The 1,153,433-nt window shown below is 43.0% G+C and overlaps 14 protein-coding genes and 5 long non-coding RNA genes across 67 annotated transcripts in view; 9 read left to right on the forward strand and 10 right to left on the reverse strand.

The window, feature by feature from the left end:
* GGACT (gamma-glutamylamine cyclotransferase) overlaps positions 1–14,456 on the reverse strand; it is a 58,752-nt gene extending 44,296 nt beyond the window's left edge. For 14 of the 16 annotated variants that reach the window (XR_014009209.1, XR_014009210.1, XR_014009211.1 and 11 more), the window contains exon 1: positions 14,328–14,456. The gene's annotated coding sequence lies outside the window, so the exon portion shown is untranslated. Of the gene's footprint in view, positions 1–13,672; positions 14,083–14,327 lie in introns of those variants that run through there. The other 2 variants (XM_081198687.1, XM_081198686.1) reach the window with 2 other exon arrangements.
* A 505-nt stretch (positions 14,457–14,961) lies between these two features.
* LOC308589451 lies at positions 14,962–18,255 on the forward strand. Its single transcript, XR_014009264.1, has 2 exons — positions 14,962–15,093; positions 15,218–18,255. It is a non-coding gene; the product is annotated as an uncharacterized lncRNA (long non-coding RNA).
* Positions 16,510–71,069, reverse strand: TMTC4 (transmembrane O-mannosyltransferase targeting cadherins 4). Of its 7 annotated transcripts, XR_014009198.1 has the most exons (21): positions 70,961–71,069; positions 68,254–68,359; positions 67,588–67,655; positions 60,707–60,922; positions 51,517–51,632; positions 49,341–49,557; positions 46,672–46,759; positions 40,534–40,631; positions 38,486–38,578; positions 34,639–34,800; positions 32,716–32,918; positions 29,775–29,946; positions 29,544–29,675; positions 25,750–25,829; positions 23,888–23,995; positions 23,645–23,786; positions 22,912–23,026; positions 22,665–22,777; positions 20,974–21,043; positions 19,924–20,458; positions 16,510–19,679 (listed from the first exon to the last, which is right to left on the reverse strand). XR_014009198.1 is itself a non-coding variant. In XM_081198366.1 (20 exons), exons 3-20 carry the CDS (start codon positions 67,609–67,611, stop codon positions 20,307–20,309), a joined length of 2,301 nt encoding a protein of 766 aa, XP_081054492.1. In that variant the 5' UTR covers positions 67,612–67,655; positions 68,254–68,359; positions 70,961–71,069; the 3' UTR covers positions 16,510–20,306. The 7 variants fall into 7 exon arrangements, 6 of the variants coding, with proteins under 6 accessions (XP_081054492.1, XP_081054494.1, XP_081054493.1 ...); XM_081198366.1 differs by having other exon boundaries at positions 16,510–20,458; XM_081198368.1 differs by lacking the exon at positions 70,961–71,069 and adding an exon at positions 68,450–69,109 and having other exon boundaries at positions 16,510–20,458.
* A 3,563-nt stretch (positions 71,070–74,632) lies between these two features.
* Positions 74,633–81,801, forward strand: LOC308589506. The gene is made up of 3 exons (XR_014009333.1): positions 74,633–74,735; positions 76,575–76,720; positions 81,719–81,801. It is a non-coding gene; the product is annotated as an uncharacterized lncRNA (long non-coding RNA).
* LOC308589482 lies at positions 74,649–81,814 on the reverse strand. Its single transcript, XR_014009309.1, has 3 exons — positions 81,753–81,814; positions 78,578–78,780; positions 74,649–74,780 (listed from the first exon to the last, which is right to left on the reverse strand). It is a non-coding gene; the product is annotated as an uncharacterized lncRNA (long non-coding RNA).
* A 15,411-nt stretch (positions 81,815–97,225) lies between these two features.
* Positions 97,226–123,235, reverse strand: LOC308589322 (maestro heat-like repeat-containing protein family member 6). Of its 4 annotated transcripts, none has more exons than XM_081198394.1 (16): positions 123,118–123,235; positions 121,432–121,783; positions 120,001–120,153; positions 117,206–117,360; positions 115,041–115,206; positions 112,527–112,696; positions 111,588–111,722; positions 111,377–111,491; positions 109,141–109,284; positions 107,335–107,508; positions 106,123–106,278; positions 103,500–103,592; positions 102,708–102,810; positions 101,484–101,549; positions 99,842–99,953; positions 97,226–97,293 (listed from the first exon to the last, which is right to left on the reverse strand). In XM_081198394.1, exons 2-16 carry the CDS (start codon positions 121,774–121,776, stop codon positions 97,281–97,283), a joined length of 2,100 nt encoding a protein of 699 aa, XP_081054520.1. In that variant the 5' UTR covers positions 121,777–121,783; positions 123,118–123,235; the 3' UTR covers positions 97,226–97,280. The 4 variants fall into 4 exon arrangements, with proteins under 4 accessions (XP_081054520.1, XP_081054518.1, XP_081054519.1 ...); XM_081198392.1 differs by having other exon boundaries at positions 107,335–107,511; positions 123,118–123,234; XM_081198393.1 differs by having other exon boundaries at positions 107,335–107,511; positions 123,032–123,158.
* LOC308589970 lies at positions 116,683–116,968 on the forward strand. Its single transcript, XR_014009584.1, has 2 exons — positions 116,683–116,873; positions 116,928–116,968. It is a non-coding gene; the product is annotated as an uncharacterized lncRNA (long non-coding RNA).
* A 70,688-nt stretch (positions 123,236–193,923) lies between the features above and the next one.
* On the reverse strand, positions 193,924–379,525 carry NALCN (sodium leak channel, non-selective). 7 transcript variants are annotated; one of them, XM_081198227.1, is made up of 46 exons: positions 379,113–379,521; positions 369,301–369,447; positions 367,816–367,998; positions 349,328–349,384; positions 344,482–344,565; positions 343,118–343,257; positions 341,287–341,415; positions 336,397–336,551; positions 302,301–302,443; positions 302,051–302,155; positions 300,701–300,787; positions 277,489–277,620; positions 274,002–274,169; positions 264,678–264,869; positions 259,808–259,945; positions 256,455–256,529; positions 232,669–232,805; positions 231,309–231,450; positions 229,637–229,723; positions 226,972–227,045; positions 222,184–222,285; positions 221,735–221,804; positions 221,191–221,282; positions 220,174–220,296; positions 218,875–218,931; positions 218,490–218,610; positions 218,267–218,398; positions 215,042–215,209; positions 213,441–213,545; positions 212,171–212,277; positions 210,140–210,260; positions 209,942–210,040; positions 207,946–208,039; positions 207,537–207,643; positions 206,483–206,557; positions 205,960–206,079; positions 205,143–205,211; positions 203,872–204,020; positions 203,345–203,438; positions 201,771–201,903; positions 200,441–200,556; positions 199,335–199,492; positions 198,293–198,443; positions 196,099–196,248; positions 195,360–195,477; positions 193,924–194,388 (listed from the first exon to the last, which is right to left on the reverse strand). In XM_081198227.1, the coding sequence occupies exons 2-46, from the start codon at positions 369,406–369,408 to the stop codon at positions 194,195–194,197; spliced, it is 5,361 nt and encodes a 1,786-aa protein (XP_081054353.1). In that variant the 5' UTR covers positions 369,409–369,447; positions 379,113–379,521; the 3' UTR covers positions 193,924–194,194. The 7 variants fall into 7 exon arrangements, with proteins under 7 accessions (XP_081054353.1, XP_081054354.1, XP_081054355.1 ...); XM_081198228.1 differs by lacking the exon at positions 349,328–349,384; XM_081198229.1 differs by lacking the exon at positions 229,637–229,723.
* A 7,874-nt stretch (positions 379,526–387,399) lies between these two features.
* On the forward strand, positions 387,400–521,941 carry ITGBL1 (integrin subunit beta like 1). The gene is made up of 11 exons (XM_081198481.1): positions 387,400–387,673; positions 390,439–390,650; positions 443,306–443,452; positions 444,226–444,348; positions 446,605–446,745; positions 450,595–450,735; positions 453,133–453,279; positions 506,174–506,290; positions 510,460–510,606; positions 515,281–515,394; positions 518,461–521,941. Exons 1-11 carry the CDS (start codon positions 387,573–387,575, stop codon positions 518,550–518,552), a joined length of 1,482 nt encoding a protein of 493 aa, XP_081054607.1. The 5' UTR covers positions 387,400–387,572; the 3' UTR covers positions 518,553–521,941.
* A 5,305-nt stretch (positions 521,942–527,246) lies between these two features.
* On the reverse strand, positions 527,247–826,941 carry FGF14 (fibroblast growth factor 14). Of its 3 annotated transcripts, none has more exons than XM_081198649.1 (5): positions 826,877–826,941; positions 602,358–602,468; positions 598,895–598,998; positions 537,606–537,804; positions 527,247–531,744 (listed from the first exon to the last, which is right to left on the reverse strand). In XM_081198649.1, exons 1-5 carry the CDS (start codon positions 826,926–826,928, stop codon positions 531,608–531,610), a joined length of 603 nt encoding a protein of 200 aa, XP_081054775.1. In that variant the 5' UTR covers positions 826,929–826,941; the 3' UTR covers positions 527,247–531,607. The 3 variants fall into 3 exon arrangements, with proteins under 3 accessions (XP_081054775.1, XP_081054776.1, XP_081054774.1); XM_081198650.1 differs by lacking the exon at positions 826,877–826,941 and adding an exon at positions 662,861–662,881; XM_081198648.1 differs by lacking the exon at positions 826,877–826,941 and adding an exon at positions 631,610–632,600.
* Positions 826,942–869,282: 42,341 nt separating this feature from the next.
* On the forward strand, positions 869,283–911,588 carry TPP2 (tripeptidyl peptidase 2). 3 transcript variants are annotated; one of them, XM_081198256.1, is made up of 30 exons: positions 869,288–869,585; positions 873,744–873,872; positions 876,641–876,736; positions 877,679–877,783; positions 878,732–878,856; positions 880,146–880,309; positions 880,987–881,141; positions 882,046–882,122; positions 885,418–885,545; positions 885,687–885,786; positions 887,106–887,254; positions 887,415–887,530; positions 889,749–889,917; positions 890,114–890,271; positions 891,876–891,952; positions 892,769–892,875; positions 893,196–893,350; positions 894,015–894,131; positions 894,905–895,005; positions 895,414–895,510; positions 895,670–895,807; positions 896,100–896,344; positions 896,880–896,958; positions 899,537–899,575; positions 903,688–903,839; positions 903,980–904,076; positions 906,182–906,312; positions 908,843–909,050; positions 910,275–910,394; positions 910,641–911,588. In XM_081198256.1, the coding sequence occupies exons 1-30, from the start codon at positions 869,421–869,423 to the stop codon at positions 910,728–910,730; spliced, it is 3,789 nt and encodes a 1,262-aa protein (XP_081054382.1). In that variant the 5' UTR covers positions 869,288–869,420; the 3' UTR covers positions 910,731–911,588. The 3 variants fall into 3 exon arrangements, with proteins under 3 accessions (XP_081054384.1, XP_081054382.1, XP_081054383.1); XM_081198257.1 differs by lacking the exon at positions 899,537–899,575 and having other exon boundaries at positions 869,289–869,585; XM_081198258.1 differs by lacking the exons at positions 910,275–910,394; positions 910,641–911,588 and having other exon boundaries at positions 869,283–869,585; positions 906,182–906,323; positions 908,843–909,007.
* METTL21C (methyltransferase 21C, AARS1 lysine) lies at positions 911,185–919,418 on the reverse strand. Of its 5 annotated transcripts, XM_081198623.1 has the most exons (7): positions 919,328–919,418; positions 917,263–917,381; positions 915,357–915,499; positions 913,482–913,599; positions 912,878–912,952; positions 912,677–912,774; positions 911,185–911,400 (listed from the first exon to the last, which is right to left on the reverse strand). In XM_081198623.1, the coding sequence occupies exons 2-7, from the start codon at positions 917,369–917,371 to the stop codon at positions 911,350–911,352; spliced, it is 594 nt and encodes a 197-aa protein (XP_081054749.1). In that variant the 5' UTR covers positions 917,372–917,381; positions 919,328–919,418; the 3' UTR covers positions 911,185–911,349. The 5 variants fall into 5 exon arrangements, with proteins under 5 accessions (XP_081054749.1, XP_081054750.1, XP_081054746.1 ...); XM_081198624.1 differs by lacking the exon at positions 912,878–912,952; XM_081198620.1 differs by having other exon boundaries at positions 911,185–912,774.
* Positions 919,419–919,527: 109 nt separating this feature from the next.
* On the forward strand, positions 919,528–962,155 carry TEX30 (testis expressed 30). 6 transcript variants are annotated; one of them, XM_081198669.1, is made up of 8 exons: positions 946,288–946,404; positions 946,670–946,785; positions 950,907–951,151; positions 958,098–958,160; positions 959,027–959,257; positions 959,641–959,692; positions 960,872–961,074; positions 961,787–962,155. In XM_081198669.1, the coding sequence occupies exons 4-8, from the start codon at positions 958,143–958,145 to the stop codon at positions 961,946–961,948; spliced, it is 666 nt and encodes a 221-aa protein (XP_081054795.1). In that variant the 5' UTR covers positions 946,288–946,404; positions 946,670–946,785; positions 950,907–951,151; positions 958,098–958,142; the 3' UTR covers positions 961,949–962,155. The 6 variants fall into 6 exon arrangements, with proteins under 6 accessions (XP_081054799.1, XP_081054798.1, XP_081054795.1 ...); XM_081198670.1 differs by having other exon boundaries at positions 950,916–951,151; XM_081198672.1 differs by lacking the exons at positions 946,288–946,404; positions 946,670–946,785 and adding an exon at positions 919,532–919,581 and having other exon boundaries at positions 950,919–951,151.
* LOC308589971 lies at positions 928,246–930,891 on the reverse strand. Of its 2 annotated transcripts, none has more exons than XR_014009585.1 (3): positions 930,583–930,891; positions 928,870–928,997; positions 928,246–928,480 (listed from the first exon to the last, which is right to left on the reverse strand). It is a non-coding gene; the product is annotated as an uncharacterized lncRNA (long non-coding RNA). The 2 variants fall into 2 exon arrangements; XR_014009586.1 differs by having other exon boundaries at positions 928,246–928,542.
* Positions 962,156–963,562: 1,407 nt separating the features above from the next.
* On the reverse strand, positions 963,563–983,541 carry POGLUT2 (protein O-glucosyltransferase 2). Its single transcript, XM_081198473.1, has 10 exons — positions 982,915–983,541; positions 978,884–979,089; positions 977,367–977,572; positions 975,695–975,772; positions 971,658–971,830; positions 970,207–970,444; positions 968,435–968,644; positions 967,354–967,443; positions 965,253–965,357; positions 963,563–963,738 (listed from the first exon to the last, which is right to left on the reverse strand). The coding sequence occupies exons 1-10, from the start codon at positions 983,097–983,099 to the stop codon at positions 963,721–963,723; spliced, it is 1,509 nt and encodes a 502-aa protein (XP_081054599.1). The 5' UTR covers positions 983,100–983,541; the 3' UTR covers positions 963,563–963,720.
* Positions 983,542–988,036: 4,495 nt separating this feature from the next.
* On the forward strand, positions 988,037–999,650 carry BIVM (basic, immunoglobulin-like variable motif containing). 2 transcript variants are annotated; one of them, XM_081198471.1, is made up of 10 exons: positions 988,043–988,221; positions 989,769–990,367; positions 991,301–991,427; positions 992,418–992,513; positions 992,671–992,775; positions 993,662–993,756; positions 994,742–994,874; positions 996,740–996,823; positions 997,848–997,944; positions 998,914–999,650. In XM_081198471.1, the coding sequence occupies exons 2-10, from the start codon at positions 989,887–989,889 to the stop codon at positions 999,205–999,207; spliced, it is 1,512 nt and encodes a 503-aa protein (XP_081054597.1). In that variant the 5' UTR covers positions 988,043–988,221; positions 989,769–989,886; the 3' UTR covers positions 999,208–999,650. The 2 variants fall into 2 exon arrangements, with proteins under 2 accessions (XP_081054598.1, XP_081054597.1); XM_081198472.1 differs by lacking the exon at positions 992,418–992,513 and having other exon boundaries at positions 988,037–988,221.
* Positions 999,651–1,002,162: 2,512 nt separating this feature from the next.
* LOC308589297 (DNA excision repair protein ERCC-5-like) lies at positions 1,002,163–1,036,641 on the forward strand. 2 transcript variants are annotated; one of them, XM_081198318.1, is made up of 16 exons: positions 1,002,163–1,002,223; positions 1,002,623–1,002,741; positions 1,003,393–1,003,568; positions 1,004,398–1,004,517; positions 1,004,608–1,004,696; positions 1,004,837–1,004,897; positions 1,005,913–1,006,056; positions 1,010,046–1,010,253; positions 1,011,450–1,012,409; positions 1,012,747–1,012,991; positions 1,013,553–1,013,672; positions 1,015,491–1,015,704; positions 1,016,348–1,016,492; positions 1,017,839–1,018,039; positions 1,018,964–1,019,048; positions 1,021,349–1,022,195. In XM_081198318.1, the coding sequence occupies exons 2-16, from the start codon at positions 1,002,654–1,002,656 to the stop codon at positions 1,021,904–1,021,906; spliced, it is 3,414 nt and encodes a 1,137-aa protein (XP_081054444.1). In that variant the 5' UTR covers positions 1,002,163–1,002,223; positions 1,002,623–1,002,653; the 3' UTR covers positions 1,021,907–1,022,195. The 2 variants fall into 2 exon arrangements, 1 of the variants encoding a protein (XP_081054444.1); XR_014009193.1 differs by lacking the exons at positions 1,018,964–1,019,048; positions 1,021,349–1,022,195 and adding an exon at positions 1,036,147–1,036,641 and having other exon boundaries at positions 1,017,839–1,018,662.
* On the forward strand, positions 1,026,129–1,036,641 carry LOC308589409 (protein-lysine methyltransferase METTL21E-like). 3 transcript variants are annotated; one of them, XM_081198645.1, is made up of 6 exons: positions 1,026,129–1,026,351; positions 1,026,627–1,026,729; positions 1,028,739–1,028,824; positions 1,033,633–1,033,790; positions 1,034,141–1,034,258; positions 1,035,297–1,036,641. In XM_081198645.1, the coding sequence occupies exons 3-6, from the start codon at positions 1,028,752–1,028,754 to the stop codon at positions 1,035,731–1,035,733; spliced, it is 786 nt and encodes a 261-aa protein (XP_081054771.1). In that variant the 5' UTR covers positions 1,026,129–1,026,351; positions 1,026,627–1,026,729; positions 1,028,739–1,028,751; the 3' UTR covers positions 1,035,734–1,036,641. The 3 variants fall into 3 exon arrangements, 2 of the variants coding, with proteins under 2 accessions (XP_081054771.1, XP_081054770.1); XR_014009204.1 differs by lacking the exon at positions 1,026,129–1,026,351 and having other exon boundaries at positions 1,026,375–1,026,729; positions 1,035,297–1,036,185; positions 1,036,219–1,036,641; XM_081198644.1 differs by lacking the exon at positions 1,026,129–1,026,351 and having other exon boundaries at positions 1,026,375–1,026,729.
* A 33,733-nt stretch (positions 1,036,642–1,070,374) lies between these two features.
* Positions 1,070,375–1,088,156, reverse strand: SLC10A2 (solute carrier family 10 member 2; the record flags this gene model as incomplete). The annotated part of the gene is made up of 6 exons (XM_081199159.1): positions 1,070,375–1,071,916; positions 1,073,779–1,073,936; positions 1,076,551–1,076,726; positions 1,076,810–1,076,898; positions 1,081,365–1,081,483; positions 1,087,717–1,088,156. 6 exons carry the CDS (start codon positions 1,088,154–1,088,156, stop codon positions 1,071,747–1,071,749), a joined length of 1,152 nt encoding a protein of 383 aa, XP_081055285.1. The 3' UTR covers positions 1,070,375–1,071,746.
* Positions 1,088,157–1,153,433: the final 65,277 nt, after the last annotated feature.

Here is a 1,153,433-nt window from a genome sequence, read left to right on the forward strand (position 1 = left end):
AACAAAAAAGTGCACTACTCCCAACAGTGTGCAAAGTCAATTAAAATTCAATTCAAACATTACAAACAGAAGACATGGCTAGCACAAGGAGCTCTGTCTGGAAGCAACCTAAGACTAAAAAAAATAAGATGGCTTTTCCAAAGGTACGTCCTGATTTCCTTACCTTTTTAAGATTTCTCAGATAGTGTCTACAAGCATGTAGACAGGGGTGATCCAGTAGGCATTATATACTTGTGAAACCTGCATACCCTCCAACATTTCCCCAATGAAAATAGAGATGTCCTATTTCTTCATAATAATCATAATCCAACATATATACAAAAAAAATTAAAAATCCCTATATAGGGCTGTCTTCAGATGTCTTCTAAAGGTTGTATAATTACCGTATTTTTCGCACTATAGGACGCACTTTTTCCCCTCCAAAAATGAAGGGGAAATGTGTGTGCGTCCTATGGTGCGAATGCAGGCTTTCGCTGAAGCCTGGAGAGCGAGAGGGGTCGGTGCGCACCGACCCCTCTCGCTCTCCAGGCTTCAGGAGAGCCCCACCGCCAGCCCCACAAGCTCGGGGGACTGTCCCCCGACTTGGTTAGAAGGCTGGCGGGGGGGAGCCTGCTCCTCCCCCTCGCCAGCCCCGCAAACTCGGGAGACAGCGGCAGGGGCGCAGCGCGCCTTTGCCGCTGTCCCCCGACTTGTCTAGAAGGCTGGCGGGGGGAGAAGCCTGCTCCTCCCCGTCGCCAGCCCCGCAAACTCGGGAGACAGCGGGAGAGGCGCAGCGCGCCTTTGCCGCTGTCCCCCGACTTGTCTAGAAGGCTGGCGGGGGGAGAAGCCTGCTCCTCCCCGTCGCCAGCCCCGCAAACTCGGGGGACAGCGGCAGGGGCGCAGCGCGCCTTTGCCGCTGTCCCCCGACTTGGTTAGAAGGCTGGGGGGGGAGCCTGGTTTTGCGGGAGGCGGGGGAATCCCCCGCCTCCCAGGAAAGCCAGGAGAAGCCGTGCAGCCCTTTTAAAAGGCGCGTGGCTTCTGCCGGTTTTGCGGGAGGCGGGGGAATCCCCCCGCCTCCCAGGAAAGCCAGGAGAAGCCGTGCAGCCCTTTTAAAAGGCGCGCGGCTTCTGCCGGTTTTGCGGGAGGTGGGGGAATCCCCCGCCTCCCAGGAAAGCCAGGAGAAGCCGTGATCTCTTTAAAGGGTTTGCACGGCTTCTGCGGGCTTTGGGGAGAGGTGAGGGAATCCCCCCACCTCCCAGTAAAGCCAGGAAAGCCCTGTGCAGCCCCTCCGCCAAGGAGAGGCTGCACGGGGCTAAAGGGGAAGCCAAAACAGCGAGCGGGATCCATCCCGCTCGCTGCCTTGGCTTGATCCATAGCTGCACGCAACCCCTCCGGCAGGGAGAGGTTGTGTGCAGCCTGTACGCTGCTCTTTGGGGCTGCGGGGGGGAAAAAGATTTTTTTTCTTGAATTCCCCCCCTAAAAACTGGGTGCGCCCTATGGTCCGGTGCGCCCTATGGTGCGAAAAATACGGTACTTATCTCCTTGGGTTGGGGTCACATAACTCCAGACCTTCCAACATTTATCTTATGGAAAGAGGGACATCCTAAGGAAAAGGAGGACACTCCAGGATCAAATCTGAAACCAGGACGGCTTCTGTAAATCTGGGACTGACCCTGGAAAATAAGGACACTTGGAGGGTCTGAACCTGCAGAGTCCCAGCAACTGCCTCTACCAGGGAGTACGTAGGCCTCACAAAAGCCTTTAACAATTCATTTCACAGGCATTTCACAAGCCATTCTCTTGACACACAATCTGGAAATTACCAGTGTAGCACCTACAAACATGACCCTAGCAGTCCTTGGTTCCATTCCCATCTCCCTAGTTGAGAGTCAGTGTGGACTCATGATCAGAGTTTTAGTCTATAGCTAGGGAGGCATATTCAAATTCTCCATTAGCTAACCAAGGGAATTTTGGGCCAGTCGCTGGCTCCACTGGCGGAGGAAGAGGAGTGCGGGGGGAGCGCACCGCTCCCCGCGGCGTGATCCCGGCAGGGTGCCATTGCGGCTGCCCCCCCCGCCTGCACTAGTAACCCTGCCCTGCCCCCCAGGACGTGCGCCAGCCCTGCCCCCACCTGCTCTCTGCCCCCCCCCCCACCGGTGCTAGAGCATGAAGCTATCCCCACTGGCTGGCTGTAGCCTAGCCTACTTCACAGGTTGTTGGGAGGATAACAAGGGGAAGAAGAGTACCATATATACTGCCTTCAGCTTCCTGGAGGAACAGAGATAGAAATAAAACACAGTAAAATAAGGTTGGCAGGGAAAATTTATCAGGCTCAGCTCCTCATACACTATGGAAATTGACAGCGTTTCTGTGAAACCCTCTACACACTCAAAAAGCACTGCTGAAAAATTCCCAGAGAAAATTAAGCTTACTGGGTCAAAGGGCTGCCTTTTAAAAAAATACATCCCCTTTGACCACCAGGACTTTGTTCTTATAGACCTCAGTGCTGTAGAAATGAATACTATTTTACGAAAACACAAGGCTCTTCTCTCAAAACCACGGTGCTGTCTTTCCAAAATGCCACCCTGTTTTGCCCTGATATTTCATCCACTTTCAGCATTGTATGTTTACCCTTCATGACATCAAATGGGTTAAGAGGCTACAGCTTGTTCTCCTACAAAGGAAAGAACATTAATATTGGGTTGCTCCAGTTCCTCTTTGGGAGGAAAAAAAAATCATTATCTTTCAGATTGTGTTTTGAATAACAAACACAGACCCTTTAGGAAGAAACTTGTCCCAGTGGGAATTGAGAGAGGATCAGAGTTAAGCACTGAAACATGCAATTAATTCCCATTAGGGGATTAGGGCACTCATGTTCACTTTGAATCAGAAAAAGTGAATTGTGAATTAAATTGTTCACAACCAAGAGGTTACTTGTCAGAGTTAATAAGTTAAAATATAGAAAGGGGAAATGAAAATGCACATTAAAATCTCCATAGTAAGTACAGCATCTGCCCACAAAAGATATGCTTCATTTACATTAAGCAATTTCTTTACTGTGCATATGAAGCTATACTTTTTGTGGGGGGAGGGATAAGTTTCTTAAAGGGAGAGTTTTCATGACTGAAATCAGAAATAGTTCCTCGCATCTGCAAAGGTTCTGCTAAACATTCAGTGCTCTTATTTTGTTATTTTGTTCTATGTCTTGGATTCTATTCTTATTTGTCTATTGTAGGTCAGTGTTAAAGTCTGTAGCAAAAGCATGGCAAAAATGGATTGGCATTCCTTCATATATACAGCAAACAAGTTCCACTTTGCACAGTAGCCCATCACCTTTGCCAACTTTATGTTAAATGTCAGCTTCATTGCCTGGTTCTTTGCCATAGCCTTTACAACCAGGCACCTAATGTGAAACGTTTTCCAATTTTTAATCAATTCCATCCATGCTGCAACTAATATGAAACATATCTAGGGCTTATGCAGGGTATTGTTGTTCTTTCCATCCCAAATATTTAGGAGCATCATCAATGGGCATAATGTCACCTCCTGTTTATTTATTTATTACACCCCTACAGGTCATATCACAGTAGGTCACTACTTTCAGACAATCTCACCACATATAGAGATGAGAACCTCTCTGACCATATTTTCTCCAGCAGTTACAACCAGTGTTAGAAACTTTTCATCAAATGGCACCTTAAACCCAGGTTAAAGTTGCCACAATTGAATGTCTAGACACTTTTTGCAGTGAAATCTGCTTTAATTTTTTGTTGCTGTTGTTGATACCAAACAACAAAGGGATCTAACAAAAAAACTGGTAAGTGCAATAACATCATAAAAACTAACACTCTTTTACACGTAAGGGAAAAAAGGTAAATGACCCCTGTACAATTAAGTCCAGTCAAAGGTGCCTATGGGGTGCGGCACTCATCTCGCTTCAGGTCGAGGGAGCTGGCATTTGTGCATAGATAGCTTTTCGGGTCATGCAGTCAGCATAACTAAACCGCTTCTGGCACAACGGGACACTGTGACGAGTGCCAGAGCACATAGAAACACTGTTTATCTTCCCGCCGCAGCACCTATTTATCTACTTGCACAGGAATGCTTTCGAACTGCTAGGTTGGCAAGAGCTGGGACAAAGCAATGGAAGCTCATCCTGTTGCGTGGATTCGGACCGCCGACCTTTCAATCAGCAAGTTTAGACCACAGCACCACCCATGTCCCACTTTTACACGTACCCTGTGTCCACACCCAGATTGTCAGTTTATCGCACCCCAACCCCCTTTTAACATTCACTTCTTCCTCCTAGAACATCTTCCCTCTCTATTCCTAGATCATTATTACTTTTGGAGCTGCTGGCACATCCATCCAACCAAAAACCTACTGCATGGCCATGGGATGGACGGCAGTTCAGAGACCCACTGGTGATCCCCAACCCAGTTCGAGAATAGCTGTGCAGGGAACATAAAAACTTGCTAACTGTTTTGTGCTATTTTAGGTGGTCCTAACAACAGAGCCTAGGGCTTGCCGATCAGAAGGTTGGCGGTTCAAATCCCTGCGACGAGGTGAGCTCCCGTTGCTCGGTCCCTGCTCCTGCCAACCTAGCAGTTCGAAAGCACGTCAAAGTGCAAGTAGATTAATAGGTACCGCTCTGGGGGGAAGGTAAACGGTGTTTCCGTGCGCTGCTCTGGTTCACCAGAAGCGGCTTAGTCATGCTGGCCACATGACCCGGAAGCTGTCTGCGGACAAACGCCAGCTCCCTTGGCCTATAGAGCGAGATGAGCACCACAACCCCAGAGTCATTCGCAACTGGACCTAACGGTCAGGGGTACCTTTACCTTAACAACATTGCAGCTGTTTGGATTTTTGCTAATGGCTATGCAAATATTTCATATGGTATTCAAAAGTAACAGACTGATTTCAAAAGAAATCAGACTAACCTTGAAACTTTCATTTTCTGCAGTCATTAGTATAAAACAACCCTTTCACCAGCATTCGAAGGTTATTTAGCCACCTTGTGGCAAAAATAAAGAATAGTATTTAATACTGAGTTTCATATGAGCTGTCAAAAAACGAAACAACTCTCCACCCCCCAACATCAGGCTTCATAATGGCTGAAATAAAATGTGCTTTTCCTTGTAATCAAAGATCGAAAGTTGATGTTCCAACACTTCACCAATTTCACCTAGAGAGAAATCAGGCTTTATAATGTACAATATCCTCCAGGACAAAACAACCTATTCAAAAAGATACTGTCATGAAATATTCATAGTGCAGTCATTAAAGATTAATATCCTGGGAAAATGAGTGAAATCTGTATGTCATCTCTTCAAGCGATTTCTTTTAACTACGACTGACAGCCTATCCAATTGTTGGTACAGCTGATTTGCTTAGGACTATATTTTAAAAAGGGGATGCAAAAAATGACAGAACGTAAAGGCATATTGTGCGACTTGAGAACACCCTTGGCCCTTGGGGATCCCCCAGCCAGGCCAACTGTACATTTCAGACTGTACATTTATTTTAACTAGATAGTTTAATCATTAATTTCTACTAGTGATTTCTTTTTGGAGGGGCTGGCTAAATATATATATATGTAATATGAGAGGTGGTATAGTACCCAAGACTGCACAGTGTGAAGACTGTTTCAGTCTAAACTGTCACAACCTCTTAGGCAGCTTTAAGCAAACCACTACCTTCAAACCCCACCTGCCACAATAAATGATAATAAAAGCTTATTACCTTACAGGGTTGTTGTTAAGATTTACCGTATTTTTCGCCCTATAGGACGCACCTTTTCCCCTCCAAAAATAAAGGGGAAATGTGTGTGCATCCTATGGGGTGAATGCAGGCTTTCGCTGAAGCCTGGAGAGTGAGAGCGGTCGGTGCGCACCAACCCCTCTCGCTCTCCAGGCTTCAGGAAGCTATCCGCAAGCCTTGGGAGCCCGCGGGAGTTCCCACCGGGCTCCTCCGGCTTGCGCAGAGCTGCCTGCACCCCGAAGCCCCGTCGCGCTGAGCTGTCGCGCCGGGGCTTCAGGTAGCTCTGCGCAAGCTGTGGGAGGGCTCCCCTGGCTTGCGCGGAGCTGCCTCTTATCCCAAAGCCCCGGTGTGCTGAGCAGTCACGCCGGGGCTTCAGGTAGCTCTGCGCAAGCCGCGGGAGTCCTCCCCCGGCTTGCGGAGAGCAGCCTGTTCCGGGGCTGGGGTCGGGGGAAGCTTGGGCTTCCCCCGCCCCAGCCTCGTGCCTGGGGAAAAATAAATAAATTTCCCCCCTTTATTCCCCCCCCAAAAAAAACCTAGGTGTGCCTTATGGGCCGGTGCGCCCTATGGGGCGAAAAATACGGTACATTTACAGAACTAGTGGGAGTGTAATCCTATGAACACATATTACCAAGTAAATGTAATGAAAAGTGGGATTTACACACACACACACACACACACACACACACACACACATAGGATTTTGTTTTAAAAACACTAATTTGAATGCACTTTACTTATTTTTCAGTTAGCAGAGGGCCAGCAGTATATGTGGAAGAGAATGTCTATATACAGTCCTGTACATGTGGCAGCGACTCATACACTGGAGAAAATAAATGGCTGCACTCCACTGGTGGCAGATCCCCGTGTCTTCAGAAAAGTAGGTTCTCTCTCTTTGTTCCAGTTTAGTATATTTATACTGTCCCACAGAGCTGAATATGACTGTAGCTCAGTGGCAGAACATCTGCTTTGCATGCGGAAGGTCCCAGGTACTATTCCTGGCATCTGGCAGGACTGGAAATATACTGTCTGAAACCCCGAAGAACCACTGCCAGCCAGTGTGGACAATACTGACCTGGATGGACCTGTGGTTTGCCTTGGTTTAAGGTAGATTACTGTGTTCTTATGTTCCTAACTTAAAGAGAGCCACTGACATACAAGCCAGCTCTCCATTGCCTAGCTCTGCCTTGGGTTTCCATTTTGTGGCCCTCATGTACAGTACACTTGCAGCGTATGTGCATTTAACTTGTACACATTCAGATTTATGTGCTTGGCATAAAATAAAAGGGGGTAGATGTCCGGGGGCGGGGTGGGACTTGCAAAAAGTTGCAGCCTTACTGTACACTAAAACACTGAGAAGTGGCTGATACAGATGAGCCAACAAAAGTGGAGTGCAAACCAAGAAAGTGTTTATATGTTGCAAAGACCCTTGTGGAGTGCGGTGTGGCTGTGGCACCCTCTACACAGCATCACACACCCCACAGGAGTTCTCACTCAGTAAGCCCAGACCACTCACTGTGCGGGGAGAGAAGATTTTGCCTTAATCTGTCCCCAAATGCAACTCCTTACTTGTCCTAGAGAAGTGAACAGCAACATTTGCTTAAGGGGAGAGGATCTACCCAGAGACATCCCTGGGGAGGACACTGAACCTGCCTCTGTCCGTCTAGTTAGCACCATCCTGAATTCTGTTCTAGAATACCAAGAACAGATATGGAGACTGGGCCAGGATTTTTGTTAGAGGATGGGGAGGCTTTTGTGGGGGGGCAGGCCCTCATATTTGTATTAATTTGTATTGTTTTGATTGATTGGGGGGACAGCTGCCCCCCCCCAGGCTACACCCATGGATGCCTTCATTTTGGCCTAGTCACATTAAATGTATCAAAAGGATAGTGTTACATTGTACTCAAAATCATTTGACAAATTATTCCAATTCATGTAGATCCTATGTGCATTATTCTGGTGGTTCCAGACATGTTAGAATTGAAAGGTTCGTACAGTACAATATAGCATCCTATTTTCCCTTGGCAAAAAAAAAAAGAGTCCTCGCTGTTGGCTCAGGGACCAGATATAGTTACACATTAATTCTTCAGAAGTTTCTGAAAACTGTAGGAAACAGGTGAAAAAACAAAATGTCTTGAACTTTAAACCTGAGCTTAGTCTGTTTGAATAAAGTGAGTTTTAAGGTCACTCTTCACTCAGTACTAACTTTCAAGGAGGACCCACATGCCAGAAGAGACTCCTGGGACTGCATCCTGTTGGTTCTTTGATGCTTTCATTTTGTAACTTGCTATTTTCTTTACAGGGCAGACAACGGGCTTCCTGCTTGGGCCGACCTCTCTCCAACCTCACCAAATACCTCAGAACCGTTTATGGCAAAACACCTTTCTTACATTAGCCAGGGAGGCACCAGTGGAAGCCACGGCCCCTTTGAAATCAAGAGGTTAGAGTCTCCTCTCAGCAGTCGTCCACTCCAAAACGATGAAGTTCTGGTTTGTGAAAACAAACAGCATTGCAACTACTGGGGTGATAACACCGGGCAATACCTATAAGACTGGCCTGAATTGTACTTAACAGACTAGTTAACAACCCCTACCCCTGCAACTGTCCAACATCAGATGGCTTATTTGATGCATTGAATCTGAAACAGGATCATTATTTACTTCATTTCTAGCTTGCCTTATGGGTCAAGGAACCCACAAGGAGCTAATAGTATCAAATCATTTCTGAAGACATGCATATCAATAACAGTAAGGTATATTTAAAATGTGATGTGTACAAAATCCTAAAGGCAACTTCATTACATCTCCACTATCCCTGAGACCCCATATTTGCACACAAAAATCCCATGCTATGTCCAGTCTTCCAAGAACCAGAAGTGAAATCTATTAGAACAGATACATGTTCCTCCCTAGCGTGCAACTCAAATATAGGGATTCTGTTGTAAAGAGGACCGTCTTTCTGAAGTTCAATTCACCACAAGATTTCTGTTAGTTTTATATCCACTAGTAAGGTCTTTAAATAATGTAATCTGGGTTAAATAAAATAATTTGGATTAGAGCACCTGCCTTTTGGGGGACTACCTCTCAAATCAATGTGAAACACTCTAATCTCTTTACAAATGAGAACATTATCTCAATACTACCAATGCATCATGTCTGAACATCAAGTACAGAGGTCTTTTCAGTGGCTACCTATCAGCTGTGAACTTCCTTGTAGTTCTCTAGACTCTATACTTCAGCAGTATTCTGATACCGTGACATACATTTCTGTTGAAACTAGCATTTGATAGCTGGCGGTTAACCTAGAGGAGAGCTTATTTTAAGCAACTATGTTTTATCTCTCTTTCAAAAAAGATGCATCTGCATCCAGATGCTGAGATAGAGAGTTGGAGAGGGACTCAGCAGAGCTTTAAACAGATAAGCCATGCACTCATGGCTGTGGAAGCAAATATAGTGTTGTTTGGATAAAGGGCCTTCATTCAAGAGTGTCTTCCTCTGGGCAAAATGCATTCACTGCTAAAGGGCATAGCAGTCATAGCCCTGCAAGATCTCCACAAATAATGTATTTTGCTTCATCGTTATGTTGTGTCCTGTCTCAGAACTACAGAAAAATTATCAAAACTCAAGTAATGTTTTAGGTTTCTTACTCTGTTTCATGGACTCTTCTATCACAAGCTCACTGCATCAATAATCCTGTTTACCAAGCCCAAAATACTGGACTTCGCTCAGTGGCAGCTTAAATCGGTTGCAACTCTAGGCTATTTCTTTACTTCCCAACATCCTCTGTTAGCTTAATAATTCTGAATCTCCCATATTTTCCCTTATCTTCATGTCTGGACCTAACAAGATGTTTTTAGCCCAATTTCATCTTTGAAACATAGTTCACATAAATAATGTAATGTTCAGTTAACATTCTACTTCTTCCATGGCTTCCCCATTATGTTTGGCCGACTGCAAGTCTTTGGGATACATGTCCGGCTTGCTCCCACCCACACCACATTTTTGTCCATTGCTTGCTGTGAGATGCGGGGGCAGGTCAAACCACAACTCCTAGGAAAATAAAATTATCTGTCCCATGGTTTTCCTCCCAAATGGATTAAGATGGTACAGTGCCATCTTATAAAACAGCTGCTCCCTATTATCACAACTTCTTATTATGACAGAGGGGTTAGTAACAATTAATTCATTATTAACTTTTGTTTAAATGTGGATGTTCAAGTTTATTTCTTTACAAAACCATATTTTATACTAATCTATTCCTGTATAGTTGAACTTTGTACCATAATCCAGTAGCTACCTTGCAGTACAGTATTTCATATTCTCAATACCACTAAGCAACTGCTTATGCTTGCTTGGAGATAGAAATTTAAGATTATCAAAGGTTTACTGTATATGCTTGTTTATATAGTTAGTGTCAAATGTAGAACAAACCGAATAAAAGCCTTTCTTTTTAATTCACTCACCCTTTGGGGTACAAGGGAATTGCATCTTACACAAGGGTTAGGTTCCAAGGTTTATGAAGTAGGCTTGTTTCAATTGTAAAAATTAACCACAATTTAGGATTCAGTTTACATACTAAGCTGTGGTTAATCTGAAAAGAACACTTCTGATGGTCTTCCTGTGTATGCCAAAGAGAAAGGACGTGTGCGTGTGCATAGAAGCCTGTGGTTCACTCTCAGAACACTAAACAATGGTTAGCATTACACCCAAATACAGCCTTTGTGAAGCATATCAGTGTCCAGCAACCATAAAAAGAAGTATGAAAAATTAAACAGACTAGCTACAGAATAAGGACAAGATATATAGCCAAACAGTTGAATAAGCTCTCAGTCACCAATGTAATCTTGTTAGACCTGTCAAGAGCACATACACTTATTAATATACAGTTGCAACAGCAATGTGATGGGTTGCTGCCAGAAAAATACTTCAATATCCAAGAATGGGGAAGAACCATAGCTCAGTATTACAGTAACTGCTTGCCAAGCAGAAGGCCACAGCTTCAATCCCCAGCATCTCCAAGTAGGACTAGGAAAAACTCCTATCTGAAACCCTGGAGAGCAGCTGCCACTAGTATATAGCAATACTGAGCTAGATGGACCAGTCTGACTGGACATGATACAAGTTCTCATGTTCCTAGCGACATGGCTATGCATGTCACACCCCTACGCCTTTAAGATAACCTTGCAGTTAGGTTAGTCACTTGCCAAGGACGAAACAGGTATTCCTGCTAGACAAGTTGCTTCCAGATGCTCAAGCTGCCCTGTGACATACAGGTATATAGACTCCATATAAACATACACACACAAAAATTGTCCTTCTCTGCAAGGAAATAATTCATTCACAGAAATTCTGTATTTAAAAAACTCAGGGAGTAATGGGTGCAAGAAGTTTGAAGTACTGCATAGGCTTCTGTGTGCAGTACACCCTTGATGATCCCCAAGGAATGCTAAGGGATTAGCAAGAGGCACATCAGAATTCTCTAAAAGATATAATACAGGCAAGGTCTTGAGATATGCAGTATTACAATTTGCAAGCCAATACATGCCTGAAACCAGATGTATTACCAATGTGGTGCCCTCCAGATGCTGCTGGACTGCAACTCCTATAGTCTCTGACCATCAGCCATGTTGTCTGGGGCTAGGAGCTGTAGGCCAACCATAGGCTTAGGATTTTTGTTAGGGGGGGCAGGCCTTTTGTTAGGGGAGGTAGAACCTCAGTTAGCTATGCATTTATATTGATTTTTATAGATTTAGGAGGACAGCTGCCTCTCCCTGCCCTGCCCCCCGGCTATGCTCTTGAGTCCAACAACACCTGGAGGGTACCACACGGCATTATCCTGCAAGTGGCAACACATCACACTCATTATTTAATTAGCTGTCCAGAGCACCCCACTGAGAATGTAGGTTCTGCACCACATATTAGAAAAGGCAAAAGGCCATCTTACTCCACAAATTGGTATCCAGTAACCAAAAGACCAAATACCAGATTCAGTAGTCTACCACACCTTGGTTTTAAGGTCTGTTAAAAGCTAAACAGAGGAAGAAGGCCCAACTAAAGGAGGATGATCAAATCCAAACCAGATACAAATATAAAATTTCTGCAATAAATACACAAACCATATAACACTGCTAGGATCAAAAACAAAAATCTATGGATGTGATTCCCAGGGGGAAAGAATTGCAATAATGAAAAAAAATTTTTTCAGACAACTTGAAACAATAAATTCAAGTAAATTCTGTTCCAACTGTAGTTGTGGCTGGCAGTTATACAAAAGACAAAAAACAGTTACTGTTGTGATATAAACCGATCAGGTTCACAGCTGAAAGTGCTTGCTTATGTTACAACTACCTGAGTTGATCTTGAAGTTTGTATTACAAGACTATTGCTGACAGATGGAGCCATAAATATTGTGCTTACTGCAAATGTTCAGTCACTACAACTCCCCAAACATTCCCCTCTACCCGTTTGTTGTCAAAATATAAAAATAAGACATTTTAGAAAATAACTCTGCATCCCTACCCACAACTTATTTGATTCTGAGCCATATTTTTCATTGTCTCTATAAGGGCTAATAACTTTTTAAAACAACATCATCTAGAATTAAACTTTGTACAATGTTATGATAGCTTTCTCCTGAAAATATATACAGTGGTACCTCGGGTTACAGATGCTTCAGGTTACAGACTCCTCTAACCCAGAAATAGTACCTCGGGTTAAGTACCTTGCTTCAAGATGAGAAGAGAAATAGTGTGGCGGCTGTGCGGGAGGCCCCATTAGCTAAAGTGGTACCTCAGGTTAAGAACAGTTTCAGGTTAAGAATGGACCTCCGGAACGAATTAAGTTCTTAACCCAAGGTACCACTGTAGCACTACAAGTCCCTTTGTGGTGTAGCGATGACAATTATGGCAAACTATCACAAGTCCTGCTGCCTTTTACGTTTTCGGCCTGACTAAAGTATAAGGTTGGGGAGGAACCTTCCCTTTTGGGTGGGGTGTGTGTGTGTTTGACATTCTGTTCAACGCTCAGTTAATGCTACTTGCTAAAAATCTAGCTAGTAAGGCACTTCATGGTCTCCTTAAACCAGGGGTCAGCAACTTTTCTCAGCCGTGGTCCCTCAGACCATGTGGTGGGCTGGACTATATTTTGGAAAAAATATGAACAAATTCCTATGCCCCACAAATAACCCAGAGATACATTTTAAATAAATACATAAATAAATTTTATTTAAAATACATTTTAAATAAAAGGACACATTCACGGCCTAGGACCCTCGTACCTACGGGACCGCCTCTCCCGGTATGCCCCACGGAGAGCCTCAAGGTCCATAAATAGCAACACCCTAAGGAAGTTAGAGTGGCTTCAACCAGAGCCAGGGCCTTTTCAACTCTGGCTCCGGCCTGGTGGAACGCTCTGCCTCATGAGACCAGGGCCCTGCAGGATCTGATTTCTTTCCGCAGGTCCTGTAAGACAGAGTTGTTCCGCCTGGCCTTTGGCTTGGAGCCAATTTGATTCCCTCCCTCTCTTTCTTTTTTCCTTTCCTTCTCCTCCTGCGATGAGGTTACATTTTAATATTTTAACGTTTCAATATTTTAATGTTGTTTTTAAGTTGTAATCATTCAACTTGTTTTTATTATTGCATGTAAGCCGCTCTGAGCCCGGCCTTGGCTGGGGAGGGCGGGGTATAAATAAAAATTATTATTATTCATGTAAAAACACGCTGATTCCCAGACTGTCTGCAGGCCGGATTGAGAAGGTGATTGGGCCGCATCTGGCCCCCAGGCCTTAGGTTGCCTACCCCTGCCTTGAACTTTCACCGGAGAAAATGAAGCACGTTTTAATTCCCCACCCCACCCCCGCCCAAACAAACACACCAATAAAAAAAAACCCTTGCAAATAATTCAGTGGTTTTATATATTCATAGTCAAAAGCCAAGGGACCTAAAGCAGCAGAAAGATAATATCATAGGAAATAGGAAATAAATACGTGTGTTAGTTGTAGCGCCCTTGCAGCAGTGAATAAGCGTGCAAAAAGAAGGCCTTGACACGCATCCAATTATATCGCGAATAACAGTTTTAACAGGAAACTGTGCATGCAAAGCACGTCGATATCGTAACTCGGGCGCTTCTAATGCAGTGGGACGTGTGCGGGTGTATCCGCATCTAAAACGATGGTCTCCTCTCTGCGCAGCTGCGAGCCGGTTGAGGCAAACAAGCGACTCTCTATCTTCTACAACCCTCGAGCGAATCCGACGCTCGCCCCACGACAGGTTCCGTGAGGCGCCAACCAATCCGGCTTGCCTCCTCCTCTCACGTGATTTCCCCCCCACCCGCGCGCCCCAGCTGGCGCGCGCTGATTTAAAAGCCAACGCCTGAAAGAAAACGGTTGACTAAAAGAGTTGGGGGGGGGGTGAGAGGAGAGAAACTGCGCGCGCCTTCCTTTCCTCTCCCGAACCCACCCACCCTCTCCAACATCACATGACCTCGCTTTTAACCAATAACCTTTTAAAATAACCTATAAGCGACCAGCCCGGGTCTCCCCTCGCGCTCGCATGTTTAAAAAAGGCGGCAAGCCCGTTTGAAGAAAGAAGCTCACCCGCCAGTTTGAACAGCCGTGTTTAGAGCCCGGGTCCTAGTGCGCTTGCCAATCACACAAACTTGCTCCGGCCGCTTCCGGAGTGCGCCGTTGCCCTTTAGAACCTGAGGGAGTGGGCGGGGCTGCTCGGCGTTCTCCACAGAGAGTTAGTTTAGAGTTGCCATTTCACGTGCTGAAGACGGGGTCGATGCTCATTCTGTGAGGGGGGGGCGGTCTTTGACTTTTTAAACCTTTATAAAACTGCAGCCACTATCACCCCAACATTTCACGAGGAGGAAAGGGAGCCGAAGCCGAGGGAGGATTGATTTACGACACTCCTATTTATGACAGTAGGAGCTGTCACCCCAAGTAGTCCCAATGAAGTCAACGGAGCTGAGACTGCGCCATCTAGCGCAGGTTATTTCAGGCTGCTAGAAATTAGGGCTAAATCGAGCCGGAAGCTGGGAAGTTGGTTGTCACTCTTCAACTTGTCCAGCTCTGTGGGCGCCTTCGAGCTCTTACTCCCGCCTTTTCCAAGAGATGATTGACGTCACGTTTCTTCAACGTGACAGAATCAGCGGAAGGATGAACAACCGGAGGAAAGAAGCCGGCGAGGAAAGCCGCCGTTGTCTAGGCAACCGCCCGCCTGCGCAGTGCGGCGGGAAAAGCAGGCGAAGGAAAGGCCGAACGAAGCGATAACTTTCTTCAGTGAAGGGCAGCGGGCAGGAGCCGGTCGTTTCACCTAATATATGTGGCAATCCCGTTCCTATGTCTGCTCACTTGGGAGGTAAGTTCACTGACTTCTGTGAAGCTTGCATGTTACGTGTTAAGATTTTTTTTTGAATTAAAAATATATATATAACCCGCTTTAAAAAAAAATCTTAAGCTACTCACTAAGTGGTTTTCCACAGGACGTATTGCATTGCTGCCAAAAATACTTACTCAGAAACTCCACAATCGCTATATTGGAAAGGCTGCTGCGCCTGTTGGATTTCTGCCTGCTGTGCACCTTCTTACAGGCTTGCCACTTTTCCTTCTGATCAGGGACCCTCTGGCTTTAATGCTCGTAGGACCAGGCCTTCCAAACTACGGTCCATCGTGGAGATGCAGGGCTGAGCAACTAACTACACCTGTTGAATTTCTTCACATTACAAGAAGAAGGTGGAAACCTAGTTAGCGCTAGCCTTAGGAAGAGAGAGGGTTGGAAGGCTAGGACTGAGCAGAGTGGAATTGCCACTTTATAACTAATTTTGCACTTGGGGTTGCAGTATCAAAATACCACCTATCTTAAAACAAAACAGAACAACAGTCTGGAACAACAGGTTCTTCAAGATTCTCACCAACCAAATGCACACTTGAGATATTGGGGTGAGAATAGTATCTTCCCCTCAGATTTCGAGATACACTCGGAGAGAGTAGGATGTTCAACAGACACTTAGAAACTATAGAAACATATAGATGGCCTTGATCCATCCTTGCTGCCTTTGGGCCATATCTATATGTACTTAATATAAGATGAATTGGGGGAGAATCAGAGCTAAGTTTTATGAAATGTAGATCTCAAATCTCTTATCAAAAACTATTGTATGTACAAGCTAATTTAAGCTTCACACCAAAGTGATTTTCATCCTTGTCAGATTGTGAAAAAACCTCTCAAGTTTGAGTAGTGGCAATCTGACAAGTTTTCTCCTAGACTTATTTTATCCAAATATTCATCACCTGAACTACCTAACGTCAGCTGGAGGGCACAGGCTCTGGCCTCCCTCAATCTTTTTTGTGTGTAGACATTACGAGAGCCATAGGGCAGGCCAGATACAGAGTTACTATTACACTAAAAAGCAGACCATAAACAAGTATTGTGCTAGAGAGGATCAAACTAAGTGAGGGAACAATATATATACACCCCCCCCAACTTGGTGTAGGAAAGCAGCTGCAGGGGAGAAGCCAAATTTGAGCACCAAAACTTCATGTGGATAAAGATTTTAGCATACACTCCCACCCTCCAGCTCTGCTCAAAGCAGGTGCGCCCCCCTCAGTTGTATGAATGTTTCAAAGTTAAACAACAAAACCACCACAGCTATTTAGAAAACAGGGGCTTTCCCCCTTTTCCATTTGATGCATTACCACTGCCCTTTCTGAAACATTACTTTTATCATTGTTCTTGAACAGGTTTTATTTTTACTCTTATAAAATCCACAACAGCCAAAGAACAGATGAGGTTTTATTACAAATGTTGTCTTATAAAAGAAACTGGAATGTATTCATTAAAATTCAATGTCATTATCAAGAACTTATCCAACTATCAGTTGCCACCCATTGTCTTCAAAGTCCTCACTTTTTATTATTATCCAGCCATACAGTTTAATAGGCCCCGAAGAAATTTATAATACATCAGAGGCTGACATTCATTGGACATATCACCAAACTGGCTACAAATCTTTTGTTGAGTTCTAAAACAATTATTTCAGTATAAAGCCCATACTTGTTTGTGCTTACAAAAGTGTAGATGCTTATGACAAACCTTGTATCACAGAAATGAAACAATCTTCTGTACACTCCGCTTTTTAGTAAGTAGATTTAGTAGGCAGCAGTCACTGCTTATTCACTATTTTCAAAAGAGTTTTAACCTCAGAATTTGCAGTACGATTTCAAAAGATTCGGTTCCAGCTTTCCAAACAACTAATATTCCCACAGCCACATTCTACATCTGTTTACTTAGAAGGAAGTTCCACTGGACTTAATCCTAGGCAAGTATGTCTAGGATTGCCACCTTACATGTAATCCTAAGTACTATGGTGACATGCAGTTGAGTTGAATTGATCTGGGATGCAGAGGATCAAACTATGTTGGATATATCAGCCCAGCAGCCTAAAACGGCACACAGCTCACTTTTGCCTTCATGGCTTTTGAATGTTAAGAGACATGTATGCCTTTGCTAAGCGTATAGCAGGGGTGGTAGGAAGAGACTGAGATTTTCTTCTTATGGGTGGTATCTGACTAAGTTAGAATAGTACCATTAAAATAAATGGATTTGTAGTCATAACTAACTAGCCCCCTTGATTACCGTGGGTTTACTCTTTGTGTGACTTAGCCATTTACTACTGTATATTTTTTAAAGCCGTATTACTGTATATTTTTAAAGTCTTTTTATGTTTCTAAATTTAAAATAAATTTCTAAAACTGAATTATAGCAATCTGTATGACATTTAATTATCATTTTCAAAAGTAGGATCACTTCACACATCACCATTCTTCCCTCCCAAAAATACATACACAAACAATATGCCATAAGCATACACGGAAAAATGCCACATATGAATGTAACAACATACTATATTTGTCAGAGTTGGTTGCAGCTCCATGTCAAGTTTAGGCTTGGTTGTATAGCTAAGGTTGCCTCTGCATAATATGTGAAGTAGCCTTTAGGACACTATTCAAAAAGTTTGCCTAGGCAATGTTTTATAGTTACATTCACATGACAGAGCTGACAGCTAGGAGACACATTAATTTCAAGTATTATTATACCAACAAAAGTCTAGAAAATGCTGATCTACTTTACATATGCTTTCAAATCAGGAGATCCAAACATTTCCAGGCTGTTAACAAAAAAAGTAAATTTAAAGAAATGTTTCATGCTCTACATAAAATATTAACTCACTATGTTCATACCAAACAAATAGTGCAGGCCAACAGGGATAAGTATCATATGTAAACTGCAGGCAATAGTAATGAATCAGACAATTAATTACATCAGACATCAACAATATTCAAACATAGAACTATTATTAAAATCTTATCCCATCTGAGAAAATGGTCTGTAAGCACTGCATGTTAGAGGAAATTGCTGAATCATTAAAAAACAAAACATAAAACAACCAGTGGAAATGATTTCTATTTATAGTTTGTACACTTTTTTCTTGTGTATGTATAAATACATCAACACCATGTTCTTATTGGGGTCATTCACATTATTTTATAATATTCCATATAGCAAGACTGTCAGCATCCTGTGTATTACAACAGTTAAAACTATTTTATTCAAGGGACTGATACATTTAGAACATACTGGGAGCAGTTGCAAATCCGAATCAATTCAAGATGTGCATGCTGTCCAGTGGTTGGATCTTTGTCTCCAGCTCTAAGGGCTAGATTGGGTCCATGTGCATCCGTGTTTTAAGGGTGGTACTGAATCCATAACAAGATAGCTGCCAAAGCCAAGTGCACGAACTGGTACATATATTGTATGAAGAGTTTTCTTTTTTGAAACTCAATTCTGATCTTTCCATTCTGAGTAATAATGCTCTATATGGGAAGGATTCTAATGCAGCAATCTCTCTCTTGCACAATATACATAGCAGGACAAAAAAGGTCAACATTTGATTTTGACTTTGCTCCTCAAAAATCCAATCTGCAGCAAGAATAAATTGAAGTATGGAAGAACAGATCTTTTTCTGATATGCTGTCATTGATTTTTAGGTAAACTGTACCTGTCTGTAAGTGGTCTTTAGGCAACCCCTAAAGCTGGAAAACAATAGTTTATCTGGGACTGTCAAGATTACACAGGTGGATATCTCAACATTGCATCTAGGGTGCAATGTTGACATAAATCCTTTCTTTGCCAATAAAGACGTCACAACCACATTTCTTTATTATTTTAGGCTACAATGGCCCAGATCAGACATTTCTTCCTGCACTTGGCTGCACCCTTAGGGATGTTCCATGTGAAGGATTTTAGAACATGTTAACTGGGCTGTCACTTCTTTAAGGAACCATTAACCCTCAGAGAAAAATAAAGTCTGCTATCATCCCCAGAGAAGACTGAAGAACCCTTCATATGCCACTTGGATTTCAACTACTGATACCCTAATGAAAGCTGCTACCAACAAGACAGCAGATTAAAACCTAATCAAACATCTAAAAATGTAATAACCACTGCCCAGCTGAAGCATTACAAGATTCTGGGCAAACTACCAAACATGAAAGGCTTTACAGTTTAAAGTACTCTTGACGGTTACTTTGGGATGCTTGACCATTCAAGTCACTACCTTTAAGCTGTACAACAGCAACTAAGGATAGATTCTGAATCTAAGAACAATTTGAATTAAACTTCAATCCTCAATTCACCATAAATTGTTGAAAATAGTTCATTCTATCCTGTTCTTACCAAGTATATTAGCAGTGTATTGCGCAAACACCCTCCCCCATGTTTCTGAAGCATGGCCTCTCCAGAGATTAATGAGGCAACATTTGTGCTCTTGGTAATTCACTGGGCCATGTTTCATACCAACGCTGCATCAGAATTCCTGCATCAGTAAGATGTATACACAGGCAAAATAAATTATATTTCTTTTCCACATAATTGTACAGTGGCACCTCAGATTACATACACTTCAGGTTACATACGCTTCAGGTTACACACTCCGCTAACCCAGAAATAGTGCTTCAGGTTAAGAACTTTGTTTCAGGATAAGAACAGAAATTGGGCTCCGCTGGCGCGGCAGCATCAGGAGGCCCCATTAGCGAAAGTGGTGCTTCAGGTTAAGAACAGTTTCAGGTTAAGAATGGACCTCCGGAACAAATTAAGTACTTAACCTGAGGTACCACTGTACTGTGGTACATTCACACTCCACTGCTACATGCATTTTGAATATGCCCTTCTTTTTATTTGAATAAGTTGCCCCTACCAGCACAAGTGCTCAGAGTATAAGAATGTAAATATTCAACAGGTTTTGAAACTGAAAGCATAAATACAAACCTTTCAGTTCTCCAAATGAAAATTTCAAAACCAGCGTTGCTTTTTATTATTTTTTGTAAAGAAATTTACTTCTGCCACTAGACTTCATGAAACATTTTGAGTATTTGTTGCTGGTGCTATAATTATTGGGTTATTGTTGTGATTTTTTAAATGACAGTATGACTGAATGCTTCTCTCCCTGGTGATTAGTAGCCATGTTGCCAATAAATGGTATGCAATACGCATTCAAAGCCTGAGAAGAAACCTCAGACATCGCCTTTTTTTTTCAGTTGGTCCAGTTTCCTTTTTAAAAGACTATAGTTTTCCCTGGTCCCAGCTGCTGTGGGGTCAAGCTTCAGAGAGATTTCATAGTGTTTCTTGGCTAAGTCAAGATTTCCCCAGCGATGGTACAGCACAGCTGAAACAGCAAAGAGGAGTTTTTGTTAGCAACATCGTTGAAGGACAGACAATCTTGCCAATTACTTAGAAAACATTAAAACATTTGGTTGGCTGCCGGCATGGTGGCAGCCTGCTCTGTTGCCAGCTGGAGGGGACACGTTTGGGAGCTGAGCAGGCCAGGGAATGACAAGAGTGGATTGTGCTAGAGCCATAAATTGCTGTTTTTATCAGGAGAGCTCATGGCGGTTTGCAAGCATGGCACAAAAGAGCCAATTTGCCACCACTGACATGCAGCCACCTCTGGGCTGTAGTGTGCTGCCTGGTTGGTCTATTATACAATGCATTGAGCTTTGCATTTTTGGAACTCCTTTCTCTAGCTGGCAATTTGTTTAGCAAGTAGGCAGAATAGAAATCTAGGCAGCAGAATAATGCCTTAAAAACAGTAGTTTTTAAGACAATTAACATGAAAAGAAGTACAAGCAGTGTGTCTGATTTTTTAAAAGTTTGCACTAGGGGAGCTGTAAAATGTCTTACCCAAATTACCATGGTAACTGGCTGCAGTTGGATTGGCTTTAATTGCCTTGTGGAACAAAGCTTCAGATTCCTGAATAATTCAGAAAAAGAGATCAACAGGACAAGCTATTTCTGTAGTGCATACAATGTCAAGTACAACCAAACACTACCAATTACCTCATGCTCTGTGGTCTATTAATGTGATTATGTCACCATATTTTTTTCATGTGCATTCACACTTCTACTTCTCTCTAATGGATATACATACAATATAATTCACAGCCTGATCCAGCTGTTGTCTGGTAGTTGCTGTCAATTAAACAGTAATTACTTCTGTGCTAGTAAGAACACAAAAACACTTGCGGATTGCATTATAACCGGATGCTCACACAAACCACCACTTAAAACCTGCATATTTGTGTTAAAATGAAGTTAATCCCAATAAAATCAATGAGATGAATCTACTTTTATTACAGCCAACAATTTTAAAGGCTTATCTGCTTTGTTTTGCAGACAATACTTCTAGAAAGAAAAAATGCTCCACAAAAGACTTTTCACTTGTTTTTCTAACTGACTTGCTTCAAAGATTCTGACCACTAAATATTTTCATTATTCATTTTCAGTTTTGCTAGGCTCACACATCCCTCTTGCATGACATCATTAAACTCTGAACAACGCATACAAAATATATACAATTACTCAAGAAAAACAATTATTTAAGCAGATAAGAGATTAAAAATACTTTTAAAGATGTTCCTATGCAGCGGATGCAGACTTAATTACAGGGCTACTTAACACAGCTTTATGTCTGTTTATAATCCAAGGATAAGTGCTGATTCTAATTTAAATGGTTTTTTTCAGGAAAAGCCTTGTCTTATTTCTATATTTATCAATTTGAATGATGATTTTTAGATGTGCTGCATGTAAGATTAAAAAATATTTTTATGTGGTTTCTGAACTGTTCTGCAAAACACGCTTGCTTGCCTCCCTAAATCAAACTCATGAACTTGTTCACAGTAAGGAATGTAGCGTTTTCTGTTTAGGTAGGAATGAGTAAAAGTCAGCTGAATAATACCCAGAGTGTGTGTTCCAATATCATGTGATTGTGGGGACCCCTGAGAACCTCGGCTAGGGATGAATCAAGTAAATTAGTTTAGCACCCAGGAGTTGATCAGACCAGGGCCCTAAAGGCTATCTTACTTCCTAGAACATATCCGAAAAAGGAAGATTTGGCCTATAAAAACCTCAGATTACTCGGGAATCCATGTTCAACTGAACTTTTCTTTTCTATAGCTACTTTGCTTTGATGTTTTCCCTATTTCCCTCTGAATTATCAATGAAATTATTCTCCTATGTTCATGAAATCTAGGGCTGGTAACTCTGCAGGTTCAGAAAACCCAGCCACATGCCCAGCTCTTTGACAACATTACTGTGTCTCTATAGATCAAGGCAGTATATTTTATTCAACACAGGTGACCTTGAATAAAAGGTGGTAAACCCCATACACGAGTAGTTTGCCATGACAACATGTACATGCCACCACATTACGAATGTGCACATCTATTTTGCCACATGTACCTACAGAACAACACTTCAATTTGTCTCTAATGTGAGTTGTAATTTTTTTGAGAACCTATTCAGTCTATGAACAGTGGAGAAACAATTAAAATAATTATTTCATTCAAAAGTTATGATTGGAAATATTTTACTACCTTATATTTCTGTGACTTCCCCAATACATTTGCCAGTGAAAACATAAGAGAATGATCATTGGGTATTAACTCCAAAGCCTCTCTTCCAACAGCTTCAGCTTGTGCTAAGTTACCTAGGAACGTAAGAAAAGAGAGGAAAGGGTGCTGAATAGCACAATAGTTTTTATTCCACAAAACCGTAAGCAGGGCAAAAACTGCATAAATGCATCACTTATTTAAACGTTGCTGGGTAATTCTTATACTGTACCTGTATTATCAAGCAATATAATCATGTTGTTCCAAGCCAAACTGTGTTGTGGTTTCAGAACAGTGGCATTCCTCCATGCATTCAATGCATCTATGTGGCGATTGAGGTCAGCATACTGAAACACGGATGACAATATGAAAGCAAATACAGTAACGGTAGCCCTGAATAAATTAGATCAATGCTCAAATTCCTCTCCTGTCTAGTCCCACTCCTGCTTATATTACTTTATGCAAAAAACAACAACCATGTAAATATTAAAAAAAAATAGCTAGTGCTGTATTTTGGGGAGAAGCTCTTGAAAACAATTTATAATGGTCAAAGCCACGAAAGGCAATCTGCATGAAAGTTCTCGCCCACTGATACTGTAGGAACAACACACAGGAACATAGGAAACTGCCTTATACTGAGTTGGTCCATCTTGCTCAGTATTGCATACACTGACCGGCAGAGGCTTTCAGGATTGCAAGCAGGAGTCTCTTCCACCCCGACTTGGGGATTGAACCTGGGACCTTTTGCATGCAAAGCAGATGGTCTGCTATGGGCTGGAGTGCAGGGCTGAGGATGTGCCCTTCACCTACTGCACTCTGAATATTATTAGGAAGCTGCATGGAACGTGCCAAAGTACTGCTGTTTAACCACACTGTTAATGAAGTATGCTTAAGTTTGCCACCGAGGCGACATTTCATCTTAGTCTCTTGCTGTCATTAGTACACATGTAATGCAATACACTTACCAAACGTCCTAAATTATAGTAACAATCTGGGTATTTTTTTCGGTGTCTAATTGCAGTCCAATAGCTTTGCTCGGCTTCTCCATACCTTCTCAAGCTATTCTGCACTATTCCCAGATTCATCCATGCCGCTGCAAAATCAGGCCTAGGCAGAATTGTTGGATACGTTTAGTATATAGGACAGGACACAACACTCCTTCTATATGCTCTGCAGCAACAACTGGAATTGTGTATTTAAAAACATACTGTATTTGTACAGCTAGTGACAGCAGCTCTTCAGCTTCATGGAGTTCATTCCTTTCTTTCAAGATATTTCCCAGGTTGTTCATAGCGTGCACATATTTAGGATTCAATCTGGGCATGTAAAAGGGGGGAAATAATTACTCATTGGAAAAAGGCAGCTTGACTCATTTTCTTTCATTTACACTACAGTAAATGAAATCTGCTGGATTGATTGCTTCTGTCGACAGGTGTCTTTTGTACAGGTACTGTAACGAGCTGGGATTACAGGTAAGACCTCTCCCTTACAGCAGGTGCTTCTAATCTCAGCTTGTTACATGCAGTGAAGATACCAGGTAGCTTGACATCTGGCTGGTTGATAGGGGATCAAATACTTATTTCACTCATTATAATGCACATCAATCTCTGACTTTTGTCTTCTGGGTTTCTGGGGCTTTTCCTGTTGTTATTCTGTCTCTCACAGCTACAATAAAACTACCATTAAAATTATGGACTGGTCATTTCTTCGTCAGAGGGCAAACACGCAAATTTAGCAGGCGATCAAATACTTTCCCCCCTCACTGTATATAGCCACCAACTCGTGAGACTCCACCTATTATTTGAATCTCAACCTGACCAAACATAGGAAATTTACACCTTAATCATATATTAAATCACCATCACCAGTCTTCTCTAGACTACAGTGATTTACAGTGGTACCTCAGGTTAAGTACTTAATTCATTCCGGAGGTCCGTTCTTAACCTGAAACTGTTCTTAACCTGAAGCACCACTTAAGCTAACGGGGCCTCCTGCTGCTGCCGTGCCGCCAGAGCACGATTTCTGTCCTCATCCTGAAGCAAAGTTCTTAACCCGAGGTAATATTTCTGGGTTAGGGGAGTCTGTAACCCAAAGCGTATGTAACCTGAAGCGTATGTAACCCGAGGTACCACTGTATTTAAAAGGAGAGACAGGAAATGGTGCCCTCTCTAGAACGTGATGCAGAAAGAAACAACTATATTGTAGCTTCGTTGCTAGGATGGCTTTGCTATCAGTGGTGCTTGCCTGCAGAACATGTTGAGCCCATGCAGAGGATAGTGCTTTTACCCAGGCAGCATTATCTTGCTTTAAATTTAAAAACAACAACAACAGGAACACAGGTCTCCTTTATTCATTTTTCTATGAACACATGTCATCCCTTTTATTGCCTTCATCCATGTGCCCATACTTAATTTTGTTAGGTTTGTACTACCTAATTTTCTTTTGGCTTGATAATTCTGGAATTTCACACAACTTCCAATACACAGTAGTCATACTTGCCACTATGATCGGATTGCACCCCTTAATCTGTGTATTTAGGATACGAGATATATGAGTGTGTGTGTGCACACGCTAGTATCTATCTCCTAACAACAAAAATAGTGGATTGAAATTTAATAATCTATCGTATTTTCTACTTTTTCAGCAACTACCCAAATCTGGATTGGGATGAGACCACCTCACAATTTTCCCGTGTTACATTGCCAACATTTTTACTCACACTGTGCACATTTTCCTAACCATAGTGTTCTAAGCTACTTTCATTCCCTGCCCCCCATGGATTAAATTCTCTTTTGAATGATTCTAATAAAATTAATTTATTTTAAACAGTGCATTGAGATGTCATGTCTTCCAGGCTCTTTTTTATAAGCCAATAAATGCAATATTCTGAATATCTTTTCCTGTTCCTCTTTTAAATCAGTTTTTATTAAAGATTTTCTTGTGTAACAAACAAAAAGGTAAAGTGCATATACTGTCTCCACTTTCAGTTCATAGAGCCTTTTTCACAGTTTGTTTGCATTCATTGTGGGACACTTCCCTGTTCCTCTTTTAAACAGTAACTGGCACGTACCTGACAGCTTCCCTGTAATAGTTAATTGCAGCTGTTTGGTTGCCTTTATCAGCCAGGTTTTTGCCAACGTTATAATGAACCTGAAAGTAAAAGCCAGAAATGTATTAATTGTTCCAGACATTTATTACTGTTAGATACTAATAATGCAGCATTTATCTCTGCAACTACAATTTTGAAAATAGATTTATGGTTTAAAAAAGCATCTTAATTTTGTTTATAAATATATATACCACAGGTCAAGGTAAGTGCAACCTTCTTTGAATAATATGCATAATTTACAGTGATGTGTCAAGCTTCAAGAAGGGGATGGCTTGAAATAAAAACAACATTGTGCTTTGACCCCTTTTTCCAAAGCTGATGCTGAGTCAAGCCTCTGACGTTCAGGGCCAGGCTCGACATTGTTTGTATGGGCCCACAATGTTATCTCTTTCCTTACACAGTGATAGTAAAGGTAAAGGTAAAGGTACCCCTGCCCATACGGGCCAGTCTTGACAGACTCTAGGGTTGTGCGCTCATCTCACTCTAGAGGCCGGGAGCCAGCGCTGTTTGCGGACACTTCCGGGTCACGTGGCCAGCGTGACAAAGCTGCTCTGGCGAACCGGCACCAGAGCAGCACACGGAAACGCCGTTTACCTTCCCGCTATAAAGCGGTACCTATTTATCTACTTGCACTCAAGGGTGCTTTCGAACTGCTAGGTGGGCAGGAGCTGGGACCGAACAACGGGAGCTCACCCCGCCGCGCGGATTCGAACCGCTGACCATGCGATCGGCAAGTCCTAGGCGCTGAGGTTTTACCCACAGCGCCACCCGCGTCCCCCACAGCACCACCCGCGTCCCTCACAGTGATAGTATGAGGTAGGATATATAGCAGGGACTTCATTAGGCTTTTAACCCAGTCATGTTATGTTCAAATAGCATCAACAGCTGCCAGGAAAAATAAAAAATGTAGCTGAAGGGAATATGACACAAGAATTAGAGAGAAGAAAATAATAATCAGAGAACAAACATCCCAGTGAAAATGCAAGTCTTCAGCAACTTTGAAGTCCACCGAACATTCATCCAACTGAAAATTCATGCCTATTGGTTCTGATTCGTTTTGGTTGAATGTGTTTTTTAAATTTCCACACAAATATTTACAGAAATTTGTAGGTCAGCAAAGAACATATTTGAACTACTCGATCTTCTGCTGACTCTCCAAATTTCAGCCCTGCAGGTTTCTGGAAGAACTCTTTTAGATGGGGAGGGCATGCAATTGAGTCCACAGCAGGCCCAAAATGGACATAGAAACCTGCCTCTCCTATGGGCCTATGCCTACTTCAGCATCATAGGTTAATGGTATTAACCAGTGTTGGTGCCTATACCCTCGCTTAGCATGCTGACATTGGCCACAGAAGAGGGAAGGAGTATACACTGTTGGTTGTGGCAGCAGCATCCCAAGCCAACTAGTCCAGGCATCCCAACATGTTTGTATACCAGCTAAGGCCAGATCAGTCTATTTTTACTTACCAGCAAATACCATTCCCACTGCCAAACAAGTGTAACAAAGCAATTGGTTACACGATGGCAACTAATGAATCACTTTTCCCTGCTAAGAGCACAATGTGAAAGAAGGGTATACTTTTATTTAATTTGTATACCGCCCTCCATCTGTTTATTTCAGAGCAGTTCACAACATAAAAATATAATATAAAATAAAACAAAATGCATAATAAAAGAATCCTACGTGCTTGCCACCATACGGTATATCCAACTCCAAATAGACCTTATGTTTTCAGAATTAAAACAAAAGGAAACTGCCATATTCACAATTGAGGAAACAGAAGCCAGAGGCCTAGCTACATCTTTTACAAGCAATCTACAATAAGGAAGTGTGAAACACTGTGTACCACAGAGTGTGGAAGAGGTATAGCTGAATTTTGTTGTGTGACAAAAAGGAACGGTTCAACCATGGGGTGGAGCTGCAGCAGTGCTGTTCTGTCTGCATGGGCAGTGACAGAGCCAATACAGCGCTCCTGTCTGCATGCCCTTATTCCTCCTGAATAAGTGGGCTAAACAGCTCCTGCCCACTCCCAAACCAATTAGGGACAATGTGTTCCCTAGATCCACAAAGATTACCACTCCTGAAAAACAAATGCTATACACAACAGGCACATATTGAACTATTATAGTTCCTCCGTTCTGTCTCCCTAAGGAACCCTAGGGAAATCAGTTTATAAGAGAGATGGAAATCTGTAACATGCAATCCCAATTCTTTGTAAGTGCCTACAGGTTTTTCAAAATTGGCTGCAAATACTGGTGATACTGAACATTTTGTTTGCTTTGGGTCTTAAACTTCAGATTTTGTGTACTTTTTTTGGCTTACCAAACACAGTAAACTGCCTTTTGCTAACTTTCAGTAGGAAATGTGGGACATAAATTCAATGAATCATCACCACCACCTTTTAGAATAAAGCATAGGCTAGAAAATTTCTAGTTCAGATGTTTTAACTTTTCTGCATAAGCTAAGCCCTGAGAAACAGATTCGGACTGAGAAAAGGATATGGATTGCCAAGCTCATTCATGAACCAATTCAACTTTGATGCTAGGCAGATGTGATACACTGTTGCTTACTATTTTATATCCCACAACTGCTTTTAATAATGCATAAAAGCAGGGATTGACCTGATTTCCAGAGCAGCATTATGCATGCAAAGAACAATACAGATCTTGAATTGTCTGTGATCCTCTTATGCTCATTCCCGCCATTAAACGCCACAGTAAAAGAAATCCTCTGCGCGGGATAACTTTTAAGGTTGCATCTTTACTGGAACTGATAGTTTGTTTGGGAGTTAAAAAAAGCAGTGTGATTTCTTCAATTGCCATTCCTATAAGCCCAGCTTGGAAACCTGGGCTGCAAACCAGCATATGGCCACTTAAATTAAGACCAGGTAACCTGGCACTCAACAATGAATCAGGGATATGAATCAGCGGCGGAGGAAGCCGCTCAGGCACCTGGGGCGGCGCACCCAGAAGGGTGGGGCGAGGGCAGGGCACACCGCGGGGCCTCCGGAGTCTGCCTGCCTCCTCCCACCCAGCCGCCCTACAGATCGGGGGGGAGGCAGCGGGCGGAACATTTGGGCAGCACAGAGCCTGTGCACGCTCAAGCCACCGTGTCTTTCCCAGACACGGTGCCACCTGGCATTTTGTCACCTCCCTCAGTGGTGACACCCGGGTCGGCCCACACCCACTGCACCCCCTTCCTCCGCCCCTGATCTGAATTAGTATTCACCAGTCTTTTTGGACCCAAGACCAATCTTTAACTAAAGATTGTTTGGGAACCTGTTTCTCTTTCTTTCTTTCTTTCTTTCTTTCTTTCTTTCTTTCTTTCTTTCTTTCTTTCTTTCTGTTTGTATGGCGGTAGTGTTGCGGCTGCAACCTACCTTGCATCAGGCTGCAACCTGGTAGTAGCTCCCGACACACCAGTTGAAGACCAATGCTCTAAATGATGGGAAAGGCACACAGGAATGTACCACAGGGATGTAGCTGCATTTTAGATCCAAATGACAGTGAAGGAATGGGTTTCCCAAACCCCAAACTGACTGTACAGTCAGTTTGGGGTTTGGGAAACCCATTCCTTCAACAGAGGAACAAAAAATAGTTTTTGAACTTACTTGGTGGTGTGGGGAATGACTTAAAAGAAAACACTTTCAGATTTTTAATTTCCTTTACATTTGTTCAAATTTCTACTTCAAAATAGGGATTTGCCTTTACAGAGTGCAATGCATATGGCTAATGCATATTACTCCAAAACTTACTTTTGCATTCAGTGGACACACAGACAAAGCACTCCTAAAAAGTTGTTCTTCGGATCTCCACTGGTTACTGCGGATAACACAACGCCACACATTTACCAACAAGAGGCCCAGCAGAGCAGCAACAAGAAATTTCTTGGAGAGAAGAAACACATGTTAGGAACCACAGTTTAAAGCTTTTTGTGTGTGTATATATATACCTGTAGTCAGTTATATGGATCCTTTTGTTAGTACCTTTTTTTTAGCTTGTCTGCTCAATAGACTGAATCCGTATGTAATCAGCATGCAATAGCCAATACTCGGGAGGTAGGTTACTCTTTCTGCAACAACAAATCCAACTCGAAAGAACAGATTACTCGCAGGAAGGAAAGGGATGATGAGAAATCCCAAACCCAATGTCAGGATTCTGGAAAGCAGAAAGTAAGTTACAGGATGAACAACTCAATCATTACTTCCTATGATATTTTTATGCTACAACTTAGTATATGCATGTAAAAAGCTGGGGTTTCAAAGAATCTGTTTGAATTCTGTCTTTTTAGCATGGAATCTTTAGAATCCATGCTGAATTCCATTCAGTGACATCAGAAATACGGTATCATATGGGGAAAATTCATGCCATGGCTCTTTTCTATACAAATATCTTCCTACTTCCTAGAAACGGTAATGCTGTTGCATGAAGGAACTGCTGCATGGGCTCCTCTGTGGGGAAACCTGGAGATTTCTGATGTTACTAAGCAGGGTGGGAAGGAACTACTCAGTGGAAGATCTCGTATCACTAAAGGTCATGTTGGAAAAGACTCCAAGCAATTCAGGAGTTGTGTTAATGATGTCCACGTGCTTGCCATGTAATAGTTTGGTGATCCAAAGTTTAACATAATGTACTCAATCTAAACATTCTAAATATGCATGGGAAGCCCTGGTTTTGAAGCGTTTACCTAAATGGGAAGGGGAGTATTTAGTAGGGGTGTATAGCAGCTCTTTGCCAGGGCTCAATAATGAGGTGAACTGAGGTAATTTCACCACTTCCTGAGCTGGGCCACAGGGTCGCCAAAGCACCCAGTCACTCCACCCACAAGACCTCACTCTATAGTTTTTGCTGCTGCTCTATAGTTTTTGTACTCTACTTTGTGTAAACTATATTTCTATATTTCCCCCCATGCCCATATGTTTCCCTAGGTCCATGGGCTTTGCAAAAAGCAAGATGTTCAGAATGCTACCTGTGAAGCACTAAAGTGTTCTGGGTGATTTTGTTGTTGTTGGAAGCAGAGCAGCTGAAGATTTTTATTTTTTTTAGTAAGATGCTTCATTTATCTTTTTTTTTTTAAGGCCACTGTTTTACTTGGGCAGGGGGTGGGAATCTCTCGAGTGCTTCAGCGCTCCACAGGCACCATTCTGAACACTTGCACCTTGTAATGTCTATCTATAGGAGGACACAAGAACAAGAAAGTTAAGCCAGCCGCTATGAAGCTGCTAGTAAAAGTTATTTTAAGGTAATCAAGAGAGGCAACCCCCCACTCCCTCCTCAAAATTATGAAGCCAATATGGATTTGCTGGTTTTAGTCCATTTCTGGGAAAAAAATGAAAGTGTTATTGACCTTTTCTTTGTTTAAAATGTCACATTTTAAAAAGTTGTCTTGCACAAGACCCCCTGGAACTGCCTGCCTGTGATTTGGTAGGTTTAATTCATTCTGAAGCTCCCATGCCTGTAGATTTAATGCCCACTTCTGTCATAAGGGCAACAAGTTACAAGTGTTTTTTAGATTCTCCTGATATTTAGTATGTATAATGAGAAACACTAACAGACAAGAAGTATTTCCTTGTAGCATCAGGGTCTAGTTTTTAGCAAAATGTCTCTACAGTATAATTACTGTTTTACCACTGGTATCACTGGGCACCAAGAGTTCTTCCTACTTTATGGTTTACCACAGATCATGTGTATCTGCTTTGCTTCCCCCCCCCCCACTATACACAAGCACAAATGATTAACTGCAAAAATCCATGTTTATGTCAGGTCTCCTTTCTGTGATTCCAGGATACGGTTGCGTTTGTGCATTCTGGATATCATCCAGGAACACATGTATGGAAGAAAATATTTTGATAGCTTATCATCCAAATATTAGCATACAAACAAAAAGAAACTTTTAAGGTTCTGCCAAGGAAAATGAGGGGGCAGGGGATCCAAGGTATCTTAAGTGAAAAATTCCTGAAGCAAAAATGCAAAATGTAATCGCATCTATGTGTTGTACGCAAACCAAAAAGATGGCAGCCGGCCCAGGGGTTAAGAGTGCAAGCTGTGACATTGCTGGTTCAAAGCTCACACCTTAGGCAAGCCACTGTTTCGCAGGAATGAATACTACCTTGCAGGACTGTTGTAAAAGTATGGAAATAATGCACATGAACTGCTATTAAGACTCAAAAGCACTATTAGGTCATTTGTTTTTATTTCTTTTTAAACGGAAAAGCTGGATCAAGATTAGCATGCATCCTTGTGGAGGAATAAAAGGCCAGTTTGAACAAAGTGCAGTTTTGCCAATTAAAAGGATTAAATGTTTGGTTCAAGAACACCAGAACAACACCTGTAATATCTTCTCAAAAAATATTGTTTCATCCTCTTAAAGCAACTTTCATTTCTGTAAAACGACAGGGGTTCCCCTAGCCCACCCCACATTATTTTCTCTCTGACTGTTTACTGATGAAGAGTAATCACTCTGGGACAGCATTTTATTTTTTTAATCAACAGCCAGAACCATTTTTTTCTAAAAGTTTTTTTTCTTAAGGGTTTTTATTATTATTATTATTAACAAAAGAAACATTGTGGAAAGAGGCGAAGGAAAACAACATACTTCAATTACACTTTATTCTGACCACAAATTACTTTTTACCCCCTACAGAGTTAAGGATCTGAAAATGCCATTTCAGAAAGAACATAAAGCAGCCATCCGTACCTCCCTTTTACAAGTTTGCCTCCCCATAGTCAGTGTAAAAAAATGATGGAGCCAAATTGGGAAGAGAATGCAAGTTGGAGCTATAAATATTTATTTGAACTGGGTTTGCCAAGGTATATTGATTCCACTGATTTGTTGTTATTTTTTAAAAAAAGGAAGAGGAGGAAGATGAAGAGTGCTGGAAATAAGAAAACCCAATTAGAAATTTAAAATTCAATAATGTCGTTTACCTTCTCTTCTGGCTGTCTTCGGAGCACAAGGCTTGGCACATCAGAGCAATTAGGCAGAACCAAAGAACTGCTAGTGCAATTATTCTCCAGTCACTGACTGATTTAATAAGGGGCACGCAGCCCATTGACCAATCAAAACACAGCCACCAGGGACACAGCAGCAACCATGCATTCAACGAATAGTAGTAATTATAGTTTATAGCCTGTCAGTCAAAGGAAAAACAAACATTTACTTCATACTGAACTTTAAGAGGCTGTTAGGAAGGGGGGAAGGGGGTAAAATCACTACTACTTTTTCAGATCGCCTAGTTTTTATTTAAGCCTCCTCTTTAACAAAACTGTTTATCAGATAAAACACTTATTGGCTCCAAGACTCTAGCCTAATCAAATGTAAGTTAATTAACGTTATCTCGGTGTAATTGCATGTTCTGCTGTCCCCTGCTCCCCACTATACAAATTTGGCTGCCCAAAAGAATATTCTTTTCTAGGAAGGCTTGTATGGTTACAATCCAGTGTGTGCCACTGGCAATATCCCACTTCTGGCTTTTGCTCAAAGTTCTTTGGCTTCTGCACCTAACAGTGGGCTCTGCCTTACACAGCTCCAGAGGTCAAAGCATAGAGAACATATGTGACTGAAAAACTACGGCTACTCAGATCAAGACAGTTCCGTATCATTAATCTAACCAGAGTGTGGTAGATCCAGCAGAGCCATTAGACATTTCCAAAACAAAACAAATCCCCTGATCCATAGGTGAGCATTAATTTTTTTTTTTTTTAAAAAGGAGTGGGTAGACCTTGGTAATATGCCCCCCTTGTGGTGCCGGCTTAAGCTGGGCTTTGGGCAAGAGGCACGAGGCTCTGACAGGGTCCCACAGCCCTCCTACCTTCTTTTCGAAGCCCAGTAAACACTTGTCTGGCTTGGGAAGGAGGCTGGAGGATTCTAGGACCAGTGGCGTGCAGCCAGTGGCCTCAGGGGACTAGGCTAGTCCCTTAAATGTTCCCCTGGCACCTCTGGCCCCAGGAAGCTTCTGCCTGGCTTAGGAAGGAAGGAACGATGCTCACATGCACAACGTCGCAACATACCACACACAATCACCTTCACAAGCTGGTCCTCTGGTCCTAACTTTTCCCCTATGAAAAATTTCACCGCACATCACTATCTAGGACCATGTCAGAGACCTCACACCTCCTTCCCAAAGCCAGGTTAGCACTCACTGGGCTTTGAGAAGGTGCCCTCCTTGGCTGTGTGCCCAGTATGACCACACTACTTGAACTACCCAAAATCTGCCTCTGAGCCTGGAGAGAGGGTGACACCCTCCTTGGGTGCTTTTGCCTTGCTGGAATGAGAGCACCTTGAACTGGGGTAATGCCTCATGAGCTTGGAAGGGAGATGGACATGTGTGTGTGTGTGTGTGTGTGTGTGTAAACCTCTGCCTTTTGCATGACTGGAATGTAACCCACTGTACAAAGGTCAAGAGTCATGTTCGTTCCTCCACCCCTTTCTGTCCCCAACCCTGTCCACAACTGGTGTGTAGCTGTCAGAAGTTGCCCATATGAAATGTGGACATTGGACACACCCGATTTAAAACATTCACATTCTAAAAGCATCATTCATTCAGCACCCTCAAGGAATGACGCTTTTACCACTTTGATGGTTCAACTCTTGTAAGCTATGTAAGAACACACAAAGCTGCCTGATGACAAATCAGACTGCTGGTTCATCTAGTCCAATACTGTCTACTCTGACTGGCAGCAGTCCACAAAAGCCTTTTTGCAAGCCTACCCTTGGGAGTTGCCAGGAACTGAATGGGAGAACTTGCTACGTACAAAGCAGTTGTTCTGGAAATGACACATGGCTCCTCTGCTTTATTTTTTAGTCCTTAATTTGTTAGCTCACTGAAAAGCAATGCCTTTGCCACTTACCCTCACAAATATACTGTCTGCGAATGAAGCTGGGTTATCCACTTCAGTAAACGCCGGTGGTCCTGTGCCCATAATCCTCCAGCGCACATACAGCATGGTGGCTCCTCCAGATAACAGAAGAGTCATCCTGAACAGAAGTCCTTTTCTAAACACCACTAGGCTCTAGAGAGGAAGAGCAGAAGAAAAGGAAAAGCTCAGGTCATCACAACTTTCTCCTTTTAAAAACTGCAAATTCAGACAGAACTGCAAAATTCAGACAGTACTCGTGCTTCTCTAACTTTGCCATCTACTGACCCAATTAATGATAATGATGATAGTAATAATAATAATAATAATAATAATAATAAATTTTATTTATATCCCGCCCTCCCCAGCTGAGCCGGGCTCAGGGCGGCTAACAACAATCAAATAAACAATCAAATAATAACACATTCTAAAAATATTTCATTATAAAATTAGTTAAAATCACATTGGTGGCAACCGATTAAACAAAATTCTGTGCAGGTTAATAATAAGGGCTCCTGCGCTTGTAACAAGACACATGGTAGAAAACGTTTGGTTGCTGTATTGTATCACGGTGATTTAATGGTGAGCGAAGCCATCATCATTAAAGACATCAGATCCCCATACAGGTGAGGCAGAATACAGACAATACAACGCTGCCAATGAAGACTCTGCCAAGCATGGAGCGAATTGTACAAGCAGCCCTGCGCTGCATTTATATTCCATTTTCCACAGAAGTGCAGAAAAGCCACAGCAGTCAGTGTGGTGCAGTGGTTAAGAGTGTTGGACACAAGTTCAAAGACCTATGCTGCCCTGAAGCTCACTGGGTCACCACCTCAGGCCAGTCTCTTAGTCTAACTTACCTCATAAAGTGGTTTTGGGGTGTGTGGAGAAAACCACATGCAGCTCCTTGGAAGAAAGGTGGGATATACAGTACATGGACTTAGGTGCTGCCTGGTGGCGCTTAATGGGGTAGAAGCAGGAGGAGGCAAATTGATGCAGTAGCCTGGAGCTGGTGTAATAATCAAGCCCAATTCCGCCACCGCCCCTCTATTCTCTTTTATGAGGCTCCTGCTAACGGGGATCCCACCAGTTACATTTCTGCCTACTGGCACATTCAGTGAGTAGAACATGGGAACTTTTGTGCCACCAGAAACGGCACTGGTGTCACTTGGCATGCAGAGGCTAGAGGGCTGGGTGAAGAAGTACCTCCATCCAATCCATGACCCCATCCCATCTGGCTCAAAGGGTTTTAGTAAGTATCGTGGCTTTTAAAGATAAAGTAAATCTTGAGTCCCTCTTGCTGCGAAAGAAGGGTAAAACGAATGTGGACAATCTCAGAAGCCAGCTTTCCCCTACTGCCATTCTGCACCCTTACCCAGTGGACTAAGATTTAAGACTTTGATGCGCCTATCCAGGATCGTGAGAAGACAGACAGTTTATGCCAGCAGTGGAAATAGATGAACCAAGAAGAAAAACAACATTCTGTGCCCAAGTAATCCAGGATTTCTGAAGAAAATAGATAGGTCTCAAAGCCCCTCCTCAGCTTCATATTTATTTTTTTCATGTTTGGAAAACTGCAGGAAGAAGCCTGCATATGAGAATCAATGGTGGTCCCATTTGAATCCTGGCCCAAATTAAGTTCAACAACTGTGAGCCACATGATAGCGACATAAAAGTTTGTGAGGCAACTGTCGTTATAGCAACACTGCCAGTTACTAGTATAGGGTACAGATATGAAATTCTTCAGCATATCCTCATATTATTAGTATCCTACCTTGCAGTATTACAGACACAACAGGGAACTGCAAAAACATGAAAGTCTAATAAATAAACTTGCTGTTTGCTCTGGTTCATCTACACCATAAAGATTTACAATAAAACATAGGCACCAATCTTCAGCATACTGACTTGGAAATATGCCCCACTGAAATCAATGGGGTTTGCTTCCAAGTAGGCACGTTTGGAGTTGGTTGCAAAGGGAAAGAAGATGCATAGTATTATCAAAGCTTTTGATCAGGCATGCGAAACAGCAAGTTTCTAAAAAGAATCTGTATATATTTTATTTGTTACATCAGGCACAAGAGTACTCTCACAGCTTTAACCACCCTGACTTTATAAAATTTAGAATTTATCATGGTGGCAATAGTTCTTTAAAGTATGGAACAGCCACCATGACATAGCATTTCTTACTCAACAACCACATGTAACTGTATTTAGCATTTCACTGTATTTGACAGATGACATGCAACACTTTAAAGCATTCGACTAACAAATAAATAACCGACACCCTGTTTTATTTTGTACAGTGGATACGCAATGTAACATGAGATTTGGCAGCAGCTCACAACAGTTGACAATTGCTAAACACCAAAAACAATCAAAGCAGACTGCTAACACTAGAGTTTCAAATTCTGCGGTAAAATGTCAAATGAACGCTTTAATTTTCAGCAAAGTTTTTTTAATAAAAAAAAAATTAGCTTAATGAGCTACATTGCAGGGGGTTGGACTAGATGACCCTTGGGGTCCCTTTTGGCTGGGGAAAGCTCTCACAGAAGCCATTAGAGAGAAAGAGCTACATTAGGAGGCTGAGGTTTGGAAATTTGAATAGTCATTTGGCTAAAAAACTGAGCCCCCCCCCAAAAAAAAGGAGGGAGAAAAAAAGAAGAGAAGGCAGGCTAACAAGAATGGGCACCAGGAAGAAAAATCTAAGGGACTTAAAGAGATGCATGTTGTAGCCTGGAAGAGGTTTAGGAAGAGAGAAGCAAGTGTTGGTCGGTCAACTTGTGGCCAGTCAAAAGCAGGATAAAATGGAATGAAAAGTATGGACTTACAAGAACAGAAGACAGTAAAGATATGAAGCTAAACAAAGGAGACCATAGGAGCCAACTCAGCTTCCCCAATAAAATATTTGAGGGGCATTGCCATTCAAATGGTGTGCGTGCACTGTTTCTTATGCGGGGCAGGGCTTACCTTAACCCCCCCCCCGGCCAATATTTTATTCAAGTTTGGACCCCTGAAAGTAAGCCTGGAACAAAGGTTCCCATAAGGCAGGCGTAGGCAAACTCGGCCCTCCAGATGTTTTGGGGCTACAACTCCCATCATCCCTGACCACTGGTCCTGTTAGCTAGGGATGATGGGAGTTGTAGTCCCAAAACATCTGGAGGGTCCAGTTTGCCTATGCCTGCTGTAAGGCCTGAACTACATAGGGTGAGGACTGAGGAAATTCTGTACGCTACTGCTACAGGAAGAAAGTGAGCAAGCCAGGGGACTTTAAAAGTTCAGGAAGGCGATTTTTAAAAAATATATATTTGCATTATATTTTTTTAAAAAAACCCACACACAAAACAGGGACACAAATCTACATATCACCTACTCATCTTAAGGTGGCACAAAGCACAATGTATATTCATTGTTAAAAAAAATAATCCAAAACAAAAAACAGAATTGTGATCGGAAGACAAGAGTTGCTAGGTCTGCCCTATTGGAAAATGAGATTTTAAAGGATGTAATTTTGTTATTCTAAGAAGAGTTAATCTGATCCACATGATTAACTAGTTTTAGTAGCATTCCCTCTGATATTCAGAGCAGTGCTCCACAGAACAGTTGCAGTAAATCATGTTAAAGGATCTGCAATATTGAGGCTTATTGGGGCTGAAATCATGAACACTCACATTTTGAAGGCAATGTTCTGTCATAGTGTTTGACCTCCAAATAATCTCACTTACTAGATCAAAGAACAGCTTGATCTTTCATGCTGCTGTAGATGTATTGACGCTAACACTTAAATGCTAACTGTATGAAGTTAAAGCGGCAGCTCTTTTAAATATATAAATGGAATCACCTCCAGCGACTTGTCCTTGCGCAGTATCTTCAAAAGAACTTCCAAAATATTGAGCTTGTTAATCATCACAGCATCAAAAAGAGCGTTCAAACCCTAAGAAGACAGGGATGAAAACAAAACAGGGAGAAGGTGAAAGAAGGTTAAGAAAGAGAAAGGAGAGATTTGTCTCGTTTAAATTTTGGTATGTATTTCCACTATCTCCACTGCCTTGCGGGATATCGTCAAGAAGGGAAAAGCTAAGGATTAAACACTATACATATCCAGAGTGGAATCCCTAAGATGGCTGGATGGTGCCTTATATGCCTCCTTCTGGCAACTCCTGCAGCCAAACTGGTGCCAAATGTATTGCTCTGCTTTCCTTTGGGCTGTATCAGTGAGCTCGAAAGGAGGGACGTCATCTGGGCAGCCCAGGACCTCCATACATACTGCCCAGGATTGTGCCCTGCAAAAGTCACTTCCTAATGCAGCAGTTTCCCTTCACCGCCAGAGGCACAATCCACTGTCTCTTGAGACAGATGGATACCAACAAGAGTTACACCATGCAGTTCAATAATTACTCTGGATCTGTGTAGGTCTCTTAAGCTTCAGTTCAATTACTTAAAACAAGGCTTTCCCAGCCTGTTTTGGACTACATGCTGGCTGGGGTTGACGGAAGTTGTAGTCCAAAATGTGTGGAGAGCACCAGATTGGAGAAGACTGGCCTAATCCACTTCATTTAACTATTTATTTGTTTAAACAGAATTTCTATAACTGACATGAAAGTTTTTTTGTTTTAAAAATCCGTATATACATTTTATGAAATAAATAAATATATACATTTTTTGAAATAAATAAATAAAAACAGCTGCTTAATTTCTGAAAACCACTAAGCGGTTTACCATAGGTCATCCTGAATGAACTGTGAGAAGCCCAGTGTGCTTCTCCTCCACGTGCAAGAGAAGGAGGGAAAACACTTTGGAACAAAGCTCAGATCAATGTTAATATACAAAAACACCTGAGAAACAAACCAGGAAGTTAATCCAGTTTTGACATCTCGGTTTGTTTAAACTAACTTTGGTTAAAATAAGCCAGTGTCCCCAAATTTTTAATGTGGCCCCCAAGTGAAACTGTGGTTTATTCTACAATGAAAGAGGAAGATTTATCTCTCCTTATTTTGTCTGAAAAGGAGGAGGGAGCAGTGCCTCAGCCTACAGTTCACTGCAACTCATTCATGAGGGCCTTCTCGGTAGTGGCACCCGCCCTGTGGAACGCCCTCCCATCAGATGTCAAGGAAATAAGCAACGATCTGACTTTTAGAAGACATCTGAAGGCAGCCCTGTTTAAGGAAGTTTTTAATGTTTGATGTTTCATCGTGTTTTTAATGTTCTGTTGGGAGCCGCCCAGAGTGGCTGGGGAAACCCAACCAGATTGGGGGGGGGGTATAAATAATAAATTATCAATTATTATTATATGTTCATCCACACCATTCTTTAGGAGTTGATGGAACTGGACTAAAGCTTGAGTGACTTCCATGTAACCAATAACTTCCTACTGTCATTACATGAATGGTTGTATAACATTGCTATGAAAAGTCTTCCACACTATGCCTTCCTTGCATGTGGTGAAGCGTTGGGTCTCACACCAAGAGTCCTAAATTATCAATCTCATAGAAAGAAATGGGAACAACGAGGCAATAAGACACTCTTGCAAGTCTTAACCAAGTATAATGCAGACAGACTTGGGAGATTATTCATGGAACCATTGGTGTACATTCTTCAGTAACACCAACAATAACTCATGTAGTGAAATCAGCACTCAGCACACCTTCAGACTTGGCAAACACTAAATCTGAAAGCTTTTGCAACAGAAATCAGAAAACAAAAACAGGAAAAGAGGAAAGATTGTTACGATTATCGTTGCTGAATTTACCACGTTTTCTGTAAGACAGCCTAAGTGATGCACAAACCATAAGGGACACATATTTTGCCATATGAAGAGAGTTTATTTAACAGTGAGCTGCTTTTGGCTGATAAGAAACGTCAATGTTTAACTGTTAAGAGAAGACTTACCAGTACTGTGATTCCTTGTTCTTTACACAGCATGGCTAGAGCTCCTAGGAGGACGCTAAGTAAGACCCAGGCAGTAGAAAATTGGGCTCCTTCTTTACCTATCAGTTTAAAAACAGGGCATAAAGAAAAGAAACTGACAACATATAGAAGCATTGACATTGGCCCTAGGTGGAAAGCTGTTTTGGAATAAGTTCTGTCATTCAAGGATATGCTCTTTGTTAATTACTTTAAAAATGTTTAAGATAAGAGAAAATGTGGTCTGCTTTTCATGGTTGAAATTTTCAGTAAGACAGATAGAATGTAGACACACATGTTCATTCCATTAGCAAGTTACTGCCTGACATTAATATACAATAAATTCTGTTAGCAAATTTTAGGCTTCTGCTACAGATTAAGAGTGCAGCACAAGCTTTTTAAAAAGCAATAATTTGCACATAGATCTACCAAGCAAGTAAAAAATATCCCTCTGAACAAAAATACTGTGATTAAAATTGGCTGCTTTCCCAATACCAAATGGGAATTTTCTGAAGCCTTTCCACAAAATGTTATTTCGCACACCCTTCCCCCCACAACAGTGACTTCAGAAAACCCTTCCATTTGCCAACTCCATAATGCTACTGATTTCAAAGTCACAAACAGAGGACCTGTTCTCACTTTGCATTCTGTGCTCCAATATGGATACCCACCTAAAGTGCAAAATAAATGTCTCTTGGTTTGTCGGAAAGGAACATTAATTAATTAATTAACGTTACTTATAATTCAACAGTCAGGGTCAAACGAGACAAAATAATGGAGATCAATGAGTGGGCCTCCTTTTTTCATTTGTTTTCAAAGCAGTCTTGGAGTTCTGAACGGGATGAGGATCACTGCATTGGATGATGGGATTTAAACCTTCCCCCTGCACCATTCACGCAGTCTGAACACATACTCCCCACAATCTGCTAGTTGTCCTGTTTACCTGTATGTTTGCGTACCTGTATGTTTTCCTGAATAAGGAAAATAGTGCTTACATTATAGGTGCTGGTTTTGACCTTTAAAGCCCTTCACGGCCTAGGACCCTCATACCTACAGGACCGCCTCTCCCTGTATGGCCCACGGAGAGCCTCAAGGTCCATAAATAGCAACACCCTAAGGAATTTAGATTAGCTTCAGCCAGAGCCAGAGCCTTTTCAACACTGGCTCTGACCTGGTGCAACGCTGTGCCTCATGAGACCAGGGCCCTGCAGGATCTGATTTCTTTCTGCAGGGCCTGTAAGACAGAGTTGTTCCACCTGGCCTTTGGCTTGGGGCCAATTTGATTCCCTCCCCCTCTTTCTTTTTTCTTTTCCTTTGTCCTCCTGCGATGAGGCTACATTTTAATATTTTAATGTTGTATTTTAATTTTGTTTTTAAGTTGTATTCATTCAACTTATTTTTATTATTGCTTGTTAGCCGCCCTGAGCCCGGCCTTGGCTGGGGAGGGCGGGGTATAAATAAAAAATATTATTATTATTATTATTATTATTATTATTATTATTATTATTATTATGCTCCCAAACAAGATTTGTGGTAAGGCTCAATACATGTATGAGAGTCAAAGTACTGGACTAGGACAACTCAACTTCCAGTCCCCATTCAGCCATGAAACTCACTGGATAACCTTGGTCCAGTCACGCTGTCCCAGCCTAACCTACTTCACAGGGATGTTGAGAGGATAAGATGGGGAAGGGGGTAGCTGTGTGTATGTGCCACACTGACCTTCTTGGAGGAAAAGTGAGATATAAATGTAATCATAAAATAAATAATAATAAATGCATGCAGATCCCTATACTACATATGGCAAAAGCAACATCTAGACCAGTTCACTATGGGAATCTTTTCCACTCATCCTAAACCTTTAGAAAGCAATGGGCAAAAAGTAAATGCATTTCATTTCTAAGATTCTTGGGCCAGCATCAATCTTCGCTCTGAATGGGAATACAGATCTATGCTAAAAAAGCACACTGGTGTTCAAGGTTTGAAAATTCTATATATTTGTGTGTGTGTGTGTGTGTGTGTGTGTGTGTGTGTGTATGCACATTTTTGCATGCACAATCTTCATTCTCATCCCTAAAATGGGCATCATACAAACTTATTTTAAAAAAAACTTATAAAAAACCCCCCAGAATATAAAGTCCAACAGATCCAAATAGGCAATTTAAGTTTTGATTCTCACTCAATAGCACCGAAAATGTAAAGCAATGAACAAGTGCCAGCTATTACTCTGGCTGCACACATGCCAAGTGTGCTAATCAGCTTAACGAAGCACACTCCCTACAACAATGCTGCTTTCTCCCACCACGATCTCCTTTCAGAGAATGGAACTCATTCCTGGTTGGCACCTGAACCGAGTTTAAACTGGTGCACCATATTGTGAGAAGGCACTCTGCCACCCTCACCAGATGGCCACAAGTGTAATCCGTGCCAAAGATTTGCGGAAAGCATTTGATTCCTCTTCCAGAAAGCTAAATGCCCACAAGTGTTTCTGTCATTTTATATAAGAGAATCTAGTTTACAGAAATAGATTAAATTCATACTGCGAGGCCATGCAACTTGTACATTCATTTTATGCTCCATTGAAGTCATTGTGGGACTGAGGTCTATTTGGGTCGAAGGCTTGGCTGAACATTTACATCTAAAGCCTGGGTTCTCCCTCTAGCAATTAATGGGCAGCTTTGATTCCAAAGGTTAATGTGTAAGAGCAGAGACGGCTCTGGATTTGTACCACAGCACTACCCAGTATCTGACACAAATCATACGAATTGATGAAGCAGTGGCCATACATAAACAAAAATGGGACTTGACATAGAATGTTGCAGTGTTATCCCTGGGAGGGGAAACTGAGGGCCACATTGCCTTATAGGAAAACATCTGGGTGGTAGTTGCGAACCACAGGAGAAAGAAGGCAGAGCAATGGACTTTGTTACAGTAGGTTACATTCCAGCAATACAAAAGTTAAGAGGATTCTGGATATACACCACACAAATATCTCCATCCTTTATTCGGGCAGGAAGCATGATCACAGTTCAATGACACATTCCAGGCAAGCTAAAGCACACAGGGGAGTTGCCTGGAGCAGGGCTGGAGGGAGGTTTGGCCTGGGGAGAGATCCATGGGCCTGAGATTCTCCTCACCTCACAAGTATTCACTGAGGAGAGGCATGTAGAAAGGAAAAGGCTGCATGGTGTTAGAGAGCTCAGGTTTGAGACTGTCTCCTAGTCTTCAACCAGGAAATTTTACAGAGCAGATTTTTCCTTCCCCCCCTCCTTATTAAACATCCCCATATAGCACAGGGAGAATTATTTTTAAACCTTTCCTATAAGCTGTTTGGAGCCTGAGCAAGCCAGGGTCTTCTCGCCCCCTGACCTCCATTTTTCTTTTTCTCGTCTCAAGTGCCACCCTAACATTCCATATCTCAAATCCTCTCAACCACCATCTAAATTCATAGATTGAAATGAGCCTCCTTGGGGTGTTTTCTGGTCCCATGCTGCTGAAGACGGCAGCAAGCAGTGGGGCTACGTAAAAAGTGGGTAAGGTTTAAAAAAAAAAAGGAAAACGTAAATGACCCCTGGACGGTTAGGTCCAGTCAAAGGCGACTATGGGGTGCGGTGCACATCTCGCTTCAGGCTGAGAGAGCTGGCGTTTGTCCAGACAGCTTTCCGGGTCATGACTAAACTGCTTCTGGCACAATGGAACACCGTGACGGAACCCAGAGTGCACGGAAACACCATTTACCTTCCCGCCATAGCGGTTCCTATTTAACTACTTGCACTGGTATGTTTTCGAATTGCTAGGTTGCCAGAAGCTGGGACAGAGCAATGGCAGCTCACCCCATTGCAGTGACTCAAACCACTGACCTTCCGATCAGCAAGCCCAAGAGGCTCAGTGGTTTAGACCACAGCGCTACCCACGTCCCCTGCTATGCCAGGTAACACCACCCTCAAATGTTGCACACTCCGATCCAGCTCTTTCTGCTCCCCACCCCAAGATCCACACATACACTAAGGAATTTGTAATGCTGAGGGAGCTAATAGTATCTACAGGGGGCCTACAGTCTGCCCTCTTTCTGGCTCCCTTAGACTGTTTCCCCCACCTCCATGATTTTAGGGGAGCTATGATTTGTCAGGAGCGTACACCCCCCTTCTTTCAAAACAGGGAGAAGCAATGGTGGGAGGTCCTTTCTTTGGAATTCAATGTGAATCCAGAAGTTTTCTCTCTCTAGACAATGAGATGCATTAGCATTTTCTTATCTAACTGTAAAAACTCACACAACCAGAAAACCCTACATGAAGCTTAAGTATTGCTGAGAAGTGTAGAGGTCATTAAAATACAGCATAGCAGAGGTATACATAAAATATACAGATCAGACAAGCGCAAAGACAAATCCAAATGATGGCATATAAATATTTAAAGAATTAAGGAGGTTTCCCTTAAAAAGCAGAAGCTAGCCCAAGTGAGTTAATATTTAAAAACAGTGTAACTGTATAATGAAGCAAAAGAATAATATTGATGAGTAAATTGGCAAAGCCATAATAAATCATTGTTCTGATTAATGGCACAAATGTTAAGATGAATAAAGCCTGAAATAAGCACAAGGAAGGTACTGCAAGGAAACTGAGGAAGATTTTATAGCCATTGGGCTGCTCTTCAATATGGTGGTGGGGTACCTGGATCTGAAACATTTTGTTTGAACAGTGCACCCGAAGAAGTGAGCGAAACAGAGGTAACAAAGGAGACACAGTAAGCCTGCAACTTAATGTGCATTTAACTTGTGCACATTAAGCTTTACACGCATGGCAAAAAATAAAAATAGGCTGGAAAGGGGACAGAATGGGATCCTGGGGAAAACTGAATAAAAAAATTCCTTCCAGTAGCACCTTAAAGACCAACTAAGTTAGTTCTTGGTATGAGCTTTCGTGTGCATGCACACTTCTTCAGATACTTCTTCAGTGTATCTGAAGAAGTGTGCATGCACACGAAAGCTCATACCAAGAACTAACTTAGTTGGTCTTTAAGGTGCTACTGGAAGGAACTTTTTATTTTGACTATGGCAGACCAACACGGCTACCTATCTGTATGGGGAAAACTGACTTTGTTTTGACTATATATGATTTTGGCTTTAGGCACGATGCCTGGAACGCAATCAGTGTTTTTTCCCCTAAAATTAGGGTGCTGGTACTCACAATTAAATTACATTAAGTGCCACACTTTTAACATTTTGGGGGGAGGTGCCAGTACTGCGTACCCTTGAGTGCCCCCAGAGAAAAAGCATGGAACATAATCCTGACACAATCATCTTTCCATGCTGGTACCAGCCTATGAATTACTAGCCTCCATGTGGTTTTTCAGTCAACTGTGTATCACCTGGAAAGGTTTCTTCTCATTCATAATTCTTCTAACCATATATTGTGTCTCTTTTAGGCCTGCTTCATATATGTAGAAGTACTTTATGTGAAACAGGACTTGCACAGAGAGCTATACACACATGTATCGTACTTATAAGCTGACCAATTCATGAAGTATAAGGGTAACAGTGACCATTAATCATTATGGCTGCACGCTTCCTCTAGGATCAGCAGCAACATGACTCTGATTACCAGCTGTTGGAAAACAAAAATAGGAGGCTTCCCCTGAGGCATCTGGTTCATCCCTGTAGGAAAGAGTCTGCTGGACTAAATGGGTCTTTGATCTCATCTAGCAGGGCTCTTTTTAGGATGCTGGCCATCATGCACTTAGGCCATCAAAAATATTCATTAAAATTCTGTCCTGTGTTTCAACCCACACAGAGGTCCCTAAGGAGGCTGGCAACAAAATGCAATTAAAAACACATGTGTATAGTCCATAAATTTCACATATATGTGCACTATACCCTTTCCCCCTCCAATTCCAATGATTCTTCCAGTTACAGAAAAGGTCATGGGCAGATATACGTGCAAGCACTTAATTCACACACTACTTCCTACATGCAACATTAGAGAGATGGGGAACTGGTGCCACAAACTGCGAGCACTTTGATCTCTCAGAACCATATTATTAATTAGGTACTAATTTTCGTTGTTTTGGTGGTGCTCTAACGGACTGATCTGCTCAGAAACCGATGGTGTGTGTTCAAGTACTTACTTTCTCTAAACGCCTTGCAGTAGCCAAGGAAAGACAATAAAAAGAACAGGGCGCACAGCAGGTCTGCTCTGCCAACAATCCCAGCGATCTTGAAAAAGAAAAGAAAAGGGATTTAATTACCAAAATAGAAGTTTCCCCTCAAGTGAAGTAGTGTGGAAGGCTAATTGCTTTTTTAAAAACCGTTGCATCAGCGCCACCAGGGATTTGTGAACAGTGGCCACAATACAGCCCAAGTGAAGCATGCTGAAGTCCCCTTGATCTCAATATGAGAGAATTAACCAAAGGCTTCATCAGCTCTTGTTGGAATCAATGAGCCTTTAAGAGCAGTTAACTTTAGCTGGGTTGAACCCATTCTCATTAAGTGGGAGCCCTTTCCCATGCTGGAGTTCCTGCACGTACAAAGAGCCCTTGGATAAGACGTTTACACACCACGCAAATTCTAGATATGCGAGTTTGAATGGGGGTATGTAAGATAGGAGACGGCACTTACAGAACCCCCCTACTCTGGCAGGAAAATACCAGGGAGGTCAAAACAACTCATCCTTGTTCAAATATGTTCAAAACTGGCTTCATCAATCAATGGCACAGGTTCCTTATCAAGGTTAATGTTTGCATGCTAGTCCCTGCAGATACTGCTGATGGAACCAAGAAGTCAACTGTGCTGGCTGGCTGTGCTCAGTCTAAACAAGAGTCTACAAAACTCTCCTTTCAACAATCACCTTTGGATAAAAGGATAGCTATCATCCTTTTATCTCCAGGGAGCAGGTAGAACGAAGTGAGCTCAAAGAAGAAGTGGATTCTCCTTTGGGCTGTACGGCATTCCCTCTCTGAGCATTCCTCTCTACCCTGACATTGGTCCACCTGAGTCTTCTCCTCTCTCCTAAGTGACCTTTGAGGACCACCAAGATCCATATCCCAACACTCACCATAGGGACAAAGAGAGGCTTGACAAAGAGGGGCAAGTGGCTGTAGACAAGGACAAGGATGGAGGGGAATGTGCAAAATACTGGAAAGAAGGGGTTCTTGTGGAATTTTTTGTGCCCTCCAAAGCAACAGCTTTTGCAAGAAAAATAAAACCTCACAAAAATGGTTTCTACAGCTTCAACCCATTGTTTAGTGAATGGGTATTTTGGAGCGATATCTCCTTAGCCCGAGCCAAATATATTACCTATTGAAGCAAACCCAAGACTCACTGGGAAGTGAAAACACTATGAAGAACAAGTGTTTCTACAACCATTTTATATATGAAAAGTCTTAAGATTCCTTCCATTTATATCCACCAGCACAAAAGAAACTAGACTACTCCCCTGGAAACAGATTCTAATAATAATTTGTCAAAATATGTCATTTATGTGGAAAATCAATACAGTTGCTATTTCAAAAACATCTGGCTTTTCATCATCTCCAGATTTTGCATGTTTTTACACTCTATATTATTGTACCACAATAGCTGCCATTAAATGCATCAGGTGTAAAAAAAACCCCAACCTATCAGCTTCTGCAAAATTAAGAATTCTCAACAGAAATTCACTTTCATTTAGCAAAGACCTACAATGTGAAAAGTGAGGTGCATGAACTTATGAAGTAGCAGCAAAGTTAACTATTAAAGAGCAGATATCTAGTGAGTAGTCTGAACACTAGATTTGAAAATCCAGTCAATGTAATGCAATTGAGACGTTGTTGGACTCCAATTCATTTTCACTCCAGCCAGCATGACCAATGGTCATAGATGTAGGAAGATGTAGTCCAGCAAAATCTGGAGGACATCACATTGGCAATCACGGCTATAACCTTACTGAAACTAAAAGGTAAAAAGGTAAAGGTACCCCTGCCTGTATGGGCCAGTCGTGTCCGACTCTGGGGTTGTGCGCCCATCTCATTTAAGAGGCCGGGGGCCAGCGCTGTCCGAAGACACTTCCAGGTCACGTGGCCAGCGTGACGAAGCTGCTCTGGCGAGCCTGCACCAGCGCCGCACACGGAAACACCATTTACCTTCCCACTATAAAGCGGTACCTATTTATCTACTTGCACTTAAGGGTGCTTTCGAACTGCTAGGTGGGCAGGAGCTGGGATCGAACGACGGGAGCTCACCCCGCCGCGGGGATTCGAACCGCCGACCATACGATCGCGAGTCCTAGGCGCTGAGGTTTTACCCACAGCGCCACCCGCGTCCCTACTGAAACTAAGCAGGTGCTTAAATGGGGGGAGATGGGAGACTATTGGGAACTCCATGTAAGAGAAGGAGATATATAAATATAAACAACAAAACTAAAAACCAGACCCACAAAACATAAGAGAGTTGCCAGATTGAACTATCTCCCCTCTCATTCCCCCACGTGCTGCTATGAGGGTTCTCTGGAGCAGATCTAGGGAGGGTGCTCAGGGACATGGGGGGGGGGGTCCACTGCATTAGCAGAAATCCTAGCACTGGCTTCTCCTAGCACAAGTTAGGATTAGTCATGTGCAACAAACAAACAAACCCCAAAAGAACAAAAAAGCACGGTTGCATCAATACAAAGCACATGCAAATGTACACAATGTATACATTCACACCCACCCCACACCTATGGATTGCATAATACATGTATTTGAAAGGATAAGGAAGATTAAATATTGTTAATGGACTCTGGGTTTTTGAGCTTTTAATACTTAAATCGTGAAGTACTTACACATTCAGTGTGCACTGGATGTACAGCAAACAGCAAAGCCGCGAGCAGGGATGATTTGGGGACAAAGTTTAGCCGTCTTCCTTTACTGGTGTACTGCAGCCCACCCAATAATATTGAGAAGACATCAACAATTAAGACAGAGATAGCACAATGGAGTATTATATTGACGACATGAAAGCCCAATGGGTAGAAGCCTCCAGCTAAAAGGTAGTTAATCCTACACAAGGGGGGGAAAACATCGATGTTAGAAATTACAACAAATGAATGGATTAAAATGCACAAATATTTTTTTAAAAATAAATTCTGAATAAATCTGGATGTATTCATCAAGACGGCAGTGTCAAACTACTTACTATCGATGCACAGTGGAAACAACTTATGAAGAGAGCAGGAGCAGCTCTTCTGTTGGGGTGGAGCCACAAGGAAAGGGAGTCTTCATTGCTTACCGGGAGAGAGGGGAGAGAAGGCAAAGGTCGGCACACCAGTGAGAGCATTTGATTGGTTCTGCTGGTGCCCCTGCATTCTGCTGACTTTCCTGTTGCCTTGTCCACCTCTCCCAGTAAGCAGCTGTGGAGCACCTGCTGGGAAGGTATCATTTGGCTCTGCTTCTGGAAGAGGGGCACACACAGGTAGGCACCTTAACATTGGGCCTAGCAACAAGAACATGTTGCTGAAGAGGATAGGAAGCCAACTCTCTCCCCCTCCTAAATGTGCTCTTCTCCATTCAGTCACTCCTTTTCAGTTCATTTTATTTCCCTCTTGCTCAACTCCTCCTTTTTTATGCACTCATTTCCCCCTTCTCTGCAATATCTCAAAAGGAGCACTGGTTTTGAGCCAGAGCTTTCAAGGTCACAGGGTGGTATTCAACTATGTTTTACTCCAGAGCAGACCCACTGAAATTAATGATCAAGTTAGGTATGTTAATTTCAATAGGTCTACTCCCAAGTAAAACTTAGTTGAATACCACCTGCAGTTCCAGAACTTCTTCCAGTGCTAGAGCAATGTGTGAATAGTAGGAAGATGTCTTTGCTATAAGGCAGCTTTCAATGTTCCCAGCAACTAAGTACTCCTTGATAAGAAGACTGTGGGCGAGAGGAGGAAAAGATTGAATGCACTAGTGCAAACAGGGACTCTCCTTTCAATGGCACACAGATTTTCCTGGCTAAGGTGCCCCTTAGAAAATATGTTTATAAATCCAGTTATCCCCTCTTCTCCATCAGCAACCCCAGATGCTCAGTGCTGTGTTTCATATGCAAGATTGAGTCAGAGAGGGATAAAGTAAGGTGTCTGCATGATGCTTTTTAATTTTTTTAGGAGGTGGGAAAGAGAAGGAGAATTGGATACATCTTTGCAACACACCTGCTCCCTGTCAGAGACACATGCTTTGGGATTGTTCTGTGCTGGTCTTCCATCTGTTGACACAGGAGACTGGAATAATAGATTGGCCTGTGCAAAAAGTCTATGCAGTTCTGCCGGCCACAATCCCTGCTTTTTCTCTCCCCACCTCCAGGGCATTCTGCCATTCGTTCATAAAGAACGTTATACGCTAAAGGAAAGAAGAGTAGAAAACGTGTGCCAAAGCAGTAAGGGTGTTGTGTTTGAAAACCACTCACTTGAGTTTGCTTCTTCAGCACAACGTATCATTTATTATATTACGTGTGATGGCAAGTACCTTTCCTCAATCCCCCACTCTCATCATACGACTTCCCATTTCACTTAAGTGGTTATACATTTTCAGAGGACCTACAAAGTTATGTCAATTAAAAAAACTACTTCATTAAAAATATTGAAAAACATGCATGGTCATGTGTGGGTGTGTCGAGATGTGTGATGTTTGGTTGTTAAGAACTAGCTTGATGCACCTCCATGGTCCTCTGTAACCAAGAAGTGACCTTTGATGTCTATGTGATACTCCTCCTGTCCCTACCAGGAAGAAAAAGCATGGCAGGATATTTTCTTTGCGAGAGATTTGGGACTGCTACGTATGTTGTGATCCTAAATAGTTATAAGAGTTTGGTTACAGAAAGCTGGCTTCAGGGGTAGAGTAGCAGCACATAAGAGCACTAATGAAACTTTCCTCCATGTTAAAGGTAGCATCTCAGTAAATTCTACTTCCTTTTAATGCCCCCCCCCCGCCCCATTTAAATGTCTTAAGTGGAGCCCGACAGCATCTCACCTGAAAGTTAATACAGTAAGAGGTCGATAAGATTTATGGCTGGTATTGCTACTCAGTTTGCTCCCCCAAAAGTCATGATGCCACAGTTCACCAAGCGGGGTTTCTTCCCTGAGGTCCTGAAACAACACAAGTTTATAACATTGTCAAAATCTTAATCTTGAACAGAGGTAAACCAAGAACAGTTCTGCATTAAGTAAACCCAGAGATTTGTCTACTACATTGGCATGCCACATTTCCCCTCAAGGAACTCAAAGCAACTTACAATGTTCCCCGCCTAACCATTCATTTTGCCCTCAAACGAACCCAATGAGGTAGGTAAGGCTAAGAAATGGTGACTGCCACAAGACCATCTACTGAGATTCATTGCTGTAGGGGTGGGGGGTTGAACCTGGATTTCCTAGAACCACTCTATCAAGCCAGAGATATTATTTTTAAAGAAGTTATTGTCCTTTTGAAGAATGTTTACAGTTTAAAGCAGCATTTCCCAAACTTTGGTCTTCCCACTGTTTTTGGACTACAACTCCCATCATCCCTAGCTAGCAAGGCCAGTGATTAGAGATGATAGGAATTGTAGTCCGAAAACAGCTGGAGGGCCAAGTATGGGAAACACTGTTCTAAAGCATAGAGATAAATGGAAATCGTTCCATTTTATTGTTCTAACCATCATTCTGACTAGTAAACCACAGTAGCATTTAAGCTCTTATGCTCCATGCTTACCATGGAGAAAATGGGTGGGAGGAGTTATTTATTTAAAAATTTTTATAGCACACCATTTCCATCTCAAAAAAGTGGCCAATGTTTTGTATTAAGTTTCTTATAACCCAGCCAACCTATTAAACGGAATTCATAACATTAAGCCAACTTTAATGAGCGGATAGCTGTCTTGAGCATTACAATACATCATATACTGGAAGTTAGCCTACAGTTCTTGATTCAGTGCCATTTTTACTTTGTGCTCTGTCTTGAATATCAGGGCCGTGTGCTGCACAGCTCCATATCCTCCATTCTCGTCACCAGCAAACCACGACAGAAAGCACAATGCAAACACTACAGATGGCAAGTAGTGATCAACTGCTATTTGAATACCCTGCTGAGATGCTTTCTTAATTTTCACACAACACTACTAAACTATCATTCTTCATTTTATTTCTGACACATCAAAACTTATAGGTCAGCCCAATTGTGGCACACTCCTGAATAAGAAAAATTGATGGGGCACAAGGGAAAAAATCATTATGCACCATCATGATGGAAGGGAAGGCATTTGTTGCCAAGACTGAGGATGAAAATTAGAAACGGAGATGGCTGTTGAGAATGTGCACAATGTTTTCAGGAGTGCATCTGTGCATGGCTCTTTCTGAGTTCAGCTGTGCTAACTCAGCAGATCACAACCCCCCAGCCCACATGCTTGGGGATCTTCCACCTGCACTGATATCCTGGCCATCTGTAGACCAGATGCAGACAAGAGCCAGTGCTGTCTGCTGACTATGGTGTCAGGCATATAGATCTCAGTATCCCAGTTATTGTTTTGGATATGAATTTCATTGGGTGGCCTTGGGTAAATGCACCCAGTCACCGCAGCAACACAGTGGCCACTGAAAAACTGCTCCTGTGGTACACATTATACAGAGCCCGTGTGACCACTTTGTTTTTTTCCATGCTAGAATGGCCCCTGTAGACACTGGTGGGAGAAGCATTACAGGCAACCCCGGGCAATCCAAGATTTCATCCACTACTGTGGTCACGTGAAATCAGACTGCGAGAACAGCAATGCTTGCAGTTCCCTCTGCAGTAACATAAAAACTAGATTTCTATTGAACCTTTGCTCACAGGCTTGTGAGAATACAATGCCACTCTGTGCTGCTTGGAGGAAGAGTTATAGGGCTAACAATAAATCGACGTTGGGATTTGCTTGGGCTGCCTGAAATTCCACCACCACACTGGGAGACTGCGCATGAGGAAAGAGGCATCATGAACTGGGCAGATGGAAGCACCTGAAACGGCATCACAATTTCAGCTAAGATGCTTTCAGGGTTGGTGGAGCTGGAAAGGCCAGCTGGTAGACAGAGTCCTGCCACCCCTCCAAATTCTGCATACACTCCAGCAGGCGACAGCCTCCCTGCATTGCTCTCACCTGCAGGACTTGGGAAATGAGAGCAAAGTCCGAGCCTTGGCTCAGGCACCATCAGAACTGCCCCTTGCTGAAGCAAAGAAGCCCAGCACAGGATTTTGCAATTAGCAACAAAATATTTTGCTAGCTGCCTTTGGGTTTCCCCACAAGTCAACAGCTCACAGCTCATTCTAGAGAAAGCATGAGATCCTGCCTGTCATCTACCACGCAGCCCGTGCTTCACTAGTCAGTAGCTAGGTAAAGGTAAAGGGACCCCTGACCATTAGGTCGTCGTGGCCAACTCTGGGGTTGCGGCGCTCATCTCGCTTTAATGGCTGAGGGAGCCAGCGTACAGCTCCGGGTCATGTGGCCAGCATGACTAAGCCGCTTCTGGAGAACCAGAGCAGCGCACGGAAACGCTGTTTACCTTCCCGCCGGAGCGGTACCTATTTATCTACTTGCACTTTGACGTGCTTTCGAACTGCTAGGTGGGCAGGAGCAGGGACCGAGCAACGGGAGCTCACCCCGTCACGGGGATTCGAACTGCCGACCTTCTGATCAGCAAGTCCTAGGCTCTGTGGTTTAACCCACAGCGTCCCTAGTCAGTAGCTACCACGGGGTAATTAGGTATCCATCATTTGTTGTGCCCGAGAGTCACCCTCACAGTAGGAAGTGGACACACAAAAATTCCCCACCACAAATCCATTGCAAATCTTATACCTTAGATCAGAGGTGGGGAACCTATGGCCCTCCAGATGTTGTTGAGCTACAGTTCACATCATCCTTGGCCAGTGGCCATGCTGCCTAGGGCTGATGGGAATTGGAGTCCAACCACATCCATCTGGAAGGTCACAAGTTCCCCATCCCTGACTTAAATATTACAAAGAAAAACAGTGAAATAAATTTATTGGGGGCCACACTTCCTATATTTCACAAAGCCTGGGACTGAGTAGTTATACAGCTTGATCCTATGCATATTTGCTCAAAAGAACGTCCCACTCTGTTCAACAGGGTTTCTTGAGAGGCAAATGTACACAGCATTGTAGATTTAAGGGTTCTTTCTTCCCACCAAATTCCTCTGCAAGAGTAGGAGTAAATCAATATATTTGTTCTCCCTAATAGAAATTTTAGCCATGATGGAAAACTGCAGGCAGCCTCATTACATTCACAAAACAGAATGCAAATAATAAAAAAAAAATCATACACGGTGCCTCAAGTATTATAACAGAGAAATAATTTGCACAGCTTAGATCCACAGCCTTAAAAAAAAAAACTTCAGCAAATAAAAAATAAAGCAAAGCAAACAGAAGGTTCAAAAACACTTGGAAATTAAATTCTAGCCTCTTGGCAGCTAGCACTGCATCTTTTATTTGTTTAAATAACTCAGCAATTCTATGATTCTATGAAATAGAGGAAGGATTTGCCCTGGACAAATGAGCCAATGACCACCTAGGCTAATAACACTCCACTGAGCTGAACAGATGTCAATGGAGCTAAGTCAGCAAATGCAGTCCCCAAATCAGCCTATTTGAATCCACCCTCTTTACACAGTACCTAAATAAGAGCCAACTCTCCCAATGTCCTGTATTACCTTAAAAGACTGACAACATTCATTGTAGTGTAAGCATTCATGGGCTGAAGCCCACTCCTGACAGCACAATACTATGTGTGTTTATTCCAAAGTAAGTCCCACTGTATACAAGGAGGCTTACACCCTAGTAAGTGTGTTTAAGATGCAGTCTGAGGGGACAAAGCCTGCTCTGGTGGTAGGAGGAGGCCCCAGGGCAGCACATCTCAGAAACAGGCATTCTGGAGCAGCAGGAGGGTAGTTGCAAAGATGGATGCAGGAGATGGCCATGAAAATGGGGTGTACTTCTCTGCAGCCTGTGCATGACCACAACAGCTGTACTGGGAGGCTGGGAGAGACGCTTTGCCGCTTAGCCCAAGCACTAGCAGAAGGAAGAGGAGGTAGAAAAGCAGGTTTTAAAAGTAGAACACTCTGCAGCACACGTGACAGCCCAGACCATTGTTCACCCTTGCAAGCCAACCCCACGACATGGAACTATATGCTGCTTGCTTGTTTGGCACGGGATAAAAGTGGGTGGGAGGCTGTGGGAAAGATGTCTAGGGCTTGCCTACATCTCTTAGTTGCTGTGTCTGTAATACATTTGCTGAATCCTTCTTCTTATTGTTGCAGTGGAGTTGGATTTTACATTGGGGGGGGGGACCCAAGAAAACAAGCCCAGCCACCATTTGTGGACTGTAGCTGCCACTGTACTTGCTTCTGAGTGGCTATGCCCCAGATCAGATTGTTAGAAGCCTTTGCAGTGATGTAGTAAATTGGCATATGGTCCACTGTGAACCACCGAGATGACAGCTTCATCACCTCCTCATTCAATCTGGGCTGACAATTTTTTATATATAATCGCAACAGTTGGAACATATGCCCTGGGAACAGTTGTGTGAATCAGCCCTAACTAAAAGCAAACAAGTCACAACGGCCTTCGCAGGAGGCTAGGAATATAAGGGAAGCTTCTTTTGAAAAACAGACTTTTATTATAGGGCTGTAGTAAGGAAAGGGGGAGGCGGGGAGAAAATATTGATTCCGCTTCCCTCTCAACTCTAAGCAGCATACATTGATTTGAAAAGTCAGGTGCATTCTCCTCTGGAAGCTCTGAAAACATTTGATTTTAAATAGCCCTCTTTGCTTCACTGGGTGTCACATTTTATGCAAGAACCATTGTTCTAATGAATGCTTTACTTGTTCAAACGTTTACCTTCCTATACACACAGAAGGCAGATTGCTGCAGTACACAGGTTTTCTTTCATTTCTTTTTTCTTTTTGCAAAGCACAGAGCTGCTTACAATGGCAAGAAAGCATCTGGAGAAGATTCTTGAACACCAGTAAAATCCAATAACAGACTGCTCCATGCCAGGGTAGGCATGGGGCCAACTGGAAGAGGATCTTTCATTGGAACCAGAAAGGGGAGAAAAGAGCACAGGAAGTTCACAAAAGGATCACAGTGTGGTATCCAATGCTGGCTTAGCCATAATCGATAGATCTACAAAATGGTTTTAGCTGTTGGAGCTCCCAGCGAAAGCGAATCAAATACGTTACGATGTTGAATAAAGTGAACATTTGTTCTACATCAGCTCCTTCCCTTACAAGCTGGCAGCCAACCAATCCTACATTTTCCGCAAAAGAAGTTGCTCTAATATGGGTGAGAGAAAGGCTGTTTAGTTTAAAGAGGAATGTGAACACCCAGAGTCTTCTTCCGTGTAGAGCCACTGAAATTAGTCGTGTCCATTAATTTCTATGGATGTGCTCTGAGTAAGACTAGCATTCGCTAAAGCCCATCTCTCTCTATATGATAAAAATGTAAGAATGTCATCATGCAGCCCCCACTGCAGAACTTCTAGTGCCACATCACAATCCTGGGTTTGCATGATAGCTGTATGCAACCTTCAGGTTTACAGGCCACTTGTACGGGTTGCTAAGGAGCAAAAACATATTGCCTTCCTCTTCTGCTTATAGTCTTCCCAGAAACACGATGATGGGACAGATCCTTGGTCTGATCCAGCAGGGCTTTTCTTATGTCCCTTCTAATAGTTTAGCTTTCAATTTATTAACCATCAAGGTGTTTTGGAGGTGGTAGTAGTTAAGCAAAAAATATTATGAAATACTAAAACGAGTATCCTGTGCTGCTATGGAATGTTATTCAAATGGACTACATTTAACATTGAGGAAGGAGTGTGGCTCAGTGTTAGAGCATAAACTTTGCTTTCAAAATGTTCTAGGCTCAATCCTGCACATCTCCAAACTGCTTTGTACCAGGTCAGCTGGTCTAACCTGGTACAAAGCAGCTTTCTGTCACCCTTCCTTTTGAAAAGGCAATGATCACTTGTTCTTTCCCCCCTCAAAAGCATTCCGGGTAATTAGAAGTGCATTAAGAAGATTGTTAGCTGATTTTTCCTCTCAGTCCCACCCCCAGCTTCGAGAATATAATTGAGTTACTCAGGTAACTGCTAAAAGAAGATTAAGTGAAGTGTCTGAGATCACAGTGCATGTCAACCTCAAGACTGCTCTATATCCAAACTGCACATTTACCATTGCATGTACATGAAGCAGGATGTCTAGCCAATAAGGTACATCTATGAAATATCTTTCTGGTGAGCTGAAACTCTGCAAGCAGAGACTCAAACCTCTACAAATTTGTTGGGTTCAACTCCAGCTCAGGGTTATCACTTTTTCTTTCTTTTCCCTTCTTTAGATAAGAACGTGATGAACAAAATTATTCCTCTCATTTCAAAGAGTTTTCTCTTTGTTCAGAAAGTTTGTTTTTTCTTTTTTGTTAAAAAGTCCCCCCCCCCAAAAAAAACCCCATCATATCGATATGCTTTCATTGTTAGTGGTCAGATTTTACTCATAATGTATAAATTGGGACTAAATACAGAGTTATATTTTCAGGGCTTGGTACTCTGTTACCATCATGGCTAGTATTTCAAAAAGAATGCTAATTTTGGGAATGAATTTTGTGAATATTCTAACACTTTTTCCTTGCCCTTTAGAGCGACAGTGTTCAGTTAATTTCTGAGTTAAATTAACTGAATAAAAATGTTTTGATCAACTAAAGAGGTGACCCAGCATTGGTTTATTTATTCGTTTAGGGAAATCATTTTAATAGTTAGAATGTGGAAAAATCTGTGTGTACCTGTGCCATATTTGAAGAGGCATCCCACTTCGCCTTCACACAGAAGGGAATGCCTATATACATAAGCTGAGAACTAACAGCCTGGATTGCACATCACATTAAACTACAGATTAAAATAAACTATTGTTTAATGTGATCAAGCAGAATGTTGGTGGGTGATGCTCAAAAGTTCCCGCAGCGCTTTTCCTCCTCGCCCTCCTGCTGCTGTTGCATTGTGGATGAAGCAAGTCAGATTCTGGTTTGTCATGCTGTTGAAACCCAAGTGTGCGGTTTGTTTCCCCCAAACAAATCACAAGCAGGGACCAAGGTTTGCTCTTGGCTTACCACCTGTCACTTGTTTTGGGGGAAAGAAACCGCACCAGCTCAGATTCATACAACATGACAAGCCAGACTCTGGCTTGTATTGTCTGTGGCTCAGTAGCAGCAAGGACTCAGGCAAGAGTGCCACGAGAATTTCTGAACAGTGTGAAGAAACATGCTCCTCCTTCCTATTAAAATCTAGCTTGTTTTATAATACAGGTTAATGTGATGTGCAAACTGGGCTAATATATGCTGTTTTTCTTCAGAAGTATTGTTTTATTCATATGCCTTCTGTTCCAATTGTAGCAATTCATTAATCAAGTGACTGGTTAAAATCCACATGATTAGTTAAATGTGACTAAGAGGTCTTTAGTGCAGTGACTGCCCTATAGAAGACCACTGCTCACAGAATGTCCTTTCCTTGCAAATATAAGTTGGAGAACAGCAATTAATCTTTTTTTTCTTCTTTACTAAATTATAGCTAATCAATTAAAGCTTTAAAACAGTGTACAACTTCCTAAGTCCACAAGTCTTAGAAACACACAAAGAGTTGTATTAATTTACCTCACTATGGGTTTTGTAGGAAATACACAAACACACAATTGTCACACTTAAAAAGGTAAAGGGACCCCTGACCATTAGGTCCAGTCATGACCGACTCTGGGGTTGCGGCGCTCATCTCGCTTTATTGGCCAAGGGAGCCGGCGTACAGCTTCCGGGTCATGTGGCCAGCATGACTAAGCCGCTTCTGACAAACCAGAGCAGTGCACGGAAACGCCGTTTACCTTCCCACCAGAGCGGTACCTATTTATCTACTTGCACTTTGACGTGCTTTCGAACTGCTAGGTGGGCAGGAGCAGGGACCAAACAACGGGAGCTCACACTGTCGCGGGGATTCGAACCGCTGACCTTCTGATCGGCAAGCCCAAGGCTCTGTGGTTTAACCCACAGCGCCACCCACGTCCCACTTACCTGGGTGTTAAGTCTCGTTTAACTCAATGGGCCTTATTTCTGAGTAGACATGCACAGGGTAAAGCTTTAACATGGGTTGCGGACACATGGGAGTCTGAAGTGGATTTGATGCATCCCATATGTGCATGATTTATATATCGTTCATGCGATGTTGTCCTCATCCAATTAAATTTGAATTTCCCCACTCTGCAGATAATGCAGATGTACTGAAGTGCAATGTGTGGGTGAGTTTTTTTCACATGCATGGTGAAGTTTTTCTGGGCGCATCTATCCTATTGCCATTGGGGGAACGTATCTCAGTGGGTTGCTGGTGGGTCGAGGTGTCACAGATGGGATTTTTTTGGTTTTGAACTTGCTGTTTTGTGCAAGTCTGATAATTCAAGTGTTTTTTTTTTAAAAGGATAACATGTGCACAAATAAACAAATACCTGTGCACATGCCCAAAATGGACCTCAGATTTCTGGGACATGGGGAAGGCTGGGAAGTGCAAATTGAACGAAAGGCACAAACAACACCCAGGGCTAACGCTTCCCATTAAGCTCCAACCACCTGTGTGTATGGGAAACTCTGAGATACTGTTCAATTGAAAATGCTCGCGTGCAAAATCTACAAAAGTGGATGGGGAGGAAAAATCAGATCTGTGTGACCTATGTGTGCCTCAACACTCTGCTGTGTACACAATCACAATATATATTATTTGGTCCACAGAGATTACTATTCCACAAAGAGTTTTACTAACCTACCTCCCCATGTGTTTTGTGGCCAAAACAACAACAAACTTTCCTGTAATCCCTAGAAGTTAGGGCTACCAAGCATTTTTTAAAAAGATGATTAACTAAATCAGTTTTAATTGACCACACCTGCATAAATCACAAGAAAAAGCATACTTCTTGGCTTTTTTGGACGGTGCATGTATACATATCACAGCAGGGGAGACAGCTTTTTGAGGCTGGTGCTTGCCACCAGCAGGTAGCAACCCTAGTAAAACTTTCCCTACCTCTTTGCTGCAGGAGATTCTTACTCAAGACAGATTGTTAGGCGAATGGCTATTTACAAGCCCTGATCTTGTAAGGCCCACAACTGGGAAAACACCAACCTTATTATTGATTATAGCTTCGGAGTCATCAAAGACAAAGTCCCCATTGTAGCTGTTTGCAAAGCAGATGAAGGAAAGGAGTCCCACAACACTTTTGGCCCAGTGTGCTGGAAGGGGCAGTAGTGGTATGTCATGGTCCAGGTTACTGTCTGCCTGTGCCATTCTGTACGATACTTGTCCAAAATTTGGAGTGCCAACATTATGCTGGTTGCAAATCTGAAAGAAATAGGATGTATATATTTATAAACAGCTAGCGCAGCCTTTTTACAAATAAAACCTGCACCGTTTGTAGCCTGCCTACACCTAGGGGTGGGTGTTATTTATGGTGAACTAGTAGTCTGGGGAGGAGAAGAAGCGAACTTTCTTTCAGCATTCAAAAGCTACTCCCAAGATGGTGCCCTACAGATGTTTGGAACTTTCAGCCAGGATTGTCAATGCTCAGGGTTAATTGGAACTGGGACTCTCAAGCCCCATCCCCAGGAGGAACCAGGTGGGGAAAGTCTGACCCCAAGGCTTCCCTGCTGGCTACAGATGTGTGGTTTTTATATCATTGCTTGGTAGGACCATGCCATTACATGCATTCTGTGGTTATGTTACCACTTGGCAAATGACTGCTCATATCCACTCAAGTTATGGAATATCTGGATCCAAAAGACATGCTGCAAATTAGTCTATTTATTCTAGAGTGGATTTGGAAGTATGGGTCTACCCACCCCTAATTAAGACGACGAGCAAAGCAAGACTAAATATGTTCAGAGCACTTCCACATGGTTCTCTGGCAGCATCTTCCAATAGCAGCATCCAGAAACTGTTACCCACAAGATACCTGTGCATATCATGTCGTCTCCTGCAATGTCAAGTTCATTGAGAAATGGGTTTGCCAAAGCCGTTGAGAGTGCAAGAAGCTATTGTTATGTCAGGATTTCTACATCTTATAGTTATAACAGATACGGTAACAAGCGGAAAATCACTTGGACTTGTGCTTTCTCAACACGGGACAAGTGGAAGACTGGAAGAGCCTTTAGCCTGACTGCAGAATATTTTCTAAAGTTCACCTTCCTTCCTGTATCTCCATTACCCTCTGGCCTAGCATCTCCAAAACCAATAAGGTTAACCAGATATATCCCCCTCACAACTTTGACATTTTAGGGTGCAGAATTTAGACCCTCTATCCTCACCTCCCTGTTTATCATACTACATAAGTGGTTTGTTTTCCTCTTCTTTTTTATCTTTGAAGTCATTATGCGCCATAATATGGTGTTGTTTTTTGTATTTTGTTTTCCAGCTTGGAATTTTTGTGTGTGTTGCTCACTACTGGATTTGCAAAAGATGCCCACTAAAAACAAAGTGCTTGTTGGAAAGACCAACTGGACCTACTTGTTGTGCACAGCTATTAATGCAGTCCAGAACTGAGCCCTTGTTACTATAGCAATGTCCCCTACAGAAGTACCTATAAAAAATACATGAAGTGGTATACAATAGCTAACAGCAACCTTCCTCCCAGTATGCTAATATTCCAATTCCCTGGGCTTTTAAACCAACCTATTGGCCCCAAAAATAAATAGCTAGATGTGTTGTGGGAAAAGGGAGGCTGTTAAAACAGAATTATAGTTCTTTTAAAGGAAGAAAGAAAGCAGTTTCCAACATTGCTATAATGGACCTGGTTGCAGAAGTTGTTTTTGTGTCCCGCCCCCCCCCCACCATTGGCACTAAATGAGTATAATCTCTTCTGAAAACAAGGGGGAGAAACCTGTTTATACATAAGTATATAATGCATCTTGCCCTCTTTCCAGAGTGGAACACACACACCATCAGTGTGGTAAATTTGTTGGAACAAATTATGACACTGTGCCCAACACAGGTGTGCAATCCTATGGCTGCTGTTTCCTCAGAAGCAAGTCCTACCAAATTCTATGTGACTTATTCCCAAATAAGCATGCACAGGGTTGCATGCTTCAGCCTGTCTGCTGGTTTCTGTTGTCTTTGTTCTGTAGCTCTTGCAGGGCATGGGGTAATGCGTGCCACTTTCTGGCATGTCATCAAAAACTCTAAAACAATCATGTAAATGTTCTTTCCTCCCCTTTCCACAATTTGGGAAGAATGATGGAAGACCCACAGTAAAGACTCTGCCAGTCAGCAGTTTCCACTTAAATGGCAGAGTTTCAAAATAATAATAATCCACAACTAGGCTGAACAGCAGACCTTAATAAACACAGGCCATTCTTTAAAATAAAAACCCATGGAACTTGTGCTTTCCCCAAGCAAGAATCCAAACTCGTGTGTTTAAAAAGAGCCAAGCACTGTGACTGCAGACAAAAGACGAGGTGAAGATCCCAGTTCCCCATCTGGATGTTACCGAAAGTGGTTCAAGCACAGTGCTGCGAAGAATCATTGTCTAATAGCAATCTTGTGGAAAGGAAACGTGCAGCTGATCCGATACGCGCCTACTCAGAAGCCAGTCCCGCTAAGTTTAATAGGGCTGCTTTTCCTCGAAAGATGTTTTAAGGACTGCATTTCCCCAGCCAAAGGCAGGTAACGCGCTCCTCGGAACGGAGATGGGGCTGGAACGACCCCAGAAGATCGGGGTCGTGGGGGGGAGGGAAGAGGTGCTGAAGGGGAGGCGATCCTAACAACTCTAGCAGAGAGAAAGAAAAGAGCGAGGGAGTTGTGGCTGTTATGAGGAAGTGCCTGAAAAAGTGACCTTGGTGGGATCCGTCCCTCGCCAGAGAGCCACCTTTTGTTTGCGTCTCGTGTGCTTCCTTTTGTCTTGGGAGTGCGCTCTCGAGGTGGGTGCGGAACCGGGCGCTTCCCCTGCCGCATAGAGCGCCCAGGGGCGATTCCCACGCAGAGAGACCCCTTCCCATCTGCCGCCAGCCCTTGCGCCCTCCTCGGGGCCCCTCCAGACCCAGACACGCGCGCATGCTCCCCGCCCCGCCCTGGCTTTACCTGCAGCTAGAAGGAGCCCGAGCGGCATCTCCCACCCGAGCGCGCAACTCCGATCCGCGCTCTCCTGCTGAAGCCGCGGGGCCGCGGGATGGGCCGGGCCGGGGGAGGAGCCGCCGTGCCTCTCCGCTCCCGAAAGATCCCTCCGAGCCCATTGGCTCTCCGGACTTCCTCCTCCTCCCAGCCCCGCTGTAGTAGCAGCACTCGCTCATTGGCGAGGCGAGGTTGACGTCTGCAAGGCGGAGCGCAGCGAGCACCGGGGTGGGGCGCAGGGGAGGCGAAGCGAAGGGGAGCGGAGCCTGAGCGTGGGAATTTTGCTTGCCCGAGGTCTGAACTGGAGGTGTGAAGGCGGCGGGTGGAGATGTCCACGCAGGCACTGAACATGGAACTGTCCGTCCCGCGCGCTGTACAAATCTATGGTGCGTTTTTGGAGTGCTGCGTACAGAGTTCTGGGCGCCTCGCGTCAAAATGGATATTGAAGAGTTGGGAAAGCGATCAAGGTGGATGGAACGACTCCCCGATGAAGAAAGGTTGCAGCATTTGGGTCTTTCTAGTTTGGGGGGGGGGAGGCGAGGAAGTTTATAAAATTATGCACTGCGTGGGGTAAGCAGCTTAAGAAAAGTGTTTCTTCCTCTCTCATTTGTTGTTTAGTCGTTTAGTCGTGTCCGACTCTTCGTGACCCCGTGGACCAGAGGACGCCAGGCACTCCTGTCTTCCACTGCCTCCCGCAGTTTGGTCAAACTCATGCTGGTAGCTTCGAGAACACTATCCAACCATCTCGTCCTTTGTCGCCCCCTTCTCCTTGTGCCCTCCATCTTTCCCAACATCAGGGTCTTTTCCAGGGAGTCTTCTCTTCTCATGAGGTGGCCAAAGTATTGGAGCCTCAGCTTCAGGATCTGTCCTTCCAGTGAGCACTCAGGGCTGATTTCCTTAAGAATGGAGAGGTTTGATCTTCTTGCAGTCCATGGGACTCTCAAGAGTCTCCTCCAGCACCATAATTCAAAAGCATCAATTCTTCGGCGATCAGCCTTCTTTATGGTCCAGCTCTCACTTCCATACATCACTACTGGGAAAACCATAGCACCACAGAAATCATGGGAAATCGGACGAAGCTGGATGTTGGAAGGTTTAGGACACATTTCATGTGCAGCACATAGTCAAAACTACGGGAACTTGCTCCCTCAGGAGGGGGTGATAGCAAGAAGCTTGGATGGCTTTAGAGGACGATAGGACAAAATCATGGAGGAGAGAGCTGACAGGGTCTACTGGACATGACGACTGTGCTCTGCCTCCACAGCTGGAGGCAGCAATGCCTCTGAACAGCAGATGCTGGAACCATAGGAGGGGAGAAAGTCTTCTTGTGCTCATGTTTTGTACCCTGGTTTAGGCCCAGGCATGCGGTTGACTACTGTGAGAACCTGATGCTGGACTAAGCAGGCCATTGACCTGATCCAGCAGACTGCTCTTAGGTTCTTACCTTCTTAGAAAATATTTCTGGGTTGCAGAAAGGCACAGTCTTTGCAATCCTATTTACAAGGGGCAGGGGCACATGTATTTAGTTAATAAAATTTATATAGCGCTTGATTGTAGAAGAAAACCTCACCGTGGTTTCCAAAAAGATAAAACAACAGAGTAATCGCTTAAAAACAAAACCTACAGCCATAATTTATGGCCCACATAAATCTTTTTCTGTGGCTTCCAGGATCAGTAGGATTTCTGGTAGTATTTCTATCTATTTTCTTCTGGCAAGGGGCCCTGTGAGCCCCCTGAGGGAGTGCTGGTGACTGTATGCCAAGCCTAAGTCATAATCAGAACTTATAAAGAGTCCTGTAGCACCCTGAAGGACAACCCATTTATTAGGGTATAAACTTTAGTGGACTATACCTCATTTTATCCAGTAACGTGAACTGTTACCCTAAGTCCGCAGATATATATATGGGGAAGGTGTGAGATGTAAAACCATGAGATGAGAAGGAAAGGAAATGCAAATATATATTCATACATCTAAAATCAGAATTCTCTTCTGACTTAACATGGCATGCCAATGCTGGGAAAGAGCTGCAGACACAGCGGCCTGCCATGAAAAAAAGGTGACGACTGTTCCTACTACCTCTAGGTAAAGGTAAAGGGACCCCTGACCGCAAGATCCAGTCACGGGCGACTCTGGGGTTGCGGCGCTCATCTCGCTTTACTGGTCGAGGGAGCCGGCATACAGCTTCCGGGTCATGTGGCCAGCATGACTAAGCCACTTCTGGTGAACCAGAGCTGCGCACGGAAACGTCGTTCACCTTCCCGCTGGAGCGGTACCTATTTATCTACTTTCGAACTGCTAGGTTGGCAGGAGCAGGGACCGAGCAATTGGAGCTCATCTCATCGTGGGGATTTGAATCGCCAACCTTCTGATCAGCAAGCCCTAGGCTCAGTGGTTTAGACCACAGCTATGGTTTAGACCACACTACCTCTATGTTACCACAATTTAGAAGCTGTGCATTCCCCATCACTTTAAATGTTGGGGAGAAAAGGAAGATTATTGCTATTGCTATTCTTTAACCCAGCTTTGAGACAAGAAAGTGGTTAAGAGTCATTCAAATCCATCTGACCTTAAAGATGGGCTGAGGCATGGAGAGCCCAAATCACTTTTTAAAAAAGTAATAATAATAATAATATGAAAGAGCTGTGGTTACTTTCTGTTATGCTTCACTGATTTTTTTTCCTCCAGAGAGCAGCAGTTTCTTATTTCCAGTTCCTAGTTCAATACAAGGGTGCAAACACAATCTGAATAACAGACAAGTGTTTGAAGAGCTCTGCACCACAAAATATGCTTTGGTCACCACCCCATATTGGAGGTCCATACCGCAAGGAGACTACAGCCTGAAGCTTTATTTGGCACAGAGTGCTCTCAAACATTTGCTTCCTTGGGTAACTCACCTGTGAGTTATTTATTTAGTATGCACACACATTATTTTCAGAGTATGGCATAACTGCTCAAAAGCAACATTGAATGGATTTACTTTTAACAAATAAATGAATGTAAAATTCAAGATCTATTCATTCATTCTGGCAAACTGGAAGAAGTCATTAAATTTTAGACGGTATGATCCTCTATTATTACATCCTAATCTGCATGGCGCTTTCCCTATGCTCTTTTAATCACAGGTCAAATATGTAAGAAAACACCCGCTTTTAAAAACCTAACCCAAACAGATTAAGGTAACTAGGGAACCAACCCAAAGCAGTAATGCTTTCTTCTTCTTCTAGAATACAATTATCTTCCTAACTTTGCAACATAGGGGTCAATAACTGTGTTCTGATTTCAGTTAAAATATCCTTTCAGTGGCCATTCATTTTGCATTGCAGTCTCCATACTGCTGTCATTAAGACCAATGATCCAGATATAGCAGGGTATTCACGACATATTAACCAGTAGCCTTCATAGCTGTGTTAAAAATGAAATACGGTAAAGTTACTACAGTGCGGTATAATATCTTTATTTGAAGTGGAACTATTGCTTTCCCTAACTCTTCTGCCATTAGCTCTCTGGTCTATAGAACAGCAACCCTGAGAAGTTTATGGGAAATAGAGATAATGGGTTTGTAGGCTGATATTCAACAAAGTTTTACTCTTAAGTAGCTGCCCAGAGTGGCTGGGGCAACCTAGTCAGATGGGTGGAGTGCAAATAATAAATTATTATTATTACTCAGAGTAGACTCATTGAAATAAATGTAGCCCCAATTTAGGCATATTCATTAACTGCAATGGGTCTACTCTGAGTAAAACCTAATTGAGTACCACTTGTAGTGTTTGGTTAATCTCTAGTCCTGCAAACTAAACAGTCTGAACTCTTCCCTTCCCCACAGCTCTTTCCAGAAAGAAAATTTATTCATGTATAACAATGGATCATTGTTGTAAATCACATATTTAAGCATAAATTAACTTACCTGAACTTGAGTAGTTGTAACCATCTATGGTTGCCGTCAAAAAACCCTTTCTTCTGTGGGATTGTATTCTATCAGACAAAATGGGGGGGGGGGAGACACTGATCAGAAGATTTAGTGAAATATGGAACACTGGAATCATTTTTCAAAAATGTAGGTTTTCTTCCGAACTTCCATTCAACAATAAATAAGATATTTATCAAAGATAAGAACTGGGGAATGGATTCAACTTGCATTAGATACAGCTACAAGTCTCCTACTGTCTTCAGTGGGGGATGGAGAAAAGTCCCAAGATGCCTAGTGTATAAAATATATTCCACCACATTCTACATCTCTCAAACATTATTTTGGAAATGTTTCATATGAAGACTAAAAGCACATTTAAGGGTAATAAAACTGCCATAATATGTTACTTTTATTCCATTAGTCTCTCTGAAGATGTGGTTTTAAGACTACTATGTTTTAATACATTAGATAGATGGAAATGTGAGCTCAGAGGAGCAGAGCAAATGATATTCCACCAAGTGTTTAGTGCATATGGAGCAAGAGATAGCAAGTTGACCCCCTGCTCAGGAGGCCATGGCTGTTGGGTGGATAGTCTGTATATTTTATGAAGGGCAGGGAAAGCAGTCCAGAAGCAAGTAGAAGATACTACTACAAGAAACTTACCCTTACTTGGTCCTATAGGCAGACCATGGCTTTTGAGGCCTAAGATCCATGTGGCTCCTCCACACCTGGGATTAGGGACCAGGCCTTGCAACAATTCTGCCATTTTCTTGAAAAAGGGAGACAACTGTGTGACTTAAGAGAAGCAAGAGGAAAACAGGGCCCATATAAAAGGATTCTGTTTAGTGATGACAATTACCTGAGGAAACTGTCATCCGTGGCCTCCACACACATTTATTTGTTTGCTTGTTCCTTATTTACTGAATAATTAGGCTCCGTAGTTATCGCTGTCTGGGCATTGCACAAAGAAGAAGAGTCCAAACCACAGCCAACAACCAATATGGAAACTGCATTAGACTGAAGGAGGTGAGAACAGGTGACCCCACCTAGGCCCGAAGTCCCCCCCCCCCCAGGCCTCAAAACTGTCCAAAATTCCTTTTCTCTCTTCTAAAAATCCACAGCTAAAGTTTTCCTCTGTTTTCTCACAAGATGCATAGGCAAACCGTTACTTTTATCAGTACGAGAAGGCTTCAAAAAGCTAATGAATAGACTCTGTCAGAGCAAGCCTGAGAACTGACTCTTATCTCACTCTAGTTGCAACATCTTGAACACGCTGAACGCAAGGCTCCTCGCTCATCCGCCTTTCCTGGGAAGGGCGCCAAAAGTCCACAAGAATCCCAAGACAGGAGCTTTCTGTTCATGCTCAGGAAACTCATCGTGGGGCAGGACTCTTGAGGAGGAGGAGAAAGGGGAGGGAACTGGAGGGGAATATATGCTCTGTGCAAATGGCTGTGAACTCGTGCTTGTTTTGTGAATCTATCACACTTGCTCCTTCTACCAGCCGGATGGTAGAATAAAGCTTTTTCTCTGAAACTCTTCCTTGAGTGTCTGTTGACTCCCATTTCCCTCTCCCGGGCGCAAAGCTCTTCTCACCTGAGGCTAAAAAGGCTACAAGACCACTGCAAAAGGGTACTAAAAAATAAATAAATTTCAAATCACAATGCCAACCATTAAATAAAAAGAAAGTAGAAAGACATCGGGTGCTATGCAACTAAAGCTTTGTACACACTACATCTTTAAAGCCCATCCAAAGTGCATTTGTTCCCTCAAATAATCCTTCTTCATTGCCTGTAGGGGGCAGTTATATTTGTTTCCTTCAGACTGTCCTTCCTACTGTCTCGCCACCAATTTATCTTGACTAGACGTCTCAGCACCACACACATGGCCTTGTGCTCAGTTTCCCCTTGGAGTAATTTCTCTCAGCAACTTCAGAGGCCTCTGTAAACACCACACACACACACAAAAGATTCACTGCCACAGGGAGGAATATCCAGGAACTGGGCAGCAGCAAATATTACTTTTCTTCACAAAGATCAGCTCTACTCCCATCTCTCTTGTCAGAATCAATTGTCATCCCCAAAGGCACTAAAATAAATTTGGTGCTTGTACAGGCATTCGCCGGAGGGGAGGAAGGAACACAGTGCTGTTTCCCTTTCCACTTCAGGAGTGTTATCCCTGAACCTGCATTGGCAGATGTGTAGGGGAAGGCAAGGGTGGGGGGGGGAGCAGCCCCCATACATACATACATACATGCTAGCTTGCTGTTCTCCACACCTAGTATTTTTTAAAGTGTCTTTCAGAAATCTAACATGTGGAACAAAGCTTTTCCCTGAAATGCATTCTTGCGTATTGTGTGCACATCCGTGTGTTTTTTCTCTTTTTCCTGTCACTGTAACCTGACAATAGTAGCATGGACAAATACATGAGGGAAGGGCAACAAAGCTTTGCTGTAGCAAGAGTAGCCTTCGCAGCAAGCGAAAAATGTGTTCGCTTTAACCGAAACAACATCTCCAGGCAGGTGCTAGCATGTATGTGTCGATTGTCTCAAGTTACAGGCAGGGCTGAGAATTCTTTGTTATTGGCCCTATTTTTATTTATATATTGCGTTTCTATCCCGGCTTTTTCTCCAAGGACCTCAAGGTGGCATACATGGTTCTCCCCTTTCTCATTTAATCCCCACAACAACTCTGTGAGGTGGATTAGGTGGAGAGGCAGTGACTGGCCCAAGGTCACACAGCGAGCTTCATGGCTGAGTGGTGGTTCGAACCCTTGTCCTCCAGGTCCTAGTCCAACCCTTTAACCAACTGGTTCTCACTAGTATTCACACATGTTTACATACACTGTGCACAAGTAGATGACTCCTATGAGCAAGCAATGCTGAGCTGGTGAGATCTGCACTGGTAGCTACTGGTCTACTTCAAAAGCATGGGGACATAAAATTGTTTTTACTTGTTGGCAAGTTCCACTGCCCAGACTTCCTGGGGAAGGGAACTCCAGAATCAGGAGAAAAAGCCTTTCACATGGGCCAAATCCTCAGAAGGGACAGCAAGAAGAGTCCCCACCTCCTCTGGGTTAACCACACAATCGGGGGCAAATTATATTTGACAAGGTGTGTTGCAGAGGCGCCATCTTCTCTGAATGTTGAGGGGCCCTGGATCCCTCAGAAAAAAATATTGGGGTCTGGTGCGAAAGTGCCTTGGCCCATAGGAGCTGGTGTGTATGGTATGTTGATAAATACCTGAGTCCCAGGCTGTGAAGGGGTTTAGATACCAATACTAAAAACTTAAAGTGGGGCCAGTAGCTTATAGGCAGCCAAGACTAGGGTGGCATCACCCCCTTTTGTATGTATATCCATGTATAGCCGTCTCACCTGTAAGCGCAGAAATCCTCAGTTGTAGACACAGTCTGCAGGAGGCAAGAAAGCACACAAAGAGATGCCGCCTTTTCCTTACTTGAGAAGAAGAGAATGGCAGTAATTAGATGATACAAATCCTACACCGCTAAGTCTACTCCTGTAAAAATATACATTGTGCTGTGTCAGGGGGAGAGACGCATTAATTAAAGCCTGCGAGTGAAACCACCATGACTACCTGAAGAATTTTCAAGTCTGTCCGCATAATGTATTTTCGTCCTCAATTTCTTTTCCTGGCTCTTGATTTCCTGTGGTATGCCATAATATGCTTTTGTTGTTTCTGCACCAACAATGCAACACAGCAACATTTCTGGAATTGAATATATAGTGTATTTTTGTCCAAGATTGCAAACCTTCTGATTCCTCATTGTTCTGCTTCACTGATATATTCTTCAGTAATGATAGAACAGAAACATCCCTCAGTTTTCCCCATTTCACTGAGAAAAACAGGTGTTCTGTTTTCTAAGAAGTGAGCTAGGAACACATTAGGGAACGAGGCAAATAAGTGAGCTTCCATGGGATTTGGACACAGGCCCTTGCAAAGAACTTTGGCGTTAATTTCAAAATAATGAATTTCTATGCACACAGAACATACCTTTTTGCATTCCAATGTCACACAATACCCAACACACAGTATGGTATTCGCATCCCCCACCCAGTTACTAATATTTCCCGGGCCACCCCAATACCTTTTTCTGTCTGAGGCAAAGGACAAAGGCACACACACTCAATTCAACGTAGAGAACTTGATTGGGCTGTCAGTTGAATCTTATTACAACACCAAAAACAAGATAGCAACCTCTGATGCACCTGAGGGAAGAAGACTGGTTTACTGGGTGCATGAGATGCACATACAGTCCTGATGTGGCACACACAGTTCTGTTTCCCAGCAGATGGGAATGGCCAAGGGGCTCAGGCGGAATCGCCTCACTTTGCCTAATGGTAGGGCCGTCCCTGTCTACTTCCGGCTCTTCCAGTTTTGTCTTTTTACTATGCACCCCTATTCTCTGCTCAAGTGCTTACTGTAAAGACCGCTTAAGTCACTGCAAATCCTTTGTTTGCATTTAGTAGGCTCTGTGTTGTTTTTCTGTACAAGGAGTCAAACCCAGGAAGAAAATATTTTGCTAATTTACCATTATGTTTTAAACAATCTCTCTCCCTCTCTTTTTTCCTGTGGGGAGCAGATAAAAGGCTACTTCCGTGAGTAATAAAAACAACTTCAAAATATCTCATAAGCCAGGTTGCTGTTTGCAGCTGCAGCCTGCATTGATACATTATGCATGATTTGCGACGCTCGGAGGCAGAGAGGAGGGGAGAAAACCACCCTCTGCAGGGTCTTCCATCAGTGAATTCCAGTGCTAGGCGAAGTTCCATCATTTCCTATAATTATGGTAACACAGAGCTGTTTACATATTCAAAATGTGTGTTGTTAATAACGGCACAATGTTCTCGTAATATACACAATTCAAAATTAATTTTAATGCAGCAAGAGAGATTGTTTCCTCCCACATCTGTTGACAAATAGGTTGCGTGTTATTAAGCAGTAAAGTCACAAGGCATAAATTGCAGACTGTTCGGCGGCCACATTTCTCTAAATAATTTTACAACCTTCTCTTCCCTTTCCATAGGTGATATGAACACTGCGTTTTACTCAGCCTACATGCACTTTTTATGTGCAATATGTTTTCACTCCAATAGGCAGCTCAGATTTTCATATCAGGCTTGCGGAAATGATGCAAGGATGTTGGGGTTATAATGTGACATGTCCACCATTCTGACCTTTCCCTTTCCCCATTGCATGGTGTGGATCTGACCTTAGTTGCAAGTTCTGTTGAAGTGACTGGGCTTTGCATCCAAATAAATGTGTTTTGGTCCAACCTACCAATATGCAATGGTAGCTTTCTTCGCATTATAAAAGAGCAGATGTGGTGGAGGGATTCCAACTGGGACCATAGATGGAGAAAGGGAAGAAGCTTCCTCCCTTGCATGAGACAATCTTGACCCAGCTTGCCCCCAACACACTATTTTGTTAAAGAAAAATCAACCACGCAAGGGCAAAGTAACAAACATCATGTCTAGTTTGGGCCTTTGTTGGCAAATCGTGGATGGCCACATGGTGCTCATCAGAGGCTGGTGGCAAATCTCTGGCCCATGGGCTGATTGTGGCCCCCTAGGAGAGCCAGTGTGGTGTATTAGTTAAGAGCAGTGGACTCGTAATCTGGGGAACCGGGTTTGTGTCTCCGCTCCTCCACATGCAGCTGCTGGGTGACCTTGGGATAGTCACACTTCTTTGAAGTCTCTCAGCCCCACTCACCTCACAGAGTATTTGTTGTGGGGGAGGAAGGGAAAGGAGAATGTTAGCCGCTTTGAGACTCCTTCGGGTAGTGATAAAGCGGGATATCAAATCCAAACTCCTCCTCTTCTTCTACCCGGCCCTCAGGGCTGTCCTGAGACCACAGGTTCTCTCTGGCCCAGCTCTATGCAACACAACCTTGAATTGTGATTCAGAGGGTTGCACATGTGTGCGTGTGTCCATGGAAACTTTGGGCTTTTGTGTGGCTTGAATGCAACCTGTTGTACAAAGCTAAAAGTCACTTCCATTGCTCCTTTCAGCTTTTGTCTCTGATTCAGCACCCCATAAAGGCAAATGAGATGATGCCCTCAACCAGCTCCCACTTGCCTGCCTTCTAAATGGCAACCGATCCAGTGGGTGCCCCCAGCTGTCAAATTTCTCCTCCTTAAACTCAGCTTTGCTCTTGTAGAACACAGCAGGGAGGAAGATAGGGGCAAAACTAGAATGAATGGCCTCCCCCTGTCATTGGCTCTGGCTCCACCAGCCATTGGACCTCCTGCTTTCTGCCCTTCCAGTCCCAATGTGCAGGCGCCACCACAGCCCTGATTCCACCTGTAACTGGCATGTGGCTCCTTGAAGGTTTCCCATGAGGGAATGTGGCCCTTAGGTGAAAAAAACAAACCTCTCTACATTGTGTCTATGGTAGGTTTATATTTCTGATTGCCAGTAGACTAGTGGCTTTTATGAAATACTGAACTGCATTGGGATTCTTCTTCCCCTCTTATTTCTGCAGCTCTCTCAATTTGTTTCTGTCCTTTCTTTGCTGTACAGTGGTACCTCGGGTTACATACACTTCAGGTTACATACGCTTCAGGTTACAGACTCCGCTAACCCAGAAATAGTACCTCAGGTTAAGAACTTTGCTTCAGGATGAGAACAGAAATCGTGCTCCGGCGGCGCGGCGGCAGCAGGAAGCCCCATTAGCTAAAGTGTGCTTCAGGTTAAGAACAGTTTCAGGTTAAGAACGGACCTCCTGAATGAATTAAGTACTTAACCCAAGGTACCACTGTATTGTGAATTGCAGTCCTAGAAATGTGTTCTATCTCCTTTTCCATTGTTTCTCCCTTTCCTCTGCTAAATTACCCATCAAAAAGAGCTTAATATCGCTTTTACAACTCATGTCACATACTTCGCTGGGCTCATATGTCCTGTAACTGTTTTGCAGTCTTGGAAGCTTTCCAGAAAAATGGACGGAGGTTTGGAGGAGGTCAGGCCAACACAATTTTTCATTTTACTTTTGCTACATTGACTAGATTTGCTGTGCCCTTTACCTTCTCCTGCTCGGCCTCATGTCTGGACCTCAAGCTGTTGTAGAGAGCTGAACTTTTCCAGAAGGTGAAGACAAGAGCGATCTGATGCTGTTATCACATTGAGGCCCAGGTATGCGCTGTCTCTGGCCTTGCACAGCAGATGCTTGTGATGAGACTGCCAAAAGGATACAATAATACATATGTTGTGTGCATGTGCCACCGGGCATCAGAGAATGAAAGAAAACCAATAGGTTGTCCGCTTCCTCACTTAACAAAGTGACATACAGCGAAGTGAAATATGGGAATGTGCGTCCCAGACCCATACAGGGAATGCAGATATGAAAGTGTCCTCTGAGATATATCACTATGACAGACTTGGCTGAGACGCACGTAAACGCCTCCACAACAAAAACGTTCTTAAGAAGCAACACCGTGCACTTTATTCAAAACACAAGTAGCCATTCTTCTTGTCATGTACCATTCAATAGTGAATGGTTGTGACATCCTGAGTCATTACATATCCTCCAACATTTCTCCAATGAAAATACGGATGCCCTATTTAATAATACAGTAGCAGTAGTAGTAGTAGTAGTAGTAGTAGTAGTAATAATAATAATAATAATAATAATAATAATAATAATAATATACTGTTTATACCCTACCCATCTGAATAGGTTGCCCCAGTCACTCTGGGTGGCTTCCAACATATATAAAAACATAATAAAACGCTAAACAAAAACCTTCCCTATGGCCTTCAGATGGTTTGGGGGTCTTTACCCTCCAGCAGTTCTCCAATGAAAATAGGGACATCCTGGTGGTTTCCAAAAGAGCTCAGGCAGAGGGGCTAGTAAGTACGAGTTCTGCTACTCGGTGTCTCCAAGCAGCGGCTATCACTCCTGGTCTTGTTCCCCTCCAGTAGACACCTGGCAAATCTATACCCGGCTGAAACCAGAAATGACTGTGGAAACATACTTTTGGACATGGAGCAAATGTCTCGGGAAAACAATGCCGCCACACACAAAGCCCCTCTCTAAACGGCTGCCGGTTGGTTGGAAGAAGCACTCAGGCCAGATGCTTTGCAGAGCAGCAAGGGACACCCTGCTATGAGTCTTGGCTGCACTCACCAAAAGTTGATCTAAATTTAAAATGGCTTAAAATGGTCTAATCTTTGTGTGCTGCTGTAATGAGCAACCATTTCATTGGCAGAGACAACGGGGAGAGGAAAATTGCTTTAGTTTTCCTCCATTACGTTTTTAGTACCGCAAACGCTTTGTGTTCACCTTTTGATGTGCAATGTAGCAAGAGGGATCGTTTCCTCCCCATTATCCTACGCACTGAGGGCTGGCAGCAACACCTATGCATCCCGTTGCAACTATCACTCGGATTGCTTCCTTGTGATCAAATTCGGGCATTAAAACCACTTGCTTTGGAAGTGCCTGCTAGATAAATGCCTTCCACTGGGTTAGTTGGCAGTACTTAGGATTTATTTTCTCTCAGTCGTTATTGATTTCCTGCCAGTATAATCATATTCATCTTCTAATGTGCTGGAAACAGGACCAGACCACAAAAGCCTTTGTAGAAAAGAAGCATTGATTCTCATGACACACAGATGCCATCTTTTACTGGGTAGAGTGGGTCAGATTCTGGCGACTGATTTCCATAAGGCAAACTCACACCATCAACTTGATGAGAAACCTCAATGAGTTGCCATTTCCTAATGGGAACTCACATTGAGACTGTGGTTGATCATCAGGATTCTGTGTATTGCAAGTGAAAAACTTCGATTCTGCACTGAATTATGCAAGATCATAAATTATGCAAATCAAACCTACTTTGCTTAAATTATTCTACTTCAGATGGGGGCAGGAGAAGGAACTAGGACACAGAAACCACACCCCTTATGTGCTAGAACCCACGTGCCCCTTTGCCTTGTGGCATTGCATTCTGACTCTCGTATTTATCCTGGCAGCCTTAAGGACTAGAAACCTGCTGATTATATTCAAACAGAAGAAACTCTGCTGAGAACCTAGCTGCCTTTGGCTGTTCATTTTCATCACCTCTCACCTAGCAGCAGCTATTCCATCCAGGGCTGAACTTATCATTTGGCAGAGTGAGGTGAGTTCTTCATATTTCCGCATCAGCTTGTATTTTATTTTCTTTAAAAAGTCCTCATGAAAATTCACCATAATTTTAGCATGAATTTCTCCTGATATACACATTTCTGTATGCAAATTTACCTATTATACACATTTTTGCAAAGCAATTTCACTCAGTAGAACACAATATATATGCATATATTGTGGATATATGCATTTTAATGCATGCTTTCCCCATGCATATGCATGTTTGCAAATATCGTTTGGCTGGCAAAATGAATTTCTAAATTTGGAGAGGTTTGAAATTTTGAAGAATGGCTGTGTTTTCTTTTCGAAAAGTGAAAGTTGGGTAAGTCCGCCTTTAAACTGAATCAAATTTCTTCCTCACCCTTAGATTTACATACACATACATATGCCCCATTCTCCTCATTAGGAAGCTTTTAAAAATATTTAATAAAAATCTTTTTAAAAAAATAATCTCAATTTTCAGCAATTTTAAAGGCTACACATTAAACAGCAACAAACAATAAATAAACATACACCACTTCATTCCAGAACTCAAAAGACGAGGTTCACTAATACAGGCAAAGATGCGAACCTTACCATTCTATTAATGAGATTAATTTAAACAGAGGATCCACTAAGGAAATTTAGCATGTGGGAGGGTTGTTGGGGTAGGTTTTTGGTTGTTATTTCTTTGGTTACCCAACTGATGTCTTGGCAGGGCTTTGTGGGTCAAAATAAGGCTGTATCAGAGACCTACCAATTATGCTCCTGACACTGTAGCCTAGTATCTTCACTAATCTATTCTCATATAGAAAGGATGTAATTATTTCAGGCAGCAAAGGATAAACAATATTTGGGGGCATGACACATATTGAGGCCAGTAGGGCACTTCGCACATTGTTTTCAGACCAGTAAGCAAGTCAAAACAGAGACATCATGTTAGCATGATCCCCCAACCCCACCCTGGGAAATTAAATAGGCATGAAGTAGTCAAGTACTATACAACCTTCTTCCAATAATCATAAGGAAAGAAACAGAGGGAGGGTAGTAAACGGAGGCCAGTTTGATCTTCCTGTCTACCTCTTTGACAATATTCCATTTAGTTAATGCTGGGTGCACGCAAATACACTGTCCAGACAGATTCTATTTTTTGCTGTTTTTTTATTTTGTGCATGGGGGGTGGGTGAACTTTTGTGCATTCTGCATGTTCTGCTGCCATTTTAAAATTGTTCTCCTTTTATTAGCATTTTGTGGTCCATTAAAATCGGGTTTGCTGAAATACAGGATGTTGGGTGTCGCACAGAATTGTGCCCTGCAAATGTGTACCAAGTTGCATCACAATATTTCCAAGAATTACAGCAATTATACAGCGTTATCAGGAAACTTGCAAACAGGATGTGAAAGCAATAATATTTACTTTGTATTATGTATTGACTTTGCTCAGTCAATAAATATTAATAGATTTGGACCCAGTTTTCATGGACTCCGTGTGTGGCTTTTGTCCAGCCGTTCTCATGTGAATTCATGTGATCTCTTGCCACCCCCCAAAAAGTAACCTGTTATACTAGTGCTACATGTATGCAGCCTTATGCACAAGGAGATTGGTATCTGAGAAAGATAATTCTAAGTTTTTATGCCCTGCCTTTTTCAGGTTAAGGGGACCTACAGAGAGTGCTGTGCCCATGCAGCCTCCGAATCAGCATTTCCAACCCCTTGTTGTGTGTTGTGATACTAGTGTATAATCTCTTGGGGCTGGTTTTGGGGCTGCAGTGACCTGATGATGGCCTCACTTGCTAAATCTTTGGAGCTGGATACGTCAGCTGCCTGACTTGGATATGCTTCCAGTCTATTTGATTGTACAGCAACTTACCTGGCAAACTGAAGACTAGAGTCTGAGCTTGGCTGTCTTGAACGTTTCATCTTTCCTCTCCTTTTGGCCTCTATCCATTTGGGCTACAAGTTAGCAGCAGAAAAGGATGACCTTAATAGCTTGTGAGATGGTAAATCCCGGAGTCCTCTACAATATTTTCAACGCATCAGCTCCTGCTGATCTAGAACTGGTCTCCTGAGATTCTGGAAGAAATGCAATGCAACTTAATTCAAGGGATGCAGAACTCATTGTGCTATAGAGATCCCCGTTTGCCACAAACAAATAATTGTAGTTTGCTTCCTTAGTAATTTGATTGCAACGCTGAAGAGTTTGTCTCAGCCTCAGACACCTGTTTGAGTCTTTTAATCTTTTTGTCTCCTTTAATATCAATGCAGTATTGCTAGGGAAGAATGATTAACAGGCGGCAATGCATACCATCTTGATCTTCTATGGCTCATATTTATCTGGTGATCTACATAAAGAGGTTGTTAGTGCTGCTCAAGTTATTAAATTTTCACAGAACAAAGCGTACGGCTCCTTTCACAGTTCTTGGCATTTCTTAAAATATGTGAGATGCGTATGATTGATTTTCCCATTAGAACACATCACAGAACTCAAGCGCCGAAACAACTTCTCTGCACCATTTTACTAAAAAAAGTGAAGCACGGTTTCTATGCAGATTATTTCTTTCTGCCCAGGAGAGGCATATTTTCTGTGCCTTTTGTTTATGCCGCTCTGATCCATGTTTTTCTGGATGTGTCGTACAAGAACAGATGGTGGATTAAGGTCTGAGGTAGAGATAAAAAGAAAACTCACAGAGAATCATTAAAATCTGGAATCAGGGTGGTAGTGAGTTTTGGTGGCATCAAAGGAAATGACTTAAGCAGCCTGGCCTGCCCTACATCATAATGTGGATGTAGTGTTTTAGCAAGACATTGAATAAAGGCAGGGCCAGTCCTACTATGAGAGAGACTGAAGTAGCTGTTTCAGGTGGCAAGCATGGGGGCACTGTTCAAAAAACAAAAACAAATTGGCTGCTGTTTATTTATTTATTTTTATTGTAGGAGCACGAGGTCTCATTCATCTGAATTTTTTAAAATTCATGGCAAAAATTTTTTTTGGGGGGGGCTGAGGAGGGAGGAGCATACTGAACCAATCATCAACATCCCCTTATCTAGCAAATAAAAGACAAAGTAATATCCTCCAACAAAATCCAGTTTTAGTAATGAAACTTCAATGATTTCGGAGTCAGAAGACCTGCAAGCAACTCAGGCCTTACAACACCCTGTACTAATTTGATGTATGAGGAAACAAGCTGCATAGACAGCGCTGCAGTTTTGTGACTTGCAAGTGTGCCACGGGACACCTCCTTGAGTAGGGAGAGCAACAAAGGAGGAACCTTCATTCAGATGGATGAAATTGCATCCATCTGAATTGCATTCAGATGGATGCAATTCCACTTCATTGCAGTGGAAGGATGAGTATGTCCCGTTCCAAATATGTTCTTGCTGGCAGAGCAAAAATTTGGATAGAAAGGGAGGGAGGGAGGGGAGCCCACTGTAAGCAGTTCATGGCAGCACTTTCCCTTCCCATCCTGCTCCTCCCAAGGTGACCCATTCAGGCTCTGATGTGGATTCCTGCCAGGGCTGACTTCCACATCTTGGCTCAGTCACTGTGCCTCTTGTGCCCTCTAGTGGCTTAGACTGTCATCACAGCATGACGAAAGACCAGTGCATATATTGTATAGCAAGAAATATGTCTTTTTAAAATCCAGGTTCTACCCACACCAGCCAGTATCTAAATCCCCTGAATGTGAGGCAGATGCATCTCTCAGGGTGAAGAGTTTGTAGCCTTCCACATGTTGCTGGAATCTAATTCCCATCAGTCCCAGTCAGAATGGCAAATGGCCAGGCATAGTGGGAACTATAGTTTAGCAACATCTTGAGAGCTGCAGTTTCCTCACTCCTCATCTATATGCATATGAATGATCTCTAAGGCACTATCATTTTGCATGGGTCATGTGGTGAGGCTACTTTGGAACACCAGTGGACTGCTTGTCCTTTACCTGCCCACCCCAATAACCACCTATTATATAAATCTGTAGCTATTTTATAAATCTGCATAAGTATACATTATCTCTAAGTCATTTATGGGATTAAAGGTTCTACTGCATTTTCCTTAAGTTTAAGAAAAGGAAATGGTCGATTTACTTATACAACCTGCTTCATCCGTCTATTGTGGATGGACCTTGTTTTAAGAATGTCACCGTTTTCATCTCTGTATTGTTGGAAGGTATGCATTTTAATAAGAATCATATGAATATTTTAATCTAATAATATCCCTTGGGGGCAGGGACCTGTTCTTTTGTACTATATAAAGCACCGTAGCTATAGAGGGCAGCTGTTAATTAATATATTTTAACATGACTAAAGAAATAATTAGAAGCAGTGCAACCTCACTGAAATAAGTGCTTTTATGTGCATGATACCATGATATCATTGTAGCAATTTGGAGAGGAGTAGCTGTGCAGAATATACAACAAAAAGTCTTGTGGCACTCATATTATTCCGTGAACTTTTTTTTTATGTCCTGGGGAATTATTCAGACCATTGAATTATAATGCATATTTCTCAGAAAGGAATGTAAGCTTTTTTTATATGCAACAACAGCAGCAAGAATATTATTGGCCCAAAAATGGAAGCAAGAAGAATTACTGACGATCAAAGAATGGAGGATGAAGTTAATGGACTATGCAGAATTAGATAAATTAACAGGAAGGATTCGAAACCGGTGGGACCAGAAATTCACGGAAGACTGGAGTAAATTTACGGACTATTTGAAAAGTATTTGTGAAGAGCAGACGACGTTTGTAGGTTTGCAAGAAGTTTTGTGAGGAGTATTATTGGAATTATTACAAAAATGGATAAAGGGGAGGTTGATTTGTTAAGAGATTTAAAGGTAACATAAAACTGAGAAATGCAGAAGAAGTGATTACAACGGTGAATTTTCAGAGGTGCTGATGGAAGTCTAAAAAGATTGTATAAGTGATAAAGTTGTGTGGTACATTTTATAATTTATATGTTAAAATCAGCAATAATTATATTAAAAAAAGAATTATAATGCATATTTCTCATTTTGCAGTGTTACCAGGAGAAAGAGAATAAGCAAAACTCACCCCTGTTTTGCCATGGACCCAAGCTCATGATGCTGACCTCTGGTAGACCTCTGATGCTGCACACCTGGTAGAAAGATGCAGTGTAAACTTCCCACATCTTGATTCTGTTTTGCATGCACCAACTCCTGCCCCTCACTCATCTCACTATAGGATGCAAAACTGTGCATCTTGGGCACTCCTAGCAAGCATAAAATAGATGGCACTTCACTGTCTCTGCTTTTTCTAGGAGCTTGTCACAAACAATCATTCAGCCCCAATAAGTTAAATATCCTTTTCCGTTATGTATAGAAGAGGTTTCTCGGCTTGAGCCCTTGAGGAGCACTGAAGTGTAATATGAAAACCATGTTTTTGATAGTCTTGTTTTGTGTTAGCATTTGGCATGGTGACTCCAAAGACAAGCCTTTGAAATGTAGATGTGATTTGTGTAACTGTACCCAGGAGAGTGCTGTGCTCTTTGCTCCAGGCTCTCTGCCACAAAAACATGAATGACTCCACTGTCCTATACTCTGGGCAAGAGTATGATCATCTGTAAATTTCTTGACAATGGTGGAATGAACAGCCAGCTGCAGTGCAGCTGCGGTTCTCTCACTACTGACTACTTGCCCCAAACTTGGATCTTGGCATCCAGGAATTGTCCTTTTATAACTATTCCACTGCCCCTCCTTGACATCAACAGATTGGTGATTATGTGTCAGGAGCTGGTCTGGATTGGAAGCTTGGGGAATGCAATCGCAGGAAGATCAGTTCCTAACAGAAGAGGAGGGGGAATATTCACCCTCCCTGTTTCCAACGTTTCCAGAAGCAGGGTGACAGGCAGACACAGAAGCTGCACAGCTGAGAGAGGAGCTACCCAGCTCTAAGATAGTAGCTAAGCAACCAGAAGGGAGGGAGCAGCTGAGTGATATATCAATCGAGAGCGGGAGGGAACCCCCTCCCGCCCCCCGAACTCAGAGGTCCAAGTGCATCAGAGAACAATGGAAATGCGGGGGGGACGGGACTTTCCACTGGCACCCTTCTTGCTGCGGAAATGTGGTAGACTCAGAGTAGGCAACTGATGTCCTTGCGGAAGGTTGCCTGTTCGTGCTTGTAAGAGAATGCTGTAATAAAAGGACTGTAAATCTACGAAATGCTCGTTAATTCTTATTGGTGAGCCACTGGAAGGTAGAGGGGAACTCCTGTACTTGACAGCATGTGAATAATAATATATAGCACAATATTTATATAATATAAGAAATGCTGCACCTGCATTAGCATATTATATTATATTATATTATATTATATTATATTATATTATATTATATTATATTATATTATATTATATTATATTATATTATATTATATTATATTATATTATATTATTACAACAACCCGCATAGTAGATCTGTATAATTATTCCCATATTGCAGGTGGAATAGGTAAAGGCTGAGGCTAAGAGAGAATGGCTTGCTTAAGGAAATTCATATGGCAGAAACAAGACTGGATGGAACTGGGAATTGGGCCATCTAGAAAATATGAATGGCCCATAGCAGATACAGTGGTACCTCAGTTTACGAACTTAATCCGTTCCGGAAGTCTGTTCTTACATCAAAACAGTTCTTAAACCGAGGCGGGCTTTCCCTAATGAGGCCTCCCACTGCCGGTGCCCTTCCACCATTCGTATTCCGTTCTTAGATCAAGGTAAAGTTCTCAAACCAAGACACTATTTCCGGTTTTGCAGAGTTTGTAAACCAAATCGTTCTTAAACCGGACTGTTCTTAATCCGAGGTACCACTGTAATAATATATGCTTTAAATACTCAGGTTTAAGTGCAAAGGACTCTACCAAATCATACATGATGGTGTGCTCTGCTGAAATTTTTACTTGCAGACGTATTTTCATGCTCATTAGTTGTCTATCTCAAACCATGCTATAGTAGCAGTAGCAGTAGCAGCAGCAAACAATGTAAAATTTAAAATCACAATTCGAGGGAGTATTTAACAGGTTCCTTAGCTGAATCCAAGAAATTAACAAAGGGAAACCAATGTTACATATAGGTCACAGAAGAAAAGATATAAGGACTTGCATAATGATACTATAAAATTTTATAAGGTACTAAATATTTGCATGACAATACTTGGATAGAAGACCATTTTGATTTCTACTGCATGGCAATTTGGGACTTTGCTGCAAAGAGAACAATACTAATGAGGTCCCTGCGCAATTTGAAGACACTGAAGCGTTAAAAATGATTTAATAACAAATGGATCATGTGGAGCTACAGAACCTGTAATGTTGAAAAGTCTTGATCAAAAGCCCTGGATATTATGACAGGGCCCCCATTAGTGGGGGGGGGGGAGGGAGGGAAGACTAGATTTTTTCCTAGCAAAGGTGTGAACAAAACTTTGTCATCTGCTTGAGCTTTAAAGTCATAACAGTGCCAAATGCTCAGTAACTTAAATGTTTGTTCATGTATCATACAGGTGCATTTTGCTAGGGAACTGTAAGTGGCTGCTATTATGTTCCCCACTGAGTGATTGGCTGTTATTTGGTTCCCTATTGAGTGTACAGCCATTGGCATAATCCACTGAGTGTGTATCCACTGGCAAAGTTCTACATGGCTACTTTGCATGTTTTTGGGCCCGCCAGGTAGCATCCCAGATAACAAGCGTTTACCTTCGAATGCAACAATCATCAACCAGGAGATGAAGTAATTACAGCGACTTCCATCTGTTCCTCTTGCTGATGTAGGGAAAACACTCATTCCTGATGGTGGCAGATGAAGGGTCTAGACAACAGGCCAGAAAGGGGTGGATGAGGATTTGTCCCCCTGCTTGATGTGCATTTAAAAAGTCCTCTTCATAAATCCATATCATTGTGGAACCTCAGGGTGAAGGGTACATAATAAATTAAAATATTCATTATCAGCATAATGAAATCATGGAAGGACCAAAGTCACACCTAATTCACCTTGTTCATCATCTGCATAAAGGCATGCAATTGTGTGGAAGACCTGTTCATGCACAGGTGGTGGCTCCCAGTGCACACCTTTCACCTATCAAGGGGTACCAAGTTTGGGAAGTTGCACAGAGGTTAGGGGATGATGACAGAGCTGGCAGAGACAGCAATTTGGGGAAGTGGGAGGGGAAGTGGGCTGATCCTTGTGAGGTATTTACAACGCAGTCAAACCAACGATGCATATTTGCTAGATAGGCACACTATAAGAGCTGAAGCTCATGGAGTTTTCCTGTAAGTTTGCTAGAGAGAACTCTGAGAGCGACTCCCACTATCTATCTATAACCACCTCACCTGCATGGGCAATTCCTCTCTGAGCTCCACTGTTCAGACACCGTATTAAGCTAGACTTAAGCATGTCTTTGCCATTTTAAGCCCGCCTGAACAAAGCGGCTGTATCTGTTACTCTTCAGCTAGTATTCTGAGTGAGCAAATGTTACCTTTACCTTTTACAAGACTGTGTGATTATTATTTTAAGGGGGTGAAAAGTCTGCCTTAAAGCATCCTGGATTACTTAGAACTAAAAAGCTAAAACTAGCCTGTCTAAGCCCCCCTTTTAAGCTTCAAAGGGATGCACTCTGCTGAACATACAGAAGGATATCTAACAAATATATCCTCTCCTAGCATCTACTGTATTTTTCCGTGCATAAGACGCCCCCATGTATAAGATGCCCCCAATTTTGGGGGACTTCAAATTAAGAAAACACCTCTCAGCACTACTCATGTATAAGATGAGCCCCAATTTTAAACCATTTTTTTTGGGGGGGGAAACCTAGTCTTATACACGGAAAAATAGGGTATTCACATCCCTACAATCCTGACTATAGATTCCAAGATTCACATGTATCAGGATTTTTTTCCTTTGTAAACCTTCACAAAATGAGGCTGTTTAGGATATACTTGGCAGCAGTTTGAAGGGGCAGCGTATATCTAGCCATCAGATCAAATTTGTTTGTGGCTGTCTGAAATCTGTTTGGGAAAATTACACATGCTCAGTTCAGAAAAGGCACATCTGCACAGGGAACAAGAATTGCTTTCTCCCTTCTCACACTCCTTTGTGAAGGAGAACTGCAGTGTGCCAAACCACAACACTGTTGAGGAAGTGAATCAATAGCATTAGTATTCCTTTTCCTAATGAGAAGATGTGGAGAAGGTCATGACTCTCTCCAGTACAGCTATTAAAGCTGGAAGTGTTGATATGTGCGTCTGCTGTCTATCCACTACAAAGCGTGGCATTTCCTTACAAAATTTTGTGTACTTTATAAATGGGCTTGCCAGTAACCTCACGAGCTGAACCTCAAACATAAGGGCCTCTTTGATTATTAAGTACTCCTTTCTAACCCTCAGGCCAATTATAACATCCCATAAACAGCAGCAAATGTTGTTCGTCTCTGTTCAGTAGCTTTTTTGCTAGAATGCTTTGAACCTGATGTGTCTTAATAAAAGGTAATTTGGAGTGTGCTATGACTTATCGGCAATATATACAGTATTACTTGAGCAAACGTTGCTCATAAACCTTGAGAATCCAATTAAAGTCGTCCTACTAGGGATGCAAGAAGGCAGCATTTTCCGTTCCAAGGTGTATTTGCCATATGTTTCCGTTCTGCTGCAGTTCATCTTCCACCAAAAACTACATTATTCACCTTGCTGTCCACCATGGCAAAATTATGTTGCTGTTATGTTATTTCATCCCATTCATGTCAATGCACAGGTAACACAAGGCAAGGTGAGGGGGGGGCGGACATAATCAACTGCATATTGCTTGCTGACTGAAAGCAGTAACAGCAGCGAATCGCAGCTGGAGGAGGAGGTAAGGACAGAGAGTGAAGAGCTGTGAGTGATGGTGGTGGGACCGTTTCCCCATCCTCCGGACCCCCTGGGAAACTCAGCAGCTAGGTATGGAGGGTGCAGCTGAATGGGACACAGCTGTGGACAGAATGAGCAAGTACCATCTCCCATGGGCCCGCCCCAAATAACCAAGTCTAGAGTGAGAGTCTAGGGTGCTGTCTGCTGTTTCCAGGAACTCTTCTCATTGTGAGATTTTTGTGCATGAGCCGAGTTTGTTGGACCCTGGGTCAGAACTCAAGAGACTGAGAGGGAGGGTGTGTCAGAAGGAAAACAATTTGTTATTGCTTTATATATATTAGTAACCTTGTATTAATGGAACATTTTTATCTGTAACACTGTATTTTTGTAATATTTTGTTGTTGCTTCAGGTTTTTTTCTGTCCTGGGCATGAATAAGCAGAGGCGGGCAATTTCCACTCCCGTTTTCATTTCTATCAGTTCTTGGACTTCTCTATTCCAAACTCTCCCTTAGCACTCAGCTGTCTAGCCCTGAGGGATGAGAGCAGGTAAACCAAGTACAAGGCTTATGTCTCCTGTTTGCAACCCCTCTGGGATTTAGGAGGGGATCAGATCACTTAACGGATGACATTAAAACCCCATGGGTTGATAATTGACTAGTTATAGGTATGATAAAGGTTATAATTTGTTTTATTAGTGAATAATGTCGAATTGTACAAAGTTGCCTTATCCAACTGAAGCTGAAAGGAGGGAGAAAGGAAGCTGTATGCAAGATCCTTCTAACTCTTGGATCCTGCAACTGTTAAAAGTATAAACCAAGTGTCCTGTGTTGAGCTGATAGCCTGGGTGATGGGCCATTAAGAGAAACAAAGGAAAGGGACTCTGTGTGAGATGGCAAATGGGAGGGGTCCTCTATCCCAGCTTGTGGTTAGAAGGACAAAGCCAGAGTTTGGTATGGAAAGTTACAGTGATGTAGCCCAGAAGAAAAAGCAGCAACTCTAGAGAAAGTTTGAGCAATAATTCTGCTTGAATCCAAGGCTGCCACTATAGGAGAAAAAAAGACCCTTTTGGAGTGTTAATGCTGCGAACCCCTCCATCGTAGGCTCAGGTTGTATATACAGTAAATGCAAATAAACCATATATCCTAAAGACACCACAGTCTCCACTGTGCCTCATTCCAAAAGGAAACACAAACTCTGGGCAAGCAGCTGGAACCCCTGGAATCTTGCACGGCAGTATGTTGTTGCAGTATATTGTTGCACTCTCCTCCTAGAAGGGAATATTGAGTTGCAGCTGATTATTTGAGGGCTGCTAACATGGAAGCACATTCTACAGAGTAGTCAAGTTCACTGTGATGAGAGCCAAGCTAAGCTGTGTGTTTGAGAAAATTGGATATTGATTTATGCACTGGACTGACATTTTTAATTTTTTTTTAGTGTTGTTATTATATTCAACCCAGTGGTGCTAATTCTAGGTTTCACACATTCTTGGAAGATTACAGCACTTACCACCACATTACTGAAGTTCAGAACACCAGATGTGTGATCCTTGGGATTCTATCCTTCGGATAATGGTGTGAAAACTGCGATTAAGCAAAGCAAAATGGTTTTTTTCCCCAAACTGTATTTTGTTCTCATCCCCCACCATGTCATTCCCTATTCCACTGGACCGTTTTACCTACTTTATACTGCATTTCATAGTACCAAATTAGAATACTGTTTTATAAAATCATGTGTTAAATTGTTATTTATGTAAGTACTTTAAATGCAATTATTTCCTCCTCCCTAGGTAAAAAGGTAAAGGACCCCTGGATGGTTAAGTCCAGTCAAAGGCGACTATGGGGCTGCGGCGCTCATCTCGCTTTCAGGCTGAGGGAGCCGGCGTTTGTCCACAGACAGCTTTCCGGGTCATGTGGCCAGCATGACTAAACCACTTCTGGCACAATAGAACCAGAGCACATGGAAATGCCATTTACCTTCCCGCCGCAGAGGTACCTATTTATCTACTTGTACTGGTGTGCTTTCAAACTGCTAGGTTGGCAAGAGCTGGGGCAGAGCAACGGGAGCTCACTCCGTCACGGGGATTCGAACTGCCAACCTTCCAATCGGCAAGCCCAAGAGGCTCAGTAGTTTAGACCACAGCGCCACCCGTGTCCCATACTCCCCCCAATCAACATTTCAAAAAGTACAGGATAACCTTATGAGCAAAACAAGGAAATTTTGTTTCATACCACACCATCTGTTTCTTTTACATATGACTAAAAAGAAAACGCTTCCATAACAATTATTGGATCCCCACCCCCTTTTATTCAAATAAACAGTCAACATGGGCATCTATTTACAAAATATTTGCAAACAGCTACACATGATGTGACTTTGCAGGCAGCAAAAGCATTTATCAAATAAGGGAGAAGAAAAATATCTCTCAAGATATTGGTGATCTCTGACTGGGGTCCCAGGCACTTACCCAGGGTTCGTTTTTGGTTTATTTAAAACAGAAGCTCAGACAAATATGGTTCAATGGATAACTTATTAAAGCTACAATCCTTTACACATTTACATAGAAGAAAGCTCAATGGGACTCAGTGGGTCATACTTCTGAATTGATATGCATATTATTACACTGTAAATGAATGGTATTAAAATTAATACTTATATATGACTGCTTATAAATAAACAAATGATTATGGCTATAAAATCAATTGTGAGCTAACACTATTTTTTATAAGGACATAACCATGCCTTGCATTAATTTCATGGATTGCAGCCATGGCAGGGGATTTTAAAAACTTACTCCTAGATCCAGGGCTCTCCAATTTCCAAGGTGTATGAAGAAGGGAGATTTAACCCAAGCTTTCCCTGACCCGTAAGACTGGACCCTGTTATTACTGAATTCCTGTTTTTATCTGTTTATCTAATACAGTTTTAATGGTTTTAACATTGTGTTTTCATTTTTGTGATACTACATTTATGTTGCATTATTATGTTGCATTTCTGTACACTTAAGAGATTTTTAAATATTAAGTGGTTTTGGAATGCATGTAACACTGGTCATGAAAGACCTTCACTGGCTCCCAGTACATTTCTGAGCACAATTCAAAGTGTTGGTGCTGACCTTTAAAGCCCTAAACGGCCTCGGCCCAGTATACCTGAAGGAGCGTCTCCACCCCCATCGTTCAGCCCGGACACTGAGGTCCAGCTCTGAGGGCCTTCTAGTGGTTCCCTCACTGTGAGAAGTAAGGTTGCAGGGAACCAGGCAGAGGGCCTTCTTGGTAGTGGCGCCCGCCCTGTGGAACGCCCTCCCATCAGATGTCAAGGAAATAAACAACTATCCGACTTTTAGAAGACACTTGAAGGCAACCCTGTTTAAGGAAGTTTTTAATGTTTGATGTTTCATTGTGTTTTAAATATTGTGTTGGGAGCCACCCAGAGTGGCTGGGGAAACCCAGCCAGATGGGCGGGGTAGAAGTATTATTATTATTATTATTATTATTATTATTATTATTATTATTATTATTATTATTATTACAAATAAATCCTTCCCTCCCCATCCATAATCCTGATAGAAATCATACCCTGGTGACTGGGGGAGAACAAAAATATCCCATTGGCATCAATGGAAGTCTCCCCATTGGTATGTCAAGTTCAGAGGAATGGGATCTGTCAGAATCAAAGCTGGGGAGGGTTGAGTTAAACCTTCCTTCCCTATGTGCTGCAGTCCTGATGGGAGTCCACACACACACATACACAAAATAAACACTTTTTAAAAAACCCACTGGCATAACTACAAGCCATGCAATTTTAACACAATGTGCAGATTAGCTTTTCAGAAAGAAATGGGTGATGTAACCCAATAGTTTGAAAACATCAGAAAACACACACACACACACACACACACTGTTGCTGAAATAGTTTGCTTTAACAAAACACACAATGTGTAGTTAGTTTCAAAGCCTGGGTTGTAATGGGATGTTACAGGTATCTGCCATACCATCTCACCTGCAAGTGTGTTAATAAGTGTTAAAGGAGATTTAGCAGGTTAGGAGTCCTCATCAGTTGTTTGCTGGCGGCACGGTGGAGGCAGAACCTGTCCCAGAAACCAAGGTTCATACTGTAATTACCTTGATTTTAAGGCAAGAGTAATTTAAGTCTAGCTTCTACCTCTGTAACGTGCCAGCATCCGTTTGGTGTCATTTATTGACTGAAAACAGATGTTCCTGCCTGCGGACTCTGACAGGTTTTCCTCTTTTGCTGCTGTCACAAAGAGTGTAATGAAATATTCTTGATCAGGCCTACAAAGGCCTACCATTTTATTTTCATGTAGAAGTAACTTTTTTTTTTTTTTTTGCTTAGTTTTGCACAAGGGCCACAAATAAGTTTACTTATGTGCTCTGGGGCACGCTTCAGTTCTAAATTTCCAAATTCCACTAATTTTAGTGGGTTTACTGTAAGCATGATTAAATCTGAATCCAGTTAGAAGGGGGCTTGTAAGACCATTGCTGCTCTAGACAGGAAATTGACAACAGGTGGGGGTATCTCTAACCAAGGCATCATGACTAGCCATGTGCTGTTCACTCATCTGACTCCCATCACTATTCTTGGGCTTCCAAACCTGCCTCTTGACCCAAAGGCAACAAGACAAAATAAACAAGAGTTTATGCTGCGGGCAATGATGGGTTTATCAAGCTGTTATTAAGAAATACTGTGTATCTCAAAATTATGTGCATGTTTTGGAACAGGGATAACTACATCAGGACAAAGTAGTAGTAAGACTGTTCTGTGTGCTACTACTTGCCCTGAAATTCAGCATAAAGGAGTGGGGTGATCTGTTCATTCACCCTGAAAATGGACTGATGGTTTATGTCATACCGACTTGTTAAGTTACAATGAAATTAGCTGTCTTGAATACAAGCCCTGCTAAATGCTTCAGAGTGTGCTCCTGTCTGAATCGTGGTGGTAATATTTTATCTTTTTAAAAAAATAAGGGAGCAATATTCAAGGTGATTGGTTTTTTTGGGTTGTGTGTTTTTTTTTTTTAAGGAATGCACTATGTATAAACAAAACACCACAAGGCATACTGGAAATCTTTTTTGCATTGGCAAAATTTCAGCATCAAGCCTCCCGGTATAGTTGATTGTCCAACATCTCTCGAACACATCATTCAGCAGCTACAGAGGCATAGCCATACAAGATGCCTGTTAATTAATTCCCTTGCTACCTAGCGCTCTCTCTCTCTCTCTCTCCCTCTCCCTAGCACACACTCTGCTTGAAGGCAATTACTAAAAGAGAGCAAGGGAGAAAAGGGGGGGGGGTGCTGAGGCTCAGAAGAGGAAAAGGAAGGAAAAAAGAATAATACTTTAAAGCAGTTTCACCAACCTGTTGTCTTCCAGATGTTTTGGACTATAACTTTCATCAGCTCCAGTCACTTTAAATTGCACGTGGCGAAAATGTGTGCGAGCATGTTTAAAGCACTGGTGACAAAAGCAAATGTATTTATAACAAGAAACACAAGGCATGTTTACTTCCACTCATGTATGCTTATACGGAGAAATCTGATCCAGATTGCATTAAAGGAGAATTTACCAAATCTGCACCGTTCGAAACAATCCATGAATTGAAACGTAGCTATTCTTCAAAATTCACACTTCTCCAAATTCTGGTAATACAGTTCTCCAGCCAAGTAATATGTATAAAAATGCATCTACTAGAGCAGTGTGCCTAAAGATCCATATGCTGTATTAGAGAAAATAAGACGCAGAAATGCATCATATTGGGGGGATGGCTTTGCAAAAATGTGCATACTGGCAGGAATTTACCCACAAAAATGCGTATTTCAGGAGAAATTTGTACTAAAATGCTAATGAATCTTCATGAGGAATTTAAAAATGACAACAGCAAGCTGACGTGGAAATGTGGAGAACTGGTGATTGGAAGAACGAGAAACCGAAACTTTTTGCACTAGTGCAAGTATTAGTGTTAGCACAAGAGAACTTCCCCTTATCCTCCCACTGCACTTTCCCCAAAACTGTCTCAGAGGCATAGCAGATTTGAAAATAAGGGACCAACAGCCTCAAAAATAAGGGATCAGCAGCCAAAATAAGGGATTTTCCGGGCACAGGTATGTTTAGCTTCTGAGCCCCTCCGAGCCAAAGGCAGAAAGCCCAGCCAGCACCAAATGAAGCCTCATCAATAAGGGACAGCAGCGGGATATGGTGCTGGGATAAGGGACTGTCCCGCCAAATAAGGGACGCTTGACAGCTATGCTCAGAGGGTTGGTGAAACCCATAGAATAGATTTTAGGGGCATGTGGAGAGGAGAGGGGGAAGAATGTTCCTTTGCTCAAGGAGAACGTTCAGCTTAGTTGCACAATGAATACAACCCCTGTATATTGTTTTCAGACACACCATGTTTCTCATTTGACAGTCAGTCTTTGCTACATTTTGAACATTGTCTGCAACAGGTAACCAGGTTAAATGTGCTCAATTATATAGAGACTTCTGCTTTGATAAGGTCAACTGATGTCTCTCTGCACATTGTTTATGCTGTGCGGTTTGTTAGGATAGATTCCAAGCTGATTCTGCAGGCAAAGAAGCTCAAAGAGTTGCTGACATACACCCATTATTATGTTTGAGAAATGTAAGTGGATATCTGCCAGAGGGCAGAGAGGCTATAATTGACATTGCCAGTGGACATTGGAGACTAAGACTAAGTTAATTTTGTCAATGGTTAAAATAAATATTTGCAAAGCCTTAATGCAAAAAGACTGTGCCATTCAGATCACGTACATACTACAAATTGCCACCCTGGTTGCTAAAAATGTAATCTGTTTATTACTTTGCCATTTCATATCCATTAAGCATGCTTATTGAATACTGCTTCACATATAACGTTTAAACAAACTGTTACTATGGTGATTTATCTATTTATTTTATTTATTTAAAAAACACACCATAAAATATGCATGTTTCCATGGAGCGTACTTTGGTTAAATCCTGACAATTCTGTTTTAAAAACAACTCAAGCTTTTTAAAAAAATAAATATCGAAAACAATCATTTTTTAAAACATGGACACAGCCCCAAAAGCAGACCATAGAGAGGTCCTGTCTATTTCACAGCCTATGGTTTCTGTTGGCAGAGGCAATCCCAGTCCACTGCTATACAGTGGTACCTGGGGTTACAGACGCTTCAGGTTACAGACTCCTCTAACCCAGAAACAGTACCTTGGGTTAAGAACTTTGCTTCAGGATGAGAACAGAAATCGCGTGGCAGCGGCAGGCCCCATTAGCTAAAGTAGCACCTCAGGTTAAGAACAGTTTCAGGCTCAGAACGGCCCTCCAGAATGAACTAAGTTCTTAACCCGAGGTACCACTGTACTTGTATGTAGCAGAAAGCAAAAGTGTTTACTTGGAAACACTCTGGAGATGGGTGTCCTTGTTTCAGGATAGTAGAGTTTGCCCTTCCACTCATAAAGTGTTTATATTAGGAGAAAGTCATACTATGCTGATGAGTTTTTATGAGTTTTTTTTTAACTGGCAAACTGATGTGGAAATGTGGAGAACTGAACTTAAGAACTGAACTGATCAACCAGTTAGTTCACTTTTTGTTGTTCATTCTTGGCCTACTACATGATGTACACATTTCTATGAAGCCTTATTGTTTCACATTGTTGTACACCACCTTGACACATTTTTTTTGAAAAGCAGTATAGAAAAATTTAGATAAAACAAAAACAAGTAAGAGTGGAAAAAAGAAACAAGAAACAGAAGCTGAAATGGACACAGTCACCCATTCCCTCATTGGACTCTGTTGGTTGCTTTGCATATAGAAAAATAGGTTAAAGACAGATATTCAAGCAAACAAAATAAATACCATATTGTCACTCTTTTACCTGTGTCTTTTTTCTCCCGCCATGCTGATTCTATCAAATAATGGCAAGTTCTGCAAAATATGCTTCAGAATAAGGCATGTAATATTTGCATGCAGAATGTGACATTTCTTGGAACAAAGTCAAGAAAAGTAAGTAACAGTCCATGCCATTGCCATCTCTGGCAAATGGTTGCCAGGTTTTCCCCCCTGCATGTAGGTTGTAAATATATACTGCGATCAGTGGAGCATACTGGACCATTACTTTTGAAAATCATTTGGAGATTAAAGTACTGTGAATAATATTGCCTGCAAGATGACACACAGCAGCTTGACAACTTTGTATTTATGAGGCAAATGGAAAGCTTGTTAGGAAATGTTAGAAGCAGCAGTGCAAACTTTCTGTTCTGCCTTGTGCACTCTGGACAGCTAACAAATCAGTTAACAAGCAAAGTGAATATGCTAGTAACTTCCTCTCTGAATAGATCGGGCTCCATAATTATTGCAAGACATCAGTCATTTGTGTTGCTCCAGAGAACACATGCCGGGTGAATTGTTCCAGCAATTGTTAATTTCCTTTCCACTTCACAGATAAATATACCACTCGACACATTGTCCTTGGTGATGTATAATGGCAAATCTGCCTCTGACCCTAAAGCCTCACTCAGTTTTCTTGTTTGTTCCCGAACAGATACTGCAAGCGGTTCATTCTGCTTATTAACAAGGTGCCAGGGCAGTCTAGAAATCTTTTTGATAGTTAACTGTTTCTTCTTCCGGAGAGTCAGTGCTTTCAAACGGAGTAAGGAGTGGCAAACTGCATATTATACTAAAATGTAATGGTGTGTAATGATGTTCTATAAATTAATTAATTAATTAAAGCCCTGGAAAGCTGAGAGAGGAAGGGGTGCTCCATTTGCTCCATCCTAATAGTTTTTACATGCAATCACTACCCCCCCTTCTTTGCAGGATTTCAGATGCATACTTTGTAAATAACGCATTTGGAAATCTGCAAGGTGAGGGAGAAAGAAGCTGATTGCAATTTTGATCAGAAAAATTATCGCTGGAAATAAAGCTAAAGCATCTCAGTTCCACACCCACCCACCCACACCCTGCAGTCCTAAGATATCCTACTGCCTGAGTTGAAGGCTAACATGGCGCTGCAGCCCTACAGATAAAGCCAACTGAATTGGCTGTTTGATCTTACTTTCGGGACAGCTTCTTCCACCTCACCAGAGGTCCTCCAGTTTGTTTAGGACAAAGGAGAGGAAATTTTTTCAACATGAGGACTGCATTTTATTGTGGGAAACCTTCAGTGGTGGTGGTGTGGGACACACACATGCCAGTGATGAGTGGGACCAAAGGCAAAAGTAGATGGCGCGATGATGATAAATGTTACTTTTGTACACACAATGGAGCACAGGTGCTGGGTTCCGCCCAACTTTGGAGGGGCCCGACACACGCGTGTGCCATCACACACATGGGGTGCATGTCTGACATCACGCATCGGGAGGAGGCCATGAGGCCTGCTGCAGGCCGCAGATTATTGAGAAGGCCTGGGTGGCTTCTTGAAACTTGGGGGGCCCTTGGCCCCTTCTAGATGGCACCCCTGCAATGGTGTATATACACACACTCACACATTCCTCTCTAGTCCTCATTCAGGCAAGAAAGGCATTAGCAGAATTCAAGAAGAAGAAGAAGAGTTTGGATTTGATATCCCCGCCTTTCACTCCCCTTCAGGAGTCTCAAGGCGGCTAACATTCTCCTTTCCCTTCCTCCCCCACAACAAACACTCTGTGAGGTGAGTGGGGCTGAGAGACTTCAAAGAAGTGTGACTGGCCCAAGGTCACCCAGCAGCTGCATGTGGAGGAGCGGAGACGCGAACCGGGTTCCCCAGATCACGAGACTACCGCTCTTAACCACTAGACCACACTGGCTCTCAAGGGCACTTTCAAGGCAGGTAAAGACATTCCGGGAAAGTCTGAAGCAGGGTATGGCTGGGAAGTGAGTGTAGTCTGGAGGATGTCCCAATGGCCTGAGAGAGAGACCTGGATGGCCACATCAAGCCGCCCTGGGCCTGAGGGTCCCCATTCCTGGTTTAAGGGGCGCAGAACTCTCTGTATGGCACACACAATTCTGTCTGTGCACTTATAATATTAATAGTAGCAATAATTTGTACCCCACCCATCTGCCTGGGTTGCCCCAGCCACTCTGGGTGGTTTCCAGCATATACAGAAACATAATAAAACATCAGACCCCAACTGCTGTTTCCTGCCCCTTCATCATCTGCCTAATGGTAGGGCTGGTTCTGGGCATGTTTGCACACCTACCCCTCCGTTCAAAATTAAAAGCTCCCAAGTCTGCTTCACATTTTAAAATGCTAAGGCTGCATAATGGTCATATGACATTTTCCCTTTGAATAACAGATCTTTCCAGAGGTCCATGAACATTCAAAACTCAGTTGTGAGTTCCCTCTCCCTCTCCCTGCCACATTTTGTTAAGCCTATTATGTGGTCCCTTAAACATTCCTAGTAATGGCTGCTTCATATTTTTGAACTGAATGAGCAGATACTTGAATCAATGGGAGTGCAGGCAGCTGTGGGCAGCAAGCAAGCTGCTGGGAGGAGGTTTCATACACTTCCATCTTAAGGAGGGTTTTGATTACTGCCTGGAAGACACTCTGCATTTACATTAAGATAATGCCAAAGGAAGGACATTGAATGATCCACCTCTCCTTAAGAAAGCTACTTTCCTATCCAATTCTAGCAGCAAAAACTACCTAACCTCAGAGAGGAATGCCACAATAAGACTTCACCGTGAAATGTCATACAGTGCTCTTTATTCAGATGGATATTAACTTCAGATACAGGCGTCAAATACAAGATCTGTAAAGCAGAAAGGTCAGCAAGAAAAGGAATCATCATTAACATTTCAGTAGGTGATGCAGTACACACCTTTCGACCTCATAACTATTGGTCCAGGTGGGATTCTCTGAGATAGGCATGGCCAAACTTGGCCCTCCAGCTGATTTGGGACTACAACTCCCATCATCCCTAGCTAACAGGACCAGTGGTCTGGGATGATGGGAATTGTAGTCCCAAAACAGCTGGAGGGCCAAGTTTGGCCATGCCTGCATGAGACCAAAGTGCATAATGACAAAACAAAATAAAACTACTAGTCTTGTGCCAAACCAGACACGGGGGCGGGGGAGGTTATATGTGTCTGCCCCATTTACATATAAAATGTGGGATGGGGGCTGACAAGAGTCTACCATGAGGCAGAGTGAGGAGTCTGTGCTGATTTGGGGTGTCATTAAATGGGAGTAGATATTTATCATCTCATATTTTTACTGCTGGGGGTGAGGAGAGACATTTGTGGATTATTTTTTTTGCCACATATACCAAAATACTATGGATGGCTTTAGGTACAACATGATGGGATGAAGCATGAAGAGCCTTTCATATTCTGTCTTGGATCAGTCTTGCTTACTTCACCTAGATGGACCAGTCCTGCTTACCTTCCTACTAAAAGGGGCATAGAACTCTTCTCCTCCTATATGTTACAATACAATATGTTACAATACAATACCTCGGGTTGAAGTAGCTTCGGGATAAGTATTTTCGGGTTGTGCGCTGTGGTGACCTGGAAGTAACGGAACGCGTTACTTCCGGGTTTCGCTGCTTGCGCATGCGTAGACAGTCAAAATGATGTCACACGCATGCGCAGAAGCGGCGAATCGTGACGCGCGCGGACGCAAGTTGCGTTCGCTTCTGGATGCGAACAGGGCTCCGGAATGGATCCTGAGGTACCACTGTAATTTGGTCTGCCAGTCACTTTTCCACATTCCTGCTTCTCATATTGGGGGAAATAAGGTATGGGGTGGGGAGGTTTTTGGGATCAGTGTGCTTTTTTATGCATCACCCCTGCCTGCAGGACAGATTCTACCCCAGCTTTCAGGATAGCCAAGAAGAGTACTTCCTTATACAGCACATAGTTAAATTGTGGAATCTGCTACCATAAGAGGTATCATTATTATTATTTATTAAATTTGTATACCCGCCCTTCAGCCGTAGATCTCAGCGCGGTTCACAACATAAAATTGCAATATAAAAGACACAAAAAACAAGAACAGAAACAAACCAAAATCCCACCATGATTCAAAGGCAAAGGTAGGGATGGCCACAAACTTGAATGGCTTTGAAAGAGGATTAGATAAATTCACAGAGGCTGAGACTATTATGGGTTACTAGCCATGGGTTACTAGTTCCTTCCCTGCCAGACTGTAGGGTGCAGTTAAATTTTTTGTAGGGGAACAGTTAGGGCTAGAGCCGCCAGCTTGCAAAGAGGATGGCGGGACGGGACGGTGCACACTTGACACCACGATTTCCCGACATTGTGTGTGTGAGCACCACGCCTTCCTCCTTAAGCTGGGCAGAAGCTTCCCGGCCTTTGGGAAAGAGTCACCAAGCCTCTGAAAGGATGCCAGAGCCCTCCTGCCTCCTCCCCAGAAGAAGAGTTTGGATTTGAGGAGTCTCAAAGCGGCTAGCATTTTCCTTTCCCTTCCTCTCCCACAACAAACACTCTGTGAGGTGAGTTGGGCTGAGAGACTTCAAAGAAGTGTGACTAGCCCAAGGTCACCCAGCAGCTGCATGTGGAGGAGCGGAGATGCGAACCCGGTTCACCAGATTATGAGACTACTGCTCTTAACCACTACACCACACTGGCACACCAGGCGGGCTTTAGGAAGGTGGTGGGAGGACTCTTGGACCTTGTTGAGAGCATCGTGCCTCCCTCCCCAAGCTAGGCAGAAACTTCCCAGGCTTTGGGAAGGAAGCGCCAGGGGGACTTTTAGGGAACTGTATGCCACTATGGCCAGAGGACTGTATGCCTCTGAATACCAGTTGGTGGAAATTGCAGGTGGGAAAGAGTGGTGTTGCACCCAGGTCCTGCTTGTGGACTTCCTATAGGCATCTGTTTGACCACTGAGGTCATACCCACACCAAATATTTAGAGGAACGTCTAAAGCACAAGTCTCCCCTGAATTAATATTGGGAACTGTAGTTTACCCCTCACAAAGCTATGATTCCCAGCACCTTGAACAAATGACCATTCTCAGGATTCTTTGGGGGATGCCATGTTCATTAAATGTATGGTGTGGATGTGACTTTTGAGAATAGGATGCTGGGAGAGATGTTGGCCTAATTCAGGAGGGCTTTTCTTAAGGCATGTTATGCTCTTCTATACAAACAGGGTGGATGTGTGAAAAGACACCGCCACCATGTCTACTGTCATCCTTAGTAGCAAAAAATGCTTTCACCCCCACTGCTCAGGAATATTTAGCCCTCTTGTTTTCATTCTTGTCCTGTAACATGGTAGCTTTTAAAAAATCTATTAATGCTTAATTTTCACCGTACAACCTGAAAGAAAACGTACCTTGGGAAATAGCGGGAACATCTGAACAGGTCTGCGCAGTACCTGCGTACTTTTTCTGGTTCTGGAACAACCGGGACAGGGCGCTGTGCTTCTGATGGGAAAGACCTGAAAGCTGAGACAAAGAGGAAAGGGCAGATCAAGACATGACATGGGAATGACCCAGTTCTCCTCCCTGTCAAATATACCAGCTGCTTTGGGCAAGGCTGGGTTAACAAAGAAGCATTCTATGCCTTAGCATACCATGGAGTAGAGAAAGAAGAGATACTGTAATGCTAAACAGTGTATGTCGTACACATGAGCGAGTGAGAGGGATTGTTTTGTTAGTGCATCTGTGAAAGCTTTTCATGACAAAGGTGGGAATGAAAAGCGGCAAAATTAATTTTGCAATGAATGAAGAGACACAAGAGAGCTGGTGGGTTGTAGTGATTAGAGGGTTAGAGGCTAGGAGCCAGGAGAAGCTTCCAGATTGTCACTGTTTTGTGGGTGGGATACAATTATATACCGGTCATTTCCAGTTGCACAACTGAAGTGGATTTTGCACTCTTGCACCCACCCCCACAACACCAAACTTTGTTCAGGAAAGGGAAGTGATAGGAAAATATGTGCTAGAAAGTGTATGATACCAAATCGCTTGATGTAGTGCACAACTTTTGTGCAAACAAATCAGAATGAATACTTAGTAAACAGCAGACATTGTATAACCTCTGTACACACACTGTGAAAACGAATCAGGATGAATACTCGCTAGACAAACCTCCTGGAAGAGTCGCAGTGTTCAAATCTCCACTCAGCCATGAAGCCCCCTTGGTAGCTTTGGACTAATCACTATTTCTCAATCTAACCTATCTCAAAGGGTTGTTTGGAGGATAAAACCTGGGAGAATGTATGTATGCCTCCCTGATCTAAATGTACTAAACAAGTCCACAAACTCTCTGATTTGAAAAAGAGTGTATGACCTTGACCAGGAGACAGGGGTGGGGAAGATATTCAGTTCAGTTTGCATTCATAGGCAGGTTTGCACCTATAAAAGCAAACCTACCTAATTTGCATGTTCCAAAACACTATGCAAACAAAGCTTATCATTGGAAATCTGCACGTCTCTGAATTTTGCATTGCACCAATCTAGCCAGGTGTGCAAAAATGCATATTCCAAGGTGAAGTATGCACAAAATGCACATTTTAGTGGAAATTACGAATCTACATTCTACTGGTGATAATGCGCTTTGCAGAAATGTGCATATTAGCAGAAATTAATACTAAACTGCTGTTGGATTTTCATAAGAAAATGTTCTTTTAAAAGAAAATTTTCAAAGCAATGTGGAAATGTGAATTAAAGATTGGAAAAAAGGACAGATTCGCTAGTCCCTACAAGGAAATAGGTGTGTGATATCTATCTATCTATCTATCTATCTATCTATCTATCTATCTATCTATCTATCTATCTATCTAACTATTCATGAATGACAATGAGTGCTGTGCTTAACAGCAAGAAAGATGTACAGAAATGGTACAGATACAGTTTCCTCTACAGGTATGCATATTTTATTTCTTTTATTAGTGCAGACAGCAATAAGCCGCTGAATCCAGTAGCAATACAAGAAAATGAGGACATCTTACTATTGGATGATATTAGGATATTTACCTTGCCTCAGGAAGTCCACTTCTGACTTTTGTAGAGGACTGGAATCTAAGTGCTCCAAGATAGAATCTAGAGATACGCCATACTCAGTGTAAATAAAAAGGGTTGTTTACTCTCAGTTATACGAAGGGTGGCATTTGCCACCAACTTCTTCAATAACACAGATTACTATCTGCAGATAGAGCCTGAACTATATTGCTTTCATTTCTTTTAAAAATATCTGCCACACAGGTCAGTTGATCCCTTAAGGTGGCTCTCTCTCAAAAAATAACATTAAAATCAACAGCAGAAATATAAACAAAATGAAACAGAAGAGTATATAAACATGCACATACACAAAAATCAATGTGGTTAAGAAAAGAACAGAATGATAAAAGCCATCCCTAGGTTAAACACCCACTCACAACACCCCAGAACAACTGCCATCACTGAATGCCTCGCAGAATATGAACATCTTTATAATCATTCAATGTAGAGACTAGACAGGCATATCTGTGGTGTATGAAGTTTCAGAGTTTGGGTCTCACCACTGAAAATCTGGGGCTTGGAACAGATTCCTAGGCATCACAGCAGTAAAAAGTAAGATTTCCTTGTGGGAAAGTCTAGAGCAGAAGCTTTCAGAATTACCCTCAGGAAACCTTTTCTGCATAGATTTTTCTGTCAAAAAACATCTGTTTGTTTGCAGCGGTTTACACAGAACATCAGCCAGGCTGGTCTGGCTTGCTATTGGCCAACTGAAATGAGAGGACCTCCTGCATTCCTAACACTTTCCCTACAAGTGGACATTGGTCAGGCTCCATCCTCAGAGAAGCTTCTCTCCTCCTGATAAGCTTTCAATGAATTTCATGGCTTCTTGGAAACACCATTTGACAAGCCACTGACATAGAGGGAGAAAAATGAACACCAGGGAGAGACAGACCACATGCCTGTCATGTTTTATTAAGTTGTTTATGAATGCAGGCCCAGATAACAGTGAAATTACTTGGAAGTAAGCAAGCCCTATTAAATTGAGTGGGACTTCCTAGGTAAATGTGCACAGAACTGTAAATTGAGCCTGCAATCCTATACGCATTTTCCTGGGAGTAAATCCCCACTGAACTGAGTGAGGATTTACTTATTAATAGATAAGTATTCAACTAAGTTTCTCCTCCACCTAAGCAGAATAGTCTTACGAGCTGTGATAGAACTGGTATGGCAAATAAAGATGAAAGCATTCTGTTTATATACCTATAAACATGGTGGCTGCATTTCTTGTATACATTTGTGGGCTTTGAGTATAGTCTTGCGCCTGGTCCAGAAAGTTCCGTAGTTTTCCTGGATGTTCCTTAACCTAGAAAATGAACACTTTGATAAACACACTGTAATGGCTGCAATAGGCAGGGTATATTTGCCAGTTAAGAATGGATCCTTTTGAAACAAAAGTGAAACTTGTAGAGTCATGGGGCCGGATTGGCCAATACTGCTCCCCCTCCAGGATCCAGCCTATCACATGGACTGCTGTTCCTGCCTCTAGCATCCCTGGCCATCCACCTGGGAATGGCACATTCAAGTACACCCTGTGCAAGTAAAATCCAATGCATGGAGGCCAAAATTATGGAATCAACTTCCTTGGGGGGGGGGGATCCAATAATGGCTATGTGATCGTTGAATGACATGCATCAGGTTTTCTTGTTTTGGGGGTATTTTAATGCAGAGTTCCCCAAACTCGGGTCCCCAGCTGTCGTTGGACTACAGCTCCCATCATCCCTAGCTAGCAGGACCAGTGGTCAGGGATGATGGGAGTTGTAGTCCAAAAACAGCCGGAGACCAAAGTTTGGGAAACTGTTCTAATGCAACATTTCCGCAGGATCGGCCAGGGATTATCAAAATACATATGGTAGGGGCATATACATTCCTTCAGTGTGCCTGAAGGAAGCCTGTTTCTCTGCCACACACACTTTCGCTGGTTCATTTGAAATCAACAGATATGAAGTCTACGGATAATATTGAAAAGATCCCAGTGTGCACAAAGGGCCTCACAAGGTGCTTGCAAATCATGCTCCAAGAGTCCTGGTTGTCATTTGCAGTCCATCCCAAGAAGACTTTGCACTCTTTTAAGCTGTCTCTACGACTCTGTAAAACAAGAGAGACAAGAAGCCTTCCCCAGAATTAGTGAAAAAAAGAGATTATTCGAAAAAAGTCGAATAAAGGCAAATAAATTATAGAAGGGCCATATGCAATTGCCTCAATCATCTAAAAAAAAATTGTGTGCAATCTGCTTCCTGTTAAGCCCTTTTGTGTAGTTTGCTGGATCTTTTAAGAATTGTTATTAGGATCAGAACTTTTATTTAGAGAAGGAAGTTTCTAGCTCTCTTGAGCACAGAGCTAAATGAAATAATGACGAAAGCCACCGAACCCCAATGTATAAAGAAACCTTAATATATCATTATGGTTTTCGAAGCTCTCAAATTCTTCTAAACCAGTGTTTCCCAAACTTGGGTCTCCTGCTGTTTTCAGACTACAATTCCCACCATCCCTGACCACTGGTCCTGCTAGCTAGGGATGATGGGAGTTGTAGTCCAAAAGCAGCTGGAAACCCAAGTTTGGGAAACACTGCTCTAAACCCATCAACAAGCCCAAGTTTTCACCCATCCCCAGTTTGGTTCTAACAATTCTGGAACGTTCTGCTCCTTATTCATTAATGAATTCATATCTGTTGATTTCAAACTGCTGTTCTGGAAAAATCAGCATCCAATTAATTTAAGCGCAGTATACTGAAAAAGAAGAATGAAGTGTATATCAGCAGCTATTCTGTCTGTGCTTCCAGTTTGGTCCTTGGAGGTCTACCAGTTAATAATTTCCTCATAGGAATTCTTCACACCACCTATTTCCCAAGCTTTTAGGAATTGCTTCCTCAGGGACTGAGATATGTCTTCAAAGCATGGTTCACTCAGTAGAGGCTGGGCCGTTAGTGTGAATGGACCACTGTAACACCAACCTCAATCTGCTTTCAGTCGCCACCTGCCTACCTTCTTTCTTAAAACCAGTTGGCTTGGGGTTAGCTCGGGCTCCAACTATAGTTGGTCTCCCTGCCTTCTACCCCACTAGTTGAAATGGGCACCAGCCACCACTGCTTACACTTGTAATATCGTGAGTCCTGGAAGGTTGGTCAACATTATCGTTATCGCATTATATTCCAGACAGGGAGTAGGGGCTGAAATTAGGAGACTGTAGTTTGCCTAAGCGGCCCAAGAATGTCATGGCTAAGGTGAGATTTGAACTCAGGACTGGCAACTCCACATTCTTGGAGCCACTATACTAATCCAGCCCTCAACTGGCCTGTTCTCAACTGTATCCCCAGCTGTATTGTGTCACTGCAACAAAATATGCAGGTGCTGCCTTGTCTTCTGATCCAAAGTAATCATATTTTTAGCACTGCATTTATTTGGAGTTTGTTATTTTATTGGTCAGCCTCAAAAACTGAACTGTTGGTATTTGTATTTTAAAGTCGCACACTATTCTGGATACTGTACTTCAGTTATAAAAGCAGTGAGCAAGTGCAATAAACCATTAGAACAAATCCATGCAAAGATAAATAGGTGTGCTCTGGTGCAAAACAGAAGATTGCTCTTCTGCTGTTCAAGCAACTTTCTGCTTTTGGAAACATGAGCAGTGCATCTTGCCAGTAGAGGCCCTTCAAGCCTTGGACTATAGAGCTGCACTTTTTGGCTGTGGCCATTGTCACAGGTGGAAGGGTGCCGTGAGAAGCCCCATTGGCCTCACCAGAACTGGTGCCACCATGTGGCATCTTTGGGCAGCTTCTAGAGTTCCGGCACTGTAGCAGGGCACACTGCTGATGTTTCCTAGGCCTGTGAGCTTCCATTTAAATTTCCCACAATGTCCCTCAGCCTAGAAATTTAACTGGTTGTTTCCAGCTGCCCAGCACTGATTGAAAGGTCTGTTATGGATGCCTCTTGTAGTTGCCAGGACTGCCAGGTAAATGCACAACATCCCATCGGTGTAGGAAGAGGCCAACCAGAGAGAACTTGGTTGACGTCTCCCTCAGGCATAGCTGTCAAGTTACAGATTTGAAAATAAGGGACCAGCAGCCTCGAAAATAAGGGATCAGCAGCCTCAAAAATAAGGGATCAGCAGCCAAAATAAGGGATTTTCCAAGCACAGGTATGTTCAACTTCTGAGCCCCTCCGAGACAAAGGCAGAAAGCCCAGCCAGCAGCCACACGAAGCCTCAAGTGGTGGTTCCCACAGCGCAGCAACCCAGCAAAGGGGATGCAGCAAGGAAAACCACCGTCATCTCTCCGCTGGGAAGCGCTGAGCAAAGGTGAGTCCCCAGGCAACGTGACCGATTTGATCGGCACAAGGCATGCAAGCTCCACCCCCTAGTCGTTCTTAGGCTCCATACTGGGTGAGCAACACAGCCAAGCAACACAGTTGGAGCCTCCCTCCTCCCTGGCCGGCAGGGAGGGAGGGAGAGGAGCTGCTTCCTTTGAAACCCGGGAAATTTAAGGGACATCATCAATAAGGGACAGCAGTGGGACACAGCGCTGGGATAAGGGACATTCCCGCCAAATAAGGGACGGTTGACAGCTATGCCCTTAGGGCGTCCTTATCAAGGCTTTGCAAAAAGGCACAATATCATTTACCTTAGCCGCAGTCAGATGTGGATCTTGGAGGTTCAGTAGCAAAGTGACAATACTGTTGAGAACCTGGTCCTGCAAAGCGGCTTTTTCTTTCACGTCCAGGTTCTTAATCATGTCTTGAAACAGCCTGTTTGCCGCACAGGTTATTTTGGGTCTACCCTGGGAATGAAAGAGAAAGGAAAAAAATTGACTTGATAACCTTCCTGAGACACTTTGAGGCTATGTAGATAGATACTCCTGTTTACACTGCATCCAGGGCACTCTCACCACTGGTTTCGGAAGAGGTGTTTGCACAATGTTAGCCACAATCCCTATGATCTATCATATATCTATCCTGTTACGGGACGTGGGTGGCACTGTGGGTTAAACTACAGAGCCTAGGACTTGCCGATCAGAAGGTCGGCGGTTCGAATCCCTGTGACGGGGTGAGCTCCTGTTGCTCAGTCCCTGCTCCTGCCAACCTAGCAGTTCGAAAGCACGTCAAAGTGCAAGTAGATAAATAGGTACTGCTCTGGCGGGAAGGTAAACAGCATTTCTGTGCGCTGCTCTGGTTCGCCAGCAGCAGCGTAGTCATGCTGGCCACATGACCCGGAAGCTGTACGTCAGCTCCCTCGGCCAATAAAGCGAGATGAGCGCCACAACCCCAGAGTCAGTCACGACTGGACCTAATGGTCAGGGGTCCCTTTACCTATCTATCCTGTTGTTTCTTGTGAAATATTGCCTTTTGATGCATTTCCCTCAAACCAGCTTCAATCCGAGCTGTGAAAAAGAACAACCTGGCTTACATTTTAAGCCTTAGATACCATGGGCTGATTGGTATCTGGAGAACAAACTGCAGGTAATTTTCTAAGATCTGTGAAACCCCCCCCCCCAAATAAATGCACCCATGACCCAAATATGTTTAAGACTGCAATCCTAAGCATAATTGTTCACTGCCGGCTCCAGGGTTTTTTGTTTTTTTGGAGGGGGCACTTGGGCAAGACATCCTCAATGGTTGCAGCCACTGCCACTTGAAAAGAGCATACAGGAGACATATCCAGGGCTTTTTTTCAGCCTGAACTTGTTGAAACTCAGTTCTGGCACTTCTCAGGTGGGCGCCATTGCCATTATAAGAGAACAAGGGAGGCGTTCATGGTGAGTTCTAGCTCCTGTTTTTCTCCCCTTCCACCTGGAAAAGCCCGCCTCACATAGATGAACAATTCTTCTGAAACTTACGTCGGCCAAGAAAGGCTGAAGCTGTTTGACGATCTTCACAAATATGTTCATGTTTATATTGTTTTTGTGGAGTGTTACGATCTTGTTTGTGACCTCCATAGCTGTCAAAATCACCTTCTCATCAGTGTCGTTAAAACTTGGAAGTATGCCCAGGAGCAGGTTGGAGAGCTCTTTCTTCTGAAAGGACACCGAAATCCTTTTACTGTTAGACTACAGTAGCAATTTCACATTATGTGACTGGGATCCTTAGTTTAGTCTTGCTGTTGTCCCCTGACCAGAGCTGTACACACGTGGTACTCCCACCAGTGGAAAGGAGTGGGGGGAACACTTCCCATACTCTTCCTCCCTGGAGAACTTTGTGCCCTCCCAAAAATCTGCTCTGGAGGTTTGGGGGAACCTACCAGAACAATATGAGAGGTGATTTAAGTGGGAAGGAGGGAATCAGGAGAAATAGCCTCCCCTCCATTCCACTAGTGGGATCTTCCACTGGATCTCGGTCTCATCCGTGAAGGAAAGGAACCCAAACGTTCAGAGTTGCACAAAACTGTATCTGCGCCTGGTCAGCAATATCACTCGCTGCAGATATGCCTCACTCCATTCCTAAGATGGAAGGTGTGAGGCTTAAGCCTCACCTGGCAGCCATACCTACTAGCCTAGAAACTGTTCCTCCAATGCAGGGCTTTCATATGTAAAACCTGAACACATTCTCTGGTGCTTTAGGAGCAGAGGAGTAGCAGGGGAACCTAACAGAGCAGGGGGTGATAACATCCTCTGCCAGGGTGAGCTCAAGCTCTCTGGGTGAGGCCCTATGAGGTAGGCTAGACCCTGTGAGGTAAGCTAGGCTCAGATGATTGGTTGGCCCAAGTTCACACACTGAACGCCATGACTAGCCCCTCCACTACAGCGTTTACCATCAGGAATCTCCAGTGTGACAAATTATTTAACCATTTTCGGACTCAGGAAACTGATGCCCATTTATGTACCACAGCTGTTTCATTCATTGATGCTATTGAAACATATCATGGCTGCAGACACAAGCCCAATTAAGAGGTAATAATCTCAGTCCAGCAAAACCAGATTTATTGGACTGAAAACAAGTACCGTGTTCACAACCCCCTCTCCTCCCATTTCTCATTTACTGTAATGCAAAGCATTGTTTTGGTGGTCACATACTGCCACATAACCAGGAAACGTATCGCCCCGTGACACAGATTTGCATAAAATGCACATATGCTAATTTATAACTATAGATGCACATTTAGAAATTATTACTATACACTTCCACCACTGTAAGTAAGTCTGTGCCCAGTGACCAGGGTATCTGTTGGTTTGCTGTCCTAGGTTAACTTTAAGGCCCCTATTTTCCCTTCATATTGTTATGAATTGGGAGTGGGGGAAAGACTCTCCATTATCCTAAGTGGGGCACGTAGAATGTTTGCATGGATGGGACACATTTGTTGAAGACTGCCCAATAGTTCTTGCCCTGAGCACTCACTCGGTTGAAAATATAATCTATTTATCCCACTTCTGCCATAGTCTCGCCACGTTCACATCTAGCTGTGATTATTAAGTGGTGAGAAAAGGTACTCTGCACATGCCCTTATTATTCACATATTGTGTCAGATGCCAGGGCCCTGGCATCTGACACAGGTTCTGGAGCTCTGCCCCTGGATCAGTTCCTTAAAGATACTCTCCCCAAACTTCTTGTTTCAGTATAGCATGTTTTGCACCAGTTCAACACCTCCACCTTGTCCTTAGCTAGAGTTTCCTTTAAGCAACAGCAACAACAAAAATGAAATCACTTACGTTTTGCAGGTGACGCGCCACATTGCCCATTCCATGGAGACTGAGCCAGCGGTAGGTTGGACATGAATCAGCCTGCCAGTTCTTCAACAGGCCCAGGATGTAATGTTTTTGTAGCACCGTGTAGGTGGATTCAGACGAGAGAAGCTGAACAACACAAACCAGTAAATATGTGCCAGGAAATTCAGAGAAATTTCCCTATATGTTGCCAGCTATCGAAAGGTAAGGATAGAATACTGGAGTCACTATCGGCTTTTGCTGGTGTTTCAGTTAATGGATAAGGATTTCCCCTCAAGCCCAAATACTGTTATTTTTTTATATGAAAACAATATTGGTAAAGTGGTAGGATTTGGCTGGAATAGTATTGCTTTGATTTTTGTGTTGCAGTCACGGTCTGTTTCAGACATCTCTAACTTTTCAGCTGGCTACAAATTCTGTTGGCAGGATGTGTTATCTGCACTTTTTGAGTTGTTTTTCACCGCATACCTATACTTATGCAATGCACCAGAAATTATTTACATTATACTATAATAATATATAATAATAATTTATTATTTATACCCCGCCCATCTGGCTGGGTTTCCCCAGCCACTCTGGGAGGCTTCCAGCAGAACACTAAAATACAATAACCTATTAAACATTAAAAGCTTCCCTAAACAGGGCTGCCTTCAGATGTCTTCTAAAAGTTTGGTAGTTATTTTTCTCTTTGACATCTGGTGGGAGGGTGTTCCACAGGGCGGGTGCCACTACCGAGAAGGCCCTCTGCCTGGTTCCCTGTAACTTGGCTTCTCGTAGCGAGGGAACCGCCAGAAGGCCCTCAGCGCTGGACCTCAGTGTCCGGGCAGAACGATGGGGGTGGAGACGCTCCTTCAAGTATACTGGACCGAGGCCGTTTAGGGCTTTAAAGGTCAGTACCAACACTTTGAATTGTGCTTGGAAACGTACTGGGAGCCAATGTAGGTCTTTCAAGACTGGTGTTATATGGTCTTGGCGGCCACTCCCAGTCACTAGTCTAGCTGCCGCATTCTGGATTAGTTGTAGTTTCCGGGTCACCTTCAAAGGTAGCCCCACATAGAGCACATTGCAGTAGTCCAAGCGAGAGATAACCAGAGCATGTACCACTCTGGCGAGACAGTCTGCAAGCAGGTAGGGTCTCAGCCTGCGTACCAGATGGAGCTGATAAACAGCTGCCTAGACACAGAATTGACCTGTGCCTCCATGGACAGCTCCAGAATGACTCCCAGGCTGCGCACCTGGTCCTTCAGGGGCACAATTACCCCATTCAGGACCAGGGAGTCCTCCAAACCCGCCCACCTCCTGTCCCCCCAAAACAGTACTTCTGTCTTGTCAGGAATCAACCTCAATCTGTTAGCCACCATCCATCCTCCAACTGCCTCCAGACACTCACACAGTGGCAGAGAGAGAGAGAGGGGGGAGAAGAATGTGTACAGAAACCCTGCCATAAAGACAGGCTGGAACTGAGTGACTATACAAGGGCCCAGCCTAACATTTGTTTTCCATTCCTAAGTGACTGGGGAAGGGCTTCTAGCTCAGTGACTAGAAAGCATCTGCTTTCCATGAAAAACACCCCAGATTCAATCCTGGCATCTCCAGACAAGGCTGTGAGAGATCTCCTCAAGCCACTGCCACTCAGTGTACGCCAGGCAGCCTTTTTTGTCCTGAGGGTCTCTCCAACCTCCCAAGGGCTGCATGCCAACAGTGGCCTTAGTCATATTCCTCACAACTAGGGAGACGTTTAATCTCAGGGTCGTGGGTTCAAGCCCCACGTTGGGCAAAAGATTCCTGTGTTGCAGGGGGTTGGACTAGATGACCCTCAGTGGTCCCTTTCAACTCTACAATTCTATTATTCTAAGTAGCTCACAAGCATTTATGCAAATATAAACACATGCATATATGCAAATACATTCACATATACTCTCCACAGCTTTTTCTGCTTGGCCCGCTAAAAACTTCCAAGCAACATTGACACAGGCTGTGTAGTGGAGGGGTGAAAAAATTTAAGAGCTAGGATAGTAGTCAGTAGATATAAAGTACTATATCTGCTGGTACAGCAATGGAATGTTTCCTCTTAACCATTGCCTGTTCCTCATGGTGTCTGAAGGCAAAAAGGGATGCAAACACAAACACATTTACAGTTTTGTGTTCTGCTAGGACCACACTTATACTCAATGGCTATCTTATTTCTCAAGATGCTACTCAAACAAGAAAATAGACATACTGCAGTGAAAAAGGCCATTGCCGTCAGCTTCTGTTGGTCATCCCCATGATGGAGAAGAGGAATCACCTTGGTAAATACCGCATAGTCAAGCCCATGATGATGTTTGACAAGGGCTCTGTAAGGATATAAACAATATTTTATTTTTGAATATGCAGAAGGCACACTGAAGAACACAATATTCAGCCTCAAATTCAGGTCCTCCACTACTTGCCTGGCCAGAAGGAGAACTCCTTCGAGGTAGTTCTCTGGTGAAGCCAAAAGGTCCCAGCTTCCTGTTAGACTTGTAAAACATGCCTGAGGAGCCTTCTGCCTTTTCACCAAGGCCTTTAAAGCATCCATGGTGCAGCTGAATTCAGGGAAAGAAAAAGCATATGGCAGGGACAATTACCTTACTTAGAGACCTATGGCACACACCCCCCTTCATGAGTTTTGTTAGATGGCATTATTAAATCCTTTATAAATGATTGTGGTTTGGTTTACTAGGAGCTTGCATCTTGAAGGTTATGAAATGCATTATTACTGTAATTGGAACCTGAAACAATAAGGAATGAAGTGGTGTAGACAGCTCAGTTCATTAGAACAAGCCAAGTTTGGAAAGGAACACAGCATGCATGTTGTTTATTATTAATTATTATTTATATGATGATGATGATGATGATAATGAAATTTCTTTTTGAATTTTTTTTTTAAAATATTTGTGTACATTTTGGGAAGGTATGGTCCAGGGCATCATAATCCCGTGAATGCTCATGGAATCTTGATCAATGCTCCCTTTCTTTGATGAGGGCATGGAATAGTGAACTGGTCAGAGGCAGAGACAACGCGGGTGGAGCGGAAACAAAACTGGGCAAAGCAACTGACTCCTACCTCTGCATAGGAGGCAATATCCTAACCACATAAAAGCCCAGTGGGACTTTACTGATAAAGCAAAATAAATTTCCCAGTAAAGCCATTTTGGAATGGACAATCTTTTTCAGATTAGAAAGCCTTTTTCTGCTAAGACATTTTAATGAGAATAGCTCCCCTGCTGCAGTGCAGGGAAGAGTAAGACCTCCAGAGCCTTTCCTTACAAGCCAAAGAAGAGAGAATTATGTTCTTATCTGACACTGATATTTACATGGTTAGTAGTACTCCATTAGCTGCCTGTTACCTTATGTAGTTTGATGTTCTGATTATGTCCTCCTGTCCAGGTTCGGAATCTGTACAGTTCATCAAGTAGTGCAGCTGAATAACCAGGAAGATGATCACAGATACGTAATAGCTGTTCATAGGGATTTTGCACTTTTTATCCCTAAATATTATGCATAGGGCCTTTGTTGCCTGAAACAGAATAAAAAAAACCCCAGACTTAATTCTAGGAAGTTTGGTTGTTCTCCCACAAGCAGATATCACTCGTTATGTTTGTTCTCGGATCACTGCAGTCTTACCCTAAGACTGTGAGTTAGGGTTACTTTATGGGCAGAGGTAGCACCCTCTAGATGTTGTTGGACTACAACTCCCATCATCTCACACCATTGGTCCCATTGGCTGGGGCTGATGGGAGCTGGAGTCTAACAACCTCTGAGGACTCATTGCCCACTCCTGTTGTATGGCTACAATGAGAGATTCTAGCAAAAACTGGAGACAAGCAAAGTAGAATATTTTTCATGTCCTTTTTGTTCCCTTCCCGGTTTTGTCCCCTCTCCCCATAAAGTCCAACATCTTCTGTAACTGGTCCATTTACGAATTAGCTAAGCAATATTGCCAGATTGCATATCCAAGCATAGAGATGGTCCAGTACAGGGGCATCAGAATAAAGGTAAAGGGACCCCTGACCATTAGGTCCAGTCGTGACAGACTCTGGGGTTGCGGCGCTTATCTCGCTTTATTGGCCGAGGGAGCCGGTGTACAGCTTCCGGGTCATGTGGCCAGCATGACTAAGCCACTTCTGGCGAACCAGAGCAGCACACGGAAACGCCGTTTACCTTCCCGCCAGAGCGGTACCTATTTATCTACTTGCACTTTGACGTGCTTTCGAACTGCTAGGTTGGCAGGAGCTGGGACCAAGCAACGGGAGCTCACCCCGTCGCGGGGATTCAAACCGCCAACCTTCTGATCGGCAAGTCCTAGGCTCTGTGGTTTAACCCACAGTGCCACCTGCGTCCCTAGGGCATCAGAATACTATTAATTAATTAAATTTGTATATCGCCCTTCATCTGTAGATCGCAGGGCAGTTCACAACATCAAAATACAAGCTTAAAAAATAAAATACATAATAAAAACAAGAACCAAAACACACACACAAACCAATAACAGCCTTCCCTCAAACACATTTAAAATGTTATAGGGTGTTAATCAGCCTGGCTGAAGAGAAACGTTTTCGCCTGCTCCCTAAAGTTGTATAATGAAGGCGCCAGCTGAACTTCCGTGGGGAAAGCATTCCACAAATGGGGAGCCACTGCAGAAAATGTGAAAGCATGAGTCTGGTCATATCTTGGCCTAGTTCCACAGGTTCCAGAACATTCTATTGCTTGAAATGAATGATAAGATGGCAGCCTTCGATTGAACGTTACTTAAAGACTAGGAATGGGAGAGAATCTGCCACAGCACAGAAGGGCAGCAGGCTAGCATGGGAGGTGAAACAGGGCAGGCCTTGTGACATGCAGAGCTCTGCCCTCCAACACTTTGTTTGCTTCTGTGCTTAGCACCTGCTTGCTGCAGGGCATGAGCTGTGCAACTTATGCACATGTCCAACTCCTTCCAGAGTACATGGCCTGGGCTGGCTGCCTCTCTGCTTGCTCGCTTGCTCACTCGGTCAGGGCAGAGGCCTCTCCCAATGGCACTGTTGGTGATGTGCTGGGGGGACGGCAACCAGGCAAAACAGCTAGTCAGCCAGTCCATGCCAAGAACAAGAAAGCATCCTCACCACCAGAGTGCGGGCCCTAGGAGGACTAAAAAGAAGAGAGGTGGGCTCAGAAGGTATAGCCACATAGGCGCCGACTCCATGGGGCATGAGGGGGCCCGAGCCCCCTCAAAAATTCGTTTGGGGGGCTCCGCCCCCCCAATAATCTCGGGCACCCCTCCAGCAGAGCGCCACCGCCGCCCCTCCCCCAGCCCAAAATGCACAGGGTCGGGCTGCATGCCTCCTGCCCTCCCTCCCGAGCAAAAGCTCCACCCAATTTCCTTCGGAGCTGATTAATAGGCGCAGCACGCTCTCCCCTATTCGCTCACGAGGAGGCGGCGCCACTTTATCTGCATATTCATGAGCTTATTTATTATTCATGAGCTTTCGCGGGCTCCCCCAATGTTTTTTATAAGTCGGCGCCCCTGTATAGCCAGGAGGGTCTGCTCCACCTGCACCCCCAGAATCAGCTGCTGAGGCAACCACCTCACTCTGCTCAATAACAGGGCCTGCTATGTTTTGTGCACCCTATATTTCAGGGTTTCCCAAACTTGGGTCTTCAGGGGTTTTTTGGACTACAACTCCCATCATCCCTAGCTAGCAGGACCAGTGGTCACGGATGATGGGAACTGTTGTCCAAAAACAGTTCCCAAACTTTGGTAACCCCTGTTCTATTGGGTGGTGGCCTCCAAGTTGTTGTGCATCTTTCTAGATCCCAGTCTATGTTCTAGCACAGCACAGCTTGTTACAATTGGAGGTAAAGGAATAGCATATTTCTCTCACGGCTAGAGGTAGAAGGGAGGAGTTGTCTGCGAACTTCCCATCTGATCCCAGGCGTTCGCCGCTAAGGCAAGGTTTCCTTTTCAGCACTTCGAGAAGCTTGGCAAGAACCTGGAGTCTTACAGGCTGTTTAGCTTGGCCCAAGGCTTCCCAGATTTGAGTGATATGCCTAAAATTAAAACAAACAAATCTATATCAGTGTCTACACCTACACCCACACCCACCCACCCCCCACTGCTGATCACAATCTCTCTCGCATTTCTAGTGTTGTTTAAAGTGGAGTTATATGTATATACAGTGGTACCTCGGGTTACAAGCTTAATTTGTTCCCGAGGTCCGTTCTTAACCTGAAACTGTTCTTAACCTGAGGCGCGCTTTCGCTAATGGGGCCTCCCACTGCCACCAGTGCACCATTTCCGTTCTCATCCTGGGGCAAAGTTCTCAAACCGAGGTACTACTTCCGGGTTAGTGGAGTTCGTAACCTGACGTGTTTGTAACCCGAAGCGTTTGTAACCTGAGGTACCACTGTACATGAATTAAGATGGATAAAGGAGCCCAACAGAACTGAAAGCCTGTTTGCTGCAAATAATTATTGTTTGTTTACTACTAGAGGGCTAAAAGCATTTTATAGGATTTGATATTTTCATTGGTCTAGCCAGTGTTATGAAAAAGAGGTGCCGGAACTCACCATGAACACCTCCTTCTTTTAGAATGGCAATGGAGCCCACCTGAGAGGTGCCGGAACTGAGTTCTGGTGAGCTCCAGCTAAAATAAAAAGACCTGAGTCTAGCAATAACCCCCAGAACAGACAATGTAAGAAGAGAGCGCCCTGCTGGCTATCAGGCCAATAGCCCATCTAGTCCTGAATCCTGTTCTCACAGTGACCCACCAGATGCTTATGGGAAACCAGCAAGCATCTTTTCCTCACATTTTAAACATTGGTTGTTGTTTTTTGTATGATTAGGGTTTTTTTGGGAAAGCATGTGCAGGTATAAACAATAAACAAATTCAAAAATGCATTTTTCATGTGGTGCGGTAAAATTTCTAAATAAGAGCTATGGAGTCAGTTTTGAATGAAAAGGCTGCTTGGTCCCTGTTACATGGAATTTCTTATCTTGTCCATGGATATGCAGAGAATAATTGATATGTTGCTTTTTTAGACACACTTGCCTAAAAACCGCAAAATGTCACCAGCTGGAACTGCTCTGTCCCAACACACCACTGGAATACAGCTCCCAAGATGGCTGCTCATGAGACAAAAGTTCCTTGCCCCCGGGGTACACAATATTGAGCTAGTTGGATAAATATTCTGACTTGCTATAAGGCAGCATCTTATGATATTCCTTGGTTTACCCTTAGATTTTATCTCATTGTTCACAGGAATAAAATGAAGTGAATGCTGTCACCTTGGAATAATTGGTGGCTATTGTCACACACTTTAGGTGCTGTATCAGGACAGCTGCTCACACCTTTTGCTAGCTCAGTGTAATTGAATCACCAAGAATATTTACATTGGTTATATAAGTGACAAAGGTCACCTACAATATTCTGGTATAAGTTCTGAATATTTGAGTAGGTGGAGCGAGCGATATCGTTGCCAATTTAGCCCACAGATTTTTCCATCAGAGGCAACCAGAGGTGTTGTGTATTGAGTCAAAGGATTTTATATCTGTATTATTATTGTCTGTATTTGCATTAGGGTAAAGTAACTGCCTTTTGGTTCCAGAGGGTACAGCTACTATTGGTTCATTTAAGCTGCTGTATTTGGATCCTCTGTCTTATTGGTTCCCTCCAAAAGGCAGGACTGTGATTGCCAGATATTGTTCTCTCCAAAATGTATCCTTTCTTGCTAGTTCCCTGTCCCTATAAATGTAGCTTTCCTCTCCCCAGTCTTAGTCTTGTTGCTTTAATAAAGAAGTGTTACTAGAGAACTGTCTCCAGCATGTTATATCAAGAGAGCTGAAATCACAAACCCCACGACACAACAAGAGGAACTCACACAGGTGAATCAATGTTATTTCCCTGTGTGGCATGGTGGTTGGAGCACAGAACCTGGGAGACCTGGGTTCAAATTCCCACTCAGCCATGAAACTCACCTGGTGGCCTTGGGCAAGTCAAAGCCTAACTTACCTCACAGGGAATCATGGATTCCTCACTCAGTTCCTCACCTGTCACAAAGCAATGAGAGTTTCAGAAGGCTTGAAACAGTTTCTTCTGTGTGTTTTTCGGCCAGGAGGCACACAGCCCCTATGGCAACTTCCCTTGCACTAGGTTCCTGGATAGCTCGCAGGTGGAAATAAATAATATCAATGATTTCTGGCACCTGGGATAAAACAAAACAAGGGTTTACACTGATGATTCTTTCACAGTTTCTGTTGCTTTTGCATTTTATTTTGCATTTTTGGTTCTCAGATATGAATGCTGTAGCACTTCTTAGTGTCTAGGTGAGAATGGCTTGCAGTGCGACAGAAAAGATAGCAGTTTGGGTAAATGGCCGTGCTCTTGTCATAAAGAGGTTAGAATGAACTCAACAAATTGCATCACTGCAATACAATGGTTATATATGCAGCTCCTCCAACCAGTAGACCCTTGCTGTTTAGATAGTGCTCTGACTTGAGAATAATTTGGATGTTTAGAACATGTCTAAACATGATTGCTTCTAGGCTGACTTGCAGTGACTGAATCAGCTGAGAGTTTTTGAAACAGGCATTACAGATAGTGATTGGGTTGAATTCAGAATTGGGGGAGTGCGCACAGTAATATGAACTCTCATAGCTTAGAAAGCTGCACCGATATATATATGCATAAGCAGCAGAGAGGGCTTGCTAGACAGAGATAAGAGAGGCCCACTATCCTTTACTAGGGATGGACAAAATCCTCTTAATGTTCATGTTCCTTGCATATGAGTAGACCGACATGTTCATTCCATTCTGTGCGGATTTGTTTGGCAAAATCCTTTAAATATTCTGCACGCTTTAAAAATGCATTTATCACCAATAAAGAACTTTCAAGGTAGGCTGAGGGCTTCCCTGAACGTCTCCTCCTCCTCCTCCTCCTCCTCTCTCTTTTTTCACTTCTTAAAAACATTTCTAGTTGCTCAGAGCAGTTAGAAAGTGCAGTGCTTGCCACAGCCATGGAAGACTTTTGATTAAAAAATGCATGGAAGCAGTATGGTGTTCCATCCCTGTCAAGTGATTTTTGGGAGAAAAAGATGGTTCAGCTCCGGCATCTCCTTATCTAGAAAAATAGCACAGTGTACACACATTACTATATTTGCATTCAGTCATTTTGAGCAAGTGTCAACCAACTAGATACCTGCTAGCACTTCAGAGTTTGATTTAATTTGCTGGAATCTGACCTACATATGGATGTTCGTAACAAGCAGACTGATCAGATACAGCAGTGCAGTTGCTTTGCTTCTAGAGAACTACAGATAGTTCATCCTGTCTTTGTTTTGGTATAGGAACAAAGGAAGCTGACTTATACTGAATCAGACCATTGGCTCAACAGCTCAATTTTACCTACACTGACCACTGATGGCCGTTCCAGTCTCTGCCCACTGGACAGGTATAGGCAGGGCTGAAAATAGTGTTATGAAAGGTTAATTCCTGTCATGCTCCTCAGTGTGGCAATGTCAGGATATAGCAGGCGCAATACCGATGTCATTCATCACTTAGCATGGTCACCTTGCAGCGTGAATAACCTTTAAATGAACTTTAAAGCCCTAAACGGCCTTGGTCCTGTATACCTGAAGGAGCGTCTCCACCCCCATCGTTCAGCCTGGAAACTGAGATCCAGCGCTGAGGGCCTTCTGGCGGTTCCCTCATTGCGAGAAGTGAGGTTACAGGGAACCAGACAGAGGGCCTTCTCGGTAGTGGCGGCCACCCTGTGGAACACCATCCCTTCAGATGTGAAGGAAATAAGCAGTTATCCTATTGTTAAAAGACATCTGAAGGCAGCCCTGTTTAGGGAAGTTTTTAATATTTAATGCTGTACTGTTTTTAACATCTGATTGGGAGCCACCCAGAGTGGCTGGGGAGACTCAGCCAGATGGGCGGGGTATAAATAATAATAATGATAATAATAATAATAATAATAATAATGTTCAATTCCCTCTCTATACCATAGCTCAGTACAGTATTGCAGACAATCTCAGGTTCAAACCTTGGCTTCTCCAGGGAGGGCTGGGAGTTCCCCGGTCTGAAACCCATCTGCAAGCCCTGACGAGGCGAGGAAGGAGTTTACTAAGTAAAACCCAAAGGAATTAATCAATTAGTAATAGTTATCTAGACTAGCTCGTGGATGCGAGCGAGGGTAATCTGCCTGTGACACCTGTCACCCCACTGATTGCTAGAGATGATCCGGCAGATCACTACCTGGATTTTCTCTGCCTCTCATACCCATCTGAAGTTCCCCTTGCCTCTTGCGTTTGCGTGTACGTCCTTCTAATTTTGCCACCGGTAACATTTCGCTGCCTGAGGCAGGTGTGCAGTTCACCTAACAGATAAACCATCCCTGGAGGTACTGCTGCTCTTGTGGAGGCCCAAAAGTTCCTGGCTGTGATGCAGTTCTAAGGTCAGGAAATGGGGATGAAAAAGAGCCAATGAACATCCAAGAAAATGGAGCTGAGTGGGTGAAGCTGTGGCTCTTGTTTGTCTGGAAAGACTATGTGCACGTGTGGAGCAGAAAAACACCTAAAGCGCAGGTAGCAAGGGGGAGAGAACTAAGGTGGCTGTCACAACACTCCTCTTGGGAAGAAACTACTTGACAGGGTAAACCTACAACTGGGCTAGCAGATCCCTTTCCTGGATCAGAAGAATGCAAGCAGGCAACCAAATAAGCTGGCATACAAACAACTAGTTGCTTCAGTACTTTTGTCTCTCTCTAGAATTCATTGCTAGAACCCACAAGGTACAACCACCTCAATTTTCTGAAACCCATAAGCATCTCTCTCTTTTTTTACCTTTCCCCTCAGTTTGTTCCTCTCTTTTTTCAAGATTGAATTCAGCATAGCTGAAGCTGCCTGGATGCTATTTTTTTCTGTGTCCCTCAGGCTAGCAATGGCTAAAAGTATCTGACCCGTCACGGTGGACTCTGCATCAGCTCCTTCAGGTATCTGAAATAAAACAGAGAAGAGTCAGTTATGGGGGGGATACATCGGCAAAGGCATCTATTATCCAAAAGATGAACACCCACAATAGACAAGCTAAAAGTATTGCTGAACTGGAGAACTTCGATTTAATGGTTGAAGTGCTTGAGTCAGACTAGGGAGACCCAGAACCAACTCTCCACTCTGCCATGAAGTTCACTGGGTTGAACTTGGGCCAGTCACTATCTCTCAGCCTAACTCAGTGATCTTTCAGAGGTTTTGTGAGGATAAAAAGGGGCACCGGTACATATGCTGCCTTGAGCTCCTTGGAGTAGAGGCAAGAAAACGAACAAAATGAGCTGATTTCTAACATACACTCACATACATCCCAACAACACAATTACAGTATTCAAATGTAAAGCAGGGAGAAAAATACTCTGAAAGGTTTCCAAGATTATATGAGATGTTCAGGCAGAAAGAAGACCTAGGTCAGGGGTAGGGAACCTCTGGCCTTCCAGATGTTGCTCCCACCATCCCTGCCCATTGGCTGCCCTGGCTGAGGCTGGTGGTAATTGGTGCCCAGTAACATGTGGCGGGCCACAGGCCATCTATCACCCAGACCAGTGTTTCCCAAACTTGGGTCTCCAGCTGCTTTTGGACTACAACTCCCATCATCCCTAGCTAGGAGGACCAGTGGTCAGGGATTATGGGAATTGTAGTCCGAAAACAGCAGGAGTTTGGGAAACACTGGCCTAGACCATCAAGGCAAGCGTGTGGAAACAGAGGTCTTCTCCCATAACGAGAGGGAGATGTAAAGATATAACTTCTAAATTTGCAGATGTGCGAGCCTTTTCACAAGAGTGGTGTAAAGTGGCTCTGGTTTGTAATACAAATGTGTATAAAACTCACACTGGCACAATGCTCATTCACTTTATAAATGTCTGCATTAGAGGGTGTGTCATCAGTATAGTGTGAGGAAAGCACCTGGGTGTTTTAATCTCACGTGTAAAAAAGTTTATGGCATGGAAAGAGCAAGAGTTTGGAGGCTGCTGGAGGAAGTGTAAAGAAGGAAGCATCTTCACCCATGAGGAGGATGCAAAAATGTGAACGTAGATGGGATGGTCTTGACAGAGTTAGGTGCACTGAAGATAAAATATGCCATAAAGGCTACAAACCTATAACTGCTTACCTGAGAGTAAGTCTCACTGAACTCCATTGGACCTACATCAGAGTAAACAGACATAGACTTGTGCTTTAAAGGGGTCTGTGTTGTATTGTTGTGGCCAATCCACAGAGTGATTGTACCTGATTAAGGTTTTCGTTTTCCGGGGGCGGCGAGATAACATGATGACCTTTCTTCTCCTTTTCCTTCACGAGAAAGTCCCCAGGCTCTGACACTGGCTTGGCAGCAGAGACTTTCTCTCGAATTTGTGTTTCTGTTTTCAGCACACAGTATTTTTTCTTGCTCGGCACAAACATCTGGGCTGTATATGGATCTGTTGCCTTTTCCTGGGTCATACCATCTCTCGGGCTCTCAAAGTTGGTTTGTGTAGCCTTATGTTCACAGGTAAAGTCTGGTTCGTTGGCATATGCCGTGCTCATCCCAACATGTGGGCCGTAGGTCTTTTTAATCTTTTCTTTTACAACCATGGTTGATCTAGAAGAACACACACACACACACACACACACACACACAAACTTTTGTCACAGTATAACTTTATACATATCTCAAATTCCCCCAAGGAAGTGTGTATGAGATTGCAGCCTTATTCTTTTTTTTATTAAAGGTTTTCAACCAAATATACCATAAAATCCAAACTAATAAAAAGAATAATAAAAAACAATATATCAAGCAGAAAATATACCAAAGAGAAAAAGAAAGATACATTGATAATAATCCTCATATGATCCTCATAAAATAAAAAATTATAAATATATCTGTGTAGCCCTCGGTCACCATTTTACCTTAATCTTCACACACAGAGTTTAATCCTCCCACCTCCCACCTGGGAGAGCTTCCCTTTCCTTGTCTCCCACCCTGAGAAAAACCACTCTGACCTGCCTCTCATAGAGGCCCCTTCCTCTTCTCTCTGTCAGCTCCCTTTATGTATCTTGATTTATCACAAATATAATTCTTTAGCTGTTAAGACATACATCTATTTAATATTACCAGAGAGCATCCAAAAATCAAAGATCACGCAAGAAACCCAGACCAAAAGAAAAAGAAAAACTTGGTTTATGGGCTTGTTGCTGTTTTCAGTATCAGAGACACAACTTTGCTACAGTGTCTGGAGTTGCATGCATGCCATACACCTGAAGAACCATTCCTCCCCCTCCAAGAATCTTGGGAACTGTAGTTTGCTAAGGGTGTTGGGAATTGTAGCGCTCTCTCTGTGTAGGGTAAACTACAGTTCCCACAATTTGTGGGGAGGGGGACATGCTTTAAATGTATGGTGTGTATGCAGCCCTCTCAATATGCGATATAGGAGTGATGATTAAATAGTTAAAATATAAAGCAGATTTCATTTCTTCCTGGGTTTTATTTCATAGTGCTTTTGAAATCTCAAATTGAGACAAGGTGAAGTTTATTCTAACTGCATCCAGGTATGTTTTAAAGAATCATTTCCCACCAGGGCATAATTGAAGGGTCACTTCCAATTGACATGAATTTTCAGTTACCTACAGAATCCATTGGGATTTATCCTGCGTACAAAGAAACAAATCCCAACACACACAAAATACAAGCGCCATCAAACTAAACACAATGAAAACCCATGCTGAGATTCACAATGGCAAAAGCCAAGAAAGACTACTGGAATGTTTTGACAGCCAAAATCTCTGGAAGGACTGAAGACCATTCAGAACATTTTTTTTTTTTTAAATGCTGGTTGCAGAAGACAAATACCAGTGGCTATGTCTGGCACCAGCAAGTCTCTGGTGAGTTAATGGAGGCACAGAGAAGCAACAGACCACGTGGAGCCATCTACTTACAACCTGCATGGTCGGAACCAGTCATATATTTCCCGTTCTGCTGCAGCAGTTTCTGCCTCACTGGAATGTAGCAATGAAAGGATCAGTCCTCACCAGGGCCTGGGTCACAATGGATCTTATTGCGTCAGAGCTTTTGTGGCTACCACGGTAACAACATCACCAAGGGCGCCCAGTGTTCCAGTGGTTGCCAAGGGTATCGCCAGGGCTACCAACTCAGGCAGTTTTGTTTTGTTTTCCTTTTTCAGATGCAGGAACTCAAGAGTCCAAGTATTATTAGTATTGCTTTTATATCCCGCCTTTTCTCCAAAGAGCTCAAAGTGGCGTATACAGTTCTCTCCCTCATTTAGTCCCACAACAACCCTGTGAGGTAGTTTAGGCTGAGAGACTAACCTAAGGACACCCAGCGAGCTTCATGGCTGACTGGGAATTTGACTCCTGGTCTCCTAGGTCCTAATCCAACACTCTTAACTACTATGCCACACTAGTAGGACTAGAATTCTTGTTCTGAATTCCTTTTTTCATTGCAGAGAAGAAACTAGAATGGTATTGGCAATGGTTCACCCAGTGATGGCTGGGGTCAAAAACACACATGTGTGCACATAGAGAGACACATCATGTTAACAGCGACCTTTGGTGTGGCCCTGGCCATCGCAATGCTCTTCTTCTTTCTACACTTGATCAGATTGCCATCACGTCCCAAAAAGCATCCCATCTCTGCACAGAGGAAGGATATGCTTCTCCTCCTTTTGATCTGCAGGTGGTTTCCAGGGCTGCTAAATGGAAAGGAGCTAGCTGACACCTGAACTTTGTGGCACCCCTTCTTTGAATGTATCTGATTATCAACGCATGAGACAAGGCTGCTAACCACAGTCTTGAATTCCTGTCAACTTCCATCAGCAAAACAAAATAAACGAAATTGCACATTTATGCCAACACCAATCAAGAGCTTCTGAGCAGCACTTCCCTGTCATCCTTCATAAATACTGAAAAGGACATTCCTACTGATTTCCTAACAAGAGACGAGGCAGCAACGAATTATTAACATGTCAATTGTGATATAAGCCCTGGTATGATTTCTGCCTCTCTTACAAAGCTCTGTATTAGGTACAAAACATTATATTGTTTCATTATTTACTGTGTCCTATCTACTTATACTTGGTACTGCAGAATTGGGAATGAGAAGAAACACTATTAAAACAGGTTCATTCTGATGATTATTAGTTTTATGCGGTCCTTCACTAGAACTGGTTCTAGCTAGTTTGCACAACTATTGATTGCATTCATTTTTTAATTGTTTAAATCCCTGGTTCTGATTGTGCATGCTTTTGTGCTACTGCTTTACTGGTGTGGATCACTGAAAGGTCACAAGTTGTTGCCACCTCCTATTCCAATATTCATTTATATAAACATATATTGGTATAGCTGTTTATTCTAAACATCTTTCAGTACTCTTCATACTCAGTGGTTGATGTGCATATCTACAAATGTAAAGTATAAATGTGATAAACACACACAGTGGTACCTCAGGTTACATACGCTTCAGGTTACATATGCTTCAGGTTACAGACTCTGCTAACCCAGAAATAGTGCTTCAGGTTAAGAACTTTGCTTCAGGATGAGAACAGAAATTGTGCTCCAGGAGGCCCCATTAGCTAAAGTGGTGCTTCAGGTTAAGAACAGTTTCAGGTTAAGAACAGACCCCCGGAACGAATTAAGTACTTAACCCGAGGTACCACTGTATCTACAAATGTAAAGTATACATGTGTCAGGGGTTCAGGAGCAGAGGCGAGGGCAAGGGAGGAAACAGAGAGCGAGGGGGAGGAGGCCGAAGAAAAGATGAGTGATGACGACGACCCGAGATCTCCGAGTCTTTCCAGTGAATCAGAAGATTCACAGAAAGGAGCGCCAGTGGCCAGAGCAAGGGGGGAGCCTAGGGGGACACCCCAGGAAGAAGGGTCCAGAGGGGGCTCAGAGGGCAGCAGTTGGAAATCAGGGCCAGCGTCACCAACAGAGCGCAGTGGAGAGGAAGGGTGCCAGGTATCGAGCTCTGGCAGCTCGCAGCAGGGGGGAGGGCATGAGTCAGGAGTGGCCACACCTCCATCGGGGAGCGAAGAAATGGTTAAGCGGAAAGTGGAAGGTTGGGCGCGCGCGCCAAGTTCAAATGCACAGGAAGGTGGCGCAGTAAGCAGCCCGGAAAGGGAGCCAGGTCCTAAAGCCCGACGCAAGGAGACAGAAGGGTCCGGGGGGTCAGCGTCAGAAGAGTCCAGGAAGGAAGAGACCGCGGGGGGCAGAGGGACCCAGAGAAGAACGGTCAGGCGGAAAAGGTGGAGTAAGGCTAGGGTATTAAGCTGGTGTACAGGGGGCGGAGACTCAGACGGAGCTTCGCCGGTCTAACCCATAAGACGTAGAGCTGCACGCGGCAGCTTGAGAATGGAAACTGTAACTCAATAAAGACTTTTATAAAGTGAACGCTGGCTAGCGTGATCCTCTGTGAGCTAGGATCTGGAAGCAGCTCTGACAGTAAGCTCCGTCTCAGTTGTGGGCATCTGCAGCCTCGCGGAGAGGAGAGAAGGCGGGTGCCTACTAGCGAGCTCACGAACGGCAGACAATATGACGGCCGAACAGCAGATAGCGGATCTCAGAGAAGCAGTGACGCGACTGAATGCCGAGATACTTGCATCCAGGAAGAGGGAGGAGGACGCAGCTGCCGCCTACAGAGATCTCCAGGTCAGGTTGGAAATGCTTACGAAGCAAGGGCAACTGACACCCAGACCGGAGGGGATTGGGTTGGGGAGACGAACAGGCGGTCTAGTCTCTCACTTCGATGGGAATTTACAACAGTACCCCAACTTTAGAGCAGATGTAATGTGTGCACTGCAACTGCTGGACAAAGACTTTAGAGATGAGCAAGAGAAGGTGGGATTTATCATGTCCCATTTGCATGGAGATGCTAAAGCATGGCTGCGCAATTTGTGGAGAGATAAGGATCCGGCGCTCCAAAATGCGGATGCCTTTATTAAAGCGATGGATGGGTGCTTTTTGTCAAGCATAGACGTGGATCTTGCCCGGAAGGAGGTACATGGACTGAAGCAGGGGAGGGCCAGTGTAAGGCAGTATCATGCCCGCTTTTTTGCATTGGTCAGTGCCCTGGAATGGGACAGAGATTCGGCTCCAGTCAGAGACCTGTTTTGGGAAGGATTGAACAGCGCTGTTAAAGACGAAATTGCAAGGGGGGAGAGACCCCGGAGCACGCAGGAGATCGTTCAGAGGGCGCTGGCGGTGGGGGTGCGTCTGGAAGAACGTCCATGGAGCAGGGACGAAGGGCGTGGAGGGCGCGAACCAGCTAGGGGCTACTCCTTCCTTCCCAGAGAAGCAGCGCGTGCGCAATCCACGCCTCCGCCAGGAGGAGGAGCGGAACCTATGGAGGTTGGAGCTGCAAGGGCTCAGTCAGCAACCAGAGCCCTAGCACCGGGAGCAGTGAAAGCGAAGCCTCCTAGAGGGAACAGGAAGTGTTACATCTGCGACAATCCCCAGCATATGGCGAAAGAGTGTCCCCAGAGGCTCCACAAGCACACTGCAGCCTCAGCAATGGTAACTGCAGCAACGCAGCAAGGAGAACCACAGCAGGGAAACGACGGAGTCTGGCTGGAGACAGAGGCACTGGGGCCCAGCCAGACGTGTCAGTGAAGCAGTCCCCAGAGATTTTGCAGCCCACAGACCCCCTCCCGCCCAAACCAGTAGTGCGGCTCACCGCATCGCTCCAGCTACCCAATGGCCTCACCATGGACGTGCCGATCACCATTGACTCAGGAAGCAATGCGGACTTTATAGGGCAAGGCTTTGTCGACCGGCACGCTATACAGTTACTGCCTGCCACACTGCCCCTGCAGGTCGTCACGGTGGATGGCAGGGAGCTGCTCGGGGGGCAAGTGGTGAAGCAAACGCCACCAATGGTGATGCGAATTGGGAATCACAAGGAAGTCATCAGCTTCAATGTCACTCAACTATCGGACACGCCTATTGTATTGGGCATGAGTTGGCTGGACAAGCACAGCCCGACGCTGGCGTGGTACCAGAGGCAGCTGACCTTCGGCTCTTCCTATTGTGCTGAACACTGCATCCTGCCCCGGCAGGAAGGAGAGGAAGAGGAGTCACAGCTGCAGCTAGGGACGCTGCAAGCGGTTCCCCACAAGTATGCAGAAATTTTGGAGGTTTTCTGTGAGAAGGAGGCGGACAAGCTACCCCCCCACAGACCGTACGACTGCAAGATTGACCTCCTACCAGGGGCGGCGTTGCCAAAAGGGAAACTGTATTCCATGTCTGAGGACGAATTACAGGAACTCAAAGAGTTCATAGATCACAATTTGGAGCGCGGTTTCATCCGAGAGTCCAAGGCAGTGGGGGGCAGTCCTGTATTCTTTGTCAAGAAGAAGGACACGCCCCAAAAAAGGCTCGTAGTGGACTACCGGACCTTGAACGCGGTGACCGCACCATCGGACTTCCCCATGCCCAGGATAGACGACCTCCTCGCGACGGTGCGCAAGGGACGCGTCTTCACCAAGTTGGACCTGCGAGGGGCATACAACCTCATTCGCATGCGGGAAGGCGATGAGTGGAAGACAGCCATGTTCACGCCCCTGGGCACCTACGAATACAGAGATATGCCTTTTGGATTGCAAAATGGCTCCCACTGTTTTCAAGCTTTCATGCATCACGTGCTGGCGGGGCTCCTCTACAAGAAGTGTGTCTGTTTCCTGGATGACATACTCATCTTTTCTGACTCGCAGCAGGCTCACGACAGAGACGTCAAGGAAGTGCTGAGCAGACTGCAGCAGCATAGGCTCTACGCCAAGCTGGAAAAATGCCAGTTCGACGTGTCGGAGGTGGACTTCCTGGGCTACAGGTTGTCCGATAAGGGGCTCGCCATGGACAGCGCCAAGGTTCGCGCGGTTTTGGATTGGAAAAGTCCGCGCAACAGGAAGGAGGTCCAGCGGTTTGTCGGCTTTGCGAACTTCTATCGCAAGTTTATCAAGGGGTTTGCGATGCAGACGGCGGCCATCACAGACACGCTCAGCTCCAAGAAGAAGAAGTTCATCTGGACGGAGCAGGCGGAGCAGTCCTTTCAGGCACTCAAGCGTCTCTTCGTGTCGGAAGAGCAGCTACTACACGTCGACCCCAGCAGACCGATGAGGGTGGAGACGGACGCCTCGGACAGAGCTGTGGGAGCAGTGCTGTTGCAGCAAGACCCGCAGGGGGCGTGGAGACCGGGAGCGTTCTACTCCAGGAAGCTCACCAAGTCAGAACAGAACTACACCATCTGGGACAGGGAGTTGTTGGCCATTCATGCAGCCTTTAAGGCGTGGAGGCACTTCCTGATCGGAGCCAAGCACACGGTGCAGGTCCGCACGGACCACAAGAACTTGGAGCACTGGCGCACGGCGCGGTTCCTGAACCAGAGGCAGATACGTTGGGCAGAGTTCTTTGCGGACTTCGACTTCCGCATAGAGTAAGTCCCGGGGGACACCAACATCATGGCGGACGCCCTCTCCCGTAAACCGCAATACCTCGAGGAGGCGACGCCAGCGGCGGCCATGCACATCTTCGCACCGACAGCGTGGGCGTGCGCTTCCGCGACTGTTGACCTGGAGGAGGTTCGACGTGCGTTGCAGGACGACTCCTTCGCGCGAGCGAAGATGGCAGAGGCACGCAGGGGCACGACGGCGACCGGCGAGTTCCAGGTTCGAGACGGATTACTCCTCCGTAAAGGGGCCATCTACGTGCCGGGGGACGATCTTCGCGCCAAGGTACTGCAGCAGTTGCACGACGCGCCCACCGCTGGGCACTTTGGCACAGAGAAGACGATAGAATTAGTAGCCAGAGACTTCTGGTGGCCCAGAATGAGAGGGGAAGTCGCGGACTACATGGCGAGGTGCGACACCTGCCAGAGGGCCAAACCAGTACACAGACCGCCGGCGGGACTGCTGGAACCGCTGCAAACCCCGTTCGAACCATGGGAGAGTGTGGCCCTGGACTTTGTCACGGATCTGCCCAGCTCGAGAGGCAAGACGGCAGTGCTAGTGGTGGTGGACTTGTTCTCCAAGATGGCACATTTCATTCCGTGTGCGAAGGTGGCCACGGCGGAACAGACCGCCAAACTGTTCATAGATCACGTGTTCAAGGTTCACGGTCTGCCGCGGACTATACTGTCCGACCGGGGGCGGCAGTTCATCTCGAACTTCTGGCAGAAGCTGATGGGCTTCCTGAACGTCAAGATCAACCTGGCTTCGGCTAGACACCCGCAGACCAACGGACAAGCGGAGCGGGTCAATGCCATCATGCAGCAGTACCTGAGATGTTATGCGAATCAACAGCCCGCGACGTGGGTGGATTACCTGCCTCTCGCCGAGTTCGCCTACAACAACACGAAGCACGTGTCCACGGGGGTGACGCCGTTCTTCGCCAACAACGGAAGGCACCCCAGAACCTTCCCGGGACTGGAAAGAATGGGGGAGGAGGAGCCGCAGACAGCAGACGCGTTCGCGTCGGAGTTGCAGGAGGTCCACGATCAGCTTCGGCGGCACCTGGAGCTGGCCAAGCACACATACAAGGTACAAGCAGACAAACACAGGAGGGTTGGCGAAGAGATCCATGTGGGAGACTGGGTCTGGTTGGCAGCCCACGCAGTACTGGCCAGGTCGTTAGCGAAGAAGAAACTAGGGCATAAACAACTGGGACCCTACCAAGTCGAAGAGCAGGTCAACCCGGTAGCCTTCAGGCTGACGCTGCCGGAGGGCTCCAGGATGCATCCGGTGTTCCACAGATCGGTGCTCACTCCCTACAAGACACCTCACAGATTTCAGGAACCAGGAACGGCGCCGAGTCCGCTCCGAGAGGGAACCGAGCAAGGGGGAGCGCCACAGGAGGAGCCCATCAACGAGGTCACAGAGATTTTGGACTCGAGATGGGGAGAAGAGGGAGTAGAATACCTTCTCGCCAGAGAGGGCACCCCGGCCAGTGCCAACAGTTGGGTGCCGGGCTACGCTTTGGAGGAACCTCTGCTCAAAGACGAGTTTCATGCCCTCTTCCCACACAGGCCCATGCCAGCAGACTTTTTCGACGATTGGCTTTTCACACCGACGCTTTCAGCCAGCACATTCCAGGGGTTCGACTCGGACGAGGAACCGACAATGGACACACGTTCCCCGGAGGGGTCACCCTCGGGATCTGCCTCAGAACCCTCATATTGGTGGGACGATAGACCAGAGGAACAGTGGCGCAGGAAGTGGCTGGAGGGTCCCGGGCGAGCAACGCCCCCAGGAGGGACCGATGAAGAGACGGACATGGACGTGTTCGGGGAAGACCTTGGGTTCGAGCACGGCGGCATAGAGATGGAAGAGGAGGCGACCGTCGGCGATGAGCGCAGGGAGGAAGAACCGGAAGTCTTCAGTTGGAGGCCCGCCACGGGACGCGAACTGTATCCGGCATTCGTCCCCATGACACTGCAGCACCCAGCTCCCGCACCGGAAGGAGGGGAGGGGGGAAGGGGGGGCTTCGAGGGGGGGGGATGGATGTCAGGGGTTCAGGAGCAGAGGCGAGGGCAAGGGAGGAAACAGAGAGCGAGGGGGAGGAGGCCGAAGAAAAGATGAGTGATGACGACGACCCAAGATCTCCGAGTCTTTCCAGTGAATCAGAAGATTCACAGAAAGGAGTGCCAGTGGCCAGAGCAAGGGGGGAGCCTAGGGGGACACCCCAGGAAGAAGGGTCCAGAGGGGGCTCAGAGGGCAGCAGTTGGAAATCGGGGCCAGCGTCACCAACAGAGCGCAGTGGAGAGGAAGGGCGCCAGGTATCGAGCTCTGGCAGCTCGCAGCAGGGGGGAGGGCATGAGTCAGGAGTGGCCACACCTCCATCGGGGAGCGAAGAAACGGTTAAGCGGAAAGTGGAAGGTTGGGCGCGCACGCCAAGTTCAAATGCACAGGAAGGTGGCGCAGTAAGCAGCCCGGAAAGGGAGCCAGGTCCTAAAGCCCGACGCAAGGAGACAGAAGGGTCCGGGGGGTCAGCGTCAGAAGAGTCCAGGAAGGAAGAGACCGCGGGGGGCAGAGGGACCCAGAGAAGAACGGTCAGGCGGAAAAGGTGGAGTAAGGCTAGGGTATTAAGCTGGTGTACAGGGGGCGGAGACTCAGACGGAGCTTCGCCGGTCTAACCCATAAGACGTAGAGCTGCACGCGGCAGCTTGAGAATGGAAACTGTAACTCAATAAAGACTTTTATAAAGTGAACGCTGGCTAGCGTGATCCTCTGTGAGCTAGGATCTGGAAGCAGCTCTGACAACATGTGATAAACACGAACACGTAGTTCGTACAGGAACACCATCAGGGAGCGGTGAGTCATTGAACTTTCTTGCTACGTGTAGGTTTAGGGGCAAACCTCACTTGACTCTGTATAAAACGGGCACAATGGCCCCGTCTCACAGTCTGATGAAAGATCAGTTGTAGGGAATGAACTTTTCATTTGCCTGTACTTAGACAACAGCATTCAAGAGCAGCCTTGGTATTTGTGGAGGTCAAGCCAAAGGAGAGGGAGTCTTCCTGGAAAACATTTTGATCTGCCACATCCCCTGTTATCTGTGCTGGGATGATGGTGGAACCATCTGAAGTTCCATGTTGCTAGGCAAGAGACATAGACCAAAACTGGGGTGGAAACTGGGCTGTTGGAATCCATAAGCATGAACAACTCTGACAGATAGTCATTGAGGTGTTTGGAACTTCTGTATCTTTGCAAAATTGCTTGAAATAATTACCTAAGCTGGAGCAGGGGTACAGAGAACACACATGGCATGACTGTCCTTAGTTGATCTCTAGTTAATCACAACTGGATCCCTTGAAGAAGACCTTTGGAGAACACAGTCTTGTATGTTGCATCCTTTGTGAGGATATCTACCTATGACAGTATGGCGTTGATGGATGGGCCAGACAGATGATCCAACTGGAACTTAGAACAACATAGCTTGTAGTTTTCAGGGTGTGAGGCAAAATCCCCACTCCCTGAAACCCCCCCCCCATACTATTCATTAGATTTACACTGTTTCTTTATACAATATTGTGTCCTCAATATTTCTGTCACCTGCCATAACTCTGGATACCTCTGCAATAATTAGCTGTCTTACAAGGCAAGTAACAAGACAAATACATGATCATCAAGCACTATGTTTTCTCTAGAGAAATCCCTGCTGCCACCTATCAGCGTTAGAAGTTGCATGTCAGCTACACATCTATAGTTGATTTTTGAGGACGATCCTTTAAGGCAGCTGGAGAAAAAAGTTTAGAACACTCTTTTTTGCCATTCATTGATCTTTTATTTCTTCTTGTGCTTCTGGTTGTTCTGTCTTTCCTCTTTACTTATTCTGGGGGGATTGTTCTGAATATAAATGAGCTCGTATTCGGTGCACTTGAGAGGTAATTAATACTAACAGCAAACGCCCAATTTACACTGCATCTGATGTGTCCCAGTCTTGAGATTCCAAAAGGAGATCTGTTTACCACGCTGTGGGACCCCAGAAACAACATGTCATTTTACGGCATAGTTTTAGCTTTGCTTTGTTCATTTCTGAAACATTTGTGGAACACAGCTCTGCATATTCACTCCCAGCAAATCAGCATGTGATAATGGCAGAACAGCTGGATCAGGCCAGTGGCCCACTTAGCCCCACATCCTGTTTTTACACTGGCCAACCAGATGTCCATGGGAAGCCTTCAAGCGGGACCTGAGCACAGGAGCATGCTCGCCCTACCCAGCGGTTTTCAGCAGCTGGCACACAGAGGCATACCATCTCCATTGGTGAAGGCAGAACAGTAGCATCCGGGTTTCTGATTTGATCCTGGAGTGTCTCGCTTTTCCTTAGGACATCCCTATTTGCATTGGACAAATGTTGGAGGGCATGGAGTATAGTTAAAGCTATGGTTTCCCCAGTAGTGATGTATGGAGCTGAAAGCTGGACCATAAAGAAGGCTGATCGCCGAAGAAGTGATGCTTTTGAATTATGGTGCTGGAGGAGACTCTTGAGAGTCCCATGGACTGCAAGAAGATCAAACCTATCCATTCTTAAGGAAATCAGCCCTCAGTGCTCACTGGAAGGACAGATCGTGAAGCTGAGGCTCCAATACTTTGGCCACCTCATGAGAAGAGAAGACTCCCTGGAAAAGACTCTGATGTTGGGAAAGATTGAGGGCACAAGGAGAAGAGGACGACAGAGGACGAGATGGTTGGATAGTGTTCTCGAAGCTACCAGCATGAGTTTGACCAAACTGCGGGAGGCAGTGGAAGACAGAAGTGCCTGGCGTGCTCTGGTCCATGGGGTCACGAAGAGTCGGACACAACTAAACGACTAAACAACAACAACATGGAGTTAAGTGACCCCCAAGCCAAGCAGATAGCCACCTTTAGAAGACATCTGAAGGCAGCCCTGTACACAGAAGCTTTTCAATGTTTAATGTTTTATTATGTTTTTTATATATGTTGGAAGCCACCCAGAGTGACTGGGGCAACGCAGTCAGATGGATGGGATATTATTATTATTATTATTAAATAGGATGTCTCTATTTTCATTGGAGAAATATTGACGGGTATGAGGTCCTCTCTTTATTATGGTAGTTTTCAGGTAGGTTCATGCTGAAGGAGATGATCCCTCAGATTTCCAAGTGTCCGTGAATGTTAATTCATAACAACAGAGCTTGAGTTTGTGTGAAAGAGGGAGGATAATATGAGTAATGTTCTTCCAATAATAAAAAAGACACCAACAGTGGCTTGGCAGAAACAGCAGGTGGATCAGGTACAAAAAAATACGCAAAACAGTATAAGGGAGGTCCCCCCCCCCACCAGTAGAACAGCAGTTTCACATTTAAAAACCCAAACATCATTTGGCATAGTAATGCCAGTCTTATGGAATAGACTATCTCTTCCTGCACCTCCTCTTTTCCTTAATTTAATCACTCTGAAGTGCAAATCCAGGCAAACGTTAATATTATCTGGAATATTATAAACTTGCATGTGCCTGGTTCCTCACCACTGAAAAGTAAAATGAGAGAAAACCGCCCTTGGAAGCGAGTGAAGAGTCCAAGCTGGCTGTGACAAGCTGTTACTCCAAAGGAATTTGTTTTCCTTCTTTTGGTGGGGTTTTCCCTCTTCTTCTCAAAACTAATGTAAAAACCCTTTTTTGCAGGCGCTATAATTGTGTGCCTGATCTTTGCTGCAGCACTTCGTCCTACAATTTAAATTCAACCTGGAGCAGTTTCTGCTCATGTACGAGGAAACAAATGCATCTTCTGGCAGCCATTAACAGGAACCTCTTCAACCAGGCAGTGCTGGGCAGTATTTATTCCTGGACGCAGACGGGCTTAAGCTGCATCTCTCTTTACAGTCACCTATTAACTGGGCCATATACTATATCAATAAACCACAATTACACTTAGGAAATTTGAAAAGTGAAGCTCAATAAAACCACACAGGCATATTAGAACTGTGTGGAACACTGACATCCATCTGGTATTTTTCAGCGATTTCTAGTCAATTACTACATTTCATCATCTGTAATCTTCTTTTATCTTTGATTCCTGCTGCTACGGTAATTCTCACTCTGCTACATCTATGGCTTTACTGTGAATTTTTATCACCTATGAGTAAGTGGATTCACATTTTTGTTTGCTAGCATCTTTTTTAAAAAAAAAACTTGCAGAAGCTAAAAAATAAAAAAAGCTTAATTGCAGAGGGAAATGAAACATCTTCAAAGATGTTACGGTAAATACGTAAATCACATTGATAGCATTAAGAGAAGCAATAGAACATTGAAACAGCAATAAAATTAAACATCCAGTAAATTAGTATTAGCTAGGGAGGCAACCCCACCTTTTCTTTTTAAATAAAAAAGTCCTTTTCCCTTTTATAAGCATGTATGGAGCCAATTTAAATATAGAAGATGCATGATAAAGCTTACATTATATAATTTTTCTGGGACAAAAAAACAACAACACATTCTGGCAGCCATCTTATAAACATTCAACTGAGAGTAAGTTTCATTGAACTCGGTAGGGCTTACTCCTGAGTATAGGATCATGTTGTAAGAAATGTAGGCCAGGATCCAAAAAGCTACGCAACTAGTTCCATATTCCTAAGGGACTTTGGGTATGTGTTTCTCCAGCAACACATACCCATTTTACTGATTTTTTAATTGTTAATCACAGGATGTTTCATAGGAAACAATTGGTAAATGAAATGAGGTGTATATTGTAGGTGAAAGGTCAGAGGGAATATCTGCAATTTTGAAAAAGTGCCATGGCTGGGGAAACCCTGCCAGATGGGCAGGGTATCATCATCATCAAGAACATGGTTGCCAATGGAGTGTGCCATGTCACAAAAATGGCTGCCACATCTAACAGAGAAGAAAGAAATAGGACCACAAAATGTGCAGTTGTGCCTCTCTATTGATAGGGGGAAATGCAACTACATCAGCTCATTCTCTCTGTCATGCTCATTCACAGAGAGAAGCTGTTCAAAACAGAAGGAGGGGTGCCATGCTCAATTTGGGGAGGCTGAGCCAGCGCAAACAGAGCAGGAAGAGCAAGCGGAGAATTTTGTGGGCACCGTAGGAGGTACTGGTGGTCACAGTAGCACATGTGACCACTGCAATGGAATAAACATACGCATCACCCAAACTGTACTCCAGACGTTATTTTGCATTTATTTAATATTACGCAATAAAATGGTGGGAAAGGGGGAGATAATGTGCTTAGAACGTCTTCCACTGTAGCGAATGTGCAAGCTCCGCAGAAACGCTGCAGGGGTGAATTCATGAACACATCTCACCGCATAAAAATGTAGTGTAGACAAACCCTTGCATCTTGTTCCAGAGGCTCTCCTGACCAAATTCTCTTGTAATGCCATGTTTTGAAACACTGCATTGGCATGAATGATGACATACGCCACTGTAAGCACCCACATGCTGGTAAGTAAAGCAAGACTTTGACTGGACTTAACCATCCAGGGGTCCTTTACCTTTTACCTTACCTTAGTCTGGATGCAGCATTTCTGTTGAAGCAGCTCACTCCAACTCATTTGCCCTTTCCTCCCCCTTTTCCGTCCAAATACAGGACTATTATTAATAATTCCATCTAGAGCTATCATCTGCAAGGAAAGAAAGCACAGCAAATAACTTTAATGCTTCCTTTGAATCATTCCAGGATAATAAAACAAGAAAGAGAGGCAGCACAGGGATTTCTTAATGGGGGAATTATTTTAAAGCAGCAAAATGTCTGTCATTATGATGGGCAGGGTATGCATGGAGGGAAGGTCTGTAGATGAACCTCTGAGTACATGCAGTGCGACTCCCTGCATTTCTTTGTTATGTTCCAAAAAGAGATTATAGAAACACCCTTTAGAGAATGCAAGCATTATCTTCTTTCTGTTTGCATTGTCACAGTTACAACAAATTGTTTCTTAAGGCTGAGCCTGCGCATGTTGACTAGAATGCCCAAGACCACCCTCTATTACGCGTAATATTCTCAGTTTGGGTTTTCATCACAGCAAGGAGACTATAGTGATGCTGTTTGCTTAGCATGTTTTCGCCTCATTTGTGTACAGTTTTAAGGCATCAGTTCCAATGTCTGTCAAGAGAATGTACCGAGTGGAACAGGAACATCAGAAGCTGTCAGACCAATGGTCCCTCAAAACTGTCTACATTTGCAAGCCCTGAGAGTGTTATGTAGGTCCACCCTTGGTCAGCGTTCTTCTTTCAGCAGTCTCAGCTAGCTGGAGAAAAGTCGTTTTGTTTTTCCTGTTGTTAAACAATTGGATCAGAAACCCTCAACAATCTGTACCAAGAAAGCAAGATCTATTTTCTGATCAGTGGCCATTGGTGAACTGGTCCTGGTGGGGCTGATAGGAAAGAGGTCACAGAGACAAGTTGTTATGGTTTTCTCCCCATTCTCCCCGCTCTCAAAGATACTGTGGACACTTAATCATCACACCTAACTAAACTGAAAAATGTATTAACTTTGGTTCAGAAGGGATCCCTGCGGTCACAGCTGCTTCTCTGCTGAAAGAAATGTTGTATGGCCTCCACCACCTATTCTAGTTCTCTCGCTATCCTCCTCTTTTGCAAAGAAACAGCGGACACTTAAACATTTTTACAGGGTTGCCATATTTCAAAAAGTGTAGATATGGACAGAAAATCGCAAAAAAACCCAAATAAATTGAAGTTTTAGAGCTATTTTTAAGGATACTTGCCAAAATCTACACTTTCCTGGAAATTAAAGTGATTTCCACCCAGACACTGCCAAACCCTGGCTATGGCGCTAGGGGCGCATTGGAAGATGGCCGACAATACCATCTCTCCGGCTCACATGAGGTAATTAAGAGGCTGATATGGGAGTATGCAGCCTCCCTTGTTACCCCAAGGGAATGGGGAACACTGCCTTGCCTGTGGTTGCCATAAATCACCCCCAGATTCGAAAGAAGGGTGTGAGGGCACTAGGCACATAGCCCTCGTGGGAGACGGCTCTCCCTGAAGCTGTCTCTGGTCGCGCGTACTGGCAGCAGGAGCTCAAAATAAACAATTAGAGAGAAGCAAATGCACATATTTTGAGTGAAGATCGGGATATAAGACTGCTAATTAAAGTGATCTCTGTGAAGTGGAGCAACGGGCTGGACTCAACAATAAATCAAGAAGAAGATTCATCAAAGGATCAGTATGTCAGAGCAGGACTGAAAAGGGGGGGAGTTTTCTTTTTTTATCTTATGCGAGTACCTAATAACCCTCCCCCCAAGAAAGAATCGTTGCAATTACTGATTACAAGCAGGATAATTAAGAACTGTGTGGAAATAAATTACTAATCAAAGACATGGCTTGTGGGAACATAGGGAAAGGAATGAAAGCTCTTTGTGACGCAGTTAAAAAGAGATTTGTTACGGCAGGCCTGGACACAGGATGATCGATGGGGAAGGAGGACCATGGTTTGTTACTACACTGGACTGTGAGTTTGACCTGGCAGGGCCCCCTGAGAAAATTGAGGAGAGACTGGCAGGCCTGTGGAAATTAACAGACAGACTTTGGGAATGTTTTGTACGGAGGTGCGGAAATGGCGTCTGTCTATCTTGATATGGCTCTTGGAGGAGTGCAAAATCCACACAGGATACAACAACATCTGTTTTCAACCCGCTTGTGGAGACTACCAGAGATCACAAAGAAAGGAATATATGATAACAACAACAAGAAGAGGAAAATAACAAAGAGAAGATTGAACAGAACTGTGTATACTATTTTGACAGAACTGTGTACATTAAAGCAGCAGCAAGAGAGATGTTTGGATCCCTTTCTGAGCTCGAAGCATGGGTACCCCCAACAAAAATTTAAAAATTTGGCTGTGTAATTTGGAATTTAAGTGATTTGGAATTAATGTGATTTGATTGGCCTGTTAATAAAAATTATTTGAAAAAAATAAAAAATAAAAATGAGCTTCTAATTACAAATCCCGGCTATGTCCGGGAAATTCCGACTGTATGGCAGCCCTAATATATTTAGTGCTATTTCTCCAGAAAAAGAAGTACTGGAACTCACCATGAACTCACCTTGTTCTTTTATAATTGCAATGACGCCCACCTGAGAGGCGCCAGAATTGAGTTCTGGTGAGTTCTGGCTGAAAAAAAGCCCTGGGAGTATTGACCCCATGTGTATTACCTGTTTTGTTGTCCCACATCTGCAACCATCCCAACAACGACTTTCTCAAATGTACCCAACACTGCACAGTGAATGTGGTTTATGTTTTCAAACCGGATGGAAGCCAGTTTGAGGGTAAACACACCAAACAGCAGTATTTCTCAATGAACTACAGGATACAGATGGATTTGGGCTAATGTCATGTGTATGTGGCTTCAAATACCTTGCTGCCGGGGGTGGGGGGGGCACTGAAGCCAGAGTGAATGGTAATGTCTACACTAAGTGCTCATCTATCAGCACCCTGTTTTCAAAAGTAGTTAAAGAGGTGCCTTTGGGAAGCCATAAACAGCCCTCCTCCCACTGAATGCCCAAAGTTTCTTATTCACAAGTATTCCCCTCTGAACGTTTAGGTTCATCAATTGCTATTAATGATGACGACTTTCTCAACACTTGATGATGACTTTTACTATTTTATAATTTATTTATTGTTAATGTAAAACCACCTTTAATCCTGACAGATCCTAGAGTTGTGTCAGGAGCTTGTCCTACACTTGAGTAGGACCCTAGCAGAGACACATGCCCGACTGCCATGTTCTCTCCCTCCTGGTAGATCATTCGGGAGCTTCATTAGGTTTCTTCAGCCCGAACATCACAGTGACCGATGCCGACAGACACCGGCACACTTAGGGATCCACAGAGTCTTTGCAGCTTGCGTAACAGACCTCAGCAACTCAGCATTTTGGCTAATCTACTTTATTTACATATAAACACACACGGAGCACTGCAACATGGCTCTCTCTCTCTCTAGCATCAGACAGCAAAGAGGACAAAGGACAAACAAAGGACAACAGTCCCACTTCATGGAACACAGTCTCTGTAACTTCCCACTCTGGAGTCAAAACATATACAGTGATGCCTCGCAAGACGAAATTAATCCATTCCACGAGTCTCTTCGTCTAACGGTTTTTTCGTCTTGCGAAGCAACCCTATTAGTGGCTTAGCGGATTAGCGCTATTAGCGGTTTAGCGGCTATTAAAGGCTTAGCGGCTATTAAAGGCTTAGCGGATTAGCGGCTAAAAGGCTATTAGCGGCTTAGCGGCTTAGAAAAAGGGGGGGAAAGCAAAAAAAAAAATCGGGACACTCACAAGACGTTTTTGTCTTGCAAAGCAAGCCCATAGGGAAAATCGTCTTGCGAAGCAGCTCAAAAACGGAAAACCCTTTCGTCTAGCGGGTTTTCCGTCTTGCGAGGCATTCGTCTTGCGGGGCACCACTGTACCGTCATGTGACAGACAACAATCTCATGACTGCAATCATGGAGCAGGAATTCTAGCAGGTTGCAGGCAAAGGCCATGATCACTGAGTCATTCTAAAATAAAATACAAAATGAATAAGTAGGTTCCTAATCAAATCCCAGAATAACTAAAACAATAGGAAAGGTGGCAGGCGAACAATTAAAGTGCTCAGAATGCAACTGGCACATAAATAGGCTTTAAGTTTGCACCAAAAAGACTGCAGTAGTGGTGGCACCAGTCATACATCATACCTGAGAGGAAAGGTATAATCATAATCTCATAATCATAATCAGTGCTTTTTTCTGGGGGGATGCAGGGGTACGCATACCCCTAAACATTATGTGAATCTATGTTTGGCCTCAATGAGAGGAAGTATTTTAATATGAGTAGGAAAATGAGAGTACCCCTAGATGTTTTTTTAAAGAAAAAAGCATAATAATAATAATAATAATAATAATAATAATAATAATAATAGGAATTAAGATAACATACCAGCTGCATCTCTTGAAGGCACAGATGTGTTGGTGTAGAGAGAGGTGTTCCTTTAGGTATTTGGATCTTGAGACATTTAGGGCTTTACAGGCAAGCACTAGCACATTTAATTTTAAGGCAATCATATCAAGGATCTGCTGCCCAGTTTGAAATGAATCACTAGTTTTTCTCTAAAATTTCTCAATCCAACGGCGCCTATCATTGGGACTGTTGAGAAAACAAAAATATTTCATTCCTTTTGTAACCAGATCCGTGTTAGGAGAACTTGCTGGAAAATTCCACCCCGCTCCCTGATTCATTTCAACAGTGCCATTTATCATATCTGAAGTTTTAAAAAGAACATCTGTGGCATAAAATTAGCTTTCAGGCATAGTTCTTCTCGATTAAGCACTGGGTTTTCTGGGCATTCCTAGTGTTTAGGAGTTCAGATGTTCACACTGTGATATGTTCCCAACTCTAATCTTTACCCTAGCTCAATGTTCTTTTTGCTGTGCTCTTTTTTTATTTATGATGTACAACATGTATTTAAAATAAAGGCTTGTCACTGCTGAAATAGTCTAAAGCATACCCCCTGCATTCCAACTGATCTCCAGATTACTAGCAAAATTGCTGCCTTTGTATACTTATGGGCTGATGTGATAACTGAAAATAACTTCCATTAGCACTACAGAAGCTCCAGCTGATACCAAATGAATTTCATTTGATACCAGCAGAGAAAAATATTGGCTACTGAGATATTTTCCCTTCATGGTCATTTACAGTTAGCTGGGATCCATGTACCATTCAGGAAGTCTCCAGATGTTTTCTTTTCCTTAAGATCCTGTTACCGAAAGCTTCCCCACTCTCAGGTTGACTGGCAGTAATCACAAAGAGAACATTTTTATCTTCTGTTCTGGAGGCTCCTTGGAGGTGGACCGTGAGAAGTGCTTGCGGATTGTTTGGAATCCTTGCTAAATTTTCGCCTTTTTGAATTGTCTCTGTTTTGGATAAAAAGGTAAAGGGACCCCTGACCATTAGGTCCAGTCATGACCGACTCTGGGGTTGCGGTGCTCATCTTGCTTTATTGGCAGAGGGAGCCGGCGTACAGCTTCCGGGTCATGTGGCCAGCATTGACTAAGCCGCTTCCGGCGAACCACAGCAGCGCACGGAAACGCCGTTTACCTTCCCGCCAGAGCGGTACCTATTGATCTACTTGCACTTTGACGTGCTACGTTGGCAGGAGCAGGGACCGAGCAACGGGAGCTTACCTCGTCACGGGGATTCAAACCGCCGACCTTCTGATTGGCAAGTCCTAGGCTCTGCGGTTTAACCCACAGCGCCACTGGCCCGTTATCGTTTTCTTGACTATTCTGGAAAGAGGTAATGGTGACAACAGTACCATTTTCCTCCCACTATATAAAAGTCAAACAGGGTATTTCTTTATAAAAAAATTCCTTCCAGTAGCACCTTAAAGACCAACTAAGCAGTGTATCTGAAGAAGTGTGCATGCACACGAAAGCTCATACCAAGAACTAACTTAGTTGGTCTTTAAGGTGCTACTGGAAGGAATTTTTTTATTTTGACTATGGCAGACCAGCACGGCTACCTATCTACTACAGGGTATTTCTTTGTGCACTAAAGCAGTGTTACCATCGTCAGCCTTAGCCCTGTCAGGCAGAATAGAATGGCACTCTGGCCCTACGCTTTGCCAAAATAAAGTCCCAGAGCAATTGATTTTCATTCTGCTTCTCAGCATGGAAGTACCATCATGGCTATTCTCCTCATCCTCCACAATTCTGCCTGATTACCAGGAGTTTAAAGAACACAAGGAGGGCCCTGGTGGACCAGTCCATCTAAGTCCATCGTCTTGTTCTCACAGTGATAAACAAGATTCCTGTGGGAAACCTGCAAGCAGGATTTGAGGACAGGGGTCCTCTCCCCTTCCGGTGGTGTCCAGCAACTGGTATTCAGAAGTGTTGCTGTCTCCAGTTTGTGGAGACAGACCATAGCCATCATGCTTAGCAGCTACTGAAAGCTTTATCCTCCATGAATTTGCCCACTGAGCTAGTGGTTATCACTAGCAGCAAGCATTCCTTTCTCATTATCATTTGTATATTTGCAATGGCCTACAGCTTTGAGCAGAAGGGACGCGGGTGGTGCTGTGGGTCAAACCACAGAGCCTAGGACTTGCCGATCAGAAGGTCGGTGGTTTGAATCCCCGTGACAGGGTGAGCTCCCGTTGCTCAGTCCCTGCTCCTGCCAACCTAGCAGTTTGAAAGCACCTCAAAGTGCACGTAGATAAATAGGTACCGCTCCGGCGGGAAGGTAAACAGTGTTTCCGTGCACTGCTCTGGTTCACCAGAAGCGGCTCAGTCATGCTGGCCACATGACCTGGAAACTGTACGCCGGCTCCCTCGGCCAGTAAAGCGAGATGAGCGCCGCAATCCCAGAGTTGGTCACGACTGGACCTAATGGTCAGGGGTCCCTTTACCTTTACCTTACAGCTTTGAGCAACAAATATCTGTTGCATTTCAGAGGCAACAGAGGCAACTTAGATGTTGTATAAAGAAATCATTTATGACTATATTGCCAATCAACTCCACTCTAGTTTGATGAGACAGAGAAGAGCTCCTATCCATTCATACCATTAATAATTGTGCAAAACCTCTGTCATGTCCCACCACAGTCACTTCACCCACCTGGGAAAAATCAATAACCAACGAACCCAAACCCTTTGTGTGCATAGCATGTATTCTACTGCTGAGCTATGGCTGCTCTCAAACACTTTCCCTGTATATTCCAAACCCATTTTGTTTGCCCTACAACACTAATAATAGTATTTTGCAACTCGCCTGAATCACGACATGATAGATTGTTTTCCCTGTTACATGTTTTGAAGTGATGGATCTAAATCAAAAATTTGATCCTTTCTCAATATTTATTGATCTCTTGTGCGTCAAATGTAGCAGCTGAGCAATTAACCCTCAAATTCATTTAATGGGGAAGTGTCACAGGTATGTGGTATGTTGCAATGACCCTGACAGACATTCTTCTTTTACATGGGTTAAGCTGTGATCTCCCATGGCTTTGTTTTATAGATGTCCAAACTGCTTTGTTATCCTCTTAGTAATTTCTGGCAATACGAGCCCTTGTTAAGTTCAAAAAGCTATTTTATTATATTTTTAAATTGCCAGATTTTGAGGAAGCTAAATGCACCGGGATTAGCCCTTGTCCTCCTAAGTCAGAGGTTTTCGGTTTAGGATTTTGCAATATTACAGGGCAAATTAATTAATGCAGGCTGAAAAAGTACGTGACTTTTCAAATACTGAATACGACTAATTAGCAAATGTTGATGTCAGAAGCAAAAATGATAATAGGACAGCAGGACGGTCTTCTTCCACTGCATTTTCCTGCATGCTGGTTCCTCGGATATGCTTGTTCAAAAAATGAAAAAGAACTAAATGTGTAGCAGATCCATCATTTTCAAAATCTTGTGCATACAAAACACCATCTTTGGCAACTGCACATTTGTTGTGATTCAAATTTACATTAAAACTATGCTTGGTCAGGGTTGGCGCAATCAGCAAACTGTCTGCTAATTCGGGCAAGTAAACGACATCTCTCACTTCATTACAGTTTTTCTACTTGCAACACACTTGAGTGAACCCGCTCCTTTTCCTTGCGCAGATATTTTGTTGCCATTTGCAACTCTAACGGTCTCTGATGAGTTTTCACTTAACTCTGACGTCATCCGATACACTCCAAAGAAGAAGAAGAAGAGTTTGGATTTGATATCCCGCTTTATCACTACCCGAAGGAGTCTCAAAGCGGCTAACATTCTCCTTTCCCTTCCTCCCCCACAACAAACACTCTGTGAGGTGAGTGGGGCTGAGAGACTTCAAAGAAGTGTGACTATCCCAAGGTCACCCAGCAGCTGCATGTGGAGGAGCAGGGAATCGAACCCGGTTCTCAAGATTACGAGTCTACCGCTCTTAACCACTAGACCACACTGGCTCTCTGACAACGTCAGCACGAGTTCCACTGCGACATTTGGCGATTAAAACAACACGTTTCACAGCGCCCCACAAAATGATCACCTCGTTGCCCTAATCCGTGTTGTGAAGATTTAACCAAATAATACATCATCCGATTCACACGAAAGCGGATCCAAACTCCGGCACAAGCCTCCTCCAAGGTTTGTTCGTCAAAACTCCACATTTCACAGTGCCCCGCAAAATGTCCCCTCGGCGCCCTAACTTGTGGGGTCAAGATTTAGCCAAAAACTTGACATTGCCAGATTCACTTCAAAGAGGCTCCAAACGCTGGGGCAAGACCTTCTTTGATATTTGGCGTTAAAATCCCTACGTTTCACAGAGTCCCACAAAACGAGCCTTTGGTGCCCTAACCTGCGGGGTCAAGTTTTCGCTGAAAACCCAACGTCGTCTGTCGTGTGGGTCAGGGCACCAAGACCTCATTTTTTTGGCATACCTGAAAACACTGTGTTTACACTGCCCAACGATGGAGGGGGACTATGTAGGTGTTTGATACCGTATTCGAGTGAATCGGACATCAGAATCTTGGTGAAAACTGGGACGTAGGCCTGGCAAGGGCAGTCTTCCTGTTATATAGTGTGGGCTTTACAAGGCATCTCACCCTCACCTGAGCCTACTCCAGCTGAGGCATCACACACCTGCTTCCCAAGCTACCAAGTCCCACCTGGGCTGTTTCACTATTCAGGTCTACTTTACAAGGTTTCATTTCCTTCCCTCTCACCAAACCCCCTTTTTGGCAGGTCTGCTATAATCCTGATTCCGGAGCAAAGCACACAACCCGCCCCACAACAGAATGCAAGTCTATGTACTGCGATAGGCAAACCAGGGATTTGCATATTTGGATGCTGAATAGTTGTTGCCTAATCTCTTGAAGGATTATTGCAATCAACCAAAACCCAAGCAATACATTACTGTGGCTTTTGAGTGACTATCCTTTGTCTAGCTGATTGCTTGCTAAGAGTCAAAGCTGCTTAGCTGATATTTTGTCAGTGGGAGTTAATGCTTAGGCAATTGCCCCCCCCCCCGAATGAGCAATTTATCTGTAGGTTGAGGTCTGAGATCAGTGCACTGCAAGAGTTGGCAGTTTGCATTTAGAAACCGCTGAATCATAGAATCCTAGAGACTCTGGCAGGCATAACAGAAACACCTGTTGTCGCTGTGTCTTAATTGTACTTGGAGTAGCTCAGCCAATCTCATGACTCAGCTAAAGAGCTGCAAATAAGTGTGTTGTAAAATCTTGTCTGGCTCTTGCAGGTCAGAACATATAACTCTGATCTTAGGCCTGTCCCATTAGCTTCCTACTTGCTTCCGAGCTTGTTTTGATGCTTCCATCCATTAAAGGTCTGAATGAGTTGTGACTGGGTCACTCTACATAGTCTCCAACTGTCCACAAAATGCTGGGACTGTCACAAAAACCCTTAAGCCACCATGGCTTCTCACTTTCTCCTGCGGAGTCATGAAGTCATACCTCGGGTTGTGAAAGCTGCGGGTTACGCGTTTTTGGGTTGCGGACTACGCCGAACCCAGAAGTACTGGAATGGGTTACTTCCGGGTTTCGGCGCTCACACATGCACAGAAGTGCAAAATGATGTCACACGCATGCGCAGAAGCGTGTCACGCTGGTGCGCAGACGCAGTGCTGCAGGTTGCGAATGTGCCTCCCACATGGATCATGTTTGCAACCCGAGGTATGACTGTACTTGCTAGTTTTAATGTATGATGCCTTTAACTGCAGATGCTAAGTTGGTGAGTTTCACTTTTGAGTGTTGGTTGCATTTTGTTATTGCTTTTAGAAATCGTTTGTTGTCGTTTCAGTTATATTGTTTCTATTGTGTGATTTCAGGATTATGTTGTATGCTGGGTACTTTCAGTATTACTACGGCTGTTGCTGTCATATTTCATATGGGTGATATTCAATTAAGTTTTACTTAGAGCAGACCCAGTGAAATTACCGTATTTTTTGCACCATAACACTCACTTTTTTCCTCCTAGAAAGTAAGGGGAAATGTCTGTGCGTGTTATGGAGGAAATGCCTACGGGTGGCATGTCTACAGATTTTCCTCCTCTAAAAACTACGTGTGTGTTATGGTCAGGTGCGTGTTATAGAGCGAAAAATACGGTAATGAACTTGACTATGTTAGGTTCCTAATTTGAATAGATCTTTTCTGAGTAAAGCTTAGTTGAATACCACCCAGTATATACAACTCTTAAGTATTAGAATTTATTTGCTAGCTCCATGCTGTCAGCACCACCAATGGAAACTGAATTTGGTGCAACTTGGAATATGGAAGTTAAGAGAGCTGCTTCTTCTAAAACCTTCATTGGAAAAACCAAAGGTCACTCAGAAATAATTATTGTAAAAAGCTCTTGGTCAGTCAAACAAGCCTGCCCTTTTGTTGACTTTCTGAATTCTATCCCTGTTGTGATTAGCACAATGAGCAGTTAACCTCTATTTCACTTCTTTGTGCACTTCTTTGATATGACTACACAAAGGCCCTAGTTTAACAATGTATAAAGGACAGCTTACACTTTCTTGTGCAGTGGTATGGGCAGAGTCCCAGTTTATGCATGACACTGGCAGCAGGTGTATCGTATTAATGGCATGGTTATCACAACAAGCAGTTAACCTTTATTTCAGTTCTTTGACGAACCTATAAAAAGGTCTTAGTTAAACGGGGTATAAAATTCAGCTTATGCTTTCCTCTGCTGCTGCGTAGACTGAGGCCCAGTTTATACATGAGATGGACCACAGGTAATAGGCAAGACCTTACCTGTGCTCCCATCCTGCAATATTCAGACATACGACTTGCAGGCATCCATACACTTGTAGCATTAGCGTAGCTGCAGAGTGTCTGTCTGAGCTGCCAGCTGCTCACCTGAGCTGCCTGTTGCACTGCACATATATGAGGTAAGTGGGTGTGGGAAGCATGACCTCTCGGGCCATACTTCCTGAACCCAAAGGCGCTTAGGTGATGTGTGAACTGGGGTCTGAGAAATGCACATCTGGACTATGTGCATGATACCCTGCATGGATGCTTTAGAAATGCCTGTTTCTCCTATTACAGAAATTCCTTTTTTGTGTGTCAGTGCAGGTAACATATGGTGCTGCTTCATCAGCCTTACCAAATTATGCGTGGAGCGAAAGACTAAACAAATTGTAGCGTACAGATTTTCCAGACCAGTCACTCACAGGAAAAGGCACATTGTTGAGCGAGATTCATGCCATGGCAGAGCACATTCAACATCTGCTATTTCTCCTACAACTGAGTATGTTCATAAAACAGCCAGGCTGTTTGCGTTTGGCATTTATGTGATACGGCACAAGGAATCCAAGCCTGGAGCTTAGCTTTTAACAGGAGAATATATATATATATATATATATATATATATATATATATATATATATATATGTTTTCGTAGATTTTCACGGGTACAGGAATGCAGGTTTTGGTGTCTTCGGGTGTCTTCCCGTGTAAGAGTTGGGGTGTCTAGGCGACGTTTCGACGAGGTCTCACTCGTCATCTTCAGGCTGGTGCTTTCGGCTTCTTGTTACTGGAACAGAGCAGGATCTCAGTGTTTGAGTTCCTATAAATACTGTTGAGGGGGTGTGGTGTATAGCCTCCAACGTTCTGGGCAGAGAGGAAGTTCCCAGGTTAGTGTGTCTTTTCTTCTTTTGTTCATTAATTACCTGAGGGATATCTTGAGTGATTTCTTGAGTGATATTCTGAGTACCACTTAGGAGGGTCATTAGGTGTGGATTAGTTGCTAAAGCTTTCGTGTCTTGACCTCTTGAGCTAGTGAAGAGTTTTTTCTGAGAAGATGGCTGTACTGCACTTAGTTGTGCTCTGGCTTGGCTTCGTGTATAGGGGCGAGCTGTGGTTTTGTGCCCTGTGCCAGCCAGATCTGTGTAGGGATTGCAGGGGGGTGCAGCATCCGGAGGTGCCACTATGGTTTGGCTACTGGATGGTGTCTGTAATTTATCTGTGGAGAGGGTCTGGGTTTGGGTCTGGTGTGGTTGATTGGAGATGGCGTTCTGTGTGCCTCTGGTTCTGGTGTCGGTTTTTGTGGGGAGGGCTATTTTCCAGATGTCTGGCAGGCGGGACGTATCGTCACGCTTGTTCATGTTGTGAGGGTGTTTCTCTATCTCGATGGCTTCCATGATTATTCTCTTGTGGTGGTGTTCCATGTTAAAGAGCAATTTGGAATCTGAAAAATTAATTTCGTGTCCTGTTTCTTTCATGTGTTGGTAAAGAGAGGAAGTTTTTTCTTCTTTTTTGACGGCATTCTTGTGTTCTGCGATACGTGCATTTATTCGTCTGTTTGTTTGTCCAATGTACGTGGCTGGGCAGACTTTGCAGGGTATTTCATAGACCCCTTGGTTTTCTAACTGGATTTTATCTTTGGGGTTTCTGAGGATATTGGCTATTTTTTGGTTGGTGCAAAAGGCTGTTTTGATATTGTGTTTATGGAGGATTTTGCTAATTTTATCTGTGGTGCCCTTGATATAAGGAAGGAGGGCCATGCCATTGTTTTCTTCTGTGTCTTGGTTTTTGGGGGGTGTTTCTTTTTGGATTAGCTTCGTAACCCTGTTTTGCTGGTATCTGTTGGCGATTAACACATTTGAAAGATTCTGTAACTCAGTTGTCAAGTGGTCTTTGTCAGCCAGGCGTTTGGTTCTGGAGATGAGAGTCTTGGCTACGGAGTTTATTTGTGCAGGGTGGTGGTGTGATTGTGCATGTAAGTAGCGGTTGGTGTGTGTTTTTTTCCGGTAGATAGTGTGTCCTAGGGAGCCATCAGGTTTTTTGTAGATTAGGACGTCAAGGAAGGGAAGTTGGTTGTTGGCTTCTATTTCCATAGTGAATTGTATTTTGGGGTGTAGGCTGTTGAGATGTGTGAGGAAGCTATCTAAAGAAAGAAAAAACTAGATAGCTTCCTCACACATCTCAACAGCCTACACCCCAAAATACAATTCACTATGGAAATAGAAGCCAACAACCAACTTCCCTTCCTTGACGTCCTAATCTACAAAAAACCTGATGGCTCCCTAGGACACACTATCTACCGGAAAAAAACACACACCAACCGCTACTTACATGCACAATCACACCACCACCCTGCACAAATAAACTCCGTAGCCAAGACTCTCATCTCCAGAACCAAACGCCTGGCTGACAAAGACCACTTGACAACTGAGTTACAGAATCTTTCAAATGTGTTAATCGCCAACGGATACCAGCAAAACAGGGTTACGAAGCTAATCCAAAAAGAAACACCCCCCAAAAACCAAGACACAGAAGAAAACAATGGCATGGCCCTCCTTCCTTATATCAAGGGCACCACAGATAAAATTAGCAAAATCCTCCATAAACACAATATCAAAACAGCCTTTTGCACCAACCAAAAAATAGCCAATATCCTCAGAAACCCCAAAGATAAAATCCAGTTAGAAAACCAAGGGGTCTATGAAATACCCTGCAAAGTCTGCCCAGCCACGTACATTGGACAAACAAACAGACGAATAAATGCACGTATCGCAGAACACAAGAATGCCGTCAAAAAAGAAGAAAAAACTTCCTCTCTTTACCAACACATGAAAGAAACAGGACACGAAATTAATTTTTCAGATTCCAAATTGCTCTTTAACATGGAACACCACCACAAGAGAATAATCATGGAAGCCATCGAGATAGAGAAACACCCTCACAACATGAACAAGCGTGACGATACGTCCCGCCTGCCAGACATCTGGAAAATAGCCCTCCCCACAAAAACCGACACCAGAACCAGAGGCACACAGAACGCCATCTCCAATCAACCACACCAGACCCAAACCCAGACCCTCTCCACAGATAAATTACAGACACCATCCAGTAGCCAAACCATAGTGGCACCTCCGGATGCTGCACCCCCCTGCAATCCCTACACAGATCTGGCTGGCACAGGGCACAAAACCACAGCTCGCCCCTATACACGAAGCCAAGCCAGAGCACAACTAAGTGCAGTACAGCCATCTTCTCAGAAAAAACTCTTCACTAGCTCAAGAGGTCAAGACACGAAAGCTTTAGCAACTAATCCACACCTAATGACCCTCCTAAGTGGTACTCAGAATATCACTCAAGAAATCACTCAAGATATCCCTCAGGTAATTAATGAACAAAAGAAGAAAAGACACACTAACCTGGGAACTTCCTCTCTGCCCAGAACGTTGGAGGCTATACACCACACCCCCTCAACAGTATTTATAGGAACTCAAACACTGAGATCCTGCTCTGTTCCAGTAACAAGAAGCCGAAAGCACCAGCCTGAAGATGACGAGTGAGACCTCGTCGAAACGTCGCCTAGACACCCCAACTCTTACACGGGAAGACACCCGAAGACACCAAAACCTGCATATATATATATATATATATATATATATATATATATATATATATGTATGTATGTATATGTATATATAACAGAACCCTGCCACCCCAATACAGTAAACAAATAAAGAAGCTGGGCGATAGCTGTAATAACATCAGCAGCAACTTGTATATATTGAAAAATCATTACTATACACCCACATACTGATGCTGATTTGAGTCTTCCTATGCTTTAGCATATGTATCCAAAACTGCACCACCCAGAGAGAGAGAGAGAGAGAGAGAGAGAGAGAGAGAGAGAGAGAGAATGAGAATGGGGGGGGGGGCATTGGCAGACTTGTGGTAACCCTTGTGGTTCTGCACAAGTACAAAAAAATTGGAGGAGAAAAAGCTAAATAGGAAAACACCTCAAAAGAGACTCATAGGTGTGAGGGTGGAAAATAGATCTGATTCACTTGTGGGTAATTAACAAAAGGGGATGCGGGTTAAACCACAGAGCCTACGACTTGCCGATCAGAAGGTTGGGGGTTCGAATCCCCGTGACGGGGTGAGCTCCCGTTGCTCTGTTGAGTAAGAATGAAAATTATTTTGATAGCCTTTTCAATTCAAAGCTCCTTATTTCTATCCCAGAGGTTCTTCTGGGACAATTTTCTTGAGGGAAAGTCATGGAGGATTGGTATATTGACAGCCTTGGATGAGGTTCACAGATTGAACACTACAGAGAGGTTATTTGTATCACAAGTGAGGAACAATGATATCTCAGTGGATTCAATTTACACAGCTTCATCAAAGCTCTGTGCAGATATTATAAAAGGGCAAGTGTGTGTGCACGTGCGTGTGTGTCAGATCCCATTCCCTCAGTATATCTGGCCTTCATAGTTCTGAGATCCTGTATTGTCATAGTATTGCTAGGTGGGGAATGTCCAGAGTTAAGAATTAACTCTTTATTGTCAAAAGTACACTTACAAGTTAGGAAAAGGCATCTTCACCAGTCCGACATCTCTCAGCTACCTCAAGGTGTGCACCCTCGCAGCAACAGATAGTCCACGTCCCCCACCTCAGCTTATGTATCTTTCCCACACAAGCAGCCTAAGACTCCATCTGTGTATGGCTCCATCAGCAATCCCTTCTTCCAAGTGATTCAGAACTCCTGACAGGGGCTCACAAATGGAATAATGTTATTGCACTCATGTCCTGCTTGTGGGCTTGCCATAGATATCTGATGGGACACTGTGAGTACAGGATGCCGGACTAGAAGGAGCTTTGGTCTGATCCAGCCTCCGCTCCGCTCTTCCACATGCAGCTGCTGGGTGACCTTGGGCCAGTCACACTTCTCTGAAGTCTCTCAGCCCCACTCACCTCACAGAGTGTTTGTTGTGGGGGAGGAAGGGAAAGGAGAATGTTAGCCGCTTTGAGACTCCTTAAAGAGAGTGAAAGGCAGGATATCAAATCCAAACTCTTCTTCAGCCTCTGAGGTGAGCATTATTATTATTTTTTGTAGTGACTGTCATTCGTCCCCCAGTACACCATAGAACGTGTCAATGTCTATGTCCAAAGCATTCTGGGGAAATAAAATGGCAGCCTCCCAAATCAGCACTCCTGCTGCTTGTGCCACAAGATGCAGGGAAAAAAAAACAACAAAAGGAGGAGGAAAAATGGGAAATGAATGTAACAAAACCAACATGAATTTAACAAATGAAGAAAGAAGCAAATGTGATTTTAGCAAATGAAGAGCAAAACACACAAAGTCTTAAATAGCAAAAATGAACACAATTATGAAATGACTTTTTTTCTTGCACATCCCTACTGCCAATCCAAGTTACATAAGATGCTGTTCTAGTCGCTCAGCAGTGAAGAAAGGAGACAGTGTGCACTTTGTTCAGAAACACTGTCTTTGTTGTTATGCCACATATTCCAGGTATCAGCCCTAGTTCAAATGACATAAGTAACAGACTGAGGTGGTAGAATCACTGGCTATATAACTTTCATCAGCAGGTGCATTTGAATGAAATAGGAAAAATAAAATCTCCACCATGTTAAAAATAGCATGTATGTAGTAAACCAGGTCGGCAGTTCGAATCCCCGCGACGGGGTGAGCTCCTGTTGCTCGGTCTCTGCTCCTGCCAACCTAGCAGTTCGAAAGCATGTCAAAGTGCAAGTAGATAAATAGGTACCACTCCGGCGGGAAGGTGAACGGCGTTTCCGTGTGCTGCTCTGGTTCGCCAGAAGCGGCTTAGTCATGCTGGCCACATGACCCGGAAGCTGTACGCCGGCTCCCTCGGCCAATAAAGCGAGATGAGCGCCGCAACCCCAGAGTCGGTCACGACTGGACCTAATGGTCAGGGGTCGCTTTACCTTTACCTTAGTAAACCAGGAAAGAAGAGTACACTAAGCTCTCGTGCCACTGTCAGCTGCCTCATACCACATAATGTGTGCAATATCTCTATTCCTTGAATTACTCTCAGGTGTACCTAAAAACGAAAGGTGGGGTCCAGCAAAAAGCGATTCACTTTTAAATGTCCTTGATCTCAGTTGGAGAAACGTAAGCACTCGCCTCTCACTGGAATCACCTGAGTTTCAAAAAATTTTCTGGATAATACTTTAAAAGTTTTCATTAATATATAACCCACATGATTTATAGGAAGATGATCTCATGCGTCATGTCTATCCAGAATAAATTCTGAGGGGGGAAAATCTCGAGCATCAAGAGTCTACTTGAGTGATTGATTCATTGACTGATGGTTATATCCTGCTTTTCCTCTGGGGAGTTCAAGGTCACATACATAAGCTTCTCCATCTAAGGGATGGAGGCCATAAATAATAAATTTAATAAATAACAATAAGAAGGCCTGCTTCTGCAGGATTTCAGTCCATTTTTCTTCTTCGCCTTTTCATTTCTTAGCCTCACTTTCCCACATTGCCTCTTAATTCAATTGGCTGCAGAGATGATACATAAGATTTTTTTGTTACATTCCATAACATCATTTCAGATGTAGGATTCTGGCACCTTTAGCAGAATTACAGCCATAAGGATCAAATGGCCACATAGGGAAAACGAATCTTTGCAATGGCAAAGAACAGCAAGAACATCGAAACCATGCATCTGCAGCAAACGTAAGCGAAAACTACAGAAAGTTAGAAGTGACAGACAGTTGCAAAAAGGGCGCAGAATGAGGTAGTTCTAACTACCAGCAGTGAGGTGGGAAAAATACCTTCATGGCCATTGGAGCTTTCTTTCCCCAAAGATGCCTTATCTTCCCTTTTTTGCTTTTAGGCCAAATGGTAATCTTGCAAAGTATCAACTGCAGGTGGCTGTGTTGTGTTTGATGATAGAAAGCACATAAACTCCAAGCTTCTAATTGTGCCAGACAGAGTTCATGATGGTAGATTATCCCAAGCAATGTGAGAGAAAAATCCCAGGAGTAATGGGGAGAAATGAGGTTCCAATAGCAAATTCTACTCCAAAACAATTTGGTGGTGTTGGTGGTGGGGGAGGCACATTTTTTAAAATAGTATATTGTTTAAACAAACAAATTTTGTTATCTTGTGATCTCTTTTCTAGAGACAGCTTATTTTAGTTTTATTCTCCCCCACCTCCATTGGCATTAGGCACCCACAAAGGTGAAAGTCTCTTGATGAGTTACTAATGTTGTTTACAGAGGTATATTCCTATATTGCCAAGGAGACCAGACACCCTGTTAAGAAACATCTTAGCAACAGCAAAGCACTTTCATTTATGACATTCCTGCCTGAACATTTTCTGAAGGCATTCTCCGAAGCCATTTACAGGAAATGAGTCAATACTAGACATGGGTATTAGGCAGGAAAGTGGAATAAACTGCTATTTTGCTGTACCCTGACCTCAGAAATGATATCGGATTGACTATCGCACTGCAAATCATCCACAGTGCAAACATGAGTGATTTATTCTGGCACACGTGTCCATTGGGTTCCTACTGATAACTGTGGAATTATTGCTGTTTCATTACAGGAAAGTGTGTGTGTCTCCCTAACCTCAAAGAAATTGAGACCAGATGGGAGAGAGAAATAATTGAAAGAGGAAGGTAAAAGGGGCTGGGGTGTATGTATTATGATCTTCAGTGCAGAACAGCCTGTTCTAATCTCCTTAAAGGCACTGTTTATGGCTCTCCAGACAATGCCCGTGCCAGGATTTGAGAGGCACCCAAGTAAGCCTTACAGTGGAATCCTGTGCATATTTACTCAGAAGTAAATACACTATATAAAGAGGGGCTTACACCACCCCCTTCTGCCTGGCTATGTGTTTTGGACTCAGTGGAACCCTGATCCAGGCTCAATTACTAGGTCACTTCTGCTGCCATGAGTGGTTGGGTGGTATTGTACATGTGGCAGTCGCTCCCCAGCTCTGCCAGACTCAGTGGCAACAGCATGTTGTTCAGATTGCTCAGTTAGTGTGTTTAGGATTGCAGCCGTACGGTGCAATCCAGGGGTGGTCCAAGACATTTTGCAGCCTGAGGCCAAGACAAGATGGCACCATCCCAGTCCATATATAGAACTAAAATGACAGCTGAATCTTACTTCCACATTGGCGACTGGCTAGCATCTTCCACTATTACACCTACAGGCAACAGGCTAGTTTAGGAGGCACAGGGCCCCTCACCATTCAGAGGTTGGGTCGTCACCTACCAGTGATGCAGTATAGTGGGCTTCCTAACTGGATGCACATGATATTTGGGGTAGACCCCAGTGGCGTAGCGTGGGTTGTCAGCACCCGGGGCAAGGCAAGTAATTTGCGCCCCCTAACCCGTGGATTTGCGCCCCCTAACCCTAACCCCCAGATGTTGCGCCCGGTGCGGCCGGCCCCACTGCACCCCCCACGCTACGCCACTGGTAGACCCTTAAGCTAGCTTGCCCTGTGGGTTTGAGGCTATTTGAGTCTAAGGCTTCTGAGCATCATTCATATGATGTTGTCCTCAACCAGAACCCATCCCATAGCTTTTTTTGAGTGAATTCAGATTTTCCAGAACCTGGGAAAATGAGAAAAGCTGTGGGCTGCTGCTGTTTGCATTCATTTATGCAATCTGAGGGAAATAGTGCTGGGGAGAATCTAGAGTTAGTTTGTTTACAGAGTGGAAGGAAAAGGAGGCCTTTTTCATGTTTCTTCATCTCTGGCCACTCACTGAAGACTAAAGAAATATATTACAGGGGGTGGGGGGGGGAGCAAAATGACAGAGCTGAGTGCCATCCACATGTTGGTGACACCTCAGACCACGTCCCAGGACCACCTTTTATGTAGATGTTAGAACAGCATGGAAGATCATTGGTTGTCCAAGAAAGAACAGAGTTGCTGTAACACGCAGGGCTTTTTTCCATCTGGAACTCACCAGAACTCAGTTCCAGCACCTCTCAGGTGGGCACCATTGAGGGAGGTGTTCATGGTGAGTTCCAACACTTCTTTTTCTAGAAAAATAGCACTGGCAACATGGGTACCTTCAGCACCCAACTCAGACAGCTTATCCAGAAGGATATCGCAGTCCAGTGGTACCTCGGGTTACAGACGCTTCAGGTTATAGACTCCACTAAGCCAGAAATAGTACCTCTCTTAAGAACTTTGCTTCAGAATGATAACAGAAATCGCGCAGTGGCGGCGTGGCAGCAGCAGCAGGCCCCATTAGCTAAAGTGGTACCTCAGGTTAAGAACAGTTTCAGGTTAAGAACGGACCTCCAGAACGAATTAAGTTCTTAATCTGAGGTACCACTGTAAACGGTTTTGAAATTTGCTGAGAAGTACCTGACTACTGACAGGATCACACTTTCTTTATCCCTCTCTTGGGAAAGGTCCCACAGGGTGAACATGAAAGTTTCCATTACTAAACCAGGACTGAAGTGTAATTGAAGTGGATCTAGAAAAAGAGTTCAATCCAAAACCACTTGCTTGTAGGAGGGCACTGCTGCAGTGTTTGAAACTTCCATTGTTCTAGGCGCATTTTGTGACAGGGAATTTCATCAGCATGAGCAGTTTCTGAGCTCTGGGCCCAGTACTACGCCTAAGATTTCAGATTAAAACTGCAGTGTGGTAGCAAAGGAGGACCTTTTTCTGCCTCCCCAACTTCCAGCCAGTCTGGAGACTGGAGAAGAGACCCTCTTAAGAGTATTAGGGGGTGGGCAGGGGAAGGACTAGATCATGTGAAAAATGAACATAATATTTTAGCTGCAGTTCATTCATTTTCAGCTTTGTATCCTAGTTATAAAAAAGTGTGCCTAGACATTCTGTTGTTGCGCCCATAACCTAGGTTTAAGGTGCCATTTAGCTCCTAGCTTTCATATCTCAGTTTGTAACACTGGGCTGCTGACAACCATTCTATAGTTGTTTACATCTTTCAGATCCAGGTTAAGTTTCTTCATGAGTGGCCTAATAACCACCCCCTTATCTAAGGAGGAATTTACAACCACCTGGACTTCCTCTTCTTGTTGGATGTGGAGGCAAAGGGTCAAGCAGACAGGTGGTTGACTATACATGGTCAGATACCTTGTTTATATCCTCAGGCCTCAGCAACTTAAAGTCACTCAGTAAAACTAGACCAGTCTGATTCTCTGGGTACCTCTACTGAGTTTAATGGGACTGACTTCCACATGAGTACAGTGGTACCTCGGGTTACATACGCTTCAGGTTACAGACTCCGCTAACCCAGAAATAGTACCTCGGGTTAAGAACTTTGCTTCAGGATGAGAACAGAAATCGTGCTCTGGCAGCGCGGCGGCAGCGGGAGGCCCCATTAGCTAAAGTGGTGCTTCAGGTTAAGAACAGTTTCAGGTTAAGAACGGACCTCCGGAACGAATTAAGTACTTAACCTGAGGTACCACTGTACAGGACTGTAGCCTTAGCTACTTGGTTATTTTCAAGTTTCTCTCTTCTACATGACCTCAGTTATGAAATGCATTAAGGCAAAATGATCATGAAATCTAAGACTTGCTGGGACCTAAAGTTCTTTACTTTTGTTTTTACAACACAGTTGCTTCTTGGAATGTTCTTAATAGACAAGAAAACCAAAGCAGAATTAGGAGGGGAGGCAATTTGTATGAAACAAGCTCCTTAATTTAATGGGACAGAAACCCTGTATCCTCAAAGATGCAATACATGCTTTCTAGTGAGCATTAACAGCTAATCTGAGCCCCTCAATGCTGTAACGATGCAATCAAACAGCAGGTATCTTGTTTTATATTTTAAGAAGCAGTTTAAAGACTATTTGCAAATTCTAATGTGTAGAGCCCCAAGCTACAACAACCACCTACAAAGTATGGAATCAATGATTCATAATTTGGAAATAGGGATTAGTTAGATAAGTGTTGCTTCTGTTTTTGGCTGCAGTAACATTGTGGGACAAGAGCTGCTAGCTTGTTTCTCATCAATCTATGGAAGTGCAAGAAGACTGACAAATGAGATAGCAGGCACTGCAATCCTGCCGTTAAAACAAGGAGAGCAACAGAGCAAATGTTATCCACTGACTTAAACAGTACATATTCACAAGTAGGCATGGTTAGGACTGCAATGGTAAGGTGCTTCCAGGTGGCAGCCTTTTCCCCAGTCACCACACATGATGTGGTGCACCACCACTGCACTGCCCTGTGGCGGTGCTGCTGGCCATTGGGACTAAGGGGGCACAGGACAGAGTGGTGGTAAGAGTGGGTGAAGTACCATGCTTGCAGAGGTAAGCCTGAATGGATGCACACCTGTACCTGTCCCCACTGCAAACCTGGTGCTTCCCCTGCCCTCATCTCTGCTCTGCCCCCTCCTAGTCCCAGCGCCCCATACGGCCACCTCAGTCCAGAGGGCAGGGCAGTGGCTGTATTCTGCCTGCAAATAGGTTTTTCAGAAAACATTTTTGGGGAGTCCGTCTTCCTTTTTACAAGCTAATGTTTCCCTTCATAACTGGGGAGTGTCATGGGTATGCAGAAAACCCTTCTTTGTCTTGTTCTCCTGTTTTGACTACTCTGCTGTTTGGCAAGGGGCCACCAAGTTCGATATTATAATGGATGATGTCGTAATTACATGTGCTGATTTAGGACTGGCTCGTTTAGGATTTAGTCCATTTGGTTCACTTAATTCATTTAGGGCTAATTCACATACAATTTTATAACCATTTGGCAAAAGACAGCTAAACTATGTGAGCTATTCCTGCCTAGATGTTAATTCTATGGCTCCCTTTCTCTTAAATAATTTTAGTTTGGTGTAGAGACAATTAGTTATCTTTATGTAGATCAGGGGTAGGGGACCTTTTAAAGCTTGAGGGCCACATTCTCTTCTGGGAAACTTTCCAGGGGCCATATGCCAGTGCTGGGTAGGTCAGAGGCAAAAGTGCACTTTTGTGTAGTAGGCTACTTTTTACACACAGTCACACTCCTTTCTTTATCAGGATACATTCCAGTCAGGCAAAAACCCTCAAGGAGGGTCTATAGGTGCAGTCTGAGGTATACAGCTATGACAGAGGAGGGTTTGTGACCTGGAGAGAGTCCTAAGACTCTATAGAAGTGATTCTAAATACAGAGAGCGATGTTAGGATATTTCCGTTCCACCTTAAAAGGGAGCAGGCTTTGTGAGTCACAGAGTCTACGTATTTCCTGTTGACAGGAAGTTTATGTTTTCTGTTGCTTTTGTTTCTCTCTCTCGGTACCTGAAACACTGAAGCAGGCAGTCATGTTTTTCTCTGTTCTGACTAACGCAGAATAAACTCTTAAATAATGCTCTCCTGCATGCATCTTTCGCTGTGCATTATCTGCTGATAAGAGTGTGCATCAGCCCTGGAATGTGGCAACCTATTTCTGGAGCTTGTGTAACTAATTGCTGATACTGCGTGTCTACGGGAGATCGATGGACGTCCGGAGGCGACGTGGGGCCATGATGGACTTTGTCTCCCTGGCAGTATCCCAACAAGAGAACCTATAGGAAGACAGTTTAACACAAATAAACTGGGGCACTTGTATTGGGGAATCCATCAAAAAGCCACCTTGATCTCTTCAGGAATGGGAACGCTAAAAAGGGAACTCCCAGTCATCGCACAATACAGGTAATAATTAGCAATGTGAGCGAGACAGGCAAGTGTGTTAATGACAATGCTCATTTGCCTATGGTTTGAGTATTATAGCAAAACATATGATTGCACGTGTCTCATGTAAATGAGTGATATGGAAAAAAAGGAATAGCAAAACTGTCAGCCAGATTTTTTTTTTTTTTGCTGTGAGTAAACAACTGTATATGTGTTTGCTCTGTGTGTTTGCTCTCTCTCGTGTGTGTGAAGTCTTCTGCTTTCATGCTCCAGGGATGACAGGCAAAGTAATTCTGAGTCTGTGCATAGAGCTGAAATTCACAACAGGTTTGTTTCGCTGATATCATAGATTCAGGGTGGCGATGGGGAAAGAATTAGAATCTGATTTTCTAGTTTGCAGTTTCCTTTCTTATTCTTCAGTAAACAGATTACATAATTAGCAGTTGTGCTATCTGGAAACTGGGAATGGGTTTCTAATGGAAGAAAGCAAGTAGCAGTATTGTTGTCTTTTAGCTGGTTATAGTTTTTGCTTTTGTTTTTTAACAACCTGCTGTGAATTTGCAGGAGTTCCATACTGTTCTCAAATCAGAACAGAAAAACCACTACGAAGAACTGAGATATCATCACAAAGATTGGGATGGTCAACTCTGGTCACTACAGCTTTTATCCTGCACCTACATTTGTTCAAAAATCTGCAAGGAGCCAGCCAGAGCAAAGAACAGCACTGCAGAAAATCCCAATGTAACATGAATGCTTGCCCATTTGGATGGCGTGCTGATATAGCTTTTCAAAGAAGAACTTTTTGGGAAGAACTGTAGCTCAGTGGTAGAGTATCTGCCTTGCATGCAAAGGGTTTGAGTCTCAATCCTTGGCACCTCCAGGTGGGGCTGGGAAGAGACTCCTGAAACCTTGAAACCGTGTCTGAAACCCTGGAGAGCCATTGCCATCAGTGTAGATAATTCTGAGCTAGATGGACCAATAGTCTGATAAGGCCACTGGCTATGTTCCTCTAAGTTTGGAGTCAGTATAAGGAGTTTTCAATGCCTGTGTGAAGGATGCTGAAGGGCACCAGCTCCTCACCACTAGCGTGTCCAGGGTCCACAACCATTTGTATATATAGTTTGCATGCATGCATGAGAATGGGCTCCAAGCATGCATAGTGTTCCACCACACAAGAAGGATCCTGGCTGTATTGCCAACACTTAGAAAGGTGGAAACTACTGAGCCTAGAATCTGATGTCTATGGAATTCTTATATACCACAAGATATTCAAAAGAAGAAATATTAAATATGGGAGGATAGCCAATTGAGACAATAAACAAACCCCAAACAAACGTATCAGCTGTGTTGGAATGACAGAATTGTGCAGTATTTCCCCCACAGATGATAAAAATTTCGTAATGCCCTTTCCGCATATGTTCTCCTAAAATGGGTAAGTGACATATGCTATTTATCCCTGCGACAAGCAATCTCGCTTTACCAGTGCAGATTATCTGCTGGAGGAAAAGGTCACAAGAGTTCTGTTTTTGTGGATCTGCAGTAATTTACTATAAATGGCTATTGTGCAAAGATATAAAATGAAGTGCTTATGATTATTTTCTTTAAATTACACATATCTGGTAGATACCGTTTTCTTAAAAGCTGCCCAGGGTTGTGTATGGATCAGTGGATAACTTCAAGTCCATTCTCCAAACAAGAAATAAACACCTATACAATGAGGTTCCTTTCAGGATATAAATAAGTACTCAACAAAGTTTTTAAAACTAAGTTTGAAATAATCAAGTTGCTTTCTATGGAATTACAATGGTATTAAGTGCTCCTTGCTCTGGCTTCTCTTCATACTAGAGCTAAACTCAAACCATTCACTGAGTTTGGGTTTTTTTGGAAGTGTATTTCCCATTTCAATGATTTTCAGAACTTTCTTCAAACATACTTGTGTTGTTCTTACTCTGATTTTTATTGTACCCTTCAGATGCTCCTGAACCTCTTGGTGGCTTTCAATATCATTGATCATAGTATTGTTGTAAGATTGGGTGTTTGGACAGCAGAAGGTTAACGAAACCAGGAGGAGTGCATAAACCTGGCCAACACTGCTGACTATATCTTACAATTTTCTTTTGTTAAGAAGATCACTGGCAAAACAGTCAGTGGATGCTTTCTGAATGGCTAGGAATTATCTGGAAGGTTGCAGAAAGGTTGTTATGTGTACTGTATACCTTTTCCACCTTCCAGCTAAAGAGGATGTGATCTAGATTTGTGTATCTGTGAAAGGCAACAAAGGAGACAGGCTGCAGATTTTAGGAGCATAGGATGCTCCTTTATACCAAGCCAGACCACTGGTCCATCTAGATTTTTCTAGGCAGCAGTTCTCCAAAGTTTCAAATGAGTCTTTCCCACTCCTACCTGGGGATGGTAGGGATTGAACCAAAGACCTCATATAGATTAAATTACAGCCCTGCTGGTTAGGCTATGGCCCTCCTTGTTTTTGAGAGGCAGGGAGAATGAGCAAGGTGAGTTTACAGGGCTCTGTCAGCTACCAGCATCAGGGATGAAGGGTGTCTTCTGTGGATATATGATGTGGGGCAGTGAATTTAGATGGCTGTTGGGGTGTTTAAGCCGTGTCTTCGCCTGTGCTCAACTGAAGGTGTTTCTGGTAGCTGGGTGGGGAATGATATGTGTGTCACCTGAGGCAAAAATCCTTGCTGCCACCCCCCTATGGTGGGTGGACAAACTTCACACCACATTGCTAAGTGAAAGATCTCCCCCTCCTGTCTAGTGGCAAAGCTGGGTGGTGGTACTCAGCAGGAGGGAGGCGTTCTGCAGAGCTTTGCTGCTGGTCCATCTCTGCCCCTAGAGGCTGGGAGCAAAGCTAGGCCATTGAATGGGGGTCCTCCTCTGTCTGTCTCTCTACTATTGCAAATAGGATGCTAGACTAGTTGGGCCCTTGGCCTGATCCCACTATGTTCTCATGTTGTCTGACCTCTTCATCCACAATAAACCCTTATTCGGAGTTTTCCTTTATGCCTGCCTCCATTAGATATCCTACTCCAGTGTTTCCATGTGGCTGAAACTATTTAAAGTGTTAAACGCTGCCAAGAGAAAGCTTGTACTTCTCTCAAGCGTGTTCTTGATATTCATTCTGCGCTCTTGCGATAGCAAAAAATCCCAAGCTAATTCTATTGGCAGTTAAACGGTTCGCTGATTCATAAAAAGCTTGTTTAAGAAAATGTTTGCTTGTGGCAATAATGGAAAAAAAGGGCAAGTGTTCCTTTGAAACACAGCCCTGGGCACAGAGAGGGATGTTCTGTCTAGGGATAGAGATTGCCACTGATAATTGCCCATCTGCTTGAGTAGCCCTGGGTACTCGAGTGCAGAGCAACACAGCTTATTGTAGTAACACATTCATGAACTGCTAGACTAGCATGGACCAGGTAATGATCCAAGATGCACTGAGCATAAGAGACAAATGAGGGAATAAGATATTAGAAGAGAGAACTAAAGGTTTCTCTGTGGGCAATCCGTTCAGTTCTTGCTTGGGCACCCTTATTAGAAGCTGGTCAGGGTTGAGGAGTGTTTTCCTTTTCACTGGCCAAGAACATTGTCTCTTTTTTTCTATTTAGAAAGCTGCTCAATTCTCGAGTATGGAATAATGAAGGAACAAGCCACTGGAGACCTGGTGCATTTAGAATTCGCAATGCAGGCAGGGCACGATGCCATTTTCCCTCCTCACTGGGATTCATTTGGAGAGCTGTTTCCCACAGAACTGTCAGCCTGACACGTTGCGTGGCACCTACTTGCCCGGGTGTTTGTATAGGAAAGGAGGTAGGAGGCATATGAATCAGTGCCATGGCCTGCCAAGAACAACGAAGTAGGTACACAGCCCTGGGCGGTGGGGGGAAGAAAAATGCGACAGGACATCTAATGACCGCAGTGAGACAGCATCGCTGGGATTGTTAGAAGTGGGCACCCCGTGGCCACAAGTGACATCACCTCTGTGCCACGGTCTGCTTCAACAGAGAAAAGCTGCTTCTCACAGCAAGAGGGGAAGAGTGCGTTAACGCCAATTTGGCAAATGAAGATGGACGTGTGGGTGAGAAGTTTGGAAGATTTGAAATGCAGGCATCCAAAGCCTTGTTTGCAGCAGATGCGCACTAAAGCTTCTTAAAGAACACTATCCAAGAGAAGGCACTGGGGAAATAATGGTTGAGAGAATGCAGCTTAAATTTCCAAGCCATGTGCTGAAATCCTCCATGGACTCACTGGGGGGTAGATTACTAGACTGACTCTAGGCTAGTGAATGCCAGGAGTCCTTTATTTAAGAAGTGACGACTCCTATGCAGTAGATCAGTTTTGAGATTTAGCTGATCCGGTGTGGAGCCTTGGGGAGGTGCACTAGAGTCGTCTGAGGCCTGGAGCTCATCACCGTTGAAATTAAAGGTAAAGGGACACCTGACTGTTAGGTCCAGTTGCGGATAACTCTGGGGTTGTGGCGCTCATCTTGCTTTACTGGCCAACAGAGCCGGCGTACAGCTTCCAGGTCATGTGGCCAGCATAGAATCATAGAATCATAGAATCATAGAATCATAGAGTTGGAAGAGACCACAAGGGCCATCGAGTCCAACCCCCTGCCAAGCAGGAAACACCATCAGAGCACTCCTGACATATGGTTGTCAAGCCTCTGCTTAAAGACCTCCAAAGTAGGAGACTCCACCACACTCCTTGGCAGCAAATTCCACTGTCGAACAGCTCTTACTGTCAGGAAGTTCTTCCGAATGTTTAGGTGGAATCTTCTTTCTTGTAGTTTGGATCCATTGCTCCGTGTCCGCTTCTCTGGAGCAGCAGAAAACAACCTTTCTCCCTCCTCTATGTGACATCCTTTTATATATTTGAACATGGCTATCATATCACCCCTTAACCTCCTCTTCTCCAGGCTAAACATGCCCAGCTCCCTTAGCCGTTCCTCATAAGGCATCGTTTCCAGGCCTTTGACCATTTTGGTTGCCCTCCTCTGGACACGTTCCAGTTTGTCAGTGTCCTTCTTGAATTGTGGTGCCCAGAACTGGACACAGTACTCCAGGTGTGGTCTGACCAGAGCAGAATACAGTGGCACTATTACTTCCCTTGATCTAGATGCTATACTCCTATTGATGCAGCCCAGAATTGCATTGGCTTTTTTAGCTGCCGCGTCACACTGTTGGCTCATGTCAAGTTTGTGGTCAACCAAGACTCCTAGATCCTTTTCACATGTACTGCTCTCAAGCCAGGTGTCACCCATCTTGTATTTGTGCCTCTCATTTTTTTTGCCCAAGTGCAATACTTTACATTTCTCCCTGTTAAAATTCATTTTGTTTGTTTTTGCCCAGTTCTCTAATCTGTCAAGGTCGTTTTGAAGTGTGATCCTGTCCTCTGGGGTGTTAGCCACCCCTCCCAGTTTGGTGTCATCTGCAAATTTGATCAGGATGCCCTTGAGTCCATCATCCAAGTCGTTGATAAAGATGTTAAATAAGACCGGGCCCAAGACAGAACCCTGTGGCACCCCACTAGTCACTCTTCTCCAGGATGAAGAGGAACCATTGATGAGCACCCTTTGGGTTCGGTCAGTCAGCCAGTTACAAATCCACTGAGTGGTAGCAGAGTCAAGACCGCATTTTACCAGCTTCTTTACAAGAATATCATGGGGCACCTTGTCAAATGCCTTACTGAAATCAAGGTAGGCTATATCCACTGAGTTCCCTTCATCTACCAGGCTTGTAATTCTGTCAAAAAATGAGATCAGGTTAGTCTGACATGACTTATTTTTCAGAAATCCATGCTGACTATTGGTGATCACAGCATTCCTTTCTAGGTGCTCACAGACTGTTTGCTTAATGATCTGCTCCAGAATCTTCCCTGCTATTGATGTCAGACTGACTGGGCGGTAATTATTTGGGTCCTCTCTTTTCCCCTTTTTGAAAATAGGGACAACATTTGCCCTCCTCCAGTCTGCCGGGACTTCGCCTGTTCTCCAGGATTTCTCGAAGATGACTGCCAGTGGTTCTGAGATCACATCTGCCAGTTCTTTTAATACTCTTGGATGCAGCATGACTAAGCTGCTTCTGGTGAACCAGAGCAGCGCATGGAAACGCTGTTTACCTTCCCGTCAGAGCAGTACCTATTTATCTACTTGCACTTCGTGCTTTCGAACTGCTAGGTTGGCAAGAGCAGGGACCGAGCAATGGGAGCTCACCCCGTCACGGGGATTCGAACTGCCGACCTTCTGATCGGCAAGCCCTAGGCTCTGTGGTTTAACCCACAACACCACCCGCGTCTTTGAAATTAAAATGAGCAAGCAAATAAATCCAGAAGCAGCTTGCAGCACACCATGAGTGGTCACTATTCAGGACACAAAACCAATTATCTTGATGAGGTGCACAAAATGGTTTGCATATCTGGAATGAGACAATGGCTTCCACAACATGATAGCATGTGAACAGTATGAACTCGATAGGAACCTTTATTTTGGATTGCAACATTCTCTTTGGTTTTCATGTGTGTTCTGTTCCACACCATACTCTAATGGTCTTTCTGATTTACGAAGACTATTAGTGGCATATATCCAGGCAGGTGACTGAATTTCAACCATTTCAGTTCCAATAGTCATCATGACTCAGAAGATGTGCTTCAGCTGGTTTTGGTCCTCCAGTGGTCACCAGAGTGAATTACAGCATCCAGCCAAGAAAAGTGTTATCTAAAAATGCCCAGTGAGAGTGTAGTTTTGTGACATTATGCAAATATTTAGGAGTCAGACAAATTTTCTGGTTGCCAGCTGGGAAGGTGGGATACATGGTACCATGCAGGTTGCTAATTCGGGTTATTCTTTCTGGTCTTATCTGATCCTCTCAGTTTCTTCTAGGCAGGCTTATTTGCCAGGCCTCAAATCTACTTGAAAAATATGTCCTATAACCTTGGAGCTCTGTCTCCAATGAGTAACAGCTAGCAGCAATTAAGGAAGAAGGAAGTAGTAAGAGGCAATAGGAAGATCATACACCCTGCAGAAGACATGGGAGGATAAACCTGCAACTTTGGTAACTGTTATAAGGACCAATTTTTAGAAGTCAGCGGCACCTTGATTTTTTTTTTTTAACCCCCGTCTCTCAATAGTGGAGAATATGTTGTTGATTTTATAGCTTGACTTAACAACCTTCCATTTAAAAACAAGTGCTCTAATCGTCATTTTAGGAGGTAGCAGTCTGCCAGGAAGCTAGTTCTAAGCAGTTTGTGTGCACTGCACTTGTACAGTCCAAATGGCATGTCTAGTAACTGCACTATAGTTTCTGGCAAATGCACCATGTATATTTAGGACTCACCCTATTTTGTGCTTGTAAGTTGTTTAAAATTGTTTTCAGTGTTGTATTAAAAACAGGGGGGAAGGTGTGTAATAGATAAAAACAAAGCAAAACAATGTGTTTGAAGGCAGAAATGTAGTCTTCCAATTCAACCTTCATCCTGTCACTTGCCACCCCTCTCTGATGTGTGATACTAATGGTCATATTATGGGGCTGGTGGACACCCCCTACACAATCTTCATTAGCTGTTTGAATATCAACCTTCCTGTGAATCTTGGCTGATTTTTTCTGGATTTGTGTTATAACAGGAAAAAATACAAGGAGAAGAATATGGTGTAGTGATTAGATTATTTTAGGTGGCAAACCCATGTTCAAATCTCTGCTGGGTACTGATTAAGTTGGAGCAATCATAGTCTCACAACCTGACACATCTGAGGCACTTGTTAGGATCCTGAGAAGAAGTAGAGGGGAAATAGAAAAGAAAAGATGTGCCAATGGGGAAAAAAAGTTCCCCATTTCCTGTCTGTCCCCTTTAAGATAGCAAGTGGGGAAACAAGATGTCCTGAAATCCAATAATCATATGAATGACAGCTTGTATTTGGCACTACATAAAAAGATAGTTATTTTTTTATATCCCACACTGCAAAAATAATTGAACTGACGTCATTACAAAAACAGAGTCCTAATAGCTACATGCCTTTAAAGTTAACGTATGGTTAATGGCTGGGCCATCTTATCTCCTTGTCCTATTTTGTAGGTAATCTTTTCCATCAGTAATTGGTTCGACTAGCTAAGATGAGGGTGGCATTTCCAAAATGCCATCCCATTTATAGTTCAGAGCAGCAATGAAAGCACCGAAAATGTAGAGCTCTTTTCCTCTTATATCTGTCCTGTGGATAGAAGAAAATAAAGGGCTAACAGAAGAGCCGATCATTACATTATTTGGTACGCTTTTTTTAAAAAAAGTTATGTACAATGTGTCTAGAAACACTTTTACTCATTTTACATGCATGGCACTCAATGAAATGCCAGGGGATTTGCATGAAAAATGAACTTGAGAGCCTGAAGTCAAGAGCACAGGTCTCAGTGTCAGCTCAGTGCCGCAACTTCTGATATGGTGACAGTTCTGGACGCCATTGCCAAGAGTTGCTTCTTGTCCCTGGTGCGATATCGCTTATATTAGACATATCATGCAAAACCAGCTGGAGGAATCAAGTTTTTCAGCTCCATGCTCTGATCTTGAGCCGCAGACTTTTTGTGGGAAATACAGCTGCCAATTGCAGATTTCAGTTGGCGCTGCATCAGTCTGCTCAGAACTATCCATATCCCCAACTAAGTAAAGGACTCAGGTGTTTTGTACACAGAACTGTATTTGCAAATTTGTATATCCCTTAAAAAAAATGAAAAACTGATTGAAATTGGGGGTGTGGTAAGCACATTCCCATAGAAATAGAAACTATCGGTCTCTGGAAACTCAGAATGAACTTGCAGATATTCATGGCACAAGTTCTTTGAGAGATATTGTTGGCACCTGTCTGTCTCGGGAGACAATGGAGTGTGCCTTTGGAGTCTCTGGGAGGACATGGCACAAAACGGATGCTTCAGATGTCCTGTGATATAGGCTTCTAAAATATCCTAAGTTGCTTTTAGAAATTTTGATATGTGAAAAATGCAAAGGTTCACAGAACGGTTATGTATCACTTTCAGTGCTGCGTGCTTTACAGAGCTGAGACTGAAACCATTTGAACACTCTGGACTCATCCAAATTGTTAGGCCAATGTAACGAGGCAAGTGCTGCAAGTGGCAAAAACTGGAGTGTGCAAGTCCTAGTTCAACAGAAGTGCAACGCTACAGAAATATGTTTTAACAAAAACCCTAGTGAAAAAAGTGAGCCAAAGTGCACAAGTGGAAATAATATATTTTGAAGTCATTGATACTGTATTTATTGAAATAAACAGGAGATTTTCTGAAAATGATGAAATAATCATTGCAGTGGCATCTGTTGATGACTTGGATTTTGAGGAAACAAACCCACTTAGTTCCCCAGGAATCCTACTCCTGACAAAATATGAGTTTTCTCTGGCCAAAAATGTCTTATGAAAACAAATGTTTCAAAAAATCTACAAGCAAAGAGTGGCATTTGCAGATACATATCAACTTCTGGCTACTGAAAAGCCTTTTGCCTGCAGCACGACCATCTGTGACTCACCATTTTCTTTAACCCAGACCAGCTGCAGAGACTTTTAGTGTTTAGCAAATAATAATAATAATAATAATAATAATAATAATAATAATAATAATAATAATAATAATAATTTATTATTTATACCCCGCCCATCTGGCTGGGCTTCCCCAGCCACTCTGGGCGGCTTCCAACAAAATATTAAAATACAGTAATGCATCGAACATTCAAAGCTTCCCTACATACGGTTTTTCTTCCATTTGAAAAAGAAAGGACAGCTAAACTGTTATTTTGACAAACTTACATTAATGTCCCCCCCCTTTTTGAAAAAGTGTATTGTGAGCCTATTATCTAGAAAGGGTTCATTTGCATTTCTCAAGCATTTTTATGTTACCGTCAATATTTTACAAAATTAAAGACATTAATTTCATGGACTTCAAGAAAGTTATGTATATTGTTCTCACAACCTCTCCCTTAAAGCTCACCTTTGGTTGCATCCTTTAATGTGTTTTTATTCTGTTTCTTTACCTGTTGTTGTTTTGCACTGGTGTTGTGCATTTTACAAGATTAAAACTGAATTTCTGAGAAAGCAGATCCCACTGTTCTATCACTTCCTAGTTATGCCATAAGCTATTTTGTTTTATTACACCTTTTGATATTCCCGTTCAGTGTACTTAACACCCTTGTTTCTGATGAAGCATAAAGCATACATCTCATTTAATTCCTGATGTTCACAATGAATGTTTTGTTAACTCAGCTTTTATATAACCCATTATGTAAGTTAATTCTCACTTTGCACAGAGTAATATTCATCTTTGACAGTCTGGAGACAGGGGATCTGCTGGCACCCTGCACCATAAAAAGAGACCTCACCAAGAAACGCTGCTTCCCAGCATGGCCACAGGGCTGCTTTCACAGTGAACACCAGCACCTTGAACTGAGCCTGGAAACAAACTGGCAGCTAGTTCAAATTGGGTAAAATTGGTATGATGGAATCAAAGTGTCTGGCACCTGGCTGAAGGATTATTAATATACTAGTTATAATTTATGGAAGCTTTCAAGTACTGGGTCACCAAACTCAAAGCTTCCTACTAGTTCTATTCCACTGTCTACTCTCCTAGGTAAAATCTATGCAGTTTGCATTTTATGGGATTAAAAAATAATAAAGCAGTATACTTTGGGAAAGAAAAGGCTGTGATGGCCTAGGACTCAGGCTCGGACTTGGAACAAGAGGGGACTCAGTCGGCATCTGAACCTAGTCTGGGGCCTGATTCTGAAGAGCCCCAGTCTGCACAGGTTCCCCTGCAACAAACACCAGCTTGGCCGAGTCAGGGGCCTGAGCCTGCCCTGGCTCCAGATGCAGGGATTACCTCGTTGCCTTCAGCTGGGCCATCACTTACAGCTGCTCCACTACCAGTTTGGTCAGGGGAGGCTGAGGCGGCCCCTGGATGTAGTAACCCACCGACGTCTCCTGAGCTGCAGAGACTAAGGTCTGAGAGAAGGAGAGACCTGAGTACTCACAGGAGGAGTGCTTGCCTTCGGGCGAAACAGGGAGGTGAGTCGCCAGGGGATCAGGACCGGCTGCTACACCGACAAAGATAAAAGGCTGTTGGACCCCACCCCAGGTTGCAGGAGCAACAATGCTGTATGCTAGATCCTGCCTGAGATCCTGTACCTGTCCTTGCCTGATTTCCTGCCTCGTGTCCTGCCTTGGCCCTTTTGGACTGACTCCTAGTGGAACCTTCGGATTCTGGACCGGTCCTGGACCGCGTTTCACGGGTTACCCCCGGGCCCAGCACAAAGGCTTTAAGTCTTTTGTGTCTCGTATATGTGATGTCCAGGATCATTGGGATGGCTAAAAAGACATCTCTTTTAAAAAATGAAATCATGGCTCTGGTTCAGCAAGGCTAATCTTAGCTCTTATTGCTTGAGTACTTTCAAATCATATCCTCCAGTAGTTCATGGGTGAAAACAGGGATAATCTTGTGTACTTACAGCAGTGCCATTTTCACATCAAGGGCCAATTGCATATGTCTCCACTTCTCTCATTCTTAGGTGGAGAGCAGCTGCCCGCTATTTCTTTACTTGTTTCTCATTCAGAAGATGTTCATTAACTGATTGTAACTTTTTATTTTATTTTTAATTTTTAAAGTATGATCCAATTTAATGTCATGACAGGCCTGGTTATAGCTGGTTTCAGCACCACAGCCAACCATATTATTTCTCAAAGATGACAATGATTCAATTTATGACAGAAACAGAGGCTTTGTTTATCAACCCTGCATAATAAGATACAGGACCACTCTCTCTGCAACTGTTAATATTATTATTATTACTTAACTTAACTTAATTTAATTTAATTATATTATATTCCATTCTTCATCCAGAAAGAGCTCAGGACAACAAACACAGGTAAAACAATTAAAACATCTAAAACCAATTTCAATGCAGATGCAAACTTGGGAAGGTCTGTACCTAAAAGCTTTGTTGGCAGACGAAGGTCTTTTCACTAGACACTAAAAAGTCCTGTTATCATAGCACTTCAAGAGAAAAGCAAATTTGGAGGGGGGCACATGTGTGTGACAATGGACGCGGTGGCCCTTTTTTTAAAAAATCACCCTCCGCAATTCTATAGGGCTTAATTCTGCACTCAAACAGAGCACTTTAGAAGGCAATGGTTCAGAGACAACTTTTAAGTTAAAATTTTTGCTCTCTGTGAAATATTAAAACTTACTTTGCCCCAAAGTTTGTGGGCCCTGGGGAAAGTGGGAAATGTGTAACGGTGCCTAATAGAAAGCCTAACTCCAGTGGAGGAGAAGCCTCAATATGTCCAGCCCTATCCCTAGACTGTATGGATCAAAAGCTTCCACGCAGAGCTTATTCAAAAATTGCAAGATGAGTTTTCTACCTTGGAACTGAAAATACAAAAATTAATAGATACCAACAATAAGGAGAAAAACAGCGGGAGAGGCCCTTGAGTTGATTCCACACTCTCACAAGAGATATAGCTATTGCGTTTACTAATTCCTCCCAGAAGAAGAGAAGAGTTTGGGTTTGATATCCTGCTTTATCACTACCCTAAGGAGTCTCAAAGCAGCTAAGAATCTCCTTTCCCTTCCTCTCCCACAACAAACACTCTGTGAGGCTGAGAGACTTCAGAGAAGTGTGACTAGCCCAAGGTCACCCAGCAGCTGCATGTGGAGGAGCAGGGAATCGAACCCGGTTCACCAGAATACGAGTCCACTGCTCTTAACCACTACACCACACTAGCTCAGAGAGATACTCTGATGAAAGTAATCAGGGGAAAAGGTCCAGTGGAATTAGGATGCTGTTTTCTTTTTCTGAATGACCTTAGTGCTGAGATTTTGAACAAAGCCACACATTCAAGCCAGCTTCCAGGGCTTCCCCTTCATGTTAATCACAAACATGGATGGCATAATACATAAAGGCACTGACAAGACAGAACTGTTTCATAATAATAGCTTTACTGAATCTCTCTCTCCTTTAGAATAATAATTGATCGAGGAAGATGCAGAAGATTTGCCTTTACGTATGCACCTGGGATGAATGGCAAGTGGCAACCACCACAAAATCTCTAACACAGGATAAATAGACTAAAATCACCAAAACTAAAAACTTCTGCATTATCAAGATTCATACATCCATACTTTTACAGGAAATGCTGAAAAACATTTGCTACACCACTGTTCAGGATTATGTTTGCATGATACGTTTCCTTCTTTACTTATTGCTATATTGCCTGATTTACTGGCGCAGTAAGATTTAGCGTGCCTTATTTAATCCCGTTAACTTTTCAAAGTATTACTGTTTACGGCTTGCAGGGTTGGGGAAGGAAAAATGGTACTCTTGGAGCCTATGTTACAGTCATGGCTGTAAAAGACATGCCTAGGCATTTGTTCTCCTCACAATTTGCAGGTCCATTGATGGTGGAATCCACTTGTGGTATTTCTACAGAGCTGCTAATTTCTGGTTACTCCCGTAGTGGACTTGGAAAGGGTATGGGGGTTAGTGGAGGGAGATTACTGGGTTATGGTTCTCATTTTTGTTCTGTTTCTTGCTGCTGTGCTATGGGAGACTTATAGACGCTTTGCACCGCTTGGTTCAGAGATGCTATTCAAAAAAATTCCCCCTTGAATCCATTAATCCACAGGAGATATTAAATTGCTTACATTAAATGTGAGGAGTCTGAGGGATGTTATGATAGTGGAGGATCTCCAACTAGTTAAAGACTTGGAGGACCTCTTTCTTCAAAAAAACACACCAAGGTGTTAAACAAGATCCACAAGGCAGGTTTATTTTTGTTTCAGGCCAATGTGATTATAAACAGTTAACTCTGGCATCTATTTATGGTCCCAAATCAAACCAATATTCCATTATGTCAATGACCTTGAAAAAAAACTTAATTCTTTCACTAAAGGGAGATTATTGCTGCAGGATATTTTAATATGGGCTATGATAATATGCTAGATAGTAGTTCAGCTTCTGCATCTAATCGTAGGTGAAAAGAAAATTCAGTAGCACTACCCAGGTAAGGAATGCAAATAATGTACTAAGTCCAATTTCTGGGAATGATGACAAGGAGGTGACCCGTAGATGCCAGAAGTGGCAAAGTCAGTCTGTGTATAACCAAAGAATTTAATGGAACCATCCCAGCAGAAGAAACTTGGATACGCTGCATAACAGAGATGAAGGAGAATGAGAACCAGAGAGCGGTTGTTGAGGACAAGATAAGCAAAAGCTTTTCTTAGCTACAGACAGAGTCACAGTGGTAGCACATGGACCACAGCCATGCCAAATCTGTACTATCCATTGGTCTCCTGAAAAATGGCAACAGCAAACAAGACATAAACAATAGTAACAAATACATGTGCCCTTGATTCAGTCTTAGAAATATTTTGCATAGTGTACTGCAACAATCCAAAGTACAAGATTGTTGACAGCACAAATGGGTTTAATTTGGACAACATAGCATTAGCCATAGTGAGGAAGGGTGTGTCTGCTCATATATGTAAAAGAGCAGGTGCTTTGTATTTGGCGAATATATTCCAAAATCAACCATTGCCAGGTGGTATTGTTAAAATCAGTTGTGAAATATTGGCTTGGTGCCACTATTGCTGCAAGGTTTTCCAAGTGTGAAAGAAAACAGCAAATGTTCAGAAGCTGATTGTCCAAAACCAGAAAACAGCAGAGTACAACGGAACAGTACTACCTGTGCACCTACCAAGACCTGAAGTGAAAGACTAGTGATGTTACTGAAGTGACAAAGGAGAAACAGTTGCTGCAATCATAAGAAAAAGTCTATGGGAAGCTCTCCATGATATTGCAAAGGAGAATGAACTAGAAGTACACCTGTGAGAGGAACCCATCTCTGTGTAGGCAAGAATCTGCTACAGTGTATTGTGCAATTTGGGAAGATACCAGTCCAGGTTAATACTGGTGACATGACTGATATACTTAGAGGTGATTTTGGTTTCTTGGGGAGCCAATCAATCAGCATGAATGCCAGGGGAGACATCAACACCACAAGATGGCAGAATAGCTTTTCTTTTCATATACAGTGGTACCTCGGGTTACATACTGTCAGAGCTGCTCGAAGATCCTAGCTCACAGAGGATCACGCTAGCCAGTGATCATTAAGTAAAAGTCTTTATTGAGTTACAGTTTCCATTTTCAAGCTGCTGCGTGCAACTCTACGTCTAGTAGCTAGATCGGCGAAGCTCCGTCTGATTCTCCGCCCCTTGTGCACCAACTTAATATCCTAGCCCTGCTCCACCTTTTCCGCCTGACTGTTCTCCTCTGGGTCCCTCTGCCCCCCGGGGTTTCTTCCTTCCGGGATTCTTCTGACGCTGACCCGGACCCTCCTGCCTCCTTGCGCCGGGCTTTAGGACCTGGCTCCCTTTCCGGGCTGCTTACTGCGCCGCCTTCCTCTGCATTTGAACTTGGCGCGCGCGCCCAACCTTCCACTTTCCGCTTAACCGTTTCTTCGCTCCCCGATGGAGGTGTGGCCACTCCTGACTCCTGCCCTCCCTCCTGTGGTGAGCTGCCAGCGCTTGCCCCCTGGCTCCCTTCCTCCTCCCTGCTCCCTAGCGGTGACGCTGGTCCCGATTTCCAACTGCTCTCCTCTGAGTCCCCTCTGGCTCTATCTTCCTGGGGTGCCCCCCTAAACTCCCCCCTTGCCCTGGCCACTGGTGCTCCTTTCTGTGAATCCTCTGATTCACTGGAAAGACTCGGAGATCTCGGGTCGTCGTCATCACTCATCTTTTCTTCTGCCTCCTCCCCTTCGCTCTCTGTTTCCTCCCTTGCCCTTGCCTCTGCTCCTAAACCCCTGACATCCATCCCCCCCTCGAAGCCCCCCATTCCCCCCTCCCCTCCTTCCGGTGCTGGAACTGGGTGCTGCTGTTGCAAAGGGACGAATGTCGGATATCGTTCGCTTCCCGTGGCGGGCCTCCATCTGGAGGCTCCCGGGTCTTCCTCCCTGCTCCCGTCGACGACGGTCACCTCCGCTTCCATCTCTGTGCCGCCGTGCTCGAAACCAGGGTCGTCCCCGAAAACGTCCAGGTCCGTCTCTCCCTCACTTCCTCCTGGCGGCGTTGCTCGTCCTGGGCATTCCAGCCACTTTCTGCGGAACTGCTCCTCTGGTCGATCGTCCCACCAATACGAGGGTTCTGATGCAGATCCCGAGGGTGACCCCTCCGGGGAACGTACGTCTTGTGTCGGGTCCTCGTCCGAGTCGAACCCCCGGAAAGTGCTGGCCGAAAGCGTGGGCGTAAAAAGCCAGTCGTCGAAAAAGTCTGCTGGCATTGGTCTATGTGGGAAGAGGGCGTGAAACTCGTCTTTGAGTAGAGGTTCGTCCAAAGCGTAGCCCGGCACCCAGCTGTTCGCACTGGCCGGGGTGCCCTCCTTGGCGAGAAAGTATTCTACCCCCTCCTCCCCCCATCTGGAGTCCAAAATCTCCGTGACTTCGTTGATGCGCTCCTTCTGTGCCACTCCCGCGTGCCCTGTTCTGTCTCTGACCGGACTCGGCGCCGTTCCGGGGTCTTGGAACCTGTGCGGTGCCTTGTAGGGAGTGAGCACCGATCTGTGGAACACCGGATGCATTCTGGAACCCTCCGGAAGTGCCAGTCTGAAAGCTACCGGGTTGACCTGCTCTTCGACTTGGTAGGGCCCCAGTTGTTTATGCCCCAGTTTCTTCTTGGCCAACGACCTGGCCGGCACTGCGTGGGCTGCTAACCAGACCCAGTCTCCCACGTGGAGCTCTTCGCCAACCCTTCTGTGCTTGTCCGCTTGTACCTTGTATGCGTGTTTGGCCAGCTCCAGGTGGCGCCTCAGCTGATCGTGGACTTCCTGCAGCTCCGACGCGAACGCATCTGCTGTCTGCGGCTCCCCCTCCCCCATTCTTTCCAGTCCCGGGAAGGTTCTGGGGTGCCTCCCATTGTTGGCGAAGAACGGCGTGACCCCCGTGGACACGTGCTTCGTGTTGTTGTAGGCGAACTCGGCAAGCGGCAGGTAATCCACCCACGTCGCAGGCTGTTGATTTGCATAACATCTCAGGTACTGCTGCATGATGGCATTGACCCGCTCCGCTTGCCCGTTGGTCTGCGGGTGTCTCGCCGACGCCAGGTTGATCTTGACGTTCAGGAAGCCCATCAGCTTCTGCCAGAAATTCGAGATGAACTGCCGCCCCCGGTCGGACAGAATAGACCGTGGCAGACCGTGAACCTTGAACACGTGGTCTATGAACAGTTTGGCGGTTTGCTCCGCCGTGGCCACCTTCGCACACGGAATGAAATGTGCCATCTTGGAAAACAGGTCCACCACCACCAGCACTGCCGTCTTGCCTCTCGAGCTGGGCAGATCTGTGACAAAGTCCAGAGCCACCCTCTCCCAAGGTTCGACCGGAGTTTGCAGCGGTTCCAACAGTCCGGCCGGCGGTCTGTGCCCTGGCTTGGCCCTCTGGCAGGTGTCGCACCTCGCCACGTAGTCTGCGACCTCCCCTCTCATTCCAGGCCACCAGAAATCCCTGGCTACTAATTCCACCGTCTTCTCCTTGCCAAAGTGCCCGGCCGTGGGCGCGTCGTGCAGCTGCTGCAGCACCTTGGCGCGAAGGTCGTCTCCCGGCACGTAGATGGCCCCTTTACGGATGAGCAATCCATCTCGTAGCTGGAAACCGTCGGCCGCAGCCTTGCCCCTTTGCACCTCTGCCATCTTTGTTTGCGCGAAGGAGTCATCTTGCAACGCTCGTCGCACCGCCTCCAGGTCCACGGTGGCCGCGGCGCACGCCCACACTGTTGGTGCGAAGATGTGCATGGCGGCCGCTGGCGTTGCGTCCTCCAGATACTGTGGCTTACGGGAGAGGGCGTCCGCCATGATGTTAGTGTCCCCCGGGACATACTCTATGCGGAAGTCGAAGTTCGCAAAGAACTCAGCCCAACGTATCTGCCTCTGGTTTAGGAACTGTGCCGTGCGCCAGTGCTCCAGATTCTTGTGGTCCGTGCAAACCTGCACCGTGTGCTTGGCGCCGATCAGGAAGTGCCTCCACGCTTTGAACGCTGCATGAATGGCCAGCAACTCCCTGTCCCAGATGGTGTAGTTCTGCTCGGACTTGCTGAGCTTCCTGGAGTAAAACGCTCCCGGTCGCCACACCCCCTGCTGGTCCTTCTGCAGCAGGACCGCCCCCACGGCTCTGTCCGAGGCGTCTGTCTCCACCCTCATCGGCCTGCTGGGGTTGACATGAAGCAGCTGCTCTTCCGACGCAAAGAGACGCTTGAGCGCCTGAAAGGACTGCTCCGCCTGCTCTGTCCAAACGAACTTCTTTTTCTTGGAGCTAAGCGTGTCAGTGATGGCCGCTGTCTGCATAGCGAAGCCTTTGATAAACTTGCGATAGAAGTTCGCGAAGCCGACAAACCGTTGGACCTCCTTCCGGTTGCGTGGACTCTTCCAATCCAACACCGCTCGCACCTTGGCGCTGTCCATGGCGAGCCCCTTGTCAGACAGCTTGTAGCCCAGAAAGTCCACCTCCGTCACGTCAAATTGGCACTTCTCCAGCTTGGCGTAGAGCCTATGTTGCTTTAGCCTGCTCAGCACTTCCTTGATGTGCCCGTCATGCTCCTGCTGCGATTCCGAAAAGATCAGGATGTCATCTAAGAAACAGACGCACGTCTTGTAGAGAAGTCCCGCCAACACGTGATGCATGAAAGCTTGAAAAACGTGGGAGCCATTTTGCAATCCAAAAGGCATAACTCTGTATTCGTAGGTTCCCAGTGGCGTGAACATGGCCGTCTTCCACTCATCTCCTTCCCGCATGCGAATGAGGTTGTACGCCCCTCGCAGGTCCAACTTGGTGAACACTTTTCCCTTCCGCACCTTCGCTAGGAGGTCGTCGATTCGGGGCATGGGGAAGTCCGATGGCTTGGTCCCACTGTTCAAAATGCGATAGTCCACGACCAGTCTTTTTTGGGGCGTGTCTCGCTTTTTAACAAAGAATACAGGACTGCCCCCCGCTGCCTTGGACTCTCGGATGAAACCGCGCTCCAAATTATGATCTATGAACTCCTTGAGTTCTTGCAGTTCGTCCTCTGACATGGAATACAGTTTCCCTTTAGGCAGCGCCGCCCCCGGCAGCAGGTCAATTTTGCAGTCATATGGTCTGTGAGGGGGTAGTCTGTCCGCCTCCTTTTCGCAGAAAACGTCCAAAAATTCTGCGTACTTGTGGGGAATCGCTTGCAGCGTGCCTAGCAGCAGCTGTGACTCCTCTTCCTCTCCTTCCTGCCGGGGCACGATGCAGTGTTCAGCACAAAAGGAAGAGCCGAAGATCAGCTGCCTCTGGTACCAAGCCAGCGTTGGGCTGTGCTTGTCCAGCCAACTCATTCCCAATACAATGGGCGTATCCGATAGTTGAGTGACATTGAAGCTGATGACTTCTCTGTGATTCCCAAGTCGCATCACCATCGGTGGCGTCTGCTTCACCACTTGCCCCCCTAGCAGCTCCCTGCCATCCACCGTGACAACCTGCAGGGGCAGTGTGGCCGGCAGCAACTGTATAGCGTGTTTGTCGACAAAGTCCTGCCCTATAAAGTCCGCGTTGCTGCCCGAGTCCACGGTGATTGGCACGTCCATGGTGATGCCATTGGGCAGCTGGAGAGATGCGGTGAGCCTCACTACTGGTTTGGGCGGGAGGGGGTTCACGGGCTGTAAAATCTCTGGGGACTGCGTCACTAACACGTCTGGCTGGGCCCCAGTGCCTCTTCCTCCAGCCAGACTGCGTCGTTTCCCTGCTGTGGTCCACTTTGCTGCGTCGCTGCAGTCACCATTGCTGAGGCTGCAGTGAGCTTGTGGGGCCTCTGGGGACACTCTTTCGCCATGTGCCCTGGCTCCTCACAGACGTAACACTTCCTGTTCCCTCTAGGAGGCTTCGCTTTCACTGCTGCCGGTGCTAGGGCTCTGGTTGCTGACTGAGCCCTTGCACCTCCCACCTCCATAGGTTCCGCTCCTCCTCCTGGTGGAGGCGTGGATTGCGCCCGCGCTGCGTCTCTGGGAAGGAAGGAGGGGCCCCTGGCTGGTTCGCGCCCTCCACGCCCTTCGTCCCTGCTCCACGGACGTTCTTCCAGCCGCACCCCCACTGCCAGTGCCCTCTGAACGACCTCCTGGGTGGTCCGGGGTCGCTCCCCCCTCGCTATCTCATCTTTAATCGAGCTGTGCAGCCCCTCCCAAAAGAGGTCTCTCACAGGGGCCGAATCTCTGTCCCATTCCAGGGCACTGACCAAAGCGAAAAAGCGGGCATGATATTGCCTTACGCTGGCCCTCCCTTGCCTTAGTCCATGCACCTCCTTCCGGGCAAGATCCACGTCAATGCTTGATAAAAAACACCCATCCATCGCTTTAATAAAGGCATCCGCATCTCGGAGCACTGGATCCTTATCTCTCCATAGATTGCGCAGCCATGCTTTAGCATCCCCATGCAAATGGGACATGATGAATCCCACCTTCTCTTGCTCATCTCTAAAGTCTTTATTCAGCAGTTGCAGTGCGCACAGTACATCTGCTCTAAAGTTGGGATACTGTTGCAGGTTCCCATCGAAGTGAGAGACCAGACCGCCTGTACGTCTCGCCAACCCAATTCCCTCCTGTCTGGGTGTCTGCTTTGTAAGCACGTCTAACCTGACTTGGAGATCCCTGCAGGCGGCAGCTGCCTCCTCCTCTCTCTTCCGGGATGCGAGAGCCTCTGCATTCAGTTGTGACACTGCTTCTCTGAGTTCCGCTATCTGCTGCTCAGCCGTCATGTCGGTTGCCGTTCGTGAGCTCGCTGGTAGGCACCTGCTTCTCTCCCCTCCTCGAGGCTGTAGATGCCCACACTTGGGAGACGGAGCTTACTGTCAGAGCTGCTCGAAGATCCTAGCTCACAGAGGATCACGCTAGCCAGCGATCATTAAGTAAAAGTCTTTATTGAGTTACAGTTTCCATTTTCAAGCTGCTGCGTGCAACTCTACGTCTAGTAGCTAGATCGGCGAAGCTCCGTCTGATTCTCCGCCCCTTGTGCACCAACTTAATATCCTAGCCCTGCTCCACCTTTTCCGCCTGACTGTTCTCCTCTGGGTCCCTCTGCCCCCCGGGGTTTCTTCCTTCCGGGATTCTTCTGACGCTGACCCGGACCCTCCTGCCTCCTTGCGCCGGGCTTTAGGACCTGGCTCCCTTTCCGGGCTGCTTACTGCGCCGCCTTCCTCTGCATTTGAACTTGGCGCGCGCGCCCAACCTTCCACTTTCCTCTTAACCGTTTCTTCGCTCCCCGATGGAGGTGTGGCCACTCCTGACTCCTGCCCTCCCTCCTGTGGTGAGCTGCCAGCGCTTGCCCCCTGGCTCCCTTCCTCCTCCCTGCTCCCTAGCGGTGACGCTGGTCCCGATTTCCAACTGCTCTCCTCTGAGTCCCCTCTGGCTCTATCTTCCTGGGGTGCCCCCCTAAACTCCCCCCTTGCCCTGGCCACTGGTGCTCCTTTCTGTGAATCCTCTGATTCACTGGAAAGACTCGGAGATCTCGGGTCGTCGTCATCACTCATCTTTTCTTCTGCCTCCTCCCCTTCGCTCTCTGTTTCCTCCCTTGCCCTTGCCTCTGCTCCTAAACCCCTGACACATACGCTTCAGGTTACAGACTCCGCTGACCCAGAAATAGTGCTTCAGGTTAAGAACTTTGCTTCAGGATGAGAACAGAAATCGTGCTCCAGCGGTGCGGCAGCAGCAGGAGGCCCCATTAGCTAAAGTGGTGCTTCAGGTTAAGAACAGTTTCAGGTTAAGTACGGACCTCCAGAACAAATTAAATACTTAACCTGTGGTACCACTGTATAGATATAGATATGTATCAAAATTGACAAAACAAATCTATGAAGTCCAATCTATGAAACAAAGAAGTAATTATTTGACTTGACTATATACAGTATATGTGTGTGTGTGTGTGTATTTCACAAGTTAACTTCAAATCAAACAATTACATAACTTGTTTCATAGATTTGACTTCCCACCCACACTGCCACAGTGTTTATATTCGAAATCTTATATATCAAGTTCCCATTACAAAAATCCCTCTAATACTGTACAATTATTTTATCATTTTTCTTTCGCTGCTTGTATCTTGAATCCCGCCAGCAATTTCCTTTGGTTATAATACTTTTTCAAATAGTCCACAAAAGGCCTCCACTCTTCTATTTAAAAACTTCATCATTTTGGTTTCTTAATTTTGCTGTCAGCTTTGCCATTTCCACATAATCCATTACTTTTAAAAGCCATTCCTCCTTCATTGGAACCTCCTTTTCTTTCCGTTTCTGTGCCAATAGTATTCTAGCTGCTGTTGTCTCACACGTTTAAAATAGGTAACTCTAAATCTTAAAAAAAAAGACTTATCAAAATAGTGAATTTTGTCAAGGCATGTTAAAGCGGAAAAGATTAGAATGAAATTGGGGAGCGAGGGAGGGGGCAGACTTCTTTTGTGAAGAGATTTACTGCAACTGTGAAGACTTCTAGTTCTCTTCAGAGATTGCTTGCCACGAGGGAAAGCAATCTGCTTAGGCCACTTTTAATGCAGTCTCAACATAAAGAAAAGGGCTGCTCTGTAAATGGGAAGGGTTTCGAAGAGATGTGGGGAAAGAGGAGCAATAAAGACGACTTGCAGAGCTTTCTCAACTCAGATGGCTTCACAGAAACAGTCTGTGGTGGCAGTTTCAGGCCTCCACACTTGCCATTTCTGCCAAGGACAGCTCCTTCTGAGGTGATTTGTTTGCGCAAGTGTCAAGAAAAGGCGGCAAAGCAACAGGTGTTGATTTTACGGTGGAGCTGGTGCAAAGCTTGGGTCAGTCATAACGGAAGACTGCTGTCTATTTTTGATAATTCTCAAAATATTCTTTTTAAAGAGTTAATACTTTTCTTTGTCGTATGGCAGCTAGATTAATAAAAGCAAGATTCTACACATAGCTAAGTCTGAGGGCATTCTTCACCCTCAGAACATTATGGACTATAGTTGTCAAACATATAGAACCTACTTGTCATTGATTTAAAATCTGGTTGTCCCACACTTGTTTCTTTTGTTATTATAATTGTCTTGTTTGTTTTACATCTATGTACATTACACCTTGATGTTAAAAACTTAAAAGAAAACAATGAGTTCCATGGGGAATCAAATAGCACACTGTTGGAGCCGTAACGGCACATGGGAGAAATACAAAGATATAAGGAAGAATAAGTCATTATGCAATAAAAACAAACAAATCATTTGCCACCTGCTGATTTACAGTGTATAGAAACATACAAGTTTGGCAGTAAGCTTCCTGTATCCTTATGAACCTGGAATACAGAGATATTTTGGCAACTGAGCCAAGAAGTATATTCAACAGATGTTCCCAGTTAAAGCATGTTATCTTCATGGAGACTCAATCAAAAAGTGTGTTATGATTTCCCCAATGTATTCTGTTTTCATTCACACGCAACTTTAGTTGCTGAAAATACTTTTTAAAATAACTGACCTGTGTATATGGATATATGCATGCATATGTTTACATGGATTCTTGTATTCCTTATCAATTTTTAGAAGACTTTATTTCACTTGTAGTAAAACTTCATAAACATTAGCATCTATGTTTGCATTTGCCAGTTGAATCCAACATCTTTTTTATATTCATGAGAGGCCCAAACTCAAGAAAATAACCCTGTAACCCTGAGTTGCCTGGTCCAGAAACTGCTGGTACAAAATGGTTTGAGGGAGAAGAACTGGGTCCATAAATCTAATCTTCCCTAGCCATCTTTAAAAGGTTTCTGTTCCACGCCATGCCATGAACTGAGCAATCTAAGGTTGCTTTGTGTAACAGCCTACCTTGTATTGAGATATACACAAGCAGTAGGAACAAATTCCCTTCTAATAACATATTTCCCAGTGGAGGCTATGAAAAAGATAATGATGGCAAAGATAGCAACCAAGTTGAGATACATGGAACATTATTACCACCATCGAGTTACTGCTTTTACAAACCAGTTTCCTGAGGCAGTATTGTGCTGTATGATATAAGGCTTATTTCTGGTATATTGCTTCTCTTCCCCCCACGACAGAACATTCTGTTATATCTCTTATATCTCTTATGGCAGCCACAAACAGGATTACACTTACTTACTTTTACACAACCAGCAGTACTTCCAGAAGTATTTGTTCAATGTATTAAGGCATGGCTTCTTAGAAAAGTAAGAAAGCAAGCCACAACAGACATTCTGAATGTTACTTGCAAAACAGTCCTAATTAACCAGTCAATGTTACAATATCTCCAAAGCTTGTGATTGATTTTTCAGGGTTTTTTTTTATGCTAGTGGCAAGAAAACGAATTCCTTCAGGAATCATGAGGACACAGTTATTTTAGTATAGAAATTGATATTTTGCCTTATCACCTCCATAGTGGAAGCGTCCAAAGCGCCTTTGTGATGGAATCAATGGGCTTTGGCCTGCACTGAGAGAGAAAATGAGGTTAAGCAAACCAACTAAACCTACCCTTCCGTCACCAGTGCCATCAGGGAGATATTATCCACACTCCAAAATCTGGTTGCTCCTACTGTTTCATGACCTCTCGTAACAACAATAAAATATCAAGTTCTGCTCCTTCACAGCCTCTCATAATCATTTGCTTTTCTTTGCCCCTCTTTATGGTTTTGTCTCCAAGTTCAGTGAGGGCAACTAAAAAACTAAAATAGACTAGAAGATTCTTTCAGGTAACTCTTGGACTTCTTATGAGCTGCGATATACCAAAAGAAAAGCAAAAAGCTGTGGGAAATAATTGCGGGGTTTTTTTGTTTATAAAAGCCTTATACCTTTTTGCTGAAGGTACTGTATTTGGGAAGATATACAAAAAGTTCATGCTAAGGGCAAAGAGGTACCCCCAGCACGTAAAGAGTAAGGAGATTGTGCAAGGAAACCATTCACTCACGAACAGGCCAGAAGTGTGGAAATATTTTCCTTCAAGCTGAACATAAATCAATAATCAGGTATGCTATGCAGGTTGGAATAAGAATGAACTAGCCCAGACAAAATATAGGACATGACTGTATCTTAATGTTTGGCGTATCAATATTGTGCACGTAGATGGGTAGCTACAAAAGACAAATTTGACAGAATCAGGGGACCTTTTATGTTTTCTGTAAATATAGACTTTGCCGCCATTGCCACAGATTGCTTTACGGAGAGGATATATGCACATTTTGGCTCCTTCTTGACCTTTTGTAAAGGGCACACAAGTGATATAAGAATATGCATGACATGTTAGTATCTGTTGTAGCTCTCTTTATTGTATATGGATTCTCTCCCCCGCCCCGTACTCTAATGTTTCTTGTTTTGGTATAGCGTTCTACCCGTGTTTAAACTATTTCAATCAAACTATTTCAAAAATAAGAATGAACTAGCCCATTCACAATGCCGGGGTGCACATTGAACAAAAATGACTAGACAAAAAATAAAATTAAACCCCACCAGCCTAAAGTGGGGGGAATGCATGATTGTTGTTGCGCAACTTCCTCCTTGGTTCATTTTAGCCTTAAAAACCATCTCTCAGTTCACATAATGACTAGTAGCAGAGTTGCTTTCTAACTAACTAACTAAGCAAGCAAGCAAGCTTCCCTGAGGATTACAGTGCAGCAGAATTTCTATACAAAATACTAAGAAGCATAGAAAACGTAGTCTAGGTCAGTGTTTCCCAACCGGTGTTCCGCGGCACACGAGTGTGCCGTGAGACATCGGCTGGTGTGCCGCGAGATGCCTGGAGGGAGGCGGGCGAGTCGGGCGGCGAGAGGCGGGGCGGCGGCGGCGAGGAGAGGCCGCGCCTCCTGCTGCTGCCTGGCGCTCCTCCTCGCAGCCGGCAGCGCTGCCTGGGCGCCTCCGCGCGACTCTGCCTCGCTGGGTTTGGTCTCCCAGCAGAGACGGGTCACACGCGCACCTCCCTCCCTCCCTCAGCCTGCGCGGAGGGAGAGCCAGAGAGGCATCGCTCCTGCGCGGCGGGAGAGGGAGCAGCCGGAGCGATGCCCCAAACGAGCTGAATTCCGAGCGAGGGACTGAGGGGGGAGGGAAAAAACTTTCGCTTTCGTGCGTCCCTCCCGGCGTGACGCTGCGCGCTGACGTCACGGGGCGGGGCTTTAATGGTGGTGTGCCGCGAGATTTTTTTTCAGTAAACAGGTGTGCCGTTGCCCAAAAAAGTTTGGGAAACACTGGTCTAGGTCTTTTAATCTAGGTCTTTTCTTTTTTGGTCACATTATGTTCTTTGTCATGGAGCCTTTACTTCCTAAAGCCCTCTGAGCTCCTGGCAGCATCACCAAGATCAGTGAGATCAATTTCTGGCAAAATATCTTACTGGTTATCATTAGGGCTGAATGTACCCCCTTCTACACACAAAACAAGATTAGGCTTACCCTTTTTTTTTTTTTTAGGTGGCATAAAGTAAAACTGTTTCCAGCAGCAGCAATCTACCTTCAGCCCTGAGTTGCCAATGCAAATAGTAAATTTCCTGAATCAAAACATAGCTATTTGTACCAAAGTGCTGCCAATTTTTCAACCAGCCCCTGTAGCGCTACATCTAACGGGAGCTTAATCGGCAGGCATTTTGCAGGCACTGATATTTATGTCCACCCCATGAAAAATTCACCTGCTGATTTCTTCAAATCACACTATTGGCTAGTATATTCTGGTCAGTTGGCAACATTCAGAGAAACAGCTCCCTGTTGGAACTTCCAACTATACATGTTGCTTTAGGGTTTGGCCTTAATCAGCAATGGTTGCGATGCACTATTATTACAAGAAGAGCCAGCTTGAGTTTCAGGCATGTCAAGGCAAACAGGAAGCAGTATGGATGGTGCCAAGGGAATTGCAGGCTGGGGCTGATGGGAGATGTAGTCCAAAACAGGACACTAGACTGGGGGTGGCTGAGCAAGACCCATAGGCTCAAGTCAACGTCCTTCTAATGCTGCTTACATTCAATCCAGGCTGAAAACGTGCTTTTGGCCTGGGTCCACTCCTTGTGTGGCGTGTGTGAAGCAAAAGCCTTCTTTTTCATGCTGTGACTCAATCCACAGCTGGGAGGTTTTCCAAGCACATTTTGAAGCCAGTCTTCTGTTGCAAGCCTCTACTGTGCCTTTCAGGCCTGTGTACTGCGCAGAAGTTTAACAAACGAACATTTTCCAAACAGGGATGAAATCAAACTTTCGCCATGTAATAATTGAGTGGAACGGAGATGGTTGGCAAGATCAACTTTCCACGCTATTTAAAATTCTCCCAAACAAAGCAAATGTTAAAAGGTACAAAGCCGTGCATTCTATTATGTTCTTCCTAATCAAGATGAATTCTGGGAAGTGGCCAATCTTATTTATGATAAGAATATATATGCTGTTTTGATTTAAAAAGCAGCAACCAGTAATAAGGAAATAATAGGAAAATGATATACGCCACAGCTTCTAGGGTCTCACATGCTTCAGCATTTATGGCAGCAGAGCCTGGACTTGTTCAGGAACGCAGGCTGCCCCTTCTTCTCTGTCCTGTCATCATATAGGAAGGAAATAACCCAGCCGAGCCACATGATATCCTTTCTCAAATGGCTGCCTCTTCCTCCTTTTAACAGTTGGCTGTGCTGTCTGGGGCTGATGGGAGTTGGCATCCAGGAGGGTGCCATGCTAGCAAAGTCAGTTTCAATGACTTCCTTTGAGACTTAGGAGCCTGCAGGAGGAGTTTGGTATCTTGCAGCCTTTCATCATCTCCACCTTTGTCTAAGTGAAGCCCATCCAGGCTGATGATTAGTTGGGCTACTCATAAATAGGGATGTGGGGTGGAGAGGTGGAGAGCTTAATTTTGTTGTGGAGTTTTCCAACCAAAGTTTACAAAAAAATTTGAATATTTTAGAGGGAAATGTGCATGGAAAACAAACAGGTTCATAAAAATAACAAACTTGCATTGTATCAGGAGAAAAATTGCCTGCATACAAAAGTGTGTCCATAAGAAGAAATTCACATGAAAACACTGACCCATTTTCACGAGGACTCCTTTTAAAAAATATAAATCCGCAAATTGCTTCAGGGAACTGAATTTAAGATTTAAAAACTGTAAACTGAGAGGACCGAAACTGACAGCTCCTTCCATCCCTACTCATGAGCAAGCAGCTATTTCGTACACTGTAAAAATATTAACCAGAGACAGAAAAACAGCAGCCAGCTCAAAAGCTTAAAACAGTGTAGAAATAAAATCATACCCTGGGTTAGGAGAGAGATCAACCTGTCAAATCAAAATCAAATTAGGTGTTTGAGCTGCTCCTGACAACTGGCTTTCTTATACTCCTCTAGCCAAAATATCCTAGAATTCCTTTGCAAATTCTGAAAGAACAATTGCAAGGTTAATTGCATGTCATAAGTGTCACCTCAATTTTCCTGTAGGAGGGGAACTTGAAACAAAAGGAAATGGGGATCCTCAAAGACAACCAATCAGAGAGGAGAGAGAAAATTTTCAGTTTGTGGTGATGACAGGTAAGAAGAAAGGACGGTTGGGGGAAATGGATAAATATTGAAAATGCCTTAACCCGTGCCCCAGAGAAGGATTGTGTTACATAAACATGGTTGAAATGTCCAGGTAAGAATGACTACAAAACCCTGTATGCAGATCACATATATGAAGCCCTAATCTTATTAGAACAAAGCTTTAAAAATGTTTTGCTATCATGAAGATAAAAGTTTTCTGCCTGTGTTTCTGCTTGCAGGAGTCCATTGTAAGGTAATGCTGGCCCTCTAGTGTTCAAAGGATGGCAATTCCCCATAGCAAAATTTAATTTTCACAAATCCAGAGCCACTCATACAGTGGTGCCCCGCAAGACGAATGCCTCGCAAGACGAAAAACCCGCTAGACGAAAGGGTTTTCCATTTTTCGATGCGCTTTGCAAGACGAATTTCCCTATGGGCTTGCTTCGCAAAATGAAAAAGTCTTGCGATTTTTTTCGCTTCCCCCCCTTTTTCTAAGCCGCTAAGCCGCTAATAGCCTTTTAGCCGCTAAGCTGCTAAGCCTTTAATAGCCGCTAAACCGCAAAACCACTAATAGCGCTAATCCGCTAAGCCGCTAATAGGGTTGCTTCGCAAGACGAAAAAAACGCTAGACGAAGAGACTCGCGGAACGGATTAATTTCGTCTTGCGAGGCACCACTGTACATGTACATCCTTCAGTGAATGACTCACAGCTGAACATGCAAACCTATATTGATCTGGGTGGTGTTATAGAGGGCCTTTTTGGTAGCAGCACCCTTCCTGTGGAATGCCCTCCTGTTAGATGCCAAAGAGATAAACAATTACTGAATACGATCTTCTGTAAATATCTGAAGGCAGCCCTGTATTGGAAGCTTTTAATGTCTTATGTATGTGTGTTCTTTATATTCTGTTGGAAGCTGCCCAGAGTGGCCGAGGCAACCCAATCAGATGGGTGGGGAAGAAATAATAAATTATTATTATTATATAAATGCACTGGCTGTAGTATTTGGCCTGTTCAGTGACATGCACATTCAAGCAATCACTTGATAATGCAGTTATGAAGCAATGAATGCATGTGTGCTAACTCAACCACATATCAGCAGCAACTTGATCCTCAGCAGATCTACTCAGTAGAGATGCTACTGAACTCCCTGTGGTTGTTTTTTGGCTCAGAATACGAAGAATGGTGCCTTATAATGCTTGCTTAATACACAAGGCAAGCATTGCCAATCCCTGAGTACCTGAGATTTAAGGAAGCTCAGCTGAATTCTAGAAAAAGTTCCCCTTTGCTTTGCAAGACTTGAATAACGCAAGAGACAGCTTTACACATGGATATCTGCGGCATGGAATTACACTAGGAAAAGGGTTACCCAAATGGCTTATTATTAACTCTAAATCCTAGAGATACAGACAACATCTGGTTGAATGTAAATGACAGGTCAGCATGATTTTCTGACATAGGAGCTTGAAGGATGTTTGGAGAAGAATTAAAAGGCTTAGTGCGTCGCCAGGCTGCCAACTCAGGAGCCAGCCAGGTGGGGGCCTCCAGCGCTCAGCAGATGGCAGGTGCAGCTTTGTCCACAGAGGTGCAATCTCCTGTTTCCCCACCTCCAAACCTGCTGTAGCTTACAATATTCCAGCTCTGCACTGTAGCAGATGGGGCCGGATGGTTGCTGTATAGAGATGGAGATGGGCTGCAGTTTCAGCTGATGGACACATGGGAGAAAGTCAGCTATAGGCCAAGGAGCAAAGCACAAACCCAAAGAGTTGCCTAAGATGAGTTTGCTGGATTTTGGAATGATGCTGCATTGTGTTACTGTCAGGATCATAATCTGGTACTCTTCCTTTGCGACCATGCCAGCTGGTAGGTGCTGAGGCAGAACAATTAGGAGTACCCTGGGAACTATAGTGCAGTTTGATATTCTTGATTTATGTTCTTATGGGGCAGGGAGCAATGTGCCTAACTTCAAAATGTAGCAAATCTACCCATCTGCGTTTGGAGCCCCCTCTACACATTTTGCTTCGTGGGGTTCAGAACATATTTCATTCATTCATTCATTCATTTATCTAAATGTTTATATATATCATAAATAACATTAAAGCAGTTTACAATATCTACACGTAATAAAAACCATGTAAAAATTGAAAATCGGAGGTCATCAATTAACCATTACAGAAAGATGATTTTTTTAAAAAAATACCTGCAATACTCTTGGTGGCATAGAAAGGTTTTCAGTAGGTGTTTAAAGGTTTAAACAGGAGGTGTCTGATGAATCTCTGTTGGCCTAACATTCCGTAGGACTGGGTGACTCTGTTGACTGAAAAAGGAAATCCCAAACGACTGGCAAACTGCACTAGCAAAATAAAATTGTGAAATACTGCCTTGAACCTGTGAATAATATGTAGCAAATGAATCAAGAATGAAAATGTGAAGGAAGGTGTTACTGGAAGCAACTGCCTTTTCTTGACACCGTATGGCAAAGGGCTAATGTTTGCCAGAGGTTGAAAAAGAACATTTGCCATAGAAACAACTCAGAAAGGTTCTGCAATTCAGCACGTTATTGAAAGTTCAAGAAAACATATTTTATAAACCCAACAACCCTCCTGCTGTCAGCTTAGGTTTTTATTTTTATTTTTTTGTACAGACCTTAAGTTCAAATAGACAAAAAAGAAAAAGACAAAATGTTGTCCTCAAAAATGACCGGAGTGACATTTTCTGTAGATCTTTGCTGCAATCTAGTTTAAACAACAGAATGCACAGACTTAAGAAACAACATCACAGGGACTTCGACTTCTTCTTAATCTAAACAGTGAAATACACACTCAGATGAGTACATCATAATGCGCTAAAGACCATACCGTTTAAAATAACATGTGGCCAAAGGGTAGACTGAGAATGGAAATCCTTCTATTGATTCAAATACATTTTGCATTAAAAGTAAAAGCAGGAGTAAAACCCCAAACAACTCTTATCATTCATTGTTGCTGGGTTTTTGTCCATAAAGCTACTAAAGAACATGGACAGTTTCCAAGTTGTTAAAGTTCCTGTTTTATTCATGAAATCTTATGTTTCTGGTGCGTCTTAGAAGATCCAGGCCAGGCCATGGTAGTGCAACATAATTTCCATAGGAAATAATGGTAGTGGCAAAGGTCCCATCCCAAGGTAGCTTTGGTTGGGAAGCAGATATAAAATCCTAAAAGCACTGTTGTTTCTATGAAGGTGTCAGAACCCTGCCATTCCCCCTGCCTCTCACAATACATTTAATTGTATTGTAGAAGTAATAAGATGGCTATTATTCATCACTGTTTGGTCGTGCTACCTGTATGACATGCAGCTATACTGAAGAAGTTCAGTGATTACTTTTAAGTGAAATCCAATGCTTGTGTGCTTGGAAGTATGACTCACTATATTGGGTGGGGCTTCTAGATAAGTTAGCATACAATCACAGCCTCAGTAATGCCAGAAAATGGCATTTTCTTCTTCTTTTATGACATTACAAAAATATGCTAAACGAATTAAGAACATGACTGAAGTTTGAAATGTTAAAACAACTCTTATATGCTGCACACTTGTGCTCAGTATTTCTTGAGTAACATAGAAAGTGGTAAACAAAACATACAAGGGAGTATTCCACTTGCTGGTAGTATTAGCAAATTCCAAAAATCTCACAAACTTTTATCTTGGAGTACCTATTATACTCATCTCAGTGCAAACGCAAGTCAATCCATTTTGTATTTACAAACCAGGCTATTTTAATTTTATATATGCAGTTGTATGGAGGTTATATATGCAATTGTATGGAGGTTGGGTGAGTTGCCTTTCAGAAGTAGCCAAAATAGGTTCTTCATAAACTTGTTTGCAAATTAATTTTGCAAATACAGAATCAGAGCCACAAAAATGATTGATTTCTCTTTTTCTTCCTTTCCCCTGGACAGGTCATTTTCCCCTGTTGGTGGCTGGGTGATCCTCATTACTGGGATTGCTCATTTTCTATTTAGCTGTTATAGGAGATCAGTGGCCAGTTTCCCTCTGACTTATTTTAAAGGTTTTTGGTACCTTTAACTCTCCCCTGGAGCTACTGCATCCTATGCATCTCTGTGTGGTATCTTGATGCATACTGAAATGTTATCTGCAGAAATTGTTTTATTGTTTTTTTTAATTTAAAGGGATGGTTTTATTGTTTTTAGTTTTTAGGTTGTACACCACTTCAGTCGCTTCATGCTATGAAGCAATTTATAAATTTGTTTATTAAGTATTATTATTATTATTATTATTATTATTATTATTATTATTATTATTATTTGCTCCCGCATGTTCTGTTTGCTGCCACTCCACACACAGGGTATCTTTAATTCAACAGACTTCACATTTATCCAAGTAAATTGAATTTTAAAAACTGCCAAGTGTCTTGCTTCTCTAACATGTCATCTGCATCCTTATCAAACACAGTTTGTATCATAGTTATAAAAATTAAAAATGACACTTCCAGTGTACATAAGGACAAGGAAATTGATAAATGGCATAATTTATATGTCAGCATTGCATGACTAAGATACTTTAAAAATATAATAGTGATGTCCTTTACACAGTGAATTATCTAAACCAGGGGTTCCCAACTGTGGTCTGTGGCCCACCAGTGGCCCACAAGCTTTATTCCGGTGGTCCATGGCATGTCCACATTAACTTTTTATATTGATGCTTAATGGCATTTCAATTTCTTCTTTTATTTCTTATATTTTATTGTATTACAATAATAAAACAATATAAGAAACAAAAGAAGCAACAAGTGGTGCATGGGGGGAGTTTAGGAATCACTGATCTAAACAATAAGGTTTTTTAGTTTATTTAATAAAACTTATTTACTTAATAAGCAAGAGTAATCAAGCACAAAACCAGACTTTTGTGACTAGGCTGCTTTTCTGGATGTGCTTCGAGTGATGTAGGGGTGCTGCATCCTACATCAAAACACGTAGGACTGCACATAGGAGAATCCCAGCTTCTTCCTTAAACAGCCAGAGTCCTTAGTTCAGACAGCTACAAACACTTGTTTAGAAGGACCTACAGAGAGGTGACAATGAACCAAACCCAGGCTTTGACTGTCCTTGGCCCAACCTTAAGAAGAGATGGATGTTGATAGAGATTACAGTGCTCGAAACCTATTCAGCAGGTGTAAGGGCAGAACAGCTGTGCATTCATGTTCAGTTCTTCACGGTAACAATTAAAAATGATTATAAACCCAATTAGTCATTTTCTGATATGCTAAAAGAAACTATCCTACATCTTGCATATTTTAAAAAAGCTAGCTATCTGCAGGTCAAAATCTGTATATTGTAAAAATGCTTTCATTTAGAATGAATTCCCTGCTGATCCGGGAGCTAAACTAATGATTCTTGTGTCTGAGGGAAAAATGAAACAAAACTGTCTTTGCTTTTTATGAACACAACCTTTTTTTTTGCTGTTTTCTCTTACATTAATAACCACATAAGGATTAAAAAATAAGTAAGTCGTATATCTTGTCAAGTTGAAGGCTTCTCTTGATATAAATGGTCAGTCAATAGGAACTGCAATTTAAAAACCAAGAAAACGATTTAATTCCCAAGGAATGTTGCATAAGTGTGATTTGAAATGGCATCTTTTTCCAATCAGATATCAAGCAGGTCTTCACCGCTCTCATCACTCTCCACAGTGAGCTGTCTTGTCCACCATTTCTTGACTTCTGATCCACAAGAAGCCACATCTGACATGGGATTCATCTTGCACACAACAGACTTCATGGTTGTACGGCCACCAAACCGTAAGTTGACTGAAGACACCGAATGGCTTAATGGCTTTGGAGCTAGGGAATTAAACAGAAGACAACTTACTAGTGCAAATATGTATCTCGCTCTGTTATCTGGAGTAGTGGGGATGGTTCCATGCAAACCAAGAGCTTTTCACATTAAAAATGCATTTGATATGCTCGAACACTACATTGTGTTGTAAATGCATTTACCTTGCATTCTACCTTGTTAATATACAGTAGTACAGAAGAGGAAAGAGAGCAATTTCTAAACCTTCAATTTATTTCAACTAGTTTAGGTTTCATGTACAAAAGCATTACAAATGTGAAAAAAGCATCAACTAATACCAAGTGCAGGAAAATGTCCTAAGACTGAACTGATCTACTTAAAACAGCCCAGAATTGCAGCTTTGGCACACTTAAGACTCTTTATGTGTTCAGCACAGCAATGAAACTCATGCTTAGCTTAAGTTACTGTTGGTCTTAGAGGCAGTAGCCTATGGTTAAGCCTATGCAGGTCCATATTGCTCTGATGTTTAAAAGACCAAAAATTGCACACACTTATTACTTTCCCTATGGACTTCCATTGTTAGGGACGCCATTGGAAGAGGTACTCCATAACTACTTTTCTTAAAATATATTTTGTTGAATGATTTACTCTAGCATATTTTGACCTAGGAGCTTCAGTTGGCTCCAATAAGTTGTGGATTTTTTTAAACAAATAAAAAACCCTCTGTATGTGTAAATAAATTAAAAAATTGTCCAGTAGCACCTTAGACACAAACAAAGTTTGTTCTGGGCATAAGCTTTCGTGTGCATGCACACTTCTTCAGATACACTGAAACAGTGTACACGCACACTTCTTCAGGTACACCTGTAGCTGTAGTCAGTCTGAAATCTACTGCTGCAGAATCCTCCAGTGAGGATGCATGCCCTCTTATGGCACTTTTCTGAGTTCTATCAGTAACTAGAGCTCTAGGTTCCATTTAGAATTCTTTTTGGTGTCATTCATGACAATCTTCACCTACCTGATGGCAAACGCCATTGTCCAAACTTCCGCTGAGGTTTACCACCATCAGTAGAGTCTTGCCGATATCCACCTCTGTCAGAGAGCGTTGGACTAAGGAGCTGTTGTTGACTACTCATCTGAATAGAACAAAAGAAAACAGTGTTTAAGTGCATAGTATCTGAAGCTTCAAAGAACACAAGCAAGGCCTTTTGGTTTCTGATCTTTATTTTGTTGTTTCTGATTCACTAGAAAGAATTATGCTCATGGTAGCTGGGAATATTTTAGGATACTTTATTCCGGAGCACAATGAGTATCCACCTCACTCACTATGACACTGTTTACGGTAGGCTAATGAAGTAAAGGATGGCTGGATCTGATCCCAGTCATTTCATATTGTGAAGACTGTAGAACTGGGAAAATGCAAAACTGAAACCACAGGTGAGGAGGAGGAGGAGGTGGAGAAGAAGAAGAAGAAGAAGAAGAAGAAGAAGAAGAAGAAGAAGAAGAAGAAGAAGAACTAGAACTATAGGCCTAGTTTCCTTAGCTCAGGATATCAAGACAATGTTCTTCACAAAGTGACTCTTCTTTAAGCTTGTGTCTGTATCCAGCCACCCTAAAAGCTCTAGAATATTCCAAAGATGCTCTGCACAGGCACAGATTTCCCCATATTTGTGCCTGCACAGAGAACATGAGGAATCATGATTTATCTTAACCCACTGGTTTAGGCCAATACATTGAGGACCTGAGAATAACTGTACCTCAGGCTGTGTACTGTTATCCTGGTTATTAGCATTCATGTCTTCACTTGGTTGTGTTGTCTCAATGCTTGGTGGATTTAGGAAACGGCTAAGCTCCTGTTGTTGACTCTCTCGGAGACTATGGATAATGCTGCATGACTGCTGCTGTTTCTATAAAAAGATAATAAGTATAATTATCACTGGATCTTTTCAAACAAGTATTCTTCAAAAATTGAGATTTGCTCTTGTCTGCTCTACATTCCCTTTATATTATTCACAGTTACAGTGGACTTTTCCTTTGTAGTCATTTTCATAAAGCTGCTTACACCGTTTAATTTTATTTCAATCTGCTTTATGAGACTATCGAAAGAGACATTTAAAATAAAATGATCAGGGAGAAGAACTAAGCTTTTATAGAACTCATCTGGAGGCTATTGAAGTTAACTGGTTTCAGTGATTTTTAAATTAGACACTAGATAAAATTAACAAAGTGATAATAGAAACTCCCTTAGATAACTACAAAGTGTGACTTTCGTGTTGTACCATTTTTATGTATCAATGACAATGTGTGCAAAAAAAGAGAGAAGCAGAATGGATATATCCATTATTGCGCTAACTGGAAAGATAAAGCTTTCTATGCTTGTTTGTGAGTTGTAGGAAGAACTGGAACAAAATCCAAAATCCGAGAATTTTTTAGGATGGGATGGCATGTATTCCCCTTTTCCTTTACCAACTTGAAAGTGGAGTGCTTTCAGCGTCAATGAATACAAATTTGGAAAACAACTCTAATCCCTGCCCCCCAATGAAGGTGTCCTTTTCCAGACTGGGAGAGAACATATTTTTAATGGTCCTCCACCAAATTTCAAATAAGAGAAAGCATTCTTTTTACAAGTATTTATTTGGGATCAGTGTTTTCAGCTATCGTCATTGTCAACAACAACAAAATACACTCGAGAAGTCACTGTAGACAGAAACAATCACCAGCTTTCCTTGCCTGAGTTGCAACTTGGTAAAGGGGCAGGGGAGGTAGGGGATTCTAGGACAGACGGAGGGCTGCTACCAAGTCATTATAAAACAAGTCAAAACTTGGAGCAGTGTTTGGCTTGGTTCATAATAGTGTGCAGATTTTTAAACTGAGGGAGCCTGTATTTTGAAACCCCCATTTCCAAAATATGCTGCCATCACTAATTGCTATGGTGATGTTGCAGTGGTCCCTGACATGGGCCTGGGTGCATGGAAGTCATTAGGGTCAGTCACTCAGCTGTCCAAACTTTCCTTAATATTTCCCCAAGCAACCTGCTGTCTCCATTCACTGATTTATAGAGAGCAAGAGGATTCTTCATTTATCTACTTGACTGTGTAATTTACAAGATGCATGTGGGGGGCAAAATCTGATAAACTACCATTACTCCAGACCAGAAAACATTTGTAATTTATTAATCTAACCTGGTATTCCTGACCCTCCAAGCTTTGCACCAATGTACCAATGCTCCTCTCTGATCATACAGTCCTCATTTTTCACCTCACTCCTTTTAACTCTGACTCTCTCAACCAACTCCTGCCACCCATCATTCATATCTCCACGCAACATTCTACTACACTCTCCTGCTGTCACTAATGATCCTTCTGTTATAGTTATCTGCCTTTCCTTTCTCTTTCTCCTCTGTTGTCCACATCTTAATTCTCGACTCCTTGTGTCTTTTTTGATTACCGTATTTTTTCGCTCTATAAGACGCACCAGACCATAAGACGCACCTAGTTTTTGGAGGAGGAAAACAAGAAAAAAAAATTCTGAATCTCAGAAGCCAGAACAGCAAAAGGGATCGCTGTGCAATGAAAGCAGCAATCCCTCTTGCTGTTCTGGCTTCTGGGATAGCTGCGCAGCCTGCATTCGCTCCATAAGACGCACACACATTTCCCCTTACTTTTTAGGAGGGAAAAAGTGAGTCTTATAGAGCAAAAAATACAGTATGTAAAGCACCAGTGATGCTGGTAAATAAATAAATAAATAAATAAATAAATAAATAAATAAATAAATAAATAAATAGCTAGCACCCCCGTATTATAAGCACTGCATGACTGAGAAGGCTAAGAAGCTTGAATAATGTTTTCCAAATAATTGACAGCTCTCTAGTATGAAAATAAAATGTAGCCTGTTCTACACAACGAGGAAGGGTATGCTACAGGCTTTCTGTTTTTTCCTCGTTAAACTTACTGCTCTAATGCGCTTCAAACACTTTTTCAACCACATGCGGATAGTCTGTTTGGCTACTTCTTCTTCTATGGTGTATTCCAGTTGTTCCCTAGCAAGCAGTTCTTCCAGCTGAAGACTTTTCCTGATGTCAACAGATCTGTAGGAGAGCATGCTGGAAAAAAATTATAACAAACAATAATAATAATAATGAGGGGTTTTTTTTTAAAAAAAATGTTATTTATAAAAGGAAAGTAATAGCAGGTGTATCATATACTTGATTTGAAAATAAGGTGTTTATTTTGCTCTTAAAGGGTCATCCGATGACCTAGGGATATATGGATTTATGATACAGTGAAAAGTGGCGAAGACATTAAACAGCCAACCCCATTACAGAGAAGTGCATGTGCAATGAAAACAGGTTTATGCACACAAGTATGTTCAACTGTGCAAGCTGCCCAAATCCTGCACTGGAGATATGCATCTCTGCTCTGACAGTACTGATTGGCTTTTTTGCGACTTCCTAAACTGGTGTCAGCTCTCATCATGATGCAGAAGTTCCCTGGATTGGGGTGTTTTAACAGGGAAAGTTCTTTCTTCCATGGAAGTGGTCACTGTTATATGCTAAATTTGCCTTCCTTGATAATAAAACACTCTTTATCCAATCAAGTTCACACAGCCAAAAAAAGACAGCTGAAAGCTGCAGTTATTATATGATGATTGGACTTTATATAATAAAATTGGACTTTTATTATAGTTTGAATTGGACTTCTAGATACACATTAGAAAAATCAGCATTGAGTAAAATCTGATATGCTTCTCAGTTAATATTTTCTATAAACCCTATAAACATGATTGTATTCAGGGCTTTTTTTCAGCTGGAACTCAGTTCCGGCATCTCTCAGGTGGGCACCATTGCCATTATAAGAGAACACGGGAGGCATTCATGGCAAGTTCCAGCACCTCTTTCTCTAAAAAATAGCACTGATATTGGTACTCTGTTTTATAGTTTACAGAAAATATCTGCAACTAAACTACAATTGATTTTGTGTGCCATCTAACATACCTCAGTACATCGTGGAATGTTACATCTCCCCCATTATGCAGCCTCTCCATTTCATAGCACATGTGCTTGAACAAGAGTTTATCCTTGTCCAGATCCACCTCCAACCTTCCACGCAGCAACCTCAGCAAAAACTTGACTCGGAAGGTAGGAATCACTCCCTGAAAAGAAGGCAGAACTTCTCCATTATTGGTACTGGTCAAACCCTTCATGAGCTGTCACCAAAATAGCTAATGCTACATGCATGGAATGCAGCTTGTGCAACAGAACTTCCCTTTCCTCTCCCCATGTGTCCTTCAGATCTGTTTCCAGGGGGTTCTCCAACCCTCTGGAGCAGATTTTTGAGGGTGCACAGGGAGATGTACTGCGTAAGTGGGTGTCTGCTGTGCTATCGGGACACTAGTGTTGGATATGACCCATGAAGGAGTTCAGCCAAACTGTTCATTTTTGTAGATAGTGATCTATAGGTCAAGGGTGTAAGCTAGGGGTAGACAACCTTTGGCCTCCCAGAAGCTGCTCAATTCCAAGGCCCATTTGCCTCAACCAGCATGCCCTGTGATCAGGAATAATGCGAATGTAGGCCAGCAATATTTTGAAGGCCACATGTACCCTGACACTGAAGTAAATCTGTTAAGTTGTGGGTGAACATATCGGACGACACAGCGATTCTTCAGACAGCTCTTGTTTATTCACAGGCCAGAACAGAACAGAACTGAAGGGTTCAGCCAACTTGCTTATAGACAGCTCAACTACAAAGCAACAGTAACAATTTCTGTAACTATCCAATCACTGAACGTCACTTTCAATTCCTTATTTGCATATGCGGACCTGAGTGAAAACTATTTACAGTATTCCCCTGCTGGCCCAGGGTGAGAACTTCAGTACATAACAAAATCCATTCACAGTTATGAAGCTCCACTGTGATTGAGCACAAAGACTGAAAGGAACTGATGTTGGAAAGGACTCCTCTACTACCCCGTATAAAGTGAAATGGGAGCAGCTATTGCATTCCCTTTTGGAAAACTGCATTTACTTCTCCTTCCTAGCAATTAATTAATAGAGCAGCAACTAAATAAGACTCGTGGAATTATAGTGAATTAGGTTATTACCTCTCTTTTGTCATCAACCATGTTCCATATAATTTGGAAATGTCTAAGATCATTGTAACTTAAGAGCTGGTCTTCCTCCGTAGAATAAAACAGCGAGAAATTTTCCACAATTATAGCTACAGAAAACAGAAACATCTTTAAAATCACATGGGATATAATCTATTAAGGAATTCATTTGTATTCATGATGTTGGCAAAAATGTACAAAATCCTTTATTTATATTAATAGGCTTGCCTTTATTTAGACAAGTCAATCTAACAGTATTAGTTAGAATCTAATATGCTTCAACCTTAAATATGGAAATGTCCTACTGGCTTCTGGGAACACTGAACAAACTCAATAAAGGCAAACTGAAAAGCCTTCTGCAGTGTTATTTTCATATGCACATACAAGGTAGGAATAATTTGTCTTCTAATAGACATCTTTTTACAAGTCAGCGTTCTTACTAAAACATATTTGCTCCTATATTGCTAAACCAATAACTTTATACAAAAAGAAATGGCAGCTAGGTTTTTCAAATGTTAAACAAGACTTCATTGTTTTATTGAAAGATTTCAAAAATTGGGTGTGTTGATCTTCTAAGTATTGGCCTGAATATAAGCCTCACTTTTCCCCCAAATCCCGACCGTGAAAAGTTAAAGTGCAGCTTATATTCGCGACCTTACGTCATGCAGCCAGGAGCGTGGGGCAAACAGCGCCAGGAACGCAGCAAAGCGGTGCCTGCCCTGTGCGTAGTCCCCCGTCCTCCCCCAAGGCCGGAAAGAGAGAGAGCAAGGAAGGGGAAAGGCCGCCGGCAACGCAGTGCATTCCCCCCCCCCCCCAGTATGCAGCCAGGAGCAGTGAGGAATGGAGTGGCTTATATTCAGGTATTTTTTCTTTCTCTCTCCCCCCCCCCCCCCATTTTAAAGGTGCATCTTATATTCAGGTGCGGCTTATATTTGGGCAAATACGGTACTAATACTTTAAAAAGCATACTCCATATGCTGAGGTGAGGTCTTCCACTGATGGCGCCTTCTTTATGGAATTTCATTTCCTAGAGAGGTCCACCAGGACAGTTGTTTAAAACAGATTCACATTCAGAAAGCTTCTGAAATGCCTGTCAGGTCTTTGTGGGTTGTTTCATTGGTTTTGTTTTGCAGTCCCAAACTGATGCTACTTTTTAATTTTTCAGTTAGCTGATCGTTGCAGTCATGTTGCTAATTCAATTATTTTATTTATAGTTTTGTCGCCTCAGGGGGACCAAAGGGCAAATTACCGAATTTATATATATATATATTACATATAATAAGTATGTTTGAAACATATACAGTAATGGCTATTTGTGACTTACCCACAAGTAAATTTAGCATTATGTATGCAATGATGACATAAAATGAACAGAAATACATAAGAGCACCAGCATAGTTTCCACAATCTGTCTTCCAGTATGTTCTGTTATCCGGAGTACAAAAAGGAGGTTGAACCTTCAAAGGAAAATAATTAATTAATTCAAAGGGATATACGATTGCTTCTTCTCTTCTTTGCCTTTTCTTTTGTGACTAACCGACATATGCACAAGCATACACTTAAAACGTATGTATCACAATTAGGGAACAACGATGGCATTAACACGACAGCAAGAGCAGCAATAGTAACAACATTCTGAGGCGTATGTCAGGACAAGAGCGAGGGCCAAACTGGATGCAACCGCGGCACATCCGTCTGTTGTTTTTTTTTAATTTTTAAAAAAGATCTGCCCCTGTAATGTGGAAAGAGTGATGAAGGTCTCCATTTTTAACAGCAAAAGGGGTGCCCTGATGCAGGATACATAACCCTCCCTCCCCGCCCCCGTCCATTGCATGCCTCCCTATCAAACCATAAACTATTTTTCTCACAGCCAACGGTGAAGAACCTATTTCATTTGTCTGACCTAAACTTCCTGCTATATCTCAATCTTTTCTATCTATATATTCACAGCTTTACTAAATAAACTGCCTCTGCCCATATAAACCGTCCCGGACGCTGCGTTCATCATCTGAGGCCCTTCTTTGTGTGTCTCCTCCAAGTGAGGTTCGGAGGGTGACAAGAGAATGGGGCCTTTTCTGTGGTGGCTTCTCAACTGTGGAATGCTCTCCCTAGGGACGTTCTCCTGGCGCCTTCATTATATATTTTTAGGCGGTGAGCTAATACATTCCTCTTCAACCTGACCTTTGGCTGATTAATATTCTACGGCCTTTTAAATGTGTCTGTGGTAAAGGGAAGTGGTTTATTGTTTTGCTGTTTCATTTTACTTATTTACTTGTTTTTATCCTCTATTTGATTCTGTGAACTGCCCAGAGATCTTATGAAGGGTGGTATATGAATCTAATAAATAATAAAAATATCTATCGTACCCTCCTTTAGCAGTCCTTTTACCAAAATAATAAGGCCCAAACAGTTCAGCCTTTCACTGTAGACGTTACCAGCACCATGGCAGAAAGAGAACCTGTGTTCCAAGCCCCAAGACCTTAATCTATATATGATATATATATCTGAGATGCAGGGGCAGATAAGACTGCAGAAAGAATTATATTAAATAATGTTTTGGCATTTATTCCAAGAGATCCAGTACTGAATGTAAAGGATAACAAATGTTTACCAGTTAGCAATATAGTCAACATATTCAGAAAGTCCCCCACTTGCTAGCAATTAATACAAAGATGGTGATATTTAGAATGGCAAAATATATGCATACTTGTTGACATTATCCACGGACTTAAATGGTTATGCATTTATTCCTATAATTTGTCAAATAAATACACGAATGTTTGTGTGAATGATAGCTTAAAAAAAAAAAGCACAGCACTGTTAAGTCACAAAGCTAGGCTGTTAGATATGCAGTGGTTCCAGTATTTATGTCTTGTTTTATAATTGTGTTCAATTTACCATGCAGTCATGCATTATCTTGTTCCAGTCTTCCCCAGTGACTATTCTGAAGAGTACAGTAATGGCCTTACCAGCTGATGAAAAGTTGGCATGCCTGTTTTTAAACAAACAATAAATTTTGTTCAGTGTGCGACAAGTGAAATTCAGCATTAAAAAACATTAGATGTTGTGATCTTTTCCTTCTTTCCTTTACTAAGCATTTTCCATGGTGACTATTAATTATAGTGAGAGGCTATATTGTGCCTGCTATATAGTAATCTACCTGATCTTCTCATTTCCAGAAGCCCAGCCTGCAAATTACTCCTACTACAGGAAATAACATGGGTACTTATACACAGAATGGGAGTAGCATAGTACAGCTGTTCATGCATTTTGTGTGCCCCAAACTAGACTGCACAAGCATGGATTCTGAGACCTGACCCAGAATCAAACTTCCTGAGAATCTCAACAATTCAACGAGCATTCATGCTCAAACACAGCAATGCCACGATATCATTTACTTTCTGGTGGAGTAAAAAGTGTCATACCTGTTGATGTTCTCTCCATATTTTACAGTGCCAAATAAAACTACTCCTGCGAAAGCATAGCAAAGTAACAGCAGGAACATCCCTACTATGATGAAAAAGCTCTTGTACATGCTGACAACCACTGTCAGAAGCAGCATCTTCAGGGTCACCTAAAAGATATAAGGAAAGCAATGGAAAATAATGTTTAATAATAGAAATGGGGCATAACAGTGACACAGCTGAGTAGTATTAGAAACCTGTAGCCAATGAATTGGTTGGTTAGTTCCACTCATATGTGACATCCAGCCCCTGCCCTGCTTCCTGGCCCTCACTGTATCCCTAGGATTGCCTGGTCACAATGCTCCAGCAACAATACAATTATATTTCTGCTTTCATGCAGTGTTCAAAGCACAGCAGCACCATTAGGGTCTGGAACTGACACACAGCAACCCTTTGCTCTCTGACCCATGGTGTTGAGCCCTCCAAAGGTACCTTCCTGCTTATGCTTCCTTTCCTCAATCTCAACATCATTTGCTCCTTTCTGCAAGACTCCTCCTCCTCCTTGGCCCACTGACTACTCTGCATTCTTCCTTCATGTTCTTTACTCTTGGCTCCCTGCCCCTAGGGGATGCGGGTGGCGCTGTGGGTTAAACCACAGAGCCTAGGACTTGCCGATCAGAAGGTCGGTGGTTCGAATCCCCGCAACGGGGTGAGCTCCAATTGCTCGGTCCCTGCTCCTGCCAAGCTAGCAGTTCGAAAGGATGTCAAAGTGCAAGTAGATAAATAGGTACCACTCTGGCGGGAAGGTAAACGGCGTTTCCGTGCACTGCTCTGGTTTGCCAGAAGTGGCTTAGTCATGCTGGCCACGTGACCCAGAAGCTGTACGCCGGCTCCCTCGGCCAATAAAGTGAGATGAGCGGCACAACCCCAGAGTCGTCTGCGACTGGACTTAATGGTCAGGGGTCCCTTTACCTTTTACCCTGCTCCTAGCTTCCGGGACCTCTTTCCAGCCATCAGCCCTCCCAACAAAGCTATTCCTGTCTCTAGGGCATAGACTACCCAAACTGAACTGCAAATTTCTGAACTGCACTATTTGCCAGGACTGGGATTGGGCAGTGATGGAACCCAGGGCGGAGGCAGGAGCAAGGGCAGTGGGCCTGGGTGGTGTGTACATCTGTCATCTCATTGTTTCCTCACCCTCAGTAGTATACTGCTTTAATTTGTTCATTGCAACAATATATAACATACTGAAAAGAATAAAGCAGCCAAACAAGTAAGCCACTTTTACTCACATGTTTCCCACAGATCGAGAAGAACCTGAAGACAATTACGCATGCCCCCATCATGTATGTGTAGGCATTCTGGAATTCAAACACAGAAGTTGTCTCTGCTTGGTACTACTTCTTAAATGGCAGCTTAAAATACTAAGGACTATTGGCAAAATCTGTTGGTGTTTCGCAACTTTCTGACTAGTTGCAGGACCTTAGCCAGACCTAGCAGAGTAAACGTAGAGTTCACAAAAGCAATTGGCAACTTGGCTGCAGACAGGATGGACAAAGCAGGAACCAGGAACTTGTAGTTAGGTGTTTATTATATACAGTGAACTATTTACAGGAAGAGAACAGAACACAGATCTTTGACTAGCTCTCTCGTACACGACTCACAACTCTTACACTCAAACTCGTGCTAACACACATTCCAGTTAGTAGGCCATTAATCATTATTCCCGTGAGAGAGCTTGACCAATCATGGAGCTGTCTCCATGCCTCTGTATCACCAGGCAGACTTACTCCTTCACATTGCCTTGGCTGTTGGCCAAACCCTAATTGACTCTGTGTGTGTAGCTGCATGTATGCAGATTCCCAACAAGGACTAATACTGTTTACATCTGATTGCACCTGATCTTTGGGTTGGGGAAAAGGGAGTGTTGATCAGTTTGTATCCCCCCCTTTTGAATAAATAGAAAATAGTAATAATAATAATAATAATAATAATAATAATAATAATACCGAAGCAGCTCATTAATTACATTTCAGGTATACAAACTATAATATGTGATCAGTTTTGACAAAAATAAATAAATAAAAAAATCAGTTTTCTGGAACTTACAGTTAGGGCGAAGTGGAGTATCACCCAAATGACTCCTAAAGATGTCACCAAGAGATCATAGCGATTTCTTCTGCTCTGCCAAAATCCAGCAGGTGACATAGCAATAATTTTCATGGTAACCTTTAAGAGAGGAATGTATATGTTATCACTTTTCTGTGAGGCATCATTCATTATGCCACCACACCCCAAAAATTCTGCCCTACAGGTAACTCAAAACTTATGCATGTGTAACGTGTGCATTTAGCTTTATATGTTTGGCAGAAATGTATTACCTGCACCCTCGCCAAAGGAGGCAGAAAGGGGGGAATCCTACCCTATATGTGATTTTGGTTTATGTGCTATGCACAGAATGTAACCCCCCGCGTAAGTTGAGAGTCACCTGTACCCAAACTGGGGGGTTATTGGCAAATCAGTATGAATCTGAACAGACTGAAAAGTAAAGCTGTTGCATGATGTCCAAAAGCAAAACTGACAAAAGATGCAATGTTGTAGACTGGAGAAATTGTGAAATATATCACCTTACCTCAAGAACAAAAATGAAGGTGAAGACGACGGACATTGCTGCTAAAGGACCGGTAACGGGGTCTTGATCATCCCACTTATATAAAAGAAGAAACAGGGCTTTATAAAATATTTCTAAATTATTAAAAGAACACTAGTGCCTGCTGGGTCAGGCCATAGGCCCATCTAGTTCAACGTCCCATTCTCACAATGGGCCAACTGAATACCTATGGAAAATCTGCAAGCAGGAAGTGAGCACAACAGCACTCTCCCTTGCTGCAGTTTCCCACAAGAACAGTCGCCAGGGTTAGTAGACTTATCCTCTTTTAAAGCCATCCAAGTTGGTCATCACTGCCTCAGGTGGGAGCAAATCCCACAGTCTAACTATTCACTGTGTGAAGAACTGATTTATTTTGTTTGACTCGGACATTCCAATGTTCAGCTTCACTGGATATTCCCCAAGTCCTAGTGTTATGTGAGAAGGAGAAAAACTTTACCCACTTTCTCATCCCATGCATAATTTTATATACTTCTATCACGTTATGGTGCTGGAGGAGACTCTTGAGAGTCCCATGGACTGCAAGAAGATCACACCTATCCATTCTGAAGGAAATCAGCCCTGAGTGCTCACTGGAAGGACAGATCCTGAAGCTGAGACTCCAAGACTTTGGCCACCCCATGAGAAGAGAAGACTCCCTGGAAAAGACCCTGATGTAGGGAAAGATGGAGGGCACAAGGAGAAGGGGACGACAGAGGATGAGATGGTTGAACAGTGATCCCGAAGCTACCAGCATGAGTTTGACCAAACTGCGGGAGGCAGTGGAAGACAGGAGTGCCTGGCATGCTCTGGTCCATGGGGTCACGAAGAGTCGGACACCACTAAACGACTAAACAACAACATCACATTGCCTCTAGCCTTTTCTCTAACTCAGCAGCCCCAAATATTGTATGCTTTCCTCATAGGGGAGTTGCTTTATCCTCTTGATCATTTTGCTTTGCCGTTTTCTGAACCTTTCCCAACTCTACAGTATATAATCTACTGCTTTGCAAGATGTCGTAAGGAACAGAGCAAATACCTTAACAGATAACAACACAGACTGGGCCAAGACAAGCACAGCAATGGTCCTTTTGAAAAATGGATGTTGAGTTATATCATACATCTTGGCTCGAAATCCATCATTATCTGGGAAAAACAATTAAAAGTACACAGTTTAATAAAGTATATAATTCTTTTGTGTCACTCTCTATTTTCCTGAACTTGGTCTAGTTTGCATATGCACAATAATAAATCTCTTAGACCTTTAAATTTTGAACACTTTTTGAATTCAAATTCTGAACATCTGGAGCACATTTTGGGCTGAAATTAATGCCCTTTCGCAAAATTTATAGACATAGAATATTTTCACTTTAATACACACAAACTCATAGGGGCCTCATGATTACAATTATAACGTGAAACCTAAATTCCTGCGGAATTATGAATACCTGGGCGAGGTGGGAGATGAAGTGGCTGTGCTATCTTCAGTCTGCTCTTGAGATCCTCCCATCGCCTCTGGTCAACTGTCAACAAAGCTGTCCCCTAAAGCAACAAGAATAACAAAATAACTTGACGTATTTGTTTATCAAAAAGCTGGTGTGTGTGTGTGTGTGTGTAACTGTACACCAAGTTTACTATCCTATCTTTGGCCACCAAGAAATGGTTTGAACAAAAGCTTCTCATATTGTTTCCAAAAGATACACCTGCCCTGGTACATATTTAAAAGTTAATGGGGCCATAGTCCTAGCCCCACTCCTGAGCTTGGGTGGATCCCTGGCCTCACTTCTCAACATCCAGGCATTGAAAATGGATGTCGAAGAAAGGGAAGCCTACATGAGAACTGGATACCCCATCGTACATTAGGACTTCTTAGGGAAGGGAATTCCAAAGCTTGGATGCAATAGCTGAGAACATTTCCCCTGAAAATCCACTTGCCTATCCACAGGAGCAGGTCCTCAGTTAATAACTGGGGGAAGGTTCATACAGGAGAAGATGGTCCAGAAGATAACAAAGCCTCAATCAGGCAGAGGGCCTTCTCAGTAGTGGTGCCCGCCCTCTGGAACACCCTCCCATAAGATGTCAAGGAAATAAAAAACTATCTGACTTTTAGAAGACATCTGAAGGCATCCCTGTTTAGGGGAGTGTCAGGGAAGTGTCAGGGAACTGCCATCGGCTCAGGGGCGAGAGGGGAAAAGAGAGCCCCCAAAGATCGTGGGAAGCAGCACCTCCTCAGTGGAGGAGAGTAGCCACGCCTCCAGTGGAGCGGAGCTGCAGGGCTCGGGGGAGGTGAGGCGGTGCCAGGACACCTTGCCTGAGCAAAGTGGGGAGGAGAGAGGTCCTCCGTTACCCACGCCCTCCTTGCGCAGTAGGCTTCCGCGCAGAGAGGGGAAGCGCAGACTGGGCGTCAAGAAACTACTCTGCTGGGGAAGGTTTAAGGACCGCCCCCTCCCAGATTCTGCCAGTGAATGAGCAAGCCACGGAAGAGTGGCACTCTGCATGGTGAAGGTTTTTTTGGCACCAATAACAAGGCTTTACAGCCGACCAGGAAGGCATTTGCCTGATTGATCTCGAGCAACCCCCTGATAGCCTTACAGGGAGTTTTTAATGTTTGATGTTTTATCGTATTTTTAATATTCTGTTGGGAGCCGCCCAGGGTGGCTGGGGAAACATAGCCAGATGGATGGGGTATAAATAAATAAATAAATAAATGATGATGATGGTATCTATGACTTTATAGGATAACACCAGCATTCTCAATTGGGCACGGAAGTGAACAGGGAGCTAAAGCGATAGATATATACACTGTGCCACTTTTTGTTGCAGCTGAAACTTGAGGATTCTACAGAGGTGTACCCAAGAAGAGTCCATTATAGTAGTCTCACCCTAGTGCATTAGAATGCACTATTGTAGTCTAACCCTGGAAGTTACTAACTTCCAGGACATATCAGTCTATTTCCATTGCATGTCAGTTTCACAAGTGTTCCAATTCCATTTTGCCTTGCTTTGTGATTTGTTTTATTTATTAAAAATCCATATGAAAATTCCTTTTTACATGTGTTTTTAAACAAATATGTATTTAAATGAGTAATTCATTTCAATGCATTTCTGAACATCTTTTATCCCAAAATATATACTGCATTTCTTTTGAGACAAGAACTGTACTGTAACTTTCTGAGAAGTGTGAAAAATGATATTCCACTGTGTACTCAGGAGGTACAAATTAGGTCAGTTCTCTTTAAAACATGGACTGAACGAAATTTTCCTCCACCTTTAGCAAGTGATATGATGACTGTGGCCAGTTAATGGGTGCAGTTGGCAGATCAGCCCAAGTTGGTATCGTTTTATACCTGCAATGTTATCTGAGAACTGCATGGCAGCACATGGGAGGTGCAAAGACAATATAAAAAAATTATTTCATGAGAAATAGAAAGCCTGCCTTTTTACCTTATTTTCATTGAAATTAGCAATGACGACTCCAACGAAAAGAGTTAGCCCAATCATACAGCCAAGGAATACAAAGACATGGATGTAGATGCCATGGATCTGCATAAGTAATTTTTGTTTTAAAAAAAATGTTACTCATCTGTATAAATTAAAGGAGGAATTAAAAGGTCTTACAAGTGCTGAGGTATATATACTCACGGGCCCCACACGATGAATGATAACATCTCTGACTTCAACCCATCCCTTTAAGGAAAGGACTTCAAATAATGCCAGCATTGCATTCCCAACATTGTCAAAGTTAAAGTTCCGAGGGTTGGCCCTGTTAAAATATCACAGGGAAGGGTAGTAAAAATACATGCACTTAAGCTCCCTAATTGTACTGAAAGAATTGACAAATCTCTTAGTAACACTAGTGAGTAGTTTAGAGCCAAACACACACACACACACACACACACACACACAGTCATGGAGACAATCATACACATTCCTGGGATGTATATTTACATTTCTGATTCACTTATTTCCCTGAATTAAGTAGCTAACAATCAAAGAGGACAGTCAGGGATAAGAGTTCCATTTGACCCCTGAACATCTGGAAAAACAGACTAACAGTGCAATTTATGTACATCTGCTCCGAAGCAGACATGGTCAGCGTGTATAGGATCCCAGAAGATTTAAGGATGTGGATCTCCAGTGTCATATTTTAACCTCACAGCACACCACTACTAAGTGCATCAATAGGTGGTCCATGGCCATGGAATAAAACTGGAGGACACCAATGTATCAGTGCAATAATATTATTTATTAATTGTTGAATGCAGTTTAAGTCTATTGATTACAATGCATCCACTTTGAGTACGACTTAGTTGAGTATCAGCCTCTGCACTCAAGTCTTCTGTCTGTGCACTTTTCCTCATGGTAAATACATTTTCTTACACTGACAAAATTGGTTCCTCACATTATTAGTGCTATTGCTTAAAGTCTTTAAATTGCTTACACTTAGAGACTTGGATTCTGAAAGTATATGATTCTGCAAATACCACAGCATCACCAGCTGCTCCCATCACAGGGCATCGTTTCAATAGAATAGCACAGCACTTTCCCCTAGCCACATATAGCTTCCCATGTTAAAATATTTGCAAAAAATGAAACCTGCTTTAGAAACCCTGATTTCTAATATTAATGGAACAGAATGAAAGAAAATCTCCACATACTAGTACTGGATGCTTCCCTGCAAGCCCCCTCACCAGGATAAATTTTACAATAGCATTTTGGAAAAGAATAGCAAAATGGCTACCTATGCTTACATTTGTAAAATAAGGAACAATTTTAAAGTCAGCATAATGGATGCCCACACTATATTGCTTTCCAAGCATCTTCAGACACAGACTCTACTATTAAGAAGAATCCCCCCTCTTATATCTTATGCCTTCAATTCACTGTGTGGGAATGGGGTCAACAGCGGGACAGAAATTCAAGCAGAAGGATCCAAGTATGATATAATCATCTATAAATTACTCTCTCCTTTCAAAATCAAAGGATCGGGTACCTTAACTTCCCTTGTCACATCTAACTCTTCTGACATTTAGGGATTTTGTCATAATATGGTTCTAAATCTATGTGGCTGCAGCTTAAAATCCTACTCCCTCAATGACAAGGCAGAACTAATATATCCGGCATCTCTATTGCCGTTTTTATAGCCCTTGAAAATTGCATTGTCTGCTTCAAATCTTTTTATATGTGCCTAGGCTACATATACTCAGTTTCATCATTTTCTAAGCGTAGATAAACTGCTTAAAAACTTTGCTGCTCTTAAACAACCGGTACCATTATTCCCATTGTTTTTGTCATAATATTACTAAAATTATGTCCACATGCTCTCCTGGTTGTGTGATTTACCACTAAAATTGAAATGTAGGAAGGAGTACTTGACTTGCACAAGTTAACTATCATGTAACTGCAGTGGCGTAGCGTGGGTTGTCAGCACCCGGGGCAAGGCAAGTAATTTGCGCCCCCTAACCCGTGGATTTGCGCCCCCTAACCCGTGGATTTGCGCCCCCTAACCCGTGGATTTGCCCTAACCCCAGATGTTGCGCCCGGTGCGGCCGGCCCCCCCTGCACCCCCCACGCTACGCCACTGTGTAACTGATTCTTACAGTATCCACTGCATAGCTTAGATTACTAACTGAATTTTCAGAATAAATGCACAGGCCATAATATACTACTTACCAGACTCGAGGCACCCAAAATCCAGGCTTCTTTTCGCCGGGTCTTAATTTTAGATTTAGATTTTTGGAAACACTTACATTTATTCGGAATATGCCATGGCAGTCTTCCTATAATAAACATAAAATAATGCTCATAAAAAGCTGCAGACAAACCAAAAATTAATCCCGTATGACAAACACCAGGAAATTATGTCATAAAGTGAGCATAAGTATTGCTTTTGATTTAACTCAAGGAGTCAAATCCCTCATTAACCAACATCCCACGCTAGGCCAGCAAAGATGATACATTCATAAAAATGGTATTCCTTATGATGAGAGAGAAAGAAAGAGAAACCTGTACATTGAGCAGAGTTGTACTTCATTGACTGAACACGCATGCACTTTGGCAACATCTGTTCAACAATAGCAATTACTTTCTTGGTGAGGTAGAGGGAAGGAATCCACACTCCTGCTTTCCATCTCCACTCACTAACAGCTAATCATGGGGTTATCTCATGTTTCATTCAGTATGCATTTTAAGCTGACTCTATCAAATTGCACTTTCTGAAACAATTATGAGAAACTTCAAAGTTGCACTATTATCTGAATTTTTTGATGCAGTTCTTCAACCAGTGTTTAAAAAAATGCATCTATTAGGGGAAAATGTGCATTAAAATGAATATATTTGTGAAGAATTGCATTATATCAGGAAATATACTTGCAAAAAGGTGTATATTTTTCAAAATGACATACAAAAATGTTTTATTAGAAGAAACCTGCACCTGAAAAAGTGTGTGTGTGTGTCACACACACACTGCTGCAGAAATGTGTACAACTGAATTCAAGATTGGAAAAATGAGAAACTGAGAGAACCATTCCTACTAACAGCCTTCTTGGCAAAGCTGAGTGTGTCCTCTGCTCACCAACCACAAATGTACACATTGCAAACACTACTGCTGTGTGTGAGGGTTTCTAAAATGGGACCACAGAGCTGTTTCACAGTGACAATGCAAGTCTGCCATCTCTCACACATAATGTCTTATGCTGATCTCATGTGATGTATAGTCATGTTATCGGTAAAACTTCTGAGTGAACCATAAATTTCTGACGCAATATAAAGCAGCTTCAGATATACTTTTCTTTTTTGTGTGCATTTTCTGTCGTCATTAAATGTCTCATAAACTTCCCCCACCCTACTCTAGAATGGGACCGCAGAAGTTAGTGGAATTTTGCCCATATGCAAAGGTAGGAGATGCTCTGTAAATGCTGAAGCAAGCAAAACATGTTCTTACCCTTGCAATAATATGTGGATCATTGCACTTAGCCAGTTTCCCAGCAAAAAGCTGAACTCCAAAACTTGCAAAAACAAGCATCAATGTCAGCAAAAGAATGGAAACCTGTAGGAATAAATGAAAAGCAGTCCAACTTTATTGAAAACAGTCTTATATTCAATGCTCAAATCCTCTGTGGGTATCTTCTCTTAAGCCACCAGCCCTGACAACAGACTGGCACCAGTTGAACCCTGGACTGCGTCTCCTCTTTAAGTCACACAAGGATAGTTTAGAGCAGGGGTAGGCAACCTAAGACCCGGGGGCCGGATGCGGCCCAATCACCTTCTCAATCTGGCCCACGGACAGTCCGGGAATCAGCATGTTTTTACATGAGTAGAATATGTCCTTTTATTTAAAATGCATCTCTGGGTTATTTGTGGGGCATAGGAATTCGTTCATTCCCCCCCCCCATATAGTCCGGCCCACCACATGGTCTGAGGGACGGTGGACCGGCCCATGGCTGAAAAAGGTTGCTGACCCCTGCTTTAGAGAGACATTATTCTGCAGTATGGCATGGGGTTCCTGCAAGATCAATGTGCTGCCATCTTTTCCCATGCAGCTGTCATTACTATTTCTTCCATAATAATATCCATGATGCAAACCCTTCATAAAATTGCAGGAAGGGAGGTTTTTGCCTGCAATACGGATGTGTCTTGAGGAAGGTGGCAGCAAGGTACTTCCTCCTATTCCTTATTCTTTTCGTTCATATATGTATTTTCACATCCTTTAACCCCAGTGACATGCCTCTTATTGCATTTAAATGCATTCCTCACTCCATTCAGGTAAATTTCACGACCTACATTTCATGCATGCAGGTAAACCTCTTTGCAATCAGAAACACAATCTTAAGAAGAATCCTGCTTCACACATTGATCAGCTACATGTCTTTGGGAAACTCACAAGGAGGACATTCTTTTAAGTACACTTAGGTCGTCACAGCATGATAGAATACAAAGTTTTTTTGAAAGTGTTATGTACACTGCTTAGAAATGCCATGGATAAAGCGATATATAAATAGCTTAAATAAAATAAAAGGGCAATTTTGATGCATTCTCCCCAGCCTTTAACCAGAACTTTGGAAGGGCCCAATTATAGTATTTTTTATTCCCCCTATTCTACAGAAGAGCTTATAACTAAATAGGTTTGGAGAGAGTTACCCAGTCTAAGAACAGATGGGATTTTAACCTGTTCTTATTAGGATGTAGTGAAATGCATTGACCATAAATCTATTGAACAGATAGAAGAAGAAGAGTTTGGATTTGATATCCCGCCTTTCACTCCCTTTAAGGAGTCTCAAAGCGGCTAACATTCTCCTTTCCCTTCCACCCCCACAACAAACACTCTGTGAGGTGAGTGGGGCTGAGAGACTTCAGAGAAGTGTGACTGGCCCAAGGTCACCCAGCAGCTGCATGTGGAGGAGCGGAGACATGAACCCGGTTTCCCAGATTACGTGACTACCGCTCTTAACCACTACACCATACTGGCTCTCAGATACTGGTGAATGTAATACATTTCACTTTTAAATCTTTTATCGGAAGATTAACAAAATAAACAGTGCTCACTAGAAAGATTTCCTTGAAGCCGCTGAATAGTTCTCGGACAACCTTTCTCATCTGAGGCACCAACTTAAATATCCGAAGTGGCCGGAGACACCGTAGCACCATTAAGAGCTGAGCTCCTGACTTCGCAGGGACGTTTTGCGGCATCCAGCAGAGAAATATCAAGCTTACCTTTTGAAAGGTGGAAGAGGACATAGCCCAGGTGTTTAAAAAAACATTTCACGTACTCATTTGCTAGCTTGGGCAGCTGAGGTTGAAAGTTAGTCTTAAAACCTTTTAAATAAAGTAAAATATCTCACACAGAACACAGAATAAAATGTGATCCTAAGTATGCCGTGAGTATACCAAGTCTATAGTCCTACTGTGCTGGGGGCTGCCAAACCAGTGTTTGCACCAGCATAACACAGCTGCAATCCGGTAGGCAAAGCCGGAATCCTAAGATTAACACTACAAACAATAGTCGGCATAGTAATAATGACTGCAAGTCCCACAAAGGGAATGTCTTCTCCATAAGATCTAACCTAGCATCAATTTTAATGTGATTTCAGCACCAAGGAAATATCTCAGTATTTGCTAGGACATGTCAGCATTTAAGTAAGTTGCATGATTATAGTCTGTCTGTTCTACATTTCATGATTCTGTTCTATTCGTTTCTTTTTTCAGGTTCTTTTTTTTGTTATAGTTTATTTCCATTATTTTATTGTAAGCCACCCATGGAAATTTTACTGAAGGGCAACCCAGAAAACTTCAGTTTTTAAAAAAATCCTTGAATAATCACAATGATGCTCACAATGATGACACCCTCACATTAGGTACCAAGTAACAAAGGGAAGCAGGTGGTGCTGTGGTCTAAACCATTGAGCCTCTTGGGCTTGCCGATCAGAAGGTTGGCGGTTTGAATCCCCGTGACGGGGTAAGCTCCCATTGCTCTGTCCGTGCTCCTGCCAACCTAGCAGTTCTAAAGCATGCCTGTGCAAGTAGATAAACAGGTACCACTGTGACGGAAAGGCAAACGGCGTTTCCATGCGCTCTGGCACTTGTCATGGTGTTCCGTTGTGCCAGAAGCAGTTTAGTCATCCTGGTCACATGACCTGGAAAGCTGTCTGCGGACAAACACCAGTTCCCTTGGCCTGAAAGGCAAGATGAGCGCTGCACTCTATAGTCACCTTTGACTGGACTTAACCGTCTAGGGGTCCTTTACCTTACCTTTACCTACCAACTAACATGTGGCCATGATAGAAATGCCATGATGTTACACCAGCATGTGTTCAACATAACAGTGTGCCCTGATGGCAAAAGGCGATTGAGCGGTAATCCTGTCACACTGGAGTAAAGGTGCAAGAAAGTCGAAATGCCTATTTGTGTACATTTCCTGACTGGTTGGCCATCTTGACTGCCAGCTTGGGCCTCAACCATACCCCAAAGAATGGTCAAAGCCTGCAAACAGAGAAGGGAAGGGGCATTATTCCTCTATTCTGCTGTAATTATTATCTGGATTGTTGACCTAGCTTTTGTGAGAAGCCTTTCTTGTGAGTAATAACATTTCATCAACACTTTCCATATTAAAATGATATTTTGAGGGGTTGGAAGACATGTAAAGGTAAAGGGTAAAGGGACCCCTGACCGTTAGGTCCAGTCACGGATGACTTTGGGGTTGCGGTGCTCATCTCACAGGGAGTTTCAAAAAGACTTTAATCTCGTTTTCTTGCAAGTGTGACCCATTGATGTCAACAGAATTTAGTTCTAAGATGTTCAAGAATTGGATATGTGTGTAGTTTTCTTAAAATTATTATTTCATTTGGGATACATTGCTGTTACTTTCTGCGCTCCCAAATAATGGTGCAATGCGGAACAATACAAGCTGAACTGAACTTTTCTAAATGTTAGAATTATTTAGAAATGGAGATTGAATGCAGTTTTTCTTCTTCAAACAAAGTAGAAGAGGCAGAGAAGGATTTCTGAGAAAAGGCCTCATTTTCTGACTGCAGACACGCAAGACTTGAATACAAATTGATTGTGACAAATTATATTCATTATATCCGTGACACAGTCTAATATCTACAAGATTTAATCAAGCTCACAATGTTTTCACTTAGAAGTTTTGTTCAGATATAGTGCTATGATATTTTTTTAAAAAAACAGTCTTTTTTGATAATATGAACATTAAGTATTTATCTAATGCCATGTATACATAGTTCAATGTTAAATATTTCTTTTATAAAAGAAATTACCGTACTTTTCCATCTATAAGACACCCCCATGTATAAGACGCCCCCTATTTTGGGGGAGTGAAATTTCAGAAAACGGGAGGAGATGACAAAAAGTTGTTGAGCTTTTTTGGGGGGTTGTTGAGCTTTTTAAGGCAGAAATGGCGAAAATCGCTCACCCCCACGCATCGCAATATTTGCCTCCCATCTGTCCCCTCGCCTGCAGAAGCTGCCAATTGCCCGCCCAATTGACTCAGCATTGGCCACCCATTGACGCAGCAACCAATAATACGCACAATAGCCGCTGACAGCCATGGCAGCAACCAATCAAACGTCCACCCTAGGCACTACCCAAGTATGAGACAACTTCCACTTTTTAGCATGAATTTTAAGGAAAATAACCTAGTCTTATACATGGAAAAGTATGGTACTAAGTGACAAGGACTATGATGCCATGAGGTAAGATAAGATTCGTATTCTAAAAGCTATCCCCAAATGAACATCTTCCCCCACATCATGTACTCATGTGCTGGGATCTGCTTTGGAGGCTCTTTTTCACAATGCCCCTGCCAGCTGAGAAATATGAATGGCAACAAGGGAGATGAATTTCTCTGAGGCGATGCCCTATTTATGGAACTCAGTCCTCTGGGAGGCTTGTCTGACACCTACATTATCCTTTCAGGCCAAATGCATAAAGCTGAATGCACACAAGTTAAATGTGCATAAGTTGTGAGTCTATCATACTAACAGTGCAACTGAATCTTACATTTGCATATGCATTTCTTATACATTTCCAGGTAAACAGGTATTTATGTACCTATGTACAACTGAAAGTACTTTGGAGTTTAGATGTAAATTGCAGACAAACAATATATACAAATTGTTTTTAATTTCTAGTGTGGATTCTCATTCTTATTAGATGAAATTATTTTCCCAAAGTTTGCTTCTTTTTTTAGTTAATCATGACTAGCGCAGAATATTAGGCACATTGGTGAAAAATGCCCGAAGAGCAAATACTTACAAGATATATAAATATATCCATGACACCCCCAAAGTCTCTTATGACTGCCGTTGGAGTAAAAAACAAGCCATCAGCCATAATCTTCAAATTAAGTTCAATGCTCATGAATATTACAAAAACATATTCAGCGATCTGAGAAGCAAAGGGAAAACCAAATATTATTTACCCTTGAACTTGAAAACAATGGGTTCTTTTGTACGACAAATTGCTTCTATATAATTACCTGAAGTGTTGGTGCATGCATCACTCTTCGAAAAGGAGATTCGAACATCATTGAAATGCAAGAGCATATAGTGACAATGATCATTACCCAGTCCAGATATGTAACCAATCCCAGCAAATCACTGCAGAATAAAATGAAGCATTCAAAAGGAGTTTCTAATATTAATGGCAAATATCTATTCAACATATGGCATGAATGAGAAAGGTAAATGAAGAACATCTACTACAATTTTAACATTTGACAAATCCATAACAAAATCATTATAGTAACATATTAACAAACAGGTATTTTCTAGAAAAAAAATAAGTTTAGAAATCATGCACACAGATATAGCAAATGTAACTGGACAAGTAGTAACATTTGTTTTTGTTTTTGCTATGCTTACTAAAGTTGATGATATTTGGTATTTTTCACTGCTCCAGTAACAGGGTCTGTTTTAGAGCTGTAACAGAGGAAAGATGTCTTCAGAATTTGCAGTTCAAGCTCTAAGAAGCCATGTAATTATGACACACACACGTCAGAGAACAGATTCCTGGATTTGTGTTTGAATTTAAAGCTTACTTAAGGTCATTTTGCATCAAGTTACTACTTAAGTTATTTCATCTATGGCATGCCAGGACTAAGAAAAAGTTCTTAGAAGTTCTTAATTCAATTACAGAAAGCTAACAGAAATCAGTATTAGTTTAAATCTTGGTTTAGTTTTGAGACAAGATGACAAAGGGATTGATGGATGTGATAGATGTTTAAAAAATTAAGAAATGAAGGGATTCCCCCCTCCCCTGTAACACGGTCATCACACAATGAAGCTGATTGATAGTAGGTCCTTGTCTGATAAAAAGGATTACCTCTTTAAAAATGGCTGCATTCACACATATTAGCCACAGCTTATTGTGGACGTGCCAGTCAAACCTGTTTTGTTTCTCCCTGTTAGAGCTGGGGATAAATAAACCATGATCCCTGGGCTTAGCATTTCATCTGAGCTAGGAATAGGAGCTTCAATCAAACAAACTGCACAATAAGTCAAACATGGTTTGTTTCCTTCATGTGCTAACAAGGCAGCACAAAGCACCCCAGGCAGACAGATAACTATGGTTTACTGTGACATGCAAACTGGACCAATATGTAATACATATGGAACTGATTTATCGCAGCCATGGCAATAGCCACTTTCTTAGTTGGATTAAAAAAATAATTAGACTCATTCATGGAGCATAGGGCTATTGATGGCTATTGGCTGTAATATCTAAATGGAACCTATATGCTCAGAAGCAACATGCCAAATTGCGGCAAATGACGTAATTGCTGGGAACTTTAAGAAGTCTAGGCCCAGGTCTAGTGCTATCTTATGTACGCATGCCCCAACACCACCACGGTGAGCTTCCATGCCCACACCATAGGTTTGCATGCCCACACCATAGGTTCGCACTAACCACAGTAAGGGCCTCTGTTGCCATGAAATGGCAGTGGAAGAATTTGCAGTGGTGTGCTGCTGTGCTGTGTGGTGACTGCTTGCAGGTGTTATAGTATGGTTTTAAAGGTGTCCCCACAAGGAAGTGGCGGGAATGAGGATAAACAAATAAAAAGTTACTCAGCCGAACCCTATTACTTGATCTATGAGCTTGTGAAGTAAAACACAGAGCCAAAGCGAAAACACAAAGCTGCCACAAAACACTCAGATACGTACGCGTTGAAGCGAGCTCGCACAACCACTCTGCAGAAATTTCTGAATCTGTGTTCACGGCCAACGATGAAGAGCGGCTTGTCAAAATAGGGGTGATTCTCTCGTAACTCTTCTTCCTGGACTTTCCTTTCAAGAATGCGGGGAAAAGGGACTTGTAAGATATTCAAACACAGGCAGGAAGGCATATAAAGCATATATTTTGTTAGCTTATAGCAACAAGACCATTGTGGTGTAGAGAGAGGGTTGACTATCAGCCTTAGGAACCTTCTGCTCATCTGTGGCAACCACAGAATGGCTTTGGGCAAGTCCCTATCTCTCAGCCCTAACTGGCTGTGATCAGGAAAGTATATACTCTCTACAAGTGTGTATCAAAACCGCAGATGGCAAGAATCTTCTTAAAAAAGGACATTCGTCCTTTTTTCACACATTAGAGGAATACATCTAATGCCAGCTGTGACTGTTGGGTGCGTCATCTAAAACCATTCCTCTTGCTTTTGAAATACTGTTTTTGGCCCTAAGCAAATTTGTTATCAACTGGCAGAATAATCCAAATATCCGATCTGTCATGCAAAAGTCTGAACGGGGTGGATATGTCCTTCCGCCCATCCCTGTTCAGCTCTGCCAAAAGCCACCATTGTGGGGGTGGGGGAAGGCCCACCAATGAGCAGCAACCTAATGCACCTGCTTAAAAGGTAGGGGGGCAGATGTTATGGCTGAAATGGATGCTTTGCCAAATCTGCTGCCGCTATGAGCTGGAAACGGGCCCAAAACTGGCTTCTTCGCCTCACCAGCCTGGGAGCTGATGTAATGAAGGGGCATTTCACTTCTCCTTCTCCTTTCTGGCCTTGCTGGTGCAAGTGCCCCTGCCTGTACCCCTCTATCAGGCCTCACCACTACCAGCCAGGAGTTAGGATTATGACCTCAACGACTCAGATTATTAATTTATGAAGAAACTGGGGTACGGTCCTAGTAAATATATTCAATTTAAGAAAGTGGTAGAAATTTAAATTCCCTAAGTACCTTTTCATTTCTGCCTGTTCCTTCTTTTCTTGGATCATTTTTATCTCGCTGTCTTCTCTCTGTGCATTTCTGTACCTCACTGTATTAGAATGCTAGAAGAAGAAGCATTTAAAAAAAACAAAACAGTTCTGTATTTTACCACACAAGAACAAAGCAAGGAAATGCAGGTAACTGCATGTAGCTTATATTTTATTTTCAAAAACTACGGTTTCTTACTCAGTTTTTGAGAAAATTCACAACTTGATTAGTAATTATGTAGATACTCCACTATTATACATATTAACCAGAGCTTGTCCAGCCAAAATTAAGCATCTTTACATCCCATTGATTTCAATGGAAGTGGTAGGCATAAACCTCTACCATACATATCAATGGGACTTGCAAGTGCTAGGCTTTATCAGTTCACAAATTAATGCACTAAAAAGGAACACTAATATTACAGTGTTACAAAATCGTTATTGTAGAATTTGTGATTTGTTATGACAATTGTTTTTCTCCAAGATATTTTAATTTCCACTCCATTCTTAATTTTATTTTGACTTACATCTTGTGTTAGAGTTTCAAGCGATTTCCCTCTGCTGATTCGCTGACTGTTGGAGCCATGTCTTAGTGACCTGAAAAAATAACACTCTTTTGGGTGACAGATAACTGAGATCAAGTGTCGATCCTTACGTGATTACTATTATAGTGCACCAAGACAGTGTCCCTTGCAATCAATTTTTCTTTGGTTGCATCAAAAGCTTGTAAATTTTCAGCCTAGTCTAATCTACTATCAGCTACTTTTTTCTCTTGATTTTTAAAATGGATGATCTGAATGTCACAGAAGCTAACTACATTTGAAATAAAAAGCATTTTCTCCCCTTTGTACGTCACACTGATTTATCATTGTTATTGTCAAAGAAATATGGAGATTAGTTATTTATGGAGCTTGGTTTTCATTTTCATCTGTCTGATATAATCCACCATATTGTAAAATGCAACAACTGTCTTTACCTGCGTTCTTGACGTATATGATGCTGGACACTAAGAATTGATCTTTCTTTCGCAGGCTGCCCCTCAAGGGATCCACTCAACATGCGCTGGCGTGTACAGGCCCTAGGGAAATGAGCAGCGCTATGGTAGGTAAAAATAAAATTGTACAGCAACTAAACAACTCAGTAGGTGTTTTTTTTTAAGGACATAATTCACAGCCCTGCAGGAGGGGATTGGCCAAAAGCAAAAAACAAAAACCCCTCAAAACATTCCTCTTCCACGCCTTTCTCTTTCTCAGCCATACATGCACAAGCCATTACTCAGAACAACAAGTCGTATAAAATAGTTGTCATCTGCCCCTATCCTCCTCACGCCTAGAAGCTTGGCTTAAAAGCTCTTCCTGCTTCGGCCAGGGCTACAGGACCAGAGGGACAGAGACATGTATATTAGACAGGAGAACACCAGCCTCCCAGTTTGATGAATGGCTTCATGGAGAGGGAAGAAAGAATCTGCAGCTGAATCGGAAATGATATCTCAAGAAATGGAGGAGACTAAACAAGGAAAAAAGAAAGCGAAGATGGAAAGTACCAACCAGAAGCTTACACTAGTGGAGTATAAGCAAGGAGACTTTTGGATTACATCGATCACAAATCTGCGAAAGATGCAAAAGACGATGGAGGAGGCCCCTGGAGTATATGGAATACAGGAACTTAAAATAAAGAAGAATTATGATTGGAGCCTCCACTCTGACTCTGAAGATGCATGGCCTGTGGAACTTTTGCAGCAGCTGTTTCTAAATGCCCTTGTGGGAAGAGAACCTGGTTTGATGGGGATAGAACTCCTTCGAGATTCGACGACCAACATAAAGGACTACCAACAAGACCGGCGGAGAGGGACTGAAAGAGACTTGAAAGCCTCGGATGTGAGGAATCCAGGCTAAGAACTGTTATTTTGGACATGTATTGGGGAAGGGACGAAAACCGGGGATGGGAGGGAGGGAAGAATAGAACTTTAAAAACACTCATGACTTTTGGGTTTAGTTAATATGACTTTATTTAAGATAAAATGGGAAATTGATGGAAGGGAATTTGAGTCCAACTTAGGAAAAACTTATTTTTTATAGAAAAGGTAATATAAGATGGTAAAGAGGAGAAATAATAATTTGCTGACACAATCATGGGAATTGGGATGCATGAAGGGGGGTGGGGGGAAGTCAAGGAACAAGGTTAAGAAAGAAGGATTTTCTGAAACTATACATGTTTTTGTCTTTGTCTTTTTCGTGTGTATTATGTCTTTATAAAAGGTGAAAAACCAATAAAAATTATTTAAAAAAAAAAAGAAGTTGCCAGGTAATTTGGTCTCAGTCCCCTCCCATGTGCGTATGTGTTTCATGTCCGGAATTTGTTTTTCTTCATTTTCAATATGGATAAATGAAATATTTCAGAGATACCTCATGTTGGAACTCTTTGTCTAATCAACTCCTAAACGGTGTGCTTTCATCAGAGTGTTTAATACAGAACAATTACATGACCTCTTGTTCTCTCCTTGCCTTTCCATCCATCTCTCCTTGTTTCAACTTGCTCACTCCCGGATTCCCCTTCAAACTCTGGTGCTATTGCTTGTTTTACTTCTGAACTCCATACATATTGTTACAAGTGTTAGCTTTTGTTAAAATACTTTTCAAAGAATTCTTTTCTATTAAGGAAATACTTTTAACTGAAGTTTCCCCCCGCCTAAATATTTTTGAAAGCAGAAAGGGGTTTAGTAAGATTGTACTGTTAGAATCACTAGAAGACTAGTAATACAGTGTAGTTTAAGGCAGCAATCCTACCCCTCTGAACTCAATGGCTCCTATTTCTGAGTAGGTGTATCTCTGATAAGTTTTTAGCTATCTGTGTTTTATCCATGTTTGTTTTAATTTATGTGAGCTGCCACGAGTCCCAGTTGTGGGGAAAAGCGGTATTTAAATAAATTAAAGAATAAAATAATAATCATTTTGGCATCCATCTGTTTTCGGAGACAATGGAGAAATGGACCTTTGGGGATGAAGTCAAATTGTTGGAAGGTTACAGAGCCTTCTGTGGTTGTAGAGACAGATATGGGAGAAACATGTTTAGTAATAGCTGGAGCCCATGAAGGTGTCTGGTTGTGCTGCTGCAGATGTACCATGGCGTTCCTTCTCTCTGCGCTCCTCCCGGCGGTCATTCCTCTTCTGGTCACTTGTACAGATGCACAACCTAACTGACAAATCTCCCTGCACTGGATTCCCACACCGTGGGGTTGATGTTGCCAGCCTTCATGTCACTTTTGCAGACATCTTTGTAATGCAGAGTTGGTCTGCCAACAGGCCTGGTGCCTGAAGCCAGCTCCCCTTGGGGATCCTGCCATCTTCCATTCTGTGGACATCACCAAGCCAGCGAAGGTGTCACTGAGATAGGATTGTGAACATGCTGGGAATGTGAGAGCTTGGGGGAGCACAACTTTGTTTGAGACTGTTTTGTCATGTGATGCCCCAAATCTTCTTGACATGTGGAAGGTGTTGCCCATGACTCACTTCCATAAAGCAAAATAAAAAAATTCCTTCCTGTAGCACCTTAAAGACCAACTAAGTTAGTTCTTGGTATAAGCTTTCGTGTGCATGCACACTTCTTCAGATATTTTTTCAATACACAAGCCTGGTAGACCTTCATCTTGGCACTGAACGTTAGCATCGCATTCTCCCATACCCTTTCAGAGAGGTGAGCTATTGCTGTAGCTGCCTTGCCAATACACTGGTCCAGCTCAGCGTCGAAGGAGAAGTTGCTGGTTATGGTGGAACCCAGGTAGACAAAGTCATCTACCACCTCAAGAGTGTGGTCACCAAAGCTGATGTGTGGAGTGCTGATGATGTCCTGAGCCAGGATGTTTGTCAGGCTGGTGGTAAGGCTGAACTCTCCGCAGGCTTGGGCAAAATGGTTGATGAGTCTCTGTAGAGCTTCCTCAAGGCTGCATCAACTGCAAACAACATCTCTCAGATAAGGACCTGCCACACTTTTGTCTTGGCGTGGAGATGTGCCTGTTTGAGCAGACCCCCATCGCTCCTTGAATGGAAGTACACACTGTCTTTAGCTGAAGGCATATGAGAGCAACAGGGAGAAGAACATGCCAAATATAGTTGGGGCAAGAACACAGCCCTGTTTCACACTGTTCTTTATAGAGAAGGTGTCCAAGGATGAACCATCATACTAGATGGTGCCGCACATGTTGTCAAGGAAGGACACAATCATCTTGTGAAGCTCAAGTGGTCATAGAAGCATTGTAGTACATTGTTTTTCATTGTAATGCACTTAACAATGCACTGGATTTCTGAATAACATTCTCTTATCTTTGACACAGTGAAACTATCTGGCTATAAGCTTGTCTGTTAAATATTTTCAAAGATACATTATCCCTTGGCTGTTAACATCCCGGCGAGCAGAAAAGGTCATTCAATTTCGAAGAATATTTATAGGACCAGCTGAGCAGCTGTTTCAAATACCAACAGACTGCCAAAACTGAATATATAATTCCAGCAAGGCAATAATGTTGTTTCCCAAACGTCATTGCAGACAGAACATAGGTGCTTCTAATTTTTTTTTAAAAGCAGGTAATAACTGAAGACAGAACTTGTGTGTAAGATGTGCAGTTCATGTTGAGCACAGTAAAAATGTTAAGAGGAGCATTGTCTAGAACATATTGTGGCTTCTATCTATAGTGACAAATAAATGAACGGGCACTTTATCTTTTACCTCTCTAATACAGTGGTGCCCCGCAAGACGAACGCCTCGCGAGACGAAAAACTTGCAAGACGAAAGGTTTTTTCGTTTTCGAGTTGCTTCGCAAGACGAATTTCCCTATGGGCTTGCTTCGCAAAACGAAGCTTGCCCCCGCACCCCGGACCTCTTTTGAAGCAAGGGGCGGCGGGGAGAAGATCGCTTCTCCCCGTTGCCAGCCCCGCAATTTCCGGGGACAGAGGGGAAGGCGCGCGCGTGCCTTCTCCTCTGTCCCCGGACCCCTTTTGAACCAAGGGGCGGCAATGGGGAGAAGCGATTCTCCCCGCTGCCCCTTCCCTTGCTTTAAAACAGGTCCCCTCTGTCCCCGGACGGTCTCCATAGGAACGCATTGATTGATTTTCAATGCATTCCTATGGGAAACCGTGCTTCGCAAGACTAAAAACTCGCAAGAAGAAAAAACTTGCGGAACGAATTAATTTCGTCTTGCGAGGCACCACTGTAGCTAGAAACTGTTACAGAATTATGATGATGTTGGTTTTCTTCTGAGCACTATATTTTTCAGCAGACTTTGAAATTTGTAAGGGAAGGTATTAAAAATCTGGATCATTATCCCAATTTTTGTTTCTGGGCAAGCATGCCCTTTCCCAGGGGGAGTGGAGAGGGACAGTCCCTAGATGGAGAGATGTCTAAGGTTTTGGGTTGTTGTGCTGTGATCTAGTGATTTGGGCATGCCTTCCTCAAGGTCTCTATGGGTTAGATTTGGAGGAGGGGAAAGGCAGAGCAGGCTCATGAAAGGTGGAAAGGTCGCATCATACTCCTAATGATTGCTGGATGTCCAGAGATTAAATTCATCCAACTGACTGATTCCAAATCAGATGCCTGGGAGGGAGTTTTAATTGCATCAAAGCTTTTAGGAAATACCAAACTTTTACTTGTTACATGCAGAAAGGAAAAAAAAAAAGAGAGAAAAGAATTAGACTGGGAAAACTATTCAAGATGATTCAAATAAATCTGCTACTTGCAAATCAAATTAAGGGAAGCATCAAATCATCATTACCTAAGAATTTTGTTGATTGCAGTCTCCTTTTCCAGAAGGTTTCTTGCTCTAATGCTGAAAACAGATTTGCGGAGCTGTGAAATGAAAGGAAAAGCAGCTTTACCAATTGTGTATCTTGTCATGGGCCAGAATACTGATCTACTGAGCAGTTCATTTTGTGATGTCAAATGTCCTGCTATGGTGAACAAGGTACCTTTACTTATTTGGAATTTGCACCTCCTATGGAGTCCTACCTTATAATTTTGGACCAACAGTTTTAGGGATACAGTTATGTGAAAAATAAAGGTATATTGTGAATATCTATCACTCCTCACAGATTACCCAGATCATTTTAGCTGGCTTAACTGTTTTACATTTCAACACTTGCCTTGCAAAAAAGACTCTATCAGCTTCGTATGCATTATCTGAAAACAGAGCAGGCTTTTTAATTGAGACTTTGAATGGCAAAATGCACCCAGATACATACATGCAAATATTTCTTAAGACTTGCATAAGAAAGCTTCATTCTACCTTAGATCAGAAGTTGCAAGGTCTGTTTCTATTTGGTGATATTAGAGCTTTCCTATTTTAAAAAACTGCAATGCACTAAATCCAATTCTACGGCCACAGAATCTAACTACTATTACTAAAAAAAAAAATGATAATGAAAGAAGATCTGCAAAAAAGTACCAGGATCATAAAACTGCTTAAAGCAACACAGATGGTTTTTAGTAAAAAGGAAAGGCAAAAACACATCTGCCATGTGGATGGCAAGCCAACTCATTTGACAACAACCCAGATGTTGCAGATGACAAAGACGTTTTCAGAAAATCTCTGTCTGAAAACATCACAATTGAAAGCTAGAATATAAGGATGAAGAATACAAGCTTACTTTAAAACAATGTGAAAAATGCAAACGCATCTGGAGAACATAGTAGTCCATTCAAATATCACTCGACATATTATGGTTTCTGTCCAGACTTGTGGTGTGCAAAGTTCCACGCATGTAATTCTCCACCAGAAGAAGAGGGGTGGCAATATTTGCAGATCCTTCCTCTCTCTAAAGCTGCTCCAAAGGATTGGGAGAACAGCATAGGATTGGTTGTGTGGGACTAGAAAGGGAAGGGTGAGATGGTGCTGTGCCCCCCATTTCCCAGTGGGAGCCCTTTTATTTGTATAGTGGCATGTCTGCATCTAGCCACATGCTTATGTGCCATTTCCATCTACCATTGCAGAGAGACATTTAAAATATAAATGTCAACGCTATCAATACCAGTCCGTTGTTTAGTCATTCATGTCAATATGAGACTGTAGTTTAGTCTGCACAGAGCTGTGGCTGATCACCAGTACACACAACCCAAGGATACAGCTGCTTATGTTGCATCCGGGTTGATATTTTCCTTACCTCAAGCTGGTAATTTAGACGGAATACCCCCAACGGGATTGTGCAGAAAACCCAAACTGGGACAGTATGACTCTGCCCCGACGAGGATTTCTCCCAAGTAGCACAGGAATTCACAATGGTGGCTGGCGTAGTGTTAAACTCATGCTTAGAACATGGTTAGCAGTTTGTGTGTTCGTACAGAGTAGCACAAGGGATGTGGGTGGCGCTGTGGGTTAAAACACAGAGCCTAGGACTTGCCAATCAGAAGGTCGGCGGTTCGAATCCCCGCGACAGGGTGAGCTCCCGTTGCTCGGTCCCTGCTCCTGCCAACCTAGCAGTTTGAACGCATGTCAAAGTGCAAGTAGATAAATAGGTATTACTCCAGTGGGAAGGTAAACGGCGTTTCCGTGCGCTGCTTTGGTTCGCCAGAAGCGGCTTAGTCATGCTGGCCACATGACCCGGAAGCTGTACGCCAGCTTCCTCGGCCAATAAAGTGAGATGAGCGCCGCAACCCCAGAGTCAGCCACGACTGGACCTAATGGTCAGGGGTCCCTTTACCTTTACTGAGTAGCACATCACTGTATACAATTGGATGACATAAAACAGCTCTCAGTGGTGTCAGATGCCTTTGACACCAGGTTACTGGTGGATTTGTGAAAACCTTAGTAGGGGCTTCTGCTTTTGTGTGGCATGGATCATCTCACCTAATTGTATTCATTCATGTTAGACTGGTTCCACTCGCGAGTGTCACAATGCCAACTATGCATTTTATTTGGCCAACAGCATCAATACGCAAGAATGGCAGCCACAAATGGTGCACTGTGGTGTTTTTTCTTAATGGCAACTACTTTTCTCAGGCTGCCCCGAAGAATGGAAAAATGTAATGTCCAGCACGTTTTCGATAAAACCAATGGAAGCTGCTGCAACCATAGATAGCAGCTAAAGTAATGGTTAAGAAAACAAAATGGAAATAAATGGAAATAATGAAATTGATAGGAGAGGAATGAATGAATTACCGGGTGAATGCAATTTTAGTGAATGAATAACAAAACAAAAGTAAGGATCATGAATGAAATCAAATGGAGTAATCAGCTGATTTTCCCCTGGCATGTACCATACTTATTCAGACATTATTTTGTACAGTAAGTCTTATATACCTATGTATTCATTGCACTTATGCTTCTATTATCCATATAATATTAGTATTTTTAATGTAATCAGTCACAAAGTGAATGACTGAGTGAATGTTAGCTCTGCTTAAAGCTATTGATGGCTATCTTAAATAAACAGGAGGTGAGCTACCTTCCAGCGGTCTTCCAGAAAGGACAACAGCATCCTGATAAGGCTGGAGATCCCTGTAATCATGATGTCAGCTTGCCTGTCATGCAACTTTGGACAGAGTAAAGAGAGAAAGAGGCTCGGCAGACTGAACTAGAGGGAAGAAAACTATGAGAACTTTGGATAAAGAGAAACTTTTGGGCAAAAACGTCTGCAGCACCTCTGTGCATTCATTTTGGAGAAAATGAAAACTCGTGAGATGTTGGAATAAAGAAAGGGGGCACGATTCTCCAAAAGACCCTAGGGCCACCATAGTTAGAAACCTGCTTTTGCTCAACTCCTAAACAGCTCTTCTTTATTATTTTCTAGGTTCTCTGATTCGCGTTAGAGGAAATATAGATAGCATGCACAAAGGAAGCTACAGCTGTCAGCATAATTTTTGTGGTTGATTTCAGTGTTGTGTGTTTAATTAACATCTCCCATAGCTCATGCTTGTTTGTTCTACTGTGCACACAGGGTTTTTTTAAAGTTATTATTTCAAATCTGTGTTAGAGGGGAGAGATTTTGGAGAATGTTGGTGCATTTACAAGGGAGGTTGCTATGGTAATGGTAAGTATAGAAAGCCAGAATCAGTAGCAAAATGCAACCTAATGTTCTACCCACATGGGCAAATTTCTCACTGAGTATACAAAACCATCTTACACTGAGTCAGCCCACGCACTGCCCAACTTTGTCTGGCAACAGTTTTCAAAGGCATTCAGCAAAAATCTCTCCCACATCTATCTGACTAGAGGCTCAACTTATGCATGGGGAATCTGTGCTCCATGGCATGGTACTGCAATCACCTAGACAGCATTTGGACAGATGTGCTATTATTCCCCCCCTGTTCTTCAGGTCCTGCAGTCCTGTATGAAATCAACGTATGGAATATAACTATTTGTTTAAAAAATGTGTTGATGGGAGACTGCTGCATGGGTTGGTTTGTGCATAGCTGTCAACTTACAGATTTGAAAATAAGGGACCAGCAGCCAAAATAAGGGATTTTCCAAGCACAGGTATGTTCAACTTCTGAGCCCCTCCGAGCCAAAGACAGAAAGCCCAGCTAGCAGCCAAGCGAAGCCTCAAGCGGTGGTTCTCACAGCGCAGCAACCCGGCAAAGGGGATGCAGCAAGGGAAACCACTGTCACCTCTCCGCTGGGAAGCGCTGAGCAAAGGCGAGTCCCCAGGCAACGCAGCCAATTTGATCAGCACAAGGCATGCAAGCTCCAACCCCCAGTCATTCTTAGACTCCTTATTGGGTGAGCAGCGCAGCCAAGCAACACCGCTTGATCCTCCCTGGCCGGCAGGGAGGGAGGGAGAGGAGCTGCTTCCTTTGAAACCCGGGAAATTTAAGGGACATCATCAATAAGGGACAGCAGCGGGACACAACGCTGGGATAAGGGTCTTTCCTGCCAAATAAGGGACGGTTGACAGCTATGGGTTTGTGTGGACACAACACCAGCTACCCATCTCTTCCCTACACTGTGATGTCATCATGGAGTTCAGAATCGTAACAGAACTTTAAAAGGAAACACCAAATTAGCATCAATCAAAAGTCTAGGGTCATAATTACGAAATCTGTCTGTTATGTTGGACAATCAAGGTTCTATGTGCTTGTACAACTTTAGTTTATGATAGATATGGATATGCTGTTTACCTTCTGGTCAATGTATTTGTTGTCTTCAATTGCCAACCTTTTAGAATGGTCACATGAGGAGGAGGAAGCTGATGGAAGCCTTCTCAGTAAACAAGTTGTGTCTTGCTGCTGTCGATCAATAAATTGCTTCATAAAGCTTTCCCTTAAGAGTAAAAAAAGGAGAGAGAAGGCTTTGAGGCAAAGCTCCTGGTTCACTTTATTTATAATTTGATAATATCTGAAAAAATCCTGAATAGTCCATATGCTAGTACAAAAGATAAAATGAAAACGATACAAGGCATATTATACATAATGGATTTTGATTTGATCACTGAAGTAACATTAAATTTGTATGTAGCTACACAACTGTCTAAAAAAACCTTATGTTCTTCTTTAACCGTGCTTTCCTTTAAAAATTTATCATTTGTTTTGCACTTTACCTCTCTGTCTGATTCTGCTATGTGCTAAATTCCAAGTTTTAAAACCTCTGAAATAATCCATAGAAAACATCCTTTCTTAAGAAAAAAAAAAGATATTTCAGCAGGAATTCAAAGAACACATTTATAAAAAAGGGTTTTGTTAGACCATACTTTGCATCAGCCAGATTTTGGTTTTCAATTTGCTTGTTCTAATGGGACAGAATCATAGCTAACGCCCCCATTTATTTATTTATTTCATAAAATTTATATGCTGCTTGATTGTGAAAAACAAATCCCAAAGCGGTTTACAAAATATATTTCAATTATGTCTTTCCTAACATTCTACTCATATAAAGCAGAATGTTTTCTGCTTAATTGAGGGTAAGTATTAATGCAACTTCTAAGCATGAAATTTCAGATAAATGTGTTTATATTGTGCAGGGATTGCTATAGTATTTGGCAATGATTCTAAAAGACAATAGATGTGCTGTTCTAGCTTTCTTGTAAATTGGAAGACTCTTCACTCCTTTGGAAGCAAAACAGATACTCTTTCTAGGTTGGTTCACGGTATAGATAATGCACTGGTAGTGGGCAAACAAGCAAAAAGGGGAAGAAAATGAGTATAGGCAAAATATATGTGTATATGGTTAGGAGAGAGAAACAAAGAAACAAGATGCGTCAGTATGGTTAAAGGGACCAAAATGTGATGTCTGTGATTCAAGTATTAAGTGTTTTGCAGCCATTTTATACTCATTTTTGGTGAAGGGGGGGTCCTGTTTGGGGAATTGCATTGGCCCCAAACCACCTTAATTTGGCATTGTGGAACAGGATCAATTTCACATTCTTTTTTTTAAATAAAAAAGACACACATTGGAGAAGAGAATCTAAAGAAAACTTCAAACCTATCTTAAAATACTTTTCACATTGCCAAGCACTTAAAGAGAGCTGAAAAGCGAATCTACCTTATTTTGGGGACTGTAAAATCCGAAGGGAGCTTGGAGATTTTTACCATTTGAGGTCTGTTAGGGAATTTTTCAAAGATCCGTAGGCGCAGTGGGAGCTTTTCCTTGGTATCTGCATTTGCCTCACTTTGCTTCAGCTAAATGAAAAAACACACACACATAAACAAGATTAAATAAACCAGGAACAAAGTCTTGCTCCCCCCCCCCCCGCCCAAAGAGCAGCAAATGCAATCAACTAAAGAAACACAAGGTGGCAGTAAAGAACTACAGTTGAGACTTCTGTTTTGACATTAATTTCTTAGCGTTTCAGAACTACACGCAGTTAAAACTGCAAAAAGTCCTTTTCTTGAAAGATTTAAAAATGCAAAGAGTGTTGCAGTAAATATTTGTATTTCCTTTGTGTAGTTTTTCACAGTTCCCTCACACTCTACAAGGAAAACATACTCCCCTCCCTCTTATTAGACCTGTCAGTTGTAGATAAGTGAAATGTTGTATATATCAGTGGTTCCCAATTCTTTTGGCACAGTGACCCACAAGTCCAAACTGACCCATCATTACACTGTCAGGTGGATTTTGGACATTAGGCCTTTACCAGCTGTCAGTTTCTTGCATTTTAACTGCAGTTTGCCTATTTTATAACCATTATTTGAGACGCCCAAGCAAAAATTTGCTTAAAGCTTTATTAATGTGGAATTTGTTTAAATATTTGAAGTACTTACAAGGTTATTCATAGTTTTATATATGGGAATGTAAGAACAGCTACCATCTGATGGCAGGATATTGCTTCCCAAGTTATAAAAACATGGTTATGCAAGCAGTGTATAATGAACTATGAATATTTTTAGATTGCTTTATTCACAATAAAGTCCGTTCTGGCAAGTATCAGTGGAATGGCCAGGCTTGCATATGGCCAACAAAGTAGATCAATGCAGGGCTTGATGGTTACCTGACATAATCTCAGATCATTATTAATACACAGGGGTAAATATATCATTTCTTATTTCACCCAAGTAAACTTCAACTCACCTTTGGCTTAACTATTCACTAATCCTGGTGGCAGATTTGGCGATGGTTTGCCTCAAGGTGTCTTTGGCCACATCAGGAGTGAGCTATAATAGTCTTTCAATTTCTTATACAAGCACCCTGTGGAAAACTGTCCACAGCCCACTTCTGACCCACAGGTTGTAAAACACTGGTATGTATCACATACTTAGCCAATGAGAAAAGATATTGTCTGACTGCACAATATAGATGCTTAGCAAACCATATTTTCTTCTTTGTATGCCTCCTCTGCAAGAGGTCTGAAGGGTGGCAACATAAGAACAGGTATTCTCTGTGGTGATTCCCTGCTTGTGGAATGCTATCCCCAGGGAAGCTTGCCTGGGCGCCTTTGTTACATATCTTTAGGCACCAGGAAAAAACATCCCTCTTCTCCAAGTCCTTTAGCTAATTAAACAATCAATTTTAATTTTAAATTTTAAAAAACCAGACTTTTAAACTGGAGGGTATTTTGTTTGTTTGTTTTTATGGTATGTCTTGTTGTGTTTTTATATTGTAAACTGCCCTGTGATCTTTGGGTGTAGGGCAGTTTAATAATAATAATAATATATAATAATAATAATAATAATAATAATAATAATAATAATAATAATAATAATAATAGGACTAGGTTTGTCTCCAAAGACAGTCCTCATGTAGACAGAAGTCATTAAATTCTTAGCAGACCAAGCAATCTAGCGTTGGAATTCCTTGCTGATCCTTAGGGAAATGCCACTCACTGCTAATAAACTTGAAGGCAATATAGGTGGCTCAGAAGTTCAACTTCTGCCACTCAAGGACAAAGTAATTGCTATACCAGCTAATCCTGGAGTATATTTGGGGAAGAAAATGGGGTTGGAAGGAGGTAAAAGACAAAACAGCACATGCAGAAAAAGACTAAAAAAGAATAGTGGGTCCTTTGCTATTAGGTTAGGTAAAGGTAAAGGGACCCCTGACCATTAGGTCCAGTCGTAGATGACTCTGGGGTTGCGGCACTCATCTTGCCTTATTGGTTGAGGGAGCTGGCGTACAGCTTCTGGGTCATGTGGCCAGCATGACGAAGCCACTTCTGGCAAAAGCAGCGCACGGAAATGCCGTTTACCTTCCCGCCGAGCGGTACCTATTTATCTACTTGCACTTTGTGCTTTCGAACTGCTGGGTTGGCAGGAGCAGGGACCGAGCAACAGGAGCTCACCCCGTCGCAGTGATTCGAACTGCTGACCTTCTGATTGGCAAACCCTAGGCTCTGTGGTTTAACTCACAGCGGTTAGTAAACCATTAAGCAGGTTCCTGGGACAATCCTACTGAAATGCCTCTAAACAGGTCCCTAGACAGTCGTGCTCAGAAGCCTAAAGAAAGGGTAACCCACCCAGAGGGTCTATTCACATAACAAAAACGACCATAGAAATATCTTTTTTCTTTTCTTTTCAAAAGTAGGAGCTCTATAGCTTGACTTTTGAAAAACCGAGAGTCCATAGTACTTAGTAAGTGGGAACCATTGCTCTATGGGCATTGATGGGAAAACTCCTTCCTTAAACAAGCACTGATGGCTGGTGGCAACTAGCTAGAGGCACACCCCATGTGTTTGGACATCAGTTGGAAAGAAATGGTTTGTTTGGCAGAATGTAGCTAATAAAGGAGAAGGAAGTCTTAGCACACCCCCAGGCCAAATGCAGAAGCTATCTTCTTCGGGGACGACAACTTGTTATTTAAAAACATAGCCCTTTATGGTAATGATTGCTCACTTCACCACACTCACCATGCATATTTGTAAATAAAAACAGGTATCCCAGTGTTATAAGAATTTTAAGGTCTTATATATAGAAAATAGATGTTCATAAGTGTACCAAGCAAACACATACAAATATGTAAACCACATGTCTGAAACCCACAGAAAAGTCCTGAAACCATTTTCTCTCTCCCAAAATGACCTCAAATATTTCTCTGCAAGGTCGAAGGAAATGAGAAATCTCCCCATTGTCTCTTTCACAAATCCTGTTTTAAGGGCACATTTAAGATATGAATAGAGTGTGTCCCTGTGACCTGGATTCAGGAATTGAGTAGTTATCATAACAAAAGAGTGGCCAGGATGCCCAGGTAATCCAATCAGGTAACCTGGCAGACAGGAAGAAATAACACACCCAGATTCCCGCCCCTTCTCTGATGTATTAAGGGGGTGGTCTCCCATGGACTGCAAGAAGATCAAACCTCTCCATTCTTAAGGAAATCAGCCCTGAGTGCTCACTGGAAGGACAGATCCTGAAGCTGAGGCTCCAATACTTTGGTCACCTCATGAGAAGAGAAGACTCTCTGGAAAAGACCCTGATGTTGGGAAAGATGGAGGGCACAAGGAGAAGGGGACGACAGAGGACGAGATGGTTGGACAGTGTTCTTGAAGCTACCAGCATGAGTTTGACCAAACTGCAGGAGGCAGTGGAAGACAGGAGTGCCTGGCGTGCTCTGGTCCATGGGGTCACGAAGAGTCAGACACGACTAAATAACTAAACAACAACACTTGGGTCACACCCCTTCTGTGATGTATGTATGATGTTTCTGGGTGTGGTCTTGGACCTCAGGGCAGGCAATTTAAAATGTCTTTATAAGGGGTTGCACGCATGGCTCAGGGTCCCCCCCTCCTGTGTGTGCGTGGGGGGGGAGCATCCTGTTGCTACAGCTTTAATAAAGATCAGGCTTACTAGCTGCTTTGCTTCTCAATATTCTCTGGTTGGTCTCTGTTATTTTCTCCTACCAATAGAGAACCTACAAAAGGACTCTAGATGGGCTCTTGGGTACCCCATAAGGGAAAAGGAGCAGTTTTTTCCTCATAACACCAGAAATGCCCCAAGGTTCCAGCAACCCCACCTCAGAAGGAAACCTAACCTAGCCAAAGGCTGCCCCCTAAAACTTTCAATCACTTGGGAAAGTGGGACAGCCACCAAACTATATACTGTAATTAGATTTCAGCACAATCACCAGGACATCTGATGGAGAACATCTAATCACAGATAAGGGCTTGAGGGTGTCTGAAGGGCAGGCACTTGCTCCCGCTCTCAGCCTCCCATGTGGAAGGATAATGACCTCTGAATAGCTATCGCTGCTGCAAACAAAGGGCCCCATGCACCGAAAACACTTTGGAGTTTGAGTATAAACAAAGGGTGCAGATTAATGATAGTGTAGCGCGCTGAGGGAAAGGAGTCCTTTAAGGGCATTGCAAGGGCCACAATTATGTTCAACCTTATCTTTGCTAATGAATTCCGAGGGCGGAAGCAGCATAGTAATGAGAACGGCTTGATAATAGATCGGGGAATGCTGCAAACACCTGCGAGAATCAAAACCAGAGCGGTGGTTTGAAGATCACAAAGCAGCAGCGGCAAAAAGGTTCTTTTAACCAAAAGAAACCTGCACAGTAGTATTTGGGTGGTGGGGGAAGGGAAGACATCTGGCATGCACTGAAGAAAGGAACATGACATGAAAGGAGATGGGGAAACCTGTACAGCAAGCAGTTGAGGTGGAAGCATTGGGCAGGGAGACAGGCTTGGCAAAAAAGTTTTGCGAAAAGGCAAATACAAGGTAAGTTTGCACCGTTTAACATTCATATTGTAGTAGCAGCCCAACAGCTCTGGGGCTCTTGGCAATGCGGGAGGACACAGAAACTATTTGCAATGGCTGCAGGGAACCAAAATGGCCTGGAGCTCCACGTGCCCAAGGGATCTTTGGGCATTTTTCTGTCTTGAATAGGAGTCCAGCACATTACACGGCAAGGCTGAGAAAAACGTGAAAAGCAGGTATCTGTAGTATGGCTGTTGAGGGCTGCTGCTCAAAGAGTCAAACATCTTAGTGTGCATATAGCTGAAGGAGCTGTTTGGACTGGGCCATCGATTTCTGAATGCCACTTTAAGGCACAGAAACATGGGATTAAGTGTACTGGGGAGTTAGGACTGTAAATCACGGACATACAATGAGTGAGCCTAAGGGAAAAACAGAATATAGAATTGTGCATCACTAGGGTAGTGCAGAACTATGCAGACTGGATAAATAGTTGAAGAGGAGCTTTTGAATGCTAATATAAAGATGGCTTCTGAAAGAAGGTGAGAGTGAGATAGCTGCACGCTAAAATTTAATAAGTCATGGCTAAACCTAGAATGGGGACGCGGGTGGCGCTGTGGGTTAAACCACAGAGCCTAGGACTTGCCGATCTGAAGGTTGGCGGTTCGAATCCCCGCAACGGGGTGAGCTCCCGTTGCTCGGTCCCTGCTCCTGCCAACCTAGCAGTTCGAAAGCACGTTAAAGTGCAAGTAGATAAATAGGTACCACTCCAGCGGGAAGGTAAATGGCGTTTCTGTGCGCTGCTTTTGCCAGAAGTGGCTTAGTCATGCTGGCCACATGACCTGGAAGCTGTCCAATAAAGCTGGCCAATAAAGCGAGATGAGCGCTGCAACCCCAGAGCGGGCTACGACTGGACCTGATGGTCAGGGGTCCCTTTACCTTTACCTTTAAACTTAGAATGAATGGCTCATTTTGGGGGGCTTTCTTTCCACTACTTGATGATGATGATGAATCACACAGTCACTGTGGCAGCCTAAGAGATGGGACAATCTTGTCCTTCATAGAAATGTGATACCACAAAGTGTCTGAATGAGAGCCACTGTTAAAAAGACATCCCAAACGACAGCATAATAGAAAGGTGTTGACAGATTTTCATATGAGCAAAAAAGAGAGGGAGAAATTAACTATTATTTTGGAGCCTTGTAGCTAAAGAGAGGAGCACAGGCAAGGGGTTACATAAAGACATCTTGTGGAAAAGAACATAGTGATTAATAACATGTTAAAAAATATTCTAAACTCAAAGCCATTCTGCAGTACATCTCAACTTCCGCCGTGCTGTGATAATGCTACCTACTGGGCAAAGCAAGGCATTTAACTTCACTTAGTGACTCCAAACACGTTTTGGGGTAATATTTCCTCTGCATGACACACACCTTCTTCAACCTTCGCATTGTTCCATTTATAGAAAATGCTCAAACTGTTCTAACCTCCCAGCCCACAATGGCACCTGAAGTCAAAACTGACCCCAATTCTATATCTATCTATCTATCTATCTATCTATCTATCTATCTATCTATCTATCTATCTATCTATCATCTATCTATCTATCTATCATCTATCTATCTATCTATCTATCTATCTATCTATCTATCTATCTATCATCTATCATCTATCTATCTATCTATCTATCTATCTATCTATCTATCTATCTATCATCTATCACTTCCCACCACCAATAATTTCTTCTTTTGCTCTCCATGTATACTATAAATGAGTTGACGTCTACTGTTTCAATGCCCTTATGTATGTGTGTAATTTGAGGGAGTTCAGTTTGAAAACAACCCTGTATCTCAGGATGTGTTTAACAAGGAAAAAATAGCAACAGGTGCCTCAGGAACTTTGGCTAGTGGGAGAGGGATATGAATACCCTGGATCAGGGTGGTCAGCAACATTTGACACCCTCCCCCTTTAGCCCTTGTGCTACCTTCCCAAATCCAGGTATGTGAGGTGCTGGACTTCTGACAGATTCCTCCCTCCTCCTTCCCAAAGCCTAGTTAGTGCTTTCCCAGTTTTGGGAAGAAGATGGGAGGGTTCTAGGACCATGCCAGAGCCTTGTGCCTCCTTCCTAAAGCCCAGTGCCTCAGTTAACCAGCTTTGGGAAGGCAGAGTGAGGGCTGGGGGAGCTCTTAAATTTGGCGTCGCTTCCCCACACGCTGGGTTCCAGGTTCAAGCACTCTTGCGGCCCCCTTGGTCTGAGAGATAATGGCACCACAATTTAAAAAGGATGCTGACAATTTGGGATGTGTGCAGAGGAGGGTGACCACGATGATCAAGGGTCTGGAAACTAAGCCTTATGAGGAACGATTGAAGGAGTTGGGTTTGTTTAGCCTGGAAAAGAGGAGACTGAGAGGAGTTATGATAGCCATCTTCAGATATCTTAAGGGCTGTCACATGGAGGAGGGAGCAGGCTTGTTTTCTCCTGCTCTGGAGGGTAGAACCTCAAGCTGTAAGAAAGGAGATTCCGACTAAACTTTCGGAAAAAGTTTCTGACAGTCAGAGGTGTTTGGCAGTGGAACAGACTCCCATGAGAGGTGGTGGACACTCCTTACTTAGAGGTTTCTAAGCAGAGGTTGGCTGGCCATCTGAGATTCATGGTTTGCAAGGGGTTGGACTAGATGACCCTCGGGTTCCTTCCAACTCTAAGTTTCTAAGATTTTATGATTCTAAGTAACCCTCGCCTTCTTTTCAGAATGTCCAAGTGGCTGCGAGAGGAAAGTGGTGATGGATTTTTTTCTTCACCTAACTGGTCTTAGGATCCAAATCTCTATGGAGGTTGAACAAGGAGAAATATATGACTTAAGAACAAAATAACTACTTTATATTGACATAGCAATTTAAGTCTAACTATTCAGAACAAGGACTCGAAGGGGGAAGTGCACAAGTAAGGCAGGTATTAATGCTGAAGGGGGTCATTAAGAACCCCAGTGCTTGAGGCAATACTTCCTAATAAGATTTCATATTTTTTCTACATTTAATTTGAGTCACTGGCAAATAAATATCTTTGTTAAATGATGCTTTTACTGGAATTAAGGCTCTTTCTGTGCTGAGGGAGAGAGGAGGCAGAGGAGGGCTGGATAGCTGCAAGCTGAATTGAGCCAGGGACCTGATTGTGATATAGAAATTTAATCAATTAATTATTGAATGAATGAATAAATAAATAATGTCTGAGTTATGTTTGTTGCTATTTGAACAGAGCTATGGGGGACGTGGGTGGCGCTGTGGTCTAAAACACTGAGCCTCTTGGGCTTGCTGATCAGAAGGTCAGCAGTTCGAATCCCTGTGACGGCATGAGAGCCAGTGTGGTGTAGTGGTTAAGAGTGGTAGACTCGTAATCTGGTGAACCGGGTTTGCATCCCCGCTCCTCCACGTGCAGCTGCTGGGTGACCTTGGGCCAGTCACACTTCTTTGAAGTCTCTCAGCCCCACTTACCTCACAGAGTGTTTGTTGTGGGGGAGGAAGGGAAAGGAGAATGTTAGCTGCTTTGAGACTCCTTTGGGTAGTGATAAAGCAGGATATCAAATCCAAACTCTTCTTCTTCTCCCGTTGCTCTGTCCCAGCTCCTGCCAACCTAGCAGTTCAAAACCACGCCAAAAGTGCAAGTAGATAAATAGGTACTGCTCTGGCGGGAAGGTAAACGGCGTTTCCGTGAACTGTTCTGGTTTCACCAGAAGTGGCTTACTCATGCTGGCCACATGACCCGGAAAAACTGTCTGCGGACAAATGTTGGCTCCCTTGGCCAGTAAAATGAGATGACCCCGGGTCGTTCGCGACTGAACTTAAACAGTCAGGGGTCCTTTACCTTTATGCACCTATGCATGAAATACTCACTGTAATCCTAGATACTCACTAGGGATTAAGAGATTGTTTCTGTAAAGTTTTGCAATCCTAAAAATTGCTACACACCTCACCGTCTATTTAACTAGCCCAAGGACCGTTACAATGGAGTGAATTTTGTAATCTTCATACTACATAACCTGTATGAGAGAGGATTTTATGAGATTACTGCATTGTGTGTAGCTATATTTGAATTCACGGTGGCTTCCTTTTGCTAACTCAACTAAGGCTGATACCTATCAGTCTTGCCAGTTGTTAAAACACACACACACACACACACACACACACACACACACTATTTGCAAGGATCAAATATATAATGGAAAGCTGTCGTCCCCCCTCCCTTGACACTTTCTTTTTTGGGTATTTCCTATTTGAAACTGCTTGAAGTATAGTCCTCCAGATAGCCATGCTTGGTAGCAGCTATGTGATTATGTTTAAAAATACACCCACGGAACATACTCAGTGCTACAGAAGAAATATTATATAAAAAGTTGGGGTTATCCCAAAGTCATTCACCTCAGGATACATTACAATGAATGAATTGCAACCGAGAATGAGATCCGTATGCGGCACAACCTCTGGACACTTCCTGCAAATGTACCTTGAAACTTCTGTAAAATCTCCAAGGATAAATAAACTTATTATTACCTAGTTTCGGGCATTTTAATGCTATATGCTGGTGAAAGAGAGCAATAGGAGAGGGAAAAAAAAGATGAAAAAAGCAAACACACATTCCAAATTGCAGCACTGCAAAACCATTCTACTTTCTCAGTGCATAATCAACTAACACACCCACTTTTGCTGTATCCTGTATAATGTGGCAAATGGGAATTTGAGCATCTCACCGTAGGGGCGATGCACAAGGACCAGATGTGTATAGAGCAAACTCCTACCACTTTGGGAGATATGAATACATTATCCCTCCCTTCCCACATTTCACAACTTGTATGAAAAGAAGAAACAGGAGTCAGTAGCGTCTGCTTTGTTTACGCTTGTTTGTAACACCAGAAACCACCCATATGTAGATACTGTGGGAGGAAGCCAATTGTGTTGTAGTAACCAGAAGAAATTTGGCGCCCTAATGTTTCAGTTCGGCCTCTCCTCAGCAATTCAACATGATTGGTGGCAACAGATGAAAGTCTCCAGCTGATGTGTTAATAGATTAGCAAGTCAGATATACCAAAATGAGAATTAATTGAACAGATCTCTTGGCAAATTGGGAGGGGGGCGGTTATAAAGTGCTGGTGTGCTGCCTGTTGATGGCAGACCCTGAAAAGTGCCTCTACCATGAAACAAAAGGGCACAAATCATTTCATACAAATATGTAGCCTTCACAGAAGCTCATCTCAGTGTGAGCAGAAGGAAGTGAGGATGGTCAGTAGTAGAGGAATCCTGCATGCAAAGAAATACATGCGGTAAGAGGTAGGAAAAAGTAGTCTGAACTTTTTCTTTTTAAAAAAAATGCTTTGTAAGTCCAAAAGCAGAGCCAATAAAAGTCTGATCTGATTTAAAGCAAGACAGTTGTTCTAAACTGTGGTGGGCATGGCTTTGAGATGCATTTCCTGAATTCTGAGGCATTGCCTTTGAGGGAAGACAAGATGTGTTGATAACACTTTTGTCTCCCATTAGATTCTCTCTTGGTTCATATATTGTCTGACAGTTGCCACTTGTGTTTGGACAGGGCTTTGAGGCTTAAGTCATGTGTTTGGGTTAAATAGAGTAAGCCTGTGGAATTATCAGATACATTACAGTATGCACATTTCTGGAGTTTGTTGTTGTTGTTGTTTCACTATAAGCTAGTAAAGGATACATATAAAACACATTACGCCACGCATGTCTGCCCACATAGAATCATAGAATTGTAGAGTTGGAATGTGGTAGTTGTTTCTCAGGCTCCCATAATGCATGAAATAATCCACCTTGCTGTCCTCCTTCAAGCTCCCCTACAGTTCTTCAAAAACCTGGCAGGATGTGAACTACAGCTAAGCTACAATTTCTCAGAAGACGTTGCTCTGATAAAAGTTCCGAGATGTTTCATTTTTGTCATCCTTTTGAAAAGAAGGCTGCTTAGTAGAATTTTCTCCAAATATTGTCCATAATTTTTCTGGGTTGGCCGTCATTTCCATGTTCTGGAATGCATTCAACGAGGGACAGTGAGGAGGGTGCAAAAGGATGGCCAGGACGCCAACACAGTTGTTGCTGCTGCCACTTACAGTTGTGTGGCGGGAAGGGCTAACTTGGTGAAAAAGATAGACATTATGCTACGGCCAGTGTGAATAGTAAGACCTGCCCCAGTAAACTATTGGGAGAATTTCACCTCCCCATGGAGAAAATCAATGTGGTGAAATTGTTTCCCCAATTTCTTTGCCCTCAAGTAGGATGGTGAATTTTGAGAAGCTGTTTGCACAAAGGTTACGGTAAAAGGTAAAGGACCCCTGGACGGTTAAGTCCAGTCAAATTTGACAATGGGGTGCGGTGCTGGTGTTTATCCGCAGACAGATTTCCGGGTCATGTGGCCAGCATAACTAAACTGCTTCTAGCACAATGGGACACCATGATGAAAACCAGTGTGCACAGAAACGCCGTTTACCTTCCTGCAACAGCGGTACCTGTTTATCTATTTGCACTTGCGTGCATTTGAACTGCTAGGTTGGGAGAAGGTGGGACAAAGCAACAGGAGCTCATCCCATTCTGCAGATTCGAACTGCTGACCTAATGATCTTTAAGCCCAAAAGGCTTGGTGGTTTAGACCACAGTACCACCTGCATCCCAAAGCTCTAATATGGACACTCAACTGGTTTGGGGTGCTAAGTCCATTTGCTTATTTAGCTAGCCATAATGCAATAATACCAACTGGAGGTACTATAAATCGGGTCCTCCCTTAAAGAGGGCACGTATTGCGTTGAGACCTGGAAAACCGACACCCTGTGTTGTGGGTGGGTACGATTGGTCAGCCACAACACCCAATTGGTAGGTCCCTCGAAGCTGGGTAGAATCTGCCCAATGGGATGCAGTCCAAACGGTTCAAGGGACCTATTTATGCCCATGCACGTGACCCAGAGCTTCCTCTTTTGGCATGTGCGTTCGGAACACCCGCCCACCTCTCCCTACTTTTAGGGTTTTGCGCTTGACCTTGCTATGCTGTCGTGTGTCGTCTGTCATGGAACAGGGGAACGGCAGGAATTTTCCCCACTTGGCTGATTGACTGTTGCCATTTGGGTTTCGCCTGCCACGTAGCAAATTGTCACAACTTGTAAGGTTGCGGATAGGCTCTGGTTCAGGTGATAGGGATGGGAGAACGCTCTCACCATCCCTATGTGAAGGGTATTCCGTTAAAGGAATCCAGGGACTCAACGGTTTTGTCAACCCCTGAGAGGGGGTTGTGCCCGTGCCAGAGTCTAGGGGGACATTTGGGTGGTAGAGTTAGCCCGTTCCTGGCTTTCTGCTTATCCAGATGTTCGCCCTTGGCTGACCTATGCTGGAACCCTGGGTCAGTGCTACCTGCATGGCAGGAAACTAGTTGAACCAGAGCCTATGCAACCAGTCACTTTCTGTAATCAATAAAGTTGTGGCCTAAATTCTGCCAAAAACCAAAACCAAAATTTTGAGTCAAGTGTGAATTTATTTAGGGGGGAGGTTTCTGGGTCTGAACACACAATGTCTAGTCTCTGTGGAAGCTAGGTATTATTCATGTGGCACTATCAGCATACACCACACTTTACTGAAAAACATTAAGTAAGCAACAGGCCCTTCCCTCAAGGAGTTTGCAGTCTCACACATTATTTAAAGGATTTTTTTTTTTAAAAAGGGAAATAAAATAGAAGTAAGTCTGGGCTTAAAACCAGACAAAATATCAACATAACATTTAAGAATTAATAAATGGAAAGCGTACAGCTGAAAAACATACAAGTCTAGTGGCTCGCAAAATGTCTCTGTTGCCCGTTCCCTTCTTATCAAATAACATCAGAATCAAGTTAGGAAGGAAAGGGGAAAAGTGAAGAGCTGCTTGTGACATTTTGATTGGTGGTGTTTTGCCCTGAAATACACTGCTTATGCTACTAGCCTAGAGGGTATCTCGTTCTGCCAGGACTCACATGTTATTTTTAGAGCAAAATAGAATGTAGCACATTTCAGGAATTTTAAACTACCTTCAAGGCACTGGTTGAACTTTCACAGACATCTTGTTTGTATTAGTGAAGAGAAACAAACTGTAAAATTACTTCCCTACGAAATACCGGTAGGTATGCATTGCATATTTTAATTAGAAACAGCTTTTAGCACAACAATTTCCTCTTCGCTAAAGAGTCCAATGATTTTTTTAAAGGATACGTGTACTAGCAAATGCTGAAAGCTAGATATGAAATCGGAATTTGCTTTTGGCTTCTTAGCTGTTCTTCCTGGAATAATGGAGAGAAGGAGGTCAGTGTGTGTGTTGGTGGGGACGGGATAATGGAAGATAAATACTCCACCCATATATAATTATGAATGTGTTTATCATGTAGTTATGTAAGGAAGTTTTCAATTTTAATAATACTCAGTATATTCATTTTAGTACACAGTACTAGGACTAGCAGCATCTTAAAAAGCAGAGACATCACCTTGCCAACAAAGGTCCGTATAGTTAAAGCTATGGTTTTCCCAGTAGTGATGTATGGAAGTGAGAGCTGGACCATAAAGAAGGCTGATCGCCGAAGAATTGGTGCTTTTGAATTATGGTGCTGGAGGAGACTCTTGAGAGTCCCATGGACTGCAAGAAGAACAAACCTATCCATTCTTAAGGAAATCAGGCCTGAGTGCTTACTGGAAGGACAGATCCTGAAGCTGAGGCTCCAATACTTTGGCCACCTCATGAGAAGAGAAGACTCCCTGGAAAAGACCCTGATGTTGGGAAAGATGGAGGACACAAGGAGAAGGCAGCCCACTAACCATATTCCCACCCACCTATATGTTCATCAGGCAAAAGGTAGAGGTCAGTGATGGAGTGATACCTGCATCACTCTGGCTTGGTTGGAGGCCAACTGGCTTAGCTGGGATAGTTGGGTGGAGGAGCCCCTCTGCCTAATCAAGTGCCCCCCGCCCCCCACCAGCCTGGCATAAGGGTGCTTTGGATTGCTCTGCCCTTATTGAATTTGTACCTTTAAGTGTGATTTGTTTCCATTGCAAAAGCATCCTGGTGAATAAATTAAAGCCCAGAAAATTTAAATTTGTGGCATATAGGATAGGTTTAGCAAGAAAACGCTTAAAGAACAAGAAAATAGGAAGCTGTGATCTCACATAGTGTCTTCATTTACTCTGTATACAATCACATAAAAAATCCAGCAGCAGCAGCAGCAGCAGCAGCAGCAGCAGCAGCAGCAGCAGCAGCAGCAGCAGGAATGTCTAGCAGCATTTATAAAAATAGCATGTTCTTTCACTAGCTTATATATATATATATATATATATATATATATATATATATATAGCAGTGTAAAAGAACATTTTTTATCTAACGCTATTATGGCTTTTTGCACTGCCATCAGAAACCACATACAACAACAATTGAAAGAGCAACAGCAAATCTCTTATACTGATCTCTGCACATATTTTAACACCTGGAGAGTGTTTTAATGAAATGACAAAGTGCCAGGGTTGAGGCCAGGAAGGGAAGAGAATATCATTATTATAAATGTCGAAATACTTAAGAGTTCATGTTCCATACTGTCAGCCTGACTTTTTTGGACACCTATAGTAGCAAAAGTAGGATATTTGGTACTTCCCAAGTATGTAATGAAAAGAAATTATTCTTTTAAAAAACATGTTGCAGTTCTTTCCACCCTAATAAATCTGTATGTTTTGCTTTAATTTTGCAGCTTCTATCCAGAAGAGCATTACTCGTGTGCACAAATTGATAGTTTATAGAGAAGTGCTCTTTAAACACTCATTTACATTTTGAGTTGGGCACAATAGTTTTGTTTTGGAAGATTCGGCCATATATGGCCTAAACTCAGCATTTCTTGGGCAGCTTTGCTTCCCATAAATTATCATGCTCTTAGAACAATGGATGCAACCTTGTATTATATGCCTTCTTTAAAGGGAGCGCTATTCAATGTTTGCCCACATTGTAGAAAAGCATCCTGGAAGAGGCACAACAGTAGCATCGCAACTTATATTGTGAGAGGGAAGACTATAATGTTTCCAAAGCCATTCAGACTGTGTTGAATGCCTTCAGGCTGCTTTCAGGGTTGAGCAAAGAATTGTGAGGGGCTCCATGTCCTGAAAAGTGGTTAATTATCATGAATAATTATTAGCTTACACCCAGGGGTAGCCAAGAAGTGTGTAACTCTACCACTAAGATAAGAGGTAGGCTTGCCATGCATAAAATTATTTTCCATATCATTGAGTTCCAAAGCAACTCATTTGCTTCACTGACTTCATACACTGAGAATGTAATATTATACATGATTGAGCGTGAGTAATTCCCACTAAATTCAGTTTGGGCTTATTTCCTAGGTAGCAGGATACAGTGGTACCTCGGGTTAGGTACTGAATTCCTTCTGGAGGTCTGTTCTTAAACTGTTCTTAACCTGAAGCACCATTTTAGCTAATGGGGCCTCCTGCTGCTGCCGTGCCGCTGGAGCACGATTTGCGTTCTCATCCTGAAGCAAAGTTGTGAGGTACTATTTCTGGGTTAGCGGAGTCTGTAACCTGAAGCACATGTAACCTGAGGTACCACTGTATAGGATTACAGCCTGAAGAGGAAATAGCATAGACCTCCATGAGATGGCAGAGCACACGTCTAACTCTTTGGATGGGTTGTGATACGGATGGAAGTGAGCTTGTCTAATAGTTGCTTTTGTCTATATGTCTCTTCATCCTCTTTACCTTGATTCTCACGGAGGAGGAAAGAGGAACGGAGCAAAGGGCATCAGGGGAAGAAGCACAGATATACAAGCAGGGCTCTTTTCTTTTTCAACCGGAACTCAGTTCTGGAACCTCTCAGGTGGGCGCCATTGCCATTATAAGAGAACCAGGGAGGCGTTCAAGGTGAGTTTCGGCACCTCTTTTTCTAGAAAAATAGCACTGGATATAAGTGCCTCCCTATTTTTACCCTTCCTCTTCTTTATCCCTCTCTTTCACTCTCAGCCAGTTTCCTTTGTCTGCCTGTCTGCCATCTGAAAGCAGTGGGGCCTGTTTATTAAAGATTTTTGTAGTTCTGCAAACTTCAGGTCACCTCTGAGCATGTTTATATATTCCTTGTTTTTCCTCCGTGGCCCCCATTGGGCTGCCTGGTTGTTGGCATTCACGAAATGAGCTTGCTATTTAGAGGGAGTGAAATACCGAATGGGCATAGTTGGAAGGCACATTATTATTGATGGCTGTGGTGCGCTTTCACCTGCTGTGACATTGCACTGGTGAACAGAGCCTCATGCTCAATCCTACACAATGCTGGAGCACAGAATAATTACAAGCCAATTTTCAACGTGGTACAATAATCAGGAAAGCAAAGAAAGCAATCATTAGACTTTAAAAGATAACAGCAGTAGTGGGGAAAGGCAGGTTTGTAGCATCTTATCTTTGTTTGAGGGTGAAAAAAAACCCAAATTTATTAGCCAAATGGGGCAAACTCTTCCCCGACGCACATGAACACAGAGAAAAATGACAGGTACACGAGTTGGTGACAGGCAGAGCTTTTCATTCATTTCAAACAATACATTTGCAGCAAATATTCAAGCCCTCTGAGGAAACGTATGGTCATAGGTAGCATAGCACATCAGTTGCAAAATTGTTTTCAGTAATGAACATCTGCAGTCGAGTCATAAATATGCAGTGGGAAGAGAGAGATTGGCAGATGTGTGAAGTTGTGAGAGGGAACTGATCTCTCCCAAGAGAATATTCCTTTGAAAGCATAAACTGAACAGAATGTGAGATGCAGGAATCATAAAGGAACAGAAGAGCTAGATTATGACTCAGGAGATCTGGGGAACCCTTCCCAGTTTTATTAAGGGTTTTCTATAGGACACAGGAATGATTTCATGGTTTTTATCCATGCATTCCAAATGCTTAGTCTGCTCAGAAAACCCCCACCCCACCCCAGCATCTACAGGTTAGGCTAGAATGTTTATGTATGATGAGAGGTTTGGGGAAGGGTCAGTGTTTGTGAATTATTTAGAGTAAATTGAGTAGGACAAAATGGTGTCAGTAAGCGTCCCACTTATATTGCGATCACTTTATAACTAATAGTGCAATCCTACGTATGTCTGGACATTTCTCTAGTTTGACCGTGTTATGAAGACAGGCAGGCAAACTTTCTATGTGTGGTAGGAGTAAGTAAGATTTGCCATATATTTTCCGTCCAGAACACCATGTCCAGGAGCAGCCAGCATAATGGAGGAAAGTCACAGACCCACCATTCCAACAGCAGTGTTGCTGCCATTTATGGGGCAGTGCAGGGGCGAGGTTGAGGCTGTATAAAAACAATGGCAGAGCCAACCTGGCGATCCCGCAAGAGCGTTGCCTTCTCGCTGCCCCGGAACTCAATGCCACAGCTCGGAAGGTGGCTCTGTAGCAGCACCACACCATGCCCCCCCCCAAATCCTGCAAACATTTTGGCATACAGCAAGCGTATGTAGAAACCATGTCCACCAGAGGGCAGCCTGAAGATGGTTGGGCAGCATCCCATTCTGCCTGATGGAGCAGCCTCCAGTGAGGTCTACCACCTTTTAGTATCCGTGTTTCTTTACCCCACTATACAGAGTTTTCTCAATATCCCCCAACTTGAATAAAATAATCAGTCAAAAGACACACACATGCCATTTGAAGGGCAATGCCCATCAACTTGGGGAGGTGGGCTATCACCTTCAAATATTTTATTGAGGGGATGAAGGGACCTAGGAGTTGACTCCTATGTCCCCCAACCCCTGTCAGTTCTGCCTTCTGCATTTCAGAGCTCTCTAGGACAAACCCCAATGTCTTGTAGACATCGCTTTAGCTACTCTCTGACGACCATTGGGTACAAGATGCAGTATCTTTTCAGCCAGCTCTATGGCCCTTTAAGAATACAGAATCTCTGCAAATGTTGACACTCATTATCATGCAATGTTTCCATTCCATTCCTATTACAGTCCTCTTGAGGCTTTCAGCCAGCTATAATATTAGCAACAGGCGTGTTTTCTCTTTCAACTGACGGAGACTTCAGCTGAACTCTTTTAATTTTAATGAAATATTTTGTGTGCTTTTCTCTAAAAGGAAATGAGGTCCTAAAAAGTGAGTTAAAAAACAATAAGACGCCGACAACAAACTCCTCTCCTGGGGATATAAACTCCAAAGTGTGCAATTCTGTTCCTATTAAGTCAATAGGAATTTCTCCACTGATTTCAACAAAATAAAATAAAATAATCACCATGAAACATCATTATTTGCTTTCCTGTTTGTAACAGATATTCACAAAGCTTCTGCAATATAAGTTACTTGCATTTTTGTAAGTCGAATAATATGGAGGTATATAAATGCGATAAATAAATAAGTAAATGGAAAAAAAATCTTCCCACAGAGAATGAGATCAGATATATTGCTAATTTTGTCAGTAAAGTGAAAGACTACAGTCATGATTTTTGAATGAATTTCTTACATTTTTCATATCAGATTCATAAATACCACTATGCAATTGAAATCAACTTCCCAAGATTGTGAAATCAGCATTTGTGAAAGAAAAGTCTTCACCATTTATGGAGGATAAATGTCAGAAAACACAGTATATACATATATATATATATATATAGAGAGAGAGAGAGAGAGAGATTAGAAAATGGCTTACTTAAAAAAGCAAAGCAAAGCTGGATGCTGCAGAAATGGACTATGACCACAGCCACATCTTGGTTTTGTGAACTGCTTGTGCTAGGCTGAGGCTGAACTTTATGTGAAAGTAAGGTAAAGGTAAAGGGACCCCTGACCATTAGGTCCAGTTGTGACCTTCCCACTGTATTTATCTACTTGCACTTTGATGTGCTTTCGAACTGCTAGAAGCTAGGAGCTGGAACCGAACAACGGGAGCTCACTCCGTTGCGGGGATTCAAACCGCCGACCTTCTGATCAGCAAGTCCTAGGCTCTGTGGTTTAACCCACAGCGCCACCCGCGCCCCAATGTGAAAGTAAGCGGAGTTAAAATCAGTCAGACTTTCCAAATAACAATAGCTGGGATTGGGCTACAGAAGGAAGGGGAGTTCCTTCTGTGGCAGTTCATAAATAAATGTGCTATACAAAGAGATAGGTAGGCACAAGTCAACAAGGAAAACCTGGATGACACACTTAAACTTAAACTGTAGAAACATTTCTGCCAAAATCAATGAAATTAAAGAAGGAGAGGGAGAGGGAGAATGCTTCATATAGCCAGTTGGAAGCAAATACCTTTAAAAACAGGGAATTGGTCACTGGAATGACAATAGCAACTCTATGTGTTTACTAACCACATCTGGATGAAGGGACATGGGACAGTATTGGGGTTACCTTCCCTCCTACTTCCTCTTAAATCACAGTTTTCCTGCTTCTTCCACCCTATAGGAAGAGTCTGACAAGCCAAGTTCCATTAGATAAAGTAGTCATTTATCCCAAACCAGAAAGCTCCTGTCAGCATCTCCCCTCCCCCAGTTCTCTGTTTAGTAGTAGCAGCAACACACGGTGCTTCTAACTTACTATCACAATATGTAGGCCCCAGAGAACAGAACATATATTCAGAAGGTATGTGTGCCAAGTAATTGTTAACACTTAATCTGAAGTATCTAACACAAGTCCTCACTTCCTGCTTGCTGCTAAACATTGTACTTGACCCTGGGCCACCACTTCATATTTTTTCAGTGACTGCTAAGCGCCCACAATGTTACTCAGCAAGGGCTTTCGAGAAGGACTGCCATTTTTGTATGTTTTTCATTAGTGGGTAGTTGAACTTGGCTAATTCTGTGGTACTTCAGAGAACAACCACAGCACTGTAGTGCAGGTCATCTCCCTGGAAACAATGAATAGCAAAAAAAAAAAAAGCTAATTAGAATGTATTCCTTCCCAGCAGTCATTAATTCATATAATTGTAGAGTTGGAAGGGACATCTAGTCCAACCGCCACAATGCTTTCGCCTAAATCTTCGTGGCCACAGCAGATAGAAATGAAAACAAACAGACAAACTGCATTCTGTACAAGGTGGTGCAGCTTGAATTGGTATGCACAAGGCACTTCTGAAGAATCAGCACACAGCAAATTAGCCAGCTATCTCCTGGAGTTCCATTTAGCTTTTTAATTACAGATGGGGAATAGTATTTTCCCCTACAATGATACAAAAGCCATTTCCATTAAGAAAATGGGCATGGAGGGAAAAGCAACAATAACACCACACTGTTTCTCTTGTTCTTGTGGCCAACTTATAATGGAGAAGTCAAAAAGTCACCGAATTAAAAAACAAAACGAAACCACATCCCCTTCTTTCTGCTTTATCTACCATGATAAGAAAACCAATATTTCAGTAGAACAGTTCACAACTGCAATCAGCACAAAGCCAGGAATTCCATCATATTTACCTCAAGGGAAAACATTTTCTCACTGTGTCACTTAATCGTCTGGACAATCTTCCATTTCAAAGGAGCAATTTCTTAACTTCTTTCTTTCTAAGCATGCCCTTTAATCGAAATTTCCAGATATGATGTTAATTACATTATGGGTGGAATGTAGAAAAAATCCAGATCTGCAATACAACTGCTCCATTGGACAGAGACTAATAACTAAAAGGTTTGCACCAACTTGGGTCTCCAGCTGCTTTTGGACTACAGCTCCCATCATCCCTAGCTAGCAGGACCAGTGGTCAGGGTTGGTGGGAATTGTAGTCCAAAAAAACAGAGACCCAAGTTTGGGAAACAGTGGTTTACAGCAGGAGTATGACAAGGCTGTATATTGTCTCCCTGCTTATTTCACTTATATGCAGAATTCATCATGCGAAAGGCTGGGCTGGATGAATCCCTAGCCGGAATTAAGATTGCCGGAAGAAATATCAACAACCTCAGATATGCAGATGAAACAACATTTGATGACAGAAAGTGAGGAGGAATTAAAGAACCTTTTAATGAGGGTGAAAGAGGAGAGCGCAAAATATGGTTTGAAGCTCAAAATCAAAAAAACTAAGATCACGGCTACTGGTCTCATCACCTCCTGGCAAATAGAAGGGGAAGAAATGAAGGCAGTGAGAGATTTTACTTTCTTGGGCTCCATGATCACTGCAGATGGTGACAGCAGTCACGAAATTAAAAAACACCTGCTTCTTGAGAGAAAAGCAATGACAAACCTAGACAGCATCTTAAAAAGCAGAGACATCACCTTGCCAACAAAGGTCCGTATAGTTAAAGCTATAGTTTTCCCAGTAGTGATGTATGGAAGTGAGAGCTGGACCATAAAGAAGGCTGATCGCCGAATAATTGATGCTTTTGAATTATGGTGCTGAAGGAGACTCTTGAGAGTCCCATGCACTGCAAGATCAAACCTCTCCATTCTTAAGGAAATCAGCACTGAGTGCTCACTGGAAGGACAGATTGTGAAGCTGAGGCTCCAATACTTTGGCCACCTCGTGAGAAGAGAAGACTCCCTGGAAAAGACCCTGATGTTGGAAAAGATGGAGGGCACAAGGAGAAGGGGACGACAGAGGATGAGATGATGGGAAAGTGTTCTCAAAGCTACCAGTATGAGTTGGACTAAACTGCTACCAGTATGAGTTTGACTAAACTGCAGGAGGAAGTGGAAGACAGGAGTGCCTGGCGTGCTCTGGTCCATGGGGTCACGAAGAGTCGGTCATGACTAAACAACTAAACAACAACAACCTAAAACTGCTAGTCAGCAGCAGCAGCAGCATGCACAGGGACCAGTTCCTGCAACAAACCTAGGTGTCTGCTCTGTCTCCATATCCACTCAGGCAAACCTATTGCAGTTACTAACAATGTGAGTTGCAACATCAAGGGCTCATTCACTTGTTCACCTTTAAATGTGTTTTAGGCTATCAACCGCTAGCAACAACCTTCTGTGTTGTACATAGGACCAATAGGGCAGACCCTATACAAAAGAATGAATGCACACAAATCTGATACCATAAATGGCAACACACAGAAATAAGAAAACTTTCTAACCTACCAGGCCACTCTATCACTGGCATTAAGACTGTCATTCTTGAACTGCAGGACTTCAAAGAGAAACTCCCGCATGAAATTGCAGCTTATCAGGAAGTTCATTTCTATTCATTTGGGCCTCAATAAAGACAATGGGTGACACCCAACTCAGTCAGAGTAGACCCACTGAAATCATTTCATTTCATTGTTTTCAATAGGTCTAATCTGGTTATGATTAACACTGGATATCAGCCGTTTTCCCTGTCTTACTTGATGTTTTAATTTACTCAGCAATGCTAAGATGATTGTGTTATCATCAAATACTGCCCTTGAGAATTTTTTTTTAAAAATTGTCCAGTAGCACCACCAACACGGCTACCTACCTGAATCTGCCATTGAGAAGTCACTGTGCTTATTCTGCATACATTTTTATTGAATTCTTACAGGCCATGTAACCTCAAACACAAACATGTATCAATATATCTATTTCCTTTATATGGCTGCTAAGGAGTATAGCATCAGATGCATTATTATTATTATTATTAGGAATTTTTTTTATATATATAAAGAAGATTGTATACCGTATTTTTCGCTCTATAGGACGCATTTTTCCCCCTTCAAAAATGAAGGGGAAATGTGTGTGCGTCCTATGGAGCGAAGACGCCATAGCCCCGCGACCGTCTCCCGGCTGGAGAGGTGACGCGCGGCTATATAGAGGCTCAAGCCATAGCCGCGCGTCACCTTTCCAGCCGGGAGAGCGCGCGCAGGGCAAAAGAAGCCCCCTGCGACCCTCTCCCGGCTGGAGAGGTGACGCGCGGCTATGGAAGGAGCCTCTATAGCCGTGCGTCACCTCTCCAGCTGGGAAAGCACGCGCGGGGCTAAAGAAGCCCCCCGCGACCCTCTCCCAGCTGGAGAGGTGATGCGCGGCTATGGCAGCAGCCTCTCCGCTGCGCCTTTCCGCTGCTCCCTGACCTGCTCTTGGGGGCTGGTGGTGGGCTTCCCCCCGCCAGCCCCAAAGAGCAGGTCGAAAGGAACCTGAAGCCTGGAGGGAGAGGGGTCAGTGCACACCGACCCCTCTCGCTCTCCAGGCTTCCAAGGTAGCCGCCTGAATGCACCTTAAACGGCACCTTGTTTTAGAGCGGGAAAACAAGAGGGGGGACATTCTCCCCCTCTCTGCGCAGTGCCTCCTGCCACTTCGCTGAAGGGGCGCTGGGCAGAGAGGGGGAGAATTTTTTTTTCTTGTTCTCCCCCCTCTAAAACAAGGTGCGTCCTATTGTCCGGTGCGTCCTATGGTGCGAAAAATATGGTAATTCAAATTACCCCAATACTATCAAGGTACTTTCACCTCATAGAATGGCTTAAATACCCTCAGACTTATGGATTTCCATGGGACAGAGAATGAACAACAGAATAATAAATGGATAACAAAACATATTGAAAGAAACTTATTTTATATAGAGAAAGAGAGGGACAATTTAAGCCACAGCACAAGATAGCATTGAATAGACACTTCTGAGCTATTTGCATAGTACTACTGAATTTTCAAGGAGGTTCACAATATGCTCTTTTACACACCTTTTACACACCACTGCAAACTAAGTGTAGTGCCATGACTGCTTTCATTGCTGGTATGGCAACAGAAGCATATTGGTAAAAATATTAATTGTACGCAGCTTTGCATGTGCAACTTTCTGCGTGGTGATGGTGTTGAGTAAAGAGTGCATCTGCTAAGTTCAGAAACAAGTTTCTAGATTTTACTTACAGATGGTTAATAAAAATAAGGCATGAAACAGCCATGTTTTGTATCCTCCACACACATTCCAGCATGTATTGGGATGTACATGCATGTACATTGCCTCTCCCAAATGTCCTCTTTTGCATCAAAATGGAGTGCATCAGGACCTAGGACGGGACTCAGCAAACCCAACACAAGGATTCCAGCTAGCGCAACAGGCCTCCCCCCCACATGGCCCCCACAGCTCCCCTAAATCTGCTCTGGAGAGTCAGGAAAACTCCCAAAACAGTACACAGGGGAGGGAAGGGGAGAGCATTCTGTCAGGCAAGCAGAAAGTAAACTATATAGGCATTTTAATTAGTTCACATTCTCGAAAAGGTGGTTGACATCTGCATTTTCCTAGAAAAATGAGGACACAATATTGCTTTGTTGCAATTAATATCCAACATGAAAAAGCTTACTTGCTTAAGTTTCTTTAGATCTTCATCAAGTTCCAAGTTGTCCAAAATAACAGCAACAAACAAACTCAGCAGAATCTACAAAAGGATTTCAAAAACAGAGCCCAATATTAGAAGCAGATAATGAAAGCCTCCCTCTACCAAATAGAAAAAATAACTTTGTCAGCGACAACACGTAAAAGGGGCTTCCTTTTCTCTTGGATCCTGGGTGTGCCAATCACAGAAGTAAGATTTATTTTATGTACATTACATTTTGCAGTGTTTGGTTTCACACTTTACCTCTAAGGTCTGTTTTGGGTTATGTTTTGTAAGGAAAGGCAACCAGTAAGTGGAAATATAATGATGATGATGATGATAATGATAATGGCCGATTCCTTACAAGGGCAAAGTACCCGTTTGGAGAGAGATCTGCATGGAGTTCAATATATAGGACATGGATGGTTTGCATGGACTTGCCAGTCCCCAAATGGCTCTGCTGTGATGCCTGCATGTGCTGAGGAGAAACGAGCTCTATGGAGATACGCCCAAGATGGAGATGGATTGTACTAATTAGTTGGCTTATTAACCAGCACCATTTTCTGGAGTTGGCTCTTTACAAGGGACTAGAACCACCAAGTCACCATGCATCCAATTCACAGTGTCTGCTCTAAAGGATATCATAAAGGTAAAGGTAAAGGGACCCCTGACCATTAGGTTCAGTCGTGGCCGACTCTGGGGTTGTGGCGCTCATCTCGCTTTATTGTCCGAGGGAGCCGGCGTACAGCTTCCGGGTCATGTGGCCAGCATGACTAAGCCGCGTCTGGCAAACCAGAGCAGCACACAGAAACACCGTTTACCTTCCCGCCGGAGTGGTACCTATTTATCTACTTGCACTTTGAGGTGCTTTCGAACTGCTAGGTGGGCAGGAGCAGGGACTGAGCAACGGGAGCTCACCCTGTCACGGGGATTCGAACCACCGACCTTCTGATCGACAAGTCCTAGGCTCTGTGGTTTAACCCACAGCGCCACCCGTGTCCCTAAAGGATATCATGGGCAACTAAAAAAAAAAAGTATGCTAAAAGATGTGCATTTATGAAAAATTTGTTCTTCCTTGCCACCAAATGGTGCTCAAATTTAATAATAATAACTATTATTATTATTATTATTATTATTATTATTATTATTATTATTATTATTATTATACTTCACCCACCTGACTGGGTTTAATAATAATATAAATGCTATTAAATACAATAAAATAGCAATTATGGAACATTTTTGACTGCATTTTTTTTACAAAAATGAAAATATTTAGCTCAACTCTGTTTCAGACTGTGGCCCTAGCCAGAATGATATTGAAAAGCTGTGCCTGATATTATCAAGGAATTGTGCAGTAGCTGTGAAATACGCTGCAGTTTAATCTGTGGTTATTTCCAGTCTCTATAGCTGAGAATGATAGACACACAATGGAGATTTTTTTACCGAATGTCAAAAACAAATCTAGAACATTATCACAAAAGAACAGTTAAACCTCAGCTTGTTATTTGTTTAACTTCTTCCATTCCCTTCTGGATTTTAATAATAGACTTCACTCTGAACACAGTTTTTGTTTTTCAAACCTAAACTCCATTCCAGCTTCTGCTGTGAAAGCTATTCATTTCTCTCCAGCTCTCTACAGATCCAGCTCCAAGTGCATACAATTAGCACTTTTGAGCTTTAACCCGCCTTCTCATTCTCATTTACTGCAACATTTTCCTGATCTTTTATCCACTTGTCATTGTGTCACCATATATTCTTAGGGCTTCACTGCCCTTCTTCCCCTCTTTTTTAAGCAGTGGAAATAAACTGAACCCCCCCTTAGTAATGTGGTGGGGCTGGTTCTGTTCCTCAAACAGTGGTGGTGTGACCACTTTACAAATGTAATAGAGAAGTGGCAAATCTCACTGCAATTGCATCGTCTTGCAGTGTGTGTGTGTGTGGTTTTAGGAAGGGGGTGGCAGGTGGACTGTACTATGAAAACTCAATATGCATTCCAGATGTAGGATCTGCACTATCTGAACCAGAGAGGGAAAGGAACTATCACTCCATCATGCAGCTGTGGTGAGTTTCATAAAAGCTCCATCTCCTTCATTGTGAAGTGAATTGCAGAAGACAACCAACTTCTTTAAACCACTCTAGAGTTCTGTTGGAGTGGAACCAACCAGTCATTCTTAGGAATTTGGGATAGGGGGTGGGATATAGGATTTATTTAGGGACTTTGAGATCCCTGAAAAACTGCTCTGCTGGGCCCACATGGAGCGCATTGCAGTAAGGCTTGAGGTCACCAGTGACCATAATCTGTGAATCATGACAGCTAGAGGGAAAGTACAGTGATGATCGGTGTAGGTTTCTGCTTCACTGTAGTCCTCGATTTCATTGGGAATTGTGACAGGTACCCTGTCTTCTCTTGCAGAGCAATGAGTCTGTTAACAAGAAGGTTGGTGGTTCGAGCCCACCCAGTGACAGCTGTGGGCAGCAGTCCTGCATTGCAGGGGGTTGGACTAGATGACACTTGGGATCCCTTCCCAACTCCACAATTCTATGATTTCATGATTGTAGGTAGCATCTGCAATATTATATTATGAAAAGGAGTATGGTCGTGGTTTACAAATAACTTCCTGTACTAGTGCAAAGACTAGCCACCATAAGCTGCAGGGCTGAACTTCAGGTTCCATCAAATAATTAAAACAGGGGAAATCTAGACACAGAGGGGCAAGCTTCCACCTGCGAAACCATGCTGAACACTCATTTGCCATTCTGCGTGCCTAGTTTACTGTGCTCCTGTGAGTGCTTCCATACCAAAACCAGTATGGAGAGCCAGTGTAGTCTAGTGGTTAAGAGTGGTAGATTTGTAATCTGGTGAACTGGGTTCGCTTCCCCGCTCCTCCACATGCAGCTGCTGGGTGACCTTGGGCCAGTCACACTTCTGTGAAGTCTCTCAGCCCCACTCACCTCACAGAGTGTTTGTTGTGGGGGAGGAAGGGAAAGGAGAATGTGAGCCGCTTTGAGACTCCTTCGGGTAGTGATAAAGCGGGATATCAAATCCAAACTTTTCTTCTTCAATATGCTACAGGGAGGCAATGCAGGGCAAAAGTAGATGCTATACTGGCTATTGCTTACCCCATGCTAGTTGAGTTAAAGGGAATGCGGGAGTAGAGAGAGAATCACCTGTGGGAGACAATACTGAGCTAGATCAACCAGTAGTCTGACTCAATACAAGGCAGCTTCCTCAGACAGTTGTAAAATCTGATTTCTCCTGTGCCTCGTTTCATTCACATATGAGCACGAGCAACATTTCAGAAAAGTAAATACATGAAACAGCAAGGCATACAACATACCAGGGTAGCAAAAAGATGATAAAGTATGAAGTAGATAGCGACAACAGGTGCCCACATATGCCCGACAGCATTAAGAGTTTGATCCATGACATCTACCCATCCTTCCTGTGTAAGGATCTGGAACATGGACATAAAAGCCTAAAAGAGAACATAATCAAACACAAAGCTCAGTTGGGCGCGCTTTATTGAAACAAGCGAATAATATCCTGAACCCAATATCCGTGTCTGCAATTGCATGCAGCAATCATAACCTTGCTAGCTAAAATGTGGGTGGAGTTTGGTTTCCTGCTTGTAAAAATGCAATGGGTCACTATAAGACTGTTTTCAGTGCCTCAGAGTTCTGCTTGCTAAGATTCCCAGCTACCTTAGTCTACTCCTATATGCTGTTGTGATATCGCAGGCATGCATTTTCACCCAGAGCACACGATAATCCTGTATGCATGCTGGTTTTTCCTCATCATCAGAAGCAAACATGTAGTTGAAAGGAAAGGTGGGCTGTATCTCTCCATAAAACCCAAGGAGAACACTGCACATGAGTAGCTGAGCTGTAAGTTCTTTTTAAACGCCACCTTTAAGCCCCTATCCCCTTTCTGTCTATGCCACTGCATTAGGTCTTCACTAGGATTCAAGGTCCGTATAGTTAAAGCTATGGTTTTCCCAGTAGTGATTTATGGAAGTGAGAGCTGGACCATAAAGAAGGCTGATCGCCGAAGAATTGATGCTTTTGAATTATGGTGCTGGAGGAGACTCTTGAGAGTCCCATGGACTGCAAGAAGATCAAACCTATCCATTCTCAAGGAAATCAGCCCTGAGTGCTCACTGGAAGGACAGATTGTGAAGCTGAGGCACCAATATTAAACCACCTCATGAGAAGAGAAGACTCCCTGGAAAAGACCCTGATGTTGGGAAAGATGGAGGGCACAAGGAGAAGGGGATGACAGAGGACGAGATGGTTGGACAGTGTTCTTGAAGCTACCAGCATGAGTTTAACTAAACTGCGGGAGGCAGTGGAAGACAGGAGTGCCTGGTGTGCTCTGGTCCATGGGGTCACGAAGAGTTGGACATGACTAAAGGACTAAAGGACTAAAGGACTAAACAACAACAACAACAGAACTCAAGCCTTTAGCCCAGCAGACTCTAGAACTCTAGAACTCCCTACAAGTAGCAGTTCTGCAGGAGCTGCATCTATTACTGTTTTATCAGAGTTTATCATTATGCTTCTATTGACACTTTTACTGATCTTGTTGTATTCTGTATGTTCTATACTGCCTTGATATATCTTATGAAGGAAGAGTTTATACGAATTTTTCAATAAACGCTAAAAATTAAATATGTCCAATATGTTGAAGTTTCATCACTCGTAGATTTCCTCAGATATGTCTCCTTCAGCTTTCTTATATCCATTCATTTGCATAGAGGCTACATTCAAATAAACTCTTAACTATCAGTGGCCCTGATCCAGCTCTCATCATGAGGTATGAACATGCAGCTAGTTGTGTGGGAATATGAATGGGGGATGTACTTTCAGATACACACTGGAATATGTTTCTTATTCTAAGCAAAATAGCACTGGTCGGCTGCATCCTCCCCCTGATACACATATGAAGAGTATCATATCTCTTTCCAATTTACACCCACAATTTCCAATCCAGAGTGATATTCAGACATAAGCCTGCTTAACTGGGTCAGGGTGACAGTGTACATATCTTGTTCATGGTTTATTTGATCTTTTTGGCATCTCTATATCATTTATATCTCAATAGCTTAGAAAGTACAGCATGTTTCGCTTAAAATGAAACTTTCCTCTCTTCTTTCTTAATGCCAAATGAATGGCATTCATTTTCTACAGCACCACATTTTAGAAAGGACAAATTTTATGTTAAAACAAAAAAAATAGACAACCAAACCTTTCATTTAAAACATGCTTCATTCTAATGTTACTCCACGTAAATCTTTCCTATTATTAAAGTTCTCTGTATCGGAAAACACCAGTTTAAAGAAAATGCTAAGGCAGTATACAGTGATTTTAAGTTCAGCAAGTAGCAATCTTTCTTTCAGAGCAAGATATTTTTAGTTGAAAGGTACACTGTTCACCATTTATGTTAAAATGAATCTGAAACGCAGCTACCTAGCTGACAGAACCAACAGCTGTGAAAATGAGACCTGGAGATTTATGCAAATGGAGGGATTTTGAATTAATTTATGTTGTGTGGCTGTGTGGTGGAGGCTTCAAGTTCCTTTTGACCCTCCCCCCCCTTTCTGAAGATTAGTTAGAGATTCTGATACTGGTAATCAACTAGAAATTATTTCCAAAATACAATATAAACCGACCAATGTTAAAATGCATTAGAGACCACTATTTTTGGTTCATCCATCAATCAGTGTTAACATCATCCAGTATTAAGGTCTGAAATGGTAGCATTATACAGAGTTCTCCCATTCCACAACATTCAGTGCAATCTGTCTCATGCAATACAATCTTGTCTGATGTCGTTACAGGTATCCCCCCATTTAGGCATGTTCAAGTGTGGGGACACACTTGAAGAGCCTCAGTAAAGCCTCACTGTGCTTCTGGCTCATGAGGAAACCCTCCCCAGAGCCCAAAGAAGACATTTTCTGGGCTCTGGGGAGGGTCTCCACAAGAGCCGGAGGGGCAGCGGGCCTTGCCCCATAAGTGCAGGTCTTCCCTCAAAAAGCATTTTGCTCAACTGTTGAAACTCTAGTTTCTCATCTGTACCAGCCAAGCCCTATGAAATAAATACAATTTCTCATGAGAGAAGGCAGCCAATTTAATTTCAAGGTAATAAAATGTTCCATATTTTCTTTAGTGTGGACATGACTTTGCAAATCCAAGAAGTGGAAGGAAACACACTTGAACAAGTCCATTTCAGAGGCTCACACTGACCTGAAAACAAATCTATCAGACCACATAAGAAGACAAAAATGGTCCAGAGAATGCTGTGTTCGGTAACCATAGTGACCATAAGCTTCTACTTATTTACTGTTTGTCAGGTAACCATGTGAAAGCATGCAATTTAGAGGCATTAGGAAATGAAGGTTGTCTGCCTTTTCTTCCCCTTTCTTTCAAAAAACCCACAATGTTCCTATAGCGCTTTTCCTTTTTTTTTTTTTTTTTTTAGTTCTAGGCTTTTGATTCAGCGACATTAATGGACATAGTAATCAATAGTTCCCATTTGGCTCAGCACACTTGCTTTTCAGCATCTAGGGAAATGGCAGAAAGAAAGGTACCATGACAGCAAGCAACTGCCATTTTTTTACTTTTGCTCTTGCTTAGTGGCAAGCAATACAGGACAGCAAGAGGGTATGCCAACAATCAGCTTGTGGATTTTGGGACACTTCACGTATACACTTTGTATGACATCTTAGCGCTGCACAGTATCAATCTATCATCACACCACACAATATGTGCAGAAGCTTCTATTAGCTGAGACAACTCTTAAGGAAGTTTCCGGCTTTGATTATCTTGGCATGTCTGATTTCAAAATTCCCCCTTTTTTCTGTTAGAAAAAGAAACCTCCACTTGAACTTATTTTAGTCAGAGTATCCAGAATTATAAAATAACATATTTTGCCTCTCTCTTTCCATTCCACATTTTCTAGATTGGGAGCCAATGGGTTGTTTATCAGTGACATTTATTTGGTCAGAACATTTCCTGACATTACCTGCACCTCATTCTCTGTTCATTCCAGTACATTTTAACACTTTGGCTGGAAAATCCCATGTCACCACATTCAGTGGTTTTAAAAGAACCCAAACTAAATAGCAGCTGATTTTGCCATCTTATTTAACCTCATGATCAGGCCAGCCCTTCTCACCGTAACTGTTATGCATTGTTCACTTTAGCTATAGACTGGAGCATTACGTTATGACAGCTTGTGAAAACATGGCCTGGATGTCTTGCAAAGAGTCTAGTCTACAGGTTCTGACATTTTCAACCCCCAGAGCCTACTTGGAAGGACTGAAAATGATTGAGGCCTAAGAGGCACAAAATGGCCGTTCAGGGCCAAAGATGGCGGCAGAGTTTGTTCTAAACAGGTGGCAGTTACTAAGATTGCTTTCTATGGATGTCGTATTTCTTATTCTGATCCAAGGACACATTTCTCACCCTGAGTTACAGCTCTCCTCGTTTATTCTTCTGTGTTTACACAAAAAATGAAGGAAAGCAGTCTGGATCTTGCTACTGCTGTCCCTGTCTCTGAAGCTAAGTGCCTGGATGATCAGTGCCTGAGGGGATATCACTGGGGAACTACTCTGAAAAATCTGGAGAAAGGGCAGGAAAAAAAGGGGAAGAGATCTTACGCTGAAATGAATATGTAAGGTTTTTTTCCAACACCGGCATTGCACTAGTTGAACTGGTATCAGCTCACACTATGAGACTTCCCCTTCCTTTTATCCTGCTTGATGCCACCCTTCAAAATCTGCTCTTGAGCTTTGGAGGACCCTCTGAAGCAAATCTGGGGTGTGTGCAAGGGGCTGTAGAGGGATAAGGGAAGGAGAAGTTCTATTAAGGGTGTAAAGCCTGCTTGTGTAGCACTGGACACAAGCCAACGACTCACAGAGCAGTACCTGTAAAGCTATTTTTAGAGTTGTTTTGGGGTCCAGAAGGCAGCACAGGATTTAAAAACTAAATGAAGTAAATAAGCAAAAGGCATTACACAGCCTTCGACAGTACATTCCACAAAGCAACAGAAATCCGCAACCCCCCCCAACACACAGGAACAACATGATCTTTACCCACACCTTCCAAACAGCTGGCGTTAACAAAGCTAGAATTAAAAGAAAAAGGCATTTGTAAGAAAGACGACAGAATCATAGCTGATTGCTTGATTGGTTGTTGTTTTACACTTACCCTTGGAAATGTTGTAAATCTGTCTAGTTCTTCCACAAAACAGAACATCTGCAAACTGATTGCTGACATTACAATTAATAAGCTGGCAGTAAATACAACTAAACTCCCAAGTTTTTTCCCGGGTCCAAAAATCTTATACACAAAGTCTTCCAGAGCAGGAGAAATCTTTATAAGTCGAACTACCCTGAGCACCTGCAAGAGGAAAGGAAATACATTATTGATCTGACTGTAGGGTGTCAAATGGGTATAACACTGAAGGTTCTATTTCAAGTAGGCTCCTAGCATTAAGTACCATGTGTTGAATGGGAAAGTAACAAGTGTCCTGGTCCATTGATTTCCTTCAGGTTTTCTATTGCTTCTGACAGCATATTGTTACAGCACGTTAATTTAAAAAGGGTTAGTGAGGCTCAAAAAGAGCGAAGCATTGAAACACAGGACCACAGATCAACTAACCATTGCTTTGATCTTGAAAAACCATATGTCAGTTCTTAAGTTCTATATATCAGTGCAGTGCAGGCATAGGCAAATTTGGCTCTCCAGATGTTTTTGGACTACAACTCCCATCATCCCTAGCTAACAGGACCAGTGGTCAGGGATGATGGGAGTTGTAGTCCCAAAACATCTGGAGGGCTGAGTTTGCCTATGCCAAAGGGAGTGTGTACAAGGTTTCATGGGGTTTTAGGCTCATGTCCTACCTTCACCCCAAAACACAATACTGGTTACTTAAAAATATAAATATAAAGCTTTTTTAAAAACACACACACAAAAAAAAGATGTATTTTAAAAACACTGCACCTTAAAACAAACAGAAGCATTGATGTGGTCAAAATGATCAATATTAGTCATTCCTTAAACTTTAAACTAAAACAAAACGGACAGTAAGCAACTTGCACAAAAGAGAATGATTATGTTCTGCACTGCGAGCACATCAGTTTTCTTTTTCTTTTTGCAAATGTATCTTCAGTTTAAATGCAAGTATTTATTTACAAAAATCAGCCTCGCCTCCTCTGAGAAGCGGACGGTGCCTCAGGGTTTAAACATTTTGGCAATATTTCAGAAATAACTATTTCCAAGACATAGAACTATTGTGTCGAAGTTCTAGAGTGTCCTTGTGTGTTTAGTTATATAACGTCCCCCGCCCACCAGCAGTTGTTTGACTTGGGACGGAAGTTTTCATCGGAGCAGCTCACTGAGACAGTAGCACAAAGGGTCAATGCCAAGGTCTTGATCCAGTTAAACCCTCCTGATCCATGACAACTATTTAGAGTAAAGTGGGGCGGGGGGGGGAGGAGAGGAGAGAGCTACAGCTATCTTGGGGTCCCTTCCTTGGGGTCTCTTCCAACTCTGTATTTTTGGTTTTTATGGAAGCCGCCCAGAGTGGCTGGGGTGGCCCAGCCAGATGGGCGGGGTATAAATAAATTATTATTATTATTATTATTATTATTATTATTATTATTATTATTATTATTATTATTATCTATGAACTTTCAGGAACACATGCTTAGTTTTCCCTTTAGCAGGCCTTCTTCCTTCTTTCATGCTTCCTCTCTCGGTCCAGGATATAAAATTACACGTACTGGTTACATCTTGCATGTTTACGAAGTGTTCCGGAAAACTAAAGAATCCTCTTGTTGCTGTTTTTGGGGGCCAGCAGAACAGAAGGAACATCATTGGAACAGCGCCCTGCAGTTATGCAGAGTTGAGATTCTAGGACAAATACATAGGAAGGTGCCTTGTTCGGCAGACAAATTAATGAGATGTTTAAGGATGATATGAAGAAAAATGGATTTGGAAATACCAAATCAAAATTTGAAATTGAAATATTGAATAGCAAATATAAAACATTGGCAAAAATGTATTAAATATTGCTGGAATGGCATCTGAAAGATGAAGAAGTAAAGTCAGTAATGATTCATTGGGCTAAAGATTTTGGTTACAAGATAAAGTTAGAAGATTGGGAAAAATTATGGAAAGAAGGAATAAAATTTACAGCGTATAATGCCTTAAGAGAAAATGTGATGAAAATGATGTATAGATGGTATATTACACCGGTGAAGTTAGCCAAACTCTATAGGGTAGATAATAAATGCTGGAAATGTAGGGAAAAGGAAGGTACCTTTTATCGTATGTGGTGGGAATGTAAGAAAGTGAAATGCTTTTGGGATATGATATATAATGAAATTAAGAAAATGTTGAAATATACATATATTAAAAAACCAGAAGCTTTTCTACTGGGAATTGTAGGTACAGTCATTAACAGAAAAGATACTAAGCTTTTCCTATATGCAACAACCGCAGCAAGAATTTTATTAGCACAGAAGTGGAAACAAGAGGGATTACCGACAAAGGAAGAATGGCAATTGAAGTTAATGGAGTATGCGGAACTGGCCAAAATGACGGGAAGAATCTGAGAACAGCGGGACCAGAAGTTCCTCAAGGACTGGACTAAATTTGTAAATTGTTTGGAAGACAATTGTAGTCAATCAAACACGTTGGTAGGATTGGTTGGTCTTGTCAACAGTGACTGCCAGCAACTCTCCAGCATTTCATACAGGACGTTTCCAGCCCTACCTTGAGATACCCAGGATTGAACCAGGAGCTTCTGCATGAAAAGCATTTGCTTTACCTATGGCCCTTCCTGGGACATATAAAATAACCACACAACAATAATTGCTCACAAATATTAAATGGAATAGGTGGAACATGGAGTGAAACTGCTCTTGCAGATCCTCCTTAGGTGTTAAAAAAGTTTTGTTTTCGTTTTAGATTTTGAGCAGTTTTAACTGTTCTGGTACAGGTGCCCCTGCCCCCTCTTAAATTGCCTTAATCGACATTTAAGTAGTACATTAATCTTTCCAGGAACTATTCTGCTAGTCATTTGTTTTCATTAAGAGAGAAAAGGGCAGGGCAATCTTCAAAGTTCTTTACTTCCACCAGTACCTACATTTACTCATGTGCATATGGCTCTGAACATCCGATGGAGGCATTTTGAGTCTTGTGCAGTTCAGTGAAGCTTGCATCATTAAGGTAGTGTGAGGATCGACTTACACTTTTTTCTTTTCTTTTTTAACTGCTGCATTGGCTGTCATGGCTTTAAAATCTTGAACATTTATACCTTCTTGGGGGAAAATGTGCAGCAACACTGTTCACGATGCTAAAGATCATCCATGGAATGATCGTTTCATTGCAGGATATGACTTTGTGATATTCACTGCAATTTTTAACTTCGTATTGTTTTGCCCTACCAATTCTCCAATGAACTCAGGACAGCACCTATTTTCCCCGTTCTCAAATACATCAGCCAATAAGTCTTCGTTTTCCAGAAATACTTGAGAGCTATTTGTTCTGGACAGGATAGTCCATAGTAACTGACTTACAAAAGAATCTAATTGGAAATGAATGAGTGGTTGGGTGGAATGTCCTTTTAGCGCAATCTGGATCTTACTGTTATCCATCCAGAGCAATACTACCGTATTTTTCGCTCCATAAGACGCACCTGACCATAAGACGAACATAGTTTTTAGAGGAGGAAAACAAGAAAAAATATTCTGAACGAAACAGTGGATGTATGATTTTTTGGGTGCAGGCTGTAGCCATAGACATGCTATGTGATCTGATGGTGAATTTGGGGTGACCCAATGCAAAAATCCTGAGGATCCATGTGGATCTGTGCTTTGTAACCACATTTGTAACCAGGCAGCCACATTTGTAACCAGGCAGCCTCCTTTATTGCTAGCATCCCTTATCTCCCTCCCCGATCGCTTCCTGATTAGCGGCTATGTTTCCACACCCACTTCCCTCTTTTCTTTTCTTTTTTTAAAAAAGCATGATCTGCTTTTTGCCCCTGGGCAATTCGGCTCCAGGGACCATGCATTCACTCCATGACACACAGACATTTCCCCTCACTTTTTAGGAAGAAAAAAGTGTGTCTTATGGAGCAAAAAATACGGTACTTCTGCATTTTCAGCCTGCAGGATTCCCCACCCCCATTTCTGGCAGTGTTCCCCTGACCCCCCAAAATGGCTGGGTCCAAATGCCACAGAATGCACAGCTAACCCAAACCTATCTTTCATTGCTGGGATGATTCAGCACTAGCCCATGCCAACTTCCAACTTCAGATCACATTAATGCAGGACACAATTCAAGCAAAGTTAAGCACCTTTAAATCCTTTTATTTCAGTGGGGAGAACTAAGCACATTTTGGCTGTGTCATGCCATGCAGGAATACATAAAAAACCCCAGTGTGGAGTAGGAATACTAGATTTCCCCCCTGCTTTTCCATTTTGTACACAAGAGCACACAAATTGTGTTGTAAAAAAAGATTACCTCTTTGCAGTTTGCAAGGTGAATGGCAGCCCTAGTTGTAAGCAAGAGTGACTGATGCATTGAAAATAAAGGAAAAGCTAATAAATATTGCAGTCTCTGGTGCGCAGCGTGGAAGCATAGGAAGGTGAAAAGTAGGTCTGGCAGATAAATCAGGGTGTGTTTAACATGGGAATTCCTTTCCCAACTACCTCTTTGCTGCTTGGCTGGGGATATTGTAGACCTGTCACCATAAGTATTAGAATGTTGGAAGATTTGCCTAGCCACCGGAAGTATCTAGGTGAACATAATCTTTTGAGCCAGTTGATTTAGAGATGTGTTACATCACTCCCTAGGAATTTGATTGCTCATGGATACGGTAGATTTCTAACTGTCACACTGGCACAAATGGTAATGCATTTTGCAACCTCCCCTGTCATTTGCCGGTAGGAGACTTGGATTGCAGAAGGTGACCTAAATCTTTCAGTGTGGCAGATGCTCCTGCTTGAGAAACATATGCATCTTTATCTTTACACAGTAAATTTAATGAAGAAGCTGGCTGTAAGAACAGTTTTGATAACAGGAGCATTCTTTATTTAATGGTGTGCCAGGATCTCTGCGATGCTGACTGACTGAAGAATCATTCCTAAAGCACTTTCAGACAGGTGTCCTTTTTTCTTCTTCTTCCAAATATCAAATAAAAAGGTCACAGTTGTCTTGAAGGACTCGGAGCATGTCTGTGGTTAAAGGAAAAGCCAACAGTGCCTGGCTTAGAATTTACTACGAGGATTTGCCTAACCACTGGAGCATCTGGGGAGATTAGCCATGCAGTACTAACTCCCTGATCTTTACTGCTGCAGCGGGTTAGGATAGGAAAGGCCCCTGCTGTATTTAGCTGGGCAGGATGCTACCACTGGTGCAATCCCCATGCTGGATCCAAACACAGCTGTGTTTACGTGGAACTGGCAAAGCAATATCTATCATCTATCTATCTATCTATCTATCTATCTATCTATCTATCTATCATCTATATCATCTATCGTCTATCTATCATCTATCTATCATCTATATCTATCTATCTATCATCTATCATCTATCTATCTATCTATCTATCTATCTATCTATCTATCTATCTATATCTATCTATCTATCTATCTATCTATCTATCTATCATCTATCTCTATCATCTATCTATCAATCATCTATCTATCTTATCTATCTATCTATCATCTATCTATCTATCTATCTATCTATCTATCTATCTATCTATCTATCTATCATCTATCTATCATCTATCTATCATCTATCTATCTATCTATCTATCTATCTATCTATCTATCATCTATCTATCTATATCTATCATCTATCTATATCTATATCTATCTATCATCTATCTATCAATCATCTCTATCTCTAATCCACAATGAAAGAAGTCCAGGAAAGAAGTCTCCTTTAAATGATCACTTGCATTCACCATAGGCAAAATGTAAGCAAATGACAATAACCTGGACTGAAGAAATAAATGGCAAAGTGATGCTAAGAATCCATCTTCGTTTCCAAGTTAAATGCATTTATAATTAAGATGTAAATATATATACTTAATAAATGAGTTTGAAAGCTCACTGGGGCAACCTAAATATTTCACAGGCAAGCATATACCTATTTATTTTTAATCTTTATCCATAGCTCAGTCGGTAGAGCATGAGACTCTTAGTTTCAGGTTCATGGCTTGGAGCCCCACGTTGGGCAAAAGATTCCAACACTGCAGGGGGTTGGACTAGATGACTCTCAAAATCCCTTCCAACTCTACAATTCTATGATTCTATAACAGTTTCCAGTAAAGGAACATTTGGGACACAATGCAAGGGGAAGCTGGGTTGATGTTTTATTTGCTCAGGCCCCATTGAAACAGGAGCTCTGCAACAAAGATTTATTCAGGATTGTCATTCTTTGTTTTATGCTTGAGAAATCTAGCTTGCCACACAAGTAGTCTAGCCTGATGCTTCTGACTGCAGTCAGCTCCAGAAATTCCCATTTGTTGAAATAAAGAATCTTTATATGTTCCAAGGATGTTTTGATGCTAGCACATATTTTCTGGATGGATTTTGCAGATCATCACCAAGTGAATAGGGGAAAGCTGTTCAGATTTCCATAATTTCAGAATACTTGACTCTTTTCAGTTGACTGGACCCCGTTCACAGTTTTAAAAAGATTTATCTGCACTATTCATTATTTACCCTTTATGTATTATTAATCACTTGCCATTCATTTCAATTTGTTTATCAATAATGCATGAGGGTGCGTTGAGTTTTTTTCATTTGTAAAAAGGGAAATTCGCCACCTCATTGGCTATGGTTGAAAACTGCAATTTTCTATCTCCAGAAATCATTGTTTTGGCTTAGCTCATTGAAACCATATTCTCTGAACGGTTTTTCTCATGCCAAGTGCCTGTCGAACCTGCAAAAGGGTTGCAGCTGCCTTAGTTGGCAAATGAACAAGCAAAAACAAAAAAAATGGTAGCAAGAGTTGATTGTGCAGTACTTGAGGACTGAAAGCTCCTCACCAAAGAATTGCTGTGTTAATTCAAATAAACGAAGGGCTCCCTCCCTTGCTTGCCCATTTTTCTGCCAATAGTGCCCAATTCATTCTATTTCCAAGCGCCAACCACGAATCATTTCCTCAGTTTTCTGCTTCTCAGGCCATTGCCCATGTCATCCCACATCCTTTGGTCACCTTTCTGCTTACTGGAATCCCTAGTCCATTTTTAATTTAAGTGCTGTGAAGTTTCTTCAGAGCCGCTTCTTTGCAAGCTCCCTCTTGCCTCAGTTTCCTGCCTCCCCAGATCTTTCCCTCAAGTCTCATTATCTGCCCATACTTCCTTCAGGTTCATCATTCTCAGCCATGCCCCAGTCCACTGCCTACTACTACATTGTCCTCCCTCAGTCTCCATGCTTTCTAGTTTAGCACATAGCTGTGACATGGGGCAAAATGTTAGGTTCCCCTCCTCTTCCATCCCCGATCCAAATTAGGATCACCAACACTTGGTTTACGTAGAGCAAAAATGAGTCTGGTCATGCAACTCCCATGTTATGTGCAATGCAGCTTAAAATTCTAAGCCATTGTACCAGCTCAGCTAATCAGTGTAAGAGATTTCACCTTCACAAGCACAATTCAATATAGATTCTCCTTTGCTCTGAGAATATATTCTAGGAACAATGTAGGGATCACACAGGCTCATAGGTTATGCTAAATAAGCTTTCCCATTGCCAAAAGAAGTCAAATGTAGGGGCTTTCTGTGTCATATGCTGGCCTACTTTCTGCACAAAACCTTCAGTCCAAACCTGAAGAATATACATATACAAAAGAGTTTCAGTTAGATTTTTTTATCTTCATGACCTTCAAATAAAAAAGTACTGGAGCACAATGCAGCCAAAATAGGTTTTTTTATATTAAAAAAAAGTCCACTGACTGGAGTAGAAAATATTTTAACGCATGCTTAACGCTCCCATTTTAATCATTGGGACCTTAAACTGACTGACTTTGTAGTGTTATCTTCAATGCACACCAACAATCTGAAGATGTATTTGATTTTCAGGCAGACAGGAGAGCTAGAACCTCTCCAAACTAGTGTTACTTTGTGGGTGTATTCTGTAACATGTCATCAGTGCAGTAGTGGTGGATTTATATTGGACCGTACAAACATCATTCCACTTTATGAGTTGTTCAGTGATGCTGCCCCAATTGCCATTTTCAGTAGTACTCTTGCATTATAGTGCAACAGAAGTGGGGTTCCTTCCCTCCTCCACTCAAACACTTGCGTCATGAAAAGTTACAAGATTTCAGCAGAAAGTCATGGGTAGGCAAACTAAGGCCCGGGGGCCGGATCCAGCCCAATTGCTTTCTAAATCCGACCCATGGATGGTCTGGGAATCAGCGTGTTATTACATGAGTAGAATGTGTCCTTTTATTTAAAATGCATCTCTGGGTTATTTATGGAGCATAGGAATTCATTCATTTATTTCCCCCCCAAAATATAGTCCGGCCCCCCCCACAAGGTCTGAGGGACAGTGGACTGGCCCCCTGCTGAAAATGTTTGCTGACCCCTGCTCCAAGTCATGCATCTACTGTAATCAAAGCAGTATGTCCACTCCAAAACCTTTGCAGTACAAACAGTATTCAAAGTGGAAACACATATAATGGTTCCAATACCATCATGAGCACAAATAATTTTGAATGCACAATAAAAATGACAGTTGGAAGGGCCCTTGTTTACAGGGCTTAGAACTGTGACAATGATATTCTCTGGAGCTTTGGAAAGCTCTTGTGGCACCCAATTGGATGTGAGTAATGTATGGCAGGGTTACCATTTTTCATAAAGTGAAAATCCAGACACAAAAGTTGTTGAGCTTCTTTTGCAAAATCTCCAAAACAAATGAAGTTTTTATGCTATTTTTTTTTCAAAATTTGCCAAAACAAACCACCCCAACACTTCTAATACGGGCTGCCATATTCCCAGGTTTTCCCAGATATTTTAACCAATTTTCAAAAGTTGCGCTGAGGCGCTGTTTTTGATCAACAAATCCCAGGTACATCCGAGACATTCCGGACGTATGGCAACCCTAATGTATGGGCTACTGTTGAAAGCAAACAGATTTATATTTCCTCCACTTCTATCCTTCATAACATCTGGCCAGCTGAACTATCTGAGATGACAACATGGTGCTGCTGTGAGTTTCCCCAACCTCAACCCCATTCCCATTCCATGTCAGCCATTTGCAGTCCAAGGAAACTCAAAAAGCACTCGCATCCTGCCATACATTTAAGATCACTAGCACAGAGGGGCAGAAAGAGAGAGGAGACTCTGCTATCAACAGCAGCCACACACTACACATACGATCTAATTTTACCTTTATAAAGTAGGTAAACTGGCTATTTTCCAATGAACCTGAAACATCAATGGAACTTACTCCTACCTAATCATATGTATGATTTCAAATCAGATCTTTCCCGTATAAACTGTACCTGAAAATATGTAAATTGTGAATGGTAGAGGTCTGGATAAATATGAAGAGTAGTTCCAATAACCAGCAGCAGCTCAAATTTGTGCAGAGATGAACTGATGTAGCCAGTAAATCCCAGGCACCAGATCTTCAGAAGAGCTTCCAGATCAAACAGGACCGTAAATGCAACCTGGGGGAACATATAAGAAGGGGGTGAAGTCTTCGGATCAGGCATTCAGAGATCTCCCAGAAACGCTTCTTCTATTCCCCTGGGGCAAGTTCAGAGCGATCAGATGGGTAAACCGTGTCCTCATCACGTGTTGCGGTGAGATCACTAAGATTGACATCACTTGTTTGTGTGGGTGGGATCATTGGATAGCCACAACAATCCGATTGGGTCCCTCGGTTGCTGGGGCAATTCTGGCTAATGGGGTTGATAGAATTTGCAGCTGGTGGACCATGTTGCGTTGAGCTTCCTCTTAACGCCTCGTGCATCGGATCTCCCACCCACCCTCCCTATATTTAGGGTCTTGCTATGACCTTGCTATGCCGTCGTGGGTCGTCGGCAGGGGCAGGGGCCCGGTAGGAATTTTCCCATTTGGCTGATTGGCTGGTGCCACTTGGGCTTCGCCTGCCGCGTAGCAAATCGTCACAACTTTGTAAGGTTTGGTGGTTAGGCATTGGTTCAAGATGTGGTGGAGGTGAGGTTGTCACACCTGCCCCTCCCAATGTGCGAAAGGGTATTCCGTTAAAGGAATCCAGGTGCTCACCATGCTTTTGTCCGATCCCCTTCTAGGGGTTAGGGCCACAGCAGAGTGGCTGGGAGCATTTTGGGGTGAAGTTGCGTCTGTGGTAAGACCAATGCTCCCCCAGTCTGTTTACCCTTCCTGACTTCTGCCAGTGTCCAGTTGTCAGTGCTGCCCTGCCAGAGGTGTAGGTGCAGCTAGTCAAACCAATGCCTAAGCAAACCAACTCACATTCTGTAATCAATAAAGTTGTGGCAAAAATTATGCCAATAACCTTAAACTAATATTGGTGTCAACTGTGTCTTTCTTTGGGGGGTCTTGGGGTCTTCTCTTCACATGCAAAGCATTTTAAAGAAAAGTTAGCTCCTTAGAAAGTTTTTGAAATATGTTTTTGCTTATTACAGCTACCGCTGTTGTGGGGTTTTGTTTAGTGTTTCATTTATACGGCCTTTGCTCTCATATCAAATCTTGTTATCCTGTCAATATTTAAAGTAAACAAAGGTGGTTTTTTTACACAGACCTTTATCTCAAGTAATTCGATTCATATTTCTGCCCAGTATCTGTCACGCTTCACGCAAAAATACAGGTATACATGGGTGATTTCACACATCAAGGTTTACACAAACTACTGAGGGTTTCTTTTGCAACTGCAGTGTGAGAATGTATGTATGAGAAACATACTGTGACACATCAGCAAGGGAACATCTAGGTGATTTCCTCCAACTAGATATAAGAGCCTGTTTACAATCACCACTTCATTTTTGTCATGGTTTTACTGATCTCTCTTGTCTACCTCTTCCCTCTTTGTCTTTTTAGTTTGTAAGCTGCTTTTGGATACAAAATTTGTATTTGAAAAGCAGGATAAAAATATGACAAGCAAAACAATTTCTGCAAAGCAGTCACTTGACACATGAATGCTATGCATCAAAAATATATCCATGTAAAACAAAACCCAAAGAAACGTGGACATTTTTGTAAACCCCCTCCTCCCACATAAGCTCTCCAAATGTTACCTATCATGGTGAAAGTGTGTTCTAGAACGATGACACTTTCCCCTGTTCCATTATCAGAATATTAACAATTACAGAGTTAAACCTATTTTAACGTGTTCCAAAATTGTGTGGGCTGGATGATTTGCATTTTATATGCTTGTCAAAGGAGCTCAAAACCACTAAAGGTTTGCATAAGATTTTGTTAAATTTAAAAACACCTGACTTTTTTTTTAAATAGACTAGAGATAGGAGTATCATTATTTACAAGAGAAGACTCTGAATCCAAGCTGGCACCCCTGGTGAGTGTTTCAGTAGTTCTTGTTAGCCATGTAATAAAGGAGACCTTGACACAGCAGAGAGTGGTGAAGTGGTAACTCGAACAATTGCAGTTCAGCATGCTGTCACCTCTTTTTGTGCCAGAATAGCTATGCCTCTCAGGAACTACAAAAGGTGGGGAGGGGACTGGGGAAGCGGAGTGTGTGGGATGTCACCCAGAAGCACATTTTCCACCCAGCCTACAAGAACGCCCTAGGAGACAATCACCCTATGCACTCCAAATTGTTCATGTTTGAGCAGGGTAGTGTTTGATGTGCCATTTTCATTTTCTGTTTGAAAAATGGCAGTGCGTAAGACTCTGTACTGTAACATATATATTATTATCGCTACCGCTCTTTTTAATGCTGTGTCCCACAAAGCAAACTGGGAGTACCTGAAACAAAGCAGCGGCCTCTTTATTCTCTGGGAGCTTGCTAGGAATGCAGTTATGCAAAGTGCACTGAAATGGGCAATTTAAAAAGCAAAACGAAACATGGTCTGACGAAGACGTAGTCAGGACCTATGGAATACCAAGGATGTCAATAGGTGCGTTTGTGTGAATGTGAGGGAAGGGTGGCAGTAGAATTGGTCTGCTAGCAACTAGCAAATTATCATATTCTGCAAATAGGCATTTTAATCAGGGCAATGTGCAACAATGAGGATTTTTCTGGTGTGTTACTTGCTGACGTTCCCTCTTACAATGAAAGTACTGTGTGTACTGACTGCAAAGATGCTCCAAGAACAGAACCTATTTCCATCCTTGACACCAGAGTCCATATACATACATCCTCACTGTCGTAATGAAGGGCATTTGACTAGTAATTAAATAACTACAAGTGGTCCATCTTCTTCTGGGAGAAGGGGAAAATTCCACATATGCAGAAAGTACCTAGGCTGTGCATTTATGTCGTGAGAACATGAAAGATCTGTTAAATATTGCTACTGACTTAGGCGATATTGGTGCAGGGGAATTACATAGGCCACGATTAAGGAATAAGTGAAGTGCATTTTGAAGCAATAAATATTTTCCCACACAAAAGCTGTTTCCTGAAATTAGCTTAACTTTGTTTGTGGTGTGACATTATAATTTTTTTTTCCTTTTAAGAAAAGAACCAAGGTATGATTTTACCCAACCCCTATGTTTACTACACTCCTGTTATGAAAAAATAAAATAAAACAAGGGTATGGCTTGCTGATAGTACCCTCCTGTCTGAGCTCATTATTACTGTGATTTTGTGTGAGGAAATGTTCTTTCAGAAAAGTGCGGGGCAAACTTGTCAGTTGATGAAAGAAAAAAGAAGAAGAAAAGAACAAATCGGTAAAGGATTCTAACTGCGCTTTAAGAGTAATAATAATAATACAAAATGGCACACTTTCAAAATTGGTTGACATTCGCCTGGGCTCACTTACCTTTTTTATTACTGAAGAAAATCTGTGACAATTTCAAGGCACTCACCTCTGCAAGGTAGAATTCATCGTATTGGCTCTTAAAAGTCTCTCCCTTGTAATAATTGCTAGCCGCAACAATGACATCTACTGCCACCATGCTCAGGATAAACATATGGAAAACTGAGGACCTCATCATTCTCTGTAGAAAAACAAAACAAAAAAACCCATGTGGATTCTCACCTTTAGGAAAACAAAAACTTTTTAATTACATGCAAAAATTATGATTATCTACACTGACAGATGCAGCAACTAGGAATACGGAACCTAGAAATCACCATGAAATTTCTTTAACTATAACCTCCAGGGAAGGGTGCCACAGGTGCAAGGCACATCAGATGCTCTACATGCTGAATGTCCTAGGTCCAGTCTCTGGCATCTCCAGAATTATCAAGGGGATAGAGCAACTCCCATATTAGATTCGATTCTTGCAATGCATTAAACGTAGGGCTTCTTCTGAAGGTGGTTTGGGAACTTCAGCTAGCGCAGAATTCAATGGCCAGGTTGCTCCCCGGGGCAAGGTGGTTTGAGCATCTCCCCATTGTTGGGAAACTGTGTACGTGCAGCTATTCACACAGAGTCAATTAAGGTTTGGCAGACAGCCAGAAGGCAATCTGAAGGAGTAAGTCTGCCTGGAGATAACAGAGACATGGAGACCGCTCCCTGATTGGTCAAGCGCTCTCAAGGGAGTGATAATTAATGGCCTACTAACTGGTAGTTCAGAGTTCGTGAGTTCAGTAGTTCTGTGTCAGTGCAGGAGTTGTGAGTTGTGTCAGAGAGAGCTAGCAAAAGATCCGTGTTCTCTTCCTGTAAATAGTCCACTGTATATAATAAACACGTAACTACAAGTTCCTGGTTCCTGCTTTGTCCATCCTGTCTGCAGCCAAGTTGCCAATTGCTTCCGTGGATTCTGCGTGTACTCTGCTAGATCTGGCTAAGGTCCTGCAATTAGTCAGAAAGCTGCGAAACACCAAATAGGTTTTGCCAATATGAACCTTCCCACACCCCGAGTTCATCCTCTGAAGCCCTTCTTCGAATGCCTCCTCCACGAGGGGTCCAGAGGGTAGCAACACAAGAACTGGCCTTTTCTGCAGCGGCTTCCGGGACTGTGGAATGGTCTCCCTGATGAGGTTCGCCTGGAGCCTTCATTATACACCTTTATGCGTCAGGCAAAATCATTCCTCTTTAACGAGACCTTTGGATGACTGACATCTGATGCTCGTTTAAAATGTGTTGGGGAAGGGGTGGGGTTATTGGGTTGTTCTTGTTTTTATTATGCATTTTGTATTTTTATATTGTGATTCACTCCAGATTACAGAACAGATATTTTTAGGAGTAGCCATAAATCTCAGTCAAATGCATGTTGGGTACACACTTTGATTACAGTCTAGTCTAGCGCTGTAGCCAAATTGGACTGGCTACATCGCACTGATAATGTTTTGCTCACTACATCATCCCTGGCTGGAATCATGCTGTAAGGAAAATGAAAACAACCCTGGAGAAGCAGCAGACAGGAAAACCTAGCTGGCTGTGAACAGACATTAAAAACATTGGAGAAATACATTTTGTTTCCACCTCTCCCCCTACACCCTGCTTCGCCACGAACAATTCCCATGGGGGAAAAGAAATCAGCATATTTATTTGAATTCTGGCCCAGCCACATGCAGTATTCTAAGGCCTACATTTGTTCCATTTTGAACTTTTTATACTATACAATTTTTAAATGCATTCATCGGTTGGGGGAAAAGTCACTCATTTCGAAACCCCTGAGCCAATTTTGCTCTCACATCAGTACTATGCCACCCAAGTGGAATGTGTGAACAGAGTTTGTTCTTTGGACAGAATGGAATCAAACAATATTTTGAACAGTTGTCTGATCAGCTGTGTACCACTTGGATTTCAGAGCTTATCAGAGCACGCACTGTAGGAAGCTATTGTAAAAACTTGAGAAAAGAGGTGTTTTGCCAGGTGTTGTTCATTCTGAAATTACTGTATTTTTCTAGTGCTTCAAAGAGCCTCTTAAACAATATGGGGAGGAGATGAAAGCAATGCTCTGGTGTAAGTGCCAGGAATCTATACGATAGGGAAAAAACTGTACAGTATCAATACTGAACCACAGATTACCTTCCCTGAGCCCTCATCCACGTAAATAAGGTTATAATTAGAGGCGCACATATTTGTATAGTGTCAGTGCAATGGACGGAGACTTACTCTGAAAGAACAGCACAAACCATGTCTACTCAGAAGTAAGTCCTGTTGAATTCAATGGGGAGTGCTCCGAGATAAAGCGGAGTTAGAATTGTAGCCTGAAGTATCAAATAACAAGTTTTATGATACTATGGCACGTCATTTATTAATGCGAAAAGCAGGGTGACATTGTTCCCTGTCTGGAGGACATGCGGCAGATGATTAAATGTGCAATATCCCCAAAAGTATATGTCAACCTGTAATAAGCCACTTTTAATAATCTGAATGCTTTGAGAAATAAATAAGGGCATCTACAATGTGACCAAACTAGAAATTCATAGAAGGGAAGACAGTCTGCCAAAGGTTTGTTTAATTGAGGCAGGGACTGCAACTGAAATGGTGCATGAATATTTGGAGACCCATGACCTCAATTTTAAGCACAGCTAGAAGGTGGTGAGGAAGTTGGATCAAAACCCTGTCCCCGAGTGCTCCATCTTCTATGGAGCAAATGAAAACCGCCCCAGGGAAATAAAGCTTGAATCGGCTTAAAACAGCTGGAGTAAAACAGATCCACTATAATCCAGAATGTCATGTAGATTCTGGGAATAATAGGTGGGTTTTATTTTATTTTGAGCATTTGTATCCCACTCTTCGGCCAGAAAGTCTCTTAGAGCAGCTTTCATAGAACCAAAACAAGACAGTCCCTACCCACAAGTTGCCAATCTAAAAGAACCCAATGAATCTAAAATACAACACAACGTTCTGTGAGTGGGTGAGTCTTCTTACTAAAATTAATTAGAAATCTTGAGAATTGACCGTTACCACATTTTAAATATGCTTGGAGTAATATGGGTCAGAACCAAATCAAAGCACAATGCTTCTAATCATGGAGTTCCATGCGGTTCGTCATCTACTACCTTCTAAGTTGCTCAATCTTCTTCCAGCTTTCGGAAGGGGTAGGACAATATTTTCACCAGTTCCTTCCAGGTCTGTATTAACAAGGCTTTTACATCACTGCCTTAGTCTACCTTGAAGAATGGTACCATCTATGTAGGCTTCCAAAATCTGCGTCATCATTATGTCTCTCTCTCTCCCCCCCCATTTTGTCTTGAAACAAAGACCAGCTCATTACACCCTCTGTGTGTGTTTTTAATCTATGCTCAGGACATCAAATTGTGTCTAAAAGTCTATAAACTCTTTATGCCTTACCCTCTGTGTTCTATTTCTTATATTGCATCGCATGTTTTCTTTTGACATTTGTTTTCAAACAGATTTTGATACACATTGATATTTCAAATACATATAGCAGGTCTGGGTGAGCAATTATTAGAAAGATGAAGATGAAGATTTGTCTCTTATTTAGTGTTAACAAGACATATTTTAGCAATGTGAATTCTTGTTTTCCTGCCTTCCATGATTTGATTACATCCATCAATAATTTGTTCATGGATATATGAATTTCTATATCTTTCCCACAATGCCATTATCTGTGGGTGACATCCAATAATTTCCACCCAACTGTGCAACACATTTGTCCAACAGGACTTCCCTTTCCTCTCCTCCCATTTGAAGGCTCCAAAAATCTGCTCCAAAGGGTCTCTCAACCCTTTAGAGCAGATCTGGGGGCAGAATAGGGGTGAGGAGAGGAAGGGTAAGTCTCCTTGTGCAAATGGAAGTACATTCATATGCCCCTGAATATTACTCTATACTTATTTCCTTGCCACTTTATTTCTGTATTTATCTGCAAACTTCTAAATCAGCCAAAGGAATCACAAAGGCATCTGCAAAAGGAAATGCAAAATACGAGTGTCGGCAGTGAGGCTGAGCTTCCTAGGAACTAGAGTGGCTGAGACAAGATGGAAGGAATATCAGAAAAAAGCATCATGGCAGAAAAATAAGAAGAATCACAAAGGCCTTCTTGTAAGAAGATGGAACAAAAACAGCTCAATATTGTGCTGCTATTTATCATGACTAGTGATTTTGATGTCTACACCAAAGCGGGGAGTATTTTTCTAAGGCCTGCCACTCTGGCTTTGAGTACAATGCACACGTGGTGCTTGCTTGGCTAGTGTACTACTGGTGCTTTTAGCAAGAAATGCGGAACTTTATCGTGATGTTTCCTTAAAAATGAAAACACATTTTTCTCCTTCACAAGTCGCAATTTAAAATTGTGCAGAAAGTGGTTGTTTTTGTTTGTGTGTGTTTTGGTACAAGAACCGACACCCAACTAAGTCTTACTCTAAGCAGACACACTGAAACCAATCGGCAAATGACTTAGGTCAGGGCTGTCCAACTCCCAAGAGACTGCGATCTACTCAAAGTATAAAAAAACTGGCAGTGATCTACCCATTGTCACTGGAGCCAAAGTTGTTGAGCTTTTTTCTTTTTGCTGGGGGGTACAAAGATTGATCAGGATCGACCAGATACATCCTGCGATCAACCAGTAGGTCGCGATCGATCTGTTGAGCAGGCCTGACTTAGGTCAATTTATTTCAATTGGCCTCCTCTATGTTTGACTGCTGGATATCACTCTATAGCGGATGCATTCAACATGGTACCCTCCAGATCCTGTTGGACTACAACTCTCTTTTTTAAAAAAATAATTTTTATTAACCGGCCAATCAAATCAAATTAAATCACATCACATAAATTCCGAATTACAAAACCGAATTTTAAATTTTTGTTGGGGGGACCCATATTTCAAGATCCGAAGGGGGATTCTGATCATCTTCTTGCTACTGCGTTAATGTCCAAATCAGTCCAAATCAGTCCAAACAGAGTTCATAATTCTATCCAGTCTTATCTTGCTGTTTCCACATCACATCTTGTTTATATATTTTCTCTTTTTTCTTTATGATCTCTTCTGATAGTCTCCTTAAGCCGATAAACACCAATAATAATAATAATCCTGTGTGAATTTTCCGTTCTTCCATTCCTCAAATCGAGATGGTTTCCATATATCATCGCCTTCATAGATAACATCGCTCGTTCCATCTCGCAAAGCTGTCGCTCTTAAGTCCCTCTGAGGAGTTTCACCCACAATATATAAACAGCTCTATTTCTCTCTTTCTCCTCCCAGACTCAAGACCTCCGACAGAACTTCCCAATATGGCGACGGCATTTTTAACTGTGTCATTCCCAAGCTCTTATACATTCCTTGCTCTTCTTAAAACATGCTTTGGTTCGAAAGTTTATCTCCACACAGCCTTAAATCCACAGCTTAAGTCCTTACAACGACATTTCTGACTCGTGACTCGTGAGGGGAGGGGATTCTTGTTAATCACATAAGAAAAGAAAGGAAGGTTTTCCCCCCCCCATCAGTCATTTGCCATACCGTATCTTGGCGTATCTTCTCATGTTTTATTCTTGTCTTGTTTTATCAGAGATCTCTTCTATAGCAGTCTTTACTCCCCTTCTTCCTTGAAATATGTGCATTTCCTTCATCCAAATTGTTTTCTTTTGAAGTTCAAGCAGCTAGTGGCGCGAATCAGGGACGGCGTCCAGGAGTGCCGGAATCCCACAGGAGGGCTATGTGCCTAGTGCCCCCATCCCCACAAGTTCAGGGGTGGTATAGGGCACAGCAGGCAAAGGCAGTCCCCCCACCGTCCTGGGGGGGGGGGTTAGGGAGGCTAATTACTCCCATCATAGCCTCCAAATTACCTCGTGTGGGTCAGAGAGATGTTATTGTCAGCCATCTTCCGATGCACCCCCTAGTGGCCCCCGTTGGACTACAACTCTCATCATCCTTTGATGCTAGCATCATCTAGAGAGCACCACATTGGCTATTGCTGCCCTGGCTCTCACTACTTCTTTCTTTAAGTCAGAAAGAATTAATTCTTTAAAGCAGAAGGTCTTGATGCAAAATACCAACACTGACTGTGCCTGAGCTGCAAAAAGGTAAGAAAGTGCTCTTCCTTTGTCAGCTGCAAAAAGAGAGCGAGAGAGAGAGCGCTAGTAACTAATACCTTTTCTTGGTGGGTACTTATAGGTAAATACTAAAAATTGCCCAGATACCAAGATCACATTTTAAACCAAATGTCAGCTTGTAAACAAGCAAGAAGATCGACGTCACATCATTGTCTCTAGGACAATAAAGTTCCCAGCCTTTCAACAACCATAATTTGGTTCCAAGAAATCTAGAGAGTGACAGGTATATGATAAAGGAAACCTAAAAATACAACAGAGAGTTCACAACAGCAACACATTTAGATGATTATCCATTCAAGCCTTAAGATTGCTGACCAATCGTCACCTTCAAAATACAAACTTTTCTGTACTTTGTTGAAACTACAATGTAAAACTTGAGTAAGTTAAATTATCGATTGACTGCTTTCCTCTTTTGCTTAGCAACCACATTTTGCACCTCAGAACGAAAATTATTCCTGCACAAAAAGAGTACAAATAATGCAGGTTAAGTACTCTCCTGGTATGAATGTATGAAAGGTAACCTTGTTTTCTGGCTTTGTCCAACTCATGGTAGCCATTGTCCCCTATACGGTTTTATCAAGAATGCTTAAATGGCTATCATCAAATAGCATTTGAATACACTGTAATTCTAGTGCACAACTAGGTTTTATCAGGGTCACTGTGCTGAACTGAGCACAGGATGATGAAGAGTCTGAAACATGGGCTATTCTCTACCAGAAGAATTAGACGCCATTAGATTCCCATTCTTCTCAACGTGAACAGCAGCTGAGGCTTTGGCAGAATTCCCCACGCTGATGCTCCTTTGATTCCTATATTGTCTGAACCTTGGCATTCACACAAGGAGTGAGCAGACAGGGTGTGTAATATGGAAAGATCTCTGGAAGAACCTCTTTTGCCTCTCTGGGAGGTTCAGGACAGAGGTGGTTTTAGGGTGGTGTGCCCACTGGGTGCCAGACTGCAGGGGGCACCAAAACAATGCTGAAGAATGGGGTGTGAGAGGCAGCAGGTGCAGAACTTTAGCGTTTATAACTTTTTTGCCTTTGTGTCTCAGAAAGCACAGCATACAGAAAGAAGAGCCCCACTCAATTCAGCAGCCTTGCTGGGGACCAGACTGAGCCTCTGGTTTGACAGCTCCCAATCATGTTGCCATTTTTATAATTATATGTCCGTTTTGGATATCTTCCCTGCTTTATTTTTATTTTTTACTTATTTCATAAAATTTGTACACCGCTTGATTGTAGAAACCCTCAAAAGAGGTTTACAAAAATAATAAAACAGTAAGATTATTGGTATAAACTACCACAAAATTAAAACCAGCAAAAAAGTGAAAACACATATTCTAAATATTTGTATATATATCTCTTCCACTGTGCCAGTGAGACCAGAATGTCGGACTTGCGTTCTGTTACTGAGCTGATAAAGCTCATCCGACGATGATTAACGACCTGAGCCTTTGATAAGGCTCCAAGCACATTCCCCCATTACGCAGAGTATACATCAGCATGCGGAAGGATGAGACAGTATGAGCTACATGGCTAAAGAGTTTTACAGTGGTGCCCCGCAAGACGAATGCCTCGCAAGACGGAAAACTCGCTAGATGAAAGAGTTTTCCGTTTTGGAGGTGCTTCGCAAAACGAATTTCCTATGGGCTTGCTTCGCAAGACGACAATGTCTTGCGAGTTACTGCTGGTTTTTTTCCCTTTCCCCCCTTTTTCTAAGCCGCTAAGCCGCTTATCAGCTGATCCGATCAGCAGATAAGGCGCTAAAAGCCGCTAAAAGCCGCTAAAAGCCGCTAATAGCGCTAATCCGCTAATCCTTCAATGGGCTTGCTTCGCAAGACGAAAAAACCGCTAGACGAAGAGAATCACAGAACGGATTCTTTTCGTCTTGCGAGGCACCACTGTATTCCTAATACACAGAGAGAAAAGAAACATCCTCTCTCTGTGAGAGCAGAGAGCAACTGAAACACAAAGGAACAGGAAACCAGTAAACATCACATACGTCTCCCGTGAAAAGTCTGGTATGCAAAACAGAGTCTTGTGACTCCAAGCACTGCATAGTGTCACAAACATAAACTAACACAGAATAAGTCCTTCAATCTGAAGGTGCCTAGTTAGCACCCAAGCATATGTACCCACTAGAGAACACTGTATAGTTACATTGCTTTTGTACTTTTGCAGAATTTTGTTTTCTTTTGTCCTGGAAATAATGCAAAGGATTTGCAAAACCTGTTTGCCAGAGGCGAAGGTAGAGTAAGTAGACAAACAATGAGAAGCGGCTGATCTGTTTTCTTCTTCTTCTTCTTCTCCAAAATGGCTACAGTGCTCTGACAAAGCTGTCTTCCATCTCAATGGCCTTGCTGGTGAATCTGGACAAAATGTACACTCTGTCTTGAGAAATATTTCTCAGCTGGTACTTTCCTCAAGCAACTAATATTTCCTAATTTAAATTCCTTCTTAATACTCACACCTGCTCCCATCTCAGTATCAGGTGAATCACAATGTTCATAATATAGGAAACACATAATTTATTCACTGCTTCCCTTATTGCAGTTCTACCTCTCTGTCTCTTTTTAAGAACGTTACATGATTTTAATTTTTTTATAGATGTAATTCTTCCCAGAGAGCAAATTTATTCCCTTATTTGTATGTTATCGTAGTAGTCACCCAAGTGAAAAATCTAAATGGTCCCTTACTATCACTACCACTTGGACTGGACCTCATTTTTTAAGGGGCATAGCGGTCCCTATTTTTTTCTGTTATGGAGGAAATGCCTACGGGTGGCATGCCTATGGATTTTCCTCCTCTAAAAACTACTTGCGTGTTATGGTCGGGTGCGTGTTATAGAGCGAAAAATACAGTACCTATATTATACCATTAATAGATATAACCACCTATTGGATTGACTTTTTAAATAGACTATTATATGTTGACTAAAAGATATGTAATATTAATATCCATCAAATTATTGAACAACATGGGAGTATTTTGATTGTTTGAAAATCAATTGCGTGTGTGGAGTGAAAAGAATATTAATGAAGTTACCAAAAATTTTGTTACTGTTATCAACTGCAAAGGATTTGAATCAGAAATCCCTCACCTTTTCTTGCTTTGCTTAATTGCTATGCGCCTTTTTTTTTTTTTTTGCAAAGCTTAGGACAAAATTTGCATATAAAAGTAGAGGGTGCTTTGAGATAATCAAATGCTCCAGTAGGAAGAAAATGATCAGATGATTAATTTGTATTAATGAAGATTCGGGGGGGGGGGGTTAGATTCACAGCCTAATCTCTAGCAGAACAGCTGCTGTGGAAATAAATAGGCTGAAGATGACAAATGCCTGAATCTCCATGCAACTGCTAGAATCTGGTATGAACAGCAGTGGATAGATCTCTCCATAAATGCAAGAAGAATCTTCTAAAATATACAGAACTAACCATTGTTATAATACTAGGGTGGGTGTTTAAAAACTGAACACAGGAGAAAGGGTAATCCACACACAGGCAAGACCACACTGAACAAAATCTCATCCACCACTGAGATAAGAAGTGACTCCTTATAAATAAAAATGATAGAGCACATTGCAAAATCGATTGTACTAGACGGTAAATTGTACAATCAATGTAAAATGTCAGGATCCAAATTCACAATATTGCAGTTCTACCTCTCTGTCTCTTTTTAAGAACGTTACATGATTTTAATTTTTTTATAGATGTAATTCTTCCCAGAGAGAAAATTTATTTTATTTTAAATATAATCATAAATTTTCCAGAAAATACCTTTAGGCTACAATCCTATAACTACGTTCCTGGAAGAAGGGTTAACACAACTTACTTCTAAGCAAACACACCTAGTAAATTGTGCTCTTAATTTAGTATTTTTTCTATCACAGTAGCAGACATCCCTTTGCGTAATGTTGTCTTGGCTAAGCAGGTTGGGCTATCAATCTGACGCAAAATAAGGGTTGTCATTTTAAAGAGATTATGGAGCCCAAATACACAGTCTATGGACGCTGTGGTTGCGATGGTTCTTCTCCTAAGACATTGCTCACCTATTCTCAGATTTTATGATGTCAGTATTGCCACATCATGGAGCCCTGCAGGACCATATACAGCTTGTGATTTGTGTTAGCATCATATGATGTTCCCTAGGCCAGAAAGTTAGGATATGTGCAAAACTGGAATACAATTGGTTTCATCGACAAACTTCTAAGGAGTTGGTATTTCAGCTCTCAGCAACATTCTGGTAGGAAAAACTACATAAAGTAAATAAGGAAACATTGTCAAACTATATCTCTCTATGTTGAGAGTAATGATTCACATACATGTAAATGCGGGCTGAAAATTAAGCTGGTTGTGTGATGGTGTAATCAAATGAGTGCTTAGCTGAAAGATTAGCAACCTCAATGTTCTGATCTGGATGTAATGTATCTTGGTTTATTAACCTGAGATGCGCATCATAATTCCACTTGCGAGCTCTGCCAATCTGTGGCCCACATGGGTATATTTACCAAAACAGGAGTGCCAGCTTGGCACCGCGACAGTGGGTGCCCTGGCCCGTGGGTGCCATGCAGCGTGCATGGCCCTGGTGCTGAAGTTTGTGGGTGCCTGGCCCCTTCATGGGGAATTTTGTGGGTGCTCGGGACCAAGCGAGCCCAGGGGCCCAGCACCTATGTACTAAAGTTGCCTGTTACATATAAACCGAGAAGGATGTACACAAGCTTCAGAACAAACCAGGAAGAAGGAAATGGGCAGTACACTATATCTGGCTCCCAGATAATACTTGCACTTTGCTGAGACTCAGTTGCCTATACTAGTGGCACAGGGAAGTAGAATGGGCAGAACCCTAAAATGGGTTTGGGGCTGTACTTTTCCATGTCATATGACTGGAGATAAGTACCTTGCACAACTGCCTGCCTCATTATTGGCCTATAATACACATGCCTTATTTGTTTGTTTGTTTGTTTGTTTGTTTGCAAATAAACTTACCTGCATTAAAAATCTCAATCAAGTTTATAATATTAAATATTAGTTATCCACCACTCTGTGTATATGCATTTCCTTTCTCTGTCATAGACATATTATTATATAAAGTTTAGTTTGTCTTGTTTGGTCTAATTCAAGACAAATTTTAGTCCCCCCCTTTTTTTTTTAGTTCCAGGACCTCCGGTACATGAAGGTAAGCAAAGGCTATTCCATCCATTTCCTGTGCAATAACAGGAACTTTATATAAATTCTGGAGTGCAGGTATAATTCAGGACGGTGGCAAAATTATTCCCTCTAATAAGGTTTATTGGGCTAATTTTGATCTGTAACCCAGCTCCAAGAGCACTGCTTGAAAATGATGATGCTAGGTGAAGCATTCTAATCAGATCATATTATTTGTTTGTTGTTGTTCAGTCATTTAGTTGTGTCTGACTCTTCGTGACCCCATGGACCAGAGCACGCCAGGCACTCCTGTCTTCCACTGCCTCCCGAAGTTTGGTCAGACTCATGCTGGTAGCTTCGAGAACACTATTCAACCATCTCGTCCTCTTTCGTTCCCTTCTCCTTGTGTCCTCAATCTTTCCCAACATCAGGGTCTTTTCCTGGGAGTCTTCTCTTCTCATGAGGTGGCCAAAGTAATGGAGCCTCAGCTTCAGGATCTGTCCTTCCAGTGAGCACTCAGGGCTGATCATATTATGCCAAATATGATCATTGATTAAAAACTTTGAGGTTTGTGGGGGTGGGGTTTAAAATAAAGCCCCATGAAGCCTACAACATAAACACATATGGCTGGTGTAGAAACAACACTCTCAATCTCTTAATACTGGTTGAAACTAGATTAGGAGTGAGCCACGAGACCACTCTCTTTCCCACCAAAGCAGACCCTACTTGCCTGCGCACTGACACTAATAAATCCTGGTTCAGAGAGAAACTGTTTATGATTCAATATTGTCAACACCGGTACTAATATAACTTAAGTCATAGTCACAGAAAGACAGGGAGGGGGTAATTTGCATGCAATCAGTGATTGGAATGGGAGAAGAGAGCACATGAACTGCCTTGGGACCTAAAGTTCAAAGGTGAGATTTAAGTATTTTAAGCTAAATGTTGTTGGACTATAACTCTTGCTATCCCTGACCATTGATCATGCTGGCTGGAGCTGACAGGAGTTGGAGTTCAACAACATCTGGAAGGCCACAGGTTCCCCATGTTTGCTTTTTTTTTTTTTAAGAGGATTCTAAAACCTGATCCAGACCTCTTAGCTATGGTTAAATGAATATGCCATACCATTTGCCTGTAATTACATTTTAAAGTTTAATTTGAACATTTACTATACAGAGCATTGAATGACCAGAGAGAAAAGTCTTATAATGAAATTTTAATTATACTTATTTTAATAAAATAGTGAAATTAGCAAACATAATCCACAGCCTAGTTAATGTCAAAGTTCTTTGATTTCAGTCATTTTAGTTCCACTAAGGTCAACGAGACTAAAATCAGCTACTTTATCAAAATAATTAAAATCACTGCGCTGGGATCATACTTAAGATTTTTTTTCCTCCTTTCTGGTAAATGTTTCTATTGAAGCTAACTTCAAAGGATTTTGGGGGTAAAAAAATAATAATAATATCAGCATCAAACATACTTTTCAGGCCACAAAGTAAAGCCCTTCAGACAGCTCTGTTCTACATTTGCGATGTGAAAATTATTAATTGCAAATTCCCGAAAGAATCAGAAAGATCTCTTGGGAGAACTTTGGGGCATACTGCATGATACAGTGATATGAAACAGACTCAGAGAGGTTTTTCTTTGGGGGGGGGGGGAGCTGCTTGCTGCTGCTACAAAACCCTGTTCCATGAGGGCACAAGGAGAAGGGGACAACAGAGGACGAGATGGTTGGACAGTGTTCTCGAAGCTACCAGCATGAGTTTGACCAAACTGCGGGAGGCAGTGGAAGACAGGAATGCCTGGCGTGCTCTGGTCCATGGGGTCACGAAGACTTGGACACGACTAAATGACTAAACAACAAATTGGTGGCTGAGGTATGTGTCTTTACAGTGTGCTATGAGACACATGTAAAAAAAAAAAAAAAGATACATTTCTGCATCAATGGGAAATGAAACAGAGAAAGACCTGTAAAAAACAACAACAGAAAAAAACTCCCTACTCCAGTGGAACATAAAATAGTAGATGAAAGTGGGAATGAATGTCGGAAGAGTGAGGCACTGTTGATATATCCCTAGATGGGAGCTGTAGTCAAACGATAGTTGAACAACAACAGGTTGGGGAAGACTGGGTTATAAGGACGACATTTCCCTCTCCCTTTACAGGCCTCACTCATCTGAAACTGAGTGAGTTCTGACACTAAGGAGGGACAGGTGTGGGATAGATACCCAGTTTTTATGTGACAATATGTCTGCCATAAAAATGTCAGCCCACATTCGGCCACCCTGCCCCACTTAATACAATTTACTCTGGTAGAATGAGGGCGTGTGTGCATTTTTCAAAGCCTTGGATTGTCTTGGGGAAATGATCTGAATTTCCCCTGATTAAAAAACTCAGCCCATCACCCCACAACCACCACTTTAATGTCAAAACGCAATTCTGGAATGTAATCTGAGCCTTGTTGCTATGGTATCATTTCAAATACTCACATCTCTTTTCTATAGAAAATTCTTAGTATTGTACTGAAATAAAAACAAGCCCACATTTAAAAGAATGTCATTTCAAAGAAATCAAGGCAATTTTGCTACCTCCTCTACTGGGGAAAAAAATAAATAAAGCAGAAAGAAGATATGTAGATGGGGAAGGGGGGGAATGCTGAAGGAGGATGCATAATGATTCCCCAAATCTGGTAGTTTTACTTTATAATGCTGAACACAGTTTATATACACAAAGTAATCAAACACAGTTTTATACAGCTGCAGAAAATTGAAGGATTTCCTACTTTGCTGGGGCAGTGGTGGTGGAACAACTATACTCCCAATTCTCAAAAAGCTTTGAAGGCATAAATTACACATCTATTAGGAGAACTATGCATTAAAGAATTTCAGAATGTATGATTATGTCTACAATGTGCATCTTACACTTAAGCCTCTATTCTTGATTGCTGTACATTTGATGGGTGGCCTCAGGTAGACTGGGGGAATAGGGTGGTGGTGATCCACAGTGGTAGAATGGACTTCACGGGGCTTCAGTCTGCAGGTAGGGGAAACATAGTATTTTGGACCACATCCCTGCATCATCATCATCGTTGTTGTTATGTTAAAAAAAACCTGCAAGCAGAAAAGTAGCACACAAAGGAGTGGACTGGCCTGGAACTTCCATCTCAGTTGCAGCCAGCACCCTCCCTACAGAGACATCAGTGCTGCTTATTGGGGTGGTGTGGGGGGCGGTGATATCAGAGCTGTGAAGCACTGGTGGAACTGATCTTCTGCTTTCATTGGTGCACCTGCACAATGAGGCTTTTGCAAACCACGTTCAGCCTGCCATGGTCCTCCCCTGGCCTGCCAACTTGTGCTGGGCCATTGGAGGAACTGCTTTGGTAGAAACTGATTTGGGAAGGGCTGAAGTTCAATGGAACAGCACCTGTTTCGTTTCCCCTGTGGTGCAGCTTCAACTTCTTAAATGGTTTTCCATAATTGTGAGGACTGGAAACATGGGGCGAGATTAGCCCAACAGACCCCATCAGCAGAAGCCCTGGGCAAGGACCTCCACTTACACAATGGTGCTTCCACCCTCCCCCTCCCCTCCCGAAATTGGCTCTGCGGGGTCTGGAGAACTCCCGGAACAGCCCAGTGGGATAACGGGAGATTGTTCCATCTGACAAACTGCAATGCTTATGCTAACTCAAAGTTCATAACAGCACAAAACTGAATTCCACTCGTGGTTGACATCTGTCTGACCAGAGAGACAATGGAGAAGTGTGCCTCTGCGGGTGAAGTCAAACTGTTGGAAGGTTACAGCACCTGCTGTGCTGTAGAGACTGATATGAGAGAGACATGCTTTGCAACAGCTGGGGCAGATGAAGGTGTCCGGTTGCGCTGCTGCAGATGCACCATGGCGTTTCTTCTCTGCTCTTCCTGGCGGTCTTTCCTCCTCTGCTCACTGCTATGGATGTACAATGTGACTGTCTCCAGGCAATGCACTGATCTTCATGTCACGTTTGCAGACATCTTTGCAATGCATAGTTGGTCTGCCAATGGTCCTGGTGCCTGAAGCCAGCTCCCCGTACTGCATGTCCTCAGGGACCCTTCCACCCTCCATTCTGTGGACATGACCAAGCCACCATAGATGCTGCTGAGACAGGAGAAAGAATATGGGCTTGGGAGAGCACACCTTTGTTTGAGATTCTGTCCTGCCATGTGATGCCTAAAATCTCCCTGATGCAGCACATTTGGGAGGCTTTGAGGCATTGCTCCTGACAGTTGTAAGTTATCCAAGACTCACTTCCATAAAGCAGTGTGCTCAGCACGCAAGCCTGGTAGACCTTCATCTTGGCCTTGGTGGTTAGCATCACATTTTCCCATATTCTTTTGGAGAAGTGAGCCATTGCTGTAGCTGCCTTGCCCATATGCTTGTCCAGCTCAGTGTTGATGGAGAGGTTGCAGGTTATGGCGGATCCCAGGTAGACAAAAGCATCTACCACCTCGAGAGGGTGGTCACCAATGCTGATGTGTGGAGTGCTGATGGTGTCCTAACCCAGGATGTTGGTCTTTGTCAGGCTGATGTTAAGACTGAATTCCCTGCAGGCTTGGGCAAAATGGTTGATGAGACTCTGTAGAGCTTCCTCGGAGTGCACTGTAAAGGCTGCATCACCTGCAAACAACATCTCTCAGATAAGGACCCACACTTTGTTATTGGTGTGGAGATGCCAGGTTGAACAGACCTCCCGTCTCTCCTTGAATTAAAGTACACACCATCTTCAGTAGAGCTCAAGGTCTAGGAGAGCAACAAGGAGAACAATATGCCAAAGAGAAAATACAGCCCTGTTTCATACCACTCTTTGATTCCATACTCTTTAGAAAACTGAGTTTCTCAGGAACCTGAACACTGAGCATGATTGCAGTTCTGTAGGAAACCAAAATGAGGTGTACCAATCGGAATGTGCATTCTTAGTTTTAGAATTCTTTTCACTGGTGGATTAATTCACTGGTTCTGCTGGCAGTCATTTGCAAGCTATCTTTGCAGCTAAACTGATGTCATGGGCCATAGGAGTATTCAATAGAACTATTAAAATTAATGTATAATTTTAATTTCTTCTACAAAGATTGATCTTTAGGGTTAACTAGGTCCAGTATTTCAAACCCCATCAAACAGGCATTTAAATTGCCATGTAGGTTTCTCTCTCTCTCTCTCTCTCTCTCTCTCTCTCTCTCTCTCTCTCTGTAGCACAATTATAACAATCAAAGCACACTGCTGACTAAAATGATCGCCTCAGTGAGACACAACTGATGACAGATTTGGATGAAATGGAAAGCCGAGGAGGCACAGAGTAAAATTCCAACCGGAAGCCGCGTCTTGGTTTCCAAACGTTTCGGAAGTCGAACAGACTTCTGTTCCAAGTATGACTATAGTTGTTTATTTCCTCAACATTGGAAGGGAGGGCTTTCCACAGGGTGGGCACCCCTACCAAAAAGGCCCTCTGTCTGGTTCCCTGTAACCTCACTTCTCACAGTGAGGGAACTGCCAGAAGGCCCTCGGAGCTGGACCTCAGTGTCTGGGCTGAATGATGGGCGTGGAGACGCTCCTTTAGGTATACTGGGCCGAGGCCGTTTAGGGCTTTAAAGGTCAGCACCAACACTTTAAATTGTGCTTGGAAACGTACTGGTAGCTAATGTATGGCTTTCAGGGCTAGTGTTATGTGGTCTCGGTGGCCACTCCCAGTCACCAGTCTAGCTATTCCAAAACCACTACCAAAGGCAATCCCATATATAATTCTAGAGCCCAGCTGTGCCCCTTTCTTTTCATGTATGAACTTACATCATATTTTGAACTGTTTGTGTGGAATAACAGGATCTCTGACAGGCCTGAAGGCTATTCTTTCCCAACTATGCATGCCCTGTTTGGGCATTCCCTCACTTACATGATTAAGAATCAAGGGAAGCAGATAGGTCAACCACCATTCACATGTAGCGGAGGCATTTTGCAGAGCTGAGCCTATAAGTGGGGAACCTGCATGTTCAGGATACCAGGCACCTCTCTACAGAGGTCTCTTGGTGCTGGGTGAGAGATGTTGGAAGGAAGTGAGGTCAAACCCTAGCTCTCTGGTGTTCATGCTGCCCATGGGAGAGCTAGAGAGATCCCTAGAACGCAGTCTGAAAAGCAATTATAGATGTTAAGTTGTACAACTAGAGTATTTAAGATCTGATTGTACTCTAGTTCAGGAAACATGAGAAACTGAGAGTTGCTTCGTCTTTGTATGGAGAAAATTGACCTTCCTTTCGCATGATAGCAATTTTGTAGCCGTCCCCCCCCCCCCAATAAATCATGGAACACTATTCTGATGTGTAAGAAATGGCAAACATAGTTTGAGCCAAACACAATAAATAAGCACAGTACGGAGATAATGTTAGTTGGCTAGAGTATCTTCAGTGTATCTGAAGAAGTGTGCATGCACACGAAAGCTCATACCAAGAACTAACTTAGTTGGTCTTTAAGGTGCTACTGGAAGGATTTTTTTTATTTTGTTAGTTGGCTAGTTAGCATTCCCTCTTCTCTATCATTAGGTGAAAGCTGTTGTTTTCAAAGGACTACAGGTGATTTGAAAGAAACTCCCTGTTTATAATTTTTAGGTTTGTGGTATATACTACTTTCATTTTATTCTGCACAGATTCATAGAATAGTCTGCAATCTTCGGGTGGAATGGGGTCTGTTGAACTTCAGACAATGTGTATTTTTTTTATTTATCCAGACCCTGGGTGAAATCATTTTATATTAGTGGGCAGAGATTGCCAGGGGAACTGTTAAGGTATATTGGAAGTTTCTGGAACACAATAAAAATGAAGCAAGTTGGCCCTATGTTACTTCTCTGGAAAAATTCCATAAAAAAACACCAATAAACAAGTTGGTAGATTCTGTCTTGCAGAGCCCATTACTACTGAACATCAGCTTAATCTAACTATAGTGGCACAGACATAGCACAGGTGAAAAAGATTGGAATCAGAGCAAGCCCAATGAATTTCAGAACTGTTATTTGTTGTGAAAGGGGAAGAGTAATTTCAGTCTCCCCTCTACTTCTGCTATAATAGAATTCTGAAGAAAATAGAATGTTATCTGGTCCTTACGCTCTCTCCTCAAACTGAGGACTCACCTCTCACTCCTTCAGTCTGTCTATCACAACGTAGCTGAATCTTTTCCAGGTGCGCTGAGCATGTTGTGCTGCCCAGCTTCTGGAATCCTGTGCTAGCATACTGCAACTTTTTACCTCAACACAGTATTCCTTGTCATATATGCAAAGTGTACACACTGTAATTCAGTCAGTCAAAATCACAACATCTTCTCTACTGCTATGTTACTTTCATTATGAAAAGCATGAGGTGTTTTTTTAATGAGTACCCTGCCAATTTTTTGTTGTTGTCAAACGACAAGTTTTGGTGCAAAAAGTGAAACTCGTGGAAATTTAGGCTCTGCCCAAATTTCACCTTTACCCTAAAATACTTGAGCTATAAATAAACCAAGTCATTTCAAAATGATTTAAGCACTTAGGTGCCACCACATTTCACAAATCAACACACAAAGAGCTGAAAACGATGAACATAACTCTCCTACAAACCCTTTAAACCCACAATTCAGTTCAAGACTATTCATTCCCATTGTAATTCTTATGGCATTTCTGGAGATAAATGGCTGGGCAAGGAAGCCATGCAGACACTGGCACTAATCCAGGTGATAAGTAAAATTACTAGCTGTTACAAGACTGATACAAAACTCCCTGGAAAGGCTGCTCGATGCCTTTCTCCATGTCTTTATCACGCCATGCATATTCTGCACGTTATAAAAAAAGAATGTATATTCAGCAAAAGAAACAAAAAAAGGGGGGGGAGAGAAAACTAATAATGACCACCCCCCTGTTATTTTGGACTCTTAACAAGAGTAGAAACAATGAAACAGAAAGCATGCCTTTCGCACAGGATTAAAAGAATGTGCTATTTCCTGCAGAGTTGGGAAAGAAATCCTCTGAAACCTGGCACTTAGACTAACTGTTTCCATGAGACAGAGAACTGCACACAATGTAACAGCAGGAGTAATTTATGGTACGCAGGAAGCAACCAGAAGTTAAAATACGCTATACCAGCGACAATAGCAATAGCAATAACTTATCCAGGCAAGTTCCCTAATAGGAAGAAAGCACATAATTAATAAGAATTAGCTTGCACACTCGCAAACCTCCTGGATGCCATGGGCAACAAGAACATACAGTGGTACCTCGGGTTACATACGCTTCAGGTTACAGACTACCCTAACCCAGAAATAGTACCTTGGGTTAAGAACTTTGTTTCAGGATGAGAACAGAAATTGTGCTCCGGCGGCACAGCAGCAACAGGAGGCCCCATTAGCTAAAGTGGTGCTTCAGGTTAAGAACAGTTTCAGGTTAAGCACGGACCTCCAGAACGAATTAAGAACTTAACCCGAGGTACCACTGTAGTCTTAGGAATATAGTCAGATTCAGCGACAGCTAGCGACCCGCCCTGAAAATATTAATTACCTGCAATCACATTTTCCATGATGCATTCTAAGGAAAAAGACCCATCTTTAGAATGAAACATGAAATATATTTGTGCAGCTGACTGAAGTTTTCAGGGAAAACAAATGATCGTTTTAATTAACTAAATAAAGCTGCCTCGTTATGATGGATAGATGCATGTGGATAGAGGGCCTGAGTTGTGCAAGGGCCCCTGGAGGGTGAGACATAAGAAAGGGAGTCGCAGCTCCTATGTGCAGGGCAGGTTTGACCCAATTGTTCTTCAGAAGTCAGTGTCAACCACTCATGTATACAGAAGAGAGCCAAGGGATGTGGGTAGGGGCAAAGTCTGCTTCCAGCCTCTGATGGCTCTCGCGACCAGTGAGGGGCAGGTTTTACTCAGTCTCAAAGCGACTCACAAGCAGCTTTCTCAGACATGCTGGGGTTATGCTGGGGACTGTTTTAACAGAGACATGACTCTGAGGGACAGAAAGAAAGTGTCCACCCTCATTAGCACACAGGATGCCCCCCTCCCTGAAGATATTTCCTCTCAATAGTTGCATGTGCAAAATTCCCAGTCTGCTCCACAAACTCCTCTAGATTTAAAACAGTTTGGGGGTGGGGGAGAAATGTGAAGATTTGGCCTGCGAGAAAGTTAAAGTTCATGAAACCACGCATTAGTATATATAGGGTCCTACCTCCAACAGAGCAGAGACACAAAAATTGGAATTATCTGCTATTGCCCTTGTATTATGGAATGCCTAGCCCCCTGTCAAATGTGAAGCAGCAACCATCAGTTGCTTCGGATGTCCTGTAAAGGCTAACCTTTTGCACAGGCTTTTTCTGACCCCTGCTTTATTTATTTGAACCCCCCCCCCTAAATTCCTGTTTTATTTGCTTTTATTTGTCTTTACGTGCTTTAACACTGGTGCTTTATTGGTTTCTGGTTGTATTTTTGTTGTAATGGTACGGTTTGCTTTGATATTGTACATTGCTTAGAGAGTTTAAAAATATTATGTGGCTTACTGACGCTTTTAAACAAACACATAAATAACTTATTGAAGAGCTCTCAGGCCAAATCTCCAAGCTGCTTTTTCACTTTCGTGCAATTTCATTCCCCCTTCTTTTCCCACCCACCCCCTCCCCACCGGTACTGTATTACCTTGGCTACCACCTGTAGAACAAAAGCTGAACCAATGATTATCAAGGCTATTTCCAAGAAAACACGTAGCAGGTTATTAGAATACTGTAATCCTGCTGGGTTTGTGCTTTGAGGTGCCCCTGCTTCATCAGTGACCGCTATTCCCTACCATGCAAATAAAAGCAGAACCCGCTTCGTCAGGCTGTGAATGCATTCGCTTCTGTAAGCAAAGTTTCCTGCACGTACACGCTGTTTATCTCTGATTTGTGTTTGTATATGGCTTGAGCAAAGAAATCATGCAAAAGCAAACACTAGAAAAACATTGTCAGCGTGCATTAGTTAAGACTTCGGCCTTGTCTCTGACAGTTTTCTAGCACACATCTGAGGCAATTTGAGGCCCTTATAATGTGCATCTAACCTGCAGGTGCTCTAGAGACACCCAGAAATCTCGTAACCACACAGTCCTTGATAGAAAGGAAATTGCAGCTGACACAGGTGCAATGTTCCTTCCTTTCCCTGCTCGCTGTAACGCACCGCACAGGCCTGGTATCACCATGTCTTATCCACTGGCAACTACTGGGTCTACAACACAACAGGAATGCCCACTGCTATGTTGATGGTACATTTTCAGCTACTGCTCTGATCTTATGGATGCAAGTGGTAGTGTTAAGCAGCCACCATTTTAATTTACTGTGATACCTACTGCACAGAATCATGCCCTTGGGGATCCATCATTTTAATTCTAGTGGGGTCTACCCTTTTAAGTTATCACCATTTCCCAGAATGATGCTATATTAAGGGCATTAGGGAAAAATTAAAAATATGGTTGGTTGGAATTTGGAGCATTGTAGGCAGGAACATATCTTACCCAGGAGGCAAAGAAGCTCTCTAGAATTCTTAATCTCCATGCCACAGATGCTCTCATGCTGTTTCCTACCCCTGCTTTAAGAATAAGGTTTTATTGAGTACAGTATTTCCAAAACTGGGCGGTATTCAGATAGGTTTTACTGAGAGCAGACCAACTGAAATGGATAAAGATGAAGTTAGCTCCATTTATTTCAGTGGGTCTACACTGAGTAATTTCCCCGCTATATGCTCAGTAATACATTTACAGCTGCATGCTGGAACAATTCACAAGAATTATCAGGTATTTTATTATCCTGTATCAAATTTGAAATGGTACCTTAAGAAATGTCCTCATCACCACAAATGTCCGGAACACCCCCCCCCCCAAGTTTTGCAGTTGTTTGTTATAATTTTGGTTACGTCTTTATGAAAATAAAGCTTTACTATTTGGCCCATTTTTTTATTTTCCCATTTTGAAATGGAGGTTTGGGGTATTTCAGATATGTACCTGCATTGATTGCAATATGAATTTGTATTTGCTGACATCACTTTGGAAATTTGTGTTCCTAGCTGGAAAGGTTCCTGACTGGCCTACATTCAGGCTTGGACCCACCCACGAAGGAACAACAGCCAAGGATGTGTTTCTTAGGAGATTATGCATCTTGATCATAAGCAGAGACATATTTCTTGGATGCTACGCTTATTGATTGAAGAATGAGCCCGCTGGACAGTGTGCACAATTCTGCCAAGATAAACATATAATCTGGGAGACTATGCATATTATCTGGAGAATATACAAAGATACACTCCTTTCCCAAGACCTGTTAGAAATTATGCAAAGTGCACAGAGTGCGCACAAAACCCTTTAAAACGTGAACATTCCACAAGCCTCTTTTGGCAAAAGGTATTCCCTCTTCACAAATGGATTGTGTTAAGTTGTGGGTGAACATATCAGACAACACAGCAATTCTTCAAACAGCTCTTATTTATTCACAGGCCAGAACAGACCTGAACTGAAGGGTTCAGCCAGCCTGCTTATATAGAGCTTCAGTGCAACGTAACTGTAACAACTTTCTGTAACTATCCAATCACTGAACGTCACTTTCGATCCCTTATTTGCATATGTGGACCTGAACTATCTACAGTATCCCCCTGCTGGCCCAGGGTGAGAACTTCAGTACATAACAGATTGCGTGCACATTCTGCTTAGGCAAGGTGAACGTATAATTGGACTAACTGTTGTGCACATAAGCCATTCATTTCACATTACACCTAATACACACAGACATATGAAAGGTACAACAAATCTGGCAAGTAAATACTAAATTTAGAGCTGTGTCTGAGTTTCCGTTGTGGTCATTTTCCCACTTGCTGTCTATATTTGAAAAGCAACATTCCCACTTGGTTTGTTGCACTGGCATCTTTGTTTTTTAAAAAAATCATTAGCAATGCCCTACCTGCAAACATGCTGGAGCTCTGCCCTGAGGCTTATTCACATCAACATCTACTAGCTGCCATCCTCCTGTAGCATCTTCATGAAACATCTGGAGGGGGGGAAACACTTGTCAGAAAGCACTTGTCAGAAGCGATTTACGTGCTCATATATACAAACAAAACTAGTGATATGTTTGGGCTTTAACTCTATTGTGCCTAGTCTTGCATTTCAACTAGCACTCCTTTGAAAGAAAGCTATTCCTATTGCAGGGAATGCAACTGAGATTCCATTGCTTTCATACTGTAATTATAGAATTTCCTTCCCAGGAAGGCATTCCTGACTGGTTAAAACCTCTCCTCCTAGCTTCTGAATTTTTGGCTTATTTGGTTTGCTGTAGTGTTTTGAGATACTGACTGATATTGTAAAGTTGACATTTTTATTTTACCCCTTTTAATTTATTTATTTTTTAAAAAGTAAGAAATTGCAATAGCAACAATGAAAGGAAAGAATTAATAAGAAATCAATAATTAAAAGTTCCCACCATTGTAGGAATAGAAACTAACATCAGGGAAACTAAGAGCAGCTGCTCAGGGTACAATTAAAAGTTTATTTGCCAAATGTCCTCCTGCTGCAACCAACAGGAAGCAATACTATTAGCAGGAGCTGTGAACAGGAAACTCTTAATTAACACTGGAAAAGAACCTTTATTGAATGAGACTTTCTTGCGAGTAAATGTTATGGAAGAATCTTCGCCAAAGTGAAGATCATTTTTAGATAACACTGCACTATGTTACGTGTTCTGCTGTGTGGAAACTCTGTTTTAATTTCACTTCCAGATAATTACAAAAAAGCAATGCCTCAAGGGATTCAGGAAGGAAAGCAACAGGATTTTGTCTGCCACCGACATCTATCTCCGGAGAGCTTTGGATCGCCAAATTGTAAACGCTGTTTTAGTGAATTAACAGGGATTGGCTTATAGAAGAGTTTGGATTTGCTATCCCGCTTTATCACTACCCGAAGGAGTCTCAAAGCGGCTAACATTCTCCTTTCCCTTCCTCCCCCACAACAAACACTCTGTGAGGTGAGTGGGGCTGAGAGACTTCAAAGAAGTGTGACTTGCCCAAGGTCACCCAGCAGCTGCATGTGGAGGAGCAGGGAATCGAACCCGGTTCACCAGATTACGAGTCTACCGCTCTTAACCACCACACCACACTGCCTCTCTCATTACAGGCAATGAACCGCACAGGCTTTGAATTCAAATGCTTCATTTGCATCCTACACCTAAGTGTTTCAATACATTGGTAAGCACACAGTAGGACAAAGCAAGAATTCACACATCTCAAAGCGAATTTTAAAAATTAGCAACGTCTACCTGTGTCGTAGCTGTCGAAGTAGTACTGCTCCTGGATCCCCACATCTGTTGGAACTGCACTCGGATTTCAGCAAATGTCTCAATGATGACAGCAATAAATACATTCTACAAAAAGAATAATAGATATATATTTTTAAAAACAGAAGTTTACAGTGAAGCGCAGAGGTGGAAGCAGTGGGTAGGTGGGGGAGTCCCACTCAAACATGCTTTATATTCTGATCAGGCGTGTGTCTGATCAGGTCTACAGTACCTTAACAAGCCAAGCAAGGAAGAAAATTAAGGTGATGAAATAGAAGTAAGAGCGCCATCGGGGGAAGCTGTCGATTGCTCGGTACATCAGGAAGACCCAGCCTTCTTGAGAAGCAGCTTCGTAAACAGTAAAGATGCTTGTACCTGTAAATGGAAAATAAAATACATATGCAGTGCAAATTAAAAGGAGCATTTTCAAATATCAGCAGTCAACACTCCTTTCCTTCATTTTCCTTTCTTGCCATTAAACAAGCCTCTACACAAAAAAAGAGAGCCAACAAGAGTTTTCTATTATTTTTATGATTAGCTTTTAACCGTTGCAATATTACAAAGCAAAACATTTGATCCCTGAAGACATATGCATGTATGTGTGGGTGTGGGTGTAGGTATATTCAAAGCGCATAAATAGCCATGACCAGAATATGCCCTTCTTCCTAAGTTAGTGGTATCTGTGTGTGTGTGTGTGTGTGTGTGTGTGTGTGTGTGTTTGAACATAATATGCAATTAATGTAAGAGCAATCATTACACTTTGTGGCACATATGCAGTTGCTTGCCACTACCCCAAAATGGCAGCACAAACTTTCTTTTACAACTGCTCGAATTTTCTAGCAAAACTAAGGCACATATAATGAATTAGATAATGTACATGCATTAATTTATTTATTTGCTTGTCTAATGGTCCAACCTTATCAGCTAAGTTGCCAGAAAAGTCCTTGTTAAGAACCAGTTACATCATTGATGGAACATCAGTTATGGATATGCTTGTGCCAATATCAATGCTGTGTCAAAACCCAATTCAGGGCATTTCACCAATGGAGAAATGTGGATTTTTTTGCAGTTTACCAAGAGAACAGCTACTAACCCACCCAGATGCAAGAGAGTTGCATGACGCAATATTGAGAGAGAAGAGACAGCGTGAAAGAGCCAAAGATAATCCTACAAAAACTACAAAGTTTATCCCATCTTCACAGAAACATCACAAATCTATATGGCTTAGATTTGTTTAGCAAAATTATACTCCACTCATACTTTAAGTCCATCATACTTTTTGGCCACATGGACACATTTGCAACTGGAGAAACTGTTTAGGACTCTGTAGAGACCAACCCAGGCCCTGCTTCCTGACCTGTGGCAGAACTGGTATAGGATCTGGGCTTCTTCTACTACAAAGGAGTCAACTTGCAAGATGCCCTTGCCTCCTACTGGTGGGAGAGGCAATCCCAAAGGGTCTCAAACACTCTCCTTACTCTATCAGATAATAGAGTTTAGTATTATGTCAGAACACTAACCTTCCTTTTCCTCAACTGCATCAATTAGATATTTAATCTAATTGCATTAATTTAATTTAATTTAATTAATTTAATTTAATTTAATTTAATTTAATGTTGCATCTTTTCCTTTACATTTCAGAATCAAAAAGAAAACAAAATTTTAGGCCCTGATGCATTTCCCCTGTGTATCATTGATCCAAAAAAAGAGGCATCTATTCAGTTTCTTTTTTAAATAAAGAGCAACATCTCTACTGGCTTATATTGCAGTGGCTAAAACATGGTCTGTGGGCTCCCCTATCTGGCCCCAAGGCAATTACTGATGACTCCCCAAGGCCTCCAACAATTTGGCAGTGGCTGATTTACACACACACACACACACACACACACACACACACACACACACACACACACGTGTATACACACACACACACACACACACACACACACACACACACACACTGTTTTCTTATGTTTCTCTTCTTTCCTCTCTCTGTCACCACCATGGAAAGCTAAGCACCTCTTTGGCAGCACTGAATGAAGCGCCTCTTGTCTCTCTGCCGCCGCCACTGAGGACAGATCAAGAGTGCTCCAGAAACTGGAAGAAACACTCTGATCTGCTATGATGTTTCCGAAGCCATTTCCAGCACTAGGAAAAGGTTGAGAGGAGTCCTTCCTCTTTTGGAAGTTCTCCCATTCTGTTGTCAATGGCTGAACCGGGGAAAGGAAAGGCGCTTTGGTGTGGTGGCAGTTGTATCGTTTTTTCTCTCTGCTTTCAGCCCAGTGGAGGTTCCCCACCAGAAACAAAATGTCTGGCATGTGTTGGGGCCAACAGCATGTACCACCAAGCACTGACCACCACTGAACAGAGACCATCTGCATGTCTCTGTACATCTGTATGTACGTGTGATCTACATACATGTGTGTGTGTATATATATGTGTGTGTGTCCGGTATGTTTTTCTTACTGGATGTGTATGTACACAGGAGTCTGAGCGAAAGCGAACCACTTTGATCACCCCAACTTTTTCTTTGGCTACATCCATCATTCCCTGCGGCCCTTGTTAATGTTGGCCAACAGGGAATTCAGCCATCAGCCCAACAAAGGTAATTTTCAAATTACATCTGGATTTTAAAACCTATAAATCATATTTCCCCCCCCCATTCTCTTCTCCCATTTTTCTTTTTAAATCACATCATTTTCGCTTACGTCCCCTTCCCCGCCCCCTGCCACAACCCCCCCATGCAATCTTAAAGTTAATCTTTCCTCTTGTGGCAACAGCCTCTTAATGTTTCTGTCGAGAGCAATTAAAATAAATGGTCCCAAATTGACATTTGTGATATGAAGTATTACTTCAGGATGGAGGATGTGATTTGGGACTGGTGGAGCGTTAAAAGCATGCCATAAAGTGGCTGAATAGTTGTGCGTCAGAATGCCAAATCAAAAACCCTCTGCAAGTATTCCGACATTCTGGAAAATATTTTCTTTAATGATGACATTTGAAAAACAGTGCCTGCCATTTTAGAACAGGAGTTATTATGTTTTCAATATCTCCTACTCAGGCCTTGCTTCTTTTCATTCTCATGATGTCCTTGCATCTACTTAAGGAAGCTGTCTGACTAAAGGGGGGAAAAATATGACAAACATCTATTGTGAAGGTGAAGCATCCTTGTAATGGTACCCATCTATTACAACCTGTCCATCAGTTCTACTTCTGTATCCTGGGGAAGGGATGGAAATCTCTCACCCCCAAACTCATCATATTGTTTGAGCATAATTAAATATGGGAGGTTTTATTTCTGGATATGTAGGCAGACTTTGAAGCTTCAGGGTTTTAATTACTCTTAATTATGGTGTCAAAGAAATCACTAGGGATTTTTACTGAGCCCTGCAATCCTCCTCCTTCTCCTCTCAGATGAAGTTCAACAGCTGTTATAGAGTTACAGAAAAACAAATGCAAAATTGGAAAGCTTGGACATTCAAACACACGAGAGAGAGAGAGTGAGCAAGGGAGAGAGAAATCGAGGCTTGGGCTTTCCCACATTTTAATTAAAGCAACATACGATGACAAACTGCATAGATTTTAAATATTGGAATGAAAGTTGTGTTCAGGTACATAACAGGTGCGAGAGGGCTCATCACTGCTACTGCTTCTATCGCCAGATCCCTTAGCACCTTCGGATATTACAAAAATATTACAGAGAAACTTGCGAAGGCCACCATTAAATCCCTCTCTCCCCAAATCAATCATAAACATATAACCATTTCTAGAGCACTTTCAGCAGGTTTGTGAACTTCTGTGCTGACCTCTTCCTGGTTCCCTTAACAGCAGAAACTATATAATAGAGAGTTCTGAAAACTTCTTGTTTCAGGTTACCTCTGTGACATGGACAACTTTGCTTGTAAATTTTTAAGTGTACTGGCTGGTGTCAAAGGAACAGTAACAACTAATAAAAAGGTTAGCAATGGTTGCCTGTAGAGCACTTTTATATTTTCTGCAGCTACTGTACATTCAAGAACACTTATATGCACACACATCTAAGAGTCTTGATTAGGCAAGACCTCCCAATGTGCGCCTGAGTGTTTTAGATGCATGTCTGTCATTCATACTTTGGCCCACAATGATAAACCATTGTTTAATATAAACTATGGTTTAATGGGCGTGATCATTCTTCTTCTCCCCAGCTATTGACTGTGCCATATAGCAGAGGAAATAAGCCTCTGGGAGGTCTGAAACAGCTGTGTAAAACTGCATCTGCTGCAAACCTGACTGCGACATAAATTAGGGATCTGCTCTCAGTGCGCCAAGTTAAACCTTCAAAGAAGCAAAACAAAACATATTGGCCAAGATATCAAAATAAGTACCTAGCAGCTAAAAGCCTGCTTGCTTTTGCTTTTCTAACTGCCCATATAAATAAACTGACCCACCCAAACTTCCCAGCCTGATAACCTCATAACTGTCCTGAGAAAACCAGGACATCCCATTTTTTGTGTGTGATCTCGCCCTGAGAAAAGCACTTTTTCTGAAGTGGCAAACTCGCTTTGTTCCCCAGACATGTGTTTTTGGGTGCCATGCTCTCATGCAAGACCACGGCCCTGAAAAAAAGCTCATTTGGGGACCATGACCTTGTGCAGGTCACCTGACTCGGCCAGGAGTCCAGCCTGGAATACACACATCCCAGTTTCGGGACTGCCCTGGACATGTTGGCAATCATTGCATACATGTTGGCAATGAGGACATGTTGGCAATGATTTCTAGATTTGATGTGGCAGCACTGATATAGCCCTCCCACCTGTAAAGGAGGTGGAGGAGGAGGAGGAGGAAGAAGAAGAAGAAGAAGAAGAAGAAGAAGAAGAAGAAGAAGAGGAGGAGTTTGGATTTGATATCCCGCTTTATCACTACCTGAAGGAGTCTCAAAGCGGCTCACATTCTCCTTTGCCTTCCTCCCCCACAACAAACACTCTGTGAGGTGAGTGGGGCTGAGAGACTTCAAAGAAGTGTGACTATCCCAAGGTCACCCAGCAGCTGCATGTGGAGGAACGAAGACACGAACCCGGTTCCCTAGATTACGAGTCTATCGCTCTTAACCACTACACATTACTGGCTCTTTTGAAAAATCTGATAAAGCCATTCTAATTAGCAATAAAGGTGGCACATTAAGAAAGACTCCATGCTGACTCCTCAATGTGTGTGGAAAAGCACTGGGAGATGGCAGCAAGCAACACAGGGGGGCATAGTCTTTTCAATGTACGGTACTTTCATTTCTCACATGGTTCATATTCTGTGGGAGAAACTATTCTAAAGCAACTGCAAATTTGTGCTCAGTCCTGAGGAAAACAAAGCTACAAAGCCATTTTAATGAAAAGGACATTCAATAACTGCCCTGGGTAAAATAGGGGGACCCGATTCCCTCAATAAAACCCACATTAGCCTCAAAGGATATGAAGAAGCAAATGATTTAACATGGTTTCCTCACATAAGAAAAATGAATATAATAAAAGCAGAAAATTTCATTTGGTTTTTGCTAGCTGCGGGGGGAAAGAGGGTCAGATTATTTTCTCTGCATCCTGACATAGATCAAGTGCACCACAGAAAAGTATAAAATGAAAACCAAATGTGCACACATGCTAGATTTCTTTAGAATACAAATATTCATACCCTTTGGATGTGTTCTTTCACACCCACTATTAAAGCAAGATTGCTATTTAACTCAGGAAGCGATATGAGTAGAAAAATAGTGGATAGATGGTTAGGGGGGAACAGGACACAATGGAATTATTCACGGTTTGTAATGTGTTATACAAAATAATTGGTTTTGAAACATGTACATCTTCAGGAGTGTTTGGTTTAATAATTCCTCACTCACATCTTGTGCTTTTACAACTTTTTTCTACTCACTAGGGTTCATCAGCGTTGATGGAAAATAGTGAACAGACATTTACCACACACCAATCCACACGACACATTTTCCACAACAAACATTTAAGCCGTGATTCTGTATTACGAAAAGGAGCTCTGAGTTTCATCCCCTCTCCTTCCCTGGCAAACAAAGATTAGAAATTTCCAGGACCAGTTTGTGCCTAAAGTTTGTTGTTTCATCTAGAAGAAGAAGAAGAGTTTGGATTTGATATCCCGCCTTTCACTCCCCTTCAAGAGTCTCAAAGCGGCTAACATTCTCCTTTCCCTTCCTCCCCCACAACAAACACTCTGTGAGGTGAGTGGGGCTGAGAGACTTCAAGGAAGTGTGACTAGCCCAAGGTCACCCAGCAGCTGCATGTGGAGGAGCGGAGACGCGAACCTGGTTCACCAGATTACGAGACTACCGCTCTTAACCACTACACGACACCTTGGTTTGTGATCACTTATAAACCAGGATCACAAACCAAGCTCTGTAATCATGGTTTGTAGGGAACTGTGGCTTGCCACAAAGAGGCAACAAAAGTTTATAATCTCGGTATACAAGGGGGAGGGGGAGAGGGAGGGCAAGGGGAGAAAGAATGAGTACTGGGCTCACATGCCTTCTCAGAGACCAAATCATGGCTTGGTGTTATGTCAAAATCCAACATTACTAAAGGCAGTATTATTATTATTATTATTAGTAGTAGTAGTAGTAGTAGTAGTATTAGCAATCAAAAACGAAAGAACAATACAAAACGGACACTTAAGAAACATACTTTTTCATCTAGCTTGAATGACGACACCAATGAACAGAATAATTCTAAATAAATGGGAAGATTCCTGTCTGAGAATACTGAACCACCACAGCTTTCCCTCCCTCTCTTCCTGCCATCCCCACTATTTTCTTTCCAGTAAATTGTTATCGCTTTGTCTTGTGCTCTTTCCTTCCTAGCGCACAGGATAACCTTGGGGATAATAACTGCTTTGAGGTTATATCCTGGGGAAGGTGACAGAGTTATATTTAATTTCCTTCCAAAGTGAGAGACTTCCTCTCTGGACAGACATTTTAGGCCTTCCCTGCGTTGCACATGACAAAATGGAGGTTGAAATTTCACAAATGTATTTTCCATCAAAGGGGGTAGAGGTGGGAACTATCTCTGAAGTAGGAAACTTAATTTCAGAAGAAGAAAAACAAACAAACCAATGACCAGGACTAAGAGTCTCAAGTATACTGGCATCGTCTTAGATTTAAGTTCCTAAAGGGGAGTAGTGGGATCTCTTATTTATAGGATTCCTTTTCGGAGGTAAAATAGAAGAGACTGGACTTATATAGCTGCCCATTTTGGCAATTATTTGGGAAAGGAGAAACCCAGGAATGAATGTGGCGTAATTAATTAGGAATGATGAAAAGAGAAAGCCAGTCACCTAGGACGCTACCCCTGCACAAGTTGCTAGATATTTTGTTTTTTAATGTTTGATGTTTTGTTGTGTTTTTATATAACGTTGTAAGCCGCCCAGGGTGGCTGGGGAAACTCAGCCAGATGGGTGGGATATATTTTTTAAAAAATAAATAAATTAAAGATTATTACAACTGAAACTGCTAGACCCAAATGCATTATTTGCTCTCCCTTAATAATCTAATTGAAAAGTAAAGGCGCCAAGCATTATCTACTAACTAGACTTGACATTGTAGACCCAGGGTGATATTTTCACTCGCAGTACACCAACTGAACATGACTAAGTTAGGTCCTTTAATTCCAATAAAGGTAAAGGTAAAAGGACCCCTGAGAATTAGGTCCAGTCATGGCCGACTCTGGGGTTGCGGCGCTCATCTCGCTTTATTGGCCGAGGGAGCCAGTGTACAGCTTCCGGGTCATGTGGCCAGCATGACTAAGCGACTTCTGGCGAAGCAGAGCAGCGCAGCGCACAGAAACGCCGTTTACCTTCCTGCTGGAGCGGTACCTATTTATCTACTTGCACTTTGATGTGCTTTCCAACTGCTAGGTTGGCAGGAGCAGGGACCGAGCAACGGGAGCTCACCCCGTCGTGGGGATTCGAACCGCCGACCTTCTGATCGGCAAGTCCTAGGCTCTGTGGTTTAACCCACAACGCCACCCGCATCCCTTTAATTCCAATAGGTCTACTCACCACTCCTACTTTTGGGAATGCTAATCTGCCATACAGCTGTGAAACAGGACTTAAAGTGGAGGAGAAATAGCTAATGAACCTATCCCCTCCTACCATTTCCCCCTCTGCAAGCCATCCCTGAAGCTGGATTTCGTCTGGCTAAGAGCGAGTCCAGACAGGAAAACAGAAGTAGATTTAGGGGAATGTGACTGGTTCTGCTGCACTGGGTGAGGGGCTTCAGGGACACCACAGGGGACGCTGCAACTATGAGGCAGAATGAAAGGCAAGGGGGAGGCCACCAAATTTTGGTGTTGCACAGGACACCAAAGTATTACCTCGCCCCCCATTCCATCACACTTCATTAGTTTGAAACCCCAAGGTCCCGCCACTGAAGAGAAACATGCAGTAACATGCAGTCATGCAGTTACAGCAGCAAACGCATCAGAGGACCAGAAGCCTCCAGCATCCCATTTTTGCCTGTCAAATTATCCCTCACCTCCCTGCTTTATAACTCTGCAACCAGACCTGTGTTTTTCAAGGCACCTCTAGTTGGTACTTAAGTTCCAGCTGGTTCTTTCTGTATTTCTCTTACACTAATTTCATAGTGCTGGGTTGCAGTAATGAGGCTAGATACAAATCCCACGCTATTTGAAAGCTGAGAAAATGTTTAATGCTTGGGTTCCGCTCCTCTTGAAACAGATAATAGCACCAGCTGAGGGAATATCTGCAAACTCCACTTACTGCCTGATTGTCTAGCAAATATCACCAAACGCTTACAAAAATGGAATTGTACGGCGGTGAATAGACCCAATTGTTATTAAAATACATGCAGCACATTCTGACGTGCAATGTGGTTGACAGCCTCAATCTTATTCATCATTAGATCAAGGAGTCACAGCCCAACAGTAGAGCACGTGACTTGCATGCAAGAGGCTATGGGTTCGGTCCTTGGCATTTCCCCTTAAAAAAAAATACTAGCTAGCAGGTATGGCAAAGAACGCCCTCCCCCCGCCCTAAGGCCTAGAGAGCCTCAGCCTATCAGAGCAGGTGGTTCTGTTGAGAACCACCCCCACTCCACCACACCTCATTAGTAGCCTGTGTAAATGTAAACGTTTTAGATCAATATGTTCTATACCTAAAGGTAAAGGTAAAGGGACCCCTGACCATTAGGTCAAGTCGTGACCGAATCTGGGATTGCGGCGCTCATCTCGCTTTACTGGCCAAGGGAGCCAGCGTACAGCTTCCGGGTCATGGGGCCAGCATGACTAAGCCACTTCTGGCGAACCAGAGCAGCGCACGGAAACGCCGTTTACCTTCCCGCCGGAGCGGTACCTATTTATCTACTTGCACTTTGACGTGCTTTCGAACTGCTAGGTTGGCAGGAGCAGGGACCGAGCAATGGGAGCTCAACCCGTCGCGGAGATTCAAACCGCTGACCTTCTGATTGGCAAGTCCTAGGCTCTGTGGTTTAACCCACAGCGCCACCCGTGTCCTATACCTAGGCCCCTTCTAAAGAAATACTTGAAAGTTGCATCAACATGTGCCTGGGCCCAGGTGTTGCACATGCCAGCATGCCCTGCCTCCCTGGATAGCTCAGTTGCTGTCAGGGACTGTGCTGATGAGGGCTGCACTGAGGAAGAATTGGGGAGCCACCCCCTTCTCCCGATCCTGAATCTTCCCAGGAGCAGGAGGACAGTATAGATTTGGAACAGTGGTTTGCAGAGGGACATAGTTCAGAAGGCAGTAGCTGGGAAATACTGGATGGGGCAGCTAGCAGAAGAAACTCTAGAAGAGAGTTAACAGATTAACAGTCTCTGGATAGTATCCACCCCACTTCCCCAAAGTCACGGAGAGCTCAGAAGTGTCAGAACAGAAAGCACAGAGGCTACAATCTCAGATTACAAGACATAGGAGTGATAATAGGGACGGAAGGGGGAGTGACCTTAATTGGGAGCACCACCATTCTGGTTAGATACTTTCTTTTGTTCTTTGCTGTGTTTATTAAAGAAACTAACTGGTAAGAATTCCCTTTCGTTTGATCTGCTCATTTATGGCCACGGGGGCAGAAGCTGATTCCCCGAAGCCTGACAGTTGCTTAGAACATGGTCTAATAATGCCAAGGTTGCAAGTTTGATCCCTGTATGGAACAACTGCATTGCAGAGAGGTGGACTAGAGGATTCTCAGGGTTGCTTCAAACTCTACAATTTTATAATTCTATGGGTACAGCAGTACATGTGAAGGCTTCCATGAAATCTGGGATGACAAAGCTGCAGGCATGGACACCAGGGAGTGGGGCAAGCTGCCATGTGCAACGTCGAGGGCAGGGCGAGTCAGCCTGGTGTTACTCCCAAGTCACACGACAATACAATGTCTGGCCCATTCTAAAAAAGGGCTATTGAATTTTGAAATACTGGAGTGAATTGATATATGGGCAGCAGCATTTATTCAAATCCAATACAAATTAACTGGTGTTGCTTTTTTTCTGCGGAATCTGCAAAGCTTATGATGGATGCATTTATATTCAGAGCTATTTTTCTAGAAGAAAAGGTTCCAGAACTCAGCACGACCACCATACTTATTCTGATATAATGGCAACGGCGCCCACCTGAGAGGGGCCAGAACTGAGTTCCAGAGAGTTTCAGTTAAAGAAAAGCCCTGTTTATTTTTTGCTGTACACCATCCTGATATTTTGTATGAGGGGCAGGCTCTCTCTCTCTCTCTCTCTCTCTCTCTCTCTCTCTAATATTAAGTATATTCTGCTGAGCTGAATGTTATCTTTAATTGCAACAGAAAATTATAACATAATAAGATATATTCCACAAGGTTTAATCTTAGGCCAGCACAGGACAGCTCAAACACTGTTGTCAAAGGACATATGGCTCTCTGGAGAAATAAAATAAAATAAAATGCTGCTCTCCTCAAAACATAGCTTTTAAAACTTCTTGAGTGCCACTAGGTGGCGATCACGTTCTTTATGCACAAAACAGAATCCATGCCAGTGTTTTAAGATAAATAGAATGGGGTTAATCATTATTCTTTTGGTGTTTGGGACTGATGCCCGATCTCTCCTTATGAACTACAAAATTATTTAGAAAAGTTTTCCTATTTAAAAAAAAAATCCCTCAATGTGGGTTTTGTTTTTTTTTTGAAATATTGAATTGCCCACAGCATGCTGAACCATATTCTACCATGGGCGTGGTGGGTGGTAAAGAGGCATTGTGTGAAATCTCTTACAATCACTAAACATTTTTGCATAACAAATAATAAACAGCATTGCCTTGAGAACAACCACCACGTTCTACTACTATATATGGTAAAAAGGTCTTCTTTTAGAGATAGGCTGGCAATACACACAGCCACCATAGTTCTGATAAGACATTTATGTTGCTTGGGTGCTAGCAAGAGAAGATACGAAAATTGTTCAGGATGAGCGAAGTTTCTGCCAGGCCTAATACTGAGAGTAATCATCACTGCCTAAGGAAACAGGGCTGAGGGATGCTTGCAGAAGCCATTTCTGCTATTGGCAGGACTCTTGCTGGTTCCCAATGCATCCCTAATGCGTACTGTTGCTTTGTGGGGTTTGGGGCCAAAAAGTAGTATATAAATAAACTGTCTCATAGTATGCAGTGATTCCCTGCACTGTCTGGATGAGGGAAGAGAAAAAAATAGAGGTTTCTTCTCTAGATCACTTTTCAGAAGAGCACATTTCGTTATCACCACTGGGCACATTTTGTTTTCTTAAGCTTTCCATAACTTTTTTATTCCTACAAATTTCTTCAGTTCTCCATAGCTTTTCCATTCTTATAAAGCCATATGTTACTTTACAAAATGAGACCCCACAGCTAAAACAGCTCCCCCACCTTCTCATAACATCAGGATGTTTTTCTCCCAGATGCCCTGTGGATGTCATGCCAGACCACAGTAGGGGATTAGCAGTGGTCCAAGATTTTGATGGGTGTGGACAGGGGCACAGCCCTCTTCACTCAAGGCCCATATGTCTGGACAGCTGCTTTATCTTATATAGATCTGCCTAAGTGTTAAGATGCGCAGAGAAGGCCCTGCTGGCAGTTCTTCCACCACAAGAACCTTGCAGGGTGGGAGTGCAAGAGAGGGCTTTCTTGTGGTGGCCCCCAAATCGTGGAATGCTCTCCAAGTCAAAGTACATCTGGCCCCTTGCTTTACAACAGCAGGTTTCAACACATGCTTTTTGCTCAAGACTTTTGATTCTTCTAAAACAAATTTATTTATTTCATTTTTCAAATTAAAATTTTACAGAGCTATATCAAACATAAATCATAAAAACAAGATTCCACAGAATCTCCTGGACTTCCAGTCTCCCCTTTGTGGGTCACAAAAAGACTTTTGGGAGTAGAGGATGAGATCTGAAGTTCCCTTGCCGTACTGCTCTTGCTGGCAGTGGTTGTTATTTATAATTGGTTTTGATTGTTGGCTTTACGATGCTAAACTCAACAGTGTTTTATTCGTTGTCCCAAGCTGTGTGTAATGTACCCTGGCTGGGAGACCTTGGTGAAAGGCAGGTTATACAGGCTATAATATGTATATTATTTATTTTCTATAATAGTAGCTCCAAAGTGGACAATTTGTGTTGGAGAATCAGCACAAACGGAAACAGTGGAATTCTCCCACGTACTGTGGCAGCAGTTGAAATTAGCCTCCCCACCAACTACTTTTGAAAAATGAATGAATAGATAGATAGAGCAGGAGATGACTTCACCCTACACAAAACTTTCCTCCTTTGAACATCCTAGTGCAGGGGTCACCAACATTTTTGGACTAGTGGGCACAGGGATGGTGCTGGGTACCACTCACAAAATGGCTGCCGCGTAAGAGGCATGCCATAACACAAAATGGCTGCTATGAAGGAGTATGGCATAGCACAACATTAGAGAAACAACCACCCTTATGTCCCGTTGGCCCCTATTATCTCTCTCTCTCTCTTGCATACACATGCACAGTTATGCTATTAACTGACTAATAACAATAGGAAACATTCCTCAGTACCAGAAAAATATATACACAACTGTCATTTCACAGAAATCTCTTATAAGGCATCTCCATATTTTGCTCCATAGCTTTCTTTCTAGGAGGACTAGAGACTTGCTTTTTTAAATAAAAGGAATGAAAGCTTGGAGACTGAGCCATCTACCTAGGGACACCACTGGAAGCCTCCATCGGCAGGTTGGAGGACCTCTGTGCTATGGTCTCCTATTTCACCTCCGAAACTTTCCAACATACTAACACCCCTTTTCTGAACTGTGGGGCAAGCATAACTGGGGCCATGCTTAGGCAATGTCTGTGACCTGAAACAGTTTTCGTTCCGTTACCAAGAATTACTTGCAAATGTTTTCCATGCTTCAACCTCTGTGTCCGCTTATATTTTACAGCAGCACCATCTCCAGGGCTTTTTTATTCGCAGCGATATTTTTGGCCAATGATCCCAAAGTAAAAAAGGACTGGAAAGTATCATGGCAGTTGATGGGGGGAGGTTCTTGTGTGGGTAAATAGTCAATACTCTCTCCCCCCCACCTTCCCTGGTGCTAATATCCCCTCATGCATCCACTGGCAGTTTAGAAAAGAAAAGGATTCAGTGAACTGAAGAATTGTTCACACCTTTCAAGCTGCACCATCTGGATCGTTCGCACAGAATAGCAAGGAATGCAAAATATGAGGGCATTTCCCCTCTAAATACTGTGCAGAGCGCATATGCTAGGTAGATGGAGAGAAAAGGCTTCAGTCCATAAATTGATTATTTTGTACCACCTGCTACTTGGGAGGAAGGATTAAAAAAGGGAGGGGGGGACAGAGCAGGATAAGACGATACGCCAAAGTGCTTGCAATAAAGGGTTCTGTCAAGTGGGAGAAGGAGGGAGGAGATGAAGGCGAGGAGATGAAACCCAGAAAAGAAAGCAAACCTACTCATGTTCCTCAGAAGAACATGAGGAAGCTCATCAGCTTCTAGCCATTTTTTTTGGCTATAAACACAGCTAAAGGGCTGCTGAGGGGACGAGGAGGGACTTGCAACAGTCCATGCAGGGCGAAATCTTCCTAGGACAGATTATTTAAATCAGCCTTTGGGGAACTGGTGCACCCCAGATGTTTTGGACTGATTTTCTACTTTCCTTGGGGAGAGTAAAATATGTTTGTTATTTGTTGGCTGGTTGTTGTTGTTTCTTAAAGGCAAGCCGTGTCTATCACAGCACTCCACCTCCAAAAGACATACTATGGAAGTTTGAGGTTTCGTAATTTTCCTCCACTTTGCACAAAGGACCCAGGATAATTTACAATGCTAATACATTCACCATTTCAACAGCAAAGTTAATTAAGAGCTCGAATATAAAAAGTGAACTTGTTTCACATTTCCATGTCACCGATATTATGGTTCCTCATGATTTCTGGCCCTCCCCCAACCAAGCTAATTATGCCTAGAACAATACAATGCTGGCTCTTTTTCACACATCTAAGAAGAAGCAGAGGACTCTGCTAGAAACTTCCTTTTTTCCCTGACAAGTATCCTTGCTTAACAATTCTTCGTAATTGCTATTGGCGATAGCTATGATCTCATGAACCTAATTACCCAGGAGAATATATATATATATATATATATATATATATATATATATATAGTCTTTTCAATTACCATTTATTCAACAGGTTTGCTTTGATTAACCCCCTGGGCCCCTGATGACAGAACAGATTGTATTTCATAAGATCTGATATCGAAGAGTACACCAGTTTTTTAAAAAATCTCTAGCTTTGTAATCATCATCATATTATATAGATTTACTGGTGACCCTTACGCCGTGGAAGAAATTTGTCTGGTGTGTGTGTACATATATGCCATGATTAATGTACTAATTATCTAATCGTATTTGAATGTCTGCATTAGCTGTTGCAGTTATATTACTTATTGTATTCAAAAGTAAAATATTATAGCACACTATATCCAATTCAGAATTGATGACAATGGAAGCATTTCTTTTCTGGGGTTATTATTATTATTATTATTAATCAGTTAAAGACCTTGTGAGAGACTGACTTATTTATTTAAATATAAGACATGGGAACCAAGTGATTAATAGAATAAGCGAATGGGGGGGGGGTCCAATCAAAAGTAATTTAAGTTACTTTCAGTAGAATCCTAGGTGTTTTTACTCAAAAGGGAAGTCTGCTGTGTTCAATGGGGTTCACGCCCAGAAAATTGTTTTTAGGATTGTAGTCAAAAGGAACTTCTACTCTGTAAATCATATTGAAAAATGAGTGGTGCCATTCCTATTGCCCAGTCCAGGGGGTGGGTGTCAAGGTTGAGAATGTTTACCAGGATCCCAAGGAAAGCTGACCACTTCAACAGTGAAATCACTTTGACATTCCAAGGCGTACCAAAAAATGTCAAGAACAATGAGTGATTTCTCTTTCCATGTTGTGCAACAGATTAAGGAGATGCAAGAGCCCCTCTAATCTGAAACTGGCACTGCTCTTGCACAAATCCCATTCATTACAATGAGATTGTTCAAGATCCAGTTCTTGGTGGAATTGCTCAAGTAAAAATGTCCTGCATAGTTTCTCTGGAAAAAAACTCAGGTGCAAGCTAAATTATACATATACCCACTTATTTTTAATTGAGCACATTGACATGGAGCCCGCCTGCACTGTAGGTTTAACCACATTGTCCTCACTATGTAATAGCTAAATAAATCATAGGTACATTTTAACAGGTTACTGAAATGCTGGGCAGGGTTTATGTACACTGTACAAGTGCATTCATTCTCCAAAACCACGACTCTGTAGAATGTCCTAGGTATAACTATTCCTTTAGAGTAATGGATATATTCATGCAAGTCACATCATTTTAGCATCGCCTGGAGGGGGGGAATTACATTGTTCAGGCTTATGATCTGGTGAAATAGACATGCATTCATATGTGCACATTTCATGAGTGATCTTCAGGAACTGAGCCTGAAAACGTAAGGAAAATATATATACAACATAAGGAAAAGATACATACCACAACATGGCAGCCCTGCACACTGGGTACATCTGCTTCACCCACAATCATTCTGTGTTGACAGGAAATTTCTAAAGGAAGCTTCTACATGCCTAGAGGCCTCATTCAGACCTTTGCACAAAGGAATGTGACTCTTGGGGCAGGGAGAAGAGGTTTGTTACTCCTGCATTAGGTCATATATTTCCCCCCAACATGGGACCATCGGACCCTCAGGTCAGCTCATGACAACACAAACAACAAACTAGCACACTATATCTTTTTTAACACACACACACACACACACACACACACACACACACCCTTAAAACAGCAAGAGATAGCTCTCCATCTCAGACTCCTAACACTTACTGAAATAAAAATGTGCTTGCCAGTTTCTAGAGCTGGCTTGGAAAGCCTCTCTGGGGAAGAAAATCCAAATATGGAGTGTTCCCTATCCCTTGTCGCCACCGATTTGACCTCAGATGCTGAAAGGGTTCTGAGCAGAGCTTCCTCTGAGAATCTTTGTGTGCAGCAGTCTGATAACAGGAGAGACATTTACAGAGGTAACTACAGTCAAGGCCATTTAGGACTTTAAAGGTTACGGAAAAGCAACATGCGATTACTGGCAATCATATGCATGGGAATGGTACTCGGGAGGGATGGAAAGAAGTGCCCTTTCCGTGGTGAGATGGGCAGAGGGAGGCCTGAGTTGCCTAGGCAACTAGCTCTCCAAAAACAAGGTCACAGGCGATAAACTATATCTGAAGATTCATCAGCATCCCATTCGTTTACGCTAACCAAGTCTCAGGAGCGCGTATTTCTCGTTCGATTAGTTGATGACTAGTTTTAACAGAAGGGTCTGTGATAAATACATTTGGATTATATCTTTTAGAAGGTAGAGTCAAGAATGGCGTTTCGACAGGGACGAGAAGACATCTTTTCACTTTGTACCAACGAAAAGCCCTGCTTAACATTTTGAAAGTGTTGACGCATTTTATATTAACAACACACATCCACCCATTGCGATGCAGAAGATTCCACATGTTGCTGAAATGTATGAAAATGTCTATGTAGATATGCAACCATCCTCATGAATTGGCTGAATGTATCTTCTAATGAGGATGGAGACGCACTGCTAGATGTTGTGTGTAAGCAGAGCTAGAATGAAACCATTAGCTAGTCCTAATAAATGAATGACCTGTTTAGAAACAAAACAACAACAATAACAAAAGCCAGTAGGAATTCATTTCTTTCAAAAGAAAAGAAGAAGAAACCAACAGTGTGTTGTTTTAAGCAAGCAAATGTGAGAGGTGTTTAATCTGGAGACATTTCTGCTCTTAAATTAGAGCAATACTAAAATATTGGAAAAATATGTTGAGCTTAAAATCAATGGGTGTAGTGATGGATGTCACTGTCAAACAGAAAACCTAAATACATATACAGAGCTTTGGGAAAACTCACGTAATTCACTGTTTTTTTATATATCTGTCAGTCAAAGAGATTCAGAGACTACAGCCTAACTTTTTTACATGTCTGACAGAGCTAAGGTGATGTCACCTATTGTAAATAAAAAAGAGCATTTATGCTAGAAATGCAGATAGTTTGCAAAAAAAGAAAAGAAAAAGAAGTTAGCCAACATATGCCATTTCTGTCAAACTCTCTGACTGCAAGATAGACACACATACATAAATAAAATAGTAACAGCCTTCACTACAAATGGAATGGCGGGACAAATAATTGAAACTTATGCAGATAAACTTTTTGAAGTAGTTAATAGTCTCATATAAAGTACGAGCATTTTGCTTAAGGGACATCAGTTAAAAAAAATACACACTGAGATCCTGTAGGAAGCAACAAATATATTCAAGCATCTTCTCCAATAATCTGTCAAGTTGCTGACAAACAACCAAAACACACTACATTAATGTGAAAGTTTTAAAGTGTGACCCATTAGGTCCATTACTATTTTTAAATAGCAGTCATTTGGTGCAAACTATGCATTTTTTCCATTAATTGTCACTTTCCCAAGAGAATTCTTACTTCTCCAATTTTAGAGAGAGGAAACTTTGCCAAAAAAACCCCCAACCATTAATAATACCAATACTAATAAAGATAATAAAAAATTATTATTTATATGCCACTCATCTGACTGGGTTGCCCTTCAAACACAGTAAAACATTTAAAAACTTCTCTATACAGGTCTTTTCAAGGCTTATATATTTTAAATGTGGGGATCTTGGGTCTCTAGCGTTTGGCTAAAATGAGCAGATTTGTTTCTTGTGAAAATAACTTTTTAGAGCTTTAGCTGCTAAATCATAGAACATCAGTTTCTTCCCACTCTTGTAAGAATGTTTCTCATGCTAGTTATATATAGGTTATCAAAACAATTTTGTAAAGACCAGAACTGATAGATTTACCAGTTGGCTGTTTCTTAAAAGAGAAAAGCCAATGCCTTTGGCAAGTGGTTTCTTTAAATCTGCCAGATAAAATGGGAAGAGCATTCCAAGTCCCAACATTCCTGATTTAAACCTCGCATTTAAGCTTGTCTCCTTTCAGTAGGAACACTTTTGATCTTTCAGAAATGCAAAATATTTCAGCACACCCAGGAGAGGAATTTTCCCATATCTACTCCAGTCAAATCTGAACTATGACTGTTCTTGGATGCAATTTCTACATTTGAAAAGTTAGCATCAACTTCTGACCTTTTATGTTTCTTCATCTATGCCTTTAAAGAAAATGTTCTTGGGTAAGGAATCAAACAGTTCAATATGTCAGCACGGCTTAAGAAAAAGCTGTTGCATATAAATTTATCTGAATTACATTTTTAGTCAGTATGGAAAACAAGTTTCCTCAAACTACCATTCAGAATGTCTCAAAATAAATCCGCTCACTTAAGGAAAGACTCTAATATTGATTACTTGGCTTTTTATCTACAGGAAGATATCTGCTTGTTGATAAAAAGGAGTGTGAAAATGTGTCTCAAAATCAATGGAGGCTCCCCTAAAAGATCACAGCCCTGGTTCTTGAGAAAAAGCTGATGACTCTTAAGAGCAAAAGTAGTTATAATAAAAATCAAAGTGAACTCCTGAAGGACCATCAATAAGCAACCTGCATGTATAGGAGACATCAAACTGTGTTCATGCTTTCTTTTGGTCTCTCTCTCTTTCTCTCTTTAAATTACAGCTAATAGCTTTATGCACTTGCCCAGCTGGAGCCTTAATAGACTGAAAAACTTCAATTAATCAAGGTAAACCCACAATTTCCACGAAGAGTCTCATTCACTAGTACTGAAAATAGGAATTTGGAAGATAAACATAGGGCAGAGACATCAGAGGGGCTTGCTGTAACAAAGGTTGAGAGTCTCAGGGCATCCCTGCCAGAGTTCTGGGGCTTCTAGGGCTTAGCTGGAACCACAGCTAACCCATTTCGAACAGCAGGAATCAACTGCAGAACATATGAAACAGAACACCGGTCTGCATTGTAGCTCATGTTCTAAAGGGTAGATGTCCAGCCCCTTCCAAGGATGGGGAACCTCTGGACCTCCAGATGTTGTTGGACAACAACATCCATCATCCCTAATCCTGGGAGCTGGAATCTAACAATATATGAAGTCCCCCAATCCTGTTTTCCATGCTGCTATCTTAATTGCGTGGCGAGTTCGCGCCCCCCACCAGGATAAATAAAGACACGAGACACCATAATATAAGGTTAATTGGGTGAATTAGGCCACAACTTTATTGAATTCAGGAATGAGAGGCATTGGCTTAGGCATTGGTCCTAACGACTATCCGGCTCCACCCCATTTGCTGGAGACACGGGGAAGGGTTAACACTATATCGGGGGAGTCTCCTGCCGAGGCACGTCGACTAGGAGCTCCCCCGGGTCACCGCTCTGGGGCTTGCCTTTGGCCCTCACCTCCATAGGCTTTGGACAGGGCCACGCCCCCCGGAGTCCTTTAACGGACCACCCTTCGCTCACTGGGGGGAGGTGATGGTGTTCCTCTTCCCCCACATCCTCTTAACCCCTTCTTACCAATGCCTACCACCAATGCCAAGAAGTTGTGACGAGTTGCTACGAGGTAGGCGAAAAACCAAAAGGCTAGAAATTGCCAATTGGGAAAAATTCCTACCATGCCCCTTGCGGCGACAGACCGAAGTCCATAGCAAAGTCAAAGACCTACCTAAAGCCCACTTAAAGGGAGGGAGGGTGGGAAAACGTGAGGGCTAGCCAGCGAAAAGAGGGCGAGCCCCCTCAGCACTGGCCCTAAATAGGACAGGCCATGCCCCCCCAGCCAGCTGATTGGCTGGCTGGGGGGGCAGACCCGGCCGGGATTCCCCTGCTCTCACGGTGGCTGCGACCAGCCCCCGCTCACGTGGGGTGGGCGTGAAGCCCACAACCCCACCTCCTGGGCAAGCCGGAAGTGGCTAAAGCAGAGACATCACCTTGCCAACAAAGGTCCGTATAGTTAAAGCTATGGTTTTCCCAGTAGTGATGTATGGAAGTGAGAGCTGGACAATAAAGAAGGCTGATCGCCGAAGAATTGATGCTTTTGAATTATGGTGCTGGAGGAGACTCTTGAGAGTCCCATGGACTGCAAGAAGATCAAACCTATCCATTCTTAAGGAAATCAGCCCTGAGTGCTCACTGGAAGGACAGATCGTGAAGCTGAGACTCCAATACTTTGGCAACCTCATGAGAAGAGAAGACTTCCTGGAAAAGACCCTGATGTTGGGAAAGATGGAGGGCACAAGGAGACGGGGACGACAGAGGATGAGATGGTTGGACAGTGTTCTCGAAGCTACCAGCATGAGTTTGACCAAACTGCGGGAGGCAGTGGAAGACAGGAGTGCCTGGTGTGCTCTGGTCCATGGGGTCACAAAGAGTCGGACACGACTAAACGACTAAACAACAACAATGTCTACCTAACAGGGAATTTGGAGACAAGATTTCTATTCGGGGGGGGGGGTGATCCTTGAGGAAATGGAAATGTAACACACACTCCAGACCAGATCACTTTCCAAGCACGTCTGTTAACTTCATCAAGGCTGGAACTGCAAAGTCCAGCCTGCTGGTTCATACTAGCCCCGATGTATAGGTTCTACATAGCACTAGGGGAACATATCCTCCCACACATCAGAGGTGAAAATACAGACACATTTGTAAAAATTTTTTTTTTAAAAAAAAACCTTAGACCTGAGGACTGCTGACCAAGAGGCTCTGCCCCAGTTGGTCATTATCTATATTCTTACATTTACTGCATAGTTGAGACAAACTGTGTATGCCCTTCCCATCTGATCACTGCCCTCTTTCCTATCCTGAGTGTTGCCAAATTATTATTATTATTATTATTATTATTATTATTATTATTATTATTATTATTTATTACTATTTACAAAGCAAAAGCAGGGGCAACAATGCATGTGGAGAAACTTGAGAAATACTTTTTGTTCTCCGCTGGTATAGGATAAGGTAAAGGTAAAGGGACCCCTGACCATTAGGTCCAGTCGTGGCCGACTCTGGGGTTGCGGCACTCATCTTGCTTTATTGGTTGAGGGAGCCGGCGTACAGCTTCCGGGTCATGTGGCCAGCATGACTAAGCCGCTTCTGGCGGACCAGAGCAACGCACGGAAACACCATTTACCTTCCCGCCAGAGCAGTACCTATTTATCTACTTGCACTTTGACGTGCTTTCGAACTGCTAGGTTGGCAGGAGCAGGGACCGAGCAATGGGAGCTCACCCTGTCGCGGGGATTCGAACCACTCACCTTCTGATCGGCAAGTCCTAGGCTCTGTGGTTTAACCCACAGCGCCACCTGCGTCCCTCTGGTATAGGATAGTTACTAACAAAAGACACCCAAGAGTCAGTGAATTTAGATAAAACAGATGTGTCACAACTCAGCTTGTGGCTTTAATAAATAAAAAAGCTGACAAACTATAAGTCTTTCCTTTTCATTGCCTGCCTATGATAACTATACATGTAACTGAAAGCATGCACTTTCCTACTAATTCTTCTCTGAGAAAGGCATTATAAAAGTTTACCACCCTTCTTGTGGAAATGTTTTTTGGCTTGAATTGACTTTCATCCTGCTGTTTTCTTGTTTTATTTAATTTTTATTTATGATTACTATATCATGTCCAGGCTTTTCCCCCCAGCCAGAACTCACCTCTCAGGTGGGTGCCATTGCCACTCTAAGAGAACGAGGGAGGCCCTTATGCAATGTTTCTTGAATTGACAGTATTCTTAGGTTCATTAATTTATCATTCAGAGGTCTAAATTCCACTAGCATATTCGGACCTCTGTGAGATTTTTAGTACTAATGATCGTAAAATCTGTTTTGTCCAACCCCGATCTGGAAAACAGGAAGAGGGGATGTATGGAAAATTAAAATGGCAGTCTTAACCACACGACCTGCACATTTAGTCATTCATATCCCAGGAAGCACCCCTTTGTTCCAGAACCTATAATCCAGTCAAGGCACAGCAAATGCAGTGCTCAAAAACACATAACTCTTAATTAATTTCCTGATTATGGGGCAATTTTGTTTGTTTTGTTTTTTGTCCAGAGCAGCACTTTCCAGGCATTCTCTCTCTTCATCTTCATTAAGGCTGATGGCTCTAATGAGCTTCCATTTCTTCTCGTTTGTGTGCCTGCTTGTATGTTTTCCCCCTGATTGTGGTAATTTACCCTCTTTAAAAAGTTGTCTGCTCTCCTGATGAGCTTTATGCAATACCGGGAAGCAGATATGGTCACTGCCAAGCATATACTTGTCTCACCTTTCCAAAGAAATTAGACAAAAACTAGTTGCTGCTCTAACTATGGACTTCCCAGGGGTACATCATAAAAGAGACCCAGATGGGCTGTGCCCAACACAGGAAAAACAACAGACATTACAGTGTCAAAGAGTTAAATGTAATTGAGAAAAGAATGTGTTTCAGAAAGATGTCCTAAACCTGAGACAGACAGGGTTGGGCAGGGGGAGGTTGTTTCTCATTTTTCCAATCCTAAGTTCAGTTCTCCACATTAGTTTGTGATGTTTTTTAAAAGCTCTTACAAAAATCGACCAGCATTTTAGCACGAAGTTCTGTTAATGTACACATGTGTGTATGAAATTTCCCTTAATATAAACATTTTTGCAAAGCAACTCCCCCCAACAGAATGCATTTTCGTATGTCATTTTCACAAATATATGCGGCAACACTTTGCATAAATGAATATACCGATCAAGATGGACCTATGAACTGACTTGGTACAAGACAGCTTCTTATGTTTCTACGAAATGTTGCAAAGGGCAGTGGAAATCCAGACTGCAAATTATCATTAGACTGGCTGAACAGCTTATATTTCTTCCTGGGAGAAGCTAATTATCTCTCACATTTAAGTACTGTTAACAACTAAGCCATCATATCACTGGCTAAAATACATTCTTTTGCAGGATAGTGATGACTGAATGCATTCCCTGTTCCTCTTTTCATCTGGGAAATTAGGGATGAGGCTGTCAGTCCTGGAAGATCTGCATTCTACCTTGCTGGCCTTTTCCACCTGCCCTACAAGGGAGGGACCCTGACTGACTCCAGCTACAAAAGCTGAGGCTGCTGAACAGACTCTCAGGCTGCAGTATTGCTGGGCAAGGGGGAAACTGCTGTTATTGATATTACTTTTTTGCAACTTCATTTTTAGATCTTGTACTGATCAATGTGGAAATTGTTCCATTATGGTTGTATTTATTGCTTTTGGATACTTTTGTTATATATGTAATTAGGTAAACCTTTTAATGTTATAAGCCTTCTTGAGTATGGTTAACCATGGAAAAATGGCATACAAATTACATGATGATGATGTGATTTACAAAAAATCACCCAGACTAATTGTGATAGGTCCACCTCTGAGCAGATTAGGATGCACAGAGTCCTCATTTGCACCTGGGCACATTTTAATAATAATAATAATAATAATAATAATAATAATAATAATAATAATAATAATAATAATAATAAAATAAATTTATTTGTACCCCACCCATCTGGTTTCTGTGATGAGTATTCTTGATTTGTGCAATACCTAATTCCAGTTGTGAGACTGCTGGCTTAATAAATAGATAGCTGCAAATACCTTACCAAGGTGTTCTGACAAGGAGTCATTTATTTTATGAGCAGTGACAAAGGAAGGTAACTTTTTAAATTAAAAAAAAAACAAAACCACAAAACATCAGGATATACAATCAGCATTTTTGTTTGTGCTCATCTGCAGAAGGGGCTGAGTTACACAGCTCAGACAATACAGCAAACAGAAATGGCTTGTCTCAGCATTCTTTGGATTAAATGTACTCAATCAAGCCTACAGACAAGTCTATTAGATGCAGCAGAGCTATTACAGTGCGTGTAAAACATTTATTTTATTGGTGTATGTTGGAATAGATGTTTCTAAATAAGGCTTTGTACAATGTATGGTTGTGCATTACTCTGGATTAAGAATAGGTCTTTGGAACCATTAATCCAGAGTAATGCATTTTTCAAAATTTCATCTGTGTTGCGAAATTCATTCTCTGCACACGCCTATTATTTCCCAATCATTTACACTGAAATAAACATTCATGCAGAATTCTGCTGCTTGGCTGCAACCAGGAGATCCGCTCTCTATCTTTAAATTGATGGATGGAAGGAAGCGGGAAAACAAAGTAGCCAGTTTCTCACCTGCACTCCATCCCTTTCGAAATCCAGGTGTAGGAAGAGTAAAACAGTTAGGTGGGTAGAAGGGCAAAAGAGGAACAGACAAAAGAAGGTGGGACTGCTCCATCTCCTCATTCATTGGTCAATTTAAAACTAAGCAAACTAACCTCTAGTATGCAACCTGGCAACCTTAATTTTATGATCAAAGTCCTTTCATGACCAGACTTCCCCATATTAAAGGTCTGATTACAAACAAGGAGACAGGAAATGAGACAAACTTGGAAAGCAGCATATTCCAGCTGAGATTCTATTATTCATCCGGGGAGAGTCAATACCAAATGGTCTGGAATGCCAATGGAATTTCTGTTCCACTGAATCCTGTTTAACAGCTGTAGAGTTTTCTTTTGACTGTCACTACAAGGCAGCTGTACTAATCTATTCACATTAGTTTCACCTGACTGCCTTGTTTAATGTAGGCATCAGCTAATTTGGGATCAACATGGCAATCAATTAAAATTCTGGGGTATGCTCTGAAATTCCTCAACTTTCCCAACTCACCAAATTTTCATATTTGCTGAAACATTTTACTTTATTTGGGGTAGTACCCCTTCATACAATAAAATAAGCCTGTTTACAAAAATTACCTTTTAATAATAATTTTTTAAAACTTAAGTTTGCCCACTAAGTACTCAACTTAAAATAAAATAAAAGAATGGATAGCTGTTACAGCTGCTGTGCCAAAACTAAGGTGCTCTATAGAGTGAGAACATCTCTACTGAATTAAATTATGTACTTAGAAGCTTTAATGCTTGGTTATAATCATTTAAAATGGAAGGATGGGGAACGTGGATGCTGTTCTGGGTTAACTTTGCCTGTTATAAAAATGGGCCAATGAACGGGGGTTTTTTTGAGGGTGGGGGGAGGAATGGAGAGATGCTTCTTGAAGTCATCAGTGTATGATTCTCCAGGGACCCAGGAAAATGCAGAGAAGACAAGTACAGTTTTACTAAAATAACTTTAGTATCAGGGAGTTCCTACAAGGGAGGCCAACAAAAATCTTTTGTGGCTGCTTGATCAGCCATGTGTACGGAAAAAGAGTGTTAAGTAAAACCCACACTGAAGTTGGTCCAGGTACGTTAGAAGTGATAGGGAAGAAATGGAATGGACTTCTAAACATTACCCTAGTCTTCTGATACATATCCAAGCAGCAGAGAATCAGAAACAAGCCCAATGTACCACATTATTTTGGCACTGCATTGTCTTCTTTCCCTCAAACAGTACATAGGAACATCTCATTTTACACTCAAACAATTCTGTGAAATTGTTGTGTCTTCTCCAAAGCCACTAAGCAGGTTCCATGGCTGCACAGAACTTTGCCCACACCTCCAAGTTCTACCAACATTTCAGTGGCTATGTATCAAATACTTATTTTTAATATAACTATTTCTAGAAACCTCATGTTATGTTTCTAAAGTACACAGTACAGGTACCTGCTAAGAAAAATGAAGTAGCCTTCATGTATGCATAGATTTCTCTGTTTCATACACAAGAGTTGTAAGAATTGACAAAAAATACTGATTCTTAAACATCTTTGCAACATCCCTCCCAAAGCAACACCAACTGAAATCAATGCTCAACCTTAAATAATGACAGTTTGTCGCTGCGATGGCTTAGTACTTTTGATTTTGTTCTCATCACCTCTAATTTAATATGTGGTTAAGCTGTTGTTGTTGTTTGTCAATCTAACCCAGGATAGCATTTGCATTAGTCCTTCCCACCTCAGATAATAATATTTAAATCAACCATGTCAATGAAAATTTGATTATCAATCTCATTATGTATGTATCATCAGTGCAAAGAATTTCTGAGCAGGAAGACTGCTAAGAAGGAATCAAATTCTAGTTTTCATAGGTCAACGCCAACACACTGCCATCACACCTTACTGGCTCTATCACAGAATTAAAGAGCAAAAGAGATATTGGAAGTCAACTAGCCAACATCTTGCTCAATGCAGGATGCAAGTATAGCATCCCTGGCAGAAGTCCAGCTTCTACTTAGGCACCTCTAGCAAAGAAGAGCCCACAAGCTTTGTAAGCTGTCAGACAGCTCTTACTGTTAGGAAGCTTCTCTTTTCTGAAATCTGATTCCCTATCACTACCATTGGTTCTACTCCTGCCTTCTGGAGCAACACAGAACCAGTCTGCTCCATCCTCCATGCAACAAGCCTTCAAATTTTTGAAGATGGCAGTTCTTCTCAATCTTCTCTTGTCCAGGTGAAACATACTTTAGCTATTTCAACCCGTTCTGCATAGAACTTGGTTCCCAAACCCTTCACTACCCTGGCTGCCTTCCTCTGGACTATCTTGTGTTTTGTGTTTGCCTCTGTCCATTATACCTTATAGGCTCCCTATGAAAACACACATTTCAAAGCACCTGTTTCAAGTAACTTTGCCCACTACTCTCATCCTTCTTAACTCATCCAACAGTTAGTGACAAAATTGGGTGTTTCAATTGTTCCTCCGCAAAATTTGCAGCAATGATTTTAAGTTGTCATAGGTAGTGTTCTTCCAGAATGTCTGTGGAAGCTGATGAACAGTATTTCCGTAATTAATTCAGTAATCCACAGGACATCCTGTAAAGAAGTCAGGGAAGGAAAGTACTTTGGTTCAACATCAGGAGAGAAAATATATGCTAGGCATTTAAACTTGTACTTATGGGGATTTCCCCCCAAAAATCATACATGCAATTTAATATTCTCAATAATTTGGGAACCGGTGATGTTTTTAAAAAGCATGTTTGTAGTTTATGACTAGCTAAAAGGATTCTGGGGCTAAAATGCCAAAAATGTTGGGGACAGTCATGTTTTCAGGGTACTCCACAATCAGGGTGCCAACACAGATAAGGCTCTATCCCATGTGACCTCCTGATGAGTTTTCTCCTGTGATAGGGCACTGAGAAGAGACTCCCCTCTGGACCTGAGGATCTTAGAAAGCTGAAAAAGGGAGAGTCACGCGTTCAGTTATTTGAGTCCCAGATTATTGCATTTCCATTGCTGTACCTGTGGCCCACATTATCTATGCAGTTTCAGCTTAGTAATGTCCCAAATGCTGATTCCATGGGGCACTTTCTGCAGCCGTAAAAGCTGCACAAAGTATCACAAGGACCTCATGTGATGTTTAAATTCAGACATTATCTGTATGTGATATGAGGCGTGACCAAGGAGGAAAGGCAACCACAAACAACAAAGTAATGCATGAGCAAGGCCTCTTCTGAACCACATTGAGGAAGAACATGTTTAAGAACAAGCAGCCACATAAAAGAATTTGTCAGGTCATAATACAAGCAAGCAACCCTTAAGAGACTACTGGTGTCCTTGAAACTGACTCTATTTTAGATAGTCTATAAAATGAAGGGGGGTGTAATAAATTAAGTATAATTAAGAGACTGTATCAATGTAATAAAATACACCACAGGGTAGAATATAGGAAAAGAAAAATTAAAGACAGATAGTTGAGGCAAAGCTGAGGTATTCACTTATAAAACAGGAGATATTAAAGCTGTGACAGGATTATATGAATAGTTGTTTATCTTATCCCCAGTGTAAATCAAAGTCCCAAACCTTCAGACATTTTCCAGTCACAAATGAAACAAAAAAACAAAAAAACAAAAAACAAGCCCATGCTGGATTCATCAATCTGAATGACACACTTTACAGGCCGCAAACAAGTGATTAAATAAATCAGCATGGGGTTGGCTGAGTTGAAGTGCAGTATAGACATGAAGACGTTTAGGCCTTAGAATAATGCTGAGGAATACGAAGAGAAAAAGCACAAAGTTGTGTGATGCTCCCACACCATCCCACCTCCTTTATCTTTACTGCAACAGACTCAGGAATATTTAAAGTTGGTGAATCTGATTCAGTGGTGAGGAAACAAGGGTTGTATCCCATGCTGCCGTTCCACTTGCGCAACAGAGTTTCTTCCTCCTATCCTTGGAATCATAGAATTGTAGAGTTGGAAGGGATCCCAAGAGTACAACCCATGAAATGGTAGGAATCTCAGCTAAATGGTCATCCAACCTCTGCGTAAAAACCTTCAAGGAATGAAAGTCTACAACCTCCTGAGGGAGACTGTTTCAACCTTCGAACAGCTCTTAGCGTCAGAAAGCTTTTTCCAGGTGTTTAGTTGGAATCGCCTTTCTTTTAACTTGAAGGCGTTGGTTCGAGTCTATACCCTCCAGAGCAGGAGAAAACAAGCTGTTCCTTCTTCCTTCCCCTGCATCTTCCCCATGCATCCTCATAATCTGCTCCAGAAGGTTGGGGGGGGGGCTCTGCAGAGCTGATTTGGAGGGGCATAGGGAGGGGACGGGAAAGTTTCCTTGCGCGAGTGGAACACAGTTTGTGCAGTGTTGGCCACAACACTCACATCCCAATCTCTTCTGCCCCATTAGACTCTCTAATAGTAATAGTAATAATAATAATAATAATAATAATAATAATAAGAAGAAGAAGAAGAAGAAGAAGAAGAAGAAGTTACCATTTATACCCCGCCCATCTGGCTGGGTTTCCCCAGCCACTCTGGGCGGCTTCCAACAGAATATTAAAATACAATAACCTATTAAACATTAAAAGCTTCCCTAAACAGGGCTGCCTTCAGATGTCTTCTAAATGTCTGGTAGTTGTTGTTCTCTTTGACATCTGGTGGGAGGGCATTCCACAGGGAGGGTGCCACTACCGAGAAGGCCCTTTGCCTGGTTCCTTTTAACTTGGCTTCTCGCAGTGAGGGAACTGCCAGAAGGCCCTCAGCACTGGACCTCAGTGTCCAGGCAGTACGATGGAGGTGGAGACACTCCTTCAAGTATACTGGACTGAGGCCGTTTGGGGCTTTAAAGGTCAACACCAACACTGAATTGTGCTCGGAAACATACTATAATTATTTAGTTCTACCCTGCCTTCTCTAGGGGAATCCTCAGAAAGTGGCTTACAGTACAAATGTAAAAATATATAACAATTGAACATACTAATAAAAACAATAGTAGATTGATATATGGATATAGATATGGAACCAGTAATAAGTTTGGTGAAATAAAACAAATTCACCCTCTGATTGGGAGTTCTTGAGTGGAACTCATACAAACGGGGTTTGCATTTGGCACCGGATTTAAAAGATGCAAAAGACAAGTCCTGCCCAACAATGAACAATCCGGAGCACATTTTGGGTTTCCCAGTTGCTCCCTTGCAGCGGTGTCTTTATCTGCCCCACTGTGCGGTTTGGGGAAAAAGGTCTCGCAGGCCAAATTAGGACCTCTGTCTAGCCTAATAAGGCCCAAGGGCCGGAGATTTCCCACTGCTAGTCTACTCTCAAGTGTTATGTGCCGACTACTTGCTCAAAAATGACCATGCCACATTTACTTTTAAAAATGACCATGCCACATTTACTTTTAATGCAATAAAGGAGGATGATTCTAGGCTAGGAATTCTGGACAGAGATTGCTACACCTTGCTATGCATTAAAGAAAGAAAAGCCACTATTCTTCCTTTCTTTGGCGTGTAATTTACGAGATGCAAATACGGAAAACCAAAACTGCTACCATGGAGACTTCTGGATTCGTGGGAAGGAATTCTGGCAAAATTTCTGCCCCTTCCTGCTCTCAAGTGCTAACCACTGTCAGTTTCTTCTTCTTCTAATGCCCAGACTATTGGCACATTGGTAACATCCCAGAGGCAGGGAACACCCCCCCTCTCCAAATCCCTCATCAAGTTTGCTCCAAACCTTCTTCAAAGTGTTTTGCCTGGTTAAAATGTGTCCTTGAACTAGTACAATTTTCCTTGTTTTTCTGGATGCATAATGGATATGTGTTTTTGTGTGTCTGCGCGCCCCTGCATGTGTAGAAACTGAGGGCTTTTTTGTGGTGAGTTGCCAATAAGGGATACAGCCCTATGACCAAGAAACATTCCCCACTTGGGTTAAAATTCCACCTGAAACCCAATAAATGTGTCACTGATTTCTCAAGTAGCGTCTGGCCGAGATATAGAGCTCCTGGGGGCATCGCCTTCCTTCCCTCTCATTTGAGTTTGTATCATAAGCATGCTTTGGAATCTTTACACAGCCGAAATGTTATGCCATACTTTGAGGTTCATACTGCCTAGTTGGACATCTTCCTATGAATGGCTGTAATCGGCCATCAGTTGTAACATTTTCTTTTTCATAGCATGAAGCATTATGAAAAGGTCTTAGTAAACATATCACACACAAGTTGCAAAGCGGGCAAGCTTGTCTTCCTCTTCAGCGCTGAAGAGGATCATCAGATCAGAATCTTTTGAAGGCCAGTGACACTATGCCCCAGAAGTGTTGAGGGCACAGCAGCACATTTTGCAAATATATTTCTATGAACAGAGGAAAATACAAAAGTCCTTTTTTACTTTGAAATCTGGCCACTGGCCAAGGTTGAGGGTACAGGTTGCTTGCAAACAGAGTGACCCCAAATGCTGAACTGGTACACTTTGCACAAAATGATAGCTATGAAGGGGCAGGGGTGGGAGAGGATAGTTCTGCTAGGTCACCAAAAATGTTCTGAAAATTCTGGTTTATAAAGGAATATTATAAACCTGTGGGGTGGTAATAATAATAATAATAATAATAATAATAATAATAATAATAATAGTTGTTGTTGTTGTTGTTGTTGTTGTTGTTGTTGTTGTTGTTGTTGTCATTTATACCCCACTATCTGGCTGGGGTACTACTGATCCCTAGTACAATTTGATGTAAAGGAACATGAATAATTTGTCTCTCATGAAATTAGATAAAATACTTATTTTTCAACCCTTTCCCCCCTCTCTCACACAAAATGTTGTCAGAAAAGCATCGTCAGATATTATGAGCAAATAATAAGTTTAAATAGCACTTGGTGGGAACACTGCAACCTCTAACACCTTAAGGCCTTGCGGTTAGAGAAGACACACTGCAACTCATCTGAATGTACAGATGTGTACATCTGTAAAGGGGGGAAAACACACCCCAGAAACGTTCTTCAGAATCTAACACCAAACACTCTGAGTGCCTTTGTCAGTAAACCTTTAGGGAGGAAAGCTACTTTAACAATCCCACAATTCTGCCAAATCTACATATGCTGAATTATGTTCTGTGATGTATCTGAGGAAAACAGGTTTTAAAAAGAAATCAGCAAAGAATACTGTATTAATGAATATAGTCCACTGGGTTGTGATTACTTGTATTAGCTAAACCCAGCTCTGCAGTTGTACAGACTTCATTTGCCCACAATGCCAAGCCAAACCACGGCTAAGTGTAATTGAGCACATGTCCTGGTGGACAGTTGTGGCCATTTCACTGCTCTCTGCTCCTGTTACTCTGCCAAAGCATGGCTTAGTGTGAGGTGCAAACCCAAGCTCAGGCTTTGTTTCTCCCAAACAAACCATACACGGTAAACCGAGAATATTCTTGATCACAGCTTGGTCGTTTGGTTGGAGTGAGTAAAGCCATGAGCCCAAGTTCCCATGTGATGCCAAAACATGGTTAGGCTCCTAGTAGTAAAACAAGAGCAGAGGAGGAGCAAAGCTGCCATGATTTTCTAAACATGCAGCAGCATGTTTCTCCATTCATGCAAAGATAGAAGAAGAAGAAGAGTTTGGATTTGATATCCCGCTTTATCACTACCCGAAGGAGTCTCAAAGCGGCTAACAATCTCCTTTCTCCTCCTCCCTCACAACAAACACTCTGTGAGGTGAGTGAGGCTGAGAGACTTCAGAGAAGTGTGACTAGCCCAAGGTCACCCAGCAGCTGCATGTGGAGGAGCGGAGATGCAAACCCGGTTCACCAGATTACGAGTCTATTACTCTTAACCACTACACCACACTGGCTCTCTCCAAAGCTAAAGTTTCACTTAGCGCTATATTTGAACCAGCATGTAGCTACATTGAAAATGTAATCACATTGTAATGCCCACCTGACCTATCCTTTTTATTTCCTGTCTGAGTTGCTTTTCATGTCCTCTGTAATCTACTGGTCTTTGAATCACCTGCTGAAAACTCTGAAATCTATGCAAATGCCAAATGCAGTCACATACTTAATGTACGAGGGCATCTTTCTGAGAAGTTAGCTCCATAATGCACGCAGTCATCAAAACTATTGAGCTAAACTAGACTCAATAATAATACACCAAAGGGCAGAGAAGGGAAGGGAGATGAAATAAAGTACGATCTGAAATATTAGGGCACCTGTCACATGTCAGTTATTCATTTATTAAAGAGACTCTCTGTAGAAAACGCAAGACTTTTCAAAGGGAAAAGGAGCTCCGATCAAAAACCAAAGCAAAAACAGTAAGAACTTTACATACCCCAAGTCTGATTATCCAAACCACACACCAAAAGGCTGCTTCTATATGAAGTGCATACTGAGCAATCATCTCGATTTGTTTTCAAAAAATTGCTGAGGTTATACAATGTCACTGTCAAATGGTTGTTATGCTGCATTTCCCACGGTAGTTTTCTGTCACTTTTTTTTTAGCGCAGTGTCTGATTTTTAAAAAAGATTCGCTGCATCCTGTTTTGCTATACAGTGGTAACCTCGGGTTACAAACACTTCGGGTTACGCGTTTTCAGGTTGCGGACTGCGGGAAACCCGGAAGGACCAGAAAGGGTAACTTCCAGGTTTCGCCGCTCACACATGCGCAGAAGCATTAAATTGTGCTTCACGCATGTGCAGAAGCGCTAAATCGCGCTTTGCACATGCGCAAACGCAGCGCTGCACGTTATGAACGCTGCGGGTTGCGGACGTGCCTCCGTCACGGATTACGTCCACAACCCGAGGTTCCACTGTAGTCATATTATTATTGTTTTGCAGTGTACCTGCTTCCTTTGCCTTTGGTTATGAAGGTGCAACCCTACTGCACAAAAGGCACCTACCAGCATCTACCTGAATGTATGAAACATTTGCACAAAAGAGTAACACTCCAGAAGTGCCACGAGAGGGGCAGGTGAGTCTTTTTAACACTGTGTGTTTTCCCCATCAACCTACTGACATCTGCATGTGAATGTTCTAACCATATGGACTTTCGTTTATGCACATGAATTTGTGCTTACGTGCGCTTTAAGGGTAATTTCTCGTACCATCTTTTCATTGCTGAACATTCATGCTTGCGAAAGTAACACAAGCAAGTCAAATCTTTTTAATTAAAGGGCCAAACCATAACATGACACCCCCAAGCTACAGTGCTGTATCTTTCCTACCTTCAGGGCAAGGAAGCAGCTGGGAGGATAGGAGTGGCTTTGGTAGAAAGGGGCTAGAGGAGAAAATGTTAAGAAGCCAGCCCCCTTCCAGACTTGAACAAATTGCTGCACTTTGTCAGAGAAAACTGCATGTGACTGAGGTCACAGAGGGTGTCACCCTTAGCATATCAGGACATGAATAGCATTAGATGGATTGCAGAGACAATGCTCCTAAAGCAATCTCCAACTGGAGGAAGAGTGCAGAAGATCCATCAAAGACAAGGACAGTCACCACATCAACAGCCCTTTGCCCTACACATTCACAAACTGTCTACTGCAAGTTCCTCCTGGATGATTTACAAGAATCTAAAAATAGGCTTTGATAATAGATTTTAATCAGATAAACAGACCTATCTCATTAAAGCCACTGTAGCCCAGCTCTTGCCTGCTTAACCCTAGTTCTTCAAGGTCCAAGCATTCAAATCCTGGGGGGCACTGGTAACCTTCTTCAGATGGTTTCGAACAGTGTGTATCCGGAATTGCTAGATTATTCCAGGTTATGTTTCTGTTGACATAAAAAGAGAATGAGTTAGCGCAATCTGAGAAACATGAACAGTGAAAACAGCAGTGGTAACAGTTCCCCCCAAATAAATTTACATTTGTGGTAAAAAAAAATGCAACAGCACTGTCTTAGAATGGAGAGTTAATATCTGGCGGTGGGGGACATCTGTCTGCTAGTACAATGGGGGAAAGAGAATCTCTGAAAGGATTTGTCAAGATGGTCGCTGGAGTCACTGCAGTCAGAGGCTCTCGTGTTAAGATATTCTAAACCAGTGTTTCCAGGAACCCCTGTAACATGATTCGGTATCTGGCAGAACCCCAACGCCCTCTGCCTCCCCCACAACCTCACAAAAGCAAAATCAGATACTAAGCAATTTATTTACAAGTACAAAATTTTGCATAAGGATACTGACAAAACACGTTGCAAAACAATGTCTTAAATAAACACTAGAGAAGAAATTGGCACCTGTCCTTTATAACATCTTGTACAAGTCTAGTACGATACTTCATATGAACAAAGATAATTTCCCAGGTGCTGAAATTCTTTGTAAATCCTGAAATTCAGATTTTGAAAGTGCAGATATTTGTGTTTTGAAGCTAAAATATGCAGAAGTGACTCAAAGTCACACAACAAAATGGTCCCTGATACAAAGGAGTACAGAACGTATTCATCCGCTAAGATCATGACTACTCATCTCTAGCTGCCTATTTAATGGTAGCTCTGATACTGCGACAGGGATGAAACTTGCATACCTCAAATGCTCCTGGAGTTCTGATAACTTTATATTTTAGCTGCCTGGCAGAACTCTGTTGTATCTAGTTGAGGTGGGATAGATCGCAGTGAGTTTCTTATGTTAATCTGATGCTGGATCTTCCCTCTTCAATACCATCCTTGTATACTGGCCTTCATTTTCTTAAATATGCACATCACTGGCCCACACAGAAATATCACAGCAAGCATAAAGATTAGCTGACAGGTTATAAACGAGAAATAATGGTGAGCTGTACAGCTCCCAAGTGAGGAGCAGTCTGATCCCATTCTCTGAGGAATTAGCTCTGGGAGCTAGGCTCTCTGTTTGCATTAAGAACCTGGGAACAATGTGCACTCTGCGCTATCAAATTCACACATCACCATCCTCTGAAAGGAGCAATGGCTCAAGAGAATAGAGAGAAGCTCTGGAATGATCAGAAGAAGTTATCGCTCAGCAAATTGAGATTTAATGTAGGGCAATACGCTGAAGGAGAATGGGAGGAAGTAAAGCTATTAACATGAGTCAGCTATTCAGGCAGTAGTACTACTGAAACAAGAAACAAGTAGAGATAAGTAATACCAGGCTGGGACGATCCTATTTCTTTTGCTGCTTTCATATGTTCTTCTCCATCCAAAGGAGGAGCAGGAACATTTTAGCACAGTGGTTCTCAAAAGGTGTGACATGCCACATTGGTGTGGCAAGAGAGGATGGCAAGTGTAGTGGGAAGATTTGAGGACAAGTTTAGTGTAGTATAGTACACAGTATCAATATATAAAATACATACAACCTGAAAAAGTATTTATGCAATTCTTCAAAAGGATTAGTTGTTTTTTTAGTTCTCCATGACATATTGCTGTGAACAGGGATTTTCAACTCTGACAAATATGAAGGATCAAAAAGAGAAAGGCTTCTAATATAAACGAGATTACCCGGCAAAACAAAGTTCACACCTCTCATTGAGTTTGCGTACATACTTAAGGTGCATAGGTAAGAGGCTCGTTTATAATTATATTTTGGGAATGATTAATGTCCCTATGCATCTGCATTGTTTTATATCTTATGACTGTCCTGCAGCTGTGTGGTATGTTATAAGAAGAAGAGTTTGGATTTGATACCCCGCTTTATCACCACCCGAAGGAGTCTCAAAGCGGCTTACATTCTCCTTTCCCTTCCTCCCCCACAACAAACACTCTGTGAGGTGAGTGGGGCTGAGAGACTTCAGAGAAGTGTGACTGGCCCAAGGTCACCCAGCAGCTGCATGTGGAGGAGCGGAGACACGAACCCGGTTCCCCAGATTACGAGTATACCACTCTTAACCACTACACCACACCACACAGGGCTGTCCAACTTCCAAGAGACTGCGATCTACTACCACTATTAAAAAACTGGCAGTGATCTACCCATTGACCAGAGTTGTTGAGCTTTTTTTGGGACTGCTTAATGCTTCATCAAGGTTGTTGAGCTTTCTTTGGGGGGGGGGGAGGAGAAATCCCACGACTGAGCTGTTGGACAACCCTGTTATAAAGCACAGCTAGCAGTAGTTTCTTTTTGCTTTCCAGCGTACTTATCATTAAGAAACATTCAGCATGGCACAGAGGAAGAAGTTTGAGAACCACTGTTTTAGCATCACAGTAACCCTGTTTAAGGGACTCTGAAAGCAATGATGACCCACCCAAGGCCACGTAGTACAGTGCCTACTGATACAGACGACGAGGCTTCAGTGCAAAAGAGGAAATTTGATGCTGTACCTGGTTACGTTTCTTCTCATAAACTATTATAGGGGGGAGGGCAGTAGAAGAATCATAGAATTGTAGAGTTGAACCCCTAGTAATGCAAGAATGTGCAGCTATCCCATATGGGGACTTAACCTGCAACTTTGGCGTTATCAGCACTACGCACTAACCAACCAGCTCAGTGGCAAATGGTCTCTGGTTCAATCCTTGGCAGGGCCAGGTAGGGCTGGGAAAGACTGCTCCCTGGGCTAGATGGACCAATGGCCTGATTTGATTTCAGGCAGTTTCCTGGGTTCCTAACTGTTAAGGACACAGGAACATATCCTGCTTTGCATGTAAGAGAATCGGTGCAGTGCAGGCGATAGTGCTGGACTAATATTGAAGACACCCAGTTTCAATTCCCACTTGGCAATGAACTTCTTATGGTGACCTTGAGCCATTCACTACCTTACAAATACAAATACAATGCAGTGCAAATGCAGTGGAGGAGGGGAGGCATTGTATGGTTCCCTGAGCACCTTGGAGAAATGTGGGAACGAATGTCCTAGTAATCAGCATCATGGATTTTTTGTTTTGTTTTAATCACCGTACTGTACATATGGTTGTAGTCTTAGGTACACTAATCAGGAAGTAAACCCCAGGAAAACCATTTTTATTTATATATATATTGTCTGAATTTCACTTTAGTAAATTCTGCCCCTGGCAGTTTTCGATGTAGGGGGGCTACTTCCAAACAAGTTGGGATTTAGACCTTCCCCCCTAGATCCAAAACCACAAGGGCAGAATCTACGAAATGGTTTTTTCCCCCATTACATAAATATGAAGAAGAGACAGGGTTTTTTATTTTGCAGCAAGGAAGCCTACTAAACAACAAAATAGTTGTGGGGGATGGTGGAGGCCAGTATAACACAGGGTGAAATAGTATCTGCCTCAGAAGAAATGGAGTTAGATAAGTAATTATAACAACAGGATAATGAGTGTGAAGAATGCTTAGCAAGAAAGAGATTCAGAATCCTCTCAAGGGAAAGGGGAGGGGACCTGGCAGTGAAAATTAGGACAAGCAGAAACAACTAGAAAATGCAGCACTCAATGTTGGTTTGGTGTTGTTTTTTTAATAGAAAATATAAATCTTGTTAGCAGCTGAACAGTTGGGTTCGACTCTTCTATCTTATTGACATAAAGATTCAGATTTTCACAGAGCCGATTTATGTTTGTTTTAAAATCAAAATGTTCTTGCTTTCAAGCTGGGGGAGGAACAGAGCACTTTCCCTTTTTCATATGTCCAGCAGTTGTTGCTGGTATGGCCTTATCTCAGCACAGTCACTTTTAGGTCACTGTGAATAGAGCCTGCACCCAAAAGGATACTTAGAACAAGAGAATATACTTGCCAAAAGCTGAAGTAAAGGCCGTTTGGCTATTGGCCAGGCCTCCACACCCTTGTTTCTCAACAAACCTTACAGCAAGCTACAAGGGAAAGTGTTGATAAACTCCTACTCCAACCCACCCGGCTCCTCCTGCAAAACAAGGAGTCGCCAAACAAGTGTAGGCCACAAATCATGGTGGGCAGGCTGTGTTTGGCTTCGCAGAGCAAGCTAATACTCTGTAACAAATACAACAAAATTTATAACTTAAAAAAATAAAATAAAAGCAATAGAGTGGGCTGCACAAATAAAACCACCAGCATTTCAAGCATGAAGATGTAATTACATTAACTGAACTGGGGAGGGGCTTGTATTGGTCTGTGTTCCCAGAGCAAAGATCACAGTGGTTGTGCTCTTCCCATGGTTTTGCTGCTGCTGCTGCACTGCCCAGAGCTAAGCTATGGTTTGACTTAGTGTGATTGATTGTTTGATTGAGTGCCTTTCTATGACGCTTTTCATTCAAATGAATCCCAAAGCGGCTTACAAACAATAAATAGCAATAACATGTCTGGACCAGGGCTCGTGGTTTGTCTCACTGCTATCAAATCATGAGCTGTAACCAAGATTTAGTGAGCAAGGTTGTGTTCATTGTCCTGGGAACGAGGAGGTTGGCTCACTCATGCTAACCAAGCCATGGTTTGACTGAGTGTAGTGTGCAAATTGAGTCACAGGAACCCCAAATTCCAAGCCGGATCCTATTTTTAGCAGAATTTGTTTGCAGTTCAGTGTCTTGCTAGAGGAACTCTTTCCTTGCGATTTCTCTGTTTCTAGTTCAGCTTCAGACAGAAGGTCACTGATACGAAGTTTTTTAAAAAATAATCATTTAGACTTACCCTGGCTTTGTATCATTTGTTACACAATGATACGTGAAAGGTCCGAACATCTGAACACCCAAAATTCCATACAGAAGCAGAAAGAACAGAAGGAATATTGAAACACTCCAAATTTGTTCACCTGAGCGCCTAACAAAAAAGGAAAGTGATATGCATTACATGCAAGTAACCAGCGCAAGTTCAATGCCAGTAGTGCAATATCCCATCCATATGTGGTAGATGAGTGGAGAATAGCTTTGTGGCACAGGGGATATCCATACTGTGGTTTAGCCCTTTCAAATGTATGGCTAGATTAAAGGAAGCAAGCAGTCTTAAAGGGAAGATAAACTGGGTTGGGAGGTGGTGGAATAATCTGAAAAATGGCAAGGAATGTCTTGGGAATTGCATAGAAAGGAGGGATGCATGTCCGATTTTTTAATAGCAAATAAGAGTGTCCGTGTAAGGAATTGCAGACCTCTTCCCTCACTGGTTTCTTACTTCTCTGTACCTTCTCTTTCTCCTCTCCATGCTTATCTAGGCTGAAAGCAGAACTCGTCCAAGTCAAGGACAAGATGGCACACATACACACGTCCCAATAATATACAGTGGTGCCCCGCAAGACGAATGCCTCGCAAGACGAAAAACTCGCTAGACGAAAGGGTTTTGCGGTTTTTGAGCTGCTTCGCAAGACGAATTTCCCTATGGGCTTGCTTTGCAAGACGAAAACGTCTTGCAAGTTTCTTTCCTTTTTCTTAACACCGTTAATACAGTTGCGACTGGACTTCGAGGAGCAACTCATAGAACGTGGTGTGGTAGCCTTTTTTGAGGTTTTTGAAGACTTTGGTGATTTTTGAAGCTTTTCCAAAACTTTTCCGACACCGTGCTTCGCAAGACGAAAAATTCGCTAAACGAAAAAACTCGAATTAATTTCGTCTTGCAAGGCACCACTGTATATACCTGTAAGGACAACCCAATCTGTCTCCAACACTGATGACAGGGTATCATCAACCACAGCACCTAAGGATGCTAAAGGGGTGCAAGACAGGCCATAATGGCACTCATCACTTTATCCTCCAACACCTCATAACCACTACCCGCCCCTCAGCAGCTGCTCTGAGGCGGCTATCCCATTATCAAATGGTACAGCTGGCTCTGGCTGAAGAGAGGTTAGCAGTGAGTGCAGAGAGTGTTCAACATCCCTCCCCCAAGCACCTGTTTTTCAGGTAAAAACAGATCCCCTAACCCTCATCCAACATGTCTTGTGGAACTTCTACCTCATGTGTAGTTAGGCCTACAGCAACCCCAAATTTTCAGGGTTCTCTGATGAGTATACCCCATACAACAGTATGGTACAATTAAATCTTAAGTGGTGCCCCCCTCCGCTGTCTCCCGAGACAGATGGATGCCAAATTCAACCTCAAGCGTTCACCTGAAAATTGTGGTCTGTGAAGAGGTCAAAGGGAAAGAGCTTCAAATAGAAGCTTGGGCTAACTTCTAATACAGGGCATTCATTATCCCAACATTCATAGCAGCCCAGAACTGATGGGAGAAATTGGATTAAATATTTATCAAACTTTATGAAATCTTTAAAAATGTTTAAAAAATTGGAAGACAGAAAGATGGGGCTGGAACTTCTGTTTTATATATGTAATTTTTATTGAATAAAGGGGCTGGAATTTCTTAAGCAATCCTGTGACATTTCCCCAAAAATTCTTAGTTTGTATTATATATCTTATAGAAATTAAGAAGCATATGATTGCATGTTTAAAATAATCCCAAACAACACAATGCCACTGCCTCCCCATCCCAAGCATTAATATACCGTTGTGTCTAGATTTAGCAAACAACTTACTTTAAAATGTTGGTTATCCTGGTTCTTGGCAACTCAAAGCGGAAATAGATCCGGAATGCTCGAATCATAATAAGCGGCCGTGGGATCCTCAACATGCCCCAAGGTGACATTTGATCAACTATATCAGCTATTTCAAACACCTAGGAACAAAAGAACGTCTTTTTCCTTCTGATTTTTTTCCTGGGCATACTACTGTTCTTTGTGCTGTTTTCTAAAGTTTGCATTGTTTTGCATAAATATTTCCAGGGCAATGTATTTTCAATGGCAATCTCCTTTCAGCGCTTGTTCCCAGTTTAACACTGGTTTCTGAAACAAGACCCTTTTGGCAACTGATTTTATAATTCAAGTGACTTATCCCGGAACACCAAATGTCAATTATCTCATTCATTATCAAGGTGAAACTAAAAGGGAGGGAGGATTGGAATAATCTACCAGGGGCAAAGAAAAAATGCATATTAAGCTGAAACACTCAAGCAGAGAACACAAAGCCTCTGGTGGGATTCCTATAGGACCTCTTCCAGACCAGGTCTGGGTTGGAGAGAGAGAATTGGGTGGAGAAAACAGGAAGTGTTCAGGCTTCCTATTCTAGCCATATCTAGTATGCAGCACTTCATACAAGCCAAGTAAGGGGAAGGATCTATTGAGCAGAAGCAGGAGAGATTGTGCCCTTAGAATATTTAATAATAATTTATAATTTATACCCTGCCCATCTGGCTGGGTTTCCCCAGCCAATTTAAAAATTGCAATCCATTGATTTATCAAAGTTTGTAATAAAGTATGTGACCACTCCTGATGTAAGCATTTGAGTACTGTATGAATTCTTTTCAATGATTTTCTCCCCTGTGGTGGCTCCCTGGTTGTGGAATGTTCTCCCCAGGGAGACTCGCCAGGTGCCATCACTACATGTCTTTAGGCACCAGGCAAAAACATTCCTCTTTACCCAGGCCTATGGCTGTCGACAAGGCACCTCTGATATGCTGGAGAGGTTTTTTCAAGGGACATGGATAGCTGCAGTAGGTAAAAGGAAAGGAAGTCTCCCTTCTGTGAGTGTCTTTCTGTTAACTTGCTTTAGGATGCAAGCTATTATTTTCATTTTGTACTCAGCTGATTATTATGGAGGTAACCATGGGGTCTGGCGTGGAAAGCACTGCTTTGCTGCAGAAAGACCACTGCCCCAAACACTGGACCTGAAGATAATCTTCCTGTTTGGTCTAGGGGACCAACTCTACTTCAGAAGTCTTGGTTGTTACCAGAAGAAGTGTGGCCCTCAAGAGTGTTCTTATTTTTTCACTTAAGCTGAGGTGAGGGCTTGGCCAGAGATAAAGGCTGTATTTCTGCACTTATTGTAATGCAACATAATTTACCTGTAAAACTAATGACACCCAAAGACAAAATACCATGAATCCATCAAACACACACCAGCGGTCTTTCACATAGGAAGTATCCCCCTAAGAAGAAGAAAAATGTAAATGGAATTATGCGAGTTGTGTTAGTTCATGTTTTTAAATTATTTCTGTTATTTCACGTTTTTTAAAACAGAATATTTCTAACACAGTGAAGCAAAAGCAACATCCTAGCATCTGAAATTCTATGTCAATAGTTGCTGATTCTATCCAATAGAGAAAGCTGCAAGATTAGCAGCCTTTGAAGGATCTCCTTTCGGTCTTCTCACAAAGAACAGCTTCACAAAGCGCACTCCATTTATAGCATAAATGGGTTTTTTGTCTGACAGGTGCTCAAAACAACCTGTAGTCATTTATCACAGGTGTCAATGGTCAGTATTTATAAGTTGCGCCTCCTGCTTCTTGTACCGAACAGAATTGGTTTGCAACCAGTGCATTTGGAATAAGAGGAATGCTTTGGGTAAAGCAAAATGAAGAGAAATAAGGCAGGCTTCGTCTTGCTTTTCCCTGATGCTTTATATAGCCACCTGCAGTTCACCTGACAAAATGTTTTTCAGGCACAGCTCTGGCTATGAGCATAACTGGATTTGCTCATTATAGTGCTCAGTTAACCACCCTGTCCCCCAATTCTCATCTCCTGGTAGCTTTTCTCCTTTGTTGGGCATAAAACTACATACACTTCAGAAAATGGGTGCAGTTGCATCCTCATCGAGTTGCCTTTTCTGTTGATCAAGAAAAGACTGATCATCTGCAAGTACTGGAAATAGTTGCTATGGGAGCCTTTTTCCTCAAGGGTATCTTTCTAAAGTACCTTAAAGTCAACACCCAGGACATCAGATCTGGTTGCCTTGCCATACAACAGAGGCCAAAGCAATTTGCTTTATGGGTATTGTGAAAATTACAGGATTAAGCAGAGGTCTTTAAAGACATTTATAATACGGTGAAATAGCAAATCCCTTCAGCCAATAGGATAACGGGGGCAAAGAGGGAAGAGGAGAGAAAGTAAAACATTTTTAAACTCACAAACCATGAGATAACATACCACGGCCCAGTTTGCACATAACACAAAGCCTAATTATGGCTTAGTGTAAACGTGCAAGTTTGCAGACTTCCCAGAGGTATCACAGCTCTTTTGCTCCTACCCTGGTTCTGCTGTTGTTGCTTCACTGCGTGTCATCCAAACCAGGGCTTGTGGTTTGCCTTGCTCCAGTTAGTATAGCTCACAACGTGACCGGTGCAGGAGCAAAGCAGCCACAATCCCACCTCCCAAAACCTGCACATTTACACTAAGCTATGCTTTGGCTTAGCAAACAGAGTCTTTGCCTGCTGGATACATAATGCTAGCAATGGCCTAACCATGGGTAGGAAGTTGGGAGAATGCTCCAGGCTCATAGGTTCACTTCCTCTCATGTGTAGAAATTCCCTGGCTAGAATGGGTTTTCAAACAGATAGATAGATGATAGATAGATAGATAGATAGATAGATAGATAGATAGATAGATACTATGGCAGAGGTTTAGGTCTGCACCAGTGCAGTGCCTAGACTTTAACCAGGGTGTGCAAACCAGCTTCATTCTATCCCTATCTTCAAATATTCAATTAACAGTTCAACATGATGAGAATTAGCCATAGCTAGCCCCATCACAAATGTAAGATAGCACCATAGTTAACACTGAACAAGTAAGATTCAGGAATTCACAAAGATGAAGGGAGGGGAGGGGAGAACAGATCTATGGCATGTTATTGATCACTTAACCATGGTTTACATATGCTCTTGGGCTATTTCAATTTTTTAAAAGAAACAATATATTACTGCAACAATGGTGGTGGTAAGACACATAGCCCAGAGGTTTATGACTGAATTTGAGACTTCTTTTTTAAAAAAGAGTATGTTTCTAGTCATAATGACTGCAAGCAAAAATAAGAAAATGTGACAAACATGGCTCACTATTTTAAAATAATTCAGAAGTCAGTTAAACAAACAAACAAACAAACAAACAAACAAAGCACAAAGAACATAATTATATATTCAAATGTTACAGTCAATATTATTTCGTTTTGGCACCAAAACCTGGTTTTGAACCCTGGAAATCAACAGGAACTAAAATCTTGGGTCATCACAGCTGCATTGTAACTGCATTGGAAAGAGGTATGCCTTTATATTTGATTCTATCCTAAAAGTGAAATACTGTGCACCATAACCTTTTTTTTTTTTTGGCAGTATGTGAATTTTTGAGCAAACATTCCCACTGTTCAACCATTTATAAGCTAAGGTCCCAATTAACAAAGGGTCTTACCCTAACCCTAACCCTAACCCCTGGGTCCCTGGAATGAAATTGCTTCCCTTTTCACATGGGTGCCTGGTTTCTGTACCTCCTTCACAGTCCTGGAAAGGACTAATCTATCCTCCTCCCATGCAGAATTTAGAAGGTACAATACTGTGTGTGCTTCTAAACCCAAGGACCAACCACACAGAAATGATTAACTTACCTACAAGCAGCAATTGAGTAGACTTAACATAAAATGCATAGTGCTACTCATTTGCACAATGCACTTTCCTGCTTGTGAAAACATTCAAATAATTCCTATGTCTACAAAAAGGTAAGATCTGAATTGGTTTTCAGGTTCACACTGGAGACTGTGTAAGTGGCAGCACAGAAGTACAACTCATCTGTTCGATACGACCTGATGTCACAGTTTGTGGAAAATGTTAATGATGCATAAATAAGATACACAAATTAGCAATGCCCTTCTGGCTCATTATGAGTTGTCACAGCAGCCTTTAGTTATGAGCAAATGGCTATAGCAAACTGTGTGTGGGTTTGTACTAGTCTGAAAAGGAGGGGAATTATTCTGTACAAAGATAGGTCCACATAGTTTTGGAAAGTCACAAAATAAAATAAAACCACCTCTTGTTTCACAAATATGTGGTTAACTTTTCAAGAAAGCTTCCTAAATTCAAGCATAGTATAAGTTCTCTGTGTTATACTGCCTGGCAAATTTAAGGTGCCTTTAGCAGATTCTTTATAGCGTTCAGCAACTAGCATCCTATTTTCTTACAATGCGCAGGGCCGCTGGGGGAGCAGAAGTCTTAACAGCTGAGCTAAATCATTTGATGGTACCAGTTTAATGAAGACTGATGGCTCCTTCTCTCTTGATTGCCTGAATTCTTTAGATATGTCATTTCTGCCCTGAAGCAACAAACTATATCCAAAATAAAAAAGGTTCTGTCTGTGCAAGAGGACACCCCGCCGTTTTTTACTGTGTGTGAAGCGTCCCATCTGATTTGTAAATGTTTTACACAAGAGCTCTGACCTTCACAGAATTGGAGCCCATGAATAATAATGGAACAGTCTTAGAAATTCACGCAAGGTGGAGCAGCACAATGCAGGAATCCTCATATAACATTTGCTGAGGGATTTTTCAAGTCTCCATCCTCTTCCGGCACTACTTATTATTATTTTCCTTCTAATTATGGAACTGGAACATGGAAGGATCATTAGCGGAGATAATGAAGGCCATGCAAGGAAGGCAAAACCTGAACTGTGCACTGTTTGCTTATATGCAGTTCACTATGTAGACATGCAATCTAGTATCTGAGGCAAGATTCAGCTTTAGATGACTCTGCTGTCAACTTTATATTTTTTCTTAAAAGACTGCTTCTGGCTTGCATGACTTCAGTGTGTGAAGCTCAGAAATCTGTTAGAAAGGCCTGTAAAGGGGTTAAGAACAGAGGGGCTGCAGTGAATTTTCTTTAACTTCCTTTAAATCTCCTCCATTGCCTTCTTCTGCTTGATGTTCCCTTGAATATATTGGTCAACAGCCCTCGGGTTCCATGCTCCCTTTTCCTCCTCTTTGTGGACAGTGGCAGAGGGAGGGGGCAGGAAGGGCAGCACTCCCCCAAACAAGGAGCTCGTCCCTCACTTGTCCCACCATTGCTAGGCTCCTGTCTTTAGCATATATCGCTATTTTTCTTTCAGAGATCTTAACATGTGGGACACAACTTGCCCACCTAGAAATACTCTGTGTGCCCTGCAGAATATATTTTCCTGGTGTTGCCACTGCTCCCATTCAGTTCCTGCCTGCCTGCCCCAGAGTTTCAATACTTCTCTTCTTTTTAATAAAGCATAATCTGTACTTCTTTCATGCAGTTGTGGCCCATTTGGTGCCAAGCACCAAACTACCTATGCATTGAACCACCCGCATCAAATTGCAAAGCAGTCAAAAGCCTGAATCATGGAAGCAAAGTGAATTATGCCAAGCTCAGCAAATGGCCTCAACTTCCAAAATGGATCCTGATTTTGGTGGTCTGTGGATTTGTGTGCAGAACAGACGCAGCCTCTATGGTTAATTTTTCAAAAATTAACCACAATTTCCGCACAATAAACTGGGATAGTAACTGCTGATATCTTTGTGAAACAGCTCCTTGCTCAATCTCTCATACTCACAGATAGAGCAATACTCACAAGCTTACATTCCTAAACAATTAAGAATTCAAATGCATTGGAATGCTTTTGAAAAATTATCATGGAATATGCATTTCATGTCCTTCATAGGAGGCCAGGTGCTGGATTTTAGTACCCATGAGAAAGAAATCAAAACTGTATATCCTCGATGAGGGGATGAGGTGAGGGGTTAAAAAGGACTAATGTTTATGGCATGGAACTGTGCAATAACATACAATCTGTTTTAGCCCCCGTAAGCTTTTGTTATAAAACTCCCCTTTGGCTTTGATAGACAAGCATATTCTGGTTTTAACTCTCATAAGGGAAAATATCCCCAAGTAAGGTGAACTTGTTCCATCTTACCTTGAACATCTGAAATGGCTGTGGTGTGGTTAACCTCCAACCTTTTCCCAACTCCATCTACAGAAAAAAGGAGATTACCTCCATTCATGAGCTTTGCACATTAGCAGCGTTATCTGTCAATGTACCAACGCAAGAGAGAGAGAGAGAGAGTCTCATGCCATGATATATGTGGTCTGCAGGTGCTAAACCTCACTTCAGCTTTATAAACACATTGCAAAGTGAAAGTGGGTGACATTTGCAAGCCAAGAAGAAACATCTCTTCCCCATTTTCTTATAGCACATTCAAGCTTTTTTCCTTCTGTTGCGTCCAAGTAGCCTCATATATCCCAAATCGGGCCTGTGCCCTTTGATGTTATGTTGTGCTATCTCTGGCCCACGGTTATCTGAGTTAGCTGTCAGGGCCAAGCCCCCCAGTCCTTCTCCATTGTTGCTGTTTAGCTCTCCTTCTCATCTGGTCCCTTGACCACAGGCTTATGGTGCCAGTGCTAGGAAGTTGCCGCCATTGTGATTATCCCACAGTGCCCCAGAGAACCCAGTTTAGCAGGGTTCAAAGTCAAGGAGAGCCTAGGGGCACACAGCTGCTTTCCCTTTTGGATGGTGCTAGTAGTTGCCAGCCTTACTCTTGCCCTCCGTGCAATTCTAGCCATGTGGAGAGGAATGCGGAGAAATGGCTTCTGAGATCATGGGCCAGGGCACATTATGTCACTTCTGGAGAAGGTTCCATAGCTCAAAGGGTAGGCCCTGACCATGAATTGTCCAGACAAAAGGAGGTTACACCTAACATAAGCCTTAGGTGTAAGAAGCCTTCTAAAGAACTTGGAACCAATCTAATTGAACGAATACCTTTCTCTGTACACTCCTGGCAATGTTTTTAGCTCTGCTGGAGAAGCCCTGCTAACTGTCCCTTTGTAGCATCTGTCATAAGAAACGGGGCATTCAGTAAAGCAGCACATATTCTGAGGAACTCATTGCCTTTGTGTATTAGGGAGGTGCCCCCCCAATCTAGTTTAAGATGCCTAGTCATTTACATGAGCGTACCCTGCCACGTGACCCAGTTTTATGTTCACCTGATCAGGGTTTTTTATGTTTTCACTTTTGATTTTATATATACTGCTCTGAGATTATTTCCTCCCTTCATTTAGCGGCATAGATATTTATGGGTAAATAAAATTTTAAAAAATCAATAAAGCCACAATGAAATGGCAATATATAAAAATGTGTCCTACTCAGTACATGCTACTAAACAGCATTGGTATAAATGCAATTTTTCACTGGTCTTTAAAAAGTTAATTGTCTAATGGCATACATACAAGAATTCCCCATTCAAATCCTGCGTGATTTGCAGTTCTGAGTCATAGGCTCAGTTCAGAAGTAACAGCAAACTATGGTTTGCCACTGGAAGAACAATCAACAGCAAACCTTGGGCTCACACATTCCACCCATCCCTTTCATCCTCCTTCAAACACAAGGAAGGGAGAATTTGCATATGTTTATTAAGTTCAGATTTCATTTTAAAACTAGGTTTTTAAAAACAAAATCAAGAACAAGAACCCATTAATATAACTAAAACCTTTAAAATACCCAATTTTAATTTATTCACCTTGGTATAGATGCAACATATACAAATGCAATGATAATATACTAATGTGATGAAATGCAAGCAGAAAGTTCAGATTTTTAACTTTTGAGCCAGGCATTCTTTTTAATTCAGACACACTGATGACTGCTTCAAGCCAACTGCCCAAAGTACTCACATCTGTAACCTGGGTGCTGTGTAAGAGTTTGGAAATGTTTGGAGAATCACAGAAGGGACTGTGTGGCTGAATTCAGATCATCTCCCAAAGCATGGATCAGGCAGGTGCCTTTGCTGTAGTGTTTCTGGCATCTGTTAAAAAACTTTGGGTGTAACCAAGACACATACAGTTCCAATTTTATTTTATAATGTGCAGTGGCGTAGCGTGGGGGGTGCAGGGGGGGGGTCGGCCGCACCGGGCGAAACATCTGGGGGTTAGGGTTAGGGGGCGCAAATCCATGGGTTAGGGGGCGCAAATCCACGGGTTAGGGGGTGCAAATCCACGGGTTAGGGGGCACAAATTACTTGCCTTGCTCACGGATTGTAATTTGTGCCCCCTAACCCGTGGATTTGCACGAATCCGTGACCAACGTAAAGAGATGGTGGAAGAAGAATGGAAAAAATTTAAGAGCTATCTTAAGGACTACTACAAACTCAACGAATGTTAAAATGTTGTGGTTGCTAGAAGTAACAGGGTACAGGGATACAAGGTTAGATGATAAAGGAGGACTAAGATGACAGAGATTAGAAAGTAACAACTGGGAGTTGCTAGTTCAAATATGGACACTGGGATGCAGAGAGGGGGGGTATGGGGAAGTCCAAGAAAAGAGGTTTATGAAAATATCTTTGAAAGTATTTTGTATGTTTGTTTTGTTTTTGTGTTTGTTTGTTCTTTTTAAAAAATGCTGTAAAACCAATAAAAATTTATTAAAAAAAAAAACAAATTACTTGCCTTGCCCCGGGTGCTGACAACCCACGCTACGCCACTGATAATGTGTATTTTTAAACCACTGGTTTTATCTTGAGAAATTGTAGGTTATGTTTTTTATCATCTGCTTTTACCTGTAATTTTAGTGTATATTTTATGTAAACCACCATGACTGTTTGATGATTAAGCAGTATGTAAATTCCGTTAAATATATAAATCAATTAGGAACAAACACCTTCTGTTCTTCCTTTTTGCATTTGAAGCTTCAATTTCAAGCTGGTGGCAAACCAGTGTTTGCTATTTCATCCAAATGCAAACAACTGGTTCTCAAATCAAGAATGCCTGCCTAATATGTTAAAATCTCAATTTCCCATTTCTACTGCACCATGTGGCCAATTATCATTTCATCTAAAACTTCCATGTTCTGATATAAAAGGGGGAGGGGTACTATATGGCTTCTGAGATCAAACATTATATAAATATGATATATTAGGCCGTGTATTTTTGCAGCAAATTAGGAATATTGAAATAGATGACCAACACAGACATCCCTCCCACCCAACATCTCATCTCATGTAGAAAGTTCTGGGCTTTCAGCTCAAAATATAACTCATTAAACTTTGTACTGGATTGTGTCCCTTGTCTTCAAATAAGGGATCTTGCTTAGTGTCCTTTCCTGTGCACAAAGTGTCTAACAAAAATGTGCAAGGCTAAGTGCTTTAGGGCTGCATAGCCAGAGATCATGTGTCACGTCTTCTAGATGGTCAGCCTGGCAGCAGAGGCCACCTTATTATTGATCTTTGTAAGCCACTCTCGGAGCCCCCCCTCCAGCTGTGGAGTAGGAGAAAAGCACTTTAAAAAAATCATATTAAGTTGCAGAAATAACACAATACTTCTGAAGGGGGGGGGACCCATTGTCTTTAAAGGATGCATCCATGAGTCCAAGCAAGCAAGCTTTCAGAAGAAGCACTGCCGCATACATGCCAGAGGATGATACCTCGTTTACTAATGTACCTCCCAGTGATGAATTTTAAGTATCTGAATTCAAAATTATGGACTGAATCACAGGAGCCAACTCCTAGGGGCCAACGTCCCTTTGGCTCCCTCAATAAAATATTTGAAGGAACTGCCTGCCCCCCAAGTTGATGGGTACTGCCATTCAAATGATGTGTGAGCACCATGTCATGTAGTGATCGATTATGTGGGGTGGGGTCTACCTGCCCCCACAGTATTTTATTCAAGTTGGCACCCCTGAACTGAACAGAAATCAACTGCCTACTGAACTGATAACACCTTTTAAAACACAAGCGGTAGCACACAAGCTTAATAGTCACTGAGTATAATAAGAATAATGGCTGCACAATGTTAATTGCAAGCGGGGGAAAAGAAATTAAATCAGATTGTTGTGCGATGCTAAGATCAAGGCTCCAGCCTCTGGAATGGCCAGCAACACTTGAATGCCACAACTGGATACCGGCCAAACACAGATAAGCAGTTAAAAAGTTTTACGGATGAGTGAATTAATGATCTATGCGCAATGTACTTTCCTAAGGACCCATATGTGACCAGTTATCATGTTGTTGGTGCAAAACTCATGCTAACTCATGATGAGATCTTTTAAACAGCCAAGGACCATCATGGTAATTAATGCCATTCGTAGCTATCATGGTGGATGGTATTTCCATGGCCCAAGACGCTTGCATGCCGCTTAGTATGAGAACAGCACAGTAAATGAAATCAGTCAGGTTTCAGGTGGAACTCCTGATTGTGAGCTCTATGAGAGTTCTGCTGGGTATGTTCTTCTCATTCCTTGTCAGTAAACATGCAGCAACACTCATCTTGCACCCTAACACGGTGATGTCCCATGCTTCCTTTAGGTAAAGACAGGAAGTCAAGGCAGGGAGAGACAGATCACCGCAACATAAGAAAAGAATGGATGGGAGAATCTGACACAGGGGTACTAGCGGCGGAATCCTAACTCCTGCAACTTATAATTCAGCTCACAATTATAACGGGAATTGTATCACAAGAGCAACAATAGTGGCCAAAATTGTGGAAACCTTGTGGAGAAAGTGTACTGTATTTCCAAGGTTTGATGACTCATAACACCACTTCTTTTGGAGTAATACCACAAAATTATACATCAATGGAAAGATAATTTAATGAAGAATATAATGCAACAAGGTTTGTTCAGTTATCTGTATTCTATCAAATGTTATAGCCAAATAAACAGAAAAAGGAGTGTTTAGAGAGCCAATCAAGTGTCATCTTGTTTTGGCAATGATGGCTCACCACTTTTTTTTTGGAGTAATACCATAAAATAGTATATCAATGGAACTTTTGACAGAATACAGATAATTGAACAAACCTTGTTGCATTACATTCTTCATTACTGTACTTTTCCATCTATAAGACGCCCCCATGTATAGGACACTCAAATGTAGGAAAATGGGGGAGTTGTTGAGCTTTTTTTTGGGGGGGGGGGAATGCCGAAATGAATATCACTCACCCAACTGGCAAATGCTAACAATCACAAGCGGGGCAAGCCAAACTGCTGAAGTAAAAAACCCTCATCTAATACACAGAAAAGTACAGTAAATTATCTTTCCCTTGATATATAATTTTATGTATTACTCCAAAAAAAGTGTTATGAGGCATCAAACCTTGGAAATAAACTTTATCCAAAAGGTTTCCACAACTCTGACCACTAGTGTAGCATCTTCTATAACTGCAGTGTATAGTTTCTTATTTTCTCCCTTCCCTCGTATGTGCGAGTGTGTATATCCGTCTTTTGGCTCAAAAGCAGATTGCAAGGTCCTAAAAACAAAGGAAGAGAATCAAAACTAAAATAATGTCAAGTACCAAAACCCCAACTCAGTCCCTAAAAAAACTGGAAGAAGGCTCAATGTAGAAGATATCATAGTTCAGTCGCAACATTTATGTTAAGTTCCCAGAAGAAGAAAATAATATAGATGACTACCCAACCAATGCCTGCCATATGAAAACGGCTGGCCTTTGCTACAAAGCACTTGTCAGTCTTCTCTATTGACTTTTAGCCAAATTCACCTGGGAGTAATTTGTTCCCAGCTTGCCTTTGGCCCTAGCTGCTCACAAATCATGAAAGGTTTGTTGACAGGCTGGTCAACAGCTCATGCTGGGAGCTACTAAGCTGAGATTCATCTCCACTCAATACTCTTGTGTGTTCTTAATTTGCACCTGTATTTTTCTTTCCTCTGCCTTCCTTCTGCTAGTCTATAAACCTGTTTCTTTAAGCAAGGGATTGAGAACCTGTGCCCACCCAGACATTGTTGGACTACAACTCCCATCATCTGGCAGGGACTGGTGAAAGCCACAGAATTTCCATCACTTAATATGTAATTTGTCCTGAATTCCTTTCTGGTCCATTGCTTGCATGCCTGCTGTGGTTCCCCAGGCCTCCTCTTTACATCCTGGTCCCAGACCTTCATACTAATACCACTCAAAATATAGTAATTTGCCTGAAAAAACAATACCCTGACAGTAATTGGAAACACTCTTAAGCAGCTCCCAAGAAGGCATTTTCTAAAATGGGATGGTGAACTGCATAAAAACACAAAACTATTTTTAACCATCTCCAGAGATGTGTTATTCCAACACAATATAATATGAAACATATGTCAGTCTATGCAATATAATACAAGACACACACACACTAAACCTGGCTACTATTTTTTTTAAAAAAACTAAAGTAAAATATATTAAAAGCACATTTTAAAGGCCTGTTGGTACAAAGGATTAGGAAGCAAAAGTATTTTATTCTCTAAATAAAATCAATTAGCAAATAAAATAATAATAATTCCCAAAGTTCATAAAAGGAACAATATGAGCCAAATAAGAGGCACACAGAATAATTCAAATGCATTTTATTTTTCTGTGGAGTACACCCAGAACTTGCAAATGGCCCCACTGTGCAAAATCCAGTAATTTTACACCTACGAGCGCAAAGTCTTGCCAATATAACTCCAGTAATCAGCAAGAACATTCTAGTGTATCAGGCACCACAGAGATGTAGGATTAGCAAAATGGGAGAAGACAAAAGGAAGGGAAGAAGGGGGTTAGCTGAAGCAATTAAGAAAGGGAGAAGGGGGCTGGAAGTTAAGAACCGAAGGGTAAGCATGTAATTTGGCTAAGGTTATCAATCATATTTGCTATGAAAGGCATCACAGTAAGAGACTGTCAATCACTTCCATGGTGAAAGACACGAGAGGCTCTGAAATTACCATTCAAGCATTTGACAGGAATAACAGAAAATCCCCCTGCAGCTGAATACAAAGATCCAAAAATTCAAGTTAGAACATTAAGGGAGAAACCTCTGCTGAAAACTAATTAAAAAATTCTGCTTGGAATTTTGAACTGTTTTGTGGCCTTCCTTCCGCTAGAGACTAAATGAAGTTTGCTTAGCACAAATACAGGAATAAATTTGGTGGAATATATATATGTATACCTTGCCCTGTGTCAAGCAGATGCTAAGAAAAGAGTATTCTATAATTTTACTGTGTGGAGAAGAATGAGTCACACCTGAGCTGCATCTACTGATACCAGGTTTGCCTGCACAGTAAATGAGTGAATCGATGTACAAAGGTCAATTAGTTACTCTTGAAGGCTATTATTCTCCTCTCCCATTTTCGTGTCCCAATCAAACAAAAGATTAAAAAAAACCTTCTTCCCCACCCCTTGTTTGAATATTTTATTTTCATAGTAGGGATATCAGCAACACTGCGTGCACCCAAAGTTGGGTTATATAATTCTACATCATTCCTCTACTTGCCTCAAGCCTTCAACAAAATGCAAACTAAACGGCCTTTACTCCCTGCCCAAGCTTCCTCTGTACACAAAATGCTTAACAATTGTGTTTTTCCCTGACCATGGTAAGCATTACTTATTTACTCCTAACTCATAGGGAAGGACTGGCTGAAAGAAAAACTATGGCTTTGCAGTGGATTTACAAACCATGGTTTGCATGAAACATGGTTACGTGTTACAACTATATTGAGCAAACCATGGTTACGTCTTATCCCTGCCTCTTCAGCCATTCTGTTTTTTTTTTTTAATAAATTTTTTATTGGTTTTACAAACTTTTTTAAAGACAAACAAACACTTAAAAAGACAAACATACACATATAATGTCATAACATATTTTCCTAAACCTCTTTTCTAGGACTTCCCCATACCCCCCCCCCCTTTCTGCATCCCAATGTCCAAAATTTTTAGCAACTCCCAATTGTTACTTTCAATCTCTGTCATCCTAATCCTCTCTGTATTCTAATCTTATATCGCTGTATCCCTTTGTTTCTATAAACCACAACACTTTAACATTCATTAAGTTTATGATAGTCCTTGAGATAGCTTTTAAATTTTCGCCATTCTTCTTCCACCGTCTCTTTGCGTTGGTCGCGGATTCTGCCTGTCATCTCAGCCAATGTCATATAATCCATCACTTTCATCTGCCATTCTTCCAGAGTGGGTAGATCTTGTGTCTTCCAATACTTTGCGATGAGTATTCTTGCTGCTGTTGTAGCGTACATAAAGAAAGTTCTATCCCTCTTTGACACCAATTGGCCGACAATGCCCAAGAGAAAGGCCTCTGGTTTTTTAGGAAACGTACATTTAAGTACCTTTTTCATTTCGTTATAGATCATTTCCCAGAAAGCCTTAATCTTCGGGCACGTCCACCAAAGGTGATAGAAGGTACCTTCAGTCTCTTTACATTTCCAACATTTATTATCGGGCAAATGATAAATTTTTGCCAGCTTGACTGGGGTCATGTACCACCTATAGACCATTTTCATAATGTTTTCCTTTAAGGCATTACATGCCGTGAATTTGATACCGGTGTTCCATAACCATTCCCAGTCAGCAGACATAATGTTATGACCAATATCTTGTGCCCACTTAATCATAACCGATTTAACTGTTTCATCCTGTGTATTCCATTTCAGCAACAAGTTGTACATTCTAGATAAATTCTTAGTATTGGGTTCTAGCAATTCAGTTTCTAGTTTTGATTTTTCCACCTGGAAGCCAATTTTCCTGTCCTGTTTAAAAAACTCCATTATTTGGTGATATTGAAACCAATTTTCTACTTTATGTTTCAATTTCTCATGACTTTGTAATTTGAACTTATCTCCATCCTGTTCCAGAATTTCCCAATACTTCGGCCATCCGACCTCCATATTAAGTTTCTTCACTGCCTTGGCCTCCACTGGTGAAACCCATCTAGGGGTTTTATTTTCCAACAGATCTTTATATCTTATCCAAACATTGAACAATGCTTTCCTAACAATGTGATTTTTGAAAGCACTATTCAGTTTGATTTTGTCATACCATAAATATGCATGCCAACCAAAAGCATTATTAAAACCTTCCAGATCTAAAATATCTGTATTCTCGAGGAGCATCCATTCTTTCAGCCAGCAAAATGCTGCTGCCTCATAATACAGTTTTAAGTCCGGCAGGGCAAACCCCCCTCTTTCTTTGGCATCTGTCAGTATTTTGAATTTGATTCTGGGCTTTTTGCCCTGCCAGACAAATTTCGAGATATCTTTCTGCCACCTCTTGAAACATTCCATCTTATCAAGTATCTGCAAGGTTTGAAACAAGAATAACATTCTAGGCAATACATTCATTTTAATCACTGCAATTCGGCCTAGCATTGACAATTTCAAATTTGACCATATTTCTAGATCTTTTTTAATCTCTGACCAACATTTTTCATAGTTATCCTTATACAAATTCACATTTTTAGATGTCAAGTAAACCCCTAGATATTTAACCTTCTTGACCACCGTCAACCCTGTCTCCTCCTGGAACTCCTCTTTTTCCATATCTGTTAAGTTTTTCCCTAAAACTTTGGTTTTTTGTTTATTCAGCTTAAATCCAGCCACCTGACCAAACAATTGGATTATTTCTAAGACCCTTTTCGTACTAGTGTTTGGCTCTTGCAAAGTCAAAACTAGGTCATCTGCAAATGCTCTTAACTTATACTGTTTAGCTCCGACCTCAGCCATTCTGCCTAAAGATGGCAATAGGGTCTCATTACATCTTCTTATTAGCAACTCCTGAGAACGAGGACTCAGTTGGCTAAGCCAAGACCCAAGCAGAGAAGAAAGGGGATATTTTGCCCAGGCCTAGTGGTTCAACCTAAGCTGAAAGCTCATTAACATGGGAACAAAATGGAGGCTAAACTGTAAACAGCAGGTCTTGCTTGGATATTTATGTAAATTGATTTCCCTGTGCCAACGTGGGATAATGTCCCTATCTCCTGGCTTTCTGGAGAAGCATGCTTGGTTTGCACATCACATGATAAACCAAACAGTTTGGTCACAAAGAATGGCAGGCTGATCCCCCAAACTAACCTGGAAACCTTTTCCAGATAGGAAGTCCTGAGGGTCTGGATGAAGAGTTCCTTACACCCCAGTAACTAGCACATATGAAGGGGCCACAAGCTCCCCACCCCTCTTTTGTAATGTATTTTCCAATGCTGCAAACAATCCTATATTTAATAGCACCTCCAGGACTGGCAAGCATGGTCTGAGTAATCTGCATTTTTGCTAAACTATACCTTCTCCCCCCCTTTTTTTAGTATTTATACCCTCCCCCAATCAGGAAGAAGCAACGGAATAATCTGAGCACCGCAGGTGAACCAACTTGTAAGGAAGTGGGCGGGAAGGTATGCTCTTATTTCTAAAGGAATTCACATTTAGCAGATGGTGAAGCTGCAAAGTCTCTTCTTGAGGGAATGGCAAATTGGAGAGAGGATATTTCCAGGTTGTGAAATTGTCTAGGACACTTTTTTCCCTGGTGCGTAACTATTCACCATAGTATCCAACGCTATTTTTAAGCATTATTTATTTATTTTTGCTGGCTCTGCAGTTATTCCATCAGCTCTTTGGCTCAATCCTGCCACCGTACTTGTTTTGTTTTTTAAGCAGCAAAATTCTTCAGCAAATGTGGATGGCCTCCCCCGCCCCAACCTCCTTCTTTAAGGGAGTTCAAGAGAAATGTCTAGCTATCATAGACCTGGTGCAGGGTTCAGCAACTGGTGCCCTCCCCAGTTAGCAGCAGAGAGGCAGAAAGAGGGAGGAGGGATGAAGCAGCAGCCTATGGAAATGGGGTTTGTGAAGAGGTCACTTCTGAAGCTGGAACAAATGCACACAGATCAAGCAAGAGAAGAGAGAGAATGCATTCAGAAAACAGACTCAGCTGAGAGGGATGTCAGGCATCAGAGCCAAACAGAGCTGCCAGCAATTGCTTTGGGAACAGGAACTGGATGAGTGCATTAAGCTTAATCTATCCAATTCCCCACAAATCAATACTTGCCAAGTGATACCTGGGCATCCTTTGAGGGCCTGGGGTGTGTGCAGACCGCACCCCAAATACATATGCTTCTGTTTCTGTAAGGGAGGGGTCTCCAGCCATGCTAGAGGCACACCTCTCTCTTGGCCAGATTCCCATTTTTGTCCTCAGCCAGCCTCATACAGATTGAATGAGTTTGGAAACACAACACAGATGTTTAAGCGATAAATGGCACAACCCATGCCCATATGCAGGGAGATCCCCATATGGTGTAACTAAACCCTTCTTCCTTGCTCACCCAGCCCTGCCGGCATGTGCCTTGGCACAATACCAAGCAATTATGGGGAAGAAGATAACATTCCTCCACCTTACTAAAACTCTCCCCATCCAGAAGCCACTTGATGCTGCGGACGGTATGAAAGACAAATTAAGGTTCTGGTCAATGAGTGTTTGCCAACAAACAAAACACCAGGCATTAGAGTAGGGAGAGTGTATCCCCAGAACTCTCCACAAGCCACACCCTTCACTGCTCCTAAATAAAAATAAAAATACTAACAACAATAAAAATATATTTTTTTATTTTATATATATCAAGCCCAGCTGGCTGGGGCTCTGGGCGGCTTCTAACACATATAAAACCATAACATTAAAAACTTCCCAATACAGTGCTGCTTTCAGGTGTCTTCTAAAAGTTGTGTAGTTTTTTATTGCCTTGACACCTGGTGGGAGGGCATTCCACAGGGTGGGCACCACCACCGAGAAGGCCCTCTGCCTGGTTCCCTGTAACCTCACTTCTCGCAGTGAGAGAACTGCCAGAAGGCCCTCAGAGCTGGACCTCAGTGTCCAGGCTGAAAGATATGGGTGGAGGTGCTCCTTTGGGTATACAGGGCCAAGGTTGCTTAGGGCTTTAAAGATCAGCACCAAGACCTTGAATTGTGCTCGGAAATGTGCTGGGAGCCAGTACAGGACGGGTGTTATATGGTCCCAGCAGCCACTCCCAGTCACCAGTCTAGCTGCTGCATTCTGGATTAGTTGTAGTTTCCAAGTCACATTCAAAGGTAGCCCCATGTAGAGCGCATTGGAGTCCAATTGGTTTTGCATGTCTAGGATGTGTCCTTGAACTATGAAAAAGCCTCTTCTGGACAGAGAGGGGTCTGTCAGTGTGTGTACAGAGTTGCCTTTCATACATAGGAAAGAAAACTGAATTTGTTGCTCTGTCCACTTTTACATCTGGCCCTTCCCATGACTGGCATATGGCAACTTCCCAGAAGGGAATTAAGCCCTCAGGTTGAAGAAACAAAACAAAACAAAGATTCCTCGCCCCTGATGTACAGTAGAAAAGACTGGAAATCTAAAACATGAGAAATGTTCTTGTGACACAAACTTAAGGTGAGGCATCCATGGAGGGAGTAGGGAATACAAAACTTCTTATTGCCTGTTTTCTCTCGAAACTAATCATCCATTTGCCACAGACACCATATTGGAAAGTATCTGCCAGCATGTGCTGGAGCAGAGTTTTGATGGGGAAGTAGAAGCCTGTAATTGTACAGAGATTATGGGAATACAATTCTCATATGCTCTCTAAATGTATTTATTGTGGTACTCTGACTTAAGTGCTCTGGCCACAAACATACTAGCTGCTCTTAGACTAGAGACATGTTGCTGCAGCTCTGTTTCCCAGCTGTAAAATGGGACCAATGTCCTCTCTATAAATGCAGAACAGTATGCAGTGGTACCTTGGTTCCCAAACGCCAAAAACCCAGAAGTAAGTGTTCCGGTTTTTCAGAAGCCAAATGAACAATGCAGCTGTCAGCTATTGTTTCTGGGGTACCTGCACCAATCAGAAGCTGCACCTTGGTTTTCGAACATTTTGGAAGTCAAATGGACTTTCGGAACAGATTTAAGTTTGGCGCTTTTGTTTTTGCTATTTATTTTGGGTTTTTGTTTCTTAGGTTTTTTTTGGTTAATTTGTTTTTGTGACTGTGTGGGGCCCAGTTCAGCTACTGATTAATTGATTGATTGTGTGACTGCGGAAATGGATAAAAGCCTCCCCCCCCCCAAACAATGACTATCATCAGTGCAGGGAAGAAAAAAAAATAATTTTAATTTTCATCATCTACAATACTGTCTTATTTATTGTATAGTACAGTACATTGATTATTGCTTTCATTTTATGAATCAATGGTCTTGTTAGATAGTAAAATTCATGTTAAATTGCTGTTTTAAGGGTGGTTTTTAAAAGTGTGGAGCGGAATAATCCATTTTGAATTACTTTCTATGGGAAAGCGGGCCTTGATTTTGGAACGCTTTGGTTTTGGAATAGACTTCCGGAACGGATTAAGTTTGAGAACCAAGGTACCACTGTTTATGCATATACAGTGGTGCCTCGCAAGACGAAATTAATTCGTTCGGCGAGTTTTGTCGTCTTGCAATTTTTTTTGTCTTGCGAAGCAAGGTGTCGGGAAAGTTTTGGAAAAGCTTCAAAAATCACCAAAGTCTTTAAAAACCTCAAAAAAGGCTACCACACCGCGTTCTATGAGTTGCTCCTCGAAGTCAAGTCGCAACTGTATTAACGGTGTTAAGAAAAAGGAAACAAACTTGCAAGACGTTTCCGTCTTGCGAAGCAAGCCCATAGTTAAAATCGTCTTGCGAAGCAGCTCAAAAAACAAAAAAACCCTTTCGTCTTGCGAGTTTTTTGTCTTGCGAGGCATTCGTCTTGCGAGGTACCACTGTACTGCTTTATGTATTTTCCTTTCTGTGTAGCAGGTGGCTTGCTTCACTACTTTTGTCATCTAGAGCCATCCTGCTCGGCATGTTCTTTTAGGTCCTGCCGTCTAGTTTGGAGGGTGGATTGTGCTGGCCCACCATCGCCCATCAAGACAACAAAGCTTTGCCTCTAGTCCCACCCACTCATGCAAAAGAAAGTGCCCCTATTTTCATCTGTGAAAATATTGAGTGGTATTGCCAGTTTATCTAGGAAGCTTGTTGATAGGTAAAGGTAAAGGCACCCCTGACCATTAGGTCCAGTCATGACCGACTCTGGGGTTGTGGTGCTCATCTCGCTTTATTGGCCGAGGGAGCTGACGTACAGCTTCCGGATCATGTGGCCAGCATGACTAAGCCGCTTCTGGCGAACCAGAGCAGCGCACGGAAATGCCGTTTACCTTCCCACCGGAGCGGTACCTATTTATCTACTTGCACTTTGACATGCTTTTGAACTGCTAGGTTGGCAGGAGCGGGGACCGAGCAATGGGAGCTCACCCTGTTGCGGGGATTTGAACTGCCGACCTTCTGATCGGCAAAATCTAGGCTCTGTGGTTTAACCCACAGCGCCAACCTTTCTTAAAAACACACACAAACACACTTATTGCCAGTTAACAAAGCAGAGGAGTGCCTCCTCAGCAGGAAAGGCTATTCAACTGGCACGCCCACCACGACTTCTGGCTGCCCCTTTCTCTGCCCCAGATAGGTGGGGTGGGCCCTATGGGAACCTGCAGTTGTTTCACATGCATTCACTTGGATGCAGAACACTGATCCCTTTTGAGCACGTGCAAAGGATCGACCCCTCCAGGAAAAGCAAAGCGATGCCCATGCACTTCAGGCTTATTGCGGAGTTTCTGGTGTGCCCCAGCAACTGCACTTAAGCAGTGCCGCAATATCGCTTGATTGATTAGATGAGCGAGCACCTGCAAACCCATCTCACAAATCGTTCTTACAGAACATTCTGCTGTGGTGAAGTCATGCACATGAAACCCTGAATTCACGAGAAGTGAGATAGCAGAATGTGCAAAAGTCATTAAAATATTTGCCGCAAGGATAAAAGGTGAAAGTAAAACAACAAAGCAGCTGGAAGATTTTGGAGAACCAGTGCAAAGCTCTTTCTAATACACTTCCATTATCCCACCCGGGATGGACCACCACATTTTATACCACATTTTATACAAAGCCTCTAGACAATCTCTTCTGGACAGCCTTAGTTTAGTGCAGCGGTTCTTAACCTGTGGGTCCCCAGATGTTGCTGGACTACAACTCCCATCATCCCTAGCTAGCAAGGTCAGAGCTCAGGGATGATGGGAGCTGTAGTCCAACAACATTTGGGGACCCACAGGTTGAAAACCGCTGGTCTAGTGGATTACAAAAGGTACCAAAGAACTGAGGTGGTAGAGCATGAGACCCTTAATCTCAGGCTCATGGGCTCAAACTGCACATTGGGCAAAAGATTCCTGCATTGCAGGGGGCTGAACTAGATGTCCCTTGTGGTCCCTTCCAACTCTACAATTCTATGACCCATTTCAGACTGCAGGGTTGAGTTGACAAAAAGGGCTTCAGGCTACTACTGCTATCTAGAAGTGCAACACAGGGGGAAGGACCACAGCCCAGGGGCAGAACTTTGCAATCAGAAGGTTCCCTGGCTCCTCCAGAAGACTCGTTTGAAACCTTGGAGAGCTGTTGCAAGTCAGAGCACACAGTTCTGAGCCAGGTGGACCAATGACTTGATATAAGGTTAGCCTCCTGTGAATTCCAGGCACAGTGTTGGGATACAAGGCTTGCCAAGGGAAGCAGACACCCATTAATAAAAGATGCTCCTATTCTGAACAGATGGCAAGATAGACATATTGTATTAGTTCAATAATATCTTGATTTTGACACATTGGCCTAGCCTAATTCTATTCCTCACCCACAAGCAGACATGCAACTCACAAATGCAGTGTGTCGTCGTCCCCCCAATTTAATTCTAAGCTGGTGGTGCTGGTTTTCATTTTGACCAAAGCACATGGGCAAGGGAGGTCCAACTCTTTCCTCCCAAGCCATGACCCCAATGAAGATTGCCTTCCGTGCTCAAATAGCCTTAGCGGGCAGAGGATGCTCCCACTGGCATTGTTCTAAAAATGCAACCTTCCCCCCAAAAATTCATATGCACACCGGGATCCAAAGCGTAACTAGCATCACAATACATGCTTGCTTTTAAAACTTAAAATAACACCTACGTAATCACAACCAGGCTTGTGTCTACAATGAGTGGAAACGAATCATTTTTACCCTTTCCCTCCACAAAATGATCCAGACAAAAATTACCCCCCCCCCAAGCAGCTGTTTGGCATTGGAGAGTAGCAGCTGGGAGTAGATTTCATTTGGACCACTGCTGGGGGGAGGTTGCTGATCTAAATCCCCCTTCCTGTGTGCCACAGTCTCAGTCCTGATTTCCCCTCCATGACCCTCACTTAAAGTTTTTAAAAACCACACATTTAATGCAAAATGTGGTTTGGCTAAGAGAGAGAGGACAGAATGGACTCCTTTTAAGAACAAGTAGAACTAGTCAAGAGCACTTTTATGAATGACTCATACCATTCTATTGGCTACTATTGTTACATGAAGCCCTCAACAGCTTGACACTATCTTATTTGAAGGATTGCCTTACCCCACAAATGCCCACTTTGATCCATGGAACTTGGTCTATACTTGCAAGGAATCTTTTAGTGTGGCAGCACCAATGATCTGGAACTTCCTGGCTAGTAATATCAGGCAAGCGCCTTTGCTGTATTGTTTTTGATACCTGCCAAAAGCCTTTTGTTTCCTTTTGGAAAGCCTATCCTACCCGGATGAGTAATTTTATTATGCCCACTTGTGATCTCCCAAAGCTTGTTTAAGATGTCCACTTTGGGAGGGTTAGTGTGGCCAATTCTTACTACCAGCGAAAAGTAGGTTTTTTTCTTTCTGCAGACACTTTGAAATGTAGATTCACATGGATTTCCCTCTTAGAAATGACTCAGAACCTGAATTTGGCAATACTCTGACTGCTAACCCGTCTGCTGTATCCAGTTTGAACCACCTGCAAACACATGTATGGAGCTCCACCACAAGAGCACTACAACATGCCATCTCGGTCCAGGTAAAGAAAAAAATACGAGCTAGAAATTTACTTAAATGTGCAGGATTTTATCAAGGCTGCAATATCAAACTCTCTTGAGGCATAATTTGGGTAATCGTGATACAGAACCTTTTTGGGGGGGCGGGGGGGTACTAAGCTTAAGCAGCTCTGATAATTAAATATATATTCATTTCTCTTATTAACTGAATTTTATTTTTAACACACCCTTCAAGTGATCCCAGTGTGGGATGCGTCAAATATAAAATCAAACTAACGAAACAATTATTCAAGTGCATTAGAACAATATGAACATAACATAACATAACATAACATAACATAACATAACATAACATAACATCATAACATAACATAACATAACATAACATAACATAACATAACATAACGTAACATAACAACATAACATAACATAACATAACAACTACATCTCCTTACTATGAAAGTCAGAAGCCTAATACATTAAGAATCCACATAATTAAAAGCCTAGCTAAAGAGATAGGTTTTTAATAGGTAAAGGTAAAGGACCCTTGACAGTTAAGTCCAATCACGAATGACTCTGGGGTTGCAGTGCTCATCTTGCCTTATTGGCCAAGGGAGCCAATGTTTGTCCGCAGACAGTTTTTCCGGGTCATGTGGCCAGCATGACTAAGCTGCTTCTGGCAAAACCAGAGCAGTGCACAGAAACACCTTTTACCTTCTCGCCGGAGTGGTACCTATTTATCTACTTGCACTTTGACGTGCTTTCGAACTGCTAGGTTGGCAGGAGCTGGGACCGAGCAATGGGAGCTCACCCTGTCACGGTGATTCGAACCACTGACCTTCCGATTGGCAAGCCCTAGGCTCAGTGGTTTAGACCACAGTGCTGGCTGCCACCCAAATCAATCAATGTTGGCGCCAGATGGATTTCAAGAGAAGGCTTTCCAAAGAACTGAAAGACTACAGCCCAAACTGTGGGGTTTGTTGTCGTAGACTAAGGTACTACAAGGCCTTTTTGTTGATCTATATATTCAGTAACCTTTTAAACAGTGTCTCAAAAGATTAATGTACAATATTCTGACTGAAAGTTGGCATATTATCCAATCTTTTTATTTGACTTCTTATGCACACACACAGTCCCTCTTTTATAAACACCAACATGAAACACACACACACACATAAAATGATGGGAGGGGGAATGGTAAAACACAGTAAAATAATAGAATGGCATAATATCCTGATCCTAAACTTTTATTATTTAATCAATGGGGCTTTTGTCAAATAAACATGCTCAGGACTGGAGTTTACAGGACGACATAGAATCTTAGTCATTCTCAGAGGAGACCCACCGAAGTCAAAGAACTTAACTAATTGTTAATATAATTGTTCAGTTTTCAGTTTTAGAAATTTAACTGCTTGTTTTACATTAATCCTACTAATGAATTTAACTGTATACAAAAGCTTTTCAAATATTCCACAAATTTTCCCCATTCCTTGATGAAATTTCTTTCTTCTGGTTCTCTTATTGCTCCAGTATGTTTTGCCATTTCGGCATAGTCCATTAATTTAGTCTGCCACTCCTCCTTGGTCTTCTTTCCATTGATTTTAATGGGTCTATTCCGGGTATTACTTAGCAAGATATTGCCCAACGTGATCCAAAATAGGCTTCCCTCAGATCCGTGATGCTTTCTTCCAGCTAATTTGTTTAGGATCAGGACCTAATGTACTATTTCTCGTCTTTTTTAAAAAAACAAAAAACACACACGTTAAAAAGTGTTTGAAAAGCTCACCTTGACTATGCCACGGATGTGCATCTTTGCTATCATCTCTGCTGTATAGAGAAACATCAGTAGTGTATCTAGAGCAAAGGTCACATATTGAAGAGGAGGATAATGTTCAAAGGTCTTTGGGGTGTTCATGCAGACCGAAATAACACTGATGATGGCACAGATGCGTAGTAAAGAGTGCACCCACTGAAAAACAAGAAGCAGTAACAAGGCTTTCATCACCTTCTTTAACAGTACAAATATATGACATTTAACTATTCTTTTTAATGAGATCTCATGACCTACAACTTGGAGCAAACTTTTCCACTCAGAGAGGGAGAGAAGAATGCGGTTTATTTCTCTTTTGCAATTAAATCAGCTGTGCGAATCATTCAGATTCTCCTTGCTCTGTGCTGTACCATTTCTTTCTGCCTGTCTTACCACCATCGCTGCTGGAGATTAGAAACTATTTTCAAACAAAGAAAACATGTGTAACTTTTAGAGTCTATACTTTATCTGTTATTGTCTCACATTCCTGCCAGTTTTTTTCAGGAAGGCTTAAGGTATCCAAACCTTAAGGCAGGCTTCCTCAAACTTGGCCCTCCAGATGTTTTTGACCTACAACTCCCATGATCCCTAGCTAGCAGGACCAGTGGTCAGGGATGATGGGAATTGTAGTCTCAAAACATCTGGAGGGCTGAGTTTGAGGAAACCTGCCTTAAGGCATCCAGCTAAGATATACTCAAGAGTAGATTCACTGAAATGAATGTGCTTACATTAGTCATAGCCATTATTTTCATTGGGTCTAGAAGGACTGACAGTGAACACAGTCGAATGTATTCAGGAATAAATAATTATAAAAAGTGCTAGTTCCACACTCTCAGAACTTTAAAATATAGAAAATGTGGGGAAATATTATTCAGCGACATTCTGGACATTTCTAACTTCAGCATTTGATAACTGCTTTACCTCATATTTAATAAAATCTGTTTCTAACAGGGCAAGTCTGTACATATCTACTGAAACGTATGCCACCCCACGTAGCTGTCAACCTTTCCCTTTTTTTAAGGGAAATTCCCTTATTCCGAATAGGATTCCTCGCAAGAAAAGGGAAAAGTTGACAGCTATGGCCAGATTTCCTTATCAACGTTCTATGGAGAAGAAAAGCAGGGTTGAGTCTTTAGCTACTCTCTTTGAGATCAACCGGGACATGGCCTAATTCCCCGTCACACTCCTTTCCCACAATTTTTCATACGTTCACTCATTTATCCATTCAAGACTCTGGAATCCTTTAAGTCCAAAGGCAGTCAAATTTATGTCACAGAAAATTTTCAAGTATCCCTAAGACAGACACACACATTCTGGTGAAAGCAATTTAGCAACCCCTTGAATTCAACGAGCACATATTTTAATCTCTTGTGTTAAAGTCAATGGGAATTAACAGGACTATGGCTTAACCAGGCTCTTATATAAAGGGTTGAAACTTTAAAATGTTTTTAAAAAACTTACTGGTTTGTTAATCCACAGGATATCAGCGTTGTCTGACAGGGATTCATCGGGACCAAAGTCTGTCACTGGCTGGGCCTCTACCCTTGAGCTCTGTTTCCTTTTAAGCATACTTAAATTAGCTTTGGTTATCTAAAACTGTGAAATTCCCTGCAAAAGAAAAGAACATTATCATGTCAAGAAACAAATAAAAGCCGCTTGACCATCTTAAAGAATAAACTAAACTAGACAGGAAGTTCTGGTCAGCTTCACCTCACTTTCCTCCTGTTCCCTTAATCTAGCCTCCAAGAAATTAGGAATTGCTTAGTACATCTTAATTGCTGAAAAGTTCAAATGGGTTCTTGATATAGTCAAAAGACCCAGACCACTTACAAATATGAGCAACAGTGTTAATTATTAAGACAAGTAACTTAAAATGCATTGAATAGTATACGTATTGGATGTATTGAATAGTTTGTGTGAAATATGCAGCATTGAAGGATGTAGAGTGGTACCTTGGGTTACATACGCTTCAGGTTACATACGCTTCAGGTTACAGACTCCGCTAACTCAGAAATAGTGCTTCAGGTTAAGAACTTTGCTTCACGATGAGAACAGAAATCGTGCTCTGGTGGCGTGGCGGCAGCAGGAGACCCCATTAGCTAAAGTGGTGCTTCAGGTTAAGAACAATTTCAAGTTAAGTACAGACCTCCGGAACGAATTAAATACTTAACCCGAGGTACCACTGTATATGGAAACCATGGAAGGGGAGGATGAGAAGTCAATGGATAAAGTAATTTATGATCTATGTTAAAATTTGAATTGAAAAAAAAAAATGTTTAAAATAAGCTTTTCTTAAAAAACCAGAAGCTTTTCTTTTAGGAATTGTAGGTGTCGAAATTCCAAGTGACCAGATGAGACTTTCCATGTATGCAACTACTGCTGCCCGGACACTACTAGCCCAGAGATGGAAAGAGGGTGTAGTCCCTACCAGAGAAGAATGGCAGATTAAACTGATGGACTGTGCAGAAATGGCAAAACTGACCGGAAGAATTAGGAATCAGGAAGACCAAAATCTCAATGTGGAATGGGGAAAATATACAATTCCCCCCCCCAAAACACCATTGTAAATTAAAATTATTAACAAATTAACATTATTAGTAGGGTTGGAATGACACTTGTAGTTAAAAGTTGGACTATGGTTTTATCGGAGATTTAATAGAATTGGACTAACAGGGAAGATGCAGGAGAATAAGTTAACATAAGGACCCACAAAAGGGGAGGAGGGAAGTCAAAGGGAACTTATGGAAATTGTTTTGTTTGCTTGATGCTTGTTTGTAAATCTGAAAATTTGAATACATTTATATATGTGTGTGTGTGTGTGTGTGTGTGTGTAGTATTTTTTGTGTGAAAAATCAATAAATAATATTTTTTGTTTACAAAGGGCAATTAAAAACAAAAACAAAAACCCTACATTTCTAGTTTCTGGGGGAGATAAGCAAATCTAGTTAAAGCCAATTCTCCATCTGTAGCTTACATTTAGAATGAATGCTGTCTATATCTTTTTTTAAAAAAAAGCATAGCAGGTCAGCACACAGTCATGGATTTATTAATATAATGTGATGTCCTTTATTAAATTAGCAAGGACCATCTTTTCAACATGGTTGAATACTTTTTTCTCATATGTTTACTGAAGCAAAACCGCAATACAATAGGTTTTTTGGTTTTTTTAAGAGACAAACCTAACAAATCAAAGGTGCTAATTTTAGATTTTTGCCCATTATTCTATTCTCCTACATTCATTTTCCTTTTTCACACCCCTGAGACATAATCAGTCAAATGCTTACCCACGTTTCTATATGCACTCAGACATAAGATGAGAGCTACACCCTGCCAAGCATTTTGTAAGAGGAAAGATAGATATACTTGGTTTACATATTAATTTGAAGGTCAAGATACTTTTTTCTGCAACATTGCAGAAAGATACTTTTTTCACATTCTGGCAGAATACGTTTGCTCTTTTGTATCACCATAAAACATAACACTCCCAACATGTTTTCTTTAAAAATTAAGAAAAAACTGGCAAAGCTGTGAGATTCTGGTTCTCAATCAGGAAAGGAGTGCTGAATAGATACTTGCACACAGTGAGAGGATATAGTTGTTCACCTATATGGGTGAAATCCTAACCCTGGTTGCTGCCCACTGGGGCTTAATGGAACAACAGAAGCACATCCAAACCATTGCTGAGTGTGTCAGCTGGGGCAGAAGGTGAGGGGGCAGGCCCCAATTGGGCCCAATGGAATTGTGTGACAGTAGTGGGGTCAACTTGTGATTCAATAGATCCTGGGCCGGCAGAGCCCCTCCCTGGAACCTCACATTTCTGCTCCTTGCTGCAAAAGAAGAACCCTCTGGCAGTGCTTTCTTGGTTATTATTGGTCACAGCTTGTGATTAGAATGGAAAGGGCAAAACTACAACCTCAGGTTGAATTCAAGATGTCAGATGGCAAGGGTGGTTGCTCACGAGTAACCAGGCAGGACCTGTCTTTTACAGGTTTTATTTTGGTGCAAACTATTTACAGTGCACAAGGGACGCGGGTGGCGCTGTGGATTAAACCACAGAACCTAGGGCTTGGTGATCAGAAGGTTGGCGGTTTGAATCCCCACGACGGGGTGAGCTCCCGTTGCTCGGCCCCAGCTTCTGCCAACCTAGCAGTTCAAAAGCACGTCAAAGTGCAAGTAGATAAATAGGTACCACTCCGCCGGGAAGGTAAACGGCGTTTCCGTGCACTGCTCTGGTTCACCAGAAGCGGCTTAGTCACGCTGGCCACATGACCTGGAAGCTGTATGCCGGCTCCCTTGGCCAGTAAAGCGAGATGAGTGCCGCAACCCCAGAGTCGGTCACAACTGGACCTAATGGTCAGGGGTTCCTTTACCTTTATTTACAGTGCAGAACCCAAAAGTTCATGTCTGCCTCAATCGCTAGCAGAAGGATGCCTGTTTCCTAGACCTCCTCCAGCATAAAAGCCTCGTTACGCCCAGCCTCTTCCTTCCCTCTTCTGCGCAGGGTGGGGGACGGAGGTGTTTCCCTCCTGGCCGGCTCTGCCAGAAGTGGTGCTGATGCTCCCACCAGCATCCTCTGGTCCTTTCACGTCTTCCCCACTGGAGGTGGGGTTTTCCTCATCACGGGAAGCGGAACTGCTTTGCAAGATTTTCGGAGGCTCCCTGACAACTGCCTCTCTGTTTCCCGCCCCTGTTCTGATGGCAGTTCCCTGACACAAGACTTAAATCAGTTGTAACAATCTCAACTGAGTCGTGACTATCTCAGCTACTCTGAGCTCCTTTTGAGGAAGATGTGAGGTATAAATCTAATAAACAGTAACAACGAACTATCCCAAGTCAATTAGTTCCCATGAGTCTAAGACTCAGTTGGATGCAATCTTCTATACTTTATTTGTGAAACTTAAAGGGGCTTATTAATATCTCTGAGGAGTTCCATGAGCACCACAAAAACATAGGTGTTGTTCTTTCATTTGTTGCTGTATTGTTTTTTATATAGATTTATGTTTTTGTATTATTGCATTTAATATCTTATTGCAAGTGGCTGTAGAATGTGTTTTGAAGAACGGCATATAAATACTCTTAAGGGTCACTTTCTTATTTTTGGGCATAACAAATAAATGCTACAAATCACATTTAGGTGGTCAACAGCCCCAGATTTCCCTACATTTTCTAACATTTGTAAAAGTTGTCTGGAACTGTCCACATTCACATTTTCGCACTTATGGTCTCTAAATTTCAAATAATCACTGCAACATTATACTATCTATGAAAGGTAAATAGAAAATGTATGTGTGGGCTATTTTGCAATATGCCTTTGGGGTCCCTTTTTCCAGAATCAACTTCTGTATTAAGAATGCATGAAGCTAGAACATGCATACTTAAAAAAAAAAGTGGGGAGGGGGACTATAAAAAGGCCATGCCAATTTGCTTTCTCTGTCAGCAGAGGCATTTTCTCTGCACAGCAAGAATCAGAAATAAACATTAATTTGGGCACACTGCCATTGCTTAATATGTAGGAATGCAGCCTCATTTTTGTTAATGTGCAAATCAGAATATCACTCTTTCAGCTTATTTTTAGAAGCAAGAGAAGACGATGACAAAGAAAAATACCTGACCGCCCCCCCCAATAAAAAAATCTTTTTTCCAAAGCTTTTAAAGGGGGAGAAATGCATTGGGAATTTAAATCAGAGCAATATAAGTCAGCACATTGAGAGGAAAGACACACTCTGAAGAAGGCCAAGGCAATGACTAGAAATAACACAAATAACTATGTCACCCAGCCTTCCTTTCAAAAAATATTAGCTCCATCCGCTCAAGCGAGAGAGCCACCCCCTTTTCTTCATATTATTATCAGCCATACTGTTTTTTTCTCCTTCCAGATAAAGCTACCTCTTTTTTTATTTCTTTTTTGGCCACCAAAGATATACCTTAATTATAGGCCCTGTCATTGTGTGTGAAAACAGGCAACAGTGCCATTCTCACCATCTCTTCAGTCTTACTGAATTCAGTGGAGCTTACTTTGAAGTAAGTAAGTTTAGGATTGCAGCTTTGGTTCTCTGAGTGCCAGTCCTTATCAACAGGCCTGGGGGGATGCCAGGCTTTGCAGAAGCACAAAAGAACCCTCAGGGACAGGGGAACCCTGATGTTATGTACTGAGTTGAATAGGATCCAAAATGCAGCAGTCTGATTGGTCCTAGAACAATGCAGCAGTATGATTGGTCTGCAGGAGTCACCCAATCCAGCTCCAGATGGAAGTGAATCCACAACCTGATTGGCCTACAGGAGAATTCCGGAATTAGCCAATCACGTGCAGCCCATTGTGTAAATAACGTATATAAAGCAGATACTTTGGGGAAACATTCATTCCTCCTCACCACTATGAGCTGAATAAAGAGCGTGAAATCCACTCTCAACTCTGAGTATATTTCACCTGAGCATGCTCAGCAGCCAATTGAGCCTAAGCATCTGCTGAAGAACTGAGAACTTGAGAGAGGAGGAATGATAAAACACAATACCTGGGCAAAGGGTAGAGCAGCATGCTCACATGAACCCCAAGACAGTATGTGCCTGAAAGGGTTTCCAAAACAGGAGACACAGTTCCACATTGCTCTCTGAGCTAAATCCCTGGTTTAGACAAGCAGAACTTCCAAGTGTCCCAATTTCCAGGGACAGTCCCGGATTTACAGAAGCCGTCCTGGTTTCTCGTTTCATCCCAGAATGTCCCGCTTTTTCTTAGGACATCCTTATTTTCATCAGAGAAATGTTGAAGGGTATGGATGAAGAAATTCCCAATTCAACTCCCCACCCCACGGCTTGGTTTTCACAACCAAGATCTAGTGGCTTCAGTAAGGATTTCTGCATGGATAGCTCAGCTGGTGCTAATAATGCCAAGGTTGCAGGTTCAATCCCAGTATGGGACAGCTGCATATTCCTGCATTTCAGGGGGTTGGACTAGATCAGAGGTGGCCAACTCCCAAGAGACTGCAATCTACTTACAGAGTTAACAACTTGCAGTGATCTACCCCATTTTGGGGGGGTTCAGGTCAAAGTTGTTCAGCTTTTTTAGAGAGGAGGAAAGCCCCGTTTTCTTGCGGTTCAGATCGAAGTTGGCGAGCTTTTTTGGGGGAGGAGGAAAGTCCATTTTTTAGGGGTTCAGGTCAAACTTGTTGAGCTTCTTTGAGGCAAGCTAGCGATCTACCAGTGATCTACCAGAGACATCCAGTGATCTACCTGTTGGACGTGCCTGGACTAGATGATCCTCAGGGCCCCTTCCAACTCTACAATTCTATTCTTCTGCTTCTACCAAGATCCTATTAAGATTGTTTCTGCATCATGTGAAAATTGTGCTTTGCAACTTTTGACTCTGCAGGAAAGGATGTGACAATTTGCTGCTAGCAGTCAGTTCCCATGGCAGCTTAAAAAACAAACTGGAGAGTGGGGGGCAGGAGAGAAAGGAAGGAAGGGGAAATAAAATTGATAGGAAGATAGTAGGTACATATCCAGAACTACCCCTAATCAGCAACCATGGTTGTTGTTTTTTGAATAAGAATATTTTATAACTGAACAATTCTGAAGATAGCAATAAGGTAATGAGCAAATAAAAGCTAATTATACCAAAAGGGCATGTGCTGCCTTTGGGTCCTTGTGCAAATCTCATTTTAACCCAGCGAGAATACTGCTGAGGAGTGGAGGACCATATGGCAACCTAACTCAATTCTCTCTACCAGAAAACCTGAAATAAGCACATACACAGTTACATGGCTTGGGTTTCTGACTCTGCATAGCTTGAATGTAGCATATAAAGGTTGAAGTGCAATGCCGAAGAGACAGTCCTGTATAAGGAAGTTTTTAAAGTTTAAAGTTTTATTGTGTTTTTATATTTTGCTGGAAGCAGCCCAGAGTGGCTGGGGCAAAGCAATCAGATGGGTGGCATATAAATATAATAATAATAATGGTATTGTGATTCTTTTTTAAAAAAACAAAGAAACCCATGTATTATAATTTAGACACCCTGCTGAAATGCACTCCACTCAGTCAATGAACACTAAAAATAGTATAGCAGGGCTAAGCAGTACTGTATTGTGAAAGGACAGACCATGGGGGCGTATGTAAACACTTTGGACTAGGCCTCCACAGAGAGAGCACAGTAAAGCTAACTGCAGTGGTAGTGATTACAATCATATCATTGTTGTTGGACACAACATTATGTCAGATGATTGGGAATGGTTATGGAACACCGGTATTAAATTTACGGCATGTAATGCCTTAAAGGAAAACATTATGAAAATGGTATACAGGTGGTACATGACCCCAGTCAAGCTGGCAAAAATCTATCATTTGCCCGATAATAAATGTTGGAAATGTAAAGAGACTGAAGGTACTTTTTACCACCTTTGGTGGACATGCCCGAAGATAAAGGCCTTCTGGGAAATGATCTATAATGAAATGAAAAAGGTACTTAAATGTACATTTTCTAAAAAACCAGAGGCCTTTCTCTTGGGCATTGTCGGCCAATTGGTGACAAAGAAAGATAGAAATTTCTTTATGTATGCCACAACAGCAGCAAGAATACTCATCGCAAAGTATTGGAAGACACAAGATTTACCTACTCTGGAAGAATGGCAGATGAAAGTGATGGACTACATGACACTGGCTGAGATGACAGGCAGAATCCGTGACCAACGCAAAGAGATGGTGGAAGAAGAATGGAAAAAATTTAAGAGCTATCTTAAGGACTACTATAAACTCAACGAATGTTAAAATGTTGTGGTTGCTAGAAGTAACAGGGTACAGGGATACAAGGTTAGATAATAAAGGAGGACTAAGACGACAGAGATTAGAAAGTAACAACTGGGAGTTGCTAGTTCAAATATGGACACTGGGATGCAGAGAGGGGGGGTATGGGGAAGTCCAAGAAAAGAGGTTTATGAAAATATCTTTGAAAGTATTTTGTATGTTTGTTTTGTTTTGTGTTTGTTTGTTCTTCTTAAAAATGCTGTAAAACCAATAAAAATTTATTAAAAAAAAAAAAAATACAATCATATCATTGTAGAGTCAGAAGGGACTTCAAGGGTCATCTAGTCCAACCCCCTGCAATGCAGGAATCTCAAATAAAACATCCATGACAGATAGCCATCAAACCTCTGCTTAAAAGACTCCAAAGAAGGAGAGAGTCCACCACCTCTTGTGGGAGTCTGTTCCACTGTCAAACAGCTTATTGCTGATGTTCTTTTAACTTGAATGCATTGGTTCAGATCCTAGCCTCAGGAGGAGGAAACAAGCTTGCTTCATCTTCCATGTGTCAGCCCTTTAGATATTTGAAGATAGCTATCAAATCTCCTCTTTACCAAGCTAAAGATACCCAATTCCATCAACAATTCCTCATAAGGCTAGTTGACACATAAGAACATAGTGATGAATATGCATGGGAACAGGGCCTACGTGAGTGTCAGACAAGGCTAGGGGAACCCTAGGAGTAAAAACCATTCCCTTTCTCTAGGGAACCATGGGAACTTCAGTTCTGCGGGAAGGTCTAGGAATCTCTGCTCTCAGCATTCTCCCCAAACCACAAATTTCCAGGGTTTTGTTTTGTTTTGTTTTGTGAAAAAGTTCTGACACTAAAACTGGTATAGAATTAATATTAATTTGAAGTTGGACACATGTACTTACAGGGTGTTTTTAAACAGAAGGCTTAACACCATGTCTGAAATGCAAACCAAACGCACCACACGTTGATTAGAATATACATTTGGAACTGGGTTTTTCTGATCCCAACCCCCCCCCAACTGGGTTAATATTGAACTTCGTGTAAAAATAATAGGGAAGAAGCTCACAGGTATTTAAGCCTTGCATGAAAATGCTCTTAGGGCACAGATTCTCCTCATGCTTAACTCAAGGAAGTTTGGAATTTTTAATTGGGGGCGGAGAACAGATACTGGGGATACTTCGTTCAAGAGCTTTAGGTCCCTATGGCTCTCTCTCTTCTGGGGCTCCCTAACAAGGGTGGCATCTGGGGATATAACCTACAGAGCTTTTTTAAAAATGGGGGACAGCCTATTCAGGTATTACCTTGGCATATCAGCTTTTAACCTTTGACTTGTGTTACCGTCTCAGTATTTAACCTGTTTACCTATGTTAGTTTAACTAACCCTGTCCCCCCAATATTTAGAAAACCTAACTTTCATTTTATTTTTTGCAATTTTATTTCCCCTCAAAAGATTATATACAGTGGTACCTCAGGTTAAGTACTTAATTTGTTCTGGAGGTCTGTTCTTAACCTGAAACTGTTCTTAACCTGAAGCACCACTTTAGCTAATGGGGCCTCCTGCAGCCACCGCGCCGCTGGAGCCCAATTTCTGTTCTTATCCTGAAGCAAAGTTCTTAACCTGAAGCACTATTACTGGCTTAGTGGAGTGTGTAACCTGAAGCATATGTAACCTGAAGCGTATGTAACCCGAGGTACCACTGTACTTGCGCACACCTACTTTTTTTTTTTTTTAATGGTCACATAATTGAGCTGGGGGCTGAGACCCAATGTGTTGAGTGCCTCATATCATGTATGGGGGGGGGCTACCTTCTTATTGAGTTAGAATACCGCATGGGCCCAACAACGGTTTGTAGTTTTACATGCTTGCCCCCCAGAGCGGTCAACTTGCTTCCCCCAGATATTTGGCTGACATCACCAATGATGCCAAAGGGAGAAGGCCATCTTAGAAGACTGTTGGAGAGGCAAGAAGGCCCAGGAAAGCTTGTGGATCTCCCTACAGACCAGGCCTATCTTTTGGGAGGAGGGCACCTGTGCAAAAAAAGGGGGGCAGTGGGCTCTTTCTCCCCCCCCCCACACCCTTTCCTTATGCTGCCAATGTGGCTTTGCAAGCCTTTCCTCCCACCCCCTTTGAAGGGCAAAGGTTCCCAGCCAGTTCTGGGCTCCTTTTCCTCTGAGGGCGACAAAGGCCACTTCCTCACCTCCCCAGCCATCCCCTCCTCACCGGAAGGTGGAGAGCAGCTGCCTCCTTCCCGCGCCCAGGTGAAGCCCTGACCGTAAACAAGCCCAGGAGGCCTCCTCCTCCGGGGCAGCTGCGCCAGCCTTGCCTTCTCCTGCTTTCCCCGCACCCGCCAAGAACTGCAAAGCCCGTCAGCAGGAAAGGAGCAGCCGCCGCCGCCGCCGCCGCCACACGGTATAATTATTATCGGTAGTATTATTGATAAAAGGGGGAGGGGAAAGAAGCAGCATCATACCATACAGAGAAGCAACCCGACCGCCGCTGGCAACCTACCGCCTGCCTCTCCCTTCATGGCGTGATTGGAGCGGGATGCTCTGGCCACCCTCCCCCCCGAGCTTATTTTGGTGATGATTCTCGGGGGTTTGGAGTTGTCCGCCCCGCGTCGCCGGTGCGCAGAGAGGGCGTGACCCGGGAGGGGTCGGGGATGGTGAGGAGGAGGAGGAAGGAGGAGGAAGAACAAGCGGCGGCGCCCGGCAGCGAGGAGATCAGGGCGAAACGGTGCGAGCAGGTTCCTTCTTGCTCGCTGGCGCTGCAGCCTTGCAGTCGCCCAGCAACAGCTGTTCCCCGCGAGCATCCACCGGCGCACACCGAGCAGCCGGAGAGGAGGACGGCACGCGCGCACGGCGCCTCCCGCTACAGGCGGGGAGAGGGCCGGCGCCAGGTGGGCTGGGAGGCATCGGTGGCATGCCTTCCGCTGGGGGGTGGGGGTGGGTGTCCCGAATTTCCTTCGCCTTCCCCTCCCGTTGGGCCCAATCCTCCTCCTCGCTGCGTCACGCCGCCCCCCGCGCGCTTTGGATGGCGCAGAGAATGGGGATGGCGCCCAGTGGCCCCAGATCCTCCTCTCCACCAGAGAAAGAAGGTCCAGCCACCACCACGCGAGGAGGAGGAATTGTAGAGTTGGAAAGGACCACGAGGGTCACTTAGTCCAACCCAGTGTGGGACTCGAACCCACGACCATGGATGTTGGGGGTGGCAGGGCACCCACCTGTCCTGTTGCAGAACCAGCGGTGCCAACTTTTGCACATGCACACCACTTGAATGGCAATGCCCCTAGAAGCTGGCTCCTGTTTCCAGAACCAAGCTACAGTGGTACCTCGGGTTAAGTCCTTAATTCATTCCGGAGGTTCGTTCTTAACCTGAAACTGTTCTTATCCTGAAGCACCACTTTAGCTAATGGGGCCTCCTGCTGCTGCCGCGCTGCCAGAGCACGATTTCTGTTCTCACCCTGAAGCAAAGTTCTTAACCTGAAGCACTATTTCTGGGTTAGCGGAGTCTGTAACCTGAAGCGTATGTAACCTGAGGTAACACTGTACCTGCAAGCAATGGGTCAGTTTGCAGAAGCCATGCCTGACTCCATCAGGTTGCCAGTTGTGTTGCCAGAATGCGCCACAACATCATCTAAGTGACCTTAGTGAGCATTTCAATTAAAACATTCTGATTATTTCTACCGTTTTTATTGATTTTCTTGATTGGGGAGGAGAGCTACCCTCCTACCCCCCTGGCTATGCCCATTCCCAAGACCCTGAAGTCTCATGCTCTACTGAATGAACTTTGTTGCAGGCCAGGAGGAAGAAACTGAGCAGGTGCCACTTACGCTGGCTTTGCCCTCCCTTGGTGGCCCAATGTGTGGCTGGAGCCCGGTGGAAGTGGTTGGGTGGGAAGTCTGGAGGGGGTGCAGGCAGAGCCAACCCATTTCAGTTTGGTCCCCTGGTCAGAGGAAACTGATCAGAACCCTAGGATGGTTGTAAGTGAGAAAGCAGATGGCAAGGTGCTGCAGGAAGACGGAGGTTCTTAGAATCACAGAATTGTAGAGATGGAAGGGACCTCCGGGATCACCTACTCCAGCCCCCTGCAATACAGAAATCAATCATAGCTGTCAATGTTTTCCTTTTTTTAAAGGGAAATTCCCTTATTCCGAATAGGATTCCTCGCAAGAAAAGGGAAAAGTTGACAGCTATGGCAGGAATCTTTTGCCCAACGTGGGGCTCAATCCAAACCCACAACCCTGAGATTAAGAGTCTGACGCTCTACCAACTGAGCTATATCAGCACATAGTGGGGCAGAATTTTCTACTGTTCCGTTTCTCTGGATGACCTTGGTTTTTCATATTATGAGAAAGTGTGTGGGGGGGGGATGGAACCTGTCTGTTATGTACTGAGTTGAATAGGATCCAAAAGGCAGCAGTCTGATTGGTCCTAGAACAATAGGATCCAGAATGCAACAGTCTGATTGGTCCACAGGAGCCACCCAATCCAGCTCCAGGTGGAAGGGAATCCGCAACCTGATTGGCCTACAGGAGAATCCCGGAATTAGCCAATCACGTGGGGCCCATTGTGTAAATAATGTATATAAGGCAGACATTCTGGGGGAACTTCCATTCCTCCTTGCCACTATGAGCTGAATAAAGAGCATGAAATCCATTCTCGACTCAGAGTATATTTCACTTTCCAATTTGTTACCATGCATAATTTTATGTAGGCCCCCCCCTTACTTGCCTCCTCACCCTCTAAACAAATGCCCCCAATATCATAAACAACTGTAGTATGTAGCTAGTGGAGTCAAGCCTTCAGCAAGGTGTAATATTGTGTGGTGGAGGGGAGAATTACAATAAGTGTGTCACTGTTCTCACCTGCAAAGATCTGGGAGGTACATAAAGGTCATTTCATGCATGGCATTTCAGTAACGTGGGTTTCATTGATTCTGAAGCTGGCCTTTCACTGTGGTCATAGAACATTCTTAGTTTATACAGTTGCATAAACTACAAAACAACCATACCGTGTACAAGTTATTAGTGTAGTGGATGTGTTCATCAGAACCTGATTTAGATGGTGAAAATGTACAAAGGCTTGTGTGAATTTTAGACACTTCTCTATTTTTGCCACATAGACATATGCTAGCAATGGCAGTCCTTGCAATGAGTTCTGGAAGCATGTTTGCACACAGCAAATTAGTTCTTCTTCACAGGGGATCATTATGGCATGTTTTTCGTCACACAGGTACACATGGCATGTTCACATAGCAAAACAGAAAATTTTCACATAAACACCCTGACAGCATACATGGGGTGTACATTCTTTATTAACTGCACCCATGCGTGCAGACACATGGTATGTAGGGTTTCTGTCGCTTCAACATTTGGGTAGAAGAAAGAATCTTTTGTAAACCTATGAAGAGCAGTATTCATGCAAGGAAGTACGCAACATGCAGACCTAAATGTTCTCAGCAACAGTCATTTAAAAGGACACAAAACAGACATGGATTCTTGCCTAAACTGAATTAAGCTTATTCCATTTTAACTCTACAGACTGGATGAATAGGCACTAAAATGGGAAATGTGATTCAGCATAGGTAAATATAAAGTTATGCACATGTGTGTGTGGTAATTTGTCATATGCATGTTCTTCGGTGATCACTTGTAGCCAAATAAGATCGTCTTCCATGAATATGCTCTTAACTGTGTGTCCCTAAGTGACTGTGGAGGCCAATTCTGGATCCACACATCCTTCCACAGTGGGGACATAGGTTTCCAGGTGGGAGTTGATCATGGTGAGGATTTGCCAAACACGCCTTCTTCTTAGCTTGTTTCTCCCTTTCGTTCTGAGTTCATGGTTCTTTAAAGTCCATGATGCCTTTGGTAGAGGCTGTTCTCCAGTTGGAGCACTCGCAGGCCGGTGTTTCCCAGTTGTCAGAGTTTATACATTTATGGGGTCTGAAACTGAGCCGTACCTTGGGGTCAAGGTGGGCAGCTCAATGAAGATGTCAACTCAGCTGTGAGAAAGACAAGATCATTGTTAAGGATAACTAGGAAAGGGGTTAAAAATAAAGAGCCCATTATAACTATGCTGTTATACAAATCCATGGTGGGACCCCCATGGTGGTCTTGGCTGCCACTCCCAGTCCCCAGTCTAGCTGCCTCATTCTGGATTAATTGTAGTTTCTGGGTCACCTTCAAAAGTAGTCCCACGTAGAGCGCATTGCAGTAGTCCAAGCAGGAGGCAACTAGACCACTTAGAATACTCTGAGCAGTTATGGTAACCCCACCAGGGCATTGCAGAGCTGGAAAAGCGTTCAGAAAATGGCGACCAAAACAAACAAAGGGCTGGGGAAACTCCACTCTTAGAAAATGGCATACACCACTTTAGATGAAAGGTGTAGACAAATTCATGGAGGATAAAGCCGTGAAAGGCTGCTAGCCATGATGTCTATGTACCACCTGCAGTGTTGGAAGCAATAAGTCTCTGAATATCCACTTTGCAGCTTCGCTATGTTTTTGTATATGTTGGAAGCCTCCCAGAGTGGCTGGGGCAACCCAGTGAGATGAGTGGAGTATAAATATTGTTGTTGTACTATTTTATTGTTGTTAGCCACCCTGAGCCCGGCTTCGGCTGGGGAGGTCAGGATATAAATAAAATTTGTTGTTGTTGTTGTTGTGTTTCGTTGGCCATAGTGAGAACACAATGCAGGACAAGATTAACCTATTGCCTGATGGCAGCAGGGCTTGTCTTTCCTTGGCTGCTAGATATTGTGCTCCTAACCAGTTTACCGATTAGGCTGAAGTTTGAAGGTCTTAGGAAGACCATGACATCAAGTAACCTATTAATGCCTCCAAAAATATTGGCAGAAAAAATATATTTACTGACAAGCAGCTGGATACATTTTTTTTTCTTGCAGTGCAGTTCATCCTTCTCCATTATATTTTATTCCTAGGAATATGTTGCTACTAGGCAGAATTATGCTGTGGGCAAGACCATCGCCTTATGAGAACTGACAGCTGGATAGTGAAACTCAACAGCAAAATCTTAATTCTATACCAGTCAATGCGAGTTTGTGCAAGGCCACAGCTGAAGTGACACTGGCTTCAAGGAGGAGGAATAATAATAGTCATAGTGATGAAAAGTGTTAATTTACACACTATTACATCAGCTAATATAATTCATCATCGCAAAGAGGTATATTTGCACTTGCACTTGACAAGAACTGTATTTATTTTGCTATATATATATATATCTCCCCCTTACACTGGGAACTCAGTGACCATTACAATTCAAAGCAGGTGACAATATGTATTCATTTGCATCTGGTCTTGCTTTGGGATCAAAGTGCACAAGCATCTGTCATTTACATCAGTGGGATTGAAGAGTGTTTTGCTTTGACTGGATCATGCCCTAGATCTGTAAAGTTTCTTTCAGATCATCAAAGAAACCATGTAATGCAAAGAGACCCAGTAACAAAACTTCAAGTGTATTAAAATGGAAGGCTTTCTGAAACCTTGCCCTTCTGAAACTGCGGAATTGCTGTAAACAAAACATAGAGTTTAGGGCATCCTTTATTGCTTCTGGGACTAAATTCAGTATGCACAGCTCTTTTTTTATTTTATTTTATTTTAAAGAAAGCCAGACAGCACCTGTGGGCTATCAAACTGCCATTAGGCAATTGGTGAATCTGCAAAGATTATTCCAAAGTAACCGCTTGGCTAAGCTGGCTCAGCTCTTTTTTTTTTTTTCCATCACATGAGTTGCTTAGCTCTGAAAGGTTTGTTGGGTTAGTGCATCCTAAGGGACAATTCCCAATGATTCTCTCCTATCTTGTGTCTGTCCACAATCTGAATGCCAGTTGAACCCTTCATAAGATAGGAACATAGGGAGCTGTCTTATACTGAGTCAGAACATTGATCCATTCTAGAGATCAGCCTTGTCTCCTCTGACTGGCAGTGTTTCAATCAAGAAAAAGAGTTTCAATCAAGGAATATTTCCAAGCTCCACCTAGACATCCTAGAGATTCAACCTGGGAGCTGCATGCATAGCAGATGCTCTACCGCTGCAGTCCTTCCTCAAAGATATGAGTGCAATAAACTTTTAATAATAATAATAATAATAATAATAATAATAATAATAATAATAATAATAATTAATAATTTATTTATTTATACCCCACCCATCTGGCTGGGTTTCCCCAGCCACCCTGGGTGGCTCCCAACAGAATATTAAAAACACAGTAAAACATCAAGCATTAAAAACTTCCTTAAACAGGGCTGCCTTCAGATATGATAGTTGTTTATTTCCTTGACATCTGATGGGAGGGCGTTCCACAAGGTGGGCGCCACCACCAAGAAGGCCCTTTTCCTGGTTCCCTGTAACCTCACTTCTCACAGTGAGGGAACTGCCAGGAGGCCCTCGGAGCTGGACCTCAGTTTTCAGGCTGAACAATGGGGGTGGAGCCATTGTGTGGAAGAAAGTGATGTTGCATGTACCCCTCTTTGTTTTTGCTATTTGGGGAGACTTGTAAATACCGTATTTTTCGCTCTATAAGACACACATTTTCCCCTCCAAAAATTAAGGGGAAATGTGTGTGTCTTATGGAGTGAATGCAGGCTTCTTGGCTTCAGCGATAGCAACGTGAAGCCTCTGAAGCGCAGTGGGAGCGCTCCCGCCGCGCTCCAGAGGCTTCAGGTTGCCTTCACTGAAGCCTGGAGAGCGAGAGGGGTCTGTGCGCACTGACCCCTCTCGCTCTCCAGGCTTCAAAGATAGCCGCCTGAAGCCTCCGGAGTGCAGCCGTAGCTCCCGCTGCACTCCGGAGGCTTCAGGTTCCTTTCGCTGAAGGGTAGGTGCCCCTTCAGCTAAGGCGCAGCACCCCTTCAGCTAAGCGGGAAGATAAATGGAAGGGGCTCCGTTTCTCCTGCCGCTTCGCTAAAGAGGCGCTGCGCAGAGAGGGGGAGAATTTTTTTTCTTGTTTCCTCCCTCTAAAACAAGGTGCGTCCTATGGTCGGGTGCGTCCCATAGAGCTAAAAATACGGTAATCCCTTACCTCACTCTCTCATAACACCAAAACTTGTTGACATGCAATGAAGCCAAATGTTCAGGAAAAGATAAAGTACTTCTTCCTGCAGTACCAGTTTCACCACTTTCTGGAAACCACCAGAGGGGAGAGTGCTCTAGTGGTTGAATTCTGCTTGTCAGTTTTCCATAGGCATCAGGTTGGCCACTGTAAGAAGAGGATGCTGAACTACATGGGCTACTGGCCTGAACCTGCAAGCTCTTCTCATGATCTTATTAACAAGAGTTCTAAAATGGCCATTGGTAGTGATCAGGATTTTTTAAACAACAACAATAATCCTGGTTATAAAGGCTGTCCCTCTGAGTTCACCAAGTTTGCTATCCAGCATATAGTTATTTTTAAACATACTGAAAGTGTTACAGTTCTCTGAGGAACAGATCCAAGACTAACATCTGTAATGTTTTCTCACCCGCCATATAATATTAGTAATGGACAGCTGTTGTTTAATGACTGGTACATTTTTAAAAGACTGCTTAATGCTTCAAGGCAATGCAGTTTTGGTGTCGCATTAATAGATTTTGATTATCTAATGCTGGCATCTGAGGCTGCAAAGTCCAAACTGAGCTAGGCTTTATTCAGACACCATTACAATGTATGATTAATGAGGAACTTTAATAATGTTTTGGTGTGGTGTCTAAATTGGTAGGCCATAGTTTGTGATCAGACGTTAAAAACAAAACTTTGAAGTAGGTTTGCAAACCATTGTTTATGTTAACCATAGTCTTGTTGTAAACCTTCTTCAATCAATGATGGTTTCAATGTGATATCTGACTTGACAGGCCAAAGCTGAAGCTATTTTTCTGCCTGGAGAGACTGCTGCCCTGTGGAAATTTAATTGAACTAATGAAAATGAATAGTGAGAGGATGGATAATTAGAGCAGATAGGCAACTCTAAAGCATGGTTTGCCTGCTCAAATGATAGTTTGGCAAGTCCTGAATTTGGCATATGATCTAGTTTGCTCCTCAGCTCTGACTTGCTGTTGGCCTTGCCTGATCTGACAGTGACCTCGGTGTTTCACAGTCATTCCCACACCAGCAAAAGCACAATCTGGATCACATTCTGCTTCAAATTTGTTTTGTTTTGTTTTACAGCTCAACCCCTTCCTTGGAAAAAATGTAAAACATGAACGCAACAAACACACGTTTGCAAATCAGCACACCATACCTAGAAACATCACTGCCTACTGTTCCCAGTCAAGTGGGTTTGTTGCTGCATAATGTGAAAAACCTACCTAACTCCCTTAACCTTGAGTGGATGGATGAATGTTTTGACAGTGGAGTTGCTGTCAGTTTGATGACCTTGACAGTCTTCTTGCTCTGCTTATAACATAGTTTTTGCACACTAATAAGGAAGGGGGGAAGGGAACAGACCTGTTTCTTTCTAGCCAGCCTGAAGAATTTAAAGCATTCACCTGAACTCTAACATTACACTCTTGGATACAGTCGGAAAATAATGTGAGCGTTTTCTGCCAAGCCTGACAAACACACATTTCTCCCCAGTTACTTTTGGTGTGATTATCTCAAAAACTTCCATTAATCAAAGCTCACTCAAGCTAACATTTTTCCCAAATACTTAGGGTGCCTCTCTTTCGAGAACAAGACCGTTTGCTCGAAACTGTGAACAGGATACTTTATTATGTCAAAATAAACCATCTGGCCGTACAACTGTTTCTAATTACTTCCCTGCCTAGACTGTAAACTTTGGGGTTTGGCACTGGCCTTTCCTTCCAGAATGCTGCCCAAATCCAGCTTCCAGGCAGCTAATCAAAGGCACTTGGTGGAGCACAGGAGGAAGGAGCCAGTTCTGGCCAGCTCAGAACTCTGCAGACCTTCTGGGTCTGTCTGTGTTTCGGACTCCGCAGGAGAACTCTTCATTTACTGCTTTCCTGGGATCTAAGCATGCATACTCAGAGGCATCTCAGCTTGGTGCCGTTTCTATTCATGTCTTCACTCTTCGTCCTGCTGCCTGTTATTTCGCAAAGTTTCTCCTTGTCCCTGCGGTAAGCTAGGATTTTAAGCTCTGTTGTTGTTGTTTTTCCAGCAATTAGCTTTTAGGGGCCAGGCAACAAGTTGCAAGGAAGAAGCCTTAAAGAGGTATTTCTCTCCCTCCCCCCTCCCTTCCCCCCCTCCAACCTGCCGCTCGACTCTTTGTAAAATTTGAGCAAAAGAGCAACAGCATATCTGAGTGCAGAAGCAGAGCTGTAGCTGTAATTTGCGTTTTGACATCCACATTTGAACTTCAGAAGATACATAAGATATCCCAGATCAGATGGGTTAGGCAAAAATGTGTTGTCTCTTTTGAGCATTATCCTGATGAGCACACGTTAGAGCTTCCTGCAATTTACTGACTTTGTTTTTTCTGGGCATCATATATTTGCCGGTCAAACTCTGTTAATTTGTAGCACGCCAGCGTCACCCCTATTCATGGTCCTGGTAAAAACAGCTTTGCGGGAATCTAGATCTAGCATCCTGGACTAATTTTGCTCGTATCCTAGGAAAACTAATAAGGAGGAGAAAAGGCACAATGGCTATAAATTCCCACAGTGGCTATAAATTCAGATTAAGATGCATAGCAATAGGGGTATAAAGTCTTGCAAATTCCATTGCCTGGGATTTGCATCTTGTCAGCTTGTATTTGAGCCCTGCTGCATTCCACTTAGGACTTAATTCCAGATAGCTCAGTTGGTAGAGCATGAGACTCTTAATCTCAGGGTTGTGGGTTCGAGCCTTACCTTGGGCAAAGGATTCCTGCGTCGCAGGGGGCTGGACTAGATGACCCTTGGGGTCCCTTCCAACTCTACAATTCTATGCTTTGCCATAATAAATAAAATATTTAACTCCATACTTCTTTAAAAAATAATAATCCAGGAGTCTCATCTGGATGCTCTTCTTCTTGAATAAATAAAATACTGTTGAGCTATTGATTTAAAATGGAACAAGTAAAGATTTGGTATTAGGCTGGTCACAAGGTGTTGGTCATTCTATGCAGTTTGATATCCGGAGGTTTAAAAGGAAACTAACAAGGAAAGAAATGTGTGACATGTTACATTACTGAAACAGTTTTATGCCTTTATGTAAACTGCCTGAAATGTGGCTTTAACATTTTTTCAAATGAATAAAGTAAATACTAACATTCTGATGGGGCATATATATATGGGTCATGTCACCCGTTGGGTAGAATCCCAGCAGCAATAATTTTGGGGCATTCTGATTGGGAAGGTTGGCAAAGATGGGGAGGGAACGGATGAATTAAAATACTAAGCTCCCCAATATGATTCAGTACCTTTTTCGGGGGGGAAATAAACCATCTTCCCATCCAGAACATTAATGTACTATCAAAAATAGAGATGACACAGGACACCTTGCTGGGCAACCTGCAGGAAAGTATTTGCTAGGTTCTCAGGTTTACTTCGGTATTCAGTTATATAGACCACATTCCTATGAGTCAGTGCAAGTACCAGCCTTTCCAACTCTTGTTTGCATCTTCACAGCACCCCCAAGAGGAAAGGTACTGTTGTTCCTATTTGTGGTTGGAGTGGGAAAACAGAGTAATTCAAGTGTAAGTTGTGTGTGGCTGATAGTGATTTGCCCAAGGGACAGTTCACGCTGCTCAACCCTTCTGTGCAATTTTGCACACAAATGCCGGAGGAGAGAATAGGGGCATGAACAAAGCTGCTCTCACAGGAAGGCGGCACCCGTTTCCTTGTTGTTGCTGTATTCCAGGATTACAGAGACAGCAGCCGACTCCCCACCCAAATTCACACGAGCTTTTCTTCATGTAGCTAGTGTTACCTTTGCATGGAGGGCTTTGGGAGTGTGAACCTGCTGGGCAACTATAAAATAAGATTGTGGCTGAATCCCCACTCGGTTACGATGCTCGCTGTGGGTAATCTTGGGACAGTCTCAGTTTATGCTTCCTTAGAGGATTGTTGGGACGCGGGTGGCACTGTGGGTTAAACCACAGAGCCTAGGACTTGACGATCAGAAGGTCGGTGGTTCAAATCCCCGCGATGGAGTGAGCTCTGTTGCTCGGTCTCTGCTCCTGCCAACCTAGCAGTTCAAAAGCACATTGAAGTGCAAGTAGATAAATAGGTACCCCTCCCGCAGAAAGGTAAACAATGTTTCCATGCGCTGCTCTGGTTCGCCAGAAGCGGCTTAGTCATGCTGGCCACATGACCCGGAAGCTGTACGCCGGCTCCCTTGGCCAATAAAGTGAGATGAGCACCGCAGCCCCAGAGTCGGCCACGACTGGACCTAATGGTCAGGGGTCCCTTTACCTTTACCTTTAGAGGATTATTACATGGTCAAATTAAGGGTAACCTTTCCCAAGTGCCTTTAGAGCAAGGCCAGCATGCACATGCAATAAATAAATAAATAAATTATATCTAGCAAAGCGTTTCTCTTCTTCATTCGAAATGCAGAAACAAAGTTGTTCCTGAATGCAAGCATTGCTCAAATAGCACTGGGTTCTGCTTGAAGAAAAAGTGCACATCTATCACACTGGTGTGAATTTTCGAGCCACACGCCAATGTTAGTGTGTGGATTAACAGATTTTAATATCTAGCCACTTAGCCCCATTTTTATTTGGAACCCAAAATAAATGTTTTTCTTAAAACCCAGAAATTGGTTCCCCACCAAGTTTATTTCCAAAATAATCTGTGGGCTGATTGCCGAATGAGCACAACCCAGCAGCACAAGTTTCTACATCATTTGTGTGATTTTTTTGTTTGTTTTTACAACTGGTTGTCTTCTTAATTCCTTGCAGGAATGGTTGGGGAAGGACCTCGCCTTGCCGACTGTCCCTGACGGAGTCAGAGCGCAGGTGTCGAATCCCTGGTGGAAAACTCTGCAGTGGCAGAGGCCAGTGTGACTGTGGGGTCTGCATCTGCCAAGTGACCGAGCCGGGCAAATACTATGGGCCCCTCTGCGAATGTCATGAGTGGGTGTGCGAAACCTACGATGGAGAAACTTGTGCAGGTAAGCAAGTCTCAGCAGCTCACAGAGGTCCACAGTATGCTTCAAACGTAGTCATGACATCTCTGTGGCCATCTGTACTGTTGGTAGGTGCTGGCAAATGATGGGACTGGAAGCCTTTACTATTGGGTTTCTGTATGAGTAGAGAGTTGTGGGAATCTTGGAGGTTCTCCATGTAGGTGGGTGAAGGCAGAAAAACTGAGCTGGTTGTGGCCATTTGGCGATAATGACTTTGGTTGAGCATGGTTACATGGTTAGCACGGTCCATGATTGAACTTTGGTTGACCCACTATGTTTAGGGTTAAGGTAATAAAGACTGGTTGATTAGAAGAGTCCTGGTTCTTCTGAGTTTCTAAATAGCTAGAGACCATGTGAGACTCCTTCAGTCTGTGTCTAGCTGGTGAATTAGTGTGGTGTAGTGGTTAGAGCAGCCTTCTCTAACCTGGTGTTCCCCATTTGTTTTTGACTGTGACTCCCATCATCTGTGGCCATTGGCCATACTGGTTGAGGCTGATTAGATTTGTAGACCAAAAATATGAAAGGCAACAAGTTGCGGAAGGCTGGTTTAGAGTGTGAGACACTTGCACTGGTAAGACCCATGTTCAAATCCTGACTCCACCATGAATTTCACTGGATGAGAAAGTTGTTCTGAGGTTAAGGGCTGGTTAGAGAACCATGCAGATAACACTGAATTCCTTGGAGGGAGGTGGAATATAAATGCAAAAAATGAATAGCTTTTTGTTGGAGACTGATGTTTATTTATATGCCATGAAGAAAAAGCTCACTTGCTCATTTCTGCACCTTTAAAAGCATGAGAAGAGGGTAGGATTTTTTCTTCTGGTCAATTTGCACTCTTTTTTATAAGATGGCAGCATAAGATCAAGCAGATTGGGGGAGTGCATGTGGGACCAAGAATGAAGGAGACTTTTCCTATTGGAAGGTGCCTTTTGTATAAGGGGTTCCCCCCAAAAAAGATTTACCATAGGCTGCCCCTAGTCAGGAAGCACACCTTAATACACCCGATACCAGAGGTGGAGGAACTTTTCAGCTTCATGGGCTAGATCCTTATAAGGCTCTATCACATAAGCCAAATTTGACAGGTGGGCAGGGCCACCCACCCTGTCAATCAATTGATGTCACAAATGACATTAAGGGGGTTGGTACTTTGAAGACCCAAAGTTGGGACTTCAAAACTTTTAGCAGGCAGCAAAGCACTGCTAAAGGGATGTTTCCCCTCCCTTCCTTTTGAAACTGAGTAGGTTCAGGGTGTGCAGGACAGCTCCTTGCAGACAACTTTCTCGTGCATCTCAGCCAATCAAGATCATCTTTCTGCCTGAAACAGGGTGCAATGAGTCCATGCCCAAAGCTAACATCACCAGCCAAATTGGACACCCTGGCAGGCCTAAAAATAGCCAGGGAGCTGGAAGTTTCCCCTCCCTACATAGGCTATCCCACAGGAGATTCTCAGCTTTATTACAAAGACACCTCCCTTCAGCCCAGCTCTAGCAAAAAACCAAAGAGATGAGCTTTGGATTTTATTTTCCAAAAATCAGTAGAAAGAGATTGTAACAAAATCTTGTGAAATAGGGGTAGCTCTAACAACTGTGCAGCCTTTTGTGACAGCTTCCCTTTTAAGGCAACGAAACCAAATGCCCAAGTATAAAGGAGATGCTTGTTTGGGGTATGGGGAGGGGAGAAGAGAAGAGAAGAAAAGGGAAGGTACAAAATCACACACGTAGGCTTGAAATCAAAAAGTCAATCTAGCTTAGCTAGTTACATGGGTTTCATAAGATGTGCAAAAGAGAGGTTCTGAGAGAGAGCTAAGATATACCGTATTTTTCGCTCTATAACACGCACCCGACCATAACACGCATGTAGTTTTTAGAGGAGGAAAATCCATAGGCATGCCACCTGTAGGCATTCCCTCCATAACACACACAGACATTTCCCCATAACACACACAGACTATACGGTATATAGTTTTATTTGAATGCTGCTTCTTCATAGCCAAAATCATGCTCAAGACTGCATACAACATGAGAAAACACATAATTACAAACATAATGAAAGCAATCATGAACAATAAATTAAGCATCAAAAGTACACAACCAAACTGAACAATTTCCACATAAATCATAATAAGATATAAAATAAAATAAAAATACCAAAAAGTAGTATCAATAACAGCAGCAACCCTCCCCCACCAGCAAAACCTCAGCCCAAGAGTTTTTTCAGCCACCTCAGTTTTTATAGCTGGAGTCAAGTCAGGGCCCCTCCCTCCAGGACTAGTGGGGAAAGGCCTGCCAGGATTTACAGCCAAGATTGGCTCTGGCCTTTTCAGCAGCCTCAGCTTTTGTAGCTGGAGTCAGTCAGCATATTCCACACCCTCGTCTGGTTGCCAAGGGTCTTTCTGGTTTGTGGTCTGAACAGTTAAATGCAGCATTTCCCTTTTTTGGAGTCTGTAGATAAGGCCATGGCAGTTTGGGAAGCAGAACCAGCTACTGAGTGCCATGAAGTTTGTGCACTCCACATGCTGTGTGTGGACTTAATCATTCATGCTGAATGCCTTGGGCACCACCCCCTGCGCACGCACGCGCACACCCACACACCGATTCCATGTATACACTGCATGAAACAGGCCCTAGTCATACTAATCTTTGATTTAATTCCATCCTCTCTGTGTAAATCTTCTTTAGTGTCCACTGTGCATTAACACTAGATTCTGGCACATGGTGTCTGCTTGGGCTGCAATCCTCCACTTGCTTACTAGGGAGTAAATTGGGTTGAATCCAGGGCACAGTATGAGCAAACATGCATAAGTCTGAGCTGCACAAGCGCCTCAGACTTGATATGAATTGAAACAGTTGTAAGGCATGATCACAATGTTAGTATTTTCAGCTGTCTGTTTTAATTGCTCACATTCTGTTGTCAGGGTTAAGAGTTTTTAAATAGCTCAATAACATGGGAACAGAGGAAAAACTGCAGTCTTTTCATTTGTCAAAGGACTAGGGACTGTTCGCTGGTGCTTTTTCACATCACATCCTCTCTGAATATTTGTACCGGTTCCATGTAACGTGTCAACTTTTCGGGCCAGACACCACAATTAGGTCAAAGCAAATGTTACAGAGAGTGCCATTAGTAACAAATGCGTTCCAGCAATGTGCTTGGCAAATTTCATTGGAAAAGAAATAGCAACTTATTTTAACAGCAACGTTGTAAAGAATAATAAGTCCAATAATAACAAACCCCTATAACGTGAATGCTTTTTAAAAAGAGAAATTAGTACTTTGCCCCCTTTCTCCTGCCGCATCATACAGAAATGTTTAATGGGCTCACACAGAACACTGCTGCTTAGGATAGAATACATGGACCCAAAATGTCATGCACATCGGACTTAGGTCTGTGCTGCATTTTCACTTTCAAGAAGATTTTCGGTGCAAGAGTTCTGCTTTCAAGGAAGCTGCTTTTGACAGGTGCTAAACACAATGGAAACCAAGTGTAATTCTACATTTTCTTGCGGATGTTTGAAACTGTTTGCTGCCACTGAATTGACTTTTTTTGTTGCTGACACTGCTGTTATCTCACCGTGAATGACCCCAGCCAATCAGGGATCACATAATGGATATGATGACATCACAGGTTCACTTAAGGCTTGGTGACAGTGAGAGCAAATAAAGTTGCATATCCCTTGCTCCGTTAGATATTGCTGAGGCGTGTATATGTGTGCAAAATATCAGGCTGATGTTCACTGTTTTGCTTGGTGTGCTGCAATGCCTTCTACTTTCTGTATAAGCTGAAGCTAAAAGTATCAATATTTTTTCTGAAGCCTAACTTCCCTAAAGTTTTAATGATACTGACTTTTCCACCATAATAATTACTGAGTTCAGTGAGAGAATTTGGATCAACTGCTTTTAAACTGCTTTCCCCAAACGGCAATGCTTCATCCTACCATAAAGGGATCAATTCACCCTCATAAGAATTAGCATGGAGGTGGGGTCATTAAGATGCAAAATACCATATCTGAATAGTGGCAGGTAAGATTATCCTATATAAAACCTGCTATTCTTACTAGGCAGCCTCACCAACTTGAGACCACCAGACATGCTTGGTGGTCCAACAATGTATTAATAAACTACCTTGTTTTATGACTTTGAGGACTGCAAAAACAATAGTGTGAGCTGCATTCAGGCTGCTGGGTCACAAATTCTTCATGCTTACCGTGAGACAAAAACAAAAATGGTTGATACAGGTGGGGATCAAGAATTATTATGGTGATATACACAGACAGTTAACGTCAGTTTTGAGTCATACTGTATATTAGTCCTTGCCTCTATCATGTTTGGAAATCTGCTATAGGTAGAGTTGTTTTGGGCATGATATTAATGTTGACTGAGGATAAACTGCCATCTTATTTTTCATTCTTATTACAGTACGTGGAAACAGTCTCATTTTGTTTCTTATTGTGCTGTTCAGTTTAATGTAGACTTTTTAGTTAATCTTTGCTTTGAGATTAATGCTGGTCCTGGGAAGGTTAAATGAAAATGAATCCAAAGGGTGGCTTACGCAGATACCCAAACGCAGGGTATCTGTTGATAATAAAACAGATTGCAGCAGTCGTGTCTTGAGGAAAGCAAGGCAGAAATGTTTTTTTTATTCTTGTAAGTACCATTTCCCAAGTGTGTGTGTGTGTGTGTGTGTGTGTGTGTGTGTGTGATATATATATGACATGACTCTGGCATGAGGCATCCAGCATGTGTGAAGAGGTCTGTGTGAATCTGAACTTATGATATGGTTTACCTTTGTAGATTGTGGCATGAGTGTAAGATTGACATAACTCCCAATATGACAGGAGGCCCTCCATGATGAACTTTGGTGACCCTGGAACTTCTAGTCTCCTGAAAGCCACTCAGGCATATCCTGAGTTCACCCACATCTGACCTAAAGATTAACCCATGCAAATTTAGTTGCTAAGTACAGGATATTCAACTCCTTAATGGGAGCCATCCGCACAATGGTAAGGTGATTTGAGGGCAGATAGCAGGAGGATGAAGGACAGATCCTGAAGCTGAGACTCCAATATTTTGGCCACCTCGTGAGAAGAGAAGACTCCCTGGAGAAGACCCTGATGTTGGGAAAGATGGAGGGCACCAGGAGAAGGGGACGACAGAGGACGAGATGGTTGGACAGTGTTCTCGAAGCTACCAGCATGAGTTTGACTAAACTGCGGGAGGCAGTGGAAGACAGGAGTGCCTGGCGTGCTCTGGTCCATGGGGTCATGAAGAGTCGGACACGGCTAAATGACTAAACAACAACAACAACAAAGCAGGAGGAGATGGCCTGGTTCAGTTAATCCACTCGCTATCACAAGTCTTTCACCCTTTCGTTAAGCAAACAGGGTGGCCAGTTTTCAGTCCTTTTCTCTTTAGGGTGGGCAAGGTGAGAAATGGGCAGGAACTCTGAGACTGCTCATCTTAAACCCCTCCTTTCCCTACTAGGAGGGATTAGCTAAGATTATTATTTAAACCCCAGATTTTCCCATAGCTCTCCTTGCTCCAATAGAACAACCCAGGACTCAGCAAACTTATGCTTTGCTTTAAGGAAAGATATATTCCCCTCCCCTTCCTCCGCTTCTAGTTTTGGTTTATGGCAAAATTGTAATGCCCACATTTCTGTAGGCCTTGAAAAATAGTTAGGGAATCTTCTACTCTTTTAAAAATAGTTAGGGAATCTTTTATTCTTTAACCAAGGTTTGTACGTATTGTAGAATTTGCTACCTGCCTAGATTGTTACTTTGCTGTCATATACAGTTGAGCGGACACAGCATCGCAACTCCGCTTTCCTTTTGTGCTTTGCCTGTTGATTGCAGCATCTGGGCTTGATGAAGCAGGTGACCCTCACCTGTTCCAAGCCTCCTTCAGCTGAGGAATCACAGACCACTCACACCTGGCCAGCTAGTTTGCTGGGCTGTGAACCTTTGCCTGCATCAGCCTCTTGGAGCACCTCTCCCGGTACTCCCTATGCCTCAGAGCCTGGTGTGTTTGTGGAGACAGGGGCGCCTCTGGCTCTGGTGATGGGTCCTCATGCTCTGGCATGCTCTGGCTCCATCCCCTCACCATCCTCCATCACCCTGTGAGTACTTCCTTACCCATTCCTTGCTTGCTCCAGCCCTGGCTACACCCATCGTTCATGGCAGCAATTATGTGTTAAACATCATGCAAATACCTCTGTTTATGTGCTTGAAGGCCTTTGCAGTAGCTCCGTGGGATAAGTTGACAGAAAAGTGGCTTCGTTGTGCCCTATGTCAGTGATGTGGCACCAAGCTAGCGGGTAAACTGAGGACGTCTGTTCCCCGAAACTCTGTGTTATGTATTGGGTGGGAGGGAAGGGAGAGAGATGTGATCTGGTGCTTTAAATGTTTTGACAATGAAAAGGAGTCATAAAGTGGGATGTGGTTTTCCATTCTGCTGTCACTTCAGGTTTGTCTATCCGGAGTAATGTGACTGACTCCTTCCGCCCATATGTCTTGCTAAATCACACCAACAGCTCAAATAAACTGTGACAGGTAGGGTCAGAGACCTTCTCCTCTCTAGCTCTCTCTATTCTGATGACTTCTGGATATTAGCAGTAGTAGCATCTGGTACATAATTAAGCAGGGCTTTCAGGAGTGGCTTTGGTTTATGTCACAGCTTCATAATGGAAGTTGGCAGTTGGATGTCAAAGTCAAAGTCTTCCCCCGGCTGTACATATCATTAGACTGGTGTAGTTAAGGCACTCCACTTCCTGGAGTCGATGGCACACCGTGATCCACATTGCATCAGACCAGTTTTGATGGCTCCACACTTAGGGGATGGAGATATAGCAATGTGGGAGGATGTCCGTCAGTGAGAGGAAGTTCTCAACTGGAGAAAGCAGATGGGGAGAAATTAACCCTCATTGCCTCATAATACTGGAGCTTTGGATCATCCAATGAAGTTGACTGTTGGGAGATCCAGGGCAGACAAAAGGCAATGCTTCTTCATACTGTTGTCTAGTTTGTACATAACCTTGCCTAGGCAGGAACATGGAAACATGAGGGTACTCATAGGAAAAAATTGCATCTTCTTCCTCATTACCCAGAACTGAGACGTGGTTTAGTTGAGAGTTCTGTTCAAATCAGGACTTGTGGTTTATTTTCCACAGACAAACCATCGCTGTCAACCAAGAACAGATCTTGGCTACAGCTTATGGTTCTCTTATGGAATGAGTCAATCTATGAAATCAAATTTGGACATTAGCAGTAAGGGAAATCGTGGCTTAGTCACCAGTAAGACTAGAGGAGGAGCAAAGCAGATGTGATCTTTCCAGGGGGGTTCTGAACGCTTACACATTTACACTTAGCTATGCACAGCATTCCTGCCAACCTAGCAGTTCGGAAGCATGTCAAAGTGCAAGTAGATAAATAGGTACCACTCTGGCGGGAAGGTAAATGGCGTTTCCGTGCGCTGCTCTGGTTCGCCAGAAGCGGGTTAGTCATGCTGGCCACATGACCCGGAAGCTGTACGCTGGCTTCCTCGGCCAATAAAGCAAGATGAGTGCCGCAACCCCAGAGTCGGCCACAACCGACTGGACCTAATGGTCAGGGGTCCCTTTACCTTTTATGCACAGCATAGCTTACATAGCCCAGCATGCAATCTGGGCCTGTGCATAATTAAACTACAGTGGTACCTCGGGTTAAGTACTTAATTCGTTCCAGAGGTCCGTTCTTAACATGAAACTGTTCTTAACCTGAAGCACCACTTTTGCTAATGGGGCCTCCTGCTGCTACCGTGCTGCTGGAGCATGATTTTTGTTCTCATCCTGAAGCAAAGTTCTTAACCCGAGGTACTATTTCTGGGTTAGCGGAATCTATAACCTGAAGCGTATGTAACCTGAAGCGTATGTAACCTGAGGTACTGTATGGACTTTACTACCATGAGATGTATTGATGGCCACCAACTTTGGGTGGCTTTAAAGGGGATTAGGCAAAATCGTGGAGATTTAAGGCTATTGCTGGCGACTACTTCTTGCAGCTATGTACCACCTCCAGTATGAAAGGCAGTATTCTTCTGAATACCAGTTGCTGGGGAACACAAACAGGAGAGTGCTGTTGTGCAGGTGTCTTCCTTGTGGGTTTCCCATAAGCATCTGCTTGGCCATTGTGGGAAACAGGACACTGTACTAGATAAGCTTTTGATCTGATCTTGCAGGATTCTTATGTTCTTTGTTGAAATGCCTGAACATATACGGTGCAGTACATAATGTTCCTTGGGAAAGGAAAATGTACAAGTGCCGTGAGAGTTTCTTTATTAAGCCTTTGGATGAAATCTAAATCTGGTTGTTGAGTTGGAATGAAATGGCTGAAATGTTTAAGCCTTTAAATAATATTAGCATTCTTGATGTGCCCCTGGGAAAGGGGGTCTTGGGCAGGCAGCTCCCACCACTCACCCTCACCCATCCAGTCCCTGACATCAGGCCACTATCTGGAGAACAGAGTGGGGCCTCCCCTCCCCCCAATAGAGAAGCCGGCCTCATCATTTCAGTTTACATCACAAACTCTTTCAAACACCCTTCCTTGCTGCTTCTCAAAGAACTGAAATATTTGCTAGCTGGCAAATGTGTGAAAACTACTCGGGCAGGTGTTAAGCAAACCTAGAGTACAGGTTGCCGAAGCAAATGCTGTTCTAAGTTTATGTTCGTTATGAATGAGATGGTTATGTAAAGAATTTTTCACTTTGCAGATACAGCCTGTGGCCTGGCTGTGGTGTGGTGTAACCATGGGTCTTCTGCAGTTGCAAATGTAGTAACATTTTTTAAAAACACACACCACACATTTGTAAATACTTCTCATAGGCTTGTGAGTAGGCTTGATTATTGGCTCTATTTTTAATTATATATCATTTTTGCCAACTTATACAGTGGTACCTCATGTTACATACGCTTCAGGTTACAGACTCCACTAACCCAGAAATAGTGCTTCATTTTAAGAACTTTGCTTCTGGATGAGAACAAAAATTGTGCTCCGGCGGCGCGGCGGCAGCAAGAAGCCCCATTATCTAAAGTGCTGCTTCAGGTTAAGAACAGTTTCAGGTTAAGAACGGACCTCCGGAACGTATTAAGTACTTAACCTGAGGTACCACTGTATTTGCATGTTGGCTTCACAACAGCTATGGGTAGAACACCACTATGGAGGAGCATGCTGTCTGTAAAAAGGTATTTATATGAAACATTGATCTGATCAATTGAGGGGGGCTGATATTAATGTGTTCATTGATTCTAGGCACACAAAAAGTCATTCTTAAAACAAAACAAAAAGAAAAACGAGCTCAGCTTTCCCTTCTTTGGTCCTCCTTTAGTTGCTTGTTTTTCATGTCCCTGGGGAATATGATAACATTTGCTGTCCTACCATAAGTGGCGAGGAATATTGCTGTGCTTGCTTCGTTTTCTAAGTGGTTGGTAAGCGAAATAGGATGCCAAATAGGGCAGTGTTAGAAATGTAATTTGGAGGCCTGTTTCTGGAATAAAAATAAATAAATCATAGTTGTTGCCATGGAATCCGATAAAACATTTTTAACCTTTTGAATAATGAATTGTGGTCCCCAGGGTCTCTGGAACAGTAATGCAAGGCTTCCAAGAAAGCCGTTGACAATAATTGTTTGAATGCAATGTTGCTTTTGTGGCCCGTATTCCCAGATGTGCCTGAAGGCAGGCTTCTAGATGGAAGGAAAGAAGTACGAGATGAGGAAAGAGGAGAGAAACTGAGAACGAAAACTAGACAGCAGATATGTCTCTTACAAAAACCTGCAAATAGTAGCAGATGGCATGGTCAGGTGGAGGCGCTTACCTGGCCTTCCCACAGGTGAGTGAGTCTCTGTTGTGCGGTGAGTGGGGAGAGGGGAGGGTGGTGCAGTGCAAACGTACCAGCAGGAGCAGCAGATTGGCTCTGTCGATGCATTTGCACTACACCAACCTAACTACCCTCTCCCGCTCCCGGTATGCAGCAGCAGCCCACCCCATCAGACTGCCCACTGCTGCCTGTAAAGTTGATCTATATTGCATCTTTTACTACTTAAAGAAATACTATGAAGAAAACATTACTGGTGGGGGAATCTGGTGGTTTTTTATGGTATAATCTGCAACATTCCACTGACACAATAATAGTGCTTTAGTACTGGATTTTTGCTAGAAGGTCCACATATCATTATGCTTTATTACTTTATTTATTTTTGAAATTTCTATACCGCTTTATATTTTTAATAAAAATCTCAAAGTGGTTTACAGCATATTAAATCAATAAATTGTTCTGCAATACTTCCCCAACGTACAACGGTTATTGCTGCCTTCATTGTAGCAGAGGACACCTAAGGCAATAAACCAAAACCAGAACGTTTGTTGTGTGAAAAGGTACAAGATTTCCGCAGCAAGCTATGGGACTTGAACCAAATGGAAATGAAGCTATAAGTCTATCCCAAAACCTTTGCAGGAACAAACCGTATTGAAAGCCGGATTGTGCATAACTGCCCTGATTACATCACAAGCACAAATAATCACCAGTGCTCATCTGGAGTGGCCTTTGATTTTATCTGGACCTACTGAGGCGGCTTCTTCCAAAACAGGATTGCTGAAACTGAAGAGCTAGAGAGAGAGATAATTTACATTTTTTATGAATTAACTTTTGCAACATCTGTCATATCAGTGCTCGAATGATGGACTGGTAGTAGCAGGTTGCCTCCCTTTTCTTACAGACTCCCTAGCTGCTGTTCTGAAGGTTATGGGGGTAAAAAAATTCAAATACTGGTTCATACCCCAGTTAGTCAATTCGCATATGTTGTCTGTTTTATAGACCAAAATATATGACACAGTCATACCTGTGGTCAGATCCTCTGCATTTTTAAAGAAAATTGTAAATGCAGTCACAAACTCCCCAGTTCTGATTAGGGCTGTGGCCATGAAGGCAGGTATTTTTGCCTCTTTCCCCAACCCCATCACATTCTCTGTCCAAATTGTCCTTGGAACTGTTTGCTCCATGGTTGAGGAAAATGGATACTTGCCCTGCCGTTGCTTTTGTGCTATCCTTCATGGGGCAAAAAGAAAGTCCAGGGGGGCAGTTATAAACAGGAATGTGATGTTAGCATATGAGAGTTCTGGAGGTGAAATAGTTAAACAGGTTACCCAATCAGAACCTAGGGGTGGAGTCAGAGGGACTATAAAACCAGTTCTGGGTGGGGCGAAGGGAGGAGCTCGTTGGGTGGTTGGTTGGAGTGGGAGTGAATTGGGATAGAGTCTGTGGGTAGGTTGAGTTAGTGTAGCGAAATCAGCTGAGTCAGGAACAATTAGGAACTAGGAAGACAAGAAAATATCTGAGAGGTGGTTTAGTGAGTGAGAGCAGGTAGCGGAAGTTATAGGTCTGGATAGGCAACCCATGATTGTAAAGGACCGATACCGTTTATGAAACCACATGCTTGTTAAACTTCAATAAATAAATAGAAGTTTATGTTCCAATTTAACCCTGACTGGACTCAGTATTGTACCAGGTAGGGCCTGGGTGGTGGCAGAGAGAAATAAAGTGGTGGCACAGGGATCAATAGACGGTGAAACCTCCGGGGACCCTGTGTGATCGCCACAAGGAAGATAGCATGCGATGGGCAGAGCGAGTTCCATTGGATCTGCATTTATCGTGTGTGTGTGTGTGTGTGTGTGTGTGTGTGTGTGTGTCTGCAGTTTGTACATGTAACATGCCAAGTCCTCTCACCTGTAGTTGAGAGATAAGCTACTCAGGCAGCAGCTAGTTTTCTGGCATAATAATCTGCAGGGCCGCCAGTCAGTCAATTAAAGTTTTCAGTTACCTAAGGTTGGTATGTCCTTACCTTATGAGTGCTGTTGCCTGATAAACCAAATAATGGAGATGACATTAAAATGATCTCTTTCTTGATGGACAAGGGAAACTATGGCAATAACCCTGGACTCATTTCGCACTGGATATCAGCTATATACAGGCGTTCAACCTGATCATAGCCTAAATGTGTGTGTGTTGGGGAGGGGAACTAGTGTGTGCATGCTGATTCCAACCCCAATGCTGAGTGTGCCCCTCCTTCCTTGCTTTAGCTGAACCATGTTTAGAAGTCTCCTTCACACCTCTGTTCTACAAAGGTGGACAGAGGAAGGGGGCGCCTTGCATGTTGTGGGGACATTGGGAAGGAGGCCAACACTTACCCAGCCCCCTGCACACACTTAACCACTTCATGATCAGGCTGGATAATAGGGCTCTTGTAAGGTGTGGAAAAGGATGCGGGTGGCGCTGTGGGTTAAACCCCAGAGCCTAGGACTTGCCGATCAAAAGGTCAGCAGTTCGAATCCCTGCGACGGGGTGGGTTCCCGTTGCTTGGTCCCTGCTCCTGCCAACCTAGCAGTTTGAAAGCACGTCAAAGTGCAAGTAGATAAATAGGTACTGCTCCGGCAGGAAGGTAAACGACGTTTCTGTGCGCTGCTGTGGTTCGCCAAAAGCGGCTTAGTCATGCTGGCCACATGACCCGGAAGCTGTATGCCGGCTCCCTTGGCCAATAAAGCGAGATGAGCGCCGCAACCCCAGAGTTGGTCACGACTGGACCTAATGGTCAGGGGTCCCTTTACCTTTACGGTGTGGAAAATCATACAGGCCCTAGTTTTCATTTTTTGTCGAGAAATGGAGGAACAAGGAATGCATAAGTTCATGTTGTCCCTGTTTCTGACCACTGTGTGCAAATGTTTGCACAGGTCTAAGCTCGTCCAAGTATACACGCTCAGGGCTCTGTCCATGTGCTTGGAAACCCTTCTTTTCTAAGCCTCCCATTGCTTAGAAAGAGCCCTACATGCATAACTTTGCATGTGCATAGGATCTGTACAAGTATTATGCTGAACAGATGGAAGTTGGGAGTTTGAAATCTTACCTGTGAACCTACTTCCCACACGCAAATTCAGTGCAGCTTGTGAAAAACGTTAGCGACACGTGCATAGCAAACTGTAGGATACATGTCACCATATGTGCATAGGTTTGCGCCCAGCTTCTACAGCTGGTAAGCAAGAGAGTCCCATGGACTGCAAGAAGATCAAACCTATCCATTCTTAAGGAAATCAGCCCTGAGTTCTCACTGGAAGGACAGATCCTGAAGCTGAGGCTCCAGTACTTTGGCCACCTCGTGAGAAGAGAAGACTCCCTGGAGAAGACCCTGATGTTGGGGAAGATGGAGGGCACAAGGAGAAGCGGACAACAGAGGACGAGCTGGTTGGATAGTGTTCTCAAAGCTACCAGCATGAGTTTGACCAAGCTGTGGGAGGCAGTGGAAGACAGAAGTGTCTAGCGTGCTCTGGTCCATGGGGTCATGAAGAGTTGGACATGACTAAACGACTAAACAACAACAACAACAACAACAACAACAACAACAACAACAACAAAGCAAGAAGCAATGAATGATATCCAGCCTCAAGCAGCCAGACTTCTTTTTCCTTTCCTCCTCCTGGGACAACTCTATTCTGGTTGGTCACCTAATCTTCTGGGATAGATTATGTGGGGGCCTGCGGCCAGGGCAGGGGATCCATTCTGCCAATCGTACCCATTCCAATGAAGAAAGTCCTCAGCTATGGCAACTGTTCTTTATCTCAGTGTAGAAGTCATGATGAAGGCAAAAGCTGACAGCTATAGTATTGTCAGGAATTTAGATGAATTGAGAAAACATGCAGTGTTGGCAAGTATAGCTCCAGTGCCTGGATCTGGGGCAATGAGCCAGATACTGTTTGTACAAGGAGGTCAGTAGGACAAAAGGTTAAAGAAATACAGTGCCCTTTGCAGAGGTAAAAAATAACATTCACTCTCGGCACATTTTTGTATGAAATGCCTGAAACTGGTGATTTTTGAAAGTGAACTCTGAGTTTCTGAAGCAGCAAGACTTTTATGCAATAGTAAGCTTCATTCTACAACACCCATTGCAAACTCAGCCATGAAGATTTTTCTAGACCCATTTTCCCTTTCACTGTCCTACTTGCAACTTTTCTGACATATTTAAAAGTGCATAAAACAAGCCCCTACTTGGGATATATTAATGGATTCTTGCCTAGATTTAGAGCTCAGCCAATCAGAAATAAGGGAACAAACCATCATTTTAATGCAGAATTACAGACACACATCATGAGCCCTTATGATAGGTTGTCCTCTAAACATATTGCAACCCTTATACTTTTCATCACAACCACCTTTTATCTTATAGTGCCCTGTGCAAAATAGTTTTTGAATAAATTATCCTGCAGAGTGCTATTAAAATGGCAGGTTGCTCTTTGGAAATTATGCATGTAACGTCTAAAAATAATATGCAAAAGGTTAGTAGCAAAAAAAATAAGAGAATGTCATCATCAGGCTTAAAACACTTGCTTTTGTTTAGCTGAGAGGTGATGTGGGACCAATTCCACCAGTTCAGTTGTGAAATTTGTGACAAAAAGTAGTGGCGTTCTATTTAATAATATCTACTATATATTTTGGAAAGTTGTGTCTCTTTTTCCTATGCATTTGAGCACCTCTTAAGATACTGTAACCAAATTTTGCATGATGATTCCTGGTATCACGGAGCAGGTTTTCATCTGTGTTTGGATACAGTTAGACGCCATTTTGGACTAGAAGGTGGAAGGAAATTTCAAAACTGCACTGATTTTAACAACACATTGTTTTTCTGTTTGTTAGAATTCACGAGCAACACTGGATATAATCCTGCTAGTAGTAATTATTTTTAAAATTTTGCCCCATGCATATAAATTAGCATGCATTCTTTTTGCTGATGCACACTACTTATTACAGTGGTACCTTGGTTCCGAAATTTAATCCATTCCGGAAGTCTGTTTCAAAACCAAAGTGTTCTAAAACCAAGGCGTGCTTTCCCATAGAAAGTAATGCAAAATGGATTAATCTGTTCCAGACTTTAAAAAACAACCCCTAAAACAGCAATTTAACATGAATTTTATTATCTAACGAGACCATTGATCCAGGAAATGAAAGCAATAATCAATGTACTGTACTATACAATAAATAAGACAGTATTGTAGATGATAGAAATTAAAATTATTATTTTTTCTTATGTACACTGATGATAGTCATTGTTTGGATGGGGGGCTTTTATTCATTTCTGCAGGCACACAATCAATCAGTAGCTGAACTGGGTTCTACACAGTCACAAAAACAAGTCACAAAAATTGAATTGCAAGCCTCAGTCACAAAAATGGAGTTGCAAGCCTCAGTCACAAGTCAGTCCCATAAAACGAAGAACAAGGCAGTCAAAAAAATGAAAAAGCCACACAAACAAAAATGAAAAAATAGCAATAACCAAAGCTCCAATTATCACCTCTGTGACTCAACAGCCAACAGACTCAACAGGAAGCCTCTGATTAGCAGTGGGGGACTCAGTTTACAAATGGAACACACTCAACAGGAAGCAGAGCATGTTCAGCTTCCAAGGCAAAGTTCACAAACCGGAACACCTACTTCCTGGTTTGTAGCATTTTATTTCCAAGTTGTTCATAAACTAAGCTGTTCTAAAACCAAGGTACCACTGTACTAGTACTCCAGCAGATTCATGCAAGGCTTAAACAGTCAACAAGTGGAATGGCACATAGGTCCAGATTTCCACTCCATGTGTTAGTTTGTCGTCCCAAGCACATTGTAAGGAGAGACAGGAAGGGGAGCACATTATGCATCCTACTGCAATTGCTTTAGTGATTTTTCAGACTCTGACATGTAATTTCCTGCTGCTTGCTGCTGCAGCCTCCATTTATGCAGCATACTGATATTGTCCAAAATGCTTGGTTCTTGATCTGTTAGTGGCTTTTGATGCTGTTGACCACAGTATCCTCCTGGACTGGCTCTGTGGGTTGGGTATTGAGGGCAGTGTTTTACAGTGGCTCCATTCCTACCTGCAGGCCAAGTCCAGAGAACAGATGTGGAAGATTGTGTCACTGCCACCCTGTGGTCCTTTCGCCAACTGTTCATTCGACAGCTATTGTCCATTCTTGCACAAAAGGTAGCTTGGCTGTGGCGATTCATGCAGTGGTAATCTCAAGCTTCAATTCTTGCAATGTGCTCTATGTGGAGCTTACCCTTCATCTGAAAGCTGCAGCTGGTACACAGCGCTGCAGCTAGACTGTTGATGGGGACAGACTACTGCTAGCCCACAACTCCAGTGCTTAAAAAGCTTGCACAGCCTGCCCATACACTTCCATGTCAGGTTCAAGGTTCTTGTATTAATTTACAAGGCCTTTAACAACGTGGGTCCAGGATATCTTAAGGACTACCTGATCCCCTATATCCTGGGTCAGCCACTGAGATCTTGGGAAGAGTCTCTGTTGGTGGTCCCCCGAGGTTCAGGTGCATGACTCATAACTGCTAGAAGTGTAAGGGACTGAAGCTTATGGAACTCCCAATTGAAATTAGACAGGCATTCTCCTTACTGAACTTCAGGCGCATGACTTAAGACTTTCATGTTCCGTTTTCAGGTAGTCTTTGGTTTTATGATAAATTCTTGTCATTTTATTGTCCCATTTTCTGTGCATTGTTTTTATATGGGTAGCTCAGCTGGTGCTGATAATGTCAAGGTTGCAGAGTCGATCCTTGTATGGAACAACTTTATATTTCTGTATTGTAGGGAGTTGGAGTAGATCAAGCTTCCTCAGCCTCAGCCCTCCAGATGTTTTTGACCTACAACTCCCATGATCCCTAGCTAGCAGGACCAGTGATCAGGGATGATGGGAATTGTAGTCTCAAAACATCTGGAGGGCCGAGGTTGAGGAAACCTGGACTATATGATCCTCGGGTTCCCTTCCAACTCTATGATTCTATGATACACCTCTTAGAGATGCAAATATATAAGCAGTATATAAGCAGTATATAAAAGTCTTAAATAAATAAAATGTCTGTGACTCCATAACGCACATCAAATTCGGAAATCATGCATACTCTTTGGTTGTTTACATCTTAACTGAAGTAAATTGGAACTAATCAGCTTAACTATGAGCAGGGTCTATTTATGCTGATTTCTGAGATGTTAGGGAAATGTTGTTAGTTGTTATGTTGTAAGTTATTCTCAGAATGCAAGAATGCATTTCACTCGAGTTTCACTGGAGTTTTGCAGAGTTTTGCTATAGGACAAATGAGTTATCCAGCAGAAGGAAGGTTTGATTTATGGCATCCAATATCTGTTACGATTCAGAAAGAAAAAAACTGGTCTTCAATAAACTCCCAATCTGAAAGATGATGTATGATTCATGCAAAACACCGTAGAAATTGCTGCTTACTTCTTGACTTTTTGTGCTATACTTTAATTATATTGACAAAGGAAATGAACAAACCCCTTTCTTAAAAACACACCAAGGAAATTTTTATTGAATTAGTCCCGACAGCAAATAAAGAAGCGCAATGTATTGTGATAGGCTGCAGGGGGATTTAGATAAATTAAATAGATGGGTTAATAGATGGCAAGTGCTATTCAAGCCAGATTAACATGAACTGGTGTTTAGGTATGATAAGGAACATTAAAAAAACACACCAACCCACAGCATTCGTTTGAATTATTCTTTGGAATATTGGCAAAAGACAAAATGAAATTACGAAAACAAGCTATCGAGTGGTACACTCAGCAGCCAGTGTGCACATTAAGGTGGGATGTGTGGTTTCTCTTGCTAATGCTGGTATCAATAAAGAAATATACACATTCTTTTTCCCCCAAAGGAAACTGCCTTCATGCTTAAGCTGCTTCTAGCCATTGCCTCAACTATTCCATTTCAAACTTACTGTAGTAAATCAACATTTTTCAACAATGAAGAACAGGGTTGGGCCTATTCAAAATCAGCATAACCATGTCACACAAGCATGCATTTTTATATTTGTCACAAAGTCTAGCACTGTGAGAGCCCTAACTTTATTTTTCCCCCTAAAAGAAAATACCCCCCCCCCCGCTCATACTTAGGAGCCTAGGAGAATATAGCTCACTTGTTGAAAAACCTCACGGTTTGCATTTGTCTTCAGAATTGTCCACGTGGGCACAGGTTTAGAATCCTGCCATGCCTAAAGGGTTCCAGGCAACATGCCTCCGTGCTGGGGTAACCAATGTTGTGCCTTCCAGATGTTATGTTTATTTATTTATTTGTATTGACATTGCAAGAGGTTAAAGGGGTCCAGAGCTTGGTTGCTTGTGTTCAACTGATTGAAGTGTGGCTTGTTTGTGGGTGGGTGGGTTGGGTCAGGTTAACCATACTGGTTCGTATGCTGTTGGGGGAGATAGGTCATTGTCCTGTTGTGTTGCGTTGTGTATGTGATAAAGGGGAGCCACGTCAGGGTGAAAGAATCCTCCTTTGCTTGTCCCTGTACTAATTTAAGTTTCTAGTAGGGCTGCTTCCCATACATTTTGGTATCAGTGGTCTATGCTCACTCCTGATAGGCCCTTGAAGTACTTTTATCCTGGTTAGCTACTCTATTGAAAGCGAGGGGCTGGGGAGACAAAGCCTGAAGCACCAGAGTACTGCAAGATGAGATAGAGGAGGCAGGGTTTAGCTCTCTCACACATAAGTTCCTTTTCATATAGAAGAAGTAGAACCCGCCTACCTCTTACTTTCTCTGTGAATGTGGCAGATAAGTAAATAAAATACCTGTGATGGCCTCATCACATCTATTTCGGCCCTATGATCAGTTATTATTATTTACCATTATTTATTAAATTTGTATAGCACCCTAAATTATGAGCTACGTTCATAACTCTTTACAGTTCCTTTGCCTTGGAAAGCCTTTCTGTCACCTAATCCTTATTCGCTGCACCACCAAATAAATGTTTAATATTGGGATGCACCAACTATTTCATCAGCACAATACCTCTAACTGTAGTGTTAGCTAGAGGTGGTACTGGTTTTCTCCAAAAGCAAGATCTGAAGTCAATATGCTGTTTATCTTCAGGAGTTTTGAGGGAAGTTAAAAACATTTTGGTAAGACCGAGGGTGTTTCGCTGTTCCACATCTAGGGTTGCCATTTTTTTCTGGATAGGAGTTGCACGAGGGGCAGCTTTCTTCCATTGTTGCATCCCTATGCAGTTTAATGCTCTGCCTTCTGCTTTGTATAGGCCAAAGCCTCCACCCATAAGAAGGTGACAACCAATCTGTCCTGGGCAAATGTTTAGCATCAGCACTTTAATCATAGAATCATAGAATCATAGAGTTGGAAGAGACCACAAGGGCCATCGAGTCCAACCCCCTGCCAAGCAGGAAGGAATAATAATGATGTCAGCCATATTGATGAATAGAATGAATGCCATATTTTCATTTGGGGCAAGCTAAGGAAAAGTGGCGCATGGCGCTGTGGGTTAAACCACAGAGCCTAGGACTTGCCGATCAGAAGGTCGGCGGTTCGAATCCCCGCAATGGAGTGAGCTCCCGTTGCTTGGTCCCTGCTCCTGTCAACCTAGCAGTTCGAAAGCACGTCAAAGTGAAAGTAGATAAATAGGTACCGCTCCAGCGGGAAGGTAAACGGCGTCTCCATGTGCTGCTCTGGTTCGCCAGACGCGGCTTAGTCATGTTGGCCACATGACCCGGAAGCTGTACGCCGGCTCCCTCGGCCAATAAAGCGAGATGAGCGCCGCAACCAGTCGGTCATGACTGGACCTAATGGTCAGGGGTCCCTTTACCTTTAAGAAAAAGTGGGTTATGTATTATTACCATAAACATTTTATTTTTTACATTTATATCTATCAATACTGTGGAGCAGAAGACAGCATACATAGCAGTCTTTCCCAGGCAATCTCCCATCCAACCACTGGCTAGATGCAGACCAACTTAGCTTCATCAAGGTTTCTTTCTCACATGCCTTCACACCATAGACCTATTTTCCACTTTTTCTTGAAAACTTGTGTGTTATACAGGCTGCTTATGTATTCATGCAATTATATCTATTGTTATTCAGAGTGAAGAGAATAGCAATTTTCAAATCTGCTTCTGCTGCTAGTAAATTTTAAATGTTTAAATGTTTAAATGTTTATTGCTTGTTTTTTATTTATAGTACTCCATGTTGCTCTATGGAAAAATAATGTTAGGTTCTACTAAAGTGAGGGATTTTATGGTAGCAATGCTAAACAGGGAAATAAAAGTTCATAGGTTGTAAATGGCCTCTCTACTGGTTTATATTTCAATATATATAGCTGCAATTTCATTTCATTTTTAGAAAGCTTTTTCTTAATAATATGTTATACTATGTTTTATGGTCTTGTTGTGCCACCATGGGTGGACATTGCCCAGAAAGCCAGCTTTATAAATATTTTAAATAAAAAGGAAACATTTGAGGCAAACGGAATTCATTAGTACAGCACAATATTCAGGTGCAATATTGAACATGGTTATTATAGAAACTGAAATGCTAAATTGAACAAACACACATGCACACATACACATATATATCAAGATCTTTTATTTGGGGGGGGGTGCGTCTCTGGCAGTGCTTGATAAATTGGTGCTATTATAATGATTCGAATGAGAACCAAAGTCAGTATCAGCAATAGAAGCTGAATATTCAAAGATACATTTTGCAGTCAGTAGAAGGTTGCTTAGTTTGGGGGGGGGGGTCGGGTGAATGTGCTTGAGAAGTAGGACTAGAGAGGTGTTGGAATCACTGGAAAATGAAGGCCAGGTTTACGTTCTAAATACATCCATTAATCTTGCTCGGAATCCTCAGTGAACTAGAAGAACACGGGTGGCTATTGCAAAGACACAAACAGATGAAGACAGTAAGAAAGGGAAAGGGAAAGGGGCATAGAATAGAATCACAGAATCGTAGAGTTGTAAGGGACCCTGAGGATCATCTGTACCCCCAAGTGTGTTTTATAAGCTCGTCTCTGACCGTAATAAATTATCTATCTATCTAGTCTAACTCCCTGCAATGTGAGAATATGTGGTTGCCCCATACAGGGATTGAACCTGCAACCTCAGTGTTATCAGCACCATGCTCTAACCATCTGAGGATCTAGGCTGATCCAGGGATATTTGACCAATTATTTTATTTAATCTACTTATTGGAATATTCATTGACTATCAGTCTTGAACTAGGAAAGGAAGGATCTGCCATTTTTGGTTCTCCCCATTTCTCCTTTCTTCAATCTTAAATTCACTTATCCACATTTCTTCTGTGTTTTGCTAAAAATGTTTTTAAAAACCCTAATGAAAATTATTTTGCATTTTAGGGCAAATGTTTCCATAACAAACACATGTACAGTATATGCATGGTTTTTTTCCTTTTTGTTTTTTGTTTTTTACTAATGTACACATTGTTGCAAGCAATTTATCCTAATATAATGGTTTCTCTCTGTGTTATTTTCAATAATCTATTCCCTTCCATGCACATTCCCTGCTAGCATGTGTGATTTTGTAAACATTGGTCGCTTGAACAACTGCGTTACAAAATTCAGATTAAGTGCAAATTTTCAAAGGTGGTTGTGTTTTGGTTCCCATGTTGTTTTGGGAAATGCACATGTAATAAATTCAGTTCTAAATGCATACTGAATTGAATCGCTGCCCCATCTCTTGCTTGAACTAAGGGCTATTTCACACATGACATTTTACTCACACAGATGTAATGTGAAATGTCCACATGTGAAAATCATGCAAAAGTCTCCTTTACATGGCAGATATGACAAGCTTTTTCCAGCTAATTGAGAAGGTCCCTGCCTTTGGTGTTTGTTTTGTTTTGAAACCTGCAGTTGGTCCTTCCTGTATAGTCTTTAAAATGTTTTTACCTGCTTCTATGGATATGTTTGCACATTGCCTTGGGACATTATATGTGGAAGGTGATTCACATATAAATAAATCATAACTATGTATACACAGGAGTCATATCACTTCCTAACAGCAGGGAAGAGTACTGGGGGTGGGGGGAAGAGTACTGGGAGAGGCAAATAGTCTGATTTGGAATAAGGAAGCTCCCTGCGTTTCTCTTTTCAGGAAAAACATACCATGTTAGGAAACTCTCATTGGCAAATGTTCCTCTTTCAAATGTTTGCATCCAGTGTAGAATAATAAAATTTGATCCAGGTTATGTTGACTTTTTAAAAAAGTGTTTCACTATAGAGAGGGCTTAAAGTTTCATGGTTAAAGCAATGCATCACTGACATTACAGATGTCTATTTCATCAATTAAGAAATTCCAGACATTAGTGGGGAGATTACTTGCTGCCGTGGTATGTACAGAGATTAAAACTACCACCATTTCATATCAATACTAGAGGTTTTGATTGTGGACTAGATTGCATGGTTATCGCCTGTGAAATGCAAATCAGTTAGGCAGCAATCCAGAACACAGATAAATTCTGATGGGATTTAAGCAATCTAGCTGTGCGCTGGATTACAGCCTTAACCAATTTTACCTTTGTATTTCCTAAGAGATAAACTTTATCTTGTTTAGCAGAGGTGGACAAATATTTCCAATTTCTTACATTTAAGCATATCTTTAGACCTGGAGTGGGGGAAATGGTTAGATTTTTAGTATGTCAATAAAATTCTCTGAGACAGTTCCCTGCTCTTAAGTTTCCCCCGAAAATTCATTGGTTGCTTTGTCAAAACAGGAGTTTCTAAATTCACTCGAAATTTCCTGGGTGGAAATCTGAAACACAATTGCAACTCCTTTGATGCATTCTCAGAACACCCCTTCTAAGCATTCACTGAATGTGGGAGTTTGGAGCGTGTCTGGTAGAAACATCCTCTGCATGCTAACACATGTTGCATTCAAAAACACATTCTGCAGCTGCACCTTGGGCACCAGGCAAATAAGTCTTACACATTAGTTCCTATGCACACTCAGGACCCCTTCACAATGACATTGAACACACAGTCATTGGGTGGATGGGATTGGTTTGTGCAACACTGAAGACTGGGCTGGAAGGAACAGTCCAGTTGTCCCCTCCAAACATAAATGCAACATATGCAGTGTGCTCAAGTGACCACCCCTTCCTCATGGTGAGATGTACCAGTTTGCATGGAACCCTGCTTTAGATCAAACTGTTAGAATTCCTGCTCCATGACTGCAGTCATGGGATTTTTGTCTATCACATGACAGTGTATGTTTTGACTCCACAGTGTGGGAAGTGACGGAGACAGGATGTTTGTGTTACTGTGTTCCGTGAAGTGGGAATATTCTCCTTTGTTCTTTTTCTCTTTGCTGTCTGATGCTAGAAAGAGAAAGAGCCATGTTGCAGTGCTCCGTGTGTGTTTATATGTAAATAAAGTAGATTAGCCAAAATGCTGAGTTGCTGAGGTCTGTTGTGCAAAATGTGAACACTCTGCAGATCCCTAAGTGTGCCGGTGTCTGTTGGCATCGGTTGCTGTGATGTTCGGACTGAAGAAAGCTTTTGAAGCTCCCGAACGAATGACCAGAAGGGAGAGAACATGCCAGTTGGGCATGTGTTTCTACCAGGGTCCTACTCGAGTGTAGGACGAGCTCCTGACACAAACTTGGTGGCTGCTTCAGAGTTGCATTACCACCCCAGTGAAAATGTTTGCAAATATCTAAGCGGAGATTCATTTAACTTCCTTCAAAAATCCCTTCATGCTTTACCAGAAAAGAGATTTAGAAAATCCCTTCCAGTTTTTCACAATATGGCATCAGTTCTGTTTTTCCTTGAACTTTGAAACATGAGATGTGTAAAGATTAGCAGAACTGTACTGTGTGTCCTAAACAGAATGCAGTTACTGAATACTGACATGGAGACAAAAAAATGGAAAACTAGTAGCTACGTACCTCAAAGATACCATGCAAATACAGCCTGGAGGTTAGCAGTGCATCCTAGGAATACAAGATGCTGCCTTTTACGATGTTGGACCATTGACCAGTGTAGCTCAATACTGTCCACATAGTTGCAAGTGATCTCCAGACATGAGTTTTTACTATCCACACCTGCAGATGTTTCCAGATTCCAATTCCCATTATCCCTGACCATGGACCAAGTTGGGTAGAGGCTGATGGAAATTAGAATCCAACAGTGTCTGGATGCCAGAGGTTTCCCACCCCCAGGGCCGACCCAAGACATTTTGGCGCCCGAGGCAGACCACAAAATTATGCTCTCCTCCCCACCAGGGAAGAAGGGGGTGAGTGAAGACATACACCAGGAAGAAGTGGGGAATAAAGACCTGCATCAGGGTTTGCCGCCTCGGCACATCCTGCCAGTCACTTCACCTTGCCAAATGGGTGGGTTGGCCCCTGCCCACCCCTGTCAGTGCCTCTCCCCTGAGCTATGTGTGTGGGATGCATTATGCTTTGCTGGTTTCCCTAATAAGTAGATAGATCTCCAGAAGCTGCTATTTGTTTTCAAAGGGTGATATAGTTTCTGAAACAAATATTTGTGGGTTATCAGGGCACTTGAACATCACCTGTGTATCTTGGGCACATGGTTTTCTCATACGCACCCACCCACCCACACAGTGGTACCTCTGGATACACACACCTCTGGTTGCGCATCCTTCGGGTTACGCACACGGCAAACCCAGAAGAAGCACTCCGGTTGCGAATTCTTCGGGATCCTACCAGAGCTCCGGAACAGATCCCGTGAGCAACCGGAGGTACCCCCCCTCTCTCTGTATATATATTTTCAGTGCAGTATGGCTTAATTCTCTGGCTAGCTCTTCCTCAGAATGCTGATCCTTTCTTGCAAACATAGGTATAATTCAGCAATTGATTTTCAGTCAAAGCCTAGGGTATATTCACATACACACCATCATCACAGTGTTTTTTAGCACATTCAAGGCCAAACCCATTCACAAGCTCAGCTTGGGAAAACAGGCAACGGAAGACTTCAGCTCCATTTTTAACTTCCACATTACAGCAGGTTGTCTTTTATTTCATTTTCTTTGTGTGTCCAAAAAAGACATCAACCAGCTCTGACTTGCTGTGCAAGCGTTTTCTGGACATCACTGCGGTAGATTTGGTTGAATCTTCTGCTGGGTGAAATGAGATTGGTATGTGAAGAGGCAGCCCTTGTGAGAGGTGTGTGCTGCCAAAGCCGGCATAGATAAAACTCCAGGCTCGCTGCCAGTTACAATCTTTTTGATTTATTTACAAAGTTCAAAAGAACGTTTCCAGAGCTTCAAAGCATGTCCGACCCTGTCGGCAAAGATGCCTCGTCTGGTTTCTTTTTACGTTTTCTTGCCCAACATGCAAGTCGGCGGAAACCCCGCCTCTGATTTCCTCTGTTCAAAGAATAACTAGTTCCGGGCTCAGCCTCCCCCCTCCCTGCCTCCTCTTCGCTGTCAGACAACAGACTACTTATTATCTCTTTCGGCTCTCTATAAGTGCTGGTCTCTCCCCTTAGCTCTTTCACCGTTTGCCTCTCCCTGACAGCCCTGACTCAGACCACACAGATATCGACTTCAGGGGAGACAGTGATAAGCAGGCTGTGCCTTTGCAGATGGAGATGGCGGAACATTTAACGGGAATACACTCAAAACTTCCTGAGGCTTGTGAAACTGATGCTGATCGAAGTAGTAACTCTTGCAAACCTGAAAATAACAGTTAGCATCACTGCTTCAAACTCAGACAATTCACAGTTAGGATAACAAGATGAGGGCAACTGTTAAGTTGTGGGTGAACATATCAGACAACACAGTGATTCTTCAAACAGCTCTTGTTTATTCACAGGCCAGAACAGAACTGAACTGAAGAGCTCAGTCAGCCTGCTTATATAGAGCTCCACTAGAACGCAACAGTAACCATTTTCTGTAACTATCCAATTGCTGAACTTCACTTTCAGTCCCTTATTTGCATATGTGGACCAGAGTGAAAACTATCTACAGTATCCCCCTGCTGGCCCAGGGTGAGAACTTCAGTACATAACAGCAACAAAGGTCGTAAGACATTATGGTCCTTATTGCCAAACAGTTAATCAGGATTGGTTCAAATCCTGCCCCCTTTCTAGGTGCAGTTGCTCAGGCTGACTTTGATGATCAAGTGCAAGGAAGGAGAATTCTTGCACCCCCAGCTCCCATCAGCCCCGGCCAGTATTGCCAGTGGTCAGGAATTATGAGAGGTGTTGTCACTTTATCATAGAATCGTAGAGTTGGAAGCGACCCAATGGTCATCTAGTCCAACCCCCTGCAATGCAGGAATCTTTCTTATTTATTTCATAAAAGTTATATGCTGCTTGATTGTAGAAACCTACCTATCCGGATGACCACAGGTTCCCCACCTCTGGTTTATGGAATCATCCCCTTTCCTGCTCTTAAGGAGGAGGAGTTGTTTCAATTTATTGCTCACGCTTCACCCCAAGGTCCAAGGGAGAGTTATAGCAGTTTTAAAACACAGCATTAAAAGCCGTTTTGAAAACTTATCATGGATTAAAAAAATGCAATCTCAGAAAACCAGGGTGAGTTCCATCCAACTTATGTTTGCATGTCCCTCATCTTAAGGATAATGGTTTAATTGCCTGAAATGGGAATGTTTGCTTACGTTAAATTACTGTGTATTTTTAACATGGCGTTTTTTCCCCTTTGACAGTAGCTCTCCTGTGATTGGCATTCCATTCTCTTGTGACTGTTATTCTAGTAACTATCATTTTTAACTACTTTCTGTTCTCTCTCTCTCTCTCTCTCTCTCTCTCTCTCTCTCTCTGTGTGTGTGTGTGTGTCTGAGGGAGAATGGCTGCTGAGAGAGGATGTCATTGTGTTCTGTCTGAAGTGAAACAGACAGAGGGAAGATCCCTAAAAGTTAATAGGGAGAAACCTGTGCAAAAGTTAGATTGTAAATATATTCTTCTCAGTTATATGTTTATGAAAGGCAAGTTATTTTTGAATATAAAGAGTCTGGGCATTGTATAGTCTTTACAAAAAAGTTATCAATAATGTAGAAGAGTTATTTAGCTTCCTAGCTGCTTTGCATATCATTAATAATTATATATATATATATAAACACGACACCCAACTTTTGGGTGAGAGAGAAGCGTAATCCAAAGATGTCCCTGGAAGCTGTGTGAAGTCTAAAAGGTGCAGACTGTGGCATGGCTTGCTTCTAGAATCAAGTTACATGCCCCGTTGAGCTATATTTTTTTCACATCACCAAACATTACATAGAGCTTACACAAATCCCCTCTGCGATTCCATTTTTGCAAACCGTAAAGCACAGGGTAGGCATTTTACAAAGTCTCTTCTCCAAACTGATCCAAACAATGTGGGTTTGAGATGACTTTTCCTAAATTAGAATTTAGCCACCTAATTTTCTACTGTAAATAGCAACTGCAAAATTTGCATGCCAGGTTCTGGGTGCATTTGTGTAACTGGAGCATCTGGCTTTTTGGCAGAGACTGCAGACAAATAGATTGCCAACTATGGATTGCCCTCCTGGTCTCTCACATAATATGGCAATGCTGGCAGCCAGCTTTGTCTTCCTTAGTGCCATCTTCTTGTTAATGTGCTTTGACTTCAGTGAATTATGCATTGATCTATTTTGAACTGTGTTCAGAAGAATGCTTGTCCCAGGCCTCGTTTATGCTTCATTATGGTTTTGTTATAATGACGAGTTGACCTTGGGAATGAAAACCCCTCTATTATATTGTTCTTTTCTTCCGTCTCGTCTTTTCTCATTCTCTCTCTCCACCTGCTTTCCACACTCCAAGCTCTAAAATCATTTGTTAACAACAGCGTGTCCTAAGTAAACTGAAGGGAATGGATCTTGTTCTGCTCCAATGAGTGTTCTTTGCGGTCTCGTAGGTAGCTTTTCTCTGGGGGGAGAAGGGAAGTAATAAAATATGCTTCTTGTCTAGCCCCAAGATCTGGGCTGTGCATTGATGGTTTGGTTATATGACTCTTAGATACGTCTGCAGCTTTCCCTTGGGTGTAATGAGTCTTGATCAGCAACCTCATGATGGTTTTCAAGCGGATAGGCCCCCTTCCTTAATTGTGGCTGAGCCAGTCTTGGAACTTCAGTATATGCTTAAGCAAGCTTGGGGAGATTGGATGCAAGTTAAACCCAGATTCTAAGTATTTTACACCTTGCTGTCAAAGCTGCAACAAGTATAATGTTCATTCATTTTGTGGGAAGCCTATATTATATATCTTCTCATCTCACATGTCTTGCCATTGTAAAGTATTTGAAGAAGTGTTCATGCACATGAAAGCTCATACCAATAATAACCTTAGTTGGTCTCTAAGGTGCTTCTGGACAATTTTTTAATTTTTTAAATATATTTCTACTGCGTCTGACCAACACGGCTACCTACCTGAATCTAGAGCCATTGTAAAGAAGAAAGTCTGTACGAAAAGATGATCAAAAATATCCTCTGGCCATCTCAAACTTCATTTAGTTGCTGTGTCAAGAATAGTCTATTGCTTTCCACCCTGTGCTGCGGTATATCTTTCCTTCTTAGCAACATGGACAGCAATGTTTTCTTTGTAAGGCACCTAGAATTTTGAGAATCTGTTTTCCCAAGGCTACTCTGTACAAGCGCCATATTTTGCTTGATGAGCCCATGACACTTAACAGAGTCTTAGAGAAGAATCTTAATGTTATGTACTGAAGTTCTCATCCTGGGCCAGCAGGGGGATACTGTAGATAGTTTTCACTCTGGTCCACATATGCAAATAAGGGATTGAAAGTGACGTTCAGTGATTGGATAGTTACCGAAAATGGTTACTGTTGCGTTCTAGTGGAGCTCTATATAAGCAGGCTGGCTGAACCCTTCAGTTCTCTGTTCTGTTCTGGCCTGTGAATAAACAAGAGCCGTTTGAAGAAGTGCTGTGTCGTCTGATATGTTCACCCACAACTTAACACTTAACATTCTTTGCATGTGTACTCAAACTGAGTTTAGTGGGGTATTACATGTTTAGGATTGCAGCCATAGACTGATTTCACATCGAATCATAGTTATCCCAAGGGTGCAGGAGTCACAACTCAGTGTGGGAAATGTACACACAGCTCCTGTGATTTCTGAAATGGCCACCAGAATGGATGTACTAACATTTAGCCATGCGTGTAACTTTGATTTGAGTTTTGCAGTATTAAACCTGAAGAGTTCTGCTGAGAACAGTTTGTGCCCTGTGCTCTGGAAGCACTTGTGAGAACTAGGCAATAGCTTCTGCATTGCTCAAAAGACCTTAGTGCTCTAGTTGTATTTGTTCAGCCCATTTTCTCCAGACACTGTAAAATTTGAAATTGAGGATACCATCACCCACCAGGGAGCTTCACTACCTGCTGTAATATTTCAAGTTGCTGTCTTAGAGGAGGGGGGAGAGGAGGGGAGACAAAGAGGGAAAAGCAGGAAAGATCCAAGAACAGATTCCTGTAGAAGCTTCCTGCAAAATGGGCCTAGGTTACAGAGCTAAGGGTAAAAAATGCACAAGGTACCAAATTCTTACTGGAGTTCTCCTCCTACGCATTTGGATCGTCGTACCAACAAAAAAGAGGGATGCGGGTGGCGCTGTGGGTTAAACCACTGAGCCTAGGACTTGCTGATCAGAAGGTCGGCGGTTTGAATCCCTGCAATGGGGTGAGCTCCTGTTGCTCGGTCCCTGCTCCTGCCAACCTAGCAGTTCGAAAGCACGTCAAAGTGCAAGTAGATAAATAGGTACCACTCTGGCGGGAAGGTAAACAGCGTTTCTGTGCGCTGCTCTGGTTCGCCAGAAGCGGCTTAGTCATGCTGGCCACATGACCCGGAAGCTGTATGCCGGCTCCCTCGGCCAATAAAGCGAGATGAGTGCCGCAACCCCAGAGTCGGACAACTGGACCTAATGGTCAGGGGTCCCTTTACCAACAAAAAAGTGATTCCTAGCTAGAGTAGCTGATCATAACCCTGTTTCCTCTGGTGTTGTGAAGTACGGAATGCTGCGGCTACACTAGGAACAGCCACCGTGGCAAAATGCAACACAGTAGTATCATGCAAATAAATTTCAAAGCACTGAATTTGAGGTGGAAGAAATAAGCCATGATGGATGCATGACTCAGGATGACCAGCTTGTGAGCCTTGCTAAGGATTTGCAAGTTACCAGATCACTACACATCGAAACACCAAAATATTTGGTGGTATTTCAACAGTGGGACAGAATTGTTTCACGTTGCTCATAAATAATGCCCCACTGCAGATATGTGACTCTTCAGAATCAGGGCCATTTTAGGTCCCAACTAGAAGACAAGCATTAAGACCTCAGGTGTCAGCTCATTTGATCTCAGTTCTGTGGCTGAGGATGTAACCTACTTCTCATTGAAATTTGTAAAGCTGCTGCATGAAACTCTTTGCTCTCAAGAAGGCCTGTTGACATAAGAGAAGCTGTTCTAAATAACAACTCTTGAGAAGGAACATTAGCATGGACTGTCCAGAAGTGGCAAAATTAACAGCAAAGCTCAGAGACTACGATAATGAGAAATTTTAAAAAGAGTGGGAATCGTTTATTGTTTATGTCCAAAAATACTGTAGACAAGTTGATACATTGGCAGGCTTTTAAGTAAATGCTTGTAACTGGTAGAAAATTAGATAAAATTAAGGGAATTATTAAATAATAATGGAAAAAGTTTCAGAATGGCTATGCAGAAGAAATTAGTTAATATAAGGAATCAGAAGAGGGTATGGAGGGAAGTCCAGAGATTTAAAGAATCTCAAAGAAAAGGTTTGTGAAAAGGTATTTGTTTTTATTTGTAAAAATGTAACTGTGAAAAACTAATAAAAATTTATATACATAAAAAAAAGAGAAGGAACATTAGCAGCAACAAAAAAGACGCTGGTTTTTTTCCTTCCCAAGGAAAATGGCTGCCATCAACAGGAGTCTCATAAATGTCAATTGTAATTGTATGCCCGACATGGACCATTCTTCCCCTTACCTTTTAAAACTAGTAATTTGCTGAGCTGAGTGATAGAAAATGTATGTAATTAACTTTTTAAAAAGCAAGATGGTCCCTCTCTTTCTGTATGCCTCTATGTCTCTGTCAAATGATTTTTTGCCCCTCCTCTCCTCTGTCCACATTGTTATTTTAGGCTGGATGAATCACCATCCAGTGTCTATTTTCAAATAGATGCTGCCAGAATCCATATTTACTGGCTATTAAAATTTATATTATTAACAGGTGCTTCAGTTGAATTCTGGACCAGTGTGAGCGCTGCATGTCACTCTTCTGATCCTTTTGTTATTATTCCAAATTGGACACAATCATATCACTTCAACACCCACCTATTAAGTACCGGAGCATTTGCCTTACTTGTTTGGTCCTCTACCTTTTAAGATGCCCCTCAGGATCAAATAGTGAATGGAACTGAAATACAATTTCATCAGACAGCATTGGCATGGATGTACACGAATGCTTGCATTCTGGGTGTGTGTTTTTTAAAACCACACAACCACTTTACTTTTTGCACAGTGCAACTTCAGTGTCTGTCAAAACCATTTCCCTTAGGTTCAAACCACGAGACTCATTGCTGTTACATAAATGCTTGAAAAGGAGCTCATAGCATTTTGGGGTAATAAGATTGCATGGCATGCGGAGCAGCACTGTCAGAACATTGTGGATTTGCTTGTAAACATCGTAGTCTGTGAGGTTGCGTTGGCACGGAGCAATGTAAACTGGGGAGACTGGATGCAAAGCAGAGGGGGCAGTGGCAGGACATGGACTGCCTCGTGTATGTGAAACCTATTACAGTGGTGCGTCGCAAGACAAAATTAATCCGTTCCGCGAGTCTCTTCGTCTAGCGGTTTTTCGTCTTGCGAAGCAACCCTACTAGCGGCTTAGCGGATTAGCGCTATTAGCGGTTTAGCGGCTATTAAAGGCTTAGCGGCTTAGCGGCTAAAAGGCTATTAGCGGCTTAGCGGCTTAGAAAAAGGGGGGAAGCGAAAAAAAGCAGAACACTCGCAAGACGTTTTCGTCTTGCAAAGCAAGCCCATAGGGAAAATCGTCTTGCGAAGCAGCTCAAAAACGGAAAACCCTTTCGTCTAGCGGGTTTTCCGTCTTGCGAGGCATTCATCTTGCGGGGCACCACTGTATAATATGGTTGCAAGCATGAGACAGCGCCAGTGAATACTAATGGTGTGGTTGAATACCCCTTAACTCATTTCAGGATTGGCTTGGTAATGAACAGCTCTCTCAGTGATCACTTCATAGTGATGGGGAACCAGTCATGGCAGAGAGCTGCTTGTAAATTTGACCACTGCTCAAATACAAGGAACTAGAGAGTTTTAGATAGGAACCAACAACCATGTATAACATTGAGGGTGAGGAACAATCCAGAGAGTTGACCCAAAGAGAGGATAATAGCTCTTGGCCAGGTTGCCTGGTCTCATACTTCAAAGCTGTAATGTTTAGTTGGATTTCAGGTTTGGCATGTGGAGGTGAGGAAGCATCATGGGTCTAGTGATGTGAAAGGGTACCTAGAAAATAAGGGCAAGGGTAAGAACTGATGGAATAGACATGCTTTATGGGTCAAGATGGCAATCTAAGTTTACAAGTCAGGTTCGCCTTACACCTGAAAACCACACATTAAACTATGTTGTTATTGTTTAGTCATTTCCGATTCTTTGCTATGTAAAGGTAAAGGTAAAGGGACCCCTGACCATTAGGTCCAGTCGTGGCCAACTCTGGGGTTGTGGCGCTCATCTCGCTTTATTGGCTGAGGGAGCCGGCGTATATCTTCCGGGTCATGTGACCAGCATGACTAAGCCGCTTCTGGCAAACCAGAGCAGTGCACGGAAATGCCGTTTACCTTCCCGCCGGGGTGGTACCTATTTATCTACTTGCACTTTGACGTGCTTTTGAACCGCTAGGTTGGCAGGAGCAGGGACCGAGCAACGGGAGCTCACCCCGTCGCGGGGATTCGAACCGCCAACCTTCTGATCTTCAAGTCCTAGGCTCTGTGGTTTAACCCACAGCACCACCCGCGTCCCTCTTTGCTATGTATGTCAGCATAAATATAGGTCAGGTGTACTGTATGTTTGTCTCCTTTACAGTAGTGCCTGTTCTTCTGTCTACCTACTTGGTGGTGCTTCTGTGTTTTTTCTGAGGCAGACCGCAGCTGTCTCTGATTTCTAGTCTCAGGGGGCACATTGATCTGATTGGACGCTGACCTCAAAGGTTGTTGGTGATTTTCTTCTTTCCAGTAGTTTTCCAAATTAAGCTTTGCAATATTAGTGAAATGTCAATATAAAGACCATCTGAGAGTAGAGGCTGACATTTTCAGATGTAGGGAAAGATCAAAGTAATCCTGCCTACCTCTTGTTGAATCAAAACCTATTTTGTGCCTAATGCATTAGGAGCAATTATTGAAGAACATTTTAACCATGTGAAAATATGTCATTTATAGGATGTCAGTAAGAAAGCTGCATCCCAAAGTCCTAGCCAAACAAAACAACCACAGGTTTCATTTCCCCCCATTTTGCCTCTAAGTGTCATATGAAATTTGGTTCCTAAGCTAATTCATTCTCTTTTCTTAATGCATCTTCCCCCATTTTGCACTTTGATATGAATGAATGTTCTTGGCAAATTATTGGTAAATCAACAGAAAAGCGAAGCTTAATGAAAAGAACAGAATGGTACGGGATCACGGGTGTTTTTCTCTCCCCTTTCCTTTGCTAAAATTAAATGATAATTTGAGGCTAGTTCTCAAAGGATTATGGTGTTCAGTATGCCTCCTCCACGTGAAATCCTTGGCACTTAAAGTGCAGTTCTTGAAAAAGTTTGTACAAAAAAAATGTCTTTGTAGAACTTTGTGTTAGTCTTTTAACTATTTCGACACATCAAATGTGGATGCTGGAGTCGTTGGCCATTTCGTGCAGTCCAGCAGGGCTCCTCTAATGTATGGTTAGGATTGAGAGCCATGCAGCCCGATCCTCTGTTCAGTTGCTTGAGAGCAAGCCCCTGGAACACGGTCTGGTTTGCGTCAAAGTAAACATCTGTAGGGCAGTGTGAAACATAGGCAGCTTTGTGCCTCCGCACCTGTGCTGCTGGCAGCATTCCTAGAGGTGCATTTATAGTAACTAGAAAAGGGACATTTTCCCCCTCTTGAAAGTGCATTGCATTTTGTTTTTCAAATGAGAGATCAGCATTTTAATGTGGATCTTCAATAACATGCCAGCAAAAACAAAAAACAAATATCTGAGAGAGACAGAGAATCTATATCCATGTATATGTGTGTATAGATACCCCCCCTCTCTCTCTCCACAGATCCTTAAAAGGACACTGCTGAATTTAGGATAACTACCACCAGCCATGGCTAATCCCTTTGTTTAAAGTATGAACAATAACTGTTAATCTTTTCTGGACTCTTCCGCCTAGTGATGTTTGGTGTCAGCAACCTCTGCTTGTTTGTTTATAGCCCACCTTTTCCTCCAAGGGGGACGCGGGTGGCGCTGTGGGTTAAACCACAGAGCCTAGGACTTGCCGATCAGAAGGTTGGCAGACTGGGATCATAATAGGGCTCATTTGGGATCCAACAGATCCTGGGGCCAGCCCAGCCATTCCCCTGGAAAAACCCATTTTGGGGTTTTCCACCCACTTCATTTTCAGACCCTCCAAATGTCCCCATTTTCCAGGGACAGTTCCAAATTTACAGAAGCCGTCCCAGTTTCTGATTTGATCCCAGAATGCCTTGCTTTTCCTTAGGATGGCCTTATTTTCATCGGAGAAATGTTGGAGGGTATGTAGTTATGTGACCGCCCCCCCCCCCAGCCAAGGAGACAAGTAACTATACAATCTTTAGAAGACATCTGAAGGCAGCCCTGTAGAGGAAAGGTTGTTGATTTTTTTTTTAAATGTTCAATGTTTTATTATGTTTTTATAAAAGCTGGAAGCAGCCCAGAGTGGCTGGGGCAAACCAGTTAGATCAGCGGGGTAGAAATATTATCATTGAATAGGACATCCTATTTTCATGGGAGAAATGTTGGAGGATATGTATTTTCAAGAAGCAGAACAGAGAGCTCCACACCAGCAGAATAATGCTAGCATCGCTTCATAGGCAGAGTCTGTTCTGAGATGGGCAGAGGGAGACCGTCACCACCCCATCCAAACCTCTTGATGGATCAGGAGTTTGGATTGCAGCTTAAATCAGTGGCCATCATCACATGTTAAGGATGAATATGTGTGTGCCTTATGTAGGCTTACAGACTCTATCTACTTTTATTTCAGGTTAGCTTTTATTGCGCATTAAGAAAGTTTTCCAGTCACTCAGAAGCTACATTATTACAGCTTAAAGATAATACTAATATACATTGAATTTCAGTTTTAGAATGGTACCTCTCTTTGCTGTTGCAAAAGTATTAACTGTGAAGAATATTGCACAAACCAGATTTATTTGAATTGTGATGTGAAAACTTTTAATCTTGAAACCAATAGGACACAATTTATTAACAAAAAGGAAATGCTGAGATAGCTTTGCTTGAGACGTCCAAAGCGACAAGAGTGATCTGAACATTCAACACCTTGTTTTTTTTTTAAAGTGTGCAGTATGTGTTCTTTCCCATCAGACACCCATGGAGATGATTAAAAGAAAGTAATTATATTAATTGGAGTTCAAAGTGGGAGCTTTTAAGAGCTGCATTCTCCATCATCTATTTATTGCGCTGCATATGAATTGTTAAACCAAACCGCTAAAGAGAATTATATTCCCCACTCCATGAGTCCTTTGTTAAAATATACACCGGAACTTACTCCAGAACTGAAGTGCACTAGCTTTAGCACTATTTAAATTAACTTGAATATTTTCAACAGAAATTGATCAAGTAAGAAAACCATGTTTTAAACTATTTAGTTCCAGAAAGACATCTACTTCTGCTTCATTGACTATGCAAAAGCCTTTGACTGTGTCGGCCACAGCAAACTATGGCAAGTTCTTAAAGAAATGGGAGTGCCTGATCACCTCATCTGTCTCCTGAGAAATCTCTATGTGGGACAAGAAGCTACAGTTAGAACTGGATATGGAACAACTGATTGGTTCAAAATTGGCAAAGGAGTACAACAAGGCTGTATATTGTCTCCCTGCTTATTTCACTTATATGCAGAATTCATCATGCGAAAGGCTGGGCTGGATGAATCCCTAGCCGGAATTAAGATTGCCGGAAGAAATATCAACAACCTCAGATATGCAGATGACACAACATTGATGGCAGAAAGTGAGGAAGAATCAAAGAACCTTTTAATGAGGGTGAAAGAGGAGAGCGCAAAATATGGTTTGAAGCTCAACATCAAAAAAATGAAGATCATGGCCACTGGTCCCATCACCTCCTGGCAAATAGAAGGGGAAGAAATGGAGGCAGTGAGAGATTTTACTTTCTTGGGCTCCATGATCACTGCAGATGGTGACAGCAGCCACGAAATTAAAAGACTCCTGCTTCTTGGGAGAAAAGCAATGACAAACCTAGACAGCATCTTAAAAAGTAGAGACATCACCTTGCCAACAAAGGTCTGTATAGTTAAAGCTAGGGTTTCCCCAGTAGTGATGTATGGAAGTGAGAGCTGGACCATAAGGAAGGCTGATCGCTGAAGAATTGATGCTTTTGAATTATTGAGCTGGAGAAGACTCTTGAGAGTCCCATGGACTGCAAGAAGATCAAACCTCTCCATTCTGAAGAAAATCTGGCCTGAGTGCTCACTGGAAGGACAGATCCTGAAGCTGAGGCTCCAGTACTTTGGCCACCTCATGAGAAGAGAAGACTCCCAGGAAAAGACCCTGATGTTGGGAAAGATGGAGGGCACAAGGAGAAGGGGACAACAGAAGACGAGATGGTGGGATAGTGTTCTCGAAGCTACCAGCATGAGTTTGACCAAACTGTGGGAGGCAGTGGAAGACAGGAGTGCCTGGCATGCTCTGGCCCATGGGGTCACGAAGAGTCGGACACAACTAAACGACTAAACAACAAATGTATTGGTGTTAACAAATGGAGGTATTATCACCTAGCCATTTAATGCAATCACATTTCCATATACTGTTTGAATAAATGCATATGAACACATGGAGAGCCAGTGTGGTGCAGTGGTTAAGAGCGATAGACTCGTAATCTTGAGAACCGGGTTCGATTCCCTGCTCCTCCACATGCAGCTGCTGGGTGACCTTGGGATAGTCACACTTCTTTGAAGTCTCTCAGCCCCACTCACCTCACAGAGTGTTAGTTGTGGGGGAGGAAGGGAAAGGAGAATGTTAGCCGCTTTGAGACTCCTGAAGGGGAGTGAAAGGCAGGATATCAAATCCAAACTACTACTACTACTACTGCTCCTCCTCCTCCTCCTCCTCCTCCTCCTCTTCTTCTTCTTCTTCTTCTACTACTACTGAAACAAACTGTTGATCACTGGTCTATGGCCCCTTGCAATAGAAAACTGATTTTGTTATATGGCGCAAGTAGACAGGAGAAGATTGGAACCAGTTCTCATGCTTGCTAGCCAAGGATCTCATTCCAGGGTAGAGGAACGTGATATGCATAGGAAGAACATGTGAATTTAAGAAGTTCCTGGTGAATCAGGCTGATGGTCCATCTAGTCCAGCTTCCTAGTGGCTAACCAGATATCTGCTTGTCAGTGTCAACATGAGATATATGAGTGTGAGGGCAGGGCTGCAGTGGAGTGTATGGAATCCGAGTAAACATTTCATTCAGAATTCTATGCTCTTCTATATTTTTAAAGTGTATTTTTAAATGACCATGTTTGTACAGCAGTTAAATATGCTTGTACAGTGATTCATATATTTGCAGGGCAAAGCCTTGCATGGTGAATTTGGAATCATCCATATGTATAAGGTTTCTAATGCTTGGTTAACCTCAGTTAACCCTGCGAGTGAAATCCAGTCCTGCCTTCCCAGTTGCACAATGCCTTCTGATCCAGCAGAGATGTCCACTAACATAAGAGAAGGAGAGGTGATTCTTGTCAAGTCCCCCTCCTGTTTCAGTTCCATGTGTGTTCTGCAAAACTGGAGGGACCTGTCAGAACCATGTGGAAGGTGGTGTGCAGAAGAAGGGGAAATTTGAGATAATTGTTTCCCTTTCCCTTATGCTAGCTGTCTTCAATTAGATCAAAAGTCATTCCATGAGCAGAATGGTGACATTGGATTTCACCCTGTGCAACTTATTTCCAGCCCTGGCTTTCCTATCCTATAATGGTGCATTGAAATGCAGCCTCTTCTAAACTTTATGGTGAGTTGGCAGTGGGTTGAGAGGGAAGAGGGCAATTTTGGAAATTTTTTTTTAGCAAGATTTGTTGTTTTTTAAACATCAGCTTTTGCATTTCCTGAATACTCTGATACATTTATTTGCTTTAAAAACATATCAATATTTTTAAAAGTGTTATTTGAGAGAAAATATGTTTAAAAATAAATCTAAATATCTTAAATGCAAATTCCCGGGCAGATTTTCTTTTCTTTCTATTTAAAGTGCAGATTAATGTGGAAATGCAACAGAATGGACCGATGAGTGGATATATAAATGCTGCATGTCCTAGAAACAGGCTGGTTTGTCTGTTGCCTCTTCTCTCTCATTTCCACGAGGATAAGTTTTTAGCTTCTGTTTGCGGTTTTGAACAAACCACAGCTTCTCATATCTGAATGTGGGAAACTGTGGTTTGTTTGCAGCTGGTTCACAAAACAAGATCCGAAATAGCAGTTTGAGCGTAGTTTGATTAAAGTATGGTTTGTACAAACCACAGTTTCCAGTGTCTGGACATGAAAAAGGAAGGGGAGGGAAGCAGAGTTGCACCTGCTCATTTGTGTAATGCTGCTAATGTTTTAGCATTATTCTGAGCTAAGCCAATATCAGGGTCACTTTTTGCTGCATAGAATGGGCACAATCTAGCGCAAACTACTCACTTTTCAGCCCCATTGATTTCAGGAGGAAAGTTAAGTATGCTTAGCTCTTTCCCGCTAAATCAGTGGTGCTTTAAAGTGTTTAACATCAGGCTGAATTGTGCTGGAAGCTTCCTCAGCTTTCCCTAATTAATTTCCATTCAGGAAATATGTATTATCTGTGTGCTAAAATGTACATAAGGAAGAACAACATGAAGGAACCGATTACCTCGACTATGCCACCCACACCTGCATAACGTTCTTTAGACTTTGAGTATAAAGTACACTGTTTCTTGCAGAGAAAATAAAACAATCTGTTCTTTTTCATCCACCACACTCTCCTCATTTGACTTCTTCCTGGTGTCTTTTCCCACCACCAGCCCTAGAGAAGTAAAAATAAACTTAATTTCAGTTTGTATTGCAATGTAACCTCTGATATTTCAAAAGCATATAATCCATGTGCTGATTGCTCTTTGTTTCACTGCACGCCAATCTGCAAATTCCCTCGGTGTAAGACCTGCCCCTACCTGCTAGCTGCTATTATTATTTATATGGACTGGGGCTCTTTTTTCCTCCTTCCTTTGTCTTAAAGCTGGCAGTGTTTATTCTGTGACCACAATATCAGCACCTGCTCTGCCATGGTGACAATTTTCTACCACCCCCACCTTGTCTGTCTTCCTATACAGCTGGTTCTAATTTCATTTGAGGCTTTCTCCCTCCTCTTCTCTCTCCCCCTCAACCCGCAAACGATTCCTTTTCCAGATGAACACTGTGTACAGTCTGACAGCATCAGGTCTGTGAGCGTTGCCAGCAGAGAATTCTTCCCATCACACACACAACTGCACTTGCCATCATAGGCTCAGTGTGAAAGTATGTAGAATCATGCATTCGCCCAAGTCCAGCCATTAACAGATGGCTGTACTGTTTTTGTAGTTGCAGCCTCGCATTGTGGCAGTTTGCCACAATGAGTGCAGGCCATCCTCTGCACAAACACACTTCCCTGTTTCTTTCCTTCCTCCTGTGCATGCACACAAGCTACACTTCCCATATCCTCAACCAGCTCTGCTCCACTGCTAAGCAGGTGTAACTTCACCAAGTGGTGGCAAAGGGCTGGATGGGGATATGGCATAAGTCTTCTATGTGAGCATCCTGATGAAGGAGAAGAGAAACAAAACTCAGTACATACCTATGAAGCTTTTTCTACACACACACACACACACACACACACACACACACACACACACAACCTGTGATGCATCTCATGATGTGAGAGTGCATAATTTTACCTGGAACACAGAGCAAGAATGGGATTCTCTGTCTACTTCAGGCTTTCACTCCCGGTGACCAACCTAGCTGAAGGCATCTCACAAGTCATATATATAGAGCTCAAATTCCTGGTTTCCTTGCTTGCCTGGAACTGCAAAAGCAGGGTTTTCTGGCACCTGATGGTTCCGGATAATGGTTGTTGGGACTGCATTTGGTTTGGTGGCAGGACAATTTGAACAGACCTGTGTAACCCTGAAGAAGAGTAACAAGATCCTGTTTGACAAAATCCAGTTGCCCTTTTCCACTTGTGGCTTATTCTTCTCCCCATGTGCTCTCCTGCGTTGCTTCCGCACTTGCTGTTTTTGTCTGGCATTCCCAACCTTGCCAACTTCTTTCATTCCAGATTCCTCCCCCATCCATGTTTTGATAATTTCTTTGCCCCCGGGCCTGATTTCTGACACCCCCACCCCTGCTTTAAACTGCACTGCCAACTCATCCACTGGGAACTGGCAAAGAACTACCAGATATTTTTGGGTCTGCTATGACTTATTAGAAGCTTCCTTCTTTCAGCTCCTGTCTCTAATTACTTTCTGATTGCCTGGCCCTGGCGTTACTGATCAGTTGCCACTTAATTAGTCAATTCCTGTTCCTTACAGGGACTTGACTATTAATTTCCTTGTTTCCTGTTGTTGTTGTTATTGTTGTTTTGTTTATTTGAAAAAGTTCCATTTTGCCACACCCACATAAATTAATGAAAGAAACTCAGTAAGCACGCACTCTGTGGAAATAAGGAATTTACTCCTGAAGATGTCATACTGAATATTGATAGCATTTGCCAGTAATGTTGTGACTATGTTGAACAGGAAGCAATTAAAGGCAGAAGCCACAAGATGAGATCTTCCCATTAAAGTTGTAGGAAAGCGATGCCTTAGGAGAGCTAACAAGTTGTATTGTGGAAATCATCTTCCTCTCAAGCCCTGCACTCCCTGCTTTTATGGAGAAAAGGAAGCATTAAACTTGTGCCCTTGGGATGGGGAAAACCTTCTCAGATGCTCAGAGTCTACAGCTTCCACCATCTCTGATCATTGATCATGCTGGCTCAGGCTGATGGGAGCTGGAGTCCAGCAAACATCTGGAGGGTCATAGGTACTTCATCCCTGTTGTACACCATGATAAGAAGCAAAGGAGGATAGGACCCATCTGCCTTTAATACTTGTGCAAAGCAGAGTTTCATCAGGGTCCAGTTTTCTCACTTCAGCTTCGCATGCTGCACTGCCAGCGGCCAGATATAGTTCCTCTATGCAATTATGAAAGGTGTCAGAGTCCTGCCCTCCATTGTGTATGTGATCGCCCTTCATGAGGAAAATGTGAGGACGTGAGAAGTGTGTGTGTTTTCTCACTGAGCAATGGCAATGGAACATCTCTTTTTCCTACGCTCTATTCAAGTATTCAGAAACGTGTACTGTTTCTCATAGATGGAATTATTCAGCTAAGAAGCGAGCAGAATGAGGTCTGCTTGTGCAATGGCACTTCCCACCTGCTTTGCTTCCCCTTAGTCTCCCCAAATCTGCTCTGGAGGTTTGAGAGAACCCAGAATGGGGTGAGAGGAAGGAGGAGAGGAGAGATCGTTCCATTGGGCAAGCATAAATGCTTCGCTGACAGAACAGCCTCCTTAGCTCTACTTTGAATAGATATGTTTTCAGGCTCTTGTCCTTCACTTGGTTTTTTATACTCTCTTTTTAATGCTTGCATTATCTATTAAGTCATGTTGGGTCTGTTATAGGAAAATCCTTGGGCTCACTTGGATTACCAAACAATGACACCAGCCAGGAATAGACGGCCCAAACAGCAGCCAGTAGGTCTGGTCTTTATTTAAAAAAACTGTTGCAACAGGACTGCCACCCACCGCATGGGAGAAGCAGGAAGAAGCCCAGAACACAGGATGGCTCCCACTTTTATCAGTTTTACAAAGATACCCACAGCACCCCTAAAATTACGTCATGGATACATCACACACAGATCACAAATTGGGAGGGTCTGGTGAAAGAAACCTGAGCATCAGGTTTGTCCCCATCCTTCCCTTGAGCTCCACCTCACACCCATCAAGTGAGACAAAAGAAATATTTACAAGTTCCTGGTTTCCCAGGCCAAGTTAATCACACCTCTTCGCCCCAAACCAGTTCCTAATCCATTCCAGGATGGTTTGCCATTGTCCTTGGGGTGACTGCTTGTCTGGCACCCATTTGCCAGGATGCCAGTGATTATCTCTTGTGCAAGAGGCTGCTGTGTTCCTGAGCCCAGTTTCAGGGATTATGGCTGCCCACATCCCAGACTCCCCCATTGGTAGCCATTCCTTTCCTGAACAGAACAAAGTTGGAATGGAAAGAGTCTCCTTCAGCACCATAATTCAAAAGCATCAATTCCTTGGCGATCAGCCTTCTTTATGGTCCAGCTCTCACTTCCATACATCACTACTGGGAAAACCATAGTGAAGAAATAAGAGAGATGACACGGGAGTTGAATACAAGTGAGCTGTGCTTGAGCAAGCTAACTTTGAGCTACGCAGAGCCTCTTTTTATTAGCAAGATATGCAAAACCAGCAAGATACATTCAGGGCTTTGCCCTTTACACTTATCCAATCCTGAGCCCCCTGGATGTTGCCTAGTTATCTACACAACGTGCTCTACCACATCATGTTTCCATTGCAGGGGAAAATACCTTTGCAAAGGAGGTAAAGGTCAGGGCACGGAACACCGCTGAGGAGACAAAAGGTCAAAGAGTGGACATGGCGGCTAGACAAGCTGTGGCTTGTCTTATGCTGTGGGGGAGGGTGTGTCCCTACACATAGCTTTAACTATTCGGACCTTTGTCGGCAAGGTGATGTCTCTGCTTTTCAAGATCTGTCTGGGTTTGTCATCACTTTTCTCCCAAGAAGCAGGCGTCTTTTAATCAGCGAATTGTTACATTTTGTAATGTGCAGCAGAGGCCCTTTGAATAGGGATAGGAAAAACTGTGATGAAGTGTTTTGTGGGGACATTGGCCGAAGTGATTGTGTTGATTTTGGTAGTCGGGGTGCGTATGTGTATGATATCTGCTGGAGGAGCAACCCCCCAATCTTTACATAAATTCCTGCAACAGGTCACTTTGTGTGAGAAACACAACTAAAGGCATATGCTAATAAAGATGGGGATGGGCGAGAGGGGAGAGGAGCCATGTACTTGCACATCCATCCCTGCACATGGTGTGTTTTCCTAATGCAGTCCATCAATGGAGGTCATCTGTCATGGTTCAGCCTGCTGAAGGCACGTAGGCTATCCCTCCTGGTGTCTGCTCACAGTTACAGCCTGCATATGTTCAACAGGCTGCCCAATGAAGACTTACCCTCATTGTGTGGACAGGCTTAGGGAGGGACTAGTGGACAATGCAGAGGTGGGCAAATGTCTAACCCCAACCTTCACCCCCACATGGATCTGAACTCCTGAATAAGACTGGTGATTGTTCCCAAACATGGATCCTGCCAATGTTTACGTTTAATAAGGGTGAGCGAAGAGAATTTTTATCCTCTTTATATCAATCACCCTTTATTTCTTTACTGCTGAAATTTTGTTTTTGTTGTTTGTTTTTGTTATGAGAAGTGTTACGATCTGTCTGGAAAGCAATGAAATCTAGAATCATTCTCATATTGTCTGGAAGAGAGTAAATTGCCAATAAAGACAACTCTCTTGTTCTTCCTCTTATTAATTTGGCTCCAGGGAGCTGACTGACATTTTCTAGTTTCTGGCAAACAGTCCTGAGAAATGGTTGTTTTTGGGAAAATATTGTACAGTGGTACCTCGGGTTAAGTGCTTAACTCATTCTGGAGGTCCGCTCTTAACCTGAAACTGTTCTTAACCTGAAGCCTCACTTTAGCTAATGGGGCCTCCCGCTGCCGCCGCGCCGCCAGAGCACGATTTCTGTTCTCATCTTGAAGCAAAGTTCTTAACCAGAGGTAGTATTTCTGGGTTAGCGGAGTCTGTAACCTGAAGCATATGTAACCCGAGGTACCACTGTATTGTGAAAGAATGTGGATGATAATTTTACCGCACATCTGGCTCCAATGTATGGTTAATGTCTTCTTAACCCTTGATCAGGGGTATGGAACCACAGCCCCTCCAGATATTGTTGACCTGCAACACCCATCAAAGGAAAAAAAACCATGGCTGGTAAAATTAGGTGGTTAAAAAACAAACAAACCCAGTAAAGAGTAGCACGCCTACCTCTAAAGAGGGGCTAGTGGTGATTCACTAGTTGCTGTTTAATCGTTTAGTCGTGTCCGACTCTTCATGACCCCATAGACCAGAGCGTGTCAGGCACTTCTGTACTCCACTGCCTCCTGGAGTTTCCTCCTATTCATGTTGGTAGCTTCTAGAACACTGTCCAGCCATCTCGTCCTCTGTCGTCCCCTTCTCCTTGTGCCCTCAATCTTTCCCAACTTCAGGGTCTTTTCCAAGGAGTCTTCTCTTCTCATGAGGTGGCCAAAGTATTGGAGCCTCAGCTTCAGCTTCACTAGTAGCAAAGATCTATTAAGGAAAGACTAACTTATCCTGATGACACACTCCTGTGGATGTAGTTTTAAGAAAGACAGAAGCAATCACCTCATATTTCAGACTCCACTTTCTGCAGGAATTAAATTACACAGATCTACGTCACAAATGACCCTAGGATGTGAATGATAATATTTGTCATTAATCATTCCTTCCTCAAAGTGACAAAAAACTTATCTTACTTGTAATCTTCTTTGTTTAAAAATACATTTTCTGGTAGAAGGGTAAATAGCTAATTCGTTTTGCATTTATGCTCCTTTCGTATGCAGGCAAATCCAGAATGGCTTTAATATTAATTCAAGGACCCTTGGTGTGAGGAGCACTAGATTTTGTCAAGACATACTTTTCTTTCTAGATTATATGACAAAAGTCTTAAAGAGTGCTGCCTGTCATCAGAATGCTGTCGTTCCCAGAGTTTTCAGTTTTGACTCTGACTATTATTATAATTATTTGAGGCAATGGTGGGGAAACTGAGGCCTGTGGACTTCATGCAGTCCTCTAGGCCTGGTCCTCAGAACAAGCCCCATAACCTCTCCCCAGAACACTCAACTCACTGACTCTCCAAGTGGTCTTGCCTGGGTGGAATCCAAGAATCACGTTTCATAAACTGAATTTCAAGCAACACAGCATTAAACTCCATATAGACAAGACCCACTTGTGTTTAATTGAAAGGGAGATGGTCAGAAACATAGGTCTGAGCTCCAAATTAAAACCAGATGTTGCAGGAGGGTGTGTCTTCATAGGAAATTGTCGGAGAAATTGTTTAGTTAGTTTCTCTTTCATTGTGCTCATTTAAGCCCTTACAGCTTGTAATCCACTTTCATGAGACTTTGAACAGATTGTTCAGCCAAGAAATAGGTGGATGAGTGGAGAGGGCAGTGTTGTTTTAAGTGTGATTCCATTACCCTTCAGGAATTCCTGGAAAACTGGCAGCATATCTTTTCTGGACAGCTACCGCATTGGTGGACTGCCAGTTCCTGCAAATGAACTGCATCGTGCTCCCCATATTGTGCACCCGTGCTTTCAAATGTACTTAAAAAGCCATATAGTACCATAGTGCACTCCACTCCTCCCACTCCATGAGGATAGCTATTATTTAGTATTGTTGTTTATAAATTATTTGATAGCATTGATATGCATGGCAATTCACAGGGACATGGCAGTGAAACCTCCTAGCATTCTGCGGTCCATCCATATAGTTTGACTATGAATTTCACAACTCCAAGCCAATGATTTGTCGAAGGCACTCGCTTCCATCCTGCCAGCCTCTAAGCTATTGCCCCACACCTTTTTTTGGGAGGGGGGAATCACCATTTTAGGATCTGCATAACATATATGTTACTCTGCGGCAGACAGCTGAGAACAACACATTAGGAGTTGTTGAGATAAACTGAAATGCTAGTCAGGTGTTGACCCCCGAATGATGAGCCATGATTCATTCCTTGCAGTTTAAGTAACACTATTTTAATGGCACCTGTTTTGGGTATCTGTTGCAGCTCCCACCCCACCAATAAATGGCACTCTGGCATTCACAATTCCAAGTGCAGCTACATTTTTCTTTTCTTGCTGTGTTGATTCCATGACTAATCAAAAGAGGGTGGAAAGAGATATCAGTTTCAAATGTTTCGTTTCTTTTTGAAGGAAACAAAATGATTTTACTAATACAAAACCCTAGATTTTATATATAGATTTATGCATGAATAGCCCATCTGAAACGATGGTTTCCTTTATTAGTCATAAGCTCTTTCTTAAAGAAAATGTTTTTATTAAAGATTTTCTTGGGTTACAAAAGTACATGCATTGCCTCTGCTTTCAGATCATAAATCCCTTTCTACAGCTCGGTTATATTTGATGTGAGACGTTAATGTTGTAGACAGTATAAGGCTGAGGCGGAGAGAGTGGGGTAGTAAACTTTCAGTCTTTTACATAGTATATGCACAGGTTTTTTTGTGTCAGCATCACGTGGGTAGGTTCTCCTTCTATTCATTTATTAGTTTTCATTGGCAGTGAGAGAGATTGGGGGGCCTTCAGCTGACTGCAGTGAGTTTTGTTTGTGTGTGAGAGGGGGTGGTGGTGGTTGGGTCAAATTAGCCATATTGATTCAAACGTTGTCAGTGGGTTCTTGTTGTCATCTTGTTGGGCTGTGTGTGTGTAATAAAGGGGAGCCACACTGGGGTGAAGGTGTCCTCTTTTGTTTGACCCTGTCCTAGTTTCAAATTGGAGATTAACTTTTCTAGTACGGCTGTTTCCCATACTGTGTGTGTGTGTGTGTGTGTGTGTGTGTGTGTGTGTGTGTGTGTATATAAAATTTGTTAAGTTTACTGAGTAATAACCCCCTAAACCCTGATCTGCCATGTGGGGATGAGGAAGTACCGTATTTTTCACTCTATAAGACAAACTGTTTTCCCCTTAAAATCTAAGGGGAAATGTCTGTGCATCTTATGGAGCGAATGTGTGGTCCCTGGGGCTGGCGAGGGGGAACCCGGGCTTCCCCCGCCAGCCCCACAAGCTCAGGGAGCAGCGGGAAGGCTGCGCACATCTGCTCTTTGGTGGGGGAAACCCGGGCTCTGTAAGTGGTGGTGGGGAGGTTCACTGCCAAGCAACCCACATACTGAAAGCACAGTACAGCACATGCTAATACCAGTGGTGTTTGAAAACCATCCTGTTTGGGGTGAGAGGTCTGATCCAAGAGCCCCTGCTCTGCTCTGCCAGTCTAGAGCCTGGTGCAGGGAGTGGGGGGAAGGTGAATTATCACTCACACCATCTTCTGCCCTCGCAGTTGCTGATTGCAGAGGCGGATTTAGGGCAGTGCGGGCGGTTCCCTCACAAAGGGCACCGAGTCGAGTGTGTACCTTCCAGACATCTTCCCAGAGCCTAGGTAGTTGGCGCTTGCTTTGGGAATGATGAGGGCAAGCTCTAGGACCCTGCCCGAACCCTCGCGTCTCCTTCCCAAAGCCCCTTGCGTTACTTGGCTTTGGGAAGGCAGTGTGAGAGCTGGGTGTGTGCGTGCGTGCCAAATGTTGGCATTGCACAGGGTGCCGAATCACCAAGGTGTCGCTGATACCGTTATGAATCCACTGCTCTCTGCTACTACAGCCACAGTTTGTGTTGCTCTGCTGGTTATTGTTATTTTTACATTCACAAAAAGCAATCAATAAGCTCAAAACAGACAGAAAGAACGAGAGAAGGAGCACATGTTCCAAAGTGCAAACCAGGGAACACATGCACATAGAAATAAAAGAGAGTGGCTTTCGTTCTACAGCAGGGCTGGGGAAGGTGATGTCTTTGTTGTAAAGTGTTAACTCCATCTTTGAACTTTGCGATTTACTGACGGCACACTCCTGTGACAGCCCTCCAGATGCTGTTGAACTACTACTCCCATCAGCCCTAGCAAAGCACAACCAATGGCCAGGGATGATGGGAGTGGTAGTTCAGCAACACTGGGAGACTAAAAGTGTCCCCACAACTATTTTACAGGAAGGAACAGAATATAAAATCTGAGGAATAATAGCCATTCAGGAAAAAAACCACACCTGTGCAAGGAATGCTACAAAACCATTTCAGACCTCGGAGTATGAATTTTTCTAATACATATAGAATTTGTCCTTTAGAGTGAATAATATTCAAGATCATCCATGCAAATTCTTTATGACAAGCCTATGATGAGAATTCCTCCCCCTCTGTGTTTCTATGCCAGCATTATCCGCCAGAGGGCAACATTTTAATTTTTTTAAATCCACAGCACCTCTCTTTTCTTTCTTCTGAAAAAAGGATTGATAATTTTATTCATTGTATGCAACAAGGTTTGCTAACAACAACAACAACAACCACCTGAAGTTTTCCCTTACATCAGCATTACAAATCAATGTAGTTAGTTTTGTATGTTGTTTTGTGCTCAGAAGTAAGCACCATATAAGAGTATCGGCAACTCGTTTTTAAAATATTATTTTTTCTACTTGATATATGCATAAGTAATATGTTGCCAATGTTAATCAGAATATTTTTTATATAAAAGAACCTTCTAATAATATACAAAACCAAAAAAATTGTAGGATTAACCTTTATCCAGGAAGGTTAATCTGAGCATCCAGAATCTTGTTAGATTTGTCCTCACATTTGCTGGTTTGTTTATTAATTTATTATGCAGCCTTCCTTTCCACCAAATGATGCTCAAGGCAGCTAACAACAAAAATATAAATATTATAAAACTGCAATAAAATAAAATAAGGCAGATAAAACGTCAATAAAAGTCAGCTTATGGTTGCAAATTGTCAACACTGGTTCAGAGGAAAGAGAACTTTCCAACAGTGTGGTGGCGATTTGCTAATCCCTGTGTGATTATCCTAATATTAATATTATGTGTGTACCCACCCCCAAGAAAGACACTCTTTTTGTGCAGGCAGAGTCTGGCTCAGTGGATTATTTTGAAATTCTCTGAGTTAGGTGAAGATGCTTTATTCCCTCTCTCTCAAAGCTGGACAATAATTACAGAACTCTCCCATTTTCTCATTCTCTTTTCTGACTTCTAAATCCTCTGTGATTCAAGAGAGGATCAATCAAAAATGATTTCTTAAGCTATTCCATGAAGCACTTTTCAGATTCTGATAAGCTCTTTTTTGAATCATTCTCTGGTTCATAAAAAAGATACTAATGAGACCAATTTAATTACCATACCAGCTGCTACTCCTTTTTTATTCTTCCTGTATAGTGCAGAAAAGAATTCAGTGTTTTAAGTCCTTTCACCTGCATGCTGAAAACGCCACATATTTTAATATGTGTATAAATTATAAAAGGTGACTAGTACCCCACACGTTTTGTTCTTGTCGTCTGGAGATGTAAAGAGATTAACTGCGTGAGTGAAAAATCATGGTGCTTTATAAACATATTAGAGCAGCGGTTTGGAACTTCTGCTCCATGGGCCTAAACAGGCCTGCCTAGATTTCCCAATTTTGCCCATGAGGTAATCTTGGCACCAACAATGCTCAGAGTTGGTGGCCAATTTCAAGACCACTGCTGTTCCTTCTGAGGAGCTTTTAATCTTTAAACTAGACTTGGACTGGATAGCCCAAGAGAACAAAGAAAAGGCTGGCCATGAATTGGAAAGTAATGAAAATGGTGATGGAGGAAGGATGGAGCCAATGTGTTCATCCACATTCTCCCCAAATATATTTACAGTCACCTAATTGTGATGCCCGCATAGGGCTTCAATTACTATTTTGAATAAAATCAATCAACTATTCCAAGTTCACAGCTATGTTTTTATAGGTTCCTTTATTTTAAAACAATCCTTTCTTTCCCAGTTTTTGGCCGCTGTGTAATAATGTTTTTGATTAATGCTTATCTCCATTGACTGTGAGGGATTAAGGCTGCCTGACCAGCAGCTAAAGGAGATTACGAAGGCTAGGCTGCTAAATTGATGTTTAAGGAACAAGGTAGCTGGGAGGGAGAACGTCTTTCACACTTTTGTTTGGAGCTTCTTTTATTCCATGAAGATCAAGGGAGATTGAGCTCTTAATTCACCAGGGGGACTGGAATAGAAGGCAGCTAAATTGTGATATTTTTATTGTATTAAAAAGAGATTGATGGAAGGGTGGTGATGTTTTGTTTGTTTTTTTAAATAAAAACTAATAATAGTGGATACTTATATTTATGGACCAATTCAAGCCACAATTGACCACCAGTGAAAGGATGTGTGTGTGGAGGGGGTGGTGGCAGTGATACCTCTATGGTTTTTTTTTTTTTAAGTCACTCTTTTTCTGCAATCTTTTCACTTTGCTAGGTGGAAGGGAGGGTATAAAACTGTCAAAGGCTTTGAGGCGAGTATGGTACTTGAGAATTAAACATTTCTTAAATGTGAAGTTAGCGTGGAATCTTTGGACAATCTGGAGAAATAAAAAATAATACATTCTTTTAGATGTTACTCATTATTAACATAAGCATTACTCAGGAAGAGGGGCTACACTCCCCCAGTACCCAATTGTCATGGATATGCCTAACTTGGTACATGTGAGTATGCTTATGTTTAGGGAAGATGATATTAGTTTTATAGCCATAATGATATACTCCTGTTAAAAGTTACACCCTTAAAAAAAAAATACCTTGACATCTTATCCCTTGGAACAACTTGGAATATGAATGGTGAACGCCTACATTTCTGTAAGTCAATCAACACATAGACCTTTAAGCATAGACCTTGTAAGTTCCAAGCACCATGGAGCATCATGTGATCTGGGGATCATGTGATTTTTCTCTTGGTGCCTAAGCCAGTGTGGTGTAGTGCTTAAGAGCAGTAGACTCGTAATCTGGTGAACCAGGTTCATATCTCCGCTCTTCCACATGCAGCTGCTGGGTGACCTTGGGCTAGTCATACTTCTGTGAAGTCTCTCAGCCTCACTCACCTCACAGAGTGTTTGTTGTGGGGGAGGAAGGGAAAGAAGAATGTTAGCCGCTTTGAGACCCCTTCGGGTAGTGTTAAAGCAGGATATCAAATCCAAACTCTTCTAAGCATTCTTCCATCTCCTCATCCATAGATGCATGGAGATTTAGAACTTAAGAGAGGCATGAGTACTTCCTCTGATATACCCATCCCACTCTTACTTGTTAGCCAGGTTGCCTGAAGGTGGTGAGAGAGCCATGCATTTCTGCTTGGGTGACAAATAAATGCATCTGCCAAGTTGCATGCCAAGTTGCCAAGCTGTGCTAACTCCCAGGGTGGATGCTTACCCTTTTTAAAATGGAGCTCAGTAGTGTTAAGTTGTCTGGACCTAAAAAATCATTGTTAACAGAAGCCAGGTTAATCAGAAGATGAAAAAGGGAAATGTGGGGTGTTGGTAGGAGTAACTGATTGAGAAGCTCAATAATAGAGGGGGAAACCCAGCCAGATGGGCGGGGTATAAATAATAAAATTATTGTTATGATGATTATAAGCAGATGGAGGCACCGACAGTATGGTAGGAAAGTATCCACACATTTATTTATTTATTACCTTTACATGTAACTGCACATTTTCTCTCATGGTCCTTCATAAGCAAGAATATATTTTTGAAAAATTCTCTTCTATTTTTAAATGAAAGTCCACATTCATTTAAAGAGAAGGTGCCAGGCTCTCTGTTCTGTAACTGGATTTTGAATGAGAGGCACAAATACAAGATGGGGGACACCTGGCTTGAGAGCAGTACATGTGAAAAGGATCTAGGAGTCTTGGTTGACCACAAACTTGACATGAGCCAACAGTGTGATGCGGCAGCTAAAGAAGCCAATGCATTCTGGGCTGCATCAATAGGAGTATAGCATCTAGATCAAGGGAAGTAATAGTGCCACTGTATTCTGCTCTGGTCAGACCTCACCTGGAGTACTGTGTCCAGTTCTGGGCACCACAATTCAAGAAGGACACTGACAAACTGGAACGTGTCCAGAGGAGGGCAACCAAAATGGTCAAAGGCCTGGAAACGATGCCTTATGAGGAACGGCTAAGGGAGCTGGGCATGTTCAGCCTGGAGAAGAGGAGGTTAAGGGGTGATATGATAGCCATGTTCAAATATATAAAAGGATGTCAGAGGAGGGAGAAAGGTTGTTTTCTGCTGCTCCAGAGAAGCGGACACGGAGCAATGGATCCAAACTACAAGAAAGAAGATTCCACCTAAACATTAGGAAGACCTTCCTGACAGTAAGAGCTGTTCGACAGTGGAATTTGCTGCCAAGGAGTGTGGTGGAGTCTCCTTCTTTGGAGGTCTTTAAGCAGAGGCTTGACAACCATATGTCAGGAGTGCTCTGATGGTGTTTCCTGCTTGACAGGGGGTTGGACTCGATGGCCCTTGTGGTCTCTTCCAACTCTATGATTCTATGATTCTATGATTCTATGATTCTATGATTTGTGTTTGATGGCTCACGCTCAAACCATTTGATTGGTTAACATTTACATCTAATCGTTTGTATATAAATTGCACCATGTTAAGAGCAAATTAATGGCATTTCAAAATAAAACATTGAGATTTGCTGCGTGCATATGCTGATCAGCGATTCTTTGACTATTCATCCAGGCCATGGAAAGTGTGACTGTGGAAAGTGCAAATGTGAGGACGGTTGGTATGGTGATGCCTGCCAATACCCAACGACCTGCAACCTTACGCGGAAGAAAAGTAACGAAATGTGCAAGAATTCGCAAGATAACATCTGCTCAAATGCAGGTAAGGTTTAATTTTGCTTTGTTTTGATGGATGGACGCAGGGGTAAACAGGAGACGCTTGGGTGATCTGTTATGTGAGTTTGAATTATGCGGATTAACTCAAAGAGGGGTTTAAAGGAAATGTGCAAGAACTGGAATATTTTGAGAATCCAGCATAAATGAATAGCACGAAGAATTAATTCCCAGTGAACATGCACAGTGGGTTGGATGCAGCTGAAGATTACACTGATACTTTGCTTTGTTGCAATTAAATTTGGGCCGGCTGGAATTTTTGTGTTGCATCAGAGCTATATCCTTTGTAGAGAAAGTGCTGGTCCAGATCTGATTATTAGACTGTAGAAAAAGTGATGTTTGGTGGGGGGTACTAAACCTATTGTGGAGGTTTGGAATGAAATGTCCAGTTCTAGAGCCACAAAGTTCTATAAACAATGACCCAGGCTTACCTTGAGACCACTAGGCCCTTGTCCACCTGTGACAATGTCATTGGGGGCATGATGGCCTTCAGTCTTGCAATGCTCCTTTTGACATGTATGTGGCTCTTGATTCCACAACCACCCCTCACATGTCTTAGAGTGAAGCATCCAACTCCATTTAGAGGGCTCTACTCTAGCACATCCCATTGTTATAAATGAAGTAAATAATAATTTAATACCTTACAGACATGGATAAGGCCATGAAATCATGCTGCATTCTAAGGGATTAGAATAGAGTGCCTTTGACATTCCTTCTTGCACTCTGACTTTTCCATGTTGTCTTTGTTTCTGGTTCTAACAGGAACTTGTCATTGTGGCCGATGTAAATGTGACAATTTAGAAGGAAATGGATTGATCCATGGTAAATATTGTGAGTGTGATGACCGAGAATGCATAGATGAAGAAACAGGAGAGATGTGTACAGGTAAGTGTACGGAGATGGAGAATTATTGCAAGTGTTAATCAAATAATATTGATGTGGCATTTGGGGGGGATTTTTGCATGAAAGGGCTGCACTCCAACACTATCTATGATGATTGCATTCTATCAAAGCCACTGTTTTCGATGGGATTTAATCACAAGTACTTTTAGACAGATTGGAGCCCAGGTAGTGAATCCTGAAGCTAAGCTCTACCATTTCTCTGTTGCCAAAGGAGGCATAAGCTTTCAATTTTTATTTTGTTTGCAGAGTTTCTGCCACTTGGAGAAACTTTTTGATAGGAGCAGTGGTTGCGAATAATGAGAGGGCTGCATTTTAGGAAGCAGGAGCCTTGTAGGACATCTTGTGTTAGCCAGGTGTAAGGTTAGCAGTTACAGAGAATAGAGGGAGTATGATGTTGCTTTAGGCCAATAGGTAGTAAGAATATTACTCCGCTGAGGCAATTTGAGGGTTACAACAGTGAAAATTAGTATCTTGGTAGGCTCCAGTCCACATAGCATGACAGTATGAACACTTACTCCATTCCCTGTGGTCATTATTTTGAAGAGGTTTATAGCTGCAGAGGACTCAGCAGAAAGCAGCAACAGTCCAGTCCATTCCTTCACTAGCAGGAGTAATTCATCTCAATACAATAAATGGGATTTTGCACAGTCTTAAACGATCTTGGGCTCCATGATCACTGCAGATGGTGACAGCAGTCACAAAATTAAAAGACGCCTGCTTCTTGGGAGAAAAGCAATGACAAACCTAGACAGCATCTGAAAAAGCAGAGACATCACCTTGCCAACAAAGGTCCATATAGTTAAAGCTATGGTTTTCCCAGTAGTGATGTATGGAAGTGAGAGCTGGACCATAAAGAACGCTGATCGCCAAAGAATTGATGCTTTTGAATTATGATGCTGGAGGAGACTCTTGAGAGTCCCATTAACTGCAAGAAGATTAAACCTATCCATTCTTAAGGAAATCAGGCCTGTTCACTGGAAGAACAGATCCTGAAGCTGAGGCTCCAATACTGTGGCCACCTCATGAGAAGAGAAGAGTCCCTGGAAAAGACCCTGATGTTGGGAAAGATTGAGGGCACAAGGAGAAGGGGACGACAGAGAATGAGATGGTTGGACAGTGTTCTCAAAGCTACAGACATGAGTTTGACCAAGCTGCGGGAGGCAGTGGAAGACAGGAGTGCCTGGCCTGCTCTGGTCCATGGGGTTACGAAGAGTCGGACACGACTAAACAACAACAACAAATGCACAATAGTGTAGGATAGGGCTTTTTTCTGCTGCTACTTTGGTACATTTGTCTCAAGAACAAAATTTGAGGAAATAAATTCATTGCCAATAAATAGATAGTTACCAGAAAAGAGTAAAAAAGGAAAACCAACCAAGTTATTGAGAGAGTAATTCTCTACTTGAATTATGCTGGAGGGAAAGAACTGTGTCCTCTGCACACCCAGTCCAATAGTAAAGGTGGAAACACACAGCTTGAAAACTGTCCAAATAGCAGAAAAATACTCAACATGCTCCCAATATGCCTCTCAAGTTGAGTTGGTGAGACACCCACATGGTGGTGAGCCAGTCTATGCAGACTGAACTGGGTGTGTGTCTATCACTGATTCACCCAGTTGTTGTTTTTTAAAAAATGATTGGCATAAAGTAAAATTTACATAATTTCATCTCTTAATATCTGTTGCATGCTTGGGGAGTCTGAAGATACCCAGTGATAGTAAGGAAGTCCTTAATAGCTTTGCAAAGAAGACAGAACTTCTCCCTTCTTTGCACTCTGCTAGGCTTGGCTGTATCTTAATAACAATAATAAAAATTCTGAACAAATATACTCTTACGCATGCTCAGCCATCTACATTTCATGATTTTCTGTAAAAATGTTCTTAAGTGTCCATGTGGTAAGTCAGACTCTCCCTCTCCCCCAGCATTAGCCAGTGCTTAGATGTAGGCCGGCATTTATTGCAAGTTTCAGAAGAATATTAGGCGATTGTCCTAATGACTTTATTGTATATAGACTCATTCATCAGAAATAAAGCAGCCCCTCCAGAATGCTAGAAAACAATGAAACGATGCTGAGATTTCTGCAGCGGTTATTACGAGACCAATAATAAAATTGCTCCCGTCCATGGTGGCTATTAGTTTTATGAATCCTCATTCAAAATCTTCTTAAAAATGAACTGAACAATATATATTTTTATAAAGACTATCTTTCTTCACTGTCAACATTTTGTCTTGGGTTAAGGCCATGGAAAGTGTTACTGTGGAAACTGTTACTGCGAGGCTGGTTGGCATGGCGATAAATGTGAACTTCAGTGTGACATTACCCCATGGGAGATCAAGAGGAGGTGCACATCTCCAGATGGCAAAATCTGCAGCAACAGAGGTGCGCCATTCATGTACTGTTCTACATATGTAGATCTCTTGGAGCTAGACTTTAGTTTGTTGTTGTTTCAATTAACATTTTCATTGATCTAAGATTACATGGTATGGTGAAAACTCACCTGTTGTTAGAAAAGTGTGGGCTATGTTGAACCCCTGAAGCCAAATCTGTTTATTTTATATCATACTTCTATACCATCCTTCACATATTCCAGCAACACAGAGTATTAAAATAAAATATAGGGAATAATGCCAAGAAATATCAATGGCACAAGTGGAGTACAGCACACTGTCTTTACGTGCACATGCAACAAACAAACAAACAAACCTTTATTGTCCTTTATTGTAATTATTTATTTTAACCTATAATCTAGGGAACATGTGGCTCCCAAGATGTGGTTAAACTACAAATTCCATCATCCCTGACCATTGAGCATGCTGACTGGGCCTGAATCTACACTCACCTGTTTAATGTTATTTCCCCCTATTAGAATATTAGATGTGTCATTCTAAAATGTCACAGGGCACACTTGTAAATTAAAACTTTTTTCACCTTGCCCCCCCCCATTTTTGAAAGCACTGTTTCTCTCCTTGCTGTTGGTTCCTTTGTTTCTCTGCTTCGCCCATTTTAAATCTTTCTCCCTCACTCTGGGTCCTTTGTTATCTACCCCTCGAATGCCATTGGAGGGGGTTCAGAGTTCAGAGCAGCATAAAATGATTAAAAATGAAACGACAAGGTAATAACACATTACAAACGTAAAAAGTAGAACGGCATGTGTCCATCTATGTTATCAAAACCATTCCTTAACTCTTCCTTAATGTTAAAAGCCATGAGTGTAGATCTGTTGGATAAATCCATCAACCTCTGATGGATGATTTTGAAGGATTGGGTCTGGCATCACTTTCGTTGTGTGTGTGTGTGTGTGTGTGTGACAGTATCCATACCATAGCTGTCAATATTTTCCTTTTTTTAAGGGGAATTCCTTTATTCCGAATAGGATTCCTCGCAAGAAAAGGGAAAAGTTGACAGCTATGATCCATACTCAGCAGATTTACATCTCAACGCAGCTCCTTCATTGGAAGTGTCTTCAGGGTTGAAGGTACACACAGTAGGCAATAAACACGCATGGGCGCCATAAAGATTCAGTCAAGTGTGGAAGTTTACGTGACAGGCATAAAAGCATATTGGTAGCAAATATATACAGACTTTCACCACTGCCATGGTCAAGACATGCTTCGAGTCCAACAAGAGTCCAAGACTCTCTCTGCTTCTCTCACTGCAAGGCGCAAGCAAGAGACTCACAACAAGTTACAAGTTACTCAGAACCGTTGTTATCAGTACTTCCTGTCACACTGCGCATGTCCAAAGAACAGTTCCCACAGAAAACGTCCTTGCATAGACAAAACAATCTCAGCCTTCTGCTGCTTTTTGAAACTTCTTCTCTGTTCTCTGTTTCTGGAACAAATGAGAACAGTGAAATGGTTGGCTAGCTCACTGCTTGAGGGTGGGGCAAGGATGTTTGAATGGTTTTCTGGGTGTGCCTGTCATTCTCTACCAGTAATTTCAGTGCTCAGTTTTCAGCAATGAAACAATAATTTCAGTACTGTTTAGGATGAGCAGTGTTTCATGAATGTGTCTGTATTCATTAACAATGATGCCTGCTTTCACTCAGCAAATATTTAAAAGATCAGCTGTTGTTCCTCTGGCTGTGGTCCAGAGTTATTACAGTAAAGCAAAAGTGCAGATCTCAAAATCCATCTCTTTAGTACATCTCCACTGACAAAGCTCTGCCAAATTAGGAGCATCTAATTATCCTGAGAGCATTTAGAAAACTCTCTCATCTTAATTACAGAGCAATTGAAAGTCTGGTTGAAATATAGAAATAATAGGAGCTCATTTCATTTTAGTTTAACAGTGAAGGTTTTAAAAAAAATATAAAATGATAAAAAGCCATTGCAGCCCAGGAAACAATGAACCAATAAATGTTATCTGTCAGATTAGATGTTTTACTCATGTGGTAGCAAATGATGTCAATAAGAAATTTAGATTTAAATCACAACATATTTTTTTTGGCAATGTTCACCAGTTTACATGAAGCATTGCAAATGACAATTGATTCTGTCAAGTAACTTATTTCTGGTAGGGAGTCTGTGAAATCTGATCTTCGGATAATTATTGCAAGAGCAAAAAGCTTCTTTTGTACTAACTTTTGCCAGCCTGGTGCTTTTGACCTAAATCGCTTCAACACCTACACAGAATGTTTCACAGGTTGCATTTTTTATGGTAGCGCCCATCCTGGCACCTGCAAGATTTCTTCAGGTGGGAGGGGTTTGGGGTGAGCGGGGATCATAGCTGTCAACGTTTCCCTTTTTAAAAGGGAAATTCCCTTATTCCGAATAGGATTTTCCCTTAAAAAACGGGAAAAGTTGACAGCTATGGCGGGGATGAGGTGCAGCACCATTTACTTGGAGGAGAGAGGTATCAGCAGAGGTGGGGGGACACCAGGACTTTCAGAAATAGCAAAAACAAATCTTTAGTAGGGGAAACGCCTTAGGTGGGGGAAATCGTTAAACAGCCAGGTAGGGACCCAGCATGCTTACTGGGGATGGAATGCTGATTCACTGGTGGGGGGAGGGAAGAGAAAATCCCTGGGGGGTGGGGGTGGAATGGAGTGTCTGGAATACTGAGCAAGGTCACTCTATAGTTCAGCTTTCTGTTGCAGGTCCCACTTTCTCCATATCTCTGTATCATTTGAATGGCATGACATAAAGACCCTACCTGCCCGCAGACTGTCTCGCCAGAGTAGTGCATGCTCTAGTTATCTCCCACTTGGACTACTGCAATGCACTCTACGTGGGGCTACCTTTGAAGGTGACCCAGAAACTGCAATTAATCCAGAATGCGGCAGCTAGACTGGTGACTGGGAGTGGCCGTCGGGACCATATAACACCAGTCCTGAGAGATCTGCATTTGCTTCTAGTACGTTTCCGAGCACAATTCAAAGTGTTGGTGCTGACCTTTAAAGCCTTAAACAGCCTCAGTTCTGAAGGAGTGTCTCCACCCCCATTGTTCAGCCCGGACACTGAGATCCAGTGCCAAGGGCCTTCTGGCGGTTCCCTCATTACGAGAAGTGAGGTTACAGGGAACCAGACAGAGGGCCTTCTCGGTAGTGGCGCCCGCCCTGTGGAACGCCCTCCCTTCCGATGTGAAGGAAATAAGCAGCTATCCTATCTTTAAAAGACATCTGAAGGCAGCCGTGTTTAGGGAAGTTTTTAATATTTAATGCTGTATTGTTTTTAACATTCAATTGGGAGCCTCCCAGAGTGGTTGGGGAAACTCAGCCAGATGGGCGGGGTATAGATAATTTATTATTATTATTATTATTATTATTATTATTATTATTATTATTATTAATAATAAAGTTAATCAATTGGTCAAAATAAATGGGTTACCTGACGTTCATCCATTTTGAAACTGGCCCTATGATGAAAGATCATAGGGGAGCAGGAAAGAGTTGGTACCTATCACCTCCCAACAGAAGCCAAAATACCTGAAAAGTCTAGACATATACAAGCGCATTTACACACTCACAACCCTATAACAACTGACACATTGCTTTCTAGGCACCATTTCCCATGGTGCCACATGGTGACGAGCAACTTCTCATCTCATCTGTTTTGAAGAAGGCAGACTTTCAAAATGAGTTGACCATACTACAAGGTAGCTTTGAAAAATGCAGCTAAATGTTCAACAGCTAGAGAACATCAAAACCTTCTGTTCCTTTAATTTATCTTAACAGTTTCTGTTCTAAGCTATTGCTTTTGTTGATCAGCTAATCTCTTTTCTCCTTAGGTACCTGCATATGCGGTGAATGCACATGTCATGATGTTGACCCAACTGGAGACTGGGGAGATATTCATGGAGACACCTGCGAGTGCGATGAACGAAATTGCAAGGGAGTCTATGACAGATACTCAGATGATTTCTGTTCAGGTAAAAGCAATATTTTAAACAAATGTGAATAATTCAATATGGCTGTATTGGATCCAGTTGTATCCAAACAAAGACAAAATGCTGCTTCATGATCTTGGAAACTATCATTGTGAGATCTTTAGATGTGTCCAAAATATATAGTGTGTGCTCCGCATTCACACTTTCAAAATGTTCTGTATGAATATTGTATCTTTTTTCCTTCTGCCACATATACAAATCACCCATGTGGGTGGTTCCTTTCCCCTTGACCACATAAATGTGCTGATGTTTCTGTTCCGGGCTTGCATCCTCACTCCCACTGAATCAGCCTGCGGTGCTGGTTGTGTAGACGTTGTGATAAAACAATCCCGAATGCAATCTTTTCACATAGCTTACCCCTTTGAGAAATGTTTTTCATCTGTTTATTTGATGGGATGAGACTGCAGATAAGTAAACCCCATATGTCTAGATGAAGCATTTGGGGATCGTAAAAAGCCAATTTGCAGATAAGTACCTCCCTGTAACTAAACAGAAATACCTGTGGTTATTTTAAAGACTTCATTCACCAAGAGCAGGGAGTAGCTTGCTGCTACTACTTTACCTTACAGAGAAGGCAGCATTCTCTCGAGATTTCCATTTCTCTAGAATTTCATTTCAGAGCCCTTCATCTCGCTGAGTAGCATCTTTAAAACAGCTTTATCAGTTAGTGCATAACAGGATGACTGTCTCCTAAAAAATTCTCCAGTAGGAAAGAGTACTCCACCCACCCCCACAGGCCAGGGTACCACAGGAGTGAAGAAACTGAAACACGTCTTTTATGGACAAGCTTTGCTGTGATGCCACCTTGTGATTTCATGCATGGTTGTCTTTATGTGGCTTGATTCCCTCTGAAGCAGAACCACATGGTTTATATATATGCAGAGGAGCGAGGCAGGGAGCTATTTGTGTTGTAGTAAGTACATTCTATATCCCGTCTTTCTGCATGCAGCACATAATTAAACTTCAGAATCTGCTTCCACAAGAGATAATGATGGTGTCAGGGAACTGACATCAGAGCAACAGGAGAAGGAGAGGCTCTCCGATTCTGTAGGCGAAGGTACCAGCACAAGGGGGAGACGTAGCTTGATAGAGGGGGAAGGAAATCAGTGCAACACCAAGGATCCAGGAGAGCAAATGGCAGAGGAGGTGGAAGGGCTCCGGGATTCTTCCTTGGAAGTCAGTGAGGAGAGCACTGGTCCTCCACTATCCACGCCCTCCCTGCGCAGAAGACTTCCGCGCAATGAGAGGCGGAGACGATTGGGTGTCAAACAGCTTTTATGCTGGCAAAGGTTTAAGAAACGCCCACAGACAGATTCTGCTAGCGACTGAGGCAGCCACGCTGAGATGGGCTGTGCAGTCAGGACGGTTTAACCTATGCAACCAAGCTTCCAAATGGGAAAGTTTACGCACGAGTAACTCCCAACCACTACAGATGGTCACCAACTTGGATGGTTGTAAAAGCAGATTAGACAAATGCATGGAGGATATAAGACTATCAGTGCCCACTAGCAACAATAGCAATGTTCTCCCTCCGCTGTCCGAGGCAGCATACCTTTGTGCACCAGTTGCTTGGAATTACAAGTGGGAGGCGGGTTGTTGCACTAATGTTCTGCTTTCTCATAGCCATCTTGTTGGCCACTGTGAGAACAGAATGCTGGACTAGATGAGCTTTTGTCTTGATCCAGGAGGGCTGTTCTTAATGTTCCTCATGGAAGTCAAAGCAGTGTTACTTAGGGTTCCCAGGCTGTCTCCCACCCAGGCAGTGGCTGGAGTCAGACCTGCCAAATTAGATTCAGCAAGGTGAGCTTAGATCAGTGGTTCTCAAAGGGTGTGGTCTGCCACACTGGTGTGGCAGGAGAGGATGAGAAGTGTGGCAAGAAGCTTCAAGGACAACCAAAGAAACATTTAAACATCTCAGTGTAGTATAGTATACAGTGGTACCTCAGGTTACATACGCTTCAGGTTACATACACTTCAGGTTACAGACTCCGCTAACCCAGAAATAGTGCTTCAGGTTAAGAACTTTGCTTCAGGATGAGAACAGAAATCGTGCTCTGGTGGCGCGGCGGCAGCAGGAGGCCCCATTAGCTAAAGTGGTGCTTCAGGTTAAGAACAGTTTCAGGTTAAGTACGGACCTCCGGAACGAATTAAATACTTAACCCGAGGTACCACTGTAAATATATTATTATTATTATTTGGATACACAACCAGAAACAGTATTCCTACTCAGTCTGATGAACTTCTAGGTGCTAACCACTGATGGGCAAGTTCAGGGTCCCTGGTCTCCCTCTTATTTTTCTTTACCTCTACTCCTTTCAACTAAAGTAGGATACATGGCTACCCTAAACTGAAATTATGTATTTTCCTTTTGCTCTTAAGGTCATGGACAGTGTAACTGTGGAAGATGCGATTGTAAGCAAGGATGGACAGGGAAGAAATGTGAGCATCCACTTTCTTGTCTCATGTCAGCAGAAGAGAGTGCTAGAAAATGTCAAGGGAGCTCACATCTGCCTTGCTCTGGAAGAGGTAGGTGGCTTGGTTTGATTTGTCTGTTTTTTTGGGAGATTTTGATTTTTCAATTTAGTTGAGCTGCTACTTGGAATGTTAAGTTCCGGCAAGCGTGTAATGCAGTTCACATTTCACATATCTGTCTTAGGTTATGTTCAAAGAGCAGCTTCCAGCACTGCTAAATGGGACCAAAAGATGCAGAAAAACCGGATACAAATTTGAACTACCCATCATTTAGATTTTGCCCTTTGCTGGTTCTTGCTAACCTACCGTTAGTAGGAATCAGCATAGGCCTGATGTGACTTGTGGATGTTATAGGTACTGAATCAGCCAACCTGATGCCTAAAAGTTCCCCCATCTGAAAATGCTGATAATTGTTCCATAATTCAGTAGCTTTCTTCATGTTGCCATACTATTTTTTAATACATGAATTACTCTATCAGTTCTAAGTAAGAAATATGTATGAAATTGATAAATAGCTCCCCCCCCCTCTGACTTGTTATGCTCAGATAGTGTTGGTGCCTTGTTATTTTTCTGCCACATATAGCAAGCAGCTCCACCTTCCCCACTCAGGTGTTGCAGAACACTCTCTCTTAATTAACAGCAAAATGAGCCCTGAGGACTCAAGAGCAAGTTTTCTGCTAAAGTACACCGTCTAGTTGGCAGTTCCATCTTCTTCATATGGGTTGCCTACCCTTGGGCAGTGGGCAGAGCCAAAAGGCCTGAACAGAGGCCCCCAGCTCTGACACTCGCCCTGGACTCTTCAAATCAGTCAGCTGGGTCTGTGAGTGTCCATTTCAATTTCCCATTGGCCCCAGAGTGGCATTACATTAGGTGCTCCAGTGCATTGTGGGAAATTAAAATGGCAGGTCTTAGACATCTTTGAACCTACTGCTCAGGTAAACCTGAGAAGGTCCAGCAGTGTGAAGAGGATCCCTCCACAGCTCAGTTTGCTCAGGGCCTCCTCAAACTTGGAGCCCATCCCTGATTACCATACATGGTTTATTAAGTCATTGAAAGGCTGTTTATGGGTGCAACCTAGCATGCATTGCTTATGACCCTTCCCTCCATGGAAGGGAAGCAGAGGGAATACCAGACCCACTCCTGACCTTTCTGTATCGGAACAGGAAGGACAGAAGCGGGGTTGTATTGTAAGTGTGCTTGGCTGAAATTTTGGTTAAATTTCACTGCAACTGGGAATCCCGATCGTTCCTGATTGCAGGAAAGAGTTTAAGCATGTTCAGCTGAGAACACTTACAATTTCCTTCACTGTGGGAAGGTCAAGAGTGTTGGGGGGATGGGGGTGTTGCACTTATTCCGTGACCTCTCCACGGAGATAACATTAGAACACCTGAAGAGGGCTTCTATATATTATAGAGCATCTCCACCTATATTTTAAAGCCATGGTGCACAATTCAGTACAGGGTTGAATATGCTTAACACCCCTGCTGCCCTCATTTCCATGTAGACCTAACCATGCTTGACTCTGGACTGGACTGCAGCCATGCATTGACATTATCCTGTCATACTCATGAAGACGGCACCGGGGGAAAAGTATTCTTTGAGAACAATAATTTTGTTGTCATTGTCCACTCAAATAATATCTCCACATGATGCACCACTTTGTTATTGGCATTTTGTAGGAAATCATCTTAACTAAGAATCCATATTTCACTCTATTATGGAAAATGAAGGGTAATAGATCAGTGTTTTCAACCTTAGGTGTTTCAGGGTGGATCATTTTCTCAGTGTTCTCTTTTTGTAACAAAACATGATGGAGGTTCTTTGCTATTCATTGCCAGGGTGTGTTGTCTGCTTCGCATGAGAAGATTTCTGATCTTGCAAAACTCTTATGTATGCAAATATCTCTCCCAGGAGTTTTTCCTGAGGTTGAGGGGTTGTTTTTTTTAATACCTTCTTTGACATAATTTTCTCTAAACTGCAGAGGCCATAACCTCAATTGGTGTAAATGACTATAAATCATGATTAGAGAGATGTTGTTAGAAGACCACTATTTGTTACAGTGAAAGGATAATTAGCTTAAGTTTGTTTGATCAACCTTTCTCAAAATAAGAGGCATTGCAAAGCTGTTGATATTACTTATGTGGAGTTCTTAGAAGCTGTAGCCCCGAAGGGAAGTAATTAATTTCTACAGAATGGCAATCATGTCCAAGGTAATCCTGAAATGCCCTTTGAAATAATGGATATCTTACTAAACAAGGCATATTGATCCTCTTCTTGTTGTTGTTAGCGTCTCTGTTCCATACTTACCTGCTGGTTGTTTTTTTTAAGACTTGCCTTTTCAAATTGAAAAAGCAATTGAGAATGAAATGGATTCTTTTCATTTTGATTTATGGAATTATAAGGGGAGTTTTTAAAAGATTATCAGATGGGAATAGAGAGATAAATGAACGAAGTTCTTTTTTTTTAGTTTTGGTTATTAACACAGGTTTTTGACTTTATAACCATTGACATCTAATAGTGTCCATCTGTCAGTGGGATCAAGCAATGGGATTTCCCTACCTTTCCACCCCTTCTCCCCACCCCCCAAAAAAATCTGATCTTGAGAACTGTGAGACCCTCTGGAGCAGATTGTGTTGGTGCAGGGAGCTGCAGAAGGGAGAGAGGAAGAATAGTCTGCTTGTGTAACATTTGATGTCAGACAACAATCCTCATTTCTTCTTCCATCCTCCCACACTTGTGTCCTTTACCTCTCCTCTTTCCAGTCTAGTTTTAAATATACCAGTAAGGATAATAGATAGATTTTGCAGGAGAAGGAGAGAGAGCCAGTGTGGTGTAGTGGTTAAGAGCGGTAGTCTCGTAATCTGGGGAACCGGGTTCGCGTCTCCGCTCCTCCACATGCAGCTGCTGGGTGACCTTGGGCCAGTCACACTTCTTGAAGTCTCTCAGCCCCACTCACCTCACAGAGTGTTTGTTGTGGGGGAGGAAGGGAAAGGAGAATGTGAGCCGCTTTGAGACTCCTTAAAGGGAGTGAAAGGCGGGATATCAAATCCAAATCCAAACAGGAGGTGTAAGATTAAAACAATGGTTTTGGGCTGTGTGTGTGTTTGTGTGTGTGTGTGTGTGTAAGACAGAGAGATACTCCAGATTTATTGCTGAAATTAACACAATTCACTCCATCCTCTAGCATAGTCCAAGTGGCTTCTAAATCATACATAGTTCCAAGAACCTGCTTTGAAGGTACTGGTAATTGAAGTAATGAATGTTTTTCTTACTCAAGCATTTGCACAGGGAAAAGCTAGCATAGCTCTTGAACTATTGCATCTGACCTTACATGTCATTTAATTTGTGATGGGCTCTTTCACTATTATCCTCCACAATAACCAGGAGTCAAGCAAAGGTTACGGTCTATTTGCCAAATTTAGCTCTGCCGCTTTTGACATTTGCTTGTATATCCTTTGCCTCCAGCTACCTGTTTCCTGCAGGAACTTTAAATTAGCAGCTGATTTTTTTTATCAAGTTTTCTTATTATTATTGCTGAACAGATTGCTTGAATCTCAGTCAAAACCCTCAGATGTTATCTGTTTTATGGCTACTACTGAATCCCTCCACCTCTGCCTGCGATAGTATCTCGACTGATTGAATCCTGTCTTCCACAAAGTTGGCTAGCCTCTAAAACAGGGGTCGGGAACTTGTGGCATTACACCTATTGCCAGAATACAACTCCCATTATCTCTACCACTTGCCCCAGAGTGGCTGGGGTAACTCAGCCAAATGAGCAAGGTAAAAGTAATAAATTATGATGATGCTTATGCTAACTGGGGCTGATGGAGGTTGGAGTCCATCCATATCTGGAGCAGTGGCGGAACTTGGGGTTTCAAATTTTGGCAGCGTCCCTGCCCGAAGCTCCATGACCAATGCAACCAAACCAGTTTTGCTCCCCTAAATCAGCCTCTCTTTGGCGGGCCACAGGTTCTCCACCTCTACTCTAAAATGTATTCCTTTTCAATATAAAACATCACATTGAGAATTAATTTAAAGCTGCTGTTTTTTTTATTTGTGAAAACAATACTAGAACATTATTCTTGCCTTGCTAGGAGGTGAAGGTTTCGTATGGAACTTTATAGTGCAGTCTGGGGTCCAGTTTCTACATGAAGTGGGAGTGACATGGCTGTCATTCTCCCATGACTCCACCCCATGCTAAGTGGCATGATTACGCAAATCATAATATGTAGGAATGAAAAATCACGGGAGACGAGAGAGGCAGGTGTAACATGAGGCGTCTGTCAGGGCGGGCCCTGGGAGCCTCTTTTATTGAATATTGCAAGCATTGCCACAGGAGGGCCTGTGGCTGATTGGTTGATACATACACAAAGAAACTTGTGATTGGTTAACATAAGTACAAGGCGGGGATTACATGTGAGAGGTGGGATTTACATATGATCATTTATCACTGATACATTAAAGGCTGAGAATCGGAGCTAGAACTAGACAGGCATGAAGCCTCCTAATTAAATTGTAACTAGAGATTAATATGGCACAAACAATTACTAATGATTGATCATAACATGAAACAATATAACAATCAAGTTCTGTAGATGTGGTCAGCTAGGCATGAAGAGCAGGTCATGTTGTTTTCCATGAGCTTAGGATGACTGAACAAGGAAAGGAATGTCTTGGTGTTTGGAACAGTTTTGTACAGTTTGTGCAGAAGCAGATTATAAGCAAGACTTCCCAGAATGCAAGAGAAAAGGAGCAAGGCTTCCCCATAATGCAGCAGTTATGGGCAGAAGGAGAACTAACAGTTATGTGCAGAAAGAGGACTTCCCTTTAATAATATGTATTGATTAAGTCATTAATTTAGTTTATTAATTAACCGTGCTGCTTGCCTCTTGCTTTGCAGGGAGAAATGTGAGCACATTAGATACATCCCATGGTACTAATAATAATAAAAAGCATTTTGGGATGTGGGGAAAACATGCTAATAGCGTGAGGAACTAGATCAGGGGTTACGTTAGCATAGCTTATCCTTCATGGTGTTTCTCAAAGCTTCTATGAAGCAATCATATGCTACTACAGTGGGCACTCGGGTTGCGAATGTAATCCGTGTGGAATGCACGTTCGCAACCCGCAGCATTCGCAACCCACAGAGGTGCATCTGCACACGTGTGGGTTGCAATTTGGTGCTTCTGCGCATGCACGACTGCCCAAACCCGGAAGTAACCCGTTCCGGTACTTCTGGGTTTCGGCAGTCCATAACCCAAAAAAATGCAACCTGAAGCGTCTGTAACCTGAGGTATGACTGCATCCTTCTTGGGAAACATGGAGGCAGGATGGAAGAGGAAATGATCTGGTTTTCTCTTATCTCCCTTCTCTCTGCACACCCAGAAAATCTGCTGTATTGGATTGATCGATGCTCCAGAACAGTGCAGAAGTTGGCAGAGGAGACTGCAGTAGGAAGAGGGAACTGGATTAGCAGACACATTTACTGGATTAAAAGGCATCCCTGTGGGAGGGATGGAATCACTGGATTTCCCCCTATATTCTTACAGGAGGAAGCTGTAAGGAAGCAGGAAGCCTGATGGTCCCATGACTGTAAATAACAACCCATTGAGGCTGAGGGTGTGTGGGGGAAGAGAATGACCAGCACACCTTATTCAATTGAAGTCAGTTTTAATTTAATTAATTACCCTTTCTGGAAAGGAAACTAGAGCTGTACTTGTAGGGCAAAGGCAGTCAGTGACTTAAAAACAACAATTCCCAAGTATTATGAATAAGTTTCCATTGGGTCAATAAGTGTAAAATCAAAATGGAGCATTTCCTGCCTTCAGCAGCTTCACAGTGGATTACTGGTTTTCCCCCAAATGCTTCATCGCAGTGAGTAAGATCAGCGAGGGGAATGGGAGTTGCCCTGCCTACTGCATCAAAGTTTCCTAATGCCATGTAAAATATATTGTTTGGCACAGGATCTGTACCCGATGAGAGCACGACATTATAGTTGTTGCAGCATTAAATTAATGTTGTCATACATCAGTCTTCTTCATTGTCACAGCACAGTGAGCAAAGGAAACTGTTCAATTATAGTATATATATATCTACAAGGAGGAAGGGCTGACTGTCATCCAGCTCTGTACAAATTTGATTGCTGTCTTTTCCGTTGTTTCCCCCCCTAAAACCTTTCCTGAGATTTTGTTCCTTCATAACAATATGTGTATAACGGAAAGCCGGGGTGGTGGGGGTGGTGAATGGAGCTATCATACCAGACAGCAAGAATGGCATAAGAATCTATATTGGAGCCCACAGAAAAGTCCCAAAGCAATGAACAAGGATTTGTGTTCATTAGGACTCTTCCACATGAACTGATTAGTGCTGGCGAAACTGATCCCTAGAACTGCTGGTTTTAACATTTTACAAGGGAGAGTAGTAGCTAGTGGTCCTTTCCACAAGCATGCTTTGCTGCAGCCTGAGGGCAAAAGTAAACATGCAGTTAAATGTATGAATGAAATTAAGATACTTCCCCTTCCCCTTATGTGAATTGCAGATTTAAAGGAGCCTGCACAAAACTCAGTGGGGAGACAGAGTTTAACCCTTCCTTCCTTCCTTCCTTCCTTCCTTCCTTCCTTCCTTCCTTCCTTCCTTCCTTCCTTCCTTCCTTCCGTCCTTTCCTTGCCATGGTTCTAATGAAAATTATGATGATGATAATAATAATAATTTATTTATACCCCGCCCATCTGGCTGAGTTTCCCCAGCCGCTCTGGGAGGCTCCCAATCAAGTGTTAAAAACAATACAGCATTAAATATTAAAAACTTCCCTAAACAGGGCTGCCTTCAGATGTCTTTTAAAGATAGGGTAACTGCTTATTTCCTTCACATCTGAAGGGAGGGCATTCTACAGGGCGGGCGCCACTACCGAGAAGGCCCTCTGTCTGGTTCCCTCTAACCTCACTTCTCGCAATGAGGGAACCAGACAGAGGGCCCTTGGCGCTGGATCTCAGTGTCCGGGCTGAGTGATGGGGGTGGAGACTTCGAGTTGGTATTTGCCTCAGGAAGGAAACATCATCATCATCATCTTCATCACCATCATCATCGTCATTATTATTATCCCACCCATCTGGCTGGGTTTCCCACATGTCATGTTTCCTGCATCTAGGACCAAGTGTTGCCTTCACAGGGATTCACAGGTCACCCCACTTGAAGGCAGAGCCCTCAGCACCCCATTCTATACCATCTTGGCCTGAGCACATGGCTCTCCCATCACCCTCAAACTCTGGAGGAGACTCCATTGTAGCTTCTCCTGCTGAAGCATCTGACTGCAGAATCCACTGTGGCCTCTTTAAGGAGTATAGGAAACTCAGGGAGAACAAGCCACTGGAAGGAAAGCCCCTGACAGGTTTCTTAAGCCTCCAGGTGAATCTGATCCTTTGTTCAGACAACATCTTCCATAGCTAAGCTAGCAAATCTCACTGGGAGCTGCTCAGGTACCTTATTGGCCTGGCCTGACTGGAAGGCCGTTTGGTAATTCATTGCTTCCACTTTCCCAATCTCCAGCAGAACAAGATGTCATATTGGGGGGAAGAAGCCATGGCCTCCAAGCAGGAGCACTGACCCCTAAGGAACCCACTCTCCCAGCCTCTGCACCTGAGGAGTTCATCTTGTCACCATCTCGATCCTCAGACTGAGGAAATTGTGCAACAACTGTCCTCAGAGTAAAAGGACTGTTACCCCAAAAGCCACCACCATTGGAATCAACTCTTGCCATTATCAGGCAGTCTTACAAATTACTGAATTACAAAAGGCTTTGCCCCACCCCACTCCCCAGCAGAGCAAGCACCCCAAACTAAGTTGCAACCGTGTTTAATACTTAGTCCAGAGTTCTTTGCTGCTGAATCAACATCTGAGCCTGCTTGTATATGAGCTATCAGACTGGGCTCTACTTGGAGCTGTCCATGGTCTTGTCTAGAGTTACCTAACACTTACAGGTATCTAAGCCTGTTGGAACCACTATAGGTTAGGGAAAGGTTATACAGTGGTACCTTGGGTTAAGTACTTAATTCGTTCCGGAGGTCTGTTCTTAACCTGAAACTGTTCTTAACCTGAAGCACCAGTTTAGCTAATGGGGCCTCCTGCTGCCGCCGCGCCGCCGGAGCATGATTGCTGTTCTCATCCTGAAGCAAAGTTCTTAACCTGAAGCACTATTTCTGGGTTAGCGGAGTCTGTAACCTGAAGCGCATGTAACCTGAAGCGTATGTAACCTGAGGTACCACTGTACTCTCCTCCACCCCGAGGCTCTGACACTGGTCAGGCCCTGCAGCACTGCTATTTACATTTTTTTTTTTAAAGTACACATTAATTGCACTCATGAAACGAACATCACATCTGTTTTGGCTCTCAGATCTCTTCATACCAGGAACAGCATCTAATCGAATTGTCCGCAAAGTGCACTCTCCTTTCCATCTTAAGATCTCTTCCTTGTGCTTTCATCATGCCTATCTTTTCTCTCTCTTTCCATTTTCTTCGTTTTTGCTTGTAATTCAGCTTGGGGAAAACTAAAGCTAAAGCCAACTCAATATTTTGTGATTTTTAAAAGTGATTATGTGCCACTGTTGCTAGTTGAATTCCAACCCTTCCCCCCGTGACCCAAGATGGCTCCCTAAATCTGTTAAAGGAGCATTAGCATAGTCTTCTTGGGTAATCAATCTGAATTTCTTTAAGTTGAATCACATTTGTTTAACTTGGTGGTTTTTTGGGTTGCTGTTTTTATTTACGCAGAAATGACAAACAATTTAAAGCATGCATTAAGCTGAGGAATTATTTGAGCAAATCACAAAAAGTTAAGAGCAGGTCACATTCATTTTCCTTTCCAATTAGACAGTGGGCATTATTTGGTACTGTACTCAGTATTTCAAGTGTGCCACTTCCTTCTTTAAGATGAATGGAAGAATCAATGCTTCATGGACCACCATAGGCCTGTTTCCAACATGGCGGCTTAATTTTTTCAACCTCTTTTATTAATGTTTCTGGCCTCCAGCATACAGGTCAGTAATACTGTATCTGTGTCGTTATTAAAAAGAGCTGCAGGAAAAGTCAGCATCAAGGGAGAAAGTCTGTATCTCACAATACTGGGAAAATGGGAGTTTTGTGAAGGGTGGGGGGATAAGATGATGCATACCTACAGTAATGTGGAATACATTATATTTTTGTGCAGTGCCTCTGGAATGGCACAGAAAGCAATTTAGTGTTACAGATTCTATACTGAGCACAAGATTATATCTTGAGTTAATGTTCCTTTGATGTACTGTGGTGGTCTCTTTGAAAAATTGTGGGGGGTTTGTTTTTTTCGTTTTGCTAAAGACTACCTACACTTTGCAACAGGCTCCCCTCTTTGGGAATATTTCCCATTGTGAAATTGCTGTAATTGCTGTAATTGCCATTCCCTAATCAAAGAACAGGGTGGCACTAATGTGTTGTGAAGACTCCCTTTGAATCCTTTGTGTAGATTGTCTTTCCTGTTTGATTGGGTAGAAGAGAGCCCAAGAGAGCATTGACAGATGGCAGGTACTTCCAGAATCTTGTTGAAAACACTACTTTAAACCCTTTATACAAATATATTTGAGGCAGCCTGTAGATTTTATTTTATTTTACTTATTTATTTTACAAAATCTTGTACTCTGGAAGTTTGCACTATGAAATGTGAGTCTGCATTACGTGCAGTAAGTAGTATGTGGGTGCCTCTGTGACTGTCTGTTCCCCGGATACTAATAGGAATATGTGAAATTTCAGCTTTCATAAGTGCCTGACTAGCTTGTACCTCTCGAGGTCAAAATGCACTTTAGCCACCTCATCTGTTCAGATTACAAAACTACTTTAGAACATTGACTTTCCTCTGGCAATTTTTCACTATGAGGGCACTCCAGTTTTTCCTCCTCAGTTTTCTATTGTTCTTTTCCAACCATGGCTGCTGAGCATGCTCAGTCCTCATTGGGCATTTATTTTTGGAGGCTTTCATCCAGTTTTATTCTTTTTATAGTAGATAAAGAGTTGATAGTCCAGCTCTTCCCAATTTCTTCTTTCTTGGTGGCTCCATTTGGCTCCATTTGTGTCAGCACTCCTCACTTGAGTTCGATATTAGAAAGAGTACAGTGGTACCTCGGGTTACATACACTTCATTTTACATACGCTTCAGGTTACATACGCTTCAGGTTACAGACTCCGCTAACCCAAAAATAGTACCTCGGGTTAAGAACTTTGCTTCAGGATGAGAACAGAAATTGTGCTCCGGCGGTGCAGCAGCAGCAGGAGGCCCCATTAGCTAAAGTGGTGCTTCAGGTTATGAACAGTTTCAGGTTAAGAACAGACCTCCAGAACGAATTAAGTACCACTGATTTGAACAACGCCAGTCTTTTCACTTGGCCCTGAGTATGCACTTCTGATTCACGTATATTTGTTATTAAATTAGCATTGGCTTGATGTTATTTTTGCACATGATAGATGCTGAGAAATTTGCTTCTGTCTTTCTGTGACCTCTGCTGTTGATTCATTACCAATTTCAACATGAAATGTCATTGATTATCAGGTGGTTGATATTTGCAGTGAATAATAATGTGGGTCATCTTGTTCTCTAGGCCATGATAGATTGAATCCCCACGCTGGCTTACTTTCATTAGTGACAGGTGACTAATCTGCAGTGGTGATCTTAAAGGTAATGTTGCTGCCAAAAATAGACATCCTTTCTTCCACTTTGTGTGGCCACTAGCAGAGCCCGTGACGTTCCATGCAATGCTATACATTCCTCCAAAAGGAAGGTTTGCATAAAGTAGCCAAAGACAAAAGAACAATGCCACACAAATTATTTCATTAAAACTTGATTCATTTTCTTTTAAAATTTAAAATGTAGTTCTTAATCAAAAATGTCACAGCTTTCTGCCCTTCACATATGCCCATCTCTGCCTTGTGTAAAACCTGAAAACACTGTGTTTCAGGATCTAATGTTGGTTGTGCTTTATATTGCTGATTAATATACCTAATGAAATGAGGGACGGGGAGAAATGATGAGTCTATCACTCTATGTTAAATTGTATTGTCAATTTACCGCATCCTATTTAGAGATATACCATATTTTTCGCCCTATAGGACGCACTTTTCCCCTCCAAAAATGACGGGGAAATCTGGGTGCGTCCTATGGGGCGAATGCAGGCTTTCGCTGAAGCCTGGAGAGCGAGAGGGGTCGGTGCGCACCAACCTCTCTCGCTCTCCAGGCTTCAGGAAGCTCTGCGCAACCCTCGGGAGACCGGCTCCGAGGGTTGCGCAGAGCTGCCTGCAGTCCCCGGCTCAGCACAGCTCTGCGTGGCCATCGGGAGCGGGGCGCTAAGTCCCGCCCCGCTCCGGATGGCGGTGCAGAGCTGCCTGCCGTCCCGGGATCAGCGCACTTCTCCCCATCGCCAGCCCCACAAGCTCGGGGGACAGCGGGGAGGCAGAGCGTGCCTTCCCACTGTTCCCCGACCTGGTTCTTCCAGCCCCGCACCTGGGGGGGAAATAAATTTTTTTTTTCTTTATTTCCCCCCAAAAAAACTAGGTGCGTCCTATGGGCCGGAGCGACCTATGGGGCGCAAAATACGGTAATCGGATTTCATTTGTAAATGTTATTCAGGTATCTATATAAAATTATTAATTCATAATAAATCACAACCTGAGCTACAAGGAAAACATTTTATTTAGTATATTATTATATGTTAATTATTATTTTAAAGTTAAGGAGTTCACTTTTTCAGTTTCACTGCTGACTTTTTAAAGTGTTGCAGTCAGAAATGGTGTGTCCTTATTGAAGAAAACGGATCATTTTCATTTTACCATTTGTTATATATGTAATAATTGGAAAAAAGAATTTGAATTTTAAAAGTGAACACCCCACACCAAACGCGGTTCTTAATGACATTGGGGTTGGTTTTTTTGGGTTATTGTTTAAACACACAGTAAGTTTTCCTAGAGAAGGCACATTTCTCAAGGTAAGGGAAGAAGATGAACAGCTTATCCCTTGTCAAGGTCTAAAACTGTTGGTATCTAAAATGTGGAAGTCAATCCATAACGTTTTATAGTAAGCAGCAATAATTAATAGGTAATAATAGTCACATAACACCAATGATAATCATAAGCATAACATCATCTGGTTTTGAACAAGAGCCAAGTTTGCTTTTATTCATCCACTTACTTGTTCTATAAATCTTTGCTTAATGGTGGCTTTATTTATTGATCAATTAAATGTATATCTCATGCCTTCCTCCAAAGCAGCCCGGGGCGCCTAACATGTCAATAGGAAAACACTACAATTGAGCACCATTAAAGAGTGCTCAAAACAAAAAGAAAAGCAGGGAAACCCTGAAGGGACTTAATTTGCAGCCCTATACACAGTTACCTTGGAATGGCGGGGTTTATTTCTGTGTAAGCATTCATAGGATTACACTGTAAATGTGTTTTACTAGGAAACTTAAGGCCCATGCAAGTGTTTAAAATACGTCCTGAGTAGCCAGTCAACGAATGACTCCTCTGTATTGTTTCTTAGTGTCTTTATGTTGCTTTCTGCCACCCAGTTATTTTGCGAGAGGGCAGTACCTATGCATTTTAAAATAAATGATAAAATTATAAACGAGATAGGTTTGGTTGCGCTCATAGCACAAGCCAATGCACTTAACACCAAAGCATAGTGATGAGTGAGCTGGGAATTCTGGGTATATTTCAGAGGTTTCCCTTGATGAAATATCTGACGCCCAAGCCCCCTTTCTTGAAACAGTCCACATCTGTAGATTGTACATTGTCAGGGAACTGCCATCGGCTCAGGGGCGAGAGGGGAAAAGCCGGATGGATTACAGAGAGCCCGCAAAGATCGTGGGAAGCTGCACCTCCTCAGTGGAGGAAGGAAGCCATGCCTCTAGTGGAGAGGAGATGCAGGGCTCGGGGGAGGTGAGGCGGTGCCAGGACACCTTGTCTGGGCAAAGCTTGGAGGAGAGAGGTCCTCCATTACCCACACCCTCCTTGCGCAGTAGGCTTCCGTGCAGAGAGGGGAAGCGCAGACTGGGGGTCAAGAAACTACTCTGCTGGGGAAGGTTTAAGGACCGCCCACTCTCAGATTCTTCCAGTGAATGAGCGAGCCACGGAAGAGTGGCACTCTGCATGGTGAAGGTTTTTTTGGCACCAATAACAAGGCTTTACAGCCGACCAGGGAGGCATTTGCCTGATTGCTCTCGAGCAACCCCCTGGTACCATTACACACATCATGTAAGAAAGTGGCCTAGAGCACATATTCGAAGGCATATCCATCTTATAAGTTTCCTTTTAGAGCAAGGTTGGAGAGATAGCATAATCGTCCTTAAGCGGCAAGCTGCTGTCATCAATCATAATTCTTCAATCAAGTTCTCTCAGGCTCTCAGCAGTGGATGGTGTTATTGGGCGCCACCATTTACCAGTTGGCTGTATTGTTGCTGCTTACCAGGAGCTAGATGGAGAGAGATGAGGCAGCGCTGAGGTCGATACAGTGCAAACTCACTGGCAGGAGCACCAGATTGGCTTCACTGGTGCATTTACACCACAGCGATCCCACTGCCACCACCTGGTAAGCAGCAGCAGCAACATGACCATCTGGAAGTTCGGTGAGTGAAGGTGCCCCATTATTACAGGCTCTCAAAAATCACTATGATTTCCATTTTGACCTGGTTTAGGAGTTTTGCATTTTAAGGACTGGCCCCCGGGCCCATAATTTCTGGGAGATTTTAACATATTTTTCTAAGCAACAGCTTGCTAAAACCAAATGGATGCATTAAAAATGTTTACACAGGTGGCTAAAGTCAAGCTTTCTTAAAATGGAAACGCCTCTTTGATTTAAGACACTTTGTCATTGACACATTTGAGTTGTTTGGTAGTACTGTATGTTCCTGTCTCTCAAACATGTTTGAGTAACCTCAGTCACTCTTTATGCAAACTATAGCTTACAATATAAACAAAAGTATTTTGCAAGCCATGACAATTTTTTCATTTTAACCAATTATATGTTGTGGTTTTGTCTTGTTTTTTTAAAAAAAGAATTAGGTGTTTCTCTTTCAAAAATGAATATTGATCTTTCAGGACAATAAATCTTATTCTTCATCACGGAGAGTAATTTAGTATCTGTAGCTGGCACATCTGTTAGCCAGATGTTGAATGCACACATGCCCGAGGTACAATTTTGTATGGTATAAAGTCACAGAGGAAATGTAGACTTGGACGTAACTCACTCAGAATGAGGAAGGCATTTGTGGTGTCATGGTCTGTTGATGACTTTTTCAACCCCACACCAAGAAGCAGAATTTAGCACGCTGAATGCAAATGCATTCCTCCTTTTCCATGTAACCCACTTCATGTGATGTTGTTGGACAGTATCCAACAAAGTAGTTCCATTAGTGCAAGGACTTACGGCTGTGTAATGGGACTCCCCTCCTTCTCCTCTCCTCCTGTGCACCCTTATTTCCCCAACCCTCCAGAGCAGATCTGGGGAGATGAGAGGGAGGGAAATTGGTTTTGTGCAAATAGAAATCCTTGTGTCCTTCAAGGTGCAGCTGAACTACACCTCCCATCATCCTTGGCCACTGGCCATTCTTTCTAGGGCTGATGGGAGTCGCAGTTCAACCTCTCCACTTCTGCTTTATACCAAGGTCAGGATTTTTTTTGTCTGTGGAGCCTAGTATTGCCTACTCTGACTGGAGAGACTACCCTGGGTATTTTCTATCAGCTTCTACTTGTGACCTTTTGCCTGCAAGTAATGTGCTCTCCACAGAGCAGTGCCCTCTCTCAAGTCCATTTCTTTTATGCTATTGATTTTTAAAGCATACTAGATGATCCTCATGGGACGCGGGTGGCGCTGTGGGTTAAACCACAGAGCCTAGGACTTGCCGATCAGAAGGTCGGCGGTTCGAATCCCCTCGACAGGGTGAGCTCCCATTGCTCGGTCCCTGCTCCTGCCAACCTAGCAGTTCGAAAGCACGTCAAAGTGCAAGTAGATAAATAGGTACCACTCTGGCGGGAAGGTAAACTGCGTTTATGTGCTGCTCTGGTTCGCCAGAAGCGGCTTAGTCATGCTGGCCACATGACCCGGAAGCTGTATACCGGCTCCCTTGGCCAGTAAAGCGAGATGAGCGCCGCAACCCCAGAGTCGGTCACGACTTGACCTAATGGTCAGGGGTCTCTTTACCTTTACCTTAGATGATCCTCAGGGTCCCTTCCAACTCTACAATTCTAGGATTCTTTAATGAAGTTTTTAATGAAGTTTTATTTTATAATTTTTGGGGTGCTCTCGTCAACAAATGAGATACAAATCCAACAAATAAATAAGTTACGCAAGAGGGAACCTTCAGCTCAGGCTAGGATGACTCATGGAAGACAAGGTTACCAGTGGATGCTAGTCATGATAGCTGTGGGTTACCTCCAGTATTGGACGTGGTGTGCTTCTGAATACCAGCTGTTGGGGAGCCCAAGTGGGTAGAGAGCTGCTGCTGTCACTGGTTTCCCATTGGCATCTCATCGGCAGCTTTAGATGCAATGAAAAGCAGCTGAATGAGAAAGTTTAATATCCACAGTTGGCTGCCGGTGCTTATTAGCAATGCCCAAAGGAGGAACTTGTGTAGTAATATTAAATTGGCTATATTCTTAGCAGCAACCCACAGAACCTTGCTATGCCTGGTTGCTTTGGGAAATTACTTATGAACACTTTCAGTCATTCACAGGAGTCATAAGTATATTTGCCTGGGTTAGGGATCTCATTCAGTTCAGACAATAAGCAACGCTTGCAGATCTGCTCATTTGCAGCGTGTGAGCGATGAACCTGCGTATTTATTACCCAGTCTCTGTGAATGTTGGCACTGAAGGAGGACGTATTAAAATGCTGCCTATCAGGAATGTGTGGATTAGAAGCGCTGAAACTACAGTCCCAATTTGAGAAATTAATGTCAAGTAGATGCTTTCTGACAGCCTGATCCATAATGCAGCTGTGTTGAACTACAGCAGTTAAGAATGATTTAGTAGCACTGAAATCAATGAGATGAAAAGTTTAGTGCTCCATTTTGGTGCTGTAACACAGATGAATGCTGGCGGGCATTTCCCTTGACCCAGATGGGAAGATCAGTGCTGTTAAAGGCAGCAGACCCAACGATTAATTCCCCAGTGTTTTTGACAATCAATTTCTTCACCAAGTTGTTGGCTGACCCACAAGGGGAAAAAGAAATTGTTTAATTGGATTTGGTAGTGGCAAGCCCTGAGGAAATGTTACAGAATAGATAGCGGCTGTTGGGAAAAGCCTTGGATCAGGCGATCATGAGTTAATGCACTGTAATTTAAGGAGAAGAGCAGATGGAACTAGAATTATAGCTAAGGTGTTTGGATATGAAAACGGATTAACTAGTACAGGAAAACAGACTGTGCAACTGTTGAATGTAGAAGAGCATTGGATTTAAAAATGGTCAACCAAGTTGTGCCAAGCAAGAGACATTGGGGAGGGAATGGTAGGCAAAGGCTCCAGGCCTAATTCAAAATTAGCTGTTTTAGACAAATATGGCAGACCCTCCAAGAGTCCCTATTTTCCAGGGACACTCCCAGATTTACAAAAGCTGTCCCGGTTTCTGAATTGATCCCGGAATGTCTCCCTTTTCCTTAAGACACCCCTATTTTTATCAGAGAAAGGTTGGAGGGTATGGTAGGACATCCCTATCTTCACTGGAGAAATGTTGGAGGATGTGGAGTTATGTGACGTCAAAGCCAATGAGATTAGTAACTATACGACCTTTTGAAGACATCTTCATAGGGAAGGGTATTTTTTAATGTTTAATGGTTTGTTATGTTTTTCTACATGTTGGAAGCCGCCCAGAGTGGCTGGGGTAATCCAGTCAGATGGGCAGGGTATAAATAAATAATAAAATAATGATAATAATGATAATAAATTATTATTATTATTATTATTATTATTATTATTATTATTATTATTATTTAGGACATCCTTATTTTCATTGGAGAAATGTTGGGAGAGTACATTTGGGGAGGGAATAAAATGGAAAAGATGTTATTAAAGGGTCTCTACCTTACAAGAAACAAGAGAATATGAAAAACAACATAAGGATTGCAAGCCACAATATGGCTATACCTTCAGTAAGATTGACTGTTGTTGTTAAGTTGTTTAGTGGTGTCCGACTCTTCGTGACCCCATGGACCAGAGCACACCAGGCATTCCTGTCTTCCACTGCCTCCCACAGTTTGGTCACTCATTTTAGAAGTTTCGAAAACACTGTCCAAGCATCTCGTCCTCTGTCGTCCCCTTCTCCTTGTGCCCTCCATCTTTCCCAACATCAGGGATTGACTAAAAGGTCACAAAATAGTGAGCTTTCAAATTCTTCAGAACTTTTCCTTAGGCTGAATTGTAAGAAAAACAACAACAAAAGTGGGAGGGAGGGAGTGAAAAGAATGTCAGGATGGAAAAACCCACATGTTTGCAGTTTGCAAAAAAGGAAAAAAATAGGGAGACAGTGTTTAAGAAGGTGTGCAGCGGTGGAGGAAGCTGCTTGGGCGCCTGGGATGACGCGCCCCAAACATAAGGGCCAGGCTCACCGTGGGGCCTTCGGAGTCTGCCTGCCTCCTCCCACTCAGCTGCCCTACAGCTGGGGGGGGGGAGGGAGGCAGTGGGCGGACCGTTTCAGCAGCGTGGCGCCTGTGTGTGCCCAAGCCACCACGTCTCTCCCAGAAGAGATGCATGGCTCCGGCATGCTGCAGGCCCTGCGGTGAGTGCCGCCCGGCATTTTGTCACCCCCCTCAGTGGTGACACCCGGGACGGCCCGCAGCCACCACACACCCCTTCCTCCACCCCTGATGGTATGCAAGATATGTAATTGTTCAAGGTGCAAAGCAGAGCTCAGGATGGTCTCCTGGGATTATCAGAAAAAAAGAAACAATGATTAACCCTATCTATTGGCATGATTCCTTTCTCAGGCAGGGAGCATAAGTAAAGAGAAGCTAGGGGAAAAATAGGCGTCTTACATGGTGAAGTGTCAACAGAAGCCAAATTGGGTAATATTATCCAGCACGCAGGGGATAGCTTTAGCACCCATTGTTCTTGTTGGCTAGGCTGGTTGGGGCAACATCTGGAGTGCTACCAATAAGCCACCTCTGTTCTAGTGGTTAAAGGTCATGTAGAGAATAACATAAGGCTCCCATTAGATTACACCAACAGCCTATCTTGTTCAGCATCCCGTTCTCACAGTGGCCAACTGGATGCCTGTGGGAGACCCGCAAGCAGGACCTGAGTGCAAGAGCCCTCTCTACTTCCAGCAGCTGGTACTCGGAGACAGTATACCTCCTCTCTTTTCCTTTCTCTTTGACCTGAGACACCTTGGTTTATCTCTTAAAATAAAGAGGCATAATTATTCAAGCAACTCAAGGGATCTGAAGGCATCTCACAAAGAGAGAGCCCAGTGAATGTTACCTGGAAGGAAAGTTGTCTTGGTGCCACCACTAATGAGGCCCTGTCTCCTGTGCTTCCTCACCTAAATCCATGAGTGGATAGGAACTCCAGGGCTGTTTGCAAAGGACCAGCAGGTTCATATGGAAGCATGCAGTTCTTAAAGTGATCCCCTCTAAAAGTCAGCACCAGCACTTTAAATCGTGCCTGGAAATAAATGGTCAGCCCATGCAGATGGGATCATCTCTTTGTTGTCATATTCAGTCTTATAGCACCAGATAACCTGGCAGCAGCATTTTACACCAATTGAAATTTCCGGATTGTTTTTAAATGCTGCCCCCTCCACCCCAAAAAGCACTACAGTAATCTAGTCTGGAAGTAACCATGGATCCATCTGTTGAAGGAAGGCTGTGGCTGGCAAACTAGCTGAAGCTGCTAAATGGCAGTCTTTACCATAGCAACTGTGGCATTTATTTTGCTAGTCCCACAACTTGATGCAGATCATTTTGGATAAGTGTGAGAGTACAAAGGCACAAAATAACTGCTCTGCCATCAAGAGGGTTTTAGCCATAGTCAATTATGTGCAGGGACTTGATCTGTTCACCCATTCCTTTAGATCAGTGGTCAGCAGACTTTTTCAGCAGGGAGCTGGTCCACTATCCCTCAGACCTTGTGGGGGGCCAGACTATATTTTGGGGGAGAAAATGAACGAATTCCTATGCCCCACAAATAACCCAGAGATGCATTTTAAATAAAAGCACACATTCTACTCATGTAAAAACACACATATTCCCAGACCGCCCGCGGGCCGGATTTAGAAGGCAATTGGGCCAGATCCGGCCCCCGGGCCTTAGTTTGCCTACTCATGCTTTAGATGAATGGACCAGGTGTCACTGTTGATTTCATTTGGGAACTGTCCATGCCAGAGATCATTAGGCAATGAAATGAAAAGAAAACTGCCAATATTATTATTTGTTTAGTCGTGTCCGACTCTTTGTGACCCCATGGACCAGAGCACGCCAGGCACTCCTGTCTTCCACTGCCTCCCGCAGTTTGGTCAAACTCATGCTGGTAGCTTTGAGAACACTGTCCAACCATCTCGTCCTCTGTCGTCCCCTTCTCCTTGTGCCCTCCATCTTTCCCAACGTCAGGTTCTTTTCCAGGGAGTCTTCTCTTCTCATGAGGTGGCCAAAGTATTGGAGTCTCAGCTTCAGGATCTGTCCTTCCAGTGAGCACTCAGGGCTGATTTCCCTGGAGAGGTTTGATCTTCTTGGAGTCCATGGGACTCTCAAGAGTCTCCTCCAACACCATAATTCAAAAGCATCAATTCTTTGGTGATCAGCCTTCTTTATGGTCCAGCTCTCGTGGGAAAATCCATAGCTTTAACTATACGGACCTTTGTTGGCAAGGTCAACAAAGCATTATAGCATTATGCAAATCTATGGCACAGCCGCATTTGGAATACTGTACACAGTTACAGTGGTGCCTCACAAGACGAAATTAATTCGTTCCACGAGTTTTTTCGTCTAGCGAATTTTTCGTCTTGCGAAGCACGGTGTCGGAAAAGTTTTGGAAAAGCTTCAAAAATCACCAAAAAACTCAAAAAAGTCTACCACACCGCGTTCTATGAGTTGCTCCTCCAAGTCAAGTCGCAACTGTATTAACGGTGTTAAGAAGAAGGAAACAAACTTGCAAGACGTTTTCGTCTTGCGAAGCAAGCCCATAGGGAAATTCGTCTTGCGAAGCAGCTCAAAAACCGCAAAACCCTTTCGTCTAGCGAGTTTTTCGTCTTGCGAGGCATTCGTCTTGCGGGGCACCACTGTATGGTCATCTTACCTAGATGGCTTTAAAATAGGGTTAGGCAAATTCATGGAGGCGAGGGCTACCAGTGGCTACTAGCTGGGGTGGCTCTGCTCTGCCTCCACCATTGGAGGCAGCAATGCTTCTGAAGATCAGTTGCAGGAAATCCCAGGAGGAGAGCGTGCTCTTCTGCTTGAATCCTGCTTGTGGATTCCCCACAGGTATCTGGTTGGCCGCTGTAGAACAGGATGCTAGACTAGATGGGTCATTGGCCTGATCTGGCTGTCGGCATCGGGGGATGAAAAGCCCCAGCTGGAGCGTCTCCCCTCTCACCCTTGCCGCTGCGGAGATCCATCAGTCATCCTCGCCGACGTGCGTCTGTGACTCAAGCTGCAGAGCAGGCTTGAGCACACATTACTCAGCAGTGTAAACTGCACAACTGATGAGGCTTGAGGCGTGGACATGATACTAAGCTACGCATTTATTATACATAAATCAGGACAAAGGAAACATGGCTTCTCTCCTTGCCCTCTTCTCGGAGAGACTGAAAACAAAAGCAATACAGAGCGGAAGTTCCGCTCACGCCAGCAATCTGTGCTGGAATGTAAACAGACATGTGACATGCAACAATCCACATATCTGCAGCAAAGGGTGGGATGGAATCCCCAACATCCTCCCCCATTACATGTAACCCCGGTGCAGTATTTCAGCCTAATTGCAACCGCTGTACATAAGCCTGAAGTTGTTCTCAGTAGTGATGTATGGAAGTGAGAGCTGGACCATAAAGAAGGCTGATCGCCGAAGAATTGATGCTTTTGAATTATTGTGCTGGAGGAGACTCTTGAGAGTCCCATGGACTGCAAGAAGATCAAACCTATCCAGGGAAATCAGCCCTGAGTGCTCACTGGAAGGACAGATCCTGAAGCTGAGACTCCAATACTTTGGCCACCTCATGAGAAGAGAAGACTCCCTGGAAAAGACCCTGATGTTGGGAAAGATGGAGGGCACAAGGAGAAGGGGACGACAAAGGATGAGATGGTTGGATAGTGTTCTCGAAGCTACCAGCATGAGTTTGACCAAACTGTGGGAGGCAGTGGAAGACAGGAGTGCCCGGCGTGCTCTGGTCCATGGGGTCAGGAAGAGTCAGACACGACTAAACGACTAAACAACAACAACAACAACAACTTTTGACAACAGATCTGCAGGAATTTCGTTTACTGGAATGTAGGACACCTGAATGAGTCCTTTCTGGATACATCCCCTTATCTTTTTATGTAGGACCCAACTTGTGTTTGTTTGTTTGTTTGTTTGTTTGTTTACAGCTTAGTGCATGCAGATGATGAGACTTCAGGAAAGTTTCCTCTTGTCATTTCAATTTTTAATCTTAAAGAAAACACTATGGTCTTATTCATGCAATATATCTGGAATATCAGGACTTGGAGTGTGTGAGTGTTTGTGTGTGTATATAAAAGAGAGAGAAAATATATGAGAGAGGGAGAGTGTTATCACCCCTGTTGGTGTTTCACCTTCCCCAAATATGTTCATCTGAAGCTCTGAACAAAGCCAACATTTGTCAAAAGCTGTACAATCCATTTCTTGCATTTCTTGTGTACAAAGCCTACATGCAGACAGTTTATATGCATGTAGGTTCTGCTCAGAGCTTCAGATCGATGCCTGGAAGGTGGGGTCAGCTGGTGCAATCTCTCTTTTTCTCTCTCTTTTCTCTCTCTCTCTCTCTCACGCCACACATGGATACCCTCCAGATATGTCACACAAAGAGGGCCCAAGAAATTTGTCAGGACATGTCAGATTTTACATTTGCTGTTCTCAAGAAAGGAGCTTTATTTGCTTGTGAAATGCATCACTGGAAAATTTTGCAGATAATAGCGCCAGTCATTTCCCTCATCTTGCACCACACTGTAATAAATGAATACTTTCATAAATTAATCAGATCACTCTCATTTCCCATCTTTAGAGACATCAGGTGCTGGGGCTAAATGATCTGGAAATTTATGACAACAGGATGGCAAAACACTTAAAATTCCTTTCGTGCTTTTTTTGAGTATTGAAGAGGAGCTGGGGAACAGGAGGAAGGTTCTAGATGTTTAAGTATGAATGAAACGAGGAATTTTTGATTGCCATGCAACACTTTGACATTTAGACACTCCATTTCTGCCGCCACTCACACAACTAATTCAGACACCTGTTTGTAACAGAGAAAAGGCTGCATTCAACTACCCCAGTCTGCTGGTGGAAGCCAATGCAAGGACTCCCACTATGACAACGGGACAACTCTAGTTCCTAGAGTGGTGGAGTGGTGCTAATTCAAATAAATATTATTTCAGCACTTTCCAGTATTTTACTGCTATTTCCCCAAGTATTTTCTGCTACACATCCAGCTGCAATTCAACCACAGAGTGGATTTTCTGGTTGCTTCAAGCAAGTTTGTGGTTGTTTCTCAGAAGTTCTTGCTTTGTTCGCTTAATTTCTATTGTGTGTTTGGGCTGTTCATTTTAGCCTTTGATCGTCTAATATTTGGGGATGTCAGTATACACACAACACACACACACATGCACACACCCCCACCCCAAAATCCTAGTCTTTTGTTCCTTTGGCTGATTGAAGGATTCAATAAATTACTGTAGCTCGTAATGACTGTAAACGTTAAACACTATTTTTATCTAGTGAGCTGTGTTTAAAATGCAACAAAGGAGAAATCTATCATTCTCTCTTGGGCAAAAGCTTGGGAAATGCTTGACTGTTTATCATCTTTCCTCCTTCACATATTTTGCGAGGAGGAAAGATTATGCATGTGGGCATTAAACACACAATAATTACTGAATCAAATAGACAAACGAACACTATTTCTAAGAAAAGGTATGCCTATAGAAGAAGAAGAAGAAGAAGAAGAAGAAGAAGAAGAAGAAGAAGAAGAAGAAGAAGAAGAATTTATTTCTACCCAGCCCATCTGGCTGGGTTTCCCCAGCCACTCTGGGCGACTTTCAACAGAACATTAAAAACAGAATAAAACTTCAAACATTAAAAACTTCCCTAAACAGGGCTGCCTTCAGATGTCTTCTAAAAGTCTGACAATTGTTTGTTCCCTTGACATCTGATGGGAGGGCGTTCCACAGGGCAGGCGCCACTACCAAGAAGGCCCTCTGCCAAGTTCCCTGTTACCCCACTTCTCTCAGTGAGGGAACAGCCAAAAGGCCCACAGAACTGGACCTCAGTGTCCGGGCTGAATGATGGGGGTGGAGACGCTCCTTCAGGTATACTGGGCCAAGGCTGTTTAGGGCTTTAAATGTCAGCACCAACACTTTGAAGACAGAAGTGTAAGTGCCTGGCGTGCTCTGGTCCATGGGGTCACGAAGAGTCGGACATGACTAAACGACTAAACAACAACACTTTGAATTGTGCTCGGAAACGTACTGGGAGCCAATGTAGGTCTTTCAGGACTGGTGTTATATGGTCTCAGCGGCCACTTCCAGTCACCAGCCTAGCTGCCGCATTCTGGATTAGTTGCCGTCCAAGCGGGAGATAACTAGAGCATGCACCACTCTGGCAAGACTGTGGGCAGATAGGGTCTCAGCCTGTGTACCAGATGGAGCTGGTAGACAGCTGCCCTGGACACAAAATTAACCTGCACCTCCATGGACAGCTATGAGTCCAAAATGACTCCCAGGATGCGCACCTACTTCTTCAGGTACACATTTGCCTCATTCAGGCCCAGGGAGTCCCCCACACCTGCCCGCCCCCTGTCTCCCCAAAACAGTACTTCTATCTTATCAGAATTCAACCTCAATCTGTTATCCGCCATCCATCCTCCAACCAAGAAAAGGCAAGAAAAGGCAAAGGGAGACCCTCTAGTCTCATATGAGGTGGTTCATAAAAATGGATTATTTCATTGACTTTTTTACTTTTCTCCACTTTTATAAATAAATGCAGGTTTCACATTCTGTTGTTCACAGCTAACTAAGCATGGGCCAGTGAAGGGATGGAAAATCTCAGGCTTGGGGGCCAGATGTGGCCCTCTAGGCATCTCTGGCTGGCCCTAGGCCTACACCCCCTCTGCCCAGGCCACAGCTTTTGCCTGACTCTGATTTTGTTGACATCCATCTGTCTCGAGACTTCCGCCTCTGGGGGTGAACACAAACTGCTGTGTTATGGCAGTCCTGGACTGCCCAGGAGTTGCAGCCCAGTCACACCAGGAGAGCCACAGGTTCCTCACCCCTGCTGCAGATTGTAGTAATTCACAGTTGATTGCTTTGTCCGCTGGGAGACAGATAGTTTAGCTAGAAGATTTATACTCCACTTTTCTCATAGAAGCAAAGTAGCTTACAATTAATGACCCAGACAGGGCATTCCTGATGCAAATTAACACTTAAACTCTCCCAGCTGCTTCTGCTAATGCTCTGAATCTTTTTAAGGCATTTCAGTTGTCCACAAACATTGCTGCCGGCTTTATTTGCCTTTGTTGAGCTGCCTCCAGAGATTTCGAGTCCACTTCGGCAATTTCATCTGAATGTCTGGCGCTTTATAGAAAATCACCAAGGCTGTGAGACACTCCCATCCCTATCGCTAATTGCTTCTGTAGGACAATTTCGGTAGACAGATGAAAACCTATCTCCCTCCCCGCAAATAAAACACTCTCTAAATGGCAGGGGCTGGAGACAGCAGTCCACAGGGCATCCAGAATGCGGCAGCTAGATTGGTGACTGGGAGTGGCCGCCGGGACCACATAACACCAGTCCTGAGAGATCTGCATTGGCTCCCAGTACATTTCCGAGCACAATTCAAAGTGTTGGTGCTGACCTTTAAAGTCCTAAACGGCCTCGGTCCTGTATACCTGAAGGAGCGTCTCCACCCCCATCGTTCAGCCCGGACACTGGGATCCAGCTCCAAGGGGCTTCTGGCAGTTCCCCCATTGCGAGAAGTGAGGTTACAGGGAACCAGACAGAGGGCCTTCTTGGTAGTGGCGCCCACCCTGTGGAACGCCCTCCCTTCCGCTGTGAAGGAAATAAGCAGCTATCCTATCTTTAAAAGACATCTGAAGGCAGCCCTGTTTAGGGAAATTTTTAATATTTAATGCTGTATTGTTTTTAACATTTGATTGGGAGCCGCCCAGAGTGGCTGGGGAGACTCAGCAAGATGGGTGGGGTATAAATAAATTATTATTATTATTATTATTATTATTATTATTATTATTATTATTATTATTATTATTATTAACTCTGACTCTTTGGGAGACTCTGTTGAGTCAGGACAGTCGTCAACACCACTAAACAAGGCAGGGTGGGCTGATCTGATGTTCTCACTTTCCCCCACCACTAGGATTTTGTAGTTGAAGAGAAATGACTGTGAAATATTTTTTTATTAAAATACATTGGGGCCTGCATTTATATCTGGTGTCTATTTCTCACTCTGCAATGGTGTATGCTGAATTAGGGCAACAACAGTAGTTTGGTTCTCAGTGACACACCAAGCCAATCCTTTTTTGAAAAAGATATTTATTAAAATTTTCAAAATATTACAAAATGAAAAAAGAAAAAAGAAAAATACAAAATAAAAATAGTTAAAAACAACTCAATCTTTCCATTACTTATTTTTCATTAGCTTGTTTCCCGGACCTCCTCGCGCCTCCCTTTTTTGTATTCCAGTTCAGTTTCTTAGTTCAGCAAGTCCTTCCCCTCTTTGTTTATCCTAGTCTTTAATCTTAAAATATTGTAACATTAAATTTTTACCTATTAGTAATCCATTTTTCATATTCCCTTATAGTATTACAGCTAAAAACCACTTAATTTCTATCCAACATCATTCTAACACTCATTAATTTTACAATATTTCTGTAAATAGTCTTTAAACTTTTTCCAATCTTCTTCCACCGACTCTTCTCCCTGGTCTCGGATTCTGCCAGTCATTTCCGCCAATTCCATATAGTCCATCACCTTCATCTGCCATTCTTCCAGTGTGGGTACACCAAGCCAATCCTTGGCTTAGTAAGACCACAAGAGCGAGTGCTGGTTCTAAGAAAGGAGATTACAGACACTTTGCAAATCCCGTATTTTTGTCGTGGGGGGATGGAGGAGGAATTCACAGAAAATAGATTCTAGAGCAGACTCATAGGTGGATCATGGAGTCCACTTCAGAATCTGCAGTCCTGTGGATCCCTTTACCAGTTTGAGGGCTCCAGCTCAGTCTCTCCACCCACATTAATCCTTGAAAAAGCTTTAGAAAAGGTTTTTCAGCCACTCACAGACGGGAGTAGCTAGCATGGCATGGCATGCTTCAAATGGAAAGAGCAAGTCTCTCTAGGCGCAACAAGTCTTGATGACATTCCATCACTCTCAGAGGGCACTGCAAGGGCGGGGGGAAACAAGGTTTCCCTCAGGTAAAAATTGGGTTGTTGTTTTCCTGCACAACTCCCTCTGAAACTGTTTGAATTTGTCCTTTAAAATTCATGCAGGAACATGACAGACCTCATTCCATTCCATCTCAGTAACAAGTTAAACTTTGGCTCAGCATGTCATATGGGGAACATAGTTAAGCTCTCTCCTCACTAACCACAAGCTGTAACCAGTACAGTGGTACCTCGGGTTAAGTACTTAATTTGTTCCGGAGGTCCGTTCTTAACCTGAAACTGTTCTTAACCTGAAGCACCACTTTAGCTAATGGGGTCTCCCGCTGCTGCCGCTGCGCCGCTGGAGGACGATTTCTGTTCTCATCCTGAAGCAAAGTTCTTAACCTGAAGCACTATTTCTGGGTTAGTGGAGTCTGTAACCTGAAGCGTATGTAACCTGAGGTACCACTGTTTAGCAAAAGGGATCAGTGAGGACCAAAGCAGCTGTGACCTCCTCTCCAGGAGCCTGCACAGTTGCATGGGCTCGATACGTCAAGGTCATGCAAACCAGTATGTACACCTAACCATCTATTTCAGGGGTGGAGAATTTGTGGCTCTCCAGGTGTTGAACATCAGCCCAAGCCAGCATGGCCAGGGGTCAGAGATGATGGGAGTTGTAGTCCAACAATGTTTGCCTTTGGTTGAGGTAACACAGAGGCAGACTTTTTTAGTGGTAGCATCAGTGTTGTGGAATGCACTCGATGGTGAAATATCACCATCGGTATTGGCGTTTTGCTGGTTCTTGAAGATGCCCTTGTTTTGATGAGTGTTCCCCTGTTATCCTAACTTGAAGCTGTTGCTTTATTTGTTCTAATTGCTGTTTTAAGTCCCTTAATTGTTGTACTGTTTTAACAGGCTTGTTTGATTGTACATTTTAATTGTGAATGCTTATTTTAATGTTTTGAAGAAATTGATTTATTCTGTATTTTAATTATGTGATGGGTTTTAAAATAGTAGACCACTTAGAAGCCATATTGGCAATTAAGTGTGTGTGTGTGACTTTTAAAAAACCACCCCTCACTCCTACTTTAGAGTGAATGTAGAGAACATGGGAACCCTTGTACTTTAACCCAGTGCAGTCTTCTTTGACTGGCATTGGCCTTCAAGGTTTCAGCCAGAAGTCTCATTACCTGATCCCTGATCTATGGAGTTGCAGATGCCTGGGATTGAACTTGCGACCTTTTGCTTGCAAATCATGCACAAGTGTGTTTATCCCTTCCCCGATGCAAACGCCATTGCTATGTAAATGCAAAAGCATTATCATTATTAGATCTGTACAGATCTGCAACCACTTAATACAGCTGCAGCTGAAATAAGTTAATACGCTGTGGCTGATTTTGCATACATTTGCATTTCTCATTTGCCTCGCTGAATGTTGTTGTTGTGCTGCAGAAATCACTGCCTGCCAATCCTCAGCTCCCCCCCTGTTCTTAACACCTGGAGTTTGGCCTAAGTTGTGTTTTCTAAGAAGTGAATTGCGCTGTGTGAAATGAATTTTCTGGATACGTTCAGGTGTGTCATTTATCTACGAGACGAAAGTGCATAGTTTCTTTTTGGCTATAAACAAGACATTGAAAATAACAGTTATAATTGGTGATGGATTTATCTTGCGAGGCAAGGTAGATGAAAAAGGGTCATTTGTTTCAGTAGCAGTGTCAGTAATGAAGGTTTCAAGCAAAATATATATATTAAATTCTGTCAGTGTGATCTGTCTGGTCTCAAATTACTCACTCCCATGGGGAAGATGCTCAATCTCTCTATTTTTGCTGCTCTGCCAGCCACCCCATTGCTCATGTGGTTGTTGACCCTTTTTCTTCGTCATAACATCTGCAGCTCAAAGTGGTTCTTGTCTGCAGGATGAAGAGAATTGATCTCCCCAGTCCTGGCAATGAGATGAATGCCTGGCAGTTGCTTAAGTGGCTTGGTCTATTTCATCCTGGAGCTCAATTCCTATCCCTTTTGTCTTTTTAAGATGCTTTGGGCTTTCCTTCTGTACACCAGGGGTGGGGAACTGCCATCCCAAGGCTAGAATGTGGCCCCTGATCCTTCCAATCTGGCCCTCAGGATCCCCACCTTTCCCCCACTGCAATCAGTGTATGCTATTTAATGTCCTGAGGTAATATTCCGCAAACTACTATTGAAGTGCTCGCTGATCATCTTCAGCCGCAGCTCAGGGTAGCCAGCTCCTTTGTTTGGGAGTTCTCATTTATTTTTATTTTTTTTAAGAGCCAGTGTGGTGTAGTGGTTAAGAGCGGTAGACTCGTAATCTGGGGAACTGGGTTCGCGTCTCCGCTCCTCCACATGCAGCTGCTGAGTGACCTTGGGCTAGTCACACTTCTGTGAAGTCTCTCAGCCCCACTCACCTCACAGAGTGCTTGTTGTGGGGGAGGAAGGGAAAGGAAAATGTTAGCCACTTTGAGACTCCTTCGGGTAGTTATAAAGCGGGATATCAAATCCAGACTCTTCTAAGTTATAGACTGCTCACATTATGATGTATCAGAACAGCGTACAGAAAACCAAAAAATAAAACATAAAACATGCACCTAAACTATCACAGTTCTTAAACGACAACTCAACACCACAAGATGATCAGTGGAAAATAAATAAAATTTACATGCTAGAATCTTAAGTGCACTTCTGAAAGACTGGGTTGTTGGCGCATGCCTTATCTCTAATGTTCTCCTGACAAGAGGAGGCTTCCAGAATGTTGCTGAGAGGACTTTTCATTCCTTTCACCTAAATTTATAATAGGTTAGGTGAATTATAACTGCTTCATAGATTAATTCTAACGGTTTTGCTGTATACTACGTCCAAATTTCACACAGAGCCCAGCCTTTTTGTTTTCTTTTGTTCTCCCTAAGCCAGCTTGGTACACAGAATGTTCCAGAATATTCAGCTGCAAACAAGCCATGGTGCTTGCAGAGCCACTGCCAAGATCAATGTGTTCTTTTTGGTGAGTAGCCATGGGATTATTTTTTTTCTTATTTACCAAGCCAACAGTTCCATGAAAGGAGGATGAGGTGAAATTGTGATGCCCTGATAAGTGAAGAATGAATAAAATTTTTTGGTGCTACAATATGCTCCATTTAAATTGGTGGCACTGCCTTCAGGTACATGTCAGAAATGGGCCCATAGTAATGTGCTTAGTGATGGGCAAACCACCTTAGGCTGATTTTGTGATGTCTGAAATTACCTGAAGTACAGTGTCAGACTGTGTATTCGTGTATGTCTGTGGTGTACTTTTAATCACTGAGGATGATACACGCTTCCAATTTCATTACTCGAATTTACGTTTCCTTAAATGTAAAGCCTGCATGCACTCTCTCTCTATTCTAAGCAGGAGTACTGATTCTCTATTTTAAAGGAGAATTGTATATATTGATATTAGCATAATAGTTTTGGGTTGTTCCTATTACTACCAGCACTACTATAATTGCTAATCCATAAATGTCATACATATGTATTTGTCTTTCAAGGAAAACCCCTGGAGAGAGAGAGAGACAGCCTGAAATGTGTTGGGCTGATAGTCAATATTTACTAGCAACTCAGGACACGGTCTTTCTTTTGGGCGGTTCATTTGATACTTCCTGCGAATTTATTTGCGTGGCTCTCCATTGTTAACAGGCTGATTTCCCAGCAACCACTGATGCCCAGGGCTGATTCATTAATCGCCCCATATTTGGAGCCAAGGGCTTTAGGAACAACAGAGCTTCAACACAGCTCCATATTAATGCTGCTTTCATATCACCTAGGGATGCGGGTGGCGCTGTGGTTTAAACCACAGAGCCTAGGACTTGCCGATCAGAAGGTCGGTGGTTCAAATCCCCGCGACGGGGTGAGCTCCCGTTGCTCGGTCCCTGCTCCTGCCAACCTAGCAGTTCTAAAGCATGTCAAGTCCAAGTAGATAAATAGGTACCACTCCAGTGGGAAGGTAAACGGCGTTTCTGGTCACTGCTCTGGTTCAACAAAAGCGGCTTAGTCATGCTGGCCACATGACCCGGAAGCTGTCTGCGGACAAACGCCGGCTCCCTCGATCAATAAAGCGAGATGAGCGCCGCAACCCCAGAGTCGGTCACAACTGGACCTAATGGTCAGGGGTCCCTTTACCTTTACGTATCACCTAGATTGGCTTTAAATGGCCTAAATAGATTGGCAGACCCACAAATAAAGAGTTTGTAAATATCTTCTTCCTCCTGCCTGTGGAGGGTGCTGTTTTCCCATTACCTGTTAGCCTGGGCACAACGAGAAACCCCACAACGAGAAATCAGTTCCCCCACAGAGGAAATAAATATGCAAAGGCTTTTCATAAAGTATGCCATACTTCTTAATGACTTTTAAAAAACCCTGTTCTCCCTTGTCATATATTACCCCATTTATATCAAATCTAACTCTTTCACCTTAAATTGTGACATTTTTAATGGGTGGTCTACATGTGTGCAGGCAATGGGTCGGCCATGTGTGTAAATGGGCTTAAGGATCTGTGGTTGTGAAGGGGGACTGAGTAAAGAGTGTGCAAAGAGTAAATAAACCAGATATACCTTACCTACATGGACCTTTTTTCATTTATTTGTAGCACCTGTCAGCTGTCCTTTAGTTTAAATATAAGCAAAAACTCCCAGACTATCAATCTAGAAAATTAAATGGCAAAATAAAACAAGGAAACAAATTAATGTTTTTTTAAAAGCCACAAAAAACAGAAACCAGCTGTATCAGTTTTAGACCCAGACAATGTTTTCCCAGGGTGGGTATTCTGTATTCTGGACTGGACCTGCTCAACCTCTGGATGCATTTGCATCAGTTTCCCTTCCACAACTGTGGAATGATCCTGATTCCCAAAATTGGAAAGGCTGCTTCCCTATATCTGAGGCAACCAAATTGTGACACATCTAATCCAAGGTTACCAGATATCCCCGTTTCCTGGGGACAGTCCCCGGATTTACAAATCAGTCCCCCGACAAAATCCTATCATTCCTACTGAAGTTGAAAAATGTCCCCAGATTCATTGAAAAATATCTGGTAACCTTAATCTAATCACCTTCTGCCAGCTCTGGTGGTGGGCCTGATGGCACCAGGAAGAACGCTAACCTTTGCCCAATTCCCTGAGTGAACCATTTGGTTCCATAGTGTCGCAGGGGCTTAATCATGAAAAGCAAATTTACGTAGAAAACAATATATGCTGCTTAGTGACAATATTACAAGAGAAGCATACACAGTGGGCTTAAAAGTCATATTATACTGAATCGATTGGTGGCAAGTGTGTGTGTGTGTGTGTTAACACCACAGCATCCCATAAAGGTATAATGGTTGTTTAGTAAAGTAGGTTAAAAGGAAAATATATTTGTCATTGAAAAACAGCTAAACATCATGGTATTCAGTCGAGCTTTAGATCCTTAGCAGGATGCAATCAAACACAGAAACAATAATGAATAACAAAACAGATATCAAAATTATTCAGTTAACCTTTTTGGCATCTGTGGGTTTTTTTTGTTTTGTTTTGTTTTTAGAAATAAAAACTATCCTAACCAAAAGCATTTTTAAAATAATCCTTCAAGTTAGGGAACGAAGGTGTTAATATTTAATCTGTACACCCAAAATTACTTCAGTTTTCCGTAATTGGAAGGTTTATCCACTGGAAACCTTTCCAGATTTAAAAAGGCTCTGCTCATCTAAATTGAACTGACTGACGGTGGATCGCTCAACCTTTTAAAATGGTTATTATGGAACTTGACTTGTGGCCTCTGAAATGGGTGTTTTCTCAAGGTATTTCATATGCATGTCCAATCCCATGGTATTATAGGCTCCCATAAGTATTTTCTGAACTCCTCTAACACCTCCCCCCCCCCCTTTGCTCACCTGGTACAAGTACAATCTAATATGCAGTCTGTGAAAAATGTACTTAGAAACATTTCACCCTGAGTAGTAAGGCAATGCATTTATTCCTAGACAAAAAAATCATGGGGCTGGTATCATTAATCAACAAGTCAGATCCACAGTGTGACATCATCTGTTGCCATGGAGTCTGTCCTCAACAGTCTATAATTGCCAAGTAATATTCATGGTTGCTGTGCAGGCAAATCACTTCATATTGTTGTCTGACAATTATACAGTTTATGTTGTTGGCCTTTGCTTGAAAGAAGAGTGTTTAAAGCTTTCAGTGGGCATGTTTGTGGTGCGAGCCATGAAAGGTGGGCTGCTGCTGGTGGTGTTAGAAATCTTTTGGAAATGTACTGCTAATGAACAACAGGTTAAAATGGGAAATGAATAAGGTTAACATTTTGGTGATTAAACGTCCACAAAGCATTTGACATTTTCTGGTAAATTAATCTGCAAATTACATCTCTCTCTCTGGAATTAATGCTATGACTCATTACATGGAAACTCATGTGTGTGTGTTTTTTTAAAAAAAACAAAACAAGGAAGCAGTCAATCCTATATATGGTGCAGCAATCAAGTGAATTAAACTGCAGATGATTCAGGAACCAAAGAACTTCCCAACATTGCTCTTGTCTGCCCCATGCAACACCCTGTCATTTTAACCCACTGCCCCAGTGTCAAGTGACTTTGCTGCAAGGGTCCCCACACTGTGGCTAGAATGACATGGGTTTGGATAGTGATAGGATGAACATACAAGTGGAAGGGAAGGGGGGAGGAAATAGAACAGGGAGCTTTAGGATGGAGGTCAAGGCTAATAGTACCAGGAAGCATCTAAGACTGAACTCCTACACACACTTAATTGGGAGTAATAGGTGTTCACCTTTGTGAGACTTAGGGAGCAATCCAAACCCAAAATCTGCCAGAATGAGGGGTTTTCTTTTAACACATGGATTTCTGGCTGTAGTTCCCCCATTCCAGCTCAACCAGGGTTCAGCCAGCTCAGCCAAGGCCAGGGTAAGTCCTGGAAAGGGGGCGTTCTGGGAGGAGGGGCAGGGCAGGGAAGGGAAGGGAAGGGAGAGTTACTCTTGCTACAAACCCTGTTCAGCTCAGTCACATAACCTAGCAACCCAGTGAAAGGTACACTGGCCCAAAGGGGCGATATACACCAAACTCTGTTTTGCATACTTTTCTTTCCTCTGCCAGGCTCAGTCCAGTGGTTCCTCGGGTTACATACGCTTCAGGTTACAGACTCCGCTAACCCAGAAATAGTACCTCGGGTTAAGAACTTTGCTTCAGGATGAAAACAGAAATCATTATCTGGCGGCGCGGTGGCAGCGGGAGGCCCCATTAGCTAAAGTGGTGCTTCAGGTTAAGAACAGTTTCAGGTTAAGAATGGACCTCCAGAACGAATTAAGTACTTAACCCGAGGTACCACTGTAAATGGCAGTAGCTCCACTTCTGAATGGAGTTTGGAACAGGGTAATTTACACTAGCATAATTTACCTATATAAATATATCAAACCAACTTGGGGCTGCACTGCCTGCACATATCATGTGGCCCTACATATGAAGGAGGGGGTCTCCTAAGTTCCCCAAGGGGCCCCCTTCCTTTGGTGAGCATAGCACCAGGGACACTGAGACGTACAGGCCATTACAGTGGTACTTTGGGTTACAGATGCTTCAGGTTACAGACTCCGCTAATCTAGAAATAGTACCTCAGGTTAAGAAGTTTGCTTCAGTATGAGAACAGAAATCGCACAGTGGTGGCGTGGCGGCAGTGGGAGGCCCCATTAACTAAAGTGCTACCTCAGGTTAAGAATAGTTTCAGGTGAAGAACGGACCTCCAGAACGAATGAAGTTCTTAACCTGAGGTACCACTGTACCTTCAAAATGGGAATGCCTGCAGCTGGCCCATACATGTAGACCTGCCTATAGAAGGGAGGGGAGGGTTGGTGCAGTGCTGGCACAGCAGTGGGTGCATCAGATTGGATCCAACCCTCCACCCACACTACACTTTCCCTTCACTGACCTCCATGTACGGAAGCCAGGTGAGCAACAGCACCCCCTCCCACTCAGATATAACCAATGAATGTGGATATGGAAGAAAAGACATCAGTTTGTTGTTGTTGTTGTTTTTTAAATAATTTTTATTAACTGGCCAATCACATCAAATTAAATCATATCACATAAATTCCAAATTACAAAGCCAAATTTTAAATTTTGTTGGGGGGACCCATATTTCAAGATCCGAAGGGGAATTCTGATCATCATCTTGCTGCTGCGTTACTGTCCCAATCAGTCCAAATCAGTTCAAACAGAGTTCATAATTCTATCCCATCTTATCTTGCTGTTTCCACATCACATCTTGTTCATATATTTTCTCTTTTTTCTTTATGATCTCTTCTGATAGTCTCCTTAAGTCGGTAAACACCAATAGTAATAATAGTTCTGTGTGAATTTTCCGTTCTTCCAATCCTCAAATCGAGATGGTTTCCATATATCATCTCCTTCATAGATAACATCGCTCTATCCATCATAGTCTCGTAAAACTGTTGCTTGAGTCCCACTGAGGAGTTTAACCACAATATATAAACAACTCTATTTCTCTCTCTCTCCTCCCAGACTCAAGACCTCCGACAGAACTTCCCAATATGGCGACGGCATTTTTAACTGCGTCATTTCAAAGCTCTTACACTTTCCATGCTCTTCTTAAAACGTGCTTTGGTTCGAAAGTTTATCTCCACACAGCCTTAAATCCACAGCTTAAGTCCTTAACACGACATTTCTGACTCGTGAGGGGAGGGGATTCTTGTTTAATCACATAAGAAAAGTAGGGAGAGTTTTTCCCCCCTCCCCCCTCAGTCATTTGCCGTACCTTGTCTTGGCGTATCTTCTCATGTTTTATTCTTATCTTGTTTTACCAGAGATCTCTTCTGTTAGCAGTCTTTACTCCCCCTTCTCTCTTGAAATATGTGCATTCCTTTCATCCAAATAGTTTCTTTTGAAGTTCTTGCATCTAGTGGCGCGAATCAGGGACGGCGTCGAGGAGTGCCGAAATCCCACAGGAGGGCTTTGTGCCTAGTGCCCCCACCCCCACAAATTCAGGGGTGGTATAGGGCACAGCAGGCAAGGGCCGTCCCCCCCACAATCCTGGGGGGTTAAGGAGGCTAATTACCCCATCATAGCCTCCAAATTACCTCATGTGGGTCAGAAAGATGTTATTGTCAGCCATCTTCCGATGCGCCCCCTAGTGCCCCCCGAAAAGACATCAGTTTGAGGAAGTACATTGTTTCTTTCAACATATCATGGCCTGTGGACTCTTGAGTTGTTTTTGCTGCAACGGATTAACAGGGGTAAAGGTAAAGGTAAAGGGACCCCTGACCATTAGGTCCAGGTGTGACCGACTCTGGGGTTGTGGCGCTCATCTCGCTTTATTGGCCAAGGGAGCCGGCGTACAGCTTCCGGGTCATGTGGCCAGCATGTCTAAGCCACTTCTGGCGAACCAGAGCAGCGCACGGAAACACCGTTTACCTTCCCGCTGGAGTGGTACCTATTTATCTACTTGCACTTTGATGTGCTTTGGAACTGCTAGCTTGGCAGGAGCAGGGACCGAGCAACGGGAGCTCACCCCGTTGCGGGGGTTCAAACCGCCGACCTTCTGATCAGCAAGTCCTAGGCTCTGTGGTTTAACCCACAGCGCCACCCGCGTCCCTTATTAACAGGGCTACTCCTTTGGAAATAGTTATAGTGGTAAAAACCTTGTAATTCTGAGTTCATCCGCAAGGATATTACCTCAAGCCGCAATCTCATGTAGGGTATGTGTGTGTTAATAATCAGGGTTGAAATGCATGCACATTGAGCTATAACCTTGTGATTACCTAATGCAGCAAGGTTGTTTTTATAGATACCTACGAAAACTCCCCTTGTCCGAGGCAGATCAGCATAATAATCACAGGCTACAAGGATTGTCACCTTCCAAACTGGTGCTGTTGAGAGCAGCCAGATGGAGCAGGCATGATGGCGGCGATAGCAGATGTCAACAAGTTAGACGTCTGAAAAGCAAACGGCAGCTGTGGCTTTTTGCCAGTTATTTGCTTAAGAGCATGGGGGAGACATGGGGAAAATAATTCAGATCAGTGCTAATGTTTGTTAAGAGCTGCAGAATCAGATGCTGGGTTGGTGGAGTAGTTCTTCATCGACTCTCGAGTAGAGGAAGGTTCCTCTTTCCTACCAGTGTGTCACATTTGCCATATGTCATTGACGCAATTAGGCAGCAGGGTGCTAGTCACAACCCACTATAATTAAGACCGCATAACATTTTATTATTTTTATTTCATTCATAACCTCCTTACTTTATCACAATTCCTAAAATGCTTACTATCACAGAGTATAAAAACTTCCTTTTTTGCTTCCACTTCTCAACTCATGCATAATCCTAAGTACAGTCACTTAGAAATCCTATTGATTTCACAGAAGTGGCTTAGGTCAGCTGCTTAAGAAGAGACCTTGTCCAACAAATAGCTCTCAGATTTAAACAGGAAAATGGTGCCAGCTTAACAGACCATCAGTGTGATGGAGGGAGGGAGTGTGCACAGCTTCAATCACCCACCTGGTCTCCATCCCCACCTCCATGACCGCCCCAACCATGTACACGCAGAAACTGAATGGCTCAGTCCTATCTATGCAAATGCATAGGTGTGCATGGGTGACAATGACATGGTTGGTTTCCCTAACTTAAATGAGGGAATCAAACATATGGTGTTCACCTGTACACATGGAATTACGTGAACATTCCTATATTTCATCCCATGCATGGTGGAGATGGAGACAGGGAGGAACTGTCGAAAAAATGCTCCCCTTTCATGTGCTGGGCTTGATCAGGGAAAATGCATCATTTGATGTTGCCCCAAGGTTCCAACATGTTCTGGCATCACACAAGAAATGCAGCCTAGGGAGAAGGTAGTCACATATGCAGCTTCTTAGCTGAACCCAAGCTGATCTTGAACCCTACCATCAGCAGGTGAGGCCTTGTTGGTGGTGCCACTACCGATGCCTGACCACTTGGCACTGACCCATGACAAGGCCCTTCCAGTGGTGGTTCCCCAATTGTGGAATGGCCTCCTTAGTGAGGGGCACCTGTCTCCGTTATTATTAACTTTCAGGAGGGATTAAAAAATATTCCTGCTCTTTGGTGGCTCAAGAATGTTGTTCCTTGTAATCCTGAGATTAATGGATGGAATAATGTTTTTAAATGATTTTAAAAAAAGAAAGAATGTTTTGACGTGTAACTGCTTTTAGATTTTTTTTTTTTTAAAAAAACCCAAACACACCTGTAATTTGTTTTAGAATGTGTTTACTGTTTTGGAATGCCTTTGTTTTAAATTGTGGGTCTGTTTTTGGAGGAAGGACAGGATATAAATAAATGTGGGACAAAGCAAGTGGGTTTCCATGTGAGACGAGGTTGGGGGGGTGAAAATTTGCTTCTTATGTCAGACCGTGAGATCACTGCCGCAAGTTGCAGGTTTAGCTGCAACTCTGAAGGTGTCCCTACCTGTGTGCCTTTGCTTTCTCCTAGAACTAAACAGCTGCCATTCATTCTGAGGGGCTGGGCCGGGAACAAAGCATGGCATTTGGGGTGCTATTGCCATGGATGCAATTGTGTGGGGTTACCAGTTACCTAACCGGTTTGCTCAGCAGTCTTCTCACCCTGAAGACTTCTGTGGCACTGAAGAGCAGGAAGAACTTTTCTTGGTTAACTTTAGAAAAATGCATAGATTGCAAGCTGGTTGCATAAATTAATATACCCCCCCCCCCCAAAAAAAGATACCAATAATAGCATTAATCATGAATGCATTTGTATCATATCAGGTGTTGCTATGCATCAGTGCATTCTGGGTATCTTGTTTTCATATGGAAGCCTTTTCAGATTCTAGCATTTTGTGACTGTGGCGAAATCTGATTTGATACCCTGAGGTTCTTCATTGATGACAGATAACTGTATAGAAGGATGGCCCTACACAAGCCCAAGAGAGAAATAACATTTTCCATGCAGCTGCAAACTTGCTTTTGTGAGCAGCTGGTGTTGGCTACCCGATCCATCTTTGCTTAGTGACATAATAAGGAAAAGCAGTGTTATCCATCTCAAGTGTGCAGGGCAAAAGCTATTTAGAGGCTTAAATGTTCAGTGCCACCAAAGCACTGGAGACGGAGCTCAAACGAAAGAAGAAGAAGAAGAATTTGGATTTTATATCCCGCCTTTCACTGCCTTTAAGGAGTCTCAAAGCGGCTAACATTCTCCTTTCCCTTCCTCCCCCACAACAAACACTCTGTGAGGTGAGTGGGGCTGAGAGACTTCAAAGAAGTGTGACTGGCCCAAGGTCACCCAGCAGCTGCATGTGGAGGAGCGGAGACGCGAACCCGGTTCCCCAGATTACGAGACTACCGCTCTTAACCACTACAGGGAGAGTTCTTGTTAAAGAGGCATTTGCCAAAGTGGGGAAAACCTCCCATTTTTGCAAGCTGACAAGAGGTTTCTTAGGGAAACTTGTAGCAAATGGTGGTGGGTGTGCAAAGTACTTTTCTACTTTCTTTGTGCTTTTTTTAAAAAAAGTTGAGAGAACACCCATCTTTTTGCATATATTTTTTTCAGATCAGCAGTCCAAATTTTATTTATCCACTGCATATTAGTTTAGTTGTTAGTACTGTACATACCTTGTTGTTTCGATTACTGTTGTATAGTGCTTGTATTTCATACTTGTTGTTAGCCATCCTTGGCTCTGGTGGGAGGAAGGGTGGGATATAAGCATGAAAACTAATGAAAAATAGTACAGTCATACCTCGGGTTAAAGTTGCTTCAGGTTGAGCATGAGCAGAAGCGGTGAATTGCGACCTGTGCATGCGCAGACACAGGTTGCGTTCGCTTGAGGATGCGAACAGGGCTCCGGAACGGATCCTGTTCACATCCAGAGGTACCACTGTATATCCCAGGCTGACTTAGCTCCTCCCTGCCCCTGGAACACTTTTGGGTTTCTGTTGTTGGCATCTGTCCATCTCAGAAGACAATGTAGGACTGCGCCTTTTGGAGCGGGGTGAAGTCGAATCATTGGAGAGTTACAGGCCCTGCTGTGGCTTTGGAGACCAACAGGGGAGAGATGGGTTTTGTAGTAGCAGGGGCAAATGAAGGCGTCCAGTTTTCCTGCTGCAGATGCACCATGGCTTTTCTTCTCTCTGCACTCCTCCCAGTGGTCATTCCTCCTCTGGTCACTGCTATGGATGCTGGACCTGACTGCCAGTCTCCAGGCACTGCAGTTGTCTGTAAGGAATTCCCACATGGGTTGATGTTGCCATCCTTCGTGACATGTTTGCAGGCATCTTTGGTTTGGATTGCGGCCTCATTGTAGTTCCTGGTGGGAGGAGTTGGTGGTTATCAGAAGGATCTCTCCCACCATCACAGGTAGTGGGGGCGGGGCGGGTGGCAGAAGGAGAAATCACAGCCATGGTCTCATTACCAATAACAAGCTCTTCCCCAGCTTGGCACAAATGTTTCTCCCACTCCCAATTTTGGGTGTCATTTTTGCCAAATTGAACTGAAAGTTCAAACCATTCAACTTTTGACTTGGCTCTACTCTTAACCTGTTTCCCAAACAATAGCAGTGTTGGTGCCCGCTGAGACTACCTGGGGAAGGCATAAAACAAAGTATCACCAGTGAGAAGGCCTTCTCCTCAGTCACCACCCAAGTAACCTTCTTTTCAAAGAACACCCCAAGAAGTGGCTCCAAATGTAAATCCTGGCCAGGTTTGTGTGGGAAACGTGCTGAAGCTTGAGGGCTTTAAAGGTCGAAAGCATAAACACGCTGGGCCCTAATGAAACTATTTCAGTATAGATATGAATTCTACGATTCCATGATACAATCAAGCCAGCGTGATCCAGTTAGCTATAAGCCATCATGTTCTGAACTAGCTAATTTTCTGAACAATTTTCAAGGACAGACCGCATTGTGGTAGATCAAATTCATTCGTCTTTTACCAGTAACCTCCAAATTCATGTCGTATTTGGTGGCAATTTTCTTTTGGGAAGAGACTCATATGGCCCTATGTAAAAGGTCCAACGCATGGTATCTGTTGTATTTATGAGAGTACTTAAAAACCACAACTCCTAAGGTGTTGGCACAACAGGAATCTCAAGATTCTCAGGAATCCCATTTGGTCTGTGTTTGTCTTTCAGAGCCATGAGTTGAACGAACTCTGTTTACATGTTGTCAGGGGCTGCCTCAGGTCTCAGCTCACAAAAGACCAACGCCAAGCTCTTCTTCTATACAAGGCTGTTTATTGCAGTTCATTATTGGTTCCACAACCGAGGCGTGCAGCCCCGCGTCTCTTAGCCTAGACGTTTGAAGGGGACTCTGAATCGGTCCTGCCTCTACACCAGTTTAAGAGGCTTGTGCTAGCCCACCTCTTCCTGTCCTTTCTTTTCCGCAGGGTCTTTCTGCCCCCCTGGGTTCCTTCCCTCCTGCTTTCCCCTGACGCGGATTCCTCAGATGCATGCTCCCCCCTCCTTCGTGCTTTGGGGCCAGGCTCCTCCTCCGGGCTCTCTGCATTTCCGCGCGCCTCCACATTTGAACTTGGCGCGCGTTCGCTACCCCTGACCTTCCTCTTGACAGTTACACTACTCCCTGTACTACTCTCCGCCCCTTCCGGCAGGACGTCCTGCCCCGATCTCCTTCCCCTGTCTCTGCTCTGCTCCGTGTGTCACACTGGGAACTCCACCCTCTTCACTCCGTTCCTGCTGGGAAGCCGGCCCCGATCTCCCACTCCCACTCGGGGTTTCCCTGCTGCTTCCCTGCTCCTGACAAGTCCCCCCTGTGACCCCCCCTTGGCTTGACCAGGGGCGCCCCCTTCTGGGAATCCTCCGATTCACTTGAGAGACTCATGGAAGACCTCAAGTCATTGTCATCCTCTTCCTCACTGTCCTGGGATTCTTCCCCATCGCTCTCCGTCTCCCCCCTTACCTGTGCCTCTGTCCCTGAACCCCTGACATCCATCCCCCCCTCGAAGCCCCCCCTTCCCCCCTCCCGCTGCTCGGGCGCAGGTTCTGGGAGCTCCGTCGTTGCGGAGGTCGCTGCCGGACACAGGTCGTCGACGTCGATCTCCTCTGCTTCCAGTTCAGTGTATGTGTGCTCGAACCCATGGTCCTCTCCCAACATGTTCACGTCCTCCTCTCCCCCTGTTGCCTGGGGGGGGTCTGCTTGCCAAGGCCCCATCCGCCACCTCGTGCGCCAGTCCTCTTTTGGTTGGTCGTCCCACCAGTAAGAAGGGTCGGTGTCCACCCCCGAACACGATCCCCTTGGAGGGCTCGACTCTGGCGTCGTCTCCTCTGCGGAGGAGAACCCTCGGAAGGTGCTGGCGGAAAGTGTGGGCGTAAAAAGCCAATCGTCGAAAAACTGTGCTGGCATGGGCCTGTGTGGGAAAAGGGCATGGAACTCGTCCTTGAGGAGAGGCTCGTCCAAAGCGTAGTCCGGCACCCAACTGTTGGCGCTGGCTGGGGCACCCTCTCTGGCGAGAAAATATTCTACTCCCTCTTCCCCCCATCTCGAGTCCAGAATCTCTGTGACCTCGTTGATTGGTTCGGCCCTAGGTGACCTCCCCCTCTTTGGCGACTCTCTGCTTGGTTCTGGTGCCGTCCCTGACTCCTGAAATCTGTGTGGGGCCTTGTAGGGGGTGAGCACCGACCTATGAAAGACCGGGTGCATTCTGGAACCCTCGGGGAGGGCCAGTCGAAACGCTACGGGATTGATCCTGGCCTCAACTTGGTACGGCCCTAGTTGCCTGTGTCCTAGCTTCTTTTTAGCTAACGACTTGGCCGGCACCGCTTGGGCCGCTAACCATACCCAGTCTCCCACCTGGATGTCTTCCCCCTCCCTCCTGTGTTTGTCCGCCTGCACCTTATAGGCTTGTTTAGCTAGCTCTAAATGTCTCCGTAGCTCATCGTGCACCTCTTGCAATTCTGCTGCGAAATGGTTGGCCCCCTGCGGCGCCCCCTCCCCCGTCGTTATGAGCCCCGGGAAGGTTCTGGGATGCCGTCCATTGTTAGCGAAGAACGGCGTCACCCCCGTCGACGCGTGCTTCGTGTTGTTGTAGGCAAACTCAGCCATCGGCAGGTAATCCACCCAAGCTGCGGGTCGCTGATTGGCGTAACATCTCAGGTACTGCTGCATGATCGCGTTGACCCTCTCTGCTTGGCCGTTGGTCTACGGATGTCTCGCCGACGACAGGTTGAGTTTGACGTGCAGGATCCCTAGGAGCTTCTGCCAGAAACTAGAAACAAACTGGCGCCCCCTGTCGGACAGAATGGACCGTGGCAACCCATGCACCTTGAACACGTGGTCGATGAAGAGTTTGGCGGTCTGTTCCACTGTCGCCACCCTCGCGCAAGGAATGAAATACGCCATCTTGGTGAACAGGTCTACAACCACAAGCACCGCCGTCTTGCCTCGCGAACTTGTCCCTGGCAAGAGGTCAATAGCGCAATCGTAGGGCCGGTGAGGTGGCAACTGGTCTGCCTCCTTTTCGCAGAAAACCTCCAAAAACCCCTTGTACTTGAGGGGTACTGCTTGCGCCATGCTGAGACGTAGCTGCTGCCCCTCCTCTTGGCCCTCCTCCTCCTGACCGGTCTGGATGCAATGCTGTGCGCAATAGGACGAGCCGAAGGTGAGCTGCCGCTGGTACCACGCCATGGTCGGGCTGTGCCTATCCAGCCAACTCATGCCTAACACTATAGGCGTGTCTGACAGGCGGGTGACGTTGAAACTTGAAACTGATGACTTATCGGTGATTGTCAATCTGCATCACCATGGGTGGCGTCTGTTGTACCACCTGCCCACCCAGCAGCTTCCTGCCATCCACTGTGACGACGTTCAATGGCAGCGTGGCTGGCAGGAGCTCTATGCGATGCTGCTTGACGAACTGCACCCCCACGAAGTCTGCGTTGCTCCCACTGTCAATTGTAATGGGGACTTCCAGGGTGCGTCCATTAGGTAGCTGGAGAGTTGCAGTGAGCTGCACCACTGGCTTGGGTGGCAGGGGGTCTGTAGGCTGCAAAAGCGCTGGGGACTGCCCTACTGACTCGCCTGGCTGTGCCCCAGCATTGCTGCTTCCAGCCAGGCATTGCCGTTTCCCTGAAACTGCTCTTCATGTTGTGCTGCTGCAGTTACTGTTGCTAAGGCTGCAGTGTGCTTCTGGAGCCTCTGGGGACACTCTTTGGCCATGTGCGTCGCACTGTCACAGATGTAACACTTCCTGTTCCCTCTAGGAGGCTTCGCCTTGACTGCTCCGGACGCTGGGGCTCCGGCAGCTGACTGAGCCTTTGCACCACCCAGTTCCATTGGCTCCTCCCCTGCCTGCAACTGAGGGGAGGGACGCTGACGTCCTAGATCTCTGGGAAGGAAAGGAGGCACTCTAGACGGTGCGCGAAGCTGGCTACCCTCCTCATTGCGCCAAGGGCGTTCTTCGTGGCGTACTCCAATGGCGAGCGCCCGCTGCACCACTTCTGCTATGGTTTGAGGTCTGTCCCCCCTTGCCAGTTCATCTTTTACAGGGCCAGAGAGCCCCTCCCAAAACAAGTCTCTTACTGCCAGGGAGTCTTTCTCCCATCGCAGCACATTCAGCAAGACGAAAAACCTAGCATGGTACTGACGTACTGTAGCCTTGCCTTGCCGTAAACCATGCATCTCTTGGCGCGCTACATCCGCATCCACGTTAGACTGGAAGCAAGCGTCCATGCATTTGATAAATTCATCGGAGTCCCTTCGAGCAGGGCAATCCTCGCGCCACAGATTGCGCAGCCAAGCCCTCGCTTCCCCATGCAAGTGGGACACAATGAAACCCACTTTCTCCTCCTCATCTTTAAAGTCGTTGTGAAGCAAATGCAACGCATATTCTACGTCTGCTCGAAAACTGGGGTACTGCTTCAGGTTCCCATCGAAGTGGGCTACCAAGTTGCCTCCCCTCCTGCCCAGTGCTACTCCAGCAGATTTGGCCCCCGGGAACCCCACTTGGCTTGCATGATCCCACCTGGCTTGCAGATCTTGGCACCGCTTTTCCGCCTCTTCCCCCTTCTTCTGGGAGACCACTACCGCAGTGGTAAGCTGGGAGACTGCGTTGCGTAGCTTAGCTATCTGCTCCTCCATACTCATGGCTGCCAAACTTCGTGAGCTTCGCAAAAAATTTTTTGCGTACTTTAGGGAGGGGACTTACCGTCAGGGGCTGCCTCCGGTCTCAGCTCACAAAAGACCAATGCCAAGCTCTTCTTCTATACAAGGCTGTTTATTGCAGTTCATTATTGGTTCCACAACCGAGGCGTGCAGCCCCGCGTCTCTTAGCCTAGACGTTTGAAGTCCCCTCTGAATCGGTCCCGCCCCTACACCAGCTTAAGAGGCTTGTGCTAGTCCACCTCTTCCTGTCCTTTCTTTTCCGCAGGGTCTTTCTGCCCCCCTGGGTTCCTTCCCTCCTGCTTTCCCCTGACGCGGATTCCTCAGATGCCTGCTCCCCCCTCCTTCGTGCTTTGGGGCCAGGCTCCTCCTCCGGGCTCTCTGCATTTCCGCGCGCCTCCACATTTGAACTTGGCGCGCGTTCGCTACCCCTGACCTTCCTCTTGACAGTTACACTACTCCCTGTACTACTCTCCGCCCCTTCCGGCAGGACGTCCTGCCCCGATCTCCTTCCCCTGTCTCTTTCCTGCTCTGCTCCGTGTGTCACACTGGGAACTCCACCCTCTTCACTCCGTTCCTGCTGGGAAGCCGGCCCCGATCTCCCACTCCCACTCGGGGTTTCCCTGCTGCTTCCCTGCTCCTGACAAGTCCCCCCTGTGACCCCCCTTGGCTTGACCAGGGGCGCCCCCTTCTGGGAATCCTCCGATTCACTTGAGAGACTCATGGAAGACCTCAAGTCATTGTCATCCTCTTCCTCACTGTCCTGGGATTCTTCCCCATCACTCTCCGTCTCCCCCCTTACCTGTGCCTCTGTCCCTGAACCCCTGACACATGTGTTCTCTACTTCTAGGGTGTAGTGTGTTGGTGTACCTCCACTTTTGCCAACACTTTACCAGCACATTCTGAGCAATAAAGATCTGAATGTTTTCCTTATTATTTAGATAGAGTCTTCTAGATGGGGGGAGGTGACTTCCAGGTAGCTCCTAAGAACACTTTGACTTCCTCTGCCCCTTCTATTCTGCATAGTAAGCTATTATTTTATTTCTCCCTTATCCCCCCCATTTTGTTTCATGATTTCTTCCTCCCAGTGACTTATACAGGCTGAACTCCCACTCTCACACAGTGGGAATACGTAAGAATAAATGCTCATAAATGATTTGGGGACTTGTCTCCATGGAAGCAAATTTTACTCCTGCCGTGCGCAATGACATGAGGATAAGATTGTAAACTAGGCTGCCAAGTCCACGTGGTGTGAATTAGAAAAGGAGCAAGAGGGGGCGGGGAAGGCATCTAGCTTAAAAAGCTGGGTACAAGGCAGGACCACCCACTTCCTAGTTCATCATATATTAGTCTTTACAAGTCCCTCTAAGATGCAAGTAGTTCAAATAAACGTATGAATAATGCTAGGATGTGTGTCAGTTTTCTTCCGATTAATATTGTAGATGTCATTAGAACATCCTTATCCACATATGGTAGCACTGTATGTATACAGGGGGAAACAATTAGTAAAAACATAGTACAGTTATAGGAATATCACTGGAGGCCAATTACAAAGGCTCCAGTAGGTATATTTAGGAATATTTAAACTATGCTTAATTTGTTCATAATTTATTGGTTGGGACTAAGATTATTTAAGTGGGCGGCTGGGGGGGGGAATGCAGATCTTTGTCTATTTCAGCTTGGTTAGACACAATGTAATCACCCCTTTGCATCCTCTCTACAATTCAATCCCACTGGCTTGCACTACTTTGCAAGAGTTTGCTGCTCCCAGCACCCTCTCCCTGTTGGCAGTGCATGAGCTTTCACTTGACGGTTCTCACTTGCTTCCTGGAGCAAATAGCTGCTTGGGAAGGGGGTAGGATGTTCACCTGGAAAATACCACAAGGGAAGGTGGGAGTTAGACCTTTTATCTCTTCCACACTATGGTTGCAATCTGGCTTAAGGCACCCAACCGCTGCTATTTTTAAAAGTTCCAATGACAAAAGCACCATTACACATTTCTCACCATGTTGAATTTGACCCCAAAGTTGAAGCGTTTATTGTAGTCACTCAAAGGCCTGCTTCTTACTCTTAGCTCTGTGGGGGAGAAGCTGTAGAATTTCACGATGATGATAAAGATGCACTCTGCGCATAGTCAGATGATCCCTTCTTTGCCATAGAGTTTCACATATCCCAGGTTTGGTACTTGTTTTTGGAAGGGATGGAGATTGGGATGAACTTAACTTGTTTGAAAACAGTGTCCGGTTATTCATAAACAGTCCGATGCCCAGGAAAACATTTGTTGGCACATCACAACTTTTCAGATTTCAGTTTTGTGTGCACTTGCCGGGGAACAGGGCTGCCCCTGGAGGTTTTGCTGCCAGAGGCAAAATGTGAAGTGCTGCGTCCTAGCACCTTGGCCGCCTCCTCCACAGCCACCACCACCACTGTGCTCAGGTGTACCAGCACTATGGTTGATTCTCTAATTATTTGGTTGCAAAGCAGATAATGAATCATCTCGACAACCTTTAAAAGCCGAAATTGGTTACAGGTATTAAATGCAAGGCAAAACACCACAATGCTCTGATCTGGAAAATGGCACCCTCTGAACATTTAGATGTGTGTTCATTTTGTGTAACCATTTATTTGATATTGCCATCCAGACTTGTAATGGAAATTGAATACGTGCCCATATAAACTGCACTGAAGACCCAAATACGGAGACAATATTCTCTAGAACAATGGGTAGCCTTTGTCTTAGCTCCCAATCTGTAAAATTGGGGTAATACAAGGATACGTTCAAAATTGCAAAGCACTCTGTTACTGTGGCAACAGGCTTTGGATCTGTTGTATAGATCAATAGACCAATGTTGTAATTTGACCCCAAATGCTTTATGTAAAACTGAAATTTCCCCTTCGTCCCTTGTTGCAGCTGAGAAAGTATGAACTTGGAATGAAAAGAGTAGGGAAAAATCTGCCCATTATAGGAATGTAAAGGAAATTATGGTGTTTCTGTAGGAACACTTATTATTATTCACTTTTTCTTTGACATTTTGCAGGCTGTAGAAAGGGGCAGAAATTCCAATAAATTATATACTGTAGTTCAACTTCTAGCACACGGTATTTAAATCAAAACTCACAGTTTACAAAGAAGCTTTTATTATCCTCTGTAGGCATCTGCAAATTGGTTCAAATACATGTAATTAATGGTCCCAGCATTGTGGGTAAGTGTTATATTCAGTGTAACTCTTTGCACCAGTCATTTCAGCAGCTTTCCTCATTTGTTAAATTTAAAAAAAACCTGGACAATAGTGAATGGCAACATAATAGCATCATGTGGTGCGTACAATAATGGGCCAAAATGCCAATGTCCTTACAATGTGTCCTTAAGCAACTTGAACATCTGTGGGTGGAAATAATAACTTTGGCCTATCTAAAGAGTGTAGCGTTTTCTTTCTTTCTTTCTTTTGCAGAAATAAAACTCTTAGATTAGTATTTTGAGCCTTTGTATTTGTCTAGCATATTTTGGATCCAGAATCAACATACTTCAGAATGACAAATGTATTATGTGCATTATATTCTGTGAAAAATGAAACTTTCGCTAGCGGTAACCACTCAGAGCATCCGACTGGGGGATTACTGCCAGAAAGAGTCTTCGGGGATGGAAAAGGTTCTCCATCCCTGGTCTCTTTATCATACAAAATGCAACGAAAAGCTTAGAGAAGAAAAAGTGTGATACTTTTAGACCTTCACTGCTGTTTTGTTTTAGTGATCCTCCTCTAAAAAAATGGTACCAGGGCCCTGGGTTTGTCGGTGGAAATTTCTGGTGTGGAATCCATTTCTCGTACCTGGGGTATGTGAATTCTGTCCCTTAACCTAATGGACTTTTCCCACTTTGATATCTATGGCAAGTCTGCAGAGTGCCTAGGATATTCATCCTTTTCTGAACAACATACGAGCATCTGAGGCACAGACCTCCAAGTATGCTTAATTACAACTTTTCTAAATAACACCTTTGCCTTTTTGCCAATAGGTGGCAACTGCAGAAACATACCCAGTGTTTCCCAAACTTGGATCTCCAGCTGTTATTGGACTACAACTCCCATCATCCCTAGCTAGCAGGCCCAGTGGTCAGGGATGATGGGAATTATAGTCCAAAAACAGCTGGAGACCCAAGTTTGGGAAACCCTGTGGTACACAATCTACCGGGAGGGGTTGGAGAGACTCTTGATTGATAGCCTGCAAGGCCACTGCCAGTCAGCATAGACATTACTGATGAACTGATGGTCTGACTCAATAAAACACTGTAAATACCGAGTCAGTTCCAAACTGAGCTGAGAGGAGTTTTCTCACCTTTAATCTGCACTTCTTTTACTTGCCAAAAGTCCAGCTCTCACCCTTTTATTGTTTCTGTATGTGCTGTACTTTTAAAAAGAGCTGAGGACATTTCTGGTGTTCATTTCCCCCCTCTTGCATCCGGGTTGCTATGGTAAACCTATTATTCCAGGGAAGGGAAAAACGCGTTGGTGAAAGTGTTGATCCCTTTTTCATTTTTTCCCTGTGATTTCCTCTAATTACTCAAATGATCAAGTTTGCGTTGAAAGTATGGTTATCGCAAGGCAAAGCAAGAGGAAAGGGCCAGGCCGTGTGGGCCTGCTGTTATTTCCACAGCAGACACATTCAACAAAATAGGACAGCTGCTGAAATTATCTCCCTCTGCGTCCTGAAAATGGGCTCTCCTGTTTTGTTGTTGCTGGGTTCTTTTCTTTGGCCCAATACGCCAGCCTCTTTAATAGAGCGACCTGGAATTTAGTCCTGTGCTACGCGACTAAGCTTTTTTCTGCCCATCTGTCAAGCAAATTGGCTACTTTTGAGGGGGTGAAGGATGGGGGAGGAGGTGAATTTTTCTTTTAAAAAAAGATGGTGACAAATGTTATAGGGAATGGTAGAATATACTCCACACTTCAGAAGAAAAAAGAAACAATTGAGTGGATTGGCTTCAAGTCTTTGTTATTTGATGTAAACTAGGAATTAGGGACGCGGGTGGCGCTGTGGGTAAAACCTCAGTGCCTAGGGCTTGCCAGTCGCATGGTCGGAGGTTCAAATCCCCGCGGTGGGGTGAGCTCCCGTCTTTCAGTCCCTGCTCCTGCCCACCTAGCAGTTCGAAAGCACCCCTAAGTGCAAGTAGATAAATAGGTACCGCTTTATAGCAGGAAGGTTAACGGCGTTTCCGTGTGCTGCGCTGGTGCCGGCTTGCCAGAGCAGCTTCGTCACGCTGGCCACGTGACCCGGAAGTGTCTCCGGACAGCGCTGGCCCCCGGCCTCTTAAGCGAGATGGGCGCACAACCCTAGAGTCGGACACGACTGGCCCGTACGGGCAGGGGTACCTTTACCTAAACTAAGAATTATTATTAATAATAATTTTAGCCACTGCATTGTGTTGCACATAAGTCCAACTCTCAAAATTGTGATCACAAGACACACTTGTGTGTGGGGGGGTGTGTGTGTGGAAGGTATTTTGAAGAAAGCACTGGTTTCTGACACAATATGTGAGGGAGAAGAGACTAGTGTGTGTATATGTACCTGTAATTTATCCATGGTTTTTATTTATTGCTTTCCCCCCGAATCTTTTGGAATTGTCCAGACTAACGTGTATTAGATGCAATGTTGGAATAGGTGCATGGTAGAATATACATTCTACAGTTGATGTCATCCATAGAATGTGGGAATGTATTGGCTGGTTGACTTGTAAGCTCTTTGAAATAATTTCTGACACCTTTCTGTGGGGTGCGTTCTCTCTGATGCAGTACAGTCTGAACTGCATCATCTCCTCTCCTTCCTTGGAGGCTTATAAGCAGAGGTTGGGTGGCCATGGATGCTTTAGCTGAGATTCCTGCATTGGGGCAACAGAGAAGCAGTGTAGGGAAACAGGGCTGGTAGATGATAAACACAAGAAGCACCTTGCTGGATCAGACCAGAGGCCCATTGAGTCTGGTATCCTGTGGCCAACCAGATGCTTCTTCTGGGTAGCCCACAAGCAGGGCACGAACATGACAGCACTGTCCCCACTTGCAATTCCAAGCAACATGCGTTCAGGATGCATACTGATTCCCTTGCCTTCAGTCTAAAGTGGCTCAGCCAATTCTAAGGACACCTTGCTGAAGCTAATTTCGCATGTCTGAGTCCAGACACTGCCTGCTTGGGAGACAATATGGGAACCCTATGTAACCCTTGACCTTGACTTCCAAGAAAAACAAAAGAAAAGCCATCCCGGATCAGAAAGAACATAAGAAAAGCCAGAGGCCCATTTAGCCCAGCACTCTGTTCTCACTGATGCCTGTGGGAAGCTGGCAAGCAGGACCTTTGTGCAACATCACTCTCCCCAGCTTCAGCTCCTAGCAACTGGTACCTAAGGGCACCCTGCTTCTGAGGGGAGAGACTCCATCAGGCAAGGCCTCCTTCCACCTGCCTTGCCCCACCCTCCAGCCCTAGGAGTCCTCATAAGGGAGCTGTTCCTGGAGGAAGAACTGTGAGGGGAGAGACTCCACCAGGCAAGGCCTCCTTCCACCTGCCTTGCTCTACCCTCTGCTTCTCAATGTGTATTGTATTGTTTTATGTACTGTGGCTTGCTGTTGGTTTATTGATTATAGTTTAGATATTATTGTAACTGTTGAGTGGGTTTCTGTTTAACTTTTATATGTTGATATTATTATTTATAGTATTCTAATGATTGTTGAATGTTACTTTTTTGATGGAGGTTGCCTATTTTAAAGTTATGTTTTATTATCACATTTTTGTATTGCATTAGAATGTTATAAGATGTACAATTTTGTTTCTTCAGCTTGTAAACCGCCTTGAGTATTGTAAGATAGAAAGGCGGTATACAAATTAAAAATGATGATGATGATGATGACGACAGTAAACATAGACCATTTCATTTCATTTCACTTTTAATTTGTATACCACCTTTCTATATTACTATACACAAGGCGGTTGACAAGCAGAAGAAACAACGAAAGTCAGCAAAGCTCACACACCTACTAACAGTATGATCCAATAGAAAAAAATAGCTTTGAAATCAACAACTCATGTCAAACAAAAAATATATTCACTAATCCATTTGAATATAATAGTAAACAATAAAATTAAATATCAGCAAATAATAATGAAACTTATCAGTTACAATAAAGAATTGCTAAACTCAGGAAAAGATAATTGCTAATTGCAATGCCTAAAATATCACAAAACATACAAACCCATGTAAAAGGATCAAATTGATAAACAAGGACACACTATCTATATCTATATCTATATCTATATATCTATATCTATATCTATATCTATATCTATATCTATATCTATATCTATATCTATATCTATATCTATATCTATATCTATATCTATATCTATATCTATATCTATATCTATATCTATATCTATCTATATCTATATCTATATCTATATCTATATCTATATCTATATCTATCCTGAACTCCTCTGTTTTCTCCCCAGCTGCTCCTGCTATTTTCAAGGTCATGGTCTGGGAAAGGCTCCTAGGGGCTGGAGGGTGGGGCAAGGCAGGTGGAAAAAGCCATTGCCTGATTGATGGATAGCTCAAGGTCTCTCTCCCGTCCATAGCCACTGATGCTAGTGGCCATTGATTGCCTTATACGCCATGCATTTGTCAAATCTGCTTTTGCCTCCTGTGGGAGTGAATTCCATAGTTTAACTATGTTCTGCATGAAGAAGTACTTTCTTCTTCACTGTTGACTACACATTTATGAAGAAATGGCAGTGTGGACTGAGCTCACTAGACTCTAGGCTTCCAGATGTCCTCCAGTGGTATAGAAAGAAGCCATGAGATGTGGGTACCATGACACCTTCCTAACATGGAAGGCCTATACCTCAGTGGTTGAGCACCTGCTTTGGATGTGGGAGGTTCTGTGTCTAATCCTGGGCATCTTCTAAGCCAGGTAGCTCATGATAGGGAAGACCCTGGAGTCCACTGCCAGTGGGTGATATTGGCCAAATGGGCAGCCAGCCAAACCTTTTCAAGGTAGCTCCCTTTATAGAGGTAGGAGCCTTGATGTAGCAGTCTTTCTAGAATTTCTCCTTTTGAATCATTGCATTTGTATTTCAATACGATCTTTATATTTATTTGCCACTTCCTTAATGACCCAATGCAGCTCTGATTGTTGCATGCGACTGATGGAGTGCTTATTCTTACAGGGAAATGTGAATGTGGCCAGTGCACTTGTTTCCCTCCAGGAGAGTCCAAAATATATGGCAAAATCTGCGAGTGTGACGATCGGCAATGTGAAGACATAGATGGCGTTGTCTGCAGTGGTATGTTGTTAAATTAAAGCAAGGTGCCCAGCATAATGCACACTCTTCATCCTCTTTATCAGATCAGACTCCTGATGAAACGATTTCCTGCAAGTCTGCTGTCCAGCAGCCCCAAAGTACATGTTATGTAAGGAGAATACTGGGAACAAATATACAGCTCTGGAGCAGATCAAAGAGCAACCCACCACAGTCCGGAATTGCCATATAATTGGTTTTAAAGGATCCTGATGGTTTCTTAAATTGACATGTGGAAGAAAATGAGGAGTGACTCAAGGAACCGTAGGCTGAATAAGGTTGCTTCAGTTGACCTGTGCATTTGAACATTTATGCTGGTTTGTTTGCGGGGAAGTTAGACAACACTGAACCATCAAAGCAAGCATTACCCCACACTTTCCACTGCCTTTCTCTGTCACTTTCATCACTGCAAAAAGTCTCTCTCTTTTTGGCAAAGGAAGTTTGTGTGTAAGAGTTCCAAATCAACTCGCACAACCTAAATTTGCTATTGGTAGTGTTATCATTAAAACAGAAATGCATATATTGCATAACTCTAAATCAGGGCAGTGTTTCAGATTTGCAGTATGGATTTTTGCAGATGGAGATAGGCACAGAAATGAAGGTAGGAGTCAAGTGCCAAAACCCTTTTCACTGGTGTACACTGGGTTCATGTTGCTCTTGGAAAATATTTACCACCAATTTACCATCTGCCAGATTTGCTTTGTTAAAATGCCTGCTTGACACTATGCCTTGGAAAAGCCATTTGCATTGAAAGTTGTGCTGCTTGCCACGGAAGTTTCTGCTGTGCAAGGCTGAAGTTGTCTCCTGGTTCCCATGGAGATGCACGAGATAAGGTATTGCACAGCTTATTTTAAGGCACAGGGCAGAGAAACTTCATTTTCTTATTCAGTGTGTGCATGCCACTCTGCATCGCTACATTGGGAACCAACTTCAGTCTCATTTTTGCTGCAAAGGACAGAAGCCTTAGGCTCCCCTGAGAAAGCAGAAAGTGTTACAGCTGAAGGGACCTCGGAGAAAGGCAGGGATTTTGTCTTGAGATTAGATGCCTACTGAAATGAGAGAGGAAAAAGTGAATGGCAATGCAGGTGATCTGAATAAAAATGGTCACCTGCCCTCTCTGACTAGCAGAGATTGATGAATAGCTTTCTTTTCTGACTCTAGGCCCAGGTACGTATAAGGAGAAGAATGTGATAGATGAGGGAGTAAGCAGCCGTGATCTTACATGTTTATTATAGTGACTTGAAAATGCAGCTGCCTGTCATCTGAAGAAGAAAGGAACGAGCTTTCTCAGCAAGACCTGTGGCCCAATGCTTTAGCCTTCTGCTCAGAGAAGTCAAAAGGGGAGATGCCCTAAATAGTCTGTTCCATTCCCTTAAAATAATGCCATTGATTACAATGGAACTTATTTCCAAGTAAATGTGCTTAGGATTGCAGACTTCAGTGCACAGGTCATCCTTCTCCTTGGAGTACTAAACATGTTTAGAATATTATAACGCTTTCAAATGTGAGCTGTTTCAAAAGGAAATCTGTGCAACATCCAAATCCCAAAGAATAAAAATGTTCTGGGCGGGGAGTTCGCCATGATGAAAAATAAAATAGAACTACTAAATAATTTTATTCATCATTTAAATTTCACTTTCAGTGCTTAATGCATTTAACAATTATTTTTGTTGTGATGCTCACAAGAGCCCAGTGAGGGTGGCTCTGTTACCCCCATTCTATACCCTTGGATAACTGAAGCTGAGAGAGAGTAAAAACTGTGTGTAGCCAGCTCACAAATCAATGAGACAAAATCTGAATCACATTTCATAGGTTTAAGGGTAGTGAAACAATTATCACTAAATAGGGCTTTGAATTTTCACTAAATTTGGCATGGTCATGGAGAGAGGGCGAAACAGTGAAGCATAAGGGTAAGAATCATAAGAGGGAAAGGAGTTTGCACACACTTTCCACAGTAAATGATACCTTCTGATAAAATAGGTTGTATGATTAGTGATAATAATAGTAGTAATAATAATTTGTTTGTTTGTTTATACATACCCCGCCCATCTGGCCGGGTTTCCCCAGCCACTCTGGGCAGCTCCCAACAGAATTAAAAGCACAATAAAACATCAAACATTAAAAACCTCCCTAAACAGGGCTGCCTTCAGATGTCTTCTAAAAGTCAGATAGTTGTTTATTTCCTTGACATCTGGCGGGAGGGCGTTCCACAAAGCAGGCGCCACTACCAAGAAGGCCCTCTGCCTGGTTCCCTGTAACTTGGCTTCTTGCAGTGAAGGAACTGCCAGAAGGCCCTCAGAGCTAGACCTCAGTGTCTGGGCAGAACGATGGGGGTAGAGATGCTCCTTCAGGTATACTGGGCTGAGGCCATTTTTGCTGTAGTCCCTCTCTTCCAAATTGAACCCTGTTAACATTGCTAAATGAGACACTTTTGCTGACTAAGGGTTGTGTGCACTCCCTCATCTTTCCAATCTGTACAATATTTGTCCATGAAATATATGATGGATCAGATTGTGTGTGGGGACCTGATTTATGGACTGATTGTCATGGTTACCCCTGGAGCAATTACATATTGGAGACTGCAACCAATTATAAATCACTGCCCACTTTAAATATTCATGTAGGCTTACATACACATTTGCAAACAGGTTCCTGTTTATGTATGCAGATGCATGTTTGCGAAGGTGAGTGTAGAAGGAGATCCAGTTTGCCCACCGTAAAGTACGCAGCATGCCATAGTTATTGAGTGCTTAACTTTGTATGAAGAACAATCAATAAGTGGACTGGAAAGGGTAACGTGACTCGACTCCACAAGTTGTTCTTCAGGCCGCTGTGTACACAAATAAGAACAGCTCAAAGACTTCTAGACATATAAACATGGAAATTAGCAAAGTCCCTTTCCTGCTGTTCACAAAGGGCTGAAGGACTGATTCACATTGCACGCAGCAAGCCCTCTTCTTTGTGCACAGCAGTGCTCAAAGTACGGAACAGTGCATTTCCAAATACTCAGGGATACAGTGTGTGCACGTGTGAGGGAGCAGCAGGCCAGTCCAGTTCCCTGGGGCATGCCCACCATAAGAGGTCTGGTGTCGGCAGATGTCCAACAGGTGCATCTTCTTCAGTCACAAAGTCGCACCGATTGATGTGATTGCACATGCTGAATTTTGCCCTGCCTGAGAGCTCTGAAAAGTACAGAAGGCCTTTCCCAAAGTGTGGCAAAGTGAGCTTTTCGCACAGCATTCCAACGTATTTTTTTCAATCTGGCTTAAGCCCTGCCTTGGGAAACTCCGGCTGTTGCACTCTGTTCCATTGGCATGGCATTGTCTGACAAGCAGGGATGTTGTTTGGACTCAGGGCCGCGCTTACCACAGAACTTTTTTGCGTGGCTCATTTCCCTGTGCCCCAACCAGGCTTTGGTCATAGAGATTTAGCAGGTGAAGCTTCTCCTTTGTTGACAAAGTGAACGAGAATCCATCTCAGCCTGTTTTGACCCCATACCGGTGCTGTTACTGCCATAAGGCAGAGTGAGGTGGCTGCCTCAGAAAGCAATTGCTGGGTGTGTGAGAGGGAGGCAGTGGTGGCAGTTCCTGTTAGCTATCTGTGAATATTTTTTTTATGTGCCTTTCACAAATAGTTGAAAATAAATCCTTTCACTTGTCAGGCTGGCAACATTTGAACAAGTATCATTTACAAACTCCTCCAGACAATGTCCGCATGAAGTCCTCTCACCTTCACAGTCAAGATGGAACTAACATAAGCAAGCAATTCCCAAATGCCAATTGCCAACTGCCAACAGCCAATTGCCACCTCCTTCCCCTAATCCCATCTATTCTTTGTGAAATACATTCCCAATGAAATACTGTTTCCACAGCCATTCTTTTTGAGCTTTCCTCAGCCATTCCCCCTTTGTTGGAAGCTACAAGTCCTATGTGACCTGCCCTGTGCCCCATAATGTAGCCTGCCACCCTCAGGTGCGGTGGAGAGTGGTGCCTCATGGCCATTGCTGAAGTAAAATCCAAGTACCTGGCTGGTCAGCTGCAGGAGGGAGTTGCAGTCTTGCTCACCCTGGGCAGCATAATGTCCTGTGCAGGACCCGTCCCTCATAGTAAACTTAAAATACAAACTTCTCCCTGCCTCGCCATCTCTCCTTCTAGGTCACGGCATGTGTTCCTGCGGTCGATGCATTTGCAAGGATGGATGGTTTGGGAAGTTGTGTCAGCACCCAAGGAAGTGCAACATGACGGAAAGCGAGAGCAGAAGTTTCTGCGAATCGGCGGACGGCATATTGTGCTCAGGGAAGGGTAAGTGCGGGGAAACAGAGTGCCACGGTGTATGGACATGCTCTGGGAGATTAAAAAAAGCACAGCCTGCAGGTTATAAATTGTAGCACTCAACTTTCATAGCCCCCTCGCTGTTTGACAGCTTTTCAAAATGATTTTACAATACAGAGAACTCTTGTCATGAGGTTCTCCGTTTTGTATTTAGAAGCTTTCCTTTCAGGCATTGTTTACCAACAGTGTGTGGTCCCATTTGCAGGTATAGTTGTGGGTGTACGTATCTATATGAGGCCATTGTGTATGAGGGATTATATCTTGGCATGATGTTCCAAGTGTTGCCAGCAGGTGTGTGAGCACGTTTGCTAAACTTGTCTGGAGTGGGAAGAGATTCTTTCTCTTTTCTTTTGGACTGCCGATTCCTTTCATATCCATCAAAGTCTGAGGGGGTTCCTTCATTTCAGAGGTTTTATACCTTGTTAGATTGCCATTCGTTTTCGGTTGCAAACTGTATTATGGCTGCTTCTTCGAAGCTATCAAATTTGTACCAAATGCAGACATTTTAAGAAAAGACTGGCTCAGTGGTGATTGAAGCCCTCTGGGTTGGAAAGAGAGTTAAATAATCTTCTAAAATTGTGTAGGATGTGATTCTTTGGTTCCTGTTTTATTTAATTTTTTTTTTATAAAAAAACACCAAACCTCACCTCTGTCTCTCTCAGGATTCATCGGCATGTATTTAGTATCTCGCTTTTCTAATACTGCAAATGGCCTTTTCAAATGCCATGTGCACTGCCCATGACAGCGCTTTCTTAATTTCCCATGTGCCAATGTGGGACACTTTCAAGTTCACGATCAAGTCATTGCCTGCCTTTCTCACAGTGGGCAGAATGTCTGTGTCCCGCTACTCTGGTTTTCAGCAATAGGCAAAAAATCAGGTTCTGCGCATGGGCTAGGATGCAGATTGCTACTGAGAGGCTCATATAAAGGGCTGACACTAGTCCTGTGGGATGTTTGCCACCACTGTGGGCAGCTGGGCCCCATTGTGCTGTGTTGAAAACTTCCAAAACCTAGCACAGTGGCCTCCTGTTTGAGTTCCTTGCTTCTAGCCGTGGTGAACAGAAGACCCATATGGCTGCTACCATCAACACAAGGCGGGGGGTGAGCGGACATGGCTCTTAAAGGGATACTGGTTCTGAGCATAGAACATAGTTGAGAGAGATATTGCTGCACTGCAGGGTTTGCCTGATGTTGTCTGAAGCCAGGAATGTGGAAACCTTTGGTCCTTTGGATGTTTCTGGACCCCAGCCTTATCATCCCTGACCATTGGCCATGCTGGCTGGAAAATGATGGAGACTGGAGCCCCACAGCACCTGAAGATCCATAGGTCCCCCATCCCTGGTGTACAAATGTGTGACTGGTTCTTCTGACAAGGTGGAACAGTAATTGTAAATGAAACTTCCACAGAGCAAAGACTGATCCACCATCTTTAAATCCGAGTTCTGCTTAGCTACTGTGTATTCAGCTGAGCAACTGAAAATAGAAAGTAAGGAAATTCCCCTCTTAGGCAAAATGCTGAATGAGTTAAAACTGCACAAGTTCTTCATTATAATAGTAATATAGTAATTTATTATTTATACACCGCCCATCTGGGCGACTTCCAACAAAATATTAAAACACAATAGTCTGTTAAACATTGAAAGCTTCCCTAAACAGAGCTGCCTTCAGATGTCTTCTAAAAGTCTGGTAGTTGTTTTTCTCTTTGATATCTGGTGGGAGGCCATTCCACAGGGCAGGTGCCACTACCGACAAGGCCCTCTGCCTGGTTCCCTGTAACTTGGCTTCTTGCAGTGAGGGAACTGCCAGAAGGCCCTCAGAGCTGGACCTCAGTGTCTGGGCTGAACGATGGGGGTGGAGAAGCTCCATCATGTATACTGGAATGAGGCCATTTAGGTCTTTAAAGGTCAGCACCAACACTTTGAATTGTGCTCGGAAACGTACTGGGAGCAAATGTAGATCTTTCAAGACTGGTGTTATGTGGTCTCGGCAGCTGCTCCCGGTCACCAGTCTAGCTTTTGCATTCTGGATTAGTTGTAGTTTCCGGGTCACCTTCAAAGGTAGCCCCATATAGAGCGCATTGCAGTAGTTCAAGCAAGAGATAACTAGGGCATGCACGTCTCTGGCGAGACCGTCTCAGTCTGTGTACCAGACGGAGCTAATAAACAGCTACCCTGGACACAGAATTGACCTGCGCCTCCACGGACAGCTGTGAGTCCAAAATGACTCCCAGGCTGCACACCTTTTTTCACACTGCGCATTGTTTTCACATTCCACTCCAGCAGTGGAATGGTTTGTGTGTGTGTGTGTTGTGTGGTGGAGAATTAGGCAGTTTTAGGTATACGTTAAATTATTTTTCCTCTCCGGGTTTAATTGCAAACTATTTGTCATTGCAGAATATATACTGGTATACTTAACTACTTGCTTGTAGAACTTGGCGTGAAAGAGAAAGGGGGAAAGAATAGAATTTTGGTGGGTTTGCCTTTCATTCGCTTTGGCTTCTTGTCTTCCTTCTTACCTGTCTCAATAGGCAACAGGAATCATGGAATATGGGGTAGTAAACATACTACAGAGGTTGTGGGGTTCATCTCTCATCAGCCCCAACCAGGATGGCCAACAATCAAGGATGATGGGAGCTGTGGAAAAAACCACTTTAGCTGCAGTATCCTGCACCTTGTATGCACTGCAATTAAACAAAGGAAGTTTGATGGTTAGCTGCCTGGGGAAACAATATTATGCCTTTTTTTCAGAGTATGAAAGACTGATGCTAGGCTGCTGTTCTTAACCCAACTAATCCTTCACTGGCTCGCTCTTAGCGCAGAAGAGGACACGCACCTTATTCTAAGAAATGATTAGCCTTTAAGGCCATTTTATTACATTTGTTCTAGGGCGGTTGTTATGGTACCATATCGAGCAATTATACGCTGGTGAGCATGTCTGAAGATCAAGCTGTTAATGGAGCTTTGCATTTTGTGCAAAACACTTTTCTTAAAAAATAATAATGAAATCTTAAAACATCTGGCAGCTACAGGCTCAGCTTAATTTCTGGCTGCGTTTCCAGGTTTCTGCCTGAAAGATTTATTTTTGAAGAATTTATTTCAACAGCTGATTCTTCACATTAGCGTTGCCGGCACCTCCAGCTGCGATTCCTGGTGGTGGAGCATTGTGGTTGAAAAGACACATTGTCCACACACAAAAACACAACTCAGTATGCCAGTGAAGTTGATGGCAGAACAGGGACACCAGCCCAGTTGGGCTGAGCCTAAACTCATCAGAGGCAGAAAGTGCCAGGAGCCCTTGAGATCCTGCATTGCAGGGGGTTGGTCTACATGACCTTCAGGATTCCTTCCAGCTCTGTGATTCTAAGATCCAACCCCTGGATGCAAGGACAGATCTTCTGGATAAATAATAATAATCCAGTAACCATCACCTTGGGACGCGGGTGGCGCTGTGGGTTAAACCACAGAGCCTAGGACTTGCCGATCAGAAGGTCAGCGGTTCGAATCCCCACGACGGGGTGAGCTCCCGTTGCTCGGTCCCAGCTCCTGCCTACCTAGCAGTTCGAAAGCACATCAAAGTGCAAGTAGATAAATAGGTACCACTCCAGCGGGAAGGTAAACGGCATTTCCGTGAGCTGCTCTGGTTCGCCAGAAGCGGATTAGTCATGACCTGGAAGCTGTATGCCGGCTCCCTCAGCCAATAAAGCGAGATGAGCGCCGCAACCCCAGAGTCAGCCACGACTGGACCTAATGATCAGGGGTTCCTTTACCTTTACCTTTTAACCATCACCTTATGAAACAGGGAAGACTTGAAAGGCCAAAAGAGGGTTGCAACTGTTCCTACTTAAGCCAGCACACACAATCTAGCCAAAATTAAACTCCCCCACAACTCCCATTCATTCCAGAGAGAGAGAGAATTGATTCATTTCCCCCACTGAAATCAGTAGGTCTTGAAAGTGTTTCTTTTTGTAGTGGGATTGTGCCTCAATTTTATACGTTGTGGGGTTAGTTAGACATCCCTCATGGAAACAAGTGCTTGAGTTCTTCTGTTCCCCGCTGTTTGAGTGGGGCACCCAATATGACCCGTGGGCTGGAGAAACAAAAGCCTTTTCGTGTTTGTGGCATGCTCTGCTTCCCCCACAGCCAGCAGATAATAAACGGCTGTGTAGCTTATTCTTACTACTTCATTGTTGCTGTTGTTGTTTTAAAAAATCCCTGATTGGATTTAGTGGCTTCAGTGCCCTCAAGGAATATCTCTCCTGTCCCTTCTTGCCTTGTTACCTTAGCCAAATTAATTAATTAATAAATCACACACTGCTTTGTCCCACTGGGAAACAGTAGCCTTGATTTTAGAGCTCTGGCAGAAAGCGAAAGCATCTCCCTCTTCACAGTAACTCCTGATTAAAACAAAATGGAAGGAGGTGGAGGAGGTATGGAGAGAAATCACTACAGGGCCTTATAGAAAACTCTTCAAGTCAAAGCACACCTCTATAGCATTCTTCTCTTCAATGGGCTTTTATCTTGATTATCTCCTTGTAGACAATTGCTTATTAATAGGCACTGATTGTGCGCCCAAGATGTTTCAGGCCCGACGGGTAAAGTTCCACTGTTCTGTAAGTGCTAGTAATGATTTTTTGTGTGCTTTCAGGTTCTTGTCACTGCGGAAAGTGCATCTGTTCGCCCCAGGAATGGTACATCACAGGGGAATTCTGCGAATGCGACGACAGAGACTGTGACAAACACGATGGCCTTGTTTGCACAGGTGTGGCACAATCGCCCTGCCAACTCCTCTCTTTAAGCACGTAGGATAGCAGAGGCCACCCAACGGCCTCCCACCCACCAACATATGCACTTTTGACCACACTGTGCTTATAAGCTGAGAGACAAAGCAACCCAGTAGGGTTGCCTACAAAGCTCATAGTTCCAAATGAACAGGAGGAAACCTCTCTCCTGGTTTGGGAAGGTCAAGAAGACAGCTAGATAGCTCAGTTGGTTAGAGCGTGGCACTGATAACGCCAAGGTTACAGGTTCAATCCCCATATGGGACAGATGCGTATTCCTGCATTGTAGGCAGTTGGATTAGATGACCCTCAGGGTCCCTTCTAAGTCTTAAGATTATATGAGAAATCTGCCAATCCCCCCCCCCCCCCGGGTTTCTCTCTGTTTTTGAATCTTAAGTTCAGTTTGCTGCATTTTAGCATCAGTTCATAATATATATGGATATCTATATCTATATAATGAAAACTGGTTGGCAATTTAGTGTACATTTTTTCTAATATTACATATCATTTTGCCTAACATACACATTTTCGCAAGCTATTTCCACTGCCATCTCCCCCGCCTTATTTTCAGCGATATGTGCACTTATATGCACACTCCCCTAGGGCTTGTTGTTAGAAAACTGTCACTGACAGCAAGGGAGGGGAGTTTGTTTGATGACAGGCACACCTCTTAAAGGCCACACACACTATAGCTACATCCTGTTTCCCATGCTCTCAAAACACAGTATTTTGTCACTTAATAAAATATGACCTTTTTTTTGGGGGGGGAAGCAATCCGTGGTGACAGTGAGAAGCAAATCTGTACAAAAGTTTGTCGAAAGCTCTATGTAGGCCCTTTCCAGTGCTGGAGGGCACATTTCCCATAATGCTCCTTTTAATAGCTGCCGCTGACTTATCCTGATGGATAGCAGAGCTCCTGCACTGCTGCTGAAGATGTGATATTGCACTGAAACTGCTATATTGGGATTAACCTTAGTTTAGTGCTTTGAAAGAAAGCTACATTTTTCATCTTGGGAAAAGGCTGGGGGAAACACCCTTTAATTTCTCTGAATGACTTGCCCAGTTATTGGAGAATACATAACGCAATATGAAATGTACTTCTTTAGTTGAGTTTCCTTCATTTCAGGGGGTCCCTCCGAGCTCCGCAATTCCATGATTCTAGAACATCAGGGAAGCACGTGTGTGTTTACTGGACAGTGGCAGAACAGCACATTTTAGCCAACAGCCATGCATCTTGCAGTCTGGCCTGATGTCTGGACGCTTTCCATGAGGATGTCAAGGAGCCTGACAACTTTTCTCCTGACATGATGGCTGGCAATTAAAGGTCTGCCCATCTGTCTTCTGCCCAAGAAGCGCAGACAGCGAATGCCAAATAGGCAACCGTAGCTATCAAGAGACAAGGTAGGAGGGGGATGTCTAGTGACATTAGACCTCTCCTTTTTTTGCCAGGAACATACGTACTTTGGAGGACAAACGCTCCGTTGCTGCAACAGGTTTTGACCTTGAAACGGCAGGCGAATGTAGGGAACAAACAGCTAAACAAAGACTTACAGTACTTGCTTTTGATAATCTAACCCAGGGATATGGAAAGGTGATTGGACTCCACTTCCTATCAGCCCCAGCCAGCAATTAGGGGTGATAGGATCTGTGACTCAACAACATCTGAAAGGCCACAGGTTCCCCATCCCTGATTTACCTTGACATATGCAATCTCTTCATGGAATACCTTTCCCAGGGAGGCTCATATGGCATTTTGAGATGCCCTTGTGGTGCCAAAGACTTCCAGGTATTATTTTTTAAAAACATATAGCAGGGAACTCTGCAACCAGATGACCTGCTCCAGGTGCTAACAGTTCTGCTCCCCTTTCTTACGGTTCTTTGCTGGACTGACCTCTAAATAGAGGATGTCTTCAAATGTCAAGAAGGACCAGTTCATTTTTTGGTAAAGAAAAGAATGAGGTGTTGATAAAAGCACTGCAGGCATCAGCACAAAATGGCTGCCACAGGCAGCAGAGAGAGAGAGAGAGAGAGAGAGAGAGAGAGAGAGAGAGAGAGACAGACAAAAGCCCTAAGTTGGACACATGGCCACCCTAGGTAGTTGGTAGTAAATTGGACACAAAGGTTTCTGGAAAATGGCAGCTAAAGCATAGTTCACAGATTGTTCACTGGTGCAGAGGAAGGAGACAGTCTTCAGGAGCATGAATTAGGTCTGTGAATGGCAGGCATGAGTTTGGAGGCAAGCACGCCATCCCAAAGGGACACGGGTGGCGGTGTGGGTTAAACTGATCAGAAGGTCGGCGGTTCCAATCCCCGGGAAGGGGTGCGCTCTCGTTGCTCAGTCCCTGCTCCTGCCAAACTAGCAGTTCGAAAGCATGTCAAAGTGCAAGTAGATAAATAGGTACCGCTCCGGCGGGAAGGTAAACGGCATTTCCGTGCGCTGCTCTGGTTCACCAGAAGCGGCTTAGTCATGCTGGCCACGTGACCTGGAAGCTGTACACCGGCTCCCTCGGCCAATAAAGCGAGATGAGTGCCGCAACCCCAGAGTCGGTCACAACTGGACCTATTTGTCAGGTTTACCTTTACCTTTACTCCATCCCAAACCTGACTTTTGAGTCCTGAATTCTGCCAATGCCCTAGTATTATACACACTTGGTTGCCTTGAAAGAAGCATGCAAGGAAAGGGATCTGGATTTGGATATAGCATAGCTAAAGCGTCTCTAGAGGATCAAAAGATGAAGATGCCCATTTTCTTTTGTACCTTGAACTGCAGCACAAAGATTGGAGCTAAGCAGCTCAGAGGCAGCTGACTGTAAACTCTGATGGTTTAATTGTAACCTTCAGTGTCTTCTTGATGGCAAACTGTTTAGCGGGCTTTTTTTTTTGGTGACGACTTAATCAAATTGCAAAGCGAGTTCTGTCCAGCAAGAGAAAATATGTACAGGGGGAAATAAAGCTGTTTGATGGTTTGCGACGTTTGCAGAACAACACATGTTTAATGAAGTACATTTCAATTATGGATAATTATAGCCTGTGTTGTTTTGTTCCAGGAAATGGTATATGTAGCTGTGGAAACTGTGAGTGCTGGGAAGGTTGGACTGGAAATGCTTGTGAAATCTGGCTTGGGACGGAATACTCCTAATGCTGCCACGGAACACTGAAGACTGAAGAATTTTTGGGTCTGGTGCTTGTTTATTTTAACTTAGGCTGCTAGAATACTTAAATGCAAGACAAACTTTAAGACAAGCAAATCCACCACTAGATACAAGTGGGCACAGCAGCATATTTCCAGGTGTGTGTGCATGGGGGCGGGGGGAATCCAATAAACAACACCAGGTTTTGATCCTGCTCTCGGTGCAGTCAGTGGGAACAGGATAGGGCCCCTCCAATATCACAAAAGAAGACAGTATATCCTGTTAGAGTGCCACAAATAATCTTTGCTGGAAATTGCACAGACAAGACACATTATATAACGTAGTTGGGCTACTGAATTTCAGCTTCATTGTGTAATAAGAACTATCTGTATGAAAATGCTGGTTCAGAAATATGTAAAAATTCCAAATTAGAGGGAGAGGTCCCTTTGATCCTGGCCTTTTCTCTCTTGCACACACAGACACACACTCACTCAGCTACACACACCCTCTCAGCTTTGTGTTGCCCTACTCACCACCCCTTTCCACAGGTCTCTTGTAAGTGTAGGGAAGAGATGGAATGGAAAGGAGGCACATGAGGAAATTTCTCCCTCCATGAAGGTTTTGCTTTTTTTCTTAAAGGGTGAGCTGAAACTACTTACCTTGATTTTTAAAAGTGCCAGAAAATGACTTCCTACATCAGTGATTTTAGGTCCACGTTGAAAGCACGTTTGCATTGTTTCAGTTCTGTTACCCAGTGCTGTTTTCCCTTCCTCTTCCCCCCCTTTCTTTCCATCATTTGCCCCCACTGCTCACAATCTTACTGGCTGCTATGAGCCGCATCACACAGCTAAGGATGTCACTGAACATCCTTTGGGGACACCCATGACTCTGGGGACACCCGTGAACAAAATCAGAGGTGTTGCTGCAGCCAGCTGGAGTTGATGGTAGTGTGGTTAAATTAGGCCAAAGTCTGTGAGAGTGGAGGAGGAGGAAGAGGAGAAGGAAAAGAGAGACTACCAGGAGCACCAAGCAGGACTGGAACAATGCAGATGTTTGCCAAAATGCGTGTTTTTAAGTAATATTTTTATTGGCATTCAGATGTGCCGCTGTTGTGTAGAACACCCCAAGTGTCTAGGACTGTGTGAATGAATCGTAAAGCCTCCCTGAGCAAGCAGAAATTAATTAGCAAAAGTAATTCAGCAGTACATATAAGTGGTACCTCGGGTTAAGTACTTAATTCGTTCCGGACATCTGTTCTGAACCTGAAACTGTTCTTAACCTGAAGCACCACTTTGGCTAATGGGGCCTCCCGCCGCCGTGCCGCCGGAGCACAATTTCTGTTCGCATCCTGAAGCAAAGTTCTTAACCCGAGGTAATATTTCTGGGGTAGCGGAGTCTGTAACCAGAAGCATATGTAACCTGAAGCATATGTAACCCGAGGTACCATTGTATAGGCCTTGATTTGGTTCTTCTCACTCACCAATGCCATCAGGGACCTGGAAAGAAAAAAGGCAGTGGTGTGCCAGGGATATGGTAAGCCAGAGCACAAAAAGAACTTCCTTCACACAGAGAAACTTACTAGTAGGGGTGACCTCAAGGTTGGTTGCTGTTTCCTGGTCGCAGATCCACAGGACTAACTGAATAGCTGAAATAGGGTGAAAGGCGATTCAGCCCTGTTTCCCACTAGGTGCTGGAACTGCCCCCTGCACCTCCCTCCCTCCCTCCCCCCCCCCTGCATGCCCTGTGAACCCTTCTCTCGCTTATGTCTCCCATCCACAGGCTGGCAGCCATGCTGCCCCCACTGTCCCTGGGTGCCAGGGCAATGGGGAGGCCCCTCCATCTCCTCCATGTGCTTCACCACCACCTCCTGCTAGAGCAGCCGGAATGAGGAGAAAGAAGGGGCAACCTGTGGGTAGGCCTCGGTGTCTCTGGGAAACTGGGAGGAGCAATGGCACGGCCATGTCAGGGTTGGGTTCGTGTGTGAGGGAGAAGGAGAAGGTTCATTGGTTTGGGAGTTGGTTCATGCCAGGGCCTAGTGCCAGGAGTTGTTGTTTGAGGGCTCTGGAAAAAGGTGGAGGAACTGTGCTCTGGCACACTGCGGCTGAAAAAAAAAAAAAAGCTGAGTTTGATAGGGTTGTGGTGGAGGTTGGGAGTGACTGAAGCAGCAAGAATTTGTGGGCAAAACTGATTTGACAACTGCCTTAGTGCCAGCCCTTGTCACTTGGCTATGTCCTAGCAGTCTATAATGGGGAATCTGTCCCTCTAATTTCAGCAGGTGGAGCAAGCCTGAGAGCACAGTGCCATGCGTCTGTGCATTTGATTTCTTCATTGAGATGCTGTGGGAAGCCTTGGGGGGGGGGCTGTGCAAGTTTGCCAAGCCACAGCTTATATTTTGGCAAAGAGCCAGTTGTATGTACAGATTTGTGGCTCCCAAGCAATTTGTCTTGTGGACTCAAATGCATAAAGAAGGACTGGGAATTTTATTTTCTGTTAGGGACTGCATGGCTAAAGCCTCTCTCTGCCTCTCTCAGGTCCTTCCCACTCCCTGGGCTACTGGGGGTCAGATCACTCGCATGGGGCTTTCCCCTTTCCATCCTGTCATCTGCTTTGGCTCTCGCCCCCTCCAGTTGTTTCCCTCCCATCCTCATTATCTTCCCTCCAAGCTCTCCCCACCCGTGTAAAATCAGGCTGCAGACTCCCCATCCCAGCTGAGGGAACCTCTCAACAGCCCTGGAACATTGTGTGCCCATCAGATCTCTTGCAGGCTGAATAAATCAATATACTGTGATGAGTGTCTTGCCATCTAGAGGATAATGGCCAAGGCAGGCTTCTTGGGGATTTCCTCTTGCTCTTAGAACTTGCCGAAAAGGTAACTAAGTGGATTTTAATTGCAAGAATGCAATACTTGCTAGTAAGCTTAACTGCAATCCTGAAGGGGAGATTTGAAGCCCAGCGTGTGTTTGTGCTGCAGAGCTATTACAGCGAAGCCTCCTGACCCTCTTTGTCCCCTAGGTGGCTTGGTGCATGAGTGTGTGGATTACAAGTCTTGTGTAGAAGCAGACTTATCACTTTATGTCTCTTGGCTCTGTTGATCACATGAAGATACCCTGAACTGCCCAGCAAGCCTTAAGCGTTTATCACCCATTGGGCCAAACATCATCCATATATTGTGCCTGCTCTCTTGCCTTAGCAGTTCCAGGCAGGCAGCAGAAATAGCTTTGTCTAATACCCAGTCCTGACTGCTCTTGCTGGTGTTTGTTGGCTTAACAGCCACAAGTTCTGCATAACTGCTTTCCAACGGCATATGGAAGGCATCTTGTTGGCTATCCTGGCTTAGCTATTCATTGCAGATCACCCTGTCGTGTTACATTAGCAGTACTTGCTGCCTGGTCCTTGATGCAAAGCAAAGGAAAACTGATACCACTTTTGGAATGTGTGTTACATGCACCTGGCATTAACTACTATAATCAGACCTAGTATTCACCCAACCTTGCCATTTTAAAAATAGAAAGAATGAAACCGAAGGTTTGCCAGAGGAAGGTCAGTTCATCCAGGTTTGGCAGAGCCCTGAGCAAAGTTGTTTTCTAGTAGTAGATAGGTAGCCGTGTTGGTCTGCCATAGTCAAAATAAAAAAATTCCTTCCAGTAGCACCTTAAAGACCAACTAAGTTAACTTAGTTGGTCTTTAAGGTGCTACTGGAAGGAATTTTTTTATTTTGTTTTCTAGTGGTAGAGCACTAGGCCGGAAAAAAGAAAAGGGGAATGCAGGTCATATAGGGCAGATATATCATTGGGGAGCCCAGCCTCAGCCTCTCCAGCTACCAAAACCTGATGCCAGCCCTGAGTTCATCTGCTCAGTGTGATTGTGTAGAGAGTCAAAAGTGTTTAGAACAGGACAGCACAGAAAATTGAAATTGTGGTTTTAGAACAATAAATACAAATAGGTCAGTCTTAGGAACAATTTTTTAATTTTATTTTTAGTGGTGAAATGCTGCTCAGTGTGGAGTTCACATAAATGCACAGCTCTCGGGGAGTTCCCTGCTTTATTTACATAGAATCACTTTTTGTACATGGAGAAATTGGCAGCCCTTTAGTTCCTCAGAGAGAGAAAATTACATACATTTTCTTTTCTTTTCTTTTAAAAAAAAGAATGCTTACATTTTGTGTTAAAGGATGGCAAAGCAAATTTGCTAACATGTTTGGGGAGACCTTTGTATCCAGATATAAAAGTTTAATATATTATTTTGTTGCAGCAACTTGGATGTCTATATTCAGCTTTTGGATTGTCCCATAATGCAGAAATAAGGAAAGACCATTGCAAAATATATATTCTTAATTACTGTAAAAACTTGAGTTTATTTTTGTAGAAAGAGCAGGTACTGTTTAAAGAGAAAGCCGCTACCTTAAAGAAATGGCTGAAGTGTGAGATGTTTATAGGAAGCTTGCATTACCTGGGTATGAACAATTCCCTCCCCCCACAACACACACACAGAGCAAACCCTTCATGCAATTCCATTTCTTGTCTCCTTTAAAAGCAAAAGACGTACCTCTTATCAGAGCGTGTATTCAGTGACCTCTAAATGTCTGTGCATAATTTATTAAACAGTAGTTATGTGCATGCATAATCAGGCAGATACTCCTCAGAGCTGTTCTATGTCATCTTTAAACTCCAAATAGTGCACTTCCAAAAATATATTGATACAGTATTAGCTGAAGATTCCAGTGATGCAATAATTCATAATTATGGTTTGCTGCTTTGACAAGAGACGTCTATAAAACTATGTTTATATTTTAGACATGTGGTTTTTGTGACCCTAGAGCATCTGCAATGGCCATCTAATGCTGGGCTTTATTTATGCAGAAAGGTACTGGATGGCACATCCACAGTCCAATTAATATGGGGCACAGTTGCGGCTTCCCTGTGCCTGGATCTAAGCCACATTGGTTATAGTTGAATGATAGCATTGCACAGTCAATGCTGATCAGCATAACAAATTGCTAAATGGGCACTTAGCTTAAAAGGGGCTCAAAATAAACGTTATTCCTAACTGACAACTTTGATACGTTTGCCCCAGATCAAAATTCTGCCATATGCATTGGATTTTGACTCTTGCTCAAAAGGAAATGCTCTCTGTGTGTAAGTTGGGCACCATTGTGCATACAGAGTTCCATACAAGGGTTGGAGCCATCCGATTGCAGCCACGTTTACTTGTATGTGTGTGGAAACTGTAAATGGCCTTGAGCTAGGAAACATGCCACCAAACTGGACACCGTACTGTGCTTTTTCTCTCTCTCTTGCTTTTAATGTATTAGCGCCAAGGTCTAAAATACTTACAGAGGCAGAACAGTAGCGGGGGAGTCTGAACTTTGAGCATAAGAAGTACGGAAACTGAAACCCAGTGTATTGTCTCCTTTTGAATGGCAGCTCCATTAAATTCAAAGAGGAGAACCTCTATTCTGAGGACCTGTATAAATGGGCAGATAGGAATATTGTGGGATACATTTCTTCTTCTTCTTGCTGTTTATGTAAACTGTGCCTGCCACCAGTTTATATTGCACAAACTGATTTCATCAGATGACTAGTGTGAACTAGGGGGCTGGTAAATAATTGCATACATAAAGAGGCCATTTGCTCCCTTCACACCTTCAACTCACATATTAACCACCTTCTCAGTGTAATGCATGCATTGTGCATGTAGGTGCACATAGGAACAACCCAATTAGTTCCTAATGTGCTCCAGCAGCATTCTTCTGTTTTTGCTTCTTTAACATCCTGACACTATGGTTAGTCAACTGTAGCTAGGAGCAGAAATTGTGTTTCCACTGGTAGAAATAACTTCTAGAAAGGCAGGAGAGAAGTCAAGGCTGGCTGTATAAATTCTTCTGATGTGTTGGGTTCCTGACTTGCAATGGTATTTAGACATCTATGTAGCTGCCTTTAAGCTGTCCTTTGCACTACTATAGTTCTTACCATTGCTAGCAACGACTGCGAGGCTTGATTATGTAAATTGGGGGTTGCCAACCTTTTTGGATGGGTGGGCACATTTCAAATTTTTCGGGAGTGTTGGGGAAACCAGTTCCAGAATAGCTGCTATAACACAAAATGTCGCGTTGAGTATGGAATAACACAAAATTAGAGAGACAGCCAGTGGCTGGAAAGTCAGCTATGGCCTGCTGGTCCTGATTGTGGAAATCATACAGTGTGGATTTTGCACGTGCGCGCGCACACACACACACACACACACACACACACACGCTATTGCAATCAAATAGCAACAGGAAGCCCTCGGTACCAGGGGAAATGGCCATACTGCACTCACTTGCATTTAACAGAAATTGCTTGGATGTTACCTGCATGTTTTACCCCATAACTTACTTTCTAGGAGGGCTCAAAACCTTTTTCCCTGTGAAAGCTCAGTCTGGGGTCCCTGTCCATAGCACCCGTGGAAGCCTTCATGGATGGCATGGCATGGCATGGGTGCTGGGCAGGTGACCCCAATGTAAACACTCTGATATTACTAACCAAATAACTGATAATACTAACCAAAAATGGCACTCTTAACCTTTTGGTTTCAGTGGGCTTTGGCATGCCTTCCTATAGAACTATACTGCATGTGTATCATGACTACTAATGCTATCCTTTATGTCATTACAGAGACTTCTTAGCCATTTACAGGGTAACATGAAAAGCAGGAGCATTCCCATCCCACACAAGTATGAGAGTGATCTTTTCTTAACCACTAGCAGTTATTGTTACCCCACCCTGCTTAAGAAAGAACCTGGGCTGTAGCTGTGCAATGTGCGATGCATTAAATAAAAGAAGGAGTGACCTTAAGCAGTTGGGAGCAAACAAACCAAAGTGGCAAGCCATTCTCCCTACAATGGAGAATTTTGTAAACATTTGAGGAATTAGCGAGTCCACCCACCAAAATTGCTCTAAAAGAAGAACAATTATGACTTGGTAAAACATTGTGCACCTTTGTGGTTTGCCCCTTCGGTTGCTGCTCTTCACCAACTTTTGCACATTTCTGATTTAAGAGGAAGCATAGTGAAGTGGGGAAAGAAATGAGATAAGAATGCCTCTGATAACTATATACCATTCTCAGCCTCATATCGTGGAGCCCTTTGTCCAGTGGGAACAAAACAGTCGTAATTTTTGATCACTTTTCTGAGAATGTACTTTACTACAGTTAATTAAGCTATAAGATTTCTTCTTGGATGTCATTCACTTGCCTGCATAGCCAGTTCACCTAAGAGAAGGGAAGGTGCTGCTGGCTTTTATGCCTCACTGGCTGCTCGGGCAGCTGGGCAGCCAGTGCTCTTTCAGCCAGTGAGGTACACCCCCCAGAGCAGGCCTCTCATTGGCCAATTTAAAGTGCAGGAGCTGGCGGGAACCCCCAGGCGGCCAGGGCAATCCCCCAATGGCCACCTGGCCATGTGTGTTTTGGCTATCCCAGGGATTGCAACTGAGCACCAGGATCCGCAACAGCCACCTACCTGGAGGAAGGGGTAAGCGTCCATTTTCATTCACTTTTCCGAGAATGTACTTTACTGCAGTTAATTAGGCTGTAAGATTTCATCTTGGGTGCATAGCCTGTTCACTGTGTGTGCCATAATGAGGATTGTTGTTGGCTATATGATTGAGTGGCATACATACAGAAATATAAACTAAGCTGGCTTGTTGCCCACTTCAATCTAAGATTCAACGTATAGTTTTGTAACCCAACATATAATTTTGTACCCAACGAAAATGTTCAGGGAAAATTAGTGGTACAGTCTTTCCGAGATGGTACCACTTGAAAGTGCAGGTGGAACATTGCAAGTGCCAATGCTTTTCTCATGAGAATTCCCCCAGGAAAGATCAAGTATGTACTCAAGAAACGTGTCTCAACCCAGTGCAAACAGGTCTTATAAATTCATACCCCCAAAGTTTCAGGGTGTGTGTGCTCCTGTGGGGATCCTCTTCACGTGGTCCAGAAAGAATGTGTCTTATAATTTGTGGACAACCACGGTCCACTTCAGGTAAGGAATGTGCCCAAGCAGGCTGTATTCAAGTTGTTAGCACAGTCAAGGGGGTTGCCAGTATGAAAATAATGATCACTTGCTGAATTTCTGGATATGCAGCAGAAAGATAGCCAAATAATCCGATAGGGTCAAGTAAGGGCCAAAGTGATGGTATTTTTCCATATCCTAACTGTCTGTTTAAAGACTAAGAGCCAATGCCACGCAGAGCAGGAGACTTTTCCTGCTGTCTCTTTCATAACTTAAAAAGTAGCTGGAGGTGGGTGGGGCCTAGAGGGGCAGCATGGGAAGAAAGGGTTTAGCATCCACTACTCCTGCACTGCTGCTCTGGTCAAATTAGCAGCCTCTCTCCCCAAACCTGCTTTGAAGCAAATAAAAAGGTATCAGGAGATGAGACTCTTTAACATTTGGGAATAAAATACCTCCGTTTGAAAAGTATCACAAGATTTTGATTTTTAAACTAAATAGCTAAAAATAAATTGTATTTAAGTATCCAAAGATGGTTGGTGTCTTGTCAGGACATAGTTGAAAAGCATTTCAGTGCAATATAAGAGAAGGTATGTAAGCCAACTCACCTAATGCCATAGCAAAGTGGCACTAAGGCAGAGAAAACCTTCCCCCATATGGTAAGAAGAAGAGCCAGCCCCCTTCAATATATACACACACACCCCAGGCAAAATCTTTATAGCAAGTAGTCATTTATTTTTTTAATGCCTTGATAGTTTGCTATAGGGCAATATAATTCTAAAGAAGTTAAATCAAATTGATGCAGGGAAAAATAATTTCATACAAATACTTTATGTCAGTTTTAAAGTAACTTCAAGGACAGAAAATCCTAAAGTGTGTTGCAAACTTTTATATATTACCTCCCTATTAGATCCCTATAAGAGTGTATGAGTGTTGGTGGGCTAGTGAGAACTCCTGTGTGTTGTGGATGCTTCCTAGACAGAACAAAAGGTGGTACTTAATTTAGTATTTTAGCAGGGAATGGGTTTTTTCATGGACTTAGATGAGATTTTGCAGAATAAAGTAAAAGTGTTTGGGTTTTTTTAAACTGCTAAAAGGATGAAAGGTGCAATCTTATCCTGCTGCAGTCCATCACCCGGATATCCAGATCCAATGATAAGTTTGGGGTAGGCAAGTTCTAATACATGCTTAGAGCTCCTTCATCTAGGTTGCCTTTCTCATGTATCTCAGCGTAAGAAGCTGCTGGCATGAATGGCAAAACCCAATATGCCCAAGAAATCCACCAGGGCAAGCAGGTCTTGGGATCAGAGGAATGTCTGAGTTCCCTCTGCAATTAGAACTGCATGACATGGCTGGGGTCTGTCATTACCATATTTGTTCATTGCTGATAATGCTGCCTCCTTTGCGGGGATTGAAGCTAAAGCCAACACAACAAAACATGCAAACTGAGAGAATGTGGGAACACAAACATGGTGTTTACATGGCAGTATACACATTTGACCTGTAAATACAAATTGATTCCATCACGTTTACTGGTACAGTTCTTTAGCAAGTAACAGACAGTTGAAAAGCAAGTGTTGCTTGACAGAAATTAATTTGAGAGGGAACAAAATGGCAACATGTTGTCCTGGAAAACAGCAAGAGAGGTAATAGATTAAGGAGTTAAAATTTTCTTTGGCATGGTCAAAGGAGAGAGAATTGAGTTTCGCCAAACTATATACATGATGTTTTGTTTATACTGCTGCCAATGCAATGTTACTTTGCACAACTTTTTTGGGGGGTAAAATATCAAATGTTGGGTTGTTGTTTTTAATATGCCTTCATACAAATATTTTATTCAATATGTTGCATCTGTGTATACAACAAAATGGTAATAAACACAAACTGTACAATGCAGACAAACTCATTGCTTATATGTATGTCAGTTTAGCAGTACATACCAACAGGTCTGATACATATAGCCTACGACATGCAGTTCATCGTTACCATTCTCTTCCCATGCAGCAGATGAGACAAGAGACAAACCTAAAGGAGTAACTGAAGCACAAGAAACAATGAATCCTCTCCTTTGTGCTGAAACAGGTTCTCCACTGGTTTAAGACCCTTCCAGACACAGAAGAGAATGCCAAAGGTGACATTGTGTGTTCTACTTACAGTACAGCGCCAACCATTTACATTACAAAAATAAACTCAGCCTTAATATTAGCCACTCTCAACCGGTTGGCTTGGCAACATGAGTTTGCATGTTGGAAATTAAATTGTTGTGTTTCAAAGGATATTGATCCCACTTTGCAGAACTTTGATTATGTCTCATGAGCTTCTCCATAGATGAAAGGATGAAGAATTGCCAGTGCAGGGTAGACCCAACAGACCATACTGTGATGAGTGCAGTCTGGATTAAGATGCAGTAGGGGCGGCATTTTTTTTCTATGCTGGCCTTATAAAATCAGTTGCATGAACTGACCAGATAGGATACTATCTTCATACTTCCCAGTGCTAAAGTCAACTGTATCCCCAACACCTGCCTCTCGCATTCTTCATCCACCAATACAAAACTGATTCCAAAATTTTGCAAAAACAATGCATTTTGCATCTTTTTTTATTTTGCTTTCCTGTTTTATAACTTTGTTTTGTTTTAATTCCAGTTGCACAGTATAGAAACTTAATTGTCTACTTAGAATGAAAGTCAGCAGGTTGCTGGAACTGAGTCTTTAGAGAATAACACAAAACATTTCACATTTGAGAGCCAAGTATGGATAGTTTAGAGACCTTCAGTTTCAGTATTTACTACACAGCCCTTGCGCATAAGTGTACCTGCATGAGAAGGCCACACCACCTGCTGATCACCCTGAACATCCAATTAATGGAGGGGAAGTTGGTCCTTTTGTCCCTATGTGGTAGAGAACACAAGAGAGTGTTTTGAGAAAGCCACAGGGTAAAAGGATGTTCAGGGTTTATTTTTGTGCACATACCGTTTTCATAGCTTTTAAACACCTCTTTAGTTTCTTCTTCTTTTGTCTTTTTAAGCGCTTGGAAAATTGAGCATCATTTTATGTGCTTCACTCTTCTGGTTAAAAAGAACCAACCTTAAACAGTCTCTTGTCTTAAATGGAAAAAAAAAATTGGTCTGAATGCTTACATTGTATATTTCTACTTAAGCAACATCACATAACCTACTTGGATGTATATCAAGTGTTTGCTTATTAAAATAGAAGCTGTTATGAAAATCTTGTAAGCGTCAAGAGTTAACCAATGGTCAATCTAGTTGACTACCTAAGCAGGCTGAACATTTCAACAGATCATAATTTATGTAAATGTGAAACAATTTTTAAAAGCCATTCTGAAAACACAGTCTCAAAAAAATGAAATGGGGGGGGGACATGAAAATGAACACCGAATAGTCTAATACATGGTTTTCCAGAACTGAGGTACATTTTGGTCCATAGCATGCCTTCTGCTTTTATCAAGTTTTCTAATCAGCACTTTCGAATTCTTTACCAATTTACTTAATGTCTTAACAGCATTTTTCTCATGTCTCCTAAGACTTCTGGCCATTTGTCATTTCACTTCTCAATTGGCTTCAACCCACTCTTAAACTGATATCCAGGAAATATCAACAGTATTTGTTTTATTAAGCAATCAAATGGTAAAAGTTCTTAGCCTTGTAATTGTGTTAGAATTTTCCTAGGTTCATGTAGTACAATGGAAAGAATACTGAGATCAAGGCAAGGCACCGTAAACCTAGCAATTTGGTGGGCATATATTATCTTAAAAAGCTGGACTGGAAACGTGGTACTGGTGAAATTATATAGAGAGCATTAAACTCTGCATGCTGAGCTTTTTTTAGAAAGAAACACAAAGGAACTCTTTAAATATGTCCCATTGAAAAACTTCCCTCTTTTTTTAAAACACTGAAAGTATTAAAGTATATTCTACCCCTTGCATTGGTGCTGCAAAAAAGAACACAGTAACTTCCTTGCCCATGCTTTGCTGAGTAAGAGAGTGGACTACAGCCAAAAAAAAATAAGGATGGGATTACGTTCCATTCATTAAAAACAGGAAGGATTCTATTGTTTCGAAATGGACTTAGGTAGCGCAATTTTCATTCATCTTAATTTTTTTCCTTTAACTTTCAAATAATGAGGACTAGTAGATGAAAAATGAGCCTTAGTTCAGGCCTACAAGGCCTACAGAGTTCTTTGGACCCACTTTCCCAAAAATGTGTGGGTCTTGCTCGCTGGGCAAGGCAAATGTTACCATTACCAGTAAGCCTGTGATATGTATAAAACACACACACAAAAAGAAACTGGCAGGGGATGTCAAACACTGGCCTCGAGAGATTGTTGACCGGCCATGTTTGATGCTTTTCCCTTCTCAGTAATGCCAACCTCAAGAACACACTAGAGAGTATTCACGCCGAATCCCCATTTGTACCTCTGAGACAATGATCCTATTCCTTGACGGGTATAATTCCGAATAGGGTTTCGAAGGCTCCCCTGATTCCCTGATTGCTTTTCAGAACTAAGCCACCAGCAACGTTTAACTCTGAGAGAAACACAATCCCTGCAAAGGAGTCACACAAACAGCAGAGCGAGCAGCCTTGTAAAAAAGGGGGAAGAAGAGAAAATTCATAATAGCACAGGTTTACAGCATCTATCTAGAAATTACTTATTTTGTGTGCTACAAAATTTAACTTAAAACACATGGGTTTCCTGGACTCAAAAGGGGGGGTTATGGGTAACTGTCAGCAGGCAGGATATCAAGTGTACTTGTGAAGTATGTCATTCACATGAGGTGTCACAGTCACAGAAAAGATATTAAAAAGGCATTCCATATCTGGTAGGGCATTCCATGGTCTGAGTTCAGCTGGTTAACCAGGTGTCTTCTTTGCTGTAGGAGGAGTTACGGGTTGAGATTTATCCGCTTGCAATAACCTAGTTTGGGACGAGTGAAGAGCAAGCATTTGCTTGCCTCCAGCTGATCCGCAGACACCAGAGTGAGACAGTCTTGCAAGGATAAAATGCTCAGCCGTACTTAAGAGAGCTCAATAAGTCACAATACCCATGAGGATCTGGCTATGTTGTCTTACTCTTGTTAACTGGTTTGCCTCCATTCATTATTGCCGATGCACTTGTGCTTTTACTTGGAGTCACCCCAGCCTTTGGCACTGTTTCTCCAACATCATGCAAAGATGGTTCTCGATACATGGCAACTACAAATGGGAGAAGAGAAAGAGACAAGATGCGTAAGTAAAATGTGAGAGATCCCAATACAGTGGTGCCTCGCAAGACGAAATTAATTCGTTCCGCGAGTTTTTTCGTCTTGCAAATTTTTCGTCTTGCGAAGCACGGTGTCGGAAAAGTTTTGGAAAAGCTTCAAAAATCGCCAAAAACCTCAAAAAAGGCTACCACACCGCTTTCTATGAGTTGCTCCTCGAAGTCAAGTCGCAACTGTATTAACGGTGTTAAGAAAAAGGAAACAAACTTGCAAAAAACGCAAGACGTTTTCATCTTGCGAAGCAAGCCCATAGGGAAATTCGTCTTGTGAAGCAGCTCAAAAACTGCAAAACCCTTTCGTCTAGCGAGTTTTTCGTCTTGCGAGGCATTCGTCCTGCGGGGCACCACTGTACTTAAACTCCATTTAACTGAGTTGCTGCTTTATAAAAAAAATAAAATAAAGGAGTTTAAACACACACACTTGTATAACACTGGTTCTGAAAGACCTACACTGGCTTCCAGTACATTTCTGAGCGCAATTCCAAGTGTTGGTGTTGACCTTTAAAGCCCTAAACAACCCTGACGCTGTATACCTGAAGGAGCATCTCCACCCTCATCGTTCAGCCTCAACACAGATCCAGCACCAAGAGCCTTCTGGCAGTTCCCTCACTGCAAGAAGTGAAGCTAAAGAGAACCAGCCAGAGAGTCTTTTCTGTAGTCGTGCCCACCCTGTGAATGCCCTCCCATCAGATGTCAAGGAGATGTGTAACTATACAACGTTTAGAAGACATCTGAAGGCAGCCCTGTTTAGGGAATATTTTCAATGTGTAATGTTTATTATGCTTTTATATATGTTGGGAACTGCCCAGAGTGGCTGAGGTAACCCAGTCAGATGAGCAGTGTACAAACATGGTTGTTGTTGTCTTATGTTCCATCTGAACATATAAAAGTTATGGGGAAAATTTACAACATTAAGATATGTAAAGCAAGTATTTATGTAGATGGGGTTAAGACCATTTTAAACAGAGAATGGCAATTGTTTCAAGATGCAGTCTGAATGAGGGACAACTACGCTACTTATAATATGATGACATTTTGATTAGACTCCTGTGATGGAGAAATCCCTTTTGGGTTTTAATATATATTAGCTTTCTACAACACTCCAAATTGCCTGGAGACCAGGCATGCTATTCCCAGATCTGAACCATCCAAGTTGTCCCAGGAAGCTGTCACACCCCTATAGTGATTCCACAAGGCTAATGCACGTTCTATCAGCTAGCAGACTAATTGAATATCCATGTGTAAGGGCGACCATCACCACCCTGATAGTTTTCTTGGCCCATTCACCTTTAGCAATTAACAAACACACTGGGAGGGCCAGCTTTAAAACTAGCTTCCTAATAACTGGTTCTAAATTGGCAAGGCCAGCACCTCCAACCATAATTGGTTAAGGGTCCCAGTTGAAAGATCTGCCCACTGATGGTGCTACTTTGAAAACACAGACTATAACAATATCGGACTTCCCAATCCTAGGGAAATTGCTGCCCATTGCATTTCCTATAGAGGTGTAGGCATACTGGCTGTTAGTGTTAAGTCAAGCACTGGCTCTGCCAATGCCAAAGTAGGATGGAGAAGTTATGTATGCATACTAAGCAGGGAGGTGGGAAACCACCACACTCCTTAGTTCTGTTTACCTGTGCTGTGACATATGAGGAAGGATCAATCATACCCAATACTCCTTTTCTCCCCTCCCCTCTCGATACAAATACCGTATTTTTCGCCCCATAGGGTGCACCGGCCCATAGGGCGCACCTAGTTTTTTTTGGGGGGGGGATAAAGAATTTTTTTAAATTTCCCCCCCAGGCACAGGGCTGGGGGAAGCCTGAGTTTCCCCCGACCCCAGCTCCGAGAACAGGCTGCTATCCGCAAGCTTAGGGAGCCCGGCGGGAAGTCGTGCCCGTCTCCCCAGGCTTGTGGATATCTTCCCAAAGCCCGGGGCGCGTGGCTTAGCACGCCCCAGGCTTCAGGATGCAGGCAGCTCCCACCACCAGCCTCCAAACCATGTCGGGGAACAGCGGGAAGGCGCGCTCTGCCTCCCCGCTGTCCCCCGAGCTTGTGGGGCTGGCGGTGGGGAGAAGCGCTGCTTTCCCCACCGCCAGCCTCCAAACCAGGTCAGGTTTGGAGACTGCCATCCACAAGCCTTGGGAGCCCGACGGGAACTCCTGCGGATCTCCCAAGGCTTGCGGATAGCTTTCTGAAGCCTGGAGAGCGAGAGGGGTTTGTGCGCACCGACCCCTCTCGCTCTCCAGGCTTCAGCGAAAGCCTGCATTCGCCCCATAGGATGCACACACATTTCCCCTTCATTTTTGGAGGGGGAAAAGTGCGTCCTATAGGGCGAAAAATACGGTACATGGCTTTGAAAGGCACAGATCAGTGCATGCCGCTCTCTTTCCATTCACCATTCTGTCCTGCAAGTAACTTGAGCTCTTGCAAGTTTATGTACTTGAGAGAGGATATGGGAAGAGCTAGGGTTTGCGGAAAGAATTGACATTTAACGAATAACAAAAATAATGCGCAGATTCCCATTTCTTGTGTATGATAGTACTATGGTTCATCTCCACTAAGATTTATGCAGAAGAATGTGCATACAATACAGATCATGCATTCCTAATGCCTCATACTCTTAGGAATTACATCCATACAACCTGTCATTTTGAAAGTATAACTTATATTTTCATATTTTCCAAATCATCACTCGCTCTCTATTTGTGAAAATAAAATCCAGAATAGTTGCCACATTGTTCTGTTGGAGCAAAAATTGATTTTATTGTGGCATAACCTATTCTGGACTGGACCTACAGGGAAAAATAAAATCTAAACAATCGGAGCGAGAAGGTCATTAAATGAAAGGGGTAGCAGTAGATCTGTGACATTTCTATGCAGAGCCCAAATGTCTACCCACTAAGAAAAGAGTGAGCCATTTGCAACAGCACTCACTGGTGGCAATGCCATATTTGTGGCCCTCTCCTTGCTTTCAAAGCGAAGGAGAAGTGAAAAGATCAGCTGCATGTAGTGCAGACAAGCCTGCTGGAGTTGCCACCTCCTTTTCCATACATCTTTCCCAAAGGCACAAGAACCAGTTCAGGATGATATTTGATTGTGGTTGTTTTCATGCTGCTATTTAGTTATTTTTGACTACAGTGGTACCTTGGGTTACAGATGCTTCAGGTTACAGACACTTCAGGTTACAGACTCCACTAACCCGGAAGTAGTACCTCGGGTTAAGAACTTTGCTTCAGGATGAGAACAGAAATCGTGTGGCGCCAGCGCACCGGCAGCGGTAGGCCCCATTAGCTAAAGTGGTACCTCAGTTTAAGAACAGTTTCAGGTTAAGAGCGGACCTCCAGAAGGAATTAAGTTCTTAACCCGAGGTACCACTGTATTGCAAACTGTATGAGGAGGGATATAGAGTTATCAAAAATAAATACTAAATTATAACTCAGAAAAATTTAAGGAGCGTAATCAATTATCTTAAACCAATGGCCAAGCCATAACATAAAATGTGCAGCATTTTGTTTAATTTCATTAACTGTCAATGCACATTTTTAAGCATCTTCTGGAAAGCGTGTCCTCCCTAAAAGAGGGCACGTGTTGCGGTGAGACCTGAAGACTGACCCTCTTGTTGTGGGTGGGTATATTGGACAGCCACAACACCCGGCTGGTAGGTCCCTCATTGCTGGGTTTAATCTGGCCAGTGGGGTGCTGTCTCAATGGATCGAGAGACCTATAAATACCTATGCACGTGACCCAGAACTTCCTCATTTGGCTCATGCATCGGAACACCTGCCCACCTCTCCCTATATTTAGGGCATTTTGCGATTGACCTTGCTATGCCGTTGTGTGTCGTCTGTCATTGGGGCAGGGGCATGGCAGGAATTTTCCCCACTTGGCTGATTGGCTGTTGTCATTTGGGTTTTGCCTGCCGCATAGCAAATTGTCACAACTTGTAAGGTTGCGGATAGGCACTGGTTCAGGTGATAGGGATGGGAGAACGCTCTCACCATCCCTATGTGAAGGGTATTCCGTTAAAGGAATCCAGGGACTCGATGGATTGGTCAACCCCTGAGAGGGGATTGTACCTGTGCCTGAGTCCAGGGGGGCATTTGGGTGGCGGAGATAGCCCGTTCCTGGCTTTCCGCTTATCCAGGTGTTCACCCTTGGCTGACCTATGATAGACTCTGGATCAGCGCTACCTGCAAGGGTGTAGGGAGCTAGTCGAACCAGAGCCTATGCAACCACTCACTTTCTGTAATCAATAAAGTTGTGGCCTAAATTCTGCCAAAAACCAAACTAAAATTTGAGTCAAATGTGTTTTTATTTAGGGGGGAGGTCTCTGGGTCTGAACACGCAAATCTGAGGAACAATGGCAATAATGAGATGGAATCGGTATAGTGAAATAGATGAGCACATTTGAAAACTCATTGAAAGTCACCACTCCTAAGAAATGACCTCTAAACTGTAGTTCTGTGGACTGGAATCTCTATCAGATAACATTTGCCCACACAAAACTTTCAAGGTTCTTTGAAGGAGGTTGTGATAGCTGAATAGATTTCAACATGGTTTAACTATGTTGTGTGGATTAAGATAAACATAAAAGGGATTTAAATGAGTTGCAAAAAGGGACAATGAAAACCTGAAGTACGGTGGCGATAGGACTTAGGTTGGCAAGATGTGATGGAGGAAGAAGAAACGCAGGTGTGTGTGTTTGAGTTGGGGCACTGAATTGTGGGAACCTGGGATGGAGGAAAGGGGTTCTCCCCTTTCCAACCTGTCAGTCACTTTGGAAGAGGGACCAGGGATGCCAGAATTCCCCTCCACCGTTCATACGGAATGGGGAACTTTCATGGAGGCTGGGGAAAGCATGATCAGCCGAGGTGAAGAAACTGAACAAATGGCAGCAGTGACTGAGAGGGAGACCAAACAGGAGGGTGCAGCCTTGCCACCTAAAACCAGGACTTCCTTTGCAGATGGGAGCAGACCCACTTGTCCCGACAAGTGTGCACTTGCAATCTCAATATTCCCACAAGGAGAGCGAGTCTCATCAGCCAATGTACCATGCCTCATCTTTAAAAGCTTGGTGAGAGGGTAGGAAAATTTGTTGGGACATCTTACATCATATCTGTTCAGTCTTGGATATATAAATGGGCTGGGCTGGACATTTGACTTAGCTTTTATAAGCACTTTCCATTGCAATTTTCATTTAAAAAAAATCATCAGAAAGAAAAGCATATGCTGAGATTCAGATCTCCCTAGTTGGTTAAACAAAAACTTATCACAAAGCACGAACCCTGAATTTTTATTCTGAATTATATTTCACAATGCACTTTCAAGCAAAGCGCTGTACATATATTGTCTCAACAATCCTTTCAACAGCCTTGTGATATTTTTTTCACCCCCATATTGCAGGTGGGAACTGAGGCTGGTGGGAGAGGAATGGCTCTCTCAAAGGCCACCTATTGAGCCTACGACAAAGACAAAATTTCATTCTTCACAGCCCCATCTTTTAGCAGCCATGCTACATCCGCAGTCCATTTTGAGATGCTGGAAAAGTGCTTTCGAAAGTGGCTTTCTACACTCAAGCCCTGATCAAGTATCACCACACGCACAAAAAGCCTTTCATGTGTGCCCTTTTCAAACAGAATGAAGCAATATACAAAATACTCCTTGGAGCTAGGGAGGTGTCATCCAGCAATCTTTAGAAACCCTTGGGAATGATAGAGATGTACCCCTGAAGTCACCCATTCTGTGTGCTGCAGAAAAAGTGAAGATATGCTACTAATGCCAATGCAAAGCTTACCTTCCAATGGCTTCGGTAGAAAATGCGCTGCTGGTTTTGTTTTCTTCACTCTATTTCCTTTCATGACTTGGCCTTCTTTATTGAGCCCCAAGAACCAGGCCCTTCCTGACTCTTGCTGTCTGTAGAGCATGGATGAGTAGATTACATAATAATTTTCGAAAACAGACTCCTTAAACTTGCATTCTGGTGTAAAAAGTTCCTGCAGGGAAAAGAAAAGACGTTAAGAGGACAATCGCAGCAAGTGTTCTCTCTCTCTCCCCCCCCCCCCCATTCTGTTTTGGGTTTCCTACATTTAAATACAAAAACCCATGTGGCATCTGGGGCTTTTTAAAAAAGATCAAAGTTCAGTTCCAAGTTTTGTTATTGGGGAACCTTCGGCAATTCAATTCATGCTTATTTAACACATCTGTAGGATGAGGAAGCACAGTTTTAAAATGCCTAGCACAAAAAGCTAAGACTCTTTTGATGAAACAATGCATGCCGTTCAGGCTCTTTGGTTGAATGCACGGAAGACAAATATTTGAACCACATCAACAAAAAGAAAACACGGGAGCAGTAAAGGCACCACTTTCTTTTATGTTGTGTCTATTTCTCCTTCTTGGAGACATCCAAAGAAAATACCTCCTATGTAACTGATTTTTTTTTAAAAGTCAACTGAAAGTAAGAGGTGAAAAGGGCTGTGTGGAAAGAGTGTATAGTGATGCCTTGGAATATAGGAAACTACTTTATACCAAGTCAGATCATTGGTCCATGTCAGATGCTGTTGTGGTTGCTCGAGAGTAACCAGGTAGGACTCCGACCTGTCTTTTACAGGCTTTATTTTGGTGCAAACTATTTACAGTGAAGAGCTCATTTCATGTCTGGCTCAATCGCTAGCAGAATCCGGGAGTGGTCTGTTTTTGTACCTCCCCCAACATAAAAGTTTCATCACCCCAAGCCTTTTCCGCCCCTCCCTGCACCTCAAACTACTGCGCATGACCGGGGATGGCAGGGGTGTGCTTCCCTCCTCTCTGGCTTGCTCAGGCGCGGTGTTAAGGCTCTCTCTAGCATCCTCTGCTCCTTGCACTTCTATCTCTCGCCTCTGAGCCGATGGCAGTTCCCTGACAGTCCATCTAGCTCAATACTGCCTACAATGACAGCTTTCCAGGGTTTCAGCAGGGAGCAGTCCCAGCTCTACAGGGAGATGCTGGGGATTGAACCTGGAACATTCTGCATGCAAAGCAGATCCTTTACCACTGAGCTATGGCCTGCGGGTGGCGCTGTGGGTTAAACCACAGAGCCTAGGACTTGCCGATCAGAAGGTCGGCAGTTCGAATCCCTGCGACGGGGTGAGCTCCCGTTGCTCGGTCCCTGCTCCTGCCAACCTAGCAGTTCGAAAGCACGTCAAAGTGCAAGTAGATAAATAGCTACCACTCTGGCGGGAAGGTAAACGGCGTTTCCGTGCTCTGCTCTGGTTCACCAGAAGCGGCTCAGTCATGCTGGCCACATGACCCGGAAGCTGTACGCCGGCTCCCTCGGCCAGTAAAGCGAGATGAGCGCCGCAACCCCAAAGTCGGCCACGACTGGACCTAATGGTCAGGGGTCCCTTTACCTTTATGGCCCTTCCCTTCCCCAGTAGACTACTTAACAGCTCCAGAGGCCAAATCTGATAGGTGGGCAAGCCACCCACTTGTCAATCAACTGACATCACAAATGACATCATTTGAAGTCTGGATGTCAAAGCAGGCAACATGACACTGTTTTGAAGGATCACCCTCCCTTTGCATTAGCAGTTGCAGGGAAGATCCTGCTCAAACTTGCTATACTCCGATTCTTTTTTACAAGGAGAGGCCATTATGTTCCATCAGCCATAAGGGTTTTTAAATGCAAAATCTGTTTCCCAACTTCTCTATGCTTCAAACGTCTGGTACAACGGATCATTTCCTAAGTTACATGGGTTCCAGGCAAAGTTTCTTCGGTCCCTATTACAGGTCCCAAACTGTCCCAAATTCAATTCTATTTCTGGAAACAGGTGAATGCCCACTCTCCACCAAAGCATGGTGGGCTGCCTTGAGATACTGGCTCAAGATCTCAGTTTTCAGCCTGGGGAAGGGATTATTAGTACATTTAACCAACGAGTAGTTTGTCAGCCCATGGCTGAAAACTATGGCCAGAAAAGCCACCTCGATTGGACTGCCATCATCCCTCTTATATTGTTTGGGTTACGACATTGCACTTGAATCCCTGAGGCAAAGGCTTTGGGACAACTCACACAGCGACCTGCGATCCCAATCTTATGTAATTAGTAGCCCGGTCGCAGCTGGAATCCAATAAGGGCATGACTTTCAGATATCCTCATACCTTAAGAATTTGTCTGTACCTACCTATCGGCGTTTGTTCACCAAAGCCAGACTAAATGAATTTCCCTCGGAAGTTCTAAATGGCAGACTGAGAGGCATCCCCTATCAGAATAGGCTTTGTTTATGTTCCCAGGACGTCGATTGTATGAAGCATATTCTACTGCATTGTGGACAATATGAGCAAGCAAGGGACCAACTGATCAAACCCTTACTGGCAAATTTGCTGGGAAAATCTGAAGCCTCCCATATTAAATATCTTTTGGAAGCCAGGTCAAATGATATTACACTGGCTGTTGCAAAGTATCTTTTGGAAGTTATAAGAAACAAAGGTCATTATAACCTAGATAAAACAAAACGACTGCCTTGGTTTCTTCCATCTGTCTGTCTGGTTGTTTTCAACTGTATCTAGTTTTGAAATTGTTTTTTTGAGTGTTTGGACCGCAATAAAGTTTTTGATCTGATCCTGCTCAGTGCTGCATTAAAGTGCTTTGCAAAAGCACTGTTTGAAACAGCCTGCATTTCTGGTTTAAGTGGGTGGGCAGCCAGAAGCAATGGGGTAGATTTCGCTGGCTTAAAGGAGAAGCATGAGTCTCATCCAACAGCACTTTTGCTAAGGGCTTTAGGCACCACTTATATCTTGCTGCCTTGACTGCACGATCCCATTCCCTGCTGGAAACAATGTGGTATTAAACCCCGTCCTCCCACCCACCAGCAGTGATGTCAGCTGATGGTTGGGTGGATGTGGTATACAGAAAATGGGCTCACGTTTCTCATCCCTATAATATATAAAGCATGGCTAACAAAGGACTTTTGAAATGTTAAAGAAACCTTGGGTAAACAATTTCTGTTGCTAAAAGGGACCACTCGCAATCACGATTCATTGCCTTTCAGTTATATTTGGCTGCTCAGCAACCAAGGTAGCAATAATTATTTCTAGTGCAAAAGCAGAAGCTTCTGTAAACCCATTCGTAAAAGCAGCAAAATCTAAAGCTAAAATCCTCCTATTATGCTCAATAGATATTATATGTAATTTTAGACTTTTAAAATCAAATCCACTTGCTTGGTAACTTTTATTAAGAATTGGCTCTTCTTTGACTAGAAAAATATATATGAAAGAGCTCAATATAACCAAAAACTTAAGTTAAAATTCTTCAAAACTGTAGATATTGAAAAAGAGTGAATAAACTTTCACTAATTCAGACTATAAGTACAATCTCCTGTATCCATCAGAGTTCTTAAAAAAGCAGTTAAACTTGGAAAATGGCCAAGCATCTAGGAGTTGCCAATTTTATTTTAAAATGACAAAGTTTACCATTAGAGTTTTGAAGATATTTCTCTGAATCCTTATTTTGGGTAATAACAAAGGATCAGGCTAACTACAGTATGTTGGTAACCTTAACCCTGTGGTAAGAAACTATATTCATTTCCACCTTTTGAATACTTGCCCTCTGTGGAAAAATACATATGTAGATTTGGGCCATTTAGGATTAAACTTTTCTCCATTTGGTAGAAAAATAATGCCACATGATACTACCCACAACTATGTCTGGATCCAAACTTTTAAGTACAGTATTGTGCAAATAAAGACAGCTGCCATATTGTGTAGTATGACCACTAAACCAAATGGTACACAGTCCCTAGCTCATATAAAAGCAAAAAAATTCTCTATACTGTATATATATATATAGCGAACATAATTTCCTTTATTTTTGATGCTCACATATAGTTGCCAATGCTTATATAGCTGAAGGAGCAGCACACATTCACAAGAGGAAGATTATCAGCAGGCTTGACAGAACCCTAAGCCTTGCAGAAGTATAACAACCCTAAGGGGCCCCAATTAAAAAAACAAAGACCTAACGAGGACTGAGCATGCTCAGTGGTCATGGAATGCTGGTTGACTCATGGAAAAATGGGTGGGAGGTGGAATGGAATGCAGTAACCTGAAGGGGGCATGGCTGCCTATCTGAAACAGTAAATACTCCACACTGCAACATTTTAACAGCACTTTGTTGTTTGTGTGTATCTATCTATGCAATCAGGTGAAGTGGAAGGGGAGAAAATAACATCGATTTACTTTTCAATTTACACACAAAAACAAAAGCCAGCATTTAAGTTCAAAGCTTGCATGATTATGAAAATAAGTGAATTCAAAGAATTAATGAACCATGGGTAAGGCACTTGAAAAGCAACCACCTTATTATTATAATTAGTCATTTCTCCCATGCTACTGGAATAAGTGGGGGGGGGGGGACAACCAGGAGGTCCCGGCACTTGTGATACTAATTTGCAATACTTCATTCAATATACAGCAATATGGGTAAGATCCAACCAAAGCTAAGAACCTTTAAGTTTTGTTGATTTAAATACCACAGTGTTGCATTTGGCAATGCATTCCTCTTTTTTGAAAACGTGCTAAGTAGCCACCCTAGCGTGTACATTCATACATAATTAAAAGTAAGAATTTTAATACAAGGTTTCTCATCTGCTAATACCTTGGGGGTGGGGGACGCCTTTTGCTCTTGGTGCTGCTGAAACTACAGCACAACTGTTCATTTTGTTTTCTTTTTGTACTGCTATCATCCATCCCTTCTTTGTGCGAAAGACAGAACAAAGAGGTTCTATGAGTGGAGGGTGGGAATCAGATCTGAGCATCCGCCCTCGAACCCACATGCACCAGGAGTGGAAGTTTCCCATGATTAAGTCTATAAACTCAACCAGCCATTCCCTTTCTGGCAGGATCTAGCAGCCCTGCTCCTCCCAGGGCCTTCATGTACATGATAGTCTCACTCAGAGCAAATGATTATACCTTAAAGGTAAAGGGACCCCTGACCATTAGGTTCAGTCGTGGCCGACTCTGGGGTTGCGGCACTCATCTCGCTTTACTGGCCAAGGGATCCGGCGTACAGCTTGACTAACCCGCTTCTGGCGAACCAGAGCAGCGCATGGAAACACTGTTTACCATCCCGCAGGAGCAGTACCTATTTATCTACTTGCACTTTGACGTGCTTTCGAACTGCTAGGTTGGCAGGAGCAGGGACCGAGCAACGGGAGCTCACCCCGTCGCGGGGATTCAAACTGCCGACCTTCTGATCGGCAAGTCCTAGGCTCTGTGGTTTAACCCACAGCCCCACTCGTGTCCTGATTATACCTTACAGAGCCCCAATAAACTACAAAGATCTTCTCTTGAGCATGCTGTTCCAATTTAAGTAAATGTGTACAGCAGGAGGTGCGGTCCACGGCTTGCAAATAATAATGGAATGGGATGGAAACTAGAACCAGCCGTTGTGTTCTTGAATTCCATGTGCCCTGGATACCACCCGAGTCCTCATTTAACCTAACCAAGCCTCTGAGGTGCATCAATCATATATCCTTCTCCTGCTTTCACTGTCCTTGGGATTCCCTTGCGAAGTGGCATAGGGAATCCGTGACATTTCAGGTGACGTGCACTTTTATTATAAAAGTGAGAAATTTTGAAGCTAGTTAAATGACAGGTGTAAAATCCAGAGAGTTCTGCAGTTTTGCAAAAGTCAGCTGGAAAAAAAGAAAGTGATGGGCTGACAAAATATTGAATGCTCTGTCATGTACTATAGGCTGCATTTACGGTAACTCTTCTGGAACTGCTACTAGTACAGCTCACTTTGACTTAAACCTCAATATAACTGAATCAGCGGAGAGTTGTCTTGTCCTAGCATGTTCAGAGGAACTCATAACCCTTGTAGATGACATGATTACTGGGTTGAATTTTCAAATTATGGGGTTTCCCAAGTGACATTCTGTTTATGTTATCTGTTTTTACTGCAAATCTTTTAAGAGATGTATGCATTTACATTCAACTAGTTTCAAGAAAATTGATTTTGGACTAGCATTCTTGCTGCAGAGAAATTGCATTTATTCAGCAATAAGGAACACCATATTTTCTTGGTGGGGAAATGTGATTCTTTTCCTAGGTAGTGCATCCAGAACCCTTGAAACTGCACATTGCATGTGGGGCCAAAGCTCAGGAACTTAGTGGCTAGTGACCATGCCATCATATGATAAGAAGTGACAGTCCAACTCCTCCCCACCCCATACTCATACAAATTTGACAGTGTTTTTAAATGGACTCTTCTACTATTTCCATTTCAGAGATGAACACTTCCCACTCTCTGGTCTTTGACCGTAATAAATTATCTATCTATCCCACTTCCCACTCTATTTGTTCACTAGTAATGCTGATTATAGCCTTTTAAAGTATAAAGGGGAGAAATAACTCCCTCGCCAATGTTGTCCTGTCATTTAATGAACTTTTAATGGGTTCCTGCTTGCTACTGCCTAAAAATGTAGTTATAGCCCATGTACTAACCCATCCCTCTGGCACTAGAGTGCAGAAGTGTGCTGTTTTTTTAAAAAAAGAAATCCAGAAAGAGCTCTCCCTAGTCACATACTAAAAAGGCCAATTGTATTTCTACCCAAGTCTGTCATTCTTTCCATGGGGAAAAGATTTGGGGTTCAATCCAGTGTCCATGTAACATGGTACAGTTGTGGAGCTGCACCAAACTCTGCTCCCTCCTTCTCCTCCTTGCCACATACACAAGCAAGCAGGCACTGCATCACTACAAAAGAAAGAAAGAAAACAAACACTTTTCTCATAACTCGCCAATTTGTGTGTGTGTGTGTGTGTGTGTGTGTGTGTGTGTGTACCACACTACTATGGGGAACGAGAGGTCATAGAATTGTAGAATTGGAAGGGACCACAAGGGGCACCCCCTACAATACAGGAATCTTTTGTCCAATGTGTCTCATGCTCTACTGACTAAGCTATCTCTAATATTCTATATAAATAGGGTATTCTGGTGCTTCCCTCACTGCGAGAAGTGAAGCTACAGGGAACCAGGCAGAGGGCCTTCTCGGTAGTGGTGTCCTCCCTGTGGAATGCCCTCCCTTCAGATGTCTAGGAGATAAAGAACTATACAAGTTTTAGAAGACATCAGAAGGCAGCCTTGTATCGGGAAGTTTTTAATGTTTTATTATGTTTTTATATGTGGTGCAAACCGCCGAGAGTGGCTGGGGAAACCCAGCCAGATGGGTAGGGATTTGCTCAGATGGGGTTTGTTCAGGGTACGTGTGCATAGGATTGCAGCCTTAATCATTTGTTAATTTCAGCTGTTTCTTTTCCAGGTAAATGGGTTGTTGTGCAACGAATGTGCACGCCGTACACCAACACACACTCTTCCTCCAACCATGCACTGCATTTATATTTTCTGTTTCTGTTTTACAGAACAAACCCTTCTCAGCATGCCTCTATAACAGAAGTGGTTGTATTGACTTTTAAAATTATTTTATTTTTGTTCTGCTCCAACGTTTTGTGTTCCACCTTCATACATAATAGCCAATGTGGCTTCAGAAGTAACAAAAGAATCACAATTGACAGTAAAGGTAAAGGGACCCCTGACCATTAGGTCCAGTCGTGGCCGACTCTGGGGTTGCGGCGCTCATCTCACTTTATTGGCCGAGGGAGCCGGAGTACAACTTCCGGGTCATGTGGCCAGCATGACTAAACTGCTTCTGGTGAACCAGAGCAACACACGGAAAAGCCGTTTACCTTCCCACTGGAGCGGTACCTATTTATCTACTTGCACATCATGCTTTCGAACTGCTAGGTTGGCAGGAACAGGGACTGAGCAATGGGAGCTCACCCCATCGCAGGGATTTGAACCACCGACCTTCTGTGGTTTAACCCACAGCGCCACCCGCGTCCCCAATTGACAGTACAATCCTATATATTCCTCCCCTCTCTCGGGTGGTGCTGTGGGTAAAACCTCAGTGCCTAGGACTTGCTGATCATAAGGTCGGCGGTTTGAATCCCCGCGGCGGGGTGAGCTCCCGTCTTTTGGTCCCAGCTCCTGCCCACCTAGCAGTTCAAAAGCACCCTTAAGTGCAAGTAGATAAATAGGTACCGCTTTATAGCAGTAAGGAAACGCCGTTTCCGTGTGCGGCGCTGGCTCACCAGCTGCAGCTTCGTCACGCTGGCCACGTAACCCGGAAGTGTCTTCGGACGGCACCGGCTCCTGGCCTCTTAAGCGAGATGAGCACGCAACCCTAGAGTCGGACACGACTGGCCCGTACGGACAGGGGTACCTTTACCTTTACCTCTCTATATGTGTGTTTACTCAGAAGTAGGTCCCAATTAGTTCTATGGGGGCTTACTCCCAAGTAAGTGAGTACAGGATTGCAGCCTAAAATCTAAAATCACAGTAATTAAAAAATAAAGCCAAATGTTGGAAAAAACAATTTGGTGAACACAAACATGGCCTTCTTAGTGCGGTCACAATTCAGAATATGGTAAGGAGAATGGAGCTCTCCCCTCCTCTCAGCTTACCTGAAGCATGCAGTGTGTGGCTGGATGTACATACACTGCAGCCCTCAATTACAGTAAGAGGTTGGTGTGCATCTCCCATAGAAGGATCCATCTGTCTCCAGAGCCCCAGCCTGCAAATTGTTCCTGCTCCTAAGGACCTTGCAGGCTAGGGCACTGGGGAGGAGAAAGACAGGGAATATGGAAAGTAGACACAAGCATCCCATGAAAAATAGCTCATTGAATTTTGGTTCATGAACTCAGTTCTACGCTGTGCACTCCACTACTGGCAAACGTATTCCTTGTTTTATTTACAAAGCAAAAAAGGGGAAAGCATTCCTCACTGAGCAAAGTTAGAGAGCTTCCCATCCATTCTGTGTGGATGACACATGGTACTATTAGCTCAAACGGAGCTCGCAATAGGTTCGTGCTCTCTTCGGTGCTAGCAATTGTTTCCCCATACCTCCCTCCCTCTCCCGAAGGCCGCCTTTCATCCAGAAATAAACTGAACACCACAAATCCTGAACCAGGGATTTCATCTTCTGCTCCTGTCAACAATTACAAAGAAGCACAAATGTTAAGGAAGCCTCCTCTACCCACACGTTGTCTGCCTCTTGCTTAGCACTTTGCAGACTCACAGCTTTTTCAGAACACCCACGGTCTGCTTACCTCTCTCACATAAGTCATCAGCATAGACCTCCACTGAACACAAGCTGCTTCAACCATTAGATAACTGGTCCAAAAGAGTATCATAATATGGATTTCTTGTGGTTCTGATATGGTGATGATGATGATGACAACAACCACTATGGTAATAATTCAGTTTCTTAACTGCCCTTCACCATGAGGTCCCAGGGAAAGTTACAACAATTTCAGAGTACATTATTCAACAGTTTCAAACTAATTAGTGTCACAAGAATAGGGTGGGTCCCAAAATCATACAAAACTGGCAGGAAGTTCCGCTTGCAAAGGATAAGTGGGAAGCTCGTTTTACGCTCCTATTTATTTATATCCTATCTTTCCTCCGGACGCGGGTGGCGCTGTGGGTTAAACCACAGAGCCTTGGACTTGCCGATCAGAAGGTCAGCGGTTCAAATCCGCACGACGGGGTGAGCTCCCGTTGCTCGGTCCCTGCTCCTGCCCACCTAGCAGTTCGAAAGCACCTCAAAGTGCAAGTAAATAGGTACCGCTCCGTCGGGAAGGTAAATGCCGTTTCCGTGCGCTGCTTTGGTTCGCCAGAAGTGGCTTAGTCATGCTGGCCACATGACCCGGAAGCTGTATGCCTGCTCCCTTGGCCAGTAAAGCGAGATGAGCGCCGCAACCCCAGAGTCGGCCACGACTGGACCTAATGGTCAGCAGTCTAACCCCTACTCCACACTGCATCTTATTCCTTTGCGGCAGTGTCTCTGCCTGCTCCTACACCTGATGTGACGTATGATGGAGAAGGTGGGCATGGTTCGTGAGGAATGGCTTTGCGGGTCAAATTGGGATCTGTGCTTGGCCTAATTAAGTCCACAGACTGGAGCATCCACTGGATTTAGGTCAGTGTTTCCCAAACTTGGGTCTCCAGCTGTTTTTGAACTACAACTCCCACCATTCCTAACTAGCAAGTCTGGGAAACCCTGATGAGCCTATTAAATTCTAGACACTTATTTAAGCAAGATGCTATAATCATAGTACAATGAATCTCAAAATAACGATCAGTATTGCACTTACAGCAGTGCATAGTTTATTAAGATACCTTTTCATGAAATTATTTAACAAAATATAAATTTCAGTTTATAATTTGTTTTATTAAAATGAAACCAAAGTGTATCCATGAATAAATTAGTTTGCATTGATCACTGCTGGGCAGGTTTCCACTTTGGTTATGGCACAGAAGGAGGGAAGGTTATGACTTTATTAGTCAGAACTCGCAGTGAATTAAACAGAACATATGTAGCTTGGGAAATTGTCTTATTTTCCTTTTCTATAAGGTTCAGCGTGCTCAGTAAAGGTACCAAGGAAACTGATACAGCATCCATATTTTGCTGGATATAGGTACAAGGCAAATCTCTTGATACAAATATGGTTTACACACACTAAAAACACTGATCTTAATAAGCTGGCTACAGATTAGTTAAATAAGAGTGCTTTGGTCTAATCCGATTTGCAGCTGGATTCGCAATTTGGTTAAGATGGAGCATTTTAATTTAAGCTGATTTAATCTCATTCAAATCTACAGGGCTAAACCAGCTTAAACCTTAGCAATTTAGCTTAACTGGGTTAAGGATGGAGCTTGTTATTCACATTACTGCCAATGGAACAAAACAAGTTAAATTCTAACTACTTGTGTGTGGGTTGGGCTGCCCTTGACCTTAATATCCTACAGATTGGCTTAGGCTGCAATCCAGGCCACACTGATTGGGATGCGAACTGCACTGAAATCAATGTGTTCAAGAGCCACTCTGGGCATTGCAGCAGGCTAGAAGAGAGGACAGGCACATGACAAGCTTGTGAGCCTTGTGTAATGCCCAAACTGGGGGCCCACATATCTCCCCGGTGAAAAGAGGCAATATCTCCTGCTGCATATATGAGTTGTCACTTGACCTGTTACAAAGCGACCCTCACCCTCTCTTTCACCCTCCACAATCGGGATGGAGTCAGGCTTCTCTTCATGCACCATGCTATTCCATGTCTGGTCTTACATAGCCAATAGATTTGTTTTCCAAACATATGCTATGAAGATAAGAGAGTGGAAACCTTGTTGATGGCTGGGCAGGCAGTCAATAAGGTCTGGTCACCTGGGAACTTGCAACTCGTTTGGAGAGTTCCTCAATCCACATTTGTGAAGGGATCCTTTAGTCAAGGAGCAAGGAGGATGGTGGAGAGGCAAGCTACCGACTATGATAATGCTTCCCAGAGACCCGAGAGAGTAAGGAGCACACAGGACCGGTCGAGCTCTGCCTTTACCAGGACTGATTTAGCAAGCTCCAACACCAACAAGGAGAATGCTGGAAGCTCATAAAGGCAATAGGAAACGTGTCAGGCTCCTGCTTAAAATTTGTTAAATCTTACAAGAAAACCACTTAAAAAGTAGATGATGGGATTTGCAGGGGCAATCAATAAGGAGGAGAGTGCTTTCTTAATCCCACTACAATACCATTGCTTCCCATTTACAAAGCCTCCCCTGTCGCATCCCACCCACCTCCTGCCACTTCATTTCCACAAACGCCCATGGAAGCCCTATGTTTGCTGCCAAATGTGTAGTTCCATCCTGATGTCTCCTTTGAAAATGCACATCGGATCATGCTGTTGGCAGCAGTTGCAATGTTACCCCCAACCAATGCTTGTCTTAGGAAAACCCACACCGATTCTTTTGATATGCTAAATATATTATGGCAAACAAGAGGGAGTGGGGAACTGAAGGAAAAGGAAACATTAACAATGACCCCACTTGATTTATAAAGTCAGAGATTTTACATGCTACCAAGCCGGCCCATCATGCTATATAGCACGGGTGTCAAATACAAGGCCCGCGGGCCGAATCCGGCCCGCCAGACCTCATCATGTGGCCTGTGTAGTCTGGTCTATATATATCTGTGAGGGAAGCTTGGGCTACAGCGCGTGCACAGGGCGCCTCGGGTCCCTTCTGCGCAGGCGCAGGCCTCTCCCTCCTCCAGCTACCTAGCCGAGACTTATTTGACACGGCGAGGGCGGGGTTGGATATGGGAGGCCGCCGCTGCTGCTCTCAACTTCTTTTCGGGTTTGCTGGGGTTAAATAAGTCCCGGCGGGAGCCCAGAGCGCCTGTGCGAGGTGGAACGCAGAGAAGGGCAGAGCCGGCTTCGTGCGCGTTGGAGAGAGGGAGACCGAGAGCGCGCTTGTGTTTCAGGAGCGCGCCCTGTGAATACTCGGGGTGGCGTGCTTTTGCTTTGCTTTGCTTTATTTATTTCTTTAGGCGCGTTTCCGTGCTGCCCAATGAACAGCATCCTCTGCCTCTGGGGATTCGCGATTCAAAAGTAAATTCGATATGCAAGTGCATGTTTTGTAAATAACGTCAGGCGCGGCTTCCGCCGGGTGCGCATTGCAAAAATTTATATATGGAAAAAAAGCTGATAAGAATTGGTTTATTTTTTAGGGTATTTACACATCATGAATTTTTTTCCTCAATGTTATTACAGGGTCCGGTCATCAGTTCCCGCCCTCCTCAAAGGTTTAGGGTAGGTAGCAAAGGGGAAAAAATCCAAACAAATGCTCAATTAAAATTTGGGGAATGAGAAAAATTAAAACCTGCACATCTTGTGTAACTTAAACACCAAGCCAAACAGGAAACAATTTTTATATTCATATATGTATTCAAATGAAATCAAGGTATAGTGTTCCATGAGCCAGAAGCTCTGCATTACTTAATCCAGCTGTTAAAGGTGTCATGGGCTTTGAAGACACTCGAACTCGGACCGGCCCTTTGAGGATGACCAAACTGCTGATGCGGCCCCCGATGAATTTGAGTTTGACACCCCTGCTATATAGCTTAGAATGCCCACTCAGGGTGGACATTGTCTGCTTTTTACAATTTTTGTTTAATAAAATTACAAAACTTTTTCCCTCTTTGAAGATGACTTTGAGTATAACATTTCATTCACAGAACATCTACTCACCAGGAACACATTACTAGCCACTAATGATATGTGTTGCAGACAGTAGCTAGTTCAATGAACAAAACAGAGAACAACATTACAAACGGATTTCAACTTTTATAGCTTGGTGAAAAGCCACAGGTATGTGCAATTGACAATGCTTTTCTCTACACAGCAATATTTGCTCGATAGTCATGCATCTTCAGAAAGATAAGTATAGTTGACCCTATTCCCACTTCATTCCACTGAGAAAAGATCTACGTGACTTCTATTTAACACTGAAGTGTTCTTCGCCCATTTCAAAATGTATGCAAGCAATTTCTCTTTGATGAAGTTACTTGATCTCCTAAGCTACAAAGAAGTTAATGACGCATGGCTTGCACTGTATGCCCAGAGTGCAAAGCATTATGTAGGTTTTATCTCAGAGACAATGCAATGGGGCTTATCAGTAGTCCCATTACAGAAATTAGAAATTAAGGGCAAAGCAGGCTGAGGGCAGTTCCAGACATGGGCTTTCTCAAGTGATTAGTCTGCTTTCGCAGGTGACCAACTTTTCGCCAATCACTGCTGGTTCAAATGACAGGGCCACCGTGAAGGAAACACCATGAAGGATGATGTGCAAGGGGTGAAGCTGTGAGAAGTTTGGACAGATTCCAAAAGCAAGGAAGGTTTGCAGCATTTCCAACAAGTGACATGAAGCAAAGCCAGAGATTCAGAGCTTCAGCGCAGAGTTGGTGACCAGCTGTTCCCGGACAAGGTGCAAGAATCTTTTGTGCTAGATTCTGAGGTGGAGGCACACCTGGCTTCCATCCCCTTGCATCACCACCTCTGCCAGTACAAAGGGCTACAGGAAGGCACACCCCATTCTCATGCACATTGCTAACAATGGGTCCTTTTGCACCAACTACAGAAGCGTCTGTAACCTGAAGCGTCTGTAACCCGAGGTACCACTGTACTTGGGAGGAATGGGCTGTGGAAGTGGTTACACACCATGTTTAAATCCTTTGCTGTCAGGAAAAAAAACACCTCACTGCAACTGAGTGTTTCGCCATTGCAAAGGCTTAAACAGGTCGGCTTCGTGCAGTGCCTCTGTGAGTATGGAGCATCATAAACACACCAAAGAAAAGCTCCCTAAAGAAATCACCATGGATGTTTGTGAATCTAAAGCAGAACAGAGCCGATGCCGTATTGCTTGCATACAGATTTGGTTCTGAAGTATTTTTTTCTCTCCTTCCTGATTGATTAGCAGGTATCATTAGACACATGAATTGCTCCATCTAATCAGATGATAAAAGATTATTCATGTGATGGGCTTATAATTTGAATACATTCTGAGTGGCATCATCAAATGCTAATTAAATTCTAGACTTTCCTTTTTTATAATTGGTACCAGGGGAGTATTCTACACATAATTTTGAGTTAAGAAAAAAAAAGTCCTAACATCTTCTTTTAATACACGTTTAATTGCATGGTGCCAATTAAGGCACAGTCATCCCAGTCCACATATGGTGCTTGTACCAGGAGACCCACATTCTTATGAAAAATATGCAGTGGGGAGACATCTACCTGACTGCCTATTGCAATGCCATTTTCCTGCTAGACTAAGAGCTCAGGTAGGTTAAGATGTCCAAATATATACAGATATAGGGACGGTATACAAATTTAATAAATAATAAAAATACATAAAAACAAACAAACAGGTATCCTGGTTTCTGAGACTACTCATAGCTTGAATCAGCTGTGGGGAACCTGAAGCCCACAGGAATAATTAAGTACACCATACCTCCCAGTTGGCTGCAAAGTTGATGCCAGATATGGTTATCAAGTGTGGTACAGGTAAACTTGGCCTACAGGAATTGAGGGAGAGATAGATCCAGCCCATCAGGTCTCTTCATTTGTCCCACAAGGCTGTTTACCAAGCCACATCTACCAGCATTATATGTCATTGTCAATGCATTATATGCATTGTATGTCAGAGGATTCAAATGAACAGCCTGTCTGTCTGTCTGTCTCCCTCTCTCTGTGTGTGTAAAAATACTCTGTGACTTCATTAGCTCAGTTACCCACTTGCCTCTTCATCTGAATACATGCCACAGTTAATATACTGAAAAGAACATAGTCTTCATACGGGGTGGGGGAGATATGTCTTCAAAGGTCAAAGATGACTCAAATATACATTGCTGTGGCATTGGGGAAGTTTCACCATGATCAATATTTGTATGCAGTTCATATAAGAAGTTTCCTAACTCCCACATACCATATTGCTCCTCCATTTCAACACAAATGTAAGAAACAGAATTAAGTGTTGTGTTCTATTTTCTAACCATTTTCAAATTTTGAAGCCAGCATGTGGGCAAAGCCCACATCCAGTTTCTAAAAAGGTCTTCCCCTAGTTGAAAGAATGATTTCTAAATTGAATATGTTAATGACGGTGGTGATGGTGGTGTTTGATTACTGTGGTGGATAAGAGAATACTTATTTCCATAAAAAAATACTTAGCATATATAGAGCACATTTACAGCACTAAAACCATTTTGTATAAACCACAGCAATCCTACAACAGGTAGGCCTGTATTACCATCCTTGTATATTAAATGGGGTGGTGGCTTAGCTAGGGCTGCCAAATAGATTTGTGACTGAATTGAGATTTGAATTACGTTTTCTATCTAACAGCTCACAATTTTGTTACATGAGTTCTTCATCCTACTTTACATATATGTCTTCATTGAGCCATCCAGTAATGAACCCAAGATCTCATTCCTAATCAGTCACTTCAAGTTCAGACCTAATGAGCATATATACAGTGGTACCCCGCAAGACGAACGCCTCGCAAGACGGAAAACCCGCTAGACGAAAGGGTTTTCCGTTTTGGAGGCGCTTTGCAAAACGAATTTCCCTATGGGCTTGCTTCGCAAGACGACAGCCCATAGGGAAATCTCAGGGACAGCGGGGAAGCGCAGCGTGTCTTCCCCACTGTCCTCGGACCTCCTCCGAAGCCTGGCGGTGGGGCGGGGACACCTCCTCCCGCCGCCGCCGGGCTTCGGAAGGCTCCTCCGAAGCCAGGCAGTGGGGCGGGAACACCTCCACCCGCCGCCGGGCTTCGGAAGGCTCCTCCGAAGCCGGGCGGTGGGGCGGGAACACCTCCCGCCGCCGCCCGGCTTCGGAACGGTGCTCCGAAGCCGGGTGGCGGGGCGGGAACACCTTCTGAAGGCGGGCGGGGGGCGAAAGTCTTTGCTCCCCCCTGCCTGCCTGTCCCGGAGGGCTTTTGAAGGCAGGCGGGGGGAGCAAAGACTTTCGCCCCCCGCCCGCCTTCAGAAGAGGTCCAGGACCTCTTCTGAAGGCTGGCGGGGGGCAAAAGTCTTTGTCCCCCCTGCCTGCCTTCCCAGGGGCTTTTAAATCACTCCGGACAGCGGAGAAGTCCTCCGCTGTCCCGGGGTTTTTTAAAATGCTGGGGGTGGGAAGAAAAGCCCTTGTCCCCCCCCCCCCAGCCTTCAGAAGAGGTCCGGGGACAGACTGTCCCCGGACCTGGTCTGAAGGCGGTTTCCCTAGGAACGCATTAATTGATTTTCAATGCATTCCTATGGGAAAACCCGCTAGACGAAAGGGTTTTCCGTTTTGGAGGCGCTTCGCAAAACGAATTTCCCTATGGGCTTGCTTCGCAAGACGACAGCCCATAGGGAAATCTCAGGGACAGCGGGGAAGCGCAGCGCGTCTTCCCCACTGTCCTCGGACCTCCTCCGAAGCCTGGCGGCGGGGCGGGGACACCTCCTCCCGCCGCCGCCGGGCTTCGGAAGGCTCCTCCGAAGCCGGGCAGTGGGGCGGGAACACTTCCACCCGCCGCCGGGCTTCGGAAGGCTCCTCCAAAGCCGGGCGGCGGGGCGGGAACACCTCCCGCCGCCGCCCGGCTTCGGAACGGTGCTCCGAAGCCGGGCAGTGGGGAGGGAACACCTCCCGCCGCCGCCCGGCTTCGGAACGGTGCTCCGAAGCCGGGCGGCGGGGAGGGAACACCTCCCGCCGCCACCCGGCTTCGGAACGGTGCTCCGAAGCCGGGCGGCGGGGCGGGAACACCTTCTGAAGGCGGGCGGGGGGCGAAAGTCTTTGTCCCCCCTGCCTGCCTTCCCAGGGGCTTTTAAATCGCCCCGGACAGCGGAGAAGTCCTCCGCTGTCCCGGGGCGATTTTAAAATGCTGCCCGCCAGCATTTTAAGATCGCCCGGACAGCGGAGAAGTCCTCCGCTGTCCCGGGGTTTTTTAAAATGCTGGGGGTGGGAAGAAAAGCCCTTGTCCCCCCCCCCAGCCTTCAGAAGAGGTCCGGGGACAGACTGTCCCCGGACCTGGTCTGAAGGCGGTTTCCCTAGGAACGCATTAATTTATTTTCAATGCATTCCTATGGGAAACCGTGCATCGCAAGACGAAAAACTCGCAAGACGAAGAGACTTGCGGAACAAATTAATTTCGTCTTGCAAGGCACCACTGTATGTGGAACTTGTATATCCCCCCCACCCCCATTTTGCATCACTTTATACTGGCTTACATTGAAGCATTATTTACATAAATAAATGGGAGTAAAATATGCTGTTCTTCAGTCTCCTTCCACCCTCAAGCTATTGGATTCCCATGGAATGATGAATTCATAACTACAAGACTAATAAATGGTTTCAGCCGTCTTGGGAGTGTGGGCTCAAACTCACAAATGTGTCTTATGATGGGTGAATACTTAGTCTGCACAATGAAGTTCAAAGGCATGAATAGCCTCTTTCAGTTGTTAAGACCTTGTTTCAAAATTAGTATTACACACCAGTTGGATGTTTCTGAATGGGGCCCGTTTTATTCAAGCACAGTTAATTGCAAATGTCAGATTTCCTCAAAGCACATCTGCAGCAACCAGGTCCCCCCTCTCCTCCCTGTCATTTTTTGCTCAGATGCCCTGAGGAACAGTTTCTTTCGAGAGTGACCTACATTATGGCAGGCTGGCTGCTACAGCTGCAGGGAGTTATCTTTTAAGGTGGTGTCAACTGTCAGACTAATACTGAAACACCAGTCCCTGGCTGTTAACTTCTCCAGGGATGGTTTCTGGGAACCCTCCAGTCTTGCATAAAAAGAGCCAAGTCCAGGAGACAACTCCTTTTGTCCATTTAAGAAAGGGGAAAAAAGCTGCATCACATATATTGTGCTTCCTTTTCTGCAATGCCAGTGTTATGTTCTACTAGCAGCTACTTGGCTGCCAAGTAGCAAATGCCAGATATGTTCTTAGGCAACGAACAGAGTAGAAACTAGTGACAACAGAATCTGTCTATATTTCAGAAGTAGCCATTCTCTCTCTCTCTCTCTCTCTCTCTCTCTCTCTCTCTCTCCATATATACGCCACAAAGATACAGCTTTTACATTCATATTCCACCTTTTCGCCAAGGAGCTCAAGGTGGCATACATCAGTGGTGTGTGGTCAGACAACTAGGGGGACTAGGCTAGTCCCCTAAATGTTCCCTTGGCACCAGCTTCTGGCTGGCTGAGGGAGGCATGATTCTCTGATGGCTCCAAGAGCCCTTCCACCACCTTCCCAAAGTCCGCCTGGCTTTGGGAAGGAGGCAGTAGGGCTCCAGCATCCTGTCAGAGACCTGGCTCCTCTTTCCCAAAGCCTGGGAAGCTTTTGCTCAGCTTAGGGAGGCGGGCAAGATGCTCACATACGCGACATTGGGACATGGCAATGTCGCCCCCCCCCACCGCCCTTGCAAGCTGGTGCCTGTGGCCCTAACCGTTCTCCTACAAAAAAAATTCACCGCATGTCACTGGCATATATGGTTGTTGCCCTCCTTGTTTTGTTAGTTTCTGTTTGCCACTGTGCAGTGCTTTGGAGTCACAAGACTCTGTTTACATTCCAGAGACATTCCAGGCTGTTGGAAGCCTCATGGAAGACAGGAGACAGATGTGACGTTACTGGTTTCCTGTTCCTTTGTTTTCCAGTTGCTCTCTGAGAGAGAGGATGTATTTCTTTTCTGCCTGCGTAGCTTAGTAATAAAACCTAGCAATGTAGCCCAAACTTCTCATCTCTTCCCTGTGCTGGAAACTCTGCTGAATGGGGGATGTGCCTGGAGCCTTATCAGAGGCTCAGGTCGTTAATCACGTTGGAGGGTGATTCTGGAAGAGTTGCTCGGTCGAACACAGATTCCAACAGTTTTATCCTCGTAATAACCCTGTAACACCTTACTTCGACTGTTAGACTGAGGGGTGGTGACTGGGCAGAGGTTACCCACTAACCTCCATGGTTAAGTAGGAATTTGTACACTGGTTTCAAAGGTCCTAGTCTGTGTAGAAACACCCTCAAGCAGTGAACCTGCTCCATTCTCATAGGGCAAGTGCAACGCCAAGCAGAACAAATTGATCACCCACTCTCTTGGCACAGGAACCAACTACTAGCTGCACCTCCAACTTTCAGTTTATCGTTTAGTGGCCCCCATTCAGCTCATTACCACACCCAAGAACCGGTTCAACACCTTAAACACGTAACCTGTTTGGCAATTCAGCAGTGTGGCCTGGAAGACAAGGTACCCCCCCCCCAATCACTGGGTTTACCTGGTTCCAGTTTCAAGGGTGGAATGCCATAGCTGAACTGGTTATCTGTTTCTAAATACAAATACCTTACCCTCAAAACGTTTAGATGGCAGACATAACAAAGTTATTGTAAGCAGCAGACACTGCCCTTGTAATAACGAAGAGGTGGAGTCAGTGCCACATGTTCTTTCTAAATGTAGTTGATATCAGTGGGCTAGAGAAACTGATATTTTCCACTCTACATAGTCCTTTCCAGGTTAATCATCTGAGTCATTTTAGTAGAGGCCTTTTAAAAAGTTGCAAAATTTCTAAATATTCCAATTTCCCTCAGACAATGTACAATTGCTTTCTGATTTGTCTCTTTTAACTACATTCATGGGTTTTTTCCCATTCTGTAGCTTTTGTTTGTGATGGTTGGGCTATAAATAAATTACATTTGCATTAGGAACAAGTGTATACGTATTTTCAAACCACCTGTTAGATTCTGACTTAAAATTCAGGTGTACATTGAAAAAAAAAGTCTTAGGTAAACACCCCCAAAACGTAATGTGTGAAAGGGCTCATTGACAACACAGTGTAAAATAAATAGGACTAAAATTGGAGGGGGGGGGAAATAATTGATTATATGATCATTTCAGAACTTCATTTTGCTCAGCAACAAGCTGTATACACATGTAATAAGAGTGCAGATGTCTGATTTCTAGACTGATAGGAGAAGAACAGGAATGAAAATGATCTGAAAAACTCAAGCAGAAGTAAAGTATTGTTCAAACATTCAGTAAAGTAAAACCATAAATAATGCACAAGTATTAAATGGATGATAATTGGCTGGAAAGCTTTACTGCAAAAAGAAACCTGGCATTTATGGATAATCTGCTTGAGAACGAGGAAACAGTATTATGCTACAATCAAAAATGGTAAAATAGCCACTGGGCTATTTCTTCAGAGGTATCATACTGAAAATGTTGGGTATAATAGTTTCACTTTGTTCAGGGATGTTTGAGAAAGATTGTACTGGTGGTTGTTAACGGCTGCCCTGCCTGCATGCATATGCGGGTTGTACAGACAGTATCACTCTGTGCAGCAAATTGCCATAACAACTCACATTTGCCTGCTGTGATGTGACTGCAGTATTCCCTAGGATCCTCAGACACAGCACTTATCTCCAACGTTTTCATAAATCCTTACAACAATTATAAGTCAGGAGAAATGCAGTGAACGTGAGCAACATCAAAGCAGGAGGAAAGGAACAAAGCAGCTTGGGTAAGGGGCACATGGAACAGGCAGTTAGTGACCGTGCCGTGTGCCAGCCCCTCCTCCAACCTGGGGAATTGCGGTTGCCCTATCTGCCAGCCCTCAGGTCTGCAGCTGCTGTTGCTGAATGCCAGGTTGGCTCTGAATAAATACCTCCCTCATCCATGATCTGATTAAGGATGAAGAGGCTGATCTGGTCTGTATGGATGAGGAGGCTGAGACCTGGGTGGGTGAGCAGGGTGGAATTGGTCTCACCTAAGTACTCAGTACTCAATGTTTTGAAATATGGTGCTGGAAAAGACTCTTGAGAGTCCCATGGACTGCAAGAAGATCAAACCTATCCATTCTTAAGGAAACCAGTGAGTGCTCACTGGAAGGACAGATCATGAAGCTGAGGCTCCAATACTTTGGCCACCTCATGAGAAGAGAAGACTCCCTGGAAAAGACCCTGATGTTGGGAAAGATGGAGGGCACAAGGAGAAGGGGACGACAGAGGATGAGATGGTTGGACAGTGTTCTCGAAGCTACCAGCATGAGTTTGACCAAACTGCGGGAGGCAGTGGAAGACAGGAGTGCCTGGGGTGCTCTGGTCCATGGGGTCACGAAAAGTTGGACACGACTAAACAAAGTACTCAGTGCAGCAGACTTGCTAAGATTCTTCTCAGCTGAGATTCTTTTTTTGGGGGGAGGGGGGTCCTAGAGTGTGTGTTCCGGGCAATTGGGACAGATTAGGGATTCTGCTGGTTTACCACTCACCAGTGGCATAGAATGGGTTGCCACTGCCCGGGGCAAGGCAGCTACCGAGACCCCTAACCTGTGGACTGTTAGCACTCCCTCAGTTCCTTCCACCAGTCCAGTATTGAATAACATCAATTAAAGACTCTACAACACTGACTTCTGTATCTTCAATGTACTCATATCAAATCACTTGAGAAATTTGCCCCACCAGCTCCCTGGTCACCCTTGCAGCACCCCAGAGCATCATTTACAGAGCTAGGATCAGCTTCCATTTCCAGAGATACTGGGGTGGGCTGGGGACTCCCATGTCCATATTACATCTTTAGATGCTTTGTTGCACAAACTCTTCAAGTAGCACTTGTGGAACAGCTGTGGAATAGCACTAATGAACAAACTCATTCAACCCATACTCCTTTGAATTCAACTGATGAAATCAAAAATACATCAATATTATTATTTTAAAAAATAAGAAACTAGTATTGGAATGAATTTGGTTTTTTGTGTTTTTTGCACTGGCAACACTTCAGTTGATATCTGGAAAACTACTTTACACCAGCTGAAGGCTTGGGTACACTCACTGATTTTTTTTTAATTTTTAGAATTGGAATAGAAGGCAGCCACCAAATGCCATAGCACAAATTGCTAATGAAAGCCTCTCCAAATCCAAAATGAGCTTTCTAAGCTGAATGGGGCACTGCCCTTCAAGACACAGAAGCCCACGTCCCCTCTCCAAGCCTAGAGCTAGTCATGCAGTTTCTTGGATCCCAGTTCATATATTTTTGTGTTAAGGAAACTTCCACAATGGAACAATTTCATTTCCATTGTCCAGCTCTACAGCAATGAAGCTTATGTTCTCAATTTTACACTTGAAATGCATTTTCAGTTTGCTCACTTTTCTCCCTTCAGTGATCAATGGCTTCTATATGTGGCATTTATCAATTAAGGTGTGGAATAAAAGTTGCAACCCTACAGGCTACGTGTTAAACACCTTTTCATGAAATCATGAAAGTGATCTGTAGCGTCTGGTTTGCAATTAAGCAGCAGCAGCAACAAAAACAACAACATGTTTGACATTCACATTTAACTGACACTCATGTAAAAGGCTCAAGGCTGGTCTGCTCTGTCATTCTGGTTTGAATACAGCTAATTGAAATGATTCCCTCAAAGGAAAACTTTCTGACAGACAAGTGAGTAAACAGCTTGAATTCCGATCCCCCTTCCGTTACTCTAATTATCTGGCATGGCAGATAGTGTTCAGAATCAGAACTGCCACCAAAGATCAAACCTCAAGGTTAAAAGTAAGAGATATTTGATGCTCCTTCCCAGGACAAAAGAAAAAGAAAATCCCCAAACAATGAATTCATATTTTTAAAATTAATGAAACAGAGTTGCTCTACAGAAAATCCTCTCATTGCAGACCAGAAAGCTGGCCTTTTTTACTCTGTTGTAGCAAATGAGTCCAGTGGCCCCTTCTTTTAATATGCACTAAGGTTGCCATATTTTGAAGAGCAAAAAACAGGACACAACGGCCAACTTTTATTTCTAACTATGGATCACTGTGATAACTCTACCCATGAAAAAGAGGATGTGTCCTGGAAAAAGAGGACATATGGCAACCCTAGTACTCCTCATATTGGTTTCAACTATGAATCACCCTTATGCCCTCCCATCCACCCTCTATGTTAATACTAACGTTGAGAAACATTAAGTAGCGAAGTAAAGGTAAAGGTAAAGGAACCCCTGACCGTTAGGTCCAGTTGTGACCGACTCTGGGCTTGTGGCGCTCATCTTGCTTTATTGGCTGAGGGAGCCAGCATACAGCTTTTGGGTCATGTGGCCAGCATGACTAAACCGCTTCTGGCGAACCAGAGCAGCGCACGGAAACGCCGTTTACCTTCCCGCCGGAGCGGTACCTATTTATCTACTTGCACTGGTGTGCTTTTGAACTGCTAGGTTGGCGGGAGCTGGGACCGAGCAATGGGAGCTCACCCCATCGCAGGGATTCGAACCGCCAACCTTCTTATCGGCAAGCCCTAGGCTCTGTGGTTTAGACCACAGTGTCAGCCACGTCCCAAAGTAGGATAGCTTAATATGGGCATCTTAAAGAAGGATCAGTTGAAAACTTGTACACAACTTACATCTCACTTGTTTGTTACTGCAACCATATCTCCTGGCACTGGACGGGGGGTGGGAGTTGTGTAGGAAACAACTGCCAACCTTTATTAGTGTAATGAATTAACTGATAATAGGGATGAGCTGAATTTTCCGCTGGAAAAAACCCTGAAAACCATTTAGAAAACCCCTTAAAAAGAAGCTGTGCCATTGTCACTGCTAATGGTGAGCCCTACGCTGAGAAACTGTCAAAGTAATTTCTCTTCTCTCCTTGGAGAAATCCGATGACATGGTCCCCCCAATTTCTTTGCCCACAAGCAGGGTGGAGAATTTCCACATGGTTCTAGATAATACAAACTTGCCCAATTCCTAAGATCAGAACCCCTGCTCTGGATGCTTCCAATTTAGGAGCTTTTTGCAGTTGTTACCGGGTTGTCATATTTATTTATATTTGTGAGAATTTCCAGGGTATGTTCTACTGAGTATTGATGCTGACTTTTATTAATGATTATGTTGTTTTAAACCATCTTGAGGGCTATGATCACAATGCAGAGTTGAAATATTTGGAATAAAACCAACAGAGCTGTGAAAGAATAGGTTATCTAGCTTAACTATCAACATTATCCAACCCAGACCACGAACTGCTAAAAGCAAATACCCCCTGAATGACAGGTACACAGAGGAAATAGCTCCAGGTGAAGGAAGGAAGGAAGGAAGGAAGGAAGGAAGGAAGATGTCCAATGTCCTGGAGAAGGCAAACAAATCCTAAAGAGTTGACATTTACTAACCCATCTGACTTTAAGGAAGTTCCTTCTTAATCCAGATAAATCTCTTCTGGTGAAATGAGCAGCTCTCTTGCATACAGTTGCTAAATTTCATAGACCGTGAGTAACTTTTCAAAGAAACCTCCAAGCAGTCTTTATGCTAAGGCAATTTCATCAAGAAGATGTCTCCATCTATGGTTAAAGCACCAGGGCAACTGAGCTGCTGTCTGTTTTCTACTTTGGAAAATAAATTGGCACATATGCTTTCAGCTGTGTCTCCACAGAAGTTCACCTACCGCAGTGACTTTTAATTATCTGTGCTAAAGCTGAAGAAAGAAACAAATATCCATAAGACAGAGATGCAGACATATAGTTGGACCTCGCTGACTGACTGACTGACTCATTCACTCACTCAAGTTCTCAAAATTCTAAGGCACTAACATGATGTAGGTATATGGGGAGTCAAAAATGCCTTATTACTACAAAAAGTCTGTAAATCGGACAGTTTTGCTCTACTTGGCTGCAGGTTGCAACAAAATCATCCCTTTCAAAAAAAAATTGTGTGTGTGTGTGTGTGTGTGTGTAGAAAAAACACCAGGTGAAAGGCCCACAATATCCATCAGCATAATAAATATGTGTAGGTCCGGAAGAGTAGGGGCTGCCACTTCAATGCCCCATTCACTACATTATTCACTGTACATGCATATATAACCTAGAAAGGGCTAATGCTCCCTATGGATGAATCAAATTGCTTTAGCCTTTTTGTGTTGCATGGGTTGTGTGTGTGTGTTGAAAACAGTTGCTTTCAGCTTCTGCCAACCTTGGGGCACCTGGATCATATTTCTCAACCTCGCTGGCCATAAAGCAGGCAGATAAAGTTATTTAGTTAGACTTGGGAGTTAGACCACAGGGCTGCAGTGGATCCAGACTCCAGGAAGCAAAGTTAGTGAACTGTGTAGAATGGAAACTGCCTCATGGCTAAGTATTGGTTTGGATAGAGAAATAAACTAGGCTATGTTTAGTGAGAGCTCTCACTATGGAAGTGAGAGCTGGACCATAAAGAAGGCTGATCGCCGAAGAATTGATGCTTTTGAATTATGGTGCTGGAGGAGACTCTTGAGAGTCCCATGGACTGCAAGAAGATCAAACCTATCCATTCTTAAGGAAATCAGCCCTGAGTGCTCACTGGATGGACAGATCGTGAAGCTGAGACTCCAGTACTTTGGCCACCTCATGAGAAGAGAAGACTCCCTGGAAAAGACCCTGATGTTGGGAAAGATGGAGGGTACAAGGAGAAGGGGACGACAGAGGACGAGATGGTTGGACAGTGTTCTCGAAGCTACCAGCATGAGTTTGACCAAACTGCAGGAGGCAGTGGAAGACAGGAGTGCCTGGTGTGCTCTGGTCCATGGGCTCACGAAGAGCTGGACACGACTAAACAACAGCAACAACATGTTTAGCTGAATATGGTTTCCTACATGATTTCATTTGCTCTTATGGTTCCCCCCATTCACACATTTGAGCAAGTCCCACTTGGAGGGGAGGAATTTCCAGAACAGCCAGAAACATATCTATGTTTACAGGATGCTCGTTCCATGTCCAGCCCAGCATGAAATTAATATTCCTCACAACCATTGTGTGGCATGAATACATGCCTCTCATATCAGCACAAGGAATCACCTATCAAGTCATCAAAAGTGAAGTGGATTGGAATGCTACAGGGGTTGGAATCACTGAGATAAATGAAGTAGTTTTGTTTATAAGTGACCCCCTGTTGGAATACCAACTATGTCTCCGTAACACTGGGGTGTAACACTGTACCAGCAACATTATTTCAACTGGGTGACACAGTATTTTACATTTTCAGTGTTGTCTAACATTTTTGTGATGTTTTAATATGTATTCTTCCCTGTATATGAAATCAAGAGCTGCATCACTCTTCACAATCTATCAGAAGGTCAGCAGGGAGTGTGCAATGTCAGACTTTTCTCCTGGATCCCTATTAGCTTGCAAAACAGTAGTACGGAAATCATTCATGAAGCAGATTCCAGACCATATGAGATAATTGCTGAAGATAGAAAGCTGCATCATATTTTAGCTAATGGTTTTTAAAACTGCTTATATTTGGAATTTAATTTAAGGTTTAGAAGACTGAATAAAAATGTGATGTGCATTTATATGGCCCTCTGGATTATTATTATTATTTTAGCTTTTGCCAATCAACTTCTAAGGCCGCAATCCTGTACCCAGTTACTTGGCAGTAAATCCGATTGAACTCAGTGGGACTTACTTCTGAGTAGGGATTGATAGGATTGCACTGCACATTCCTCATGTGTATTGTTTACTTCTACCATATGTGAAAATCTCTGCCCTTAAAGCAATTAAAATGAATGAAGCTTTCCTTTTGTAATATTACTGACTCGGACTCCTGATATTAAGCAGCAGGGAGCAGGCAGCAGGGGGGAACCAAGTTGGTTTTACTTGGTATACTTTACTTTCTATCTTTCTTAACCATTGCTTTAAAATATACTGTATTGTCCTCTGAGCTTTTCTTTCCATGATCAAGGTATGGAATTCAGCCAGATGATCTACCAAAAAATAAAATAGGGTTACTAAGCATACAGTAATAAGGTATGTGAGTTTGAAATGAGTGTCAAATCCATGGGAAAAAGAAATATTAAAGGGAAATCACTTTGTGTATTTCTCCATTGTGATAATTACTTTAGACAAAATGGCAAGCCAGCACCGATTTTTATTTTATCCAATCAATTGGCAGAACCCTTTTTAACACACACACACACACACACACACACACACCACCACCACCACCACCACCACCACCAACAACAACAACAACAACACCCTGAATCTTGAGATATATCCAGGACTTCACTGAAATATTCAGTGGAGAAGCTGTGCATTGTTTAAAGTAGCCAGCCAGTGGATGTCACTGTTGCTCTATACCGAAAGCCCCCAAAAGGGGAAAAAAGGCACCACTGTGAAAAAACATGCATGCATATGGGGAATTACCTTGTCATATTTTGGGGGCAACAGGAAGTTCCAGCAGGGATAGAATGAGCGCCCTGCTGGATCAAGCCATGTAAGCCACTATCCTGGTTCCAGTAGCAGCCACCCAAACGCTCCCAGGAATTCAATGAGAAGGGCAGGAAGTCAACAGCTCTCTCCGCATGGTGTACTCCCAGCAACAACTGGTATTCAGAGGTACATTGCCTTTCAACATGGAAGTTCTGTTTGGATGCCCCGTGCAATAGTCACTGCCAGACCTATCCTATGCGGATTGGTCTAATCCCCCTCCCTCCATTAACAAAGAATTGGGTTAAAAAGAAACGTGTCTTTAGTAGTATGGGGCTTGGCAGATTGTCAAAAAACTATGCACTATATCAGGGGTCAGCAAACTTTTTTCAGCAGGGGGCTGGTCTACTGTCCCTCAGACCTTGTGGGGGGGGCAGACTATATTTTTGGGGGGAAATTAACAAATTCCTATGCCCCACAAATAACCCAAAGATGCATTTTAAATAAAAGCACACATTCTACTCATGTAAAAACACGCTGATTCCTGGACTGTCCATGGGCCAAATTTAAAAGGCGATTGGGCCAGATTTGGCCCCCGGGCCTTAGTTTGCCTACCCATGCATTATATCTATGCTGATAAACAACAGACATGCTTCCTTCTTAATGTCTTAACCCCACTGCAGAAAGGCAGACGAATCAAATGCTCAACTCTTTTCATTTCATCAACAGGAATGTTGGTATCATGAAGCTCAGGGCCGGCCCAACTATTAGGCAGCTGGTTTGGGGTGCCATGAGAAGGCAGCAAATTTAAATGTTTACTGTTGCATTTTTCTGCTTGTGGGATTTTCTATCTCAGATGCCAAAATAACTATGATGGTGCTGTGCACCTTCACCAAGGAAGTGGGGACCATTTGCTCCTCTACCTCAGGCAGCAAAATTGGTCCAGTCCTGACCAAGCAGCACATTTATTCTTAGCAGCATTAGTCCAAATCTTTCTGTGGTTTAAGGTAAAGGTAAAGGGACCCCTGACTATTAGGTCCAGTCGTGACCGACTCTGGGGTTGCGGGGCTAATCTCGCTTTATTGGCCGAAGGAGCCGGCGTACAGCTTCCGGGTCATGTGGCCAGCATGACTACGCTGCTTCTGGCAAACCAGAGCAGCGCACGGAAACACCGTTTACCTTCCCGCTGGAGCGGTACCTATTTATCTACTTGCACTTTGAGGTGCTTTTGAACTGCTAGGTTTGCAGGAGCAGGAACTGAGCAACAGGAGCTCACCCTGTCACGGGGATTCGAACTGCCGACCTTCTGATCGGCAAGTCCTAGGCTCTGTGGTTTAACCCACAGCGCCACCCGCACCTGTGGTTTATGGAGGACTAAAAAATAGTCCTCTTTTTGCAGCCGGAACTCACCGGAACTACCTCTCAGGTGGGCGCCATTGCCATTATAAGAGAACAAGGGAGGCATTCGTGGTGAGTTCCGACACCTCTTTTTATAGAAAAATAGTATAGAAAACAACAACAACAACAACTACCACCACCAGAGGGCACTCTCTGAAAGTGGCCAAAATATCATCTTATCCAATCTCACACTGTAAGGCTGAGCCATCTACACACCTAGCTCCCCTCCCACTCCCTGCAACAGACGTACATGTGGAAATGCAGCTCAACCTGAACATGTTTCTGAATACCTGTTGTGGAAACCACAACATAAAATTATTATTACAGGAAGGGACAGTGGTGTTGCACCCAGGTCCTGCTTTTGGGCTTCATACAGGCAGCTGGCTGGCCACTGTAAGAACACTGTAAGAACCCTTACCTTACCTGTAGGGAACGGGATGTTGGACTAGTCAGAACTAAAACAGGGCTGGGTGAATTTTGGGGACAGAGCAGTGGCGTAGCGTGGGTTGTCAGCACCCGGGGCAAGGCAAGTAATTTGCGCCCCCTAACCCTAACCCCCAGATGTTGCGCCCGGTGCGGCCAGCCCCCCCTGCACCCCCCACGCTACGCCACTGGGACAGAGGGATGGCATAGACTGAAAGGAACGGGTAACAGGAGTATAGACACAATTTCACAATGACCAGGAAGATTCTGAATGGGACATTTCAGCCTGTCAGTTTAATCTGAAAACAATGGATTAAAAAGATTTGGCTTGGAGCAGAAATACACAACATACGATTTCAGTAGTGGAGCTCATTCCTCAAGGATAAAACAGGAAAAAAATAGTTTCTACTGCAGACTGCTCAACTCTGTATGATATTATAATTCAGAGAGTAGCTTTCCCAGGACCTTATAGAAGGCCTAGTTTGAAATCTCTAACCTTTAATCTGCTTTCACAATTCCCTACTGCATAAGTGACTGTGAAGCAACCTCTGGCACTGCCTGCCTCGCAGGAATGTTGACAGTGAAAAGGCTATTTTTCCCTGATAAACTGTAACAAAGCAAATCGTGAGCATCAGGCCCCTGTTGTCTTCAGAGTATGAAAGGGATGTTCATTGAATGGAAAATACACACGCATCAAGGGTGTCACTTTTAATTCAATCAGTTAACTTGAAAGGACCGATGTTATTCACCAATAAAGTCAAAAGGAGATCAAAACTATCAACTATCCATTCTTCCCACAAAAGGAAATTATTTGCCTCTTTAAGGAAACTTACCAAAACAATTTTACAAGCACAAATCCACTACTTGATTTACATGTCTGCAGACTGAAACTACAGAAAACTGGATTTCACCCTTCCATTTGATGTCTCCATTTAAAAATGTTCATTCATAATTCTTATTGTTCTCTCTAATCCCGCTTTGTGTCTCTCAAAATTTAGTTTACATGGAGCTTGAAAGACGAAAGGATAGAAAATTCACATCAATGTCTCTATGTGACACTGATATGATGCTTCCAAGGAATACTATTTTCCCCTGCAGGGTTCACATGAAGCTCACTCAAAAGGGTGAGAAGGGCTGCTTTGCCTTAGTGTTAAGAGACTGAAAAAACAGACTGCTCAACAGGCACACAGAAGTAAGATTATCTGAGTCTGCTGCTCTTCAAGTTAGTATCTGGGCAAGAATGCAGGTGAAGATAATACACAAAAGACATTTGAGAAGAACAAAACAATCAGTTACACAGTCCTTCCATAATTATTTTTTTTGCAATGCTTTGCTCAAATAAATTAATTTGTCCATAGCAAACGTTGGCCAAACCTTATGAAAGTCTTCCAGGTGTATCATCATCATCATCATCATCATCATCATCACCATAACCATATTGAATTTATATACCGTACTATACCCACAGGTCTCAGGGCAGTTCACAGGATAAAATCAGAATAGAAAACCAGAAAATACATAATCAAAATAACAACAACAACAACCCAATAACCCTACCCCCAAAACCACACATTTTAAAAGGACATTGGATATCCTTTAAACACCCAATTGTCTGAGTAAAGAAGAATGTTTTTTCCTGGTACCTAAAGGTGTATATCTGGGGACACGGGTGGCGCTGTGGTCTAAACCACTGAGCCTAGGGCTTGCCAATCAGAAGGTCGGTGGTTCGAATCCCCGCAACAGGGTGAGCTCCCATTGCTCGGTCCCAGCTCCTGCCCACTTCGCAGTTCAAAAGCACGTCAAAGTGCAAGTAGATAAATAGGTACCCTCCAGTGGGAAGGTAAATGGCGTTTCCGTGCGCTGCTCTGGTTTCGCTAGAAGCGGCTTAGTCATGCTGTCCACATGACCTGGAAGCTGTCTGTGGACAAACGACGGCTCCCTATAGAGCGAGATAAGCACCGCAACCCCAGAGTCGTCCGCGACTGGACCTGATGGTCAGGGGTACCTTTACCTTTTAAAGGTGTATAATGAAGGCAAACATCTCTGGGGAGAGCATTCCACAGATGGGGAGCCACTGCAGAAAACCCCATTCTTGTGTTGCCACCCTCTGTACCTCTTGTGGAGGTGGCACATGAAGAAGGGCCTATTAGACTCCAACTCCCATCATCCTCAGCTAGCATGGCCAATGGCCAATAATGATGGAAGCTGGAGTCCAACAACGTTTGGAGGAATACACGCTCCCCATTCTTGACATAAATAACAAGTACATAAGAATCTGCCTGCTGGATCCAGACCAGATGTCTATTGTAAGCCCACAAGGGTGGAGATTTCTCATTCTCTTTTTTCTCTGTTTGTTAGACTGTAAAGTTCCAAGTACATTGATAGCGCTCTATAAATTATAATAAAGTAATAACAAAATTGAGAAATCAGTTCAACTGCTGACATACCATGCAATCAAAATCAAAACAAGCACAAAACTGTTGTGCTGGTACAGCAGTGTCCATACCCTATAATAAACAACTACATGTTGGAGTGATGACTCATAGGATCAAGCTTGAGGTACACATTTAATCAAAAGAGCTGTGGTATACAGTGGTACCTCGGGTTAAGAACTTAATTCATTCTGGAGGTCTGTTCTTAACCTGAAACTGTTCTTAACCTGAGGTACCACTTTAGCTAATGGGGCCTCCCACTGCCGTCACACAATTTCTGTTCTCATCCTGAAGCAAAGTTCTTAACCCGAGGTACTATTTCTGGGTTAGCGGAGTCTGTAACCTGAAGTGTCTGTAACCTGAAGCGTCTGTAACCCGAGGTACCACTGTATTACTATCAGATGTGGGATTATAACAGAATGGAAAAATTAGCAATGCAAACCACTTTTGTGTTTTTAACACTCAAATTACTTGTCAACTGTGTCAACTCCACAACACCATTTCCCTGTCTTGAAAACCTCATTTCTACTGATAGGCAATTGCCCTTCACTTCACTTCTATTCATTTCACCCTTGTTTTTTAAAAGGAAAAACAAAAGCAGGCACACTTTCCATTCAGCAATATAGTAAACAACAACTCTGGTCTCCAAGTTAACGTAACAGGCTCCAGAGAACAATTATCCCAGTGCTGAGGCTAATGTAAATTTCCTAGATGGAAAGGAAGTCTTCCTCACATGCTTATGAATACATACCAGGATGCTAAGTTCATACTAGGATGCAGCAAGTGATGGGCTCTGCTGCAGTTTTCTTTGAAACTTGTGGCACGATGCATATAACGCCAGACATGAAGAAAGAGGCTGACTTTCCTCAAGGAGTAAAGGTGGCCATTTTGGCCGTAAGAAAAAAATAGAAAGCTATAGAGATGGGATTCAGCCCATCTAGGAGGCCACAGTGCAACATGAAAACTGCAAGTGCTGCAAAGTGCCTCATTTGAACTTATCTGACACAGACATGGATGACTCAACTAACAGTAACAGTCTCCATACCACCACTCCATTTTTTAAAAAAAACATCTAGCTTCAGTCTCAGTGCTAGCACCTAGCCAGGTCAGGCACTTCCCAAGGGCTCAAAAAGGGCTCCAACTGGCATGATCTGCTACCCACACACCACGAGGCAGAGTGGAGGTGGGCAGGCACAACCTGGGATGGACATTCGGCTCACATCTATGATAGCTGGCTGCCTCCCTCTCCCTGCCTGTGGCTTCTCCTGGGCTCTGAGAAAGGGGTGGTAAGGGAGCCAGTTGTGTTTTTGGATTCCCTGTATACGGTAAACTGTTTATCTGATTGCCTTCACAAGAAATGCCTTAGTTAACCTGCAGTGCTCTTCTGTTTGAGGAGGAGTCATGGATGCAGCAAAAGTTCCCACTTATGGAACGAGAGAGGTTACTTTTACCACAGCCCCTTGCACTCCCAAAAATTCTGCTCTAGAGATGTGAGGAGGTGTGTCAGATTGGCGAAAGTTGTCTCTCTTCCCTTCCATAAACAGGATCACTACAGAAACCAAGCCCTTTCTGCCTACGGAACGGCACTGTTGGCTCAAGCCCAATGTAATTAGTGTTTAAGTTACTATAAAAATTAGCAGAAGTATGCCAAACAAGTAAGCTCTATGGCAAAAATAGGAAAATACCCACAAACACCTCACATGGAATCTCTTATGAATACTATTCTGTTATCACAGACCCTTTTCTATTTCTCCAGTGCATCTTTTGGGGATATCAAGGGTTTTTTCTTTTTGGGGGCGGCAACCTTGAAAAAGTGATGTGTGTGTCTGTTTTTAGCATGATGCTGAAAATTTTCCCCATGGTTATTTCAACCACTCTTTATCAATTAATGGGGGTGGGGAATGAAAGGGGAGAAAAAGTTGACGTAAAAAATCTGATTGGTGGGGTGTGGGCTTTTGTCACACTTAATTTGCTTTTGAAGTTACTGAGTGACATTTGTGTGTGTTCTTGCTTGCATTCTGCAAATCATCTCACCAGTGTCCTGCACTTTGCAGCTTCCCTGGGTGTCCACCATTCAGTTAAAACACAGTGAAGATATTAGGTAACTGAAGAATGCTGGAGAACTGTTTATGGAAATAAAAACACACACACCACCCTTAGCCACCTCACAACTATAATGTAAATTCAAAAACATACACCCACCAAAATGCCCAAGACGTTCGGAAGTGCAATGAGAATTAGATAGCAAAAACAGAAGCGTCTTTTGCAGGGGAATGAAACCTTTGAAAACTGAAGGGAAAATTTCAGCACAGCACCACTTTTTGTTTTATCTCTAAATAGTGGTTTGTTGCATGGTATCTTGGTACAGAGAGCGATGTTTATGGTTTATTTTGCTTGAAAAAGAAATACTGATTTTACCTGAACATAATGATGACTGAAAAACGTTATCTAAGCTCTCTCTAACTCATTGCCATGTCTGGATTCCTTCCCCCTTGCTATTTCTATGTTGACAGTATGTGAAAGGATTTAAGATGAGAATTAATTGCACTGAAATAAAAAAAGAACTACCAGGGGACAGGCCTCTGTGAGTTGCTCATTTGCCCCATGGGATAATATGTCAGAAAAACAGCAGGAACAATATATCAGTGAACTAGTACTTCTGAAGTTTGGCATAGCACATTATACCAATAAAATGTTGCATCCAGTAGTGCAGTGGCAAAATGGGAACAAAACAGTTTGCTTATAAAGCAGGGTTATAAATGCTATACATGCCTTGGTTTGTTTTTAGTAAATTACCTCCTACAAATATAGTAGGGTTGCAGATTTCAAGCAATTTCCATAAAAGTGGGACAATTACAAATCAACCAATGGGGTCAGGAATAATAGTTCTGACACATATCTCTCTAATAAATAAAATTGTGAGGAATTGCCATGCCAGCACGTGCAGCCAGCTGTGACTGACAGTGCTCCCTTCCTATTGCTCTCTTGACTCCTGTGTTAAGCGTGAGGGGAGGGAACAGCTTGGGTGGGCACGTGTGAAAATGAGAAAGGGAAGTGAGTGACCCAAGGCAGCCTGCCTGCCATCGCCACTGATGCACTGGGAGCTGAGTTGAGGGGAAGTCCGAGGGGAGGTGGTGCCACTGCTGCACTCAGAAGCAGACTAGGCATGCAGAAATTTGGCTTTGAGGGCAAGGAAGAGTTCTGGTTTGAGTGAGACTGGGGAGAGAAAAAGCTAAGGCAGTCTGAGGGTGGCTGGACATCGCTGCAGCTGAGCTGGGAGCTGAGGGGAGGGGAAAGTTGGAAAGGATGGAGTGCCCTTGCTGCAAGCGGAAATGGGCTAGGCAGGCAGCAATTCTCCTGGGGAGGGGAGAGTTGAAAAGGGGGGTTACTAGTTGCAATATGTGTGAGAGGAGTGAAAATCCAGGAGATTCCCATAGGGGTGACCTGTGTGCGGCTGGAACAGGCTGCAGAAAAGGAGGAGGAGGCATGAAGGTGGAGTTGAAAAAGCATGTGCAAACTCCTCAGCCATCTATTGCTTTGCCTTTTGCTGATCATTCTGGATTCTGTAGTGCCCATAAATACAGAAGAAGAAGAAGAAGAAGAAGAAGAAGAAGAAGAAGAAGAAGAAGAAGAAGAAGAAGAAGAGTAGTAGTAGTAGTAGTAGTAGTTTGGATTCGATATCCCGCTTTATCACTACCCGAAGGAGTCTCAAAGTGGCTAACATTCTCCTTTCCCTTCCTCCCCCATAACAAACACTCTGTGAGGTGAGTGGGGCTGAGAGACTTCAGAGAAGTGTGACTGGCCCAAGGTCACCCAGCAGCTGCATGTGGAGGACAGGAGATGCGAACCCGGTTCATCAGATTACGAGTCTACCGCTCTTAACCACTACACCATACTGGTGTACTGAGGTACCATATTGTAAATTGGGGTCTGTGCACATCATACAACACACTGCAGTGGTACCTCAGGTTACATACGCTTCAGGGTACATATGCTTCAGGTTACAGACTCTGCTAACCCAGAAATAGTTCTTCAGGTTAAGAACTTTGCTTCAGGAAGAGAACAGAAATCGTGCTCCGGCAGCGTGGCAGCAGCAGGAGGCCCCATTAGCTAAAGTGGTGCTTCAGGTTAAGAACAGTTTCAGGTTAAGAACGGACTTCCAGAACGAATTAAGTACTTAACCCGAGGTACCACTGTGTAGAAAAGCAAAGGTATATAAGAACACTTTATGAAAGAGAATATGTGTTTCTGTTTGGTATGACTGAATAGAGCAATCAGTTCTAAACCACAGCCGTTGAGGCAAATTTTCAACCACACCACTACAAGTCTAATGGAAAGGCATCTCATTAAAAGAAAAAAAGTCATATACTTGTCCTTACATAGGATTGCTTGAAATGGTTTCTGCAAATAAATGCTATTAAAGGCTCTGTCACAGGCTGTACCATTCACGTACAGCTTTATTGGAGAGAGAAGCCAACGAAAGAAAGGAAAGATCAAATAATTTATCTTACACTGTTTAGAGTATAAACTTTAAAGGTAAAGGGACCCTTGACCATTAGGTCCAGTCGTGATCGACTCTGGGGTTGCGGCGCTCATCTCGCTTTATTGGCCAAGGGAGCCGGCGTACAGCTTCCGGCCACTTCTGGCGAACCAGAGCAGCTCACGGAAATGCCGTTTACCTTCCCACTGGAGCGGTACCTATTTATCTACTTGCACTTTGACGTGCTTTCAAACTGCTAGGTTGGCAGGAGCAGCGACCAAGCAATGGGAGCTCACCCCATCGTGGGGATTTGAACTGCCGACCTTCTGATCGGCAAGTCCTAGGCTCTGTGGTTTAACCCACAGCGCCACCCGTGTCCCTTGTATAAACTTTAGATGCCTCTAAAATGCTAGAAACTTTACTAGGGCGCATTGAGGCCATAGAGCTACAAAACGAGCATTTTGTAAAAAGAGATCATTCAGTCTTCTTGCTTTTGTTTGAGTTGCTTCCTCCTCAGAAAACCTGACACGTGTTTCACCTTCTCAGCACACTTCCCCTAATAATTGTGGGTCAATTTGATCAGCTGTATAGGCGTTCAGTTCTACCAATGACGGACCTTTTTATTTTGTACAACTTTGCTACATTATACCTGTGTGTACAAGGGCAATTCACTCAGCCAAGCTGAGCTTCTATTGCCAAAAGCACAAAGAGCTCTGTGCAGAGGGACTAGTTATCAAAACTGTTTGCAATTTGGAACATCATCCAAAATTTTTGAAAGAGGCTTGAATGACCAGGGCCTAGGAGGATGAGTGGTTCGGAAGATCCTTAACAACTGCAAGCCACTTTGCTCGACTTGAGCTGCAATCCAAACACATTTTCCAGGGAATAAACCCTCTTTAATTCTAAATTGATATGGATAGAATTGTACTGTTGTATTGTGGAAATAAAAATAAAAAACATATTGAAAAACATAGGGGTGAGACATTTTTTTTCTTGCCCAAAATGTATATATATATTTAAATACCACCTCTTCGAGCAAAACTGCCGAGTCAATTAATGACAACACAACATATTAAATGCAATGTAAGTCAAAGAACACTAGTTTTATGAGTCCAAGAGGACTTCGGACCTTCATTTCTCATACCGCTTTTGAAATGGCGAGGGGTTTCAAAAGCAGCTGAAGATAAAGAATGGGTAGGGATTTCAGAGGAATCCATCGGAAACAGACCACCAAGCAGATTTCCTTCCATCTGTCCACTCGATCCCCACTGTGGCACTGATTCTTGCTGTGACAACTTCATTTTAGTTCTCTACAACAAATGTTGTGGGGCTGTTATTATAGAATGCTTCTCTAAATGGCTTGACTGAAGGGAGGAACTGCAATGGGTAAAGGGAAGACAGACAAAATTGTCCTATATAGTTAAAAACAGATCTACCATGGTGAGAATGTTTCCAAACCTAAAACTGCAGAACAAAGCTTCAAGGCTCATTTCAATGGACTATGCTATTTAAATGAGTCTGAGTGCCTTGGGAAAGGAGATAACATCTTGCACATACAATAGTTCCTTTGCGAGGGAAAGGTAAGTGAGTACTTACAGTATTTTAGAATAATGTCATTTGTGTGAGGTAGGGCGTGGAAACTTTTCTATAAAGAAAAGTTTTGAAACTAATCCTTGTCTGGTTATCACAGTGACTGACTCCCCTTCCTTCCCAAAAGCTGGGAGATCATTCCCCTAATGTCAGACTCAATGGAGGCTGATTGTGATTGCTCACTAGTGTGATGTACTCTGCACAAAAGGCAAGATTACTTAACAATGTCAGGACTAAGCCATGTTTTGCAAATATGTTCTGCTATGCTCTGATGTGCTTCCTCAGGACAGATGAATCTGTCAACTTCAGTTCCTCATTTTTCCAATCTTAAGTTTGGTTCACCCAGTTTGAATATGTGTATTTTAAGTGCATGAAATATACATGCATTACAGTATTGTGCACAGTTTTCCTAATATGTTATTTTTGTATGTAATTTGGACTAATATATATATACATACACACACACACACACACACACACACACACACATATATATATAAATATATATATATATATATATATATATACACATTTTAGAAGCAATTTCCCCCTAATGAAATGCATTCTAATACATTTGTTTCACTGATATAGATGTTTTTTGTGCTTTCATCACCAAGATGCACATTTTTGTACACGTTCTTTGCTTGGAGAATTGTATTGCAATATCTGGAGAAGTGCAAATTTCCAAGAAGACCCGTGTTTCAATTCACAGACTTGTTCGAGAAATGTGAATTCACTGAATGAATTTCTTTCCTATCCCTAGTGTGTTCTCTTTCCATACTTATTTAGAACGTCCAAAGAAGCTATGAAGTTAAATTCTGGGACAAAGCCAGCTAAAAGCTATGTTTAAACAATGTAGTTGGGCTGGACTGATTGTATCTTATCAAAAGTAATTATCATTCTAAAATATTGTATTATGTCCTCACTTCTTCTGCCTACACCCATTTTGTTGATTTAGTATGCTGGCTCCAGGCTAGCTGGGGACGCGATGTTTCGGTCCACTGTTACTTATTGGCACTATGAGGATTAGTGATGAAAATAATGCACCATTACAGTTCATCATTAACATGTTGGCAGAAGGCCTGGATAGGGGACATTCTAATTTAAAACAGTCTTGAATACATTAATGCACATTATGGCAGAACATAAGAATCCTTTCATGAAAGTCTGAATAAGAAAGATACTCTGGAGCGAGAGATACTGGCTAGGACTATATCTCATTCCTTTCAGCACTAATGTAATGGGGTCATATCATCGGCACATTTGTATAGCTGTAAATTTTAATGTAGATTGCTGTTCAGGAAGAGAAATGTTACAAGTTAAAAGAGGTTTAATGAACAATGGCGGCCAGCCATTGATATGAACGATGTATGGACGTAAGCCTGCATTAGAAACAATTATCTGTGGTAATTAGTTGGAAACATAGCGTAGCATGGTTAGGCAGGTTAGGCAGGGATAGGGGGTAAAAAGGTAAAGGGATTCCTGACCATTAGGTCCAGTCGTGACCGACTCTGGGGTTGCGGCGCTCATCTCGCTTTATTGGCCGAGGGAGCCAGCGTACAGCTTCCGGGTCATGTGGCCAGCATGACTAAGTCGCTTCTGGTGAACCAGAGCAGCGCACAGAAACGCTATTTACCTTCCCACCAGAGCGGTACCTATTTATCTACTTGCACTTTGACGTGCTTTCGAACTGCTAGGTTGGCAGGAGCAGGGACTGAGCAACGGGAGCTCACCCCATCATGGGGATTCGAACCACCGACCTTCTGATCGGCAAGTCCTAGGCCCTGTGGTTTAACCCACAGAGCCACCCGCGTCCCTAGGGATAGGGGGTAGAGAATGATAAAGGATATGCACATTGACCCTTTGGATTGAGTAGAATGGAACTTATTCTCAACTAAGTTGCCAGAGAGCACTCCTATATTTCTTTGAAATCAGAGGCACTTACAGTAGTTCTCGGTAAATATGAAGGGATAATTGTGAATTTCTTAAGTCTCAATCCTCTGTGTGCTTCCTTCAGAGTTAAGTACTATAAAGCTCCGAGAGACCACTTCTAAGTAAACATTCAGAGGGTTGGACTGCTAGATTCTTTGATTTTTAATGTTATACACAATGGGATTTGTCACCATACAATCATTAATCATATTTAACTGTATCTTTTTTTAACCTAGAAAAGCCACCATGAATTTAGATAAAATTGTCAAAAATAAAGATAAAACTTACAAAGACAGATAGCTGAATTTTTTGGTAGATTAATTCTGCTAGATCAAACACATCTGCGCTCTCTCGGTAAATAAATAAATCTTCCAAACTGGCATGTCTCCAAATTCAAACTAGAATTTGTCAGTTAAGCATGGTAAATTCACCTTTACACTATAAGGAACGCTTTGCAGCCGTGATCTCATTCATCCTTGTAGCTACCCTGTGACATAAATCCCCATGGTTCCTTTTTTTAAGTGAGATGTGGTGCCATGCCCAAAGCCACAACAGAGTCCTTTGAAGTATGAACTTAGCTCTCAGGTTCAACCCAATCACCAAAGCCTTGGCAATACTGTCTTTCTGAGAAGGAACAAGGTCTTGGAGTTATAGTTGCTAGCTCAACAAAGATGTCATTCCAGCATTCAGAAGCTGTGGGAAACATGAATGCCAAACTATTTTTCAAAATGACCAATCACAACCACAGTACTTTGTCTTTTAATGAAGACATTAATGGTAATGTATATTCTGTCTGTGAGGCAAAGAGAGCATGTGAGTGCTTGTCTACATATATTTCTTCATCTACACTGATGAAGGGAATTTTTTTTTTTTTTACAGGAAGCATATTCTATTTACTGGTTATATAAAAAAAACCAACCATACACACAGCATTTTACAACAGGTGCTTGTAGATTTTGACCACTGAGTTTCACAGCGGATTCTGTCATCAGGTGCACACACAGCGCATGTAGTATTTGAGTTTCACACTTGGCCACACCTCATTGTACATTAAACAATGAGGAATTCTAGTAACCGTTTCAAACAAGTTACATTCACCTCTAGTTAAAACGAGGGTGTGGGTAGGGTAGAGGAGGAGAACCAAAATTCCTAAGCACAATCAATGTTTCCTAAGCTTGCTTAATAATGAAGGTCCCAAACAGAGAATCTAAACGACTTTTTCCTTACACAGACTGCACTTTACAGCATATTGATTTCCATATGTACACAGCACTAGCATTGATTTTCAGATTAGCTCTATAATAACTCTTCTGCTACTACTTCTTTGAGCTGATGGCTTAAGCCAGTTTCTTCCATATCCTTTTTTTCTTCCTATTGTGTCTGCAATTTAGAGATAACATATTGCATGTTACAAGAAAGAGAAGCCGTCGAATGAATTTATTTTACTTAGCTGCATTAGTTTGTTTCTTTGTTTATTGGAGACTAGAAGATATGCTGACCAGTATTCTACCTTGCTTTTTAGTATTAATCCAGTTTTATACCTTTAGCAGAAATATATGTGTCAGAATGAGTGATATGAATTACTGCCAGAAAACTAAATTGAAGTCTTCATAATTCTGTTCATTTGTGGCTCACACACTTTGAAGGGATTAAAAAATTGGATAAGATTCATAAAAGATGCCCCTTCTTTACGCTTTTTAAAAATCAAGGTCACTTGGATTACATGCAAACCAAATATATGTATAAAGGTACCCTAATAATTCTGATATCCCTTGAATTAGGTGATGTATACTGCATGAACTGTCTCTGTGTTTTAATTATTCCACTCAATTTTTTTATAAAAAAAAATATAGGTGCACATAGGTGTTTTTGATATGTGTCTAAGGGTGATCTAACCATTGTATTTATATGTTTACCTCCAAGACACAAATGAAACACTGCTCCTGTTCCAATTAATTTGCAAGAGGGAGCCTGGCTGGCACTGGCAGGAAAGAAATGAATTTTTTAAAGCAGAGAAACACAGATTAACAGAGGCACAAGGACAGCACAATGTGATAGAAGAACTGGATGTTATGTCCAATAAAAGGACATGAGAACATCAATAGCCTTCCTCTTCCCTTCCCTTACAGCTGCTGCCTTGTGTAAGGTCCCAGCCCTAATCACAAGACAAATTGTATATGTTGACCATGTATATATAGTTCTAATGAACTGGGGTATGTTAAAACAGGCATAATATATCTACACCCACAACTAATAGCGACTGATAGACTAATACAATGCAGCAAGACATGCTGTTGTTGGAAGCATTAGCAATGCTGAATTAATTTCAGTAACTACAGTAAGCCTTCTCAGTGAAAACAAACAGCACTTGGAACATTCAGTTTTGGATTAGAACTTTTTTCCAAGCCGATGAGCAAATGGTTATGGCTATGGACATGTTCCTTTTGAGTCTGAAATGTTTTCGCATATTGTTTGTCAGATATGGGAACAGAATGGGATGGCTGAGTCCATAATTTGAACTGCCTGCAGACAGATTGAGCCTCTATGCAATTTGTCACTTCTGCGACAGCTCTATTTACAATACTGATTTCTGCCACAATCTATTCTTGTGTTATATTGTTTTATCATACAGCTGTGTTATTTTGCTAGCAGATCCAAACACATTTCCAGTGTGCACAGCAAATGCATGCCTCCCGTTTTGCTTAATGCATTTAATTTGATATTTACTGATATTATTAGAATTTGTCAGAGTATATATTTTAAAACAGAACTGAACTGTGAGAATGCTGGACTAGATGGGTCACTGGCCTGATCCAGCAGGGTTCATCAAGAGTTGCAGATTTCAGTACCTTTTTCTCAGCTTTTTAACCGAATGAATTATTGGAGTATGAGATACATTCTCCCTATTCACCCCCAGTAGAAGCACAATACTATACATGGTTAACACGCACAAATGTGCACACATTAAGAAGGGGCAAGATTCAGTTTTACATCTATATCAAATTTAGATATACTTTCCCCAAAACTAGAAATATTCTGATTTCTCTCAAATTAGCACCATGTACCTGGTACAATATGGCGCCCTCTGTACAGTTAATATAGTAGTCTGATATTTGGTCAAATGTTTCTATGAGATTTATGAGGGCAGGGGTGACAGTAGAATCAAGGCATCATACACTCATATTCTGGTCTTGTATATTACAACCCTAATTTTTAATCCTCCAATACATTCAGCCTGTGAAGAATATAAATTTGGTGTCTTCAAGGCTAAGTCAAAAGGAGAAGCAGTAACCGGCTTCTTTGTCATTCACCCCTCTATCGTTTTCAACAGGTCAACATGCCGCAATCCAATAAACAAATAATTTAAAAAAATACCCCAGCAACAAAATATAAATATGTATATTTAAATATATGGAAGAGGAGAATCTCCTGTGCCTCAGTCATGTGGTGTTTAGAAATTGCCTTCAGCATATGAATTTTGTTTGTTAATTGTTCTTGCATTTGCTTGTAAACTCTTTTATTGCAGTATACTGGGAAGCAGTGGAAAAACATCTTTTACTCACGTCTGACCTTGCCTTTAAACATTTGCCATCTCTTGCTGCCGTTTAATCAGCTGCAAGAGAGTGTATTCCTTAACTTCCTTTTTACCCAAAAGCTCTGAAATACATCATGAGCAACACCAACCGAGTTGTTATGCTGCTACTGAACTGTCATTTAGGCTTCAAGGCTTTCCCACTGCCAGTCCTGTTTGCTTTCCTCATAATTGGAAATGACTCTTAAGACAAGCGCCCAGAGCACAGTCTAGAAAACTGTAAAGATTCTGGGAAAGAGGAAAGAGAGGGTAAAGAAAGGAGAGGGAAAGAGATAAAACTATCCTATACAAAGGTGGATTAAATTTTGATCCATTTATTTTTTTGTAAAAAAAAAAATGAGTTTCAAAAGTTAGGTGTCACCAACACCTAGCTAAACCATTTCCACATGACTGACATACCCATGACCCTCACTCATCTAAAAAATTCAGATCTAAATAGAGCTAATGTTTTGGAAGTTTTAAATAAGTATAATAGCTTAGTTGTGTGCTCTACTCTGCAAGGGAAAAAAAGGGGGGGGGTCTTTTCTCTGGTTGCAGACGCATCATTGTGATCTATCTTTTTATCTCCTGTGCAGGATTTAAACATTTTGCCTTCGGACAAGCTTTATATTCACTCCAGTACATCTATACTGAAGCCTATGAAAGATTGTATAACATATTATTTTTAAGGAGAGTTCCTCCCCCAACCGAGGTACTTACCGCTATTATTTCTATGTATTTATATGTTACATTTCAAATGCTTGGCCACTAAAGACGACTTTATGTTGAAACACACCTGGCCAATTCATCTAAGGGACGCTCACTTTTCATTGGCATTTGGCCTTTAAGGAGTGCATTCTTAATATTTGTCTGTAGTGTATATTTTAGCTTATGGAATATTAAAAATTTATTATGCAAGCCAGCAAACCTACTTCATCATCAAAACCACTACAGGTCTCTGATTGAAATGATAATGACCTTTCTGGAAATCCCGCAGAAGTGATAGCCTCCTTGAAACAAAACCGCAGGATGATTCTATGAAAATCAAAGGCAACGAGTACTGCTATGAAACTTATTTAATAAATTAACACCAGGGAATGAAATGAGTTTCATCCAAGCAATAATAGCATGCTATTTTTGCCACTGAGATGGGATGGGCATGACATGGTGCTCAAACACACAGTATTCTAAAATCAAGGAAACAGCAGAACTCGGCCTCTTCAGTGCAAGGAGAGCTCCACTGTTGTGTGTGACAAATCAAGACTGTCCCTCACATCTTACTCTGTTTTCTTTGAAGGTCATATGAAGCTTTCGGTTATACAAGACATAGCCTGCTTTACTTACATCACCACCGAGAAGACACCTTGAGCATTTTAGCACTACAAGAAATGTTCACTGCGTTCCTTTGCTATATAAATTATAATCTGAGCAAGTGTGAAATACTGAGTTTCATCCTTCCCACTGCTAAATGAGAAATTTAAGTGGGTCAAGGGTATGAAGGATTAGGGGAGACTGCTAAGTAATGTGATGAGTTGTTTTTAAAAAGACCACCATTTCAAACAGAACTCCCCACAGATACCTAACATCTCAATCTGCAAAATCAATTGCTCATTCCTGCCGTTTTCATTGTACGTACAACACAGTCCATTGCCATTCTCTGCAGCATGGAATTATAAACACTTAACGTTTCCTCAACCAAAGCCATCCTAAGAAACACATCAACATCTCACTAGCATGAACTTTTAACGACTTGTCCCTTTTTACATTTAGTCCCCTCCCACTGGCAAAGGAGCATGGAGTAATGAGCAGTGTTTGTATATGGCCACTGGGGTAGAATAAAAACAAAAAGCAGCAGCCCTGGGGCTTGAAGAAGCTGTTAAAATACACATAGAAGGTGTGACTTGTCAAAAGCCATCACGAAAAACACCTTGCCACGTTCTCTTTGGCATTGCTTTGCAGGTGTCAAAACTGCCTTTCATTTCAGGAAATGAAAAATGGCACACATAAACCAAGTATTTTTAAAATGCAAGTAACTGTAAAGTTTTTTTTTTAAGAAAAACAATATTTTTACTTTTAAAATATATTATCCTTTCCTACAACAAATTGTGTGCATTCCAAAGTAAACGTGTTTTAGCGTCAGGTCAGCAGAAGAAAACAATATTTTGCTCCTGGTGGTGCAATGATTTTTCACAAGTTTAAGATACAAAACTGTGCATGCTTGAAGTGTTCTTTTTTCTTCTTCTTCTCAAGATTGGCAAACTGCTTTTTTGTTGCTTTGCTCCAACATATCAAGAATGTAAAAGCAATTTCAAAGCATGGAATAATGGTGTGGAAGGGGGAAGAGCAATGTTCTGAAGAGGGGACATGACTATTGACTCAAGGTCTAAAGCTACACAGCTGTACCACTGGGGTGTCTAATGATAGACTCTTGGGGTCTCAAAGCATCCGTCACCGGCATGTTTCCCACTGTTTCATTCTTTGGGGTCAAGCCCTGGAGGAGATAATTAGCAGTCAGGACAAACTGTCAGGCACTCGGGTCTGAGAGTGGACAGGTATGCTGGAGGTGGACAGACCAGAGACAAGCAGTCTCAAGTGGTATGATACATAAGGCAACAAAATGGTGAGCAACCCTGACAGCCTTTATACTTCCCAGTGACACCAACTTAGTCCTCAAGTCCTCTGCTGCAAGATTATGTGAGTAATGTGAGTCTCTACCTGCTGTCGCCCCCTGCCCCCACCTGCCCTCCAACCTAAGGGGGCAGGTGGCACAGAGATCAGGAAGTGACTGCCTGGATCTCCCCAGGGCTACCACAGTGGGCTAAATCCTCATTAACTCCATTTTGGATTGTGTCCATTGTCAACAATACACTGCAGAAAATGAAAGGTTTGACGTTTCTCTCTCACTCTGTTGAAATCTCTTGATTTCAAGTGTCTGGAACTCATGATTTTGGAAGCCTTTGTCCCTGAGTTTCAAGGTTCAGGGGTTGAAGAAGCCTGGTCATCCTTGTTAAAGAATAATTTCAATTCAATGCCTCGCCTTTCAAAATGCCTTATTATTTCAATGTAAAGAGACGTGGGTCGTTAATGTAGAACTTTTTGGATTCAGCCTACAATGTGACATTATTATAGTATGCCTTAGGCAAAAGAAGACAAAATAGAATTGTTAATACCAATTCATCAAGGGAAAGAAAAAGACAGAGAAATGGTGTACACTTTTATTAATAGGGACCCTTTCAACCATGAAAACTAATCCTTTTTTATTGTTTAAAAGTCTTTCCACTGCCCTGAACTCAGATACTTAATTCTAAAGAAAAGGGCATTGCTTTTTAACTGTTTGTTTAATATTCTCACATTGTCCCTACCAAACAAAATAGGTAATTGGAAAACTGGAAGTATATGGAGATTGTATTTTTAAAAAAAGGAAAGCCACTGTGATGGAAGGATGGTGAAGTCATCATGAGAAAAGCAGACAAAACAGATAACAACTGATACTAATGATATTCCATTTACTATTCAAAAGCATTTCTTTACTATATTTTGCTACAGCCTCTCCTTACAGTGCAGGGCTCATGTTCACATTATATGACAAAATACAAAGGACATACCAACACAGGAGATGTAGGAGGCAGAATGGGGATAGAATTCAATTCAAATTCAGGTATTTTTCTTGGGGAAGGGTCATAGTTCAGAGCATCTGCTTTGCATGCAGAAAGTCCCTGGTACAATCTCTGGCACATACACCGCTCCCTTAAGATGATCTCTGTTGATGGATCTCAACCAAAACTCTTGCTACCAGCTGCCAAATCGTACAATTCCAGGACAACGAACCGGAACAGAACTTGCTTGACTAGTAATTTGATTTTTAGTTAGTTTTATTATATACAGCAGAGTAAAGCACAGCTTTGTACAAGTTACTATATACACAGACTAGATTCAAACTTCTTTCCAAACTTCAACACTCCAATACTCCAACAAGAAAACTCCTTTGTCATTCAGCTTAAGGAAGAACTTAGCCAATCGCCACCTGTTGCTAGGCTTCCTTATCTCCAAGCAGACTTTCTCACGTACACGGTTTAACTTGGCTTGTTGCCAGCCCACTAATTGTTCACTCCAAAAGCTGCTAGAAAACCAAAGTCTCTACAGATCTCCACCTCTCGCTGTTCCCTCTTTGTCTCTTATGGAGCTCCACCTCTTACTGCTATAACAGTGAGAGGCATTAATGCAGTTGCATCACATAAAGGCAGTCATCCCACTCTAGCAGGGAAGGCAGAGCAAAGATGAGGGAGTCTCCCAAAACCCCCTCGTAAGAAATGACTGTTGGGAGGTGCACAGAGAGAAGACACACCATGGTGCACCTGCAACAGCACAACTGGATGCCCTCATCTGTCCCAGGTGCACATCGGTCTCTACAGCCACATCAGGCTCTGCAACCTTCCAACAGCCTGACCTCACCCACAAAGGCCCATTCCTCCACTGCCTCCCGAGACAGATGGATGCCAGCAGTGTGGAATATTGCTCTATAAATGGGTCCTTATTTAATGCAAATCCTTTCAGAAGTTGATCTTCCTCTCTTAGCTCTCTTTGCACACACACACTTTAGCTATCAATATGGCTGATGGCCTGGATCTTGATGTAACAGTGGACAACTCACTCAGATACTGGCCAAAAGGGACAAAGGAAAACAAACCAACTGACCCCAGAATGGATTGTGCTCCCTGAATGGTGATTATGTTTGTTTGGCAGAATAAATGATATCCAACCCTTTCTCTCCCTTTTATTAATATAGCAAAATTCAGCTAATAAACACATTTGCAAAAAGTGTATTTTTCTTCGTGGAAAGTAGGAACCACAGAATGCAACTTGGGGAATCCTCTGGAAGCCCTTTATTCTAGGAATACAACCTTATTTAGAAGACTGGATTATGAGGCTTATTTAGTTAGAGGTGAGGCAAAGCCTCTTTTTTATCTGTTATATTTAGCTCCTCTAGAGTGGATTCTGATGGCAATAAAAATAAGCATTTGACTTTCTTTGCAATGTGATGGACACTTTCAGGGGTGAATGCGATTTAAATATTCACATTCATAGACTTGAATCTGAGCACTAGGACTTGTAATAGGTTTTTTTCCCCTGATCTAGATTTTTCATTATAAGTTTACTTAAAGGAATATATGGTAAGTCACCAGATACTGCACAGGTTAGACACTCTCTTTAGGTTTAAACATTTCTGCCAATTGGAATTGTTACTGTGCATACTGATGTCACTCTTTGACATGCAGTAAGGATATCATGTTGTAAATAATTGGTTAAATTTTTTTGGCTATCTAAAACACTATAGCTTTGTTCTCAACTGTTTGATTACGTACAAGTGATAGCAAACTGAGTAAAAATCTGTTAATACATTGTTTCTGGCCTTTACACTGTTTCCTGTTGCCCACCCTACATTCCTATCTACTAGATAAAGCATACATGTTCGCTGCTAGGAGTAGAGTCAGTGAGAGGATCCAACCAAACTCAGTGTGGCTTACGGCAGATATATAAATCACAGCAAAACTAAAAACAAATCTAACAATAAAGCAGTAAAATATATCCACTATTAAAAATATCAAAGGTTTTTCTTTAAAAATGTTGTTTTAATATTGATGTTGTGTGCAAATAATATAATACATGGGGTTTTTGTATTGTATTTGGTTTGCTATGTTTTTGTTAACTACTCTGAACTGCTTGTGGAAAGGAATTTTTTAAGATTGCATTCATAACAGGTATTTCCCCAATTAAATGGTCTATTGATTCCCCTATTATCATTAATATTGTCCTGTTTGGACAGCACTCGTCCAGTGCACCACTGATTCTAGATAATTGTGCAGGAAAGAGATCATAATATGGATCTGATAAAAAAGAGAAGGAGTGCTGAATGTTATTGGTATATTTATGATTCCTAATTCCATACCCGCAAGATAAGCTTACCTAGCTGTCTCAGGTAGCTGTTAAAAAGAAGAACTTTGTGGAACTCATTCAATAAGTTCAACCAGAAGAAAAAATAGTCCTCCAACACTACCTTTTAGAACCTGCTTTCTGAAAAGAGGCAGAACAAGAAAGTCCCAAACAGGAAAGGCAGTCCAGAATGGTACTACTGTCATCTCAGAATTATGTTGTCAAAAGGTGCCAAGAGTTTCAATGTAATTAACAGAGCCATCCTCTCCCAGTGTAGGCTAGGCTAGTCAATGAAGTTTCTATCCTAAAAGCCTGGAAACAGACTGCAAAGCGTCTATAATACATAAGAAATCATATTTATCCAGACACCTACAGTGGTCTACCCCCTACCCTCTTTAGCAACTTGCCCCTATATGGTACCTGAGACTAGTTTGCCATCATTAAGGTCAGCAGAATCTAAAGCTTGCTTAGTTAGTAGGAATGATACCACCATCTTCAACATGGCAGGCAATAACCTCACAAAAAAGAACTATTAACGATCCTACACACCAAGCAGACAAAACTTCTCATGACTGGCTATCACAAGCCAGAAAAGGCAGAGGTCAAGTACACAAGTCATGGCTTGGTTTTCTCCAAGCACTTTGTCTCCATTTCCAGGAGAAATCAAACGCAGCTGATCCAGCTGAACTGCAAAAAGAAGAAACCAAGGAGATCTTCAGTAGTGATTCCATTATCAACATGGCATCCATGTCAGAGAGGATGCCAAGTGACCTTATCTGCAAAGTGTCTTGCAAACAAGTCACAGTGGGCTACAGAAGCCCCCTAACTACAAAAGCCTCCTAACTAGCTCAGTTGCATAACACTTTGAAACACAATGCTAATGCAGAAGCAATATTTCTACTGTAAATATTGTTTTGTAACTCAGTGACTGTGTTACTCAGAAAAAAACATATTTTCTTTTCTTCTTCATGGTGCCTTTTTGTCCTTGACTATTTGTGGATGTTTAATTAGATATTTTAAAAAATGTTATGCAAAGCTTGTTCGTCACTGCACCCACATATTTTTCTCATTTGTTGTACAGTATCCATTCATCTAGTGTTACTAGTAGATCACAAGGAAATTTTAAATACTTTGAGAAGCACTTCCTTTAGAAAACTTTAGGACAGGTTTACTTATCTTTGTTAAAGTGGCTCTTGTTATATATCGTTGTTGAAGATAATGATTCACTTTATACTTCCTAAAAACATAGCTAGTATGATATAAAAGATACAAAGATGATAGCGGATGCTGGTTTTTACAATAAAGTTTTATAAATGTAGTTATTTATAGGAAGCTCTGAAATGTCAGGCAAGGATAATATTACGTCAGAACAAATACCCTGCTAACATGGTACATTCGTTACAAGCCAGTTCCTTAGTTGGTCCCGTTGTCCGCCCTGACTAATTCTAATGATTAGATTCATTACTGCTCCAGATTCCACAGCACCACCCCAGAACCGAATTAAAAAAATAAAAGAAGATAAAATTACGTAAGAGCTATATGAGAGGAATTGGAATATGGCCAATCCAGTGCCAGCCCACCTATAAGGCAAGGTGAGGTGATTGCCTCAGGTGGCAGGATTCACCGGGGCAGCAGATCCCAATGTTGATCTTTCTTCCTGCCTTGTCCTGATGTTGATCTTCCCTCACCCCTTCTTCCCTGGCAGGGATGGGGATGCCATTTTGGGGTCTCAGGTGCCTACATGTCTTGGGCTGGCCCTGGGCCAGTCTGCCTATGGATGTCAGGAGCTGGAGTGTGGGCAGGTCAGCAATAAAACACCCAGTGTCTGTGAAGTTAACTCTTTATTCAAAGAACCCAAAACAGCACAGGCCTAGTGATCACAGCAACTCTTTTCAGTAGGTCCTTCCCCAAGTTGCAAGGACTGAAGGTCCCCACCTTTCCTACCGGTCTCTAAGGCTCGTCCCCTGGTTCCTTCCCCAGCATCCTAAGGCTCCTTCATCTTGTCTCTTTTTGCTCTGTCCTTTTCATTTCTCTCGGTGTTCTGGGAAACCAGGGGGGAGAGGAGCTGGTCACAGCTGGAGCGGGAGACTGCCTGACTTATTCAGCAGCTTGCCTCCACTCTGCCTGCTGACCCCTCTCCTGCTCTCTGTCACAGCCTCTTCCTGCTCACTAAACCCTGTTGCCCTTTCAGCTTCCGATTCTGGACTGCTCTCTGTCACAGCCTTTTCCTGCTCACTAAACCCTGTTGCCCTTTCAGCTTCCGACACCTCCTCCTCCCAGTCTGCCCCCTTTTCTCCCTCTGACCGCTCATTGTCACCCCACCACGAATCCCCTGACTCTGGGCCTTCTTTCCCAGGGTTCCTCTTTGGGGTTCCCCAGGTGGTACCTTCCACCACTCCTCTGCATCCAGTCACTGCATGACAAAGGATGAGTGTATGTAAGATAAGGCCCCATGCTACATATGCATGGTCCAACCTGTGAGCTCAGCTACTCAGCAGCCCCTCTGCCTGAGCGATAATCCCTGGCCTCCTGATACAGTGGTGCCTCGCAAGACGAAATTAATTCGTTAAGGTCCAACCTTAAACAAAATATATTCTTAAGTTTTCTACTCCAACCTGAAGCCTAAAATTAAATAAATACGAGTATTGTCTTTTTCCACAGGCTCACCAAAATTTTCCCCCTTCCCCGCCAAAGGAATGCTGCATAACAAGGAATAAAAATGTTAGTAGCATATTCAACTGGAATTGCGGTTGAATAAATTGCATTACAAATTGTGTGGGTGTGCTTATATAACTGGTCCAATAAAGGGCCAGAAGTTCAGTACAGGTTACAAGAAATACCAAAGAAGAAGAGTCAGGAATCAAAAAATTTGCCAGTCCAGATCAAGCTATGGATCCATCAATGTACGTTCAGAGCCCTTGCTTAGGGCTTCAAAAGAGGGTGGGGGAAAAAATAAAATCTATAATGTACCTTCTGAAATATGAAATGCCGCTTAGCAAGAGCAGTACTGCTTCCTAAACCCCTTTGGCAATCACCTTACTTCTGAAGCATGAGATTAGATTACCATTATTTTAGCATGTATAACCAGAGTGCTCCTTCGTGTACTTCTAACAAAATTTCTTTGTCCTTTTCTAAGTTGACTATAATCATGCAAGAAGAGGGAAAAAGAAAATAATGGACACCTCCACAGCTGCATTTACTGCTTGTTTGTTTGAAACCATTGATATCTGATCACAAATCTCCCACTGTCCCATTTAGTTTGGCCCTGAGAGGAGCTCTCCAAGGTCTCGGACAGAAGCCTATTCTAACCTTGCTAACGGAGATCTTTCGGACTGCAGAGATGCTATGGGACTGAACCTCAACCCTGCTTCTAGGGATGCTTGAGGATTTTGTTAGGTCTTAAGTGAACTGACCTCATCCATACTTTCCAAAAAGACAACACAGATCAGAACGCAGCTATCCTTCAGTTTTTGCCAAATTTTGTGATACAGCTCCACTCAAAGAATGCAACTGCAAAAACGAGGGTGGTTGTTGTTTTTTTAAAGGATAAAATGCTTCTAAAGTACATATTTTGTAGAAATATGCGTTAGATAATGTGAATTCTCTTGCAAAAAGCAAACAATCAATCTGATGTGAAAATTGGATGGAACAGACTCACATGCAAAACTAAGATGGACCAAAAATAGGCTGATCCATCTACCTCCACATTCTGCATGCAAAGCAGTGTACCACTGCTGAGCTATGTACCTGGTTGCAATGATTGCTCATCACTAAATGTAAATCATGTGAAAATTTCTCATGGTGCACTTACCAGTGGTACCACCCTATTAAAAATGAAAATGAATTATTCTGAGCTGACAAGTGGCTCTGTAGTAACTTTAGCAAAAGTAACATTTTAGGTTTCAGCTAAAGAGGAGATTGCATGGCTGGTGTACCAAAACCATTATCTTTCTCCTTCCTAGGTTAAGTCTTAAATATACAGGTTAACTACACTGAGGAAATGCACTTCGCAATCCTGGGAGTCTCTTTAGACACATCCAAGGGTGTGTTTTTAGCTAATGAAACTTGTTGACATTTTGTTGGGCTACGGATACTTAAAGCTTCATGAAGTTTCAAAAGTGGTTTGCTGCATAAAAAAGGTGATAGAGCTAACTGACCACCATTTGATAATATAATATAAGCCTGAAATCATGCTGGGCTCATAGAGTTCACTGCACAGCTTTCTGGATTGTGGCCTTCAAGGTTTTTTTTGTTTTTGCTTAAATAAAGGATGAGCACTCTGAAGCCTACATAAAAGATCCACCCTGAGCTAAACTTCTTTCTTCTTTGACTTTGATTTAAATATAATAGAATGTCACCTGTAAAATATTGATTACCTTTAGACACATTCCCTTTCATTTTGTATTGTATCTAGTCCTATACATTTCCCTAAGGCAGAAAGCTATTTTCTCACGGATGAGTTGAGAAGCAAGCTCTAAGCTACTGATGGGAGTATTAATAAGGTGACAATATGGAGAAGTCAGGGGGACAGAAACCTCCGACACCTAAAATGCACTCCCGACTTAATGCACATAAGAGGAGTGCTAGAATATCCTCATTTCCTCATAGCTCATTACTGGCAAGTGCTGGATGAATTTTCTTTAGTGAATGCTTTTGGTTGGAAAAAAGTTTGAGGGGGCTCAAAATATTTTCTGGAAGACTGTGCCCCCCCATTTAATTTCCCTCCCCCCCATTTAGGATTTCTACAGAGGGTTATTCTTCTTAATAGCTGTGTGAACCAGCCAATCAGGGATAATAAGAGTGAGTGTGATAACACTACAGCACCACATGATCAATCGGATTTAGGTTTGTGACAGCAAGAAGCCAAATCAGAGGAGAGGCAATGCTTCCTGCTTCTACTTACCAGGTGAACATTCCCCGCTCTCTAAATATCACTGAAATGGGTGGATATGTTTTGAAGGGTGGAAATGTGGCTGAATTCTAATACTGGTGTCAACCATCAGTCTTCTCATTGATTCTGCTTTGAGAAAGCATTCTAAATTCAGCTTCTGTTCAATACAACTTCAAAACAAAGCCTGTGTAAATAGCCATTAGCTATTACTTGGAGACACTGTGCAGCTCGTTGCTCCATCCCACTTGCTACAACTGGAAAGAAGTGTGATGCGATTCTTCCATCCTCACTGCCCATTGACTGCCAAGTGGACCTTGCAAAAGCAGCCAAGATGAGGCTGTTTGCAGCTGGTGGATATCAGCTGTGGCAAAGACAGGGGTGGCCTGAAACTCCCTGCTTGGCCTTAGCCACTCGCATCTGTGCACTGATGTGTGGTGACCAGGAAATGAAAGTTCCCCTGTTTTTCTGAGCCCATTCGGACTATCAAACCATCACAGAATAACCTGGGACTATATGGAGAGGATGGGCTGTCAACACAGGTTGCATACACACCATGCCTTTAAAGAGTGACATTTTTCTAGAAAAAGAGGTGAAAGAACTCACCATGAACACCTCCCTCGTTCTCTTAGAATGGCAATGGTGCCTACCTGAGAGGTGCCGGAACTGAGTTCCCCCACATCCCTGCTGAAAAAAAGGCCTGCCTTTAAAGCACATGACTTCCCCTAAAGAATCTTGGGAACTGTAGTTTTTTAAGGGAGCTTAGAATTGAGAGTAGTAAAGCACAGTCCCCAGGATACTCTGGGGGAAGCCACATGCTTAAACGTAGGGTGAGTCCGCAGACACAGTATCTCCTCACACTTGAATAAGGCCATCTACATAGCAGAATAGGGACTTGCTAGTTCATAGCTCCACCAGGATCCCGCTCCCAAAAATAAATAAATCAAGAGATGCTGCAGGTCACTACTTGCGTGGCTAAAGTCAAGTTTTGTGAATTATTGGTTGGTTATGCATGTAGCACAGGCAATGCGTGAAGTGCTGGGATCCATAAAGTGGTGCAAAGAGGACAGGTTTCCCCACAGGATTTCAAGCCTTTTCACCTCTGATCCTAGTTGAAAATGATATGGAAACGGCTTCTCTCAGAGTATGTCAACACTTCTAGTTCTGATTCCATATCTGTCACTTATCTGCTACAAGTGAAGTATCCCAGACAGTGTGCAGAATCCAAATTACATCTGAAACTTGTAGGCTGCATAACAAAAGTACTAGAGGTTTGTACAGCTGAATGTAAGGGTAATTAATTCCATCATATGTTGTGCACTGTAAAGAGATGAAGAGAAGTGGAAACCTAGTTCATCCGCATAATAATTCTGCAATATATGACTTTAGCAATCTATTTTTTTAAGTGACCAATGCAGTTTATTAACTGCTTTTTCTGAAATTAACTCCACACCAGTTTGTGGCATTGCTATCTTTTACTATCAAATTTAGTTCTTCAATGCAGGTGTGTTTCAGTTCCAATCTATTTCAATTTCCCCAAAAGAACAGCTCTTCAAATAAGCTATAGCCAATGCCATGCAAAGGAGAGAGAGTCCATTTTTGTAAAGGAACTTTCCTGCCTTCACAGCCCCCTCAAAAATGCCATGAGGATCAGGAGACTCTCAGGAGAGGTCTGGGATGTGGCAGGGAACCTGCAGCGGCAGAGTGCCGAAATTGCCAGAAATCAAGTGGAGAGGTCTCATACAATCAATTTTTCCTGCTTGGCAGGGGGTTGGACTCGATGGCCCTTGTGGTCTCTTCCAACTCTATGATTCTATGATTCAATCAGGAAATCACTTGTGTAAGGTGTCTCCACAGCGGGGAGAAGAAGGTGAACTTTGCCTGAGCTACTTCTTCATGCACAGCATTAGGTAGCACTCACTGCATTTATTTGCTTAACTTTAATTTAATATATTTATATAGCACTTAATGTTTAAGACAGTCTCTAAGTCAGGGGTCGGCAACTTGCAGCCCATGGGCCACAAGCGGCCCACATGGGTCGTTTAAACGGCCCACGAGTGGCCCCCGAACCGAGCTGCCTGCTTGGCAAGTCCCGGCTCGCTGCCCTAAACCAGTGAAGCGTGGAGCAGGAACTCACTTTTGCGGTGCCGGAAATCGCATCTGCGCAGATGAAGGAAATCATGTCTGCACGTGCGCAGATGCGATCCAGCCCATGGAGTGATCTCCGCAGGAGTGAACCAGCCCAGGAGAGGTAAACCTTGCTGACCCCTGCTCGTTAAGACGGGCAAATCTTAAATTTCATCATGTTTGCTATTAAGTCTTATGTTTCATAGCACAAGAATACAAAATCTTGAGATCATGGGGCTGCAAATTACCATAAGGTAAAGGGACCCCTGACCATTAGGTCCAAAATTAGCTAACTTGCCAAGCATTTAAGCAGGGATGCTATAGTCACATCTTGTATAGTCAGCAAGGAGTTTAGATTAGATAGCCTCTAGGACTAACTGATCAGAAGGTTGGCGGTTCAAATCCCCACGACGGGGTGAGCTCCCGTTGCTCGGTCCCAGCTCCTGCCAACCTAGCAGTTTGAAAGCACGTCATAGTGCAAGTAGATAAATAGGTACCGCTCCGGCGGGAAGGTAAACGGTGTTTCTGTGCGCTGCTCTGGTTTGCCAGAAGCAGCTTAGTTATGCTGGCCACAAGACCCGAAAGCTGTACGCCGGCTCCCTCATCCAGTAAAGCAAGATGAGCGCCGCAACCCCAGAGTCAGCCACGACTGGACCTAATGGTCAGGGGTCCCTTTACCTTATGGTAATTTGCAGCTCCATGATTTCAAGATTTTGTATTCTTGTGCTATGAAACATAAGACTTAATAGCAAACATGATGAAATTTAAGATTTACCCGTCTTAACGAGCAGGGGTCAGCAAGGTTTACCTCTCCTGGGCTGGTTCACTCCTGCGGGGATCGCTCCATGGGCTGGATCGCATCTGCGCACGTGCAGACATGATTTCCTTCATCTGCGCAGATGCGATTTCCGGCACCGCAGAAGTTAACTTGCATTAGCTAACTTGCATTTTTCACACATTGAGTCTAGTCCTTCTGGGGCAACAGAATACAATAAATGCTTAGGTTCAGATAGGGCTTTTTTCCAGCTGGAACTCACTGGAACTCAGTTCCAGCAGCTCTCAGATGGGTGCCATTGCCATTATAAGAGAACAAGAGAGGAGTTCATGGTGAGTTCTGGCACTTCTTTTTTTAGAAAAGTAGCACTTGGTTCAGACAAGAGGCAGTGAAATTTTTGAAACCCCCCCCCCCTAGAATAGCTGACCTTCACGAGATATCATAACATGGTGAAGGCCGGAGTCTAAAGCATTGGAGCTTTTTCTTTTTCCTTTTTCCTTCCTTCATCCACTCCTGTACAGTACAACCTTATGCATATTTATTAGGAAGTAAGTCACACTGTGCTCCGTAGAGCTTACTCCAAGCAAAGTGTGCATAAAAATATAGCCTTACTCTGTTGGTAAGTTGCCTCTCTGCCAAAAGGCATCCATGGTGACAAACAATGCTAAAATCAGTGGTACCTCAGGTTAAGTACTTAATTCGTTCCGGAGGTCCGTACTTAACCTGAAACTGTTCTTAACCTGAAGCACCACTTTAGCCAATTGGGCCTCCTGCTGCTGCTGCGCCGCCGGAGCACGGTTTCTGTTCTCATCCTGAAGCAAAGTTCTTAACCTGAAGCACTATTTCTGGGTTAGCGGAGTCTGTAACCTGAAGCATATGTAACCCGAGGTACCACTGTACAACTAAGTGACCAATAAAAAAGATCACTAAAGCAACAGCAGAATCCTATACATGCCTAATATGATGTAAATCCCACAAAGTTTAATGGGGCTTCCTCCTAGGATATAGGATTGCAGCCTAAGATCAGCTTGGACATTACACTTGAACTTGGCACACTGTGCACCCTCTTTTTAAAAAAAAACAACAACAACCACATTTTGCTAAGGTTGGTTCTGACCTCTGTTTTTCCCCTGCTATGAGTTCTTATATTTCTAAATATTTCACACTCTTGAAAACAAAGAAATAATTCTTTTCTCCAACAAAATGCATTGCCCTTTAACTTACTGATGCACATTATGATAGATTGAGCCAGTCCCTTTAAGAAACACCAGCCAATGCTACAGCAACTTCTGAAATATACAGTTTCCATTTCTTTGCGTATATATGGGGCTTTTTTCAGCCAGAACTCACCAGAACGCAGTTCTGGCACCTCTCAGGTGGGCGCCATTGCCATTACAAGAGAACAAGGGAGGCATTCGTGGTAAGTTCCGGCACTTCTTATTCTAGAAAAATAGTACTGTGGTACCTCGGGTTAAGTACTTAATTCGTTCCGGAGGTTCGTTCTTAACCTGAAACTGTTCTTAACCTGAAGCACCACTTTAGCTAATGGGGCCTCCTGCTGCTGCCACACTTGAAGCAAAGTTCTTAACCTGAATCACTATTTCTGGGTTAGCGTATGTAATCCGAGGTACCACTGTACTGCATATATGTTTGCATGCACAAAACACAAAGGTACAGGTACACAAACACACACACACCATTAAAATATAGCCTTTCTATGTCACTAGTTATGGTGACTTTAACTGCAATGGAATAGTCTTTAAAAAGCCACATGGAAGGGTGTTCAGTCTCTCTTCCTAGGAATTTCCATTCCACAGATTTACAGACTACCTGCAAAACTATTTTTAGAAACATATTTAACATTTCAGAACGTCTTTCTTAACCCTACAATTGATGGAAAACAATGTAATAACCATGAGTTGGGGGAAATGTGTTAACTGCACCCAATCCTACCACACAGGAAAAAAATTGCTATAACTGTTGAAGTGAGTTGTTTTATAGATGCTTGTCTGTAAAGCCAGACACACAAATAAAACAGGGACAGGGAACATGTGATCATGGAGATGTTGTTGGACTACAGCTATCCCTGACCATGATGTAGTGACGTCCTGCAACCTTCTCATGGTCACACGTTCTTCATACAAAGGAACAGAAAAGCAACCCATCACAGCAGTGGTTTAGATTCTCTCCAGTCTGGGGGGGGGGTATTTGCACACTTTATTTTGCAGTTCTTCTACGGCACACTTTTAGTATGGTACTCAAAAACACAGATCTTCCATATGCCCATGTTTCGATGTATGACAGAGAGGTGCTGTGCAATACTCATTTTTATCTCGATGACATTTCAGCTACTAGAACATTTCCTCCTAATTAACTTTAAAAAGCACTGTCATCCATTCAAAACAAACAGAATATTTTTCTTCAGGGTACCAGGAGCTTGATAATATGTCTAGCATTCCTTCAAATGGGAACCCCCCTCCCCCCCCCCCGCAAACCATTACATTGGTAACTCAAGGCAGTTCTTGAGATAAGGCTTGTAAAAAGCATAATGAAATTCCAAGCAACTCCCCTAACAGAGAACGTTATTTAAAACCAATGTTACGATCAAGCTAGAGCAATGCACACCTGGAAAAAGGGTTCTGTGTATTTATCACCAGCTAGATAAGGAGCTGCATCCATAAACATGTGCTAGGTGCGCTGGGTGGGAGCCCAAGTCAGCAGCCTGCATGCACACGGCATTAATGAGACTATCAGTGACATGCTGCTGCAGCCATACACTTGGATCAGGGCCACGCAGTACCATTCTGCCAAAAGTAAGCATTTTCAGTTCAATGGGAGAGTTAACCACACCCTTGAAACTCTCCCCCTCAACTCACTGGAAATTACACGTGTTCAGTTTTGACTAGTTCATGTGCCTGAATAATATCTACCAGAAGCACTTTTTTCTATTAAGTGACTCCTTTTATTTTAAGGAATTACAAACTTTAATTCTACCTCAATGACAATAAAACACAAGCTTGCAAAAATGCTGACATGATTCATTTTTGTATGCATGGAAAAAAAAATTCCTGCACAAAATGTTTGAACAATCAGGCCAAAATGATGTACACGGGAGGCAGATAAACTCTCTCCCACTGAAATTGTAGGGGCTCCCATGGGCTTTGGTTTATAGAGGAGAAGGTTTTATTGCCTTCAATCATGACAATGACATCCTTGATGGGAAACCCACCAGCTTCAATTATCATGTTAGAATGTAGGATAATGTACACACAGCATTGCCCAAGTTAATCAAAACACATTGTTATCTGAATTTACTGTGACTCTTCTTTTGAACCTCATATCAGCTCTAACTCTGAAGAATCTTCCTATTTATCTTTACCTCCCAAGGCTTTGAACTTCATGCAAATTATCTTAGTAAGTGAGGCTGTAATACTGTATAGCAAATATCAATGTATTAGAAGAGTTTGGACTTCACACCTTGAAGTCATAGCACTGTACAGTCATATTAAACAAAGTCCTCCAGCTACTGCTTAGAATGCATCTTCTAATCATTATCAAATTATTGCATGGGCATAACTAACGGCTGCTTCTCATGTTTCATGGATAACACGGGAGTGGCTGCAGCAGTGCTGCTTCTTGCAACTCTGAGATAGTAACAAAAGCTGCAGGCCTCTTGCTGTGATTCCTCCCTGTGCCAGTGTGTGGGCTCCTCCTATGAGGCTCAGAACTTCCGATGCTACTTTCATAGTTCAGGAAGATGCCTTACTGCAGTCGCTTCCACAGGACAAAAAATGTTGTGAGAAAGGGTTGTGTCAGTGATTTGCAGTCTGAAAATCCCACATGAAGGTTCTATCTCCTTATTAAACCCACAGGTATTAAGAATCAATATGTAGAATCATCTCACCATTCTTCTTTACAAATCCTGCAAGATTTTCTATTAATTGGATCTACCTTTTTATAGAAAAGTAGATTAGAACCAATAGCCATGGCATATTACTTACTGACGTATAAAGGAACCCTTCTCCATTTAGGGCTATATACAAGCCTGTTTTTACACCCTGGATAGCGACAACTCGAAGTCCCACTGGTATAAGGTTGAACAATGCTGTAAAAATAAAGAAGATCTGTCACAGATAAGCAAATGATGTCATGTAGAAATCCTATGCACAGTTAATTCTCAAATTCTATCTGTGACTATATCGTAAGACTGAAGCCAGAATGCAACAAAGTTCATTTCAGCCACAGTATTAGAAATCAAGCTAGGAGTAGTGGCAGTAGCAGATTTAAATTGGTTCAAAAACACTTCTCGCTGTACCAGAATTGTTTCAGATTGGTTCCCATGAAAAAATAAATATGTACCTTCTTCACTCAGGTTCACTTTTGTCATGTGTCAAAATATTCAAAGTTACAACAACAATATATTATTATTTGTACCCCACCCATCTGACTGGGTTGCCCCAGCCACTCAGGGTGGCTTCCAACATATATAAAAACATAATAAAACCTTAAAAAGTTTCCCTATACAGGGCTGCATTCAGATGTCATGTCTTCTAAATGTTATATAGTTACTCATCTCCTTACATCTGATAGGAGGGTGTTACTGTACATAAGGTGGGCACCACTACGAAGAAGGCCCTCTGCCTGGTTCCCTGTAGCTTCACTTCTCGCACCAAGACAGAAGAATTAAACCAGGGGTCGGCAACATGCAGCCCATGGGCCAGATGCAGCCCACTAAGACTGTTTTACCAGCCCATGAGCCGCCCCCAAACCGAGCCGCCCACTCGGCGAGTAACCCACGCACTGCACTAAACCAGCGCAGCGTGGCACGGGGACTCGCCGAGTGGCACCGGAAATCGCATCTGTGCACGCGCAGATACCAGAAATCGTGTCTGCGCATGTCCAGATGCCTAAAATTGCTTCTGCGCAGGTGTGATTTTCAGCACCTGGGCATGCACAGACGCGATTTCCGGCATCGTGCTGCGCCAGTCTGGCCCACGGACAATCTCCATTGCCAGTAAACCTTGCCAACCCCTGAATTAAACCCTTCCCTGCTATCTAAACCTTCTGACAACAGGGCTTCAGAGAAGCTGAATTGCAGCATCCATCTTTGAAAGTATCAGTGTGCACAAATAGCTGCTTTAAATTGCTTCCCATAGCAACGGTCTCCATGTGGTAAGCCATTTGTGTGTTGTAGTGGCTCACCACACAGATGGGGTTTTTTCATGCAACTTCAGCCTCTCACTCTTCCCTCCCCGCCCCAGGTCTGTGTTGATGTGTGGGAAATCTCCTGATCTGCCTGGCAAACCATTGCACACAAACAGCTGGCTGCATGGAGGCAACAGCAATGGACGACAATTGAAGCATCCTCCATACAGTGGAGTCAAAATCCATCTTGGGCACATTTTCTGGCTCAGCACTTGCAAAGGATCAAGCAATCACGCAACAGTTTCTCAAAGGGTTGCTTATTGATTTAAGCTGGGAGGGGAAGCATCCACAGAAAGTGAGACCTTGAAATCATGACAACAACAGGTACAAATGTTTTGACCAAAGTGAAAATGTATGAAAAAGAACAACTTGCTCATTATTGCTCATCACAGGAGAGGGACATGACTCAAGCAATATGCCCAGGAGGGAGAAAAATAACAGACCGCTCACAGGAAATACATAGAGAAAATTAGGTTCTATTATTAATTCTTTGTCATATTAGAAGATTGTGAGCACCATCAGAATTGTACTTTTGAAGCTGCTGTAAAATGAAGCAGATGCTTGTGTCTCTGCAAGTAAATGACATTCATCTTGTATAGGGCCCCACACCACCAAGGTGGCCCCACACAGCCCGGGGAAGGGGCATGAGCGACTGTGGGCTACTGCTTGCCTTAACTGTACAAGGCGGCTGTTCATTGTTTTGCTTATTTAAAAACCTTTAGAGGAAGGTGCTCATGTTGCACACAGCACCATGAGCCACTCTTATGTTTTCTCTCTCCTCCTATACTTCAGAGTGAGGCAAAACAATTTGCTGCCATTCTGGAGCCACTCTAGTTCTTATCACACTCCTTGACCACTTCAAACATTTAACTAAAGCAACAGCTCTCTCCAAACCATAACTTTTTAATGGAGTTTTCAGGTGTGCTGGATGTAGCACATCGAAACTTTCTATAAGTGGTTTTCAAGAAGAGTTAGAAAAATGGAAAGTGAGGGGTTAGGAGAAAGTGGAATGTTGTTGGTAGGATGACCTCCAGCAGTGGCCCTGGTCTCTAATACATTCCAAAACAGCTTGTTCAGGAACTGTTAGTGAATCATCTGTGTATGCACAGCAGAACAATGATGTGGTGAGAGGACATCCACCTACTAGCCTGTCTTTCCCTCCTTTCCTCCATTCAGATTTCCAGGCAACGCGGCCATGTTGGATATTTTGCTGAGGCAGCAGAGAAGAAGAAACACATAATCCTAGAAAGTCCTGCCCTGTGTACATCCTATCCGATTGCTCTGCTGGTAATGTCACCCTCCTTCATGTGGATTCATATTTCAAGCTCTTGAGCAGCGCATGAAGATATGTGGTGGAACTCACGCCAACAGACCAAAGGGAAAGCATTACTCACAGTATTTACAACATTGGACTCCCTCCAAAGGATTAACACAGAAAAGAGGGTTTTTAATGGAACACGGAAGAGCGAGTGGGACCACCACCCATCCTAGGGTAACCTGACCAGCCTCAATTTTAAAATTGGCTTAACTTTCACTGAGCTGGAGACACAGTTAAGTGACATTTCTAATGAATAATGGGAAATTGTGGAATGCCATCACAATTCATTGTTGCATTCTGGGTGCTGCTGAATTCAGCTGCCACCATAATGATCATGAAATATTAAAGTAGTCCTTTGCTTAGTAGGGTTGCCATATTTTGAAAAGCCAAAGAGTGGCCATTCAAAGCAAATAAATGCAATTTGTCCCAAATTTTAGCTCTGAAAAAGAGGGCACATGGCAACCCTACTTACAGCAATGCTATCTATGTAATTTAGACTTATTTAGTGTTGTTATAACACACCTTAAGAGACTATTATGCCTAGCAATACTTCAAGAAGCCTGCACACTTAAGCTGAAACTAGGAAGCAGGTATGGAGATTCTTCTCAAACTAGCACATAATTTTAGACATTTTTGAAAACTATTTTTGTTGAAAAGGAAGCCGGGCTATCATCCTGCAGCGAGCAGCTTCAGCACTTTCCTGAAATCGCATGCTTCGTCCCATTCACATATATGAAGGCACTGGTGGTTTAAAAAATATGTATTTCTATTTCAATTTGTAAATATCAAAAAAAGCAAAAACAACTTTTACCAAAAGCAAAATCAGAAAACAAGAGGCATAAAACAACCCACACCCAGTGATGTTTGCATGTAAATCTTGAAATGGTTAACTTTACAATATGTGTGGAAGAGATGAATAGTTTCCTAGAACAATCACTTACTAGAATTACTGCTGTCATCCTTGGTTCCATCGAGACTTCCATCAGGGTGCATTTGCAAGTAGTAGCCTTGCCTGCAATATAACCTGGTCACTATACCCTTGAGCTGGGGATCTGAAAGACAAACATATTTCGTCACTAGCCTCCAAGCCATGTAAATAGATATCCCAATGTCTCTATTTGAGAACAAGATACTCTATAACTGCACAGCTCCCCTTAATGGCTGCCTTCAAGGAGTGGGGATGTAAGCATTGGTGAATTTTGATTCACCCAGTTTCTCATTTTTCCATTCTTAAATTCTGTTTTCTACACTTCTGCAGCAATTTGTGATTTATTTATTTATTTTAAAAATCCCATGGAAATTATTCAGCATCTTAGTGCGAATTAATGCTAATAAACACATTTTTGACCTGGGTACACGTTTTTGCAAGCAATTTATCCTAATATAATGATTTTCCCCCTGATTTTTTTGAAAATAAAAATAATATATTCACCTTTATGCACACTTTTATTCAATATATGCATTTTAAAAAATAAAACTTGGTTGGAGAACTGGACCACAAAATTCAAATGAATGCAAATTTTGAAGGATGGCTGTGTTTCAGTTCTCGTATTGTTTCGGAATGTGTGAATTTGATAGATTTGCCTTTAAATGCAAACTGAATTGAATTTCTACTTCGTCCCTAACAGGGAGTAAGCCAATTCCTAACAGGTTATCAAAATTTTAGCAGCCATTCTGCTCCTGAAAAATAAGCAGAAGCCAAAAAGGACAAAGCTTTTATCAACAGAGTAACTGATGGACCACCTTTTGTTTCCCACTACAAATGGATGAGCCCCATTTTATCCCTGAAAAGTGTCTTTGATAGAGCGTGTTCTCCCTAGCAGAGAGCACGTGTTGCGGTTGGGGGAACAGGCCACAGTACCATGACTAGGCAAATTTGGTGGAACCCAAACCGGTAAAGGGTTAATTGGGTTGCTGGGGAATTTTGTATGTTGCCAATTCGGAGGAGGGGTCAGAGGCTATAAATATAGGAGCCGGACGATGGGACGCCCTCTTGGCCGTTTTGGATCGGATCACCCGCCCCCTCCCTTTTTATAGGGTGGTTTTTCGGTTCACTTGACCTTGCTATGCCTGTCATGGGGTCGTCCGCCTTTGTGCGGGGGCCTGGTAGGAATTTTGCCATTTGGCTGATTGGCTGTTGCCATTTGGTTTTTGCCTACTGCGTAGCAAATCGTCACAACTTGTAAGGTTGGTGGTTAGGCATTGGTTAAATTGGTTCTTGGAGGGGTAAGTGCCTATCCCTCCAAATGATGCGGAAAGGGAATTCCGTTAAAGGAATCCAGGGGCTTGCCATTCTTTCGTCCTTGTCCCCGGAGTCGGACTTGGGCCGTGCAAGCCCCACCGGAACATGAGGGTGAGAAGTGTTAGTCTGATTCCCAGCTTCACTTCTCACCCAATACTTGTTTCCCACGCTGGCTTCCGCCGGTGTCTGGAAGTGCCAGCTCTGTCCTTGGGGGGCAAGGACAGATAGGCAAACCAATGCCTAAGCAACCACTCACATTTTTTGTATTTGAATAAAGTTGTGGCCAAAATTATGCCAAAAACCTTAAACAAAAATTGAAGTGTGAAGTGTGAATTTTTGGTGGGTGGCACTGTGGGACTCAACACGCAACTTCTTTTTCTGTCAGCTGAAACCAACATTCCAGCAAGCTGGTAATTCATAAGAAAAGATAAGTTAATTGAAAAGATCAGTTGATGATGTTTATCACATTATGCATTTTTTTCTCTTAGTTACAGCTCAAAATGGTTGTTCGTGTTGTTCATTCCCATATTGAGAAACATCAGTAATTTAAGATATGGTCCATGTTGCCCACATAAAACAAGGGTAGGTGAGCTACATTTTATTGGACATATGCTTACTGATTAGACTACGGAAGCTCACATACTTAATTGGTTGAAATTCGGGCCTATTAGACATTATGATGACTAACACCAGGGAACACACTGACTGTGAACAACCACTTAGCAATAAATAAAAATGGGACTCTTAAGAAACAGAAGTGCTGAAATAACTTGGAAAATTCCCAGCAGCACCAAAATAGAATTGTTATTTCTTCATAAAAAACATAAGCCTCTTACTCTTAAAATGTGTACAATATAGCTCCATTATAATTAGTCATCTAAATTGCTCAATACAAAGTCTATCCATACTCTTTCTTTCTCTTTCTTCCAACAAGAGCTGCAGCAACCCACCTTTCTTCTAATCCTGTTCCTATTTGCACAGGAAATCTGTACAGGTTCCAAGTTCTACTTTTTAAAGTTCTCTTCGCAAGCTTAATTCTTTTGAAATGCACACAGGAGTGTAATCCGGCTGGTACACTTTCATAGGAACATACTTTCAGTACTTTCAAAAAATTTCTAAACTTTGCAGAGATAAATGTAGTGTACCATAATAATTAACATAACCTGGGAGGTCCAGGCCAACCAGTCACTCAGGAAATGAAAAATTGTACCTTTCAAGTTCACATTATTCGTAACTAAAAATCATGTTTGCTAAGCACGGTTGTTAATAATGAACAATGTCACATGCATACAGGAACAAGAGGGTTTATAACACGGAGAGAACAGTAAGATGCATGTCTTTCAGTAAAAGGATTCCAAGTAATGACTGATAAAAGAGCTTTCTCCAGGCAACTGAAACCTCCTGTCCTATTTCAGACGTGAATTGTGTGTCATTTCTGATAAAAGTGGGGCATCATGTTGACATGTATTCCTCAGGTAATGCTGGCAGATCACATCAGGTATGAAAATGTCTTACATTGGTAGAGTGATATGGAAGGTTATAATTTTTACGTACTGGCAGATTTAATCCTTTTTGTCTTTTTCAAATGTCATATTATTATTGTGTGCATGCAAAAAATCTAATAATGCGGATTACCTTTAAGAATGCAAAATCAATAAGAACCTTGAAAAGTTATGTCTTTTTCAGAGTTGAACCTAAGTAACAGGCATGACTATGCAACAGACATTACGCCTAGTTTAAAAATGAAAACATATTGTATATGGTAAGTTGCATGTTCTCAAGCTATGTGTTCAGAATGGAAGGGCAACTGCTGCCCTTTTTTTCTTGTTAAAACTTAAATCTATGTGTGTAAAAACTTTATGCTACCAACCTCAAAGGAACTGTATGGGTAATTCCCATCCCTCTTTCCTGCTCACTGGAGAATAGAATATTCTGCAGTTTTCTGCCAAGGGCATAATCAACAAGTAGCTCAAGCCCTCCATCCGTCATGGAAGTCTGTGATTCCAAAACTGTCATGCATGAGCAAACCCTCCATGAAAATCAAATCATGTAATCCATTTTAATTTAGTCACATCCGGAAAGTACAGAGACATAGCAGAATGACAGAGCCATTTGTCACTTTGCTTCTAATTTGTACAGAAACTAGCCAGTCCACATTAGTATGACTACCAAGTCAGAAGCATCTATAAATCAGTAGGCTGCATTTCTATAGGAATAGAAAATAGAAGGGCAGTGGGATAATAATACAAGATTTCCATATATAGGAGCACTAATACCTGGCTAAGAAAAAGAAATTCAGATGGTTCTTTTTTTTATACAAGACAGGGATTGCCATCATTTTTGTGTATGTCATTCATCTGTGTGCCAGTTTCATATAAGCTTCCCATAAATCAAGGTTTTATCCCAAAGCTGAGGGCTGAAGTGACAAAGAAAATCTGCAGGCTAGAGAACCCTGGCACAGTTTTGCACCTGGCAATTCTACCTATATCAAGGACTAATGTAATTCATTTGGCTACAGCCCTTTCAGAACTCCCTCTAGAATTTTAATTTCTAAAGCACCTGGGAAAATTCCATAGAAAATAAGGTATTCCAGATCATCAGTGAGCAGCTCAGTAGGGAAAGGGCAGGAGCCTAATTTGCAATGCTAAGTACGAAAATTCTGAACCACAGCCAATTTTATATTGTTATGTACAGGAAGCTTCCTCTATAATACAGAGTGGCAGCGTTCCTTAACTTGTGATTAACTTCATTTACTCCTTGCCAGAATGCATAAAAGCACATGAAATGAAGTGGTATATTCTTTCTGGTTAGATACGCAAAAGCATCACTCCAAAATGCTGCTGGCATATTCACGGAATGTCGTACGGCACACTGTATGTGGTCCTATTTCTTGTTAATATGCCAATTGCACAAAATATGGAAAGAAACCACTCGTATTACTTGTATAGAATTTCACATTTGCTTGTATTGAGAGGCAAGAGCTGAGCGCCTGCATACAGAACAGGAGGAGAGAGAAAACTGCATGGTCAACAATCTGGCAAACAAAAGAAAAGAGAAAGAAATTCTACTTGCCTCCAAACCGATTAAACTGAAATTTTCAATATTATATATGTCACACACAGTAAATGTAGGGCAACCAGGGTCAACGCTTGTTTTTAATTTGAGGATTGTGCCAAGATGCAAGGCTTTCCCAGTCTGTCTTACAGAGTATTTTGGCAATGAACACCTACCTTTCTCCATCTCCTGCTGTTAGCACTAGGCATGAAGCAATCAATTAAAAATACGTGTTATAAGCCTTGCCAAAAGCAGGCAAAAGTATTGTTCTATGTTTTCGCATATACATAAAGAGGAATGAGTGGTCTGAGCTCATCAGGAAGCATTTTTGCCCATGCAAAATTGAATTGAACCCATGCAAAATCCCTCTCACCATGACCACTGTATTGCCAATAGGAAGGGATTTCACTTAAATAACACCTCCCCATCCCAGTTGGTTCATTTCTATAAAACAACTGTGAGATGCTAGATTTGGTTTTGCTAAACTGATGCTATGGCCAACCACCACCTCAAGCAAGATTCACTGTTCTCGCTGCTATTCCCTGCATGTGGAACATAGGATAACACAAGACACAAGACTTCAGGCCCCAGTGGGGGGAAACTGAGCTCTGCCTGCCATTTCCCTTCCCTCCATGAAGGGTGAAAAGGGAGAGGGCCCCATTCCTGCACAGAATGGCAGGTGTTGCCATCTCAGGGGACATGGTGATGTGTACACCACACAGCAAGGCTTAGGGCTGAGCTGCATGCAGCCCTGAGCCTAATTTCATGTGGGTGGGTGGGAAGCCCAGTGGAAAAGAAGGGCTGGAGGAAGGAAACACTATGGACAAAATCCAACATGGATGGGGCAATGTAAGAGGAAATAGCGGAAACCCTCTGGCAAGCGATCAGACCTCTGGAAAGAGTGATCTGTCTGTCCTCTGATAGTTGACGGGGTAAGAGGAGAAAGAGAGGGAGAGAAGAAGAGAAGAAGAGTTTGGATTTGATATCCCGCTTTATCACCACCCGAAGGAGTCTCAAAGCGGCTAACATTCTCCTTTCCCTTCCTCCCCCACGACAAACACTCTGTGAGGTGAGTGGGGCTGAGAGATTTCAAGGAAGTGTGACTAGCCCAAGGTCACCCAGCAGCTGCATGTGGAGGAGTGGGGACGTGAACCCGGTTCACCAGATTCCAAGTCTACTGCTCTTAACCACTACACCACACTGGTGTAGTGAGAGAGAGAAGGAAGTGGCAGGGGAGGCAGAAAGGGGGCCCTGACCACTGTCCATCTGGCTCCAGCTACCACTGGCTTGGGCCATGCCCTCCACTAGCATTCATTCATTGAAAGATCCACCTAAGGGTATGTGTATCTCAAAAGGAGGAGGTGGTGGTGGTGGTTGCACACTCCTGTCATAAGGCCTCAATCTAGATCTCCAAAAGATGTCTGGGAAGTTGATTCAATTACTCTCAATGAGTTCTGGACTTCATTTTTATAGATTCAAGCATCATTATTTTATTTTATCTTCACTTCACCAAACTGTATTAAACTAAATGGCCTTTTTTTAGATCTCCTGGGCACATTGGTGGTTAGCTTTTTGGCTCCCCGCATAATTGGATTCCTATCCGAACTAACTAGGGCAAATACTGATTTTGTTAAGGTGAGTGAGAGAGGTGAATCAAGTGGAATTCACAATTGCAGAAAGATATTGAAGAGAAACTAAGATTTATTGCACTGTTCTGTTACAAATTAATGGCTGAGGAATCAATCTTTCATAGTATTTAAAGCTATTGTTGGAACATAAGGACCCTTGCATCTTTCTACCAAAATATCATCTCCTTTTAGGAGATTTCCAAAGGCATAGTGCAATGTAGATTATTGACTATCTAAGATTCAATTTAGGATGATTGCCAGAAAAGTTAAAGCAATGAGAATGTTGCGTAGGACAAAGTGTACAAATTATTACTGAAAAATGAAATGATTTCAGAAACAGTTAGGGAATGTTCTAAAATTAGCCACTGAAAGGGGATTCTCCCTTTTCTGGAAGCCAGTCAATTGTGGATTGAAAAAGTTGCTTTTAACGGCAGTAATATATAGGCTAATCCTTTAGGGATTTGGAGATGCAGTGTAGAAGATCCTGCTTTAGAGTAAAGAGCTGAATTAGATAGCTGCCAACTCCTTACAAATCCTACAGTTCTATGATTTTATAAATATCTGCCAGTAATACACCCTTCACTGTTTGTGTCTTTTAAAAAGAAATAGGCACAATAAAGTATGAATAGATTGCCCCTTTCAAAAGAAAAAAGGCTGAACATAAAGAGAGTATCAGATCTGCACTGACTAAATATATTATAAACAGAGACATTTCAATAATATTCCTGTGTGCCTCAACACTGCAGAACCAAGAAAAGGATGGTGGAAGAAAGGGAGCGCAAATGTGTAGCTAAGAGAGGGAGAGAAATAGTTGAGTTGCAGCTCAAAATAGGAAGGGGGCAAAACTCCATAGCTCTCAAAGGACAGTACAAAATCCACTTTAATAGAAGAGCTGGGGCAGTAGAGGGACCCCCTCCTGCCCCATGTTCCAGCTGCATGCTTCGAAATCTACAGAAATAAAGCAATAAACAATCCTGCAGGATCCCTGGCCTCTAGTCAAAATCCCTTCCAAAACTTCTCTTTACCATGGCACAATTTTATCTGCAGGCAACAAGCTATGCAGCAGGCCCAGATTATGATACTTAGTAAGAGCATTCCAAGAGAATCACCATCAAATAGTACTTCAGTGGGATCTCTCATTAAGTATGTCACATTTCATGGAAGGTCAAAAAGTTATCTGTGCCTGTTTCATAGGGATTTAGGAAATTATACTTTACTAAATAAAGTGCCAGGTCATGTTCTGATGTTCTCCTGCTTCTCCAGCGCTATCTGTTAATTTGATGTAACAGTGCAGACAGCAACAAATCTTTTCCTTTTCCTTGAGCGCTTCTCTGGCTCCCCATTTGACTTCTGTGGCTACTCATTTCCAGTGAACCTTTGATGCCAATCAATAAAAAAAGAAGCATCCCTTACACTGAAAGCAATCATTCCCACTAAAAATACTTGTGTGCCGTGAGAGGCACGACAATTTAATCTGTATGGAAATGATGAATTGTGGAAAAGGGGAAAGAATTAAAATTGTTTTCAAAGCTTGGCATACTTTACAAACAGTTCCTGTAGCTCTGTTATGACTACCTCTATTATATACTAGGACAGAGAGCGAGAGACAGTTCTGAATTTCTAACTAGAAAGGCCCTGCAGGAGAGAATCATGGCTCCTACCTGAAACACAGTGCTGGCAGAGAAAGACAGATACATTTGCCTCAGTAGCCTAAACTTACTATTGCATGATAATAGGTATTTGTAGTTGTCACTGAACCACAACTAGGTTGGGCATGAGACTTCACAAATAAAGACTTCACAAGTAGGTGGAGGATGAAATGCTTTTAGACGAAACATGTCACAGCTCAAAGGGCCAATGGGTTTATTTATGTGGAAATAACCAGTTCCACTCTAATAAAGCTGGGTTAATTACTGATCCTGATACTCCCTTCTGCCACAGTGGATCATTATTATATTACTTCTGCATCAAACCTGGTTTTCAGCCTATCTGCCAAACCCACAGGATTCTTCACTTCAGTCTGTGTTAAAGATCAGCTAGCATTTTGTAAATTTGAACGCTTCTGAGTGCTCAAGTTACATGCAACCTGCTTCAACTTTAATACAAGGACCACGAGATTTTCCTCTCCTGTTCAGTGCTCATGAAGACACCAATAAAGGGGCAATACAGGGAAAGCCGATGGGATTTAAATAGCCTGGCTATCCTCAGGAATGCAGTCAAAGTAGTAGAGGTCAGTGATGAATAAAGAGTAGTGATGATCTTTCACATAAAGGCTTAACACATATTTATTGAGTGTTTTTATTGAGTGACGCTTACCTAACAACTGATTCATATGACCCTTTGGCACAGAGTGGCTCAGTGGGCTCATGGAAGATTCTTACATTTTGGCAAATAGCCAGCTGATTGCTGCTCAACAAACCACTTGCAAAACTTATGAAACTGGGCTGTGTGGGCATGAGGCTAGGCATGATCTTAATGCATTGCAAAGCAGTCAGCTGACTGTTCCAAGGGACATTCAGGTCAAACCATGAGTACAGACACCTGCCCCTCTGAGATGCAAGAGTTATCAGGTCTGGGTTGGGACCAGTACCATCACCTGACAAGAGTGAGACCAGCTCAGGATCCAGATGTCTGGGAGGGAGAAGGGGGATGTTGGTGTCGGCCTATGGGAGGCCTACTCAGCCAGTGCCTCTACTCAATCCAAACCCTCCACAGGCTGGCATAAGGAGTGGGTGAGTTGATTGTTCTAGTCTCTATCTAGTGTACTAGACACTATCATAATTGATTTTTGAAAAGTTGATTTAAATTCTCACCCAAATGGTGGTCCCAGGATTTTGGCCATTCAATAACCATGGCCCAATGGGAAAATTTATGGAAGATCAATTGGAAATTCACAAACTGTTACACGATTAGAGAGAACTTTCAAAAAATGCAACATTGATGGTATCTAACACCATGGAAACTTTCAAAAATGTATAAAAATGTGTCAAGTAATTGTTGGAGATGCGGAGACTCAGGAACATTCTTCCATATGTGGTGGATATGTAGGAAAATACAGGTATTCTGGAAGAGTATACATGCAGAACTGCAAAAAATGCTAAAGATCTCTTTCAATAAAAAACCAGAGGCCTACCTCCTGGGAATAACAGATTTGGATATTCCACAAAAGAGGAAGGGTATCTTTTTATATGCGATGGCGGCAGCAAGAGTTTTGATCGCAGCAAAATGGAAGAGTAATGAAATCCCCTCTATACAAGATTGGATCCAAAAGCTGACAGAATATGCCGAATTAGATGGTTTATCAGAAAAGATAAAGAATAAATCAAAACAGGAATTTGTTTTTAAATGGGAGGTTTTTAAAGAATATCTGAAAAATAAATATAGTAGTTTAGATTCTGTTGCAGCATTCAAGGAACTTCAGTAATAGTTGCTAGATAGATAGAAGAAATTAGATTTATTGAGAATAAGTTTAATTATGAAAATGTGTATTGGCAATAAGTAATATGAATTTGAAATATAGAATAGACGGGAAGTTGGGTCTTTAGTGTTAAGACTAATAGATGTTTTATTGTTTGCCAAGAAAATTATGTGTCTATGGTTATTTTTGTAATTTGTGTGTAATTTTGTATTTGTGTATCTTTGTGTGTGTTTTTGTTGTTATATAAATAAAGATTTTAAAAAAATAAAATAAATAAATTCTCACCCAAATATTTTCACTCCACTGCCTAATGCTACCACCTCATTCAGACTATTGGGAGAGCCAACCCTAGTATGCCCTTTATATGGCAATTAGGGTAATATGGGTAATTAGGGCTCAGGAATAGCATCTTGCACAAACCAATCCAATGATCCCCATCACAAAGATTATTCCCCTGCCCCTGTGTTAATTATTAGCAATTTATTTCACGCAGAGACCTAACACAGCAATGCAGCCCAGGAGTTTGAAACCAGGTAGTTCTAACTTCCAAGGCAATTTGCTAACTTAACAATATCTGAATTTTCCAAATCATTTTTTTCAGCATAACACACTTTCCTCCTTTAACTCATATGTGTGGAACTATGAGGAAAAATAAATGTTGAGCTGAGTGCTAGATTTGTAGTTGGGAATTCAGAGTGCAACTGAACCCAAAAGGAAGATACTCGGCTGCAATCTGTTCCACTGATACAATAACACATTGACACATGTACTTGGAAGCACAATGCTGACTACATATAGGTAAAAAATCACTGCCTGTCCTTGATTTTATTTTCCAGCATTCACATTGTCCTTCCTTTCAATGCTCCCCACACAAGTCCACATTAACTGTGCAGAATTTAATTTTTATATATTATGGACATTCTAGTTCAGTGGTTCCCAAACATTTCCCCCCTCCTTGGACCACATGACAAGTGCTGAGAGTCACATTTTATTCACTGACAGAAATCTCAATAGTGAGAAACTTTTAATAATGCAAAAGTTTCCTTCATTAGAAAAGTTACAGACCCCTGAAGGTTGAAAAAAAGGGGAAAGATTGAAATCCATTTCATTCCATCATAGGATTGCAAGGTATGGTTTTCTTAGTGCATCAGATGAACATTTCCAAAGTTAATCTAAAATTGCATACTAGGGGGAAACAGATGCTGGCTCCTGGGGGCTAAGGCACTTTGACCCCCCCCCCCCATATGACATTGGGAGCCCTCAATTGTCTGGAGAAGCTGGTGCCTCTAGGGGAGAACAATTGTTCTCCACCAGAGGCACCAGCTTCTCCAGACGATTGAGGGCACCCTGTATAGGTCAGGGGCCCTCCAGATGTTGCTGGACTACATCTCCCATCATCCCTGCCCATTGCTGGCATCACTGGGGCTGATGGGAGTTGTAGTTGGAGGTAAAAGGTTTCCTACACTGGTGTAGTTGGTCAATCTACAATTTTGTAGTGTTTAAAAATGAAGACAAACCTAAGCCCATTCTGACTACTAATTTCAAACCTCAGCAGCCCCCAAAGCATTTTTGTGGTTGATGATGCTAAGGAAGTTCAAAAAGAATAATCCAAGGGTTATCAAGGCAGTGCCTGAGGGCATGTATGTGCCCACAGGGTTCCCTCAACTCTGCCCCCACTGAAATTATGCTTGTAAAAAGGCTGTGTGTGTGTGTGTGTGTGTGTGTGTGTATTGTAGCCAGTGGAATGGGTTGTGGTGTGTACTTGGTTACCATGTGTGTGAGCGTGCGTGTCCACAATGTTTGTAAATGTGGCCACGGGCCCCAAAAATGTTGGCAACCGCTGGAGTAAGTGATAATGTTGGCGCTGTCATGCTCATACAATAACCAAGAGGGGGAAGAAAAATAGGACTTCTGAATTCATGGCATCAGCTAAAGAGCCTAACACCCTCTAGGGAACGATCTATATTATACTTTAATCAAGCCTGTACTGGTGTCCCGTGAGAGGAAGCAATATGTAATTAGATCACTAATAGATGACAACAGAAGTCTGGATCCCCATCAGCATTCATCTTCGGTGTGCTTCAACAATTCAATAAATTAGCATACCCTCTCAGGTAGATTCAGAGCCAATATTGATGTAAAGAGATATATTTGAAATAGCAGTATAAACTTCAAAGACTAGCCAGGCAGGACAATGAGCAAAAATGGCAGTGTTCTAAAGTGTTTTTGCTACTATAGATGGCATTCATCTACATTGGTATATACTTATACAAACGGAGAAGCAGAAGCTGTGGTGTTGTCATGTCAGGACTCAGCAGAATGAGGAGGACAACCCCTAAATGCTACAGGGCTGTTTGCCGCATTTTGAAGTACATGACTATCTAAAGATCACCACTCATCCTGGTAAGACCATTAGGACTGCAGTCTTTATAATATTCTGTATTATTATTATTAGAATTTCTTACCTGCCGTTCACCATGGGACTCAGGGTGGATTAAAACAATATAAAAACACAACACTAAACCATTTAAAACAATCTACAATCTAAAGAATAGGGTAGCCCCTAAAATACCTCTCTACCAGGTGTCAAAGGGATAAGGAAGTGCATCTTCAGCCTATGGTGGGCATTATGCAATGATAATTCTAGGCACACACTTACCTGGGAGTGAACACAATGGGTCTATAGTCTGAGTAGACATGCACAGGGTTGTGCTGTAAGGCAAGAGTTCAAAGGTGCCAAACTGCACCACTGTATGTAAATGAATTTTTTTAAAAACTTATCATGAGTAACTCTACTGACTTGATCTTTAAGGGGTTCTCTTGCAGTGGAATGCGAGAAGGAAGAGGCTAGAATGCAGAGAATATTACATCAGTCCTGTGTGTTGCACTCCTAACTGAGACAAAACACCAAATTATATGGGAATTCATAAGTATATCATGGCCCACTAGGGTAACACTATGTTTCTGGTACAGAATTTTAATTTTAGACAAACCAGTAACTCTATCTTGTGCAGAAAGCACCAACTAGACCAGTGTTTCCCAAATTTGGGTCTTCAGCTCCTTTTGGAGTACAATTCCCATCACCCCAGACCTCTGGTCTTGCTAGCTAGGGATAATGGGAGTTGAAAAACAGCTGAAGACCTAAGTTTGGAAACACTGGACTAGACAGATGGATCAATTAACACCAAACTTCAACCTCCTCTACTTTATAAATTTATAGACAGGGCTAAGGGTTTTTGGTCTGATTCTTTCTAAAACTTGGATGCCTATGTTTGGTGTGTTTCACAAGAGATCCTAATTAAAGAAGTAACACACTAAGGGAGTTCCTTTTATCTCCCAGGATATCTTAGACATCCTATTGTTGTGATGTCTAAAATACAGAAGGAAATAAGAGATTGGTGGTAAAAAATAGGGACAGAAATCTGTGCAGCAGATGAATGTTACATTAACTAGCTGTTGACAGACACATAAGGCAACAGCAATCACAGTTTGGTTGCTATTCCTCAGAACTGCTCGCCTAGTCCATAGAGAATTCTAAGATGGCTCAATCAAAGCCTCTTATTGCCTATCTTGGGACACTCACAGATAGAGATTGAGAATAATTTCAAATCAGTTTACATTTAAAGGCAAATTTACCTAATGCTTACTTTCCAAAATAATCTGAAAAATGCAATACAGACTCCTTTCAAAAACTGAATTTTGCAGTGATGTTCTCCAGCCAAGTAATGCCACATAGGTGGCGAAAAGGGTGGATACGAATGCATATTAGTGAAAATAACATGCAAAAATGCATTATTTTAGGCAAAAAATGCTTTGAAGAAATGTGTATATTAGACAAGAATCCAGATGAACATGTGCATATTAGGAGAAATTTGCACTAAAATGCTGATGAATTTTCATGAGGGCTTAAAAAAAATAGCAAACTGATACAGAAATGTGGAGAACTGAATTTTAGATTGCAAAAGTGAGAAACTCAGAAACTGAAATTGTCACTATTCACAAATCACAATCTCAATGGAACTGTAAAACTCCATTAGAGACAATTTTGCTACTGATTATGTGAGCCATAAACCACATTCTCACATGCTTTCCCTGATGTCTTGAACTCTCTCAGAGAACATCTCTATAATCCCTTCCAACCTTATAATTATATTTGTCTATGCTTTCTCTTTTTCTTCAAATCTTGCCTAAAGCCCCACCTTACAGAGGCAGCCTTTGTTTAACACCCCTGTTGCCACCCCCAAAAAAGTATGCATTGCATTTCTTCACATTCTTCCATTCTCTCTCCCAGTCATTAAACTTTAGATTGTAAGCTCCTAGAAGCCAGAGCTTTTTCTTAAACAAAATCATCTTTTTACTTATAGTATCCTGTGAAGAGGGAATACAATACAAATAATGATGAAAGAGACAGATGCTAACAGTTTATGAATGATTTTGTCAAGGCTGTTGACTCTCTTTCAGTCCCCTTGAATAATAAGCAATCAAAGGGTGAAGTGATTTTAGGGGTTGTTGTGCCAGGACAAGTGATTGTATAAATTAGTCTTAAAATAATAATAATAATAATAATGAAAGAACCAAATTATAATAAAAAACTGTAGCCCTTTTCTTACAATTTAAATGCAAGAGTCATGAATTTACTCTATTTCAACACATCCCTAAAGGAGCTAAGAGTTTGACAATAAAATACAGCATTTCCTACACTGTGATGAGAAAACGCCCTTGCTAAGAAAAAGGTGGATAGGAATGAGGACTAGCCACAGGAGAAAATTACACATTAAAATAAAATATGTGTAAAAAGAAAAATGGTTATATTAAATCATTAGTCATTCACTTTGTGGCTGCAGTTTCAAACTGTTAAAAAAATGGATTAAATTGTAAACTCAGCTTCCCCTGCATTGCTCCCCACAAGCATCAATCATTTGGGGAAGAATGCACTAATTGTCAGCCTTGCCTTAGAAGATATATCTTCCATTGGTACCCCTTTCTACTCTCCACTGCTTTCTTAGAGTACGTTGACCTGGGGCAGAAATGTGATATGCCAGACATGAGGCTACCATTGGAAATGGCATTCCTAGGATGAATAATAATAATAATAATAATAATAATAATAATAATAATAATAATAATAATTATTATTATTATTATTATTATTATTATTATTATTATTTATACCCCGCCCATCTGGCTGAGTTTCCCCAGCCACTCTGGGTGGCTCCCAATCGAGTGTTAAAAACAATACAGCATTAAATATTAAAAACTTCCCTGAACAGGGCTGCCTTCAGATGTCTTTTAAAGATAGGATAGCTGCATATTTCCTTCACATCTTAAGGGAGGGTGTTCCACAGGGTGGGCCACTACCAAGAAGGCCCTCTGTCTGGTTCCCTATAACCTCACTTCTCGCAATGAGGGAACCGCCAGACAGCCCTCGGCGCTGGATCTCAGTGTCCGGGCTGAACAATGGGGGTGGAGACGCTCCTTCAGGTATACAGGACCGAGGCTGTTTAGGGCTTTAAAGGTCAGCACCAACACTTTGAATTGTGCTCGGAAATGTACTAGGAGCCAATGCAGATCTCTCAGGACTGGTGTTATGTGGTCCCGGCGGCCACTCCCAGTCTAGCTGCCGCATTCTGAATTAGTTGCAGTTTCCGGGTCACCTTCAAAGGTAGTCCAGTAGTTGCAGTAGTCCAGAGGTCGGTACACCAAAAGGAATCCTGTACTGCCCCTATTGCCCAGCTTCCAGAACATGCACTCAGAAAACTGGGTCTTCCCAATAGGATGCCTGGTGCAGACTATTGACTTCCTAATAATCACTGCAACCCCCCCTCCCTGCCCACATGACCTGGGTTGCTGTGCGTAAGAGAAACCTGGTGGACAAGCAGCGGCAAGGACAGGCCCATCTGTTTCATCCAACCAGGTCTCTGTCACACATGCCAGGTCAAATCCTCCATCCACAATCAGGTCGTGGATGGCAGTGGTTTTATTCATCATTGACCTGGCATTGCACAGCAACACTTTCAGGTCATGTGGGTTTCCCTTGCTGATTCCAGTAAGTCTCCCATCACTCATTTCCTGGAATATGTGGGATTATTGAGCATGAAGTCATTGTGTTTTGCGTTAGCCTGTGCTCACAGTCGACAGCCGATCCTGTGTGGGCAACAAAATATATAATGCAAGGATACTATCCCATAGGGCAAGTGATCCAACACAATTTGGGGAAGAGTGGAAAATACACACTATCAGAATGTTGTTTTAAGCGGCAATGGCCTTTTCCTGTCTAACGTGCCATTGCACCCTTACAGCACAAGCCTATGAATGTTTACTCAGAAGTAAGCTTCCCAGGGTTCAGTGGGGCTTATGTACAGGGTGTAAGACAGCAGCTGTAGTTACCCATTTTGTATGTTTTAATAACCAGGCAAATATTTCAATGAACGCTTATGGATAGGAGATCATTTTAAGTAATATGTGTGGTTGTTGATACAGGACAAGGGTAGCAATTAATCCAGATAGGTGGGTTGCATGGGGAAAGCTATCTCATCACCAGTGCTGAAGTAAAATTTACTTGCCAGTCTGGTTAGCCTCTATATGTGAAATGTTCTTTACCTTAGGTACCAAAGTGCCTCATATCAGCCCTGGAAGGATTCACCAGCTCTTCAAATTACTGAACCCCCAAAACATACAGCAAAATCCTATACATGTCTACTAATTCCCAAGGAAGCATTGCAGCCTCAGTATCTTACCAGAAAACCCCAAGTCTGCAATATGATGACCAATATTATGCCATTTAATCTCTTCTTCATCTCTCAGTGTTGCAGTTTTAACCCTCATGCATGTTTCTGCATCTCCAAACTGCAGCATGGTTTTGCTGCCCCCTCCCTGAATATCAAATTTGTGCAATTGCATCAGTACGCCCAAATATCAACAGATGCGCCAATAAATTTGATACAATTAGACTGGGAAAGTGTGGCAGTCAAAATGTGAGACAAGACTGAGAAGTAGTCAGGCACAACATCTGCCAGATGAAATTAGCAGACAAAATTTGCTATGTATCTAGGTGAAAAGGGCTCAGGGATGAAATGCCACTAATTTACTGTTAAGCAACCCTTCATGTTACTGCTTTGATTCCTATCCCTGCTCTTCTCACAGAGTACATAGGCCCTGATCTAGCTAAATTTAGTAGCCTTTCATTCTCATAGAAAATAAGTTAGTCATGCCAAACAAGCCCCATTGATTTTGAGTATGACTAACTTTAGCTGGAGTGGATCCATTCTTCTGCTTATAGTTGTCATGGCAGGGAGATTAAAACTGCACAGTGAAATGTTGCCATAGCAGATTATGTAATGTGCAGCTTGCATTTTTGCTACAGGTTACATTTTTAAAAAAGAAGACACAGGGTTAAATGTAGAGTCTAAAAAATGATTAAGAGATTTATAGGCAAATTAAAGACAAGGGAGCAACATTTACCCCCTGAATTTACAATGTTTACCAACGTAACTTTCAGCAAGTGATATTAAATTTTACAATTAAGATGATAATGTATGTTACCCCTCTTCCATCTGGTAGTGATAAAGCATTTAATACCTATATAACTGTTCTTGCTACCTCAAGGATATCTGTGAGAAAGACAGGGCAAATTTGAAAATACAACTTGTATGATTATAGGTATTGCTAGTTGAATACCATAATGCTATTTTAATAAGGGTTTTTTTATTTGATTATTAAAATACGGCATTTTATATGATGTCATTTGTTGCACAATGCTTACAGGTTCTTTTGCCATCAGTTAGTCAAGAAATCATTTAAATAAAATCAATGAACTTTATTTATTTAGCCTTTCCCCCCTCCCAAGCTCAGAGGGGGAAATGTCTTTGGAACTTGAATATGTAGATGCGCTGTAACCTTTTATTTGTGGGAACTAGGGCACATCAGAAGTTTGCTTCCTTTTCCAGCTAACCATAAACGCAAAATGAAGGGAGAGAGAAAGAAAAATTTAGTGGACACCTGGAGTGGGGCAGGCAGGGGGAGGTGTCAAAAACCACTGAAGGTGAAAATGCAGGAACAGCCTCATCACAGACTCTCTGGCAATCATGCCAGAAGCAAATTACTTTCCATGGGCTTCTGTCTAGCCATTCTTTCTCAGCTTCTGATTGCTTTCTCATTTATTCTTGTACTGCAATCTTTTTTAGTTCATACTCAAGAGTCATTCCAAATACATCTCCCTCTTTCCTCCTTTCTTCTCTTCCTTCCTCACCATGTTAAAATCTAAGCTACAGTGATTGGGACACACGAACACATAATGGCGTTGCAATTGTGTATCTGGGCTCGCATGTACGCAGCCAGCACTCATTTATGTTCATATACACATTGCTGAGAGGTTTAGGATCTTTTGCTGGAGTTTTTACATGCACTTGCTATGTACTTCTTTGGGAAGCTTCAAGAAGACAGTCAGGTGGATCCAACAGAGATCTATACTGTCATCAAACCCCTAATAGCCACTTAAAAATCAGGTATGGCAATTCTGTTCTAGCATTTGATCTTTTTAAAGTTATATTATCAATACCAATTATAAATGCAATTATAACATCTCCTGAGCACCAATCACTACACTAGAAGTGGACTGTGGGAAAAATAAACTGGCAAGTCATCAAGAGGGTGTGTTTTTTTTGGGGGGGGAATCCAGAGTATTTCTGAAAACTGTACAAGGTATCCCAAGATATCTTTACATTACAATAACCCTCAAGATGTTATTACATTTTTTTTCAGAAGAAATAAGTACAGTCTGTACCGGCTTCCCCTAGCCTGGTCCCCTCTAGAATTTTTGGACCAATGGCCAGTGGCCAGGCACAATGTTTACTCTCGTCCAGCAACAGTTGGAAGGCACCAGGTTAGCTTAAATGACCGCTTCATACAAGACTATTTATCCTATATATGAGCAGCAGAACTTGTAATTCTTGGCCAGATTTGTACCCACTATCATATGGAAAAGCATGAGTGTGGACTAGGTTATAGGTACTTATAGTCCACCATTTACCATGTGGACCCATGTGTTTGTATGAATACAGTCAGAAGATATGGCCGGGTGCATTTGAGGGCATAGCTTTGGGTTGCCACTGGCAGTAATATTAGTTTGCAGTGATATTTTCCCATATAACCATGACCTTAAAATTGGCTCATGTTGTTCCTCTGTAGGAGGGAAGGGAAGATTGCATGTGGATTTTCAACAATTTGGGTCAGTATGCCCCCCCCAAAAAAAGAGGTGTGGGACTTGGTAGGTGCATAATGATGCTTACCTCTGACACTAGCTGTGGTTAGCCCCATCTGTACTTAAAAGTGAGTGGTGAATGCATCTTCCCAACCATAATACCAAGTTGATGGCAAAGGACATCCCCATCCACTTTTTCATGACACAAGTCATGTGTGACAAACTACAGTAGAATCAGTCAGAAAGTCATTCTGCTCTCACAGCCACACATATTATGCATGCATATTATTTAAGATCTAAATATTAGCCGTACACATTTATATGTATCTAGGCTCTGTTAGCTATAATGGGGCTAAATCACATGGTCTACATAAAAGCCCCAGGTGGTAAAAAAATACTAAGGTTGGAACCCTATATTCACTCACCTGGGAGTAAGCCCCATTGAAATAAATGGGACTTGATTTTGAATAGACATGCATAGGATTGCACCATAAGGCATGCTATTTAAAAACCAAATAAGTCCTTTTCATTTCCAAAGGTCTAATTTTAGAACTGTTATTCCACCAGACTGATGACACTGCTATTATTCAAAAGTATTGCAAATACCGCCCCTGCTCTTTGAGAACCAAATTCCCTTCGTATCTCTCTTGTGACCTGAGATGCCCATATGCATGAATTCATTGTCAACTCTGCCTGAATAACAGAATCCAGTCAAAGAGTTGTCTTGGCATTGCATAAATTTTATGGATCAATCACAAAATTAACCTCCTTTGGAAAAAATGGAATTTGCTTGGAGGGGATTGATTATAAAGTGGGTGGGTGTGCACATAAACCTATGTGTAAATGTTTATGTGTGTAAACACACACACACACACACACAAAACGGATACATTAGTTTTAAAGCAAAACATTTCAGCTGCTGTTATACGAAGAGAAATCTTGTAAGTGCTATTTGATGCTTGGCCAATGGCAGCAGGAATTAGAGGGTGTTCCCCTGGGCGCAGGACCAATTGACCAACCGTGGTGCTGAGATAACCTTTCACATGGAATCACAGCCTGTTAGAGGGTCCTGAGGAATGTTGTAAGAGTCACAGTTCATGTGGGGTGGCAAAATATATTGAACCTTGTGGCTGATCTGAGAATGTAACTTCTTAGAACAGTCTCTCCCACCCCAGTGTCCTCCAGATAATTGGACTATACTCCCATTACCCAACCACTGGGCCATGCTGGCTGAGGCTGATGGCAGTTATAGTCCAAGGCATATGGGGGGCACTAGATTGGGGAAGTACAAGTGGACAGACTTCAGACTTCTCAGATCTGCTTTATATTTACCATAACCCTAAGATCTACCAGTGAGACCCAGGTACAAAGGACATAAAGTTAGCCCATGGATTTGTTTTCAGTATCAGAACTGAACTGAGCAGACAGTCTTTTCACACAAAAGTCCACTCCCAGTTAGCTTTCCTTATTCCAGCAAGTCTAATTTGGGTGTTGTTGCTATTGTTAAGCATTTGAGAGTCGTCCCCCTCTTGCCAATCGGATGCAAATCACCGAGAAATCTAAGATCCTGATAATCCTGATCTATATCTGCCACCCTTGTCTTATCACTGTTGTAGTGGTAATGATGATTAAACTGTTTTTTTAATAGGGATGATTGTCCACTATTAGTGATCTTCACACTGTTACCTTTGATTAACCTCTGAGGAAACCCAGGGTCCCCTGAAACACAGTTTGACGAAACCCCCTGAAACATTTTGAATCTATCATGTTCTAACAGTGGCCAACCAGATGTCTATGAGAAGCCTGCAGCCTTGAGCTCACCAACATTCTTTCCACTTCTAATTTCCAGCAACTGGCAATCAGACGCATCTTCCATAATTTTTCCTAATCTTTTAATCCTAGTTAGTGATCATCCCTACCTCTCATGGGGGTAAATTCCATACCTCAACTATGTACTGTGTGAAGAAGAACTTTATTTTATGTGTTCTGCATCTTTCAACACTCAGTTCTGTTGAATGGCCCCAGCTTCTAGCATCTTGGGAGAATGAGCAGGGGCTGGGGTGGCGGGGAATCTTCTTATCTATGTTCTTCATGCCATGCCCCATCTTAGCCAGCTCTATCATTTATTTTTCTAAATTAAAAAGCCTCAGATTTTGCGACCTTCCCTCACAGATATTTCCCTGATACTTTTGTGGTTACATTTCTTTAAAAAGCTCTACAATATCCTTTTTGAGGTGATATGACCAGAATTGTACAGACTATTCCAAGTGTGGTATTTAGGATTACAGTCCTTAGGCAATCTAGTAAATAGTTCAGAGGGATTTTTGTATAAATTTGGTAAAATGCAAAATAATAATAATAATAAATGGGTGAGCTCTCTTTATAAAATAAAAAGCGTTTCTAGCAAAATAAAACTTTGCAGCAAACAGCAGGAAGCTGGGAAAATAAAATTGCAATGGATGAAATATATAGTATATGCTACGGAAAGCAATTATTGAGGAACACATGCTTCATTACAAGACATTTTTACAGCAAGCCCACTTTGCATCACTAAAATTATACATGAATACAAAATAGAAAATTGCATATAATGAAGTACACTAACTTAGCATCAAAGACAAACTGACACGAAAAGGTAGATGTACAATTTACATGGATAATTACAGGCTTGTAAATAACCACTTGCCTAGTTGCTGGTGGTGAGTAAGTACTCTAGGAGACTAGGTAGGAAAAGGTTACAAAAATTACTTCTTTCCTTTTTTTAAGGGCACTACTGACTCATGTAAGTATGTGTGGGCAACTGGGTCATTTTAAAAATTGCAACAGAGGATGCATGCGTGTGATAATGTGTTATTTGCCACACTGCCAAACAAAATGATTGGGGCATATTGTACCAAATAGATTTTTTGGGGGGAAAGGGCTCTGATTTCCTGGCTGCTGCTGGTACAGCAAATTATCAGCTGTATCCAAGTAACAGCCATCTTTTCCTCACATGTAGCAGTCTGTGTGAAACCTACAGTGTGCATGTATGGTTTGACAGATCAGTGCCAAAGTATTTTACTCAGTACATAAATTCCATTGGGAGTGCAGTCAGTGATTCCTTTGCCACATTTTTACTGGATCACTGCACTATGGATATAATGCAAATCAGATTTATCCTGCCTTCATGCCCCTACCAGCAAAAATTAAAATAAAAAGCTCACATTACAAGCTTCAAGCCACAGGTATCTTAATTTTATTCGGCAAAAGAATTCTCTTTTCAGTACTCCTAACCAATGAATCAACCAATTATCACTTGCTCGGTTTGAGAAAGGAGCAAAAGCGCCGCCACCCCCCACAAAACCTATCGAAACATTCTTAGTTCAATTGATAACTTGTTTAATATAGTAATAGAATTAGGGCACAATTCTGTACTTGAGATCTGCTGTTCTAAGACCTTGGGGAAGCCCAGCTATGCTGGCATAACTGGGTGAGGAGGATGCTTATACCAAATCCTACATTGCTTCAACTCACATTCACATCTTTGTCAATGACTAAACTTTGCATCAAACTAGTATAACGAATTTCCATCTCACTGGTGTCAATGGGCGGGCAAAATTACAATCGCTTTCCCCATTATCTGCCCTGCCCTTGTCACCATGACACAACATAGGAAATGCTGTAACTCAACACCCACTCACAACACAACCAGTAATACAAACTACACATAAACCACACATCAAATGATAGGTGGTGAGGCACAGGGCTGTATCGATGATGTTACACAGACTTTGAGCTCACAACAGGGAACCCCGTTGAAAGGAAGTAACAGAAAAAGGACACTTTGCATAAAAAGAGATCAGTTCGCAAAAGATTTATGTCCTAAGCACCACCAGACGTTTCTGCACATTGTGAACACTTCCTACCCCTAGAACCCTGGAAGCTACCTGCTTCAAGGATCCAGGCATGACCAGCCTACAGCAATCTCTACTCCCGTATAACAGCTGGGAATGCAAGGATAGAATACCCTACTACACAGATAAACAAGAGAAGTGTGAAACACGTGCTGTAACGGGGAGCTGCTCCAAGCGTATTTCTTGTCTATGCATGCAAATGCTGAGCCTTATCTGAACTGTATTGCTCTAATGATGCAATATGGTGTCCACCTACACAGGCGAGCTGCTATAAGCAGGTAAGCTCTCTGTTGGCGATCTCTTACCTCCTCACACAAACACTGTTTCAAAGACTATGCACTCCAGCTGCTATCTATTGTTTGTTGTCCTCTCTCTATCTCTTTCTGTCTCTTCTTGTTCTCCACAAGCAGCTCTTCCACAAGCACAGCACCAATCTCACAGCTCTCACAACGCCGGCCAGTCCCACCTCATGACCTGCAGCAGTAACAAGGATGCTCTCAGCTGTTCCTCTGTGGGCTTGTTTGCTCCAGGCAGGCTGCCACACCCTTGCAAGGTTAACTGCAGACAATTGTACCACAGATGATGCTCCCAGTACAGAGCTAGTACCTGACAGATCACCAAGCCTGCTACCCTTCTGTCTGTCAAACCACTGACCAAGACACAGAAGCCTTGTTGAGATGAGTGTTTGGCAACCCTACAGATATTTCTTTCCCTTTCAGAATCTCATACATTCTGAGTAAGAACTTTGATTGTTCCACAAGTGTAGTTTCTTTGTTTCTATGGATGGGCAGATAGGTACTCCTTTGCTCCTCTCTGGTTTAATCTTGTCTCAGCTGGCCTCAGGATAGGATGGTAGGGAGAAGAGTAGCCTCTCCCCTCTCTGCTTACTATGGTTCTCTTGACTATGAGGGGGCCAGGCATCTCAGAGTGCACAGATAGGATAAGTGCTGCTGCCAGGTTATATGAGGCAGTCAGTTTGCGGGGGGGGGGTGAGGAGGGAGGCAATTAGTCTTGCTCTGATACTACCTGGCAGGACCCAACCTATCATGTAAAACAGCAGACAGTAGCAGATGGTGTCGTGGGGCTTTGCCACTTGCCTGGTCTACCTGCTACTGCATGCTGGGACAGAGAGGGGGGAGCAGGGCAGCAGCAGGGTGGGCATGGTACAAATGGAGCCAATGCAGTTTTCTTGCCAGAACATTCGCACCATGCTGGCCTCATTGCCACCACACGCCTATCCATCCCAGTATAAAGCAGACTTAGCCAGAGGGAGGTCAGGTAAGTAGCACACCATTTGCCACTGATAGCAGGAGGGCGTTTTGATCACATGGATTGCCAGTCGGAAGGGCTGGCTGCAGCACTCCTGATGATTGGCTCATATGCGCCTCCTGTATTCCTAACGTGGTATGTACGGGGACTTCCAAATGTATCAAACACAAACTGTTCCACCATACCAGGAATCTTCCTGCAGTCCTCATGCTCCTGGAATCCTCATGCTTCTGAGACTGGGGTTGGGGGGAGTGAGCCACTGTAGGCTGCTTTTGCCACCAGTGTGTGTCTAGGGCTGCCCCCTTTGCCCCTCTCAACCCTGCCCTTCGGTTATTTGGCCATGGAGCCATTCCCTCCCTTGATGGTCTTGAACCCATGTCTCAGAACTCTCTCTCTGTGTGTGTAGACACTCTGCCCAGGGAGCTATATTGATGCCGTATTGTGTCTTTTCTATATTTCCCCCATGTGCTGTGATCCTAAAATACTGCTTGTAGGTGGCATGAGTGAATTTGAACTCCTGCCTATAGGGATGCCTTGGGACTTGAAGTACTGGGGTTGTTGCTAGCTGTGCCAATGGGGCTACTGGAGTGGGAGCACTTATGTGCCACCTTGCACGATGTGTGTATGATGATGCAAGGTGGATGCTGGGAGCACATCCCCTTCATTCAAAGGGGGCCTTCATGTGTGGGTGGCATGTCAGTATCATTGCTGGCACAGTCCCTGGTGAATATATAGTGAATTCTGTATTTGTCGTGTTGTCTATAAAGTTCTGTGGCACTTTCACCAGTGTAACAGTGCAGCAGAGCTCTGGATTGTTCAGCCCACCCCACCACTTGCCATGCTACAGAAATTACATTTTCCATCGTTATGTATTAAACTACAATACAGATTTGCAAAGCGAGTGTACAAATTCCCACATGTAAATTAACCAACAAATGTATGGGTGGGTGTAAACTTGTTTGAAAGTAATTATTTCACACCCCAATCATAAGCATGTTTACTTGGAAGTAAGGGAGGGCAAATCTGTCAATTTTTGTTTCCTGCAGTTCCTCATCACCCACGCCCACCCCCTATTTTATAGTTCTCTACATTTCCAGATAGTTTGCAATTTTTTAAAAAGTCTTCATGCAACTTAAACAGCAAAATTATCTCAATATACACATTTCTGCAAAGCAATTTCTTCTAATGCTTTCTCCTTTTGTGTGTGCTATTTTCACTAATATACGCATTTGTATGCACACCATATCCTAGTCTATGCATTTCTGTACACATCACTTGTCTGGAGAACTAGATTGCAAAATTTGGGGAAGTGTGAATGTTGAACTATAGTTATGTTTCCATTTGTATATTGTTTCAGAATGTGTGAATTAGGTAAGTTCACCTTTAAATGCAAACTGAATGCAATCTCTCCCCCATCCCTACTTCAAAGTAAACCAGATTGGTAATAATAGGATTATAACTTACAAAATACATGTGTTTACAATTGCAAAGCAAGTATCAGTAAACACACAAAAGGTTGAAGCAGAGCTTTACAGTGATAAAGTTTCATGCACAAATAATAATTCTCATTTGATTAAAAGATGCAATAAAACAATAAAATGGCAAGCAACTCCTTCCCAGAACACACACCATACGTGAAATATTCCAGTTGCTATCAGCGAAATGTACTGCACACAAAATTTGGACAGTCAAGCATTTCAACCTAATACCATCAAAGCAGGTTTTAGGAACATCCCTAGATACAATATGAAAAAGCTCAGTATGTGCACCGTTAACATCGGTACAAAAATTATGACTGATTCTAATTCCATACGGTTTTCCCCCTTCATCTATAACTTTCTGGAATCAACTAGAAGGCAAATACTAAATCAACACCTGATCCTAGAAGGCAAATACTAATTTTCCCAGAATCTACAAACATGGAAAACTGGTTCATAATTATTATTTAGCAAGCTAATACAATCATAGGAAACCATAGCATTTTTTTCCACACAAGTGACAAGTATTAATCATTAGCCAAATTTAATTAAACAATCTTTTATGCAACCCCACACTACACCTTTCTTAAAAAGAAGTTTAGGGAACCAGTAGGTTGTTGCTATTTTTAAAGACAGGTAAAACACATGTCACCTGTAAGGGCAACAATGTGGTTTATAAGCAATAATAAATAGTGGATCTGATGTTCTTCATTTTCCCTAAAACAAGAGAGTTGTGATTAACAAATAGTACATTTTCTGGGGGAATATACTAGAAACTCTCCAAGTGCATTCTATAAATATGTTCTATAAACATTTTGTATATGAAACAGAAGGTACAAAAATGGAAATGGTTTAAGTGAATGTAATATTTTCATTATGTTAAGCTAATATGGATTGGATGTGTGCATCTTTCCCACATACTGAAATCATAACATATAACTAAAGGAACATTTCCTAATAGAGAATCAACCTGAATTGTTGCTTCTGCTTTTTTGATCTGCCTTCTTAAAGGAGTCGCCTTAATTTCCAAATGGCTCTTATTTTACACTATTGTTGTTCACGTAACAACCCTTATGATCTAATAATGTTTTAAGCAGATCACTAGCTTTAGTGATTTGCTCATTTTAAATTTAATGCACTTATTATTAAATACAATCCCTCTCCCATGTTTGACCCATAAGTCAAACAAATATGTGTGGATGTCAAGCATGCTTGAGTTGCTAAGGCCATAAATTGGCATCACTGTGCGTAAAACTAAGCACAGGACAACAAATAGAGCCATTAATGTTGCTTCGCTGAGGCTGCTCTTGGGCACACACAGCGACTACCAGCTATAAGCATTGCACTGCCTTCACTAAAAAAACCCAAGATGAATAGATTGTGGAAATCAGTGTCACTGTTATTTTATTGTCACTAGTTGCTGTTGTCAGGTAATTCACTTGGCTATGCCACTGCTTTCCAAAAAGCAAAAGCCAATTCGTCCTTTCAGCATTAATTTAACAGAGTCTAAAACATTCTTATTAAATTTTATCAGTAACGTATGTGTGTTGGTTTAGTTTACATTTCCATAAGTGAAACTTCTTATTAAGTATAAGTTACATCCTAGAGAGCAGTGCATGGCTTCCTTAGCCAGGAAAAGCATTTCAGTATTGAAACACCTTGTGATAGGAAGGACCTCGTTTCCCAGAAGTGCAAACCTTACATGCTAGTACAAGTAGAAAAGTATAGGTGTTTGTTGTTGTTCTGAGGTCTTCCTAGTTTTAGTTATGGCAAGAGATGATGCTAGCTTTGTCACAGAATCTGCAGTTTTCAAAACTCGGGAGTATTACCAGAATAGGAAACTACCTGATCTAAGGGAGAGAGAGAGAGCGCAGGTTTCACACTGATTTTATGGTCTGTTTGCATTTTGATCAAATCCATTTGAAGCAGGAATATATACATGTGTGTGTGTGTGTGTGAAAGAGAGAGAGAGAGAGAGAGAGAGAGAGAGAGAGAGAGAAACAGCTCCCTGCCACCACCAAGAGTGCACCACACTTTGCATACAGAAAAACACACACCAGAAATCTAAATCCATAATTGCATGATGCACCTGGTGTATCAATATAGGTAAGACTCCTCAAATATAGTTCCAATATAGTTAAGACTCTTCCAGTTACTGTTACTTGAACTGCCTTCCCTTGGGAGGCTCACACACCTAGTGATAACCATGGTTAAAAGCAGCCCAAAGAGACAAAATGAAGGAACGGTGGGGAGACCACAGCGCTAGACTGTTCAAAGAAAGGGAAAGAAATTCAGCAAAACCAGCGTTAAGGTTCAGAAATGTAGTGTTAAGACAACTGTCCATGGTTTTCCAACTGGTGACAGAACATTCCCAGTGTGTTAAGAAATGTAAGGATTAAAAGTCAGCCATGACTGGAGTGAGCCAGCTACAAAGGCTGCAAAAATAGGGTGTAGTGGGAATTGGGGTTCCCCCACATTCAACACTCTGAGGATTCTCCACTTCAGCAACTGTAGATTCTTAAAGTGACAGTGCCCCAGAATGCCTGCCTTGCCTTCTCATGCTATCAGTTTTCTAATACTGAAACAATGGGCTGTATTATAAAATACAGAACACACTACATACTAGTTATTACTTCACTCAAAACACAGTATTTTTATATGGATCTTCATACAATTTATTCACAGAAAATCTTTCTCTCTGTGTGTCTTCATTAAACCTTGCTTTCTTACAAAAAAAAAATGCCCTCAATGCATTTAGATTATTGACACTGGAAATAATTATTTTCTTTACTTGATTCAGTTCACAAATTACAATTATAAAATGCATTTCTCTTTGCTAACATTGTGCTTCAGATTGGAACAATGGGTGATCATTGCAAATATGAATCATCTCTTAGAGCTGCTTCATGCTGGGATTTCTTTGTATTTATAAATTATAAAAATCTACAAAATCTAAATGCAAAGAAACAGGGCACAACAAAGGGAATAATAAAGGTTTAGCAGATTTACTGTTGCATCATGTTATTCTTCCAAGGTTGCCTTCAAACATTAGTATACACAACCCCTTGCTCCACGCAGTGGGTATGAAATATACGTAAATCTGTATAGAGCTCCCAGGTTTCTTATCCTCAGCTTCAGAGGGTGGGATGGGACACAAGTTAGAATCTAGTTAGCAGATACTAAAGAGCAATGTATTTTGTTGTGAATGCACAAGCCACCTAGTTCAGTTGAAATAGTTGGAAGAACACTGATTTAGACACTTCGGTATGAATGAAGATAAAGTAGCATAAAATAATCCCACATATTCGGTATCACTCCCTTTATCTGGCATTAAGTAATATGAAACAATTATCTTTCCAATTCTATACCAATAATTACCAGTCTAGACTAGAATTACCACTTCAGCCCCAAGCTTTAACTAGAAGGGTGGTTAGGAATCCATTCATTTACTTCTCTTTGGCACCCCTGACTGGGAGTGTGACAAGAATATTTAAACAGCTGTGGGTAAGTCCTTGCCCATTCATTACCTTAACCACTGCCATGATTTGGTTGCAGACCAAGCACTTTAAATGCTTGTAATCCCACTTCTGTACAATGGGCACAATTACTTATCTCCCAGACTTGTGATGTCATTTTTAGCATAGCTTAGCTGCCTCTTAACGCCCTGGAACCATCCAGTTTTGCTCATCAGTCTAGGCGGTTAAATAAGGCACGGGATTTCTTTGCCAGCCCCAAAGCATGCTTTTGTACTGAAAGCGAGGGTTCTCGTTCACATTACTAAGAGAGAGGAAGCGAGTTTCTTCAGAACAATGAACCCAGAGACAGCCTCAGTTCCCCTCCTGTAAAATGGGCACAACCCTAAGAAGTGGCAGTTTCCCCCCTTCTTTGCCCTTTACCAGCGTGTTGGGGCCCAAGTTTGGAAACCACAGGCCATTCTTTCCAAGGCACACACAGGCGCATAGGACACGCACGCACACACACACATGTACACACATACACAAAACACACACACCTTGGCGCCGCAACCTCCTCTTCTTGAGGCCAAAGATGCGGACCTTGGAAAAGATATCCACCAGGTTCCCATTGCAAAGCCCGCGGTTCTTGCTGGGGCTGTTGCGCCTCCTGCTGGCCGAGGGCCGGTCCCAGTGCTGCAAGTCGCGCGCCTGGCGCTTCTGCCGGATCAAGCCGCTGGCGATGGCCGCAGCCATGGCCTCGGTCCGTGGCCGGGCGCTCCGCGTCCGCGAGAGCCCTGCCCAAAGGCAGCGGAGAAGGGCACGGGGCTTGGCTCAGCCGAGGCGCCGACCCATCTCCGGAAGGCCAACTGGAAAGAAAGGCGCGGGTAGGGGCGGCGGCGAGGAAAAGTCCTCCGGTCACCACATGGAGTCGCCTGGCTTCAGGCCGAGCGGGAACAGCAACAAGCAGCGCCCGCGGCGGATGCCGGGTCTTCGGCCCCGGCTTATTCTGCCCGCTGGTCCATGGCTGCTGTCGCCGCCGCCGCCGCCGCTCCGGCCGCCGGCGCCGTGTCCTCCTCGTCGTCGGGGCTGCCTCCGAGTGCCTGAGAAAGCAGCATCTGGAGAGCGCCCGCTTCGGCTCCGGAGAGAGCGCGCGAGCCTTAATCGCGGCGCTTCAGTCCCACCCTAGCCGCCACCCCGCCACACACTCGCTCGCTCACACGCGCACACACACGCGCTCACCCTCCTCTTCTCCCTTCCCGAGACGACTGAGGGAGGGGATTTGTCCTTGGGGTGGGAGCGGGGGAAAGGAGGGAGGGGTAAGTCGCACCACACAAAAACCCAGCAGCGAGGAGAATGCTAATCAAAGGGAAGCAGGCGAGGGAAAGAGAGAGGTGGGCTCGAAAAGCCTCGCCGCGATTGAAGGGAGGAAATTGCTTGTCGCCGAGAGAAGCCCACGCTGCCGCCCCTCGGCTTCCAGTCAGGCTTTTGTGACTGCCGGGAGCTTGTCTGTGTATGTGAGAGAGTGTGCGTTGCGCGGGCGCGCGCGTAGGGCAGAGCGCGCGCGCGTGGTTCATCTCTGTGTGTGTGAGAGGCGGAGGAGGGGTGGGGAGAGGTTAGGGGCTTGACTGAGGGAAATTATGCGCGGGAAAGTGTGAGACGGCGCGCGCACGGATGTGAGAAAGAGAGACGGAGAAGTTGTAATTTGGCGTCTCTCTCCCTCGCTCCCAGAAAGTCTCAGCTCTCTGGGTGAAAGTGCAGCCGGAGCCAGGAAAGCGACAGACTGCTTCCCGCGCTTCCCCTCGCGTTCCCGCCACAACAGTCTTGCCTGCCCTGCTGCCCCACCCCGAATAAGCCGGCGCCCCGCGAGACCCCGAGTTAACCGGGGTTAGAATTACGAATGAACGGCCAGCACCGTAACGCATTAAAGATTCGCGCGTGTGGTGCGAGAGCAGAGAGGCTCTTCCCTACGTAACCACGACAGACTGGCGTCGCGCGCGGGTCTCTTTGTTGTCCCCGCCGAGGCGGCTCTCTCTGAGGGACGTTTGTGGCTGCTTTGCCTACGGCGGGGCTGACGGGGTTACTCTGGCGGAAGGACGCGACGGGGATGCGCGCCGCCTTAGGGCCGGCGGCGGGGGCGCGAGGGTCACAAGTCGGAGGCGCCCAAACCCAGCCTTTCCGCCTCAGCAGCGGCGGCGGTGGCGCCCTAGTCTCTCGGGACTCGGAACCGGACACGCTGCTGCTTGAGGGGAAGACTAATTCCCAGGCAGGGGAGGGTGAGCTGGGAAGGGAAAGAGAGAGAGACAGGCGCGCTTTCTGCTCCAGAGCATCAGCGCCTGCTGTGGCTTCTCGGACGCAGCCAGCTGACCACAAAGGCAGCCTTGGCTCGCGATCTCTCTCGGGCTTGTCTTGTTTCCAGGAGGAAAACAGGGAAGGGAGATCGCCCAGGCGTTCCAGACATCGTGGCATTCAAAGGAAAGGCGAACCGGTTTCTCTTAAGATCATCTTTCAAAACAGGACGGACTCCGTAGCTTCTATTGCCAAGCAAACACATTTAGTGGTACAAGTGGGCACCGCTATTGCCAAGCAAACACATTTAGTGGTACAAGTGGGCACCGCTAGATTGATTGAGTTCTGAAAACTCAACTTCACCCTGTAGTCTGTAAGGCTGGAATTTGGCTCTCGTTTTTTAAGTTTTGTGGGGGGGGGGGGGGAGAGCCCCGAGATTCTGTGATTCATTTATTTGCCTGCCAAGAGCTCAGGCATGTAATTATAATAACGCTTCAGTAAAACTCTACATGTCTGCTACAGATGGAGGCTCAGATGAAGGGGGGAAACTCATATTTGTTGCTGGGCACGTGCGGTGCATTTTCTTTCAATGGCACCTTAGCACAACAACGTCAGCTAAGGCAAGCAGCCCCATCGTTTGGACGTCCAAACTGGATTGATTCCGAGCTTTACAGGTGTGGCACCAGAATGAGTGTCATGTGGTGCAGTGGTTAGAGTGCTAGATGATGACCTGGGAGACCAGGGTTAAAATCCCCACTCAGCTGCTAAGCTTGCTAGGTGACCTTGGGCGAGTCACTAACTCTTAGCTGAACCTACTTCACAGGGTTGTTGTGAGGATAAAATGGGGATGAGAACTGTGTATGACACCATGAGCTCCTTCAAGGGTGCCAACTTGAATAAAATATTGGGGGGGGGCAGGTAAGTCCCACCCCACACAATCAATGGCAATGCCTATCAACTGGGGGGGGGGCTTGTTGCGGCCACAAATATTTTAGGGGGGGAAATGGGACCTCAGCACCTAGGAGTTGACTCCTATGATACTAATACTAATACTAATACTAATAATATGGTTTGTGCGAATTCCAGACATAAAAATTCTTCTGCAGACACACCCATAATTGGTACCAGATTAATCAGTCAGTGCCAAGATAGTTATACTGAACAAAATAGATTTTCAGTTATGTATTAACTATAACAACATTCACTTGTGAAACTTCAATAACTTTAGAACCTCACTCGCTATGTGAACTTTTAACTTAGATAAAACCCACTACAAGCCTACGTAAGGAGATACTCTTTAAGAGATACATATAGATCTACAGCTTCCTATACCAGCCAAAGCATCTGATAACTGGAAGACTGGACGAGCAAGAGAATTATTTACAACCTTACTCATTCTTCCCCTTCAGAGAGATCTTTTTCAACTTTAGCTGAACTTGTGGGCTTCAGATGAACTTTGGGTGAAAAAGTAGTGCTTACAATTTTTTTTAATGCTTAGGCACAACCTTTAAAGCAAAATCTCCCAAATATAAACACCAGAGCAGTCCATTGTTTAGCTGATTATTTTGTGTCTCTAAAGACAACTGCCAGCATCCTCTTAAATTATTTTATTAACAAAGCATAGTATTTACATTGAGTAGATGATGTTATGGTTTTAATTCTATCCTCCAGCTTCAATTTTTGTTCTTTTACATTAGACCAACATGCAGAAGCACATTTTCAGATATCTGGAGAATGTATTTTTGTGGTTCTGCTTTTTTGTTTGTTTGTTTTTTGAAGTGGTTATGAATAAATGGAAATGCAAGCATTTATATTTTGTGCCAATACAAGGAATTCCTCCTGCTAGAATTTGCCCAATACAATTTACTGGCATTAAGCACTATTCGTTTCACCTGCATTTTGCTTTGGAATATATTCTTCAACACACAATATAATGTATCATTTTTCAAAGCCCAATGTTTTCTGCACAAATATGCTGTTTGCAAGGAACAGCTTTGACAAACTGCAGTGTTCTGTGGGAGCTTTCTCTTGATCTCCTTTAACTGCCTGCTCACTTCAATCAGGACCTTGGACAGTGCAAAACAAAGGGCTCTCATGGGTCCTGGTAATATATGCTAGTAAATAGGAGAGGGTTTTTAGTATAAACATCCCAATTAAGGGCATGGGAAATGAGATACAACTATATTTAGCCTTATACCTAAGATGCCCCACATCAAAACACATGTCAGATAAAGCCTTCCTCAGTAGTTTTCATAGAATCATAGAACTGTAGAGTTGGAAGGGACACCAAGGGTCATCAAGTGCAGCCCCCTGCAATGCAGGAATCTCGACAGAAAGTCCCCCATCCAATTTGAAACCCTGCTGAACCCTGCTTAGCTTTCCAATGTGCTAGCAGTTTTGATTGCTGCACCACATTTTGAACATGTCATGCTAAGTTCTTCGCTTTGAACAAAAATGTGAACAGCAACCATTTGATTCACAGTAATAATGGCGAGACTGAGAATAGCTTGTCCTCTAAAAGCTTTATATACATTAACACTAATAACAGTAATACTAAGTATGTTTCATTCAACATTAAGCACATATTTAAGTCTCATTGCTTTTATTGGGATAATATTATGAGTGTTTATGGCTCCAGTCTTACACACACTTATTTAGCAGTAAGGTAAAGGGACCCCTGACCATTAGGTCCAGTTGTGGCCGACTCTGGGGTTGTGGCGCTCATCTTGCTTTATTGGCCGAGGGAGCCGGCACACAGCTTCCGGGTCATGTGGCCAGCATGACTAAGCCGCTTCTGGCGAACCAGAGCAGTGCACAGAAATGCCGTTTACCTTCCCGCCGGAGCGGTACCTATTTTTCTACTTGCACTTTGACGTTCTTTCGAACTGCTAGGTTGGCAGGAGCAGGGACCAAGCAACGGGAGCTCACTCCGTCGTGGGGATTCAAACCGCTGACCTTCCGATTGGCAAGTCCTAGGCTCTGTGGTTTAACCCACAGCGCCTAAGTCCTTTTAAATTCAGCAAGACAAACTTCTGAACAGGCATTATAGGATTGCACTGTGATGCTGATTGGTCCATAACTAATCCTTTCTCCTCTAAAATATTACATATATTTATAACACATGGTTATGATTTCTGAATGAGCACTTTGTTTGCCAACAAGATCAAATGTTTTAAAAACAGCTTTAAAATGTTAGAAAATCGAAGACAAAATGCACATACAATTGTCTACCAGTGCTGTACTCCCTCATTATGAATTTTTGCTACATAGGAAAGAAAACAAGTGCAAACCTCAAGCATTTTAAAAACAGCTTGAAAAAGAAGCCACTATGTTTGTTTGATGGATATATATTTGTTTTTTATTTGCACTAAACGCTGCAAATAAAAGACCATCCAAGAGGATACCTATTCTATCCAGTGAAGTACTCTAATAGCCACTGTGATACATTGATAGGCATCTTCCTACATCATGTTCATTTCATTTTTTCTAAATTCTATAGTCTCACCCAAACTGAATCAGGTCATACATTTGCCAGTCTCAGTCTATGATGGCGGGTGCACAGAAAAGGGGGGGGGGGTTATAGTATAGAAAAGAATGCAAATAAATAGTGGAATAATGTGGAAGGTGTGATTTCCACACACACACACACACACACACACGAAAACAAAAGTAAATTCAGTTCTTTCTACTTCTAATCTGAAAATGCAGGATAGTTCTTTACAGAAATAGGTGCTCCAAGGGAAACTCAAGAGAGCCATCTGCTGTCTTAAATCTGTGATAAAATATTTGCACTTCAATCTAGAAAAAAGGGATTTGATAGCAGAAAGATTTTCAGAACATGAACATACTGTTTGCTTATGTGGCCACCAACTAACAAGGTATGGTTTTAGATTGAAGACAAGTGTCACACTCTCTATTAAAACATTCACCAGTTTCTGATTAAAGATAAATATAACAAGTAACAGTAAGGGGGGGGGATCTTTTAGATTCGTTTTAACTCTCCTCCTACCAGTTCATTCCCAGGTGAATATCTAAAGTGCATAGTTACATTGTAATCTTGTGGATGATTGGATGTATTAATATTGGCATTATAGAGCCATTTCCACCATTGTGATTTGACAACAATACACTCTAGTGACTAAAAAAAAAACCACACAGGAAGAATCAAAATACATGGCCTCTACTAGGAAAGATTTGTGTATGAAGAGATCTGTAAGTGACTTGAAAGGACTTAGTTTTTCAAAAATGTCTGTGTACATTAATCCTTTTTCTATCCTTCCAGTAGCTAGGCTGTCTCAAGGCAATTACCGTACTTCCTTAGATGACATGTTAACAGTCTTAATCCAGAGTATGTGGTAAGCATATTTTGCCAACTCATTATCTTCTTAAAGTCAATGAATAAAGGCAAAGGTATTAGAAAAAAGAAGGAAAAAACAAAGAAAAGGAAGAAGGAAGGAAGAACAGCACTTTTGATTGCTGGAATTACTGCAAAACAGGACTTTCCCCCTTAATAACTTGTTCTAATGCAGAATAGTAATGCTTTGGTAAATGGGATAAATACTGTCCAGACTTGTTATCAAACAATCTGTAATACGTTTTGCTGAAGCCTTTAAACCAACTTCCCAACAGATCTGTTATTTTCTTGTGCAGTAACTGTAATATACAAACGATTGAATTTGTCCTTGTTAATTTCATATCATGATTTTTGAGGGAGAGTGTAATTCTGAGCTCAGTGGAGCTTACTGCTAAATGAGTACAGAATTCCAGCCTCTCTCATGGCCTAGCCTATCTCCCTTCTTTCAGCAGCTCTGGCCTAGTTGTCACTGAGATAATGAAGCTTGTGTCTGGCCTGCACCACTTCAGTCTGCAGCAGTGGCGTAGCGTGGGGGGTGCAGGGGGGGCTGGCTGCACCGGGCGCAACATCTGGGGGTTAGGGGGCGCAAATCCACGGGTTAGGGGGCGCAAATTACTTGCCTTGCCCCGGGTGCTGACAACCCACGCTACGCCACTGGTCTGCAGGGGCAGGCTCAAATGTCCATAGAAAACAATTAACTAAAAGCCAGTATGTTTGCAAGAACATTTATCCTAAAAAGTGGGATATACATATTTCAATAAACAAATAGTTTTCTTTGGATGTGAGAAACAGTGTTGGGAAGTAATGCAGGGTGTTCACACATGTTCAGTGAATGTGTGATGGAGTAGTTGAATCAGACTTGCCAGACACACATCTCAGTGGCTGCAGGTTATTTTATTTATGACACTTATAAACCCAACTTTTCCTCCAAGGAGCTCAAGGCACTGTGCATGGTTCTTCCCCCACTGTGCATGGTTCTTCTAGTGTCTATGGACACTAGAATTAAATGGTTTTTGAACATGGAGAAATACTATGTATCATAAATCACAGTAGATGAGAATAAAAATAGATTGATGTATACTACATTGCAAACCCCTGCATTATTTGTTGGTTAGTGGTACTAAAATAATCAAAGCCAGACAGACAATGGGTAGAAATTATACTTTCTAAAATGAACTCCATCTGTTCAAATAGAATTATTGTAAATATTGTTACAGGAGCCAAACCTGGGTTGCTACAGTCCTCGCTCAAGACTCTAACCACTACAGCACATTTGCTCTCAGCACTCTATAGCCACTCTGACACCTCAAACCACCAAAACACAATGAGGAGAAACCACACATGAATGAGAGTTTAACCAAAACTGTTGGAAGGTATGTTGCAACCTATCATTGCATGTCTTGAGTTGTAAGGTGCCTAGACTGGAACTTAATGTGGTTGTGAAATCCACATGTCTGGCTTAATGTTAATGTATAATGCTAATACTTTCTGGACATCCATGTCACATAGCAATCCACAGGCCACGAACATAGCTGACTGGGCCATCAAAGGGCTGTATGATGCATTCCAGCTGGTGCCTCAACAGACAGGAGCGTAGAAGGCTACCTTAAAACCAAGTCATCTAGCCATTGGACCACTAAGTCTCACCAGGGTTTTGAAACACAAGCCTTTTCAGCCCTACCTAGAGATGTCCAGGATTAAACCTGGGACATTCTGCATGAAAAGCGTGCTCCACACTGAGCTACAGTTCCTATCATATCACTGTCTCATGGTCATGTCTGTCGCAAGAAGGCAAAGAAGAAAAAACAAAAGGAAATTTCTCAAGGGATGGTAGATTCTGGCACAGGATAGCAATTGTTTGAGAGGATCACCTATCGGCTGAAAAGATCCATCCAGATGCTTCACTAGTAGTTTTTGATACTTCAGGAACCCTGAACAATAACAAAGCTCTTCACCTGATGAACATAGAATCATAGAATAGAATCATAGAGTTGGAAGAGACCACAAGGGCCACCAAGTCCAACCCCCTGCCAAGCATAAGATTAGGAAAATATAATGGTCCAAACCAAAGTAAACACAGGCAACTGGCCTTTAGCAGCCAATACTGTAGCATTAACTTTGCAGCAACCCTTCACTGAAATTAACACAGAAAACAAAACATTTGAGGAAGAAGCAACACCTAACGAGAAGAGAAGACTCCCTAGAAAAGACCCTGATGTTGGGAAAGATTGAGGGCACAAGGAGAAGGGGACGACAGAGGACGAGATGGTTGGACAGCGTTCTTGAAGCGACCAGCATGAGTTTGACCAAACTGCGGGAGGCAGTGGAAGACAGGAGTGCCTGGCGTGCTCTGGTCCATGGGGTCACGAAGAGTCGGACATGACTAAACAACTGAACAACAACAGCAACACCTGAATAATGAGCTAAACAGTATTTTTAGTCTGTGTTCAAAGAAATTATATATTGATAAAGTATATTTTAATATATATATAGAGAGAGAAAGAGAGATTTATCAGTAGTGTCTGGTTAAAGAAATGGTTATGGGACTGCCCATAGAGGTCTCTTTTTTACAACTTCATGCTGCACTTCCAGCTACATTTCTGGGCATTCAGAGCAGGTATGGATTATTGTTGACTTTCATTTAAATTGTCCCCATCTTATGCCTGCTGCACAAAATGGATATGGGTTTTTCCCACTGAATTGTTATTCACTGTGAAAGTTATTCCTTGCAGCAGAATTTATTTATTTTTAAAAGGACTCTACAGAAGTAGAACTATCCATGCTTGCATTCAAAGTGTTGTGCTTTAATACATTGCTGTACATCACACTACAGCCCTCAAATCACTCAAGCTGTACCATTAATCCAGGTCACACACAGAACTGAAAGTGTGTCTTTTCAACAGCAAATAAGCATATGCATGTTAATTACCGTAACTGTCCAGAAAAGTGTTAGCTAGTCAATTTCATCCTCCCTCCCCACTGCAAAGGGAAACATTCTGTTTCCTACCTAGAGCAGGATGGAAATAAGCATCTATAATATGCAGACAAAATACACTTCTAAGGAAACAGAAAGGCAGTATTTGAAATTGACTTTAAATTAGTTTTCCTGAATGCATGCCACCTCCCTCCACCCCCACGAAGGTAAATATGCACCAAGAAGCTGAAATGGTTTCAGATTTCCATTCCTGAGCTAAAATTTGGCTGTCACTCTAGGATGTAAAGCTTATGCAGAGATGTGCAATGGGTAACAAGTAATGGTGAGACAACACTTGCTGTGGTCTGAAAATGATGCAACCAGTGCTAATAAACTTAAAGCCTACTTAATTAAATAAACTTAAAGCCTATTTAATTATTGACTTAAATCTCTTCCACTGAAATCGATGGGTCTAAACTTAAATGTAGTTGAAGTTGCCTGGGTCCTGCCCACAATACATTTGTAGGCACGAACCATTATAGGAACGTAAGGGGCGCTGTATGTTAAACCACAGAGCCAAGGACTTGCTGATCAGAAGGTCAGCAGTTCGAATCTCCATGACGGGGTGAGCTCCCATTGCTCAGTCCCTGCTCCTGCCAACATAGCAGTTCAAAAGAACATCAAAGTGCAAGTAGATAAAAAGGTACCGCTCTGGCAGGAAGGTAAACGGTGTTTCCGTGCACTGCTCTGGTTCGCCAGAAGCGGCTTAGTCATGCTAGCCACATGACCCAGAAGCTGTACGTCGGCTCCCTCGGCCAATAAAGCGAGATGAGCGCTGCAATCCCAGAGTCGGTCACGACTGGACCTAATGGTCAGGGGTCCCTTTACCTTTAAGAAGTTGCCTTACACTTTGGCATTATCTCTGCAATCTGGCAGTGGCTCTGTGGTGTTCTTAGGATGAACCAGATTGTAAATATGCAAGGTCCCTGCCATTTGTAAACAAGAACCATCTGATAAGAGTGCTATATTTTTACACACCCATGGGAGAGTCATTATAATGGTTCATAATGCCTTTTCTCCACTGAATTCCCATCATTCATCCCTGAAAATATTAAGTCATGGAGAGTTGGAATTTACACTAATCTTTTAGATGCTAGAATGATGGAAGACATTGAATGAAAAATGGGGGCAGTCTGCCAAAGCTCACATCTCTGTGCTGCTGCTATGATGCCACTCAGCTGATGGCTTTGCAAGAAAAGCCAGAGGGAGAGCTTTTCTAAGGGAAAACATTTAGAAAGATGGAAAAATCCCAAGGCCTTGTTTTGGTTATCAGAGTGGGAGTAATCTTCAGGATATTCTGATTTACACCAGACAATGACTTAACTGGAGAAGGTGATTGTGATCTCCATACTACATAGGGTTGATTTGAGAGGGGTGGGGGGGTTCTTAGTTGGTGGGAAATGTCTGGACTAACTAGAAAACCTAAGCCTGAACTCCAACTCCTCTTCCCAATGAAGCAGAATGTTGGAAGATTCAGGAGAGAACATAGCACAACTACGATATTTGCTCCCACAAGATGTGGTGATGACCACTAATTTGGAGGGGGATTAGACAAATTCATAGAGAATAAGAGCTCAAAGTCATTCAGCAAAATTAGACTCAGGGGAGACAAGGATGATGGACTAGATGGAATGGACAGTAAGGACTGACATGACCCGAGACCAGGAAGAAGAGACGTTGGATGAAGATTAGAAGAAAATTTATAAAGAAAAAATTTTATTTAGGGAATTAGCCTAAAATTAATGAATATTAGGGGAAATGTTGGAATGAAACTATAAGGTTTTAGTAGAAATGATATAAGGAGTCATGTATAATTGAGTATTAAGTTTCAAGCTCTAAGGCATTTTACGGTAAGATAAGGTTAAATAAATCAAGGCAATTTGAATAACAGAATATGGGGAAAGATGGAAAGGATTTGTTGAGTTAATTAATAGGTTAAATTGTTAAGATAAATTATTCAATAAAAATTGAGAAAGATGGAAAGAATTTGCTGAAATAACTAATTAAACTAGAATACAAAAAGGGAGGTGTGAGGAGGTCAGTGAAACAAGCAAATGGAAGTTAAAGATACGTAATATGGGATTTGTGTTTTTTTTTCTTTTTGCTGTATTGTTGTATTGGTTTTTATGCTTTGTTTTTTCTTCTTCTTCTTTTTTATGTATTGTAGTGTTGTTTCCTATTTCTTCTTCTTTTCTGTAATTCTGAAACTTTTAATAAATATTATTTTTTTTAAAAAAAAAAGACAAGGATGGATTTGAAACAACACATAATGAGCTTACTATGGAATTCACTACCAGCGTTTGAACAGCATTAGACTTTCCTATGATTGATGTATGTCAGTGCTTATTAGCTAAAGCTGCAATCCTATACACAATTGGACCATGTCTGAGTAGGCATGCAAAGGACTACATTGGATGACACATAAGTGAAAACTATGTGTTTCGGTGGTGGTGCGGCAACAGGAATTGCCATCGTGCCCAACCGATAAGTCTCCCAGAGGCTGCTAGCTGAAGCAAGACAGAATGTTGGATCACACTGACCTTTGGTTTGATCCAACAAAACATTTCTTATTTCTGTATTGATAGATGTGATGTTCAAGTGGCACCAACAATTAAAATCTCATCAAAAAGCTGAATGTCAAATTTTACTTGCCTTGCGCTTCTGACAAATAATATCTAGTAACTGTGCAGGGCCTTTCACACTTCACTGAAAGGAACATCAATAATCTTGGCCGATACTAAATTATTTTGTGCTCTACAAAAACCTCTGGGGATCTTAAACCAGATTGGGCAAAGCTGAAGTTATTGCATTGCTGCAGGTCACTAATTCAGTCTTCCACTTGTATTATTATTAGCAGAAGAAGTAATTGTAAAGTTCCTAGAAAAATTAGGTGGGTCTCTCCCCCCCCCCCCCAAAAAGCCAACAACCCTCCAGACCTAATTTAGAATGCACCTGTTTAATTGCTACTTGTAACAATAGACTGATTTATTCTATAAAGTGAAGTGCAGTTGCCTGGTTTGCCAGCAGTGGACACTGTTACACTAGTTATCTGCTCAAAAATGAGAGGAGAGTCTGCAAATGGGCACATAATCTCTTGCATTTGCTGATCACAGTGTTTAAGAAATCTGTGCTGAAAGGATGCATCTATCCTAAAACCATGCCAGGATATTGCTTTTCATATATGCCTCGAGGATAGAGACTTTGCTTTAAAATACCGAGTAAATTTAAACATTAACCGCAAACAACTCCTTTATCAGGACCAACCAAGATGCACAAATGCAGTGCTAAGAGCTTTTGAGATTCACAGATGTTTCCATCAAATTTGGCATTACACACACATATGAAAAATGTATTTCTGGTGCACGACATAATGTTGGGCTCAGCGTGCAAATTTGTTTCATTCTTTAAAAGACAGGGGCTCTCTGAATGCCTGTCAGGTTTTACCTAGTGCAAAATATCTCAGATAACAAGAAACTGAAACTGAAGCAGCAAAGAATGTTTCTTTTGATACAATGGTTCCCTTTGTAAACAGATAACAGTAATGGAAAAAAGAATAGTTTATATTATACAGTTTTTAGTTTTTCTTGTGTCAATAAAAGCCAAATTGGATAGAATTATCTACTGTCTGAGACTTCAGTCCTGAAGCCACTCACCAGGTAGTAAGCCCACTGAACTCCACACGACTTACTTCTGAGTAAATACAAAGGATTACACCAGAGGTAGTCAATGTGCTGCCCTATGGCTGTTTCTGGACTGCAGCTCCCATCATCCCTGAGCACCGGCCATGTTGGCTGGAGGTGATGGGAGTTGGAGTCCCAAAACATCTGGAGGCTGCCATACTGACTATCCCTGAATTGCACTGTAAAGGACTAGAGGAAGGTTAGGCAAAGTCCCATCTGCATAGGTAGAAGGCACCAATGACATATTTTCAGCTTTTTCTTTCTTTCTCCAGTTACAGAATTCCTTACATATCTAGATTCTGAGCTCTATTTTGTTTTGTTTGTGTTTTGTTCTTATGGAAATATTCCACCAGCACAGTCTGTTTGAGGCTTAGCACAAAAGGTGGAATATTGACTTGAAAGCCTCGGGATATTATGTGATGCAAATCAACCAACATTTCAATATTTATTGCAAGAAACACAGAGTTCCTGGCACAACTTGAAAGCTTATCAATATTTGTTGCAGGGTAGTCACATTTTTTTTAAAAGCGACTTGACAAACTTTGACCTGTAGTTTTACATCAAAATCCCACTCCAAACATGTCAAAACGGAAGCTGTACCACTGACAATAAAGTGCAAAACCAAGCTAAGTAAATACATTGCATAGAAGCAACATCCAGAAAAGAAGCTGAAAACCATTTGCTAGGAAAGTATTTATCTGAGGCTATCAGAAGCTAGCAAAAATGTACAAAGAGATACAGGGGTGGAGAGTGCTGATTTAAAACAAACCTTGGCCTCAACACCCTCATCACACACTTGCTTTCACAGAATATAATTTCTGGATTCAGTTTAAACATTGCAAAAAAATAAACAATAATGTAAATGCTTTTCTGACAAAGCACAGCGGAATTCCTGTTCTAGCATTAAAAACTGTTTACCCTGATTATTGTGGCCAAAGCATTCTGTCACTCCTGATGCATCCCTTATCCTTCGGGTAGCACCATGTGACAAAATTGATGCTAATCCTACCCCACCCTCTGGTTCTGGCTTTCTAAAAAACGGAACTGACAGAAATCATTCATAGTAAAGAAATCAACTTCATAGCTGAGCTGAGCATAACCTTCAAATCTAAGGTTTCTCACTGTTCTTCCCCAGTCCAATTCACTTCTGGTACGGAAGACATAGCACCAGCGACATTGGGGGTTGAGCTCACATTTTGTTGTAAAAATTAGGTTTCTCAACCACATTCTGGAATGTGAACAGACCAGTAGGGTGGTCATGTGTCCAACAGGGAAGAGTCTCCTATATGAGTCAACAATGCAATGCAGCCTGGGGGGCAGGGAGCTAATGCAATTCTAGGCTGTATCATGTCCAAATCAAGGGAAGTAATAGTACTACCCTTTTCTGCCTTGGACAGAACATACCTGAAGTACTGTGCCCAGTTGTGGGCACCACAGTTTAAGAAAGATATTGACAAGATGGAATGTGTCCAAGGAAGTTGAGCAAGATGATAAAAGGTCTGGAAACCAAGTCTTATGAGGAACACTTCAGGTGTTGGGTATCCTTTGCATGGAAAAGAGGTGATATGATATCTGAAGTATCTGAAGGGCTGTCACATGGAAGATGGAGCAAACTTATTTTCTGCTGGTCCCAAGTGCAAGACCCAAACCAATGGATTCAAATTACATGAAAAGAGATTCTGACTAAACATTAGGAAGAACTTTCTGACGGAAAGAGCTGCTCAACAGCGGAACAGATTGCCTTGAAAAGTGGTGCACTTTCTTGGAGGTTTGCAAAGAGAGGTTGGGTGGCTATCTGTAAGAAATTCTTTAGCTGTGATCCCTGCATTGCAAGTGGCTGAGCTAAAATTCTATGATTCCATGGTTCTATTTTGGAGGGCTGTCAGAGGACAGTCTTCTATTTTGAAGGTCTCCTCTATCTGAAGGGCAGTCTGATCCAAGTCCAGTTTAAATATAAGTGACTGTAAGAATGGAGAGCAACAGCCTTGAAGTTCCCCATCATCATCTAGAACACTTGGCCTGCAGACTAAGCAAGCATGCAGCTCACTATCTGTCTTCTTTTTTGGGGGTGATGATTTTTCCCCCTCCCTCTTTTTGGCAATGGTTAAGTGCCCACACTAGACAACAGAAGCACCAACAATGCAGCTGTCCTTTCTCTCATGTTGTTTAGCTCACAGGTAATTGTGTTTAAAGATGATGCCATAAGTAACTCTTTCTCCAATGCCCTTTCCAAAACTGTCATCCAGGCTAAGAGCTTATCTGCTTTCCTGAGCGGCCAGTCTTGACAACATGTTATGAAAGGATTAGCCTTCCTGTTTAATGTCAACTCTTTTTATAAAACCAGACCAAAGAACAGTAGGTTGACATTCATATTATTGTTATTTGGAGAGAAAAACAAAGAAAAACTGTACTGCAAAACAAAAGCAATGTGCTAAAAAAAAAAAAAAAGCAAAATAATGATAATAAATTCCTTAATCAGTTGCTTAAAATCTTTTACACACACACACACACACACATATATATATAATAATGGAGAGAGGTTGGCTGAGCAATTTGCTGCACAAGTTACCCTTAACTCATCTATTTTTTATAATCTAATTATGCAAATCAAGCAATGCCCCAAACAGTCTGGAAGGCAGAAGTGAACAAATTCTCTTTATAGCCATCCTTGAAAAATATTGTTGTGTACAAAAGACTCACTTCTCCAGTCTTTAGGGATTAGATACCAGATAAAGAATGTGTCCTCCACTACTGAAATCCCTTGGGGGAGGAGAAGCCAGGCAATTTGAAATCATAAAAATCAAAGCATTTTATCTTCTCGCTTTGCTGCTACTGCAGTTATTTTCTAATAACTAATTCCAAGTGTTTTTCAAATGCCAGAATAAGTCACACCATTCTAAAATAGCCCCCTCATCTCTGTATGGAGTTTCTGCGTCAAATTTGAAACATTTTAAAATTCTTTTTCAAGTAGACGCTGCCAGGCCATTAGAAAAAATCAGGCTGCACTTCTATATTGATTTAGGATTGAGTTGCATTGAGACCAATGCAACTTACTTCTGAGTATGCAGGTAGACAAGTATACACTATTAGGCCACAATATTAGCACCTCAGTGTTGATGACTGGAGAGCAGGGGTAAGAGGCAAGAGTAATTTCTTCCTTGCAGACCTCTGGTAGTGAGCCAAAACTCCTGGGTGCTGGGTCCCATGGAGCCCTGAGGGGCCTGTTCCAGTTGTGCTAGGATAGAGCCGGCAAAACAAAATAATAAAACCCCCTGCCCCCCTTCCACCCTGTCCAGCAGGATCCACCAGGGCTGCGGATACAGCAGAGGAGCTGCTTCTCCATGTCTTCCCAGCCCTCCTTAAGGTTGCTGTGCTACTCAGATATATATGTTGTAGTAGTTAGTCGGAGATAACAACATGAAATAATGCTAAAGAATGGGGTGGGGGGAGAAAATCAGTAAGTTAACATTTGCTGCTGCTTACTGAACACAGCAGGGGACATGATCAGAAGGTCGTGGTTCGAATCCCCGCGACGGGGTCAGCTCCCGTTGCTCAGTCCCAGCTCCTGCAAACCTAGCAGTTCAAAAGCATGTCAAAGTTGCAAGTAGATAAATAGGTACCGCTCTGGCGGGAAGGTAAATGGTGTTTCCGTGAGCTCCTCTGGTTCGCCAGAAGCGGCTTAGTAATGCTGGCCACATGACCACATGAGCTGTACGCTGGCTCCCTTGGCCAGTAAAGCGAGATGAGCGCCACAACCCCAGAGTCGGCCACAACTGGACCTAATGGTCAGGGGTCCCTTTACCTTTACTGAAAACCAATACTACTAATAGTGAAAGCTCTGTGTATGCAGAAGAGAAGCAGAAATTGATGTAACAAAGCTCAAGGCCACCATTGTTGACTGTTTATGGACAACCTTCCTGAAAGAGACAGAGCAGTAATGTGTAGCCAAGGCTGGCCATACCATTCCTGCTCACCTTGTCTGTGTCCCCCAGCAGCACTGAAAGGAGGCTGAAGGGAGGCAAAACCAAGCTTGGAGCATCATGGACTCCCCTCTTGCTCTGCAGCAAGACATAATGTCCTGCAAAAAGAACCTGACTGGAGCGCTAAATAGAAGTTCATTCAAATTAATGCCATCCTTCACTGCCCATTGGGCCTCATGAGCTTCCTTGGGATTTCTCTCTGTAGCAGAGATCTAATATGGGAGAGATTGCACTCGACACAACTTGAACTAAATCTTGTTTGTGAGGACAAGCTGGAATTGATCTTGATACTTGAGGGACACTATATACCTCAGGGTTGGGGAAGTATTTTTCTGTTGAGGGTCTTGCTGCAGTTGTAAATAAATGAATAAAATAATAATGATAATGATAATTTATACCCCAGCCACTCTGGGCAGCTCCCAACAGAATATTAAAAACATGATAAAACATCTAACATTAAAAACTTCCCTAAACAGGGCTGCCTTCAGATGTCTTCTAGAAGTTGGCTAGTTGTTTATTTCCTTGACATCTGATGGGAGGGTGTTCCACAAAGCGGGCGCCACTACCGAGAAGGCCCTCTGCCTGGTTCCCTGTAACCTCACTTACCGTAGTGAGGGAACCGCCAGAAGGCCCTCGGCGCTGGACCTCAGTGTCCGGGCAGAACAATGGGGGTAGAGACGCTCCTTCAGGTATACTGGGCCGTGGCCATTTAGGGCCTGAAAGGTCAGTACCAACACTTTGAATTGTGCTTGTAAACGTGCTGGGAACCAATGTAGGTATTTCAGGACCAGTGTTATATGGTCTTGGTGGCCACCCCCGGTCACCAGTCTAGCAGAATGGGGCAGAAGTCAGTGGTGGGCAGAGCCAGAACTCCCTTTGCCTCCCTCCACCTCATGTTTTCTCCTCTTTGCCACCTATGCAAAGTTAGACTGATGGCTGCAGGTTCCCCAATCATGATATACAGTGGTACCTTGGGTTACAGATGCTTCAGGTTACAGACACTTCAGGTTACAGACTCCACTAACCCAGAAATAGTACCTCGGGTTAAGAACTTTGCTTCAGGATGAGAACAGAAATTGTGCTCCATCGGCTCAGCAGCAGCAGGAGGCCCCATTAGCTAAAGTGGTGCTTCAGGTTAAGAACAGTTTCAGGTTAAGAATGGACCTCCAGAATGAATTAGTTCTTAACCCGAGGTACCACTGTAAAGCAGGAGTGAACTACCATTTTTAACCTGAGACACATTCCCTTCTGGGCAACACTCCGGTGGCAATATGCCTCTGGCAGGACAAAGTAGGCTCGTTTCTACATGCACACACGTACACATGCCTGAGGTTCCCCATTTCTGATATAGAGAGTCCTGATATGGCAGGTAGTATCAGAAGGTTTAAAAATGGCAGATTTAACAAGGTAGTGATGCATCTAACATAGACAACAACTAACATCTTTTCAACTTTGTTAGTTGCAGTCTATGTTAATTGCGTTCCTCTTGCCAATTCAGTTCAATAATACCCTAATGCAGTGAGCCAAGTCATGATATGTCAGCTGTGCCATAAGTTGCTTTTAAACATTGTATCTAAGCCAGTCTCGCCATGTAATCACCATCTTCTTCCTGGAGGGTTGACAGTTCACAGTGGAATGCATTGATTAATGGAAGCAATAAAAGTTAATTAAGAGGGCAAGCAAAACCAAAATGTAGGGCCTTAGTAGAAAAGATGACAGCTTTGGACAAGCTTTTTGTTGGGATCAGAAGAAGTAGCCATATTGCGCTGAGCTTGAATTCCACTGTGAAAGCAAAGGTCAAAGGAGAACCCTGCTTAACTCTAGAGAATTACCATGATTTTGCTTGTGGGGCTTCCATCTCTACTTCACTTTGATTTCCTTTACTTGTACATGCACTTTCCCACAAAGTCATTGCTTTTCATTTCTACAGCACCTTTGAACGTGCAGAGCAATTTACAATTCTAATTTTGTGAATCACCTGCTCTCAGAAGACCTTGTGAGGGAGGTTGAGTAGTTAGTCAGTAAATGTAATAGCCGAACAGAGACCTGCACCCACCAAGCCTATCAAAATCAACCTCAGCATACTATCCATGGCACCACACTGGTCTCGAGTCACCATGTTACCTGATGTCTTTGCAAGAAACTGCTCCTATTTGAATAAACCCTAAAAGCTCTGGAATGCCTACTTCCAAAGGGACAGACTCAAAACAATAACAAAAACAATATTCTTCATAATTATTACTGAGTATTTCACATACTGAAAATGACTGCCTGTGCATTAATATCATAAATTTGTAAGGCTGCAGGAAATTGGCTTGGTTCTATGAATGTTTCCAACAAAAGTTGTGTTGAGCAGGGGTGTGGAACCCATAGTTCTCCAGAGCTGGTTGGACTACATCTCCCATCTTCCCTAACTACTGCTGATGCTGGCTGAGGGGCTGATGAGGGTGAGAGTCCATTTGGAAGGCCACAAGGTTCCTATCTCTATTTTGGAGAGTACAAAATAAATAATCAGTTAAGAGGCTATGTGGGAATGGCATCAAAGTTTGTCATGTTTAGGAACTTGCCAAGGTCCAGAACCTGTCAGATGACCCGCCTCTGACCGAAGACACTAGACCCATCTCCTATTTCTTAAGAGAAGAAGTGCCTCTTAACATTAAAAAAAGTAGGAATCCGTGAATCACACTCTGTTGCCTGTGCAATGAGGAAGACAACAGCTTGAAGGAAACTCACAGACCTGATAAATCCTATTGACCTCAATGCCCATGCAGTGATTCAGATCAGGGCCAGTGCAATGCATTTTGCTGCCTGAGGTGAAGGGTGTTACTTTCTCCTGCGTCCATATACAGAAAATGACTGGAATACCAGCAGCTGAAACACCTCAGCCCTGGCACCGGGACAGTGTCTTCCACTACATCTGAGGATGGCAGGTTAGCTCAGAAGGCACAGGGCAAGCTGTGTGCAGCAAACCACTCTTGTCTTGTAGCATTCCCCACACCCCTCAGCATCTGCCACATGAGGTGACTGTCTTGCTCTGTCTAATGTTAGGGCCGGCTCTGAATCAGACTGCAAGCTTTCACTTCCACTGGGTGGTTCTATCCCTGTTTAATGCTTTTTTTGCATACATTGCTATAGATAAAATGAGTGCTATTATGCACAGCAGCTGTAATCTGCTGGTCCTAAATGCTATGCATATTCAAACATGACTGGTGTTGACATGCTTCTAAGTTTTCAGTGGATATAATTGAATTTCATGTGCTGAAGTGGCAGTCATTCCTCTTGTGTGAGCGATAAGGTCCTTGGAGTGTCCCTGCCTATATTTTTTATCTATTTTCCTGTCACCTTAGTTCACAATTCTGACATGTAAATAAAAAAAAAAGGAAGGAAGGAGTACAAAAGTCTAGGAGCCTGATCACTGGTAAACAACATACGTGAGTTGGCAATTCATAGCGGGAAGATAAAACCCTTCATAAAAATTCATATTTTAAATATGCCTGTATTAATGAGCCATTGACAAAATGGTTTGCTGTACGCCTCAGCAGCCAATTATCTGCTGCATTAGATAATTGAGGTCTACAGGTTAATTCAAGCAGACAACACTTATCAAGACTCCATCTATCTCCAGACTGTCACTTTAGCCATACAAATGAATTGAGCATTTCTCAAAACTGGAGATGGAATGCTGGATCAGATGAGGGCAGGCTTATGGCATGGAAGGTGGAACAGGAAAGAGGTGGAATAGGCATTGCTCTGCCCTGTAAAGTTTTCTGCCTCTGGCCCACATAGCAATACAATCAAGACCTTCCACCTAAGTTTACGAATGTATGAAGCTGCCTTTTACCGAGTCAGACATTTGGTCCATCTACCCCCTGTAGTGTTGTCTACAGTATGGTGTAGTGGTTAAGAGCGGTAGTCTCGTAATCTGGGGAACCGGGTTCGCGTCTCCGCTCCTCCACATGCAGCTGCTGGGTGACCTTGGGCCAGTCACACTTCTCTGAAGTCTCTCAGCCCCACTCACCTCACAGTGTTTGTTGTGGGGAGGAAGGGAAAGGAGAATGTGAGCCACTTTGAGACTCCTTAAAGGGAGTGAAAGGCAGGATATCAAATCCAAACTCTCCTCCTTCTTCTTTGACTGGCAACAGCTCTCCAAGATCCTGGGAAGTATGTTAGCACTGCTAAGCATAGCAAAAGCTATAAGCCCTGAGGACTGAATCTAGGAAATCAGTACAAAACACGAACTTTAACACTCAGTTATAGCCCCCATCAACTTGGCAGCAGAGGGTACCTGTAAGTCAGGCATGTCCAAAGTCTGTTTCGGGGGCTAATCCGGCCTACCGGTCGATCTAATCCGGCCCCTGTGGCAGTATATGTCCTGGGGTTAAAGCCTTTAAAAAGCTCAATGTGTTCAATTCTAAAAATGTTCACTTCATCAAATCTGGCCCTCTTTGAAAAAAGTTTGGGCACCCCTGCTGTAAGTTGACTTGGAGTGGTTTGTGCACTGTGCAGACAGAGGGCTACCCCCAATCCTGTTGCCCTCAATATGTTTTGGACTAAAATTCCCATCAGTTCCAACTGGGATACACGGTCCAAAACATCTGAAGGGCAACAGGTTGGGAAAGTTTGGTCTAGAAGCTAACATCCCTTAAGGATGCTGCTCAGAACGACAATCTAGGAGCACTTCCTTCTTCAGTAATAACTGTTGCTGCTGATGTTTTGGGTTCGGATGCTCGCATGATGCCACTACTTGCAGCTCAGGTCTGATAAGCTTCCATTAGTGTTTTGGGGATGGTCTTTACCACATGAACAGAGCACACTCCTTACAAACTTTGTTTACGGAAAGTTCAGTCCCAGGTAAAGGTAAAGGTAAAGGGACCCCTGACCATTAGGTCCAGTCGTGACCGACTCTGGGGTTGCAGTGCTCATCTCACTTTATTGGCCGAGGGAGCCAACGTACAGCTTCCGGGTCATGTGGCCAGCATGACTAAGCCGCTTCTGACGAACCAGAGCAGCGCACTGAAACGCCGTTTACCTTCCCGCCGGAGCGGTACCTATTTATCTACTTGCACTTTGATGTACTTTCAAATTGCTAGGTTGGCAGGAGCAGGGACCGAGCAACGGGAGCTCACCCCATCGCGGGGGTTCAAACCGGCGACCTTCTGATCAGCAAGTCCTAGGCTCTGTGGTTTAACCCACAGTGCTACCCACGTCCATTATATACAACCCCAGGTATCCCCTGTTAAAAGTCTGGGGAAAGACTTCTGTCTGAGACCTTGGAAAGCTACTGCCAATCAGGGCAGATCAACACAGGATGAGATGGAGCAGTGGCCTGACCCTTTACAAATCTGTTTCATATGTTCAATATAAATTACACAACATTAATAAAGAGGGCTAAATGAAAACATGTCTAATTTGCAACATCTAAACTATTGAGGCTAAACAATCTTTTCTGAAATGAAAACAAGAGAGTCATTCGGCACCTAATGAATTTATTGTGGCATGAACCTTGGTGAATTTAGGTCTACTTCATCAGATGCAACTGAAAGAACTCCAATTATTTTAAGATGATTCATTCTTTAATGAAACATTCAAAATTATTTCAGGCAAGGTAATAACCCTGTGTATAGTCAAAGGCAATAAGCACTGATTGAACCAAGTTTCCTAAGCATGAAGCTCAAATAATTCATGATTTCCTAGGGTCTGAAAATTCCTATAATTTCATTAGACAATTCCTTATCAATTTATTGAGTGAACAGTTGACTGGACACCCTAATCCTATCAACAAATGAGAGTTTTTGATGGGAACAGTGCCTCTGTTTTACGCGGGGGAGGGAGGGGGAGAATGCAGATGGAAAACAAAAGAAATGGTCTGTCAAGCAGAGTTAGAGTTAATCTAATTCTCTCCCCTCTAACTTGATTTTCATTTATTTTCTTCCAGAATTAATAAGGAAAGGCTATTTGGCTCAAAATGTGAACAGCTCACATTGTTTGTGTTGTCAGACTCCCCGCAAGGGTGACACGCATTGAGGGTTGACATCAAAATGTGCTACGCAAAGAGTACACTCAGAAGCTAACTATGGGATCTGGCAAAACAGCACAACAACATGTCAGTTGGAGCGTGCTTAGCTATTCCCCAACTGCAAGAATGATACCCGCAGAGACCCAGCATCTCAGCCCACTAGGATCCAAACAAGAGAAAAAATACATAGTAATTCATTTTAGTGTCTGCTGGAGAAAGGTAGTTCAACCTCCATGGGAAAATTGCCAGGTAGTTTGTTCCCAACAATAACAACAATCTACACCTTTTCTGTAATGCATTCCTCAGTTTCATTAGGGCTGGTGGCAATGGGGGCAATTTTTTTCCAATCACTTTTATCAGCAATTAAGCATTGCCCTCTTTTCAACAATTTTTCCAGGACTGGTGTGACCTAGAAATTGCCCTCATTCTATATCAGGTTTACTTGGCCCCAGTGATGCAAGCACATAGCCAAATCCGACTGTATCTGCTGTTGCGGTCTCACTATACGTGATATATGATTCTATTCCAACAGGAGGACCATCAAATCCAAAACAAACCTGCCTGTACATTACGGTCATCCTCAGAGGTCCTCCTTCATGTGTCCCAATAATTTCAAGTGAGGCAGGTGGTGAATTGAGAGCAAGTCTTCTCAGTTGCACTGCCAGCTTATTTATTTATTTCCCCAGGCTTTTAAGCCACAACGGGAACAGTTTTAATTGCCACTGTTTTAGCTGCTCCTTTTGTTATTTATTGTAATTCTGTAACTGGGTTGTCATTTCTGTTTTGCGTTCATTTTTTAGTAGACCACCCTGGAAATGTTTACTTCAGATTCATATTTTGAGGACAAGCCTAGTAGCAATAAGTTGCAAGAAATTTCATGCAGGGAAGAGAGTGGACTGATGGACTAGTGACAGAAGACTCCAGTCCTCCTCTGCACTCAACACTGAAAACAAGCAGAGTGTCAGAAATATTGGGTATCTGAAGAAGTGTGCATGCACAGAAAATCTCATACCAATAACAAACTTAGTTGGTCTCTAAGGTGCTACTGGAAGGAATTTTTTTTTTCCAACTACGGCAGACCAACACGGCTACCTACCTGTAACTAGAAATGGTGGGTTAATTTCCTGACTTCATTTGATTTAGAGGTAATCCCCACCCCACCACAGAATGAATATTCAATGTTTTAATACTCAAAACTCAGCTTAGGGAGGAAAACCTATTTACAATTGGCTCACATACAAATTGAATTGCTTCCTTCAGAAATTTTTACAAAACATGCTGGATAAAAACCAAAACTTCATATTAGAATGAAATATGATTCACTATGGATATATTCATGAAATATGCATATGTTGAAATGCTGTCGTTGGAAATGGTTGTGTTTATTCAAATCATGTAGCTATTTCCTACACACTATTAATTTCAACGAAAATAGTAAGAAGCAAAACCTCTGCTTCCACAAGAAAACATATTCTGCCTCTCGCTTTCCTCCCCACTCAGTAGATGGAAAGCAAGTATTTAATAGCTTTAGAGAGAGAAAGACGTAAAACCTTGAACATCATTTAAAAAAACAAACAACATTTCACCATTTTAAAAATGACAGCTGATAGAACTGGTAATACAAAGGCAGACAGTCCTTTGAGACAGTCTCTGTGAAAAGGTGTGGAGAGGTGTTGCAGCATAAATTGCTTCATCCCCACTACCAAAGAGTGTCACCCAAATCCTTTCTCACAGTAACTGCACTCTCACTATGACACATACCAGTCTAGATGCTGCGAGATGAATTGCAGCAAAGTAGGTCAGGTTCCAAAAATGAGGATTAAAATGTGGCTTAAGCCGGTGACCTGAAGTGCATAATGTTTCATTTTAGACAAGAAAAAAGAAAAACACAAACACATTATTAAAAAATAATAATAAAGGAGAGAAAAAAATAGACCAAGCATTGTCCATGGTCATCAAGAATATTAAACATTGGTTGGAAAAGAAAAGCAGAAAGTTGGAGGTATAGGAGTGTGAATTGGTCTGCTTGAACCTCAAACATCACCATGCCCTTTTAAAGTTGTGTACTACTTTTCTACATTATTGCACTTAAGGTGGTTAACAATCCATGGAAATGACAAAACAGAAATCGTGCTCCCTGGTGACCCAGGTTTGCAGTGAAACAAAGTCCCCCCTCCACCTATTTTAGCAGAGCCCCAACTTCAGGACTCCAAAGCACTAAATCACTTAACGCCCTTGTAAAGTCAGGTGAGGGATGTGGGTGGCACTGTGGGTTAAACCACAGAGCCTAGGGCTTGCCGATCAGAAGGTCAGCAGTTTGAATCCCTGCGACGGGGTGAGCTCCTGTTGCTCAGTCCCTGCTCCTGCCAACCTAGCAGTTTGAAAGCATGTCAAAGTGCAAGTAGATAAATAGGTATCACTCCGGCGGGAAGGTAAACGGCGTTTCCGTGCGCTGCTCTGGTTCATCAGAAGCGGCTTAGTCATGCTGGCCACATGACCCGGAAGCTGTACGGTGGCTCTCTCGGCCAATAAAGCGAGATGAGCACCGCAACCCCAGAGTTGGCCTCTACTGGACCTAATGGTCAGGGGTCCCTTTACCCTTTACCTTTAATGTCAGGTGATTGACAGGTGGGCAGACTTGCCCACAGGCCAGATTTGGCCTGTGAGGCAAATCCTAATAAGGATCTAGAATATAGAGCAAAAAAGCTTCTTTTTCCTTGCTGTAAACAATTCAAAATATCACTCATCAAGAAAAACTAAATTCTGGAATCGATTTCACATGTAGTATTACAAGATAGGTGGGTGGAATTCTTCTATGCTCCTGGGAGGATACGCTGTGACATTTTGTGCAGCTTATACTTGTCCTGTCTATCATCCTATTATCCATATTTTGGCCTGAACTTGTAATAATGTTACTGTAGGATTTAGTAACCATATGTTCCATCTACACTGCTTTACTCTTGGGGGTTCTTCCGCTTTACTCTTGGGAAGTGTGGATACTTTGAGATGGTCCAGTTCTCTACACCATTTATACATTCATAAATCCCAAAATAATCTCTGTTCACAATGGAGAAGCTGAGAGTATCTCTGACTCTTCAGATAACCCTCAAATATTGTTTTGAACAAGAACAAAAAAACCACCCCCGCAAACCTCACAGACAGCATTGGTCCTCAGTCCTCCAGAAAAACAATCCTTCAGTCATCTTCAACCTCATATAAATTAGCATTATAGTTCCTTCCAAAGCCTGGAACCTTCCAATGTCTTACACTTAGGTCAGAAACAAGCCTGTAGATAGTATGGCCTACCATTCAGAGGGCACACTGCCAAATGCTTGAGAATGCCCCCCCCTGCAGTTCCAGGCAAGCAGCATAGCATGCTTGTTGAGCTCTCAATTAGCCCTAGGGCGGACCACCGCTCATACACTGCCAAGTGCTTGAGAATGCCCCCCCCTGCAGTTCCAGGCAAGCAGCATAGCATGCTTGTTGAGCTCTCAATTAGCCCTACTGCACATGGCTGGTAGGCTGCATTCTCATGGTGGGACACAAGTTGTGGTGTTGTGATCTTGGCTGAAAAAGTAGCACCTTAAAAATGAGGAACACCAAGGCAGTATATTCAAAAAGATACATACACTGGTAAACTGATGATGGATCTGACGTGCAGTATCAATGCTATGTAATACACCAGTACTTTTTATTATATATAAGTTTAAAGATCAAAAATAAGGAAAAACCAAAATTGTTACAGAAGGTAGGATCGTGCTTAACCAAGATTTTAAATGAAGCAAAGCAAAAGCCAACTATTCCCCCTCTCCCTTCCCTTCCCCATCAAACCCCTGGAAGCTATGCAGGTTTGTTAATATCCTTGACCCATCACAGATCAACCACCACAGACAGAGCTTTCAAATTACTGCAAACTCATGCTTTTTGACTGGGTTCACACAATCCCAAACATGTTGAGTACTCAAGTGATGAGTACTCAAGTCTTATATATGGTTGTGTGAATTCACTAATTCAGTATACATGCAAGAACAGTCTAGAAGGGGCGAGATGGGACGGGAAATTTCTCCTCTAACCCAGCCCAGTTCATTAATGGCAGCAAGTGAGTTCAGCTTCTTCCTGTCTATATGGTGGGCTGTCCCCATCTGTCAACATGGATTGTTCCAGTGTTACAAGCTGAGATATGAAAGTCAGGAGTTAAATGGCACCTTAATCCTAGGTTATGGGCACAACTACAGAATGTCTAGGCGATATGTATATATATAAAGAATACAAAGCTAAAAATGAATGAACAGCAGCTAAAATATTATGTTCATTTTTCACATGGTTTAGTCCTTCCCCTGCCCACCCCGCTAATATTCTTAAAAGGGTCTCTTCCCCAGTCTTCAGAGAATAGCTGGAAGTGGGGAAGCAGAAAAAGGTCCTCCTTTTCTTCTAGTCTGAAGTTTTGATCTGAAATCTTAGGCGCAGTACTGCACCAAGACCTCAGAAACTGCTCACACTAATGAAATTCCCAGTCGCAAAATGCGCCTAGAACAGTGGGAGTTCCGAACGCTGGATTGTCCAGCAACACACATAGGTGAAATCAACTGTAGTTGATTTCATAATTAAATGATGAAATCAGTGCTTATGTGTGTTGAATCCTACATTCCTAGAAGGTATTCAGGCACTCAGTCCCTCATGTACAGACAGGACAGTGTAGAGGCATGTGTGGCTTTGCTCCCATCCAAGAGCTAGGCTGGACTGGGGAAAATCTGGCCCAAGCAGAGGACAAAATTGCATTAAATTGTGAAGTTGTGCAACATTTTTGTATGTGAACAGCACCCATATAGACCCCCAGTTATTTCTGCTTTTTAGGGGCATTTATTTCATCTTGTTGTGATGATAGGAATGTCTAAAATCCACCCCTTTATTTTCTTGGATACCTCTGCCCTCCCACACGCTGGTAAGGCATGTTCAGGACCCCTATCTGCAGGAGCAGATATAGAGTTCATTCCATGCAGAACCGTCACACATTGCATGCATGTTACCCATGGCAGCTTTTATTCCATATTGTATTCTTCATTCAAAAGCAAAGATAGCAATATAAGGCAGATTCGAATCCTGCATAAGCCTCCACTCTCTGCTTTCCCCCTGAAGTTGTGTAGTCTCAAAGCTGCTGCCTGACTGGAATTCATCTGCAACCAGGCATATGTGTGTTTTGCATCAGAAACAGAAGATAATGCATATTTGCACAACACATCCTTAGTAGAGCATAGTCAGGTTCTGCCAGTGGCAGTGGTGAGTAGCTGCCTTTCCCTGCTGAAAGACAGCTCTCCCAGCACCAGAATGTCCACTGCATTGCCATCTAGTTCATTCTTAGAAGTTAATTGTCAGAGGCCAACACAGCCAGTATTGCTACACACCACGAACGCATACAAGGAAAAACAGAGCTTCTCTTTCGACATGGATAGAGGGCAGAAGGCATGAATGATTTGCATTAAAAACATTGTGAGATTATAGATCCAGTTTTAATAAATGCAGCATGTATTTATAGGAAATTTGAACATAATACACATTGAGATGTTGAGCCTCCCATTACCATAGAAACACTGTTCGTATCCTTGAATACGTATTCAGTGTGTGCAAGGTTGAAACCACCATCTGCCACTGGAACTTTGGTTGCTTGAGCAGAAATTCTGCTGAGAAATAAAAATAACTGCAATAGCCTTAGTTTTGAAGAGGGGTAAACATCTGCAGCTCCGCTTAGAGTCAGTAGGCACTAAACGTGGTCAGCTCCCGTGAAAACGACAGATTTTAAAGGTCAGCCTTTTAAGCACTGATAAACCCTTTGGGTTAAATCATTCCTGTGCACTGATTATCAAAAGTATAAAATTGTTGATAGTTTCAGAAAGCGCTTGGCTTCAGTTGCTTTTCATTAAGAGACTCATACATGTGACATTTTAAAATAGAATTTTCATTTCTGTTCAACTTCCAAGGTTTATTTTTAAATCAGTCCAAAAGAACCTTAAAGGCGATAATAAAATTGTTGTTGTTTTTAATTTGCAGAAATGACCACCAGCAAGGACTGCTGGTCTATGGTTTCACTCTTAGCAAATATGTCAAAATTAGTGGGATTCACCTTGATATAATTCCGCTATGACTATTATTTTAAAAAAGCAATGTGTTGTTTTTTGCCTCGACTCCTTAGCAAGCATAGGTATATGCATTTTTCAAGACTATACTTCTCTACATTGTAAAATGATCGGGGTGTGTGTGTGTGTGTGTGTGTGTGTGTGTGTGTGTGTGTGTGTTGTAATGCAGTAAATGGAGAACAAAAGTAATTAACTCATTCCTTAATTCTACTGGAAAGAAATATGGCTGTAAAAGTATTACGCCTTAATTAGCCAAGGATAATCAAATGCATTACTTATCCTGCAGAATGATTATGTTATTAAAATAAATTTGGGGCAAAGGTTGCCAGGCCTCATGGCAGGAATACTTTGGAATACTCAAGGAATGTCTCCAAGGGAGCCAGAAAAACGTTCTGTGGAATGATGATTGCAACTAATGAAGTGGCAAATGTTTTAGTACTGGGGAAAAATGAACTCACTTAAATTAATAGAAAAGTAAGCCTTCACACAGTACCTTTAATACATCGTTTTCGGTACGTGGAGCTTTCAATGCAGTATGTCAAAGGGGGGCGGGCGGGGAACCAAAAATTCACCACAGCAGAGGAAACACCAGATATAAAATACATTAACACTACTAGCAAGACCTGATTGAATTTGCTGTGTCCCAAACAGTTATAAAAGGACAGGGGTGGCACTGTGGGTTAAACCACAGAGCCTAGGACTTGCTGATCAGAAGGTCGGCGGTTCAGATCCCTGCGACGGGGTGAGCTCCCGTTCCTCGGTCTCAGCTCCTGCCAGCCTAGCAGTTCGAAAGCACATCAAAGGCAAGTAGATAAATAGGTACTGCTCTGGCGGGAAGGTGAACGGCGTTTCCGTGCGCTGCTCTGGTTCGCCAGAAGCGGCTTAGTCATGCTGGCCACATGACCTGCTCCCTTGCTGTATGCCTGCTCCCTCGGCCAATAAAGCGAGATGAGCGACACAACCCCAGAGTCGGTCATGACTGGACCTAATGGTCAGGGGTTCCTTTACCTTTAAACAGTTAGAAACAATGCCCTTTTATACCCAACAGCCAGATATCAGAAAAACCTGCTACTTCTTCGTATTTTATTTTATTTATGAATTTATATACTACCATTATCTTCCAAGGAGCTCAAGATAGGGGAGATGGTTCTCCTCCCCATTTCATCCTCACAACGTCTCCTTCTTTGGAGGTCTTTAAGCAGAGGCTTGACAACCATATGTCAGGAGTGCTCTGATGGTGTTTCCTGCTTGGCAGGGGGTTGGACTCGAGGGCCCTTGTGGTCTCTTCCAACTCTATGATTCTATGATTCTATTCTATGAACCTTGTGAGGTAGGTTAGGCTAAAGGATGGCAACTGGCCCAAGGTCACCCAGTCAGCTTATTGGCTGAGTGCATATTCAAACCCCAGTTTCCCTGGTCACAGTTCAACACTATCCACTATTTATTTTATATTTATTTTCATAAAGCAGAGCCTCAACAAAGCATGTGATTATGACAACGGTACTCCTAGATTTCAGAAACCGAGATTTGAACTTAAGCCTCTGGGTCCCTGCCTGACGTTTTCATGTGTTTTTTCCATGAATTGGGCTGCATGTTCAGAACCACAAGTCGAAAGCAAGTAGCAGCGTGCGCTTGGATGGATGGCATTTCCCACAAATGCTCCAATGCTTTACAGTTACCAGACGATAGGTGGTATCAACGAAGGAAAACAGAAGGCGCATGCCCCCCACCCCCGGCAATAGGAGAGTGAGGTTTTTGCAAATATTCTGTAAACTTGTTTAAAGAAATTACAATGTAATATTGCCACCGAAACCAGAGACCCTATCGCTAGGGTTATGTGCACAAATTGGGGGGGGGGGAATGCTACTCCGTACTTTATGAATAACTTGCTACTTACAGTACAAATTTCAGTGAAAATGTTTCGGAAAAGGAAAAGAGTCACAGTGGATTATCGGTTAAGAACCTATTAAGATTATGCATTTTAAAAGTCTATGGGAAATGTTTTTGTATTTATTTATAATATTTACTATTGGATCGCTGGAGGTCACACACACACACACACACACACACACACACACACACACACACAGATATATATATATATATATCTATGTACACACACACATATCTGGAACAACATAAAATCCACATGGAGCAGTGTCAAATATTGCACAGAAAAATGAAAGTGTATATGGATTTTTCCTTCCCGTTTTGTTTTGGAATTTAGCCCCATTTCAGATGTTATTTGTGATAACATTTCTGTGTATTTAGTTTTATGGAAGTAAAATCGTGAATAATGACCATATTCAACACACTGTTATGATGCTAAAGAAAAAAATAAGAGGGATGAAAGAAGAAAAAAATCAATAAAATAAAGAATTACATACCACTATTTGTGTTTGCTGTAGTCCTTCTCCTTCTTCCATCCTACAAAACAAGATTCCATATAGCAAGCGTTATAGCTCTACTTACTAGGAAGTGAGCGGCAAAAAAGACTAGCTTATAGGAGGAACAAATATATTTGTAGCAATGCTTCATCCTTCCTTTCCACTCTTGATCACTGAAAAACAAAGCACCTGATTTCTGGTTGCAACCATTGCCAGTATATAATTCTAATTATATGTATAAATAATTATAATTATATGTTGAAAAGTCATGATTAAGAGGAAAAGAGCCAAGTAAGGAGAGGAAAGAGAAAGAACTACAGCAAATAATTATGACTTTTGGTATTGCATTAGAAGCTAGGAAGTTGCCTTATTCCAAGTTAGATCAATGGTCCATGTTCCTCAGTACGGCCTACACTGACTTTCAGGTGCCCTCCAGGCCCAGGCCAACCTAGAGATACCAGGGACTGAACCTGGGATCTGTCCTACATGAAGTGCAGATGCCCTACCACAGAGGCACCAGCTTCTGGGGCCCAAGAACTTTCACCCCCCTGAATATTTTTGGAGTGATGGCCAGCTGCCCAATGTCCAAAAAGCACAGTAGAGAGGAAGGCTGCAGCAGCCTTCTGCCAATGGCAGTGCCAAGAGGTAGTGAAGGGGACACTGCTGGCGACACGTGACCACCATGTATGGCTCAGCCCCAGATATGCATGATGCCAGGACAGCAATGTCATGTGTACACCATTGCCCCCCACGTCCTCACAAACTGGCACTCTGCCCTGAGCTAAGGCCCTTTCTCACTTGGGTCCATTTCTCACATACCACATGGTCCACGGTGGGACAAACAGAAACAAGAAGACTGGCTGCCTTCAAGAAACATCAATATAAAGCTATGACAGTGATATACCTGGTCAGGGTTAGGGAATCTCAGGCTTGGGGGTCACTTATGGCCCTCCAGGCCTTTCTCTCTGGCCATTTTGACTCTCCACAGGCTATACTCCCTCCCTTGTCCCACAGCCTCTCTCCTCAGGCCATAACCATCAGCAGCCCTACTTCACAACTTATCTGAGTGTTTTGGCCTAGCTGGAATTTGTCCTTGAACTCTGATGCCTTTTGCATGTCTCTATGGAGGAAAGGGAGGGATAGGTGAGTGAGTGTGCATAGAAACCAGCCTACTGTACCATGTAAGATTTTCTTTTATGCAAGCAGAGAGGCAGGAAGAAAACTTCAATGGGAGCTGTTTCGTTTCTTTTTTGCTTTGCACAATGTAGACCCAGTGGGCCCCATCCGGATAGGGACAAAAGCTGAAGACTCATCCTAATCCCACAGTTGCAATCCTGACAGGGAGGCACGTACAGTGGTACCTCAGATTAAGAACTTAATTCGTTCCGGAGGTCCATACTTTACCTGAAACTGTTCTTAACCTGAAGCACCACTTTAGCTAATGGGGCCTCCTGCTGCTGCCGCGCCGCTGGAGCACGATTTCTGTTCTCAACCTGAAGCAAAGTTCTTAACCTGAAGCACTAGTTCTGGGTTAGCGGAGTATGTAACCTGAAGCATATGTAACCTGAAGCGTATGTAACCTGAGGTACCACTGTACTGGGAATTTGTGGGTGGGTGAGTGAAGTCCTGCATTTAGAGCAGGCTCCCCCAGCTTCGGCCCTCCAGATGTTTTGAAACTACAGTTCTCATCATCCCTGACCACTGGTCCTGCTAGCTAGGGATCATGGGAGTTGTAGGCCAAAAATATCTGGAGGGCAGAGGTTGAGGAAGCCTGATTTAGAGACACAGCTATGTAGCCAATATTAGCATGCAGAAAGGGCACTGAGGGGCTGTTGGCTCTTGTGTACTCCATCTCTGAGGTTAGAGAATGAGGTTCACCGCTAAAGGCCCCCTCATGGTGGTGACAAAAAGCTCCATGACCAACACTCTCCAACTGTTGAAAACGAATGGGAGGGAGAAAGTTTTACGTCTGCTGGAGAGGAAAGGGGCAACTGCCACTCTCTGTGTAGGACAGGGGTGCCGACTTGTCCCCCACATTGAGGGGGTGTGGTCATGTAATGCTGCCCAGTGGGGGCGGGACATGCAGAGGATGATCTCCATGCTTGCTTGTCCCAGCCCCAGCCCCCGTATGGCTCCTGGGCTGCCAGGTAGAGGCCAGGGTGCATGGAGGGCCCCCAGAGGTGGGGGAATGGCCCCCCTCAGTATTGGGGGAGCTGAAGCCCCCTCTATCTGGCACCACGGGTGTGGGATGTGAGTCTAGTAGGAAGTAGTAGTTCCTCTGCCACAGGTTCTTCCTCCTACCCGCCTCCCTAGGACTGTTCTGACAATGACCTTACTAAGAGCTTAAAATGTTGTCTTCTTGAGTTTAATGTCTACCTCATAGATGAAGTCTTTAGAAACCATTGTGAAGTTAAGTGCTGACAGTATTGCCTGTGGGATCAAATGAAATCACTCTTACTTTTGGGTTGGTAGCTTCCCTCAAGCCCCAGCCTGGTAGATAGATAAGTGGGAAGGCAAAGGCGCAAATTCAAAGCGACAGAATTGGCAGTAGAGCAAAGAACCCTGAGAGTGAGAAGAAATTGGTTCTTAGGAGCAATATCTTTTGTCTCCTCCTTTGCAATTAGGGTTAAAAGGCTTGCTGAGTGGAATGCTGCTTTGTGACAAAGGGAAAGATACAGGATTTACAGCACAATCCTGTAAAGGTTTACTCAAAAGTGGGGCTGAGCACAGTGGGGCTTCTTCCCTAGTAGGTGTGTTTAGGACGGCAGTCTTAGTAGAGTGAAGGGGAAGCAGTGCTCCCTGCCCCCCTCATATGCTGCTGGGCTCTACCTATTGACCAAGCTATGGTTTTCCCAGTAGTGGTGTATGGAAGTGAGAGCTGGACCATAAAGAAGGCTGATCGCCAAAGAATTGATGCTTTTGAATTATGGTGCTGGAGGAGACTCTTGAGAGTCCCATGGACTGCAAGAAGATCAAACCTCTCCATTCTTAAGGAAATCAGCCCTGAGTGCTCACTGGAAGGACAGATCTTGAAGCTGAGGCTCCAATACTTTGGGCACCTCATGAGAAGAGAAGACTCCCTGGAAAAGACCCTGATGTTGGGAAAGATGGAGGGCACAAGGAGAAGGGGACGACAGAGGGCGAGAAGATTGGACAGTGTTCTCGAAGCTACCAGCATGAGTCTGACCAAACTGCAGGAGGCAGTGTAAGACAGGAGTGCCTAGTGTGCTCTGGTCCATGGGGTCACGAAGAGTCGGACATGACTAGACGACTAAACAACAACAGTTGAGTGTAATGGAAGTTGCAAGTTTAGACATGTCCGGAGGACCACAAGTTCCTTACTCCTGGCCTGGCACTAATGAAATTAGGAAAATAAATAAATAAATAAATAAATAAATAAATAAATAAATAAATAAAATAAACCACAAACAGTTACAGCAGCCTTTCTCAACCTGTGGGTCCCCAGATATTGTTGAACTACAACTCCCATCACCCCTAGCTAGCAAGGCCAGAGCTCAGGGATGATGGGAGTTGTAGTCCAACAACATCTGGGGACCCACAGGTTGAGAACCGCTGAGTTACAGGGACAAGGAAACAGAATTTGACCCAAACCACCGGTGGGGAGAAGCGAGTGCCATAGTTCTGAAACCACCTAAAAGATTGCGTATGGAGCACTTCAGGACGGCTGGAAACCAGAGAGATGCAAACCCTTTTGCCCTCACAATGAAAGCTTCCTCCTTTCTCAGAAATGATGAGCCTGCCCTGGGACTTCCTGAGCTGCTCATTTCTGGCCTCTTCCTCCCTCCTTTCTTTCCACCCCTTCCCAGCATCAGCCATTACTGAGCATGCAAACCTTGGCCTCCTCTTCGCTTCCCAGAACTTCTCGGCACTAGTTCTGAGCTGCTGCTGCCCTCCACCTGTTCATCCCTCCCCAGTCCCCATTTCAGATGCCGTTCACACCTGGGCTTATGGTAAAGCGCTCATCAAGAACAAACCATCACTACAACTCATGGATAGTGAGGATAAAGAGCTTAAGGCCAAGTTCATATGATATGATAAGTCAAACTTTGACTTAGTCCAGCACAGCATGGGAGTCAACAAGATGAAGGAGGAACTCCAAGCTCCTCTCTAGAAGCTCAAAAGTTTCCACGGTCCTACAGCCGTAATATGGCTTATTGTATCATGAGACCAAACCATTGCCTCAGTTTAAGGAATCTGTCTTTTATTCGTTGCATTTTTGTGCTGATGTTCTATTTGGTTTTTAAAAATTCTGCCCCACAACTTTGTAAATGATTGTATTAAACACTTTTTCCTTCTTTTGCTTACTTCCCCAGCTAGTTTGCTGTTTTCCCCTTTTCCCTCTAACCGTCCTTACTTTTGTCTTGCTTTATAATTGTGAGCCTAGGGACAAGGACTTTTGTTATTTTGTTTTGGTATAGGACCCACTACATATTGTTTTTTCTAAATGAAAGTTGATGAGGAGGATGAGGATTCAAAAAACGATTCTGTATTGTATTATCAGCCTTCTGAGCATCGCATTCTGCACTCTTGTCTTCTCTTCAAAAGCACTACAGTGGCCTGGATACAGGTGAATTCTGTAGCATCCCAAGTAATAAAGCATCAGTTGCAGACAAATAGGAAGGCAAAGATACTGTTGCCTCTATTGCCTTTTCACAATTTCAGCTATTTCTATGTAGCTCTTCCAATATATAATGATGGAAACGCATTGGACATTGCAGCACAGATAACAATGAATGAAAGGCTGTTAAGATTTAAAAGTTTTTCAACACAATCTACTGAGAAGCAAGTTCAATTGACTTATGATTTACCCTCAGGTAAGTCCGTAGAGGATTGCTGTGTTAGGATGTAATATCATAATGGAATGGAGCCTATGTGCAATCCCAAATCAATTTATCTGGTATACAACTATTAAAACTACTGGGTGGTGTAAGTTCTGGGTTTTCCCGGGCAATAAGGAGTGCACAGTCAACCAGAAATTCCTTGAATCTGTAGGTGTTAGATCAACTGAAGCAGAGTCCATTACACAAGTAGCAAGTAGATAGTAATGCTAACAGAGACATTTTATTGATTAGCATGAAAATGGAAAGTATTTCCCACACCTTGTTTGACACGGCAATAGCGTACACTGACAAGGTTAAAGCAAAGTTGAAGAGGATGTGTTCCACAGCTGGAAGACCAGCTTCATGGCTTGGACAGTTCAAATATAGCAGGGTGCACCAGTCCTTTGTTAGATCCTCAACATCACACCAAATATTATTATTCATTGATGATAAACACGCTAACTTGATTGACCGAACAGTTTCTCCTCCCCTAATAAATTCAACACATTCCCGGCATTGACAGTTCTTTATCATGCACCTTTGCCCCAATTCTTAGCCAGACATTCGGAATTTTTGTCGTATTAGCTGACCCAAAGTCCCTAGCAAAATCATTGAGGTTCTCTCTTTTTAACATAGGTGTGGCCTTTGGTCATCTCTGGTAACTTCAGTCACAGGGAATGTTTACTGCTCTCTGCCTTTTACTGTAAGATGTCAAGGCCAAACTCATGTCAAGAAGCCTTGACCTCTTGTCCCACTATTGGACAATGCTCAGCAACTAAACAATTATGGGAAACAGACCCAGGTACCAAAATCGAAGAGGCTGACTGGAACAACTTAATGGGGGAAAAAACTTTTAAGATCCGTGTCAACCTGCATAAGAGAGAATTGTTTTAAGTTAATTTATAGCTGGCATTTAACACCTTTAAGATTTAGCTACATGGGCAAAAAATATTCACCAATGTGTTGGAGAGGATTAAGGCAGCTCGCATGCTATTCCATATGTGGTACTCATGTGAACTTGTGCAGCCATTCTGGGAAAGAGCATTTTTGGAAATAAGCAATATTACAAATCAGCATGTACAATATAGTCCAAGTCTGGGTTTATTAATATTACTTGAAGATCCACTCGATTTAGTTTATAAGGAACTCGTCACTTTTCTCCTGGTGGTGGCACAACTATTCATAGCACAGAACTGCAAAGGACTTGACACCTACACATCACATGATGGCGACAGAACAAATGGGCTACTGCCTTATCTGAAAAACTGACAAAAATGGTACGTGACTTGAACAACACAGCTGATGTGGATGCTTTTATAGAAATATGGTAACCCTTTATAAAATATTTGAATGAATATATTGACACCCACCAACTACACCCACCAGCTAACAGCAAAACTTGGCATATTGGTAGTTTGTTCTGAGTGGAACTGGGAGAACTTAAAGTTCTGTTCATAGTTTGTTGAAAAATCAATAAAAATATTTATACAAATAAAGAAGCCCGGAACTATATGTTATATCTATCTGCCGACATATACTGCATGGTACTTCAAAAGTCATTTTTTAGTGCTATAACAGTATAATTTTATACATAAGAATTACAGAAAAATGAGTAGTTGAACTATAGAAGCCACACTGAAAGCAACCTCTGTTGTGCTATAAATGAATCAAGCATGCCTCAATTAACCTTAATGTTAATACATGCTCACTTATACGTTAATGCCTTGTTTTGACTTTTATTGACAATAAAATCGCCACAAAATTTCAAGCAGCTTGCTGAGTAAATAGTGAGATGTTTAAAAAAAATTACAGAACTCTCATTAACTGCTATTTGCACATTGTGCCATCTGTGTGTCTCAGAGGAAGAAGAGGAGAAAGCTACCATCTTTGCTTCGACTTAATTTTCCTTGGCACCTGAGAAACAGCAGATAGATGATGCCAAGCAGGCTCCAAGGATAAGGTTATGCATTATGTCACAGGTGTTAAATATGATAAATCTGTTAACTACATTGAACTAACTGTAGGAGTGCTAGTGCACTGAGTAGCATATCCTGGCATCCCATATGAGGTGTATGGGAGACAGACTCATCCATGGCACCAAGATGGGCTTGCTAGCTATGCTACACTCATTGGCGTGCACCATGTTATGCATTTGCCGCTACCATATAAACATATCTGCCCATTAACTTCATTAACTGCAATCAGTGCTTGAATTATAGGGGGACCAGAGGGAGCCTGGACCCTTTAAATACTGTGGTTAGTCTTGGTGCAAAGAAAATAATAGGTATATAGAAAGGAGAATTCCCTGGAAGCCAAGATTCAAGTTTTGGGCAAGTATTCTTTGGTGAGAGAAGCCCAGCAGAGATTAAAAAATAAAACAAATTATGCAGCAAAGTAAAGCATGGAAGTACATATAGGCTATTAGATCTCTAAAATATGCCCACGTGAGTTCTAAAACTTCCCGCTTCCCCACAGCAAAGGAAAAGACTGCATGTTTAAGTTAGTTAAAAATTGATTTACTTACAAATGCTTCAAAGGTCAAGTTAACGAGTTATTCCATGAATCAGTCAAAAAAGTTGCACACTCAATAAACTTAGTTGTTACAAAGTGGTGAAAGTTCCTATAGGAACTAAAGAGCAGCTTGTGAGAGCCATGTGGCTGGAAGGAGAAGCTCAGAGATACTCACACACCAAAGTCTACATGTAGACTTGAGGAACAAAGGCTTGATTACTTATTCCCTCCTAATGTGAGCTAAGCCTGGCAGGACAGCTTGCTCTATGGTTTTAACCCCTTCATGCATTTAGTCCAGCATGTTGGATATATGAGGCTGGTTTCCCATAGTTAGAAGGTTCCAGAAGGGCCATAATTTAACAAATATGATGGTCATGTCATGTGCAAAAGAGGACATGGCTTCTGCAGCTTTAATAGTTGTGTAGAAGAGAAAATTCAGCAGGTGTAGCCTCATCCTCCTTTTCAATTGGCCATCATATTTCCCCTACAGTTCATGCACTGACTGTAATCCTGAGCTTAAAAGAAACCATTGACTTTTCATTGACGAGTTGTTACAGCCACAGTTGCTAACACCCACACATTTGCAACTCATGTTATAAGGAGCAACAATAGCATGAGGCATAAAATAAAGACATGCCAAATTGCTGAGGTTGCTATAGTAAACAGCAAGCTTACAATGAATATTCATGTGCACATTTATCGCTGTTAATTCCCTCCTACCTCAAACTTCTAAAATCAGCACATTTTGATAAACTGTATTTGAGTACCGCAGTGTGCGCTCACCAAACATCTGCCAGAGGACCTGGTAAAGAAAACAGGATTTCACACCTTAAAGGAATAATATAGTAGGTTGCTAATAAATCAGGGATATATTATGGCTTCGCTTTCACCATGGAGTGTCCTTTGTTTCCTGCTTCACTGGCAATCAGACAGCCCTCTAAAATGGGCAACTTGAGTTGAGTCAAAGGACTGCTGACCCCACTAGATAAATAACAGTGTGAAATAATACCACTTTGCAAGCTCCTTTTAATTCATTGTGGACAGTCTGTGCCAAGTACACACCAGTTGGCATCTATACCTTTAATATAGGTGTCAATAGCTTTATGATTCCACTCCCATGGCCTTGGCCTTGATCCCAAGGTCCAAAAGAGTTTCTTACACTCTGTGGAGCATAGAGAGAACATGGGCCTGCCATGGTTGCAGATTCACATGTACTTGGACATCATATGATTACTCACACCTGGTTCTTTGCAGCAGACTCATATGATTACTCAAGCCAGGTAATTTGCAACAAACTCTGTTTGAAAACACTGTAATCAGAACAATGAGAGATGATGTTTGAGTTCCTTGACCTGTGATGGCTCCTTCACGCATTTAAGCCACCACCTGCCAACCCACATTTATTTTGCAAACAAGAAGCAAAGAAGAGCAGCAATCTTTTGCCTGGGCCACTTCCTAGATACAGTGGTACCTCAGGTTACATACGCTTCAGGTTACAGATTCCGCTAACCCAGAAATAGTACCTCGGGTTAAGAACTTTGCTTCAAGATGAGAACAGAAATTGTGCTCCGGCAGCACAGCAGCAGCAGGAGGCCCCATTAGCTAAAGTGGTGCTTCAGGTTAAGAACAGTTTCAGGTTAAGAACAGACCTCTGGAACGAATTAAGTACATAACCAGAGGTACCACTGTATTTGCTTATTTATTCTGTTTTTAAAACTGCGTGTCATGCCATTGGGATTCCAAGGTAGTTTACAAAAAAGATGATGATGATGACACATATAATATAGACAATAAATGAAAACTTTAAAAGACCTAGCTGCACAACAAAACGTTACAATACAATCTCAGCAGCACACTAGTCCCTGGACTACTTCCAAAAAGTCCTGAAAAAGGGGGTGGGGGAGCTGTATTGTCAGTGCGTTTTTTGAAATATAAATTCCTAAGCAGAATTTCTTTGTTCTGCTACAAATATGGAACACACAAACTACCCACTGCTCCCGATCCCTCGCCTACAGAAGGGAAAATGAAATGTGAATTTTCTGGATATCATTCATGGAAGCATGTGTGCTTATAACAACTCTCCACCCTTTGCATACTCTTCATGAGGCCTTATCTGATGAAGAAACTGTCGTCATCTTATTACAAACAGAGTGAGAAATGATATTCCCGGAGACATTTTGTGAGCTAAATTCATCTCATTAGTTGAGCAAAATTAAGAATTAAGCTGCAGGCTTTCTGGCATGTGGCCGTAAAGCCAATCAAAACAGGAGCTGAAAATCTTTGCCGTTTTCATCGCATTATAATTTTCTGTCTGGTAATGCAGGGCATTAACATTTTACAGTGCTTGGAGAATTTAATATTCATGGCTGGGTACCATTTTCAATTAAATATGCTGTATTGTTTTGCCTTTTACAGCTCTTTAATTTTTGCAAGCATTAGAACTTTTTGGGGAGTTGATAGAATTTACATTTCCTCTTTACAGCTATTTTAATTGCTACTGCTATTTCTCTCTGTCTCCCTCCCTCCCTCCCTCATCTCTCCCAGGTTCTTTGAAACAATATAAAATAAAACTTATAAAAACAGTTAAATGCAAATATTAAAAAAATTACAAGATTATGAAAATCAACAGTATCTAAAAAATAATAATACATGGAACTTCCGTATGTCTGAATAGGCTTGTTTAACCTGAAACATTTTAAGCTATTTTAAATGCTACTGCTATTTCTCTCTCGCTCTCCCCCCTCCCCCCAGGTTCTTTGAAACAATATAAAATAAAACTTATAAAAACAGTTAAATGCAAATATTAATTTTTTTTTTACAAGATTATGAAAATCAACAGTATCTAAAAATAATACATGGAACTTCTGTTTGTCTGGATAGGTTTGTTTAACCAGAAACATTTTAAGCAGGTGCCAAAAATGGTGCAGCAAAAGCACCTGCCATTAAGAGAGAGTTCCAAAGGGAAGCTGCTGCCACACTAAAAGATGGATTCCTTACAAGTGTGCAACAATTATTATGTGATACCTTGAACAGTGGCAGTTCTGCAGGATGAAGTTGTTGAGTGAACATCTATGGAGCAAGGTAAGTCAATATACAATGCACACAGTATTAATGCAGGTTATGTACCAATGTCCTATACGTTCTATATATTCAAAGTATGTGCTACGGTAAACAGTAGCAAACACAGGCTGATTTCCATGTCACAGCAAATTGTAGATTTCTTGGAGAATATAATGTGCTCTGACCACAGTAGCAAGATATGCCATGATGAGTGAGTTGGGATCCAGTGTACCTATAGCCGAGCCAGGCTATTCTGCCTTAACTCTCTCACCCTCAGCTGGGTGAGCTGAGTCTGGCAGATGTTAGGTTCGTGTAAGCCCTGAAAAGGGGCTGTTCTGGGGTGTGTGGCATGGTAGGACCAGAGACGGGAGATTGATGCTAGATCCTAAACCCATTCAACTTGGTCATGTGACCTGGCAACCCTGGATAAATTAAGCCAGCAAAAAAGGGGTAGTGTAACTCATACCCTATTTTAAAGGCTTGTTTCTCATTTGTCAGACTTAGGCCTGCTTAGCCAATAGTAGCTCCACTGCAGTCCATGTCTGCAGTGCCATTTTTGCCATTATTCGATAAAAATAGGTCCAAAAAGGCATTTTTTTTAGCTCAACAAGTTTGCCAAAAAAAGCTCAACCACCTTTCTGTCGGGATTTTCACGGCAACCCTACTAAACTCACAATTCCCCAGAAGTATACAAAGACAGAGCCATTTTAGTGTTGCTGATCCAAAGCTCTAAAATGTAGGATGTACAAGTCAGAATTAACAAGTATTAAACCCGATTTCCATAAAAGCAGTATACCTTTGAAACCAGTTTCATACTCGTTTTTGATCCTTTGAGGGTTGACAGTATTACTGCCTTCCCAAGTATGGTAAACCAAAGGATGATATTGAAGCGAAAATAATGACGACGACAACAACAACAACAAACAACAACTATAATGTAAGGGAAGATGGAAATGTGGGAGAGCCCAAAAGCTGAAAGGGATAAAAGAAAGTTATCTGGTCCCAACATATTGGAGCTCTTTTGCTCCTCAAGGCATTTCTATGAATCCCCTGTAACCATGGCAACCCAACTTTAACACAGGCTTCTGTCACTTAAAATGCATGCAGAAGAGACAGATCCACAGCACTAAGATGGATGTGACTAGTTTCTGCCAGGCCATTCAGATGTCTCTGTGTGCCATGGTGGCGGCGATATCTCCCTTAAATGCAAAAATCAACTAAATTCCACCAAACCGCTTTAATCAGAAATATGAACTGCATGTACCTACCTCTATACAATTCCTCCTAAAACCTGCTTTGATGCAGCAAAGACGCCACACCACTGCCAGGCATGCATAAATCTTTTACCATCTCACTCTGCACTGTCTCATGGAATGTTCCCACACCAGCAGTCCCCAGGGAGGTGCGACATTGGTGTGGTACATTGCACATAATGGGGCAGAGTGTTCTGACCTGAATAGATCAGGTAGCTGTGAGGTCAAGGCAGGAAGACAGGCGGCTGCTGTAGCAGCAGCACCACAGATAGCTCAGAGCAAGCAGCTTGCTCTGACGGGTGAAAGGTGAAGGGTGAATGGAAGCCTTGAGTCTCTTTCTTCAGTTCACTCCAGTTCCACCACCTTGGACTCAAGACTGTAGGTCTTTCAGGACGATTGCTTCTTCACATTTCTGTAGTCTCCTGATACAATGTGTTACCTGACCCACTGGGCAGGTATAATACTGCAGGAGACACTAGATTCCTCTGTCAAGTCAGGTTTCAGAGCAGCAACTGTGAACGTCCAAGTCTAGACTCTGTAGGCTCTGGACAACTGGTGTCAAGAGCCTGGTTGAAAGCAGTAGCTCCTTCATATTCAGCAACACCTCCAGAACCGAAATGAAAAGTAATGGGGAAATTGGGCACCCCTGCCGAGTTCCTTTTTCTATCTTAAGTTCCTCAGTCACAACATTATTTACAATCAGCTTAGCTTTTTGTTCGGAATATATTGCAGCCATACCATTCTCAAAACCCTGGCCTACCCCCATCCCATGAAGATTCTTCCTCATAAAACTCCAAGAGATATTATCAAAGGCTTTCTCCGCGTCCACAAAGATCAATACTGCTTTAGTGTTTATATTCACCTCCAGCTTTTCCAAAATGTCTATTACATTCCTTACATTGTCCGCTAGGTGTCTTTTAGGGAGAAAGCCTGCTTGGTCTTTATGAATCTTCTCCATCAAAACTCTTTTAAATCTTTTTGCCAAAATGTCTGCAAAAATTTTGTAATCCACATTAAGGAGTGATATCGGGCGGTAGTTCTTGAGTTGGGTCTTTTCAGTCTCTGACTTTGGTATGAGTGAGATATATGCCTCTTTCCACGATTCAGGTGCCCTTTTTCCTTCAAGGATCTCATTACAAACTTCTCTTAATGGTTGAATCAACCATTCCTTCAACGATTTGTAGTATCTAGAAGTCAGTCCATCTGGTCCCGGAGATTTGCCCAATTGCATATTCTGAATGGCAGCCTCTACCTCTTGTTCTGAGATTCTCTGGTTCAAGTCCATCTTACTTTGCTGAGAGATATTTTGTAATCCATATCTTCCAAGGAATTTGTCTGAATATGATAAGAAATGACCAGCAGGTCAAAGGTGTGCAGGTCGGAGCTAAACACTACAAGTTAAGAGCGTATGCAGATGACCTAGTATTGACTTTGCAAGAGCCAAACACTAGTACGAAAAGGGTTTTAGAAATAATTCAACAATTTGGCCAGGTGGCTGGATTTAAGTTGAATAAGCAAAAAACTAAAGTCTTAGGGAAAAACCTAACAGATATGGAAAAGGAGAAGTTTCAGGAGGAAACAGGCTTGACAGTGGTTAAGAAAGTCAAATACCTAGGGGTTTATTTAACACCTAAGAATGTTAATTTGTATAAGGACAATTATGAAAAATGTTGGTCAGAGATTAAAAAAGATCTAGAAATATGGTCAAATCTGAAACTGTCAATGTTAGGCCGAATTGCAGTAATTAAAATGAATGTATTGCCTAGAATGTTATTTTTGTTTCAGACCTTGCAGATTCTTGATAAGATGGAATGTTTTAAGAGGTGGCACAAAGACATTTCGAAATTTGTCTGGCAGGGCAAAAAGCCCCGAATTAAATTTAAAATACTGACTGACGCTAAAGAAAGAGGGGGTTTTGCCCTGCCGGACCTAAAATTGTACTATGAGGCAGCAGCGTTTTGCTGGCTGAAAGAATGGATGCTCCTCGAGAGTACAGACATCTTGGATCTGGAAGGCTTCAATAATGCTTTTGGTTGGCATGCATATCTTTGGTATGACAAGGTTAACAGTACCTTTAAAAATCACATTGTTAGAAAAGCATTATTTAATGTCTGGATAAGATACAAAGACTTATTGGAAAATAAAACCCCTAGATGGGTGTCACCAGTGGAGGCTAAAGCAGTGAAGAAACTCAATATGGAGGTCGGATGGCCGAAGTATTGGGAAATTTTAGAACAGGATGGAGACAAGGTTAAACTACAAAGTCAGGAGAAATTGAAGCACAAAGTAGAAAATTGGTTTCAATATCGCCAAATAATGGAAATTTTTAAACAGGATAGGAAAATCGGTTTCCAAGTGGAGAAATCAAAACTAGAGACCGAATTGCTAGAACCCAATACTAAGAATTTATCTAGAATGTATAACTTGCTGTTGAAATGGAACACACAGGATGAAACAGTTAAATCTGCTATGATTAAGTGGGCGCAGGATGTTGGACACAACATTATGTCAGATGACTGGGAATGGTTATGGAACACCGGTATCAAATTTACGGCATGTAATGCCTTAAAGGAAAACATTATGAAAATGGTATACAGGTGGTACATGACCCCAGTCAAGCTGGCAAAAATTTATCATCTGCCCGATAATAAATGTTGGAAATGTAAAGAGACTGAAGGTACTTTTTACCACCTTTGGTGGACATGCCCGAAGATAAAGGCCTTCTGGGAAATGATCTATAATGAAATGAAAAAGGTACTTAAATGTACATTTTCCAAAAAACCAGAGGCCTTTCTCTTGGGCATTGTCGGCCAATTGGTGACAAAGAAAGATAGAAATTTCTTTATGTATGCCACAACAGCAGCAAGAATACTCATCGCAAAGTATTGGAAGACACAAGATTTACCTACTCTGGAAGAATGGCAGATGAAAGTGATGGACTATATGACACTGGCTGAGATGACAGGCAGAATCCGTGACCAACGTAAAGAGATGGTGGAAGAAGAATGGAAAAAATTTAAGAGCTATCTTAAGGACTACTACAAACTTAACGAATGTTAAAATGTTGTGGTTGCTAGAAGTAACAGGGTACAGGGATACAAGGTTAGATAATAAAGGAGGACTAAGATGACAGAGATTAGAAAGTAACAACTGGGAGTTGCTAGTTCAAATATGGACACTGGGATGCAGAGAGGGGGGGTATGGGGAAGTCCAAGAAAAGAGGTTTATGAAAATATCTTTGAAAGTATTTTGTATGTTTGTTTTGTTTTGTGTTTGTTTGTTCTTTTTAAAAAAATGCTGTAAAACCAATAAAAATTTATTAAAAAAAAAAATGAAAGCAGTAGCTCCTTCTCCAACTCAAGGCCAGGGCCATGATACAGAGCAATGTAGCAAAGAATTCATATGTTATCTAACTTGGCAACACCACAGAGACCTGCTGTATAAAACCTGCTTCTCATGGAAAGCACATCACTGAGGGGATCCATAAACTGGATCTATTCCCCTAAGATTAGATGCACTTTCAAGGTTTACTTGACTTTGAGCTAATTCAGACATGGTCTTTATGAGGAAATATTATATTAGTATGCTACTCAGTGGCACAGTTAGGTAATTTTAGACTCTGTGTTTTATGCCTCTTGAAATAGCAGTGTGCAATCACTTTAAAATATGGTAAACCGACCCAACTGAGCTCTCACAGATTGTATGGGATTGTAGAGTTGGATGACCCTGAGTCATCTAGTTCAATGCCCAGCTAGTACATGACAGACAACCATCTAAACTCTGCTTAAAAACTTGCAAGGAAGGGTGAGTCTACCCCCTCTCCTGCTCATTCTGCTGAATGGACCCCACCTCAAATCCTGCACTGATGGCACCATGGACATTTCTGCAAGGGTGAGGCATCTGAGACATGCAGAGAGAAGGTGAAGAGGTTGAGTTAGGGCAGCAAAGGTTCTCTGGATTCTGCACACCCCCACACTGACAATGAGTTTGTGTAAAATAAAATGGTCATGCATATTTGCTGGGCAAAATATGGCATTTCTTTGGGAAAATATGGGATTACTTTGGGATTTCAAAGTAAGACTAGGACAATTTCACACCACAGTTCCATGAATCGCTAATGCACAAAATCACAAAATCACACTCACGGACGATGGTACTGACAGTAATAAGGAGGAAGCAAATTTGGTGTGCGGAGATCACTACATGCTATGTTTACCCTGCCATGGGTGGAAGCACATGACAGAAATGATTCTCATCTGTTATATCCTCCAATTCTCTTGGCTCTCAAAATGAAGAGGAAATTGAGGCAAATGACAGTCAAGGATACCAAACCCTAATTTAGACAACCTCTCAGTGCTGTCAAAACCAATTTGTGAGTCCAAGCAGACAGAGGGAAGGCTAAAACAAAAAGGAAGACTAGGACAGACAGACAAAGAGTCCCAAGATAAACCGCTAGGTGAGACAAAAAGTTCAAGGCAAGTATAATATGCCAGATTGGGTCCTGGGTGTTGAAAGGCTGAAATATATTGATTTGCATGATATGTTCACATGAAAGAAAATCAAGACCCTTCAGTCTCTCAAGCAGCTAGTGACTCTCTTCCTACTCAATCTACTGCTTCCCCTCTTAAATCTGTAACAATAGAACCACCCAGATAAATTCATGCAAACAGTCTGGGGGGTTGTGAACAAGATGTGTTGATGGTTGGATTTCTTTGTGCAACTGAAGGGTACAGTGACCATTCGTACCTTAAAAAAATATTAAAGTGACATTTAGTATAAATATGCAAAATTACCAGGGAATGCAATAATACATTAGTGTGTGCCCTTCCAAACTGCTCTAATAAAACTCAATTTAAAAAACAAGAATTATGATGTTCCTCCTCTCTCCACTTTAATAAAATAGTATCTGTCAAAAAATTATTTGAGGAGGAACAAGCAGTTGAGTATAAATAGCAAAGCAAAGATGCTTTTGTGAAAATTAACACAGGTGTAAGCACCCCTACTGAGAAATGTTGCAACACACACACAGCACCATAAAATAGAAAGCATGAGCCATTGCACACTGTTAAGCTACCCTTCCTTGTGCTCAGCCAAGCAAGATATTGTACAGAGAAGCCTGAGGCTGGTCAATTATCCATTCACAGGAATTGCAACACTGTTCTTGGTGCAACGTCTGTCTCATGTTTAGAGTAATTATTGTTTCCTCCGGAGAGCAATGATCCCCAAATGTATCACACAGTATCATTTGGCAAGTCCTTCCTGAGACACACAGCATGTAGAAAGGCTAAGGGGAGGCAGGGGTGAAACCATATATTCTTAGTTGTAGGCAAGAACTCCGTGGCGTAGCTTGGCACGCTTTCCTCAATTCCATTATCGTCTTTCTACTTCAGATCCCATTTCTCTGGCATGAGAAATTGATGATTAATCACCTTCTTTCAGGAACATTGGAGTCCTTGGACACCACAGATCAGAACAGTAATTATTTCCACCAGTGGTGGGGTGGTAAATTTTGCAGTGCGGGAACTCATGACGGCCCCCATGACCTTTGTCCCAAGGAGAGTCCAAAAATGAAGGCAGTTGCATTAATATATTGTGTTTGTATGTGTATCTGTATATGTTTGTGTATACAGTGGTACCTCAGGTTACATATGCTTCAGGTTACATACACTTCAGGTTACAGACTCCGCTAACCCAGAAATAGTGCTTCAGGTTAAGAACTTTGCTTCAGGATGAGAACAGAAATCGTGCTCCAGCGGTATGGCGGCAGTGGGAGGCCCCATTAGCTAAAGTGGTGCTTCAGGTTAAGAAGGGACCTCCGGAATGAATTAAGTACTTAACCCGAGGTACCACTGTATGTATATACAGAGCAATAATAATGTATAGCACATGGACAAGGAACCTCCTCTTCTATTTGGTCCTTGAGACTTGTCCCAGGCTTCACACACTAGGCTGCACCTCTAACCAGCCCTGCTTTGAATCCTCAAGTGTTTTTGCCAGGCTAGACTGAGTCTTTAAGCTGACAATGCTTCTTACTTGCTTGGATGGATGGAGGAGTCTGCGAATGAGTGGAGAAACCAGCATACTGTTCAAAATTTACATTCCCTGGCTCCGCACCCCCATTGACATGTGGCACCTAGAAGGTTGCCCAGACAGGAATGTGGCCATTGGGCTGAACCTAGCATAGCATAATGTCCAATTTATTAGGAGTAAATGTCCAAGAGCTCAGTCCCGTTTACTCTACTCTCTATAGGTTAAAACCTGCAGAACATACTGAGCTTTAAGAAAAGACACTTAGCCAGATGAAATGCAGCCTTTAGATTTCACTGAGATATGCAAAATATCTTGCTTAATATTTTACTAGTCAAACTGCCAACCTGAGGTAGGAGCACCATCTAAGAAAAGGAAAGAAGTATCCAGCCTCTGCCTGGTTATTTTCCTCATGCTCTGGCTTCCTCTAGGCTAATTATCACAAACAAGCTTTAAAATCTCGTTATCATCCCCTACACTTGCCAAAGCAAGGAGGCTCCATCTTTGCATTCTAGCAATGATGTCATTGCTCCTGCTGTGTTGGGGGGGGGGTTTCCTAGACCTGCGCTCTCTTGCACATCTCTTCCATTGTTCTTCAGATTTTTGTCACAGCAGGAGGAAAAAAAATACCGTATTTTCCCTCTATAAGACGCACCAGACCACAAGACGCACCTAGTTTTTGGAGGAGAACAAGGGAAAAAATATTCTGAATCTCAGAAGCCAGAACAGCAAGAGGGATCGCTGTGCAGTGAAAGCAGCAATCCCTCTTGCTGTTCTGGCTTCTGGGATAGCTGCGCAGCCGGCATTCACTCCATAAGATGCACACGCATTTCCCCTTACTTTTTAGGAGGGAAAAAGTGAGTCTTATAGAGCAAAAAATACAGTATGTATCTGAATTTTATACTGAAAATACATGCTAATTTTCTGTATAATTGGCGTTTATGACATTAGCAACACTGAGCTAGAACAGCCTCCTCTCATTCAAATAATGAATGAATGAAAATGTCAGCAATAGATTTCAAGGTATAGAAAAAGCCCTATGTATTGCATTGTAAGTTTGTATTCATATCAATAAACAAGTATTATACCCCCCTCCCATCTCAGTATTTTTATTTTGGTTTTTCATTGTTTTTAACCAATATCCCCTCACCAAACAGCCTGTGCTTGATAGCTTGTATTCAACTACTTGTATACCCACTTACTGAATTTCTGCCATTGCTTGGGGGTAACACAAATCTCTTCCACAAGCAGATCTCTAGATGTGATTATTCTAATGGGGCAAAATATGCAACATCAAGCAGGCATCTGAAATAGGCACAGAGTAGGTGGTGGCTTCTAAAGATAGCAACCGTGAAGCATACAATTGCAGAATAAGCAGTTCATTCACTGCATTTCTCATTCAAATATTTAGACAAATACACGGCTTGCCACAATTTGTCTGATTAAGCTGTTGAGGAATAGACATGTATAAGAAATGTGATGTTGGTGTTTCTACCTTGGGTGCCCATCTTCTGAGCACTACAGGAATGAGCTTTGCTTGCCTTAGCCCCCACTTACATGAACAGCAGCCGAAGAAGAAGAAGAAAAAGGCTTGGGTGAGCATGATCCACTACCCAGTACAGCAAAATTGCAGGTTTAGGCCCCAGGTCACACTGAAGGTGGATGTAAGTCAAGTGAGGGAGGGTGCACACCCCACTCTAAAGAGGGCATAAATGTGGGGCAGAACATAGCCCTGGGAAACTCAGCCCCGCTACTGAGATGTGGGGTGGCACCAATGACTGTGTACAGAACTTTTTTTAAACAAACACCAGGTTGTATTACAGAAAGATGACACGAAAATTAAGAACTATGACAAGCATGTCTGCCCCCACTGGCAAAGCACCAATAATCTACTAGCTGAATCTGATGGCGCTCTGTTGCTTGTTTTGCTGGTATTTAAGTGTGGTTACATAGCTATGCGATATTTGGACAAGAGAGTGTGCTGGGATTTTTTCTCTGCTCTGAAAGCATAGCTGACACAAGACATAAGGGTGCCCAAGGCAGAAAATCCAAATGTAGAATATCAAACAGCCATAATAATAATAATCACAATAATAGAAATAATGATGTATTTGCTACCTTTTCTAGTACTCAAATTTATAATACTTTCTAATACTTTGCAGCATGCTTACAAATAAATGGCATTGTTTAAAGGCACCATCAAACTTCTTTTTTGCAAAAGAAAAGGAATTTTTAACAATATCTGGTATCATGTTAAAAACAAACAAACATGTATGAACAATGTGAGGGTGGGCTCCTGTGGGTTTAATCATGTTTAACCATGCTAAAAATGTTTATTTCCTTTCCCTCCCTTGCACACTAGGCAGGGATAAGTTTCAGAGTTACTGGAGAGCTATTCTACCAACAATTTTGCACTAACAACTATGAAATGAAAATGATCATGTTCTGGCAAGCTACCAAATGGCACCCTATATATTGTTTGATGCGTTTACTTTGTCACCATTATCTATTGCTCACACACTGTAATAGCCTTGCCCAAACAATATTTTGCTTGATGTAAGCAAACTAAAAACACCTGCCATAGCCGGCCAAATGAAAAGCATGGGGAATCGATAAAAATGGAATCTCGCTTCTGGAACAGCATTTTAAACAGCAGCAGAAGCAACACATAGGCTGCAATCCTAGACAAATTTGCAAGGATGTAAGTCCCACTGAGACTTATTTCTGCTTAAACATGCTTAGAATGTCATGCTGTGGATCACATTCCCCATCATCTCCAACCATTCACCAGTTCTGTCTTGGGCTGATGGAAGCTGGAGGCCAACAATGCCTGGAGAGTCACAGGTTCTCCGTGTAATTGCAACTACCTCCCACAGCTGCTTTAGCTGTTCCTTTTCTTAATTCAAATATTGATACATTGGGAAACAGCTTTTCCGTATCAGTGTTTAGCAAACACTGTTTGGTTTTTAAAGTGTGAGTGAGGTGACTAATTACAGCTATTCTTATACCAACTTTCAGGGCAAACCAAGAAGCAGATGGTGTGGTGCGGCTGACCTCTTCTTGCCAACCCACTGCCACACACTGGGATGGAGAAGGCAGAGGGGAGGGACAAGGTGGTGGTGAGGTCAGCATGGTGCAAACACACCAGCAAAGTAAATCCAGTGCTCTTGCTGGCATGTGTCCCAGCCCCATCTGAGTCCTGTTGCTGAGCAAGCAGGGGCTAGGAGTCTCCAATGAACACTTGCCTGAAAGCAGAAATCCACAGTCCAGAGGTCAAGGGATGGAGATGATCACAAAGCCAAGGGTCAAGATGGAGAACAGGAAGCAGCAAGGGAGGGCTGGGAACCACAGGTGTTGTTTCCAGCATCCATCTGCTACTGAGAGCTCTGTTTAAGAAGGCCAGAGACAGCTGGTTCTCATCAGTACCAGCTGGCTCTCATCAGTGCATTCTCCTCTGACAGCTGATCAGCTACAGGTGGAGTTACTCTGCCTTTTCCCTTTTCAGGCTGATATTCAGCAGGCAAAGCTGACTCCGGAGCCATGACAGCATGTCTGCACTGCACTGCACTGGCCTTGCCGCTGCCTTTACTCCTCTCAACCATCGTACGCAGCAGAGATTTGGCAAGAGGGAAGTCAGGTGAACGACACAGCCCCACTTTGCAATCTGCTACTGGGCAAATCCCTCCTAAGGCACTTTTCATATATGTGTAAAGCGAAAACATCTCATTCCAATAAAATTAAAACACCGTGAAACACTTCACAGCCCAGTACACTCATAGGAAACTAATCCAAGCAATTAAGAAGAAAACAATTTTAAACCAGCAGCAATACAAACCATTAAACAATCAAAAACTCATTAAATACACAAATTTAAAATGCAATAATAATTATACAATGCAATTTACTGAAACAATTTCCAGATATGTGTGTGTGCGTACAGATATTATACCACAATTCATATTCATGTATGCATTATCATCTCAAATTAAGCATATTCAAGGTTGCCTGTACACTTAGTCCAGTGCTGGGGGTGGGGAAAAATATCTAAATCTAATAATGTATTATAGTGCTATTTGTGTTTACTCTGAAGTTGATCCTTCTTTTCAGTTGTCTTCCTTCATAGTAAAAGTTTTTAGGGGGCATGCAGCGTGACACCGCAGATGATGCCCTAGCACTGATTATCTCAAAGCTGACATAGGTTTCTGTCTCCAATATTTGCTGCCATTAATAAGTATGATGCCAGTTCAGGTTCTTGTTCTCAGTGAGGTTCACTCATGGGTCCAAATCCAGATGATCATCCAAAGTTGAGATGATTGTCTGAATCATAGCCACTGTCTAGGTCATGAAGAGCAGAAACCATACAAGAATAACCAGGTACATCATAACATTAACCCTTTTTTAAAAAAAAGAAATTTGTAAATGCAATCAGCTGCAGGCAAAACTAAATCACTCCTATTACACAAACTTCAGAAGGAGAGAGCTTCCATAGAGCCAAGCTACTGTTTCTATTCCTAGTGTTGAAAAGGGAATGCAGACATTCCCAACACGATTCTGCAAAGCTCCTCTCCCCTTCCCCCAGTCGTCCTTTCTACCTGTTTCCTGAAGGGATGAAAACTCATCACCTTGCACGCTGCATTCTGCAGCTGAGCCAGGATCAAGTCAGGTCTCCTCCTTTCCTTTTATGTGTTGTGACTGCCTGTCCAACCTGTTTATTTTAAGCAATGTTTATGACACTACAGGCTAGGCAGCTACAGTTTGTTCTCAGTATGCCCCCATTTTTTTGAGTCTTACCCACCACGGCTCACTTGAGAGTCATGCACTCTCTGTTTAAGGGAACAGTATGCAACTCAATCAATAGCAGAATTTTGGCCTTGTGGAGGAATATGGATGTACACAGCACAGTCTCAGCATCACCAGGCCTGCTGCTTCCATTTGGAAGAACCTCATCACATCTAAGAAGAGTTTGGATTTGATATCCTGCTTTACCACTACCCGAAGGAGTCTCAAAGCGGCTAACATTCTCCTCTCCCTTCGTCCCCCACAACAAGCACTCTGTGAGGTGAATGGGGCTGAGAGACTTCCGAGAAGTGTGAGTAGCCCAAGGTCACCCAGAAGCTGCATGTGGAGGAGCGGAGACGCGAACCTGGTTCACCAGATTACGAGTCTACCGCTCTTAACCACTGTCACCAGTGTTGGCTGCCAAATAAGCACGTATTATGGACTCCTCCACCAGTCTCCCCGCAGCTGCAACTGCCTGGGCTAAGCCATGGTTTGGCATAGCATTCCATCTGAGCCTGACATTGCGGTTTATCTCACTCTAGTCGAATCATGAGCTCTGGTTGAACCAAGGTTTCTTCCTGGTTTATCTGGGGGATTGTCTGGGGTAGACAAACCACACAGCCAGGTTTGGATGTAATCCTAAACCAAACCATGGCTTAGCTCCGAGCAGTGCAGCTGTAGGAGGACTGGAGGAGGAATGTAACAGCTGTTGTCGTCTTTGCCCTGGGAACCTGTGTGCTTGCTCTTCACTCTAGGAACATGCATGTTTGGCTTAACCTACATGTTTGGCTACATAACCTTTAGAGGACATCTGAAGGCAGCCCTGTAAAGGGAAGCTTTTTATGTTAAATGTCTTAATATGTTTTTATATATGTTGGAAGCCCACCCAGAGTGGCTGGGGCAACCCAGTCAGATAATAAATAATAATAATAATAATAATAATAATAATAATAATAATAATAATAATAATAATAATTTATACCCCACCCATCTGGCTGGGTTTCCCCAGCCACACTGTGCAGCTTCCAACAAAATATTAAAATACAGTGGTCTGTTAAAGATGGGTGGGGTACAAACAAACAAACAAATATTAATAACTTTACATGCAAAATGGGTGGAACACTGTAGCTGCCATCGGCCCTGCAGAGAAATCCAGATCCTGTTATCAGAGACTCGGTGTAACAAAATACTGGTATTGCTCCCACACCTCTGAGCTTCCCGCACAGTTCTCTTTCATGCTACAATTGGACTTAAGGGTTAGGGAGCAATGGCTAGGGCGATCAGGATGCCCAAATAATTGGGTACTTTAAAAAGAGAGGCAGCTTGAGCCAATAGGAAAAAAAACAGGCTTGGATCTAATTTTTTTTTGGGGGGGAGAGAGCACAGAAACATAAAGAATTACTTCTCAACATTAATTCTGGCACTTTCATAAATGCCAGATTTTAAGCAGTGCATAGCAGTAAAGTCAGGCACCTTGCATAAAAAGACTGAGCATGTGATGACAACCAAGTACCTCATAATATGAAATAGCTAATTTTTTAAAAGTGGATTTTGTAAATATAACAGGCCACAGGCAAAACTGAATTACCCTTGTTTTGAAGAGGGTGTAGGAAAATTGTGAGCTCCAGATGGCGAGCATGCTAACCTTCTGAATCATTTAGACGAAAGGACTCTATAGCCACTGCTGCTAAGATGCGCCTAGTTCATATGACTAAGGTTTCCCTAGATTTATTCTTCCACTTTCTGGTGCTGCTCTCCAATTTTAACTTTTTAAAGTGTGGTTTTCATTGCATTAAAAGAGCTGCCATACATAAATAAGGAAGCCCCTATGAAGTGCCTTAGGAAGTAAACATGGAAAGAGCAAGTTCACTTTGTTCCAGTTTGGTTCTGTTCAGCATGGATGGATTCTCTATTAGGCATAACAACATACAAGCACAAAATCTCTACAGTGAAATTTATGATGGGATGATGAGCAAATTCAGCATGAGGTTTTGCTAAAGACAGAACAAACAGAGCCACTTTGCAAGCTATCTTGATGTCACTGTCAGATTTGTTTTGGGGTTTTTAAAATACTTTTTTGAAAAGCATTAAAAGATGCATAAGAACTGCCAGCTATATCAGGCCAGTGGACTACCTGGCCCAGCAGCCATTTCTCACAGTTCTCAGTTCTTTAATACACCCAGAACTGATTTTTCTTTCACAGTCTCTGATGGTAGGTAGCTCATGAAGGAAAGCACCACAATCCCTGGAATGGAAGCGCAGCTTTCATTTTTATTCTTATCATCAGTTTGCAGAATATTAAGAGGACATGTTCCTGCCCCGAAAAGTTACAATTTGACATATGGGCTGCAAGACAAGAAAAGGAGTGAAATGGAGTCAGAAGCAAACCAGGGGGAGAATATGCAATCATTCCAGTTAGATATACTGAAGTTTTTGTGGCCGTTCTATGCACACTTAGGGAAGTACCATCCCGGGCACCACATTGAAGCATTCAGTACCACCTGATATGCTGTCTCCTTGGCAGTGCTACAGCAGCCTCATGGAGAAGAGGAGGCGCTGCTGGTATCCTCTCACCCCTAGGGAGGAAACAGCAGGTGCTGCCCTCTGGGCTCTATACTTGCTCACCATGATTCAGAGCTGGCCCCTTCCCCCACCTCCAACCCTGTGACAGCCTTAGATTCCCACTTCAACCATCAGGGAAGATTTGATTTCCCTCCTTCCCCCCCCCCATATAGATCTTAATTCCCTCCCTTGTTCCTCATGTAGATCTTCGCTCACCCCTTCATTCCTGGCAGGGGGAGGCCCACAATTTTGTGGTTGTGCCACAGGTGCCAAAATGTATCAGGTCGGCCCTGTCTCCACACCAAATAATAGCTGCAGCTACACTTTGACCTTCAAATTCTTCGGAACAGGTCATTAATTCCTGCATTGATCCAGTTCTCCAGAATTTCAGAATAGCCTCAGGTTTCTCCGCTGTGTGGGGACAAGTAAAAGGGAAATATGATGGAGTTGTCTGTGATTTATATTTGGATGTCTGAGCACTTGATACAGATATCAACCCCTCTGTCCAGCGACTAATTTTTAGACACACTTGGGAGATCCATGAACAGTTACCATGACATCAATGCCATTTCCTCAGGACTCTGCTAGGAAACTTGGAGCATGACTGAGCATGAAAAATTGTTTAATTTCTAACCCTGGTCTGCGACACTGACATTAACCCAATACGCAGTGGCAATATATCCCATAGCTAATGCAATGAGACACGGTGCTGGAAATTAAATGGAATCAAATATGTATTTGGAGGGAAAAACCATTCCACTGAGCTCAATTTGTTCTAATGGTTCTGGGCACCAAATTTTTTTCAAAAATGGTTTGGGGAGAAAACAAAATCAGACTGGTCGCTCTGTAAACATTTTCATTATAACAGCAGGGCTTACATAATTGTACTGTTGTACCATTATATCATAATCAGATCAGCCACAAATTAATGTTCTAGAAGATTATATTTCTAAACCACTTACTACAGATGAAAGCAGCATCGTTTTCATTATCACATACTGGAAAAAGGTAGTACTATGTGTTCTTTTCCTCCATGGCTAACTTAAGGGTTTTCCTTGGAGTACTGTTTTTCCAGATAAATCCTGCAAGTCACTCACATGTGTATGCATGCACAAACTTTTGGGCCAGAACAAGGGCCAAAGACAAAGCAATGAAATTCCACACATCCAAAAGACTTCTGGAACTGTTGCTTTTTTATTAAAAAACAAAACAAAAAACAAGGTTCCCCATGCCAATTGACAGCATGTTTTTGGTACTGGGCACCATAAGAGTGCTGTCAAAATTTGCATCTCCATGTCAATTATCCCGACTATCATTTAAACACACACATTGCAATGTTGTCACATTTGGGTTTCTCCCCTGTGCCTCCACATCATGGGCTGTCACAGGGAAATACAAAATGTGATGTCTCCTACAGTTTGTAACAGAGAGTACAGAGTTTATATGCAAGAGAGAACACTCAATGGGTCACCCTTTTCAGCAGATATCCCAAGTCAAAACCCACCAGGTGCGGGCAAGTCCTTAGATTCACTTCTCTGGTTGCCAACCACTGTCTAAAGAAATAACGCACAATTCTATCTCCCAGAACGGGTTTGCAAACTGCAACAGCTTCTATCTAGCATATTTCTGTTCACAATACTCTGTGGAAACCAACCAGCCATGTGTGCCACTCTAGCAGTTACTGGGCCAGGCATAGGCAAACTTGGCCCTCCAGAGGTTTTGGGACTACAACTCCCATCATCCCTGACCACTGGTCCTACTACTAGGCCACTATTGGGATTTGATGATGTTAAGCTGGCTATTAAGATAGTCAAGCCTTTTGTTTTTAATGCTGCTCTGTTAACTTAAAAAATAAATAAATCTCTAATTCATGTGCGAGTTTAATGGTGACATTTATATGATGCTGGTCGACTGTATGTTTTGTTTATAGCCCCTTGATTGCAAGTAATTTTTGGAGGAGCTTTGGTTTTCAAAAGTGGAATAAAAGCTGCAATATAGTTGTGGTTGCTAGTGATGATGATGTGCAAGCATAAACATGAGCCTTAATGTGAGGGTCAGTAACTAGATTGGCTGGCATACCAAACTTATCTGTCTGTTCAGAGGCATACTGGCTTCACGGTTGGAGGCAGTATGGATCTGAATGCCAGTTGCTGGAAATAATAATAATAATAATAATAATAATAATAATAATAATAATAATAATAATAATAATTTTATTATTTATACACCGCCCATCTGGCTGGGCTTCCCCAGCCACTCTGGGCGGCTTCCAAAAAAATATATTAAAATACTGTAATACATCAAACATTAAAAGCTTCTAAAAGTCTGGTAGTTGTTGTTCTCTTTGACATCTGGTGGGAGGGCATTCCACAGGGAGGGTGCCACTACCGAGAAGGCCCTCTGCCTGGTTCCCTGTAACTTGGCTTCTCACAGTGAGGAAACTGCCAGAAGGCCCTCAGTGCTGGACCTCAGTGTCCGGGTAGAACGATGGGGGTGGAGACGCTCCTTCAGATATACTGGAAAGCATTTCCTACATGGAAATTACATGGCGAGAGTACTGTTGCATTCAGGTCTTGCATGCACAGGTATCTGATTGGCCACTGTGATCAACTCCCATCTGGAAACCAATGTCCCCACTGTGGAAGGACGTGTGGATCCAGAATTGGCCTCCACAGTCACTTACGGACTCATTGTTAAAACCGTGTTTATGGAAGACAATCTCACTTGGCTACGAGCGTTTGCCATAGAAGAAGATGATAAGATGATAAGATAAGGCATTGACCTGATCCAGCAGGGGATTTTTTATGCTCTTACAAACTCCAATCCTTCTCCCGCCACTTCCAAACACACCCTGGTAATTGCCACCAACAACGCCCCCTCCATCACTTTTGTTGGACCAGAGAGGCATTCAAATGAAGGACTCCTTCAAAACTCGCAGGATCATCCTAGGTCCCTCCAAGTATTTGCACAGCTCCCTCTCCATCACCACGGTGATGTCCTCCTCTGTCTGGCACGGCACAGAGAAGCTTCAACTTCATTCTCATCACAAAGGGCGAATGCTAAAAATAGCCTTTGAACAGTTTGCTGCCCTCTCTTTCAGAACATCATTTGTTTCCCCAGCAAAAAAATTCCCAGTACGAAAATGTAATTCCCAAACCCAGTCTCTGACATCATACTTTCGGTGATATATAAACTGCCTCTGCTTTAGCAGGGACTCCAAAATGCAGCCAGGCCCATGCTAAAGGTGCTTCATGGTAGTCTCATTCTAAGCCATATCAATTAATAATAATAATAGTAATAATAATTCACAAGAGTTTCACAACTAGCAGCTGTTTGTATCCCAAGCAGACCTCAAGTGCAGAACACAAGTTGTTGTTTTTTTAAGGGTTGTTTTGATTTTGAGCTATGGTGCTGTCTGTATCAAAAAGAGAACATTGCATTACTCTCAAAGGGTTATTATAAGTGTTTTTATACATTTCTACCTGCTGTAGCAGGATGAGCCCCTTACACTTGTACAGCCAGCAAAGTTAGGGACACAAAAGAGCCAGCAGCAAGGAACCTGGAGAAAAATCTGCAGGGTAGCCAAAGGAGGCTGCTTGAATTGGCTTGCGAGGAACTCTAGAGGGCAGTATAGCAGCTCTAATTTTCTGCAAACAGGATCTCTTCCGAGCGAGCCTGCTGGTGTGCGTGGCGTGTGTGTGTGTGAGAGATTTCTTTGTGCAAATCAATCCATGCTCCCCACCACCCATTAAAAGCATTCTGAGGCACTGCGTGATTCACCGCATCAGTCCATTTGCAGAAGGTAGCTAAATATATGTTAAAAGACGCTAACAGAGTCAAGCCCGGCAGATAAATCTAACCGTATTCAATCCAGCTAGGAAATCTCACCACTGCAACGTAACCATTTTTCCTGAAAGGCCTGCAAACCATTTTATGTATTCGCATTGTTATTATAGGTTTGTATTTTTTAAAAAAAAGAAAGAAAGAAATATGCCACCTAAGGCCAGAATGAGTCAAAGCAAACTGAACCAGCAATCAGTAAAAACACATATAGAAACATACGCTATAGGCAGCTGCTTTATGAGAAGTCATACCATTGCTCCATTTGCACCAGGGAACGTTTAGCCCTGTAGATGTTCCTGAACTACAGCTATCATCATTCTTGGCCATTGGTCATACTTGCAACAACTGATGCAGGTTATAGTTCAGCGACACCTGCAGGGCAAAGGTTCCCCACACCTGATGCCTACTCTGACTGGCAGTAGCTGTCCACTGCACAGCTAGTTTAACTGAGAGACACTTGTAACCTTCACATTCATAAATAATAATAATAATTTATTATTTATACCCCGCCCATCTGGCTGGGCTTCCCTAGCCACTCTGGGCGGCTTCCAAGCAAATTGTGATGGCCTGGGATTCAGACTCGGAGGCTGAACCTGAGGAATCCCAGCCTGCACAGGATTCCCCGCCTCCAGAACCAGCTGAGCCGAGGCTGGGGCTTGAGCCTGAAGGGTCCTCACCTGTGCTGGATCCTCAGGTGCAGGCTCCAGCTGAGTCTGCTCTGGCTCCTGAGGTGATGGAGGACCCATTGCCTGCAGGTGCTCCACTCTCAGCCCCGTCAGGGGAAGCTGAGGTTGCCTCTGGGTCCGGTAACCCTCCAGCCTCTCCTGAGCTGCAGAGGCTCAGGGCAGAGAGGCGGAGGGAACTAAGTTCCCGCAGGAGGAGTGCTCGCCTCCAGGCCAGGAGAGGCGAGTCACCTGTGGACCGGGGCCACCCTATGCCTCGGGGGAGATAAAAGCCAGCCAGCCCCAGTCCCAGGTTGCAGAAGCAACATTGTTGGTAGCCTGTTCCTGCCTGCACCCTGTCCTGCTCTTCTGCCAGAGTTCCTGACCTCACCCGACTCCCTGCCTTGGACCCAGCTTCAGCTTTGACGGACAGCCTCCATACCGCACCCTCGACCTCGGACTGGACTCAGACCTCGCCGCACGGTTAACCCTCGGGACCAGCACACAAATATTAAAATGCATCAAACATTAAAATACTTCTGGTAAAATACTTCTACCAATAGCCAACAACCCCATTATATGTCCAGAACCTCTGGCCTACCTGGTAGCAAGTCAGTATGTCAAGTCCCAAAGTCCAAAGGCCTGCTTCCTTTTTCCACTTTGCGTGCTACAGCATCTGGGCTTGACGAGGCAGGAGACCGTCACCGGTTCCAAGCCTCCTCCAGCTGAGCAATCACAACCTCCTCCCAGAGCTAGTGAGCCCCTCCTGGCCAGCTAGAGAGCTGGGCTGTGGGCCCTTGCTTGCTTCAACCTCCTGGAGTGCCACTCCCACTGCTGCCTATGCCTTGAAGCCCACCATTGTTCTTGGAGACAGGGCTCTCTCTGGTTCTGGGTCCTGCTGCTCTGGTTCCTGTGCACTGACTCCCATCCCCTCGCCATCCTCCATCACCATGTAAGTACTTCCTTCCCAATCCTTTGCCTGTCCCAGTGTGCCCCAATTCTGGCTACACCCCTCATCAGCATCCTCTTCCTCCTCCCTATCGTCCTGCCAGTTCATGGCATTATTCATCAGCCCTAAGGTCTCAGCAATTCTACGATCCGTTTCAGTATCCACCTCAATTACCAGGCATTAAACTCAAGAACCAAGGAAATCACAAGCTGTCTTTTCTGGTATTTTAGCTTCTGCCAGTTGATCTGCAACACACATTCCTCTGCAAGGCTATAGCTCCACTCTAACAAAAGTCAGTTGTCTTATTAAACACAATGGGACACAGGTCAGTTGCTCCACTGCTTTCAGTGTGGCTAAGTTGCAATTAATTCTAATGGAATCAGATGCTATGTTCATAAACAAGGAGTCTTTTAAAAATCAACTTAAATGGGAACCCTCATGAACATAATATGCAAAAGTTATAATTCAGTATGGAGGTGTAGAAGAAGAAGAAGAAGAAGAAGAAGAAGAAGAGGAGGAGGAGGAGGAGTTTGGATTTGATATCCCGCCTTTCACTCCCTTTAAGGAGTCTCAAAGCGGCTAACATTCTCCTTTCCCTTCCTCCCCCACAACAAACACTCTGTGAGGTGAGTGGGGCTGAGAGACTTCAAAGAAGTGTGACTGGCCCAAGGTCACCCAGCAGCTGCATGTGGAGGAGCGGAGACGCGAACCCGGTTCCCCAGATTACGAGACTACCGCTCTTAACCACTACACCACACTGGTGTAGGGGAGCAGGTAGAAATGGATAAGTATTTGGGGGGCATGATGTCCCATACACAGCAGCATCTAATTACTCAGGTATAGGCTTGGCTTTAGTGTATTCATTAATCCACATAACTGAAGTCTTCACAGAATTATAGTAACCATGTGCTTGCAATAGTAACAACCCATTTAAATTTAGAGCGACTCTGCCTTATGAAGCTTTAATGCAAAGAAATACACAGGATGAAATACATGCTCAGAAAATGGCAGCCATGGACAATAGAAATGGTCTGAAACATCTACTGAAAACAGAAATCTAGTCAAGCATTTAAATTGGATTGGGTTTTTTTAAGTCTTCCGGGAAACTTTGGCAGCTTAATATCCCAAAATGCGTTTGAGACTCTGAAAAACCCAAATCCATTTTGGAAGGGCCAGCTCCTTGCAGAGAAAACAATCTTATAAGCCCCAGACACATTTTCCAAGAGCAGATTGCCTTTATATGTTGAGAACTCCAAGATTACTTCCAAATCCCAAAGAGTGTTACAACTCCAAACTACTTTTAAAGGAGTTGTTAGGCAGATTATATTGGAACCTTAATCATCTTTAATTAAGGTTGCTCAATGGGGTAAAAGCAAAACCTTGTCTTTAAATGAGAAGGGGGGAAACACCCTTCCTTGCAAGACACTCATGTAGCACATGTCCTGTGTGTACAAAATAAAAGGCAAGAGCCTCAGCGCTTATTGCCTTTCTCTCTAAGAACCTGCAGACTGGATCTGACTTGCCAATGGCCTACTGGTACAATCTGGTGCCTATTCTCCTCTGACATGGCAGGATTTCTGAGAGGACTTGGTGCAGGACCAGAAAGAGAAGAGGTACCTTTGATGGGGATCATTGTAGTGCTGGGGTGAGAGAAGAGGTTTAAACCTCTCCTCTCAGCCCAGTACCATGATGGGAAAGGAGTAGCGTGTGCTTATGCTTGCATGCGCATGAGAGTTTTGTGTGTTAACAGTGAGGCACATGGAGAGAGCAGTGGACCTGCGCATATCCTAGGGGGATCATCTGAGACCCAAAACTTTCAGACCCAAATCTATGATTCTAAGGTTCACTTTGTTTTAAAATTCTATCTACCACACTGCTGATGGTCTCTCAGTATAGCTGGACCAGCAAAATCTTCTGACTTGAAAGGGAGCGGGTAGCACTGTGGTCTAAACCACTGAGCCTCCTGGGCTTGCCAATTGGAAGGCTGGTGATTCAAATCCACATGATGGAGTGAGCTCCCATTGCTTTGTCCCAGCTTCTGTCAACCTAGCAGTTCTAAAGCACACCAGTGCAAGTAGATACAGTGGTACCTCGGGTTAAGAACTTAATTTGCTCCGGAAGTCCGTTCTTAACTCGAAACTGTTCTTAACCTGAGGTTAAGAGCCTCCTGCTGCTTCGGCCATGCAATTTCAGTTCTCATCCTGAAGCAAAGTTCTTAACCCTAGGTACTATTTCTGGGTTAGCGGAGTCTGTAACCTGAAACTTCTGTAACCCGAGGTACCACTGTAAATAGGTACCCTGCAGCGGGAAGGTAAACAGCATTTCCGTGCGCTCTGGCTTCCGTCACGGTGTCCCGTTGCACCAGAAGCAGTTTAGTCATGCTGGCAACCTGACCCAGAAAGCTGTCTGCAGACAAACGCCGGCTCCCTTGGCCCGAAAGTGGAGATGAGCGCCACAACCCCATAGTCACCTTTGACTGGACTTAACCGTCCAGGGGTCCCTTTAGCTTTATCTAATCTTCTGTCTACTATTCCTGCCAGTTAGTACTAACATGTTCAATGCAGATCACTCTGTAACTAAAGCGAGGCTGGGGAGAGAGGCTGGAACCAGTCAAATAGATGGAAGGCCAACAGTGCAATATCTTCATCCCCTTGACAGAGATCCTTGCTGCATTTAAAGTTCAGTCTCCTATACTATGTTCACTTCTCTGTGAAGTGCAACTCTCTATCCAGATGCTTTCTTTTCTTCCTGAGAAATAATTGTTCCCAGCTGTATCTCCTTTCATCCCCTCTTTGCTCATTCTCACTATAATGAGTGCACCTGTGGCCCCTCCTCACCTAACACCGCGCAAATAGCTGCACATCTAATGATGGGTGCACACAAAGGTCACAATTCTTTTCTTTCTTGTGCAAAAGTCAACTTATCCCTGGGGTTCCTAAATAATTATCGAAAAGCAGTTTTGTGCCCCCCCTTTTTTTACTGATGTGGAGAGGCAGGCCGAATATGGACTTTTGTAGGGGAAATGTGTTAAGAGAGAGTTTGTTTTTCAAAGGGGGTATAAAAAGCTTTCAAACTTCTCTGCAATTATCTCAGAATAGCAGGTACAGGTACAGCTGCTGTACTCCTACGTACACTATCTTGGAATTAAATCCTGTTTATCTTATTAGAACTTACTACTAAGCAAATATGCACAGGATCAGGTTGTCAGGCAGCAATCCTGGACCACTAAAATCAGTGGCTCTTGTTTCCAAGCAAACATGTTTAAAATTAGGCTGCCACTCTATATATTATTCCCAGTATTTAATAGTAAGTATGGAAGGATGTATCAATTTCTTTTCTCTCCACTTCTCAATTCTCTAATTCAGTTCTCCATATTTTGCAGCAATTTGTGGATTTTTTAAAAAAGAAATCACCATGAAAATTTGTCAGCATTTTAGTGTGAACCTCTAATAAACACATCTTTAAATGCAGTTTTGACTAATGCACCATTTCCACCAATACAATGTGTGTTTGTATGTGATTTTCACTAATTTCTTCATGTTTATGCACATGTCCCCCAAATATATACATTTTTTATGAACACTGGCTGGTTTGAGAACTGATTTGCAAAATTCAGATAAGTGCAAAATTCAGATAAATGTGTTTTGGTTCGCATATTTTTTTTGAAAAGTGTACTTTTTATAGAATTGGCTTTAAATGCATGCAGATTTGGAATATCTCCTCCATCCCTATTTTGGGAGTAAGCACCATTTACACTTGAAATTATTTCCAAGTGAACAGGCAGAGGTTGGGGCTGCAAAACTAGTGATTTCGGTATATTTTGCAACCAAGTCAGATGGGGTTCAGAGATGCTGACCAGAAGCTGAAGCCTGTAAGTTGAAAGATCTGAACATACTAGAAGAGATGCAAACACAGTTATGGACCACAGGTATGAAGTTTACGGCATGTAATGCTTAAGAGAGAATATTATGAAAATGATATACAGGTGGTACATGACCCCAGTCAAGCTTGCAAAAATCTATCATTTGCCCGATAAAAAATGTTGGAAATGTAAAGAAAAGGAAGGTACATTCTTTCACCTTTGGTGGACGTGCCCAAAGATTAAGGTTTTCTGGGAAATGATATATAACGAATTGAAAAAGGTATTTAAATATACCTTCCTGAAGAAACCAGAGGCCTTTCTCCTTGGCATTGTCGGCCAAATGGTGCTAAAGAAGGATAGAACTTTTTTTTATGTATGCTACAACAGCAGCAAGAATACTCATTGCAAAGTATTGGAAGACACGAGATTTACCCACTCTGGAAGAATGGCAGATGAAGGTGATGGACTACATGGAATTGGCAGAAATGACTGGCAGAATCCGACACCAGGGAGAAGAGTTGGTGAAAGAAGATTGGAAGAAATTTAAAGACTATTTACAGAAATATTGTAAAATTAATGAATGTTAGAAGGATGTTGGATAGAAACTAAGTGGTTTCCAGCTGTAATGCTTTAGGAGATGGTAAGGATTTGCTGAACTAACAAATTGAAGTGGAATACAAAGAAGGGAGGTATGAGGAGGTCTGGGGAAATAAGCGTAAGGAAGATATGTTATGGAAAATTATTTGTTTTTTAACTGTTTTTATGTTGTATTTTGTTTCTTTTTATTTTTTATTTTCACTGTTATACTTTAAAAACTTTAATAAATATATTTGGGGGGGGGGGAAATAGAAGAGATGCAAACACTTTACTTCCCTTCCCCATCAGTCCACTGATCCCTTGTCTTAACCTAACTGCCTCTTCTACCTGCTTATACCATGAAAGGCTTTAGTCTTGGCCTACCAAGAGGCAACTGATATAAACAATTTCCTTTGATTGTCTAACTTCACTCCCTAAAATTCTGGAGAGAGCTGCCTCACTGTTTTCCAATTTTCTCGTTGGGACTCCCTATCATATATGTAACTCACAAAGATGTAATATATTTATGATAGCAATCATTTAAATATTGTTCGCTAAGGAGGCAATCTCAGTTCACTTCAGCAAACACATGTCCCCAAACTCATCTAGATGCCCTGTGTTTGCTTCATGATGCAGAGTTTCACCCTAACCCATGATTCTTACATTATGGCACCATCTTACACTGTTTCCCCTCCGCGCACACACATCTCACTAACGTCTGACACTGGAGGTGTTCACACATTACATTCAATGATTATGTAGTCTGTGTACCTGTGTACAGTAGAGCTGTATAGTAATTCATATATAATGTTCAATAACTGCAGTTTGTGTACACAATATCAGAGCCGTACAGATGAACAAGGTCACACTTTTTCACACGAACACTTTTACACATGTACAGGTGCCTTGCCAGGGTGTCCAGTGTAACATGTGGACAGTTCTACTGGTGCATTTAATTGATACCTCAGGAGGAAAGGGAGGAGGCACCAAAAAAGAAGTAGGAGAGAGAAACTCTAAGGTGTACTGAAAATATGCAATTTATTCACCAGGCCTAAAGTGCTTCAAGAAAACTCTTCCCTCAGGTGCATAGTGCTCTATATTCTAAATAACAGAGAGTAAACTCCTATTACACTGATGCTTAGAATATAGAACACAGTGTCTCAGAGGGAAGACTTTTCTCAAAATGCATTGGGCCTAATTAATATAGAATATATTTTCAGCACACCTTAGAAACTATCTCTCCTATTGTTACTCTTTGTAACTCCCTCCAACCACGTGATTTATATATTCCCACACTCCTGGCATACAATGAACCACAGGGCAGCAGCTGGCAGCTATGCCACGCCTGTAAACTCTGACCTCCGATAGGGTCCGTTAAGTTCTGTTGGCCTAGTCCTCACTCATTTTCCTGGCTTAGCTACAAACCAAGGTGCTCGCAGAAGGTGCTTGCATCAGGCCAGGAGTTAGGACAAGTAGTTCGGGGTCCCATACAAAGGAATGAGCAGGAGCTACCTCAAACACAGCAGGGTAGGCTTACTACATTTTGAGGTATGTGAAGTAATACCATCTAACAGGTCCTCTTCCAAGACTAGTAAGTCCCCAAATGACTAAACTTCACCACTGGCTGTCTGAATGGAAACACTGACTCTCACTGAGATGCAGATGTTTCAAATGGAGCTTCACTTTAGATCAGGCTTCCTCAACTTTGGCCCTCCAGATGTTTTGAGACTACAATTCCCAGCATCCCTGATCACTGGTCCTGCTAGCTAGGGATCATGGGAGTTGTAGGCCAAAAACATCTGGAGGGCCGAGGTTGAGGAAGCCTGCTTTAGACCTTTGATGTTAAGTGACCAGAGGCTCATGGGGTTCATTTTGTCCTAATCTTGTATGATCACAATGTCCAGTATCTGTGTAGTATAGAGCAATCCTCAGCTGTCCCTTTGAGGCATCCTTTACTATCAATTTTCACTCACCATCTCTGGTTTTTCTCCCTCCTTATCTACTGCAAGAGCAATAACCACCTTTTTTCCGCTGCAAGAAATGCTTTTACATTTGCTGGAGATAGTTATTTCAAAATCCACAGCTATGCTTTAAGAGAGAGAGAGGGAGTTAGCTTCAAGGGAATCTTCTGGCCTAGCTGAACAAATTATGGCATCAGTTTAATAGTTGTAACTTCAGAATGGTTCCTTCCCAATGATTAGGAGATTGATTCTTAAAGCTGAGGATGTTCCAGCTCCAAGCTTAGATGTACCTCTGTAATGATACCACCAAACCTAGCATCTAAATCAAACTCTTTGGAAGTGGTGAAGCACCAAGTGCCCCGCAAACAAGAAAACGTTAACTGGGGAATCAAAGTTTAGAAATCTTTTGTTTCCTTGAACTAGCATTCATTCGTCACACTAAGTCACTTTAAATATATATTGCTGTACAAGCACAAAGTTGTGCATCTTGTAATTAGAAATTAAGGTGCCTCACCCATGACATTTGGAATGTCTCTGTGTCATTGGTGCAGAAGAATGGTTTCAGGCAAATCTGATACCTTCCCCCTGTAAATCTGACTCCCCCCCTGAACCCTCAAATCTGATTAAATTCTGTTATTCATCACCATCTCTGGAACAAACATTCTGTCCCCAAAGGTATAGGGTAAATTTTTGTTAGTGCTATGTTACACAGATTATTACGCATCACTAACTGGATATCATTGCTTACATTATAAAGTTTGCATACCCATGACATCTGAAATACATCCACTTATTCACTGTTATATGAAAGAAATATGCTGGAATGTGGTTTTCCTCCCTTCTCTCTGACAAATAGTTTCGCTTGTAACTGTCATAAAAGTTAATATAACGTGACTGACATCACCATATGACATATTCACAGCAGGAGTCATCAGCTTGGGACTTGATAAACAACATGGCTTTCCGGGGGGTGGGGGGAGGCAAGAAAAAACTTACTTCTGGTAGTACGCTTAATAAATCCAGTGTGATTTATTACTAAGTCAGGTATAATAAATAATAAAGAAATAAGTGCCACCAGCAAGCACACTTGCTTACTCTTGGTCCTGTGGACTTCTATCTTCATGTCAGTTTAATTCAAAATCTCACAACCACCTCCACTATGAAGTTCAGAGCCAAAAGAGGAAACGAATAATTAGCACTAACAAATCCAGACTAAACTAACATTTGCAGTCCTTGTCCCACTGAAGTCAAGGGCAGAAATCCTATTGCCATCCTATCGGCATCGTTCTAGCTCTTTCATGATTTAATACATAACGTCTATACAAGGGAGTAGCGGCAAGTTAGACTTATCTCACACCAAATGTTAATATGGTTGCTCGTTTGGCGATTGATAGCCAGATAACTTTTCTGTGGGCAGCACTTCTGTGTCTGGGGTGCAGCATTTTCCAATAATAAAAGCTGCAATCTCTCATTTCTGGGGAAATGCAATTCTTCCCCAACCTACCAGGAGCATTAGAGTTTGGGGAGCTGAATGGCACTTGCTTGAACAAATTCCTCATGTAGAGAGCTACTTTATACCAACGTGTGTCCATCTAGCCCCATATTGTCCATTTTGCCAGTGCTGGAGAGTGCTGGAGAGCTCAGATCCTGCACACGGGCACCTGGCTGCTCATTGTGAGAAAATCCTGGATTAAATGGGCCATTGGCAAGATCCAGCAAGGTCTTATTAGGTTCTTATATTCTGAAGGGGTGCGTGTGTGGTAAAGGCACTAGTACCTAACCAAGTGCAGAAAGTCCATTATAAATGGATTAGATACATTGCCCTTCTGAATAAAATTAGAAGACCACCATAAAAACACTACAATGTGACAGCATTCTGAACCAATCACCCAACTGACAGCAAAATTTTATTCCTGTTTACTCATAAGAAGTAAATTTTACTGCATTCAATGATGCTTTGCTTCCTAGATAGTGTATTTAGGATGACAAATTTAGATTGAAATCCTATGCACCTTTACCTGGGAGTAAACCTCACTGAAACAGAAAATAATTCCTAGTGAACACACACACACACACACACACACACACACACACACACACACACACACCTTCATTATTTTAATGAACATACTCTGGATTATATACTCCCATAAATTAGTTCTTCTCCTTGAAAATCCCTTATTAAGTGAAATACTGGGAGCAAATGAGTAAAGCAAAATGATGCAAGAACATAGCTAATTAATAGCCTGGGAACCTGCAGGCAGGGACCCATTTCGTTTAATTGGTGTAAAACACTCAGTAAAGGTATACATATTGAATTATTATTAATTTCTCCAAGCTATCAATATGGTATGGAAATGTAGCAATAAGAAACAAGAAGCTCATGTGTCACTGCTAATAAATGCATCCTAAGGCAACACTTAAAAAAAAATCTTATTCATAATGGAGATGTCTCTTTAAGAAAGTATGTTATTCCATTCTGTTCTCTTAAGTGTAAGTAACACACCTTAACATTTATTCCTCATCCATAGGAACATTGTTCACACCACAGTTTAAAAATACCACCCAATGAACTCATGAAGCTTCCACAGAAACTCTGACATTTCCATGTTTTAATCAGATGTAACTCTGCTTAAATGCAAAGTATTTTAACAACGTGTCAGAACAGTATTATCTAGGCGCAGATAACTTGTACTCCCGTCGAAAGGGTTTGGGTAATAAACTGGTTCATTAACAAACTAAAGCTTTATTCAATTAATGAGCAAAAGCCAATTTTAGCCTGTGGAAATGAGACGAAGAGGGGATTTTCAAAAAGCTGTCTCAATTCTGTTGTGGAAGGCAGGAGAAGAATGTGTGGCCCACCAGATGTTGCTGGACTCTTAACTCCCATGAGCCCCAAGCACCATGGCCAATGGTCAGGGATGATGGGAATTGTAGTTCAACAATACATGGAGGGCCACAGATTCCCCACCACTAATGTAACGGGAAAGAAAATGTTACATGATGGACTTGTCTTTGAGCAATGCCAGATCATCCAGCCATATGATTTCCCACCCAAACAAGGATTCTGAGGCAGTACAGTGCAAGGAAGGCTGTGTCAGAACCAGCAACTTTTTCATCTGCAGGTTGTGATGTTCAGCCCAAGACTTTTAGGCATATTTCTTAAATTAACTGACAGTGCAGACAGTGGTGGATCTTCATGCTCCGGCAATGGGGGGTGGAGAGCAGGCGGGGGCGGGGCTGGTGCACGTCCAGGGGTGTAGTGCACCACCCATAGGGGCGTGGCGCAATGCCTGCGGGGGCATGACACCCAGCATGGGCATGGGGGGGCAGCCGTGATGTTTGGAAAATGCCTACATTGTGAGAAAGTATGCATAAAAATGACAATAGCATATAAGAATGCATTGCATTAGGAGAAATTTCTTGCAAAAATGCGTAAAGGAGTCAAAACTGCATTTAAAAATGAGTTCATTGGAAGAAATCTACACTAAAATGCTGGTGAGGATTGACAAATTGCTGCAAAATGTGAAGAACTGAATTTAAGATTGGAAAAATGAAAAATAAAGAGAACTGAAATTGACAGATTCTTCTATCCCTAGTCATGCTGGCTGGGGCTGATGGGAACTAGAGCTGAACAACTTCTGGGGGACCACCAGTTCTCATGGAAAGCGTTTGAGACTCCTTAGGGTAGTGATAAAGTGGGATATCAAATCCAAACTCTTGCTTCTCCTCCTCCTCCTCTGATTCTTTGATCTGTGGATCCATAAGTAGCAAATCAGTTCAAACACCATGTCAGAGATAGTTCTGACACAGGATGTTCTCAACTTCAGCCTTGATTTAAGTGCCAGAGCAAAATATTTTCTGCTATAAGCTTCCTTCCCAGCACAAGACTCCATCTCCCTTTACTAGCTTTAAGACACTAGAAAAAAAGATATTATAAACCCCAGGCCCCATGGGGCACTGCTGGCTGCTCTGCAGAAGCTGTGTTGTAGCACCTCTATTGACTAGCTTGGCCTGCCCTTTGCTTCCATAGCCAAGAAAGATGCTTGGCTTCTTCTCCTATTCCTTTTCAGCCAATCACCCTTATTCCCCACCCTAAAGCCATTGTTTAGATCACCAAGTGAAATGTTCCTTCCCTGCAGGGGAAGCAAAGCACCTTTAAGGCAGGCTTAAACCAAAAGCTTTTTATCAAAAAACAAAGTTGTTTTCATTGGCTTGCCTTCATCAAGGAGCAAAGCAATGGGAAAGGACATAGAGACTCCATAGGCTAAGGATTCCCCCCCCCCACACACACACACACAATATACGAAGAATAAAATAAAGCACAAGGTGGCAGAAAGTCTGCAAACATTTCTCGGAGAAAGATCTTGACGGCTCTCCTGCTTTGATGCTTAATACGCACCACACTGATGGTATTCAATTAGAGCTACTGCCATTGGTAATTGTATTGCTGTTGTTAATGGGAAAGGCTTAAGAATGGAAAGTTTCTCCCTTCTAAAGGACTCACTGCACGGAAAGGGTTTGGCGTGTAATAGGTTTCTCAAAAAGTAGGTACTTTTTTAAATTTAATTTTTAATTTTTTAATTTAATAGAAATTATGAACAGCAGCAACGATTTCCCCTTGGCCTTTAAAAGGAATGTAGATACTGAAGAAAGTTAAAGATGCTACAGTAGATACATCATTTTTCAAGGCATGCCAGCTCATCTTTCGTTCCACTGTCATCTTTGATCAAACAGTTTTGACAGATTTTGGAAGCTTTACCAAAAAACAAAACGAAAAAAACCCCTACAAAACTGCGAATGGAGACACTAGTGTGATGTAGTGGCTACCACTGGGAAGACCCAGGTTCACATTCTCACTTGGGCTAGGCAACCCCAGGGCCAGGAGGCTGAATGTTCCCAGGTCACATTTTCTGTCCCAAGATCACAGCCACCAGCAGCCCAAATCTGTGCCCTCTTTGAGTGTGTCTTAACTGGTTAGAATGTAAGCTCAAACTGTGATAATGGCTTTTGCTGAACAAGGTGGACAGGGGTGTTTGTCAGAGCCACTACCTTCTCGGGAGGATTGATGGGGTCCGATGTGATGTCTTTATGTTGCACAAGTTAGGGTTACCAGACGTCCCTGGTTCCCGGGGACAGCCCCCGGATTTGCAAATCTGTCCCCGGACAAATTCCGTCCCCGGAATGTCCTCAGATTTGCAAATCAGTCCCCAGCAAACGTGGCAGTGGCAGCCTCAACAGCCCGGAGCCAGCCTGGTAGCACAGCTGGCTCTGGCTGGCTTCAGGAGATGCTTGCTGCCGTGGCGCCCGCCATTCTTCCTCGCCAGACACAAGACACATCATATGGGGACTTCCGGGACACAAACTGGTGGGCGCCACAGCAGCAAGAAGCTCCTGAAGCCAGCCAGAGCCAACTGCGCTACCAGGCTGGCTCTGGACTGCTGACTGCCACTGTTGCCGCCACTGCTGAAGGGGAACTGGAGACGACTGGTGGTAAAGATCTCCTGGCCCTTCCCCCCTTTGTTTTGACTGATCGGGGGAGGTTCGGGAGTTGTGAGCGGGCGGCCGTTGCCCAGTTTTTTAAAAACTGTGCATTTATGTTTACTACGGGGGGAAAGAAGGGCTTTGCACCTTTATACAATATGCATGCGTGCTTGGGCCCAGGGTCTTTCACCTCACCATCCCCACTACTGACTCCCTGTTGCTACTCAGCTTCAAAAAAAACAAAAAACAAAAAAAAGGAAAAAAAGGGGGTCCCCAGATTCATTGAAAAAAATCTGGTAACCATAGCATAAGTGCAGGTACCTCTGAACATGGAGGAGGCCCAGCACCCCCCAAAAAACGATTGGGGCCCACAGTGCCTCAGTCCCCAGGAGCCAGTGCCGTTGGTGTGTATGAGTGATGTAGAATAAGGGAGGCATTCATGGTGAGGTCTGACACCTCTTTTTCTAGAAAAATAGCACTGAGTACAATCATAATCAGAACTCCTCCCACCTCCAGCGAAGCTACCAGAAGTGAACATGTCACGTCTTGGGAGACGCAACCAAAATTAGAACCCCTTCTGGGACTTCCGGGTTGGCGCGATCTGGAAATGGCGGATTCCCTCCGAGCTGCGGAGGGAATCGGCTCAACCGAGCACGGGTCTTGCCGCGCCGGCGACGCGGGGACCCTTAGAAACCGCAGGCGCTGAAGCCTGTGGACTAGAAGACTCGGTGGGTGCCTTAAGCGCCCCCCGACCCACGAAGAGCCTTTTTAAAGGCTGCGGAGAGGGTACGGAGGGTGGCGTGGCGCTGAGAGTCGATCGCTACCTCGGTTGAGCGGAGCCGCGAGCCATGACTGGAGAGCGCTGACTTCCTTCCTTGAAATTCGGACTGAAAAAGAATAACCCGTGAGTAAGATGAAATTGGACTTTAAGAATATCTTCCTGTGAATTCGAGACGACCGGGGTGTGTGCTAAAAGGAAGTCTGCACCCCCCCTCTTGCAGACGATCTAAAGCAACGATAGAAGAACTAAGCTGGAGAGCCTACCCTTTGTGGGGTGAGTAAAAAAGACTTTAACTTCCAAGATTTGGCAAAAAGAAATTTCGTGCTGGAGTGAAAGAGTGGAACTTTAGAAGCCTTTTTTCTGTTGTATGCAACCCCCCCTCCCTGGCCCGGGAGCGTCCTGCATTGGAGCTTGTGGAAGAGGAATGCGGAGTTTGACAGCTGTCAAAGCTGTCAAACGGACAGTTTAAAGTTGAAAAATCTGTCATCTAAGATCCCTCTGGATTAAAACCAGTTAAAATTGAACTAAAATTGTTGGAAACAAAGTAACAACAACAATTTAGAGGATTATTGGAGAAAGATTATTAAGTAACCAGATTCCCTCTAGGGGGAACTCTGTGACATTACAATGGCTGTGGATGGAAAGTTACTAGTGGAAATCGAAAGAATGTTTCATTTGGTGGGAATCTTACAAGAGCAGAGTCTGGCTATGAATAAACAACTCATGACCTTGACTTCTGGAACAAGCAGCTCTGCTGAATGTATTGAGGACCTGAATGAGAAAGAATCTGCAGCTGAATCGGAAATGATAACTCAAGAAGTGGAGGAGACTAAACAAGGAGAACTGAAAGCAAAGATGGAAAGTACCAACCAGAAGCTTACACCAGTGGAATATAAGCAAGGAGACTTTTGGATTACATTGACTACAAATCTGCGAAAGATGCAAAAGACGAAGGAGAAGGCCCCGGGAGTAAATGGAATACAGGAACTCAAAATAAAGAATAAATATGATTGGGGCCTTCACCCTGACTCTGAAGATGCATGGCCTGAGGAACTTTTGCAGCAGTTGTTTTTAAATGTCCTTGTGGGAAGAGAACCTGGTTTGATGGGAACAGAACTCCTTCGAGATTCGACGACCAATATAAAGGACTACCAACAAGACCGGCGGAGAGGGACTGAAAGAGACTTGAAAGCCTCGGACGTGAGGAATCCAGGCTAAGAACTGTTATTTTGGACATGTACTGGGGAAGGGACAAAAACCGGGGATGGGAGGGGGGGAAGAATAGAATGTTAAAAACACTCAGGACTTTTGGGTTTAGTTAATTTGACTGTTACCTAAGACAAAATGGGAAATCGATGGAAGGGAATTTGAGTCCAACTTAGAAAAAAAAATTTCTTTAATAAAAGAGGTTATATTAAGATGGATAAGAGGAGAAATACTAATTTGCTGACATAATTATGGGAATTGGGATGCATGAAGGGGGGGAAGTTAAGGAACAAGGTCAAGAAAGTGGGATTTTCTGAAATTATACATGTTTTCATCTTTTGTCTTTTCAGTGTGTGTTATGTATTCATAAAAGTTGAAAAACCAATAAAAATTATTTTTTAAAAAACAAAACAAAATTAGAACCCCTTCTTTCAAGTTTTTTTTTAAAAAGAACCAAACTCCTATCTGTTTTGCCCCACGAATCTCAGCCTGCTGCCAGACAACCCTCACTTATTAACTTACAACCAGTCCATAGGATGGCCCTTGCTGTTAGCTTCCTCCTGCTTAGTCTCAGCTGGACAAATCAACTAAAAGGAGGAGGCTATGGACAAAGCTTTAGTTGTCTCGGTCTGTCACTGGCCCTGGCATTGCCTGACTTCCACCCTACCAGTCCCAACGGGCACCATTCACCATTGGCTCTCAGAGTGCATTTTTGAGATGTTGCAGAGAGGTTATGGCACCTGGTCTTTTTTCAATTAGGGATGCCATTAAAATAATCCTTGAGTCAACCAGCCTAACTTGAAAGAATAAAAACAAAGCAGGGGGGTTATGAATTAGCACAAAAAGATTATTCCTTCATAGGACTTGCAACACCTATCAAAGTGCCTAATGTACTCTTCGATTCATAGCTCTTGGATGAATCAACAAGTAACAGGGATAATTGGTCTGTGGATTAAAAGGAATGATATTAATTCAGTACCGCAGCAGGGCTTCATAGCTAAAATGACAGTTCTGACAAATGAACAGCAAACACTAGATATAATGTGATATTACTACATGATTAAAAGGGTAAAGGGAAAGCCATTATTTCTCCAATGGCCATGCTAACTTTAAATGGCCATACTTATTTGGAGATCTTAAAGGAGTATTATGCCCAAAAAGGCTACCTACATACTCTACATTTAACACACATTTGAAGCACATTCTTGCCCTCAAAGAATTCTGGGCACTGTAGTTTACCTTCACAGAGTTAGAATTCCCTGCTACCTTTAACAAACTACAGTACCCAGAATTCCTTGAGGTCAGAAATGCGCTTTGAATGTTCAAGGCTATAGGGTGTGTACAGCAGCAGTGTAGGAAGTTCACATTTTCATGCACATCACTTGATTCTTCCATGACAACTAAACAAGCAAACTCAAGTGAAAAACAGACGTGAACTAGCCCTGCAGTAAACTTCACTGTTCAGAAATAACCCACAATATTTGAAAGGAGAAAGACTGTTATGGATTGATTTTGATTAGACTCACACGTGACCAATTATACATAGCCTTAGCTTATTTTTGAGTCAAATTGTATCAAATGTATGTTTCCCAAAATACCCTGTAAAACAATACTTAAGCTTCCCAAAAAGAATTATTTATGTCGTAAGTAAAGCATTCACTTGAACAGTGTTCAGTGTTCAGCAAGAACATGAGAGTAGCTCATGGCTATTGAGAAGGTGTGGCACTACTACTGTCCCAGCATAATGGCTATAGTCCTCTCACTGTCTTCCAGGAAAATACAATGAAAGGTGTTTAGCATGTACTAATAATAATTTTGATTCTTCAAGCACCAGCACTTATATAGCCAAAGTGTGGCACTTGCATGCAGGAGGAATACTTGGTGATTTGCATAAGTACAAAAAAAGAAGAAAAAGCCCCGATCCTTTAGTAAGGGGATTTTTTTCATTAAAGTTGCAAAAAGAATATGTCCAGTGGGCATGGAATTATGTCTGACTGTTGGGCAGTGAGGGCAAAATGGAAAACTGGGATGAGGATGGAATGGAAATATCTGGAATTCTGAACAGGAGCAATCCACACTATAGCATTTTCTTTCTTTCTTTCTTTCTTTTAAAAAAAAACAATTAGAATGCATGCAATCTAGGTTAAGAAGAGGCAAAAAAAATAAAGTCATACAATGATGGATTTATTTTGTGACAGCAGTATAAAAAAAGAAGAAGGGGGAAAGCCCATTGCACTGCACTGCAGAGCCTGTAATTTAACCTTTTGGATTCTATACACAGCCCTGTTTGAATTTTATTCTTCCAGTTTATGAAGTAATAACAACCCTTTTGGTAAAAATTACAGGCTAGAAGAATTCTTCAATACATACAGCCCCTTTCTCTGTTGTTCAGGAAATTTAAGGCAAAGTACACAAATAGCATTATTTTCCAGCCAGCTCCCCCAATTCATAGAGCAGTGGTAAAGTGCATTTATATCTATCTATCTATCTATCTATCTATCTATCTATCTATCTATCTATCGCGGGTGGCACTGTGGGTTAAACCGCCTAGGACTTGTCGATCAGAAGGTCGGCGGTTCGAATTCCCGCGACGGGGTGAGCTCCCGTTGCTCAGTCCCTGCTCCTGCCAACCTAGCGTTTCCGTGCGCTGCTCTGGTTCGCCAGAAGCGGCTTAGTCATGCTGGCCACATGACCCGGAAGCTGTACGCCGGCTCCCTCGGCCAATAAAGCGAAATGAGCGCTGCAACCCCAGAGTCGGTCATGGGGGTCCCTTTACATCTATCTATCATCTATCTATCTATCTATCTATCTATCTATCTATCTATCTATCATCTATCTATCATCTATCTACCTATCATCTATCTATCTATCCTCTAACTGTGACATGCCACTCAGGGCCGGATTTAGGTTTGATGAGGCCCTAAGCTACTGAAGGTAATGGGGCCCTTTATATGTCCAGCTGTCCTTTGTCAACAACAAATTGTCGCTGTTTTTTGTGTTGAATATATGCCATATGGTAATTTATGGACCTAATAGGTAACTAAAGCCATTTGCACATGTTGCCATGCAACCAGTCCCTGCAGAATGTAGGCACCCTATATATAGAAAAGAGCAAACAAGTGATATTTTAGGGAGCAGGCTAGCAGGTGGGGCCCATTACTTACTTCATAGGAACCTACACAACACAAAACACTGTTGCTGTATGTAGGTTTTATTTTATTTGTTTTTTATCTTATATTTTGGAAATGCACCGTATTTTTTGGGCCTCCCAAGGGAGTGGGGTCCTAAGCTATAGCTTGTTTAGCTTTTACATAAATCCGGCAATGATGCCTCTTATTAGGGTTTGGAAGCAAGCATCAACAGACTCAATACATTAAGTCCCATTGGATGCTACATAATGCAAGATTATAACCTTAAACGCTGCGTGAATGAAGTCACTTCAGTAACTGCGCTTTACTTCTGTGCTCACTATCACTAACACAGATTAAAAATTCTACCATTTCTGGAACGTGCATCTTGAGCGACCTGGACTACGATACCTTACAGCTGTCAAGCTTCTGATTCTCGCTATGTTGCTGCCTTTGCTCACAAGGGATTGGGAAACAAGGCATACACTATTTTCTGCATGGCCAACAGCAGGATTTGGCAGAGTTGAACAAATCCCCAAAGGTGTGTGGGCCCCCTCTTATGAGATGATATCAGCATTCTCACTTTACACTGGACTCCCTTAAAAGATGGGTGAAAGCAACACTCTCATCTGCTCCAGCCTCCCAAGAAAAACAAACTGGGGGAGAGCTGGAAGAGGTGGGGGGAGATGAAGACAATCCCTTGGTCCATGCACTCTGCTTCCCTTCGTCATTTGCTTTTTAAGGGGTGAATCTCAAGGCTGCCACAAACTTAGCATGGTTGTTCACCTAATTCAAATGTGTGGCGTTCTCTGACCCAAAATTAAATGGAGCTGTGAGAATCTGGATGGTTTAAGATACCCCAACTGTTTAGTATTGGGTATCTACTGATTTATTATGGGTTTCACAATTGGAAAAGGAGACAAGCTGTTTCACATTTGTGTCTTTTGGTAGTTTTCAACCTTTCCACTTTGGGGTCCCCACTTCCGACCCCCATACTTCAGGATGTTGGGTTCCCCCCCTCAAAAAACAAAACAAAAATAAAGTTCAAACAACAGCAGTAGTAAATGTTGGTTGGCCATTCATGTGACCCGCATTAGATCACTTTGGGGTCACACCCCACCCGCTAAAGACCAATTAAGTACATGTTTCTTCCCTGAACAGATGAGCACGGCAGAAATGATAAACTCAGCTCTGTCCTCTCTGCTTCTTAGTCCTTATCTTGTCATTGTCATGCCCCCCTTTCATAATCATCTCCAAAGCAGCCTGCGTAAAATCAAAATAATACAAAATACAATAAAATGCAGCCTGAAAGATCAAATATGTGACAAAAATGCAGTAGTTAAAACATAAGCCAGGACCTTTCAAAAGCTTAGCTAAAGAAAATGCACATCTAAAAATAGGCAGTGCAGAGACCAAGCATGCCAACTCTAGTAAACTGGATGCACTTCGGCTCCCTCAATATTTTTTTTTAAGGGGCCGGGCCCCCTCAATATTCAGGCAACCCTGTGTGCATCATGCACATGTGACATCATGTGTGTTGCGCTTTGCACTCAGCACACTGCAGGTCTCTCCTCCAGAGGGCTCAGCCTCCTGCAAACACACATGGTAGTTCCCCCAAGCCTGGGGGCAACCCGGTGCCTATGCTTGACACACTTCTCTTGGGATGTTTTTCCAGTCCCTGGGTGCCATAACTGAAAAGGCACCCACCAGCCTTATATCAATCAGCTACGACTACTTCTCTGTAGTGGGGCTGGGGGAGGTTCCAAGGCAGGTTTATTTGAAGGGATGCAGTTCCTGAGATGTTGTGGCCCCAAATCATTTAAGTGTCTTGAATTGAGCCCTGGAAGAAAATTGGTAACCAAATGAAGTCAGTAGAGGATTGGTCTAATGTGATCATGACAGCCAGCTCCTGTCAGAAGACATGGAGCAACATTCTTGATGGTGTTTTCAGTTCATCGTCAATACACTCTCTCTCTCTCTCTCTCTCTCTCTCTCTCTCTCTCTCTTTTAGCATCAACTGGTAGTGGGCAAGGCAGAGCTTTCTCTATGCTTTACTGACAAATGCCTCTAATGGGTACTTTGCCCAATAAGGAGAATCTCTTTCCTTTTCATATTTATCCTGCTATTTGTTCTCTGTGGTCCTACCCACATGCCACATTCCTATTAACAAATGTAGCCTAAGAATGGAGAAACAACTGACCCGTATTGTGTTTCTGTTTCTCCCCTCCTCTGGTGAATGCTTTGTATCCCCCCCACCCAACCTTCTGTGCAAGATCGTAATGTCGTCTTGGGAAATTCAGAGCACTTAAAACCAGGCTTCAGAGAGCCAAGCGGCAGTAGGGAAATAAAAGGATTTATGAAAGGAGAGGTTCCTTAGCATTCATTATCTCCTCACCACCACCACCCTGCTTGCCCTGCACCATCCATCCGACACAAAGCTAGGAAGCTTCAAAACTGTGAATGAACATTTACAACCAACTGCGAGAGTTCTGCTGCAGTGCTGAAACAGGAGGCAGGGAAGAAAAAGGGGGGGGGGAGAGGATTTTGTTTTCAAAGCAAACAGCTGCCTCCTCTAGCAGAAGAAGCACCCAAAAGGAAAAACAGTAGACTGAGGAAGCCAAAAGTTGCATCACTTCACAGTATTTTTAGATGCCACAAGCACAATTTTGATAATCTGTGCAGTTGTTGGGGGGAAGAGAGAGAGAGAAGACTTGTCAGGACAATTAAGCAATCTCCTGGGTGCACCATCATCAATGTGTGAGCTTCTTCAGAATGCATATCCTGGGCCGGACAGAGTAGTTACCCTTTGATTAATGATTCAGGCCAATCAGCAGGCACCTGGAGGGTGCCAGTGTAAGTGGTGCAGCATCCTTATTTAATTCCTTCTCTTGACCTACATAAAAGACCGAAGGCACATTAAATATTAAGAGCCAAATCCATGCATTGGTTAGGCGCAAGCAATTTCCACTTTAGAAGGGTGCACGTAAAAGCAGATAGGAGATGCAGCTAATCCCCCCAAAGACTACTTAAATATTATTTTAAGGCATGTGAAGCCGGATATTAGAGTTAACATTGATATATAATGCTCAGCGTGAAGTGTCCCTCATTCCTGTCTAATGAGAGCTTCTCTAGTGCACATTCTATACAACAGTAAAAAGGCAGGAGAAGAATAAGAAATTAATGAAGAATCCAAAATGCAACCAAAGAAAGTAATGATTTCTTCTGGACAAGGAATGTCCATAACTATTTAGCAAAGCCGTCTCATATGCAAGGACATGAATATAAACAGAGCCCTGCTAGTTCTGACCCCATCTCATAGTAGCCTAGCGACCGTGGGAGCTTTGGCCCCCACAATAAAATATTTGAGGGGGCTGGGCCCCCACAAGGTTGATGGGCATTCCCATTCAAATGGGGTGTGTGCATTGTGTCATGTGATTGATTATGCAGGGCGGGGCTTCCCTGGGCCCACACAATATTTTATTCAAGTTGGCACCATTTAGATACTTTGGTTTACAAAGACGTAGCATTCCTGGTCCAACAAACCATGATGTGGGAATGAGCAATTCATGGGAGTGGAGGAGAAGCAGACTGCCTTGTTAACTCACATTTTCACCATGGTAGATGAACCAGCTAACTGTAGTTCAAATGTTCCCTACAAGCCACAACTGGCAAACTAGTCTGATCCTGGTATGCAATCCTGGTTTGTAAGGAGTGTTTAATCACAGCTTCCCAGTTCGTGTTATAAGAAGTCCTGTTTTAACAAACCATGAAGACTCCTCCCAAGCAAGGGTGTGTCCACAAGGAGGGGAGAGCGCCCCATTCTAACAAACTATGTTAGGTGAGGAATGTCATATTCAAAGTGTGATGCATGCATTTGAATTTGGACCCTTGGCACAGGCCTGGTTCACAATATTTCTGGCAAAACATGCACTGTACTCAGTTAGCAGAGCAAAGAGATGGTTTTTGAAGCGTGTGGATACTGCAGAATGGAAACGTGTCAATGCACCTCAGCTGCACAATTCTTTTCATTAAAAGCTCATCTGTCAAATAGCTGCACATTTGTTTAACAGCACAATGATTTTAGCTATTTTTCTTCATTTGCCAAGTTTCAAAAGAATAAATTGGCTAATGCTGTTCAAACTAATTTATGAACACACCTTATCTCACACTTGCAATTTTATCAAAGACACTTATTTCAAAGGTTGTTGGGTTTTTTTTAAATGCACACTAGGTTAACAGGAGAAAAGGTGAAATAGATGATCATGTGTGTATTCAGAATAGAAACCAGAGCAAGCATACCCTCCGGGTAACAAACAAGAAAGAAGAACTACTTCAGTCTAGTGAGCTAATCCAAACATCAATGTAAGCTGACCTCTCTTGATGCCAGGTTTTCAAAGCTAAAGCAAATTGTAGAAACAGCTAATTGGCTAGAACAGAACCATATTAGCAACAATAATGCAATAGCCCAAAGAATAGAACTCTGGAATTTCTTCTGGTTAACTTCACCTGCCATAGATGCTAAAGGAAAGCAAGGATAATTCAGAGCCTGCACAATGTTTAAATTATATTTTTTAAGCAGATCTGCTTCCCCCATCCCAACTCATAATGGTTTTTTTTAAAGTTTTCCAACTGTACAAATTCCCGATCAGAAACCAAAGCATGCTTTGCTCCTTGCTTACACCTTGTATCAGTGGCCGTATCAGGAGTCCATCGCTCGTCTATACTATGCAGCAATGATTCATTTATGAATCTGACTTAGCTCAGTAACTAACAGCCAAAAAAAAACACCTTTAAGAGCATTTGCAAGGATGTGACAAAGGATGCGATGCCCAAAGTTGAAGATGCAGGAGAAGAGCACAATTTCCAGCAGCACAATTTTCCCATAACCCACTTTTTATGTCTAACTGCACACATAAACAAAACCAACAACTAAACAGCAACAACCTTGTTTTTTTAATAAGTACCTGACAAGCAGGGCTTTTTTTCAGCCGGAACTCACTGGAACTCAGTTCCAACACCTCTCAGGTAGGTGTCATTGCCATTCTATGAGAACAAGGGAAGCATTCATGGTAAGTTCCAGCATCTTTTTTTTAGTGGGGGGGGGGGAAGCACTGCTGACAAATTTTATTTCACCAAATGCTGGCAGTGACACACACGAGCCTTATATAAGTATTTTTTTCTGTGAGGAGGAGGGGGTCTGGGAGAGACTTACCAAGCCTTTGAGATTCTGTCCTTGGTTAGTGGACCTTTAACCCTTCTAAACTGATAAACAAAGTTACTTATTCTGCTTTCTTAACCCCTTTTGTTATTTATAACTCATGTACCACGTTTTTTCCTTCTGGAAACTGAGGGTGGCGTATTTGGGGTTATCCACATTTATAAGGAAGTACAGCTAATTATAGATGCCAGGAACGCAAAAGCAGATTTAATTAATTAAGGTATGTGAACACAACCTGAGAAGGGTAAGAAATTCTGAAAGATGAATTGGGGAGGGGTATTTATTGAGGTAGTCATAGGTGGTTTAGATTTTGGAATATTACGTCAATACTGCTCTGAGTACTTGCTTCTGCACAAATAATGGAAGTTGTTCAACAATTTATTACAAAGACATTACACACTTTTTTGGCATTAAGCTGAATACTAGTAGTAATATTAATGAGTGGCGGCTCTGGAAAAAGGCTAGTTTTACATTCACAGGCATATTGACTTCGACTCCACCAGAATAGATGCAATGTAATCATCTCACACACTTGCATAAATCACAGCAACTTAACTTTTCACAATGAATTATTTTCCTTACTTTGGGCAAACATTATACCTCTAAGCAGGGCCTGAGAAATACTTATTCTCCAGTTTTTCTCTTACATGGACAACCAAAGAGACAGATAAGCAGTCAGTTATGTCAACATCATCAACATAGCTTGTGGCAGAAGTCAACTTGAGTCACTCACATGGTTGTTGTTTTTTTAAAAGGAAATATTGGAGATGTGCCGAGCTGTTATGCCTTGAACACTATGTGCATCATTCAGTCATTCATCCCAGGGGGGAACTATCCACTTTCACCATGCCCACACAACATGTGACCCCCTAAGCTAAATGCAGCTCCCTAGGCCATTAGGGACTCGATAAAGTTTTCGATTTTGATGCCTGCATCACGCACCTGCAAGTGCGCAATATATGGCTGGTGAGCAACGTATGACTCAATGACTCACAAGCTATACAGGTCTAATTTAAAAGGCATTTGGGATAGTAATCTCAAATCTTGGGAAGATGTGATCATAGCTGAGCTCTCCTCTCTTGTGAAGGATTAAGATTTTTTTTTAGAGTTTTGAGTTTGAAGCCTACACACAGAGGATTCCTTATATGCCCCTGAGAGTCATATACCTTCCTTGAGGATTCCCTGAATAGCATCACCACCTGACCACACAAGCGATAAACAAGTCAGATGTCACTTTGATGTGATTTTGGTGCAATGCCTCCTGCAATGAGCAAACAAGAATCCACCATTGGCTACTTTCAAACACAATGGTTAGTGTTCTTTTTCATTGCTGAATAAAATTTTGCATCCTGGAAGAAGCTGGCTTCCACCTGATGGCGTGGACAAACTACTGGATGCACAGGAAGCAACTGAAAATTAATGTGCGGCCCTTGAAAAGTTAGTTAACAGAGTTGTGCAAAACTACACAATAAAACAAAATGGATGCTTCATTAATTAAAACTTAAGTGGCATCTAATGAAATAGTCTTGATTGTAAAACTCCATTAAAAAACAACAACGATGGTACCACAGCAGCCCCAGCTGACATTTGCTGAGGGAGGATAGCATCCCTTGCTCTCCTGAAAATCACCTTCCCTAATTCCACTTCAGTTCCTCAAAAATTGCATGGCACCCACTCCAAGCAGTAATTTTTAATGAACTGCATTTCTCTTGCTGTAACATTAGCTGTGGCATACTTGATTGCCGATGAACATATGGAGTAAGAGCCCTTCGTCTGATCACAAACACCATCAAGGTGTGGGAGGAGGGGGAAACTGCTTTTGGTATGTCATTTTGTGTAATGAGGAAGATATAAGACATATCCTTCATTGTATAAGGAGGAAGGTGAAACAGACACAGTGCTAGCTTTACGCAAATAGCAATTCTGTGGACATCACTGCATGGAGAGAGATGATGCTCACAGGTCCCAATCCAAACCTGCATGTGCTGATGGGCTTTTCTGCATGCAACTCACATCGATGTATGCATGTGGATTCCCTCTACGGCAGGCATGGCCAAACTTGGCCCTCCAGCTGTTTTAGGACTACAACTCCCATCATCCCTAGCTGGTCAGGGATGATGGAAATTGTAGTCCCAAAACAGCTGGAGGGCCAAGTTTGGCCATGCCTGCTCGATGGGATCCATAACCTGCACAGTTTTGCAGGATTATCACAGAGAAAGAGCATTAACAAGAATGCTACAGGCAGAGGACAGAAAGCAGAAGATTGCCCAGTGGGGTGGCATCATAGCAGTGTTAGAAACTGAGATATGAAAGCTAGGAGCTAAATGGCACCTTAAACCTAGGTTATGGGCGCAACAATGGAACATCTAGGCACGCTCTTTTATAACAAGAATGAAAAGCTGAAAATGAATGAACTGCGGCTAAAATCTTATGTCCACTTTTCACATGGTCTAGTCCCCACCTGAAGACTGCAAAAAACAAAGCCATGCTTCCCCTGCCCACCTCACTAATATGCTTAAGAGGGTTTCTTCTCCAGTCTTCAGAGAGTGGCTGGAAATGGCGAGGCAGAAAAAGGTGCTCCTTTCCTTCCACTGCTCAGTTTTAATCTGAAATCTTAGGTGCAGAGCTCAGAAACTGCTTGCGCTAATGAAATTCCCTGTTGCAAAACACACCTAGAACAACGGAAGCTTCAAATGTTGCATCATAGTGTTAGCTTTGTTGCTGCTGCTTACCTTACTAAGGGGTGATGAGGTTGGCATGGAAGCACCAGTGGAGCCAAGTCAGTGCTTCTTCTGGTATGTCCACATTATGCTGATCTCCTCATTGCCTCATCCCTCTCCCTTTTGGGAAGTGGCACTGACACCTCTGCCAGGAAGCTTGCCTTGTGGTGAAGCCCTACTGGGCGAGTCCCTTTCAGTAAAGAGATTACTGGGACACAGGAGTGCCCCTTTAGTTAAAGGAGGTTTAGAAAACGGTTTCACAATCATAAGCCTCCAAATTCCATAGCTTATAAAAAATGAAGTTCTGCACAACACTTCAAAAGTTCTTAAAGTTTTCCTGCTCCGTTAATGTCTAGGGCAGCTAGGAAAATAACATGACACATGCACATCTTAAAACTCCAAATCAGTACTTGCGCTAACTCCCCCCACCCCCCCTCTGGAACCCCAGCACCACCACAAACATATCACAAGCCCACATACAAGCACTCCTTTAATTTCCCCCTTCCCCAGGCATTACAGAACCAGGACAACGCAGAGCATCCTCCCCTTCTGGACTTGGTCCTTAAAGACCAAGAAAAAGTGTGGGTTGCATGGACGGCAGGTTATAATCAACCACATTTTGTGACATTGCACATAGAGGGTTGTCACAGGGTGCATCTGTAAAGGCATTAGCCTTCCCTCCCATTTCCCCAGCTTTGTGAAATTACAGCCAACCTGAGAGAGCATTAACACTGGTCTTATATCCGCAGGTCTTTTTGGATAACGGAATAGAGAACATTTTTCTCTCTTATTCTTACATATGGGAAATAACGAGAAACTGGACTATGGCTGAAGTGTGTCTCCTCATCAAAAGGAGTGTCACTTGTCTGCGATTGCCCAAATCAATATACACAGGAATCGTTACTCAGTTATAATATGCATTATTCATTATGAAACTTCCCAGTGGATTAAAAAAACAACAACCATGCACATGTCCCTGTCCTGGAGATCTCAAGGATGAGACCAGTTTAATTGAATTGGTTCATCAGTAAAAGATGCCATTCAAATGAGAAGTACAGCAGCGTGGCAACTGAATCTCTTAAGCTGATCCATCGCTCTATTCTTCCATCCCTCTTGCCCTAGAATATACAAAACCGGAACACCCACGCCAATTGCTGAATATCAGGGCTACACAGGGGTAGAGCATGCAACTTGAGAGCTCACGAACCCTTGTGCAGGCGTAGCCCCAAATGGATGAACAAGCTGCTATGAGTCATTTGCTCCCATTAAGTGTAAGGCAACTGAACCTACACCCATCTGTCAAATGGTAGGGGCCTTGTTCACTTGACAATGAGTACATTTAAACTCTTCTCTCTTGCCTGCTAAGAGGATTTTTTATCCTTGTGTGCTTATGTAAGGCTTCTAGAGAGCCTGAGTGGCTTTTAATTGACTCACCTGTTTAAATTACTAATATCTCTAGGCTTCGTTGAACTATCAATTTTAGCACGGTAAGGAAGAGAGGCACGTGGCAAACGGGGAATTGTTTGAGTTTGACATGAGCCTTTCAAGCCTTACCTATAGAAACAACAGCAGCAACAAACCCATGGATTTCATGTTTTGGATAACCCCTGGGCAAGGCACCCTTTCTGGACCCTGTTCCCTCAGACCATCAGCCTCAGGACCAGCCAGTGTGTTGCTGGAATTCAGCTCACATCAGTCCCAGCCAATTGTCAGATGATGAGATCTGGGACTCCAGCAGCACCTGAAGGTTGCTACCACTGGCTTACCTTCTCACCTACTGTTCCTCTTCTTTTGCCAAGCAGAGAGCCAATGAGAAAGAATGCAGTGGCATCTACTATTCCTCCTCCTCACCTCAATTGTCTGGACAAGAATAAGAGGTGGGTGAACAAGCAGATTGCAATGGCGAAGAGGAGGAACAGGTCTAGTAGCTTATCTAGGTATGATGTGGTCCTTCAGCGGGTGCCCGATGATGCTAAACGTGACATAAATTGCTCGCCCTGGCCAAAAATGGAGAAAAAAATTGCCTGCAAAGTCAAGTCAGTATGGGACGTTCAAGGAATAGTTATGGTAACTATATCTGAGGGGCAAACCACAGGCTCCAGTTGAGATTTTAACTGACTTTGCTTCGTTAATGAACCAGTGTGATGAATTAGCACCTTAATCCAATATCTTTTTGGGGACCCATCAAACCATCCTAATATCCCCCTTGCAGAGGGAAAAGTAGCTGTCAGCCAGAATCTCAACAGGGCATGATGAACAAACACTCAGATCACATGGACTTCTTTTTCCCAAGCCATACAACCAGGAAACTTTAAAAAAAAAATTAAAAAAATCAATTTATTTTTAGCAAACAATTGTTGAGGGGGGAACTTTTTTAAAAAAAGCAAGGAAAGATACAGAGAAAGCAAACTCGAAGGAGGGAACCCTGTTGGGATGGAAGAATGCAGCAGCTTCAGGATGAATTTGTGGTCACATAATAGGATGCTGTGGACCACAGGTCATCCACCTGTACTTTAGCGCAATGTTCATCCAGGCTCCGCAGAATTGGATGAATGTGTTTTTTGGTGCAATTGGGGACAGCGTTCCTAGTTGCTGATCCTCATAAGAGCTGGATTGAGGCCAATTCATATGCTGAAATACTGTACTATAAATTCAATTACATTTGATTTCTCCCAAAAAAACAAAAATGCAGAGCCACTTTGCTTGTTTTGCTGCATCCTGTTTTTGAAGTGTACTGAGCCATTAATTGGAGCTAAACGTTCTAAGAAAACGTGCCAACTGGCACATAGAATCAGGTGCCAAAGGTACAGTATGATGCAGTGCTCAGCTAGCCTGTGAAAGAATAGAAACAGGATATGCTTTAGCAAAGGATGCAAACGCCAGTCTGCATGTAACATTTGGTTTTAAAAATTATCTCTTGCTTTCTTTTTGCTCTTTGTTAAACAGGTGAAGCACATACAATCCTGCTTAAGACTCCCTTCCTTTTTTTTTAGTTTGCTGGGTCAACTAAATTCTGATTTCCCCACTTATAGAGCAGCTCGTAGCTTGCGTCAACTACTGGGCAAGGACATTTACTTTCCACCATGCTGGTCTCTAATCACATCTATCTGGAAAGTAATTTTTCACTGAGTTTTACAGAATGTTTGTTCCCAAGCCAAACAAGTGCTTAGGATCAGCTTGCTTGTTTTCATTCCAAAAAACAATACTGGCTGTAGCTCAGTTAAAGCCCTACCTGGCTAGGGGGTAAGTACAAGGTGTAGCATTTTCTGGAGAAGAAGACCTTCCTGTGTGGTGGGGAGTTGCAGGTGGAGTGCCCTCAAATTGACCTCTTGGAATGCATTTCCTTATTTGCCTTCATTTATAGCAGAGTAGAGTTGCCTGTGGCTAGAGAGGGAAATACCTTCATTACCAAAGCAAAATTTATTACTGTAGGTGGTAAATGTCCGGTTTTATTACCGCCCACCGTCCTGCGTCTTCACTGAATATTTTGTTTGCCTCTCCTGCCTCATCTACTGCTGGGAACATTTATCGAGTCACAGCTTTTATGCCTGCTTCGGCTCTTCTCCTTCCTCCTCCCACCCCCCCCCCCCACAACCACCCTGGCCTTCGAATTATTATCCATGGTGAATCACTCCCCTCTGGCTTCTCTTTCAACCCCCTTATAGAGATTCCAAACAAAGGGAAACACATAGCCCACAGCCTGGCTCTTCTTTTCATTCAGTCTCTCCCCCACTCCAAATGCCGAATCAGCTCAGATAGGGTTGCTCTACCACAAAAATGATTCTGTAGGTTTGTGGGATATCATTGCTTGTGTACCTAGTTTATCATCTTCCCTTCTAGACTTGGGGCATTTGCAACCATGGGCACAGTGCCCACATTCAGAGGGATTCCCATTGGCCCCACAGAGCCCTGTGACAGGGAAGAACATCTGTTTTGCATGCAGAAGGTTGTGAATATTGGAGGTGATATTTAATGAGACCTTTCTAAGGCAACTTAGGGGGTACTGGTGAACACAGTAGTGCCCATGGGTGCCATGTTGGTTGACCCGATCTGTTAAGTTGTGGGTGAACATATCAGACGACGCAGCAATTCTTCAGACAGCTCTTGTTTATTCACAGGCCAGAACAGAACTGAACTGAAGGGTTCAGCCAACCTGTTTATATAGAGCTCAACTACAAAGCAACAGTAACAACTTTCTGTAACTATCCAATCACTAAACGTCACTTTCAATTCCTTATTTGCATATGCGGACCTGAGTGAAAACTATCTACAGTCTCCCCCTGCTGGCCCAGGGTGAGAACTTCAATAATAACACATCACTCAGTTCTTTCTGGATGAAATATATGTTAAATACTTGAAAGACTAAAATATAAAATGAAATAATTTGCATTTCTTTGATCTGTGTGGTACATCCTAATTTTCAAAAATTCCCTGCATATTTGAAAATCAGCAAGTTGGGAGAAAATCAGGATAGAACTGTTCTCCCCGACATCTAATCTTAGGAACACAGGAAGCAGCCTTAAACCAAGTTACACCATTTGTCCATCAAGCCCAGTATTGTCTACAATGAATGGTAGCAGTTCTCCAGACAGGGGACATTCCCTACCTAGAGATTCATTGTTCTGTCCAGTTTTGCCTTTGACCCCATGCACCACTAGCATGTGGAGCCCAGAAACCCCTCCCCTGTCCTCCAATTTGTTGAAGTGGTAGTATCTCAGGAACCTGGCCGCAGGGGTAGACCACACAGCTGAAAATGACCAAGTGACAAAGACTGGAAGGAGCTAGCTGAGATAAAAGTACAGATGAGGCAGCAGATAGAAGTGAGGGCTCAAAAGGAACAAGAGAAAGAAGAAGCAGGGGAGAAAGGAAAGAAGCAGCAGAGAAGAGAAACTGGAGCTAGCACTCACCCCCATATAGTCCACCTCTGCCATTTTCCCACACACATTGCAGACCCTCCAAGTGTCTCTGTTTTCCAGGGACAGTCCCAGATTTATAGTAGCCATTCTGGTTTCTGATTTCAACTTGGAATGTCCCACTTTTCCTTAGGACATCCCTATTTTCATCGGAGAAACGTTGGAACGCATGGAGTTATGCAGCCCCAGAGCCAAGGCAATTCCTTCCCATCACTACCCCTACTCCCTTCAGAATAGCTTGCAAGTACATAGTCTAATACCGCAGCCTTTTCCTTGATATCTAATCTATCATGCCTGTAACAAATTTTCCACTTCAGCACTACTGGAGCACCTTCTATCTCGAGCCATTTCTTTGGCTTCTTTTTTTTTTCTTTTTTAAAAAGTGTTTGAGAGCGTGACTGTTCTGAACCACCGTTCTCCCCCTACGCTCTGGGATCTATTTATAAAATACAGTAATGCATCAAACATTAAAAGCTTCCCTAAACAGGGCTCCCTTCAGATGTCGTCTAAAAGTCTGGTAGTTATTGTTCTCTTTGACATCTGGTGGGAGGGCGTTCCACAGGGCGGGTGCCACAACCGAGAAGGCCCTATGCCTGGTTCCCTGTAACTTGGCTTCTCGCAGTGAGGGAACCACCAGAAGGCCCTCAGCACTGGACCTCAGTGTCCAGGTAGAATGATGGGGGTGGAGACATCTGAAGGCAGCTCTGCATAGGGAACCTTTTTAATGTTTTATGTTTTTATAGACGTATGTTGGAAGCCATCCAGAGTGGCTGGGGCAACCCAGTTAGATAGACGGGGTACAAATAATAAAATTATTATTATGGAATAGGACGTCTCTATTTTCATCACAGAAGAATCATAGAGTTGGAAGGGACCCTAAGGGCCACCTAGTCCAACCCCCTGCAATTCAAGAAACGCAGCTAAAGCATCTGTTACACATGGCCATCCAACCTCTGCTTAAAAACCTCCAAGGAAGGAGAGTCCGCAACCTCCTGAGGGAGACTGTTCCACTGTCAAGCAGCTCTAATTGTCAGAAAGTTTTTCCTGGTGTTTGGTTGGAATCTCCTTGCTTGTAACCTGAAGCCATTGGTTTGAGTCCTACCCTCCCGAGCAGGAGAAAACAGGAAAAATGTCAGAGAGCATGACATTGCTGGCATTGGGGCTTGGGGGGGGGGCGGCTTCTTGCTAGTAATGTAGCAAACCACTGTAGAAGAAGCTCCAAGCTCAAACCAAACGTGGGAAACTTGACGTTATAGACTGTTTTGCCCTGATACAAGCACATTCTCCCTTCCAAAACCCTGCACAAAACTGTGGGTAGAGTGCATTCCTTCCCATCACCACCCCTACTCCCTTCAGAATAGCTTGCAAGTACGTAGTCTAATACCGCAGCCTTTTCCTTGATATCTAATCTATCATGCCTGTAACAAATTTTCCACTTCAGCACTACTGGAGCACCTTCTATCTCGAGCCATTTCTTTGGCTTCTTTTTTTTTCTTTTTTAAAAAGTGTTTGAGAGTGTGACTGTTCTGAACCATCGTTCTCCCCCTACGCTCTGGGATCTATTTATAACTTTGAATCGGAATGCATAAGTGGCTATTATTAGATTACAATAGCACAGTGATGAATCTATGGAGCTGCGCATGAAGACAAGTGGTTGATCAGTATTAATGTCACAATTATTTTGTTATCGCAGATTGAAGCTTCCCAAGCATCGTTAAATATCTGTGTGTTTGCTAATGGGAGAGATTTCTTGAGCTCCTGTTAATAGTTTGGTGTAGGTGCTATTAGAGCGGCTGTGTATCTCTCTCACTTTCCAAGAGATGAGATGAGATCTGGCTCGAGTGTTTGCATACTTAGATGCACATCAGAGTCTGAAGCCAGGCTGGAGTCTCTATTTTGTGTTGTTCAAAATGGAGCATCTATACAGTAACAGGAACTCTTTAGATGGCTACCTGCTTTTGCGTGTCGAGGTCCCCAAGACACCCCCCCCCCAAATAACACACACATCACACAGAACTTTTGTTTAAGGTTTTTGGCATAATTTTGGCCACAACTTTATTAACATACATGGATGTGAGTGGTTGCTTAGGCATTGGTTACAATTATCTGTCTCCCCGCCTGTGGACAGAACTGACTTCTGGATTCCAGCGAATCAGCCAAATGGTCAAAATTCCTACCAGGCCCCTGCCCCAACGGCAGATGACCCCATGACAGGCATAGCAAGGTCAACACACAAGACCTAAAATAAGGGAGGGTGGGCGGGTGATCCGGTGCACGCAGCGAAAGAGAAAGCGAAAAGCTGCGTGCACTGCTTAAAAAACCTCTGTTCCCTCCCCCAAATTAGCAACATCAAAATTACTCCAGCAACTCAAACTACCAATCCCTGCCAAAGAACAACCATCCCAACCCACCTGGCAACAGAGGGGTGGCTTGGCTGGCCCCCACCACAATACGTGCTCTCTTTTAATGAGAACACGCTTTCCAGACATACCCCATTTCACTTGAGAACAAATACTCCAACGTCACTCCTAGCTAGCCGCACATGCCTATGGTGGTTATCTGTGGCTTACAGAAACTAAGGCTATACAAACTTCAGTTTACGTGGAAGTAAAATCCCATTGAGCAAAATGGAATGTATGCAGAGGGCTGCGATGAAAATGATTTTATAGAGAGTTTACATACCTTCTTGGTGAGAGGTGATCCTCATTCACCTCAGGCAACCAAGCAGGTAGGCATTTGCAGACATAACCTGTCTTCTGTATGCTTGACCCTTCTAGCAGAAGAGTGCATGAAACATATTATAAAGGCTGCTGCGGTATATCTGAAAACATAGTTCCACTGAAGATGATAGAATAGAAATTAGATCCCTGCAGCAGACCAGGCTTTTATCTGGTCACATTGGTGCATATGGCTCACACACATAACCTTTAATTAAATAGTACAGTACTGCAGTGACAGGACAAATCTCTCCCTACTTTCTTGAATCTCCAGGAATCAAGGGACCATTGAAAGCCTGGCAGCAGCAACTCTTTGCAGTGCAAGGTGTCATTATATTAAGCTTTTTCTTGGGATTTTTCTTCCCTATGTCAACTAATTAAGAATCATTGTGGCAATTAATAAGCTTTTAACCAATATATCAACTAGACTTTTTTTTTTTAAGTACAAAACTGCAGTATAGGCTTGTCTTTGAGATACTGAAAGACATGTAAAATGACAGACAATGACTAAAGGTACCACTCAGTGCTAATGGAAATTCCCCTGTGCCCTATTAAAATAATAAACCAGAGCTGCAAAAGACAAACAACCATGCCCTTAATTCACAGCCTCACCCATTCTAATTTGACCTTGCTGATTAAAATTGCCCAGGGCTGATCAATGGGTGAAAGCCTCTGTTGATTAATCTACAGGCTTCAATTTATTAAAGCACTGAGCCCAGTTTTAACACCAACATAACAACCAGTCAAAACTGTTCTTAAGATTTTTTTTTAGATCATACTGAAGTGGGATAATCTAGTTTCTCACTATACATAAATGAAGCTTTTATGGCCTGAATTGCCCTTTCCATTTGTCCAGAAAACAGTAATTTACAGTGACCGCCTGCAACTTTTGCAGATACAGGAACACCGTAGCCCGCACTTCAAAGGCTTTGAATGTTGGGATTACTTGAGGACACAGATCATTGCTAACTTCTCCTTTAGCTCAGCAGTTCCCTGTGTTCACTCCTGAAACTGATAGCCCTTGCCTCCCCCTTTCTGACATCAAGATGCAAAGTCACTATTTATCTAAACTGTACCTATTCCTGTAAGATGTTTCAACCTCTAATTAATGACTCCATATGACACACCTCTGTGTTTCTGGCTTGCTTCCTTATTTAGTAAAAGTGCCTTCTTCCCTAGCTACCACCTTTCTGGACAGTCATTCACATCATAGTGAGCTCAAGACTGGACTACTGTAACTGTTCTATATGGGGCTGCCCTCAAATAGCATTCAAACATTAACTAGTGAAAAATGTTGTTGAGGGGTGCTGATGAGCAGTTTAGTTTCATCTCACCAGTTTTGCATGATCTGCGGTAGCTGTCAAATAATTTCCAGGCTCAATTCAATGTGCCAGTGTTAACATTTAAAGTTTTTAACAGGTTGGGACCTGGGTATCTTAAGAACATTTAAAGAACCTGCTGGATTCGGCCAATGACCCATCTAGTCCAGCATCCTGTTCTCACAGTGACTAACCATAAAAAAATAAACATATAAGGAACATCTGTTTCCGTTCATTTCTCCTTGCATGTTCTTGCATCATCACAGATCACCGTTACACTAGAGGTGTCAACAAGAGTTTCTGGGGCCAAAATATTTATGGGAACTAACAGATCCCTCTTCCACTCACAATCACAGAGAAAACCCATGGAAATCAATGAAGAAGACCAGGGCTTTTCTTCAGCTGGGACTCAGTTTTGCCACCTCTTTTTCTAGAAAAAATAGCACTGAAATGACCAATTCAAGTCCATTGATTTTAATGGATTTACTCTGAGTGTGCCTGAGTCAGTGGCCCCAAAAACACTTTGGTCCCAGCTTTCTGCTTCAAAATGGACATACATTTCACAGAAAGCAAGAAAAATATTTTTGCCAAATCATCTCTAAAATAAATTAATTTAACATCAATATATTACCCAAACTTAATAGAAAGATCACTTCCAAATCAATTTGGCCCAAATGCTCTAACCAAGCCCCAGTCCATATTTGAACATGGGAAAAGCACAAGATTTACTGGTATAAAACTCCTGCTATTAGTCCACATGGCTGGTGGTCTGTGGTCAGCTTGGCTGGTCCCATCTTCTGGTCTATTCTAATAGTAAGCAAAAAAAGTGGGGAAACAACCCTCTAGATGAGCAAAAAGTAGATGAGCAACACTGCAGTTACACAGCAGACTAGATTTTCGGCTCGTAATAGCCCTACGGAGATAAGATATTCTAAGATGCTCACACATTCTGAAACCCAAAGATTATTGAATTCAATTGTCCTTCTCCACAGATTGCCAGTATCCCTGTGCTTGCTGAGGAAAAAAAGAAAGTATTTTTCATATTATTACTGCAAGCTGTCAGCTTTGGCTTAAATTATTAAAGACCGAAAGAAATATTGACAAAGCCAGTGATTTTGTGGGGGAAAGCACTATAGCAATCCCGCTAAGCAAGCAATTTTGCACTCTGTGTTCACCCAGCCTGCCTTGCAATTTAAATATCAGTATACATTTAATGAAGAGAACTACCTGGGGAAATATAGCATTGCCCTTCACAAATAGCATAAATATTAAGTAGTGAAATGAGTTAATAATGCCAGAAAGGGCCAAGTTAAATTCAGATCAATTTTTTTTTAGACTTAATTTTGTTTCATTGTGTTTATTTTCTGTGCCATATCCCAGAGTAATTTGGGTGTCTAAAGATATTTAATAAGCCCTTGGCAGATCCCAGAAAGGTAGGTTTCGTTTTAATTCTGGATAAATTGCAGTGATTCCCCCCCCCCCCGGTGTAAAATTGCCTAGTATAGAAGTGCTCACTGCAAAATCACTGTCTCATGATGGAGAGTGGGGCCCTGACTGACTCCAGCTACAAAAGCTAAGGCAGCTGAACAGACTCTTGGACTGGAGTTTTGGAGAGTTTAGCTTGGAGGGGGGTGTTGCTGTTGCTGTTGTTTTTATTTTGTATATTTATTTTTAATCTTGTAATTCAAATGGAAATTGTTCAGTTAGGTTGTATATTTTTAATGTTTTATTTAAGCCACCTTGAGCATGGTTTGAACTGCAGAATGGTGGCATACAAATAAAATTATGTATGTATGTATGTATGTATGTATGTATGTATGTATGTATTAAAATTGAATAATATTTTTCTTCCATCCAAGTTTCCCCAGTTAGAGCTGCTCCACCCTGAAGAGTCAAGTTAAAGGTCCCAAGTTTCTGTATGTTTCTATTTCACTCTACCAAAATTCAAAATGGCTGTTTCACACATGCACATCTTTCAGATGTGCCAGATACCAAGTCAGGGTGAATTGCAAATCAGAGTCCCGTTCATGGTTATTAACACCATTTTATCAAGTTCCTGACCATTCAGTCACAGAGATCCAACCCGCAAAACACTCCATGTCAACAATGTATTGTTTCTTTCCCCCAGATTTTGTCCATTGTAAGAAAGCCAAAAAGCAGAGCACCATCTCCTGGTACCTTGCTCCTTAAAGGTAGACCTCCTGCCATGGGAGATGACTAGAAGGGAGACAAAAGGTGACACAGCTAGGACTCCACTGTTTCATGCATTTCAGCAGGTTAACCTGATTCCAGAGTGGTTTTTAAAATGGGCTCCTTCCAGACATTTTCTGCCCCGTATTTAAATCAGATGCATGATACTAGCAATCAAATTTCAGACCACTTGTTTTCAGTAAAATGATCTGTGGAAAGCTTCTTGTGCCCCAGCCTAATAACCCACTGATGTGTACTTGATTCCTGGATTTTATTCACGACAACTGAACCTTAATAATGTTTTCAAACAACCAAGCTAAACCATGACAATTGTAATAATCACATGAGAGAGGGAGTCTGCCTGAATCCTTCTAGAGACTGGCAAATGTACGTTTACAGTATTGAAGCATGAAGTATAAGGAATTGAGCTTTGCAGTAGTCTTAGATGCCTTTGAGCGGTTGATACAGAAGTTCCTACACATCCTGTTGTAACAGATTTCATTTCTGTAAGAGCCACTATGACCTCTGCCCCTTCAAGTCCTATATATTTATTTCATTTAAATATCTGCGTGTGTCCATGCATGTGTGTGTTCTGTCAGGGAAGCTCTCAAAAGGAGAGAGCGAAACAATAAAAGAGCAATTGAAAAGTATACGGTAACAAACAACATATACACAGTATCAAATATAATTTATAAACATATTGGCAGAAATCTAATCTAAAAGCCACCAGGAATGATAAAACCAGTTGCTAAAGGTATGACATAATAAAAAGATTTTCAAAGACTGTCTTAAAAAGAAAAGGAATGTATTGGATTTTCACAGGAAGGGAGTTCTGTCCTTTGTATCTTCTAGTGGGATCAGAGTACAACCTTTGATGCTGATCTTAGCACTCAAGTTCACATGGGATCAAGCAGTCTTTCAAATAACCTGGTCTCAGGCTGTTCAGTGTCAACACCAGCACTTTTAATTGAGCCTGAAAACAAATTGGGAACCAATGCAATTGATGTAGAATTAGTGCAACACTAATTGTCTTCCTCCTACATTATGGACCAACTGCAGTTTCCATTCTTTTCTTTCTAAGGCAATTCTGTATGCAGCAAATGGCAGCAGTCAAGTCTGGACGCAACTGGTGTATGTATAACTGAGATTGCCAGGACAACCTCATGGCATTTTATTGAACAGTATGTCCCACTGAGTACAATGGCACTTACTCCCAAGTAAGTGTGCACAGGATTTCAATCTCACTCAGTGCTTTCTGCAGGTAGGGTGACAGTCGGCAAACCAACCTAAGGTGGTTAAAAAAACCCAAAACAAATCTCCTAGTCACTCATATATTCTCATTTGCAGCCTAGACTGAAAAATAGTACCTGCTCCACTGGGGGTGGCAGTCAATACCATCCAGATAGAATGTGGCAAAATGACCTCAGTGGTCATTTTGCATCCAGATAATTGCCCCAAGCCGGGAACAGCAAACAATGTGCCCTGCAGATATTGTTGGACTACAACTCCCATCATCACTGGCCACCAATCATGCTAGCTACAGCTGATAAGAGTTGGAATCCAACAGCATGGAGTGGGGCACCACATTGGATATAATAATAATAATAATAATAATAATAATAATAATAATAATAATAATAATAAACCTTTATTGTCATTGTACAAGCTGTGTACAATGAAATTAAACGAGCCTCTGTGCCCTAAGCTAACAGGGGAAAACTCTAAGCAGAAGAAACAGGCAACATTTTTGTTTGTAATATTACATGCCCTTTTACAAATGGGCTCTTTCAGAAATGGACCTGGAACAGAGAGCAAGGTGGGCTTTGTGGAACACTGACACTCCCCTTTTCTGATTTTAATGTTCTTTAGGTTTGAGTGGCAAAGTCTAACATACAGTTGAGAGCGTGTGTAGTTCCTCTTCATGGCATTATACCCTTTTAAGTATAGCATATAAGGAATCTGGTAAGGAATATGAGGAATCTGGTGAACAACCACCATTTGGCTCCACCCCTAATGCAGTAGCCAATATACTTGGATTTCCTTTCCCCTCTCCATCACTTTCCTATTTTTGTATTGAGTCTATTAAATTGCAAACCATTACTGCAAGGGATGGGAGCTGCATTGAGTGCCTTGCCAAAAAAAAAAGGGCAGTGAATAAATGGAAAATAAATAAAGGGCGTCTACTGGCAGCAGCCTTCTAAGCTGGCCTCCTTTCTTGCCCTGGTACACCCTAAAGCAGATTGAATGTGGAACTTAAATACATGTGCCCTACCAACCAGGTATACAGTCCCTTTAAATTAACTGTTTGTTTTGAGCTGTTTATTGGCTGTTGGGTAGAGGTAGGGCTTTCCTGGTTATTACTTATGACCTTATCCACCCAAACCGTGCTGAGGCCCTTTCCTTTAATTTTCGCTGCATTTTCACTGATATTCATCAGCAGAGAGGGATCACAATTATATTGTGGTGAGCTCCAAAATATTCTCACATCAAACTAGGAATTACACAAATGGTGTCAAAACAACAGTGGCAGAGCCTGGAGTCTGCCACCTAAATGCAAAACTCTTAATCATAATATTTTATCTAGTAAATTACAATGTGGGAATGGGTGTCAGTGCTCCAGTGCTCCAAACTGAATAGTTGTCCTACAAGCCATGTCTACAAAGTTAACGAGAAAAGACCAAGTTCAGCTTAATTATTTCTATTAAGAAGATGGAATCATTATATTATATTAATGTTTTTTCAAGTTCTTCAAAGGTTACATGTCGTGACCTTATTGCCGGTGCCAATGGTCAGGCTACAAACAGGGCAATTTTTTTCTTATTTACTTGCAAGTTTCATTAAATGTGTCCTTTGTGGTTTAGGCATCTTGAGGCTGGGAAGCACTAAAGTTTTCTGAGAAAGGGTTGGATGGGGTGGGGTTAAACTTAATATAGTCTAAATGTTTGGTTGTTGTTTTTTTAAAAAAAGCAAGTAATTGTACTGCTATATTTCAAATTTAAAACTGTGAGTTATAAATCTGCTCAAAGATATTAGTGTTCAACGACATTTTGCAAAAAGCAATGTAGCTCTTGAAAAAGCACTCATCAGCTCGCTAATGGAAATGTCTTCTTCTGGTGTGGAAGTGAAACAGCTTAATGGTACTCTTGATGCCTGTGTACAGCTTTATTCCTTTGTATACTAATGATATTTATCTGTTAACTTCAGCAGTTGTTGTTTTTTATTATCCCATTACTTAGCATTGGGTTTATTTTTGTTACATAGGATGGCGTTGTGGTTAACAGCAGCTAAATGAAAATCTTTCTGCTTGTTGTATCGCTGGTTAGTGACTGATGGTGAAAAAAAAGAAGGAAAAAGCCCACTGCCACCTATTTCTAAAGTGTTGTGTATTCATGAAAAGGCAGAAGTTGAAACAAAAACTGGTTTTAAATGTCAGAATTAAACACTAATTAGGCATTATTCCTCCTCATCTCAGCACTGTTTTCTTTTGGTTCCAACAGAGTTAATCAAAGGAAGCCAAAGGAAGAGATAGCTGGCCAGTCGGCCAGAGGCCCTTAAATTGTGTACAATCCTCTCAGCCTCTGTGTCTCATAATGGGGATGATAACACCAGCCTACCTTTATAAGACTATTGCGAGGAGTCTTGAATTTATCACTGTGGAGCACTTTGAACATAAATGCAAAATAAATTCTATGTTCTGAAGTAGTACAACTGAAGGTTAGGGTAGAAGTGAACGCATGGTCCTTGGCTCTAGAAGAAACTTTAGGGTCTTTTGTTAGGCAAAGAATAGGCAGCAAAACTCAGAGTAAAAAAACAAAACCCAAGCTGAATATATTTCCCTGGCCTTGACCATAACTACATTTCCTGAACACATAACCTTATTTGTGCCTTAGAGAACAGATGTCGGTCTTTCAGTACTGTGTTCTCACTGATGGAAGCTTTTGGCTAACAAAATAAAATTAAATAATTACTGCCCTCATCCAGATGCACATATTCCAGTTATGACTAATAATGGAACCCATCCAGCCAAAGTTAAGCACTTTGTAATGCCCCATTAATTTCAACTGGAGAACATTAAGCATGTGCTTTAAAAAAAACCCTCTCCCACTGAAGGTCTTATAATGTTTTGTTTACTTTGGCTGGATTGTGCCCAATGATTTCAAAGAATTTCAGAACAATCCTATGTATGCTTACTCAGAAGGACATCCTACTTGCTTCAATGGGTCTTAGTGCTTAGTAGGTGCATATTGGACTGCAGCCTTAACAAATAAAGTTTAACTTAACTAATAATATTAAGCTATAGTTACTAATGTTCCCAAATGTATTACTGGTGGCATGAAAATAGAAAGGTTGTGTGTCACTGCAATAATTCTACTAAAGGAGAGCTGTGCAATATATAATTTCATTACCACCGCTGTGGTCTAAACCACTGAACCTCTTGGGCTTGCCGATTGGAAAGTCAGCAGTTTGAATCCCCGTGACGGGGTGAGCTCCTGTTGCTCTGTCCCAGCTCCTGCCAACCTAGCAGTTCGAAAGCACGTCAAAGTGCAAGGTACCGCTCTGGTGGGAAGGTAAACAGTGTTTCCGTGTGCTGCTCTGGTTTTGCCAGAAGCGGCTTAGTCATGCTGGCCACATGACCCGGAAAAACTGTCTGCAGACAAACATTGGCTCCCTCAGCCAGTAAAGTGAGATGAGCGCCGCAACCCCAGAGTCGTTTGTGACTGCACTTAACTGTCAGGGATCCTTTACCATAATACCTTTTATGACTCCTTTCCACCTAAGTGGAGTCGTGTTCTTTTTTAAAATCAATTTTATTAATGGTTTTTAACATATTCTACAATAAAAACCAAACAAAGCTAATATCTAAAAAGTGAAAAATAATAAAAAGAAAAGAAACAAAAAAGAAACACCCACACAAAAACAAAATTTTATATTCTATCAACCTTCTATCTTCAATTCACAGAGATCCACATCCACCCATCCCTCACTTGGGACAGCTCCCATCTTTCTCAGCTTCATACCCTGAGAAAGACCACTCTGTTCTCTCTCACACACAGATATTTTCATTTTCCAGGCCAAGTTCAAAGTATTAATATTTTAAATTACAGGGAAGATATGAGAACGAAAACACAGCTATCCTTCAAACTTCACTCCAGATTTTGCAATACAGTTCCCCAACCACGTAAAGTGTCCAGAATAATGCATATTCTTGAAAACATACAAAAATGCATTATATTAAGGGATGTTGCTCTGTAAAGATGCATATATTAGGCAATATCACATATAAACAATTGCATATTGGGCAAATTTTGCACCAGAAATGAATAATAATCACAAACGAAGAGAAGCTGAAATTGATAGATTTGCATACCACTGGTACTCACCCCACATGGAAAAGGCTCACCAAAGAGGATCTCAAGGTCTTTCTACTGGCCACACTCTGCAGCCTTCCTGGGTGCCTGCACTTCCTGAAAATCCCTTGGTTCTCTCAGCTTCACATTCCAGTTAAGAACAGCACAGTGGAAAGACTAACTATTGGGTACCAGACAACCATTATTTGTCTTTTTTTAAACTTTTAAAGACCTTAGTGTGGAAAGATTATTTGTTTGTTTTTAAGGTTAAGGGAAATACTTCTGGCTCCCGCGCTTCAATTAGAGGTCAGAGGAAAACATCCTGTGGTGCCTTCTCCCATGGGGCTTTTTCAAACAGGAAGTGTGGGCAGCAGGGGAGGCTACAGGGTGCTGGAATAATGATTAATGGAAAGAAAATGACAACAGACCAGCCATCTCACTATGATAAGGTTAACTTCACTGAAATTCCAAAGGAATTTTCAATTGCCTGGAGAATGCGGCATTAAAATCGAAGCTTCTTTCAGCGGATGAAAACGTCTGAAAAACCGGAGGACAGATTCTGGCATATCACTAGTTCACACCTTGACAAAAGCCCGTATTTTCAAAACTCCGAAAGTTCCATTGCATATACAGCCTTACAAAAGTTGTGACTATATCTTTTGGGGCAACAATAGCAACAGTATCTTAAAGTGACAACAAAACTCCTCGGAAGACAGTTACGCCTGGCTTTCTTAAGGCAAATACCCAGATGGTCATTGACTGATTTAACCTGACTGCTTCACTTGTCCTTCAAGATAAGAATTGTCATTCTGAGGAAGTGTCACCTATAGGAAGGTTTAGAGCCGGTTTTTGACAACATGCCTATGTGCTCTCCTGAATACGAATTGTGTTGGCTCTTAGCCCTCAGAGGTGTTTAAAATAGCAAGCCTTTCGCCTTATTCTAGGCATGTTTATGAAGAAGTAAGTCCACTAGGGTTCCATGGGGCTCACTCTTGACTAAGTAGATGTACAGCCCAAATTGTAGCCTATATTTTGGGTTGGCAAGGGATGAAGGGCCAGTCACATGGGATTTGCTCATCAACTCATCGAACGGTCCTTTTAATCACATCAGTGTAAGCAGCAATGGGGGCTTATAATGAGCTTCCACCTCATCTCACAATTACAGTGGTACCTCGGGTTAAGTACTTAATTCGTTCTGGAGGTCCGTACTCAACCTGAAACTGTTCTTAACCTGAAGCACCACTTTAGCTAATGGGGCCTCCTGCGGCTGCTGCGCTGCTGGAGCACAATTTCTGTTCTCATCCTGAAACACTATTTCTGGGTTAGCGGAGTCTGTAACCTGAAGCGTATGTAACCTGAAGCGTATGTAACCCAAGGTACCAGTGTATTCATTATTTGAAAGAGAATTTTGTCCCCTTGCTCCGATTATGGAAAAATGGATTCCCATAATAATCTGCATGAATAGTTATCTTGGATTGTTTGATAGTAATATTTTTGTATAACAAAATATAACAAGATGTATTAACAGGTCCAACCAAAAATTGAATTATGCTTTGTAAAAGGAATAAATGTATAGCCTAACAAATGAATGAAGGATAGCTTGCTTGAGTGAACATCCAAAGAGGGAGAAGATCCAGTGCTGTTGCAATACTGCTTCCCTTCCAGTATGCTTTCTGAACATCTAGAAAGGGGATGTGAAACAGGCACTGCTAAACCTTTGGCTTATGCATTGCTCCTAGTAATTCCACAGTCATCATAATGGCAGACACCCCCTGTGGGAATGAACTGCATGCTTTTCTGAATGAGGTTAATATTCCAATAAAGGGACCAGGGAAGCAGAACAAAAGATGTCTGCTCCTATTGAGCACTCATGTCAGCTCGCAGAACAAATCCAGCAGCCAATGGCCCTGCAAGCTACTTTGGGGCATTATATCTGAACTCAAAACAGCTGGATTCAGTCATTCCTCAAAGCAGCATGCACAACCCTAGTGTTTGCTACAGCTTGATCACAAACCTGCCATTATGGCAACTTAAGATAATGGCTAATCCAGCTTTAAGGTTTGTCTTTGCCATGACCTTTGTGTCCAAGCACACTTGATACCATTACAAAATATATACTCTCGTCAGTTCTGATGGGTGATGCGTGTAAAATGTGGTATCCCTTTTAAAATCCATGGAAGCAGGAATCTTCCCTGGTTGCTGCTTCTGGGTATTTCAAAGGAGCACAGGCCACATTTATGTGTGGGCATGTATCACAGCTGATTGCTTTGTGCTTGCACATCTGCACTTGTGTACAGAATGTAAGGTAAGGGTTGGCCTGTTCAAGAAAACTTCCTGTGGCCTGATTGGCACTGGCAGTTTATTCAGGCCCAGAACAAATGTGTGCTGATCTACACCCTCTGTACCATGAAAACACCTGGGTAAGCGTGTTTGCAAATAAATCATGAGGATATAAAATGAAAACCTCTCTCCACTTATAGAGTCTCTGTTTCAGAAAATTATTTCTAAAATGGGGAGAATGAGTTGGGATATCTCAAGGGGCAAAAAATGTATAGTGGTACCTTGGTTTACGAACTTAATCCATTCCGGAAGTCCGTTCTTAAACCAAAGCAGTTCTTAAACCGAGGCGCGCTTTCCCTAATGAGGCCTCCAGCCGCTGGTGCCCTTCCACCATTCAGATTCCATTCATAGACTGAGATAAAGTTTGCTAACTGGAACACTACTTCCGGTTTTGCGGAGTTCTTATACCGAATAGTTCATAAACAGGGCTGTTCTTAAACTGAGGTACCACTGTACTTTGGAACTCTGTGCCACGAAGAAGTGCAGCAATGAATTTAGCAACTTCCAAAGGGAGTGCCAGTGATTTCCTTCTGATCCTGCCACTGTCCACTTCCATTTGCCACCATCTTGTTACCATGTCCAATGTTGGGCCTCGGATATTTTTAGCTGTCTAAAGAAGAGCATGAGAGTGCAAAATTTGAGAATCTGTGCCTCTAGCAGATTCTTCTAAACCTTCTACAGCAGAAGCAGCCATGCTAAAACTTGGCTTCAGCTAGGCAAATGGAGAAATGTGGAAGTTCTTTCTTAGTGGGTTTCTCTTAATGTGCACCCAGCTGATAAAAAGACCCTGCTCCACCCTGCAGTAGGATGGAAGGGGAGGATGAGTATTTCAGGACCAACCTACGAGAGGGTGCTTCAGAGCAACAGACAGAAGAAATTATTGGGTTGCAATTACAGCTGTTAGTAGGATCTGTGCACAATTTATGACAAGGAAATGCCCCTACCTTTGATTGTGGCTACACACTTTCCCCATCAACCTTCAAACCAAAGCAAATGCCAGCATCACATCTTTTCCTACCCTTATTGAAGGACGCTCTTGCAAGAATCCCTGAGACAAACTGAGACTGACCTAGCCAAGAGGCCCCCAGAGAGCTTTGTGGAATGGGGAGAAATGTATGAGGAGATGTGCTAGACTGACGGGTACAAAAATAAACTATAAACTGTCTTTTCTTAGAGCACAATTCATGTGAGAATGCATTTTCTGACAGGTGTCTATCTGCTAGATAGATATTGGCATCTCTGCACTGCATTTCCCTCTTAATCATCCAGGCAGCTGGCATCAGAACTACCAGGTTTCAATTGACTGAGGTAGGCCAAGTGTATCAAAACATTGCCTACCAAGTATTTTAGGAATGTGATAGTGTTAAGTGGCCACATGCCAAACACTTTCACCACAACTGTGTGTTATCTATGAATGTTAACTGTCCGCAGGGAGTATCAGCTATCCATTTCTAAGTATGTTTTGACTGTCTTTTCAGATTCAGTTGGTGCCAATAGTGAAGCAAGCAAAACAAAAAAGATTCCCTGGCATAGCTTTGCCATCTACACCATTTTCTGCAAGACAAGGAAAAGGAAAAGGAAATATAACAGTGAATGAAATCTCAATACTGGAACTCTCTACGTACTTTAACATTCTTTGCCACACCTGTGTGAGTGAGAGAATGTGTTTGTTTGTACATGCAAACCATAATTTGATCCAATTACAAATACAAACATCATTTGGTAGATGAAAATGTAACTGAATATAATTAGAATTGCAATAACCTCTCTTCTACTGTCTAGGTTATAATGAAAATATTTGTAAAATAATGTTTAAAAAATGGCAGATTACTACCATGGCTCCACCTTGTCGTGTCAAAAATTAACATTTAAATTGACTCATCAACCAGCACTGGACAAGAAGAGGACATTCATCTACATATTCTGTGGTAACCATTCATGGGCTGTAGATTCTTCAGAAAATGCTGTTTTGGCTGAACATTTCTGTCATCAGAATAGTTCATTAGTACATCAATAGTTCCTTGTGTAAATCGATGGCCTATTTATTTCCTGATGACACCTTGAGAGTGTTCTACAAGCTGACTCACAGAATGATATAATTGTAGAGTTGGAAAGTACCCCTGGGGCTAATCTAGTCCAACTCCCTGCAATGCAGGAATCTCAACTAAAGCATCCATGACAGATGGTCATCCAACCTCTGCTACAAATTGGTCCTTACCTGAAAATTTATCCTGGTATTTAAATAGAGTAGTGGATTATGTAATGCCTTATTATCATCATCATCATCAATATTTTTATATCACCCTTCAATCATATGCCTAGCCAATATAGCCTAATGGAAGTAATCCCCCCCCCCCTTAATGATAGTTCAACAAAATTCTAAGCATTTTAATAGTAAATTGCCCAAGTAGAAAATTGCTCAAATTCCTGACAAATCCTTTCATTCTAATTAGGGTTATGTCTTTAAATGAATTATAGCTCAGAGGTGTTTCAAAATATTTTTTTTGAAATGTTTTATGTATCATCTCTTAGAATGAGTATAGGGTTAAAGGATAAATGCAAACAACGTTTATTAAAAGCAATACAGTGGTACCTCGGCTTAAGTACTTAAATTGTTCCGGAGGTCTGTTCTTAACCTGAAACTGTTCGTAACCTGAAGCACCAGTTTAGCTAATGGGGCCTCCTGCTGCCACCGCGCCACCAGAGCATGATTTCTGTTCTCATCCTGAACAAAGTTCTTAACCCGAGGTACTATTTCTGGGTTAGCGGAGTCTGTAACCTGAAGCGTATGTAACCTGAAGCATATGTAACCCGAGGTACCACTGTATTTAGTGGGGAAAATCTCTGAAAATGTCACTTTGCCTGCTGCTATCTTACAGGGAAGCTATTGGTTTAAACAAGTTGGGTTTGTTCATTCTTTAAAAACAAAAAACACATACACTGTTTGATGGGGTTTCATTAATATGTGACATCCTGGAGATGACAGCAAATGATGCAAAGAATGCAAGCATTTGTAACCTCAGGAATGCCATTCATAACAGAACAGTCAGCAAGTACAGTAATTTGAGATTGGGGAATACATATGCAGGGCTGTTTTTGCATGCAGTTCCAAGGTCTCTCTCATTCCTTGATTCCTCAAGACTAGCTAAATGTGTGAAATGTTTCCACTGAGGAAACACTGGCCACAATCAATATGTACACAACTACATCCTCAGCAGGGCCAGACTTACCATGAGGGAGAATAGGGCAGCAAACTCACGTAAATTGACTGGGACAACTCCTTCTGAGTTCTGAGCAATAATCCAACCATTCCAATTCTCCCAAGTCCCTGGTAGCAAAGCTTGCTTGATTCTGGTTTTAATGCCTGCCCTGTGGCCCCCTAGCTAGTCCCTTGCCTCTAGATACAGTGGAGGAGAATGTGTCTGTACAGGACTGAGGTGGCGTAAGGATAAGTTTCCTTTGGGAATTGGGCTGGAAGGAACAAAGAATGGAGGGTGTGGCCAGCTGCAGAGAGGGAGAACAAGTGGGAGAGAGAATAAGTTGGAAGGTTGACTACTTCAAGTATGCTCAGAAGTATTTTTCTGTATTTTGCAACCCCATTAATTTTCGACCTGTTTTCTTCTTGCTGCTGCATGGAATAACACATGAATCTGACCTTTGAAATTTGTAAGTACAACATTCACACTTACTACCAGTGTGTTCTGTACAGTGTGAGAGGGGTAGAAAAGGGGAAGCACTGTTGGCAACTTAAACTATTTTAAGGTTTAACAGCCTAAATCCCCACACTACACTGCTGCTTGTTTTTGTGATTCTCTCTTGCTGCTGAGGTTCTCTCTCTCATTGAAGTTTGTGTTTCTAGATATATGCATCCAGCACATTTTTTTTATTAATTATCCCACATGGGTGATCTATCTGTCTATCTATCTATCTATCTATCTATCTATCTATCTATCTATCTATCATCTTCTATCTATATCTATCTAATCCCACTTTTCACACCCCATTCTAAGCATTTATTTGCTGCCATAGTGAGCACCTACATGTCAAACTTAAATGGTCTAGCAGTCGTTCCCTCTCCTTGGGGAATCCTATCCTAAGAAGGGGTCAGAAAACTATAACAGAGAATTCTTAGCATCCTCACCAACCTACAATCCCCAGGATTCATTGGAAAAAGGCATGGTATTTCAAACTATGTGAAACTTACATAGTTTAGTAATGTACGCTCCTAAAACATAGGAAAAGGCTGTGTATGGAGGGGTTGCTTGTAAATGGTCTCAAATGGCATTTTGACTTTTACTGTTTTCAAAAATGATTTTATGCTGGCTCTTGTGTACATTATTAAACTGTTTTATGTGTTTCCTCCTGCAGGGAAATTGTTTTATTGTTTACATTGTATAAAGGTAAAGGTAAAGGTAAAGGAACCCCTGACCATTAGGTCCAGTCGTGACCGACTCTGGGGTTGTGGCGCTCATCTCGCTTTATTGGCCGAGGGAGCCGGCGTACAGCTTCCAGGTCACGTGGCCAGGATGACTAAGCCGCTTCTGGCGAACCAGAGCAGCGCACGGAAACGCCGTTTACCTTCCCGCTAGAGTGGTACCTTATTTATCTACTTGGACTTTGACGTGCTTTCGAACTGCTAGGTTGGCAGGAGCAGGGACTGAGCAACCTTAAAAAGGGACCGAGCAGCCTTAAAAAACATACTTTAGTTTAAAATGCATGGTATAAGTGGCTAAATAAATAAATATAATTAATATGGAGATAGTGATGACATGCCTCATAGAGTTGTTGTAAGCCTATATATCAGGGATGAGAAACCTGTAGTTTTCCAGATTTTTCTGTACTACCATTGGTGGCACTAACAGGAATCCAACAGCACCTGGGGGACCACCTTCTGAATAGCTCAGTTGGTTAGAGCATGGTGCTGATAACACCAAGGTTGGAGTTTGATTCCCCTACGGGACAGCTGCATATTCTTGCGTTGCAGGGGGTTGGGTTAGATTCCAATTCTGTGATTCGATGATGTCTATTCAGGTTTTCCCCTTCTGCTATTCATGAAGGGCTTTGAACATTTAACAATTACTGCCGATATCCAATTAAGTTCGAGCAAACCCACTGAAATCAATGCGCTTGGCTCTGAGTATAAATAACACTGGATATCATTGTTATTAATAATAATAAGCAATAAATGAAAAGTTGTAACATTTCAACTTATAATTCTTGAATCAGTCTATAAATATTTTCAATAATTTGAGAATAAAAATCCTGTCCTTGGATTGTGTTCTCAAAAGATAAGTCAGTTGAAATTTTGGAGCAGGAAGGAGACAAATTGAAATTGCAGAGTTTTGAGAAACTAAAAGATAAAGTGCGAGACTGGCTTCACTATTACCAAATAAGAGAGGCCTATAATTTAGACAAAAAAATTGGCTTTCAAAGTTGGAATCAGAACTGTTAGATCCTAAAACAAAGATACTTTCAAGAATGTATAACTTGCTGTTAAAATGGAACACTCAGGACGAGATGGTTAAATCTGTTATGATTAAATGGGCACAGGACGTTGGACATAACATTATGTTTGCTGACTGGGAACAGTTGTGGACCACAGGTATAAAATTTACAGCATGTAATGCCCTAAGAGAGAATATTATGAAAATGATATACAGGTGGTACATGACACCAGTCAAGCTTGCAAAAATCTATCATTTGCCCGATAATAAATGTTGGAAATGTAAAGAAACTGAAGGTACATTCTTTCACCTTTGGTGGACGTGCCCAAGGATTAAGGCGTTCTGGGAGATGATCTATAATGAAATGAAAAAGGTATTTAAATATACCTTCTTGAAGAAACCAGAGGCCTTTCTTCTGGGCATTGTCGGCCAATTGGTGCAAAAGAAAGATAGAACTTTTTTTATGTATGCTACAACAGCAGCAAGAATACTTATTGCAAAGTATTAGAAGACACAACATTTACCCACTCTGGAAGAATGGCAGATGAAGGTGATGGACTATATGGAATTGGCAGAAATGACTGGCAAAATTCAAGACCAGGGAGAAGAAATGGTGGAGGAAGATTGGAAGAAATTTAAAGACTATCTGCAGAAATACTGTAAAATTAATGAATGTTAAAATGATGTTGGACTGAAAAGAAGTGGTTTTGGTAATAAGGTTAATAAGAATAGGTAAATATAGATAGTTATATGGATGAAAATATATAGTTATAATAGGTTAAGTTACAGAGCAAAGATAAATGAAAGAGGGTAAGGATTTGCTGAAAAGACTTTGAAAACGGGAATACAAAAGGGGAGGTGTGAGAAGGTCAAGGAAATAAGCAAATGAGCTTAAAGATACTGAAAAATGGATTTATTCTTTTTTAAAATATTTTTTCCTTTTTCTTTTTCCTATTTCTTAGTTATCTGTTTTTTGTATTTTGTATCATTATTTTTTCTTCCCCCCCCCCTTCTTTCTAGGTCGCTTTTTTGTTAACTTTCTTGCTAGCTTGTGTTTGTTAGTTTTTGTTTGCATGAATATAAATACTGTACAGTATTTATATTTCTTATTGAAAACCTGCTTTGGACCAAAATATACACACTCTCAAGTGAACTGCAAGCTAGTGAGAAAACAAACAATTCTTTCATAATGCCAGAACAAAATTAAGCTCAGTCTTCTATCGAAACCTGAAATTCATTTTGTACAGAATGACGAAGCTGAGCTAAAGAAAAAAACAGTCAAGGCAATGCAATAGTTAATCACAAAAGGACAAGCTATGCTGCCTGATGCCGGCAGAGAGCTCATTCCAAACAACACGCAAGAAACATGACTTTGCATAATGAAAAATCACACCAAGGCTTGGCATAGTTGATTGTGCACCTAATAGATCTGCTGCAAAAGCTGACATTATGTGATCTTAATACAGAGTCGGTGTGAAATTTAATTTCAGAAGTTGCTATTTTAACTGTTTGTAGTGCACAGGGAGACTGTATGCTTGCATGAGGCTTTAAAAACACTGCACGGGAAAGATGGATAAAGGTGCTTTAGATACAAGGTTTAGCTTAGGGTAACAGAGTCTGCTCTATCACTCAGGATACAATTTGCTCCCCCAGGTGGTCACTCTCTTGCTTTTAATAAAATTCAGAGCAACTGCTGTTGGTGTTGATTTATATACAGCTTAATGCCAAAAAACACCAGTTACACAAGGATTAAAATATAAAATGCACAATAAAACAATCCCATTAAAATATAAACACCCATAATTAAAATTCCAATAAAACAATCATAATAAAACATCTGCCCACACTGTCCAGCCTACACTTTCAAGTGCTGATTTTCCAGTTTCTGTTTGTGGTTAGCTATTGCATTTGCAGAAGACTTGCCTATAAACATATCCAGAGACAAAAGATTCTGAATGATGCTAAATATCTACGCGTTTTGTGGAGCAAATATTTTCTTCTCCCTTGGTTCATAATACTCAAGCTTCAGGCTACTTAATGTCAGTAGGTTCAATATAATAGAAAATACTTATTTCACAGAATTGCAGAACTGTGGAGCTGAAAGGTACCCCAAGGGTCATCTAGTCCAACCCCCTGCAATACAGGAATCTCCACTAAAGCATCCATGTCAGATGGCCATCCAACCTCTGTTCCAATGAAGGAGAGCCCACCACCTTCCGAGTGAATCCATTCCACGGACGAACAGCTCTTACTGTCAGAATGGTCTTCCTGATGTTTGGTCAAAATCTCTTTCTTATAACTTGAAACCATTAGTTCGAGTCCTACCCTGCAGAGCAGGAGAAAACAACCTTGTGCCATCTTCCATGTGACAGCCCTTTAGATATTTGAAGATGGCTATCATGTCTTTTCTTAGTGTCCTCTTTTCCAGGCTAAACATACCCAACTCTCTCTCAACCAGAGTTTCCAGATTTGGTTTCCAGACCTTTGATCATTCTGGACATGTTCCAGCTTGTCAATATCCTTCTTAAATCATGGCGCCATAGGCTTGTCATGTACCCCTGAACTAACCTGCTGCCCTCAAGTGCAATGCAAGATGCAATCTCACTGCCAGTGTTGAAATAAGTTTCAACTTCCAGACCAATTGGTTTCTGAATATTGAATTGTTGGAGGTGAAATAGTCCTGTTCAGGAGGCACCACAAATGAGAGATATATGAAGGCAGAAATTGTCGCAGCTGGTCTTTAAAAGGTTGAGTTGGATGAGGCATAATTTGACATCTTCAGAAAGCAGCACATCTTTAGCCAGCAATGCCCAAAGCCTGCACCCTGAACTGCTCGCTTAGTAGTTCACCTGTTAAATGCCAAATTTAGAACCCCAATTTCTTAAGCAGGTAGATTCCTAACATAGCTAAATATCTAGGCAGGTTTCTACTACTGCAGATGAAGCCTTTTAAGACTATTTATATAGTGCCTGAAAATACAGTCATACCTCATGTTACGTCCGTTTCATGTTACGTTCTTTCAGGTTACGTCCCGTGGTGACCTGGAAGTACCGGAAAGGGTTACTTCCAGGTTTCGCTGCTCGCACATGTGCAGACGCGCAAAATGAAGTCACGTGCATGCGCAGAAGCGGCAAATTGCAACCTACGCATGCGCAGACGCACCGCTGCGGGTTGCGTTCTTTTCATGTTGCAAACGGGCCTCTAGAACGGATCCCGTTCACAACCAGAGGTACCACTGTATTCACCAGTACTCTGAAGGAAGTGTGGGGTGAATAACATATCGGCTGCATTCAAGTTTTTAGAATAATGCAATATAGTTTGGTCTAACACATCTCCGTGCAGTTAATCACTTAAAAGGTGTCCTTCGTTCTACCACTCTACATTATCTACAGAATAAGGGAACCTGCTGTGATTTGTGATCATTTAACGAGTAACAGGGCTTAATAATAATAATAATAATAATAATAATAATAATAATAATAATAATATGCCAAGGCAGGGAAGCTATGCAACATTCTCTGGTTACTACCTTTTGCTTTTGCAGTGCTCTCCTCTGGGAAGAGACACACACTACACTGTGCATAAACAAAATTCACTGCCTTTCTTTAAACACAAAAAGGATACCCAAAAGAACCATGAATGAAAGGATAACCTTTACACATTATTAGCTGCAATGCAGTAATTCGTTTTATCTCTGCCACACACATATGAAATGAACAGCAGTGTTTGGCCAACCTGCCCCCATCCCCGGGAGCAGGAAACCACCACCATTTTCCAAAACATGCTCCTTTTGTTTCACCAGCTGGAGTTGTCCAGGGAGAAACAGTGTAATGTTTGAGGAAGATGGAACAATAGCTAAAAAGCTTCTGTTTCTGCTTTGAAGTGCCCACTTGCGTGCTTTGAAGTATTAAATGGGTTGGGTTTTTTCTGCATCAGATGTTATTAACAGCTTGATACTCACAGCCCTTGATTCAACATGCCATGTGATATGATACCCAAACTGAGCAAAAACAAGAGGAGAAAGCTGTCAGAACTGTTACATTTTTAGACAAACATGAGAATATAAAAAACCAAATTCTTAAGTGTAAAATAGGCAAGATGACTATTTGACCCAATTCTGCAATTTTTAGTACGTCTCTCCCAAAGAAGAACACAATGGTTTTAAATCCCTAGTACCTGGCTAATTTTTAATGGGGGGTCATATTCTGAGTTGAGTTAAGGAGCCAATGAAGTTAGTTCTGCCCTCTGCTCAATTATTTCTCCATGAACATGAGAGGCAAATGGCCCCTTATTCTATTTACTTCAAAACATAAAAGTCCACTAATAACAGCCATGTGTCCTACCTTAAAGAGGATAATCCTCTGCTAGAAGGGCTGTCAAGAATTCAGTCTTTTATTTGAAAGTGCCTTCTATTTGAAGAGGTGCCTCATTGTCCAGATTCTGCTGGACCCAGGCCCCTGGAACACCAGTTCTGAGGAAGAAGCTTAGGATCCCACAGAGAACCCCAATGTAGGCGAGGACCTGTGTGAATCCACCATAGTCCCAAAATAGCTTGAAGTCTCCCATCTCACCTGCATGTCTCACCTAGGCTGCCCAGTAACCTTTCCAGAGCTTTGATCCCTGATTCTCCCAACTTCCCCCCCAACCATCAAGAAGAAAGTTGGCAGAAAGTCAGCGTAAAAACATCCATTTGTCTGCCAGGAGGGTCTACTGGCCTGGTCTCCTCAGGATGAAGGGCAAGATCCAGCTGTAGACAATGACCCAGCAGATGACCAGGCAGAAGAGGAGCTAACAGTGAGGATATGTGTCTCTTAATCTCTTTGAATCCATGCTGGGTTAGTGACTCCAAATTGAGCTACTTAAATTTCAAGTTCACTAGTTCAGCTCCAGCTTTAGAACTCCAGAACCAAATTTCACATAAGGCCCTGGTCATGGATATCAGCCAAAGTCCAGTTTACAGAAAAAGAACCATAATGTGTAAGAGAAGGGGACCTTGAAGTTGCCCATCGACAGTCACCATCTGAGAGCAGACTGGTCCCAGTCTTTCCCCCTATAAGTGAGATGCACTGCATTCCTACGTAAATATCGTAATTATTTTCTTTTCCTTTTTTTTAAAAAAAATGTTCTGTGAAAAAACTTTCATCCTTATCGTATATAAAATATCCAAATCATTCAGTTTAAGTTGTATTTTTTTTAAAAAAAACCAACCGAAAACTAATGCAATTGCATAAATAACTAAACCTCAAATATGCTTCTCTATATATCTCCTTCAGTCTTTGGTTGCAGTAGGAAATGAACAGACACCACTTTTCTATGCATTTATTGTCTTGCTGATGACTTTCTCTAACCCTTATGATGCTTGTCAGCTTGATCATCTGAGCCACATCCCATACCTTAGATAGGCTCCCACCCCCCCACCCCCAATTGTGGAGGATGAGATGATGAGTGATTAAATTGCAATAACTATTTTTCAAATGTGCATCTATACAGACAAATTAGCATATGCAAAATTGTATCCTCTTCTTGCAATGAATAAGTGGCCACCCTATAGGCACCAGAAGCCTTCAAGCCCTTCCCTTATTACACAAAAATATTTTTTTAGAAAAGTTACTAAGGTAAATAAGAGGTGAGATGCCTTGGGGATCAGGGATTTTGATAGCAGCCGCATGGGATGTCCTTGAGAGCCAGACTAGATTTCTAAGCCATCCGTTGCCTAGTCTATCTCAAATTCTTCCTCCAACAACTTTTCTATTAAAACCTGGCACCAGAACCATACGCAATTGCAACAAAGTCTACTGGGTATATCTGCATTTACTCACATCTGTTCTTTGAAAGATGGGCTTCTCTCATTCCTCACCTTCAGGGACACCCCAAAACATTTTGCCGCCTGAGTCACATCAGCAAATAACAACCTCTTTAACCTAAGTCAAGCTGCATAGTATGCAAAGCTGGTCGAGTTATTGGCACTTGAGGCAGAGAATCCCACAAGAACCTTTCTTACTCCCTGGCCATAAAAGTACTGTAATAATCAGCGTTAATTTTCATGACAGCCAAAATCAGCTGAGGTCCCTTCTTGCCAAAGCTATGCCAGGGTTGTAAAGTCCCTGTCTTTTGACCTTTGCCCAAACTTCAGATTTATTTATGATTTAAATATTTCTAAACCACACTTGCATTTAAAAACCAAAACCAAAAACTGAGTCTCTTAATATCAAGATCCCGAGTTCAAGCCCCATCTTGAGCCAAAGATTCCTGCATTGCAGAGGGTGGACTAGATGATGCCCATGTTCCCTTCCAACTCTACACTTCCATTCTATAAGCCATGGAAGGAGAAAGGGCTGCCATTGCACTCAGATCTTGCTTGCAGGTTTCCCAGCAGAGGCACCTGCTTGGCCACTGTGAAAAAACCAAGAGTACCCACCACACTATACAGAACTACAATAAGAGCTCCTTATAAGAATTAGCTTAAGCTTTAAAGCACATTCTACGAGGACAGCACCTAAACAATAGGTTTAGACGGCATCACCTCTAGAATGGAACCTGACAGGTTGCAGGATAAGGCAACATGTCGGCTGTATGAAACCTTTGCAATGAAATGATTTCCCCCCCTATTAAGACATCACTGATTAAGAGAGCACCCGCCATATCAGAATACATGGTATGACTCTGGTCACATTCTGTCTTGTTCTCTGGTGCCTCCCACACCCCTCTGCTTTGAACTCCTTTCCTGCCACATGCATTTTCTAATATTCTTTCCCACTCTAGTTCTTGTGGGAGTTCATTATTGTTCAGACCAGTCAGCAGTTCATTCCCTTGTGCAGTATAGGAACAGAGTGAAACAATTGCCTTACCTATATCCTGCAAGCTGTCACTTCGGGGGATAATTGCACAGTAATTATTAAATAAAGTTGCTCAGGGCGGTCAGATGCGGAAACAAGTTGGAACTAAGGTCCAAACAGGGTTTATTCCAGTGGCATGCTCACTGGAGTGCTGAAAATGCAATACAGAGTCCTTGCAATCAATAGCTATTTTGCTGCTCGCGTCAATAAGAACGGATTCGAACGTTTCAGGGTTTTGCAGTGGTGGTGGGTGCTACCACTGGCTAAAGTGTTCAGCATTAGCTCCAGGTTGTCCTCCAGGATTCATTTCTGGTGCTCAGCCTGTCTTATCTCAGATTGCAAATAATAAATAAGTAAAAATCCATTTTTATAATTATTATTAAAGAATAGGCCAGACGTGGAATCTGCACCAAATTAGATCACCTTAGCACTAATTTTGATTGTTTTAATAGGTGCGACTTGGATGTGTGCAGCAATGCATCAGGTTGGAAAGCCTGTCAACACACAAACACACTTCAGCACCGAGCACAATGTTAAGTAGGATAGGATGGTCTCTTGCCACTTCTAAGGCCTAGGTGTTGAAGAGGGTGATACCTTTCCTACAGGGACTACTGACAGAGTGACACACCACTGCGGCATACGAGGAGGGGAAGAGGCAGGTTGACATGGTACAAATGCGCTGGAGGAGCCAATCCAGCCCTCCAGCTGGTGTGTTTGCATTGTGCCGACTTTGTTGCCTCACCCCTCTTGGTACATTACAATAACAGTGGTGGCAGGTCAGGTAAGCAGTGCCCCTGGGTATTCCCCTGTTGTTCCTTGGAGGGTTCTTATTTCTCCAAATTCCCCCTCCCAAGCAATGGGGGTCAGCTACTTGGAATCGTAGAGAACTGTAGAGTTATGATTCCACAAAGGTCCAACCCCCTGCAGTGCAGGAATATTTTGCCCAACGTGGGGCTAGAACCCACAGCTCTGAAATTAAGAGTCTCATGCTTATTTACACCACCTCCAGGCTGGCATAGGGGACGTGACGCTAGAGTCTCTCTGGAGGGGCTTTGGAGCCCATGGATCCAAGGCTACCTCTGTTCCATCCCTCTCTGGCTTCCGAGTGCCCTATTTCAGGGCCTTAGATTAGCTATTGCTAGCAGAAAGAATGTCAGTGGTAGATTTCCATATGCATTGCAGCGGCCTCTGCAGCAGAAGTGGCTTCTGTGTCAATAGAGCTGCTCTCTGCAGGTGGACAGCTACCTCTGCCAATTGTCACTAGTTGGAGATTGAGTGCTCTGCCCATTATCTTTTTGGATTATATCAATTATATCAGTGTGCTTAATTTAAAAAAAAGTTCTAAAATTTGTTCAAAAGTGCCTTTTCACCTTTGGTTTTGTTTATTTTTAAGATGCTAAACTATTTGCAGAATATCACTTTAAAAAGAAAGAAAGAACTGCCTTTATAGCCAGTACCATTTTAGCTCTGTATTTATTTCCCAGCAATCTGTTTATTGCTTTACCCAGCACAGCAGACTTATAGATGGACAGGCAAAGAGGGACCATTTTTAAAGTCACGTGGTCTTTGTTTATTGATCGCATTAGTAAGTCAGCACAGCTATTACAACCCCCAGTGTCGGATGTATCTTTATGGAGAGGACTAATTAAGCCGGTGAAACTATTAAGTATGTACCTTAATTTTACTCTGTGCAACTGGCAATCCAATAATCTGTACTCCTTGCTTGGTTTTGGTTTTTATGTTATGTTTATGGTGTAACTGTTGAAAACCAATAAAATACATTTTTTAAAAAAACTACTGAACTTAAATATGCTGTAGCACTTTAATATAAAAGCGCTTTAGTGGATTAAAAAAAAGAATTATTTTTAAAAGAGTGTGCTTAAATGTCTGCCCCCATGGCTATGCCACACTCACTGGTATGGACAGAACAGAGCAAGATGCATTTACACAAAAAGCAGTACAGGTTATCAATGTGGAAGGAAGACAATACCAACCATGGATTATATAAAAAAGAACACACCAGTATGCATATTCAGTGAGTGGAAACAATGAGGAAGGGTGGTGTGTGAAATTAAGCAATGGCCTTCCAGAAAACACAATTTTAATAATGTGTGTGTTAACTAGATATTTCCCTATTACTTCTGGCCTCTGAAATTTTCATCTGTAGTTTTCTCCCCCTCCCTCCTCCTCCTCGTTTAATTTGTTAGTTAAAGAGTATCTTTTGCAGAGTTTTAAATGAACACATTGTGTAATTTCTGTCGCTTTTTTCCTACCAGCATGTAGACACACGGGTGATTGCCTAATTAAACAGTGCTGCTACAGGAAGAAAATTAGCAGCAAGCCTCTTTAGATGAAAATTGCATAAAGAAATAATTAATCCATTGACACAGTAATAGAAAGTAAAGAAAACAACCTATAAACAGTTAAGAAATATGTAAAGAAAACAACCTATGCATCTCTTCGTCAAAATGTCATCTTAGGGTGGGTTTGGATGTGGCAGAGACGCAGCCGGGTGGCAGGAAGCGCAATTGCCTCATGCTTCCTGTTCACGCCTCTAGGATGGGAGAGAGGGTTAAATAAAATTTATTTGGATTCAGAAACTGATCTGTGATGCCTGTGGCAGAGAAATCACTGTGAAGCCAACATTCAGGAAGAGTTACAAGCAAATTGAAATATATTTTTTTCAAGAGAAATATATTTCCTATTATCATGAATGAGCAGATAGATGAGTTTAGTATCTCTATTAAAATCCTCAGTCCCATGAAGGAAAGAGTGAATGTCTGCCTCCCTCAGGGACACTGCTAATTATCAGAGTTTGTCCCAGGGCTCCCTCATGTTATACTCACACACATACAGACCATATACATGGTGATTTTGAGGCGCAGCAGCTACCAGAGCTCACCTGGATGTAGAATGATTGTCTAACTCCAACACTTGAGCCACCATAACACAGTGGCTTTCAATGAAGTGTTTAATAAGTGTTCCTTAAATATCACTTAGGATGATCACTTACTGGCTCCAGTGCATGAGACACTGATGGGTATAAGGCTTCCCTGTTAAATTAAACATGACCCTTTGTGTAAATGGAGTAAATTGTCTTACACTGAAGCTAATAGGGTGCTCTGAGGTATGGTGAGGTCACATGCAGGCACCAGAGGGCTTTGAACAGTCAAGGAATTGTGGGACTGAGATGTGCAAGACCAATTTACACACACATTGACCAGATTAAAATACAAAAATGATTGCAATGCTACATTGTTCTCCCATGACATATTATGACAGAGCAGAAGGGAATTAAGTAGGGTTGCCATATTTCAAAAAGTAAAAACCAGGGCACCCTGAAGGTTGTTCAGCTTTTTTAGCAGGAAGACCCCAACATTGAGCTTTTTAAAACAAGAACGCCAAAATAAAAGCAATTTTTTGATTGACTTGCCTAAGATCCAGGACAAAGCACCACCTTTTGGAAGTCCCCCCCCCACTAAATGTCAGTTACTGCCTTTGAAATCCCGGTAATGTCCAAGAAAATCTGGACATATGACAGTCCTAAATTAAGATACATTTGTGCTAGTATGTTCAGACAGAATGTGAGATAAAGGGAACCTTTGGAGCTTTCCAGATCAAGCTAACTAATAGTAGACTGATAGACAACTATGCACAATCATACTGTATTATTTAATGACAGAATTATTTTGATCAATTCACTTGTATGATCCCTTGTACGTGCTTTCTTTACCAAACACACCAATCCAGACTGATTTATACAATCAAGGTTAAGCCAGTGTCTAATGTTGCATTTACATGCATATGCACTTGTCACATTATGCTGTTAATACTTTAATTATTAAATAGAGGAATTGCTTGGAGCAAGAGAATAGTTGGAATTTTCTCTGTTACTCTCCATTTTCAAGCATCTGAACTGGAAAGTGTCTGTAATTAAAGTCTGGTGTATAATTCCCCAAAGAGCTGTTTGTGCAGTAATTCATGCTGTTATTAAAATTATACAATTTTATATTATTACAGGGTGAGCTTAAACATAAATAATAATAATAGCGAGGGCAGGAAGATTTCGTGGAAACTTCAAGCGCTGGTACATTTGGGCTGCGGTCCTGTACTCATCTGGGAGTAAAACACATTGAAGTCAATGGACCTTACTTCTGACTAGACACGTAAAGGATTGCTCTTAAGAACTGAATAAACTATTTAATCATGCAAGAGTAAATCAATGTATAAAATGGGGGCAAGATTGACATACCGCCAACATTTATCCAATAAAAATAGGGACATCCTACCATACCCTTCAACACTTCTCTGATGAAAATAGGGGTGTCCTAAGGAAAAGCGGGATATTCCATGATCAAATCAGAAACCCAGACAGCTTCTGTAAATCCTGCGCTGTCCCTGAAAAACAGGGACGCTTGAAAGGTCTTGATTCGGCCATTTTATGGGGAATATATAACACAACATAGGAGTGAATTGAATCCAATGAAAGAAAATGAGATTTCCTTCAAATCTGGTCACCTTCTATTCATTATTGCGCAGTAAATCCATGCAATGCAGCAAAACCAGTTAAATACAGTAGTACTCATTTAACAATGATCGAATCAGGAATCTTTTTAAGGCTTAGTTCATCTATTTTGTATCGGGCAGCAGAGATGAATGAGATCAATAACAGGACACTTAGAAATTCCTCTCACTCTGTCTATGTTATATTTTATTCTGACGTTCTACATTTTGCTTCATATTCTGCCACTGAAAATATCTGCTGGTATCTAGGTCCACTTCAATCTGGTTTCATGCCTGGAGTTTAACACTGAATCCTTAAACTGCAGCTGTGCCCAAAGATCCTTGTGTACAGTAGTGGAATGTGCATGCTCTGCTCTGATCCACAGTCAATTCTGCAGCCGAATCCTCCTTCACCACAGCCACTTCTCCTACTGCAATCTTATTTTTTTCCCTCTCTGCTTAGCAGAATTTTTTAAATTTTTTAAACATGCAGAATCATTTATGGAAGAGCAATACGAGTTTATATTTCCCTTGTGCTGGATTGAAGTGTTTATTCTTAGTATGAAATTTTGTAATTTTTATGTTGAATAGCAAGATACAAATGCCACCAAATAACAACGTACCACCAGGTAACAATCGCAAATGACACTTGAAACAAACGGGACTAGTGTTGCCTTTCCAGACACACCCTTGTTTAAGTTGGGATTTCAGGGGCCTTGCCTTTTATATCACCATACCAATAATGATGCAGCCATTCATAATTAGTTCGCCTCTAAACATCAAATGCAGGTGGCACTGTGGTCTAAACCACAGAGCCTAGGGCTTGCCGATCAGAAGGTCGGCGGTTCGAATCCCCATGATGGGGTGAGCTCCCGTTGCTCCATCCCAGCTCCTGCCAACCTAGCAGTTCGGAAGCACTTCAAAGTCCAAGTAGATAAATAGGTACCGCTTCGGCGGGAAGGTAAACGGCGTTTCCGTGCGCTGCTCTGGTTCGCCAGAAGTGGCTTAGTCATGCTGGCCACATGACCCGGAAGCTGTATGCCGGTGAGATGAGCACTGCAACCCAAGAGTCGTTTGTGACTGGACCTAATGGTCAGGGGTCCCTTTACCCTTTAAACATCAAATAACATAGAAACACAGGAAGTCCCTAACTCACTGAGGGTTTGAGACCCATCATCTACCTTCATCTCATTTAGCCAGGCATGCTCCCAAGAGGGGTGGAGCGTGTTCCTGAGGGGGGCGGGGTGCAGAGGGTGCCCTCCCAGGTGTGGGATAGCTGCTCGGGTGCACAGAGTGGTACGTGAGCCCAGCAGCCGGGGGTGGAGTGAGCCGCCGATGGCGGACATTCAGCGCACCCGCTACTCCCAATCCTCCCACAAGCTGTCAAAATGAAGGGGGAAGGGGGGAGTGCTGCCAGCAAAGCAGCACAGCTCCCCTCCTTACCCCGATGGCTCGGGGTAGGCTTGGGAGTTGCGGGTGGGTGGCACGCCAAATGTCACCCCCTTAGCGAAGACATCCGGGGTGGTTCACCCCCACCACACACCCCTCCTCCGCCCCTGCCCAGGGTGTGTGGCTGCTGTTGCCTGCTGACAGCTTCTAGGAGCTTAATCTGGATACAACCCCATTGTCTTCATTAGTTTCTGAAAACTTATAGAGAAAGTTACAAATGCTTTTCATTTTTACCTGGCAGATATGCACATATCCTGCTGTGCTTCTGTAAAGCAGTAAGAATATTACAAGGCACTGTAAATCTCCTGTGCTTTCTTCTTCAAAATAAATTTACCCATCAATGGCCCCGCTTAATGCCACATTGCTCAGGGAAAGGAAGAGCACAATGCAATATCTTGCCAATACACGGGCGAAGACTGTAAAAGATATTGCTTATCATTTTTTATGCCTTTCTCTTCTGTGAGGAAAAGAAATGGCCTGGTTCTTAAAATAAGGCTAAAATTGGCAAAGGAAGAAATTGATGCAGGGTGAAGAGTCCTTGCAAATTAGATTGGTTGCATCATGTGTAAACAGAAAAATGTTTGGAGGCAAAGCAGGTATAGGATAAAGGTCTCCTGGAAAACTGTTAACACAGCAACATGGAAAGAAAGAAGCCTTCTACGTAGCCAGAACACCAGTCCACCCAGCTCTGAATTATATTGACTGGTAGTGGCTTTCCAGGGTTACAGGATGACATGGTATGTTTTGTCATGAGTTGGTTAGAAAATACCATCAGTGCTGAATAAACTTTATGTCTGGTTTACATGTGCAAGGCATCACTGGTTGGTCAACATACAAAAAGTATGCATCTGTAAGTAAATACATTGAAAGTCAATATGTCTACTTTTCCTTAATAATCCTGTGACTAAAGGCTTCCTGCAATACTTGCTTATAATATGGAGACAGTCCTATTCTCAATGCAACATATCTTAGTTATAATTTTGTAAGCAGCTAGTTAAAACTGCTTCCCGGTGAAAGAAGCAGTGGACTTTTCAAGAACAAATACGTTCCAGAAACTCAGTAGTCGGTGCAGTTTTTAACATCACAGCAAAATCCTGGATGTTTTCCATATCTCCAAGTAGTGCTAAGATCCAAAGCTTGCTTGAAGAAAGCACTAATATTATACAAGCCTGCTGCACTGCACCAAACTCATGGAGCACGTTGCACTACTTAAAACACTGGCCCCATGATCCCTTTACAAACAGCCTAACATTAAAAAGGAACCTTAAGGAAATATTTCAAGGTTTAAGCTTCTTATCAGCCAGACAAATGTTACTCCACCATTATTTGTAACAGGTGTAATCTATTACTGTATTAGTGAATAGCTGACAAGTGAAGCACACTTTTTGTGGGTTTAAAACACACACACCTACTAATTACACATATAAATGGAAGCAGAGGAAAAAGTCCTGCAGTCAGCAAAATTAAGGGAAGGGGTGAAATGTTTAATAAGGCGGGCTAAATTTAATAGAGCCAACTGGGCATCTTTTAAAATCCCGTTGGCTATAAAGAGATGTAAGGCAGCTGTTCTGAGCAAAACTGCCAAAGGACAACTGTCGAGTGGTATGATTTGTGCTAAGGCCAGATGTGGAGTGACCAAATGTAACTTAGACCATACATTCAAAGCACCTTTAATTGACATGACTTCTCCACAAGAATCTTGGGAACTGTAGCTTTAAAGTGAGCTGGGAATTGTAGCCCTATGAGGGGTAAACTGGAGCTTCCAGGGTTCCTTGGGGGAAGCTGTGCACTTTAAATGGATGCCTGTGTATGCAGCCTGATTCATGGCAAAATCAGAAGCTACCCCTTTTTCTTTGGAACATGTCAGGCATAGGTCCAACTTACCCTGTAACTGACAATGGACCTCCAGGGTCTGAGACAGAGGTCTTTCCCTATCTGGCGATGCCAAGGGTTGAACCTTGAATATTTGGCAAGTGAAGTGTGTGCTCCGCCACTGAGCTACAGTCCTTCAGTGTCATCTCAGAACAGTAACCAGACACAAAGGTTCTTATACGGTTGTAGAAAGGGAATTTTGGAAAATGCCACTTTGTCATTCCTGCATGGAAGCTTTTCCTGCCGAAATTGCTTCATCTACACAACTGAGAGTCCTCTTTTACAGTAGCTTGTCTACAAAATGTCCTGTTTTCACATATAGCTTAAGAAGAAAATCACTGAAAGATATGTGTCTTTAAAATAAATAAAAAAAGCATCGTCCTCTTTACCATTACTGTAGATGTAGCAGAAACTGTAACCTGCCTAAAGTGAAAAATGTGGATCATTCAAGGCTGCTGGAAGACAGATTTCTTCTATAAACTAAGAAGCCTTTCATTTTAAAGCTTTAGGGCTACAGCAGATGCCTTACCAGATCGTCTCCCTTTAGGGGGACCAGAGTTTGTGCCAGGGTCAGATAACTGTACACAGGAAATAGGATGGGGAGCATGACCTAATTCTGGCACATTGATATTTTTGTGCCAAAAGGACCTCTGGTTATATTCCTAGCTGTGTCCCATATGTCCTTTTTTATCTCTCTCTCTCTCTCTGTCTCTCTCTCTCTCTCTCTCTCTCTCACACACACACACACACACACAGAGAGAGAGAGAGAGAGAGAGAGAGAGGGAGAGAGAGAGAGAGAGAGAGAGAGAGAGAGAGAGAGAGAGAGAGAGAGAGAGAGAAGCAGTGCTCAGTACCCATATATTCAGAAACCAAGAGTAGCCATGTGAGTCAGCAGCAGCAAAAACAGAATCCTGTGACACCTTATATTGTGGCATGAGCTAGCATCATCAATACCATTCTACATCAGATGCATGAACCTGGCAAATGCTTTCACATCATGCCTTCACTGAAGGAAGGTCTTGCCTATGAAAAAGCCCACAATACTTTCATTGACACTCAGATAGCATCTCTAAAGAATCTTGCGATCCACCATGCCAAATCCAAATGCCCCCCCCCCCCGACCCAGGGCCATGTTTCCCAAACGATCATGGGGGATATCTGGCGCAACGGAATAAGAGGTGGGGTGAGCTGGCCTTTACAAATATTAACTCAGATCTAAATTATGCACAGCAAATGAGGATCTCTTATTGACCTTTTAACTTCAGGAGCTTCCTACCGCTGCCTTTACGCACAACTTGCTCTACTCAAGGCAAAGTAGGGCCACATAAACAATAGGAGAAGCTGAGGCGGTATAGAGAGCTTAAAGGAGGACAACACAACAGAAAGGGAATTCCAGAAGCAATAGAAGGAAAGACCTGTGAGGACTTTGTAAAACTGACACCACTGATAGCGTTTTTCCTAGGCTATGTCCCAAGATAGTTGTCCGCACTTGGCGCTAGGTCAGGGATGAAGAGAATTTTTCAGCCAGATGGCTACTGTAAATCTGAGCCATCTTCCATGGGCCACATGCGTATGGTGGGTAATGTCAGATAGGCCCACCAGGCCTATCTGTGTAAATGTTTACCTTTCCACAGTAGGCTGTACACACTCACACACCCCTCTCTATCTTCCATCTGGACAAGCAAGAGGCATCATCAGAGTTCAAATGAACATACTAGCCAGGAAAAAACACATGGGGTTGAATGCAGGACCATTGAGGAGTGTGGTTTGGGGAGAATGTAGAGTTGCCTGGGGAGGCTTGAGATTCCTAGCTGGTGCCCCTAGTTGTGTATTTTTAAGTAGAAATGTCAGTGTTTCATTGAAGAGGCACTAAAGGTGCATCTAGACAAGGGCTTTCTTCAGCATAAGTGTCTGGGACAGCAACAAGGCCACGTGGGAAATACTTACCGGTAAATATTTTTGCTGTTGCTGGGAGCACTGAATCCACTGTGGAACAAGCTGTCTCAGTACAACCCAAACTTGCATAAAGCATTATAGCACTACAGCATAACTCCCTTTTGGTACCTCTACTTCTGAGCAGGTATCTTAGCTGGCTAGTAGCTCTGCTCAAGAGAAATTAAGCCTATCAGTCATTTGTTCCTTACCATGCTTCTTGCCCTTATTATTCCCACATTGCCCTCTGCATTTGCATTCTACAAAAAAAGCAGCGCAACAATAAAGGGGTACAAATGGCAGACAAGATAGAATGAAAAAATAAAGGGAGCAAAAGGGAATAGGGTGAACACAGCCTTAGAGATATGCACATCATCTCCCTAATTACTCACCTGAAAATTAAAATGGTGGCATGTGTATCTGAGGTGGGATGGGTAGGGAGGAAACTAAAACTATCCAGTTTTACCAGTGGTTTTTAACTGGGCTTTAGGAAGCTATAAGCCCAATAGAATTGGCCTCTTTCTCATAAAATGCAGTTCTGAGACAGCGTGAAATTGACAGCAATTCTTGGGCATTTTTTTCCTTTCACAGCAATGATCTTGCACTGCTAAGACCCCTTTTAGCTGCTGGAGGAAAGCAAGAAAATTATGGATTGCAGTATAGACTGCCACCAAATAAAAGGAAGGAAATCATGGTAAAGAAATACACAAATAAAAAATGAAAGGGAGAATATTGAAGCTGAAATGGGGGGGAAGCTGAAATCCCCAATAAAATAAATATGCATGGACTGTAAGAGTAGAGATTAATGTGATCAATTATATGCCAGTAATAACTGCCCTCAGGGATGTGCATCCCCCTTCCTGTTGTTCACGGGGGTGGGGTGGGGGGGTAGCTTGAGCAAAGCCATGATTTCCTCTTACATCTCTGGTCAATAAAGTTGTGGCCTGATTCGACCCAAATGTAACTTGTCACCCCTATCTCTAGCCATAATCACACGTTTCCATGCATGACACACTTTTCTACATTTAGCAATAGAAAGCTATCCAAAAACAAAGAATTCCATCCCATTCTTTTTCCATCCTTTTGCAACCAATAAAACCTTTCAAAGCCTTTTATTTAGATGAATCAAGCATACTTTCCTTCTGTGGTTTTCCTAAGGAGAACAGCTTTATTGTAAACACTGTTACAAATTCCATTATTAGCCATTCTTATTGGGAAGCCATGCTGTCAATTCAACAGGATCACATGAAACTTTTACAGTAGCTTTAGCCTTCTTCCAGCTTCCTAATTAGAAAGAGATGGCTGAGGTCAGTGAGATTAATCAGCCTTCTAAGAAGGAAAAAGGCTTTAATTGGACAGTTGCAGATAATCATGCAGTTTAAGATCTGCCCAAATATGTTTCTCTTCAAAAGGCCATTATCCAGTCAGCATGATAACCGATGTCCACACACACACACACACACACACACACACACACACACACACTATTCTGAAGCAACCTTAGATCTTGAAGGTACAGAGATGTGAAGGGCTGGTGGACAAAGTAAAAAGATTACAGGGGGGGGGCATTTTTTCCTGAAACTTCCCTCCCGGACAATGTTCTCATCCTTAACCCCCTTCAGCCTGCAAATCTGGGGTCAAGACTGTTCTGTAAAACAAACTACAGTTTTATGAAATCACCATCCCTGTAAACTATAGGTACGTATGTACAACTCAAATCCAAGGACAGGGCAGGGGTTTACTTCTTTACAGAATACAGAACAGCTTGAAAGAGGAATATTTGCTTGTTCAGTCATTCCACTGTGACATTACAAAATTATAATTGCATTGTTTCTTCTCCCTGAAGATAATGTCAGCCGTGGTGGCAGTTTCAAAGGACAAATAATTATTTACTATAATGTTGATGGTTTCTGTTTTAAACCTTTTTCCTCCTGTTTTCTTCATCCAGTAAGCTTCATGGCTGAGTGGGAATTTGAACCTAGGTTTCCCAGGTTCTAGTTCAATGCTCTATTGCACCATAAAGGTAAAGGTAAAGGGACTCCTGACCATTAGGTCCAGTCGTGGCTGACTCTGGCGTTGCGGCGCTCATCTCGCTTTATTGGCCGAGGGAGCCGGCGCACAGCTTCTGGGTCATGTGGCCAGCATGACTAAGCCGCTTCTGGCAAACCAGAGCAGTGCATGGAAATGCCGTTTACCTTCCCTCCAGAGCGGTACCTATTTGTCTACTTGCACTTTGACATGCTTTCAAACTGCTAGGTTGGCAGGAGCAGAGACCGAGCAACGGGAGCTCACCCCTTTGCGGGGATTCGAACCGCCAACCTTCTGATCGGCAAGCCCTAGGCTCTGTGGTTTAACCCACAGCACCACCCACGTCCCGCTCTATTGCACCATACTTGCTCTCAATTTAGAACTGATCAGAAAATAAGTGCTGCATAAACTTTATGTTTATTTGTCTCCCTATGGTTTATTTTATTTTTATTTTTTTACAGATACTGCATCTCCAGCAGATACAAACTGGTCAGAAAGATTCCTAACAGTGCTTCCTGAACTACATGAGACCGATCTGCTGTACATATGAATTGGCGTATGTGTGGTTCAAATCTTATCTCAGGTATTCACTGGGCAAGTTGCCTAAGGCAAACTGCCACCTCCCAAGCTCACTCTTTCCTCTCCACAGTATGGGGTTAATAATAAGGTAACTATACAAAGCACTCAGAAGGTGCCGTATTTGTTGTTATTAAACTGACATCATAAAGCTTAAACTTCAAGGGTGCAAAACAAGCCAGGTGCGATGTCAACATTTTCTTCTCCCTTCGGGTTACGCGAAACCCATTAGAAACAAAGGAGCCAACACTGTCATACCCTTAAGAGGTCGCAATATATTAAGTAGTACAGTGGTACCTCAGGCTACAAATACCTCGGGTTACAAACACTTCAGGTTACAGACTCCTCTAACCTGGAAATAGTACCTCAAGACTTTACCTCAGGATGAGAACAGAAATCGCACGACGGCGGCATGGCGGCAGCAGAAGGCCCCATTAGCTAAAGTGGTACAGTGGTGCCCCGCAAGACGAATGCCTCGCAAGACGGAAAACTCGCTAGATGAAAGAGTTTTCCGTTTTGGAGGTGCTTCGCAAAACGAATCTCCTATGGGCTTGCTTCGCAAGACGAAAATGTCTTGCGAGTTCCTGCGGGGTTTTTCCCCTTCCCCCCCTTTTTCTAAGCCGCTAAGCCGCTTATCAGCTGATCCGATAAGCTGATAAGCCACTAAAAGCTGCTAAAAGCCGCTAATAGCGCTAATCCGTCAATGGGCTTGCTTCGCAAGACGAAAAAACCGCTAGACGAAGAGAATCACAGAACGGATTCTTTTCGTCTTGCGAGGCACCACTGTATCTTAGGTTAAGAATGGTTTCAGGTTAAGAATGGACATCGGAATGAATTAAGTTCATAACCAGAGGTACCACTGTATTTGTTATGTACTGAAGTTCTCACCCTGGGCCAGCAGGGGGATACTGTAGATAGTTTTCACTCAGGTCCGCATATGCAAATAAGGAATTGAAAGTGACGTTCAGTGATTGGATAGTTACAGAAAGTTGTTACTGCTGCTTTGTAGTAGAGCTCTATATAAGCAGGTTGGCTGAACCCTTCAGTCAGTTCTGTTCTGGCCTGTGAATAAACAATAGCTGTTTGAAGAATCACTGTGTCGTCTGATATGTTCACCCACAACTTAACAGTATTGAATAACATATAGTACACAGTTTAGCTCTGAAAGTATGGTACAATCTCCACATTTCTAAAATACATTTTCCTGTTGACAATACTCCCTTATCCCAAGTGTCATCAATATGATGGTTATGGGAGGTCCTACCCTGGTACCCATGAAGCCTCAGAGCTAGTCCCATTCACTGTCCATCTCATGAGGTGGCAAGGGCTGTTCTTTTTTTTTCTCCCTTGAAAAGTACATGTATCTGAAGTAGGAGGGCGGAAGTGGGATGCTCTGTCCCAGTTACTCTTTCTGCTTCATGTACTTTCTCCCCCCTTTTGTTTTTCATTTATGGATTTGAAACAAGGCAGACAGGTTGTAGCAGTTTATAAAGTTATAGGAATTGTACACAGTGATATTTTTCTAGAAAAAGAGGTGCCAGAACTCACCATGAACGCCTCCCTCATTCTCTTAGAATGGCAATGGCACCCACCTGAGAGTGCCGGAACTGAGTTCTGGTGAGTTCCAGCTGGAAAAGAGCCCTGTTTGTACATGTTTTACAGTTTTATTATTGTACGATGCCTGGTGGGCCTATCAGGTTGAAAGGTGGGCTATAAATGATTGGAGGAATGAAGGAATTACGACTTCTGACCCCTAGTAATTTGCTGACCTATCCAGAAGTTAGTTTTGAACCTGAAGGGCAGTCGCCTGTGTGGACATTTTGATGTTTTCTTAGACGGTAAAAACAGGAAGTTAATAAGCCATTAGTAAATGAAGAAGAGAGCAAAATTTGCATTTAGCAACGTTCAAAAATTCACTGAACCAAATCTGGCAATAACCACAGAGCCGCAGTGTTGATTCTGATATTCAGAACAAGAGCTGCATAGCTGTAGCTGGGAGCGGGGGGGGGGGGGAGCGGGGAGAAATCATTACATTGGCACATCAGCAACTACAGCTCCACCGCATTCTAATTGGCAGCTGCAGTTCTGCTTTAGTTTCATACACATAATTCATGCAGGAGAAATACTTAAGAGAAGTATTTAAATATTTACAAACCTTTCTCATGCAGTAAGTAGGTCAAGAGAGAAAAACACCAACGGCGAGGAGAGAATACAGCAGGATATCTTTGTTATATTTGTTCTACTCTCTCGCCTGCTCTTTGCAGGCAAAAGAATTGAATAAATATAATCCTTTACAATTTGGCCAGTTTCACTTCCCCATTTAAAAAAAATAAAAACTGTACATTTCCAGAAGGTCCCTTGGAAATGTAACCTCTACATAAATTGCTAAGATAATTTATTTAGCAGCGTAGACACAAAGTGAGAGCTTGCCCCCTTGAGCACGGAATTTGAACTCAGGTCACCATGCTATCCTCTGACAAAAAGAAAGGGGGCAGAGGAGAAATACTGTTTCTCCTTATTTTTATTGTATCTGATATTATTGTATCTGATATTATTGTATCTGATATTATTTTATTGTATCTGATATTATTCCACAGTACGTAAATAATCTTGTGAATGCCTGAAGATTTACATTCATAAGAAGAAGTAGCTATCAAGGTTTCCTTGTCAACATACAAAATCAATTAAAACAGCAAGCCTACCCAAACACACATGAAAGTAAGTCCTATTAACCTCAATGTGATTTCCATCCCAAGAAACATAATTGGGACTGGACAGCATGGCACATCACAAGACCCTCAAAGCCCTAATGAGATCTACAGCAAGATTGCAGGGAGTTCCAGGTGCTTACCCAGGACCACGTTTAAAGAAATATGGTTAATTTTACACATATTTACACCAGAGGTTTTCGAGGGAGGGAGACCAGAATTTACAACATTTGCATCTCAAGAGGGGTTTGAGTAGTGCAGAACTGGATTTCCAAAGCACTCTGAACTTCTCTGTGCTTCTGTCCCAACCTGCCAAGATGGTTCTGACCTCCAGCCACCGCATGGAGTTCTACCTATTTCCCGCTTCTCCTTCCCAGAAAAACTTTTGCCAAGCAACTCCTCCCTTTCTCTCCCCCCCCCCCCCAGTTTTGAAAAGTGACAGTTTTCCTTTGGGACAGCACACCAACATTGCCCTGGCAACCTCCCCCTTGGTTACCTGTAGGGTCTTTTGTCTTGTAGATGGATTAATGGCAGGCTCATCATCTCTCCACCTGCCCCTCTAAGCAAGCTCAGCCCATCAGCTCTGATTAAGCTGCAGCATCCAAAAATCTGGAGGGGAAGATCTGGTGCCCAGGTATCTAGAGGATCCCTGTTTCCCTACTAACCTGTAACAGTAACCAAAGACATAAGTGGATGGATTTTCAGGTTCAGTTTCTATTAGTCACCTACAAGTCGCAGCAAAAGGCTGCCAATTATTTACTTAATATTTTTTAGTATTCTATGTTCAGAGTATGTTATTTTATTTTAATTTTTGATTATTTTATCTGCTGGTTATTTATAGCATCTGCATATCTGTAGTTTTTGTTGTATGTTTTAGAGAATTTCCCTCTCTTTTAGAATCTTTTGAATCCTTATTGCAAACTGCTTCAAGATTTTATATACAGGTGACTCTCCACTTATGTGGGGGTTACGTTCAGGGCCCCAGTTTGCATAAGCAAATTTGTGCAAGTCAGAATGGAGAACTAGGGCAAAAGGGCATGAAAAATACAGTACTCCCCCCCCCCCTTTATACTGTACCTTTACCTCCAGATCACCAGAAAGGGCAGGGAACAGTGCAATTGAGCCCACTGCAATACAGCTGTTGAGCAAGGTAGCGCAGCAGCAGAAAGAGCTCTCAGGTGCCATTTTAGAGCCTAAAAGTTCCTTTTTCAAGCCCTTTAAACCTTCTATTTTCAGACTGACATCCTCTTTTGGCTCAAGGGAGGGGGATGTGTGTGGCTCATGAGCCACTAGGACTTTCCACCTTTCTCCCAGCATATCCAGGTTCGAACAGATGTAATTGGTTATTTCCCAGTGATGCATGTATACGCAGTGATAAATAAATAAATATATAAATATATTTATTTATTTATAGATAGATAGATAGTATATATAGATAGACAAGATTGTAAGTGGTCTATAAGTTGACTAAAAATAAATGAAATGAAATTTGGCCCTACATAATATTGCCAACACTTATTAACTTCTCTATAATTCTTTATTCATGCCAGAAAGAGCGTAGCATACTTAATTTTCCCACATCTTGAAATTGAAGAACTGGACTTCTTTAGGATAGGGGTTTGGGGTGGGTTTTGGTTAAAAAATAATATTTCCAGCTAATAATGGAGCCTTTCCCAGCAACTGTAAATCACACACACACACACAGAACAAGTTGGCAGTTCTTATTTTATATCATAAATCTTATTGACATTGAGGAGGCAAGTAGTGCCTATTTCTTTGCCAGAGAGATCTTTTTTTTTTAGATGGAATGAGAAGTTATTGCAACGTCACATTTTAAAAAAATATTGCTGATAAGTTATCAGCACTTAGCCTGTTTCCCAAGGGGCAAAGAAATATTGTGGGAGTTGCCACATGTCAGCTGGCACCTTTTAAAGAAGCATTAGTCAGTAAACCCAAAGGACTACCTGAAAGCAAGAGGCGCCTTTCAAAAACCTCACTAACTATCCATTACAACAGCACCTCCCATTTCATAACACATTCAGTACTCCCTAAAACTTAGTTCATTAGTATGGGCACCCTATTTGCTTGTAAAGTCCGAAAACCAAATATATGATGTGCTAATCAAGATGGCAACATTGTTCAGCAGACGTTGAAATTAAGGCTTGCTTTGATATTGAACAGCAATATTTCAGATGGATAATGTAACGAAAGAAGGAAGGAAGGAAGGAAGGAAGGAAGGAAGGAAGGAAGGAAGGAAGGAAGGAATTTAGTCTTAGAAAAGTTTAAAGACCACAAGAATTATATTTTATTAGTGCAATATTGCTTTAACTGGCAATGTAATGATTTGAGAATGTCACCTTGACAGCATGAAAAATATCTTCTAACAACTGAACCAATAAAGCATGGTGGATAATTGTTTGCCTTTTCCCTTGGGTATGGATCTTTATTCAGCTTTCAGATGTATTCAGTGCCTTTGGGCAAGTCAACGCAAGCCTTTAAGCCCTCATTGTGGGCTTCCTAAGGACATCCAACTTGCCACTGGGAGAAAAAGATTAAGGCAATGGTCCTCAAAAGGTGTGGCAGGAGATCACGGCCAAGATTCAAGGACAATCAAAGAAACATATAAACCTTTCAGTGGAATATAGTATAGTATCAAAATAATGGTGTTTTTTATTTGTAGAATATGGATGGATAACTTTTCAAAAGGACAAATAAAAAAATTCCTTCCTGTAGCACCTTAAAGACCAACTAAGTTAGTTCTTGGTATAAGCTTTCGTGTGCATGCACACTTCTTCAGATACACACTTCAGATGTGTATCTGAAGAAGTGTGCATGCACACGAAAGCTTATACCAAGAACTAACTTAGTTGGTCTTTAAGGTGCTACAGGAAGGAATTTTTTTATTTGGACTATGGCAGACCAACACGGCTACCCATCTGTAACTTTTCAAAAGGAGAGCAAGAACATCATGTGATACTGCAAGGTCACACCTTTCATTGAGTTTGTAAACATACTGAATGTACCTATGAGAGGCTCGTTTAAATTTTATTCTGGGAATGGTTCATCTTCCTATGTAGCTGCATTGTTTTGTACTTCCTGTATGACTCGTGATCATATTATAAAGTATTTGGGTTCTATGTTATAAATCCAGCACTTTTTGTTTTCCAATATATTTCTTATCCATAAAAAAATTGGTGTGGTGCAAGCAAATTTTTATTCTGAAAGTGTGGCCCAGAGTAAAAAAAGTTTGAGAACCACCGGACTGAGTGAAATCTCAGTCTGATCCAGCAAATCTCTCACGGTGTTCTTCAATCTCTCCCCTTCCACCCCAAAAGCTTTCCCAAAAGCTCTTTGAAAGACCTATTATGAGGACAGTACTCCACCTCAGAATCACAGAGTTGGGAGGGACCTCAAAAGGTCATTAGTCAAAGGCCCTGCTAATGCAGGAAGCCCTCCAGCCCTGATCAATGACCAGCTTCTACTTAAACGCCAGCTTAAATTAGCAATTGCCTCAATGGCTTGACGCACAGGAAAACTGAGACAAATTGAGAATAAAGCGGGAGGAGGCAAAGAGTTAAAGCATCCCACCCATACTGGGGTCCTAAACTGGAACAGGGCCCTTATGCCTGTCATTTGCCTTTTTAAAAGCCGTTTGAAAACTGTGCAGAATGGCATTGTGTCTAGTGTGACCCTTAAGAGTCCAAATCAGTGAAACTAATGCTCTCCTACAAAGCTTCACAGCACAGGAGTTAAAGTATTTCCCATTCTCCCAAGGGGGGCAGAAGATCAATATCCTACTGGATTCCAGTTATAATATCATCTGGATTATGATTATGATTACAATCACACCTAGGGCTTGACTATCCAGCACTTGAAAATCCGTTGGGGATTATTATTATTATTACAGTGTTTTTCATTATAAACCTTGGATATTGTACATTTAAAGAAGCCTCTCAAGTTTATTGACACTACTAACATTAGTCTCTTTTATGTCACAACACTTTTAGAAAGTTGCTCCAACTAGATTTCATTTTCAGAAATACTGAAGTTTCAAAATTAGCTTCCAAGTGCAGAAATCGATCCAGCTGCTGTTTTCAGATTTTTCCTCAGAGTCAGAAAGAAATCAAATTATGTACAGGCAAGATCTGATTACTGGAGCACTGCTTTTCTTCAAGGAACAGATCTGGTTTTGCCCCTTCCTTTTAAACAATACTATCACCAAAAACAGGTGCACCCACGAATTTTACTGTTATAATAACTACAAACCCACACATTTCACAGTAGTTATCAATGTAGAGTCCAACTGCACTCAGCACAAATTTCAGCAACAGCTTGTTTAGTTTTGCCATCTACCTTATACATGTGAAGTAGAAATAATTAGTGCAATGGATACAAATAAAGGATTCTGTGGCCCCTAAAACTAAGCCGAGAGAGCCGTCATTGCAATTATCCGAACTTAAGCTGTAAGCCAGGGAGGAGGAATCTGTTGCCTTCCAAATGTTGCTGGACTATAAATCCTATTATCCTTGACCACTAGGAGATTGGTAATGATGACAGTGATAACTCTCAGCAATCTACACCCAACTCTAATCACCCATTGGAGACACACACACAATTTGTGACCCACAAAGCAGAACATGGCTTCCTAGCATAATTTTCCAAGAACTAAAACAAAATAAAGCACCCCCTATTTTTGCTGCCTGACTGGGGCTGGAAAAGTTGTGGGTGTTGTCAGTCACCTACAAGGATCCACCAAATGGCTGGCTTCATGGGACACACATACCGTATTGTACATATTTAATCTACGCAGTGGATTCAGTACTAGGGAACTCAGAAGGAATAAATCAGCAACCAATTTATCCTCTTTTGTGTATTACACAGCAGGCCCTTTCAGAGCAAACTTAGGCTGTTTCAAGAAAGACAACTTTTCCTTATCTTTTCCCCCTTAATGAGTTCCCAGTTGGATTCGTAGAATATTGACCCTGTAGCCTATCTACAAAAGCTGGCCTGTGAAAACTGCACATTCCTCTATTTATATGTTTGGTCCTGAGAGATGTTTGTTGCTTTTGTTTTAACAAAATCTGTTTGCAGGAGATAGCCAACGTAGATTTAGATTTGGCAAATCGAGGTTCAAATCTTGAGCTTGGGGGGTAACCTTGTTTTCTTCCAGTCAACAGCTTAATATTGTAACAGGTCATTGGCAAAAGTTGTTGTTGTTTTTTTAACTTATCAGATTTCACCTGAAAATGGTCAATATATATTAAATGGTGGCAAGGTGGGGTATGGGCTGGCATTTAGATGATAACAATATTTTGTGGATGCTCCAAAAACATTTAATGGGTGAATACCACTGATTCCACAATAAACATCTGCCTGGAAGTTGCCCATATGAAATGAAAACAACAACTTGCTTTGTTTGGAGAGTGAGCTAACTGAAGACTGGAAAGAACTATATTAAAATTATATTATAAAGAGTTAATCAAAATGCAGTGCTAGAATTAAAATATCCTGGGTTATTGCTTCCTTGGTAATTTATGAGTCTTCTACAATGATATTAATCATAAATTAATTTTTTGGGGGAGAACTCAAAATAGAATGCAGTGTTTTTAAAAGCGAGGTAAGTAACTACACAACGCGGGTGGCGCTGTGGGTAAAACCTCACTGCCTAGGACTTGCCGATCGTATGGTTGGCGGTTCGAATCCCTGCAGCGGGGTGAGCTCCCATCGTTCGGTCCCAGCTCCTGCCCACCTAGCAGTTCGAAAGCACCCTTAAAAGTGCAAGTAGATAAATAGGGACCGCTTTATAGTGGGAAGGTAAACGGCGTTTCCGTGTGCTGCACTGGTGCTGGCTCGCCAGCTGCAGCTTCGTCACGCTGGCCACGTGACCTGGAAAAGTCTTTGGACGGCGCCGGCTCACGGCCTCTAGAGCAAGATGAGCACGCAACCCTAGAGTCGGACACGACTGGCCCGTACGGGCAGGGGTACCTTTACCTTTACCTTTAAGTAACTACACAACTTTTAGAGGACAACTGAAGGCAGCCCTGTATAGGGAAGTTTTATTATGTGTTTGTATTTGTTGGAAGCTACCTAGAGTGGCTGAGGAACCCAGTCAGATGGGCAGAGTACAACTGATCTTGTTGTTGCTGCTGCTGCTGCTATAGCCATGGAGAGCCTTGTGGAGCAGGCTTCTATGACATTCTAGTCCCCCCTCCCCATGTTTAGCTTTCATTTTTTAAACAAAATATCTCCAGTATCTTTTATTCAGGGACGTATAAGAAAAAGCATGATGTGGATGGTATTCTACTCAAGTTCTCTGTAAGAAACCAACCTGGTTCCTACATCCAATGTTCTGGCCAATGAATGCAAGCCACAGGTATGACCAACAAGCACTAGGGTCTTATTTATAATTTTTTATACAATTACATTTTGATAGCAAGCAATAGAATTAAGTATTCTACACTGTTGCATTCGGATCTAGGGTGTTTTGCACTAATTTATCATCCTCCCATGATAAACGCCAAAGCTGTGGAAATTCTGACTACAGGCCTACAAGGACTCTGTTCTTCCACCTAGATAGAAGCTTGTGGATGTTTCTATAGCATTTATAACTTATGGTATGTGACTCTCTCCTCAATCTACAAGTCTAGTATGATTATCAGCCCTTCCACATGCAGACAATGCATTTCGGCTCCACTCCCTGTGTAAGAAATTTATCAGTTATCAAATGCAATGTCTACTCGGAATGAATAAATTATCCTGTGGTTATAACTTACAAAATGTATCTCTCTCTATTCACACCAAATGCATCAAGTCATTAAGATGACAATATGCTGCAAAATGATCTGAACTGTCAGGCGGAAGCTGCAAGAAAAGATAAAAGAAATGAAGATTCTTCTACCAGCCTTTTTCAGCTGCTGAAGCTGTGTGTGGCAAAGAAACAGAATGGCTCAGCAGCATTAAGTTGATATTGTGCAATGAATCCAGGCTTGCTCTTCATAGGAAATCAATACATTCATATGTATCAAGCTGAACAACGGCCATCAAAGGGAAATCTTGGGTTTTATTTCTTAAATAAAAACTAGTCTTCAATATATAAAACCTATCTTAAATTGTCTTGTTCATAAAAATAATAATACATGATCTTATTGGATGAGTTGAGTATACTGTATTGTTTCAATAAAAAACTAAGTGAAGAAGAAGAGGAGGAATTTGGATTTGATATCCCGCTTTATCACTACCATAAGGAGTCTCAAAGCGGCTAACAATCTCCTTTCCCTTCCTCCCCCACAACAAACACTCTGTGAGGTGAGTGGGGCTGAGAGACTTCAGAGAAGTGTGACTAGCCCAAGGTCACCCAGCAGCTGCATGTGGAGGAGCGGGGACGCGAACCCAGATTTGAAATTCAAAAATCAGCTTCGGTATGCTATTTCTGAGCTTGCTGGGTTGTGTACTGAAACAGATACCATCAGTAAGAAGGACTTACATTAGCCCAGTTTGATATTTTTGCTATCAGTCTCATACCTGGCATGGCTTGGGAATTCAAAGAAACTATTAAAAAAAAAATCAGTGCAGTTTTGCAACCACCAATTAAAATCAATGCAGTTTTGAAAGCTAGAGTCCACCATATTGATGCAAAATGGCAACCAATTGTGTTAGATGCAAACCTGCTCCTTCTTAAGAACAATCATGCAAATTTTGGTTAAAATCTGTGTAGTTTTAAAAAAGTTCAGTCCCCCATCTTGATCTCAGGATCCTAGCAAACAGACACACAAATTGAACAGAATACACATATGAACACACACACACACCTTTGCATGTGTTAGGCAAGTGCATGTTTCTCGCGACATGTGTCATCATAAATGTACCCATATCATAAAGCTGGAAATGGTTGCATCCCTGCAGCATTAACCTGTTCAGCAACCCATAAACTACACATTGTCGATATTCCAGGGAGGGCAAACAAAGTGCTAGTTCAGAAATGCTCTTTCTTAAAAGCATCTACCCGCCACAATTCAAAGACCTCCTTGGAGATGTTCTATTTCCACTTTAGCCCCTCTCCCAGTTTGAAGGCTGATTCGCCCATTAGTTTTTTTAGGTGTTTGCCTAAAAATGTTTAGTGTGAATGAAATGCAAACACGTATATCATACAGGAACATACATCAAGTATTCAGGATTTGCCGTGGCTCCCTATCAAATGTACACTAGCAGGCTTGCTGCTAAGTAATGTGTGAGAAACATATTAAGTGTGCAGTCAATGCTCTCTTTTCTCATTCTTTCTAACTATCCAGCTTCATCTCAGCCTCCATTTTATCATGGCTGCACAGCAGTGACCAGTTCACAGCCTTAAATACAGCTAAATATTAGTTTAAAATATACCAGTAACTTAAACTGTGATTCTGTGGCGATATAAGACTTTTAAAGTGCAACAGAAAGTCCTGCTACACTTTTTGCCACTCGAATAAATATTTTTTATTCATCAAAAGCAATGCACAATGAATAATCCGGAAAGTTGTAGCTATTTCCTCAGCTGCAAATAATATCAAAGCATTTTGCCTGTACTGAGTCAGCACTCTTTAAGCTGAAGCACAGGGGAGCTTTAGTGAGGCTGGAATAATTAAAATCCCATCAAATAAACAACCCCTGGGTTTGATGGTTAGTGTGCTTTCTTGCCAATACTGTATGTTGAACCTGGGTTGTAAAATGCTGCCGGAGAAATGATCACACTGAATGAGATGTAGATTCTTAGTCCAATAATGGTTTAAGTCCAGTTTAACTGGTATTATCAGACACTTTAAAGGACAAGGCATGGATGCCTATAAACATAAACTTGCAGTTTGCTATGCCGATATGGAAGAAATCAGTCATAACTAGGCCAAATTGCAGCCCTAGTCATGGTGTCACTATTCTATGCCATATTTGAACATGTTTATTATTTTCTAGATGCTTTGTGAATAGGTCTTCCATTGATTCAGTGGCTACATTCAAATCACAGCACCTCTGCTTAAAAGTAGAAGATGAATTTACATTTCATGTAACCCACACAACCGCTTCACTCCTCTCTTGAAGCAAGCAGGGAAACAAGGCACAAAGTTTCAGTTGACCACAGGTTCCTGTTGCATCCTAAACAGGAAATGATATTTTGGCTTGTTTGGAAGCTGTTAACCATCAATACATGCTTTAAAGTGGATTTAACATCCTGCTTGTTGGGTAGCCATTAATCATAGTTTCCTGGTTTGGGAGGTAACAGGAAACTATGGTTAATTGCACCTTCTTAGCTTGCTTCCCTGCTCATGCAAAGAGAAGAGCAAAGCAGCTGCTTGCATGTGTAGAAGGCTCATTCATATAAGGGTGAGATGTGATAATCTGAACACAACCAGCGTATTCTATCCATCACTCTTACTTGCTATCATATTTGTTTTGTTTCATCTGGATACTGTTCTCCTTTGGTTCTTTGTTTCTGAGGGATAGCCCTTCACGTTCTTCATTTTTTTGTCATTTCAGATATCATAAAATTGTAGACTTGGAAATGCCAAAGAGTATCACCCAGTCCAACATCCTACAATGCAGCAATATGCAGATGTATCTAAAACCCCTTCTCTGTTTATTATTGCCTTCCATGTCACATGGAACCCTAAGTTGCAAAAACAGGCACAGTATGTGTTGTACAATCAGATAAATGTAAATAGACACAAATGTTACGGGACAGCACCTCAACTTATAGTTCAGGAGGTCAGTGGCTGGAGCTAGAGTTTAAAGTGCTACAGCTGAAATATAATGCTTCCATTGATCAGGCAGGCATAAGCTTTTCCAGTCTGAGGGCTTCATACAACCTGCTAGTCACAGGAGCCCAAGTGGCACGCCTTTCTCTTCCCACAAAAGGCTCTGGAAGCTCACTAGGCAAAGACACAGCAACCCACACCGTAAATAATAAACAATATAAATAAATATGACATATGGTGTTTCAGAAGAGTCAGATGATTAAACAACACAACCGCCCTTGATTCTCCAGAATCGCAGCTCGTGAGGCTCCAAGGAGGAAGATGTGTTTTTAAGACTCATGTGAACAAAGCCAACTTCTTGGTCATAGCTTGCTTACCCTGTTTATTTATACACCTCCAGGTTGAACAATTTATTAACCCACCCACTTTACTTTAAATGTGTATGTACTTTCACACAGACACACAACCAAGTGAGAACTGATTTAAAGGTGTTTGCAAATATGTACACACCTGTGACAGGCTCACAATATCATATTTATGTCAACAAAATAAAACCCAAATCCCATAAATTCCAATATTCCAATCTAAGATGATCCCAGTTCAAGCAAGCATATGGTACTTATCATTCACTCAAATTTCTCACAAATACTGTTGCTTAATATTCACTTTTGTGGGTGAATCTCCATAAGAAGTGAGTCAATATAAAGTGCATATGAGGTTCCTTGATTCTGGCCGGGAGGTGTGTATGTACATGATTTACTCATAGTCAGCGCATCAGCTTATTTTTTCAGATTGTATATGATTCTGTTTTTCAATGACCATTGAAATTGATTGTTGTCATTTATCAGACCCATAAAGAAGGCCGAAGAATTGATGCTTTTGAATTATGGTGCTGGAGGAGACTCTTGAGAGTCCCATGGACTGCAAGAAGATCAAACCTATCCATTCTTAAGGAAATCAGCCCTGAGTGCTCACTGGAAGGACAGAGCCTGAAGCTGAGGCTCCAATACTTTGGCCACCTCCCGAGAAGAGAAGACTCCCTGGAAAAGACCCTGATGTTGGGAAAGATGGAGGGCACAAGGAGAAGGGGACGACAGAGGACGAGATGGTTGGACAGCGTTCTTGAAGCTACAAACATGAGTCTGACCAAACTGCGGGAGGCAGTGGAAGACAGGAGTGCCTGGCGTGCTCTGGTCCATGGGGTCACGAAGAGTCGGACACGACTAAACGACTAAACAACAACAACATTTATCAGACAAATACAATTTTTCACTCACTTAGACTATTTCCTTGTACATATTCCAGGCTGATTCCCCCCCCCCATGCAATCAAAACTTCAGAGCGATCAGATTGAACTTATTATAAACTATCAAAGTACATATTCAGGCTCAATAATGAAATGCCAAGATAAATGGCAGCTGTGCCAAACACCACTGTCTAGAATGCTTTTGATGGAGCTGAAGTGGCCACTAATCTAAAAAATAAAGAGAGATGCAAAAATGTCATAAATAAGGCTGCAATCTGTTTACTTGGGAGTAAGCCCTACTGAACTAAATAGACCTTACTTCTGAGTAAATATGGTTAAGATATTAATAACTACAGATAGTTTGTGACACTAGTCTAATTTTAAAAATGGAATTGTATGCACTAATCACTCATATGCAAAAGCAAATACAGGTACCATCAATAGCAAGATAGTAGTGACAGTACCATTTTCATGAGCAAACCATAGTAATCAGCCCAAATGCACAAAGCTTACCTAAGTGTAACTGCATTTGCTCAAATATATCTCCTAGCATTTTGCCTCTTCCCTTTCCCTCACTTGTTAGTTCCTCCCACTGTTTAAATGTAAATGTATACTGTACCTTCTTCAGTACAGTCCTGTGGTTTATTAATTTTTATTATTACATTGTGGATTTTAGCGCTGCTTTGTAAATAAAAATTGCCATTGTTGCTACATGCACATTCTTTCTAAGAGGAGTTAATACTCTCAAAATTATATCGCGCAGTACATTCGATCACAGAACTCTTCTCTTACTCTTAGTGGTTATAACAAACAACACGGGTATTTTAACTGTAGTAAAAAAAACCCAAAACCTGCTATGCATTAGATGGTTAAAAAGTACCATCAAGATGATTTGAGACAGCTTTCTGTAAATGTGAGGAATGCATTCTTGTGAGCACAAACAACTCAGGTGCTTAAATCAAATGTACAGTGGTACCTCGGGTTAAGAACTTAATTTGTTCCGGAGGTCCGTTCTTAACCTGAAAGTGTTCTTAACCTGAAGCACCACTTTAGCTAATGGGGCCTCCTGCTGCCGCCGCACCGCTGGAGCACGACTTCTGTTCTCATCCTGAAGCAAAGTTCCTAACCTGAGGTACTATTTCTGGATTAGCAGAGTCTGTAACCTGAAGCATATGTAACCCGAGGTACCACTGTATATAAATTGTAGAAAGCAAAAATGTTGGGATCTGTTGACTGGGAATCACTAATGTATAACATTCTTGTATATTTGCATTCCAGAAAAATGTATTTTAATGTATGTACTTAAAATGTCAATAAGGCAACATCAAGTTGGTGAAAATCTACCAGATATTCTAGACTAATAATGGAAATGTAACTGGGTTATGTACATATAGTATAGCAGTTTTCCAAAGCATTTACATTTGGAGGCTTCCGGTTCAGCTATGCCTTAATGGAGGCAGCCCCCTTGGCAGCGGGAGATTGTTGGCAAAGGAAAAACAAAGATGATTCAGGGTAAATCATCCCTGCAAATTCCCCCCAGGGACGGGGGTGAACAGGCTTCACTCGCAGTTTGTCTTGGTAACCGACTCGGTCCGGCAAGGAATGCAGGGGGCAGGGAGGTGCTGAGTACAAAAGCACTTTACCTGCTGAAAATCCTCCAATGCCACCATGAAGAAGCAGCGGTTATCCTGTTAATTAGAGTTTAATTGCACTAAACTACAGGCCCGTGCTAGAAGAGAGTTTAATTGCACTAAACTACAGGCCCGTGCTAGAAGAGATGAGATCACAAACTGGAACAAACCAATTGCAAGGACTTTAAGGTTTGAATTTGAGATAAGACTTCATTCATTGCAAAAGATGGTGGGGGAGGAGCCTATGGAATTTCTTTATTTAAAATTTGCTTCTCTGCATTAATGATTTGGCAACCCTCCTCTGAATGTTAGTTCAAATTATATTTGTACAAGTGAGGATGAAAGAAATTGGATTATAAATATGGAACAGTGTATGTAAAAAAGGGGGTGAAAGGGAGGGAAGCTCTATTTTGCAAAAAGTTTACAGTGGAAACTTAGAGCTGACTCTTCCCCATCCTTTATTATCTACATATATCTTCAGCTGTGAGCTGCCAAAGAACTGATAAGGTTCTTTCTTGAGTCATCTGCAGTTTGACAAACCGCTCTTCTTCCCAGGTTGAGAGGGAAAGTGGTGACAACAGCTTATTTACTGGGACAGAGTGACTTCTGCAGCTGTAGTTAAATTTCTTGGTACAAAACAACAAAGCAGGGGATAGAGCGATGGAGAAATTTCTGCAACTACAGTGGGATATAAGCTCCGCCCAAGGCATGACAGATAATAGCAACAACCGGGGGAAAGAAAGACATAACATCTTACAGTGACAGGAAGAAACACCATGGACAGAATAATTGCAATACACAGAAAGAACAAGGATATAGTTTGGGTTCCTCACTTGCAGTTTTATAAATCATTTCATGTGTCAACAATAATATGTTATTAATATTGCCATTGTTGAATAAGGGATTATTATTGTGACCAGAATGTAATTGAAACTAATAAGATTTTGGAACGCAGGAAAAAAGAAAATCATCAAATCAAAATCTAGCACGCCGGGGGGCGACGACACTCTAAATTATATAATTCACTATTTGAATTGGTATTAATAATTGTATTATAAATTGGTATTGTTATAATGAGGTTATTACTGGACTGTAATTCAAAACTAATAAAATGTATTACAAAAAAAGCATTTACATTTGGAAGCGGAACAAGTAAATTATAGCTCAGTCTTTATGCTACACATACATTCATAGATATAGTACACACAGCACAGGCTGCTTCCTTGGGGATCATGGGGTTGCTTGTTTTAATCTTTTTTAATTAAAATAACAACAGCATTAATTTACTTAAGGGATACAGCTTAAAGCAACAACAAGAAAACAAAGTCATGAAACACAACAGGATGCTCTGGTCTACTATGAAAATAAATCAATAAATGACTTCTTAAGGTGGAGTGGCCAAACTTCTAGGCAAAGAAAGTGATAAGAATATAAAGCACAGAGCATGCATGCACTGTAAGGCTACAACAAAATCTTGCTGCCAGTAAGCTAGTTATTGCCAAAGAAAAAAAGAAATGGAGGATAAAGGTCCCCTTCAAGTGTTCAATGATCTTTCAACCCAGACACTGAGGTCCAGTGCTGAGGGCCTTCTGTCAGTTCCCTCACTGTGAAAAGCCAAGTTACAGGGAACTAGGCGGAGGGCACCCGCCCTGTGGAATGCCCTCCCATCAGATGTCAAAGAAATAAACAACTTCAGTCATACCTCATGTTACGTCTGCTTCATGTTACGTTCTTTCAGGTTACGTCCCGCGGCGACCCGGAAGTACCGGAAAGGATTACTTCGGGGTTTCACCGCTCGTGCATGTGCAGAAGCGCAAAATGACGTCATGCGCATGCACAGAAACAGCGAATTGCAACCCGCATGTGCGCAGATGCGCCCCTGCGGGTTGCGCTCTTTTCATGTTGCGAACGGACCTCCGGAACGGATCTCGTTAGCAACCAGCGGTATCACTGTATTTGACATTTAGAAAACATCTGAAGGCAGCCCAGTTTAGGGAAGTTTTTAATGACTGATGTTTTAATGTATTTTTAATCTTTTGTTGGAAGCCGCCGAGGGGCTGGAGAAACTCACCCAGATGGGCAGGGTAGAAATAAATTATTATTATTATTATTATTATTATTATTATTATTATTATTATTATTCATCCCACAGGGAAAGTATATTCCCTCTGTTGCACCCCCATTGTCATTGCCCTCCAGATGTTGCAGGGATCCACTCACCCTCATGGAGGGAAACTGAAGACATGATGGAGCACACTTGTGCCCCTTCACCTCATGTGTCAACATCACACTGAAGAACGACGCCTAAAGAGGGCACACTGCGTGGCATGTGCTAATTGCAATAATTCAAGGTGCAGGCTGTTGTTGTTGTTATACCAGGCCTGGGTGAGAAAGAAAATGAATATGGTTCTGTGTGAATCTAGGAAAGGAGAAAGTAGTAAACAGTAGTGTCTGCAGAGAAGGAGAAACAAGGAGACCAAACTTTGAAGGATAGCAGTGAGAATCATGTGTTGTGTGGTGCTCAACCATTTGAAGACTATTGTCTCCAGGTCTTAAGCCCACCTCCCCTACAGATCATTAAGAACTAACACAGTATGTGCAGAAATGGTCTTGTGCTGGTTTTACACTTATCTTCGTGCATTTGCTTTTTATTTACTTACTGTTTTTAGCTTTGGTTGTATTTATGTCCCATTGGTTTTTAAATCTGCTAACCACCCAGAGGGCATGGTTAATTAGACAATATGTAAAAGCCAAAAATAAATAATGACTATGTAATAACAGAAAGTGTTGTGTTCCATGTGCATTAAAACCTCCTTGATGGTAAGTTAGCCTGGCAGATTTTCACGGTGCCGTACGCAAATGGAAATAGTTCAATAAGTTAGTACCCATTCGGCCTCGATTCCTTCAAGAGGATCTCTTGAGAAAGTTATCTCAGCTAATGAGGCCTGGTGCAATGGCCTACTTAATAATTATAGAACACCTTCCTATGAAGCACTGTCACTTAGACGGCATGAATGACTGCAGAACCTTTGCTTTGCCCTTATATCCTCGACTATCATCATTGTGAAGGTCAAGCAGTGGGAGGACTTGAGCAACCTATCACATAAACTATTTATGTTAAAGCTCTGATCTGGGTTCCTACAATCCTCTCGCTGTATACTAATTGTACTGCTATTATATGGAAAGAGCTATGGATTACTCTCAATTTGCTGTTGAGAGTACCGGTAGTTTCTGATGTCTACAGTTCCCGATTTGTATACATTAGAATAGTCACATTTAAGTTTCCAGATGTAAAGTAAATAGGAGCACATCTTCCATTTAGACACCATTAGGGATGCATCTTTTAAAAGCCAATTCGCGCAGCCAATACACATCACCAGCCAAGTGTGTGAATTGACCTGTGAATTAGAATTAATCTGTTTTGGCTCATTTGCATATTTATTTATTTAATGAGATTTATATACTGCTTTATTGTAATAAAAACCTACTAAGTGATTAGGCTCCTTCAGATCTCTTTGTGAGCTAAAAGGCAGGACAGAAATAAGAAAATAAAAACCCCAGAATAATGTATATACGCATTGCCTTAGTGTTCAGCTCTTTTGTGCGGTGAAGTCATTATATCATTTTAGACTTCCTGCAAACTATTTACAAGTTCCCAAAATGGCTGAAAGATTATGCCTCTCTGAAATGTCTGTTCCACACCAAAGAACACCCTCTGCTGTTGACACACCATTCTATTTCATGCCACCAGTTCAGTTAGCAGAATGTCCCTTCATTTCGCTGATATGAATTACATTTCTACTTACGCAGCATTTAGTGGAGATTATTTTTAGAACTTTCTGCAAAAGTGCTTTTACTGGTAGGAACTTAAGTCAGATGGGAAGATGGAAAAAGAGGAGAAATCAGAACATTTTAGGAAATGCTGAGAAAGAAGAACCAACTTCCATTCAATCATTACAGTTCACTCAGCTCAAGGATAGATTTGCTTCCGGACAACCGTCGCCTTCGCTACTCCTCAGAGACTGTAGCCCTCTTTAGGCATTCAGATAGGATACGTGAAGTTCAAACTGGGGAGAGGGTGTACACAATGGATTCACCTGCAACAAGCAGGAAGGTCAAAAGAGGGCTTAAGCATGTTTGGCTGGGTGTGCTTAGAGCCCCCCCCCCTGATAGTACTGGGGTCCAAGTGCACTCTGCCAAACACACCTAGAAACTCATCCCAGATCTTCCTGCTCAACACAGGAAGTTTGGGGCTAGAGTGTGTCTGACACACCCAGGAATATTGGGGCCAGGGGCTGGTGCATGCACCCAACAGTGGAGCAAGTCAATCGGGCACCTGGAGAGGTGCGCAGGGCCGTGGGGCAGGGGCAGCTAGGGGAGCACGCTCCATGGGGCCTCTGAGGAGTCTGCCTGCCTCCTCCCTCTCAGCCGCCCTACAGCTGAGGGGGAGGCGTCGGGCGGACCGTTTGGGGCAGCAGAGCGCCTGCGGGCGCCCAAGTCACCGCGTCACTCCCAGGAGAGACGCATGGCTTGGGTGTGCTTCAAGCCCCATAGTGGGTGCCACCCACCATTTTGTCACCCCCCTCACCGCACCCCCTTCCTCTGCCCTTACATGCACGCCATCCCTAGCCTGAGCCTTTACACATTCTAATTGAATGCCTGCAGAGGGCTATTACATTTTAAACTCTGGGTGAAGTAGGAGATTGTTTTTCAAAATCCACACAAGCAGTGTTCTATCATTCTGCACTTCAACCCCACAACTTCTTCACAATAATTTAGGGGAGAGGTCTAACGCAGCATTTTTTAATTAGCTGTGATGAGAAGGAGGGGATGCACAAGTGTTTCTGTGCAGCAGGAGAGAAAATAATGGAGGCCATGGAGACGCAGCAGAAATTGTAAAGGTTGCACCACTGGAAGAGAGCTGATGTGGTGCAGTGGTTAGAGTGTCAGAACACGACCTGGAAGACCAGGCTCAGCCAGGCACCATCTCTCAACAGGGTGGATGTGAGGATAAAATTAGGATAGGGTGATCCATGTGCCCCCATTTGAAGGAGAAGAATGAAAATGTAGTAAGAAGCAAAGAAAGAAATTCCATTCAGTAGTATTCACAATAATAAGGGGTACAAATAACAAAAGAAAAGGATATCTGAATCATATGGTGGAGCAGAGAATTGATTTTTGTGTGTGCATGTGATGGCAACTTTCAGACACAAGAACATCATTATATGATTAGCCATCTGCCCAAGGGGCAGCTTCCTTTCAGCTTGTAGAGGCCTGGATTTTCAATAATACCCAGTCATTAGATCTGTTGCAAGCATTGAAAAGAAGGTGCTCATAAAGGAAACAGTCCTTGAATGCCCATGAGCAGGATCTGGGTGAACACTACCCTGTTCATAGCCTGTTTCGAGCAGATTGAACAGAGCTGTGTTGAGCCTGATCCTCCATGTAACCTCCTGCCCCCCCCCCATATCTTCCCCTTCCCTGCAGTACCTTCCAGGTAGTGAGGATGTCACTGGGACTTCCACTTCCCCAGAGGCAAAGAAGCTGTGTTTGGAGCAAGTGGAGGAGGGGGAGGCAGAGGTCGCTGCTGCAGGTGCTTCCAGGTGTTTCCAGCATCTTTTCCCATTGGGGAGGCTGGTACTTACAGTCCCAAGCCCAGGCTACCAGGTGAGGAAAGAATGCTGTGCATGGCTCCTGCTGCTGTAAAACACCCGCCAGAGGCGGTCCTGCCTCAGTGGGAATGGGGTTCTTCAGCATCCCGTTCCCAGGTGGGAGGATGCAGTCAGCTGGAATGATACACAGAGCATCCTTTGTGCTCCTGAGGCTTTGAGCACATTAACTTGGAACATGAACAAAGTCCTGCCCCCTTTCAGGGGTGAACAAAGGGATGCCCGTTCATTCCTACTGATCCCTAGAATTAATATTTCAGGCTTGTTCAAGCTGTGACCCAGCAGGCTGAGAGCGACTTTGCAGGCCTGTGATATATTTCGGCCTGCCAACTGCTTAGTAAGTCCCAGTTTGTTTCCATTTCAGGCAAGATAAAACCCAAGAGATTTATTAATCCCCCAGTGGACCACCATACATAGAAGGTGGACGGTGGTTTCCTTGGTGGGTTATGAGTTGTGCTGGCCTGTTTAAAGACTCCATTAATCTTATTCTGCCCACAAACGGGGGAAACACTGTTCTTCCAATTTTAGCACAGCTTCTTCCAAACAAAAGAAAACATTTTAAGCAGAGGTTGGATAGGATTCTTCAGGTGCGATCCCTGCATTACAGGGGATTGGACTACGGTAGATGACCCTTTGGATCCTTGCACCGCTACAATTCTATCATTGCTTCATTCTTCATTTCTACTGGCCAATTAAAAGCAACCAGAATGCCTAATGAAAAGGACCAGGGATTGTTTTGGGTTTAACTGTTGTTGTTTATACACTATGTTCATGTGTTAATCAACCACAACTGCTCTGACCACTAACCTTGACACAGTACCTGCCTAAAGCTGGTCACAATGTCTCTGGGCTGCCGATTAAATTGGTGGGCTGCCGATTAATGGTTAATTTGTGGGAATGTTCAGGGATGCAGGAGAGGATATATTGTTTGATTATATCCTTTCCAACTTGTGTTAACAAGTTCTACAATTTAGCAGAGTAACATTCCCCTTTTTAAACTTGCACTGCGGATGTGTTTGCTCAGGCTCGCTAAAGCCTTTAAAACACATTTTAAAGGTAATTCCCCATTTAGTCCCGCATAAAAAGATAAGACACAACACAGTCTTCTATAAAATTATAAAAAGAGTTTACTCACACATTCTGTTCACAATTGGATCCCAGAAGGCAGACTTAACTTAGAAAAGTAAAGTACCTGGAAACTATCCCATAAGGAGACAGCTCCTTTGTCCTCTCTTGGCTTCTTCAATGAATGTGGTCAGAGAGAGAGAGGACTTCCGGGTTGGTGCGACCAGCTAATGGCGGATTCCCTCCGAGCTCCGGAGGGAATCGGCTCGGTGGAGGAGGGGTCCTGCCGCGGCGGCGACGCGGGGACCCATAGAAACCACAGGCGCGGATGCCTGTGGACCTGGTGACTCGGCGGGCACCATTTGCGCCCCCCCGACCCACAAAGAAGCCTTTTTAAAGGCTTTGGAGAGGGTACGGGGAGCGGCGTGGTGCTGTGAGTAGACCGCTTCTTCCACGGAGTGAAGCCGCATGCCATGGTTGGACAGCACTGACTTCTTTCCTAGTACATTTGGACTCAAAATGCAACAACCCGTGAGTAATACGGAACTTGGAATTCGGAATTAAAAATTCTTTCTAATTGAATTCGGTACGACCGGGGGAGGTGTCAAAAGGAAGTCCACCTCCCCCCCCCCTTGCAGGCAATCTAAAGCAAGAATTAAACAACTAAGATCGAGAGACCATTTTTCTACTTTTGAGATAAAATCCTTAATTTCACGATTTGGACTTATAAGTTTATTGCTGGAGGATTTGAACTGATCTTTAGAGTTGAAGTGCAACCCCCCCCCCCGGATCCGGGAGCGACCCGCGAGGGAGCCTGTGAAGATACCTATAGAGTTTGACAGCTGTCAACTGAGCTGTCAAAGTCAAGAAATTCTGTTTTTTGTTATTTGTGTCGGTTATTTTGCTACATTGGACGGTAAGCTTTTAAAATTGGAGTGGCAATAATAACAAAGTATCCGGATTGTTGGAAGAAGAACACTCAGTAACCAAAATCCCTCTAGAGGGGATTTGGGACACTACAATGGCTGCAGATGGAAAATTACAAGCAGAGCTGGATAGGGCCTTTGAACTTTTGGGAAAGCTGCAAGAACAGAGTTTTGTTATGGCTACGAATCTGACAACCTTGAATCTTAAAATAAGCAACTCTGCGGAAGTGGTGGATTTGACTCAAGAAGAATCTACAGCTGGGAAACAAGAAATACGTGCTGTTTTGGAGGAAAGTGAAGAAGGAGCAGAAATGATGCAAGTGATAAAGGACAACCAGAGGCCTCTAGGGTCAGGATATATGGAATATAAAGTTCGGATGTCAAAAATTTGGTTTGAAATTGAGAATGAAGAGTGGGGATTTTTCCCCATGGGGAGTCCGAAAGACTTATGGATTACAAATTTGGCTAAGGTGAAAATTGGAACGTTTGAGGCATTTGGGATATTTGGACTTGGAAAGAACAAGAAGCAAGATTTGGACTCTTCTTTTAAATACGGAGGACTGGTTGGAAAAAATTTGGACCCTTTTGGGTCAAAGATGCTCCGAGATTGGATGTTCAACATAAAGGACTGTCAACAAAACCGGCTGAAAGGGACTGAAAGAGATTTAAAGGCCTCGGACGTGATAGATCCAGGCTGAGAACTGTCAGATAGAAGGACAATTCTTTGGGGATCGAAACCGGGGGAGGGGGGGAGGAGCTTTAGAATCCAAAGGGTTACAAGTATATGCTTTTATTCGTTAAGATTTTTTGTAAATATAAATAATTGGGAATTTCGTGAAAGGGAATGTGGATCGATCTTAGAAAAAGAGGTTGATGTGGGTGTTAAAATAAGGTATAGAAGTTTGGAAATGGTTAATTAAGATGACTTAAATAAAATATTAATAAGGGATTAATTTGGGTATAAAGAACTTGCTGGGCTAAATCTTGAATGGGGATGCAAGAAGGGGAGGTGGGGGAAGTCCGGGAAAGTGGTTAAGAAAATAAGATTTTGAAATTATATGTGTTTTTTGTGTGCAATGTTGATGTTTATGTTTTTGTGTGTCTGTCTTAAAAAATGAGAAAATCCTAATAAAAATTGTATATATAAAAAAAGAGAGAGATGGCTGACCAGTTCTGCTCTTTTGTTACCTGGGCAGGTGAGGTCACGCCCACCTCTAGTCACATGCAGAGGAAGTCTTTCCCAGCTTAGGAGAAACAGGAAGTTCTGACTGGCTGGTCCAGACATCCCCTTTTATGTCCACTCTAGGGATATTGTACTTGACTGCTCTTGTGTTTCACATCCCACATAATTAACATGGCCAAAGCAGCATGTAAAGGAAGTGGCTTGAATGTATATGTGCAAAGTGAGGCATGCGCTAGTAGAATAGCTGAGGGAGAGCAAAATCCAATCAACGTATACTGATGCTGGTTGATTACTCTGTGAAAAATGTGCATCCATTCAGCCCACAATCACAACCTACCAATTTAATCATGCCAGCTGACTTTTTCATAAAAGATCTGCAGGTGTGCTGGGTTTAGTCAGCCGCCATTCCACCTTCCACTAGCCAAGAGCACCACCTGCTGCAAGACGCTCAGCTAAAGCTGCTGGGTCTGTTTTCTATAATGTGTTCTTCTTTACACCTGTTTGCACTCTTATGATAATAATCAAAAAGTGGTATGGTGCAGTAAACAGACAGGAAGAGCCAGAACGGGATAGCAAACATGACCACGTTGGGCCATTTAACTACTGAAACCTCAACCCCATGCTTTTCTGTTGATAAAACTGCCATTAGGCAGAGCAGAGGGAGTTTGCATGCCTGGTTTTTCCAAGGTAGGCTTGTCTTGTATCTTGAAGCATGACATTTTGAAAGCCTTTCCAGCAACCAAAGGCGGGGGAGGTCATTAAAATATTTATTTTAGATGAATAAAATATTGCATTGGGCAACTGTGACAAGAATAACTTACATCCATCCTAGTTTCTTTGTAGATTGCCATCAGTGTTGCCTAGCGTCGAGAGCCTGCGCCCTTTGGGTCTAATAAACAAGCAGCCATTACCAAACCAGACAGAGCAGGTCACAACAATATCTTGCATTAGGTAAGAGAGGCAATGAAAATGCAAAAGAAAGGAGAGTGTCCTACAAAAGAGATTCCTACTAAACATACGAAAAACTTTGACAGTAAGAGCTGTTCGACAGTGGAACAGTCTCCCTCAGGAGGTTGTGGACTCTCCTTCCTTGGAGGTTTTTAAGCAGAGGTTGGGTGGCCATTTGTCATGGATGCTTTAGCTGAGATTGCTGCATTGCAGGGGGTTGGACTAGATGACAATTGGGTCCCTTCCAACTCTATGATTCTATGAATTAAACATACTCAGTAATCACAGGCTGACTGTAGGGAAGGATGATGGAAAATCAGAAGAGGAGGAAACAGAATAGGTCTGGAAGTCCAGCATCTTGAGCAGAAGTACTCCACACTGTAACGTTTTAGTGCAAGCCCAATTTATACTGTTATTTTCACAGAGTAGTCTATGTGTAACTGTAAAGCAATACATGGAGTTCTTCTCAGGTTAGACAGGGATGCATAACCTGTTGCCCTCCAGGCGTGGATGGACTACAGTTCCCATCATCCCTGCCCTTTGGTCATGCTGACTGTGGCTGATGGGAGTTGGAGTCCAACAACATTTGATGGGCCACAGAATCCCCATACCCAAGGAAATGAAATTCAAATGCTGCATAATCAGAGAGAATTATCACAGTAAAATTAACATTAACTATAAAAAATGTAACAATACTTAAATAATAGCCCAGGGACATACAGAAAGCCCAAACAACCCTTTGTTATAGGGACCAAACAAAGTAATAACATTCCAATGTTCACCAGTACAAAGAGCAGGATGTAGCTCATTCCCATATTTCTGACAGCCAGATTCTGTTATGTACAGATGACTAATTAGGATTTAGTAACCAATGCCCTGCTCTAGGTCCAAAGACTTACTGATCCTCTAAAACTATTTGCTCTTTTCTTAAAAATACCAAAGCATTCTCTATAAGGTTAAAAAAAGCATACAGTTGAAACAGGAAGAAGGGGACATATCATCTAGCAAGCCAAGAAACATTTGCCCTTAATATCTTCCATTCATCTTAAATGCACCTTTGGGGTGTGTTATGGGATTTTCCCTTTGTTCGAAGCCTTTCCACTAGTTTGTGCAATCAAGGGCCTTTGCACTAACTAATTTGCTCTTGGAACCAACAACTTCCACCTTACAGGTATGTATAGCCCTTAATTTCTTTTTACCTGAAAATGGCTCTGTGGTTGACTATAGGCAGGCCATAATAACTCACTAGGCTAGATTGAAGCCAGAGGTTCCTAACTGATGTCTGTGAGCTTGAATAGTCCTATAAAGTGAAAAAACAGACACCTAGATGGAACCTGTTCTGTAATCTCTTGTTCTCGCTTTCACAACAACTTTCTTGAAAAGCTGCAATCTCTTGCCTGCAGAAATATGCCCCATGAACAGAATCGACCAATTTTTCTCACCAGAGCAGCTTTGACATATTTAAAATAGCATGTTGTAATTCCTACCTCCCATCAATCCTATTCTCTGAGAAGTTTCTACACCTTTGGTGCCATTTAGAATTAGTGACTACAGCGTGGTAAGCAACACTCCATTGATTTTTTGCCAATTTTATTTACCTTAACACTAAAACTGCCTCTGTGCTTCAGCAACGGAATTTGGCTTGTTTCCAAACAAAACTCCAGTTACTTGACAGGAGTTCCTCTGGTAAGCATTTATTGCAATACCTCTTAGGGTGCTTCCAGATGTGGACAATTTAGCAGCATACTATCACTGCTGTTCCCTTTAAATTGAAACTGGAATACCAACTTGGCTTCCAGACAACTAACATTCTAGACAAGACGGCAGTTCTTTTTTCTCCAGGGATAGTGATTTTCACTGTAAGGAGGGAAATTGTTAAGGACTCCCTCACTCACTCATTGCACTCCTGTTCTGGACATGATTTCCCTGGCTACATTTGAGGGTGGAGGAATTGATATAAAGGTGTTGTTGTTAGGGAAGGGTTAAAGTGATAGAGTTGATTTCTAGAGAGAGGAGACAGACCACTGACAAATAAATCAATAAGGCCAGCATAGCAGTGCAATAGGTCATCTACACCTGGGGAAACAACAAAGCAGGAGTCACCTATTTTGAAGATAACATAAGAAGGCACCAGTTTTGGAACATTACACACAAGTTATTATAGGAAACATCTCAACAGGCAAATCTGGTAACTTGACTAAGTAACTAATTTTCCTCCTTTAAGTATTAGTGGATTCAAAAACAGAAATTTCCCCTAAAAGGGGGGAAATAAGTTAATACCTTAATGCACAGTTAAAATGCTGACACTCTCCAGACTGTCATGAGATCAGGCCATCCTTAGTTGTGGCCCCATTCTGCAACTTTGAAAGGTATGGCTGTCACACTCTTGGACAGAATGCCTTACCCACCATGGCAATATATTTTTTTCTGATCTGCTGACTCAACCTAATCTGGGTGGAATTAGGTGAAATGTTGCTGGTGAAATGTTTCAGCATTGATGTGGCATAGATTCAGATGTTGGTTTCTGCCTAAGAGGTCAGTTCCAAACTAAAGAAAGCTCTTGATAACTTCTCCCCAACAGATCAATGTGTCAAATAGCTTATTTTTATAGACTTAGATGTTTCAAAGTCTCTCCTGTTGCATGGAAATTACATTGTTTTCAGTTGTATAATAGGAAAAATCAGTTCATTTCAGACTAACTATTCAAATGGTATTCTGATCTGACGTCATTAAGAAATTATACGCAAACCACAGCTTGCACATCTTGTGACCTACCAAGCTCACCAGCCATGTATGGTATCCCACACGTTAGTCCTGGTTGTGCAGCCCACCTAGGATGGCAAAAATTGTAGAGTTGCTCAGGCACTGTGCTGCCCATAAAAGCTGACTGGTGGGTCACAGATTTTCCAGGCTTGCTTTACGGTATATTCCAGATTCACATTCAGCACCCTTATTTGGATGTAAACGTAAGTCGGGAGATTGAAAAGATGAAAAGCCATGTCAGTGATTCAAAGTGGAAGCCATTACATAATCTAACTGCTTTGCCACCCCATCTTTTCCGCACAAACTGGTTGGCAGTGCCCGCACAACATTGGCATCATCCCCAAAACGAAGCCAGCCAGCTGTGTGAAATGTCACGTTAGCCTATTGTTGCATGCTGAATGTGTGGACACTTGGAAGGTTACTCACAGATACTGATCAACTCTATCTGCTACGACCTATTAGGAGCAACTGCTCCTCTCGGTTGCAACCCATAACATCCCCCGCTGAAAGCACTGTTTGTGCAACTGGTTAATTGTTGGTCATTTTGTCCACAGCAAGCACTGACTGACTCCCAGCAACACAGCTGATCTGTATCTTCTGGTTGGAACATGAACCACAGTAAGTCCATCCCAGGGGAAACGCAAAGACTGAAAGACTGGCACAAAAGCTTGGACATGGATAATGAAAACAAGGTAGTAATCTGCATAAATACGAAATATTGGCAACAGAGGCTATTTATAGGGTACAGGTGTGAGCAGAAATCAGAACAGCCGATGGCAAACTTTTGATTAAATAATAAAAAACCCCATACAAACAGCAGCAGCAGGCTTAGAAGGTGCAAGACATTTTCCCCCCACTCTCATCCTAGCATGAGTTCAATTTAGAAGTCAAAATGAATGCAATTTCTTTCCAAAACATGCCAATAACTTTGTATGCTGTTCAAGGTTCACATTATTACTTCAAGCACTCCTGGCACATCATAGACCACCCCCTTACAATTTCTTCTGAACAACAATAACAAAAAGAGCTATTCCGGGGAAATAAGAGTTTTAAAGCTACAAGCCCCTATATTGGAATAATTTTTAAGACTCGAAGAAAGAAAGGATGATAAAACGTCCGTATGGGTGCAAGGGAAGGATGTTGTAATGGATTAATTTTTAAAATAATTTGAAATATTACATTTAGCAAAAGAGAAAACAATTTACATTGGACACAGATAGTTAAGTCTATCCTTAACTGGGTGCAGTAGCAAATCCACACTTCAAACAATATGATTTCCAAAAATTAATAAACAAAATCCATTTTGTCTGTGAGGTACAATCATGACATAACATTGATAATACAAATGCTCATTGAGAACTGACTGTTTTATCTAGTTTCAACTTTGCTGTGGTGGAGATCACTTGTTCTGCTTTGCTACTTCTTAGACAGCAACTGAGTGTTCCTAGTTATGGTACTTTACTTGAAGGATATAGACATACTGGATTAAGTTCTAAAAGGAGCAACAGATATAGTTATTGGAAGAAAGCTTGAAGGAACCAGCCTGGAGAAGAAAGGGACGTGATAGAGGTGGCACGGCATACATTTTAAGCACATGGCTTCCCCAAAGAACCCTGGGAACTGTATAGTTCTGTGGAGTAAAACTACAGTTCCCATGAGTCTTTCAGGAAGTCATATGCTTTAAATGTGTGATGTGGATCTGCCCTTGGAGGGCTGTCACACAGAAGAGGCCCAAGATTTGTGCTCTATTGCTTCAGAGAGCTGGACTAGATTTAATGGGTTTATTTTACAGGAGGGTATATTTGTGACTGAACATTTGTTGAAGCTGCTTGATGGTAAGAACAGTTTAACAATGCAGCCAATTTCCTAGAGGGGAGATGGGCTCCCCCTCACTGGAAGTTTTCAGGGAGAAGCCCTTTGTTGGGAATGTTCTTGCCCTTTATTTCCTGCTTCAACCAGAGGATTGAACTACATGACCTATAAGGCTCCACCTCCAACTCTATTAAATAAAAGCTTTACTTCTGCACTCTGAAGAAGGTGTTGCTGCACCACAATACATGAATAGTGGTCTTCCAGTTTGGTGGGTCATGAGTTGTGTAGTCAGTGGGGACAGCACACTGCAAGTTTTGTGTTTTCTCTGTGCTGCTAAAATGCTTTTAAGCCAAGCCATTACTATTCAAAGCCGCACCAGAGTTGAGTTTTAAAAATTATGTTTGTCACTGTCTGCTGCTCAGCATTTTCCTGTAATCTTTTCTATTACATACTCACAGACTACAATACCACTAATCACAGCCACTAATCTGGTTATTTAATTATTCTGCCTTGTCTGCACACAGCTATCTTTTAACAAACACTCAGACGAACCAGAGACAATGAGCTTCCTTTTCCAAGAATAAATCACTTTCAGATCTTAGGCACCAAACCTTATCAAAGTTTGGATAAAAGCCACATAGAGATCTTACAAAACTTAGACTCATCTTATTCTAGCGAATCAGGAGGATAATAGAAATCTAAAATAGTACGCGGTATTATCCATACATTTAGTAAGGTAAAACTGATAGGATATCTTCACACAACTGTCTTATGTTATTCAGTTACACTTGTCACAATTTCATGATGTTTCATAATAATGCCGTTGCAACTGTGAGCATTGCACCTTAATGAAACAACTGAAGTGAACAGTCTAAGCAAGACCAGACAAGATCTGCTGCTATCTAGCTCCCATGACACCCTAATTGTGCCCCAGGGGCAAGTATATTTGGTTCTGTCTTCTCCCAGGAAAACAAAGATATCACACCATGCAGCGTTCGACAGTAATATGCATCAATATACTGCAGCTATATATAGAATATAATTAGTGTATGGAATACAGCTGACACTCTAAAAATAGTATTGGTATTTTGGGTAAATAAATTAGTCCTCAGCTTTACATCTTTTTAGGGCATTTAAAGAAGGGGCCATATAATAATGAATTCTTCAGCAAGTCACCATCCCTCAGCCTACCTTACCTCAAAGGGGGTTATAAAACGGGAAGGGGGAAAGCAGTGTATGTTGCCTTGAACTCATTGGAGGAAAGATAGGATAGAAATGCAATCAGCAAATAAAGAACTAAAAAGGCAGATTTGGCCACTAGTACTTTGGCCTTGGGCACATTCAGATTAGATTAGTGCTATGTGCTCTCTGCAATGTTGCCTTAGAAACTTCACTCAATGCAGAATCTGGCAGAATCTGGCTCCCTTTTTACACCACGCCAAGTTACATGTTTTCAACATGTATAAAAAATAATTACAGCTCAGAACCTAAGGAAAGCTAATGGAAGAAAATTCATGGAAGAAACGTTTCCCAGCTATTTGCCTGAAGAACCACCTGGAGAGTCATTCTAGACTGGAAAAATTCAGCAGGACGGGACAAAGGAAGCTGATGGGGCAAGGAGGGGAAATTGCCCAGAATAGGAGTTCGATCCTAAAATAGATTAACTTAAGTAAGTTCACAGAAGGGAAGTTTCCTATCCCCTCTGCAGTCCCTGGACAACCCACACCCCGCCGCCCATATGGCTCAGAAAAGCCCCCCACCCCCCACAAATCTCATTTTGGTGACTGCACTTGGCTGCATGGTGTGGATGGAGGACAAAGGAAACTTCCCTTCTATGACCTTCCTTAAATTATCTTAGTATCCAAACCTTTTTGTCTGATCCTCTTATATGGGCCTCATTTTGGTTTCTTACTCCTACTTCTGAATCGCCCTGATTTTGCTTCCTCCGGGATGATCACGATAGATAGAAGCCTGACAGAGCTGCTGTAGGTGTCAGTTACCGGAAAAGACAGCAAAATGTCAGGGCTGGAATAGAGCTTGGCTTGTGTGCTTGAGCCACCTGCAGGGACCTTTCACTGGTTTCTGTGCACTCTAGTTGACCCTCAAGGTCCCTTCCAACTGTACCATACTATGATATTATGCTTTGATCTGGATTGTGGCAGCTGATTAGTGGGTGAACGTGCAGGTCGTCCTGGATTAGATCGCCTTGTACATTTTTCAGCTTAATGATCTACAAAGCAGTGTTCAGATCACGTGGTTTCTAAGAACCAGTTGAGCACAAGGCAAAGCTGGGACATTTTCCAATACACACAAATCAATACCACTGCACCAGTTTCTCGCCTTGCGTTCTAATTATTTTATAAAGGCCAGGGTACTTTAGGGTGTGGCACAGTGGAAGACATGGCACTACTAAGTGATAATGTGTACAGTTCTCCAGCTTCAGTTTTTCTCCTCTGTAAACAAAGCTTAGAGAAGGCAATTTCATTCTTTCAGAGACCATGACATTTATAAATTACTCTCATAAAAAATGAGATTAGGGTCACTAAAAGGGCCATGAGGGCACATTTTATTTCAAAATGAGAGCCATAATTCACTATCTTGATTTGGCATGCGGATGCCAGTGTAGGGTGGGTTATTCCTTAAATGGCAGCAGGCTTCCAATATCACCTCCATCATCTGTCATGTTTCCTCTTGTACATTAAGTCACAGAAATATATCTTATCAGTATTTGCAGAAGTAGATTTCACAGAACACAGAAGCAGTGCTTGGAAATCTCAGTGGAATTGTTCTTCCCTCTCCAGCAACAAACATGGCTTCTGGCCACATCTTATTCTACAGCTGTTGTGGGAGAGGGGGTATGTTCACTGTAGTGTGAAAGAAAGGGAAGGAAAATTTGTTTTATTTCATCCATCCATCAAAAAAAAACCAAAAAAACTGGTAGTATCTCAGACTTTTCTTTTGAAGCATGCCAACTCATTGCACTGGAGTGGCACAAAGAGACCCAAACTAAGAATGATCTATATTAATAATGCACCTAATATTGCAGCAGAATCCATCCTCACTGCCTCCTGCTTCCAATGTCACACAATAGTGCAGTTGCTGCGGGAAACCTAAAATATATAAGCACCTTTCTGTACAATTAGCCACTTGTGTTAAGTGGCTAGGTCAATTTTATCCATGCCCTGCACTGCCCACATTCAGGTTGCTAAATTTTAATTTCAAAATATCCACCACCACCACCTTTGGGGACCTGCCAGTTCCCAAAGTTGTAATTTGAGGAGACTTTGCCATCAGAATGGGACACTGTTCTGAACCAGGGCAAGGAAGAGACGCGGGACACAGAGAGCATTCTAAGGTCAAACTTTGCAGAGTTGGGAAACCTAATTTGCCCCAACCTCAAGCAGAGTACTAAACCCCCAAGCTTCTGTCTGGAAACTGGTGTTGCAATAGGCTCCAACAGAACTGCTTTCAGCTGAATTATTTTGTAGACAGCTGCTCAAACCGAGGTCTTCCAAGTGCTGACGGGGACAGCTCCCTTCTCTATCTGGAAAAACTGGAATGGGTCACAGCCCCATACAAGGCTAGTACAGGCAGAATTCAAGGCAATAATTTAATCACAGGCAGAAAAAGGGCAAAGTGGGCAGTCAGTAACAGAGCCAGGACATAATCTGGAGTTTATTAGCTACCTTCCAGAATACAGTTTTAACTGGTTGCAAATATTGTTTCATTGCTAGCACAGGGACCCAGAGAATTGGACCGTGTTATATACAATGGGGTGGTGTTGGTTTAATTACCGTATTTTTTGCACCAAAGCACTCACTTTTTTCCAACTAAAAAGTAAGGGGAAATGTCTGTGCGTGTTATGGAGGGAATGCCTACGGGTGGCATGCCTACGGATTTCCCTCCTCTAAAAACTACGTGCGTGTTATGGTCGGGTGCGTGTTATAGAGCGAAAAATACGGTAATATATCTGGAAACAGCTGTCTCTGCCAGTTAAAACTTCATTCATGAATACAAAACCAGCAGGTTTCTGTGGTTGCTATATGTTTATTTGATACAAAGTTCATGCACTTCTTTTCCAGAAACAGCAGCCATGAATAGGAAATCTGAAAACCTGCCTATTCACCACAAATAGCTAATACAATCAAGTACACTCCGAGGGTAATAGCTTCCTTTAAAACTGTACAATATACATTAAGCTATTAGGCGCTTTCTTCCCAATTTACAAACACATTGTTCAAAGTGTTTTCCCCCACCCCACCCCTATTTCTTCCACAAACTGTTTCTTGTTGCTTACTGGCACTGCTACAAAACGCCTTATGCTTTCTGAGCTGGCACAAGCCCAGTGTATAATGGTAAAATCTCTTAGGTTCATTACACATGTTACATGGCAGCAATCCTGGATTTACGACTGAGTGTACTTTAAATAGGGGGCTGCAGCCAATCCTGGCTCAGTAGTGAATGCAGATGTATGGCATGCTTCTTAGTTCCATTTGCACTTGGTGGAAAATTCCAAAGTCCATGGTCAAGCAAGCACTGTTGTTGCTCTTTTTTGGTGGGGCAACCAAAATATTGCAAAACAATAAGCGAGTTTTCAAGTTCTCTGGGCAGTTAGCTTCAAGAGTAAGATAAAGTCTAGTTTTGTGGCATAAAAAAACACAAAACTCAAGTTTATATCCACTATCAACAAAATCACAGTGAACCAATTCAACCATGTAAGAAAAAGGAAAGATAAATTATTTTGATGAAATAGTTGCCACCTAAGCAATCATCTATCATGTACAGAACTTTCTGAACATATGGATGCAGCACCATTTAATGTTGACCAGAACAGCAGATCTGAGGGATTTATCTGTTTCTCAGGCAGGAATGGAACTCTGCTGTGTTGGGTTGTGGGGTGGGAAGATTATAAGATTTAATTTGTCAGTGCCAAATATAAGGGAATTTCTTACTGGTGAAAGGGGTGAAGGGGAACTCAATGGTGGGAGAAAGAATGCCCAGTATGAGAAGAGCAGGATTGATCCTCCATGGCTGTAGAGCAATTAGGGCTCCAATCCTATCCATGCTATCCATCTAACTATATAGGTCTTTGGGACAGGACTGCATTTAGTATGTTGAGAGAAGCATCTGGTTAATCTTCTGGAGAGTAGAAAGCAGGAGCTGTTGCTTCAGAGACATCCATGCACCTCACTGGAACAATCAATCCAGCAGCTGCCCAAGTTAATTATCTGCCACGTCTGGAGTAAGCCCTACTATCCCATGCCCCAGACTTGGAAACCTAAGAGCAATTTTATTTTAAGTACTGTGCATTGCCTGATTTATTAAAACACAGAGGCTGCAATTGTACACACGCTCACTTGGGAATAAAACCCAGTAGAACCTAGGTCTGAACAAACCTGCATAGAATTGCACTTAGACTTCAATCCTATGTATTTACCTAGGGATATAGGCCAGTGACCACACTGCGGCTTATTGCAGAGTAAAACATGCCTACAGTACTGCTGCAAATCAATATTCTGTTTCTCACCTGCCAACATATTTCACCCCAGATATAACTCATGATACAATCACTCCCAAGAGTGATTTTCACATTCAATATTCACAAGTCACGTTTTCAGCTAATTTGATGGGGGCCGTGAATCATGATTTTCTGTTGCTTGACTGAATCAATGTAACTAACTCATCAGGTTTCTGATGCAAATAGGCTGGTTCAAATAACTCATAAAAATCCAAACACGAAAATTTCGACTGAGCTTGATGAATATATTTCTCCCCTGTAGTGTAACCAAACTCTCCCTTCCCCCATCCATAAACAGAGCAAAAAGACTTTACATTCTTCTGGGAATCTGAAGGCACACCAGGTAAACAAAACACTATTTATGCCTCATAGCAGGTTGTTCTTTTGCTTTCTTCTCTGTGTAAGAGAGCCATGAAATTATCAGCTGCCTCATACCCGGTCAAACTATTTGTCCTTTCAGCTGGAGATATCAGGGATTAAATTAAGGCTGTTTGCAACCAAAGCAATTGCTGTATCACTGACCTAAGATCCCTACCCAAATCCCATCTTTTCTTGGATAGGCTTGTTTGGGAGACTCCCACAAAAGGCTGTTTAGTGCAAGCAATGGCACTGAAGCAAGATTTATGAAGTTCAGGATCTAGAAAGATTAACAATGCAATCCTACACATGTCTGTTCAGATGTAATTCTGACTGAGTTCACTGGAACTTATGTGCACAGAAATGCAGCCTAAACCAGCAGCACAAGATAACTGAGAACCCCTAAGGGACTAAGGCATCCTTCGTCAACGAGGTGCCTTCCAGATACCCATCTGGAGAAGGAGCAGAGTGTGGCATTCGCAATCATTTGCCTGTGCAAAAGGAAGAATGGGAAAACCTGGAAGATATAAAAAATAAATCAAGAGAAGAATAAGGGGGATGAGCATAGTGGATACCTGTCATGGACTGGTTGGATGCAGAGGAATAGTAGGAGGACCACCAAAGGAAGAAGGCTCAGAGTGCAAGGAGTGATGGTGGGACAACTAGGAAGAGGAGGTGTCAGAAGCTGAAGAGGGGACAGGACTTGGTGAGCTATGGGAGTCTGTGTCAGAGAGAAGTCCAGAATCAGAGGCAGAAGCTGAAGCAGGGGAGGAAGGAGATCAAGAGGCAGAGAGGAGTCAGGCTGGTGAAGAGTTGCAGGTGTCTCCCCCTCCTGCTGCGACAAGCTTGTCTTCTAATATCAGATTTACAAACAACCTGTAATATTGTGCATAGTTTCTTTGCAATATCCCATGACTGGTTTTTATTATTATTTTAAAAACACCTTTCATGGTAACTGCAATTTCTTTGGTAATAATGAGTTTCTATATTCTGGCCAAAAAGAAGCTAATGAAAACTCAAGGAAATAGCTTAAAAAGGGGGGAAAATTCCTTCCAGTAGCACCTTAAAGACCAACTAAGTTAGTTCTTGGTATGAGCTTTCGTGTGCATGCACACTTCTTCAGATACACTGAAACCAAAAAAAGGGGTACAGTGTATTTTCTGGGATTACTATGATTTCAAACCTATATTCATAACTAATAGCCAGCTATCATTACACCTTTTCAAACAAGCAAGATGAAACAGTGCATTGGTCAAAATATTTTTAAAGCTGCAGCAGAGTTGAGCATGCTATATATTCATCACAGCACCTCATGATTATAGCCAACATGTTTTTTTTTTTTTAAAGAATACAACAGCACATGAGCATGCACACACACCAAGTGTGAAGTGAAATGCTGCTGCTAAAATCAGTATGTAAAAGCTTTCACACCCAGGGAATAATATACCAAGAAACAAATCTCACGATTTCAGTTACAGCATGTGGAATGCATTTGCTCGTAGAATTAAGTAAGCTAAGGAACTGTGACAAGATCAGCAGTATTGTCAGGGCTCCTCCAGATGTCCCTTTTATTGTGCGTTCATGACAATTTGTGCTCATGATGGTATCAGGGTAGTTATAAGTGACTCTACTTTAAATACTCTTTGAACCTGTGAACGTTTTGAGGTAGATAACACTGTTTTGCTTCCAATCGGTCAACGTCCCATAAAAGGTAAAGGGACCCCTGACCATTAGGTCCAGTTGCGGATGACTCTAGGGTTGCGGCACTCATCTTGCTTTATTGGCCGAGGGAACCGGCATACAGCTTCCGGGTCATGTGGCCAGCATGACTAAGCCGCTTCTGACGAATCAGAGCAGTGCACAGAAACACCATTTACCTTCCTGCCGGAGCGGTACCTATTTATCTACTTGCACTTTGAAGTGTTTTTGAACTGCTAGGTTGGCTGGAGCAGGGACCGAGCAATGGCAGCTCACCCCGTCGCAGGGATTCGAGCCACCAGCATTCTGATCGACAAGCCCCAGGCTCTGTGGTTTAACCCACAGTGCCGCCCATGTCCCTCAACGTCCCATAGCTTCCTGCTAAAATCCTTCTTATTGCACAAATGTCCCAAGGTCTGTGTTTCTCACTTATGTTGCAGAAGTGCCCCTCCAAACAGCAATAATGTGCTAACACTGGGAAAACATGGCAGAACAACTAATGAAACGGAATAATGGAGCGGTTCAGCATTAATCCATTACTATTTGCACTATTTGTGCTCCTTGCAGGATACACCTGCAGGAAGAAAAAAAAATGAAATGAAATGGAACTCGTGTGGAGTAGCCCCCAGATTTTGCAACAGTGCAGCTGATGAAGGAGTAAATGTGGTGCTCTGCTGTTGTGCCCAGCAGAGCATTCACCTCTTATGTAGCTTTGTAAAGTACCAGAAACCTCTTCCTGGTTGTGGAATATATGATTATGGGCCCTGTAACGGAACAGTCTGCATTCCCCCTCTGTTACTAGCCTGGTGTGGTTTAGTCCAGTGGTGGAGCTTCATGTTCCGGGACTGGGGGGCAGAGAGCAGGCGAGGGTGGGGCAGCCACAATGGCACCCCACCGGAATTGTGCTGCCGGGGGCAGTGTGCTCCCCCCGCACTCCTCTTCCTCCGCCAGTAGTTTAGTCTTCCAGGTGTTGCTTTGGGCAGTCCTCTCCCTATATCAGTGTGTGAATTGCTTTTGCCCGGCTTCTGTGTTTTACTCCTGCTGTTTCCTGTTTCTGCTGAGTGCCACCCAAACACAGGACCTATTGGGGCATGGAAGCCCTTGGGAGGCCCAAGCAGAATGGAAATATTGAAATGGCAAACTAGTAAATGCAGAAAATGTCCACTGAAATAAGAAAATGGAGAGCAGATATTCAGCTGCTTCCAGTTCACTCAGGTGTAAACAAAAACACAATGGCTTGCCGACTTACAGGAGGTTCCTGAGGTGATTAGAATGGGCTGTACCATTTCGGACTGCAATGCTTCCCCCATATAAAATATCTCACTGCCAGGGGGAAAACCAACAACCTAAGACATCAAGAAGAGATATCTTAGGGGACTTGCTCTTTCTCCGTTAGTTACCCCTCCCCCCCCCAGTTGCAGGACTTTTGTTTTAATTCAAATTGTATTCAAGAATGTTATCCCCCCCACTTACAATCTAAAGAAGCATCGTCCATTCCACCACTTCAGTTCTGTTGCAAGCCTACAGATCTTCCCGCAGGTTTAAATTTGTATTCATTTCCACTGAAATATTTTCTTCCCATTTTGGGCTCTATCTTAAAAGATAAAGTTTTCCCTCATGAGAGGAAAAAACAAATATGGATATCTATCAAGTTTGACTTCCAAATTAGCTAAAGTATAAGTTTCCCCAATTTTCCATAGAGAGCTGCAGTCAATTATCACTTCCATCCACCCCCAGGCTTCCTACAATTAATCCTACGGAACGTTATTCCTACATTGTCATTGGTATTCATTTTGTTGTTTTAGATTTTATTATAATCGTTTTTATCTCCATATGTTTCATGGTTGTAACGTGCTCCAGGGGCCAGTATTTTGTTCAGGAAATGGGCTAAAATATTAAATGCTATTTTAAAATCCACATTATTGTTGCTTTTGCAAATGTTACTCAACAAAAGGAAAGTAGCACACACACACTCTCTCTACATACACATAATGTTGGCACTCCAACATTTGTGTGTAAACGAAATGGTCATAAGGTTAAACTTCCGAGAGGAAAGACAAATACAGTAATACTAAATAGTTACACAAATAAGAATCATTTAGTGTGCCTGTATCTTGACTCACAAGAAGAAATACAAGTCCTTCCCTATGAGGAGGGCACAGTCAAGGAAACTGTAGGATGACAACCAAGAGCCAGTGCATATGCTGATTTGCCTGGCACTGTAGTTCATTTAACAGCTCAATTGGGTGTAAGTGGCATAATGTCAGAGGTGGTGTTTCAAAATTAGCTTCTATACAGAACTGGACGCGGGTGGAGCTGTGGTCTAAACCACAGAGCCTAGGGCTTGCTGATTAGAAGGTCGGCGGTTTGAATCCCCACAACGGGATGAGCTCCCATTGCTCGGTCCCAGGTCCTGCCAACCTAGCAGTTCAAAAGCATGTCAAAGTGCAAGTAGATAAATAGGTACCGCTTCAGCGGGAAGGTAAATGGTGTTTCCGTGCACTGCTCTGGTTCGCCAGAAGCGGCTTAGTCATGCTGGCCACATGACCCGGAAGCTGAACGCCTGCTCCCTTGGCCAATAAAGCGAGATGAGCGCAGCAACCCCAGAGTCGTCTGCGACTGGACGTAGCGGGGGGCTGGATTTACTCCCTACCCTCCAACATTTCTCCAATGAAAATAGGGATGTCCTAAGGAAAAGTGGGACATTCCAGGATCAAATCAGAAATCAGTATGGCTTCTGTAAATCCAGGACTGTCCTGGAAAATTGGGACACTCGGAGGGTCTGTATTTGAAGAATACAGCCCAGTTTATAAGCAGTATTGGGCAGCTTGCTCTAGCTGTTGTATTAAACCAGGGGGGCACTGTTGGAAATAGTGGCTACACTAATCAATGCAATATCATGTTACTGTGTGCTGATGTTTGGTAAAGCCAAAGGGGATGCACCAATAAAGAGAACTTTGGCAGGCCTCTTCAAACTTTTACCCATTCTTGCATCCATGAGAACAACATTCATGAGGTCTTAGAAATCTGTAACTTTTGCTGCCGTAGGATTAAGCAACACACATCCCTGGCACTGCTGGTGTCTCCACCAATACAGACAATTGAGGGTTCCACCACATGGGTACACGCATGTGCCCTCCCAATACATTGTAGGAACTGTGACTTGACCCTTAATTTGCAACAAAAAGCCCAGATTAAAAAATAAATTAGATATCTGCCACTTAGGTTAAATGGTGTGGAAATCGCACCTTCCGTTTCCTTCCATTTCTGCCTGGAGAGCTCCGCAATGAAATTCAAAGGAAATCCAGCCAGTGATTAATTAAAAGAATGCACTGCTCTAGCTTTCTTGATGGGTTTCAGGGTTTAAATTTAAATCCATATTAAACATGAGTCCTTCTCAGCCATTCAGTCCAAGAATAATGAACAGTAAAGAAGGGGGGAGAGAGCACTTCTGGTTGGCAGGCCTCACACCTTACCTAATGGAGTTCATTACAAGTAAGGTTGGAGCCCATTCCTGCAAAGGGTCCCAGAGTCCAAGCTTTCTTTCTGTCTGTCTTTCCCCTTCCCCTTGCCTCCAGTTCCACCCAAGTCTGCTATACATACTGGCTACGTTTGTGCGTTTTGAAGAGCTGTTACTGTAATTAAACACACACACACACACACAAAATCCTCCCTCATTTTCCTCACTGATCCCCCTACAAACCATATTTTCAAATTGTCATTTTTACAGTGCAATTCTAACTACGTCTCCTCAGAAGTCTCACTAAATTCAATGGCTTATGCCATTATAAACCTGTTAGCCTTTAAGATACCACAAGACTTTATTGTAGTGCCTTATATTATGCACTCATTTGGGAGAAGGGGTTCCTATTTTGGGAACTGCCGCAGGGCCCCCAGCCACCTTACTCTGGCCTTGCTTATAAGCCTGATGAGAAGCCTTGCATATATATAACAATATAAGCTGATGGCTCTATCTATGCAATCAGGAACCTTCTTCACATGGACGGAGCCCTCCCTCTTGTAACCTGTTTTTAGTGGTTATACTGAATATGCCTAGACTGCAATGAGTCAGGGCCTTCTGCCCTCCAGTGTGCAGTTCCTTATCACCACAATGAACAACTGAATAGGGCTGTGGTTGGGTTTAAATGCATCTGTTGGGACACAAAGTGCATTTGTTTCAATTAGATGGTGAAGATTGGGTCACAGTTGCCTACTGAAAAGTTGAATTTGCTCTGGTGCTATTCAGATGAATCACATGTAGCGCCAACAAAGTATTCCGCACATACTTTTAAAAACATGTTATTCTTTATTAGTTCTTTGCAAGTCCTGGAGTTGGTCATAGTTTTTTCTTTCAATAAACAATGAAATCTACTTCCATCATCTGTACATGAGCCTCGACCCTGATTAGGAACCTGAGGCCCCTACACAGATCTGTTTTCCAGAAGAAATGAAAGCCAGCATAATGCCTTTTCTACCCAGCATATAATTTCCATAATTAATAAAAAGCCCATCCACAGAAGTGTCAAACAAAATGCGTCAGCTCCTGAAGTATTAATAGCTGTTTTATTCACACCCATTGGATTCTGCTAATAAGAGGTTTGCAGTTTTGCTTTTTCTCTTCCAGTTAAAAATGATGCGGTCACTCGCTCTCATAAAACATACAGTGCATGATTCACAGAACCTTTTTCGCTCTCTCACGTAGTATTCCTACTGTCACATTGAAAGAAATGTACGTTATCAGGGTGATGAAAAAAATCCTGTTTTCATTATTGCAGTAAACAGAACAGTTACTATTCAAAATATTTGCTATCAGAGCAGAGGTCAGCCTCTGCCTTTCAATACACTTCCAATATACTTACTGGCTTTGCAAATATATCTCAATTATCCTTAACAACAACCCAGAAAAGTGGGTCAGTACTGTTATAAGTTTGTGGGTGCCAGACCCCTCTAATTAATCCCTGTATCCAGCAAGTGTTAGAATTTATTCAAGGCCTGGAGTGTTAAACTGGGTGCCAGACCCCTTTAATCCCTGGATCCAACAAGCGTTAAAATCTAATCAAACCAAGCTAGATTCCTATGAGGTGACGGCCTGGGTAATAAACCATAAAAGGGGATTACAATGCTTGATGGCAAATGGGTGAGGCCATTTACAGTAGCTGCTCTGCACTGTAGCACACTTGTCCGAATGGCTAATTCAAGCAACTTATACCAAAAAAGTTCTTTAATGCATCAACTCAGCTCAGATTATTGGTACAGGCCTCCTTATATTCAGGATGCCTCCCCTGATACTGCACTTATTAGCACACCAGGAAGTACATTGTTTGCTCTTACAACAGAAGGCAGAGTGTTATCTGTCTCCCTCAATGCAGCAAGTGAGCAGTCTGGTTAAAAAAATTAGTGCACACCTGATAATTGAGATAATCTTCACCAAAAGCCGCTGGGTATTCTGTACACATTTTTTGTGCTACATTTTAATATGAATGGTGAAATAATGCAAACATTTCAAAAGAAGTGGAGAGGAAAATCCTACAGCTGTTGATTTTCTGCTGCTGGGTTATGGGAATAAGAAGCAATGGCCACTTGAAATTCTAGTGTCACTCTTCTACTGAGTAACAATAAATTGCATAAATTCCAACATTTATTCTGTAATTAAAAATAATAATAATAGAGAGAGGCAGATTTCCAGGGAGACCGTGTTTCACTCTTGGTTACAAAACTGAAATTGTGTTTGATGAAAAATTTAGTGCCACTGTTTCTGTAGCTTCTCCAGCATTTTTATGACCTCTTTATTTAATGAAAAGGAACATTCTGTGCATATCAAACACAAAGAAGATCTTAGTATGCTTCTCTGGAACATTATGTCAAATGTATAACTATTGAACAATACAGAAAATTCAGGTCCAAGGCTACCAACAGTAAACAATGAGTCAGGATTATTCTAAAAAAAGTCACAGTATAGAAGTCACTTCTGCTTGGTCTTCTAAGCAATTTAATTCAGAATTTAGCCTTCACTAATGTTGAATCAATAATCTCCAATTCAGTATTCCTGTGCTGCTTTGTCTTGAAACCATTTTTTATATATTTCTCTTAAAACTCCTTTGAACACTGGAATGTTCTGCCGCACACAAACTATAAAATGAATAGGAGATGTGCACAATACTACAATGGTCTCTTGCACCCACCAATCAAGTCAATGGTCCTTTCATTTATTCATCTCTTACATCATTGTTGAGCAGACATGTTGAAACAAAGCAAAACCCAGAGCAAGGCTATGTCACCTACTAGACCAGGTAGTGTTTGAAAAGTTGGAAGCAAATTAAACTTGGCATTCTATAGATTATTCTGCAGCTGAAAATGTTCCAGCCAAGAGAAACCCAACCAGATAATTTAAAACACCTAGCATGAGACTTCCCCCCTCCGTCAGTTTGACTGGGTTATCAGTATTTGCACCACAAACCACCCATTGCCACTGGAAGGATGGGGTTATACAAGGGATCCAGTATTTCTGGGCAGATTGGGGAATATAATCCTACCACCAAAGACAACAAAAAATTCCAGCTGATAAATATAAGAAAATTGGACACATCTTTACACCTCTAGGATCAGTGACTTACCATGACGGAGTTGATCTTGTTATTAAATAACTGCAAGAGGAAACAACTATTGATGTCTGCCACTGTATATTTTAAGGTTTGTCTTCGGACTGCTTGGCATTACTATGTTTGATAGTTTTAAATGTGCCCTATTTCTTGCTATTGTATTTTTTTTCATGATTTGCTGTGCAATGCCTTGAGTTGGCCACATAATGGGCAGTTACATGTAAAAAAAATATTTCCCAATAAATAATAGGCTTCGGAAGAGAAAGCTCAAGAGAATGCCTAAAAGTAAGTAAGCCACAAAGAGCAGTGCCTTGCAGCAGTGGACTTTGGCAACAGGTTGCCCTGAGTGAGGACAATATTTGGCAAACACGCCCGCACAAATAGTTCTTATTTTCACCATAATTCATTTTGGTACGGTTGCTTTTCTTCTCACTGAACTTCACATTATTACAAAAACAAGTTATTATTTTTCCTCCCTTTGCGGAGGAAACGCCTGCAACATCCTAAATCCAGGGCTGTGTCTCACCACAACCAGAAGCCAGTACAGCAAATGTATACACTGTGGGGGGTTTTCTTGTTAAGGGGCTTAGAGCTTGTGTTCTGATATAGCACGAAGATCTACAGTGCTAGATGTTTTACAATATTATTGCACTCTGCTATGTCCTCATTCGTGGCGCCTAGGTTAATGGGGCCTTTTCCTGTGATTGACACTCATAGAAACTATTAAAATATCAGAAATAGTGTCCGCAGCGTTAGTATCTATAGGATGTTTACATGCTCCCCACTACTGAAAGTAGAGTGACATATCACTTTACTGTATTACTACAACTTAACTTTGGAGAAACCACAGTCTCTGCACGCACAAGGTTCCAGGTTTAATTCCAGCTTCTCCAGTTAAAAGACTAGTAGCTTCAATGGAATGCTGCTGGCGGGGAAATGGTAAGGTCCCACTCCCCGCCTGCTGCAGACCTGATAATTAGCAGGCTTCCCCTCCTTCGGTGGCTGCTAATTTGCATTTTTGAAACATGCATGTTGAGAGCAAAGATGCATTTTACATCACATCTAGTTTGATCCCAAGAAGCATGATTAAACTTAAGCGTTAAGCATAGCGCCTCCCAGGGTGCCATGTGATGGGAGGACGAATGCATCAGCTCTAGGTCCATGAAGGAATTGGAAAGGTATCCTGGTGCTTTCTTACCCCACACAGAGAAACCCCATGTGTGCTTCAGAGCTAGTGGATCAAGACACAGACCTTCAAAAGCCACAAAATAATTGGCTCAAGAAACAAAGAAACAAGCTACAGAAACATTTTTTAAAAGCACTCAGCATGAACCTTCTGTACTGAGAATCGGTTAAACATTGTAAAAATAGCCTGTTATCTAAAACTCCTGAGATTCAGTAAAATGGAGGTATAGTTGAAACGTGCAGGTTTCAAGAAATAAACACAGTACATGTCTCCCAACTGCTAGGAGAGGGGTGCTCTCATTATTTTCATACATGGCATGCCCCAAAGCTTAATTCCTTTTCTTTATTATGTGCCAAGGCCATTGTGGAATAGTGTAAAGTACCTTACCTACATGAAAACAGAAACTTAATACAAGTGACAGAAGTAAACACTGCTGGTTGAGAAGGCCACTGATCTCAGTGGAGATTTGCAACCAGGTTTGGACAGAGCAAGACTCCCCCATGAAATGGGGTGTGTTGTTAGGATGCTCCTGGACCAGTGTTATCTACAGAAGCTGAGATGGCCCCAGTAGCTAGGAGTATGTTTTACCATCTCAGGTTGATTTACCAACTATATGGAGATATGAGAGCTAGCCTCAATAACACAAATTCTAGTTATGTGTCTTATAGCCAGAATAGACTACTGCAATGCTTTCTAGGTAGGGCTGCCTTGAAAGAAAACCCTCAGGCAAACACACTGATAACCTATATTAAAAAGGCAAGGGGATGAACAGAGAAACATGGTGGTGACTGGAAAGGAAAACAAAAACTTGGGAGATTGTAGCAAGAGGCTGTGGACTTTTGCAAGCGTGCTTGATACTTGTAAAGAGCCATAAGCTACAATTCACTTCTGTCTCAAACCAAACCACTGAACCATAGATCCTTTCGAGAAATTGGCTTCTTCAGTTCTGAATCAAAATCCAGTAACGGGGGAGGGGGGTTGAAATGTGTTCTTCAAACAAACAGTAAACAATTTAGCAAATGTTAAAAAAATAATCAATCTAATCCTTTCAGTGTTTAGATATAATGGATAATTTAATATAATATATTTCCTGTTCAGAAGCAGAGATGTTTCATTAAGTTCTCAACCTGATTTAGCATGGCTGTGAATGATTACTGACATAGAGCTCCACTCAAGACTGCTGACTCTCTCTTGCTAATAAGATCCAATAAGGTGTTTTTGAAAGCACTGCACTGATGAATTGTCCATTAGGCTCTCTCTTCATGAAAGGTCTCAATACCAACACGTCTTTAAAGAGCACAAAAGAATTAGGTGTCTAATATAAACTAGACTCTCATTTGAATTTCCTTAGTCCTTTCAACTCAAAAGCAAAGGATATGCTTGCCAGGATTTTTATGTTCTAGCAGGTGCTAAATTCAAAATGTAAAAGCAATTCTAAGAGAGAGAAGGTTTCATCTTAGTGCATTTCCACCCACTCCAAAAAAGAAAAGAAAAGAGAGTCATATATCAGGCCTGTCATATTGTAGGCCTGTTTGCTGAAAGCTAGCTTGGTCGTGTGGCCTGCCATGTGCTTAAGAAACCACCTGGAGGGTTCTGCAGCATGGCATGGCCATGAAAACACAAGGTGAGGTACAATAACATAAAAAGGAAGTTGGGAACAGCTTGGGGCTCATGATTAGGACACGTGAGCATTACAGGGCTGGCATCAGCACCCAGCAACCTCAAGCAACTGTCCTGCACCCACAGGTGCTGACATCAACTCAAGATGTCCCACTCCCCTGTGTTTCCAGGGTCAATTTTAACCTGTCAACAAGCAGGTGCAAGCATCCACTATTTAAAATTCCACCCCTTTCTTTTTTTAAGGTTGAATATTACACATCCAGTTCTCACCAAACAGAAGACAGAAATTCATTAGTTTCATAAGAAAGCACAAACCACAACTACATCATTGTATAAGGATGCAGTTTAACTATATAAGGAAACAATTATTTTCTAAATTTCATTAGCATGAAAGCAGGATCAGAAAGGCTCCCCTGTGGCATTTGTAACCTAGACACTGGGGGAATTGTGATATTGGGGGGTGGGTGTCTGAATTTCCAGGAGAACAATGAAACTGATTAGTTTATTTGTACAAGACAAGAGTCACTGTAATCAGACAGTATAAGTCACTGAAGAGAAGCCACAAAGGTAAACACAAATACAAAAGGGAATTTGGAGCATAATTGCATCTGGTAATGTTATTACAATCCTTTAAATTGGGGGGCTTGAGAGCTCAAGACCGTATCCTTAAAGAACTCTTTCCCTGTTCTGATTACCAAGCTTGTTGACCGACCAGCATTATCTCAATTTCACACCTACTGCATACAGTAAATTAAGCCCTATACTTAAAATACTTTCATCAGCAGAAGTATACAAAAAACAACAACAACAAACAACCTGAATTTTACCAGCGTTGCATATCTATCTGCCTTTTCAGACCCAGAAATCTCCCCCCTAAATAAATTCACACATGACTAAATTTTTTGGTTTTGGTTTTTGGCAGAATTTAGGCCACAACTTTATTGATTACAGAAAGTGACCGGTTGCATAGGCTCTGGTTCAACTAGTTTCCTGCCATGCAGGTAGCACTGACCCAGGGTTCTAGCATAGGTCAGCCAAGGATGAACACCAGGATAAAAGGAAAGCCGGGAACAGGCTAACTCCGCCACCCAAATGTCCCCCTGTACTCAGGCAAGGGCACAACCCCTTCTCAGGGGTTGACCAAACCATCGAGTCCCTGGATTCCTTTAATGGAATACCCTTCACATAGGGATGGTGAGAGCGTTCTGAACCAGAGTTCTGAGCGTATCACCTGAACCAGAGCCTATCTGCAGCCTTACAAGTTGTGACGATTTGCTACGCGGCAGGCAAAACCAAATGGCAACAGTCAATCAGCCAAGTGGGGAAAATTCCTGCTGTGCCCCTGTCCCAATGACAGATGACACACGACAGCATAGCAAGGTCAAACACAAAGCCCTAAAAGTAGGTAGAGGTGGGCGGGTGTTCCGAACGCACATGCCAAAAGAGGAAGCTCTGGGTCACGTGCATTAACCGTTTGGACTGCGTCCCATTGGCCAGATTGCACCCAGCTACGAGGGACCTACCAATCGGGTGTTGTGGCTGTCCAAATGTACCCACCCACAACACAGGGTGTCGGTTGTCCAAGTCTCGCTGCAATATGTGCCCTCTTTAAGGGTGGACCCGATTTTTCTGCAGTGGCAAAATACGCAGGAGGGTTTTGCATACTGAAACCTACTCTTTGGTCACTTCATTAAAAAGCAGAATGTACTGCCAAACCACTGGCTACAGCCCCAGTCCTGCCCTTCTCTCAGCAACAGGTTGGCATGAGAGATGCAAATGTCCTACCATGGGATAAGTTGCCACACTGATTCCAAGCTCATCTAAAGAACATTTACTTGGAGGACTGGGAATTCTGTTTATGCAATTCAGTTCACTTAAGACCAGATTTTTATGATTAGGTATCTGGATCCACATCAGGCTTGCCACATTTGCCAGAACAGTACCTTGAGAGAAAAGACATCTGTGGAGTGCAAGGCTCAGGAAAAATGCCTTCAGGGGGCCCCTCAGTTCCTTCCCACAGTTCTCCTCCAGATTGCTTCTGGCATTCACTTGAGCTTTCCTTCCCCAGAGTGGTTTGACCACTGGTCCTCTTCCTCCTCCTCCTTACCATTCTTCTTCCATTGTTGCCAGGTAAATCAGCAAGTGGTGGGAGAGAGGGGTAGCAGCAAATCAGGGTCATGAGTTTGTGCTCCACATTGAGGGGAAAATTCCTGCAATGCAGGGGGTTGGATTAGATGACACTTGTGGGCCCTTCCAACTCTACAATTCTATGATTCTAAGTGGAACGCTGCTCATTCAGCAATGGGTACAACCCACTAGTCTTGGGCCATGATTTTACTGATCAATTTATTAAAGGTATATCTTGCCCTTTCCAAAGGAGCCTGGGGCAGCATGACCTGAAGGTATATGATGCAGGACCTTGCTGAAGCTAAGCAGGTATGAGTTCTGGTCATTTTCTGGATGGGAGACTGTTTGGAAATCTTAGGCATGCTTCCATCACTGAATGAATACAGCTTATCAATAATGAAATATACCTCTGTATTGAAACACAAAAATCTCCAACTCTAACCTGGAATCTCTTTAAAAGAAAAGCTACCTTATAACCAAGCATCCCACCTGTGTTGTCGTCTAATAAGAAAGGCAATTCCAACAAGGTTGACGTGTTTAACCTTGGAACTACTTTGATGTTGAGTGGGACCTATTTAATTTTAACTTCACAAAGCGATTAAGCCAAATAATTTCCAGGAGACTACATTTCATATGCAAATGTTAAAACAGTGTGATGCTAATCCATCATACCCCCCCCCCAAATTAAAGCATTTGGGAGGGGGAGTAATTCAAACAAGCATACAGGTCAGTAACATCATTTTTGTTTCCATTGTTGACATTTCTTTTTTTGTCCCAATTTTTTATAACCCCATTTAAACAACAACAACCAAAAAAACTATGGTATGTTACAATCCATCTTTGACATTTTGTAATAGTGCCCTATAAGAATAAACTTGTATTTTTATGCCAAAATACAACATATTTGACGAATTTTAAAAGCGGTGCTTACCACTCTTCAGTCCCAATATTCCAGAGCAGCTTACCAGTGATATATAGACAAACCCTGCCTTCAAGCTTACTTTTGTGCACATGACATGGTACAAAAGGAAAAGGGATCCGAAGAGAGAATAATAAAAAAAAAGCAAACTAAGGCACCAGTTCTTAGATAGAGTGCTTCTAATGAACAATTGGGATGAAAGTATTTAAAAGTGATGAGCCAAACACTGTCGGGCTATTTAAGTCCTATTGATTGTAGCTGTAGAGCGAAGCATCACCTTCAGTCACTTCAAGTGTTTAACTCTGGCTGGGGCATGCCCATTATTTTGAGGTTTTATAGATATACAGCACTTTAAATAATTAATAGAAACCAATTTTTTCACAGAGAGTGCACCCATTCAAAGCAATAGTTGGGTCTTCCGTCACAGATTTTAATTTCCTGCTTTGATAGTATTTCTTAAAGAAGAGTGGTGGTGAGCAGAATGTATAACGGCTTCTCACAGATGGGCTGCTCAGAGAATGAAGTTGTCTGAACTCTGGTGAAATTTAAATCACTCATCCTCACTACATGCTGCTTGATGCTTTTACACAATCCCACCCAGCAGCATAATCAGTAGAAGCAGGCTGGTCATAGAATCAGAGTTGGAAGAGACTCCAGGGTCATCTAGTCCAACCCCCTGCAATGCAGGGATCTCAACTAGATTGGACATGGCAGGTGGCCATCCCATTTCTGCTTAAAAACTCTCCAAGGAAGGAGAGTTCACCACCTCTTGTGGGAGTCTGTTCCACTGCCAAACAAGCTCTTACTGTCAGAAAGTTGTTTCTGATGCTTAGTCAGAATCTCCTTTCTTGTAACTTGAATCCACTGGTTCGCTTCCTAGCCTCCAGAGCAGGAGAAAACAAGCTTGCTCCATCCTCCATGTGACAGCTCTTTAGAAGCCATCACAGAGTTAGATGCACCTAAACCCACTTCCTTCCATTGGTTTAAGCATGCTGGCCTCTGTGTTGTACTGCAGCCTGTACAAAGACGCTTCCCTTTGACATGGCATCACACGTTCTATATTCGCCTCCGACACTCAGGCTATCATCTCTCACACCTGTGTGTGTATGCTTGATCTAACAATCAGATTGCAACCTTTGTGACAGCAGATTCTCTCTGCACTAAATAGCAAGGGTTCACTCTTGCTACTTGCGTTGGTAGAACAATAATTCCAGGGAAACAGAAAAACATATGGTGCATGATATATACCAAGACTAGCTATGCAAAGCTGAATAGCTGCACTAAATCAGGCTTGTTAATCTCTCAAAAATAAGGAACTCTGCCTCCCCGCCACCAAAATAATGTTATTACTATCAAGGCAAAGAGATGATCTGAAATGAGGGAACACCTGTTGTGTTTCTTGACCATATAAGAAACACTTAATAATCCTGAGAAAGATGGACTTTTCAAACATGTGGTTATGTGTTTCAACATCTGCTTAAAAGTCTCAAAGAGAATCATTGATATTTCCCATTATCTGGGCCTAAACATCAGTAACAGCAGCTGGAAGAAGCTTCATTGAGAGAATTTCTTTCTCTTTTTCTTCTTCCAAAGGATGGGAGGAATTACCTTGGGCACTTCCCAAAGTTCTACAAATATTGTTATCAGCTATTAAATTACAGGCAGCAAATGTTTTATGCGTGTCTGATATGTGTGCATTTTCACATGTGTGCATTGTGTCAAACCAACCCAAAAGTGCCCCGAAAATGACACAAAAAGGGATGCGGCAGGGCAGAACAGGATGCTTGCAGGCTTTTTCAATGGTGTTCCAAACATGCAATTTCATTTAAACACACGGTGCCTTGGAAAGCAACCCCCCATAAATTGGGAGTTGCCTATACAGGACACTCCATGTTTTGCAAAAAAATAAAAAAACTCTCACTTTAACATAATGAACACAAGTCAGCCAAAGTTGAGTTCCCATAGAGGAGATATAAAGCCATTGACATTAAAGGAGTTTAAAAGTGCACAACATTTACAAGATGCTGCGCCATGCTGGACCATAGCTGTAATCTTGACGAAGATGTGATTATTAATCCATCATTAATATATGCCTTTTTGTTTACAAACATATCATGCCAACTATTTCCTTAAGGTCTTAACTCTCCTCTATAAATAGCAACAGTTCCACTACTTCTGATACATCTCATAACACATCTGTTAAATTTCACTCACCAGTCTCAATATTAGCAATCAACAGTGGCGTAGCGTGGAGGGTGCAGCGGGGGCCGGCCGCACCGGGCGCAACATCTGGGGGTTAGGGTTAGGGGGCGCAAATCCACTGGTTAGGGGGCGCAAATTACTTGCCTTGCCCTGGGTGCTGACAACCCACGCTACGCCACTGGCAATCAAACCATTTTGGCTACCTTGCTTGCTGTAATCTGAAATTACCAGGCTGATTTACAGATTTTTAAACCCAAGGTACCATACGCACAAGGGAGAAACAGGACACACCACATCACACTTACAATGACATCCATGACAGACTGTGCACATGGAATCATAGAGATGGAAGGGACCCTAAGGATCATCTGGTCCAATCCCCTGCAAGGCAGGAATATGCAACTGTTCCATGCAGGGATCAAACCTGCAACCTTGGCTTTATCAGCACCATGCTGTAACCAACTGAGCTATCCAGGCATGCAATGGCAAAAGTTACCCATTGAATCTCTTTCTAAAGCTAGATGCTACACCACACACACACAAAAATCCAAACGTAGACCTAGCCAAACACTACAATGGTGCTATCTTTCAAATGCCAAAATGCCCAATCCCATAAACACACAGAGGACCACAGAAAAGGTCAATGCAACTATCTCTGCAGGGCAGAGTGTTGAGGCAGAAGTCCAGGGCCACATTCAGCAGAATGATCTGGAGCACCTCCGAAACCAGCAAGGCTGACTTACCATATTTTGAAGCGAAGTAATGCAACCGTTAGGTCCAGTGCTTTTTTTCCTAGAAAAATAGGTGCCGGTACTCACCGTGAAGTTGTTACAGTAAGTGCCACACTTTTTAACAACAACAACAAAAAGAGGTGCCAATACTGCATACCCTTGAAGTACCCCCTGGAAAAAAAGCACTGGTTAGGTCTGTAATTTAAAATTATCTAATTGCCTGACAGAAACTTGTCAGGCAATTCCCTGCCCCAAAGCAGGGTAGGGAAGTGAGGTGCTCCACACAGACACCCCAATAATACAGCAGGGTTGGATAAGAACAGGTCATGTACCTTTTAGATTTGTTTTTAAGTAACTGCAACATCACTGTTGTTCATTTCAGCACAGCACCCCATAAAATCCAACAATATGGTGGTTTTGTGCATCGTGCAGCAAGTTGGTTAACTAAAATACAGTGGTACCTCGGCTTACATACACTTCAGGTTACATACGCTTCAGGTTACAGACTCCGCTAACCCAGAAATGCTTCAGATTAAGAACTTTGCTTCAGGATGAGAACAGAAATCATGCTCCGGCGGCGCAGCTAAAATGGTGCTTCAGGTTAAGTACAGTTTCAGGTTAAGAATGGACCTCCGGAATGAATTAAGTACTTAACCTGAGGTACCACTGTACTGAAGAAACTGTGGCCGCATTTACGTTAGGATGTTTTCACGTTTCTGTTCTGTTTCACATATTGGTGTGCTCCAATATACCGAACTGCACATGAAAGCTGCCATGCTAAGCCCACTAAACTGAGGGGCTGTTGTGTGCTTCATTGTGTGTGTGTGTGTGTGTGTGTGTGTGTGTGTGTGTGTGTGTGTGTTTTAAAAAAATCCAGGTTGGCTCATACATGGATGACTTCTATGGGTGAGTAAGCCTTCACAAAAATAATAATGTCATAGGTGGCACTTTTTTATCTCTTTGCATCACCTTGTACACAATGCTTTTCAATGGAGTCACTTGGCATCCCACATTCACCTATCATTCATCAAGTGAACAGGAGTGAAGTGTGCAGAAATCAAGTGTGAATCAGGCCTTTGTTGTGAAGAAATGGGGCCATGACAGTGCTGCACTGCAGATGTTATCAACGTGAGTTTGCAAGGCTTCCACTACTTTTTAAAAAAAATCAAACTGCTTTTGGGAAGAAACATTTGGAGAAGGGCTGCGGCTCATTTGTACAATGCAAGCAGAAGGTTCCAGCTTCCATTCCCAATATATCCAGGAAGGGCTCAGAGAGGCACTTGCCTGAAACTCTGCAGAGTTGCTGCCTGCCAGAGTTGACAATATGAACTAAATTTCTGGAGCAGTGCTCTGAGTCATAGAATCATAGAATTGTAGAGTTGGAAGGGAGCTTGAGGATCTTCTAGTCTGGCCCCCTGCAGCGCAGGAATATGCAGCCATCCCATACGGGGATTGAACCTGCAAGCTTGGCATTATCAGCACCATGCTCTAGTCTAACCAACTGAGCTATCCAGGCATAAGGCATTTCCTTGTGCCCCTTTATAGTGGCTTCTGCCTCCCCCTGTTGGATCAGGCCAGAGGCCCATCCAGTCCAACATTCTGTTCTCACAGTGGCCAACCCGATGCACACTTGCCTGGGAGCAAACCCCAGTGAACAAGACTGTGTTGTGAGAACCACTTACTCGTGAGTCAGCACTGCTAAACTTATTTGGCTTCCTTCTGAGTAAAAATGCATAAATGTGCTAATGTCCATATTCTCTTCTCCTAACATAATTTGACATCTAGAGAAAGATGATTTTTTAAAAAATAAAAACAAATTAAAAACAAATAGAGACCTAAGTTTTAATTTTGTACTGTCATATTTATTCTTATGGTCTATAGTTGTTGTTCTGAGCTGCCCTGAGAAGGTTGGCAAATAAATCTATTAAATAAACATAACAGGCAAATATGTGTATTACGTTTGTCCCCCAGGAAACAATCATTCTCTTATAGAGCAATCCCTATTTCACAGCTACTGAGAGTGAGCCCCACTACGCTGAGTGGGGCTTAAAACCAGGGAAAGATGTATAGGATTGCCACTGTAAGTACTAAAACCAACTAGCACCGAGATGGATGCAGATCTATGGCTCAAACAGAAAGAATCATGAGCATGAAATAATTTCACCCATTAAGAAGGGCAACGCAAGCTTTAATTAGATCGGGGAGGAAATTTAATTTGTGTAAATTCAGAAAATATATTCCATGGTGGGCAAGTGTTTTAGTAGGTGAGATCCGAGTAAACAGGCCGTTGTTCATTTGAGTGCTGCGAAGAGCATGCCAACACCAGGCATCTATTAACTTCATTATAGATAGGCATGCAATGCATATGTATTAACATCTTACCATACATAATTCTGTGGCCTTTACGGACGCTGCTTCAAAAATAGTATTTATTTATTATCCACTTTTCCCCTTGAAGGAATTCAGGGGCGTAGTCTAGAATCATTAATATTTAATTAAAACATTACAAAATTTAAAACTATGATAAAAATGCCTGGTGACCAACAATATATTTGACTTACTTGCGTATGACCCCTTTTGGCTTTGATGGAAATTCATTTTGCCTTATTCACCAGACCCAGACCCTGGAGGTTAAATTCCTGTACCTTTAAGGACTGAACAGAAGTCAGAATTTTCCCAGGAGAAGCTTTTTGCAACATAGTGATGCATTGGCCATACCTGCAGCAACGTTCTCTTCTCTGCTAATTTTAAAAGTAAGATTCAGAAGGTACACAGGGCATCTCCTTAAAATAGATAAGGCTGTTTTAAATCTTGTCTATTTTATCTTATCTATTTTATTTTATCTATAAGAATCATCTATTTCAGTCAGTGTAGATAATATTGGACTAAATGGACAAACAGGTCTCATCTGCACTGTACATTTGAAGCAGTATTATTGCACTTTAAACAGTTACAGACCCTCCAAGTGTCCCTATTTTCCAGGGACAGTCCCAGTTTTACAGAAGCCATCTCAGTTTCTGATTTGATCCTGCAATGTCCCACTTTTCCTTAGGACGTCCCTATTTTCATTGGAGAAATGTTGGAGACTATGGAGTTATGAGACACACACACACACAAGTCAATGAGATAAGTAACTATACAACCTTTAGAAGACGTCTGAAGGCAGCCCTGTATAGGGAAGTTTTTTTAATGTTTAATGTTTTATTATGTTTTTTTATATATTGGAAGTTGCCCAAAGTGGCTGGGGCAACCCAGTCAGATGGGATGGGTGTTGTTGTTGTTGTTGTTGTTGACTAGGACATCCCTATTTTCATCAGAGAAATGTTGGAGGGCTTCCCTCCAAGAATATTGGGAACTGTAGTTTGTTATGAGTGCTGAGATTTGTTACGAGACCCCTATACCCCCTGCACAGAGCTGCAGTTCTCAACATGGTTTAACTGTCAATCCATCTTCACAAGGAACTCTGAGAGTTGTAATTCTGTGTGCGAGTCTCCATCACAGGTCTTCCCCATCAATGACAGGCTTGATCCTGGGACCTTCTGCACGCATTGAGCTATGGTCTCTCCAATCATACACTGCCAGGGCTAAGCAATACTAGCAAGGATTTGAAAAAACCTGACTTAACCTCCACAGTAGAGAAAGACAACGCAGAGCCTGAAGGGTTGTATTCTCCCACATGAACTTGCCCTCCAATTAAGATCTCTCTCAGAGTCCCTTCTCCAAGTGAAGGGCTGGGGCCCGTGGGTGGAAGCTGCCAAAAAGGGATGAAAAAATAGTAATTTTCCACTTCAGAACATTGTCTTCTTTATGCCTGGGAGCACTGTAGCATTTCGTGTATTTTTTTCCCCCTCGGTTGTTCATACATTTGGTGGTTTGTAACTGATTTATTGTAAGTTGAGTGGGTATGATTGCTTTTGATGTATTGCTGATATTTTGTTGATTTTTGGGTTGCAGCAAATATTAATCCTACTCAGAGTAGACCCACTGAAGTTAACAAACGTGACTAACTTAAGTCTATTAATTTCTACAGTACTGTAGAAAGGCAGAATACAAATACAAATTTGAATTGAGTTTAATTCAATGCCTCTTCCCCCAATTGCCTGCCTTTAGAGGTCAGCCAGCTGCCCCCCAACTGCAGAGAGGGCCTTTTCTGCGATGGCACCCAAATTCTGGTTTTCTCTCCCTAAAACTGTATGCCTAGTACTTTCTTTTACTATTATTTAGGTACCAGATAAAGTTTGTCTTGGTGTCTAGGTCCTTTAATGGTGTCTTACAATATTTGCCTCTTATAAATGGAGTGACTACTATTTTATCCTGGTTGTGTTTTTTTTAATAAAACAAAACACTAATGTGCTTGTGGTTGTTTTTACCTGCTGTTTAATCATGTTTCTTTTATGCTGTACTGTTCATGTTTTATCAAACTGCCTTGAGGCTATTGTGAAAGGTAGGCTATAAATACCTCAAATTAAAGTGAAATGCTTTTAGACCAAGATCTATATGCATGCATTCTTTCCAATGCCATGTAGAGTCCAGCAACAGCAGCATGTGTTTGTGAGTTAAGAGGTGGATTCAGTCCTCCATTCTCCTACGATTCCTGTCAGTTTCAATCCCATTCTAAAAGCTTACTGCAATACATCTGGCACCAAGTTTTATGTCAATGCAGCTGGCCTCAAATCCCTGTAGGATGATACACAAGGATAGTCATCCCTAGACTTTCTTCCTGCCATTTCTGCATTCCACCCTTTAGTCAGCTCAAGAACAGCAGCTGTTCGTGGCACTGTGTGCCACATCTGATAATTATGGCTACTGCCAGCATGGCAGCTCGGCCCCCAACTACTGTCCTACATTGGCTTCCCTACACTCTTTCATTCTTATCACCCATGCACCGTTTAATATCATGACACTGCCATGTCCATGACCATGACATTGCCTTGGCACAGAGTGGAGTCTCATAATAATATGACCCTTAGCAAAAAAGGAGCTAAAGCAATTGGGAATTCCCAGTTACAGGAAAAAATATGTTACAGATCTTTCTTTTCTCCGCAAAAATTAATCTCTGGGTTCTAGCCCCCCACCTTGGGCAAAAGATTCCTGCATTGCAGGGAGTTGGACTAGATTGCCCTCTACAATTCCATGATTCTATTGCCAGATGGGGACGCGGGTGGCGCTGTGGGTTAAACCACAGAGCCTAGGGCTTGCTGATCAGAAGGTTGGCGGTTCAAATCCCCGCGACGGGGTGAGCTCCCGTTGCTCGGTCCCTGCTCCTGCCAACCTAGCAGTTCGAAAGCACGTCAAAGTGCAAGTAGATAAATAGGTACTGCTCTGGCGAGAAGGTAAACGGCGTTTCCGTGCGCTGCTCTGGTTCGCCAGAAGTGGCTTAGTCATGCCGGCCACATGACCCAGAGGCTGTACGCCGGCTCCCTCGGCCAATAAAGCGAGATGAGCGCCACAATCCCAGAGTCGGTCATGACTCGACCTAACGGTCAGGGGTCCCTTTACCTTTACCTTTATTGGCAGATGAGAGAGTACTTTAGAAGCAAATTTACTCTTTGCATTTGGGGGTGGGGAGCTGAATCTGACTAGCACGCCAAACCCTTCCTCCTGCCCCTGTTGGCCAACTTTAACAAATGGGCAGCTCTGCCCAAATGTCAATTACGTGACGTCATGACAACTTGGAAGGCATCTTTGAAGTCCATGAGTTATTTCAAAACAAACTGCTTGTAAATAGACTTCAAAGTGATGGTAGCCATACCTTTACCTGCCTTTCACCTGAGGTCTCATTAATCTGGGAGTAGCAGGAGGCTAGTTGAAGTCACCTTTCTTATCAAGATGCAAAAACAGGGCTAGCACAAGAGGACAGTGATGATGAATGTTTTGAAACGGAGATGCCTGATCATTTGGAAAGACATTCAAATCAACTCCACATTTCTGTTCCTGACAGTGTCCCACTTTATAAGCAATCACACATACACACAGTTGTTCCTCCTTAACTGGCTGGAGTAACCATTTATGGATGCCAATACTCTTGAACTAGAACTGAACTAAGAATCAGGGAACGGAACATTGTCTCATTGCCAGTTGGCCAAACTAACTCATAACCCTTCCATTATTTACCCTATGCCATATTATTGCTTAAACCAGCATAAAATGCTATGTATCAGTAATTCCCAACCAGTTGGCTGGAACCCAAAATTGAGTACAGAAGTGAACTCCAAACTCCATGATACATTGAATGCATCTTCATAGTTTAAAAATACAATACAAAATTACTGTATGGGACCTAATCCAGATTTGGAACGTGGTGCAGGTGCAATGGGGTCAATCCTTTCCCCACACAAACCTAGCACGTCCTTGCACAATATTTGTCCCAGGAGGAAAGCAACTCTTAAGAGGTTTCCCAAGAAAGGAAGCTCTAGCACAGGGAAGAAAGAGTTAATCTCCCTCCACCCATGACACAGGCCCAGGTCAGTACCCCCTACAGCAGTTATTTTAAATGCACACAAAATGGACATACCTGCAAATATTCTTTTAATGTATAGGGCCTATAGCTTTGAGCCTAAGCTTCCAGGATGTTAAATGTGTTTATAGTCGGTGCAGCAAAATCCACATTGATCATATGTGAATGAATAGTGTTGAATTTGGACCTGGATCCAAATCTGTGCTATACTGTGAATCCACTCAGTGGCCTTTGCAAAGCCCCCCACCCCCAATTTTGTATATTATTTGAGGTCTAAATGAATGCCCAGGGTGGGAGGCGGCAGCATGCTCCTGGCCTCCCCTCCTCTATGCATTTGTACAGAGCCCTTGCCTGTACAATTTTATATGTGAGCCTTCCTATACACGTCCTAATGAACACACATAGGTCAAGGAACCTGCCACTACAATGCCACACACACACCTCAAAAAACAACACCAACCAACCACATGCACACACGCTCATTTAGTCCTCAAGTAACATCTAAAAATTCCCTTGTCTGTCAGCTTCACTTCCCATTTGCAAAGTGGTGACGATGAGACAAGGATTTCAAAATGTCTCAAATGCTAATCATGCTCCTAATAATATTGACTTCCAGTCAGGGGGTGGGACAAAAGGATGCACAAGAAGGCACAGTGAGTGCTGCCTCCAGGTAATCAGCTGAACATTCTTGAGTTTGGTAATGGCAGGTATGCAATTCCTGTTTTCCCACTCACTTAGAACTTCATGCAGTACATATAGATTCTAAGATATACTCAGAGTCGAGAGTGGATTTCATGCTCTTTATTCAGCTCATAGTGGTGAGGAGGAATGGAAGTTTCCCCAGAATGTCTGCTTTATATACATTATTTACACAATGGGCCCCACATGATTGGCTATTTCCGGGATTCACCTGTAGGCCAATCAGGTTGCAGAATGACTTCCACCTGGAGCTGGATTGGGTGGCTTCTGTGGACCAATCAGACTGCTGCATTCTGAATCCTATTGTTCTAGGACCAATCAGACTGCTGCCTTTTGGATCCTATTCAACTCAGTACAAAACAGATTCACTTCTATATTAGAGTAAAAACAGCATCACATGGAGCAAGTCACTTGGGATGGCAAAATGTTCAGAGATCCCAATGCAACAGTGAACCAATCTTAGAGGTGCACATTGCATTGCAACTGAGGATACTGAGGTGCTTCACATGATTTGTTCACAGCTACCCACATGTGATCAGAAAGTTGTGTTTCAACAACCACTGTGGTACTGGGAGAGGCCTTCTGAATGGGACAGTACTGCCCCTTGAAAAGGCAAGGTGTCTAGGGTCTACTCTGATCTGCCCTCTCTTCCCAGAACTTGTAAAAGCTGAGGATGACTAAACAAGGCACTATAGGGTGGTGGTGCAAGGCAAAACAAGCTTAATAATAACAAAATATACAGACTTTGAAACTTTGACTTATTTTGCTCACTTTAAATATTAAAGAAAACCAAGCAAGTCACAAAATATTTCCCCTTGAAAACAAATAAGTAAAAGTTAAGGACCAATATGCCTCCTTTCCCAGGACCCAGATATGAAAGTCAAAATATATTTAACCACCGCATTTCTAAAAGTATATTCTCTCGACTTCTTAAATTAAATTGCTTCATTGTGTCAGTCATTCTGAAATGTTTCTCATGCCATTCAGTGATAGGAATCCCAAGAAGCAAGCAAGGCAGATGAAGGAAAAATAGAGGGAAGGAAAAGAAGACATTGTTATTTGGAAAAAGGTGGCTAAATGTTCACATACAAATGGCTTTTGAACAACTCAGACACATCAGTGTTAAGAGAAACTCCAAGCACAGACATTCTGTTTGCTTTTCAAACTCATTTTCATCATATGTGAAACTGAATATTAAGAATTTTATTCAGAAGGTGATGAAAATTCCAGCTGATACCACAGACTATTCATTTTCCTAGGCAATCAAACACAACTTGATACATTTTGCATGATCCACCACAGGCTTAGAAGCTACAAAACTGCTTGACTCTAATCATGAAATTAAACGTTTCATGTAACAAAAGAACACTTGCACTATGTGAATGAAGTATGTTAAATACCCAAAACTAGGACAATGCAACAAAAGTAAAGTATGAATTAAGTTTATTTGTAGGGTCTTACTCCTGGATGCAACAATAACTCACTATTCCAATTTCTTTCAGTTTACTCATTAACAAATCCAATCAAGATAACTAGTGGTTAGCATCCTAATGTCTCTAAAAATTAAAGCATCTTGCAATGTTTAAATGGCAGGTCCTTTTGTTTTGGCTTCACGCTGTGGTGAGGTTTGCACAGCAAGTTACTCAGAAGTAAGCCCCACTGAGTTCAGTGAAACTTTTTATCTAGTAAATCTTCTTAGGATTTGCACAGTCTTATTTTTGCTAAAGCAGGAAAGCATTTTAGTCATTCATCACTCATCATTACAACTAATATGCCATAATGCAACAAAGGAAAAACTGAGCGAAATATGTTACTTGGTACTTAATTCAAAGCATGATTTAGCCATCATCAACACAGTTTATTTCATGGCTGTGTAAACACTCCAATATTTGTTCTTAAAGGTCAGGCGCTATATTTTGTGCATAGCTTGTTTTTTTTCTCAAGAATCGTAGCATCATATGCAAATGCTGCCTCAGACAAACTTTAGAACATGGACCAGTCATTGACCTGCTACAGTACATCAACCACTGTCAAAGAAATCTATTCATGCAGCCACCACACGCATTGCCAAGTCTTTCCCACCTTAAAATCATAACCTATTTATCCTCCTCTGAGTCATAACAAACAGAAGACGATCGATCATATTCAAGACTATTCCTCAGGGCTGTTTTACAGTTTAGAGGGGTTTGCCTATATTTCACATTAATTGATCAATTAATTTCACAGCAGACGCATACCTCAGGACCACAGACTACTTGCGGCATATATTAAAGGCTTAACTAAGGCAGAAACAGGGAGCAGAAACCAGGAGAGGGGAACCATTATTACCACAACAAAAAGCTGTAGGAGTGTGTGCACTGGTGTGTATGAGAGAGAGAGAGAAGCTCTACAACTTTCAGAAAGAAAAGTATACATATACCAAAATCCACATCCAGTTGCTGCATTGCTAACAGAGTGATGCTGAAACTAAAAGATAACATGAAGCACCTGAGCTTTTTATTCACACTTAACTAGGCAGCCTCCATCCTAATCAAAACTGCTGTACTGTACATGTCTTGCTATAGAATATTTGCATTTTGCACTAAGTTGTGCGTCACCGCACCAGGACCAGAATTTCATTTTTCTCGGATTTAGGAAAAACAGCAACAGCATGTTATAAATCACTTTTTTAAAAAGAAAGAAAAAGACTAAGGATAATGTGGAGTGGGGTGGTGAGTAAGAACAGAGATCACCTAGGAGAGTTATGCTTATCCTGTACATTTCCAAAGGCCTCTAATAATGTTTCTTATCTATTCTTATTCATTCCGGCTGGACCCCATGAAAGGGAATCTGCAACATTTTGGGGTACCTAGGCATCTCAAAAAGCTCCACCATCTCTGAAACATCTAGAAAGAAGCTCGGCATAGCATCCTCCTTGGAAGAAGTCATCATAAAGTAAACTGGACAACTATCCTGAGAAGCAACCTCTCTCTCGCTTGTGCCTGGAGGGATCTAAAGGAGTCTAAAACATTCCTGTGTTCACTTCTGGTTATCCTAGGCTGTGCCTTTCTCTTGCTTGCAAGGGGAGGGGAAGGGGACCTTCTATTCCTTACCCCTCTTTTGTTGATGCAACATCTTTGTTATTTAAAAGGAAATCAGGGGGCAAAAAGGGCCTTTATTATTTAGGTCAGTTTCTCCGACTGTCTTGAGTCCAGCCTCAAGGCATCCTCCTCACCCTATCTGCGTTCAGCTGGTCAAGGAGGCAAGTGCTTTCTGCGGGAGTGCTTTGATGTGCTGTTTTCTTATACATAAACTGGGGAAGAATGCACCGTCTTCCTTCGTCCGTTTGCACGAAGGTCCTGCGCCTTGGCAAAGTTGCCATGGCCCAAGCGTGCTGTCCCCCCACACCGCAGTGCCTGCAAGTGGGGAGCAAAAGGTTGCCTTCCAGGAGGAAGGATCAGCGCCAAGCTAAACCCACCACCACCCAGCCCACTACCAACCCTCGCCTCGTCCTGTGCAGAAGGGAAGACCGAGCTCGATCGCTCGATCGCTATCTCCCACCCCCACCCCCGGAGAGCTGAAGGGGCTGCTGGGGCATCCAGCCTTCTTTGGTATTCTGGGAAGGAGCTGCTTCTGTTTGCTGCAGCGGGGAAGCGGACGGAGCCAACACACACACGAAGGGAGCAAAACGTCTCCCTCTCTCTCGGGATGCAGAGTTAGTCCCTTTGCATTGGAAGTCTGAAGCCAGGGAGGAAGGAAAAGGCTGCCCCCCAAGCACCAGCTGCCAACCCTGCTGCAGCTTGTTGGTGTGTCAGCGGATGCTTATGATCTACTACACTGCAGTACCAGCGTCGAGAGCCTCCTGCTTAGAAACTGCCACTGCAGGGCAGGCAACACCAAAAACACATACACACACTACACGAGTCTTTCCACCCCACACCCCTGGCTCCTTTCTAGGCTCCCCACAAACCTCCACAGGCTCTTGCCCACCAAAGCACTGCTAGGGACGGCAGATCCCCGCCCAAGACCACACAGGTGATCCCAACTATCCAACTCGACAGGCTTGAGCCTGCGTGTGTGTGTGTGTGTGTGTGTGTGTGTGGACGGGGAGGAGGAGGGGGTCTGTCTGGCTGTGGCGCCGCTTCCTTGGGAAGACTCTCCTTCTCCCAGCCTCCCTCCCTCTCTCCCCAAACTCTCTCCATTTGCCAGCGCTGTCCTTCCCCGTTGACACGAGGGAAAGGGAATTAAGGGGGGTGGTGAGGCTTGGAGGAGGCGGTGGGGTTGTGGGGCTGCCCTAAGCACCTGCAATTTGCATTTCCTTATGTAACGTCCTGCAAGTTTCCCGGTTGGAGCTTGCTGGGGTTGGAAGCTGACAAGCAGACAGGCTGGGCTGATCAACAAGGCGCAAAAAAGTGAACCTAGACAGGCGCGCAAAAAGCTAGGTCATTTTTCTTTTTTAGAACCTGGGCTTCATGGGTTAAGGAGGCAATGTGCATTGCATGACTTCCTTCCACATGTGGCAAGTCAGCCTTGCTGCTGCGTATGGAGACAGAGGGGGGGCTCCTTCTCCTCCCTCTGAGTGGGGCCTTGGGCTTCTGCCCCCAAAGTCCTGCTCAGAGAGACTCCACTGCACACACACACACACCCCTCTCTGCCTAAGCTACTGTTGGACAGGTGGACTTTCTCTTAGTTCCCTTCCAGGCACAAACTCCCTGAAAGTGTTTCTCTCTTTTCTCTCTGCCACCAGGTTGCAGGCTAGGGGGAATGCGGGGATGGGGAAGGGCAGCTGACGAAGATCTGGTGAATAAACACAAAGAGCTGGGTTTTGCAAGGGTTTCTCTTCTCCCCCCCCCCGTCCACTTTAGAAGCACGAGCCACGCTTGCAAGTTGAACCGAAAGTCTCAGGCAGGGCGCCCTCAGGTACACCCACCAGTCGCGCAAGGCCCTGAGACCTCTGCTGGAAACTGTTGCGGGGAGCGAGGAGACCAGGAAAGAAATGGGGGTTATGAGACACTGCTACAATTCCATCTTCCGGTTAAAAAATGTCAACAAAGATCTAAGTTTTCTCTCCCCACACCCACCCACCCTCCCACCCTCTCTCTTCCCTGTTGGAAACAATTCATCCAAAGCAGATTTTGGCGAATTTCCTGCAAACAGAGCCTGGCTTATTTGTACACCGCGCTGCACGCAAGTCTGCACCGGCCTGCTTTCCTGTTTCCCCCTTTCTCCCCTCGACAGGACTGCAGACCTGGCGCTATGGGGAGCAACAGACGAGAGTAACACAAAGGTGGGGGGGGGACTGACTGACACACACACACACACACACACACACACACACACACTGTGATGCAGTGTCTTGCTTACCAGTTGGGTTCTTGTTCTTCTTAAGACTCTTGCCACAAAGACACTGCAGCATATGCGATCCTTTGCTGAAAATGTTCCAAAGAAACCACATTGATTTGGGCGAAAAGCAATCCTGCGCTTATACACCCTGAGAAAGAGGAGATCCTTGTGGTTGTTGCATAATAATAAAAATTGAGATCAGGGTCTCCTCCAGAGGGGCACCAGTTTTATCATTGGCCACCACAACAAAAAAACAAAAACAAAACAAAAACAAAAAAGAGGAAAAAAAGATTAAATCCTGATCTCCCAGGGTGTTGGGTTTTTTTTTAATCCCCTTATTTTCCTTTCTTTCTCCCCCCCTTTCCCCCTCACGTGGTTAATTTCTTTCAGACTTCTCAATGGATGCGTTTTTCAGCCAGGGTGAACGGTTATCTCCCTCCTCCAGAACGACGCTGGATTATCACCCAAAACTGTGGAAGAAGAAAAAAGACATAGATCCTTCTCTTGCTTGCCTTCTTGTTCCTGTTCCTTCTCCTCCTCTCTTTCAGATGGAAGCCAACCAAGACATGAGGCGATGAAATTCCAGCCAAGGCCAAAAACTAACCCGAGACAACAGTAAAGCGCGAGAGATCCCCACAGAGGAAACCATAGCCTGTGACTTGATGGCTGGGAGGTTGGGTGGATCTGCAGAACAAAGCCAAAGCAGGATGCATCCTACTAAAAGACTGCCATAGTGCAGCCCCTGGAAGGGAGAACGCACAGCGCCCGGATCTCCTCCACCACCACCCAGCTCAAGTCTGATGGATGAAGGCAGGTGCTCCCCTCGGAAAGTGCTGGTTTCTACCATCAAATCATCTCAGGGTTGTATGTAATTGTGTGGCACCTGCGGTTCCCAGTTGCACAGCAGATGCAAATCTTTAGCCCTTAGCATGCAGGCGAACCACACACGCGACAGAGGCAGGTCTCTTCTCTCTTTCTTTCTCTCTCTCTCTCTCCCTGCTCCGTCCAGCACTGGCGTGCATTAGGGGGAAACGGAGACGGATCCTCCCCCCTCACGCGCGCACACACACACATAGACAGAGAGAGAGAAGGAGAGAGAGAGAGAGAAAGACGCAGGCACACACTGGATTCTGCTCCTGAGCCTGGGCTATGAGTTACAGGCTTTCAACGGGAGTAGGAGGAGTTGAGATTTGCATGGGGAGCCTGGCTTTCCATGACGTAGCCACGTGCTCCCGAGCCTGTCACCAGTGAGATGCTTCAGCCAGCCCAGGGAAGGCAGTGTCACTGCAGTCTCTGCCTTGTCCCCCCACCCACCCACCCAACCCCCCTCTCCTCCGTTTCTCTCACCTAGCGTGCTGCAGCTTAAAATGCTGGACCCAGCCTGCCACTTGTACACTCCAGGGAGAAGTGCATCCCTGCATGCTAACCAAAAAGGCAAGGAAAACCCACACACACAGTGTGACACATTCAGAGTTGGAGGGAAAGGGGGTGGGTGGGAATGAGAGATTCCTTGGAAGACCCTGATCACCAAACGGAGAACCACAGAAACGTAGAGTTGGAGGGGACCACGAGGATCATCTAGTCCAACCCCCTGCGATGCAAGAATCTTTTGCCCAACATGGGGCTCGAACCCACAGCCCTGAGATTAAGAGTCTCATGCCTCATTCTCTACCGACTGAGTTATTCTAACAGCAGGAGAGAGAGTTAATTTTACTTGTCTAGACCTGGGGCTTAGAGGTATGCGGGTGGTGCTGTGGGTCAAACCACAGAGCCTAGGACTTGCCGATCAGAAGGTCAGCAGTTCAAATCCCCACAACGGGGTGAGCTCCCGTTGCTCGGTCCCTGCTCCTGCCAACCTAGCAGTTCAAAAGTACGCCAGTGCAAGTAGATAAATAGGTACCGCTGCAGCAGGAAAGTAAATGGCGTTTCCGTGCGCTGCTCTGGTTCGCTAGAAGCGGCTTAGTCATGCTGGCCACATGACCTGGAAGCTGTACGCCGGCTCCCTCAGCCAATAAAGCGAGATGAGTGCCGCAACCCCAGAGTTGGTCACAACTGGACCTAATGGTTAGGGATCCCTTTACCTTTACCTTTAGACCTGGGGCTGCCAAAATGAATCTAAATATTATCTCAAAGACACCAGAAGAAGGAGAGATCATATGCCTACCCCATCCAGGCTTCCTCCTGATGCAAAAGATCCTAAAGGAATTCCTGCATTGCAGGGGGTTGGACTATATGACCCTCAGGATCCCTTCCCTTCTAGGAAAATGCCAGGAGATGAGTAGCACATCAATAGCTGCTGCAATCAAGCCCAAGAGAACAGCTGCACATTGGCAACTTCCTTCCACCTTGGAAATGTGCACTTCTTGTTGAAAATGTTGTTTATATCCTGCACTTTTCTTCCATCATGAAACTTGTGGTGATGTGTAAGGGGGTCCCCAGGTGGTCTCTCATCCAGGCATTTGCCAGACTCAGGTCTGCTGAGTTTCAGCTAAATGGCTGTGCTACATGCCCTTAGACAATGCCCTGGGACCAAACTTTAGTGTCTGAAAGTCCACTGTTGCTCTGCAAAAAAAGGTGTTTTGGATTTAGACCTGGGATCAAACATCTATGCTGTCATGAGCTCATGAGACTGAGGCAAATCCTGGTTCCCTACCTGTAAAATGAGGGTAGAAGTGTCCTCTTTCACTTGGATGTTGGGCTAATGAAGAAGGTTAATATTGCCCCAAACCATGCACATCTTTATAATGCTATAAACAATAGAATTTATGGCATGAATTGCAAATATATACAACACTGATTTTGTTATTAATACAATTCTATATAATGCTTGCACTTATACAGCTGAGGTTCTTTAGACCCCACTTCCTCATTAAAACAAGAATGGCCCTAATCCTTGCTATCCTAATAGTGAAAACTGCTTTTCTGGGAATCATTATTCCAAGGTGTCTGCTGCTGCTTAAAAGTAAAGGTAAAGGGACCCCTGAACATTAGGTCCAGTCGTGACCAACTCTGGGGTTGCAGCACTCATCTCGCTTTATTGGCCAAGGGAGCCGGCATACAGTTTCCGGGTCATGACTAAGCCGCTTCTGGCGAACCAGAGCAGCGCACGGAAATGCCATTTACCTTCCCGCCAGAGCGGTACCTATTTATCTAGGTACTTTGCACTTTGACGTGCTTTCGAACTGATAGGTTGGCAGGAGCAGGGACCGAGCAACAGGAGCTCACCCCATGGCGGGGATTCAAACCGCCGACCTTCTGATCGGCAAGTCCTAGGCTCTGTGGTTTAACCCACAGCACTTCCTGCATCCCACCTGCTTACCTGAGATTAAATCCATTAACAAGACAGAGGTAGGAGAGGAAAATTATGGCCAATACAGTCTCTAAGCAGGACTTATAACTGCTTAAAAACTGAAATCCCAGATGTGACAAGCATGTTACAAACCTATCCACGTTCCATTCCCAGTTCCTTATATTCTCAGTATCATGCTTATCTTGACATATTAGCTCTACCAACATGTACCTCTTACTTTAGCTTTTAGTTCTTGCACTACTGTGTGAAGAACTTCCTCACAAACTGTATATGCCACATAGCTTAGTCCTAAGGAACATGGTTCATATGCAGACAGTCCCAAATTTAATCGCCAACATAGACAGCTAAATGCTCAGGTAGCAGTTGCTGTTGTTGTATTTATTTATAGCTCAGTTGGTTAGAGCATAGTGATGATAACGCCAAGGTTGCAGGTTCAGTCCCCATATGGGACAGTTTCATATTTATTCCTGCATTGCAGGGCATTGGACTAGATGATCTTCAGGGGTCTTTCCAGCTCTACAATTATATGATTCTGTTTTCTGGCTTTTCCTCAGAACAGAGACTCAAGGCAGTTCACAAAAATGGAAACAAAACAGGTAAAACACAGATATCTAAAAAGGCGGGGGGGGGGATAGTTTAAAAGTAATTAAATTATAAGGGAATGAAAATGACATAAAAACAAATCAATTTAAATGCATAGAACAGCCCTTTCCTTAAAAAGAGCCAGTTCCCAAAAACCTGCCAGTATAAAAAGACTAATAAAGTCCTTGCCTGAAGGCAAAAGGAGAACAAGGAGGGAGCCAGTCTAGCCTCTCTAGGAAGGGAGTTCCAGAATCTGGGAGCAGCCACTGAGAAGGCCCTGTCCTATGTCCCCACCAGATGTGCCTGTGAGTGTGGCAGAATGAGAATCATAGAGTTGGAAGGGGACCACAAGGATCTTCTAGCTCAACCCCCTTGCAGGGCAGGTATCTTTCACCCAATGTGGGGCTCGAACCCACAGCCCTGAGCATAGGAGCACCACAATAAAATATTTGAGGGGGCTGGGCCCCCACAAAGTTAATGGGCATTCCCATTCAAATGGGGTGTGTGCACTGTGTCATGAAATCAATTAATGTGGGGCAGAGCTTACCTGGGCCCCCACAATTCAAGGCCCTGGCCCTGAAATAAAGGGTCTCATGCTTTGCCAACTGAGTTATCCCCAGAGAGAGATTTCCAAGAGATCTTCTACAAGCCCATTGATATCAAAACTTCCAGAGCTGAACAATTAATTACAGTGGCATCCTAGGCCTGTTTACTCAGAAGTAATTCCCATTGAGCTCAATGGCCTTACTCCTTAACAAATGTTCTTTGAATGACACTGTGAATCTGAGGAATGGCACTGGAATATGGCAATGTAAAGTACAATGTTACATTTTTAACAAATTATTTTGGAATGAGACCTGAATGACTCCTCGGTCCTGTATACCTGAAGGAGCGTCTCCACCCCCATCGTTCAGCCCGGACACTGAGATCCAGTGCCGAGGGCCTTCTGGCGGTTCTCTCACTGCGAGAAGCCAAGTTACAGGGAACCAGACAGAGGGCCTTCTCGGTAGTGGCGCCCACCCTGTGGAACACCCTCCCTTCAGATGTGAAGGAAATAGGCAGCTATCCTATCTTTAAAAGACATCTGAAGGCAGCTGTTTAGGGAAGTTTTTAATATTTAGTGCTGTATTTTTTTTAACACTCGATTGGGAGCCGCCCAGAGTGGCTGGGGAAACTCGGCCAGATGGGCGGGGTATAAATAATAAATTATTATTATTATTATTATTATTATTATTATTATTATTATTATCCAAATATCATAATAGGTTGTGCTACTTTTCTAGAAAAAGAGGTGCTGGGTTCTCTTAGAATGGCAATGGCGCCCACCTGAGAGGGGCAGGAACTAAGTTCCGGAGAGTTCCGGCTGAAAAAAACGCCCTGATAATATGGGACTTTAATTCATTGGTTTTCCTGAGACCTTGAGAATTCAAGTGCACCATGACTACTGTATCACCCATATCCATATTCGCATTGACACAAATTCTAAAAGTTTAGTTAGACACAGCTTACCTTTGCAGAAGTTATGCTGGTTCTCTTTCAGCAAGACTTGGTAACAATACCTTTAGCATTACTTTCCACCAGTGTCCCTGGAGCAGATATTAAGCTAACAAGTCTGTAATTTCCCAGATCCTTCCTGGATCACTTTTTAAAAATTAGAGTTTATATTGGCTGCATTCCAGTTCTCAGGTATCAAAGTTGCTCTCAGACAAACTACAATGATTTGTGTTAGGAGAGAAGCCATTTTATACTTGAGTTCTTTCAAAACTCGTGGGTGGACACCATCCAGACTAGTGATTTCTCAGTTTTTGTCATGGAGGCACTTCGTATCTTGCCACCAACATTGCCTCAGACTCCCTATCCTGTGAATGTCCGACCAGGCACAGGTAATCTTCCACAGCGGAAGCAGTTGCAAAGAAATGGACTCGACTTCCCTTCAATCTCCTTAGCCTTCGTTGACTCAAGCAGTCACTTAAAGCAGAATTGAAAGAAGCCTTCTTCGCGATCCTGTCAGGTAAGAAGGCATCCATCATGAAGGCTAAGGTCTGCAAATGTGAAAGTGTGGCGCGGGGAGGGCAACAAGCAACTCTGCTTGACTGGACTCCTGAGGTAAACTCAAGAGGTTCCCACATCGACCTGAACTTTGATATCACTATTCAGGGTCATAGACAAGAGTAACTTGTGCTATTTTTCTAGAAAAAGAGGTGCCAGAAATCACCATAAACCTCTCCCTTGTTCTCTTAGAATGGCAATGGCGCCCACCTGAGAGGGGCAGGAACTAAGTTCCGGAGAGTTCCGGCTGAAGAAAAGCCCTGCTTGTCAATGGTTTTATCTTTAAGTTTTGCCCAAAGCAAACTTCTACTGTATACATTTACACACACACACACACACACACACAGAGCTACAGCATATTATATTGAATTGCTCATGGGTGTTGTGGTGTTAAAAGTACCCTAATTTACCTCAGAACTTCTTAACTGTTGAGGAAGTGCAACAGTTTTTCAGTGTTGATTAGCTGGGGATGGGTTTCATGGTGGCCTTTCTTGTGTTTTGTTTTGTTTTATTTTGTTTGTTTGTTTTCTTTTCTTTCTTTACTTGATCTGGTGCTATTTTCTTGCTCTTTTAATTGTTCTTATTTTACTTGTATTTTATCATTATAAACATTATTTATAGGATTATATATATTTTTTTCTATTATTATTATTTTTCCGACATCATTGTGAGGGGGGAAATCAAAGGAGACTTGCAAATTTATTCCTAAAAAGGTGTTTTTTTAAAAAAAAATATTACAGGCAAAATCTCTTAAGTCAATTTAATGGAAGAGTGAAGCAGCACAAGCTTAATAGCATTGATCTAAATGGGAGATTTTATATTATTTTTATATTATTTACTAATTTGTATACCACCTTGTACCCACAGGTCTCAGGGTGGTTACAACATAACATCACAATATAAAAACAAATGCCATCTTTTTTTAAAAAAAACACACCTTAAGGGTCATCCAGTATATACTGAGGATCAAACCAATGTCATTTCATTCCAAAATGACAAAAACAAGAGGTCATATTCGACTAAGTCATACTCTGAGCAAACTGAATGAAATAAATGAATTTAAGTTACAGGAATCTGTTTATTTTAACAGGCCTGTTCTGAACACAAGTAATGTTGGATACCACTCACCAACTATAAATTAAACTATGCCCATTCTTATTAGTATTATGCTGATTCCAGTGTACTGTAAATGGATGCTAATATTTCAATAAATATTTGTTAAATTTACAGTGCAATCCTATGCACATCTACTCAGGATGAGCAAATCCTATTGAGTCCACTGAGACTCATGTGAATTTGTCTGCGTGTCTAGAACTGCAACCTTAATTCCATTTCAAATCTCCTAAAATAAGTTATTTTACACATAAGGAGTTATTTACTATATATTCCTTCTTTGCCACACATCCATCCATTGACAGCACTTCTTGTTGCTTCCAATATTTTGCCATCAGTATTTTAAAAGTGCCCAATTATGTACTTTTCAAATTGGGATGTATTCAGATATATAACTGAGGCTAACCCAAGTTTGTGACAGAAACAAGAGGGTGTGCTCTCCTCTGGGGAAGTATTTATACAGTGCAAACAATTTATTATACTCCTTTCCTACCCTACATGCTCCCAAAATGGTTTCCAATATATCTGTAAGAGAAATAGAGTCGATCTCAGGGTGTTGATACATGATGTGTATCATTACAAAATAATCCTCATGTTTTCTGACACTGTATGTGGCATACACTCCGCAAGCTCAGGATTAGTACCATACTATTCAGATTTAGAAGTACTTATACAGTAAAATGAGGCATAATTTTCAATTTGTAATACAGCTACATTTAGTGGGCGTAATGCTGAGAACTTTGCCATGGTTTCACAAAGTGTTTAAATTATGTGCTTTGTTAGAAGCCATTAAATCCAGTCCTCCTTTGCTATTAGGCAATACTTCCCAATTTGATTTCTAATGACTTAGTACCTAGCTTTTTGATGTCTGAGTTTTTTAAAAAAACAAAAACCAAAAACAAATGGATCTCTAGCTTTGCTAAAACAAGCATAACTATGTTCTGTTCTCTGTCTTATGAGGATGTTCCAATTAGTGCTAGGGATAAAGTTCGGCTATGTGTCATTTTTATATTTCCAAAGGGAAAGACTAACTAGGTTACAACTCAGCCTTGTGTAAAACATCTCAGGTTATATAGGATAGTGCTTTTGTGTCTCTTTGTTGCCTGAGATACAGAAAGCAAAGTTGTAACCTTCTTAGCATGCAACAGCTTTCTGTTATAGGACTGAAACTAACCACAGCAATCGCTTACTGCCAATAATTTTTTTCAGATATATATTTAATTACAATACTACTACTACTACTAATAATAATAATAATAATATCTTACAATATAAAGTGTGTAATTCAAATGTATGCATATTGCACTGTGTGACTCCATAGCTTGTCCAAATGCAGCACTACTGTACTTTTTCTGATTTTCCCCTCCTTATGTGCCTGTGTTAATAAAAATTAGTAATAAACTTGCAGACTAGTCAAGTGTTTAACAGTCTGGCTTGACCAGAATAGGAGTGTTTAGGATGCCACAGAAGTCATTTTGATTTCTAGCCAGCAAGAATGTAGCTGAAGAAAGGAGTGCCACCGTGCAATCGAAATTGTTAATGGCTTCTAATGCCCTGCTTCAGGGTACCTTCAACTAATTATTGCATAAGCCTATCTTAATCAACATATTCATTGATTTGTCAGAGGCTGAAAAAGCATTCTGCGACACAAACCTGGCAAGTGTAAGACACAACTGCTGCTCAGCTAGGGTGTTGGTCGTCCACAGCTAGCAAAAGAAGTATCTCTTCATTACACAGACCCATGAAGACATTTGACCTAGAAGCTTGTCTCTGGGTCAGGAAGGACCACCTAGCTTGCTTCAGCCTACTTGGTGTCAAATAGGTGTGGGGAACCTCAGAACAGTCCTCGCCCTTGATGCCTTAGGGCAAGCCCTTCTCCCCAAACCACACTACTCACTAGCCCTGCTTGAAGTCATCTCCACCCTTGCAATACTTTGATTGTACAAAAGGTTCCCTATATAATCCTGGTGGCACATGCCTTTACTCTGAATATTCTACCACACTCGTTCATTCAACAATGTGTATTTGTACTGGACCTGAAAATGTTTTTATAATAATAATATACCGGTAATAATAATTTTATTATTTTATTATTTATACCCCACCCATCTGGTTGGGTTTCCCCAGCCACTTTGGGCAGCTTACAGCCTATATAGAAACATAGTAAAGCATCAAACATAAAAAAACTAAATAAAGATTGAAGTACTTACAACCTGCTATTTAAGGCTCACATCACAAGAGTGATCCCTACCACACTTGTTTCTAATTCAGAGTTTTATGTTTGATATATGTTGTTGAATCGCTTTGGAACGTTTTATGACAAGCAATTAATAAATGAAATGAATAAATATTATTTGATAATTTTATAGTTACTGTTTTTAAATCCTGTTTTAACCACTGCCTTATGTAAACTGATAAGTGGTTTTTGATTAAGTGGTATATAAATAATCATAAAATCATCATCGTGCCAAATAAATAAATAAATAAATAAATAAATAAACAAACATACAGACTGAATATTGCTATTGACATTTGACATGGAGAGGGATAATCTTGTAGCAAAATTACAAATACCTAAATACAGACCGTCATTTACCCTCACTAGATTTAACGTGCTGCCATCTGCCTTATTGCAAGGCAGATTCGAGGGTAAACCATACGCGGAACGAGTCTGCCCCTTCGGCTTGATGGAGGTAGAAACTGTCTCTCATGCCTTGTTACACTGCCGTTTCTACGGGTATAAACACTTGTTATTTATTACCCCTGCTATGCAAAAATCTCCAAATGAATCCAAACTTCAATGTCTAAAATCCCTGGTAGAGGACAAGAATCCTGAGATCATGTTAAGGGTAACCAAATTCTGTGTGATTGCCATAAAACTTGGAGAACAAGCTGTGCTATCATAATGATTAAGGCCTTAAATGATAATTTTAGGTTATATGTTACTGACTAAGTTTTGATTTATATATTTTTTAAACTGTTGCTATATCTGTATTGTCCCTGTTATACCTAATTGCAAATTCAAATGTATCCCTATTGTGTTTTATGACTTCCTTGATATTGTATGTGGGCTGGAACTGGTCTGTGACCAAAATAATAAAATTCATTCATTCATTCCTGCAGCATAGGGCTGGCTTACACATCTGCACAGATTACTTGAAGACTGACAGCTGAAAGTGTGAACTGACTCCACTGAAAAACATTGTGTTTGAATGCATGCAAAAATTCAATCTCAGCTTGCCCATTCACCCATGCAAATCTTCATCACTTGCTATCCTTGACTAACATCCATATGTGAACCAGGTCTGAGTCTTGTCTCCTTTCTTGATTGGTTAAAATGGGATCCCAGAAGCCATTCTGTCATCTCCTCCCAAACTTTGTAATGGCAGTCAGGCTGAGACATATTTCCAAATAGCAAATAAGGAATGTCCTTCCCCTAAGATATCCCTATTTGACAAAGAGGACACAGCCAGGCACAGGATTAGATGCTAAGCATGAAGCATCCCCTGCCAGTGGAATGGAATAGACCTAGATCCATTGCTAAAAATAAAATAATGATATTGAAAATATCCCACACAACCCAAAGCCACATTCTGTCATCTTGGAAGAACATAGAAAAATATGTCTTTCCCTGTGTGCAAAAGAATTTTTCCTCAGAACCTGGATACCATGGCAATAAGTGCCACATTAAAAAAACAAAAAACCTTAGATCAATAACTATGCTGTCACCATGTTAAGTAAGAGGCAAGAAGGACATATAACTTGCAGATAACTAATCAATATTTTAATAAGCTTCCAGATGAGGAGCAATATTTAAGCTGCTGGTAACCTGCAGAGTACTCTGCCTTCCCGAAAAAGATGAATGCTTGCATAAAAACCTATAATTATTTTTATTTAGGAACGTGCTTAACTCTGCCACACTGTAAAGCAGAGTTGTCTGCACAGCAATTTAAGGGGACCAATTAACATTTATGCTCCCTCTTCGTTCTCTAGTGACAAAGGCTGCAATCCTGTGCACTCTTACATGGAAGTAAGCACCACTGAATAGAGCGGGACTTGCTTCAGCGTAAAAATGTATCAGAGCGTGGTGCACAGTTGAAGCTAGACATTGCAGAGGATGCAAGCCTGACACTCCGCTCTCACACAGTAATGGCCAATACAGTAATGAGAAACGTGTGAAGTTAGGTCATCGGGTTATCCCCATTCTGCCTCATTGGCTCTTGCTGCTTATAGGTATGGGGAAACTTGGAGGGCAATAATGTTAAATTATGTACTTTCTGTTACTAAGGAACAAAAAGGAGGAGTAGACACTCGGTTGCTGCGTTCAAGGGGAGCCATCGTATCTACTTCTAGTCTAAGACCTGCTTTACATAGTATGTTTTTAGAAGACATGTTATTGAACCATGGCATAAAAAGGTAAAGGTACCCCTGCCCGTACGGGCCAGTCGTGACTGACTCTAGGGTTGCGCGCTCATCTCGCTCAAGAGGCCAGGAGCCTGCGCCATCCGAAGACACTTCCGGGTCACGTGGCCAGCGTGAAGAAGCTGCAACTGGCGAGCCAGCACCAGTGCCGCACACAGAAACGCCGTTTACCTTCCCGCTATAAAGCGGTACCTATTTATCTACTTGCACTTTTAAGGGGTGCTTTTGAACTGCTAGGTGGGCAGGAGCTGGGACCGAACGACAGGAGCTCACCCCGCCGCGGGGATTTGAACCACCGACCTTACGATCAGCAAGTCCTAGGCACTGAGGTTTTACCCACAGCGCCACCCGCGTCCCGAACCATGGCATATATGTATGTAAAACTACTAGTGTTTGTAGCTGTGCACCGTTCTATTGTGCCTTCCTCACAAACCATGCATTGGGATCCTCCATAATGATCCCATAATAATTGGCAAGGCAGCTATGGCAATGGCTCACCTCACCAAAAGGGTATGGGAAAATGTGATGCTAATGTCCAATACCAAGATGAAGGTCTACCCGGCTTGCGTGTTGAGCACGCTGCTTTATGGATGTGGGTCGTGGGCAACTTACAACTGCCAGGGATGGAGAACCATTTCAATTCAAGGGCCGTATTCTCCCTGGAAGTCAGCCTTCCAGGGGCCACAAGCCAGAGGTGTTTGGGCCCAAAGACAAAAGGGAACAGAATAATAAACATGGATCTTAGCTTTGCAAGGTAGGCTAGTTTCTACACCACCCCCTGTACTGAGGCAAGCAAGAAGCATTATCAGAGTTCAAGGACACATTCCAGGTAGGCAGGAACACCCAAGGAGGGTGCAAAGAAAGGCTGGTGAAGGCTGTGTGGATAGGGAGGGTGTGTGACCTCAGGGAGAGTCTTAAAGAGAAGCCTGGAGAGCTGGATTTGGGCCCCAGGTCTGAGGATCTATATCCCTGCTCTTGACTTCGGGAGGGAGATGATGCATCTTGCCATCATTTGAAACATGGCTGAGAAGATTCCAGGCTAGGAGGTACATGCCAGTTCTCAATAGCTTCAAGTTAGTATTAAGACAATCTGAGTCTCTGTTTCACAAGGTCTGGGTTTTTTAAGGGGGAAATGACCTGGTTCATGAACGGAATATTTCCTTATATGTTTTTCATACAAGATGCACGTTGATCTGCTATTCTTCAGAGCTCGTGGATAAACCGAAAGGAAAAAAGAACATTCAGCTCAAAGCTCTTGCAGAAGATCGCTGACTTGGGGAAAATCCATAGGACTGCCTCTTCATGACAAGGCCTGTTGGAACATCATTTAGGGCCGTCTTCACCACACAGGTTTCCTGATCTGTGTTCCAGTGGAAGTATATTTTTCCCTCTCTCTTTCCATGATCACACAGATGAGCAATAAGGGAAATGTTGCCATGCCAGCCTTTGCTCTAGCCACGGAAGGAGCACCATCTGTTATCAAACCAGAAAGTTTGGCAAAGTCCAAAGAGATTATTCATGCTCTGCTAGGCTCTGGAAGTGGGCTATAGCTTTGGAAAGGGCAATATCTGTAGCAGAGCAAATATGGTTTGTATACATTTGATTTGTTTCTTGTTTATTATTTATTAAATTTGTACACCGCCCTTAGTCCAAAGATCGCAGGGGGGTTCGCAACGTAAAAATACAAAATGAAAACACAAAATATGTAATAAAACAAGACAAAACAATACCCACCCCCAGATGCATTTAAAAGTTATAGAATGGGCACCAGGCACCATAGGCTGCTTGTTTGTTTTATGCATGCATGTGGGGATCTTCAATGGCAGACCGAGTTGCAATGGGGATCAAAAGAAACGTCTTGAGTCACTAGGGGCCATAAGTAGGGCTATTAAATACCTTTTCTGCAATGGGACCAGTGTTGCCTAATCTACAGAGATGAATTCCAGTTGACATAGGGTAGAGAAATGGGTGCAGCTTTTTGCATCCAAGCCTTAAGTTCAAACGAGCTCTCAATTTATTAGATTGCTTTCAATATAGATGGGGGAGCGGTGATAATGCTGAATTTAGAACTGGTTAGGGATCTGAGGCCAGGTAATGTGGTGGTTTTAACAGGCTCCTTGTCATAATTGTTGATTGTTCCAAATGGAGGCATGGGATGTAAATGAGATTTGGTGGATGAATTATGGTTCTTGAATTTGGAGTCATCATTAATGACTCTTTGGGTCCAGTCTCACTGGATTCCAGCCCATGTGGGGATTGACAGTAACATGCTGATAGATTGGCCTGACAAGGATGTTTGGAACATTAAGCAATTGACATTATTTGCCTTATATCGAAGTTCAGTGCCGGACTAAACAGCAACTTAAGAGTGACTAGCAAGAGCCCAGAGAAACGGGTGCCACTGGCAGGAGTTTATTATTCATTCTGCCCAAATATGGGGGATTTCCTGATTTTTAGTCAGCATGAGTGAATGAGACAAGGTGATCTGTTTGGGGTTTTCACTGGGCATTGGCCACTTCAGGGTGATTAGTTTAACGCTGGGAGTCTATTAAGTAAATGAAGTCAAGTAGATGGCCGATCACGACTGAGATGCAGAGATGAGAGAGAAAGACTTAGTTATTTTTTAAAAAAATATTATTACAAAAGTGCCTAAAATGTATGAGAAACTGGACTGAAATAAAATTAGCAGGTCCCTTCCCACAGTTTTGCAGTCTAAAAACAACAAGATGATACAACCGGGGCGGGGGGGGGGGGAGAGAAGGAAACTGCATTAGCTGAGTGAGACTTTTAAAAAAAATGTGAGCAGAAAATTGTTGAAGTAAAACCTGTATAATACTCAACCTATATGCAGGATGAGAATCAAAGGAGTCAAATAGGACATAAAGGAGGAAGTGAAAAAGAGAACAGATGCATTTTAATAATTTAAATGCTAATGAATTTAAATGCAGTTAATTATGCAGATGGCTGATCTACTAAAATCCTTTAATTGGTTGATAGCTCTGGTTTTACCCTAATACCCCACAGAATGCCAGGACACCAGGACTGAGTTCTCACAAAAAGCAGATGCATTAGGAAACTTATGTCCAGACTGTTAGCATATCAGATTTTCAGGTGAGGGAAGCGGTCTTACAAAACTAAACCATATTTCTACATTTACAAAACTAAAGCATATTTCTACATTTAGAAATCTAGCATGTTGGCCAGAACCTTTTCAGATGTTTTCCTCCCAGACATTTTGCATGCATAAAATGGAATGTGGGTGGTGGTAGGGGGCAGTGTAAGGTTCTGCCCTCATACTGTTTGAAAGAACCCCTCCTTTCCCACCCTCTGCCAAGGATGACTGTATGTATGGAGACCACTTCTGTGTGCATTCAAGAACTCTACCTCACTTGGGATCCCAAATGCATGTGGCCTCCAACTCTAAATTTGTCCATGCAGACAAATGGAAATGGATAATTGGTTGAAAATAAGGCCCTTATCAAGTTTTCTTCTTCTTTAATCCAACAGGTTGCGCCATAGTGTACCATATTGGGGGAGAGGGGTATGTGACAATTCCATTTGGCCTCTTCACCCATTGGAATAAAGCCATCCCAGTTACCCACAAAAATCCATCCTTATCATCTAGCCATCTCAGTGCTTGAGCTTATTTGGCCAGCGTCAGAGCCTGTGCATTATTCTGGACACAGTCATGCCATTCTTGTAATGTACTGTACGTCCACCCTCATCCTTCCGTATTGACTCATATTGAACTCTACTCTCTGCTTAAGCAGTATATGTTAGTACACAACCATTACAACCAGCACAAAACAAATAAAATTAGATGATTAATGGTGCTTCCCTTCACATTATACTGGGCCTGAGAAAATATTTTTGGTTTTGAGATTGCTGGATTGCCGCAGTTTGGGACTGGGTGGTATGACTAATTCTACTTACAAGCCTCTGCAAAAATTCGCTTAAACTGAACTAAATCTGCTCTCTTGCTTTAGCCATGCATTTGGTTCTTGAGTGGAGAACTTGTGGCCCAGTGTGTCTTGCTTCCATAGACTGAATCATTTCTGCTTGCCAGACAGAACAATCTCCCTTCTCCTCCACCCCCCCCCCACTGTTCTGGAGTTTCTTTTAACCCTCCAGAGACAATCTGGGAGAGGCATGGTGAGAGGAGAGTGGGGAAAGCCCCATTGTACTATAGGAAGACCTTCTGCTAGTATACCAGCTTAATTCAATCTAGTTCCTGAGTCCAACATTGTGCAAAATAGACCTCACATGAAGAACCCAATGATTGACTGGGAATATAAAGAGGAAGATGATTTTTCAGATAGCCTGGTCTCAAGCTACATAGGGATTTATACACAAAAGACAACCCCTTGAACTTAGTCTGGTAGCCAATTGGCAACCAGCACAATTATTTCAACAGTAGGGTGATATCCTGCACCACCTTCAGGTTCCAGACCATCATCAAGGGCAGCCCCACATAGAGCATATTCCATTAATCCAGCCTGATGGTTACCAATGCCTAGACAACAGTGGCCATATGACCTCGGTCCAGAAATAGCTTACTCTTACAGGAAATGAGTACTCTCTCAGCACTGGTTTCTTTGTGTCTGCATCTGCGTAAAAGACAAGGGTGTCAACTTCATTAGTTTTTCATTGGCCTTGGATATTGCTTTTCACAGAGAAAATAGATCTGCAGTTTCCACAGGTGTCAAGGTTGACAGTCGGAGTGCTTTAACACTTCCACGATGTAAGAATTACTTCAAATGCTTCTCCTCGAATCTCATTCCGGCAAATAGTTCCACGTTCTTTTGTGAAGAGAGCACTTTAGTAACAGATGAGAACAATTTTGCTATTACTCAAACGTACTCTTCACCTAATGTAGTGTTGGCCTTTTGGTGACAATGTTTGACACCATTGTTTTCCAAACCATGCCCAATTAACTTGGGATGGCTTTGAAACACCCTTATATTCTGTAATCTGATGTGTCATCAGATGTGGTTGGCTTATACCAGGGATGGGGAACCTCCAGCCCACAGGCCTAACTAGGCATGGCATGGTCTCAGCCTGTGAGGCCATTTCCTCCAAACCATACCACTTACTCCTCTCCTGATGTCATATGATCAGCTGACCAGTTCTGATAGCAAGGCCCATTGGGATCCACTGCAGTAATAAATTCCCTACCAGCAATCCAGGTCAGCAATCTGACCGCTGAATTCTTCACCTGCTGCAGTTTCCAAACCATCTTCAAAGGTAGCCCCATATGTAACACACTTCAGTAATCTAACCTAGAGGGTACCTGGGCACAACAATGAAAGTTGAGACTATCCCTGTTCAGATAGGGGAGCAGCTGAGCTATCAACTCTCATTCCTGGGCCTCAGGTGACAGTGGTGGAGTGGATTCAGAAGTACCTGTATACTATGCACTACTTCCTCCTGGGGGAATGTAACCCATCCAGAGCAATCCACACCTCACCCATCTGCTCTAGGGAACCATCCACTAAGAGTGAGTCTTACCTGGATGAAGCTTCAGTTGTTTGACTCTCATCTGGTCCACCACCAAGGCCAGACACACCTGACACACCTGCAGGTGTAAAGGAGAGGACTCCCAGTTAGGCATTTAGTTATGTGATGTTGCATGTCGTCTCTTAACTCCATCCTGTTTTCCCTTTGTTTTTGTTTAAACCAATTTGTGAGCCAATAGCTTGCACGTTGACCACTAACAAGCAAACATACATTGTAGATATTACTGCAAATTTCCTATGCTGTTTTTGTGATATATATAAATGACATGAGAAGGTTTGGTCTGTTCATTTGTATCATTTATTATTGCTATGATCCTTGTTTATTAAACCCAATAAAAAGTCATTTAAAAAAGAAAAAAGAAGGGAACATTCTTCTTCTTCTCCAGACTTTTTCATATGAGCAGTCATTTGGATTCTTGCACCAAATTATTCCCATTCTGGTTTTTGTTCTAATTATTATTAGCTGCTACACCATTGCTAGATGGTTTTTGCTGCTTGTATTTTTAAGATTTGTATTGGTTTAATTCTGGCCTGGTTTATAAAGTTATAGATGTGGATAAAATTAATAAATTTTAGGATTTTGATCAATTGAGACAGGGATTACTGTGTGGGTTTATAAACCACCCAGAGGGCTAATGCTGTATGGGTGGTTTTGTAAATCTAAAAAACAAACAAGCAAATAATACTCTGAGCACTCTAAAGCATTTTACAATTACATGCATTATCTCAGTGACTTTCAGTAGAAATTCAGTATATTTATCATCTTCATAGTACACATGCAGGCAGCATATTGAGTTCATGTCAAAATTTGAACAGCAGACTTATCAGATCACAATTTAGTCTTTTGGTTCAATGCAAAAATTGAAATTTTAAATACAATATTCTTATGCCTTCTCTGGTGGAATGTTCACACTCTCAATTTTTTTCTTTCCTTTTCTCTATGCCTGTGGCTCTCCCTTCTGGTTTTATATTGATGTTGGGTCAGCAAGAGAGAGAAAAAATGATATTTCATCATTTGTTTAGTGAATTGGAACTTTCTGAAAAGACAGTTAATAAATCATTTTGTCAGCTGGGAAAAAAATACAGCAAAGCAAACAGTGTGCACGTGCACCTGGTAAACTTAACACACACCAAAATATCCCATGCACATTCTCTTGTCATGATGAGACATTTTCATGGCGAAAATGTTTAATCACACTATTCACTCTAGCACTTGTCACAACACTTGAGTGAATAATTGGCAAACGTAGGAAGGTGCAAGAAGCATTTGTTTACTTCTTACAGGACCATGAAAGCATCGTAATGGGATTTCTGTAAGGCCAGAGGGTTGATTCAGAAAGCCCCATCGAGAGGAGGCACATGTAGAGAATATTCTGCCTGTATGTGGAAATGTCCAAAAATCTCATCACATAGGGATGGTAAGCAAGGAAGACCCAATATGTTTTGCTTCTTGAGGACAAGATGCCCTGCTCCCATTTCTTGTATAAAAGCAAACCAGATGGGCAGCTGAATGTTGCTTCAGCACTGGCAACAGAGCAGCTTTCTCCCTACCACAGCCGAGGGCAGCACTTGCCTCCCTTGCCTAAGTTTCTGCAGAGCTTGCTTTCTCATTTGCTTCTATGTCCTTTGAGTGCCAAGTAGGAGATCCAAGAGCCACCCAAGAACCCAATGGCTCCTTAGGGTTGCTGGTGGCATGATGATCTATTGAAGGGCAGGTGCTCCCCTTCTCTGAGGAGAACCCAGGTTCCAGGTCGTCCAGACATGGCTTAATGTTGACACCTAGTAAGCACCAGATGGTGGAGATTGTTTGCGCCTCTCCTGCCAGATGCTAATGAAAAACTGCCTGGAAACGTGGAGTGAGACTATAATAATCATTTTGATGTTCAGACCAAGGTCCACCTAGCTCAGCCTTCTGTTTTCCCCAGAAGCCAGACAGGTGCCCTGTAAAAACTCACAAGCAAATCAGAATGTGACCATCTCCTTTTATTGGTCCTCAGCATCCTGGAGAGTAACATGGTATGTGAGAAAGAGACGGTTTAATATTACATAGGGATACTTCTTTTAAGATAAACACATATTGCAGTCCGGAGGACTACAAAAAGACTTTGGATGGGTTGAGTAGCTAGGGAATATTTTATTCTTTAATCAAGCTGTGCATGTATTGTAGAATTTGCTACCTGTATAGATTGTAACTTTGCTGTCTGAAACAGCATATACAGTGGTACCTTGGGTTAAGAACTTAATTCTTTCTGGAGGTCCATTCTTAAGCTGAAACTGTTCTTAACCTGAGGTACCACTTTAGCTAATGGGGCCTCCCGCTGCTGCTGCACCTCCACCGTGCGATTTCTGTTCTCATCCTGAAGCAAAGTTCTTAACCCAAGATACTATTTCTGGGTTAGCGGAATCTGTAACCCGAAGCATCTGTAACCTGAAGTGTCTGTAACCCCAGGTACCACTGTATATATTCTGTCACTCCTGCTTCATATTATAAAGCAAGCTTTATTTCTCGGTGTGAGAGCTTCTTGTGGGCATAAGGTTAAGGGTTAACACATTATCAATAACAAGCACACACCACAACTCCAGCAAAAGATCCTAAACCTCTCAGCAGTGTGTATATAAACATACATGAGTGCTGGCTGCACACATGTGAACCCAGGTGCACACTTGTAACAGGGTGTTTCTGTGTGGGTCGGGGGGGTACAACAGGGAGGGGCAGACAGCTTTCCTACATATCAAAAAGATTCATGAGGAAGGTCAAGCTGTACAGCATGAACTGTGACAAACGCCCTGCCCCTTGGTCAGTCAGTGGGTGACTGATCCAATTACACCAATACAAATCTTAAAAATACAAGCAGCAAAAACCATCTAGCAATGGTGTAGCAGCTAATAATAATTAGAACAAAAACCAGAATGGGAATAATTTGGTGCAAGAATCCAAATGACTGCTCATATGAAAAAGTCTGGAGAAGAAGAAGAATGTTCCCTTCTTCTTTCTTTTTTAAATGACTTTTTATTGGGTTTAATAAACAAGGATCATAGCAATAATAAATGATACAAATGAACAGACCAAACCTTCTCATGTCATTTGTATATATCACAAAAACAGCACAGGAAATTTGCAGTAATATCTACAATGTATGTTTGCTTGTTAGTGGTCAACGTGCAAGCTATTGGCTCACAAATTGGTTTAAACAAAAACAAAGGGAAAACAGGATGGAGTTAAGAGACAATGTGTGGGTGGATCATCCTATTCAATAGGTGAACCCAGTACTATTTTTCCAGAAGAAGAGGTGCCGTAGCTCACCATGAACCAACTCCCTTGCTCGCTTAGAATGGCAATGGCACCCACCTGAGAGGTGCTGGAGCTGAGCTCCAGTGAGCTCTGGCTGAAAACAAGCCCTGAGTGAACCCCCTACTGAAACCCCACAATCATAACATTGTAGTCATGGCCATAAAACAGTTGAACCAACAGTGCATTTCTTTCAATATCAGAAGAAATCCTCAATAGGAATGTAATGCCATCTTATGTGCTTTCATGTATCTTTTATCACACCAGCCACTTGAAGAGGGCATTGGGATGACACTGTTGTTAAACTATGAAGATGATACAGTATGTTGTTGACGTGTTCATGGCTTGGAAACAAGGAAGAAACCCAATGCTTTTTCACTGGGTGCCTTATTTGTAACAAGAATATGGTGCTACAAATATCAATCTGGTTCAGATTGCTATGGCTGTGCACCACAGCCTAAATATAGCTGGTTTCTGCTTCAATGGAAATTAAGAGTTCCACTGAAGCTGAAAATGGAAGCAAATTTTATAACACTTTGCTATATTTTAAAGCCATTGCATGAATTATTGAACCTTTCCATATAAAATAGAGCAGGTTCTAATGGATTTGCTTGCTCTTTAACACCAGTTAAAAGAAGATGCATAAAGAGTTCTTTTGAGACAGAAATGGGGAAAGGCATGTTTTTGCCAATGTCTGCGAAGAATGAGGCAGAAGGCCACCTTCATTTCATATTTAATATGGGTAAAATGGAACGTCAAATGTCAAGGCCAGTTTGCGCTGGGCAACTGCAGTGAAGTTTCCCCAAATCCAGCCATGAAACATTCTCAATACTTGCCCCCCAAAATGACGAGCTGGGTTGCTCTCAGGGCACAATCTGAGGGCACATGATGCAATTCTTCTGCTGCAGCTAAATAGGTCTGGTCAGTACCTAGATAGGAAAATGCCTGGGGGTCTCATGTATGCTGCTTTTGAAACCATGCCAACCATATTTCTCTGGACAGTGTAGGGAGAAATGCTTATAAATATGAAATTAAACTTGGATTCACAAGAGATATTCCTCCAAATAGCACATTACAATTCAGTTCTGTGTTGAATGAAGAACTATTGGTCATGGCATTTCAGATATTTTTTTTAAAAGAAACCTACCAAACATGAGAAATTCCATGGAGGTATACTTCTAGAACTCTTTCTGTATTTGCTAACCTACTTGCAATCAACACAACATGAAATATTCAGAATGCATCAACGCATATTTTTAAGTGTGCTGATTTCCCCACACTTCCAGCGTTGTAGAAACAAGCTTACACTCAGAAGCAATTTAGATCTTTTCTAAAGACTACTCTGCAGAAGATGATTATCTTACACAAATATAAGCACGTAAGACAGCTGCACATGGGCCATGCCATTTAATAAATACAGGTGGGGGGAGGCAGTCACACGAACATTCCCATGCATTGAATGCAGGAGGTAATGGGGATGTGCAACTTAGCCACACCCACTCCTGCAGCATGGGCTCACCCGGTGCACCAATACTGTTGTTAAGTTGTGGGTGAACATATCAGACGACACAGCGATTCTTCAAACAGCTCTTGTTTATTCACAGACCAGAACAGAACTGAACTGAAGTGTTCAGTCAGCCTGCTTATATAGAGCTCCAGTACAACGTAACTGTAACAACTTTCTGTAATTATCCAATCACTGAACGTCACTTTCGATCCCTTATTTGCATATGTGGACCTGAGTGAAAACTATCTACAGTATCCCCCTGCTGGCCCAGGGTGAGAACATCAGTACATAACAGTTGTGTGCCACTGTCACTGGATTTCTCCAGGGTCTGCACTTTTTACTGTCAGGGACTGGCTGGACACTGAGGAGTTATGGCTGGATTATGGCTGGATACTAAGGAGTGGGGACTATGAGAAGGGAGGTTGGAGACTTGGAAGAAGATATCAGGGATCTGTAACAGCCAGGAGACGAGAGTCAGAGGCAGGAGAAGCTGAAGGATTGGACAGGGAAGAACAGGTACAGGAGGAGAGAGGTAGAGGTCAGGTTGCTGTAGAATCAAGCGCTTATGGTACACACCTCCTCCTCTTCCTGCCCCCACCTCTCCTGCTCCACTGTCTCCCAGGACCAGGAGAGGAGAGTGAGGGTGTAAATCAAGCTCTCCAGGTAAACAGCCTAAGGCAGGCTAAAGGGGCTGGAATGCAAGCAGTGGAGATTGTGAGAGAGAACTCTCTTTATTAGCTCTCATTATAAGTTAAAGATATTTCTAAGATGCTGAGCCTGTGATGGACAGCACAAGATATTGCAAGGATATTTTGCATGCATCTTTTATGCTTCTGTTTTGTTTTTGAAGAAAGTTCTGCAAGTAAAGATTTGAATTAAACGTACGGGCCTTGGCAATATTTTTATTCCAAAACGACTCAGTTTTCATGCATCCAATCACTTCAAACTGGACAGTATTCATGCCTGCAATATAAATGACCACAGTGAACTTGCAGGTAGGGTGAGGTTTCAGATATGCTGGTCCTGAGGTTTTAAATGGGGCAAGTTAGCCATGCACTAAGGGAGCAAAGTGCAACTTTTTCCAGATCCGGTCCCCTATACTTAGAAAAATACCATGCAAGGGAGAAGGCCAAACTGAGTAATACTTCATATTATGCTTGCTTTGTGTTTGCAGGGTTTATTCTCTCTGTGTGTCTCTGGGGAAACATTTAAACATGCAACTTGCAGTGTGAAATGAAATCATCAAGGAAACGCTTTACTGGCTGATTTTGCTGAGTGTACATTCTAGCACAGCACTCCTATGCATGTTTCCTTTGAAGTAAGTAAACTCCACTGCTTTTAATGGTGCTTATTCCCAGGAATAGGGGACGCGGGTGGTGCTGTGGGTTAAACCACAGAGCCTAGGACTTGCCGATCAGAAGGTCGGCGGTTCGAATCCCCACAACGGTGTGATCTCCCGTTGCTCAGTCCCTGCTCCTGCCAACCTATCAGTTCGAAAGCACATCAAAGTGCAAAGTACCTAGATAAATAGGTACCGCTCCGGCGGGAAGGTAAACGGCGTTTCCGTGCGCTGCTCTGGTTCACCAGAAGCGGCTTAGTCATGCTGGCCACATGACCTGGAAGCTGTACGCCGGCTCCCTCAGCCAATAAAGCGAGATGAGCACCTCAACCCCAGAGTCGGCCACGACTGGACCTAATGGTCAGGGGTCCCTTTACCTTTTACCTTTATTCCCAGGAATGTTTTGCAGCCTAAAAGACCTCAAGGCCCAATTTATTAATCAATGTAATTTGGGGAAAATATTACATCATCAGTAGGTACTGCAGAAATTGATGCAGTGATATAAGAATGAGTCAGATGCACAATATGATCTCCGTTGCCTGGTAGGAAAGTCTCAGAGGAAGAACCATTTTAGCAACATCTTATGGAAGATTATACATGTAAGAACAATGAATAGTTGGGCATAAATGATCACACATGATTAACTATTTACAATCCAAAGTATATGTTTTATTGCCCTAGAAGTTATTTGGGTCCTTAAACAAGTAATTCAGAATTCACGTTGAACTGTGATGGAAGGAAGTTTTACTTAAGTAGTAAAATTCTTGGATCTAAAACACACTACCACTGTGATTTATACTAGTAATTCAATTTCTGCTTACATCTAGAGCTTATTTGTCAATCTTGGTTTTCATAGAATGAAACAAATTTGTGTTTATGGTTTTCTTTGGCTATAATTTTCCTTGAGTGAGACTCTGTGAAAATCACTATGCAAGCCTGAGCTGGATCACAAGTTATTATTACCTATTTTCTGTTCGGAAGTAAGAAAGCTGGAGCAGCATAATTCAGTTTGAGGCTGCTTCCAAAAACAAATGCTTTTTGGTGTTTGTGTGTTTTTAAAACTGATTTGTCATAGAAGGCATGAAGCATTTGTCGATTTTTAAGCCTAAGAAAAATGCATAGAGTGGATAATGTTGTGTTTTTTTCACACAGCTCCTACAATTCCAAACTTATTTGCATCAACCCAATCCTATAACTTGATTTATTGCTCTTAAACTGTATAATAATCAGAATTCAATAACAATTATTGGTGTTTTTTAAAATGCAACTATATTGACACTTGCTATATAATATGCCACACTCGTGTTCTTGTACTGAGAAGTTATTTTAAAAAGAGCCAGCTTAGTTTTGTTTTCCATCATGTATACGAAGTTATATAGATATATTGCAAAAGCAAGCGAAAAGACAGAGCCACTCAGTCCATTTTGATGAAGGATGTCAGTAGCCAGGAATTTGTACAGTGAACAATCCATTTTTGAAGTGGGAGAAAAATGTTCTGCTGCAGTTTTAAAGACCCATGTGTTATAGACATCAAATGTCAGTGAACTGAAAGAAGCAAAGATAATCAGTGTCGAAGCAATGATTCTTCAACATCAACTTTGTTGGACTGGCCATGTTGTTTGAATGCCTGACTATTGTCTTCCAAAGCAACTACTCTATTCCCAGTTTAAGAATGGAAAATGAAATACCGGTGGACGACAAAAGAGGTTTAAAGATGCTCTCAAGGCAAATCTTTAAAAATGTGGTATAAGCACTGATAACTGGGAAACACAGGCCTGTGAGTGTTCCAATTGGAGAACAGCCTTTACCAAAGGTTTCATAGACTTTAAAGAAGCATGAACTCAGGGTGGAAAAAAAGAAACAAGCTAAGAGTAAGGCACATTTGGCAAACCCTCACTGTGATTAACTCCCACCCAGAAACCTATGTCCCCATGGTGGAAGGACATGTGGATCCAGAATTGGCCTCCACGGTCACTTAAGGACTCACTGTTAAGACCCTGTTCATGGAAGACAAACTTACTCAGCTATGAGTGATCACCAGAGAATTCCTGTTTTGTTATTTTGTAGATTTCTTGTAGGACGGATGTCCAAAAAGGCTGGATTTGGGGGCATTCCCACCACATGTGTAAGTATGTGTATGTAGAGGTACAACCTCTCCAGCATTTCCTGGGTGTATCACTCTCAGCTTCCATGATGTTAGATACCATCTAAGTTTCAAAGTGAGTCCTCTTTGGGCTGAGATAAATTTAAAGGGTGGTTTTAGACCACAATTTAGACCATTGGGTAGAGTTTATTTCATAGCCTATGCCATGCTCCCATTGGGCTTTGATTGCGGTGAGGGATTTGTAGGGTCTTGGAGTAGTATTTTGCATATTGTGGGTACCATCCCCTACATATATTGAGGTCAATAGACCCCAGTACGACTTTTTGTGGCCCTGTCAAGTGGCAGCAGACCCTCACCTACATCATGGAAGGAAGCAAAGCCCTGCTTTCTCCTTCTCCACATGCTTCCCTTCAACATGCTTAGCCCAGGCCTAGGGGACTAAAAAGCATTTTTAGGGAACATTCACAAAATATATTGTTTTAGGAAGATTATCATTTGGATATATATATATTTTTTAAATCAAATTCTGCCCCCTATATCATATCTGTGGAAGTGGACACTATCTTCCTCCAATAGATTGTGCCATTCTGGATTTCAAACCTCCCTCCCCAGCCCAATAATATGGATATGGTGGCCCTTTCATTATTCTTGATGGTCATAAATGATAGCAAAAATATGATACTTTAAAATCTCTGGGATCACATGTATCAGCCCTTCCTCATCTCCATGGTAGGAGTCCTCTGCACTTTATCTTATCTGGAGAGATGGATTCCTCAAAGGCTGGCATTTTTTTAAAGAAAAAACCACTAATCGCATGTCACTCCGATATGGAATTTGATGCAGAGATGGATGCTTGAAGTCCGCTGTGCTCAGATCCATGCCATGCACAGTCCCAAATTCAAATTTATCTCTTTCACAAATTATCCTGAGCGTAGAAGCAAGCCTGTATTGTGGGTAGATAAGGAGACAAGACAGAGAGAACAGGAAAGTTTGGGCAAAGGGGTAGTGGGTAGACTGTCTATATTCTATCCTTAAAAAATTAAAATTATTCACTAAGAAAAACTGGGTTGTGTAATCTCCAGAAATTGTGCAGCCCCATCCAACTCACGGGGAATTCTCTCTGGCTTTGGATTGTTGAGCAGACATTGATCATAGCAGCCCTATGGACTAGAGGCATGAGGAGTGTTGTAGAAAAAGACAGCTCACCTTCTCAGAAAATTCATCTTTGAGCCCAGTTCCACATTCCCTTGGTGTTTTGTTTTGTTTTTGCATATCTGAAGAATCGTGGCAGACACATAATCCTACAGGAAAACAAAACCTGACCTCATAACAGAATAGGAAATCATGCCTAATTTTTAAAACATAGGACTTAAATATAGGTTGGCCGGAGGTGGAAGATGATGGACTCCTTCACTTTTAACAGCTGTGTAAATGAAAGAAATTCAGCAGGAGTTGCTTGCCATGCAAACTGTACTTGCTGAGGTTCTCTCTTTAATAGCAGGGTAGGAGCCGCCTCCTTTGGATCTACCAGGGCCAGCCCTGCCATTGGGCAGAGTGAGATGGCCGCCTTGGGCAGCAAGGTACTGAAGGACAGAGCTGTGGGCGCCATCCAGCCTGCCCCACTAAGCACACTAGTTAAGGTGGGACTAGAGCTTGTTTTCGCAATGGGTGGATTGCCCTACTCCATTGTGGAATGCTCTCCCCAAAGAGGCTTGCCTGGCCCCATCATTACATGTCTGCGGGCGCCAGGCAAAAACATTCCTCTATACTCAGGCCTGTGAAAGTGTGTACAGTGGTACCTCGGGTTACATATGCTTCAGGTTACATACGCTTCAGGTTACACACTCCACTAAGCCAGAAATAGTGCTTCAGGTTAAGAACTTTGCTTCAGGATAAGAACAGAAATCGGGCTCCGGCAGCAGCGCAGCAGCAGGAGGCCCCATTAGCTAAAGTGGTGCTTCAGGTTAAGAACAGTTTCAGGTTAAGTACGGACCTCCAGAACCAATTAAGTACTTAACCCAAGGTACTACTGTACTGTAATTTTATTTGCTGGTCAAGACCCCAACTGTTCTTTAATTAGTACAGCTGTTGAAGGGTTTCTATCTACACAATATAAACAGTTGTGGTTTTTTTTATAAAAAAAGCCAATGATGCTAAAATTGCATACAGATTGGACAGGCTTTCTCCATTTTGCTTCACTATGTAACAGACACACACATCTGGATCTATATTGAATGCAAATTCTGGCCTCTCCTCATTTGAAATAAGCTTTCTTTTGTGTTTCAAGCACCTGCACAGTCATGTGCTCAAATATTTATTCAGTTCTTTCTCTGCCTTGTCTTACAATGGGGTTTGTGCACTTTTTTTTTTTAAAGCTACTCTGAAAAACAGGAAAGTGACTTCATGTTGGCCTCTTAGCAGCTTAGAAAGCTGAGAAAGATGGAACAAGTTTCAAAGCCGGCTCTAACCTTGTTAGGGAAGTTGAAAAGGAAGGCATGCTGGTTTGTCTTTGGGGAAAAGTCTTAGGTGGAAAGGTATTCCTTTACTATTTCATATAATGGCTTTTCACAAATTCAGACTCAGAATCTGAAGTGGTGGCAAACCCCTTCATAGCTTTAAGACGGGGTTTCCAGACAATTGTGTGAAAAGCTAAGCTGCCAATCATACTTTAGCAACACATGACACATGTCAAAATCAGTTATAGTCAAATTGAGAATGACAAAATACTTGGTTTTGTTTTAATCTGTTGGCATGTTTGTGTAAATTGGCTTGAGAGATCTTGTTTCTGATCCTGCATTCTCATAGTATCATAGAGCTGTAGAATTGGAAGGGACAACGAAGATCATCTAGTACAACCCCCTTTTGCCCAATATGGGACTCGAACCCACAACCCAGATATTAAGTGTCTCGTGCTGCACTGAATATATGAACTTTTACCAGATAATTTAGGGTGAAAGCACTGCACTGCAGGCCACTGCAGGGGGATGATTTTTTGCATTTGGGAGAACTAGGCATCACAAATTGAGCCCTGAATTTGAGACTCTCATGAAGGCCAGTTATTGCACAGTTATTGTAAGGACTGTGGCCAAAGGAACACCCCATCCAGAATATGTCAGCTTCATGAATATACATGTTCCTGGAACTGAAGTTTCAGCTCAGTTAAAAGATGGAGCGCCCATTTCCTTGGAAGTGTTCAGGTCCGTAGAAATTTCTAAACTCCTATCTTCATGGCCAAGGCAACCATTTGTTCAACTGACATTTGGCTCTAAGGCAAAAGAAGCTAAACAGGTCTATTTTTTAAGTCAGCTTGGCCTAGAATTAAAAAATTTGCTATACACAAGTCTATGTAAAAGTCAGTTCCCCTGGCTATTGGGTCCTTTTTGGGGGGCTCACAAATTATAAAGGATGCCACCAGGCAATTGATCTTATTTGAACAATGACTTGTGTCATGGGATTAATCTCCTTGCTGTACAAAATGTTCATAAATGTCTCTTTTAGTTCCAGTGAAGACCAAAGGTTCTGATGGGAGTTTAACCAGAATGCCCTGTTGCAGCGCCGTAGCTACGGGGCCGCTAGCCAGTAGTTAAATTCTTCAATTGCAGCAGGCTTTCTTTCTTCGCGTGCTTTCCCTACACACTTCCCCATCTCACTAACGGTGAACAACGATATGGATGAAATGCACAAAAAATAACAAAACACCGAGGCAGCAGTATATATACTGCCAGTATATCACAGAAACTTTTGCACTTTTTTCCCCGCCCTGTATAAGAAATTTGCTGAGGCTTAGAAGCCATGAGTGCGCAGACATAAATTCAGGCGTTTGGAGAAGCGATTAAAGCACTGAAGCATATGAAGCTTGCAATCCTCAGTTGCTTTCTCTGGGATGGTCCCCGTTTCAAATGAATGCGTTTTCTGAGGGTGTGTTATGGCTCGCTACTTCAGGCTGGAGGCTCAGGTGAGTTATGTAGCCAGCTTGACCCGATGTAGTTCTGTGGGGACTTCGTGGGTTTTTTTGTTTTGTTTCTTGGGTAAGCTTGGTAATAAAAGTTTACTAAGAAGCAGATTGGGGCATCTATTTAAAGGATTCACATTTGAGGCCTGATGCGGCATTTTCCCATCATTTCAATTATTCTGAAGGGAAAGAAGGGTATGGCTTTTACACAGAATTACATTCTTGCTGGGGACCAACTACACGGGATTAGCAAAAGGTTTAACCAACTGTTTGAAATCCTTATGAATTTTTCAGCCCACCAAAAAAAGTCCGACTAGTTTCATTACATCCAAACAAGGCTTGCATAACCTTAGCGAGGCGATGAATATTTCATCTCGGATGAAGCATTCTGGTGTCGTGTTAGTGATGCACTGAACACAGCGCCAAGATGGAGGTTCCTTGGCTTCCCAGGGTACAGCTTCTTGACGTCAGCGGCTGAAACCCGGGCCATAAATGTCAGCTTAGTATTTATTAGGCAGAAATGAAATTCCTGGGGAAGTTGGTAGATTCACCCCTGCTGGAGCCAAAGCACAATGGACAAGCACATCTTTCTCTCTAGGCATTTCCCATCAAAATTTCCATGTTTCTGGGAAGCTGCCAGGATCTGGTCTACAGTTAATCAGAGTCTGTTTGTAAAGCACTTTCCAAGATTAAAGGGCTGAACAAGTACCGGCTTATTAAGTATTATTTAAAGCAATAAAGAAATGCACTTCTATAACACAATAAGAGGGGTGGGGGTGGGAGACAGTGAAGCTTAGAAGAAAGTGTTCTGGGAGTGAGCAACGTGGCTTTTAAATTTGTAACTATTGATCTGCTGCTACATTGGGTTTTCTAATTTTTATTTTACTTTCTGCTTCACCAAAGGAAACAGGGAGAGCTATGACCACTGCGTGCCATCATTTCTTTGCATATGCATAGTCCAAAGGCAGAATATCCACAAGGTAGAACCAAAGGAGATATTCCTTCTTGGCTAATTCCTTATTTACTTGGGAGATTTAAGCCATTGCAACTGCCTAAAAAGATTTGCAACGAAGTGGACGAAAGCTGGGTGTGTGCGCCCATTCCTTATTTGCTGATATAGTAAGCCCTGGGATCCATCAGGCTATAAAATAACCAAAACCGTCTAGGCCACAATCCTGCCTCAGGGAAGTACTGTGGAACATTTGGTGCACTCTCATTTCTGTTTATGGAACACAGTGCTGAGAGCTTTTTTGTGGAGGGGGGATGTTTGCATTCACCAGGGGACAATTAATGGTAAGCTTTATTCCAAATGGGTCTTTTCAGCGTTCAGTATGTCATTCATCCCTTTCTGTCAGGGACCATGCTGAGTAGGGCTGCACTGAGGAAGAATGGTGGGAGCCCCCCCCCCATCCTGAATCTTCCCAGAAACAGGAAAACAGTATAGACTTGGAGCAGTGGTTTGCAAAGGGGCATAGTTCAGAAGGCAGAAGCTGGGAAATACTGGATGGGGAACAGCTAGGAGAAGAAACACTGGAAGAGAGAGGGTTAACAGATTCACAGTCGTTGGACAGCATTCCTCCACCGCCCTCCCCAAGGTCAAGAAGAGCTCAGAAAGTCTCAGAACATGAAGCGCAGAGGATACAAGCTCCGATTACAAGGCATAGGAGTGACATAGATTAATAGGGACGGAGAGGGGAGTGGGCCTTAATTGGGAGCACCGCCATTTCTCAGGAGATGTGTTCTTGTGTCTCTCACTGTGATTATTAAAGAATCTAACTGGAATGACGTTCCTTTTGTGTTCGGTCTTCTTATTTACTGCCACAAGTGAGGAAGTTGATTCCCCGAAGCCTGACACTTTTGCTCTGTTGCATGGCGTAGAATGTAGATCACCTACCAGGTGCCATGCTGCCCACGAGCACCAAGCTGGTGGAGCTTGTGTGGTTTTTTGGATTTAGTTTTTAACAGGCTTCTCTCTTACCTTAGTGGTGTTTCGCATTGAGACTGGTGTTAGGACTTGTCTTTCGCAGTAAAACACAATAGGCAGGGGCTTATCTTCATTCTTAACACTATGGTCCCACAGAGCTATGATTAGAGATAAGAGAATCCATAGATAAGAGAATCCCGATTTCAAGCCAGGGCTGCGAAGCCAATCGGACTGAACTTTGAAGCACCTGGTGGCAGGTGAGTGACAGGTGAGCAGCCCCACCCACTTGTCAAAATGGCCTTTTGAGGGTGGACCAATTTTGGATATGGTCCTCCAGCTGGATCCAGTTCTTAGTCCATAATACAGTGGTACCTCGGGTTACATACGCTTCAGGTTACATACACTTCAGGTTACAGACTCCGCTAACCCAGAAATAGTGCTTCAGGTTAAGAACTTTGCTTCAGGATGAGAACAGAAATCGTGCTCTGGTGGCGCGGCAGCAGCAGGAGGCCCCATTAGCTAAAGTGGTGCTTCAGGTTAAGAACAGTTTCAGGTTAAGTACAGACCTCCGGAACTGTATCTGGCAGTGCTTTTCCAGGGTTTCAGATTCTTCCATCTCCATCCTGCAGATGCCAGGGATTGAGTTTGGACAACAGCCCTTTTCTGGCGCTGAGGTTGCATGAGTGACCCTACTACTGGTGGGAAGAGTAAGGAGGATTGTACTCTAGATTTTTAGTGCTGTCTTGGCATTCTGCTGCAGTGCATGAGGCCATCAGAGGGAAAGGAAGCAGTATCCTTTCAATTGTGCTTAATTCTAGCTCCATAACCAGTTGAAGGACAACCTGCTCAACTCTGTAACTAATAACTATTAAAGAGTTTGCTTTCTTTTCCTCTCCTGCCTCCTCGCCCATCTTCCTTTTGTGTTGTGTCCTTGTTAGATTGTCTCAATTCTGATCTTAGTACGTTGCTCTGGGATTTATTTTTCAGCTAAGGAGTAGGGGAAACCTGCACACCTTCATTTTCATTATATTCTTTCAAACATTTCTTTCCCGCTATTTGGTAAAAACCTCTAGGGCAGCTTTAAATAATTAACACAACCATTCAAAGCAGACTTCCTCCAACAGATACAGAGATATTAGATCTCCCAAAATAATATTATTTTGAAATATTAATCAGGAAGCGTGACTCTTCCCAGATTTCTAAACTGAATAATGATCAAAATGGTGTAGAATAGTTGATGCTAAAGTCTTTTTGAATGCAGTTTCGAGCACTATTGCCACTTTTACATATTAGCCACACCATACACTTTCACACACGGGTGGTGCTCTGGGTTAAACCACAGAGCCTAGGACTTGCTGATCAGAAGGTCGGCGGTTCGAACCCTCCTGCTGCTCAGTCCCAGTTCCTGCCAACCTAGCAGTTCAAAAGCACATCAAAGTGCAAGTAGATAAATAGGTACCTCTCTGGCGGGAAGGTAAACGGCGTTTCCGTGCGCTGCTCTGGTTTGCCAGAAGCGGCTTAGTCATGCTGGCCAGATGACCCGGAAGCTGTACGCCGGCTCCCTCGGCCAATAAAGCAAGATGAGCGCCGCAACCCCAGAGTCGGCCATGACTGGACCTAATGGTCAGGGGTACCTTTACCTTTACACTTTCACAAGTTGAACACACTTCAACCCAGATAACTGCAATGAATCAGAAAAGGTTAGCTTCTCCTCAGCTTGTGTCTCAGTGTAAAACTATTGAAGAGAAACCACATTGAACATATGATCTGGTTCATGATCTCGGCTCATTTGACTAAACATTGCCCATGTCTTGTGTTTCCCACATTCTAGCAGGGTCTGGGCAAGCAGGCAGAGACATTTCTGCCCTTAAGGCAGACATTCAGGCCTGTTTGAACCCATCAGGCCACCTCTTTTTGTGCAGCCCACTGTTCCCATTGATCCCTTCACCATTTACGCAGATTTGCCCTCCAAACTGAGTCAGTAACCTCTGGCCTTTGACTCTGCATATATATGACTCGCCCTAGTCTTCTGAACGTAGATCGTTCTGACCAATTTTAATATTGCATTTTTCTATTGTTGTAACCCGCCCTGGGACCTTACGGTCAAGGTCAGCGCATAAACCCAATAAATAATAATAAAGTTGCAGCATCTGGAGCTTCAGGGTAATAAGCGCCTCCTTTCAATGCTTAAAAGGTTTCCAGACGTACCTGAATAATTGATAAGGAATTTATTGCTTTCGCCACTCATAACAGAAGTTGTCCCTGGAGGGATGCAGGAAACCATCATTTTGGTATTATTAATTAAATGCAGAGGCACCAGGGACCAGTCTAAGCACTCTCCGTCCTTCTAACAGAATCGTTGGGAACTTTTATTCCTGTGCCAAAACCACCTTGTGGAGGATAAATGGATGCACCTTCACAGTCCAGTTTGCAGAGTGCTCTGCTAGCACAAGTTCTAGCAAGAGTGAAGGAAGGCTGTACAAGCCATGCTGCGCTAAATAATAATAATAATAATAATAATAATAATAATAATAATAATAATAATAATAATAATAATTTATTATTTGTACCCCGCCCACCTGGCTGGGTTTCCCCAGCCACTCTGGGCGGCTTCCACAAAGACAAAAAATACACTAAGATGTCACACATTAAAAACTTCCCTGAACAGGGCTGCCTTAAGATGTCTTCTGAATGTCAGGTAGTTGTTTATCTCTTTGACATCTGATGGGAGGGCATTCCACAGGGCGGGTGCCACTACCGAGAAGGCCCTCTGCCTGGATCCCTGTAGCTTTGCTTCTCGCAATGAGGGAACCACCAGAAGGCCCTCGGTGCTTGACCTCAGCGTCCGGGCAGAACGATGGGGGTGGAGATGCTCCTTCAGGTATACTGGGCCGAGGCTGTTTAGGGCTTTAAAGATCAACACCAGCACTTTGAATTGTGCTTGGAAATGTACTGGGAGCCAATGTAGGTCTTTCAAGACTAGCGTTATGTGGTCTCGGCGACCGCTCCCAGTTGCCAGTCTAGCTGCCGCATTCTGGATTAGTTGTAGTTTCCGGGTCACCTTCAAAGGTAGCCCCATGTAGAGCGCATTGCAGTAGTCCAAGCGGGAGATAACTAGAGCATGCACCACTCTGGCGAGACAGTCCGCAGGCAGGTAGGGTCTCAGCCTGTGTACCAGGTGGAGCTGGTAGACAGCTGCCCTGGATACAGAATTGACCTGCGCCTCCATGGACAGCTGTGAGTCCAAAATGACTCCCAGGCTGCTCACTTGGTCCTTCAGGGGCACAGTTACACCATTCAGGACCAGGGAGTCCTCCACACCAGCCCGCCCCCTGGTATGAATATGATTCTAAGGTCATTTTCAGGGATCAGATTTTCTTGCTCAGAGAAGTTTGCAGTACTTGACAGATAGGGCTGTGAAAACTAGTAGACACATGTGGGTGGGTGATCATCAAACGAAGTTTTTAAAATGTGTGTTGGCAGAGGGGGGGCAGAGATTGTCCTGACAATCTTTGTCTAGAAGCATTTACATAATACATTGATTGACTGGGTTCGTACAAACCCCCTCATCCTCAGATTGATGATGCGAAAGTGCTCGTGGCAATGTGTGGGAACAAAATAAATAAGATAAATTGTTCAGTTGCAGGGTGCCTTTTGGCTTTATTCTCGGTATGGTTTATTTTTCATGTCTACCACTTAGAAAGGTTGGTGATTAAGTGGTATGTAAATGCCACTTAAATAATAGAGAAAATTTAAATAATCCGTAATGGTTAACTAGCTGATGGAAAACAACAACAAAGAACTGAATAAACCCTTGCAAGCACCTACCTGGAGCATACTGGATAACTTTGCAAATGTATTATAGCTTACTTGGCCACCAAAACATGTAGCTTTATCTAAATCATAATTTAATAGATGCCATTAAAATGTCAAAGCAACAATCCAGGCTATGCTAGCCAGATGAAAAACATCCATGAAAGGTTTGAAAGACAGAATAATACAACTCTTTCAAAAAAATGAATATTATACTCTTGATCCAAAGCTCTATAGTTCTTGCCTGGAAATGGGGGGAAAAATTACCCTCCTATGAAACTCTCTACAACACATAGAACATGAAAGTTCCTCAGTCTTCACATGGAAACAAATGTTGAGAAAATGACGACAATTCATGTCTTGAATTTGAGGGTGGGGTTTGTTAGGAAAACAGAGGAAGATGGTTGAGCTGAGTTTGGAATGGAAATAGAAAAGGAATTGAATGCTGATGAGAAGCAAACAATGCAACTTACGGGCAATGCTATTGTTATCTATGAACACAAGAGGGAGCCATTGCTTTAGAGTTTAGGTATTGCAGAGAAAGGAGTTTGGAGGGAGAACTTCTGAAAGGGGTGTTATCAATTCGAAGCATAGTTACTAGAGAGTATGCACTATTGGGTGAAATGGGCCTTAAAGGTAAAGGGACCCCTGACCGTTAGGTCCAGTCGTGGCTGACTCTGGGGTTGCGGCACTCATCTCGCTTTATTGGCCGAGGGAGCCGGTATACAGCTTCCGGGTCATGTGGCCAGCATGACTAAGCCGCTTCTGGTGAACCAGAGCAGCGCACAGAAATGCCGTTTACCTTCCCGCCAGAGCAGTACCTATTTATCCACTTGCACTTTGATGTGTTTTCGAACTGCTAGGTTGGCAGGACCTGGGACCGAGCAATGGGAGCTCACCCCGTCGCGGGGATTCGAACCGCCGACCTTCTGATCAGCAAGCCCTAGGCTCTGTGGTTTAGACCACAGCGCCACCCGCATCCCTGAAATGGGCCTTACATCTGAGTAAATATGCACTAGCAGTAAAGGAACAAAAAGGCTAGGGAGGACTGCAGCTGCTTCCTCACCTCAACTTTGGCCCTTGAAGGAACACATATCCAAAAGTGTACTTGGAGATAGAGGATCAAAGTGGGAGAAATGTTTGAAAAAGAGGTGGAGGAGGAAGTTTGTTGACATTCATGTGAATATAGAATAGAATAGAATAGAATAGATAGAATAGATTCTTTATTGTCATTACACAAGTGCAACATTGTACAAAGTGCAACGAAATTGGATGCCATCCCTTAAAACATCAAAAGCAAAACAACAACAACAACCAAACAAACCACATTCCAGCCACACCCACACCACACCCATCAAACTCCCAGGTCACACTATTGAGTTACAGCATTCAAAAAGGCCACAGCTCTTGGATAGAAACTGTTTTTCAGTCTATTTGTCTTTGACTTGATGTTTCTATATCTCCTGCCAGAAGGCAGTAGTGCAAACAGACCGTGTCCCGGGTGAGATGAATCCTGCAGGATGTTATTTGCTTTCCTAAGACAACGGGAACCGTACAGTTCTTCCAAAGATGGGAGAGGATGACCAATAATCCTTTGGGCTGTGGTTATGACCTTCTGGAGCACCTTCCTCTCCCTAGCTGTACAACCGGAGAACCAAGCACAAATACAGTATGTAAGAATGCTCTCTATGGAGCCTCGGTAGAAGCACACCAGCAGTCTCTCACTCAGATTGTTCTTCTTTAAAAGTCTGAGGAAATAAATTCTCTGCTGGGCCTTCTTCACCAGAGCAGTGGTATGTGCGCTCCAAGTCATGCCCTGATCGATAGCTACTCCCAAAAACCTGAATTCCGCCACCCTCTCCACCCGTTCCCCGTTGATATACAAGGGCTGAATGTCCGCCTTTTTTTTCCTGTAATCCACCACCAATTCCTTGGTCTTAGCCGTATTAAGAGCCAGATTGTTCTCTCCACACCAAACACAGAGCCGCTCCACCTCGTCCCGATAGGCGGACTCATCCCCTCCTGAAATGAGCCCTACCACTGTAGTGTCATCAGCAAACTTGATGATTTTGTTGCTGGAATAGATGGCTGTACAGTCATACGTATAGAGAGTGTAGAGCAGGGGACTCAACACACAACCCTGTGGTGAGCCGGTGTTAAGGCTAAGGGCTGTGGACATGTGTGACCCTACTCTAACCCTCTGAGAACGTTCTTCCTTATGCTTCCTGCTGCGCTTTTAAAGGAATTGTACAAGTAGTTATCATTTATCTAGGCAACTCCCTAAGACGCAGACTTGCAAGATAGGGGTTATTTTAAACTTTGCATATTTGTGCTAACTTACAGAATGAAAAATATTTAAAAACCTACATACCAAAATATTAGGAGACCTTTCCCCCTACTCCAAATTCTGCTAAAACCAAGAGATAGTTCTTACTGGAAGACAATGTTCAATAATAAAATACGTTTAGGATTCAGACTGCTTCTCCTTTCTTTTATAAAGGGAAATTCAGCAGTTTTTGGTCAGGCAGTACAACATCCCATTCATTTACAAAATGGTACAAGTGTTGGCTAGATCATAAAATACCATTCAAGAGCCTATTAGCCTAATGGCTCAGTATTTCATTCCCAAATAAACAAAAGTCTAGTTTTGTTCCAGCACAGGCTTGAATGAGTCACAGAGATACACTTTCTCCACTGTTTTATTTGGAAAGATTGGAGGGAGACCTTATCTAAGGATCTGTTTTGTGCCACTATTAGAGCTCCCCAGCAACTTTTTGCTCTCCCAGCCTTCGGCCTAGGCACAGAGAGTCAGAATGGCTCCCTGAAACTAAACTCTGGTTCAGACAGAAAGTGGATCTACTCCAGGCATAGGCAAACTCCGGCCCTCCAGATGTTTCAAGACTACAATTCCCATCATCCCTGACTACTGGTCCTGTTAACTAGGGATGATGGGAATTGTAGTTCCAAAACATCTGGAGGGCCGGAGTTTGCCTATCCCTGATCTACTCCTTCTGTACAGAACATCCCAGAAACAAAACCAGAGAAGTCCAAAAAGGACCTAACTAACAGCTGTCATGTGGGTAGGTGGGGATAGCTCAGCTGGTTAGAGCAGGGGTAGGTAACCTAAGGCCTGGGGGCCGGATCTGGCCCAGTCTCCTTCTCAATCTGGCCCGTGGATGGTCTGGGAATCAGTATGTTTTTACATGAGTGTGTCCTTTTATTTAAAATATCTCTGGGTTATTTGTGGGACCTGCCTGCTGTTTTTACATGAGTAGAATGTGTGGCATTTATTTAAAATGCATCTCTGGGTTATCTGTGGGGCATAGGAATTTGTTCACACCCCCCCAAAAAAAAAATGGGCCCACCACATGGTCTGAGGGACGGTGGACCGGCCCACAGCTGAAAAAGGTTGCTGGGTTAGAGCATGATGCTGATAATGCCAAGGTTGCAGGTTCAATCCCTGTATGAGACAGCTGTATATTCCTGCATTGCAGGGTGTTGGACTATATCAGGCATAGGCAAACTCAACCCTACAGATGTTTTGGGACTACAATTCCCATCATCCCTGACCACTGGTCCTGTTAGTTAGGGATAATGGGAGTTGTAGTCCCTAAGCATCTGGGGGGCCAAGTTTGCCTATGCCTGGGCTAGATGATTCTCAAGGTCCCTTCCAGCTCTATGATTCTAAAGCAAAAGTGCTTCCACTGTTTCTTGTATCAATCATGGGGGAGACCTCCTAGATGGTGTAGAATTATGGGTGGAGCCAGGGAACAAGGGGTCAGCTGCTCCCCCTAAATCAGGAATAGGCAAATTTGGCCCTACAGATGTTTTAGGACTACAACTCCCATCATCCCTAGCTTAACAGGACCAGTGGTCAGGTATGATGGGAATTGTAGTCTCAAAACACTGGAGGGCCGAGTTTGCCTATGCCTGCCCTAAATCATAAATAAAAATACTTAACTACAAGTAGAAATTGTAGAAACTTCAAAAGCGATTTCTGAGCACTTGGGGTCAAAAGAAAGTACGGCCATACCTTGGTTTTTGAACAGAATCCGTTCCAGAAGTATGTTCAACTTCCAAAAACATTCGAAAACCAAGGCGTGGCTTCCAATTGGCTGCTGGAGCTTTCTGCACTCAATCGGATGCCGCAGAAAGCCATGCTGAACGTTTGGCTTCCGAAGAACGTTCCCAAACTGGAACACTCACTTCCGGGTTTGCAGCATTCGGGAGCCAAAACGTTCAAGTTGCAAGGTGTTCACGAACCAAGGTACGACTGTAATTTAAAAGAACAGCTATCAGGACATTTCATTCTGAATCTGCTGGACAGAGCCAGACCGACAATGATGACAGGCGGGTGCCCCCCCCGCCCCCCATAACTCCTGCCTACGCCCATGTGTACAATCTGCCCCCCCCCCCCAAAAAAACCATCAGGAATAACTTTCTGACAGCAAGAGCTGTTTGACTGTGGAACGAACTCCCACAAGAGGTGGTGGGCTCTCCTTCCTTGGAGGTTTCAAAGCAGAGGTTGGAAAGCCATCTGTCATGGATGCTTTAGTTTTAAGTGGCAAGTTCAATCCCCATATAGGACAGCTGCATATTTCTGCATTGCAGGAGGTTGGACTAGATGATCCTCGGGGTCCTTTCCAATGCTACACTTCTATTATTCCATGTTGAGTGTTTGGAAGTACAGCACAAAGCGCTTTAGAAACCCTGAGCTTGGTGCTTCCCAAGGACCAAGCATAGGGCTGGAAAAACTACCTACTTTCTGTGCACTAGTTCTGCACAAATAATGCTGTCTCTGTCTGCCCTGCACCTGATAAGGGATGGGTGTGGTTTGGGGAAAATGCAGAGCCAAATGTGGTCTGTGGGCCAGAGGTTCCCCACCCCTGAACTAGAAGAAGAAGAGTTTGGATTTGATATCCCACTTTATCACTACCTGAAAGAGTCTCAAAGCGGCTAACTTTCTCCTTTCCCTTCCTCCCCACAACAAACACTCTATGAGGTGAGTGGGGCTGAGAGACTTCAGAGAAGTGTGACTCAGTGGCGTAGCGTGGGTTGTCAGCACCCGGGGCAAGGCAAGTAATTTGCGCCCCCTAACCCATGGATTTGCGCCCCCTAACCCATGGATTTGCGCCCCCTAACCCTAACCCCCAGATGTTGCGCCCAGTGCAGCCGGCCCCCCCCCCCACGCTACGCCACTGGTGTGACTAGCCCAAGGTCACCCAGCAGCTGCATGTGGAGGAGCGGAGATGCGAACCCGGTTTCCCAGATTATGAGTCTACCGCTCTTAACCACTACACCACACTGGCTCTCTGTAAACATCTTTGCTCCTCTGTGCCTCTCAAATCACAAGTCACGTTGATCAGCAGCCTGAGTGAGGAACTCTTATCCTGATTATTGTATGCTGCTTCAGATATATTGTAAGCAGACAGGATTTCTGTTAGTAGGCAAGGTAAATATGTAAACAAATGCATGCATTCAAATTTTAAAAATGCACCAAGCATTTAACAGGCTTAGCCATTCTTACGAAGACCTGTAAAACTACTGGCTCATATGGATCCAAAGGTTTTGATGCACAAGCAGAAAGCATTTCACTCAAGTAACACAGGCTCACTTTACACTAATGCTCACTGCACCTCAAAAAGCTGCTTCTGAGGATTTTGGGTGCTTCCATAACAACACAGGATGCAGTGCAGGCTATGTAGCAAATACAGGGAATTGTGAAAATAGGGAATTCACCTTGTAGGTGTAGAAGTGCTTTCTGCTCATGCAAGACTGCTTTAGATAAAAGCCCATGTGTTTAATTTTATACAATCTACTTTAAAATTAACATGACTTCCAAAATGCTTTACCTAGCAAACCAGCTTGAGCTTGCTTTCCGCCCAGGCATATTGTATTAAAAAGTGTTTAAGTTTGCATGCTGTTTAATAAACGCAAATAGATTATGCCAACGGGTATTTACGCTGGCAGTCATTAGCACAATGATACGTTGTAACATTCTCTGTTATACTACTACTGTAATTGTGGTTGCTTCCTCAAGAACTCCAGAATAAATAGAAAGCTTAGTATGAAGTCTGTTCTTTTCTTGTTTGTAAACTCAACAAAGGGTGTGAGCTTGCATTTGCCAGGTATCTCATCCATATTTGGTCTAATTTGAGACAAACATACTCTCATTTCATCAACGCAAAGAAGCCTTTCTCATTTCTGATCCTTTGTTGTGGAGAACTGTAGAATAGCCAACACTCTTGAAGAGAGGCGTAGATACTGTTTCTGGATAGAGAGAGAGCGCGCGCCTTATTTCAGCCACAACTTGCTGGGAGAAGCATGAAGAAGAAAATAGAAGATGCCGTCAGAAACCCTAAGTGCGCAGCATTTTTTCAGCCTGAACTTGCCAGAACTCAGTTCTAGTATCTCTCAGGTGGGCGCCATTGCCATTATACAAGAACAAGGGGGTGTTCATGGTGAGTTCTGGAACCTTTCTCTAGAGAAATAGCACTGTATAGTGGTACCTCGGGTTACAGACGCTTCAGGTTACAGACTCCGCTAACCCAGAAATAGTACCTCGGGTTAAGAACTTTGCTTCAGGATGAGAACAGAAATCAAGTGGTGCTTCAGGTTAAGAACAGTTTCAGGTTAAGAACAGACCTCCAGAACGAATTAAGTTCTTAACCCGAGGTACCACTGTATGTGTATAGGTTTGTATGTATATATGTCAATTTTATATAAAGAAGTAATAATAATAATAATAATTTATTAATTAAACCCCGGCCATCTGGCTGGGCTTCCCCGTGTGTGTGTGTGTATTCTATATATAATAATTTCTATACTATACTATGCTATGCTATACTTAGTACTACTATACACTGAAATGTTTAAATGTTTCTTTGATTGTCCTTGAATCTTCCTGCCACACCAGTGTGGCTCATTTTGAGATTCTTTGGAGCATCTGCAGATAACCAGGTAGTGGCAAACGAAAAGTTTGGACGGATAGCTCTTTCAGGTGGGTAAAAAAGGTCTAAAAAGGTCAAAAGCTTTAGCTGGAAAAAATAAAGAAAGAAAAAGAAATGCCGACGCCTTCAAAGAGGTAGCTGTAATATTCCCTTTATTGCATTGTCTCACTGGACGCAGCGCTACAACTTCGGCGCAACGTTTTCCTGCGATTTTAATGCTTTTCCGGGAAGGGTGGGGGCTTTAGGGCTGCATGTTTCCTGCGTTTAAAAACCAATTTCAACATAAAACGCCAGAGCCAATAAAAGGGCTAAAGGCGGCAAGGGCGGGCGCTGTTCGCCTCCTTTATCAAGAGCCGGGTTCTCCCTCCCCTATTGGCGCGGCGCGAGGACCAATCGGCTCCGCGGGTTCTCCTCGCGCTGCAACTTGAGTGGCTGCGCGCCGGCTCGCAGCTACCGCCCCGCCCCGGCTCGGAAATCTACATAAGCCTTTGCGGGGCGCATGTAGCACCTGATAGCTGCGCTTTCATTGGCCTGAGTGGGGGGCATTGCGCATGCGCCTGACGCGAAGAGAAGCCTCACGCCCGGCTCGCGTCGAGTCAGTGACGTCACCCGGTCCGGCGCCGGCGTCGCGTGCGTGCCCGGTCACTCTCCTCTCGCCTTCTCTGTCTCTCGCTTTCTCTCGCTGCTCATCCAACATGGCGGCGGTGGCCGGTGAGGAGCAGTACCCTTTCCAAGGGCTTCTTCCCAAGAAAGAGACCGGCGCTGCCTCCTTCCTGTCCCGGTACCCGGAGTATGACGGGCGGGGAGTGCTCCTGGCCGTCCTAGACACGGGCGTGGACCCCGGAGCGCCAGGCATGCAGGTAAGGCAGCACGGGCGGGGTGGGTAGTGTTGCCTAGCGGTGAGAGAAGGGACCCCCATCTCTTCCTTGGGGGATGGGGGGTGGGGGAGAGATTTGGGAAGAGGAGATTGAGCCACTCCTGTTGTGGGGATTTGGATAGCAGTGGAGGGAAAAGCAGAAAATATTGGGAAGTAGGTATTATTATTTTTTAATCACCCATAAAAATAATAATAATGAAATTTTATTTATATCCCGCCCTCTCCAGCAGAAGCCGGGCTCAGAGCGGCTAACAACAGTAAAATAATAAAATCATTTCATTATAAAATTAATGAGACTTAAGTGACAGAATAGTAGGTGTATTCATCTCTAGAAAGCCTTAAAGGGTATGAGAGGAGTCCTGCTGGGGCAAATGCTTTTTCCCACCCTGGCCAGCCACATGCTTATGGGAAGCAGGTTGGCGGTGGGAAAATAGAGCCTTATCTTGCTGTATTCAGAGGCACGCTGTCTCCGCGAAGTGCACGTATAACCACTACGGCTTGCAGCTGCTCATAAGCTCGTGGCAATTATTTTTAAAGCTTGGCAGACTTGTTGTGTTCGAGTAGCTTGCACATGTTCGCAGGGAATCCTTTTAAAGGGCAAAGATAAAGGGAGAGCAGTTTTTGTGCATAGAAAGCATTAGTTGAAGCGGGCGAGTGTGTTAAAAAAAACGATGGCAAGGCGGTTATGGACCAGGCTTGACAAGACAGCCTATGTGTGTAGTCTTATATTGTAGGAGAGCATCCTTGTTTTTGCGTTGTACAGAAGATGACATTGAAACTTGTGGTGCATTGAAAATGTCCAAGCTGAAAGATGTTAGTTCTTCTTTCCGATGCTTTTGTCTCTGGGCCTTTGTTCCAAATTATGCATCGATTGATGCTGTCACATGTCTCTGCTTACTTACAGGTTTTGTTGTTTTTGGTTAAATAATACTACTAATCTTCAGAACACACTGCAACTTATTCATACAGAATTGTGGCAGTTCATTATAGAAAGGAGAGATTTTATTAAGATAGCGTTGTACAAAATGTAATGAAGGAATGGCCCTCTTCAAGTTCTGACTGCGATTGGTCAAGGAAAGCCACCTAAGTATAGTTAAATTCAAGGTAGAACAGATTTACGAAAGGTCAGAGGAGTTACATTTCAGAAGCACTTGCCTCATGTGCAGTGTTTAAACTAGAGATGGTTTAAGCAACTTACGGTATGTGGTCCTTCAAACTCACATCATTACTGACGGTTGGTCACACTGACTAGGACTGATGGGAATTGAGTCCAACAAGAACTGGAGAGCCACAGGTTTCTGATTTATGGTTTAAAGCAATTACCGGTACATGTTGGAATAATAAAAGTAACACTTATTATTTGTCCATACGTGTTAATGATAGGTTGCTGGTAGGTTAATGGTAGGTTGCTGTGATAAATTGTTCGCGGTGGAAAAAAGCAAACCAGTTATGCCATACTAGGCATTTGGCTTAGGTTTATTGACTTTGATTATATTTACCTAGCAAGTTTTTTGATAATCAGATTTGAATCACAAGGGAGTACCTTGATTTTTAATGGACAGGAGGAGGAAGGAGGCCATTAATTTTGTTTGAAGTGTGGGTGCATCACATGCTAAATGTTTATTACCCTTCTCAAATCAAATTAAAGCTAGTGGCACACTGCTGCCCCATTTTAAGCACAATTAAATCTTATTGATTTAAGTGTGGCTAACTGTGTGCATAATTATGGCTATTGTCTCTTACAGTAGTACTGCAAGTAGAAATGTAGCCAGTCTGCTTAAAAGTAAGCCTTCTAGCAAGCATATAAATTTACATCAAGTTCTTTGGTTGGTCTTTCCCCCCAAGATCCAGGTATAATTTTTTTTGAAGCAAATAGCACTGATAGGCATGTTTCTTGTCCAGCATGTATTGAATGCATAACAGTCAACATTCTCCCTAAGGCTTTTGTTCTATAAGTAAGTGTAGGTACTTCACTTCACTAGAGATAATATCCCTTTCTCTAGTAAGTAGTAATTCTATCCTCCTTAAATGGTAAAACATTTTGACACTGTTTGTAAGGATGCACATTTTTGACAAGAGTTGGACCTGTCATAAAGTTAATGAAACTAAAATGGCTTCTGATTAAATTGACTGGGTTGGCTTTTCTCACAAGACTGGAGAGATGAAAACAGGCTCTGGTAATCTTCTGGAGATGCTATGAAGCATGACGTGAATGACTAGGGAGGTTGGGAGGGAATTAAGCTTAATGTAATTGTATTGTTAAATTTTGCCTCTGGGAGAACTTGTTCTTCATCAGTTAACTAGTTATTCAAAGTATAGTTGCTGTGTTTGGGGTGTTATAATTGCTCACAGTTCATGAATAAGATCAAGCATCTGAGTTAATTGGGAAAGGTAGTCTTGCATGTTTGCATTCCTTAGTCTAGAAACACTCAGTAGAAACTTTGTTGAAAAACAGCTTCCTGGCGGATTGAAACATGAAGTAAAAGCACAACAGTTGCCATCCTCAGAACTAAAACTTATGGGATTCCAGCTGCTTTCCGTTATTTATTTGTCTATTTATTTATTTAATTTGTATACTGCCCTTCATTGATCTCAGAGCAGTTTACAAGATTAAAATGCAAGATAAAAGCACAAAACACATAATAAAAATGAACTAACACACACACCAATGGCCCCCACCCTTTCCCACAAACACATTTAAAAGGGTGTAGGATGTTAATCATCCAAAAGGCCTGATTGAAAAGAAACATTTTTGCCTGGCGTTTAAAGGTGTATAATGAAGGTGCCAGCCGAACCTCCCTGGGGAGATGATCACAGGGTCCAGGTAGTATCATATGGAGAGATGTGGCCCGTCTTCCATCCAGGCCGGAACATTGCTAGAATTTTGATAGCTGGGTTCTTGATCTTTGGCTTCTTCAGTTGCAGACTCTGAGAGGTTTGGCACGAAGGCTGAATTATTTCCTGTCCTTCTGAAATAGGGCAATTATATGTTTGCTCCTGCAATGTATTTTGCCTTGTGATCTTATCATTTCCTGTTAAGATCTGCCCCTGTCTTGTCACATCCACCCACATGTCCTTCCATACAGCTGTTGTTTGTGACAGTATCCTGTTTGTCTGCTTCTCCCTGTGTTGTATCACTTCCTATTGCATCCCACACTCCTTATCCTTATCTCTAACCATCTCTCTCTCTCTCTCTCTCTCTCTCTCTCTCTCTCTCTCTCTCTCTCTCTCTTTTTAAAAAAGAAACATTTTTGAGATGGATGTGCGACTGGACAATCTTAGTGTTCCTAATTGGTATTCCAGGGATAAATACTTTATGGGTGTCATCTCTGAATATTTTTTGGCCATACATTTATACTATTTTAATCTATTATATGACCTTGTCTCCTTCCTGAGGTCATCACCGAAGGCCCTCTTAAGAGTTCCATCTGTGACAATCATCCATTCATGTTACCTTCATTTGAATGGCCTCCTTTTTATATAAAAAGGAGCAGGCTTTCTGTTAGCCCGCAGAGCAGTTTCTGTGGCAGAGAAACAACCTCTTCCAAAGCCCTAGCTGCCATAAGGTTGGTTGTGCAGGGGAGATTTTCCTTCTCTCTGCCCCTCATTGAGCCATTGAAAACTTTCCCTCCTGTTGACAACAGTAGGAGGGAAAATAGCTGCACCATCTCCAGGGATGACGTATTTTTTGTTTGGTTTTGTGGGGATACGTTGGGGAAACAGCAGGGTAGACACAGTGATCAGCATCCCCTCAGTTGCCCTCTTGGGAGCTTGGGATTGTTCCCTTTGCCTGTTTTTAATCTTCACACTAATTAAGTTGAAGCTATTACTCTTATTTTGCTGCAGTTATCTGGAAAAACACATTATTGAATATGTGTTTATCATACTGTGTTTGTGCTCTTTTAAATCAAATTTGTACTGTTTGAACGGCGTTATTCTATCCTGCCACAGCTCACAATATAATATATTTTTAAAAAAATAATGCAGATAACTTTGCTTTAGGAAACAGTTTGTTCCACACCAAGCAGAGGATGTCCTGCACTGCGTAGGACATACATTTTTTTCAAGAGTTCCTGTGTCTATGGAGCATTTATAGTGCAATTATTTGTATCTCCTAATTTTTTATTATTATTATTTTCAGACTACAACTGATGGGAAACCTAAGATAATTGACATAATAGATACAACAGGCAGTGGTGATGTAAACACTTCAACTGTTGTAGAACCAAAAGATGGAGAAATCATTGGTCTTTCAGGAAGAACTCTGAAGGTAAAGGTTATTTTGAATTAAAGTTGGTGGCCTCTTCTGGGTCATCCTTCGGTTGAAAATTCCAAGATACTCTGTTTAAATATGACAGGAGATTACAGATTTGAACCACAGGCAAAGTACTCTCCAGCTGTATATACAGCAGGACGATCAGTAATCTCAAAACACTTTGAAAGTCCTAGTTGCGCTCCTAACATTTAATTGTACTTAAGTACCGTATTTATAAAAATTGCATTGGGGGAATTCAAGGCCTAGTTCTTGTCTGTCTGAAGGAATGCCTTCTATAGTGTACACTGAAATCATCCAGAGAATTTGCTTTACAGCTGCCCCTCTTAGTAGGTGGTCATCGGTCATCACGGTGACAGTCCACCAGTTGGGAAACAAGCCTGCCTAGGGTGCTTGTTTGTCTCCTTACTGGCTTTCAACTAGCAGCTGAAAGCTTTTCTTTTCAAATCGTTTCTTAATTGAATCTAGACTCAAGCCGGACTGTTTGCCTTTTAAATTCTGTTGGTTTTGTATGCTGCATATGTTTTTGTATTCTGTTGTAAACTGCCCATGGAACTTTTCTGTTTATAATAATTCCCGAAAATTAACAGCATACGTAGAGATTGGCTCACTCAGAATGCGGCACACACAAGTTGATACTTGATATTTATACGGAGGCTTGTGAAAAGATTTCAGAGTCTACATGGGAGCCAGATTAAGACATTGTAGCTGTTCTAAATCCCCACTTCAAGATTTTACAAACCCTGATAGCTTGGCCCTGGTGATTTACTTGTTTATTCAATGCAGTCCTGTGGTTGCAGTCCAGAGAATGGACTGGCAGGAGTGAACCCTTGTACATTGAGATATTGCTTGCTGTTTTCACTGAACTGTTCCCACTGCCAGAGAAACAAGCTACTTTTTAAAAGAGCAGCTTCCCCCTTTGACACAAGAAACTGCAAAGCTAAGGCTTTGTGGATTGTTCTCTTTCTCATATTTATTTATTTATTTATTTATTTATTTATTTATTCATTGCATCCCATCTTTACTGTCTTCCATAGTAAAAGGTCAGCCTATTGGGTAATTTGCTGTTATGTTGAGGCCTAGAGTCTTCAAAGGCCTTGTTTGACTGACACCAGAGTAGTAAACTCTTAAGATGAAGAGAATATCCTCATATTTGCCAGTAACACTCAAGGGTGCTCTGTAGTCATGCGCTTTAGATTTCTCTGGCTATGGGGCTATCTGTTTAGCCCATTTTAGTGTTGGCTAAGCTCAAAAATCTTCTTGGATGTTTTAACTGTGTATTGACAATTGTACTTTTTTCTGACTGACGGTCGAATAAAAGGTTGATGATGATGATGAGAATTCTCTGGTGGCATTGTCAAGTTTTGCAACCTGATGCTATGCATGTTTACTTGGAAGGTCAATTGATTGAAGCCAGTGGTGTCACTCAGCTGATGAAAAGGCTTCCAACAGGAGAATAGGGTGGGGTTAATTTTAAGTGATTTCCCTTGCCTCCCAGTCTGCTGGGGAAGGCTACACATCCTGCAGCAGATTGGGAAGACTACAGAGGGGAAGGGGAAATAGTTGAAAATTGCTTCTCTCCCCATTTTGTGATGGAACCCTTGCTGTCGGCTGGGTGACACAATTAGATATCACCTTATGAATTAACAACCCGTATCAGTCCTACCCAGAGTAGACCCATTGAAGGTAGAGGACATGACTAACTTAGGTCCATTAATTTCAGTGGGTTTGAGTATAACTTAGTTTGATGCAGCCCAAAATCTACAGCTTCAGTCATATACTTAATGCATTTTTATAACATCATTATTTTTATTATTTATTAAAATTCTATACCACCCCTCATCTGAGGATCACCGAATGGTTTACAATATAGAAACGGGGCAAATACCATGGTAACAAACAAAAACTACCCCCCCCCCCCAGTTTAAAAGGCCATAGGTTGTTTAATTAGCCAATGGCCTGCAAGAAAAGGAATGTTTTTGCCTGGTGCCTAAAGCTACATAACGAAGATGCCAGGCAGGCCTCACTGGGGAGAGCATTCCACAAATAGGGAGCCACTGCAGAAAAGGCCCATTCTCATGTTGCCCTCGTCCCAACCTCATCTGGAGGAGGCACCCAAAGAAGGGCCTCAGATGATGATCACAGAGTCCAGGTAGGTTCATATTGAGAGAGGTCATCCTTAAGGTATTGAGCCATTTCAGACTTTATAGAGCAAAACCAGCACTTTGAACTGGATCCAGAAACTGATTGGCAGCCAGTGCACTGGGGGCAGGATTGGCATTATATGCTCAAACCGTCTTTCACTGGTGAGCAACCTGATCTCCTAATTCCGCACCAGCTGAAGTTTCCAAACTATCATCTGAGGCAGCCCCACGTATAACATGTTGTAGTAATCTGGCAGCGGTCATACAGGGCGACCAAAGAAATGTACCTATAAAAGAGACAAGCATTCCTGTAGCTGTATAACAGAGAATATAAATTTGATTGTGAAAGAACTGAGAATAGGCTGGGCGTTAATTAATATTCTTTGAATTTTGTTGCACAATACTAATCTTATTTCTTAAGTCCTTTGCATGCATCCCAGGGGTAAGACCAATTGAACGCATTAGACTTAGTGGGATGTACAGTATATAGGCATATGCATAGGATTTGGCTGTGAACAGGTTTCAGCACTTCACCATTCTTATTGTATATATTTTGTGCATGATCACTGAGGTGGATAGAATGGACAAAATATGTAGATTCCTAAATTCTACCCTTTTCAGATCCCAACAGACTGGGTAAATCCTTCAGGAACATATCACATTGGCTTAAAAAATGGTTATGACTTCTACCCTAAAGCTCTCAAGGAAAGAATACAGGTAATTCTTTGCATCTTCATTTTTAAAGTCTTTAATTTGTACACAGGCTCTCTTTTTACACCAAATTATGCTGCAAAAGTAGCAACAGTGCATTAGATTTGTTTGTTTGTATCTACACACCCAAACATTGTAGAACAAAAGTTTCATAGTACAAAAGTAGCGCATGATAGAAATTATGTTTGGCCTGAAACATAAACATAAAATGCTGAATTTCTCTGGCAGATCACAACATTCCCATTTTAAAAGGGGGGGGGGAATTGTTACTCTTTTAGCAAATATTCAAATAAAATGAAGTAGGATGGAATAAAACAAATTTATTAAAGTTATGTAAAATTTAAAAATAGCATTAAAACAAATTTAAAACCCTGAAAACAGTGGAATAAGCCTTAGGTTACAATCCAAAGCCCCAATTTGCTGGGTGATGGTTTCATAGGGCAACAGACTCCCTCTAACTCTCCCAAAACAACTCTCCTGGTCTCTACCTTTTGATAGATTCCCACTGGCGGTAGCCTGCAGAAAGTCCCAAAACAGATCATTCTGGGGAAGTAGCTGAGCTGGCCTGGGTTTTAATGGATCTTTAGTTGACCTTATTGCCATCACTTTGCCCTGCTAGCCCAAACTAGGGAAGAGTGGTTTTGCCTCTCCCCCTTTTTCTCCAATAGGCATGAGTAGTGGGCATGTACTGCTGTGTCCTTCCCTGATATTTCCTACCCAGAGTTAGAATTGCTCTGTTAGACTCTCAAGCTCCCTCCTGCCCTTCTGTGCTTGTGATTTCCCCTATTCCTTCCTGGTTGGCCAGTGTTTAAACCCGCAAAGTGTGTTTTGTTCTTTCCCTATGTGATTTAACATGGCATGCAAGCCAGCCATTTTGGCACAAACCCTTTCTTTCATTTGAGTGTAAAAAGATGTCAGTGTTAAAATTCAGTATATCATCTCTTTCAGAAAGAACGCAAGGAAAAGCTTTGGGATCCTGTTCACAGATTGGTGCTCGCGGAAGCTTGCAGGAAACAAGATGAGTTTGAAGCAGCTCACAGCTCTCCATCACAGGTTACTATTTTAGAACGAACCCCCCTAAGAAACATTGTTCTGTGTGACATCCGTTGTTGCTCAAGCAGATTTCCACTCACACAACAGAACGTCACACAAAGGGAGGATCCCCCTCAAGCTTCTAGAACATATTTTGGAATTTGAAGAGGGAGGAAGAAAGGGTGTCTTGCTTCATGGGTGGAAGTCCATTCTGTTTGTGTCCAGCCACCCTTGCATAAGACCCTGTGATCCATTTTGTAATAATATACACGCAGGTACACGCAGGGATGTGGGTGGCGCTGTGGGTTAAACCACAGAGCCTAGGACTTGCCAATCAGAAGGTCAGCGGTTTGAATCCCCGTGACGGGGTGAGCTCCCATTGCTCAGTCCCTGCTCCTGCCAACCTAGTAGTTCGAAAGCACATCAAAGTGCAAGTAGATAAATAGGTACTGCTTCGGCGGGAAGGTAAACGGAGTTTCTGTGCACTGCTCTGGTTCGCCAGAAGCGGCTTAGTCATGCTGGCCACATGACCCAGAAGCTGTACGCCGGCTCCCTCGGCCAATAAAGCGAGATGAGCGCTGCAATCCCAGAGTCGGTCACGACTGGACCTAATGGTCAGGGGTCCCTTTACCTAACTTCCACCTTTCTCTGCAGGCTTCATCTGCACTGTGTTGTGCGGATGAGGTTTTGCATTCTGTCTTGGGCTATGATGCTCCGTTGCACATGGCATATGCTTATGTAGCTGTGATTTGGGTCTAACTGTATGTAAGCAATCTGTTCAGATATAACTGGTTGCAGAAAATAACTGGTTGCACACTGGAGTGAAGATCTCATTCGGTATGAACAGGCTGCATCTTCATTTGTAATTTATGCCCTCAGCTCCCACTGAAGCGAGTGATACGCACATGGCACAGCTGAATCTGGGCATCATTGCGTTAGCATACTTTATGACAAATTCTCATCTTTCAGGAAAGCAAACTGATGAAGGAAGAGCTTCAGAGTCAAGTGGAGTTGCTGAATTCTTTTGAGAAAAAATACAGTGATCCTGGCCCTGTATATGACTGCTTGGTGTGGCATGATGGTGAAACTTGGAGGTAATTTTTTTATGCCCTTAAAAAACATATTGTCCCTAACTATGCTCACCTTTTCTGATATTTTGAAGCTGAGGGCAACCAAAACGATTAATGGAGACACCCTCCAATAAGGAAAGTTTACGGCGTTTGGACAGAGAGAAGTGTTTTCTTCCTTTCTCATTACACCAGAACTCAAAGCCGTCCAGTGAAACTGAATGCTAGAAGATTTAGGGCAAACAAGTGAAAGTAGCTTTGAAGCAGGGGTGAAGAACCTGTAGCCCTCGAGGTGTTACTGGACTACAGTTGCCAACAGCTCAGTCAGTGGTGGGGGATGGTATAGTCTTAATGACATCAGGAGGGCCACAGGTTAGTCACCCCTTCTTTGAAGCCTGACCACTAACTGGGCCAAATGCCACCCTGCCCAGGACTGCTACCACTTACTTGGGTGCCAGTTTTTAAGGTTAATCAGCTGGAGTGAAAATAGTTCCACGTAGGAGGTGCCTGATGTTGCTGATCTTTTAGCAGAGGGGATGAAGTGAGCCACCCTCATCTCTTCCATTGAGGTACACAGCTGGAACGGCGGCTACCAAGTGACAGGGGGTACGTTGGATGTTTACTAGGGGCCTGTGCGTTACCAATGATTATTTTCACAAATAAAGCAGTTTGGGAACTTGCTCTTCAGTCCTGCCTAGAGCTGCTGTACAACTGGTGAGGCACAAAAAACCTAAATACCTTATTTTCCGGCATATAAGACGACTGGGCGTATAAGACGACCCCCAACTTTTCCAGTTAAAATATAGAGTTTGGGATATACTTGCCGTATAAGACTACCCCTTTCCAATGCACACCAAATACAAATTAAAAAACCAGTCTCTAGTCCGGCATGGAAATCAGCTCCACTTCCCAGTGGCCGGCGGCTTCTGGAGCCAATTTTCAAGCATATTTCTGCTTCATCTAGAGAGCTTGGTGTCCTCTGATTTAATTTGCTGTTGTTTTATCCTTTCGTGGGGAGTTGCTGCAGGAGCTGCTGCTGTAGCCGGCGTATAAGACGACCCCCGATTTGAGAAGATTTTCCTGGGTTAAAAAGTAGTCTTATATGCCAGAAAATACAGTAGTGTGTTTTGGTGCAGGCAGTGTGGCTGATCAGGAAGCCCTAAACTGATGAACTCTTTCATTTGTGGAATCAGGTTCATAAACTTGGGAACCATTGCATGTATTGGAATGGCAGGATTAATTACCCTTTTTGGATAGTTCAATACAAGAAAAGAAAACTGTTAACTTGCAAGGTGTGTATATGTTCTTTTCTCTAGAGCTTGTATAGATTCAAGTGAAACTGGTGACTTTTCTAACTGCACAGTTTTACGCAACTACAAGGAAGGTCAAGAATTTGGATCGTTTGGCACGTCGGAGATGTTGAATTACTCTGTCAATATCTATGATGAAGGGAACTTGCTCTCGATTGTTACCAGTGGAGGTAAGCTTAATCATCCAGAAACAATTCTTCAGTGTCCTTCATTTTCTTCCTTTTCTAAATGTATAGTTTGCTCTGTTTGGAAGGCTAATGTTTCAGATAAATTAGATAAGATAAAAGGGAGGAGCCGTTGTGTTAACACTCAGTTTCAAAGGTCAATCCATAAGTGGTAAGACGTGCTCACAGGCAGATCTGCAAAAAGTCTGAGCATATTTTAATCACTCCAATGCAATACCTGAGTGAAGAGCTCCACCGATGTGGTTGCAGTTTGCCACATTGCATGAACAACCTTCACAACCATCCCTTAACACATGGAACTACATATTCATGATTTTCTGTGAACCGCCCTGAGACCTCTGGGTATAGGGCAGTATATAAATTCAAAATAAATGAATGCATGAATGAATAATCATGAGCATTTATATAGCTGCACACATGAACCAAAGTAGTCTATGAAAGATGAACATTCCTTTATTGCCACCTTTGGAGCCCGTTTGCAGAACAGCTATCAGGAATGCTTTTCCCAGTGCAGCTGTTATGCTAAATGTTATATCAAAGATCATATTGAAAGGGCTTTGTCAGGATTGCTTTGTAAGTGGTGGTAAGGAAAGCTGTATACCCAAACTTGTATGAAAAAAGTGGTTCCGCTCTTTTGATGTGCATTGTCTTTATTCTTTCAGGAGCACATGGGACACATGTTGCTAGCATAGCTGCTGGGTATTTTCCAGATGAACCAGATCGTAACGGGGTGGCCCCTGGTGCACAAATTCTCGCAATTAAGATTGGTGATACGAGATTAAGCACCATGGAAACTGGCACTGGCCTTATCAGAGCTGTAAGTATTGGCAGAGTTGCTACATGGAAGACTATAGAATCATAGGATTGACAAGGATCATCTAGGCCAATTCCCTGCCGTGCAGGAATCTTGCCCAGTGTGGGACTCAAACCTCAGCTATCTCAGACAACACTAGTACATGTCATGTGTCAATGTGTTTTTGGAGGGGAGGTAGAAGTTTGTTCATTAAATTTTGTTCCAGTTGTCCATGAAATTCCCCTTTACTTCAATGGAACAGTAGTTCTTTGGAAATGAAGAAGTGCACACTTGCTTTCAGAGTACCACTGCCAAGCGATTAGCATGAGTGTACATAGCAATCGGCTAAAAATAATTCTGAGCGGTCACTAGTGGCAAAGAGTGAAAGGTCACACACATTTTAATTTAAACAAGAGATAGCCAGCTGCGTCAATTAAATCCTCCTCAGACAAGCTGCCTGAGGATCACACGCACACACTATTTATATTAAGCATTTTCGCCCCATTCTTCGGTCGAAAGGCTGCTGGAGTAGCTTAGTGGAAAAATATGACCCTGCACATTGACCGAGGAGGAGTCGTTCATCTAATCAGGTCTCCTCTTCCTGCCATCTGCTGAAAGAGCTGTGTCATAACCACCTACCAAAAACTTTAAAGATGCTGTGTCAGACACACCTTAGTAAGAAGGCAGACCCGCCATGAAAAAGACCCTTGCTTGGGTCCCCACACCATGGGATCATCAAGGGGGTAATACCAGCTGCTGCTGCTGCTGATGATGATGATTTATACCCTGCCCATTAAAAACGTCCCTAAACAGGGATCTGCTTCTTAAAAGTTGTATGCTATCCTAGTAAAAATGCCAGTTAGCAATATCATGCAAGCAGACAGTATGCATTGTAGTTTAAGCATTGCAATTCTCTTAACTTCAACAGACGATAGAAATAATAAAATATAAGTGTGACCTTGTCAACTACAGCTACGGAGAGGCAACTCACTGGCCAAATGCTGGGTGAGTAGACTACGTTTTTATGACCCTTACTTTGTGGGTTGTGGGTAGCCAGCTCCAGTATCCTAGTTTTCAGCTTTCATCTACTGGAGTGTCTCTTGATTTGCACGTGGTTCAAGGGAGTCTTGTTGTGCCCCAGATCACTGGCCGATTCCGCTTTCAAAGCCTAGGACATGGGTGGGCAAACTAGGGGGCCGGATCCAGCCCAATTGCCTTCTAAATCCGGCCTGCGGACAGTCCGGGAATCAGCATGTTTTTACATGAGCAGAATGTGTGCTTTTATTTAAAATGCATCTCTGGGTTATTTGTGGGGCATAGGAATTCGTTCATTTCCTCCCTCCAAAATATAGTCCGGCCCCCCACAAGGTCTGAGGGACAGTAAACTGGCCCCCTGCTGAAAAAGTTTGCTGAGCCCTGGCCTAGGAGCTGGGAAGAGGTGGAGGCTCATTGAAGATGCAGCCACTGCAAAGCGGTGTGTGTAACATGAAGGAAACAGAGTAATGGGGGCAAGGTGGGGGTAGCCAGCAGGACCCAGGAGTCATTTATTTAATGTGGCAGCACTTCTGCCTTGGAAGACAGTGTCCTCTTTTAAATACTTGCTGAGAGCTATTCTGTTTCAGTGGGCCTATTCAGACATGTGATTTGGACACTATCTATTTCCCCCGTCTGTTTTACATGTTATATTGAATTGTTTTTAGGTATTTTTAACAGTTAATATAGGAACGCGGGTGGCACTGTGGGTTAAACCACAGAGCCCTAAGGCTTGCCAATCAGAAGGTCGGCGGTTCAAATCCCCGTGGCGGGGTGAGCTCCCGTTTTTCAGTCCTTGCTCCTGCCAACCTAGCAGTCAAAAGTGGAAGTAGATAAATGGGTACCGCTCCGGTGGGAAGGTAAACAGCGTTTCCATGCGCTGCTCTGGTTCACCAGAAGTGGCTTAGTCATGCTGGCCACATGACCCGGAAGCTGTACGCCGGCTCCCTCGGCCAGTAAAGCAAGATGAGCACCGCAACCCCAGAGTCGGTCAAGACTGGACCTAATGGTCAGGGCTCCCTTTACCTTTATCTTTTAACAGTTAATATATACATTTATCTTTTATTTTGTATTTTTTTATCATAGAGGTGTTTGCTGCCTTGGACTCCTTAGGAGGAATAAAAATTCAATAAATAAAAAATAAATAAATCTAAGTTGCCAACTTAGTGCTTCTCCAACTTGGGTTCCCATGTTACAGACTGGTTGGACACAGAGGAATGGTGGGAAGAACCAGCTGGGGAAGCCCCAAGGGAAGAAGGCTGAGGGCCTGGGGAGTAGCCGTGGGACAATGATGAGTGGTCAAAGGGGGGACCAGGAAAAGACTGGGAGGAGATGTCGGAAGCTGGAGAAGTAACAGGGTTTGGTGAGTGGGGGGAGTCTGTGGCAGAGAGAAGTCCAGAATCAGGCAGAAGCTGAAGTAGGACAGGAGAGAGGCCAAGAGGCAGAGAGGAGTCTGGCTAGTGAAGAAACAGAAATGTCTCTCCCTCCTTCAACAAGCTCCTTTCCCCACTGGTCTCCCAGAACCAGGAGAGGCATGAAAAGGGCAGAGGAAAAGTTGGCTTCGCACAGGCACAGTCTCACATGGCTTGGGGAAAGCCCTGGAGGGGAGGGGACTTAGGCAGCTGTGGGTAGGTGGGGACCTTCAGTCCCGGCAACTGCTTCATGGGGGCAAGACTTGCCAGAGATGAGTTGCTGTGCTCATTAGGCCTGACACTCCTGTGCAGATCCTCTTTTTGCCAAGAAAGAGTTAACTCCAACTTGCTAAGAGTGATTTACTGCTGGCTCACTCCTCTCATGGGACTACAACTCCCATCATCCCTAGCTAGCAGGATCAGTGGTCAAGGATGATGGCGGTTGTAGTCCAACAACAGCTGGAGACTCAAGTTTGGGAAACAGTGTGCTAGCTCATAATTTTTAAGGGAGGGAGGCAGGCACTACAGGAAGTTATCAGGTGAAGACAGTGTACTAGATTTTCCAGTCAGATATGTTGGCCCCCTACAGATACCCGGGGAGCGGGGAACTGAGGGCCTTGGGTTATTGCGGTCATGCAGGGCAGTATGTGGAAGGGCTGTTGCTTGCAGCAGGAATGGGCAGAACGTAGATTGGGAATTACTGGTTGATTGCTCTCTGGCTGACGTGCAGTAAATTGGCAAATGCTTCTGGTTCCTCTTTTCTTTTTTAAGAATAGCAACCACCAGGCAATTTTTCCACCTAAATTAGAAATTGCTAGGCTCAACAAGTGCTCAGAGGCACCCTGTTCCTTAATTCGAAGTGCATGTATTTCAAGCTCTGGCTGGTAGATCTTGGGAGTTCTAGTAGAAAAACAAAAGTAGGTCTGAAGAGTCTGCCCATGGGGCTGTCGAAGGAGGACACAGTTGCCCTGTGACTTGGAGGGTTTTTAAAATATTTTTTTGCGCAGAAGTGACACCCAGTGAAAAGCGCGCACTAATACAGAATTTGACATTATAACATTTTTTTGCCAAGTGATCCACAGCTTTAGTTTTGGATCAACTCCCACACTCTAATCAAGGCTTTTTGGGATGGGAGGCACCTTTGTGTGTTTTTTTCCGGACAACCTGAGGAGCAGTCTGTTTGACTACATTCCCAAATGCTTTAGATTAATAAGGCAGGGTGCTCATCCGTTACTGCTTTTCTTGAAACGGCCCTCTTTCTGTTGGAAGCCCTGGCCTTTCTGCATCCATACAGTGATGCCACAGAGCTGCATAAGTGGCATCCACTGCCAAGAAGTGGGCAGTATGTTGCAAATAGTAAAAGGCTTTAGGCTGCAGCATGCAGAGATCTTTCGTTGACATTTTAAATGGTTTTACTGAAGGAGTTTCATAGATAACAAGGGCACATACAACGTCTCTGTTCTCAGTTGATAGAGATCGTTCTAGAGGTCATTTACATTCATTCAGTGTGAGACGCTGCTGTCATAGACATGGGATGGAATGAATCGGGGAGAGATGGGGGGGAAGAAAAATGATTTTTCCATTCTTTGCTTCACATATGTGCAGAATTTTTGTGTCAGCATCATGAGGATAGGTTCTTTGTTTGTTACTTTCTTTTGGCGCTGTGAGAAGTTGGAGAGTAAATCGCTTGGCGGTTCCATTTATCATAAAGCAGTATAGGAATGTTTTTAAATAAATAGGAATCTATTCAATGAAAACTGTCCAGCTCTGCCTATGAGCATTTTTCACAGGAGAAGAAGACAAGCAAAAAGGGCACCTGCTCAACCTTTTTCCTTTCTTTCTTGCAACTCTTCTAGGAGAATATGTGAAATTATAAATGAAGCTGTATGGAAACACAATGTAATCTATGTTTCAAGCGCTGGGAACAATGGTCCGTGCCTTTCAACAGTTGGTTGCCCAGGTGGAACTACATCTAGTGTGATTGGCAAGTATTTTTATTACTATATTTCTAATTACATAACAATTCTGAGAATGGAAAGAAACCAATATTTTATTGAGGCTGGGAATAGGTTTGGTGATAAGACCTTGTATTCTCAACCCCTTCATCTTCCAAATAACATTCCAGGTGTTGGTGCTTACGTATCACCTGATATGATGGTTGCTGAGTATTCCTTGCGAGAGAAACTTCCTGCAAATCAGTACACTTGGTCATCTCGAGGTCCTAGGTAAGGGATATATAGATTCATGAGCTCATATGAGGCGTCGCATTATTTGACAAAATCTGCCTGAAAGTAAAGGGAAAATGTGGTTTTAAAAAACCTCGCTGATCTCTGGGCCCTATACTGATGTAATAGGAATGACTCCTGAGATAGTTTTGCAGCTTCCTGCTTATCGTAGTGAAAAATAGATACTGAGCTTTGAAATATCAAATGCTGCAGGGTGGTCATGAGCAGAATAAGCAACACAGCCCAAGAAACCTTGTGTAATTTATCTATCAGTTACAAGATCAGGCCTTTTTCTTTTTTTTCAAATTTCCGATACTTTGCCAAAGGCCTAGTAAGTAAGAAAGAATCAAATCCTAATTGATTTTATTAGAGAAGTGTTTGAGAAAAGACATTATTCCAGAAGAGACAGGAGTGGGATGAGGAGATAAAGGGTTTCAGTTAGTGAGTAGATGCAGGCAACCATTTAGCAAGTGGTAACTTAGTATAATAAATAATAATAATAAAATATATTTCTTGTATGCCACCCATCAGACTGGGTTGCCCTAGCCACTCTGGGCAGCTTCCAACAAAATACAAAGGGACAAAACAAAACATCAAACATTAAAAGCTTACAACTGGGCAAAGTAGTTGTTTCATCCTGTCAAGTAGTGAGCATCCGTAGCTGAGTAGCATAAGGTTCTGGCTTCAATCTCCAGTTAAAGGTTCCCAATAAACAGTGGCTAGGAAAAATCTCAGCTTTGTATGCTCTTGCCAGTCAGTGGACATTTGGACTATGTATGTAAACCAGAAGTAGCTCCATATGCTCAGATGAAGTGTGTGTTGCCAGGTGTACATATCCTTCTGTAAGTGGATTAAAAAACTGAATTAAAAAAATCAAGAGAGAGGAGATAGGTGACCATTTCCCCCCATTGCTGGACAATATAGATGGTCAGTATCAAGTGATTGTATGCACACCACGGTAAGCCACTGCTTGGTAGGCTGTCATCTATATTAATGCAGCATGTTGATGGATTAGCATTCATGTATTTAGGATTCTCTTACGGGAGTCAGAAGGGGATTTTGCATGGTTCGTCTGTGTATGACTCTAAAAGAGGAATAATTGAACAGCTTATGACAGGCTTCCTCAAACTCGGCCCTCCAGATGTTTTGAGACTACAGTTCCCATCATCCCTGACCACTGGTCCTGTTAGCTAGGGATCATGGGAGTTGTAGGCCAAAAACATCTGGAGGGCCGAGGCTGAGGAAGCCTGGCTTATGAAGTAACAGGTGGGTTGTTAGTGTATTAACTATATTTTTGCTCTATTTTCTATTAATTTCAGTACCGATGGAGCACTGGGAGTAAGCATCAGCGCACCTGGAGGCGCTATTGCCTCTGTCCCTAACTGGACATTACGAGGGACACAGCTCATGAATGGCACATCAATGTCTTCACCAAACGCATGTGGTGGCATTGCCTTGGTACTATCAGGTAATGTGGAACCCCACTGTTTAAAGCAAGGTTCATTTTGGTTAAAGCAAAAGAGTGTTTCATAATGTGCAAGAAATTCATATGATAATGAAGATTCACTTGTGAGGAGCGTTTCTCTTATTGCTGTCAATGAATTCCCCACCCCTTTTCTCTGTTACAGGACTTAAAGCTAATGATGTGCGCTACACTGTTCATTCGGTCAGGAGAGCGCTGGAAAATACTGCGGTGAAGGTGGAAAACATACAGGTGTTTGCCCAAGGACATGGTGTTATTCAGGTAATTACAAGCTGGAGCGCAAATAAACATATCCTGTTGTAGTCATCAATACTGTCTCATCAGTCTTTTAGGTCAGCTGAAGAACAAATCTATTTGTTGATCAACAAATGTATCCCTGGTCTTCCACTCCAGTATTTTAGGTTTAGCATAAAAATTTTCCTGTACTACTTCCTATATTTCTTCCTTGTTTTCAGTTGGCTCTCATTCAAACCTAATGGCTTACCAGACAATACTGAAGCTGCAAACTAAGTGCTAAAACAAATGCTTGAAAACAATGCTTGAGGCAAGAGGCGATGCCTGATACACATTTTTTATTTTATTTATTGAATTTATACCCCCAGGTCTAAGAGCAGTTCACGGAATAAAATGAAGATCTAAAACCACAAAATACATAATAAAATGAAAACAACAACCCAATACCCCCCCCACAAAAAAACATATTTTAAAACGGCATAGGATGTAAATTGGATCAACCAAAGGCCTGGTTAAAAAGGAACGTTTTTGCCTGGCGCCTAAAGGTGTATAATGAAGACGCCATGTGAGCTTACCTGGGGAAAACATTCCACAGACAGGGAGCCACTGCAGAGAAGGCCCATTCAGTGTTGCAACCTTCTGAACATCTTGAGGAGGATCCCAGGGGCCGGATAGGTTCATATGGGAAGAGACCGTCCTTGAGGTATTGCGGTCCTGAGCTGTTTAAGTGGCTTCTTTTATTTCTTCATACAGTGGTGCCTCGCAAGACAAAATTAATTCGTTCTGCAAGTTTTTTCTTCTTTAGAGTTTTTCGTCTTGTGAAGCACGGTTTCCCATAGGAATGCATTGAAAATCAATCAATGCGTTCCTATGGAGACCATCCGGGGGCAGAGGGGAAGCGCCACACGCCTTCCCCTCTGTCCCCGAACCTGTTTTAAAGCAAGGGAAGGGGCAGCGGGCAGAATCGCTTCTCCCCGTTGCCGCCCCTTGGTTCAAAAGGGGTCCGGGGAGAGAGGGGAAGGTGCACGCGCCTTCCCCTCTGTCCCCTCTTTTGAAGCAAGGGGCGGAGGGGAGAAGATCTCTTCTCCCCGTTGCCGCCCCTTGGTTCAAAAGGGGTCCGGGGAGAGAAGGGAAGTGCTATCCCCGGAGCTTGCGGGGCAAGCTTCGTTTTGCGAAGCAAGCCCATAGGGAAATGCGTCTTGCGAAGCAGCTAAGAAAACGAAAAACTCCTTCGTCTAACGAGTTTTTCGTCTTCCGAGGCGTTCGTCTTGTGGGGTACCACTGTAACCTGTTTTATTCGTTGCTCTTTTCATTGTTCTTTTGCTACCAGTTAGTTGATTGCAATCCTATGCACATTTAGTGGGAGTAAATCCCATTGAACACAGGCTTAGCAAAGACCCTGTGTTGTGGAAGTTTTTCTGTGTTTCTCACACAGTTTGGCATATGGTGTTACTGCTTATCCTTATATCCTGCTTTTGAAAGAGCATGCTGCTGAATACCCACAGAAACACTATTTAAAATATGATAATTTGAAATCCAACCAGATTTGGAAGAGATAGAAAGTGATCACACAATAAAGTACAAACATCCTCTACAGTGCCAGCTTAGCTGAGAAGGTCCTCCTAAAAGGGAATATAGTGGTACCTCAGGTTACATGCACTTCAGGTTACATACGCTTCAGGTTACAGACTCCACTAACCCAGAAATAGTGCTTCAGGTTAAGAACTTTGCTTCAGGATGAGAACAGAAATTGTGCTCCGGCAGTGCGGCGGCAGCAGCAGGAGGCCCCATTAGCTAAAGTGGTGCTTCAGGTTAAGAACAGTTTCAGGTTAAGAATGGACCTCTGGAACGAATTAAGTACTTAACCCGAGGTACCACTGTATCTTCATCCCTTTTCTAATTGGGTGAAATGAGCTGTCCAGGTGTTCTCGCTGCTGGGTCTCTCTTGGCAAGGGCCTCTCCCAGGGAAGTTGACTTACTGAAAACATTTCCCCTTGCCTTTGAACTGTTGGGCTCTTTTTCTTCTTTAGAAAGGCTGTGGGGCACATTTTGAAGACGTTTCGTGCTTTCCTGCCAAGCTGGAAAGAGCCTTGTCCCGTGGAAACGCTACGAAGGGCGCTGAATTACCACTTTTAAGCCGACATGGCATGAAAGTCATAATTTTTTTTAAAATGATGATTTCCATGGGCTTCCACATTTTCAGCAAATTCCCTTTTGATTTCCCTCCCCGCCCCTCTCTCAATAGGTTGATAAAGCCTATGACTACCTCATCCAGAACTCAACATTTGCTGACAACATAGGCTTCACCATTACTGTTGGCAACAACCGTGGAATCTACCTCAGAGATCCTGCCCAGGTAGCTGTGCCTTCTGACCATGGTGTTGGCATAGAGCCCTTCTTCCCTGAAAACACAGGTAGGAAAGGTGCAGCGATATTAAATATTTTCACGGCTGAACAAAGGGGAAAGTACGGGCTTATGTTTAAGTTTGCCATAAAATCACAAGAAAACTTTTTAATTTAAAAATCCCTTGTCTTTATAATTTCTTCCTAATTAAAACAGCTTCAGATGGATGGAGTAAAATCCTTAACTTTTGCACATTCTTCTTCCAGACAACGCTGACAGGATATCTCTCCAGCTTCATTTAGCTTTAACTTCAAACGCATCCTGGGTTCAGTGCCCTACTCATCTGGAGCTCATGAACCAATGTAGACATATTAACATTCGCGTGGATCCGCGTGGCCTGCGAGAAGGAGTTCACTATACAGAGGTATTGTCTCTTTTTTTGCAAACTATATTTTATTAGTTTTCAAAAAAATGAATGAATTTACATCCAATGAATACAATTTAATACAAATGTAAAGTTAACTTCCTGCTCTGTTGGTTGGTGGGTTTGGGGTTTTTTGGGCCGTGTTTCCCTCCCCCCCCCCCCTTCTTGCAGCAATTTAAGTAAATTCCTTTACTTAAAATTGTTTAACGTTTTATCTTTTATTATTTTCATTTATCCTTTTCCATGGGCCGTTCATATTTCAGTTAGTGCTCGTAACTATAACATGTTTCTGATAAATCCCATATAATTACTCTTCACTGGCCTTTTTTAGTCTTGGGATGTAAACTTTCCACCAGTTTGGGTTGGGCTCTTGACAATCATATGACGGAGCAGGCGTCCTCCGCAAATCACCCCCTGTAGCACTGGCAAGAGGGCAGTAACAAAGTTCAGCTTGAATTGCTCCAAGGGGCTGTTTGCAGAGGTAGGGTTTCAGAGAGGTGATTCCTTCAGTCTTCTGCAGATAAGATTTGGGGCAGAGGGGGAAATTTTAGGAACACGTGTTCAAGAAGCATTGTGAATAAGTTTGAACTAACAAGCCCCAGGCCAGGGGTGATGTCACGGGACTGCCAGGGAATGCCTTTGGGAACAGTCGGAGAGGAAGTGACGGGTGGGGAAGAGGGAGAGAGCCAGGAGGCGGAAAGGCTCTCCGATGCTGAAGCAGAGCTCCAGCAGCGCACAGGAAGTTCAGGAACAGACGGTGTGCCTGTGCCGTCTGCACAGGAGAGGAGAGGGTTAAAACGGAGGGAGGAGAGACGTCCCATGAAACTTCCCCACCTTTTCTGTTGGAGGAGAAGCCGGAGAAGGCCACTCCCTAAATCTGAACCGGACGATTCGGACGCATGATTGTAATGTGCTGCTTGTACATAAGTAAATAAAGAACTGTAAATATCTCTGAGTGAGCAGAGGTGCTTATTGCGAAGAGCATACACAAGCCATCACAGGTAGGCAACCTAAGGCCCGGGGACCGGATGCGGCCCAATCGCCTTCTCAATCTGGCCCGTGGATGGTCCGGGAATCAGCATGTTTTTACATGAGTAGAATGTGTGCTTTTATTTAAAATGCATCTCTGGGTTATTTGTGGGGCACAGGAATTCCTTCTCCCCCCCCCCCAAAAAAAAAAAAAATATAGTCCAACCCTCCACATGGTCTGAGGAACGGTGGACCGGCCCAAGGCTGCAAAAGGTTGCTGACCCCTGCCCTAGGCTGTCAAAAATTATGTGCATTTGTTCACAAGGTGAAAGGGAAACAGATTGGTGTGTGTTCATTAGAGGACTATATTTAATGTGTTAGGGCAAAGGTGGCCAACACAATGTCTTCTAGAAGTTTGTGCAGCTCCCATTGACTCTTCTAGCTGGGGCTGAATGGAGTTGTAGTCCTACAGAATGTGGAGGGCACCCTATTGGCTATGCCTGCGGTAGAGTTCTAGAGTTCCAGGAAATATAATTGTAAAAGATTAATACATGGCAGCTTATCAGTATCTTCAAAGGACTGAGACTTGTTTTTAAATGCAATACCTAATTTTATTGCATTTTCAACTTTTTTAGGTGTGTGGCTATGAAATATCTATGCCTAACGCAGGCCCCCTCTTTAGAATTCCAGTGACTGTTGTTATACCAGCAAGGTAAGTGACTATGTTGTTTTTTTACGCCTTCAATGTTTTATTGAAAACAAACTTGCATGTAATCTTCGTGGGAAGATCTGGCTTCTATCTCTACCTTTGTATCTTTCACCACTACCAGTAGGCAGAATGCAAACCTTCCCTTGTATAATGCAACAGTTAAAATGGCAAGAGTGAGCATAGATCATGGGCTAGAAAATGGGACAACAAATTTCCAGGCTCTGACGTGGACTCATTGTTAGAATTTTGAGAAGTAGCTTACCATCCCATCTATGCAATAGGAATCATTTACAACACAGTAAGGAACTTTCTATAAATTGGTAGTAGTGATAGTACATAAGAACTCTGCTAAATCAAACTCTCTAGCCCAGCATCTAATTTTCAAAGTAGCCTTCCCTTAGTGTATGTCTGCAGCATCTGATATTCAATAGTAGCAACAGCAGTGATGTCTCCTGTTTGTGTTATACACATCTAATGCTCAGGAAATATTTATTCTATGTAAACCATGACTTGACATAAGTATAATGATTTTCCACTTTAAAGGAGCCTGAATTAGTTATCGTTGAGGGTCCAGCTTCCTGTCAGTGTGGATCTTGATTATTAGTCAAGGGTATATATGGAAGCATTAACAGGTATCTTAAACAGTTGCTCTGATCAGAGCCTCATTTTTCTAAGAGAGAGAGAGAGAGATGCTTTTCCTCCATTTGTGAGCTGCGTGAATTGTTGACTCTAGACATCTTTAAAATACCGTGAATATTCCGACCTGTAACCCTCCCCATAAGGATTTTTGCACTTTCTAAACTTTTCCTCTCTTCACAGAACAGATGAAGCTTCACACTATGATCTCAAGTTCACTGACGTGCATTTTAAACCTGGTCAAATCCAAAGACACTTTGTTGAAGTCCCTTCTGGAGCAACGTGGGCTGGTAAGGCAAATTAGGTAGCAAATTGTCCCCCTGAATTCTTAGGGAACTTAACCTGAATGTATGCTGCTGAAAAGCTATTGTACGGTTTAAGAACCGAGTGACACTTTCTGTATTTGCGTGTCACTTTAAGAGTCCAGATTTTAAGTTGTCGCAGCTTAATTCTGCACCTGTTCGGAATTTGTGTTATACAGTACTTTAAAAGATAATGTGTATCCTTTATCAAGGAATTAAGCACACACTTGGCCTGCTAGCTTCAGAGGGGAGTGAGTCAGAGGCCCCTAGAGCACTAGGCCTAAAGATGTGCCTTTTCTCTTACTTAGAAGTAACAGTATGTTCCTCATCACCTGATGTAACTGCCAAGTTCGTTCTCCATGCGGTTCAACTAGTAAAGCAAAAGGCGTACCGAAGCCATGAGTTCTACAAGTTCTCTTCAATACCAGAAAAGGGATCAGTCACTGAAGCTTTTCCTGTCCTAGTAAGTGACCTTGAATTCAAAACAGAATTAAGTGCTGGCTTATAGAGTGCAGTAATAGGCAATGATGACCTGCTGAATATTGTGGTGGTGGTTTTTTTCCATTAAAAAAAAAAAATTCTGGCTACTCCTGTGGGCCCTCTGCTCCGATGTCAAAGGGGGTTTGTGACCCCTCCAGTTTTGTCATAAGAAAATAAGAGAATGGAACTTAATGAATAGTGAATGGTTAAATAAAAGATATAAAAAGATCGGAAATTGTAAACTGCAATTTTGGCCATGTCCATTTTCATAAGCGGCCCCTGAATGGTTGAAGATGAGTCAGTGCTGCTCTCGGCCCAGAAAATGTTTGCCTTTCTGCCCTAGATTAACATTATGGGTTCATTTTATGAATAAAGTGCCTAGCCATTTATAGTTTTCCGAATAGAATCTGTGTGGGCTAAATCTGAAGCCGTCTGCCTATGGCTGCCTGTTGTTGCGTGACTAAAGCATGCGCATAGTAATTAGAGTTGGATGAGAATGGATCCTTTAAGGTAGTTTTGCAGCCAAGGTATTGTGGTTGTTGTTTTTTTTAAGTATTCTGAGCTGCACTGGAATTCTAGTTTGGGGGGGCTTCATAAAGAATGAAAGTCAGATATACATCTAAATCTTCTTTTTTTCCCCCACGAAGGGTGGAAGAACAATTGAATTTTGCATTGCCCGTTGGTGGGCAAGCCTCAATGATGTCAGCATTGATTACACCCTATCCTTCCATGGCATAGTTTGCACTGCTTCTCAATTAAACGTTGTGAGTATCATTCCGTGTTGTCTTTATTTTGCTTTATGGTTCATTTAAAGGGTGGGAGAAAATGCTTGGAGAGCTGTGACTTCTTGGTATGAAATTCTGTAGTCGAGGTTTTTTTTTAAAAAAGCATGGAGTGTTATTTCAAAATATGTATAGGTTGCCTTTCTGACTCATCCAAGCCTGGTCGACTCATCGTGATTGACTTAATTATTTATATGCTCATTCTTTTATCTGAAATGTGTTCAGCATTTTATTGTATCATAAATTATTTGAAAGGTTCATATTCCGAGGCTTTTCCGCCTCTCCTGCTTCATTTGGGGGTTTGGGTTTTTTTTTTGGGTGCTGCTCCCTTTTCTCCCCTTCCTTCCCCTCCTAATACCTCAACTTTCCTGCTGTCTCACTGGCTTCTGGCTTCCTGACTTCAGAATAACTGAATGTGTTTTTCATAAATGTGGTGTGCTTGCATGCCCGTCTCCTTGTAGAATTTTCAAGCTTACTAACCCTTTATTTTTGGGAAGAGTTGTAGGTCAGTGGTAGAGCAACTGCTTTGTTCAAACCCAGGCAATCTTGATGCAGGGCTAGGAATGTCTCCAGTCTGAAATGCTGGAGGGTCACTGTAGAATATACTGAGCTAGATAGATCAATGGTCTGAGTTAGCTTCCTATGTTCCAGTTCATCAAATGCTTCTTCATGTAGACGTTCGCATGCACACCACCTAATTCATAATAACGTCCAGCAGAAAATAAGTCCTAACAAGCACCCTCTCTTTTTTTTAGCATGCTTCGGAAGGCATCGTGCGCTTTGATGTTCAGTCAACATTGAGATATGAAGACATTGCACCTTCCATAAATCTGAAAAGCTGGGTTCAGACACTAAGGTACAGTACTTTAAATCGAAAACCAGGGAGCTGTGTTGATCCGCAATATGTTTTGGTCAACAATGGGATTTTTTCCATTAGTGATATAATGGAAGACCTAAAGCTAGAATCATGAATATTTAGCATGACTTGGGCTAATGAGAGTCGCAGTCCTGAGAGCCACTAGCAGAACAGACTATACTGAGCTCCATTCCTCTGCCCTCTTTAAAAGGCGAGGTTGGATATCACCTGGGTTTTTATATGATGATATTTTTAGGTTGTTGGAACTTTAATTTTATTTAAATTTTGTACACCACTTTGCCTTAGAATTCTTTCAGAAAAGTGGCATATGAAATTTGTGAAATGTCTTTTTAAAAATGCATCCTGCACCTAGCTCCTAATGCTTATCATTGTATTGCTGAATTACAGGCCACTGAGTGCTAAAATAAAGCCATTAGGAGCACGGGATGTTTTGCCAAATAATCGGCAATTGTATGAGATGGTTTTGACGTACAACTTTCATCAAGTAAGTTCGCATTGTTAAACAAAAGAAATACTGTTCTCATATGTAGGTTGCATTTAATGCATTTAACTGTACGTTAAATATAAGCTATGTCCTAAGCTGTGTGTATAAAGATGTGGTTTTTATTATTGAATATCCTTAACACTCTCTGACTTTTTTCAGCCTAAGAGTGGAGAAGTCACTCCAAGTTGCCCATTGCTCTGTGAGCTCTTGTACGAGTCAGAATATGACAGCCAGTTGTGGATCATCTTTGACCAGAATAAAAAACAGATGGGGTCAGGAGATGCTTATCCTCACCAGGTATGTTTTGCTTTGTTTTGTTGTTGTAATGTATTTTGTGTCTTTATCTTTGCTTGTATGTTTTTTCTGTGGACCGCTCTGATTGAGGGCGGTATATAAATTTAATTCAATACATATTATTTTTTAGTTGTATTTATCAAAGAAGGGAAATTGATCAAAGGGACAAATGACAGATTGAACTGAAGTGTTAAGCTCTACTGTTTTGTTTTTTTAATGCAGGGCTTATTGTTCACTTTGCAAAGTATCAATTGTTCTTTGTGCTAAAGAAAAGCTTTATTTCTCTCTTCCTTAGTATTCCATGAAATTGGAGAAAGGCGATTACACCGTTCGGCTACAGATCCGCCACGAGCAGAACAGCGAACTGGATCGTCTCAAAGACCTTCCGTTTATTATCTCTCATAGACTGTCTAGTGCCCTGAATTTAGATATTTACGAAAGCCACGCCCAGGCTCTCTTGGGGAAGAAGAAGGCAAATAGTATGTCTCTGCCACCAAAACATAGCCAGCCCTTCTTTGTTTCCACTTTGCCAGATGACAAGTAAGTAACTTGCATCCTCTTACTGTGTACAACACTTTATAAAGGTTGAGAACTGCTCTGAGTCTTCAGACTCTGGTAACAAGAGCAGGTGGTCGGTGTTCCCTACGTATTGACCTCCAGTGGTCCAGGAACCTCTGTCTCACCCTGTCCCTAGGAAGCAGTTCCTTCAGTGAAAGGCTTGACCAGAGACTGGGCTAGGGGGATGCCCCCAGCTCCTCTTTCTCCACCGAGAATAGATGCAGATGTTTAGGGGGTTGGACTCGATGGCCCTTGTGGTCTATTCCAACTCTATGATTCTATGATCTCTTTTGCTATTCTCCCCACCTAACACAGCAAAGCAAAGAGAGCACATTAGGCTTGGCTTCACAGCTTTTGTCTCAGTGTGTGTCTTGCCCCAGTCCTTCGCAGCTTGGGGGTGCGCTTTGCCATATTCCCCAGTCCCCTGTTACACCAAATCTCTTCTGTGACCATTTTATGCGTTGGGCGTTTTATACTATGTGCCGTTCATTTTGTGCTATGGTTCCCTTTTCGTTAGAGTACCTAAAGGAGCAAGTCCAGGCTGTTACCTTGCAGGATCATTAACTCTTTCAAAGACTGATCTTGGAAAGAAAGCGGTGAGTTGTTTTGGTTTTTTATAAAAACACCCAAGTTTATAAACTTGCATTTTTCAAAAAGAAAACTGCCGTTTACTGCCATTTTAAATGGCTGGTAATTTTCCATGCAGCTCCAATGCCCAAATACTAGGATTCTTCTGTTTAAAAATCAAACAGTTTTTAATACTTTCAGCTTCATTTTGAGTGTGTATGTTTGCAATAACTTCCAGTGCTTCATATTATCCAACACTTTATATTAGGAGAGACACTGTCAAGACATACTTAACATAGTGCTTTTTATCCAGCTATTTTCCCCTTTGATAATGTACTTCTTTGCACCATAGAGCACAAAGTCCTATCTCACTTCCTCTAGACGTTGGAGGTTGTTGGTCTCCAATGCTCCCTCATTTGATGCTCTATTGGTGTGAGGTTTCACCTGCCTTATATAATACAAAGCTGTAAAAAGTGATCTGGCATCCTTTGTATTGTATTGTATTCTCTGTATGCAGAGAACTAGGAAAATAATATTCTCCCTCAAACGGATTTTCATTAAGGATACAAATCAGTAAGCATTGCCACTGAGCGAATATGTGCTCATTTCAGTGATTGCGGTAACAATAGTGTTTGCTGGATTGTGCCCGAGTCTGGTTGCAAAAGTTAAGTCATTTTCTTATTTGCTCACTTCACATTTTTAAGGATTACTTTTTTAAAAATCTACTCTGTGTTGAGCAGGCTAGAGGTCACTTTCTAATAGACATAAATTCCTTCATTCTAAAAGGTTAGGTAAGTGAGCTAAATGTAATAGGATTGTGAGAAGGTACGACAAAATTTAAGACATTTCTAGAGGTCAGCATCAATATAATTGTGATCCAGGAACTCTCTCAGCAGCCTTATACTTCATTTTTAAAATTAAATCGCCTTCCAAATAAGCTTCCTGGTCAGAGCTGGCCAATTATGGAAAAGGGTCATTCGTCAGTTTCATCTCGGACTTGTAGTTTTGTTATGCATCGCTACGCCATGTTGGAGTGGGATCAGGGAGGGAGAATTAGATAACCACTTGCCAATTGTACCTTCTGGCCACACCGTGGCAGAGAAGAGCGGAGCCATTAGCAACAGTGGCCAAAAATAGTGGTGGTATTTTCCCTATACTTAGGGGTTTTTTGAGCTGGTTCTACCCATACAGAATATTTTTCTGCCATCCTGGATCGCTTTTTTGCCTGCTTGCATCAGTACAGATGGAAGGTGATATTGGCAATTAATAGTGCTTACAGAAGAACAGTGCCTCCAGCTGTTTTTGGACTACAACTCCCATCATCTAGCAGGATGAGTGGTCAGGGATGATGAGGAACACTGCAGTAGAGTAACAGTCGATTACTCTACTTCAGTAGATTAACAGTCGATTCTACCCCAGCTCATTTTCTTCTGGGCTATAAATATTTTATCTACCAATGCTAAAGGATTGCCGTTGTAGCACGTTTTGGTGAAGTACAGCCAGAAGAAAAATGGGTCAGAACCTGACATATTTTTGAAGATGCTTTCAAGACCAGTTGTCACGATCCGCTCGCCAAAGAGCAGTCACTGAAAAGACAAGTTGGTCTCAAGGGAGCACCTTAGGCTAGGTCATATTGATATTTAAAGAAATTTAACACGGTGGCCATAGGCTTGCTTACACCAGCCTAAGTGCTTTGCCCTACATCTTCCTGACCTTATTTTTTGTGTGTTTTGATGCTAAAGAAATACCGTATTTTTCGCTCTATAAGACGCACCAGACCATAAGACGCACCTAGTTTTTGGAGGAGGAAAACAAGAGAAAAAATATTCTGAACCCCAGAAGCCAGAACAGCAAGAGGGATCGCTGTGCAGTGAAAGCAGCAATCCCTCTTGCTGTTCTGGCTTCTGGGATTGCTGCGCAGGCTGCATTCGCTCCATAAGACGCACACACATTTCCCCTTACTTTTTAGGAGGGAAAAAGTGAGTCTTATAGAGCAAAAAATACGGTAATTTCGTTAACAGCGGCAGTGTTGTGTGCGGGAAAAGCTGTTGACCAAGGAAGACAGGGTATAATGTATGAGCATGTCAGTGTGTGCATAATGATTTCAAGAGAACCAAAGTCTCAAGCTGGCTTGAACATTTGGTCAGAATTTCTCCACACAGTCCTGTTGTGGAGTGTTAAAAACAATAGCATCCATCATGTTGCGTTCCTGCTACAACCAGCGGCATATTCAGTGGGAGACAGAAATTGAGGTGTTCAGTTAGTTAGGTGTTTTCTTTAACTTGGGACGGGGAGCAGCTCCCGTTAACTTGTTGCTAAATAATTGAGATTGCCACATTCACTTTATGGTGGCCATGTCAAAAGCTCAATTTGATTAGCTCTCTTTAACATTTGCTTGCTTTTTTAAAAAACAAGAACCTAAAGTGCAACAGGATACACAAGTTTTATTCTAATATGCTCAAATATTATCTTATAAGCAGTATTTAAAGGGAACAAGACACTGACTTTTAGGTCCTGAGTAGAGAACAAAAACATAACAGGAGGAGGTCGCTCCATTCCACAGAGTTTTGTGCATGTGTTCTTACAGTGTGTTATTCTAACTCCCAGGGGCAGTCTGCAGCAAAGCGACAAGGAAAGTTTAAAAAGGTACTGATTGTCAGTTTTTGAAAGATGTGCTTAAGTCTTTTTGCATATGACTTAAAGTATTATACTGAGTTGACCTCTCTGTATTCGAGTTGCCTTTAATACAAAATGAATCATGCTTCTTGAGCATCACCTCTTTTTTAAAAAATAGTGACGCATTATAATGTAGCAGTGGTGTGGGCGTACACGTAAAAATTGGACTTTGCCCTGCAGAATCCATTTGTTTCGAAGGGAATTTTCTCCTACCTAGCTACTCCAACCCTGCGAGACTATCCACCAGCCACAAAACAAAGACAAGATGAACTATACATACAATGTTCATACAGTGTTGCCATTTGAAAGCCACCATTTGCAGGTTAGGACTATAAGGCCCACCATGGGTTCCAGTTGGGCCTGCAAGGGCATTTTTCCCAAACCACACCCAGCTGCCCACATATGACATTCGGGCCCAGGACAGGTGGAGATGCAGCTGCCAGTGCCTTAAAGTGCTTTCCCAGTTGTGCATTGGCAAGGGAGGCTTGTGGTTGAGGGAGTATAGTCAGTTGCTGCAGAAAGTTAAGCCCAAAGTTGGTGCCTGTCATTGATGTCAATGCTCTCCGTTCTTGAAGCTCTGTGGAATCAGCTGCGCTGAGTTTCTCTTATTGGAGGAGACTCTGCAGTCAGCCAGTCCTTGAAGGGAGTTGCAAAATGCTGATGGTCAACTCTTTGCAAGCTCTGCATGATGTCCCCATGATTGCAAGCACTTTAAAGCACCCAGCACCTGATTATCCCACCTGTCTAATTTGGCCTGCAAAGGGTATGAGAAATTCAGATTTGGCTCACCATTCATATCTGATTTGCCACCCCAGTCTAGCCCAGTATTGCCAGCTTTTAGAGACGACCTGCTTAGTGGGTTGCGGAAGGAGGTTTTTCCCATCACCTGCTACGTGGGGTTGTCAGAGATTGAAGGTGCAACCTTCTCTGCGCAGAGAATTTACTCTGATCATGGAGCTGTGATGGCCCAGTGCATTTTCTTAACACAGCTCTCCCCTTTACATTATCATTGTCTGGGTTAAATGATTGCAACGACCAGTGCAAGTACTATGATAGAGCCATCGTGATCTAGGCAGAGGGAATGTTACTCCTGGTACACCTTGCTGAACAGAAGCTTCCTGTTCTACTAGCAACATTTTGTGGAATAGAATTTAAATCTGATTGCATCTGATCTAGATTATTATACCAGTGTGAGATTGTAAAAGACGAGGGGCCCTGCGCATTTGTGGTCTCAGAATCTCTGTATATGCTTGGCAAATGAAAATGAGCGAACCCTGTGCTTCCTATGCAGAGGTTTGAGGTTGCTGTGGAGTCTGAGAAATATTTCCAGAAGGTGCCTTCAGTCTTCTCTTGCAATGAACAATATTAGCCTGCTCTGTTTTGTGTTCTTGTAGTGAGGAGGGATGTAGCAAACTATGCAAGAGCAGTCTACCAGCAGATGGAGAGAGCAGGTGAAGATTACAGGGTCATTACCAATGGTGTTTTAAGCATTTCTTCTCACTTGTTGTGGATTAGCACTGTCCTGCTTGATTTGTGCTACTTTTTAATGCCAGGAGATCATTGCTGTTTTTCAAGCTCTGTGTGGTCAGTTCATTTATTGTTCAGGAGACCTCGGTGACCTTTTAGCATTGATCCCATAAACCAGGGGCAGGAAACCTATCCCTTCAGTGAGGAGACACTTACCAGAAAACGCTAACATGTTTTCAACTCTACATACTAATTTAATTTGATCATACTGTGGCTTTAGAATTTGTACTGTGATAGTGGTGGTGCTGCTGCTGCTGCTGAGTTTATAGCCTTTAGAAGACATTGTTCATCTGTTGCTTGATAGCGTAATTCCTAAAAGTGATTTCCATTTGCCTGGGTCTGTTGTACCTTGGGGAGACTTCTCATGGATTCTTGCATTTTGAGGGCATTCATGTTATATAATGCTGCTGGAATTAATATTTTGAAAGAAGAATCACATGTACATAACTATGCATTCACATAATTTCCTCTGAAGCCGTGCATGCAACATAGCTTCGTGACTTTCTCTTTGAGCACCGCTAATCCCAGCTGATAAGTTTCCTCCTAGTTGCTGTTCCCATTCTTTTTTGTTTGTTTGTTTGTTTATGAAAGTGTTTATATACAGCCGTCTCATGAAATATAAGAGCAGGGAAGAAAAAATATGTACAATAAAACACAATTGAAAGCAGAATCTTTGAGATGACTGGCTAAATTTTAAGCAGCTGCATGGGCCTCCTGGAACAGTTCTAGAGAACTGGGCAGAAAAGCAGTGGTCTGGCTCTGATCCTTGTCTTTTAGGAAAGGGAGAGCAGTTTCCCTTTTACATGAGTCTACTTCACACATTTCACTGATTCACACTGGAGGCTGTGTGTTGGTTGGGGGGAGCTCAGGGATGAAACCTACTCTCTGGGGAGTCAATAGACCCCAACTGAGATGTTCTAAAAAGAGATGGATTTGGCAGGGACTCTGATTTAGTGAAAGCAAGCTGCTGTACAAGAGTTCAACAAACCAAGGATGGTATTCTGTAGTCATACTTTGTGTGTTTTTCCTTCAGCAGGAAATGGTGGTGTGAATAGTTGCCTTTTTTCAGAAGCCTAACATGTATCAAGATAAGAGGTTGTATTCTGTGTAGCATCAAGCAGTTTGCTGTGTCGGCATAAGAATTTATTGTTGTGCAGTGGAACAGTCTTCCCCCCATGTTGACCCTTAACCTGTTCTAGGGTTTCCCCCCAAGCCTCTAGTGTAAATTTGGAGATGGTGCAGGGCATATGCAGGATGGGAAAATCCTGTTGTGCTATTGCTAATCCCTGCACTAGTGCAACTACTTAGTTAAATACTGCGTACAGGTAGTTATTGTTAAATTTGAGGTTTCATCATGTTGGGGTTTGACGCCAATGCCATTGTAATGACCTTTTTTAAAACAAAAAACAAAAAATTAAATACCTACTTGAACTATGTGATCATGAGAATTATGACAGTGCATAACAGGATGGGAAGATTATGATAAATTATTTTTTCCCACAGCTGGACTTTTCTGGTCAGGTTTTTCATCTGAACAAAATTCCACCATGTTACTGCACCAGACATAATTTGTTTACTCTGTTGGACAGCTGCATCTGATGCATTTTCCTTTATTGGGGGGAAAAAGTTAGAAAGGGAGTGTGAGATTTTTGAATCAAATAAGGCACAACACATTTTAAGTCCGTCTGTTGGGGTCTCTGTGATGGAATGAATGTGTAAGTCTGCTGGCTGAAATGACTTTGGATCACAATTTTAAAGGCTTAGGTGAATATACTAAATCATTTGAGCTACTCCTTGATCATTGCATAAGCTTACCTTCTTGTGCGGCTTCAGACATAAGCAACAGCTCCCTTTTACTACTGCATTGCTCTTTCAGACGTATAGTGTCAGTAGATGTGTGCAACAGTCCCTGGATAGGGTTGTACTTCTCTTAGACCAAGTGAGCAGCGTACAGGTGCATTCGGACATTGGGGCTGCCTCTGAAGACAGCTGGCCAGTTGCAACGTCTGTCTGGATGCTAGTGGGGGCCAGGAAGTCACAAAACATAACTCCAGTTTTGTGCCAGTCACACCGGCTTACCAGTCTGTGCCCAGTTCAGAGTGCTTGTCTTTAACCTTTAAAACCCTAAGGGCCTTGTGAGCAGCTTAACTGAAGGACCATCTTTGCCCATATAATCCTGCCCATATGCTAAGGTCTGCTTCAGGAGTGTTTCTGGGGTGCCTGCCATCATGTTCCATTAGGCTGGGGTGCGCGAGAAATGGGGCCAATTACTTACAGTCCTAGAACTGTGGAACTCCATGTTTTTGACTTGCGTATCTGTAACAGCGTGCAGGCAAACACTGGTGACCTTTCTCTTTAACTGAGATTACAATTCACTTGTGTGTTTACAGAGCAATTTTTTACAAGTACTCTGTATTCTTGCTGATGTGATTATCATGCTTGTATCTTGCTTTGCTCTTGTTTGTGTAGCATAGCCCTAAGAAAAAATACTTGGAAATAAATGCGAGAGAATATGGCTGCGCTTTGAGTACTATGCTTCCCCCCCACTTCTGCAGGATATAATTCCAGTTCACTATCATCTGATCCCATCACCAATAAAAAGTAAGAATGGCAACAAGGAGAAGGAGAAAGAGCCTGAAAAGGAAAAAGACGCAAAGGATGAATTTGCTGAAGCTTTAAGAGACCTGAAGATACAATGGATGACTAAGTAAGTTTCTGTTATTCTCCTAGTGTCAAATTGCATCCTTCAAAGAACGGATTTATTAATGGAGTTTATGTCCCTTTTCCATGGTCTGCTACCTAGGGACTGCTCCGTCAGCAGCTTCATTCATACTTTTTTCTCTTTAGGCTCGAGACCAGTGACATGTATAATGAATTGAAAGAGGCCTTCCCTAATCATCTGCCCTTGTATGTTGCAAGACTTCATCAGCTGGATTCTGAAAAGGTGAGAAGCATTTAAAAGAAACACCAAAATTGCACTTGGCAGTTTTAAGTCTGCTCTCGGCCACTTCATGTATCTTAAGCTTTGAATTCAGTGCTCTGGGCAGCCTGGAATAGCGAACCCTCGTACCTACAGGACAGCCTCTCCTGGTATGCCCCGTGTAGGACCTTAAGGTCCATAAATAACAACACTTTGGAGGTCCTGAGCCTCAAGGAGGTTAGATTGGTCTCAACTAGGGTCAGGGCCTTTTCAGCACTGGCCCCGACTTGATGGAACGCTCTGTCACAAGAGACCAGGGCCCTGTGGGATTTGACATCTTTCTGCAGGGCCTGCAAGATGGAACTGTTCCACCTGGCCTTTGGCTTAGACTCACTTTGACCCCTTATATGGGATTTGGCATATAAATTTTCCCTTGCCTTTTTTGCTGGCCCATGTAGGACCAGCATGGATAACTGGCCCGGGTGAATATCTGATGTTTCCTCCCTTTATGGTCTTGATTTATGAGCTACACTAAAATGAGGCTGCATTTTAAGCTGTATTTTAAGGTGTAGTTTAATTAACTGTTGTTTTTTTTCTATTACATTTTATTTTAATTTATATTTGGTGTTAGCCGCCCTGAGCCCGGCCCTGGCCGGAGAGGGCGGGCTATAAATAAAAAATTATTGTTATTATAACTTAAATTTTGTTCAGGGGATTAGTACTTATACAGATCAGTGCTTTGGTGAGTTTGACGCATAAGAGCAGGAGTTGGAGATCAGAAATTGGCAGTACTGAGAAACAAGCAGCAGAACGTTTTAGTTTTCCGGAATATTCTGTGACTGGTTTTAAGGTGGCCACCCTCGAATAAAGGTACTCCAAATGAAAATTCCAGTGTGAAGCAACTAAAGCAAAATAGATTGGGCATTTCAGTTCTGGCACATGTAGCTCAAGCCACAATCATACAATTTTATCATGCTCATGTGTTAAATTAGCTTCTCAATACCTGGATGTTTATAATCGCTAACAGTGCCCTGTTTGGTTCTTGGTAGTTATCTGCTTGGTAATCCTCTTGCATTTTCCTCCCCTCAGACTTAGTTCCCCCTAAATTCACCACCATATATATGTACATAACATGGGGCGCAATGGTTGGGCAAGGACCTGGGAGAGCAGGGTTTGAATCCCCACTCAGCTATGAAGCTCACTGGGTGACTTTGGGCCAGTCACCATCTCTTGGCCTAACCTACCTCACAGGGTTGTTGTAAGGACTAAATGAGGAGGGGGAGAATCCTGTACATCACCTTGAGATCCTTGGAAGATAAAGGTTGTATATAAATGTAATAAATAAAATAATAGGTTTCCCAGTTTAGGATTGCCTTTCCTTCATTTGATGAAGTTGTCCACAAAAGCCTATGCCATAGTAAGCCTGTTAGTCTTTAAAGTGCCACAAGATTCTTAAAGAGTGTTGATCTTTAACACAGTGTTACATAAACCTCTTTGGCCTTTCCCTCCAATACTGCTGAAAACTAGTAACCACCAGCAATATTTTATTATCCCGGTATTGCAGCAAGAGGGGGACGCGGGTGGCGCTGTGGTCTAAACCACAGAGCCTAGGGCTTGCCGATCAGAAGGTCGGCGGTTCGAAACCCCGCGATGGGGTGAGCTCCCGTTGTTCGGTCCCTGCTCCTGCCAACCTAGCAGTTTGAAAGCACGTCAGAGTGCAAGTAGATAAATAGGTGGCGGGAAGGTAAGTGGCGTTTCCGTGCACTGCTCTGGTTCACCAGAAGCGGCTTAGACATGCTGGCTGCATGACCCGGAAGCTGTACGCCGGCTCCCTCGGCCAATAAAGCGAGATGAGCACCGCAAACCCAGAATTGGTCACGACTGGACCTAATGGTCACCTATTGCAGCAAGAACTTAAACTGGTAAATGATAGAAACATATTCAAGTTGCTTCTTTTAGGGCTTTATGTTGAATATGTTTCCCCCCAATATTGTGCAGCATGATTCCTGATCTTGTGTTATTGGGTCCATGACAAAGGTATTGAATAACTGTACATGTTAGCCTATTGTTGCATTAATGTCTCTTCATGCATGAGTAATAATGCAATGTGCTTTGTTTGTTTCCACTAGGAAAGAATGAAAAGGTTGAACGACATTATTGAGGCAGCTAATACGGTTATCTCACATATTGATCAAACAGCCCTCGCCATTTATCTCGCTATGAAGACAGATCCCAGACCTGATGCTGCTACTATAAAAAAGTACCTAACCAGTAAATACTTTTTCCTTGCATCTTATTTCTGCAACTTGGCCTAAGGCTGTCCCCACTTTGTAGCTTCAAAGATTAAGTCACTCTAAAGCTGAAATTATTTTAAAGATCAATTCCGTGATCCTGATAGGACAACTGTGACCACCAACCAACATAATGTCCATTTGTTGCAGTGAACCTTAATGTGTTGAACCTTTTGTGTTGGATTGTGGCCAGTGACAATTAGAAGCAGCTTTGAATTGAAGCTTCTTCTGTCCTAAATTTTAGGATGAAATAGATGGTAGTGGCTGGGATTTTTATTATGGATGTTGTAAGTGGTTAGAGACCATGATCTGCATGAGCAATCAGGCAAGTGTCTTAAGTTCAGAATTGAAATCCACAGGTTTTCTAAGCAGCAGCTTGTGAACTATTATTCAATACAGAATGCTGAAATATTCAGAATAATTACTGGACTGAGTTAAGACCAGAAATCTTGCATTGGGAATACATTATAACTCAGCCTCCCCCACCCCTCCAGATGTTTTAGATCACAACATTTGTTTTGCTAGTAAGAATATTGCATAATGCAACGCATCCTTCTATTTAAAGCTTGCGATAGTCCTATATGATATTAATTGAAAACCTTTGACATCAGTTATATTTCACCATCTTTTTAAAACATGTCTTAAGTACAGTGGTGCCTCGCAGGACGAAATTAATTCGTTCCGCGAGTTTTTTCGTCTTGCGGTTTTTTTCGTCTTGTGAAGCACGGTGTCGGAAAAGTTTTGGAAAAGCTTCAAAAATCACCAAAGTCTTCAAAAACCTCAAAAAAGGCTACCACACCGCGTGCTATGAGTTGCTCCTCGAAGTCAAGTCTCAACTGTATTAACGGTTTTAAGAAAAAGGAAACAAACTTGCAAGACGTTTCCGTCTTGCGAAGCAAGCCCATAGGGAAAATCGTCTTGCGAAGCAGCTCAAAAAACAAAAAACCCTTTCGTTTTGCGAGTTTTCCGTCTTGCGAGGCATTCGTCTTGCGAGGTACCACTGTATCAATTTCTTAAATAACTATATGAATTACCTTTAAAGATTTCAACACCAAACATTTAAATGAATTATATAAATGGGTAGGAAATCGGTTCCCTTAGAGCAGCAAGCAATCTGACCTTAAATCTGTTGTTCCATATATGAACGAGATTGTCAGGTTCCATTTATTCATTTACTCCCTTATGATTTTATATGTACAAGTCATCCCTGTCAACTGCCAAATTTCCAGCTGTTCCCATATCTTTCTAATTTTTTCCATTCTCAGAACTTGGCTAATTTTTGAAAAGCATCTGTACTTGAAAGCAAACTGCAAGCATTTTTACATGAGCTGTGTACCAAGCAGGCCTTGACCCTCCCCGCAAGCAAGGCAGAGAGATTACCAGACTCTGGGATGCTCTCAAGGGACCTTGCGTGGCTATCTGAGTTTCCATGAGATCTCACGAAAGCGTCCCAGAGCCCAGTAAGCCACTTGGAAAGCTTAAAAGTTCTTCCATGCATTTCATTTGCTCAATTTCAGCTTTGTAAAGCTGAAATCACGCATGCTAGATGCCAACCGGATAAGTAACAATACAACCTTTAGAAGTCATCCGAAGGCAGCCCTGTATAGTGAAGTTTTTTTTAATGTTTGAAGTTTTATTATGGTTTTCGTATATGCTGGAAGCCTCCCAAAGTTGCTGGGACAACCCAGTCAGATGGGCAAGGTACAAATAATAAAATTATTATTATTAAGCTAAATTTGCATAAGTTATGATTGTATTGTAGTAGATTAATTCTGTGCTCATCCTGTATGCCCAAATAGGAACACTGTGTATTTCAAATAACTGAATTATTATTTCGACTGCGTCAGACCAACACGGCTACCTACCTGAATCTTGAATAATAATAATTATTATTATTATTATTATTATTATTATTATTATTATTATTATTATTATTTAACTATACAGCCTTTAGAAGCCATGTGAAGGCAGCCCTGTATAGGGAAGTTTTTTTTAATGTTTTATTTTGTTTTCATATATGTTGGAAGTGGCTGGGGCAACAGACGGGTGGGGCACACAAAATAATAATAATAATAATAATAATAATAATAATAATAATAATAATAATAATAATAGTAAATAATTGAATTTATATACTGTCCTATACCTGCAGGTCTCAGGAAATAAAATCAAAATATAAAATCACAAGATGCATAATCAAAATAAAATCAATTATTACTATTATTTATTTATTTATTTATTTAGGGTGCTTGTGTCTTCCTTGCAACTTAGCAGTTTGTGTTCTTGTTGTCTAAATATAATAGATAGTTAAGTTTTGGCATGTATATAAAATAACCAGTTGTTGAAGTATTTGGGAGTAATGGGGATGGGACCCTGCATATACACCTATTATAAATGATTTATTATTCAGTTTGTGCACCTCAGGACTCTCTTTTTATATAAAAAAGGGCATGTGCTTCACTGCAAATGCTGTCATCCTCTTGTGTGCTTCCTATTTAGTGAGATGGACAAGCAGAAATCTACGTTAGTGGATGCTCTCTGTCGGAAAGGAAGTGCGTTGTCCGACCAAATCCTGCAGTTTCAGGCCCAAGAAGGAGCTGTGTCAGGCGATGCAGAATCTAAAGATGACCAGCAGGAGGGTGGCTTGGATGCTCTGGCAGAAACTTTCTGGGAAATAACCAAATGGACTGACCTGTTCGACACCAAGGTATATGGAATCGGGGGAGCAAAATTAGATTCCTATAACTGGAGGAGGGAATCCTTCATATGCTGCTTTATACAGACTGGTTTTCTATGTAGTCTCAACTTTAGCCTTTGGTAAAGCATTGGGGTTTTTATTATTATTATTTATTATTCATACACAGCACAGAATGCCAACAAAATAACTGAAATCTTTCATTATTGGTTTTTAATGCAAATTTGTAGGATTGCAGCCATTCGCCACAGCCAACTTTGTGGGGTTTGTTTGGTTTTTTTGACAAAAGCCTTACAATTTTTCATACTGTAGATACCAAAAGCATACAATCAAATCTGCAGAAAAATAGTCCAGTTTTTAAAATCATGAATGTTTTCATAAGTGTAAGCATCGTCTTGCTACATCAGGCCAGAAATGGTTTTGTGCAGCCTTCCACTTTCAAGCCTCGCCAACCAGGCAATGATGATTCCCCTCTTGGCTCTTCCACCTCTGTGTTTGGATTTGATATCCCGCCTTATCATGCCCGAAGGAGTCTCAAAGGGGCTAACATTCTCCTTTCCCTTCCTCCCCCACAACAAACACTCTGTGAGGTGAGTGGGGCTGAGAGACTTCAGAGAAGTGTGACTAGCCCAAGGTCACCCAGCAGCTGCATGCAGAGGAGTGGGGAATCGAACCCAGTTCACCAGATTACAGTATACCACGCTTAACCACTACACCACACTGGCTGGTCCCCTAGTTCTTTGGGCCTGTTGCAGCCTTCACCAACCCAGTGAATCATGCAGCTGCTGGGAGTTGTAGCCCAAAGTGTCGGGAGAACAAAGTGTTGGAAATGGCTGCTTTCCTGTAACTAAGCTTAAGTTAAGCACGTGTAGCTGAAATAGTGTTGCCTTGTTTCCCTGGTGTTGAATTTGAAATGGTAAGCTCTTCAGGGCCTGGGACCTGTCCTCTTGCAAACTCCGCAAAGTGCCTGATGGTACAATGTAAAATAACTTCTGTTCTTACAAATATTTAATTTTGGAGGGATCCTGCAGCCTCACAGTTTTTGCTTTAGCAGCATTAAGGAATGGTTAACGTTAGGGCAGCTTCAGCCACCTAGGTGCGAAATGGTCTTGTGCTTCCCCAAACCTCTTGCACTGCTGGTGTCAAGTCTGAAATAGAACAGGGGCTGGTAAATTTTGGAGACCGAGATGTTTGCCTGGCTTACAAATCTCACCTTTTATTTTGCACCCCGTGTAGGTTTTACCATTTGCCTATAAGCACGCCCTGGTAAATAAAATGTACGGCCGAGGTCTCAAATTTGCAACAAAGCTTGCGGAAGAGAAACCTACCAAAGAAAACTTGAAGAATTGCATACTGGTAAGTAATCTCCATTATTACCTAGGCTAACTCAAGGCTGCATGCAAGTTTCATTGGCATTTTTGGAAGTTTATGAAAAGGTTACAGCTCCCCCCAAAAAGGTAGAGAATCAGGTGTGTGCATATGTAACCCCCCCCCCTTTTGGTACTTCATAGAATGCAGTTTTTTAAAAAGTCAACATTTTTTAGTGGACTTTGTTTAGTCGTGGAAGGTGTAAAAGTGTACTTTAATTTTTTTCTTCTTTAGCTAATGAAGTTACTTGGATGGACACACTGTGCATCTTTCACTGAAAACTGGCTTCCCGTGATGTATCCACCCGATTATTGTGTGTTTTGAAATTGCTGCCATTGTAAATCTGAGATGTTCTTACGTCGTTTGGATATAAAGATACATTATATTACTGGAATGCATGTTTTCATCCATTATTGAATGCTTATATCGTGTGTTATTAATCAGAGGACAAGGGGGTTGTGTGAGGGTTCGGCTCCTGACATCAAGGAGCCTATTTAGGCTTAGATATTTAATTTCTGGGTGTAACTCTTAGTTGCCCTAGAAATAAAAACGTACGAACAAAATGTTTTGCATACATCGCATTGCTGGCAATGGGTGTTCCGAAATAGCCAGCTCCAAGGATTAGGAAATGAAGATGGGAAGGTTTCTTGCATGTGTATGTGGTTCTTAACTGTTTGTAATTTTAACCACAAGTCTGTACAAGCGGTTCTTTTTACAATGAGCAGGGTTTTAACATTGAAGTTTTCAATTGTATGAAGGCCTTAAAAAAAAAAACTCCTTCGGAGTAGCTAAAACCTTATTTATTAGACTTAACAGTAATGGAACTTAATTACCAGTATCACTTGCAAGAGTTTACATTTTGAATTTTTTAAAAATTAAAAACTTTCACACTCACTGCAAATGTATTTTGAATTGCTGGTGCAAAAGGTGCTCTTGAATATCTTCAACTCGGAGATGCTCTCAAATATCCATGTGTTGCAGAGTATCGGATAAACTGATACATGTATAAACAGTCAGTTAACACTTAAATCAGGTATTGTAAAACTTATACATACAGATATGTTAATAATGTTTTGGGGGAGGGAAATGTAAAACTGCTAAATAAATGTGCAAATTTCAAGATCAAAAACGTGCGCACTCTCATACTTTTAATTTTGTTAATAATAAAAACAATTAAACAAAGCTGAGATCTGTTCTAATTTTTTCAAGAGTACCTAAAGGGAGGCGTTAGGAAATCAATGCTATTTGAGGAGCTGTTGGAGGGAGGACACACAATCTAGTCTATATGACTTCATGGAGGCCGAGTAAAAAGTTACATTTCAGCATTGTAGCAAATATTGGTCACAGCGTATATAATTTATGCCTGTTATTGAGACAACAATTTGGCACTGCTTATAGAACCAGAGGACTTTTAAAAGGACTCTATAAAGCTATAGCATAGTAGCCCCATTACCTGGAATTGGTTTATCCTTGTAGAAGCACAACCCTACATTTTAATCTGAAATGCTGTGGCTTCATTACACTACAGCTTAGTCATGTTACTGGAGTTGCTTTCTGTAGTCACATGGGACTTACGGAGTAAAATGGTCCTCTCTCCTTTCTGTTTCTAGCAACAGGATGTGGGGTTAAGCTTTCAAGACCAATTAAATCAGTTTTATGGGAAAGCCTAGGGCATAACATCGTGGGTAGCTCCAAAAGGATGCAGTTTGGTGGTGGTTGAACATGTTCTGTTAATCATATGGGGCAACAGCTGCATAAGGAGTAGGAGAGCATTTACTAAAATCCACTTATTTGACCCCCGTTGCATACGGTTCTGCTTTTTAGGATTACCCTTTGTTGGGAAATAGAACCCCAAAGCCAACTTGAATGCACCAGGCTGTTGTGAAGAAGAGGCTAATTAACATCTTTTAAAAACGACTGCTTTGTAAACTTTTAGGCTGCATCTGTTCTAGATTCTGGCACTCTTTTGGATCTTAATTTTCCCTTACTGTGCCTTTGAACAACTTGACATTTGACTCTGGGAATTCTGCTAGCTGCGTGATATTGAGCATGTTGCCAACTCTGTCCAAAAAATCGTAATCTGTGCTGAATCTGAATTTGTTTGCCCATAACAAGATTGTCCCAGGCTGACAAAAGTAGCCTATGGTGACTAACAGAGCTTCAAGAGCTGTGTGGTGGTACACCAGATCAGTAGCCACAATAAAATCATAGTGATGGGTTGATATGGGGAAGTCTGCGTGGAGATTCTCTCCCCAAACCAGCTTTCTTACTTCGGGCTTGTGAACGTTCAGGTTGCGTGTGTTTCTTGAAATATTGAACTCCATATTTTCAAGGACCTCGGGCAAGTCAGTAGCTGTCACAAAAGCACCTGAAAGAGAACAAAAATAATTAGTCTTCCTTGATAACCTGAAGAGAGGCAAGACAGTTCTCTGTTTACATTTTTGCTGTTCAGTGATGTCATCATTACTGACTCACTAGGCTTTCTGTCCTCTGCAGGAACAAGCAGCCGTTGCAGTCTCTGGATAAAACTGCAGGACACCCTCTGGCTAGAACAAATCATAGAAATCCCAAGACTAGCACTGTAATCCATTTACTTCACTGACACATTTTCAAGGAGAATTTACTATAGATGAGGCGAGCTGGAAGTTTTGTGTCTGAAGAACGTTTTTGAAAGGTTCTATTTCAGACTAGCAAAGTTGTTTGAGGAACACCTACAGGTTAATAAATGGAGCAATTCTCTCTTTTGGGAAATCAAAGCCTGTTTTGGACTGCCTCCTACTGCACTTGGTTATATCCCTTGCCAGATAAATGAAGTTAAGGCACAAAAGAAATAGATTTCAGAATGCTTTTTTGTAATTAGCTACTCACAAGATAAGCTGCCCATTTTAGGCTTCGTATGGCATCCTGTGTCTATAAGGAGATTGTGGGTAGACAGCATTGTCAAAATGCTATTCAAATGTTTGGGACTCAAGAGAGTACTGGGTAATGTGAATAGGTAGGAACTGTGTGTAAAATGTGCAACAAGAAGCAACACACATAAACACACACATAAATACTCTTTAGCAAATTACCAACCTAGTATACTTGCCACAATGGACACCAGGCCTGTACCAGCTCCCAGTTCAAGTAACTTCTTGTCTCGGAGACTGATTTCTTGTTGATTTGATTCCAAGTACTGACACAGAGCAAGTGCCTAAAAAAATTAAATTTGTCTTCAGAATTTGGGAGCTGCTAATGTTTAGAACCTAATCTAGCTGCAATAGTGTATGTGCATGTGCATCCCATAATTTCAGCATGCGAAATCACTGACGATGCCCTCTGATGCCCTCAATGCAAGCTCAGTCCAAAAGCAAATGATGAAAGGGGGAAGGCTGGGCTGTGATGGATTAATCCCTTCAGCCACCCCAGTGCTTTTTCCTCCATACTGTGCCCAGTACTAAGGTTTCAGGCAATGTATCGATACATCACCTGGGCTATTTGAATTTAAAGTCACAAGAGCAGTTTTGGAATTTCTGATCACCCACCCTGGTTTCAGTGATACATGCCAGATCAGCCTCCTCATCCATAATCAGATCATGGATGAGGGACATCTGCAGGTGAGGCAGTGGAAGTGCTGGACTGGTGTCTTGCCTTGGTAATAGACTGTATGAAAGCCAGCAAACTGAAACTCAATCCAGATAAGACGAAGGCGCTGTTGGTGGTTCCCTAGACCAGGTGGATGGGAGATCTCCTGCCCTTGATGGGGTTACACATTTACCTGTCAGGGAGATACAAACAGTGGGGGGAAGGAAGTGGCACTCCCGGTAGCTGCATGGCGAGAGATCATCGGGGCAAGCCGTGGCTGGCAGTTCCAGGGAGGCTCTGCGGTGCCCTGCCACAGTGGTGCCTCGCAAGACGAATGCCTCGCAAGACGGAAAACCCGCTAGACGAAAGGGTTTTCCGTTTTTGAGCTGCTTCGCAAGACGATTTTCCCTATGGGCTTGCTTTGCAAGATGAAAACGTCTTGCGAGTGTTCCGATTTTTTTCCGCTTTCCCCCCCTTTTTCTAAGCCGCTAATAGCCTTTTAGCCGCTAATCCGCTAAGCCTTTAATAGCCGCTAAGCCTTTAATAGCGCTAATCCGCTAAGCCGCTAATAGGGTTACTTCACAAGACGAAAAAACCGATAGACAAAGAGACTCGCGGAACGGATTAATTTCGTCTTGCGAGGCACCACTGTATGTGGCAACAAGGCTAATGCACGTTGCCCTTCCAGGCCCAACAGAAAGGCAGAAGCTGTGCACAGTGAGACTCTGGGGTTGCGGCGCTCATCTTGCTTTACTGGCTGAGAGAGCCAACATTTGTCCGCAGACAGTTTTTCCGGGTCATGTAGCCAGCGTGACTAAGCCGCTTCTTGCAAAACCAGAGCAGCGCACGGAAACACTGTTTACCTTCCCGCCGGAGCGATACCTATTTATCTACTTGCACTTTGACATGCTTTCGAACTGCTAGGTTGACAGGGTTTAGCTGGTGGTATGTTACGATTTTGGAAAGCAGATATTGCCCAGCCTTATTCAGTACTAATGTAGCATTGATTAACCATGCAGCGGTATCACAGCTGCGGACATGTAAAGCCATAGATTCAATGAATCCATTTAATCTATTCTGGACTTTAGGGAGGTTCAGAACGCAGTCTTATCTTGCTCAGTGGGTTAACTACATATCCAGTATCGGGTGCGCAATGAACTCTCTGCTCTTTATGGGCACAGGGTTGACTTTTACCCCCATAAATGTGCTGAAACCTTAGGCCATAAGCAACACTAGCAAAGGAAAAGCAGTGGCTTGGCTGACATAGCCTTCTGATGACCCTTTCCAGCTCTTAAGATCCTAAAACAAGGTATCAAGGAAAGCAAAATGCTTCATTATCTTACAGAAGCTTACTCGCAAGGTGTTATTTCCCTGTGTGAAACTTACGCCGGGCCATACTACGGCTCCGAAGTTTTCGATGGACTCTTGAATGGTGATCTGGTGGCCAGCGTAGCAGTAATGTTCTTTGTCAAAATAGGGAGAGGCCTTAGGAACCCATTTCTGTAATATTTTGAACACGCGGGGCAGCCCTGTGGGGAGAGAAGTCAGCAATAGTCATCTGTGAACGTAAGAGGGTTCAGGAATTTAAACAAAATGGGCTGTGCTTTGTTGCGAGTGCTTAGAAAGCCAATCTTGGTAAAAAGTCTCACAAAGAGCTGCAAATCTTGGCGTGCCTATACAGTTCCCTGCAATACACTCACACAAAAATATGTCTATGTAGACTTATCTCAAAGCTGGCATCTTACGGTAGCCACTTCTGCATTGCCAAATATAATGGCATGCAGCCTTCCCAAAAGAGGGCATGGATTTGCATATGCTAATCTGTGTGTGTGCGCGCGCACACACAAAATCAGAAAGATTTGCTGTAAATGCAACCTTCTATAGACATCTGAAGGCAGCCCTATATCGGGACCTTTTTAATAATAATGATAATAATTTATTATTTATACCCCGTCCATCTGGCTGGGTTTCCCCAGCCACTCTGGGCGGCTTCCAACAAAGTATTAAAATACAGTGGTCTGTTAAACGTTAAAAGCTTCCCTAAACAGGGCTGCCTTCAGATGTCTTCTACAAGTCTGGTAGTTGTTTTTCTCTTTGACATCTGGTGGGAGGGTGTTCCACAGGGCGGGTGCCACTACCGAGAAGGCCCTCTGCCTGGTTCCCTGTAACTTGGCTTCTCGCAGCGAGGGAACCACCAGAAGGCCCTCGGCGCTGGACCTCAGTGTTCGGGCAGAACAATGGGGGTGGAGACGCTCCTTCAGGTATACTGGACCGAGGCCATTTAGGGCTTTAAAGGTCAGCACTAACACTTTGAATTGTGCTTGGTTCCGTTATGTTGTTGTTGTGTTATTGTATATCATGTTGGAAGCTGCCCAGAGTGGCTGCGGCAACCCAGTCAGGTGGGCAGGGTACAAAAAATTAACAACAACAACAAGTAATTTAAATACATCACATCACAATTGGAAAGGTTCTGGCTGTAGACCCATCTGTCTATTCATTCTGCAACATAGGAGCTAACAGTTGGCAAAGCCCTGTTCTTCCTTCTTGCCTTTTATTTATTTTTAAACTTGGTGTGGACGGTCCTTCAAAGAAAGAACTCCTTCTAGTAGACCACTGTCTGAGATAAACACAGTCATCCTGGCATCACTTGGCAAATTCAGCCCAAAATTTGAGTACAGTGGTACCTCGGGTTAAGTACTTAATTTGTTCCAGAGGTCTGTTCTTAACCTGAAACTGTACTTATCCTGAAGCACCACTTTAGCTAATTGGGCATCCTGCTGCCGCTGCACCGCCGGAGCACGATTTCTGTTCTCATCCTGAAGCAAAGTTCTTAACCTGAAGCACTATTTCTGGGTTAGCAGAGTCTGTAACCTGAAGCGTATGTGACCTGAAGCGTATGTAACCTGAGGTACCACTGTATCGGCATGCCTGGAAACTCTGAGGGTTCAAGGCAGGCTGCCCTCAAGCCCCCCTGATTTCCCTGAAAACCATTTAAATGATCTTAAATAAATTTGATTCAGCTGTTCCTTACTTTCTAGCAGCATAAAACACTTAATCAGCAATCCTACGCAGAATAACCACTGAATAAATGTGCGGAGGCTGGTGTCGTGAATTGCATTGTGCATTACCACGTACTCGTTGAAAACATAAAGGACAAGTGTTCCCAAAGACTCATAAATGACAACAGCATTGCTTATTTAATACTTGGGAGCTAATGAGAGCAACTGATTTAGGGGGGGGAAACTTGCATAGGGTTGAGCGGGCGAAAGCGATACTGTCTTTAAAGGAAAACCTGAGTCAGATGCAAGGGAGCAGCCATTGTCTCCTTCCTCCAGGTTTTCCTCGTCCTCCATTATTCCTTGGTCTGCTTTAAGGAAGAACTGGTGCTGTGTAGAAATCATAGCAGGAATGCTGCAGAAAGAACCACCAAACAAACAAACAAACCATGAGGTTTCTGATGGGGGAGGATAGTTCCCAACTTTTACCCTCTGAGGAAAAGAAGAAGTTGAGTACCAAAAACATGGCACATGCTACATTAAAACCAGAAACCAGAGTTAAGACCTTTCCGTCAGTGAAAATCTTCAGACACTTGCCGTATTTTTTGCTCTATAAGACTCACTTTTTCCCTCCTAAAAAGTAAGGGGAAATGTGTGTGTGTCTTATGGAGCGAATGCAGACTGCGCAGCTATCCCAGAAGCCAGAACAGCAAGAGGGATCGCTGCTTCCACTGCGCAGCGATCCCTCTTGCTGTTCTGGCTTCTGAGATTCAGAATATTTTTTTTCTTGTTTTCCTTCTCCAAAAACTAGGTGTGTCTTGTGGTCTGGTGCGTCTTATAGAGCAAAAAAATATGGTAGTTAGTTTTTGTTTCTGACATTCGTATTTTGCTCCACCACCAAAGAGCTCAAAGAAGTTTGGGACTGCCTCTTACAGTGGAAGCTGTATAGGCAACAGGTGCTGTCCAAAATATTTCACCCGCTCCCTAATAATGGTCCTTGCCACCACTTCTCTTCCCAAAACTAGCTCTGGAGTTTCCAAGGCACATAATTTAGGCAAATATCTGGAATGCCAGGTTTGGGCATCACCTCTCACAGGCTGTCTACTCAAACCAGCCACTTAACAGCTGAAAGAAGCTTAGCATGTAGTTCACCTGTAAAGCTGACAGAACACGGCCTTCTCTCTGCTCTTATTTATGACACCCAGTCCCCTGAACCTTAGTTTTTTATAGTGACCACTAGGTGTCCTCAAAAGCTTATGTGACAATAGAAACAGATTACGTTTGAATCCTAACAAGGTCTACAGAAAAGTCAGTCCTATTGAAGCCAATGGAGCTTACTCCCAAGTAAGTGAGGCTAGATTACTGCCATTATTTTTAAGGTGCCACAGAAAACTCTCTCTCTCTCTGTGTGTGTGTGTGTGTGTGTGTGTGTGTGTGTGTGAGAGAGAGAGAGAGAGAGAGAGAGAGAGAGAGAGAGAGAGTGTGTGTTTTGCTAGAAAAGACTGTAACAAGGCTACCCCTCTGGAATAATCATTCAAAGTTGTTTCCATGCCGTCTTATGTTCCATAATTGTTTAATCTCTATCCAGACTCGAACAGGTTTTTTAATTTCATGTGGGAGATGTATTGCCATTTGCAAGTGCAGTTTGTGATCTGTGAGTGAGTGTGGCATTCTGCTCGAGAGAGAACCTCGTGAAGTCAAGTCACTATGTCAGTTAAGGTAGTAAGTGAAAAACACTTTGTTAAGGGGGGGAGGGAACCTCCCTAAAGGATAAATGTGCCACTTGAGAAACCATCCTCTCAGGTTCCTGGGTTAATAGCATGTCTGACAGAAAAGTGATGCTGAGCAAAGTTCACAGGGAGGATATTCTGCAGAAGCCCCGTTGAAATGAATGGGAAATTTCAATGAGATTTACACAGACCAGCTCCTGTTCCATGAACTGTGCCCATAACTCACAGGCTCATCACATAACCCGGTCCTGACTTCACCTCCTCCTTTTTACCTCTCACTTTCTCTCTTGCATGCCTCATGTGTTCATGCGAGCTCTGCTTGCTTTGGAAGCTGTGCTTTCATAGCCCTGGGCCTGCCACAGAGTCCTCCATTCACCATAAATCTCCTGGTCCGTTCATTAGTCTTTCGGATTCTAAAATCTCCCTCTGAATTTAAGCTTGCCGCTATCGAGCGATATGTTCCTGGTCTCCCGCTACGTATCTTGCTTGATCTAACCACCACCTGTTGTGCCCCTTGTCGAAGATACATCGCACATATTAAAAATAAACATGAAGTTCAAAATGCCCATCCCTTTAAGTCTCAGCTCATTCACTGACCATCCCCACGAAAAGGCTAAGGTTACCATTTTACCTGGAAAGTTGTAATTAATCTGGACTCCGAGGATCCAATTCCTAAGCTGAGAGATTTTTCAACCAGCTCGGTGCCTTTTATAGTGAAGGTGTGCCAAGTGGGGGGTGGGTACTGGGGAAGGGGGCGGGCCCTAGACCATTTAGGGATAAAAACCTTTGAATGAAGAGAGTCCCTGTCATGGTTTCCATTCTGCATACAGGCAAGTGGAAGTAAACTGAGCCATCTTCATTGTGTTCTCTATGCTGAAGTAGTAAGTGACGATTATGATATGAACTTAGCTGATATGATATGACTTGCTATGTGCATGATATGGGTATATTAAAATCAGTAGCACGTCTCCCAATAAACATTCCGGCGGAGAAACTACACCTTAATATCTTATCGCAGAGCTGTATATTCCAACATGCTATCGGCCGCTGATAGATACACCAGCTCCAATTCATAATTTTCAGTGTATGGAGAGAAAACAGTCTCTCTCTTCCAAATAACATAAAAAATATCCAAGGACAAGGAAGCAGCTTTAAGTAGATTTGACATTTGTTCATTCTAATAATGCAAGGTCAAATTAAACAGGGCTCTATATATCATAGATTTTTAGAGTCGGGAGGAACCTCAAATGTTATCTACTCCAATCCCCAATGGCCTGTGCAGGGATTGGCATGGGATCAATCATTCTCACGTTTCCACTCATCACTTCCCAGCTAGAATACGTTAGCTGCAGAATTAAGTTTTTGACACAATTTGGAATTTTGTTGGGGACAAACCACGTGCTTTTAACCTACTCCCTTTCTCCTCATGTCCTGTTGTGCATTTCTTTCCCCAGCCAAGTCAGACATTTCAGAACCCTCTTGGGAAGTAACATTGAATGTGTCTTGTTGACTGTATCTTTAAACTAAGCTAGCATGCCATGAATTTCTGGCAATCTCTATTCTGGGCCAAAGAGACCGCTTCTTCACCAAATTATTTACCAATTTGGGAATATTTTTTAACATGTTATCTGCATTAAGATGATTCATTTTCTGGTTTAACCATTTGTTTCTTGTTGTAATCAGGCTTTTTGTTGTTGTTGAATTGCTTGTTCAGATTTTAGTATTTTGGGTATTTGTTGCCAGTGCTTTAAAGAAAGAACATAGTACCTATCAATGGGAGTACGGTATGTAACGTACTCATTATGTATTACGTTTGCAGTGTGCCATTCTTTCGCAGAATTCAAGGCATGCTGCAGATTGTTCTGAACAGCCTCCTACCTAGGCACAGAGTGGACCTAGACCTCACACACAGCTCCAGCATTAGGAGCCTTCAGGGTTATCCCCTGATGTCACTGGAACAAGAAATATTTGTACACAGAGAGTGTGCCCTGTTTTCTAGTACAGAGAGTGGCATTCCTAATGGGCTCTGTGTAATTCATTTGAACACGCATTCTTTTGAACGCACAGATTTCAGGGTAACTCCACGGGTCTGTCTGCCCGTGATGGATCTAGTCAAATTCTCCCAGAGGCAGCTGCCCACCACCAAGGAGTGCAAAGGCACACAGAGGAGATGGCGCCACAGCCCAAAGCAGCTGTCCTGGGCACCCCACAGACATGGACTAGCAAACAAAGGCAAAAGCAAAACTGCTTTGGACCTATGGGGAGGTGGCCGGAGAGCCCAGGCTCATTGTGGATTGGCTGGTGGGCTGAGACCATCAATGGTGCTTCGCCCCAGGCAAAATTCATCGCTAAACGCCTTTAGTTTTGGCACTGTCCCCCGGCAACTGACCTAACCAAGTGAGCAAGTGGACTATTGCTCCACCAACATTTTTGTTCCTTCTATGGTAGCCCAAATCATCTATCTGCATTTTGGACAGTGATGGAGAACTGCACTAAAAAATGTGACATGAACAAATTGTTGATGTGAAGACATATAAATATTTTACAATGAATGCTCGTGGCCATGTGACCACACCGCGAACAATCAGAGCAAACACTCAGCAAATGCTAGATATGGGTGTTGCCATTTTCAGGTGAGATTCAACTTCAGCCATGCAACAGCAAACTCTGGTGGTGTAATTGTGGCTAACTGAGAGGCCCTGTGCAACAAACCTGCTTCCCTAAAAGACCGGACTTTTCGCAATATGAAAAGTGATGAGAAAATGCACTGGAATGTGTGGGATAACATTTCTTTGCGCAATGTCATACAAACTTCCCACAAACAGATTGGCACAGATGCTCGTTAAATACTCCACATTGCCTAATCTCCCTGCAAACAAATCGGGATGAATGCTCAATAAACAGGATGTCTTTCGCTGCTACTGCTGCTTCAGCTTCAGCTAAGTGACTCCTTCCTCGGCCCAGCAAGCAGAGACTACTGAATCCCACTTCCTTGCCACAGTGATTGCTCTTGAATTGATATCATAGCCATAGAGTGGGTTTGGTTGTTTTTGCTAGGTAGGAAAAGTCTGCCTACCACCTGAGTCTTGACTTGTCAATCTTCCTTCCTCTTAATCCCCCCTTCTGGTGCTAGTTTCATGATTTTTCATGGCAGGCAGATTCCAAATAATATCTCCTGTACATTTAAGAAGTAATTTCTGTAGACCGCCAGACTTGGAGGAACTTTGAAACACGACTGGAAATATCTTTTGAATTTCAGTTTTAACTATGGAGATTTGGCTGACTTGTCAAGAAGGAATAAAAACATGGCTAGATGGGAATTTCCCCGAGATCTACTTTTCAGCATCAAAGGAAGGAAAATAAGAACAAGATCAGGAGAAGACAAAGTAAAGTGCATGTATAAACATGAAGAAGACTTGCAGAAGGGACTTGGAAAAGAGTTAAGAGCCTCGGACAGAAGATCACCAGGTTGATGGGCTATTCGGAATTGACGGAAATGACTGGCAGAACCCGAGACCAGGGAGAAGAGACGATGGAAAAATATTGGAAAAAGTTTAAAATCTATATATGGAAATAATGTAAAATTAATGAGTGTTAGAAAAATGTTGGAAGGGAATTATACGGCTTTAGTAGAAATGTTTTAAGGAATTAAGTATAAATAAGTATCATAGTATTAATTGAAAACAAGGTTAAAATATGTTAAGATAATCACATGACAGAAAATAGAGAAAGATGGAAAGGATTTGCTGAACTAATTAATAGAAATGGAATACAAAAAGGGAGGTGAGAGGAGGTTGATGAAACAAGGGAATGAAAGAGAGGATATTGAGATGGTATGATGTATGTTTTTTGAACTGTTTTTGCTTTCGTTTTGTTTAATGTGTTAATGTTAATGTTGTGTTGTGTATTGTTTATATATTGTACTGTATTGTTTTTTTCTTTTTCTTTTCTTTTTCTTTTCTTTTCTCCTTTTTGTAAGGTTTAAAAGTAATAAATATTATTATTATTATTTTTAAAAAGAAGTCATTTCTGTAATAAATTTAAGCATTGGTTGAGGAAGGGGCAAGTTGGAAGATTTAGCAGGGCAGGTCTCCCAGCTCCTCTCTGCCCAACCTGTCTCTCATGTCCAAACCTGATGAGTAGAGATTGCTCTTGAATTCATCCAAAAAGTGAAATTCTGAAGAGGCCTCTTCCTTCTGCTCTGAAGAATAGATTGTGTTTGTACCTGCAGCTAGGCAACAGCTCGCAGATCCCTTTTACATTCCATGCAATCAACGTGTATCCGTGAGCAACTCTGTAAGGGCGGTGTTAGTTTTTGGACTCTGCACCACACTCACAACTGGAATAATGTAACTCCATACAAAATTCTGCGTTGTCTAGTAGTCTAAGTCCATTGCCATGAGCCTTCCAAAGATCAACACATATAAACCAGATCTCAATGTGCCAAGAGACTAGATGTACCACTAAAAGGTAAATGAGTAGCTCCAGAAATTCATCTAAGGCAGGCATGGCCAAACTTGGCCCTCCAGCTGTTTTGGGACTACAGTTCCCATCATCCCTGACCACTGGTCCTGTTAGCTAGGGATGATGGGAGTTGTAGTCCCAAAACAGCTGGGGGGCCAAGTTTGGATATGCCTGATCTCAGGGGTGCAGGGCTTGCTTCCTCTGCAACTTAGAAAGGAAGCAATGCTCCTGTCCCACTACTAGCCTTGGGTAATCCATCCATCCCTTACCTAGGGATGGGCAAATATGCCAATTTTGCTTTCAGGTTTTCTCTCTCTTTTTATAATCTGAGTTATCTTCTCCACATTTTCACTTCCGTTTGCAATTTTTAGAAAAGCTGTGCAACTTCATCAGTATTTTTGTGCGAATTTCTGCTCCTGTACACATTTTGTATGTGACTTTTGTAATTGCAACGCAATTCCCTGAAACCTGGCGCATTTTTGTATGTTCTTTTCACTAATATATGCACTTATTTGAACCTTTTAGTATATGCATTTTTATACTATGTTTCTTGGTTGGGGAACTGCTTTGCTGGATTCCAGGCCTTCCAAGTGTTCCTATTTTCCAGGGACAGTTCCAGATTTACAGAAGCCATCCTGGTTTTCTGATCTGATCCGAGAATGTCCCACTTTTCCTTAGGACTTCCCTATTTTCATCAGAGAAGTGTTGGAGGGTATGGAGTTATGCGACCGCTGAGCCAAAGAGCTGAGTAACTAAACAACCTTTAGATGATTTCTGAAGGCAGCCCTTTATAGGGAAGCTTTTTAATATTTAAGGTTTTTATATATGTTGGAAGCCACCCAGAGTGGCTAGGGCAACCAAGTCAGATGGGTGGGGTATTACTATCATTATGTTATTCTTATTCTTATTAGGATGTCTCTATTTTCCATTGGAGAAATGTTGGAGGATATGAAATTCTAATAAGTGCAAATTCTGAAGAATGACTGTGTTTGCTCTGCATGTTGTTTGGGAAAGTACAAATTAAGTTTGTTTTTAAGTGCAAATAGAAGGAGCATCTCCACCCCCATCGTTCTATCCGGACACTGAGGTCCAGCGCCGAGGGCCTTCTGGCAGTTCCCTCACTGCGAGAAGCCAAGTTACAGGGAACCAGGCAGAGGGCATTCTCGGTAGTGGCGCCCGCCCTGTGGAACGCCCTCCCACCAGATGTCAAAGAAATAAACAACTACCAGACTTTTAGAAGACATCTGAAGGCAGCCCTGTTTATGGAAGCTTTTAATGTTTGATGCATTACTGTATTTTAATATTTTGCTGGAGGCTGCCCAGAGTGGCTGAGGGAACCCAGGCAGATGGGCGGGGTATATTTTTTATTATTATTATTATTATTATTATTATTATTATTATTATTATTATTATTATTCTCATTCATTCACACCTGTATCTAATTAAGGGAGTCACTCAAGCTACAGTGAACCCCACCCACCAAGCCTTCCTAGGGAAAGCACTGGATACGATGCCGTATTTTCCTCCGAGAGCATCTAAACCTAAACAATATGCTTTATTTAATTTCATTGCTGCCTATAAAAACATTTGCTTTCTGTGAAACGTATTTTTCCAGAGGTGATGAAAGAGAGGGCCCAGCAGAGATGCTCTGGGGATTTAGCTCAGAATTTTGGCAAACCTCACGTCGTCAAGCTATTTGTGCATGATGGGAGTAACACAGCATGAGGATAATATGCTAGGAATGAAATGGGCAACAGTTACATGTTCTGGAAAACACGAGTAATCTTTATGGAGATTGAGGCTGCAACCCAATACTCACCTGGGAACTTGGTGGGACTTAGGAATATAAGGAGAGGCAGCGGGCAGTTTTGACATTCCTAATATTAAATTGATGCTTTTGAATTATGGTGCTGGAGGAGACTCTTGAGAGTCCCATGGACTGCAAGAAGATCAAACCTATCCATTCTTAAGGAAATCAGCCCTGAGTGCTCACTGGAAGGACAGATCCTGAAGCTGAGGCTCCAATACCTCATGAGAAGAGAAGACTCCCTGGAAAAGACACTGATGCTGGGAAAGATAGAGGGCACAAGGAGAAGGGGATGACAGAGGACAAGATGGTTGGACAGTGTTCTCAAAGCTACCAGCATGAGTTTGACCAAACTGCGGGAGGCAGTGGAAGACAGAAGTGCCTGGCGTGCTCTGGTCCATGGGGTCACGAAGAGTCGGACACGGCTAAACGACGACAACAACAACAATATTAAAGAAGAATGCTAGATATGATTTCATTGTTGGTTATTCTGAAGGTGGCCACTTTAACTGTAATGTTGCATGATCTCTGGAAAGTGAGAAAATTTGGGTACCAAAGATGACTCATCCTCCCAGCTGAGGGGAGGGGGTTGACGGAGCTGGGTGTGCATGTCAAGGAATAGCAGAACCGCAGAAAGAGACCAGGAAAGAGCTGGGACTTAATTCTAGAAGCCCCCAGTTAGAGCTGCTTCTCTGAATTTGTGTGAATTACAAATATCCCTGGTGAAAGGGTTCCTTTAAATCACTACCTTCATCAGTTCTTAATCGCTAAGCTGTTTGGCATCTACTCTTAAGGGTGCCGATTTCTACAAGGCCCGACTCTCATTAAAGCAGCGAAACAATAAAATGAATGAATAGCACTTCCGTTAGCTGATCTAATACAACATCTGATTTGCAAGCTTGGTTGGGAGAAGCTCTTTCCCTTGGGGTTCCCAAGAAGCTGGTTAGGGATTTCTCAGCGAGGTTAGTCACTGGAGACAAGCTTCCCTGAAAGGCAGCTTCCCTGCCACTGCTGATAATTGCCTTGCAAGGCCAGCCCTATCAGTAAGCAAACTGAGGAAGCCGTATCAGCCATAGATGATGGGAGGTGTTGAGAGAGCAGCAAGATCAACCCTCTGGTGTATCCTGCACCTCTTAAACAAATCTGCTGGTTGCAGGGGTGGTAGAGGACACTACCCCATTGTCGCTGGAAGTAAGAGTCAACTTCAAAATATATTGGGCGGGCTCTACAATAGGAAGCCACAGGAGAATCACAGAATCATGGAATTGTAGAGTTGGAAGAAGAAGAAGAGTTTGGATTTGATATCCCGCTTTGTCACTACCCGAAGGAGTCTCAAAGCGGCTCACATTCTCCTTTCCTCTCCTTCCCCACAACAAACACTCTGTGAGGTGAGTGGGGCTGAGAGACTTCAAAGAAGTGTGACTGGCCCAAGGTCACCCAGCAGCTGCATGTGGAGGAGGGGAGACGCGAACCCCGTTCGCCAGATTACGAGTCTACCACTCTTAACCACTACACCACACTGGCTCTCAGGATCCTCTAGTCCACCCCTACCCCCCAGCAATGCAGGAATATGCAGCTCTCCCATACAGGGATCAAACCTGCAACCTTGTTGTTACTGGCACTGCACTCTAACCAACTGAGCCATCCACTTGGAATGTTTAGTATGTTCAAGAGAATATTGTCAATTCCCATAGGATGGCAATGAAGCATGAGACTCTCAATTCACTGTGTGCCACGGAAGAGAAGCCCAGATTTCTCTGCTGCACGCAAGGGTTTGATAACAGACCATCTAACATGGAGAAGAGTTCCCCAAATGTGGAAAGTTTGAGAAGTACCATAAAATAAAATGAGAAAGTACTGCAGCATGAAATCATGGTGGATGGAGAACGGGTTAAATGTTACATTCCCTAAATTATAATGTTGTGGGTTGATGAGATCCTGACCTATCGGTTGTGCTAAGAAGCTTGCATCTGAACGGGCATTGTGAGAAAATGTGGCTAATTTGTAGGAATGGCATTTAAAACCTCGGGTGGGGTTACTTACGAATATGTTTCAGCGGGAGGCCATTTCTGTAGATGGAAATTGCACTGCATATATTTATCCAACTCCTATAACATTACACGCAGTAGTTTTTAGATCTTTAGTCACCCGGATACCACAATGTCAAATTTATGCTGGGGATAAATCAATAAACAAGTCACACTACCAGAGCATTGCTCAAACTCCTATGACCAAAGCCTACATTTTTCCTGAACCAATGCCAGGGTTATGAACTGAGAGATGTGAATAGCCATCTCTTGCCCCTCAAGTGCAATTCCTTATTTAGGCATGTGGCTAGGAATCCAAGTGGATGGCCGAATCCCACATAATTGGCTGTTTGCAGACATCTCTCTCCGACAGGAAAATATAAAGCCAGTGCAGACTTTGGGTTAATGGCGCTGATACCCCTTTGGGAAACGTGCTCTCCAAAACTCAGGTCCTTGTATGCCAAATAAGCTGTACGAGTCTAACTGTAATGCAAGGATTTATGTGAGTTCAGCTGTGTGTGTCGCTGTGTTTAAAAAGGTGCGCCATCTTAGGAGTTCCTATGGAGGCAGTGCTAATTGAAAGCATGGAGATCACCGTTGGACAGCTCTTTAACTCTGTGATATATTGGGTGCTTTGACTCACTCTTGTCTTCACTGGTTCACAGAGATGGATGAGGGCTTTTCAGAAAACGTCCCGTGCATCTTGTTACGTGCCATGATGCTAAATTAGGTTCTTACCAGAAGCCAACATCTGGGGGGAAATGCAAATTAAACTTTGCAGAGCTGCCTGGGGAAGAGGAGGATTCATGTTTTCCGACTAGCACTTCCCAATCCTCTGTCTTTGTTTCTTTCAAGATTAACTATGCATTAGCAAATAAATAGGTTGGATTCTACAATAGACCCTTCCTATTTTTGACTTTTGGAAACATTTACATGTCACAGCAACATGTGGGAAATTGGGATGACTAATGTTTAGATGAAAATGGTTCTGCAAAATGTTCGGGGTTGCCAACTTTTGTTCTGGAAGGGCTCCTACGCCTTTAATGGATGCATGGCATACCATAATTCACTAGTTTGCACTTTTCCTGGCACATGGGGGGGGGAGAGCCCTGTGATGCCTGCAGCATGCTTTTTGAGCATGGAGGGGGAGGAGGGTTCCCCACATCGAGAAAAGCAGTGCCTGCTGAATTGTTACAAGTATGCAAGGCTTGGGAGCCCCAAAACGAAAAAAAGTTGGCAGTCTTACTCTTGATTTGGATGCCGAGTAAAAACGTATTCTACAAAGTCACCCGTTTTGTTGAAAATGCACAGAAAAAGCATCTGAAATGTTTATATCTGGCAGACCTTGAGAGCTGTTGTTTAAATTGTCTATTAATAGCACTGAAGCGGCAGGTAGAAAGAATGGCTGGCTTTAGCAGAGAACTCTCCCCCTCTCCGATTCTCATGTGATGTCACTGGCCCCACGGGTGAAATATTACCAGCAGAGCTAACAATGAAAACCAACATGCATTTCAGATATGTTGTTCCTTTGATCTCATTATTTCCAATCTGGCAAAGAAGGGTAATATGGTATTTAAGGCTTATGGAAAGTGAGCCGGTTATCCTAACAGCTGTTTAGGCAGATAAAGTGGGGGAAAGCAGAAGTAATTTCATTACAGCATTAGCAGAGAAATCCATAAAGAGAAAGTGAAGAGCCCACCAAGTATCTTTCAAGGTGAAAGCTTTCTGAAGCAGGATGCCAAATATTTTCAGTATTTTTTGTAATGCATGCAGTGCAGATGCAAATTTAGCTGTTTGTGCACTGTGAACAACTGGAGGGATGCTCCTAGGCAAGGTTTTGGTTTTTTAAGTTTCATGTGTGCATGTTTAACCTACCTGAACTGTATGGCAGGTCTCTCTCCAAGCCTCTACTTATCTGCCAAAAGATTGGTGGGCAAACCAGCAATATAGATCATTACTTCTCCAGTTAAATGAAAGGCCTGGTATAATAAAAATGCAGGAGTCTACAAAAACAACAGAAAGGCTTAATGTGGTATGCAAGGAGGATTCAAATGCATTGCTTTCAGTGGTCCAAGACATATTAATAGAGATCTCATAGGGCAGTTTTGGCAAAAACAAGACAGAATTATTTCAGAAATGCATTTGTTTATTCTATGTAAAGTAAGTTAAGTCCAGGCATAGGCCCTCCAGATGTTTTGGGACTACAGTTCCCACCATCCCTGACCACTGGTCCTGTTAGCTAGGGATGATGGGAGTTGTAGTCCCAAAACATCTGGAGGGCCAAGTTTGCCTATGCCTGGTTAAGTCTATCAAACAGTAAGTTTGCTGGGGTGTGTATGGAGAGAATGAAACACATTTCCACATGGAGTGGGATTGCAGGGTAGCAAGTACATATTGTGATGACGTAATGGAAGAAGGTAAAAAAAAAAGAATCGAAACTATTATCAATATTGGGTGGAGAAAATAAAGATTGCAGGGCAAAGATAATGCCTTTTTTATTGGCAGCTGCTCATCTGGTGGTGGCAGAGACAGAGGAGCAGGTACCAATAGCACTGTGGAAAGAGCAGATCCGAGACACTGCTTAACTAGAAATAATAACCATGCAGATACAGAAGGCTAAAGGAGATACAGACCTTGAGAATACTTGGCATGATCTTACAGTCTTTGTGAACAGGGGAAACATCAGTTGAAGACCAGCAATGAATGACTTCCAGACATCCTCTTTACTGAGTATTCATCTTGATTTCTTTAGGGGGGGCAGCAGAATTAGTTGGTGCTGAGGAATTATGGAGCACTCGTTCCGATTTGCTGGACAGGAAGTTCGCGCCAATAAATTCTATCCCACTCTTTCCAGTTCATTTAGCTAACACGTTCAAAACAAACTCAAAGAATCCCGAGAACTGTAGTTTAGCCCAGACAGACGTATAATCCCCAGTGCCCACAACAAATTACAGTTCCCAGGATTCCTTGGGGGAAGTCATGTGCTTCAGATGTATGGCATATATGCAGCCTGCCACTCTTCTTACCGCAATATGGGAGGGAAGTAGGTTTGTTAAAATAGTGACACTCTGGAAGTGCTGTGGGTAACTATGGAACAACCTTAGAGGATGAGATTTTACTAGTTCTATTTATTTCACGTGGCAAAAAGACAAATGGATATTGAACTTTGGGGAATGCTCTTATGCCATTAAAATCCCTTCTGTAAATCAATCAATTGAAGTAGCAGAAAAGAAAAAGAACTGTCTGTCTAGTTCAGTATTGTGTAAACCGGAAGGCAATGGTTTTCCAAGGTTTCCAGTATTTCCCTGCCCTACCTGAAGATGCTTCAGACAAAAACTGGGACCTATTGCATACAATGACCGCTCCCCACATAAAACGGGAGGCGACCTTTGTGTGATGCGCGCAGTCCCTGGATCTTGAGCGGCTCCATCAACACAGGCTTGGCTTAGCCTTCCCTCAGGTGGAATACCTGGAGGTCTCCGCCTACCTCAGTCAGTTGTCCAATCCCACCTGGGGGAAGCGTTGCCAAGGAGACCAGGCCAGGTAGGGGAGGGACTACCTGCCCACACAATAGAGGGAGCATCTTACCTGGGAATCCTCACTTGGCTCCAGAGCTTCTCCCACCCTATCCACCCTCAGTTAAGTCTTATTTTGCAGGATAACTTTTCTTCACAGGTATGCAGGCAGTGCTACGTCAAGGTCGCTGTTAAAGGGCCGGAAAGGAATTCCCCTGCATTGGCAGGTTTTGCCTTTCCTGTAGCAAAACGTCACAACTTTGGCGGTATCAGGCCTTGGGCGGAATCCTTAGGCACCTCTTTGCAGCGGCGATACCAGGGTTCCCCGTTAAAGGGGTTTCTGAGGGGAGGCTTTGACCGTACGCTGAGAGGTCGTCATTGCTCTCCCGGTTATCTCTGCTTGAACATATGTTCTCCAGAGCCGGCCCATCCCCTCCGCACTTGGATAACCCTGATGTTCCCTAGGTCCCTGGCTGGGGACTGGGGAGGGATAACGTCCAGTGCCTGAGCCAAGGTCTACCCACATCTGAAATATAATAAAGTTGTGGCCAATTTAATCCCATAGCACGTTGTCTTGAGTCGTTATTCCACATGACGGGGGGGGGGGCACCCGGGATCTGGGAGACTCTGCCTGTCCACGCAATGCATGTTCTCTGCCACTGAGCTACAGCCTGCAAGTACCTCCCACATCACACTGCAGAAAGCTTAATTTAAACCGTATGGTAAACATATGTGAACAGGTGCAGCATTTCTTCCTGTTTCTTTTCTGCCCAACTTGCATTCCAGCAGGTTTCTAAACCTATTTCTAAACCAGAAATAGGGTATGTATGTATCATATCATCGTATTATATCCACTGTAATAAAAATCTGACCTTATGGAGTAGGCTGCATATTCTAGGCCAAAACCTCTCCAGTCACTTACCGGCAACTTGTTGGCTCAACGGCAACAAATTTAAAGACCAGTCCCAAATTGCAATTCCCCCCCCCCCCTTGCACTTGGAACGTTACATGAATAATATCGAGCCACAAGTTTCCCAGGGCTGCGATCGTTTCCAGAGTATGAACCAGAAACACGAGACGGGTAGTTCTTGGAATGCAGCGTAAAATTTATGATGCTAATAAGGTGTTAGGTTGCCTCGCCCTCGTGTTTGTCAGCTCCCTAGCTCCGGTGGAACAGTATTCCATCGTTTCGGCACATCGGCGCGTAGCACCCCTGAGCTGCGTTTTGCCAGGGAACCGCTTTTAAAAAATAAGATACTGCTTTGTGGCACGTTGCATATGCAGCAAAATTCTGCAAGGCCAGAGTGCAAAGCCCTTCTCGAGGGAGCCGTAAAGATCTCTCAGGTTAGATCTGCTTCCTCACATTCCCATAAAGCAGGAGGGTTAGCGTATGAAAGTCCTGTGGATGCCACTGCAGCCACTATGGCAACATATCAGGTTTGTCTCATAGTATATTACAAGGCTGCTGAAGTTTGCCTTCCTCCAGAGTTACAAATCATAGAACGGAGCTAACAGTTACGTTCTCACACATATAAACCTCTGACATTTTATAAACATAGTGGAGTGAACAAAAGCAATCAGTAGTTAATATGGTGGGAAATACTAACCTCCAATATTTCTCCAATAAAAGAGGGAGTTATTAATTATATTTATATTTATGTTGTTGTTGTTGTTGTTGTTGTTGTTGTTGTTGTTGTTGTTGTTTTACTACCCCACCCACCAGACTGGGTTGCCCTAAATAAATAAAATAAAATAAATTTAGCCATAAATCCATTTTTAAACTGGACTTTGCAGTTGTTCATTTAAATGCTCACCAATTTGATTAGCCTGTACAGTTTAAGACTGACATATATAATAAACCCAAACTCAGGAATGCAAGCTCGTTTACAACATCTCTCGCAATTCCATAGGGCTGCCATATTTCAAAAAGTAAAAAACCAGGACATCCTGAGCTTTTTTTTTTTTAAGAAAACCTCCAAAATGGTGCCTGAGGTGATGTTGATACCATTCCTGCCCCCCGCAGTGCTTATACTGTATATGATAGCAACCTCCATTTCAAGTGGAATTGGCAGATTTCACAATCCTAACAGGATATGTTACTATTCTTATGAAAGCTACAAGAGTTAACCAGCAGATAAAAATATTAAAATCACAGGCAGATGGTGGCTGTACATCTAAACAAGTATAAATATACTTTTCCTAGTCCACTTATAAGATGCATCATTTTCTTAGAAAGAAGTTGGTTGCCAGAGTTTATCAATGATTCTTCCTATTTGTCCTAAATATCCTTGACCACATAACAGACTGTAAGTTAATCTTCAGGTTCAGTGCAAGTGAATACCAGGAAAGAAGAACGGCTTAGACAGTTTATGATCAGCAACTCAAATTACAGTCTTGGGAGTCCTCTGCAGCACTGCACCATTTCAAATAAACAGTGTGATAGCATATTTACAAAGTGAGGATTGGTTTTTCATTTCACCGTAGAGGCCAACTCAGAAATTGCAAGGAAAACTTTGTGGCATCAAATGAGAGACAGCAGACTGAAGTCTGCCTTGCCCAGTAAGGTTTATAATTTCCCATTCTCTTCTACCTGACCAAAATGGAAAATAATTATGTACGGTATCTTCATGTGTTCCTACTTCTCATCTGGAGATTGCTTTGGAATACAAGTTCAACCAAATGTCATTTTTGTGCTGGTTGCCAAGTTTTGTTTTATGGGCACCCGTTCTTGTGCTCAAACCAGGAGCCTAATACAGTGGTACCTTGGGTTAAGTACTTAATTCTTTCCGGAGGTCCGTACTTAACCTGAAATTGTTCTTAACCTGAAGCACCACTTTAGCTAATGGGGCCTCCTGCTGCTGCTGCGCTGCCGGAGCACAATTTCTGTTCTCATCCTGAAGCAAAGTTCTTAACCTGAAGAACTATTTCTGGGTTAGCGGAGTCTGTAACCTAAAATGTATGTAACCTGAGGTACCACTGTACATTCTACCAGTGTTGAGGTGACTCAAACTACAATTAATCCAGAACACAGCTGCCAGACTGGTGATTGGGAGTGTCCACCAGGACCATATAACACCAATCCTAAAAGATCTACATTGGCTCCCGATACATTTCCAAGGACAATTCAAAGTGTTGGTGCAGATCTTTATAAAGCCCTAAACGGCCTTGGCTCTGTATACCTGAAGGACTGTCTCCACTCCCGTTGTTTAGCTGGGACACTGAGGTCCAGCTCCAAGGGCCTTCTGGTGGTTCTCTCACTGCCAGCAGTGAAGTCAGGTTACAGGGAACCAGACAGAGGGTCTTTTCGTAGTGGGGCCCACCCTTTAAAGGTCAGAACCAACACATTGAATAATGATCACAAATTTACTGGGCGCCAATGCAGATCCAGGTGGAATCTACACACATATGGAAAAAACATTCTGAAAATGGTTTTTTTTTTAAGCATTTTTTTAAAATACGTTGAATTTCCCATAAGGCTCATCATTGATATCTAGTGTCACATTATAATGTTTCATTTGCAACTGTATAGCTGAGTCCCCAGTATTACATGGTCCCAGCAGCCACTCCCAGTCACCGCATTCTAGATTAGTTGTAGTTTCCGGGTCACCTTCAAACGTTGCCCCATGTAGAGCGCAGTGCAGTAGTCCAAACAGGAGATAACTAGAGCATGCACCACTCTGGCAAGACAGTCTGTGGGCTGGGTCTCAGCCGGCAAACCAGGTGGAGCTGGTAGACAGCCACCCTGGATACAGAATTGACCTGCGTCTCCATGGACAGCTGTGAGTCCAAAATGACCCCCAGGCTGCATAACTGGTCCTTCACAGTTCAGGACCAAGGAGTCCCCACACCTGCCTGCAACCTGGTGTGGAGTTCAGCAACATCTGTGGCTTATTCCTGTTGAGCCAATCTACAAAGCTGCAAAACAGAAAGTTTTAGTGAGCAAGTAAAAAGGTACGTTTGAAATGAATTCAGTGAGGATAGTTATCAATGGTGCTCTTCAGACCTGCTGATGCAGCGGTGGTTTTGGAATCCGCTGCCCCCTGCCCCCCAGTAGAAAAGTTTAGTATAAACATTTTTTTTTCTCTTGGAGCCATGCTTTCCCCATCTGTTGCACTCATGGGAAGAGCAGTTTATTTATTTACCACATTTCTTTCTCACCCTTCCTGCAATGAGCTCATGATGGCAAACCCTGTGAGGCTGGTTAGTCTGAGAGAGAACAGTTTACCCAAGGCCACCCAGCAAAACTCAAGTCTGAAAGTTCAAGAAGCAAGAGTGAATTGCCCGAATTAGTTATCAAGATCTTCCCCTTCCACACCTCAGTCCTGGCATGCCTAGAGGGTCCATCTGACGCCACCTGCATGATGCTGGACACAACACTACAAGGAATTATGGGGCAGTGACTAGGAAAGACAGTAGGAGAAACTCCAAATGTTCTGTTCTGCAAATGCACACAGGCAGAAACTATCTTGTGTAGAAGTCAATAAGACCATCAGTTCAGGGTCAACCATATGTCTGCTGTTAGCAGCCTCTCTAGCTCAGTCAACTTCCCATGCTTATTAGCATTTCTCAAAAGCATGTGTTTGAGTTGCAACGGGTCTGAAACACTGCAAATCTGTACTATACAAGCAAAATATCACTACCAGAGAAGAAGCCAGGCCTACTCGTGGATATCCTCTCCTTTTCCCTGGCAAGGCCTTCATGCACTTCTTGGAGTTAGCAGAGATGACTAGCAGCTGTCTGGAAAATGAAACACCCACCCCTGCCCCTTCTCGGACTAAACTGTTGGGATACTGCCAGGGAGATAAAGTCCATCATGGCCCCAAGCCGTCTGCCGGACGATCCATCGATCTCCCGTAGACACGCAGTATCAGCAATTAGCGACATGAGTTTCTAGAAAATAGCTTGCCACATTCTAGAGCTCATGCACACTCTATCAGCAGATAATTCACAGCAGAAGTCGCACGCAGGAGAGCATTATTTACAAGATTTATTCAGCGTTGATCAGAACAAAGAAAGACATGACTGCCTGCGTCAGTGTCTCCGACACAGAGAGTGAAACAAAAGCAATAGATAACAACAGAAACATCCTGTGAAAACAGGAAATACGCAGGCTGTGACACAAACATCCTGCTCCCTTTTAAGGTGGAACGGAAATATCCTAACATAAACAGCTTCTGCAAAAGAACCTGGCTGATCTCTCTCTCCTACTCTATGGCAGCAGCCGCAGAACTGTGGAGTGTTGTCTACCTGTTCTGCACCCCCAACATCATAAGGCTGACTACTCCTCCCCTCTCCCCAGTCGTCAATCACTGCATTGGCCATCTACTTAAACCCGGGGAGGATTAGCAAGGTGGATCCCATTTACAGTGCAATATGTAAACCTTGCCCTGGTTCCAATGGAGTTATACTCTCAAGGATAGCAACCCAATGCAAGGCGTTAAAGCAGTCAGCATCCAGAATGGCTCAAACAATCCCTTTTGTTGGTCCTCAATCTGACAGCAATCATTTGGCTGTTGAATTTAAAACCTGAAAATGATCATATTTGCAGAGGGTTAGAGGCATAAGCTGTAGTTGACCTCACGAGTATATATGTGTGTGTGTGTCTTGGGATAACACTTCAAACATCTGATAGAGCGAACACTAGTTGATGAAAGCTTATAATAAATTTGTTAGTATTTAAGGTCCCCACAAGATTCTTTGTGGTTTTTGCATAAGAGGAAAAGTTCAGCAAAATGCAATACTTCCCATAACTGCAACACAATGTGATAGGATTCAATTAACAAAGACATTTCAGCCTACAACTTATAGAAAATGGTTCAATGGATTGATTTGAAACTTGGCAGTGTAAAAGTTTGAGGATAGTCCCTGTTGAATTTGGGGTAGAAAGAAGAGACCCTCCAAATGTCCCTATTTTCCTGGGCCGTCCCTGATTTAGAGAAGCCGTCCCGGTTTCTGATTTGATTCCAGAATGCCCAGTTTTTCCTTAGGATGTCTCTATTTTCATTGGATAAATGTTGGAAGGTAGGGAGTTGTCAGACCCCTGAGCTGTCTGAAAGCAATCCTGTATAGGGAAGTTTTCTTAATGTTTTATTGTGTTTTTATATATGTTAGAAGTTGCCCAGAGTGGCTGTGGCAACCCAGTCAGATGTGTGAGGTATAAATTATTGTTATGGAATGGGATGTCCCTTTTTTCATGGGAGAAACGTTGGAGGGTAGGAAAGAAATGATTTTGAACAAGTTACATTTGATGAGTAACACAATGAAGTTAGCAGGTAGTGTACATAGTCTTGCATAGACTTTGTTGGGGTGGGTTGTTTTTTTTTAAAGAAATATTTTGCCATTTCTACTAAGGGTTTTGGGAAAGGTGTTGTTGAGCTGGGCCTGACGAGTCTTAGCTTTAGCAAGGATTTTGAGGTCAGCACCATTGGGCTAGGGAACCAAGTCACAAAGGACTGATCAACGCACATGACTGATTCTCCACACTGTCAGAAACAGGAAAACTCTTTGGCTTACTGCTTCTGATGGAAACTGAAACCAGGAGGAGAGGTCTGGTTGCGATGCTGCTATGATCCACAATAAGAAATCAGGAGTGACGGTGCCAGAACTTGCATGTATCATAGCATCTATCGCAGCCTCTCAGTAGTTGTTAAAATAAATACTGCAGTCTAAGGAGCAAGTGATCTGGTGGTTGAGTATAATATTTCCCTGTAGTATCTTCTGGTAGCCCTGAGTATTTCAGTAAGGAAGTGGTGAAGTGCAGTTCTTTTCAGTAGTAACATATTTACAACACAGGAAAGCATTTACCATTTGTCTGGGGTCTACGGCCGTCTTTTAAACAGTATATATGTTGGTCAATAGGTCGGTCATGGTGCTGGAGGAGACTCTTGAGAGTCCCATGGACTGCAAGAAGATCAAACCTCTCCATTCTGAAGGAAATCAGCCCTGAGTGCTCACTGGAAGGACAGATCCTGAAGCTGAGGCTCCAATACTTTGGCCACCTCATGAGAAGAGAAGACTCCCTGGAAAAGACCCTGATGTTGGGAAAGATGGAGGGCACAAGCAGAAGGGGACAACAGAGGACGAGTTGGTTGGATAGTGTTCTCGAAGATACAAACATGAGTCTGACCAAACTGCGGGAGGCAGTGGAAGACAGGAGGGCCTGGCGTGCTCTGGTCCATGGGGTCACGAAGAGTCGGACACGACTAAACGACTAAACAACAACAAAGGCTGGTCAAAATACAGTGCATGTTACCTGGTGCAAGATTCATCACTGGATTTATTTATTTTTTACTCAAAAGCAGTTTTTGGAGGGCCTGGACTAGTTTGAATCAGCAGCACTGCAGGAAACACAGAAACTAACACAGGCCATTCTCCTGATCTTGATCTCAAAAGACTCCGCCCTTATGCTTGTTACACTGGGGGCTGGGAAACCCTTAGTACGTTGAACAACAGTTGGGAAAATGGCACAGGCATAAAAACCCCAGCAACAACCCAAAAACCATCCTTCTCAAGTTCTGATGTTCAAATCCAATTTGGAGCAGCTCTGCAACTGTTTTTTTACTGAACATAAATGCTCTGTGAGATCTAATCACAGATCTCCATTCTAATGGGTGGCTTGGTCTTGTGTGGAAATGAGTGACAATGCAAAGAGATGTGGACAAAGAAGAAACAGATCATCTCCCCTTCCCCATTTGGTACGCTTAAGGTAAAGGGTAAAGGGACCCCTGACCATTAGGTCCAGTCGTGGCTGGGGTTGTGGCGCTCATCTCACTTTATTGGCCGAGGGAGCCGGCGTACAGCTTCCGGGTCATGTGGCCAACATGACTAAGCCACTTCTGGCAAAGCAGAGCAGTGCACGGAAACGCCATTTACCTTCCTGCTGGAGTGGTACCTATTTATCTACTTGCACTTTGATGTGCTTTCGAACTGCTAGGTTGGCAGGAACTGGGACTGAGCAACGGGAGCTCACCCCATCGCAGGGATTTGAACCGCCGACCTTCTGATCGGCAAGTCCTAGGCCCTGTGGTTTAACCCACAGCACCACCCGCATCCCTAAGCGTTGGTACGCTTAGGCAGTGCTATTTTTCTAGGGGGGAAAGGTGCCATAACTTACCATGAACACCTCCCTTGTTCTCTTAGAATGGCGTTTAGAGTTCCTGTGAGTTCTCCCTGGAAAAAAAATCCCTATGCTTAGGGTTTCTAACTGCATTTTCTGTTTCCTTCTTCTCCTCATGAGAGGAGTCACCTGTTTTGAATCTCTCTCCATCCGACTTCTGCTTGCCTCACCTCAAAAAGCATATTGTAGAGTTGCAAAAGTTTTCAGAATAGGGCAACTTAAAAGATCACGGGGATAAAGTGAATGCCCTACAAAGAAAGGTTGCAGTGTTTGGGACCGTGTAGTTTAGTTAAAAGGTAGATAGGAGACAACATGATAGACGTTTATAAAAAGAAAAGGCTTATCCCAGAGAGAGAAAGGACTGCTTAGCGGGGGGTGGGGGTCAGGGAGACAGGTAATGGCTCTTGCAATTTTAAAACCAGGTTAAGCCTGCCAAGCTTCTCAGCAGTAGCCTCAAGGAACGATAAACCGCTCTGTATCTTGGTGGCATTCTGTGCTTCTCCCCTGCTGTGCCAGTAAACTGATCTAGTCTTTGGAAACTTTGCTATGTCCTGCCAGAATTAAAGCAGACCCTCCAAATGTCCCTATTTTCCAGGGATGGTCCCAGATTTACAGAAGCCGTCCCGGTTTCTGATCTGCTCCTGGGATGTCCTACTTTTCTTTAGGATGTCCCTGTTTTCATTGGGGAAATGTTGGAGGGTAGGGAGTTATACGACCCCCTGAGCCGAAGAGATACAACCTCTAGAAGATATCTGAAGGCAGACTTCCGGGTTGACGCGATCTGGAAATGGCGGATTCCCTCCGAGCTGCGGAGGGAATCGGCTCTACCGAGGATGGGTCTTTGCCGTGCCGGCGACGCGGGGACCCTTAAAAACCGCAGGCGCGGAAGCCTGCGGACTGAAGACTCGGCGGGTGCCTTAAGCGCCCCCCCTGATCCACGAAGAGCCTTTTTAAAGGCTGCGGAGAGGATACAGGGGTGGCGTGGCACTGAGAGTCGATCGCTACCTCGGTGGAGCGAAGCCGCGAGCCATGACCAGAGAGCGCTGACTTCCTTCCTTGAAAATTTGGACTGAAAGAATCACCCGTGAGTAAGACGGATTGGGACTTTAAAAAAATTTACCCTGAATTGGAGACGAACGGGGGGGGGGTGCTAAAAGGAAGTCCGCACCCCCCCCCTTGCAGAAGATCTAAGCAACGACATAAGAGCTAAGCTGGAGAGCCTACCCTTGGTGGGGTGAGTTAAAAAGGACACTAACTTTCAAGATTTGGCTAAAGGAAATTTTGGGCTGGAGAGTGGAGTTTTGGAAACCTTCTTTTTGTTTTAAACAACCCCCCCTCCCGGGCTCGGGAACGTCCTGCCTTTGTGCCTGTGTAAGAGCTGCGGAGTTTGACAGCTGTCAAAGCTGTCAAACGGGCGGTTTAAAGTGGAAAAATCGCTATCTAAGATCCCTCTGGACTAAGACGAGTTATAATTGAGCCAAAATTGTTGGAAACAAAGTAATAATAATCAGTTAAAGGACTGTTGGAGAAAAGACTAATAAGTAACCAGATTCCCCCTAGGGGGAATTCTGTGAAACTACAATGGATACAATGGCTGTGGAAGGAAAGTTACTAGTGGAAATCGAAAGGATGTTTCAATTGGTGGGAATCTTACAAGAGCAGAGCTTGGCCATGAATAAACAACTTGTGACTATGACCTTGGGAACAGGCAACTCTGCTCTCTGTATTGAGGACCTGAATGAGAAAGAATCCACAGCTGAATGGGAAACAATATCTACAGAGGTGGAAGAGACTAAACAACAAGAAAAAGAGGAAGTAACCTTGGGAAGCAACAACCAAAAGCTGACATCTGTGGAACACAAGCAAGGAGACTCTGGGAACATATCTACCACAAGTCTGCGAAAGACACAGAAGAAGAAGGAGGAGGTCCCGGGACAATATGGAATACAGGAACTTAAAATAAAGAAATATGATTGGGGCCTCCGTTTGGACTTTGATTCTGAAGACACAGGCTCTGTGGAAATTTTTCAGCAGTTACTTTCAAATCTCCTTGTGGGAAGAGAATATACTTTGATGGTGAAAGAACTTTTTCCAGACTCGACGACTGACATAAAGGACTACCAACAAGACAGGCGGAGAGGGACTGAAAGAGACTTGAAAGCCTCGGACGTGAGGAACCCAGGCTGAGAATCTTGACTTTGGATCTCTATTGGGAAGGGACAAAAACCGGGGATGGGAGGGAGGGAAGAGGAGATTCTTAAAAACTCTTAAGACTTTTAGGTTTGGTTAATATGACTATTAATTAAGATAAAATGAAAAATCGATGGAAGAGAACTTAAGTCCAACTTAGGAAAATCAATTTTTTATTATAAAAGAGGCAATAAGATGAATAAGATGGTTAAGAGGAGAAATACCAACTTGCTGATATAATCTTGGGAACTGGGATGCACGAGGGGGGGTGGGGGGAAGTCAGGGAACAAGGTTATGAAACGGGGATTTGCTGATTTTATACATGTTTTTGTCTTGTGTTTTTTCTTTGTGTGTGTTTTGTTTCTATAAAAGCAGAAAACCTAATAATTTTTTTTTAAAAAAAAATAGAAGATATCTGAAGGCAGCCTTGTATTGGGAAGTTTTCAAAAAAAATGTTTAATGTTTTATTATGTTTTTACGTACGTTGGAAGCCGCCCAGAGTGGCTGGGGAAACCCAGCCAAATGGGTGGGGTAATAATAATAATAATAATAATAATAATAATAATAATAATAATGGAATAAGACATTTCTCTTTTCATTTGTTGGAGGGTATGTTAAAGAGGTTTCCTCATTCCAGGATGTGTATAGCATAGGCATCTATCTCTAGGAAGGAAAAGGGACAATCAGCAACTATAGGTAACACTTGACATGTGGTAATACAAAGTTGCTTTCCATTTTAAACAGAGAGAGGTCAAAACATGACATCGGGGTAGGAAATCTGTGGCTCTCCAGATTCTGTACTACAGCTCCTATCATCCTTGAACTTTGGCCATGCTGCCCAAGGCTGATGGGAGTTGTAGTCCAAAAACACCTGAAGGGCCACTGGCTCACCATCCCCACATTTCATGTTTGTTGTGGCCCAACAGTAAAGCATAGATGTAAAGCCCATGTGTCCCTGTGTCATTAAACTTCCTTGCACATGGGTCTGGGAAACCCAGCCCAATCAGAGTACACTGGTGCCTTGCAAGACGAAAAGAATCCGTTCCGCGAGTCTCTTCGTCTTGCGGTTTTTTCGTCTTGCAAAGCAAGCCCATTAGCGGCTTAGCGGATTAGCGCTATTAGCAGCTTAGCGGGCTTAGTGGATCAGCTGATAAGCGGTTTAGCGGATCAGCTGATAAGCAGCTTAGCGGATCAGCTGATAAGCAGCTTAGCGGCTTAGGATCAGCTGATAAGCGCCTTAGCGGCTTGGGAAAAAGGGGGGGGACCCCGCAGGAACTCACAAGACATTTTCATCTTGCGAAGCAAGCCCATAGGAAATTCGTTTTGCGAAGCACCTCCAAAACGGAAAACCCTTTCGTCTAGCGGGTTTTCCGTCTTGCGAGGCATTCGTCTTGCGGGGCACCACTGTATTCCTGCGGCAATCATAATGTATGGAGCTGTTCCGGAAATTATCCATGCACCAGCACTAAGCCTATAAAAGCCAGTGCTGTGCAAGAGGATATGTTCACTGTTGAGAGCATTGCTGGAGGATAGAAATGTGCTAAGTGAATTTAAATACAGCGTTAGGCTTGGATTAAGGAGATCCAGGTTCAAACTCTCCTACTCAACCAGGAATTTTAGTAGGTGAGCATAACCTCTAAGGCCAATCTACCTTTCACATCTTCTTGAGGATAGCACAGATTAATGCAAACATACCCAACTACACTGTCCTGAAGCGTCTGGAGGAAGAATAAGTTTAAAAGAAATAGAGAGAGATGCCTGTTCAACACAGTAATTTGCAAACAAATAAAAAGATGCAAAAAATATTGTGTGATATTTGAAAATATGGTACAGTGGTACCTCGGGTTAAGAACTTAATTCGTTCTGGAGGTCTGTTCTTAACCTGAAACTGTTCTCAACTTGAAGCACCACTTTAGCTAATGGGGCCTCCTCCTGCTGAAGGAGGCCCCATTTCTGGGTTAGCGGAGTCTGTAACCTGAAGCGTATGTAAGCTGAAGCGTATGTAACCCGAGGCACCACTGTACTAAGAGTTAATCAATGAAAATGCCAAATTTTTGGAAATATCATAGAGGTTCCCAAACTTGCATCATTTTGAGCCATCCACCAAGATAAAGATAAAAAAATCACTGTGAAAGATACTCCCTTTGAGCTTCATTAAAAGAAAAAACCTTGTGCAGCAAACGAGAGAACACAGTAATGCTGAAATCATCCCTTTGCAAAGAACAGCTTTTCCAGAAGGCACCAGGGACCTCCCCAATACCGTTCCTGTTCATCATACATAAAGTACCAGCCAAAACCTTATTGCTTAAAGCCAAAGAAAGCCTGGGGGATGAGAAAGTTAGCCAAATATCTTTCTCGCTGACATTGAAAGCAAGCTGAGGTCAGCTTTGCTGACACGTTTCTTGGTCAGAATTGCAGCTATGAAGGTTGACAGGGTGGACTTCCTCTGTTTTGTGGGTGAGAGTTAAGATGGAGATGGCTCAGCAAAGCAAAGTGTAGTTCTTGAGGCTTCGAGGCGAATTACTTCAGAGGTCAACGAAAGACATGTGAGCTACTTTCCGAAATCCCAAGAATGCCCCAGTGCTTTGCGCATAAGATCAACCAGGTGATTTGGGAAAGACCACGGCTATTCAAGATAAGTCAGAGGTTAAAAATGGACATGTTTTATCCCCCATAAATAAAATGTGGTTTGATCGGGTGCCCCGTGGAGTTGTGTACCACTTTAGAGAAGGACCTGCTTCAACTTTCTTATGAACTTGTGCTTGTCATGAACTTCTGATTTATAATGACTAGAAATGGCGTGCCAAACACGTCGTGTGCTCCAGCTTGTCATGTGGATTCCAGAAATCTGCTGTGCACGCAGCATCTCGTAGCAAGCGGGTTGTCGACTTGGCACAAAACAAACCCTTGTAAATAGGGGAGAGATTTTGTGACACGCAGGCCCTAATTTAAGATGGAGGCCTTAGCCACCCGACACAGTTTGCCTCACATAGCAACCACGCTCGGTAACGAAACTTAGCAGGCAGCGTTCAGAACGAGTCAGAGTTATAGAAACAAGGGAGGCACAGGCAAATGAGCGTAACCTGAAATGGTGTAAACCAAAGTTGGTGCTACTAAAGGAGAGCAATGAAATTGTAACCATACATTTAAAGCACATAACTTGCCCCCAAATAATCCTGGGTATTGTGGTTTGTTGAAGGTGCTTGGGATTATAGCTCTGTGAGGGGCAAATTACAGCTCCCAGGGTTGTATAAATGTGCTTTAAATTTATGGTTTGTTTTAAGAAAGAAGTTAAGACAAATTGGGGGAGGGGGACTTCCACTTATTCAGATACTGTGTAAGTTAAGTACCGTATTTTTTGCACCATAACACTCACTTTTTTCCTCCTAGAAAGTAAGGGGAAATGTCTGTGCATGTTATGGAGGAAATGCCTACGGGTGGCATGCCTATGGATTTTCCTCCTCTAAAAACTATGTGCGTGTTATGGTCGGGTGCGTGTTATAGAGCAAAAAATACGGTAGATATAAGGTCTGGGCTACCCCAAGACATTTTGCCCCCCAGGCATGTGATGCCTGAGGCAACTGCCTCATTCTGCCACAAAAAGCTACCAATATGGGGCTGTTGCTGTTGGAAGTGTTGGGATGCAACACAGCTTGCACTGAAGGCTGATGTGTCTGCATTGAGTAGATCAAGAACCGCCTTGTTTCTTTGCCTGGCCTGCCTGGCTTAACCTTTGACCTTTCATCAGGTGCTAGACTGATACCTTTAGGGTTGTTGACCTAATTTCCCGCTTCCTTCTTCTCCACACCTCCCTCGTGAGAGGAGACATCTATTTTGAACCTCATACCTTCCAACATTTCTCCAATTAAAATAGGGACATCCTATTCCATAACAACAACAACAACAACAACTTTATTATTCATACCCCGCCTTTCTGATTGGGTTGTCCAAGCCACTCTGGGCAGCTTCCAACATATATAAAAGCAAGGAAAATAGGGGGGAAACTTCCCTATACAGGGCTGCCTTCAGAGATGTCTTCTAAAGTTGTATAGTTACTTATCTCCTTGGCTTGGGAGTCACATACCCTCCAACATTTCTCTGATGAAAATAGGGGCGTCCTAAGGAAAAGCAGGATATTCTAGGATCAAATCTAAAACCGGGATGGCATCTGTAAATATGGGACTGTCCCTGGGAAATAGGAACACTTGGAGGGTCTGGAATCTCCCTCCATTCCAAGCATAGCTTGTTACATGTCTTCTTTAGTTAGTTAGAACTAGAATTTTCCCTAGCAGATTTGTATTTCCTGCAACGAAACGCAGTGATTACATTCAGGGTAATGTGCGCTCTTGCAGCAGGAATTTGGTGTTCAGCTGAGCTTTTGTCAGCCAAAGGCCAACAGTGGCTGGGAGAAATTTTCAATAAAAGAGAGGGGAAGAGACAGAGCTACCAGGAATCAGTTGTTAGGTTGCAGGTGTGAAGCAGACTTGTGCCAACAGGGAGTGTGCATGATGCCTGTGTTGGGTGCAAATAATGTAAACGACAGTGTGAGACACAGACAAGATATTACAAACATATATTCAACAATATGAAGAGTGGATAGAACAAAAACTAATGCCATAGAGGCTCATGTGCCTGCAATTTTATGCTCTATCTCTGGAAGGAAGACTCACTGAGCTGAATGGGACTTACTTTTGGGTAGAAATGTGTAGAATCGCATTGCAAATATGTCTTTGTGTGTGTGTATGTGTCCGAGGTGGGGTGTATCTTACTAAGTCCAAGGTGAAACTGACAGTGCTTTAAGTGAAGGATTTAGGCTTCCGAATTCATTACACAGAAAAGGCAAATCCATAGGAACTATGAGTAAAACTTCTCTGAGTAAAACTTAGTTGAATACCATCCCCTGCCTTCTGCTGCATTATAGCCTGAAGACACAGTTACTGTAATTTGAACAAAGGCTAACCAAGGAATCACTACCCCTACGCATAACACACTCTTGAATTCTTAACCTGGAAACTCTCTATTTCCTATTATAAATAGCAATAATCTCTTGCACCTACTATGAGTAACTGCATAGCTATGGGGGACATCATGTTAAAGGTCCAACAGTTAAATGTTAAAGGTTTTGTATTTTGGGATCATGAGGTATTGAATTCAAGTAAGAATAATAATGGCAGCATCTCTGCACCAGGCCAGCTTAGCATGCAGAGAGGAACAAATTTCCACAGTACATGGAGTGAGGCAACACGGGAAAATGCTTATGGGATAGGCATTCTGTTTTGCAAGTGTGTGGAAGTGCCCAAGACTTTGCTGCTTGCCTCACAGAGGCTCAGAGAGGTTTGTTTACTGGCATTCACTCTGATTAGCTCAATGAGAGGACAAGAGGGAACAGCCATAAAATGTCACACGCTGCCAACCACTCCTGCGTCTCCCCACTTCAAGGTATCAGCGAATTGTAGCAGCTGCTGCAGCAGACACACCAGTGACTGCATCATGTCACCTAATACCGTTGCAGGAATGAAGTGCCCTTAAATAGGGGGCTGACAAATTTATAGCCAAAGAAGAATCTCTCTCGCAGCACACAGCATAAAGGTACATCTATCATCCGGCCTAATGAAACAAAAATGCAATTCTGGCTCCCTTCTGCAGTGTAAAGGCAGTGAATAAGATCAAATTTGCACTGCTCATTTTCCTTGGCATGCCTCCTTATAACATGCTCACTGAGAAATTGTATCATGTCTTCTTCTCCTTCCCATGTTTGTGTTTCATAAGTACCTGCTCTTTTCCTCTTTTTTTAGCCAGAACCACCTCCACCTTTAGGCAGGTAATGCTTTATTTTATCCTTGCAAATAGGTAGGTGAGGATCACGAATGCTGATCTGTTGAAAGAACATCTTGCTGAGAGTTACCAAATTCTGGAACGCAGAACAAAGATCTCCCTGGCCTAAATAAGAACAAAACAGCATGCATGGAAGTATGTATGTATGAAACAGAGGAAATCATTTGGGACAATAGAATAAGGCATCCTAGCTACAGCTCTAGATGTAGATCTAGATGCAGAACACTTTAGATATGAAATAGACCAGTTGGTTATTTTGTTCCAGGCAACATCCTCAGTAGTGTGAGAGTTCCAGTCCAAACAGTGGGGTCGAGACAACAGTTTGGGTTCCAGCAGAGCAAGGGGAGTAAAGAATTGATATTTCAGAGAGCACCCTGGACAGCTCCATGTGGAGTTCACAAGTTGCCCTCCATATATATGTTGCTTCAGCATCAAACAATCTCAGATTGAAACTTGCTTTAAAAGATTTATAAACCACTCACATTGTGATATATCAAAGGGGTATACAGAAAACCCCCAAAGCAGCACAGTTAAAATAGCAGTACAATGCTGTGAGATGAGGAGTGGGCAATAGTTTTAAAATTCATTCAGAAATTTAGCTCAAATGGTAATGAATCCTATGCCACTTTGCCACTAATGGTGGACATAAGGCCAATAGCAGGAAGTCCTCAGACTTGGAATGTAATGGCCAGGCAGGGGTGTAAGGAGCCGTCTCGCAAGTGTCCTGGTCCTAATTTATGCAGAGCTTTGAAACAAGTAACAACACCTTGAACCTGTGCTGGTAACATACAGAAAGTCATTGCAACTGCTTCAACAGAGGTTTAATGTGTTGACAACAGTTAGCTACAGAACAACAGCCTTTCAGCAGCATGCTGCAGTTTCTTGATCACACTCAAGGGCAGCCCCACATAGTGGTTACCAACGTATGGATCACTGGGGCCAGATTATCCAGGAATGGCTATAGCGAGCATATCAACCGAAGGTCATTGAAGGCACTCATAGCCACTGAAGTGAGAAGCATGAATCAATTAAGGTCCCCAGATTACAAACCTGCTTCTTCAAAGGGAGTCCGACTCTGCCCGGAATAGGCAAATGGCCAGTTTCCCGGACTCAGAAACCACCCACCCACAGGGACACTGTCTTACCAGGCTCAGTTTCAGATCACTGGCCCTCATCCAGCCCACCACTGCATCCAGTTACCGTCTCATGACTTACACGTCCAGTCCTGATTCGGATGAGAAATAGAGCCGAGTTTCAACAGCATACTGAAGACCTCGTGCTCTAAATCTCTTAGGACTACTATTGGTGACTTCGTGAAATGTTAAGTAGTACAGGGGGGAAATAGTACCCTTTGACACCCCCACGGCGTAAGTGCCAGGGGCTGGCACATAACTACGAAGTGGTTCTCTCTGGAATCGACCCTGCAGGTAAGAGCAGAAGCACTGAGGAACCCCAATCCCAACAGAGAAGGTCTAGGAAGGTGCCATAGTCAATGGTATCAAATGCCATTGGTAGATCAAGCTAGAGTAAGAGATCCATGGGAAACTTCAGAAGCCAAGTTATGGACTGGTTACAATATCATCAGGTATATGACATGTTCAAATTAGACCATTTTTTGGGGGGGGGGGGTTGACCAAAGCTCACAATTTGAAAATGAACTATTACAAAATAAGGATAAACTTTTGTCTAGAATGTATAACCTTTCATTAGAATGGGAAACAAAAGACGAGCTAGATAAAGCTTCAAGGACACACAGGGCAATGGATATAGGACACAATATAGACCTAAACCTCTGGGAGAAACTTTGAGAAAGTGATTTGAAATTTACTTCATGTTACGCGCTGAAAGAGAACTATTTGAAAATGATTCACAGATGGTATCTAACTCTGAGTAGGTTGGCTAAGGTGTATAAAGTACAATCCAATACATGTTGGAAATGCAAAGAAAGGGAGGGGACCTTTTTCCATATGTGGTGGACATGTAAAAAGGTAAAAGAATATTGGGAAATGATGTATAATGAGTTGAAAAAAAGATTTAAAGACCAGAGTCCTTTTTGTTGGGAATAATCCAGACAGAAATTCCTAGGTGAGGACAACTTGTCGAATGCATTTCTTCAAGGACCTTGCTCATGTTATTAGGCTGCAGTAACTGAAATACATCATCTAGTAACTGAAATTCCATACATCCAGTAGTGATGTATGGAAGTGAGAGCTGGACCATAAAGAAGGCTGATCGCCAAAGAATTGATGCTTTTGAATTGTGGTGCTGGAGGAGACTCTTGAGAGTCCCATGGACTGCAAGAAGATCAAACCTCTCCATTCTGAAGGAAATCAGCCCTGAGTGCTCACTGAAAGGACAGATCCTGAAGCTGAGGCTCCAATACTTTGGCCACCTCATGAGAAGAGAAGACTCCCTGGAAAAGCCCCTGATGTTGGGAAAGATGGAGGGCACAAGGAGAAGGGGACGACAGAGGACGAGATGGTTGGACAGTGTTCTTGAAGCTACCAGCATGAGTTTGACCAAACTGCGGGAGGCAGTGGAAGACAGGAGTGCCTGGTGTGCTCTGGTCCATGGGGTCACGAAGAGTCGGACACGACTAAACGACTAAACAACAACAACAACAACAAACTGAAAATGATCCCCTAATCTTTATTCGGATAGTGCCTTGACAGATTCTGCAGCAACAACAGAATGGATATCAGTACAGAGGCAAACAACTAGACCCCTGAAGTTTCTCATAAACAATTCACGATGGGATCCAGAAAGTTCTATAGCTCCACACACAGGTGCAGATGCCAAAAGCCCTGTGGCCACTCTGAGAAGCTCTGCAGGACTTCTGCTTGAGGATGCAAGAGACCTTTTGTTTCCCTCATTGCCACTCAGTAGGCCCAACGATGCCCCCCAACTTGTGTTTGGTTGGCTTTGGAAGGTACATTGTGTCTTGAATTCAGTTGGCATCTGGATCATTTTATCATTCAGAGCTCTCAGAATACCACGTTCCCGCTTTTAATAGGTTTAATAGGTTATTGTATTTTAGTGTTTTGTTGGAAGCCGCCCAGAGTGGCTGGGAAAACCCAGCCAGATGGGCGGGGTATAAATAATAAATTATTATTATTATTATTATTATTATTATTATTATTATTATTATTATACCAGAGAGGGGAGGTACGTGGGTGGCGCTGTGGGTTAAACCACAGAGCCTAGGACTTGCCGATCAGAAGGTTGGCGGTTCGAATCCCCGTGACGGGGTGAGCTCCCGTTGCTCGGTCCCTGCTCCTGCCAACCTAGCAGTTCGAAAGCACACCAGTGCAAGTAGATAAATAGGTACTGCTCCGGTGGGAAGGTAAACTGCGTTTCTGTGCGCTGCTCTGGTTCGCCAGAAGCGGCTTAGTCATGCTGGCCACATGACCCGGAAGCTGTACGCCGGCTCCCTCGGCCAATAAAGCGAGGTGAGCACCGCAACCCCAGAGTCGGTCACAACTGGACCTAATGGTCAGGGGTCCCTTTACCTTTACCTTTACCAGAGAGGGGAACTCAGGAATGATGGCATCATATATTGTATACAACACTAAAGTCTCACTTTGAATGTAACTGATCTGTAGAAAAGACTCTATGACCCGGGAAAAAGAGGCAATGCATGTACTTTTGTAATCAAAGAAAATCTATAATAAAAATTATTATTTTTTTAAAAAATGTGTGAGTGCATCAATGGCCAAAGATTCTTCTTTTTTTCTTTTTAAATTGGCAGCAGTGCGTTTCCCAAAGATAACAGAAAATATTACCAGGAGCTGTGCAATAGCTACCAGAAAGTTAATGTAGATCTCAGTGAATAATGTTATTATTTCCTAAAGAGGCACGTGTTTTTCATGCAGAGCTGCCTTTGGCACATCAAGCCTATCAGAGAAATCTATATCTTTAAGCAGGCTATCATGATACTTGCCATACCACATTAGAAACCAGTCAAATACACCTTGCTATTTATTGATTTATTTCAGGTGGTAAATATCTACACCTCTCCGCACACCTTGCTAAGAGACGCACAATGTGCTTGGTAAATGAGGGCTCTTTCCCTTGGTGTTTTGTGATGGTTATAAAAATCATACTATAATATCTTTCCCAGAGAGCAGAGGGCGGGGGAATGAAGAATTGGACACAACTCCTTCAGATCTCACCTTTAGTGTGTATGACTTTGGGTGTGATTCTTTTTTCTCAACAAGACTAACTTTAGTCTTTATTTCACTTTACTCTTTAGAAAGAACCAGAAGAAGAAGAAGAAGAAGAAGTGGTGGCCGGATGATTCTACTGCCTTCATCTCTGTTTCCCCCCTCTATTTGTATTCCTTAAGACGAGAATGCGTATTATTCTATGACTACATCCTGGAACCTCTTTGGGAATTTTATAATGATCTGAACTAAATATAACTGGAGGCGGTCTACACACATCTGTGATCAAAATAGATGGTGTGCATTCTGCTTAAGGTTTCTAGGGGCTGCGCTGAAAGGTGATGCAATACAAGGAGGAGAAAGAGATTTGCTAACGTTCCTATTCCATCCTTCTACAAGAGGTCTAAAACTTAGGACTGTCAGATTGCTGATGGGCAGATGCTCAATAATAACTAAAGCTAAAGAAGATGCAAGACCACTGTTCCTTGCTTTCCCCCTCAGAGCTTTATATGTATAGTGCCATGCCGAGGCAAACGCAATATAGGACGTTTGTATACAAAGCTTGCCCTGGATTGTACAGCGAATGTAAATTTCAGGCTACATGTGCCATAGTTTCTGATGGCGGAAACTGATGGGAACTGTAGGCCACATCATCTGGAATCTATCAGTTTGGGTACCCAATGCAGGCTTTGAAAAATGCAAGGGCGCTCCCCTTCAGCATAGACGCTCACACATCCTAAAATGTGAAAAAGAAACAAACAGGGTCTTCTTGCAGCAAGACTGCTCCCGCTGTTTCAAGGTTCCTAGTTCCATCTATTAGACCAAGGTGTGTGTATGTGTGTGTCTTTCAGTGTGCATGTGAGGGTTTCATTATGGATCAAGGTGTGTTGCTGCAGTGTGGGGAAGGGTTGCAGGGCAGGATGGGGTTGGTAGTGGGTGTTTAATGGAGTGTGCATGGGGTTTCAGTGTGGGTCAGTGTCTGCGCATTTGGATCAGTAGAAGATGCAGTGTTGTGTGGGGCAGGTTGTGTGGGTGTTTCACTTTGGGGTGTGGTTTCAGTTTTGGGCAGGGTGTGTGTGGAGGTTCGGGTGGAGCAAGGTGTGGGTGGGTGTGTTTGTCACTGTGGGGTTAGTTGTGAGTGGGCTCCCGTAGACTTCAGTGGGGCAAGAGAACCTTAATAACTTTTGAACCACTGCTCAGAGCTTTGGATAGGGTTAAGAATTCAATACACTTTGCATTTAAAGGAAAAAATATCAAATGTGCATTTTCTGAAACAATACAGCCATCCTTCCCTATTTGAACTTATTCAAGTTTTGCAAAGCAATCCTCCAAGCAATTTTTTAAAAATGTCTACGTTAGAGGGAGATGCATATAAAAATGAATAAGGTTAGTGAAAATAACATACACAAATGAATTATATTAGGATAAATTGCTTGTAAAAATGTGTACGATAACCCAAACTGCATACAAAAGTGTGTTCATTGGGATAAATTTGTGCTAAAATGCTCAATAATTTTCATTTTAAAGATAGCAAATTGCAGTAGAAACGTGGAGAGCTGAATTCAAGGTTGACAAGAAGAGGAGAAACTGAGATAATTGAGAAGTCCTTCTATCCCTTACTCAAAACTTCATCAGAGCAATGAAATATTGCCTTATAACAGCAGTAATTTTATTGGCTACTCATCTTAACTAGATGGAGGCATTCCTCTGCCCTTTTGATTCCAAAACAACTTCTTTGTTGAATCTGAAGAAAGCAGTTCCTGACTAGTTCAGACCTTTTACCCTGTGTTATGTTTTCCTAATAATTATTTTTAACTTGGCAAGCGGTCTCTCTTTGATACTTCTCTGCCCTGGCTAATTTAGAAAGGAATGTCTAGAAGATACACATAGCAGCCAAGTCGATCTCTTGGATGAGCTTATCACAGGGCTTGTGGATTTTGACTTTTGGTCTTAACAAATTCCACTAGTATGAAGTCAGTTGACATGAAGATCTTTGGCACATTTATTTCCCAGCAGGCATTAAACCATGATGCAAGCAGATTTCCAACTGGTGAACACAGCCCAAAATAGCAGCCAGGTCAGCAGGCCTATTGACTTTTAAATGTTGACAAAGGAAACTTCCTGAAGTGTCTGCTCAGAAACTGTGCATTCAGTAGTACCTGCACTGACTCCTTTGCACGTGCTGTTTGCAGGTCTTAGATCTATAAATAGCAAACACAGAAATCTTTGCTATCACTGCAAATAATTGTTTATCTCCTAAACCCATAAAATTATAAAGGTTGCCGGTGTGGAATTAGTTTTTTTTTAAAAAAAACCTAGATATTTTTTGGCACACCATCAGAAAGCAGTTCTTAGATGGCAATAAAATCCACCCTTCACTTTGTGAGTAATAAAGGTAAAGGTACCCCTGACCATTAGGTCCAGTCGTGACCGACTCTGGGGTTGCGGCGCTCATCTCGCTTTATTGGCCGAGGGAGCCAGTGTACAGTGTACATGTGGCCAGCATGACTAAGCCGCTTCTGGCAAACCAGAGCAGTGCACGGAAATGCCGTTTACCTTCCCCCGGAGTGGTACCTATTTATCTACTTGCACTTTGACATGCTTTCAAACTGCTAGGTTGGCAGGAGCAGGGACCGAGCAACGGGAGCTCACCGCCGGATTCGAACCACTGACCTTCTGATCGGCAAGTCCTAGGCTCTGTGGTTTAACCCAAAGCACCACCCGCGTCCCTTTGAGAGTAATATGCTCCCTTATAAGCACAGGGTGGCGAATAGGAAGCAAATTTAGGGATTATCCACACTTTTGTCTTGTCCTGGTTTCCTGCCCTCCCAACCCCCCAATTTCCCCAGTTTCCCCAATTCCCATTTGCTCTGATCTATCGCTAAATAGAACTACAGTTCTGGGTCTACTCTATGGAAGGGCAATGTGTTCTAAATGTCCAGCGTGCATGCAGCCTTAAATATTATTCCTGGTGGAAAGGGAGGGGAGAGGAGATAATCTGAATTTACACTCTCACAATCTGTACCCGATTTCTCAGCCCTTGGTAGTTGCTTTCAAAGCTTTCATTTATTAAAAGGCTCTGGTGGTTTGCAATCCCAACAGAGTGCATTCACAGATGTCTTCTTGCAAACAGTGCACTTTATTCCACTCTTTCCCATAAAGTCCCTCTCCCAACAGTTTTCTGCTCTGAAAACAGAAAGAGGAGCTAGTTACAAAGACAGCACACACAACGGTATGTTCAAAGCCCTTCTCTGCCCAAGAATCCTGGGAACTGTAGTTTGATGTTTGACTATGTTTTTATACAGTGGTACCTCGGTTTACAAACTCAATCCTTTCCGGAAGTCCGTTCTTAAACCGAAACCATTCTTAAACCAAGGCGCGCTTTCCCTAACGAGGCCTCCCGCTGCCGGTGCCCTTCCACTGTTTGGTTTCCATTCGTAAACTGAGGCAAAGTTCGCAAACCAGGACACTACTTCTGGTTTTTCGGCGTTCGTAAACTGAATAGTTCATTAACAGGGTTGTTCTTAAAACAAGGTACCACTGTATATGCTGTAAGTGGCTGGGGAAACCCAGCCAGATGGACAGGAACAACAACAACAATAACGGGGCTTTTATTGGGGGTTTGTTGCTCTTATTGATATTAATTCTTTGTGTCTTTGTTTTGGCTCTTGTTATGATTAGAAAGCACTGCTAACAACAAGGCCAGTGGAAGTGATGATATTCCAGCTGAACTATTTAAAATTTTAAAAGATGATGCTGTTAAGGTGCTACACTCAATATGCCAGCAAGTTTGGAAAAATCAGCAGTGGCCAGAGGATTGGAGAAGATCAGTCTACATCCCAAAGAAGGGCAGTGCTAAAGAATGCTCCAACTACCGCACAATTGCACTCATTTCACACGCTAGCAAGGTTATGCTTAAAATTCTAGAAGGCAGGCTTAAGCAGTATGTGGACCGAGAACTCACAGAAGTGCAAGCTGGATTTAGAAGGGGCAGAGGAACCAGAGACCAAATTGCAAACATGCGCTGGATTATGGAGAAAGCTAGAGAGTTCCAGAAAGACATCTACTTCTGCTTCATTGACTATGCAAAAGCCTTTGACTGTGTCAACCACAGCAAACTATGGCAAGTTCTTAAAGAAATGGGAGTGCCTGATCGCCTCATCTGTCTCCTGAGAAATCTCTGTGTGGGACAAGAAGCTACAGTTAGAACTGGATATGGAACAACTGATTGGTTCAAAACTGGGAAAGGAGTATGACAAGGCTGTATATTGTCTCCCTGTTTATTTAACTTATATGCAGAATTCATCATGCAAAAGGCTGGGCTGGATGAATCCCAAGCCGGAATTAAGATCGCCGGAAGAAATATCAACAACCTCAGATATGCAGATGACACAACCTTGATGGCAGAAAGTGAGGAGGAATTAAAGAACCTTTTAATGAGGGTGAAAGAGGAGAGCGCAAAATATGGTCTGAAGCTCAACATCAAAAAAACCAAGATCATGGCCACTGGGCCCATCACCTCCTGGCAAATAGAAGGGGAAGAAATGGAGGCAGTGAGAGATTTTACTCTTTTGGGCTCCATGATCACTGCAGATGGTAACAGCAGTCACGAAATTAAAAGACGCCTGCTTCTTGGGAGAAAAGCGACGACCAACCTAGATAGCATCTTAAAAAGCAGAGACATCACCTTGCCAACAAAGGTCCGTATAGTTAAAGCTATGGTTGTCCCAGTAGTGATGTATGGAAGTGAGAGCTGGACCATAAAGAAGGCTGATCGCCGAAGAATTGATGCTTTTGAATTATGGTGCTGGAGGAGACTCTTGAGAGTCCCATGCACTGCAAGAAGATCAAACATGTCCATTCTGAAGGAAATCAGCCCTGAGTGCTCACTGGAAGGACAGATCCTGAAGCTGAGGCTCCAATACTTTGGCCACCTCATGAGAAGAGAAGACTCCCTGGAAAAGACCCTGATGTTGGGAAAGATGGAGGGCACAAGGAGAAGGGGATGACAGAGGACGAGATGGTTGGATAGTGTTCTCGAAGCTACCAGCATGAGTTTAACCAAACTGCGGGAGGCAGTGGAAGACAGGAGTGCCTGGCGTGCTCTGGTCCATGGGGTCACGAAATGTCGGACACGACTAAACGACTAAACAACAACAACATAATTCACGCGGCCATTGTTCCATTTGACTGCGTGTGCGCGCGACTTAAAGGCACCGGGTGTACGTCGGGGGGTTGGGGAAGGCAAGGCGTTATGTAGGCGTGTCCCTCCTTTTCTTCGACTTCCTCCCTCGGCATTAGGAGCCGCTGGCTGGGCTTTCACTTCGCCGCGCGTACTACAACTCCCAGCATGCAATTGCATAGCGCGCACTTGCTGGCACTCTTGCGGGAAGGGGAAAGAAGGAGCCGTGATCCCGGGCGCGCATGACTTCGGAAGCAAGTTTCTCCTCCTTGCTCCTCCTGCCGGAGCAAGTACTCCCGAGTAAACAAGCCATAAGGGATGCTGCAGCCTCAGGAGCGCTGGGTGGGAGTTTCCTTAGAAGGAGGGGAAAGAAAGAATCGGGGTTTTCTTTTTCTGAAAGGGAAATCTCTCTTAGAATCCTAGAGTTGGAAGGGGGCCGGAGGGCAATCTAGTCCAACCCCGTGCAATGCAAAACACGCAGTCCCGCCCATCCAGTGTGAAACCACGCCGGGTCCTGCTTAGCTTTTGTGCTTGTTCCGGCAGTTTTATTGCTGCGTCTTAGCCCCGGTTACGAATCTGCCAGCTGCGTTTCTGGTTTTGTGAGTGCGTAGCTCGCAGGTGGGGTCCTTTGCAGCCCCCCCCCCCCCGAAAAAGAAATGTCTCCCTGCACCTTCAGAACGTACCATTTTATTGCAGCTTGCAATTTTTGCCAGTTTGGACAAAATGCCTTATCCTCAGCAGAGAGATTCCTGTATTGCAGGGAGTCCGACTGGATGACCCTCGGGGTCCCTTCCAACCCCCAAATCCTATGATTCTGTACATTAATACCAAAGGGAACGTCTCGAAACGGGGAGCACAGAAAGGCAGGCAAAGAACTGTGTGTGTATAGGGGCTACAATATGTACAGCCAGAAGGCTGCTCTCCTTGTCTTTCACAGTCCCTGATGCTTGAAGCAGAAAATCCAAATAGTGCCAAGTTCCTTCACCCTTCTTGTGGACCAAGGGATAGCTTGGTCACTAAAGCATGATACTCTTAACCTCAGATTTGTGGGTTCAAGCCCCAGTTTGGGCAAAAGATTTATGCATCGCAGGGGGTTGCGTGACCCAAGTGGTCCCTTCCAGTTCTATGATTCTGTTGTGGGATAGCTATAGCAACAAGCTAAGTAAGTGTCAAGTTTGTTGCCCTTTAAAACTAACCCACCCCCCAATTCGTTCCTCATGCCCCTTAGTTATTATTATGTATTTTATTATTTTCAAAATTTATCTACCATCTGTCATCCCAACGATCACAAGTAAGTGTGCTTTCTCTTTGCTACTTACTGAGATATTTTTCTACTGAGAAGGGTGAGCAGGTGTGCTTAGTTGCCCACGTCTGGTTGCACTAGTAATTTGGGTTGCCTGCTTTGAATTTTTTGGGCCTAGAAACTGATAAATCTTGATAAATGTCTGGACAGGTTTTTTTTGTTCCACAAAGAGAAAGCCCCGGGGTGGGTGTGTCTATTAACATGGAGCAGTAGGAAGTCATTACAGTGGTGCCCCGCAAGACGAATGCCTCGCAAGACGGAAAACCCGCTAGACGAAAGGGTTTTCCGTTTTTCAATGCGCTTCGCAGGACGAATTTCCCTATGGGCTTGCTTCGCAAGACAAAAATGTCTTGCGAGTCTTGAGATTTTTCCCCGCTCCCCCCCTTTTTCTAAGCCGCTAAGCCTTTAATAGCCTTTTAGCAGCCAAGCTGCTAAACCTTTAATAGCCGCTAATAGCGCTAATCCGCTAATCCGCTAATCCGCTAATAGGGTTGCTTCGCAAGACGAAAAAACCGCTAGACGAAGATACTCGCGGAACGGATTAATTTCGTCTTGCGAGGCACCACTGTAGTTTAAACTCCATGGACCCTGAGTAGTTTGTGCAGCTGTTTACAAAGCTGGAAGGAAGTTCTGTAGGAGTCAAATATGTCTGGCAGTATATCTTTAAATACCAGAGGCTGTGGGATGTCCAGTAAGGGGTTTTTTACCTGCCCATAGCAAGCAATAGACCATACTGCTATGGTTGTGCATGTTGAGCTGCTGGGTGGCAGCCATTCACGTTTGTTTAATTTTATTACAGTGACTTGCAGTCAAGCGTTCTGAGACACAAACTTGCAACAGGAAAATGGGTGACTGTTCAGAGGTATGTCGCCACAAGTTTATCTTTGCTCTGTATGCAGTTTTGGTTTTAAAGCTCCTATTCTAATCCCAAACAAGCTTAATAAATTCACAGAAGCCACTAGCGCGCACACACACACACACACACACACACACAACAACAACAACAACAACCCCCCACTTTTCATGTGTGCCCATGTTAGTCTATACCTTTTACCAAAGAGGAAAAAAAAGTTTTGTAAAAACATTTTACTTGGTGTTTACAAGTCCAGCTCTACATTTTTAATTATATGGATAGTTTAAACGTTGTTGGAACACTTCCAAACAAACCAGCATTTTATTTTTCACACACAGGAAAATTAAAGCAACCAAATGATTAATGTAACTTGGCTTTGGAGATGTTGCATTAGGTCGTTGACAAGAACAGAGAAAACTGTATCTTATGTCTCTTAGGATGCCTCCAGATGACTTGTTTATTGACAGTTTATCCTGATTTGTTTTACAGGGAGATTAGGTGACATTGGCTATGTAATGAGCATTCATTTTGATTTGTTTAAATAGATGGTAGTGCCTCACAGCAAGTGTCATTCCACACTTTCCAGTGTGGTTCCCCACCATTTTCCTTACAGCAAAAAGTCTGAAATTTTTAGGAAGCGGGGTTATTGAGCAATCAGCTATAATTGTGCAACCCAAATTTGCCAGTATGTGACCGGATGCTACTTGAAAATTGTGAGAATCTGGAAATGCCCTTCCTCACAAGAACAATTTCCATTTCCTTTTGGAGTGTCCTGTGTCAAAGCGCAGGACCAACATGGCAGCTAGTCTGATACACTGTGTTTTATGCATGTGTGCTGAAAACATATTCGCTGATTTCAGTGTTTTTATTTCTAGACCAGTGTGAAAATACCATTTGGAAGCAAATATCTAGATGCAGTTTTCTCCATCCCCGAGAAGAAGCTGCCTTATGCTGTGATTCTCACGCACGGAGCATCTGGTGATATGAATTTCTCTCACCTTGTATCTTTGGCAAACTACCTGGCCTCTCATGGATTTCTGTGTCTGCGATTTACCTGCAAAAGCCTCAATATCATCTATAGAACTAAAGCATATAAAGCTGTTGTGGTATGAAAGACCAAGTTTGCTTTTTAGTTCAAGGGGAATGAAACATTGTGCTAATTCTTGTACCCTAAAGTGTTATAATCCTTTACTTCTTTATCTGGGATTAAGCCCCATTTAGCTCATTTGGGTTTCTGAATAAATGTGTATCGGATTGCAGTCTAAACCAGATCGCCCATATGTAGCTTCCTCCAATCAACATGTAGACTTCATAATATAAAATTTATATGTATGGGTCTTTTTCATGTGGTTTCTTTATTTTTCACTATGTAAGAAATTGAGTGTATTGAAAGCAATTCCTGTTCTGTGTGCATCTTTTAGCAAGTTACTTTCTAGATGTTTGTATTGAATTATCCAAAAAATATTAATCTCTAACCTTTTTTTAAAAGGAGTATTTAAGATCATCAGGCAACTACACACTTTCTGGCATTTTTCTTGGAGGTAAGAAAATTTGGTGGTGTATATATGTAACACAGCTTCTTATTTCCTTCCTGCAAAACATGGTGCTGACAAATATTTTTGAATGAGACAGGCATTTCACATACCAGGTTTTTGTTGTTGTTGACTGCATATGTATATTTTAAAGATATGGATTTAAGCTACAGTGGTACCTCGGGTTACAGACGCTTCAGGTTACAGACATTTCAGGTTACAGACTCCGCTAACCCAGAAACAGTACCTCGAGTTAAGAACTTTACCTCAGGATGAAATCAGAAATTGTGCGGCGGCAGCGGAAGGCCCCATTAGCTAAAGTGGTACCTCAGGTTAAGAACGGTTTCAGGTTAAGAACGGACCTCCGGAACGAATTAAGTTCTTAACCCAAGGTACTACTGTATTTCTGCTTAGCATTTCCGAACAACACAGACCTTTGTCCTCACCTGAAGAGTCAAAGGCCAACATAAACAGTTCATTTTGCCTCCAAATGAGGCTAGGACCCAAACCAATGGATTCAAGTTACAAGAAGGGAGATTCTGACTAAACATCAGGAAGAACTGTCTGAGGTGGCGGCCTCTCCTTCCTTGGAGGTTTTGAAGCAGAGGTTGGAAGGCCATCTGTCACGTATAATCTAATTGAGATTCCTGCTTTGCAGAGGGTTGGACTAGATGACCCTCGAGGTCCCTTCCAACTCTACTTCTATGATCCAAACCTTTAATTATGGAACTCCATGCATCGATTCACTAACTACCTATTTGAGAAGGAATTCAGGGTTGCACTCTGATCTTTTCACCTGCACAAGTATTTCAGCTTGCCAGACAGAATGGTCTGTCCTCTCCCCCCCCCCCGCCCCCCGCTTAAAGGCATCCAGTTCGTCAGAGCTGGAATTGACCTGATCCAACAGAACTTTTCCTAAAACTGTTACGGACCCCTTGACAGCTTCTTGGCTGTGATTTAAGCCTATTTCCTCCAGCAGCACTGAGGTAGCTGCAAAAGTTCATGTTGCCTCCATGTAAATTAATCCCTAGATAATGTGCACCAACTGTAGCAGGTTCCCGAGTTTTGAGTGCTTTCAGCAGAGAAATACGGAGGATTAGAAGTCCTAGAAAATGGTTGTTATACAGAATGCATAGCTTAAATCACAAAAAAATGTATCCCCCCCCCTTGATTCTTAATGGGATGTAGGCCGTTCAATGGGCTCGCGCGCTGCCGCTTCTGTGATACGACAAGCGGACCAAGATAATGACAGCTTCATTCAAGGTCTGATATGCTTGTCTTACCCGCTGCATCGACCAAAGCTTCACTCTAAACTTCGGGATGAAGATTTATTGTCCATTAAGTCCCCTGTGCTATTTGTGTCTGGAGATACAGATGAGATGTGTGATAAAGTGAGTACCTAGATGCGCTGGAAAGTGGAGCAAATAACACTCTTGCTTAAAATGTGCAATACCGATGAGATAAGCCCATGTTTTCTAACAGGGTAATGAAAGGAGCTTTTGGAGGTTTGTCTAGCTGGGTTGCCACGTTCAAATTAATGGCGGGTGAGAAGCTTTGTTTCGTGAATAGAAACTTCACCTCCTTTCCCTTTCTCCACACTTAGTTATTTATTTCTTAGTCAGTCCTAACAAATAAGTCAAACCCATAAAAAAACACATTTCCCCCTTTGGAATTGCCCAGTTTGTATCAAAAGCAAACCATACTTCATTTTAGAACTTTTGTTTACATAGTATATGATTTTACATCTTTTCTACTGCCGCTTCTGTTAGCAATGAGCTTTGTATATTTTCCCAGAGCAAGGCAGATTTTCTGGAAAAAAATTCATCTATCTTACCCACTAAAGTGTGTGCGCATGAAGTTAAGGGCAGCACTCGTTAATAATCTTGCTAGCACTATTAAACACCACCATTTTTTTTCTTGCATCCCACATGATGCTCTGCTTAGAGAACCATGCAAAGTCAACACAGACAAAATATATTCCTGTGCCATGCTGACAGTTATTGACTGCCGCACCCAAGTAATGCTGGCTTCTGTGGGAAATGAACTCTTTAAGAATTAGATACCTCTTTCTGATCTAGTTTGTCCCTCCATTTGTTTCAATAGCAACTGCTGGATGGCGTTGCAGTCAAAATGCAAGCGCCCAAGAAAATCCATTGGGTTGAAAAAGCAAACCACAGCATGGCAGCTAGAGGACGAAATGCAGATGACATCTCGATGGAAATAAACAGGCAGGTTTTGTCTTGGATCAAAGAAATCATTGAGTAGCGACAGTAATCATTTGTGTGCTAAAGCACTGGCAAAAACAACTGCGTGTTTTTGTAACTTCATCATAGTGTAAAATATGTTCTATTTGGTTTTGTGTATATATAGTTAATGTTCAGAGATAATGGAAATAAATAAATCTGTTTTTTACTTTCTAAAAAAAGCATTGTATCTCACACATCTACTTTTATACATGGTATTTTTTTCCAAAGCAAATATGTTACCAGACAATTCTTTACTGGATTGCATGAAATGGGTAGCCTAGCCATATCATGCCAAGTGGAGCAGTTTGGAGACCAGTTTCCTCCCCAGATTATATCTGCATTGGGTAAACCTGAATTTACAGGGGGGAAACATTGAGATTGGTATTGTTTGGTGTCACATTATCTGTACTATGCAGACTAAAAGGGAATGCAAACAGTAAAGGTAAAGGGACCCCTGACCATTAGGTCCTGTCGCGGTGCTCATCTCGCTTTATTGGCCGAGGGAGCCGGCGTCCAGCTTCCGGGTCATGTGGCCAGCATGACTAAGCTGCTTCTGGTGAACCAGAGCAGTGCACAGAAACGCCGTTTACCTTCCTGCTGGAGCGGTACCTATTTATCTACTTGCACTTTGATGTGCTTTTGAACTGGTAGGTTAGCAAGAGCAGGGACTGAGAACGGGAGCTCACCCCATCACGGAGATTCGAACCGCCGACCTGATCGGCAAGCCCTAGGCTCTGTGGTTTAGACCACAGCACCACCCGCAAACAGTAGTAAACAGTAAACTTTGCATCATAGAGTCTGCACCATCATATAGGCTCTTCAAGAAAATTCCAGAACACAAGGGAGGGTGTCTGGGTGGTTATATGGGGGACAAGTGAGGGATTAGACCCAATGAGCCATATTTTGAGAAAGAAGTTTGTTCAGTTCTTTGTGACTACAACATGCCTGTGGGAACCTGGTAGACAAGGGCAAAGGCTTTCCCCCAGTGTCCTAACTTTCTGCATATTGGGAGGAAGCACCCAAACATGCGATTCTGCATCTTCAAAATGATTTTGTAGATAAGTTGGCATCCTGAGAGCCAATACACTATCCCTGGAGGGGCAGCTTCGTATAGGGTAAACATGAATGATACACTATTAGTTTCAAAACAAGTCTGTGAAACAGCATGCTTTTGCCACAGGTCCCTTAAATGGCTTGGGATAATTTTTATTCAACCATCCTTCCTAGTCAGGGCTTCAGTGTAGTTTGGCAATGAGAAGCTCAACTCCTTGTCTGAAATCCGTATGATAGGGGGTCTCTTTGGACAGCTGTTATAAGTTTTTAAAAAGACTACTGAATTAAACAAGCTTATTATAAACCCTGCTAACGAAGCTTGAACACACCCTAGCCAGTTATTTTAACAATTACTTGAAAGGTTCCCAATTGTATTTTTTTCCCTGTTAGGTTCAGCTATGTAGATTTCTAGTACACACTTTCATCTCTTTCTCACGCATATTATTTTAGTGTGTTGCGTGTAATCTTCTTAAGCGAGTGGCAGTAATCCACAGGCTGCAGCAAAAGCCCTCTGTAGAAGGGGTATATAATATAGTCCCAAAATCAAAGCTATTTTTTAAAACAAAAAAATGCTCTCAACTTTATGGAAATAGTATTTATTTTTAAAAACAATAAAAAAATCATAAAAGCAAAGGTGTAGTAATACTGCATGCACAACAGAAGGCATCCGGACTCGTCTTTTTTTTGTTCTCATCTGAAGACACTGAAATCCAAATACTGTAAACACCAGTTTTCTTGTTAAAGTTCCTCTTTGACCTGTAAGTAAGAAGAAAATATTTCACAGTTGAAATAAGTCCTGAACAACTTTGCTTTACGTTATAGTATTTTGAGCAGATTCTTATGTTCCAGAAAAAGTTCCTTCTCTCTCTAGATTATTTTTGCAGAGATGTCTATAATAGTGAAAAATAAGCCCCTGGTTAATGGGCTATGAAGGTCTGTACTTAATTATAAGTTCCTGAGCTGTATCATACCCACTTGCCTAGATGGGTGCAGAGAGGATTTATTTGCACATTATAATTTCATTGGAAAAAGCAAGTGAGAGCAATGTTCTAGATTTCAGGGGTCTCTGAAAGGAACCCTAGGGTTTGTGTTGGTGCGCAAGACTGGTGGTATTTCAGAATTACAACTGCCTGCCTGCTACCTGCTCAGCTTTATACTTGTAAATTTAAATAATAACAACAATCAGATTCACAAGAAACCCATAAGCACTCTATGCTGCATCTTGACTTCTGTTTTCTGGTCATGTTAGAGTGGGATGGAATGTTTGGAATACAACTCCCATTTTGAAAGATTTTTTTCCACGAGTTCCAAAATACTCATCTTCCTACTACAACATGGATTCAGAGGAAGTCACAGCAAACCCCTCTTTCTTCATTGATTTGACCCATGATGACTTGCAATATTGTTTCATTTTTTAAAAATTTGCAACTCTTTCTGGCTCACGTCGGCAACACAACTTCATTGACAGAACGGTAAGATGGCCTTTTGCAAGGAAGACGTTTTCCCTGCGATAGAGGCCCTGCGTTTTTTGCGTGTGAGCGAGAACTGCATCGTGCATGTCTTATAGCATATAGAAAAAGCACAATGTCCTGGGTGCATTGTTAATTCAGCTTCCTTAAAATATCATTTTTTTTAACTTTTTATCTTTTTCGAAAGCAAATTGCTAGTTCTTATGGTTGCGAACATATGCTAGAAAGCGTGTGGGTAATTCCTGCTGAAATCTCAAGAACCAAGAGAGGTGGCCGACTTAAGATTTCTACGTGTTTAGGGCAAGGCTTTTGCGATCTGAATTTCTCCTTACCACGGCTGCCAAAACTTGAGTATGTTCTGTGAAACAGGAAAAAGCAAACTGGAGAACTGCACATCGTAAGATAAATCTGCTGCATGATTTTTGCATCCAGAAAAATCAAAACTTCCTTGGCTAAACACATAATTTCCTTCGGAACAAAAAACTAGGTGAAATACTCACAGCTGGTTTTTGTGAACTTGCAACTCCTGCCTCACGCTACCTCCATGACTTAGCAGGATTTAACCCACTCCAAAACATCCTCAGTGGTTTTCTGTTAAACCACTGGCATTGGTTGTGAAAATCTCTGCCTCCCTCAATATATGGAAAAGCAGCAAGGGATTCTGTTGGCACCCATAACAAAATCTGTTCCCCCCAACTTAGAATCCGAACATGTGAGGCATAAGATGTTCCCAGTTAAATAAGTGGTAGGTCAGGCCCCTGAACAAACAGTTCCTAAAATGTTAACTTGTACATACTGTACCTTTTTCCGGTGGCAACTACAAGGGAAAAGGTCGTCATCTGGCTGTTCCACTTTCTCCATGCCATCTCTCACTTTTGGTTCAGTCACTTGTAGTTTGGCATATTCCTAATTGAAAAATTAAAAAAAGGGGGGGGGACCACCTCTTATACTTGCGCACTCAGTGTTGGAAAAGCTGCAACCAATGAATTGCCCATTGCTCCAGCAAACCTCGCGGGGAAGAACCTGAGATTCGGTATCACAGAAACTGTAAGCTGACACTCGCTGCACCTGGTGACTTGCTGAAATATCAGTACCTCCGTGTTAATGCACAGACATTTTCAGCTGTGTTTCGGGAGGGGCTTCCTAAAGCTGGGCTCTTTGATCTTTGCTGATTGCTGCTTTGAGGAACAGATCCCTCCACATTAGAATGGGATTTGTGGTAGTCGGGATGCTTCTTTAACAAAATGCCAGCTTAATTTTCAGGGCATACCTTTCACACGGTGCTTACTTGCAGATCTTGGTTATTAAACACCACGGGTAATGTTTTAAAAGGATGCCCGTCAATTTGAATGGACGGCATGAAGGGGTGTTAAATCAGAGAACTATCATGTTAGAAGGGACTACAAGGGTCTTCTTTTGGGCAGGAATCTTGCCCGACGTGATTAGGGACGCGGGTGGCGCTGTGGGTAAAAGCCTCAGCGCCTAGGGCTTGCCGATCGAAAGGTCGGCGGTTCGAATTCCCGCGGCAGGGTGCGCTCCCGTTGTTCGGTCCCAGCGCCTGCCAACCTAGCAGTTCGAAAGCACCTCCGGGTGCAAGTAGATAAATAGGGACCGCTTACTAGCGGGAAGGTAAACGGCGTTTCCGTGTGCGGCTCTGGCTCGCCAGAGCAGCTTCGTCACGCTGGCCACGTGACCCGGAAGTGTCTGCGGACAGCGCTGGCTCCCGGCCTCTAGAGTGAGATGAGCGCACAACCCTAGAGTCTGTCAAGACTGGCCTGTACGGGCAGGGGTACCTTTACCTTTACCAGTGTGATTATATGTAACAAAGGCAGAATTAGGGATTGTGGAGGCACTTCTATACAGTCATACCTTGGGTTACAGACGCTTCAGGTTGCGCGTTTTCAGGTTGCGCACCATGCCGAACCCAGAAGTACCGGAAGAGGTTACTTCCGGGTTTCGGCGCTCGCGCATGCACAAAAACACTAAATAGCACTTTCCGCATGTGCAGAAGTGCCAAATCGCAACCCAGGCATGCGCAGAGGCGGCGCTGCGGGTTGTGAACATGCTTCCCGCACGGATCACGTTCGTAACCCGAGCGTCCACTGTACTTTGGGACTGGGGTGGTGGTGAATTCACCCAGCTGCTTGCTACCTGATCAGCGAGTTTCGTTTCTGGATATATATGTAATACAGGCGTACCTTGGTTTTAGAACAGCTTCGTTCTCGAACGTTTTGGCTCCCGAACGCCACAAACCCAGAAGTGACTGTTCCAGTTTGCAACCTATTTTTGGAAGCCAAACGTCCGACAAGGCTTCAGATGCTTCCTGCAGCCAATCAGAAGCCACGCTTTGGTTTGGGAAGTCGAACCAACTTCCGGACCGTATTCCGTTCAACTTCCAAGGTACGACTGTATGTCTATTGTTCTTGGAAATGTAACTATTATATTAATGTATCTGATAAAGAAATTAATAAAGCGTTTGTTTGTTTAAACAAACCTTAACATTTAACTCATGCTGCCAACCTAGCAGTTCAAAAGCACACCAGTACAAGTAGATAAATAGGTACCGCTGCGGTGGGAAGGTAAACAGCGTTTCCATGCACTCTGGCTTCCGTCACAGTGTCCCATTTTGAAGTGGTTTATTCATGCTGGCCACATGACCCAGAAAGCTGTCTGTGGACAAATGCTGGCTCCCTCGGCCTGAAAGCGGAGATGAGCGTTGCACCCCATAGTCAAATTTGACTGGGCTTAACCATTCAGGAGTCTTTTACCTTTACCTCATGTATGGCAATAAATATAGGAACAGCCATGTGTTTGTCCCTCCACAGAACTGGAAAGTCACTTTAGTTCATTATATTTAAGGCATTCTTACATTTACATTTCCGTAATCAAAGAGAGAACTGACCTGAAAAAGTTTGAAGTAATAGCAAAATATATGGTCTCCCATGAGGTTGTTTCTTGCAAATTCTTGTCCCGCTTTTGCAATATTCTTTGCCTGCCAGGGATAACAGGTGGGGGAGAGGTAAGGTATCTTCATGTTAAAACTTTCATTTTCTTATAATGCCCATTTCCCTTCTTCTTGCTCAGTCCCACCCAACCCAAATCAATTAAATTCCAGTTTTCACATGCGTCAAACTTTATCAAATTGAATGAGTCCATTATAGGCAAACTGCCCCACCCACCAAAGTCTCAAACAGACTAACATTCCATTAGCTGGGAGAAGTGATTCTTAAGGGCATAAATCCATCAGGGATTTTGTGCAATGAATCCAGACAGGGGCTGTGAATCTATACCTTTTATTAGGACCAACCAAAAGTCCCAAGGTGGTGCCCGAACATCTGAGTTTAACAGGACTGATTCCAAAAAGGGGGGGAATTGGAGAGGGAGAAGGAAAAACAACTGTGTTCCTAGTCGTGCACCAGCTTTTTCCTCACCCCCCCCCCACTTTTTACCTGCAAATCTACCTTCTTGTAGATTTACTGCAAGCGCTGTGGGTTAAACCCCAGAGCCTAGGACTTGCCAATCAGAAGGTCGGCAGTTCGAATCCCCGTGACAGGGTGAGCTCCCGTTGCTTGGTCCCTGCTCCTGCCAACCTAGCAGTTCGAAAGCACGTCAAAGTGCAAGTAGATAAATAGGTACCGCTCCGGCGGGAAGGTAAACGGCATTTCCGTGCACTGCTCTGGTTTGCCAGAAGCGGCTTAGTCATGCTGGCCACATGTACACTGTACACTGGCTCCCTCGGCCAATAAAGCGAGATGAGCACTGCAACCCCAGAGTCAGCCACGACTGGACCTAATGGTCAGGGGTCCCTTTACCTTTACCTTCTTGCCAGTTTACTGCAAGCCAAAACTCCACACCCAGCCTTCCACTGCATGCTTAGATTCAGGAATCCCCCCCACCCCGCAATTCTGTGCGGCACATGAAACTCCTAAGAGCTGTGGGAACATAATTTTGCAACATCTGTGCGGGCCCCATTGTATTTTCACCTCTTCGTCGTGGTCTTTGGCCCACTGCAGCTTCTCCAGGAGGTCGCTTAGATCGCTTTTGAAAGGAAGATAATGTTTCCACGGTTGTAGCTCGTTGTAAAAATGTTCGTAGTAGATGGAGTCCTGCTTTAGCACTACGCTACTTCCTGCTAGCAGATAAGGCAGTCGGTACGCGGCCACTGTGCCGTCGATATTAATTTGGTATTTATACTGCAAACACACAACACAAAATTCATAAGCAGGCAGCCTGTAGATTTGTTGTGGGGTTCTCTCCACTACGGCATCAACATCTGAAGGTTGAGGACCCGCAAGAAGATCTGAATTCAGGATTTCAGAGAACCTTTAGGATATTTTTACACATTTACTTAGCAGCCAACCTGGGTTTGCCGCCAGATGTATCCTTAATAGTGAGCTCCAGCCAATACTGGATTTCTCACGAGTCTGTTGCTTTCACAACTATGCTATGCTTTTAACCCATAAACGTAATGTGTGAGCTCTTAATCAGGTGAAGCTGGGTTCATTTTCGTATTCTCCTGTACCTTTGAAGTTCTATAATAATTTTTATTATTATTAAATTTTCTGTTTCACAATGTCAAATAAAACATTTTGCAAACTTTAAAATATCCAATGTCTTCCCTTCATCTCTTTTCATCGTTCATTTTACATATCACACATTGCTGTATATTTTACTAACCATTCACAAAACTAATCAAAGCTTAAGTGTTACTAAGGCAGTCTCATCCACTTAAGCTTTCCAAAAGATGTAAAGCAATCTGAGGTCTTTATTTTGAATATATATATATACAGTGCTTTTTTTCTAAAAAAAATGTTTAGGGGTACTCTCATTTTGACTCAAGAAAATCACCATTTTATAGTTCAAATCGGGAAAAATAAACACAGTAAATGGACAAAAGTACAAAGATTCACAAAATGTTATGGGGTGTACGTACCCCTGTGTACCCCCAGAAAAAGCACTGTGTATGTGTGTCTACTGATGATTATGGTCTGTGCAGGCAGAGAAACATGTCTGCTTGAGACATTTAAGCCCCACATGGAGACCATGAAAACTACTTTCGCATTGCAATACTTGATGTTATAACATTACCGAGCTTACAACATGAGCCAAGTGAATAGCGTGAAATATCTGTGCACCGGCACCGACAACCACTAGGAACTGGCAGAACTGGCATAGAAATACGTTTAATTGGGCAAACTAAAACTGTAAGCTCAGGACCAATGTTACCTCTCATCTCAGAGGACCAACAAGTGGAAGTTGCTTGTTATATGATCTCCACATTAGAGGGATAATTTTAATAACGTTAAAACCAGCCCAAGCCTTTGAAAAATTCAGTTGTAAAAGGCTCGGGGCGGTTTTGGATCATACCTCTGGTCACAGAAAAACCATCTTCCATTTACTGGCTTAAATTAGAATTTAAGGTCTCATTTTGCCTCACCAAAACATGCAGGGAAATAATGTGGAAAAATAAAACCACCTGCACAGATTGTCTTAAGAGGCATCTAGAACCACAGCAATTTGGACAAAGTGAACTTGTTTATCCCAAGCAACAATGGCTATAGTAACACTTTAAGGTTTCTGAAAAATTATAATCTAGATACAGCCTCCATAGAACTGGGTGATAGCACTACAAAAACTTGTAAGATACGCTTTTTAATATCTGGGAGTTGGGCAGCTGCCAACATCTCAATATAATTTAAAAAAGGGGGGAACCTCTCTAAAGGCTTATCTAAGCACAATCACCTTTGTATCGTACCTTGAAGAAATCGAAAAAGGAAATATGCTTCACAATGGGGCCATAGAGACTTTCATCATGCTTGAAAAAGAAGAAGTTTGTAAACGCCGCATCGATTATTTCTGGGTACTTTCTACTCATTTTCACAAGTTCAAGCCTTTCTTTGCGGCTGTCTCGGCCCCGCCATATCGCCGTGGTGTTCTTCTCTTCCCAAGGCGGCCCGGTGTTTGCTTGGACAGACATCATGTCCAGGCTGACTCTGTTGAGAGGAAACGGGATATTTGTCCACAGTTGTTGGAGCTTCCAGGCAGGAGCGGGTGGCACCTCCATATTAATATGTCCCTGAGGAACCGCCACCGATTCTGGCTGAAAGGCAGATGGCATGGCCCAGTGAGAGACTCCAGAGAGCCAAGTCTTCTCTTCTTGTAAGAGTTTGGGGTTTGTACCTTTTGCCAATTCACCAGAAGTGAGAAGATCGCATGAAAACCAGTATGCTCAGAGAGAGCTGTGAGGAAACTTTGTGTTTCTATTCCTGACTGGGATGAGCGCAGGCAAAGGCACCCATAACCAGGCGCTCTCACTTTCCTGACTTTTCAATCATGCCCTGCAAGATTTCTCTGATGAAACTAGGGACGCCTTATTCAATAATAATAATAAATAATAATAGTAATACCCCGCCTATCTGACTGGGTTGCCTATCTCCTTCTTTCCCCCTCTTGTCTGTATCCCATAGCTGTCAACTTACAGATTTGAAAATAAGGGACCGGCAGCCTTGAAAATAAGGGATCAGCAGCCAAAATAAGAGATTTTGCTTAGCTTATGCACGTCGGGGCTGCCGTCGTCCTGGTGCGAGGACTTCCATCGGCCCTTCCCCGCCCGAGAGAGAGGGAGGGAGGAAGAGAGACTCTCGCCCGCGAGCCCAGCATGAGGCGGTTGCGACACCGCAGTGGCCGCTGAAGCGCCGCCCTTCTGCGTCCCTCCCCATCCCCTCCTCTTCCTCCTCCCTCAGGCCACCTCCTCAGCCGCCTCCGGCTTCCCCTGGCTGCGCGGTGGAAGTCTCGCAAGAGAGGGGCTGCCTGCCTGCCCGTCGCCCACTGCCTCCTCACAACGCACCCCTGAGGGGTAAAAGGGAGAGACGGAGACACGGCAGCTCATGCGCATGCTCTCTCTTGTGGCGGAGGACCCCAAGCAGCTGCTTCCCTCCCGAGCCGGGCGAGCATGAAACCCGGGAAATTTAAGGGACATCATCAATCCGGGACAGCAGCGGGACACGGCGCTGGGATAAGGGAGTTTTCTGTCAAATAAGGGATGGTTGACAGCTATGCTGTAACCCCCTTGCATCTGGCTTCCCATTTTCCATGCATAAAGGTAATGGCTTGTACCCACTGCTAACTGCAGCACCAATGAACACCGTCAACAAGAAACATTGTAAGATGTGGGACAACTTCCAGAACCTTGGTAGGAACTCTTACCGGCCCATTGTTTCTAAAACGGAGTCTGTCAGGTCATAGGTTGGCATCACAATGTCTTTTGAATCGTTGGATCCGCACCAGGAAAATATGGGGTGGATGTCCTGAGAGGATTTCTTTTTCTCCAGAGGCCAGTCTCCCAAATTAACAAAAAACTCGACATCTGGCATTTTCACCTGAGAGACAGTAAGGCAAAACATTCACTATCTACGACCGCATCAGGCCACTCTTTGACCACCCCAAAATTGACATGTGTTTCTTGTTTATAATTTTGTTATCACTACAGTTCACATGTAACACACACAAAGCAAACATTCCTCCAGACTTGTAAACTTGATTATTGAAATAGGCCCTAGGCCTTTATGGAGAGTAGTTACTGGAGAGTAACTGGAACGGCAAGTCCTAAAAGTATATATTACATCAATACTCCAGGGTCTTCACTGACTTTCTATAGTCTTCTGGGTACAATTTAAGGTTATTTTGTCCTCGAAAACCGCCACAACACAAAACTATGAATCATGCTTTGTATTTAGATGACATTTGCTTTAGTGCTGCACATATAATACACTTATCGTAACCCTGCAAGGTAGACCAGTATTATTGTCATTTCACATTTAAAAAGGGAGCCTGAAATGGAGTGGTTTGTTCATAGCTCATTTTCTTTACCTACTACACCCAAGATAAGTGAGTTTCTCTGAGAAGCAACTCTGGACAGGCTTTTGGAAGGCAGGGATAAGCCAACATGTTGCATTTGTCTTCTCCCTTCTTACGGTAAAAGGAAACATGTACACCAAAATCTTTAGGAGCGCAATGCCACCTGCTGGTTTATAATCCCAATGTGAATTGCAAGCCATTCTATTTCTCTGAACCTAAGTTCAGGCTACATTTATTCACATATTTTCCAACAGACTTCTTGAAGCACATTTTCCCTTAATGTTCGTGGCGACATCTTTCGAATGAAGGTGCAATCCATACTGAGTTCTAGGGAATCCTGTGTTTCCTTGCAAGTTTTGAAGGGGGACTTCAGTTAGAATATCAGTAATGGCAGATAGCTTAGAGAGCTTGCCCTCTGCTATCAATCTCCCCCTGCAATGCGCAGACAGATCTGGGTGTTGAGTTGTTTACAGTCATGGTTTCAATTCACATGGTGAGGGCCAAAGGCCCTAACCGGCACCCAGTGCGAATTGAGTGGGCACCCTTACAGTCCTCTTGAATACTCAGGAGTCCTGTGGCAGCCATGAGGCAGTTCAGGGTCACAGTTCCCTCAAGGCAGAAAACGAGAAAACAGCTGATCTACGAAGTACAAAATAATGTACATTTAAGCATGGGATACAGAACAGAGTGGACCAAGGTTTTGTTCCTTTTTTTCCTAATGGAAAGGTTAAGCAGATTGCTCTTTAATTTTTGCCATTTTAATTTTTATTTTTTTTTAAAAAAAGAAAACCAGCTGTGCGGGGGGAGGAAGAGAAAACTAAGTCTCGTTTTGATCAGAAGCATGGTGCAGGGAGAGGGCAGGTTAACATGTTCAGAATTATACCCTCCCCTTTTCATCAACAATTGTAAATATTACCAATGGTGTAAATAGCAACTTGCAGGTGGTGGTAGTCAAGTGTTCGAAACTCCCGTTGTTCTAGGCACATTTTGCGACCGGGAATTTCAATAGTGCGAACCGTTTCTGAGCTCTTGGCGCCGTACTGCACCTAAGATTTCAGATTAAAACTGCAGAGTGGAAGGAAAGGAGGACCTTTTTCTGCCTTCCTTACTTCCAGCTACTCTCTGAAGACTGGAGAAGAGATATTAGGAGGGTGGGCAGGGGAAGGACTAGACCATGTGAAAAATGAACATAATATTTTAGCTGCCATTATATTTCAGCTTTGTATAAAAAAGCGTGCCTAAACATTCTGTTGTTGCGCCCATAACCAAGGTTCAAGGTGCTGTTTAGCTCCTAGCTTTCATAACTCAGTTTCTAACACTGGTGGTAGTGGGCGGTTCTCAGCAGGGGAAACAACATGGGGCGGGGAGGGGAAGAGTTAATCCCCCCACTCAGTTCTGACCCAGATTAGGCTCAGTGCAGCTAACTTTTGTTTATAGGATTTGATTGACATCCTATGCCCTTTTAAAATGTGTTTTTTTTGGGGGGGTTATTGGGTTGTTGTTTTTGGTTTGATTATATACTTTGTGGTTTTATATTTTGATTTTGTTCTGTGAACCGCCCCGAGGCCTCCGAGTATAGGGCAGGATATAAATTCAATAAAGAAGGAGGAGGAGGAGAAGGAGAGTTAATTTCATTCATTCATTCCACTGTTTCCTGCCTTTCTCCCAAGGAATTTGAGGTGAAGTAGCAAGGGGATACACATCGAATGGGAATTTGAACACTGGCCTCTGTAGCAGTACAGTGGTCCCTCAGGTTACATACGCTTCAGGTTACAGACTCCGCTAACCCAGAAATAGTACCTCGGGTTAAGTACTTTGCTTCAGGATGAGAACAGAAATTGTGTGGCGGTGGCGTGGTGGCAGCGGGAGGCCCCATTAGCTAAAGTGGTACCTCAGGTTAAGAACAGTTTCAGGTTAAGAAGGGACCTCCAGAACAAATTAAGTTCTTAACCCGAGGTACCACTGTAGTCCAAAACCCTAACCATTACACAATACTGTCTCCAACCACAGAGTTCTCATGTCACGTCTCGTTCGGCACCGACTGTATGCCAGAAGAGCTGACTGTAAATTTTCTCATCATCGCAGCGCTGCGTCAGAGAAGCTGTCCCTGCAGCGATAGAAACTTTTCTCTTTTTTTGTTCTGGAGTAAGGAAAACTCATTAGGGACCCTGAAATATTTGCTCTGCCTAATAGCACGAATGGAACTAACTTGCCTAAGTCATCTGGTTTTGGTTTTTGCAATTCTTGCGGCACACCCTTCAGGCATCTACTACTTTATAGGCTGCAATTCCAGTGATGAGACGACTCCAGGGACTCTTCGACAATGGATTTTCCAGAGCAAGATTTAGGACAGCATGGTTTTCAGCAAAAACGACGGTGACATAGGAAGAAAAAGCTTAATCCCAGGACCCAGTTCTGATCCAATTTAAGGCTTCCCTTCTAGGATTCTTAGAAAGGACCCTGTCCGGCACCAGACAGGAAGACCAGCATTTGAAACTGTATATTAAGAAAACTTTCCTGGGCTGCTGCAGGCTGATGGGAATTGGGAAGGCTGCTTGACAATAATGTTACTCCTAGTTGACAGCAGCACTTGGGAATGGCTAGTTTGCCGCACGCGACACAAGCTACTGGGGACTGCAGGCTCCCATCTTGTCCCCAGTTGTCTGTTTGCTCAAATTCAGACAGTCACATCTTCGTTGGGCTTTCAGTATTTAGTTAAAATTATGCTTTTCTAAATAACCATTACAGCTGGCTAGTGGTAGGTGACTCTGTTTCTTTTGCTCACAGCACCATTTCCCACCTGTGTCTTATGGAGGCTGTCATTTGTTTTCAGGGATGCGGGTGGCGCTGTGGTCTAAACCACTGAGCCTCTTGGGCTTGCTGATCAGAAGATTGGCGGTTCGAATCCCCGTTGCTCTGTCCCAGCTCCTGCCACCCTAGCAGTTTGAAAGCATACCAGAGTGAGCAGATAAATAGGTGCCACTGCAGTGGGAAGGTAAATGGCGTTTCCGTGCACTTTGGTTTCCATCACGGTCCTCTGTGTGCTGGTAGCAGTTTATTTATGCTGGCCACGTGACCCAGAAAGCTGTCTGTGGACAAACACTGGCTCCCTTGGCCTGAAAGCAAGATGAGCGCCACAGCCCCATAGTAGCCTTTGACTGGACTTAACTGTCCAGGGTCCTTTACGTTTTATTTTAATGTTTATTTCAAGGTTGCCATTTTTTTATTGTTAACTCGTTTTTACCTTTTATTGTGTTTATTTTTTTTTTACCGTTTATTATGGCACTTCAGGTGCCATATTCATGGCAGAGGACACAGCACATAGACTTAAAGACAAAATGGAATTAAAATCTGTAAAGAACATGTTTTTTAAGACGTTTACTCACTTTCCGAGTCAAAGAAAGAAGGATGGCATCCATGAATATCCTGAAGCCTACATGTTCACCGTGGGTCTTTATGTAAACCTAAAAACAAACAAACCAGACTGAGCATATCTGAATTAGGTTCACCTCTCAAAAGAATAGAAAAGATAAGGAAAGGAAAGGAAAGGAAAGGAAAGGAAAGGAAAGGAAAGGAAAGGAAAGGAAAAGCTTAAACTCTTCAGTTGATCCCCATTTTCTAATGTAACTTTAGGACTGCAGAACCAACAACACAGAATATATGACAGCCAACGACCTTGCTCTTACAGCTGCTATTTCTAATGTCCAACAAATTTGCCAGGCCAACAGTAGCAGTTTTAGCAAGTCCTAATTAGGAGCACCCTGTAAGGATTTGCAACACAGCATTAGAAGGAAGTCATGGAAAGATCAACCCTTCCTAACAAGAGTGCCAGCCGTTTCATCGGAAAGGGACCCAGTCTTCAGGGAATAAATCCAGCCCCAAGATGCCTGCCTGCCATTGCCATCTACTTTGAAATATTACCATCGCCCTCCTTTGGAGAGAAATCTCTTGTTCACGGCAAAAGGTGGGTATTTTCTGCACAATGCATAATCAACGTTTACTGCCACAAGATGTTGCAATAGCTGCTCTGTTATGAATTTTTTAAAAACATTATATAAATTCGTGGTCCACCAACAGCTAGTTCTTGTGTTCTCTTTAGCCTCGGGTTACCTATTAGTAAAAGGGACGCGGGTGGCGCTGTGGGTTAAACCACAGAGCCTAGGACTTGCCAATCATAGAATCATAGAGTTGGAATAGACCACAAGGGCCATCGAGTCCAACCCCCTGCCAAGCAACAAACACCATCAGAACACTCCTGACATATGGTTGTCAAGCCTCTGATTAAAGACCTCCAAAGAAGGAGACTCCACCACACTCCTTGGCAGCAAATTCCACTGTCGAACAGCTCTTACTGTCAGGAAGTTCTCCCTAATGTTTAGGTGGAATCTTCTTTCTTGTAGTTTGGATATCAGAAGGTCGGCAGTTCGAATCCCCGCGACGGGGGTGAGCTCCCGTTGCTCGGTCCCTGCTCCTGCCAACCTAGCAGTTCGAAAGCACATCAAAGTGCAAGTAGATCAATAGGTACCACTCTGGCGGGAAGGTAAACGGCATTTCCGTGCGCTGCTCTGCTTTGCCAGAAGCAGCTTAGTCATGCTGGCCACATGACTCGGAAGCTGTACGCCGGCTCCCTCGGCCAATAAAGCAAGATGAGCACCTCAACCCCAGAGTCGGACACAACTGGACCTAATGGTCAGGGGTCCCTTTACCTTTACCTATTAGTAGTATGGCCAGAAGAATGGATTTATTTATTTAATTTATTTATTGAATTAACATGCTGCCTTGTACCCAGAGGATGGTTTCACTGATGTATGCTCTAAGTGCAGGAATTTAGGAAGCTTGCCTTACAACAAGGCAGACTCTTGCTCCATGTACCTCAGTAGTGTTTACTGTGACCGGCAGGTACATGTATATGCCAGGCACTTGCATAAGGACATCAGCCAATTTCTGTCAGCTGAACAGCAGGCTCCAGAGGAACAATGACTACCCTCCATTATTCTCCAGGGATTTTATCATACGTTTATTTGCAAAAACAGCCACTTCCGTGGGTGGAGTGTGTACCTTGTTGTCTTTTATGGTGTAATGGCACAAGCTCTGCCTCTGCCCAAACCGCTGTGGGATTTCTTTGGCAATTTTGTCAGGGTCGACGGTGGGGAAATGCGCCAGATCTCTCTGAATCTGCAGAATGGATGGAGGGCAGCTCATTTCTTCTAGCCACGCATTTCCATCTTCCTGGGGGCAATCGCAGTTCTCATGATAGACGGGTCCTGCATGCAATAAATTTGTTTTAAGGCGTGTGTTTGCAGTCGCATATCGTACATATTCGATAATGAGTTACAATTAATTTGAAGCACCTCTTGTTATATCTAGTAAGACATCTGGTTTTCTAGAGCACTGTCCAAAACACATATTTTCAAGACTTTTGAAGATGGAGGGCACAGGATTAAAATTTGACAGTGTCTTTATTCTTAACCCTCAAAACGATACGTCTATATTTTCTCCACCAATTCCCAGAACAGTGGACAGGCATTCTTCTTGCAGCTGTGGGACAGTCTAGCTGATATCGCCTCCCAGAGTCTCACCAAGGCCTGTGCTTATTCTGTAAAACAGGGCTGAGGGAACTATGGCTTTTACAGGTGTCATATCCCTGCAGGGACGCGGGTGGTGCTGTGGGTAAAACCTCAGCGCCTAGGACTTGCCGATCATATGGTCGGCGGTTCAAATCCCCGCGGCGGGGTGAGCTCCCGTCGTTCGGTCCCAGCTCCTGCCCACCTAGCAGTTCTAAAGCACCCCTAAGTGCAAGCAGATAGATAGGTACTGCTTTATAGCGGGAAGGTAAACGGCGTTTCCGTGTGCTGCGCTGGTGCCGGCTCGCCAGAGCAGCTTCGTCACGCTGGCCACGTGACCCAGATGTGTCTTCGGACAGCGCTGGCCCCGGCCTCTTAAGTGAGATGGGCGCACCCAAAGTGTTGGTGCTGACCTTTAAAGCTCTAAACGGCCTCAGTCCAGTATATCTGAAGGAGCGTCTCCACACCCATTGTTCAGCCCGGACACTGAGATCCAGCGCCGAGGGCCTTCTGGCAGTTCCCTCATTGTGAGAAGTAAGGTTACAGGGAACCAGACAGAGGGCCTTCTCGGTAGTGGTGCCCACCCTGTGGAACACCCTCCCTTCAGATGTGAAGGAAATAAGCAGCTATCCTATCTTTAAAAGACATCTGAAGGCAGCCCTGTTTAGGGAAGTTTTTAATATTTAATGCTGTATTGTTTTTAACACTTGATTGGGAGCCGCCCAGAGTGGCTGGGGAAACTCAGCCAGATGGGCGGGGTATAAATAATAAATTATTATTATTATTATTATTCGTCACACAATTCAGGTAGATCTTTTCTCCTTCCTTGCATTGAGATCATTGCCCATATTGTGGAACACAGAAAGGGGGATTAATGGTCCACTGGGAGGAGTGGGTACATCCAATAAGTTGGTTTCACTTTTGGAAGGGAAACTTCAGTCCCAATTGCAACGCATAAGAGTCTCCCAACAGTGTGGATTAATGCTACTACATGAGATGCCATTTTTGTACCTTTCAGGCTATATGGAGATTTGGCAACGTGCACGCCTCGGGCCTGAACCTCGATTCTCAGGTTTTTGTAGCTTGCATACATCCTGTACCTGACGATGAAGGAGCCATCTTTCCTGTCTAGTATTTGCACTCCTACCCGCGTAAATTGCTCCTCAGGAGCCGTGATCTTTACTTGAAATGCATTTTCACCCGGAGAGACGGTAAACCTATGCAGGGAAAGAAAGATGGTGATGATGAAATCAAACTTCCCCCCCCCCCCTTCGGCTTAGAATTCTAGACCCAAGTTGAAAAGTTTAAGGATAAAATTTGGGGATTGTAAAATTAAACCAACAAGGGAATGGGTCTCACCGACAGCTGAAATATTTCATATTATCTGATACTCTGCTTTTCAATTTATTTACAGTGGTACCTCGGGTTAAATCCTTAATTCGTTCCAGAGGTCCGTTCTTAACCTGAAACTGTTCTTAACCTGAAGCACCACTTAAGCTAACGGGGCCTCCTGCTGCTGCCGCGCCGCTGGAGCACGATTTCTGTTCTCATCCTGAAGCAAAGTTCTTAACCCGAGGTACTATTTCTGGGTTAGCGGAGTCTGTAACCTGAAGCATATGTAACCTGAAGCGTATGTAACCAAGGTACCACTGTACTTTTTATTTCTAGGGAAGTCTTTCCACAGCAGCTCATCTGCCAAGAAACCCCATGTATACTCCAACGTATTCTGGGGTCGGTTGTAAGTGTCTATTCAGTTAATCTGAAGTGCTGACCAGGCCTGCTGAGCATCACTGTCACCCCACATTAGGTACATATTGCATGCATCAGTAATAGCGGGTGAGCTGTCTCTCAGGAATTAAACTTCTGCTGAACACCAAGGTTTTCCACAACTTTTCTACCAATACCCAGAGCTGGATAAGCTAACTTGCAAACATGCCTACTGAGCTAAATGTTTTCAGTAACCTTTCCCCCCTCCCCCCAGATGTGAATGCAAGAAAAGGTAGTGTTTTAACACCCCTCCCTATTTAAAATACCTGCATGGTTCCTCCCCACACTAGCATAGCTCATGAAGATACTATAATGTCATGTATTATACTGAAATATGTGTTTAAGTGCTTTGTAGGTTCCTTGGCAGAAGGGACGTGGGTGGCGCTGTGGTCTAAACCACTGAGCCTCTTGGGCTTGCTGATCAGAAGGTCGGCGGTTCAAATCTGTGTGACAGGGTGAGCTCCAGTTGCTCTGTCCCAACTCCTGCCAACCTAGCAATTTGAAAGCATGGCAGCGCAAGCAGATAAACGGGTACTACTGCGACGGGAAGGTAAATGGTGTTTCCATGCACTCTGGCACTCGTCACGGTGTCCTGTTTCACCAGAAGCAGTTTAGTCTGTGGACAAATGCCGGCTCCCTTGACCCAAAAGCGAGATGAGCGTTGCAAGCCCATAGTTGCCTTTGACTGGACTTAACCGTCCAGGGATCCTTTACCTTTAGGTTCCTTGGTTTCAGTTTCAGGCTGAATTTTTTCAGGCTCAGTTTCAGGCTGAATTTTTTCCCGTTTATAAAGAAGGAAAAAAAGTAAGTTGTGTCTTCGTGGATCAGTCCAAAGGTCAAATCTAGAATCCTTTTTCTCATAGGAGCAAACAAGAATGCCTCAGTTAAGTCCACAGTCGCCCTGTCCTCCGGTTGTTCCCCAGCTTACTGCCTCTGAAACTTGGAGGCTGCTTGTAGCCATTGTGATTAGTAGCCACTGATCCGACCTTTGACTAATCCTCTGACTAAGCCATCTAACCAACTGCCCATCCCCACATCTAGTGGCAGTGAATTCCACAAGTTCATTTTGCGCCATGTGAAAAAAGGCACTTCCTTTTGAAGGTCTGGAAGCTCCGAAAAGACCAGTGGAGTTAAACTCAACCACTGATGAACTGCTCAGTTTCTTTGCTTCCATTATAACACGTTTTCCCACCCAAACTCATGTAAATTCATGCCTCATTCTCTTTCTATTTCCAATCATTTCTATATAGTGGAAAAACATCAGGGATTCAAATTCAACAACAAAGTTGGAATGAACTTGAAGTGCAGTAGACTTTGCAAGGTTTTTTGTTTTTTTTAATGCGACATTGGTTAAATTACAACCTTATTTAAATTATAGCAGGTCCAGCGCTGCAAACCATTAAGCAGCTGAAGTCAATTTAATCAGTCTGACTGTGTTTAGGACCATAGCCAAAAAGGGCAGGAATTGCAAATATTTTCCTCAAAAAAGGACCTCGGTTGTCCAAGACAATATGAAATCCAACACAGACCTATATGTAGGACCCAAAGGCATTTTTTAAAGTCACAAAAATAAGTTGTATTTTTAAGAGAACAAAAAAGACACTGGAAGAAATCCTGTATTCCTGAAATTCTATGTAGAAATTTGCATTAAATGCATTAGCTTCACATTACATGCCTGCAGATGTGGCCTAACTATGGCTCAAGGCAGCTGTGCAGGCTCCCAGGGACAAGATTGCACCATTGAAAGGGGACTTGATATTAAGCTCACTCCTCCGTAACCATCTATTGTCAGAGATTTTTCCTGGCTACAGCTCATGATTAAGGAGGAAAGAGCTTAACCACAAGCCTGAGTACAGATAACACTCTTGGCTTGCTATAGTATGCAAACCAATGCACACACATGCAAAATTATGCCCATCCAAATCACACGTCTAGATGCATGTGTATTAAGCCCCAGGGACAGCAGCTACAGGGCAGTGGTTCTCTAAATGTTTTCTCTGTGCCCCACTTTCCAATTAAAAATTTGCTTGCACTACATCAGGATTTTTTTTTTTTTATTGATAAGAAATGCATTGGAGAACACAGCTAGGATTCTCCTCAGTCTCAATTGATGCTCTCGTTTTGAAAAGATATCTTATCCGCATTCTGCAAAAAAATAATATTTCGATACTATACTACACTGAAATGTTTAAATGTTTCTTTGATTGTCCTTGTAGCTTCCTGCCACACTTGCTATCCTCTCTTGCCACACCCTTTGAGAACCACTGATCTGGGGCATTCACAATTTGCCCCTTTCCTCCCAGCAGCATTGCGGAGTTTGCTGGTGCCCGGGGCATGGAGGGTGAACAGAACCCAGCCGCTGGGGACATGGAGGCAAGGCCAGTCCAGGCTCTGGGGCCCAGAGACCCCTGACGGCAGGCAGGGTGGGAAAGGCATCTCTGCTTGGGGGCGCCCTTGAAAACTGTGCACCTGGGCCCCCCTGACCCCCCACCACACTACGCCCGTGTTTGCTCCCAGATGAGCGCACCTTTCTGGGCCAAACATCACACACTGCACTTTTAAGCAGCGTTCAAAACTCCCATTGTTCTAGGCGCATTTTGTGACTGGGAATTTCAATAGCACGAGCAGTTTCTGATCTCTGGGTGCAGTACTGTGCCTAAGATTTCAGATTAAAACTGCAGTGTGGTAGCAAAGGAGGACCTTTTTCTGCCTCCCCACTTCCAGTTACTCTCTGAAGACTGGAGAAGAGATATTAGGAGGGTGGAACACAAGGCTTTAGCTGCTGTTCCTTCATTTTCAGCTTTGTATTCTTGTTATTTAAAAAAAGACATTCCGTTGTTGCGCCCATAACCTCGGTTTAAGGAGCCCTTGAGTTCCTAGCTTTCATATCTCAGTTTCTAACACTGTTTTGAAGCATACACATAAAGCGGATAAGTGTGAGTTTTCTAAGGACGTTTCCAAAAGCACAGATTTACTCGCAGCTCCTTACTGAAGAGTGCCCTGGGGCAACCAATCGAAGTTTGCTAAATCGCCTCTCTCTCCACAGAGCTGTATACCGAGGGCAGAGCGGATCACGCACACACATAAACACGCGCAAAAGTTGCTTTTCTTTCCAAAACGCAGCGCCTCTTCCGGATTCCTGCGACGGGCACGCAAATCCGTTTCCAGATCCGCCAAGCCAGGCTCTCGCATCGCTTCGCATCCACCTTAACTCCTCCCCAGCCCCATTCCCACCCGCTTAAAAACAAAACAAAAAACGCGTTACACCGAATTACCTTTTCCCTTCCGTGTCCACAGCCTGGATGTAAAAATACCGGGCGGGGAGGACCACCTCTGCTCTCAGGCCGGGTCCCCATACTCCACTCTTCTCGGGGCTCAGCTGGCTCCCCGCAGCCGACTCGCAAAGGGCCAGGATCACTGTCCCCAAAGGCCAGTAGCAAGTCAGCCCCAGGCGGAACATTTACAGAGCTTCCCGTCGAAGGAGCAAAGGGCAAAGCGGGGGAGGGAGGCGAGCGTCTCCCTCGCGCTTAGAGACGGCACTTTTGCAGGACGGAAGGCAGCGCGGTGCGATCGGGTGTCTCCTCCGCTTCCTGCCCTCGTCCGAAAGCTGCAAGGGAGAGGCGGCCTTTGTCTGGGCGATGCATGAGCGGAGAGAGGCTCCCGGACGGCAGCCGCATGCCAGTTCCTTTGTCTTGCGACGGCAGCCCCTGCTAACAACGCCCGGAGCCTTTGCGCTCCTCCGGCGCGGGGAAAAGAGAGGGGCGGAGTGGGGGGGGGGAGAGAGAGAAGGGGAGCGGGCGGGCTCGTCGGTCCCACGAAAACTTATTCTTCCGAAGGGGAAAACCACACGGGAGCCGCTTCCCACGCTCAACAGTCATGCCGGGAAATGTAGTCCAGCAAGGAGATGTTGTGGGGCGACGAGGTGGCGAAACAGCGGTGGGCAGCCGGGGGTTGGCGGAGCGCGGGGAGATCAAGGCGCGGGTAGAGTTGGGAAGGGACCCCGAGGGTCATCCAGCCCACCCCACCCCCCGCGATGCAGGAATCGTAGCATCTTGAAGATTTCACAGATTTATTGCGGCGTAATCTTTCGCCTGGATAGCTCAGTTGGTTACACCTCGGTGCCGAGGTCCCTGTACGGGACAGCTGCGTGTTTCTGCATTGCAGGGGGTTGGACGAGACCTCAGGGTCCCTTCCAACTCGACGATTCTATGGGGCTTGAACCCACGACCCTGAGATTAAGAGTCTCACGCTCAACCAGCTGAGCTGTCCCTCAAACATACATGACAGACGGCCATCCAACCATCCAGGGAAGGACAGCCTAACACCTCCAGAAAGAGACCTTTCCACTGTCTAACAACTCCTACTGTCAGGGAATCGAAATCTCCTGTCTTGTAACTTGAAGCCTTTGGTTTATATGTCCTACCCGCCAGAGCTGGAGAAAACAACCTTGCTCCATCATCCATGTGACTGCCATTAAAATATCACACCTCCTCTCAATCTCCTCTTTTCCAGGCTAAACCTCCCCAGCTCCTTCAACCATTCCTCATAAGGCTTGGTTTCTAGACCCTTGGTCGTCTTGGTCTCCCTGCTCTGCACACCTTCCAGCTTGACAATACAGTGGTACCTTGGGTTACATACGCTTCAGGTTACAGACTCCACTAACCCAGAAATAGTGCTTCAGGTTAAGAACTTTGCTTCAGGATGAGAACAGAAATCATGCTCCGGCAGCGCAGTTTGAGGTTAAGTACGGACCTCTGGAACGAATTAAGTACTTAACCCAAGGTACCACTGTAACCTTTTAAAACTGGACACAGAACTCCAGGTGTGGTCTGACCAAGGTATAATAAAGTGGGACTAGCGGGACTCTAGTGGAAAACTCTTCTTTTGCATAAAGGTAAAGGGACCCCTGACCATTAGGTCCAGTCGTGTCCGACTCTGAGGTTGTGGCGCTCATCTCGCTTTATTGGCCGAGGGAGCCGGCGTACAGCTTCTGGGTCATGTGTCCAGCATGACTAAGCCGCTTCTGGTGAAGCAGAGCAGCGCATGGAAACGCCGTTTACCTTCTCGCTGGAGTAGTACCTATTTATCTACTTGCACGTCAAAGCTTTCAAACTGCTAGGTGGGCAGGAGCTGGGACCGACCAACGGGAGCTCACCCCGTCGCAGGGATTCGAACCGCCGACCTTCCAATTGGTGCAGCAAGAGGTCCCAATCCTCACCTGTGGCTCCTAGAAGCTGTCAGCATGCAGCAGCAGCCACACCCTGGGAAATGGCCGTGACTGGCCAACTAAGGGTAATTGAGGGTAGCAGGTGGATCTCAAACCTGGCAAGATAGGCAAACACAGTCTCTGGCAGATGGAGCGGACGAGACCAATAGTGGAACCAATGGACAAGAAGGCAGTTTCTGCACATACTGTAGAGGGAACTGAGGGGCCAATGAACTACCTGGGAAGGTAGCCCATCTACGAGAAGGAAAACTGATCCTAAACCTCTGCTGCCAGGGGTGCCAACTTGAATAAAATATTGGGGAGGCCCAGGCAAGCCCCACCATGCATAATGAATCACAAGACACAGTGCATGCACACCATTTGAATGAGGATGCCCATCAGCTTAGGAAGGGGCCCTCCAATATTTTATTGGGGGGCCCAAAGAAAACTCACCCCTTAGGAGTTAGCTCCTATGTCTGTTGCCTTGTGGGACATCTTTCGGAGAAGAAACAGCTAAGGAGTATGCAAATCTGGAGTGGAGTCCCTAAAATGGTTGGGTGGCGCCTTGTATGCCTCCTGCTAACTCCTGCAGCCAAGCTGGTGCCAAACGTGTTGCTGTGCTTTCCTTCAAGCAGCATCAGCAAGGCCAAGAGGGGGTCTTGTCTGGGCATCCCAGGCTTGTGCCCTGGGAGGTCACTTCAGTGCTGTGAACATGCTATTTGGCTTTGCCCCTGGAGGTGTACTCCATTGCCTCTCGAGACAAGATGGATGCCAAGAAACATGCGGAAAACCCCAGGTTGAATCCCTGGCGTCTCCAGGTAGGGCTGAGAGGGAACCCTGCTGGAAATCTTGCAGAGCCAACTGCAAGTCAAGTGAGGTAGATGGACCAATTCAGTATACGGCAGTTTCCTACATTCCTGTCATGAGCATAGGCAAGGGAGGCAGCTGCCCCTCCCAGAACTGACCCATCATTTCGGTTGTGCCCCTCCTAACAAAAACCCTGGCTACGCCCATGGTTCCTGGTGAGCTGTACCTGGGGGCTGGACTAGATGCCCCTTGGGGGTCCCTTCCAACTCTAGAATTATACGCTTCCCTCGTTATTAACATTCAGGAGGATTTTTTCAAAAAACCATAACCTAATCACCTAGGCGTTTGATGGCTGAAATATGCCATTGCTGGCAACCATGAAATGGGAAACAATATTTGTTTGTTTAAATTAAAAAAGAAAAAGAATAATACAGTGGTACCTCGGGTTAAGTACTTTCTTCGTTCCAGAGGTCCATTCTTAACCTGAAACTGTTCTTAACCTGAAGCACCACTTTAGTTAATGGGGCCTCCTGCTGCCGCCGCGCTGCCGGAGCACGATTTCTGTTCTTATCCTGAAGCAAAGTTCTTAACCTGAAGCACTATTTCTGGGTTAGCGGAATCTGTAACCTGAAGTGTATGTAACCTGAAGCGAATGTAACCTAAGGTACCACTGTACTCTTTGTATTTTTTAAAATTTTTGTTAAAGATTTTAATTGTTTACAAAAGCACACGCATTGTCTCTTTCTTCAGGTTAGTGTTTTCTACAGATCAGTTACATTTGTCGTGAGACATCGGTGTTATATGCAGTGTGGGGTTGGGAAGAAAAGAGGGGACGGGAGAGAGGGGGTGCTATGGGAAAGCTTATGTTCTTTTACTTAGTGTACACGTGGGATTTTGTGTCAGCGTCACTTGGGCACTTGTTATGTTTCCTTGGTGGTCGACACATTCGCAACACATTTGGGCCTACAAGTAAACTTTGCAAAATCTGAGGCTATGTGCTTCAACACCCCATATCCAAAAACAGGCTTCCTCAACTTTGGCCCTCCAGATGTTTTTGGCCTACATCTCCCATGATCCCTAGCTAGCAGGACCAGTGGTCAGGGATGATGGGAACTGTAGTCTCAAAACATCTAGAGGGCCGAGGTTGAGGAAGCCTGTCCAAAAAGAATTTGCCAACAGCACCGAGATAAAACTCTGCCTCACCAAGTTCAGATACCTAGGGTGCAAATAAACAAAAAACCTCAACAAACTATTCTTCTTCTTCTTTGGCAATCACTCGTAGCCGAATAAGATTGTCTTCCATAAACACGGCTTTAACAATGAGTCCGTAAGTGACTGTGGAGGCCAATTCTGGATCCACACATCTTTCCACAGTGGGGGCATTGGTTTCCGGGCGGGAGTTGATCACTGTGAGGGTTTGCCAAGCGTGCCTTCCTCTTAGCAAGTTTCTCCCTTGCGTTCTGAGTTTGAGCATCTTCAAAGCCCATGACACCTTTGGTAAAGGCTGTTCTCCAACTGAAGTGCTTGCAGGCCAGTGTTTCCCAGTTGTCAGTGTTTATACTACTATTTTTTTTTTTTTTAGATTTGCCTTGAGACAGTCTTTAAACCTCTTTTGTTGGCCACCAGCATTACACTTTCCATTTTTAAGTTCGGAATAGAGTAGTTGCTTCAGAAGACGATCATCAGGCATCCGCACAACATGACTAGGGGCGACAAATTAACAAAGACCTGGACAGAGTGGAGCAAAGCTATATCGGATAAAATGTTGTTGTTGTTTAGTCGTTTAGTCGTGTCCGACTCTTCGTGAAACCATGAACCAGAGCATGCCTGGCACTCCTGTCTTCCACTGCCTCCCTCAGTTAGGTTAAACTCATGCTGGTAGCTTCAAGAACACTGTCCAACCATCTCGTCCTCTGTCGTCCCCTTCTCCTTGTGCCCTCCATCTTTCCCAGCATCAGGGTCTTTTCCTGGGAGCCTTCTCTTCTCATGAGGTGGCCAAAGTATTGGAGCCTCAGCTTCACGATCTGTCCTTCCAGTGAGCACTCAGGGCTGATTTCCTTAAGAATGGAGAGGTTTGATCTTCCTGCAGTCCATGGGACTCTCAAGAGTCTCCTCCAGCACCATAATTCAAAAGCATCAATTCTTCGGAGATCAGCCTTCTTTATGGTCCAGCCCTCACTTCCATACATCACTATCGGATAAAATAGGTAATCAAAATGATCACACCCCCCCCCCGCCCCCAAGTTAGCCTGCCTATTCCAAACCCTCCCCAAGCTGTTTGTAGGCTGATGCTGTTGCTTTCCCGGGGCCTCTTTCCGGAGGAGGAGCGAGGCGGGGCTACAAGGCAGCTTTGGCCTCTCCGGCTACGCGTCGTCGTCCTCCTCCTCCTTGCCCAGGTCCCGTAGAATTGCAGGGCGGAGGCGGGGCTTGCGCGCGAGCCGGGTATATGTGTGCGTGCCCGCTGGCGCGCGCGCGCTCAGGTGAGCTCGGAGGGGGTGGCGCGTGAGGGAGAGAGCGCGCGCTGCTGGTGATGCTGGTGCTGATGCGAGTCATGGCCGCCGCCAAGCAGGTAAAGAGGAGAGGCAGCGGGGAGGAGAAGACTCACCCCCCCCCGGAGGTTGGGGTTTGGGGGGGGTGAGCGGGCAGTGAGGGTCTCTGCTCGGGAAAAGCGGGGAAAGTCCGGGGGCGGGGCGTGTGCTGCGAGTGCTGGTTTAGTACAGGCTCTGTTGTTGCGCCTTATTCAGGGGTGGACTCACAATGGAGCCAGGAAAAAGGGGAATTTTTTTTGGGGGGGGGAGAAGCAAAAAAGGCAACCGACCCCCTATTCTTATTTTTTGCCACGTTGGGGAAAGTAGTTGGGTGGAGGACACTAGGCCTGCCAATGTCTTTCATTCATATATATATATAATTTTCATATATATATATAATTTTCCAATATTTACCCAATATTACCACAGTGTTGCCAATTACATACAGATTCCAATTGATATCAAAATAATTATCATTTCCAAAATTTATGCAAGTTAATCAAAGTGGTTTCCCGTGCTCCTTGATCCATGTTTTCCGTCCAGTTCTTACAATTCATATTTTTTTTTATGAACATCTAATTGCATTTCAGTTGGTATATGAACCATAAAGAGAACAGCGGCGTTCTTAGTGATTGCTGTTCGTGTCAATGCCTCACCTAACTTCCCGTAGGATTTCAAATGAGGTGCTCTAATTATTTTCCTTTTCCCTGCGTATGTCAGCCTGAATATGAAGTCATTTATGATTGCCAATGGCTTTCTCATTAGCCATGGTAAACAAGTTAGAGCCTCCATGTTCAGAGGCAGTTGAGCCTTGGAAGTCTAGGTGCTGTGGGGGACTATGCAGTCGGTTGCAAGCCTTTGCCTTTGGCCCCCTGGAAGTGAGCATCCTTTGGCTTCAGGGATTGTGTTCACTTACTGTCTGGGAACCTTTGTCTAGTTCTAATAATTTCACATGCACGCACAACACAAACCCTCCTGACACGCTCGGGGAGTGTAGGTGCGCAGCATTACGTGGATTTGTTGTAATAGTTTCCTAAATGTAGGCCTCCCCCTTCAAGTTGTGGTTTCTTGCCTCAAAGGAGGATATAATAAGGTGGCTTGGGCAGGTAAGGTAAAGGTAAAGGGACCCCTGACCATTAGGTCCAGTCGTGACCGACTCTGGGGTTGCAGCGCTCATCTCGCTTTATTGGCCGAGGGAGCCGGCGTACAGCTTCTGTGTCATGTGGCCAGCATGACAAAGCTGCTTCTGGCGAACCAGAGCAGGACACAGAAACGCCGTTTACCTTCCCGCCTGAGCGGTACCTATTTATCTACTTGCACTTTGACGTGCTTTCGAACTGCTAGGTTGGCAGGAGCAGGGACCGAGCAACGGGAGCTCACCCCGTCATGGGGATTCGAACCGCTGACCTTCTGATCGGCAAGTCCTAGGCACTGTGGTTTAACCCACAGCGCCACCTGCGTCCCATGCTTGGGCAGGTACATGGAGAAAATAAATTGTGTACCAGCCCCAAGTTTTGCTGCGAAGAATTCTGGCATACTTATTATTATTATTATATGAAAACATAACATGCTCTCTTCTTTATTTCAGACAATTTGAAATTATCTCGTAAATCTGGAGGAAGCGATGTAGGCAGCGTCTGAGTTGGAAAGGAGCCCCCGGCTCACTGTCCTTTTATTACCTTGGAAAAGCTTTGTATATTCATTCAATGCCTAACATTGCAGACTCTCAGCTAGAGAGTGGTTCTGGAGAAAACGAGCATGGACCTGGAAGAACAGCTTCAGAAGTGAATCTTCATGGTACTGTAAAACCGTTCTGTGCTGCCGGTGCCTCTGTTGCCTCTCTTGGATCTAGTGGGGACAGGCATTATCCGTGGGGATGCCCCGTCACTCACACCCGAGAAAAGTTTTACACTATCTGTTCAGACTATGCTTTCTTAAACCAGGTAACATCCGCTCACAAAAGCCCAAGTGCTACAGTTAGTGCCTGCCTACAAGACAACACTGCCTTAAATGTTAGGAACAATTCGCCTGGCTTCATTGGCATTCGGACTGGCGCATCAGACATAGTTTACAATGAAGATACTCACTTGGAAAGTTTGTCCAGTAGCCTTGGAAAGCTCCCATTGGCGTGGGAAATTGATAAGTCTGAATTCAGTGATACATCCCCAGAGCTGAAGAATCGAGCAGGTATATACAATTATTTTGATGGAACGTTCGGTGGTGGTGGTGGTGGTGTTTTTATCTTAATAAATGGAAAGCAACTCCTGAAAAATATACTTAGGTTGTAATATAAACTCTTGGCTGGCACTGCTTGGAGTGCTGTAGTCCCAGCTGTATTCACAGCACTGGTACTCCCACTGGTGAGAATTGAAGATGCACCAGATTCCAGGCAATGCTAAAAATTAGCCAGGCACATTTTGTACCTGGCTATTGGCCCGCTTGCGACCAAGTGAAGATGCCTGGGCGCCAGGATAGCCCACCTGACACCTCCACCCTCTGGAGGTGCATGCCTGGGGATCATTGGATCGGGACTGTTTTCACACACTAATCCTGTAGAATTCCATCAGTAAAAATCTGTGTAATTGGAATGAATTTCAGGAACCAAAATGCTTTTCCTGAGCAGCCTGTCTTCCAATTCATGTTTTGCTTGTGTATGTCTCCTATACCCTAAACCAGGCATCCCCAAACTTGGACCTCCAGCTGTTTTGGGACTACAATTCCCACCATCCCTGACCACTGGTCCTGTTAGCTAGGGATGATGGGAGTTGTAGTCCCAAAACAGCTGGAGGGCCAAGTTTGGCCATGCTTGCGCCAAAACCATATCTCTTTCCCTTGTCAAAATAGTCCAAATCTAACTTGTGCACAGTGTAAATTAAGCAAATGAAACCAAGCTATGTACACTTACACAGTCCACACTTCATATTTTGGTTTTAATTTGGAGTTCAGCATGACCACATAGAAAAATTTCCCAATTGTAGATTGCTTTTTTCTTTTTGCAATTCTCTCGGAAAACTGACTTTTAAAGTTTTTTATTAAATTTATATCCTTACCTGCCTTCCGAATAAGCTCATGTATGATGTTTTGTCTAACTGAAGAATAATGATTAAACTTATTTGACAGGCAACATAAAGAAGCAAGGAACCAAGAAGATGTCTGTAGAAAAGAAGAGTAAACAATACAGAGAATGTCCGCAACATTATGCTCTTGAAGAAATAAAACAACGGAAAGTGTTAGATCTCCGAAGATGGTAGTTTTCAAAAGCTATTTTTTAATTTTTTAATTTTGAATGTGTAAAGATGAATATTTTTAAAATCCATGTTGGGTACAGCTCTGTTTATGGTGAGATTATTCAAATCACAGGAGTGTTTTTTGTTTTCGGAAGCATTAAACCAACATAACCCTCATGGTCCCTTCCCACCTTACATTTCTAGGAATCTATGATTATAAGGCTACTTTGTTGTGGCTCCATTACAAGTTTGTGTGTAGCTCTGCACTCTATCATAGACAGGTGTCTTGCCTCCTCAAAGGAGCAAGAATAACAACAGCCCTGAATGTTTTAAGTGTGAATGCTGGCTGAGAATATTTCAGATTACTTCTTTGGATCTGGAGCATATGTGCTGACAGTAAAGGCCCCAGGTTTTTCCCCAACCTCTAAAATGGATGAAGTTTCCATCAGTATTTCAACGTGATAGGTCTGTCTCCAGCAATAATAAAAATAAAAATACAGCAATACATCTGCCTTGAAATAATAAGTGGAATCCTGTTCGGGAACCTATATATCTGTTTCCTAAAGAGGTCTCTCTTTTGTCAAACTTTTTTTGCTGTCCTGTTGGCTATTAAGCTCTAGTGAAGTACTTCTAGGTACATTTCTGCATTACTTAAGATAACTATAAGGGCGTTTTCCAACCAAACAGTTCTTCTGGTGCGATCACCTCTGGCTCTCAGTACATCCTCTACATAAATTTTGGGGGTTCCCCCATCCCTCCAGAACAGATTTAGGGGTGTGCGGGTAGAGGGAGGGGATTGTGTATGCTTGTGGAACTATTTAGGTGGATGCAACGCATGGCGTGAGAGAGTGCTGAGATAATGGTTTTCTTGAGCGTAGCCAGCTATTCAGTTGCGAAGCAAATTCTGTGACTGAATATATGTATCTATTAATTTGTGAAAAGTGAAATACATTGTTTTCCTTTACGTCTTGACATGGCTGCCTAAACTTAAGCAATGTGTTCTTTTAAAGGTATTGTATAAGTCGCCCTCAATATAAGACTTCATGTGGGATTTCCTCATTAGTCTCTTGCTGGAATTTCCTCTATAGCACAATGGGAGCTGGAAAGTAAGTCACTCGATGGAGCTATTTAACTATTTTCATTTTGGGGTAAGTCCTACTGGATTAAGTGGGACTTACATCCTAGTCAGTGTTCTAAAGAAATAGCCTAATCCTTGCTTTTTAAAGTGATAATTCCTTACATTTTCATCTTATTTTTAACCAGCTTACCTCCTATTACTCAAGAAGAGGCTTTGCATATATTGGGATTTCAACCTCCTTTCGAAGAAATTAGATTTGGGCCATTTACTGGAAATACAACATTAATGAGGTAAAGCTGTTCTTGCTATACCTTGCACTATTCTACAGGGTTATACGTGCATCTTTTTTTAAAAAAGTATCTTAAATGGCATTCAGTTATTAATCTATAGAACTTCACTAGGGCTGCAATCTACTCACTTCCCCTGGTGTAAACACCATTGAGTTCAGTGGGGCTTGCTTCCAAGGAGACCCGAACAGTGGATAAAGTCTTAATTGACAAATTGTGGTCCATAAATATGTACAAAGCTTTTAAAACGTGCAGGTAACATTTATGCAGAAATGCACTAACATGCTTTGTTGTGTTAATGATGCTTCTGGCATGTGACTGACCAGCCCTTAGGTTCAGAGGAGAAGGGCATGTGAAGCAACTTAGCCTGTAAGACCTGCTCTTACAGTGCAGTGAAGTGAAATAAGCAGAAAGCACTGGGGAAGGAGAGGCTGCAATCCTGTGCACACTTATTTGACAATGCATAGAATCATTTTGCTACATGCTTAATCGGGGCATGTTGTGAACACATAGCCATTTCGTATGATGTTCATAGCATTTAAAGGAGAAATAAAGTGGGGCAGAGGGAATCGTTTTCTGGGGCTATGATGGACCAGAGGTGTTGTCTTTTAAGAGTACAGTGGTACCTCAGGTTACATACGCTTCAGGTTACATATGCTTCAGGTTACAGACTCTGCTAACCCAGAAATAGTGCTTCAGGTTAAGAACTTTGCTTCAGGATGAGAACAGAAATTGTGCTCCGGCGGCGCGGCAGCAGCAGGAGACCCCATTAGCTAAAGTGGTGCTTCAGGTTAAGAACAGTTTCAGGTTAAGAACAGACCTCCAGAACGAATTAAGTACTTAACTGAAGGTACCACTGTACTATGTTTTTCCACTTTGTGCTCTTCAGGTGGTTCAGACAAATTAACGACCATTTCCATGTAAAAGGATGCTCATATTTTCTCTATAAACCTCACGGGAAGTATAAGACGGCTGGGGAGACTGGTAAGTAACTAATTTTATTAAGGTGAGTTGTCAAACAGACGGAACAACAGAAAATGACAGAAGGCAAAAGAGAACCAGAATATATAGCCACTATGTTTATTAAAACGTTTCTTAGCAGTTGCATTATTTATTAAAACATTACTGTATTACATCTACATTGAACTTAGCGCAGATTTTTATTATTTTTTAAAATAATGATTCTATTTTGTAACATGCATTCTTGAACTTTGCCAGAAAACTTCCTTGTGGAGTTGTCCTTGTGGAGGGGGCTTGGATAGCATGCCATTTGAAAACAAAATAGAGCAGGAGAGAGCCTCAGCTGAATCTCCTTCTAGAATAATAATAATTATTTATATGCCACCTGCCCATCTGACTGGTAGTGCCCCATTTTGTTCATAACCCTGGGTTCCTGCAGAAGAAAGGGTGGCTTAAAATGAAACCAAACTGCAGTTGAAATAAAACTTCAGATCACCTCAGCTGCTTCTGGAGGCAACACAGAACCTTTCTGGCAGGACACAAATTTAATACAACCTTCCAAATGTTGTTGGATTCCAGCTCTAGCTAGCATGACCAAAGGTCAGGAATGATTGGAGTTGTAGTCCAAACTATGTGGAGACCGCCATGTTGGCGGAGGCTGGTTTCATTCATTTATTTATTTATGTAATAAAATTCATACACCACTCGATTGCAAAAACAAAACCCAAAGAAATGTTGAAGCGGGTTTATGTTTTTAAGAAAACGTATTTTGATACAGTTGCCTTTTTTTGACTAGTACATTTCAATCTGTTTTAATAAACTGAGAGTATTTAGAAGCTATGGCTTTTGTAATGCATGTTTTGCATGCCTCTGAAGCCCCTGAGTGTTTTGCCATTTACAGAGCACAAAATAAAGAATTCCACGTAGGGGTTAAATCTTCTATGGCTTTTCCTCTCATTGCAGACTAAATCCAAATTACCAGTGACTTTTATCTTGTTTTAATTTGTAGCTTCGGGGGCTTTGACCAAACTAACAGAAGGACTGCGAGATGAATCTGTGGCCTACATTTATCATTGCCAAAATCATTATTTTTGTCCCATTGGATTTGAAGCCACCCCAATAAAACCAAGCAAGGCATACAAGTAAGATTTTGATGTCCTATGGGCATTCTTTGAATAATATGTTGTTAAATCCAGGCTACTCTACGTTTCTGTATCCTGGGTATATTAAAGCCTTTGGAGAATCAGAGACAGGGTTGTCAGAAGTAGGTGATAGGAAGAACACACGACAGGATGCTTGCCATATGAGAGTCAGTGAGTAGCATCCAACATGCTTGCTTTGCGAGCGGAAGGAACTTATCTTCATGCAAAAGGTTCTCCTGTTTGCAGAATAATATCAGATGCTACCCAGTGACTTTTTGAATCAGTGAGTAGAAGGAAACTTCCCATCCAGATGTTTATGGATGAAGGTTTTTGGAAATCTGTACCCTATGCAGTTGCGGTCGCCCTGTGGAAAAAGCAAGCCTGACGTTCATATTAATAGTGCACATATAAAGATACGTCAACACAATGACACCTGATAAGTAAGTCCTAATGCAGGCATAGGCAAACTCGGCCCTCCAAGTGTTTTGGGACTGCAATTCCTATCATCCCTGACCACTAGTCCTGTTAGCTAGGGATGGTGGGAGTTGTAGTCCCAAAACAGCTGGAGGGCCAAGTTTGCCTATGCCTGTCCTAATGGAATAATAAAAGGGGTGCATAGGTAGGTAAAAGATAAAGGACCTCTGGACGGTTAAGTCCAGTCAAAGGTGACTGGGGTTGTTGCGCTCATCTCGCTTTCAGGCTGAGGGAGCCAGCGTTTGTCCACAGACAGTTTTCTGGGTCATGTGGCCAGCATGATTAAACTTCAACTGGTGCACGGAGGACCGTAACAAGTGCCAGAGCGCACAGAAATGCCGTTTACCTTCCCGCCGCAGTGGTACCTATTTACTTGCACTGCCATACTTTCAAACTGCTAGGTTGGCAGGAACTGGGACAGAGCAACAGGAGCTCACCCCGTTGCGGGGATCAAAGCACCGACCTTCTGATCGGCAAGCCCAAGAGGCTCAGTGGTTTAGACCACAGTGCCACCCACATCCCTAAGGGGTGCACACCTACTTACAAACGTTTATATACTTTAACGGCATTGAAAACTTAACACAGCATGAAGATGGCTTGCTTTCAATTTTTTCAAATATTTTCTCATTTGGACTGAAATCTTATTAAAAAAACCAACAAAACGAAAACCACACAGATCTTTACCAAGAGGAGCAGTAGCGTGAACTGATCTCAATTTCGCCATCAACTCACCAGCTGTATTCACATTTTGTGGTAAGTCATGACGAATGGTTTGCCATGAACGCTCAGGCTTCCGCCGCCATGGGCTCCTCGCTAGGAAGGGGGAGTAACAAAACGCAAATGTTGGCTTGGTGTTGCATCCGAAAATAACTTAAGAATTCTAGAGCAAATTTATTTCCGCTTGTGCAAGTTGTTAAATATGCCGAAATCGATACAGAGGTGATGCAGTGTAAATGTGGAGCCAGTACTTCAAGATTAATTGGTGCCTGTACTTTAATTAAGACTGGGGTACATATTTCACATGTTTAAGTCTGAAGCAATTTCTCTGAACCACAGTCACGGAAAACATTTAAAGTTGTTTTAGTTATCCTTAACAGAAATTGTATTGTTATGTAGAAGTAAAACAGCTAAGTGGTAATATTGAGACACACATGCTGACTGTTCAGAATTCCTTAGAAAGCGTAGCTCATTCAGTGGAACATGAGACTCTTAATCTCAGGGTTGTGGGTTCGAGCCCCCATGTTGGGCAAAAAGATTCCTGCCTTGCAGGGGGTTGGACTAGATGACCCTCGTGGTCCCTTCCAACTCTACAGTTCTATGATTCTAAGCTTTTTCATAAGCTGTCTTGTCTTACTGTGGTAAATTAGTGGATATGATTTTGTGTGCACTAGAGGGCGCCTGTTGCAGCAAGATGTGGAACATTGGATACTCATCGGAGAGCCAAGCAGGAAACACCCAACTATTCACTGCAAAAAGTAAGTTAGCACACCCTAGTGGGATTAATCAGATATAGGTTTAGGTTTTATGAACTTCACATGCTTATACAGCTGCTGTTAATGGCAAGTGCAAAAACTGGACAGGAAAGATGTTTCCAAGGGTATTTTAACTTTTCATTTACAACTTCCGTGAAGGCTTTTGCGGTACAGTACTGTGCTTCTTTACAAAATGCAGGTAGGCAGCTTGTATCTGATCGACATCCCGTTTCACATAAGTATCTGGTGTAGAACCCCGGGGGCGGGGATGGGAATTTGTCTTGAAGAGACATAAATTTTAAAACAGCAGTTCCAAATAGGAAGTGGTAAGACTTTAGCTGAGAGCTTTCTCTGCAGAGGTACCGTTTCGTTGAGAAACAAATTTCTAAGAGAAACATCATCTCTTGTGAGCTCACAATTTTTCCTTGGCATTGACTATACTAAGAGTGGTGTCAAGACTGTGGAAGGAGAAGATTGTGGTGTCTACAAAATACTACATCCCCTCTTTTCTGTCCTTCTCTCTCTCTCTCTCTCTCTCTCTCTCTCTCTCTCTCTCTCTCTCTCTCTCTCTGCAAAACAGACTTTGCCATCTTAAAAGAAAATACCAAGGAAAGTAAATACCTTTTTTCCACTTTACTGATGAATGAAAATAGTTTTTCAGTTCATTTTGGTAACCAAAGAGACAGAGGCCAGAGAGGAGCTGAGAAATTAGTGGGGGAAATACTTGGGTAATACAGAAACACAGAAGCACAGTGCAGGGATAATGACTCATGGGCTGTAGTCATTTCTGAGTGGTGAATTTTGTGTGTGTTCATTTTTTAAAGGTACATCAAGGAAAGCAAAGTTTCTGTCACGTGCTGTGCAGGATGCTCCTAATTAAGATTGTATTGTGATCTGAACCCCAGAGAGTTTTAAAACCATAAAAATGGCTTGTGCGATTTTATGGCATGACATGTTTTTCACTGAATTTGTGATCTTTCTGCCACCCTCCCACCACACCCCCTGATTTATTTATTTCTTTGCACAGGTGGGCAGATATTGTAACTGACTTGAACACACAAAATCCTGAGTATCTAGATATCCGGCACTTGGAAAGGGGCCTTCAGTATCGGAAGACAAAGAAGGTAAAATTGCTTCATCTTGATAACAAGATTAGCTTGCTTCTTGAGCATTTGTGCCTCATTAGGTTGGCTTGCCTTTAAGACTCTAGCTGTGAGGTATGATTGCTGCGTGAGTGATGTAAAATTAACAACTGCTGAAGAAACGTGGAAAAATTAATCCGTGAGTGAAAATGTTAGGAAAACATAAGGAAGGAGGTCAGGGAGATCTTTTAGTTCTGCATATCCATCTAGTGTGACTCCCGCTGCTCATGTGAACTAAGAAAAGCTGGTGCAAATGAATGACTAAAACTTGTTCTCTGCAAAAAGTAACTTTCTCACTACATGCTGCCAAATAAAAGATTGTTTGGCTAAGCATCAGAACTCTGTGGTAACTCCATGCTTTCTTTCACTGGCCCTCTGAGGAACCTGCCTCAGTATTCCAGTACAACAAAAAAATTAAAAGACTTTTGATAGCCCCTCTTAAGCAACCTCTTCCTGATCTGTTTGCTCTTTCTAGAGAAAAGGCTGACTTAAAAGTATCTGCTGCAGACCAGCTCTTTCCACCCAATAGTTTATATTCTTGCTCACGGCTCTTACTAGGCCACAGCCCTGTAAAAAATTAGCCAGATAGGAAGTAGCATGACTGCTAAAAATACATTGCTGAAATGTGTTTGTTCACATGTTTTCACCAGCTTTTTAAATATTCTGTTGGGAGCTGTCAAGAGTGGTTGGGGAAACCCAGCCAGATGGGTGGGGTATAAATAATAAATTATTATTATTATTATTATTATTATTATTATTATTATTATTATTATTATTATTAGCAGAGCCAGTGCTGTGAGGGGTTGGCAGAGATGAGCAGCAGCATCTCTCCTGCGCAGGCTCAAAAAAGTTTAAATTCTTAAAATGGAGGGTGAGGAAAGCATGAAATCGTAGGAAAGGAACTTAGTACCAAATCTAGAACTTGGTTTTCTGTTTCCCCTTGATTTTTAGGTAGGAGGAAATCTGCATTGCATCATTGCTCTCCAGAGGCTTAGCTGGCAGAGGTTTGGCCCCTGGAACTTCCCATTTGGAAACGCTAGACAAGACTTGCAGCCCCCGTCACAGACGCCGGGTATCGCCAAGTCTGAGAGCGAAGACAATATTTCTAAGAAGCAGCATGGGCGCCTGGGAAGATCTTTCAGTGCTAGCTTCCACCAGGAATCTGTCTGGAAGAAGTTGTCTCATCTTCATGAAAGGCGGAATAGCGGCTTTCAGAGTTACACAGATTATGACGGGAATGACTAGAAAGAACTGCTTGTGCAACTGATGTACTGTAAAGTATTCCTTAAGATAGGTTTAAAGTACATTATGCACATAGTAGAGAGAGGGTAGAAATTTCAGTACAACATGCAACGTTAGCAATGTTTGCTGCTTTAAACCCGTGAATGTTGGGGATGCTGAGAAACACTAGCTCAAAGATAAGCACAGAATATTGTACACTTTACAACCCAGTATAATCAGCAATTGACCTGCGTTTCTGACCATGAAATCAGAAGGGGAAATAATCAAGATCAAAGCCATTGTGGGGAGGGTGGGGGCCTGGGGAATCTATTATTAGAAGAAATAGATAAAACTCAAAAGCATGAGATTTGTTAACTTCCAAAATGATTTATTAAACACACATTGTAGAATGGTTTACCTTTACCTTTTACCTGTATAATGGTATTAAATGTATACTGTGTATTTAGTTCTAAAAAAAGAAAATCAAAAATGCAATAAGGACACCACAGTCCAGTTCTAAATTAACCAAACACCAAATGTTAAATTTGTATTGTTGTTGGGTGATCTCAGTTTGGTGACCGTTGGGACATCATTCTGTATGGATTACGTTCGTTGCGTTAATTGACGACTTTAGTTGGCGGTCACAGGCGATGAGCCTGTGAAAAATCCTGGAAAGAGGGGGTCATTGCTTGCTCCTTTTCGAGGAGGGGGTCAGAAAAATCTTTCACTGCCAGTTGTGCGCTCCTCCAACACCTTTTTGTGTGATCGCTTCACAATTTGATAGGCTGCTTGTAAACAAATCTCCCCCTCATCTTAAATGGCTACCGAACTGAGCACCTGAGCTTGTAATATTGTGCTGTTCCTACCTTACCTTTTTTCTTGTGCTTTCTGTATCATTTTCACTCCACTCCTTTAATTGCTTTATTTTTAATATGGGAGGTGCTTTTAAGTGCCGAAACACACTAGCAGCCACAGTGATATACCTCTTTGGCCAGAACACTGTTTGTATCTTTTCAAATGATCATGTCAAGTAGCTTTATTTGGAAATATAATATTTTGTTCTCATTATGGAAAAAAAGTTTAATAAAAAATACCAGTGGGATCAAGGACCATCTTTGTTCTGGTTTTGTAATTTTGTATGTTTGCAGCACTGGCAAACTTTAAAAAGACCTTTCCTTTTAATAAACATAATTTTCTAGTTTTGTCACTTGTTTATGTTCTACGTTTGGTGCTCAAAGATCAATCGGTTGCTCACAAACTTGCTCCAAATGTATTTGATTCACAGAAGAAAATTACAGTACATCAACTGTACAGTTCTATTGAAATTTCTTGGATATTTATTCTCCATCAAACATGCCTCTTCTCTGCTCAGACAAGGAAATCCCCAAGATGCTTCTGAAGTATGACAGGAAAGCCATCCTGGCCAGGCCATGGCCCCATGGCTGGCTCCTGGTGTCCCTATTTTCCAGGGACCATCCTGAATTTATAAAAGCTGTTTCTGATTTAATCCCGGAACATCCTGCTTTTCCTTCACATCCCTATTTCCATCAGAGTAATGTTGAAGGATATGGTAAAATGTCGCTACAGTGGTACCTCAGTTTACATACGCTTCGGGTTACATACGCTTCAGGTTACAGACTCCGCTAACCCAGAAATAGTGCTTCAGGTTAAGAACTTTGCTTCAGGATGAGAACAGAAATCGTGCTCTGGCGGCAGCAGGAGGCCCCATTTGTGAAAGTGGTGCTTCAGGCTAAGAACAGTTACAGGTTAAGTACGGACCTCCGGAACGAATTAAGTACTTAACCCGAGGTACCACTGTATTTCCATCGGATAAATGTTGGGGGGTGGGGTGGAGTTACACAACACACACACACCTAGCTGTGGAGACCAGTGACCGTATGACATTTAGGAGACAGCTGACAGCAGACATGTTATGTTGGAAGTTTTAAAAGTGTTTAATGTTTTATTTATGTTTCTTGTTTTTGTGTATGTTGGAAGCCAGCCAGAGAGGCTGCAACAGCCTGGTTGGATGTGCGGGATATAATACTAATACTAATACTCAAAATGATAATAATAAAAAAATAGGACATACCTATTCCAATGTTGAAGGGCATGTGTATAGAATGCCACACAGCCACGTTCTATTCTTTTTTCCAAAAATATGTTGGGCTAGCAAACATCCACTGAAGTGGGATGGCTTGTGGGAAAGGCATCAAACCAAAGAACAGTGGCAGTATGGCATAAGAAATGCCAGATTTACATATAAGCTAAACAAGCTATAGCTTAGGGCCCCACTCTTGGAGGCCCCCCAAAAAATTTAAAGGAAAAAAACCCCTGGATGTACATTTCCAAAATATAAGATAAAAAACAAATAAAATAAAACCTACATACAGCAACAGTGTTTTGCGTTGTGTAGGCTCCTGTGATGTAAGTAATGGGCCCAGCCTGCCAGCCTACTCCCTAAAATATCACTGGTTTGCTCATTTCTATAAGATGCCTACATTCTGCATGGACTGGTTGCATGGCAACACGTGCAAATGGCTTTAGATACTGTAATAAAAATTTTAAGGTCTTAGATCTATCCCACGTAAGGACTCCATACGGGCTCTTGGATACCCCATAAGGAAAAAAGGGCAGATTTTGTTTACAACAGATACCTATTAGGTCCATAAGTTACCATACAGCATATATTCAACACAAAAAACAGCGACAATTTGTTGTTGACGAAGGACAGCTGGACATATAAATGGCCTCATTACCTACAGTAGCTTAGGGCCTCATCAAACCTAAATCCGGCCCTGGGCATAAGCCATAGTTTTCTTTATTAAAACAAACAAACAAAAAGACTATAGCACAGTAATAGAGACCATTAAAAACATTAAGAGAGAACTGAGGATGTGCGGGGAAGAGGTGATGGGCGCCCAATCACGGTGCAGCTCCGGATGAAACTACATCTCCCAGCAGGCCGTGCGCCTCAGTCATGCCGGCGACGAGCGGAGGACGCGAAGGAAGCGCGACGAGGCAAGATGGCGGAGTTTGGGTAAGGGGGATGCATCAGAAATACCATCGCTGGACCCGTGTCCTCTCCCCTCCTCACGCTCCTGCCCCGCGTCTTTTTAAGGGGTTGAAAATAATTTCTGCACATTTCTTCAGCGAAAAGGGGGGGAGGGTCTTGAAAATACGTTTTGGGGTACGTGGAATGCAAACCCGCTATTGTGTGTGTGTTTCCCTTGGTAGGTCTGGATTAAAACATTCTAACCTTTTACATGCTGACTTATTTACTAGGGAACCACTGCATATCTCTCGTACCATTCCTGGGGCAGTGCTGAAGTAAAATAACAATTAAACCTCCATCAATAGTATGTGCATGTGTGTGTGTTTTCTAAAAAAAAATGCGTCTTTGTATTTGGCCCACCAATATTTTTATTGTTTCCAACAGATTCATCTTCCATTTAATTACCTAACAAAAGATGGGAGTTCAAGGACTTTGGAAGCTGCTGGAGTGCTCTGGAAGACCCATAAACCCAGAAACGTTGGAAGGAAAAATCCTTGCTGTTGGTATCCTTAAAAAAAGAAAAGGAAGAAGAAAAGGGGAGGGGGGATATTGTAGTGAAATCCCACAAAATTTGACAAGGAGCAGACTGGGGATGTTGCAAAGCTCCCAGAACAACAAAGAGTTAAATACTATTTTAGCTTCAAAACTAGAGCAGCAGCTAAGTTAGAAAGCACAAGCCAAAACAGAGACAAAATGCATAGCTGTCAACTTTTCCCTTTTCTTGCGAGGAATCCTATTCAGAATAAGGGAATTTCCCTTTAAAAAAGGGAAATGTTGACAGCTACGAAAATGGTACCAAGTCAGCACAAAAGGGAGGTGGTGATGAAGAAAGCTATACAGTTTATTACAAACCACAATTGCACAGCTTAAAATGATTTAAAATGCACGAACGAATAAGCTAATAAGGAATGTAAAAAAACCAGTTTCTTTCAAACCTCTTCTGATGTTTGACAGGATGTACCGGTATGTGTCTCTCAGAGAGTCCTGTGGCATCCTAAACTCTTAAGAAAAATAATGTGCTGCAGGCTTTCGTGGGCTAGAGCTCACTTTGTCGGATGCAATGTCAGGCTCTGACATAAGCAGCTGCTTGAGATGTTCTTGTTGTTTGCATGCATCTGCTTCCCCAGTTTTCTTCCTATGAATCCTCTTCTAAGATATCAGCATTTGGCTAAATCAAGCTGTGAAAGGGGCAAGGGACCGCCATGGAAATTCCACCCACAATGCCCACCTTCTCACTTTGTTTCACCGACTTTGCAAGCTGCTGTTCTTTCGAATTCGCCCTGTCTTTGTTTTTGATGGTGAAGCACCACTTCTGAAGAGGCAAACTTTGGTACGTGTTTTATGTGACCTTGTCCAGTACTGAACTTTTTGCCAGGTACAGTATAAATTTATTTTCAGGCAAATGAGAATAGGATTGCAACATTAGAGGTGCAGAATTGGAGCCTAGGAATTAGTTTGATTCTCCCAGCTACAACAAAAGAAGAAGATTCCACCTACACATTAGGAAGAACTTCCTGACAGTAAGAGCTGTTCGACAGTGGAATTTGCTGCCAAGGAGTGTGGTGGAGTCTCCTACTTTGGAGGTCTTTAAGCAGAGGCTTGACAACCATATGTCAGGAGTGCTCTGATGGTGTTTCCTGCTTGGCGGGGGGTTGGACTCGATGGCCCTTGTGGTCTCTTCCAACTCTATGATTCTATGATTCTATGATTCTATGATTGAAAATGGAGGCTCTGCTGTGTGCATCTCTAACCGAGGCAGGAATTTAATCCTTTCCCACAATGGTCAAATTTAATATGGCATTCAGTAAATCTCTGGCTCACTTGTGGAAGTATGTGTGATTAATAGAGTATACGGTAGCTGGTCATTAATGTAAGGACTTCTAAAAAGACCATTGGAAGGACTGTTATTGTAGCTGACTTTCTCTTTCATTTAACTACAAACTGCAGTTTCATAGGAAATGCAGCAAAGCTGTGCACAGCACAGTGCAAAAAAAATGATGCCACTGTAACAACATCAGTAAAGATGTTGCATGACGATAAACCTGTTGGTAAAAAAAAGTCAAGTTCTAAACAGCAGTTTAATATGAAATGAGAATCAAATTAATGGAAAGAACATAATCTTCTAACATAAAACATTATTTCACCAATGTTGTTGGCAGGCTAAGCGAAGACAACGGAAAGAAGTTGCAGCCACTGACTCTAAGAAAACGTCAGAGAAGCTTTTGAAAACTTTTCTGAAAAAACAAGCTATCAAATCTGTTCTGGCAGGCAAGAGGCAAGTACATAGCCCCCCCCCACCTCTGTGTGGTCTCCCCACAACTCTAAATATTACGTTTTTGCTAATGTTGTTATTTTTCCCCTCCAGTGAGGCTGCATTCCCTAGCCTTTCAGAAATACGAAGAGAAGAAATAGATGATATTTATGTATTGCCTTCTTTACAAGAAAATGCAAAGAACAGGTGAGTTGAACACGCTTATATTGTTTCTATTTACAAAGTTTATATGGGCATGCAACCATTAAAGAACACTCTGCTCTCTTGCTTTTTATGGAAAATGTGTTGATACTTGATAGCTTACCGCCTTTTCTTTTGTAACGTAGTTCTGATGAAGAAGATGAAAAGGAATGGGAGGAGCGAATGACCCAGAAAAAGATACTGCAAGTAACTCTCACTTTATTTAGAGTTCTTATTTATATTATTGTGTGCATTTCTAATGGATAAGGAACATCAGCATAAAATCTAAGTGCTGATGTGGTATCATGGCTGTGGTTAAGTAAACATCAGTGCTAAAAACAGTGTCTTGGAAGCAACATCTGGGGAAAGACCTTTGCCTAAGACTTTTGAGAGCTCCATAGATGGCAGTACTATGCTACCTAGATCAGTGGTATGACTCCACTTAAGGCTTTGCATGTGTCAGTATCGCCCTTGAGCCAGTGCCACCAACTGGACTCATCCACTTCAGCCCCGACTGGGCTAGGCGAGCTGGGTAGCACTTCCAGAGACCACCTTCTGCACAGGAACAGGTCAAAGTGCTGTGGACTCACAGCTTAGAGTTGTGAGCACCGGATTCACTTCCACAAGAAGACAGTCGTCGCACAGCAGAGTATAGCAGAGTCTAGCAGAGTATATAAACAACTCGGAGAGCAGCTCTGTAGAATATCTTCTTTATTCTATCTACAACTATTATACAACTATATACAGAGCTAAATAGGTCTAAGCATAAATGAATGCTGCACTGCACTGAGTGTCTGCAGCTGCTCTTAGCAGCAACCTTATCTCTACACACGATCTCTAACACTCAGTCTCTCTCTCTCTCTCTCCGACACTGACTGACTGACTGACTCGGTGCTGGAGCAGAATAAGTAGAGAGCAGAACACGCCTCCTCCTCTCTGGAGAATCAGCAGACTCCTCAGGAGATTCTTGGATATGGGAGGGGTGAAATCTCCTCAGCATGATCCTAAATGTTTAAATAGAAGGACCTATAGGGCAGATACTTTTTAAGTGCAGTCCCCAAAAGTAAACTATAGAAAACTAAAACTTTCAATATTTTTCTTAGGCTCAGTAGTCTGTGCATGTTTGTTTTCCTTCCTGTACTTTTGCACGGTCAGCGTGTTCCTTTTGAACTACTATCTCACGGCTCTGCATTTTGTGTGCTGCCTTTTCCAACCTGCACAGGAAGAATTGTGTGAAAACCCTCATTCTGTAGATGTTGACTCAGAAGATTTCCTGAGCTTGCCCCCTGAAGTAAAGCACGAGATTCTCACCGACATGAAGGAATTCACAAAACGAAGAAGGACGTTGTTTGAGGCCATGCCAGAGGTAATGCACAAGCCTTCCTTTTACCTTTTCAAGTGAGCGGAACAAAATCTTGCTGTGTTTAGAACAGATAAATCCCTGTTAGTAAACCCACTATCATCACGACAAGTGCTTAACGTAAAAATGTAAGAGTAATAGTTCTTGGTGTATAGCAGCTTATTTAAACCATTGCATAAAATGTCAAAAATAGCAACATCACAATTTAAGGTAGACGTAGGGCAGTCAAAATGAATGAATCCATAGCAGGAAGGGAATAGATTGAATGCTTCAAATACAAGATTTGCTCATTTTATTGTACTTAGTTTGCAAAATTTATATACTTCTTGATTGTAATAAACCTTCAAAGTGGTTTTGCTAACATTCAAAGGCCAGCTTATGGGCATGTGTCCATTTATATATGGGAAGTGGCCATTTATATATGGGAAGAGAAGGATGCTCTCCCAATTCTCTGGGAAACTTCACTAAGATTAAACTGTAAGGAATCCGTCCTGTCTGTTAAATGAATTTTGAGGCTCCATACACACTTAACTGGCAGTGAGCCCAAGTGAACTCAGTAAGACTTAGTTCCCAAGCAGACATGTAGTGTACTGTAAATCATAAAAATTGTAGAGCAAGGGTGGGGAGCCGCAGGCCTGTTGGTGTCTTGCGGAAGTCAGTCAGTAGTTCACAACAACTCAACCAGTGTAATGTAGCAACAGTACGTAGAGCCCCAGCAGAGTCTTAAGAGATTTCATGCTCCCAATAGACAGCTTCTTCCAGGGACTCTGGAAAACAGCCACACAGCTCAAAGTCACAAATTGTTTGTTGTCTCCAGACACAAGACAAAGCAAAACCCTAAAATCTACTATATACGGTTCTTGTGGTCTTTGAAGTAAAGATACTTATGTACAGAAGAATCTACTAGCATCATGGATAGCTCAGTTGGTTAGAGTGTGGTGCTGACAACACCAAGGTTTCAGGTTTGATCCCCGTATGGGACAGCTGCATATTGCTGCATTGCAGGGGGCTGAACCAGATTATCCTCAGGGTTCTTTCCAGTTCTCCAAAAAAATTTCTATGCTACTATCACCATGCTAGCTAACACTGCTGTGTAAAACCCACAGCCTCTTCCCCTGACTTCTCACAGATCCAGAGGCAGACCCTGACAGCAAACGGGAAAGGGCACGACAACCCATAAGGAAAGCAATGCCCTAGACACTATTATACCCGTCTCTACACATAGATATATTTTCTGAACCATTTGGAGGGTGAATGGCTCAGCAAGTCATACACTCAACTTCGCTGGGGTTGCTATGGTAACCCAGTGCACCCGGCACCTTAGCTCAGAACATCCAGGTGTGGGGGGGTATTGTGCTCTTCAAGACATGAGACCAAGCACTGTGTAATTTGACCCATTGTTCGCCTGACACCAACGAGGTCTAGGGGCTGAATGCAGTTCTCCACGCTTCTCTGTCTGGCCCTCAGAACTCTCTCCAGGCAACACATTCCTCTCCCCAGGCTACAGCTTGTTGGGATACTGCCGGGAAGATGGGGGCATCAGGCAGGCCCCCAGCTGGCTCCAGTCACCAGCCGGCAGCCGGTCTCCCTTGGAAAAGCATCAAACAGCGACAGGAGCCTCAGATACGTTTAGAGACCCGTGCACGCTGTGTTAGCAGAATGTGTAAATCATCGCACAGCAGATGAGGGAGACAGAGAAATGTGCAAGCATATTTACAGCATTTATTCAGCATAGTTGAGGAACAAAGGACAACATGTCTGCATCCCTTCGTGTCCAGCAAAAACAGCAGTAAGCAAAAGCAACATACAATGGATGTTCCCAGCAACTGTGCTGGACGTAAACAGGCATGTGATACACAACAGTCATGTCTGACCCTTTTAAGGTGGAATCTAACACACCTCTCCGCCCTGACCTCTGCTGCACGCTCTCATTTAGTGTTTGGTTTTTGGTTTTTTTTGCCGGGCTGGAATGTGTCCTTGAACTTTGGTAGTTCAACCTCTGGCTTGCTTGCATGGAGGATGCAGTGAGTGTCTTTACGAACCGGCCTATTGCGTAAAGGTGAAATATTACACAGTTGCACTGCCCACTTTTGCCCCTGACTCTGCGTATCACAGACATTTGGCCCCTGGAAGGAAATGTGGCCCTCAAACAGAGAAAAGTTCCTCACCTCTGATGTAGTGGGTAGCCTTACATTATGTGCTCACAACCAGAAAACTGTAAGTGGAGCTGGCGCTGGTTTCTCGACTTCTAAACAGCTGACCCGTAAATAGATGTGTTTAGATATCTTTCACACATGTAACATTGGCCGCAGGGCACCCTGCTGTTTTCAGGCAACTGTTTTAAATCCCCCCCTTGCATAAACACTTTTTTTATATTGCAACTGTTCTTGGCTATTTAAAGCACTGCCAGGCAACCAGTTATTGTGTTTCCCTATTTAGGGTCAATAATGCTGTGATGATAGAATGCTCAGTCCTAACTCTCAGAGAAACGCCTGCCGTTAATTTGCCATTTCTATCTTGTTTCCATCGCACACAGCATTCAAAGTGCCCTTATCGGTAGTGGCACCCGCCCTGTGGAACGCCCTCCCACCAGATGTCAAAGAGAAAAATAACTACCAAACTTTTAGAAGACATCTGAAGGCAGCCCTGTTTCGGGAAGCTTTTAATGTTTAATAGGTTATTGTATTTTAGTGTTTTGTTGGAAGCTGCCCAGAGTGGCTGGGGAAACCCAGCCAGATGGGCGGGGTATAAATTATTATTATTATTATTACTTATAGTTTGTTATTCATGCCCCACTTTTCTTCAAAACTGAACGATCAGAGCATGTTATGATAAAACCATAAAAGCTCATCAAAACATGCATAAAATGTATTTCAAATAGTAATTTTTACTATAAGGCCGGTATGATCTAATAATGTTTTCTTTTCCCAGCAAGCCTACATTTTGCATACTGGAAAGTAAGATTGCAGTCCTGTATGCACTTACCTGGTCATTGAATGGAATAGGGCTGGCTTCAGAGTAAACGTGCATAGGCATGCTCAGTGCCACTTTGAGTTTTTATTACTAAGCGAGGATTTGAAACTAAATCCCCTGGGGCAAAGGCCCATGGTCTGCTCATAAGACTCCCTGCTTGAATCCCAGGCTCCATTCTCAGCTGCCAGCTGCCACTTGCATTTCCGGGACCCAAAGACGTAGTGCCTGATTGTCAGGGAAGCTAGTCAATGAGCCACAATAATTTTTCTCGTTCCCCAGACACCTTCTTCCCAGTGTGCCTTTTTTTGCCATTCTGTTCCTGTTTATTCTCCACTGTGATACCATGAAGACAAAAGATTTTGCGTGGCCCCTGAATGCACTGCAAAGTTGTCCATTTTCTAAAACATATTGCATATATATAAGCTTTTGATTTTTCCTCCTTTTCTACGCCATTGTGATCCTGTGATGCTAAAATGTGTTTTGTGGGCCCCCCATGAACCCTGCCCCTACTTCCTCCCGTTGTTTTTAACTGATCACTCCTGTGGGTCCCCTGTTGTGATTCACGGCATCAAAAGGTTTTTATTTTGCAAGGGCCCAAGAATGTATTTTTAGAAAACAAAAAACGCAAAGGGCCGTATTCGCTTTCACACTTCGGCTGCAACTGCTTTGATAGGTGGTTCCTGAAGGGTTTTCCGTAGTTCATTATAGCTCACAAGAAAGTTAGCCATCTTTGCTGTGTTATATGAGGAGGAAATTCTGCATCTTCTATTATATAACTATTCCAAAGTCAGTGGATAATTTTCAAAACTTTTTACATGTTAAATGGAACAAGCTATGTGATGGATATAATTGTTGACGTTCTAAAAAGAAAAATGTCAATTTTAAAAAACAAAACGTTGATGATAATGTCTCCTGATGGTTGAAATACCTCCTCTTCCTCTAGCACAGTACATTTATTTGCCCTGGAAATACAGGAAGTTCAATTCAAGTTTATTGAAGTGTTGTTTTTGTTGTCGTTGAAGGAGTCCAGTGACTTCTCCCAGTATCAGCTCAAGGGATTGCTTAAGAAAAGCAGCTTGAATCGGCACATAGAAAAGGTGCAGAAGGAGATGAATGAACAGCACTCGGGCCAAATCCAGAGCCAGTATGAAGAGGACGGGGGTTTCTTGAAAGAAGTAGAAACCAGAAGGGTTGTTTCGGAAGACACTTCTCACTATATCCTAATAAAAGGTAGTAGGGCAATAACGTTTCCTTCCGTGAGAAAATTAAATGTACAGTGCTAGTAAAATTAAAGCAGTTTCATAACCACAACAAAATTAATTAATTAAACCAGTTTAATAACTGCGGAATAACTTCTGTTGACTATGCTCTGGTAACCATGTTTATACGTAGGGATGCCTCTGAAGATGGTTCGGAAGCTTCAGCTGGTACAGAATTCAGTGACCAAGTTGCTGAGCGTATAAGGCTAATCTTGGCCCGACAGCACTGGCTGCCACTTAGCTTCCGGGCCCAATTCGGAGTGCTGTTTTTGACCTATAAAGCCTTAAATGGCTCAGAACTGCAATACCTGAAGGGCCGCCTCTCACCCATATATACTGCCCCGGAATCTGCATTTACCATCTGAGGCCCTTCCTCCTGTGCTTCCTCCAGCTGAGGTCTGGAGGGTGGCCTTTTCTGTGGTGGCTCTGCTTTGGTGGAATGCTCTCCCCAGGGAGCTTTGCCTGGCACCTTCATTATATAGTTTTAGGTACCAGATGAAAATGTCCCTCTTCAGCCTTTGGCTGATTCATATTCTACAGCCTTTTAAATGTGTCTGTGAGAAGGGTGGGTGGGTATTGTTTTGCTGTTTTGTATTACTTATTTACTTGTTTTTATCTTGCATTTTATTCTGTGAACCACCCAGAGATCTTATGACGACAGGTGGTATAAAAAGGTAAAGGGACCCCTGACCATTAGGTCCAGTCGTGGCCGACTCTGGGGTTGTGTCGCTCATCTCGCTTTATTGGTCGAGGGAGCCGGTGTACAGCTTCTGGGTCATGTGGCCAGCATGACTAAGCTGCTTCTGGCGAACCAGAGCAGCGCACGGAAACGCCGTTTACCTTCCCACTGTAGCGGTACCTATTTATCTTCTTGCACTTTGACGTGCTTTCGAACTGCTAGGTTGGCAGGAGCTGGGAACGAGTAATGGGAGCTCACCCCGTCACGGGGATTTGAACCACTGACCTTCTGATCGGCAAGTCCTAGGCTCTGTGGTTTAACCCACAGCACCACCCGCGTCCCATAACGGGTGGTATACAAATCCTATAAATAAAATAAAAGTCATCACTCGGCTTGTATGTGATTTTAATCCCACAGTCTTTCTTTATAACCCCCCCAAACCCTTGTATTAAGATATTAATAAACAGTGGTGATCCCTTTTCTCTCAGGTGTCCAATCCAAAGGCGATGCCCCCAGAGATATGAAAACAAAGTCAGCCAGCCATTCTTCTGCAGGATTTCAAGATTCAGAGTCTAGAGGGAATATTAAGGAGGCTCAGGTTAATAGGAAGCCCCCTCTAGAGGATATTGTAAAGGCCGACCCAACAGGCAGTTCTTCTCTAGCTCCTCCTTCTCCCAGAACCGTTCTTGCTATCCAAGCTGCCATGCTGGGAAGCAGTTCAGAGGAGGAGCTGGAAGGCGACAACAAAGATCGGCTTGATGGGGATGAAGGCAGGTCCAGCGCTCATTCTGACGCCCGCAACATGTCCCCAAGGACACTGAGGGCTATTCAGAATGCTTTATGTGATGAAGAGGAGGAGGATGTTGAAGCATCTTTTTGCATCCGCACTGGTGGCAGTCAAGTGGAGAGACGTCCCGCGAAGGATATTCTTGCCAGTAGCTCGGATGAGGAGGGCCAAGTACCTGAAGATCGGCGTGAAAAAGAGCCTCCATTTTTATCTGTCGGGCATTCAGAAGGCAAACCCATTAGCCAAGACAGTGAATTGGGTCAAAGGAAGGATCTCTTGGAGAAGGATCAGAGCGTACCTGAAATCGTATGCCCTCCTTTTATGGAAAAAGTACCTTCTGTGGCAGATAAGGAAAAAGGAGGAATGGGAGCCTTGACTTCTACAACAGGCACAACTTCTGGGAAAGACGAAGGTATGGATAGTGGCACAGAGCGGCGAGAAAAGCCTTCGGCGCAGACTCCATCAGTTGTCCCAAGCCATTCAAACTTTGCAGAGGTAGCCGAAAATGGCAAAGCTGAGCATTTAGTGGAATTGGTTCAGCCGTCAGGGAAACAAGCCTCTGAAGGTCAGCAGCGTGCACTCCTGTTTACTTCAGAAATGGAAAACCTCAACAGAGAAAGAAAGGAACTTCATTCACAGTCTGAAGAGAGTGATTCTGATGGTATGTGGTTGTTAAAATATATGCATATGATAAAGGAACAAACATAAACATGACAGAATGTAAGAAGGGTTATGTGGAATGCCCTGGGCAGGGAAGCTCAGAGGCATGCATTTTTGGTGATCTTTCAGGGGCAAATTAAAAACGGTTTTGTTTTGGAAGGAGGGCAACTGTTGAATTCTGCTCTCCTACCCAGATTTTAATTGGACCGATTGATGCTTATGAAGTTGTTTTTAAATATTTTGAACCACTTGGGTTTTACTTTAAGAAACTTGCCAGAAGAACAGAGGCAAAGAAGCCAATCGTTTTCACTTTTTCTTTTCTTTTTAATGTTGATCAGGTAGCTTCATTGAAGTGGATGCCGAAGTGAGTGGTGAACCTCAGGACGAAGCATCAGAGGTGTCCCTTGCTTCCGCTGAACAGGAGGAAGAAGCGTTGTCTGCAGAGGATGTGAAAGGGGCGGACGAAGGCCCCATGGGCAGCCTAACAGAAGACACTGGTGAGGATTCAGAGCTATCTATGCAACAGGATGCTGAAATCGAAGGCAAGGAGGATGCCGTTAACGAATGGCAGGATATTAGTATGGTAATTATTTTGTTGTCAGTAATGAGGAAAGAGCTGTATTCCCAGGGAATACAACAATTATGTTCAGTTGTTCCATAACATTTATTTATTTAATGAGAAAGATTTGCAGAGTTATTTGAAAGAGTACAAAAAGGATGAATTTGAAGTCAGTAGGAACAGAGACCATGACATCCATGAAACTCCCCTTTTTATGCCTGTACTTTTTCAGACTCTGCCTATGATTGAAGATCAGAAATAGGCTATTTTTTGAAAAAAACCCTTCTTAAAAACAGTGTGTCAGAATTTCAGATTTGACGATGCGTGCGTACAGAACTGAACCAACAATGTCTTCTGCTAAATTTCCTTTTTTTGGGTAGAGTTCCTCTTTTGTTTTTGCTCTGCTAAATGCAGAATTTGGACTTGTTTGGTGCAGAATTTTATATTTCTGGGGGTTTGCTAACAATACCGAGCATAGGTTTCTGCTGTAATTATGCCTTCTACGAACTTAAGCGCAGACAGGTAACTAACATACATCGGTGCCTTGGGGCTTAACGGAACTTGGATCTTCCTTTATGTTTACAGGAGGAGTTGGAAGTCTTGGAAACAAACCTTTCTGCTGAGCAAAATGCTCTAAAGGCTCAGAAGCAACAGCAGGAGCGTATTGCTGCCACTGTGACAGGACAGATGTTCTTAGAAAGTCAGGTAATTTATTTACCATCCCTTCTTGTTCTCAGCCTGTAAAGATTCCCATTTTCCCAAAGGGAAAACTGAAAAATGTTGGCAAGAGTATCTAGTCAGTTCAGCTCTCTTTGCACTGGGTTACGCTGGCTTGGACTGTGACCGGGAAAGAGGTGAGGGAGAGTACGAACTTTTGTCTAAACTTGAGGTATTGATATTTTCCTTTCCTTATTGCCTTTGAGCAATGCTCACATGATTAGTTTCATTGAATTATTTCACAGCTGCTGCAATACTCTATACAGCTATAATTTATTGCAACCCCCCCCCAACCTACATCAAGAGACAAGCTTGCTTGACTCATTTCAGTGTTGTGTGCCTAATTCAAACAACGGGGTTTAAGAAGGAAGAATAAACTGGTATTTCTTAAAGTTGAGCACAGCAAAAGAATATCTTTGTCCCTTCTAATTCCACAGTTCTGTGATTCTGTGAGATAAAACTGAGAAACATTTGTGAAAATAAATTCCCTCCCATTACATACCAGGCAGGTGCCATCTCTGTTGTCTCCTCATTGCCTTTTGAAGACCTCCCATAAATCTTTAAATTGAGTGTTTTACCCCAGTCTACATCTGTATTGGATTTGACTTTAAAAAATAAATAAATACTCTTTTAAATACATTTTTACTGTTAAATTGCTTTGAGATCTTTCACAAGAACTGGATTAAAATAAATGGAACAAAATAAATAAAATAAGAGGAAAATATCAACATTACATTATAAGTTAGAGGCATTCCTCCCCCCCAATACTCCACAAGCACACACATTCTCATGTTAGTAATTCCTTCACATGTTAACTTTGCATGACTTGGAAGAACAAACCGCAGAGAGAGACGTCAGTGATAAAAGCTACAAATTGCCTTTTCATTTCTGTTTTCCACTGTGCAACTTAAACGTATCATACTGAGTTGGCTGAACGGGTTAGCAAGGGATGTATACAAACGGATTGAATGTAGCTCTTATATTAACAGAACTAGAAAGTAAAGTAGAGTATTAGAAAAATAAGTGATTATTGATGTATTGCCAAGGCACATGTTAGGGAAGGAGGGGTGGAAATGGGAAAAGTCCTTATGTATTTTTCTTAGAAAGCTGGAAATAGTGTATCTGTTCCATCTCATGCAAATCAAGGCTTAAGTGACATATCACATAGCTGCAGATGCAGCAGATACAAGCTTGGAACATCTCCATGACAAACAGCTGTCTGCAGAAGATTTATTTGCCCTGCTCACATAGTCAGTGGTCTTACCTATTTTTGACCTTTCCCTCCCCAGTAAAACTAATGCTGCACTGAAAACCAGTCACTTACTGTCTTCTAAAAAATAACTAAATAAAAAAACCACAATCACTGGCATCGTTTGTAAGTTGGGTGTGATGGCTTGTATGTTCGAATGACCCATTATACATCTAATAATGCCCTTCCATGTTTCCTGATACTGCCTCTAAAGCAGTGCTTTCCAGTGGAGCTGGTTCGCACATTCACCTGCCAGTCATCAAGTGATACCCGTGGGTGGGTGAACTGGCCCCTCTCACCAGAGAAAAGGACAGTGGTACCTCTGGTTACGAACTTAATTCGTTCCGGAGGTCCATTCTTAAGCTGAAATCGTTCTTATCCTGAGACACGCTTTCACTAATTGGGTTTCCTGTTTCTCGTGTGCCACAATTTCCATCTGCATCCTGGGGCAAAGTTCGCAACCAGGAGAAGCTACTTCCAGGTCAGCGGAGCTCGTAACCTGAAGCATTCGTAACCAGAGTTACCACTGTATTGACTTTGTTTCTCCGTTCTCTCAGGAACTTCTGCGCCTCTTTGGCATTCCATACATCGAAGCCCCTATGGAGGCAGAGGCTCAATGTGCCGTCTTAGACCTCACTGATCAAACCTCAGGGACAATCACGGATGACAGTGACATTTGGTTGTTTGGAGCACGACATGTGTACAAAAACTTCTTCTCTCAAAACAAGTATGTGGAATATTACCAGTACGTGGATTTCCAGAATCAGCTAGGTAAGACCAAAAAAAACCTGCTTATGCAGAAGATTTGAATTGCTTCTTTTTTTTAACCCTCTAATTGAAACAATGCAGTTTTATTATTATGATAGTGTATCAACAGTTTTGCTATTATACAGCAGATAATTAACATATATTTCCTTGTTCTTCTGATCGTTCTTCTGCTTCTGGAGGATTATAAAATTGGTGATTTAAGCGATTTAGGAATAAGTGCCCTTGAATTCAGGGGGTAACCTGCATAACACTGCTCTGTTAGTTCCACTGTCTGGAGATGTTCTGTAACTGGTTGATCCTTGTGGCTGCTGGTGTTAGTCCCTGGATTAACACTCTTACTCTTTCTGATGTTTGGCTTCCCAGATTAGGAATGAGTCATGTCTGCTCAGTAGTTAGAAACAATTGAGGCACAACATTTATTCGGAGTAGCCTTAAAACCGGTCAGGTTTCTTGAGCTAAAAGCAAGTTCTCTCGTTAGCCTGCACTTGGAGCTTTTATATAATTTATTTAAACTAGCTTTTGCTGCCTGTGGATAGGGTAGAATAATTATTATCTGGCCTGAGTAGGGCAGCCTAAATAAAATGTGGTACCAATGTTAGCATCCTTTTTGCACCAGGTTGACATACCTTTTCTTCCCTCCCTTCAGGCTTGGATCGAAACAAGTTAATTAATCTAGCCTACCTGCTTGGTAGTGATTACACAGAAGGAATTCCTACTGTTGGCTGTGTAACAGCAATGGAGATCTTGAACGAATTTCCTGGACGAGGAATGGAGCCTCTCTTAAAACTTGTGTAGGTATTTATTTATTATTGCAGGCTGTTCTCTCTCTCTCTCTCTCTCTCTCTCTCTCTCTCTCTCTGTGTGTGTGTGTGTGTGTGTGTTCTGGTCTGAAGCATTATGAGCTAGGATGCCTGGCAAAGGGAAATATTAGTATAACATAGAAACAATAATGAATCTGTTTATATTTCTTGTAATTACAGTGGTACCTTGGGTTACAGATGCTTCAGGTTACAGATTCTGCTAAACCAGAAATAGCACCTCAGGTTAAGAACTTTGCTTCAGGATGAGAACAGAAATCACACGGCGGCAGCGGGAGTCCCCATTAGTTAAAGCGGTGTCTCAGGTTAAGAACAGTTTCAGGTTAAGAACGGACCTCCAGAACCAATTAAGTTCTTAACCCGAGGTACCACTGTACTGTGATTCTCTGCATTTATGGCAGAACATGTTTGTTTGTCATGGCAAACCATAGTTTCTGGTTTTCGCATGCTGCCAGGTTGCTCCTGCCTTTCCTCTCTCCTGGTGCAAACAGGAGAAATAAAGCAGAAAGCTGCAGTTAAGCATAGCACCATGGTTTGTTCCTCCCTAACAAGCCATAATCTGAAAATCGACAGCAAACCATGGTTTAAGGCTGTCTACTGATTCATGTATACAGTGGTGCCCCGCAAGACGAATGCCTCGCAAGACAGAAAACTCGCTAGACGAAAGAGTTTTCCGTTTTGGAGGTGCTTCGCAAAACGAATTTCCTATGGGCTTGCTTCGCAAGACGACAATGTCTTGCGAGTTCCTGCTGGTTTTTCCCCCTCCCCCCTTTTTCTAAGCCGCTAAGCCACTTATCAGCTGATCCGATCAGCAGATAAGCCGCTAAAAGCCACTAAAAGCGCTAATCCGCTAATCCGTCAATGGGCTTGCTTCACAAGACGAAAAAACCGCTAGACGAAGAGAATCACAGAACGGATTCTTTTCGTCTTGCGAGGCACCACTGTAATGGGCTTTTGATTTCTCTTTGACGTTCTTTATGCTATTGTCTTCCACAAACACATTTACTGCTCTTCTGCAGATGTAATACCTTTCCCAAACTGATTTCACCGCATGGTCATACCTGGTCACCACCCTGCTGCGCACTGGGGCAAACTGAGGACCTCCATTTTACATTGCACAGTGCAAGGAAAGGACTTATGTATGGGCTGTGTGCTCATTGTGTACTAAAAGCTGTTTTGGTTGCTGTAGTCCCTATACCTGAAGGGGCCATAAGTTTTTCAAAACTGAAGTTTCCCTTGTCACTTTGACAGATGACAGTCCTGACCAACAAATTCCCCGTGTGTGAGAGAGATTTAAACATCTATTTCTGTTTTCTCAGGGAATGGTGGGACGAGGCTCAGAAGTATAATAAAACGTGTCCCAATCCGTATGACACCAAAGTGAAGAAAAAATTGCGGCAGTTGCAGCTTGCACCCGGTTTCCCAAATCCTGCAGTAGCAGAGGCTTATCTGCATCCTGTGGTGGATGAGTCGAAAGGATTATTCGTTTGGGGACGACCTGACGTGGAACAGATAAGAGAATATCCTTTCCCCCCCCCCTCTGTTTACTCTGTACTCTTGATAAGCTGTGCTTAGAAATGCTCGGGCAGAAATGTTTGTGAAACATGCAACAAATGGGGTGCTGAAAGAGCTCACGTGGTTTGCTAACACAATTCTGTGGTGCGGAGGGGATAGAAATCTCTCTCTCAATTCAAGTGTCATCCAAAAGCAGCTAACTGATGTGCCGCCTCTTGTGTGCTTCCTAATGCACAGAGTTTCTTCAAGTAGCTGTCACCAAATGCAGATGTGTGGTGCATGAAAGATACTGCTTGACAAAGAGCAAGACAAAGAGCTGTAGTCTTTGCATGTGAAGAGTGCTGCGATACATGTATAAAATTAACAGGAAAGGACTTGAGAATATCCCAGATTTCCATCATAAAACGTAGTACAGTGGTACCTCTGGTTAAGTACTTAATTCGTTCCGGAGGTCCGTTCTTAACCTGAAGCACCACTTTAGCTAATGGGGCCTCCTGCTGCCGCTGCGCCGCAGCCGCACGATTTCTGTTCTCATCCTGAAGCAAAGTTCTTAACCTGAGGTACTATTTCTGGGTTAGCGGAGTCTGTAACCTGAACCGTATGTAACCTGAAGCGTATGTAACCCGAGGTACCACTGTAATTGTTAGGGGGTTTTCTGCTTTTAAATGCTCATCGTGCTGCTACATAAACCTCAATCCTCTGGATCAGATTTTGAAGGGTGTGCAGGGGAGCAGTGGCTGCAAGAGATTGGCAAGGAGGAAGAAGGTCTCTTGCACAAGTTGAAGCTTGTTGCGGAAGCAGAATGGCAGCATTTGACACAATCTACACAAATGCAAATCCTGTTTTCCTGGATGTGTTTGCTGCTTTCAGGAACTTTCATTCATGCTTTCATTTCCTTTGAATTTCTATTGGCCCTTGACTCGAAACACATTTTGTCAAAGTCGTTTTGGCTGGACCAAGTTGAAAACAGACGAAGTCCTGTTGCCTGTCCTCAAGCAGCTGAATGCACAGCAGGTATCAGTAACACGCACAAATGTGTGTCTGTGGGGGTGGTGAAACTTGTTTTGCTACATCATCAAAAGGCTGTCTCCATATGCCCTGATAAACCCTGGTAAGAACAGTTAGAATGGATGTCTATCCCCCACAATGGTAGAAAATTTAATCTTCACCTACAAATATGTCTATGAAATTCACTGAAAGTCTGATAAAGAAAGCAAATGGTGAATTTAAATCCCAGGAATAAATTGCTCAGGGCAGACTCAAAATGCAGACAAGAGTGAGAGCTCAGCTGAGTATTTTTAAAATTTCAGAACTGGTGTATTGTAGGTGAAATGAATAGTTCACTTTTTAGAACATGTTTATCCCATCTTTTCTCTGGATCAGAATTTGGGTAGGCTCTGTTTCAGGGATGTGGTCTTCCAGAGGTTGCTGAGCTGCAGCTCCCCTCATCCCCAACCATTACTGTCTAGGGCTGATAGGAATTGGAGTCCGACAACATCCCTCTTCTATATTAGCCGCCAGTGTTTTTTGCCATTGTGTGTGCTGGTGCTTGCTGCCTTACAGATGTGGCTCATTGTATCTTGGTGTAGTTTTGCCCCTACTGTGCCAGGGAACAAATAGAAGACTTGAAGATATTTTTTCCAGCACCAGGCCTATGAACCCTCATTTTCCTATTTCATAACTCCCACAAACTTCTTCTACCTGTGCCGTAGGTTGGCAACCCATGTTTCAAGTGGATGTTGCAAATTTAAGAATCTATGATGTCCTTGTTCTACTCCGGTTAGACTCATCATGTTTTTTTTTGTGTGGGTAGCCTTCTGAATTGGTTGCAGCACCATAGGTGCTGCTATCAAACAGCTCACTTTGATATTAAGGATTGTTTGGAAACTGAAGGACCAGCACTGACCTCGTATTCACCTATAAAACCCAGTGTCCAAACACAGGCCATTTAATGGACCTGGCTGATGAATCTTTTAGCTGGCTCAACGAGTTTATTATCTTTGAAGAAGGGGTTCGGGTTTAGGTTTGCAGGTGAACATTACATAGATCTCAAGCAGTTTAAGTGGTAAGATGCTTTGAGCTGAAAACAGAAGCCAGATAAGTACCAGAAGCCTGGAGACAGATATAAAGGGATTAGCATTTGGTTTGTGCTCAGACCTCTTGATTTCTAAGCCCAGGAGTTGGCAGGAACAGTCTTCCCACAGGTGGCTGGGAAATTTGCCAGGATCAGTGAGGCTCCTCTTCCTTTCCAACATGTATACAAGTATTTTCAGACCATAACTGGCGACATAAATTTGTAAGCAAACGTTGATAACAGATGATGAGTCCTAATGTTGAGCAGACAAGAGGGCTCATCCAGATGCTATTCTGTCACGTTCTGTGCCACCTGGAATGTGACTAGTTACCTTTTTCTGAAACTCTCCTTTGTTCAGTGATGAAAACCAACCGTGTAGAACGGCAGGGCACTTCCCTAGCTGTGCAGAATCATAATCTCTGCACTTAGAGCTGCCTATCTGGAGAGAGTAGTCAGCATTCAGTATATCAGCCTGTGTAGAAATTGCATGAGACCCCACAGGCAGAGAACCTGGTTTTTATGCAAATTATATGCAAATATCTACATAGAAAATATACAAATGAACAGCAGTCTTTATTGCATGTTTATTAGGAATTCTGGATTACTTAGACACTTTATTTCTTTCAAAATGAAACTATCCGACCCCAAACCCCATAAAACCACAAACTGCAAAATGCAGTATTTCAAAGATAAGCTGTGAACTATATGAACTGATCATTTACTCACCAAAGGTTAATCTGAATGAACAGATCTTCACCCTCCTACTATGAAAGATATCAGTGTCATGTTCTGGTGGACCTGTCAGGAAGGAAGTTTCACAACTGAGGTGCCGCTAACTGAAAGGTCTTGAGTAGGAACTTGCAATCTACCTTATACTGAACCAGATCATTGGTCCATCTAGTGCCAGCGGTGCTCCAGTATTTCAGACAGTTCTCTTCCACCTCTATGTGGAGATGCCTGGGATTGAACCTGGGACCTTCTGCATGCAAAGCAGATGCTCTACCACTGAGCTATGGCCATTTCCTGAGTCTGGTGCATCTTATAGCTTGCTGGGTGGAATCTCAAGAGAGGACTTCCCCATAGATCTTCATTGGTACAGTGGGCCTCAATTGGCTTGATAGGCCCAGGCAATATAGAGGGTTGAACTTAGATGCCCTGTGTCTTTTTCCTATTGCAATTAGCCTATGCCATAATTCCTTAACATCAGTTGTGGGGATGCCCCCTTTTCTCTTCTTTGTAGACTCAGCTCCGTATCGACTCCTTCTTCAGATCAGCACAACACGAGAAGCAAGCCATCAAGAGTCAGAGGCTTCGCCGGGCTGTGACTTGCCTGAGGAGGAAAGAGAAGGAAGAAGAGCAAAACGAAGTCCTGCAGGCTACTGCGGTCATGGAGCAAGAAGGCAAGCGGAGGAAAGGGAAGGATCCTGTTCGAGGTGCGAAGCAAGGACTGGCTGGAACACAGGGCCGGCGGGGCAAGAGGAGAAAAACCCCACAGCTGAAAGGGGAGGGTTGTGGAGGGGGAGGCTTCGTAGGGGAGGTCCAGCTCTCGGAGGCTGAATCATCTAGCGAATCGTCGGCTGAAGAGTCGGAGAAGGAAGCCTCCAAAAGGTGCAAAAAAGGGGGAAATGCCCTGGTGCTTGAAGCAGACACAGCCAGCTTGGAGATTGAAGCCAAGCTGGACGAAGTGGGGAACAGCAGCTCTAGTGCCGAGGAAGAAAAGCCTCTGGTTACAGCTAGGCCTGTATTTGAGGGCAAGAAGGCAAGGGGCAAGTCTTCCAGGGGAAGACGCAAGAAATAGTGCTAGCTAGCAACAGATAGGGAATTCTGAAAATCCTGTTTGGTATATAGCACCATGAAATCTTTGCTAGCCAAGAATTGCTCTCCCACCTTCATTATCTTACTTTTGTATATATCAGCACGAACCTCCATGATCTTATTTTTGTATATATTAGCACTATTTATTAAATAAGGGCTTCTCTTTTTCTAATAGTGACTATGAGCTGGAATGTTTAAACCTCTTTTAAGAGGATAATATCAATGTCTGTTTTCTCAAGAATGCTTCCAGGGGAATAAACAAATTTGTCTCCCTTGAAGGTTCTCAAGGTGATTTTGTAATGGTGTATGTGTTTTTCATCATGGAAATTGAGTCGTTTTATAATGCAGTCAACCTGTCAGTCAGCTTCACACTTCATGAAATGCGAGCAGCAGCGTTCCATACAGGGTTTCTGCATTCCGCCAGAAGAAAATACTTTGGGCAGCTTCGACTCCTCATACCGTGCTGTTCACCTATATTAAAAAATCATTTCAGGCATGTCATCCATTGCAGAGCTATATCTGATGGGACTGGTCTTTCTCTAATAAAAGCTACAGATAGCTAGTTGTATCCTAACAGCATAGCTAATAGGGAATTTAACAAATAAATTCAAAAGGAGAATTGGCTTTGCATAGTGGCTGAGGTACGAACCAGGAAGATCTATGCTACGACCTTGCTATCAACCATGTCAGCTGCTGTATTTGGGGACGGGCAGGGATTTTTCCACTTTGCAGACTGGACCTGGCCATTTGGTTTTGCCTACCTCATAGCAGTCGTCACAACTTTGTGAGTAGGCCTTGACTTGGCTGGAGGGGAGGTTGTAGCTTCTCCTTGCCCCTCCTTGGTTAAGGGGATCTGATTAAAGCGATCTGGGAGGAGTAGCTTCTATCCGATGCCAAGATGGGGGCTAGAACCATAGCAGCATTCCAACGAGGACCCCTTGAGGGGGTCATAAAAAAGGTAAAGGGACCCCTGACCATTAGGTCCAGTTGTGGCCGACTCTGGGGTTGTGGCGCTCATCTTGCTTTACTGGCCAAGGGAGCCGGCGTACAGCTTCCAGGTCATGTGGCCAGCAGGACTGGCGAACCAGAGCAGTGCATGGAAACGCCGTTCCCGCCAGAGCGGTACCTATTTATCTATTTGCACTTTGACGTGCTTTCGAACTGCTAGGTTGGCAGGAGCTGGGACCGAGCAACGGGAGCTCACCCCGTCGCGGGGATTCAAACCACCAACCTTCTGATTGGCAAGTCCTAGGCTCTGTGGTTTAACCCACAATGCCACCCGCGTCCCTTGAGGGGTCATAGGGCCCCCTCAATATGTGATTTACCCTTAGATGAGCTTCCAGCAGATGGGCTGGAGTGACGTAATTTGACCTCACCCAATGCCAGACCATTTACATCTGTAACCAATAAAGTTCTGGCTTATTTGAACTCATAAACCTATATGCTGTTGTCTTGTGTGCTTATTCACTCCCTAGGGAACGGCGGGGTCATGGAGTCAGGGCATGCAACTTGCCTCTGCCACGAACTAAACTAGGCATGCCACTGTGACTCAGTCTGGGGCAGGGACGAAGGAGGGTGGAAAGTCCACAAGTTAGGGAAAGAAGGAGAGAAAAGCAGAGGCACCACTATTACCTGTTCCAAAGGGATCTAGCTAAGACTAGCTAAGACTGAAGTCTATTTCCAGAGGAACCCACAAGATCAAGCAGGCTTGAAAAAGGTATAGAGCATCTTCCTGGAAAAACTCAAAAAGCTGAACAACAGGTTGTCAGAGGAATACACAGTTAATGAGAAAGGCTTTGAAGGGAGTTGACCTCTCATAGGATGATTACATTGAGAACGAGGTTGGATAGAAGGGACCTTAAAAGAAAAAAGGTACTAAGGTAAAAGGATAAAGGTAAAAGACCACTGGACGGTTAAGTCCAGACAAAGGCGACTATGGGGTTGCAGCACTCATCTCGCTTTTCAAGCCGAGGAAAGCCAAACAGCTTTCCGGGTCATGTGACCAGCATGATTCAACCGCTTCTGGTGCAATGGGACCCTGTGACAAGTGCCAGAGTGCACAGAAATGCCGTTTACCTTCCCGCCACAGTGGTACCTATTTAATTTCAAGCGTGCTTTCGAACTGCTAGGTTGGCAGCAGCTGGGACAGAGCAATGGGAGCTCATCCCATCGCAGGAACTGCCGACCTTCTGATCAGCAAGCCCAAGAGGCTCAGTGGTTTAGACCACAGTGCCACCCACTCCCCTTACAGTACTAAGTCAACGGCACCAGAGTTGCAGGTTCATCATTAGGCGTTCTTAAGCCAATTGGCACATTAGCTAGATGGCCAAGGTATTGTGTGCCAGGAAACAGGTCAAATCGCCCTTCCACACCAATGCCTGCTCCCATCGAGATAATTATCACTTCCCTTCCCCAGCTAGAGATATTTACATCCCCCCCCAGCAAATTAAATGCAAAGACAGTGCCATTGTGTTTAGCTTGGACCTGAGAAGGGTAGATTTCTTTCCCTAGCAGGAACTTTTATTGTTGCCATCGAGCAGAAAGGCCTTTGCTGCATGATACTTTATCACCGGAAAGTTCAAACATGGCATACATCAAGGTACCCAGAAATTGCATTACCCATCTTGCAGAGATGAACCCTGAAGGTGACTTTCATAAGATCTGGCTCACCGTTCTGTCGAGTGTAGTGTTGCGTAACCGTAGCAAATTCTTCCTCTGAGGCGTAAGATTTTATAGAACGTGTCCCACCTCACCAGTGTGCCGGCCATTAATCTTTTGCTTCTCGGCACAGTCCCGTCTCACTGGTCCTCTCTCAAGTCCCTAGAAGATGTTATTATTACCGAGTTGAACAACAGTTGCGTCGGTAGCCTGTGCTTGAATTAATCCCCGCAAAATTGCAGAAAATGCCCTTGCTTCGAAGATGATACAGTCTTGACAGGGATGCTGCAAAGGGAGAAGTGCGTGAATAGTGGAACTATTAAAGAAGTACATCCCTACGCTTGTGCAAGAGAGAATATTTGAAGACACAGTAGAATCTGCTGGGGGAAAGCTGCAGATAAAATGTGTTACTAGAGGCATTTTGAAATACGTGTTACTAATATACATACGATCATGTAAGGGTGTGTGTTAATTCCTCCTGTCAAAGTGAACCTTGTCATTGTGCAAATCTTCCGCCTCCGTTTGTTGATAGCAATGGCATGTTTGTGTTTATACGTGCTTGTAGCCAGAGTTGCCGGCATGGTTTGAGTGGACAAACCAAAACCCTTTAGGGGAGCGAAGTGTAGCTCAGTGGAATAAATCATGTTGTTTGCATGTCCTGGATTCAGTTCCTAGCATTTCCAGGATCGAGGATCAGGGAGCACATTACGGAAAGGACATCCACTGACAGCAAGAGAAGACAATTCTGAGTTAGGAAAACTGTCACACGTTGCAGGAGGCAGCTTTTTTGTTGCTGCTGTGGGATGCTAAATTTGGGCCAAAGGTCTTCATCCAGGGGTAGGCAACCTGAGGCCTGGGGGCTGATGCAGCCCAATCGCCTTCTCAGTCCGGCCTACGGGCGGTCCAGGAATCAGCATGTTTTTAAATGAGTAGAAAGTGTCCTTTTATTTAAAATGCATCTCTGGGTTATTTGTGGGGCATAGGAATTCATTCATCCCCCCCTCCAAAAAAAATATAGTCTGGCCCACCACATGCTCTGAGGGACGGTGTACTTATTAAAAGAAGTACATAAAAATAAAACCAACCACTTGCCAAACTGCACAACCAGATTCCCCTACCCTGTTCAAACTGAGCAATCATCCAGATTTGTTTGCAGGGATGTTAGATGAAGTTGCACTAAGCTAGGGTTATACCACATAAAGGTAAAAAGGTAAAGGACCCCTAGATAGTTACGTCCATTCAAAGGCGACCATGGGGTTGTGGTGCTCATCTCTCTTTCAGGCCAAGGGAGCTGGCGTTTGTCCACAGACAGCTTTCTGGGTCATGTGGGCAGCATGACAAAACCGCTTCTGGTGCAATGGGACACTGTGACAAGTGCCAGAGTGCATGGAAATGCCGTTTACCTTCCTGCTGTAGCAATTTTTCTAATTGCAAGCATGCTTTCGAACTGCTAGGTTGGCAGGAGCTAGGACAGAGCAACAGGAGCTCACTCCGTCGTGAGGATTTGAACTGCCAATCTTCCAATCGGCAAGCCTAAGAGGCTCAGTGGTTTAGACTACAGCGTCACCTGCGTCCCACATTTCCCGCCCCCCCCGCGTGTTTTCCTGTCAGGTTTGTTGTGCAAGAGTGCCAGCCGTGTATGCTGGGATGTGATCGGATCCTGCTTGGAAACAGCAAGAGCCTAGAGCTGCCCTGAATCGTGCTCCAAAGTCGCAGAGCTAATTTTCCACAGGTCTCCTTGAGGGAAAGGCACATCAACAGTGCAAACAGGTTTGGAAAGAGGAAAGTCACTCTATTTTGGTTGTGTGTGTGAGCACATGCATTCACTCACTACTTTGCTGCTGGGCCAGTGATGAGTGCAGCTTGTATAACTTCTAGGAAATACCCCCCCCCTTCTTATGCAAGTGTTCTGAAGAGTTTTTCCCAATGAAATTCAAGGGGTGTGCCCACTTTGTTAATCGTTGCAGCTGTCAGGATTTATAAATTCTTCCCTGGGAAGTGCTGCTGGCAAGTTACGTTTCAGACTTTTCTGCTTTTCTCTATAGCGCTATTTACAGACTGACCAGTGTTGGGGGAGAGATTCTGCAGGTGTGAAATTTTGCCTTCGCTTTCTGTGGAAACCTGGAACAATAAAATAAAATAACCTAGGTATGTTGCTTAGTGCATTGCAATAATTGTTGTTGTTTTTTAAAAAAATTAAAGGCACAGTTTTGATGAAACTTGTGTTTAGATATCTAGTTGTTTTTCATCTGAAATATATCACTCACAGTCAAAAGATATCCATATCTAATCAGCAGGGTGCCAAGTTAACATTTCTGAGCCCTGTAAGGTTGTTCCAGATTACCGATAATAATGTCCTATGGGGGTGACCTTTAGAATAACATTTTGTGCAAAGGCTTTGAAAGGTAAAGCTTGATCAAGAGTGTCTGTCTAAACAATACTGTCAGTCAAAGCGCAGTGAGGTTTTTGGGTCATTTTTCTCGCTGCTTCTCTTCAAAATGAAGGAGCAGGTCCTGTGCACACTGACCCGGGAGTAAACCCCACTGAACAGAGTGAAACTTACTTCTGAGTAACCATTTATACATAGGATTGCACCACACAAATCACAAACAGCTTATGCTCATATTCTTCTATGTACAGGGCAATCCTATTCAAGTCTCGTTGAATTCAGTGGGGCTTAGTCTCAGGTAAATGGATAGAGGCTTGTCACCGATTTTATTTCCTTCCAGTTGATTGCGTGAGAAATTCTCAAAACAATTATTTCCCCCATCCAGGGAAATTAAAGTGGGCTGGGAGAAAATAGGACTAGTATGTGTTAAAACCTGGGAGTGGGGAAGAGATTGTCCCTAACATTCCTTCACAAGGATAGTTGTGCAGCACAACACTGTGAAAATTTATTCTGTGCATTATGTGTGTTGTTGTTGTTGTTTTTTAACTTTTCTTAGTTGTTTTTGTTATATTTTGCATATAACCTTGAGATAACTTGCCAGCCTGGATAGCTCAGTTGCTTAGAGCGTGCAGCTAATAACTCCAAGGTTGCAGATTGGATCCCCAGCTGCATTGCAGAGGGTTGGACCAGATGATCCTATGATCTATATCTATTTATATATCTATAATCTATGGAAGGCTATTATTATTACTATTATTAATCTACAGATTCACTTTGTACATTCTGCTCTAGGGACCTTGCTATGGCTTGAACCAGATCTTCTAAATACCGTATTTTCCGCTCTATAAGACGCACCAGACCACAAGACGCACCTAGTTTTTGGAGGAGGAAAACAAGAAAAAAAATATTCTGAATCTCAGAAGCCAGAACAGCAAGAGGGATCTCTGCGCAGTGAAAGCAGCAATCCCTCTTGCTGTTCTGGCTTCTGGGATAGCTGCACAGCCTGCGTTCGCTGCATAAGACGCACACACATTTCCCCTTACTTTTTAGGAGGGAAAAAGTGAGTCTTATAGAGCAAAAAATACGGTACTTTACGCACGACCATTACTTGCATAGCCTAACACAGTGGCGTAGCGTGGCTGGGGGGCGGTTGCCCTGGACGCAAAATTGTTAGGGGCACAAAATCTCAACACCCGGTGCTGGCTCAATACAGCTGTGCACTTCTGTTGCTGGGATTCTTTGCAAACGGCTTCTCCGTATAAACCAGGAAGTGACCTCTCCAGGCAACGGAACAAGTCTTCTTTTCTTATTTCTGTGGCTGCAATCTCCTGGATGACGCGGGTGCTGTTAGGCAGCTAAATGCACATGTGTACTCTGTCCGTTTCCCTCCCTCTCACCCACCCCCTCTGCACAGCCCCGGGCTCTGGCAACCCACGGTATGGCATGGCTTAATAATAACCAGCATGGTTGATTTATTGTTGGTTATATTGCCATAGCATAAGGCCTCTTATTGTCGGGATAGCCAACACTGTGTCGTCCAGATATTGTTGGATGGCAACTGCCATCATCCCTGATTCCTGGCCATGCTGGCTGGGGCTGATGAAAATTGTAGACCAAAACATCTGCAGGGTACCACATTGTCCACTCCTGACATGTATGCATTTGAAGCCAAATGCATGACAAATGAAAGAAAATGCCATGCCTTCCAATTCATTACTAAACCTGTGCTTGGCTGTTTTTTTAAATAGTTCTTCCTTTGTATTGCTAGGCCATTGTATGAAATGGAATCCCATTCATTGCAACCCAAGCATCCTGGATCAGATGAAAAATCCAGAAAACCAGGCAACAAAAATGGTAAATATTTGCTGGCAGGTGATGCATGAGCCGCTGCTTTGTACCTTTGCTACACCTGCGGTCTATCATGTCTCTAAGCTCAAGTCCAATCAGTATTTCCAAGCTGTCTTCAAGGGAAGCCCCACATAAAGTTAAGAACAGTCATCTAACTGGGAGGCTACCAGAACATGGGTTACTGTGGCAAGGCTCTGATCAAGTATACATTAGGTGTATACTTAAAATACAATAGCTGCACACCTAAAATGCTTAACAGGTATGCAGCCCTTGAAATTTTCCATTTTTGGTGTGTGTGTGTGTGTGAGAGAGAGAGAGAGAGAGAGAGAGAGAGAGAGAAAGAAAGAAAGAAAGAAAGAAAGAAAGAAAGAAAGAAAGTGTGTGTGTGTGTTTGTGTGTGAGAGAGTTTATATAGGGTTATGATGATCCACGCATGGTTATTGTAAAGACTCATCAACTTTTGCCAGGGAGCCCTAAAATACTTGCTTATCACTTGTAATTACACAATGAACCCAATAATGCTAATGTTGCCTTCAGGTTCTTGTTGCTTCCCTTCAACTTCTCAGAGCCTCCTGTTGGGTCTCTAGTCATACACTCTCCTGAAGGAAGTGGGGACTTAAAAAATAAATAAATCACAAACCTATTTCTGGTCTGGAATAAAGCTACGAAGAGGCAGAGGGAAGAATGTGCAATGGGGAACTACTGCAGGCTCCTGTACAAACAATACCACTAATAACTTGTGTTGTGAGTTGTAAAACAAGCAAAGATATACATGTAAGTCCACAGGAACAATTCCAAAACTCACATTAGGGCAATATTTTTATTGGGCCAACCGGAATCTTACAAAAGAGTGTGGTAGCTTTTGAGCTCTCCAGAACTTGGATGAGGACATCAGGCTCGATGGTGAACATAAGTGGCAGTGGGGGAGAAAGCAGGGATTTTGGCTGATTCTGAAGACATGATGGAGTTTGCATTGCCTTGTAGTCTTCAGAAAGTAAGTAGGCAGCAGACATTAAAATAAAGCTCTAGTCCAGCAGTTCTCAACCTGTGGGTCCCCAGATGTTGTTGGACTACAACTCCCATCATCCCTAGCTAGCAAGACCAGAGCTCGGGGATGATGGGAGTTGTAGTCCAACAACATCTGGGGACCCACAGGTTGAGAACCGCTGCTCTAGTCCATTAGGTGAGTTGCAGGTTTTTGGCTGTTGGGAAGAAGCAGCAAGCAATAATTGATCCCCATTTGGGAGAGGTGATATAAAATCCAGCTGTTACCCAGACCAGTCTCTACTTGAAAACTTGCACACCCTTTTTGGAACATTTTGGTTTGCCCTAAGAAAGAAATTGCTCAAACGTGGATTTTGGAATTTGTACAATAGAGTTCTAGAGAACCTTCAAGCTGAAACATTGACAAGTATTTTTATGTGATCGTGAGAGAAAGCCTCTTTGCAAAGAACCAGCTCAGATCCCTGACACTTTAGGGTCTTGGCAGGACATCGTTTCTCTTGATCCTTTTAAAATAAATGTGATCTGGTAATCCAGTCTTTCGCCCTCAACTTCAAAGAGAAGCTCTTCCGTGTAGAAATTCTGGTCATTTTACATCTTCATTATGAAGCCATACAGGAATCCAGCTTTCCAGGTGCATTTGCAGAAGTGATTGTGGTGCTATCGCTGTTGATTAGGAAACCTTACATCGGCAAGGAGCAAGAGCCATCCTGCAGGATTATCGATTTAGTGTGAACTCAGCATTTCACATGTTTTGATTTCCTTAAAATAGAAGCAAGAAAGAGTAGAAGGGGGACCTTTAGCGTATTCTCCAAATCTGCCTGAGTGAGCAGATTAACTAAGATAGCAAGTCAATTTATGGGGCCAATAGGCTGGAATAGAATAAGTGCAACTGTAAACACCCTGATCTGTTAGATGGTTTAGTGTTGCATATATATATAATCATGTGTTCCTAGGCTGTATCTATGACTTGGCAAAGTCCTGAGTTGACCTCTTAGAAAGCAGAGGACTTGAACCCACTTGATCTTACACTACTCACAAACTGTAGTTTGTTAAGGATGCAATTCTCAGCACCCTTAATAAGCTACAGCTCCCAGAATTATTCGAGGGAAGCTGTGACAATCTAAAGTTGTATCATAGTGCCTTTGAGCTATTTCATTGCAAGGAACAATAATGGGGCTGCTTTGTTGAGGCTGTTGCTGTCTGCCCCCCTCCCCAGGTTTGGGCTACGTAATCACACACACGGCTAGACTCAAAACAGTATAAATACAGTATATAGATTATGATACTGATGCTGGACTTGGAAAAGAAAGCTATTGCCCCAAACAGGGCACAGCAGCTCCAGGGGTTATTTTCATTTGGTATGGGGAAAGACTTAACTCTCTCCCTCCCTTACATAGTGCTACAGTCCAGATCTCTTTTTCATGGGAAATTTCCTTTTTAACGTTGTGCAAATGTTTTTAGCATTAAAAAACCCCCACAACTACACATGAAACCCTGTTCTGCGGGTCTTCCGTGTTGCTTCTAGGTTTGGCCCTTGATGAACGTTTATGAAATCATTCTCCGCATGTGTCCATTCCTGCCTGCTTTCACCACTGCCTCCGTCAAGACAAGAGTTTCTGTCATTTTTCTGTGGCAGAAAGCATGCGCTGTCTGAGGGGCCGAACCCTCTCAGGGCATATGCTGCATCGCCATGCTGCCACAGTATAGGGTTTCCATAAAAGTGCCAGCTGGAGTTGCTTGGCAGCATTTCAGCAGGACACTTGAGGGCAGAGTGGATTCCTTGTCCCAAAGCCCTGCCCATCTTGACCTCCCCTGGCCCCTTACAGTTTGAGATAAACTCACCACGTTAGCACTTTACTTTGAGAATGGACACCATGATGTCAGGGCACTGAAGAGTGGTGGCTAGATATTGAGGATTAGGGACCAGGAGAAGGCGGGCTGGAGACTTGGAAGAAGGGATCCGTGAACTGGAGGAACCTGTAACATCCAGGAGATGAGAGTCAGAGGCAGGAGAAGCTGCAAGGCTGGAGAGTGGAGAACAAGTGAGGGAGGGAGAGAGAGAATTCTCTTGCTCCACTGGCTCCCAGGACCAGAAGAGGATTGAAGAGGGAGGAGAAGAGGGTTTCAGGCGGAGTCTTCAGCTGCTTGCATGCAGTTCGGATAGGAGAGATACATAAGCCAAGATCAAGGCCTTTCTGTGTTGTCAACTGCCTCCTCATTGCAAGACCAAGCAGGAACCAAGGAACTGTGGCTTAGGCTGGAAGAGAACCTGTGAGCCTGTAGGAAGTGGCTTCCTTTAGCCTTCGGGTGATTTTAAATATGAACTGATGATGAGCCTCCGGCAGTGTAGGTAGAACTTACTGAGTATGCCTTGTAGCCATTGATTGTCTAGTTCTGCATGAATTGGGCTAAACCTCTTCTGAAAACATCCGAGCTAGAGGCAATCACTGCCTCCTTTGAGAGCGAGTTCCATAGTTTAGCTATGCAAATAAATTCCTTCCTGAATCTGTTGGAAAATTCCATTCCACCTTTAGTTGCAGACATGGAACTGGTGCATGTCACATGTCTGTTTACATGCCAACACAGCTTGCTGGGAACTTCCATTGTGTGTATAGCTTTTGCTTTTCTCTGTCTCTTGGAGAAGACAAAGACAGAGACTACATGTTTCTTTGTCCTGATTTATGATTAATAAATACGTAGTTGTAGTATGCTTCCACAAGCCTCACGCCTATTCTGTGTGCGCAGTTTGCTCTGCTGACATAGTGTGCCCTGGCTTTGAAGCCTGGGTCGCTGATTTATATTGGAGCAGAGGCTGATGGGTCTTCACAGTGGGACGGCTGGAAGGAGATGACCCAGCTGGGGCGAGCCAGCTGGCCTTGCGACCCCCTCTGCATCCTGACAGAATCTTCCATCATTCAGTCTTCTATTCAGGAGGTTTCAGCCCATGGCAAGAATGCTATAACTCTTCTTTTTCTTTTAAATATATTTTTATGAAAGATTTATTAGTTTACAAAAAAAACAAAATAATACATGCGTTGTCTCTTTTTTCAAGTTGTGTTTTCTACAGATCAAATTCATTTGTTGTGAGACATTAGTGTTACATACAGTGTTAGGTTAGGAAGAAAAGAGGGGGAAAGTACACACAGGAAATACAAGACAAACTAGGGGATACCCAGATGCCCTGGCTAACACACTACCAATTACATGCCCTCCTAAACAACCCAGGAGTAAAATCAGCAGCAACTAGGTCCTTGACAGCCTTCGAAAAACCTCCTCCTAACAACAAAGGGATGGTATCCACAATATACAAAATACTGCTCCAAAATCCCACAACCCCCCTTGACATAATCAAAAAAGAATGGGAGGACAAGAAAGGCTGTGAGATTAACCCTCCCCCAATGGACTAGAATGTGGTCTAAACCTCCCTTTAAATCCATATCAGCAAAAAGGAAAGAACTCAGTCTGAAACTCACTTACAGATTGTACCTAACTCTATAACTTTTTTGACCGACTTCTATGTCTCATTGGTGCTGAGTAAAGGTGGGATTCCGTTCTATTATTATGGCTTTATAAATAGCAAGCGTGATGGATGGCAGCTCCCCGAGGCCACATATATCACACTAAACAATTATTGTTAGGGACTTTTTGTGGGCAGGGACATAACTCAGATGGCTTCATGCTCAGCAGGGCTGCCTGGCCATATAGAGGTTAGTGGCTTTTGCGATTAGGTCACTGCACTATCGTTAGCTGAGCTGGGCTACCGCTCGCTGTTATTATGACACATGACCTTTCCATTGTTTTATTACTAGGACCAAACGGAGATGAACAGATAGTCGCAGAGATCATGGGAAGGTGTTTCTCCCCTTCGCTGATAACCACCCAAGCCTGGGAAGGGTTCCATTTTGTTGGCCACAAGATAAAGATCACGGAATCCACCGACTGCTATGGAGCTGTCGTCTGGCCTTCGGTATTGCAGGCAAACAAGACTGTTGGCTCTGATACATGAAGCAGAGCATCACACAGGGCTCAGTGTGAAACGTAAGGGGTGGTTGTTTAAAGCCTGGGGAAACTAAAGTGCTGTAAAGATGAGGCTCTAAATACAGACAGCTGACGTATTTTGGAATCAGAGTTGCTACCCAAAAGGAGCAATTCACTGCAAGATCAACAAGCTCTATTATCCATACAAGAAAAGCCATGCTGCTATTGATAATAATAATCAAGGCATATGCTTTTGTTTGTTTGTTTGTTTGTTTGTTTGTAATGCTATTTCCCCTGTCAATCTGCTCTTGTCCTGTTTTTGTTTTCTCCCATCCACAGGCTCTCGTTATCTGCCACTTTTTGGAAACTAACATGAAATCTTATAACCTGGTTGACAAAAATGTCATTGAAATCGGAGCTGGGACAGGCCTGGTCTCGATAGTAGCCAGTTTCCTTGGTGAGTATCGGTAGTGTCCTCTAAATCAGAAAGTGGTATTCCAAGGTGTGTTTGGGATTTTAGTGCACCTGTGACCAAGGAGTAGCATGTCAGCTCAAAAACAAAAGTAGCAACAGAGACAGGGGCTCATTATCTTTTAAACACAGGTCTCTCCCCCCCCCATATAGAAATGTGGTTTTGCAGGAAGAGGGCATGGTAGATAGACCGTGTAAGGATGGATTTAGACACTAGGAGAGGAAATGTTGTTTAGTTATTATCCTTCCTTGCCCATGTGAGTGAGATCAGCAGAGTACCATCCATTGTGGCCAGAACTTGGAAGACAAGGTTGATTTAACCTTCTAGAAACAATAATCCAGGATTCTTTAAGGCAGGCTGGATTTTTCTTGGTATTACCCCTTTCCCCGCCTTGAAAACAGCAATCGCACACACATTGTTTTGTGAAGAAATAAAAGTAGCATTTACTTACATATTCTAGATTTTGAATTAGCAAAACAAAGGCAGGTTTATAACTGCTATCTAAGTTACAAAAGTACAAAATGTAAGTTCAGAAATGGTGTCTGAGCTGCACGTATGGTCAGCTTGGAGGCATGATGAAGAAAGAGAATTATGCCTTGGCAGGAAGGAAGCTTGTAGTATTACAGCTTCCTGCCAAGGCAGACAAAGGAAGTGATCTCACAGAGTTCTCTCTAGCAAATTTTACAGGGAAGCTCTGTGAGCCTCAGCCCTTTCATGTGCCCATCTGGCAAAATATGAATTGTTGGTTTGGCGGTAGTAATGACCCACAGACCGAAGGGTTGTAACTCAGTGATAGAGTGTCTGTTTTCTGTGCCGAATGTCTCAGATTCAATCCCTGGCATCTCCACACAGGGCTGGGAGAGACTTTCCTGTCTGAAATTCGGGACAGTTCCTACTGTCTGAAATTCCTACCTGTCTGAAATTCGAGACAGTTCCTACTGTCTTCAATGATGCCAGAGAGCATTCCTGCAAAACTGTCTTAGATTTGCTAAGCATTCATTCTGTGGCCCCTTCCTACCACAGGTGCACGTGTGGTTGCCACCGATTTGCCTGAATTGCTGGGGAACCTTCGATACAACCTTGTCAAAAACACGAAGACCAAATGCAAGCATGAACCCCAGGCAAAGGAACTGTTTTGGGGGGTCGACCTGGAGAAGAATTTCCCCAGGGCCTCATGCCAGTTTGACTACATCCTGGCGGCCGACGTTGTGTACCACCACCCCTACCTGAACGAGCTGCTCCTTACCTTCGACCACTTGTGCAAGGACAACACGGTCATCATCTGGGCCATGAGGTTCCGACTGGAGAAGGAAAACCAGTTTGTGGACAGATTCAAGAAACTGTTTGACCTGGAGGTTATAACTGATCTCCCCAGCTTAAATATAACCCTGTTTAAGGCAAAGAGAAGGCACAAAGCGAAAAGGCCTTCCCTTTTCCCATCCAGACTGCTGGTTAGGTGATTGTCAATGCATGGGTCTCTTTTGTTAGCCAGGATTAGACCATTTCTCATTGGATTGCTAGGTTTGAACGTATGATACTGGTAGAGCACTCAAATGTTTGGCCCTCGCTTGCAGTCCGAAATAATATAACACATCAACAGATTCATGATGGTCCATGCACACCTTTGTTTGCAATGATAATGAGCCACAATACATACAGTGGTACCTCGGGTTAAGTACTTAATTCGTTCCAGAGGTCCGTTCCTAACCTGAAACTGTTCTTAACCTGAAGCACCACTTTAGCTAATGGGGCCTCCCACTGCTGCCGTGCCGCCGGAGCACGATTTCTGTTCTCATCCTGAAGCAAAGTTCTTAACCTGAGGTACTATTTCTGGGTTAGCGGAGTCTGTAACCTGAAGCGCCTGTAACCCGAGGTACCACTGTATAACTATATACAGATACTAAAGTGCAGGGTTATTCATAATATTGTTATGAATTTGTGGGAGGAGGCAGATTCCCCCGTAATTCCTTATTTAGTAAATGGTAGGACTTCGCTAACGTTTGGATTATTAAGAGAAGATGTAAAAATACAGTGTAAAAAAACCCAGGCTGAGCTAGTTCTCATGTTCAAGAGATTGGCTGACAGAGGTGCCAACAAAGACAGGCGATGGCAGAGTTCATTACCCGGACAAACGGTGGCACGTTTAGCGTCAGACAAGAAATGGGGTGGCGTCCCTCCTGCAACTGGGTATTAGTAGCAAAAGACAATAGCAGAGGTGGAAGGGGGAAGTTTCCAGCTTGACTGGCTTCTGTTCTGGACCCAATCTTCCTGAAGCTATGAGGAGATCAACAAGAGACACTCTTGGCATGTAATGTTCTGCACTCCCTCCATGTAAACTCGGGTGTAAATAAATCACATTTCTTAAAGACGCTACAGTCTCCAACATGTTTCATTCCGAAGGAACACAAACCCTGGTGAAGTGTCAAGACCCCTTGCTACCTCTTGGCAGAGATTGGGGGCGCACCCCTTTAAGCAAAACAAATTACTTTAGTGGTATAGGGATAGATTTGTAGAGGAGCACATCTTTAGTACCAAAACAAACATTTGTACTAGAAAATTAACTTTTCAGGTAGGAAGTGAGGCCCAGACCCCGCTCCCCTCACATGCTAGTTTCTATGTGCAGGGATTTTTAGTTTAGTTTAGTTTTTGTATCAAGGTCCATTGAATCATATGAGTGCAGTCAAAGGAAATTTGAGCAGAAAACTGCCAGATGCAACCTCTTCTGAAACTGATCTGGAGAGCAGATGGATAAGGCAGCTGATTTTGGTGACTGTTGCCACAAACTTCCGACGATGCCTAATTCTGCCCCAAAGACTCTTCCTCTACCTTCTAAGGGGTTCCACTGTCAAGCAGCTCTTGCCGCCAGAAAGTTATTCCTGATTTTCCTTTTTTGTATGTTCTCTGTTGCTTTTTATTACTCATTAACAACACACTTTTTGAAATGCTCCCAGTGCCATTTTCCATAAATGGGTCGGGAGGCATCTGGAATTCTGACTTTGTAGGAACTTGACATTATCCAAGAAAAAGCAATTGAATTTGGACATGAATATTCCTTGCAGTGGACTGCAGTGCAGCAGGTGCCAAAGACTGTATTTGAGTAGCTTTGGCAAATCCATATGAAACTGAGAAATATTTCACGTGGTCCAGTTACTTTCCCCAGCGTTGTTCCTTTGAAAATATATTTTGCTGCATAGAATATGTGTTTCAGCTCAGCAGTAGAGCATCTGCTTTGTATTCACAAGACCCCAGATTCAGTCCCTGCGAAGGGCTCCTGTCTGAAACCCTGGAGTTCACTACCAGTCAGTGTAGACAATACTGAGTTGGAATGATTTGACTCCGTGTGACAGCAGCACCCTGTGTGAGGTTTCAGTGAGCAAATACAATGTTAGCACTCTGTGCTAGAAACATTTTGCTGTGCTGCCACCTAGTGGCAACCTGGGATCAATGTGAGCCCTAATCATAAACCACATAAACCTGTATCATGGAGCGTTGTTTTCACTTTGGAGGTGTACCAGGGCAACGATCCAATCTGCTGCCTTGAATGGTGTACCGAATTTTTTTACACATCACTTGGGAAGACAGGTGAACTAATGCCAATGTACTGGAAGATGCAAAGATCACCAGTGTCGAAGCGATGAGTCTTCAACATCAACTTGGATGGACTGGTCATGCTTGGATGCCTGATTATCATCTTCCAAAGTGACTATTCTGAACTTAAAAATGGAAAGCATGATGCTGGTTTATTTTCTTTATATTTATAATTTTTTAAAAGTTTTATTTAGGCATACTTACAAACAGACAGACAGACAAAACAATAAAGTACACAAACGTTGACTACACACACCAGCGTAATGCTGGTTTAAAGAGGTTTAAAGACTCTCTCAAGGCAAATCTAAAAAAATGTAGTATAAACACCGGCAACTGGGAAACACTGGTCTGCGAGCGCTCCAGTTGGAGAACAGCCTTTACCAAAGGTGTCATGGACTTTGAAGATGCTCGAACTCAGGATGAAAGGGAGAAATGTGGTAAGAGGAAGGCACACTTGGGAAACCCTCACCATGATCAGCTCCTGCCCGGAAACTAATATCTCCACTGTGGAAGGATGTGTGGATCCAGAACTGGCCTCCATAGTCAATTAATGACTCACTGTTAAGACCATCTTCATGGAATCTTACAATCCTACTAGGCTACGAGTGATCGCCAAAGAAGAAGAAGAAGAAGAGTTTGGATTTGATATCCCGCCTTTCACTCCCCTTCAGGAGTCTCAAAGCGGCTAACAATCTCCTTTCCCTTCCTCCCCCACAACAAACACTCTGTGAGGTGAGTGGGGCTGAGAGACTTCAAAGAAGTGTGACTGGCCCAAGGTCACCCAGCAGCTGCATGTGGAGGAGCGGAGATGCGAACCCGGTTACCCAGATTACGAGACTACCGCTCTTAACCAAGCAATGGATGCATTTGGCTTTGTGTCATTCATTGTGCCATCACATCACTGCACACCTCATTTGCGAGTCTTCTCACTGTGCCCTGGAAGGACTATACAGAAATAGGCTGGATGTCTTCAAACATGCACTCTGAAGTGGTATAGCCCTTCAAGAGTTGCGCCACACGCTGCATCTCTTTGACTGAATTGGGCATTATAGGCAGCAGTTATTTCAGTTGGGGAAGAGATTTATTAAGACAGTGATATGAGCGAGTAGAGAGGACAGGAAGAGTCTGCTCTTCATGCTGTTTCCTCCCAATTAGAGAAAGTCCTTCATCATCAGTGGAAAGGAAAAGATGGAAAAGTCAGAAGAGCTAAAACAGCTGCAGACAAGTTGTGCTCCTACCCAACATAGTTTAGGCATCTGTGCAGAGCTCATTTAATCAATGAGAATTTCATTGCTGATCAGTGCCGAAAGGACTGTAGCGTGGATTATTAGAAAAGATAGATGAAAGAAAAGAAGCCCTTCTTTCCCCAGTAGTATATGGCTTAATAGTTTCATGAAAGATCTTTCGCTCTAAAGTAGTTTTAAAGTAACCTGCTTCACGAAAAAAGGAAAGTTGAATTATGCAGCCTGCATAGAGAAGACAAAGACATAGGCGAAGCAACGGGAAGCAATGGGAAGCAATGCTTCAGCTCCATTAACATCAAAAACAAAATGAAATCAAACTACCACACGCACATACAAGTTTCTGGAAACATTTTATTACCCCCAGCCAACTTTCAATGGAGCTCAGGAGCGTAAAATGTTCCCACGAAACCATGTGTTCTGAAGAAGGGCAATTCATGCAGCTTCCCTGGATCAGGATCAAATGCTAACCTAATTCCACTGAATTCAGTGGGGCTCACTTCAGCTTTAGGGACACGGGTGGTGCTGTGGGTTAAACCACAGAGCCTAGAGCTTGCCGATCAGAAGGTTGGCGGTTCGAATCCCCGCGATGGGGTGAGCTCCCGTTGCTCGGTCCCTGCTCCTGCCAACCTAGCAGTTCAAAAGCATGCCAGTGCAAGTAGATAAATAGGTACTGCAGTGGAGGGAAGGTAAACAGTGTTTCCGTGCGCAGCTCTGGTTCGCCAGAAGCGGCTTAGTCATGCTGGCCACATGATCCGGAAGCTGTACGCCGGCTCCCTTGGCCAATAAACGAGATGAGCGCCACAACCCCAGAGTCGGTCACGACTGGACCTAATGGTCAGAGGTCCCTTTACCTTTACTTACTTCAGCATTAGGATTGTAGCCCATGTTTTGGTTTGAAATACCCCAGGGGACATTTATACTTTATATTGGTCCAAGGCAAAAAAAGAGAACACCCGAATGGCAAACATCAATACTGTAGATCTATTGGGATATTTTTTGACCCAGGAGCTTTTGTTACCGTCTAGAAAGAAAAATTGGAACTGGTTATAAGTGGCTGAAATTTGCAGACATTGTCACCTGCGCAGTAGTGAACGTTGTCCCAAAGGACTATTTCTGTGCAAATTCTGCAAACTGTGCAAGGATTTCCCCCTTCTGGTTGGAGAAGGCTTTAAATTAAGACTTTAGTCTGAGATACTCAAATCAGGGTCCAGTTCCAATGTATTTGTTTTACCATTTGGAAGCACTAACTGCATGTCTGTTTCATTGTTTGTCATGCAAAGTGTTTGTTCAGCAGGCTTCCTGGTAGGGATGGCTTATATGTGTTAAACAGAAAGCGCAGTGTGAATGTTTCTTAACACAGTGGCTGGAATGAGATGTTACCCTGTAGATCAGTTTCATGGAGAGTGGAGGAAAAGCTTCCAAAACATGGAAGGAAGAACTAGGACCCAGTATTTTTCCAAGCACAATTCAAAGCGTTGGTGTTGACCTTTAAAGCCCTAAATGGTCTTGGCCCTATATACCTGAAGGAGCGTCTCCACCCTCATCATTCAGCCCGGACACTGAGGTCCAGCTCCGAGGGTCTTCTGGCAGTTCCCTCACTGCGAGAGGTGAGGTTACAGGGAACCAAGCAGAGGGCCTTCTTGGCAGTGGTGCCTGCCCTGTGGAACGCCCTCCCATCACATGTCAAGGAGATAAAAGAACTACACAACTTTCTGAAGGCAGCACTATATTGGGAAGTTTTTAATATTTGACATTTTATTATGTTTTTATACATGCTGCAAGCCACCCAGAGTAGCTGGGGCAACCCAGCCAGATAGGTGGGGTATAAAGAATAACGTTGTTGTTGTTGTTGTTGTTGTTGTTGTTGTTGTTGTTGTTGTTGTTGCTGCTGCTGCTGCTGCTGCTGCTGCTGCTGCTGCTAATATCTGCAGATCAAGCTGTTCTCAAGAGTCACAGGAGCAGGTGCGGGAAGGGGGAGTTGTCAGGCAGGAGGCAATAATAATAATAGTAATAATAGTAATAGTAATAATAATAATTAGTAGTAATAATTAATAATAATTAATTATTATTATTATTATTATTATTATTATTATTATTATTAAATAATAATAATAATAATAATAATAATAATAATAATAATAATAATAATAATAATAATATATTTATACCCCGCCCATCTGGCTGGGTTTCCCCAGCCGCTCTGGGTGGCTTCCAACTGAATATTAAAAGCAATACACTGTCAGACATTAAAAACTTCCCTAAACAGGGCCGCCTTCAGTTGTCTTTTAAAAGTAAAATAGTTGCCTTGACATCTGCTGGGAGGGTGTTCCACAGGGCAGACGCCACTACCGAGAAGGCCCTCTGCCTGGTTCCCTGTAACCTCACTTCTTGCAGCGAGGGAACCACCAGAAGGGCCTCGGCGCTGGACCTCAGTGTCTGGACTGGATGATGGGGGTGGAGACGCTCCTTCAGGTATACAGGACCGAGGCCGTTTAGGGCTTTAATGGTCAGCACCAAGCCTGTTTACAATGCAAGGGAGGCTGCAAGCACGTTTGCTACAGAGCAGTGCCCAGTATTTTCTTTGATCCTGCCATGGAACTTCAGACACGCCTCTGATGGGATTCTCCTGTGCAGCCAGTAGGCATTGCAAAATATAATGGGCCTGTCCAGGTAATTCAATTTTCTGGCAGCCAAAGCAGAGTGGGAAAGGCAGGTTAATAGAGGATGATTGTGTGTGTGTGTGTGTGTGTGTGTGTGTGTGTGTGTGTGGTGCAAACAGAGGGACCGGACATGTAAGGCTCAAAAAAACAAAGGATGAGATACACCAAACCTTAGAAAGGGGATGGGATGATAAAGGTTATTCTCCCAGGAGGATCAGCAGTCGCTAGACATGGAACAGTTAGCAGCTGGAATCTTGACCTCAACTCTTATCCCCTCTTCAATCCCTTTCTTATACCACTTGAAGTGTTTGCCTCCCCCCCCCCCTGTTGTGGTTAAGCAAACTTTCTCAAACTATTAATATTTAACAGTTGGGTAAATTATTAACATGTACGTAAAATAAAACCAACAATCGGGAAAAAAAGAATGTTTTGCATTCTGGTGGCTGGGAACGCAAATGTTGAGACCCTTCCCCTCCCCTCCGATGAATGGGTTTTATTAAGAAGATTTATAGACAGGTGCATTGTCAGCTGTATTTTAATTAAGACATAACTGCTAAAGGAGCTGTTCAATAACGAGCGCTTTAAAGTCAGGTTTCCCTAGTTCGGAGATAATGCAGCTAACATTTCAGCTTTGATGTAAATCCAAGATACCGTGGACGCATCTCCCGTCTCTGTTTCCCATCCAGTATGTCACACTTGAGATAATGATCGGGGTTCGGTTACCGCTCTAAAAAGAGCTTTTACGATCCATCAAGGAGCTGCCGTTACAAGGAGCCGCCACCGGGCGTCAGCATGGCTCTTTCCCCCCACAAAATTGGGCTATTTATTTCGTCAATTAAAAAAATGGATCGGGGTGAGAAGGGCGGGTAAGAACACCAGTAAGCATAAATTTGTGCAGAACTTAAAATAGCAAATCCAACAATGGGATCTGTATTGTCAGCTCAATGCAATGCATAAAAATATATATTGTCAGGAGGGATTATTTCAAGGGGTGTTAGATTTCTCTCGAGTTACTGAATTTGTTGTGTATAAGAGGCCGAAGCAAAGAAATAGTCTGGTTTATTTTTGAATGGGATGAGTATGGATCGGAGGGGGTAGTAGCTCCAGATATTGTTAGCCCCAGCCAGCAATAGTCGGGTCTGATCAGTACCCGATTTATGTATAAGCTAAACAAGCTATCGCCGAGGGCCCCACTCTCTTGCCCCCCCAATATACTTCTTCTTAATTGTATTTCACTATTAATATAAAGGTAAAAGGTAAAGGGACCCCTGACCATTAGGTCCAGTCGTGGCCGACTCTGGGGTTGCAGCGCTCACCTCGCTTTATTGGCCGAGGGAGCCGGTGTACAGCTTCCGGGTCATGTGGCCAGCATGACTAAGCCGCTTCTGGCGAACCAGAGCAGCGCACGGAAACGTCATTTACCTTCCCGCCGGAGCGGTACCTATTTATCTACTTGCACTTTGACGTGCTTTCGAACTGATAGGTTGCCAGGAGCAGGGACCGAGCAACAGGAGCTCACCCCGTCGTGGGGATTCGAACCGCTGACCTTCTGATCAGCAAGTCCTAGGCTCTGTGGTTTAACCCACAGCCCCACCCGTGTCCCAACTATTAATATTCTTCTTCTTAATTGTATTTCAGTTCAACAATTGATAAAATATATATTTTGTTATGTGCAAATGGCTTTAGATACCTATTAGGTCCATAAATAGCCATATAGCATATATTCAACACAAAAAACAGTGACGATTCTTTGTTGACAAAGGCCAGCTGAACATATAAAGGGCCCCATTACCTTCAGTAGCTTAGGGCCTCATCAAACCTAAATCCGGCCCTGGGTGATGTGAGTTGTAAGGCTACATGTTTCCTAGCTGTTTTAAGCATCCTGGAGACCAGAGGACCAACATTTATTCACACTTCTTCTAGAGTAGCCTTTCCCAACCTGCTGCCCTCCAGATGTTTTGACTACACCAGTGCTGGCTGGGTTTGATGGGGCTGTGATGCAAAACATCTGGAGGGCAGCAGCTTGTGGAAGTCCATTCCTGAGCCTGGAAATCCGTAGCACAAACAACCGGCTTCCATTATCTCAGCAAGCTGAATGCCCCCGATGGTTACAACACTTGTCCTTCCCTTTGACAGGCGGTCAGTTGAGTCGCCTCTTGTTCACTCCTCCTTTCAGTGAACAGGAAAATGGCAGGGAGCACTAAGGAACTTGGGGGCTTGCAGCTCTTGAGAGAACATACAACACAGAGAGGCACACATCTCCCTGTCTCTAGAGCAAGAAGCCCTCTGCATGAAATACATTGCTGCTGTAGGAGTAACAGGAAGCTGGGATGCCATGTTTGGAGAGGCAAAACTATACATTTAAGTGGTATCAGACCGCTTTAAACAGTCATGGCTTACCCCAAAGAGTTGTGGGAAGTGTATCATAGAATTATAAAGTTGGAATAGATCTGAAGGGTCTTTAGTTCAACCTCATGCAATGCAGGAATCTCAACTAAAGCATCCATGACAGCTGGCCATCCAACCTCTGCTTAAAAACATCCAAAGAAGGAGAGTCCATCACCTCTCATGGGAGTCTGTTCCACTGTTGAGCAGCTCTTACTGTCAGAAAGATCTTCCTGATGTTAAGTTTGAATATCCCTTCTTGTGACTTGAAAAAGCCTGTGTGATGTCTGTAGAGCACAATCTGCCGCTTCACAAGCGGGGATGTTCATCTTGAACTATTGATCACATGCTCCAGATGCTAAGTATAGTAATTTAATTTGCTGAAATTGTAAATGCTTGTATGCATTAGTATGTGTTTAAATTAGATTTGGCCAGCAACTGAATTCTATAGAGTTCTCTAGTAGTTCCCATGTGATTGGCTAACGTTGGTCACAAAGGCTATATCTAGTGATATATCTATACTCCATTTTATGTGAAGCAAGTTGACTGTGTTTGGGAATCCACTGTGAACACTGCTAAGTTGAATATAGTATTGGAGTGCTTCTTCGCTGCTTGAGAGAAAGAAAGCAAAGCTGCAGAAGAAGGTAAAAGTGAAAACCTCTCATAATAGTCGGCTGAGCTCTGGAAAGAGAGGAAAAGACAGTTGTTTCGAAGTTAGAAGAAGAGATTGTAAGCCCATGCTTAGATGAGCATGTGACTGTAGTTAATATGTTTTAATTCATCTATAACGATAAGTTTCTGCAAGTAAAGGTTTTGAACATTAAAGTCTGGATGTTGGTTTAATTTCCAAGGAAAGGTGTCAGTCATATATCTGATTTGAGCTTCTTAGCTTGTTTCTGCTACCCTTACTTCAACAATGGAGCCATTCTGTTTTGCTAGCACATCTATTAAAAACTCTGTAGACTGCAGAATAATGGAACGCAGCCGATAATAGGTGGAGAAAAAAACCTTCGGCAAATATGCAACAACAGAGGGGGGCATTAGACTAGGGCTGCCAGATGTACACAGATATGTCCCTGTTGCCATATCAGACCTTTGTTGGAGAGTGTTGTTGGAGACAGCCACAGGACAACAAGCAAGGGTTCAAAGGCCGTTGATGCCAGCAGCTGCAATTCAAAGCTACCTAAAGAGGTGAGAGCAGCTTCTGAAGGCAGCACTGCAATGAACTGAGACATTCTGAATGTCTGTCATAATGGTGAACTTCCATATTGTGGCTCAAACACACCACACACAGACACAGAGAGGAGGGGAGAGAGAGGGAGAGAGACCCCTCCTCTGCCTTTCCCATACTGATTTAAATGATTAGGAGAAGAGTCACTGACGTGATGGATTCAGTAAGGTTGAAAACTTGAGCCACATCAGTTTGGATTTTTTGTTTAAACATGATTGGGAGGATTAAGCAGCATCAGTGATGTCCAGGGGGCGGCAATCAGAGAAACAGAGCTCAGCAAACAAGTACCATTTTGTGATCCATACATTATAATCAACCTTCTGCTTGCTGATTATAATGCAGATAACTTTACTCTTTTAAAAGGCCTGACAGTAAGAGGTACCATTGCGACCTCTTTAAGCCTGGCCTGACCCAATAGTTGATCTCTGGCATAAGGTGGACCGGACTGCATAGGTCAGGGGGTGCCAACTACTCTGGGGCCTATGGGCACATTTGCAAACTGGGGAAACTTTCGTGGCCACTGCGTTTGCACTGTAACTGAGAGTATCACAAAGCCTCTTCCACTGACTACAATGTAATGCTTTTTCCAAGCTTAATTTCAGTGGAGGGGACCTGGGGGTACCAATGATGGCCTTCTGAGGATGCCATGTTGGTGAGGCTACCTGACTGATGGATTGCCAGGGCAAGCTGTGATGGATAGATCCTCCCCACATAGCAGGGGGTTGGGCTAGGACTCAGTGTTTCTCAACCTGTGGGTCCCCAGATGTTGTTGGACTACAACTCCCATCTTCCCTGACCACTGGTCATGCTGGCTAGGAATGATGGGAGTTGTAGTCCAACAACATCTGGGGACCCACAGGTTGAGAAACACTGGGCTAGGTGGTCTTTTAGTCATTTTTTCTGTGTCTGGTCTCCAATATTGAATCGCAGCAAGTCCAGAACAAGTTGTTTTCCACCTCTACCTTCTTAAAAAACAAACAAGCACCAGGCTTCATGTGTACTATACTTTATAGCACATTTAGGAAAGGGATAGCCTGACTTCTGTGACCTACGCTTGGGTAACCTCAAGGTTGTTCATGGGGGTGCCTCTGGAGACGGTTTGGAAACTTCAGCTGGTGCAAAAATGCAATGACCAAATTGCTCACCAGAACTAGACTGTTCTAGCATATAACTAGGGTTACCATATTCCCAAAAGTGAACATCTGGACAAAGTTGCTGAGCTTTTCTTATTGGGATTCTGGGGGATTTTTAAAGCATTTTATTTTATTTTTTAAAAAAAATCACCCTACTTGTCAAACATCTGGGTTTTCCTGGGCATTTTGCTAATTCAGCAAAAATCTGCACAGATGCCATTTTTGCAGCCCAATTCCCGGATGTGTCTAGGAAAACCTGGACGTATGGCAGCCCTAATATAACACCAATCCTGGCACAACTGCACTGGCTGCCGATTAGTTTGGGGCCCAATTCAAAGTGCTGGTGTTGTTCTATAAAGCCTTTCACAGCTCAGGACCTCAATATCTTAAAGCAGGCATAGGCAAACTCAGCCCTCCAGATGTTTTGGGACTACAATACCCATCACCCCTAGCTAACAGGGCCAGTGGTCAGGGATGATGGGAATTGTAGTCCCAAAAATATCTGGAGGGCTAAGTTTGCCTATGCCATGCCTCAAAGATTCCATCTCCCCTTATGAACCCTGCACTTGTCATCTGAGGGCCTTCTCTATGCTAACATAATAATTATATTAATTCTTTCCTATGCCAGACCCCTCAAGTGTCCAGGATTATTCAGGACATCCTGAATTGGCAGAAGATGCCCCTGCTTCTCCTCCCAATCCTGAATGTCCCAATTTTGCTCCCCTGCGCTGGTCACGCCAGAGCGAGGGAGCAAAAGATGGGTGTTTTTTAGTTCTGCTGCGGCATGAGTCCAGAAACAGGACTAAAAAACGGATGAAAAACGTATTGACCTCCTCGTCCGGAAGTTCGCCTGCGGTGATGGAGGAGATGGAGGCAGGTACAGTCTGCGCTGCATCAGGAGATGCGTTGAGGGCTGGTGCAACCTTCCCCAGGCTGCTCGGGTCTGTGCCATGTCAGGAGATGTAGCGCAGGCTGGGCTGGCCTTCCAGCAAGCTGCACCAGGCTTCTCCCAATGGGGCGCCATTTTCCCCAGAGGCTGCAGAGGCCGACGACTGGAGAACTGTGGATGGTGGCGAGTGAGGAAGTGTCAGCGGCAGGGAGCCGGCAGGGGACGGTGTCAGCGGGGTGGTGGTGTCCCTGAATTGCCCCCCAAAAAACATTGGGGGGGGGTACAGTGTACTGTAAAACAAAGACATATCTCAGAAGCAAAATACAGCAATAGTGTATTCCAGCTAGGCTACCAAGAAGATGTACAAATGAATTCTCATGGTCAGAAGCACGAGGAAATTATTTGATTGTTGTGGGACTTCTCTTGAAGCAGCCTGCCAAAGGTTCGCTGGGCAGGGCCAGGGATTGTCAGCGAAAGAATGCTTTATCTGTTTGCTTGCAGTATTCAATTAGATATTGAGAGTTTGTAGGGCAGCAGTTGAAGAAGGAGCAAAAAGGGTTTTCTTGTGTGTGTGTGTTTCTTGTGGCTGATTAGCTGTTTTCCCTGTGTAAAGGTCAGAGGGGGCAGGGTTTCTGTTGAGGCAGGGGATTAGCTGTGGGAGGAGCTTATCAGAGTTTGTAGGGCAGCGCCGCAGTTATATCCATCTTTTAGATTTAGGGGAGCTAGTCTCAAACGTTTGTTGGGGGAGACCTAGGTTTTTTTTTGTGTGGGCGAAGTTATTTGTCCTGTCTTCAAGCTTTTTATGATGGAGGACCTCTGTAGCCACCCCCAACAACACGATCTCAAGATGGAAGGGGAGGGAACAGCTGCAGTCGCCTGCGATTCCTGCGCAATGTTTGCCATCTTGCCAAAGGTTGCAGGCAGCTTCACCTGCAGCAATTGCATGTTGATTGCCCTTTTAAAAGACAAAGTCCAGCAACTGGAGGAACGTGTAGCTACGCTCCAAAGAATTAGAGAGCTGGAGCTCTTCTTGGAAGCAACAGAGCACATCGTCCCCACCAAGGAGGAGACAGGGGACTCCCCTGAGAAGGAGGCTAGTTCATCAACACAGGAGCCAGATATATGGAGAAACGTGACTCAAAGAAGTAGGAGGCCCAGGGTTCACTCTGATTGTTTAGAAATACACAATCGCTTTGAGGTCCTCTCCCCTAGCATGGAAGACGAAGAGCAGACTCCATTTGAGGATCTCTCCCACATTACAGTCGATCAGGTATATGAAGACGAGCAGCAAAGTCAGTCCTCAGGGAATGTGCAGGCGACCTTGGAACGGACAGCTCACGGAAGAACCCCGACCAAACCCAAGAGGAGGCGTGTAGTGGTGATAGGGGATTCCCTACTGAGGGGAACAGAAGCAGTGATCTGTGGGCCTGACAAGATGTCTCGGGAAGTGTGCTGTCTCCCCGGGGCTAAGATCCAAGATGTAACTGAACGACTGCAAGGAATCATAAAACCCACTGACAAATACCCCTTCCTCTTGGTTCATGTGGGAACCAATGACACTGCAAGCAATAGCCTCCAGAAGATCAAAAGAGACTACGAGGCTCTCGGCAGGAAATTGAAGCAACTAAATGCACAAATTGTCATCTCGTCTGTCCTCCCAGTTGAACGACGTGGCCCAGGGAGAGAGGGGAAAATAGTGGAAGTGAACAGCTGGCTTCGCAAATGGTGTAAACAGGAATGGTTTGGATTCTTAGATCACGGACTGCAGTTTCTTGAAGATGGACTTCTGGCAAGTGATGGGCTGCACCTCACAACGGTTGGGAGGAATGTTTTTGCCAAAAATCTCAGAAACCTCATCAGGAGGGCTTTAAACTGACTAATGTGGGGGAGGGAGACAGTGCTCCTGAAGGTAGGAGTCTATCAATTAATGAAGATGATCATCCAAATGTCATAGACCAAATGGAGCAAACAGCACGCGGACCTAGTGGTGGGAGGAAAAAATCCTTAAATAAGAGACACGGGGGAATGATTAATGGACTTCAATGTCTGTACACTAATGCGCAAAGCATGGGAAATAAACAAGATGAGCTTGAGCTCTTGGTACAGCAAACTAAATATGACATAATAGGCATCACTGAAACCTGGTGGGATAAGTCCCACGATTGGAATGTAATAATGGGGGGATACAATCTATTTCAGAGAAACAGACCAGGCAAGAAAGGAGGAGGAGTGGCGTTATATGTCAGGGATGTGTATACCTGTGAAGAGATCCAAGATTTAGAACCTCAAAGCCAATGTGAGAGCATTTGGGTCAAAATTAAGGGAGAGAAGAATAACAGAGACCTCATTGTGGGAGTTTACTATAGATCCCCAAGCCAAACGGAGGACATAGATGATGCCTTCCTGGAACAGATGGCCAAGCATGCAAAAGGAAGGGAGATAGTAGTAATGGGGGACTTCAATTACCCGGATATTTGTTGGACGTCAAACTCAGCCAAGAGCATAAGGTCAAACAGATTCCTCACTGGCCTTGCAGACAACTTCATTGTCCAGAAAGTGGGAGAAGCAACAAGAGGAACAGCCATTTTAGATCTGGTCCTAACCAATGTTGATGACCTGGTTAGTGGGGTAGAAGTGGAAGGATCATTAGGCGCGAGTGATCATGCTCTTCTGAAGTTTACTATACAGCGGAAAGGAGCAGCCAAGCATACTAGGACTCAATTTCTTGACTTTAAGAAAGCCGACTTCATAAAACTTAGGGAAGTGCTGGGTGAGATCCCATGGACAGCAATACTAAAAGGAAAGGGAGTTCATGATGGCTGGGAGTTTGTTAAGAGGGAGATAGTAAAAGCACAACGTCAGGCAATACCAATGAGACGGAAACATGGAAGGTGCCTAAAGAAGCCAGGGTGGCTATCTAAAGAACTTTTAACTGAATTAAGATTAAAAAAGGATGTGTACAAAAAATGGAAAAGGGGGGAAACCACCAAAGAGGAATTCAAACAAATAGCCAGCACGTGTAGACACAAAGTCAGAAAAGCTAAAGCACAGAATGAACTCAGGCTTGCTAGAGAGGTTAAAAGCAACAAAAAAGGCTTTTATGGGTATGTTCGTAGCAAAAGGAAGAACAAAGAAACAGTGGGGTCACTCAGAGGAGAAGATGGTGAAATGCAAACAGGGGACACAGAAAGGGCTGAACTCCTCAATGCCTTCTTTGCCTCAGTCTTCTCCGATAAAGAAAACAATGCCCGACCTGAAGAATTTGGAGCAAATGATTCAGCAAAGGAAACACAGCCCAGAATAACTAAGGAGACAGTACAAGAATATTTGGCTAGTTTAGATGTATTCAAGTCTCCAGGGCCAGATGAACTGCATCCAAGAGTATTAAAAGAACTGGCAGATGTGATCTCAGAACCACTGGCAGTCATCTTCGAGAAATCCTGGAGAACAGGCGAAGTCCCGGCAGACTGGAGGAGGGCAAATGTTGTCCCTATTTTCAAAAAGGGGAAAAGAGAGGACCCAAATAATTACCGCCCAGTCAGTCTGACATCAATAGCAGGGAAGATTCTGGAGCAGATCATTAAGCAAACAGTCTGTGAGCACCTAGAAAGGAATGCTGTGATCACCAATAGTCAGCATGGATTTCTGAAAAATAAGTCATGTCAGACTAACCTGATCTCATTTTTTGACAGAATTACAAGCCTGGTAGATGAAGGGAACTCAGTGGATATAGCCTACCTTGATTTCAGTAAGGCATTTGACAAGGTGCCCCATGATATTCTTGTAAAGAAGCTGGTAAAATGCGGTCTTGACTCTGCTACCACTCAGTGGATTTGTAACTGGCTGACTGACCGAACCCAAAGGGTGCTCATCAATGGTTCCTCTTCATCCTGGAGAAGAGTGACTAGTGGGGTGCCACAGGGTTCTGTCTTGGGCCCGGTCTTATTTAACATCTTTATCAACGACTTGGATGATGGACTCAAGGGCATCCTGATCAAATTTGCAGATGACACCAAACTGGGAGGGGTGGCTAACACCCCAGAGGACAGGATCACACTTCAAAACGACCTTGACAGATTAGAGAACTGGGCAAAAACAAACAAAATGAATTTTAACAGGGAGAAATGTAAAGTATTGCACTTGGGCAAAAAAAATGAGAGGCACAAATACAAGATGGGGGACACCTGGCTTGAGAGCAGTACATGTGAAAAGGATCTAGGAGTCTTGGTTGACCACAAACTTGACATGAGCCAACAGTGTGACGCGGCAGCTAAAAAAGCCAATGCAATTCTGGGCTGCATCAATAGGAGTATAGCATCTAGATCAAGGGAAGTAATAGTGCCACTGTATTCTGCTCTGGTCAGACCACACCTGGAGTACTGTGTCCAGTTCTGGGCACCACAATTCAAGAAGGACACTGACAAACTGGAACGTGTCCAGAGGAGGGCAACCAAAATGGTCAAAGGCCTGGAAACGATGCCTTATGAGGAACGGCTAAGGGAGCTGGGCATGTTTAGCCTGGAGAAGAGGAGGTTAAGGGGTGATATGATAGCCATGTTCAAATATATAAAAGGATGCCACATAGAGGAGGGAGAAAGGTTGTTTTCTGCTGCTCCAGAGAAGCGGACACGGAGCAATGGATCCAAACTACAAGAAAGAAGATTCCACCTAAACATTAGGAAGAACTTCCTGACAGTAAGAGCTGTTCGACAGTGGAATTTGCTGCCAAGGAGTGTGGTGGAGTCTCCTACTTTGGAGGTCTTTAAGCAGAGGCTTGACAACCATATGTCAGGAGTGCTCTGATGGTGTTTCCTGCTTGGCAGGGGGTTGGACTCGATGGCCCTTGTGGTCTCTTCCAACTCTATGATTCTATGATTCTATGATTCTATGATTTTACACCTATTGCCTCCAGTGAATCAGCCAGGCAGGAAATCAGCCTGACCTTTCAAAAGTAACTGACAAGGTTTTGTGAAACACAATTAATTAAAGAGACAGGGCAAAAGTTTCCACTCAAATGATCTCTCTCTCTTCCCCCTTCCCAACATGCAATGCTTTCTGCTAGAGATCTGCCTAGTGCATCACGCCCGATTTGGTGCTGGTTCATTAAGTATTCAGCAAGGAGCAACCCCTCTCTCCAAGTATGGCCTAAAAGCTATAAAATATTCTATTTGAGAAGGATCGGCTCAATTATACCTTTCTCTCCAACGACTCTACTCATTCCCTAGGTGATAATTGAAGCAATCAGTTTCTCATTATCCAACTGATCCAGCTACAGCATTTTAATTTTAGAAATTTCATAATTTCTGGTTTAATAGCTGATGACGTTAGCGTAAACATCTGTTTATAAAATACACAAGTGATTTCCTTACCTGGCTCGACACCCTGAGAGCGTAAGCTTCATCTTTAGCAGAGTCATGGGGCATAAAACTTAACACGGCTATCTTGCTTTCCGACATTCCCGGGTAAACAAGGGCGTCATTGTGTACAGACTAGCAAAGTTCACATCATTCTGGTTGGCTATTTTTGCTTTAACGCATAGTAGTCAATGGAAGTGAGAGCTGGACCATAAAGAAGGCTGATCGCCAAAGAATTGATGCTTTTGAATTATGGTGCTGGAGGAGACTCTAGAGAGTCCCATGGACTGCAAGAAGATCAAACCTATCCATTCTGAAGGAAATCAGCCCTGCGTGCTCACTGGAAGGACAGATCGTGAAGCTGAGGCTCCAATACTTTGGCCACCTCATGAGAAGAGAAGACTCCCTGGAAAAGACCCTGATGTTGGGAAAAATGGAGGGCACAAGGAGAAGGGGACGACAGAGGACGAGATGGTTGGATAGTGTTCTCGAAGCTACCAGCATGAGTTTGACCAAACTGCGGGAGGCAGTGGAAGACAGAAGTGCCTGGTGTGCTCTGGTCCATGGGGTCACGAAGAGTCGGTCACGACTAAACGACTAAACAACAACAAAGTCAATGGAAACAATTAAGGTCTGTGGAAGAAAAGGGGCTACAATCAGGAACGTGGCTGAGCTGGACAAAATCAGGGCCGGTTCTGCCATTTGCAGACTGAGGCAGACAACTGCCTCAGGCAGCAGATCTTCAAGGGTGGCAGGGGTAGCTCTCAGCTATTCCCACCAAACCCACCAGCCACTCTCCTCTCTTGGTGTGTGTGCATGCCACACAACCTGCCCGACACCCACTAAACTTGCCTGGTTTGCTCAGGTGTGATAGCAGATAGCATGAACATAAGAACATGCTGGATCCATGTTCCCACAATGACCATCCGGATGCCTATTTAAGGCTGCTCACATATCATACATTTAAAGTATCCCTCCACGATCCTGGGAACTGTAGCTTCTTAAAAGCGCTGGGAATTATAGCTCTGTGGGTGTAAACTATAGCTCCTGGGAGTCTTGAAAAGGTACTTGAAATGCTGTACCAGGAAGGTATCCCTTGAACCTGTGTAGGGAGGAAATTTCAGAATTTAGGGTCACAGAGAATGTCCTCTCTTGGACCATGATTCCTCCAAACCTCTGACGGTGGCAGAGCAGTCAAGAGGGCAGCCTTTGTTGCTCTTACAACCAGAGGGGGCCTATAATGTATATTCTTTTCCCTGTATGGGCAGGTGGATGGAAGTCCATGTTTGGATCTGAGCCTTGGGGAAGAAGAAGAAGAAGAAGAAGAAGAAGAAGAAGAAGAAGAAGAAGAAGAAGAAGAGGAGGAGGAGTTTGGATTTGATATCCCACTTTATCACTACCCGAAGGAGTCTCAAAGCTGCTAACATTCTCCTTTCCCTTCCTCCCCCACAACAAACACTCTGTGAGGTGAGTGGGGCTGAGAGACTTCAGAGAAGTGTGACTGGCCCAAGGTCACCCAGCAGCTGCATGTGGAGGGGCGGGGATGCGAACCTGGTTCACCAGATTACGAGACTACCGCTCTTAACCACTACACCACACTGACTCCCCAATGAAGCAAAGATCTTGAGCAGTTTTATAGGTAAGAGTACCAGCCAATGATGAGTCCATGGGACACAGATTTGTCCTGTTGCCACATATCCAAAATGAAAATCTTCTCCTCACTTCCAAGACATAGCAGAGTAATGCAGTAACTTTCAACATCAATCAAGGGGCAGACACCCCCAGAAAATAAAGCTAATTTCATATATTATTCGGAAGTGGAGATGACTGAAATGATTAGGTTTGAGGGTACTCAAAACACAAAAATAAAAATAGCCATATTGCAAGTGGTGAAAGCAGACACTGTTCTGAAAAGTTAAGAAGGTGTGTCATTAAAGGGATTGCCTCTAAGTGCTTAGGCCTTGAGCAATTTGTAGGATGACCTTCTAAATTCCAATAAACAGTAGCACTTGGGAGTGGTTTATTGTATGCCGTGTTGCTCACAATCATCATTGATTCTCTTGAACTTTGGTCCCATTGGTGGTTTTAGTAGATAATAGGAGGTGATGAACTCAGAAGGATAGACACTCTCAGGAATATTGTGGCAACATGGTCATGAAGTCATTGCCTTCACATCATTTCCTTGAATTCAGCAGCGGAACACCCCCCACCTCAACCCACCTTCTGGATGTTCCTGATTTCTGGGATCAGCAAAGAGAAGCATTTCCCCCTCCATCTGGTTTTAAAACATTAGGCAACAAAATCTTCTTAACCGATAATTGCTGTGGATATTTCAAGAGCTGGGTAGGATTGCTTAAATTTTTGCATTTCGCTTTTGTACACTCATTATTCAAAGCAGGTTGGATCCAGGCCCCAAAACAAAATTGTCTGGCCTCCAGGTTTGGTACAACATTTTGTTCCCAACTTCACTTGCAAGGAAAAGAAGCCATTGCGTTTCATGTATTTAGTGCCTTTATCGTATTGAAGGACACGTAGTTAGTGACAGAATAAGGAAGAGAAACAGCTGGGAGATAGTTCATTGTTCATCTGTGTTAGAAATGGATGGTGAGTGGACATGCATGTCTCCTTGCTTTGAGCATGTTAAGGAAAGAGCCTCTCTAGCCAAGGGTACCTGTAATTGCTTCAGGTACAGATAATTGCTACAATATTCATGCAGATAAGAGTTGTTGTTCAAAATACAGTGGTACCTCTGGTTGCGAATGGGATTCATTCCGGAGGCCTGTTCGCAACATGAAAAGCCCGCAACCCGAAGCACCGAATCTGTGCAGGCGCATGGCACGATTTAGCGCTTCTGCGCATGTGCGAGCAGCTAAAACTGGACGTAACCCTTTCCGGTACTTCTGGGTCGCTGCGGGACACAACCTGAAAAAACGTATCATGAAGCAAATGTAACATGAGGTATGACTGTAGAGTTTGGCCTGGTGGATGCAAGCTACTACACTCCTGGGTGTTTAAAAGATGCTTCCCTTATATTTTTACATATTGAAATCATTGTGTTTAAAATGCTTCTAAGACTCTGGCACTGTTGTTGTTATCCATATCTGCCTTGCAGGCCAGTTTGTACCTTAGCATGCATTGCGGCATATCATCAATCATCTGTATTTGATGTCTTGTGGAAATAGGTTTCCTCCTGAATTGCTGCTATGCTTTAGGGGCAAAGAAGCTGTCTCCCAACCAATCTGTTAGACAATTAATCCCCTTGCCCCACAAAGCATATGTTTCAGTTGGAGGCTGAGGCGCCATGTTCTGCTCAACATGCTTTCTGAAGCCCCGGAGAGCCAGTCAGTGTAGATGGTCTGCAGTAGATGGTCTGACTCTGTATGGAGAAGCTTTAGATGCTGCTGCACAGTCATCCAACCTCTGAACTTGTAAGGGCAAAGTGTTGGTGGGCAAAGTATCCTTAGGATGTCCCAGCTGCAATTGCTGATCTCCCTACTGATACTTTTCGAGGGTCCCCTGGAGTGCAGTTTGAAAACCATCACTCTATAAAGTTTCACATAACCAGCATTGGCACGAGACTGAACATTGGGCTGCATCCAGACCAAATGTAGTTTAATTTAACGAGATGTAATTTGAGTCACTGCTCATTTGTCACATTGATTTCAATAGGATCCAACCCTTTAGAAAGAATTTAAGGTCTCTGGTGTTTTGTTGCAGGTGTCCCCTGCAGCATGTTCCTGGCATTAATGGTACATTTACTCTTCTTCCTCTCAGTGCTACTATGTGTTGTGTAATAACAACAGCAACAAATGAAATAGACTGAATTGCAGTGTGACTCAATAGAGAAAAGGCCAACAGGATGGGATGGTACCTTTGTGTAAAAAGCAATGCAGAACTTTGTAAACCTCAAACTTTTCATGATTCGGCCTATTTTATTTCCTGAAGGTCAGCTCGGAAAGGTAAATTTCACTTCCACGGCACCTTCTGAAACAAATTCCAAGGATCAAAAGATGGCAGGCAAACTCTGCTAATGCTGTCTCCCTGTACAATTCAAAATATCAAGTGCCACAACATATAAAATGCAACAGCTATTCAATTTTTAAAAGTAATACTAACATAATTTTTGGGAAAGGCCTTGCAAGGTTTGAGCGCTATTTCTGGTGATAGCAATAATAATAATAAAAATAACAATTTGTTGTCACATGAATGACAGTGCATTTAACAGTGTTCATAACGCCAGCATTTCTTAAGCTTTTAGCACTGTGTAAATCTCCTGGAAATGTCAGGCGCTCCTGCTGTAGCCATCTTGTGATGGGAAACTATTGCCACTTGCAGAACCGAGCGCAGAGATAATTCTGCATGTTTGGTTTGGACTGCTTTACATGTTTAGCTGTAGAGGGTTTTCCTGGGCTGTAGGGAGTGGCACAGGAAAATGTAGACCTGTGCCTGTAACATTGCGGTGGAGGAGCAGGTTCAGGAAGCTGTTGTCAATGGAATCCCGCCATCGTGACAAGATCCTGTAAATACAGGATTACAGACTTTCAAATCAGAAGAGTGTGCAGTGTGCATTTAGCATCATGTGGAGAAATAGTGGAGACTGTCCTCTTCTGTCTTTGTCTCCCTCCATCAGTTGTAGGGCAACTCTCTGCAGACATTTTAGAATCTTGATTTTCCAGGGTTTGTGTGGAGAAATCCCAGGAAAGGAAAATTGGGGTGGGGTGAGGAGACAGAGGGAAAACAAGTCATTGCATCTAAAACAAGTGAGCCAAGGCCAACAAGTCTTCCTCAGCGGTAGAACATTCAAGAAAGGAGGACTACATCTGACCATATTAAGCTTTTCTTGCTCACTTTACACCGCTTGCTTTTATCAGCTTCATCGTGCATGGAAGTCAGAAAAGTGAAGTTTTGCTTGACTCCTTTATTCAGAGTCAGCTTTCCCTATGTTCAGAACAAGATGGAAACCTAAATGTAGGAGTGATGCCCACTTCTGTAATATTTGCCTTAATATAAGCAGGCACTCAGAGAGCTTGTCTATATAAAGGACAAGATGAACTCACCTGCGCAAGAAAAATGTTTCTTCTGAAGAGTTTTTATTTGGAGAAAAGTGCTTAGATTGGTAAACAAGATTATATTACTTCTGGGAAGAAAGAGTCAAAGGAGTGTGTTTGTGCCTCTCAAATCAGCTTATGGAAAGAAGATTCAAGAATATTTATTTTTGGAGAAATTGACTTGCTAATAGATGTGCACAAATCATAGGAACTATAATCAGGCAGCTTCAGCAGCTGATATTACCATAATGCTGAAGACAGATGGAGCAAGATTATGACTTGATCAGTGATAGCAATGGGAGATCTTGCTAATTCTGAAAAGACACAATGTGCCTATTAATATTTAGGTAGCATGTCTCATGCCTCTCATATTACTGATTAAGGACTGTATGATTCATTTTGATATATATATATTTAAACCCAGTAGATTCACAGTACACAATTTTATGGAACAGTTTTATAAAAGAAAATGTTCTTTTATAAGGTTTCAAAAAACTACAAAATATGAAAGGAAGTCCAGCTGGGTCCTATTTACCAGGCTATAATTGGGAGAGGGTTTGGGGATGAAGGGAAACTTTGGGGGTTCTTCTTGGTCTGCCGTGACTGTTGATGGTTGATGATGGTGATGACTTATTATTCAAAGGTCTTCCAGCGATTTACAATGCATTTAAAACATAAACCTAAATACATTATGTTTTTGTTTTTACCCATATCCACCAGAATCTGTGTTTTCAGTATTGTGGGTCCAAATTTATGGTATTCACTTCTGGTTGAGGCCAGACAGACCTTCCATGCTGAACTTCTGATGCTTACTGAATATTTTCCTTTTTTTAAAAAAATCAGCAGACATTTTAGCTAAGTTCAGATTTTATAGATTTACCGTCTAACTTAAGTTACTTGTGCATCGCTTAGGGACAATTGTTGCATGTCGAGGTCCCCAATACACCCCAAAGGAAAACACAATTGACACTTAATTTTTGTTTAAATTTTTTGGCATAATTTTGGCCACAACTTTATTCAAATACAGCAATGTGAGTGGTTGCTTAGGCATTGGTAGCACTAACTGCCCCCGCACGGGGACAGCTCTGACATTCGCACCTCCCGCGAAGTCAGGAAGGGTAAGTCACCTGGGAAGAGAGACGGGACTGGGAACCATGCCTCACCTCTCCCCAGAATGCTCCCAGGGGCTTGCGTGGCCCTAGCCCCTTGCCAGGGGGTTTCGGACAAAAGCGTGGGGGAGCCCCTGGGTTCCTTTAATGGAAAACCCTTGAAGCAGCAGCAGCAGCAGCAGCAGCAGCAGCAGCAGCAGCAGCAGCAGCAGCAGCAGCATTTTGGAGGGGCAGGCACAGCCGAATCCATAACCCCCCAGCAACCAATTCCAGACCAATGCCTAACAAGTTGTGACGATTTGCTACGCGGTAGGCGAAAACCAAGTGGCACACACTAATCAGCCAAATGGCAAAATTCCTACTGGGCCCCTGCCCCAAAGCAGACGACCCCATGACAGGCAATAGCAAAGTCAAGCAAACAGCCTAACATTAGGGAAGGGAGGGCGGGTGATCTGAAGCACGCAGCGAAAGAGGACGTCCGTTGCTGCGTGCTTTATATTTAACAAATAGGGCTGTCAATCACTAAATGGCAACATCTAAATTTCCCCAGTAACAGCCCGCCCCTGCTTAGGAGTTGGCCAAACCATCTGCCCAGAAACAGCAAGGTGTCTTGGAATCCCCAACCGCAACACATGCTCTCCGTGATGGAGAACACGCTTTATCAAACAATACATACAATGCCAAAATAATAAATTAAAAAAAGACAAAATGGAAATAATTTGTGGTATAAATATTATAAGCCTCCTATTAATTAATCAATATACAATAAGGCGTGCTCCACTGGGAGCTGGCTTCAGACCCCAGGCCCATTGGCAGACCAACTTCAGATGCTCCAAGTGTCTGGTTTCTGATCCCAGAATATCCTGCTTTTCCTTAAAGGTAAAGGTAAAGGGACCCCTGACCATTAGGTCCAGTCGCGGATGACTCTGGGGTTGTGCGCTCATCTCGCTCTGTAGGCTGAGGGAGCCAGCGTTTGTCCGCAGACAGCTTCCGGGTCATGTGGCCAGCATGACTAAGCTGCTTCTGGCGAACCAGAGCAGCACACGGAAACGCCGGTTACCTTCCCGCCGGAGTGGTACCTATTTATCTACTTGCACTTTGATGTGCTTTCAAACTGCTAGGTGGGCAGGAGCAGGGACCGAGCAACGGGAGCTCACCACGCCGCGGGGATTCAAACTGCCGACCTTCTGATCCTCCCTAGGCTCTGTGGTTTAGACCACAACACCACCTGCGTCCCAACTGCTTTTCCTTAGAACATCCCTATTTTCATCAGAGAAATCTTGGAGCGCATGGATAGGGTGTCCCTATTTTCATTGGAGAAATGCTGGAGGGTATGAACTCTGTGTTACAAAGATGCCCACAAATGTGACATGAAGGTTGGCAACATTAACCCCACCGTGTGGCAGATTACTGCAGTGCCTGGAGATATCCATAGTAGTGACCAGAAGAGGAATGACCACTGGGAGGAGTGCAGAAAGAAAAAATGCCATGGTGCAGCTGCTCCAGCTGCAACAAAACATGTCTCTGTTATATCGGTCTCTACAGCCACAGCAGATGTAACCTTCCAACAACTGGACTCACCTCTCCCAAAAGGGCACTTGTCCATTGTCTCTCGAGACAGATGGATGCCAACAAATGCAGTAAGATTAAACAATACACTAAATTCATGCCAAGCCCTATCAAAGTACAAAACCACACAGCATCGACAATGCCCCTAACACTCCCTTGTGCGGGAACTCCCCCCGGTGCTAAATTTTGACTTGTTCCTTGTAGACGTTTGCCCATCTGGTGTTTAAAAACGATTACAACTTAATTCACGAATGCACTGACTTCAGTCAAAAAGAATGCAAACACCTCCTACTCTGGTCCAATTACTTTTTATGCCAACATATTATGTCCCTTACATCTTTACACTAATTGGCTCAATGGACATAAATTAATATCTGATTTGCTCCACCCTGCAAATAACTGCCACGCTAAAGAACTGGCAAAGCCAGGAGATGTTTCTTGGCCTCTGTGGAGGTGTGATCTCTGCAACAAGAGCCAAGTTGCTAAAGGGCAAAACATATGCATGTCCAAGTTAAACAAAGACACTATTGGTGCTAACTTGCTTCTAGGAACTCCCAAATGTAGACTTAAGCGTGCCTTGTGGAATGGCAAGTTATCATCAACAGCATCTTATTTGACTTGGACACTTAAACACCCAGCAATTTTCTCTCTTGGCTGCTGCTGTAGACATCACACCTTTATGTAGTTGAACACAAGGCTTTGTTTTATTTTTTTTGGACACGTGCAATGTTTTCGACCTGAGATTACCATGTCTGTGTTTGGGTGTATGCTGTCCATTCATGGCATAATTATGTGTGATGCAGTATCCTCATAACCATTTGTATCAATGGCGACAAATTAGTCCAGAGGACTAATTGGTAGATTAAAAAATTCACATACAATATATGTGTGAAGGATAGCTCAGTTGGTCGAGCATGAGACTCTTAATCTCAGGGTCATGTTTGAGCCCCATGTTGGGCAAAAAGATTCCTGCACTGCAAGGGAGTAGATGAGATGACTCTTCCAGCTCTGTGATATCTTTGAGTTCACATGTATCACAATAATTAAAATAATGGAGCAAAATGGAAGCAAATAACCCCATCAGGAAGAAATAAAGAGCAGAGGAGGCAGAGACGTAACATGGACCTGATGAAGCTTCAACAAAGACAGAAAAAAAAGCAGAGATCAAGACCAATCTATGGAATTAAAAATACTAGACAAGCAGATGACAGACTAAATTAAAACAGTGCTGCCAATGGCATATCCCTTGCAGTACGCATCAAGAAGTATCTGCCAAGAGGCTGCTTACATGGCAACTAGGGCAGGGTAGGAAAAAAACCGCAACCTAGATTCCTACACCTTTAATAGAGCCAGTGTGGCATAGTGGTTAGAGTCTTGGACTAGGACCCGGGAGAACAGGGTTCAATCCCCACTCAGTCATGAAGCTCACTTGGTGACCTTGGGCCAGTCACAGCCTCTCTGCCTAAACCACCTCACAGGGTTGTTGTGAAGATTAAATGGGTAGGGTAAGAATCACGTACTCTACCTTGAGCTACTGGGAAGGGAGGTGAGAAATAAATGCTATAAAATAATAATATCCTTCAAAATATATAGGTACAGATTGTTATAGTTTGGAAATTAAGGTAAAGGGACCCCTGACCATTAGGTCCAGTCGTGGCTGACTCTAGGGTTGCGACGCTCATCTCGCTTTATTGGCCAAGGGAGCCGGCATACAGCTTCCGGGTCATGTGGCCAGCATGACTAAGCCTCTTCTGGCAAACCAGAGCAGCACATGGAAATGTTTACCTTCTCACCGGAGCGGTACCTATTTATCTACTTGCACTTTGACATGCTTTCGAACTGCTGGGTTGGCAGGAGCAGGGACCGAGCAATGGGAGCTCACTCCGTCGCGGGGATTCGAACCGCCAACCTTCTGACTGGCAAGTTCTAGGCTCTGTGGTTTAACCCACAGAGCCACCCGCATCCCTGAGTTTGGAAATTAGTTACTTAGTTACTTCTAAAATGGACATTCAAGAAGATATAAAGCGGGGAGATACCATAGCTAAAGTTTATTCCTCCTGGTTATCATCTGGTTTCGGAATCCACTTGTGAAGATGAAACGAGTAGGAGAACCATGTAATAAACAAATAGTTGCACAGAAGAAGAATTTTCAGCAGATGTAGCTTGCAAGACAACCATTAAAAGTTCAGGAGCCCTGTTCTCTTTTTTTTCACCTGACCACCGTAATGGCAAGCAGATTAACACAACCTCATTGCACATTCCTTGATGTAACAATCTTAATGGGTGGAAAACTAACTGAGTTGCAGGGCTGGCAATTAACAGGAAGCTGGGAGGTTTGAGGGTATTTCCCCCAGGATCGTTTCCGTAACCTACTGCTTTACAATTCCAGGATCCTTTACAAACTTTGGTCTTGCTCCAAATACATATTAGAGCAATGTGTTAGCAAATCTGAATTGAAGGCCTCAATCCACAGAATTCTTTTAGCGTGCCTGAGGGCTTGCACATATCCAACTGACTTTTTTTAAAAAACTTGAATTCTTAGAATATGACCCCCTTCAGAACATCCTTGTCAGGATGGAAGCTGGTTTGAGAGAAAATGCATCAGACAGCAGCATTTCTCAAGAAACTACAAGATACATGTGGATTTAGGGTGACAACATGGCTTCAAACACAAGTGGTGGGATTGCCCTGGAACTGGAATGAATAGCAATGGGTACACAGCATCTGATACCACTTTTGCGAAAGACCTTTGTCAAATATCTTGGATAGCATTCAGAATATGCAGCCTTGGTTGATGAGGAGTAGCGGTCTGTTTATAAGGCAGCATTGTATAGTCATAAGATCACTATACCAAACTAGGGACTATGCCAACTTTCCAAATGAGTGAAACTGGCAAAAATTCCTGGCACATGACTGTGAAATTTGAACTTGACATTTCCCTCCTCCGTTTTCACCCGTGTAAAGAGGAACTCTCCCTGTTTCCCAAGGCTTCTCAGAAACTTGTATAAGGAAGTATCTCAGATGTGTCTGACTCAGAAGAGTGTCATTTATTTGACACCTTATGCAACCAACCCACGCACACGGCTATTTTGCTGTTTATAACACTAATTCAGTTATACCTGATCTGCTGAATCACTAGATGGTACTACAAAGCTTTCTCTCTGAACATGAGATCTCACTAGCTTTATTCTCCTTCTCTACTGTGCATTTGTAGCCTCATAAAAGACAATTTTTTTTAGAACACGTTTTAAAGATGAACGCTCACAAGGGTGCCCATCTTACTGAGTCTTTGTTACCTGGCGTTTGCCTGGGGAAGATAGTCCTTTTTATCCTGAACTAATTGTGTTTATTAAGCATCACTGCTCCTGTACGAGGGACGCTTCCAGACTGTTGTCGTTTCCAGGTGAGATTCAATCGGATACTAGCAAATTCCAGCTGCACAATTAAAGCGGACATGGAGCTTTTCCACAACAAATCTGCTTCCCCACTCCCCTGCCTCCAAATAGGATTTTTTTTGCAATAATAATAATAATAATAATAATAATAATAATAATAATAATATGATGGGAAAATGCACTGGATAGTGGGGGATAACACTTGCTTGATGCTATGTTGTATGTCCTTCATGCAAGCAAATCAGAATGGAAGCTCAGTAAATCACCTACACCGTCTAACCTCCCGGCAAACGTTGTGCAAACAAATCAGAATGAATGCACAATAAGCAGGTTGTCTGGAAGTGACCTGTTCAAGTTGAGATCTGCACCAAAGGGCCTTCCCTGGGTGCTCATGCTGGCAGAAGTGAGACAGGTGGCTAATGGAGAGAGAAACTTTTCTGTGGTTGTAACAGATTAGCGGAGCTCTCTCCTGTGAGACATTTGCTTTAACAAAAATTTACACACCCATTCTCATACATACACTATAGGGAGTATTCATCTCAACTGAGGATGATTCACAGATGATAAAGAAGAAGATTTAGAACTTCATTTGTAAGGAATAGGGATTTTAAAGCAATGCAGAAACTTCTGAAACTGCCTTCTGAAATGGTAGCGTTTGGGTTAGGTTGATGAGATGGAAAAGAGGACTTCTGCACCTTTAATAGACGTGCAGAATTAGTTCTGGAATGGGAGACCAAAGATAACATGGTAAAGGTGACAATGACAAAATGGGCTATAGATATGGGTTACAACATAGAATTGTCTGTGGGGGGAAAACTATGGGGGGAAAGCATGAATTTCTCTGCCTATTATCTTATTAAGGAAAATCTACAAAAGGTGATGTACCAGTGGAACCTGACACCCAGCAAATTAGTGAAAATGTACAAAAAGGGGTCTAATTTATGCTGGAAGTGCCACGAGATAGAGGGATAATACGGGATGACATTCCAAAAAAGGCACACAATATCTTTTTGTACTCAACCGCTGCGGCTAGAATAGTACATGTGAAGAAATGGAAAGAATAAGAGATACCCATGAAGGAATTTTGGCAGAACAAATTGATAGAATACATAGAATTAGTAACCATGACCGTGGAATTAAGGAATGAGGATGAGTTAAAGAGAAGAGTAGAGTGGAGGTGTTTGGGAGATTATCTTAGAGGGTACAATATACAATTTAACCTACAAGTAGGAGTTAACATATGAGCAGCAGATAACATCAAAAACATTTGAGATGATAATGGGTAAAATATCAGGATAAGCAGCTGATCAAGATTTTCCTAGAATGCCACAGAGAGATGGACTGGGAACTCTTTGGAAAAGATATAAGTGATGGGCACTGCATGATGTGTGTATAAAAGCTGTTAAAATTGCATAAACAAAAGTTTTTAAAAATAGATGTACTGAATTGGGCTTTTCTACGGGTTCCAGCTTCTCAAGAGATGAACGGAAAAGGCACAATGGCACTTGTGTATCTGTTCACCCTAGTCTGGAAAAGGCTCTATCATGTGGCATTTCTGAATGTGCAGTTAAATTTGGAGGCATCACATGTCCCCATTGAACAAAAGACACAGCCCCAGCATTCTGAGATATTGGTTCAATTACAATTTGTTCAGACAGAGTTGACTGGGCCATATTTCATTCAGCTACTTGGAGCTAAAAAGCAGCTGAGAAACAATGGATTTGGGTGGGCAATCAATGGCTGTATTTATTTATTTATTTATTGGGAAAACAAAACTTGAAGAAGCAGATTGCTTAAGTCAAATGCATGCATACAACAGCATAATTTTATGCATGACTACGCAAAAGCAGACTCCACTGGGGTCTGCTTCTCTGGATTTTAGCCTAATAAACATAATTGGAACAAATAATGCACTCCTGAACTTGTTTACTCAGAGGCCCCTTCAGGAGAAGGTGTGGGTTAGACGTTGAAATAATAATAATAATCATCATCAATATAAATAATAAAAAGTCCCACTGAATTCAATGCCACTGGAAATGTGTTTAGGATTGCTGTGTAAATGGGGCAATCCTACAGCAAGATCAACAGGTTAGGATCCAGCTATGTTGAGATTTTCCCAGCATAAGCAGGCTACACTGGTTTAAATCTCTCACCCTTGACTCAGCAAAGATGCACAGTGCATCTCTTGCATCCTGGGTCAACTAAGACCTAGTCAGCTGAGTCAAACCCAACAGATCTTAAGTCACTGCAAGCCAGCCTTTCTCAAACTTGGGTCCCTAGATGTTGATGGACCACAACTCCCATCTTCCCTGACCACTAGTCCTGGTAGATAGGGATAATGGGAGCTGTAGTCCAACAGCATTTGGGGACCCAAGGGGTGTGTGGTAGCACCTGAGGTGGGTGGCAGAGGACTTAGGCTGGATCCCAGGCCCATTCAGCTTGGTCATGTCACCTTGGCAAGCTGGCATAAGTTAAAGGTAAAGGGACCCCTGACCATTAGGTCTAGTCGTGGGGGACTCTGGGGTTGCGGCGCTCATCTCGCTTTATTGGCCGAGGGAGCCGGTGTACAGCTTCTGGGTCATGTGGCCAGCATGACTAAGCCGCTTCTGGTGAACATGAGCAGCACACGGAAACGCCATTTACCTTCCCACCAGAGAGGTACCTATTTATCTACTTGCACTTTTTGGCATGATTTCGAACTGCTAGGTTGGCAGGAGCAGGGACCAAGCAACGGGAGCTCACCCCGTCACAGGGATTCAAACCACCGATGTTCTGATTGGCAAGTCCTAGGCACTGTGGTTTAACCCACAGCACCACCCACATCCCGTCATAAGTTAAGCTGACAAAAAAAGGTGGTGGAACTCAACTGCTATTTTAAAGGCTTGTTTTCCCTCTGCCTGGCTGAGGACAACTCAGCCAACAGCAGCCCAAATGCCGAACGGAATTTGGCTCTGTTCGAACTTTATTCCTGCCTTGCTTTATGCCAACTCCTTGTTTATAGGATTGGTCCCTAAGTCACTTCTGTTGATCTTGAAAATGTCTGCAAGGGCTACGTTGGCAGAGTTTCCAGCTTTCCGACTGGCCCCCGTATCTGTCTTTCTAACAGCAAGTCAATGTACATTAACAGATGATGAGGTTTCTCTCCCTGTCGTTGACAGCTTCAGTTGTGGAAGGCATCCAGGCACTGGGCGGAGGGGGCATAGGCTGGAATAATTTCCTAGTTAGCTGGAATTTGGCTGGCCAAATGCAAAAGAAGACAGGCCTCCCAGACCTGTAACAGTTGTGCAGAAAAGAGAACTTCAGCACGAAAAGTTGCCTTGCTGAATTTTGCTCTTCTATGTAGCTATCAGAGGTCCAGCAGCTCCTTTGCAACTGGCCACCTCCGCAGGCACCAGTAAGTGTGACTTTAGTCCTGTTGTGAGACAAATCAGGCAATCCTCCCATAAATGTAATTGATTTGCAACACTAGCTTTCCAAGCGCATAATTTTATGTGATTTTTTTAAAAAATGCAAAGTTTAAAAAAGAAGTTAATTGCCTGGGTGTTCTTAGAGGTTCAAAACCAATCTTACCTGTGCTGTAATTGAAAGATAAGATGTCTATATAGAAATCAAAGAGAACCTCATATGTAATTTAAAGGACACCTATCCTTACAACTTATCAGATAAGTTGAGTAGATAAGGAGATATGCACTTTGCATTATCAAAGGTACAGTAGGAACTTAATGCTCTGCCAAGACGTAGGAGGAATTCTCTTACTTTTAACCCTCAAGCCGTCCACATGAGAAGACTTTTTCTGGTTGCCTTCCTATACAGCCTTAATGGACCATACTGTATGTACCACTGAAGTCTGAGACTTCTTTCTGAGTAACCATACATAGCATCAGGTTACAATCTCTCTCTTTTTGAGATTTCTGCTAAGCAAAGATGGAGCTACAGCTTCCATCAGCCCCAGAACCATGGCCAATGCCCAGGGACGATGGTAGTTGCGCTTCAACAACATCCGAAGGACCAAAGGTTCTCTGCACCTGGACTGGAAAACACAAAATGGAGGCAAGAAACATTCGCCAGCTCTGGAAATTCTTCACTGTAGTTAATGGAAGTTACAACTGTACTCTTATGCGGGGAGTAAGCTCCACTGAAGATAGTAGAGCTTCTCAAGAGGCATACCCCCCCCAGTGTGACGTAATGCACTCGACAGTGTGGGGAGCCAGGGGGCAGAGCCAAACACCCTCTGAAAAATGAGGGGGCCTGGCCCTTCATACTGGCCCAAGTGCATGGCGGCCTCGGTCCAGTATACCTGAAGGAGCGTCTTCACCCCCATCGTTATGCCCAAACATTGAGGTCCAGTGCTGATGGCCTCCTGGCGGTTCCCTCGCTATGAGAAGCCAAGTTACAGGGAACCAGGCAGAGGGCCTTCTCGGTAGTGGCACCCGCCCTGTGGAACTCCCTCCCTTCAGATGTCAAAGAGAAAAACAGACTTTTATAAGACATCTGAAGGCAGCCCTGTTTAGGGAAGCTTTTAATGTTTAACAGACCATTGTATTTTAATATTTTGTTGGAAGCCGCCCAGAGTGGCTGGGGAAACCCAACCAGATGGGCAGGGTATAAATAAATTATATTATTATTATTATTATTACTTCAAAAAATAAATAAAAAAATTGGGGGGCCGAATCTGCCTCAGCCCCTAGGAGTCAGCACCTATATTAGTGAGATTTCCACTTGAGCACAAATGCATTGAATTGCATTGGTACTTTTCTTTTAAAATGTTCTTAATGGGAGTGTCTGGTGACACTCCTGCCTCATTAGCTCTGCCTACAGAGAAAATATTTACTTTCTCAGTGTGGCCTCATACCCTCTCCTTTTCCCAAGTATCCATGGTGTGAGAAAGCCTCTCCTCTTCCCAGAGGGGAGGGGTTGTGAGCAGGAATTGCTTCCCACGCTCGCAGGGGGCATGGCTAGGCCTCCTGCACCACTGGAGCCCTGGGCCCGCGACATGCCCCTCAGCCAGTCAATCCGGCTGGCTGGGTGTGTGTGGTTTAGCTGGATTGTGGCCCATTAACCTAAATACTTGTGTCCATGTGTCTTATTTCATCACCAAGCGGAGAGCGGGGCCTTGACTCACAAAATCCAGACTGAGGGAGGAAAAAGTGTGGGATGGCAACAATTTGGAGGAAAACGCCATTAGGACAATGGAGAATTAATGGAGAATTAACACCATTTGGACAACAGAGAAGCACAGGAAGCTTGCTATTAACGTTAGATGACAGTATGGATGAGTAAAAGAAAAAAGTAGCAACTTCAGGCTGGACACGCATTGTAGCTTGGTTTATTTTTGCCCAAAAAGTTGAAAGTGACATTATGTGTGTGTTTTAGGCAACAGTGCATATCTCCTTCAGCTGTACTAGAATTGAACACCTGTTTGCAGCTTTTTCACATGGAACCTGTAGTGTGGACCTTTTTGTTTTGGTGATGGAGACTAGAATATGCAAGAACCAGTTACCACACCTGCTAAATTACTTTTGGAATGTTAGGTTTAGGGGGCAGGCACATCAATCCAGCAAAGGTTTGTTTTCACCAATAGGAAACCAGAGGGTCGCCCATGAAGATCACACACACACACACACACACACACACACACACACACACACACTAGGGCAAGGCATGGCATGGAGAACCTGTGCTTCTTCAGATGTTGATAGGCTACAGCTCCCATCATCACTGACTGTTGGTCAGGCTGGCAGAGGCTGATGGGAAATGGATCTGGCCGGTCACTGTTTCCCCATCTCTGTACAAGAGATTCAGATCATTGCTTTAAGTAGTCATGCTTAGGTTGGACTGTAAATCCAATTCCACTGTTTTCTGTGGGGCATGCCTCCCAGTTCTCCTCATGTTTATTGGAAGTAAGAAGTCTGAATTTGTACATCATAAGGCATTTCCGAGCAAGTGTGCAAAGGATTGCAGTCTTAGTCACCATGTTTAATTTTTTCAGGGTTGTACACAGCAGGCATTGTCTTACTAGGACAGTTGCTCTGAGACATGCAATGCTATGGATGATTTAAGGGAGCAAATTCTGCAAAGTGCTGTGCACTCATGTGGCGAAAGAGTTTCTCCACACTTTGGCATGTGGTGCAGAATATGGCATTTCTTTTTCAACATCTGTCCCACAACGGCAACTCATTCTTTGCTTCGCTTTTGGCACATTCTTTTTCCCTGAATTGTGGAAAATAGCATGCTTGCTGCTTAGAATTCGTCATTTAAGCTGTGCTTGCCAAATGCATATTTTAAATAGAAAATGCAGAGCAATAACGTTGCCACATTAAATCACAGCACCCAGAAGTGGGTTAATTGATCTTTTCCATGTGTTACAGCTTTGGCTAAGAATCTTTGAAGCAAATAGTCCTCTGTCTACAGTATTTCTTTATTTTATTTATTTCTTTATTAAATTTGTAGACTGCCCTTCATAGAAAGATCTCGGGGAGATTTACAGCATAAAAATACAGAATAAAACCACAAAGTACATAATAAAAACAAGAACAAAACAAACCATTAACCCCCCCCCCCATAAACACATTCAAAAGGTCATAGACTGTTCATCAGCCAAAGGCTTGGTTGAAGAGGAACTCTTTTGCCTGATGCATATAACTGTACAATGAGGGCGCCAGACAAACCTCCTTGGGGAGAGCATTCCACAAACAGTAGACAATTTTTCTCCCTGGAAAAAGCAGCATTGGTTTTGAATTCAGAGGTGTCAACTTGAATAAAATATTGAGGGGGCCAAGGTAATCACAAGATGTGGTGTCCGCATAACCATTTGAATGGCAGTGCCTATCAACTTTGGGGAGACGAGTCCCTTCAAATAATTTATTGGGGGGGGCAAGGGATCTTGGCTCCTAGGAGTTGGCTCCTATGATTTGGAAACAATGAATTTGGACTGGAGGGATTATCCACCATTCTTTGCTTAGAATGAACCACCTGTAACCAATCTGTGAAGTGGGAGATGCTAAAGCAATGTGCCTCAACTTTAAAAGTTCAGGGAATTCAGGACTTAATTTGAGAGAGGAGCATTGCTGAAGTTGTTAGTGATAGTTGTTTAGGTAGTGATTCATAAACCCATGTTGTTGTTGATGATGATGATAACGGTTCAGAATATGAATTTGTCTGCCCTGTAATGATCAGCTGCGTCAAGCATCATTTCCTAGTTCTTCTGTGTTCACGCTGGCCAGACTACTTTGTAGGTGCACGCACGAAAGGTCTTAATAACCTCTTACTCCCTATGAAACTCTCATTGATTGTGACTTCCGGGGAGGAGATGGTGGACTGAACATTTTCTGTCGACAACTCTTTGACAGAGATCATTATGTGGTGATTAATGATAACCAAGCCATAAATTGTAGAGTTGGAAGGGACCCTGAGGATCAGCTAGTCCTGTTCCCTGCAGTGCAGCTGCCCCATAAGGGGATCAAACCTGCAACATTGGCATTATCAGCATGATGCTCTAACCAACTGATTTTAGATTTAATGGTATTTATAATCTACAGCCATAGGAGAGCATTAAATAGTTAGCCACTTATTTAATGTATGTATGTATGTATTTATTTCTAAATAGTGTTATCGGACACCCTAATCCCTGCCAAGCCGTGCATGGAATTCCAGGTGTCTTGGTCCCCATTCAGGGTCTGTGCTCCTTTGGAGAATTGAAGATGGGGTGGAACTGTTGTAGCTTTAAGAAATATGGTCTATTCACATATATACACTTTTACTCCGCATGGAGGGAGTACAGACCACACAGCATGGCCATCTCAAGAGGGGCTTGCCCACCACAGTCCAATGCATCTCTCCCAGCCTGCCTTCAGCCAGCCTGCTCAAGGCTATACTCTTCCATTGGGAGTCGCTGACATGTGCTTCTCTCCTCCTCCTCCCTCCTCCAAAGTAAATCCTCCATTCATCGTATTGTGTGTTGGCTCCTGCGTTGATTCACCTTCGTTCTCCTCATCGGTCAAGTCTGGATCAGCAAAATACCTTTTGTGCACCTGGTAGACTAACAACATTGGCACAACATGTCAAAGGTCATAACAGACAGGATTGAAAGCATTTCAGCACTTAACCGAACCTGGTGTATCAAGGAAAAGCTGGGCTGTGATCTGGTACCCGCTTACCCGTGAGTAAGCCCCACTGAACTACAGTGGTGCCCCGCAAGACGAATGCCTCGCAAGACAGAAAACTCGCTAGACGAAAGAGTTTTCCGTTTTGGAGGTGCTTCGCAAAATGAATCTCCTATGGGCTTGCTTCGCAAGACGAAAATGTATTGCGAGTTCCTGCGGTTTTTTCCCCTTCCCCCCCTTTTCTAAGCCGCTAAGCTGCTTATCAGCTGATCCGATAAGACGATAAGAGCCGCTAAAAGCCGCTAATAGCGCTAATCTGCTAATCCGTCAAGGGGCTTGCTTCGCAAGACGAAAAAACCGCTAGACGAAGAGAATCACAGAACGGATTCTTTTCGTCTTGCGAGGCACCACTGTAAATGGGAATTCCTTCTGAGAAGATATAGCTAATAGTGTACTGTTGTTGTTGTTAAGGCTGGTATCGCTTGCTAATGCTGAGGGGTGCTTAACAGCCAACCTCTCTTCCCAGAGATTGTAGCTCTGGGGTCTCCAAACAACTCTCAGCAGCCTTAGCCAACTACAGTTCTCAGGATTCTTTGGGGAAAGCCATGGCTGTTTAAAGTGGCAGGATACTGCTTTAAATGCATGGTGCAGATGAGTCATTAAGATGATACAACTTAAGGTCTCATTTGCACAACCCAGAGAGTTGTAGACTGGAGGGGAATTGAGCAATACTGGGTGTATGTGGCAGCTGTATGGCTCAATAGCCACCCCTGAGAGATGAGCAATAAATCATGAACACTAGTCTTGAGATGAAATTACGGCCAAGGCAGGCGGTGGAAGGCCTTGTTGAAGTCAACGTGCAAAACTCTGGTTTGAGTTTCCATGTAAGCCATGGTTTAGAGCAGTTTGTTAGCCTTTTATTTCTGTTTGCTCACTCCCTAGGTGCAGTGGCCTTCGAAGCTGGAGCAACACCTGCAACAATGCTTTGCTAATCGTGGCTTCTGATTCTGATTTGCTGGCTGATTTGCCGATTCAGACACCGCACCAAACGGTTAAGCTTTAACATCCGTGTTTTAGTATGATGTTTGAGCTGAGCCAGGTGACATATTCTGCTTACGTTGTTGGACAACAGCAAAGGTTGCGACTGGATTGGCAGCCAAGTCCACTCACCCCTTTGGGGGCGATCCTTTGTCTTGGATGGAGGGGAGGTTGTATTCTTTGCCTGCCCCTCCAAAGGCTGGGGTATCCCGTTAAAGGGATCTGGGGAGAGTGGTCATGTCCATGTGCCCAGGCAGGGCCAGGGCCAAAGGCACTCCCCCAGACGGTGGTCCCTGTGGGGTCGACCCTGTTTGATGTAAGTCTTACGAACCCCCGCCTGGATTGACCTGCACGTCACTTCCAGGGGGCAGGCCGGAAGTATTTCAATTGCCCCGTGCCCAAGCCAAACATCTTTCATCTGTATTCAATAGAGTTGTGGCCTGTTTTGATCCAAACTGATCATACTGGCCTCTTGTTTATATGGGTTGGGGAATGGGGAGCACAAGGCAATTTACTTGTACGGTTTGCAACCTTGATGATTCTTGGATTTGTTAATTCATTTATGAGCAGTATTGTATTGACAAAGTCAGAGTTTCTTGTTCTGTTTGGTTATTGTTTTTAACTATATATATATATAGAGAGAGAGAGAGGGAGAGAGAGAGAGTGTTAAAAGAAATGGAGTAAAAACCCTTGTTCTAATGCAAACTGAGAAAAAGTGGGGGGAGAGAGATTAGAATGGGGTGTACATAGGGTGATTTACCTCCCAAAAACATTGCTGCAAGTATTAGCTGGAAAATACTGTAGATGAGAGGGAAAGTAAACATCAGCTCCAATTGTTCTGGGCTGAATGAGAGCTGTACTATGGTGGAAGCGAGCTGAGTATTCTGCATCCCCGTTTCCAGAGCTACAGTACGACACCTAAAAGAAACAACATTATTAAAAAATCACACACACACAACCACATAAGGAGATTTAGGGTGCTTTCACTCCCCACCCTAGGTTTTTACTGTGAAATCACCACATCTCGTTCACTCTCTCTTTATGGTGAATCTGCACAACGCCATCATCCAAACATTCTCATATTTAATAATAATAATAATAATAATAATAATAATAATAATAATAATAATAATAATAATTTTTATCATTTATACCCCACCTTTCTTGCTGGGTTTTCCCAGTCACTCTGGGCGGCTAACAGGATATATCAAAACAATAAAACATCAAACGTTTAAAACTTCCTGATACATGGCTGCCTTCAGATGTCTTCTTAAAGTGCTTTATCTGCTTGACGTATGATGGGAGGGTGTTCCACAGGGCAGGTGCCACTACCAAGAAGGCCCTCTGCCTGCTTCCCTGTAACTTCACTACTTGTATATATGCAAGAATCTCAACAGGTATAGATGCCTTTAGCACCACCTTTATAAAAGGTTGGGGTTTTAACATAGGTCGTGCCCTATTGAGATAGTAAACTTATCAAAGCTTAGCATATATTGATCACAATCTCTGCGGTGAGCACTTCTTAATGGTCCCATTGATCTATTCCTTACATTAACATTTTAATGAGCACTAAAATAATTTATCTTTAATGAAAGAGTGATTATATGCTATAAAGTCATAAAGATATAATATGTTTGGTTTATCTATTTTTTAAAAGCTTTTTAAAACAACTTAGCCATGTCACAGCAACAACAACACCATGGTCTACTTGTGTTATAGAACCATAACTTTACAACATTATAATTTTTTTCATGAAAATATATAGCTTGAAAAGCATTTCAAAGCTAATTAAAAGATCAATTAAGAAAAATAAACGAGGTCATAAAAAGGTACCTTCCACAAGGGTTATAATGAATGTGACCTGACTATGTCGCACACATTAGTGCTGACAGAACATAATGTGATGTACACATTGAAAAGGCACTGTGTTCCTGATAGTGTGACAGCCAATTGCACTTCTGCTGAGAGGTTTTCTTCCCATCTAGCGGTATATAAAATTTGTAAAATAAATAAAATAAATATGAGCAATGATTGGGTAGGCTGGGAGCAGCTCTGAACTGGCAGTATTATCATCATGTTGTTGTTTAAATAAAATGATTAAATTTAGCTAGGGCTATACAATACATTTTAAAAAGACATACACACTTTAGAAATTGTCCTCATGTTATATATTTAAACAATGAGCCTGGCTTGGCTGCATCGCTATTATGTTTATGGGCTACATTTCATTAATCTGCACGTGGCCAGAACAAACCAGAGATTTCACACACTGAAAAAAGTGGTGCAAAAGTAGACCTACTCAGTTTGCAATACACTAGGTAAATTTCGACTGCTGGAAGTCTCAGGATGCAATGCTTTGGGTGCATATTGGGCAGTGAGACCCACTGAAATCAGTGGGGATCAATCCCAAGTTAGCATGCATAGGATTGCGCTCCCATTCTCTTAACTCCGTACCCAAGGGCTCAACGATATGACTGGAATAATAGGAAGGCTGGGGAAGTGAGCAAGGAAGGCACTGGATATTTATCCAGTCATTTGACCAGGGGCAGCCAATCTGTATGCCTTCCAGAGATTGTTGGACTACAACATGCAACATCCCAGGACCCAGACCATGGACAATGCTTGCTGGCAGTTGTAATCCCATCAGCGCTCGGAGAGCGCCATGTTAGCTCCCTCTGCAATTGACCAAGGGCAAGATGGAAATAGTTTGAATGGCGGACGGTGGGTTCTTTAAGAATCGGTGTGAACTTCCCTGCTGAGCAACCTCACCTAAAATTGCTCACTTGCATTCTGAATGCACACCTTGAAATTGGCCCTGGGCGGCTTCACCTTGAGCTGATCCAGAGTCATTTACGCGATGCATGAATGTGTGACTAGTATCCTACTGCATCAATGTATTTTGTGTCAGTGTACATTGCAAAAGAGGGAGAAAGACCGAGACATTAAATTTGCAGATATAGCAGTAAGTGACCTTCCTGACTCTGCTGCGAAGTGCATCTTATATTGCCATTCCACTCAGGTACCTTGCGGCTGCTCGGACCTGTATGCATATCAAGGCCTTTAAAACAGGGTGCTGTCTGCCCATGCATGTCTTTCAGTCCCTGATGTGCTTTCTCAACTTGGCTGGCCTTTGCAAATCTCTGTTCTACAGCACAAACTAATGGGACGTCCTTTGGGTAATCACTGAGGGACTTGCCAGTCACCTCTCTGTGTTGAAGCCATTAGTCAGCTCCCAGGAAATGAGAAGACAAATTTGCTTGTGCACAGCACCAGATAAGTGGATTGGGCACGGCTCGCGAAATGTTGCCGCAGTGGGGATGCTGAGGAACAACTTTATAAAAGTATTTCTTATAGCTTTGTAGCTGCAGAAGAGCTGTGTGTTGGAAAATGGCAAAAAACGAGATGTTCTGCAACATGTTTGGAGCGTTCCAAAACTGTTGCGGTGCATTTGCAAGCATTACTCCAACGTGTGTGTATACATCAAGGCTGAAGGAAACAGAAGCTGTTCCTTTCTTGTATTCTGGAGCCTTACCTGTGCCAGGACTGGCCAGCTATGCGAGCCAGAAAAAACCCCACCGAATAGCCAGCGAATGGGAAGATGGTTCCGATAATCCAGAGTGCAGGAGTGATAGTCCAGGAGCCCTGGTACAATATCCCTCCAACCACAGCTATGAGCACTATGAGAACTGCACCACCAATGGAACCAATCTGAGGGAGGAAAGAGAAGGTCAGTACACCTTGACATTTCTGGGTAGCTTTTGGATATGCATTTGGGGAATGTCACACCTTACCTTGAGTACGATTTTAGCTTTTGCGGGCCATCGATGCTTAAAAAATATTCCGAGCGAAGCGGGAATGACAAGTGCTACCAGGGAAATGCCTGGAAGGAGAAGAGGACAGGTTGGGTACAGAACTCTTTGCTTGAGAAGGGTGAGGTCCAAACAATGCAATCTCTTGAAAATGCAAGTTTGGGGAAGGGGTCAATATATAATAATAATATACCAATTTATTACTTATACCTCGCCCATCTGGCTGGGTTTCCCCAGCCACTCTGGGCAGCTTCCAACAAGAGATTAAAAATACATTAAAATGTCAGTCATTAAAAACGTCCCTAAGCAGGGCTGCCTTCAGATGTCTTCTAAACATCAGAAGGTCCCTGGCTTCCTCATGTAGGGCTAAGAAATACTCCTTGCCTTAAACCTAGGAGAGTCACTGCCAATCTGTGTAGACAATACTGAGCTGCATGGAGCATAGGCTCCAACTCTGTGGGGCTGAGGAAACCTCACCCCCAAAGTATGCGGCAATAGGGCTGAGCCCCATCAATCCTGAGGGGCTGGGCCTCCTCATGGTCTCTTCCCGACACGCATGATGTGTCACACATGTGATGTCATGCACATGCGATGAACCCCCCCCAATGTCAGGTGGAACTCTGGCATGGAGCAATGGTCGGATTCTGCATAAGGCAGCACCCTGCGTTCTTTATTTCAATTCCCATGCTTTCTCACACACAGTTGTCTTTTCTACCTTGAAGGATCATTCAGGAAGCTCGTGGCTGTGTAGGTGGGGATTTTCCTGTGGATGACAGAGCGAGGGATTGCCTTAACAGGGTCACCCAGGGATTGCCATGCATGAGACGGTGCCGCTGATCAAAGTCCTGACAACTGCCTGCTGCACCATGCTGGCTCTGTGTTTGATAGCCTATAAAAAGTCACACGTTCACCCAGTTGGATAACAAAAATACAGCTTTATTTCTCCCGTGGTTAATCGTTGTCATTCTGTGGCATACCTTTTCTTTTTTTACAATGCTATGAAGCATTGATTTTTGCCTTTGGGGTTCTACTTCTATAGCTGGCACTAGTTTAAAGCTTCTCTCGTTGTGTGGCATTCAAGGGTATTTTGTTTCTCAGAAGAAGAAGAAAAAATTATCGTATTTTTCACCCTATAGGACGCCCTTTTTCCCCTCCAAAAATGAAGGGGAAATGTGTGTGCGTCCTATGGGGTGAATGCAGGCTTCAGGAAGCTATCCCCCCAGCCCGGCAAGCTCCGGGAGCGATGGCGAAGCTGCGTGCAACTTCGCCATCGCTCTCGGACCCGTTCTGAGGGCTGGGGTCAGGGGAAGCTCGGGCTTCCCCCGCCCTGCAAGCTCCGGGAGCGATGGCGAGGTTGCGTAACCTTGCCTTCGCTCCCGGACCCCCAGCCCCGAGGCTAAAAACGAAGCCAGGACAGTGAGCGGGATGTCCTGGCTTCTTTGCTCTTTGGGGCTCGGGGGGGGGGTAATTTCCCCCCCCCAAATAAGTGCGTCCTATGGGCCGGTGCACCTTATAGGGTGAAAAATATGGTAAACAAATGGCTTCTTGGTTCTTGGAAGTGGAGGCAGAGAGTAATACTGTTGTCCCATTATTGTGCCATGCACACAGCATGCCTTAGTAGTAGAATGGTATAGATCTGAAGGTAATTTTGGATCCCAAGGCAACAAATGTTGACCAGAAAATGATACCCAAAGAACTGACTGGTTAGCTGTAGCGAATATGTGAAATTGCTCCATTCTTATTGCCTCTTTAGAGTTGCTCAGTTGCAAAGGTCTGCAAAAACAAAAGTCACAACTGCTGGAATTCCCTTACTACAGCTTAAACTCTACACCAAGCAAACCTATAACCCATTGACACCCACAAAGTCCTTCCCACTTTCTTCCTAGACCCTTTGAGGTTTCTTCCAGTCTCCCTTTCTCCCTTTCATTGTTTCTCACGTTCTTGCTTTCCAGGCCACTGACTACATTGTTCCTCTTCCTTTCAACACGCTATCACCTAACCAGCCATAAAATTCCGCTTCTCATTCTTATAATATACAGCCCATGCCTATCAAGTGCTGTGAAGTTTCTTCAGAGCTTTCTTAGCTCCTTGCCTCAGCTGATTCTTTTCTGTCCTTATTTTCCCCAAGTCTCATTCTCTACTTACCCTTTCTTCATGCTCCCTCTTGGCTACTCCACATTCCTTGTGTCTAACCCCTTCCAATTCCATAGCATCCCTACAGCCTAGAACCTGTTCCAAATATGCAATCTGAATATGGGTGGGGTTTTAATTCCAGTCACACTAAGATATTCCCGTCTCCTCACAGAAGCTGGACTGCAACCTGTTTAGTTTCCTTAGCAACTGAACATTCCATAACACACTGTCTTGGTTGATAAGTTTCACCAGAAGCTTTATCACCACATGTGCAGAACTATATAGATTGCTTGTTTTTTCCAGAACTTCTGCTATGGCTGCATTATGATATCATGTTTGGTGCAGAACACATCCAAGTGAGCATCTGAATTTGTTGGTAGCAATCTCCAGCACTCCACATCTAATGCCTGTGTTACCAACCTGTCTGGACTTTCTGCTAGCAAAAACTGTGGACAGAGCTTGCACATTTATTTATTTTTTGTACATGGTAACTTGACAGTCTGGGCATGATCTTTTGGTTTTAAGTATATGAATAATATCACTGGCCACAAACTATACTAATGGTCACATTGGCTACCAGCCTGTTCTTCAGATCTGTTAAGGGGACCAGAAGACAGTCTTTCCATCACAGTCTTATACAAAGGATTCTTGATATAAACATACCTGTCTATTTATAATAGTTTGCTTGTCACACAATTCTCCCTATATTCCATGTTCTTTTGGAAACATATATTAGTTCGTTTTGTGTTTTCTTGGCACAATGGCTATTCCACGTTCGTTTAGTTAAAACGTAAGTTTAGCATGTCTTTTCTTGCTGATTTTATCTCATCCCACATGAAATCTGGGAGCCCTTACAAATGCACCCCACAATTCATCCCAGAATTGAAGTAAATTTTGTGGAGATCTTTGCACCTGATGGAAATGTCAGGGTGCAACTCTGCAGGGTGCAACTCAGTCCAGCTTCTACTGAGCATTTAAACTTCAAATGTTATCAGTACCATCATTCCATTTCCACAAAGGATGTTGATTGATAATGTGGAGACATAGATACACAGCCCCTCAAAAAACAGAAGTGTGCATTGATGCTGTCTTAACTGAACTTATAAGGGCACCACTGGAAATGTAAGACACATCCTGGGCAAAAGCCTGGGGCACTCTGGTCCTTATTGTGAGGGACCATCCTACATTGTGCCAGCGCAGACTGTGTAGCCTAGGAGGAAGCTACTCTGGAAGCTCAAATAAGTGTGCACATCTGGAGTGAGGGAATGGGAAATGATGAAGCAGCACACTCACCAACCCCTAATTCAGCACTACAGAGGTGCTCTACACTTCTGAGTGTAGAGGTCAATGGTGCATTGGCATTGTAGACTTATGGTGGAATTCAATGTCATGCTACAGCTAGTGTTCCACCAGCCAAAGCATTTCTGCTTGTTGGGTGTCCCATCTTGCCATGTTTGCTGTTCTGGGGGTTCTCCTGACCAGGTTCGGGGGAGAGGGGGTAAAAGTCCCCTTGCACGAATGGGACTCACTGTGCCGGCTTCCGCTAGATCCACTCCACTTCCCAGTGGGGAGGAGTTGCGGTGGACCGCGTGGCCACCCACTCCCCACCGGGGGTGGGGGACTTTGTCCCCCATTGCCTGGGGGATCCCAGCCATGTCAGAGCCCGGTCAGCCAATCCGCTGGCTGTAGGGGCGTGGCCGGGGCCGTTTAAACAGAGGAGCGAGCCAGAGGACTTCCTCTTTGGCTCGCTTCCTCAATCACCCGCCCTCCCTCCCTATTTTGCAGGTTAGGCAATGGCCTTGCTATGGACTTCGGTTGGTCACCTTGGTTGTCTGAGGGGCCTGGTAGGAATTTTTCCACTTGGCAAATTGGCACTGGCCACTTGGTTTTTGCCTACCTCATAGTAATCGTCACAACTTTGTTAGGGTTAGGGTTAGGCATTGTTTGACCTTGTGTGGGGGAGGGGAGATGTGGCCATCACCTGCCCCTCCATGCTTAAGGGTATTCCGTTAAAGGAATCCGGGGGTGTTGATCTAGTCTGAAGCCCGGCTGGGGGGCTAAGGCCTTGACACGACCCCGGCGGGAACACCAGGGGGAGCTTGAGTTGGTTCACATCAAAAGGGCTCCCCCTACTGGTGGCTTACCCTTACTGGACTTCCTGCACAATGGGCAGGAGTCAGATACAGTCAGGTCCAATCAATGCCTAAACCAATACCGCTCACAAGTTGTGGCCAAAATTTGCCCAATAACATAAACCTAATATCTGTGTCCTTGTGTGAGTTATTTCCAACGAGGGGGTGGCTGCGGGGTCTCAACACGCAACGCAAGAACTCAGTTGCATGGAGCCCTGCAGATGTATGATAAGAGAATGTTTGCTGTGGGAAAAGGTACAAATGTGACTTACCAATACTGTCGTAGGGGATTAAAAGGGAGCTGTAGTCTGTCCAAATTCTGGTATAAAGGAAGAGGCAAAGTGGCATCATTCCCATAGCCAGCAAAGTTGAACATGTTGTCATACTGATGCTGCAAGAGAATTGGTTGTGATTACTGTTTGTACCATGCAAGCTACAAATACTTTTTGCGTTGGTGAGTCCATGGCTTTTAAATGGAGGCTCAGCACAGACTTAGGCTGGTTCTTATGGCTCTGGAGTGGGTGTTTTGGACTACAACACCAACCAACTGTGTCCTGGCTGAGGCTCATGGCAGTTGTAGTCCAAAACACCTGGAGGCTGGTTTAAGGAGGTTGCTGGTTGAAAACAGTTGGAGAAGGTCTTATTCTCTCCTCTTCCTCATAAGAAGAAGAAGAAGAAGAGTTTGGATTTGATATCCCGCCTTTCACTCCCTTTAAGGAGTCTCAAAGCGGCTAACATTCTCCTTTCCCTTCCTCCCCCACAACAAACACTCTGTGAGGTGAGTGGGGCTGAGAGACTTCAAAGAAGTGTGACTAGCCCGAGGTCACCCAGCAGCTGCATGTGGAGGAGCAGAGACGCGAACCCGGTTCCCCAGTTTAGGAGACTACCGCTCTTAACCACTACACCACACTGGCTCTTGGAAGAACTTGTATGCTATAGCAGGGTCATCTGAAAAGTACAGGAACCTTGAGAGCCGCTTCTGGGTTGTTCGTACTATATTTGCTAAGTGGGGTTTTATGTCCCTTCAGTCTTGAGAGCACTGAGGAAGGAATGCTGTTTGATAGGATTATGTGGGTAATCACAAGATGGCGCCAAGTTAGAATGTGAAGCCTTTGGTTCTGAGAAAATTAAATTCTTGGCTACAATGAAAAGTCAAAACTGGTAAATGCCAGAATTGAAGTTTAAAGATGGTGGCCAAAAGTCTTTAAGCACACCTACCTGGGAATAAGACCCACTGAAAACAATAGAATTTACTTCCGTGCAGAGGTTATAGGATCACAGAAAGTGTTTAAATATGACACTATTTAAAAACAGGCCAATTCAGTCTTTTGCCAGACTGGGGGGGGGGGGGAGAGAAGGAATTTAACTCCTTTTCTCCATTAATGTTGGAAGTGGGTACAGATTTTTATTACAAAAGTATTCCAGGAAAAACCCTTTGCCCTGGTGCAGAAAACACAAGGGATGTGTGGGAGACAAAAGACAAGCTCAAGCAACATGTTATTGCAGGCATAAGTTTGTATGTTTCTCCATATGCATTCCATATGGAAGACCTTTCTCCCTGGCAAGCCATCCAGCCGGCACTGTGGATCACCTGTGAAGCAGGCCTTGTGGGTCTGAGGATCTCTGGAGTGGGATGAATATTTGCACCGTATAGTGTTTTGCTTTGTTTTTAAATGTCCTGCCTGAGCTACGGAGTTTCAAAGGCAACTTGGTAGTGCAGCAGGTCTGAGACAAATGTGTGTATTAGGATGGGCCCCGATGCAGAATGTAAGAGTTGTGCCACATGAGATTAAAAACAACAACACCCTCATATATTCCGGCTGTCTTCAAATATTGAAAGGGCTGCCATGCACAAAAGATGGAGCAGGATTGCTATCTGTTGCCACAGAGGGCAGGACTAGAATGCATGGGTGGAAATGGCCAGTAAGCAGATTTCAACTAAACATTAGGAGAAATGTCTCAAGGATAGGAGCTGTTCAGCAGTGGAACAGAAGCTCTCCTTCACTGCAGGTGTTTAAGCAGAGTCTAGTCAGCCTCTGTCACTCAGGGATGCTAGCACTGCATCTCTGATAGTGGCTGATCAGCCTCTGCCAAAAGAGACCGACATCACTGATGTGAAATTGAGCCGGGGTGTGTGTGTGTGTCTTACTATACAACCTTCAAGGTCTCTTCCTAATCTAAAGTTATTTGATTCAAAGCAGCCAGTCAGATGCTGCTGGAAGCTCTCAAGCAAGGTGTGGAGGTGATGGCCTTGATGGGGTGGTTTGTCTCATGAAGGATATGCCTAGCATTTTAGGGTGGGGGAAAAGTTCTTTCAGAGCCAAATTACTCAAGACACTGGGAGGCATGCCATAGGATCTGCTGCACGCCCCCGCCCCCACGATAAAAAGCTCAAAACAGTCTCAGGGGTTGCTGAATCAGATCAAGGCAGCAGTACTGGGGGAAAGAGTGACTTACCATCCCCCCCGTACCATTTTCCTAATGTACATTGCCCCTTATATTGCTTTTTGCCCCATCGGATAAACTCCAGGACAAATACTAATTTGGAAAAAAACTTTAGGTGGGAAAATGTGTGCTCCAAATGGGAGTAGAATCTATTGTTGATAGCTGTTGCTACTACTACTGTAGTGGGTTCTCCTGTTATTTCAAAGTCAGGCTGAGGTCAAATGGAATAGCCACCAAGAGGAGAGCACAAAATATGGTTTGAAGCTCAACATCAAAAAAACCACAAAGATCATGGCCACTGGTCCCATCATCTCCTGGCAAATAGAAGGGGAAGAAATGGAGGCAGTGAGAGATTTTACTTTCTTGGGCTCCATGATCACTGCAGATGGTGACAGCAGCCACGAAATTAAAAGACGCCTGCTTCTTGGGAGAAAAGCAATGACAAACCTAGACAGCATCTTAAAAAGCAGAGACATCACCTTGCCAACAAAGGTCCGTATAGTTAAAGCTATGGTTTTCCCAGTAGTGATGTATGGAAGTGAGAGCTGGACCATAAAGAAGGCTGATCACCGAAGAATTGATGCTTTTGAATTATGGTGCTGAAGGAGACTCTTGAGAGTCCCATGGACTGCAAGAAGATCAAACCTCTCCATTCTTATCAGCCCTGTGTGCTCACTGGAAGGACAGATCCTGAAGCTGAGGCGCCAATACTTTGGCCACCTCATGAGAAGAGAAGACTCCCTGGAAAAGACCCTGATGTTGGGAAAGATGGAGGGCACAAGGAGAAGGGGACGACAGAGGACGAGATGGTTGGACAGTGTTCTCGAAGCTACCAGCATGTGTTTGACCAAACTGCGGGAGGCAGTGGAAGACAGGAGTGCCTGGCGTGCTCTGGTCCTTGGGGTCACGAAGAGTTGGACACGACAAACGACTAAACAACAACAACATACTTCTCTATCTGCCCTTGCTGTTGTAACTGTGGCGTTAGAGTCAATAACTTTGCAGGTGAGCCTGGAATAGCAGCCTGAGTAGATAATACCAACCCAAAATATGTTTACCGATGGACTAGCATGCAATCGTTCATCATCAACAGACACATTCCAGATAACCTTATTAGTAGCTCTATACATCCAGCAGCTTTGTATGGGTTTCTCCCTTCTGGGAAGTTCAGCGTAAGTTTGCCGTGCGGCATCAAGGTTTGCTGTTCTATGGAGCCATGATGCAGGCAAGTTCCAAGCAGCTTTCTCGATTGTGTGGCTTCACGCCGCAATAATTTTTCAGTAATTAATGTATACAGCGTTGGCACTATAATTCAGGGAAGGATTTGAGTGAGATACCTTAGAGGCTATTCTTGTTCCAGGTATCTGATCATCATCATTATCATCATCTTTATTAAATTTATTCCATTACCTGTCCTTCACCCTAACATCCCAGCATGGGTTAGAACAATGAAAACACAACATTAGCATTAAAACACATTACTATACAACAGGGGCGCCGACTTATAAAAAATATTGGGGGGGCCCATACCGGGGTCCTGCTGCTGGTTCGCTCGGGTAGCCGGGAGAATGCAGTTCGAGGTGGCGGTGTTGGGGAGAGACCCTCGCTCAGGGCGCCACTAGACTTGGCGGCCGGCGGCCTATCTGGGGGGTTTTGGAGCGTATTTCGGCGGAGCGATTGGGGAGGAGGGGGCTTGTTGCCGGATTCTTCAGCTGGGCTGGAGATCCGCTGCTGGGGGGTCCCTGGGCCGAGTTGTGAGCACGGCCTGCTGAAGGGAGATCCAGCCGATTGCGCGACGGGGACGGCCGGGGCTCTCCGGCTAGGGCGCGCGGCTGGCTGGCTGGCGAGGGAGCAGGTGGGGAGGAGGCGGGGGTCCTCACTCTCTTAGGAAACGCACCCGCGCGCCCGATTGCCACGAAGTCCGAAGGGTGCGTGTGTGGAATTAAAAAGCAAAAACGAGATACGGGCAGGGCAGGCAAAGAGTTTTCTGCAAGAGGATGGAGGGCAGGTTGAAGAGAAAATCACTCAGGATGAGACAGTCAAATCAGCCATGATAAAATGGGCTCAGGATATTGGGTATAACATCATGTTTGAGGACTGGGAAAGGTTATGGACCACCAGAATGAAATTCACGGCATGTAATGCCTTGAAGGAAAATATTATGAAAATGATTTATAGGTGGTACATGACCCCAGTCAAGCTTGCAAAAATATATCACCTGTCTGATAATAAATGTTGGAAATGTAAGGAGGCTGAAGGGACATTCTTTCACCTCTGGTGGACTTGTCCAAAAGTGAAGGCCTTCTGGGAAATGATCTATAATGAGTTAAAAAAGGTATTTAAGTATACCTTTCCCAAGAAACCAGAGGCCTTCCTCTTGGGCATTGTTGGCCAGAAAGTGTTAAAGAAGGATAGAACTTTCTTTATGTATGCAACTACAGCAGCAAGAATACTTATCGCAAAATATTGGAAGACACAAGATTTGCCCACACTGGAAGAGTGGCAGACGCAATTGATGGACTACATGGAACTGGCTGAAATGACTGGCAGAATCCGAGATTTGGGAGAAGAAACAACGGAAGAGGACTGGAAAAAATTTAAGGACTATTTACAAAAACAATATAAGTTGTATGAATGTTAAAAATTTACACGATTCGGAAACTATAGCTTCAGCAATTAGATTTGGGAAACAGGAAATTATATTTTAAGTAAGAAAAGGTCAAAATCTAAGGTAATACTATGTTTAATTTAAGATATAAGTAACTGATGAAAAGTATGTTAAATTTAGAGGTATAGTATTTGAAAAGTACAAAATAAGGTACGAAACAAGGTAATAATTTGCTGATATCTTTATTATAAAGAATGCAGGGTAAGGGAGATGCGAGGAAGTCCAGTTAGTTATATAAAAAATGTGTTGAATGGTTGGTTTTCTTTTCTTCTTTTTCTTTTTTTCTTTTTCTTGTTCTTTTACTTTTTTCTTCAGTGTATGTTTCTAACTTTGTATTTGAAACCTTAATAAAATATTTATAAAAAAAGAAGAAGAGAAAATCCTTTCGCTATTCTGGGGCTCAGGGAAGTCTCAGAGCCGGAGGTTGGGGAAGGGACCCCCTTTGCTCTGCCCTCTTCTCCCGTCTTAGATTCGCATGGGGGTCCCCGCCCGAGCTTGCCTGGCCACCGGGCCACACAAGGGCCGCGCTCTACGCGGCACACCTTGCTAGCCGCGCAGCTGTCCTCTGCGGCTGCGGAGCGGCCCTGCGCCGGTGCCCAGCCCCTCTGGGCGCCCGCTGCGCTGCCAATGACAAGCGGGCGACGTCGCGGGCGGGGAAGGCGTCGCTTTCTTTCCCGATCCTGCATCCTCCCAGTCTTCCAGCCCTTTTTTGGGTTGGAAGCTCGTCTCGTTCGCCCTTCTCCTTTCTTCACCCTGCGCGCAATTTTCCTCCCTCGTCTCCCTCCCCATTTCTCCTTCCTTCCTGACTGACTGACTGACGGGCTTGGGCTCGGGCTCAGGCTCCGGGTCGGGCTCGGGCTCCGGGTCGGGCTCAAGCTCAGGCTCGGGCTCGGGCAGCCACAGCGTCGGCGGTGTTGGCGATCGGCGGCGCGGGGGGATGGCCCTCCCGGGGGAGCCGGCGCTGCTCAATGGGGTTGCCAAGGAGACAGGCCGGCCGCCCTCCTCCCCTGGCCCGGCGCCCCCCGCCGCGCCGGTGCCCGTTATCGAGCTGGTGCGCGCCGGGCGCCCTATAAAAGCCGCGGACGCGCCCACCGCCGCCCGAGATTATTGGGGGGGCTGAGCCCCCCCAAACGAATTTTTGAGGGGGCTCGGGCCCCCTCAAGCCCCATGGAGTCGGCGCCTATGCTATACAATATGAAAAGCAGTTTAAAAGAACTTAAGCTTAACAAAATAAGGTGGATCCTAAACATATACATCTCAAGAGTAAAAATCCAAGGAGAACAGATGTATCTTCAGCATTCACCAAAAGTTATATAATGAAGGTGCTGGACGCAACTCTGTGGGAAGTTCCACAACTTAGGGGCTGCCACATAGAATGCCATATCCTGGACTGCAACCTCCTGAGCTTCTGAGGGCAGTGGAATGAGCAAAAGGACACTCTCCACCAACATTAGCACCTGAGAGGGTCTGTAGGGAAGGAGGCAATTCCGTTGAAAGCCAATATCTCTTACCTTAGGTCCATGTCACCATCTACCCAGTAGGCTAAAATATTGGAAGATGTTCCACCAGGACAGCAGCCCATGATGATCACCACAACAGCTTGTATAGGAAGTATATTGAAGGCATACGACAGCACAAAACCAGTCAGAGGCATAATTCCAAACTGGCAGAGGAAGCCTACGGCTATGCCCCATGGCCTTCTAATGTGTCCTAGAAATTTCTTCAGCTCCACGTTGCAGCCCATGGAGAACATCACCATTGCCAACAAGATTGTTAGGACGGTGCTTAAAATGGTGCTCAAAACTCTGTTGTAATCGTCAGTAGATAGCACACAGGATGTGCCATTGCAAATCGTGGCGTTGGCAGAGCAATATGAAAAATTCGGAGTTGGCTGAGTTGTCAAAAATTGAGAGGTCAAGATGCCCGCTGTGCTTGAAAGGTGGTCCTGCATTTTTACAGCAACGAAACACTCTGCTAACCTCTTAAACTCTGTATGGATGCTAGTAACTCAAAGCAGTTCATTTTTAAATGACAAGGGGCAATAAAGTGCTAAATAAACACTTGAACTTGGTCGCTGTCAAGGTTTAGAGCTGAGAACAACTGCTGAGTCACAACATTCCAGTTGTACAAATGAATGTACAGACACTTTGAATCAATCATTTATCCCCAAATTTGACTTCAGGCCAATTTTTAATTTTAATATTTAAACACAAGGGCCATCAGGAAGGAATAGCGAATATAGTGAAATGAGGATCACGAGGACCTCTTAAGGGCTTACTTTCTCATATTTATTTCTTTGCCTTGCTTTGTTTTTCATTTAACTTAATGTGATATGCCACACTTTAAAGCAGCTTTCCCCAACTTAGTCCCCTCCAGTTATTGCAAGACTATAATTCCAATCATTTCCAGGAAGCATGGATTGGTGGGGCTTGTCACCCAACATCCAAAGGGCAACAGTGTCCTCATACCCAACCCTAATATTTCCAGCTGAAAAATACAATGATAGGTGGTCTGTGTCTCCTTGTCTTATTCTGAAATGTTGAGGTGAAACGCGCCCTTCATTCTCCCATGGTCTTCTTCACGTGTTCATGTTTGTGTCTCTTTGTACTCAAGGTTTATTATTGAAATTATCTTTCCTGGAAGATTGCCTGTTTTGACTACATTGCATAAAGGTAAGGGCAGCGTGTTGGCATTCATGATAATCTTCTTGACTACCTGAGAAAATTGGTGATATCGTAGGACTGTTCTCCTTGGCTGCAGTTGGAATTCAGGGGTCTCCAAGCAAAGGCAGGGGCAGTGTGCGGTGGAGCTCCTCACTCACAGATCTGCCCTGTGTCCCCTTAGATCAACATCTGATGCCCTTCTTTGTGGCTTCCTCCTTGAGAGGTCTGGAGGGTGGCAACACGAGAATGGGCCTTGTCTGCAGTGGCTCTCTGTCTATGGAATGCTCTTCCGAGGGAAGTTTACCTGGCGCCTTCTTTATATACCTTTAGGCACCAGCCAAAAACATTCCTTTTTAACCAGGCCTTTGGTTGATTTGATTGACATCCTATGTACCTTGGGGGGGTGTTATTGGGTTGTATTTATTTTGATTATGTATTTTGTGGTTTTATATTTTGATTTTATTCTGTGAAACACCCTGCGACCTCCAGGTATAAGGTGGTATAATAATAATAATAATAATAATAATAATAATAATAATAATAATACAGTGGTACCTCGGGTTACAAACACCTCAGGTTACAAACACTTTGGGTTGCAGACTCCACTAACCCGGAAGTAGTACCTCGGGTTAAGAACTTTGCCCCAGGATGAGAATAGAAATCGTGCGGCGTCAGTGGGAGGCCCTATTAGCTAAAGTGGTACCTCAGGTTAAGAACGGTTTCAGGTTAAGAAAGGATCTCTGGAACAAATTAAGTTCGTAACCACATATTAAGCAAAATTGCATACAAAAATGTAGGAAGAATTTGCACTAAAATGCTGATGGATTTGTATGAGGACTTTTCAAAAGCACCAACTGATGTGGGAATATAAAGGACTGAACTTAAGAATGAGGAACACAAGGAACTGAGAGAAACTGAAATTGACAGATTCTCCTATCCCTGCTGAGGATTCCCCCAAACCTAGAGCCAGGCCTAAAAACCACTATGGTGAAGGGAATTCAGGAAACAACCATCCACTTCTATTGGGAGATGATGATTTTTTTTTTTTTTAAAGGAATTACAGATTTGCCAAACCCAGTAGCCTCCCATGTTTCAGGCAGGATCTCTCTGGAAAAGCAGTTTGGGAGGAGAACAGACAGCTTTGTAGAACTGTGGAACATTTTTATTTTTGCTGTTACGACCAGGTGTTCCACTGCACGGTTCATATAACTACGAATAATTAGTATTAATAAAGCAGTGTTTTGTGCTTGTCCAAAGCATGCAATGCCTTCCTTGATCGTTGTAAAAATGCACAGTGGATCTTTCCCTATCTTTTATTTAGAGGATAAGATGCTTGTTAGGCTAAAAAATGGTTGCAGTGAAGTTTTTTTGGGCGGGTGGGGAAAAGATCACAATTGCTTCGCAAGAATAGACTGAGTGCTGAATTGATAAAAACGTTTTCTCTTGGCATCCAAGCAAAAAAGCTATCAAGTTAGCATGGGTGTTTTATGAAATAAAGCAATTGCTTAAAGGTGGAGGTGCTGTTATGGAGACATCTTTGTCAGATGGCAGGTGTAAAAGTTAAATAATTTTATAAGAAGAAGTGAATTGCGAAGAGGAACAGCAAGTCTCTACGGAATTGATAGTGGAAATATTGCAGAAGATTAGCAGACAAAAGAATGCAAGGGTAATGTTTTCTGACTTCAAGGCTGTTTGTGATCTTGAACATTGGCTGCTGTGAGTTGAAATGCAGTTATTTTGAAGAATATCTGTTGCCTAAGTTTGCAAAGCTGACTTTTTCACTTAACAAAAATGAGAGTCTTATTAGAAGATAATTAAATAAAATATATAGTTATGTAATTACAGTCTTATCTGTAACGAATATGCTGCTGCCCTCAGATAACTTTGCTGGCAAAGACGATGGGTATCTGTAGGGCAATGGTTAATACAGAGGTTGCTGCAACACATACTATAATTCAAACCTAAAGGTGGGTCTGCAAGTGAAATTGCTCTACAGCTAGGCAAAAGCAGAGAGAGGGATCTGGGGATAATAGCACCTTCATAAGCAAAATAATAAGCTTGTAGTGTCCACCCAGCTGTTGAACAATTTTCTCTGAAGAAGGTCTTACTGAGATTCCACATGGCAAAGCTCATTAATATGTGTAACATGGAACCATAGGAACAGTTAATGAAAATTCTAGTTAAGCAACTTCTTCTTCTTCCTCTTCTTCTTCTTCCTCTTCTTCATTTATATTTACAGTGGTACCTCGGATTACATACGCTTCAGGTTACATACGCTTCAGGTTACAGACTCCGCTAACCCAGAAATATTGCTTCAGGTTAAGAACTTTGCTTCAGGATGAGAACAGAAATTGTGCTTCGGCGGCGCGGCAGCAGCAGGAGGCCCCATTAGCTAAAGTGGTGCTTCAGGTTAAGAACAGTTTCAGGTTAAGTACGGACCTCCGGAACGAATTAAGTACTTAACCTGAGGTACCACTGTATTTATACCCCCTCTTTTCCCCTGACAGGACTCAAGGCAAATAAAAGAACTGCTAAAAACATAGAAAAATCAAACACAGATAGAATTAAAACCAGATACACGCATAAATTCTTTTTAAAACATAACATTACAAGAAACACAGCACGACACCAGCTTTTTCATTAAAAGCGGTCAATTCCCAAATGCCTGTTGGAACAAGAAAGTCTTCACCTGCCAGTGGAAGGACCAACAAGGAGGGAGGCATTCTAGCTTTTGCAGAGAGGGATTTCCAGAGTCTGGGAGCAGCCACTGAGAAGGCCCTCTTAAGAGTAAGCAGCCTTTAAATTTACCTGGAGTTAGGTAAAGGTAAAGGGACCCCTGACCATTAGGTCCAGTCATGACCGACTCTGGGGTTGCGGCACTCATCTTGCTTTACTGGCCAAGGGAGCCGGTGTACAGCTTCTGGGTCATGTGGCCAGCATGACTAAGCCACTTCTGGTGAACCAGAGCAGCACACGGAAACGCCATTTACCTTCCTGCCAGAGCGGTACCTATTTATCTACTTGCACTTTGACATGCTTTCGAACTGCTAGGTTGGCAGGAGCAGGGACAGAGCAACGGGAGCTCACCCCGTCATGGGGATTCGAACCGCCGACCTTCTGATCGGCAAGTCCTAGGCTCTGTGGTTTAATCCACAGCGCCACCCGCGTCCCTTACCTGGAGTTAAGTTAAGGTTTATTCTTCCTCTGTTTTCCCTACAACCACTTCCTACCCCACAATATTCTCCAGAGGGTTGGGAGATCTTCTGAAGCTATTTTTTTTGGGGGGGGGAGGGAATGGGAAGAGGGTGGAAGAGAAACCAGGAGTATCGTGGTGCAAACTGGCTTCTCTGTTGACTTCTGCAAGCAAACTGAAAACACAGGCAGGAACTAAGAATGCTGGGACCAGAATTGGCTTGTCAGTTGTGTGTGTGCGTTTGGGGAGCTGCTACAACTAGCTTTCCAGCAGATGGGGCACTGTTGCTACCAGGAAGGATACAGGTGAAAAGGCAGGGAGGTCAGCACAGTGAAAATGCACTGGTGGAGCCGATCTCGAGCTCCTGCCGCGTGTTTGCACCACACCAACCTGTCTGCTGCCTCATCCTCCCAGTTAAGCAACAGTTTCCCACTTGCTAGGAAGCTTGTGTAGTGGCTTCAGCCCACTTGGCTTAAGAGGTCATATGTCATAAGAAGCTGCACTGTCCTCTGTCTCTGCCTAGAGTTTCAACAAAGAAATATTGTCATTCCGTGCAGAGTCCCAGAGAGTGGGAAAACTCTGGGACAACTCGAGTTCCATCTTGGCTTTGTGTGCTAGAAGAAATGCAACCGTAGTTTCATTTTGCCATGATTGTAATCACAATTTGTGTGATAAGCGGATTTGCCCTATGCTGCCATCTAACTGTCTTTGAGCACATTTCAAGTTTTTTTAACAGACAACCACATCATCTTGGTGTTATGAAAAAAGTGTTCCGAAACCCAGATTTACCACATCTACGCCCATCAATGATTACGAGGCCGATACTAAATGATTACCAAGAATGTAATTTTTGGCCTTTTGGCAACTGAACTGTCAAAGTGACCTCAAAGCTTATTGGTTAAATAGCTGTAAGGTACATCACTCCATATTTCTGAAGTCAAAGAAATATGACTCATGTCATAACTGTAGACGTTAATGTTTTCAAATCATTTTATTGGATTGGAATACTTTAATAAAAACCGGCATTTTCATTTTCCCTAGTAAGTATCAACCTTGGACTTTGTCATGTAATAGACTATGCAAATTAACCTAGCCTTTACTTGAAAAGTTACAGTTTTACTAGATAGGGAAGATTCACCTAGGCCTATTGAGCCAAATTTCAGAACTTTTCATGTGATACCAGGGGAATGAGTATATGCACAACTGCTTGTTTTTAAGATTCTGTTTCTTTCAGTAAAGCATCTTCATTTTTACAGTTAATTTTGAGCAAAACAATATAATGTGGTTTCAATAGTATGCATAGAAACTTATGCCCATTGCTCTCTAGCAAACATTTCGGTTTGTAACTGTTTTCCTTGTGAGGTTTGGTAGCAGTAAAACTAACATGCCAGTTGACACATACCTTTGTAATTTGCCATTTTGAGGTACTGGGTTACATGCAGCTTACTTGATGTCTTTCCACAAAGTCATTAAACATGTAGGCTAAACTCCATCTCCACCTTATGTTGCGCTTTGGATAGAGATGTTGGAGGGACAAAAAATGAGAATTGAAGGTGGATCAGTTGCAGTGGCGTAGCGTGGGTTGTCAGCACCCGGGGCAAGGCAAGTAATTTGCACCCCCTAACCCATGGATTTGCGCCCCCTAACCCTAACCCCCAGATGTTGCGCCCGGTGCGGCCGGCCCCCCCTGCACCCCCCAAGCTACGCCACTGATCAGTTGGGGGAGCTGGAAGTGTCCCTCTTTTCATCGGAGGAATGTTGGAGGGTATGCAGAGGTTCCTCTTTATGTTTCCATTGTCTGGCTTTCATAGTGTATCGTGTGCCAATACTTAAGGCTGGTAGAAACCTAAAGAATAAGAATAAGAGCTATGCATGCGTACAAACACACACACACACACACAGAGAATAGCTTAAGCTGCATCCGTAATTAAAATAAATCCATCACGCTAGCTTCAAGATACCGCAGCCAATTAATCTGAGTCACGAGCGCCAATTAGATCTTATTGATGCACTGTATTTTACCAGACAAATTGGCTTGTATAGTGGCTTTTTGTGTACTCCAAACACGCTGTAATTTGATGTTAAGACCTTGATTCTGTTATTTCGCAAGGTAGCCTGAAACTAATGGTGTGTAATCTCTCCAGAATTCAATTAAAGCACCTTCTCCTTCATTCAAATCTTTAACTGCAAAGGCAGCAATTAATTCTGGAAAGCTGGGTGGGGGATAAACAAGAACGGAAAAGGGAAGCAAACAGACTACTGGAAAGGGAAGTTTTGTATGTGAGAGAGATAAAAGCAGCATGAGGACACTATTTGATATGCCCCATCTTGACCACCAGTCAGTAAGGTGCTTAATTCTGGTGGGGTTTTTTTTTTTTTTTGGGGGGGGGGCGGTTCCAGGGGATCCATTGCTCTCAGTCAGTCCCAACATTTGTGCCCCGAGGCCCCCAAGTAAATAACTTCACACTGACACGTAATTTTGGTTTAAGTTAATGGGCAAAATTTAGGCCACAACTTTATTGATTACAACAAAGTGAGTGGTGTTGGCTTAGTCATTGGCAATAGACTATAACTGACTCCTGCCTCTCTGGCTGGTAGTCTGAAAGGGTAAACACCAAACGAGGGAGCAACATTGATGAAGATCAACCGAAGCTCACCCCGGGGTTCCTGTGGTCCTGGCATGGCCCTAGCCCTCAAGCAGACTTCGGACGAGGTCCAGGACCCCCAGATTCCTTTACCGTAATACCCTTATTCATGGAGGGGCAGGTGATGGCCGCATCTCCCCTCCCACACACTTCAATAAGCCAATCCCTAACCGCCAAACCTTACAAAGTTGTGACGATTGCTAAGGGGGTAGGCGAAAACCAAGTGGCCACTGCCAATTTGCCAAATGGAAAAATTCCTACCCAGCCCCTGTTCCAAAACAGGTGACCAACTAATATCCAAAGCAAGGCCAAAGCAGCAACACCTACAAATAGGGACGGGAAGGCAGCATAAAGCAAGTGCCTCAACCACGCCACACTGCTGCTGTTATAGGCCCCCACCAATCACACCACCTGCACTGATTGGCTCAAACGACCTGGTGTGATTGTGGGGCCATACAGACAAGGCCTGGGCCATGCCCTGCAGGGGTTGTCTCAGGGGCCCGTGCGCAACCAGGACCCTTGTTAAAGAGGATCCCATGCAGTTTGCTCTGGTCACTATTTGATCTGCATGGTAGGCAGGTATAAAAGTAAGACTGGCTTTTAGGAAACGGTTGATTCTAATGTGACAAAGTGTTGGATTCATGCTTGTTTCACACTCCCTCTGCCCCACCCCCAAATATAATAATTGGCATCCGTCTGTCTCGGGAGAGAATGGAGGGGTGACGTCAAGCCATTGGAAAGTTACAGCGCCTGTTATGGCTGCAGACAATTGCTGCCTCCCATGTTTTTTTTGCTTCATTTGCAGCACTGAAGCTACTTCTCTGGGGTGCAAGCCTGGGCAGTGTGTATGGAGGTCCTGGGCTGCCCAGATGACAAGATGTGGTCACTGATGTGGTCCAAAGGAAAGCAAAGCAATACATTTGGGGTTGGCAATGAAGTTATGCTGGGAATAAGATAAGTTCTTAAACAGTGTCAACAGCATCAGAAAAAGCTAATGCTATTCTAGGTTGCATCAACAGAAGTATAGTGTCCAGATCAAGGGAAGTAATAGTACTCTATTGTGCCTTAGTCTGACCAAAGCTGGAACATTTGAAATTCTGGGCACCACAATTTAAAAAGGATGTTGGCAAGCTGGAATGTGTGCACAGGAGGGAGACCAAGATGATCAAGGGTCTGAAAATAAGCCTTATGAGGAACGCTTGAAGGAGCTGGGCATGTTTAGCCTAGAGAAGAGGAGACTGAGAGGAGTTATGATAGCCATCTTCAGATATCTTAAGGGCTGTCACATGGAGGAGGGAGCAGGCTTGTTTTCTCCTGCTCTGGAGGGTAGGACCAAAGGCTTCAAGTTACAAGAAATGAGGTTCCGAATAAACATTCAGAAAAACTTTCTGACGGTCAGAGTTGTTCAGCTGTGGAACAGACTCCTACGAGAGGTGGTGGGCTCTCCTTCTTTGGAGGTTTTTAAGCAAAGGTTAGATGGCCATTTGTCATGGATGCTTTAGCTGAGATACCTGCCTTGCAGGGGGTTGGACTAGATGACCCTTGGGTCCCTTCCAACTCCAAGATTCTGTGATTCTATGACTCTTGGGAATGTCTGCATGCATGAACAGCACCTATTCCACACTAAACATTGGTCAGGAAGCAGCCTGAGAAGCTTGAATGTAGTCTTGGTATAGACTTCCAACACACAGCAGAAGAGCAGTTGGGTGCTGCTAATTGTGTCTGGATGGACCCCATGTACACTTTTGCAATATAATAATAATAATAATAATAATAATAATAATAATAATAATAATAATAATAATAATAATAATAATATTTATACCCAGCCCATCTGGCTGGGTTTCCCCAGCCACTCTGGCCAGCTCCCAACGGAACATTAAAAACACAATAAAAGATCAAACATTAAAAACTTCCCTAAACAGGGAACTGCCAGAAGGCCCTTGGTGCTGGGCCTCAGTGTCTGGCCTGAATGATGGGGGTGGAGACGCTCCTTCAGGTATACTGGGCCGAGGCCGCTTAGGGCTTTAAAGGTCAGCACCAACACTTACTCCAAGGTTGTGAAGCAACACAGACTTGCACATGTCGTTGTATTCCCTTTTGGCTGGGAAGTTTTATTAAGACTTTTCATACCATGTTACAATGAAAAAAGAAACTGATCTAAACCAAAATAGAAACAGAAAAAACAGAAGGGAAAATGCAAAGTCCTCTCTCACAGGTAGATCTTAACTCTTGCCACACACAGTCATATTCCTGAGACATTGTTGTGAGGTACTGTGATGCTAACTGTGAAACAAACTGTGGCACAATTGCACTTAGAGTTGTGCCAGTCCAGAGCAGACCCTCTCAGTACAAAAACGACAGTTTGTTAACATTGTCAAATATTTTTGGAATGGTCTGTAGAAAACACGCTCCCTGTCTTTATGAAAATTTGGAAGGAGACTCCAAAGCCACTTTAAGTTTAAGATAAACACTGAAGTTTTTGAAAGACTGTCACATTCTGGAATAGGAAGTTGTCATGTTTTCAAAATCCAACCTAGAAATGTCCTTGTGCCACAATCAATTTTTCCCTATTAAAAATAAACATGCTTTAATAGAAAACCGTGGCATGCTGCCATACTGCAGAAGATTATACTAAAGAATAGAGAGTGTATAATCTTATGGTCTCCTAGACTCTAGGGAGATGATTTCAGAAACAGAAGATCTTTTAAGCCTTAATTCAGAAACGTCTGCTGTTTCTGACTTCTGTTTAGTAAGATTTCTGTATATGGATGAGCAGTTTGGCCAGGTGGCCAGTTTGTTAATCACACAAGTGCATTCATTTGTGATTCTCCCTCATCCAGCATATGTTCTGAATCACTCATATGTAAAATAGTCTCTATGAATTCCAGATTGCAGTTGAGCTGTGGAATGAGCTTCAGGACTTTAAACTGGAAAGCTGTATTAATAAACACCATGGAAAAGGTCTAGTGTTTCAGAAAGTAATAGTAAATACAGCTTTCATTGATTGCCCTGTGATTTTTACACAATGAGTAGCAATGAAATTATTAATTTGTTCCCTCTCATCCCCTTTCTGCGGTTCGCTTTTGAGAACCGTGGGTGCTCGTAAAATTCTTGTGACATTTGTTATTAAACAGATGTCAAAGCCCAGTTAATGTACATCAAATCCATATTTGTTAGATCCCCCTGGCCTCAAATTGAGATGCTCTGGTTTGTAAGATTAGAGTCCTCAGCAATCAATCTTCTTTCCATGGCTGCCTTAAAACGACCTTTCACCTTTGCCTGTCATGGAATTTCTGCTTCTTCCGTCCTGCAGTTGTTAGTTCTGTGGACTCCATCCTTTGCGTTGCCTTTGATTGGCTAGTCTGCAGCTGTATCTGGGGCTGTCTGTGCACCTGTTTGTTTGTCACTGACCACAGATTCATAACCCAAAAGAACACATTGAACATGGTGTGTGATCTGTTGCATAAAATTGCAATGGGATGATTCTCATACACGGTTGGCCATCATCACTTGTTTACCCAACAATTGATGGTCATCAGCCCCACAGGGCAACTGTGTCAGGGTGTTGTAGTGTTTAGAGTGTTGGACTACGACTGGGGAGATCCAGGTTTGAATCCCTACTCAGCCATGAAAGATGCTGAGTGGCCTTCAGCTAGTTGTTATCTCTCAGTCTAACATACCCCATACTTTATCCCAAGGATAAAATGTGGGGAGGGCAGTGTGAGATGCCTGCATGCATGTCACCTTGATCTCAATGGAGGAAAGGTGAGATATAAATGATATGAATATTTTCCCATTGGGATAATATTGCATTGATGACCGGGGTACTTGTCTTGCTCAAAAGGAGTTGTTGTTTAGTCGTTTAGTCGTGTCCGACTCTTCCTGACCCCATGGACCAGAGCACGCCAGGCACTCCTGTCTTCCACTGCCTCCTGCAGTTTGATCAAACTCATGCTGGTAGCTTCGAGAACACTGTCCAACCATCTCGTCCTCTGTCGTCCTCTTCTCCTTGTGCCCTCCATCTTTCCCAACATCAGGGTCTTTTCCAGGGAGTCTTCTCTTCTCATGAGGTGGCCAAAGTATTGGAGTCTCAGTTTCAGGATCTGTCCTTCCAGTGAGCACTCAGGGCTGATTTCCTTAAGAATGGAGAGGTTTGATCATCTTGCAGTCCATGGGACTCTCAAGAGTCTCCTCCAGCACCATAATTGGAAAGCATCAATTCTTTGGTTCAGCCTTTTTTATGGTCCAGCTTTCACTTCCATATATCACTACTGGGAAAACCATAGCTTTAACTATACGGACCTTTGTTGGCAAGGTGATGTCTCTGCTTTTAAAGATGCTGTCTAGGTTTTTCATTGCTTTTCTCCCAAGAAGCAGGCATCTTTTAATTTCGAAAGTCACGAAATTAAAAGATGCCTGCTTCTTGGGAGAAAGCAATGACAAACCTAGACAGCTCGAAAGGAGACCCGATGCTAAAAATTATTATTATTATTTTGTATTTATTTATACCCTGCCTTCCCCCCTGCAATAATACATGGGCCTGTCAATCAGAAGGTCGGTGGTTTGAATCCCCACAATGGGGTGAGCTCCTGTTGCTCTGTCCCAGCTCCTGCCGACCTAGCAGTTCGAAATCACGTCAGGTACAAGTAGATAAATGCTGTGGTGGGAAGTTAAATGGCATTTCCGTGAGTTCTGGTTTCCGTCACGGTGTTCCGTTTGTGCCAGAAGCTGTTTAGTCATGCTGGCCACTTGATCTGGAAAGATGTCTGTGGACAAACATCAGCTCCCTCAGTCTGAAAGTGAGATGAGCACCGCAGCCCCATAGTTGCCTTTGACTGCACTTAACAGTCCAGAGGTCCTTTCTTCTTCTTCTTTGGAGATCACTTGTAGCTGAGTACGATTGTCTTCCATAAACATGGTTTTAACATGAGTCTGTAAGTGACTGTGGAGGCCAATTCTGGAGGTCCTTTACCCCCCTTTAACCCCCTGCAATATTAGAAACAGGGCAGGGTGGTTGTTGTTCATACAGGCAAGTCATCACTTGATTCTGGAGTTTGCAAGTAGCAAACGTGTATGTTTGAATGGGCCCCCTGTGCAGGGAAATCATGAAATGTGAGGTGTTGCTGAAGGCTGAACTTGATGGGATGTTAATTATGTGATTGCAATCAATGTGTCTAGTTTGGTGCTGGGTCTGCCAAGGGCTGGTGGGACAATTCAGGTGACAATTGATCAGTGTATCCGGAATGTGGGGGAATCATTTTACATAGATTTTTTTTTTTTAAAAAAATGGCTGTAATTGTAGACAAAGATGAAAATAAATACGGTTGGAAGATAGTTTATGTCACCGTGGCATGAACAAGTGCTGATGAATCAGTGGCACTTCAGATGTTGTTAGACTACAACTCCCATCATCCCTGACCATTGGGTGTACTGACTGGGACTGATGGGAGTTTGAGTCCAACAATATCTGGCTGGCCCCAGGATCCCCCTCACTGGCATAAAGAGATGAGAAGTTGCCTTCTATGATATCATCTTCTCATGCTTTCTTTTTAAGGCTTCTGTGTATGAAAAATTGCATACTACTGGGGAGTCTTAAAAACAACAATGCTGGCATATAATAGTTGAATTTCTGCAGACTTATTAAGCTGTGTAAATAATAGAAAGTGTGTGATAAAAATCTACTGAAATGTTTCTGTTGAAATTAAGTTAGCACGTGGCGATGGTTGGTAGGGGATAATGACTCTGGGATTTTTAAAGCAGATATTTGCAATAAAAATGCAGTGATATAAATACCGAAGAAGCCATACTTGCAGTTCAGATTTCAGAGGATGTACAAACGTTCTGCCTAAGTGTCTTTAGGAAAAGTAAGGACAAGTAGCAAGTGGGTAGAAATATAATGTAACAAACAAATGACGAGCCTGTGTCAAAAACCTGCGCTGGAATTGCTTAGCTGCTTTCCTGTTCTTATCAATGTAGGTCTGGGACCTCAAATCCATGTGAAATTTCAGAACTATCAATCATTGTAGCAGTAACTGATTGTAGAAAACGTGATTTCAGAATCGATTTGTCATACTCCAGTATGGATTTACCGCTTGATTTGTTTTGGCATTTCTCATTTGCTAAGTGCAGATATGCCACAGTAATCTCTCTCTCTCTCTGCGTTTCATTTATGAAACAAGACACTGGTATGCAGATGGGTTTTTGAGTTTGCAATGGAGATGAAATTTCCTGCCAATGGTTTTGCCCCCATCATTTATCTGGTCCTAGCAGTGAAATACATGTGCCATCTTATTGTTATGTTGAGACCTTTTAAAATGTTCCCTTCTCACAAAGTAAGATTCCGGGAGATAGCTGTGAGTGCATAGGTGTGTGTGTGTATGTGTGTGTGTGTGTGTGTGTGTTTGTGTGTGTGTGTGTGTGTGTGTTTATATATATATAAAAGCTGGCCAGGGAAGGCAGGAATATATTGATGTACTTTTAGGGGCCCTGGGGACCCTCAGGGGACCCTCTCCAAGTTGACCCATCTCCTCTTTCCTATGGTCACTAATGCCTATTCACTTCCCTTGTCTCTCTGGACTCAATTGTCACAACCATACAGAAGTACAAAACAAGTGATCCTCCATTGCATTGCTTCCTGCTGTTTGAGGACAGGTCAGGTGACAGCAAGGAGATGCAGGAGCAACAGCAGCAGGTATAGGAGCTTCCACGACAGACACCTGAGCGTTAGGAGGTTCCTCTCAATGCTGACTGTGGAGATCGATTTGGGGGAGCACAACTGGTCCGGTTGCAGTGGCGCCTTAGGGGCGTCACTGGAGACGCTGCAACTGGTGCTATTTTTCTGGAAAAATAGGTGCCGGAGCTCACCACGAACCTCTCCCTTGTTCTCTTAGAATGGCAATGAAACCCACCTTGGAGGTGCCGTAGCTCAGCTCCGGTGAGCTCTGGCTGGAAAAGCAAACCTTGGCTGCAACTATTATTTAGATTGGAGTGCAAGAGCCAGGGGGCACCAAATTTTGGCGTTGCATGGGGGGGGCACTGAAATTTGAGATCCCAAGGTCTTCAATTGTTGACTGCTGCTCATGCCACAGATCCCCTGAGCAACGGGCCTAAGGCTGGAAGGTTGGACATACCTGGGTGTAAGGCAGGAGAAGAGGAGCCTTTCAGTTTGTGGGCCACATTTCCTACTGGACAATCTTCTGGGGGGGCACAGAAGGGCAAGAAGTAAAAATGGGTAGAGCAACACATGTAGATGTACAATAATATAGTTTCTAAACACATAACCCTCTCCATCCTCTATCCATACATGCAAGAAGCACATCAAGGATCCTTCCTCACTGAGCAAAAATGTTTGAGGCAGGTGAGAAGCTGGGATGTGGCCTGGGAAAAGGGGTTGTAGTTTAGGAGGAGTTTGCAGGGCTGGATAGAGAGACAGGGAGCGTTGCATTTCCTCACTGCCCCCCCCCCCGGCCACTTCTGGGCTAAGATTCCCTGCCATCGGTGTAAGGGATTAAATGCTCAAGTATATATCTTTTAAATTAGCCTGAACTTCTCATTCCGACTGATGAAAATAGATGGATACGTTTGAGAGAGACTATTGCATGAGCTTGAATGGTTTGGTAATAGTTGACTGGAAGGAAGCCAGGCATTCTCCGCTCATCTCATAACAGAGAGTGGCATCTTTTGAACCGTAGCTCTGAAGCTCTTATTCCCACCCTACAAAGAGAGGCGGAAGATTGAGTTTGATGGAAGATCCATGCCAGGCATAGGGAATCTGGAGGGCCCCAGATATTGTTGGCCATCAGCTCCCATGGTCAGGGATGTTGAGAATCATAGTTCTCTCCCTCATAAATCAGTAGTCTTCAACCTTTTCGGACGTGGGAGCCTCCTTGAACCCAAACAAACATTAGGGGATCCACTTCTTAATTTCTCATCTGAGGTTTGCATGCTGTTGCTGTTGCTGCTGTTACCTATCTTGGATCAGGTCATGAACTGTGAGTGCAGGGTTGGACCTCCTTTCTCAGTTCAAAGGGCCATGCTGTCTTCTCACCAACATTCAGGGGACCACAGACCACTTGTGGGCAGGCTCGGAAACAAAAGTGAGCAGAGCAATGGATGTGAATTTTACCTTTGTAACGTAGGCTCGTTTCTACACACGTCCCTCCCTGTCCTCCATGCAGGCAAGCAAGAGGCGTTATCAGAGTTCAAGGACAGGCAAAAGCACACAAGGGGGAGAGGTACTGGAGAGCTGACGAGGGGTGTGGCGACATGCTCCCATTGCCAGTACTGAAGGCCTCTTCTTCACTATGCATTTAAAGCAGTATCAGGCCACTTCCCCTGGCATGAGATTCTCAAAGAATGCTGGGTAATGAGGTATCTTTAGGGCACTGAACATTGCTGGGAGACCCCTTTTCTCCTCACAGAGCTGTAATTCCCATGGTTCCCTGGGAAGAGGGATAGACCATTAAGAATTGTAATTTAACAACAACAACAACAATTTTATTTTATTTTATATCACACCTATCTGGTTGGGTTTCCTAACAACTTTTAGCATCCTTAATGAACTACAGCTCCCAGGAATCTTGGGGTGAAGCCATGACTCTTTAAGATGGTATGATACTGCTTTAAATACCGTATTTTTTGCTCTATAAGACACACCAGACTACAAGACGCATCTAGTTTTTGGAGGAGGAAAACAAGAAAAAAAATATTCTGAATCTCAGAAGCCAGAACAGCAAGAGGGATCGCTGCGCAGTGAAAGCAGTTCTGGCTTCTGGGATAGCTGCATAGCCTGCATTCGCTGCATAAGACGCACACACATTTCCCCTTACTTTTTAGGAGGGAAAAAGTGAGTCTTATAGAGCAAAAAATACGGTATATGGTGCAGAGGCCGCCGATGACTCAACTGTCATCCCAGTCAGCTGTGAGCATGTGAGGATCTTGCCCTTTCTCTCAGGCAACAAAAGATATTGGGCCGAGGAAAACTGAAAAAAGCAGTCATGATGAGCCAAACACTGCCTTGTGTTGTATTCTTGCGAAACAGATGTCTCCAAGGCTTATACTGAGCACACTGCCAGAATCGCAGTCTCCTTGACAAGTGGAGAGGCAAGTGGCACCCTAGCCGAAGTGTTCTTTAACACGTTTGAAGGACTGGCAAGGCCACATATTGCAGGCAGAAAAGAATCTCGTTCTCCTTGTGCTGAACTGACGCTTGCTCTGAAACCAGAGTCAAGAGCATCAAGTGTAATCGGAGCAAGCTTATCCTCTTCTTCTCCACTGTTACAAAACAGTAACACGTTCGCTGTGAATAATAAGCTATAATTCATCAGGGCATAGAGGAGATAGCAGTTACTCAGAAATAAAAGACAATGTCTCTGCTTGGCTCAAGTATTCTCTCTTTCCAAAGCAAATTACGATCCATGAGAAAGCAACAGTGAGCTGGGAAATGGGAGACATTGGTTCCTATCTTATGTTGGCTGTGTATATTCACTGGTTGGCTATAACCCACCCCAAGTTTTTCCTCCCACTTCTGTTCCTTTCCTTTTGTTTATAAATGGTGCAATATTAATAATAATCAGACGGTTCTGTAGTAGGTATTTATTCTGTAGTATCTGGTAATCTCTGGGAAGACAAAGGGATTCTTAAACAAATTTTCATCCAGTGGGTCAGGAACTATTACTACAGGGGTGCAGAACCTCTGGCCTGGGAACTGAATGCGGCCCTCCAAGGCTCTCAATCTGGCCCTTGGGACTCTCCCCAGGCCACACCCTCTCTAGCCACACCCCTTGCCAGCTCTGCTCAATACCTCTCTCCCTTGTGTGCTTTTGCCTGCATGGAACAAGTTTGGGAAACTCTGGGATAGAACAGTAAACTTATAAACTGAACTGAATTTATGAATTACCACTCTCTGCCACCCAGCATCTGCCACCTGAAGTGGCCGGGTGACTGCCTAATGTCCTGTTTATGGTTATTCTGACTTTTAGCTTCTACTGGGCGGGTGATGGTGTGAGACAAGGTGTTCTCAGAGGTGCATTCCCCCCATCCCCGATTACGTATCTCCCTCAAACGCTAAAATGACATCCAGTTGTTGGCTGGGTTGATCTCACGTGAGTGCAAGGTGAAAGCCTTTCTGTTTACTCAGGTCTTTGGAATGTAATCAGCCTTCTTGCGGGCACTCCTGTGTGGTTAATGTGTGTTCCCATTAGGAGGAAGAGCAGGCTATAAGGGAATAAGGAAATAACCGGGGTGACGTCCATGGTCATGCAGATATGAGCCTGTTTGATCCTATCTTATATGGAACAACCATTCCCTAAAGCTTGCATTTATTGGTACAGGTTACTCTTGTACTGATTTGCACAGCATCTTGCTTCCTCCTAGCACTATGCTCTCGGATGACTTGAGTTCTTAAAGTGCTGTTGGTAAGCAAAGTATTTGACTTTGGGGCCAAGCTGCATGAGACAGAGACAGCCACTTTTGCTTGCTCATGTGTCTGTCCCCTTTATACAGCAGGTAGGGTTGCCTAGTGTTTGTGTGTGGCATTTAACATTTTATAGCATCAAAAATCAGAATTAAGAGCTCTCTGCTGGTATATTGATAAGAAAGCCACAGTTCCCTACTGTAACAGGTAACGAAGTAAAGTGAAGGTTATAATTCACCATAAATGCACTGGCATTATAATCAGGAAGATTGATGCAGGAACCTGGATGTATGGAGAATCACTAAGGCTATGGGGTTGGAGTTTTTTTGAACAAAAACAAAAACCACAAATTGACATGATTTCTGTTGAGTAAGTCTCAAGCCAGTTCAGTTTTTGAATGCAGAGGTGTACTGATAACCACACACGGTGGACAGTGAAACAGCCTGCAGTGGAGACAAGCTACCTCTGAAATAATCAGGGAAACAATTGGAATAAGAAGCGGTTGGGTGGAAATAAGAGAAGGACCAGAAGAAGCAGGAAACTGGAAGGGGCAAAAACAGGAAGGAAAGAAGGAAAGAAGGAAAGAAGGAAAGAAGGAAGGAAGGAAGGAAGGAAGGAAGGAAGGAAGGAAGGAAGGAATATTTTGGGTAAATGGTGGTCCAGGCAGCTGTCTTTAATGGGCCACTAGTTGCTGATTGCAGTCATGCCGATGCTATACAACAAAGAACTTGTTCTTGTCCCAAATGAGTGCATTTAAGAAGCAAAAGGGTGGGGGCAGATAGAGAGTGGCAAAACATGCTTGGGTGGCAGAGAGGGTAATGATCTCTGGTTACCAGCTGTCGACTTTGACAGGCAACTTGTTGAATTTGACTGCTTCACTGTGCGGTTGCTAATTATCTGCCTTATAGAGATGAGAAATGTGCAACATTCACTTTGTCAAGCGCAGTTTTTTTTAAAAAAAATAATATATTTAAAAATCCATTCACACTGCTTCAAGGCCATCATGTTTAATCTGTTAAGCAGTCAACTCCTGAGCAGAGAGTTGATGCGCTACAAGATAACATCACTGTGGTGATGGGCACATTGCCTCTGAAAATGAATACATCTTCTCCATCCTTCTTTGTGTACAAATTAATTTAGTCACTGTTCTTCCCCATGTCGTATTTAAATTCGTTTTCGCTGCTTACTAAAAACACCTTTCACGTGAAATCCTAGATGTTAATGCCACACGGCAGGAGTGGACGTCCTGAGTTATAAAGCCACAAAAGAAATCTAGCTTGAGCAGAACCTCTTGTTTGCAAGCACTTCTAACGCAATATTAACAGCAGCTTGCACATCTATAATGGGCAGCAACTGCCAGCAAGTCATAGCTGATGGAAGTCTTCTTTTGTGGGATCACTTCCAGCCTGAGATTAGATGTGGCATGTATTAGAGATTATCAGTGTTAATTGAGATTCAATTTACATTCTCAAAAGCTCTGGAAACGAGGTGGTTGCCATCAGACGAGTCAGGAGCACCAACCTTGACAATTGCCTACGACAGCAGTTTGCAAGGGGCTGCTTTTGGATTAATGGTGAGTTTGAAGCCACTGCAGGATGGGACTCAGTTGAGAATGAGGAGGGAATAGGATTCAGGGTTCTCTGCTGCGGAAGAAGAGTAGCAAAAAAATGGTAGGTACCGTACTGTGAGTCTGACAACAAGTTATGGTGTTGATGTCTTGTGGGAAGGTGGATATGCTTGGTTGGTTGCCATTGAGGGGCCTGGTAGGAATTTTTCCACTTGGCAAATTGGCACCAGCCACTTGGTTTTCGCCTACCTCGTAGCAAATTGTCACAACTTTCTTAGTATTGGCGGTTAGGCATTGGTATTGGTATTGTTTTGTAGATGGAAGAGGGGAGGAAGCACCATCACATATTGAAGGGTAGTCTGATAAAGGGTTCCGGGGTGTGTGGCCCTGTCTGAAGCATATGGAGGTGAGGGCCTAAGGCACACCCCCAAGCAGTGACCCCGGGGGAGTTCCTAGTTGATGTGCATCAGCAGGACTCCCCCTACTAGTAGTTAACCCTTCCCAGACTTCAAGTAAACAGGCTGAAGCTGGATAGCCTGTTAGGACCGATGCCTAAGCCAATACCACTTGCTCATCACCTGTAACCAATAAAGTTGTGGCCATATTTAGCCCATTAACCTTAAATAATTGTGTCATGTGTCTTTATTTCCACTGGGGGGGGGGAAACTCATCATGCAAACTCCTATCTGAAACCAGGAGACTTGAAAGGACCATTTCCCCCCAATATGAATAGGCTCAGAAGCTGAGATCCTCACTGGGCACCTTTCTCTAAGTGCCCACATATTCAGATATTAAATGGGTGGCTACCATTTAAGGGCCATTCCCCATGTTTGCAGTTGTGGAACTCCTTCAAAGAGAGACCCACCCACTTAACTATTTTTGAGGTACCTGTCAAAGGGTGTCCTGTATACTTGAGCTCTGGGCAATCACAGAGTTGTTTTGTATTCGTAAGTTTTGTACTGGAGTTAGTGTGGTTTTTATATAGGTGGCAACAAAGTGTTGAAGTGTGCAGTCTCCCTGTTCAGGGTGCCAGCCTCCTATGCCCATTTCTGGGATACTCCATTCTGTTTCATTACTCCCTAGTTTTCAGCCTTCCCCCTGCCCCCAGCCACATTAGGAGTGGAGTAGGTGGGAGTGGGGTGAATCATCCCACAGACCAAATCGAAACCCATGCCAGGCCATCCTAATGTTTCGCTGGCTATGCTCATCTATGGGTAAGGACTTGGTGCAATTAAATTTTATTAACCGTTTGTCTCCAGAACCATGAGGTCTAGGAACTTTGCAACTTTGTATTTTACAAGTCAACAGCTTGCGAGCTGCAGAGAAGTGTCTTGGAGGTGGTGCTGGTTACAGGCGTACCACAGACGTAAATGGGAGTTGCATGTAGTGTGACAGAAGAATACATTCATTAGTGTTTAATGCACTTCCCAAGGTTATAAAGTTTAATGAGAAATTAATGAGAATGCTAGTACCACTGATTAAGTATATTCATCATGCCGTGGACATGAGTAGCAATGCTCAGTGCTGTTTAAGTCGAAAGGAAGTGAAGTCCTAATATGTCATTGTCTCAAGCCATTAATCATACACATGAGGGGGGTACTATGATGACAACATTTCTTACCCCTAACTTGGTACCTACTCATATTGATCTGTTGAACTAAATAGTCATCCATCAAGTTAACTAGTATGGCAGTTTCAGCAACTGATTGATATTGCTGGTCAACAGATCAAGCCAACCACCATTCTCAGAGTGGTTTAACAGTCAGTCTCTCTTGCAGGCCCCAATGGACATAAACACCCAGACATGAGTTTTTTGGTTTATGGGTTCAAACAGGCCAAAACTTTATTGGTCACAGATATGAGCAGTTTGCCTTAGGCATTGGGTGAAGGTAGGCTATGTCTTGACTTCTGCCTATCTGCAGGGAGTCCATCTAAGGGTAAACCACCAATAGAGGGAGCCTTATGATGTACATCAAATAGGGGCACCCTCAGGGGGTTGTGACACGGCCCTAGGCCATGTCCGGGCATCGGACAGAAACCACACCCCCAGATCCCTTTAACAGGAGGGGCAGGAGGAGGCTACAACCTCCCCTCCATCCATTCAAAGGCTTACCCAATGCCTAACTGCCACTCGAGCCCAAACGGCTCGCCGCCAACACCCTCACACCTGCAACCAATCCCTGAAGCCCTCTGAAATGTGACTAAACCAGATATGATTGCCAACATCAGAAAGGTGTACCCCATCATTGCGAAACAAGGCCTCTTGGTCAAAGGTAGTGGCAGGGTGATGTATCACACGACCTTTCAAGCGCTGCACTTTTTGCTCAACTGCGCAGCTTCCTTCCTTCCTAGGCAGCTATCATAAATATGGGCAACTAAGGGTGCATCACATTCAGGAGTTGAGTAATCACCCCATTGACACTAAGGCAAACAGAGGCATTACATTTAGTAGCCCCATGAAGTATGACATGGAAATGGACTTCTTTGTTAGGGATCTTCGTTGCAGATCTGCACAGAGAAGAGTTTGAGGGATGGGAACTGATAGCCAGTGGCTGGAGAAGGAAGCCAAGTGCTCTTCCAATGTGTATGTATCAATGAATGTGATATTTGCAGCAGAAATGGTGAAGCCACCTGAGTCTTTATTGCAAGTGTATAATCACCAGCTGTCTCATGAATATAAAACAAGAGTTTATTTTCATCATTGGGCTAATTCATCCTCAGACTTGGGAATTTTGACAACCATTGGGACTTCAGTTGGGATCACATGTTAAATTTTTGCACATTCATGATTATTAATCCTTCAAGGTATATCCCACCTACCCCTCCCATCACTGATGAGTCGATTGTAGGTCCCAGTGCTTTTCTTCTAGAAAAAAAACGGTGTCGGTACTATGTACTCTTGAGTATCCCTAGGAGAAAAGTACTGGTAGGTTCCTATATGGAGTTGCATGAGGGTTGTGTCTGTTAGCATTTTTTAATTGCTCAGACGTTAGTATTTTCATTGAAGTTTGTGATTATTATAATCTTGAAAAGTTGCCTTTTAATTTATTTGTGATATAGGCCAACATATAATCAGTGGGTTTAATCACACCCAACTATAGGCCAGATTCAATCTGCTTTAATAAGTGCAAAAGATTCGGCTAAATTTATACACTGCAGTCCTATGTGCTTAACTTTCCCACTGAAATCAATAGAACTAGCAGCCCAGCCATAACATGTTTACTCAGAACTAATCCCAGCTGAGTCCAATGAGATTTGCTCTCAAGAAATTATGTAAAGAAGCACAGCATACAAAAGTTTCATTTTGGTTTCATTTGCCCCCAACTATTCTTCTTTATATTGGTTTTAAAATTGACCCTTGCAAGTAGACAACATGAAAATATAATGTGAATTTCTTTCTGGAATTAACTTAGACACATCCCAATTGCAGGTCTGAATTGGGTAATGAAAAAAAGGGGATGGGGGGGGGAAGAATGCATTGAAAACTGGATGAAGTTGCCATATAATAGCAATTTTCATTGTTCGTGTAATAGGCACTTGCAAATAATTACTCTTTAACTGAGAAGAATTCATCAGCTGGATACACCAAAATAATTATAAAGTATATTATCATGGTGACTGCCCAAATTAAGCTAAAGTATGAAGAAACACAGTTAACTAAATCTTATAGATAAACCAATCTGTTCTATAATCTGTAAGAACTGAGGGTGTGCATTAGGACTTGGTTCAAAGATAACTAGATTGCTTCTAATAAACAGCAGCTGTGTTGTTCACAGAGAAATGATAGAATAATTCTAAGTCTATGAAGTCCTCCATCTATCTTTATTAGAGACAAAAATAAAAGATTTCTGACTCCTAAATCATTGTGTATCATGTTCATTATATGCTTATAAAACTGGTCTGGTTGATAGCAGAACCAAGAAGGATACTCATCCTTAATAATGTATCAAATTTAAGTAGTTGGGGGTGTTTGACATCATATGATGCCTCCACTGCAAGTGTACATTGGAAGAACGCATACATTGGAAGAACGTATGCATGTAGTACATTATGGGGCGGGGGGGGGGGTCTAACTGGACAAGGTGGTACCAAGATGAATATTGTAGACTTGAGTTTGCAAGAGTTTTCCACTGTATCTGCAATTCAGTTCCTCCAAATGTGGAGACTTAAATATAGCATCCTGTGGAAGCCAGTGCTTAATTTGACAATGGAAACAGAATCCTGAGAGGGCAGGATATGCAGGGAAGATTTTGCAAGGTCCACAACTAAAGATAACTCCTTGATCTTCAGAGTTCAGAGGCATTAAGGGAGATTGGCTTTTCCCTGTTGCTGCTAGGGACTAAAACGACATATCACATGTATAACACAACCCCAGTGGTTGCTGCTGGAAGAGGGGATTGGAATTCCAGAAGGGGTGCATGAGTGAGTTGCTGGGATTTGTCTGGAGCAGGTAAGTGATGATCAGAGAAAGGATTAACATCCTGTCCCCCACTGTTTCATCATCCCAAATTGTCCCTCTCAGAAATACCCATAGCCGTCAGCATTTTGTTATGTGTGTTTGCATATAACGTATAGTTAGGCCCTTAATCTATTTTGAGAGTAATCTCCTTTAGTCAGTTGAGTCTACATATATATATAAAGCTTTTTGCAATGAATAATGATAAGCCATTTAAATTATATGCATGATGCTTTTCCGAGTTTAGTTTTGTAGGTGCACAAAATAGGATTCATTTGATATATATAGTCTGAGTGGTAAAACTATGTTGTGTGCAATTTATATTCGTAACAAATGGTGAAAGTATCTGATGGTCTACAAAGCAATGCCACTACCACCACCTCCTGTGCAAATGTCATGTAACAACATGTGCTCTGACTCATTTTCTTGCCTTGCTGTTTGAAATAGCATAATTTACAGATTTATGGGGAGAGGGTGGATAGGCCACATAGCTAATTGTCTACATTCAATGAATAACCTTCACTTTCCACATTTCTGTACCTAACCAAGATATGTTTCAGCCACGTAGGCAGCTGAGCTATCAGACTCTCATCTGACTCTTCCAAGCAGCTGATTTCTAGAAGCGCCATGTTAGTAGGGTTTGGTCAGAGGACAGGGGAAGAAAAGGAATATAACGTTTCTTTTCTCATGGATGAGTATAATCACAAGGGAGCAAAGGTTTAGGATCAGAGTCTTCTCCTAAAGAGGCTACATTCCCAGGTTGATGAGCCCCACCTGCCCCTCATTTCTCTCTAGAGCATGTGCAGAAACCACCTTCTTGACCTTTTGGCCCACTATTGGACTTGCCCGCTCAATCCGCCGGAGCCAGTCTTCACACGCAGTGGACGTTTCTAACTCCCTGAGAGTTTGAGACCCATTGGATTTGGATTGGATTTGATATCCCGCTTTATCACTACCCGAAGGAGTCTCAAAGCGGCTAACATTCTCCTTTCCCTTCCTCCCCCACAACAAACATTCTGTGAGGTGAGTGGGGCTGAGAGACTTCAGAGAAGTGTGACTGGCCCAAGGTCACCCAGCAACTGCATGTGGAGGAGCAGAGACGCGAACCTGGTTCATCAGATTACGAGTCTACCGCTCTTGACCACTACACCACACTGGCTCTCACTGGCTACCGTCACCTAGTTTAGCCGGCCAATCGAAGCTGTTTCCTGGGGTGTGGCTGCTATTGCATGCTGTTAACTTCTAGGAGCCACAGATGAGAGCTGAGTGGACTACATCGAACAAAAACAACCCCTCTCCCACTGATGCAAGAATAAACTGTTGTGTGTACACAGGCCCCAGGTGCAGATATGGAGGAGTAGGCTGGAGGAGAATGCCACAACAATTGAAGCATATCTTTACATTTGGAGTTAGTTTGTCCTTTTCAGCCACTCTTGCCATATTTGCTGGGTGGTTTTAGGGGGCAAAGAGGAGAACAGTTAATCATGCTGTTGGAGGGGGCCTCTAGCAGCTGGAATAAGAAAACAGAGGGAAGCTGGAACGAGAAACCAGAGAATCTAAGATGAAACATCATGTTCTGCAGTGAGAATGCTTATTAAATTTACCCATGCTGGTGCTCTACAATTGACCATCTGGCTTGGTAAAGAACAAAATTAATTTACATGTTGACCAACAGTACGTATCGGCAATTTGCATTACAATAAACACCTGTTATCACTTTTTAAAGCCCTCTTCCTGGAAAAAACAGAACAGGGTACATCACTGATTCTCACAGCCCAGGAGTATGCATGCTAATGTCACCCACTTACATGGTTCAAATGGTGAGTAAACAAACCTACTGCGTTGACTGCAGATCTCAGGACTGAAAGAACAGTGTTTATAATGCCTGCTGAACATTCTTAATTATATCTGTGTAAATATTCATGATGAGGACACTTGAAAACACAATGTCCCATAAGCTACCAAAGCAAAAAGCCTGTGTCTAAAATAATGGGTTTTGCCCTAGAGATTTCCACCCCATCACAATGTAATGGATCGCTTCCTCAGGACTTTAGTAGCTGAGTACCACTATGTTGGACAGGTTTATTGAAGTGTCTCTTAAAGAGAAAGAGGGTATAATGGTAGCTTTGCTTTGGTGTGCAGGAATCTGAGCCTCTGTGACGTTTCGGGCCTTGGGCTGCAATCCTAACCATGTGTACACACAAGTAAGCAGTAGCCTCTGGTAAAGTGTTGAAGGTGGGGCAGTGTCTTCCCAACGCAGCAGGTCACTGGTTGTTGCCGAGAGAAAGAAGTGAGGTACAAGGTGTGGTGCGCTTGGTGCAGTGCGGCCACAGGGCCCTTCCAATCCTGCCACCACCATGTGCCAACCTTGCCCCTCCCTTCTCTGCCAAGGCTGCCAACCTGAATAAAATGTTGAGGGTAAGCCCCACGCTACATAATTGATAACAATATCAATTAGGATCTGTTGTTTGTGAAGGTTGCTGTGAGTTGTAAGGAGACCCCAGTTCCCTGCAATTTCCAGAGTGGTTCAACAATTCACCCCCCCCCCCTTTTGCAGGGGATTCTGCAAAGAGTACAATGTTTTACATGACACGAATCAACGACAAATGAAAGAACTGGGCTGCAAAATGCCAAACTGCTGCCACGGGCTCCTTAGTTCCTGAATTTAACTTTGCAGTTTCCCCACAATGCCCATGTTTGTGCCAGAACTTGTTTTGGTCTGCAACCCCAGCTCCCTTGCCCTTCACAATTTTGCTCTTTGCCCTCTTATTGTCCCTCACAGCAGAATTCCAGCCTTCAAAGGGGGAAAAAATGGGTCAGTTGCCCAGCCTCCAATGCTCTGAAATCCGTGACCTGAATTTCTGGCTGGCCCTTGTCGTGGCTTTCTTTGGCCTCATGTTGTTTTGCTCTTGACCATGCTGTTTCTCCCCCTCTGGCTTTTTCACTCAGGCAGGTTGCCACCTGCCTTGGCTTGCAGCGTGTGCTTGCAGAAGGTCAGTGTGTACCGTGCATGATGATAGATTAGGAAAAAAACACTGTGACTGAAGTAAGGTCAGAAGGAAAGGCTCGAAATAACGATGGGCCGTGTATGTCCTGCAGTCGCTCCATCTTCATCCCATGAAAGCATCCCAGTGAACATTATTCCTCTATGTGTCTTCCGTAAAAGCACGAAAAGCATTTGCTGTCATTGCTAATGGTAAGGCAGTGTGTTCATCTTGTGGGTGTATGAGGACCAAGGTGTTTTATTAATGTTAGGGAATGACAGTTGTTGTTGTTGTTGTTGTTGTGGGGGGGGGTCACCTGATATCCTCAAATAGGTAAATGTAATGCTAAACCTAGACAGCAGAGACATCAAAAAGCAGAGACATCACCTTGCCAACAAAGGTCCGTATAGTTAAATCTATGCTTTTCCCAGTAGTAATGTACGGAAGTGAGAGCTGGACCATAAAGAAGGCTGATCGCCGAAGAATTGATGCTTTTGAATTATGGTGCTGGAGGAGACTCTTGAGAGTCCCATGGACTAAAAGAAGAACAAACCTATACATTCTTAAGGAAATCAGCCCTGAGTGCTCACTGGAAGGACAGATCGTGAAGCTGAGACTCCAATACTTTGGCCACCTCCCGAGAAGAGAAGACTCCCTGGAAAAGACCCTGATGTTGGGAAAGATTGAGGGCACAAGGAGAAGGGGACGACAGGGGACGAGATGGTTGGACAGTGTTCTCGAAGCTACCAGCATGAGTTTGACTAAACTGCAGGAGGCAGTGGAAGACAGAAGTGCCTGGCATGCTCTGGTCCATGGGGTCACGAAGAGTCGGACACGACTAAACAACTAAACAACAGCAACAATGCGAAATCACTTATTTATCATTTTAGGATTTCTTCCCAAGTTAGGAATTGCCTTTGTAGAACTCAATGGGGAGAGGACATTGTCGAGAACATGCATGGGTCCAGCATATCTAAAACAGCCAAGAACCACAACAACAGCTTCTCTGAAGCCATGTAACACTTAGACAAGGTTAAGACTTCAAATATAGAAATTTGGTTTGTTAGAAAGCTTGATGGGCTCCAGCTTCAAGGTGACAGAAAGGCAAGATGTGTTTCACAGGTCTACTGGAAATCCACCAACACTGAGCATTTAAGAGTCCCAAGTTAATAAGGAATCCCATGTTCCTCTTTTACACTGTTTTCTGTTGTCCTTTCTTTCCAATGAGAGAATGAGTAGACTCCGCCTGCCAATGGCTCTGGCACTGCCTCTCATTGGCTCTGTATCCATCTACTGTTGGGGATCCCTGCCTTCCTCTCTACCAGTCCCAAGGGGCAACAGCCACCACAGGATCTTGCTTCCCACCCCAATGTAAGGCATGCCTGAATGGTGACTGACCTGGGTCCTGCCATAGAAAACATTCCTGGTAAAGTCAGTATCTTATAGACAAGGACAGGGTTGAAGAACCTCAGGCTTGTGAATCTAACCCTCCAGACCCCTCTATCTTACCTTCAGGTCTCTTTCCAGGCCAAGCCCCCTATTTCCAGGCCATTATCCCATCACCAGTCTGGCTATATGCACTCCACGAGTGTTGGTCCACCCACAATGTGTCCTACTGTAGAGATGGTGACACCCAAAGAAGGCAGGTTCATGAAGAAATTGTTCTTAAGGTACAATTAAAGCCACATAAGGCTTGGAAGGGGAAAATAAACAGCTCTTCATATTGAATCCTGAAGTGGACTGGAATTTAGTTTCTTTGGGACTGGTGAAACACGTTCCTAAATAACAAGTCCCAGTTAGCAATTTAGCTGTGGCGTTTTGTACCAAAGGAAGCTTCCAGACAGTTTTCCAAGGCAGCCCTTCATATGTTCATATTGCCCCAGCTACTCTGGGAGACTTCCATCATATAGGCAAGGTAAAGGGACCCTTTGGTCCAGTTGTGACCGACTCTGGGGTTGTGGCACTCATCTCGCTTTATTGGCCGAGGGAGCCAGCATACAGCTTCCGGGTCATGTGGCCAGCATGACTAAGCCGCTTCTGGTGAAGCAGAGCAGCGCACGGAAATGCCGTTTACCTTCCTACCGGAGCGGTACCTATTTATCTACTTGCACTTTGACGTGCTTTCAAACTGCTGGGTTGGCAGGAGCAGGGACCGAGCGACGGGAGCTCATCTCGTCGTGGGGATTCAAACCGCCGACCTTCTGATTGGCAAGTCCAAGACTCTGTGGTTTAACCCACAGCACCACATAATAAAACGTTAAGCATTAAAAAACCTTCCCTATACAGAGCTGCCTTCAGATGTCTTCTAAAGGTTGCAAAGTTGCTTATCTTTTTGACTTGGGGGTCTCATAACTCCATATCCTCCAACATTTCTCCAATGAAAAGAGGGATGTCCTAAGGAAAAGCCAGAAAGTGCTGAGATAGCTCAGTTGGTAGAGCATAAGACTCTTAATTCCAGGGTCGTGGGTTTGAGCCCCACGCTGAGCAAAAGATTCCTGCATGGCAGGGGGTTGAACTAGATGGTCCTGGTGGTTCCTTCCAACTCTAAAATTCTATGATGAAAATTCTATGATTCCAGGATCAAATCACAAACCGAGATGGCTTCTGTAAATCTAGGACTGTCCCTGGAAAATAGGGACACTTGGAGGGTCTGTATGTCCCTCAGCCAGGTAGCATGTCCAATAGTCAGGGATGATGGGAGTTGTAGTCCAAAAGCATTGGCTATACCAGCATTATAGTAATCCAGGTAAGGATTAGTGCAACATGAAACCATCATGTGTTCTTCTGGCTGGTTCAGAAGACACAGGCTGTGTTTTCAGTGCAGGCTGAAATTCAGCTTTCATAAACAGATACATCTCTATCTATCTATATGTCTACATGCCTATATATATATATATCTGTCTCTGTGTGTGATTGAATGAATGGCAGGGGGCCAAAGTGATGCATTAGTGCATCTAAGTGCTGGGGGAAAGTGCCACAGAAACGCCCTAATAGCTTTAAACTCGGTACGAGAAAACCATTCAGAGACTTGGGCAATCCAACTTCTGCTGTTGAGTATAGTTAAAGAAGCTGCAAATTGCATATATATATATATATATATATATATATATATATATATATATGTATATATATGTATGTATTTCCCGGAAGCCCCTGAAGCAAATGGCAGTTTTTGAAAATGAATGCAAATGACAATGTTACTCTTTAAATAAAAAGGAAGAAAAAAATCTGTAGTTAAAATGACTGAGCGTCAATTTTATAAGAGTGGTAAATATATAAATGTTAATGTTGTTTTGACATTTGGATGAAGGCATTGGGTTCTGTGCATGTTCATCGCAGGCTGATTAAAAGTGATTGTGGTGTATGAAATTTGTTTTTGCCTTGCATGATTAAACCCTTCCTAAAAACCCCCGAAGCATTTAATCCTTGAAACTTTGCAGAAGAGGGAAATTAAAATTCACTGAAGTGCTTCTCAGATATAGATGGTTTTATTACTTTTTTTTTTAAGGAATACTCTACACATGGTTATTTGAAGCTTTTGGTGAACGTTGGATTGCATCCAGTTTTGTTCATAACTTGAATGCACCATTTTGATGAGAGGTATAACCTTCTCTTAAGAAGTGAGCTCAGGGAAAAATATTTATACAGGTGGTATATAAAATGATCAAGAAAATGAATTGTTCATCCTTTTGGAATTGTCTATTATGACGATCAAAGAACCCCAGTTTAGTTTTGTAAAGTTAAAAACAAAACTGGTTGCCATGCTTTTTTGCTTTGTTTCATTTCAAAAAAGTAGTACACATATACTGAACTGGATAAACTTGACCTCCCCCCACCCCCCAAAAAATCAGACAGTTGCTTGAAGCCTCAAGGAATGGGCACTGAGAAACTGGAAACTGGCACTGAGTTCAGAAACAAGGATGTGTGTGATTTTGTGTAGTGGGCGGCAGCGAGCCCAAGCTCACTAAGTGCCAAACAACAACACAACAACCCATTAAATCCAGTTTGCATTGAGGACAAATTTACCTAACCCACAACAATACACAGGGCGAAATGCAGTCACCCTTCCAAATTCGCACTTCTCTGAATTTTGCAGTGCAGTTCGCCAGCCAAGTAATGTGTACAAAATTGCATATACTAGGGTATACTGTGTATCTATGTATATTATCTTCATAAAAAATAGCACTCAGAAGTGCGCTATACTGGGGAGAATGTGCTTTGCAAAATATGTGTACTTTATGAAGAATTCCCACTACTATGCTAATGATTTTTCATGCAGGCTTTAAAAGAAATAGCAAACCAATGTGGAAATGTGTAGAATTGACTTAAAGATTGAAAAAAAACGAGCTATGGAGAGAAACTGGAATTGATAGACCCACCTATCCATAGCAGAGAGTGATTCTCAGTTAGTAACTGCTTAACCTGCAGCCCCCACAAGGAGCTCTTTATAATTTGCTGCTCAATATTGTTAAGAAGCTCAGCGACCTTCTGTGTTGGCCTCGGGAAATCTTGACCTTGCATTGGCAGCAACAATTACATTCAATCAGATATGCCCAGGAACCAATAGCATTGCTTTGATTGTTTCCTCAAATTATAATGCTTGCAGGAAATGCAAGAAGGTTCATCTGTTTCTAAACTTCAGGTGGTACTGGGTAACTCAAAAGCAAGTGATGTAGCATAGGCGAGCAATATTTGGTGATGTCCCATGGTGGGCAGAAACCAATAATACAATCACATTGTATTGTGTTGCCTTATGTGGCTTAGACTGTGGGAGAGAAAATATTGGGGGTGATAAAATCTGGGACACAACTGAGAGGTTGTCCATCAGGAAGAGAGTCCCTGTCCTAGGATGCGAATGCATAACAAACCGGCTATATACTGTATTTCTTTTCCGTAATAGGTGTGATTTTGAAATAAAGAGTGGGGGAAGTATTTCACTGAACTGTTGACTGGATCTTTAAGGAAAACAATCCCCCTACAAGATCTAGAATCTCATCCTGGAGTAGTGGTCTAGAAGGAGCCACCAGTCAGAGGAACAGTTTTAATTGTTATTGTTTTAATTATTATTATTATTAACTTCACCAAACTTAGAAAGGAATAAAAAACTTCCTCCTCATCTATTGTTGGACTCCGTCTCCCATCAGCCCCGGGCAGCATGGCTGGCAGTTAGGGATTATGGGAGTTGTAGTCCAGCTACATCTGTAGAGCCACAGGTGTCCCCCCCCCACAAACCCTACATTAAGTGAAGGCAAGGAGAGCAGCTCCTGGTCCGAGGAGGAATTGCATAAACACTTGTTTCGTTGGAGGTTATTTTTTTTTTTTGAGTCACATCCACAGATGCTTGTGGATGAATAACTCACATTTATTTCATAAGGCTGCAGATCTGTGATCTGTGTACTTGCATATTATGAAGTGCTTGTGTGAATGGATAACTCCGGGGAGTGAAGAAAAGGCCAGAGGTCATGTGCGAAGTTGACTCTTTCTCAGCTGCAACCGGAATGGAGAAAGGAAAACAAAAACAAAAACACTTGCTTGGTTTCTCCTTGCCTGGGTTTTTACAGCAAGTCCCCTTACCCCTAGGTGAGTTTTACAGCAACTCCCCTCCCCTCCCCTCAGCCCTAGGGCTGCATCTGCAGGCTTTTTGCAGCAGAGAAGGACAGCTTCAAGAACAAGAACGCAGAATTCATAATTCTAGTTTTATGAACTTGTCTCCCCTTTAGGAGCTAGATATAAACTGGGTTACACTTTTTGATTACTACGAAATGTTGACCTCAAAGTCATAATAACTTTTTTGCGTGCCCCCCCACTCAGTATTAAGTTTCTGACACATAATAGCTGTAGTAAAAATTTATTTTCCGTGTCCCCCCCCCCCCCAACCCGCTGCTGAGAGCGGCCTTCGCACTGCAATAAGAGCCCATATCATTATGTATTATGGCCGTTTCAGCAGCCGTGTTGCGAAGAAACCAGTTCTGTTACTTCACTTCATTTGCAAGTAGAGTAGCAACACTCTTTCAGTTAAGCCAGATATTTCACTCCAAAGCCAGTGGAGGCTCTGCTCAGCTCTGCCAGTGCAAGGCAAGCCATGCAACATTTGTGTGTGTGTGTGTGTGTGTGTGTGTGTGTGTGTGTGTGTGTGGAAGTAGGAGGTCTGCTATTTGTGCAGGATGAAAGAGTAAAATAATAATAATCTGAAAGCAGCTGAGAGCCAGTGTGGTGTAGTGGTTAAGAGCGATAGACTCGTAATCTGGGGAACCGGGTTCGCGTCTCCGCTCCTCCACATGCAGCTGCTGGGTGGCCTTGGGCTAGTCACACTTCTTTGAAGTCTCCCAGCCCCACTCACCTCACAGAGTGTTTGTTGTGGGGGAGGAAGGGAAAGGAGAATGTTAGCCGCTTTGAGACTCCTTCGGGTAGTGATAAAGCGGGATATCAAATCCAAACTCTTCTTCTTCTTCTTCTTCTTCTTCTTCTTCTTCTTCTTCTTCTTCTTCTTCTTCTTCTTCTTCTTCTTCTTCTTCTTCTTCCTACAGGATTAATCCTATGCATGTATTTCCTACCCTCAATCCCTTGAGTGAGTGTCTCCAGCATGCTTAATTCACTGTCCATATAATTTATACATGTGACTGGACCCAAATGTGTCTGTTCTGCACGTGCTCTGAGTTCTCCACCACTAATTTAGTGATGCGCAAGTAGCCTCTCCGTGTTAACGTCATGGGTGCACCCTGTCACCTCGGATAGATGGGTAAATGTTCTCCATATCTATATTTTTAGAAGCATTCTCTTTACCATTTAATGTGTACCATTCAGTTCACCTGTGTGAATTGCGTTGCAGCCTTCTGGTGCCACTTCTGATGATAGCACAGCTGTATTCTGCAAGGTGTTGCGAGGCAGGCGCATTATGTGACACACGAGAGCAGCAAAATAACCAGGCTGTACAATGGTGATGGTTTGGGGGGAGCCTGCTATCATATGGATAGATATTGCGCTGTCCAGAATACGACAACAGTTGGGGGAAAGGAATATATATATATATATATATATATATATATTTGCTTTCGTAGATTTTCACGGGTACAGGAATGTAGGTTTTGGTGTCTTCGGGTGTCTTCCCGTGTAAGAGTTGGGGTGTCTAGGCGACGTTTCGACGAGGTCTCACTCGTCATCTTCAGGCTGGTGCTTTCGGCTTCTTGTTACTAGAACAGAGCAGGATCTCAGTGTTTGAGTTCCTATAAATACTGTTGGGGGGGTGTGGTGTATGGCCTCCAACATTCTGGGCAGATAGGAAGTTCCTAGGTTAATGTGCCTTTTCTTCTTTTGTTCATTAATTACTTGAGGGATATCTTGAGTGATTACTTGAGTGATATTCTGAGTACCACTTAGGAGGGTCATTAGGTGTGGATTAGTTGCTAAAGCTTTCGTGTCTTGACCTCTTGACCTTGTGAAGAGTTTTTCTGAGAAGATGGCTGTACTGCACTTAGTTGTGCTCTGGCTTGGCTTCGTGTATAGGGGCGAGCTGTGGTTTTGTGCCCTGTGCCAGCCAGATCTGTGTAGGGATTGCAGGGGGGTGCAGCATCCGGAGGTGCCACTATGGTTTGGCTACTGGATGGTGTCTGTAATTTATCTGTGGAGAGGGTCTGGGTTTGGGTCTGGTGTGGTTGATTGGAGATGGCGTTCTGTGTGCCTCTGGTTCTGGTGTCGGTTTTTGTGGGGAGGGCTAATTTCCAGATGTCTGGCAGGCGGGACGTGTCGTCACGCTTGTTCATGTTGTGAGGGTGTTTCTCTATCTCGATGGCTTCCATGATTATTCTCTTGTGGTGATGTTCCATGTTAAAGAGCAATTTGGAATCTGCAAAATTAATTTCGTGTCCTGTTTCTTTCATGTGTTGGTAAAGAGAGGAAGTTTTTTCTTCTTTTTTGACGGCATTCTTGTGTTCTGCGATACGTGCATTTATTCGTCTGTTTGTTTGTCCAATGTACGTGGCTGGGCAGACTTTGCAGGGTATTTCATAGACCCCTTGGTTTTCTAACTGGATTTTATCTTTGGGGTTTCTGAGGATATTGGCTATTTTTTGGTTGGTGCAAAAGGCTGTTTTGATATTGTGTTTATGGAGGATTTTGCTAATTTTATCTGTAGTGCCCTTGATATAAGGAAGGAGGGCCATGCCATTGTTTTCTTCTGTGTCTTGGTTTTTGGGGGGTGTTTCTTTTTGGATTAGCTTCGTAACCCTGTTTTGCTGGTATCCGTTGGCGATTAACACATTTGAGAGATTCTGTAACTCAGTTGTCAAGTGGTCTTTGTCAGCCAGGCGTTTGGTTCTGGAGATGAGAGTCTTGGCTACGGAGTTTATTTGTGCAGGGTGGTGGTGTGATTGTGCATGTAAGTAGCGGTTGGTGTGTGTTTTTTTCCGGTAGATAGTGTGTCCTAGGGAGCCATCAGGTTTTTTGTAGATTAGGACGTCAAGGAAGGGAAGTTGGTTGTTGGCTTCTATTTCCATAGTGAATTGTATTTTGGGGTGTAGGCTGTTGAGATGTGTGAGGAAGCTATCTAGTTTTTCCTTCCCGTGTGGCCAAATTACAAAGGTGTCGTCAACATATCTGAGCCAAAGTTTGGGTTTGTGTTCTGACTTGTCTAAAGCATTGGTTTCAAAGTGTTCCATGTACAGATTTGTGTTCCATGTACAGATATGCAGGTTTTGGTGTCTTCGGGTGTCTTCCCGTGTAAGAGTTGGGGTGTCTAGGCGACGTTTCGACGAGGTCTCACTCGTCATCTTCTTTGAAGATGACGAGTGAGACCTCGTCGAAACGTCGCCTAGACACCCCAACTCTTACACGGGAAGACACCCGAAGACACCAAAACCTGCATTCCTGTACCCGTGAAAATCTATGAAAGCAAATATATATATATCCGTATAGTAAAAGCTATGGTTTTCCCAGTAGTGATGGATGGAAGTGAGAGCTGGACCATAAAGAAGGCTGATCGCCGAAGAATTGATGCTTTTGAATTATGGTGCTGGAGGAGACTCTTAAGAGTCCCATGGACTGCAAGAAGAACAAACCTCTCCATTCTTATCAGCCCTGAGTGCTCACTGGAAGGACAGACCCTGAAGCTGAGGCTCCAATACTTTGGCCACCTCATGAGAAGAGAAGACTCCCTGGAAAAGACCCTGATGTTGGGAAAGATTGAGGGCACAAGGAGAAGGAGACAACAGAGGTCGAGATGGTTGGACAGTGTTCTCGAAGCTACCAGCATGAGTTTGACCAAACTACGGGAGGCAGTGGAAGACAGGAGTGCCTGGTGTGCTCTGGTCCATGGGGTCACGAAGAGTTGGACACGACTAAACGACTAAACATCAACAACATATATTGCCTAGAGCGACAAAATCCAAAATCCCTTCACCGAGTCTTTTCAAGCTCCTGGCCCACAAAAGAATCTCCTGCTTCCGCTCTGTGCTGCAATGTCATAAATTGTGGTGCAAACCTTCACTCCAGCCGTCTGCAGATGAAATGGAACTGCAAATGGGGAAGAAAAGAGGAACTCAATGCTTCTCATTCCCAGCTACATTCCATCTGCTTTAGCGCACCAGGGGCAACTCCTTCTCCTGAAAACTATTCATTTAGAACAAGAAAAGGTGGTGGAGAGAGAGGAAACCGAGCCACTGGCTGAACGAGATCCCCCCACCCTCTGCTCTCCCAGATATGATACGCCTCTTCATGCGAACTATTCCACGCCGGATTGGGGAGCCAAAGGCGAATTATCCACGCTATGAGTGCATCCTGTCATTTTGAAGGGGAAGGTCATTTTGGAGAGAAAAGTTTCTCGCAAAGGTTCACGACTCTCAGGGGGGAGCTGCTCTTTGCCTGAAAGGTCTAAAGAGGCGTTTAAAAAAAGAGAGAGAAAAGCCAGCATGCGCCTTCTCAGTAGCATACTTAACAAAGCATGCCCCATCCTTCTTTGTAACGTGGCCATACTTACTTAATCCACCATAACAGGACTTTGATGGAAAAGAAAGCGCTGAGGAGAGAGCTAATGGACCCTACTGTATTTCCAAAGGAAAGGCTGCCATTCAGGAAGTGTCATATTTAAAGGACATTAAAGGTAGGCAGCTGTAAAGAGTGTCGAGTATTCAGACAAAGCTGAGGCTACGCTCCTTTTTTATTTTTTAGAACGGACAAAAGTGCTCATGGAATAACATGGTTAAACTTGTAAATGGAAGACAGCTGTGTGCTGTGCATCCAAACAATAAATCATTTCACTTTTACTTCCTTTCATCTTCATAATACCAAACTTGGTGATGTTTGTACTGACAAACGAGTATCTAAGAAATTGGGATTTGCCAGGATACTTTCCCTTGCTCTCCACTCGCATGGCCCACCTGTCATCATGGAATCTCTTGTGGAAATTCACGCTTTGCTTGCAATTGCCGGAAGTTTTCCTGCTGGTAAGACAGAGAGAGAGAGAGAGACAGAGAGAGAGAGAGAGAGAGAGAGAGAGAGAGAGAGAGAGAGATGGGCTCTTCCAAAAGCAATGTGCCAGTTGTTAAATCCTCCGGGATCTATAAATCAGGTTGCCGCTGCTCTCTTAAACTTGTCCGGGTGGGTTAGGGCATTGTACAGCCGACTAATTCAGTTAGCGTGCTCAGATCATCCCAAGAGCACTTGGAATGTGTGGGAGACAGGTGACATGACGTTTGCTGAAGACTTGCCAGCTCTGTCTTGAAGTCTTTCAAGAACACAAATTATTTCATCATTCTGGGAGAAGGACCCCAGGTCAATGGCCGAGCATCTGCTCAGATTCAATCCCCAACATCGCCAGGTAGGGCTGGGAGAGGCCACAGGCTGAGACCACAGAGCTGCTACCAATCAGTGTGGACAACATTGAACTAAATGGACCAATGCTTTGACTTGATATAAGACAGCTCTCTTTGTTCCTAAACAACCTCAATGACGTTTGGTTAAAAAAATAAGGAGCTTGGTATATAGGGATTGTTTGTTATAAGCATTTTCAGAAACTGAAAAAGGAAGTTTAACCAAAATAGCCAGTATAGTGGTACCTCGGGTTAAGAACTTAATTTGTTCTGAGGTCCATTCTTAACCTGAAACTGTTCTTAACCTGAGGTACCACTTTAGCTAATGGGGCCTCCCACTGCCACTGTGCCGCCACCGCACAATTTCTCTTCTCATCTTGAAGCAAAGTTCTTAACCTGAGATACTATTTCTGGGTTAGCAGAGTCTGCAGCCTGAAGCATCTGTAACCTGAAGTGTCTGTAACCCGAGGTACCACTGTATGGCATAGTAGATAGAATATTGCAGACCCTCTAAGTGTCCCTATTTTCCAGGGACAGTTCCGGATTTACAGAATCCACCCTGGTTTCTAATATGATCCTGGATCAAATCAAATTTGATCCTGTTTTTCCTTAGGATGTCTCTATTTTCAGTGGAAAAATCTTGGAGAGCATGGGGTTCTGCGTCCCCCAAGCCAAGGAAATAAGTAACTATACAACCTTTAGAAGACATCATAGTTTGGTGGTGTTATCAAGAAGCTTGGTTCACCTGGAACTTTGCATGTGCTGGGTGTATTGCTGCCATGGACAGAGACAGTAGGCTTCTGAATACAAGTTACTGGAAACTGAGCAGTTAATGCAATGCTTTTGGAAAGGATTCGGTGGAAGCCATAGCAATTCGAGGCAAGTGGTCTCCCATGTGGGGAGGTCCTAGTGGCCCCTGCCAAATATCCTCTCTGTGGTAGCTCTTATAAGGGAATTTCACAAGAGTAGGTGTTCATCATGAGCCTCTGGCATAATGATGCCCTTATTGGGTTCTTAATGAACTCTAGGAAAATAACAATAAGTGTAATTGTAGGGGAGGATATTAACAGACAGGATTATAAATTGTTTTTATATGCAACAACAGCAGCAAGAATATTATTGGCACAAAAATGGAAGCAAGAAGAATTACAGACAAAAGAAGAATGGCAAATGAAATTAATGGCTTATGCAGAATTAGATAAATTAACAGGAAGGATTCGAAACCTGCAGGACCAGAGATTCTTGGAGGACTGGAGTAAATATGTGAACTAAGGTATTTGAAAAGCAATTGTGACAAACAGATTACACTAGCAGGACTGCAAGACGTTCTGTAAGGAGGACTTTGTGAAATATTGCAAGGAAGACTTCGAAAAGAATTATTAGTTAAGGACAATTAAAAGTAATAGAGAAATTAAGAAATGCAGAACAAGTGATAAAGAACGGAAAATCTTCAGAGGTTGTTGACGGAAGTCCAAAATATTGTATAAGATAAGAAGTTATGTTGTTATGTTAAATGATTGTTGGAATTTACATGTTAAAAATTTATATACATATATATATACACACACACACACACACACACACACACACACACACACATATATATATATAGGCTCTGTTCCAGTAACAAGAAGCCGAAAGCACCAGCCTGAAGATGACGAGTGAGACCTCGTCGAAACGTCGCCTAGACACCCCAACTCTTACACGGGAAGACACCCGAAGACACCAAAACCTGCATATATATATATATATATGGAAAGTAACAATAAGGTGCCTTCCAGCAATGCTCTTTAGCTGGTAATTGCTTAAATTTACATTTCCTAGTGGTATCTAGATGTTTTGGACTTCAATTCCCATCACCCTTGGTCACTGGCCACGTTGTCGGGGACTGATGGGAGAGCAAGTCCAAAACATATGGCGATTACCAGGTTGGGTCAATTGCTCTAGGTCAGGTTTTCCCAAACTTGAGCCTCCAGCTGTTTTTGGACTACAGTTCCCACCATCCCTGACCACTGGTCCTGTTAGCGAGGGATGATGGGAGTTGTAGCCCAAAAAGAACCGGAGACCCAACTTTGGGAAATACTGCTCTAATATGGCAGTGCCCACCTGAGGAAAGTTCATTGACAAATTCTCCTGGAATAAGACAGACGTTGGGTGATATTCAACAATGTTTTACTTGGAGCAGACCTATTTAAATTAATAGATTTAACATCACCATGTCCATTAATTTCAGTGGGTCTACTCTGAGTAAAAACTTAGTTGAATGTCACCCATAGAAAGCGACAAGTGGAGTGGAAGCACCCAATATATTCACCTATATTATTACATTTCATAACTCTGAAAATAGGTGGTATCTCAAACTAGACCAGATGATGATAAGTTTCAATAACAAGCTACAAAAAATAATTATTATTATGTTGCTTTGCTTGATCTATGGATTAGGGTGAGGGTAAAGAGAAAGCCTTTGGATCCATCTCTTGAAAAATGCCATTATTTTCTCTGTTGCTTGCTCTTTGTTTTCTTCATAAGTTTGCTGTAATTTTATTAAGTTGATTTCAGTTAAAAGAAATAAAGTGATACAGAAAAAAGAGGGGAAAGCAACAACAACAAAGATATACATAAAAGCAAAAATATGCAAACTAATTATTTAAAATATTTTAAGAATAATAATTAAATTCACATTTTTTAAAAAATAAGAAATACCGTATTTTTTGCACCATAACACTCACTTTTTTCCTCCTAGAAAGTAAGGGGAAATGTCTGTGCGTGTTATGGAGGGAATGCCTACGGGTGGCATGCCTACGGATTTTCCTCCTCTAAAAACTACGTGCGTGTTATGGTCGGGTGCGTGTTATAGAGCGAAAAATACGGTACTTCAGTATGGATTCAGCAACACCATTCGATCTAGGACACCGTCCCCACCCAAACAATGCCAAAGTATGCAGAAACGACCTTTTTCGTTGCAGTTTCTCACAAGGCATGAATTCTCAGCATTATCCAGCAGGGGGCAAGAAAGTATAGCTGATGGAGCTGGTTCATCCCCCCCCCTTTCCCCCCATAGCGCTTTTTCCCAAGACAATCAGATCGGAAATGTTAAACAGAATAGCCTAAGGAAGGAACATGAAAGCTAGAAAACATGCCCCCTTTAGATCATAATGGCTTTTAAACACAGCTCTTTTAAGTCTTCGAGGATTTCCATAGGAAAGACAAAGTGGCGAAGGACCACCGGGTTTGCCACCTGGCGCAGGCTGCCATGTCAGCACGGTGGGAAATATGCCAAAGAGAGAGAGACCAGCTTTGCTTCGAAAATTGTGTGTGCAATAGTTATAGTACGTTAAGCTGCTTCTGTTCTGGCACACAGGGCATTGCACAGGAGAAGTTGCGGCAGAGAGCCCAGTGGGACTTTTCAAGCTTAAAAGCAAAAAATATTATTAGGAGGATTTCATTTATAAAAAGATAGGGTGAGGAAACAAAGAACGAAAGGCAAAGAGAGAAAGAATAAAAAAGAAAGAAAAAATACTGTTACATCACCAAACATCAATACACAGATGTGTATATTCTTCTTATCCTAATACACATATGATTGCCAGTGTAAACTCATTCCAAATATTGTACTTACGCAAGGAAAGTCTGTGTCTATAAGCTCGCTCTTTGTTTTCTTTATAAGTTTGCTGTATTGTTATTTTTTAAAAAATATTTATATTTTATTAAGTTGATTTCAGTTAAAAGAAATAAAGCGATACAAGAAGAAAAAAGAAAGGAAAAGTGAGGAGAAAAACAACAACAAAGATACATATAAAAGAGAAAATATGCCAAAATATATTATTTAAAATATTTAAAGAATAATAATTAAATTCACATTAAAAAATACTACAGTATGGACTCAGCAACGCCATTAGATCTAGGAGATCCTACCCACCCAATGTCAAAGTAAGCAGAACTGACCTGTTTGCTGCAGTTCAAGGCATGAATTCTCAGCTTTATCCAGCCAATGTTGTCATGTTATCAAGCCATTGATTAAGGGGAATCATATCTCTATTCTTCCAATTTGTCAGTATCAGTCTCTTGGCCACCATTAGGATGCAAAGAATCCATTTTTCACTGTCCTGTTGTCAATTTCCACAATGGGTATATATACAGTGGAAATATACAGAGCATATTCACCCTGGGAAATCTTAACAAAAATTCTGTAGTTTTTTGTTGATATTGTCCAGCACTTTCTCCTGTAAGCATACACAGTAAAAGCATATATACTTCAAAGAATTTCTGTTCTCATCCTGAAGCAACGTTCTTAACCCGAGGTACTATTTCTGGTTTAGCAGAGTCTGTAACCTGAAGCGTATGTAACCTGAAGTGTCTGTACCCCGAGGTACCATTGTAGAAGGAAGAAGCCACCGCAAAGAAGATGAAGAAGATTGGAAAAAACTAATTAATGAACTATGCAGAATTTATTAGATAATTTGAAACCCAAGAAACAAAGATGTTTAATGCATATTCTTCAAGGGTTGTGTACAGACTTTTGCATTAGTCAAACTTTTATAAGTCATAGAATAGAATCATTGAATCATAGAGTTGGAAGAGACCACAAGGGCCATCGAGTCCAACCCCCTGCCAAGCAGGAAACACCATCAGAGCACTCCTGACATATGGTTGATAAGCCTCTGCTTAAAGACCTCCAAAGAAGGAGACTCCACCACACTCCTTGGCAGCAAATTCCACTGTCGAACAGCTCTTACTGTCAGGAAGTTCTTCCTAATGTTTAGGTGGAATCTTCTTTCTTGTAGTTTGGATCCATTGCTCTGTGTCCGCTTCTCTGGAGCAGCAGAAAACAACCTTTCTCCCTCCTCTATATGACATCCTTTTATATATTTGAACATGGCTATCATATCACCCCTTAACCTCCTCTTCTCCAGGCTAAACATGCCCAGCTCCCTTAGCCGTTCCTCATAAGGCATCGTTTCCAGCCCTTTTTGGTTGCCCTCCTCTGGACACGTTCCAGTTTGTCAGTGTCCTTCTTGAACTGTGGTGCCCAGAACTGGACACAGTACTCCAGGTGAGGTCTGACCAGAGCAGAATACAGTGGCACTATTACTTCCCTTGATCTAGATGCTATACTCCTATTGATGCAGCCCAGAATTGCATTGGCTTTTTTAGCTGCCGTGTCACACTGTTGGCTCATGTCAAGTTTGTGGTCAACCAAGACTCCTAGATCCTTTTCACATGTACTGCTCTCAAGCCAGGTGTCACCCATCTTGTATTTGTGCCTCTCATTTTTTTTGCCCAAGTGCAATACTTTACATTTCTCCCTGTTAAAATTCATCTTGTTTGTTTTTGCCCAGTTGTCTAAACTGTCAAGGTCATTTTGAAGTGTGATCCTGTCCTCTGGGGTGTTAGCCACCCCTCCCAGTTTGGTGTCATCTGCAAATTTGATCAGGATGCCCTTGAGTCCATCATCCAAGTCCTTGATAAAGATGTTGAATAAGACCGGGCCCAAGACAGAACCCTGTGGCACCCCACTAGTCACTCTTCTCCAGGATGAAGAGGAACCATTGATGAGCACCCTTTGGGTTCGGTCAGTCAGCCAGTTACAAATCCACTGAGTGGTAGCATAGTCAAGACCGCATTTTACCAGCTTCTTTACAAGAATATCATGGGGCACCTTGTCAAATGCCTTGCTGAAATCAAGGTAGGCTACATCCACTGCATTCCCTTCATCTACCAGGCTTGTAATTCTGTCAAAAAATGAGATCAGGTTAGTCTGACATGACTTATTTTTCAGAAATCCATGCTGACTACAGTGGTGCCCCGCAAGACGAATGCCTCGCAAGACGGAAAACTCACTAGACAAAAGAGTTTTCCGTTTTGGAGGAGCTTCGCAAAACGAATCTCCTATGGGCTTGCTTCGTAAGACGACAATGTCTTGCGAGTTCCTGCTGGTTTTTCCCCTCTTCCCCCCTTTTTCTAAGCCGCTAAGCCGCTTATCAGCTGATCCAATCAGCAGATAAGCCGCTAAAAGCCGCTAATAGTGCTAATAGCGCTAATAGCGCTAAGTCGCTTATCAGCTGATCCAATCAGCAGATAAGCCGCTAATAGCGCTAATAGCGCTAAGCGGCTTATCAGCTAATCCGATCAGCAGATAAGCCGCTAAAAGCCTCTAAAAGCCTCTAATAGCGCTAATAGCGCTAATCCGCTAATCCTTCAATGGGCTTGCTTCGCAAGACGAAAAAAACCGCTAGACGAAGAGAATCACAGAACGGATTCTTTTCGTCTTGCGAGGCACCACTGTACTGGTGATCACAGCATTCCTTTCTAGTTGCTCACAGACTGTTTGCTTAATGATCTGCTCCAGAATCTTCCCTGGTATTGATGTCAGACTGACTGGGCGGTAATTATTTGGGTCCTCTCTTTTCCCCTTTTTGAAAATAGGGACAACATTTGCCCTCCTCCAGTCTGCCGGGACTTCGCCTGTTCTCCACGAATTTTCAAAGATACTGCCAGTGGTTCTGAGATCACATCTGCCAGTTCTTTTAATACTCTTGGATGCAGTTCATCTGGCCCTGGAGACTTGAATACATCTAGACTAGCCAAGTATTCTTGTACTATCTCCTTAGTTATTCTGGGCTGTGTTTCCTCTGCTGAATCATTTGCTCCAAATTCTTCAGGTCAGGCACTGTTTTCTTTATCGGAGAAGACTGAGGCAAAGAAGGCATTGAGGAGTTCAGCCCTTTCTGTGTCCCCTGTTTGCATTTCACCATCTTCTCCTCTGAGTGACCCCACTGTTTCTTTGTTCTTCCTTTTGCTACAGACATACCCATAAAAGCCTTTTTTGTTGCTTTTAACCTCTCTAGCAAGTCTGAGTTCATTCTGTGCTTTAGCTTTTCTGACTTTGTGTCTACACGTGCTGGCTATTTGTTTGAATTCCTCTTTGGTGGTTTCCCCCCTTTTCCATTTTTTGTACACATCCTTTTTTAATCTTAACTCAGTTAAAAGTTCTTTAGATAGCCACCCTGGCCTCTTTAGGCACCTTCCATGTTTCCGTCTCATTGGTATTGCCTGAAGTTGTGCTTTTACTATCTCCCTCTTAACAAACTCCCAGCCATCATGAACTCCCTTTCCTTTTAGTATTACTGTCCATGGAAACTCACCCAGCACTTCCCTAAGTTTTATGAAGTCGGCTTTCTTAAAGTCAAGAAATTGAGTCCTAGTATGCTTGGCTGCTCCTTTCCACTGTATAGTAAACTTCAGAAGAGCATGATCACTCACACCTAATGATCCTTCCACTTCTACCCCACTAACCAGGTCATCAACATTGGTTAGGACCAGATCTAAAATGGCTGTTCCTCTTGTTGTTTCTCCCACTTTCTGGACAATGAAGTTGTTTGCAAGGCCAGTGAGGAATCTGTTTGACCTTATGCTCTTGGCTGAGTTTGACATCCAACAAATATCCAGGTAATTGAAGTCCCCCATTACTACTATCTCCCTTCCTTTTGCATGCTTGGCCATCTGTTCCAGGAAGGCATCATCTATGTCCTCCGTTCACTTGTATTAAGATGAATAAGTGTCACTTGTATTAAGATAATAATAATAATAATAATAATAATAATAATAATAATAATAATAATAATAATAATTTATTATTTGTACCCTGCCCATCTGGCTGGGTTTCCCCAGCCACTCTGGGCGGCTTCCATAGAAACCAAAATACAGTAAAATTTCACAGATTAAAAACTTCCCTGAACAGGGCTGCCTTAAGATGTCTTCTAAATGTCAGGTAGTTATTTATCGCTTTGACATCTGATGGGAGGGCGTTCCACAGGGCGGGCGCCACTACCGAGAAGGCCCTCTGCCTGGTGCCCTGTAGCTTTGCTTCTCGCAATGAGGGAACCGCCAGAAGGCCCTCGGTGCTGGACCTCAGCGTCCGGGCAGAACGATGGGGGTGGAGACGCTCCTTCAGGTATACTGGGCCGAGGCCGTTTAGGGCTTTAAAGGTCAACACCAGCACTTTGAATTGTGCTCGGAAACGTACTGGGAGCCAATGTAGGTCTTTCAAGACCAGTGTTATGTGGTCTTGGCGGCTGCCCCCAGTCACCAGTCTAGCTGCCGCATTCTGGTTTAGTTGTAGTTTCTGAGTCACCTTCAAAGGTAGCCCCATGTAGAGCGCATTGCAGTAGTCCAAGCGGGAGATAACCAGAGCATGCACCACTCTAGTGAGACAGTCCACGGGCAGGTAGGGTCTCAGCCTGCGTACCAGGTGGAGTTGGTAGACAGCTGCCCTGGATACAGAATTGACCTGCGCCTCCATGGACAGCTGTGAGTCCAAAATGACTCCCAGGCTGCGCACCTGGTCCTTCAGGGGCACAGTTACCCTATTCAGGACCAGGGAGTCCTCCACACCAGCCCGCCCCCTGTCCCCCAAAAACAGTACTTCTGTCTTGTCAGGATTCAACTTCAATGCATTAGCCGCCATCCATCCTCCAACCGCCTCCAGGTACTCACACAGGACCTTCACTGCCTTCACTGGTTCTGATTTGAAAGAGAGGTAGAGCTGGGTATCATCTGCATATTGATGGACACCCAGTCCAAACCCCCTGATGATCTCTCCCAGCGGCTTCATATAGATGTTAAATAGTATGGGGGAGAGGACAGAACCCTGAGGCACCCCACAAGTGAGAGCCCAGGGGTCTGAACACTCATCCCCCCCACCACTTTCTGAACACGGCCCAGGAGGAAGGAGCGAAACCACTGTATAACAGTGCCCCCAGCTCCCAGCCCCTCTAGACGATCCAGAAGGATGTTATGGTCGATTGGATCAAAGGCCGCTGAGAGATCCAGCAGAACCAGGAAACAACTCTCACCTTTGTCCCTAGCTCGCCGGAGATCATCAACCAGCACGACAAAGGCAGTTTCAGTCCCATGGTGAGGCCTGAATCCCGATTGGAAGGGATCCAAATGGTCCGCATCCTCCAGGCGTGCCTGGAGTTGTTCAGCAACCACGCGCTCAATCACCTTGCCCAAGAATGGAAGATTTGAGACTGGGCCATAGTTGGCCATACTGGCCGGGTCTAAAGATGGTTTTTTAAGAAGCGGTTTAATGACCGCCTCTTTCAGCGGATCTGGGAATGTTCCCTCACAGAGGGAAGCATTCACCACCCCGCAGAGCCCATCACCCAGCCCTTCCCGGCTTGCTTTTATTAGCCAGGATGGGCAAGGATCAAGGAGACAGGTGGTTGGTTTCACGCGTCCAAGCAGCCTGTCCACATCTTCGGGGGTAACGGATTGAAATTGATTCCATGCAACTTGACCAGACAGGGCTCTAGCACTCTCCCGCCCCAGCCCTGCTCCCATGGTGGTGTCTAGCTCCTTCCGAATATGAGTGATTTTATCTGCAAAAAACTTAGCAAAATCATTGCAGGAGATCTTGGGATCTTGGATGAATAAGGTTTGAAAAAATGGATTGTTAAGAGTATAAAGTCTTATGGACGTGCATGAATAAGTCAATACAATGGAACCAAGAGGGGGAGTGGAGGGAAGTCAATTGAGTTAAGAATTATGATTTCAATTTCTATATCTGTTTAATTTGCTTTGTTTCTGTATTGTTATTGTATTGATGTTTGTTTTTCTTTTTTTGGTCATTTTTGGAAAATTGATAAATTGTTATAAAACCAAACCAAACCTGAGAGGTGCCAGAACTGGGTTTCGGCTTAAAAAAGTCACACCCACCCACACACCCACCAGAGAATCAGAAAGGTCCCTGCAGGAATATGCAGCTGTCCCATACAGGTGTCGAACCTGTAACCTTGGCGTTATCAGCACCATGCTCTAATTAACTAAGCTAGCTAGATATATGTTACCACTACAACAAGTCGTAATTCCAATGTTGTCTCCAACGTTAGTCCTATTCAGAGTGGACCAGTTCAAATGAACTGACAGGACTAAACATAGGCCCATGAATTTCTGCCATTAATATGGCGGAATAAATTGATGGAATGCACAGAATGAGTAACCGCAAAACTCAGAAATAGGGAAGAGTTATGGATAAGAGATGAGTGGAAGTGTTTTGAGAAGTATCTCAGAGGGTATGATAGTCAGTTTAACCTACAAGAAGGAATGAACGTGTGAGCAGCAGATAACATGAAATATAGGAAGATTTGAGATGAAAATGGGTGGAATAATAGATTATGCAGCCGACAAAAGACTACCCAGAATGCCAGGGAGAGATGGACTGGGAAGTCTGAGGATAAGAGGTAAGGATGAATATTGCATGGTGCATATATAAGTTGTAAAAATGCATAAACAACAACATTTTTTTTATGAGTCTCCTTGGAGTATAACTTAAATTGTGTGCAACTGTATGAGTCTTGCAATGATCCTCACTGAAATCTAAACACTGAAAATATATGGAGCAAATTTCTCCCCCTTCTCTATATTCTTCTAGTGGAACTTTGCATCTTCTCTAACTGCAAGTTCTAACGTATTTTTCTGAATCTAACCTAGCACAGGTAAAGTAATGGCTTTGCAGGGCCTCTGTTAATACACCCTTTGTGATCCAAAGTGCCTTGTGAAGAGACGGTTTCAAGCAGTTGTCCAAAGGGCCAAACAGATGGCATGTATAACCAAGAATTGCAATGATAGCAGAGAGATGGTTCAAGCTGCGCAGCCAATAATTCTGTCCACTTCCGGCCATAGTGAGTGCAGTACTGGTCAGCTCTCTGGAGTATGTTGCGACTCTCTAGCAAGTGGTTTCATGCTTACTTGTATTCTGGCAAATCTGTGCAGTACCCAATAAACTTTTAAAGAATTTTCTGGGTCTTTTTCCTTAAAAAAAAGATGAGACACAACCAGCGTTTTCCTCTGGAGATATTACTCTACTTCTAAATGCATTCTACCTTCTGGGAACTCTCCTGATACAGCGGCAACCATCTGTTTAGCTGCTGCGTTTGTGGAGATTTCTTGCGTATCTGTGGCTGTCCTCCTGTTGCAGCCCTCTGAATCAGGGCAAATGGATATTCCTTTTTTTTTTTTTTTTTGCATGTTAGCATATAGGTTACCTCCCCCACTCTCTTTTGCCAAGCAACAGAGACCATCTGGCTGCTTTTAGGGATTGACTTTAAGGGAGGAAGTGAGCAGATCTTTCTCAGGTCTCTGTCTTCTGTCTCTCTCTCCCACCTCCTTTCCTCTTCTCTCTCTCTCTCCTTTCCTTTCAGATTTGATCAACATATTCAGCAGCATCAGAATGACATGGATGCAACAGAGCAGAAGCTCGAGTTGGCCAAATGGGCAAGTGGCACTTCATACTGCAATAAGGACAACGAGTTCAGTTTTTGTACCTATCTTCCCAACAGTCAGGGATTTTTCTTCCAGGACTCATCTACACAGCTGCAAATAAAACGTTTTAAATGTGTTGTAAAGTGCAATACGCAAAGATGACACTAGATGGCGATAGTGAGAAATGCAAAATTCAATGTATTTTTCAAAACTTTTAAAAAAGCATTCTTGCAGCGTTTTTTTTTTTTATATAAATATCCATTTAGATTCCATCTCAGTGGGAACTCGCCGGAACTGAGTTCCAGCACATCTCAGCTGGGTTCCGGAACCTCTTTTTCTAGAAAAAAGAGTGCCCCCAAACAGCAGCTCAAAAAGCATAAACATTCCTAATCCAGGGATTTCCATAGGAGAAAAAGCAGCTTTTATTAATGAAACTGAAGTGAGCAAATGGGCCTCCCAGTTCAGGGAGTTCTGCATGTGGTGTGGGGCACAACATCTTGGAATGCTCTCATATGTCAGTAATCATAAGTAACAAACCAGGGCGCAGTCTACACACATTAAAAACACTGCGAAAATGCTTTTTACAAAAAACTGTGGTAAAAAATACATTGAATTTTCCATAAGGCTCACCATCTCCATCTAGCATCACATTGTATATTGCGCTTAAAACACACTTAAAGTGTTTTATTTGCAGCTGTATGGCTGAGTCCCAGGACAGCAAATGAACATTTTTGTCTATGCAGCACTACTTTTCTTCTGGCTGGGAGTGAAATTCTAACAAAACAAAACAAAAACAAACATGGAAATATTTAAAGTGCCTTGCTTTCCCCTGCAGTTTGAGGTGGTATGATCCATTCTGCTATCTCAAAAAGCTGCTCTCTTGTTCTGCTATAACTGTATAATAGGTCTGAGACTATGACAATTGGCACCGATTGTGCTGTGCATGCGAGCACTGTGTTGGATGAACAGTGTTACACTTGTGTGTCCACATGTGGAGCAGCTCTATCATTCCAATAATGTATGTTTATAAGGCAGGTATAGCCAGCCTCTGGTTGCTTGCCATATATGCTTGATGGGAGGCATTCAGCCTCATGGATCACAGATTATGCAGAGCTATAGAAATGCAGCCCCATATTTTGTGGTTGCTGTTGGTCTTCAATGTCACACAAGTGGTGTATAGTTGGGGGACGGATGCCGCCCGTCAGACATGGGCTTTGAGCTTATTTACAGGCCATGGTTACTGCAGTCTGAAAGGGTTATGTCCATGTGCTTGAAGGAACCGCCTGTGAAGCTGGATGTGTCTTTGGTGTTTCTCCTGTGTGCACAGAGCATTGTAGAATTCAGGCAGGCATGAATGGTTCAGTGGGAGTTTTGGAGTTCCCTGTCCATAGCAAGACTGCAACTTGGGGAGATAGTTTTTGAGAATCATAGAATCATAGAATCATAGAGTTGGAAGAGACCACAAGGGCCATCGAGTCCAACCCCCTGCCAAGCAGGAAACACCATCAGAGCACTCCTGACATATGGTTGTCAAGCCTCTGCTTAAAGACCTCCAAAGTAGGAGACTCCACCACACTCCTTGGCAGCAAATTCCACTGTCGAACAGCTCTTACTGTCAGGAAGTTCTTCCTAATGTTTAGGTGGAATCTTCTTTCTTGTAGTTTGGATCCATTGCTCCGTGTTCGCTTCTCTGGAGCAGCAGAAAACAACCTTTCTCCCTCCTCTATGTGACATCCTTTTATATATTTGAACATGGCTATCATATCACCCCTTAACCTCCTCTTCTCCAGGCTAAACATGCCCAGCTCCCTTAGCCGTTCCTCATAAGGCATCGTTTCCAGGCCTTTGACCATTTTGGTTGCCTTCCTCTGGACACGTTCCAGTTTGTCAGTGTCCTTCTTGAATTGTGGTGCCCAGAACTGGACACAGTACTCCAGGTGTGGTCTGACCAGAGCAGAATACAGTGGCACTATTACTTCCCTTGATCTAGAAGTGTATGCTACTGATTGATACACACATTGGTTTGTTTCTGGGCAGAGATTACTATGGGGATAGCTCACTTGCATCTAAGTGTCAAGAGACTCACAGAATAATCTTATGAGGAAATGCTGTTTCAACCTCTGTTTTAGAAATGCTGTTATCGATGTTAATATCTGAAATTGAGTAGTCATATCCACAAAAACGTTAGGGATGTGGGTGGCGCTGTGGGTTAAGCCACAGAGCCTAGGAATTGCTGATCAGAAAGTCGGCGGTTCGAATCCCCATGACGGGGTGAGCTCCCGTTGCTCGGTCCCTGCTCCTGCCAACCTAGCAGTTCAAAAGCACGTCAAAGTGCAAGTAGATAAATAGGTACCGCTCTGGCAGGAAGGTAAACGCCATTTTCGTGCGCTGCTCTGGTTCGCCAGAAGTGGCTTAGTCATGCTGGCCACATGACCCGGAAGCTGTATGCCGGCTCCCTTGGCCAATAAAGCGAGGTGAGTGCAGCAACCCCAGAGTTGGTCACGACTGGACCTAATGGTCAGGGGTCCCTTTACCTTTACCTTATCCACAAAAACAAGTCAGTTATATACTATGCCTCTATATTTCTACAAGAGTGTGGGCTACAACTCAAAACTAACCTCTCCCCTCCCCCTGTGATATCAAGTGATCTTGAATTTTATGTTATTGTTCCCCCCGTGTGGTTTACTATTATTATTATTTGCCATTAAGCAATATGAACCAAACTTGGGAAACGCGACGAATGAAATACAACAAGGGGAAACCTTTGTTTCTCAATGAATGAAGCTAAAGTAGGACTGAGCTCAAAGAAGTTATGTACTGTAAAAAAGGCCAGACTTATCATGTACTGTTTGCGCGGTCCAAAACATACACTAGAGAAGGTGTTCCTCAACAGGTATTTAATGAATCGTAAGTTGTTGAAACACTAGTTATTTCTGGCTAGCTGGAAGGAAGCCCACACTGAATGCTAAAAACGAAATCTAAAAGTATGCAAATAAAAGGGGAACCTTTGGTTTGTAAACTGATGCAAAAAAAATAGGGGGAGGGCAGTTTTGCAATCTAATAGTCAAACAGGAATTTAGCATGCTAGAAAACATAAATATATGATAACACACATTTGTAATAGTTATGCTGAGAGACCAATATAATATTCTAATTGCATGGAGAGTGGTGTAATATCATATGCTACTCCTACTTTGACAGTGGAACACTGCACCAGCCACTTTGCGCAGCTCCCAACATACATAAAAACACAACAAAATCTTAAAGATTAATAAAACTACCCTCCACAGGGCTGCCTTCAGATGTCTTCTAAAGATTGTATAGTTACTTATCTCCTTGGATTGGGGGTCATAGAACTCCATACCCTCAAACATTTCTCTGATGAAAATAGGGATGTCCTAAGGAAATAAGCATGTCCTAAGGGACGCAGGTGGCGCTGTGGGTTAAACCACAGAGCCTAGGACTTGCTGATCAGAAGGTCTGTGGTTCGAATCCCCGTGACGGGGTGAGCTCCCGTTGCTCGGTCCCTGCTCCTGCCAACCTAGCAGTTCAAAAGCACGTCAAAGTGCAAGTAGATAAATAGGTACCGCTCTGGTGGGAAGGTAATCGGCATTTCCGTGCACTGCTCTGGTCCGCCAGAAGCGGCTTGGTCATGCTGGCCATATGACCCGGAAGCTGTATACTGGCTCCCTCGGCCAATAATGCGAGATGAGCGCCGCAACCCCAGAGGCGGCCACAACTGGACCTAATGGTCAGGGGTGCTTTTACCTTTACCTTTAAGGAAAAGCAGGGCATTCCAGGATCAAATCAGAAACCAGGATGGCTTCTGTAAATCTGGGACTGACTCTGGAAAATAGGGACCCTTGGAGGGTGTGGCATAAGCCCCAGTGACTCAGGCAGCAATGGCCCAATACTCCAAGTCTTTAGGCATCCTATTCCACGTTGACTCCTTGCAAGCCTGTTAGTATCCCAAGGGAGAGCTCACACAATGCCCATCTGGTTCCCTTGGTAGCAGGCCTGAGCAGAGCACACACAACCCTCCCTCGGACAAAGGTTCGAGAGACCCATCAAGGGATGGAAAGATCCTTCTGCCAAGCAACCAAAGGGAGAGTCCAGGACCTCAGATCGAGGGGAATCACAGGTGCACAATGGCATGACTTGCTACACAGGTCTTGGGGTTGGGATCAGGAGGTGGGAATTTGAACCTCACCTGGGGGAAGATAACCTTGGCTTGCTTAGCCCAAAATGGTCTTGTTTTGGAGCAAAAGAGAGAGTTATGAAAGAGCTACAGCAGCAGATAGGAACTAGACACATGGAAGCTAGACAGCAGCAGCTGTGCGTGCATACATTGTCTTCTTATACTTGCTTAATATTGGTGCTGGAGGAGACTCTTGAGAGTCCCATGGACTGCAAGAAGATCAAGTGTATCCATTCTTAAGGAAATCAGCCCTGAGTGCTCACTGGAAGGACAGATCCTGAAGCTGAGACTCCAATACATTGGCCACCTCATGAAAAGAAAAGACTCCCTGGAAAAGACCCTGATGTTGGGAAAGATGGAGGGCACAAGGAGAAGGGATAGTGTTTTCAAAGCTACAAGCATGAGTTTGACCAAACTGTGGGAGGCTGTGGAAGACAGGAGTGCCTGGCGTGCTCTGGTTCATGGGGTCACGAAGAGTCGGACACGACTAAATGACTAAACAACAACAACACTTGCTTAATATAATGTATTTTTATGCTATTTTCACTATCCACATGGACTCTAGTGCATCCTTTTTGTACATGGGGCTGGAGAACCACACCACAACATTTGGAGACGTGAAAATTTCAAAGGATGTCTGGGTTTCAGTTTGTGTATTGTTTTAGAAGGTGAAGTTTGTCTTTTAAATGCAACCTGAATAAAATTTCTGCTCCATCCCTTCTTGCAAGTTGAGCAGGCCTGAATTAGCCTTATTGCCTGGGCATGTGTTGGCAGCAGTTGCTTACTGAGCATTTCTCAGCATGCTGCAGCGAGGACGCGGTAAATGGAAGCATCCAAGAAACATCAGAGCTTGGTTTTGATCATTAAAACACACACATACATATGCACCTGGAGAATAAAAAACTGTCTAATATAATTTTGGGCCTATTACTCTACAAATTGATACACATTTGGCTTCTGTACATGTAAATTAGCCATACTAAACATAATGCTAAATATATTCTACCGGCAATTCATTAACTTGTCGCGGGCGGACTGCACGGGGAGCCTGATCACAGCTTGAGTGGAAATTAGCATGTCTGTAAGAAAAATATCAGAATTCCACATATTTGGCAGATGATAAACGTGCGAGAGCTCATCTGAACACAATGTGCTTGCTTCCGTCCTGCAAAGGTTTCAGAACATAAGTTTTATAATGTGCCAATTTGTATATCTCATTATGAAGATTTTGTCGTGCAATCTGAAACGCATTAACAGGGAATGCTTTGTAAGCCAGTGGTTGGAATGGAGGCTGAGGGCTTATGCACACTTACCTTTTGACTTGCTCTTTCCAGGTACAGGCCTGTGCTTTAAAGCTCTGTGTCCAGCAGGCGATGTTAGCTTTTTGATGTTGCGATGTATCACCAGCCAAACATTGCGATATAGCGATACATCACAATGCTGAAAAGCGAAGGGAGAAATAAGCTGCATTGGGTGAAATTGCCTCAGCCCCCTTAGTAGTAGTAGTTTTATGATACGATACGATGATACGATACGATAATCTTTATTGTCATTGTCCCATACAGAACAACGAAACTGAAAAATCTACATAAGACATTCAAAAACCAACAAGCCTGCTACCATGGCGCCTCTTCCACCCTCAGTGAAAGCAGTAGTAGTTTAACAATGATACGATACGATACGATACGATACTGTCAGGGAACTGACATCGGAGCCAGAGGCGGAGGAAAGGCTGTCAAGTGATGCTGGAGAGGGACCCAGCAGGGAGAGAGGTAGCTCAGTGGGGGAAGGAAATCAGCTCAACACCAGGGATAAAGGGGGGCAGAGGGGGAATCGGCGAGAGGGCTCCAGGACTCTTCGCTGGACACCAGCGGGGAGAGCACGGGTCCTCCGCTACCCACACCCTCCCTGCGCAGAAGACTTCCGCGCAGAGAGAGTAGGAGGAGACTTGGCGTCAAACAGCTTTTATGCTGGAAAAGGTTTAAGAAACGCCCACTGACGGATTCTGCTAGCGACTGAGGCAGCCACGAAGTGAAGGGCTGTCCAGACAGAAAAGGTTTAACAAGGCAATATAGCCAGGAGTGGCGGCAACTTACGCACGAGCAACCCCTATATTCATTACAGCAATCCGTCAGTTATTGACATTGCTTGTGTGCAGCGACAGGCAGGCAGCATCATGAGCCAAACCAGAGAAGCCGGGGCTACGGAGGGAGCAGCTGGAGTGCAAAATCTGGTGGAGAGGAACCGAGATTTGGAACAGCATGTGGCTCTTCTGACGGCGCGGCTGGAAGAAAGGCGGGCTCACGATGCACAGGTCAGACCCACCCCCGTAGCAAGGAAAGTACCGGGACTAGTACACAAGTTTGGGGGGAAGCCCCAAGACTACAACGCGTTCCGAACGGAAATAGAGTACGCTTTGGAACTGCAGCATAAGGATTTTGCGGACGATGGGGAGAGGGTGGCCTATATTGTCAGACATCTGCTAGCGACTGACGCAGCCACGAAGTGAAGGGCTGTCCAGACAGAAAAGGTTTAACAAGGCAACATAGCCAGGAGTGGTGGCAACTTACGCACGAGCAACCCCTATATCCATTACAGATACGATAATCTTTATTGTCATTGTCTCATACAGACCAACGAAATTTAAAATATCTACATAAGACATTCAAAAACCAACAAGCCTGCTACCACAGCGTCTCGTGGGCCAGGGCCCGATTCAGCTTCTTCCTCCCCGCACTGGGCACTGGTAGCTGAGGGAGCTCATTTTTCCCTCAGCGCACTGGGCACTGTCAGCAGAGGGAGTCCACATCTGGCATGCCGAGGGAAGAAAAGCACAAGGCTGGCACAAGGTAGCTTCCGATATTGAGCGCATTTTACTCTGCATAGAACATGCTGGATTCAGTTGAACAGTTGCACAATCAGGAGGCAATGCAAGGATCTTCCCTCTCAGAGGTGCAGCTAGCTGCTCCAGCACTCGGAGCGGCGCACATGCTGTGTACTCGGGGGCAGGGCTAGTTGTCCATGGGGGCGGGGCTAGTGTCCCGGGGGCAGTGCCCACGGTGAGCATCCTGAAGGGCATGGCAGTGATGTCACCCCCCTCATGGATGACACCCGGGGCAGACTGCACCTACCACGCCCCCTTCCCCCACCAGTGTGGTGTAGTGGTTAAAAGCGGTAGACTTGTAATCTGGGGAACCGGGTTCGCGTCTCCGCTCCTCCACATGCAGCTGCTGGGTGACCTTGGGCCAGTCACACTTCTCTGAAGTCTCTCAGCCCCACTCACCTCACAGAGTGTTTGTTGTGGGGGAGGAAGGGAAAGGAGAATGTTAGCCGCTTTGAGACTCCTTAGGGTAGTGATAAAGCAGGATATCCAATCCTCTTCCCCTGCACTGCTAAGTCATACCCTCCAACATTTATCCACTGAAAACAGTGACGCCCTATTCCACAATAATAATCACAATAATTTAATTATTTTTACTCCGCTCATCTGACTAGGTTGCCCCAGTCGCTCTAGGCGGCTTCTAGCATATATAGAAACATAGCAAAACATTAAACTTTTTTTTAAAAAAAAACTTCCCTATACAGGGCTGCCTTCAGATGTCTTCTTTAGGTTGTCTAGTTACTGATCTCCTTGGCTCGGGAGTCGCCTAACTCCATGCCCTCCCGACATTTATCCGATGGAAATTGGGACGTCCTAAGGCAAAGCGGGATGGTCCGAGGTCAAATCAGAAACCGGGACGGCTTCTGTAAATCCGGGACTGTCTCTGGAAAATAGGGGCACCTGGACGGTCTGCCCTGCTTTCCTCAAATCCACTCTGGAGGGGCAGGGGAACCCAGGTACAGGGCAAGCATTTCACTGACCAAGCAGCAATGCTTGAGCTGATGAGCTGACCTCCTTAGCACTACGCTGAATATTGCCCAGTATTTCCAAGAAGGATGATGTCACGTGCGACAGTGGCAAACTTTGGGCTCTCGATTTTCAGCTGTGCCCTGTGTGAAGCTAAAATTCAGTGCCCTTGCCTCCCAGGCCCCATTGAACATCACTGTTGTGCTGCCCTGTGCAGCCCAGCCAGTTGTGCTCCCCTAACACCACCTCTCTGTGAGACCTTCACATCCTGCCAAACAGATTCCAATACAGGGCTAAAATTCCACCCACCCCCTTTTCACAAGATTTTAAAATTTTACACAGGAGAATAATTTTTGTTACGGCTGTCATGGTTAGTTATATGTACTGCTTCTGCTGCTACTACTGAAGTTTTATGTCAATGCTAACTTTATAGATTACTTTCAGGTGTCTCTTCAAAATAGAAAACAATTTAATGCATTTAAAATTTACTTGTCGAAGGCTCACGGGAGCCTCACAGAATCCACATTAATTCTTCAGAGTCAACGTTAATCCCTTCAGAAAAATCTGAAGAGTCGCAGTGTAGCAAGGCAATATTTTGGAATTCTTTCTTGTACAAACAGCCGATAACATTATTATTATTATTTTAAAAAGAATGACCGTGCTTCTGAGCTAACATCATTCTAAAAACACGCAATTCAAAGAAAAAATTAACCCACCATATCTTTTATTTTAATTAGTGAGAGAATGTGAATAGGTTGCGGTAAAACACACGACAATGGGCAGCTTTCAATGACTTATCTCTACAGCTTCTTGGCATTCTTTTCGACGGCGACTTCTTTCCTTCCTTCTCAGCTGGTGCCATACCAGGGAAGGAACAGTTTTAAAGTAACTTTTCAAGAGTTTTGAGTGCTAGAGGTTGCAATCCTATGCACTCATATCGATGGGACTTACTTCTTACTGTTAAGGTTTTATTGAAGATTTTTTTCCACGATACAATACAATATAGAAAGCTGATGTGAAGACCACCTGAGATTTTGTCACATGTGTGTTGTCACATGTGTGTTGGTGGTGTGATCGTGAAATTGCAGTGCATCACCCCCTGTGATTTTTCAAGTTAATGGGGCTCTAAACAGATTTTTTTTTGGGGGGGATCATTAACATGGAAATGAATGCTAAATCGGGTCCTCCCTTAAAGAGGGCATGTGTTGCGGTGAGAACTGGCAACCAAACCCTGTGTTGTGGGTGGGGATGATTGGATAGCCACAACACCCAATTGGTAGGTCCCTTGATGCTGGGTTTAATCAGGCCAGTGGGACACAGGCTAAATGGATCAAGGGACCTATATATACCCATACACATGACCCAGAGCTTCCTCTTTTGGCGCGTGCATTCGGAACACCCGCCCACCTCTCCCTACTTTTAGGGCTTGTGCGCTTGACCTGGCTATGCCGTCATGTGTTGTCTGTCATTGGGACAGGGGCATGGCAGGAATTTTTCCCACTTGGCTGATGGGCTGTTGCCATTTGGGTTTTGCCTGCCGCGTAGCAAATCGTCACAACTTGTAAGGTTGCGGATAGGCACTGGTTCAGATGATAGGGAAGGGAGAATGTTCTCGCCATCCCTATGTGAAGGGTATTGTGTTAAAGGAATCCAGGGACTCGATGGTTTGGTCAACCCCTGAGAGGGGGTTGTACCTGTGCCTGAGTCCAGGGGGGCATTTGGGTGGCGGAGATAGCCTGTTCCTGGCTTTCCGCTTATCCAGGTGTTCAACCTTGGCTGACCTATGATGGTGCCCTGGGTCAGCGCTACCTGCAACAGTGCAGGGAGCTAGTCTAACCAGAGCCTATGCAACCACTCATCAATAAAGTTGCGGCCTAAATTCTGCCAAAAACTAAACCAAAATTTGAGTCTTGTCTGAATTTATTTAAGGGGAAGGTTTAAAGGTCTGAACACGCAAACACCAGCTAGATTTCAGAAGTGGGGTTTACATCCTGTGAAAGATCACAGAAAATGCAAAAACCAGCACATCGAAGACAGAATAAAGTGGAGGAAGGATTCTATTTGCAAAATGCAAGATGTGCTGAATTTTATCTTCCCCAAGATTCACACTGCTTCAGAAAAAAAACACCCTACATGTTTCATTTTTCAAAGAATTTAGTTGTTGATATATGGATATTTTGTCATGTTTACAGTATGTGTGTTATGCGTTTCTTTTGCTGAACAGCAGAAATGAAAGCAATACACAATGTCCTTTACAAATACATTAAGCTTTTCTTGTTGTCCTGAGTTGATTCATAGGCAGGCATTCACTCTTGTACGTGGTATTTCTGAAATGCTTTTTGAGCTTTTATGATTGCATTTATGCAGAGCACTCATTAGTGGAGTTTCTGACAATACGCCACATTATATGAGGCTCTATCTTTGCATACTTCGGACATTTTAAACATGACAGCTTTTCAGGGAGTGTTGCTGCCACCTTTTAGACCTAGTTCTTACTCAATAGCAGACTAAAAACTGAATCAAAATTGAGATAGGAATGATTGGGGGGAAGGGTTGCTTTGCAGAAATGGGGGGGGGGGATCAAATACCCCCCCCCCCGATTTCTATGCTTTGTGTGGCTGGGCTGCAAATGTGCTAAAAAGAGATACCCTTCTGGCTGTGGGTCACACTTTAAAAATTGTACCTTACGCCTTAATTTCCTGAAAGTAGAAAATTAGGAAAACAGGAAATAGGTTTGAAGAGTCGGGGGGGGGGGGAATCTGACTGGTTTCAGACCTAATGTCTGGCATTCACAACAGCCTAATAGGTGTGAAATTTAGCCTTAGGAGTTTTTGAAAGAATTGGTTTAGAGCCCTAAAGTACAGTTGTTCAATGGGCAAATTGAAGCTGCCTGCCTTTCTTGTGCCTTCCTCTGTTGTTGTTAAATGGACAGATAAAGCAATTTGTTAAAGTCAGTTCTGAAACATATAACCCCAGACAGCACAGTAGATCACCAATTGGCACAGCCGACCATTGTTCTCATTGCTTCTCTTCAGCACCATTTAATGGTGCCAGGGGAACTGTTATATAAAGTCTCCAAATAGTCAACAACCTGCAGTTACATACCCTCTGTTAAGTTGTGGGTGAACATATCAGACGACACAGCGATTCTTCAAACAGCTCTTGTTTATTCACAGGCCAGAACAGAACTGAACTGAACTGAAGGGTTCAGCCAGCCTGCTTATATAGAGCTCCACTACAACGTAACAGTAACCACTTTCTGTAACTATCCAATCACTGAACGTCACTTTCAATCCCTTATTTGCATATGTGGACCTGAGTGAAAACGATCCACAGTATCTCTCTGCTGGCCCAGGGTGAGAACTTCAGTACATAACACCCTCCAACACATCACGACGAAAAACCGGGATCCTATCTTCTAGGGCCGCACTGCCATGCAAAACATGTGACCTGCATGAGATCGTGGCTCCCCCAAAAGCACTTTTTTTCATGGCAAGTTCCCAACACCCAAAATGACTCCTGTGCTTTTGTGGGGGGGAAATTGGATGTCTCAGTTTTTCCGGGAAGCTGGAGTTACAAGTCACGGACCTTGCCCCCTGCCTAGAATTATTTCAGTGGTCACCCATGATTTTGGTTCCTTCATCATTCTGCCCCAATCCTGTCTTTCCTGTTTCTCCCCATGCCTGCCCCATCTGCTTCGCATAAAATTCTGCAGAGGGTCCTAAGGGCCATGTGTGGCCCCCAGGCTGCAGATAACCCACTCCTGCTAAATCAGGCTTCCTCGGCCCTCCAGATGTTTTGAGACTATAATTGCCATCATCCCTGACCCCTGGTCCTGCTAGCTAGGGATCATGGGAGTTGTAGGCCAAAAACATCTGGAGGGCCAGGGTTGAGGAAGCCTGTGCTAAATCCAAGCAATCTCCTTTATAACTTTTAACCTCAAGAGTCAGTTATTTTCCCTGCCCCCATGATTCTTTCTATTACACAGAAAAGCAATATCGTGACCTTAAGAGATCATTAGTATATGCTGGTTTATCTGTATCAAATCCAATTTTCTTTCATTCTTTTTAAATGCACTTGCTAATTTTTATTTTATCAATGTTAAATCAAAATCTGATCTAATTTGTGAAAGATCCCTGTTATCCAAAAGCCTTTAAATTGAAGACCCCAAGGATTGAACCTGGTGTTGAGCTGTGCCCCCCCCCCAAAGGAACTTCTACTTGAGTATGCTTAGATGCACAGCTCTATATATCTTAATTTTAACAGCTTGCTTTTGTTTCCAACCTCTCTTTTCTTTTCGCACAACATGCTGAATTAGACTCAATGATTAAATGATTGTTCGGTCTTCTGGGTTATTATTTGTGCATTTAAACCCACATATGGAATGGATACTATCTACAAAACTTGCAATGCTTGTTTACTTTGCTTTTTCACCTCGTTAGATAACCTACTTAATTGAAATGAAAAAAGAAACATAAATGAATGTTTCTTAATGGAAAGCTACAGCTTTTTGAAACTCTGCATTCGTAAATGCTGTGTCAAACTCTTCAGCAAATTAAGCTAGGTGCTTACTTAACACCTAGATTACTGGTTAAACCTCGTAAATACACTTGAATCTTTCTCTCGAAACAATACAATAGCAGATTGTACAGAGAACGAGGTGAAGTGTGCTTTTGAGTTTATGTTTTAGAGAATTTTCTATTTCACCCTTTATCGCTGTTGATCCCTGGGTGGGCGTGCTTCGACATGAGACGTAACATAAGATGCAATCAAAACAGGAGTGATAACACACCGGTAAAATATCACCTATAAATGCATGCATAAATGTGAGGATTTTTGCCTTTCTTTCAGCGGCATGCTTGGATGAAAATGTCACAGAGCAGGATCAGGGGAGGTATGGAGACTTGGGCTGGATTTTACGTCCATTCAGTTTCATCTTGTGACCTGGCACCCCTGCCGGCAAAAAGGATGGTGCAACTCAAACACTATTTTAAAGGTTTGTCCCCCCCCCCCCCGCCAGGCTTAGGCCGGCTCAGCCAGCAGCAGCCCCATGGCTGAACCAAATTTGGATCTGGTGCGACTTTTTACACTGGCTTAACTTTAAACTCTACTCCAGCTTTTTATGTCTAGGATTGTTTGCTTAGTGAGTTCCCTTGAAGCCAAGTTGAATGACAGAGGCGAGGCTAAGAGGAAGCCACCAACTGGTGGTCTTTTCAGCAGGATAAAAGGCTGGTTTACTCATCCCATGGAATTGCGCCATGTGCTTGATATTATCACATGGAAAGCTGTTAATGCTGAGCAAATTACGGCGAGGATCAGATTATTTGTACTGGGCCGCTGCAAAACTTTTCTTTTCTGATGTTTCCAGTGGCTCGATGAAAACAACCTGTTCCATGCTGTGAACTTTTCCACACAAAAGACCGGCTGTGCGATAAATGTCTCCATACGCGATGGTTTAAAGCAGCACCACACATCAGCCATACCTGTGTAAATCAGCCTAAATTTTTATGATTAATAATACCGATAACGGTATTTCTGACTGAATTAATCTATGGCTGTCAGGAAGTTCAGGGGCAGCAACCACTTCTCATGTGATCATTCTGCGGGAACGTATATCTGGTATATAACTCTGATATAAAGAAAGCAGCCACAACAAATGCCCTTAAGATATCCTACTCTTTTGGTGACTCAGGCTGCAGTCTTATATCCACTTATTTTGAAATAAGCACCGTTAAATTCAGTGTGACATATTTCTGAGTAAATGTATTAAGGCACTTTCTACACATGTTTAAAGTGAAGTGTTGGTTTTTTTAGAATATTGGATATTATAGCTCTGTGAGGGGAAAACTACAGGATACTTTTGAGAGAGATCGCGTGTGTTAAATATATGTTGAAAATGCTTCAATTGTATGGTGAATACCTGTCCTAAATTACAGACATTCTCCTCAGACACTAGCTTTATGTGGGGGAAGTTTTTAACCTGAGGGAGAATTCAATTATGTGATCTCCCTTCCCCCTCACCCCTTGAATTTTTGAATGTGTACAGTCGCAGAAGAGAGGTACAATATGCTATTCCTGAATACATGGCCCTGTAGAGACACAAAGTCATCTTCTTTCAGAGATTTGCGGAGATAAACTTTCTGAAGGAGAGCCTTCCTGCTTGTGAGAGCACATTTCAGAATTATAGTCTGGTAGCAGTATCAAGTGTCTTGTACTTATCTGCCTGTGGGTGCCAGTTGAGAAGCTGAATATGCAGCTGCTTAGACTTGCACCTGTAACTCATTTGTTAAGAGCAAAAATGCATCTAATTGTTCCTGCAAATAGCTACCAGACACCCATTTTCCTCAACATATGTTCCTAAATGCATCTTTAATTGCAGTTACTATGAAGTGATTTTAAGCTGGATTTTATGTTGTTTCAGCGCATGACTTCCTGAACACTTTTGTCACTTTGCAGAAAAGCTAAAACAGATCTTTCTTTCTTTTTTTAATGGGCTCATAAATGATAGCTGGCATTTCTGAATACCATTACTGTACACAGGAAGGCTCAATTCTTGCTTTTATGACATGCTGTTCCTATATATCCCAGGTTATCTTTTCCATGCCGTGCTCGTTGAACCAGGATCACCTACCTTTCCTGAAAACACTTCTCTTTTGATCACTTTTCCACTTTCATGGGTGGGCAATCTTTTTGTTCACTCAGAGGTCTGAGGCTGCTTGCCAACTTTGGGTAGAGCCAGAGCCAAAAGAGGGTACCGCCTCTTAGCTGAGATCCCTGCATTTCATAAATATTTATTAGATTTTCACAAATTATAAAAACACACACAATACAATACAAACACATACACAAAAACAAAGAGATCCCTGCATTTCAGGGGGTTGGACTAGATGACCCTTGGGTCCCTTCAAACTATGATTCTATCATCTTTTCTAATTCTGCCACTTCTCTCTCTTCCCACTTCCATCTCTCTCTCTGGTCACATGGGACCAGTCTGGTACCTGCCCAATTCTTATGGTCCCCAGTGAGAACAATTACCCTAAACTGGTGCCACGCTTATCGTGCATGAAATGATGAACTGCCGTAGCAATAATGACCCAATGGAAGAATTAATTTTGGGCTTCATGAACAAATACTTTGGTGTTTCTTTCTCCCAGATATTGTTGGGTTCCAACAATGGCCATGATGGCGGAAATGCTAGCCCAACAATACATTGGGTGTGTGTGGGCAAAGGTTTCCCATCCCTGATGCACAGATTTTTTTTAAAAAAATGATTTTATGGGAATTTTTGCCATTTGTCAGAAGGGTTATAAGATTTAAAAGTGGTGGTGGTGAATCCTAGAGATATTCCTGTTTTCTGTATGACGTTTCAACAGGTACACTGCTTGTGAAGGAGAAATAATGAAAACAACATACTTTTGATAGGAGAGGGAGTTAAAGAGCAGTCCTTATTTCCATAGTAGTTAATTTGCTTCTCTTCTCCAGGGCCAGCGATTTGACCTTCCTTCTAAAATGTTTTTGTCCTGGAGTGTTACATGATCAACTTACATGATTGTGAATCTTGAGTCCGGTGCCTCATAGAATGCATTAGCTGGGGCTGGTTTCTGCAGTGGTCATTCACATGGAGCCTGGTGGCTGCTGCATATGAAAGCTCCACTGAGTGTGTACATTTGTGTGTGTGTGTCCATGTGCTTACACACAATGTATTTTCCTTACCGTAGAATCAGATACCCACACCTGGAGATTAAAGCTTGGGCAGCACAAAGAATTCCCAGACCCTTGAAATGTCCCAATTTTCCAGGGACAGTCCTGGATTTAAAGAAGCCATCCTGGTTTCTGATTTGATCGCATTTCCTTAGGACGTTCCTATTTCTGCTGGAAAAATGTTGGAGGGTATGGTAGGGCCTTGCTATTTTCATTGGAGAAATGTTGGAGGGTATGGAGTTATCCAAGCCATCTGAAGGCAGCCCTATATAGGGAAGTTTTTTTTAACTGCTTAATGTTTTATTATGTTTTTATATATGCTGGAATCTGCCCAGAGCGGCTGGGGCAACCCAGTCAGATGGGTAGAGTATGATGATGATGATGATAATGGAATAGGACGTTGCTATTTTCATTAGAATAATGTTGGAGGATATGGACTCCCAAGTGGACTTGAGACCAGTCAAATGAGTGGGGTATAAATAATAAATTGTTACTGTCTTTCTCACATTTTCTAAATTTAGTACTGGACGCATGACAAAAGGGCGAGGGACTTTTCCCATGACAAAGTGATGAAAATTGTGTAGACAGTCCATGGCACATCAGCCACCAGCAAACAGCCCCTGAACCAGCTGACTAGCTCCTTGTTCAGGCCGATTTATTGTTTTGGGAGTCTGCTAAAGCTGCAGGGTTGGTTCTCATATTTTTGAAATGGGTTTTGCACAAAGTTGGAGCAGTTTCCGTTGTGGAAGGGGATGCCAGCTGCTCTGCCCATATTTTTCCCTCAGACACGTATCGCATGGGGACAAGGCTTTTTGCCTTCGCTTTGCGTTCCTGTCGGCACCTTTTTAGAAACCCCCAGTGGAACGTTTGGGTTTGCTGGTCTGGAAGGTCCAGGCTGAGATTTGATCAGCCATGAAAATGGCTGGCCTGGCCTCAGTCAATTATCTCTTAACACTCACTTGGTTCACTTCCAAGGCCACTTCTGTAATTCTGAGAGAGAGGGGGGGGGGAGGGAGAGAGAGAGAGAGAGAGAGAGAGAGAGAGAGAGAGAGAGAGAGAGAGAGAGATGGAAAGGTCTCTGCGAAACAGCACTTTAAAAGCCACGGCTCTCTCTGCCGCATTTGCTTTCATTGTGTTTTATCCTGTTGCTGTGTTTTAGAGCTGACCCAATTGGTAATTTTAAAAATAGTTTGTCTAATTCCCTGCTGCGAGTCAGCACTCAGCACTTTCAAGCGCAATGGGAGACACAGAAGGCGGGAATATATAAAGATTTAATTCTAGAACTTGAAATGAACTTGCACTCTTTCTTTCTCCCCCCCCCCTTTTTTTCCTTAGTAGCACAGGGATGCTAGGGCAGGAAAAACCTCAGTAATTACAAAGTTATTTCTGTATATATAATGTTACACCAAGGATGGCTTTATAGCAAACGGCACCATTTGCCTGACTAACCTATAAGGCTAAAGGCAAAATATCAAGCGCTTTGTGTCAGC

This window comes from Podarcis bocagei, assembly GCF_964188305.1.
Source record: "Podarcis bocagei genome assembly, chromosome: 6".
NCBI lineage: Eukaryota > Metazoa > Chordata > Lepidosauria > Squamata > Lacertidae > Podarcis > Podarcis bocagei.

Bases quoted from the DNA above. Each gene is read 5' to 3' on its own strand.
- TMTC4 (XM_081198366.1), bottom strand. From the start codon at position 67,611: ATGGTTACAACTACTCAAGTTCAG. The intron at 34,801-38,485 runs GTGATTCCATTT...CTTCCTCTCTAG, and splicing joins GCAAGGACAAGTCGCTGGAG to AGCCTAGTGGTGTTTAGAAA. The intron at 29,676-29,774 runs GTACTAACAAAA...CTTCTCTCCAAG, and splicing joins GCAGACAAGCTAAAAAAAAG to AAATTTCTTGTTGCTGCTCT.
- LOC308589322 (XM_081198392.1), bottom strand. From the start codon at position 121,776: ATGGTTGTAAAAGAAAAGATTAAAAAGACCTACGGCCCACATGTTGGG. The intron at 117,361-120,000 runs GTAAAAAAAGAG...GTTTTATCCCAG, and splicing joins GGAACAAACTGAGGGGAAAG to GTGCCAGAAATCATTGATAT. The intron at 109,285-111,376 runs GTATGTCTATTT...TGTGTTGTTCAG, and splicing joins CAATGGCCTTTTTCACTGCA to CTTCTCTCGTCTGAATCCAC.
- NALCN (XM_081198227.1), bottom strand. From the start codon at position 369,408: ATGCTTAAAAGGAAACAGAGCTCAAGGGTAGAGGCCCAGCCAGTGACA. The intron at 222,286-226,971 runs GTAATGATGATT...TCATTTCCCTAG, and splicing joins GCAATCAACAAAATTCTTAG to GGCCTGTACACGCCAGCGCA. The intron at 198,444-199,334 runs GTATGTTAGATG...ATTTTTTTCCAG, and splicing joins ACATTCCACGATGTACTGAG to CATGCTCTCCTACAGATCTG.
- ITGBL1 (XM_081198481.1), top strand. From the start codon at position 387,573: ATGCATACTCAGAGGCATCTCAGCTTGGTGCCGTTTCTATTCATGTCT. The intron at 446,746-450,594 runs GTGCGCCATTCA...TTTTCTCCTTAG, and splicing joins CAAAATCTGCAGCAACAGAG to GTACCTGCATATGCGGTGAA. The intron at 515,395-518,460 runs GTGTGGCACAAT...GTTTTGTTCCAG, and splicing joins CGATGGCCTTGTTTGCACAG to GAAATGGTATATGTAGCTGT.
- FGF14 (XM_081198648.1), bottom strand. From the start codon at position 631,805: ATGGCTGCGGCCATCGCCAGCGGCTTGATCCGGCAGAAGCGCCAGGCG. The intron at 537,805-598,894 runs GTAAGTAATATG...TTTTCCCTGCAG, and splicing joins AAGGGTTCCTTTATACGTCA to GAACTTTTTACACCAGAATG. The intron at 531,745-537,605 runs GTAAGCTTTGCA...TCCCATTTGTAG, and splicing joins TCTACCGAAGCCATTGGAAG to TTGCCATGTATCGAGAACCA.
- TPP2 (XM_081198256.1), top strand. From the start codon at position 869,421: ATGGCGGCGGTGGCCGGTGAGGAGCAGTACCCTTTCCAAGGGCTTCTT. The intron at 873,873-876,640 runs GTAAAGGTTATT...TACCCTTTTCAG, and splicing joins TTTCAGGAAGAACTCTGAAG to ATCCCAACAGACTGGGTAAA. The intron at 899,576-903,687 runs GTACTGATTGTC...CCACTTCTGCAG, and splicing joins GACAAGGAAAGTTTAAAAAG to GATATAATTCCAGTTCACTA.
- METTL21C (XM_081198620.1), bottom strand. From the start codon at position 917,371: ATGATTTCTACACAGCACCAGTTCTTCCTTAAAGCAGACCAAGGAATA. The intron at 915,500-917,262 runs GTTTTCCTTTAA...CTCTCCCCACAG, and splicing joins CTCCCTTGCATCTGACTCAG to GGCTGCCCCGCGTGTTCAAA. The intron at 913,600-915,356 runs GTAAGTTTCACA...TAATTTTTTTAG, and splicing joins GAGCCGTAGTATGGCCCGGC to GCACTTGCTCTGTGTCAGTA.
- TEX30 (XM_081198673.1), top strand. The intron at 959,693-960,871 runs GTAAGAAAATTT...AATGGGATGTAG, and splicing joins TTCTGGCATTTTTCTTGGAG to GCCGTTCAATGGGCTCGCGC. The intron at 961,075-961,786 runs GTGAGTACCTAG...TTGTTTCAATAG, and splicing joins CAGATGAGATGTGTGATAAA to CAACTGCTGGATGGCGTTGC.
- POGLUT2 (XM_081198473.1), bottom strand. From the start codon at position 983,099: ATGTTCCGCCTGGGGCTGACTTGCTACTGGCCTTTGGGGACAGTGATC. The intron at 970,445-971,657 runs GTAAGAGTTCCT...TCCTCTCAACAG, and splicing joins GTTTTAGAAACAATGGGCCG to AGTCAGCCTGGACATGATGT. The intron at 967,444-968,434 runs GTGAAAATACAA...TATCCCTGGCAG, and splicing joins CCAAAGACCACGACGAAGAG to GCAAAGAATATTGCAAAAGC.
- BIVM (XM_081198471.1), top strand. From the start codon at position 989,887: ATGCCTAACATTGCAGACTCTCAGCTAGAGAGTGGTTCTGGAGAAAAC. The intron at 991,428-992,417 runs GTAGTTTTCAAA...GTTCTTTTAAAG, and splicing joins GTGTTAGATCTCCGAAGATG to GTATTGTATAAGTCGCCCTC. The intron at 992,776-993,661 runs GTAAAGCTGTTC...TGTGCTCTTCAG, and splicing joins GGAAATACAACATTAATGAG to GTGGTTCAGACAAATTAACG.
- LOC308589297 (XM_081198318.1), top strand. From the start codon at position 1,002,654: ATGGGAGTTCAAGGACTTTGGAAGCTGCTGGAGTGCTCTGGAAGACCC. The intron at 1,012,410-1,012,746 runs GTATGTGGTTGT...AATGTTGATCAG, and splicing joins TGAAGAGAGTGATTCTGATG to GTAGCTTCATTGAAGTGGAT. The intron at 1,013,673-1,015,490 runs GTAATTTATTTA...CCGTTCTCTCAG, and splicing joins AGATGTTCTTAGAAAGTCAG to GAACTTCTGCGCCTCTTTGG.
- LOC308589409 (XM_081198645.1), top strand. From the start codon at position 1,028,752: ATGGAATCCCATTCATTGCAACCCAAGCATCCTGGATCAGATGAAAAA. The intron at 1,028,825-1,033,632 runs GTAAATATTTGC...TTTTATTACTAG, and splicing joins AAAACCAGGCAACAAAAATG to GACCAAACGGAGATGAACAG. The intron at 1,034,259-1,035,296 runs GTGAGTATCGGT...TTCCTACCACAG, and splicing joins GATAGTAGCCAGTTTCCTTG to GTGCACGTGTGGTTGCCACC.